Source organism: Acinonyx jubatus, chromosome D4 (assembly GCF_027475565.1).
Source record: "Acinonyx jubatus isolate Ajub_Pintada_27869175 chromosome D4, VMU_Ajub_asm_v1.0, whole genome shotgun sequence".
Classification (NCBI taxonomy): Eukaryota; Metazoa; Chordata; class Mammalia; order Carnivora; family Felidae; genus Acinonyx; species Acinonyx jubatus.
In genome coordinates, this window is record NC_069391.1 from 60,597,151 (window position 1) to 61,651,456 (window position 1,054,306).

Here is a 1,054,306-nt window from a genome sequence, read left to right on the forward strand (position 1 = left end):
GAGAACTCAGCCATCTCACATCTCTGAAGAAACTGGAGACTCTGCCAAATGATTTTTAAGTTATTAGCTTCTTTGTAAGAGAATAACTTGTAAAAAACAGTTCCTACAAATGAAGCATTTGCTCCTTTCAAGGAGAATCTTTCACTGAAGTGCTCTAAAAACACAGCCCTTCCTAACCCCACACCAAAACTTCAGTGCAAGTATAGGCTGGGTGCAGGTTTAGGCTAGGACTCAGTGGATATTTTAGTGACTTGCAGGAACTCTACGTAAGTGGCTAACCTTGCACTGGATGGCTGGATCCACTGCTTTATGGTGTCTGGTGGCCCCTAGTGGAAGCTCCAGTCTTCTTCCCACCCCACCCCCAGCTCACCTCCAAAAAGAACTAACAGTGGATCAGGTTTAAGGACATTGTATTAGCAGTTGTACTAACAGGCGGGGCACTTCACTGTGCAAATAAATGAGATACTCACAGCACTCCAAGATATGGTATCTCTTACCAGACTTTTATAGCACATAAGAATTTGGCCATGAACTGAGATGAGCAAATAAATGGACATTTATTTTTATGTTTCTATCTCCAACCCCCCTTCCTGTTGGTAACAGAAGCCTCATCTTAGACAGGGTAAACTCAGACAAACCAGTTTCTTTCCATCGCTTTGTCCAGAGAGCTATGTGTCCCACTGAGTCTGGTAAAGCTCCTTTGATAAGAAGGAGGTATCTCATTGTCAGTCACCATCACCTCTGCACCTCACATCCCCTGGGATGAATGTATGTGATCCCCAGTCCTGGCTGCCTGTGTCTATCTGCCCCTGCATTCCCAGAGATGTCACAGCTCCCTGTGTGGTCACCACATCTGAGTCCTCTTCTGGCCCACTGGTCCTCTCGCAGATAGGTGAGAAGCCTTCTCTACGGTAGCGTGGACGGAGGGGCTTTCAGATGCCACCTGGCAGCTGTGGGAGAGGCAGTGAGACATCTCGGGTTCTCCTTGCACAGAGACACACTATACACCAAGCCGGATGGTGCAAGAAAACTACGAGGCTTAACAGTTTCATGGACTCTCCTGAGAACCAGGACACAGATCCTCTCTGTCTTAAGACGCCCACTGAAGTGTAAGGCCTTAATCATTGCCCAAAACTCAACTACCCAGCTCCCTACCACTCTGTGCCTTGTGCCCAAGGCACTTCTTCAGTCTCAATGGGTGGATGAAGCTGGCCCATCTCACCAGGCCCTCATTTTGGGCATACACAAACTCTGAAACTTTCTCTCATCTCTACCTCTCATAGTTCTTATTTCTGTCAGGAGTTTTCAAAAAGCCAAGTAATGCTTCTCTGTTCTTTTTGAGGCTCTCATCTGCTGTAGTTCTAAAGCAAGGTTAATCACTGACTGAATGGGAGAGACCCAAAGGTCACAGGAGTTAACTGAATGAGAAACACAGCAGCTGATATATACAAATATTATGTTTTCTGGCCACATTTTTTGCTGTCACAGAAATGGAGAACTGGGATGGTTTGGGCCTTCTCCCTCCCAGGAGAGACCTCATCCCAGTCTCTCTCTCTCCAGGTATCTCTCTGTCTCTCCCCCCAGCTTTCCTGATGCTCATGACTTTTCAGAGAAGATGCATATCCACCACTTATACTTCCTATCAAACAGCTGATATTTAAATGTATTAAAAATGCCTCTTCTGGAAGGTCAACTGAATTGTCTTCAGCTCCAGATCTTACAGACGAAAATAAAAACCTTTCCAGCTTCTTTCTTCATCTAGGCCAGACAAAAGACAGCCTGCACGTGGTCCACCCTAGAGCACTAGAATTTTGCAAGTAGGTTTAGGCTCCAGAAGTTACTTTGCACTGAGGACATCAGTAAGTCTCCATGCTGAAGTTGACATTTGACCTTGGCCTTAAGGAGTGAGAAGGGCAGGACAAAGGGAGTTCCAGGGGAGAGAATCAATATGAAAAAAAGGTCAAGAATTGGGAACACAGGTGGAGGGGCAAGGGAAAGGAGGAAGTTGAAAATGACCTCCAGTTTCCATTCCAGGGTTATCAGGCAGATGGTGAACCACTGAACAGAACCTAAGCTTGTCATTTAGCATTTATCTTAGGCAGTCATGTGTTCTATTTTTTTATGTTTATTTATTTTTGAGAGAGACAGAGAGCATGTGTGAGTGGGGGAGGGACAGAGAGAGGGAGACAGATCTGCACTGGGCACTGGCAGCAGACAGCCAGATGAGGGGCTCAAACTCACAAACCATGAGATCATGACCTGAACCAAAGTCAGACGCTTAACCAACTGAGCCACCCAGGCATCCCTCTGTTTTTCTTTATATATCTTGCCTTCTTAAAAACAGAGATCATCTTTGATTCACTCATTTATTCATGCATCTTCCTTACAATCTTAAAGAAAATAACTTACACTGGAATACCTGAGAATGTGCCATGGAAGATATCCCTCAAACTACTCTCTGACTTTTCCTCATTAAAGAAAATGTTGCCAACATCATAGGTTGCTGTGTTCTTCTCAAACTCTATTTTAAGCTTTGCAGAAGAGGGGAAATCTATGTTATTGCTTCCCTAAATATTTTAAACTATAATTTAGGTGAAATTAGTGTATCTTAAATCATGAACATTTAATGATTTAACCTTCAGGATATTATTGCAAACCTTCAAAAAAAATTTTCAGGGTCCTTTTACTCATTTGCTATTTACTTTGTCAACAAGGGAGCTTCTCCTAACATGAAAAAAATGGGACTCTCCCTGTTGTAAATAGATTCTAATAAATTATTTGAATTCACCTGAATATATAGAAATGTCTCATTCCCAAGGTACATCCTGATTCTATTTTTTACACTCAAATGACATATAAGAGAAAAGCAAATAAAAATGTTCTTTCATTTTTTCTGAAACACAACACTACCCTCAGTTTTTCTCATCATACCAGAAAATTCCCTCTGGCCAAGCTGGCTGCAATTCAGCTCAGCAGGGTACATTGACCTGTGTTCCCTTCATAAGCCCTCTCTTCCCATCTTCCCCCCATTACCCAAGAGGCTGGACTTGTTTCTTGCAGGAAATACAGCCGTCAGTTTTATCTTCTTGCTCTTGCCTCTCTACTGCACAGGCCATCAATCAAATCAAATAAAGAGTACCAAGATTAGTGCATATTCCATGCAGAGTACTTACGAAGAATTTGGGTAAAGAACACAGTGATTTCTGGAGAGTTTTGAAATGCTAACTCATGGACAGCTGAAAAAAACTATCTGGAAGCATGTACTTGACCTCTGCCACTTGAGAGAATCTGAAAAATTCTTGGTATTCTCAGGAAGTATAAAAAATCATTTGTCTTTCCCAGCAAAGATATTTACCTGCATGAAAGTCTAAAATCCAATACTTAACTTTTTCTGCAAGGTTTCTATGCCTTTGCTCATTACCTCTCAGTCTTTCCTTTCTGAAACCCAGACAGAAACATCACAGAAGGCTCATGCTCCAGATGAGCACAGTTACTCTCAGAAAGTCCCCACAGCCTTTTGGTTGAACTAACTCATGTATCTCCACCTGACAGAGAACTTTTTTCTTTGAATATCTTGAAACTAGTATTGCTCATTCCTACTCCAGAGTCAGTGAAGTCTGTGGCCCAACCAAAGATCAGGCAGGACTAGACAGGTAGGAGGCAGCAGCTCCCAGACCAACTTCTGTTACCTCAGGATTTTTATCACCTCTTCATTCAACTTAGAATCCCAGGGTTTAAGAGATGTAAGAGACCTGAGCACCAGTTTGCCCTGTCCTGAGGGACTCCACCCCTTCAAGAACTTCTCCCAGACCCACAAAGTTCAGACAGAAGAGGGACGGGGCAAAGAGGCCAACTATATTGGCCTAGTTCATACACAGTCATTCAACCCTTGGGTACTTTGCTGGTTACCTCAATTCCAAATTTATTTCTCCCATTTTCTCTGAAGCCCATCATCTCCAGCCCCTCATGATAGTTGTCTTCCTTGTTGGCTCTCAGCTTCTCTGATCCATTTCCCAGGTTCCACCCAGCGTTTTCCTTCAGGACAATTCCTCTCAGTGGACTCTTAATCTGCTAGTTAGCCCATTTTTGTTCATCCTGAAATCTCCATATCCTTGATCCAAGGGAACCCAGCCTCATGACCTGGTTTCTAGGAAGTCAATCTCTTTTGTTGCATAAATGAGGAAACTGAGACCAAAGGTCACATTCATAACCAAGCAAGATATGAACCCTAGCTCCAAGTTGTGGGCTCATTCTTCCACACACATTTTAGAATAAATCAATAAAATTACCATTTCATTTTAGCTTGATCTCAGCTATGGGCCTTCACTGTCATCTCCCCAGAATTCAAATTCTGTGCTCTTTTTTTTTTTCTAACCTTTACAAGGTCAGAATGTACCCTACTTCCTTTCTGCATTGTGTTGCCTGGAACTCAAATCTGATGGCTGAGACAGCCAACCTAGAATCTGTGGATGAGGGTCCCACCCTGGAAACAGCAGAGTGATAATCTAGAAGGAACCTGGTCCCTGATGACACCAAGGAATTACCAAACTGGACTTCCTGGCCTCCAAACTTTGTTCATGTAAGAGAGAAATTTGAAGTACATATTTTCATTTTTTTACACTAAATGCAACAATGTAGCCCCAGGTAAAACACAGATCACATACTAAGAAACAGAAGAGCAGAAAGAACAAAGGGTACCTAGGTCTCTGATGCTAACATTAAGCTGCCATATACCTTTCCTGGTGTTACATTACTTGGAGAAAAACAAAACTTCTAAATCATTTAGGGCTTCATGGAGGAGGTGGGATTTGAGCTGGAGTTTCCATAGGAGGAAATGCTTCTCCACTTGAGCTGCTCCTTGAGCATCTGGGCACTCCCCTTTCTTTCTGTGGGGTTGGGGTTGCCATGGCCAAGCCTCTGTAATTCAGAGGCATTCCTGTTCCCACAGATGCCCAGATTGCTTGAGCTGTTTCCCAACACCAGCTTCCTAAAAGAACCTGTGAAAATGCTCACAACTCTCAAGTTCTAAGCCAGAGTTTGATGCAGTGCTTTCTCTAGGTCCCCTTTGTGAGAAATGACAGGGAAAGACCCAGGAGAAAAGCAGAAATCTCTGCATCTAATGCAGTGATTTACTATAACCAGCCTGGAATCGTTAAAGCAAAACACAAACACATTTTGGGGCTCCATTCATCCAGCTTCTCACCCAGCGCTGGACCTTTTCAATGTTTACTGCACAGCCATCTGTGAATATCTTTGTGAAACTAGTTAAAGCCTTTTATGAGACCCTAAACTTCTAGTTACACTAATTTCCCCCCCACATGAATTAGGACTTGAGTAAACAAAAGGCAGACTTGAGAACCGAGAGCAATTGTGTGGTGTTAAATGGTGCGTTTAACAGGGCCTGCCCACAGATTTTTCTGTTCCCATCCCTGGGCATGCAGGCAATTCTGAAGCCCGTATAATGGACTCTTTATGTGGTAGTTGGTTAGAAAAACGTATTGACAAAGAATCACAGACAAATCATGGCCCTGACCTTTAGTGCTCAAACAAGATTTTCCTTGGGAGTGATTTAATTGCCCATGCAGCTCTCTGGCTGCACACATGAGTGGCCTTTCTGCCTTTCCAAAGGCCATGGCTGGGCCAGTCTGGTTTGCCTTTCCTGTGAATGTTTGGCCAAATGCTGCTCCTATAACGAGCGTCTGTTGTGCCATATAAGGATAAACAGCGCATGGCATCCAGCTGGACTCGGTGAGCTCGAAAGATTGCTTCCCAAGCACCTGCTGCCCAAGTCGACCTTGGATCTGACAGTGCCCCTGGCCTCAGACTCATCATTCAGATGACTAGTGCAGATGCCTGTGCCAGGCCTGTGGCCCATAGCAACGTGGCGGGCCTCTGATTGCCAGGCGTCAGAGCAGGGCCTGGGGCTACAGGCTGAGGTAAAATGTGCTTCCCCTCACCTGAGCTCCCTTTAGCCTCCTCATTTCTCTGAGCTCCAGGAAAACAGAAACCAGACACAAAAGGCCAGCTATTGTGTGATTCCATATATATGGTATCCACAATAGGCAAAGCCACAGCAACAGAGAGCAGGTTACTGGTTCCCAGGACCTGGGGGAAAAGGAGAATGGGGGGACTGCTTAATGGGTGCAGGGTTTCCATTTGGATGAGAAAGTTCTGGAATTAGAGAGAAGTAATAACTACACATCATTGTTGAAGGTACTAAATGTCACTGAATTTTGCACTCTAAAATGTTTAAAATATAAATTATATGTTATGCATATTTTACTACATTTTTAAAAAATATGACTGAAGGATTGTACTGGAGGAAGAAATAAGATGGGATTTACTTAGTCCTGAGGCCCTAGAAGATAAAACTAAGGCCAATAGAGGGTTTCTTGGAGGCGGATTTCAGGTCAGAGTGTAAGTAGAGGGGGAAAGTACCACTGAGAACAGGCCCCTGTGAGCCAGGCACCCCTCAGACCTCATTTCCTTGAAGCCCACATCTCTGTGAGGGGAGTTACTGTCCTTATTCTATAGCTAAGGAAATATGGCTCCAGGAGCTATAACTATTTTCCCAAGGACACAGATCAAATAAGAGGTGGAAGTAAATTTTGAACCCAGATTTTACCACTCCACAATCCATGCCCTTTTTAATATATCAGTACCCTGCAACTTTTCTACCAAAGTACCCTTTATGTCCCTTAGGATGAGGGAATTCATGCATCATGGTGAATGGGCAGACCCCAAAGGAGCTTCTGAGTGTAAGTCTCATGTTTTAGCTTACAAATTCATGTAAAATTCACATGTTGACTATATTATTTTATGTGAGGTTTTTTCTTAAATGTTAAAATAAGTTTTTGTCCAAATTTCCTAGTGAGGAAAGTATCACTCTGGGAAGATGGTCTGTGTTTATCTTAGAGCCTCCCATCCCTCTTCACATACCTCAGGGGTCAGCTTATTCCAGTTTGAGAAGCTGGTATGAAACTGGCTGCTTCCCAAAAGGGAAAGGGAAATGAGACAAGAGAGGCAGGGAGGTGGAGAAGGAGAGTCCTTCCTCTCTCCTCTTGGATGACAGTGGGATTTTGCTTCCTTTAGGGATATTATAACGTCAGCTGCTTAGGAGTGATGGAAAGCAAGACGTCTTATTGTTTCTTCTCAAATCACTCCATTCGAGTAGCTACTTACCTGATTTGGACATAAAATCAGTGTCCAGCTAAAAGGCATTTCTTGTTGGAGACTCAATAAAACATGACACTAAGGTTGCAGGAGTTATGTACCAGAGGGGATTTTTGCCATTGCCTGCTTCTCTTGGGAGAGCTTGGTGACATTGACTTGAATGATTTTAAATAATGACTGAGGCTGGATAGGTAAAGAAATTTCACAGGCTTCAAGAAAGTGAAAAGAACACTAAACTGACAGCCAAGAAAATTCTACCCAGCACTGTCCCTGACTCAGCTGATTAAATAGGACAAGTCAGTCTTCCTTTTTAAGCCTTACTTATCTATACTTATCTTCCTCTTCCCATCTAAAATGCAATTTATATGAGGCAAGTATATTTAGTCAGGAACACTGGTAACAAATGACAGAAATCAAATGCAGACTAACTTCAGTAAGAAATGACTATATTGGCTGTGTTATGAGGACAATGAGATAACCCACAGGATAGAAGTAGCAATCTGGCATTGGAAGGGAATCTAGAGCTGCTGACTGGGAACTTCGGAAGAAATTTCCCCCTTCCAGCTAAGGGGAGTATCAACAGTGTAGTGCAGAAAGGTCAGCAGCAGCAATGTGGACAATTGGAGAAGCACGTGCTTCATGATGAAGTTGTAGAGCCATAACCTTGACCAAAGTAATACAGAGCAAGGGCCATCAGAAGAAAATTACACCAGCTGATTTCAGAAGAAAAGGAACTAGCAGGTCACCAGTATATAAAAGCAAAGATGGGCACATTGATGAGCAAGATGAAAATGACAAAGAGGATGAAGACATGGGCCAGGAGGGTGATGGTATGAATCAATCTCATAGCTGTCTCAGAAGGACCAAAATAGCAACAATGTCACCTGGACTTGCCAGTCACCATTACCCCATTAAATGCAAGAATACTAAAAGAGCTCATTAGTAAAAAAGAGCTGATAAATGACAAATTCAGGAAACCCTGTTATGAATTATAGTTCCTCATGATTTTCAAGGTTCAACCCAAACTGTGATGAAAATATTTAGAATAGCATCACTGCAAGAGGTCTCCTTGTCTATCAACAAATAGGGTAACATGGGCAACGACTGGTGTTGGGGGAGGGGGGTATTTTAAAGGTTTTTTTTTTAATTTACATGAATTATTCAGAGTAATGAAATAAATCATGGATGACAATGTAAGTTGCCTCCCTTTTTCCCGGTTGGTGAATCCAGATTGTGTTCAGACATTTACCCTTCCATGTGGCCATGGAAAGGAGTGAACCACAATGGGTTTAAAGGTTAAATACAATTATGGTAATTCTATTCTCCCTTGATATGTGATCTAATCCTCGTTTCTGAGGGGGGAAGGGGCTTTGGAAAGAGTTATCCCTGTGAATAAAAAGAATATCACCAGGGGACAGTCCCTTCATTGTCCAGACATTGTATAGCTACATGAGATGCCTGGAACTGAGGCAGTCATCTGGTAAACAAGAGAATAGAGGCCTAAAAACTAAGTATATATGCTAAACATAAAATGCTAAAATTCTGCCATTTAGAACCTGGATCCTGAATGATATATGTGAGGTGAAGAACCATCCTGGAACTGTTTCTGTTTTCATAATAGTAATAATGCAATCATATTCTTATTGGCTTTCTTATCATTACAGTCATCTCAATAAATATAAGAGGAAAAAACTGAACTGGCTTCCTGGCTTTTACTCTTTCCTCCCTATAATGATTCTCTGTATATTACCAAAACTAAAACTTTTTAAATTCAAATTTAATAATTCCATTCACATGCTTAAAACTCTCCAAAATCTTCCCTGTGCACCTAGAACAAAATCTCACCCCCAGGCCCATGACTGTAATCCTTACATGATCTCCAATCTCATCTAACCCACGTTTTCCTTCCTACTGCCCTTGTTTCTACCACCACTTGTATTTATGCTTTTAACACCCTAAGCTTTTTCTCATCAGGGGTTTTGTTCTGGCTGTTTCCTCTGCTGGGCTTCTTGCTCTCCAGATCTCTACATTGTTAGTTCTTTCTTGTCCTTCAGACAACAACTCAAGGACCCCTCAGTGAAGTTGTCCCTGAACACTCAGGCAAAATTAGCTCTCTCCCCTACCTTGAGTCAGGCTTTATCACGTCACCTTAGATGTTATTTCTTCATAGCACTTATATACTATTTGCAGTTGTTGCGATTATTTATTTGCTTGCTAATCCATTTTGTATTCCGTCTCCTTAGAAGGAAAACCAAAAGAACAAAAACTTTGTCTGTCTTACTCCCCATAATTTCCCCCACCCTTAAAAAAGTCTCTCTAACATTGTAAATTTTCAAAAGTAATTGTTGAATGAATGAAAGGAAGGAAGGGAAAAAGAAGGGAGGGAAGGAGCTAGAGAGAGAGGAAGGAAGGAAGGAAGGAAGGAAGGAAGGAAGGAAAGGAAAGGAAAGGAAAGGAAAGGAAAGGAAAGGAAAGGAGAAAAGAAAGAATGTTGATCCAGCCAGGCAGACTCTAAGTACCATAGCCTCAGAGGCTGAAACTAGGGGTTCAAAAGATTTCAAGATTTAAAGCACACTGACCTCTAACTTACTATATCAGGATGAGTCCTTGTCTATACAACCAGAGTAACAGAAAAGCAAATTGGAGTCCATATGTGCATATGTGGCTTCATGTTGGAAGAGGAGAAACAGTAGAATTTAACTATCCACTTTGCTTTGGAAGCTTCTCTGGGTAACTATTGGCCAATGTCTTTCCACCATTCCATAGTATGCTCTGCTGTCTATCAAACTCCTTTTCCCCTTAGCCATCAGGAAAAGATAGCCACTCCTGGCATAAAGGCAACCTCTATTTCCTTTATTCAGGCAATGATTCAACCACACGGAGCAGCCATTGTGATCACAACAACAATACACACAACAGATAAGCCAATGTCAGACTGGCAGTATAATGGTACAACAGAGGAAGACCTGCTTTGGTAAGGAGAACTCTGTCATCTTCCATATAAAAGAGACAGTAACTTGCAAGAAGAAAAACATGTTCTTGGCTCCAAGTACTCTTTGGTGGTACAGTTTTGAGGGATAATTATATTGGTGTGTTTCCTTTCCCCTAAGTTTGTTTATAAAAATATTGAGCATGCATCACACATCAACATAAATAACCCCCCCATATCTTTGTCCTCCAAATTTTTCAGTTAATTAAACTAATTTGTCTGTTTTTGTGAGTTGGAAACTCTTATTGTCATCCTTTCCAATCACTACTTATTTAAATTTCATCCTTGGCCAGTTTCATGATAATGTTTATCTGCTCCAGAGGATTTGAAATGAGAGTAACACATAGGAATCCCATTTAAATTCTTTCTTGAAGCTGAAAAAATCCAAGAATCAACTGGCCAGTTAGATAACACAATTTCCCTTGTAGGATATTTGCTTAAGATAGCTGGGAGCTAATTTAATTCCAGAGCTGCTTATTTACGGTTTTCTGTGAGGGATTCCCTGCAGTTAAGAGTGAACTGGGTAGAGACATTCTAAAGAAGCATTCTTTGAGACCACTCTCTAAAGCAGGTTAAGTACATTATTTCTAAAGAAAATAAAAAGCTGTACAATTTGCTGTTAACATTCCACTTCGGCCAGCTCCCAAGTAGAAAGACATCTCAAGACCACTTAGATTCATGTCTGGCATTTCATTAATCCACTTGGAAAAAAATGACTCCATGATCTGGATGCCTTTAAAGTGTTAGCTTCAAACCCTCAATCACCTCTGCCTTTGCCCTACAAGATCCCACATCTCTGGATTACCATGGAGAGCAGAAGAGAACCATGCAAAAGACATAAGGAAAGGAAGACTGATGTTTTACACTGTTTTGCTTTTGTGTTGTACTGTCAATTCCCTGGCCATGACTGCACAGCGTAATCTAGCTCCTACCTACCTCACCTTTTCAGCTTCTCTCGATAGTCCCCAACCACCCACTTTACCCAATTCTTTCAGCCCCTCCTCAGCCATCCCACACCTGCCCAGCTACATGGATGCCTTCCAGTTTCTTCACGGAGTTAATTCCAACTCATTCGCAGGTCTCAACCCAAAACCACTTCTCTGGGCTGCCTTCCCTGACACCCCCATCTACTTCAGTCCCCTGCTGTACTCCCCTTCAGAGCTCTCCCTTCATCTTGCCACTTGGCACAGTCCTGATTGATTAGTTATCTATGAAACATTTGCTTAAAGAAAGCCTTCTTCCCCTTCTAGGTTGTAAGTTCCACAAATGGCAAGGATTTTCTTCACTGCTGTATCCCAATTCTTACCACAATGACAGGCACATAGAAATACTTGTCAACTTAGTAACAAGTTGAAAGATGTTGGTTAATTCCCTTAAACTCTATGGTCCTTTCCATATCAAAGGTTATATGATTCTGTAATTCTGTGCAACATGGAAATGCAAGAACTGTAACAAGCCAATCAATACTTGAATTTGGGGTTAAAGAAATTGCCTGGCAAGGAGATAAAGGTGAGTGGGGAGCAATCAGCTCTAGCAGCTACTAGTGCCAGGCACTCTATCAGGTGCTTTGGGGTAGCTCATCTCAACCAATTATTACAGCAATCCTCCAGCTTTGCTTACCATTTTTTTCCATTGTGCAGATTAGAAAACTGAGGCCACATGGGGCACCTGTGTGGCTCAGTCGGTTAAGTGTCCAACTCCAGCTCAGGTCATGATCTCACAGTTTATGAGTTCAAGCCCCATGTCGGGCTCTATGCTGACAACTCAGAGCCTGGAGCTTGCTTCGGATTCTGTGTCTCCCTTGCTCTCTGCCCCTCTCCCCATAGCACTCTCATGCACGCACTCTCTCAAAAATAAATAAACGTTAAAAACTTTTTAGAAAACAGAAAACTGAGGCCACACAGATGGTAAGGGGAGAAGGTGCTTGAATCCAAAGCTTGATTACTCACAGTATACTGTAACTTATGTCTGTGCTTTTAGTTTAAGAGGAGGAGATGTGGTATAGAGACGGAAAAGAAAGTAACAGAGTGGGAAGATTTCCTGTTTTTTCCCAATCTCTAGACTGTGCCTATTCTCTCATATGACACAGCTCCACACCCACTCCTCCCCCAAGCGCACAGGCACGCACGCACACACACACACACAATTTAACACTGCAGCTCACCCTCTAAGAGGACCCTGAATTCTTGGTGCTCATTTCCAGAGTTGCTTCAGTGCGACTCTAATCAGAAAATTTTGTCCTCTACTTGCACCATTACCCCTTCTCCACTTTTATCTAGGGTCCCTTTTCAAGCTTTGCATGACTCAACACTCATTTGTGTGCCTGTTAACTCATTATCTCCATTTCATGTTCTGAACAGAATTGCACTTTTAATAAATTATAACAATCAGCTCCAATTGCATTTGAGGCTAGGCCTCACTTTTTGTTCCCCACAAAGCCATTTTTGTTCCCACCTCCCAGAAGAGAAATGGACACAGTGTTCTACCCTGGCCAAAAATAATTCAAGCAAAACAAGACATCACAGAAAAGCAGACAGCACTCAATGCTGCTGAAACCAGCCCAAGCAGCCCAGAGGGGGACAGGAACACAGATATTAAAGCCTTCCTGGTGTAGAAGCTGGGGCCAGATGCAAGGCCTTCCCTGACAGCTCCTAGCCACCACCCCCCCCCCCCCCCCCGCCACCCCCTGCCACCGCCAGCCTGTGGTTTTAAGGGTCTCTTGCTAGAGGCAAGTTTGTGATTTCCTTTTCCATTGATTCCTAGAAGTCTTCACTTTTTTCTTCTTTCTTTGTTTGTTGGGTTTGTTGAGCTGTATCTACCCTCCTAAAATTCTATTTACCCAGAGGGCAAGGTTTCTGGGCCATATCTAGGACAGGACACATGAACCTCCAACATGAATTCAGGAATGAGAACAGCTGAAGTTGAGGTCCAGTTCTCCTCTGGCTACTCTCTGGGAAAACTTCACCCTCTTGGCCCAAACCAGTCATTCGACAAAATGACCAACACAAAGGCTTCTTTTTAGAAAACAAAACATTGTTTCTTCCCCCACATACACAGGAATCTATAGGAAATTTGATACTGTTCACATCAAGAGAATGGGCTCTGTTCAAAAAGGAAGTTCCACAAATGTTACCTGGCAAAACTGGAAGAGTCTACAATGTTGCCTAGGACGCTACTGGCATTGTGGTAAACAAACAAGTTAGGGGCAAGATTCTTGCCAAGAGAATTAGTGAGTGTATTAAGCATAGTAAGCCCTCTAACAGTCCAGATAGCTTGCTGCAGTGTGTGAAGAAGAATAAGGAAGCCAAAGAGAAAGGTGCTTGGGTTCAACCAAAGCACAGGCCTGCGTACTTGGTGAGAACTGATGGAGCAAGGCTTGAGTTGCTGGATCCCCTTCCCATGAATTCATAATGGGCATAAAGGAATAAAAGATCTATGGACTGGTAAAAAAAAAAATTAATTCTTAAACAAGTTTACCAAAAATATGACAAATACTAAACATTTGTATTAAACAGATTAATTCTCTTTGAAGGTAGCAGATAATACTGTTTCAGAAGTTCAAAAGATACATGTTGAGTTTCCACTTCTGATAATGAATTCCTGAGGAACATCTCTCAGACCAACCACCCAAAAGCTTTAGAGTCACCAATTTCTGGCAGAAATTAGAGGGGTATTGACACTGGGAAGAATGAACTGGCCCTGGGTAAGTTTTGGGTTTTGTTTTTTTTTTATAGTCTTTGACTGGAAGGCAGTCCTCAGTATGCACCACTTGGGATGCTGAATTTGGGGCTACTACAGCATCTGAAAGTGAAGAGGAATCAAGTGGGAAAACATGAAGGCTAGGAAGGACTCAGTGGCTGGATCATCTTAATACTTTGTTCACTTACTGCTCTGGCTCTTGGTCTGGGAGCACTCAAAAGCTAGGATTGCTCACTGGAACACCTTCACATGACCTTTCTACATGGCCTGGCTTTCTCACAGTATGGAGGCCTCAGGGCTATTGTCCTTCTTGCATAAAAATTTGGATTCCAAGTATAAAAACTCATAGCTAACAAGGCATAAACTGCATTGCTTTTCATAACCTAACTCAAAAGTCACATAGCATTTTTTCTGTTGCATTATATTGGTTACAAGTGAATCACAAACTCTCAAAATTCAAGGGGAAGAAAATTTGACTTCATGCTTGATAGAGTGTGGTAAAGTTCTAGAAAAGCGGGTGGAATAAAAAATTTCATTATGACCATTTTGGGAAAATGTAATCTGTCACAAAAATCAATGACCCAAGATTACACCATAAGAAGTTGAAAAAGAAAAGCAAAATAAACCCAAAGTAAGTAGAAGGGAGAAAAAATAAGAGCAGTTTTAAATGAAATTAAAAAAGAAAAGAAAAATTTAAAAAGCCAAAACTTAATTGTTTGGAAAACAATAACAAAAATGATAAATCCCTAAGTTAATCAATTAAGAGAAAAGGAAAAAAAAACACAAATTACCAGTTTCAAGAATGAAGGAAATATCATTACTGGCCTTACAGACAATAAAAGGACAAGAAAAGGAACATTATGAACAATTTGAAGGAAATATTTTTTACAACTTAGTTGAAAGTACAAATTCTTTAAGAAATACAACTTACCAAAATGATGCAAAATAAAATAGGAAACATGAATAGTCCGCTATATATACATTAAAGAAATTGAATCTATTATCAAAAACTTTCCCACAAAGAAATCTTTAGGACAAACTGATCTTACTGGTGAGTTCTATCAAAGATTCATAGAAGAACTAATATAAACGTTAACACAATCTCTTTAAGAAAATAAAAAGTAATAGATTGCTTCCCATGTCATGTATGAGTTTTACATAACCTTGATATAAAGCTTGACAAAGAAATCACTAAAAACACTACAAAATGATATCTCATAGACATAGGCACAAAACCTACATGAAATATTAATAAATCCAATACAGCAATATTTAAAAATGGTAATATATCATGATTAACTGGAGTTTATTCCAGATATGTAAGATGGGTCTAACATTGGAAAATCAATTTAATTCATCATATTAACAGATTAAGGAAGAAAAACTCTTTGATCATTTCAACAGACACACACAAAAAATAGCATTTTACAAAAGTCAATGCCCATTATGCTAGAGTCTCTCAGCAAATTAGGAATAGAAAAGGATGTATCTCAATCTGATAAAGGGCATCTAAGAAAAAAAAACATCATTATCATTATACTCAATGATAAAGTATTGAATGATCTTTACCTATCAGGAAAAAGACATTTTTTTAAATGTTTATTTATTTATTTGACAGGGAGGACAGGAGGAGGAGAGGGGCAGAGAGAGAGGGAGAGAAAGAGAATCCCAAGCAGGCTCCATTCTGTCAGCACAGAGCCTGATGCAGGGTTTGATCTCACGAACTATGCGATCATGACCTGAGCTGAAATCAAAAAGTCAGTACTTAACCAACTGAGCCACCTAGGTGCCCAGGGAGTTGGGGGGGGGGGGGGAGGCATTTCTATTACTTCTTTCAAGTATTGTATTTGAGGTCCTAGCTAGTACAATAGGCAAGAAAACAGAAAGGCATAATGGTCAAAAAGTAGTAATTAATGAATAAATGAAGTAAAACTGTCTCTAATCACAGATGATATCATTCTACATTTAGAAAATCCTGAGGATTGTACAAATCAGTATTAGAACTATTAACAGAGGGGTGTCTGTGTGGCTCAGTTGGTTAAGCATCAGACTCTTGGTTTTGGTTCCAGTCATGATCTCATAGTTTTGTAAGTTTGAGCCCCACTTTGGGCTCTGTGCTGGAGCCTGCTTGGGATTCTCTCTTCTTCTCTCTCTGCCCCTCCCCCACTCATGCTATCTCTCAAAATAAATAAATAAAACTTAAAAAAAAAAAACTACTTGGGCACCTGGGTGGCTCAGTTGGTTAAGCATCAGACTTCAGCTCAGGTTATGATCTCATGGTTTGATTCTTGAGTTCAAGCCCCATGTTGGGCTCTGTGCTGACAGCTCAGAGCCTGGAGTCTGCTTCAGATTGTCTCCCTTTCTATGCCCCTCCCCCACTCATGCTGTCTCTCTCTCTCTCTCTCTCTCTCTCAAAAATAAACATTAAAAAAAATTTTAAAAACTACTAACAGAATTTCTCAAGATCAATGTACAAAAATAAATTGTATTTTTATATATTGGTAGCAAACAAATGGAAAATAAACTGTTTTAAAATTCTTCTTAAGTTACTTCAAAATCATAAAATACTGAGGGTCAAATGTATCAAACGATTTGCAAGACATAAAAACTACAAACTTGCTGAAAGAAACTAAGAAGAAAGACATTAATAATGTGGAAATTTTTATAATACTTAGAAAAACATGTTAAAAATGTATCATGTTCATGAACTGGAAGACAATATTTTTATGGTGATATCTCTTCCCAATTCCCAGTAAAAATTCCAGTCTTTTCTGTAGAAATTAACAAGCTGACTCTAAAATATATGCAAAGAATCTAGAATAGCCAAGAAAATCTTGAAAGGAGGAACAATTTTGAGTATTTACACTAACCAACCTCAAGATTTACTCCAAAGCTACAGTAATCAAGACAGCATAGTACCGGCATGTGAATAGAAAAATAGATCAGTGTCGGACACTTATAAAATCATTTGATTTTCAACCAAAGAACCAAACAATCAATGCAGAAAGAAAGTCTGTTTAACCAATGGCCCTGGAACAATTGGATATCCATTTTTTTTTTGGGGGGGGGGATATATAGTAGCCTCAACCCCTAGTGTACACCATCCATAAAAATTAATTTGAAATAGATGATAAATCTAAACACAGAAGCTAAAACTATAAATTTCTATAAGAAAACAGGAGAATATCTTCACAAATCAGGGCTAGGCAGAGATTTCTCAAACAGGACACAGCAATAACCATAAAGGGAAAAATTATGTTAGACTTCATCCAAATTATATATATGAAGTATATCTAGAACTTAATAATAAAAAGGCAAGCCAATTTTTCAAAGTGGAGCAGGCATGGGAAATAAAGATTAAATGTAGTGTGGGATCCTAGAAGAACCTGGAACAAAAAAGGGACAATAGTAGGGAAACTGGTATATTTGAATAAATTCAATAGTGTAGCTGACAGTATTGTGCCATTCATTTCCCAGCTGTGATAATTACACTATGATTTCATGTGGTGTTAACAGTAAAAGAAGCAGCTTTATGAAACATGTAGAGGAACTTGCAACTTTTCTGTAAGTCTAAAATTAGTTCGAAGTAATAAGATTTTTTAAATGGGTAAATGATTTAAACAGACACTTCCCAAAAGAAGACATATGAATGGCTACTAGTGTAGCAAGATTCTCACACAGAGAGTCGTGACACCTAGGCTTTTGTTTCCAGGAAGCAACTTTATTCATGCCAACACTGCTCAGTTGGGTTCACACCCAAAGAACTAAGCCCTGAATGCCACATGGCATAGTTTTTTGTATATTTTCTACTTGTCTCCCATATCTGGTAACACACACAAACACGCAGTCTGATTAAGTGTTACAAGGTCATGAGGGATGTTGTCATGTATGCCCATAGCCAGGTTACCTTGACGGTTTTTTTTTGTTTTGTTTTGTTTCTTTCCTTAGGGAGGAGACCCTACCACACTAGCACAAGAAAAAGTTCTCAGGTAATTACTAGTTTAGAGAAATGAAAATTGAAACCACAATTCCAGGGTCCCCTGGGTGGCTCAGTTGGTAAGTATCTGACTCTTGATCTCAGTTCAGGTCTTGGTCTCAGGGTCATGAGTTTAAGCTCCACACTGGTCTCCACACTAGGTGTGGAGCCTGCTTAAAACAAATAAACAAACAACAAACAAAAAATTCCAGTTCACAACCAATAGAATGACTAAAATGAAAAAGACTGATAACATTCAGTGGTGGCAAGGATGCAGGGCAGTTGCATAGACAACACTCATACATGTTGGTGGGAGCATAAAAGGATCTGACCAATTTGGGGAAAGGTCTGCAGTGTTTATAAAACAAAGTATACATCTATCCTGTTACCCAGTAATTTTACTCCTACATATTTATCCCCCAAATGAAAGCATGTGTCCACAAAAGACCTGCACTGGATTGTTCAGAGAAGTTTCGTTTGCAATAGCCCCAAACTGGACATATTTCAGGTGTCCATCAATAAGAGAATAGCTGAACACACTGTTTTATTCATATAATGTAATCCCACTCTTAAAGAAAAAGGAACAGACCTATGAATATGTTCAACAACATGGATGATTCTCAAAAACATTATGCTGAGTGAAATAAGTCTTACACAAGAGAATGAACGTTGCATCAATCCATTTATATTAAGTTTTAAAGCAGGAAAAACTTACCTATGGTAAAAACAAAATCAGAACAATGGTAGCCTCTGGAGGTTGTGGCAGCAGTCATCACTTCTTAATGGGGTTTGGGTTACAGAACCGTATGCATTTGTGTTGGCTCACAAACTGGCCCCTGTACAGGGAGGGCAGGGAGAGACCAAAGAAAGAAGCAGGTCACTCCAGATTTGTATGCGTAAGTAAGGAAACTTACTTACAAGGCTTGTCTTATGCCATCACAGGATGAATAGATCTCTGCACCCACTTGCTAGAATCTTAAAAGTTTATGTATAAGCCTTAACTAGGGTCAGTCATGTTCACTGTACAAGAGGCCTGAGCACCACCTTACTCTTTCATGGCTCCCACTGTGGAAACAGTGGGTGGAGCTTATATTCCAAAGACAAGGGGAGAGGGGAGGAGCCTGTAATTTCCCAGGTCCAGCTGGGAACCAGAGTTCAACCGGAGGTCCTGTTATCTCAAAGACCTACCTCCTCCAACAATTTGTCCAAACTTACCAAATGACACACTTAAGTTTTATATACTTCACTGCATATAAATTTCACCTAAAAAAAAAAAAAGAATCATAAACAAATGGTGAACTTTAGTTAATGATATACCTGCTAAAGTTTAAGAATGAAGTATATAGATTTAATCCATTTTGAAATGCATTTTGAATTCAATAGATAGATAGATAGATAGATAGAAGGATGGGTAAATAGACATGTGACAAAACAAATACAGCAAAATATTCATTTTTAAATCTAGACTGGAGAGGGAGTTAAGATGATGGAGAAGTAGGGGGACCAGGATTTCCCTCATCCCTCAAACACAGCTGTATTGAGGTCAGATCACTTTAACTCTAGATTGTGGGCATATGAATGTCCAATGTATAATTCTTTCAATTTTTCTGTTTGAAATTTTTCACTGTTGGAGAAAAAAAAGATAAAGGCAGATTTATTTTGTAACATGAAATTATTTTGCAGTTCAGATAGCATAACACAAGTTTGAAGTCAATGATAAATAACTATTTTTCTGCACATTGTGTGCCAGTATCACTTCATTTATAGACAGTAATAACTAACTTAAATTGAGGTTTCTGTACACATCTGCACTATTCTAAGCACGTGAAATGGGATACCTCTTTTAATCTTCACAGCAACCAGCCCCATCACTAACCTATATGGCAACATACTGAAAATTAGAAAACAGCATTCTTTCCTTAAGATACTTTACTGCGGTGGGCCAGAAAATTATCATTATAACTCCACACATCTACAATGGCTCCAAGGAGTATGATGCCTCTGGGGTGGAGCAATGCATGGCTTGCACAACAGTAACTGGTGGCCCTGACAAGAGCCCTGTGAAGTACAATGACTATCCTCAGGGTTAATATTTAGCCAATGCCACAAATATAGCAGTACTAGTTGCTTAAAATATTGAAATAGTTACTGGTGGGAAAAACTTAAAACTTGAGCCCATTAATGTGTCTGTGGCCACTCTAGTCATGTGGGCCAATTACTTAAGACCCTTTAGATTCTTCATATTCAGCAACTAAAGGATTGGTCCCAGATCCCAGCAGAGGGTCCCAGATCCTTGCTCCAGGGCTATGGCTGATGTCTACTGTGATTGGTCTAATTGTTCAGTGGCTGTGAAGATTATGACAGCTTTAACAGTATGCTCGATTATCCTCAGCTTACTTCTCGGGAAACTGGGACCCACAAAGATAAACAATGAAAGCTCTCAAAGCTAATAAGTTGTAGAGAAAAGACTTGAACAGTAGTCTGTTCTCAGACTTGGCCACCATACCTCATGGCCTCAATCACAAAACTCTCACTGAGAGGCTCATCTCAAATGGCCCTCCTTACCCACCTTGATCAGTTCTGGTGACCAGTTCCATGGATTGTCCTAAAGCAGATTGGCTTTTGGGTGACTCTAACTAGAAGAAAGGCCCATGAGAGGTGCTGAGTGAACAGTCACCCCTTAGGAGCCCTTTGGGCAGAAACACAGGAAAAAAAACAACTGTCATGAGTCTGGGTTCACCGAGGCCATGAGCACAGCTCAGGCTGTCTCTATGACCAAGGAGGACTAAAATTCATACTTGCTGATTCCAACTTAACCTGGAGTAGATCTGCAGCAACTTCCAGGTGCCTTGGGGACATGCTGCTGTTGACAGTGTTTGAAAACTCTGTGACTTGGAGGCCCAAGAGCTCTAGGATCCTCAACTAAAAATAAGACCCCAGTGGCCCTTTATGATCTGTGTCTTTCTGCGGAGTGGGTGGGTCTAATGAATCCTATCCTAGCTCTTCCTCACATTAATTAGAGCCAGATCTGACCTAACAGAATACAAGGTGTGATTTCCTCCCTCAGGAATTGTGCATTAAGCTGCAGGTGATAATTAACACAGAAGGAACAAGAATAACGAACACAAGAGTCTCTCTTTATCTTTTGCAAAACAAGACTAGGTCAATTTTTTTAAAATAATCTTTGTAGTGGCTACTACTTCTGTTAACCCACATACCATGCTCCTTTCTTAGAGTAACTGGCCACAGAGATGGCCGTGGGATCATCAGAATCAACCAACAAAATCTTTCCTTGGAATCTTTTCCTTCTCTGATTACAAAGCCATAGGGTATAAATCCAAAGCTTATATAGGTCATATTCCAACATTACCCAATGGCCCATTAGTGTGCTCTAGAAGTAAAGAGAAACAAGCTTGCTAGACAGAGGTAAGAAATAAAGGTAAGAAATAAAGAGAGGAAAACAAAGAGACCCCTGAGATCTTTCAACTTCCTTACTCCAAGTAACCCCAAGGGTCAACTCTTGCCTTTCCCACAATTTGGCTATGAGAGTTTATATAACCCCTTTTGGCTTAAGTAAATTGAGTTAGGTTACTGCCACTTACACTCAAAGAGCTGTGACTAATATATTTGCATCACACTCCTATGGACATTCAGAATCAATCTTTGAATGATGGAGGAGTGGAGGTGGGGGGTTAACTCCTGGTAGCATTTAAATTATAATTGGGCTTTGAAAGGTCATAGAATTTAGATAAGTAAATTGGGGCAAGAGCAATCTATATCAACTTGAGCAACGCCACTGCAACAGTAATACAGATAAAAATTCAGCAACTACCACAATGCCTGGTGAATTGAAAGCTGGGGTGGAGGGGAATCCTTGTTAGAGTAATAAGTGAATGAATGAAGAAATGAGTGTAGCAATGGGACAGGAGTACATTCCTACCCAACTGCCAAGAAGAAAGACATACACATACACACACACATCAGAAAAACTATACGGCTGTACAAAATATATGAAATAATCCACATAAAAGACAAAATAGGCCATTATTCTACTGGCGGCAGGGGGTAGAAATGTTAAAATTAACAATCTTTTTCAGCAACGTAAAAACATAAAGCCAAAGCTTGCCACCTTACAGAGAGATCTAACACTCCTATGTCTGAGTAACCATAACAAATGCCTATGAATAAATGGATAATTTCATGTAAAAAGAAGTAGTAGAAGGGTTCTGACCAGGTGGGGAACAGAAGAAAAAAATATATACATACAAGTATATATACTTGTATATATATATACAAGTGTATATACTTGTGTGTGTATATATATATATATATATTCTTATTTATTTTTGAGAGAGAGAACAAGCTGCAGAGGAACAGAGAGAGTGGGAGACAGAAGATCCAAAGAGGGCTTCGCATTGACAGCAGAGAGCCAGATGTGGGGTTCAAACTCACAAACCCGAGATCATGACCTGATCCAAAGTTGGATGCTCAACCCACTGAGTCACACAGGTGCCCCCAGAATGAAAAGTATATTTAATGAAGATCTTGCTCTACAGGGTGGGTAGGTTAGTTAAGGTGAGTGGATACATGTGGGGTTGTGAAAGGGAGTGGTCCAGACCCATTAGCAATGTGACCAGAGAGGAAAGGATGAAGGCAGAGAATATTTGAAAGAAAAAGAAAGAAAAAGAACAGCACCAATATTCTTGATTGTCTGAGTATGAAGGATAAAAGAGAAGGCAGTGGGAAACATCTTGAGCCTTATTGCTATTTCCCATCAGAACGTCAATATCTTCTCCCAGTTGCATTTTCCAAATAAGAGAAATGGCAAATAACATTCTATTCTGAAATTCTCCAGAAGTCAGCCACCCTGAACCTTGGTGCTAAAACAACTGTCATTGTGAAGGGCTTTGTGTGGCCTTGTGTTCATAAAAGAGGAGAAGAGATGAGAATTACTACTCAGAGCTCGTTTGCTGTTACCCACAGCCTGGCAGTAATTTATCATGTGCACCCAGCTGCCAGCTGCATTGTTTGTCTTCCATATAAACCTCCTATCTCCCACACTGGACCAAACAGATCCTCAAAAAAAAGTCCCTTATAAGGGGCAAAATATGTTTATGTCCACTAACTGGCAGAATAAAAAAACAAAATGCCAAGTCACTGTAGGAAAAATACATTTGCCTTGGACAACATCCCCCACCTCTGTCACATTGACCAGTATTCCCTACACCCAACCAAGTCCACCCAGTACCCATCTTCTCCCACCATGCTGCCCTTACTTAGTAACAGAATACCTATGGTCTAAGTGAAAGATTACATTTCTCAGCCTCGCTTGGAGCTGACTCCATTGGGGGTGGGGGTTGGGTATGACCTTTTTGCTCTTTCCCTTTGTCCTATCTCCTGAAAGTCAGAGAAGAGGACTGGATTTCCAGAAACTCTCTTAGACCATGAGATGACATTGGGAATGGCAACCACCTAGCAGGTAGACAGAAAGGTAAGGAGACTAAGTCCCTGAGAACAGTGACAACTTGGGGCTGCCTATCATTGGATGTCTATTATCATACATTTAAGCTAATTGCATATGTCCCTGTTGAGAGGTCCACTTCATAGAATTGGAAACTGAGCCTCAGAGAGGTTTAAGAGATTTGCCTATCCTATCAGTGACTTGAATCCAGTCCCTGACTGTTCAATACTTCTACATCAGAAGGACTTGACAGAAAAGTCCTAGAGGTATCCATCAGCAGCAGAACACCATGGATCAGCTTTGGTTTAGTTTTCATCTCTCACCATGATCCTGAGTTCCCTCTAGAGGAGTCTTACCACCATAGTCAGGTGCTTCCCAGAAAATATGAAATGTCTGTTCTACCCTGTGAGAAAGGAACCACCAAGAGGTGAGAAGTTGTGAACCAGTGTTATGGACATAAAGTTCTGTGGCTAAGCTTCTGAAACCAGGACAGACCTTCTCCATCCATGTCAGAAAAATGGGAAGGCTGAGCAGTCTCCTCAAAAGGAGAAAGAAGAGATGTCATCACTAGTGTATGTAACTGTCCCACTGACAGACCCTGAGGGACTTTCACTTGTTCTTAGAAAAAGCCACAGCAGCAACAAATTGAGTACCATACTCCCAATGATCCATCCAAAAACAAGGACTACAGCCTAAGGTCCAAACGCCAGACACTGAAATCTTCAGGTCTTGCTAAGGGAAGACCTCCATCTTCAAACCTTTATTATGTTGTTTTGTACAGGCATTCTCTCTACTTGTTTGTTATGATTATAAAACAATTATCAAAGCAACTTACATTTGTATTTTTTTCTATCCCATACTTCTCCCCTGATCCCATGTTTTCCTCTCCCCAAAATTCATTCCTTTCACACGCACACACACCAAAAATGTTGGACATGTATATGTTAAAAAGGAGGAGGGGAAGGATAAGAGGAAGGTAGAAGAAGTGAAAATAGGAGAGGGAAAAGAAGAGGAGGAGGAAGACAAAGGAAAAGTCCTACTCCCACTTGTGCCAAGAGTTGTAGAAGACCTGGGAATTGACCCTACTTGCACACTAACCAGTTAGGTTGCCACCATTTCATGGACACTGACAGAAGACACAAGATTCATAGATCAGAGACAAAGGACTTTATTACCAAATGCACAGCAAGCAGCATGAGCCCCATATTTGAATCAGCTCCCCTTAATCCCTAAACTACAGTCCCATGCAAGGGGATGCAGAGTAGCCCCAATGGATACTGTGCATGTGATGGGTTTGCATCACATGTAAGGAACCCCAATCTTAGGAATCCCCCAATCTTTTTATTAAATTTATTTTATTTTTTTATTATTTTTTTAATATGAACCTTATTGTCAAATTGGTTTCCATATAACACCCAGTGGTCATCCCAACAGGTGTCCTCCTCAGTGCCCATCACCCACTTTCCCCTCTCTCCCACCCCCCATCAACCCTCAATTTATGTGGATCCGGAGAAACTTAACACTAGACCATGGGGGAGGGGAAGGGGAAAAAAAAAGTTAGAGAGGGAGGGAGCCAAACCATAAGAGACTCTTTGTTAAATTTTTTAAATATTTATTTATTTTTGAGAAAGACAGACAGAGAGACAGAATGCGAGTGGGGGAGGGGCAGAGAGAGACGGAGACACAGAACTCCAAGCAGGCTCCCGGCTCCTGGCTCCGGGCTCAGAGCCCAACACGGTCCTTGAACTCACAAACCACGAGATCATGACCTGAGCCAAAGTCAGATGCTTAACTGCAGCCACCCAGGCACCACAGGAACCCCCCAAAAGACTGGGGGATTCTTATAAGAATAAGGGGGACTACTAGCACACCTGCCCAATCTTTGCCCAGAGGGAGACATTTTTCCTACACTGGTCAGGAAACAATGCTGCTCTCTGCTCCAGAGGAGGATGCTATCTCTACCTTCTCAGACTGCTATACAAATGTTCTTGGAGAGAAAGTCCAGAACAAAGGCTGTTGCAAGACATGCAGAAACATGAAGGAGCCGTTAAGAATGATCTCCCAATACTCTTTTGCACACTCTCTCATGAAACCATATTACTTTGCTTCCTTTGATGCTAATTTCAGTTTGAAACTCAAACTTTGATGAAATATCAAAGTTTGATATTTTGATGAATATCTGTCTCTCCACAAAACCACAAGCTCGCAAAAGTTGTTGACACTTGCTACTTTTGTTCCACAATGCTCCTAGTAACCGTCTGGCACACTGTAGGAACTCAACAAATCAATGAACAGCCTAGCTAGGGGCAACTGGCAAAATATAAACTGCCCAGTTTGATGTTTGCCTGTGACATAAAGCTAGAAGGTCTTAAAGCATGGATATGAAATTTGCATCATTATCTGGCAGTGTCTGCATAATCCTATCTTCCTCCCTTGCTTTTTGGTGTTCTTTCTATCGGTGCATCGAAGCACAAAACAATCTTTTTGAAAGGTTACATAGGAAACTTATTCATCTTTAATTTGAGCAAACCATCTAATTAAAAAATTTAGATTGAATATGCTAATGTAGAAGTATTTTTTTAAAAAGAATAATTACAAATGGACTTCAAGAGGATAATTACAAATGGGAAATGTTGAAACTGAATGAAATTTCTATTTTGTTTAATTACTGAAACCCCTTCTAAAAGATCCTGAGACCATCTATATTTAAGTATTATACACCGTAGGGGTCTCTCCAGGTATCAGGGAAAATATGATTAACTTAATGGTGAGGCATTGCCCCCACTCCTTGTCCAGGCATGGATATTTGCAGGTTCTTGGGCTTCAAAGTATAACTCAACCTATTCCATAAGACCTAGTCCTAAGTTAGGATCTAGGCTGGACCCACTGACCATTGCCGTTAGCAACACAATTGCTCTGCCTTTTTTCAATAAGCTGAGAAAATTCCCAGTCTTCTGGCTGGGAGTAAAATTTCTGGAGGATTGCTTCTACCCAGTCCCTAGGAATTTCCTCAGAAAGGGCACTAGGAAAATGGTCTTCCCAGAAATCCTGACTCAGTCTTATATATCAATGTTTCTCACTGTACAATCTGGGGCCCCTAGGACTTCCTTAATGGCTCCACACACATAAAAATACAAATCATTTGTTTAGATATCAGAATTCTGTTCAATTCAAGAAACTTCCAATATTTACCTACATCAAAAGGCTTCTTAACATAATCTACTGAGTGAGTGGAGTTTGGTATTCAAAATTTAAATTAGCAGTTCACTATAGTTTATAAAACACTCTAAGTCAGAATTCTGAGAAGCCTGACTGCCGTGCAACACTTGGAAAGGTCACAAAGCTTCTACTGCTCAATCAGTGATGAGGATACTCTCGTACTGTTACCAAGTGATCTAGGGAGACCCCAGGCCCTGAGGCCTCGACTCAGCTCCTCCCAAAGATGTTGCCAAAGATTCTTAAATCTCATCAGGATAAAGAATTCAAGGACAGTCACAACACACAGAGCTTACAAGCGCAACAAGCAGGAAAGATTACTGAAGCGAAAGTATGAAAGTACACCGTCTAGATGTGAGAGCAGGCGAGCTTGAGGGAGAGAGCATCATGCCCTGGGGTTTGGGTTTTCTATATTTTATTGACAGTTGTTAACTAGGGGGTAGTATATTCATCACTTGGAGCAGGGATTTCTTGGATGCAGGGTTTCATGCCTTTTCTTCTTTATTTGGTCAGGGTTTCCTGTCATGGCACCTGCCATCTTGGGCCTGTCAGGTTTAATCCAACTTCTTATAGAATGTGGCAGGACAGGCCTCTGACTTTCCAGATGGCTGGCCGTGACTTCCTCTTTGCTGGCCTCCAGCTATACTCTTTTAGAACCTAACTAACTGCTTTTAACAGTATCAGGCATCATCAATATTGTTTTTAGTTGTAGCAGAGTGTGATTAAGAGAAGGTTCTGGAGTCAGCTTACCTGGATTTGAAATCTGGGCTCTCCTGTACTGTGGGACCTTGAGAAGTGACTTAATTTCTCTCTGTATCTTCATTTCTTTCTGTTTAAAGTGTAAATAATAATAGTACCCACCTTGTGGGTTTCGGTGAACTAAAAGACATAACCCATGCAAAATGCTTAGCACAGTGAGTAGTGGTAACACTTGATAAATGAAATTGTAAATACATGACTTTTTCAGTTGCTGCTATTCTTATGCCAGTCATTATTTTAGTAATTTACTATTAGGGATGACTTTTTTCATGCTACTGTTGTGTAATCACTGCATTGTTGCCATTCTGTTTTTAAATACTCACTATGTTGTTACATCTTAGTCTTGCTCATTTGTTCTACCAAGTTCCCTCTCCACTAAGAAGAGAAAAGGTGAGGTAGAGGAGCTCTGAAGGCCACTGCTCCAAGGGAGCCACCCCTGTCCCATCTGCCCCCACACTGCTGAGAAGCATCTAGATACCTAATGGTCTCCGGCTTTGGGCCCCAGAGGCAAGCCCAGGAGAGGGAGCAGGGTGAGCACAGAGGTAACAGGCCAGCAGAGCATGTGCGCAGCACATCCCATACACTCTGTCCTTAGGACTTGGAACCAAGTGCCAGACAGATGTCAGCATGAAGGGGAACCAGAGAAAGGTCCTGATAAGGCCAGAGAAATCAGTATGACTTTGGCTTCAAAACGATTCTTTTTTATTTTTGTTCAGAAAGATTCCCTGACACAGCTTTTCTTCAATTCCACTGTCATTCAAATTACCAGCTTAAAACTTGGGTTCAGAAAGGAAAAAAAATCCTTAGGTTTCTTTCCTATCTTGCTTCCTCATGGAGATTGCACATGATGAGCTGGAAGCACCATAGCTTTAAGGCCAGAAAAACCTGGTTTCAATACTAACTATGCTACTCCCTCATTATGCAACCTAAGGTAAGTCACTTTACCTTACCAAGCCTCCATATCCTCATCTGTAAAATGGTAATGATAAGGCCTGAATCATGGGATTGTCATGAAAGTTCAATGGAATCATGCATGTGAAGGCACCTGGACAACACCTTGCTGGCCCAATGGAAATGTTGTTTTTATGCACACACAACATGAATGTATGCAACACTCATACTAAGTTCCTTCCATTTCACTTGATCATGTGACTCAAACAGGTCCATTCAGAGCTAATCATGCCCATCCTGGGATAGTGTCCCAGACTCCCAAGATGCTGAAAGACAGGTGAAAGTGTGGGTGGGATCCTCCAGCACCATATTCTTCCCTTTTACACAAAGCCATGCCAAGGTGATGAGACTAGCCATTCAGCCAGCACAGAGCTGACCTGGGCAAGGAGTGGCCATTCCCAAGAGTCCCTGGGAGGCTGCACATGGTCCTAGTCTTGTCACCCCTGCACCAGGCACTGCCACAACTCTTTTCAGAATTGCTTTTGTACCATTGAGCTCATCCTTTGAAATTCTCCTGGGGTGAAAAATCTTTATTCTTGCTGGGTGGGTAGAATCTTTAAAAGTTTTTATTGTGAGATAATTGTTGATTCACATACAGTTACAAGAAATGATGCAGAGATATTCTGTCTACACTTCACACAGTTTCCCCTCAACAGCAACATCTTACAAAATCACAGTACAATATCACACCCAGGGTATTGACTTTGATATGTTCAGGATAAAAAAACATTTCAATCAGCATAAGGATGCCTCATGGGGCCCTTTTATAGCCAAAACTACCTCCCTCCTGCACTCACACTCTCCTTAACCCCTGACAGCCACCAATTGGTTATCCATTTCTATAATTTTCTCATTTCAAGAATATTATATTTATGGAAGCAATAATACAGTATGTAACCTTTAAGAATGGCTTTTTTCATTGTAAAATTCCCTGGAAATTTATGCAAGTTGTTGCATGTATCAATAGTTCACTCTTTACCGCTGGGTAATATTCCATTGAAAAGTTATACCACCTTTTCTTTAACCATTCAGCTATTGAAGGACATCTGGGTAATTTCTAGTTATTGGCTATCATGAATAAAGCTACAGCTAACATTCATGTGCAGATTTTTGTGTGAACGTAAGTTATGATTTCTCTGGGTTCAATGCACAAGAGTACAAATGCTAGGTGGTATGGTAGTTATATGTTTAGTTGCATTAAAAACTTCCAAGCAGTTTTCCAGAATGACTATTGTTTTTTTACATTCCAGTTTCCACGCATCCCCACCAGTCACTACTTTTTATTTCAGCCATTATGATAGGCATATAGTGATATCTCACTGTGGTTTTAATTTGCATTTCCCTGATGGCTAATGATCTTGAGCATCTCTTCATATGCTTATTGCCATCTGTATATCTTCTTCAGTGAAATGTCTGTTCATGTCTTTTGCTCATTATCTAAATGGATTGTTTGGGGGTTTTATTGCATATAATTTTTTATTAAGTAATTTGAGCTAAGTGTTATGAATACCTTGAGTGGTATCTCTGGGTAGTATTTTTGTGCTGCACCAAACACACAAATATACATATACACATACAAACTCACACACACACAACTGAAAATGTATCTATAAATCAATAAGCCTCCTTTTCTTGTAAGGATCTCAAATGGGTTCAGAGCAGTTTGCCAAAACATAGTGCTGAGGTTCTCAAACTGTTCTAATCATGGATCTCTCTGAACCTGATCAATATAAAAGACCCTCTCTCCAGAAAAACATACATACAGAATTTTACCTCCAATTTTATGGGATTCCTGGGGCCATTGAAGCCAACAGTGCAATCCAGGTTAAGAAAACCTAATCTAGCACAATTCCTGATTGGCTGACTGAAAGTATCTCTGAAGAACTCCACCTTCACTTGGAAATTAGAGCTTTAGGGCAGGTTTAAAACTTCCACCACTGGACATCAGTCTCCTGTGAATCAAAATAATGCTGCTACTCATGACCTAGATACTTGGGCCCACCTCCACATCTGACTGACATGGAGCCCAGAAGTCTGTATTTCCTCCAGCTTGCAGGCTAGGGCTGGGAGGTTCAGTTGGATTTGGCAAACTTCAGTATTCACAATCCTTCCCTAATAGACATTTTCCTTTTACTTAAAGGACTCAGGGAAGGAGATTATACAACCTCCAGAGTGTAATTCCCTCTTCGGTGAAAAAGGAATTTTCCCTTTAGACTCTGACCTAAATACATTCAGGATGTCCCTCATCTCCTATTCTCAGGACAAACACATCTTTAAAGCGCCACCAAGGACACTTTCAAGTCCTTAAGACTGGTATGGAGGCAGCTCTCTAGGCTTCAGTCTCTGGAACCAAATCCCTGCAGGTGCTTCCAACTTTCCCCATAATGTTCACTTTGCAAAGTGAACATTGGTTTCTCTCGACTATATCCTATGCTATAAAACCCCACCCACCAGTTAGAAAAACATGTCAAATAACTCTCAGGTTACCTGAAAATATCATAGGAGTATGCTGGCTTATTCTGATAGATATCAATGAAGTATACTGGTTTACCTGCCCAGAGCAGGGGGTACACTGGTTTCCCTGCAGAGGTTAGTGGGGTGTACTGGTTTACCTGCACAGAGCTGTGGGGTGCAATGGCTCAGCATCCACAGTCAACTAGTGGGCTCGAAAGGTCAAATCCCAGCTTTGCCCTTAACTAGCTGGGCATCCTTGGGCTTATTTCTTAACCTCTCTGAGCACCAGTTTCCTTTTGTGTAAAATGAGAACAATATAATACCACCATCCTCACACAGAAAATTGAGAAGATTGGATGAGACAATACATGCACAGTTCCTGGCATAAATGAGACACTCAATAAGCATTAGCTCCGCTTAGTTTCTGTGCATATCGTTTTAATGGTGTCTTTCTACTTGAATAAGGTTGTTCTAAACTCCAGGTGGGTTAACCTTACCCTCTGCTTCTCTCCCCACAAGGAGAAACTTTGCTTCACATACTCCTTTTTACAGGTACACCACGGTCCTTGCAATACAACACTGGACCCTCTTCTCCCTTAACATTGCACTCCGTACCTCCCCTAGCACAGATCAAGAGGGACTTTTGGCAATTTGGCTTCTTGGACTTCTGCTAATAAATTCTTCAGCAGAACAGAGAAAAGAGGTTGTGGGCTCTGGGTCAGGTAGAAATTTGGTGTATTTACAACTTAATCATGCCATTCCTCCAAATATCTGCTGTCCCTTTGGCCCAAAGGGAGCTATTTCCTCTCACAGTGACCAAAGTAGAATCTTGAAGGAAAGGAAACAGACTGTTCCAGAAAGCAGAGATCACTCACACATGTGGACCCCCTGGCACCAAAGGAAGTTCTAGCCACAGCCCACATTCATGTGTCATTCCTTGCTCCAGCAAAATTATAGTCCTTGACTTAAATGCAGAATAAACATTTCCTCTCTTCTGCTCCTGTGGATAGCTCTTTCCTGGGTACAAGGACGTCACATTCAGCAGCAGCATCAACACCTCTCAAATGGCAAGCTCCTGAAGGTGGCTTAAAGCCTTGGACTCTGATGCTAGACTATCTGAATCACAATTCAGATGTGCCTGTCTCTAACTAGGTGACTGGGCAAATAGCTTAACCTCCCTGTGCCTCAGTCTCCTCATCTGTAAAGCAGAAATGAGGTCTACCTCATAAAGTTACTGTCAGGATTAAGTAGTTTAAAATGGCAAAGCACTTATAACAGTGCCCAGCATCTAATAAAATGCTATACACACAGTAGCTTTACTATTATTACAGTATTTATTACCAAGAATTTGGCACCCACAGGAAGGGCCATTGATGACAAGAACAGTAACTGGACCAGGCTCTCTGTGGCCCCAGCCACTACTTCCTGTGCTGCTGCAGCTGCTGTTCTGGTTCATCTTATTCCAGGCCAGCCATTCTGAAGACTCTAAGGAAATTATCTCCTTTCCCCACTTACCTGATGCAAGGAATCTAACTTCAGTAAGCAGAGAGTTTAGGGGTGGAATCATTTTTGCAGAATGTGGAATGATTCCAGCTAGCTCTTCTCCACTTCATGCTTCTGAGTCAAAAACCCAAAGGCAGTGACATTTTTCTTCACTCACTTCCACTGAAATGTCTAGGTCCTGTTTTGATGTTCTCCCAGGGACTTGGGCATGGTTTATCTCTGCCCACTTGCAGTTACCCACTAAGGCACTTCCCTATTTGCGGCTACCCCTTCTTCATTTGCTACCTGCTACCTCGCTCAGGAGCGAGATTGCTGAGGTTCAAACACTGTGTTGCCTTTTCTCTGTGCCTCAGTCTCTGCCTCTGAAAAATGCATATGTACACTATTACCCCCGTCATAGGGTTGTTAGAGAACTAAATGAAACATTCCATGTAAACATTGCAGGTAAATCTCAGTGCCAGGCACATAGGTGGATACTCAACAAATGTTGGCTCTTTCTATGATTGCCTTTCTCCCATCCTCACTCTGTCCCAGCCACATTCTTGTAACATGGGGGCTCCTTGATTCTGACACGAATATGAGGCAGGATCATCATTCCATACCCACTCCTCCAACACACATACACGCTGCCCAAGACAGCCTTTAGAAACTGGATGACTCCAAGCAGAGACAATGCTGAAGGAGGTGCTAAGGAAGCCCAGCACCCCCACTATTTTCTGCTTGTAAGTGGCTGTTTGTAGCTGGCATTTCTGGGGCTGTGGAGGGGGAGCTGGTCCCTTGCTGAATGGGCTCTCATGATAGGGTCTATATCTCACATCCCCCTCACAGAGGTCCACAGTGCACTGTCACTTAGATCAGCTGTTGTTTTCCAATTTCTTCAGTTGCCCACCTGCTGCCTAAGCTAATTTAATAGCCTCCATAGCACTGGGGAGCCGGATGTTCAGATGTTCACAGGAGTGGGGAGGATGCTCCGAGACAACCCAAGTGAGGAAAGTTAGCACTGATACAGCCATACATCCAGGCGTTAAATAAAATAAGCACATAGATTGCAAACCCTAGAGATTCTTCCGCTAACATCCGATTAGCAAACATGTCCCTGTAGGGAATTTCTGCTTCTCCATGCCTTCCTATGAAGTGATCCATAACATTAGTGAGAGAATTTAAGACGTTGCTCTCTGCCTGGGTGGCCAGAGCTCTGTGTTCCTGACTGGGATTTGGAGGGTGTGGGGATGAGTGTATGTGTGTGTTTGTGTGTACATTTGTGTGCACACACGCACGTGCACACACACATGATCCTGTTGGGGGGAGGATTAATGATGGGAAGTACTAATAAAAGTTGCATTAAAAATAGTAACTCTCCCTTCTAAACATCCCCAGCAGTACCCCTTTCAGCAGCCCAGGAAGATATTTATCACATGAATATCCAGGACCCTGTCTTTGGGGATATAGGACAGATGATGTACAGGAACTTTAAAGTGATTGCTCTGACTATGAAAAATCTGTCCTGCCAGTGATGTGGATTCATTTTTACTCCAATTGTCTGCACTGGGGCAAATATGGATCAGGCTTAGGCTCTCTTTTATATTTCTCTGTGACTTTTCTAGAGTCCTTTAGTCACACATATATTTGACTTGGAGTTCCTGTGGGGAATAATGTGTCCCTGTAGGTCCCTCCTCTTTGTTCTGACTAGAGAATCTTTAGACCTAGCTTTCTGCTCAGTTCTTTTCTCCTGAATGCTGTGGCCATGGCTGTTTCTCCCTCTTGTGGGGGGCCACTTCCTTGCCTTGCATATATAACTCTTTCTTCAGTACATGCCTCATCTCACCAGTCAGATTGAGTTCCCAGGAGGCAAAGGCTGTGTCCTCAGTCACTCGTTTCCCTTCCAACATGAGCCCAGAACAGGACACTGAGAAGGTACTCAGTGAATTCAGTGCAATGACCAGTTTCTTTTGCTCTTGTCTTGATGCTTTTATTTTTGGAAAAGTTACTGACAATTCTCTCCTTTAGGGACCTGAAAATGTTTCTCTCCTGTCTTGACACAGTACTCTTCAATTCCCATATACCTTTGTGACCCACCTGTCCACCCAGGCATCCCATTGAGAAACTAGGCATCACCCTTGAGGTCTCTTGATGACTCAGAATAGCCTAGGTTATGCCATGATGACAAACCAAAATGGCCTAACCAGAATATTTATTTTTCATTTATACTACATGTCCATCATGGATCATCAGAGGGTTGATATGTATTTCATATATCACTTCTACTTATAGCCTATGAGACAGTATCAGTCACAGGCCCCACCGAACTTCAAGGAGAATGGAGAATATAGAAACAAAATAGAATTTTGAGTAACCACCATTTGTTCAAAATGTCTGCCATATTTCCCTCTGCCCCCCAGGTCCCACCTCTGACCAGGCTGTCATCAATGCCTATTCACCCTACCTTCCCCATTTCTAGAAAATATGTTCATTCCTTCCCATCCCTAAAGATAACGCTTATTTCAATATATCATCATTGCCTTCAGTGTTGACCCCAATCCTAAGCACCTCTGCTCACAGCAGACATAAAATTATTTTATTTATAAATGCTTTTAATTTTTTTTTTTTTGAGAGAGACTGCAAGTGGAGGAGGGGCAGAGATAGGGGCAGAGAGAGGGGAACAGGGCTCCAGGCTCCTTGCTGACAGGCTGACAGCAGCGAGACCAATGCTGGGCTCGAACTCATGAACCATGAGATAATGACCTGAGCCGAAGTCAGACACTCAACCATCTGAACCACCCAGGCACCCCAGCAGACACAAGATTCTTAAAACACAAATCTAAAAAGAGACAAACGAAGAAACAGACTCTTAACTCTACAAAACAAACAGATGGTTACCAGAGGGGAGGTGGGTGGGGGATGGGTGAAATAGGTGAAAGGGATTAAGAGGACACTTATGATTTTTGTTTTTTTTGTTTTTAATCAGGCTCCACACCCAGCATGGAGACCAATGCAGGGCTTGAACCCTTGATCCTGAGATCAAGAAGGAAGACACTTATCTTGATGAGGACTGAATAATGTGTAGAATTAACTCACTATATTGTCCACCTGAAACTAATATAACACTGTATGTTAACTATACTGGAATTCAAATTAAAAACACACCCACACACAAATCTAATGATGGCAACCCTTCACTTAAAACATTTTAACATGCTCCTTTACTTACATGATACCTCAATTAGCACAACCCACATGCCCATCTCACAACTGCTCTGCCTACCTGTTCAGGCTCATTTCCTCACACCACTCAAGGTCAAGAGTGGGATGAAATCCAGCCCAACCTCAATCTCTGGTGATAGGCTGCATCTGCTTAGAGGAAAACGTATCCATTTCTCCCTGTGCACATTTTTCTAATTCAGACAAATGTACTATATGTTAACCAACTACATTTGCCCAGAGGAGCAAGTTGTTCTCTTCCACACAACGTATGTAGCATTGACACATACTACCATCTGCCAGCAATGCCCACCCCACCCCACCCATCCTGCTGGTCTGCTATATTCTTACTCCTTGACCACCCTTCTGATAGAACTTCAGATATTTGTCAGAGGTAATCATTTCCTCCTGGTCTTAATTTGGATTCCTCGAAAAGCAAGCCCTGAGACAAGGATTAGGTGCAGGTGGTTTATCTGGAGAATGATCACAGGAAGCATAAATAAATAATGGTGAGAGTGAGGAAAGTAAAAATAAGGAAAGATAGTAACATGGGTTAATAAGTTACTACAGTTGACAACTGTGGCTCATTCCCACTGGGGAATCTTGGAGGAGCCATGCTTAGCAAAGAACATGGAAGTAGGAGTCTTTGCCCACTGACCCCTGCTCCTTATTGCTTACAGTGTGTCTTTGAGTGCAGTAAGTCTCTGGCACGCCTTGGCTCTCCTAAATGAGCTGAGCAAGTTTCATGTTACTTGGAAAAAGTCATCAGGCAGAGATTGGGGCATCTGAGGTGGCTCTTGGCTGTGTCCTCAGGGCTCTCAGCCCCACGCTTTGAGGCATCCTGTTCCACCAGAAATGGCTTGAATTTCCAGCTGAGTAGCTTTCACAGCCTGCTTCTAGCCTACTTCCTTCCTGCTTCCAGTTTACAGAGGTGTCTTTTCATTTTGAATTATCTCTGTTCATTTCAAGTTAATACAATTCTTTTAAAAATATGTTATGCATCAAATTATATTCCACTCTGTTGGACAAATGCCACATCCAAATGTTTTTCCAGGGTAAATCTTTTCTACTTTGTGCCAGGCTGCTATGGGACAAAGTTTGTAAGAGTCTTAGAAGCTCTGTTGTCCAGCCAAGAACACTTAAGAGGCACACAGTTAACATCTACAAGACACACCCTTAAGTACTTCTAGGTTCTTAGCACCAGATTTTAGAGTCATACTCTTGACTCTATTGTTACCCTAAACAAATGTTTTACTGCCCTGAGTTTGTTCCCTTCCCTGAGACAGACCATTTCTTACTTTGAGGTCCTTCTGCAAGCTTTTGTTTGGGTCCTCTATATTTCTTCTAAATTCTGCTGAAAAACCTATTGGTTCCTTGTCTACCTTATTGTACACTGCTAAAAGAACCCAGTTGGCAAATTTAGTATCCTTCCTGGATCTCATTAACCAAATCCACTAGTTCATTGGGTATATTTTGTGTTTTCAAATTACTGCAGACAACAGTGTTGCCAAACTTTTCACCACTACATACTATGGGTTGCCTTTCCTCTATCCCCCAACATCAACTTCCAGACTGTCCTTCACACCTCCCCCTTGAGACCCTCCAAAGCCTCTGCCAGTCCCCAAATCAATGTCACACAAATGATGTGGAATAAAGGATCAACATTACAGATTAGACCTTATGCAACTGTGGGAGAAGCTAGTGAAGTACAAGTCCAGAAGGGGAGAGGTGGAGAATCAGAGAAAATCACTCACAGGGACTGCAAGAAGCTGGTGGAGAAGCCTGTGGAGGGTTGTGGACTCTATATTTAGGGGGCTAGATTTGCTATAGGTCAGCAGGGCCAGCAGCTGAATAGCTGGACTTGAAATGAGGAGAGAGGGGAAAAACTTGTAACCCATAAGGACAAACATGAACCCACAGGACAAACTAAACCCACATGTGTCTTTCATCACCTCTATGTCAAAGATATGGCTCCCTCACCACAAAGATGCATGAACATCTGGCTCAGGAGACTAAAAGACAAGATTCTTCAGGTGCCAGAAGATCTGCAGGCCAAGCTGCCGCCCGACGCCAGCAAAGTGAGCGGCAGATCATGGTGGCATGCGCGACCTCCAGAGCATACCTGCTGCTGTTCGGTTCTGCCTTCCAAACCTCATGCAAATTTCTCTTGTCCTCAGCCTTAACCCACAACCCACAAACTAGAACTGCACCAGGAAGGAAACCTGAGAACCACAGTTCCAGCTCAGCTAAGTCAACAAAGCATAAAAGCACCACAGAGGCTCTTAGCTCATGGGTCCCATCTCAAAGAAAGCACTTAATAAGTGTTAAATATTTATTCATATTCTTAACACCTAGCCCAAAACTCAACACATAGCAGGTGTTCCAATGATGTTTGTTCAACAGAAACTTGGTTTGAATGTCAAATTGATAGCTACTCCTCATTCTCTAAAATATTTCTCCAACAAAAATTATGTCTTTCTATTAATAAAGAGATAAAAATCTTCTGCACCAACATAATATTTGATTCACTTCCCTCTTCATGGGACAGTTTATTGCTTAGAACTGAAGCCATCTGCATGCTACTTACTCCAGAAAACAGCAACATTAAAATTCATTCAAACTTAGCAGTAAGAAGAAAGATGATCTCATGGTGTTACCATTTTCAATGGGGCCTGAATGAGAGGGCAGGGTCCATGTTTGAACACTTTCTCTTCATTAGCACTTCCATTCCTGCACTCAGCTTTGAGCCCCACCTCTCTGACCCTGCTCAGACAAGGGGAACTGAGTGGTGAGGTGATAATGAGGAGAAAATGTCCTACCCTGTTCTGGATCTGGCTAGTTCAAAGCAGGACCACAGGGATGAGACTGTACCTGGCTGTGTTAAGAGGTTTCATCATTTGGGAAGCAGTGTGATGAAATTCATCTTCACAATGAAGAAGAGGAGGCTGCAGCAGCAGTGAGCTTAGGTGTGCTGGCCTGGGCTCATGAGATAAACTCAAATTCTTGTTGTAATAGGTCCTTTAGAAAGTCCTAGCAATGTCTCTGCTGCTTGACAACACTGACTACATGACTGTATTAAAAAGGAAGAAAGGAAGGAAGGAAGGAAGGAAGGAAGGAAGGAAGGAAGGGAGGGAGGAAGGGAGGAAGGAAAGAAAATAGAAGGAAAAGCCTTTCCCCTAGGAGATAACAGGTGATAACAGGCCATAAAGATGCCCCAGTCTAATGTTATTTATTTAAACTCTGTTCTAAACTGTGATTTTTTATGAGAAAGCTCACAATTGCTCTTTGGACAGCACTAATTCTCCAAGGCATGCAGATTGTCTGAAATATGTAAGTGCTTCCCTAGCCTCTCAGACCTAGGCTTGAGAAAAAAGCAACACATGAAAAAAACACTTGCTCTTTCCAAGGTGCCTCCTCCTAATAACATAGGCAACGAAGAGGGGAGAATGAAAGTGTGGTAAGGAAATAGCAGTCTGCGATAGCCCTGAGAAACACTTTCAGAAAGACTCCCTCATGTCTTTTAGATAGAAGGGGGCATCCTCCACCTGTATTGCCTCTAGGCCAGTGCCTGGTTCCATTCTATATCCCCCCATATTTATTCCTCCTTGTTATTACTCTCTCTCTCTCTCTCTCTCTCTCTCTCTCTCTCTTACCACTGACCTCTATATCCATCTTCCCCTCTGCCTCCAAGGTGTTCATATTTTATTTGGCCTCTCAGCTATCAAATGAGGTAAAAACATTATCAGGGCCCAATTCTTAGACAAAGAAACTAAGTCCCAAAAAAGATAGATGACTTGCCCAAGGTCACGTCTCTAATTTGCATCAGAAACAAGACTAGAGAAACCAGGACACTGGACTCCTAAGACTTCTGTTCTTTCAACCCTCCTGAAAGGACACTACCTACTAATGAGTCTGTATGTGAGAGTATATGTTAAAGGAAGGACAAACCTTTTCTCTCACCCACAATTTAGCACTGAACATGGCTTGAGCATGTCTTGAACATGATATTCTTCCAACACTGTAAGTGCATGTGTATCTAGGTTATAAGTCACACTGCTGAAGAGTTGTGATTCCATGGATGGTCCACAAGGACACCCCAATCTTGAAGCTCTAGCAAAATTCCCACATATCTCTAAAATAAACTATACATTTTTTTCTGTTTTTACAGATAGTGTATCTATTGTGAGCATTTCACTAATTAATTTTTGCATAGACTATGTTGGCATCTACCACATCCAAGATTCAATGTCAGTGATACAAGAAGAAACAAAATAAATCACAAGACATGGTCTGCTCCTCAAGTCTACAATATAGTTGGGAAGATGTCTAAGTAGACAAACTAATTCTTAGACAAGTCAGGATAGAATAAATACTCTCAGTGCAGAGAAGATTTAGATGATGAGGCAGTATTTCTGCAGGGAATCATTAGTAAAGTCTTCATTTAAGAAATTAAATCTGAACAGAGTCCTGAATGATGGGTAAGATTCTGGTAGAGATGTAGGTCAGATCCCTGTAAGCAGAGAGAATAGTGTAATCAGTGGCCAGAGTTTTAAAAAAATTCAAAGGGAAAAACAAACATTGCAATTTGGTAGTGGTGTTAAGAGTATTGGGAACACAGTGGGAAAGTAGAACCAGAATGTGAAAAGCCTTCAATACCAGAGTCTGAGGTCTGGAATTTTTCCCATAGACAATGAGCCATCAAGGTTTCCTAAATAAGGTGATGGAGTATAAGAGCACTGTAAAAGCCACGGTCCAGGGTCCAGGGCATGACACTCTCTGCCTTGCACACTCAGAAACTTGGAACTCATCAGTGTATCAGACTGAGCTAGAATCAGGAAAATCAGAGTGCCATTTGTTAAAGCACAGTAAGAAACAGAAATGTCTACCCAAGTAGATCAGGATATTCAAGTGCAAACAACAGAACCAATTCTAACTAGTTGAAACAAAAAGGAAAATTGTTACAGCTACTGGGAAATTCATAGAGTTTCCAGAAACTCAGAGAGTGTATCAAGCTCAGAGACTGTAGAGCCAAGACAAGAACCCAAATGCTACTGCTGAGCTGCTCATAGGTAAGTCCCATTGGTGTTGTAGACAAAGCAGCACAGCTCACCCAGTAGACAGAGCAGGAGGCACTAAGTGTGGCGTGCTGACCACAGGATTTTACTGTTAGGAGCTTTGCTGCTGCTACTACTCCTGAAAAGATGGATCAGTTCCTGCCATTCTCTCTGTAAAAGTAGATTCTGAATATGACCTTCCTTTTATGTGGTCCATTGCTCTGGTGGAACCTGATTCAATGTGGTTTGGACTGTACATGTGGTTTGATATGCAACTTTTCTTGCCTCTACTGGAAAGTGAAAATCTACATGATAAAAATCATAAAAATATTAAAGGAGAGTCCAAAAGATGTAGAGTGGCTTGATTATGATGAATATCCACTGCATAGCATGCTCTGGAGATGGGCTTATCCTGTCGTACCATCCCAAAGTTCTTGTTTAACACAAAGTTAGAGAAAGAGAAGTTATATGTATGACTTGAATTTTTCCATAGCTCTTATTTTTAGTCTATAATAACCTGTTGAATTCAGTGCCACAATTCATTCATTTAATAAGGAACATTCACTGTTTTGGTTTGCCCTGTACCACCTGTGCTCCACAGAGCTGTAAGGAGGGACACTCCCCTCCCTTTGTCAGCCTTCTTTGGGTTCATTACCTTCTCTTCCTTTCTTCTTCCCTCCCAAGTCTGCCTCCCAGGCCATGTCTGTTCTTTCATTTTCTTTTTGCAATCCACAGAGCTAGTATAATCTTTCTGAACTTGGCTTGAAGAGAAGAAAGAGCATTTTTCTTATTAGCATATACATCTCCCGGGCAAAGAACTTGAAATCACCTTCTACATGCCAGAGTGAGTCCAACTTTGACAACTCCTCTCCTAAAGCACCAGTAATAACCCCAACTCCCTGCAAAAGCTATAACTTTAATAAAAAACAGGTCACACATCAGACACCAGTATTGCCAGAACATGCAAACACACACGTACACTCTGTCACTGAAAACTCATAAAAGAAAATGAAATTTCCAACAGTATCCCCCCCACCAGTTTCTCCAAGGAATTCCCTGGGGATAGGGAAAGGGATGTTTAAACACCCTCAACACTCTGGGTGCAATGTGCAATGTCATAGATATAACCCTGATCCCCAGAGAGTAACTGAGACACACAATCTTTGTCTCATCACTGAAATACAGTTGAAGGATAGGTGATGAGAGTGGTAGAAAAAGTACACATTTGAAGTCAGACCAACTTGAGTTCCCATCCTGTTTCTGTCTGCTGCTGGCTGTGACATTGGTCAGTCACCTCGACCAGCTCAGTCTCAGTTTCCTCCTCTGTGAAATGGGCACAGGATTCTTAGCTCACAGAGTTGTTGTGAAACTAAAGAAATGTATGCAGTGCCCCTCATGGAGTAGCAAGCAAATGGCCCCTAGTACTGTCCTTGCTATTGCTGGCATCTTTATCACCCTCATTGTTATTGCTGAACTAAAGGGGCCTATTAGCTCAGAGTTGAAAACAGAAAGAACCCCTCATGCCCATGTGGTGAAAGTTACTTCCTTGTCATTTGGGTAATGGAAGCATTCAAATTCTGTTGAGCATAATGACTAGCCTGTGCATGGACAGGTGACAGCTCACAAAGGGAAATGACAAGCGCTCTTAGGAGCCCTGTGTGCAAGCTTGACCCCTTCTCACCCCTTCTTAACCCTACTCATTGCCTTTCTCCTCCTCCTTACCCAGGGACTCGCTTTCTCATTACAAGCAGTCTGGTTGGAGGGGGGCTCTCCCTTGCTCCTTGCAGAAAACAGTACATTCCACTGTACTTATGTGTTGCCCCTGTAGAAAGTGAAACTGCATGGCTGGGAGCATCCCATCATCATTCCACCCCCTAATGAGAGAGATTGTTTGCAGGCAGATGAAATTAAATTGTAAGCTCTATTGACTTCAACAACAGGTGCCATTTGGGCAAACCCAAAGGGGGCCATTGAACTGTCAAAAAGATTTAACTCTTCCTGACACTGAAGCATTGGATTATAGCCTCTTACCAGTTCTGCTGCCAGAAACATCACCACTGGAGATCCATTCCACTGGGTTGTTGCCCTGAAATCCTTTTAAAAATGTTAATCCTCAGGGAGAGGAAACAGACAACTTAATCATGCTAAGGTGCCTGTGTAGAACCTGGGTCCCGATCCTGGCTAAATTCTTTGGCCAAGTTTCCTCATCCAGACAGCGGAGGGCTGCTGAGAATTATAGCTCTGTCCCAGGCTCTAGGAAAGATTGGATAAGAAGTTATAAGGAGGATACTCAGCACAGGACCTGGGACAATGTGAGTGTTGCACAAGTCATCCATCACGTGAAGAATTTATTGAGCCTCCTCTCTGGCAAACAGTCATGTGCTTGGGAAAATGCAGACCCATGAAACTCACCCCTGAAAATCCCTCATCAGTAGGTCTGGGCTGGGCCTGGAATGCACACCTTTAACAACCATCCCAGTTTTTTGTTGAGATGGGTCAGGCCACTCTCCTCAGAATGCACCCCCCCACCCACCACTGGGTCAATCCCAGGGTCTAACTGATAGGGGTCACGTTTTCCCAACAGGAAGGGGCCTGAGGTGGGGAAGATGCCTGAGTGGCTGAAGGGTGAATACTAGAGAAGGTGAGGGAAAGAAGGGACAAACCTCAGAGCCAAGCTGAGCAATTTGCAGTTTGCCTCCTCTAGCCCAATGCCTTCCTGAGGAGGAGAAGGGTGAGGAGAGACTGAGGGTTAACTTGGGTGAGGAACTGAGAGAACAAATAGCAGACTATACAGAAGAAAGGCTTTCAGAAAGCCATTGTGCAAATCCCAGACACCAGCCACAGGCACTGAAATTCCAGTTTAAAGCCATTCAGCTCCTGTTCCATTCAGCAGGCGATGAATTGCAGGCATTTGCACTTCTGTGGTACCTTTCAGGCCAGAGCTTCAAAGCCATTTTCAAACACAAATCTGTTCAGCCTCATAACCTGTCTGAGAGATTTGGCAAAGGGATAGAGGGGATCACTTCCCTCCCTACCTCAAGGGCAGCGTTTGGGGCAGTGGGAGACAGGAGGTAGGAGGCGGAGACAATTTAGCAGTCACTTAACCAGGTATTTTGACAGCTCACAGGAGAAGGAGCCACTTGCCATCAGACGTTTCTGGGACACTAAGTCTGAGGTGTGGAATTACAGAAATACCTGGATACCTACCTCTGCCTATTTGGCTTTCGTATCTTCTTTGTTTAGCCTGAACAGTGTCTGGTGATTTAGCAGACACCCAGAGTGTCCACCAAGTGTCAACTCACTTCCTCCTTGTAACTGAACCCCAAGTTTTCCTGGGGTGAAACAGCCACCAAGGGGCAGGCTGTGATTGATTTAAGCCAAATTAGCAATCCTCTTCCCACTTTCCCCAGTTTCCTTGCAGCTGTAAGTGACCATATGACTTAGGTTTGGCTAAGGAGATGGAAGGGGAAATCTGCTGGGGTTGTATTTGTCAGAATTTGCTATGTATGCTACAGTAACAAATAACCCCATCTCAGCAACTTAACACAACAAAAATTTATAATTGCAACACAGTCAGGGGGAACTGACATTCACAAAGAAGCCCAGGCTGAGGAAGTCTTCAGCACATTAGAATGAAATAATCTAAAACTGAGGTCTCTAAAGTTCCCATGAAAGAGACAGAAAAGGTTGGATTTGAGGATACTGGGTCTCAACTACCTATGCTGAGAAATGACACATGTCACTTTCTCTCACAACCCACTGGCCACACATAGTTATATCACAGTCATCTAATGGAGTCTTGAAAAGTGCTGGGTTACATGTAGAATGTTGAGTGACACTGTGCCACAGAGGTGACCTCATGACAAAGATGATCTCTCTTGCTACCTACAAGCCTGTATCCTTGTAGGAAGCCTAACTTACAGATGGTAATCTGGAACGTGTCTCATTTGAAGCTAAAGTGCTTAACTAGGCTAGCATTCATGTCAGCCCAGCACCTGTATGTGGACAGAGTACCTTACAACTGTGCAGCTAATACTGGGAATCATAACAAGAGTGGCACCATGGGAAATGGGGTAGTCATTTCTTTACTCAATAAGAAAGGAACATCATTTCATGCCTGGCTCTGTGCTAGGCTCTGGAGGCTCAGAGTACATAAAATGTACTCTTCCTTGAAAGTCTCATGGAATTATGAAGAAAGAAGGAAGGACTTTCAAAAATCAGCCTGATGATGTTACACATTCTAAGCAAACACTGAAAATTAATTCCATTCAAATCCCAACCTCAGACTAGAGACCTGTAAGAATTCAGGGGGATGGTAGTGGTGAGTGGGATTAATGGCAACTTTAGAGGCTATTTCAAGGAATTTAAGTCTTTGATGAAAAGGGACAAAGAGAAAAAAACACTGGCATTTTTGTCATCACTGAATACCCAGTTATTTGGAACATAAAACAAGGAGAAAACCTGCTTTAAATAAACTTGCCAAGTTCACCTCCCTCCTGGGAGCATTTTAAAAGGCCCCTCAGTGCCCCTGCCAGCCCCTTGCAAAAGCCTCTTTCTGGGCTCCCACCAATCATCTCAGTCACCAATGTGTCCTCCTTAATCTACGCTGTAACTTGATATGTCAGGAGTGTGAAGAACAATTAGCCACTTGAGTATTGCATAACTTCAAAAGTCTCTTGAGATGAAATGTATGCAAATGATAGTGTCTATTATTGGTCTGATAACCATTCTTTAATTCCAACTTAAAAGAGAAGAGATTTCCAGACATCATGATGCATTTGATCCAATGAAACATTCAAATAACTTTATATCACTTGAGTGGTAATTTATCTTCTCTGCCTGGAGCAGAAAGAGGTTTCAGTTCAGCAATAATGAATTTATGTCGTTTCTCCCAAGTTGGTTTCTTTCGATTGGAGCATAACCATTCAAAACTGTGCAGTCTTTTTAGCATGGAGTTGTTCTGGGCATGGAGCTGAACAGACCCCAAGCTGAAGGCTGCCACCTATCCCACTAACTTCTGTGTCCAGGTTAGAAGTCACAGTTCACAAGAATGGAAGCTGCTCCTTGATCAGTAATGTGCAGCAAGAGAGAAGAACAAGAGAGAGGAGAAAGGAAAGGGAAGCAAATGGGTAAGCTGATGGGGCAGATGATGAGGGAGCTAAAGAGAAAGAGCAGTCATTTGGCAGGCCCCATCGTGCTTTCAGAAGATGGAGTCCTCCCTGTTAAAGCCTCCATCTAGATGCTTTCCTTTCCTCATCACATTCCCCTGGATATCTCCGCTGTCCCCGGATATGCTCTCGACCACACTGCCTCCCAGAAACTGAGCCTTTGTTAAAGTCAGAGGAGAAAAGGCTGGAGTCACGTGGCATCTGGTGGGATAATGCCTGTTTTATGTGAATAAGGAGGAAACTGTGTTAATAAATGTCTGTAACGTTTAATGATGTGGCTTTCATTTTGAACACATCACTGCTCGATATTGAATCCATCCATTCTGATAATAAATACCAGGACCACGGAACTCTCGCTTTTCACCCGCAAATAAATAAATAATGGGGCCTTGCTCTGCGCCTGCCGGGAATGAGAAAGGATGGCGACTCCCCTGCATGCGTTTGCATCTTATGAACTCTATTCAGCCGCATGGCCTCCCGTTTGTCACTCTGGAAATCCAATTCCCTCTTGCAGGTTCATCTGCCAGTTTTCTAATTTTCACATCAAACTGCATATTACTCATTGTCAAGCTGGTTGTTCCGAAAGAATCGTTAAAGTCTTAAACCCTCTACCAGTATTTTCAGTCCTGCTGCAGACGGTTGCCAGGCATCATGGTTTCCAAAAGAGCGCTAACCACCCGCAAAAAGCTCAAAATTTCAAACCTGCATTCTCTTGGCCCAGGCCAGGGACAGTAAGAATAATACTTTATGAAAGATAAATACAAATTCTTTAATTCAGCAAAATTACCCCTCGCAGTGTACCAGGAACGTGTGATTCATTTCTCCACCCAGCACTTAGCACACAATAGACCCTTAATAAATCATTGATTTTAAAAAATGAATAAACAATTAAATGAATGGTACGTTTTATACACACACACACACACACACACACACACACACACTTCTGTGAGATTACATAGATACCAAATCAAACTTTATTGCATGTAGTACAAGTTAATTTTTATTTGATCCATTTATGCTAACAAAAGAATCTCTATTTTTTTTCAACGTTTTTTTTTAATTTTTTTTTTTTATTTTTGGGACAGAGAGAGACAGAGCATGAACGGGGGAGGGGCAGAGAGAGAGGGAGACACGGAATCGGAAACAGGCTCCAGGCTCCGACCATCAGCCCAGAGCCTGACGCGGGGCTCAAACTCACGGACCGCGAGATCTTGACCTGGCTGAAGTCAGACGCTTAACCGACTGCGCCACCCAGGCGCCCCAAGAATCTCTATTTTAAAAGAATCACTAATTATGCTTTAAATAGTAGCTTTAATTGATATAATTAATTTTAATTTGTCATGAACTGATCCTTAAGAGCTTACTAGGCTCAGTCCCTCCCCAGATCTGCAGCTTCCAAATCTGTGCATTTGGTTCTAGGGTCCTATTCATCCCAGTTGCAAATTTGCAAGCTGATGGAAGGGTTTAATGCATTTCCTCTTTAGGGCTGGGGTCCCCCACGAAAAGGGATATCTCAGGCTCATTGCAGCCAGAGAGTAGAGAGTGTTGGCTGGAAAACCATCTCCCTGGGGGTCCTTTGGACACTCTCATGGTTTCCAAATGTGTGACATTGCTGCCACATTCAGAGGATGGGCAGGTGTCTGTAGGAACATGCCTTTCTAGAAACCTTGTTCCATGGTCATTTCCCCTGTTTTTAGAAAATTTCCCCAGGCTGTTGTAGGTGGTCCCCAATATAAGCTCTAGAGGACCCAAGAAAATGTTGCCTTTTCCTTACAGTTTTCCAGGAGATGAACTATGAAAGAAATACTTTATTCCTTAACAGAATAAAACTTCAAAAGCCTGAGGTTCATAACAAGTAAATGCAATTCCTGACCCTGAATGCTATACTGGAGAGTAAAAAGAATGCTACAAAGGAAATCCACTGATGTTCTGATATGAACTAAAGTTGAAAATTGGTTATGAAGAGAAAATCCTAATTTCTTAGAAAGTCTGTACATGTATATGAACTATTCTAATGTACCTTATGTATACTACTCTAATGTACCTTTGATGTATATACCTTAGCCTGAGTTGGTTTAAAATATTATATATAATAAATGTGATGTATAAAATATAAATATATTGTATATAGAGATATTGAGTATAAATAATAAAACAAGTAGTGTAAAATGTCAACAAGAGGTGACTCTGGTAAAGGGTATATGATATTCTTTGTATTATTCTTATTCTTGAAACTTTTCTGTAGGTTTGAAATAATTTCTAAGTTTAAAGTTTAAAGTAAATATTATAAGCCCACTAGCATAGGTGAAATAAGGCTGGACCCTTTAAATATGGTCCAGGTTAGGGCCAGGGGCTGAGGATCATACAGGGGAAATAAACTTTCCACCAGAGCAGGGAACTGCAAACTTCAAAGGGGGCCAGATAATAAATATTTTAGCCTTTTTGGGCCCAAGAGAAGCCAAAAGAAGGTCTGTCACAGCTTCTTAACTCTGTCATTGTAGCGGTGAAGCATCCACAGACAATATGTAAGTGAATGCATATAACTGTGTTCTAATAAAACTTTACCTATAAAAACAGACAATGGGTTGGATTTGGTCCAAGGGCCAGAGTTTGCTTACCCCTGAACTAGATAATTGGGCATATGGGGATCTGGCTTTTTCTCATTCAGTTGGGGTCCCCTGGAGAGAAATGTTCCTGTCTAACTCCCTGTGACAGACTTCATCCTTAACCTCTGCCACTCTGAAGCACCTCACCACTGTCTGTTCACAGTGATTGACATCAGTAATCTCCACTTCCTTCAGAAGAAAACACAAAGGGAAGCCTTCTTCTCTGCAGGCTACCCAGGTCAGCCTAGAAAACACAAGTGATAATCTCTACATTCATGTGGGAGACAGAAAGGAATGTCATTACAGATGCCAGTGTGAAAATGAAGGGGGAAAAGTTGTGCCTCCATACACACACAAGGAGAAACCTGACCTCAGAAATCACAATCTAAAACTGTACAATGAATGTTTTGCTTTATTTAAAGAAAAAAATTAAGTTTCTACTCGGGTCCATTGTCCTATCTGGAAATGACCACATAAGATAGGTACCACATCAAGAAGAAATGGAGAGTAAGAGAAACTGTGGAGATGGGTAGAGATGGGAAGAAGGGAAAGAAGAATCCAAACTGAATACAATTAAAATTCCTTTGTGCTGCAAAGTGGTCACTGTGTTGTTACCCTCACATCCCCCTGCTGGTACCCTTGGTGTTCACAATCATCAGGCTTCTGTTCTGTCTCATTACACTTCCTATGCTGTGTTATGGGTTCCTATGGAGAAGACAATGCACCTGCCCAGCCACAGGATGTCAGAAGCCCCTAGAGACGGACACAGACTTGCTGGAGTTCAGCCAAATCCTGTGGTTAACACAGAGTCACCACCCGCCCCTAGTCCAGCTGTCTGTCTCAGAGTGCTTCATTTTTTTAATATAATTTATTGTCAAATTGGTTTCCATACAATGCCCAGTGCTCATCCAAACAAGTTCCCTCCTCAATGCCCATCACCCACTTTCCCCTCTCCCCCACCTCCTATCAACCCTCTGTTCTCAGTACTTAAGAGTCTCTTATGGTTTGCCTCCCTTCCTCTCTGTAACTTTTTTTTCCCTCCTTCCCCTCCCCCATGGTCTTCTGTTATGTTTCTCAAGATCCACCTAAAGCTCATGGTGCCAGGCCCTCTGGCTTCTTGAGAGGCATTTTTTTTTGTAAGGTAATGAATCCTCAGGCAATGCAAAGAAGCAAACAAAAAGTTGGGGCCCTAGTGGGGTTGACTTTAGAGGTGAGTGGGAGGTGAAAGCAGCAAGGTGGAGGTTAGACACTTGGTAGTTCTCTCTTATCACATTCTCTCACTCTCTCTTACCTTTGTCTCTCAGATTCTACCCAGTAGAATTGAAGGAAGACCTACTGTGGGCTTCCCAAACACAGAGGTGAATAGGAAATAGGGAAAGGTGCATCCCTGCCCAGTGGACTTTACCTCCAGTGTGGGATCTAAAGAGTAAACAGGCAGTGCATCAGAAAGAGCAGTGGTTCTCAAACTGAGTAAGCACCAGAATCATCTGGAGGGCTTGTTACAGCACAGATTTCCAGGCCCAACCTCAGAGTGATTCAGGAGGTGTGAGTGGGGCCTGAGAATCTTCATTTCTTTTTTTTTATTATTGTTTATTTATTTTTGAGAGAGCTAGAGAGACAGAGCATGAGTGGGGGAAGGGCAGAGAGAGAGGGAGACACAGAATCCAAAGCAGGCTCCAGGCTGTGAGCTGTCAGCACAGAGCTGATGTAGGGCTCGAACCGATGAACCATGAGATCATGACCCGAGCCTAAGTCAGACTCCTAACCAACTGAGCCACCCAGGCGCCCCAAGAATCTGTATTTCTAACAAACGCCCAGGTTGTGTTAATGTTATCCAAAGACTAGACTTTGAGAGGCATTGCATTTTAGTGTAATTAGTGTTATGCAGGTAAAAGTATAGGGTGTAATGGGCATGTATAAAGAAGGATCCTACTCAGGCTCTGTCAGGGAAAGCTTAAGTGAGCATAAGTTAGGTGAAATGTGTTCCATGCACAGAGAAAAACACATGCAAAGGAATAACAGCAAGACTGGAGCATCTATGGGTTTAATGTCAATTCAATGTGGCTATAATTCAGAGCCCATCAGGGGCAATGGTGAGAACAGTATCTTCTTCTAATAGGATTTACCCAAGTATCTCGCAGAAGCACATTGTAAGAGTAGGAAAAGCAAATGTCCTTTTTGTATAAGCACAGAGGTTTCTTTGCCAACAAACAAACAAACAACAAAAACAACAACAAAAAACAAACAAAAAGATTTCAGACTTCAGGGACTGTGCTTGTTTCCTTCCTGAGGTTCAAAATGTGACACCAAATTGCCCTCGCTCTTAAAATGGGTCAGACTAATGTCTTACTTCTAACAAATAGAAAGTAATGTTGTGTCATTTTTGAGGTTAGATCGTAAAGATCATAGCTTCTTCCTGGGTTTCTCTTTCTCTTGAATCAGTCTGATGGAAGCCAGCTGTCATGTTGTGAGGGTACCAAGCAGCCTGTAGGAAGACCCCATAGGGGAGAAACTGAGGCCCTCCCATCAACAACTATCTCCAACTTGCGAACCATGTGAGTGGCCACCTTGGAAGCGATCTTCTGGCTCCAGTCAAAGCTTCAGGTGACAGCAGCCCTTGCTGACAGCTTGACTGCAACCTCATGAGAGATCCAAGTTTGCAGTAAGATACCCCAAATTCCCGACCCATGCAACGGTGAGGATAACAAATGTTTATTGCAGTTTTAAGTCACTAAATTTTGGAGGAGCATGCAGAAATAGAGAACTAATAAAGATACATTTATATTCATATCAAAAACTATCAAGAATCTAGAAATAAATCTAACAAAACCAATCTAATAACTCTACAGGGAAAATTAGAAATCATTATTAAGAGATATTAAAGAAAATCTAAATGAATGGAGAGAACTATATCACATTCATAAATATGAAGACTTAATACTGTCAGGATGTTGAGTTTTTTCAAATTTGTCTATAGATTTAATACAGTTTCAGTTAAGTCCAGCAACTTTTATCATGGAGCTGGATAAGATGATTATAATGTTTATATGGAAGAATAAGGCTCAAGAGTAATCAGAAACTTTTTAAAGAAGAAAAGCAAAGAAAGAGCCTCATCCTAGCATTTATTGAGACTGAATAGGTAGCTGGCTTAAAGCCAGTATAATTTGAGTGCATCTAAGTCTTCTGCCAGGAATTCTATGCTCTGTCTACAGGATGTGAATCTAGAAGGACCTAGGCTTGGTGGCAGCCATTTTATAACTCTGGGAAGCTGATCAAGAATGCCCTCAACAGAGGAGAATGTGAGCCCCAAGATGAGAACATAGAAAAGTCATTTAGAACTGCTCCTAACAGTTCTATCTCTAGATTTTCATTATATAAATGAAAAATTCCTTTTGGCTAAAACAAGTTTGGATTTTCCAGCAGTTGCAACAGGTATCATTCTGACTGATATTCTCACCCACTTCTCTAATTATCATACAACCTGAAATTCCACCATTGAAGACTCATTCCTTAGCATTTCTACCTCTTCACAGTATCATCTAATGAAGGAACCAGCAAAGTACTGTCTATGGGCCAAATCTGGCCCATAGTCTATTTTTGTAAATAAAGTTGTATTGGAACACAGCCATGCTCACTCATTTACATACTGTCAACGCTGCTTTTGTGCTAAAATGGCAGAGTTGAGCAATTGCAACAGAGTTGATACAGCCCACAAAGTCCATAATCTTTACTATCTTGTCCTTCTTAAGTTCTGCTCGGTACAATATTTTAGAATCATCCACCTATTTAATTTTTTTATGTTTATTTTTTTTTTTAAAGAGAGAGAGAGAGAAAGAGGAGGGCAAGGGTAGAGAGGGAGGAAGGCAGAGCATCTGAAGCAGGCTCCGTGCTTTCAGTGCAAAGCCCAACATGGGACTCAAACCAATGATCCGTGAGATCATGACCTGAGCCGAAATCAAATGCTCAACTGACTGAACCACCCAGGCACCTCCATCCTGCCTATTTAATTTTGTCTTCCCAGTCCCACATGCTGAAGAGCTAGAGGGCTATAAATCATGGGGGGGAATGGTTCCTGCGGTTGATTGTGGTAACATCTCTTGTAATCTTTTCAAATGAGTGTCCATTAGTGTAGACTAATTCAACATTTGTCCTTCCTTTCAGGTTGGACTTCTTTAGACAAAAGTCTCTGAACCGTGTCTCTGGATCCTCACTTATCCTCTGCTGTGCTCACCCCCACCACACTATTCCTAATTAGCAGCTACTGCTCATCTCCCCAGAGTCTAATGACTGTGAGGCAGTGAAGGTCACTAACAGGATTGAGAAAGCAATTTGTCAGCCTTACTGTCTATCCCACTGCGAATTGCCCAGAGCTGTGGAGGAGGCTGCTTAGTCCATTGTGTGATTCAGGAATGACCAGACAGAGCTTCAAGATCAAATAGCCCATTCTGATCATCTGATGCAGAACTGATTGGAGGAAGCCAGCTTCCTGGGTAGTTGAGATACTGGGGTGCCTGCATTGGTCCATCTGCCCAGTGTCTAAATGGTGGGTGCTAAGGAAAAGCCCACAGTTGATGACTCCTTCCTTTTTCCAGAGCAGAGCCATCCATCTCTCCCTCTTTTACCATTCAGCACAGGCTTTTAAATCTGACAATACCAGGTAATTTCATGTTCTCAAGAAGGACTTTTATGCAGAGAAAAGGATATTCAGAAGTTACTTGAGCTTTTTCAAAATAATATTAAATTTAGCCAAGTTAATTGAACCTAATCTTTCCTTAGGCTTTTATGTTCAACTTACAAACTGTATTATTTTATATATAATTCCAGCAAATCTGACAATCACTTTTAGGGGTCCTTGGTTAAACCCGACCCCATTTACAAACTTAATTAAGCATCATGTTAAATATTTATAAATTTAATATACTCTATTTTATTTCATTAAATTATTCTTTATTTTTGTTAAAGTAACTTATGCATATAATTCACAGTGAAATAGTACAAAAAACCTTGTAACAACAACAAAATGGTTCCCTTGTCTCCCTACTCTCCTATCCCCCAGAGATCAGCTACTCTTGACCCCTTCAGCCATTTCTTTTAGTATACACCCTTCAACATATTTCTAAGTGATATGCATATAATGCTAATTTTGGGTAGCTCAATTTGACCCACTTCTCCTGACCTATAGTAACAGATGAGGATTTTACTTGCTCATGTCACCTACCCCTTTGCTTGTCTAGACCACTGTCTCATTTCAGTGATATCAAGATCTTTGGTTGAAGCAATTCTCTTACATTATTTGTCTATGTAAACATTATTCTAAGCTGAGCTTTGTAGGGCACTATGATTGTTTTATTTCTTATTTTTTGCTTTCCTGGGGTTAACAATTGCTTGCCTTTTAAAAAGTTGCTTTAGAGCACCTGGGTGGTTCAGTTGGTTAAGCGTCCTACTCTTGATATCAGCTCAGGTCATGACCTCGCAGTCATGAGATAGAGCCCCAAGTCAAGCTCCACACTAATCATGGAACCTGTTTGGGATTCTCTTTCTTCCTCTCCCTCTCTGCCCCTCCCCACCCCCAAATGAATAAATAAACTTTAAAAAAAAAATAAAATTTTCTTAGTTTTTGTTGCTAATTCATAATTTCCCCAAATATTTCAGTATAATATTTCATAAATTTTATCATGCCAGGATATAACACTGCCTTTTCCTCCTTGGGGGCCTCCCTCCCAGAGAATTTTGTTCTCCTTCAACCTGGGCTAGTCTAGGTCTGCCATATACTGTCACCCATGACTTCTCTTTACCATCATCCCAGGAATTCCCTTTGTCTTCTCATGAGTAAGGTCCATTTCCTGGATCTCAAGTCTTCTTCTTTCCTGGAAGAAACAGGATCTCATGTCTCCCTCCATCTCTATTTTGCTGAAGCACATCCTCCAGTAGCTTAGCTGATTAAGAAAGAGGGTATGCTGGCCAGTGAAGTGCTGGTGTCCAGTTGTTGACCTCTAGAGTCTCACTGCTTGGGTCTCAATGGTCGTCCTCCCTGCATGGGGTTCCCAGCATCTCCCTTCACTGCCATCCTGAAGGTTCCCTCCACTGTGTCCTATGATACACCCCAATTTTCTTATCCCTGTAGTTTGTATAATGGAGCACTTCAGAATTCTTTCTTCCTATTTAATTTTTTTTTGACATTTTTTTTTTTTTATTTTTGGGAGACAGAGTGAGACAGAGTGTGAGTGGGAGAGGGGCAGAGAATGAAACACAGAATCTGAAGCAGGCCTGAAGGCTCTGAGCAAGCTGTCAGCACAGAGCCCAACGCGGGCCTCGAACCCACCAATTGTGAGATCATGACCTGAGCTGAAGTCAGATGCTTAACCAACTGAAACACCCAGGTGCCGCTCTCTCTTCCTATTTAAATCCTGATCATTCTCAAATGTCCAACATTTTAACACAGAGCTGAGTGACCCACTTTCTCACCCTAAACAAGAATCAGATATGGGAACTCAACATTTCTACTTGTTTTCTGATAGGGTGAACTAATTCCCTTATTCTGATGATTGCTCACATACTCCTCTAGCTTCCTGAGAATGTGTGCTTGGGAGCTAAGTGTTTTGATATTTCTGTGTCTGAAAATATCTCCTTTATTCCTTCACATTTAATTTTGGCTAATCTAGTAGAAAAATCTAAGTTGGAAATTATTTTCCCTTCAAATTTTGAGTCATTGTTTAGTTGTCTTCTAGTTTCTACTATAGTTGTTGCAAAGCTTCATTCCATTTCAATTATTAATTTTTGGAATTTATTTATTTATTTCTAGCATCTATGAATCCCTACAATTCTGACAGTCTACAATACCATTACTCCATGCACATTATTTTCATTTATCATGCTGGGAACCTGATGAGCCCCTTTAATCCAGAAACTCCTATCCTACAGATCTGGGAAATTTTCCTAGTTATTTCTTTGATTATTAATTCAGCTATTTTTTCCCCTTTCTGTTTCTTTCTTTCTAGAACTTTTATTGTTTGGATGTTGGTTGTCCTAAATTGGTCACCTATTGATTTTCTTGTATCCTCTTTTTTTTCTATCTCCATTATTTTGCTTATATTCACCTTCATTTCCTAACCCTTTTAAATTCTTTCATAATTCCTATCATGTTTTTCATTTTCAAAAGCTCTTTTTTTATTCCCTGAATGTTCCTTTTATCTCACCTTGTTCTTTTTTCATGGATGCAATATCTGTGCTTATTTCTGATTATTGTAACAATGTTTTTGCAAGTTTTTTTTTTCTTTCTTTCTTTTTTTTTTTTTTTTATCCCTGTGTAGTCTCTGCTCCCTCCCACTTGCTGGCTTGTTTGTCTTGGTCTCTGTTTTTCATATTTGAGCCATTTCTCAGATGTTTGGCAAACCTTGTCTGTCTGCTCATGTCTAACAGTAAGTAAAGAGCAGATTGGAAATCCTGAGCATCTAGGTGGAGGCTTGTTGACTTTGGGCTTCACTTAGATGAATCTGGTTGGGGTCCTGATGAGTAATCCCTGATGCCACAATCCCTAGATCCTTCCTCTTTGGTCAGATTTCCCAGAGTTATACTCTTCCAATCTCCTGCCTTAGGGAGAGGCTTAGCTCACAATTGTTCTTGGAGCTGAATGAGAAAGGAAGACTAGAGTGGTGGTTGGGGGTAAGGGTTGATTTGGGGGTCTCAGCACTCATCACATCATATGCATATATTCATTTACTCTTTCTTCGGCACACACATGCTGTCACTTATGGCTTGTTCTCCATTGTGGAGCCCCTCCATTTGATTCTGCTCAGAGAAGAAACTCCATGTTCATTGTGCTAGGGAAGGGGAGAGGCAATCACCAACAGGCTTATGAATGGGGGATGTGCTAGGGCTCTGAGTACTTTCAACCAGTGCTTTTTTGACCACTCCCCCCACCTTCCTCCCTGGTTTCTGCTCTAACACTTTTGAGGGTTCTGTGGTTTAGATCAGGATATTCTTGGCTTTCTCCATTTCAGGTTCAAAATTCAGGTTTCTTGTTTCTGCTAAGTAAATTAACAGTTATCTGTCTGTTTTCAGCTTCCAAAATTTATTGCCATTGTTCCTTGCCTTTTCTCCCTATCCTTATGGGCTTCTGTTTAAAAAAAAATCCGTTTGCTATAGTTTTAGTAGGACTTCAGGAAAGAGGAAGTTATGTGGGTGTTAGATCCACCATCATTACTATCCTCTAGCCTTTTTAAGTACACCAATTGTCTAATTTAGCTTATAAAACTAAGTAATTAACCCCTGTAAAGCTATCAAATTAAATCTTAATTTTTAGATGTTCCAATACCATTTATAAAGTAACTTCAATTTAAAATCATAAACGAAAATAAATTAACTGAAGTATATGTATTAAATTAGAATTATCAGACATATTTTTATTCTAACAGGCTAAATTATCTTTAAGTTTTATATGATAAAATATTCACAGATCCCTTAATGCAAAAATATTAATAATGTATATTTAGTTTTCTTTAAAAATTCTACTCTTAATTATATATCTGAAGTTAAAAGATGCTCATTTTTAAAAATTTTCTTTTAATGTTTATTTATTTTTGAAGGAGAGAGAGAGACAGAGTGTGAGTGGTGGTGATGCAGAGAGAGAGGGAGACACAGAATCTGAAGCAGGCTCCAGGCTCCTAGCTTTCATCACAGAGCCTGGCACAGGGCTCAAACTCACAAGCTGTGAGATCATGACCTGAGCTGAAGTCAGATGCCCAACAGGCTGAGCCACCCAGGTGCCCCTAAAAGATGCTCATTTTATAATCCCAAACGATTTGGGGATTATCTTCCCAAGCACTTTTGGAGTTGCCATTCTTTTTTTGCTGTAATTTATTAACTACAAGAAGAGGTTCTTCATGGGATGATGACTGAATTTTTGCCATAACATTGATGAGATACACAGATTCCCATGTGTCTATGGCAGGGATCATTTCTTGATTCTTTCATCTCAGGCAAAATTTGCCATGTCTACCAAGCTGCAATATCTTTTTTTTAAATTTCACGTTTCTTTGGCCTTTAAAAGATTTAAATTGTTTTTGTGTGTATCCCCGAATACTTCTGTACTAGAAGGAATCCCATAATCTTTTAATTTTCTCCCAATTAGGGCTAAGACTCTTCTGGAAAGCAAAATGACCTCCAATGACCCTTTTGATCTCCACATGGTTGCGATTTCTGGGGTTATTCTGTGGATCTAATTAAAGGCAAAAACTAGAGGAGCTAAGGCAAAAACCAAGATTCAATATAAAACTGAGGATATGTGATCTCTATTGCATTCTTTCCCATGTAACCCCTGGGAGTTCTATTACCAAACGTAAAATATGCTTGATGGGATGTGAATCCACCAGGGCTTCCCCGTGGAGGACCATGGGAACACAGGAAGGGAGAAAAATGTGCCTCTCTAATTGTAAGGCTTTGACTCAGTGTAGACCAAATGCACTGCTAATGGAGCCAAAAGGAAAACAGGAACTACCCCTCTTGTCACCTTCATGTGAGCTTCACAGGAGCTCGATGGAACATAGCTTTATGAGTGGTCAGAGGTGATTGGAGAAGAGCAAGGCTGTCAAGATTGATTTTGAACACTAAGAAAGTGCTAGTTATGTTTGTTGGAAGATTGAGGCCCTGGCAGGACACTGACACCACCTTTCATATGTACTGCAGAAAAAAGAAAGATCTGGCAAAACTAGCTTTAGTCTCTCTACTACAAGACAATTTATGGAGTTGGTCAAAGTTATGACTGTAACTATCAAACCCACAAGCAATTCCACAGAGGGCAAGTAATTCTGAGTAACAGTGTTTGTATTTACTTATGTCCATTCCTCTTCTAATGACCCAGCAACTGCCTCAGCACCTTTAATATATATCTTCTCCATATTGCACTTTTTGCTTTCTCATAATTTTGGTTTATACCATTTTCAGCTGCTTAATGACCCCTTGTGTCTTGTAAGATGCATACTTTCAGCCTCAGATCTTCTCCATTTCAAATTCCAGAGGGCAAAAATCTCATTGCCCTTGCTTTTTCCCATCAGAGTCTCTAGTACTACACCAAGTCATGGGCCACTGGTTAGCCAAGGTTTTATCTGCCCTTGGGTCAGGCCCCCACTCCTGGTCCAATCAGATGTAGCTGACATGGAGCATTACTGCCAGGTTAAGGCATAGCGCCAAATAGGGCTGTTTCTTCCAGAAAAATGGAAGGATGTGATATGCACCATGATAGATATTTCTCTCAAACCTGACTTGGAGGCCTAGGAAGGAAAAAGTTTGCCCTGTCTCCTTTTCATCAAGAAAAGCATTCAGAAGCCTGCAAGACAGGATCCCTATGAGTGCCTCTAGTTAAACCAGAACCAAATCTGCTTTTACTTTTTATTTACACCTAGAGAGAGAGATTTTGGGCTCAAGGCTTGGAAAGAGATATCTTTTGGATTTTAAGGTAGCTTGGTTAGTTAGAGGTTTGGTCCAATGCCCTTTTTTGTCCTTCTTGTTTCTTCTCTCATGTTTAAGAGTTTGGAATATTTTCTAGTTAAAATGACTCTGGAAACCCTTCAGGAATGAGGATGGGCCAGAGCTCAGGGAGCAGGATATTCCTGCTTAAGGCTTGTTCCAACTTTTTTAAAGTTTATTTATTTTGAAAGAGAAAAAGAGAGTGTGCACATCAGTGGGTGAGGGGAAGAGAGAATGAGAGAATTCCAACGGGCTCCTCAATATCAGCACAGAGTCCAATAGGGGACTCAAACTCAATGAACTATGAGATCATGACTTGAGCCAAGAAGGAGAGTCAGACACTGAACCAACTGATCCACCCAGGCAGTTCCAATTTTAAAGGAGAAAAAAGGAGAATACCTCCAGGTTTCACTCTAAATTAATTTAACTGAGCTTTCCATGGTGGGATGTAGCAGGATTCAGGCCAGAAGAGTTGCCAGAGTTAACAACTTAACCACTGGCTCTTGGGTAGTCTTGGGTAGTCTCTCTGGAAAGCCAGCAGGTGAGCAATAAAGTACATCATTATGATGGACATGAACATGAGTTTTGACCAAGATAAATATCACCATAAATTTATGACTAACAAGTCATCTCCCCTGTTTGAGTTGAAAGATAGCATGATGAGATTGGAATTTGTGTCCCCTGCCCTCCACCCGCCCAAGGCTCTGGACCAAAGCCAAGGAGTTTTGCTGGTGCTGGCCCGTGTCCCAGGGTAGGCACACTAGTCTTCTTGCAAGCTCTCTGCAGCGTTTCTTCCCTCCAGGAGACCCTAGTGTTCCCATTGATTGCTCCCAGTGCATCATTGTTCTTTCACACAGATTTCCTCCATTCCCAAGCCAGTAAAGAATAAAGGAGAAGGTCCCTTCTGTCTCTTCCCTGCCCACTTGCCAGCCCATTTTCCCGCTATAATCCACAAGAAAACAGATAGGGGTATAGAAGCCTTAAAAAAGTTAAAACCCTATTAATGACGAGTCTTCACTGACATCTGAATGGCACTGACCTGGCTTCTCCTTTATTCACTCACCACTCTGCAAGGTCTTGGGTGTTGGTTCCGCCCACTGATTCCCTTTCACCCACCCACCATCAGGAAGAACAACTGCAGTTGAATGTAGACCACTTTGTTCCTCAAGGACTTAGAGACCTTTATGTACATCTCAATGATCTCCCCTCAAGAATAATAATAAAAACAAGAATAATTAACAGGAGAGAGAACACTACTTACTAAGACACTGCTGTGCCAAGCTTTGATGTACACATTTTATCTAATCCTCACAACAGCCCAATGAACTAGATAGTATCTCCATTTTAAAGAGACACAGAGATGGTAATAAGTTTGCCCAAGGTTACACAACAAGTAAAGAGTAGAGTTAGAATTAAACTTCAGGTTTATCTGACTCCAAAATATGTGCATCTTTGTAAAAATAATATATTCTTATTAAAATACATATGTCCCAAGGAAAGGATAAAGAAAACAGTGAAAAATCACATGTAGTTTCATTGGTCAGATATAATCACCATCAATATTTGGTATATTTCTTTATTTTTTCCCCCTTTGCATCCACATAGACAGATATTAGTTCATAAGTCAAATAATTTTTGAGCATCTACTATGTTGTGGGTCCTGTTCTACAGGCTAGGGTACTCCAAGTCCCAATTTTGGAGGAGCTTATATTCTAGAAGGGGAATCAGAAACTAAATAAATAGGGGGTCCTGGGTGGTTCAGTCAGTTAAGTGCCTGACTCTTGGTCTCAGCTCAGGTCATGATCTCACGGTCATGAGTCTGAGCCCCACATCAGGCTCTGAAATGATGGTGCAGAGCCTGCTTGGGATTCTGTCTCTCCTCTCTGCCCTTCACCTGCTTGTGCTCTCTCTCTCTCTCTCTCAAAATAAATAAATAATTTTTTTAAATAAATAAATAAATAAATTGATGCTATAATGTGTGCTAGATGTATGTCATATGCAACGGTGCAGGTTGTGCACTGCAGACGTTCAGGGGGAACTAATCACACTGCAGTTAATGTGAATGATCTTCAAAGAAGCTGGGCACAACTCCTATATCATACACAATGGATAATAACAGGAGACATAAAGCAACATAAAGGAGGAATATTATTTTATTGGATGAAAAGTCAGAAAATACTTCATTGATTAAGGAATATTTAAGAATTACAAAAAGATAGTGAGAGAACAAGCTTAGCAGGATCTGAGAGATCTCAGGAATCTGAGAGAAGAGGACTTCCCAGGCAGGGGAAATAGCAAATGCCAGAAACCTAAAGTAGGAATGTTCTGGGCATGATCAAGGAATAGGAAAGAGACTGTCACAGGTAGGTTGTAGTGATAAGGGGACAAGGATGGGAAAAGAGGTCAGAGAGGTGATGGCGGCCAGATCCCAGGGCATTGTGGACATTGTAAGGACTTTGGGTTTTATTCTGTACAGTGGAGGCTGTGGAGAGTTGTAAGCAGGGATGGATATCTTAAAAGAACAAGTCTGGCTGCTCTGTAGCAAAAACAGAGACAGCGAAACCAGGCTTAGAAAGGTTGGCTTAGAAAGACAGTGATATTGGTCACATAGGCTAGATGAGAGATGTGTACTGATGAGAAGGAGTCAGATTCAGGAAATGTTTTAAGGTGTTGCTGGCAGTTAGAGCAAATTCCAGATAGTACCATCAAGATTTGATGATGCATTGCTGTGGAATGTGAGGAGTCACGATGATCTGAATGGGAAGTGAGGGGCTTTAGGAGTTATTGGCACTAAGGAGCACATGATGTGGTGAAAGCCACAAGTTCCACTTGGGGAATTAAGTTTCAGATGCTTATTAAGCATGCAAGCAGAGATGTATTGAAACTGGAGATATTCTGAAATTTTCAGTGTATAGATGGTGTTTAAAATCATGCACCTGAATGAGATTCCCTACAGAGAGTACAGAAAAACAAAGAGAGCTGGGAACTTACATTAAGAAGTAAAGAAAGGTGTGCCTGGGTGGTTCAGTGTGTTGAGCATGGGACTCTTGATTTCGGTTCAGGTAATGATCTCACAGTTCCTGAGATTAAGCCCCAATTCAGACTCCATGCTGAACATGGAGCCTGCTTGGGATTCTCTCTCTCCCTCTCTGTTTGCCCCTCCCCAGCTCATGTTCTCTCTCAAAAGAAGTAAATCAACATTTTTAAAAAAAGGAGCATTAAGGGAATCAGCAAAAACATCTAAGAAAGAAAAGCCAGAGAACTAAGGGGAAACAAAGAGGATCTCACATCCCCAGAGGCAAATAAGAAAAGTAACAAAGGATGCTAAGAGGTTAAATAAGATGAGGAGAGGAAACTGACCATTTGATTGACAAAGTAGAACCAAATTTGGTATTGATGACATCACGAGAATAGTTTGGATGGAACAGTAGGAACAAAAACATGATCCAAGTAAATTTAAGAAAGAGTGGAGAGGAAGTAGAGGCAAATATAACTGTTTCAAAAAGTTTTGTGATGAAAGGAAGCAGAGAGATGACAAGGTAATGGGTAGGAGATGGGGAAGTCAAAAAAGGTTGCATATTTTATTTTAGATTTTGGATGAGTCATAGTATGGCACATTTTTGAGGTGATGGTTATAATCCAGAGGAGGGGAAGGAAGGATAATGACAGAAAGAGGATATAATGACTGCACCTATGCCCTAGAGGGGGAATGAACAGAATTTTGTGCACAAGTAGAGTGAGGGGTCTTTGCTAAGACACTGGACATTTACTAATTGTAATAGAGGAGGCGTTTAGAAATTTGTAATAGTCTCATACTATACATGCTATGTTAAAATCTATTGATGAATTGGCTATATTATAATGACATTACTTCATAAATAAACTTAGACCAATACCATGGACTCACTATATTTCAGAGCATGCCTCTTCCATAATTTATTTTATCAATCCCCTCTTTTTGGACATTAATTTCACTGTTAGAAATGATGACAAACCAGGCTTTTAACCCCGGTACCCTGACTGTAGGCTTATTACAGGTCATCCTGAGCCAGTTCTCAACACGCAGCTGCCCCTGCCCAAGTTCAGTCCCTCCTCTGGGACTGGGAATCTGCTCTATATTCAAGATGTAGCACATGGATAGCAAGAATCACTTGGTCTCCTGCTAATCTTGTCACTTCTACCACCCTCAGCCTCCACCAGCCGGTGGGATGTGCCCGTTATGTGCCAGGCAGGACACAGGAAACATGAAACAGACACTGCTTCTGTCCCTCTGGAACTCACAAGTGCTAAAAAAATTTTGCAAAGTGCCATGAAGGCCATAGCCTCTAGCCCGGGAAGTTTTGAAACTGTTTTTAGGCCTAGTTACGTTAAATATTTTCCCTTAAGAAACTGAGTTTTAGAGATGGAAAAAGTGAAGGCAGAGAAAACCAAATAGCTCTAAATTTTTCTAATTGCTCTAAATTTCTCAGCAAAGCAACAAGACAAGCTGTGAGTTCTTCTCAGGCCTGTCTGACTCTGTCTCTCCCTCCCTCCCCTCCCCCTCCCTTCCAGTCTCACTAACCCTTCCCAAGCATCCCCAGGCATAACAGCAAAGCAACCCCCTTCCTGGGAACCAAGTCCACTCTGAGTCAAAGCCTCAGGGCTCCTTTGAGTCAAGTCCAGGGCTCTTCCAGCTTTATCTCCAATCTTTCTTTCACAAGCTCTGTGAAGGTACAGAGGCTACTTCCTAGCCCCTCAATATACCCTGCAATTTTCTACCTCCTTTCCTTTCTTTATGTCATTCTTGGTTCCATGTGCTGGGATCCTATATACTGTTTAAGGCCTGACTCCTCCAGGAGTCCTCCTCCAGGAAGCTTTGCCCAGTGTCACTGGGCTTGCCCCACCTCAGAATTCCTGGAGCACTTGGAGGTTTTGCTGAGCCTTAACACTTACTATTTTGTTTGGAGGTCATTTCTACATATATCTTATCTCATCTCCCACCAGACTAGAAACTCCTAGAGGGAGGGTATTGTATGTAAATCACCTAAGTAACTCTTAGAACACCTGGCCCAATAATGGACACAAAGTAGGCCCTTGTTATAGGTTTTAAGGATAGACAAATGGATGAATGGGGGAATGGGTGGGTAAATGAATTCCCTATGTATTCCTGGCTTAACAATGTTTTTGATGAATGTATTTCGAACCTGCCCTTACTCTAGAACATGTTCTTACTGTCATAGTCATATAGAGCTACTCTTAAGTATCTTGACATCCTTCATCCAATGCCTGTCTTCCACTTTTGCTAGTAACCCACTTCCTCCAGCCCATCTCCATCCTATCCTCCTAAAGTTCTGACTCTAGGTTTCCCATAATTATCTCACTCAAACATTCCTAGCTGAGAAGTCAGGTAATAAGTACTTAAAATATAGTCTTTGCCAAGGGGATCTGAATTTTAATAGGACACTCCAAAGGCAGAAAGTATATAGGTTTCTGGTAATAAAATTTTAGACACAATGATGGAGGTGGGAAGAAAGCCTGTGTAATTGCCTGCTCTCTGGCTGACAAAGATGACCCTGTGGCCAGGCTCCATGTGAGGGAGTAGGAATTAGCATAAGGAGTCCACATCCCCCCCTCCTGACCACCCTGACCCATAAAATGAGAGCAGAACATCTCAGAGCTAATGTCTTTGCAGATAGACACCCTTGTCCATGCCAGAAACTTCAGCCAGCATCAACTTAGACTTGCAGAAGTCACAGCCTCCAAGAGCAGTCCCCTCAAAGTTAAAGAACACTAGTGTGGCCTAGCCCCTGTTCTAACTAGATACCTAGAAGCCAAGAGCAGAATGAGGGGCACTTCCCAGAGACTTAGCAGTGGCAGGCAGACCCCCATCTGCCCTTCTGGGCCCTGTCCCCAGAAGTAGGACTTCAGAGGATCCTGGTTGAGTCTCCTGAGCTTGGGAGAGGACAGGAAAAACAAGCTGGGAGACATGGGTTGCTGTTGCCCTTAGCAACTGAGCCCCACCTTGTCTCCAGGGAAGGAGTCCCTCTTGCCTGAGCCAGCCTGGTCTTCCTAGCATCTTACTCTGGCAGTCAGGGTCAAGAAGCATCTTCTGAGCACCTGCTCCTCCCTCATCTTGGGTTAAGTAAGACTATAAAAGAAGGGCTTCTTCACTTAAATAAAGGCATTAAGTGCTAAAGAACAAAACACATGGGGCTGGGTTCTGAACCCGGTTCCATCATTACTAGCTATGTGACTTTGAACAAAAGTGCCCGACTTTTAACAGCCTTCACTTGTTATAAAATTATACTAAAATATTACCTACTTCACTGACTGAAGATAAGAAATGTAAGGCACCCAGTATTTTGCCTGGATTCCTAGTATGAATTCAAGCAATGTTGGCAGTTGTTAAGGAGATTATAGTCAGCTGCCCTGGAAGTTAGGAATGGTATTTGGGCAATGGACACAGGAGAGAGAAGTAACATTCCTAACATTCATATACCACCACTACCACCCTGCTTTTGGATCTGTACCCCTACCGTAGTCTATGAGAGCTGATACCAGCCACTGATGCCTTCTGCTCTTCTGTCCTGGAATTCAAGACCGTCCAAGGCAAGTCCTTACCTTGCTTTCAATCTTCATCTCTCAACTTTCTTCAAACAACTAACACCCTGGCCAAGTCTGATCACTCCCCCACTGTTATCTATTCTGCCCCTGAGTCCTTGGCTGTCAATGTCATCACCAACGTCAACATCCTCCACATCATTCAAGCCCTAAATTCTAAAGCCACTTCCTCCAGGATGTCTCTCCAATCTAACTGGAACATAACTTGTCTTCCTCTTAGCTTCTACAGCACATGTAAGGTTAGTGAATCCAGAGGCATCCCTATTTTCTCAAGTCTGTTTTGAGAGTATAAGCACATCAAAGGTCTAACAAATTTTGTACCAAGTTTAGAATACTCTGAGTATAATACACTGAGGAGGGACACAGGACACAAGCCTCCCCTACTTAGTCATCAGACCCTGGGCCACGTGCTTTATTCCCAACAGCAGGCTAAAGCCTTCAGTGACTAGTTCCAAGGTACCTATGGATTTTGTTCTCCCATTTCAGCCCTTGGGGAAGTAGAGATATTTCTATCTGAACCTTTTATCAATTCCACTGCTGGAAGCCTTGATACATCTTGGCTATCCTCACACCCACAGGATGCTCCTTTCACTTTCCTGCTTTACTTTTCTGGCTTTAAAACTGCTCCCAATATCTTCTTCATTTGCTGTTCACACCAGTCTCCATGTTTCTCATATTTTTTTAAACGTATTCTTCTGTCTTTGATAGTCAACCCCAAAGCCAGACATCTTTGGGCACTTCTCTGATCAAGCCCCACATCCAGTCTACATTAACCCCTGCAAAGCTCTCTGCCTTGGGCATTTGTCAAAGGAGGCACAGGCAACTCATCCCTACAGTTCTGGTGTCAGCACTATTGAGGGCCTTGTCACCTACATCACTGAATGTCTCCTGTAAGAGCCCCACATAAGATACTTCTTTAGAATTTACTAAGAAAAGCTCTTCCGTCTTCCCTGAGGAACTTTCCATAATTCTCTCTGATCATAAAGATTATGTAACAGTTCATGCCCCAGTTCTGGTTTTTAGCTACCAAGAACTTGGCAGCAGATTTGAGACCCTGCTAAAGGAACTTGACTTTCTGTACAATTCCGGGTATCCTTCCTCTAGTGTTACCTCTTGATGTCTAGAATGGTTCAGCCTGTTCTGCTTGGGTTCTTTGATTATTTTAACTTTGAGCTTCCTTGGGTACAGGTCCATCTGTTCCCTCTCTCTGTCACTGGCAGATCATTAGCCATCCCAGTTAAATGGTATCCCACACAAAATGTTCCAATCTTCTCTACCTCCTTACTCCTTACTCTGGGACCTTTTTTGTCTTGAGTTCTGGAAGGCACCTTTGGAGTTTAGGGAGTTCTAGTATTTCAGGTGGAAATAAAAAGAGAGAATTGAAAACTTAGTTGCTTTTCCTTTTTAAAGAAAAATCAGTTTTATTTTTATCAAATATACACCTGGCCATAGTTTAGAGGCAATAAGTCTGAATGTCTTGTTTAAAAATAAAGAAATAAAAATAAAGCCAGCAATTCCCCACCTCACTATTCTCTTTCCCCAAAGGCAATTATTTTCACCTCTCTTAATAAATAGTTTAGGTATTTGTTTAGATAATCTGCTTAGAGATGATTTCTGCCATTTATATTATATTAGTTCTTTACTTTTTATTTCTAGGTGTTACTGACTTGCCACTGAGGAAGATGAGAATATAAATTTCATTGGCTGCCACCACTACCACCAGCTCTCAGCAACCAACATACCATTTCTTTCCCCCCTCTATTCCCTCTATTCTAAGTCCTATCATGATTTTAACTGTATAAATTTAATTTATGTTATTGCCTTTATAAATGTGTAGCTGAGCCACATAGTATACAATTACTTTTCCTTTCCAGCACAGCTTTCTGTCTTTCCTGAATTTAATATTTGTATAGTTTTACATTTGCTTCCTTTTTATGCTCTTGACACTAATTCAACCCAAATCTGACCTCCAGTTGTGTATCTCTCCCCTCAATACCTTCAAGCACATTAAAGAGTCTTTTCATGTTCATGAAACTTCTCCCAGAGCCTTTTGACCTGTTCAAATCTGGACTGGTTTATCTCAAGATCTCCTACACAAAAGCAGTAGAAATCCATAATAGCAAAGTGAATAAACTGTTATTTGAACCTGGGTAGAGCTGCAGCTGTGGTAGAGAGGTCATCCAATGGGGTTCGTGGTCTTAGGTAGAAGACAGCATCTGACCAACTTAAGACAAGCAGAGAGGAAGCATGAGGAATAAATATTACCACCTCAGTTTCTTCCTGCTGATCTGCCAGAATCTCTAGTGGTAAACCCACTTGAAAATAAGCTAGCAATGGAAGCCAAGTAATGTAGTACATAGAGATCAGTAACCTGGGCACTGAAAAGAATCAAGAATAGAACTGAAGAAGCAGGGGCGCCTGGGTGGCTTAGTCGGTTAAGCATCCAACTTCGGCTCAGGTCATGATCTCACGGTCTGTGAGTTCAAGCCCCGCATCAGGCTCTGTGCTGACAGCTCAGAGCCTGGAGCCTGCCTCAGATTCTGTGTCTCCCTCTCTCTCTGACCCTCCCCTGTCCATGCTCTGTCTCTCTCTGTCTCAAAAATAAACATTAAAAAAAATTTAAAAAAAAAGAACTGAAGAAGCAAACTAAGAATAACTAGCAAGCCATGTCTTTCTGTTTTTGTATACTCTGTTATTTTGGAAGACCCCATTCTCCAGTAACTTATGAGAAAGGGCACATGAGACATAGGTATTTGTAAATCTGGAAAATGTCTACTGTTTCAAGCTAAATTGGTAGTTTGGCTGGATAAAGAATTCAAGGTTGGAAATAATTTTGACTCTACTTTCTGGTCTTCTAGATTTCATTATTGCTGCTGAGAAGCTTCATGATATTCTAATAGTTGGTTTTCATATAAAATCTGGAAGCTTACATGAGCTCTTAGTTTTGTTTTGTTTTGTTTTGGGCTCTTAGTATGTTTTTATCTATAATTCTGAAATTCCAAAATGATGACTTTTGTATGGCTGTTTTTCATTATTGAATACTGAGCTCAATTGGTCTTTACCATTTAAAATTTGTCTCTATGATACTCTACATGGAAAACCCAATAGATTCCACCAAAAGTCTACTAGAACTCATATATGAGTTCAGCAAAATTGCAGGGTACAAAATCAATGTACACAAATCGGTTGCATTTTTGTACACCAATAATGAAGCAACAGAAAGAAAAATAAAGAAACTGATCCCATTTACAATTGCACCAAGAAGCAGAAAATACCTAGGAATAAATCTAATCAAAGATGTAAAAGATCTGTATGCTGAAAACTATAGAAAGCTTATAAAGGAAATTGAAGAAGATACAAAGAAATGGAAGAACATTCCATGCTCATGGATTAGAAGAATAAATAACATTAAAATGTCAATACCACCCAAAGCAATCTACACATTCAATGCAATCCTAATCAAAATTGCACCAGCATTCTTCTCAAACCTAGAACAAACAACCCTAAAATTTGTATGAAACCACAAAAGACCCTGAATAGCCAAAGTAATATTGAAGAAGAAAACCAAAGCGGGAGGCATCATAATCCCAGATGTTAGCCTCTACTACAAAGCTGTAATCATCAAGACAGTATGGTATTGGCACAAAAACAGACACATAGACCAATGGAATAGAATAGAGAACCCAGAATTGGACCCACAAATATATGGCCAACCAATCTTTGACAAAACAAGAAAGAGTATCCAATGGAAAAAAGACAGTCTCTTTAACAGATGGTGCTGGGAGAACTGAACAGCAACATGCAGAAGAATGAAACTAGATCATTTTCTTACACCCTACACAAAAAAAACCTCAAAATGTATGAAAGACCTGAATGGGAGATAGGAAACCATCAAAACCCTACATGAGAAAGCAGGTAACAACCTCTTTGACCTCAGCCACAGCAATTTCTTACTCGACACATCTCCAAGGGTAAGGGAATTACAAGCAAAAATGAACTATTGGGACCTCATCAAGATAAAAAAACAAACAAAAACTTATGCACTGCAAAGGAAACAATCAGCAAAACTAAAAGGCAACCAACAGAATGGGAAAAGATATTTGCAAATGGCATATCGGATAAAGGGCTAGTATCCAAAATCTATAAAGAACTCCAAACCTGAACACACCTCCACCTCCAAACTCCACACCTAAAAAACAATCCAGTAAAGAAATGGGCGGAAGACATGAATAGACACTTTTCCAAAGAAGACATCCAGATGGCCAACAGACACATGAAACAATGTTCAATGTCACTCATTACCTGGGAAATACAAATGAAAGCTACACTGAGATACCACTTCATGCTGGTCAGAGTGGCTAAAATGAACAAATCAAGAGACTACAGATGCTGGCAAGGATGTGGAGAGACAGGAACCCTCTTGTGTAAGGAATAAGCTTAGGAATCCCTCAGGCTTACACCGATGGGTTAACAAGGCATAAAGAAATACAAAGCCATAAAATGCTCACACCCGAGTTTGGGCAAACAAGACAAAGCAACCAAGAATAGGGAGGTGCAAAGGCACCCCAGAATAGAAAGGAGGTACAGAGCCCCCAGAATACAGAGGGAGGGACAAAGGTCCAAAAATAAGGGCATACAGATGCCCAATACATAGGTATATGAAATAAACAAGATTAAATATTCAGGGTGGAAGCACTCCCAATCTAGTACGCTGGCAGAAAGCTCCTTTCACAGGAAGAAAGGGCCAAATTAGGTAAACAGGTAAATTGGGCTAGAGACCGCTGCACTGCAGGTATAGCAGCCCAGAGTGAAGATGATTAACAAAAGGAAAGGTGCCTTGTTAACTCTGAGGTTATTTCCCCTGTCTTATCCCCTAGGCTAGCTAAAATAAACAGAAATGATACCTCATGTCTGCTGTAAACAACCTTCCTCCCAACTGCCCAGAACCCGGATTTTGTTTTGTATTAACCCAAACCCCTAACCCCGAATATCTTCAAGACCCCCTTTCCTTCACGTGCACAAATTAATGTTCACAGATTCATTGTCTCTATGTGCACGTCCACCGCCATGTTTGTAAGCCTTTTGATCCTAATAAAAACGGGGCAAGGGGGACCTTTATTCAGGGCTCTTTTTTCCTGGACATTAGCCATCTCTCGCTTTAATCCTGCATCCCACTCTTTGGCTGGCCAAAAGAGAACTTTAGATTTAGAGTCTACAACACTCTTGCACTATTGGTGGGAATGCAGACTGGTGCAGCTGCTCTGGAAAACAGTGTGGTGTAAAGATGCCTCAAAAAATTTAAAAAAGGACTACCCTATCCCCCAGCAATAGCACTGCTAGGAATTTACCCAAGAGATACAGGAATGCTGATACATAGGGGCACATGTACCCCGATGTTTATAGCAGCACTTTCTACAATAGCCAAATTATGGAAAGAGCCTAAATGTCCATCAACTGATGAATGGATAATGAAGATGTGGTTTATATATACAATGGGATACTACTTGGCAATGAGAAAGAATGAAATATGGCCATTTTGCAGCAACGTGGATGGAACTGGAGGGTATTATGCTATGTGAAATAAGTCAGTCAGAGACAGATACCATATGTTTTCACTCATATGTGGATCTTTTTTTTTTAAGTTTATTTATTTTTGAGACAGAGAGAGGCAGAGCATGAACGGGGGAGGGGCAGAGAGAGAGGGAGACACAGAATCGGAAGCAGGCTCCAGGCTCTGAGCCATCAGCCCAGAGCCCGATGCGGGGCTCGAACTCACAGACCGTGAGATCGTGACCTGAGCTGAAGTCGGACGCTTAACCGACTGAGCCACCCAGGCGTCCCTATGTGGATCTTAAGAAAATTAACAGAAGACAATGGGGGAGGGGAAGAGAAAAAAAAGTTACAGAGAGGGAGGGAGGCAAACCCTAAGAGACTTTTAAATATAGAGAACAAAATGAGGGCTGATGGGGGTGGAGGAGAGGGGAAAGTGGGTGATTGGCATTGAGGAGGGCACTTGGGATGAGCACTGGGTGTGGCATGTAAGCCAACTTGACAATAAATTATATTATAAAATAATAAAATAAAATAAAGTTTCTGTCTCTAAATTTTGGTAAATTTTCTTGAATTATTTCCCTAGTGATTTCTTCACCTGTTTTCTCTTTCTGGAAACCCAATTATTTGTATCTTTAAATTCCAGCACTAGTTATTTATCTTTTCATTTGTCTTTCCTTTTATCTTTTGTATTGCTTTTTTTAGAGATTTACTTAACTTCATACCAATTTTCAAGAACTTGTAGTTCTTTGTTCTTTTCTGTAGCATCTTTTGTTGTTTTTCTGAAGCTATTAACGGTAGGTGGGTTTAAAGTGTTTGTTTGTTTTTAAGTTTCTCTAAGTAGAGTCAATTTTCTCGAACTGAGTTTTCTTGTTTGTTTTGTTTTGTCTGTGACTTTCATATTAGATGCTTTAGTGATTGCTCACACACACACAAGTCAAATAGAAGCTCAGGGCACAAGGGAAGTGATTGGCACATCTGGGCTTTTCTGTTGGGTAAAATGTTTGGGACATTTTGTTGGGGAATTCTCTACTGTCAGAATCTTAAAATCTTTTCTCTTAGACTAGATTCCGCTCTCCTGTCTGTAGAATATAAGCTTAGTTGCCAGAACATTGAGAACTAAGTGAGGGAAGAAGGCAGAGTCCCAGTCTGTGATCTTTCATTTAATCTTGTTCCCAATGTGGTTTTACTCTCAGTTGTACCTGCTGTTCTCCAGCCCACAGTACTCTGTCTTATACTTTGCAGAAATCACACTTCAGCTTTCTCTTGGGACAGAAAAAGGCAGTCCTCCTGATGCAAGAGATTGGAAAGTGTTTCCTTAAATAATCTTTGAATATACTCTTATTTCCAGTTCTTTTTTCACCTCCATTTCCAGACAATAGGAAACACAAATTCCTGAGTCTTTGGGGTACTCACTGCATTGTTTTCTTTTTTTATTATTTTCATCTTTTTTAATGTTTATTCATTTTTGAGAGACAGAGAGAGAAGAACGTGAACAGGCAGAGGGAGTGAAAGGGAGATGCAGAATCTGAAGCAAGCTCCAGGCTTGAAGCTGTCAGCACAGAGCCCAACGCGGGGCTTTGAATTCATGAACTATGAGATCATGACCTTAGCCAAAGTCAGATGGTAAACCGACTGAGCCACCCAGGTGCCCCTTGTTCCTTAATTTGTACTTAATCTTTTCAACAATTTTTCTATTTTCAGCCCTATCATCGTGTCCACTTTTAGATGTATATGGAATCACTAATTCCTGAGCCTTGCAGGGACAGGAGGGTTCTATGTTTTTCAGTGGTTTACTCTGTGGCTTTCTGCCACTGCCAGCTTAGGAATCAACTTCCTTAAGTCTACCAAATCCTTTTCCATCCTTTGGTTTTCTAGCTTTCATTTTTTAAAATATTCTTTTCTCTCTCATTTCTATGTCTTTGTATTTTTATACTATTAAAAATCATTTTACTATGAGTTTACTGAGCTTAAGAATAAGGAAGAAAAAGATATTTAAGATGTCCATCATGGTGATTTGATATACATATATATTGTGAGTGGATTCTTACCATATTAATTAACACATCCATCACTTCATTTATTATTATTATTATTTTGGTGAGGACATTTAAGTTCTATTCTCTTAGCAAATTTCAATGACTTAACACATTATCAACTATGGTCATCCTGTTGTACATTAGAGCCACAAACCTTATTCATCTTATAGCTGAAAGTTTGTACCTTTTTACCAACCTCTCCTATTTCCCCCACCCACAAGCTACCACTTTCTAGTCTCTGTGAGTTTGACTCTTTTAAATTTATCACACGTATCCGTGATACCATGCAGTATTTGTCTTTGTTTGGTTTATTTCACTTACAGTAATGCCCTCCAGTTTCACCCGTGTTGTTGCAAATGACAGACTTTCCTTCCTTCTTTCTCACGGCTGAATAATATTCCATTGTAGGTTCATAGCACGTCTTTATCCATTCAACAATTGATGGAAAATTAGGTTGTTTCCATTTCTTGGCTAGTAATTGCTTCTTGTTGGTAGGTCAAATAATCAAAGTGTAAAGAGTTTAAATAAACTTTTCTTGCTGGTGCACTTTTTGTGCATGGGGCAGAATGGGAGGAGGCATTCACAAAGGGGTATTTGTTTCATAGGATTCATTACAAATTCATCATGAGAACACAAATAACACTACTCTATAGATTTTATATCATGTATTTATTGTTTTCTACTTATCAAAGCATTTTCATGTAATTATCCTCTTTGGTCCCTGAAACAACTCTAAGTGGACAAGGCAGATGTTACAATCCCTATTTTACAAATGAGGAATAACACAGAGACTGAATGACTTATTCAGAGTAGTCCAGCTTGTGGCAGAGAGACTCAAACCCAGGCCTTAAAATGCCAAAGCCAAATGTTTCTCCTTAAGTCTATGGATTCTCCAAGTGGTAATGTTGCTGCTTTTATAACTCACCAAGAATAGTGTATGACCCAATAGGATTGCATCCATTTTCCATATAGTGCCCAGAATGGCCCATAATGGTCCATGTTGGGACCATCTATAGAAGATTAAAGAACCATAAGATTTTTGGGCCCTTACTCCAAGAGATTATGATTTATAAAGTCTGGAGTGTGGCCTGAGAATCTGTATTTTTAAAATAGCTCCCTAGATGACACTGGCATGTAGCTTGATTGAAAACCACTTCCCTAAAGGTCCTGAAGGTGGTCTAGAGGAGTCCCCCAGGCTCAAGGTGGGGATAATCAAATGCCAGTTACTGGAATGTAACAATTCAGGTGTCTAGACAGCAGCCATCCTGGCCTGCCACAGTTTAAGCTAATAGTTTCTTCCCTTTCACTCCTCTCCATGGCCCTCAGCAGAGCTCACTTCTGCCCTCATTACTTGGGCTGTCCACTCACTTAATGGAGACTCCATTGCCAGCTCCCCGACTGCTCCATTTCAGCTTGTGGGACTTCAGGAACTCAACTTCCTGAAAAAATTAGATTGAAAAACATCCTGCCTGATAACTTAGGACCTCGTGTGGAACTCAGCTCTCTTAGGAGCCAGAGGAGAAGAATAATAAAAACTGTGTATTCATTATCTGGTTGGAGGCCCCAGAAATGTTATTCCTGGCTCTCAGGTGGCCTAGCCAGAAAATATAAAACACAAACCCCTTTAGGCCAATAAAGGAGCATCTTGGCATCATAATGCAGGTATGTGTGTGTGAAGGCACAGTTACTGTGCAGTGGAGGAGGCTTCTTTTCTAGAACCTGAAAGTCCCTGAGCTAAAGAAGTTCAAAGAATGGACAGGGAGAAAGAGAATATAGTGGTATAGCAAGACTCTGAGCATTTTGTTTACCACTGAGAATAAAAGAAGCCTGAGCCATTTGGCAGGCCAATGGGAAAGGCCAGCACACGCATTTTAGCATGAGAGACAAGAACTCTTCTGGGAAAGAATTGCCCAAAGGAAGGAGTTGGTACATGAATTTGTAAACAATAATTCAGCCAGTGAATGAGAGGGATTACTTTGAGTATGGTGTGAGGTCCTCACCAGATCAGACAAGCATGCCCCAGAGTACCTACAACTTCCAAAGCCGTCTTTTAAGGAGTTTCTTCTATATAAGTCATTTTGCTGGTAACACAAAACTTCAAACTCCCAGCCCAGCAAATGGCCTAGAGTGGAAACCTAACCCAAGAGTAGTCAATAGAGGTGAAGGCAGAATGTGAGGAAGCCTGTAACAAGAGTTCTCAAATAGGGAAGGGGCAATTAAGCCAATCTAATTCTTCAAGAAATTTATTTAATCAATTCAACAAATATTTATTTAGCACTAACTATGTGTAGACATTTTATTGTTTTTTAAAGATTTTTATTAAATTTTTCTAATATTTTATTTATTTTTGAGAGACAGAGAGACAGAGAATGAGTGGAGGGATGGGGCAGAGAGAAGGGAAGACAATCCAAATCAGGCTCCAGGCTCTGAGCTGTCAGCAGAGAGCCCGACGCGGAGCTCGAACTCATGAACTGCAAGATCATGACCTGAGCTGAAGTTGGACACTTAACTGACTGAGCCACCCAGGTGCCCCTAAAGATTTTTATTTTTAAGTAATCTCTACACCCAGTGTGGGTCTCGAATTCATAACCCCAAGATCAAGAGGGGTATGCTTCACCAACTGAGCCAGCCAGGAGCCCTGACGTTTTATTGTTTTTAAGGTTTTTTTTTTCTTTTAATGTTTATTTATTTGTTTTGGGAGAAAGAGAGCACAAGTGGGAAGGGGCAGATAGGGAGACAGAAGATCCAAGCATGCTCTGCACCATCAGCTTGGAGACCAATGTGGGGCTTGAACTCATGAACCATGAGATCATGACTTGAGCTGAAGTTGGATACTTAACTGACTGAGCCACCCAGGTGCCCCAACTGCTTTAAGTTTTATTTAACAAATGTTTCTATTGAATGTACTCTGTGCCAGACACTAATATTTTATAATATTAATTTCTTGTAACAGCCCTGTAAGTTAGCTGCTATTATCATCCCCATTTTGAAGGTTAAAAAAAAACCCAAGGTGCAGAGAGCCTAACTTGCCCCAAGCTACACATTTATTGTGGTAGAGCCAGTCTTTTAAGTTCTATGAATATATTAATAAACAAAAGAGACCAAAATTCATGTCCTCAGCAAACTTACTTCTACTGATGATTTGGGCCTGGACATTTGGAGAGTCAGTGGTTTGGGGAAAAGAAGCTTAAAAACATGAACCGGTGAAGGCCAGCAGCATAAGCCATGATAGAAAGAAATTAAAGATCAGTGATGAAAAATGCATCATCAGATGCAGATGATAGAAAAAATTAAAGAGCAGTGAACAGAGGGTGAGGGCTCAACAGAAGAAACAGGTCCCAAGAACATTCCTGATTCCAGCCATGTTCGTATCTATAAGGCCCGGATTCTCCCGAGAACCTTGTAGGGCCCAGCTCCACCGCTGCGTTTTGCATCCTCTTATTCCCACAATAAAACCACCCAAACTGAAGTAATCTTGGAGAAGTAAAGTACACCAAATACGGATGGCGGGGCTGAAACAGACTCTGGTCTCTAGCTTAGAGACCCCTCCTCCAGATTCTTCTTCCTTTGCTGTGTACGTGAAAACCCACAGATATGGAAGCTGATGACTATAAATTACCCTCCCCACTTGTATTCCGGGCTCAGACATTTGGAGAAACAGTCTCCTCTGAGCCCGCCAGTGTTAAATAAATCTCCAATCTACCAAGATCTCCGAGTGCCCCTTGGTTTTTCTGCCAGCGTTCCAGCCTGGTTCCGTAACATACTTGGTTCCCTAACCAGGAAACCCAACTGCACTGGCCCATTGTTGCCACCGGTTTGGGAGAACAACGAGGCAGTGACAGAGTGAGGGATAGCAAGGGAGAAGGCACGTCCTGCCTGAATTTCAGCAGTCTCCTTCTCGGTTGTCTCTGGCCATTGCTCCATTGCTCCCGCCGGACTCAAAGAGACATGATAGGTGAGGACCTGGACCAGACATCGGAACCGGTAAGGCCGGGGCCCCAAAGAAGTCAGGCACACCCAAAAGGGTGGAAGGGGGACCTGATCAATCCCCAGAGGTCTTAATAGGTCTCACAGGTAGAGAATTTTGTGGAAGAGAATGTAATAGACTCTGGTATGTGTGTGTGTGTGTGTGTGTGTGTGTGTGTGAGAATGTGTGGCTAGGCCAGGCTTGCCAGTCGAGTTCGAGTTTGTGCCTCCACGGACGGGCACCCTTAAGGTCCCCAAAAGTCTACGAAATCTGAATGGGCTCTCCTGTGTCATGGTAAGCATATAAAGCCTAGGGTGGTATCGGATCAGATTCTGATCACAAGTCACAAAGCTGAGTCCGCTACAGCCAAACCTCACCTAAAGTTTCTCCCTCAGGAATGAGACCAGAGGAGTATCTGATTGGTCCTCTCATATGAGAGGATATCCTCCCTTTGTCTGTCTTTGCCACACCAAACACAAGAAAGAAATTAATAATGGGATCAAAACAGAGTAAGCCTACGATTTTAGAGGTCATGCTCAAAAATTTTAAAAAGGGATTTTCAGACAATTACGGGGTGATATAGCATGAGGGTAGCTTCAGCAATATCAACAGGATATGGAAGAAAGGCCCTGTCCCTCAGCCTGGAGGGCGGTGACAGCTGAGGAAGCTGACATGCTCGAAGTTATATTGAAGGAAAATAGCAGTCACCATGTGGAAACCAGAAAGATTTATTTATGAGCACAAGATGCTCTTTGGGGATGCTCAGAAATAATTGGGGAGCATTTGATAGGAGACTGGAATATTGCAATAGCATCTTGTACTTAAAACAAAAGTAATACCGTTTTTTAAATTTTCACTGAGAACCCATTTAAACCTTCAGGTTGATGAGACCAAGGGGAACAGAGTAATTCTTTCCTTTGATTTTCTGTTGCTTCACCTCTGTCAATGCTGTGCTGCACAGGGAAGGTTATGTTTACTAAGGCTGTGCCAAATCTCCTTGGTCCTTTCTCACCTCTGCTGTGTCTCAGGAAGCCACATTCCAAAGCACTGAGTCAACTGAGGGACTGAGCACTGAGGGAACATTCAGCAGGAAGCTTCAGCAGTCCTAATGCAAGTCGGAAGAGTTTCTTGGCAAGGGCTGGCTCATTGGAATGTAGTCCATTAAGCAGGAAAGGGGATAGGAGTTGTAGAATCGTAAGCTCTTTAGAGCTTAAAAGGTCCATTGGGATGGCCTAATTCTCTCACATCACAGATTGGGGAGTTTGATAGCAGTTTTCTGTGACTCTCTGCAGGAATTTCATGTGACCATGCCCTTCCTCCATATCAAATCTTACCAGCTTCTGCTGCTCTCCCTTAGATAAGTGCCAATCCTTCCAGCCACCTAAGTAAATTGGCTTTCTCATCTCACGTCCTTCTTCCAGGTAAGATAATACTTGGGAAATCTTACTGTTGACCAGACACACTAACCTAAATTAGGTGGGTTGTATTGGCTTCAGCACATCAAGTAAAGTCCCGAGAGGTTGCAAGATTGAAGATAAAGATGAGGAGGATGGTGATGGTGATGATGATAAGGAATAGTAATATTAATAACAGCTGCTTCCTCTTTTGAAACTGGGCAATATGCCAAATACTTTATATACATTCTCTCACTGAATGCTTAACATACTGTGAGGAAATAGGTATTATAAATCCCATTGTACAGATGAAGAAACTGACGTTCAAGTGTCAAGAGACAACCACCGAGTCACAAAGTTATTAAGTGGTAGAGGGGAGCTGACTGTAAAGCCCATCCCTCCTTTTTTGTTAGATGTTCCCCAATATCCACTTTGTCATCTCAGAAGGGGAGCTCAGGTGAGTAAACAGTTGGGCCACACTGGGCTGGGAAAGTGTTTCTACCTTAGCTCTCTGTAACTGGTTCCCATTAGCCAATTCCCTCTGCCCCCCTCCCCCACCTCCTTGATGGTCCCAGGCATTTTGTTTTGCCTGAGGAAAAAACCTAGCAACTCAAAAGTCTTTTTAAATTACAAAAATATTAGTCTCTTATTCAGTGGAGGGAGAAAACCCAGAGGCAGAAAGAGGCCTAGAGAATCAGTCTTGAGGAAAATCAAGTCAACCACATTTCCCATCCTATTCATTTTCTAAACCATTTAAATGGGATTCTAATTGCATAAAACAACTAATTTTATTCATTAAGGTTCAATTAAATTAATCTGAAATTCAGGATAATGGCATTGTTGAACAGCCATATTAAAGATGAAACATAATCTCTCTTGACTCCATTTTCTTTGACACAATAAAGTTCAGCTACTAATGAGCTCGTGATACAAGGTCTCTTTTATAAATGTTAACAAAGGGAGCAAATTTGTGAACAGCAGTTTTTATTATCATCATCAACAACCATTTCCTTTGTTATCAAAATATGCAGAAATTATTGTGGGGCCTTTTTTTCTCATTATGGCTTTGATGGGAAGAGGCATGAAATAAATAGCTTCATAATTGTGTCAAATTGAAGTCACACAGTGAGAACCCACAGGGGATCAAGAGAGGGTTGGTCTCAAAGCCCTGATGCAGGGCATTCTGGGGACTAAGCAGACATTTCCATTTTTGGCCTTGCAGGCCTCAGACAATCCCTCCCATAGAGTCCAAATCTCTGTTTCAGGGCAAACAAGAAGTGTTTCTCCCTACCTAGGTAGACTATGTCCTGCCTTTTTGTGGTCTAGGGAAGAACCTGCTTTCTAGAGTTAGAGAAGCCATGGGCAGCCTGTCTAGGTAGCATGAGGCAGCCTCAGCAAATGAATCTTCCCATTCTCTGGTGATACTTGTCCCTTTCCAGAAGGGCACAGTGTTGCCATTTTCTATCTCAGCCTCCGGCTGTGTTCACAGTTAACCTCAGTCCGCAGAATAACTTCCCCTGGTCAGCAGGACTTCGACTCTCAAGCCTGGTAATGTTAATTTAGTATCCGAACCTAAAACAAACTGTCCCCAACCCCAGTGACAGCATAAGACTAAGTGGCATTCAACCAAGTGGCTGGTATTCAACCAAGCTTATTGAGGGTCTGTTGTGTGCAGGGGATCATAGGGAATATGGGGATGAAAAAGGCCCTATATAGCAGGGGGTAAGTAGCAGGTGTAAAATGAGAGGTCCACATCTTTATCTAAAATCCATATGGCTACATTTATTTTGTGTGAGTTCAGAGTTTTTAGTATTTGGAAAGGTAATTTCATATGTAATATCACGTATTATCTAATATCCAACATGATTATTCTATAATGCTATCTGAATATTCACATTAAATGACATAAAGAACATAAACAGCCTCTTATCAGTTCAGGTCAGGTCAAGTTTGCTACTTAATGATTTATGTGTTATTAAAAAAATCTTCTGGAAGCAAAAGAAGAGCCACCCAGTAAAGGACAGGGCCCTGGGAGGGAAAGGGATGACTGGTTCATCTATAATAATCCTGCAAGGGACTAAGTTGCAGTGAACTGAGAGAACTGACTTCTATGGGGGATCCAGGGGGCGACCGGTAGGGTGTGAGAGTCCCATGATTGAGTATGAGGTCAGACATTCATCTTTCTCCAAAGAGCTGCTGCAAAGGGGATGTGTCCCAGTGTTCCTGGTGGCTGTTGGAGCTGAGGGTCACACTCCCCCATAGTCTCCTGGGCCTGACCTTCAAGGGAAGCTCTGTGGCCAAGGTGTGCCTTCCCCCTTTGCAGTCTGCCTTCCATTAAGAAGACCCACCATTATCACCACCACACTCACACACCTGGCCAAATCAATAGTAGGTAAGTCTTCATTTGGCCAAGTGTATCATCTTCTCAAATGGGGAAATAACATGTTCAGAAGAACTCTTCATGCCCAAAAAATATACTCTCATGAAAATATTCTTCTTATGCCTCTCAGTTTCCTATGAAATATTCATTAAAATGCTGTAATACATGAAAACAGAATGAATACTGCTGAACCAAAACTAAGTATTTAATTCTGGAATTAGGTACTGGTGATGGCTGCACAACCTTGTGAATATACTGAAAACCGCTAGATTGTACATTTTAAAAGAGTGAATTTATGCTATATGCATTATCAATTTAAAAAAAACACTAAATAGTTAAAAGAAAAAGTTAATTCAGTGAAATGGCTTTCAGCCTCACTCTACTCCCATGACCAGACCCTGGACCTTACCAACACTCCACTGTAGAAATCATAAACTAATTCCTCTTCCTCTGCCCCCTGCTCCTGACCTTGAAAATCTTCTTTCACCCTCCACCCTAGCCCTGCCATTTAATTATCTTAGTTTCACGTTGATCCTACAACACATTACACAAATTTAGTGGCTTAGAGCAACACAGTGTATATATTTTTTAACTTTCTGAAGGCCAGAAGTCTGAAATCAGTCTCACTGGGCTAATATCAAGATGTTAGCAGGGCTGGTTCCTTACTGAGGCTTTTAGGAGGAATTCCCTTTTCCTCCTTCTAGAAGCCACCTGCATTCCTTGGCTTCTGGCTCCTGCCTTTGTCTTCAAAGCAGATCACTTCACCCACTGCTTCCTTCATCACGCATCTCATTTTCAGTCTCTCACCCTCTTGTGTCCCTCTTGTGCAGACCTTTCTAATTATATTGGGAACATTCAGATAATTCAGGATTATCTCCGCATCTCAAAATATTTAACAGCAACTATGAAGCCCCCTTTACCATGGAAGGTAACATATTCACAGGTTTTGGGAATTAGACTGTGGACATCTTTGTCAGGGGACATCCCTCTATTTTTTCCCATTCTGTCTTAACATCAACTACCTTCCTTTTTCAACCCAGACTAATGGGTAGGAAGAAACTATCTTTTAGCATCTTTAATTCTCTCACATCCTTTTCCATACACCAAACCCACTGGAAAAGCCCCTTCCTGAAACAATTCTGTAATCTTCCTTTTCTGCTTTTATAATAAAAAATTTGGTCTCCATGGATGAAATCTCCCTTTTTGTGTGTAAGGCCAATCATTCTGCCTCTGCTCTCAATCTCTTTTCCTTATTATCTTTTGATCTTCAATTTCTAGACCTTGTCATCAGCAATAAATTATTTTCTCCCATCTTTAAGAAAAAGTGAGGACTTTTCAGCCTGGATAAGGTGGAGAAGACTTAGTTCTCCCTGCTCCTCCTGGTTAAGTATAATTAAAAGTCATGGACATAATATAACAATCATAAGAGGACTATGACGTGTTGAGAGTGCTGAATCCTAAACACTAAGCTACCAGGAAGAGGACTATAAAATCTTGAAAGAGGCAAGAAGACTACCTAGCGACTTCAGAATTTCAGAACTACACAGGAATGTGTTTTCTAGGTTTTCTTTTTATCTCCCATATATTCTGGACTTGAAACTAGAGAAGTCTGCAAACTGGAACCACCAACAGGTACAGTGGGGGGTGGGGAGGGAGGAAATAAAGAAAAAAGAAACACACACAAAAAAATAACACTTAAAACCTGCTCCCTATAGTCAAAGGACCCAGTTAAGGAGCAGCAAAGCAGGACAAAATCCTTTTTGGCAATACTCTACCCCAATCAAACATAATGTATGGTCCCTGCTTGTATAATGTCAGTAGAGACCAAATGGGGAGTTTGGATTTCTGCCCCTCACATGGTGACAGCAACTGAGCCAGGGTGGTGCTCCGATTTCACCCTCAGTATTGCACTGGTGGAGTCCAAGTGGGGAGTCTGGACTTTCACCTCTGCCCCGTAATTACCATCTGCTGGAAGTCGTGGGTGGCATTTCCCTCCCTGCCAGCATGTATCAGTGGGGACTGAGTGGGATTTCCCAACAGCAGTGTCCCTCACTTTTTCAACTAGAGAATGGAGAGGTGATCTTAGACAGTAGGGAGCTAAAGAAAGGAATTCTTTAAATATGCACGAGAATTTGCTGACTGACTCACACATGAAACTGATGGACATTAACTCACCAAAAAGCTTGAGAATTGAACTGAAGTGTGGAATAGCATGCTGGTTGGCAGAGTGGCCTTTGGGTAGCACACATACAGAGTAGTTCAGGAGAGCTCAGAAAACTAAATTGTCACTGGAACCCCAGCCCACAAAAGTAGGCCAGGACCCAAGCACTAAACCCAAACAGGGTGACTGCCTGCATAAGAAAAAGATTTAAATGTAATCCAAAGTCTTCTAACACAATAGTCAAAATGTCCAGGTTACAACTGAATCATTTATTACAAGAAGCAGGAGAATCACTTGAATGAGAAAAAACAGCACATACTAATACCAAAATGAATTAGATATTGGAATTATCTGACACAGATTTAAATGGGAAGGAAAATGCTTCAACAAATAATTATGAACTCTCTTGAAACAAATGAAAAAAAATAGAAGACTTCAGCAAAGAAATAGAAGATATAAAAGAGAACCAAATGGGAATTATAGAGCTGAAAAATACAATAGCCAAAATAAAAAACTCATTCAGTGAGCTCAATGAGTTTGGAGATGACAAAGGATGGAACCAATAAGCTTGAGGGCAGATCAATAGAATTTATCCAATCTGAACAGAGAGAAAATAGACTTTAAAAAAATCATCAGGGACCTGTGTAACAACAACAAAAGACCCAACACTTCTATCATTGAAGCTTCAGATGGTGAGAAGAAAAGGGTATACAATTAAAAAAAAATATTCCAAGAAATGATGGCTAAAAATTTCCCAAATTTGGTGAAAGGCCAAGAAGTTAAACAACCCCCAAATGAAATAAACCCAAAGAAGTCAAAGCCAAGACACATTATTGTCAAACTTCTGAAAACTGAACACAAAGAATAAAATCTTGAAAGGAGAGAGAAAAGGAGGGGGAGAGGTGGTGGGAGGATAGGAAGGAGGAAGGGAAGGGGATGAGGAGGTGGTGCTGGTCCACAGGGAACACCAATTTTAACGTTAACAGATTTCTCATCTGAAATCACTTGAACTGCTCTCACCAAGGTCACTACTGGCCTCCTAATAAACAATTACATGATCTTACTTGGACTCTGCAGCATTTTCTCTCTGTTGATCACCACTCTTTTTTGAAACACTTTCTTCTCTTGATATCCTGGACATTAGAGCATCCTGGTTTTCCCTTTTAGTGCTCATTCACAGACTTCTCTTTTTCTCCCCATCTGTTCAGCTATCCCAGGGTTCTGATCTCGTCTCACTTCCTGTCCTCTACTCACAGGACATGCGGTCTAGGTGGCTTGCCCACTGTTTACCTAGATTTTATTTAAGACAGGTTTATTGAGGTGATATTTACATATAGTAAAATCAACCTATTTCAGTGTTCAATTCTATAAATTTTGACATATAGTCCTGTTACCACCACCACAACCAAGCAAAAGAATATTTCCACTACCCCCCAAAAAAGCTCCTTCATACTGCTTTGTTGTCAGTACTCTCCCCCACTTCCAGTCCTTGGCAAGCACTGATCTTTTTTCTGTCCTTACAGTTTTGTCTTTCCCACACGGTAAGGCTTCATGTATTTTTAAACATCTACCAATAAAAATGATGCCTTCCTCATTTACATCTCCAGTACTAACCTGTCTTGAGCTTCAGAGTTGTCTATCTAATGTCTTTTGTTTGGGTTAGGTTTAGAATCCTTTTTTTCTTCATGCATCACAAAAGTTGAGCGATTTAGAGGTTACTTAACCTAAGCCTTAGTTTTCTTCCATGAAAGCGAGGAATGATACTTTACTGATTTCTTGGGGAAGTTAAATAAGGTAAATAAATGCCACTAATGAGTCTACAAGGCTGGGAATTCAAAATAGATACTCAATACATCATTAATATCAGAATCTCTTCATAAAGTTCAATTTCTTCAAGAGGTCCTGCACCTTCTGAGGGTGGAGGACTCCACTTGCTGTAGAGTTCAGACCTCATCTGAGGCCGGGAGTCCTTCTCCCAACCAGTCAGTGGTTTATGTCTCTACAACATACTGGGCAAAAGACCACGTATCACTTTCAATGAGTGCACATCTGAATTCTCAGAAAGAGTCTGTAGTACAATTGAGTCTTGAAACCAATCAGTCATAATTACTTCATGCCTCTAGTAGCTTCACGTTTATGAGGCTGATTAATATCTGAAATAAAGATAGTTTCATTTCAGATTCCTTTTACTTAAAGGCAAAAATAAAGCACAATGTTATTTTGCAGCATAGACACTCCAATATGATTACTCATAAGACCTCCCAGTCATTTATGGTACCATATGCATGTCAGCCTTGTTTCACACTGGATGGGTTCAGGGAGAGAAGTGGCAGAACCATTCCTCCTAATTATTTTGTATTCTGAGTCTTCATGTTTCCATATACTATTAGCCAGTAGCAATTTATAATGTATTCCAAGAAGCCATGTTGTATTTTAATGGAGGCTTCTTCTCAATTTCTCTCTAGATGAACTAAACAAAAGCACCTTAATAAAAGTAAACTGACAAGAATCACATTGTTCTTATTTCAAACACAAATAAAGGAACTAAAATGTTGTGAAATATGCCAGGCAGTTTATATTAATCCTCTAACCTCCAGAGAAAGGGCTTGCAATTAGATTTACATTAGAATTGTCACAGCTAGCAATTTTTTTAATACCAGAAGCTAGCCTTCAACTGATTTCATGCTACACATACACACTAAAAATGCAGTTAGTGTAACACAAAGAAATTAAAATTACAATTGAAGTGTCATACAGTAAGTGAAAAAGCTTTAATGATCTGTCTGGTCATAGAGCTAATAATGGCTTTACGCAGAATGCCGTGAAACGTAGGTGTCTCTTTCAAGAGCCAGAGTGCATCTGTGGCCGGCATCATTTTGCTAAGGCCATATACAGCTGTACTTGGTTATAGGAACATTAGTTAAGCGAGCCTATAAAAAACAGCTGTATTTGAGATCACATAGAACTCTGCACATTTTCTCCCTGTGGCAGCCAATCAGAAATCTTGCTGACAGGCAAACTTGTACAGAACGAATGATCCTATTTAGATTAATTCCTTTTAATGCTTTACACAGGCCTACTTTCCTGGCATATTGTGGAGAAGGCAGGTCAGTTTCATTCAAAACCTGGAGACAGAAAACACAAGCTTGATTACCTGATAAAATATATGATGATACTGGTAGGGAATGTGGAGTGCTCAGTCCCTATAAAAGTAAGACTGGTGGTCTTTCCCTAGCTCAGAGTTCAGGCATGAAGCACTCTGGAAAATGAGCACTCAGCCAGCAGGCGGTCTGGAGAACTGAGATTTAACTGTGGTTCTGTTATTACTGTTTTACTTCTTTACTCTCTACCCAGTAACACAATATATCCACACTTTTTGCCATGAAACCTTGAAATGCCCTCCAATCCTTGGCTCTGGGTTTTGGCCCATAGTGTGTTAACCAGCACCACAGAGAGGACTGAAATATGCTTACTCAGCTGGGCTCACCTGCTCTCCAGGCTCTGCCATTGACATGAGAAGAACACACTTGAGCTAGTCCACTGGGTCCAGTGGGATGATGGGAGACATGTGGAGCAGACATGTGAGCTCACCCAAGCTGAGGTCAGCACAGCTGCCCAGCCAAACCCAGCTTAGACTGCAGGCCCATAAGAAAAACAAGCGCTTCCCACTGCAGGCCGCTGGGATGCTGCAGTTGTTTGTTAAGCAGCATGACTGCAGCCACAGTTAACTGAAGCAGTCACTAAGGACTGTGTGACCCTCGGCAATCCCTTCCCTGCCTGTCCTCTACAGCTCATCTGCGAAGAGAGGCAAGGGACTGGAGGGTCCACACAGCCTTTTCTAAAGGGAACTGGGGACCAAGAAACCTGGGATGAAAGGAACTCCAGATTCTAGGTGATCAGAGTTCTTCAAGGCCTAGAAGGAGCTGAGGGAAACACTTTAATGGGCACCATGGGCAGGCTGAAGAGCCTTTATGCCCAGTGACATTGCCTGAAACATCTGTGGCAACGTGTCCAGTTATGTAAAAAGTCTGTGATCAAAGAAGGGCCTGACAAATTTTGATATGTCTTCATAGCCAACTCCTAAGGAAAACCTGTTTTTCTGTTGATTTAAACCTAAACAGGGACACTTGGGTAGCTCAGTCAGCTAAGCATCCGACTTTGGCTCAGATCATGATCTCACAGCTCGTACATTAGAGCCCTGTGTCAGGCCCTGTGCTGAAAGCACAGAGCCTGGAGCCTGCTTCGGATTCTGTGTCTCCCTCTCTCCCTGCCCCTCCATAGCTTGTGTTCACATGTTCTTGCTCTCTCTCCTCTCTCTCTCTCTCAAAAATAAAAATATTAAAAAAAAATAAACCTAAACAAATAAGCAAGTCAGAAGACAGAATTGGAGAAAATGGAAATCTTTATTTTTAAACACTAGTACATTTTCAAGCTGTTTTAAAAAGGAAAAATCATATTAGTTGAAAACTATGCATCAAAGCATATTTATTTAAACTCTAATTTTACAAACACATAATGAAAGAAATATATTTTATAAATATCTACTCAGAATATTATGAAAAAAAAGTGTTTAAAAATAACCGCCCCAGATCTCCCTCTTTAAATATATAAAATTCCCATACAGTTCATAAGAATTCTTTCTCAAGAGCCAAAAATTTCACAAAGGCCAACAACTCAGTTCTCATCAGACACAATCAAAAGTAATAGGGATATAAAAAATTGTAAAAGTTCTGTACAAGGGAAATTACAGATAGCACACGGGTAAATCTCATTACCATACAGGCCATTTGTATTTTAAAAATGTTTTATAAAAACTGCCATTTAAATTAGTGAGAGTCCTTCCCTGACTGTGGAAAATATATAAATGATCACCCTCCTACCTGGGTATGGAGGCTCCCACCCGCTGGGCTTGTGGAGAAAAGTCTCCATGTGTTTCCTGACTAAAGGCCTAATTAGGTTGCATGTGGGACCCGCCTCCTCAGGCAGTGGCTTTTTTTGGTGGGTGATTCATTATTATTTCCTTTTACTTAGAAAAGTTCTTTGGGATCATCGAAGACAATTGCTCACAAGTGAAAGCAGGACTAGGGGATGACTTCAGATTGTTGTGTCCAATTAGTAACACTTGTACTCTGTGGTTTGGGTGACAAACTCTGGCAAGCTTAATTTTCCACTGTCAGAAACACCCCCGCCACCTACCCCAGTGAAACACATCGCTGGCCCCAAGGCTGTCCCTTCATCTTTCTTCTTCCGGCCCAACTTGCTTGGTTGCCTACAGCAGTATATGCAGATTACTGTCTCTTCTGACACTTCTTCTGGAAAGAGCTCTTCAAAAATGTGCGGTACACAGGGTCATCCACATATTCGTTCTTAAACCTGGAGCTCAGCACTCTCTGTCTTTTTTTCTCCCCTTGGATTATGTCTGCTCCGTAAAATGTGTCTTCAAATCGCATATCAGAAGCTGTGGACTAGAAAGAGCCAGCATCACAGTGCAGAAGGCACAGCATTTGACCATGACAAGAATGGACAAAGATCTGATCCAACCAACTCAGGATGGGGTGCAGAGGCCAGGCCACAGGCCCAGGATTTTGGAGCCTCCCCATCTGCTTCAGCCAGGCTCCTGACTCCATGTAGCCTCACCCCCAGGGACCTTGCCCCAGCAGAAGCAGCACTGAAGTCTTCTCATTTAAATCTCCCTCACTCTCCACCTCCCCTCTGGCTCATGCCCAACCAAGTTTTTGACAAATTTGTCAACAGTCATCTGTAATTCGCCCCAATTCTGATTTACCTCTGGGCCTCTGCCCGCACACCTTCCCTGAAACTGTCCTTGCTCCAGTCCACTTTCTATGACACTTTTCCATCCTAAATTTATTTGACTATTTCTGTTACTTAAGTATTGCTGGCAGCTCACTTATCTGACATTGATAAGGCCTTCCTCCTGCCTCTCTTCTTCCTCTGGCTCTGACTATTGATGTCTCAGGGGTTCTTCTTTCTTAACTATCTGTTCAACTCTGAGGCTCCTGGCATTTTGCACTTCTCCTCTCCACATATGCTTGCTGACCCCTCACACCCATACTCATGGCTTTAATTCCTGCTTCTTCTCCAAGGATGCTCACCCCTCTCACTCCAGTTCAGACTCCCTCCTGTGCACAGGCCTGCACGTCCAACTGCCCAGGAGGCGTCTCAGAGTGTTGACCCCAGAGGCACCTCACATCAAGCTGCCCTACATTGAACTCAGTCTTCCCTCCCCATTACTGTCCTTCCCATACTGCACACATGGCCTACCTATCCTATCCATCTAGCTGCACTGTAGTCATTGGTAATGTCCCCCGCCCCCACCAAGTCCAGGATCCCTTCTACATATTTCTTGTAGCCCTCCCTCCTTTCTTTATTCTGGCTGACTCCCTGGTGCAGGCCTTCACATTTCCTCTGCTAAACCACTGCAAATGCTGCACCCCCCGACTTTGTTCTATAGAACCACTGGAAGAAAGTGCTTTACAAACTGTCTGATCCCATGACATCCCTGCTTATCATCTTTCAACAGCCTTGCTGCCTTTAAGATGGCACCTGAGATCCCTAGGCTGGACCTACAAAACCTGGCATAATCCTATGCCACGTTCTGGTCAAATAGAATTATTTGCAGTTCCTGACCATGTCTCACTGGCTCATGCTTTTCTGTCATTAGACGTACTTTTTCCTTTGCATGGAAGCTTTCTATTTTCTCTGCCACAGGCAGACTCAAGGGCTCTTCTTCTGGTTCCAGTCAGACTTTACAAGTCAATGCCACAGAATGAGGTCAGTGGCAGAGATGAGGGGCAGGTAAGTTTCTCCCCACTGGGGATTCCTTGAACCCCTTGAGGGTGAGGATATTAGACACTGAGTTCAGAATTTTATGTGTTCTCCACACCAAGCAACATGCCCAGCACTCAGTCACTGCTTAATTGTTAGCTAGGTGAAGGAATGTGGGCTTTTTCTGTTATGCTCAGGTAAAGGCCACATTAGGAGACTATTTTTGCTTCCTAATTCCCTACTGCTTTGCCTTCTAAAATGCATTTCCAACTGGTTTTCACTGAGGTAGATCACTCCTGACAATACCAATGCACAGTGGATCTCACTATCACTGAGGCCACCTCCCCTGGTTGGTGACAGAGGCAGAGTCCAGCTTTGAGGGCTTGAAACACATGGTCAATCATGAAGAAGAGATAAACAATGGAACAGTTACAAAGAAGCTCGAAAACTAAAAAACAGAGCTACGTGCACAGCAGGCATGTTCCCTGACAGTTCATGAGATGGTTATTCAGGGTAACAGGCTACCTGCACGGGTCCCCCAGACACTCCCTTGTTTCACTTGGGAAGAAAATAACTAAAAGATTATGAGTTGGTTGGGCACCCTCTGCCATTAGGAGAAAACAGTTTTGTTTCATTCATTCTTGGCAAAGCACTTCCTCTGAGTAATCTTTCCCTTTTGTAAGTGCTAAAGTTATCAAAAGAGAAAATAAAACATCTATGAAAGTGTTGCCATTGTGCGAGAACAGCAAAAGTCAGCCTTTCAAATACAATAATAAAACCGATTTACCAGCAGCTCTACTTAATTATGCACTGTTGCCATGGTTATTCTGTGAGACAATAAAAGGTAATGGGGCCGTTTCTGAAGTTAGTGGGAAAGAACCCCCGCAAAATCACTGAGGTGGACTGCTGACTCTTTTGAAAAATTTCTTCCCAAGTCAGCGTGTGTCTGGGTGAGCAGAAGTCATTAAAATATGAAGCCTCCTGTTTAGCAGTGAGGCTGCTAGCCCACCCCCTCCTTTAGAAAAACAAAAGAGATTTCTCTAATCATAAAATATCTTCCATCAATGACTTTTCCAATTAGATTTGTTTCACCAACTGGAAAAAAAAAATAGCAGTCATAGACCAACCAAGGGCCTGAGGGTGATATACTAACCTGAAGGAAAAGCTGGTTTGCTATAACAGGAGCAGAGGAGTCTTTGATTCAATAAAAACAGAGGTAGCAAACTGGATTTAATGACTGTGAGCCTTTGCTCCTAAAGATATTTTCTACTAGGCTCAACTGTTTGATATAACAGTTTACATTCAGATAATATACATGATTTATATATTTTTCACTGACTTTTATTTTTAATTAAAAAATTCTCTGAGAATAAAAAAAAAGTTGGATGTTGGTATGACTGTTCAGAGAAATGGATCTTAGGAAATTCAGGAGCTGGGTTCGAATAAAGCTATGTAGGAAGGCAACCTGGTATTGGAGCCAAATCTATTATGGAACAAAGAGATTATGATCTGAACAAAAAGCAAAAAAAGCATTCTTTTAGTGTGATTAAGAAACAGTATTTTAAATCCACAAGACCTAGCTGGTGCTTAATCATACACACATTAGAAAACCAAAGACCTGAGTGACTTACAGAGGACTGCCTACTCCATTCCCCATCTTTTAATCTCTAGGTGAGTGAGTGAGTGAGTGAGTGAGTGAGTAAATAAATAAATGAATAAATAAAGGAGTGGGGGGCAAGGAAGGGCAGGGAGATGAGGGAGAATCGATGGAAGACAGGAGCACAACATGAAAGGTAGCCATCTTTAGCATCCTGAAGAGGAAAAGTTGTTCTTCAGAGATTTAAAGATGTAGGGCTGGACAAGCTATCCAGACTTTTTTAGATCTTTGTTAGGATTTAGCCAATGTCTTTACAACAGGAATATTTGATTTTCTCTTTCCCTGCAGTTTATCTGGCAGTTAATCTATTTTTAGGTGTTTGGGTCCCCTATATGCCACATTTCTCATTGGGCAGGTACCACTGCTGTACTGTCACTCTTCTCTTGACGATTTCACTGTGAAGGACCTTCCTCTCAAGGATGCAGCTCAGAAAGACAGTTGACACGTGGTGCAGTTACCCTGTTCCCAGAATCCCACCTGACAGGAAAAGGAACTAAATATACAACTGAAGACTTAAGGAATCCAAGGATTTTCCAGATTAAGGTAACTATCACTGCAGAAAAGTATATCATAAGCATGTGCTGAAAACTAAGGGTGTCATTTATTCTGGAAACAAAATTCATTTTAGTCAAAAAAATCCCATTCTTTCAAATTTCCCTGTTCAGGATTTATCATTTTTCAGATATAGTAGATGCAATTCTAAATGAGTAAAATTGACTTCATTTCAGGGTCCACTAAATATTTTATGATACAATAATGAAATCTAAGTTATTGTGAATTATATTTTTTAACAACTTCAGTTTTGATTATTTGTCCATGTTTATTTGTCTTTTAATGGAATGTGTAAAGCTTGAAACTAAAAACATTTTCTTTCTTTCTTTTTTTTTCTTTTTAGAAACTGCTTTAGTATTCCCACAACTACTTTTGGAGCTTTTTAAAATTCCTTTAGTTATAAAAGTGAGAGCTTGGTTTAATTATGAACTGACATATTAATGAGTTTTTGGAGAGAAGTTAATGTATATGATACGGCTATAGGAAACCAGATGCTCACTTATACTATGTCCCTTTTAAACAACTATTGAAAACTTCCTTTAATGTTGCTTCTGATGACATGATTATAAGTACATATTCAACAACTATTTTGGTATGCCAATAAATGTTAACATCATTTGACTTCATTAGAAAGAAAAACAAGAAACCTACACTGGTTTCCCATTTGGGGCCAAATTTTAGGCTTGCATAAGTAAGGGAAAAGTTGCATTGGCTTTCTGGAAATCAATCCAAATGCCTAAGTATGCTTCCTGCTGGGCTTGGGAAACAGAGGGAGAGGATGAGAGATTCACATGGTGGATCCCCAAGGGGTATTTGCCAGCACTTACGAAACGAGCTTTCACTCTCTTGGGTAACTCTTCGTCTAAAGTGTAGATGTCCTCTCTCTTCATTGCTATCTGGGATCCATCTTCAAATTCAACCTAATGAGAAATAAGATATCATGCATACAACAAAACATACACACAATATCACATATACACATACATACACAAAGAAGCATTCACCATTTTTTTCAAGGTTCTAAGTAACTAAAAAAAGGGAAAAAGGATCAAGCAGAACAAACAAGAGGACCAGCCAACAGCTAAAGAACAAAGAAAAGCTCTTTCCCTTTATTAAACTAACAACATATGCTTTCAAACAGGCCAAAATTCTTGAAAATGAGTGTCTTGGAATATGTGATATGAAAACTTTATCCCTTCCCCCTACCCCCAAAGCAAAAACAAAGAAACACAGCGGCTCCTCAATGATTTCTTCGAATATGAAATTATGGCCAATTTGGCATTAAGAGCTGGGCCTGTCAGTACCATTTGTTTCTTTAAGAGGCTCTGACACCCTAAGAGGGACAAATGATGATATATTTACTCTTGTATAATAATCCTCCAGGATAAATTAATTTCTCAAGTTATTAGAGAACGTTCAAAACTCACTTCTATAAAATTCAACCATTTGGCCAGAAAAATCCCAGGTTCTCAACCTCATAACATGTAAAACCACAATAATGGGTGAAAACTTTCATCTAAAATGAAATTTAAAACTTTTTATTCAAGTAAATCAAATGGCATCAAATAACTGCATAACCAGTATTTTCAACATTTTAGAAGATTTTGTCAGAGAAAAGTAAGTGACACTGGTTAAAAGAAACCAAGGGCATCTGGGGGAAATTCATCAAATTCCCTATTCAAAGTAATTGGTCTTGATTTAGTCTTAAACCACACATGAGCTCTATCAGGAGCAAACAACAAAAGGGATGCAATCAGAGCACAATATATATATTTTTTAAGTTTATTTATTTATTTTGAGAGAGTGAGCACAAGCAGGGTAGGTGCCGAGAGAGGAGAGAGAGAAGAGACAGAATTCCTGATGCAGGGCTTGAACTCAACAAGCCCCGAGATCATGACCTGAGCCAAGGCAGACACTTAACTGATTGAGCCACCCAGGCACCCTTCTTTTACTCCATTTCTCTCTCTCTCTCTCTTTTCTTTAATATTTATTTACTTTCAGAGAGCGCAAGTGGGGCAGGGGCAGAGACAGAAGGGGACAGAGGATCTGAAGCAGGCTCTGAGTGTTGACAGCAAAGAGCCCAATGCAGAGCTCGAACTCATGAATCGTGAGATCATGACCTGAGCCAAAGTCAGACACTTAACCGACGGAGCCACCCAGGTGCCCTCAGGGCACAATATCTAATATGTTCTAACCCTGAACCACTTATGACATTTTTGAAGTTCCTAAGTTGTCTGTCTGAATTCTTTAGGTGTAAGCAATAAAAATAGGCTTGTATTTCTGGTTAAAAGGTAAGTGAAACTTTGCAGCTGTACTAGGTTAATAATAAAAAAAAATCTGCTGGACTTCAAAAAATACTAAAATTAGGATAATATATATAATTTTCTTTTTATCCATGTACTACACACATTTGACTAAGCTGAAACAATCGGTTGGAATTAGGTCTCGGTCACAGGAGAGCTCTCCCTGTTACTTCCCAGAAGGCTGAGATGGGAAGGCTTTTCTTCCTGGCCTTATTTTAGCAGAGTGGTTTCTTTAATATTTAATTAGGCCAAGGTGTCATCTCATTTATACATTTTGATAGCACAGCTAGAAGTACTTGTGCCTACCTTTCTTCTGTTTTAGATCATTTGAAAATTCTGAAAAGCGAAAAAGGCAATTATAAAACTGAAAGGGAGTATGGTGTGATGACCAATCATCCCAGGACCCAGGGGTCTCCCGGGATGCACGACTTCTAGTGCTAAAATTAGGGACAGTCCCTCACAAGCTAGGATGGTTGTTCACCCTAGTTGGGACACAGCTTAGAGTAAACTCTGGTCCTTCCCTTTATCAGCTGTGTGATCTTCAACAAATTATTAAATTCATGTAACCTTTTTACCCTCATTTGTAAAATAGGAGTCAAAAACATTTATCTTGCAGGGCTACTGTGAGGGTCAAAAAAAGTGCACACACTTAGCATATTTAGCTCTGTGCAATAGGTATTTTAGTTGTATCTTTTTTGTGAACATCTTTGCTTATTCAATGATGAGGCTGAACAGTTAGACACAAAACACAAAATGATCTCAAAAGGGCACTTGGTTTAATGAGGAATTTTAAATTCCTTGTACTTGAGAGATAATTTTAATATTAGTCTTAACTTTTTCATGGAGTCTATAAATATGCTTATAGTTCTATGTTGATAGGCCATCATAAATTCCACTGAAGTTAACATACTGATTACTAATTAGCCTGAATTTCATCGGGTCCTCACTGTGATACTTTTCATGTAGCTAAGAGTTTTGCTACATGTAAGATGCTTCACTTTTACATTTATTGTTTAATTAAATGTCATTATTTTCTTTTGAATCATGTAGTAATGCTTCTTTTCTAGGGGTCTCCACTATTATCAGTCTGTCTTATGTTTTTTGCCTAATTCTGGATCTTCTGATGCAAAGAAACTCCAGCACCTACCCTATCATAAATGACCTGAATCTGCAACTTAACACTATGGACCAATACAAAGGGGAAAACAGCCTTGACACACACATGCACACACATGTGCACCAGTACACACACCTACAACATACACATAAATGTGCTCTCCTACCTGCTCACCTTGGGTTTTTCTAGGCCTTAAAAAAATGTTCGTTTCCTAAACTTCTTTGAACCCCTTTGATTACATTGTGCTCTAGTCCCTGATTCAGTGTCTTATAATGTACTCTGCCACTTAAACCCCGGCCCCTTATCAGTCTTTGAACAATTCTAAGCTGAAACTGGCAGTCTTATCATTCTCCAGCTGTTTTTAACTTAATAGGCCTGAACCTTCTTACTCTTTTCTTCTTTTAACTTCAATCTTCCTGTTTTTGCTCTACTGCTTAGCTTGAGAATGTTGATTTCTGCCATCATGTTACTGAAAGTACTACAATGTATGGATTCTAATAAATGCGTTCTTTTTAAAGTCTGAAGGAGAGCCACCTGGGTGGCTCAGTTAAGCATCTATGACTTTGGCTCAGGTCAAGATCTCACGGTTCGTGAGTTTGAGCCCAGCACTGGGCTCTCTGCTGTCAGTGCACAGCCTACTTTGGATCCTCTGCTTCCCTCTCTCTCTCTGCCCCTCCTGTGCTCATTCTCTCTCTCTTTGTCTCTCTCAAAATAAGTAAATAAACTTTAAAAAAAAGTCTGAAGGAATACAAACGCACATCTGCCATCCATGTTGTTTTGTTAGAGTTTAACTCATTCTCATTTCTGACAGAGATAAAATATTTTCAGTTTAATTGCATATGAACTCTTTAATAATATGCAGAGTTCCCTAGTTAACAGAATATCCAACCAATAGCTCTACTTTTCATTAAATAAGCACTCCATTAAGTTTAAGTGGACAAACGGCCACAACTGTGTCAACACACAGTTGATTTAGGTTTGCTGAGACACCCAATGGAGGTAAGTCTCTCAAGCAAAAGCCACCAACTCAGGGGCTGCTAGCTGATGAACAGCCATCACTGTCTTGGCATACAGTGAGATAAATCAGCCAATTAGTCTCTCCCCATATGATGTAAACACAAGAAAGCAGCCTACCATCCAGTCGTTTATCTTTGGGGCCTACCTATATTCTTTACAATTAAACCACTCATCAAATGCTAATAGAGTTTCCCAGTGTTGAATTTGGTAATAAAACTCCAATATCTGTGCCATCAGACATTGAACCTTTGCCTCCTTTAAAAAAGAAGAGGTGCTCCAAATTCATGTGGCCTATTCATCAGCAGCATACTGGATATACATGTGCCCTCCGGCTTCCTCTCAGTGAACATCTCACACAGGACAGCACTCACCTGGTACATGTGGGCAACATTTGATCCCAGATATTTTGCTCCATAGAGTTTGCCATCAGGCCACTTGACTTGGACAACTTCTCCCTCAGCAGGAGGGCCCAGTTTCACACAGTCTCGGCTCTGTGGAAGAAACACAGACAGGCTTTTCAAGGCAAGTGTCTAAGTGACTGCATTTAGAACTTAGCAAATGATGAACTCCTGGCAATTAAAAGGAGTTATTGCCTCTGTTTTATGGATTATGATCTTGCATGGGTGTTCAGGGGAAGAGATATGAGCCAAAGGAGTACTTAAAGATTCAGCCTACATCATAAAGTTGCAAAGGAGCCACCATAAGCCAAGCAGGAAAAAAACAGCAGCATTTACATTTGCTACTTGACAAAGAACTGTTCAGAGGGTAACTAAACTATGCATGGAAAGTCCTTTAGCTGAAGAATAGACCAGCTCATGATTTACACACCTGACATTTATATAGCATTTTTGCAGTCAACTAAATGCTCTAACACACAACTCATTCGATCCTCATAATCAGTCCACAAAGTAAGCAGAGATTATTAATTATCCCCATTTTACTGGCAAGGAAACTGAGCCTCCAAGGAGGCTCCTTTAGGTTATCAGCATCTCTGGAGGAGTGAAGCTTAATAGGAGGATAAGAAGTGGGATAGCTAGGTGAAAGTGGGGCCAGGGAGGAGCACAGTGAGGTCCGAGCTGTCAGGCTGGGACAAAGCAACAAGGGAAAGGAAAGCAAGAAGCATCTGCAGCATGGCAGGTGAAGCTGGGAGGGTTGTGTGCTGTTTAGCAGGCCTCTTCGGAAGACCATTGGACCTCCCCAGAAAGTCATGCTTCTATTGGCTGTCCATTAAGTGACCAGCCCTCTTCCTTCTACAGGCATCCATGGTGGCCATCCAAAATCCATCTTCTTCTCACTCATGTCTTGGACTCAACAGTGCTTCCTCCTAAGGCAGGGGTTCAGAGAAAAACCCAGTAGTCCACCCTGGAAGGTGCTTGCTTTCTGGCAGGGAAGGTAGGTAACAGGTCAAATAAAATGTTTTCACAAACATAGTTTGCAAACTCTTAAATTTGTATGTATTGGGTATGATAGAGTGAAATTTCAATACAAATGAATTAAATACTTGACCTCTTTGGTAAAGTTTTTGCACATTTAGCAATTCGTGTTTTGCTAATACCAGTATTTTACTGATGAGGCCAATATGACTGATTGAAATGCACACTTGATCAATCAAGCTATAAATGCAGATTGGGCATGGTTCTATGGTTTAAATGAGAGGCGCACACAGGAAATACTTAGTTGTTTAGGACTAGAAATCCACCCTCTATTCCTTTCCATTACTAATAGAAATTTTGCATTATAAACAAGTGGACATTTTATTGTTGGATTCAGAATACACATGAGAGGCTCAGCTGTTCATTTTCCTCACTGCAGATTCACTTCCATTTAAAGCTACAGGCAAAGAGAAACTTGTGTGCTCAGAAGCTCTATAGAATTGACAGTCTGCATCTAACTTAGTTAAACAAAGATAAGTTTCTCCTTGGCCTTCATAATATTTGGCCTTAGGGCATGCAGAATTGAAAGGGCAGGCTATAGAAATGTTTTCTAGCTATGTCCCTGGGATTATCCTCTTACTTTCCATTTCCCTTCCAAAGATGAACCTGGTACTAAGAACACTGGAAGGTGCAGCTTCTAAATAGACACTATCCAGTCTGCTAGCCTGGGAAGTGATATCAGCTCAGGGGTAACTGAGCTGAAACCTAGCAGAGTGGGGAATGGGGGAGGGGGCACAAGAGTATGTTTCTTCCCTCTCTTCAAGTTTTCTTCCATGTGGAGGAAGCTCCATTGGGGTAAATGTTCCTGGTTTCTTTTCCACTCTCTCATTCATCCAGTCTTCCAAGAGAATAAGCAGTGACTGAACTTTGTTGTTGAGTTCTCAAGGATATGACATTTTCCAAACTATGCACCATAGAGCCCTGGGGCACCACAGCAAACTCACAGGGGCTCTGTGGGATATTTTCAGGGGAAACCCAGTGACACTTGTCAGACACCCAGCTTACCACTACTACTCTTAAGTTGTTTAGACCTAACTCACTTAATACATGGAACTGTGGACACTGTAAAAAAAATTGTGCTGAAATACTACTTGGCAATGAGAAAGAATGAAATCTTGACATCTGCAACAGTGTGGATGGTATTGGGGGTATTATGCTAAGTGAAATAAGTCAGAAAAAAATATCATATGTTTTCACTCATATGTGGAACTTGAGAAACTTAACAGAAGACAATGGGGGAAGGGAAGGGAGGAAATAGTTTCAAACAGAGAGGGAGGCAAGTCATAAGAGACTCTTAAATACAAAGAATAAACTAAAGGTTGATGGGGGGAGCAGGGGAAGGGGAAATGGGTGATGGGCATTGAGGAGGGCTCTTGTTGGGATGAGCACTGTGTGTTGTATCTAAGCGATGAATCATGGGAATCTATCCCCAAAACCAAGAGTGCACACTGTATACACTGTATGTTGGCTAACCTGATAATAAATTATATATATATATATATATATATATATATATATAGAGAGAGAGAGAGAGAGAGAGAGAGAGAGAGAGTATATATATATATATATATATATATATATATATATATATATATAAAATTTGTGCTGAGATACCCAGGGGCTGTGAACCAGTAAAGCTTGGTAATTGTGGCTTTACCCCCTCATGTTCTCTTTCTCTTTGGAACCACCCTGTGGGCAGAGAACACAAGTCCTGCTCTGTTCCTTCCATAGAGAGGAGCTGGTGGTGTCCTGAAACCCTGTCACTAGGAGGCCTGTCTGATCCTCAGATGCAGTATTAGGAACTTTGTTTGCCCACAGATATAAAACCACACACTACAACATCTGCTTTATTAGTAATGAAAAAGATCTTTTCAGTCTCTAAATCCTGACTCCGTTGTCTCTTTTTGCTTTTCCTCAGGCAGGATAAATTCTATTTATTGGGCCCTTATTTAATCCAAATGGAGGGAATTCAAGGCCTTGTGGAATACAGAACATGCACTCCCCATTTACTCACCTACCAAAAACAACTGCCAAGCAGGAGACTTAGGTCCTTAGTTTTAGAGATCTGACCTTTGTCAGAGATTTTCTAACCTTTAAAATAAATCTTCACAACAAATCCTGACCTGAAATTTTAAGTACCATATCACTGAGGTATGGCAATGGCCACAGAAATGTGGTCTAAGCAAAACATGAAGATACTTGAGCAATTTATCATAAAAACATACCTTGATAAATTAAATGTATGCAACATTACCATGTGAGAAATAATTATTTTTTAAAAAGGTGTTTGAGAAAAAAATGTCTGAGATACAGTGTGTTATCTGTCTTACCTGTCCATCTGCCCTTTACTCACAAGTCCCAATTTGGTATTGCCAGTGCCTGACCTCAAAGAGCCAATGTACAGCTCAGCCTCCACTAAGTTTACTCTGTGTCAGCCCCCAAAACCATGACAGAATCTAGTAAAGACATTGCAGTTATCTTTCTCAATCTTCTTGCTTTCAGAACTCTTTTTTTCTTTATTCATAGGAGAAGAAGAAAGAAAAATAACCATCCAACTACAATATACAACATAAAATTGGGTGTGAACTCCTTCCCTCCTCCACCACCAGGAGGCGTGCTTCTCATCCTCTGCCAGGTCAGTTAGCTGGAAGTGGTGTTTATTTTGATTTGCATATAACTTCATTTAGTAAGTATTATTCACTGTTTACACCCCAGCTACTTTCCAAAAAGGATTTAAGGCAGCTCATAGTAAAACATAAAAAGGTTTATTTCCGTAACATCTAGTTTCCTCCATAGAGAAATGGTTTCAACTCACCAGCTGTCTCAAAATTTTGAGTTTGCTAGAAACCTTCTATGACTACATGGAGTACAAATCATCCAAACAGGAATGGAAGCAGAAGCACATAGGTTGATGAAAAGAAGCTGGAAGGTTTGACACTGAGGTTCCCCTGGTCTCTTCAAAGCAGGTGTCTCCAGAACTGTCAGAGTCACTAATCCAGTGTCTGTTTACTGACCATCCGTGTGAGACACTAGAGGAGCCACCAATGCCCAGGGACAGAGGGCCTCTTGACCACACCTGGAGGCCTGTCAGCTCTGGGGCATGAGCACCTCAGGGTCTCTGCAAGGGAAATCCATGATCACTTCAACCAGAAAAGAACTTCTATTCGATTCATAGATTGGGTTTCTGAATAGGATTTCAGGTTTAAAGAAAAAAAAAGGTTAAAAGGTTTCTGTCAAAAATCACAAGTCTGAAAAATAAAATCACCTGTCTAAAACTGAGGGGATTTAGTTTGTGGAGAGCCCCAGTGAATAGTCTGCCCCCTCTTTTAAAGGCCTTCAGCTAGCTCACACTTCCCTGTGCTGTGCACAGGGAGTATGGCTCCTTACAGTATGGTCCCAACCATCAAGGCACACATTAAAAATGAAGATTCCAGGGGTGCCTGGATGGATCAGTCAGTTGAGCATCTGATTTTGGTTCAGGTGATGATATTGTGGTCCATGGGTTCAAGCCCTGCGTTGGACTCTTGTGCTGACAGCTTGGAGCCTGGAGCCTGTTTCAGATTCAGTGTCTCCCTCTCTCTCTGCCCCTCCCCTGCTTATGCTCTCTTTCTCAAAAATAAATAAACATTAAAAAAAAATTAAGATTCCAGCCTCCCACCCCCATAGCTCTGTGTGACCTAGGGGATTTTGTTAAAGCGTTCTAGAATTTGAGATCTATTAAAGGATGTAAAGGATGTAAAATGCTAAAGAGGTCTTTTCCTAATGCAGTTCTTAGTGTGTTGCTGGAGCAAGTAAACACCTTTGCTGGGAAATTATATGCAGTAAAACTTTGACTAATGCATTTTCTTCAGTTGCTGTCTGGACCCTCAGAAGCAGTCTGGCTTCACCTGACATAAATAGCTGTTCACCATTTGCTGTACTGCCTCCAGGGACGTGTAAACCCCCCTAAAGCCTGCCAGGGCCCCGTCCACAGAGACACTGGTGTCTGGAGCTGCCAGTAAGCCTGTGGCTAGAACACTAAATGGATGATGTGAGAATTAAAGACAAAAATCATAATCACAGTCAAGAGCGGGCTTCTGGCTATGATTAAAGGGCTCTGATGAAAGAACTGGGATGGGTCACCAACCCAGGCAAGAGCATGGTGTCATATCACACTCCTGCCATAGTCGGGGCTGACTCCTGCGCTTGCTCCACCAACTACAGAGACGAGACGAGCCGCCAGTCTGATTACCTGAATTCTGAAATCACTGTGTTCTTGGAACTTTTACTGGGGCCTATGAAAGGGACCTCTGCAAGTGGCTGTCCTTGAATGATGCCTGTTTTGCCATCCTCCCCCCAGACCCAACCCCACCTCTGCTCCTAACACATAGAAACCACAGAGCAGGCAACCCGTCTATCAGTTCAGCTGTAGTACATGAAGACAGGGTACTTGAACTCCCAGTAGTTAATTGCCATATAGTCTGGAGCCTCTGGCAGTCCCCCTTGGGGACAACGCTTAAGTTACCAGGAGCAAACTGATACCCGCAGCTGCTGGCATTTTGAGGGATAATCACCTGCTCATTAATGGACTCTGGCAGGGATTAACAGACTGACTGATAGCCATGTACTAATTGTACTAGCTATCTATCATTTGGTTGGCTGCCCGGCATCTGAACCCCTATCTCCCTTGCAGGGTCTCAGTGGGAGAAAGAGCTAGCCTGCCATTATAGACACAGGAAAATGCCAGATACTCCCTTACCCAGCCTCCCTGGCAGCAGACATGGACAGGGGCCTGGCCAATTGGCTGCACCTGCTCAGGATGTAGAACCTGTGATCAGAGATGCAGGGAAGCAGCAGAGGGGAGAACAATCTCAGAAGGCAGCAGTGGCAGCCATACAGCAGCACCCACGCACCAAAGGCACAGCAGGGGGCCAGGCTGACCACACACGTGGGAGCGGCTGTGTCCAGGTCCATGGCCTGGTCCTGCCCATGCTCCAACTGAGCAGCCTCCCTTGTTTTCACCTATTCTCTGACCTTGTCCTTTTGCATTCCTGGAGATTCTGTGGGCTTCCTAATAACTTCCCACTATATTCGTTTATTGCTTAAATTAGTTACAATCACTTTTTGTTGCTTACAACTGACAACCCTGAATGGTAAGTAACTGCTGGTTTGGGTGATGGCAGATCCTTCCTCTCACAAACTAGAAAAGACACCTTTCATTTAATGGTGGAATATAAAACTGGGGAGCTTCCTAGACCACCCAATCCTCATTCAAATAATTTATGAGGAAAGCCATCTTTCAAAAAAGAAAGGAACATATTCACAGCATCACTTACCTAATCACAAGGCTTGGCCCTAGATCATTTGTGACTGTCCCCGGACTTTTCATAAACACCACAATCTGAAGAGGTACTCTCTTTAGGGATATCCACAAGAATGCAACCCAGGCCATAAAGGTAAGTCAAGTATCCTAATCAATGGTAGGCTCTCAGGTGGACTCTTTTGAAGAGTCCATCATATTTGGATGGATTAAATTCTGGACTATTTGTTAAATAGAAGTCATATTTCATATCACCCTTCATGTAGAGATAACAAATATAGAAAATACTTTAATACTATTTTTCTTAATAATTCTTTGTTCTGAGTATCTACTATAATTTCATTAGGGGAAATCACAGATTTTTTTTAAAAAAGATATAAAAAACAAAAACAACCCAGATTTCCATCACCCAGAAGTAAATGCTGTTACCATCTGTTAGGATGGCTAAAATCAAAAACACAAGAAACAAGTGTTGGCAAGGAAATGGAGAAAAAGGAATCTTCATGCACTGTGGTGGGAATGTAAACTAGTGCAACACTCTGGAAAACAGTATAGCGCTTCCTCAAAAAGTTAAAAATAGAACTACCATATGACCTAGTAATTGCACTACTGAGTATCTACCCAAAGAAAGTGTAAACATTAATTTGAAAGGGTTACATGCACCCTGATGTTTATAGCAGCATTATTTACAAAAGCCAAATTATGGACCCAGCCCAAGTGTCCATCAACTAATGAATGGATAAAGATATGGAATATACATACAATGGAATATTGTACAAAAGAACGAATACAAAAGAACGAATCTTGCCATTTGCGATGACTTGGATGGATCTAGAGAGTATAATGCTAAGCAAAATAAGCCAGAGAAAGACAAATACCATATGATTTCATTCATATGTGGAATTTAAGAAACAAAACAAATGAACAAAGGATAAAAAGACAAACCAGAAAATAGACTCCTAACTACAGAGAACAAACTGATGGGTTACCAGAGGGGAGGTGGGTGGGGAGTGGGTGAAATAAGGGGACTAAGAATACCCTTATCATGATGAAATGAAAAATGTATAGGATTTAATCTCTATATTGTATACTTGAAATGGATATAACTGTATGCTAACTATACTGGAATTAAGATTTAAAAAAAATTAAATGCTGTTACCATTTGGATTAATCTCTATGCTTCTCTGATTTTTACAAAGTAGGCCCTCCTATATATACATAATTATTTTTCATAACTACAAACTTTATTTTCTTTCACATGGAGCACAACTGAGCTCTCTAAAGAGGCAGACAAAGCCGCCTTTTGTGAAGAGCTCAGTGTTGCAGTCCATGCCATGTTTTTTCAATCATTCCACACCATTTGGAGGGAAGAGGTCTTTCTTTTTACTGTGGTAAAATAGACATAACATAAAATTACAATTTTAATCATTTTTAAGTACACATTTCAGTGGACTTAGGTACATTCACAGTGTAGTACAACCATCACCACCATCCTCTCCAGAAATGTTTCATCATCCCAAACTGAAACTCTACATCCACTAAACACTAACTCCCCACTCCCCTCTCCTCCCAGCCCCAGGTAACCTCCATTCTACTTTCTGTCTCTATGAACTTGATTATTTCTAAACACCTCATTATAGGGGAAATCATATAATATTTGTCCATTTGTGTACATATATAATTTTGTGCCTTGCTATTTATCCCCTATAACTACATTATAAGCATCTTCTTAGTTATGAATTATCCTTTAAAAACTCCATTTTACTGGCTGAATACATGCAACATTATGGCTATTCCTCAATTAATTTAACCACTTTCCCACTGTAATATTTCCTACTGTATATTTGTCTTCATGAATCTTTGTCCAAATTACTGACTATATTCTTAAAGTCTTGCAATAGGAATACGTTGGTAAAAAATAATATAAACTATTAATAAAGTTGCTTTCATTAAGCTTTGAAAAATTCAACATCAGACTCATTTCTCTTATTCAGTAAATCTTAACCACCACAGAAAATTCTGATTCAGTCAATCCAAGGTAGGGTCCAAGCTAAATGTTCTCCCAAACAATATGATGGTTGGTCAGATTGATAATCACTGCTCAAGATTATCTCCAGAATACACTTCTACGTATAAAGAAAAAACTAATTCCAAGCTGCTTCCTCTGAATGTAACTTTTCTACAGTGAGAGATGTCTAACATACTTGAAAGAAAACTTGGAATGTCCTCACACTGAGGAACTTATCTGTGCTCTGTCCTAGTTATGTAACACTGTCATTGCAGCCTGTAGGATAATGGTTTCAGGCCAACCTGCTTCCACACTGACACTCATTATTTAGGGAAAACTGCAAGTTTGATGTCCAGCTTTCCTTTTTAATAGTTTTTTTTTTCTTTTGTAAGGGAAACACACACACAAACACCCTTTCTCTACCCCCAAGATGTTCTGTTTGTCTCTGTTAAGCTGGGGCAATGCCTCGTTATTCCCTCAACCAGCTAGATTCTTTCCCAGCAGTCACACTTTGCCAATGCCCTGACACTTAACCACACCCGTCTTATAAAACATAGCATCTTCTCTGCAGGGAACACAACACTGACACTTATTTGCTGAATTCCTGAGGGCCAAGTTTAGCATACACTTTCCCTTTAGCTATAAGCCAAGAGTAGATACCATGCCTGGTAAAAATACTGATGTGACAGAGATGGAGGTTGTTTTATTTTTCTGAATGTTACCACAGCATTAAACCTCAGAAAATATTTTTCTTTTTTTTTAAATGTTTATTTTTGAAAGAAGGAGAGAGAGAGAGAGAGAGGAGAGACAGGAAGGCAGTGGGGGAGGGGAGGAGAGACTTGGGGACAGAGGATCCGAAGTGGGCTCTGCACTGACAGCAAAGAGACTGAGGCAGGGCTCAAACTCACAAACCATGAGATCATGACCTGAGCCAAGGTCGGATGCTTAACCAACTAATCCACCCAGGTACCCCCAGACAATATATTTCTAAAAGAAATCACATCTTTATGCTATTAGAAATAGGTGAGATTCTGGCAAGCAAAAGCTTTAAAAGGCACAGAAAATACAAAGTTGAGCAGTCTCTTCAGAAATTATCTTCCAGTTCTTTTAAGTGAAGACAGTATAAGAAAAGTCATTAACTAGAACCAGGGGTGACACTGGGGAGCTCACCTAATAGCAAGGGCATGTGAGAGAGGGATATGGAGACAGCTAAGGGAGGTGGCTATGAAGTGCCAACAACGGGTCCTCTGCATTCTTGGGACTGGAGAGGATTAATGGCACTGAAAGGCTCATTCACTCACCAGCTACACATCTTTGAGAGAGACCACCTGCCTTCCCAGCCTTTTCTCCCTCCCTCTAGCATATTATAAGCGTCTCCTCTGTGCCTAATCCTGAACTCAGCACTGGGAAAAGAGAGACAGAAAGAGTCCTTTTGAAGTCATTTCCCCAAGGAATTCAAGTCCAGTTGGGGACTTAAATGTTTAGATGAGTATCTGCAGTACAAGGTACCATATGTGATTGTAGTGAGTGGCAAGGAGGTGGGAACGCTGTGTCCATGACTCACCCTCCCATGACACCAACTGTGTCAAGGACTTTCAGCTAGAGATTAACCAAAATTCCTTCCTATCTTCCCCTCAGAGTTAAACCACCCTCCACATGAACTGACTTAATTAAAACCCCCATTCAGGACTCTCCTGCACTCACCTGGCTAGGTATATGTGAATGCTTTGAAAACTATGGTGAGAGCAGCAATGCAGTCCTTAAAGACAGATGTTAGAGGGAGAAGTGAGCTGGCAGCTCTAGCAGAGCTTTGTGGGGATCCACTGTTGGAGGCTCTGGCATTAGCAGTTTGATTTTATTGGGGCTCCTATAGTTGGCTAGGCTATCCCACTGACTATGTTGAGTGGTGTGGCCAAGTCAGGAGGACAAAGGTGTTGCCCTGACCCCTCTCTCTACTTCTCAAGAGTGTTCTAAAATGATGTCACCAATGATTGCAAGGCCAATGCCCCATAACACCAGGAACCCAAACAGAAAATCTTCTAAAAGCCCCAGAAATGCAAACCACTTGAAAAGGGAATTTGTATATTTAAAGCTCTCTGGTACTTCTTCTTAGATCTCCTTTTCAATAACCTCTCCTTTTATAAAGGTTTGGAGGATGTGTCATTTCCAAGTGTTACTGGGAATCTCATGCTTAGGGACCTCTGACCAATGAGCTGACTGAAAACAACTGGCTGCTACCACCAATAATAACCAGAAATAGTCACACTACTACTTGAGTGTTTATTATGTGCTGGGCACCACACTGACTGCTTTATATTATATTTCAATAATTCTAACAATAATCCTAGTATTTATTATTATCTCCATTTTAGGGTTAAGGTAACTGGTGTCAACTTCCTTGCCCAGGTTTGCATGGCTGTCTGCTACACATCAAGTTCCTCCCACCTCAGACAGACAGCCAACAGCATTTATAAGGACTGCCCCTGGACTGGCTGCATCTTCCTCCTGTTTTTCCTGCAGACACCAATGCATCAGCACCCCAGGACTGTAACTCCTCATACTCAAATAAGGAAAAAACATTGCCATCTATAGGACAGATCTTTCCCCCTTTATATAGTTCTTGGCAGAGGCTAAAATGCATGAGGGGAACAAATATTTTACTATGTCAATAAAAATGTATGTTGTAAAAGAGAGAAAGACAGCCTTGAGGTGAATTTCTCTATCATGATTTCTAAAAATAACTGTCAGTTCCAAAAGCTGGAAAAAGATGAGGAAAGGAAAGATAAGGGTAAGCATTATGAGAAGAGAAGGCTCTCCTGTGCTCATGCGCCACAACAGGAGCTCTGTGATCAGAAGAGTAGTGCCAGGCCCACGCCAGCCTCTGTGAATTCTCGATCTACTCCACAGTGTACATTCCACTTCCCAGAGCAGCTGCACTGAAGCAGCACAGGGTGCAGCTTCCAAGGTCTGGGGTCACACCGCCTGGGGTCAAAGAAGAGCTGTGACTGGACACAAGCTACTTTATCTCCTCACACACTGGTGTCCTCATCAGTCAAATGCATATAATAACACAACCTTAAAGGATTGGTGAGTGAATTGGGGCTAAAATATATTTAGAAGGAGAGGAGAAGAGAAAGAAAAGCACAGCACAGTGACTGGCAGCTGGTGAGTTTGAAGTGAACTGTGACTGGATTTAATTCATATCAACAGGGAACATCTGGAGGATGATAGTAAGGGGACAGAAAACCTTGGGAGCAGATGATCCTTGAGGTTTAAAACTGTGAAGATGCACTGAGAAGCCAAGAAGCTACTAAAAAGGTTATCAGACAAGGGTATCCTGGTTGAAATCCAAAACAACCCAGCAGGGTCGATAAGCAGGTGTCATCTCCTACCTAGGTAGAGAAGCACAATCATGTGCCCCAGTCACACGGCCAATAAGTGGATGAGTGGGGTAGTCATTCATTCAACACCCACATTTCAAGCATTTCTCGTGTTCTCAGAACACTGGGGTTACTAGTGAGAAAAACAGATGTGGCTTTCTACTTCATGCAACTCTTTAGTGGAAAACACAGACATTAAAATAAAGAATAAAAATTAAAATGTTAAGTGTAGGAACTCCTGCATCATAGAATTACAGTGCAAAGTATTTTACCAGAAAGATTATTAGCACACTATGTGGTTATTATATTCCAGAGAGCTTCAAGACGCCTCAAGAGATGGAAGAACTAAAATGAAATTTTGACCCAAGAATCTGAAAGAGTCCAGATAGAGAAAACCCAGAGAAAATAAATCATGAAATAAGGAGGTCTGTGAATGGTTCAGATTTAAAAAGAAAAAATAACTTTTTTATCATAAAAATAAAACATGCTCATATGGAAACTATAAGAAGGTGATAAAGTTGAAATCATAATCACCTATGATTACATTCTCTAGAGATAACATTTCAACGCATTTCCTTTGAGGATTTTCCCTTCACACATTTATATTTTTATATATGATTGGGATCATACTGTACATACTGATTTTTCCATTTATTAAACATCCTTTAAAATATTATTTTTAATAGCTACATAAATAATTCACTTAGTGTTCCTCCCAAGTGCACTGGTAAGTGTTCAATGCCTAGGTCTAAAGAACAAGGAGATGTCATGTTTACATGGTCAGACTGGGTTTAGGCACAGTGTTCTCACATCTGAGAGCAACATTCGGAGTGGGGTACTGTCCAAAAAATTTCATCCTGAGGGGAGTCCTGGAGCAAGAGCACTCTTAAAACCACTTTCTTATGAGATCATTCATTGCTCCCCACAACAAATATGTATTTTTTTAATTTTTTTTTATGTTTATTCATTTTTGAAAGACAGAGAGAGACAGAGCACAAGCAGGGGTAGGGTGGAGAGAGGGGGGACACAGAATCTGAAGCAGGCTCCAGGCTCTGAGCTGTCAGCACAGAGCTCGACGCGGAGCTCGAACTCACGAACGGTGAGATCATGACCTGAGCCGAAGCCGGACGCTCAACCAACTGAGCCACCCAGGGTCCCCCCAACAAATATGTATTAAGTGATGAGGCAGGAGGACTGTTTTGTTTGGATCTGAGAAGACTCGGGAGGAACCTGAGAGTCCTCCACAAACACATGAAGAGCTGTGAGTAAAGAGAGAATGGGCTTGTTCATTTTTGCCCCGGGAGTCAACTGAGACTGGCTCTTGGGGTGCTATTTAGGCTCCATGCAAAGAAGTCAGTGCTTTCTAAGTATTACAGCAACAAATTGGTAGTGAGCTCCCTGTCACTTGTAGTGTTCAACAATGGACCTGAGGTCACTCACCAGGGCTATGATACAGGAGACTTCCTGCAACGGGTGAGAGTTTGAGGGAGTCACAGAGGAGGGTCAGAGGAGGCTGTGAGTGGTTCAAAGGCTATGGTGGGAGGAGGCTGCACACTTACCCCTTAGCCTGTCTTATTTATGCAGTAGCCCTGAACTGTGCCAGTGGTTATCAGAGCTTTTAGACAAGAGACTCCCTGGCTAAGATTCTCTCATCGAGGGGCCTGGCCAAGCCTCACTGATGTTACAGTGGATTAGGACTATGGTTCCTAAATTTCTACACTCTTGTCAAGTGCTGTTCCTCTCTCACTGAAGTGTTGAGAATGGAATATGCAATGAATGGAAAGAAGAATCCAGCACAAATGGACAGTTATCTTCTCCCTTAATCTAATTTCAGTCACTCTGTGGTTATGCTCCTTCAGCTCTTTATAACATCAGCTTCCTCCATGGCCAAAGAAAGGGGTATCCTTCTGCATCAACACCCCAAGGAAACCTATTCCCTCAGCACAACCTCATTCTCTGGAGGGCACATAAAAAGGTCTGTTTTAACTTAACCAACTGGGTAACTCTCAAGTGGGTGAAGCAAAAATGTAGAAATGATGAAAGAGACAGCTGTGTGGCCTCAGCCTACTGCTGTGGAAAAGGCTTTTTTTACAAAGCTTTTGTGGTAACGTGAACAACTGCATAAAGACATCATGGTGTGTAAAAATATGCCAAGGATTAATTACTCCTGGGCTAAGACCTAAGAATAGCTTGGTCCTTCCTCCAGGCTCCAAATGATACTGCAGTATACAAATTGCCCATCATGGTGCAGTGTGTGCCGTGTGCCCAAATCAACAGTCACTTCCCAGCCCTCAGCCTGGCCCAAGCTGGCCCAGGATGTAGTCCTTCACACCTACAATACAGGTGGTCATCAAGGCCTGGAATCAGGAAAGGGAGATGTGTGTGCAGAAGAGTGGACAGCTAGGCCAGGGGAACATTCCAATGCTTATAATCAGAAATGATTAAGAATAACCCATTTGCTTTCTTTCAGAAGAGGCCTAAGAGATCCCGGTGGCCAATGTCCCCATTTTAAAGAGAAGGGAGAAGGATTGAACAGTGAAATGACTTGCATAGAGTCACAGATCACCAAGAGATGGCTATCATTTAATTTAATTTTGCATTTCACAGCCCAGCAGTGCAAGATTTGGAGTAAATGAGTAACATCTGGAGAGGATTCCACAGAGGGGTTTAAACAGGAAGGGGTGAAGACAAATGAAAGGATTTCTGAGAATATGATTTGTCAAAAAATGTCAGCCCGTATTATATTAAATTCAGAAGCAGACAAGTCCTGAAGCATATGTATGTACAAATGAAGTAATCCAGAATTTCCTCAAAGTTGCAAATGTGCCTGAGGATAGCAATAAAATGTGAGCAACCCCATTTTATAAATATTTCCTATGTAAGCCACTGCTTCTATCTGTTAATTCACATGTCCTTTTCAGATTTAATGCAAATGCATAAACTTAAACAATCATGTTCATAACAGACTGTCTTATGAAGAACAGGACGTGCATAATTACTACCAGCCTATCTCCACAGAGGCTAGTCTGTTCATAAATGGCAGACACATAAATAAGATAGTTGGGGAGAGGATAATGAACCAATCTATTTACTCAACACTATTACCCTTAAAGGGAAGTCAGAAATTTCAGAAACTCCCTAAACGATTTTTTGTGTTGTCAAAAGACTCAAATCAAAATAATCTTAATGTGAAATTAAGGAGAATTTTGCTGTTTTTATGTTCCCAGACAAGAATGAAACTGATATGTAGATAACACAGTATTGTCAGATTTCTCCAAACAAGAGCTTTTAATCCAAAGACTTAAAAATACATCAGCGAAAGGGCAGGGAATTTAGCTTTACTGATTACACTCAAGCCTAGAATGCCTGGTTCAGCATTACACTGGGGATTCTGTTGTGCCCTTTTTCTGATAGTTAACAAACCTTTGAAACAGGAACCTCTTTGTCATTTTCACACTGGTTATTAATCTTTATTTGAAGCCTGATTCTTGCTAACAACTGTCTTGCCTAAAGAACACTGAGTAGTCAGTCAATTAACATTTCTGTTATGATATGGTCTTTTTTTTACTCTCCTCCCTCAAAACACATGAAGTTTTGTTAGCATTCTCCTTACTCTCCTTGAAACATATACTCATAGTTTTGAATTGATGTAGATTTGCAAGTACTGGCAACTGTGAATCAAAATTATGCCACAGGGAGGGGGATTACAAGGTATGTGGGCATCTAAGAGAGAGGTCAGTGGATGTGATACAGGCACCAGAACAGCTGAGCCTGGGTTTTGTAGGTTAAACTAAGAGGGGGTGGGGTAGGTAAAATCCCAGAAATGATACTGTGGAAAAGCAAGTATGGAAGTAGAGGAAGAGAAAAGGAAACAGCTTTTCAGCAAATGGTTTTAACATCCATCACTAACAACCAATTAGCAATAATATTAATAGTAAACAGGATGCGATTTTGAGCTTTTAGCAAGTCAATATTCTGCCAAGTGCACTCAAACAAAAATCTGCATGCACATACACACCCATGAAGCTTGCATATGCATCTTAAAAATCTTGGGAAGATATACAAGCATCAAGTGGGGCAGTACTCAGATGTGGGGTGCTGCAGGGACTTGTACTTTTCTGTGTTTCTTGAACTTTTGCCAACCATGGGTATGTTATACAAAACACTGTGCATATGTGATTGTTAAATATTGGCTGCTAATTCTTATCACTGCGAATCAAACACATTTTGTCTACCAATGTAAATCACTGAATCTCTCCCTTAAAAGAAAGGTGCATCTTCCAAACAAGGGATGTTCAAGATTCTAGAAGGCCATGCAGTCCACCTCCTTCAGAAAATAAGAGCTCTTCCCAGGGCACACAGCAGATGCATCATCCTTACACTGGTTCATGGTGTGGCAGCGCTGGGGCGATGAGGCACAGCAACTAAAGGCAAAGGGAGGTAAAAGATCCAAAGGGGGGGAGCTCCCAGACAACATGTACAGAAGGCAGGTGAGTGCTCAAGAGAGCTATAGATCAAGGGAATGTAGGGTGAGCTGTACAGTGAGGCCAAAGTCTACATATGTGCAGTTTGGCTAAATTTAAATGTTTGTGTGTCAGGGGTGTCTGGATAGGTCAGTCTGTGAAGCGTCCAACGTTGGCTCAGCTCATGATCTCACAGTTCGTGGGACCGAGGCCTGCATTGGGCTCTGTACTGACAGCTCAGAGCCTGGAGCCTGCTTCAGATTCTGTGTCTCCCTTTCTCTCTGCCCCTCACCCACTCATGCTCTCTCTCTTTCAAAACTAAACATTTTTTTAAGTTAAAAAAATAAATAAGTAAAGTTAAAAAAAAAATAAATGTCTATGGGTCAAGATGGAAGCCCCAGAAAGGGTAAATATGAATCCATTTTGGTGGCTATATTGTCATGTTGAAGAATTACTGAGCAAGCATCCACTGTTCTATCAAATGGGTGAGAGAGAAGTTAATTGTGTGTATGTATGTGTGTGTGTTACAATATGTTCATTCAGAGATGAAAATGAAGTGCCTGATCATGCCATTTCTGAAATGTGTGATGTCTGTTCTCAGACTGTAGCATGGGGTCTTTTCACTCAACATCCCTTCAACACTGAGGCAAATAAAAACACAAAAACCCCAAAACCTATGATTTGTAGACCAGGGGTCTTGGGATGGCCCTAAAAACAGTAACTACTCTAGATGGGAAAAGCAAGCAAACAAGAAAGAAACTCCAATATAGCCAAGTCTGAACTCGTAATCTTGGCCCTAAAACCTGGGCTACTTCCAACATTCCCTCATTGACAGGTGTGACCTTCCATCTGGCTAAGCAAGCCAGAACCCTGGGGATCACCTTTGACTTCTTTTTATTCCTGAGCTCCAGTATCAGTTCACCACTGAGTCCTTTTCAGATTCTTCCACTGCTCCTTAGTCCCAGCTACATCGCCTCTCCCCTAATCTACTGAAATGCTCTCCTAACTGGTCTCCCAGCATCTACCATGGCCTACTCTCCAATCTGTCTTCTTCACTCTAGCCAAAGAAAATACTTCATAACAAATCTCTTCATGTTGAATTCTGCTTAAGACCATCAATGGCTTCTCCCTGTCTTAGAATAAAGACCCAACCCTATAACATACTCTTCCAAACCTAGCCTACTCTGGCCCTTTCCCCCTCTCTAGCCTCATCATTTACCTCTTTCAGCAACCTGAGCAGGCCATGCTCCTTCCTGCAACAGCTCTTGTGTGTGCTTTGTTTGGGATACTCTCCCTCTGTCCTTTGTCTAGCTAATATACTGATTACTCATCTATCTAAGGTATTTTTGGTTACATGCTCTTATAGGATTATATGCCTATCATCCCATGGCTCATCTCAGTTTTAAGTACATTTTTATTAGCATAACTGTTGTAGGTCACTCTTTCCCTCTAGATTGTAAATTAGATGAGAGCAAAAACCATTTCAATTTTATACATCATGTTTCACCCAGTACAATGTTCGTCATGTAATAGGTGCTCACTGTAAACAAATTTTTATGGTAAAGCTACCACTTACTTAAGAGTAAGATATCCCTTGACTAGGGAATCCATAAATCACCATATGCAGGTATCCAGATGCAGTTAATGAAAGTCCTGCCCCTGGGGGAGTTCCTTCTCTACAAGAGGAAGGGCCTCCTGGGGGAGCATCAGCCTTCCACATCCATATAAGCCCCTCATGCCTGGAGAAGAAAAAGGACTTGAGCACCAACACAACGGTTTCCCCATCCTCATTAGACTGCCCCTGGAGGAGACCCACTTGTAAATATATATCAGTTAGATATTTGTCCTTTCAACTTCATACAAAGCAAAATGTAACACAAAACAAAATTCTATAGAAACATAATAATGACATGGGGCAGAGTTCAGGATAAATAATATAAAAAAATGGTTTTACTAGTATTGAAATAAATTTTATAACTAAATAAGATATTAAATTTAATACACAGATCATTTAAAAATTCTTTGGCCAGGAAGGGAATAAAATACCTAGTAAGAAGTGGAAGCAAAGTTATAAAACCTACTAGTAGCATCCTGGAATAAGGCTTGTTGCATGATGAGATAATTTCCAAAAGATATGTCTTACCTCATTAGGGAATCTCACTTAATGTCAATGGTGCTCATGTTTATGTTCTCTTAATAGCTCTCTTACAGTTCCTATTTCAACAGGGCTTCAGATCCTGGCTGCTTAGGATGCAGCAGCTACAGCCTGACTTGTTTTGTCCTAGTCACTGCTTTTACGGTATAAATCAAGTAAACCACTTTAGAAGATTAAATTTTATCTTTTTCTCCCCACCAAAAAGAGGATAGCACATACAAAGGAATCATTAGGTCAGAATATTCTTAATTAAAGGCTAAAAAGGGTAAATATAAGGCATATTGTAAAAAAAGTAGCCTATAAATATATTGTTATAACTATACTACTGGAAATATGCATAGTTATAATCCTCCTCCTCTTTTATTGAGTTGTTAGCCATTAATCTGCAGAAGGCATCTTTTTCAGGCACTGATCACATCAGCATTAATTACTGTTGGAAAACCCTGCTTGGATCTGAAAAACCGGGTATAAAACATTATTTAACACATTGTACTATTATAAAGGAGCAAAACATTTTTTATGTTTAATGATACTAGATAAAACATCTAAACCATAGAAGACCTGGAAGCATAATATCCTCTATCTTATAGAAGCCAAGAAATCAGATGGTACAAGGCTGCTAATCTACAGAAACACGTACAACCAACAAATATTATAGCAGGTCACAGCTTTCAAGTTTTCTACTTACTTCTCAGCAGAGAACATTCTCTGAGGGAAAGATTGGAAACTGAAGGAAAAACACACTGTAGTCTCTCTTTACATCATTCCTCCTCTCCCTTTACTCACATACTCTAGCTTCAAAATAAAATTTGCTTAGTAAAACAGAAGGCAAGTTTTATTACTGGTTCTCTCTCACCCATGAAAATCAGCTAACCTCTTTCAAGTAAGGTATGAAAAGGAAATAATAAAATGAGTGCAGTGTCAGTTCATCAATAAATAGATAGCACTGACTTCTGGATATACTTATCAAACAATAATCTAAGTTCACTCTACTACCAAAATAATTTAAACCCCATGGTCAAATAGGAACCTAAACTCTGTTGATTTATGAGCTCAATATCTTCTGGGATATGTCACCAATTTATGTGCTATATCCCAGTGTGTTAGCACCTGGGGTTGGCTAGAGGTGAAAGATAATGTAAAAGGGCTTGTAAACAGGAATCTCCCTGTTGACTGTTTGCCTCAGGAAGCTCTCACTGTTAGCTATATATTTCAGAAATTGTATGCAGAACATCGTTCTTACAACTGTGCTACAGAAAGGGTCAGTTCCAGAAAATTTAAGGCATTTATAAAACATGCATGATCATATCACACTCACGGTCAGTATAAAGGTTTGACACCAAAATGAAGTTAGAGCAAGGAAAGATTTTAAAGTTTGAAACCTCACATCATAAACAGCTAGTGTGCCATTTTTATTTAAAGAGGAATAGAGGGTCAATAATGAATGGTGACATTCTGATACTGTGACGTGAAGCAACAGTGACAACTGGCCACATATTCATTAAAAGAAATGAAGAATTTTCATTATGTTTATATTTTCTATTAAACGGAAGTCGATTCAGCCCTCTAAGATTTAGAAACGATGTCACTGATACTCACAGTTTGGAGCTGAATATTCATGAGGAGCCTGTTAAGACCACTAGAGACATTTCCCAATAGTCCTTGCTCTCCAGTAGACACAGGTAACAGCAGCTGCATTGACACCATGGGTCTCTTAGCCCTCTTTTCACAGTACATGAAATTTACTTCATCTGAACTAGTGGTTTCAAATTTTTTCAGTGTTTGGGGCACCTGGGTGGCGTGTTGGTTAAGTGACCGATTCTTGGTTTTGGCTCAGGTCATGATCCCAGGGTTGTGGGATGGAACCCTGAGTTGGACTACGTGCTGAGAGCAAGAAGCCTGCTTAAGATTCTCTCCCTCTCTCCCTCTGCCCCTCTACTGCTTGCTCAAGCATGCATGCACACTCTCTCCCTCTCTCAAAATAAATATTTTTTTTTAATTCAAATTTTTTCAGGGCTAGAGGCTTGTTTCTTCAAATAAATCATATATGGAATCCCAAACACTGAAGGCTTGGGTCCTGCTCTAAGAACTAAATATTACCTGGAAATGGCATAAGAATTACAATATAAATGTTGACTCAAATTTAAAAACAATTCTTAACATTGACTATGAGTTTTAAGATAACATACTAATTGTCAAAAGTATTACTTAGAATAACAAATTTAATACTTGAATGTGTGAAAGGCTATTAATATTAAATTATTTAATATTTAATTCAATGAGTATTTATTATCTTACTATAATCCAGGCCATGTACTGAGAACAAAGTACATAATAGTAATTCAAACAGATGTGGTCCTTGTTTTTAAGCTCAAAGCCTCTTGGATGTCAAACATCAAACTTGGCTAAGTACTATGACAAACAAATTCACATTAAAATGGAAAATTTGGTTTCCTGTCTTACAATCAAGTCCTTTATCCATTTTGAGTTAATTTTTCTGAATAGTGTAAGAAAGTGGTCTAGTTTCATCCTTCTGCATGTTGCTGTCCATTTCTCCCAGCACCATTTGTTAAAGAGACTGTCTTTTTTCCATTGGATATTCTTTCCTGCTTTGTCAAAGATTAGTTGGCCATACTTTTGTGGGTCCAATTCTGGAGTCTCTTCTATTCCATTGGTCTATGTGTCTGTTTTTGTGCCAATACCATGCTGTCTTGATGATTACAGCTTTGTAGTAGAGGCTAAAGTCTGGGATTGTGATGCCTCCCGCTTTGGTCTTCTTCAAAATTACTTTGGCTATTCGGGATCTTTTGTGGTTCCATACAAATATTAGGATTGCTTGTTCTAGCTTCAAGAAGAATGCTGGTGCAATTTTGATTGGGACTGCATTGAATGTGTAGATAGCTTTGGGTAGTATTGACATTTTAACAATATTTATTCTTCCAATCCATGAGCACGGAATGTTTTTCCATTTCTTTATATCTTCTTCAATTTCCTTCATAAGCTTTCTATAGTTTTCAGCATACAGATCTTTTACATCTTTGGTTAGGTTTATTCCTAGGTATTTTATGCTTCTTGGTGCAATTGTGAATGGGATCAGTTTCTTTATTTGTCTTTCTGTTGCTTCATTATTAGTGTATAAGAATGCAACTGATTTCTGTACATTGATTTTGTACCCTGCGACTTTGCTGAATTCATGTATCAGTTCTAGCAGACTTTTGGTGGAGTCTATTGGGTTTTCCATGTAGAGGGTAGGGTAGGGTGGGTGATGGGTATTGAGGAGGGCACCTGTTGGAATGAGCACTAAATGTTGTATAGAAACCAATTTGACAATAAATTTCATATTTAAATAAATAAATATATATATATTTAATTGATAAAAAAAGATTAAAAAATGGAAAATTTTGGAGTTTAATTTCATCTTTAAGTAGGCACTCCTTCATTAATTTCCATTACATTGCTAACAAAAATTTCCCCCCTTCCCTTCCTTCTTTCTTTGTTTGGAAAAACAAAATATGCCCTTGCTTAAAACCCTAATCTAAATATATCAACTATTGCTCAGGTCTAAGTGCATTTAATCATACTTAAGATCTCATCACAGAAGGAACCACTGTTTTATCTGGTATTTTCTGCTCTTTTTCTTTAAAGATATAAAACTTAAGTTCAAATTAAATTTTTAGAGACCTATACAATACACATTCCCAAAATATTTCTGATATTAAGAAGATCTGCAAATGAGCTGTTCACACGGCTTTCTAGAAGTTCAGAATATTAAAAGAAACAACTAATATGGATTTTTTCCCTTCTGTAGTACAATTTTGAGAAAGTTAAGTCAAGGAGCTAAAAGGAACCACAGTTTTTGAGCACCTACTATGTGTGGGTGCTGCACCATAGTGATTATAGACTCTCTCACATTTAATCCTTATGGCAATTCAGTAAGTTAGGTTTCATGGTTTCCACTGTGCAGAACTTGAACTCTGACCTCACACCATGCACAAAAATGAACTCAAAATGGATCACAGTTCTAAATGTAAAACCTAAAACTAAAAAATTTCTAGAATAGACCCTGAGAGAAAATATTTGTGATCTTGAGTTAGACAAAAGATTTCTTAAGACATGACACCAAAACCATGATCCATAAAGAACAAATTGATGATTAATTGGGTTTTACCAAAATTTATAACTTTTTCTCTGCAGACACTATTAAGAATGTAAAGACAAAACACAAACTAGGAGAAAATATTTGTAAATCATATCTAACAAAATATTCACATACAGAATATTTTTTTAAAAATTTCTTACAATGCAATAAAAAAATAAGTGAAATATTTGAATAGGCCTTTCAAGAACAAAGATGATGTGTGAATGCCTAATAAGCACTTAAAAAGATGCTGAAAATCATTAGTCATCAAAGAAATAAAAGTTAAAATCACACGGAGAGGGCACCTTGGGTGGCTCAAGTCAGTTAAGCATCTGACTTCGGCTCAGGTCACGATCTCATGCTTTGTAAGTTTGAGCTCCGTGTCTGGTGAGTTTGAGTGCCCCTTCGGTGAGCATGAGCCCCACTTCTGGCGAGCTTGAGCCCTGCTTCGGGTGAACCCCGATTCTCTCTTTTTCTCTCTCTCTGCCGATTGTGGGTTCTCTCTCTCTCTCTCTGCCCTCGCTCTCAAAAAAGAAAAAAAAATCACACTGAGATACTGCTACATACCTTCTAGAATAGTTATTATCCAAAAGACTGACAACACCAGTGTTGCTGAGAATGTAGAGAAACTATAGCTTCATATATTGCTGGTGAGAATACAAAATGTACAGCCACTTTGGAAAACAGTTTGGCAGGTTCTTATAAAGGTAAACATACACTTACCATATAACTCAATAATCTTACTCCTAGATATTTATCCCAGAGAAATTAAAACACATGTCTACACAAAAACTTGAAAGCAAATGATCATAGCAGCATTATTCATAATAACTCCAAATTAGAAACAATCCAATGTCCATCAACCAGCAAATGGATAAACAAAATAAATCTTACTCACACATGAAATACTATTTAAACTAGGAGAAAAAAATGTAAAGTATCCAACAAAGGACTTGTGTCTAAAATACACAAAGAACTCTTACAAGTCAGTAACCCAGCTCATCTCTCTCTTTTCTGGTGCAACTTCCTTCAACACTCTGGCCCACTGTGATTGCTTCCATCTCTGAACTTACAATAACCTTCACAGGGTATTTTTCTTGTAAAATCTTTCAGATCAGCTCCTGGTTGGAGGTGAGGGGATGTAAGGGGCATCAGTGATGAAAATTAACACAAATGGGCTAGAATGGGATGGGGCATGAATTCCCAAAGATGAAGTGGCCTCTCAGATAAGAGATGTCTCGTCATCAACCTGGTCTCTGCCACTGTAATGTCTGTGTGGCCACCTGACTTGAAAATTGAGGAGCTTGCCAGAATCCCATAGCATGGAATGTTTCTGGGAACAACTGATTTTGACCCACTTGGGTATTTTATTTTGCCTCCAGAATACCCAGGATCACTCCTACACCTATGTTTATACACCTCTGAATCTCCCATGGTGCCTAGCACAGTGTTGAACAAGTACATCAAAAAGAATGAATGACATAATTGAATATTCCCAAACACAGGGTAGATGTGGTTCATGGTGCCCACCACTCTTGGGCTTAAGCTCTACACTGAGAAGAGATGGTGAAATACTGCAAATTAATAATATTGCTCTCAAGTTCAAGGTAGTTATTCTGATTCTGTTGGACTAAGCTCCCTTGGAAAAATGATGGGAAGCAAACACCAGCAACCTGTCTCCTGGGAATAAGTTCCCAGACCAATCACCTTGAGATAATTACTAAAAGGGAAATAAGAGAAACACTGTCAAGTGAGGGAAGTATATATTTGAAGAAAAATGTAGCTGACATTGTGCCTTCAGGGCAACTAGTTAATCTCCTACATGAGATATCAGGGTGATGACACACTTTTTTCTTCAGAGGATCACCGGTGCTAAATGGAAACTGTCAATATGATGGCTGCAGAATTGTAGTCAGTGAGATACATACAATTTATAAAAGAGAAAGGGAGTCCAATTCAAGCAAGGGCTTGAATCCCATTAGTATGCCCCAGGCTTTCATGCAAGAAGCCACACAAGAATTATACAAAAGTGAATAAAATCCCAGGGTTTGGTAAGTACCCACCCCCGCTAACTTGAGGCAGCTCATGAAACTTCCAAGACTAATTGGGGCCTCAGTGAAGAGCACAGTTTAGCGAGCTTATGAACAGGTGAAAGGAACTGTGGGTTTAGTCTTCATAGGTACGACCAGACTCTATTCCTCTAAATGGTCTTGAAATTCTTCATTTTTTCTAAATAAACTCCTAGCCAACAGAGTAATATTCCCCCTCAGTTGTAGATTCTATTTACTATATATTGATTAAACTGTGTTCTAACACAGTCTCTTCATTGTAAATTGTGTTTATAAAGGTGCAGTAGTGTATTTTGTAAATACTGAACTGCTTTATGTGTTGTTTTTTTGAAGATTTCTGAAGTAATTCGGAGAATGTGAACTACTAAACTAGTGCCTGATTTATACGTTATGGACAGTAGGGGCTTAGAAAAATTACAACATTTGTAAGAATAATATATATTAATAATATATATTTAATATATATTAAATATATATATAATTTAATAATATATATTAAATGTATCTACCATTACATTAAAGATGTCCAAGGAAATTTGGTTACTTAAATTTAAAATGGTTAGGATTTGATCTGTCAAATTTATGCATTATATAAGTGATGATCAAGGAACTAATGAGTTTGCACTTATTTTTCATGCAAAAATTATTAAATTTATAAATAAAATAAACTTTGTCAACTGAATTTGAATTTAAACTTTAAATCGAATGTTGATTAAAATCAAAGTAATAACAGATATTCTTTTATGAGTATAAAAAGCTTCCCAAGGGAATACAGGTTAATGGGAATTGGTCAAAGCTTTCACCTCATAGACTCTCAGCTCCACAGTCAAGAAAGAGAACCATGGGTACCACTACTGAGCAGTTAAATACCACTTGGGCCATACCTGAAGAATCCTAGACCAACAAAAGTCCCCAGAGCTTTCTCTGGCAAATGTCCATTGATTCTAGGAAAACCAAGACTGGCAAGGGAAGTGGGAGGTTAGGGGCATCGATCTAGAGCAAACATAACCTAGATGGTATGGGATGGGGTGAAGTCTCCACCCAACTTGAAAATCTAGAGAACCTCAAAATCTAGGAGTCAATAAGAATTTGAAGATGCTTTCCAGGATCCCATAGCATATAATGTTTCTGGCAACAACTAAGAAGTTTATCAACACCCCTCAAATATTTTCTTTTGCCTCTGGAACATTCAGAGTCACCCCTACACCCACACTTGCCAAGTGGGGCCCTAGGGGATGCTGAACAGCAGCTTCCACACCATATCCATCAAAGGAGGCACAAGGTCTTCTACCACAGCTATACTAAGTCACGGAGAGCAGACTTCCAAAAAGGTGCCCAAAATCATGGAGGCAATAAGCCCTAAAAGGTAGGGGCTGACCCACATCCTGGACCTGTGTCACCACCTAGCTCGGAATGCTGGGATAGAGCTTTTCAAAGCTTTTTTGTGACTTGGCAAGTATCACATCTGTGAAATGAACATGAACTTACTTTGGAACAGGGTTTGTTATGAAAAGCCACTGAAATAACACTTTAAAACCCAGAAAAATACAAGCGTAAGTGTAGAGAATTAGGTCCTTTATTATAAAGTCTGAAGATGCTAGGACTGCTTTATATGCAGCAGGGAGAAATGATAAACTGATTCAGTGAAATATCATATATACGGGTGCCCATTTAACTAACAAGTAGGACAGAATTCTGTTCCTCTAACATACTTTCTAGCCAAATTTCATCAAGACCAGAAAAGGGCAGCATAAATGAGATGGGGAGGAAAAAAGTTCCACAGACTGACATTAATATCATAAAATATTAGATTTTGTGCCAAATCTGTATCAGGCAATTAGCTCACTTAGTTCTTTCAGTAATCCTAGAAAAGTAGAAATTATTATTCCCTTCTTAGTGGGGAAAAAACTGAGGTGTGAAAGTTGAAGCAATTTGCCTAGTCCTGAGAAAAAAATTAGCCCTAAGAACTTCAGTCTGCATGACACCTCCCAGAAACACTGAAGGCCATGACAATCCATCCTTAGAATCCATGACGATCCGTCCCTAGAATCCTGAAGACTATAGTTCCTGTGCTTCTTTCACATTTCAACAGAGGCTGAAAAATCTAGCAAGTCCTCATGGAAATTTCAGTGATGGACTCTTGCTGTCAAATTTCTAAATGGTCCTGTTTCTGTTCTCACACCCAGTGGTGAATGTTAAGTGCACGTCCTAGAGCCATCCAGGCCCCACTGCACTGTCCTCCTCCCTGGAAATGAGCTCTAAGTTCAGAGGAAAGGAAGCAGCCATCACTCTGGTGTCAACACGGATATTCGAGAAGAGCCCAGGTTTCAGCAGCGCTAAAAGGAGGCCCTGGAATCACTGTGCTTGTTGCATTCTCTCAGGTGGGCAACTTTCATTCCCAACAAAATAGGAGGAGACAAAAAAATTCATCAGGAAGTGTGTTGCAATTTCACAGACTGACAGACGGAGGCATGTAGCAATACATCTTTTATTACTTTCCTTGACGGCTACAGATTGCATGCTGAGTTTAACTGGGCTGATACATTCTGCAGGTGTATTGTTGAGAGAAAAAATTTTGGACATTTTTCCAGCTATCATGGAAATAAAGTACCTAGGTATGGAAAAAAATTTCCTGGTAGTACAAAGAATATTTCTCCCTACTCCTCCAAATACCTTCTAGTTACATAATCCTAACATAGTCATTTTCATGCCTGGTAAGTTTATTTTTAAACATGGATAGACCAGACTGCATTAGAAGTTTCTCTTCTGTTGTGTTTATAAAATGATTCATAATCAATGATTCTACAACTAAGGAATGCAACTTTTGCTAAAGCCTTAGGCTGCAAAAGGGGTTGCATCTACTTTGTACATAAATAAACAGCTTAGAGTAATTAAATGTGATATTCTCATTTAAAAATTGGAATTGCGCTGTGCCCATTCTAGGTAGCAAGCACCCACAGCTCAGAGAAGCTACTTCTTCACTAGCCAGTGACACTGATGTCATATTGCACTTGATGAAAAGAGCCTTCCCAGAGGCACTCACCCCTGATAAGCACATTGTGTGGATTAGAGGTACAAAGAGAAGAAAAATCATTTTCCACCTCAGTGTCAGATGCCACAGGTATATCAGCTAATGAAAACAAAATTTCTCTAATTTCCACCAAATAATAGTTCTACCACCATCTATAAGACACGGAGACAGAAACACAGCTGACTCTCTTCTTCTTATCTCCTGATGAGACTTCCCGTTAGGGTGTCAGGCATCCTAGGACTATCCCAGAAGACACCTCTGGTGTAGGTGGAGATCATACGTGGTAGTGGGATAACTGCAGCTGCAGCAACTAATGGCCTAAAAAATGGTGATGTAAGCATATTTACACAGCATCACATACAGGAATAAATACAATTTATATGTGAATATATTTATAATATACTTAATTATGCACACACATTATGTCTTAAAACATAACATCAAGTTCCCCATCTCAAACTGGTCTAGTTGACATACTACATTACAAAGGCATTTAATCATGTAGCTTTCGTTAATTTTAGTGAGAAACTCAGACCCCAACCAATCCTTGATACTCCTTTAAATTTTAAAAATTTGCCTTACAAAATCCATGACTTGGCTTTTGGAAGCCTAGATGATGACCAGGACAAAGTATGTGGCTCCTGGAGTGGATCTATAGAGTGCTACAAACCACCCAAAACAATGTGGCTGCTTTATGGAAAAGAAAACTACACCTTGAGGTAGAATCAGAGCTTCTCATATGACAAGATGAAGAAAGAGTCTTCTGAAATGACACAGGACAATATAGGTTCTGGTTAATTTTATGTATCAACTTGACTGGGCCACCAGGTACCCGTGAGTTTGTGAAAGTGTTTTTGGATTGTTTTAATCTCTGAACTGATAGACTGAGTAAAGCAGACTACCCTCCCTAGTTCGGGTGGGCCTCATCCAATCAATTAAGGGCTGAACAGAAGAGGCTGACCCTCCCCCCAAATAAGGGGGAGTTCCTCTGCCTGAGTGGCTTGGAGCTGGAACTTGGCTTTTCCTGCCTTCACACTTGGAATGAAAATCAGCTCTTCTCAACCCTGCAAGTTTCCAAACTAAAACTACACCACCGTCTCTCCGGGTTCGTAGGCCTTTAGATTTGGACCTGGAATGAAACCATTGCCCCTCCTGGGTCTCCAGCATACCAACTGCAGATCTTGGGACCTCTCAGCCTCCATAATCATGGAAGCCCATTCTTTATAAAAATGTCACACAGGGGCACCTGGGTGGCTCAGTTGGTTAAGCGTCCGACTTCAGCTCAGGTCATGAACTTACAATTCATGGATTCAAGCCCTGCATAAGGCTCTCTACAGTCAGTGAGGGCCCTGCTTCGGATCCTTTGTCTCCCTCTCTCTCTGCCCCTCCCCCTTTCACACTCTTTCTCTTAAAATAAATAAATAAACATTAAAAAGTCATATATATATGACATATATATATATACATATATACACACATACACAATTTTAATATATATGCACTTGTAATATATATACACCTGTAAGATATATATATATATATATACATGTATACACTTTTAATATGTATATTACACACTTTTAATATATTTATTATATTAAATACAAACACAAAAACCCTACTGGTGCTGTTTCTCAGAAGAACTCTGACTAACACAGCATTACAATAGAAAAAAATTCTTCTGTACAGAGCCACCAAAAAAGTCAAGCTAGAATGTCTCTTCCTCACCAAGATAAATAGGTCGCAGCAGCCAACAAATGGTGATACTATTAGAAAGTATGTGATATTTGAAAATAAAACATGACTGAAGTATTCCTACTTATATAAGAAGTTTGGAACAAGTAATCAAAAATGTAAGAGATGGGATGGGGTGGGGTAGAGTATTGAGGGTGAAGGAGAGAAGACCAAGGTGGTCTTGAACAATCCTATGAATTTTTTTTACAAGGGCAATATACATTTTTTAAGTTTATTTTTGAGAGAGAGAGAGAGAGAGAGCACAGGAGGAGTAGAGAGAGAGAATTCCAAGTGGGCTCAGCACTGTCAACACAGAGCCTGATGCGGGACTTGAACCCAAAAACCATGAGATCATGACCTGAGCCAAAATCAGGAGTCAGGCGTTCAACCCACTGGGCCACCCAGGTGCCCCTATACTTTTTCACATCTTGTAAAAACTCAAAAGATTATATAATAGCAGATGATTATAACTGATTTCTTCCTGCAGAAAGTATCTTTTCACACCAACTGAGGCAGAGGCAGATGCTAGCCCCTCCCTCCAAGGCTATAGTTGTGATCTCACACACACACACACACACACACACACACACACACACACACTGCTGCTCAACCTCAATCCTTATCAAATATGCTAAGTGACAGCTAATCAAGCTGTAAAGAATGTTGTTTCTTCATTCTCATTGACTTAAATGCCAAGGTGGTCCTGAACAATCCTGTTCTTCTCACGGCACCCACATAACTTAAGATCATCTTTGTATGAGGTTCACAGACAGAGGAAAAAGAAGGTGTAAAAGGAGAGACTTTTAGAATTTCAAAAAACTTCCAGGATCACAGACATTTTACAAGCTAAAGACATTTTAGGAAAGCTTAGAACATGTTGGGTATATGGAGACTTTGGAAGTGAAAGGGAATTTAGAATTCATTAAACACTATCATGGATAAAGACCTAACTACTTGCTCAGGCTGGGGATTGGTACTCAGAAATCTTCCATCCCACCCTGCAAAGTCTCCTGGACTCTACCAGCTCAATGGTCACAGTCTGCACAAAAGAAAGCTAATTCTGAAGTGAGAATGTAACCTGGACAGGCCAAGGCCTCCATCTCCTGCATCTTCTGTGCCTTGCCCTTGCACATCCCTTCCTCTCCTTTCTTCTCAGGGGTTAGGAACAGAGGCTCTGGAGCCAGACTCTGGGATTGAATACCTTTTCTGGTATTATTAGCTATGTGTGACCTTATTATTAGCTATGTGTGACCATGGGGAAGTTATTTACCTCTTTGTGCCTCAGTTTCCTCAGCAGAAAAATGTAAACAATAGTACTGCCCAGTATGTAGAGTTGTGAGGATGAAATCAGTTCAAGCACAACACATTCTTAAAGTGGTCCTGGCCTGTGGTACATGTTGGTGTCAGCTCCTTACTAACCCTGTCAAGTCTCTTACTCATTCTTCCAGACTCAACAGGTAGTAATTTGCTTTTGGTTCATTTATTACATTTCTCACATGGTATAGAAAGCACCCATTTACTAGCCTGCCTTCCTCTAGACTGAGCAGGAATCACACATTCTCATTATCTTTCCCAGCACCCAGTGTTGGCACACAGCAGGCACTCAGTAACTGTGGATTGAGTGCTTCAAGACATAACTAATTCTAACAAGGAGAATGTGTTACCTAAGGGCTACTGGTTATGAATGGCAACAGCAATGCAGTAAAGTGAAGCTCTAGGTAGAATTCTGCAAAGAAACACAATTCACCCTTTTGGTGTATAATCAAGTCCTGGGATTTTTTTTGTCTAAATTCATTTGCTTTAAAATCTTTCAAATAAGGTCACTTTGTTTACATATTTGCCCCTCTTAATGGTACAGAGAAGTAAACACAACAAAGCTAATTGAATCAATGTTACTTTTGCCCCAGGAGACCAAGATTCTGAAAATATTAATGAGCAATCTCCTATGGTTACGTTCAATTATCAATTGCACATATAATGCATAATTATTAAAGAATCATTAAAAAAATGCCCTTCCAAGTACAAACAAGAGCAAAGCATCAAGCAGAAGTTACAACTACATTATTGAGGCCTGGCTCCCCCAAAATAACATTTCTCTTAAATATAGAAAGGATAACAAGATGACCACTGGACTAACCCTGGTCTCAAGTATGTGATTTTAGCTCAGTTTCAAAAAACCTTTTGTGGAAAGTATTCTTCTCATGAAACATGCTATTAAAAAGAAAGCCCATGAGACACATTCACGAGTTCCTCTAAATCCCGAGGTGTTTACTGAGGAGACAGAGGAAGGAGAAGACAGAGAGACACGCATATGCACACACCTACTCATCCTGTATCAGACCAGTTAAGAAGCTCAGTAAAATTCAGTCTTTTTTCTAAGTGACTTTTGTTATTCCAATATGAAACATCCACAGATGTTTCTGTTGGATCACAGATGTCACTGTCAGGTCAGATTAATAAAAGCCATATTTCCAGTTAAGCATAAAGAAAAAGAGGTAGTAAAGGAATTCAAATATGCTAATGCTCTGTAACAGAAAAGAATAGGTGAATTTGCATTTGATGTTTCCTAGCCACATACACTTCTCACTTACTTAAAGGAATTTGGGAAGATGAGTCAAAGTACACATGGCTACTATTTAGAATGAAAACACTAGGAACCTCCTGGAAAACAATTCTTGTCAGTGCCAAAAAGCACACCTGAGTTGAATATTAAGTGAAATGAGTTACTCCAAAAGCGGAAAGAAAGATTGCTAAAAGGTTCAGCTAGTTTAGTTATACAAAAAGTAAACTGGGGAGCAGATCCCCCAGGAATTTACTTACCACTATATCCTCAGGGAATGTGTCTCTGCTGAAGGAGCCATCATCAAACACAACCTCATAGAAGGTCTGCGATGTCACAGCGATCACTCTGCAGCTGTAATACCGGGTGTTCCGATGCTTCGTGATGACCGTCTGCCCCACAGAGATGCCCTTCTCGCCAGCCTTGGACTTCTAACAGAAGAGGTACACAAAGATGAGAGAAAAGAAACAGGAGAAAGGGAAAAGGTAGGAACAGAAAAGAAAAGATATTTATTTAGAAAAAAATAATTCACATGATTATGATATATATTTTTAATTTTTAAACTTTTTATTGGGGAATAATTTCAAACTTAAAAGTTACAAGCATATGAGTAGTACAAAAACACCCATATACTCTTGACCCTTTTACCCAGATTCACCTATTGTTACCAATTGATATTTTTAACATTTCACCATTTCTGTTTTTTGCATATTCTGACTCTATTTTATATATGTGTGTATTTACACACACAATGTTTACATATGTAATTCCTATGTTTAGAAAATACACAACTGACACACATATATATCTATACACACACACGCACACACACACACACACCATCACAGGCCTTTTACTCCTAAATATGTCAGTTGTGTATTTTTTAAGCATAGCGATTTGCCTTCACATAACCACAACAGAGTTAGTAACTTTAGTAAATGTAACATGGATGCAACTTATGTTCTAATTTTGTCAACTGAGCCAATAATGATCTTCAATCCCACCCCTACCCCCGCCCTGCCCCTGCTCTCCAGCACAGGGTCCTGGGGAGTCAGGTACTGCTGCTTCTCTTTAGCCTCTGTTAATCTGGAACATTTGACTGCTATGTTCTGCTATGTTAATCTGGAACATTTCTGCCTCTGTTAATCTGGAACATTTTCACAGCCATTCTTGGTCTTTTATGATCATGAGTCATACTTCTGAAGGACACAGTTCCCCTTCTCCCTTTTTTAATAGAGCATTTACCTGATATTTCCTCGTGATTGGATTCAAGTTATACATTCCTGGCCAGAACACCACACAGATAATGTTGTATTCTTCTCAAGATATCACATCTGGCAGAACATGATGCCTGTCTGCCTCTCAATGGTGATGTTAATTTTGATCCTAAACAAACTGTAGTCCAATTCCTCCATGTTACAATCACTATTTTTCCCTTGCAACTAATCAGCAATCTGTGGGAGAAACTTGAATGCCATACAAACATCCTGTTCCTGTACACATCCGCTCAGGTTTAGCACCACTGACGAGTTGTTCCTGATCCGATCTTTACTATGATGGTAGTGATATGCCGATTACCGCTGCTCTCACACTCCCTCCACACTTAATTGCTGGCACTTGGCACCTGTTAAGTAAGAGGCTCTCACTCTCCCCACATTCTGCTCTTGTGTGGCAGGGGAGGAGGGAAGGCAGAAGACTGCAGAAATGGCCAAGGGCTTAGGTCAGGGGCTATGAGGGGAAGAAGGAAGGAGGGAAGTTCCTTTGCCATCGTAAGAAGTCAGGACATTATCCTGTGGGCCTAAGGAAGCTACTGAGAGGTGGAATGAATAGAAGAGAAATGATCAGGTGTGTATGGCTATAGGTGGAGAAGGTGAGTGGGGAGCTTATCACAATGGGCCAGGTGGAAGATAAGCACCTGGAGTAAGGCACTGAGGACAAAGGTGCTCATGATTTGGATGGAGGGGTGACTCCCTCCCAACAAGTGTGTCCCTACAGCCTCCTACTTGTAGAGTGAGCTCTGCCATCTAGTTTCTCACATGCCTAACAAAATAAAAGGGTATTTTTCTCCTTGATACCATTCCCCAGTGACTGTTGGGTTGGTTGGGGAAATTTTCTTTGCCTTTTGATGTAGTTAGGTAGATGTGTAAACATCTTGACAAAGGACAACAGTAAGAAGGCTATAGTGATTTAAGTGCACTACGCTTGAAGCAGACATCATTAATAGCTAGGCCAAAGTATGTGACATACACCAAAATAATTACCTAGTTTCCTGTTTCATTCTCCACCCAACCCCTTTAAATATATCTAACTTCTCAAAGTAAGAAGAACGACTTAGATGTAGTTAGTAACGAACACGAGTGAAAGCAGTTTGCAGTTACATAACTCCAAAACTGGGCCCACAAATGCTCCTAAGGACTATATAGGCTTCAGCTAACTGTAGGGGGCGACATGACAGCCTGTGTGGCCATCCACAGTGGCCCTTAGTGACTTCATGCTGGCAACAATTTTTGTAGATGTTGTGATCTCTCTGTCAAACTGACTTAAAAACACTCATGGTCAGGATTGCAAGTACTATATTTTACTATGATATTAGTTCCTGTGTGCATATCTTATTAAAATTGGAATTAACCCTCTAAGGAAACAATGATTTGGATTTGAATTCTAAGCTCTGCTACTTACTAGCTGTGTGATCTTGGGATCTTGAACCTTTATCAGCCTCAGTTTGTTCATCTGTAGGAGGGATAATATTTACATTAAAGGTTTGCTACAAAAACAGGATAAAGTACATAAACTACCTAGATTCACAGGCAATTGGTTCTTAGCTACTGTTAACTGGTTTTATTTTTGTTAAGTGGAGAACATACATAAGACCCTAGCCCAGGTTAATCAGCCACTCTTCTCTGCTGTCCCTCAGTACTTGGCATGTATGACTGTGCAGCACCCTTATTTCACACGAGTGGCTGAATCCAGTCCCATCACTATTCTGCTCTTTACCTCATCCACTTCTGATTCTAACTCTTGTCAAACATGGGCACAAAGCTATGGTCCTTAGCAGGGAAGGTGTGTAAGGTGGCCTCCACCCCCCACTCCCAACTGTCTTCAAGTCCTGCCCAAATGACACCTTCTTGGACTATTCCTCCTACAGCAGGGCAAAATCCATGCATCAGTGCCAGGCCTATATGTCTTTTGTTCCACAGCACCCACCACAGTATGTACAACACTGTTACTGCTGGATGAATGATGAATGAATGAACAAGTGAATGAATGAGTTTTTAAAGACGACTGAATGAACTGTAAGGATGGTTACAGACACATTTTCATAATAGGAGTGGACTAATTCTAATCATTCATGGTCCAGAAAAGGGAAAAGAGAAACAAAGGGGAGTTTCAGGAAGATGTTCCTCTTTCTTGGAGTGCATAGGCATGTATATGAGTAGGGGGAGGGAATAAAGAAAGTTTATGGTGAAATTCACAGGGTCTGGAAAGTGGAAGTGGCCAGTCATGGGAAAATAAAAGTGATACAGACTTGATAGAGAAAAGGTTGACTCTACACGCAACCACCTTCTTCCTACTTAGGACCTGAAATTTATGCAAACTGGCTGGTTGGAAAGATGGCCAGCACACAAATTAAATACATAGCCTTCACCCAAGTAAAAATTTCCATGAGCTTCAAGCATGACCATTTTGTAGGGAGTAGTAAGGAAAACAGATTTTTTCCATAATGCTATTGTTATAGGATTTCTGATTTATTTTTGTAGAGAAAATTTATTGACAAGAATTCCCCATAACTGATTATACATTCTCAAAAATATTTCCTGTCAGAAAAGCCTAAGGATCTATTGATGTTAACAGGGAGGCTCTATCAGATTATAGAAATGGCTATCGTATTTTGAAGATTAGTACACAGGCTAAGGCTGAGAAAGTTAAATTTCCTTCAAAATGCACTAAGCAGAAATGAACAAACAGTTGTTTAAGGAAAAAAAAGCACAGTTTCTTTTAAAGAAAGCTAGAGCCAGGTTGAAATGCTGGGGATGTGAAAAAAATGTTAAGTAAGAAATGTTATAGACATTCCATGAAAGCATCAGAGAGTTCCTGGGACACAATTATATAGGTAGAGTTACCAATACATGTCCATATACCTTAATTAATTAAATTCTCCCAACAACTCTGTGAGGTAGCTGTTATTTTCATTAAATAGATGAAGTAAGTGAGGTACACAGTCAAGGGACTCTTCCAAGATCTCAGAGATGGTGAGAGGCTACAGTAGGGCTCAGAGGCAGGCGCTCTCCTATAGTGAGTGCCTTGGTATCATCAACCAGGAGAAGATACATAGACAGAAATCAGAGTATAAATAAAACCTACCATGGGTGGACCCAATGGAATTCAAACAGTTGCCTAAAGAAGTTACATTTTCTTTTGCTTTCTTTCCTGATTTATCGAGCACCTCCTCTATTCTACACACCCATTGAGATACTTCTCAGCTAAGAAACCATTTAACCACCCCAGTATATTCAGTATACTCCCCAGTATACACAGAGTTGAATCTGTAACTTGGATTTGAAGCCTATATGGAGATGAAAAATGTATAATGTATAATGACATGCTGTCCATTTTTCTCCATGTACACATGACACAGACACACTGTGGTAAGATGCAAAAATGTCCATACATCTTCATTCCTTCCTGTTTTCACATCCTTTGCAATGTGACCTTGCAGCTCTTCCTTTCAAGGACTGGACGTTATTTCCCCACCCTTCAAATCTGGGCTCACCTTGTGGCTTAGCCTGCCTCAGCCAAAAGAATACAGCTGAAGTAATGGAATGCCAATTTAAAGCCTTTGCTCAAAAAGCCTTGCACACTTCTGAGGTTTCTTTCTAGGGGCTCTAGACTGTCATGTGAACAAACTCAAGTTATCCTACTGGAAGATGAGAGATCACATGGACCAGAGCTCAGGTGCTAGACATGAACCCAGCTAGGAAAAGGCAGGCTGTTCTGTAGCTGACAGATGAATGAGGCAATCAGCCTGGAACAGAAGAGCCACCCCCCTGAGCTCAGCCAAAATTTGTGACCTACAGACTTTCCAGCTGAAGAACTATCATTGTTTTAAGTCACTACATTTTGTGATGGTTTGTCACACACACACAACTAAGAAAAAAGAACAGTAAGAAAAAATATACTAAACTGCTAGCAGATATAACTCTAGGTAGTGGGATTTTGTTTATTTGCCTCTTCATGTACTTCCCTGTACTTTCCATTACATATTTCTTTAATTATTGAAAACACTAAATGTAATAAAATATAAGAGTTTTTGTAAGTTTCTAAGTTCTTTGAATGACAGCCAATCCATAGTCAGGTCTACTTAACTGAGATGCTCAAAAAAAGCTGAAGCCAAATTATTTAGTAAGAAAAGACTACCCTCATCATTTATCTTTCAGTTAAATAAGATGAAAGAAGGGCCTCAGGAAATGATTTGTAAAGTAGAATGATACACAAATTTAGTTATAAAATTTCATCTGACTTTTTTATATCTCCCTATATTTATGCCAAATGTGATATAACAAAAAAGGCACCTTTATTTTGTTCTTATTAACCACTACTGATTCCTAAGACATGCTTACATGCTTCAGTAAAATGAATAGATTTTGTTCTCAGGTTTAGGGTTCTATTTAAAAAACAACAATAACAACAACAACAACAACAAACAACATCAAAACAAAAACAAAACCCCTCAACAAATCTTTTTCTACTTATTGCTATACCTGTCCTCTCCATCATACTAAGCCACCTCTAAGGGGCAGCACAAATAATAGGATGTTGAAGTGTTTTCTCCCCCTGATACTGTGTTGCCCTTAGGAGTGGGCTTAGAAAGGAAACAGGCCCTTATCACATAGTTCTCTAACTTTTCTGTGACTCTACTGATGTTTAAATAAATGGCCACACTTGAAAGAAAAGATGGCTAACTATCAATGACCACAACCCAAATAAGGAGAAAAAGGTGTTTCTAATGCCTGGCCTGGTTCATCAAAGGCATTCCAACATCAAATAGGCTAACTCAAAAAATTTAACGCTAGTGTTGATAAAACAGGATGAAAGAAATCATCACTGCCTACCTGATGAGTACACTATAGTAGTAAATCCTGAGCCAAAGAGTCAAGAACCAGCTGGGAAGCAATGCAAAGAGGAAAAGCAATGGAAGGATGGACATGGAGTAGAAAAAAAAAAGAAAGTGGCATTTAAATAAGCAGTTACTGAGTGCTTGTTATAAGTAAGGCACCTTGCTAGGTGCTAAAGATTAAAATACAAGAAAGAGAGAGTCCCTTCTCTCAAATAGCTCACAGGCTAGTAGGGAAGACAGACATAGCTCACCAAAATGCAAAGTATTGAGAATGCCCAGATGAGGGCAGGAAGGGACCTTCACAGGTTTCACTACAGGGAACATCTGAACCAAGTCCGAAGGAGCCAGGAGGCACTCTTGCACACATGCCAGGAAGGCTATTTGAGAATGGAATGTTTGGTGTCACAAACCTCTGGCCTTTACCACCTTGTCAGCCTGTGGGCACCTACTCAGAATAATGTTTTTAAATGTATAAAATAAAACAAGAAAAGATTACAAAAGAAACAAATTATACTGAAATAATATTGAGAAGTAAATTTGTGGTATAATATCTTTTCTTCTTTAATAATGTATTAAATACTATTATCTAGTGGCAGACCTAATAACTTGATATTCTAATTTCAAAGTTGTGATGAACATAAGCAATATTTTAAATCTCTGTTACAATGGTAATATGGTTTCTATTGTGGACAGAGTCACAGAAACTGTTAATGCCACCGTGGCCTCAGAACTGACGGGAATTGTTAAATTCTCACTAGAGTTAGTGGAAAACAGTGGTAAATCTTTCCTCATCCTTTAATAGACAAATTTTCCTTGATACTAAAGTATAAAAAAGAGTTTATCACCTGGAATATTTAAAGGCACAGCAGCCAACCTTCTAACAGCCTTATAAAAAAATCACAACAATATTACTTACATAATATTGTGCTTGTATATAGTGAGATAAAAGAACACAATAGCGAAATGAAAATCAATGAAGGCATTTCTGTGAAGGGTAAAGTTATGGAGACTAAAACGGGTGTGACCTAAACTGACACAGGAATCTAACTTAAGTACTGAGGCTGGAATGTACACTGCATTCTCAAATATATTTCTCCCCATTGGGTTTTTGACAGCAGAGAGCAGTTAGTTCACATAAGACCCCTAAAACAAGGACTCAGGGGGAAGGAGTCCTGTGTGGCAGAAGGAAGGAAGATTCCTATACTTTGGCAATATCTTCTCTGATCAGACCTGGCAAAGGCTTAGTTGTGTTTATGCCTTGAAGAAGGGTCACTCACCGTCTGACAAGGTGAGTCATGGGCAGAGATGTCATCTTGGGAAAATCCCTGACTGGGTTCTCCATCTATATAATGATGTTAATAAAGGGTATAAATCCAAATACAATAGTGTATATAGAGCCAGCAACATTGGAGAGTTGAAGAAATGAAGTAACTTATCCAGCAAACCGGCCAAAAAGCACATTTCATTTATCTCCGGTAACCTTCTCAACTTTATTATTTCTCCCTAATTTCTATGATTTAATAACCCATGAGATATTATTATTGTATTTTTTCAAGGTACCATTTTATAAAAATTCCTAGAGGGATCTGAGTAAATTAATACCCACTATTCTTCTTTTACCAAATTTCTGTAGTAGAAGTCACTCACATAAATTTGCCTTGTAATAATGAAAGCTTTCTTTGTAAAATTACAAGAGCTAGGTAAAAATCTTCTATCCGGAAAAACCCAAATCCCTGGGGCTTCATGAAGAAATAATTGCTCCAACAGGAGAAATGCACATGTGGACCCATAAAAATGTCACAAGTATTTAATTTTCTACACGTCTGTTTGTTCACGTGTACTTTCACTTCTTGTGCATTTTTAAGTACAAACATAATACAGTGGGAAATGGTGGTAAGCAGTTTCCCAGCAGATTTAAGGTCTTATTCATTTAAAATGCCTGTAGAAGTATAACTAACAGGCTGCAGAAGATACTGAGGAAAAACTAATTCTTTTCCATCTGAGTCATTAGCTCACCTCAGAGATCTTGTTTGGTAGGGAAGTGAAGAGGACTGAGACAGGAGAACCATCTTTAGATGCTCACTCTGTCCATGTAGGGAACTCTCAACAGGTAGGCACCACCTGCTTTCTATTCTGAATAATAACTTACTTCAAAAACAGCAGAGAGCAAAGTTCACATCCATTAGACTGGTGAGCTAGAGGGGTGTGGAAGCCTCCCACTGCTAAGATGGAACTTGACATGCACTCCTCCTAAGTCACATCCAAACTCATTAGTTGCTAGTGAACATGCAAGTCCCTGGATGCCTGCCCCCAGAAGCTCTGCCTTGGGCTTTTACATTTCAGGAGCTCTTCAGGCTTCAGGGTAAATCTGGAGAGAACTACAGGTTCAACAAAATCTCAATCATTCACAGCAGGCTCTGTGTGTGTGTGTGTGTGTGTGTGTGTGTGTGTGTGTGTGTAGAAATTAACAAGTTGATTCTAAAACTTATATGAAAATGCAAAGAAACTAAAATACTCAAAGTAATCTTGAAAGAAAAAACAATTTAAGAGGAACTATAACAGGGGAAAGGAGCAGGAAAATTACTGGCTCAATTATAAGGTAATAACAACTTTAAAAAATTACCTCAGATGGGACATTTTCAACAGAGAGAAGCAAGTATCACTATATGGCATTCTTGCCAATAAGGATTTTTGAATCTCAATTACAGCTGGTGTATGGGTTCAAAACAGCTAAAATAGATGCAAAAAAAAATGTTACCAGAAAATTCAAAGTAATAAATTATACTAATTAAATGGTTATACAGTTTTTCCATGCCACTAAGAAGGAAATCCAGGTAAATAATGACACTATGTAAGCTAACCTAAGCTATAGTCTCAAGTTGGAAAAGTGACTACCAAAACCGCACAGTCTAAATAAAATGTCACACATGCTGTGACTCTGATGACTTGAAAGCTCTATATCTTTTAATGATTTGTGAACTTCTCTGAAGTGCCACTTCATCATCTGTAAAATGTATACAATCATAATACCAGGGAGGTGGTGACTATAAGGACCAAATGAGATAAATAGTTATATATAAAAGTACACGGTAAACTATAAAAGTCACTATACAAATATTAGCTATTATTATATTACTTTTATTCACCTTAGTCTGCATTGACACACTGCTCCCAACAAAGGAAGGTAGTCCCCTTGAATAGAAGATAAAATTAGGGTGGCATAAGCAATTGTGGTTCTGTAAAAACACAGTAGTTATATGAGCATGAGTGAGAGATGGGGAGAGAAAGGAGGAGAGAGAAGAGAGAGAAGGAAGAGAGAGGGAGGGGAAGGAGGGAAGGGAAGAGAGAGACACACAGTGAGAGGATGCACTAGATCTCAAAAATGCAAACTTCTTAGGTTTCCTTTGAAATTTCAGGAGAAATAGCCATAGGAACAATGGAAGAAGAACCAGCCAACAGCTTTCTACCACCCCTCATGACAGCAGAAGCACAGAATTTGCCTGGCCATCGCACCAGTGTTAAAATCTTCCCATTGTTAATCAAGAAAATGAACATCCATCTATCAACCTATCTAGTTTTACTTAAGTGCATCTCTGTGCCAAGCACTGTGCTTGAAAAAGATATGTGGGGTTCCTGTGGAGGCGGAAGGGATGGGAAAAAACTGAGAGGTTCTGTAGCAGGAACGCTTTCTTTTCCCCCCATGTTCTCTCAAATATCACCTGAAGGTAATCTCTGTGGTCCCTATAGCCTTGGCAAAAATTACTTCTCAGTATCTAGTAAGGACACCAGTCTTTACTCCAAACACATGATAAAGATATATAATAACAGATTTGAAGGTACAATTAAAAGGTGTTGAATATAAGGGTTGGAAATTTTGTATTTTCTTCTTATTCCTGAAAAATATATGAGGAAACTTAACCAAAAGGCTTAACTAGTACTCCAGGGGGTCAAACAAAACCAAAAGTAAATGATTAAGGTATCTGAGGCCCACAGAAAAGAGCATTTCAATTCCAATTGCTTCCTGCCACAAGCAAAAGCTTCTGAGTGCCAAGTTATCTCAGTAATGGCTCAAAGAAAAATTAAAAGAATGCTTTATTTAAAAATGTAGAAACAGTAATTTCTTAAGTTTCTTCAGATACTACACTCTATAATTTCACTGACCTACTACACACAGTGTGGGATAAACAGAATGCATGGTATCTCACACACACACACACACACACACACACACACACACACACACACACAAAGCCAATTTCAGATAAAGAATGGAAAAAAAAAAAAGAAGAGCTGATTTGCAGGTGTGAGACTGTCAGACCCCAAGATGTCTACCAACAATTTATGGAAAGGAAGGGCACAGAAGTTGGGGTGTCCCCAGGCTGACTGGCTTCCTGCAAAGAGACCTCATAAGGGCTTTTTAGTTAATCTAGGGTTTTATACATCATGTTTGTTAAAAGTGGACAGATTATGTTGACCTAGAAAGTAACTTCTTAGATACAAATGTTGGAACTTATTTACTTGCCATTTCTATTGTTTGCAGTTAATAGTCTTAAAAAGCTACACTTTCATTGCATTTTGTTGGTATCTATGGATTGCATTATGACTATGGCATCTAATTACGGTACTCTACATGAAAGAATTGAGAAACCCTATCTCTTGTGCTTTACAAGATGTTGGAATGTCAAATACCCTTTTCTGTTGTCTGTCTGTTGACACACTCCATTTGTATTTCTCTACTGTATCCATAGTTCTTCATTCTAATACCAATGTTAAAATATGGGATTAGTGTCACTACCTAATTTTCTTCACAAGCTATCAGACAATAAAGCGTGCCTCAATTATTTTCTTTTTTAAAAAAGACTATAAATTGCTAAAGAGCTTAAAATTTTCTGGGTACTGAGATACATTAATTCTGTGGAAAAAGTGTGCAAGCATTTTACATGGAAACATACCTTACCTATGCTAAAAAGTGAAACCAGGTAAGTGGTCCTTGGAAAGGAAGACTTGATTTCCTCAGTATGTGTGGTCCTTGAAGTCGCCAAATTTCAACTGTGTCATGTAAATACTCCTTCCTGCAGTGCAAGCCTAGGTCTTGCTGACTGGCTCCCTGGTTCCATGCATGCTGTGTGATGGGGAAAACAGAGCCAAGGAGGAAACACGACACGGACAAGTTTCTCCTGGGGATTCTGAGGAGTCTGCTTTTGTGGTAAAAACCAAACACCTGCACCAAGATGCAGATCTTTCTTAATTTTTTTTTTAAATCAGGATTAATTTGCAGTTTTACAAGGCCAGAATAAAAAGTTCAGCAATATATTCTTTTCTGTGAAGCCACATATTACACATTTTGAGAGAGATAAAGATAACCGAGGCTGTCAGATAAGAGATCTAATAATCAAAGCTCTATAGAGGGTAACTATAAACACTCATGTTAAAAACACATGAGGCCTCAGTCCCACAGATGGCTTCCAAGTGATTTCAGGGGCTCTTTAGGCCCTCAGGAGTAAGTATTGCCTATTTGCAAAATAAATAAGGTGTCCCACACAATGTATGTCCTAACATTTTTCCAGTGCACTTGGTTGTTTCCAGGAAATACATCTGAGATAATGTTCTTTTACCCAACCAGATTAAAGGATCAGAAATAAAAGTCTGGAAGGGCACCTGGGTGGCTCAGTCAGTTAAGCACCCGACTTCGGCTCAGGTCATGATCTCACAGTTCATGGATTCGAGCCCCGCGTTGGGCTCTGTGAAGACAGCTCAGAGACTGGATCCTGCTTCAGCTTCTGTGTCTCCCTCTCTCTGTCCCTCCCACATTCACATTCTGTCTCTCTCTCTCAAAAAAAATAAACATTAAAAAAAAATTAAAAGAAATAAAAGTCTGGGGAAAGGCTATTCTAAGAGAAGAGATATTTTTCTGAACCACCTGGGACCTGACTCTGCTTTCTGCCCCCAGATGAGGATGTGGCCTTGCTGACCCTGCATCTGATTCAAGAGCCAACTCCTTGCAAGAATTTCCTTAAATGGAAAGGCCTCGCCTCTTAAAAGTAAATTCTTCCACAATGGAGATGTAAGCCCTTAATATAGAGCAACTGTATGGTCACAAAATATGACTTTTATTCAGTTCCAGCAGCAGCCAGCCCCATGCAGACACTGCCATAACTGGGGAGAGCCCCAACAGGGACCAATGTGTAGGAGAAGTGCCACCCCCAGGCATTCAACCTCTGCTCTGCCTGCATGGCCTCCACATTCTGATCACTTTCCATACCCTTGGCTGATTAAAACCAGAATCTGCAATGGAGGCATCTGTTCTCTGTTCCCACAAATCCAAAACCCCTTTAAACACTTCAATTAGCATCAGATGTGGGTTGAAGATTCCTGCAGCTGGTGCCTGAATCAGAACTGGTACAAAGACCCTTACCAAGTAGCCAGGCTTTGAGAAAGATCTGGAAAAGGGGGAAGGAAAAACAAATAAGCTAGAGATGGCTCAATTCAAGGCAAAAGAGCCTCAGGTCTGGGGTCTATAAGGTCACTGTAGGTTGCTTTCTAGGGAGCATATCAGTGGAAACCTCTCCCCACAGCCAGGTCCAGTGACTAAACAGCAGGCCCAGTAGAAGGCAGGATGGCCCACAGTGAGACTCCCTGGCTCTTGCTGCTTTCACTAAGAAGCCAAGAACAGTGAGATCCCCAAAGGGAATTAAGCCCAGGGCTCGGGGATGTGCTGCTCAAGCCCTTTTTATCCTGACCAAAAGCATGGGGGGAGAGAAGCTCTGTGCTCACTGATCCCACCCTTCCTATGGAAATGGCTATGGAAGTAGGAGGAGGAAGTTAAATGTGGGGTATTAAATAGAGAATAGAAAAATTTGAGGTAGGATACACTTCATTTTGTTTACAAAATTAAGAAAAAATGATGTCTTTACTGGTTTTACCTGATAAAGTGAGCAAGGGAAAGATTCATGCCAAATGTAACTATTCTAAAATGTCTGTGCTAAAGACCTCTCCTCAGAGGCTAATCTGATGTTAACTTTCTATCACCTGGGATATGTGGATTGAGATCTCAACAAAATACTTCTATTGATGAAAGGGTAAGGGATTCATTTTATTTACTGTATGTTTGAGTGAGGAAGATTGATCAGATTCAGGCCTGAATCACTGTAGTATTTTTTTTTAATCCTTATTGAGAATTTTTTTTTTATTCCAGACCTTTTCTTTGATTAGAATTCTGTTTTCATTATCAGTGCAAAGTCAGCAGGGCATTTGGAAAATAACTTATGTAGAATGTAAAATAAAAAAACATATATAAACCCAAGATGATTGTGAGCAAGTCTGAGAAGAATAAAGTTGGCCATAGCAAACATAACTGAACAGAATGGGAGCTGGCAATATGCAAAATGTTATGAAAAAAACAACATCCACCAAAACAATTCTACTACCTACAAAACACAAAGACACCCACCCAGGTCTGGGAAACAGGAAGAGATCATTCAGATCATTGTTAGATGAGTTTTGGCTAAATTCTGATTCCCTTTCTTTTCTTTTCTCTTCCCTTTTTTTTTTTTAATGTTTATTTTATTTTTGAGACAGAGAGAGGCAGAGCATGAGTGGGGGAGGGGCAGAGAAAGAGAGACACACACAGAATCCAAAGCAGGCTCCAGGCTCTGAGCTGTCAGCATACAGCCGGACCTGGAGCTTGAACTCATCAACCGCGAGATCATGACCTGAGCCAAAATCAGATGCTCGACCAAGTGAGCCACCCAGGCGTCCCTGGTTCCCTTTCTTAAAAGAATGGAAGAGAAACTAAAAATGGACGAGCTGAGCCATAGAACTGAGCTCCAGACTAAAGGAGGGAAAACGGAAAGGAAAAAGAAAAGGTGGATTCATTCCAATGCTGCATTTGATTGGTCAACCCTGTTGGTGCTGAGGCAAGTTCACTGGCATTAGAAGGCCACATTTAGAGTAGACAAAACTCTTAGTCATAACCTCCTCTGTGAATTCTACCTGACTGTCTTTGTAGAGTTACTGGCTTCCTTCTTTGGGCTCCCAGATAAACATTTTATCTTTACTTTTATTTAGCCTATCTTGTTACAGTAATAGAATATAGTAGTTAAGAGTCTGGGCACTGAGTCAGGTTGCCTGGTTTTGACTGTTCTTCCCCTTACTACCTATGTAAAAAATAGCAAATTACAGAAACCTAAGCATCTTTTGCGTCAGTTTACTCATCTGTAAAAAGGGATTAATAATAGTATCTACCACAAGTGGTGCTTTGAAGATTAATGAGATAATACCTGTAAAGCCTTTAGAACACAACTGATGTTATGTATTAAATAAATTTTGTCATCATTTTTTCATCTGCTTAAAACAGGTATGTGAATGGAGGCATGTCAGAAGGAATGTTTACTGTTGAGCTGAGAAGTTAAAAAAATATATATGTTTTTATTCCCAGGACACTCCATGGCCCCTAGTATATTGAACTGAACAGTTTGAGCAATCTAACTGAAGTTCTCTATAACTAACCTTTGTGCTGGATATATTTCTTAATGACCTGGTGCTGAGGACATAAATGGTGAGATAAAAAAGAGGAGGCAGACATTATGGCTGGCCAATTTGTTATCAAAGTTTCTCTCCAATACCGACAATCTTTAAAAAGTGGCTTTAGGGATCATCCAAGGAAGATGGCGGCGTAGGAGGACGCTGGGCTCACTGCGCGTCCTGCTGATCACTTAGATTCCACCTACACCTGCCTACATAACCCAGAAAACCGCCAGAGGATTAGCAGAACGGAGTCACCGGAGCCAAGCGCAGATGAGAGGCCCACAGAAGAGGGTAGGAAGGGCGGCGAGGCGGTGCGCGCTCCACGGACTGGCGGGAGGGAGCCGGGGCGGAGGGGCGGTTCGCCGGCCAAGCAGAACCCCCGAGTCTGGCTGGCAAAAGCGGAGGGGCCAGACGGACGGAGTGTGTTCCGACAGCAAGCGCGACTTAGCGTCTGGGAGGTCATAAGTTAACAGCTCTGCTCGGAAAGCGGGAAGGCTGGAGGACAAAGGGAGGGAGAGCTGCTGAGCCCCCGGAAGATAGAGCTCAGCTTGGTGGGGAACAAAGGCGCTCACCTGCGCCATCTCCCCCGCCCATCCCCGAGCCAAAATCCCAAAGGGAACCAGTTCCTCGAGGGAAATTGCTGGCTCTGCGCAAATACCCGGCTCTGTGCTTCTGCGGAGCCAAACCTCCGGCAGCGGATCTGACTCCCTCCAGCTGCCACAGGGCCCCTCCTGAAGTGGATCACCTAAGGAGAAGCGAGCTAAGCCTGCTCCTCCTGCCCCCATGCACCTTGCCTACCCACCCCAGCTAATATACCAGATCCCCAGCATCACAAGCCTGGCAGTGTGCAAGTAGCCCAGACAGGCCACGCCACCCCACAGTGAATCCCACTCCTAGGAGAGGGGAAGAGAAGGTACACACCAGTCTGACTGTGGCCCCAGCGGTGGGCTGGGGGCAGACATCAGGGCAGACCGCGGCCCCGCCCACCAACTCCAGTTATACACCACAGCACAGGGGAAGTGCCCTGCAGGTCCTCACCACGCCAGGGACTATCCAAAATGACCAAGCGGAAGAATTCCCCTCAGAAGAATTTCCAGGAAATAACAACAGCTAATGACCTGATCAAAAAGGATTTAAATAATATAACAGAAAGTGAATTTAGAATAATAGTCATAAAATTAATCGCTGGGCTTGAAAACAGTATAGACGACAGCAGAGAATCTCTTGCTACAGAGATCAAGGGACTAAGGAACAGTCACGAGGAGCTGAAAAACGCTTTAAATGAAATGCAAAACAAAATGGAAACCACCACGGCTTAGATTGAAGAGGCAGAGGAGAGAATAGGTGAACTAGAAGATAAAGTTATGGAAAAAGAGGAAGCTGAGAAAAAGATAAAAAAATCCAGGAGTATCAGGGGAAAATTAGAGAACTAAGTGATACACTAAAAAGAAATAATATACGCATAAGTGGTATCCCAGAGGAGGAAGAGAGAGGGAAAGGTGCTGAAGGGGTACTTGAAGAAATAATAGCTGAGAACTTCCCTGAACTGGGGAAGGAAAAAGGCATTGAAATCCAAGAGGCACAGAGAACTCCCTTCAGACGTAATTTGAATCGATCTTCTGCACAACATATCATAGTGAAACTGGCAAAATACAAGGATAAAGAGAAAATTCTGAAAGCAGCAAGGGGTAAACGTGCCCTCACATATAAAGGGAGACCTATAAGACTCGTGACTGATCTCTCTTTTGAAACTTGGCAGGCCAGAAAGAATTGGCACGAGATTTTCAGTGTGCTAGATAGAAAAAATATGCAGCCGAGAATCCTTTATCCAGCAAGTCTGTCATTTAGAATAGAAGGAGAGATAAAGGTCTTCCCAAAAAAAACAAAAACTGAAGGAATTTGTCACCACTAAACCAGCCCTACAAGAGATCCTAAGGGGGACCCTGTGAGACAAAGTACCAGAGACATCACTACAAGCATAAAACATACAGACATCACAATGACTCTAAACCCGTATCTTTCTATAATAACACTGAATGTAAATGGATTAAATGGGCCAACCAAAAGACATAGGGTATCAGAATGGATAAAAAAAACAAGACCCATCTATTTGCTGTCTACAAGAGACTCATTTTAGACCTGAGGACACCTTTAGATTGAGAGTGAGGGGATGGAGAACTATTTATCATGCTACTGGAAGCCAAAAGAAAGCTGGAGTAGCCATACTTATATCAGACAAACGAGACTTTAAATTAAAGGCTGTAACAAGAGATGAAAAAGGACATTATATAATAGTTACAGGGTCTATCCATCAGGAAGAGCTAACAATTATAAATATCTATGCACCGAATACAGGAGCCCCCAAATATATAAAACAATTACTCACAAACATAAGCAACCTTATTGATAAGAATGTGGTAATTGCAGGGGACTTTAACACCCCACTTACAGAAATGGATAGATCATCTAGACACACGGTCAATAAAGAAACAAGGGCCCTGAATGATACATTGGATCAGATGGACTTGACAGATATATTTAGAACTCTGCATCCCAAAGCAACAGAATATACTTTCTTCTCGAGCGCACATGGAACATTCTCCAAGGTAGATCATATACTGGGTCACAAAACAGCCCTTCATAAGTTTACAAGAATTGAAATTATACCATGCATAATTTCAGACCACAATGCTATGAAGCTTGAAATCAACCACAGGAAAAAGTCTGGAAAACCTCCAAAAGCATGGAGGTTAAAGAACACCCTACTAACGAATGAGTGGGTCAACCAGGCAATTAGAGAAGAAATTAAAAAATATATGGAAACAAACGAAAATGAAAATACAACAATCCAAACGCTTTGGGACGCAGCGAAGGCAGTCCTGAGAGGAAAATACATTGCAATCCAGGCCTATCTCAAGAAACAAGAAAAATCCCAAATACAAAATCTAACAGCACACCTAAAGGAAATAGAAGCAGAACAGCAAAGACAGCCTAAACCCAGCAGAAGAAGAGAAATAATAAAGATCAGAGTAGAAATAAACAATATAGAATCTAAAAAAACTGTAGAGCAGATCAACGAAACCAAGAGTTGGTTTTTGAAAAAATAAACAAAATTGACAAACCTCTAGCCAGGCTTCTCAAAAAGAAAAGGGAGATGACCCAAATAGATAAAATCGTGAATGAAAATGGAATTATTACAACCAATCCCTCAGAGATACAAACAATTATCAGGGAATACTATGAAAAATTATATGCCAACAAATTGGACAACCTAGAAGAAATGGAAAAATTCCTCAACACCCACACACTTCCAAAACTCAATCAGGAGGAAATAGAAAGCTTGAACAGACCCATAACCAGCGAAGAAATTGAATGGGTTATCAAAAATCTCCCAACAAATAAGAGTCCAGGACCAGATGGCTTCCCAGGGGAGTTCTACCAGACGTTTAGAGATAATACCTATCCTTCTCAAGCTATTCCAAGAAATAGAAAGGGAAGGAAAACTTCCAGACTCATTCTATGAAGCCAGTATTACTTTGATTCCTAAACCAGACAGAGACCCAGTAAAAAAAGAGAACTACCGGCCAATATCCCTGATGAATATGCATGCAAAAATTCTCAATAAGATACTAGCAAATCGAATTCAACGGCATATAAAAAGAATTATTCACCATGATCAAGTGGGATTCATTCCTGGGATGCAGGGCTGGTTCAACATTCGCAAATCAATCAATGTGATACATCACATTAACAAAAAAAAAAAAAAAAAGAAGAAGAACCATATGATCCTGTCAATCGATGCAGAAAAGGCCTTTGACAAAATTCAGCACCCTTTCTTAATAAAAACCCTTGAGAAAGTCGGGATAGAAGGAACATACTTAAAGATCATAAAAGCCATCTATGAAAAGCCCACAGCTAACATCATCCTCAACAGGGAAAAACTGAGAGCTTTTTCCCTGAGATCAGGAACACGACAGGGATGCCCACTCTCACCGCTGTTGTTTAACATAGTGCTGGAAGTTCTAGCATCAGCAATCAGACAACAAAAGGAAATCAAAGGCATCAAAATTGGCAAAGATGAAGTCAAGCTTTCGCTTTTTGCAGATGACATGATATTATACATGGAAAATCCGATAGACTCCACCAAAAGTCTGCTAGAATTGATACATGAATTCAGCAAAGTTGCAGGATACAAAATCAATGTACAGAAATCGGTTGCATTCTTATACACTAACAATGAAGCAACAGAAAGACAAATAAAGAAACTGATCCCATTCACAATTGCACCAAGAAGCATAAAATACCTAGGAATAAATCTAACCAAAGATGTAAAGGATCTGTATGCTGAAAACTATAGAAAGCTTATGAAGGTAATTGAAGAAGATTTAAAGAAATGGAAAGACATTCTCTGCTCATGGATTGGAAAAATAAATATTGTCAAAATGTCAATACTACCCAAAGCTATCTACACATTCAATGCAATCCCAATCAAAATTGCACCAGCATTCTTTCGAAACTAGAACAAGCAATCCTAAAATTCATATGGAACCACAAAAGGCCCCAAATAGCCAAAGGAATTTTGAAGAAGAAGACCAAAGCGGGAGGCATCACAATCCCAGACTTTAGCCTCTACTACAAAGCTGTCATCATCAAGACAGCATGGTATTGGCACAAAAAACAGACACATAGACCAATGGAATAGAATAGAAACCCCAGAACTAGACCCACAAACGTATGGCCAACTCATCTTTGACAAAGCAGGAAAGAACATCCAATGGAAAAAAGACAGCCTCTTTAACAAATGGTGCTGGGAGAACTGGACAGCAACATGCAGAAGGTTGAAACTAGACCACTTTCTCACACCATTCACAAAAATAAACTCAAAATGGATAAAGGACCTGAATGTGAGACAGGAAACCATCAAAACCTTAGAGGAGAAAGCAGGAAAAGACCTCTCTGACCTCAGCCGTAGCAATCTCTTACTCGACACATCCCCAAAGGCAAGGGAATTAAAAGCAAAAGTGAATTACTGGGATCTTATGAAGATAAAAAGCTTCTGCACAGCAAAGGAAACAACCAACAAAACTAAAAGGCAACCAACGGAATGGGAAAAGATATTTGCAAATGACATATCGGACAAAGGGCTAATATCCAAAATCTATAAAGAGCTCACCAAACTCCACACCCGAAAAACAAATAACCCAGTGAAGAAATGGGCAGAAAACATGAATAGACACTTCTCTAAAGAAGACATCCAGATGGCCAACAGGCACATGAAAAGATGTTCAGCGTCGCTCCTTATCAGGGAAATACAAATCAAAACCACAATCAGATATCACCTCACTCCAGTCAGAGTGGCCAAAATGAACAAATCAGGAGACTATAGATGCTGGAGAGGATGTGGAGAAACAGGAACCCTCTTGCACTGTTGGTGGGAATGCAAATTGGTGCAGCCACTCCGGAAAGCAGTGTGGAGGTTCCTCAGAAAATTAAAAATAGACCTACCCTATGACCCAGCAATAGCACTGCTAGGAATTTATCCAAGGGATACAGGAGTACTGATGCATAGGGGCACTTGTACCCCAATGTTCATAGCAGCACTCTCAACGATAGCCAAATTATGGAAAGAGCCTAAATGTCCATCAACTGATGAATGGATAAAGAAATTGTGGTTTATATACACAATGGAATACTACGTGGCAATGAGAAAGAATGAAATATGGCCTTTTGTAGCAACGTGGATGGAACTGGAGAGTGTGATGCTAAGTGAAATAAGCCATACAGAGAAAGACAGATACCATATCGTTTCACTCTTATGTGGATCATGAGAAACTTAACAGGAACCCATGGGGGAGGGGAAGGAAAAAAAAAAAAGAGGTTAGAGTGGGAGAGAGCCAAAGCACAAGAGACTGTTAAAAACTGAGAGCAAACTGAGGGTTGATGGGGGCTGGGAGGGAGTAGAGGGTGGGTGATGGGTATTGAGGAGGGCACCTTTTGGGATGAGCACTGGGTGTTGTACGGAAACCAATTTGACAATAAATTTCATATATTAAAAAAAAAAGAGAGAGAGAAAAAAACTTAATGAAATCACATGCTATGAAAAAAAAAGTGGCTTTATTTTCCTTGGTTTCAGTTCATTTAAAAATCTTGGAATGGGATCACAATTTATGAGGTTTCTACCTCATTCCCATCCTTTCTTCAAAAAGTTTAACATGTTTGCAAGTTTGGAGAACCATCCTGAAAGGATAATGAAAGGGAGCTGAAAACCAGAAGGCTGCCTTCTAGAGAGTAACCTGGATTGCAGTCTGGAGCTCTGGTGCTGGGTACGTGAGTGGTGACGAGATGGTGGGCCTACCCCCAAAACCATTCACAGCCCATGAGAAATTAAAAGAATTTTAGACAAAACATCAAAATCTTATATTTTTCTGAAAATCCTAAAAATGACAGTATCGATGGTGTTAGTATTTTCATTGCTTTAGTGTTTCTTAAAAGAAGATAAGGATTTTTTGTTTGTTTCTTTTTAGATAAGTGGTGCTTAGGTGATGCTTGAAGTTGGGATTTTCTACACCTAAAAAACACTGAGGCCAATTCCATGCCACTTGATCCAATGGTTCAAAGAAGAGAAAACCAAGACCCCTAAAATTTTTATCAGCAACATAATACAAACACATGTAGTGTGACAACATATGCTGTGACATATCAAAAGACCAGTTAATGGTAATAAGAAAAAATGTATTAATAAAGCCTTAAAATTAGAATATAAAAATAAATTTATTAAAGATAGGAAAATTGGACACATAAACATAAACATTTTTGATCATTTGAAAAATTTTTATTTTTCTGCTCTGTCACTAATGTGGCTCCATTGCCCAAGTAGCCAGTGCTCACATGAAACAAAAAACAAAAAACACCCTTCATTCCAAATGTGGTTGCTAATAGAGCACCTATAAAAAAGAAGCTGAGCCTGGGTGGCTCAGTTGGTTAAGCGTCTGACTTCAGCTCAGGACATGATCTCATGGTTCTTGAATTTGAGCCTTGTGTTGGTCTCTGTGCTGACAGCTCAGAGCCTGGAGCTTGCTTCAGATTCTGTGTCTCCCTCTTTCTCTGTCCCTCCTCCCCCCCTCAGAAATAAATATTAAAAAAAAAAACAGAATCTGGGCTCCTTGATGAGTTGCTGATTTCAAGTTTAGAACAATGAAAATCAAGATGATTTTGCCATTGCTTATTGAAATAAAGCAATGACAGTTTCAAACATACCTGGAAGTGGTTTTAAATAAGGAAAATAAAATCACCTTGAAGAGGCCCCAAATAGTCAAAGTGTGACAGAAGCATCAAGAAGAAAATTACAAGTCAATTGGTACTCGTTGAGTCTATAAAAGGCTATGAACCAAAATGATGTTCAAAGGGTCAAATAATATAAAGCACAGCCAAGCAAAGTACTTACTGATGTGAATTAAATAAATGCTGCCTGATTACAAAAACATAAGCCTATGACCACCCATCATGGGCCCAAGGGGCACCATATGTTAAAATGCAACATATGGTGAAATATAATTCTGGTCTTCATGTATATCGCATGTATATCAGAACTAACTGGACTAACAGTCATAAGCCAGAGTCAGGAGTAGACTCAGGGAAAATAGGTTTCTAGAACAGTAGAACACTGTGGGGAGATATCGCTTAGGTACCAATCTGGGAACTGAGGCTACCTTCTTCCTCTGGTAGAGTGTGTGGTCTTGTTGACCTTGATTCTGTGTAAGAACTAGGGTGTTTTCATGTTTATAAGCATTTTATTAAATGAAAGGCATGATAATTAGTTTTCTTGAATGAGTCCCAAATATAAACACCTGTGGTACAGCAATATATTGTTTGCTTCAGATCTGGCAGCACCTAATACACAGGCAACTGCATATGCTCATTAGGGAAATATGGCCAAGGGAAGTTTTGTTATGATAGGTTGCATTCACTTCCACCCTCTCTGGTCAAACCATTTCTGCTACATTTCTATATCCCTGGCTAATTAAGTGGAAATTTACAGTGGGAGTGTGTGTTGGGTCTTTATCAATCCATAATTAACATGAAACACTGAAGATTCATTGTAATTAATGAATTCATATAAAAGTGTGAACTGATTTCCCAAAGGTTTTTTTTTTTCTTTTTGCCATTACGTGTTTTCTCAATAACTGATACTGGAAGTAAAATATGCTATACAATATTCTCCTGTGATAAGAACTATTCTAGGGTGTAGAATTTAGGAGCTTTGATCATCCATTGTTCCACAAGTTGGTGAGGTAAGAGCTATTTTTGCATACCAAGACAAGACTTTATTAAGTTAGTTTTGACAGGTATCTCAACCCGACACCACCCAAAGGTTAGTGACATAAGCAGAGATTAACCAGAAGAGCCGTCTTGCCCTGAGCCCATCACCAGATCCCGTGCAATGTGGGTACTGTCCTGAGCCAAGCATAGTGATGGCAGGGAAGAGTTGTCCTGAAGGCTGCCTGAGGAGCTCGCCTGAAGACATGAAGCCTGGGAAAAATAAGTCAGTAAGTGCTGAGCAAGGTCTCAAGTTCTATTACAAAGATGAATGCCAGAATAGGACACGAAGGATGGGTAGAAGGGCAGAATAACAAAAGACAAGACAACTTCCCAGAGCGGGAAGTACCAATACAGAAGCCAACATAACCACTACTTTCCATTATCCACACCAATAACACAACCTGGAAATAAGATGCACATGCAAAATATCTAACACACCCTTGACATAAAGTTGCTCAATAAATACTAGTTCTCTTTCTTTCCTCTAATCCCAGTCATTAGCATTAGAGAATTATTTCAACAAATTTACATCAAGCAGCTTCCATGGATGGCCAAATGCTAGTTAAAGAGACAAAATATTAATTAAACCTAGTTAAATAATCTAGTTAAAAATAATTTAGTTAAAATAATATTGAATAAAATAATACACAAAATACTAGGGAAAAATTGACCACTAAGATGTTTTCTCTATAAAAGTTCTTCTTCTTTGGATAGGTATCTGTCTCCATGTTAATAGTTACAACTTAGAAAACTATGAAAGAAACAAATTACTCAAATGTCATGTTTTCCAAGAGGAGGAGAGGATATTGAGATAAGAATGGTGTACCTCATATAAGATACCTAAGGTACCTGGGTGGCTCAGTCGGTTAAGTGTCCGACTCTTGATTTTGACTCAGGTAATGATCTCATGGTTCCTGAGTTTGAGCCCCACACTGGACTCTGCACTGACAGTGCTGAGCCTAGTTGGGATTTTCTCTCTCCCTGTCTCTCTGCCCCACTCATGCACTCTCTCTATCTCTCTCTCTCTCTCTCTCAAAATAAATAAACTTGAAGAAAAATACCTTGTTTGACCCCTAGCTATATGGTCAACTAATCTTTGACAAGCAGGAAATAGCCAGTGGAAAAAAGACAATGTTGGGAAACACTGGATGGCAAAAAATGGTGCTGGGAAAACTGGACGGCAACATGCAAAAGAATGAAACTGGACCGCTTTCTTACACCAAACACAAAAATAAATTCAAAATGGATGTAATACCCAAATTTGAGACAGGAAAAGATCAAAATCCTACGGTAGAACACAGGCAGCAACCTCTTTGACCTTGCCCACAGGAACTTCTTACTAGAAATGTTGCCAGAGGCAAGGGAAACAAAAGCAAAAATGAACTATTGGGACTTCATCAAAATAAAAAGCTTCTGCACAGTGAAGGAAACAATCAACAAAACTAAAAGGCAGCCTATGGAATAAGAGAAGATATTTGCAAATGATATATCTGATAAAAGGTTAGTATCCAAAATCTATAAAGAACATAGCAAACTCAACACCCAAAAAACAAATAATCTAGTTAAGAAATGGGCAGAAGAATGAACAGACTTCTCCAAAGAAGACATACAGATGGCTAACAGACACAGGAAAGATGCTCAACATCAGTCATCATCAGGAAAATACAAATCAAAACCATGATGAGATACCACTTCACTCCTGCCAGAATAGCTAAAATTAACAATACAAGAAGCAACAGGTGTTGGCGAGGGCGTAGAGAAAGGGAAACCCTCTTGTATTGATGGTGGAAATACAAACTGGTGCAGCCACTCTTGAGAACAGTATGGAGATTCCTTAAAAAGTTAAAAATAAACTACCCTATCATCCAGCAATTGTACTACTAGGTATTTACCCAAAGGATATAAAAATACAGGTTTGAAGGAGTACATGCACCTGATGTTTATAGCATCTTTATCAACAATAGCAAAGCTATGGAGAGAGCCCAAATATTATCCATCAATTGATGAATGGATAAAGAAGATGTGTACACACACACACACACACACACACACACCATTGAATATTACTCAGACATCAAAAAGAATGAAATCTTGTCATTTGCAAGGATGTTGATGGAGCTAGAGTGTATTATGCTAAGCAAAAGATGTCAGAGAAAGACAAATACCATATGATTTCACTCATATGTTGAATTTAAGAAACAAATGGATGAATATATGGGAGGGATAAAAGAGAGAGGTAAACAAACCATGGAGGGAGGTGGGTGGGGGTTGGGTTAGATGAGTAATGGGTATTAAGGAGGGCACTTGTTACAAGAAACACTGGGTGTTGTATATAAGTGATGAATTGTTGAATTATACTCCTAAGTCCAATATTGCACTGTATGTTAATTAACTAGAATTGAAATACAAAATTGAAAAATAACAAAAAAAAAGGCCTTATTCACTGCCATGAACTAATATATAAAGTGCCAGTGATTTTAGTGTTTCTACACTGCATGTATGGAATATTCTAATCCAACATGAAGGTTTATTGAAATAAGTTGCCTCAAAAAAAAAGATCTGTGCATGCCATCTTTCTCACATCCATTACCCTCCATTACTCAGGTGTCTCTTCCATTGGACACCTGTCTAGTTTACTCAGGTGTAAGGAGACAGACCCTATGGTAGTTGTACTTTGCAGGAAGTATATAATTTATGAGTAGTTCATTGTTTGCTTTGGAGAAGGAATATGTTCAAGGATGCCAGTTTCAAAACCATTTTACTATTTATTGTGTTCTTTGGTTTTTCCTTTTCCTTATCAAACATTTGTGCAAGATCTACATAAGTAGGTTAGGAATACATCCAATGGAACCTTCTGAAATATAGCCAGAAAATAGGTCACACTAAATCATAGCAAAGGTGGGTGGTCAAGTACCACAACACTACAACAGAAACACATGTGCAGACACAGACACACACACACACACACACACACACACACACACACACACACACGAATGAAATCTTACATTTGAAAGACAGCAGGTGCCAGTCAAAAAGTATGCTCGACAAAAACACTGAAAAATATATACTAAACTTTAGATTAAAATAACTGGGATTAGCTGTGCACTTTATATAATGTATTCATAGCTTTAAGACTTTGTAAGCTGCCTATTTTTTCAAATACCACCTTTTCAATTAAAAGGGTGCTTACTTCTAATGGAAGAATTCATTACAATAAATCAGATGAGATTTTTGCACTCTTATCCAGGGTGATTTTATGCTCAAAAGCTCAATAACATTGAAAAAACTATTATATTTAAGACATTTTTGGCATTAAAGGAAGGGTAAAGTTGCCTTAAAACAGTCCTTTTTGGTTCAAAAAGCAAATAATTGGGAGAAAAAAATAAAGGAAACAAAAACCCTAAAATGAGTAAAAATGTAGACTCTATTGAAGGAACTGCAGCTTTATACTTCATTTCACTGAAACTAAATAGGCATCCTCTGTTCTGTAGAATGACTGGATTAGGCTGCCAAGTTAGCCTGAATTTTATTTACAGTTTTCACTGCTATGATTCAGCAATTGTCCATTACTCTCAAATAATCAAGGTATGGTGGAAAATATAGCCACATTATGGTACCAGCTCTTGAGAGCACAACCCCTGGCATATGCAATTTACACAAAGAGAAATACTGGAATGAATTTGAACTTTTGTATGCTTGAAAACTAAAGCATATTCAATGTAAACAGGGACAATTCACAATGCTCTGAACCAAATTACCAGATTCCATGAATTCCTTCTGGTTAGTTGTCAAACATTTTGGGGAAGAATCCATACTTGAAGTCCAAATGAAGAATAAGGGATAAGTAATAGCTACCAGAAATATATTTTGGAAATGTAGTATTCACAGTACTTCCTGCCAGAGAACTTCTCAAGGCAATTTAGAAATGCTAAAATGTTACCTTCATAAGGAAAAACTCATTTAATGTAAATTATATGATGTTTTCCTCACATTTGACAAAGTGTACCAAACTTAAAGTCAATCTATAGAGGAGAGTAGATGTTCTTTTTGGTCATCATTTATGAAACAAACAGTAATATAAACATGACTGAACCCCACATCACAGTTAAGAGGAATGAAGTCCTGATTAAACATCTGGATCTCTTTAATAGCAACTTCAATATAATCATCAGTAACCACAGAGCTTTGGAATATTAGAATAAGAATGTGTGATCCCAAGCAAAGCTTTAGATGAACACCTCTAGCTCCATTCAGGGTTTGGAGTTGGGAATTCAACAAATAATAGAGTATGAGCTGAAAAAGCACTGACATTCCAGCACCTGTTGCTCATTAACTGAATCCACTTGGACAAGGAATTATACCTTTTGGCACTTAGGTTGCTTATCCTTGAAGCAGGGATAATACTACTCATGTGGCCTCATTCACACAGAATTGTAGCACCAAAGCCAGCAGCAGGACAGCAGTAGTAAAAGAGAAAGTAATAATATGGCTTTCATTTTCTGAGTGTTTATTCTGTGCCATGGACTAAAAACATGGTGAGCATAGGCATGCCATCATTTCTAGACAAGGAAGCTGAGTCTTAGAGGGCAAAACTTGCACAAGGTTGCATATGTGCTGCTGGCAGAATCCAAGTGTGAACACAAACTACTCTGGAGGTCATGATCTGATTCACATCTCAAATGCATTCCCATGTGTCATCTAATGAGGTATTGATGGTACACTGTAAATGGCAAAGCACCACAGTAATGCAATGTGTTATTATTGCCATTTTTTAAAGTTTTTAAAATGTATTTTCTTCTGAATATGTAATACTATTCTTAGCAAGAGCCCATTAATTCAAGAAATTAAGGAAAAAGCATGAATGAATATGCAACTTGTCACCTAAAACATGGAAAATAAGTTTAAAATAGAGGTGACGGTGGTGTCATTTCGTACATTTGTACATTCACACACATCCGCACAAAGTCTCAACCCGCAAACATCAAGTATCTCTCAAAATGCCAATGGAAGTTGCTGGAATCATTAAAAATCCAGGAGATTTGTTGTGTATGGGTCATGACTCCCCAAGTCCATACTGACACCCTGGCAGTCTGCTCACTGAAGGTTATTAGAGATATAGGACAAGCATGTTAGGCTGCAAATAGTCAGTGGCCAAGCCTCCCAGGGATAACAAAGGGCAGCAAGTTAGCAAAGCTGAAGCTTTAGCCTCCTTGTTGGCAGCAAAAAACAATTACAGGGAACTGGAAAAGTAACAAAGGCATATCAACCATCTCCACACTGTCCTAGTTTTTCTAAGCACTTAAAACAGACAAAAGATTCCATTTACTAAGGACAGGTAAACTAATTTATAGTTAAATTCACACGCTATTTACTTGCAAACACTCTTTTCCCAGAAATAGGTTCAGTCCTGAGTGAAATAGAAAAAAACAGAAAAAAGTGACCTCTATACTTCCCTTCTACATTTCTCCTTTCTGAAATTGTCCTCATTCCTCCTAGGGCCTCCACATGCTATACCTAGCTGATCCCATCACAGACAACAAGGACCCAAATGTTTATGACCACCTCCATTCTCCCTTTATTGTGTTACTGCTCTTTGTTTCTTCCAGAAGAGATGAAATAAAACCCAAAGGCCAGAATGTACAGGTACATGGATTAAACACTGCATGTTTTCAGGTGGTACTTTCACATCATTCCCTTCTCAGAAGTGATCTCACCTTCATCCTGGATATGTGCGGTGCACAATCTATACAGCCATACTCAGTTAGACCTACATACAGATCCAAAATCAGAACAGGCATAAAGAATTTTATTCATTCATCTGTTCATTCACTTATTCAACTCAATAAATAATTATTGTATCTAGCATGTGCCAGACACTGATGGGTCCTGGGCAAATACAAGTAAATAATAATGTACAATCCCTGCCCTCAAGGAACTCACAGTCTACATGTCAACAATAAGTAACATTACAGAGTAGAGCATCCTAGCCATGGGACAGGAGGGAATTCTTATGCAGTCCTGGCATCAGGGAAGGAAAGGAGGGCCTTACCACATTTGGGTTGACCTTATGTCGAAAGCATGTGATGTTCACCACGTATGGCCAATCATCAGGCTCCATCAGCACCCCAGCAGCATGAGCACATGTGACATGGAAGGAGGCTGGGCAACGGCCATAGGAACACTGGATGCAGGCTCCAGAGACCTTCTTGACCCGGTGTCTGCAGAAGATGCATTTCTGTAGGGTGAAAATGAAGAATATCAATTCAAACTCTGTAACTCAGCTTATTTCCACACTTCAGAGAATAATAGCTATTAGAGATGCAGAAAACTGATTACATCAACAAGTTCTGGCCCTCCAGGGGCCCTAGTGGTGAGAGCAACTGTGAAAATATAAGTCATGTACTTCTAATGAAACGCACTGCTATGGTCACATACTACCAAACACATGTTGAAACATCTGTGGTTAAGAAAGCCAAAGCCTTTTGCATATGCTTCTCCAGTCACAGTGAGGAAAAGCCCCCAGGGTGCTCCTATAAATCACCCATGAATGCTTAAGTTACCTCCCTTTTACCTCCTGCATGGCAGGACTTTTGGTACATCAAGAGATAGAATATGGGTTTGGAATACAGGTACCTACTCTCCTAAGTTAGATGAAGTCTTCAGAAATATCCAAAATAGCATACAGATGGTCTAATTTTTCTATTTACAAGGAACTGTGTTAAATGGTCCAATGTGGAAAATAGGGGCTCAAGTGCTTAATAATACACATCTGAACCCTACATGACTGACACAAAAATATGCTTCCCAAAGTAAGAAAGTTGAAAATCACCCCAAAGGGCATGATTTTGTTGAGTATTCATAGCTGACTATGCCTGAAGAGAGAATGAAAATAAAAACAGCAATCTAAAAACTACCACAGTCTAAAAATTAAATCACATACAGTTGGCCCTAGACATTATTAGTATATTTGTTATGAAAGATGAGAAAAATCAAACAGCTTCACTATATGTACAATTAGTAAATACTTAAGGACTAGAAACAGTGGGTGTAGAATAAGGTTCAGAAAGCAGAAGAAACAGAATGATCTAAAAGCTTGACTTTTCATTCCTATGGATAAAAAGGGTCTGCAATCTGATCAAATGCTTGTGTGCTCTTTTATAGGAACATTTTCCTTCCTGGGACAGGAACGGTACTTAAACTCAATGTCTTTTGGGGATTGTAGTATTTTATCACAGACCTTAAGAATCAATGTGCACTTAACTTTTCACTCTTCTTTGCCTTCACATCCGATCAGCAACTTCAGTCTTACAGATTCTGTACCTTAATCTTGCTCTGATCTTTCCCTATCCATCTATATCAACTGCCACTGCCTCTGCTCATGGTACCCAGCATAGAAGTGTCCTCCTAACCAGTCTTTTATTTCATTCCACTTCAATCATCCTCCCCAGGAAAAGGCCAGTGATCTCCTTACAACATAAATCTAAGGTCAGCCCCCTGCTTAAATGTCCTTCAATGGCTTCTCCTTATCTCCAAAATATTCCAGAAAAAAAGGAACAGTATGAGATGGAAGAGGAAACCTTAGAAAAGGCCCTTATGGTCCATATGAGCAGTCTTATTTCTCACTAGTCCCCATAGGGGCTCTACACTTCAGGCATTTATCTGATCTCCCTATACATCTAGATTCAATATACAATGAAGCATTTTTAAAGTGGGGGTTAAGAATGTGGCTTAGCTGATTTAAAAACTACACACAAACACACAGAACTGAAACAAGATCCATTATAATCTGAATAAAAGCATTATTTAATATCTTGATGTCTTGGCAATTCTTGTTATCAGTTTCAATACATTCTTGGTAATTCTTGGTAGTATTTTTTTTAATACTTATTTTTGAGAGAGTAAGGGGGAGAGGGAGACAGAGAAAGAGTGTGTGTGTGTGTGTGAGAGAGAGAGAGAGAGAGAAGGGGAGCGGCAGAGAGATACAGGGAGACACAGGATCCGAAGCAGGCTCCAGGCTCTGAGCTGTCAGCACAGAGCCCAATGCAGGGCTCAAAATCACGAACTGTGAGATCATGACCTAAGCTGAAGTCGGACGCTTAACCAACTGAGTCACCCAGATGCCCTGTTATTTTGGAATCTTTTTGCCAATTCCAATCTTTTGAAATGTGATGGCAGATATAATAGCAAAAATTCATAACAGGAGCCCCAGGCATAATCAGTCTTTTAAGAGCCTAATCATACTACCTAGATGTCAGCGTTTGAGTAAGTTCAGATAATGACAGATATGAAAGGAGAAACTGTTTCTTATTTTCCTAATTAAATAGGATTTTTTAAGAGTAGGAAAGAGTATTGTGATTTAGCTAATTAATGAATTGGTAACTCCAGCCTCTTCCATCATTAGCTTCCTCATTAAACAGAGACCTTCCAGAAAAGGTGAAGGAGGAGTGCATGGGTGGCTCAGTCGAGCGTCTGACTCTCGATTTCAGTTCAGGTCATAATCCCAGGGTCATGGGACCAAGCCCCATGTCAGGCTCTGTACTGAATATGGAGCCTGCTTGGGACTCTCTCTCTCCCTCTGCTCCTCCCCCCACTTGCACACATGCACACACAATCTTTCTCTCTCTCTCAAAAAGTTTTTTAGGGGCACCTAAGTGGCTCAGTCAGGTGAGCATCAAACTTCACCTCAGATCATGATCTCACAGTTCATGAGTTTGAGCCTTCATTGGGCTCTCTGCTGTCAGCATGGAGCCTGCTTTGGATTCCACTTTGGATCCTCTGTCTCCCTCTCTTTCTGCCCCTCCCCTGCTCTCTATCTCTCTCTCTCTCAAAAAAAAAAAAAGAAAAAAGAAAAAAGAAAGAAATAAAAAGTTTTTTTAAAAAGGCAAAGGAAACAGAGATAATACACTTAATCCCAGTGAGGATTCAATCCTTGGAATCTAATAAGGGAAGGGCCCTCTTTTCCCCCAGAGGCAGTCATCTCTAAGGATACAACTTTATCCTTTGCAAAATCAATCTAACTTCAGACTAGTATAATTTGATGCTTTGGAAGATGTTTATTCATAGAGTTGGAAAGTTTGACTTAAACATCAAGCAGGTTCTTGAGGAGATAAATACATAAAACCAAGTAGGGGAGACATTCTGTATCTTATAGTATAGCCTATGTTACATTTCCAAACCCCATTTTCACTTGCTGACTACTAAACCAGTTATTCTGTACCCTGGATGAAATGTCTATGGCAATCTGACACCTACACAATGTCTTAGCTACAGAATTTAATTCAGCAGGGCAAAGACAAGGACAAATAGATACTTCTTAAGAAATGTTACAGTGGAATAAGCACTATGAAAGAAGTAGAGACAAAGTGCTATGTGGAACCAGAATGACTGTGCAATGAGTCATGCTTGGAGGCAAGACAGGGAAGAAGGCCTTCAGGAAACACATTGCTGATTGGATCAAGATGGTAGAGTCAGCCTGTGTTACAAACTTCCCAGCTTCAACCCCTAAGTAAAGATAAAGGAAAAAGAGTGAAACCCTAATAGTACTGACTATCAAGAAAAGGTGTAACTAACCCCAGGGAGCAAATCCCCAGAAAACAGTAGATATCTCTGAGGAGACAGTTCTGGTAAGGCCAGTGCCAAGAGTGGAAGCAAACACCTAAAAGACAAGCTACCCACTGTCAGACCAGCCCATGGCCCATCCTGCCCCAATTATCATCAGCAGGTGAGGTCATCCTATCTGATCTGAATCTGAGTCCTGTGATCTGACCCATCATTCACCAACAAGACAAGTAGATTTTCATTTGGGCTGAGAAAAGAAAAAGTACACCCACGATGTGCAACCAAAATACAATCAGACATTTTAAAAACCAGAAACATTTGAAGGAAAACAAAAATAAATGAGAGGTGCTATGATTATTACCAAATAGAAGAATATCTGACCTAAGGAGTCAGGTAAGTGAAAGCAGATGAGTTTAAAAGAGGTACAGTACAGATTATGATACAGATTCCAAAATATACCCCATCAATTAAAAAAAAAATGAACAACTACATAGCTCTAAGACATTCAAAATATCATTGTTAAAAAGAATCAAGATGGAGTGCCTGGGTGACGCAGTAGGTTAAGCGTCCAACTCTTGATTTCAGCTCAGGTCATGATCTCACGGTTTATGGTTCAAGCCCCACGTCAGGCTCCACACTGACAGCACAGAGCCTGCTTGGAATTCTCTCTCTCCCTCTGCCCCTCCCCTACTCATGCTCGCTCTCTCTCTCTCAAAATAAATAAACATTAAGAAAAAGAAGAATCAAGGCCCGCGGCAGAGGGTGGCGGCAGGCAGGCAGACAGGCAGGCAGGCTGGCAGGTGCATGGGTGAAGCACGGCACCCGCTGGGCTTGGGACGCGTGGAGCAGGCTCTTGAGGCTCCCAGCTGCAGCCACTGGCATCTACGGCCATACCACCCTGAACACGCCAGATCTCCTCTGATCTCGGAAGCTAAGCAGGGCCGGGCCTGGTTAGTACTTGGATGGGAGACCACCTGGGAATACCGGGGGCTGTAGGCTTTTGCCTTTGGCCTCCTTGACCTCTCCTTTGGGCCCCCACCCGCCCCCCCCCCCCCCCCCTGTCCTTCTCTCCCCAGGCAGCGGGGCTCCTGGGGCCAAACACACCCCAGCCACTGCTCCCTCAGCCCCTCCCGGGCCAGCAGAGCGGCCTGGCCAGGCCCCGCCCCACCCCGCCCTGCCCGCATGCCCCACCCCACTTCACAAGGGGCACGCTCCCAGCTCCGGCACCGGCCAAATCCCACTGCACCTGCTGGAAGCCACACCCAAGCTTTGCACCTTTCCTGACACACCACCCACACCCGCACCTGCACGGAGGGGGGGGTGTGGTGCGGGTGGGACCAGGGGTTGGCGCCTGGGGGCTGGAGGGTGGGGGCTGGGTGGGTGGATTAAAAAAAAAAAAGAAAAAAAAAAGAAAAAGAAGACTCAAGATGTATTGGATTACATCCCAAATTAGCAACTGGAAGAGGGAGCCTATAGAACAGAGAAGAAAATATCAAAATAAGTAAAATAGAACACAAATGCTAACCAGTTTGGTAAAATCCAGATATTCTATTATCTTTCCAAAAGGCATTTTAGAGGAATAAAAACAGACAAAATAACAGAAATTTTTTCCAGACCTGAAAAAAAAGCCCAACAGGTAGAATCAAGTAAAAAAAACAAAAACAAAACAAAAAAAAAAAACCAAAAAAAAGAAAAAAAAAAAAGAAAAAAGAATCACCTAAACACATCTTAGACTTCAAAATAAAAAGAGAAAATCCCAAAATCTTCCAGAAAAGAAAAGAGAAAAATAAGATTACCATCAGATCTCTAATTTGCAAAAGTGAATGTTAAAAGACAATGAAGCAATGTCTTTGATTTCTGGAAGAAAATTAAATTTGGTCTATAGTCAGCCTAGTTATCATTCAAATGTGAGGGCAAACATAGGAATTTTTCCTTCTTCTTTCATAAACAAGGATCAGAAGTAAGTGTGAAGTGAAGAACAACCAAAATGCTAAATATGTAGATAAGTCTAAATGAATATTGACTTTATGCACAATAATAGTAATGTCTTCTGGGTTTCAAATATAGAGAACATGAACAGATGACAACTAAAGCGTATAAGAAAGAAACAGTAAAAGTGACATTTAAAATGTCTAAGGTTCTTGAGTTGTTTGGGACAAGGGTGAAAGTACCAATTAACTTATAGTGTGAAAAACGAAACAGAATAAGGAAAAATAATAAATTCAAACAAAGGCATGAAAGGAAGGAAACAGAAGCAGCACAGACAGGAGTAAAGGGAAAGCATATTGTAATCTGGCAGAACTGAACTCAAATATGCCAGTATGTTATGTGTAAACAGACTAAACTTTATAGACCATGGGTAGCAAACTTTTTGTTACAGTGCCAGATAATAAATATTTTAGGCTTGTGTAGTATATAGTCCCAATTGCAACCACTCAATTCTGCCATTGTAGCACAAAAGCAGCCATGGATAATCTGCAAATGATGAGTGTCATTGTGTTCCAGTAAAACTTTATATACAACAATAAACACACACCTTAGTTTGCTGACCCCTGCTTTGGCCATAGACACATATTTGAAGATAGTAGGCTGAGAAATGATAGAGTTAGTATTTAAAAGTAGCCACTCTAGCAGCAAGAGGGATCAAGGTGGAAAAACTGTTAGGAAGCCACAGAAAAACTGAGGCACAGGATAATGAGGCCTTGGGTTCAGGAAACAGCTATTAGGAGAAAGGTAAACTTTGAGTTTTTTACTCTTGTTACCCTTTGTTGATAGAGGTTCTAGGTGTTCCTCTGAATAGAGCTCCGCACTTAAGATCAGAGTTGAACACACCAGCATTCTTCTCGAAGCTAGAACAAGCAATCCTAAAATTCACATGGAACCACAAAAGGCCCCGAATAGCCAAAGTAATTTTGAAGAAGACCAAAGCAGGAGGCATCACAATCCCAGACTTTAGCCTCTACTACAAAGCTGTCATCATCAAGACAGCATGGTATTGGCACAAAAACAGACACATAGACCAATGGAATAGAATAGAAACCCCAGAACTAGACCCACAAAAGTATGGCCAACTAATCTTTGACAAAGCAGGAAAGAATATCCAGTGGAAAAAAGACAGTCTCTTTAACAAATGGTGCTGGGAGAACTGGACAGCAACATGCAGAAGGTTGAAACTAGACCACTTTCTCACACCATTCACAAAAATAAACTCAAAATGGATAAAGGACCTGAATGTGAGACAGGAAACCATCAAAACCCTAGAGGAGAAAATAGGAAAAGACCTCTCTGACCTCAGCCGTAGCAATTTCTTACTTGACACATCCCCAAAGGCAAGGGAATTAAAAGCAAAAGTGAACTATTGGCACCTCATGAAGATAAAAAGCTTCTGCATAGCAAAGGAAACAACCAACAAAACTAAAAGGCAACCAACGGAATGGGAAAAGATATTTGCAAATGACATATCGGACAAAGGGCTAATATCCAAAATCTATAAAGAGCTCACCAAACTCCACACCCGAAAAACAAATAACCCAGTGAAGAAATGGGCAGAAAACATGAATAGACACTTCTCTAAAGAAGACATCCGGATGGCCAACAGGCACATGAAAAGATGCTCAACATCGCTCCTCATCAGGGAAATACAAGTCAAAACCACACTCAGATATAACCTCACGCCAGTCAGAGTGGCCAAAATGAACAAATCAGGAGACTATAGATGCTGGAGAGGATGTGGAGAAATGGGAACCCTCTTGCACTGTTGGTGGGAATGCAAATTGGTGCAGCCACTCTGGAAAACAGTGTGGGGGTTCCTCAAAAATTTAAAAATAGACCTACCCTATGACCCAGCAATAGCACTGCTAGAAATTTACCCAAGGGATACAGGAGTACTGATGCATAGGGGCACTTGTACCCCAATGTTTATAGCAGCACTCTCAACGATAGCCAAATTATGGAAAGAGCCTAAATGTCCGTCAACTGATGAACGGATAAAGAAATTGTGGTTTATATACACAATGGAGTACTATGTGGCAATGAGAAAGAATGAAATACGGCCCTTTGTAGCAACGTGGATGGAAGTGGAGAGTGTTATGCTAAGTGAAATAGGCCATACAGAGAAAGACAGATACCATATGTTTTCACTCTTAGGTGGATCCTGAGAAACTTAACAGGAACATATGGGGGAGGGGAAGGAAAAAAACAAAAGAGAGAGAGAGGTTAGAGTGGGAGAGAGCCAAAGCATAAGAGACTCTTAAAAAATGAGAACAAACTGAGGGCTGATGGGGGGTGTGAGGGAGAGGAGGGTGGGTGATGGGTATTTAAGAGGGCATCTTTGACAATAAATTTGACAATAATTTGACAATAAATTTGACAATAAATTCCATATATTTAAAAAAAAAAAAAAGATTAGGGTTGAACAGTCTGTCCCCTGGGGGAAAGAACCTCGCTAGCAGTGGATGGGGTAGAGGCAAAAGTAATTCTAGAGGGACAGGGATAGAAGGGAGCTTATGGATGGCAAGGCAAGATTATCAGGCATTTGAAAGCAGAAAAGATTCAGAAAGACAGGGCCATTCTTCCTGCAGGTCTCAGAGGTGTCAGTGTCCCTCTAGGAAAGGGATGAGGAACCAACTGGTGGATGACAATTAATGAAGGAGATTTGAGAAGTCAAATAAGGCAGCCCAGAGGATCATTGTTTTTGGTGCTTTAGAACAAAGTTGAGGAGGGGCTGCCCTCCAGGCAGGCCAACCACAGCAGGAAAATGCTAGCACAGATGACACTAGAGAGATTTTAAAGTGTCATTTTCCTTGAGAGGATGCTTGGGATGTAACAGATACTCAGTGAAGGTTTGCTCAATTAAACTGAATCCAAACAAGTAGATTAGGATGAAGCTATGGACCTGCTCACCTTTTTCCTTAACAGTCAAAAAAAAAAAAAAAAAAAAAAGTCCTTCATTATAGAAGTATGCCACAGGGACATTAGAGCAGGTCACAGGGAGACCTGCTTAACACAGATTGCTGGATCCACCCCTAGAGTTTCAGTGTGTCTGGCTAGGGCCACCAAATTTGCATTTCTAACAAGTTCCCAGTGGTGCTGATGTTGCTGATCCAGGGATCACACTTTGAGAACCATGGGTTGAGGGTTAAAGGGTTAAAGGATGTTGATTATTCTGAGCCTCTTAGGATAAGGCAATTCAGGAAGTACAATGATTTTTCATCTATTCTTCTGTGTCAAGGGCTTAGAGAATCCTCGAGCGAGTATGATTTATAGAGCACTGTACTTTCTTGGGGGACTGGATTTCCATACTTATTCCAATGGCATAGGCCATTAAGGCTCCTAATGGATTGAGGAATTAATGAAGTATCTGGCAATGAAGCTTTGTGTATCATTAGATTCCTTGAGCACAAAGGGCATCAAGAAATGATGAGCTGTGAAGGAGTTGGAAGTTCAAAGCACATCCATTGCCTTTTTTTCCCTTTTAATATGATTTGTAGTATGATTTTATTGTTGTTTTGCCAATTTAGTGATTGTTTTTCCTTCCTAATATAGGCAGGTAATTCCCAAACAGGCACAAATGCTTTTTAATTAGTGTTTCCCTATCAGACAACTAACAAGCTAATGATAATGATATAGTAGCTAATTCCCTTTTCCTTTTGCTCTCCAAAAATGCTTTTTCCAAGCACTACACAGACTCACACCACTCACACCACGCAGAAATGTCTGACCTCAGCCATCTAAGCATGTTACAAACAGAAGACACTATGAAATGGTACAGTAAAACTCAATTCTGAATACTCATGCATCAGCTCATAAGTCCTCTGTCTCCCCACCCTCCTCACGAAAAGTTATTTCTACACTTCAAGTTCAGAGCATTAAAATATATGGTTCATGATGTCAAGTGTGTTGCATTAAATCTTTATTTATGATATGTATCAGAAGCCATTTATCTCATTGCTTTTTGTTCAGTGAGATTCACCATGCAAAAAAATGAGAAGCTAAGAAAAAGTCAAGACGCAGGATAAAGAGGAAAGGGCAGAGGAATGAGCTCAGTCAGGCCAAGAGACACAGCTAGAAAAATGGGCAGAGGTGGTAGGGATCAGATCAAAGTCTGCACTTATTCAAAACAAGGCTAGAGAGTCATTGTTGACCCTGAGAAATTTAAAGAAGCACAAAAGAATTCTAGAACTGGAAAGGCCATAGTAGTTCATACATAAACTGACAAATTAACAAATGACTCTTGAAAAGTACTATGTCAACAGCCCAGTCACACTTTTTATTTTAGATCAGAAGATACACCACAGAGAAGCTCATCAAATAGGAATCTGTCTGGAAGCACCTTTTAACCCCAGCACCAGAACACTGACTGCACACAGCAGGTGTATAATACGCACTGATTAAATGAATTATTGTTTCCTTATTATAGATCATGTGTTAATCCATTCTTTTGGCCATTTCAATACTTATTAAATATCTTCCATATAAAAGGTACTTTGCTAAATGTGAAAGGAGATATAAAAGTGAAAAAGATATAATCTGTATATTCAAGGAGCTCAATCTGGCATACAAAAATAGCTGTAACAAAAGCTTTGCAGTGGTCATCACAATAAGCAAGATAAAGTGCTACTGGATTTGGAAGGAGAGAGGGCTGGAGAACCAAGGTGAGGCCAACATGTGGCCTCAATTGGTCACTTCCCCCACCCCCAGCACTTCCACCATCCTTCTCTCACTGAGGGGAAAGACAGGATGACCTTCATGACAGCCATTTGAGGGACACCACATACAGGACAAGACAGCAGGTATGATTCTGCTTGAATGGCTCAGGTCATGTGGCAGCAGAGCTCAGGCAAGTGACCTGTGCACCTCTCTGAACTGAGGGCACAAGTCACCAAGTCCAGGCACTGTCGGGTCAGTTCCATCAGTCTGGCTCTAGAGAACTTGTAATAAAGTAAAAATAGGATTTCTCCAAAGTCAGAAGTTTCCTATAACTAATTTCTTGGAGTTTAGAGACAACATGCAGTGCTTTCTTACCAGGTCAGACACTGTCTTGGAGAGTGTTGGGGACGTTCTGTACATCAACCGAGCCTGCAGCAGCAGGGATACAGGGTTTGCCACATGGTTCAGAGAAGCTGCCAGCAGGGTTTTAGAAAACTAGGGAGGCTAGCAAAAGCAGGTGGTGCTCGCCTTGGAATGACCAGCAGGTGTTAGCCAGTGCATGTGCAGTAGCATGGGAAAGAGGAAGGACATTCTAGATAGATGTAACAAAGCTCAGAGATGGAAAAACAGGCAAAACTAACTGAAGTGTGAGCAAAGCTAAGGGATGAAAGGCTGGAAAGGCAAGCTCTCAGAAGGTCTTAGACGGTACCTGACACAAACCTCACCTTCTCTTGCCAAGATGAGAGACTGGGGAAGGTTTAGTAGTGTTGGTTTATTTTAGATGGAAAACAGAACAGCTATTTTATTAGTTTTCTGAGTGACTTAGGTTTAAACCCAGGCAACCAAGCAATTCCCAAACCAGCCCATCCAGAAAATCAGAACAACCTTTGGCTAAGAATGCTTGTTGGTCAGGTATGTCTCTTTGCTTGTCCATCTTTTGCTTCTCAGGGGTTGGACAAATTCTACTCATCTTCTTACCAAAGGCACCTGGCACAGTTTACAAAGTATCTGGGAAGTATGCTGACCAAAGACCACACTTCTGCCTTCCCTACACAGACAGGATTTCATAGTATTTGGAAGCCCGGACTGGGAAGTCAGAGAGATGTGGTTTTGACTCTAGTTCTGCACAGGTACAACACAAGGGCAAGTCACAGGAGGGGTGGGGGAAAGGGGCCTGAATACACATAAGTGAAGAGACGGTCCTGGGGGAAACAGGCTAGCCTCTGAATGCTTCCTGGCCTTCTTTCCTATCCTCCCTAAACATAAAACAGCTTCCCCTCTGCACTTACTACCTGGGCTGCACAGAAAAACCCAGACATAAAAGCAGCATTTGCAAATAAATTAAAGGCAGCATCACAATCTCTTGTTGAAATAGGCACTTCACTGATAGTATATAGCAGCATTTGCTGAATCACAAAATAGGCAATGTTATCTATGTTGGGAAAAATCAATCACTTATCATTTCTACTTCTCTAACAGCCTGTTTGGATTCCACCCTTCATTTCAAGTTTATTTCAAATTTAAAGGGCAAAGGGGGCATACAATTACAGCATACAGAGAGCTTTAGAACAAATCTTATTCCGAGTACTTATTAAGTGTCACTAAACATCTTTCAGCCGATAGGAGGGAAAAGCAAGCCTCCTAAATCACAAAATAAACATTCTCTAAGTACTTTTGTATTTGCATTTTTATTTCTTTTTATGTTAATATTAAAGAGCACCTGTTTCCTACAGGAAATTTCATTATTTGAAATTATTGTTTACAAGAGATCAAACAGGAATTCTTACTCCCCTTGAATAAAGCATTTAATTGAACTCAAAATTACTGAATTATTTACTTAATTTTTTTTAAAACCCTCTGTTCTTTTTGGTACAAGTAAGCCCTGCTAAAGTTACTGAGGGTGCTCTCCACCCAATTAATAAAAAACAACCCAGATTTGTAAATTACTTGTAACTTAGGAGGATTTCTAAACTCATTTTCTTTAGATCTCTCTGAATTAAGGTTGGAAATGATAATATTTTAATCATTTAATTCTCAGTGTTAAATTTAAAAAGAAACAATTTTCCTGTTTCACACAACTTTGGAAGGCTGGCTTACAAAGCTTTCCACTGCTCCAAGGGCAGCCCCCACCCTCTGCCCCTGGCCAAAGAAACTTTATTTATTATGAATATCAGGTATGATTTGCTATTGGCATTATCAAATCAAGGACTATAAAACATTTTCTATTTATTTCTGGCCTTGAGCCTGACGTTCTAAAGATATATGACCAAAAAATAAATACATCAAAGACAGAGACCGTAGCAGTATTTGTTTTGAGACAGTGCAAACATCCAATCTCATGAAAGACTGCAGTATTGTTTTGTTCAATTTTTTTTTTTGAGAGGTGCGTATAGTTTCTTAAATCTCTGTTTTCTGTAGATTTATTGAAATTTCTTAAATCTCTGTTTTCTGTAAATTTGTTGCATTCATTGGTGAAATCTGGGTTGGAAGAGTAAAAACATTTCCCATTCGTCAGTCTGCAATGAGGGAACTAGGTTGTGTGAGTCAGGTTCTAAGCACCTCTCTCATATCCAACTTCCCACACGCGTTTTTTAGCAGTTTAAATAAACAATTATATGCACGCTTACTGCATATGTTTATCTCAGTGAATGGTACTTATTCAGGTGGTTGGGAAAAGGAAACATCCAGAAGCCTCATCAGTTTTTGTTGAAGGCTCTACAAGCTGCCGTCCTGGGACATGCCTCCTGCTTTGAGCACCAGAGCTGTCCCAAGACTCCTGCATACATCTGACCCTTATTAGAGACTGTCACTTATGAAGTACTTGGTCTGTGGCCTGCCCCAAACCCTTTGCCTCTTGTCCTTCGATTATGCCAGCCTTAGACCACATCGAGAAAATTTACGCTTACATTATAATGCCCTGGCAACGTATGCCCAAACAACCCTGAGGAAGCAGTGATGAAAAGCTATAAAGTTAATGCGGTGCAGATATGTCCCATGTGACTTTTCAGAGGAAGAACCTCTCCAGTAGAGATGACTGTGGTCCTGCAAAGAGCTGACTGAAGGTGTGAACAATCCAGAGCCTATCCTATCTTCTGCGGCCTCCATCCTACTGCCTTTCCTGTTCGGGTTTCTACAACAGTAGCTTTAGGAGAAAAATCACCCAACAGTGAGCTTCAGGATTTATCTTCTAGATAAGACAAATTATCTTTCTCAGTTTCAGAAGTGGACAAAAGGCAGTAAAACAGGCTCTCGTCAAAGGTTTAGAACTGAATCCTAATGCTGTCACCAATGAGGCCCTGAATTTGCATTACCAATCAGGGATATTACTTCTGGATTATTTAGGTAGACTTCCTTTGAAGAACAGTGAATGATCTATTCGTCGGTAATTTCTCCAAGCTTAGTTACCACATCGGTCAAGTAAAGATGACAGTAGCAACTATCCCTCATGAGAGTGTTCTCAGTGTTAAAAGAAATAACATACATAAAAAGTTTTGTACAGTACCTAAGACACAATAAGAACTAAGCAATGCTGCCCCATCTGTTCCAAAACTTTAACTCTTCAACACTAGCCCAACTCCTCACATTCTAGAAACGCTGAGCCTCTTCCTTCACCCAGGTAATAGAGATCACCAGGCATGAAATTCCCCACCTGTCCTGCCCTCCCCTCCACCTTCAGATCCACAATTTTAAAATATTTATGCTCACAATTACTCAGAAATTAGGTGACGATGGCTTTGTCACATCTTGTTATTTAATGCTTTGGTAGTAAAGCATGTGTTACCATATCACAAGCTAATTTTAAAACTATTTTAATAAGTGCATTTAAATATAATTGTCTCCTATGTAATCCTGTATATTTTATTTTAAAAACTTAAAAACATTTTTCTGAAAAGAGATCCATAGGCTTTACTAAAAATACTGCCAAAGGAGTCCATGGAACAGAAGAGTTAAGAACTCCTGACACAGAACTATTAAAAATGTCCACAGTCACTATGGACACTGTGATTACAACCATGCACACAAATGAACAGAGATTTCAATGAAGAACATCATGTTTAGGTCAGTGGAATTCTGGGTTTTCTTTTTCTCCTCTAAGGTTGTTGCTTTATTGTTTTTACAATAATATAAAAAAAAAGGATAGGGCATAAACCATGATATCTTTAGACCTATTTTTTCCTCTCCTATCATTTCAGGATCAGAAGTAGCCAACTTACTCCCACAGTGAACCAAAGGCACCATGTACTACCCTCTGTTTCCCTGTCTTTGCAACTAGCCATGAACAGGTCACAAAAAGGTGTACAGCTGCAACAGAGAAGTAAGTCAATTCCAAAATTGCAGATTTTCTTCATGAAAATGATAATGCCTTATCTACAATGTATACAACATTTTTCTTTCGTGAAAAATTGGCTGATCAACTTCAAACTGATGTTAGACCAACCCAGCAATGAACTCTTCAGCCAAAGGGTGGGAACATTAACTTCTTTTAAAAGTTCATTTCAATTAAAAGTAAATATTTTTTGGATGCTAGGCCACATCTTAATTATCCTTGGCATGGCTCTTATAATGAGCTTTTCATTCTCCCTCTATTTCTTAATGGATTTCTCAATATTTAAAAATTCCATTTCTGTGAGATCCTTCCAAACAGAACAGTGAATTACCCAAGCAGATGTGTGAAAGAACGTGTTCATACTTTAAGAGACATTTACTGCTTATACTATGGCTCGTTGGCAATCATAAAACTGAAGTGTGGTCTTCTATCATTCACATTACTTTTTTAAAAGATGAAGACAATCCAGTTTATCCTGGAATGCACACACTTCTATTTCTGTCATGTGTATGCTTGTGTAGAAAGAGAGTCCCTTTGCTCTCTCCATTCCACAAGAGTCCATCAAGCTTCAAGGTAGTAAAATATAAACGGCTTTGGTCTAAGTGTATGTACACATATGTTTTAGTCCTACAACTTCAAGGCCAAAGTAGTACTTTTAAATGGTAAATTAAAAAGAAAAAACCTTTTTCTTTGGAATCCTCTTCACTGGCCCTGGTAAGATTAATGCAACTGAGGGAATAAAAGAGATCAAGGCCTCGAGATTTTTTTTGTAATAAAGTAAGGGTTGGGGCTCATAATGCTTACTGGTATTTCAGCAATTTTCAGACTAATTCACACCACTTATCTCTACCTGCCAGACTAGAGGCACTGGTAGAGCCTAGAGTATGAGTTCCAGCTTTTCCACTAAGGAGGAGCACTCCTGGGCAAGCACCCCTGTGTCTGCGCCTCAGTTTCTCCAGCTATACTTGGCAGAATCACTGTAGGAATTAATGGGATAAGGGGTACAGAAGTGCCCTCTAAACATAAAAGGTTACAAACACGGCCATTGTTACTATTTTCTTTAAAAGATGAGGGGGGAAAAAGAAAGAGAATGTGATAATACGTCAGTTCTCTTCGGGGTGCCAAAGCAAAAGGCACCAGTGCTTGGGTATACAACACAAATGGGGCAGAAAATCAAGTTCCACTGTTTATCAGGGGAGTGTACCACCAAGGGACAAAAATGTGTGATTTTTAAACAAATCTTCACAAAGAGTGTAGCAGCATTTGCTGAACCTGTGCAGAGCCCAATGGTAAGACAAGCATCAACAACTCTTCTCAAACTAATCTGTAGCAAGTCTCCTTGATGGACCTGGCCTCACTCAATGTCATGTGATTTTTTCCTGCCAAAATCTTCCCAGCTGTGAGCCAGTATGTTCATTCTTCAATACTATCTTCCCATTTTGATGGCAAGTGTGATGACTACAGGTTAACTCTTTATCACCAGTGTACGTTTTTCAGATTTATTTTTATGAACCAGGAGGAGTGGGGAGAAATCTCCTTACCAGATTCAGGGTCTGCATCCAGAACACTGAAGTATTTACATTTTTTTCTGCTATAGCCACGTTTAGTAAACTAATTTTTAAAGCAGGGTCACTAAAAGCATGTATCTACCTACTTGCATCTATCACTCATCAAAATATAAGAAGCTAGATATTTGGGCTCACAGACTTGTGTTACAGTACAGACAGCATCTATTTCTACTTTCTTCTAGAAGGGAAAAACTCTACCAACGATTTCAAGTTTCTCAGTTACACAAAACAAAACAACATCTACATTATTAGGGTGGACAAAATATTCTATTCTACTACTAGACTTGTGTAAAGTTTGGCAAAATGTCACACAGTATTTTCCTATTTCTCTCAGGTGGATTCAGACCTCCACTCTGTATTAGGTTAAAGCCATTCCCATGAAAATGACAGACTGTAAGTTTCCACTGAAAACCATCTTCTTCCCAGGGAACAAAGAGTCACCTGTTCAGGTCCACTTGAAATATTCATGAACTCAGCAGAGAATCAGATTAAAAACAGAGCCCCCAAGCAGTGGAGGCTTTTGGTTTTTCCACCAAGTTTTAGGCTTTTCGATGGTCTTTTCACAACTTGGCTCACCTGTTCATACAATGGTTCTGTGCCCTACCGGGATTATATATTATCTTGCGAACTTTTACCTAATGAAGAAGAACAGGATATACAATTAATCCTTCCCCTTGCAGGTAAAGTTTAGCTATCAGTAGCCATACATGAGGAATCATGTCAGTGGGTTGCTATGCCTACTACCTCTAAATGACATTGGAGTTACATTAGATATATATCACAGGAAACAAATTCTTACATGAGTCAAATCTATCGATGGAAAGGGGATACACCACACACCCCAAAGTCATGTAAAAATGGTGCTGTTGTTTTGAATGGTCCACTATACTGCACCTTCTGTATAAACATTAAACAGCATCATAAAAAAAATCTAGTCCATTCCAAAGCCATCCCTTTATTTGATCACACCAGACACTAATGCAAAGGAAGCTTAACCCTTCTGAAAACATTTTAAGCCTGATCAAATTAAAAGCAGCACCAGAGGGATTATTATTTTATTTTTTTTTAGCAAGAACCCACAAGCAATTTACTTGACTACAGGAAAAAATGCAAAGAAATCCTTTATCACAAAATAGCTTCTTAACTCTTTCCACCAATAAACCTTCCATCCATCCAAGAATGCCTATCCTCCCTGCTGATAACAAGCTGTGGAGATAAATATTTTATTCTTTTTCTATAAAACCCCAAATGATGTTTTCAAATAAAATAAAAATAAAACTACCACATGCCACTGTCAGAAATGGTCCTAGAAGAGGTAAATGTCATTTTAAAGGCTGTGTGTTAAAATATTTAGGAGAAAGAATGTACTTGTCAAAGTTCCCACAGAAAGCTCCAAAGAGGTTATAAGTGCATTTATCAAATTTTCATCTACCTTAAAGCTGACCTACTGGGGAAACCACAGAAAGCCTGGCCTTCTGTTATGAGGGAGCTGGAGGTTTAGAGCTCTGGGCAGTAACAGGGTCACAGTCAAGTACAAGATGAGGCTTGAGACAGATTCTGCAACAACTCCCAGGGAAGGCACCATCACTCGGTGGCAGACTTCAGCATCCTGCTTTAAGCCACGGTTCAAACTAAGGAAGTGAACCCATCTGATGGACCATCAACCTTCCTGGGGAGAATTCTGACCTCTCAATCAAACCTAGCAAAGAAGTACCAACCAAATATTAGCAAAAGAAAGGCCAAGCCAGCAAAATACAGGAAGGATTTTTTTTTAAGTCTAATTTAAATAGCTTCCATACCCTACCCTTTGGGAATTATATTCAGTAACTTTTTTTTTAACAAGGAAAATTTGGTTTTAAGGAGCTTATGGGAACATTTAACTTAGACTGGAAAGGTTATCTGCTCAGTGTTAGGCTAAAAGCCAAAATCCACTTTTAGCCAGAGATGATTTTAATATTGTACCTCACAAGAGTATTGTCATGTGAGCAGCCGGTGTGATAAGCAGTGTAGTAAAGTTATGACTTCCCCCAAAGACCCATTAAAATGTATTATTAAGTAGAAAAAAAGTTCAGAAAATCCAAAAGGAATCCGTCTGTACTATCTCAGAAACAGTAAAAATGGTCTCCAACTTATCACTTCTTTGCTCTGCCTCCTCTACAAATACAAGTAAATACAGTGAAGAACTCAATGCTGATGCAAAAGAGGATGAGAATGCCTGACAGCTGTGTGCCACTGCAATGTTCTGAACATAATCTTTCCTTGAAATGTGCAATGAAGGAATCTATGGTGAATTCGAGTGACTGTAAAAAATAATATACATGTGGAAATTCCATGATATTTTTTAAATTACCCAACCTGTAATATATGTAAAATTAGAAACGTTATTTTGAAGACAAATAGTAACTTTTTCCAATTGTAATTTTTATAATTCTAGATTTTAATAACTCCAATATTTTTCTTCTTCCTTTCTGTTTTGGTTTTTAACTCATTCAACTTTTCCCCTTCATTGGTTCTTGAAAATTTTCTCCCACCTCTTCAATTAAAAACAAACAAAAAAAAAGAAATGTAATAACTTCATTTAAGTCAAGCAAACGTGCTTTAGAAAGCTCGACCAAATATCGACTTTCTCACCCAATCCTGCAAGAATGTGAAAGCACACTTGCAAAGGAGGTCCACTCTGCTATGGAACAACATTCTTTCTTCATAGTAACAATACTCCCGGCTGAGGGCGGCTGGCATGCAGGCACCCAATCCGAGCCCATCGACAGCTTGTAGAGTGGACAGATGAGGCGTGGAAAATATTTTAAATTAGTTCATTTATCTTGTCGAGACACAGGAAACGGCAACAAATTTCTCACATAAAAGAAAAAATAGAGAAAGACAATGCACCCATGGCAATGTGTAGCAAATTTAGTCCATTAAGTCAAACCCTTCAGACTATTTCATACTGCCTAATAATAGCCACATTTCATATCTTGAGGGAATTTTTTATGATCAAAAGATCTAGGAGGATGGCTAGGAATCACTGACTACTTTTCATTATTCGATGGACTCAGATTTTGAAACTCAAATAGTTTCTAAATCAATGGTTTTTGACTGATCCTGGGTAGATCTTGGGTCAATATTAATCCTAATAAGGCTAAGACATTGCAATAAGGAACTGAAAGTTCTCAAAGGTGAGCTCAAAAATGCCACTTAGGATGAGCTATGCAGCGATCATTTATGGATAGTGAACCTCCCCTAAAGTGAATGGACAAAATGGCCTTTGTTCCAGCTCCCCATTCCATGGTGGACACCCCAGGAACTTCTGGCTTCTTGGTTTCTTCCCACCTGAGTGTCTGGCACCGCACCACCTGTGCAGTGGTCTGTCACCTCCTGCTTCAGGAGTCCCTCCCAGGAGGAAAGCAAGCAAGTGTACACGAGGGAGCCAAACACTAGTACTGAGATCCACTGAGAATCAGGGACTTGTGTGAAACATAAGGTCCCACCCCAGCCCCCAATTAGAATTTCTGATTCATAGTCTGAACGGGGGCTCAGATATCTGCATTGTTCATACACTCCCAAGCCAGAGCTGGAAACCACTGTAGCATCCCAAACCAGCCTCCTTCACAAACCAAAAACAGATAGAATTTTGAAAATCTATATGCTCCTTTGCACAGTTTTAAGTAGACATATAAAATTTCTCATAACTTTAAGTAATTATAAAAGTTATAATTCTTCTGGGGCACCTGGGTGGCTCAGTCGGTTAAGCATCTGACTCTGGCTCAGGTAATGATCTCTCAGTTCGTGAGTTCAAGCCCCACGTCAGGCTCTGTGCTGGGATCTCAGAGCCTGGAGCCTGCTTCGGATTCTGTCTCCCTCTCTCTCTGCCCCTAACCCACTCGCACTCAGTCTCTGTCTCTCTCAAAAATAAATAAGCAGTGTGGGCACTTGGGTGGCTCAGTCAGTTAAGGGTCCGACTTCATCTCAGGTCATGATCTCATGTTTTGTGAGTTTGAGCCCCATGTCAGGCTCTGTGCTGACAGCTCGGAGCCTGGAGCCTGCTTCAGATTCTGTGTCTCCCACTCTCTCTACCCCTCCCCCATTCATGTTCTCTCTCTCTCATGCCTCTCAAAAATAAATAAAAGATTTAAAATTTTTTTTTAATAAATAAACATTAAATTTTTTTTAAAGTTATAATTCTTCTGTATTAAATAGTGATGTTTAGGAGAAAAAACACATCTCTACCCCTCCCATCCATTTAAAAATCATGAAAGAACAGGCGCTTCTTTCACAGATGTTATAGCATTCCTTCTTCTCTTTAAACTTATATTATCTATATTCTACTTCCTCCACAGAATTTTATCTGAAGATACTTTTATGCTCAAAGCCATTTTATTGACCACTATCATAATCCTCTGCATAACAAAAACATGCATATTAATTGAAGTTTCAGTTTTTAATTTTCCTATGACAAGGCTCTAAATTTTTTTTTAATTTTTTTAAACATTTATTTATTTTTGAGACAGAGAGAGACAGAGCGTGAACAGTAGAGGGGCAGAGAGGCAGGGAGACACAGAACTGGAAGCAGGCTGTCAGCACAGAGCCCGACGCAGGGCTTGAACTCACAAACTGTGAGATCACGACCTGAGCTAAAGTAGGATGCTTAAATGACTGAGTCACCCAGGAGCCCCGGGAGAAATGGATCTATTAACCAGATAAACAAATGAAGATTCTTTAAATTAGTTTATATAAATATGGGTTTATTTTGCACACTGATGGAGTGAGACAAGTTTCAAGTGTCACTTAAATTGTATTTTTCTTGGGGTGCCTGGGTGGTGCAGTCGGTTAAGCGTCCGACTTCAGCCAGGTCACGATCTCACGGTCCGTGAGTTCGAGCCCCGCGTCAGGCTCTGGGCTGATGGCTCAGAGCCGATTCTGTGTCTCCCTCTCTCTCTGCCCCTCCCCCGTTCATGCTCTGTCTTTCTCTGTCCCAAAAAATAAAATAAAAAACGTTGAAAAAAAATAAAAAAAAAATAAAATAAATTGTATTTTTCTTTTTTAAAAAAAGCACTCACATCAGTAAGTGGGTAGAAATATAAGAGTTCTGTTGCAGCAATATCCCTCAATTCTTTTGAACTCCTTCCAAGTCACATGCCCAAATGCATACCAGCCCCCATCCAGCACTATCTAGTGGCTGATATCCTTTGGGAGCTCCTTCAGTTTTGTCAAAAGTAAAGGAGCCATGTGAGTGGCAAATAAATACATGTTACCCTGTCATTACTTTCAGTTTGCAACTTTATTAAGACCAGTATTTTGCACCCTACCTCTGTTTAGCATGCCAGAGGTCTTTCAACTTGGGGCAGGAGCCGTGTCCCACCATAAGATTAGAAATGAGGGAGAATCAAGTGGGAGACTGACTGAAGGGCAGGAGGCCAGAAGACCCTATAGACTTCAGGCCTGCTCTCAGGCAGACAAACTTTAGGGAAAAGTATGAATTACCCATGGGCCTGTCCTTATGAGGGTACTCAGGGGGTGTATACCAGTTTGAAGGTTCTTGCAAGATGATCCTGCAGCCCATGATTGCAGGGGTCTTCTGGTGGCACCTACAGTTACCCAAGGCAGAGAGCACACTGATAGCAGCTCAGACAGAAGAAAGGACTGAACAGGGTGGTGTCCAGTACAGTGCTTACTTCCCAAGGACAGTGTGGCAGATGGGACGGGGGCACTAGAACTGAAGGAAGGGTGTGAGTATCCCTCTTAGAGCAGCCTATCCCAAAGTGGACTCTCCTGGTTCCACGATCTCCCCCAGCCTCACTCTTCTATAAAGAATCCATTGGGAAACACAGCACAAAATGTGGATAATTATTTCCCTCTGTGGCAGAAGGCATATTTACTCAGCAGAGTAATTCTGTTCTGATACTGCTGTTGCACAAATCACTGTACATAAGAGGACCCAAGACCAAAATCCTGTGTGGCCTAACTCTGAAATCCACAATTAGGGCTGGTGGAGTTTCAAAACATAGAAATATCTACCAATTTTTAAAACTTTCCTGCTTGATATGGTATTCAAATATACTAGAGATGAATATTTTTTAATGAAAAATAATAAAAGAAAGAAAAAGGAAAATACGAAGTTCTTCCGCTGCATGCTCCATTCACCTCAGGAGGGGTTAACGTAGGAACTCAGTGGGGAGCAACATTTTCTATAAATGCTAAAATTATCTCACCATACAGTCTGAGAAGAAAAACACAACAACAGGAAAAAAGTTTTTAAAAGTCCACACTCCTGTGAGCAGAGGAGGGGCGTGGGACCATCACCCTAACGCCTGCCTTTCTGCATCTAGCAGGAGCTTTCAACATGATGCCATCCTCAAGCAAGATTAAATGTCATCCAAGGACCCAGAGCTGCCCAAGGGTCAGCCACCATGACTCCATATGTTACAGTATAAAAGTCAGGTTAAGCATCAGACTAGAAAGAATCTATTTCTCCCTTCCTTTCATTTGTTCCTTAGTTCTCTCTAAACAATTAGAGTTTGTTAGAAACAACTCATTGGCTCTTTGAAACTAGGAAAGGAAAAGGGAAGACAGATCCTAGAATATTAATTTTGGAACTGAAAGGATAATTTACCCTAGAAGAAACTAAGGCCTGAAGAGGATGAGCATTTGCCCGTGGTCACACAACCATGGCCAGGATGCCCGTGTAGGCCATACTGCTCTCCTCTGCCACACTGCTCCAGGGCTCCTGCATCATTCTACTTGGCTCCCATCCCACTGGCTTCTTTCAGTTCCCTGATGTGCCTAGCTGCTACCCTCTTCAGGGTCCTTGAATGTACCACTCCCTTTACCTACATAACTCCCTCCCCTCTTCCCCTGCCATCACTACCTTCATCTTGGCTATACCTACCCATCTTTAAGCTCTGAAATGTCATTCCTTCAAGAGCATCCATTCTTCACCCCACAAATTAACTTAGTCTGCCTGATAGATATTCTTGCAGCACCACACCTCTTCATAATCATTTTTTAACATATCTCTCTACTTAGACCTATGAGCTCCAAGAACTTAAGAACATTGGAACTAATATGTCCTTGTTCATGTTTATAAGCCTTTATGTGTAACCCCTTATAAGTAACTTCTCAGGACCTGGAACATATTTACAGACAAATTTAATAAATATTTACTACATGTCAGACATTGCTTTGAGGATGTTATACAAACTATTCACTTAATCCTCTAAACTCCATGAAATAGGTAACACAAATATTTCCACTTTACAGAAGAAGAAACTGAGGCACAGAGCAGTTCAGAAACTTCACCAAGATCACACAGCTTGTAAGTGGAAGAGTTATTTAAAATACATACAGTGTGATACTCTACATGGAAAACCCAAAAGACTCTACCAAAAGACTGCTAGAACTGATACATGAATTCAGCAAAGTCACAGGGTACAAAATCAATGCACAGAAATTGGTTGCATTTTTATACACCAATAATGAAGCAACAGAAAGACAAATAAAGAAACTGATCCCATTCACAATTGCACCAAGAAGCATAAAATACCTAGGAATAAACTTAACCAAAGATGTAAAAGATCTGTATGCTGAAACTATAGAAAGCTTATGAAGGAAATTGAAGAAGATATAAAGAAATGGAAAAACTCTCCGTGCTCATGGATTGGAAGAATAAATATTGTCAAAATGTCAGTACTACCCAAAGCTATCTACACTTTCAATGCAATCCCAATCAAAATTGCACCAGCATTCTTCTCGAAGCTAGAACAAGCAATCCTAAAATTCACATGGAACCACAAAAGGCTCCAGATAACCAAAGTAATTTTGAAGAAGAAGACCAAAGCAGGAGGCATCACAATCCCAGACTTTAGCCTCTACTACAAAGCTGTAATCATCAAGACAGCATGGTATTGGCACAAAAACAGACACATAGACCAGTGGAATAGAGAACCCAGAATTGAACCCATAAATGTATGGCCAACTAATCTTTGACAAAGGAGGAAAGAGCATCCAATGGAAAAAAGACAAGTCTCTTTAGCAAATGGTGTCCAGGAGAACTGGACAGCAACATGCAGAAGAATGAAACTAGACCATTTTCTTACACTCTACACAAAAATAAACTCAAAATGTATGGAAGACCTGAATGGGAGACAGGAAACCATCAAAACCCTACATGAGAAAGCAGGTAGCAACCTCTTTGACTTCAGCCACAGCAATTTCTTACTCGACACATCTCCAAAGGCAAGGGAGTTACAAGGAAAAATAAACTATTGGGACCTCATCAAGATAAAAAAAAAAAAAAAAAGCAAAAAAAAACTTCTGCACTGCAAAGGAAACAATCAACAAAACTAAAAGGCAAGCAACGGAATGGGAAAAGATATTTGCAAATGACATATCGGATAAAGGGCTAGTATCCAAAATCTATAAAGAACTCCAAACCTGAACACACCTCCACCTCCAAACTCCACACCTGAAAAACAAATAATCCAGTAAAGAAATGGGCGGAAGACACGAATGGACACTTTTCCAAAGACGACATCCAGATGGCCAACAGACACATGAAACGACGCTCAATGTCACTCATCATCTGGGAAATACAAATCAAGGCCACACTGAGATACCACCTCATGTCAGTCAGAGTGGCTAAAATGAACAAATTAGGAGACTATAGATGCTGGTGAGGATGTGGAGAAACAGGAACCCTCTTGCACTGTTGGTGGGAATGCAAACTGGTGCGGCCACTTTGGAAAACAGTGTGGTGTGAATGTTCCTCAAAAAATTAAAAATAGAACTACCCTATGACCCAGCAATAGTACTACTAGGAATTTATCCAAAGGATACAGGAATGCTGATGCAAAACGGCATGTGTACCCCAATGTTTATAGCAGCACTTTCTACAATAGCCAAATTATGGAGAGAGCCTAAATGTCCATCAACTGATGAGTGGATAAAGAAGATGTGGTTTATATATACAATGGAATACTACTTAGCAATGAGAAAGAATGAAATCATGCCATTTGCAGCAACATGGATGGAACTATAAGGTATTATGCTGAGTGAAATAAGTCAGAGAAGGACAGATTATCATATGTTTTCACTGATATGTGGATCTTGAGAAACTTAACAGAATGCCATGAAGGAAAGGAATGGGGAAAAAAAATAGTTACAGAGAGGGAGGGGGGCAAACCACAAGAGACTCTTAAATACAGAGAACAAACTGAGGGTGGATGGCAGGGTGGGGGAGAGGGGAAAATGGGTGATGAGCATTAAGGAGGGCACTTGTTGGGATGAGCACTGGGTGTGGTATGTAAGCCAATTTGACAATAAATTATATTCATAAAAAAGAATAATTAGTTTGCAAAATAAACCTAGTCTTAAATAAATAAATAAATAAATAAATAAATAAATAAATAAATAATACATGCAATGTGCACTGGGTCTCATTTATGGTAGCAGCTTTATGAATGATCAAAGAGACCTGCATTAGGACATAATCAATGCTTGGAACAATTATTATCATTATTTAAGTTTATTTATTTATTTTGAAAGAGACAGAGACAGCACAAGTTGGGGAAAGGCAAAGAGAGAGGGAGACAGAAATCCCAAGCAGGCTCCATATGGCCAGCACAGAGCCTGATGTGGGGCTCGAACTCACAAACCATGAGATCATGACCTGAGTTGAAACCAAGAGTCAGACACTTAACCTACTGAGGCAACCAGGAGCCCCCAACACTTAGAACAATTACTATAGGACAAGCCCACTGGGCACTATGGCAGCATTTGCCAAAAGCATATGATGGAACAGACTTTATATTATCTTTCATGCTCTAGTAGAAACAATCTCTAAAACCTCAGTGGTTAACAACACAAAATGTTTATTTCTTGTTCATGTCAAATGCTGGCTATGACTCTGTCCTGGGCCTTCTTTAATCTGGGATCAAGGCTGAGGGCACATCCCCCATCAGAACCAAGCCATTCTCACAGATGGTGGCACCATGCAGGGGCACCTAAAGCTTCAGTTTAGTAGCACTCAGGTCATTACCACGGACATTAAATTAAGAGCTCCCATGCTCATTATTTTATTTCCTTAAGTTCCCCAGTGCATTAGAAGCAACCAACTAACTCCATTAAGATTATTTTCACTAAAATGCTCATGGTTACTTAGAGCCTGTCTTCTCTAGGCACTTGATTACAAGGACCTAAAGGCGATGATCTGAGTAACTCTTTGCCACAGCTATACCACAGACTACCAGTTGAATCCTTTCTATAAATCTCTAAGGCTTTTTAGTCCTGTCTCTACATAGTGCTTTTACTCATTCAACCTTATCCCAACCGAAAAACCCCTTAATGACCTGGACCAAAATTCTCATAGAGTTACAGTGGAGAGACCTCGCCTATCTTTCCTTTGAGAGAAGGGACGATAAAGAAGGAATATAATCTAACAATTTTACTGTTTAAATGATACCACTTTGTCTCATATGGAACTTAACTTCTATTTGCCCGGGGCTCTTTACACGTGATAATTCATGATTCGTTATGTCTTTGGATGTTAGATATGATTATCTCATTTTACAGGTAGCAAATAATATTAGATGCCTAGTGATTAAGTTCCTTGCATTAAGATTCATAGCCAGCAGCAGAACCAGGACAAGAAGACCCCTCCTGGTGTTCTACCCCTTGCACAGAAATGTTAACCTATAATTTCTAATGACTTCGAGCTAAAGTTAAGACATAGCTGGAGTAAACATCACCAATTCCTTTCCCCTGACATACACAAAGGCATCTATTCACACATACTAAATATATATATTTTTATATGCATGTGTGTGCTTTATATATATACACACATATGAACATATGCACAAAACACTGACTCAGAATGGCGGGGGGGGGGGGTAATGTTCTTGAACTGTTGAGTACTTGCACACTGGTGAACAGACAGAACTCTACTTATTTGATAAATAATTAAATACTGTGCTCACTTCTTCATGAAAATAGACAATAGGGAACTGCAGGTCTCATTTCTGCTTGAGACTGAACCCTAACAATGGCAAGGAACATAAATATTAAATAAGGAAAATGCCTGTAATGTTTGGTGCTATATTTTATCACTTCTCCTAAATCTGACAATTTCCTTTTATTGCATACAACTTGATCATTCATTCTGTTGAACAACAGACATAAGCCCCTATTGTCAGCTCTCTGTTTTGCTACTGCAAATGCTTGACAAAATTGCCCGTTTCATTTTTTATTCTCTATAGATTGTTCTGCCCTCAAGGAAGTGGCTCTGAAGCAGTGTGAGATCTGGAGTGGAGCATGACAACTCAGCAGTCTCAAGATGAAGTGTCAAGTCAGCAGACAAAGCTGGCTGCAAAAGCAAAGCAGACTCTCACAGGAAAAGGACTGCCTGCAGCCCTCTGGCAGCATGCTGGGACTCACAGGCAGGACACAATCAAAGCTCTGCTTCTGCAAATGGTTACATGTGAAGGACTATCCCTTTCACCGTCAACCTCAGAGAAGACCCAAACTACAAGGCTCTGGAAGATCCAATGAACGTTTGTGGAGTCACCTCTAAATGGGATGCCTTTGTCCCTCATGTCTTACCTTGATCACAATATAAGTGACAATGCCTGACTGGGTCTCCTAACTCCTCCTAAATCTCACCTGCTAGGAATCCTGATATGAAACATAGGTGGGCACACACTATTCCTAATGGAGTACTGGTTTGAGTCCCTCTGTGCCATTCTAGCAGCCAAGGTCGGAGGGAAATCTTGTAACTTGTCCACTCATTCATCATTTATTTTTTATTTATTTATTTATTTATTTATTTATTTATTTATTTATTTATTTATTTTATTTTATTTTATTTTTGAGAAAGAGAGAGAGACAGAGACAGAGACAGACTATCCGAAGCAGGCTCCAGGCTCCAAGTTGTCAGCACAGAGCCCGACGCAGGGCTCAAACCCATGAACTGTGAGATCATGACCTGAGCTGAAGACTGACACTTAACCAACTGAGCCACCCAGGCACCCCCACTCATTCATCATTTAAGCCTTTTCTGGGTATGGGCTCAGGCCCCACCTGCAGCTCTAGTGATGCAAAGACGAACGGATTACAGTCTCTGTCCTGCAGGAAGAACAGAATCCCCAGAGAAAGAAGTTTCTGGAATATTTCTTTGATGATTTCATTCTCAGAGCCACCATGATGCCATTCATAGGAAGACAGGCCAAGCCAAGAGAATGGCACTTCATGTCTAAATGTAATCTACCCAAATACCTTCCTAAAAAGTCCTTTGGCCAGTAATTAGCTCTTTAGTTCCTGCACCATCCAATCTCTAAAGGAGTGCAAGAAATTTAGAATATTCATCCTGTCCCTTGAGTTTGTGAAATAACACGTGCCATTGCTTATGAGCCCCTTGGTCTACCTTCTACTGACTGCCCCTCTGAACTCATCTCCAGAGCTTTAGACACTTATTTTTCAGACACCAGAAACCCAAAGGATTTCTTCCATCAACATGAAGAGGTCTGTCTTCATATTTCCTTATACAAAGCAGCTATTCTACTTCCCAGATTTACCCATTACTCCTCCAGGCTCTGGGCCCATGGGTGTGTTCAATGTTTTTCAACAGAAATGTCAGGTGTGATTCTGGCATTTATGGTTGCCAACATCTTCGAAGTGGATGAATGCCAGGGTTGTACTCCTGGAGGCACTGTCAGTTGCTGGGTTAGTAACACCTATGAAAGCGGATGATCTCCTCTGATCTTTTACGTATCTGCGTGCAGGACACATGCTCAGGTTTCCCTCTGTTGTTCCTTGCTTGCAGTGAATTTGGCGTATTGTGTGGGGCATGGGTAGGAATGTTTCCCTTCAGTTATTTAAAACCCTACGGGCGTCAGGCTTGCCAAACCATAAATTTAGGAAATTGCATTCTGTTAGACTAAGTCCTTCCCTTAGCACTTTAGTCACTGAGTTATTCTTCAATTTCTTCCCTACAAACATTTGGCCCAGATCCTGAGGTCCATCCCGTATCGATGTGTCTCTTCGGCACATAAAAGAGATTCAGGAAAGGAGAAGAACAATAAAAGTTCAGGTTTACTGGCAGCACTAAGTGAAGTAATCCCACTACGCATACACTTTTCTTACAGGAAGAAGTAAGAAGGTTCTTACTCAACCTTTTCATTCACCTGCCTGATGAGATCTACAAATATTTTAAGAGGGTAATTTGGAAGACTTACAGCAGCAGAAGTTGTTCAAGCTGTAGCATTAGTCTCCATCGTTTGCTTTAGGTTTGCCCTGGACATTTAACTCATTTACACAAGTGAAAAACTAACTGCCTATTTATTAATCAGGCCAACATAGACTCACTTAAACTATTTGCTAACAGTCCTCTTTATACAGTAGTCGTCTTCAAATGTTTTTTCTTACAATTCCCCAAAGACTTTTGGAAACTACATCTTTCCTTTCATATGTTAAAGTTAACCCTTACAATTTTTTTTATTTTAGGATTAAAAATATTAAAGGGTATTATTTTCTAGTATAGAATTCTAAGTTATAATCATATGTTTGCTTTCAATATATTTTTGTCAAACTTTTGAGACTACAGATTAAACCCAATTTATGTGAAGTATCTGATATACGTGTGTGTGTGTGTGTGTGTGTGTGTGTGTGTGTAACACAACAGACAAAGGCAATCCGCATTACCAAACCAATCTGCCAAAACTGATTTGGTTTCTATCAGAATAAGTCTGGATTCATTTTTAAAACAAAATACATATATTAATACATATTCCCTTATCAAGCATCTCATTTCTGAATTCTATTTCGAAGAGTTAATCAAAAGTGTATTAGGGTAAAATATAGGCCTCAAGTATATAATGGCTTACACATAATAGGAATTCATTTCTGGCTCATGTAACAGTACTGGACTGGAGCAGCACTCCTCCAGTCATTCAGGGACAAAAGTGCCGCCATCTCAACATTTGGGTTCTGGGGTGTCAATCTGGACAGTAAGGAGAGCAGCATGCGGGGAGATTTAGAAGCCAGACTTGGGAGTAGTACCCATCATTTCCACTCCCTTATCTCTGGCTGAGCTTCTAGCTGCAAGGAAGGCTGGATGACGTGGACCAGCTGTGGACCAAAGAAGAGAAGACTGTGGATATTAATGGGTAGCTAGTAGATAAGGTCACAGCTTTTGCAATAAACTTATGGCCTACATGAAACAATGTGCTATTCTCTTCAGTACTTATTACCTAATCTATCTTTGTTTTGCTGCCTTAAGACTTGCATTCAGGGGGCGCCTGGGTGGCTCAGTCGGTTAAGCGTCTGACTTTGGCTCAGGTCATGATCTCACAGTTCGTGGGTTCGAGCTCCGCATCAGGTTCTGTGCTGACAGCTCAGAGCCTGGAGCCTACTTTAGATTCTGTGTCTCCCTCTGTCTCTGCCCCTCCCCTGCTTGCATTCTGTCTCTCTGTCTCTCTCAAAAATAAATAAACATTAAAAAAAAATCACACACACACAAAAGACTTGCATTCAGGATCTCTTTGTTTACCTATCTGAGAGTAATGCAATTATTCTATAAAGCAAAATGGGTAGTGGGAAAAGAGAACCAGCAGCCCCTTCCAACATTCATTCTCAAACAGATCAATATGAGAAAAGAGTACATACAAAAGTTGAGGGTCTGGTAATTAATTCTCTCAGATCTATCACTGCATTGGATCTCTAAGACAGTCTTTGCATAACTCTATGCACCTGGACCGCAGTTTGAATCACTGACATACAAAGTATTAGAACACATTCAGGATCACAGAATTCTAAAGTGCAAAGTACCAGTGCATTTTACAGAGGTGGAAAATTAGCCAAAGAGATGTCCAAAGTCACTCTCACAGAGGTTAAGGCACATAGTAGGGCCATTCCTTACTTTAGCAAACTCATTTTTGCCTTTGGTGTGAATAGGTATTTTTAGCTTTTATTGCATGGTGTGTAGATAGGAGCTAACACAGCAGGCCTGGGATTGGTATTCACTGAAAATCCTGCTTACAAGGTTGGCCCCTGGCAGTTGTCTGGCAACCTCAATTTCAGGAGAGTTCTGCCAATTCCCTAGGAATGACTCACTGTGCCGAAACTATACAGTCCCAACAATATGGTGAGTGCTTGCTTCTCTTCCAGGAGTCTGGAATTTTGGTACATGCTAGGCAGAGGGTATCCAGTAAAAACTGTGGGCCCTGATTCTCTCACAAGGTTGTCTGGTTGGCAACATTTTGCACGTGTTGTCACAACTCATTCCAGGGGGAATCAAGGAGTGCTATGCGACTCAGCTGGGAGAGGACTCTGGAAGCTTGCCCCTGGTTTCCTCCAGCCTTTATCCCCAGTACCTTTTTGCTCGGCTAACTGTGCTCTCTGCCCCTGCACTGTAATCACAGCTGTGAGCACAGCTGTGTGCAGGGTCCTGTGAATCCTGCCAGTGAATCACTGAACTTGGGGGTGGTCTGGGGTCTCCTGACAAATAAGAACAGACTAATTTCAGGATATTTAAAACATAGTAAGTAAAGATAGATATTTCAGTACATTTTGAATTCAAGTTATTTGGGGGGATATGGGACCTCTAGAAAAGGCTCAAAGCAATTTATATTCAATTTAACTAAGCTGCATACTTTTTAAATGACAGACGATAATGAAAATCATTTAAAAATACTGATCTTGGTCTTAGCTAACAAGTAAAACAAGGATTCCCTGAAAATTACTACCAAAGATATCAGAAAGGAAACTTCTATGTTGAAAGGAACCATTAATAAGAAGATGAATATGGAATTGTGAACATTGTTAAGAAAAAAAAAATGTGTCCATAATTGAAAGGGGGGAAAAAAGATGACTCAGAGTCACGAACGAACTGATGTTTTGCTGAGGGGGGTGCAAAATGGGTGAAGGGGAGTGGGGGATATGGCTTCCAGTTATGGAATGATAAGTGATGAGATAAGAAGGAGGAAACCCATAGACACTCTCTCAACTGTAGTTTGTCACATACCCCTCCTATTGGGGTCATTAGACAATAAGTCATACAAAAGACCAAAGTGTTTAAATAACATTTTCTCCAATTTTATACGTTACTGTTTCCCTCTGATTTTACAAGCAGTACAAGGGTTCTTGTAGAAAAACTTCAAATTACACCAAAATATGTCTAAAATTAGTTTTTAATCACCCAATATACACTACCATCCAGAGGCAACCACAATACGGCATTTAGAATCTTTTCCCTGTTTGTTAAAAACAACAACAATTAGGAAAATGCTGCGCATATAATGTCTCTTAAACTCTTTTTTTCTCATCAAAATGTGGTTTACACACAAAAATAAACTCAAAATGGATGAAAGACTTAAATGTGAGACTTGAAACCATAAAAATCCTAGAAGACAACACAGGCAATAACCTCTTTTACACTGGCTGCAGCAACTTTTTTCCAGATATGTCTCCTCAGGCAAGGGAAACAAAAACAAACAAAAAAAAACTATTGGGACTATGTCAAAATAAAAACCTTTTGCACAGTGAAGAAAACCATCAATAAAAATAAAAGGCAAGCTATGGAATGGGAGAACATATCTGCAAATGATATATATGATAAGGGGTTAATAACCAAAGAACTGGAGTGGGCTATAGAAGACGGCGGCATAGGAGGACACTGGGCTCACCGCGTCCTGCTGATCACTTAGATTCCACCTACACCTGCCTAAATAACCCAGAAAACCGCCAGAAGACTAGCAGAATGGATTCTCTGGAGCCAAGCGCAGACGAGAGGCCCAAGGAAGAGGGTAGGAAGGGCGGAGAGGCGGTGCTGCGCTACATGGACTGGCGGGAGGGAGCCAGGGTGGAGGGGCAGCCTGCTGGCCAAGCAGAGACGCCCAGTCTGGCTGGCAAAGCGGAGGAAAAGGATAGAGTGTGTTCTGACAGCAAGCGGGACTTAATATCTGGAAGGTTATAAGTTAACAGCTCTGCTCAGAGAGCGGGAAGGCTGGAGGACAACTGGAGGGAGAGTTGTTAAGACCCAGACGACAGAGCTCAGCTTGGTGGGGAACAAAGGCGCTCACCGGCGCCATCTCCCTCGCCCATCCCCCAGCCAAAATCCCAAAGGGAACCAGTTCCTACCATGGAACTTGCTGGCACCCTGCAAACACCCAACATTGTGCTTCTGAGGATCCATCCCTCGGGCAGGTCTGACTCTCTCCAGGTGCTGCAGGGCCCCTCCCAAAGCGCATCACCAGAAGGATAAGCGAGCTGAGCCTGCTCCTCCCGCCCCTGTGCACCTTGCCGATCCACCCCAGCTAATACACCAGATCCCCAGCACCGCAAGCCTGGCAGTGTGCAAGTAGCCCAGATGGGCCAGGCCACCCCACAGTGAATCCCACCCCTAGGGGAGGGGAAGAGAAGGTACACACCAGGCTGACTGTGGCCCCAGCGGTGGGCTGAGGGCAGACATCAGGTATGACTGTGGCCCCGCCCACCAACGCAAGTTATTCAAGACAGCACAGGGGAAGTGCCCTGCAGTTCCGCACCACTCCAGGGACTCTCCAAAATGACAAAATGGAAGAATTCCCCTCAGAAAAATCTCCAGGAAATAACGACAGCTAATGAACTGATCAAAAACGATTTAAACAATATAACAGAAAGTGAATTTAGAATAATAGTCATAAAATTAATCACTGGGCTTGAAAAGGACAGCAGAGAATCTATTGCTACAGAGATCAAGGGACTAAGGAACAATCAGGAGGAGCTAAAAAAATGCTATAAATGAGCTGCAAAATAAAATGGAAATGACCACGGCTTGGATAGAAGAGGCAGAGGAGAGAATAGGTGAACTAGAAGATAAAATTATGGAAAAAGAGGAAGCTGAGAAAAAGAGAGATAAAAAAAATCCAGGAGTATGAGGGGAAAATTAGAGAACTAAGTGATACACTAAAAAGAAATAATCTACGCATAATTGGTATTCCAGAGGAGGAAGAGAGAGGGAAAGTTGCTGAAGGTGTACTTGAAGAAATCATAGCTGAGAACTTCCCTGATCTGGGGAAGGAAAAAGGCATAGAAATCCAAGAGGCACAGAGAACTCCCTTCAGAGAACTTGAATTGATCTTCTGCACAACATATCATAGTGAAACTGGCAAACTACAAGGATAAAGAGAAAATTCTGAAAGCAGCGAGGGATAAACGTGCTCTAACATATAAAGGGAGACCTTTAAGACTCGTGACCAATCTCTCTACTGAAACTTGGCAGGCCAGAAAGGAATGGCAGGAAATCTTCCATGTGATGAACAGAAAAAATATGCGGCCGAGAATCCTTTATCCAGCAAGTCTGTCATTTAGAATAGAAGGAGAGATAAAGGTCTTCCCAAAGAAACAAAAACTGAAGGAATTCGTCACCACTAAACCAGCCCTACAAGAGATCCTAAGGGGGATCCTGTGAGACAAAGTGCCAGAGACATCGCTACAAGCATGAAACCTACGGACATCACAATGACTCTAAACCCATATCTTTGTATAATAACACTGAATGTCAATGGACTAAATGCGCCAACCAAAAGACATAGGGTATCAGAATGGATAAAAAAACAAGACCCATCTATTTGCTGTCTACAAGAGACTTGGTTTAGACCTGAGAACACCTTCAGATTGAGACTGAGGGGATAGAGAACTATCTATCATGCTACTGGAAGTCAAAAGAAAGCTGGAGTAGCCATCCTTATATCAGACAAACTAGACTTTAACTTAAAGGCTGTAACAAGAGATGAAGAACGGCATTACATAATAATCACAGGGTCTATCCATCAGGAAGAGCTCACAATTATAAATGTCTATGCGCCGAATACAGGAGCCCCCAAATATATAAAACAATTACTCACAAACATAAGCAACCTTATTGATAAGAATGTGGTAATTGTAGGGGACTTTATCACCCCACTTACAGAAATGGATAGATCATCTAGACACACAGCCAATAAAGAAACAAGGGCCCTGAATGATACATTGGATCAGATGGACTTGACAGATATGTTTAGAACTCTGCATCCCAAAGCAACACAATATACTTTCTTCTCGAGTGCACATGGAACATTCTCCAAGATAGATCACATACTGGGTCACAAAACAGCCCTTCATAAGTTTACAAGAATTGAAATTATACCATGCATAATTTCAGACCACAATGCTATGAAGCTTGAAATCAACCACAGGAAAAAGTCTGGAAAACCTCCAAAAGCATGGAGGTTAAAGAACACCCTACTAAAGAATGAGTGGGTCAACCAGGCAATTAGAGAAGAAATTAAAAAATATATGGAAACAAATGAAAATGAAAATACAACAATCCAAATGCTTTGGGACGCAGCAAAGGCAGTCCTGAGAGGAAAATACATTGCAATCCAGGCCTATCTCAAGAAACAAGAAAAATCCCAAATACAAAATCTAACAGCACACCTAAAGGAAATAGAAGCAGAACAGCAAAGACAGCCTAAACCCAACAGAAGAAGAGAAATAATAAAGATCAGAGCAGAAATAAACAATATAGAATCTAAAAAAACTGTAGAGCAGATCAACGAAACCAAGAGTTGGTTTTTTGAAAAAAATAAACAAAATTGATAAACCTCTAGCCAGGCTTCTCAAAAAGAAAAGGGAGATGACCCAAATAGATAAAATCATGAATAAAAATGGAATTATTACAACCAATCCCTCAGAGATACAAGCAATTATCAGGGAATACTATGAAAAGTTATGTGCCAACAAACTGGACAACCTGGAAGAAATGGACAAATTCCTGAACACCCACACACTTCCAAAACTCAATCAGGAGGAAATAGAAAGCTTGAACAGACCCATAACCAGCGAAGAAATTGAATCAGTCATCAAAAATCTCCCAACAAATAAGAGTCCAGGACCAGAAGGCTTCCCAGGAGAGTTCTACCAGACGTTTAAAGCAGAGATAATACCTATCCTTCTCAAGCTATTCCAAGAAATAGAAAGGGAAGGAAAACTTCCAGACTCAATCTATGAAGCCAGTAATAGTTTGATTCCTAAACCAGACAGAGACCCAGTAAAAAAAAAAGAACTACAGGCCAATATCCCGGATGAATATGGATGCAAAAATTCTCAACAAGATACTAGCAAATCAAATTCAACAGCATATAAAAAGAATTAGTGGGATTCATTCCTGGGATGCAGGCCTGGTTCAACATTCGAAAATCAATCAACGTGATACATCACATTAATAAAGGAAAAGATAAGAACCATATGATCCTGTCAATCGATGCAGAAAAGGCATTTGACAAAATCCAGCACCCTTTCTTAATAAAAACCCTCGAGAAAGTCGGGATAGAAGGAACATACTTAAACATCATAAAAGCCATCTATGAAAAGCCCACAGCTAACATCATCCTCAATAGGGAAAAACTGACAGCTTTTTCCCTGAGATCAGGAACACAACAGGGATGTCCACTCTCACTGTTGTTGTTTAACGTAGTGTTGGAAGTTCTAGCATCAGCAATCAGACAACAAAAGGAAATCAAAGGCATCAAAATGGGCAAAAATGAAGTTAAGCTTTCACTTTTTGCAGATGACATGATATTATACATGGCAAATCCGATAGACTCCACCAAAAGTCTGCTAGAACTGATACATGAATTTAGCAAAGTTTCAGGATACAAAATCAATGTACAGAAATCAGTTACATTCTTATACACTAATAATGAAGCAACAGAAAGACAAATAAAGAAACTGATCCCATTCACAATTGCACCAAGAAGCATAAAATACCTAGGGATATATCTAACCAAAGATGTAAAAGATCTGTATGCTGAAACTATAGAAAGCTTATGAAGGAAACTGAAGAAGATATAAAGAAATGGAAAAACATTCCGTGCTCATGGATTGGAAGAATAAATATTGTCAAAATGTCAGTACTACCCAAAGCTATCTACACATTCAATGCAATCCCAATCAAAATTGCACCAGCATTCTTCTCGAAGCTAGAACAAGCAATCCTAAAATTCATATGGAACCACAAAAGGCTCCAAATAACCAAAGTAATTTTGAAGAAGAAGACCAAAGCAGGAGGCATCACAATCCCAGACTTTAGCCTCTACTACAAAGCTGTCATCATCAAGACAGCATGGTATGGGTACAAAAACAGACACATAGACCAATGGAATAGAATAGAAACCCCAGAACTAGACCCACAAATGTATGGCCAACTAATCTTTGACAAAGCAGGAAAGAATATCCAATGGAAAAAAGACAGTCTCTAATAAATGGTGCTGGGAGAACTGGACAGCAACATGCAGAAGATTGAAATTAGACCAGTTTCTCACACCATTCACAAAAATAAACTCAAAATGGATAAAGGACTGAATGTGAGACAGGAAACCATCAAAGCCCTAGAGGAGAAAGCAGGAAAAGACCTCTCTGACCTCAGCCGCAGCAATCTCTTACTTGACACATCCCCAAAGGCAAGGGAATTAAAAGCAAAAATGAACTACTGGCACCTCATGAAGATAAAAAGCTTCTGCACAGCAAAGGAAACAACCAACAAAACTAAAAGGCAACCAACGGAATGGGAAAAGATATTTGCAAATGACATATCGGACAAAGGACTAATATCCAAAATCTATAAAGAGCTCACCAAACTCCACACCCGAAAAACAAATAACCCAGTGAAGAAATGGGCAGAAAACATGAATAGACACTTCTCTAAAGAAGATATCTGGATGGCCTACAGGCACATGTAAAGATGCTCAACATCGCTCCTCATCAGGGAAACACAAATCAAAACCACACTCAGATATAACCTCACGCCAGTCAGAGTGGCCAAAATGAACAAATCAGGAGACTATAGATGCTGGAGAGGATGTGGAGAAACAGGAACTCTCTTGCACTGTTGGTGGGAATGCAAATTGGTGCAGCCACTCTGGAAAACAGTGTGGGGGTTCCTCAAAAATTTAAAAATAGACCTACCCTATGACCCAGCAATAGCACTGCTAGAAATTCACCAAGGGATATAGGAGTACTGATGCATAGGGGCACTTGTACCCCAATGTTTATAGCAGCACTCTCAACGATAGCCAAATTATGGAAAGAGCCTAAATGTCCATCAACTGATGAATGGATAAAGAAATTGTGGTTTATATACACAATGGAGTACTACGTGGCAATGAGAAAGAATGAAATATGGCCCTTTGTAGCAACATGGATGGAATTGGAGAGTGTTATGCTAAGTGAAATAAGCCATACAGAGAAAGACAGATACCATATGTGTTCACTCTTATGTGGATCCTGAGAAACTTAACAGAAACCCATGGGGGAGGAGAAGGGAAAAAAAGAAAGAGGTTAGAGTGGGAGAGAGCCAAAGCATAAGAGACTCTTAAAAACTGAGAACAAACTGAGGGTTGATGGGGGGTGGGAGTTGATGAGGGGAGGGTGGGTGATGGGTATTGAGGAGGGCACCTTTTGGGATGAGCACTGGGTGTTGTATGGAAACCAATTTGACAATAAACTCCATATATTGAAAAAAAATAAAATGCGAAGAAGTAGCTTGGCAGATAAAAAAAAATTAAAAAAATAATAAAATGGTTGAAAGGGAGTGGGAGATATGACTTCTAGTTATGGAATGAATTAGTGACAGGATAAAAGGTACAGCATAGAGAATATAGTCAATGATATTGTAATAGCACTGTATGGTTACAGATGGTAGCCGCACTTGTGGTAAGCATAGCAAAACATGTAGAGATGCTGACTCACTATATTGTATATACAAAATGAATGTAACATTGTGAGTCAATTATAATCAAATAAACAAAACAAAAACATATATTATCCAGAAAGAACTTTGATGAATGAGTGATAGTTTCCCCAAAACTCAAAGTATGTTCAGTTGCTTTGATGTGCTGCAGGAAAGCAGGATTCAGGCTGAGATACAAAGTGTATTCCCCAGGAAACAAGCCTCTGGGCACATGATGTGCTGCAAGATTAACAGCTCTACCTCTGAGACTCCTATTAAAATGCTTCCATGCCATGGGAAGTGACCCCAGGATGTACCAAAATCATTAACTTGATATACCTTGGAAAGATTTTGATTCTACTTATTATTTTTGAGGCTGTAATAGGATACAAAAGGAAAGAGAGATTCCAGGATAGGAGAAGTACACTAGTCAAAAGAAGTAGCTTATCCACATATTAGGTCAACAAACAAAACTTAAAATAACTGAGCACAAAATCCTAAGGTTTCAGGGGAGAATGACAGGTGACATATTATCTTGGGAAAAATCCATGGATGACTCAAGGAGCTCAGGCTGTTGTGTCCCCATTCTAGAGATTATGCTGGCTATTCCCATCTAGGATGAGAAATAGCATCTTAAATAAGATAGGGTAGGGGCAGGGGTGGTGTGCCAATGCAACCTTCTAGTTCCTACTTAAAACTGTCATTTTCATGGTAAGCCTTCATTATTATTGTTGTTGTTCAGTGTACAGATTCCTAATCTACCTTAAAAAATTCAATGTATCATAAGTTTCAAAAGCGCAATATGCTAGGCATTAATGAATAGTAGTGTACATAGCAAAGGCTTTAGCATTAATACAGATCAATTTAATCCCAGGTCAACCACTTCCCATATTGTATATCTTGACTGTATTTTCATATATATCAATTTCCTTAAAATTATCTCTTTCTAGTAAAAATGAGTTGGCAATAATGCCTACCATAAAACATCATGAAAGCAAGAACTCTGGGGGGATTTGCTGTTGTTTTTACTATTGTTTCATCACAGCAGCATGTCTACAACAGGGCCTGACAAAGGGGGAACAGAAAGAATGAGGATACAGAACTGTCAAGAACTACAAGGGTGATGCACATGGTAGGGCTGGGCAAAGCACTCACTGCAGGGCACACACGCGCTGTCAGTTCTTTCCCACAAGCTCTGCTACTCGTGTTCCTTTCCATGAGTGGGGACAAGCGAGGATTGACTCATTTTAAGAATACTAACAAGACAAATCATTGTGCCAACGATCTAATTTATCCTCCAAATAAAAATCTTTCAAAATAACTAAATAAAATGTCCAGGAGAAGGGGTCTCTCTTCTCTCCACCAGCTAGCTTGCCCTTTCTGATAAGTAAGATCAAATTGACTATATAGGCTTGTTAATTAAAAAAAAAAAAGCACGTAAAAACTCTGGCTAAACAGAAAGAATCACAACTAATTTACTACATGCAAAAAGATACTAAGTTCTGGGATCTGTTCTGGGGGGCACTGGCAAAATATCCGAATACAGAATTGTTTTGCTGACAGTCCACTCACTGCATACCATGTCACCATCACAGCTGAGGTATTTTCTACTGGGGTCCACTTGGGGAGGAAATTGTGTCATATCCCTTCTTTTGCTTGAGAAAGAGGGGATTCTGTTTATTGCCTCACAAGTACAAAGAAAGGAGACCTTCATTCTCAAGGATGGAAATCATCCACTCACTATATATGGTAGAAGATATTGTCAGAGGTCCAGAGACCTCTGTAAACCCCCAAATTCATGAAAACCTGTAGAATACATACCTTTCCATGTAAAACACACATTTTGATGTACAGAAGCAACAAGGTTATGCCTGCATGTCAAGGCTGAATGGTCAGCTAGGGTCACTGGCTAATACCTTTTACAGCAGCCACAAAAGACTCAGCAAAACTACTAAATACAAGGATCTATCTAGCCTTTTAGAGTTATTCACAAATAATAAACATTGCAAAGGGTAGACAGGTGAAATGTTTGTGTTGAATTTAATACAGTAACTGGAATGCTTCAAAACCATCTGCATTTTTTTTCAACATAAAGGAAATAATATGCCCTTCACAAGTGTAAAAACGAAGTGGTAAATTTTAATTGTACATAACTTTCTATAACCAAAGTTTTCATTCTGGTTAAGTTCTAAGAACAGCTTATATAAAAATTGCTTATATACTTAAAAGATTCAGACGTTAGGAAATCAAACCCAATGATGACATCCTTCTCTTCCCTATAAAGTGAACCCCAGTATAATATTTTCATTTGAGGGAAAGGTTAGTTTGCAGTTTTTCAGATAGCAAATCCCTATCTAGAACTGTCTTTTTAAAAGCTGTCAATGTTAAAATGCTGTTTCTGGTTAACAAAACCCATGTGCCCCCATCACTGTGAGTTAGAATTCAGAGACACCTGCCACTGGTAGAGTTTATTTAGATGATAGATTTACGTGTCTCTATGCGCCTCTCTGAGGCTTCTGTCTCTGACATACCAACTGTTTGTCAAAGCTTTCCAACAGATCTGACACCAGGCAAGAGCAAACTGGAGTTTGACGGGCCCTGCAAGGCTAATGGCACTATGTGAGAATATTTTGTAACTTAATTTAAGAATACTTCCCCAACTCTCTTGCAACCTATTTCTCCCAAGGACTTAAATAACATAGACATCTTTTTATAGTACTGGACACAGCTAATGTCCTCTGACATGGAGAACAAAACAAAATAAAACAAAAAGTTTGTATACCTGAACTGAGATGATCATTTTCATGGAAGATATTGGACACAATTAACTTCTGCATATCAGTGCTTGTTTTCAGCCTTTGAAAAGTTCAAGGAGCTACCTAACTCAATGATGAATATAGCCTAGTAGCATAGAGCATGGGATTTGGGTCAAGAGGCCAGGTTTAGCACAGCTCTTCAATTATTACCTATATAACCACATTAAACCTCTGATTTCTCATCTATTAAATAAGAGTCAACACCATCACTTCATGACGTTTAATTATTGAAACTTACTCAGTGCCAGTCAATGTGCCAACATAACAAATATTTCATTTACTCTTCAACGAGATAATGATTATGTTGATGAAGCAGTAGAAGCTAAGATTAACACCCTTCTTAGGAATCATTTTGGCAGTAGGATTTTAACTATGGCAATAACTACCTGAGATCAGAACTTTCTGAATGGAAGGAGATCTACATGAAAAGCCTTATGAGCAGAAGATTCCAGCCACAAAAGTCAAATGTTGTCAAGAAGGAAAGAAAACACTGAGTTTGGGGTGGGATGTGAGCAGTCATGGTCTTTATTGCCTCTTAAGTTTCCCAAAACCTTTCCTTTTCTGCTGTCATCTCCATTCTTTGATTTCCTCTATTTTTCTTTCCCTTCACATTTTCTTTCTCCTTATGCCACTGAGTTATCATTAGTTTTGTTAGTCATTTCCATAGTCAGTCTAATAATATTTTTTTTAAGATTTTGTTTTTTTAAGTAATCTCTACACCCAACATAAGGCTTGAGTTTACAATCCCAAAATCAAGAGCCACATGCTCTACCATCTGAGCCAGCCAGGTGCCCCTTCAATCTAGTAATATTAAAACTAAAGTTTTACACATAATTTTTATTCTTGGCTATAGCTTCTCTGGATAGTAGGTAGGGACAGCGGGTATCTCGTTCATCCATTCATGCATGACACTAATTAGATAACAAGGCATTTGGCTACCTTGAAAAAGTAATAGTTATTCCCACCATTTACTGCACCTCATTGAATTTCTTCACTTTGACATTCAGAACACTGGGCAAAAGTCACATTGTGTCAACACCCACCATAGGCCTTTGCAAAGTTTTACACATAATTTTAAAATTACAGTGTAATTAACTGTAGTAAAATTTACCCTTTCAGGTGTACACTTCTATAAATTTCAGTAAAACAATTCAGTCATGCAACGCCCACCACAATTAACATATACAGCAGTTCCACCAGCACAAAAAAATTCCCTTGGGTCCTTCTGTAGTCAACACTCCACCCCTGTGCAGTCTCTGTCCTTATAGTTTTGGGGAGGGGGGTTAGCTTTGTTTTGTTTTGTTTTGCCACAATGTAATAGAAATGGAATTATATAGTATGGAGCCTTTCAGTCAGGCTTCTTTCATCTAGCATGCTGCATTTAAGATTCATCTACATTGATGGTATCAGTTTTTTTCTTCTTAGTACTGAATGGTATTACACTGTATGGATACACCACGGTTTGTTAATTCATTAGCCAGTTGGAAACCATTAGGCTGTTTCCAGATTTTGGTGATGATGAATAAAGCCACAAAAAAATGTCACTTACAGGTTTTTGTGTGAACATAAAATTTCTTTTAGATAAATTCCTAGGAGTGAGATTGCTGGGCAACATGGTAAATTGCATGTTTAATTTAATATGCCAGACTGTTTCCCAGCATGGCTGTACCATTTTGCATTCCCATCAGAATATAAGAGAGTTCCAATGTAACAGAGTTCCATCACCAGTTGGTATTGTCAGTTATATTGATTTTAACTATTTCACAGATAGGTAGTGGCATCCCATTGTGGTTTTACTTGCTTTACCTAATGGATAAAGATATTAAGCAACTTGTCATGCACTTATGTGCTATCCATATTTGTCCTCTGGTGAAGTGTAAGTTCAAATTTTTGCACAATTTTACAGGGCTTTATGCCAAGTGTCAAGAGTTATTTTTACTTTTACATATGCTATAAGCCATAATACATTGCTACTATTTTTGTTTGACCTTCCTTTTAACCATTTCCAAGAAACTACATTTCCTTGTAATAAAATTATAGCAATAAACATGATAAAACTACATAGAACTCTACATACATATCAATTTCCTGGTTTTGATACTGTACTATATGTAGGTAAGAGGTAACCAGAGGAGGGCACTGGGAGAAGAGCACAGAAGAGCATACTAACTTCACAACTTCTTAGGAATCTGTAACCATTTACAAATCAAAAGTTTCTTTTAAAAAGTTAAACATTTGTGAACTGTACTGGTACTTAATCATTTTTGTTTTATGTATGAGAAAAATGTGTTCCAAGTCACACAAGAACCAGTCAGCACTACCTTTAGTGCAATTCAGATAATCGAATTCTATTTAAAAAAACAAAATTCAAACCTGCAGACTGAAAGATTTCAAAATGGGTGAGATAAGCAAAGGCATGTGAAATATTAGGAGTACTGCTGGGTTCAGACCAAAGGAACAACACAACTATCTTTAATATTGACATTTTTATAAAACAGGTTTACATACATGTGTTTGACTATCATATAGATAATAGGCTACTGACACATACTCAATTATAACACAAGATGGTAAAATGCTGTATCCTTCCAAGCTGTTTTTTCTATAGAAAGAAGCTAAGAATCAATATGAAACATGATCACTTCTGTGGAGTGCCATGGAGCTGGAGATTACTTTATTTGTGTATTTTATACACTTAGTTGGTTTTTTTAATCTTTGAAGAGAAACACACATTACTTTTATAACTAAACCAGTAAGTCTTTTAAACTAAAAGTTAAAGGACCAAGAGCTGTACATGATCTGTATATTAAAATTCTAACATTAAATAAACAGGTCAAAGTTCAATAGTACAGTTTAGCCTTATTGGCTATGGAGATACCCTGCACCTCGTGTGTCTCAGGCTGATAACCTGAACTCTGAGCGTGGCCTATCATTTTCTTGAAACGTCTCTGGGAGAAACAGAATGCGATTAAGGATGAACACATCACACTTGCTTGTTTGCTTTCCCCAGTGCAGGTGGGCTGTCCCCCTCTGCATGCACAGCAAGCTGAGGTTACAAGGCTGTCATGCCTTATCTATGCAGAATGTACATGGCAGTGTTGTTATATGCCATAGGTGTTGGGCAGGGATCCCCAAATCAGCATGTGGCAAAGAGCAGAGACACAGTAATGCTGTCACAGACAGGAAAAGAAGACTCAATAGTTCTAAGGCTATCACTAAGATTAATGGAATTTTGAAATTAAATGGTGATTGCCCCTGTCAAATTGAGAAGCCTGAAAATGCACATATATTAACTGCTGGGCCTGCCAGGAAAAGGAGTGATTCTCGTGTTGTTGACTTCTTTATTTTCACATTATGAAAAAGGATTTTTAGAGAAACAGGACTTAAGAATTAGAAGTATTTAAAAATTTTTTTTGTTGTTTCTAAAAACATTTGGGCTATTAATCTCTTTCTTAGTTCTAAGTGATCTGCCAACTAAAATTATTATTTGAAAAATATTTACAAATTGCTTTGAGAAACATAAGAAAGGGGTAATACCAAAGGATAGTTATCTCTGAATGGCCTCTTCCTAGAGAAATTTTAAAGCAAATTCCTACAGCAGTACTGAGTTTATGCCTTTTACTGTGCAGTATAAGTGAAGTAACGTAACTCTTCAATTCTTTATTTATTTTTTTTAAATATGAAATTTATTGTCAAATTGGTTTCCATACAACACCCAATGCTCTTCAATTGTTTAAACAACAACTCTGAGACACTGTGGTATTTGAAACAGTACATATTATAAATAACTTTTCATCATTATGAATGTTTTTATTCATATTTAATTTTGTTGTAAGCTATGACTAATTTAAAATTTTATGGTAATAGTATACCACTATTTTAAAATTATGGTTTTTTGGGGTGCCTGGGTGGTTCAGTCGGTTAAGCGTCCGACTTCAGCTCAGGTCATGATCTCGCCATCCGTGAATTCGCCCCGCATCAGGCTCTGTGCTGACAGCTCAGAACCTGGAGCCTGTTTCAGATTCTTTGTCTCCCTTCCTCTCTGCCCCTCCCCCACTCACGCTCCGTCTCTCTGTCTCTGAAAAATGAATAAACCTTAAAAAAAAATTATGGTTTTTTTAATTAAAAAGATTTTTTTTAATATTTATTTTTGAGAGAGAGAGAGAGCATGAGTGGTGAAGGGGAAGAGACAGAGGGGGAGACACAGAATCAGAAGCTGGCTCTAGGCTCCGAGCTTTCAGTACAGAGTCCGATGTGGGGCTTGAACTCACAAACTGTGAGATCATGACCTGACCTGAAGTCAGCCGCTTAACCGACTGAGCCACCCAGGTGCCCCAGGTTTTTTAAATTGTTTAAGAATGTTTATTTATTTATTTTGAGGACAGGGAGAGGGAGAGTGAGCACAGGTGAAGGGCAGAGAGAGAAGGAGTGACAGAGAATCCCAAGCAGGCTCCATGCTGTCAGTGCAGGGCTTGATCTCACCAACTGTGGAATCATGACCTGAGCCAAAATCAAAAGTCGGACACTTAACCGATTGAGCCACCCAGGTGCCCCTTAAAATCATGCCTTCAAAGATGTTTATTATTTCTAAAATGATCTCAAACTAATTTCATATCTGAAAGATGTACATTTTTAAAGTTTATTTATTTGAGAGACAGCATGAGCAAGGGAAGGGCAGAGAGAAAGGGAGAGAGAGGATCCCAAGCAAGTTCCACACTCAGTGTGGAGCCCAACACGGGGCTCAATCTCAAGATGGTGAGATCATGACCTGCGCCAATATTAAGAGTCAGACACTTCACCAGCTGAGCTCCCGAGGCTCCCCGGTACATTTTAAAAAACTTTATCTATTTGTAAGAAATTATCTACGTGAGAAAAATACCTGTTAGGAAACGTTAGGAAACAGATGTACATATTTCAATCTCTCTGTAAATAAATGCCTTAGATGAACATTCTACTCCAGCCCTTCCTTCTGCCTTCCAAAATGACCCAAAGAAGAAATCACATCCTTAGAAGTTCTACATCTAAATTTTTCCAGAATGGAAACCCAAAAAGAGGAGTGACCCTATCCATCTTGTGCACCTGGTCATCAAGCAACAAATGCTAAGATCAGCTCCATAAGTATTTACTGAATAAAAGATTGATAAATGAATGAAAGAAATGCTCTTTATTCCATAATTTTCCTCAAAACCTTGAAAATGACAAGCTGGAATTCCAAAATCATGTAATAAAAGATGATTTTATTACATTTTAAAGATATGCTTTGTAGTAGAAATTATTCTAAGCAAATTCCCACAATTGTAAAGAAATCTGTTAATCTTCCATTGTCCCCAAATCAACAGCTGTCAAATATAAAGCTGTGACATCATTAAAACTAAGAAAAGACAACTGAATAGATCTGTGGATCATGATTTGTTTTTTGTTTTGTTTTGTTTTTAACTACAGCAGCTGATTTATTACATTTCATACCACTTAGAGTTTTAGAATTAAATATAGGTCAACAATCACTAAACACATCAACAAGTGACACTCATTGAAATAAATCATACCAAATGGCCAGCATATTATCAGCTAGTATGACACTCCCCTGCTTTCATAAATAAAAAATGAGAATTAAACTTTCATAGTAAAATATTTCACCAGACTAGATTGCATATTTTGACATAGTCAATTTATCACTGTAAAAAAACACATGAAGCTCAGTTGGCTCTGGTCAGATAGCTCATTAGTCTATGAAAATTATACTTTTGCCAGAATCTCACAATTCTTTTTACTGAAAAATATCTGTTTAGTGAAAAGATTTTACCATATTTTTTTGCTTTGTCTATAGAGAATAAGTGTTTTAAAATCAATGAATTTTAAATCAATTAGGTGCAACAGATGACTCTAGGGGAAAAATGGTTAAGTGTTAATTAACCTTAAGAACTATTCCTGTAAAGAAAAGTGGTCAATTTATTTGACTATTTTTCCATTTAAAGTAAAATATTTTGTTACCAAAGAAAGATGGAATGTATTTTATATTCTGAATGGAAAAAATTCACGATTTAAAATTTTACCCTAAAGTCAGTTTTATCTCCAAAACTGTTAGTAAAAAGATGATTTTGAACTAAAATTAGGCTAAAATTACAACTAAAAACAATCCTGAAATGAATACCTTTTCATGGATTTGTGAATTCCGTGTGACTCTTACAACAAATCCTTTTTCATACTGTGGCCACCCATCTTGGCAACAACATACCAGAGTATACTGTGTTTTTATTGGTTGCAGGACACATTTATCTTTCAGGAGAACATGAGACATTCTTTCTTGCTTGTCTTCTTATGAACCAAACTATTTCACTTCCATAGATTTCGTTTTCATTTTCAACTTTGCTTTAAGAAAAACTTAAATGAAACTTACAGGGCTGACACTGTGGTTACTATTACACTTCAAATAAGAGTTTGGAATGGCAGATACACTACTATCATGAACCAAACGCACATCCAGAGAAAGCCCAGTTGTTCACCACCTCTGAATTACTGACCAGTAATAGTCATTGACCATCACATGCCTCTAGCCCTAACAATCTAGGAGCAAGCTGTTAAATAGCTACATACCCACAACAAGGAGGATTCTGGGACATCTCTCTCCTGAGCAACAGGAGATGAACTATAAGGACCTCAGATTAAGTATGTGCAAAATGTACTTCGCCCGAACCTTATGTTCCTTCCAGTGGTGGAGCCCTGTGCTCAGGGGCTCTTGGGTGGCTCAGTCAGTTAAGCGTCTGACTCTTGGTTTTGGCTCAGGTCATGATCTCACGGTTTGTGAGTCGGAGCCCCACATTGGTCTCTGCGCTGCCAGAACAGAGCCTGCTTGGGATTCTCTCTCTTTCTCTCTGCCCCTCCCACACTTGCACTGACTCTGTCTCTCTCAAAATAAATAAATAAACTTAAAAAAAATAGTTGAAATACAAACATGACCCTGCTACTCCACTTAACAGTAATTAAAGGTTCTCCAGTGTGTTTATAATAAAGTACAAAGTCTTCTAGAATAGCAATGTCCACAGAAATACAATAGAAGCCATACTACAATTTTTAATATTTCAGGAGCAACATTAAAAAATGGGTGAGGGTGGAGAGAATGGAGAATTATTTGTTCAATGAGTAAGCTTAATTTAGAAAGATGAAAAAGTTCTGAAGATACAGGGGCATGAGATGTAAATACATTTAATGCTACAGAAATATACACCTAAAAATGATTAAATTGAAAATTTTATGTTAAGTATATTTTACAATAAAAAATAAATCAGGTGAAATTAATTTTAATATATCTTATTTAAGTCAACAAATGTAAAATATTATCATTTTGACATGTAGCCAATATAAAAATTAATGAGACATTTCACATTCTTTTTTTTCATACTGTCTTTTAAATATGCTGTGTACGTATTTGCACTTACAGCACATCTCAACTATGATACTAAGTTTTCAAGGGTGTTTGAAATGTATACCTACCAAAACTACAATTGTCTTTCATGTGTTTATGCTGCATCGGTTTTTAAGTTTAGCTTATTTAAAATTAAATAAAATTTAAAATAAAAGGGGAGTGTGAAAATATAGTTCCTGCCAACATTATCCCACTGCCCACCTGCTTCAGGTTACATAGCAGGAGTGGAAATTAACTGTCTTAGGACGTGTCTTAGTCAGGGTTCATTTAGAGAGGCAGAACTGTTGTTGGGCACTGTACAACAGAGGCATATTTTAAGGCTAGACATTACCAGCCCCTGCATGCTGGTGCTCCATATCTGTGGTTGGGCCTAAACTTGTGGAGGGTCAGTGGAATGCAATGGGAGGTGTGTCCATGTGAATGAGAATAAATACAATTTTTTTTTAATTTTATTTGAGAGAGAGAGAAAGAGAGAAGGGCAGGAGGAGGGAAGGAGAGAGAGAATCCCAAGTAGGCTCCATACCAAGCACGGAGCCTGATGCGGAGCTCGATCCTATGATCCTGGGATCATGACCTGAACCAAAATCAAGAGTTGAATGCTCAACCTACTGAGCCACCCAGGTGCCCCCAAAAAACAAAAATTTTAAAGTTCAATTCTTTAGTAACACTAACCACATTCCAGGTGTTCAACAGCCATAAGTGGCTGGTGGCTATCATGTTGGACCTCACAGTTCCAGATCATCTGAGGCTTTTTCTCCTCAAGACTCCAATCTCCCTCTTTATACTCCATGCTCCAGCTCTACTGAAATTTCACTTCCTAGACCTTACAATTCCCCCCACTTCCAGGCTACTAAGCATACTGACCCCTCTTCCAGCTAGCTCTTCTCATCTTTCAGGTCTCAGATTAAGGCATTGCTTCTTCCAGGAAGCTTTTCTCCACCTCTGGATTGCCAACCCTGATACTCCAAATATAGTAGGGTCCTTCACTGCAGTCCAGATTTCTACTACAAAAGATCTTTTCATACTGCTTTGCTTGTCTAATGTTTGTCTAATGTTCAATTACTTCCATTATTCTGTAATATTTGTAGAAATGAAATAAAATCTATCACCTAACCACAAAGCAAGTCTTAAAGAAATAATTATTGAACAGATAAATAAACAAACATACAAAAGAGAGCCAGGAACCTACTCCCTCCTTAGAAACATTTATCCGCTCTGTTCCTGATTGGCCAAATGGCAGCTCACAGAGACTATATTCCAGGCCCTTCACTTTCTTACTTCATCCTCACAACCACCCCAGTTTACAGATGAGTTTAAGAGAGGTCAATCTGCATGGCAAGCTTGCTTAAGTGGAGGACACTGGATACAAACAGCCTAATCTCAATGTAACAGAGACGTACAATTACATGATCCAAACAGTAACAGATGAATGTAAAGGCCTTTTCATATTTCAATCAGGAAGTCCAAACTGTGGCTGGCTAAAACAGTGCTGGTACCTGTATTTATGAACTCATGTTAGAAAATGACATCACTAAATTATAGGGGCCTATAGGGGCACTTGTACCCCAATGTTTATAGCAGCACTCTCAACAATAGCCAAATTATGGAAAGAGCTTAAATGTCCATCAACTGATGAATGGATAAAGAAATTGTGGCTTATATACACAATGGAGTACTACGTGGCAATGAGAAAGAATGAAATATGGCCCTTTGTAGCAACATGGATGGAATTGGAGAGTGTGATGCTAAGTGAAATAAGCCATACAGAGAAAGACAGATACCATATGGTTTCACTCTTATATGGATCCTGAGAAACTTAACAGAAACCCATGGGGGAGGAGAAGGGAAAAAAAGAAAGAGGTTAGAGTGGGAGAGAGCCAAAGCATAAGAGACTCTTAAAAACTGAGAACAAACTGAGGGTTGATGGGGGGTGGGAGGAAGGGGAGGGTGGGTGATGGGCATTGAGGAGGGCACCTTTTGGGATGAGCACTGGGTGTTGTATGGAAACCAATTTGACAATAAACTTCATATATTGAAAAAATAAATAAATAAATATGTTCCATACAAAAAAAAAAAATAAAAGAACATGCCTAAAATATACCACAGTGATATGTTAAATTAATTACAAGTTATGGAAAAATTCACCCTCTATACAAAAACATCTCACAACCTATTTTTGTAGATTCTAAAAACACCCTTCTGAGAGAATAAACAACCTAATTTATGCTAAAATATTAGAAAAACAAATAATAATGAATCCACTGTTTCACAATAATGACTATACCTTTCCAAAACTATAACCTCTCTGCTGTCAATCACTGTTAGCCAAGGAAAACCCTATAGTTTAGAGCCATCTAGCAGCTGCCTTGGTTTGGCATGTGTTTGTTGGCATTGGCCCAGTCAATGCTGGAGTGAAGGGGGGGACCCCATCTCTGGAACCCCGACCCCAGCTCACTAACTCAATTAAAAGATCCATCAGTAATCACTATTGACACAGATAAGATCACAAAAAAATTGAACAATTCAGAAATGCAAGCTAAAAAATAAGATTACTCTCTTACAATATTTTTTAATCATGAATCATCTGAAGTTCTACTTATCTATCTAATAATGTTGCAAAAATTAGTCCCCAGGAAAAATGAGTTCAAAAGTAAAAATTTAAAGATTCCAATCAATTTCCTTTCCTCGGAGTTTTCTTTCAGCAGATAAAGAAAAATCCATAGTAACAAGATAACATTTCATGCATTTACACATCTTCTCCTATAGATGTCTACAGCCTTCAGAAAGTATATTAGTTGTAGTCATGCCTATCTGACATTTTCCATTTTACTCAAAAGATTTTATGGTTTGGTATTACAGCAATATACAAATTTGACAGCTTGCAATAGGATCTAGTCCCTGTAGCAAATCATTGTGACAGTTAAGTACTATACAGCTACTAATGTACCTTTTTTTACACTAAACTTATTTTAAAATCTTACAAAGTTGAGGATACAGTGTTTGTTGAAATCCTGAAGAATGGTCTTAATGATATTGTAAATTTCATACTGAATTTATTAAATCATAGGATCCTACACATCACACCACAATTATGTCATTAGTAGTATAACTTATTCTTCCTTCAGGAGTTCACTTTATTAAAAGCAAATTTTTCCTCAACTGCATTTAAACAATAAAGTCTCTGGTCATGGTCAATGTTTATTATTCGCTTAGAATTCCTCTTTGTCTTTGAAAACAACTGAATATGTGAATAAAACAGTACATAAGTTAATGTGGAACACAATGACACTTTTTGATTACCTTTATAATGCTGTTTTTTTCCTTCAAAGTGATGAAAAATAATCAATATGTCTTTACATTTTCCAAAATGCATTAACAGAGGCTCTGTCAAATACAACCGTGATTCCTCTAGAAAGGAAGCAAAGCTGATCTCTAACACTGCTGTAACATTAACTAAACAGGACTTAGGGTGATCTTCCAGCACATGAGGCAGACCTCAACTCTCTCAGTAATTCTATTTTTAGTATGCAATACATCTGATAACACAAGTCAGTTAGCAAGAGAACAAGTGCTTTATTCTAAGAAATAGGGAGCCTGGATGTATTTTTTTTTTCCCTTGATTCAACTCTTCAGATGGAACACCACAGTGAAACCACTCTATTTTCAGAATTGATGTACCTTTCAAAACTATAATCTCTGGCTTTCAAGTTCACTATTATTTGCCTTCAGGTACAAATTTTAAAGTGTATAGAGGCTTCTAAGCAGAATAGTTGGTCTCAGCCAAATACTGAAAGGCTTGTAGCTCAGTCATCATCGCAGTGTAAATTCCTTTTCAAAATAATGTTCTTCACTCAGAGAACACTTGTGCCTGTGCTCAGTTCACTTGTCAAATACACATCGGAGGTCACTGAAGGCCTGGGGGCAACTTTAGCTATTCCAAAATTCATTTCTCCCTCTATTTGGTTGCAAAAATAGTATTTCAAATGTAAAAACCTTAGGAATGTCCACACACACACACACACACACATACATGCACAGAAGCCAAAGGCCCTGTGCTATGCCGCTGTAAGAACAGATGTGTGGTAAAAGAACAGCGAAAGTTCTTATGCAATGATGGCAATCAACATAAACATCATTTGCTTTGATACATGCATTTAATATTAAAATTTTTTAATGTTTATTTATTGTTGAGAGAGACAGACAGAGCGTGAGCAGGGGAGGGGCAGAGAGAGAGGGAGACACGGAATTTGAAGTAGGCTCCAGGCTCTGAGCTGTCAGCACAGAGCCTGATGCGGGGGCTGGAACCCACAAACCATGAGATCATGACCCGAGCTGAAGTCAGACACTTAACTGACTGAGTCAACCCATGTGTCCCATAAATATTCTTACATTTCTATTTGAGAACTTTTCTCCCTATAGGAAAAAAAAAAAATTTAACTAATGGCTGCATTTAAGGTCTTCTGCAAATTTCCAAGATTTCTTAGAATCTACAAATCCTACTTGCTGTTTTATTTATACCAATTCCACAGATCTTTAATTCATTTAATCTTCAAGTGATCAATGTATGCAACAGACATTCATGGTAAGTATGTAACAAATACCAGAACTTCATGCTGTTTTACTCCTTTTGTTAGGTTCTTAAAATGTTCTTCCCTTAAATTTTATAATCAGATTTAAAGATTTTTTGGTGATCTGCTTCCAAAAGACAATAATGATACTGAAGATTATTTCAGCAGACAATACTGCTGTCTTCTGTGTGATTCCACTATATAAAGAATATATTGTTTTACCTCTCTAAATTTCTGTCCTTAATTCTTCTTCCTGATAATTTTTACCTATATATTTTTTTCGATTGTAAAAATTTAAAAAAAAAGGAATTCCAACTTCATATGTGTTTTATCTCTATTTCCTTTTCTTGTATTTCCATCTTTGCACAATTTTGTTCCTCTCTGAGAGATTCAATTATGACCATGGCCAAGCAATCATATTAATATATAAAACAAAGCTGAAGGAATTAAGAAAAGGAAATGATTAAGTAGATTCTGAGGTCAATTGTTTTCTTTTTGTCTTCAGGCATACCTGTCATCTGTGACTTCAAACAAACCCCTAGACTGGCTGTCCCTGAGCACGCCATTCAGGTAGGGAGTAGGAATGTACTCAGGATCTTCCTCATTATTTGTCCTACAAGGTGCCATGCTCTGATGTTCACTGGAGAGTGGAGAAGGTATTGGAAAACACAAGAAGGGGTTTGTGACAGGGCTTACCGAAAGAATAACTTTTCCCATGTTGAAAAGTCATGCAGAGGCAAAGGAAATCATTCAAAATGAGGTTAGAAAAATACGAAGTAATCTAGAATGTGCATTAATAATCAGAAGAGTGCTCAGGCTGACAGAGAATAAATGGTTCTCTCTTTGGACATAACTTTGCTATAGCCTATTTAGGTCACTTTCAGCCATTTCTTTCCTATTAAAGGATGGCTCTGCTTGATAACCTGGTGCTTTTAGAGAGCAACCTGTGGCATTTTTTTTAGATAAGGCAGCAATTACTTTCATAACCCTTGAGATAATTACTCTACACAAAAACTAAATGTTATTAAAGAAAGAAAGGAAAGAAAAAACTATCTAGATAAAGACCACTATATGCCAAACAAATTTTTGCACAAAAATCTTGTTTAGTTTAAAAAATACTTTTATTAAAGTATTTAAAATTATCAACCACATAAAATAAAATACATTGTCTTGAAAATAACTCTAGCATCATCATTATTGTCTATTTAATTATCTGATGAGCAGAGGCCACACCTGTGACATTACCAAACAAGGTGGCTGGATGAGATAAAGGTTCTTCGTATAAGCACACACCATTTTAGGATCAACATAATCCACTGATGAGCACTGGAAAAGTTGTTTTCCATTTGCTGTCTCTTTTATGAAAATGGTCATTGTAAATAAGAGGGAAAATCTGCTAAAGTAAACAAATCCTTTCTTATACCCTCTACGGGGGGTGGGAGGGGTACTTCCTATACAAAAAATTGTACAGAGAACTATTTCAAAAGCTGCAAGTTGAACCAATGAATAAATACAAGGCTAACAACAGTATTACCAAAACATTCAAATACCTCTGCAAAAATTCCACTATTCCATGTTCTAGAAAAACTAATAGTAATGATCATTTTTTAAATATACAGCTTTCATACTTCAGAAGACATTTTAAACTTTTGTTTGCCAGCAGCTGCTCCTTAAGCCTCTTGCAGTTACTAGCTGTTAATCGCATTGCTTATTACTTATACAGAAAAACACTAACTTGCCCCAAGGGAAAGCTGCTCTTTTCTTATGGCTAAATGAAAACTGAACTAAAACCCTGCCCTCTGGAATTCAGCATTTTGAATGCACAGCCAGTAAGCACTTTCGCTAACCTGCTGCCATCCCTCTCTCTGTGTCTTTCTCTGTCTCTCGCTCGCTCGCTCTCTCTCTCTCTCTCTCACACACACACACACACACACACACACACACACACCTCTACAAACGTGGGCAGGACTCCAATTAGGCACTTGCTAAGGGAGGTGATTTAAGGGCAATGTGATGAAAACCTTGTACAGCAGCACCACCTAGTGGGCACTGGGGAGAGGCTCAGAGCCCCCCCCCCCCCCCCCCCTTGCTGCAGCTGCTTCATGGATGAGCAATTTGTCCTTCCTACAATAGGTCACTTCAGTTTTCAATCCTCAACTGACCAGAAGTTCCATCATCAGAACTCTCAGACAACAGGGCAAGTGCCGAATGGATGTTCCAATTCCACAGGCTCTCCGAAGTACTCCTAGTTACTTGGACTTAATCATCTGTGTGTCTGTGATGTTAATCAGGAAATCAATGCTTGCTTTGGAGCAGCTTACACAAAGTTGTGCATAAATTTCCCACCACAACTTTTAAAGGAGAGGCCATAAAAAGGCAGAAGACGTTTGGTATTGTCTCCAGCCATGATAATTTTAAGCCAGAACCAGAAATAGTAACAATTTCCTGCCTTTCTTTATTCCGTAAATACTCAAAATTACTCTGTGTGTGTGTACATGCACACACACATACACATCACCTGATTAGTATTCAAGGGTGTTCAATTTTTATAAGAACAAGTAATGTTAAAACACTTAGATTATGTAATAATTATACAGTAGTAAACATACATATATATGCCAAATTTCATTATTGACAAATAAATTCAAACAATTTGCCAAAAAAAGTTCTCTAGAATTGTTTTAGAAAACAATTAAGAATTTCTATTCTCTCAGTCTCCAACTTCTTTCAACCAAGATATTCTCTGCCTGAAAATGACAAAAATTAAAATTTTATCTTTATGTGTATATCTTCCCTATAGACCAGTGGGTTGGTTCTCAATGGGAATGATACTGCCTCCCAGAATATATCTGGGAGGGTTTGGTCTGTTTGGTCAGGGTTGCTGCAATCCACGAAGCACATGACAGTCACCCAGAACAAAAAATTATCCTGTGTAAAACATCAACAGGGCCAAAGTTGAGAAAGCCCATCTGAACTGTAAGATGCCAAAATACAGGAACAATGCCTCATTTAAAAATATACACTAGGGGGGCGCCTGGGTGGCTCTGTCAGTTAAGCGGCCGACTTCGGCTCAGGTCATGATCTCGCGGTTCGTGAGTTCAAGCCCCGCGTCAGGCTCTGTGCTGATGGCTCAGAGCCTGGAGCCTGTTTCGGATTCTGTGTCTCCCTCTCTCTGACCCTCCCCATTCATGCTCTGTCTCTCTCTGTCTCAAAAATAAATAAACGTTAAAAAAAATTAAAAAAATATACACTAGGTATCTGGCAAGGTAAGGTAATAATTGTTTGGTGAAATAAATTAATACTGACATCTAATGTTGGCATGTACCAATAGATTACTTAACTTTAAAAGGATACTAATTAATATTGGGAAAGCATACCCTTGACTATACCTATAGGGCACAGCATTTCATTCCCTGGAAAGGTGCATCCCACACCACACACAGGTGATCATTTGTGAATTTTGCTTTTCAAGCCAGCCTAGCTGAGTCTGATCACCAAGTGAGAAAGACTAGTGCACAGACACTGTGATGGGAGATTCACCACAGTGATGCTGCTTTCTTGAGGATTCTTACAAAAAAGTCATCCAGACTTTTGGCTGTTGCCCACTTTCAAACTATAACTTCATTTTGAGTGATCTTTTCCCCAAAATGAAGTTCTTCCTTGTATTTCCCCACTTAACCACTGTGAGTACTTTTATAAATACCACTCCAAGAAACTCTCCATGCATATTGAAAATAGAAAAAAAAGCCTGCCATTTTTAGCCAAACATGTCAATAAACAGCTCTACCTTGACATCAGAAGTAGACTTTAGGTGATCTTAAATTCAGTCAAAACATACTCTTTTCAAGATACCAATTGTTTAAGGATGTAAAACATTCTATAAGGAATATGTGATATACACAATCAAGGTGAAGCATACCACTGAGAAGAAAACAGTAAGCTTTGCCATTTCAGATGTCAAATTTCTAAATATAACTTCCTGAATAGCACTGAAGTGATCCCATGTTGTCCTTTCCTGCTGTTCCCTTAAAACCCCTTTGGGACTGGCGTGAGGAACAATAAATCATTAAGGAAGCATTCATGGACTAGATTCGCCAGGATATAGTTCCTTAAAGGAACACATCAAGAGTAGTGACCACTCATTCTGAGGGTTAACAATGAGGGGTAACTGGTAAGAGAAGTCATCTTTCAGGATAGAGAACCAAAGATGATTGTTAAATGCCGTGTTGGAATTTTCGCAAATATGTAACACTTGTAAATTAGAAAAAATTTAAAATACAAGACTTTTGTTAATATTTGTCCTAATAAACATTGAATTCTTCAACATGTGATAAACTCAACATTATTTAAATATCCTGCCTCATAGTCCTAATTCCAGCAAACTGTTTCTCATTGGGGTGTGTGTGTGTGTGTGTGTGTGTGTGTGTCTGTGTGTGTGTGTTTCAACTGTTGACCAAGATATATGATTTCAAACTTTCCTATGGGAAGTCCATGAGCTGAAGAACTTTTTACTCTCTTCTTATATCACTGTGAGCTTTAAAGGGCCATTTAAATGACCCATTATTTCAATTTCATCCACAAAATTTCCATTACCACATCCTGAACATCCTGGTCCTACCACTTACACCTGCCAATGACAATCATCAGGTCACCACATATTTTCTAGTGATGCAAAATTCTTGATGCAGCTTCAATGGAACATAACAATATATACTTTCTCTTCTCTGAGAATGAAAAACTGTAGACTAAAATCAAAGTGCTCATGACAGAGGTCCAGAGACAATATGCCCAGCTCCCTGAAGGGCAAGAGACTTAGTAACAAGTTAATAGTTGGGTAAAAAGTTACAGCTACTGTACCCAAAATATTCTATAGTGGAAAGACCTCAAGTCAAAAATAACAAGTACTGAAGAAATTCTAGGGAATTAAATCCATGTGTAAAACACACTCCAGTATTTTCTAAATCATGCAATATAAAATAGAAAAAATCATCATTAAATATGAAATTTAAGGGCCTACACTAATGCTCTCTTGGCTCACACTTGAACAGAACTCCAACATTACTTCAATGTTGAGGAATTAAAGGCTAAATCTTTGCAATGAAAAACATTCTTAACAAAGAGAACCAGTAGGAAGATTTCTATGAATGTTCCTAAACCAGTCAGAAGATAATCAGCTAGAGAGTCTGGCAAATTAAATGACTTGTATCTATTCATAAGTGAAAAAAAAAATCCCTTAGTAATAAAAAAAACTTTTTCTATTTCTCTGCAAATCTCTTGGTGAAGAAATGATGAAATCAGGTTAGGTACATTTTGCTAAGTCAGGACCAACCAAAGACAGGCCAGAGAGGAAAACTAAACAATTGAAATAAAGATAGATATCTCAGGCATGTTACTAACAAACTTCACCAGACAGCCTATGGTTTGAAAATTCACACTAATCCAAAAAAAGTAGTATTCTTTTGCCTCATTTTAAACAGAATTGAGGAAGGTTATATGCACATTTATAATATAACATGGAAAGAACATATACAAATATGTAAATTTAGGAGAAAAGGGTAGAATATTAAATGAAACTAAAAAAAATTATCTTGAGAATGTATACATTAAAAGAAATATTCAGAAATTGAAATTAACACTAATTTATGAAGTTAAAAAGAAGCTTTGTCACTCACCAATTTTAACCTCTGTAAAGGTATTCTGCCTACATCTATCTGTGTCCTTTCTGGGACATTAGTGAATCGAACTTCTGGGACCGCGACGGCGCACATGACATGGGCCCACCTATGGGGAAGGAGACATGAAACATAAACAAAAGTTCTCTAAGCTTGCACACCACACACTTCAACTGGGCGGTGGCAATTCTCACAGAGAAGGAAAGTCAAAAGCCTAAACCAATCACAAACCAGACTCTGAATTTTAAACCTATCAGGTGATACCCGGATAGATTCAGTACCACACCTGCCCACAATTGCAACCTGTAGAGTGGGGTGAAGACTGAGACTTGATCCTATCAATATATGGTATTTTTCTACACTGGATCTGCAAAATACTGAAATGTAGGGCTGCTATTTCATTTAGTACTAAAATATAACAGGTGTTTAATATACTTAAGCAAATCAGTATGTGGCAAAGGATTAGTTCAATTAATAAAAGGTATGAATTGGATAGAGCATATAATCTTTTACATAATACAAGTGTCATGAAAATTAGAATAGTAAAGTTTTCTAAGAGAATTAGTACTAAGTCTTTAATTAAATTGTTTCTCATTTCAATCGAACTATAACCAAAGGAACCCAAGATAAGGAGGAATGAAATTAGCTGGTTCTCTCACTTCCTACTTAAATCCTAGTATCTCCTCTCAAATTCTGAATTACTCCAGAAAAATGTCCCCATTAACACTATTTAGTTTGTCATAAATGTTATGCCCCAAGTAAAAATAAAGACTCTTAAGGTTTAAAGACACCTTGAAGGAATTACCACATCCATCAGCCCATTTATAAGTCAAAGAGTAGTATGTCACTCAGACTCCATTCTGCCTTTAAAGACCAAGAGAGAAAGGACAAGTGTCCACCCCATCAGGGCATTCTTTCAAATCTAAATAAATATTATAATTCTATAGTACACATTATTCCCTTTTGTCCTGGCCCATGGGTAGGAAGAGAAGTTCTTATCACCTTTGTCTTTATAGGAACCACCTAAATCATCTAACAGTCTGCATGATTTGTTCAATACCCTAGACCTAGCAACACTTTTTAGTACCTTACCAATCACATTAACTAAGACTGTGAAAGAGGAAGATCTAAAATCAAGCAAATATTAAGTCTAATAGACTGAAATTTATCAACATAGGAATGATGAATGCCTTTACTCTTCCTTAGAAGCAATCAGAAACAAGTGCACATGCACATAGTTAATGCTAATTCAATCATTACATTACACCAGGGGTCTCAACTCTAGTGCCTACAGGGCCAGGCAGGAGGTGAGCAAATATACGTGTACTGGTAAATGATGGTAACCTGGGGAGCATCTGTCCTATTGAGGCCAGGTTCTCATCCCAACATGTTATTGCCATTTAGAGATGCACAATTATATTTCAAGTACAGATAAATATCTGGATTTTTATATAAAATCTATCAACTTCTAAAATTTAGATCAAATTTATAAAATTGTGTGTCAGTCAACTAAAACATACCTTGGGGTTGGATTTGACCCTTTAATGCCAGCTTACAACCTCTGCCTCTACTTTTTCGTTTTCTTTTTGTTTTTGTTTTTTTTTAACTATTTTAAATGTTTGTTTATTTTTGGGAGAGAGAGAGAGCCTGAGCAGGGGAGGGGCAGAGAGAGATATGGAGACACAGAATCCAAAGCAGGTTCCAGACTCTGAGCTGTCAGCCCAGAGCCCAACATGGGTCTCAAATTCACAAACTGTGAGATCATGACCTGAGCTGAAGTTGGACGCTTAACTGACTGAGCTACCCAGGTGCCCCTGCCTCTACCATTTCTACATATTCCTATTACCAAAGGAACCTTTAATATGCTTTGTCCCCACTTTCAATACTAAAATTGGGTCATGAAAATAATACTCATGCAAAAAATATGTTTCAATAACCACATTAAAAACCAGATTGCCTTTCTCTTATGTTCACTTATTACTCTTTCAAGATTCTCTTCATGTTCTCCAATCCTTTGTATCTTAAAATTAATGTTTTCTCCCTGTGTTTCTATTTTAGTATACACACTTTCTTGTTAATTTGGTTTTAAAAGCAAATAATTTTGTTTAAATGTTATGACTATGATTGATTTTATTTATCTGAAGGCAACAGATTTCACTGTTTTCAGGCACATTTGTTCTATTAGACTAATAGGATTTATCATATTAAACACTAGGATCCCAATGATACCTAGATGACATGGGCTGCCTTCATTTTAAAAACGCCATCAGTAAAAGAGGGGTTATCCTTCATCAGTGTCAGAGACATGGAGAGAAGCAAGACCACCTTTGTCCAGCAGAGGGGAATGTGCTGTGCTTTCAGTAATGAATGGTCTCCGAAGACATGCACAGAATCTCAACTTCAGATCTGGACAGCAAAAGTTCTGGAACAATGTGTCCAATAATGAGAGGTAAAGCAAACAGTCCACACTGAGGTTCAACATTCTAGACAGCAGAAGGAAACAATGAAATTGAACACAATTAACACATTACTCACTTATTGTTCTTCGTTTCCTTAAGAGCACCCCCTCTCAAATTGCAGAGACAGCACTCCTAGGACAAAAAAAACAAACAAACAAACAAAAAAAACACACAATTATCACACCCATTTAACAGACATCATTACTATATATGTAAATATTCCCATAAATTCCACCTTTTTATTTTGAAATTAAAGCCATCAGGAACTTCATAATGGCTATCTCTAAGCAGTTCAAGAAAGGAAGGGAAAAAGAGAGGGTAAAAAGTGAGGGTACACACAAAAATGTTCTCTCTCTCTAGAGATCAATAGACAGACAGGCAGACAGACAGACAGAAACAGATATATCCTAGAGGGAACCATTATTACCCTGGTATCATGTTCATTGCCATCCTTGGGGGAAAGCTGTGACACACAGCACTTGACAGACTAGACAGTATGTACTAGAATTATAGAACAGAGAATGTACATATGACTGAGTTCTCTTGTGCTCTGGGAATCCGTTCGTGTATACAGGATAGCTACAAAATAGAGTATTGGCAGGCTCCATTCGATATAAGGATTAGCAGAAAGCTCTTTTTAAAAGGTACTCTTTTCACAAAAATATCATTTGGGTCTTTCTGTGGGCAAACGGTATTGCAAAAATTGTACTGATAAACAGGCTATCCACCCCCTTCAGAAGAAAGTGCCATGAAATGTCTCCTCCCCACCTAAGTTTCTATTTTGGGCACTTTTGTATATCTTAGATTGGCATAGACTGTTTCACTTGAAGAGGACTCCCTTTACCACAAATACAAACTTTATCATTTCTCACTAAAACTCTGTGAAAAAGTCCATGAGAAAACAGGGCCAGGGTCAGCCTTTTGCTGACCTATAATTTTTAAATTAAATACCTAAGTAACTTTTAAAATTTTCAACCTCAGGCATTAATAGATGTCCTTTCAATTTACTGCATTAATAAGTTTTTAAAAATAACTATGGGTTATTTTGGGTTTTTCCCCTCTCCACACTATATATATAAAATCTCTTTATCTGTTCTCCAAGGTGATCTTCTTTAACTAATGTTGACAGCTTTGCCTAATTTACAGGAAATCCCTTTAACTCATCTACTATTAATACCGGGATGTCAAACTCCATAGCTTTAATTTTTCTGACTAGCGAAATACCAAAACAACTCAGGAGAATCAATATACCTGTATAACTCCTAACAGGCAGCAAAAAAGGCAAACAACCAGAAATGTTCAATGGGTTTGTGGGTCTGGAAAGCCTCTAAACATCTATTTGAAATTTCCTGGGTTATTATTAAAGGTTCAGAGCAGCAAAAGCTGCCATGTGTATATACATCTGAATCCAGTATAAACCCAGCTCAAGGAGATAACTTGATGGATTTTCTCCATAACAAAGCCAGATTCTAGAGGCCTTTGACATAATGGTTTTGATGAAACACACGTTAAAAGTAATAGTTCAGTCCGAATATTACTAGTTCAAATTATTCAATATCTAAAATATTCAAAAACAATTTCATAAAACATTACTGATTTTAACTATTTTTCCAGCATTTCAATACACTTTCTACAGAGAGAGAAAACGAAAATGAAAACAAAACATGAGGTAAAATATTTTCATTGAATATTAAAAAATGCCAGTATTGAAGTGGGAATGTGGCAAAAGAGGGCTGTGGAGGGTGCGGAGCTCAGACACTAAGAGCGTAAGAGTTCTGATGAATGAAACTAGTAGTGAGAAGAAGCCTAAAGGGACACATTAGCAGAGTTAAATACAGCAAAGCAGCATGGCAACTGCTTTAAAGCACCTGAAGAGGATCCCGGAAAGGGGCACGCACTGCAGCACACTACCACACTGGGAGGAAAGCGTCCTCTCAAACAAAACAGATAGACTCGATTTTAAGTGAAGCTGAGAAGGCTTCCACTCGCCACAATATAGAACTAGTTCTTTCTGGGGTTACCAGTGACCTCCGTGTCACAAAATCTAACGGATAATTCCAAGCCCCTGGTTCACCTGACCTCTAAGCGGCATTCAACACAGGTATGTGAAGCATACCTGACAATTTCTACCTGTGGTTTCTATGACCCTACACACCCCTCACTGTCCTTCTCCATCTCTAGCTGATCCTGTGCTTCCTTTAACAGCCATCTCTTCCACACTCCTTAAACACTGTAATTTTTGTAAGAGTTCCCATTTACTTCTTATCCACATCTACTTGCTGGGCATCTGATCCACTACCTTGACTCTCAAAAGGCTGGTGAGTGACTCAAACATTAATTTCCTGGAATGTCTGGCTAACACTCGACAGGCATCTCAAAGACACATGCAAAAATGAACTCACGTCTCCTCAACTCGCCACTGTTTCCCATCAGTGGCACCATGTACCTTTCTAGCTCATGCTGGAAGCCATAATTTTCCTCTCATCCTAGATCTAATCACTTGAGTTCTGTCGATCCCATGTCCAAACACATCCTCCTCTCTCCACCATCACTGCTGCCACATTAGTTGATACCCCCAGTGCCCTTCAAGCAGACCTACTTTACTGCAACAGCCACTCCAGGTCAGTGAAGAACTAACCAGAATGGGTTTGAATGCTTCTCAGGACTTAACATCATTCCAAAGGGCCAGGATCGTCAGGCCTAGACCTTGTCCACCCTTGCTCTGTACTATTCTATCTATGTCTTTATTAATTACACTGAACACATCCTTGATATCTCAACCTCAATGTTGATTCCTCAAAGAAGGCTCTCCTAGTTTCCTGGCCCAGTTACTTCTCACTCATTACTCTTTTTAATTATTTGTTGAATTCATTTTGCTCTCCTCACTAAACTGTAAGCTCAATGAGTGCTGTGGAAATATCTGTCAGGTTACTCTTTCTCTATTACAATGCCCAATAAAGAGTACATCTTCCAGATGAATTTGTTAAATAAATGAGAAAATGGCAAAATAGGGCAGAGTGAAAATCTTGAAAATTACCAAAGGTTTAAAAAACTGCAAAGATCATTTTCACATACTGGAGCACTAAGGAAAGGAAAGCTGCGGGCTTTGGTAACTTAACATGGACTTAAGAAACAATGATTTGACATGGAGTTCTTTTTGTCACAATTTACCTGAAAAATCATCTTTCTTAGTAAAAGAGAAAAATATTCCTAGCCAGTTAGTTATTTATATTATTTACATGATATATATGATATCATGGTTTCTATTTAATTCACTCAATTTTGAAAAAATAAGTAGGAAAAGAAAAAAGTCATATCCAGTTATGTCATTGTGAACCATCACTCACATGGTGCAAACTAGCTGATTTGTCACAGCACAAACATGTCAATTTGTCAATTCATTCATTCGTGAATGAACTTGCCCTAAATGCCTATGTTTATAACCCAATAAAGGGCAATATCAGAATGGACACTTTTTAACATTTCTTTCCTTTTCTAAATAGTACTTTATTGTCAGGAAACTAAATTGATAATTCTAAAATTTAATAGGGATTAATAAGGATTAACATCCTTAGCTAAAAAGTAGTGCAAGTTTTCTTAAGAATCCATACAATACCTGAGCTACATAAAAGGTTCACACCTACCAAATATACCAATTGTTCTAGTATCGCTCATCTTTTAATTCAGGAAAAGGATTGAATGAATGCAGAGTGATAGAGTCCTTCAGGACCCTGATTTATTAAACTGGTTATCAATAATAAGTATTTTCAATTAGAAGAATAAAGGCTAATTAAAGGCCTAATTCACTCCAGATATACCATGTCGGAAACATCATATACTTTACCTCCCTTCCTTAACATGAACTTATTAGGTAATTTATATCCCACTTCATTTATGAGGAAACTAAGATTCAAGAGATTAAGTAACTTGCCTAAAACCATCCAATCCAGGAGCCATCCAATATCTGTAAATGGCCAGATATTTACTAATTCAGGCTTTGCACAACTACAGAGTTGTAACTAAACTCTGACATTGGAGGGCAATATGTAAACAAATGGGTCTAGTTGTATTCCAATAACAGTGTTATTTACAAAACTTGGCAGTGAGCTGGATTTGGCCCAAGCTATAGTGTTCCAACCAGCAAAGGGAGTAACTGGGGTTCAAACTCAGGCCTTCCTGAGCACATGCCCATGACCTTTTTCTCCAGCATCCTCTGCCTGTAAGTACAAGGCAAGGCACGAGATTTCAAAGTAGAGTGCCCAAGTAAACAGGGAACTATGCCTGCCCTGGGAAACTCACAGTTTAGGAAGGGAGAAGACAGATGTGTACTTAACCATACTATGAAGAAGAAAATGATAAAGGGTATAATCAAGTCCCCATTTCCTCATTTCTACAAATGACTAAGAATTCATATTTTAACTAATACCCTCGAAAGAACACCTATCATAAAAAATTGAACTACAGTAGCATGTATCAAATAACAATTTGTATTCCCACTTGTTTCATTAATCTAGAAAATAAAGCTTCTCACTGGTATAAGATCATTAAATTTATCTCCACTCCTTCCTTTGAAAAATGATACCATTTTAGGAAAAAACAACATTTCAAGTAGTCTGGGCTACATGAATCCAACTTAACTGAGAGGAACAACAGTAACACTAGAGAGCCAGGCCATATCCTGAGGTTTAATAAGGTGCAGACAGTCAGGGTTCAAATCACAGTTCTGTCATTTACTAGTGGTATGACCTTGCCTCAGATATCTTATCTGTAAAAGGGTGGGAAAAATGCTACTTCCCTAAGTGAGTTAATAAATGTAAAGCATTCCACAAACACACAATAAAGACAAGAACAGTGGTTACATATGTGAAAAGTTAATTGTGCTTCTAGACAACTTATACATAACATTGCCAGTGAATTATCTGGGTACAGTGGTTTAGCAGGGAACAAAATATAGATCTGTCATTAATAATTCTCATGAGGTGCAAAATGCAAGAAGTAGAACTGGAGAGAAAAGAAAACTCTCCAGGAACCTCAAATCCAGGCAGCTAGGCTCTAAAGCAAGGAAAGATCTTCTATAGTTCTAAAAGCTGTCAACTCAGTTACGAAAAGCCAACAGAAGCTAGAGTTTCCACAGTGCTCAGAGAACAGACATGCTGAAGGGAAAATCCCAATCCTATCCTCAAAACATCTCAAAATAGAGTAGACTGAATCAAACTAAAGTTGAAACAAAGCTCAAACCCAGCTCAACCTACAAATCAGACTGACTTACTACTACTGTAGAAAACTGACAGACAAAAGGCCATGTCCTTTATGGAAATAATATTAATATCAGTTGCTACAGACAAAACATCCAGCACATAATCAAGAAAAGCACATGGTACACTAAAAAAACAAGAAGATGATTTACAATCAAGAAAGGAAAGAATCAATAAAATCAGACACAAAAAATGAACAAGATACTGGAATGATCAGATGGAGAGTTTCATACTGGTATGTTCAAAATGCTAAAGGAGCTAATGAAAAAGACAACATATGTGAAGAGAGAAATATTTTAGCAAAGTCATAGAAACTATTTTTAAAAGTGTAAATGGTAGAAATAAAAAAAATGACATCAATAATGTTGAATTCAATAGATTTCCAAACAGACTGGAATTGTGAGAGTAAAACTTAAATGGCTTTAAAGACTTGAATAGGAAATAGAAGGAATAATAACAGTTAGGAGGAGGAATAGAGATCTAAAGGAAAATAACCTGTTCCATTTCCGTATAAGTGGAGACTGAGAAGGAGAGGAAAGAGAGAGTAGATGACAAGAAATACTGGAAGAGAAGACGGTAGAAAACTTTCCAAAAGTGGTAAAAAAAAAAAAAAAAAAAAAAGGTGAACCCACAGATTCAAGATGCCCAGCAAATCCCAAGAGATAAATATAAAGAAAACACATCTAAATATACAGTAGTCAAAATTGTGATAACCAAATATAAAGAACATATTCTTAGAAGCACAAGAAAAAAGACATATTCAGTAAACTCTATGAATTACATTTGATATCTGACCAGAAAAGTGGCAATGGAACAATATCTATAAAATACTAAAAAAAAAAAAAAAAGCTGGCAATCTGGAATTCATTTCCAAGGAAATATTCTTTGAAAATAAAGAGAAAATAAAAAATAAAAAATAGAGACAAAAAATTTGAAAGAATGAAGGAAAATGACACCAGCCTGAACCACGGATTGGCACAAAAGAACGAAGAACACCAAAAAAGAATAAATATATGGGTAAATATAAAATAAATGTTTTGTATTTTCAAAACACAAAGATACAAAGAGAGAGAGACAGAGACTATAAGTTTCATAAGAAGACTTGACTGTTTCAAACAAAAATAACAATGTTGTAGACTTTAATGTATGTAATGGTAAATGTAAGATAAGATCATAAAGGGAAAGAAGTTTAATGAAATCACACTACTGTAAAGTTCTTACATTGCTCATAAAGTAGGGTGATATTACTGGAAGGTGGGTTGTGATAATTTTGAAGTGAAAATTATGATTTTCAGTCACCACCCATAACAAAGGTCACAAAAAATTCCCAGATATTAAATTCTAAGGGTTAATATGCTCACAATCAAAACTCAAAAGCCATGCAAGAAAACATGATTCCATGAGCAGAATAAATAAAATGTAGAATCAGATAGATAGATATATAATAATCATAGGCACAAGATATAAAATAAGTACTTTAGCATGTTTTAAATTTTAATGCGGGTATTAGAAATGTAAGTAAGAGACTATAAATAAATGACAAATTAGATTTTTAAAAACAATGTAAAAATTCTATAACCAAAAAATATTGTTAAAAAACTTGAAGAATGTTAAATAGATCACTCTTAGTAACAGAAAATTAGAAAAAACAAAGAGCTAAATAACCAAAAATCAATACCACAAACTATTCAACAATGTATTCAACTGAATACTGAAGTGTGTGTGTGTGTGTGTGTGTGTGTGTATGTGTGTGTGTGTGTGTGAGAGAGAGAGAGAGAAACAGAGCCAAAGAGAGAGTATCCATCTCTGAATCATAAAAATAAATTACAATTGATTTACTAATCTAAACTCAAAAACAAAACAGACATATAAAAGTATTAAAATGAATTGTAGGCAAATATATTGATGTATTTAGAATAAATATGACTCCTTAATATAACATTTAAAAGATAAAAGGCATATTGGAAAGATTAGTAAATTCTGACTATATCAACATTTTAACATTCTGAAGGATAAATAACATACTAATAAATAAATTAACCTAAGATGATAAGACAAAAAATATTTCCAATATAAAACAAAGACTGCTATCCAGAAAGTATTTTGTAAAAACCCACACTTTTGAAAAACAGACAAAAGATTCAAAGACTCTTCACTGACAATAAACACAGAAAGATACCCAACTTCAAGAATAAAGGGTGAAAAATGAAATAATGAGATATAACTTCAGATTTTTACATCAGAAAACATATGGGTTGGGGGGGTATATAAGATTTTATGGTGGATTTGGAGAGGAATTTGGCATTATCAATCAAAATTTTAAATGCACATGAAGTATGAATCAGCAATTCAACTTCTTAGAATCTATCTTAGATAAACATTTATATCTGTGCAGCAGGAAGAATGTACAATCATCTATTTCTGTTCATAACTGAGAAAACAATTACTTCTGGGAGGAACTGGCCTTGTCAATTGCTTACATTTTACTTGTAATGCTTAGATTTTTAAAATAAGAATAGAATCAAGATTGAAATTTAAAGTATCAATGAAAAAGGTCTGGTAAATCCATACATATTGAGTGACTAAGAATGACACAATGAAATGAAAACACGAAGGTACATTAAACTGATACCGTTTGGGTTCCCCAAGAGAAGTAAGCCATTACATTAATGTATGTATAGAAAAGATCTGAAAGCTCAACCGACAAAACAGTATGAGTAGTTTTGTTTAAAAAAGAGTTCAGAATTCGAGAGTATTGGGAATGGGAAACTTTCCTAACAATGTTTAGTACTCTCATACCAAAAAAAGAAAAGCCACCCAAATCAATCTATATACTCAATGCAATCCCCATCAAAATAACACCAGCATTCTTCACAAAGCTAGAACAAACAATCCTAAAATTTGTATGGAACCACAAAAGACCTTGAATAGCCAAAGCAATGTTGATAAAGAAAACCAAAGCTGGAGGCATCACAATTCTAGACTTCAAGCTGTATTACAAAGCTATAATCATCAAGATAGTATGGTACTGGCACAAGAACAGACACATAGATCAGTGGAACAGAACAGAGACCCCAGAAATGGACCCCCAAATATATGCCAAACTAATATCTGACAAAGCAGGAAAGAATATCCAATGGAAAAAGGACAGTATCTTCAGCAAATGATATTGGGAAAACTGGACAGCGACATGCAGAAGAATGAACCTGAACCACTTTCTACACCATACACAATACTAAACTCAAAATGGATGAAAGACCTTGAAACATAAGACAGGAACAAATCGAAATCCTAGAGGAGAAAACAGGAAACAACTTCTTTGATCTCAGCCATAGCTACTTCTTTCTACACGTGTTTCTGGAGGCAAGAGAAACAAAAGCAAACATGAACTATTGGAACCTCACCAAGATAAAAAGCTCCTGCACAGAGAAGGAAACAATCAGCAAAACTAAAAGACAACTAACAGAATGGGAGAAGATGTTTGCACATGACATCAGATAAAGGGTTAGAATCCAAAATCTATGAAGAATTTAGCCAACTCAACACCCAAAAAACAAATAATCCAGTGAGGAAATGGGCAAAAGACACAATGAGATACCAACTCACGCCTGTCAGAATGGCTAAAATTAACAACTCAGGAAACAACATATGTTGACAAGGATGAGGAGAAAGGGGAAGACTTCTGCACTGGTGCAAACTGGTACAGCCACTGTGGAAAACAGCAATGAGGTTCCTCAAAAAATGAAAAATTGAGCTACCCTATGACCCAAGGTACCCTATGACCCAGCAATTGTACTCCTATTTATATAAAGGATACAAAAATGCTAATTTGAAGGGGTACAATGTTTATAGCGTGACAAATCAACAACAGACAAATTATGGAAAGAGCACAAATGTCCATCGACTGATGAATGAATAAAGAAGATATGGTATAGGGGTGTCTGGGTGTCCAACTCTGGCTGACAGTGCAGAGCCTGCTTTGGGTTCTGTCTCCCTTTCTCTCTCTCTGCCTCCCCCCACCCCTCATGTGCTCTCTCCCTCTCTCTTGCTGTCTCTCTCTCTCTCAAAAATAAACATTTAAAAAAAAAGACGTGATATAGTATTATACAATGGAATATTACTCAGTGATCTAAAAGAATGAAATCTTGTCATTTGCAACAATGTGAATAGAACTGGAATGTATTATGCTAAGTAAAGTTAGTCAAAGAAAGACAAATACCATATGATTTCATTCATATGTGGAATTAAAGAAACAAAACAGATGAACACATGGGAAGGGAAGGAAAACTGAGATAAAAACAGAGAGGGAGGTAAACCATTAGAGACTCTTAAATACAGAGAACAAACTGAGGGTTGCTGGAGGGGATGTGGTTGGGGGGTTGGACTAGGTGGGTGATGGGCATTAAGGAGGGCATTTGTTGGGATGAGCACTGGGTGTTGAATGTAAGTGATGAATCACTAAATTCTACTCCTGAAACCATTACACTATATGTTAACTAACCTGGATTTAAATAAAATAAAAAAATAATCACAATAATTAAAAAAAGAGAAAACCCACAGACAAGGAAATTTAACCTCTTTCCTATTAAACATGTGCAATTTAAAATTAATGTAACTGTGGAGGTGTATCCTATTTTTTTTTTACTTAAATGAAAATTTTAACTGAACATTATGATTTCTTCTACAGTCTTTCAGTATATTGAAACTTCTTTCCAGTCTAACCTCTGGAAATACCCAGAGTACAAAATAAATAAATAAAATTCAGTATTCAGGGCTCATTGCCAGCCTTGTTTTATCTCATGTTTAATGAGCATGCCTTTTCCAGGAACAACAACACCCAATATAAAATGACTCACTATTATAAAGATTTAGATATATTGCTAGTGAACCAATGTCTCCTAAAACAAAACAAATACTAAAATGTCTGTCACAACATGGTTAATCTATAAGACAGCTCTAATTCCTGTCTCTCAAGTACAGCATCAAAAGAGCCATTCTGTTATACTTATCCCCCCACCCCAGGGCAGCTAAAAGCTGAATGAAAAAGTACAAATTCAGATCATATACTGAACATTGCACCTCTCTTGCTTGGATCCCTTTCCCTCACCTAACAGCATTCACAAAAATCCCCTTCTAGCATTACCAAGTATTTTTTAAATTTGGTTTTATAAAAAATCACCACTGCAATGAACAGCAAGTATACCCATTTACTACATGAAATGGTTTCTTAATAGCTCAGTTATTAAACTATGAAAAAGAGTGTTTATAATCAAAGTGCTGACACAACATTAACAATAATGGTGAGAAGGACATTGTTATAATACAGCTGTCACAGTTGTTCATTATTTGTGGTAGAGGGAAATCACGTTCCAATGGCTCTTCTATAAAACTTCAGTTAAAGAAATGCCAATACCAACATTCTCAAGCTGCCTCATAAGAAGCTCTCATTTTAGCTGACATATCTATAAGTGCCACTAAAGCCAATTTTCAATGCTATAGAAAAACTACAAAATTGAAGTACCTCCCTACACCCTTATTTATCTGACATGTTCATAACAGAAATGCAAAACCATAAAATAGGGTTGCCTGAGCTGGGAAAACAAAGAGTAATTAATCACATTAACGGAAAGCTAGTTTACAAAGTGCTGATCAACAAAACATGGAAGAACCATTTCTGGAGATGTGGCTCATTTATCAGAGCTGAGAAGAGGATGGGATCTCACAAAAGGACAGGATGGGCATGAATTCTAAGTGATTAAGGAAATTACATGACTGGTTTTCTGCTGGTATCTTCTGAATGGAAATTCCACAGGCTCGTGAATTTCACACTAGTAAGTGAATTCTCCAATTTAAATGCCCACATTGATTTTGTACCATAAGTGAAAACATATATTCATTCAACAAATATTGGTTAATTGTCATGTTCTAAGCACTGGGCAACAGCAGTGAATGATAAAGATCCCACCCTCAATGAACTTACCTTCTGCTGGGACAGCAGACAAGCTAAATCAGGACATTATTTAGATGGTAGAGGATGTTAAGTGCTATGAGAGCAGGCCATGGAATTATCAAAGGGAAGGTGATGCCAGAAAATTTTGGCCTTTTCTAATAGGAAAGGTGATCAGAAATTTAAAAGGGGGAATAACTGACAAGACTTCACAGGCCATGAAAAAAGGCAACAAATTTATTCTGAGATGGCAAGGCACTATAAGGTTTGAGTACAGCAAGGACATCATCTGAATTACATTTTAATTGGGTCATCCCAATAGCTGTGTTGACAGCAGACAATAAAGGTTCAAGAGCAGAAGTAAGAAATGTTAAGTGAAATAAGTCAGTTGGAGAAAGATAAATACCATATGATTTCACTCTATGTGGAATTTAAGAAATGAAACAAATTAACAAAGTGGGGGGAAAAAAAGGGACACAAACCAAGAAAAAGACTTTTAACTATAAAGAACAAATTGTTGGTTACCAGAGGGATGGGTGAAATAGGTTGTGGGTATTAAGGAGGGCACCTGTAGTGGTGAGCACTGGGTGTTGTATGGAAATGTTGAATCACTATATTGTACACCTGAAACTAATACTATACTGGATGTAAACCAACTGGAATTGAAATAAAAAACTTTTTTAAAAAAGGTTAGAAACAAAAAGAGAATTTAGTAGGTTACTGTCATAATCCAGGAAAGAGGTAATGAGTAGATCAGTCTGGGTAGTACGAGCAGAGGCAATTAAGAAGTGGTGAGAATTCCAGATTCATTTTAAAAGTAGCCAAGATAGGATTTACTGTTAGACAAATATGGGTATGAGAAGAAGAAAAGCACCACAACTTACCCTAGAGATTTTGGTTTCAGCAGCTGGAAAGCCTAGAAATAAGAAGCCTGTGGGAGAAGAAGATCTGGAATTCAGTGTGGGACATGGTGAACTTGAGCTATCTATCAGGCATGTGAGAGGAGACACTGGTCATGAAGTTGGCCATACAGCCCTGCACCTAGGGGAGAGGCTGAGTGGACACAGACATACATAGACCATCAATGACTAGCTGCTGTTTAAAACCATCAAAGCTATGACACGGATGAGATGACCAAATGGTCTGGTGGAGAGAAGAGGCCTGTGTTTTGAGTTCTGCGGAAGGAAAAGAAGTGACTGGTAAAGGAAGAAGAAAAGCAGGAGTATCCACTGTCCTGGGAGCCAAAGGAAAACAGTGCTTCAAACGGGAGGCAGGCCAACTGATAGCACTAAAAGACCCGAAGTTTCTACAAAAACGTGGGCAAAGCCTGTGACTGGAATAAGTTTAAGAGAGAAGTGGGGAAGAATGGGAGAGAGTGAATAAAAGACAAATCTTTTAAGGAGTGTTACTATACATAGAGACATGGAGAGAGAGGGTGGGAGCTGGTGGGGAAGAAGGATCAAGAGAAGGTTCTTGGTTTATTTGAAAATGGGAGAAATAACAGCTTGTTTGGGTGATAATGAGAATTACCTAGACAGGGAACCCTGCTGGTATGGGAAAGAAAGGGATGAATTATTGGAACTATGGTCGTGTGTATAAGAGAGCAAGTAGTGTAGGTAGGACCAGAGATACTGTAGATATGATGCAGGTGGAAACTTGGAGATCTCCACTGATGGCTTCTTGTTGCTCAGTAAAATATAAAGTGTGTTTGCAAGGTAAGAGTAAGGATGGGAGAGAAGATGGGAAGTTTCAGGTGACAGAGGTATGAAACAGTCAAGCCAGAGAGTGGTAGAGGGAATGTCTGATGGGACTGCAGCATGAATTACTGGCACCATGAGGACACATCAATAGTTACAAACTGAAAGCAAAAGCACTCTGTATGCTGGGTGTTTCTCCACAGCCATATTTAGCTGCAGGGGTGCAGGTGCAGAGCAGATAGATAACAGGTTTTACCAGGGTTGAGTTCTATCTTGGGAGAATAACAAAGTTAGCAAGCTGGAGAGCTGAAAGTGTGTGCAAGGACACACAGTAGAAAAAAAGATAAGTAAGGACAAGAGGGGAGGGAGAGACTGAAAAGCGGGGAGCATTACTAAATCCCATGTCACAGGGAGGTAAAGGATTGCTGGATTCCAGGCACTAGAGAGTGTGGGCTTGTAACACAGAAGAAGGCAGTCTGAGGAAGATGCCTCAGATTGGGAGAAGACACTGGAAACGGACATATCTTGTGGAATGCCAAATGGTGAAGAGTGAAAACAAATGAACGACTCTTTCTAAAGGCTGTCATTCTACTGAATGCTGTATTAGTTCTTTATTACTGCAATAACAAATTACCTCAAACTTAATGACTTCAAATAACACAAATTTATACAGTTCAGTAGGTCAGAAGTTCAAAATGGGTCTCACTGGGCTAGAATCAAGGTGTCCACAGGGTCATTCATATCTGGAGGCTCTCGGGTAGAAGGCATTTCTTTGCCGTGTCCAGCTTTTATGGGTGGACTGCATACCCTGGCTCATGGCCCTCCTCCATCTGCAAAGCACATCAAGTGCCTCTCATTTCACTTCACTCTGACCTCCTCTTCTGCCTCTTCCACAGTTAAGGACCCCTGTGACTCCACCAGGTGCACCCGGATACCATCAGGTCAGCTGATTAGCAACCTTAATTCTATCTGCTACCATAATTCCATTTTTTATGCAACATGACAAACACACCCATAGGTTCCAGGGATTTAGACAAGGAAACCTGGGAGTGGGAGTGCATTTACCACATTGTCTCATACAACCATGTGTATGAAGGGAATATAACAGAAGAAAAGAAAGTCATACATACTCTGTTTCAAATTCATTTCCCCCCCAGATTCATCTTTCTCATAGCATTGCTTATACCAAAATAAAAATTAATTTGAGATTGACAGAACACCTATCTGGTAGCAGGCCAGATACATGCTCAATGGCAACAAACACCTCTATAATTTAAAATTGGTCAGAAGTCATCTACATGAAACTTAATGCATTTACATAATCGTAGGAACCTGAGCAAAGTACTTCAAGCTGAACTTACTTTCTCCCCTCCACTCTTCCTAGGGATCCCCTTCCTCATTGCTAAGGAGATGTGCATTGTAGCCCAGTGACCTCTGGGCATGCACATCCTAGTATGTAGTACAGTATGCTATGCTCCCCATAATATCAGTCATTATTCTTCCTGACTTTACTTCTGCTCTCTGGTTGAAGCACTTAAGATTAATGAAGCATTTGTTCTCAATCAAGAAGCTATTTATGAATATAGTTCCACTTACAATAAGCTATGTAGACTTTCTTTCTCTCATTACCAAGTGGAGGGAGGGAGAAGAATGATGTTTATTGAAAGGAAGAAGAAAGTACAAAAAAAATGATTTTTGACTTTTTAGCCTGTAAGAAGGTCCCTAACAGGAAGGCCTCCACATCATAGTTATGCTGTCAGGATAACTGATATCCTCAAATGTGCTGTTCTGTTTGGTTAAAGTAACATAATAATTATCACCCTGGCCTTTGTGAGCCAAGGGTTAAGGCCGCAGCTGTTTAGAATAATCTGCCTCTTCAGGAGGCAAGAGGTCATTGTGAACCCGAATGTATTCCCTCAAATGGGAGCGTGTGGTTCTGCCTAGTGTCTTAAAGGGACACCTCAATGGAGAGGAGCAGTTACAGAAGCAACCACTTGTCTACAAATAGCCAGTGCTCACTTGTAAATGCCCTGCCTTTAACAAGAATGGAGCCTTTCTTTTTTCTTACCAGTTTTACTGTATATGAGGATCAAAGTCAGCCTTTTAGGCTGACAGCCTCCCATCACCTGGTCTTAACAGTGTCTCATGGAATAAAAAAATACAGCATAAAACACATCACAGAGAGCAGCAGCGCCACCATGACCTCTCAAGGCCATAAGCCAATCTGATCTAAAAATCAATGTCTCTGATCTACAAAGCCACTTCAGAGCTCTTCGTAAAAGAAAAATGTCAATGCTGTTGTCAGTTGGGAAATTGGATTCAGGAGATTATCCAGTTCTGGGGAAGGTCCTATGGGCAGAAACTAAAGTAAATATGAAAGAGTAAAGAAACTGCTCTAGTCAACCATCCAGTAATGCTAATTATCCTACATTAAGTAGATAACTAATTATAGTGTAATTACACTAGAAGTTAGTGCTGGATTATTTTTCAATGTAAACAAACAAAAATCATTCAAAAACATTATTCAAAAACTGGCCAATTGCTTAGTCTTCTTCTCACTCTAAAAACAAACAACTGAGAAGAAAAGAGTCTGGGCCTGGAAATCTGAAGACTTGAGTAGTCCCATGAATCCAGGCTCTCTTACCATATTGTGAGGCGATCCTGGGGGTAAAACACTTACTTTCTCAAACCCTGGTTCATTATCTGTAAAAGGAGATTTTTGAGACAGATGAAGAATTCTTTAGTCCTGCCAGTATTACATTTTATGGAAACTGTATGCTGCCTATATTAGTTTATATTTAAATCAAGAGTTTCCTGAATTTGTAGGTCAAAAGTTGAAAAATAAAACTTTTTGTAAAATGAAAGACTTCTAAGAGCATAATTATTAGTAATTTCTAACATCTATTATCAATACCATTATTTATATATCTGGGGAGCTAAACAGGGGAAATAAGGGTTGTGTTATGTGGTAAAGGTAACATAAACCTTATACACACAGATTTTCTTTACTAATATCCACCCAAAGAGAACTCCTACTTTAGAGAGAGGGCAAACACTACTTGAGATTCAACATAGCTAAATTAGGATTGTTTCATAATAGAGGCACCTCCATCTATAGGACCCAGTCTCAATGCAATGTAGGAACCAAAGACTACCTAATAAACCACCTTCCTCCACCCACCAATCATCAAGCAGAGTAAAGAGAAAGGTATACAGGTAGGCACTTCATCATTCCCAAAGGTGTGAAGAGCCACCACTTCTAAGAGGTAGATCATTTTTACCTGAGATCTAAGAGTTGGCAGACTAAGGTACACTCCAGAGATCAGGAGTTCAGACAAATGCATTTCAACAAATGACTTAGATTCTTCAGTCTACAAGTCCTAGTAACACCATGGGAGTGAATTTTGTAGATACCACTACCTTAGGAATTTCCATACTTTAACTTTGTGACTATGATTTATGCAGAAAAAAGACTTCATTTTCTTTCAGAAGTCAAATAAAATAGCTATGTTCAGAGGGCATGAATAGCAACCACTACCCATCTATTGATATCACTTACTTACAGTTAAGCAGTAAAATAATAAACACCAAAATGTTTATCTTTAATCATTGTAATTGCATATTCCATTCTTTACAAGGAAAGGAAATGCAAATTCCAAATAGTCATCAAGGTATAACTTGCTCATATCTATTTGTTACTCCATTTTTAAAAACAAGCAAATAAGAGAAATAAAGGGCACAGTGAATAAATGTGAAAACACATTTTCATGTTTGGGTTTTGATTTCCTGAAACCATTTTGGGGGGAAAAAACCCAGAATGTTATGTTACACATACACAACTTCTACAGAGTACAATAAATGCTTTTCAATAGATAATAAATGCATGCAATTACCAAGTTTGTGCATTTCATTAAACAGAATGAAAATTCCAACCTCTAAAGGGTTTTTTAAATTTTTCATTACAAAATCTGCTTTTTTGATAAAATGGCAATATTCACCCAAGAATATAATATACAGCTACTTTTTTTTATAATTTCAAATAAAAATATTGAAGCAAATTCTCCTAAATTAAATATAGTGAAATATACTAAAATTAAAAAAAAAAAAGAACTTAGAAGATAATGCAAACTGTCATGCATTCCAAACAGCAGGCAGATAAAGTTATATGAAGGCCTTGAAGCCACTGGTTTGTTAAAAATTTCCTTTAGCTCATAAAAACTATACTGATCCGGCCAATAATAACCCATTCCTATACTATTTCTGTTACTCAGCATCTCTAACTAGGTTAAGAAGTGCACAATAAATTTAGTATTCTTGAAGGTTCCCAATTCTAAAGGAAAGCTAATTAAAGCAAAATGGAAACACAAAGCAACACAATCAAGGGATTTTAGGGTCAGAAGAGACCTTTGACATAATCTCTAGTAGAAGCTTCTCATTACATTGTTTTAAAATCTTTCTTTAATTTAGGTTTTGTTTAGATTATAAGTATATGAGCTACTGAGTCAACCCTGCCCACCAAGAATTATATAAGATCATAAAAAAGCTCCCTAATAAGACACAGCATAAATGATATATACTTTATTTAAAATTTTTCACACTGAAGATGGAAAACTACAGTACAGGTATAATGCTGCCAAGCACAGAAGGCTGGCAACTCATGATCTGTCAGAGTCATAAATCTGAGTATGATGTGACTCTCCATGATAAGTTACCAATCTTCACATGCAGTTTTCACCATTTATGGCACTAAAACAAAACTTCATAGCCCCTGCCCCCGGAAAGGTCCCTGAAGAAATGCCTAAATTTCCCAGAAAGAAAGAACCACCAGACAGCTACATTATCCTTAAATTAAAAAAAAAGAAAATCTTATCCATACTCCTTTTTAACCTCTTTAACATGCTTATATTTATTTATCCTTTAAAATTCTATCTTATAAACTCTTCAAAATATAATATAGAACATCCTATTCTTACTCTATATAATATTAAGCACATGGGTTATTTTAGAATAATAGTAGTTAGGTTATTATTCCAGACAAATAACTAACATCTTTCTTCATAAATCAGAAGTGTAGCCCTAAAGGAATATTCAGGTATTTCACAGAAATACCCAGACTCAAAACATTTTTTTCAGTATAGGGATAAAAATAAAATGGTTGGGGAAAAACCTGAATGAAAACAATACAAATTCTGTATTTTTATAGTGAGAATACTAGCATTTTTAATTAGTAGTAACTTGTAGTCATTATTCAGTGGAAATCAATAAACAGATTGGAGACAAACTATAGCATTTTAAATCAAAAGTGATTAGATTCACATTAAGAATTCAAGTAATAAGAAATACATGATAGAATTGGAGTATTGACAGTCTACAGACCTTGATAATGTTCGGCATGTACACTCAAGTGATACTATAAAAGAGTAAAAATTGTTCCAAAATGAGTTATAAATAGTCACAAAAAGGCTGAAAACAGAACTGAAAATAAAATAATCCAATACAGTTGAGTTTTAAGCCATAAACTCAAAGGTAGCTTTCAGATAGTTGTATCTATTTACCTGAGCAGTACTGAAATAGAAAAATAGGTACAAAGCAATGTTATTTATTAGAACAATTGGACGTACAACCTGAATCTGAGGATAGACAGGTATTTGCGGGGCTGGGGTGGAGGGGTGGTTCTTTATCTAATTTCATTTCATTTGAATTTGGATATAGAGCCAGGATCCTAGAATCCAAGTTAGGGTGCAATCTAAAATTTGTAACTAATCTCTTCCACCAATACATTCAGTTGAAGCTGCAATACAGCTTCTTCTTTCTTGTTTTAATTGACATGAACGGATAAAGAAAAGGTAGCAAAATGAAACACAGAGAGTACTGAAGCAAAATTCTGGAAACAGTGAGAGCACTAAAGGCCACAAATAAATGTCTGGTCCCTATCGCTGCAATCACAACCTTCCTACTTTATGCTTCACCTGTTCAGAAATGATCCAACATTGCACCAGGTGTGAGGGGTGCTACAGAGGTAAATGAGACAAAGTTCTGGATTCTGGTTACTTAAAATCTAACAGAACAGATGGGGCCAGAGCAATGCTCCTCTTTAGAATTGGTAAATAAAAAGACGGCTGGTCTGTGAGCACTGATCCCAGCCTTGCATAAGTCCTCAGTTACCTCACCCAAGTGGACAGTGACAAAACCTTGTAATGCTAAGAGAATTTCCTCATGAATAAGTGAATTAATTCAGAACAGATGAAATAATCCCTACAATGCCTTTACTTCCAAAATTTAAATTACTAATGCTTAACTCTATGATACAGTTATGGTTATAGTCTCCTTTTCCACCTAGCTTTATTGAAATGTAATTGACATATAACATTGTAAGTTTAAAATGTATAACATGATGATTTATTTACATATTGAGAAATGATCACCAAAATAAGGTTTGGTAACACATCATCACCTCACATAGTTTGTTTGTTTGTTTTATTTATTTATTTATTTATTTATTTATTTATTTATTGTTTTGTGGCAAGAACTTTAAAGATCTTAGCAATATTCAAGTGTAGTACTATACATTACAGTATTTCTAACTATAAATACTATACTGTATATTATATTCCCAGAATAAACTGGAAGTCTGTTCCCTTTAACCACCTTTATCTATTGCCCCCAGTACCCCCCACCCTTGGCAATCACCAGTCTACTTTCTATTTCTATGAGTTCAGTGTGCTTTTTTAAGATTCAGCATATAAATGAGAGCATTTGTCTTTCTCTGACTTATTGCACTTAGCATAATGCTCTCAAGGTCCATTTATGTTGTTGCAAATGGCAGGATTTCCTTCTTTTATATGGCTGAATGTGAAATTTCAGTGTGTATCTATATATATACACCCCCCACATTTTCTTTATTCATTCATCCGTCATATGGGAACTCTTTAAAATGAATCTTTAAAAAACAGAACCACAGTCAACTTTCACATATACCTTATAAAGATAAATATAAGGTATTTCAGGCTACGTTCTTTCTAGCCTCCAGATGTGTAAAATACTCATCATAAAAGGGAACAGAATTAGCTGGAACAATCACACTTGTTGCATAAATATAAATCCCAAGCAAAATATGCTATTGAAATATTTTGTATCCATGATGAATAAGTCTTACATTCACAAAGTATATTTAAAAAGAAAATCCTACAAAATAGTTAGGAATGAGAGTTAGTGATGTACAAACCAGCAATGAAATATCATCTGACCCACCCCTGCACTGTTAGATCTCCATCAGCTCCTTTGGAGCCTCCATTAAAGGAGCTGTAAGTCTCCTCTGGAACCTAAAACTGACAATGTGAGATTGATTCCTGAAGAAGTCAGGTCTAAGGATACTTTTAAAATGCAATCATTCCAGGGGCACCTGGGTGGCTCACTCGGTTAAAGCTTAAAGCATCTGACTCTTGGTTTCAGCTCAGGTCATGATCTCACGGGTTCGTGAGTTCAAGCCCCACATCAGACTTTGTGCTGGCAGCACAGAGCCTGCTTAGGATTCTCTCTCTCTCTCCCTCTCTCTCTCCCTCTCTCCACTCCCTCCCCACTCATGCTGTCTTCATCCATCTCAAATACGTAAATAAACTAAATAAATAAAATGCAATCATTCCAGCCACAAAACCCAAAGAATCATACTTAACGTGTCTGCTAAAAATTAACTGTAACACAGCCATACTAAATAAGGGAGTTAAAGCCAAAATATTGATATTACCAGTTACTTCTCTGCAATGCTTAAACTTCAATTCACTGATTTCTAGGGAGAAAAAAGTAGGAATAGAGCTTCCTAGACAAAATTCACTCAAACAGGTAAGTTGAAAAAACAACTGGCTCACTGTGAATTTGGGTCATTTCCACTTAGAAATATTATGTGGGTCTAAAAATAACATTGTAAAATTGTATTCAAGAATTTCCATTTCTGGGCCACCGAGGTGACTCAGTCAAGAGTCTAACTCTTGATTTCAGCTCAGGTCCATGATCTTATGATTGTGAGACTGAGGCCCAAGTCAGGCTTCACACTGAACATGGAGCCTGGTCAAGATTCTCTCTCTCCCCCTCCCTCTGCCTCTCCCCTGTGCATGCTTGCAGGAGTGCTCTCTTGCGTGCACTCTCTCTCAAAAAAGAATGAAAACTAAACTTTGTTTAAAATAAGAAGTTTCAATTTCTATTGCAATTTGAAAGAGATTTACATGGTATCAAAATTAAAACACAAAAGACATATTTTCCAAGGTTGTGAGAGGTTAACATAAATAGAAGCTTTAAATCAGTTCTAAAGAGTTATTGATGTAGTATTTCCTTCTTAAGACATGCTAAAGGAAAACAGCACAAACTATCAGAAGCAGCCTTAAAATCAGGGTGGGTGGCTTAGGCCTGGCCCTGGCTCTGCCATGCAAAGACAATAGTACCTTGGGTAACAGAACTGCTCAGTGTGTAAGCCCAGGAGTCAAGCAGTAACTGTGGATGAAACAGAGAATTGTTCACACCTTGGTGAACTGGGTTAGAATATCTCTAATCTCTAAACCTATACTTCAGGGTAAATGAGAGGACATCACTGGCCAGACTGATGATACAAAGCTTTATGTTGGCTCATACAATAAACACAGCACATGCGTGGTAAACAAGAATTGAATACACTTATAACAGCAGGACTTTCTGGCCAATTTTAAGATACTCTACACTTACATAGTTTTTGTTAACATAATGATCGCATCAAAGGAAATATTAAAATGTTTTCTGGGCCCACTAATAAAAGACTTCTTAAATAGAAGATAGTACCTCTAACACCAAATAGATAAGATTATTTGGGCTATAAAGAATGTCCATACTTTCCCCCATTTTCCCCTCACTATCTAAAGTGAATGCCAGCAATAAAATCACTCAGAAAGACATTCTCAGACATGTTTAACTTATAGTCACCATATGTCTCTTTCAACCCTGAGAGCTAAACATACATATCATGACATAAATTTTCATCATGTAAGGCATTTTCCTTATATTGTCCATCAGGTTTTTAACTCTAGTTGCAAAGAAATGTAATTCATTGTCATTGGAGATCACTGAGAAACAAAGCAAATGCTACTATTGCAATTGAAATAATCTGCTCTGAGATCAAGAGTGAGGGTACAATGTTGAGATATAACAGGTCCTAACTTTCAAAAATGCCTGATAGTTCTTGAAAGAGATTTTTTAAGAAATATCAAGGTAGCACATAATTAAGTGAAAAAACAGGTGACAGGGTAGATTAAGTGAAAAAACAGGTGAGCAGAACTCAATGCTTGGATGTAAGCTAAAGTTTCAACAGGTTCATCAGGAAAAACAATTTAAAATGAGAAGGAATCTATGTCTCCCAAGTGGGGTATCTTATTTTTGAAAGATTCTGCCTCAAGTTCATGGTAATGCTTAGCACAGGACAGACTCCAAAATTTGTTGAAGTATGAATGCATGAATGAATAACGGGGGGAAAGACCTCATGTTAGTGGAAAAGTTACATATGAGCATGGTTTCATTAGGGGTCAGCAAGAATCCTCACCTTGACTGTTACTTAGAATACATTTTCAATAATTGCAAAATAGAGCTACGCCAGAAAATGAAGTAATATTTTAGACTTGCTCTGATGAACTGGCAACCTCTGTAGGCTCCTGAGTAGAGAAGTGACACCTAGAAATTTATTTAATATTTCAATGATGAACAGAGCCACCAGAAAGGATGATTTGAAAAGAAAAGACCGGAAAGATGGGTAAGTGTAGAAGTGCACACAAAAGCATGTACACAGCCTTACCTTATTGCTAGATTTAAACGTGTCCACAGTGGGCAGAGTGAGAAGAGGGGTTAGAATATATTAAAATAGGCCACTTACTGCTGTCCATGCATTTCTTTTGCACCGGGCACATAGCCATCCATCACAGATCTCGTGAGAAGGGACACCATAGCAACCTATAATATAATAGAATGGATCCATGAATTAGGTCTTTCATATTTTGGCAATATTATACATCTTAGCACTGAATACATAAAATCGGAATTACTTGCCATGATACCATTCTTGATTCTCACTGCTTAGAACAAAACATAAACCAGGCTGTCTCAAAGATACTTCTGGTTCTCATGCCTCATAACTAACAGGATCAGCACCAGGAAACATGAGAGTATGGGTCGTAATTATTACTAAATGCTCATAATAGTTATCAAAGGATACTGATGCAATAAGTAAATTTCTAAATTGTTGGGTCCAGTCCTTTACTCGTACAAAACATATTTCAAAATAAGCTGCAATTCATGAAGCAAAATCTGAAGAAGTTTTAAAATAACACAATAAATAAACTCTGACATATTTTGCAAATTAATGTAATTTAAAATTACATTTCAAAAATGTTTAATTAGTTTTAATTTCAGTGATAGGGACAGAGGATGCACAATTCACGGTTAGTGATGAAGGGGTATCTTCAATTCTACTTGTCTATTCAGTTACATGTCTGACTCAAAATAACTGTGTAAGGAGATAGCTGATGATGCAAATATAAGCAGCAATTATACAGTACCAACAAACATGTGTTATTCCGACTTTCTTTCAAAGGGTTTTAAAAGATTTAAAGAAGTAATTTTTAATATCAAATTTCCATAACATTTAAATAAAAGAGAAAATAACAGAAATGTGATTACCAAAGAAAAGCCTATCATAGTTAACCAAGGCTATAAAATGTTTAGTTCAGACACATGTTTATGAAATACTATGGCTAAATTCTATAACTAGTACATTTAGGAATAAAAACTAAATCCTAGTTTTTTGTGAAATGATGAATTGGCTGTTATATTCTATAATAATACAGGGTGAACGTGTGTGTATATATATATGGGTGTGTTACAAACTGACACAAGTACAAGAATTGCTATATTTTAAGTACATTATGTTCAAATCTCTTGGGGAAGCTGACAATATGCAATTAATCAATAAATGATAGGGAAACCATTTCAACTTAGTCAATGTAAGACTGGTGTTTCTCAGGGGTAAATACAGAAGGTATGCCTCCCTTGTCTGTGTGCTACACTGACAGAGATAAGCCCTACAAAAGTATATTAATATGACATATAATTTCATGAGATCTGGAATATTAAAATGCTTTAGATTTTAGATTTTAGATTTTAGATAGATTTAGAATATTTTCACATTTCAGAGGATTTACAAGGCAGGCTAATAATAAAAAAAAAAAATCTATCTGCCATTTATCCATGATGTGAAAATACCAAACTGAGACAGGTATGGAGCCCTACCATCTCAGTCCGGGGGGAAATAATTGTAATGACTGTTCTCCCCTGGAAGGCAAGAGAGATCTCTTACTCTTACAAAGAATAAAAATTAAGCTCTATGATTATTAAATTTAACAATAATTTCCCAAACCACCAAAGAAATATTGTTTTCTTTTTAAAAAGTTACAAAGAAAAATAATCATGAATCAACATGTGCGCTTAAAGTTTTTACAAACTATATCTTAAAATAAGTAAAATTAAAGTGTATGAAAGGAGCCCCACAATGACCCCATTATCTGGACAACAAACAAACAAAACTGCTCTTCACTGACACTGCACAAAACTGTAGAAAAAGGGATTATTATACTTACTCATACTTTCATCAGAAGCAATGTGAGAAAGAATGATCTAACCATTAAAAATGCCAAAGTTCAATGTAATACATTTGGCAGGGGACAAATGGGTAAGAAAAAAAGACTATGTGAAGCACTGAAAGCTAACAACTGATGCATGAGAGATTCATTTACTTGCATGAACCCGTACGCAGCACTTTGCACAGGAAATCAGAAGACTTGTTCCATCCTCTTCCAGAAAGGCATTAGGTGGAGAATATTCTATATTTTCTTCACTATAAATAAAACACATCTCTGGAATGAGGGGCTTAGTCTTTCCTCCCGGAGTAACAACTTCGTCTAATTTTGTCTCCCATCTAGAATCATTTTCTTCATTGCTGCTATCTGGCTGAAAAACATAATATTCTCACATGAGTGATTAACATGCAAAAAAGTTCATTATTTGTTCTGGTCACTCAAATCCACTAACAGGTTCCATGCACTAACTTCCAGCTTCTGTTCTTCCTGTTGCTTTCCTTGATATAACTATTAGCTTTTTATCAATGTTCCTCTTCAGGCTCCCATCCAGAAGCTAAAGCTGTAGAAACAGGAGGACATTCTGTACATCTGCTTGTACAAAAAGTGATAACCTGCTAAAACTATATTCTTACATAAGTAGTTCATGGAAAGCATCAATTTTTCTGATGAATTTTTATTCACTTCTTTATTTCCACTAGTTTAACAGACCTGGTTTAATTTACTGAAGAATTTTACCTGCTCACACTTGAAAGAGTGTATTCAAAGACCTCAGTTTTAATCTGTGCAACAGTTTTTAGAGAATTTTTGAAGGTTTTCACCTCACCACCAAGTTTTAAAACATCAAGACAGAAAGATCTGGCAAATGTCACTAAATAAGAAAATATGTGCAAAACAAAACTGTCATCTCTCAGCAAAATATATGAAAAGCATTTAATTCTTAATTGAAATTCTACTTAATGAACTATCCTTTAATCTCCAGAGTTCTTAAATTAATAAATTTCCCTATATCTTATAATTTGAGTGAGAATTTTTTTAATTATTGGGAAAATACACAGGCAGATTATGATATAGAAATCAGAGTCAATACAGTTAAGTTTTTCCAAGAAAACACAGACATTCAATGACTAAACAGAAAATAAAAACAATGTGTGTCACTCACAAGGGCCACATCAAAGATAAGTGAGAAAACTACTTCCTCCATTTACAAAGGTCTGAAAATGTGGTATATCACACATTTTCATGCCTTGAAATGGATGAACAGAAAGTATTTACATGGACTCTAAGAGAGATGCAATCTTAAACAAAATATTTCTGATTCAATTATTAAGAATATAACTCAGAACAGAATGCTCACGTCGATACACTTAATAGTATAGTATATCTTAAAATAGGTCAAGAAGTTCCACCCTTACTAGATTCCTAAAGATCACTTTGTCCAAGACAGTGTTAAAGAATGTGGCCCACAGCAAACTAAAATGCCATCAGTACTACATATGTGAAATAACATTGAAAACAGCACCATGCATAGCTGGCTGTGAGGGTGAACTGAACAATTCGGTTTGTATTGAGTCCTGCTGTATCATATGTGTGTTCCACAGGAGAAGAGAGACACTTCAAATGTGGGCCCAGAGGTGACATGTTATTGAGAATGATATATTCAAACACAAAACAGAAAGTAGGGCTAAGTTCTCTCTTTGCGATGCTTCTACTATGGTTACGCTTTAAGTTCTGTGTTTCTTGATGAAAAGGGTAGAAAGAAAGGTTGGAACTTCCCCTTGACTGAAATAAACCAAGACTGACAAATAAACCAATCATGTAATTAAAACAATAAAGCACTATCAGAAAAATGTCTTTCAAGTAGCACTCAGAAATTCTGTTTGCTATTCTGTAACGGCCATGTGGGTACATACATATCAATGCCTTCCTTTTCATGTGCATACTTACCTTACAATGATTCATCTGTGTTTTTATGGTCATACAGAAAGTGCAGCAGTGAAAGGACACCTTGACAGCGACCCCTCAACCCTTATTACCTTGTAGTATGGCATAAGAAGAGCACAGATGGCACAGTGTGGCTCCATTCTGGCCATAGCTGCGTTATACTCCTGTTCAGCCACAAAGTTTGGGGACTTCGTCTGCCAAAGGTGGACCAAAGGCTTCGCCCAAGACTCTGTTTCTTCCACTTCCTCCTCAATCGATGGAACCTCGGGCAATTCTTACAAATCAAGGCATGAAAACACTGTGAGCATGGGACCCAGGGAAAATTCACCCTGGTTATAAAAGAAGCAAACATTCCAAAGTACCTGTGATATTAATGTCAGACAGGAAACCTATTTTATCTTTCAAATACATACTGACAGAAGCAGAACAAAAGGAATGTTCTTTTCATCCTCCTCATCTTCAAGCGCTAGATCAGATCTAATGGCCAGACAATGAGTCTCCTTTTGACACCCTCCCCATTCCTGCCAGGAATGACTAAACTGTCCCCTCCTTCAATTTCACTTCTGTGTTTCCACTGCTACCATTAATAACTCACATGGTAAAGTAGCTTTTATCTGTGAGATTACCTTCCAACTAGCAGAGGAATTTGCTAGCCCAGTAACTGCCTTGCCAATATTTTTCATTTCTTCACCTAACATTGTATGTGGCTAAACAAAAAGTTATTAATTGAATGTCATTTAATTTTTGGGTTCAAGAATTCATAACAATACTTATAGAGCACCTATCAGATGCCAAGCAATACACTGCCATTACATGAATATGAAGGACAATTCCTTTTCAAATCTTATTTATTCAATATAATGCCCCCCGAGGGTTAAGTCTCTTAAGCACATATATCTGTTAATGTGAAAGAGGCAGAGATCTACTCCACAAAAATACCATTTTACCAAATTTTATAGAAGGCCAGAAAAATACAGAAAGACCTAACAGGTTAAGAGAAAAAAATTCCTCATGTCTATAGCAGGGGACAGTATACCAGGGCAGGTGGCAGCCATCACAGCACATCTAGTACTTAACATCTACAGCTGTGACACATTCTAAAACTCCTCACCAGTAGCTGTCACAGTCTTACAAATCAAAACTGTGGAGCACTGTCCTCAAGTCCCAAGCACAGGTGCTCCTGTGAATCAGTACACTCCAGCCCTTGCCTTGTTGACTTACCTGTTCTAAAAAAAAAAGTCAAAATAGATTTGCTGAGATGGAAAAATAAGATGGGCTAAATGAGGCTGAAAATAAAAGACATCAAATGCCAACTGAAGTGAAAGGGAATGTTCCTGCTTCCATGGTGGTAGTGGTATCATCATCATCATCTACAGAAAATGCTTAGTATTCAGCCAGGCAGTGTTTGAAAGCAAAACAAAAGGTAAGAATGTTTGCAGTGAAGTAATCTGATGCTAAACAGAAATCACTTCCACCTCAGTCTCCCTATAATACAGAATAGAAGACTTTCTGTGAACACTTAGATTTGACAAATGAAAGATGGGAGTGAAAAGTCAACCAAGAATTTGAAATGCCATTAGGTCCTTAACTTACAGGCTAATATCTCCCAAATACACACTAAAACTGGGATATAAACTAAAAGAAATCCTTTGGGTTTGAAGAGCTATTGCCTCTTCCTGACACACTATAAGTTTACCATATCACTTACTTTATTATAAAAGGTTGAAACATACAAGATAGATGATGCCCTTATCCCTTTGGTTGGTCATAAGTAAATGTGCAGAGTTCTCAAACTATCTTTAGGGATGGAGGAAATACTATTACCTCCTAAAAGCCTAACAGAGAAAGAAGTAGAGGAAAAGGACAATTCCTAACAATGGAGCCAGAGAGTGTGGGCAAGACCCAGAGCAAGACTTGACCTAGGACAGCCTGACTCAAATTGAACACTTCCCAAACTTTCTCAACAGTGACCTGGTAGAGAATCTTGCTCTACAGATGTCCTTCCCCAACGGACATCACAAAGGTGATGTTGTACTCTGGCCCAAAGAGTATGTATCTTCTGTTTGGATAATCTCCAGGCCAGAATACACAGTGAACATAACTATGTAATCCCATCACTTAAAAGTGGCAAGGCAGCAACACTGTGCAGCACCAAGTACAGGGAACTGTTACTCCAGAGACCTAGTTTTAAATTCAAGCCCTTTGGGGCTCAGTCAGTTAAGTGACCGACTTCAGCTCAGGTCATGATCTTACAGCTCGTGGGTTCAAGCCCTGTGTCTGGCCCTGTGCTGATAGCTCAGAACCTGAAGCCTGCTTCGGATTCTGTATCTCCCTCTCTCTCTGCTCCTTCCCCACTCGCGCTGTGTTTCTCTTTCAAAAATAATAAATAAAACATAAAAAAAATTTTTTTTTAATTCAAAGTCTTTGATCAAAAGGCTAACGGCTTTGGGTAAATAGATTCTCACATAGTGGGAATTCCTTTCTCACCTACTTAAGAGCTTTTTTTTTTCTTTTTAATTTTAAAGTGAAATAGTAAGTGTAAAACTTCTCTTTAAAATCTGAAGTGCTGGGGTGCTTGGGTGGCTCAGTTGGTTAAGCATCCAACTCTTGATTTTGGCTCAGGACATGACCCCAGGGTTCATGTTCATGGGATTGAGCTCCATGTTAGGCTTTGAGCTGACATTGCAGAACCTGCTTGGGATTCCCTCTCTCTCTCTGTCTCTCTGCCCCACCCCTGATTGAATGCACATGCATTCTCTGTCAAAGTAAATAAACATTTAAAAAAAATAAAAACTTAAGTGCTGGAGTTCTTTGTAAAGTCTAAAGTGACATACTTAATATATACATTATTATGTAAAATCCATCTAATCATTTTATTTTCATTTGATCTGTTTATCAATTAAATGCTACAATATTTTATGAGGGGGAAAAGATAGTGCATTTAATCAGATGATTATTCAGATTTTACTTTAGCTTTAAATGTCAAAATCACTGGCACATTTTTGAAGGTAAACATTCTGTCCTCCTGAAATTTCTTCATCCTCTCCTCCATCTCCCAAGAACTCTTGCTTACTCTTGACCCATGGCATTGGTCAACCACAGACTAACCTGGCTATTGCTTTTCATAGATTAATGACATTCATTTAAAGCAAATCTCAATCCCTTAGGGAACCAAGAAGGTTTTGGGTGTGGGGAATCCCTTTGGGATATCTAAAACTTTCATCACATTACTTCAAATGAAAACTCTCCCTTTTAGCCTCTACTCCTGTTCCTGGTTCCATTTTATTTTATTTTTTTTAAATATATGAAATTTATTGTCAAATTAGTTTCCATACAACACCCAGTGCTCATCCCAAAAGGTGCCCTCCTCAATACCCATCACCCACCCTCCCCTCCCTCCCACCCCCCATCAACCCTCAGTTTGTTCTCAGTTTTTAACAGTCTCTTATGCTTTGGCTCTCTCCCACTCTAACCTCTTTTTTTTTTCCTTCCCCTCCCCCATAGGTTCCTGTTAAGTTTCTCACATATGGTATCTGTCTTTCTCTGTATGGCTTATTTCACTTAGCATCACACTCTCCAGTTCCATCCATGTTGCTACAAAGGGCCATATTTCGTTCTTTCTCATTGCCATGTAGTACTCCATTGTGTATATAAACCACAATTTCTTTATCCATTCATCAGTTGATGCACATTTAGGCTCTTTCCATAATTTGGCTATTGTTGAGAGTGCTGCTATAAACATCGGGGTACAAGTGCCTCTATGCGTCAGTACTCCTGTATCCCTTGGGTAAATTCCTAGCAGTGCTATTGCTGGGTCATAGGGTAGGTCTATTTTTAATTTTTTGAGGAACCTCCACACTTCCTGGTTCCATTTTAGTACACCTTCATCTACTTACTTTTTTAAAAAAAATACTTCTACTTCCAATATACAGATGACGAAAAATGTTTTTTTTTTTTATTGCAGCTTTGAGACGTTTCGATCATTTGGCATCACTATGCCTAGGAATTTCCTCTCTTCCTCTCTTTCTTCAACTATAGTTGACTAATGAACCCCTAAATGAGTCACTGTCCTCATTAGTACATAATCACCTCACAACATGATGTATTTTATTTTTTTTTTAATTTTTTTTTAACGTTTATTTATTTTTTGGGGGACAGAGAGAGACAGAGCATGAACGGGGGAGGGGCAGAGAGAGAGGGAGACACAGAATCGGAAACAGGCTCCAGGCTCTGAGCCATCCGCCCAGAGCCTGACGCGGGGCTCGAACTCACGGACTGCGAGATTGTGACCTGGCTGAAGTCGGCCGCTTAACCGACTGCGCCACCCAGGCGCCCCATAACATGATGTATTTTAAAACATGTGATGTGATAAAAATAGATTCTTACAGTTGTTAAATATCAAATTAGTTCTCACAACATCCTTGTAAAATAAAAGGGCAAGGGTAGAAATTACCAAACATAAAAAGACATAGACACTGCAGGCATTTAATGAATTACCAATGTTTTTATTACTAAAATTATATCCTCTTTTTTGAAATTTTTTTGATGTTTTTATTTTTACTTTTGAGACAGAGAGAGACAGAGCATGAGCAGGGGAGGGGCAGAGAGAGAAGGAGACACAGAATCTGAAGCAGGCTCCAGGCTCCGAGCTGTCAGCACACAGCCTGACACGGGGCTCGAACTCACGAACCGCGAGATCATGACCTGAGCCGAAGTCGGACACTTAACCAACTGAGTCACCCAGGTGCCCCAAAAAATTATATCCTCTTTTATAACACCATACCAACAATCAGAAGATTGTACACAGATCTGAGTCTCATCCTGAATGCTACAATTTGCTGTAGATTCAGGAGCGAGTGAGGCAAATGAAAAATCCCTTGGCGTAAGTGCATCAAAGTTTGGTAAATTTGTGAAAACATTACCAGCAGTTACTGTATTCCCAACGAGAACAAAAGAAGAGCTAATAGTTTAACAGCAGTTCTCAAAGTAAGGTCTGTGGACTCCCAGAGACACAAAGGACAATTTCACAGGGTCTGGATGGTCAGAATTACTTTCATAATAACACAAAGACGTTATTTGTCTATCTCACCCTGGCATCGATTTTATTAAATTTGTGATAAACATGGGATATATTCATATAGTACTTCTGCTGCACAATGAAGTTCAATAGTTGTCTTGGGGAAAAGCACATATGCAATTAATTGAATTGCAAGATGGATAAGCTGTCTCTTTCATGGGACACCATTTTCACTTAAAAGAATGATTAACAGACAAACTATGGTTACTCAGACTTGGGTCTGGCAGGAATTTTCATGAAAGGGAACAAAAAGACTGTCATTTTAATAAAAAAAAAAACTATTCAGAGTATTTGTTGACAATGGTAAATTCAAGTTTATGAGTCAAAATTAGAATTCTGGAAAATGTGTATCCACTACTATAAGCTTGATAGCTTCCCAATACTTAAAGCTGTTTGTGATGAGATTGATGGAGATAATATCAAATGTAATTTTTAAATATTACATAAAGAGACCTATGTAACTGTTTACCAATGGATGCTGTTACAAAATGAAGCATGTGTAAAAGAATCACTCAAAGTGCAAGACACACCAATGAATCTGTAGCTTAACAGAGTACAAAGAGTTCATTGACATGATTTCAGATTCCACAATGCAACTAATCTTTAAAAAAACTAACATATGCCAAGCTTTGGTGTAGTGTCAAAGAAGAATATCCATAATTATCTGAAAAGGCTACTGAAATATGGTACCCCATCCAATCTCCTATCTGTGTGAAGCTGGACTTTCTTCACATACTTCAACCAGAACATAATGCAGCACACTGAATGCAGAAGCAGATATAAGAATCCAATTATTTCTATTAAATCTAATATTAAACACTTGTGCAAATAATGTGAAACAATACCATTCCCTTCTTTGTTTTTTATGATTTGGGGATATTGTTATTTTTTTATGAAAACAAATGTAACTATTTATGAATGTATTATTGCTACTTTCAAATGAATTAATACAGTTAAATACAGTTAAACACATTTAAAACTTTTCCTGTTTTAACTTCCAGCAAGTAAATATACATAGAATAAACCCATGGGAAGGAAAGGCAAAAAGGAAAGGACATGACAAGATGAAAGGAAACCTCTTTGGGATCCTCAAAAATTTAAGTGCATAAGGAGTCCTGAGAGCAAAAAGGTCAAGAAACACAAACATACACATGGATATATAGATATATATATATAGAGATATATATAGATATATATTCACTGAAAATATTAGTATCACAGAGTTACTGTTCAACAATACAGCCCAAACAAAACAGGTGTAGACTCTGTTCTGACAGCCAGCAAGAATTTTATAAATCACTTTCCCCAATCAATGTGTGATGCTTAAACAAAAAGAAAACAAGTCAATACTAGAAGAAGGCATCCTTTCCTCTCAGTTCCTTCATTAAGGTCTACAAGGTTTGTTAGCTATAGTAGAAAACAAATTCTATGCCAACAGCACTTTATAAAAATGTTCCCATAACTCTGTAGTGAGTGAAATACAGTTGAGAAAACCATGAGCCTAAATACATAGCAGTTCCTTAAATTTGTATAAGTGCTTATACAGAATTCATAGAAGCAAGTTGTAACACAGCTCAAGACACCATGTTCTCCGGAACTTTGTCCTGAGAAAGGAAATGTAAGCAATGGCTTAGGTGGCCTCCCATGAAGGATGGCCAGCTCCCTCACAACCACTACTATGATGGAAAAATGGGGAAAATACATACTATCTTGGATAAATATACTGAAGTAACCTGTTAAAAATGTTACTGCCATACCAGCAGCACCTTCAATAGCTGCCCTGAAATTTTTGATTGCCATGTCACTAAAAAAACAGTAAGTTGTGCAATAGTCAATGTATGGAAAGATATTTGCAAATGACATATCTGATAAAGGATTAGTATCCAAATATATAAAGAACTTATAAAACCCAACACCCAAAACATAAATAATCCAACCAAAAAAAAATTGGCAGAAGACATGAACAGACATTTCTCCAAAGATATCCAGGTGGCCAACAGACACATGAAAAAATGTTCATCATAACTTACCATCAAGGAAATGCAAATCAAAACTACAATGAGGTATCACCTCACACTTGTCAGAATGGCTAAAATCAAAAGCAGCATAAACATCGGGTGTTAGTGAAGATGTATAGAAAAAGGGACCCTCATGAACTGTTGGTGGGAATCCAAACTGGTGCAGCCACTCTGGAAAATGGTATGAGTGTTCCTCAAAAAGTTAAAAACAGAACTACCCTATGATCCAGGAATTGCACTACTAGGTATTTACTCAAAAGATACAAAAATAACTTATTTCAAAAGACACATGTACCCTGATGCTTATGGCAACATTATCAATGATAATGATTATATTTATACTTATATAAATACATATATTTATATAAATATATAAATATTTTATATTTTTAAATATTTTATATTTTGTTTTATTTTTATATTTTATATTTTTATTATTTTTGAATTATATTTTTCCAAAGAAGACATCTAGATGGCTAAAAGACACATGAAAAGATACTCAACATCACTCATCATTAGAGAAATACAAATCTAAACCACAATGAGATACCACCTCACACCTGTCACAATGGCTAAAATTAACAACTCAGGAAACAAAAGATGCTGGCAAGGATGAGGAGAAAGGGGAACATTTTTGCACTGTTAGTGGAAATGCAAACTGGTGCAGTTACTCTAGAAAACAATATGGAGATTCCTCAAAAAATTAAAAATACAGTTACCCTACGACCCAACAATTGCACTTCTAGGTATTTATCCAAAGGATACAAAAATGCTGATTCAAAGGGGGCACATGCATCCCAATGTTTGTAGCAGCACTCTAAATAATAGCCAAATTACGAAAAGACCCCAAATGTCCACTGACTGATGAATGGATAAAGAAGACGTAGTATATATGTGTCTATCTATCTATCTATCTATCTATCTATCTATCTATCTATCTGGATATACACAATGGAATATTACTTGGCAATCAAAAATAATGAAATCTTGCCATTTGCAACAACATGGATGGAATTTGAGTGTGTTATGCTAAGCAAAATAAGTCAGAGAAAGACAAATATATAATTGCACTCGTATGTGTAATTTAAGAAACAAAACAGTTGAACATAGGGGACAGGAAGGAAAAATAAGACAAAAACAGAGGGAGGCAAACTATAAGAGACTCTTAAATACAGAAAACAAACTGAGGGTTGCTGGAGGGGTGTTGGGTACGGGGATGGACTAAATGGGTGATGGGCATTAAGGAGGGCACTTGTTGGGATGAGCACTGGGTATTATATGTAAGTGATGAATCACTAAATTCTACTCTTGAAACCATTATTATGCTATATGTTGACTAACTTGGATTTAAAGAAATTTTTTAAAATTGTGAAAAGAACCCAAATGTCCATCGACTGATGAATGGGTAAAGAAGTTCATAAAATTTTGTGTATATAAAATTACAAAATTATATTTTGCATATAAAATATAAAGTATATATAAAATAAAATACTACTCAGCCATAAAAAAGAATGAAATCTTGCCATTTATAATGACAGGGATGGAGCTAGAATTTATGCTAAGTGAAATAAGTCAGAGAAAGACAAGTGCCATATGATTTTACTCATATGCAGAATTTAAGAAACAAAACAAAGGAGCAAAGGGGAAAAAAAGGGAGAGGCAAACCAAGAAACAGACTCTTAACTATACAGAAGAAACTGATGGTTCCCAGAAGGGATGGGTGAAATAGGTGACAGGGATTAAGGAGTGCAATTGTTGTGACAAGCACCCAGCAATGTACAGAAGTGTTGAATCACTATATTGTATATCTGAAACTAACATAACACTGTGTGTTAACTAACTGGAATTAAAATTAAAACTCTCAAAATTAAAAATTAGAGGCACCTGCCTGGCTCAGTGTAGCATATGATTCTTGATTTTAGGGTCGTGAGTTCAACCCTCATGTTGGATATAGAGATTACTTAAAAATAAAATCTTATAAAAATAAAAAACTAAAAAATTTAAAAAAATAATTTTTTTCTGATTTATACTTAAGAAACCAAACTTTGTCTCTGATTCTAAATATTTCTGGCAGAAATAAGAGCTCTTGGAGAGAGATAATGGGAATAGATATGCACAAAGTACCCATGAATAGTGCTCAAGTAGAATTAAGAGGTAAATTAACAGTATTTTATTTACATATATGATAGCTGAATACTAACAGGTAATCACACTTCTGCCTCTTACATAAAATCACACTAAGCAGCCCCTCATAGGCAGCCTGCTTACAACTCACCTCATGCTTCATCAGTGTGTCTTAAATGCATCTCCAAAATTATCCTCCCTGCTTGCTATTCAAATCATACTCACTGTGATACTGTGATACAAAATGACATATATTTGGTCTTTGATTCAGTTCCTGGCAGAGAGCTCCTAAAACTCTTGGAATTTCCTGAGAGGTATGGGTGAGAAGAGCACCATTGGGTGAAATATTTGGTCTTAGTCTCGTTCCTGACACAGAGCTTCTAAGACTCCTGGAATCTTAGAATAGATAAAAGCATCTTTTGTATGCTAATACGATGACTGACTGGTAGTTGGGGGCCCTGAAATAGCTTCAGGATTGAAGCAGGCCACCAGAAAGACCAAGGCATGATTAGAGGACTGGCACTTCAGCTGCACCTCTGACCTCAGTGGAGGGGACAGGGGCTGGTGATTAAGTTAAATTGCCAATAGACGATGGTTTATTCAATTGTGTGGACAAATGAGCCTCCATAAAAGCTCTAAAATGCAAAATGGACTAAGTTCCTAAATATGTGACCTTAAGCCATAAAAATCCTGGGAGAGAGCACAGGCAGTAATTTCTCTGACATTGCCATAGCATTTTTCTAGATAGGTCTCCCCAGGCAAGAGAAATAAAAGCAAAAATAAACTATTGGAACTACATCAAAATAAAAAGCTTCTGCACCGCAAAGGAAACAATCAACATGACTAAAAGACAACTTACTGAATGCAAGAAATATTTGCAAATGACACATCCAATAAAGGATTAGTATCTAAACTATATAAAGAATTTATAAAACTCAACACCCAAAACACAAATAATCTAACTAAAAAAAATGGACAGAAGACATGAATAGACATTTCTCCAAAGAAGACATCCAGATGACCAACAGACACATGAAAAGATGCTCAACATTACTCATTACCAGGAAAATGCAAATCAAATCTACACTTATTATCAGGAAAATGCAAATCAAAACTACAAAGAGATATCACCTCTCACTTGTCAGATAGGCTAAAATCAAAAACACAAGAAACATGTGTTAGTGAGGGTATGGAGAAAGGGGAACCCTCATGCACTGCTGGTGCAAACTAGTGTAGACAGTCTGAAAAACAGTGTAGAGATTTCTCAAAACATTAAAAATAGAATTACTACATGATTCAGTAATTCCACTACTTGGTATTTGCCCAAAGAATATGAAAACACCAATTCAAAAAGATATATGCACCCCTATGTTTATTGCAGCATTATTTACAATAGTCAAATTAGGGAAGGAGCCCAAAGGTCCATGGATAGACGAATGGATAAAGAAGTTGTGGTGTGTGTGTGTGTGTGTGTGTGCGCGCGCGCGTGTGTGTGTGTACATACAAAATAAGTCAATCAGAGAATGATAAATACATATGATTCCACTCTTACATGAAATTTAAGACAAAACAAAGAAAAATAAAGATAAACCAAGGAACAAACTCTTAACTATACAGGACAAACTATGGTTGCCAGAAGTGAGATGGGTGGCAGGATGGGTAACATAGGTGAAGGGGATTAAGAGTACACTTATCATGATGAGCCGTGAGTAAATGTACAGAATTACTTAATCACTATATTGTATCCCTGAAATGAAAATAACACTGTACATTAACTATGCTGGAACTTTAAAAACCAAACAAACCTTAAACAACAGGGTTCAGAAAGCTTCAGCATTAAACACATCAAGATACTGTGAGGGTGATGTACCTGGAGAGGGATGAAAGTTCTGTACATACTCTCCTCACCCCAACCCTGCCCTGTACATCCCTTCCTTTTGGCTGTCCCTGAATTGTAAACCAGTAAATATAACGTGCTTTCCTGAGTTCTGTGAACCATTCCAGCAGATGATCAAACCCGAGAAGGGAGCTGTAGGAAGCCCCAGCCTTTATAGTACATTGGTCACGAGTAACAACTTGCAATTGATATCTGAAGTAGGGGCATCTTGTGGCAATGACTCCTTAACCTGTGGGGGCTGCACTAACTCTATGCTGTTAGCATCAGAAACTAAATTGTAGGACACCCAGTTGTGTCTGGGGAGTGAAAGAAATGGTTGGATTGGGAAATATGACCCACACATTTGCTGTCAGAAGTATTCATACTTGTAGTACTGGCCCTTTCCTCGGGGCCATAAACAATGGTGTTTTTCAAAGATCGAATCCAGTCACAAAGGCATAGCTAGAAATGTGTCTTTTTAGTATGTAACTATAGAGTCTGAGGGCCAGTGGTGCATCTGATGTTGACCCAATGACTACACAGCAGTCAGAAAGGGATTGCATGCAAGAGACTCAATCCTAGCACATATTACAAAGTTGGGAGCCCAGGAAATCCTAAACACTTTCTGGTTCTGAAAAAATAGTTAGGCTTGCTGCAATTCACTTGAGAATCTTAAAATATTCACAGAATCTTTGTAACAGTTTTTATACTCACTTGGAGTTATGTTCCATTATTCAGAGAGCAACTTCTCTCTCAAATTAATAAAACTTTCCAAGGTGTAGCAGGGGACACTGAGAAGTGATCTTAGAGATTATTGTAGATACACACTTTTTTAAAATTTTTTTTAATGTTTATTTATTTTTGAGACAGAGAGAGACAGAGCATGAGCAGGGAAGGGGCAGAGAGAGAGGGAGACACAGAATGTGAAGCAGCCTCCAGGCTCTGAGCTGTCAGCACAGAGCCCGACACGGGGCTTGAACTCACAAACTGTGAGATCATGACCTGAGCCAAAGTCGGACGGTTAACCAACAGAGCCACCCAGGCACCCCTACATACACACTTTTAATTTTACTGATTAGGTATTTATTTTTGGTTACTTTCTATATAAAAGAATTTACATTGCTTTTCATACAAAAGTATATGTGACTAAAAACAAGTTTATATTAAGGAATGAAATTAAAATATAATATTTAAAAATATTAGCTCATGTGATCATAAAATTAAGTCTATGGCAAATTATCATATAGTTAAACATTATAATAAATTAGGTAAGAAATGTAACAAACCCCTGACTTTGTGGTCTAGAACCACAATTAGTTATGAACTAGTTATACAACTAATCAGAATTATATAATTAGAATTAGTCATGCAACTAATCTGAGGTAAACATGACTATAAGAGTGGAGCTTCAATACAACTCTATTAAAATAACTTAAAATGTTTCATTCATGAAATCCATGTGGTCTTAAAGTTTGGTTACAATTCTAAACCTGCTTCTTCATCTGCAAAATGAGCACAAGATTTTCTAAATTACAAGGTTATATGAGATACCAGTCATAAAGCTGCTAGCCATTAATATGTAAGGCCTGGGGCTTCAACAAATGATGGTTTTCCTTCCCTTTTAGGTCTCCAGCATTAACCTGTGGGATGTGCAGCATAATCTTTGCAAATATTATCCAGAAAATTTTCATCTAGAAAAGTACCTAAAATGTATGCCCTAAATACTAAACTCTTAACATGACATGACAGACTGAAACAGGAAAAGCTCATCTAGACAGGTACCCAATTCTCTCTTACTATATAAACATTTCTGGGGGGTCTGAGTGGCTCAGCTGGTTAAGCACCCAACTCTTGGTTTTGGCTCAGGTCATGATCTCATGGTTCATGGGTTTGAGCCCTGCATCGGGCTCCACGCTGACAGTGCAAAGCCTGCTTGGGATTCTCTCTCCCCCTCTCTCTCTACCCCTCCCTTGCTTGAGCTCTCTCAAAATAAATAAATAACTTTTAAAATATCTATATAAACATTTCTATCAAAATATTTATCCTTTGGGGGCACCTGGGTCGGTTAGACAGTACAGTGTCCAACTTCAGCTCAGATCACGATCTCATAGTGTGTGAGTTCGAGTCCCTCATCGGACTCACTGCTGTCAGTGCAGAATCCACTTTAGATCATCTCTCTCCCCCTCTCTCTATGCCCCTCCTCTCTCATCTCTCTCTCTCTCTCTCTGTCTCTCAAAAATGAATAAGCATTTATTTAAAAAAAAAAAGATTTATCCTTTCAGGGAAAAAAGCCTTTATTCTCCCAGTTAAAAACATCACTATTATTTATGATTAATAAAAAAGATTAATGTCCTTTACAAAAGTATCCCCCCAAAAGTGTTCATTTAAAAATATATAAATAAATTATGGAATGGCCATATTATGCCAGCATTATAAATGATGTTTTTAAAGAGCATTAATAGGGGCGCCTGGGTGGCTCAGTCAGTTGGGCGTCCGACTTCAGCTCAGGTCACGATCTCGCGGTCCGTGAGTTCGAGCCCCGGGTGGGGCTCTGGGCTGATGGCTCAGAGCCTGGAGCCTGCTTCCGACTCTGTGTCTCCCTCTCTCTCTGCCCCTCCCCGTTCATGCTCTGTCTCTCTCTGTCTCAAAAATAAATAAACGTTAAAAAAAATTTTTTTTAAATAAAATAAAAAATAAAGAGCATTAATAAAATATAATAAATATAAACACATACATAATATTAAGTGAATATAAATATTATATTAATAAACAAAATACTGATACAAAACTATATGGAGAGAATAATGTCAATTCTATAAAGATACATTTAAATATCTGGAATAAAAAAGGGAATTTGTAAGTTTTTGTAATTATAAAAATATGCAATCTTTAAAGTTAAAAAAAACCTGCAGTCAGAATAATATTAGGTAGCTCCTACGATCTGGGGAAAACAGTTTAAAAACAGATACATGTCAGATTCATTCACTCCTCAGTACAGTCTTTTTTAACAGATTTTGCTTCCTAGTGTAAGTGGATTTCTCAACAGAAGAACACTTGGGCCATTGTTGAAGGGGTGTTGCCAGGACTTTCTGATGGAATCCAGCAGATGGGGAAAGTCATCTACTCTACTATAGTACAATTTCCCTTTACCAATCACCACAACCACTTTGCTGCTGGGGTTATGTTCCAGTGACGTGTTTTGGCTGGTTTAGCACTATTCTGTGCTATGAGGAGCACAGCAGCATCTGTTATCTTTCAGGTACTTGAGCAAAATTTCAGTCCTGGGAGGCATTATATATGGTTTCAATGTCCTGGAAGAAAGTGCGGGAGAGGATGTTGAGGCCATAAGTGAACTACTCAAAAAAAAACAAAGAAATTCAAACTTGGGAACTTTATTGTTCCTACCCAAACTATTTAATAATCTGTATACAAACTGTATTTCAATGATCTTATAAATCACTGAATTTTGAAGGTTTGTAAAAGTGTGTTCAAAAGTAGAAAAGAGAAAAAAATTATAGGATTTTTAGGTGTGGCTTTCCTGGGAAGTACTGACATTAAGGAAAAATTAAATTATGTATTAAGAAAAAATGAAATCCCTTAAAATATGAACATAATAATGGGTAACAGAATTCTACTATTTCAGTTGCAAAGCACTTCTTAAACTAAATGCACAGACATAGTTTTATTCTTTATGCATAACAATACACTAATAGAGATCTCAAAAACATTTCAAAATGATGTTTTCCAACTCATTCAATGTACTGTTTTAAACAACAGAAACATTCCAAAGCATGGCCCTTCAAAATTTCTATTACACAAAAATACTCTGATACTTAATAGTGCTTCTGGGGAGGTAGGTTTCACGGAGAACTTTGGGATTACCGATGTTACTTAAACTTGTTTAAGAAAGTTAGCTTATATTTCACATATGTATATATTCTTACAATACACATGGACAACAAAAAGGGCTACTATGAATGGTCTACTCTGTCAACAGAGATGGTTGGTTCTTAGACATTTATATGTGCTCACTTCAGCTTCTCTTATCAGGACTGGGGCTGTTATCAGGAGTTGCAAATATGATAAAATAAAAAGTATAAACTTGGAAACTAGGTAGGATTTAAAGCCTGTCATCTACCAATTACCAGTGTGTGGTCCTGGACAAGTGAATCAAAGTCTCTGAGCTCAGTTTTCTCAACAGTAATAATGATGATAATACCATCTATCTTCAAGAATTATAAATAACAATTGCTAATAATGTGTTCAATAGGAAGAAAGTAGCAAAGTCAATTCTCACATTGTGGTAGGGAGGGGGAAAAGAAAACTCCTGAAAGAAAGCTGGCCTATCTTTGGAAAAACTAGCTGGCAACATGATACCAAAAGGAGCTTATTCCAAGCATCAAATCAAAGATAGTAAAAGAGTGAGCACATGAATCTCACTATGTGCTAGGCAATATGACAGATGCTGATAATTAGAAATAAAAACAAGTCTTTTGCCTTCAAACAGTTCAAAATTTCCCTTGGGAGAAATCTCCAGTTTCTTAAACCATTTCATTAATGGCATCTATAATACAAACTCAAAAACTGGTTAAATAAGGAAACCAATTTGACAATAAATTTCATATATTGAAAAAAAAACTGGTTAAATAAGATCTCTAAGCAAAGAACCACTAGCATGTTGCAATTTATCTGCCAAAAAAGTTCCCCTTAGCTAAAGGTCAGCCCTGGTCATCTGTGTTAAAGATTAGCAGAATCCTGAGACATTTTGACCCAAGCACCAACACGGGAATTGCACAGCAGATCAAACAGCTGCTAAGGAAACAGAAAGAACTTCATTCAGAGCTTCCAGCACACCAATTACTAGGAAAACAAGTGCACTGGCTACTTGAGAGAAGGCACAGAAGTAAGAAGAGGACAAGGCAGTAAATGTTCATTCTGCTGTCCTACATCCAAAGTCATCAGGTGGTCCTGCCAGCTATACTACTTGCTGTTCTTCAAACATGCCACACTAAGCCCCTCTTGAGGTTGTACTCAGTGTTCTCTCCCAAGAAGATTCTTACTCCGGATCCTTGGCTAACTTACTTACAAGCATTATAAAGATGTTTCCTCAAGAAAAGACATTAGCAACTATGGCAATATGTAATATTCAAACATGTTCACATATCATAGCAAACCTTTTTTCCTTAAGTTTCTACTCCTTTTTATTAGCACAGCAAAAAAAAAAAAAAAATCACTACATGGTTCAATCTTGAAAATGCTTCTCCAACAAAACATGAATAATAAAACAATGGAATATCAGCATAGACTTTAGAGATCCTTCTGATACATATTTTTTTTAAAAAAGTTACCTCATAATTTTTTTTTAAACTGGGAAACTAAGAACCAGAAAAAAGGAAAAAAACCCACAATAATATACAGAATTAAAATTATGATAAAGTGAGCCACTTCCTACTCACTCCCTAGGAGCCTTTGACATGTCACTTAACCAACCCCCACCCCGAGCCCCAGCAGTGAAAAGTCCCCTCTTAAAATCCAGGATGATGGTCCCCAAGTATCAGCCTGCACAACACTGCCAGCTCAGCACTAAGTTTTCAGTAGTCAGAGGCAAAACAAAGAAAATGAAGACAGTAAAGTAATGATAAAATCAAATTTTAAAATCTATGTAAATTTTGCAAACTTTTCATGGTTTTTCTTGATCTTCATAGTCAGTTTCACAACCAAAAGGTGGAAATAGAAATGCAGAATATATGGTATAGCATATGGGATAATTCAATGGTCTATCTTTGCCTCCAGGGAAAGTGGGTTGTGTACAAGCATAAGGAAATATAAAGCAATATATTAAGTTGTATAAAATTGCAGTTTCTGTAGATAAAAAAAATCAAATACAGTATTAGCAATTTCACACATTTCAACCCAATACAATAATTTATTTTTCTAAAGAATGGAATGAACCACACAATTGTAGTATCAAAAGCTGTCCCTCAGATGTTTCTACCAGACTTTAAGAATAACAAGGGGCGCCTGGGTGGCTCAGTCGGTTAAGCGTCCAACTTCGGCTCGGGTCACGATCTCGCGGTCCACGAGTTCGAGCCCCGCATTGGGCTCTGGGCTGATGGCTCAGAGCCTGGAGCCTGCTTCCGATTCTGTGTTTCCCTCTCTCTCTGCCCCTCCCCCATTCATGCTGTGTCTCTCTCTGTCTCAAAAATAAATAAACGTTAAAAAAAATTTTTTTAAATAAAAAAAAAAAGAATAACAATATCCACATGAATTCAAAAGAATCAAAGTCTTGACTATCATTTTACAATCCCAGCACTTTCAGCACAGACACCCAATCATAAGACTTGATGCCAATTGTCGCTTAGAAAAGTTCCAAGATTTTTCTAAAATATACAGAAAGCAACCATATAAGTTAAAAGCTAGGATTTTTCCCTCTAATTCAATCAAACCCTTATGAAGCCACTAGCATAACAAGAGAAAGGTGTTTTTGATTTTTATTCCCCATATTGTAGTAAAAAGTCAACGCCATTGGGGCTGCCAATGGAATTTACTGACAGTGAAATCAAGCTAAACAGAGAATGTCCGACTATTATTACACAGCCGAGTGCTAGATAAAATACCCATTAAATCTGAGTGCCAACAACATTTAATGTTTTATGTCCACATAATGCAGGAAAACATTGGCTGTGACCTATCAATACACATTCCAAGCCAATCTACCTAGTAATCTGCTGAAGTTGCTGTTTTATTGCTTAAACAGACAAAAATACAACCGTGCTTATTATGAAAGTGTCATATTACCTCAAGCTAATAAGAATTGATGGAACAAAAAGATCATTATGTAAAAATTAATAACATTTGGAGCATGACATGCAACAGTCATAAAACAGCATTTGTTTTTTAAAATGGGCAGAGAACTTTTTACAGAGGGGAAACACTGTGGATGAGGGATATTCTTATATTTCACCATTTTGCTTTTCGATGAAAGGCTAACATGGAGCAAGAGACTACAGAGGATACTCTCCTATTATATTTTCATAGAATTCAAGTTTGAATGAAACTTTAGAGTTTGACTAAAACTTTAGTACTACTAATCCAACCATTTCATCAAACAGATGAGGAAACATATGATGAACCTTAGACTTTTCTTTGTTCTCCAAGGCACATGGCTATTAACAGCCAAGGAGAGACCAGAACAGGGTTTCAGATTGTCCAACATAAACAGAGTCATGTACCCATTACCGCCTGGCAAAACAAAGAGACAAAAGGGTGCTTTCAATATTTAAAATAAAATTGTTATCTAACTTAATACTTAAATAATATTTGTAAAGTTTGAGTCAGTAAAAGACATCACTATTAAATTTGGTCAGGATATCCACTTAATCCTTGAAATAAATCAAATAAAATGAAGAGTGGCAAATCTATACCAATTCTGCTAGAAAGGAGGGAGTTGCAGCATGCCAGGGACTGGAGGGCATAATTCTCCCCCAAAACAACTACCTACCAAAGGTAAAGTGAAACAGCCCATTCTAAATAATATCCTTTTGTTTGAGGGACAATTGCAAAGTGCCCAAGAACCAGCTTATACCCTAGCAGTACTGACAATGACTAAAGGGCACTGGCTAAATTTCAGAAAATACCACAGAAAATATCAGGCAATCCCAAAAGGAAACAAAAATCACCAATAAAGTGAAATCAGTGGGTAGTTCTAGTTATGGGAAAATGTGCTTCAGACCGATTTAGCATGCAATTGCATCATAAACATGAGCACTTTAATAAAAGGAGTGTGAAACAGAGAAAACCATTTGGGAAAGAAATCAAATTTTGTCAGACTTGCGTTCCTGAGTACTTAAACGTATACATTTTATTCTTTAAAATAACTGAAAACCTAGGTTAAATGGGTTAACTAGTGGTCAAGCACCAAGAATAATCTATAATTAAAGCTGCAATTTCCATCTTTTCCATCTCTATATTTAAATATTTAATTCATTACTAAATGAATTATGATATTAATATAGACACACTGTCCAAAAAAATAAATTGCTGTAACATTGCCTGAAATACACTCCTAATCTAACCCTCAGGGCATGCAGACATTACAGAGATAGGGATCAGGGTCTAAGCTGTCATTAATTTCAAAGAGATGCACAGCAGCTCATTACCATACTCTGCTTGCTGAATTGCTGATTTATAAAGAGTTATACAGACAGTTCAGATTAGAGAAAATTAGAGCCATAGCAAGGCTTTAATCTGAATCTTGTCAATTTTCAAACTTGTAGGTGGGGTCACCTTTGCACTTGGGTAAACATGGTACTCTAGAAATTAAAAACTTATAGGTGAAGAGTTAGAAATAAAAATTTAGTCCACTGGGGATGAGTTTAACATATCACCACGTGTCATTTCAGGGTATCTGAAATGCCAAAAATCCATTCCTGAGCGTCTAAGTTAGAAATCCTGATCATCTGTGACCAATCCTCATGTTTCACCCAAGAAGAAACTGAGGCCAAGCTCAGTCAAAAAGCTGATAAGGGACAGTGAGGCCAGGAGATTAGTCAGACTATTTTTTGTCCAGTAGTAAACCAGATTCCACTTCAGAGTGGGTTCATAAGATTTTGCAATTGATTCTGCTCAATGCCCTGGAAACATGAAGAGCCAGAGCCTACTTTTACTTTAAATTTCTGACTTGGGATAAGAGGTATACATTTGATGGCAGTCCTATGGTTAAAAATTTGTAGGGTGACCTTCTCTTATTATGCTATCAACCTTTCCCCACTCAAGCCCAGACCCAGGTGGCAAGCCCTCTTGTCCTCTGCCTGTGCCTATGGTCAGTTCAGGTTGTTTTTCCCTAGTACACTCTTAATAAAGGGTACAGGATTTTGAGAGTCCATCTTTGTGTGTCTGAGGAATCCTATGAGGTCTTAACTCTGATTTCTAAGCTTCCACTCTTGTCCTGGCATATTTCCCCCAAATAGCCACAGTATTAGCTCTCTCCTACCAATCCACGTCATTATTCTCTGAATGCTCTCTAGATTTCTCTCATTTCTTGAAAGCTCAGCTATCACCTTCCACCTGCTCCTCATAACCATATCACAACAACAAACATTTGTTACGTGCCAAATACTATTCTGAGTGCTTTACAGTAGTCTTTTAACCCTCAAAACAACTCCATGTGGCAGATGCTGCTATGATCACTACTTTGTAAACACATCTGCCAAAGCATGGAGGATCTCACAGTTAACAGAGAACTGGAGCCAAGTGACCATGACTGTAGACATGGAGAAATACTTTCCATGATTTTGTCCCTGATATGTTATAAAGGTCATTGTTTTATTGTATCAATTATTTCTGGTTCTTTTGTAACTGTAAGATTATTTGGTAATCTAACCCATCACACCTTGACACTCTATGTCTCTTTAAAATAGTTTTTTGCCCAAATTACAAGAAATGTGTTTGAATATGCAAAATTAACCAACATAGAAAGCAAAATTAAAATCACCTGATAACAATCTTGTATATATTTTCTTTTATTTCATTTTAGAGACAGAGAGACTGAACGGGGGAGAGGCACAGAGGGAGAGAGAGGGGGAGAGAGGGGAAGAGAGGGGGAGAGAGGGGGAAAGAGAGAGAGAGAGAAGAGAGAGAGAGAGAGAGAGGGAGAATCTTAAGCACACTCCATGCTCAGCACAGAGCCTGATGTGGGGTTCGATCCCACGACCCAGGGATCATGACCCGAGCCGAAATCAAGAGTCAAATGCCCAAGTGACTGAGCCACCCAGGATCCCCAGGAATCTTTTATATTTTCTTATAAATTTTCAATTTTATTTTCACAGTCTCCAGGAAAACTCCACTGGCAGCATTAGTGCATCAACTCCAATACCCATCAACAATGGTGGACATCATTGTGTAAAGTAGTACTGCATTAGCCACTACCATGTTCATGACATCTCTTCTGTGTTTACAGGGATGCCCTTAGTTTGTACTTATTTTAAAAACATTAACCTTATCAATTCACCAAGGGACTTATGTGCATATTAGGTACAAAAGCAGTAAACATCTTGAAAGTCAACAGTAGGAGAAGCTGGAAAAGTTACATTGGAAACTAATGTAAATGTAAAAGAAATGCATACATACACATGTATGTATGCAGGATGAGAGCTTCAGAGAACAAACAATGAACCATGAGGGGTCAAGCAGGGGGGTTGACAAAATTCATGTTCAGAATATCAGCGTAGCAGAAGGTCTGGAGTCCAGGTCAGCACAGTTAAAGGTCTGCTGATGAAAACCCTAACAATAGGGGAAGGGAATAAAAAATAACCTAAAAACAGAGAGGAAGGCAAACCATAACAGACTCTTAAATACAGAGAACAAACTGAGGGTGGATGGGGGGAATAGGGGAGAGGGGAAAATGGGTGATGGGCATTGAGGAGGGCACTTGTTGGGATGAGCACTGAGTGTTGTATGTAAGTGATGATTCACAGGAATCTACTCCTGAAACCAAGAATACATTGTATGTTAGATAACTTGAGAATAAATAAAAAAATAGTAATAAAAAGAAAAGGAAAGTTCAGTACTTTCTCTGTTGCCATAAGTCACACATGCTGTAAAGGGGAACAATTAGAAAACAGAAAAAATAAAAACATGACACTAAGAAATAAACCCCATTTTAGTGTATCTCTTTCAAAATGCTTACATAACATAGTATATATAAATATATATATTTATATATGTACATATATACACATATAAAATGTCTTTTCCTCCAGATGGTATAGTTTTGCTTTCTACTAACAATAAAACATGAATATTTTACATGTCAAAAAAAAATCCTAATCAGCAAAAGCATGAGGAGTTAAAAATTTTTGCATCTGGAATGACTTCAAACTGGGAAGAAAGGCAACAAATACATATACAAACTGAGGTGCTAGGTAAGCAACTATCCCAATGGGAATATCATTACTCTGGGAGCCCTCAGGTCTCCAAAGCATTGGCCATGTCTACAATGTATCAGCTTCATTTTAACTTTGAGCACATCCTAGGATTTGGCACAGTGATAAAGAAAATTCTAATACAGTCAGAATACAAAATTGGGTTAGCTGACATATATATTTCTCCAGCTAATTAAAACTGCATGTTTTCACATACATATATACTTACAGAGAATATTTCCTGGATTGAAATTTACATTTTCCTTTAATATGACAGCGTATTAAATATTAAAGTATTTGACTAATGGCCGATTTCAAAGTTACTGATCACCAGGGCTTTCCTGCTCTTGTATCCAGAGGTGATTTAAGCCACAGTGATTAACTAACCTTGGACTAGGCAGGGGAGGCAAGATGAAAGGAATGAGAGCAGGGAGACAGACACACAGACAATGAAGCACAATATAAGGTGACAAGTGGCATTCTAAAGCCAAGTAAGTATAGATATAATAGGACAGCAGAGGTAGGAAAGGAGTAAGTGGTGAGCAGAGAATGATTCCAAGAAGGAAAAGGGTATCACAGGGAAAGCAATAGTTGGGGGAAGCATGTGGAAATAAAAAGCAGTAGATTATATTCAGGAGGAAAAAAAAAAAGTTGTCTAAATGGAAGAGAAGGAGGTTTCATGGAGGGTAGTTGAGAGAAACAAGGTTGGAGAGCAAAGCTAGTACTGGATCATGGTGGCCTTAAAGTCACTTATCCTATATCAAAGCTGGAATATTAAGGGAAATATGTGAGAGCCTTTGAGCATGCATCGTCACCAGTCAAGGAAAAAGAAATACTGTGGCAGATTTCTAAGCTTAACTATAGTGGGTCCATCCCCTCACTCTCAGTACTCCTGAGGTCAAGCAAGAGTATTCTTCTTAGAGCCTGCCTGGTTTACCCATGCTGCACACACACTCACCTTCCCTACAGGCACTCAGCCATAAAGTGCTGAAGTTGGAGAATAGGAATATGCCATTATATTGACAAATTACAAGAGGAGGAGAGGAACACATAAGAAATGCTTCAAAAAAAAAAAAAAAGAGACCCACCCAAGAGCTTTTCTTTCAAGTTTATATTTTAATTCAACATTTGTTTAATTACATTAATATACAGAAAAAAATATACAATATTAATCCATGTTTCAGGATCACTTTGTGCAGCTGCCTAACTTAAGGAAAAATGTAAATGGAACACATTTCAGCTGAAAGAAAATTACCTGGGTGGCTCAGTCAGTTAAGTGTTTGCCTCTTGATTTTAGCTCAGGTCATGATCTCATGGTTGTAAGATCAAGCCCCGCTAAGATTCTCTCTCTCCCTCTCCCACTCATGTGTGCATGTGCACACTCAATCTCTCTCTCAAAAAAAAAAAAAAAATATATATATATATAGAAAGAAAACCAGAGATTAGTAATTTCTTTTCAATTATAAATAATAAAATTCAGTATACACCTAAAATTTTTTTCCACTAGAAGAAGGAGGAGGAGGAGGACAAGGAGGAGGGGGAGAAGGAGAAAGAGGAGAAAAGGATGAATTTGATACTAGTTTTTCTGTAAAGATGCTATATTCTAAATGGCATTCTTTTCTTATGTATCACCTCTCTGCTCTACCACCAACAACCAGTGTTTTGCTGGTAAGCATGGAAAATCTTCCAGGAAAGAACAGGCTGAGAGTCAGGAAATCCTTGCTGATTCTATAATTATTGGATCTGACACTAACCAGAATGGTCTCTATAGTTTTAGGTCATTTGAATATCAAAGAGCTACTTCACTGTCTTTTGAGAAGAGCAAACTTAGAAATGACTCTTATCTCTTACCTGCACATAAACTCCCAGAGGTGCTGAATCAGTATTTTTCCCCTTTGCTGCTTTTCTATTAAGGAGTCAAATTCAAGCTTCAACTGAGAAATGCTCATTTACCAACAGAGGATACTGACTGCTGTTTAGAGACACAATTTCTCAGATGCTCTAACCTAGTTATACTCCTGACTCACATACACACTTACTTGTGTATGAGGAATGCAAAAGGAGCCCAGTAGTTAGGGTAGGAAATTCCTAAAAGAAGCTGGATTTGGAGTTGTGTGCTCCCAAAGAGCACTAATCCCACTGTTCATCATTTTCTAATGATGACGATGCTCATTCACTTCCAACAGTACCAGACACAGAGGCAAAAGGCAAAGATAACATTCAAGGGCCCCATGATATAAATATAGTTGACCCTCAAACAACTTAGGAGTTAGGGGGGTCAAACCCCCATGCAGTTGAAAATCCACATATAACTTTGGACTTCCCCAAAACTTAACTACTAATAGCTTACTGTTGACCAGAAGCCTCACAGATAAACAATCAACCATATTTTGTATGTTATATGTACTATACACTATATTCTTACAATAAAGTATGCTAAAGAAAAGAAAACTTTATTAAGAAAATCACAGGGAAGAGAAAACACATTTATGGTACTATATTTACTGAAAAAACTATATTACTATATTTACTACATTTATGGTACTGTATTTACTGAAAAAGTTCACTCATAGGTGGACCCATGCAACTCAAATGTGATGTTCAAGGGTCAAATATAATTTACTCCAGGACACAGAATATTCCCCCCATTGTTAGTTTGGAAGCTTGTAAAAGTATTTATTCATCACTAAAATTCTCCGATTTTTTTTCTTTTCAATTCTCAAAAATCCTCAGAGGATCCTTTTAATATGTCCTTAACGTATTCTCTCCTTAACAGAGTATGCTACTGCAAAAGCCACAATCACCAATGTTGCAGCAAGACATTTTAACCTTAAACCCTTTAGACAACTTTGTTAAACCAATTCGCTTATAAATTTTGTAAGCCATCCTGATTGAAATCAGAACTGCTCTCCATGTAGAAACTCTAAGCCAATTTAGATGGCCCACATCAAAATAAACGACCTGGGAAAATAAGGACATGGGAAAAAGCAGTTTTCCTTGTATGTTAATATAGTTGATTCCCTTCCAAAAAGCTGTATTAAACATAGGTGATGATGGGGAAGGATAATTAAAATTCACAAGTATTGTAAGTAACATAGTAATTACCTTATACAGAATTGTCCTTTATCTTGACACTAAGAGGAAAATGGATTGTGCTGGGTATGATAAAGTAGGAGAAGGAAGAAACGAACATGATGATATATGGAAATAAATACAACTATGTTTCATTACTTCTGTTACTAGAGACAGAATTTCACCTTCGACTGGTGTTATAGAAAATTCTACAATCATGATCTGATCCCTACACTGATCATCTTTTTTTCCTAACTAAATACGGGGTATAAAAGAAGATAGTAAGTAAAAATAAAAAAATAAATCTGCTACAGATGTCTATTCTAATGACTGTATTTAAACTAAACAAGAAGACTGACCCCAAGTTTCACATTACTATGTTGACAGCATCTTCACAGGCATATGACCTCAACAATTTGTTCCAGTAAAGACAATACCTTGAAGGCGGGCTTTTTATAGAAAACCTTTTTAAATTGATCTTTTTAAAGATGGAAAAAATAAGGTCCCCCCTGATGCTATGAAACACTTGCAAGTAAGAAATAGCTAGTCAGTGATCTGATATTTAACTGAAGACAACAAAAAGACATTTTTAGAAAAAGAGAGAAAGAGGTAAAAATGGTAACCAGGTAAAACAAACAAGTAAATATTACATCCAGGAATAGAAATTGGTTCACATCAAGTCATGTCAGGAAAATCTATTAAGGAGAAAAGATGTTTCACCACACACCAGGCATAACTGGATACACAGGTATTGCACATAGTTTCTTACTCAAGATGATATTAATAATTTTGGAAGATTCAAGTTAAAAATAAGGACAATGTAAAAAAAAAACAGCGTGGTGACTCCAAGATTTGACACTTTTAGGGAAATGATTCCCAACTTCCTCTAGAATGTCCTAAGGCAAATGTCAGAAAAGATTAATTTTATCCCATCATATAAAATGGGAAGACTTTGACTAGGAACATGGCTAGACTAGTGGAGCAAGTATTTACCCTTAAAATCCAAATTCCTTTTGTCTATAAACTATTTACTACTTATGATCTCTTTATGGTATGTATTTGCAACTTGGTCAAATTTTCTCTCTACCAAGCAATTTTTTTAGACCAGTTTCTTACAACAAACAGACAGAATGACTGCTGAATACCATACAGTATCCACAGAATAAACACTGAGAAATATCACACACTCACCTTCATCACTTGTTGCCTGCTGTTTCACCAGAGTCAATGGGGACCTTGCCGGAGGCTTACTAAGTGGATGGCGCCAACTTTTAGCAGTTTTGGTTTCTCCCTCTATTCTCTGGTCACAGAGCAAAAATAGAGGAGAAATACTCACAGTTAAAGACTTGTTTTAAATGGAAAACTATGGTTCACAACAATTTATGACCATTTAATTATAAAGAATTATTATACTTATTTACCTCCTGGAGAATTAGTCCTTTATTTTAAAAACCTTAAGCCTTTAAGTCAAAAGAAATAGGAATCCATTCTATTAGTTATTTTACCAAGAGATCAATGATCTATCCTTCCACCGCACATTAAAACACTATCTGTGGTATAGGGTAAGCTTATCAAGCTTGCAATTAACTCAGAACTCAGCAAGTTTTCAAAAGTTCTTTCAAACTAATCAAAATTTAGGATTACATATTTGTAACAATACAGAACCGTGGCATTTGGTTACCTCTACGCTAGCCACATGACTATTTGGCAGGTTATTTTGCTTTCTATCCTCACTCAGATAGCATTAATGCTACAGTGAGCCTGGATACTTCCTTCCATTCAGAAATAAATCACCACTTCTCTGAGGATCAAATAAGATTTTAAGGTTTCTTTTTTTTTTAATACAGCACATTACTGTCATCTTGAAACCACTTAAATTTTACGTAAAATTTTTCGTGTGGGTCTCTCTAAACTTTACTTTCCTCCCAAAGGTATGTGCAAAAGACATATGCATCCTGACATCTTCCAGATAGAACCTACTTACAAGCTTTCTTGCCCATGCAATCCAAAAGGAAAGAAGGACGGAAGGAAAATGGATGGATGGATGGATGGATGGATGGGATGGGAAGGAGGGAGGTGTTCAGAGAAAGACTTTGAAACTAAAGGGTTTGTATCAACAGTTGACTAGGAAAGAAATGAGTCTCAGAAATGTCCCTGTAAGCTGACGAAGCAGTGGCTGGAAGTAGAGAAACTACATTGATATCTGAAATCAAAATGGATGAAAAGAAAATGTGTGCAACATTCTAATCAAAGATGGAAGTAAAGAAAGGATGTCAAAGTAATATAGGATGAGATTTATCTGTGGTTATACCAGCTAAAAATTAATAAGAAATATTTATCAAGTCCTCACTATGTGTCACATTGTTCTAAGAGCTGAACTACAGCAGAAAAAATTACACCATGTCCCAGCTTTCAAGAAATGTGCATTATAGAGGAGAAAGGCACAGACAATAAAAAAGTAAAAAGTACATATTTATCTGGTACTATTAAGAAATATGCAGTAAAGGAAAAAAAAGGGCATGAAAAGAGATGGGAGGGAGTTATTTTTTTAGAAAGCCTTTCTGACAAGGAGACATCTGAGTAGAGTCTTGAGTGCACTGTGGGAGTTCTCTGGCCTCGGAGGAGTATTTGGGGCAGCAGGAACAGTATGCATATGGGGACATAGTCAGTGTATTCCAGGAAGAGCAGGAAGCCCAGTTATAGATGTACAGAGAGATGGACAGAGACATTGTTCAAAAAATAACTCAGTATTTCTTGGGAAGACTGACTAAAGATGACTGCTGCAAGCATGCACACAGCATTACACTTCATACTAAGAAACATCCGTAAAAACCATACAAGAACGAAAAGGGACCATATTGCTTAGAAGGTCTGCCTGACACCACGGTGTGAGAAAAGAACACGACACAGCTAATGCTGACAAGGGGCAAACCAAGTCACCCAGGCCTCAACAGCAGTGTTTGCTTTCCCATGCAAGCAGTCTTTGTTCAGTGAAATGATAAGGATGAAGGTTTAAGGCACCAAGGATAGAATTACCTCCACTGAAAACAAGGAAACAGAAAAGGTACTTTCAGTTCCATTCCAGCTTAAAGAATGTGAGTAAATGTAATTTAAACAGGCATTTGACTCATTCACCATTCCGCAAAGAATCCCAGTATCTGCTCAGCTGCACTTAATCCCCAAGTGATATTAAGTTGTAAATTTTGTTTATTATTATGTGAATACTATTTTCAAATTTCCCTTAGCAACTGTTTCAAATAAATTAGACCATATTTTCCTATTCCTCTTATGTTTTGGGTAAATATTTAATAGTTCAGTAGGATAACAACCATGCATAAAATGGTAAAAGTTATTGGGTCATATTAGCAAATTATCTATATTTTATTTGATATTCTAAAACTACTATGAACAGAGTATTCCAAACTGATTTCCTTATCTAAACTCCCTTGTTACTCAAAGATGTGAAAAGACCTGTGGTGATTTGAAATGAGCAAGAGCAATCAAGAAGTGAGTCTGTTCAGTGACCAGTTCAATTTGTCAGTCCCAACAATTGAGGCTTTTCTTACTTGTGTCCTTGAATTCCCTCATCAAGGTGTACAGGTCAAAATAGGGTAATGAATTCTGACAATAACTATACACAATCAGAACCTGCCTGGTCTACTCACAATCTCCTGGTTAAAGCAACAGTTTATACAAAAAGCATATAATACAAACACAAAAGAACATATGAAAAACAGGGAGGCCCTAGCAAAGAGTAGGATGGGGTGGCTTGTAATCAAGAGGGGTCTTGAATTTTCCATGAGGCAAAAGGCCTGTTTCTGGCAGTGGGTGGGACCAGAGAGGTCAGTCAGCTCCTAGAATTAGAGCCCAAGAGGAGTCAAGGGAAAGCACAACCAAGCGAGTTAAAAGAGGCTATGGGAAGCCTGGGACCCAGAGGTGGCAAGAGAAGGTCAGAGCCCTGCAGGTGAATCATCTCCAGTGTGGTTAATATTACAGGTAACGGAACCATTACCTGTCAGTATCACTGTGATGTCCTACTATAGTTTTCCAAGAAGGTACTCTTGGGGGAAAATGGGGACACAAGATCTTTCTGTATTATTTCTTATAATTGCATATGAATCTATCTCAAAAAAGTTCAATTTTAGAAAAAGTTAAAGAGAAAGAAAATTAAGCTACAGCATATAGCCAAAAGCTCCATGCTTCTAAATTATCACCATATGAACCAGAGCTCACAAAAGGCTTACCTTCCAGTCATTGAAGGAAATATGATTAAGACCTGTAAATGTGAAATGTTATTTCCACCCTAAAGCAAGATTTCAATGCACATCATGCTGCTTTCAGAAACTACTCCACTACACAATAAATATAGAAGAAAAAAAAAAAAAAGCAGAAGAAGACATTGCCACATACACCAAGGACAGTGAGGCCATTTCTCTCTCCCCTGAGGATCACTGGGATCTCCCCAGGTTCGAGGCCACTCCTGCGGGTCTCCACATCACTCTCATCTCCCTCTATCAACACACTGTTACTCTCTGCCACTGAGAAGCATGACTCAGGTAACTTTGGCCATGGAAGCTTGGGTGGGTCTGATTCCTTGGATGTCACATGGCCACCAGATATGGAATCATCAGCTTCACTGGGATTTGAAGGTAGAATTACACCATAGGCTTGGTCATCCTTAATTTGTACTTCTTCTGGTATAGATGTGCTTAAGCAACTATTTCCTGAGGAGTGAAACAAAAGACTATTAGTAAATTTTACATTGCATTATTACTATATAGTAATTCTCACCTAAATTTCTGTCTTTCAACTCCCCTCTAAAGTCTCACAGATATGAGTGGGAAATGTCACTAAAACACCATGGAGCCTTCATAGTTGTCAAGGTGAGATCTTGGAGTTTGGCAAAAAAATACACTTACAGACAAAATAAGAGATCAAAAAGGGGTTATGCTGCAGACCAATGTCAAAAGTAAGTGCAATAATGATACTTATCCAAGGCAATAGCAACTTGAAATCTTTCTAAAAATAGGAAATATGATGCTAAGAGCTGCTTGCTACTAATGAAACATTCCAGCTCAGAGGATGTATGGAAAGAATACATGCAAGGCTGTGCAGATCCAAATAAGAAGTATGTCCTACACTAGGTCCTGTATCACACACTGATGGCATGTAAAGGGGAAAGGACATTATGAGCAAGTCTCTTCCACTGCCATCTCTACTTACCCCTCTCTCTCCCTTATAAATATTCATAAGCATCATTTCACATATCACATACTAGCTTTGATGCTTAATCCAGCCACGTTTTGTACTTAAGTGTTCTGCCAGATCTCAAAACCTGGAGGTCAAAATACAAGGAACCATGTAGCAACAGAACTAATAAACCTGGGTGCCCTTGGCCTAAACCACCGAGGGACCCATCAAGTACTTAATTAAATCCAGTGTGATTAAAGACTATGGTAAGGGACTATAAAAAAAAAATCCATATGTATAGCATAACTGTGTTCTCTGCACTGCTTGCTATTCCTTTCCCCACCTTTTTCACCTTGCAATCTTCTATCCATTCATCACAAATTAATTCAGATATAACCTAGTCCAAGAAACCTTGCCAGGCCAGCCTCTAATCTGTTTGGAGTCTTTCCTTGGTATATCAGCAACACTCTAGGACTTCTTTCTTGTGGTGCTTACCACACTGGATTGTAATTATATGGTTGTCTACCTCTCCAATAAAGTATGAACTCACTACAAGAAAGTCTATGATTTAACCTGTTTAAATACATATATTAAAGGGCAAAGGTAATGAAAATGGAGAAGCAGAAGAGAATCAAATTTGGACGATGATAAGGACTTTTTCTTTTACTCTAAGTGGAATAAGAGTATGAAGAAAGAAGGGACAAGACCTCACCTACATTTTTTTAAAGGATCACTATGAGTGCCATATGGAGAGTAACTAGCATGGATAACTAGGAAGCAATTTCTGCAATGGTCCAGTTAAGAATAACAGTACCACAGGGTTCCTGGGCGTCTCAGTCAGTTGAGTGTCTGACTCTTGATTTCGGCTCAGGTCATGATCCCAGGGTCATGGGATTGAGCTATACATCAGGCTCTGCACTGACAGCACAGAGCCTGCTTAGGATTCTCTGTATCTCTTTCAAAAATAAAAATTTAAAAATTTAAAGAGATAATGGTACTTTGAACAAGGAGGAAGCAGGAGTGGGTAACCAGATTTGGGGCAGTCTCACAATTGAAAGACAGAATGGATGAGAAGTATGAGAAATTACCAATAAGCTCAATTAGTGGGGTGCCTAGGTGGCTCAGTCGGTTAAGTGTCTGACTTTGGCTCAGGTCATGATCTCACAGCTCATGAGTTCGAGCACTGTGTTGGGCTCTGTGCTGACAGCCTGCTTCAGATTCTGTGTCTCCCCCTCTCTCTGCCCCTCTCCTACTTGTGCTCTGTCTCTCTCCTTCTCCCTCTCTCTCTCTCAAAAATAAATAAACATTAAAAAATAATAATAGTAATAAAAAAATAAGCTCAATTAGTAAAAGGATAAAAACTCAAACAAATATCAAATAGATACAGCAATTTCAGAGAAATACACTATAAAGGGGAAAAAAGCAAAGCAGTTGAGAGGTATTGATGATAACTTTAGTACAGAGAAACAGCCAGGGGGCTTATACCTACTATTTCATGAAACTAAATGACTTTCGTTATTATTTTTTAAAAACTTATTCTTTATTTTCTTCTTAAAATTAAGTTGAAAGCTAAGAATCTGCAAAGAATTATCTATAATTGGTTTTTACCATTCCATGTGATTTAAGAGAAGCTTTCCAAAAATGTATTCTATATTGTAAACTGAGTTGCACCCCCACAAAAAATTTTCATTTTAGAATCTTTTTTTTATTACACCAAATGGGCACTCTGCCTCAGAACTCCATCACACATAGCAGTAATGTTCCTGACTTTTACAACATCATTTGGCCTCCTCATTATTACTCCATAGCTTTAGATGCTCTACCGGTTAAGCTATGTGGAAAAGTAAGATACCAATCCTAGAGCACAGATTTAAGGCACCAGATCAACCACCTCAACACTTACACATGAACATAATTAGCCAGTTTCTCACCTGAGAGTTTGACATTATCCGATGAATTCTGATCTGGCTGCTTCCTGCTAGCAGAAGCCTCTTCTTCTAAAGGAGATTCTGGGTTCCCCATCTTCACTGCTTCTTCTGATTTTTCACTGACCTTGAGGTCTTCTGGGTCTTGGTCAGGGGTGAGGCCCTCCACCCTATCGACTGCAGGTGACACTTCTTCATCCTCCTCATTCTTAAGCCTCTTAGAGTAAGAACCAGTGCACTGGAAACTATTAACAAGAGACACTGTGGTCAGAGCAGAATGTTTGCTGTGGACAGGATAAAACACATACCAATACAAACGTTATTATCACTTACTGAAAGAAGTGAAAAAACTAATAGCTTTTTCATCATTATGCAAAAATAATCTTCACAATTAGTAGATTAGATTTGAAATTGAAATCTTAGTGTTTTTTTTTTCAACTTTTTTTTTTGGGGGGGGGGACAGAGAGAGAAGAGCATGAACGGGGGAGGGGCAGAGAGAGAGGGAGACACAGAATCGGAAACGGGCTCCAGGCTCCGAGCCATCAGCCCAGAGCCTGACGCGGGGCTCGAACTCACAGACCGCGAGATCGTGACCTGGCTGAAGTCGGACGCTTAACCGACTGCGCCACCCAGGCGCCCCTGAAATCTTAGTTTTAATAACAATTTACTAAAAGTGAAAATTAAAACAATTGTAAATAATTGATTATTAAATATTATTGGGAAAATGTCATTGCTAACATTTTATAACAATACTAAAAGAAGTCTGAAAATAAAAATAAAGTGAAAAATGATGACATGGGGAAAATAAATCAATGAAGAAAGCAAAAGGAAAAGAGGCGATCTCTATAACCTGCTGTTAAAATCTGAATAGATTATTTACATTCTAAGGTGAACACATCCCTGATTTTTGCATAATTCTGAAGTATGCATGAAAATCATTAAAATTAAATGCCAAATCATCATTAGCTAAAGGAATTAAGACAGGAGACAGGCTAACTATATGTATTTAACATCTTACATCTAACTCTTGTTTTCAGAGCGGATGCCATTTTAATTGTCTTATTCTCAGTATTTTCCAGAAAGTCACTTGATGTCTTTGTTGTAGATACCTTTTGTATAAGACACATTTCTGAGGCACTTGAGTGGCTCAGTCAGTTAAGCATCTGACTCTTGATTTTGGCTCAGGTCATTCTCTCACAGTTCCAGGATATTAAGCCCCAAGTTGGACTCCATGCTGGGCACGGAGCCTGCTCAAGATTCTCTCTCTCTCCCTCTGCCCTTCCCCTGCTCACAAGGCATGCACACACGGGCTCTCTCTCATAAAAAAGACACATTTCCAACACTATCATTTAAGAATAATTACAACTAAAATCTAAGCAACATGTATTTCCATGTCCAAACACACACACACACACACACACACACACACACACACACACCCCACAACACTATGCACTATAGAAGTCAGAGTGGGCAAGGTTCTGAGATAGAGGGAGTAGCCAAGGATAACCAACATAAATTAGCTTTGACTTCTACTTCTAATGGTACTGGTATCATCATCATCACTATCATTTTTATTGAAAACCCATGCATAGGCAACGTGGGAAATTGTCACATCACGAATGGCATAGTACTTGTAAAATAACATGGTTGATCTCTCTTTGAGATTTCAATAAACCATTCCCTGTTTTAAATTTCCTGGAAAGCAGAAAAGTCTAGGATCAAGCCACAAGGCTGTGCATAATCAATGACCCCCTCTAAACATGAGGCTTTCTAACTGTGTGAGCAAAGTCCATTGATTATTTTAACCTACGAAAAGGCATTTCAAATATGTCCAATGTCATAGATCTATGTTCTCTGTCAACCCAAAAAGGCCACTATAGTTAGTCACTAGAAGACCAGATCATTCACCTAAAGTATTGTGTTTTCTGTTCATTAAAGAACAATTCTCAAGATGTTCTATTGGTGTTTTTTCTGAACCCAGATTGACTATTGCCTCCTCCCACAGGTAGGCTTTTTGGCAATGACTCTCTATATCAGTATTTCCCAAACATTTTTTAGTACAACCAGCCAATTATAAGTTATATACTTTAGATAGTGATACAACACACACGTACACACATGTTCACACATCATGAATTAATACTTACCCTTACTGCAGGGAAGGACTATGATACTTTTTATTCTACTTTACTTCCTAATTTAAAAATGTTGTTCCTAACCTACTAAATAAATTTGAAACCCAACAGTTTGAAAATCATTGCTGTAAACTGCAGGGTAAAATAAGAACACCTGAGTTTTACTTTTGCTACTAATTCTGCACCTCAGGTATATCTCTTATAAAATGCAGAAGTGTGACTCCACGTTCTTAAGTTTCTTCTACCCACTACAATTCTAAAATAGCAGAAAATAAATGTCAGAGTAATAAAATAAATACCAGAAGTGTGGTCAAAGATTTGAAATTACATTGTTATTTAGCTAATGGGGAAAAAAAAAGCTACAAATAAGCTACAGGTCCAAAAACAAGGGATTAAATACATGCAGGCATTAAATATTATGCTGAACCAAATCATTTAATTATATGAAAAAAAACACACAAAACTGGTAATCAAAGGGTTAACAGAGCATGGCCCCAATTTTGGAAAAGTATGTAATATTACATAATAAATACGTATGTAAAGGATATCTACCAAATGTTAAAACTTGTTATCTCTGGATTATGATGTTATGGGTGATTTGGGATTCCTTCACTATTCTTTTTCTTATTTTACAAATATTCCCCAATGCCCAAATATTACTTTTACAGTCTGAAAGAAAAACAATGAGTAATATTGGAGAACAAAAGTTTAACATAAACCAAGAAAATATAAGAGCCTGAAAATAAAAGTTGCCTGAGGACCTGAGCAACGTAACACACACCCTATTCAATGGATTTTAAAATAGCAAGATGCCCACCTAAAAGAAATGGCCCTGGCCATCCAGGACTGTTCTATATGCCATGTATAGCATGTCAGGAATATTCACAAACACATTATATCCCCCACTTCCTATATTCTACTTATTACACAGCTTACGAATTATACTTTCCCTCAAATTTTCAGTAAGATATTAAGTAAATTTATGATGAATAAACAGGAAAAAGCAAATACATAGTTTCTGAGAACATCACATTCAATGACCCATTTTTATTGAGTAGGTAGAAGTGGAATGGGGTGGGAAGAAATCATTACCTCCTGGATGCTTTTCTTACTTTCCTCCTCCTCTGCAGCCATGCTTTTACTTCAGGTGTGGATTCTGGAGTAGGCCTTGTATGGTCAATGGTGTATATATCCTTTCCTTGCTTCCAAAGCTGATATCTGTCTGGCTGAAATTTCCTCACAAAAATATCCATTGAAATTTTCACCATGTCTTTCCTGCAGGTGCACTGAAACACAACAGGGATCAAATGCTTTAAACATTTTACTGGCTACATAAAGTCACACCGAGTCATACTTTGTACCATACATGAATACTCACTACATACTTGAGGGTAATGTTTTACATTTTTTAACATTCAGTGAATGATAAATTCAATTTTTTCTGAATGGAGGTGACAACCTCTACATTCACATTTACAAATGAAAAAATAAGATGAGAGAATGCAGTACAGAGTTCATCAGGAACTGTGTATCAAGAACAACTGAAAGGAATGAGCACACTTTTGAAAGCATGCCTGCAACAGAACAATTACCCTCTCATCATAAGTATGTATCAATATACTGAATGCTGGAAGGTCTATAAAGTTGAAAACCTAGGTTCCAATGAATAAAAGTAGCCAATTAATGTTTGATTAGAAAAATTCAACCAATGAACTGAGATAAATTTTCTCTGATATATACTTTAATCACATTTATGCTTGTTAATAAATATACTCTCACAAATTAACCAATAATTAAAGCAAAAAAATGACTTCTCTTCTATGTCCTATCCATAAGACACTCATCACCATCTCTTTAAATATGTAACTAAGAAAACCGAATAGTGTTAAGGGCAGAAATTCAAAGAAAATATTATTTTAAATCTACCAGAACTTTGATTATTGTGAATACATAGTCAGAAGTTCTATCTTATAAAACAAGTTTCTTATAAAGACTTCAAAAGGTTAAACTGTGTCTAGGCCAAGATGCCATGTAACATGTCAGATATCATTCAAATGGTGGTACAGAAGTAGTCTCAAAGATGTAACTAACAGGCCCTGACAATCCCTGGCAAACATGGCAAGAGCCTGGTTGATTCAACAGCCTTGAAACAATAAGTCTCTCAATATTTTGGTGATAAAATCATCATCTCCATCCAAATTAACTTCAAAGCCTTAATTTTCCAGCCTGTACTAGCCACCCCTAGAGTCCAAATCTTGACAGATACAATGCTTTGAAAGTTCAGGAAACACCCTACAGTCAACCTGCCTAAAATAACTTCTTCAGCTGTAAACAAATATTCTGTAATCAATGATACCATGATTCTTCCATTCTCCTACCTTCACAGTCAGCATTTCCTAATCCCTCCCTTCTCCTCTACTGTCATCACCCTGTCATCATCTGCTATTAGACCTTCCTTTTAAATGTCTCCTGAGTAAAGTCCTTATCCAGACTCCTTCCATCTTTACTTGCAGACAATACACCCTAGCAAACAAAACTAATTCATTTCTCTGCCTGCAGTAGCTCCTAGCACCAATTCACTCTTACAGCTACCACTTTAATCCCCCTCACATATCTTGTAATCTTTCATTTCTGAGTTCAACGGTAATCTAACTTCCTCTACCGTTAGAATAAAGTCTAGACTCCTAAGTCTGGCATTCAAGGGATGCAAGATTTGACTCTGCCAGGGAGATTTCCAAGTTTCTCTCCCATTGCAAATCAACATAAATACTCCTCTTCAACGCAAGGAATTGAAGAGAGCCCAAATGCACCAGACGTTTCCTTCACTCAGTACCCCTGTTCCTACCACAATGCCTTCCTGCTCGCTGTTCTGCTATCTGAACTCCCCCCCCCACAAAAAAAAACTCATCCTAAACACTGTAAGTTGAACCAATTATTCCTCTGAATGCAGTAATGTTTAACTACAACTCTGTTTTATATTATTAGTTAGGAATAGAGAAAGTTCTACAACATTTTGCTATAATTATCTTGGGTTAGAAATATGGAAAATGGAAATCCTGAGAAATTTTAGGATATTTTGGTTTAAAATGCAATCTTTTCACTAAAGGTAGAAATAGAAGTTCAGATTCATCAGCAGAAACTTTCTTATTTTCTTCAAATGTTACTAATACTTACTTCATGAAGAAAAATAAGGGAGTAAACAATATAGACACTATTCAGTTACATTAGGAAAGGAGAATTCTGTTTAAATTCATTTTAATTTCCCCTACCCCTCTCCCAGAAGTCCTAGATTTTGCAAACATGCAACAAGATCTACCCCTCAGTTGATTGCTCAACTCACTCCAAAGACAACAGGTAAGTGTTATTTCCAAATTTAGAAATAAACAGGCAAAAAAATACCCAAAATTATGCAAGGAATAATGTCACAGTCAAAAATAGTAAAATTCAGCAGGACAGAGAAATCTATTCTTGTTACTAGTGACAAATAGTAACACTCATCTAAACCCCAATGAAAATTAAATGAGATCATTTAAGAGAACGTAACACATACCTTTATTAGTAGGAAAGAATAACATTAGCAGTCCCATTTAGAAATAAAGAAACTTGCACATTACATATTGGTACAAAGAGCAATAATCAGTAATAGATAATACTTTTCAAACAAACTATTTGTGATATCAAGTCAAAGTACTAATAAGAATAGCTATTCTTGTTGCTTCTTTTAAGAATATACACATATTGGGGCACCTGGATGGCTCAGTTAAGCATCTGACTCGGCTCAGGTCATGATCTCACAGTTTGTGAGTTCAAGCCCCGCATCGGGCTCTGTACTGACAGCTCGGAGCCTGGAGCCTGCTTTGGATTCTGTGTCTCCCTCTCTCTCTGCCCCTCCCCTGCTCATGATATGTCTCGCGCGCTCTCTCTCTCTTAAAAATAAATATTTAAATACATATGTTTAAATATACAAGCATAAATATATAAATATATAATATATTATATAAATATATATAATAAAATATATAATAAATTATATAAATATAAATACATACACACACACACACTGGTTAAAAATGCAGAGTCCAAATTTAGAGAGAATTGTCAGAAGCTTGTATGCATTGAATTCTTCCATATTTCAGTACCCTAAGACTTATTACAGAGTCATGACTATTTGTTCCTATCTCCCAAAAAGTCAAATTCATGTTAGCATTTATACTAAAAACAACAATCTAACTTAAAGATGAAAACACTTTAAAATTCAACAACTTTCTAAGACAGAAAATATTAATTTAGTTGTTTGAATCTTAGAATTGGAATTTTCACATAACCACAATAAATGATAAAATACTTAACACACCCAAACTGAGGTATTCCTTTAACATATTTTCTTCATGACACACAGGATGGCTAATTAATTATGAAAAAAATACTTCCATGTGCAAATGTCTGACAAGGAAGGCTTTGAAGGTAGGAAAAAATGTGTGAAATGATTCTGCTTTTCAGTCTATTTATAAAAATTAAATGCTAATTAGGAAGGAACTAAGGAAAGAATGCCTTAAAATAAGAAAAGCCTAATAGCAACTTGATATGGTTGTTATGATTATGAGGGTGTTAAAGGTTGAATTGTGACCCCCTCAAATAGTATGCTGAAGTGCTCACCCCAAGTATATCAGAATGTGATCCCATTTGGAAACAGGGTTATGGCAGAAGTAATGACTTAAGATCATACTGGAGTAGGATAGGCCTTTAATCCAATAGGACTGGTATCACTATGAGAAGAGACACAGCACACAGGCAAGAAGGCCATGTGAAGATGAAGGCACAGACTGGAGTAATATATCTACAAGGCAAAGACCACCAAGGATTAACTTCCACAACCAGGAAGAGGCAAGGAAGGATCTCAGGGGGAGGACAGACCTTCTGGCACCTTGATTTTGGACTTCCAACATCCATAACTGTAAGACAACACATTTTTGTTGTTTTAAGCCATCCAGTTTATGGTGCTTTGTTACAGCAGTCCTCAGAAACAATACAGCCTTAGAAAAGTAATAACAAAGTTTTGGTACTGGCAAGCATTACTGCTGAACAAATGCCTAAAAAGATGTGGAAGTGGCTTTGGAGAAGAAAAGGGTAAAGAAACTTTGTCAACATAAACAATACATATATAGTCATGAACAGAATGTTGCTAGACATATAAACTTTGTTAAAGTTGCTTTCAGCAAGGTATCAGATAGAAACGAAGAACACAGGGGCACCTGGGTGGCTCAGTCAGTTGAGCGTCCGACTTCGACTCAGGTCATGATCTCATGGTTTGTGGGTTCAAGCCCTGGGTCGGGCTCTGTGCTGACAGCTCAGAGCCTAGAGCCTGCTTCGGATTTGATGTCTCCTCTCTCTGCGCCTCCCCCACTTGTGCTCTGTATCTCAAAAATAAATAAATGTGAAAAAAAGAAAAGAAAAAGAAACGAGGAACACAGTATTGGACGCTGGAGGAAAGGCGATCTCTTGATCTCTGTTATGCAGTGGCAGAAATGTGTTCTTCTGTTGGGCGGCAGGTAAAGCTTGTAAGTGATGAGCTTGAATATGTAGCTGAGGATGTTTCCAAGGAAAGCATGAAAGGTGGATCTTGTTTTTTTGCTGTTTATTGTAAGATTGAAGAGGGAAGAAACAAAATGATGAAGGAACTGCTAAGCAAAAACAAACATGTCAGCCTATCCACCTAAGTGTGCTCTAGAGACCAGGCCAATGGTTTGTTAGGACAAACATCTGCTAAGGAGATTCAGCATGTGAATTACAGATCAACTCAACCATCTCAGAAGAAGCCTGGACTAGAGATAGAGATGTCGTTACCCTGGAAAGAAGTGTGGAGGACCTTTCTGTCTGATGGCTTGGGCAGCCATGAACTGCACAGAGAGCCAACACAGTTTTTGAGATTTTTATACCAGCAAAAATGTTGCTACCGTGGACTTAAAGGAACAGAGACAGAATGAAATGAAAGAAGAATCACTCCAAGGAAAAAGTCAGAGTAAAGAAGATTGAGCCAATAGGATCTGCTCAGGCTGTTATAGTAGCCTTAACAAACTAATATACTGGGGATTCAGAAAGATGCTGTCATGTTTTATGTAAGATACACTAATTGAGGGATTAAACCAACAAGAAAACACATGCATATTAAAGTTTTCTAAATAACAAAAATGCAACAAAAATTGCTATCTATTCAACAGTATAAAAAATAATATACAAATTATTCCTTTAAATATGTTAAATTATTCCTTTAAAATTCTATTTGGGTTTATAGTACCTTGGAAGATGAGAAAAAGAAGAAAATGGTATCAATTTGTTGAACTACAAGATCACACTATGATGCAGCATAGTATGGTACTTAAAAATCTGGATTCAAACCCCACCATCATTAGCTGTGTAACCTTAATCAACTTATTGAACCTCTCTGTGCCTCAGTTTTCTCATCTGAAAAACTGGCATAAAAATTTTCACTAACCCAAGGGGCTGATAAAAAGACTAAACTTTTCGTACTTGTAAGGGGTGCTTGATCGCGGGTCGGTGAGATCATGAAGTTCCCATGCCAGAAACTAGGGAGCTGCGTGAAGCCATTTCTACCTCTCCCACACACGTGCCTGTGCACCACAATGATCCACCCCAATAAGCTAAGCAGCGCTGCCTAGTGGAGGACAGAGCCGTTACACCAAACCCGTCCAACTGTGCCCTCTAAGCATATCCCCTAGAAAACCAGCACAGGTCACTCCACCTGCTTAAACTTTTCATACTTGTAAAACAGTTACTCAGACTGCAATAAATGTTCTATCAGTGCCTTTTTTTAAAAAAAAATAGGATGGGGCACCTGGATGGCTCAGTCGGTTAAGCATCCAACTTCAGCTCAGGTCATGATCTCGCAGTTCATGAGTTCAAATCCCACATCGGGCTCTCTGCTGACAGCTTGGAGCCTGGAGCCTGCTTTGGATTCTCTGTCTCCCTCTATCTCTGCCTTTACCCTGTCACACTCTCTTTCTTTCTCAAAAAAAATTTTTAATAGGATAAACCTTACAAAAATAGCCTACTACTGGTCTGACCACAAGAAAATAGGGGTTCGTAGTATTATTAAATCTGGCCTTACTGGGAAAGTTGAATCAATTGAGGAAGTAAGACTCAGGTTACCATGTCTAACAAATAGCCCTAGGAGTCAATAAGAACTGTGTAGTGGTTTTGAAGAATCAAGAGCAATCATGGACTTCTGGTTTACTGAGAGATACTATAAGAAAACTGAGTCCTTCTCATGGGTGGAACCAGTGCTGTGCACATCCAGCTCCTGGTTGGGACATATGTTGCAGTCATCTAAACTCCTTGCCTTCCATTTTCAAGTAATCACTAAAACTGAAGGCCCAGAAGTCCGGCATTTATGAGGGGAAATGCCATGACATAAACTTATCCTGCAAGATGCCAAAAGTAGGAAACTGTAAGGTGGGATTAGATGGGGGTGGGGGTTGAATTCATGTGACTTCTCCCCTATAACCAAAATGAAGGGGAGAGTTTCTTCTCAATATAAGATCTCAGCATTTGCAACTATATGAACAGAACTAGAGGGTATTATGCTAAACGAAATTAGTCAGAAAAAGACAAATATCATATGACTTCACTCATATAAGGAATTTAAGATTCAAAACAGATGAACATAACGGAAGGGAAGCAAAAATAATATAAAAACAGGGAGGAGGACAAAACTTGAGACTCTTAAAGATAGAAAACAAACAGAGGGTAGCTTGAGAGGTTGTGGTAGGGGGGATGGACTAAATGGGTAAGGGGCATTAAGGAATCTAATCCTGAAATCATTATTGCACTATATGCTAACTTGGATGTAAATTTAAAACCTAATTAATTAATTTTAAAAAAACAGCTCGCTATTAGCTGCCTCCATGTATGTAGTTTTGAGAGACATAAGATAATATCCACTTGAATCTCAGGATTATAAAGAGTAACTTCCAATAAAAAAAGGGAAATGTCCTCTTCTTTCTCACATACAATATTCCAATGAATGTTAACTACAGAACATACAGAACAGAAAGAATATACAGAACAGATAGAAAATTTTAAATTTAAAGAGAATTACTCTCTTTCCCAGAAATTATTAATTTTCCTTGGGCTGCCTCTGAGGCTCAGGCGGTTACACATCTGACTTTATTTCAGCTCAGGTCATGATCTCATGGTTCATGAGATCAAGTCCTGCATTGAGCTCTGTGCTAACAGTGAGGAGCCCAATTGGGATATATTCTCTGTCTCTCTCTCTCTCTCTCTCTCTCTCTCTCTCTCTCTCTCTCACTGCTCCTTCCTCACTTGTGTGTGGGAGCTCTCTCTCTCAAAATAACTAAATAAGCATAAAAAAGAAATTATTAATTTCCCAACAATTATGAAAAGGGCCCAATACATAGGATGAAACAGATTTACTGATTTAAGACAATCAAAGAGTGGGGAGGAGGCAATAATAGCAACTCTTGTCTCAAAGATTTAGAATTGTCAAAATAAAGCACATATTGTCATTTTCTGCTGACACCAGAGTTGTTAGTGTGTCTAAACCTAAGAACACTGTCCTTTGTAATAAGAATACTAACATGTGAGGGAGCTATTTCTGTGGAGAGAGGACTGAGAAAAGTAAAGGTAGAGAGTGTGGCACACCACAATCATGAAAGAAAAGCACTCCCCCCAAAAGTAGCTGGAGAGAAAGATAGAGAAAGAGTGAAAACACAGGGAATGAACAAGAAATCTGTTCCCCAAAACCACTGATGGGAAGAAAGAGAGGGTTTCAATATCACAAGTATGCTATAAACAGTGTAGCACAGAGTCTGAAGTTTTGGAGTTCAGTGCCTGGAGGTGCTCTGGTGAGGAAGAAGGGTGAATCCCCAGGACCAGGCAGTGGGGTCTGAGAGGTCCATGTGCCACATGGGGAGAAGTGGTTCCCCTGCTTGGAGTACATTTGGTAGAGGCCCTAAGGCCTCCCTACAGAAAAAGGTCCCAGGCGACCCTGGAGAGCAGCCATGTTTGCTGGTACTGGGACAAAGATAGCAGAGTGCAGTGAAGCCTGGCACTGTGTGTTGTGGTTTGCCATAATCTCTGAACCTCTTCTACTGCCCAATCCACGAATGTTTTCTGGAGTAAGCCAGCACCTGCCATTGCTCAGCAAGACCCGCTCCCAGAGAGTCGGTGTGGGTCCAAGCCACAGGGGTCTACAAGGCGAAGGGTTGTGAAACACAACCCCATTTGAGATAAAACTCTGGAGGGAGGAGCTGCCTTGCAGGTGGACAGCTTGAACATGGACAGGGTAGAGGGGGGAGTAGACAGAAGCCCAAGACAAAGGAGGGGTGCTTGATTGATAATCAGTGAGAGAGTCAAATTCCTGTGCCACAGACTAGGGACCTGGATGAAGCCATTTCCACCTCTCCCGTGCATGATCCAAGATAATAAGCAGAGCCACCTAGTGGAGAACAGAGCCATTACACCAAGCCCCACCCCAACTGCTCTCTCCAAGCACATCCCCTTTGAAGACCAGCACAAGTCACTCCACCTGCTTACTGTACAAGACTTTAGAGTGCCTCACAATTTCAGTTCTAGGAGAAACTGGATATAACTTTATTCGGGACTCATTCTGTTTGCTAATTTCTTTTCATTCCTTCTTTTGTGCTTAAATTGTTTTCTTTTCCTTTCTTCCTTTTCTTTCTCATTCTTGGATACAGAAAGAGAAAAATTTACTTTTACTTTTTACTTATTTTTTTATTTTTTAATTTTTTTATTCTATTTCATTTTCCTTATTTCATTTTATTCTATTTTATTACATAAAATTTTTTGAATTTTTAAAAAAAATTTTACCTTTTTTCTATTCTTTCCCTTTTTTCTCTAGTGTATCAAGCTTCTTTCAACAAACAGACCAAAACACACCTAGAACTTAGATTCCTTTATTTGCTTTTTTGTTTTGTTTTTAATTCTTATTTTTTACTTTATTATTTTTTTTCTTCCTCCAAAATGACAAAATGAAGGAATTCACCCCAAGAAACAACAGGAAAAATAACAGCCAGGGGATTAATCAATACAGATATAAGTACGATGTCTAAACTAGAAGTTAGAACCACAATAATAAGAATACTAGCTGAAAAGGAAAAGAGCATAGAATCCCTTTCTGTGGAGATAAAGAAATAAAATCTAGTCAGGATGAAGTTAAAAATGCTATAATCGAGATGCAATCTGAAATATATGCCACGACAGCCAGAAAGATGAAGCAGAACAGTAAATCAGCGATTTAAAGATAAAATTATGGAGAATAACGAGCAGGAAAAAAAGGGGAGGGGGGAACAAAGGCAAAAGATAACAATAGTTTTAGAGAACTCAGTGACTTATTCAAAAGGAATAACATCCAAATCATAAGAGATGAAGATGTAAAGGGGCAAAAGACTGATGTGAGCAAATTATACCAGAAAACTTTCCTAAACTGGGGAAGGACAGACATCAAAATTCATGGAGCACAGAGAACTCCCATTAGATTCAACAAAAACCAACCATCAGCAAGGCATATCATAGTCAAATTCACAAAATACACAGACAAGGAAAGAATTATGAAAGCAGCAAGGGAAAAAATGTCTTTAACCTATAAGGGAAAACGGATCAGGTTTGCAGCAGACCTATCCACAGAAACTTGGCAGGCCAGAAAAGAATGGCAGGATATATTCAACATGCTGAATCAGAAAAATATGAAGACAAGAATTCTTTATCCAACATGCCTGTCATTTAAAATAGAATAGATAATGAGTTTCCCAAATAAAAACTAATGGAGTTTGTGACCACTTAACCAGCCCTGCAAGGAATTTGAAGGGGAACGCTTTGAGTGGAGAAAAGACAAAACAAAACAAAAAACACCAGAAGCAACAATGAGTAGAAAGGACCAGAGAACATCAGAAACACCAATTCAACAGGCAACACAATGACATTAATTCATATCTTTCAGTACTCACGCTAAATGTCAACAGACAAAATGTTCCAATCAAAAGACACAGGGTATCAGAATATATAAAAATACAAAACAAATCTATATGTTGCTTACAAGACTCACTTTAGACCTAAAGACACATGCAGATTGAAAGTAAGGGGATAGAGGGGCACCTGGGTGGCTCAGTTGGTTAGCCATCTGACTTCAGCCCAGGTCATGATCTCACAACTGTGAGTTCAAGCCCCACATCAGGCTTTGAGCTGACAGCTCAGAGACTGGAGTCTGCTTTGAATTCTCTCTCTCTCTCTCTCTCTCTCTCTCTCTCTCTCTCTCTCTGCCCCTTCTGTGCTCATGCTCTGTCTCTCCCAAAAATAAACATTAAGAAAGGAAGAAAGGAAGAAAGGAAGAAAGGAAGAAAGGAAGAAAGAAAGAAAGAAAGAAAGAAAGAAAGAAGAAGAAAGGGAAGAGAGAACAAGTTATCATGTTAATGGTCGTCAAAAGAAAGCTGGTGTAGCCATACTTATACCAGACAATCTAGATTTTAAAATAAAGACTGTAACAAGACATGAAGAAGGGCATTATATCATAACTAAGGGGTCTTTCCACCAGGAAGATCAATAATTGCAAATATTTATGCCCCCAACATGAAGGCACCCAAATACATATATAGATTAATAACAAACATGAAGAAACTCATTGATAACAATACGATAATAGGAGGGGACTTCAACATCCACTAAAAGCAATGGACAGATTATCTAAGCAGAAAATCAATAAGAAAAAATTGGCTCCAAATGACACAGTGGACCAGATGGACTTAACAGATCTATTCAGAACATTTCATTGAAAAGCAGCAGAATACACATTCTTTTCAAGTATACATGGAACATTCTCCAGAACAGATCACATACTGGATCACAAATCAGCCCTCAACAAGAACAAAAAGATCGAGATCATACCTTGCATATTTTCAAACCACAACGCTATGAAACTCAAAATAAACCACATGAAAAAAATTGGAAAGACAATGAATACTTGGAGATTAAAGAACATCCTACTAAGGAATGAATGGGTTAAACAAGAAATTAAAGAAGAAATTAAAAAGTACATGGAAGCCAATGAAAATGAATATACGGCATCCCAAAAGCTCTGGGAGGCAGCAAAGGTGGTCATAAGAAGGAAGTATATAGCAATCCAGGCCTTCCTAAAGAAGGAAGAAAGGTCTCAAATATACAAACTAACCTTACACCTAAAAGAGCTAGAAAAAGAACAGCAAATAAAGCCAAAAATCAGCAGAAAAAGGGAATTGATAAAGACTAGAGCAAAAATCAATGGTATTGAAATAAAAAACAAAAACAAAAAACAAAAAAAATACACCGTATCAATGAAACCAGGAGCTGGTTCTTTGGAAGAATTAACAAAATTGATACACCCCCAGCCAGACTAATCCAAAAGTAAAAGGAAGGACACAAATAAATAAAATTATGAATGAAAGAGAAGACATCACAACCAACAACACAGAGATATAAACAATAATAAGAGAATATTATGAGCAATCATACACCAACAAATTGGGCAATCTGGAAGACATGGAAAAATTCCTGGAAACATATACACTACCAAAACTGAAACAGGAAGAAATAGAAAATTTGAACAGACCCATAACCAGTAAAGAAATTGAATCAGCAACGAAAAATCTTCCAACAAACAAGAGTCCAGGGCCAGATGATTTTCCAGGGGAATACTACAAAACATTTAAAGAAGAGCTAACAGCTATTCTTTTCAAGCTGTTTCAAAAAATAAAAATGGAAAGAAAACTTCCAAATTCATTCTACAAGGCCAGCATTACTTGATTCCAAAGCCAAACAAAGACCCCACTAAAAACGAGAACTACAGACCAACTTCCCTGATGAACATGGATGCAAAAATTCTCAACAAGATACTAGCCAACCAGATCCAACAATACATTAAAAGAATTATTCACAGGGGGAGGAGCCAAGATGGCAGAACAGCAAGGAAGTTTTTTTGTGTGTGTTTCACATCCATAAAATACAGCCAGATCAACACTAAACCATCCTGCACACCTAGAAAACTGGTTTCAGGATTAACACAACAATCTGCACAACCTGAACCACAGAACTCAGCAGGTACACTGCACAGAGAGGTGAACTGGGGGAGAGAGTTGTAGAGGACAGGGAACTGTTTTTGCTTGCAGAGAGAGGACAGAGATGGGGGGAGGGAGAATATGGGAAAAGCACCCCCCCAAAAAAAATGCTGGAGAGAAAGTGGAAAAGTGGAGACAGCTACAGGGACTGGACTAAAAAGGGAGAAGGAAGAAAGGAGAGGGTTTAAATTCCACTAAGACTCTATAAACAGAGGAGGCACAGAGTCTGAATCTCTGCAGCTCAATACATGACAGTGCTCTGGTGAGAAGAGTGAATCCACAAGAGCAGAGTGAAGTCCAGGGGTCTTCAGGCCACATGGGAAGAGGTGGTTCCCCTGTTGGGAGAACATCTGGCAGAGGTTGTGTGCCCCCCTCCCCAGACAAAGGCCCCCATGGACCTGAGAGAACAACCACATTCGCTGATGCCAAAACAAGATTGTTGGGGGGTGAAACCTGGAATCAGATGTGTATTGTGATTTTCCATAATTCCTGAAACACTGCTGCTACATGATTGCATGAACTTTTTCTGGGGTGAGTTGGCACCCAGCCGCAGTCTTTGGGCATCAGCAGTAGCACAGTCCCACAAATGTGCCAGCTGCACCCAACCATTGCTCAGTGAGACCCTCCCGAAGAGGGACATAATGGGTTAAACCCACAGTTCCTCAGAAATAAGGAGTCAGGAAAAACAGCTGCATCTGAGATAAAACTCAGGAAGGAGGTGCTGCCTGGGGCTTGGTCACGGGCAGTGTAACACCGGGGAGTGGATGGAAGCTGAAGACAAAGGATAGGTGCACAATTGCTGATCGGGGAGAAGAGAGTTCCGAAACTAGAGACTGGGTAGCTGGGTGACGCCATTTTCACCACTCTTGTGCATGTGCATACACACCTAAAGCACCACAACAATCCACCCCAAGTAAGGTAAACAGCACCATCTAGTGGAGAATGGAGCCATTACACTAAGCCCCACACAACTGGGCCTACCTTACTCTTCAGGAACACAAATCTCCTACCTGCTTAGTGGTTAGTGCTATAAATTACTTCATAGTTTGACTTCCAGGGGAAAATGAACTAATTTCAATCATATTTCAGTCCTTTCGCTGGTCCATCTATTCAATTTCTTTTTCTGTATTTTTTATTTCTTTTTTGTGTGTGAATATAGAAAGACAAAAAATTGATTTATATTTTCAATTTTTATTAAAAATATTTTTCTTTAATTTTTTCTACTACATTTTTTACTTTTGTGTAAATTTTTTCAAACTCTATTATTTACATCATTTCATTTAATTTCAGTGTATTCATTTTTTCAAATTTTCAAACAATTTCCTTTTTTTTCTTTCCCGTTTTTTCTCTAATATATCAAGCCCCTTTCAACACCCAGACCAAAACACAGCTAGGATCAAGCATCATTTATTTAATTTTTGTGTGTATCTGTGTTGTTTTTAATTTTTAATTTGTTTATTTTAACTATTTTAATTTTAATTTTTTTTACCTTGTTAATTCATTTTCTCCCTTCAAAATGACGAAATGAAGGAATTCACCTCAAAAGAAAGAGCAGGAAAAAATGACAGCCAGGGACATAACCAACACAGATACAAGCAAGCTGTCTGAACCAGAATTTAGAATCACGATAATAAGAATACTAACTGGAGTCAAAAATAGATTAGGATCCCTTTCTATGCAGATAAAAGAAATAAAAACTAGTCAGGATGAAGTAAAAAATGCTATAACTGAGCTTCAATCTCAAATGGATGACACAGCAGCAAGAATGGTGAGGCAGAGCAGAGAATCAGCGATATAGAGGACAAACTTATGGAGAATAATGAAGCAGAAAAAAAAAAGAGGGAGATTAAGGCAAAAGAAAGCGATTTAAGAATTAGAGAAATTGGTGACTCATTAAAAAGGAACAACATCAGAATCATAGGGGTCCCAGAAGATGAAGAGAGAGAAAAAGGGGTAGAAGGGTTATGTGAGCAAATCATAGCAGAAAACTTTCCTAACCTAGGGAAAGACACAAACATCAAAATCCAGGAAGCACAAAGGACTCCCATTAGATTCAACAAAAACCAACCATCAACAAGACATATCATGGTCAAATTCACAAAATATTCAGGCAAGGAAAGAATCATGAAACCAGCAAGGGAAAAAAGTCCTTAACTTACAAGGAAAGATCAGTTGCAGCAGACCTATCCACAGAAACTTGGCAGGCCAGAAAGGAGTGGCAGGATATAGTCAATGTGCTGAATCAGAAAAATATGAAGCCAAAAATTGTTTATCCAGCAAAGCTGTCATTCAAATAGAAAGAGAGATTAAAAGTTCCCCAGACAAACAAACATTAAAGGAGTTCATGACCACTAAACCATCCTGCAAGAAGCAACAAAGACTACAAAGGACCAGAGGACACCACCAGAAACTCCAACTCTACAAGCAATAAAATGGCAATAAATTAATATCTCTCAGTACTCACTCTAAATGTCAATGGACTAAATGCTCCAATCAAAAGACAAAGGGTAACATAATGGATAAGGAAACAAGATCCATCTATATGCTGTTTACAAGAGACCCACTTTAGACCTAAAAACAACTTCAGATTGAAAGTAAGGGAATGAAGAACCATCTATTATGCTAATTGTCTACAAAAGAAAACCTGAGTGTCCATACTTATATCAGACAATCTAGACTTTAAAATAAAGATTCTAACAAGAGATGAAGAAGGGCATTATATCACAATTAAGGGGTGAATCCACCAAGAAGACCTAACAATTGTAAACATTTATGTTCCAAATGTGATAGCACCAAAATATATACATCAGTTAACCAAAAACATAAAGAAACTCAAACTCATTGATAATAATACCGTACTAGTAGGGGACTTCAACACCCCACTTATAACAATGGACAGATCATCTAATCAGAAAATCAACTAAGAAACAATGGATTTGAATGACACACTGGACCAGATGGACTTAACAGATATATTCAGAACATTTCATCCTAAAGCAGTGGAATATACATTCTTCTCCAGTGCATATGGAACATTCTCCAGAACAGACCACATACTGGGACCCAAATCAGCCCTCAACAAGTACAAAATGATCGAGATCATACCATGCATATTTTCATAGCACAATGCTATGAAACTCAAAATCAACCACAAGAAAAAATTTGAAAAGGCAACAAATATTGGAGACTAAAGAAAGTCCTACTAAAAATGAATGTGCTAACCAAGAAGTTAAAGAGGAAATTAAAAAGTACATGGAAGCCAATGAAAATGATAACATCACAGCCAAAAACCTCTGGGATGCAGCAAAGGTAGTCATAAGAGGAAAGTATATAGCAATCTAGGTCTTCCTAAAGAGGGAAGAAAGATCTCAGATACACAACCTAAACTTGCACCTTAAAGAGCTGGAAAAAGAACAGCAAATAAAACCCCAAACCATCAGAAGACAAGAAATAATAAAGATCAGAGCAGAAATCAATGCAATCGAAACCAAAAAAACAGTAGAACAGATCAATGAAACCAGGAGCTGGTTCTTTGAAAGAATTAACAAAATTGATAAACCACTAGTCAGTTTTATATAAAAAAAAAATGGACCCAAATAAATAAAATCACAAATGAAAAAGGAGCGATCACAACACAACAGAAATAAAAACAAGAATAAGAGAATATTATGAGGAATTATAGGCCGATAAAGTGGGCAATCTGGAAGAAATGGACAACTTCCTAGAAACATGTACATTACCTAAACTGAAATAGGAAGAAATAGAAAATTTGAACGGACCCATAACCAGTAAAGAAATCGAATTAGTAATCTCCCAAAAACAAGAGTCCAGGGTCAGATGGCTTTCCAGGGGAATTCTATCAAACATTTAAGGAAGAGTTAATACCTATTCTCTTGAAGGTGTTCCACAAAAATTGAAATGGAAGGAAAACTTCCAAACTCTTTCTATGAAGCCAGCATTACCCTGATTCCAAAACCAGACAAAGACCCCACTAAAAAGGAGAATTATAGACCAATTTCCATGATGAACATGGATGCAAAAATCCTCAACATTTCCCAACCGGATCCAGCAATATATTTAAAAAATTATTCACCATGACTAAGTGGGATTTATACCTGGGATGCAGGGCAGGTTCAATATCCACAAAACAATCAATGTGATTCATCACATCAATAAAAAAAGGACAAGAACCATATGATCCTCTCAATAGATGCAGAGAAAGCATTTGACAAAATACAACATCGTTTGTTGATAAAAACCCTCAAGAAAATAGGGATAGAAGGAACTCACCTCAAGATCATAAAGGCCATATATGAAAGACCCACCACTAATACCATTCTCAATGGGGAAAAACTGAGAGATTTCCTCCTAAGGTCAGAAACACAACAAGGATGTCCACTCTCACCACTGCTATTCAACATACTGTTGGAAGTCCTAGCCTCAGCAATCAGACAAGAAAAAGAAATAAAAAGCATCCAAATTGGCAAGGAGTAAGTCAAACTTTCACTCTCCACAGACGACATGATACTCTGTGTGGAAAACCCAAAAGAACCCACCAAAAAACTGCTAGAACTAATACATAAATTCAGCAAAGTCACAGGATATAAAAGCAATGTACAGAAATCTGTTGCATTTCTGTACACCAATAAAGTAACAGCAGAAAGAGAAATCAAGGAATTAATCCCATTCACAGTTGTACAAAAAACCATAAAATATTTAGGAATAAGCCTAACCAAAGAGATGAAAAAGCTTTACAATGAAAACTACACAAAGTTTATGAAAGAAATTGAAGACACAAAAAGTGGAAAAACATTCCATACTCATGGATTAGAAGAACAAATATTCTTAAAATGTCGATACTACCCAAAGCAATCTACATATTCAATGCAATACCTATCAAAATAACACCAGCTTCTTCACAGAGCTAGAACAAACAATTCTAAAATTTGTATGGAACTGAAAAGACCCCAAATAGCCAAAGCAATTCTGAAAAGGAAAACCAAAGCTGGAGGCATCATAATTCCAGATTTCAAGCTGTATTACAAAGCTATAATCATCAACACAGTATGGTACTGGCACAAGAACAGACACATAGGTCAATGGAACAGAATAGATAACCTAGAAATCAACCCACAAACGTATGGCCAACTAATCTTTGACAAAGCAGGAAATAATATCCAATGGAAAAAGTCTCTTCAGAAAATAGTGTTGGGAAAACTGGACAGCGACATGCAGAAGAATGAACCTGGACCACTTTCTTAAACCATACACAATAAACTCAAAGTGGATGAAAGACATAAACATAAGACAGGAAACCATCAAAATCCTAGAGAAGAAAACAGGCAACAACCTCTTTGACCTCAGCCACAGAAACTTTTTACTTGACATGTCTCCAGAAGTAAAGGGAAAAAATGCAAAAATAAACTATTGGGACCTCATCAAGATAAAAAGCTTCTGTACAGCAAATGAAACAATCAGCAGAACTAAAAGGCAACTGACAGAATGAAAGAAGATATTTGCAAATGACATATCAGATAAAGGGTTAGTATCCAAAATCCATGAAGAACTTATCAAACTCAGCACCCAAAAAACAAATAATCCAATGAAGAAATGGGCAAAAGACATGAATAGACACTTCTCCAAAGAAGACATCCAGATGGCCAACTGACACATGAAAAAATGCTCAACATCACTCATCATCAGGGAAAAACAAATCAAAACCACAATGAGATACTACTCACACCTTCCAGAATGGCTACAATTAACAACTCAGGCAACAACAGATGTTGGCAAGGATGCAGAGTTAACAGGAACCCTTTTACACTGTTGGTGGGGATGCAAACTGGTGCAGCCACCCTGGAAAACAGTATGGAGGTTCCTCAAAAAATTAAAAATAGAACTACCCAGTGACCCAGTAACTGCACTAATAGGTATTTATCTAAAGGATTTAGGAGGGCTGATTCAAAAGGGCACATGCACCACAATGTCTATAGCAGCACTATCAACAATAGCCAAAGTATGGAAAGAGCCCAAATGTTCATTGACTGATAAATGGAAAAAGAAGATGTGGAGTACAATGGAATATTACTCAGCAATCAAAAAGAATGAAATCTTGGCCATCTGCCACATTGTGAATGGAACTAGAGTGTATTATGCTAAGCGAAGTAAGTCAGTCAGGGGAAGACATATATAATATGATCACTCATGTGGAATTTAAGATACAAAACGTGAACATAAAGGAAGGGAAGAAAAACTAAGATAAAAATGGAGAGGAAAACAAACCATAAATGACTTGTAAATACAGAGAACAAACTGAAGGTTGCTGGTAGGGTGTTGGGTGGGGGAAAGGGCTAAAGGGGTGAAGGGCATTAAGGAGGACACTTGTTGAGATGAGCACTGTGTGTTATAGTAAGTGATGAATCACTAAATTCTATTCCTGAAATTACTATTATACTATATGTTAACTAACTTGGATTTAAATTAAAAAAAAATAGTAAGAATATTACATAAACGTGATATGATGTCCTTTCTCAGATCCATTACAAATTCAAGTTAATAATAGGGGTGCCTGTGTGGTTCAGTTGGTTGAGTATCTGACTCTTGAACTTGGCTCAGGTCTTAACCTCAGGGTCGTTAGTTCAGGCCCTGCATTGGGCTTTGTACTTAGCATGGAGCCTACTTTAAAAAAACAAAACAAAACAAAACAAAACAAAACTGCACACAATAAAAATGACTCAGTCCTTTTTTCCTCTTCCAGGGATGGCATCTATAGGCATTCAAAATGATCCAGAATTTGACATACCATTGTAGGCTGTCCTACACTACAGCCCTAACAAAACTAGGCTGTGCCAAACCCCCTGGTAATAGAATCATTTACCTTTATACCAAGAAGGTTGCAAAAGTACCAAAATCCATATGTGGCGTGTACCCAGACTGACTTCGAGGAGTTCATGCTGTGAGACCTAAGTCTTACGAGGTTGTCTAAAACGAAAAAACACATCAGCAGGGCATATGGTGGTTCCATGTGTGCTAAGGTGTTCATGACAGGATCAAGCATGCTTTCCTTATTGATGAGCAGAAAATGGTTGTGAAAGTGTTGAAGGCACAAGCACAGAGTCAGAAAGCTAAATAAAAAAATGAAGCATTTTGGACTAAAAAAAATCAAAATAACAAAAATGATTCATTTTAAAAACACAAGCAAATATATTAATTTATATTTCCTTCAGAAATTCAAATCAGTAATTGGAAAAGCTAGTTTTTTTTTCAATATATGAAATTTATTGTCAAATTGGTTTCCATACAACACCCAGTGCTCATCCCAAAAGGTGCCCTCCTCAATACCCATCACCCACCCTCCCCTCCCTCCCACCCCCCATCAACCCTCAGTTTGTTCTCAGTTTTTTAGGAGTCTCTTATGCTTTGGCTCTCTCCCACTCTAACCTCTTTTTTTTCCCCCCCTTCCCCTCCCCCATGGGTTTCTGTTAAGTTTCTCAGGATCCACATAAGAGTGAAAACATATGGTATCTGTCTTTCTCTGTATGGCTTATTTCACTTAGCATCACACTCTCCAGTTCCATCCATGTTGCTACAAAGGGCCATATTTCGTTCTTTCTCATTGCCATGTAGTACTCCATTGTGTATATAAACCACAATTTCTTTATCCATTCATCAGTTGATGCACATTTAGGCTCTTTCCATAATTTGGCTATTGTTGAGAGTGCTGCTATAAACATCGGGGTACAAGTGCCTCTATGCGTCAGTACTCCTGTATCCCTTGGGTAAATTCCTAGCAGTGCTATTGCTGGGTCATAGGGTAGGTCTATTTTTAATTTTCTGAGGAACCTCCACACTGTTTTCCGGAGTGGCTGCACCAGTTTGCATTCCCACCAACAGTGCAAGACGGTTCCCGTTTCTCCACATCCTCTCCAGCATCTATAGTCTCCTGATTTGTTCATTTTGGCCACTCTGACTGGCGTGAGGTGATATCTGAGTGTGGTTTTGATTTGTATTTCCCTGATAAGGAGCGACGTTGAGCATCTTTTCATGTGCCTGTTGGCCATCCGGATGTCTTCTTTAGAGAAGTATCTATTCATGTTTTCTGCCCATTTCTTCACTGGGTTATTTGTTTTTCGGGTGTGGAGTTTGGTGAGCTCTTTATAGATTTTGGATACTAGCCCGAAAAGCTAGTTTTTAACACCTTATTTTTTATACCAAAATCTAGCCCTCCCCAAAATAAATTATTATTCTTGAAGGTTATCAGTTAATTATCTCCAAGGTACAACAAAATTTCCATTTCAGATCAGAAATTCAGTAACCTCCACTTCCTATCCAACAGACAGCAAAAATGTCTTACATCTCCAAGTATATAAGGTATGAAAATACGGGAGTGTACATAAAATGTAGAAATGCCACATGTTCAATGGAATCACTGTTATTCGCTTTGAGAGAGCCCAAAAGTTTGCATGTTACAAGCTATCCCTTGAAAGAGTATTTCATAAAGAACAAAGAGAACAGAGGTATTTTCCATTTCATTGTTTTCTAACAACCCATGTTTTTTAGCTATGACAGTAAGAATTAAGAAAAATGTATCATTAACATAATTAGGCAAAATTATTCTTTATTCCTACATTAAGCAACAAAGACATTGCTCAGCATTAAGCATAGCAACCTCTTATTTAACCAAAAATGTGACTGATAGTGATAAGTAATTAAGGCCCAAATCAATAACTAGACCTGAAATGTAATTTTATTCTAAATTATCAAACTACCTTTTATTGTAACAGATAATTTAATGCTCAGTAAATTCAGATACTTCATTGAAAAATATGTTTAGACAATTCCAGGGGTAGAGCACCAACAGAAATCTTAACTACAGAATGTGGGTATTAAATTGGCAAGGCTGTAATAAGTCCTTCTTTACCCTGTTTTTGACCAGCTGATCTACAATCTACCAGGTTTGCAACTCTTTCATCCCTTCCTATTCTTAAATCCTTTATCCATTTTTAACTCAGTTATAACCAAACCCTAAACACTCTTCTTTCTTTACACATGTAAATAATAACCTGCTGGAAAATTTGTTAGCATTAAAACAAGTTACGTTATTAGTAATCCACTAATACTCCTGAATCTCCATCTTTAGCTCACATCTACTTAAACATCCACCCACTCAATATAAATGGAATAACTTTCCTGCATCATCCCAAACTTACAGAAGAAAAAGGCCTAGCTCTTTGGGAAATTGCCACACAGTTAACTCATTAACTGTGTTATCAGTTAACTCATTAACTGTGTTACCAGTTAACTGTGTTAATATGATTCCCAATATGTTCTCTGCTACATTTACACCTAGTTATTGCTGACTATGAATGACGCATGATATTTTGCAAAATGAACTCAGATTTACAGGTTAAAATTTCTGATCAATTACTTCCAGCAATATATTCCAATGGAGAAGCTACACATTTTTATGAAATTTAATCATTTTAATGGAAATGTGCCCTCATCTAAAAAGTTGTTAAGAAACATTAAACAAACAAATGTTAAACAAAGACAATTTTAGGAAACAGATGCATTATGCAGTTAGTGAAGCCAGCATTTATTGAAAGGCTATTGTTCTATTTGTAGAAGTATAGAACCTATTAAGATTCTACAAAAATTGCTGAAGGAGCTTTTGCTCTTTACATGTTCACCAGATACAAACAATGCATGGAAGTATTTAATATGCTACCAACTTCAGGGTGCACACTTCCCTTTGAATTAGTATTTTTGTATTCTTTTGGTAAATACCAAGTACTGACATTGCTGGATTGAAGGGAAGTTGTATTTCTAACTTTTTGAGGAACCTCCATACTATTCCCATAGTGGCTGCACCCCAGTTTTCATTCCCACCAAGAATGCAAGAGGGTTCCCCCTTCTCCACATCCATGCCATCACCTGTTGTTTCTTGTATTGTTGATTTTAGTCATTCTGACAAGTGTGGGGTGATAGCTCATTGCAGTTTTTAATGTGCATTTCCCTGATGATCAGTGATGTTGAGCATCTTTTCATGTGTTTATTGGCCATGTATATGTCTTCTTTGGAAAAGTGTCTATTCATGTCTTCTGCCCATTTCTTAACTGGACTATTTGTTTTTTGGTTATTGAGTTTGAGCTCTTTATATATTTTTAATACTAACCCTTTATCAGATATGTCATTTGCAAATATCTTCTCCCATTCTGTATGTTTCCTTCTAGTATTGCTGATTGTTTCTTTTGCTGTACAGAAGTTTTTATCTTAATGAGGTCCCAATAGTTGATTTTTGCTTTTGTTTCCCTTGCCTTAGGAGACATATATAGAAAGATGTTACAGCTGATATCAGAGAAATCTCTACCTGTGCTCCCCTCTAGAATTTTTATGGTTTCAGGTCTCACATCTAGGTATTTAATCCATTTTGAGTTTATAGCAGAAGCATCTACAATAGCCAAATTATGGAAACAGCCCCAATAGTCCATGGATGAATGGATAAAGAACATGTAGTGTGTGTGTGTGTGTGTGTGTGTGTGTGTGTGTGTGTGTGTGATATATATCTAAAAGCCATCAAAAAGAACAAAATCATGCCATTTGCAAAGACATGGATGGAGCTAGAGAGTATTATGCTAAGTGAATAAGTCAGTCAGAGAAAGACAAATATCATATGATTTAATTCATATGTGGAATTTAAGAAAACAAATGAACAAAGTGGGGGGAGAAAGAAAAACCAAAAAAACACACACCCTTAACTATAAAGAAAAAACTGATGGTTAACAGGGGGGAGGTGAGTGAGGGGATGGGTGAAATCTGATTAAGGAGTGCATTTGTGATGAGCACCAGGTGTTTAATGGAAGTGTTGAATCACTATATTGTACACCTGAAACTAATATTACACTGCATGTTAACGAACTGGAATTTAAACCCTTTTTTTCTTCCTTTAAAGTTTATTACTTATTTTGAGAGAGAGTGCATGTGTGCATGTGTGTGTGTGTGTGTGTGTGTGTGTGTGTGTGTGTGTGTGTGCGCGCATGCATGCACATGCAAGCAAGAAAGGGAGAAAGAGAGAGGGAGAGAGAATCCCAAGCAGGCTTCACACTGTCAGCATGAAGCCTGACACGGGGCTCAATTCCACTAACCATGAAACGATGACCTGAGCCTAAATCAAGTCAGATGCTTAATGAACTGCACCACCCAGGTGTCCCTAAGAACTTTTTCTAAAAAAGTATTTAATACTGGGGTGCCTGGGTGACTCAGTCAGTTGAGTGTCGGACTCTGGCAGCATGGAGCCTGCTTGGGATTCTCTCTCTCTGACTCTCCCCTACTCATACTCTCTCTGGCTCTCAAAATATATAAATAAACATTTTTTAAAGTATCTAATGTGCTAATTAACTGTAAAAAATATAAAGAGATCTATTCATATTGAAACTCTTCACAATAAATTCCAAAAGATGAGTAGAATATTCTGCTTCTATAACACATTCATTCTCTTATAAAGTTTTCATTACCAGTCACAAATCTGAACCAAATTCCAGCCTCTTTGGCATACTCCAAACAGACCAGCATTTCTTTGTGGTCTCAAAAGAAAGTGTACATTAGAAAAAAGTAAAATTAGAATCAATGTAATGAATGTAAATGAATATAACATACATTATGCTAAGCTAAAGAAGTCAGACATTAAAAAGTCCATACTGGTTATTCTGGCAGAGCAATGAATATAATTATGTTGAATATGATTAGTAAGCAGTAGCCACACTGCTGTATATGCCTGCTGAAGCTTGACTGACTACAGTTCTGCTTATTAGCTGAGTAAAACCAAGTTGTCTTCTTCATATAAAAATGTTTTCCTAGCTCTCTCATAGGAGTTCAAAAATCAAAAAGTATTTAAATATACTTGATCAACTGAGCTCTTTAAATGTGACCATGATTGTGGTCTCCCTCTTTCCCCTGCAAAAAAAATAAATAAATAAAACAAAACAAAACAAAGTTGAAGTAAACTCAAAATGTTGTGATAAATCAAAGAAATTTTTTTACGTTTTAGTCTGTACTTAAATACTTGTATTTTACAGAATTGATTTTCCAAGATGGTAGAGCCATACGATTCTTCAAATAGCTTAAAAAAAGCTTAAAAATTTTGCAAGAAACTGATCTAATAGTAGAACAGAAAAATTCTCTGTTTCCTGCCACTTCATATATGGAATACACTATACACCCATCACTGTACACCCCAATGGACCCATTGTTTACATAATATCAATTATAATACTGATTTATTTCATCTGTATCCTTATTCAATCATTACTCATTTGTACATGTACTCTCTTATACAAGTAATTTGGGGAGAAAATTATTATAATTACCTGAACAATTTATAATAATTATTTTAATACAGGAAACAGAGTTTTAAAATATTTAGATCTAATTAAGGTAAAAAATAATATTTGAATATCACTTTGATTTCCTGGGTTGCATTTCATATAGTAATACCAGTCAAAGACAAATAACAGTCTTTCACCATAGTGTATGAAAAGTAAACAATATAATTACATTTACACTGACTGAGCAGGGGGGGAAGAAATATAATTTCTAAGATCAATATTAATCAAAGAAGTCAGTATACAAGAGTGCAAAGGCCCTTTCCTTTGTCCGTAAATCCATTAATGAAGGAAGGTCTGCAGGAAGCCTAACCATCCCTTGTTTTTCCCCCTCCCCCACCTACTCCCTTCCCCACCTCCACTCCCAATGACTATCTGCAGAACTCACAAAACCATGATTTTGTCAAGGTGCACAATATGCTTGAAAGCTCCAGGAGGTGGGGGAGGTCCCAGAATACCCCCCCAGAAAAAAATTTCTCCATGTTTTGTTCTCATAGATATATTTAAAAGTTCCCTTGGGGTGCCTGGGTGGCTCAGTGGGTTAAGCATCCAACTTTTGATGTCAGCTCAGGTCATGATCCCAGGATCATGATATGGAGCCTCAAGTCAGGCTCTGCTCTGAAGGTAGAGCCTGCTTAAGATTCTCTCTCTCTCTCTCTCTCTCTCTCTCTCTCTCTCTCTCTGCCCCCCTCCCACTCACACACTTATGATCTCTCTTTCAAATAAAAAAATAAAAATAAAAACCAAAAAGACCAAAAAGATATTTCACAGTCATAGTAAAAAAGTATGACACCAGAACCAAAATTCTTATTCTAATTTTAATGAATCATTATTGTGAATTGTTTCAGATACTTCTGCCTCCCTTCCATTCTATTCTACATATGAAAATATACGCTCTATTTATTGAGTTACCAAGAAATGCATTCTAGGTGCTCAGAGGATCAAATATATAAAATATTTAGAGATTGGGGTGCCTGGGTGGCTCAGTCAGTTAAGCCTCTGATTCTTGATTTTGGCTCAGGTCATGATCTCTCAGTTCGTGAGTTCAAGCCCAGCATCAGGCCCTTCGGACTGAGCCTGCTTAGAATTCTCTCTCTATCCCTCTCTCTCTATGCCCCTCCCCCACTCGCATGCATGCACTCTCTCTTTCTCTCTCTCTCTTTCTCTCTCTCTCTCTCTCTCTCAAAATAAACTTTTTTAAAAAATTAGATATTTTTTCAGTAAATAACCTGGTTTTTAACATATAAGGAAACAGAGGCTCAGAGAATTTAAATTAATTTGGCCAAAGTCACACAGCTAACAAGTTATACATCCTTTACCCGATTCAAACCTAAAACAATTTCCATACTCTTTACCCACTCTACTATGGAAATTCCAAAATCAAACCATTTTGAATTCATCTTAGTTTTTAATTTAAATGTAGGACATATTTTTCCATCTCAAAATTATTTTTCTATGTCACAAAACCAAACTGAAATTGTAGCTGAGAACAAATGTCTGGGTCTCATTATTTTTGCTTTTTATGCATGATATCATACTATGTTGACAGAGTTTATCCAGTCTAGCTAACAATTTTCCAAAGTACATTTCCTCCACTCCCTCTACTTCTAATAGGTTCAGATTAATTTCTTCTGAGTATTTTTAGGCTTCACCATGCCAAGATATGTCTCCCTTATAAAGTAAGGCAATTATAAAGCAATTTAAGGTATGGGACTAGAAACTTTATCTTTCTGACCCATGGGATTTCTGTTTAAACAGACAAAGAAAAACTATGCAAAAGAAGGGGAATGGATTCAAATAGCTTGCTCCAGGGGTCTCCAAAAGATTCTGTAGAAATTATTTTTAGAATTTCTGCTTCTCAACACTAACCTGAGGATCTGATAGAAAGGCTGTGGAAGTTCAGAGTTACAGATATTAAATAATCCACTCCTGCTGTGCCACGTAAAACACAGCATGAAATTGAACTCTTTAGCATTAAGGGACAGATGAAGTTATTTTGTTCTGAATTCATGCACTGCATTTCACATTTTTATGGATGATAAATTTGGGCGAGATCAGATTAAAAATAGGGCTCTATAGACTCTTAGGATCTAAGTGTTTTATGACTATAAATATTTGCTCATAAGAGTCTGTAAGACCATGTATCAGAGAAATGGCATGGAAGTATACAACATATAATCCTTCTCTATAATGCTTAGATATATTAACTTCCACTTTAGAGTCTATCAGATATTTCTTTCTACATGACTAAATGGACATAATTTGAAGTTAATCCTGCACCTGGAATGAACCCCAGAAAGTAAATCATCTCCTCCAATCACCACAATTCATGGATAAGAAACTAGGCCACAAAAATGCTAAGTGACTTACTGGATGTTGCAAGGATAGTGAATGAAAAAAAAGGTTCAACTGATGTGAGATTCATCCTACTTACCAGCCTCCCTCCCTGGGATTTTCAATTTCCCATTCACTGAGGAACCACAGAGTACATAGGAACTTGTTGAGTAATGCAAGGGGCTGGACAGAGAACCAGCCATTTTCCAGGGTTCACAAGAGAATGCTGGCCATGTTCAAAAACATCTCACTGATACGAAAGATGTTCACCTCTTCTCCACTTCTGGAGAAGAGAACTGGAGATTAAGGCAGCATCCCCTAACTTTCTTCCATCTTTTTTGCACAGTTCAAACACTAATATCAATGTAGGAAAATATTAATGAAGAAATATTGTTTTTCATAAAGAGGCAAAGGGAGGAGGAAATGAAAAAAATTAATAAAACAGCCGTGTATGCACAGTCCCCACAATAGAAGCTCTGAATAGTATATATTAAGGGTGCTCTTGCTTAGTAGAAACAAAAATAACCTGCTAACAGCTTTCAAATAAATTCTAGGTTACCATATTTTTAAATCCTATATGTCATACTGAATTTTGAATGTGAGTCTCAGGAAAAATAAAACCTTATTTATTTAACAGCCATGCCACAAACACTACCCACACTCAATGCACTCTGATCACATGTCTCTTGCCACCTAAAAAATTTCTGATACTACTTCTAAAATGGGAAACAACTTTATGAAAGCTAATTAGACAGAAAAATTAATGCCTTTGGAAGAAACACAATTTATTTCAGGCTTCCTAATGTGAACAATATGGTCAAAAATTTAACACTAAATATTAAAAGAAAAACAAATAATATTGTTGGAAATAAGATATTTTAAATTATAAAATTAACTGACAACACATATTTGTTTCTCAGTACTCTTCCTTAGAAAACCACATAGTAGCACTATAAGTAAATAATGCAGCTTTTCAGATTCATTTTATCTGGCAATTCCTGTATTTCCACTCAAGTGTGAGAAAGTGTCTGGCACTGCTGATATCTTTTCTCGTTATTAACTTGTGAAATTATTTAATGCAGAAAAAGGGTAAATATACTCAACATGAGCATGAAGAAAAACAAAGAGAGGACAGAAAAACACACATGGATTTTAAGTGTTTCTTTGATTTCTCCCTGGCCAAAATTACACCTTCAATAGGAAAATATATGCAGAACACATATAATTCTTATAAGAAGACATTTATTATTATTCTGTGGAATCGAGAAGGGAAAAACGGGATTTAAATCAGCTTATGGCCAACAAGGATCCAACACGCAGAACTAACCTCCACAACTCTTACTCTTAGCTGCTTGACTTCAGACTCACAAATAGAAAAATAAAGCTGCATTAATCCAATCCATGACATATTACAAATAAATCCTGCCAACAATCTGCTAACATATAACAAAACTTTGAAATAGGTAGTAATTTTTAAAATATGAATAATCTGTCACTAGTATCATAACAACTGGGAACTTACCATAACAAAATAATTATCAACTAATGTACCACTTATGTTTAAGACTGTTCACCTTAGCACTGTTTATCAAAAATCTAAAAAATGGAAGGAAAAAAACATTTTCTGAAAACAACAGAATATTCCTTTAAAAAGTCTTTGTATAACTTATGGGAAAATATTTAATGACATGGAAAAGCATTACCATTAGCTGGAGAAAACAGGTTTATATACATATAATCATATATGTAATATATATGTATGATTGCCTGTAATAAACATATGTATGTGAGAAACATATATTTCCTTACATCTGATTTAGGAGGAGCAATATGGAGACAGACGTAGGGGGTACAACTCGAAGTGGGCACAGCAGGAGGAGGCTGCCTGGACTAAAGCCCCACACGTGGAGTAGAAATATCCAGAAATAGAAGGATCCCTTTCTTGTTTTGTTGTTTTGTTGTGTTTTTCTTTTTAGATGGATCCCTTTCTTAAGTGACATAAAGTTTCTCCCTTACTCTTTATCTCTCTCAAACCAAAAGGGTTTCATTTCCTAGCACCTCGTTCTTCTTCTTCAGATCACTTAACAATTTGCCAACATGTGTTTATGTGTTTATTTAGTTAACATCTGTTTCCCACACTAGAACCTATGTTCTAGGAGGGATAGATTCAGGTCTGTTTTAGCACTGTATATCCATCACCAACACAGAGTATATGCTCCATTAAGCATTAGTTGAATGATTGCCAAAACACTACAGTATTGAGAGTAACATAAGAAAAAAGATAAAAGTAAAACTAAAATATAATGTTGACCTCACTATATTTGAATTATTTAATGATTTGCCACAGTTGTATTTAAAAATTTATTTAAAAATTGAATTACCGGATCAGTATGCAGAAGCTTTGATTAGAAGACCTCAAAGTATTTCATTAGTAAATATGGGGACTCTGCCTTAATTAATGAGAAACATGTCATAAATGTTAAAAAGCACATTTTTGGCCAGAAAATGACTTGTAGCTACAAACTACAAGTCAGATTTCCAACTCTATGTCCATTGTCTAAGAAATTGATTAATTCAAATAAAATGTAGAATTGTCATTGCTGTAATGAATCATTAACAAACTGGACATGAGAATTCTTTCACTACCCCAAGGGCAATGGGTCTACTGATAAAATCTAGAAAGTGGTTTGGTGGAATGTGCTCTATTTTTACTCCACAGAAACTCATTAATCAGTCCAAATGTAAAATCAGGCTCCATAAAAAATGCAGTTTTAATGATCTACATTTCCTCATAGTCACATGTACTCTTAATATATTTAAATCCAGATTGGACTGAGTCCAAAAAGTAATCATAAATACAGCCTATATCAGCTTCATGTTCTGCCAGGCCTTGAAAGTAAAGACCACTTTAAAACAATTCCATTCAACTGCATTTCTGATGCCAAAAAAAAAAAAAAAAAAAAAAAGACCCATATTTGCATAATTTATAAAATAATCAGAGTAAAGATTATTCACTTATATGTGTAATGAGAAATTCACTTATTTCCTCAGATGTGGCTGCCTATAACCATCCATCAACTGCCAACAAATAAAAAAAAAGGAAAGTTTTGTCTTTACTAGTGAATAAATACAAGCTGCAGCAGCTATCTATTAAATCAAAATGCAAAAACGTTTCTTCACAGGTTTAGAGTGATCCCATTAAAGGGGAGATGAAAGTACAATACCAGGAATGGCAGGGTTAGTGCAATAGTTCACCATTTTGATTTTGGCTCACTTTGTGTTGCAAGAGCTGTTGCTGAAGTATGCTGAGAGGGCCAGGTAGGGGTCAAGGAATTCTTTTTATAGCAATAAACAATTATCACACACCAAGTCTGCCCACCCATTGCTGGTTTGGTTTACTTTGTCCAAGAAAATAGGAAATAAGTTGAAAATGGCTTCCCACTACTCCAATTCTGTTTGGGAAATGAATTTTGCTGCAAAATGACCACACCTGATCTATATAATCCCTAGCCCAAGACTATAAATGGCAATCCTTCCTTTCACAGTAGAGGTAATCATAAAGCCTATCCCACCACAGGCTTTTATTTCTCCTCTCTGTGAAATGTATATTGAAAAGAAAACTGACAGAAGGCCCAGTTCTTTAATCAAATAGTAAATTACATCCATTTTCAATTCAAGTTAATACAGTGCTGCTGCAATTATATCCACAATAACAAGCTATGGCCAAATTCATTCCACAAACATTTTGAGCCTAATATAAGCAAAGAGGTATAACTTCATAAACAAGAAGCTACACTGAAAAAAGGCAAAGATCTGTGGGGAGAAAAAAGTTTTCAACTTTCACCATTGGTAGACTTTTACAGAACTTGACAGGTTTTTATTTTTTTACTTTTTTTTTTTCAAAAAATTTTACTGTAATTGGTATGGCAGAATTAAATCATTAAGTTTTATGGCGTTATTCATTCCTAAGACTTTCCTGCATTAGGATATTTTGACTAAAAAGAACACCTTGATTCTCGCCCAAGATTAGGCTATGTTTTTTTAGGTGATGCTAGACTGGCCAATTAAACATTCCACCCCAGTAGCAACAGTGATTGGTTTAGGGATGGGCACATGACCCAAACTAGGTGAATAGAATTGAATCTCAGGACTTGGTCCACTTTATTAACCTAGAAAAGCCAAAAGTCTTCTTTGCTACAAAATGGGTAACAACTGCCTAAGAAGGAAGCCAACTGTAATAGAAGAACCAGAAACAACAAAGTATGATTAAAGGGACTAATGTGTGTGTGTGTGTGTGTGTGTATATGTATATATATATATACATATATATATACATAGATATTAAATATCTAATAGATATAATCTATATCCAGGTTATATATATCAAGAAGGTAGCCCATTTTCTTTCTGCACCCATAAGAGTTGAAAGGACAAAACTTTTGAGAATGTTTACCCATTAAGATCTTCTTAGGACAGAATCTACATACTTAACTTACCAAAGAGGAAATGTTAAAAATCATCTATGAGCATAAAAAAGAGTTTTGAATTCAGTTCTCTGGTCTGTTATTGGAAATATATCTATACTTGAAACCAAAGCACAATCATTTGCATTTGACTCACAAAAAAAGGATTTCATAGTCAGAATGGGATGGTATGAGTTATCAGGTAAGACAGACATATCTGTGAACAAAACACAGATATAAAAGTTAAATTAACAAGACAATCAGTGACACAACATTACACATAAGAATTTGCCAAAACAGAAGACCATTTCAAATTTCCATTTTTATATATGTTCTAAACAACTGAGGTCAATGAACACGTGTAGAATATCAGACCTAAAGGAAAATAGATGTGTTAACTTCATGTTTTTAATCTGGAAAACTTGATTTTCATATGGCTGTTAAAACTACTTAAGATTTTAAATGCCAGTCACAAAACACAAAAAAGCTTTCAGTAAAAACAGTTTATAATTGTATACATTCACTTCAGTCTCTATATTATCAAGAAGGAAACATCAAAATTGCAATTAACTACTAAGCCAATAGAAGTTACATATTCCAAAAAAAAAAAAAAGAAAAAGAAAAAGAAAAAAAAAAAAGAAGTTGCATATTCCAATGTCCCAGAACCAATAAAAAATAGCATTACTTTACAGCCTAAGATATATCTGACTTCAGTATTCAGATATAATACTAATTTTTAAAAAATGTCAGAAATAATGCAACCTATAACCACAGACATAACATTACTAAATGCCTGAAAATGAATAACACGTATCTAAAGATAGTATTAAGTTACAGGCATTGTAATATCCCTATGTTACTAATATAGGAAACATGATCAATAATTTGCCAAAGATCATTATTTAAGCAAGTGGTTGAATAAAGACTAGAGCCTCTATCTTTTTGGCATCAATACTGGTACTCCTAAAATCTAACAAAATATTGACAGTATTGTCAACAAAAGTACTGACAGGATTTAGAGTACCAATAATCAGTATTATGCCAGTCCTACTGACTCTCCCCTGCATGAAGCTGTCCAGAGACAAAAAAAAAAGTTCTATTTCATGCTGATATTTATATTTCAGATATGCAAAAATAGAAGAAAGTCAAAAGAGATTTCAGCAGCAGGCTGGAGAAGAGACAGAAGCTGGCCAGGGGCTGACGAATGCAGGAGCAATAGATCTCCCTGGCATCCCTGATCTCTAGGTAACACTATCTTCCCTACAAACCCTTTTATTAGTCCTCTAGTCCTTCCAAAAATTTTGCAGCCTAGTTCCTATTATGAACACAACTACTAATAACAGTATGTCAATGTACAAGTCTTCATGTGAACATGTTTTAATTTTATATATCTTCTTTTGTGAAGATTCTTGTTAAATTTTTAGACTATTTTTTATTGAGATATTTTTGTAATTTTATTGTTGAGTTGAGTTGTTTATATATCCCAGATGCCAATCCTTTACCAGGTATATGTTTTGCAAATGTTTTCTCCTAATTCAGGACTTTCTAATATCTTTTAGTAAGCAGAAGTTTTTAACTTTAATAAAGTACAACTCATCAATTTTATCTTTTATGATTATTGCTTTCTACGACTTAAGAAACCTTTGTCTATCCCCAAGTTATAAAGATAATTTCCTATATTTTCTTCTAAAAGCTTTATATTTTAGTTTTCTCTTTCACATCTAGGATCCATCTTTAATTAGAAGTTCTGGGGGCACCTGGGTATCTCAGTTGATTGAGCATCTAACTTTGGCTCCGGTCATGATCTCACAGTTTGTGAGTTTGAGCCCCATGTCGGACTCTGTGCTGACAGCTTGGAGCCTGGAGCCTGCTTCGGATTCTGGGTCTCCCTCTCTCTGCGCCTCCCCTGCTCATGCTCTGTCTCTCTATCTCTCTCAAAAATGAATAAAGTAAAAAAATTTTTAACGTTTATTTATTTTTAACAGAGAGAGAAACAGAGCATGAGCAGGGGAGGGGCAGAGAGAAAGGGAGACACAGAATCAGAAGCAGGCTCCAGGCTCTGAGCTGTTAGCACAGATCCCAACACAGGGCTCGAACTCACAGACCACGAGATCATGACCTGAGCTGAATTTGGATGCTCAACCAACTAAGCCACCCAGGCGACCCTAAAGTAAAAAAAAAAAAAAAAAGTTTTTAAAGAAATTCTATATGGTGGGGTTCAAGTTTCATTTTTTCCCAAATACTGAAGACTCTTCTCCTCAGGGGATTGCTTTGATGCTACTGACAAAAATTAAATGCTATATAAGAGTGAGTCTATTTAGGGTTCTTCCTTCTCTTCTACTGAAGAAGATCCAGATCTACATTGAGCACAAAACCTACATGTAGATATATTCTTCATAAACAATCATATCATCTATAAGTAGGAAGAGTTTTCTTCTTTTTTAGGCCCATTATTTATTTTCTTGACTTATTGCAGAGGCTACAATCATCATAAAATCATGAGTAGAAATGATGAGAATGAAAATTATTGCTTTGATCTAAATCTTTGGAACTGTGTAATATTTTACCATTTTAGTTTCTTATGTTGTAGGTTTCTTATACTTGCATTATTGATAAAGTTCTCTCTGAGAGTTTTTATCTGAAATGGCTGTTGTTTCTTCTGCATTTATTAAAATGATCATATGGTTTTTATTTTTTATTCTGTTAATACAGTGAATTGAACTCATTTTCAAATGTGAATCCAAACTTATTGTGACAGTTAATTTTATGTGTCATCTGGACCATGGAGATATTTGGTCAACATTATTTTGGGTGTGCCTGTTGAGGATGTTTCTGGATAAGAATAACATTTGAATGAGTAGACTGAATAAAGCAGATTGCCATCTGTAAGGAAGGCAGGCCCTATCCAATCACAGCTGAAGGCCTGAATAGAACAAAAAGGATGACCCTTCTCAGGAGTAAGAAGGGATTCCTCCTGCCTAACTGCTGAAGTGGAACATCAGGTTTTTCCTAACTCTGGAGTAGTACTAAAACATCAGCTATTGTTGGGTCTCCAGCTTGTTGACTACAGGTCTTGGAACTTTTCAGCCTGTAATACTGATAAGCCAATTCCTTATAATAAATCTCTACGTATATACATCCTTTTGGCTCTAGAGGAACCTGAGTAGTACATTTGTGTTCTGGAGACAAATGCCACTTAGTCATCAATTATGCTCGCTTTACCGTAGTTCAGCTATAACACATAACTGGATTAAAGTACATGAAATGGATGTGTGATTTTAGGCATTTCCCTACAAGTTGCCTTAATTTAAGTTCACAGATTCCTATGCTTACACACCAAGAACAACTTTTCTATTTTATTTCCTACTAATTTATTATTCTCTCATTAAAATTATATAACTCCCAAAGTACAGTAAAGAAACCTCTTAGAAATTCCCATTTTTCTAACGTTTGGCATTAAGAAACAGAGATCAAAAGATAGAAAATGTGGATACATGTAAGAAGATTATTTTTTATGTTTATTTATTTATTTTGAGGAGAGAGAATCCCAAGCAGCCTCCATGCTGTCAGTGCAGAGCCCATGGGGCTCTATCTCACAAACCGTAAGATCATGACCTGAGCTGGAATCAAGAATAGGATGCTTAACCAACTAAGCCACCCAAGCACCCCTGTAAAAAGATTATTTAGGAAAATAATTCAGGCAGAAGTTAACTTAAATAAGCTAGTCTTCAATGACGTGAAGAAACTCTGAACTAGAACATTTCTTGAGTCATAAGCAAAAACTAAACAAGATTGCTTTAGTCAATAAAATATCAACAAAGGCATACTCCTAGTGTTCAAAAAACTCTAAATCTTAGTTCCGACAGTTTTTAATGATGCTTCTTTTTAATCATTTCCCAAACATTCAAATACTCCTCTGGACTGAGGAATGGCTGACCTAGGGATAGTTGAAAACTGATGGTGAGAAAAAGTAAGATTAAAAAAAGGAATAGAAATATCTCAGGGAAACATGAGGATGATGGAAACACCATCAACTAGAAGAATGTACAGACTGCTTCTTAGGGAGGCCAGGAATACTGAGAGGTGAAAAAAGGGATGCTGCCCTGGAAGAATGTGTGGGAGGACAGACAAGAAGGCACATTACAGGAAAAGAACAGATCTTACCAATTTAAAAGCAATGAAAACATCACTAACAACTTAGAAGCTGTTATTGCTCTCCACTGTTATTCCTATGTGACATCATGTATCTTCCTATGTACCGTTACCCCTCCTGGAAACATCTTCATGTTCTTACTATACCAAGCATCTTTATCCAGCTAACATCTTTCAGACTTCACTTTAAATGCATACAGACAAGCTTAGCTCCCCCTACTACAAGCAATCCAATTCCATGAATATGTGGCACAAATAACAGTTCCAATTAAGTACTTTGTTGTGTAGTTATTTTATAAATGTTAGTCTCTAAGCCTTATTTGTGAAAGGGCAAAGATTATGCTTATCATGCTCATCATTGCAACTCTCAAAGTGGTCAATAAATATTTTTGAATTAAAACTGGAATGACAAAAAAAATGCATCCTTCGATGTATTTCAACAATAAATTATTAACATTAAAGAAAGAATCTGTCTGGGGCACCTGGGTGGCTCAGTTGGTTGAGCGTCCCACTTCGGCTCAGGTCATGATCTCACAGTTCATGGGTTCAAGTCCCGCGTAGGGCTCTGTGCTGACAGCTCAGAGCCTGGAGCCTGCTTTGGATTCTGTTTCCTCTCTCTCTGCCCCTCCAACACTCACATTCTGTCTCTCAAAAATAAATAAATATTAAAAAAAAAAAAGCATATGTCTACACTTATTTACTTATTTCTCTGTCACTTGCATGGTGTACTTACTAAATGCTGGGCACTGTTCTAAGCACATTACATTTAAGAATTCAACTATAGATGGCTGGTATAATTATCAGTCTCACATAAAAACTGAGAAAACCAATGTATAGAAAGGTTAAGTAGCTTTGCCAAGGTCCCTGGTGGAGCCAAGATTCAAACCCAGGCAGCCTAGTTCTATAATTCATTACTAATTAATTATCAAAATGATGTTCAAAAAAAGCTACTGAGAGTATCCTATAAAATATTTAATGGTCTAGGATTTCACATTTTAGCTCTGGAATTCTCACATATGAATAGTGAATTAAGGAAAATCTCAATAACTGATTCTTGATGCTGAGCTCTTGTTTTTTCAGTAACTGAAATATTACATGAGATTTTAAGAAGAAATAAAGTTTTCATACTTATTGTTTTTTACATATTTATAATCCTGATGCCCAGAGGATTTGCTGAAGGAGAAACAAACAAGTCTATGTCAAGACCAAGGTAGCTGGGAAACCTGATTTTTTTTTTTTTTTTGCCTTAGTGGAACAAAGAAATCAGCATCTTATTTACTGAATCTATCATGTTGACAACAAAAGATTTACTACATAAAAACATAAATGCTAAAAATATTTATAGCACCTCTTTTTCCTTTAATAAAATCAAACTGATTAAAATGACCATTGTGCATACATTTTGTTTAAAAAAGAAATCATAAAGTGTTGCCTTCATATGGCCTGATTATGTGATTATCATATTAAGTTGAAAATCTCAGTTATCCTTAATTTATCTGAACATTAATGGATTCAGTGCCAAAGTTCAGTTTATTTCTGAATGCTAGAAAACTAGAAGAGCTACCTACATCTTGTCTTCAAATGCATTAGATATAACTTTTTCTTAAGCTACTGCTAACTACATAAAACACTGCTATAGGAAGGGACCTTGTGCTACAATGTAAAGATTTCTAATTCAGGATGTTGATTCAGGCTCAGTCAGGTGTTAACTGGGTAGTGGACATTTAGATATATGCCTAATCACCTTCAGTCCTTTTCTTGCTTTTTTTCCATCAATTTATTTCATTCTGTCCCATACCATACACATAGAGCCACCTATGCTTGTCCTGTGTGCCACCATGACTGCACATTTCCCCACCACTCTAACCTAAGTTCATAACAAAGTGAATGCTAGCAAACATAACCCAGCCAATAGCTGATTTCTAAATGAACCTGGGAGTGCCTGCAGTCATTTCATGGTCCTTGATTAATGCATACACTTGTCCAGGAGTGCACAGAAACTGCACTGACAACATCCTTCAAAAACCATGGACTAGTCTCCCAAGGGGGAAAGTTTAAAGTGATGGCAGTTTCTATCTACATAGGAGAAGCAATAACATCGAAAAATAACCATGACAATAAACAGATGACAGAAAAGAAACAATGTTAAATACCATTAAAAAGGTTAGCTGGCTTTTATTTTTGTTTTTCTTTGAGAGGGGCACAGACCTTTACTTTGCACATTACACCCACAAGTTTGAATTTTGATAACAAAGATTACTTCTATAAATAATTTTGAACTTAAGTCTCAGTTTAAGATGTAAGAAGAAAACACGGGGCCCATGGGTGGCTCAGTCGGGTGAACGTCCGACTTCGGCTCAAGTCATGATCTCACAGTTTGTGAGTTTGAGCCCTACATCGGGCTCTCTACTGACAGCTCAGAGCCTGGAGCCTGCTTCAGATTCTGTGTCTCCTCCTCTCTCTGCCCCTCCCCTGCTCACACTCTGTGTCTCTCTGTCTCTCAATAATAATTTTTTTTTAATTATAAAAGATATAAGAAGAAAACACAATTCATGAATTACCAATGCATTATGCTATGTTCTTTCTGCTGAGAAATTGTGAAAATGTGACCTTCTATACATACAGAGATTTTATAAACTTTTTTTGACAGTTTGTACAATCAATTCCATCTCTGATAGAAAGTAGATAGATTAGCTTCAGTAGCTGTTGTGCTAAACTTGTAAGCAAACCACCTGATTCTTCTCTGCTGGTTCAGAATGTTCAATTCATCAGCCCCTGTTCAGTGCTGCATATATGTGGCAGCATGATGGCAGGTCCGTACTATGTAGTTACCTCTAAGTAACTATAAAGCCATCCTTTGATATTTGCGGCTATTCAGCACTAGCAATATTTAACTTTAAAAAAAAGAATTTTACATACCGCCATTAGTAAACAAAAATGTTTCAAATGTTTGAAATGTCACAAACCTGATACAATATAAATAAACTCTCAGAGCTATGTAAGGGACACTGTAATGTGGTCCCGTGTCAGCCTAAGAGAAAGACAGTGAATTTGAGACTGCTCTGAAAACCACCTCTCCCCATTTTCTTTCACAGTGCTCCCTGTGGCTCATGCTTAGCTCGTCCTACAGGATGTATTTAGTACTTACTTCCCTGTGTGCTTGCCTGTGTCGCACACCAGTAGCACCCACAAGCACAGTGGTTCTCAGCTGTGGGCCATTTGCCCCCCAGGGGATACCTAAGAATGCCTGGAGACATTTCTGGCTGTCAACACTGGGAGCTGATACTAGCATCTAGTGGGTAGAGGCCAGGAAGATGCTACAAATAGTGCTGAAGTCAAGAAATCTTGCACTAGGCCAGGCTACTGCATCATGCAGGGACTGTCTACTGCTGGCAGGAACACTCTGCTCAACCCTACTGCCAGGCACGCAGTGGGCAAATATGCAACAGACAGTTGCATGTCTGCATGAAAATTCATGTCAGTGTGAATTTTTAAACCATTGTTCTCTATATGACACTCTTTAAAGAGCTTCCTTTTCTTCCTGCTACTGCCTCAGAGATGTTGTGGAAAGAAAGAGTGCACGTATCTGTGATTAATGTCAAAACTGTAGTTCTACCCTGAAGCAGAGAAAATGGCTGGGGGGGGGGGGAGGCACACTGGCCAAAATTTGAGTTCCACCATGTGACACAGGAAAGTTCTTAACCTGACAGGGACCATGGCAACTTGAACCAGATGACCTCTCAGACCTCCGATTGAAAGGATTACTTGAATCATTCTTACATCGAAGAACATTCACCTTATGTAACAACTTTCCATATGAGCCCCCCAGATTTTCTTATGGCAATCGAGGCCCTGAAGTATTTTACACCTTGGGCACAGCTGCTGTCAAGTCTGCAGCAGCCATAATCTTCAGGTCAGGCTTTTATTTCACTATAAAAGGCTTTCAATATGAACATGCCTGGTGATAAATTAGGTTGACGGGCATTTCCTTTTATTATGATTCAAAGGAAGACATATATTTCTATCATGTTGTTTGGTATAAACAACTTACAAGTGTAGTCATAATTCATATAGCCTAACCAGACTACAATTTCACAGAATTAACATACAGTGACTATAAATTACAAGTTACTTACACTTCTTAGAGTTGTCTTATGATCTCTAATAGGAACTCATAAATTGAAACAAATCTAGAGAATGACAGTAGCTGTGCACTTCTTCAGTAAATCTGACCAGTGTAAAAACCCATGAAATGGCTTTTCCAATTGTTCAGAGTAAATATGTGACTGTGCTATCAGGTGACGCTATGCTATAATAACTACAAACAAGACATAGTCAGAATGTTAAAACTCATTAGGCAGAGAAAAAATCAGAAATAATAATAGAGGGCATATTCTCTAAGAGCCCATGACAGACATCATCACCTAAAATTCAAAAGAAAATAACAAAGATGCAATGAAACAGGCCAACACTTTAAAGAGAGAAGGGGCAGCTGACACCCTCTCCTCTGTCTGTGGCCACATGAGGAAAAGCAGTCCGAGACTGGAGGGTGGGACTCTTCAGGTGTTTTTAAAAAACTGTAAAGTGAGGAAGAAAGCTTGGGAGCTTTCCAGCTCTTTTCTCCTGTTTCTGTTAGAGAAAGTATCTGGGGTAGAGCTATCTCAGACCAAGTCATTTGGTCGTTGCGGTTCTTGAATAGCTCTGAAAAGGGAAGAAAAAGTGTGGGAATAACTACAAATGATTTATTTCAGGTGTTATGCTTTGAAAGGGAGGCATAAGAAGGGTTTTATGACTTTCCTCTAGGACTTTACTATACCTTCTACAAGACCCTGGTTTTTCCTCTCTGATAATGGCAACATATGAAAGAAACCATAAACTTTACAACTGAACTATTTAAGAGAAGAAATGATACCTTACTCAGAGCTATGTTATTATTTGTCCTTAGCTACTGTCACAATAGTTAAGTGATTTCTACTGAAAACATTCTTTCAGTAGTCATTTGTAATTGTGTTATTGTTGTTAATCGTTTGGCAAAGTGTGGAGTTGACAGGGAAAGGCTAGAATTACGAATCAACTTTGGAAACAGTTGGAGAAAACTTTTCTTTGCCCTGCAATGAAAACAGAATCTACAAGCAATTTAAAAAGAAAAAGGTAACTTTGCTATAACAAATCCCCAGATGATGTTTACAAAATCAGGATTAGTTGAACACAACTAAAGCTTGCCTGTCCATAATTGTTCTTTCCATTCTTTTCCTTAGATGAGTAATATACTTGGAGGTCACAGCATCTTACCACCCAACACCTCTGTGGCCCTCAAACAAGGATTCTGTGGCTTTCTAGTGATAATGATTTTATTATTACAACCATAAACATATGTACTCCAACGGTGTGCATTTTACTGTAAACGAATGTGAAGTTCAGAAGGGATAAGTGGTTTATACAAGGTTGTCTAGTTAATACGGAACGGAGCCAGTTTATAAACCGAACTCTCTAAGTCTAAAACTGAACACATACCACCACGTCACCTGACACAACTCGGGTGAAACATGAACACCCTGGTTCCATTTCCCACAGAGCAAAACTGTGCCTCTATTAGCGAACATCTATCACACCACACATCAAGTTTGTGAGAATGAATACTCATTCACAGAGGCATGCAGGATAGAGATCATCTGCCATACAAGACACTTCTGGGAAGGAACCATGGTTCCATGTACAGATGAATGAAATGGTCTCCTGAGAAACAGGAGTCTCCGTGTTTCATCTCTTATGATGGTGATGGGATCATGATTCACAAATATTCTTTGATGACGTGGCTGCCACCGCTCTTGCTGGCATGATTGCAGAGAAAAAAAATTTTCCCTAATTTCATTATGGTTTTCACAACCTCTAAATTGGCCAAAATGTAGCTTTTTTTTTGCCTGGAAGGAACAAGGTCCCAAAAGAAAGGTTTCGATGAAGAATCGAGAGGCAAGTGCCAAAAATCTCCATGAAAATTAGGACACAGATTTCAGTCTTAAAACTACTCATTTTGTAAAGAAAATGAGTGATAGATTTAGTTTGTAATATTTATATAAAACATATTAAAGGATTTATGATAGAAATGAATATCAAAAGTGATGACTGATGACATTTCGCAGAGCATTATCTTTCTACGCAGCTGTGTGCCAGAGAAAATTTGCACATGCATTTGCAGGGCATTACAGATAAAAGAGCTTATATCAAAGTCATTCTTTGCTAACTCTAGATGCTGCAGCCTGAAAAAATATCACAAACAAGAGGTCATGCTTTATGATAATCAGCCCTTCTACAAAGGGTGTCAGGAAAGCTGGTAGGTCCCTTGTCCATATTAACCAAGTGTGAAAGTGCAACACAGGCTCACTGTGAGGAAGAGCACAACTCAGACCAGTCTATCCCTTATGATACCATCTCAAAACTACAGCCATGCCTGAAGATGCTGGAAAAGGCTGTGGTACTAGGACCACTGCCACAGAGCACTACAGAGCTCCCAATGAGGCCTTGGGCCAAAGGAAGGGACACAACTACACATGCTGTAGTGGCAGGAAGTAACATTTCTCTGCTACCAATAAGCACAAAGCAGGCCAGCAGGTTCTCTACCTAAACTGAGAACAAACTGAGGGTTGATGGAGGGTGGGAGGGAGGGGAGGGTGGGTGATGGGTATTGAGGAGGGCACCTTTTGGGATGAGCACTGGGTGTTGTATGGAAACCAATTTGACAATAAACTTCATATATTGAAAAATAAATAAATATAAATAAATAAATAAATAAATAAATAAATAAATAATAAATAAAGCTATGCAGATATCTGAAAATGCCAGGTCCCTGATCCTAGCCAGATCTCATAGACAGTAACAAGTAATCTTTTCCTGAAAAATTCCAGACGGTAAATATTCCAGGCTCTGTGAACCATATGATCTTTGTCACAACTACTTAAGTCTGCCATTGTAATATAAAGCAGCCACAGATAACACATAAATTAATACACATAGCTATATCCCAATACAACTTTATTTACAAAAATAGCAGGGACCATGGCTTGCCAAACCCTGAGTTAGAAAAAATGAAGTTTTAGAAAAACAGGTGAGATGGCATTTGACTCTTTGACTAGACAGCCAACACAAAATTAAAACACAGCAGTTATCAGCACCGACATCGCCATTTTTGAAAGAACTGGAGGAGGATCTGGAAATGAGGCACAGTCAGAGGTGGTGCAGCTCTGGTATATTTCCAACCCAAGCTTAAGGCAACTGGCTATAATGTGCTCTTTTTATTTTTTAATTTTTTTTAATGTTTATTTATTTTTGAGACAGAGACAGAGCACGAACAGGGGACGGGCAGAGAAAGGGAGACACAGAATCCGAAGCAGGCTCCAGTCTCCGAGCTGTCAGCACAGAGCCCGACGCGGGGCTTGAACTTACAGACTGTGAGATCATGACCTGAGCCTAGGTCGGATGCCCAACTGACTGAGCCACCCAGGCACCCCTGTAATGTGCTCTTTTATGCACATTATAAAGACTGAGAATAATTTTGTATTACACAAAGATGTCACTGTATCCCATCTGAGGTTAATGACTTGCCATGGAAATTAAAGTTAATACATCAAATTAGGAGACACTTTGATATAAAGGAAGTATTTTTCCCCACAACTGAGTTAATTGATTTGGTACTGCTGGTAAGGTAAATGTAGAAAGAAGCCAAAAGATTGTAACTATTTTACAAAACAAAAAAGAGGAAGCTGAAATGTTTTCAAGTAAATTTTAGAAACCATTGTGACATTAATTAGAAGCTCGTCACACTTTGTTTTCCAGGAGACATACTTGATAAGACTATAGCACAAATTCCATGCAAATCTTCCAGCAAAACAACAGGGGAGGTGAAATGAATAAGTGGATCCAGATCAAAGACATCCCTGCTCAGCTCTTGGAGAAGGAGCCTCTACACTCAAATCTGTGGAACCTGAGTCATGGTCCATTGCCCTCCATGAAAAAGAAAGGGCAAACCAAGGGCAAGGAACAAAATGGCAGACAGCTTTGCCTCCATTCAGAGATGAAAAATAAAAATGTTCTTATGTACACAGCTGTGCACTGAGCCTCTCATCTTTCTGGGCTTTATCCGACCTAAATAACTAAATGATTACTCTTGTCTCGTATCACTGACCAAAAAATTACCCTCTTAAAACTCTGTGTCCATTCCTCCCACCCCACAGATGAATTTCTGATAAAACATAGGGAGGCAACCAGACATAACCTCTATACTAGAAATCCAGACACTTCCACTATCTAGTTACCAGCACTGTGCCTTTTAAACCTGCGGGCACTCACCTGTTTCTGAATGTGACGCCCAATGATCTAGCACTCAATTTCTATAAGTATATGATTGTTCACACTAGCAAACTAAGATTTCCCACTCTTTGACAGAAATTCCCTAATGCCTCCTGAGTACTAGAGATGAAAGCAAAGTGGGAACCTGGGTGGCTCGGTCAGTTAAGCAGAGCGGATTTCAGTTCAGGTCACAATCTCATGGTTCATGGGTTGGAGTCCCACATGGGGAAGCTCGAGCCCCACTTCCAGTGAGCTGGAACCCTGCTTGGGGTGTACACGAGCCCTGCTTCCGGTGAGCCCTGCTTCTCTCTCTCTCTCTCTCTCTCTCTCTCTCTGCCCCTTGCTCACTTGCACCCTCTCTTTCTCAGAAAGAAAAAGAAGAGAAAAGAAGAAAAATAAAGTAATTAGGATCAGAAGCCAGCCTTCAATTCTCAAGTTGCCATATTCTGTCCCTGGTCAACTTAACCCAAAATTGAACTCAAGAAGAATTTTCTGATTTTTCCTAGGTCGTATGTTTTTATTTTTATTTATTTTTTGAGAGACAGAGAGAGAACACAAGTGGGGGAGGGACAGAGAGAGAGGTAAACACAGAATCCAAAACAGGCTCCAGGCTTCAAGCTGTCAGCACAGAGCCTGACATGGAGCTGGAACTCACAAACCCTGAGATCATGATCCGAGCTGAAGGCAGACGCTCACCCACTATGCCATCCAGGACCCCCTGATTTTTCCAGGTTCTAAAGCGTACATGAACCTTTTCCAGGTTCTAAAACCCTGACTTTTCCAGGTTCTAAAACATGAATTCTGACCACTTAAGAGATTCTTAATGAACTGACCATAGTTAGTGGCTTTGATTCTCCTTCTTTTGGGTTTAGGTACCCTTAAAAAATTACTTACGATGGTAAATCATTTAAAGTAGACATTCTTAACCTTGCAAAAATTGCTGTTTACAATCTCATAAAAAAACTATTGACCCAAACTCTGGAAAAGTGCACACATGTAAGACTTTTTCATACAATTTTATAGGGCTTACAGATCACTAAGGTCTCTCCTTGGACCCCAAATTAAGTACTCCTAAAAGGAAGGATAAAAAAAATCATGTATTGTGTGTTTTGTCTATCTTACTTGGCAAGCATAGCTACCAGAATAATTCATTATCACATAAAGTCTTTAATTATATTCAGTAGGTGTACAGGAATTCTGCAGAGTTCTAAGAAAGCACAGAAATAAATGAAAGCACAGCCCTACTCTTCTAGGAACATAAAAACAAATGTACTCCAAAGGTATTTACGTGACCAAGTACTAAAAAGAAATTGAAATGGAGTCTCAGAAAAAAAGCTATACTCCATGGGGAAGGGTGCTTCTGCTATTTAAAGGAGACATTGAAAAGATACATAGGATCATAACCAACAGAAAATAAAGGGATTGAAGGTCAGAAAAGAACAATTTCTTTAGAAGGGGTGCTGCCTGGTCAGTTCAACATAAATATAGAATGAAGTGTAGTGCTTGGGAAAGAAAAGAGCATGGCAGGCCTCTGTGAGAAATATGGTCTGCAGACTCCCAGTAACTACCCCTGATACGATACCCAGTTAAGAAAATTGGTAGAAGGAAGGTGAGATGGTGGTATATTAAGAAAATCAGTGTATTTACTTTCATCCAAAACTAATTCGATAATAGCACTTAAAAATTCTCTGTGCTCTCAAAGCTTATTAATCATATCTACTGATCAGCAAGTAAAGGTCAGCATGAATAGGAGAAATGTTTGTATAACATCGTGCGCTGAGACTTTTCTTAGAAACAAAATGTTGCTGTCTTAAATACATATTGTTTTCAAAATGAGCTATCAAAATCAATTTTATATTTTTTACTCTAATAAAAGAAAGCTTGATAGTCTAGGCAGCTTAGAGCTATCTCTAGAGCAATTTGAAAAACAAAGGGATTGATTAGATTATTACTCTGAAAGGATTGAGTGCTTCTCTTGAAAATGAATGCAAGCAGTGAAGTTAATTCAAACCAGAGGTCAAAGCAGAATGAATCATGTTTAAATCTCTCAATTTTATCTTTAGAAAGTAAAGGCAGAGAGAGTCTTTACACCACTGTGGTTCAAAATGGCTGAGTAAGCTAAAGTGATTAAATAAACAGACTATTATATGCCATCAGTTCAATCAAGTGAGAACACTCTGGCTGTCAACTCTTAGTGAAAGGAAGATGCTTGATACTTTTCATAATAAATATCCATTCATAAAATGTGCTGAAATGAACAAAAAAGATCTATTACCAATTCCAGCTATTTCACAGAGAAAAGCTGGCAAGAAATTTTCTAACATCTAAAATAGAAAAGTATCAATTAATCATGAAAATGGCTCAGATAATGTGTTACATGTTGTTACATATTATCATATACATCCTGATGCCTCAAACCATTTATGAAAAGACATCACATAAAAATGCAAGTACCAGTCATCTCAGGAAGCAAAATTTTTAAAAATAGTATTGGGTCCCCACCCCACCTGCAAAATTAGAACAGGCTCATTGGAGTAATGTTAAAAAGTAACAAAGGATACCACAAGGAAAATAATAACCACCTTGGAAGAACACTTAAGGTACTTTTCTTACACTCACCTGTCTAAGCGCACTTATGGGAATAGTACTTCACATGATGTCTGTCTTACAACACACTGAACAACATCCCATGGCAACACTAAGTATTTATCTAACAACACTGTTGAATGGTTCCACAGTATTCTTCTATGTAACTGCACCATGATTTATGTCACTGGTCCTCTATTGCTAGACACAGTGATGCTGTCAGATTGTTTTGTTGTCCTGTTTTAAATAATGCTATGTTGAACATCTTTACAAATGAAATCTTGTATGTATCTGTAACTATTTCCTCATATCTATATCTTTAGCTCAAATTCTTAAAGTAAAATGCCAAATCATAGAGTATGTACAGTTCCAAAGCTTTTCAGACATTTAATTTCCTTTCATAAATATTAGACCAATTTACACTTGTCATTTGCAATACATGTTTTAAGCCAATTGAAGTTCACTTTTATAAATAATAGTTATATATCTTTTTTCAACAATATTTATATTGCTTAAAATTTGAACTAAATAATAGCATAAAATCATATTACACTACTACTAATACTAAAAGGATAAAGAGGACAAAATATCTAAATATGTTTAAAATGACAAAATGTCAATTTTCATATTTGTATAACATAAAAATCATTTAAATAATATTGCTAGTTACTGTTTTATAACTTTATCCCCAGTTTACACACAAAGTACTAAATTTAAGTAAATCACACAAATGTTTTTCTTTCATTTGTAAATGAATTTGAATGTCTTTACACTGCATGTTTACTTTATTTTTATTTTTATTTTATTTTTTAGGACAATAAAAGTAACATTTTATTCTAACACACTAATTTTCTAAGGTATATCTCTCAGACATTGTTATTATAAAGATTTTAATTTCATACATTGACTATGTTCTTATAAAGTCACTGTATTCTTAAATTTCCATTTTAAATATTATAATACTAAATTTGTAATGATGATCTTTCATATTTGTAACCTCAAATATTTTTAAGAACTAAAATATGTTTTTCTTCTTTTTATTTTTTTAATTTTTTTAATTTACATCCAAATTAGTTAGCATATAGTGCAACAATGATTTCAGGAGTAGGTTCCTTAGTGCTCCTTACCCATTTAGCCCATCCCCCCCTCCCACAACCCCTCCAGTAACATTCAGTTTGTTCTCCATATTTATGAGGGGTTGTGGGAGCTCAGTTGGTTAAGCGTTTGGCTTCAGCTCAGGTCAGGATCTCATGGTACATGAGTTCAAGCCCCACATTAGGCTCTGTGCTGACAGACCACAGAGCCTGCTTTGGATTCTGTGCCTCCCTCTCTCTGCCCCTCCCCCACTTGTTCTCTCTCTCTCTCTCTCTCTCTGCGATAAACAAACATTAAAAAATAAAAAAAATAGGGATGCCTGGGTGGCTCAGTCGGTTAAGCATCTGACTTCAGCTCAGGTCATGATCTCACGATTCATGAGTTCAAGCCCACATCAGGCTCTGTGGTAACAGCTCAGAGCTTGGAGCCTGCTTTGGATTCTGTGTCTCCCTCTTTCTCTGTTCCTCCCCTGTTCGTGCTCTGTCATTTAGATTATTTATTTATTTATTATTTTTGATGTTTATTTATTTTTGAGAGAGAGAGACAGAAGGAGTTCAAGAAACAAACACTTAGGTAAATGAGTATCAACACAGAATATACCAATGCTACTTTTAGATTGTTTGTAATCCCAAATTCACTTTGAGTTTATGCTGCCCAAAATAATATTTATGGATATATTTTTCACAGCCAGAGTGGCAGGTAAAAAAGGTTTGTTTAATTATTTAAAAGGAAGGTTGTACTGATTCTAATAAAAGAAAAAAATATATTGATTTTTTATTATTCACCTAATGAGCTGACTAAAAAGAGAGCGTGTGTGTGTGTCTGTGTGTGTGTGTGTGTGTATACAGACAGAGAATGAGAGATCAGAAAAACCTACTTAGGGATCAAGATGGAGTAGGACAAAATGAAACATAATTGCACAACTGTTGTTTAAACACAGACAAATGAACACTATACAAACTATAACAATAACCATAATATACCCAGATCCAGCTAATATGAGTAACTCCTACTTCTTTACCAATTACAGCTTTAGCCTATTCTGTTCCCTCTTGCCTTATAGATAACTTATTAGGATAACAGATCATACAATTGCCCCCACTTTCTTCCAGCATCCAATCCAAACCAAAACTACTCTTCCATTGAACCCTCCCCCAAATCAACTAAACAAGCCCAGATCCAATAGTAAGCCTCTACTAAGCATACATGATTCCCTATGCTGTGCTGTTGCCTCTGTTACAAACAGGCAAAAGGGTCTACTTTATTTGACTAGAAGTGTGTTCCTGGTGGTTTGGTTTAGCGGGCACCTACAGGAAATATACTAAAGTTTAATCTTCTTATCCAAAAGTAACCCATAAAAATGAACAGAATTTTCACAATTACAATGAGTGCCAAAATGCTTTCATAACTTTCATACATTTTATTACACCCTAATTTAGGTGAAAAAAAGCAAAAAAGACATGAGCTAAACTCTAAAGAATCACCAAAAGACAAAGTCCATATCTATTAAGCCATGACTTCAAACAATTAAAAGATGCTGTCATTCCACCACTGATATGTATGACACCCTGCAAATGAAAATCAATTTGCAGAGGGAAGTTTAATACCCTCGCTTTTGGGCATTTAAAGGCTTTAACTATCACTGCAATATTAACTGCTTCTTAGGCCTTCTAAATCTGGCATAAATTCAAATGTAAAGATGCAAAATCAGAGTACAGAACCAATTCAACAGCACCCTCTGCTTGCAAGTAATTTAATTTCATTTTAAAGAATTTCTTAAACATCACCATTCAACAAAATTACTCTTTAAAACTTGTGCCATTTTATCTGATATGTATAAATTTATGCTAACCTGAAAGAATACATTATCACATTTTATACCTAGAGCAGGTATGACTGAAAAGTATCAAGAATCCAGGTAAACATCAAGTTTGGGCTTTAAAACTACTCTCCCTGCATCAAGCACAGGTAAGTGGATCTCAAACTTTTGCAAGTATGAGAAACATCTGGGAAATGTGTTAAAAAGCACAAATTTTTCTCAAGTATTCTCAAGATTCTGGTTGAGTGAGTCCTGAAATGAGGCCCAGAAATCTGCACTTTTAATAAGCATTTCAGTTGGTTCTAATACAGAATGTTGTACTTTCACACTATGCACTGAAAAATACCGTTTAGTAACAGACCAAAGTGTTTTTACCGGGGCAGGTAACTATTTGTGCACTTCTTTAATGGTGTCCTATTTGATTAAAAAAGGAACATAAAATTTAAAAATATTTTTTTTTCAAATAAGGATGACTTTAAAATGTTTACAAATTTCTAAAGAAAACTAATCTACTTCTCAATATTTATGCTCTAAAATGTCTATAACTTATTTTGAGAGAGAAAGAGAGTGCGTGTGTGAGCAGGGGAGGAGCAGAGAAATAAGGGGAGAGAGAATCTTAAGCAGGCCCCATGCCAGTGCAGAACTGATGTGGGGCTCCATCTCAAGACCATGAGATCATGACTTGAGCTGAAATCAAGAGCTGGATGCCCCACCAAGTGAGCCACCCAAACACCCCTATGACTTTTCTTCTGAATAAAGAAAATCATGTTCAATTGCTTCAAACCTGGATGATAGAAATAACCACAAAAGATTAAGAAATCCCAAAATTCTATCACAGAGGTAACCACTGCTTAGTATTTTAGAATTTTTTTTTCCTATGCTTCTATGTTCCTTACCTTGAACTTTTTATTTCACTATATAGAATATCAGGGTAAAACTGTCAAAAGAAAGGTAGACTGTCACTAGATGGAAGCCTTCATTTACAAAAGTATATAATTATATTAACAATAAAGTCCACTGACTTAAAACAAAGAAAAAAGTATCAGTTCACAAACCCTAAAGAAAGAAATATCATAATTGAGAGAAAGCACAGTTTATGCTAAGCCTATGCCTCCTTGGTACCAGAAGATTAATGGCACAGTGACATTCAATGAAGTTCAGGACACACAAAATGTAAATGGGTACTGTCTTATATAAAAGAAGTACCCATAAGATTCTGTACCTAACCACCTAGATTATAAAAGTTTTTGTGGCTACTAGCTTTAGGGGTAATTACAGGAGGAATGAAAAGATCTAAAGACTAAAAAGTGAGAAAAATAAATACAGCAAAGAGACATAATAAAAAAAAAGGGAAAGGAAACCAAATGTAGATATATTTTTGATAAATTGCAAGAAACCAGTTTCATCTTTAACAATTACTTTACTATTTCCCTGAAACTTTTAGGTAATTATATTTTCCCTCACACAATATGGTCAAACCTATCCTAAAGGAGATGAAACCATATAAATTTGAAATAACTATTCTGCCAATTAATATCCACAATCCCTTCAAAAAGGGCTCCTTGTCACCCAGACTCTGGGCTATAAAGGAAGTGGGGTCATGCAGGTTCAGAGCAGCATTGTGCCACATGGCCAAGCTCACTCCAACACAACCAAGGAGGGCTCAGGAAGGAGGTCAGTGTGCAAGTCAAGAAGGCAAATCCACCAGCAGCATCAAAGAAAGAGAGCAAGTTCTGATGTATACATGCTAATATTCATTCTAATGAGTTCTCCTTCCAGAAATTCTAAGGAAAAATAATGAGAATTGTCATCACTTATTAATTTCCTTGGAACTTGGTAATCTTTATTATGCACACAGGTGTTCAGTAGAGGCTTACTTGCTTATTTATTTGTCTGTTTATATTTTAATTCCAGTAGAATTAACATACAGTGTTATATTAGTTTTAGGTGTACAATACAGTGATTCAACAATTCTAAACGATACTCAGTTCTCACTGTGATAAGTATATTCTTAATCTCCTCACCCATGACCTCTCTGGTAACCATCAGTTTGTTCTCTATAGTTAAATCTGTTCCTGGTTTGTTTCTTTTTGATTTGTCCATTCATTTCTTAAATCCTACATGTGAATGACATCATATGCTGTCATTCTGACTGACTTATTTCAATTAGCGTTATGTTCTCTTGATCCATCCATGTTATCGCAAATGGCAAGATTTCATTCTTTTATGGCTGAGTAATATCCCATCGTGTGTGTGTGTGTGTGTGTGTGTGTGTGTGTGTGTGTGTGTGTGTATACACACACACATACCACCTCTTCATTATCCATTCATCTATCCGTGAACACTTGGGCTGTTTCCACAATGTGGCTTTTGTAAATAATGCTGCTATAAACATAGGTGTGCATATACCTTTTCAAATTAGCGTTTTCATAATCTTTGGGTAAATACCCAGCAGCAAAATTACTGGATCATATGGTAGTTCTATTTTTAATTTTTTGAGGTATCTCCATACTGTTTTCCACAGTGGCTGCACCAGTCTGAATTCCCACCAACAGTGCACAAGTGTTCCTTTTTCTCCATATCCTCACCAACAATTGTTGTTCAGGTTTTTTTAGTTTAGTCCTAAATGATTACTATCACATGCCCAAAACATAGAAAATCCATTTTCAAAGAATCAGATGACAATAACAGTCAAAAAAATATATTTAACTATATTTAACTATCTAGTTGATTGAAGGAGCACCAAAATTGGAAGGCAGCAAACTCAAATCGGCACAGAACTGGACAGGTAATAGGAATAAATGCACTGGGCCAGGGCATACAGAAAATAACTGGGCAGGCATAGGTGGCAGTAGTGCCCAAAGTACCTCTGTGTCTGACTAGAGAAGGGCAAGCTGAGAATTCGGGAACTGGAGAAAGCTAATTTGCATGGTCTGAAGGAGACAGCCTCTGCTTGGCTCCAGGCAAATGTTGCCTGGGGGGTGGCGGGGGGGTGGGATATCAGAGCAGTGTTTTCAGATCACCCCAGTGTTCCAGTGAACCTGTAATTCCAGAGTTTTATGTGAAACATCCTGATATTTAACATTGACAATTCACATAATTCAAATATTTCTAGAACACTGTGAACGTCTATCTGCATGTACATGCTTAGTCATGGCCTGCAGACTGTTAGGTACTGATTCCTGGGCTTCTGGATAATCTGCTGTGGTTTCAGGTTGAGAATGACCCTGGCAAGGAGTGGAGAGCCATCTCTGGCTCTGCTGCCAGAGGATAAATATGAGGGTAATACATCTGATAATAAAGCAAGTTTACTCCACTTCTCTCTTGCTTCTCTTATCTACAAGCATGTTCTGCTTTCCTGATAACACCCAAGGGACAAAATTAGATTATGGTCTCATGAAATATATGTAGTTTTTTCAAGTTTCTGTGTTCCACTGTTCCATGAATATGTTCCATTAATCCCATAATGAATTTGTTTTATATAATTTAGGCTATTGTACATTTGCTTCTAAAAATAAATGCTTTTGAAAATAATCCTTTAAATATAATATTAAGTCATAGGAAGCAGAGAAAACTATTCTGGAAGACAGTAGGAAAGACAATCTTACAGAAAGAAGCAGAGGCAAAATTAACTATGACAGAACATAACAAAAAATCAATTTCAAAAAGCAGAAATTGCAAATGGAATAAAGAAAATGTATCCAGTATCTTACACTGGATCCATGCTGCACCAAAACAGTAAAATTTTACACATCTTAATTTTGAAACAAAAAGATTAAGGAACCTTCCTTTAGGGATCTGTCCACAGAACAGGAAATTGTACCCAATTTCATACAGTAACTTCATTCTTCATCAGTCTCGTCTAAAATAGGAACACATTTTCTTAGCTGTCTTTAACACCATTCATCAGAGAAGGAAGAATAAAATCTATATTCACATCTTCACCAGATTAGTTCTTTTTATCAAGTCCTACATATTTCTGTCACTCTTCAATAGAAGGAAAAGCACTTTCATCCTCACTACATCAAAATAATTAATTATACTATAATCAAACTAACTCAACATAAAAAAAAACTTTTAATATGGTATTAAAATTTTCAATCATGGGGCACCTGGGTGGCTCAGTAGGTTGAGCCACTACCTCTTGGTTTTGGCTCAGGTCATGATCCCGGGGTTATGGGACTGAGCCGTTCAATGGGCTCCGTGCTGAGCGTGCAGCCTGCTTAAGATTCTCTCTCTTCCTCTGCCACTCTCCCCAGCTCATGCTCTCTCTCTCTGTCTTTCCAAAATAAAAAATAAAATACAAAAATTTAAATCGGATACTGAACAGCAAATATATACAAAGCAATAATCTAATTAAATAAGATGTGCCATCTGAAGAGAGAAACATACTGCTATGTACAGGAATGGTTTCAGAGCTGAAAGATCACTTGGAGACTGACCTGGATGTGCTTGTGGACAAAGAGTAAGACCCACAGGTGAGAAGCACCTCATTGTTTGATGGGTTAGGCATTCAACTTCAGCTCAAGTCATGATCTCACAGTTCATGAGTTCGAGCCCTGGGTCAGGCTCTCTACCTGCTTCAGATCCTCTGTCTCCCTTTCTATCTGCCCCTCTCCTGCTCACACTCTCTTTCTCTCTCTGAAAAAAAGCCCCACAGGTGAAGATCAAGGAAATGGGGTAGGGAAGGACAATGAGGATACATGACTCAGTTTGGAAAGGAATAGACATCTCCTCAGAGACATGAGGGAATCAGTCTGAAGAGGATAAATATTTTGAGGTTTCAAAATCAAGTAAGAGATCAAGCATTACATAAAGCTCATGCAATGAAGAGAGCCAAAGAGAAACAAAAATTACAATAAATAATTAATTTCTAGGGAAGAAAAGTGGCATAGTTCCACATTTAGTGATGTAAGAATATTTATGTGCCTAGAAAAAATGAGTATGAAAAAAACAAAAATCAAAAAAATCAAAAAAATCAAAAAACCAAAAATCAGCTGAGTTTTGGAAGACTGTTCTCATTTAAAGTATCTTCCAAAAACAGCTTTGTATGGTTGGTTTCAATTTTCCCTTTCTTTGATACCGTTAAGCTATCTTTTCAACAAGATGCTAGTTGAATATAATAGAAATGAAACCTTAAGTATTTAAATGTTGGCTATACTTTTTTCCCATTATTATTTCCCCATTTTAATTATAAAATCTTAAAGGTGAAATAACTTTATTTTTCTTAATGTTTATTTGAGAGAGAGAGACAGAGCATGAGCGGGAGAGGGGCAGAGAGAGAGTGAGACACAAACTCTGAAGCAGACTCCAGGCTCTGAGCTGTCAGCACAGAGCCCAGCATGGGGCTTGAATTCACAAAGAGAGAGATCATGATCTGAGCAAAAGTCAGACGCTTAACTGACTGAGTCACCCAGGTGCCCCAAAGGTGAAATGACTTTAAAGAATATTTCTGCTTTGTGGATGAGACTAAATCTTTCAAATTCAAGTATTTATTTGCATTAGTATTAATCCTCTAACATTCAGGTCCTATTTTTGTGGGGGAGGAACCGCAAACTCTCATGATTCCCACAATGACCTTTAAAAGTTATACTCATCTTGTTCTCCAGAGTAGTGACAATGATGGGTAGTTATTATTCACATTTTGAAGCTCACATGATACGCAGGTTGAACTGTTATTTCTAGGTTTAGAGCACATGTGACAGGAACAAGAAATGTGGTTTCTAACTACAGGATAAAACCTAAATCTCTTCCTCAGAGAGTGTATGTGTGTTTGTGCGTGAAAGAGAGAAACACCAGGAGATGATAAGAGTCACTTATTGACTGTCACATACTACTCAAATATACTCTTATAAATATGATTAGCTTTTAAAACATCAAGGAACACTCATTTATCAGAAACACATTGATGCCTATGCATCAACTTTAAAAATGTCTTTTCTATTTCTAGAAAGCTATACCCAATATAATGAGGTATAAATAAATTTAAGGAATGTTTATAATAAAACTGTATCATCACTAAATTTGACATAAGAATGAAAGAAACTAATGGCAGAACTGAAAAACAGAACACAATTTTACTTTGAGTAACAGGTTTATGTGTTCCCATTACATGAAACATGAGTAAATTAACTTGAATGAAATAGCTACCATTTTACTACTGGTATATCTGGAAAATAAAAGCTTGTGTAGGAAAAACAATTTTAACTATCTTTCCTCAGACCTCTTCCCAAAATTTATAAATGCACAAGTTTTGTAGAAGTAAAACCATTCCAAATTATATGACAGAAGACTGACAAACTTCTAAGTCACACACAGCTCTTCAAATGGCTCTGCAGTGCTGTGATGATTTGGAGGTTCCTGGTTTCCCAAGGGGAAGCTATAAAAATCAGGGAGACGGAAGACAGCACCAGCTGAAAAACCAAACAGATGGCTTAGCCAACTAAAAAATCAGCTGAGTTTTGGAAGACTGTTCTCATTTAAAATATCTTCCAAAAACAGCTTTGTATGGTTGGTTTCAATTTTCCCTTTCTTTGATACTGTTAAGCTATCTTTTCAATCTTTAGATAGAAGGAGCAAAGAAAATATTAACTTCCTTTACAAGAGAATCAAAAGACTTACGTTCCATTTTGTTCTCCTGAAGAAGTTTTAGACCTGAGTTTTACTCACTTAGAAAAATCACCTGTCTTTTCCAGTTGGAGTATTCTCTGGATGATCACAAGCAACTCTCTGAAAATGGGTGTTATGGCATGGAAGTAATGAAATAAAATAAATATATTTATTAAATATATATTATATATCAAATATATAAATATGATATATATTCAGTGTATGTGATATATCAGTATAAAGTTGACCCTTGAACAATGGGTTTGAACTGCACAGGTCCACATATATGTGCGTTTTTTTTCAATAAATACAATATAGAACCATACAATGTGGTATTTTCTCTTTCTTATGATTTTCTCCTTTTTTTCCTTATGATTTTCTTAACAACATTTTCTCTAGCTTAATTTATTTTAAGATTACAGTATGTATACATATAACATACAAAGTATGTGTTAATTGAGTTTGTATTATCAGTAATGCTTCAACATTAGGCTATTAGTAGTCAAGTTTTTGAGGAGTCAAAAGTTGTAGGTGGATTTTCAACTGCTCAGGGGATCAGCACCCCTAATCCCCATATTGGTCAAGGGCCAACTGTATATTAAATTATATATACATACACACATACATATCACTCAAGCAAACATGGAAACCTCTAGCTAGAGGTTTGGTGGAGAAGCTCCGGAGAATACCTTGTGTATGTAATTAGCGTAATTACGTTCTATTTTATGTAGATAAGTTATGTTAGCAATTTATAAAAATGTTGAAAGAATTGACTAAGATGATAAATTTAAAACATTTATTCTGCAGCAGAGAAGGAAAAAAAGGGAGGAGGGGCCATTCCCAGGACTCAGGAGACAATTTACTATTCTGTGGGGAAGAATCTCAGTGTGGGACAGCTATGTAGGCACAGTAGGTTAAGAACTGTTTGCTCTGCTACAAGAGAGAACAATATCCTATGATATACAGTATTACAGTGAAGATTGTTTTTTGTGACAAAAAATAAGCCAATCGTGTTACAAATAAGAAGACTAAGTATTTTGCATTATCCCCAAAGCAAAACCTGACTGCCCTAAGTAACCCGGCAAGGTAAATACCTTCCTCAGGGCTTCACTGCTATGTACAATATAGAGGAGAATTTCTCAGGCACCATTCCACTATTTACCTTCCCACCAACCAAGTGGACACCTATTTTTAAAAGCTGATTTGCATTTTTTGTTTTCAGAGATTCAAACTTTAACTCTGAAATTCAACTAAAAATAAAAAACACACAGTTAAACATGAAAAACTATGTACAGATTGCCAGTTCTAACTTCCTTAGAAAACTATACATCCTGATCCCATTCTTTCTGCTGCGTTTAGGGAGTCTTTCTTCCTCACCTCCCATAAAAATCTCAGGCTCTTGTACTCCTCCTTCATTACAGCATCTGAATTTGAACTCCCATGTTGAGATCCAAAACAAAAACAAACATATACAAACACCCACCCCCAAAAAAGCCAATATTCAGTTGCTGAAGTAGAATTTCTAAATCAAACAAATACATTTCAACATTTAATACATTTAGAAACACAAAACCAGGGTTACAGTCTTCCACTTAAATTTTACTTTTACTGATCAATGTTAAACCCTAAAAGCACATGAAGTTTACAGTGTGAGCTACAAAGATTATCTCCCTAAAAAGTACTTTGAACCAGGAGGTTTGCAAGAGCCTTTTGAAGAAATTACAGATTTTACTGCTTTTGCGGGAATAACTTTAATTGATGATTATGATGATAATGATGGTTCTTTTTTAAAACCTGGAATGCATCTTTTTTGAAACCTAGAAATCTATTTAGTTTCTTTTTTTAAACCCTGAAAGCTAGGTAGTTAAGACACCATTAAGTCTTGTAAATATAATGAACATCAATAAACTTTTCATTCGACTCTTTCCTATTGACTACAATAATAAATTATTCTGCTTTTTTTGTCTCTCCAATACAAACAGCTATGATCTCCATATAGTCTACATGGCAAAATGGCCAAATAATTTGAAGTTTGTTTGTTTATTTGTTTGTTTGTTTGTTTGTTTTGAGAGAGAGAGCACAAGCAGGGAAGAAGCACACAGAAAGGCAGAAAGAGAATCTTAAGCCATGTCCACTCCCAATGTGGGAGTCTCGATCCCACAACAGTGACGTCACAACCTGAGCCTAAATCAAGAGTTGGATGCCTAACTGACTGAGCCACCCAGACTCCTCAAATGGCCAAATAATTTTAAGTAACTGTAAGATCCGGGTCTAGAATCTGCACCTCAGATCAGGTCAATAGTAACAGGTATTTAATCAAAATTTCCTTATTCCTTTGTGCTGGACGCTGTATTAAAATCCTTACATAGGTACCTCCCACAATAACTCTGAAAAGGGTATTATTACCTCAGACAAGGAAACTAAAGCACAGAGCAGATAAGTGACTGATCAAAGGCACATAGTGATTAAGTGGCAGAAACGGGTGTTACTTCAAAGCCTTCACTCTAACCACTACACTCTGTATCTTCCAAACTATCGTTCCGCTATAGAGACTGTCTACAAACTGGCTCCCAAAGAATAGACCCTACCATTTTCTAAACATTCCAGATAAGGGACATTCTCATTCATCTGAAGGCTTGAGTGTTCAACCTAAACCAGCCAACTATAGCACCAAGAGCAAGGCAAGAACACGTCACAGAATAGGCTGAATAATTTCAGCCTGGAAAACCTCAGTTTATCTTTAGATGGTATTATCTGGACTATCACAAGAGATGATGACTTTATTGAAATAAAAAATGAAAATATTAAATATCCAAAGGCAATGTCTTTTTCTCAAGCCCTGTTATCTATGGATAAATGTATCTATGCACTGATTTGCTTAGCAAATCAAATTCATGTGAAGTATTATTGTTTATATATACACATGTATACACATACCCACAGATCTCCAATTTTTATAGCACATAAGTTTTAAAAATGGATACAAAGTTACATAATTTTGTGGGGGGAAAATCTTTCTAACTTAAGTAAAAACACCATTTTAGTGAGTGATGGAGTTTAAAAGGAAAACCCACAAACATATACCTGGATATCTTGAAATCACAAGATATCTTTTTCTTATGTTGCTGGTTATAGGTTTATTTCTTTTCTCTCAAGGATGTGAATAAACTCCATGTGTTGGAGCCACCTTCTAATTCTAAGTAATTCTAGTTTTCATTTCAAAGCCAAAATAAATAAAAATTTATTTTTAAACCCAAATAAAATATGTGAAATCTTTTTTTTTTAGAGACACACAGAGAGAGCAGGGGAGAGGAGCAGAGGGTGGGGAGAGAGAGAGAGAAAGAAAGTGAGACAGAGAGAGCGGAAGAGAAAGAGAGAGAGAGAGAGAGAGAGAGAGAAAGAGAGAGAATCCCAAGAAGGCTCCACATTCAGCATGGAGCCCAACACAGGGCTCGATCCCACAATCCTGGGATCATGACCTGAGCCAAAATCAAAGGTTGGATGCTCAACCAACTGGGCTACCTAGGTGTTACTAAAATATGTGAAATCTTAAACATAAGTATACTTGTCTGCTAGTGTAATTCAATAGGTTTTATTAAACAGGAAGCTGACATTTTTTAAACTATTATTTTTTCATCCACTTTCATAGTATCTTCAAAAAATTTAAGCATTATGTCTGGCATATACATTCCTTACTGGAAGGAATCAAGACTTTTTTTTCCTATCCAGCAAGTAATTACCTGCAAGAAGTTATGCTGTTCAGTGGCAAAAGTAATTACATAAACTACAAAGAGATTTATTAATATATAATATTTAAAGGCACTTTTATAATCTCTTTTGTTTTATACCATACTTTCTAATAAAGATTAAGTCCTAGATGATTTTCAGAATAAAAAATAGTGGCTATGGGGCGCCTGGGTGGCTCAGACGGTTGAGTGTCTGACTTCAGCTCAAGTCATGATCTCAGGTTCATGGGTTCGAGCCCCACGTCAGGCTCTGTGCTCACAGCTCAGAGCCTGAAGCCTGATTCAGATTCTGTCTCTCCCTCTCTCTCTCTCTGCCCTCCCCACTCATGCTGTGTCTCCCTATGTCTCTCAAAAAATAAATATTTAAAAAAAATTTTTAAATAGTGGTTATAAGAAATTGGACAAGTAGGAATACAGGCACACTTCAAATACTTAAAATATTATTTTTAAAAATCCTGAATATTAACAAGTAGCCTCAACTTGGTTATAAAATCTTAAATTTTAGAAAGTATCACATTATATTCAATTATAGTTCTCTTTAAAAATTAGAGGAGGATATATACCAGTATTGAAATTTCATTTTAGAAAAAATTATCCAAGTCTGGTTTTAACAATGAGCTTTACCATAGGGAAGAGCTGAAAAAATTATAATTCAAAGAACCATTCATTCTAAAAACACATGCCAAAATCCTTGCCATCACGTTCTGTCTTTATTTTACTGCCAAGCTTTTTGATGTTCTTGATGAAAATGTTTTTCTTGAGATTTATACACTGTCTTACATGTATAGTAAAACTATACCTAAGTAAATATTAAATTACCATCAGGTTCAACTATACTGGAAGGGGATGTATTTCCCCTTTTTAAAGTTTATTAACACATCATTCTTTTTAAAAATTGTGCATAAAACTTTAGTCTAAATGTTATTTACAGAACCAGGTTCCCAGAAGAACACTGTTCATCAGCATCACTTCTTTCCATGAGGAAAGTCAGCCCTGAACGTGGTCCACGCCATTCCTTTCCTAAATCTGTTTCATTCCAACCAGTGGTAGCTATGCTCCTCCCTAGCAGTGCATGCAGCAGATAACTAGGATCGGCTTCAAATAGGTAATGCTAGTATTTATCTTTCCCTTCGTCACCACCCACAGAATTAAAGAAACCAAGGGATTTAGAACATGTCCACGTAATTACCTGTCAGAATCTACTAAAGGCTTTCTAAAGTTAACATCCTAATGCCTACTGTTCCCACAGGAGAATTCTAGAATGTGCTTTAGAAAAGCTGATTCAATTTATGCTGATAGTCTATCTGAAGCTTTTTAAACACAGCATTAGTACATGAGATACACATTTCTTATGGAATTAAAATACTCTGATATTTTACTACTGAAGGTATATGTAAATGAACTCACTACACAGCCTGGACATTAAAAAAAATTAAGAATAAGATAAATTGTCTTTTACTTAAATTAGCTCTTCAGCTAAGAGGAAAACTTAATAGGATTCTGGTTAAGGGTGGTGACAAAGTGTGGTAGTACACTTAATACCATCACTGCACAATTCACATTCTGGGGCCAAATAATTCTTTGATGTAGAGCACTGTCCTGTGTATCATATGATGCTTAGCAGCAGCCATGGCCTCTTTTAACTAAATGCCAGTGGCATGTCCCATTCATGACATTCAAAAATGTCCCCAAACATTGTTAAATGTCTTCTAGAGATGAAAATCATTCTATGATTCAGATCTCATGAATTATGGAAATAGTCACAAACAGGTTACACTTTGGCTCTGTTCTTTTGGGTGTGCACCAACCAGGGGGAGACATTTCACCTCTTTGCTTCAATTTCCTCCTACCTCAAGTAAGTGGTATAAGGGTTAAATGAGAGGACTGAACAGTGCCCACTGCTACTGCTATGATTGTCTCCATTGTATACTTTGTAGCATCTCTCTCTCTAGACTCTCTATGCTACAAATGAATACTTTTTTTCTAAGTATTTATTATAATAATTTCAATTAGTTAATATACAGTTATATTAGTTTCAAGTGTACAATATACTGATCCAACAATTCCATACATCACCCAGTGCTCATCACAACAGGTGCACTCCTTAATCCCCATCACCTAGTTCACCCATTCCCACACCAACCTCCCCTCTGGTAACCATCAGTTTGTTCTCTAGAGTTAGGAGTTTGTTTCTTGGTTTGTCTCTCTTTCTTTCTCTTCACTTGTTTTGTTCTTAAATTCCACATATGAATGAGATCATATGGTATTTGTGTTTCTCTGGTTTATTTCACTGCACATAATACTCTCTAGCTCCATCCATGTCATTGAAAACGACAAGATTTCATTCTTTTTTATGGCTGAATAATATTGCTGTGTGTGTGTGTGTGTGTGTGTGTGTGTGTGTGTGTGTGTGTGTAGATCCCCTCTTCTTTATCCATTTATCAATCAACGGACACATGGGCTGCTTCGATAATATGGCTATTGTAAATAATCCTGCTATAAACATATGGGTGCATGTATCACTTTAAATTCATGTTTTTACGTTCTTTTGGTAAATACCAATTAGTGCAATTGCTGGATGGTAGTTCTATTTTTAACTTTTTGAGGAACCTCCATACTGTTTTCCACAATGACTACCAGTTTGCATTCCCACCAACAGTGCATGAGGGTTCCCGTTTCTCCACATCTTTCCCAACATGTGTTGTTTCTTATATAGTTGACTTCAGCCATTCTGACATTTGTGAGATGACATCCCATTGTAGTTTTGATCTGCATTTTCCTGATGGGAAATGATGACGAGCATCCTTCCATGTGTCTGTATATCTTCTTTGGAGAAATGTCTGTCCATGTCTTCTGCCCATTTTTTAACTTGATTCTTTAGTGGGTTTTGTCTGTTTATTTATTTGAGAGAGAGCATGCAAGTGCAAATGGGAGAAGGGCAGAGAGAAGGAGAGAGAGAATCCCAAGTGGGTTCCATGCTGACAGCTCGATCCCACAAACTATAAGATCATGACCTAAGCCGAAATCAACAGTTGGATGCTCAACTGACTGAGCCACTCAGACACGCCTAGATTCTTTAGTTTTTGAGTGCTGAGTTTTACAAGTACTTTATATATTTCGGATATTGACCCTTTGTCAGATATATCATTTGCAAATTTCTTCTCCCACTCTGTACATTGCCTTTTACTTTTGTTGATTGTCTCCTCACTGTGCAGAAACTTTTTATTTTGATGTAGTCTCAATAGTTTATTTTTGCTTTTGCTTCCCTTGCCTCAGGAGACATATCTAGAAAAAAGTTGCTACAGCTGATGTCAAAGTTACTGCTTGTGTTATCTGCTAGGATTTTAATGGATTCAATCATCACACGTAGGTCTTTAATCCATTTTGAATTTATTTTTGTGTATAATGTAAGAAAGTGGTTTGGTTTCACTCTTTTGCATGTTGCTGTCCAGTTTGCCCAACACCACTTGTTGAAGAGACTTGTCTTTTTCTCACTGGATATTCTTTCCTGCTTTGTTGAATATTAATTGACCAAATAATTGTGGGCTTATTTCTGGGTTCCATTGATCTCTGTGTCTATTTTTGTGTCAGTACCATATTGTTTTGATTACTACAGCTTTGTAATATAACTTGAGGTCGGAATCATGATGCCTCCAGCTTTGCTCTTCTTTTTCAAGGCTGCTTTGGCTATTCAGGGTCTTTCATAGTTCCCTACACATTTTAAGATTCTTTGTTCTAGTTCTGTTAAAAATGCTGTTGGTATTTTTATAGAGATTGTATTAAATGTGTAGATCGCTTTGGGTAGTATACATTTTAACAATATTTGCTCTTCCAATCCATGAGCATGAAATATCTTTCCATTTCTTTGTGTCCTTTTCAATTTCTTTCATCAATGTTTTATACTTTACAGGGTACAGGTCTTTCACATCTTTGGTTAGGTTTATTCCTATGTATCTTATTATTATTGGTGTAATTGTAAATGGGATTGTTTTCTTAATTTCTTTTTCTGCTGCTTCGTTATTGGTGTATGGATATGCAACAGATTTCTGTACATTGATTTGTATCCTCCAACTCTATAGAATTAATTTATCAGTTCTATGAGGTTTTTGGTAGAGTCTTTTAGGCTTTCCCTATATAGTATCACATCATCTACAAATAGTGAAAGTTTGACTTCTTCCTTGCTGGTTTGGATGCCTTTTATTTATTTTTCTTCTCTGACTGCTGTGGCTAGGACTTCCAATACTATGTTGAAAAAAAGTGGTGAGACTGGACATCCTTGTCTTGTTCCTGACATTAGAGAAAAGGCTCACAGTTTTTCCCCCATTAAGAACAAGAAGAATGAAAAGCTGTGGGTTTTTCATAAATGGCCTTTATTATGTTGAGGTATGTTTCCTCTAAACCTACTTTGTTGAGGGGTTTTATCATGAATGGACGTTGTGCTTTGCCAACTGCTTTTTCTGTGTCTACTGAAATGATCAAATGGTTTTTATCTTTTCTCTTATTTTCTTAAGTTTATTTATTTTGAGAGAGAGAGAGAACAAGTCAGTGTGAGAGTGGGGGAGGGGCAGAGAGAGAGAAGCGCAAGAAGGCTCCACACTGTCAGTGTAGAGCCTGATGCAAGGCTCGAACTCACAAACCATGAGATCATGACCTGAGCTGAAGTCAGATGGTCAACTGACTAAGGGCCCCCATCCTTTCTCTTATTGATGTGATGTATCATGTTGATTAATTTGTGAATACAGAGCAACCCTTAAAACCAAGGAATAAATCCCACTTGATGGTGGTGAATGATTTTTTTTTACATATTGTTAGATCCTGTTTGCTAGTGTTTTGTTGGAGATTTTATGTTCATCAGAGCTATTAGCCTGTACATCTCTTTTTTCATGGTGTCTTTATCTGGCTTGGGTATCAGGGTAATGCTGGCCTCATAGAAAGAATTTGAAAGTTTTCCTCCCTCTTCTATTTTTTGGAATAGTTTGAGTAGAATAGGTATTAACTCATCTTTAAATATTTGGTAAAATTCCCCTGTGAAGCCATCTGGTCCAGGACTTTTGTTTGTTGGGAGTTTTTTGATTACTCATTCCATTTCCTTGTTGGTTATGGATCTGTTCAAATTTTCTATTTCTTTCTGATTCAGTTTTGGTAGTTTATATGTTTCTAGGAATTTATCGATTGCTTCTAGGTTGCCAGATTTTTTGGCATACACTTTTTCATAATATTCTCTTATGATTGTTTGTATTTCTGAGGTGGTGGTTGTTATTTGTCTTCTCTAATCTGTGAATTTATTTGAGCCCTTTCTCTTTTTTTCTTGATAAGTCTGGCAAGAGGCTTATCGATTTTATTCATTTTTTTCAAAGAACCAGGTCCCGGTTTCATTGATCTGTTCTACTGTATTTTTAGTATCTACATCATTTATTTCTACTCTAATCTTTATTATTTCCTTCCTTCTGCAAGGTTTGGGTTTTGTTTGTTGTTCTTGTTCTAGGACCTTTAAGTGTAAGGTGAGCTTTGAGATTTTTCTTGCTTCTTGAGATAAGCCTGTATTGCTTTAAACTTCCCTCTTAAAACTGCTTTTGCTATATCCCTGAGGTTTTGGACTGTTATGTTTTCATTTTCTCCTGTTTCCATATACTTTCCAATTTCTTCTTCTCTTTTCTTGTTGACCCATTCACATTTAATAGCATGTTATTTAACCTCCATGTGTTTGTGGTCTTTCTGGCTTTTTTTTTTTTTTTTTTTTTTTTTTTTTGTGGCTGACTTCAAGTTTCATAGCATTGTGGGAAAAGAATGCATGGTACGACTTCAATCATTTTGAATTTTTGAGGCTTGTTTTGTGGCCTAATATGTGACCTACCCTGGAGAATGTTCCATGTGCACTTAAAAAGGATGTGTACTCTGTTGTTTTAGGATGGAATTTCAAAGCCATTGTTTTGAATGATACACAGGACCAGGTGGACTTAACAGATACATTCAGAAAAGCCACTGTTTCTTTGTTGACTTTCTGTTTAGATGATCTGTCCACTGATTCAAATCAGGTATTAAACTCCCCTAGTATTACTGTATTATTATCAATGAGTTTCTTTATGTTTATTATTAACTGCTTTATGTATTTGGCTATTTTCATGTTAGGTGCATAAATATTCACAATTATTTTATCTTCTTGTTGGATTGTCCCCTTTACTGTGATACAGTGTCCCTCTTTGTCTCTTGTTACAGTCTGTTTTAACATCTAGTTTGTATGATATTAATTATTGCTACGCCAGCTTTCTTGGATATCTATCTGTGTGATAGATGTTTCTCCATCCCCTCACTTTCAACTGGCAGGTGTCTTTAGATCTAAAATGAGTCTCATGCAGACAGCAGATAAATAGGTCTTGTCTTTTTATCCATTCTGTCACCCTATGTCTTTTGATTGAAGCATTAGTCCATTTACATTCAAAGTAATTATTGATAGCTATATATTTATTGTCATTTTATTATTTGTTTTCTGCTTATTTCTTAAGATATTCTGATCCTTTCTTGTCTTTCTTTCATGGTTTGCTGATTTTTTATTGATATATATGGATTTCTTTCTCTTTATTCTTTGCATATTAGTGGTTTGTGATATATGGTTAACATTAGGTTTGTATATAACCTCTTCTGCATATAGCAGTCTATATTAAGTTGATGGTTAAGTTTGATCCCATTCTTTTCTCTTCTCCTCCCCATGTTTTAGGCATTCATTGTTGTACTTTACATACTTTATTTTACATGTAAGTTCCTTGACTTATTTTTTCATAGAAATATTCATTTTTAGTGCTATTCTGTTTCCTACCTGCATATTGTCACTTTGGTCTCCCCTTTCTACTCAAAGAGTCCCCTTTAATATTTCTTGCAGGGCTGGTTTAGTGATCATGAACTCCTTTAGCTTTTGAGAAACTCTCTCTCTCTCCTTCTATTCTGAATGATAGCCTTGCTGGATAGAGTATTCTTGGCTGCTGATATTTCCCATTCAGCACTTTGAATATATCATGTCTCTCTATTTTGACTTGGAAAGTTTTTACTGGAAAATCCTCTGACAGCTTTATGGCATTTCCTTTGTATCTTACTGTCTTCTTTTGTCTTGCTGCTTTTAAAATATTTTCTTTACTGCTATATTGCGCATTTAGTTACAATATGTCTTAGTGTGGATCTGCTTTTGTTGATTTTGCTGTGGGTTTCCTGTGCCTCCTGGATCTGGATATCTGTTTCCTTCCCCAGGTAAGGAAAGTTCTCAGGTATTATTTCTTCAAATATATTTTCTGCCCCTTTTCTCTCTTTTTTTTTTTCTTCTGGGACTTCTATAATACAAATGTTATTACATTTGATGGAGTGACTGATTTCCCTAAGTCTAGTCTCATTGTGCAAAATTCTTTTTTCTCTCTTTAGTTCAGCTTGATTACTTTCCATCACTCTGTCTTTTGGGTGATTTGTTCCTCTGTTTCTTCCCGCCTGCTGTTCATTACACTAAGTGTGTTTCTAATCTCATTTTTTGCGCTATCTCTAATTGGTTCTTTTTTTAATCTCTGTATTAAGGGTCTCACTGATGTCTTCCACTCTTTTCTCAAGTCCAGTGTGTATCCTTACCATCATTACTTTAAATACGGGTGCCTGGGTGGCTCAGTCCATTGAGCATCTGACTTCGGCTCAGGTCATGATCTCATGGTTGGCAGGTTCGAGTCCCATGCTGGGTTCTGTGCTGACAGCTCAGAGCCTGCAGCCTGCTTCAGATTCTGTGTTTCCCTCTATCTCTGCCCCTCCCCTGCTCACACTCTGTCTCTCCCTCCCTCTCTGTCTCTTTGTCTCTCTCTCTCTCTCTCTCTCTCTCTCTCTCACACACACAAATAAACATTAAAAACTTTTTTAATTTACTTATTTTTTTTAATTTTTAATGTTTATTTTTGAGAAAGAGAGAGCACAAGCAGGGGAGGGGCAGAGAGAGGGTACAGAGGATCCAAAGTGGTCTTCTGTACTGACAGCAGCAAGTCCAATGTGGGGCTTGAACTCACAAACCAGGACATTATGACCTGAGCCAAAGTTGAATGCTCAACCGACTGAACCACCCAGGCAGCCCAATCAGGCCTATTACTTGTATCTTTCACTTAGATCTTTGGTTGTGGCCTTGTCCAGTTGAGACAAATTTCTCTGTCTTCTCATTTTGTCTAAGTCTCTGTGCCCATTTCTGTGTGTTAGGAAAGTCAGCTACATCTTTTGTTCTTGAGGGTAATGGCCTTTTGAAGATGTCTTGTAGTGCCATGCCATGTAATATCTTCTGTTCCCTAGGGCCTGGCACTTCCAGGAGTGTTTTTAATGTGTGCTGCATGTGCTCTGCAATTTTGTCCCTCAGGCCAGTCATCTGCAGAGTCTCTCTCTTTCTGCCTGTTGTGGACAGTGTTTGGTCCCTAATCTGAATGTGTCATATTTTAACTAAGTGTACTCTGGTCTGCCTGTGAAATGAGACCTATCACCACCACCACTGGAACTGAGGCTCCACAAACCTCCCAGTTTGCAAGACGAGGTTTTGATGGGGGTTTGGGCTGGACTTCTGGGGGAAGGGAACTGCAGTACTGGGACTGAGGCAAGCATGACTAGGAAGGGTCATTCCACCAAAGCAGGGGTTAGGTAGGCAGGGCTTGGTGTAAACAAGTTATTTAGCAAGTGTCAGAGCTAGGCTGATTCCTGTTAAGTAGTTCTGAGTTTATGCTGAGGGGTGGGGAAGGGAAATTGTACCTGCTTATTCCTTTGTTTCCAAAGGGGCCTCTGTGAATGCTGCCTCTCTGGGACACACTCCAAGAAGAGCAAATAACCTCCCCACGAAATGCCCCACACACTCTTGAGACTTCTGTTTCCATGTTGTATGTCCACAGGTTGTTTGCCTGCCTTCCTTCCAAAAGCAGTCCCAATGCTCTCCAGGTACTCCTTGAGCCAAGCCCACTAACCTTTAGAACTCCAGGATTTAAGCCCTGCTGGTTGCTAGAACTCACAAAATTCAGCTCCTCTTACTTTTCCAATCCAATTGCTATGGGGTTTCATTTTCCCCATGCACTCCCATCTCTCCCTCTTCTCTGCAATGATGGCTCCCTCCCTACCTTGGTGGGCACAATCCATTTCTCTCCTAAATTGCACCTACGTACTTCTTACCTTTTCGATGTGGCCTCTTCTCTCCCTGTAGTTGTGGAGTTTTTTTCTACCAGTCTTCAGGTCAATTTCTGGGGTATTTAGGATGAATTGATAGTAATCTAGTTGTATTCGTGAGATAAGGTGAGCCTAGGGTCCTCCTACTCCACTGCCATCTTCCCCTCCTCCCCCCAAACGTACACTTTTTCAACAAACTTCTTCCTGAGGGCCCCAAACTGAGGGATTAAAACGGGCCGGGGAGGGGGGGAGGGGGGGAGTTGGGTATTCCTAGGCTTATGGATTGCTTCAAAATTCCTCCTTAAAGCCCTGTATTGTAGGCCATAAGAATATGTTCCCAAAACTTATTTCCCAAAGTCTATGCACCAGAGAACCAGGATGGTCACAGGTCACATCATATACTTTCCCTTCTCTGTACTTTGCAGCTTTTTGTCTGATGGACATGACCCCACCAATTGTGTACCCACATATCTGTTAGAATCCAACATCTTTCATGAAGTATTTTCCTGATGGCATCCAACTCATCCCTGTTACTCAATCCCCAAACACTATGATGGAATCTCTCTCACAGTATTTGTACTCTTCAGGGCATGAGTGATTTAGTGATAGCTACACATATAGGAACTCATTTGCCTGCTAAACCTCAAGTACCTGTTCTGTTCTCAAGCAACTCTGTCTACCCTGAAGCGTCCAGCCAGGGCCCTGGCCACAATATTACTTAAGGTTTATTTGTAATTGGCAGTACCTTTAGAGAATTAATTGGTTATTTTCTTATAGGCTGATATAATTCTTATATTAGCTCTGCAGTAAACATTTTTCCCAGAAAAGAGTCCAATTAAGATATGATAGTGCTTACTGGCATCCACAGCCCCAAGAAACTATATTCAAGAATAATATTTACTAATATGGAGAAAATTATTATCAAGCATGAATGTTTAGTTGACGGTCATTTATTGAGTGCATAAAAGTATATTTATTAACTAATGAAAAGTATTTCTAAGTAAAACATTAATTACCATGACCATTTTTTAACTTTAAATCTCACAGCTCTATTTGTTATGTATCACTAAATGTTAACCACTATATTTCTCATGAAAATAATTTTGTTCAATATATACCACTTTGAGCAACTATAAACCTACTATAATGAGGTGATGTTAGTTTCACACTGCAGGTAGCAGGGAGGAGGGTAGGGGTGACCTAGATGGTAAAACAAGGTAAGTATCCAGCAATGTCTGCTGCACCCATTACAGGGGTTGGGGGGGGGGGGGGTGGGGAGCAGAAGGGATGACAAAGGAAGAGAAACAAAGTAATCCAAACACCTGCAGACCAAGATGTCAGGAAACTGTAATTGCCTGTGGTATCCTGAAGGATTCTAACAGAAGATGACAGTAGTCACAGGCAAAGGATAAGACTGCAGTAGTGTACATATCTCAATATATATTCAGAGGATTACAGGCATCAGAATACTCTAAGATGCTTGCCACAAAATGCATGTGCAGAGGAGTGGAAGCCAACTTCTACATTTTATACAGGTACTCCAAGTTTCGTATGCACACAAAAGTGAAAGTACTACTGGATATCATCTTTTTACAACAAAAGAATACTAATTGCTTGAGACATACAAAGGAATTGCACTGTAGAACCTTCAAGAAATGTTTTTAAGTAAATGCCACTAAATTGAACAGCTGCTTCACTTTCTAGGCACTCTCTGTATTAGGTGTGCAATTTAAAAACAAAAATGAAAGAAGGGGAACCTGGGTGGCTCAGTCGGTTAAGCATCCAACTTCAGCTCAAGTCATGATCTCACAGTCTGTGAGTTCAAGCCCCGCAATGGGCTCTGTGCTGACAGCTCAGAGCCTGAAGCCTGCTTCAGATTCTGTGTCTCCTTCTCTCTCTGCCCCTCCCCTGCTCATGTTCTGTCTCAAAAATAAATAAAAACATTTTAAAAAATGAAAGGATCTATATAAAAAGATTATAGAGAAATTTACAGAAACAACTCATGTAGACAATTCTGTAAATACTGACAGAATGGGGAAGAAGTTATTTTGAGGATGTGAAAATTCAACACACATATCCCAGATAACCTACCTCTGGCTGCCCTGGACAATTTCCCACCAGTGGCTGTATCTAACACCTCTAGGAGAGCTCAAGAATTGCTGACTCTGAAAAATTTTATTTCTGTGAGGAGTCTTGGGAGATAAAGACACAGCACAGCATCAAGGAAAATGTCTTTCTCCTCTGACAAACTGAAACCAATTAAGCCAAAAACATCACATTGATCCAATTATGCCAGGAAGAGTTAAAATGAGACTAATATCCCAAAGACCCTCAGGACTCATTAAGAGTGAGTAACATCCTTCAGGGGCCAGTAAAATTAATGACATTTCAGAAAAGAGACTCTTATGAGCCATAAAAGAAAGAAGTGACAGAGGGTTGTAGAAATCAAGTCTATTTTAATCCTTAAAAACTAAGGAAAACATTTAAAAGAAAACCTCTACAACATCTTCAAAATAGTAAAGATAAATTTCTTACATATTCTTTTTTGGCACCCACATGCTATTCTTCCTTCTTCCATACCTCAAATTCGGGTTGCAAATCTGACTGAGATACCATCTGGGTAACTTCAAACAGGTAACTCCATAAAATGGAGCTGCTAAGAAGAGTCAACTCAATAGAAGGGATAAGTTTCGGGACCAGTGACTGGGGCAGAATAGCCAAAGTAGCCACTTAACTAAAGGAACAGCCTCTGCACCTTGATTTCTATCCTATTCTGTAGCTTATATCTCCTTATTGAACTGCTGAGGGGATGTGAGGGGGAGTCAAACAGGATAACATGTACACTGCTTTGTGAAAAGTAAAGCATTACATTCAAATGTTAGCTATTATTAACTTGGAAATAGAAGAATAAACACAATTAAAAGAGATCTGACACCCAGGATAGGTAAGTAAATAGTAAAAGGGCATTTAGTTTCTTTAAATGAGTCCAAGTCTCTTTCATTCCTTCAATATTTATTGAACACAAGGCAAGGGCCAAGCATTTGTCTTCAATGACCTACAAGAGATATCAGACATAAGCAAACACAAGAAAGAAAAGTCTAAGCACTATAATTAAGGCAAAGATAACTAGGAATTTCAGAGTAGAGAGAGATTACTTCAAGTTTAAGGTGAGCAGATAAATCTTCACCAAACCGAGGCAGCTGAAAAGGCCTTGAAGTAAGTAGAGCTTGGACACAGAACATATTTCAAGTAACTGCACAAGGCAAAGCAGGGAGATGAAGAAGCACAGGTGTGGAGTACAAGGTAACTCATTTTTGCTAAAGCACAGGTTATAGGTAGTGCTGGGCCAAACAGCCTGGAAAAATGGACTACAGACAAACTAGAGAGGGCCCTGAATGTGTGTCGCAGGAAACAGTGACTTAAAGAATGCTGGTAGCTGGGATTCCTGGCTCAAAATCCTTTCATGAAGGAATTCAGATTATTCTCAGCATTCTCAGAGTAATCTGACAGATTTTAAGAGGGAGACTAGAGCCAAGGGAGACTACCCCCCAAGGTAGTTAAAAGGTGAATGTTTGAAAAGAAATGGGTAGGCAACACCACAACAAGCAAAGTGACTAATCACGGGGGATAATGATGGAGGCACCAACAACACAGCAAAAGACTCCAGTTTCTATTTGCTACAAAGAGGTAGTATCCTTAGTGGGAAACAGAACATGAGTGAGTGAGATATGAACAGTACTCCAGGATACTAAAGTAATGCTCAAAGTGATCACAGAACTACTGACTACAATCTTGGGAAAACTATAGGGAACTAGGACACTCAAATTCATATCATGTGAAGAGTGATGGAAAGTGTAGCCAATCAGCTAGCACCTACTATCTCAGCTTTTTCTGGGCACCGGAGATAAAAGTACAAACAAGACAGAAAACAGTGCCTGCTCACAAGAGGCTTACATTCTAGTATAGATAAGACAAATAGCTAAATCAATAAAGACCTTAAAGACCAAGAAGAGGGCCAAAGGCAGAGTTCTGTGACCTTCTAGTATTTGGAGGCCTGAGAAATAGCTAAAGAGTTGGAAGAAAACAGAGGTGAGTATGGTGTTATGAGGAGAAAAGAAGATCATGTTTCAAGGATGGAGAGGTTGAATAAAATGAGGATGGGGAACTGACTAATGGCTCTGGCCAGAGAAGACCTTGATAAAAGCTATTCTGAAAGTCCAGTGTAAGTGTGCTGAAGAAGTAATGTGAAGTGAGGAAATAGAGACAATAAGTATAGCAACTCCTTCCAAGAGTGTGAGGGTGTGGCAGCCAAGACAAGGTAGTTTTTCAAGATGGGAAGAGTGGTCACGTGCTATGGAAAAGTCAAATAAGATGAAAACAAAGGCTAAAATTGAGTTTGGGTAAAGTATAGGCCAATAACTCAACCAGTTTCAGTGGCGTAGTCAGACAAAATAACAGAATGCCTTGAGAGGGCCAGGAAGCCTCCACAGAGAGGATGGATGACCACCTCAAAGGGAAACTTCTTACTTTGGGAGGTAAGTCTGATACATCCCATATTCTAATTAATGTCATTTGTCATCAATTCCTCTATCACTATCACCTTACAGTCTAGATAAAAATGATCAGAGGTGGGGCGCCTGGGTGGCTCAGTCAGTTGAGCATCTAACTCTTGATTTTGGCTCGGGTCATGGTCCCAGGGTCATGGGATTGAGCCCTGCATCTGGCTCCATGCTAAGCATGAAGCCTGCTTAGAATTCTCATTCTCTCATTCTCTCTCTCTCTCTCTCTCTCTTTCTGTCCCTTTGTCCCTCTCCTTCGCTCATGCATGCTATCTTAAAAAACAAATAAGTAAAAATAAAAATAAATTTTAAAAAAATGTTCAGCAGTGTTATTAAGTATAAAAGTTTAAAGAGTTTAGACTCTTTAGTCTAATGGTGAAAATTCTGCATTAATTTTACCAAAAAACTATAGTCACCCAATATATTTTCCATCAATTATATAAATAACACTTAAGGAAAATGAACACGTATATACTTAATTACATGTAGCAATACTACTGGCATGTTTATGAAAACAAAATTGAGCAACAATTAAAGGCACCAATACAACTGAGAATGACCAGATCATCTGAAAAGGGTTTATAACGCTAAGCTACAAATTCTAAATCCCTATAATAAAGTCACAACATGTGACTTCTAATAATGTGTAAACTACTGAACATATTCCAACTATTTTAGAATTCTAAACATCCATTTCCCTAGTCTGTATCTGTGATAAATAATGTTTGAAGGCATTTGATTTGTTTTTCTCAGCATGTGTTCTTAGCACCAGGCCTTATTCACCCTAGAGTGCAGAATGAGACATAAAGGAGGGTTGGCGTTAATAGTGGAAAGATCCTGTGGCTTCTCATTGAGAGGTATATAATCAGTTTCATACTGTAACTGCTGCAATGAGCCACTCATGAAATAATTTTGATTATGCAAAAACTGGCTACAAAATCCTATAAAAGCCAAAAATGAAAGCAAACACTCAGAAAATAAGATTCCACCTTTCAACTAATATTTTCCTCTCTTCCATTTTTATTTTCATCTCTCTTTTGCTGATTTTCTCCCTACATCTCCTACTGTAATGCCATCTCATACTTGTTTATATTTATGAACCCCCTTATATTTGCTCATTTAATTTTAATACCAACACATTTTACAGACATTCTCATATAAACAATGAGAAGATTGAAGCTGAAAGACGTGAGTGGACCTATCAAATTCTGACAAGGCCAGTTTCATTTTGCCACTACCACCACAGATGCCTCTCCCAGATGAAGCCTACAGCTTGGGGAAATGTTTCCTTATAAGACCCAATGCCTAACACCCACTTGCCATCACACTGATTAGTTTGCTCACAAAGAGGAGAAACCTGGCTTATCAGCGAGCCACCATCAAAGAGAAGGACTTCATTTTTCTGTCACCAGCTGATCACAAGGTCATTTGTAAGAGCAAAATGAAGCCATGCTACCAATACAGTTGTCTCTAACCACAAGATCTGATCCTTCACAATGGCTGTGCTCTGAAACTGCACACTGCTAATCCAGAGAAGGGGAATTCAGGGTCCATTAAGGATCCATCTGCAAACTTCCACTTCAGAGACTGGTAATCCCAGTACCCAAGGCTGACTGCAACTCAACATTAAAACAGGGCCTTTCCAAACCCCAATGTTCTTTTATAAGATATAAACTTTAAATTTCTCAAGATGTGGTACTACATCATTTCAGCTACCACAAAATCAAAACTGAAGCCAAAACTTGAACTTGAACTTGAGCCTCAACTAGAGAAATCTTGCCTCTCAATTGAGATTTGAATTAGAATCTCACTAAAAAACTTAAATAATCTGCATGTTAATTGGGAGAAAAGAGAGAAAAAGTAAAAATTTCTTTAAAAACATGTTTTATAACAGCACTTTTCCAAAAACAGTAAAGGAGCCATGATAAACCATCATTCTACTATAGCAGGTAAGGAGAATTCTGGAATTGAGCTTATCCTGAACAAAAGAAAGCAAGGAAACCCAAATTATTAAAGTTTGTATTTCTTTTATTTGATCCACATATTTTTCTATGAATAGTCCTACAATACTGTTCATGTATCAATTATTCCATCAGAAGCTCTTTCACAGCTATCATGTGAGATGTGCCACCAACAGTAACAATCCTGGAATGTTTACATACGATCATAACAAGTCCCAGTGAAGCACAACTTGGGCATTAATGGAAGAGTTTAAAGAAGAAACAATGAATGCTCTGTGATCAATAACCCATACTTTGCAAGTTTCAAAATGAATGCTGAACCTTCAATAAAAGGTTTAGAAAGTTAAATAGTAAAAAGAATACAGGTTTCCTTGAATATTCATTGTCATATACCTGGTTCATTTCAGAACTTCAAAAGTAGGACACCTAAGACTCACTAAAACAAAACATCAACATTCCAGCTTTGGTACCAAAATATGTTTTTAAAGAGAAAGAACTAGCACCAGACACATTAGAGTGAGCTGAAGGCCTTACTCTCTGATCAACAAAATTCTCCACCACCTATAATTTTTAATTAAAAAAATAGATATAGTAGGCAATCTAGCTTGTATCCATATTAACAGCAAAGCAGAATCTAGAGACGCAAAAACAGAATAGTTTTTAGGAAAAATATTTTCAGTTTTTATGTTTAATACGAACCCCTCTGACAAATTCCTTAAGAGTTTCCTGGGTCAACATGGTATAAGTTGACCCCAGGAGAAAATAGGTGAAATAGTAAATACTAGAATCATTTGAGAAGGACTTAATTAAGGGATGGAACAGGTTTGCACAGGGCATGAAGAAACAGAAGAGACAGAGTGGTACCCTGGGCCAGAGAACAGTAGGGTTTTCAATGAAGCTAGATATGCAATACTTGAGAAGGTAATAACCAGAATCCAGAAGGAGACTACCTGGGAGGATGGCCTGAAGCAACTGCTGTGATTGGGCCCTCATTCTGCTCCCCTCCCCATCCCACTCTCAGCCCTACCCTCCTGCCTGCTCCCAATGCCTTCATCCAACTAGAAGCCAGAGGGCCACAGAGTCCATGGTGATTGTCACCAGCAATCCTGGGCAGAAAGCAGGGTGGAGACCTGTGCAAAACAGACCTGGAGGCACAAATACAAGCCATCCAACATCAACACTATGCAGTGTATCAAACTAGTTCCCACACTTGGTCAGGATGAATTAAAACAAACAAAAGCTCAAGCACCTATATGTTGTGATTTTGCATTTAAATATAAACCATAGCTTGATTTTTCCAAAAAGAAAAGGAGAAAGTCAGCAGCTATCTGAAAGAGGGTTCTAGATTACCAAATCTGAGACTGGTGAGAAGGAAACACGGTCTTTCCTAAGGCACCTGAGGGAGACATGCTGAGAAATGTTCCCCAAAATTCCCAAGAAATTTCCAAATATCAGAGGAAGGAAGAGTCGCATGACCCACCTGCAAGGATGGAGCAGGCACAAGCACCCCTTTCTTCTAGGACTCCTATTTTTCCTACAAATAGAATAAAAACTGACATGCCTGGGAAGACAAAGTGGTCCCCTTTTCATTACCTGCCCCTAACCAGACAATTGTGGATTCTGTGGTCATTGACACAGAAAGCATTTGAAAAAACCAACAACAAAGATAAAGAACCATTCAATATGATTATATAAACATCTTTTTCTTTGGTCATTAATTATAAGCAAGTGGGTGAGATACCAAAGTCCACAAGACTCAGAACTTGCCCACAATGTTTGGCTATTCTGACTATGCTCAGTCACCTGATGGCTCCCTAGCACATAAACTCAAGAAGACATTTCTTGGAATCCAATAGAAGGTTAAAATTTGCATCCTTCCTTCAGCCACTGTAATCACTCATTCACTCATTCACATAACCCAATAATACAATTCACTAACAATATACATCTGAACTCTAAACTCTAACCATAGAGATTAGTGTGAATGTATATGGGGACTATAGAGATTCCAACTGCCTTGGAAGATAACCAACCACTCAATAAAATATAAGATCAGTGTAAGTAATCCAACATCACAAAGGAAAAAACACTTCAATAAAACCACAGGTAGAACCACACTGCTAGCCTAACTCTTGGTCACATTCATCAGAAAGAAGAGTCAGATACAGCATCAGTGCAACACTTTTTGAAGAAGTTCTAAAAGATTTTAAGAATCTGATTCAAATGCTCTGTATATGGTAATGAAAGAGCTATTATGTAACTATAATCTTGGTCACCAGGTGGAAGGGGAGGGGACAACACTTTCCAAACCTAGTACAGAGTAAAAATATTAAATCACACAGGCTTTGCCAAATAAATACCCATAAAACAGACTGATTTGCAGAGAAGAAAAGTCATACCTGAGAATCTAAAGCATAAGATAAAACAAGAAATAAGAGGATTTATTGAGAAATCTTCCTATGACATCTTTTAAGTTAATATAGAAATATCACTTTGGAAATAAATCTAATATACTATCCATTTCTGTAGCTAGTACACGGTTCAAGTGGCTAGAACCTGGGAAGGAGAGCCAAGCATCCCATTTATTATTTCAGGCTGAAGTTCAATGATTGCTGCCAGTGAAAAGATCTGACCAAGATTTTTAAATTTCACTTCTGGAAATGTTGAAAGCTTATTGATTGAAGATGTTAGCTAACTATTTCCAGGAATTCTACCCCTTATTTTCATAGCAAGTGAGAGCTATACTTTGATAAATGTAATATAGAACTTATTGTAGGGAATAGTGCAAAATGGTCTTTTTCTTATGATCCTAACTATAATAGTTCTAACCACATGCCCTGGACATTGGTGAAGGGCACTCTTTGAAGGCAACAGAAATTAGAAATATTCAATGTTAGTTATAAAACAAAAAGTAAAAGTTGAGATTGGATGGACATTCACAAAAACTTACCAGCTTCAGCTAAGATTGGGCTAACTTGTGGTAGATTAAGATATTCACCATTTATTTTGTCACTGTAATCATTCATTCAGTAACTATTTACTAAGTACATACTATGTCCAAGTTATGGTGTTAGGTACTGAGGATATAGGTGTGAATAAGACAGATAAAAAATCCTGCTTCCATAGAGCTTATGTTCAAGTTGGGGAAGACACACAAAAAATAAATAAATGAGCAAAAGGGCATGTCAAATGATAAACTGCTAAGGAGAAAAATAACACTAGTAAGGGAGAAAAGGGATTGTGGAGAAGATTCCAATTTAAGTTTCAGTGAAAATGTGACATTTGAGTTAATACTTCAAGGAAGTGAAAGAACAAGCTATGTGGAATGGGGGCATTTCTAGCAAAGGAATCTTAGAATCCAGGGGCATCAGGGAAGAAGCATGGGGCTTAATGGTCAAGCAGCAGAGAGGTAGTAGAAGAGTCAGAAAGATAAGGAGTGTCTGTGTCTGGAGACAATGTATGCTGGCTGAAGAGTGATCATGTAGCATTTGTGTACCTGATATCTTTAAATATTAATATAAGCAAGATGGGAAGTCATTGAAAAGGGATTTTAAGCATAGAAGTGTGTAATATGAACAAAGATTTTAAAGGCATCCCTCTGGCCTCTAAATTAAGAATCGACAGGAGCAGAAGTGAAATTAGTCAGTCAGAAAAAGACAAAAATCATATGACTTCACTCATATGAGGACTTTAGGAGACAAAACAGAGGAACATAAGGGAAGGGAAACAAAAGTAATATAAAAACAGGGAGGGGGGACAAAACAGAAGAGACTCATAAATATGGAGAACAAACTGAGAGTTACTGGAGGGGTTGTAGGAGGGGGGATGGGCTAAATGGGTAAGAGGCACGAAGGAATCTACTCCTGAAATCATTGTTGCACTGTATGCTAACTAATTTGGATGTAAATTTTTTTAAAAAAATTAAATTAAATTTAAAAAAAAAAGAATCAACAGGAGCAGGGAGAGTTTGAGAGTTCCTGGGATAGTGCAGATTGGTGATGATAGTGGTTGGACCAGAGTAGTAGTGGTGAGAGTAGTGAGAAGTAGTCACTTTCAGATAGATTTAGAAGGTGGAGAATTGTGGAGATAATGGATGTGAAATTAAAGAGAAAGAGAGACATCAATAAAGACTCCAGAGTTTTGGGTCTGAGCAACTAGAGGAATAGAGTTGTGATTAAATGAGATGTAGAAACCCTGAAGAGCAGTTACTGGATTTATTTAATTCTGCAAAGCCTATTAGACATCTAAGTGCAGTAATCAGCTTGATTACTTGGCAGGAGTGTGTGGGTTCAGAGGGAAAGTCCAGGCTAGAGATATAAAATCAATAGTCAGCAATCATCAGCATAGGGATGATATTTAAAATTATAAGGCTTCTGCTTCCGATTCTGTGTCTCCCTCTCTCTCTGCCCCTCTCCCGTTCATGCTCTGTCTCTCTCTGTCTCAAAAATAAATAAACGTTAAAAAAATTTTTTTAATTATAAGGCTGAATTCAATCCTAAGGGAGCAAGTATAGACAAAAGAGAAAAACCTAAGTACTGAGCCCCAGAGTTCTCCAATGTTATGATGTTTCAGAGACAGAAGAAACCAACAAAAGAGACTGAGAAGAAAAAGCTGGATAACATGGAGGGAAATCAAAAATATGCAGTGTCCTCAGAAACCAAGGGAAGAAGATGCTTCAAGGGCTTTTGACAAAAACAGTTCTTAGAACATGGACAGGATTAAAGAGTGCAGTAGTTAAAGAGATAATGGGAAAAAATGAAATTGAAAGAGCAAATATATATAATTCCTTTAAAGAGACCTGTTGGGGTGCCTGGGTGGCTCAGTCAGTTGAGCGTCTGACTCTTGATTTCAGCTCAGGTCATGATCTCACAGTTGGTGGGATTCTCCCTCCCTCTCTCTCTGCCCATCCCCCTCTTGCTCTCTCACTCTTTCTCTCTCTTTGAACAAACTTTTAAAAAAAGAATACTGTTAAAAAGAGGAGCAAAGAAAAGGGGTTAAAATGTATGATGAGAAGAGGGATTAGGAGTCTTTCTGATAGAAGAGACAACAGCTTGTATGATGATGAGAATGATTCAGTGGTGAAGAGAAAACTGACAATTCAGGAACAAGAGTGAGGAACTGTTGAAGCAATGTTCTTGAAGGTGTAAGAGGGGCTGGGATCAAGTGCACAAGTGGCCTCAAAATAGAAGGATAAACAATTTATCCAGAGTAATACAGCAGGAGATCGAGGATATTGGCCCTAATGCTAGTGGGCAGGTAGGAGTGCTGGTGGAAATCTGTGGAAGTTCTCTACTTTTTCACTGAAATACGAAGCAAGACATTTAGCAGAAAATGAGGATGGAGACAAGAGGGGAACTAGGATATATGCCTGGACTGCCAGGCATTGTAAAATGTCAACCTGAGGTCTTGGATCTGGGAAGAGCAGTTGGGATGGCTGTGTGCTTGTCCGCAGTCACAGCTGACTGCATAGGGGACAAACATGGAGAGCAGGGAGATACATGAGCAGAACCAGAAGGGGATATGACAAAGTGAGAGAAGAGCTATGCCGTGTAACCAAGAGAAAGATGACAATGATAGGATATAACCTGCTGAGTAGGAAGTGAGAGCATGAAGAAGATGAACAACCATGAAAAGTAGGATCAATGGATTTCACTGCCTGCTGGGGTTCAAGGGTATGCTGGAGTTGGGGTAGTAGAAGGAATGAACTGAAGAGACAAGGGATGGATGTCACAGGATGAGATGCCTAAAGCTGGGAATAGGAAGACAGTGCAAATATTAAGACCACAAGAATGACTGAGGTCAGGGGGACAAGATCACTGGAAGAGAGGAAGTCAAGGCAGGAGCTGCACAACAATGATTTGTCCAGGCCTTTCTGAACATACTCATAGTCTTCCTCTGAACATTCATAATCCTTCACTTCATGCCTAGTCTCTGACATCTCCAAGTCACTGCAGCCAATGAAAATAGTTCATATTACAGTAAATGATTTAAACCTCTTGCACTAAACAAACAAAAAGCTTGATGATCTAACTAATCTCTAATGTGTGAAACATGAATATCCCATTTGTAATATATCCCAAAAATGAGAGAGAAAAATAAATGGAACTAGGATGTCTCCACTGTAATCTTCAATCATATGGCCATCCACCAAGTATAGGAAAACACACTGCTTTAAAGTTATTTGGCCAAAAAGGAAAATATTCAAAGATGATCAAAATTTCTTAAAAATACAGACTTATTTTGTTTATTTTTAGTTGAAGTGTAGTTGACAAATGCTATTACATTAGTTTCAGATATACAACATGGTGATTTGACAACTCTATATATTGCGCTATGGTAGCCACAAATGTAACGACTGTCCATCACCATACAAGCCATGATAATACCATTGACTATATTCCCTATGCTGTTCCTTTCATACCCATGACTTATGCATTCCATACCTGGAAGCCTGTGTCTCCCACTCCCCTTCACCCATTTTGCCCATCCTCCTACTGGTCCTCTCATCAGGCAACCACCAGTTTGTTCTCTGTATTTATGGGTCTGTTTCTAAAAGCACTCTTATTTTGGAAGACACAGTCTTCTTAATAAGTATGCAATATTCAATTCTTAAAATAGAAATAAAATGAAACATCCTGCTAAAGGCTCTTCACGGGCCAGACCTGGCTTTATTCATACTTTATTCCCATATATAAATTACCTTGCATGTAACTGGAACTTTCCTGACTAAATGTCAAAAACTTTATTTGGTCAAAAGAACTAGCCAAAAAATAGAAAAATACATTAAAATTGTAAACATACCTATTGTTGTATTTTCACCACTGTGTTTTATAAAGGGTTTATTGAACCTCTTCTCAAAAACAGTCAATGGTTCCACATTACAGAATTAAAAGGTCCCAATTTCTCTATATAGCATTCAAGTTATTTCATAGCCTAGCTATACCTACCATTATAAAAGTACTACATCTCAAACCACACAGAGACAGTTGTCAAAAACATCCTACCATGTTTTGCCTCCATGACTTTACTCAAGCTGCTGATTCCCTCTTTCAGACACCAAATTATGAACCAGTACTTGAAAAACCCCATCCAATCTCCACCAGTTCAAATATCAGCTCTTTCACAAAACATTTCAGATCCTTGCCATGTTGGAATTAAACTTTCCCCAGCTAGTACTCCCATATTACCTTGTACCTTTGTTACAGCATTAATCAGCGATAAACAACCCAGACTGTTGCATATTCAAATGCTAAAAAAGTATCTGTGAGCTTCTCACACCTAGCATAGGTCACTAACACAAGCTGATAACGTTAGCTCTATTAACCAACAGCTTACAATGGAAATTGGACATGTTTAACTGGCCCTTTCCTTCCTTTTTCTTCGAGAGCTATAACCTTTGATGCAATGTATACCTACTATGCTTAAAGCTACAATGAGGTCCAAGGAAGGTATATAAGTTGCTGCACCAGTCGAAGAAAGAAAAACAAAATCAAGAAGTCTCTTTATTGTTGAGAGAGACAAATGGCTTTTCCCCAAATACTGTTGTTTTCCTAAGAGTTAAAAACAATCAAATCTTGGCAATGAAACAGCATAAAAAAATGCCAAATACAATGAGGACAATCACTTCTTAATGACTAGACTATCACAATCATTTTCTATCTCTTTTGAATTGAAAGGGAATTTAACCCCCAACCTCAGAGTGACAAGCATCTCCAGTCCTTCATCATGCTGGTAGCTAAAAGAATACGCTAAACAGGATGGCTTCAGAGGAAGGTCACTTTCTTTTTTTTCCTATCCCTTTTACTATGCAATCCCCTAACCCCTCATGAAGATGTGAAGAACCTAATACATGCTCATAGAAGGATAAGAGAATACTTATTTTGCAAAATCTAAACAGCAGGAACAGATTATGTGCCTCTTGCATATTTGGGCCACAAGAAAAAATAAAAGATGATGCATTCTAGTAAATTAATAACACGATATATCCTAAAAGCAGTAAAAAAGCTTGTAACTTTCCTAAACTAAAAAGTACCTCATAATTCTACCATTCTAGGTACTTTCAGAATGTTAATTTTGAAAACAAAGTTAAATTAACTCCAAAATTTCATATCTGTGGCCCATTCTCATACGTAAAAATCCTTACAACATAGAAAAATATGTTAGCAAAATCAAAAACATACCCAAAGAAATCTGAATAATTCTTATGTTTTTTTAATGTCAAAAAGCAGCCATAAATTAGTCCAATACCTCTTCATTCCTCATTATAAACACTAATTTTACCAAAACTATATGGCACATCATAAGGGTATTATTACAAGGGACCAGGGAATAATATACTCTTTTCTCACTTTCTTAGACAAACCTACTTGGAATAGGAAAATTAGAAATGTTATAAACAAAGATAAGAACTGGGTTCTGAACTGCAAATAAAGACAATAGGATAAAATTCAAATAGAAAAGGAGAAAGTGTGGTTGCTCCTAAAAGAGTTCTTAGCATCCTGACCTTTAATTTATTACCTGTACACAACTATTATGCTATCTTTTTTTCCTACATTTAACAAGTAATATGTTAAATTGAATACTGCACAAACTGGACATCAGCTGGCCTCAGGGCATGTCAAATACAGTCATTTGTTTTTAGTAGTAACTATAAATTTTCATATGGGAATTTAACAATTCTGTTTATAAACATTATCATAATAAAGTAAAAGTTGCCCAATTTTCCCCAAGTGTTAGCTTCACTGATAAGAAGGAAGGAAAGGAAGAAAAGAAGACAGGAAGGAAGGCAGACAGGCAGACAGGCAGGTTGTCAGGGCACCTTCAGAAGTGAGACAGCTCTGCCCACCCACAAGGGAAGGTTACGTCCACTGACCCACACCTTCATGAGGAGGTGCCAAATAATTACCTGCCTCTCACCAATCCCACTGGAAAGCACTTTGAATATGACATGTATTCTTCCCCAGTTAGCACAAAGCATGGACTAAAAACGAATATGCTTCATAAAAATCCATTTTGCAAACTTGAGCCTAAGACAGTTCATTAGATTCCACAAATGTTGCATTACATTACAATAAATGTGTGTTTCACAATATGCTTTAAGAATACCTAAACAGTTGTGTGTGTGTGTTTTTAAAGTTTTAAACCAATTTGCTTGCATTTAAATTTTAATACTAGGGAAACATTTTCATGCCAGAATTTTTATTTTTCAATTCATATCCCTGGGCAGCTAATTTTAAAAGAATACAATCAAACTGTATTACCTACTAAGAAATCTGTACATTTATTTTTCCCAGTATGAGTGCTGATGTTTTGTTTATTTGAAAACAGAGAAGTTAAACTGTCAGTTACTGAACTAAAGTTGTATCTCAAGCATTTCAACCTTCACATTCCATTTCTTTTCAGAGTAAGGACTGAAATAGTGAGTATTTTGGTTTTTATTTTTGTTTTGTTAAATTTCTCAATATACTGAAAATATCCACTGGTTTGCAATAATATAGTAAGTTATCATATGAAAAAAGTCCAAAAACAGAATTCATAATTCTTGAAACATCAATAGTAGAAATGTTGGTGAGAACATGTATTCTTTCCTTCTTATTTCTATATCAAAATTAGTACAAAAAGAAAGGTAAGAATACCACTATAATTCACAGGGAATATACACATACACTTCTGAGGGCAACTACCAGTTTGGAAGGTACTACTACATGTTATCCTGGTTAGAATCAAATTAATGGGAAAGAAATACCTCCTCTCCTAAAGAGAAATCTCTTTGGACTACTGCAAAACAAAAATTAGTTATCACACAAAGCTGTACATATACACAATCTATCTCTCCTTACAGTCTACTGATAAGCTTATGCCCAAGCCTATTACCCTTCAGCTAGAAAAGGGGCCAATCTTGTACATGGGTTTTCTGTACCTTCAGCATACTCCATTCACATATATTAAAGTGGATTTCTGTTTTGATCTGCTGTGTTTGGCTATGGTATCTGTGTTCCTTCTACAGTGAATTCTAGGATGGCCAGGGCTCCTATAACTCTTCCTCAGAGAACAGTAGCTCACAGGGCAGTGCAAGGAGTGCAAGCACTAAATGTTCCCATGTACTCTGCAGAACAACCCCAGAAGACAGACAGGAGGCCTATTAACCTGCACGTGAGGGGTCAAGAATGCTGCCTGCCACAGCTGAGACTCACAGTACACAGTGTTCATCAAATGGGGAAGAAGTGGCACAATTCTTGGAAAATGGCTATAAAGAAGTGAGAGATGGCAAGAAAGGAAGAGTTGGAGTGAGTGGGGTTGGAGGAGGAATAAGGCTGACAGGTCACAGGAAAGCACTGTGCAGTCTCTTCCCCACGCTGCATGCACCTTGAGAAAACCTATTCTCAAAGGTCACCTTTCACCTGCCCATCCTGTCCCAATTTCCTGAGGAAAACCTGGAAAAAAGAAGGATCGGCTGACACGGAATTTCAGGACCAGGTTCCCACCTTACTCATTCACAGACTTTTACACTAGAAACCTAATCCAGAGCCCCAACAAAAGCTGGGGAGAGACACTGAAGAAGAGTCACAGCACCTAAAAGCTCAGAGCTGGAGAGAGGGGTTTGGGTTGGGTTGAGGTTTCCTCTCTCCAGGGACAGTGTCCAGCCCCTGCCACCTCCCTCCCTCAGCCGCTGTGAGCCTATGCATGACCAGAAGCAGCCAGCTAGGTCAAGCAGTTTCATATATTTATGAACATTTTTCAAATACCTCAAAAAAAAAAAAAAACCTCCACAACAACAACAATTTTTTTTTAATTAGGAACCCAAGATCTAATAAATTATTTTAGAGATCCAGGACATTTGTCAAATCCTTGCTTTTGCTTGAAGTATGAACATCTGTATACAACTACTAACATTACTAAACATGCCTGACTTACCTAGCACAGGTAGGGAGTAAAATGTACCATGAGAAGAATGGGCATGACTTTCAACTATTTGACACTATTAATTCTAACATTCCCTAATATACTTATTTACTTTCTTAATCAGGATATGCAATACATCAAAATCATTAACTTACCAGCTCACAGTCATCACTCCAGATATTATATACAGTTATATGCACTCAGGGATTATTGATATTTACACTCCTCTTTGAAGCTGAAAACAAGTAATTTACCCAAAGCCTCAAATCTAGTCAATTATGTATACCCTGATCTATCCTCATCTTGGATATTTTCTGAAGCTACTGCTCTTGCCTTTTTGCCTCCATTTTAAAAGCACTTCACCAATAGATGTACACTTAATTTTAAGTAAATTCAGTACTCTGAAATCCATAACTACATGCAAGATACAATAAGACAGTTCTTTTTAAAAACAAACATAATTTTTTAACTGTGCATGTAATAGTTGCTGGAGAAATAATAAAGAAAATTGCAATCCTGTCAAAGATGATGATGTTAAAATTTAATGAATACCTTTCTATAATTCAGAATACACGTGTACTTTCAAACATAAAAAGGAAAACATCCTATTTTGTAACAAGCTTTTAATCCTTGACAGTATATTATAAATGCCTGCCTATATTGATACTTAACACACTTGCGTCATTTTTCATGCTGATCAGCACATCATGGATGGATGTCCTATAATTTATTCAACCATCCCAGAGTGTTGGACATTTACTTACTACCAATTTTTCAAGTTTCATAATCAACACTGTAAGGACTATCCAAATAAATATGCAACTTTCTCATGTTTTCCACAGGACAAATTCCCAGATGTAGATTGCATGGTCACAGGACACATTTATTTCCAAGGATGATGGCGCGGGCATCCTGTAGATTGTATTAATTTGCATAGGCATTAACAACAGTGGATGTTTTCATTTGTCTCCTTAGCCAGTGAGAGGTTAGAAACAGCACTCACCTTTTTGCACTCCTATGACTAACAAGATTAGATTAAGGTTATGTGACCTTAATGTGATTATTATGTGATTATTAGCTTACTATATTTCTTCTTTGATGAATTGCCTTTTACCCAGTTTTTCTACTTTAAATGTGGACTGAATCTCAACTGCACCCATTTCTCCTTGTAAGATGGGGGTAGTAATACTACCTATCTTATACAACAGTTGTAAAAATTAGATGAATTAGCATAAGTGAAGTTTTATACCTGACACAAAATAAAGACTCATTGGATATTAGCCATTGTAATTACTAATGAATTAAGACTCAGCAGTTCTTTATATATTCAAGTGGCAATGCTTCTCAAACCTGACCACTAAAGTACACCTAACGGCAGAGAAACACTCATAGTCTCATGACATCGAAAAGTGCCAACCAGCATCTCAGAAGTACCAAATTTCCTTAAAATATCCAGCTTTATTTTAAATATTCTTGTAAATTTTACATTCTACCCTAAATTATATCAATATTTGACTAAATATGTTTTCAACTAATTTGCTATTAAGTAACATTTAGGAATTAATTACAACTACAGCCTAATAAGGATAGTAATCCACTGTTTTTTCATGTAACACAAGTGGTATGCAAGTGGTACTTGTTTATTTAGTTTGCAGTTTTTCCAAATGCAGTTCAAATCTCACAGTCTTTTCCTTCATGGTATCCACCAATGGTATCCCCCTTGGAAAAACCCTCCTCAACCCAAGGATCAAATAAATATTCTCTTACATTGTCTTTCATTATGTTTTACATGAATTATTTCTGCTATATAAAATTTTGTTTTGATGTGACAGAAATCTCAATTTATTTCCCCTTTCTTGCCATCCATCTTCACCCTCTTTGGCTCTGTCAAATGTACCCTAAACTACTGACGCTTTTAAAATGTGAGCACATTCTTAGCTACTCTTCACTAAATGACTTAGTGCTATATTAAAAATACAAATGAAAACATACTTTTGAGTTTTAAATTTTTTTAAGATCTTATTTTTAACTAGTCTCTACACCTAACATGGGGCTCAAACTTACAACCCCAAGATCAAAAGTCACATGTTCTACTGACTGAGCCAGCCAAGCACCCCTGTGTTTTAATTTATTATTTTCTGAAATAATTCAGAAAATAATTTATTTTATTCCAAAGGCTTTTTATTCTACTCTAATTTATATTGCTATTTCATCTTATATAATTTTCCCAAGGTGTTTCACCTCATTTTTATTTACGTTTATATTTTTACTTAAAATTATATATATTTAAGGTGTATTATTTTATTTTTATGCAAAAAAATTAAAGAGCATTCTATAATTTTGGACACAGCATTTAATAGAAGAAATCTTTGAAACATCTGACGGTGGCAAAGATCCATCTGGTTTTTCATGGCCACTACTGAATATCTTGAATTTGTAAAATAAAAATTCTATCCCTAATATACACCAATGCCAATCGGTGTGCTATGCTAGATCAGATAGTTATGACATGGCCAGATTAATGAGCTGCAGGAGTAAAGAAATGTGTTGATTGAACTCTCAAGCCTTTTTGATCCACAGTAGAGAGAGCAAGTGTTGATCTTTGCACCACGCCATCCTCTCTTCCCCACCTGTATATGTATATCTGCTCTTTAGCCATAGCCACAAAATCAAGGACATGCTTCCACAAATGCAAAGCTAGAGTTGGACCAAGAGCAAACTCTTTTCCTTTGCATGTACATATCCAGCAAATTAAATAATTACATTTTTTACTTACAAACACCTTCAAGTAGCTTTTTGCATTTTCAAAATGTTTCATGTTCTTGTTTTATTTTACAAAGGAGGTCAGTTAAAAAAAAAAAAAGAACAAAACAAGGGATATTTTAGAACAGCTGTCTCAGCATTTGAATTTTTCTCCCAGTAGTACAGTTTCTATCTCTCTTAAATGACTAACTCAATAAAAAATTTATTCCAATACTAGAATCCTTTAGTATGCTCTGGACTCAGCCCAAATGAAAACCAAAGAATAAATATTTTGACCTATTTAAAGTCCCTCAGAACCCAGATGATAAGAATGCATTCCCACATTGGGTACCTCCACAGTTTATTCTGAAGTAGTTGACAGCATGGCTGGTATGTGTTTCACTGGTACCTGTCCAATAATGATAGTATATCAGAACTGCACCCACCAAAAGTGTCATCACAAAACAAGGCATCTTGGCTTACAACTAGTTCCTGGGGCATGTCTGGGAAGCAAAATGCAGGAATGCACTGACATACTGCCACAGCACAATTTGTCATAATGGGGATCCCAAATTGCTTTTAAAATTTATAAATGTCAACACCTCATGAGAAAGAGAAGAAAAACTTATTGCATGCCGTATAGCAGTCATTAATCCAGTAACTTATAATAATTACCTCCTTCAGTCCTTACAACTAGCCTATAATGTAGTATTATTATACCAACTTATATATCTCTTGCCTAAAATGATACTACCTGTAAGTGGCCTACCAAGGTTTCAAATTCAGGCAATCTAAATTAAGTGTTTTTTCCTTCACAAGTAAATGCCACTTACTATCCCCAGTTAAGCTCCTTACCTTCACTTTCCAAAAAGCTTAGCAAAGAGCTAGTTCAGCAGGTCTGCACTCAGGAGAATACTCTCTCCCTAAATGTTTAGTAGAAGCTCCCATTTCTAAAAAGACTACCTCCTCACCCAGGAAGCTCATGGATATGTTCTGCCTCCATTTCCTTGTAAATAAGAGGATAATGACATGACAGGATCTAGGTTGGATCCTTCAATGGAAGCCCTTTCCCAGCTATACCCCATTCAAATCCACCTCACTGTGGAAGAATGAGACCTGGGAGATCTTGCACATACTGCTACTTATCAGCTCGTAAATTTCTGCCAATAAATTTCACTTTATTTTTGCACTATGTATGTATATGAGCACACATTGCTCCTTTGCCCAGCAACCACACTATATAACAACATACAGGGACCAAATCCATGAACAGCTTGCAATAGACTTAGGTACATTATACATTTATTTCACAAGGAAAAGCACTTCAATTTGATGATATTTTAGGCTAACTGCACACACTTCCTATACATAAAATGAACATTTCAAGAAACAACTAATCTAGGAGGAATATAAACAATATTACAAATATCACTCACTATCCTAAGTTACATTCATTTTTACCACCTTCTATTCCATATAAAACATATCAGTTACAAATTTATAATCAATGAATATCTTCAATGACTCCATTTGTCAAATTAGGTCAAATGCTATGAGGGCAACCCATTCCTGTCAAAAGACTTTGCATGAAAAGAATTTGTGCAGAGACACTGCCATCTGCTGGCTAATGATACACACTGTCCATGAATCTCAAATTTGAGAACAAAAGTAATGAAATACATTAATATTTAAGCACCACTGTCCATGATACAATTTACAGAGTCTAATAGTGTGTTTTGATTATACGGGAATGATAAACACACACACTGTACATGTTTTAGCAAAAGCCAATATGCAATTTCAGGCTCTTTTACTACAACAAATACAGAGCATTATATTCAATCTGCAAATAGTTTCAAAGCAAATTTCCACTTTAATTCTTGCAGCAATTTTTTGAACAATGTATGTCAATGCTGTTTATTTACATTTTAGATTCAATAAGGAATATTACCTCAATCAGAGATCAATTAGTAACCACAGGATAAACTTTTAAATGCTTTAAAAGTACTCTGAGCATGTATAGACACATATATTACTCTCCTCCCCTATAGTGAAATTTTGGTTACAAACTAAATATCTTAAAGAACATAAATTTCAGAACATCTCTATCCTGTGCCTATAAAACATACTTATACATTAGTTTAGACCTCTCTATATAAACACTCTTGAAAAACTATAAAAATAATTTTACTGGATTTTAAAAAGCACAGAGTAAGACATAAAAACAGCCTTGAAAAAAAATTCCACCAACACAGAAGTAGAGTGCATAAGAGGTGAGGGTCCCTGCATTATAAATCCCAAATTCATTCCACTGGCTATAGGCCATCATAATTAACCGTTTGTATCCTTCCATTTCTTTTTCTATTTACATATTCTTAGGATAGTTAAAAAAATGTTTTTTTTTAAAGATAGCTTCACACTATAGAATATACTTGTCACTTTGATTTTTACTTTATAATATATTGTGAAGATCTTTGTCACATCAGTACATATAGATTTACCCCACTGTTTTTAACAGCTATACAGTAGAGATGTTCTAAAAATCTAGTCACCCCTAGTAACAATATTTTCACACTAGTGTAATGAGAGGAGTACTATAAATATCCTTGTGGAACTGGCCACAAGAACGGTTTTAGAATCCTTGACCTAAGTCATAAATCCGATACTGTTTCCAGGAAATAAAATACACATCACACATAATAAACAAATACTCTGCAGCATACGCATAGTTTTTATTTCTGCAAACTAACATTTAGAAGCAACTTGATTTTAAAGCTCACATGAGTCTACAACTGTACACAATAACAATCCAAATTATGTAATGTATTTGTAAAAATATGTAATGCCAACACTTTTCAGTGACTCAAAGAGAAATCATTAAAAACCGAAAGCTAAACCTATACAGAGGGAAAAATGCACATTATATATTCGTGAAAAACACTGAGTATTCACGTTTTTAACTATTTAAAAATATTCACCCTCCATTAAAAAACCATCAAAAGCTCACAAAAATTGTGAGCATGTAACCCTAAGAATAACACACTTACAACCATACAGCATCCCAATGATCTTTCCTCTTTATACGACTCTTCCTTTATACCACTGAATCCCCAACTGAATATACAAATAACTCTATAAATAGCACATTTCCTTGAAGTTCAACCTTCCTCATTTGTGTTCAGTAATCCATACAACTCCAATGATTAGTTCTGCTTTGGGCTTAAGCCATAACATACAAATGGCATAAAATAGGCAAACTTTTTCCTCCTTTCACTTAGCTTTAAATTTATTCTGAATGTTTATTAATGAACAGCACAACCACAAACACCCTAGCTATCATCAGGTTCCTTCCTGTTAAATTTACTGAAGCACATACTCTACTGTCTGCACATCTCCACACACGTTTTGTAAAACCATAGATCTATGGACTGAAACTGATTTTTAATAAGCTTTTCCCCCTTGCAAACTGCTCAGTCCCAAAAGTCTATCACCCTCTGTTAAATGTGTAGCTTAGTGCATGAACGGATAATCTACAGTTGTGCTTTGACTTTCTGTTGAACACCCATTTCCCTCTGTGTCCAATTTCTATTTCCCCAATTTCTAGTTTCCTTACCCTTTGGTTTCCCAGCTTTTGACTCAAGTCAAGACCATTGTACTTGGCATGGGTTTGGTTTCATAGCTATTACATCTGGGAATGGCAGGCAGAGAAACATTTTCTCTGTCTTTGCTTCAGAGAAATCCACTGAAGCAGAAGGCCTAGAACTGCTAATTTACTCACTGAGGATCACTTTGTCCCTAGATTCTATTGAGTGACTGAGACAACAGGCAGCTGGGAGCTGGACTCATGACATCCACTGAAAAAAATTATTTCCATTGTTGTGCCTATTTGGCTTCTTCCTGTGGAGTTTCATAAATAAGAAACACCATTCATTTACTTCAAAGCTGAGTAATTAGAAAGTCTAAGAAAATACACTGGATTCAATCTGTTAGTATGTCAATAAGTTCCAGAAGGTAAATGGAGAAAATAAAGGAGGCGGGGGGACGGCTTGGAGGAGGAAAAAGCCCTCTTATAATGAAATCAACACAAACTACATTATTTAAGTCTAATAATAAAACTAAACTTTTCATGTGGCCATTGAAACTCTAAGTTTATAAACTTCCCAACCTCAAAATGTTTCTTTGAAAACACAGTGAATTGCACAGTCCAAATTTTCTTGATACGTAACCACATCAGTTATTTGGTAATTGAGTATGGACTTCAGTTTCTCCACTGCACAATTCAAAGAATGCATACTTTCAGTAATATAGATCTGAATTTCCAACTCCTTTTCTTCATTTTCACATATGCTGTCTGACTGGCAGAGTCTCCAGTACCAACAAAAGTAAAGTTTAACAGGAACTGAACAAGAATCTGTGCTCAGCACCAACATTTATCAATCCAGCACTGAGTGGCTGAATAAATCACAAACTGATTTAGCTTTGTCACACACACAGTTCACCTCAATAGCACCAGAAAACACATCTGTATAGTAATTGAGCAAAAACACACAATGAATTGATCATAAAGAGACTATACTACAGAAATACCTTCTAAGACGTACTCCATGGACATTTACTGTATAAAGCAAACGTATGCACAAATCTAAGAACAGTAATTTATCTAGTAAGATATCTTGGTCATACTTACTCAAACTAAACGTTTTAGGGCTCAGGATTCAGCATTAATTATGATGGTCAGGGGTGTAGGAAGCATCAAAACTCAGGAAAACCTCTCCAACATTCTTTCTAATCAAATGTGAAATACTTAAGCATGAAATACATTTTCTAAAAATTATGACCTTGTATCTAAATGGATGTCATTTTAGAGACATAATCTAGACATTTAAGAACTTTTAACATTCAACATCAAGTATCTTACCAGAGCCACTTAGGGGGAAAATACATAACAGAGAAGAGTTTCACACAGGAGCTAAGGAACGTTTGAATACTGCCTTCTTAGAAATTGCTTCCTTCACTGTCCCTTCAATCCCCTGCCAAGACAGCCTCCAATGTGTGTCGTTAGTGGTAAATTAATGTTTCACTTGTTCTTCAACTCAACTCTAGCAAACCCCCAAAATAGAAAAGTTTGCATTTGACTTTTTAAATATAGATGGTACATGCTCTTTGATTGTTTGATTTTTAGAATGATATAAAATTAAGGGGTATTTAAGCACCATCTGCTCTCTTGCAACTATGGGCAATAATTTCCTGATTGTCTTACTTCATGTGCGTGTTTTAAATCTAGAGTATCCTTTATGATTACTACAGTTGATATTTTCTTATTTTATGTAGCCTTTGTTGCCTATGTATTCTTGCCCATTTATATGTACAAACCAGGCTGGGTTTTATCCCCACTTTGTGCCATTCCTATTTCAAATATTTCATTATCACAGAATCGTTGACAAAAGTCATTTAGTTACTTTTTCCTGCCATGTATTCCAAATTCACTGGGATAATTCTTTATTAGGCCAAAGACTTGCAATTCTAAAGGAACTTCTTAAAATTTATATGACCGATCCAATCCTTCAAATATGAGAACACAGTTGCAAATGCTGTTATTTGAAAAAACAGAAACAATGATGGCATTAACTATCTTCCAATATGAACTGTGGTGAAATAAACTGAGATGGTGGGGCAGGCGGGGCCCGTCAACAAAGACAGGGCTAGAAACGTGAGAGTGCACCAGGTCCACCTTGCCATCTGCTCTGCATGGAGGGAATGGAAATAGAGCAGTGAACTAAGGCATTCATTTTCAAAGTCCTGATTTGTTAACAAGATCTGTGCAATGAACTTTCATGCACTGCTGTGGTTCTATGATGCCCCTCAGAAAAAAATCCACTGCAAACCACCTGTCATACTCTATTGGGACAAGCTAGAAGATATTTCTAATAAATGTCTACACTCTAAAAATGTTTTACTGGCATACATGAAAGATACATTAAAAGGAAAGACATTAAAAGGGAAGGCATTAGAAAACAATGTGCACAATATTAACCAAATGTGTTGTGGATTTTTAAAAAGATATAAACATATGCTGATATTTTTGAAGGGATATGCAAGTTATTCACAGGAAGGGATTAGAAGGGGTCATAAAATATTTTTCTGTACTCTAATTGTTTTTTTAATATATGCACATGTATTTTTTTATTTTTATACATTTTAACAAGGAGTATTTAAATAGTAATGTTAACAGCCATAGTGATTTCCTTTCAAATAATCTTCTGTAAAATTAAAAGGATTCTAGTACATGGACACACCATAATTTATTCAATGATTCCCATTTGTCATTAGACATTTTAGTTTTAATTTAATTTTTGCTAATAAAAATTGTACTATGACAATCATCTTCGTCAATGAACTTTTGCATACATTTCTGATTATTTCCTAGGAGTATAAGAATGGGTCAAGAGCATGGAGATGTCGATGGCTATTGATACATACTACCTACCTGCTTTTTGGGAATGCTTACACTGATGACACTACCACCTAACAGAAGTGCAGAGTGCCCACTCTAGCAGTGACATTCTCATGAGCAATGGGAATTTTCCTTTTCTCTTTAATAATATGATAAGAAAAAGAAATCCTTCACTATTACTTTGAATAATATAGAGGTTTGAGCAATTTTTCAATTTTATTTACCTGCAAAGAAACAGGTTTCATGCTATTTTAATAATCATCAGAACCGTCCAATTTTTTTAAAAATTAATACTTAAAGGATGACCCAGAATATACATTCCCAAGAACTAGAAATACTCGACCAAGAATCACTAGAATTATTATTAGGCCTTATAAAAATATCTGTTATGAAATTTAGAAAGTTGCTGGAAACTACCTATTTTTGTATCTTAACTCAAATAAAAACCTGGAGTATATGAAAGCCATGTGTGGACTACAGTCAAATTTAGCAGGAATCTCTAAAACCCATGATGGGTTTTATTTCCAGGGATTTACAACACATGGTTTTTCCAATTCCACACGGAGCCCAAGAGCTACAGTATGGTTTTGAAGACGTAAGCAACAGCCCCTCCAGAGACCACCCCCTCAGCAGTCTGGCCCACAGAACCCCAAGCACTACTGGGTGATGTCACTTCTTTTCATACTTCCCTCATGTTGGCAGACAGTGAAAGTGTGAGAAATCAGTAGAAGTATATAAAGCAATCCTTCTGTCCAGCCTGCTGCTAGCACTTATTCTGCAAATACTATCTCCACAGCCATGACTTCTCAACGCCTCAGGCCTAAACTCCACCAGCCTTCTCCAAATTAGTATCAGAGAGTTCCCAGACTTAGAAATGACCCATCATGGATTGCTTTTTTAAGATGTTTTCAGTGAAAAAGACACAGTGCTAGATGACTATCCCAGCTACACCGCCATCCTCATCACAGGGCTGATGAGGCCAGGGTCAAAGCCCTTCTGATGGGTAGGAAAAATGTGGTTCACAGAGGCAGGTTACACAGAACCAGATTTCTAACACAGGTCTGTGTGACTGGGTTGATTTTTGTTTACCCGCACTCAAATTAGCCATCAAAACTCTTATTAGGGATGGAAGTGCTACACAGATGGAGCAATGAACCCCTGCATCTCTGACAATGTTATGAAAAATGAAACACTGGATTGCTCTTTCTAGACTTTGATTTTCAACACAAGCATTTCAGCTCTCTCATCTGGTGTCCAAAGAACAGACTTTAGGTCTGGTCCCCTTATGACTACAGGCTGCAGGTGTCAGTGATTCCTTGTGCCCATCTGGAGAGACAAGCCTCCCAACACTCTCCGAGACAAGTTGGCATTTTCCTCTGTCTCCACCAACCCAATCTTCCTTTCTATTGGACCAGGAACTGGCCCACTGAACTGACTCATCATCACTGGACAAAGAAACAGATTTCCCTTAGATCAGTCAGGCCCACCACTGAGCCAAGGTCAATTCCCCAAACTGGAATGCTGTAAAAAAGATGCACACGTCTACCAGTTCTCATCACAACTCTTCAAGGCTCCTTACATATTTACTTGCATTTATTTCTCATAATAACTATAAAGAAGCTATAATGTCCATTACACATATGAGAAAAGGGAGATTTGGACAAGTTAGTTACGTACTGACTCCAATCACACAGCCAGTAAAAAGAAAAGTCAGAATTCTAATCAGTGCAACTAACCCCTGAACTTGTTGTATCCCTTCACCACTACATATCAATGCTTCCTTTCTACAGGAAGAAAATGAAGCTCAGCACAATTACACACACAGCCTGAGAGATTCAAGACAAACTGTATTACTCCCCAGAGGGTCTACCACCCCCACACCCTGTGTCACCTCCCTGGAGTGTGATTCAGACAGCGCAATCCTATGTGATCGCAGAACCTTAAGAACTGCTTCAGCTGTATTTCTAATTAAGTGTATTGAAAGGAGATGTAAGATATAATTAATTTTATAAAACTAACTTTGATATTATCACATGCTAAACTTAACACATGCTAAATTTTTCTTCCTTAAGATGTTCTAGACTTTCCTAAAGATTAAAATATAATAGCAATAATAGTGAAATATATGTATACATACTATGCAACCTTCATCCACTGTCCCCCAAACTACTGATATGTATGATTACAAGATAGACAATTCCCCAATATTAAGATTTCACGTCTTCATATTTTTAAATGACATTATAACTCTAAGTTGAAATTTCCCTTACTTAACCATTTACTCACTGCTCAACTCAAAAGTATAATAAAAATCAAAATATCAAATAATAAGAACACATAAAGCCATCATAAAAATTGCACTCAACAGCATAAGCAAGAAGACATACAACTATCGATACTGCCCTACTTAAATGCAGCACATGGAAAAATGCAAACTGATTACTATAAATAAAATACAAAAAATAATGCCTGGAAGAATTAACTATAAGCACTAAACTTTGTATATTGTGCCACAAAGAATTATTTAGTGCTCTAAACTAACATGTTGGAAATCATCCAGAAGACACTCTTGTTTTGTCTTACTTGTTTTAGAAAGAGGCAAAAACTATTACTGGCCATAGCTTGTAGGGGATAAAATTATAGTAAATTAAAAATAATAGGCATGGCTAACCAAGGGAGAAAATTAAGACTTGGCTTCTTTATAATATGAGACTTTTTCAGGGTCTGCCTAACTGGGGACACTTTTCCTCTTTGAATTGGTTAATACTCTGATTCGTCTAATTGCAAAGGTGTAGAACTATTAGAACAATAATAGGGAATAATCACAGGATTCATCACCCATTCTTTATTCCCTTTGATATTTATACCAATACTTATTCAGCTATATACTTTCATTACTTTCAGCTTTCTGCCTTAATATGGTCCCTGGTGCTGCCACACAGAGTGCTCCCAGGGGCTTGTGGGAAATTTCTACACTACAGTTATGACCAGCAGTTAGAAAGAAGTGTGTTCTATCACCTTGCTCAGAGCAGAGGGAGGATAGATTGTGGATCCACAGATTAAAGTCTAATTATACCCACTGACCTCAGTGATATCCCATTAAAACTTTCTTTTGATTCAAAGAGGTCACATCAAATGATCAAGTAAGCAATACTCCCATACCAAAGCTTCAAATTGGGCACCTGCACATACTGCTCTTGTTGCATCAGCAGAGAAGGGTATCTCAAAGGAAAGGGAACAATGACTTGGATTGGTATGCCTTATTTAAGAAGTCCCAATTCACACTTAGCTCTTCCACCAGGAAACAAACATCAGCTGGGCCAAGGGTTCAGATCCCACTTTTCCTAAGTACTCCTTTAACTAGCTTTTTCTTAAAATTACCACATTTTATCAAAAGACTTAAACTAAGGCCTGAAAAACAGATAATACAAGGGTGCCTGGGTGATTCAGTCAGTTAAGGCATCTGACTCTAACCATTTATTCATTGCTCATACTCAAGTATAATACAAATCAAAATATCAAATAATAATAATGAGACAAATAAAGCCATCGTAAAAATTGCACTCAACAGTGTAAACAAAAAGGCATACTATTCGGCTTAGGTAATGATCTGGTCATGAGATCCAGCCCCGCAAAGGGGTCCTTGCTATGCATGGAGCCTGCTTGGGATTCTCTCTCTCCCTCTTTCTCTGCCCATCCCCAGCTCGCACATGCGCTCTCTCCCTCTCAAAATAAACTAAAACTTAATAACAACAACAACAACAACCAAAAAAAAAAAACCAGATAATACCTTGATTTCAGTTTAGCAACTAAACATCAGTGTCATAAACCATATACCTCAACTCCCCAAATCCAGCAAATTTAAGTTAGTAATAAATCAAATTGGGCTCCCTAGTTCTGAGGACTCAAGTCCCAGATATCTCCCCTACAGACACAATATATACTAATCAACTGACTTTCTACTATACTACTTGAAGACTCAGATTTTCTGAATGTCACAATTCAATACTTTATCAGAATAAAATGAGGGATATAATATGAATATTTTCTTTCTTAATACTTATTCCAGATATATAAGTACTAATTCCCCAGTCAGAGTACAAGCTCCAAAGGACATGCCTTCATATGATTCTGTTTCTCTACATGGTATTTTGTACTCTATGTTGCACTACCAGGGCCCAGTAAATAGAAACAAAATAGAGGTAAAAAGGAAAAAAAAAATGGAGAAAATCTATGGGCTCACAAAGTTCATATTATATATGCCACATCAGATAGCCAAAATTAGAATGCAGGGACTGTGGGTCTACATTTTCCTTCTTTCACGTGTTCTAAGAATAGAGAAATCTCGTAATCTAAAGCATAATAAAATATAACATAGGGACTAACCATTAAAATGATTTCTGATTGTTTAAAAAAAGACTGCCCAAGATTAAAGATTTTTTGGAAGGATTCCACTTGATTTAAGAATAATGAAATCTAATTTTAGAAAAGGACTGAAATAGGGGTGCCTGGTGGCTTAGTCAGTTAAGCATCCGACTTCAGATCAGGTCATGATCTCACGGTTCATGGGTTCAAGCCCCACATGGGTCTTTATGCTGAAGGCTCAGAGCCTGGATCCTGCTTCAGATTCTGTGTTTCCCTCTCTCTCTGCCCCTCCCCAACTCATGCTCTGTCTCTCTGACTCTTGAAAATAAATAAACATTTAAAAAATCTTATTAAAAAAACCCTGAAATATGAAATGGAATGAAGCCATATCACAGCTCTTGTATGTAAGACAATAATCAAAATCCCTTCTAGATTAAAGGGAAATCGACTTCAAAATTCTATCTTTTTAAACTTGCTGAAACATTTGAGGATTCAAATGTCAAAATGTTTTAAAATTACATTGTGAAGTAATGTTCCTGAAGTTCATGAGAGAACATTCCCAGATCTGCAGTGCAATTTTTCAAATTTCTGGCATATCATGTTAGTAGATTATCACTTAAAATAAAATTGATTTAAAATAAGAAGTATCATTTTGAAGCCACCAACTATTACCTTTCCTCCCAAGAAGATAACATTATTTACCATGCCATAGATAAGTTTCTCACACTGCATACATGGTCATAAATACACTACTGATGGTGTAGGCCAGATATTACTGTCCCCAAGACAATGATTCTTTTTTACTCAAGAAAATCAGTACAGTAAATAACTTTTCTTCCCTTCAAGACAATCACAGTGCTTGAGGCTGCTGCGACACAAAAACAAAATATCTTCACAAATGTCTCCAAACAGTCAAGCTGAAAATCTAAGCCAAAGTTTCATTTAACAGCCTGTCAGTTTTTTGATATGAAGCTAATGAATGCAGTGGCAAACAAATCCATCAAACCTAACATCAAAACAACTGCACTTCATCCTACCAAATGGAAAAATGAAATACAACCTGCAGGCCAGCTCTTTGATCCAGCCTAGCCAGGAAGCAGACAAGTGCCACCACAGCTGCCACACAGAAGTAACCATGGACTCCATTTAACCACAGGAGAGAACGATCCAGAAATGGGAAACATTTATCTCAAATATGCACCAAAATTTCCTTTCAATTGCTAAAGCATTTCATAGTTTTAAATCTCTACCAGAAAAAAATGTAGCATTTTACACTAGATCACTCTGATGTTCAAACCAATAAAGATGCCTAAAATAACTCACGATGGTATGTTCCACTCATACTTCAGTTTTGAAAATGGAGGTTTATTAAAAGCCCTTCTGTTCTTTATGAAAGCTCCCTAAAGACAAAGAAAACATGCCCATCTTCTTTGTACAAACACGTAGCACAATCCTGTTGCAAAGGAGGAACTCACCAAGCACTCTCTGAAGCTGAACTCTGCCTAAGCCAGTAGGCAAATGGGCATGTAGCAACCTAGAACAATCCTCTCAATTCTTCTTCAGTGAAAACCTTACCTCTGAACAATGAAATGGGGGAAAATTACATAACCCTCTTCTTAGGTAGGTGAGTTCTCTTAAAGGCAAAGCCCTTCTGTTCTGGAGTATCATGCAGGATTTTTCTGAATAAAATCACCAATATCTCCAATATTATCAGCGAGCCTGGGGTTATCTTTTCAAAACCTAGTGTTTTGGTGTATTTTTCAATTAAATATAGGATTTTGTAAAGTTCTTTCCTAAGTTGTCAAAGTAGAAATATTGGTTTGTAATATGTAAAATATAACCAGTACAGACCCCACATTCTGCACCACATTAACTTCTGTCCCACAAAGGGACACTATTGGGAGTTTTTACATACCCATATAAACCCAATGTGACAGGTAAAGAAGACCTCACTGCACCTAGTGCTTCCACTAGGAAAAAGCATGCCATTATTTTTTTTAATTATCTGTCCCCCCCAAAAAGCATAACTCATCATCACTTGTGAATAACTATTTCTTAATAGCTATCATTTAGAATAAACTGGATATGGCAAAGAATTAAGGCAAAAATTTGTTAGTTTAAGAATTAATTTTGGGCACCCTCAAAGCCACAAGTCTTTTAAGTGCAGTTTATAATTAATCCATTATACATTTGTCCTTAAAAAAAAAAAAAACATAAAAACTAACTGCCTAATTCACAAATTTTCCCGAGACTAAAAGCTACACACACATGCATGGACAGCATGCACATACACATGATACAAGAGTGTGTAAAGAAACAGCCTTGGAGATCAATAAAAATGTGTCAGATAAATTATAAAGACACCAACATATGCACAAAAATGCCATCACAGCACCCTACAATATAAGATAACTTATTTTTCTGAGAATAGCCAAGATAAAAAATTGAGGGGTATAATTTAAGAAAGCATAAGTATGTTTTAGTGAAACATTCAAAACTGTATCCATTACAATTTAGCTTCCAGTTTTTTGTTGTTGTTTAAATAACCTTGTTTTTCACTTCATTTTATTTATTTTTTTAGTTTATTTTATTTATTTATTTTGAGAGAGGGAGAGGCAGAGAGAAATGGAGAGAGAGAATCCCAAGGAGGCTCCATGCTTGTTAGCACAGAGCCAGACCCGGGGCTCAATCTCATGAACCATGAGGTCATGACCTAAGCCAAAATCAAGGTCAGATACTCAACCGACTGAGCCACCCAAGGTGCCCCTAGTTTCCAGTTTTTATGCAGAATAACTAAATTAGTTACATCTACTCAAAGCAGATTCTTAATATATCACCATGTCAATTATTAATTGGAACTCCGTGGTAGACAGAATATTGCCCCCACCTTCGCACCCCTACCCCCAACAACAAAGACATCCATGTCCTATTCCCTATAATTTGTAGATATGTCATCTTATATGACAAAAGGGATTTTGTGGACTGCCTGCTCTGAAATGTAGAAGACCACCTGGAAGGACATGAGAGATATCTCTAGGAGCAAAGACCTGGCTGACAGGCAGCAAAAAAATGGGAATTCAGTCCTACAACTGTAAGGAACCAAATTCATCCAACAATCTGAGCAAGGGAATGGATTCTTCACTAGAATCCCAGTTAGAAATGTAGCCCTGCAAACACCCTGATTTTTGCTTAGTGAAACTAATATCAGACATACAACCTACAGGGATGGTAAGTGAGTATTGTTTTAAATCACTACTTTTATGGCAATTTGCTCTAGTAGCAATAGAAAACAAATACATTTCTCAGAGCAGCACCACCTCACCAAAATAAGGGAAGGGTGGAGACAACACCTAAAAACATCTCAAACACATGCAATCTAGTGCACTATTTACCCAAAACTGCAGTATAGCCATTGAACAATTTTGTACCTAGCAAAATTCCAGAACCAAGACAGTCATATTCCTTAACTAAATTGAGTGATACAAATCAGCGCAGCATGAATGGATATCCACATACCTAAGGTTTTCTCCCTCTCATAACAGATCTATGGGTGGAGAGGTATTTCTAATTTATATAGGAAGGAACAAACAAAATAAACAATTTTCCTAATGATATACGACTAGCCAGAAGAAAAGTTGGGCCTTAGATCCCTGCTTCCTCCACCACAGCGCACTACTTCTTACAGTCCCACAATCCTAGGCTCTGTCAGCTGGGATTTCAGAGGACCACTGCCCACCTCTCTTACTTGGTCACACCCCAGTCCCATTCTACATTAACAAAGAATGTGGAAACCCACCCAGGACATTTTAGCCTTGAGGAGAAACTAATCTGGCCAATACCCCGTGAACTAGATCTGAAACTCAGAGTAAACAAGCACCAGCTAATTTTCTGATAACTGAACAGCTGTGATAGCTGACTTACTCTGTCAATGATTAAAACTGCAAGCCACAGGGGCACCTGGGTGGCTGAGTTGGTTAAGCATCCGACTTCAGCTCAGGTCATGATCTCGCGGTTTGTGGATTTAAGCCCCACATTGGGCTCTGTGCTAACAGCTCGGAGCCTGAAGTCTGCTCCAGATTCTGTGTCTCCCTCTCTCTCTGCCCCTCCCCCACTCACGGCTCTGTCTCCCAAAAATGAATAAATGTTAAAAAAAAAATTGTTAATAAAAAAAATAATGCAAACCATAAAATACATACCTTGCTATTACTATGGGTGTATGGCTCTGTTTCAATGTAGATCCAAGCACTACCTCTCTGTGAAAACACTGCAGGTAGCTGGCCAAGGTACATACACTGAGTTTCCTATTTTTTTTTATTAGGTTTATGATAATATGAAGGATCCATAATGGGAAGAAGTAGTTCAGTTCTATTCCTTTCTAAATTACCCCTCATAAATAGAAATTACTCAGAACAGAAAAAGTCTTCTAATAGCAGGAGCTTTCCTTTTTTCATAAATCCATACAAATGGTTCCTAGGCTGCCAAAGGGCTCTACTTTTATTTTAATATATTATGTAATTTTCTAAATACACATGTAAATCAAACCTGGTGTTCTTTTCCCTGAATATATTTCTAAGTTCACAATGGTTCCACATACAAGCTTTATCAATGTGGAATGAAAAACACTCACTTATACCATGCAGTGGCCAAGATACAGCCACATAAGCTGTCATGTCATTTTCCACTAAATCTGTGTCAATTTTACACACTCCGTAAAATACACAGTTTCATTCATAGTTGCCCTCTGCCAGCCTATACCCTTGCCTTCAAAGCCATAGGAAAGAAAGCAACTTAATGTAAGCCACCATCTCTTTGAAGATGTCCTCTATTTAACACCACAGGGGGAAATTAATTAAATTTAATGGAAGTTGTTTCTTGTGAATGAAAATACACAGTATGTGAACTAAATTAAATATACTGAGCAGGAAATGCAAAATTTTGTACAAATGCAATATAAAGATACATTTCTTATTAAAGTATATTCTGCATTACTTTCAAGAAATTTATTTCTGCACTAAGGGAAGTTTTAATCATTTCTTCTTACCACCCTCCCTCAACCTCTTACTATAATTTTTACAGACATTTTCATCTATAAGTAGTTGTTTTCTAAGCCATGGAACTAAATTCCATATTTAGTCCATGTTAGGTAAAGAGCCAAGTCTTTACCTAACATGGAGCCACAGGGAGCCACTGGGAAATCTCACAAAAAAATAATTGGTGGCTTTAAGAAAGGAAGCAAACATCAGTTGCATAAAATTACCTCTCAAAGTAAACTTCTCCACAAAAATCTCAAAACAGAAAACTATAGCTATAAATGATAACACATGCTATGTAAAACAAATATATCTAGTCTGAAAATAAATTACCATGGTGCGAGGCACACAGTATTAATGAAGGGAAAAAAAGTGCTGCATATGATCTTAGATTTCCCACCACAATAACCAGAATACACATTTAATTTATGCCTTATTTTTGAGGCATAACTTACCAATTTAGCAACCTTCCCATAGTCAATCCATCTGACTGTAGCAAAATTTGTAGATTCTGCACAGTTGAAACCATGATTAAAACCAGCATGGTAGCCATATGGAAAAGTAATCATAAATTCTCCAGCCTCCTGAGTGACCTGCAGGGTACAAAACATATAATATTTTCAATTATCAGACTTTCCAAATTGCAAAGACAATTAAAATATATTTCCTATTAAAAAAAAAGAAAAAAATGCCATGATATCAGAGCTATCTAGTATAAAAGAAGTTCCCCCAGATCTTTATCCAATCCTTCAGTAGTTTTTCAGGAAACTTTAAAGACTTTTCTAAACAGGGTGTGACCTCTGGCAATGTAATTCCCTCATTCAATCCATAATCAAAGATATTTTATTTTATTTGAAGCTGTCTTTAAGTTATCCAAGTAAATTTGTTCATATTAGCAATCAATGTGCATATTTTTAATACTTTAAAAAATCATGTTACTGGAGTTATTTCACAGGACATATTTTGACTGATGTTTGTTAGAGCTAAAAAAAAAAACTTCAATAATGCATGCTCAACAGGCTTTACTATTAATTCTATTGCTAAAGAGTTGGTGATATTCACCAAATTATTCTTCCATAATATTCAGAAAACATTTAATTAACTGTGTTCCATTTAATAGTAAAATTTCTATCAAAGAATTATTCAAATATGTATGTGTAAGTGCATCTTCAAATATAATTAAAGTAACTTGAATAAACCAGTCAGAGATTAAAGACCAACATGAAAAATATACTTATTCCACTCCTATTTATTAGGCTAAAGACATGGCTTTCTATAATTACCAAAACACACAAAATACACCATGAGCTGTAGAAAAATAGTAAAACAAAATTTTTTGGTGTTTTTTTTTAATTTACCTATACTATTATGGACTATCAAATTTATTATCCATGGTTAATTTTCAGTCCTAAAATGTTGAGAAATATGTGGGTATGTACATGTATGTAAACATTCAGGAGGCATACTGTATAAATAAATAACAGTTGTACACAATGCAACTCGGTTGCCATTTTAGGGATGCTAAAATGTTGTAAAAGTATTTTCTTTCCCAACAATCCTGAAATTTATCTCATCATCTTCTCCCCCATGACAGCCCAGCAGGTGTTCTATCGCAATGAGCAGCAACTCAGTTGCCACCTGGCAGGCAGAGAATGGCTATCAGTGTTCAACATGGTTCCGGTTCCATCATGAGCCACATGAGAACACAGCCTGGTTCTCTCCTTTCCTGGTCTCACTGAATTTCATTAATTATAATTGTGCTTGGAAACTATGCTTTCCCTATACTTTGTGATAAAACAAAACTCACCCTGATCACCTGTTTATAACCCTACATAGATGGGGGAAGAGGGTGCAGCTGCTGCCTTTGGAATAAGGAGACTATCTTCACTGCTCCACTGAATGCCACCTACAATCTTTTTCTACTCTACCTAGAAAATCTTGCCATGTTGAAAAAGAGCACCTGTTCCTACTGAATGGGACTCTAAATTTTATGCTTCTGTATAATTTCTAGAAACAGGTCAGTCCCAGTTTACCAAAATGTAAGGCTAATTAACTGCCTTTGGTGTAATATACAGGTCAGAAAATAGCGTAACAGAAAAGAATAAGTCACTTTTATTATAAAACTAAACAATCACCACAATTCCATATAATGAAGGAAGTTGAAAAGTGCACATGATCTAAAAGCATACATTATGTTTATTAAGTACTTTTTCATATATATATATGTACATATATATATATGATTATGTGCAAATACATTGAAAGAAGGAGGAAAATAATGTTTCTCCAAATGTGAAAGAACTGCCTAAAAAGACGGTCGAAGTAAGGAGAAAGAATATGTTCTGTATAACATATATTATGCAAAGCCCTTCTTAGAGGTCATCTCTTTTCATCCTCATAACAGCCCTATTAAGTAGGTACTATTGTTATCATCATTTTCCAGCTAAAGAAACTGAGGCTTAGAAAAATTACATAATTTTCCCAGGTGACAGAATCAGGAATAAATTTGTGAAGTTTAATTTGGAAGTCTACACTACTCTGTCCCACGTTACATTACCATTATCAGAGAATATGTTTCTTGAGGAGCACAGAGTTATCACACATCCTTCATCAATGTAGAAAGGGAAGTGGCAGTATTTCATATGAAAAACTGCAATTGCCAATCAGATGATGAGGCATTGGTGTCTTCAGAAGCCACAAAATGTCCCACCCTCAAGAGAGCAGAGGAGAGCCATCTGGTGATTTACCAAGGAGTATTAAGAAGCCACAGCCCAGAAAGGGGTGGAGGGCACCTGCCTCCTTCTCCCCAAAGCTTAGAAAGGAGCTATGAGTTCCAAGGCCTCCATCCTGGGGAAATGAACCAATCCCACAATCCTACTACTTCACATAATCCCTTCTCCAAAGACCAGCTTGATCAATTATCTATCACCAGCCCTAAAATCATAAAAGATTTTCTATCCTTGGGAGACCCTAGTTCACTCATTCTCCTCTGTCTTCTAAAACTCCAACTTAAATAAAAGTATCTGATCAAGCTAATGCCAACCACCTAAAAGAAACACTCACTGATGATGTGTCTGAGACTAAAAAACCCAGTGCCCAGAGGTATCTGCAAGTGAGACAGAGCGCCACAGCAGCAGTGGCCCATCTCAGGGACACACCCCCCGCCCTCTGTAACAGTGGGCACTGTGACAGCGCTGCAGTTCAAGACCAGCCTCTCTCCACATCTGTGCACACCTGCCACAGTGCACATCTCAGAAGCATGCTTTTTGTCATGGGTAAGACTATGTGAGTAAAACAGTGGTGACAGCATCTCTGTGACACAAGACAGATATGTCTCATGCGTGAATATAGCTAGATGCTTTGTGCATGAGCATGGATTCCCCTCAAGCTGAAGAATGGTTCCTGGTCCTTGCAAAAATTCCACTTTGAACAAAGCTGGGGATTGGGGGGTGGAATGCACTTTAAGGGCCTGAGATTAATAAGAGGTAAAGATTTAGTCACAAGTGAAAAACTTCTGAGGTGAAAAACAGCAAAGATTATCGGAAGAAAAGTCAAATTAAAAATGAAGAAAAAAAGAAGATGAAGAGGGTATAGCTATTTATTAATGTTTCTATAAGGAGCTAATTACTAAATCCTCCTCTGAGAGGGAGCTTTTACTTATCTGGTCAAAAGTTTTTTGTTTTTGTTTTTTTTCTTCATTTTAGCTTCTTCACATAAAAGTTCTCATGCTCTGTAATAATTCTGACCCAATAACTACCCATGGACACAAAAATAGAAGAATCTAGCATGTACTGAGTCTTACAGAACTTAATCTTTAGAAATACTCCAAAGAAGCAATATCTGATTAAGTCATCAGGCAATTTTATCTATAATGAAATTTTCATTGTGCTATGTCTGAATGTGTTTAGAAGCAACATACTGGTGTCATAATCATTGACTCTAACCAAACTTCTAATAATAATTGTTTTTAAAAAATTGATCACATATATATAAATTGTTATTCATAATCACATATTGATCACATAAATATATAAATTATGTTATGTTTTATGTTATAAAAGACTTCAGTGTATAAGTGCTACATCTCATTTTGTTGAACGTTCTGCATTTTATTTTCAGTATTGTTATAAGTGAACTATAACCAGCATGAAATCTCTAGTAAATGTATCCTGAAATAAAAGTAACTTCAAATTAGTATTTAGACAAATAATTGCCAGGTTATAAAACATAAATCTGAATTTTCCTACCCACATCCTAAAATTCATATTTGAAGTCAAGCTTGTGTTACACTTGTCTTAAATATAAATACTACACACACGAAATGAAATGTTAAAGAGTAATACTAATATACCTTGTCAAAGGGAATACCATACTTCTTCAGTACTGAGGGAGATATCAGTGTCATCTTGTGGCGAAGAAATGCATCACACCCTTGAGAACTGCTTGGGAAAAAACCTAAATGGAAATAATAAATACAAGTAGTAACATGTCAATTATGATAAAATTTCGGACAGGTTTTGTAAACCTTACGTTCTAGTATTCTCACAGAATGACAGCTTTATGCAAATAGAGACTAACTCCACCATCAAAAAAAACCTCCGGTTCTAAAAATTAGAGTCAGAATTCTTAAAAACTAAGGAATACATATGTATATCACTAAAGGTAGACCTTCTTACAAAAAGAGCTCCCAAAATTATTTTCATAACATATAAGATTACTAAGCCTTACAAATTTATTTTTTTTATTTTTTTAATGTTTATTTATTTTTTGACAGAGAGACAGAGCATGAGCGGGGGAGGGGCAGAGAAAGAGAGGGAGACACAGAATCCGAAACCGGCTCCAAGCTCTGAGCTGTCAGCACAGAGCCCGACGCAGGGCTCGAACTCAGACTGGAAGATCACGACCTGAGCCGAAGTCCGATGCTAAACTGACTGAGCCACTCAGGTGCCCCAAGCCTTACAAATTTAAATGAACACATTTTAATTCAACCTGCCTTGTAACTGATGAATGTGCAAAGTAATAAAGTTGATTAGGAAGGTAAATACGCATTTTCATAAAGAAATCTCTCATTTTAAAAAGGCTCCTAGAAGTGATCATTCCAGATACACTTGTCCCAATGCCTGGCAAAGAACAGAAACACAGCAGTTTCCCACCTTTCTGTGTTTCTTTTTGATCAATTTAAAACAGTTAACTGCTAGTGTAGATAATGCTGCTATAAACACTGGGGTGCACGGATCCCTTTAAATTGGTATTTTTGTGTTCTTTGGGGAAATTTAACTCATATCTGGAATCTAAGAAAGAAAACAAAAAGCAAAGGGAAAAAAGAGAGAGAGAGAGGCAAACCAAGAAACAGACTTTTAACTATGGAGAACAAACTGATGGCTACCAGAGGGGAGGTGGGTGGGGACATGCATGAAATAGATGAGGGGGATTAAGGAGGGCGCTTGTTGTGAGGAGCACTGGGTGAAAGTGTTGTATCACAATACTGTACACGTGAAACTAATATTACACTGTACATTAACTAACTGGAATTTAAATTAAAACTAAAAAAAAAAAAAGGTTAGCTGCTATCAATTTCCTGAACCAACTTCCTGGCCAGCACCAGTCAAATGCTTGGACACCTGCTCCACCAGCCTGTGTGGGAGCAATGTTTTGAGGAGTCCCTTAAGTGAGGAAGCTTAACATGCAGCAACCCTTTCACTCAACAGTATATTACAGACCAAAACAGAGTCGTTTTTTTCTACCACTGACTCCATCCCTGCAGTGCTGAGGCAGACTCTCATGAATTCAGCTATGCTAAGCTAGAGGAAAATGAGCATGCATGACCCTGGCTCTTCACCTTCCTCAGTCATAGGGAAACACAACCATGGCAAAGAGAGTAGGAAAGCAAGAAGGGAAAGGCACACATGGAAAGACAGAGAAGAATCCGAGACAGAGAACCCAGACAGAAAACAGAACTCACCAGGAAAACAAGGGATGCACATGAGTAAAGCGGGAAGAAGCAAAGATGCTGTTTAACTCCTCCACTACCAAAATGAAGAGAAAGCCACTGGAAATGCCAGTTATCTAACTCTGTGCTTCAACACACAAATAGGTCAAGCATGTGACGAATCTGACAAAAGGATTACCAGTACTCATTAACTCCATGAACCATTTTAACCTCATGGAAGTATCTCACAAGAATATTTTTAAAGTAAATAAGACTTTATTGATGCTACCATGTAGTATGTGCTCATCAGAAGGAAATAAATCAGCCAGCCAAGAAATAGTCATTAGGTTATAAGGAACCATCTGCAAAAAGGCAGCATGTGCTGCTTAAACATCTGCACTTGAATTTTTTAAGTAGTTGGAAATATTAAAAAGTATATGCCAAAGGAAACAACAGAACTATTACTATTCCCTATAATACCAATGAGAATAAAAAGAATAATTTTGCCCTATATGGTCATTTGATGCAGCCCTTTGTTTATGGTTAATACTTATTATACGTAAGTAGAAAATAAAACTTTATACCAAATAAGCAACCCAATGAAAAAATGCAGACTTCAGAGAATGAAGAGAAAATACCACACTAGTGTAATGGCCATATCTACACAATATGAAGTCCTGAGTCTTACACCACCGACAGTAAAGCACAGCAAAGTCGTCCCCAAACGCACAACCCATGGAAACATTTTAATATTACAATTCAAGTGGATTTAGCAAACTTTTCGAATCTGTAACTTTGTGCATCCTAAATGAATTGAGTTTTAAATTAAAATCAATGAAGAAAGAGGAGTCTATTTAATTTTCTTTTGATATGGATTTATAATCAGGGCCTGAACAATGTGGTGACTGGTCATAAGTTAATTTAAATTGGAAAACCACGGGAGGAAGGTAATTTACAGTATATTAAAAAACTTGAATTGGTTTAGAATTTATATTTACAACAGGCTATCAAAATTATATTTTACATCACTGAAAAACACCTCGTAAACAGCACAATTTATGTTCAAAGCATGTAACTCAAAATGAATTTTACCTCAAAATATCTACAGCAGTACATAGCTTATTCCACAGTGTATGAAAAGTATGTTATGTAACATATAAGCAAGCCAATATAATCAGAATACTTATAGATACAAAATGGTATTTTTAAAAACTCAGAGCAATGCTGGCTGAAGAAATGCTACTATCTTTCATAATTAGTTTAAAAAATGCTTTGGAATCACCTACATAAAAAAAAACTCTCTGATATAAAAGATAACATTAGAGTAAAAAATTCAACTTAAGACAAGTTGAGTTTTTCAAGAGTCACAAAGAAAAGAAAAAAGTGTTAAAATTTTTGCAAATAAGTTCTTTAAAATATGCCTTTCAGAAGCATTTTTTTCTACTCTAGTATTTGCTTTCTTGATGTTAAAGTTCTGAATAATTTATTTGGAAGAAGTGGTCTGTAAAAGTTATATTTTAATGTCACTACTATAACATTCCATAAAATTTTCTAGTTTACCAGTCACACTCTTTTCATGATCTTGGAAATCAAGAAGTTCCAACAAGAAAAAACTTCTACACTGACCCTTCAATGATCTAAGAGTAGAAACAGCAGCTAGCATCCCACTGCCACGCCTCACACCCATCTTCACCAGCTAATATGCCAGGTGTAGAACACAAAGAATAAACCTGCCACATCTTTCTGCAGCAACTACTTTTGTCACATTAGGTCACCTGGCTTATTCTTACATAAAAATAAACATATTAGGTAGGGGAGCAAGACACAAAATCTGCATGAGTGTTGTGGGGTAGTGAGGTTTTACTCTTTTCTCCTACAGGGATATTTTGGTAAGAATATTTGAGAGGCAGACTACAAGACATGAACTATGCTATGGGATTTTTGTATAAACCTTATCCAATGCCCTCTACAGATGCTTGACACACAAGCTTACTTGAGCACCAACTTTCCTCTCTCCTTTACCACTCTGAATGAACACACACCTTTTCACTGGTATTAAATAGCAAAGCTAAGTTTTAGACCAAAGATCTAATTGTTTGAAATATTTAAAGCCACCCTCACCTTGTCCACATGGCCAGCAAAACAAGAGAGAATAGCAGTTGTTAAGAACTCGCTGAGTCTTACTGAGACATGGATTCTAAACACAACTTCAACACTCATGTAGCTTTGAACAGTCGTGTAATCTCTCAGCTCCTCAGTTTCCCTGTCTGTACAATTAGGATGCTATTATTATCTTCCTCACTGGATTCTTTTTTTCCAGCTTTATTGAGATATAACTGACATGTAACATTGTATAAGTTCAAGGTATCAGAGTAAGAATTTGATTCATGTATATACTGTGAAATGATTACCACAATAAGTTTAGTTAATATCCATCACTTCATACAGTTACAGTTTTTTGTAATGATAAATTATTTTAATGATACAGTTATAATGTCATAAATTTTATCATATCATAATCATAAATGATATATCATAAATGACAATGATACAGTTTTTGGATATGATAAAAACTTTTAAAATCTACTCTCTTAGCAACCTTCACATATACAATATTAACTATAGCCACCATACTGTACAGTACATCTCCAAAACTTATTCTTCTTAGAACTTTTAAGTTTGTACCTTTTGACCACCTTAACTCATTTTACTTACCCACCATGTCTGTGAACCACCACTAAAATCTGTTCTCAGTATCTGTATGTTCAGTTTTTTTAGATTCCACATGTGAGATCATCTAGTATTTGTCTTTCTCTGTCTGACTTATTTCACTTAGTGTAACAACTCAAGATTCATCTATGTTGTTACAAATGGTAGAATTTCCTTCTTATGGCTGAAATTCCATTGTCTTCACATGTAACACATTTGCTTTATCCATTCAAATGTCAATGGACACTTAGATTGTTTCTATATCTTGGCTACTGTGAATAATGCTTCAATGAACATGAGAGTAGAGAGATCTCTTCCAAACAATGATTCCTTTTCATATATATCCAAAAGAGGAATTGTTGGATCATACAGTAGTTATAAATTTAATTTTTTTAAGTTTGTTTATTTTATTTTGAGAGAGAGAGAGAGAGAGAAAGCAGGGGAGGAGCAAAGAGGAAGAAGGAGAGAGAAAATACCAAGCAGACTCTGGGTTGTCAGCACAGAGCCCAATGCAGGGCTCAAACTCGCAAAATGTGAGGTCATGATGTGAGCCGAAACCAAGAGTCAGATGCTTAACTGACTGAGCCACCCAGGCACCCCCTATCTTAAAATGTTTTGAAGAAACTCCATACTGTTTCCTACAATGGCTGTCCTCACTGGATCATTACGGGAAACCAAAAGGATAATGCACAAATAACTTAGCTATAGTCAAAAGGTAGAAGCAACCTATGTGTCTGTCCATCAACTGATAAATGGATGAACAAAAAGTGTTAATATTCACACAATGAAATATTACTCAGCCATAAAAAAGAATTAAATGCCCATACATACTATAAAATGGAAAATATGATAAGTGAAAGAAGCCAGACACAAAACGTCACATATTGTATCATTCCATGTATACTGAAATATTCTGAATATGTAAATTCCTAGAGAGAAAGCACATTAGTGGTTGTCAGGGGTGAGGGAGAAGTGGGAGGGAACAGAGAACGACTGATTAATAGATACAGGGTTTCCATTTTAGGGTGATGCAATTTTCTTGGAACTTGATAGAGATGATGATTACACAATAAGAATATACTAGGGGTGCCTGGGTGGCTCAGTCAGCAGAGCATCTGACTCTTGATCTCAGGGTTGTGAGCACAGGCCCCACATTGGGCATGGAGCCTACTTTAAAAAAAAAAAAAAAGAATATATTAAATGCCACTGAATTGTGCACTTCAAATTAATAGTTTGTTTTATGTTATGTGAATTTTACTTCAATTTAAAAAAAAAAAACTTGTTGGCACCAAAAACCATAAAATACCTAGGAATAAACCTAACCAAAGAGGTGAAAAATCTACACAATGAAAACTATGCAAAGCTTATGAAAGAACTTGAAGAACACACAAAAAAAGTAAAAATAGTCCATGCTCATGGATTGGAAGAACAAATATTGTTAAAATGTTGATACCACCCAAAGCAATCTACACAGTCAATGCAATCCCTATCAAAATAGCAGCAGCATTCTTCACAGAGCTAGAACAAACAATCCTAAAATTTGTGTGGAACCAGAAAAGATTCCGAACAGCCAAAGCAATCCTGAAAAAGAAAACCAAAGCTGGAGGCATCACAATCCCGGACTTCAAGATGTATTACAAAGCTGTAATCCTCAAGACAGTATGGTACTGGCACAAAAACACTCAGATCAATGGAACAGAACACAGAGCCCAGAAATGGACCCACAAACATATGGTCAACTAATCTTTGACAAAGCAGGAAAGAATATCCAATGGAATAAAGACAGTTTCTTCAGTTAATGGTGCTGGGGAAACTGGACAGTAACATGCAGAAAAATGAACCTGGACCACTTTCTTATGCTATACACAAAAATAAACTCAAAATGGATGAAAGACCTAAATGTAAGACAGGAAGCCATCAAAATCCTCGAGGAGAAAGTAGGCAAAAACCTCTTTGATCTTGGCCGCAGCAACTTCTTACTCAACACGTCCCTGGAGGCAAGGGAAACAAAAGCAAAAATGAACTACTAGGACCTCATCAAAATAAAAAGCTTCTGCACAGCGAAGGAAACAATAAGAAAAACTAAAAGGCAACTGACAGAATGGGAGAAGATATTTGCAAATGACATATAAGATAAAGGGTTAGTATCAAAAATCTATAAAGAACTTACCAAACTCAATACCTAAAAACAAATAATCCAGTGAAGAAATGGGCAAAAGACATGAATAGACACTTCTCCAAAGAAGACATCCAAATGGCTAAAAGACACATGAAAAAAATGTTCAACATCATTCATCATCAGGGAAATACAAATCAAAACCACAATGAAATACCACCTCACACCAGTCAGAATGGCTAAAATTAACAACTCAGGCAATAACAGATGTTGGCAAGGATTCAGAGAAAGAGAATCTTTTTTGCACTGCTGGTGGGAATGCAAACTGGTGCAGCCACTCTGGAAAACAGTATGGAGATTCCTCAAAAAACTAAAAATAGGACTAACCTACAACCCAGCAATTGCACTACTAGGTATTTATCCAAGGGATAGAGGTGTGCTGTTTCGAAGGGACACATGCACCCCAATGTTTATAGCATCACTATCAACAATAGCCCAAGTATGGAAAGAGCCCAAGTGTCCATAGACAGATGAATGGATAAAGAAGATGTGGTATATATACACAACGGAATATTACTCGGCAATCAGAAAGAATGAATCTTGCCATTTGCAACTACATGGATGGAACTGGAGGGTATTATATTAAGCAAAATTAGTCAGTCATACAAAGACAAATATGACTTCACTCGTATGAAGTCTTTAAGATACAAAACAGATGAACATAAGGGAAGGGAAGCAAGAAGAATATAAAAACAAGGAGGGGGACAAAACATAAGAGACTCTTAAATACAGAGGTCAAACTGAGGGTTGCTGCAGGGGTTGTGGGTGGGGGGATGGGCTAAATGGGTAAGGGACATTAAAGAAAACACTTGTTGGGTTGAGCACTGGATGTTATACATAGGGGATGCATCACTGGAATCCACTCCTGAAATCATTATTGCACTACATGCTAACTAACTTGGATGTAAATTTAAAAATAAAAATGAAGTATGTAGGACATACTCAGCAAACAGGAAAGAAAGAAAGAAAGAAAAAGAAAGAAAGAAAGAAAGAAAGAAAGAAAGAAAGAAAGAAAGAAAGAAAGAAAGAAAGAAAGAAAGAAGAAAGAAAGAAAGAAAGAAGAAAGAAAGGGAGAAAAGAAAAGAAAAGAAAAGAAAAGAAAAGAAAAGAAAAGAAAAGAAAAGAAAAGAAAAAAGAAAAGAAAAGAAAAGAAAAAAGAAAAGAAAAGAAAAGAAAAAAGGGAGAAAAAAACTTGTTAGTATACTTGACACAGTAAATTTCAGTAAATAGTAACCATTCTTTTTATCCCTATTACTCATTTAAACAATACTGACTCTAGTCACCATGTTAGTTCAACGAATCTTCCTTTTCCACTATCTCTGCAGCCTGCTAGCTGAGAAGGGGGAATCACAGTCCCAAGAGATCTAGAGAGCTGACTGGGGGTGTTTTCATGAAAAGTCAATGGTTACAAAGCTTTAAAAACTGTCTCATTTCCAGGGTACCTGGGTGGCTCAGTCAGTTGGGCATCTGACTCTTGATTTCGGCTCAGGTCATGATCTCACAGTTTGTGAATTTGAGTCCCGCATCAGGCTGTGCACTGACAATGTGGAGCTTGGATTCTCTATCTCCCCTTCTCTCTGCCCTCCCCCACTCATCCCCCCTCCCCCTGCCCCAAATAAGCAACCGTCAAAAAAAAAAGGTTAAAAAAAACTGTATCATTCTCTTGGGCCTTCTGAACTAAACCTAACAGTTCTAGTCACAAGTAACAAACTTCTTCCCCAAAAAGGAATTCTAACAGTCAAGCACAACCTGAGTTAAACCATATGGATTCAATTTTAACTTTGTATTCACCTGTAGATTCTTCCAATTGTTCTCTAACTCTATTGTTTTAAAATTAAACATCAACATTCAGCCTGGATTCCAAATTAACACTCACAGGTGAGCTCTAATGTAAAAACCCTATACAACTAGAAAGACCAGACTGAGAAGACAATCACTTATTTCACACTCCAAGCTATGGATATTGGTAAGGACAACCATTTTACAACTTATTTCCCCCATACCAACTCCTGTCCACAAGTAACACATTAGGGTTTCTGTGACAGGTAAATCAATGAACTCCCAATGAAATGGTATCTGATTTCGAGGTATAAAAAAAAAAAAAAAACTGGAAGAATAGTTTGGGAAAACAAACTAAGTTTCCAATGAGCAAAACAGTTTAAATATATATTTCAAGAAGAATCAACTCTTGTAGTTATAGCATCCAAGAGAAGGGAAGAGCAATAATACAAACTTATAATAGGCTGCTTAAACAACTTGATTTATATGATCTATACCTCATTTATACTATCTACAAAGATAGGACCCTACCAGTTGCCAACTCCTTAATAAAATAAAGACAATATTTTTGTTTGTTTTTTAAGATACTTTACAGTGGTAAGTAAGCAAGCAACGATGGTCTTTGGAACATTCTTTCAGCCCAAACATGTTAGAGGATAAAAATGTAGTATGATAAAAAGCATGTACTCCAGAGCTCCCAACAAAGCCCTAAAGCCCAAAAAGTATCCCATAATAACCTTTGCTAAGACTAATAAAGTACTGTGGGTGGCTCAGTCAGTAAAGCATCTGACTTCGGCTCAGGTAATGATCTCGCAGTTTGTGAGTTCGAGACCTGCATCGGGCTCTGTGCTGACAGCTCAGAGCCTGGAGCCTGCTTCAGATTCTGTGTCTTCCTCTCTCTCTGCCACTCCTCCACCTGTTCTCTGTCTCTCTCTCTCAAAAATAAATGAACATTAAAAAATTAAAAAAAAAAAGACTAACAAAATACTGCTAGGAGTTGTGCAGCATGGGTAGTGCAGAATCCTGTAAGTCCTCTCAAGGACCAGGTTGCATCCATTAAATACAATGTCCAGTATCCAATGGAAAAATGATCATATGTGAGAAGCATTATTCTAAGTGAAAGAAGACAAAGGAGTCTACATACTGTAAAATTCTATTTTTAGGGACAGAAATCAGATTAATGGTTGCCAATGGCTGTGGGGAGGGATTAACTGGGAAATGGCACAACAGAACCTTTTCAGGGAATTAGATATGATCTGTATCTTGATGATGGTGGTAATTACACCACTGTACATATTTGTCAAAACTCACTGAACTGTATATTTAAAGGGAGTCACTTTTGCTGTAAGCACATCATACCTCAATTAATCTGACCTCCCAAAATAATCATTAAATGTTTTTAAATTGTTTTAGAGATAGAGCAGATCTACTCTAAAAATGTATTCTTTCCTTCAGATAAAAATTTCTCCAAACTGTCCATTGGTTTATGTTTTCTAACACATTGGCTGTTACAAAGGAATTCCTTTTATTTTCTTTCTTAATTTTTTTAATGTTTATTTATTTTTGACAGAGAGAGAGAGACAGAGCATGAGCGGGGGAGGGGCAGAGAGAGGGAGACACAGAATCCGAAGCAGGCTCCAGGCTCTGAGCTGTCAGCACAGAGCCCGATGCAGGGCTTGAACCCACAGACTGCGAGACCATGACCTGAACCGAAGTCAGACGCTAAACCGACTGAGCCACCCAGGCGCCCCACAAAGAAATTCCTTCTAAATTCCAATCTCATATGACAAACTAAACCCATAATGTTGCTATTAAATCACCAAAGTTTGAGCCTTGGAAAAAGATTAAAAATCAAAGTTTAGTAACTATTACTATGGATTTGAGAACACTACTTTGGAGAAGTTTAAATTAGTTATTAGTCAGGAAGGAAAGGATGAAGGGAAGAAAGGAATGAGGAAAGATGAAGAAATCAGACATGCAGAATATATGCCCACATTAGCAACAGATTTTAAGATAATTTAATTTAAATATAATTGAAATTTACCCAAGTATGCTTTGATAGAGTTTTTATAATGGTTTTTGCAATATTCATATGACTAACAGGCTTGAAAATATATAGCAACCATACAAACAAATGGTAAGGAAAAGAATACAGAAAAAGGATATAGAAGGATTCAATTAATTTGACTTCTGTGAGAATTGCTTTTAGATAGATGTATTAAATTTACACATGAAATTTCTTAACAACTTTATTAATGAAAAGAACCAATGAGCTACAGTATGTGGGGAAAAACTTGGTACTTTTTACCCACATCCCTACCTAAAATATCAAGTTTAGAGGTTTAAGCTACAGTTGACCTCTCTGTGCTTGCTACCATTTAATTTGGATTAGGTAGAAAATTATCACACTGCAAGGTTCACCCACCTCTAAGCGTCTCATAATCTATCAAAACAGGCTTCACTCTGCTTTAAGTGTCCCATGACCCACCAACATCACTACTAGTAGAGACAGAACTCCATGGAGCACTCCAGAGGAGCACCAGGAGATATTCACACTGATCATGGTCTTGAGAAGGATGGTGAGTCTCCTAAACAATCACCTTATTTTATCTCCTGAACACAGTACACTATGTAATAGTCAAGTTTTTTCCAGTTCAAGCTGGCTGTCAGAACATTTAAGGTTCAAATTTCTACCCAACTTAACAAGTATATAGGTCATTACATATGGTTTCTTATTGCATTCCTAAGACCACATTGTTTCAGATCCCACTTCTGTCCCCTTGACATGACACATGGACCACACAGGCATCGATCAAGGACTCCCCAGGCCAAGTACATTGAGCTCAAACAGGTCATAGTCAAGCTAACCAGAATTTTCCTGGCTCAGCTTCCATCATGCAGAATCAAAGTACTCTTAATTTCCCTCCATAGTAACTCCTCCCTGACAGCTGACATTCCCTTCCCGAATTCTTCCTTCCCATTCTCTGCTGTCACTTTTTAGAAAATTGTCTTCCATCCTACATTCAAATTATGCTAGCTTGGTGTATGTTATGTATCATTTCCCAATGTCTAAAATCCTCCTAGGAACATAGCTGGGTATAAAATATTCAGATATATTAAACATGGACAGTGATATCTGACATCAAATTATGAGGAAATTAAGTTTAGAGCCTGTTGCACCATTCTTAATGTAACTCAGCTGATAGAAAGATGAAAATAACATACCCTGACATACCACACATTGATCTCCATGCCTAAGGCATGAGTTAGGCATGAAGGCAGAGAGTATATCACTGAACTTCATTTTTTATGGCTTAGGGGGTCCCTTAAAATTGACTATTTACACACAGGGGTGTTTTTATTTATTAGTCTTTCAAAACGAGGCATTTTAATGTGCTATTTTCAGATCATTAGCTAAATGAATGCTTAAGGGAATAATGTATTTATCATTTGGAGATCTGATAAAAGTATATTTTCCTAATTCCAAGACAGAGGCATGAGAACAGATCAATTTAGAATCTGTTCATAAAACTAACATGACTTGTTATTTATTGCTGCTCTTCTAGTCTCTTGACAGCAGGTTCACAATCTCTTCAGGCCAAACCCTCTGAAGGGATTTAAAGATGGCTTCCCAGAAATCCATATAAATGACCAATTTTGAGTATAATTTCAGAGTCCACAGACTGCCTGTATCCCACCCACAAGACCCTTCTGCAATCAGGCTAAGGCTCTCTGCTCCACAGGCTTAAATTTAAGGCTACTAGTCATTAAAACACACACAATCCCAAATTTTTAAAAACTAACTATTAAAAAAAGCAAATTAATCCTTCATAACAATGACTCTTCTGTTCTTTTTTGCTAAATGTTGTTTTAATAAGTCACAACTAAAATACTTGCTACAAGTAAGAATAAGAATCAATTTATTCACTTCTACCACACTGTCATCTGAAACAAGATTCCTGCTGATCATTCATACTTCCAAACTCAGATGCACAAAGCCCTAACTCACATATTCTTTTCCCAGTAACCAATATTTTGACCACAGTAAGTCATCTTCAATTTTTTTTAACGCTGGCATTTTATTCACAACAAAAAACTAATGGACTACAGTCCTTCACAAAAACTTTTAGTCATTCCCAATTTATTTTAATCCATATGTTGCTTAACTCAATAGAACAGCAAAGATATTGTCTTATTTCTAAAATAGATGAGATTTTGACGATCTAAAAAGTGAAAATGTTCAAAACTGTCATTCATGATTTAACATTATATCTCTATTCTCCTTTATATCTTTCATTCAGTTGTATCAAACCAAAAATTAGAAAGAATGTAATGGCATTACAGGCAAACATAACAAGTATAAGAATTGCAACAATTCACTTGAGTTTTTTTTTATTATACTTACATCTACATAATATTGGGGAAAAAACTATATAAACGAGAAAGCAGCTGAAGGGCAAAATCAAATCCTGGCTTTATTAGATGCAGGCTTAATGTCTTCCAGATAAAATATTTGTAGGTGCCACAGTCAATCAAGATTTCAATGGAAACCAAAGATGAAAGCATTCATGCATAAAAGGCAAGTGTGATAATTATGATGTGCAGACAAGATAATGGAAAATATCCCAGGCTGCTTTTCATTTTATGTATCAAGTGCTGCCTTGACCTAGACACCCTATAATGTTCCATCACATTTACTGCATTATTTTATCATTTTAATTATTTAGCAGAATTCAATTAATTTGGCTGGCATCTGGTCAGTGGATGGGATTCCTCTACTGTCTATTGGGTCTTTTCCCTGTGTCATTTCTCAAAATAATCCTGCAAAACAGTTCTGAACAAACATGCGATTGATTTAAAATTCTTGTTCATCCTTCAAGTTTATTAACCTCTTACTGATTAAACAAATGGCACCCACTTTCCTAGAATGTCATTTTCAAACAGTTTATGTCAAAGCATTCGCAATTTATAGCAGAAATTTTAGTGTGTGACTCTATACTGTAAAGTTTACATTGGCTCCATTTTAAAAGTTTTCTGGTGGTGAGGCAAACAGAAAATGGTGGAATAATTATTATAGAGAAGAGGATAGCTCAGCATACAGATTTAGCACAAAGTTCACTGCCTGTGTATTTAAGGATTATGATAATCATTTTCTCAGCTGTGTCTAATCTATTATCCAGAACCAGGACTCATCCACCTTAATATTCATGAAAATAGTCCCTAACAAAGTTCAAGATTTCAGTTACATTGCTATTATTACTACAATGTATTACATTATAAAAACACTAAGACTTTATAGTTATTAGCCTGCCAAAATTATAATGATGCTTCTGACAAATGTGATACTGTAACTGTTCCTTCTAATACTTTCCTATAATTTGGGGGGAAAGTAACTTTTAGATATCATTAACAAGTTCTGTTCAAAACTGTCAAGTCAATGAAAGGGATTTTTCAGTGTCCCCATTTCATTATCAAATGAAAACATACATAATGCAAGAACAAAAATCCTTTCCTACTAAAAGGCAAACCTAAAACAGCAATAAAACAGATCAGCACCTGACTAAAAGGACAACGGTCACTGAGGATTCGATCCTGGATAAAAGCAGAATGTCTTAGGCTAGTTGTCACTCAAATGGAACTCCACTTTCCCCTAGAAACAAGTCACTACCAGTCTACTTCTTCCTTGGTCAAGGAAAACAGATGAGGTTGGCAGTGGGTGAATATGATTCTCCTCCCTTGTATTAACAGATATGGCAAGTTTTTTTCTGTCCTAAACACAGAAAAGAAAAGAGGAAAGCACCTTCTGTGATACAAGTGGGTACACAATGAAACCATTAATAGAGTTCTTCATTCTGGCCCATATGAAGTTGGACAAAGCCACAAAAAATAAAAATTCAAGTTCCACTAAGGTATGTTTAAATTTGCCAGTCTAAGGGGTGACTGGGTGGCTTAGTTGGTTGAGTGTCCGACTTCAGCTCAATTCATGATGTCGCAGTTTGTGAGTTCAAGCCCCGCGTCAGGCTCTGTGATTGAAAGCTCAGAGCCTGGCGCCTGCTTCAGGTTCTGTGTGTGTGTCTCTCTCTCTCTACCCCTCCTCTGCTTACACTCTGTCTCTGTCTCTGTCTCTCTCTCAATAAATAAACATAAAAAAAAACTTGACAGTCTAAGAAGGCATATACCCTCATGCTTATCTGCTTATGTCATCTTCATACTTCCATAAGAGTAACCCCAAACCCAGGGTGCCAAATCAGGAGTCAGAAAGAGATTTAACACAACCCTTTGGTGAAATGATAGGACAACATGAAAAGTACTCATAAAATACCTGCACCCTGATATGCAGCATCAGTACTCTTTGGAATTCATCTCAAGAGTGTAACTTTAAAAAAGGAAAAACAGGGGTGTCTGGGTGGCTCAGTCAGTTGAGCATCCGACTTTTGCTCAGGTCATGATCTCACGGTTCATGAGTTCAAGCCCCACATTGGGTTCTGTGCTGACAGCTCAAAGCCTGGAGCCTGCTTCAGATTCTGTGTCTCCCTCTCTCTGTCTCTCTGCCCCTCCTTTGCTCGCACTTTGCACTCTATCTCTCTCTAACATAAACATTTTTTTAATTTTAATAATAAAAAAGGGAAAAATATTATTAGCACAATGTTAAATAAGTTATATATACGTATATATGTATTAAAAATTATATAAAAGAGAAAAAATTGGAAATAATCAAAATAGTTAAGTGCAATTACTTGATGAACTACTAAGCAGCCAACTAAAATAATCATAAAGACTATGCAACAGGAAAAAATATTCACACAGTAATGTGAAAAAAAATTTAATTGTTCTATTAGAAAAACACTCAAAACTTAAAAAGAGTAAAACTAACCAAGTTAGATTCCACACTGTAAAAATACCTCAAAAACAAATAATCTGTCTAGATGAGAAACATAGAAAGCAAGTTTACCTTGAGCTAGTCTTTCAAGTCGTTTTCCATGTTCCGGGGGTATTGCATACCTAAAATTTTAAACATAAATAAAAATTTTAGTTTTATAACTGTTCTTAGTATCCTAAGACAATGTCATGTAAAACAAAAACAAAAACAACAATGCCAAATTCCATTTAGACATACTGAAATTAGAAAACTAATCACAGAGTCATATCCCTTGAACACTAGACAGAAGAAAAATAAACTTAACCACCTATTTCAATACCCCAGCTCACCATCCCAACCACATTTTACAAATTAGGGAACAAAGGCCCAAGGCCAGTAAACTACTTGGAGAAGGGAGGCAGTTAGCCACAGCAGGAAGACTAGAACTTCTTTTCCAACACTCACAGCACCCCAGAAATCCAGGGCTATTTTTGGTTGTATGTTTTATGTTTTGTTGTTGGTTAGTTTGGCCTTTGTTTTTAAGAAGACCTAGGTTGCTGTGCTTTTTTTAACCTTTTAAAATGTTTTTATTGACAGCAAGATAAAACACAAAATTATTGTAGCAATATTCATATTTGCACCAAATATTTCTAAGAACATTATACCTTTCAAGTAGATTTTTTTTTAAGTTTATTTATTTTTGAAGGGCAGAGAGAGACAGGGGGACAGAGGATCTGAAGCAGGCTCTGAGCTGACAGCACAGAGTCTGATGCAGGGCTTGAAGTCACAAACTGTGAAATCATGACCTGAGCCGAAGTCGGATGCTTAACCAACTGAGCCACCCAGGTGCCCCTCAAAAAGACTTTAAATAAAAAATTACCAGTGATAAGAAAGAACTGTTTATTGATTTTGTGATTTTGTGACTTACAAAATCTTGATCATAGAAAAAAAATGTTCACCCTGCTATAAAAATACTCATTTCTAGTTCCTGGTGTTTTCAAAAGTGAAATACTTGAACTTATCTATGGTGAACTTACTAAACATTTTAAACAATCTCAAAATTTATTACATAAATAATCTTATAAACAGTTTAATGAGGAAATTTAAGGATATTAAAAATATAATTAAATGATTATTTCACGTTTTAAGTAAAAATGATGTTATCCTTAAGACCTACATATGCTATGTTTACTAGCTCAATATATATGATATATATGAAGTACAAGTTACTTTTTACTAAAATAATTTTTCTCATTTTACTTAACACACACTTGGTTGCATTTAATGCCACTGATAACATATGCAAAATTTAACTGGATCCAATGTAACTAGGCGATTCTCTGAAAGAAAATTCAACCATACATCCTGTTCCGTAAGGCGCTGTTAATGAAATTATTCCAACTGAATTGGGAGATAAAATTTTAGCAAACTAAATGCCAATCATCCAATTTATTTATAAACAGGCCACTTCTTAGCAGTTTTTAATCCCCAGTTTGTATCACCAAATATACCCAGAAAGGGGAAAAAACCCATCTACATACACCAGACAAGAGGGCCATGTCCCCCATAACAATCATACACACCCATGCATGTACAAACATATGCTTGCACACATGTAACAAGTATATGCTTGCCCGCAATGGCTAGACATGGATGGAGATATACATCCAGATTTCCTTTTCTGAAAAATTGGTATCGAAGTTAAAGCTCATTAATCTGAGGTTCAATCATCTATTCAAAGAAAACATATAAACATATATATATATAAAAATGTAATTATAAACATAAACATACATATAAGGAAAATGAATATCTCTGACATAGTCTTTCAGTTGGTCCACACAACCCTACGACAAAATCACATACCCAACACTTCTTCTAAAGTCATCTTCTAAAAGGATATTTATGAAACTTCTCTAGAAGCTGATCATCAAAAAGATTTTCTCCATATACTACACATGTAACAAAAATTCTTCAAATCGGACACATGACTGTAAGACACTAGGTGTGTCTCCTTGATGCAGCTTGCCCTTTGAGCCACTAAGATGTAACTGACCACTACAGGTGTGCTCCCCACATTCTTCCAAACTACGCTCCACAGTATACTAAAGTCATCTCTGCGAACTACAGCTGATGATGACAAAACCCTGAACCTTCAATGGCTGACTGTAACCTGAAGGACAGAAGCCAAACTCCTCTGAAAGGCACACAGGCCTGCTGCAATCTTGACAACTTTTCAGATGTCCCAGTCAAACCTGCTCTTTGGTTTTAATAAATCATTAGAAGCTCTTTCCAGTGTCCTTGCTATTTCACACCTCCACTATTTTCCATCCCCTCTTTCTTAGCTTAATAAGCCCTCAGTTTTGTCCAGTCAACAAAAACACTCCTTTCTCCAAGCTCACCCTGAGTCTCCCCAAGGGAGAGCCTCCCCTTCCCTCTTATGCTGTATCACCCACATGGAATACAGATCTCCACCATGGCACTCAAAGTTTAATTTTTTTTTCACCTTTGTGCCTCCTTGCTCTCCTCTCAAGCACCTTAGTGGCAAAGGCCAGTGTCTTTCTCCTAGAACAAAGCACCAGTTGAGCAGATGCTCAGTGTTTGCTGACTTCTGTCACTCTCAAATGATGAATGATATTCCTGCTCCTGCATGATAGAAGGCATGAAGGAGAGGAAGGATATGGGAAAAAGAAAAGTACTCCCACATTTTTCATTCCCATTAACCCTGGAATCCATTGCAACCTGAATCTTATTTTTATCATTCTTGATATAACTGCTTGGACAAAGAGTGATATATTTTTTAGTCCTTATCTACTTGGTCTTCTCTTGAATTTCTGACCAGATCCTTGAAACACTCACTTCCCTTGAGTTTCATGATCTAACTCATTTCCAATGATTTTCTTCCTTCTGCTCTTGCCAAACTTCACAGTGACATTCTCCAGGACTCCATGTTTTAGCGCTTCTACATTTTTCCCTGAGGGTACCACCTTCACTCAAGGCTTCACAACTTTCCTTGTGGTGTTGAACCACACATTTCCATTCCAAGCATCTCTTGGGCTCTGAACCTCTAAAACAAACCAGCTATTCAACAAATGCATTTGGCAGCCCTCAAACACAATTTGTCCAAAGTTTAATCCTCCAATATCTTCCTGACAGATCTGCTTCTCCTCCAGAGTTCCCCATCCATCCAACTTTCCAGAAATGTTGGAGTTGTCTATAGTTATGCTCCCCTTATTTAATCAATCCCCAAGTTGTATGTGTTCTACTTTGTACCTGTTCAAGAGAGGTCTCATGAATCTCATGCATTTATTTGTCTAGCCCCACTGCCACCATCTTGACCCAGGCCATCATTCTCCATCACACACAGTACTGCTTCATCTCTTAAATGGCTACCCTGCCTCTGGCCTTGCCCTCTGTAGTCCAGGTGGCCCAATCAGAGCATATCACTTTCCTTCCCTGTTTAAAATCTATGTAGCAAGAGGAACTTGTGACTAAACAGAGACAAGCTGGAGGGCCCATACGCAGAGGGACTTACCACAGACAATGAGTGACCTGGCTGAGAGGAGTTCTATGGCCTGGAAAAGTTCCTACGCTATCACTTCAGAAGTTTCAACACACATAAGATCAAATTCATGACTTCCTCCTCCTTTAAAATGATTCTCTCTCTAAGCATTCAACTCCATTTTCCCTTAGCCTTCCAACTAAGTCAATTCTTCCTGATTTTTCAATCTCTCTGCCCTCATTGCCAGTCACAAGTCCTATCCACTCTATACCCAAAACCTCATATCCATCTCCCTTAGCATCACATCAATTTCAAGTTTGATTTGCCCCCAACTAGACTACTATAATAATTAAACTCTCTGCCTGAATCTCCCTGGGCAGCTAGAGTTTTTGAAACACTATCATAAGACCCTTTATTCCTTACTGCCTGGCTTCCAAGGACCTCCCACACACACAGTTTAGCCCTAGCTTTAAACATCAACAGTCTGCTCTCAGTAGGCTAGACTATGAATTATTCTATCACTCACATGGGCTTTAACCTCACGCCTCACCTCAAATAGCCCCCTCCATTCCACTTCAAACCCCAGTCTTCCAAGCCCTGATTCCACCTCCTCCTTGAAGCTTTCACTGACCACTATAAATCTCAGCAATCTCACCCCTTTTCTTTCTTCCAGTGCCCTTCTATTTTTCATGTAGTATTTATCATCTACTACTTCCAGAGCTAGCTTCTGTTCAGTGTGCGTAAGTCACTTTTGACTGGATACCAATGAGTTCTATGAGGGACAGAATGACTACCACAACCTGGAAATTTTCACATGAATTATCCTTTTTAACATACCTTGTATAGTGAGTACCCAGTTCATAGCCAGGCACTCTACTATGTACTACACCACTAGCTGGTTATGCAGCTAATTCTTAATTCTTCAAGGATATGAATGTGTCTTGCCCTTCTCTGTATTCTTTGAAATCCACCAAATAAGATGCCTACCATTGTATACCCTCAAGTACATACTGGTTTGTTGAAATTATTAATTGCTCATTTAACCTTCAGGACAGTGTTTTTGTTTCAGATATAATAAATACTGCCAACAATTCTGCTAATATTAAGAAACTATGAATCACTAATGAACTATGAACACACTAATTAGATATTTACAGGGTGATGTTTTATTTAAAACCAGAGTCTTTTATGAATTTATTTAAAAATCTAATTTGAAGACCAAGGAAAACAGAATAATCCCTCTAAGCACATCTTTGGGTGGTTTACTCAAAGAAGAGACCTAAAGTAATGTTATCCTGATGGGTGTAATATAAACACGATCTTGAATGAATAATATCAGCCTGACAGTTCAAACTGTCAGTAGGCAAAGGTGTATTTTTCACAATGTAGTAGATCCATTCCTCTGATTCAGGTTTTCTCTACAAAGTGGCCTACTGTATTTCTTTTCAAGGTATGCTCAGTCCATCAGTCCATTAGAAGTGTTTATCAGCACTTCTCAAAGAGAAACTCCTACTTTTCAGATCACTCCCTGAAAGTCTCCCTAATTTGGGGTGGAACCCTGGGACTGTCACTAACATGCTTAGAAAGAAATGTTCTCAGCTACGCCCCCCACCCCGCCCATATCTCTGTCACTGTGTTGTCTGACATAGGTAGCTGTGTGAGTTCCTCTGCCAGTCTCACCAACAGATGCTTCTGGCACCTCCTTCTGGCCCAGCTTCAACCCACTCTGTAACATCTAGGGCAGTCTTACCAAGCCCAGAGCAGAGGGAGAACCCGTCTAGGTCCGTGTCATCTTCAAGCAGATCAGTCCTAAAACAGCACTATTCTTTACTCCCCACTCTTAACTGAGGCTACATGTGAAGTAGCCCTTTCCTTTTCTTGTGTTTCCTTTTCTTCTTGCAATTTCTCTTATAGTCATCTCCCAAAAAGAATAAAGCTCACATCCCCAAGGACAGTTTTCTGATAGACGAGTCTAAATTGACTCTCCCCGCTTTTACTGGCATAAGCTTCTGCACCTGGCTTGTTCTCTATAGTTATTAAGGGGTGGAAAGCTCAGTGAAAAGAATAACTGACCAATAAATACTATAACAGCTCATCACAGCTACTGTTTATTGAACATTTATACTATGCCAGACCTTGTGCAAATTCTACTACTACCACCTCCATTTTACTGATGAGGAAACCAAGGCTTAAAGGGATTTACTTGAGCAAGAAGGACAACAGAGCTGGCACCCAACTCCTGTATTGGGTTGGGTGATGGGATGCCAAAGCCCAAGATGTGCTTTCCAGCCCTGTATTTCATTCTGTTTCTTCACCAATCACCACAAAGATGCCAACTGGAAGGAAGTGAGAGGGGCTAATGAGCCCCTCCCTCCCCAAGCAAATACACAATGATCACTGTGATCACTAGACTGTGATCCAACTTTCGGAAGAAAAATTTTTCTGCCTGCAACTAACAGACCAAAGTTACAATACTCACACAGAATTTTTCTTCAGCTACCCTTCCTACCTTTATTACATTTTTTTCATATTATTTTATTTTATTTTTTTTCAATATATGAAATTTATTGTCAAATTGACTTCCATACAACACCCAGTGTTCATCCCAAAAGGTGCCCTCCTCAATAACCATCACCCACCCTCCCCTCCCTCCCACCTCCCATCAACCCTCAGTTTGTTCTAAGTTTTTAAGAGTCTCTTATGCTTTGGCTCTCTCCCACTCTAACCTCTTTTTTTTTCCTTCCCCTCCCCCATGGGTTTCTGTTAAGTTTCTCAGGATCCCCATAAGAGTGAAAACATACGGTATCTGTCTTTCTCTGTATGGCTTATTTCACTTAGCATCACACTCTCCAGTTTCATCCACGTTGCTACAAAAGGCCATATTTCATTATTTCTCATTGCCATGTAGTACTCCATTGTGTATATAAACCACAATTTCTTTACCCATTCATCAGTTGATGGACATTTAGGCTCTTTCCATAATTTGGCTATTGTTGAGAGTGCTGCTATGAACATTGGGGTACAAGTGCCCCTGTGCATCAGTACTCCTGTATCCCTTGGGTAAATTCCTAGCAGTGCTACTGCTGGGTCATTGGGTAGGTCTATTTTTAATTTTCTGAGGAACCTCCACACTGTTTTCCAGAGTGGCTGCACCAGTTTGCATTCCCACCAACAGTGCAAGAGGGTTCCTGTTTCTCCACATCCTCTCCAGCATCTATAGTCTCCTGATTTGTTCATTTTGGCAACTCTGACTGGTGTGAGATGATATCTAGTGTGGTTTTGATTTGTGTTTCCCTGATGAGGAGTGATGTTGAGCATCTTTTCATGTGCCTGTTGGCCATCCGGATGTCTTCTTTAGAGAAGTGTCTATTCATGTTTTCTGCCCATTTCTTCACTGGGTTATTTGTTTTTCGGGTGTGGAGTTTGGTGAGCTCTTTATAGATTTTGGATACTAGACCTTTGTCCGATATGTCATTTGCAAATATCTTTTCCCATTCTGTTGGTTGCCTTTAGTTTTGTTGGTTGTTTCCTTTGCTGTGCAGAAGCTTTTGATCTTCATAAGGTCCCGGTAGTTCATTTTTGCTTCTAATTCCCTTGCCTTTGGGGATGTGTCAAGTAAGGAATTGCTGCGGCTGAGGTCAGAGAGGTCTTTTCCTGCTTTCTCCTCTAGGGTTTTGATGGTTTCCTGCCTCACATTCAGGTCCTTTATCCATTTTGAGTTTATTTTTGTGAATGGTGTGAGAAAGTGGTCTAGTTTCAACCTTCTGCATGTTGCTGTTTAGTTCTCCCAGCACCATTTGTTAAAGAGACTGTCTTTTTTCCATTGGATGTTCTTTCCTGCTTTGTCAAAGATTAGTTGGCCATACGTTTGTGGGTCTAGTTCTGGGGTTTCTATTCTATTCCATTGGTCTATGTGTCTGTTTTTGTACCCATACCATGCTGTCTTGATGATGACAGCTTTGTAGTAGAAGCTAAAGTCTGGGATTGTGATGCCTCCTGCTTTGGTCTTCTTCTTCAAAATTACTTTGGCTATTCGGGGCCTTTTGTGGTTCCATATGGATTTTAGGATTGCTTGTTCTAGTTTCGAGAAGAATGCTGGTGCAATTTTGATTGGGATTGCATTGAATGTGTAGATAGCTTTGGGTAGTATTAACATTTTGACAATATTTATTCTTCCAATCCATGAGCAGGGAATGCCTTTCCATTTCTTTATATCTTCTTCAATTACCTTCATAAGCTTTCTATAGTTTTCAGCATACCGATCTTTTACATATTTGGGTAGATTTATTCCTAGGTATTTTATGCTTCTTGGTGCAATTGTGAATGGGATCAGTTTCCTTATTTGTCTTTCTGTTGCTTCATTGTTAGTGTATAAGAATGCAACTGATTTCTGTACATTGATTTTGTATCCTGCAATTTTGCTGAATTCATGTACCAGTTCTAGAAGACTTTTGGTGGAGTCTATCGGATTTTCCATGTATAGTATCATGTCATCTGCAAAAAGCGAAAGCTTGACTTCATCTTTGCCAATTTTGATGCCTTTGATTTCCTTGTGCTGTCTGATTGCTGATGCTACAACTTCCAACACTATGTTAAACAACAGCGGTGAGAGTGGGCATCTCTGTCGTGTTCCTGATCTCAGGGTAAAAGCTCTCAGTTTTTCCCCATTGAGGATGATGTTAGCTGTGGGCTTTTCATAAATGGCTTTTATGATGTTTAAGTATGTTCCTTCTATCCCAACTTTCTCAAGGGTTTTTATTAAGAAAGGGTGCTGAATTTTGTCAAAGGCCTTTTCTGCATCGATTGACAGGATCATATGGTTCTTATCTTTTCTTTTATTAATGTGATGTATCATGTTGATTGATTTGCGAATGTTGAACCAGCCCTGCATCCCAGGAATGAATCCCACTTGATCATGGTGAATAATTCTTTTTATATGCTGTTGAACTCAATTTGCTAGTATCTTATTGAGAATTTTTGCATCCATATTCATCAGGGATATTGGCCTGTAGTTCTCTTTTTTTACTGGGTCTCTGTCTGGTTTAGGAATCCAAGTAATACTGGCTTCATAGAATGAGGCTGGAAGTTTTCCTTCCCTTTCTATTTCTTGGAATAGCTTGAGAAGGATAGGTATTATCTCTGCTTTAAACGTCTGGTAGAACTCCCCTGGGAAGCCATCTGGTCCTGGACTCCTATTTGTTGGGAGATTTTTGATAACCGATTCAATTTCTTTGCTGGTTATGGATCTGTCCAAGCTTTCTATTTCCTCCTGATTGAGTTTTGGAAGCGTGTGGGTGTTTAGGAATTTGTCCATTTCTTCCAGGTTGTCCAATTTGTTGGCATATAATTTTTCATAGTATTCCCTGATAATTGCTTGTATCTCTGAGGGATTGGTTGTAATAATTCCATTTTCATTCATGATTTTATCTATTTGGGTCATCTCCCTTTTCTTTTTGAGAAGCCTGGCTAGAGGTTTGTCAATTTTGTTTATTTTTTCAAAAAACCAACTCTTGGTTTTGTTGATCTCCTCTACTGTTTTTTTTAGATTCTATATTGTTTATTTCTGTTCTGAATGTTATTAATTCTCTTCTTCTGCTGGGTTTAGGCTGCCTTTGCTGTTCTCCTTTTATTTCCTTTAGGTGTGCTGTTAGATTTTGTATTTGGGATTTTTCTTGTTTCTTGAGATAGGCCTGGATTGCAATGTATTTTCCTCTCAGGACTGCCTTCGCTGCGTCCCAAAGCGTTTGGATTGTTGTATTTTCATTTTCGTTTGTTTCCATATATTTTTTAATTTCTTCTCTAATTGCCTGGTTGACCCACTCATTCTTTAGTAGGGTGTTCTTTAACCTCCATGCTTTTGGAGGTTTTCCAGACTTTTTCCTGGGGTTGATTTCAAGCTTCATACCATTGTGGTCTGAAAGTATGCATGGTATAATTTCAATTCTTGTATACTTATGAAGGGCTGTTTTGTGACCCAGTATATGATCTATCTTGGAGAATGTTCCATGTGCACTCGAGAAGAAAGTATATTCTGTTGCTTTGGGATGCAGAGTTCTAAATGTATCTGTCAAGTGCATCTGATGCAATGTATCATTCAGAGCCCTTGTTTCTTTATTGATCCTGTGTCTAGATGATCTATCCATTTCTGTAAGTGGAGTGTTAAAGTCCCCTGCAATTACCACATTCTTATCAATAAGGTTGCTTATGTTTATGAGTAATTGTTTTATATATTTGGGGGCTCCGGTATTCGGTGCATAGACATTTATAATTGTTAGCTCTTCCTGATGGATAGACCCTGTAATTATTATATAATGCCCTTCATCTCTTGTTACAGCCTTTAATTTAAAGTCTAGTTCGTCTGATATAAGGATGGCTACTCCAGCTTTCTTTTGGCTTCCAGTAGCATGATAAATAGTTCTCCATCCCCTCGCTCTCAATCTAAAGGTGTCCTCAGGTCTAAAATGAGTCTCTTGTAGACAGCAAATAGATGGGTCTTGGTTTTTTATCCATTCTGATACCCTATGTCTTTTGGTTGGCGCATTTAATCCATTTACATTCAGTGTTATTATAGAAAGATACAGGTTTAGAGTCATTGTGATGTCTGTATTTTTTATGCTTGTAGCAATGTCTCTGGTACTTTGTCTCACAAGATCCCCCTTAGGATCTCTTGTAGGGCTGGTTTAGTGGTGACGAATTCCTTCAGTTTTTGTTTGTTTGGGAAGACCTTTATCTCTCCTTCTATTCTGAATGACAGACTTGCTGGATAAAGGATTCTTGGCTGCATATTTTTTTTCTGTTCAACACATTGAAGATCTCCTGCCAATCCTCTCTGGCCTGCCAAGTTTCAAAAGAGAGATCAGTCACGAGTCTTGTAAGTCTCCCTTTATATGTTAGGGCACGTTTATCCCTCGCTGCTTTCAGAATTTTCTCTTTATCCTTGCATTTTGCCAGTTTCACTATGATATGTCGTGCAGAACATCGATTCAAGTTATGTCTGAAGGGAGTTCTCTGTGCCTCTTGGATTTCAATGCCTTTTTCCTTCCCCAGTTCAGGGAAGTTCTCAGCTGTTATTTCTTCAAGTACACCTTCAACAACTTTCCCTCTCTCTTCCTCCTCTGGGATACCAATTATGCGTATATTATTTCTTTTTAGTGTATCACTTAGTTCTCTAATTTTCCCCTCATACTCCTGGATTTTTTTATCTCTCTTTTTCTCAGCTTCCTCCTTTCCCATAATTTTATCTTCTAGTTCACCTATTCTCTCCTCTGCCTCTTCAATCCGAGCCATGGTCATTTCCATTTTATTTTGCATCTCGTTTATAGCATTTTTCAGCTCCTCCTGACTGTTCCTTAGTCCCTTGATCTCTGTAGCAATAGATTCTCTGCTGTCCTCTATACTGTTTTCAAGCCCAGCAATTAATTTTATGACTATTATTCTAAATTCACTTTCTGCTATATTATTTAAATCCTTTTTGATCAGTTCATTAGCTGTTGTTATTTCCTGGAGATTCTTTTGAGGGGAATTCTTCCGTTTCGTCATTTCGGATAGTCCCTGGAGTAGTGCAGACCCGCAGGGCACTTCCCCTGTGCTGTGGTGTATAACTGGAGTTGGTGGGCAGAGTCGCAGTCAGACCTGATGTCTGCCCCCAGCCCACCACTGGGGTGCCTTCTCTTCCCCACTCCTAGGGGTGGGATTCACTATGGGGTGGTTTGGCCCATCTGGACTACTTGCACACTGCCAGGCTTGTGGTACTGGGGATCTGGCGTATTAGCTGGGGTGGGTAGGCAAGGTGCACAGGGGCAGGAGAGGCAGGCTTAGTTCGTTTCTCCTTAGGTGATCCACTTCAGGAGGGGCCCTGTGGCAGCGGTAGGGAGTCAGACCCGCTGCTGGAGGTTTGGCTCCACAGAAGCACAGAGTTGGGTGTTTGCGCAGAGGGAGCAAGTTCCCTGGCAGGAACTGGTTCCCTTTGGGATTTTGGCTGGGGGATGGGCGAGGGAGATGGCGCTGGCGAGCGCCTTTGTTCCCCCACCAAACTGAGCTCTGTCATCCCGGGGCTCAGCAACTCTCCCTCCCTTTGTCCTCCAGCCTTCCCGCTTTCTGAGCAGAGCTGTTAACTTATGACCTCCCAGATGCTAAGTCATGCTTGCTGTCGGAACACACTCCATCTGGCCCCTCTGTTTTTGCAAGCCAGACTCGGGGGCTCTGCTTGGCCAGCAGGCTGCCCCTCCGCCCCGGCTCCCTCCCGCCAGTCTGTGCAGCGCACACTGCCTCTCCGCCCTTCCTACCCTCTTCCGTGGGCCTCTCGTCTGCGCTTGGCTCCAGAGACTCCATTTTGCTAGTCTTCTGGTGGTTTTCTGGGTTATTTAGGCAGGTGTAGGTGGAATTTAAGTGATCATCAGGATGCACGGTGAGCCCAGCATCCTCCTACGCCGCCATCTTCTCTCCCTTTATTACATTTTTGCAAATATTCATTTATTTTGGGGAGAGCACAAGCAGAGGAGGGGCAGAGAGAGGGGGACAGAGGATACAAAGTGGGCTTTGCATTGACAGGCAGACAGCAGATGTGGGGCTCAAACTCACAAACCACAAGATCATGACCTGAGCTGAAGTAAGATGCTCAGTTGACTGAGCCACCCAGGTGCCCCATACCTTTATCTCTCTTAAAACTCCCAATTGAAACAAAAAAGTCACTAACCTCTCAAACTAAAATTACAGTATTCACCAAGCAAAAGACAACAGCACTTTAAATAAAATGCAGATATAAAGAACAAAACCATTAAACAAGTACAAAAGTTTTCCTTGGTTCTTGTTACACAAAACTTCATGAATCAAAAAGTAAAATACCTATTTATATTCCACAAAACTCAATCTTTCTTAAGTGGTTAATTTACACTATACTTTTTAATCAAGGCATACTCCTGTGTCAAAAAGAAGACTGAACAACTATGGATTTTATATGTGTGATTACATTTTCACATTACTGATGATGTTAACAAGTTTTAATATTTGTGCATTTATTAAACTTTAAGCATTCATATTTTAAATTATAAAGTCTCATTAGTTAACTGTGGAAAAGAGAGGATCACTTACTTCATGTTCAGTTCATAAAAACAGATGAATGTGAGAAACAGAACATAGGACTATAAGGGATGTTGTGGTAGGTACTCCCTTCCAGATGAGGCCTTCATTCCATTCTCTAAAGGAAGGCTCCACTTACACCCACTCAAAGTCATGTTCCCTCTCCCAACATCATGGCCTCTAGAACAGGAGGCAGTGGTAGCCGGAATCCAATGAGTGATCCATACAAGAATATAAAAGCCAGATCCTCTTGTTTCCGTTTGGGGTAATTCAGAAGGGACCTGACAGTTCCAGCTGCCTGTGGGATCTGCCATGGCTCTACTGCAGTTTCACTTCCCCTTCTGTGAGGTCCTGCCTTCCCTCCCCCTCACAGGTGTTATCACAGACACCTCTGGTACACAAATCTGAGTTTCAGAGTGGGCTCCCTGAGCAATCTGCGCTACAATTAAGGGGTTTGTAAGGAGGTGTCACTCAAAGTGAGGCATCTAAAAGCATGGCGTAGAGAATGGGGTATTTGAGCTGAGACCCTACAGAAAAAGAAGCCCCTGAGCAAAGGAACTGAGCCAGAGCTTAGGCCCACCCTTATGCTATCTTATGGCCCATTTCCTAACAGAACAATTAGATGAAAAAGAGAAACTCTACCAGCCACATCTGCAGATAGTCACAGATGAGGGAACTGCAGGAAAAAAAAAAAAAAAGGCCTAACAAGGAAATTTTAATGAATAACTGAACATTAAAAATATAAGCAGTTCTTTTTCATCTGGGATTCAAAATACAGTTCAGTATCCATATACATGTAAGTTAATATCCTGAGTAATCATAAAAATCAAGTTAATTTTTGTCTGAAATCCTTATAAAACTTAGTAAAAACAATAACTGCACAAAACTTGATTTTCAAGAAAGAATGTATTTCGTATTACTTAATCCACTGAATATTTTCTAAGTGTGTTCTACCCACTACTAACATTTTCTTTTCCCCAAGAGGTACTATTAATTGTTAGCTGCTATCAAATATAGGCCATTTATGTAGAAAGAAGTCTTTCCTCCTTAATACTCTCCAAAATACTGGGGCACCTGGGTGGCTCGGTTGGTTAAGCGCCCAACTGGCTCAGATCATATCTCACTGTTCATGAGTTTGAGCCCCACGTCAGGCTCCGTGCTGACAGCTTGGAGCCTGGAGCCTGCTTTGGATGCTGTGTCACCCTCTCTCTCTGCCCCTCCCTGCCCCCTCAAAAATAAATAAACATTTAAAAAAATTTTTTAAATACTCTCCAAAACACTCAACAGATAACACAATCAGCAATAATGTTTTCTATTACTAAAGGATCAAATGACTGATTTTCAAACTGTTTTCCATGCCCACCATCACCCCCCAATCCTGGGCCCAGAGTCTCCAGATGAAAGTGCTTCAAGGAAGGAGTTACTGAGGGAGAGTGTCCCACCAAATGTCCCACCTGACATTTCAGCCAAGTCAGCTCTTCTTTTATTTTCAGTTTTATATATTGACCTTCTAAATAAACTTCACTTACATAAGTCTGAAAACCTCTGTGCTTTTAAGTTTATTTTATTTTGAGAGAGAGAGTACATGTGCACATAAGTAGGGGAGGGGCAGAGAGAGAGGGGAAGGGAGAGGATCCCAAGTAGACTCCACACTGTCAGTGTAGAGCCCAGCATGAGGATCAATCCCACAAATCCATGAGATCATGACCTGAGCTGAAATCAAAAGCAGTACACTCACCCAACTGAGCCATCCAGGTGCCCCTGAAAAACTCTGTGCTTTCTTGAAGTGATTAGCATGGTTCTTGGCACACATAAAAGGACTTCACTAAATGGAATGGAGTCACCAAAAACAAAACATACTTCACCATCCTAGTCAAGCCCTACTCCTTGGTAAGTAAGCTTACAAAGAACAAATACATTTGAGATCATAGAAGTAAGACATAAATTTATTTGCAAGCCTCCCTGTAGATATGTAATCACACACACACACACACACACACACACACACACACACACACACAATTTTCCTATATGCTCAAGTCAAGGAATAACTTTTGCAAAACAAATATGAAGTAGTACGTATTTTCTACAAAGTACTATCTAAACAGTAAGATTAAAACCATCTGAAAAGGAGAGAAGAAATATGGGGGAAAAGATAAGCTAGGCAAAGTAACTGTTGAACTACAACATTTGCCATGGTAATGTGCAAAACTTACAGCACTAATGTTTGTTTTCCGTGAACTCCAAAGTAAATAAATTTGCATTAACAATCTTATTTTTCCCTAAGAGTTATGGATTTGATTCAGCAATTTCTTTTCATTTGAAGGGATTTTTCTGGCTCTTGTAGGTGACGATGATAACTTTAAGTGAAAGTACCAACAATAAGAGGCATCCTGGAGGAATTTACAAGCCCCTGCTCTGTCTTCCAGGGATACCAAGAGTACTTAATGTAAGTTCAGAGTTCCTGTATGAGAATGCACACTTACGGATCAGTTAGTAAAAAGGCATTACATCACATTACTTCAGTGAAAACAGTGAGATTTGCTCTGAAAATTGCAAACACTAGATCTCACAGATGCTTCTTTTAGGGAACTCTGCTGAGCAGGCGTCTACAAGACTCAATGTTTGGACCACAAGTATGTGTATGTGTGCCTGTACAATAGTGTTTATTTGGAAGTCAGGCTCAGGTTTAAGTAAACTATAATCCATTTGATCAAATAATTTTTTATACCATTTATCACTGTACCCTTTTCTTCCTAATAATATAATCAGTAGCTAAGTACAAAATAAACACCATACTTTTTAAGCAGATTTCCAATTTCTTACACCTTTTTTAATAATACCTTAAAAAAACTATGCATCCATATGCCTAAAAATAATGATAACTTATGCAGTTAATTTCATTAATACTAGATAAAGTATTTATGCAAGTCTATTTTTCCTATTTACAGGGCAATTTTCCCTAGGAATAGTAATTAAAACCAGAAACAAACTAATTCCAAGAGTATTTTTTTTATACAAACCATCAAAAAGGATACAGCTGTCACCATTATCCAATTAGTCTTAACATTTAAAAATAGAATATATTAATGAGTCTAAACTTACCAAGTGGATAAGTAGGAATTAATACCATGGGTTGCTAATTCAATGTATCATTGAATATTATCAGGCTATCCAATCCCTAAAGCAATGTTCTGCATTAGGTGTTTAAAGAAAAAAATCTCAGTAAGAAATTCATCCATAAAGCTGTTTATTTAACAAATATTGAGTACTGTGTGCCACAATCATGCCACAATCATGCCAGATACATGAGTACTGTGTGCCACAATCATGCCAGATATTGTGCCAGGCAAGGGATATGTGTTAGTGAACAAAACTAACAGGGTCCCCTTCTCTAGGAGCTCACATTTTGATGGAGAAGATATATATTAAACATGCATAGATCAATGTAACACCACCTTCTTTGTTCTTTTAAAAAAATACTTGAATAAATCTGAAAGTCTCATATTCACTGTTTGGACAGTCTCCGGAAGAAGGATTCAAGGTACCATCTAAATTCTATATCCTCCAGTAATTAACATTATCACACATAACACTTGAAAGGAAGAATTATATTGTATTTATCCTTGAAACCCCTACTGTATTATATATAGACACATCATGCCAAGTTATGGCTTTGAGTCATTACTATGACAAAAAAAAGATTTATTTTCATAATGTTATTAAAATAATAGTAAGTGAAAATATTTGTATGGTACTTTACAGTTTACAAAGCTCTTTTACAAAGTATATCCCTGAACTCTCCTAGCAACCCTATAGAGGCAGAGGATAAATCATGCCTCCGATCAGCAGTTAAGGAAACTCACGATTTGCCCTAACTTATTCAGCTGGTAAGTGACAGACTGAGATTTTAAAATAGGTCTTCTGGCTCCAAAGTCAATGTTCATTCCAAGAAAATAAATACTTTACCACTAACTGCTAAAACAGCTTTCTATCTGCTTATTTAAAACATTCTTTCTCCCTTAAACCTTTACACCAAAAATGTTTAAATAAATCATCACCTCCTCTAGTCTCTTCAGTATAGCTCCATGTTCATTCAGTGTCCAGCAAAGTATGTCTCAGGGCTTCCATCTGGAGCTGTGCATATCTGCAGCTACTCAGAAATCTCAGGAAACTGCGTATTCTTAACAGTTACATTTTAAACAAAAAAAAAAAATCTTTACAAAATGTTCTATATATTTCCTTGTCTGTCCCTAAACAGATTGTTCCAAAACAATTTAACACTCTCCTAATCCAAACAAGAATCACAGAGCCTCAGTCCTATAGCTAGACTCTTTGTTAAGTGCTGATGATTCAAAGGCAAATAGACACAGACCCCAACTTCAAGACAGACACAGGAAAGGGCAAGGAGATAGTCAGAAGCACATTAAACGTACAAAAACAGGTGTCTAAGGTAGGGGCAGCGCACAGTCCAGAAGGCCTTCAGGCAATAACTAAGGGATACACAGGCAGAAGACAGCAGAGACCATTGTAGACATGGAATTAAGGAGGGAATCTTAGGCAGTTTTACAATAATCATTTCCAAAACTTGATGCCTGCAGGTAGAAAGGAAGAAGGAAGAGGGGGGGAGGGGGAGAAGGGGGATGGGAAGAAGAGAAGTGGGAAGAAGAGCAGGGGAGGGGGGGTGGGTAGAAACAGGGAGGGGGAGAGGAGGAGGGGCGGAAGTAGGAGGGGGGAGGAGAAGCAGCAGTAGGAGGGGTAGGAGGAGAAGTAGTGAAAGTAGTTAGTAGTAGTAGAAGTTGAAGTTCAACAACAGCCTATAAGGCTAGAAAAAGGAAGACACATTGCTCAGGTCAGAGATGTCAAGCACAGGTGTGGGCATTCCCTGGAGAAAAGTAAAGGCAACCATCCCACATTCGACTCAACAAGGTGAAGACAGCTGAAGGGAACCAGCACATGTACACACATGCACATAGAGAACCTGATGTCACCTCCTCATCTTCTCATTTTATAGACAGAGTAAGTAGAAATATTCCCATGGTTCTGATCACAAATCACAGAATTAGAGCATCAGAGATTATCATGATTAACCTTGTCATTTTGTGGGTGAGTAAACTGAGCTCCAAAGAAGTACAGTTATTTGGCCGAAGCCACAAATGTTACCAGCAGAATAAGGACTAGAGCCCAGATTGCTGGTCCCTTGAGTCTAAGTTCTGCCAACAGACACTGTCCACCTCCCAATATTTACATGAATTTGTACTGTTTCTACCATCATTCAAAACTCATTTAACATGTATTATGATGAGTACTAAAATGAATTTTAATAATAGAATTTACCTCAAAATTATTTATGCTGAACTAATATAATCTTTCATAAATCTGTCGGGAAATAGCCTTAGAGTCATTTATATAATTCTTTTCCTACAGTAGTTATCTTAGAAAATGGAATGTAGATTAGCAGTCATAACTCACTGTTGTGTTTTATTATTTTATCATTATAAATAATAGTCAAGGTTAAAAATAATAGTGATATTATAAATCTACCATTAATGCATATAATGGAGTCTATAATAACTAATAGAGTAATTAACTACAGAAAATATAGATGCTGGCAGAAAGAAATTCTTTGAAAATGGGCATAATTATTATCACTCATGAACAGTGGTATTCTTTCACAAAGACCCAAGACTCTAGAATCAGTCTTCTCCCTGATCAGAATACTCTCCCCTAAATGATCTTTAGGAGATAATATAATCCTGTTCCCCAGACAGGGTGGGGAGATCATCTTTCTTGGTAAGAAAGCAGAGATATCATCTAAACTCCTCTAATAGGAAAATCTCAAATTATTGTTTCCAGGCATTCTCATTAACTGATTTCTAAAACACTTCCAGAAAAGTTTTGCTACTAGCTTTTCAGATTTTTAAGGAAAATATATAGTACATAGTTGCCTATACATTAGATTTTACCAACATGTTGAATTTATCCATTTCATTTAATTTGGTTCACACTAAAAGTGAATGTCACAAAGAGCACAGAGGTAACTATGCAGTTGAGAAACAGCCCAAATGCCTATGGATTCCTTAAAATATCTCTCCAAGTCTCTCAAAGCTAAGTCCCCAAAGAACTAAAGGATGACATTCCAAGAGACGTTACAGTGGTGTTGAATAAATATGACAGAAACCCCCAGGATCTAAAGCATGTGCTCAAAACCAGCCCTGAGGAAACACCTCTGTCATGAATAGTCCCATCATACCATTCTGTCACAAAAGCCTCTCTGGGTCCTAGACCACCTGCTAAAACTGTTTGATTTTGATTTATTCCATTAAGAGAGCAGAATGCTAAGACTTTATCAAATGAAATGTGCAAATAAAACACCTTTAAAATAAGTTAAATGAACCGGAGAAGTTGGTGGCGTAGAAGGATGCTGGGCTCACCTCATCCTGCTGATCGCTTAGATTCCACCCACATCTGCTTAACCCAGAAAACAGCCAGAAGACTAGCAGAACAGACTCTCCAGAGCCAAGTGTAGACAAAAGTCCCACGGAAGAGTGTAGGAAGGGCGGAGAGGTGGTGTGTGCTACACGGACTGGCAGGAGGGAGCCAGGGCAGTGGAGGAGCAGTCCGCAGGGCAAGGCAGAGCCCCTGAAGTCTGGTTTCCAAAAGCGGAGGAGCCAGATTCCATGAGTTCTGACAGCCAGTGGGACTTAACATCTAGAATGTTAAAAGTCAACAGCTCTGCTATCAGAGAGCAGAGAGGGTGAGACGACGCCGGGAGAGAGAGTTGTTGAGCCCCAGAAACACAGAGCTTGGTGGGGAAACAAAGGCTCTGGCAAGCACCATTTCCCTCTCCCATCCCCCAGCTGGAATTCCAAAGGGAACCAGTTCCTGTCATCCAACTGGCTTGCACTGCGCAAATGCCCAATGCTATACTTCTGTGGATCCATCCCTCCAAAGGGGCCTACCTCCCTCCCAGTGCTGCAGGGCCCCTCCCGCAGGGTACCACCCATGGTAAAGCTAGGTAAGCCACCCCCTCCTGGCCCTGTGCACCTTTCAGATCCACCCCATCTAAAACGCCCTTGGCCAGATCCTATTGAAGCAGCACCACAACCCTGGCAGTGTGCAAGCAGCCCAGACAGGGGGCACACCACTCCACAGTGAGTCCTGCCCCTGGGAGAGGAGAAGATAAGGTACACACCAGTCTGACTGTGGCCTCAGCCATGGATTGGGGTCTGACTGTGACCCTGCCCACCAACACAAGTTTCTCAGGACAGCACAGGGGAACTGCCCTGCAGTTTGGAGTTACTGCAGGGACTAACCAAAACGTCAAAATGGAAGAATTCTCCTCAAAAGAAACTCCAGGAAGTAGCAACAGCTAACGAATTCATCAAAACTGATTTAAGCAATATAACAGAACAAGAATTTAGAATAATGGTCATAAAATTAACTGCTGGGCTTGAAAAAAGCATAGAGAACAGCAGAGAATCTATTACTACAGAGATCAAGGGACTAAAAAATAGTCATGAGGCACTTAAAAATGCTATAAATGAGGAGCAAAATAAAATGGAGGTAGCCATAGCATGGACTGAAGAGGCAGAGGAGAGAATAGGTGAATTAGACGATAAAATTATGGAAAAAGAGGAAGCTGAGAAAAAGAGAGATAAAAAAAAAATCCGGGAGAATTAGAGAACTAAGTGATGCAATCAAACGGAACAATACCCGTATCATAGGAATTCCAGAAGAAGAAGAGAGAGAGAAAGGGGCTGAAGGTGTATTTGAACAAATCATAGCTTAGAACTTCCCTGATCTGGGGAAGGAAACAGGCATTGAAATCCAAGAGGCACAGAGAACTCCCTTGAGACGTAACTTGAATCGATCTTCTGCAAGACATATCATAGTGAAATTGGCAAAATACAAGGATGAAGAGAGAATCCTGAAAGCAGCTAGGGATAATCAGGACCTAACTTACAAAGGTAGACACAAAAGAGTAGTAGCAGACTTATCTACTGAAACTTGGCAGGCCAGAAAGGAATGGCAGCAAATCATCAATGTGAGGAACAGAAAAAATAAGCAGCCAAGAATCCTTCATCCAGCAAGTCCGTCATTCAGAATAGAAGGAGAGATAAAGGTTTTCCCAAACAAACAAAAACTGAAGGAATTCATCACCACTAAACCAGCCGTACAAGAGATCCTAAGGGGGACTCTGTGAGTGAAATGTTGCAAGGACCACAAAGTACCAGAGACACCACTACAAGCATGAAACCTACAGACATCTCAATGACTCTAAACCCATATCTTTCAATGATAACACTGCATTTAAATGGACTAAATGCTCCAACCAAAAGACATAGGGTATCAGAATGGATAAAAACAAGACCCATCTATTTGCTGTCTACAAGAGACTGATTTTAGATCTGAGGACACCTTCAGATTGAAAGTGAGGGCATGGAGAACTATCTATCATGCTACTGGAAGTCAAAAGAAAGCTGGAGTAGCCATACTCATATCAGACAAACTGACTTTAAATTAAAGGCTGTAACAAGAGATGAAGAATGGCATTATATATTACAGGATCTATCCATCAGGAAGAGCTAACAATTATAAATGTCTATGCGCTGAATACGGGAGCCCCCAAATATATAAAACAATCACAAACATAAGCAACCTTATTGATAAGAATGTGGTAATTGCAGGGGACTTTAATACCCCACTTACAACAATGGATAGATCATCTAGACACAGGATCAATAAAGAAATAAGGGCCCTGAATGATACATTGGATGAGATGGATGTGACAGATATATTTATAACTCTGCATCCTGAAATAACAGAATATACTTTCTTCTCGAGTGCACATGGAACATTCTCCAAGATATATCACACACTGGGTCACAAAACAGCCCTTCATAAGTATCATACCATGAACACTTTCAGATCACATGCCATGAAACTTGAAATCAACCACAGGACAAAGTCTGGAAAATCTCCAAAAGCATGGAGGTTAAAGAACATCCTACTAAAGAATAAATGGGTCAACCAGACAATTAGAGAAGAAATTTAAAAATATATGGAAACAAATGAAAATGAAAATACAACAATCCAAATGCTTTGGAATGCAGCAAAGGCAGTCTTGAGAGGAAAATACATTGCAGTCCAGGCCTATCTCAAGAAACAAGAAAAATCCCAAATACAAAATCTAACAGCACACCTAAAGGAAATAGAAGCAGAAGAGAAAAGACACCCCAAACCCAGCAGAAGAAGAGAATTAATAACATTCAGAGCAGAAATAAACAATATAGAATGTAAAAAACCAGTAGAGCAGATCAATGAAACCAAGAGTTGGTTTTTTGAAAAAATAAACAAAATTGATAAACCTCTAGCCAGGCTTGTCAAAAAGAAAAGGGAGAAGACCCAAATAGGTAAAATCATGAATGAAAATGGAATTATTACAACCAATCCCTCAGAAATACAAGCAATTATCAGGGAATGCTATGAAAAATTACATGCCAACAAACTGGACAACCTGGAAGAAATGGACAAATTCCTAAGCACCCACACACTTTCAAAACCCAAACAGGAAGAAATAGAAAATTTGAACAGATCCATAACCAACAAAGAAATTGAATCAGTTATCAAAAATCTCCCAACAAATAGGAGTCCAGGACCAGATGGCTTCCCTGGGGAATTCTACCAGACATTTAAAGCAGAGATAATACCTATCCTTCTCAAGCTGTTCCAAAAAATAGAAAGGGAAGGAAAACTTCCAGCCTCATTCTATGAAGCCAGCATTACTTTGATTCCCAAACCAGACAGAGACCCAGCAAAAAAAGAGAACTACAGGCCAATATCCCTGATGAATATGGATGCAAAAATTCTCAATAAGATACTAGCAAATTGAATTCAACAGCATATAAGAAGAATTATTCACCATGATCAAGTGGGATTCATTCCTGGGATGCAGGGCTGGTTCAATATTTGCAAATCAATCAATGTGATACATCACATTAATAAAAGAAAGATAAAAACCGTATGATCTTGTCAACTGATGCAGAAAGAGCATTTGACAAAATTCAGCATCCTTTCTTAATAAAAACCCTCGAGAAAATCGGGATAGAAGGAAGATATTTAAACATCATAAAAGCCATTTATGAAAAGCCCACAGCTAATATCATCCTCAATGGGGAAAAACTGAGAGCTTTCCCCCTGAGATCAGAAACAGGACAGGGATGTCCACTCACACCGCTGTTGTTTAACAGTGTTGGAAGGTCTAGCATCAGCAATCAGACAACAAAAGGAAAGCAAAGGCATCAGAATTGGCAAAGATGAGGTCAAGCTTTCACTTTTGCAGGTGACATGATATTATACTTGGAAACCCAATAGACTCCACCAAAAAGTCTGCTAGAACTTACACATGAATTCAGCAAAGTCACAGGATACAAAATCAATGTACAGAAATCAGTTGCATTCTTATACACTAATAATGAAGCAACAGAAAGACAAATAGAGAAACTGATCCCATTCACAATTGCACCAAGAAGCATAAAATGCCTAGGAATAAACCTAACCAAAGATGTAAAAGGTCTGTATGCTGAAAACTATAGAAAGTTTATGAAGGAAATTGAAGAAGATACAAAGAAATGGAAAAACATCCCGTGCTCATGGATTGGAATAAATATTGTTAAAATGTCAATACTACCCAAAGCAATCTACACATTCAATGCAATCCCAATCAAAATTGCACGAGCATTCTTCTCGCAACTAGAACAAGCAATCATAAAATCCATATGGAACCACAAAAGACCCTGAATAGCCAAAGTAATATTGAAGAAGAAAACCAAAGCAGGAGGCATCACAATCCCAGACTTTAGCCTTTACTACAAAGTTGTAATCATCAAGACAGCATGGTATTGGCACAAAAACAGACACATAGACCAATGGTATAGAATAGAGACTCCAGAATTGGACCCACAAAAGTATGGCCAAGTAATCTCTGACAAAGCAGGAAAGAATATCCAATGGAAAAAAGTCTCTTTAACAAATGGTACTGGGAGAACTGAACAGCAACATGCAGAAGGATGAAACTAGACCACTTTCTTACACCATTCACAGAAATAAACTCAAAATGGATAAAGGACCTGAATGTGAGGCAGGAAACCATCAAAACCCTAGAGGAGAAAGCAGGAGAAAACCTCTCTGGCCTCAGCCACAGCAATTTCTTACTTGACACATCTCCAAAGGCAAGGGGATTAAAAGCAAAAGCGAACTATTGGGAACTTATGAAGATAAAAAGCTTCTGCACTGCAAAGGAAACGATCAACAAAACTAAAAGGCAACCAACGGAATGGGAAAAGATATTTGCAAATGACATATCAGACAAAGGGCTAGTATCCAAAATCTATAAAGAACTCACCAAACTCCACACCCGAAAAACAAATAATCCAGTGAAGAAATGGGCAGAAAACATGAATAGACACTTCTCTAAAGAAGACATCCAGATGGCCAACAGGCACATGAAAAGATGCTCAACATCACTCCTCATCAGGGAAATACAAATCAAAACCACACTGAGATACCACCTCATGCCAGACAGAGTTGCCAAAATGAACAAATCAGGAGACTATAGATGCTGGAGAGGATGTGGAGAAACGGGAACCTTCTTGTACTGTTGCTGGGAATGCAAACCGGTGCAGCCGCTCTGGAAAACAGTGTGCAGGTTTCTCAAAAAATTAAAAATAGATCTACCCTATGACCCAGCAATAGCACTGCTAGGAATTTACCCAAGGGATACAGGAGTACTGATGCATAGGGGCACTTGTACCCCAATGTTTATAGCAGCACTTTCTACAATAGCCAAATTATGGAAAGAGCCTAAATGTCCATCAACTGATGAATGGATAAAGAAGTTCTGGTTTATGTATACAATGGAATACTACGTGGCCCTGAGAAAGAATGAAATATGGCCTTTTATAGCAATGTGGATGGAACTGGAGAGTGTTATGCTAAGTAAAGTAAGTCATACAGAGAAAGACAGATACCATATGGTTTCACTCTTATGTGGATCCTGAGAAACTTAACAGAAGACCATGGGGGAGGGGAAGGGGAAAAAAAAGTTAGAGAGGGAGGGAGCCAAACCATAAGAGACTCTTAAAACCTGAGAATAAACTGAGGGTTGATGGGGGGTGGGAGGAAACGGAAGGTGGATGATGGGCATTGAGGAGGGCAGCTGTTGGGATGAGCACTGGCTGTTGTATGGAAACCAATTTGATAATAAATTTCCTATTAAGAAAAAAAAAGTTAAACAGCCTTTCCCCTAACTTTTGTTGTGGAGTTAAGGGACTCCTTAACAACAAATCAGAACACAACAAATCAGAACTGTCTGAATTTTTCTTGTATGTCCTAAGAATTTTCCTCTTCCACCTAAAACTTGCCTTCCAATTAAATGCCATTTTTGATCATTAGCAATTTTTGCTATATTTGAGTTTTTTGGAGAAAGCTTACAACTTCACATCTCACCAAATGATAAAACCTCAAAGACAAGTAATAATGGCAAAATGGGTGTGGAGATTATCCCCAAATAACTGCATCTCAATACTTAATCAGCAGGAGAACTTGAAAACAGACCATTATCTTTAACTTGGAGGCAAGAAAGCTACTGGGCTGACACGAACACCTGAAGAGCATCCTATCATGTTCACATCCATCAGAAACATTATCTTCCCTGGGTTGGTCAAGGTGACGCTTTGTATGCTTCTGTGTTTTCCTGCATGTCCATGTATTACAGAAAATAGAATTGATGCTTAAACTCCCCTAAGACTAAAACCCACAAAAACAAGTTCAAAACATGAAATTAGCCAGGGTGACTGACAAACTAACGATTACATATGTGCGCACTACATGATGTATTTTACAAAGCAGTACATCTGTAAGTCGTTACTCAGAAATATGAGGAAAGAGGCTCACAAACACAGGAAACTGCTAGTTAAGAACACGTATTAACAATGGCATTCTTTTCCCCATGCCCATCACCCAAAGAGTGATGATAGGCTTCCTGAATTCATCCCTCCTCTCCTAAACTAGTCATTTATTTAGAAAAGGCTGGACCAGAAGATCATTAAGATTACCAGATACTCCACATCCATGAGGTCAACTTTCACTCTTAACTATTTCCTGCATACCTTCTAACAAATGCTCAAAAAAGTAACAATGCCTAACAAATTCTTCAAGACTACAGTATCTATCAACCCATGGCCCACAAAATGGTATGCAAGCCACTTTAGATACACAAGTCACCACTAGCTTTATGGTTTTGAGTAAAACCATGGGCAGAGTGGAAAATAATCAATTATTACACTCAAAAAATTTCACCTCATATAAATCTGAATTCACCAGATAAAACGAAAAAATCCTCTTCAGTAGGTTCATATTACCCAAATTTCAAAACTCCTAAGCAAATGAATATTAAACATGAAACTTGCCAAGACTTGGGCTCTCCAAAGTGGAGATAATTAATGCTGTAGAGGTCCATATCCTCGGTGTGCCACGCGAATGTGGTTTTCCACATGCCAAAATAGAGATAAGGGGTGTTTACACCCTCAATAGAAATACCGCACTCTTCCTCAACCACATCCAAGACCGTATTTAGGCGAGCTATGTTCCATTCATCCACACCCTGGAACCAGGAGAAAGAGGAAAAAAAATCAAATGTTAATAAACTAATAAAAATAGCATTTATTAATCAAACTGTCATGTGCCAAAATTATCATACTGTACACTTAAATTCACTGAGAAATGAAAAATAAAGCAATCATTATTCAGGTAATATATGTATGTATATATCAATTATTAAAGATCAAAGATTACTACTAGCATAATATGGTTCTATATGAACATTAGTATGAAAGTATACCAATAAAATTCCTGACTCCAAATGGAAGTATAAGTTAAGGCTCCACCCCTCAGTTGTTGTTAGCAAAAAATCATTGCTTCAAAGACTATGATCTGAAGTGTGCTTTCCATTTTTGGCACACCTTTTCTTTGAGGGTGGGGGTAGTTTTTTCTTTTTAAATTATTTATTTGTACATTAGCTTAGAAGTCATATTCAACATCAGACATCATCTCAAGATACTAATAGTAAAATATATCTTCTGCCTTCCCACTCTCATCCCTATGCATTTCAACTTTAGCATGTGATACATTATTTCCTAAAAATTCCACTATAATTATGGGAAAAATTCTTAGCACTTCTAAACCACAGATCATTGTGCTTTTACTGCTCCTCCAACTAAATATTATTCTTTCTATATAAAATTTATTGTCAAATTGGTTTCCATACGACACCCAGTGCTCATACCAACAGCTGCCCTCCTCAATGCCCATCACCCACCCTCCCTTCCCTCCTACCCCCCATCAACCCTCAGTTTATTCTCAGGTTTTAAGAGTCTCTTATGGTTTGGCTCCCTCCCTCTCTAACTTTTTTTTCCCCCTTCCCCTCCCCCATGGTCTTCTGTTAAGTTTCTCAGGATCCACATAAGAGTGAAAACATATGATATCTGTCTTTCTCTGTATGATTTATTTCGCTTAGCATCACACTCTCCAGTTCCATCCACGTTGTTACAAAAGGCCATATTTCATTCTTTCTCATGGCCAGGTAGTACTCCATTGTGTATATAAACCACAATTTCTTTATCCATTCATCAGTTGATGGACATTTAGGCTCTTTGCATAATTTGGCTACTGTTGACAGTGCTGCTATAAACCTTGGGGTACAAGTGCCCCTATGCATCAGTACTCCTGTATCCCTTGGGTAAATTCCTAGCAGTGCTATTGCTGGGTCATAGGGTAGATCTATTTTTAATTTTTTGAGAAACCTGCACACTGTTTTCCAGAGTGGCTGCATAAATATTAACTTCTTATGTCGATGGGAAATTTTAAATACAGAATAATAAAAAAAATCCTTATCCAGACTTTAGTAAAACTGCTGGAATAATATAGTTTTATAGCAATAATGGTGATGATACAGAGAAAAGGATAGAATCACTGATACCAGAGTTTTGGTGATAGGAAAAGATTCTAGTTTTCTTAGAACTTACCAATTATTCAATTATAACTCACAACTGCTTAAAATCTTTACAAACTATGTATTTTTACTATATGCCTTTCTCATAACCACACATAAACATCAGATATTGGGATCATTCCTATGAAATCATGAGGAAACTGCAATGCTTGTAAATCCATTTCAATCTCCTTATGATGCTATTAAAGAGGGGCATTAAATGCATTTCTGTATAACAGTAAGGCCTTCTCCAATAACGATGCCAATGACCACACAGATCTCCCTTATCCACTAAAAACTTTCAGGGTTGTTCTGTTTTAATATGGTCTCTAGATGATTCTCTAATCAGTGTACTAATCTTACTTCCTCAAGCTTTGGGTTAGCAAAATTATTGATGCAGCAGTTAATGAAGCTCTGCCTCAGGTAACATAATTAAAAGTCCCAAGGGAAATAATTTAATTCCCAAATTTCCCTAAGCAGCCACTCTATCTACAGCTTAAAACTCCACAGTGGGAAGTCTGCTATTTGGAAATTGGTCAAAACTAGTATCCTTTTAGAGAAAATCCTAGGTTCTAATTTATGAGACTTCATAAAAATTAAATCAAATTCTATAAAATGTTTTATCTCACTCTATTTATAGTGATGCAGCCTCTTAACTCTAGTCCAATCAGACCTCAGCCCAATCACTCTAATAATAGATTCCTATTTGAAAGTCATTACTGAGGCAATGAATCTGAAGTAATAAATGAGCAACATATTATAGAAATCATTTTAAACTGAATGAGCTTGCGAATTTACAAACAAACTATTTCTCTGAAATTCCTACATTTGGGGAATTCTTATCTTTATTTCTGACATTATCTTTCAGAAATAACTAAGGCTGAATCCCTTGACATCCCTCGACATGCAGGTCTGAGAGGAAAAAGGTAGAGAAAGCGTGCTGAGAGAAGACCCAGATTATGGCCCCAGCTCTGCCACTGACCAAGGTAAAAATCACTGAGATTTCCTGAATTTCCATCTGTCTTCGAGAAAACATGAGAGCTGCAGCACTTCCCAGAGTTACTCAGAGTACTGAATGGTCTAAAGGACACAAAGCCTTTGGGAATAACACTTATTATTTCTTAGAACCTACGAAATGAACACCTCCACTATTCTGTAGTATATCTTACTGGCAAGCCTCCAAAACAACAAGGAGATAAGTGATTAAGAAAAAAAAAAAGTTCTGTGAAATTCACTACTGGTTCTTTCCATTAGTGGGCAAATAACATGTTTGCAGCACTTTCTTCTAGGTAAGGCCAAGGTTACCACGATGCTGAAACCTAATTTATTTTGCTAAAATAAAAAGTCATATCATTTCAATTAAAGAGCGTATTAAAATATTAAGAGTAACTGGTATAATGGAGACTAAAAATAAATCTTACTGCTTCAAAATTCCTTCTCCAATTTGTGTTCTCTACTATTGACTGAACTAACCACCACCAAAGACAGGCTCTGCTGAAACACTTAAGAGTCCAGATTTAGACAAGGAGAACATCTAGTCTGTCATTTACATAAGTTGTTGTGCCATACTCTACCCCATTATACTGCACATACATACACACTATACCTATTCAAAACAATCCTGTAAAATAGGTAACATTATACCCAAATGAACAAATGGAAAAACTAATACTCCTAGCTAGTAGTAGGTGGCAAAGATAAACCTAAATCTGACTCCTGAGCCATCATTTCTAAACTCTATGCTTCCAGTTCTGATCATCTTAAAATACAATATATCATCCCCTTCTCTCAGCCTCCTCAACAAATATCCAAGGAGCTAAAATTCAGGACAGGCAAACATATAAAGCTCCCATTATTCCCACCCATGGGTACAGCCATCCGACACAAACACTAGTAAGGCTTAAAATGCAAGCCTGTTTTACTTGTGAGAGTGGTAACAGAACTCATTTACTATAAAAGCAGTCTTCAGAAAGACCCTAGATACAAACAATAACAGGTCAGAATTTGCCCAACTATTCAAAGCTTACAGCTAATGAGTCTTAGCAGAAAGTCTGAACACCAGCCCAAGTTCATAGACAAATGCCTCTTCTGAGATTCCATCCCCCTCAAAAAAAGCTCTCCACACAATGTTCTGCAGGTGCTTGAGCAATATTTGTCATTCACTTGACCTCCACTGGGGCAGACATTTCCTGTCAGATCCCCACTCCCTCCACTCCAATCACCCCATCCAGTCAGCTTCCTGGGCCCTCTCCTGCTCCGTTTGTCTTCTTACCCTGTGTCTGTCATGTTTTTTGAAATAATTCACCATAAAGCCCTTGTTCTCCAAAATTAGTCCTAAATCATTAACCTGGCACTCTCTCATTTAGGGCTTTCCACATCTTCATTGCCATCACTCTATATTCTGTCCTCAAAATTGTCAATATCCAACCACATGTTTCTCTCCCTACCCCCCATCTCCTGCCATTATCCTCAACACCTTCAATGTTATCCCAATGGGGCTACTTTCCAAACAATATTATGAGCCCCCAATCTTTCTCCTGAGTTTCAGTGGCATATGCCCCACTCTAAGCTGGATTCACAATGACCAACAAAAATTTCTGAAATGTAAGAATTATAAGGGGAAAATATCATTCTATTCAAAAACCCAACTATTAAAAAAATAAGAATCACCACCTAGAAGCTATAAGACTGAGAAAATACTGAAAGAATTATTAAAGATTCTAATGTTTTCAGGTCTGCCCCTGATTCAAATGAGGTTATTAAAAAAAAAATACAGCACCTGGGTGGCTCAGTTGGTTAAGCATCCAACTTCAGCTCAGGTCATGATCTCACAGTTCACGAGTTCAAGCCCCTCAACGGGCTCTGTGCTGACAGCTCAGAGCCTGAAGCCTGCTTCGGATTCTGTGTCTCCCTCTCTCTCTGCCCCTCCCCCACTCGTGCTCTGTTTCTCCCTCTCAAAAATAAATAAAAACATTAAAAAAATTTTTTAAATAAAAATACAGAGAAATCAAATTACGGTATTCTGACACAGAAACGTCATTGAGTTATAACTGGATGTTGTGCTCTTGGTCTTTGCAAGAGCTGACATAGCTAGCACCTATTTAAATCCCCTCTCTCAAAGTCTACCAACTGCAGAACTGAGGACATCTTTTACACCTAATAACATCCCTCATCAAATTATTAAGAACAAAGCAATGTATGCAAAATGTATTTTAAAAATTAGTAAACAAGTTTTGATAAAAGGAAAAATAACATTTTCTTTATATCTGACATCTACCAAAAAACTAGTACCAAGTTCTGACACTGTACAGGTACTTGGTAATTATTTTATTAATGCAGAGACCTAAAATGCACTGGGATAATCCCCATGCTAGCAAAACAGAGGCAAAACACCCTCATTTTACAGTTGGAAGCAAGATACTCAATAATTTAACAGGCCTCCTTGTTTGAAAATTAGTCCAGTCAGTCTCCTCAGTAGTAGATGTATTGTCTGTCTAGTGAATCATAATTCTTTGTAATCAATCCCTTGAGAAATAGCGGAGCTGGTCCCATTTTTATAACTCAGTATTATTACATACTGTTTCTCATAGGACATTACAGTGAGATATTTTTTTTTTTAGATATTTTTACTTAAACCAATTAAATAAAAATACTAAATTTTAAGCATTTTTTAAAAGAGTATGCTCTTCCTCATTAGGCTTTTACCATCCCTTTTAATGACCCTATCACAGTCCGGCCAACACCTAACAAAAGACCAGGCACCAATCTCCACTAATTCACCAGGAACTTAGAGATACGCTAATGTAAATTACTGCCACTAATTTATATGGCTTTAACAAGCCCTTGAAGTTTCAAAGGTAATGCACATGGGGAAAGAAAAATAAAACTTGGTTAGTGCTTTAAAGAATTCAAACTTCAATCCATTTTACACAGTAATGAGTGAAAACTGTACCTTTCCATAACTAAAATGAAAGCTCATGGTCCACATTTTAAAACAGACTGAGGATTTCCTTCAGATCTTTACACAATAAAAATAAATTACACCCAAATGAAATTCATTCTGCTTTAAAATTAATTACAGTGTGTGACACTATAGCTCTTTTTGTTTCTTCCTTTCCATAAAAACGTCTCACATCTCTAAACTTATTCGTTTTAATTTTTTTAAGTTTGAGAGAGAGTGGGGAAGGAGTAGAGAGAAGGAGAGAAAGAATCCCAAGCAGGCTCTGTGCTACCAGAGCAGAGCCCAATACAGGACTCAATCTCCTTACGAACCATGAGATCATGACCTGAGCCTAAATCAAGCGTTGGACACTTTACCAACTGAGCCACCCAGGTGCCCCTAAACTTATTAGTTTTAAAACAGACCCCCTTTCCTCAAAAAGTTAAAATAGAACTACCCTATGATCCAGCAATTACACTGCTAGGTATTTACCCAAAGAATACAAAAATACTAATTCAAAGGGATACATGCACCCCCATGTTTATAACAGCATTATCAATAATAGCTAAATTACGGAAACAGCCCAAGTGCCCATCGAATAATGAGTGTATAAAGAAGACATGATATATGGGGTGCCTGGGTGGCTCAGTCGGTTGAGTATCCAACTTTGACTCAGGTCATGATCTCACGGTTCGTGAGTCCAAGTCCCGTATCAGTCAGTGTAGAGCCTGCTTCGGACCCTCTGTCTCTCTCTCTGCCCTCCCCTGCTGGCTCTCTCTCTCTCTCTCAAAATAAATAAATAAAATTTTTTAAAAAGTTAAAAAAAGAAGACGTGGTATGTATATATGTATATATATATATAATATGTATGTGTGTGTGTGTGTGTATGTGTGTATATATATATATATATATATATATATATATATATACATATATATATATAATGGAATATTACCTGGCCATGAAAAAGAATGAAATCGTGCCATTTGCAAGGACATGGAAGAAGCTAGAAAGTATTATGCTAAGCAAAATAAGTCAGGCAGAGAAGACAAATACCATATGATTTCACTCATATATGGAATTTAAGAAATAAAACAAATGGGCGCCTGGGTGGCTCAGTCAGTTGAGCATCCAACTTTGGCTCAGGTCATGATCTCGCAGCTTGTGAGTTCAAGCCCCGCATCAGGCTCTGTGCTGACAGCTCAGAGCCTGGAATTTGCTTCAGATCCTGTGTCTCCCTCTCTCTGCCCCTTCCCAGCTCACAATCTGTCTGTCTGTCTGTCTCTCTCTCTCTCTCTCTCTCAAAACTAAATAAACATTAAAATTTTTTTTAAAAAGAAATAAACGAGGAAAGGGGAATAAAAGGAGAGAGAGAGGCAAACCAAGAAACCGACCCTTAATTATAGAGAACAAATTGACGGTTACCAGGGGGAAGACTGGTGGGGGATGAGCAAAATAGGTGATGGGGATTAAGGAGTGCACTTGCTGAGGTGAGCCCCACACTGGACTCTGTGCTGACCATTCAGAGCCTGAAGCCTGCTTCGGATTCTGTGTCACCCTCTCCCTCTGCCCCTCCGCTGCTCATGCTCTGTCTCTCTCTCTCTCAAAAATAAACATACATACATACATACATACATACATACATACATAAAAATAAAAGTCTAGACAATAACCAATGTAGAACAAGTTTCGAAACAAACTCAACAACTAAAACACAACCCATTGAAGAAATGGGCAGAAGATATGAACAGACACTTATCCAAAGAAGACATCCAGATGGCTAAAACACACAGGAAAAGATGCTCAACATGACTCCTCATCAAGGAAACACAAACCAAAACCACAATGATATACCACTTCACACCTGTCAGAATGGTTAGTATTAACAACAGGAAACAACAGATGTTGGTAAGGATGCAGAGTAAGGGGAACCCTTTGGCACTGTTGGTGGGAATGCAAACTGGTGCAGTCACTCTGGAAAACACTATGGAGGTTCCTCAAAAAATTAAAACTAGAACTACCCCATAACACAGCAATTGCACTACTTAGATGCTTATCCAAAGGACACAAAAATGCTGTTTCAAAGGGACACATGCACCCCAGTGTTTATAGCAACACTTTCAACAATAGCCAAAGTATGGAAAGAGCCCAAATGTCCATCGACTGATGAATAGCTAAAGAAGATGTGGTATATATACATATATATGCAATGGAATATTACTCAGTGACCCAAAAGAATTTCTGGTGCCATGTGCAACAACGTGGATGGAACTAGAGTGTATTATGCTAAGTGAAATAAGTCAGTCACAGAAAGACAAGTATCATATGATTTCACTCAGATATGGAAATTAAGAAACAGAATAGATGAACATAGAAGAAGGGAAGGAAAAATAAAATAAAAACAGAGAGGGAGGAAAACTATAAGAGACTCTTAAATACAGAAAACAAACTGAGGTTGCTGGAAGGGAAGTGTGTAGGTGGATAGGCTAAATGGGTGAAGGACATTAAGGAGGGTACTAGTTGGTACAGTGCTGGGCGTTATATATAAGTGATGAATCACTGGGATCTACTCCTGAAACCAATAGTACACTGTAGTTAACTTACTTGAATTTAAACAAATAAATTTTTTAAAAGATAAACAAATAAATTAAAATTCTGCAACAAAAGTACCATAAAAAAAAGGCAGGCTGTTCACCTTATAAAAAGGTAATTATGAATATGAGAAGGAGGGCAGAGAAAAAAAAGAGAGAAATGTCCAGTCAAATAAAAGATTGCAGAGAGCTTTGGACTCCTGAATTGAGTGTGGACCATTAAGGGTTTGAGGTTAATGTGTCTTTGGTTCCACACAGAAGCAACCCCAATCCTCTTGGGAGAAAAGCAATCTCCATTTAGATCTATAAATTTTTCACAAATTAAGATCAAGTCAAAGCATACAACCAAAGATCTCTATACACACAGGGAAGCAAGGCAACACTGGAAAAAGCTAGCAAAAACAACTGACAAAGCATTTAGAACCAGCCCCCACCAAAGGTAGTTGACATTAGAATTACCAGAGAGACACTAAAGAACATGAAATATTTAAAAAAATAAAATATGGAATCACAAAGATAAGCTCATAAAATAAACTATTTGGAATGGCGAGTCAGATCTGGGAGGAAGGGGTAGACTTCCAGAAATGAAATACGTCATTACTAAACTAAAAACTCAATGAAATGGTTAAACAAGAGAGGTAGTTAACCAGAAGATAAAATTTAAGACATTAAACACACGGTGCAGTACATGTAAATTGATGTAAAATCAATTACATTAAAATCTTTGTTCACTAAAAGACACTGTAAATAAACCTATCTCTAAAATTTTTGATATCAACTTCAATTAACTTTAAATACACTGAATTGAGGGGCACCTGGGTGGCTCAGTTGGTTAAGAGCCCAACTTCAGCTCAAGTCACGATCTTATGGTTGGTGAGTTCAAGCCCCACATCAGGCTCTGCGCTGACAGTGCAGAACGTGCTTGGGATTCTGTGTGTGTGTGTGTGTGTCTCTCTCTGCCCCTCCCCAACTTGCACACACATGCTCTCTAAATAAATAAACTTTTTAAAAAATAAATAAATACACTGAATTGAATCCACAAAACTGGGACATCTCAGACCTTTACTGATGCTGCAGCTTTTATTTTCCAAATGGCCAAAATACCAAAATGCCTACTGTATTTATGGATTGAAAACCACTTATAAAGCCTTCACTATTACACCTACTTTTGAAGATTATAATAGTCTATGTGGCCAAATATTTGAGGTTATTCTGGACTTATTTCAATGTTCTTCATTTTTAATTCTTCACAGCCATGTGAGAGTAAAGATAAATAATTTGTCTTCTTCCTTTTCAAGTGTTTCTGGATAAGGAATTCAAAAAAACTAAACACATTTTTTGGTGTAATATAAAATATTCATTATATTTTCTTATCAAAACAGTTACCAAGTATTTTTATGTTTGTAAACAAATATGTTTTCACAACATACCTTGTATATATGTAAAAAGAAGTATTTCACTCTTGCTTTTCATTCTCTGATGAAGAAAAAAATCAGTGAAAATTACAGAAACTGTGGTAGAACTTTATTTGCCCTCTGGTCCTGTACCTTTGGCTAGTCACATACCTACTCAAGAAACCTTCACCATGGGGTACAACAGGATGAAGATATGAACTTACTTTTAACATCCCTTACTAGACTGACTGCTATATCAAGTATTAAGTGCACAACACTTAAATGACAATTAGTGTAACTGAGTAGCTTCTAATTTTGTTTTTAATTCTTCAGCTTATGTGTAAACAATTCAAAAGTATGTTCCATACTAAGTGGTATTGTGCAACTTCACTTTTTTTAATAATAAATTGTTTTTAATTCATAAATTGCAAGACCTGTTTTAGTATTCTTTTAAATTTTTGTAACATTTATTTATTTTTGGGAGATAGAGCACAAGCAGGGGAGGGGCAGAGAAGAGAGGGAGACACAGAATCTGAAGCAGACTCCAGGCTCTGAGCTGTCAGCACAGGGCCTGATGTGGGGCTTAAACCCACAAACCATAAGATCATGACCTGAGCCAAAATCGGGCACCCAACAAACTGAGCCATTGAAGCACCCCTAACTTCACTTTATTTAATGTGTACAACAGTCCCATGAACTTGATAAAGTATAACCTTGGATAGCTTCAGGGGCTAGGATTTAAATTCATCATTATCACAAAAAAAAAAAAAAAGACACTGAAAACAAAAGAAACAAAAATATAAAGGAGTAAGTCACAAATGAAGCAAATAATTCAACAAATATAACTGGCATAATTTTGTTTTCCAGAATACATTAAAAAAAAAACTCAAATTATCAGAAAAAGTCAAACAGTCTAACAGAAAAATAGGCAGTGGATGTTTCACAATGGAGGAATCATAAATGCCAACAAAGACATGAAAAGCTATTGTATGTCACTTGTATTCAAAGAAATGCAAATTCCCATATGAGATATTTTATCGGAAAAAGATTGACAATAAGTAAGATGAACAAAATTAAATGTTGAAGAGAATTTATGTCAGCATGAGGATGCTTTTGGAGCCAACAGAAATGCTCTAAGACTGGACTCAAGGTGCTGGTTACACAAAAATCATTGAATTCTACACTTAAAATAGGCAAATTTTGTAATATACAAATTATACCTCAACGAAGCTTTCTTAAAAATGATGATACACTGCTGGAGGAATGTAAATTGGTACAAATTTCTTGAAAAACAAGTCAACAGTATGTGATAATGTTGAACACTCCACGAGCTAGCACTTCCATTCCAAGGTAACTGCTTTAGGGAAACTTTTATACATATGCACTAGGAACCATGCACAGAAATGTGCTCACAACAGCAATATTTATTTATATTTTTAAATTTTAATTCCAGTAGGGCTAACAGGCAGTATATTGGTTACAGGTATACAATATAGTGATTCAACAATTCCATGCATTACTCAGTGTTCATCATGTTAAGTGTACTCTAATGCCCTTCACCTGTATCACCCAGAAATATCTATTATTTTAAAAAGAAACAGAAAATTTCCCCTGGCAAAATAATAAAAAATCAAATATATATTCACCAAATAGAATATTATACAGCACCGAAAATTATTCACAAATAATACGAATAATCCTGGGAAGCCTATTGTTGGTTAAAAAAATGTCTCAAAGACTACATAAAGTGATACTATTTCTATTAAGGTCAAAATAAGCCAAATGAATATATTGCTTAAAACTATATGCATCTAAGCCAACAGGCACATGAAAAGATGCTCAACATCGCTCCTCATCAGGGAAATACAAATCAACACCACACTCAGATATCACCTCACTCCAGTCAGAATGGCCAAAATGAACAAATCAGGAGACTATAGATGCTGGAGAGGATGTGGAGAAACAGGAACCCTCTTGCACTGTTGGTGGGAATGCAAACTGGTGCAGCCACTCTGGAAAACAGTGTGGAGGTTCCTCAAAAAATTAAAAATAGATCTACGCTATGACCCAGCAGTAGCACTGCTAGGAATTTACCCCAGGGATACAGGAGTACTGACACATAGGGGCACTTGTACCCCAATGTTTATAGCAGCACTCTCAACAATAGCCAAATTGTGGAAAAAGCCTAAATGTCCATCAACTGATGAATGGGTAAAGAAATTGTGGTTTATACACACAATGGAGTACTACGTGGCAATGAGAAAGAATGAAATATGGCCCTTTGTAGCAACATGGATGGAACTGGAGAGTGTTATGCTAAGTGAAATAAGCCATACAGAGAAAGACATATACCATATGTGTTCACTCATATGTGGATCCTGAGAAACTTAACAGACACCCATGGGGGAGGGGAAGGAAAAAAAAGAAAAAAAAGAGGTTAGAGTGGGAGAGAGAGCCAAAGCATAAGAGACTCTTTAAAACTGAGAACAAACTGAGGGTTGATGGGGGGGTGGGAGGGAGGGGAGGGTAGGTGATGGGCATTGAAGAGGGCATCTTTTGGGATGAGCACTGGGTGTGGTATGGAAACTAATTTGACAATAAATTTCATATAATAAAATAAATAAAAAATGTGCTGATCTGAAAAAAAATATATATATATACATACATATATATATGTATGTATATATATATATATATGCGCATCTGTGGGGCACCTGTGCATCAGTTAAGCATCCAACTCTTCATGTCGGCTCAGATCATGATCTCTCAGTTTGGGAGATTGAGCCCCATGACAGGCTCTGCACTATTAGTGCAACTGCTTGGGATTTTCTCTCTCCCTTTCTCTCTGCCCCTCCTCTGCTTGTGCTCTTTCCCTCAAAATAAATAAATAAACATTACTATATTGTATATACATTGTAAATATATTGTATATACATATATAGTAATGTTTATTTTTTATACTACACACACACACACACACACACACACGCATCTGTGAGAAAATTATGTTTTTAAAAGGCAAAAAATCAAACACAAAATTAAGGCACCCCTGGGTGATAGGGTAGGGTAGCAAGGAAGGGCTGTAGAGAGTAATCCATCGCCAAGTACTGTTAACATTCTACTGTTGGACTGCATGGTACGTTTGAGGTATTCAATGTATCATGGTGCTTTAAAACTTAAATACACTGCACATAATCAGGTGTTACATTCCAAAAATACAATAAAGAAAAAATCACAATAAAGTAGATCTCTCCTGATACACACACCATGGCACCAAATTCTGTCTGGCCAGTGACAAGATGATGGTCTATATCTTAAAAAGAACGGGGGTATTTTTTAAAGCATTAATCCCTAAGCAAATATCCTTTATGGTTCTGACAGGCTTTGACAGATGATTAGAAAGTTTCAACTGCTGGCCTGGACTTACACATAAATGACTATTGCAGAACAGAATCTTCCCAGTCCTCCTGGAATCAGCTATTGGATATCTCATTACAGACTCAGGATTTTTGCCTTTCTTGCTTTAATAGTGCCACCACCAGCAGCTAACATTTACCCAACATATACTATGGAACAGGCCACAAGGTATTTCATTTGTAACATCTTTTATCCTGAGGCAGACACTAAAATCATCTATTATCAGTGCCATTTTATAGATGAGGAAACTGCAGCCAAGAGAAACTGGATAACTTGCCTAAGATCTCACAGCTCATAATCAAGGAGCTGCCATTCAAGAGTGAGAATGGAAAACTTTAACCAGTTCTGGCTCAACTACTCTGAAGCCAAGCAATGAGCCAGAAAATCAACTCTAAACCACCTAGTTTTATATAATCAAGGAGGTAAAAACTTCCTTCTATCCCTCAATAACTGGAAAGGAAAGTTAGTATGCTTTTTACTTTCTATTTTTTTAAAGGACTACTTGTCAAGAAGATGATTTGTAAATACTGGCTTAGGCTAAGAGCAGGACTAATAGATTTACTCAAAGATCTGCTGTCTATTAAAAAAAAATCACAGATGTAATAAACAGAATTGTCAAACTTATTTTACACATCGACACATGGCCCTTGAAGAGTATCCTAAAGGGGACCTGAACCATAATGAAGCCTTGTTCTCCTTTAAAGAGGATCAGTTGTCTCCATATTTAATAAAACAAGAAAATCCCATACTTACACCCTGGTAAGTTAGTTTTTTCATATGGGAAATTAAAAACACAACAATCTTTACTAATGTATTCATACTTTTCTAGATTAAGCAAGCCCTTGTTCATCCAACTGTTTTAAGTGTATTATACTATAGTGTAACACAGTATTTCAAAACATTTGTATAATACACTTTTATGACAGAGACTACCTAAGTACTTAGTATCTGTTTTCACCCTCTTTACTACTTGATACTTATTAATAATTCCAGGAAAATCCCAATTTAGAAAAGATTTTATCTGTCTCTCCAAATTCTTCTATAGACTTCCATCTACTTTTTCTTCTGTTTCTCCCAGTTGTTTTTTTCCACCTTGCTTCATTTTTCTCTCGGTGTAACTTCTCACTTAAAGCAATTTTAGATTTAACACACTCTCATAACACTTGGCATAGAGCTGCAACTATTGAGCTTCCCTTTCATTGTTCATAAATAAAAACAATCTAAGGCATGAACAATGATCTCATTTTCATTCTTCACAGTGTAAAATTCTGGATCATATACACAGGCTCAACATTATTCCTTCAGTGAAAATGGGGGAACTAACAATAATTTCCCTGAATGTTAAACTAGATTTTCTCATTGTAGAAAATTTGAAATATAAGTTTTTAAGAGATCAAACTTACTTATAAACCTGCAAACAAAAGAAAACCATTATATAATTTTAGTTATACCTTTCTCTAAAAAGAAATATTTTAAATTAAAACATAATTAGAATCAGACTTCTGGAATCTGTGGCTCTAATTATATTCCAGTGACCCCAAAAGCCCACTGACAGATGGTAACTCACTTTGAGGAATCCAGGCTAGGAAACTGGTGTGTGGGAGCAGTTCCACAACCTCTCCATTTCAGCCAGACCAGCCACTCTCTGCCCATGGTCAATTGGATGATTTATCATGGGAATTCTACACAATACTGGAAACCCAATGTGGGCATTTCAAGATCTTGGGGATATAGCTATACACAGTTACTTTGGTTTATTCACTCACCATTGAATTATGAACATTTTCTTAACATCTATTTTATTGTACATATTACTTCATGTCTATAAGAATTTGTATCATTATTTTCCTTTGTAACATACACAAAGTTTTACATTCTTTGCTCTAATTTTAAGAAACACTGGAAAATAATTTTGGTGCATAAATATTGACCCATATATCTGATCATTTCTAAAACAGATTCTAGAAGCAGAAGGTGTGGATCAATAGTTCCTTTTTTACAGCAGAGTTACATGAGTCTTTCTACTCTATAAAATCCCTTTAAAAAAAAATACCCACTTCCATGTCTTTAAAAGCCATAATAAAGATGAAATCTAGATTATCTTCATCTTCCTTTTTTTTTTTTTAATGGGGAAGAGTGGTGCCAAAGTAAGAATGGGGCTTCAAATGGACATGCCTTATCAGAGTACTTTTATAAGCCTGCAGACAAAGCCTGGGCTGCAATGGGAACAGAAGAAGTTTGCTTCTGAAGATACTAAACATCCAGTGAAGACCCTGGCAGATATTAACCCAAGACAGGAAGAGGTCCAGAGTACACAACACAGTTCAAAGTTCTAATTTTCCTTCCTGGTACCACTGTAGAGTAGTAGAAAGAGAATGGGAACGAGGGCCTCCCAAGCTCTGCCACTAAGTATGTGTCATCTTAGATGAATCCTCACATTTCAGTCTGAGGTTCTTCATCTATAAATGTGTTAACTACATCATATGATTTCCAACACTCCTTCCAGGTAAAATCAATGATTTTATGATCACCAGTCAAATTCAGTAATAAAATTCTGGTTCTTCACCTCTTGGCTTCATGTTCTTGCCCCTTCAGTAATTCCTACTGCTGCTTCCCTAATACTTTCCCACAGATATTTGCCCCTCTGGGCCTACTGATCATCTAGTACCCACACAACCCTTAGCATCCTTACCCCTCACCATGGCTCATATGTCTGAGGGCCTCTGTACCTTTAATCCTCACCATAATCTCAGGGATTACACCCCTCCTCAGGACCCAAAATCATTTCCAACATAAGATCAAACAGTTTTTCCCATAAACATGCTGAGGTCAACAGCTGCTTATCTCAAGTGGCAGCCCAATCTGTTCTGGGGCACAGATGTATTCTTCAGAAAGTTCTTCCAGAGACAAAATTGATGTTCCCTACAGTGATCTCACCTAACCTTCTCACATGCAACACACTTGAAGGCAGTGGTGATATACTCTGAGGTCACCCTGCATCCGGGCTTTAATTCTCTTCCATTGGCAGTTCCTATACAATTCCTGGTATGCTGCTCTGGCAATAGCCCTCTAAAAGCTTCCAGAACTGATGGAACATTCTAGATGCAATGTGACTAGTGAATTGGAAATACCATCACCTCCCCTGTCTGGATGGCATAATATGGGATCATGCAGGTTAAGACTTCATTCACTGAACATCAGCCATAATATGCCAGCAGATAATGAGTTTTGATTAACTAGAAGCCTTATTTCACAGAACTAAAATCTGAAAGAACCAATAGTTCTCTCTTTGCACCAAAACATGTCTGGAATAATGACATTTTACCTTGGATGTGAAAATTACACACACAGTGTTCTGGCTTTAAATTACTTCTTATTTCAAGATAAATGATATACTGACATGATAAAAATACAAAATGAAAAGGAACTCCATTCGTGACTCAGTTTAAACTGTTTAACTTCATTTGGAAATGCTCAGCCTTAGATAAATTTGTTGTCCAAGTGCACCATCTGGTGGATAAAGGTATTTAAGCTCCCCCATTATATATATAAATATATAATTTATGTAATTATACATATATATAATTATACAAATATATAATTATATATATATGTATATACACATATATACAAAATGTCATTGCAGCTAAAATCTTAGTGTAAAGATTCCCATGCTTTAGCCAAAAGATTTCTATAGAGGGGCTTTTGACAAGATTATAATATGAAAAAAATCTAGAGCTCATAAACTTCACTATCGAAGAATCCAGTTCACTTTCTTGAAGAAATGTTGCTCATATGAAGCAAACATTTTTAATCTGGGAGGAACTTCAGACAACAGTTTATTCAAATCCTTCCCTTTACAGATGAAGAATCTAAGGCAAAGACAGAGCTCTCCTGAAAGTCACGGCTAGGTATAGCAGGCATTGATTATATAAATAAATAGGTCAGATATTCTCAACTGTTTAATATGGCCTTCTATTTAAAGAGGTTGTGCAGGAAAGGCAGGAAATGAGGCAGCCAGAGTCTGTGGCAAAGTGCCACTCTCTTGGGTTGGCAATAATCTGCCCACCTCACTGTGGACTGTGGCCTACCCCTAAACTGACCTGCAACCAGGAGTTGTTATATCCTCCCTGCCTCCACAGCCTGTTTGCATCCCTCTTCACCTTAGATTTACGTTTTCCTCCACCCAAGAAAACCAACCTACCAATAAAAGTAAGACAGATAAAATAAATGTTAAATCACCCTTTTGAAGAGTATCTATCAACACAGGAAAGAGTTCATAATGTGTTAAAATGGGAGAGGAAAAGAAAGGACCAAATATGTTCACTATGATACCATATCTGTAAAAACAAAAACAAAAAAAAACCCAAAAAAATACAGTTCTAGAGCATTAAATAGAGAAAAAAACATTGGAAAGAAATACATTAAACATTTTTGACAGCTAGTCTCTCTGAATGCCAGGATTATGAGTGATTTCAAATTTTTTCTCTTACATAATGCTTTGCACATTTTTTATCCTTAACATTTATATGTTTTTTAAGTTTATTTTGAGACAGACAGAGGCAGCATGCGTGGGGGAGGGGCAGAGAGAGTGGGAGAGAGAGAAAATCCCAAGCAAACTCTGCACTGTCAGCACAGAGCCCGATGCAGGGCTCTAATTCAAGGAACTGTGAAATCATGACCTAAGCCAAAAACATGAGTCAGACACTTAACCAACAGAGCCACCCAGGCTAAGCTCCTCCTTAACATTTATATTAACAAAAAGAAATTTTTATGTTAAATATTTATATATTTATACTCATAGACCATCAGAAAATGAACAAAAGAAACTGGAAAGAGGACTCCAAACACATATCCATCCATCCAGTACATAAATAGCAGGGGAAAAAATTCTCCAGCTCTCAAGGAGAAATACACAGAATAAGACACTGCATTTTTGTCTTAAGGCTTACCATGGTATTTTTCAAAATATTTTTAATTTTCTATCAATTGTCTATTAATAAATACCTGGATGACTAGCAAATTAATACTTAAGGATAAAGTTAGAAATATAATTTCTTTAAAATATTTTCTATATTTTGAGACTTAAGGACTTGAGTTCACATCCTAAGTCCATTTTCTGCTTGTAAAATTTTGCCTGAGTCATATGACAGAATATATGGCATGGTATTCCCCAAAGAACTCCAGGTCTTCCAGTTTGAGAACCACTGTCTCTCAATGTAATTAGGGCTTTGAAATATATATCAGGAACACAGTTACTGGAAGGTCAGTATCAAGAATGGAACATTGTTCCCTTGCCTCAAGATCCCTGTATCATCTATGCAGAATGAGATCAGTGAAGGAATCTTTTGAAAAATATCTTACAGGAGCAGTTTTCAAGTGCTTTCTGGGGACCACTGGGAAATACCCAGGTCCCATTAGGGTCTGTGGCATCAAAACAGTCTTAATTATACCAAGACATTATGTGCCTTTACACTCTCATTCTCACATGAGGTCGAGTTTCTGCAGGCCACATGACATCACCACAGACTAAATGCAGAAGCAAGTATATAAATCCAGAGGTCTTCTATTAAGCTAGACATTAGAGATTTGAAAAAATGTAAAAAAATGCCACTCCTCTCACTAATTTTTTGCCTAGGAAGGTATAGTCATTTTTTAATAAAAATATGTATGTTATTATATAATGATTTTTAATGAATTAAGGAGCTTTTAAATATTCTCAGTTTTAATTTCTAATAAAATAAACAAGGATAGACATAGCCTACACAAGGAAAAGCTCTTAGAGGTCCACAATAAATTATTAGAAGCATAAAGGGGTCCTGAGACCAAAAAGTTTGAGAACCACTGCCTCACTGTTCAGAAAAACATGCACTAGGGAAGATCACTCTACCCTATTCCTCTTCCTGCTCTTCAAAGCACTTTCCAAGCTTCTGGCTGTGACTAGTCCATCTTACAGACCATTATCTGATCACATTTCCTAAAGCATGATTCTGATCCTATCATTTCCCCTACTAAAATAACCTCAAACAGTTCAAGCAATAACCAAAAACATTCAAGAAACTCCATGATTTGTCCTCAGATTATTTTTTAAATGTTATACACTCATCAATTCTACAATTATTTCAGTGCATTCTTTGCAGCAGACACTATGATGGGGGCTGGGGTTGAACAGTCTATGAGAAGTAACACCTGCCATCCCTGGACCCAGAGTCTACTGAGGAAGAAATATTCACATAAACATATGCATCCTTAATTTTCTATATTCATTTTCCAAATTTGCTAGAATTATAAATTTTTTTCACCCAAAATGCACTATCCACATCAAAAACTCTCTATAATGACTGTGAATGTCCACCAAAAGATTCATTTTGGTTGTATACAAATCCAGGTAAGGGAATGTATATAACAGTTAAGTTGTATCTCAACTGTTCTCCCAAAAGGAGAGGTAATCATGCCTTGTGCTCATATTAAATGTACTGAGCATCAATGCTATCATCATCCCATCTTATTAATAAAAATGTCTCTGAGAAAGTAAAAATTCCCAATGAAAAAGTGAGCATAAGAAACCTAGAAAAGCCCACACATCAGAAAGAGTTGGAAGTGATGGTGCATACAGAGGGAAGGAGAAACATAAGGCATAATCTTGACATGTCCCTATCTAGTAAATACAACAGTGCTAGAAAGCTTAACTGTGCTTAAGCCAACACAATATTTGAGAAACTAGAAAAACTCCTTGTACAGTGGACTGAGAGTCATTCTAAGTACCAGGCCACTGGGTACCGGGCTGGTACAGGGAAGGGTAGTGGATACCTTCAGAGATCTGGAAGCAGCTGCAGTGGGACAGAACATGATTTGGGGGTGGGGGGGGACTGAATTTCAAAGCAAGTCTGAGAGATTTATAAACAGTGATAGATGACACAAGCTGTAAGTCACGGGTGAAGCAGCTTCCCCTCACAGTGAGATGTGCTATCTTCCTCCAGTGAACTACAGAAAACTATCATCAAAGATGGTGACACACAAAGGAAACTATCAATCTTAATGCAATGCCATCTTATAGGTTGATTTCAGGACAAAGTACCTGGAAGCAAAGCATCCAAAGGCTAACTTGTTCTTAAGTGAGAACTGCGATGATGTGGATAAGCTAAGCTCCTTGCTGGTACAATACTCTGACAACATCGGTTCAAAGGGGTCATTGCAGACTGCACTACCTGTGATGATATGAGATATTCAAAGAAGAAAGCGTGGGCAGTGGAGGAGATGGATGAGCCTTAAAGGTAGAGCTATAAGTCACAATCAACAAAGGGAAATCTTGCAAAGAGGACTCTTTTGAAAACAGACAACACTCTTAGAGATCCTTCTAGTGTTACCAGTTATAAAGATAATAGCCAGCTTAAACAAAAAGCATATTGAATTTCATTTTAAACCTTGATTTAATGAACCATTACCATCATTAAGAGGATCACCATTATACTATATAAGTATTACTAGAAATGCCATCCTAAACAGCACAGAACACAAGTCTGAATGTTTCACTCTATCTGTCCTAGTATAAATAATGTTAACGCTTGTGCTTAGCTCTCACATACAGAACAAAGGGATGTACTCCATCTCCAAAGGTCTGTAGAAGTACACACAGCTACTGGCTACCTCAGAAATGTTCTAGTTTGTCTTTCCTACAGATACCTGTTTACTTCATGTCTCTTAGCTAAGCTGAATCATCCCCACATAGTTACAGGACTTTTTTCTCCCTGTTCCTCTTTTCTCTTTGTATTTCTTGTGTGTGTGTGTGTTTCCTAAAGAAACTCTCATGCTTCTTTTAACAGAAGGCTAACTTTTTAAATGTACAATTAGCAACTTCCTTTGCTTGGCACAAAACACACACTCAGATCAGTGGAACCGAACACAGAGCCCAGAAATGGACCCACAAACATATGGTCAACTAATCTTTGACAAAGCAGGAAAGAATATCCAATGGAATAAAGACAGTTTCTTCAGATAATGGTGCTGGAAAACTGGACAGTAACATGCAGAAAAATGAACCTGGACCACTTTCTTATGCTATACACAAAAAATGAACTCAAAATGGATAAAAGACCTAAATGTAAGACAGGAAGCCATCAAAATCCTTGAGGAGAAAGCAGGCAAAAACCACTTTGATCTTGGCTGCAGCAACTTCTTACTCAACACGTCTCTGGAGGCAAGGGAAACAAAAGCAAAAATGAACTACTAGGACCTCATCAAAATAAAAATCTTTTGCACAGCAAAGAAAACAATCAGCAAAACTAAAAGGCAACCGAAGGAATGGGAGAAGATATTCGCAAATGACATATCAGATAAAGGGTTAGTGTCCAAAATCTATAAAGAATTTATCAAACTCATATAACAAATAACAAATACCCAAAAACAAATAACCCAGTGAAGAAATGGGCAAAAGACATGAATAGACACTTTTCCAAAGAAGACATCCAGATGGCAAACAGACACATGAAAAAATGCTCAACATCCCTCATCATCAGGGAAATACAAATCAAAACCACAATGAGATACCACCTCACACCAGTCAGAATGGCTAACATTAACAACGCAGACAACAGATGTTGGTAAGAATGCGGAGAAAGAGGATCTCTTTTGCCCTGCTGCTGGGAATGCAAACTGGTGCAGCCACTCTGGAAAACAGTATGGAGGTTCCTCAAAAAAATTAAAAATAGAACTACCCTATGACCCAGCAATTGCCCTACTAATAAGTATTTATCAAAGGGACACAGGTGTGCTGTTTTTTACACATGCACCCCAACATTTATAGCAGCACTATTGACAATATCCAAAGTATGGAAAGAGCCTAAATGTCCATCGATGAATAAATAAAGAAAATGTGGTGTTTATATATATATAGTGGAGTATTACTCAGCAATCAAAAAGAATGAAATCTTGCCATTTGCAACTACATGGATAGAACTGGAGGGTATTATGCTAAGCGAAATTAGTCGGAGAAAGACAAATATCATATGACCTCACTCATATGAGGACTTTAAGATACAAAACAGATGAACATAAGGGAAGGGAAGCAAAAATAATATAAAAACACGGAGAGGAACAAAACATTAAAGACTCTTAAATATAGAGAACAAACTGAGGGTTGCTGGAGGGATTGTGGGAGAGGGGGTGGTCTAAATGGGTAAGGGGCATTAAGGAATCTACTCTGAAATCATTGTTGCACGTTATGCTAACTAACTTGGATACAAATTAAACAATAAATAAATTTTTAAAAAATAAGATAAAAATAAATAAAACTTACTTTTAAAGAAAGTAAGTCCTTAGTGAAGCATAATAACAACAAAAATTCACATCTTAGGACTCTTAAGCTTCTGTTACTGTTACCAAGGAGTCATCTAGGGCCACCCAAGAACACAGGTTGCTCTACCTCTAAGCTCAAAAACCTCTTTCATTACAGAAAATTCCTGACATAACCAAATATCTCAATTTAATTGTCTCAAGGTATCAGTGGAGTCAATGTAAATGAATCACATTCTCCTGAGAACATGTAGAATTATATCCCATCTATCTCAAAAAGGTTTTGAGCAAGAGTAAATAATTATGCCTCTGTATTAGGGGTTGCCAAATTTTTTATGCAAAGGGCCAAACAATAAACATTTTAGCTTTTGTGGGCCATACAATCTCTGTCACAACTACTTAACTCTGTCCTTATGGTGAAAAAAGCCATAATAAATAAATGAATGAATTAGGCTATGCTCCAGTAAAACTTTATTTATAAAGACAAGCCAAAGAGAGAATCTGACTGTCAAGCCATGCTCTGGACTGTGTCACCATATGCCTTTAACAGCCTTGGTATTTCTATTTAAAAAACAGTAACTTGTTTAAATCATGTGACTGTTACTATTGCCCTAGTCTACTGCCCATGGTACCAACTGAGATTCTTTAGTATCAAAGGAAATTAAGCTCTGAAAGAAGTGGCAGAATGAAAAAGGAACCAGAGCACCTGGGTGGCTCAGTCATTAAGCATCCGACTCTAGGTTTCAGCTCAGGACATGATGTCACGGTGTTTGGGATTGAGCCCCATGTCAGGCTACACACTGACAGCACAGAGCCTGCTTCAGATTCTCTCTCTCCTCTCTCTCTCCTCTCCTTCTCTCTCTCTCTCTCTGCCTCTCTCCAGCAGGCATGCACTCAAAATAAAATAAACTTTAAAAAAAAATTGAAAGAGGAACCAACACTCATACCCTGGGATCTCCAAGCCTTTCTCCCTTTACTATCAAGGCTGACTGTTCTCAACTAGAGCTTCATGAACACCCTCATCTCTAATTCCTGTGTTGTATTCAAGACTGATAATCACTAAAATGGCACCTCTTTGCCCGAAAGATTTGCCTTGTGCTGCAAGACAAACATTTGAGCAGGTGGGGTCACTATAGCACCACAGGTCGGGGACCATACCTACAGCCCTGTCTCCAGCCTAGAGCAGATCCCTTCCCCGCAGATCACACTATTCCAGATTGGCCTCACCCTCTTCTAGCTGAAGCTCATAGAAAAGCCTCCAAATTCAGTGTGGTCTTACCCACAAATTTGCCTAATTCCTGCCCCATCCTCCTTTCTGCTTCCTTTACCTGACTTGAACTTACTCATCTAGGCCAAGCTCAGATGTCCTCTCTGCTCTAGCAAGTGTTCCTTCAGTGCCAAGCTTGCTCTCAGTGTGTCTCCTCCTGGCTCCCTGGAGCCCTACACTTGCTTTTATGGCCAAGCTCATTATACTTTATTGCCCCTCTAAGCCTATGAATAATTACTTGAAAACAAGGCTCCTTATTCATCTCTGTACCCTACACAAACTGTTTCTCTCACCTCCCCACACCCTCTCCAAGAACTCCCAGACTCACCAAAAAAAAAGCAATGGTTTTTCAATCATTCTACTAAAATGGCCACAACTAGACATTAGGGGGAAAAGTGAACTACAATTTGATGACCATAATTCCTTCCAAAATAATGCCATGAACCATATCAAACCAGTTTTCAATATAATTTAAATATTGAGCCAAACAGTTAAACAATTCAAGGATACAATAGAAAAAAGCAAAACAATGCTTTTCCAATGCACATTCGTTGTGATGATTTCAAACACTGCTGACAGTTGTGGGTTATTGGTACACTCACTCTTTGTCACTCTCTTTAATGCACTCTTTCTCTTGTTACTCTCCATCTACCTCAAGGGGGCAAAAACAAGTTGTTTTTCATTTGTCTGAATTATGGTGTCATAAACATGATTGGTTTTGTTTACCAGTAGCAGTCTATAACATCTCTCTCATATTTCTGTATGCTCCAAAAGCTTTGAAAATATCAACTCAACTTTGGAGCTACTAAATGTTCCCTCAGAGCCTACACAAATTCCATAAAATACTATGCCTTGTAGGTCCTACCAAAATGACAGATTCCTGACTTCAGAACATGGAAATGATAAGGATGCTTTAAAATGTCATGTTTATAAACCAGTGGATTTTGTTCATTGGATTTTAATAACTAAAGTTACTCAAATCTGAAGTCTAAAGTCAATGTTCATTGAAGCAATGCCAATGTGTAACTGGTTTTCAAATACTAGCAGCACATTGCCAAGCACAGGAAACCAAAGTCCATCAGCCTCTTCTGAGCCATAAACAATTATGTTATTTCACTATCAAATATGGAAAGCTAATTCAGGGCATTTTTATGTTAATTGTTCTGAAAACTGCCCCAGATATACTGCTTCTAACTCTTAATTATATATGCAAAAAGGAACAAAGAGGCCAATGATCCCACAGGGTGGTTAGAAAAAAATAATTTACAGGGCACCTGGGTGGCTCAGTCGGTTGAGCATCTGACTTTGGCTCAGGTCATGATCTCTCAGTTGACAAGTGTGAGCCCCACATCGGGCTCTGTGCTGACAGCTCAGAGCCTGGAGCCTGCTTCAGATTCTGTGTCTCCCTCTCTCTCTGCCTCTCCCCTGCTCATGCTCTGTGTCTCTCTGTCTCAAAAATAAATAGACATTTTTTAAAATTTTTAATAATAATAATTTACACAAAATTTCATTTCATTTTAGGTCACTCAGACATGCAACCTCTCAGTCCAGAATCCAGATGATTCCTCAGCTCAATCTTCCTCTCGGAAGCCTGAAAACTTGCCATCATACCACATGGAAGAAACCAGAGAAGGCACAAAATAAACCATCAGCTCAGGGAATTTGTGGTTGACAACAACCTAGTTTTACACATTTCTACAACTAAGAGATTAACTCTACATAATTGTTTCCTTAAAACTGGTAGGAGAGGTAATAAGAGCACCTGGCAGCCCCTCTACTAGCCTAGGAACTTTGGAAATATCTCCCTAGGTCTCAAATATAAAATGTCAACAGTATTTACTCTGCCTTACTCATTCCAATGGAAATCCCACAGAAGCTACTTTCATAAGACAAGGTGCCATGGGGGCGCCTGGGTGACTCAGTCAGTTGAGCGTCTGACTTCGGCTCAGGTCATGATCTCACAGTTCGTGAGTTCAAGCCCCACATTGGGCTCTGTGCTGACAGCGTAGAGCCTGGAGCCTGCTTCAGATTCTACGTCTCCCTCTCTCTCTGCTTCTCCCCTGCCTATGCTGTGTCTCTCTCTCCTTCGAAAACAAATAAAAACATTAAAAAAATTTAAAAAACAAAAGACAAGGTGCCATGTTCTGTAAGGAAGCCTAACTGTTAATGGTGCTCATTTTCCCAGATATAAATAATCATAACATGGTAAGCTTAAAAATATATCTGTTATCACTGAAGAATAAATCATTAAGAATAAACTAGAAATGAAATAAAAAAATATATAGCAATAATCTAATACAAATTACAATGTGGCAATCTAAACATGGCAGGAACTAGAATTCACTGAATGATCTTCTAAAATGCAATATTAGAAAATGTTTCTAAAGTCAAAAACTGTTAAAACTTCCTTGGTGGTTTGGGGAAACGCACACTAAGGTGCAATCATGTGCATACATATATACGCACTCACATAAAATGAAAAGCCAAAGGAAATCATAAAGAGGTTGTTTCCATTTGGTAAGCTTATAGGTAATTTTTATTTTTGTCTTCATTATTTTCCTATATTTTTTCATTTTTCCACATAAGGATATGCTACCTTAATAAACAAATTCTCAACACAGAATTTACTTGTATTAATGAAAACCCAAAAGGGCAATGGGGGATGTTTTCTCTTTTTTTAACTTTATTTTAGTATTTCAAACATACACATATTTAAAATGCCATGTATTATCATCTAGTGCCATCAATTAACAATATTTTTTCAATCTTCTTTCAACTATATCCAAACCATTTTATTTTCTAAAGTATTTTAAAAACAAATCCCAGACCCCATGTCATTTAACCTGCATATGTTTAAATGTGTATCTTTAATTAATAAAAAAATATAGTCACTATGCCATCATTATATTTAATAGGACAACAATAATTCCACAGTATCATCTAATGTCTAGTCAATATTCGGAAATGAGAATGTTCCTTTCAATTTAGAGATCCATCTAGAAAATTTTAAATTGTGCCACTATTTCATATCTAGAATGTATAAAGAACTATAAAGCAGTAAGAAATGCATGACACAAAATAAAAATACTCAAGAGTCTTAAAAAGGTACCTCAATAAAAGGGAAAATCCAAACAGTCAATGAACATAAGGGGAAAAAATCACAATGCAACTTAAAACCACAACTACAACACACACCCAACAGAATGGCTAAATTTAAAAGACCAACAATACCTAATATTAGATAGGATGTGAACAATGGGGAATCTGAAAACACTGCTATAAGAAGGTGCAAACTGGAAAAGAGTTTTCTTCTGAAGCTAACTATGTATATACCCTATAACCACTACTAGGCATACACCCAATATAAACACACCATTCCATGCTCAGGGAAACATGTGCAGAACATCCATGAAAGTTTTGTTCATAAAAGCAAAAACTAAAACAACCAACATGACCCTTGGTGGCACAACAATAAATACACTGAGGCATATTCATACAATAGAATATTATAGAGCAAATAAAATTAATGTAGAAAAAATTTAGAAATGTTTATAAGGTATGAAAGGTATGAAAGAAGCCAGACAAAAAGAATATACACTGAATGATTCTGGTTATATAAAATTCAGAAACAGAATATAATGAACTATATTCTTAAAGAAAAGAAAGAAGTGACTGCCATAAAGTCAGAATAGTGATCATCTTTGGATAAAACATACGATGAGTGAAGGGGATGTGTAGGGGAACTCTAGTATGCTAGTAAATATATTCCTTGATGTCAGTGATGATACACAGATGTTCACCTTGCAATAATTTATGAAGCTTTAAGTTTCTGTTTTGTGCACTTTCTACCTTATTTTATGTTTCAAAATACAAAAAGTTTAAAAATATTATAGTAACTGATTCGGGCAAAGATTATCAATGGATGTAAATTCACTGGGTGAAAGGCTGCTGGGATACAGGACAGTTATCTAGCCTCTAAGTATCACTCTATAAATCACTGATTAATTATAAAGAGAAATTCTTTTCTGGATCATTTAGATTGGAGGAAACCCAGTTTACAAATATTATTGGCAAAATTAGGATCTCATGAATGTGATCTGTATATTAGATGATATTAAAACACATGCTGAAATAATTAAAATTGAACTATCAAAATGTCTGCAACTTACTTTCAAATGTTATAGCAGAGAGACAAAGAAAGAGACAAAGGGAGACAACGGCAGAGCAACAGAGAAACAAAGGAAATGAGGCAAATATTAACAACTGGTGAATCTAAATGAAGACTATCCAAGTGTTCATCGCACTACTCCAACCTTTCAGTAGTTAAGACATTTCTCAAAATAAAAAGAAAACAAAAAACAAAACAAAACAAAAAAACAGCATTTACATGTATTACCAGGAGGCAAAAAGGACTGGTTTATTTCAAGCATGTTATGGCCACATAAATAATACTGGAAAGACTATAATAATATGTACTTTTTAAAAAAGAGAAAAATTCTCACAATTTGTGGGGAAAAAAGGAGAATAAACCTATTCAGATATAACTTTTTTTTTCAATGTTTATTTTTTATTTTTGGGACAGAGAGAGACAGAGCATGAAGGGGGAGGGGCAGAGAGAGAGGGAGACACAGAACTGGAAGCAGGCTCCAGGCTCTGAGCCATCAGCCCAGAGCCTGATGCGGGGCTCGAACTCACGGACCGTGAGATCGTGACCTGGCTGAAGTCGGACGCTTAACCGACTGCGCCACCCAGGCGCCCCTCAAATATAACTTTTTTAAATGACTAGGGGAAAACTACTAGAAGAATACATATTAAAATACTGTTTTAGCCTTAAGGTGGTATTATAAATGGATTATATTTCCTGTTTTCCAAATATTTTTAAAAGGTGTTTTGCTTAAAAAAATTTTAGTGTAATTTAAAGATCAGCCAGATAACCACATAATATATTACTGTTGAACAATTTCAGATATTTGTACCAGTAGGTGGTTTCAATCTGACAAATACCAGCAGCAGAAATCCTGATGTGTCTTTATTTCTTCTTGTCCTATGAGGAATTATGGATCACACAAAGCATAACAAATGACTACTTCTCATGTATCTAAAATGGTAACAAAAATAGGAAATGTGTCCTTTACAAAATCCATTACACTATAAATATACCTCATCATATATGCTTCCATTAATGTCAGCGCCATAGATGGGTGCTACGAAAGTTAAGTTCTTCCAATACTTGCGCTCCAAATCTTCATAATCCAAGTATCTTGGAGTACAGTATCTGCAAAAGGTAAATTAAAAGAGCACAAACCATATGACAATTATAAGATTTTCTCCACCCATATGTCTCAAGTCATTTTATTTTTTAATTTTTTTTAATGTTTTATTTAAAGAGAGAACACGAGCAGTGGAGGGGAAGAGAGACAGGGAAACACAGAATCTGAAGCAGGCTCCAGGATCTGAGCTGTCAGCACAGAGCCCGATGCAGGGCTCAAACTCGTGAACCGCAAGATCATGACCTGCGCCGAAGTCGGACACTCAAGCCACCAGGCACCCCTTCTTAAATCACTTTCTAAACAAAATCTTATCAAAATGAAAACACTGCAACAACTCATGTTGTCAAATCTAGTGAGTAAATATACCAATGTATTTATCATAGATCTCTGAATACTCTTAAGATTCCTAAATAACTCTTTATAATATCTTTATATTTTTGACTAGTAAGGAAAATATTCTCATGAAAGTACCAAATATATAAGGAGAACAGTTAAAAACTCATTAATTTATCTTTCAAAATATTTTCTAAAATCTTTAACCAATTATACTATACTAAATTTTACAGGATTAGTTAAATAAAAGGGCTTAAATAAAATACAGAATACAAAATAAGGTAGATCTTCCTATGCATTGACATTAATATTTCTCCACAGTGAATTAATAAGCAGGTTACAGAATACTATGATAATATTTATGTAAAAAATATCTATAACTGTACTCAAATGGTCAAAAAGAAAATATATACCATATTATTAATATTAATGTTTATCTTTCACACTGGTATTACAGAAAGGCACTTGCTTCTCTGTCCTATTTGGATTGTGAACAAATAATCTTATATTAATATACACACACACAAACACACACACACACACAAAAAAAATACCATTATTTCTACATTTAAAAAAAGAAATCGAATGAAGAAGGTAATGAAACAGTTTGTTTAGCAGTAAAAAGAGTGTTTAGCAGCAGGAGCAATCCCAATAAAGCCTACTGAACATTTTAGAATGAATAACTGTAGAACAAGCAAAATCAATATACACTATACTGGGACCCCAAACTGGTTATCTAAGCAATAAGCAAGAATACCAAACAATTTAACAACTGTATTTGAAATACAGAATAATTTTCTGATTTACTCAAATCATTAGAATTTCAACAGGACAGCCAAAAATAAAAGGGATGGGCATGAAAGCATCATTAACTCCACTGTATTTCACCACTTCAGTTAGTAGGTTCCAGTAGTAACATGAATTCTAGGCACAAGCTAAGCAAGCTAACCAGAGTTCAGACTCAAGCGATAAAAAAGGTAAGAGATACTGTTTATTTCGATTTACAGAGAAATTTGTTGGACTTTGGATACAGAAGTCCTAAATTACCTTTCACCATAAGATGACCTAAAGAATCTATCACACTATTTACTATTCAATCATGATCAATTTTTAACAACCTATAACTTTAAAAAGGAAACATGTGGTTCAGTATTGGCTACTGAGGATGAATTCTAAGATCTATGAATATCTGAAACAAACAATGATTCTAAACTTGAAAAAAAGTGACCAGTTCACTCAGTTGGCTACAGATTTCATCCCTAATGGACTGTCAAACAATCACAGCTGTCCCACAAATCCAGTGTCAATTTGCTCAAAAGTAATCCAACCATTCCTTTTCTCCAGAACCTTTTATTCACTATATTACAATTGTTAAGAGATGGGTGTCCAGAACAAGCCTGCCTAGAGCTTTGAATCCAGGCTTTGCCATATATAAGCCATGTAACCCTGGGCAGAGGACTGAATTTCTCCAGACCTCAGTTATTCCTCTATAAAACAGGATAATATCAATTGAATTACTGTGAGCATGCTATCACATAATTATGTAAAGCACATAGCTCCACTCCTAGAAGAAAGTATAGATCAGTAATGTAAGTGATACAAGAGAGCATATTACTTACCTCCATAAAGTTTTATTATAGTAGTGCTATGTTGGAGGTTTCTAGATTTTCGTTGGATTAAGTTGTGTTGTCAACCAAATGAGCATGTTATCCTGTCTACTGTTTATACCAAGCACATTATACAAGGACATGTACTGAATGAAGGAAACCAGATGAACAGAAAAACCAGGAGGATGCCTCCTGCCTCCCATGAAAATTAACCCCACCTGAGGACCATCCTACAACCACAATGAACACCATTTGACACTAGTACAGCTGTAAGTGAACAAGCAAGAGCCTTGGATTGAGGCTAGAAACCCATTTCATTGCCATTTGAAATAAATTTCCACATGGAATTGGCAGATGAAATATAAAAAGAGAATTCTCAAAAGTATTTTAACATTGTAGCAATTATAACAAAATTAATCCAACTAAAAAATAAACTTTAACATGGAATAACCTTTCATGCAACTTATAATATATTTCACAACTAAAAAAAGAGCCAATTATTTTTAAAAATCATTTTTAAACTTCAGAAAGTCAAGAAATGTACATTCTGTCATTAAGAAAATCACAACAATCTGTCCAGTAATTGACACCACCTCAAGTATATTTTGGCTTTCATGGCACTAATCATTCAATCAACATATACTGAAATAGTACCTACTATATCCCAGATACTGTACCAGGTATTGAGTATATAAAGTGGTACACAAAACAAACAACGTCACCTGAATGGCTATCTTCAGGAACAATCTACAAACAAGCCATCTGTGCAAAAATTGAACAGATATATAAACAAAGTAAGTGCCCAGTAAATTAAATTCCCTCTAAATAGAAAACTAATACCATGCTCAGGTAATCACATGGGCTACAGATGATGATCAAAGTTTCTCTATGACAAGAACAAAAGGTCTTCCAGTCTCTTTTCTCATCAATATTTTGAATTACCATGTATTATTAACAATTATTGTCTCTGGGTGTTAAAATTCTGTGTTTCTAAAATGTTCGAATTTTCAAATAAGAATGTGTTACTTTTGTAACTGATGAAAACATTTCTGACCATCTTCAAAATCCATCTCAACAGCACTATAAAATGAAATCATTCCTATCCTGATTAACAACCACAGAAGTCTTATTTTCCTTTGAAACTCCATGGCACTTTGAGCTTTTCGTGTGGTGATTATAAATGATTACTAAAGGTATTAACAAACATTTCCTAGTAAGTATAGTCTGATTACTTTCAAGTACAAATTGTCTCCTGGGGTGCCTGGGTGGCTTAGTCGGCTGAGCGACCGACTTTGGCTCAGATCACAATCTCACAGTTCGTGGGTTCGAGCCCCGCATCAGGCTCTGTGCTGACCACTTGCTCAGAGCCTGGAGCCTGCTTCAGATTCTGTGTTTCCTTCTCCCTCTGCCCCTCCCTGCTCACGCTTTGTCTCACTCTGTTTCTCAAAAATAAATATATGTAAAAAAAAAAAAAATTGTCTCCTAAAATATCAAAGTAGCCAAGCAGATGTTCCACTAAATGAACCTATTTTATTAACACTTTAAAAATGACTCTGGAAATGGGTGCTAGAAGATAAATAACAGAACACAGTAAACCATTCATACTTATAAAAACTTGGGTAAATTTTCTTCCACAATCTTGTTTCAATAGCATTGCACTAGTAAGTTGTTAAAAGAGTTCTTAAAAGAGTTTGAATACAAACTAGTCCAGTTAGTGATAAAAGTTTCACATTCTCAATTAATGAGATCTGAAACAATGAGGCTTTACTAATGCTTATCAAAAATTTAAAAGAAGCAGGGCACCTGGGTGGTTCAGTCGGTTGAGCGTCCGACTTCGGCTCGGGTCATGATCTCATAGTTTTTCAGTTTGAGCCCTGTGTCAGGCTCTGTGCTGACAGCTTGGAGCTTGGAGCCTGCTTCGGATTCTGTGTCTCCTCCTCTCTCTGCCCCTCCCCTGCTCATGCTCTGTCTCTCTGTCTCTCGATAATAAATAGACGTTAATTTTTTTTTTTTAATTTTAAAGAAGGGACTCACATTAAATATAAAAATTTCAATTCCTTTGAAATAACTACAATGCTCCATAGAAACTTTATACACACAATTAAAGGGTGCCTGGGTGTCTCAGTCGGTTAAGCGTCTCACTTCGGCTCAGGTCATGATCTCAGGGTTCATGAGTTCGAGCCCCACATCGGGCTCTGTGCTGACAGCTCAGAGCCTGGAGCCTGCTTCAGATTTTGTGTCTCCCTCTCTCTCTGCCGCTCCCCCACTCACACTCTGTCTGTATCTCTCTCACAAATAAACATTTAAAAAAATTATACATAGAATTAAGATTCTTCAAGTACCATAAAGTGCTTACTATGTCAAATATAAATTTCTTTTAAAAAGATATAAACTAAATTCATCCAAAGAGCATAATTTCACACACACCTATCCAGAGAATTTAGACAATGTTTTTTGACTGGCTGATTAGTTGGTTGGTTTGGGGTTCTAATTCTTTTTTTCAAATTAATGTTTTGATCTAGGGTCTTAACTACCATATCAGAAACTTTTTTTAAAAAGTAATTTAGGGGCACCTGGGTGGCTCAGTCAGCTGAGCATCCAACTTCTGCAAGGTCATGATCTCACAGTTCGTGGGTTCAAGCCTTGCGTCACGCTCTGTGCTGACAGCTTGGAGCCTGGAGCCTGCTTCGGATTCTGTGTCTCCCTCTCTCTCTGCCCCACCCCACTCACGCTGTCTCTCTCTGTCTCTCAAAAATAAATAAACATTTTTTAAAATTTTTAAAAAGGTAACTTAATAACTGTAATGGTTTCTAAATATGTTCAAATTCTTTGATACTCCTCCTTTCAAGAAGTGGAGCTTAATTCTCCTCCCCTTAACTACTGGATTCACTTTGCAACTGGCTTGTAAGAAACAAAATAACACAGAAGGGATAGTCAAGAAACAGATCATGAAAAGATACTGTGGCTTCCATCTTGGTTACTCTCTTGGATCACCAGCTCTGGAAGAAGCCAGCTACCACAACATGAAGAGCAGTCCATGTGGCAAAGAACTCAGGACTCTAGCCAATAGCCATGTAAGTGGAGCAATCTTAAAATAGGATCTTTCAGTCATAGTCAATCTTTCAGATGATAACAGCCCCACCCTCCTAACATCTTGACTGTAACCTCACAAGAGGCCCACAGTCACTGGGCCCACTGGGCCACAGTCACCTAGCCACGCCACTCCCAGATTCCTAACCTTCATAACCTAAAATATTCCTAACCTTCCTAACCTAAAATATTAAATAAATGTTTATTGATTTAAGCTATAAGATTTGGGGTAATTTGCTACACAGCAATAGGTATAATTACAATAATGCTAATACAATAATGGTGGCCCTCTAAGTCATTCAAGGGTTTTCTTTTTAAATTACTCATCTTCCAAATATATAATTTATCATCTGAGACTTAAACACTGTCAGGGGTATGGCGTGGTGTATGGCACTGGATAGAAGGTACAACCAACAGTGCAGAGAGCAGAGAAAAATGCTCACCACCCTGATGGGTCCTTTCCCAAGCCCTAAGGGCAGCAGAGGACTTGGTGACCTACAAGCGACCACAAGGCACAAGAAGAGTCTCTGCTGCCTGCCCTGCCTCACCCTGCCTCACACCAGGCTCAGCCACCCTGTCCCCAGCTGAATCAAGTGGAGGAGGCCGAGTTAGAGGAGGGTGGCACCATGAGCCTGGGCCGTGTCCTTCATATCGGGGGGATGAAGACACTGCTGCCATGGACAACCCAACCCATGCCAGCCACAGTCCCTAAGTGAGGCTCTCCCAGGTTCTGTGTCTCAGCCCTTGGATCCTGGCTGGGCCAAGACTGGTGTGAAGAGTTACCTGCCCTGTCCCCCGCTACCCTCCCACCACCAATCAGGAGCATCTGATCAGGCCTTGGTGGGGAGTGGGACTCCCAGGGCCACAGCCACTTCCACCACAGTCAGCCCCCTGAGGGAGAGCTTCAGCAGGCAGGATGGTGGTGAGCTGCAGCCTCTGTAGAGTAAGGGCACTGCAGCACAGGTCACCAAGGAGTACTAGCAACTGGTGGCTCAGGGAGCCCTGCTTGAGGTCCCCAAAGGGAAATGGGCAGCAGCAAGTAGCCCTTGGGGTAGACAGGAGAACCAGGAAGCAGAGGCCAAAGGGAAGGGCAGCATGGGCTGCAGCAGTGGCAATGGGGAGAATAGGGTGGGGCTCACAGTGCAGGAGGAGGGACTACCCATCATGCCCAAGCACCTGGCCCCAGACTATACTGTATCCTGCAGCATCTGTATCAAGGAGAACTTCCTGGGGGCAGCACTGGATGGCCATGTGGTGGCTGAGGCAGAGGCCCTAAAGTAGAGTGGGCACTAGCATGATGAGCAGCTAGTGAGCCAATGGGCTATTTCACCATGCAGCTTCTGTAGGGACCAGACTGCCTGGATAGAAGGCCATGAGCCTAGCTGTCAAAGCACTGGGGTCCTCATGGCCCACATGGATGCTATAATCTGTCCCTATGTTGGGTGCTAGGTGGCTATGTCATCCACAGGCACAATCAAGGCCATGGTGGTATGTTATTCAGTCAATAGTCTGGGGAACATGAAGCATGCTGACAATCCACATGGCAGTGGGCACTGCATCACCTGTTATCTATTACCTGAATCAGAACTGGAACATAAAGTGCATGGCAGGCTACTGCAATTCTTCCCTGAGAGCTGGACTGTGGTAACCAATATCAGAAGGTCTGATCAGCGGAACCCCCATGAGGTGAAACCAGCCTATGATACCAGGTATGCCATCACTGGTATGCCATTGGCTAGCATCTGGGCAAAATTGTGTCCAAGTACCTGTGTCATAGCCAACTACACCCACATACTGGCCATTCTCAGAGCTGCATGAACAGACAGCTTGCCCTGACTTTGCGAAAGCCTTTGGCCCCATGCTGTTGGCCCAGAAACCCACCAATCTCAGTGCCTGCTCCTTTTCTGCCACTGCTGCTACTTCCAGCTTTGCCTCTGTCTTGCCTAGTGTGGAGGGCTCATCTGACACTGAAGCCAAAGGAGAAGACTTCTTCTGCCTGGTAATGGGGCTGGGATTGTGACCTGGGCAGGGGCCAGTGTTGGGAGCTACTGGAGCTGGGGGGCCTGTGGCTTACCCTCTGTGGTCCTGCTTCTCTAAGGTGTGAAGAGCTAAGGAGGCATTTCCACCTCCCACCAGGATACAGGTTTGGGAGCTGGGGATATCATGGCCTCTTGCTGGTAAAAATTTGTTGGGGGTGGACAGTATTCCCAAGCCCCCAACTCCAAAAGCCTAGAATGTGAAGTGACTCCCCAACCACATGGCTATGGTACCTTTTGGAATACGCTGCCACTGTGTGGACAGGAAAAAGGTGCTGGGAGGAGCATGGGTGTGAAAAGTCCTGTCAGCCAAGAAAGAAAGAAAAGTTTACCTCAGAGTTGCCAAAAAAAAGGAAAAAAAAAAAGATTTAAGCACTCTGACACAAAGAAGAAAATTTGCCTAACAAATATGAACAATGTGTAGAATCAAAATTTCAGGGCAACTAAAATATAGAAAAAACCATTTATAGATATTATGAATAAGATGATAAAACGAGAAACAACTTCCTCAGGAGTAAACTAAATGTAATCAGGCAACCACCTGAAGAAGAGAAAACAGGAACAGTTAAATGAAAACTGAAAGAAGATATGCAGAAAACCACTGCTTTTCATCACAAGCTCCTCTTTGGTTTCCTCCCATGTTCATGTATATCTTTGAAAAAAATAAAAATAGCAAACTGCATGCACTCACTTGCCACTGTTAGCCAGCTGCCTGAACTCTTTCACTGTCATGGCTTTTTTCTGGATGTTGTATTGAGTGAACAGTCCCGACTGCCCTGTGACCATCTGCTGAATCGGTGCTGGAATAAGCAAATTATCAATGTCATCATAGCACTGCCTTGGCTTCCATTCCCGAGGAGGAATCACCTAAAAATAAAATAATAAATAAAATATTATCTGGAAAATATTCCAACGGAATACAAACAAAGAATTTCTCAGCATTTCTATAACAAATGCATAAAAGAACAATGAGGATTCAGATGAAGGGAAATACTTTCATTCTCTTAAATATTCACCTTACTGATATGATTTTTTAGAAATAGCAAAATTTATTGTGCACTATACCAAATAGTACTTTTATATCAACTATACTTTTATCAACTTATTTTTTAGTTGATACTATTAACCTCTCAATTTTAAAGGTAAAATGAAGAGATACATAGAAGCAAAATAACTTGAAGTTCAAATAATGCCTATATTAATATGATAAAAAATAAGTAAACATTTGTTTAGTCAGTATTATTCTCTTTAAATACCTCTCACACGATACAGCAAACAGCATAGTGGTTGGTGTGTTAGTAAATGTTTAACAATCAGTTTCCAGGAAGGTAGAGAAAACCCTGGTTTGTAGCTCTTGCTTATTTCCATGATGTAATTACTCCCACCATGGCTAATTTGAGCTTACCTACATGACATAACTGAACACAAAGTTAGAAAGAGACGTGCATTATCAACTTTTATGTTCCTGTATGAGGTTGTTCAGCACACCACTCTTTTCCAACACTATTTAAACACTTGGTTATTAACAATGAAAAGATTAGGGGCACCTGGGTGGCTCAGTTGGTTGAGCGTCCATCTCTCGATTTCAGCTCAGGTCATCATTTCAGGGTTATGGGATTGAGCCCTGCATCAGGCTCCACGCTGAGCATGGAACCTGCTTAAGATTCTCCCTCTCTCTCCCTCTGCCCCTCTGCCTCACTCACACTCTCGCTTGCTCTCTCTCTAAAATAAATAAATAATTTTTTAAAAAGATTGTCTTTTAAAAAAATTTTTAAAAAAAACAATGAAAAGATCATTAACAATAAGACCAAAAACATATGTTCATGTGATTAAAATTAGAAGGGACAAAGTTATAAAGTCATGATTTATAGCTGGAATTTATTCACCTTTAGAAATTGTTTTAATTTTTAAGATAAACTTTAAAAAATTAATCACAAAACATAGCACACATTAATAAAATGCACAATCACAAAGATGTAACTGTGAATTATTATAAAGCAAACACCAGAGTACCTCCAACTGCCCATCAAACACATCCCTTTCTTGCCCAAAAGGTAACCACTCACATAGCATTTATGATATTCATTTCCTTGCTGGAGTGTATAGTTTTATGCCTGGGTATGCATCCCAGCACCGTTTTGTTTTTTTTTTTTTTTGGAATGTACAGAAATATAATCATCCATATATACATATCTTCTTTGAGGTTTATCTTTTCTATTTCACTCAATATTTTTGTTAGGGGTCAAATATGATGGCCTATGATTATGGTTCATGAGTTTGAGCCCCACATCTGCTTCTACACTGTCAGCATGGAGACTGCTTGGGATTCTCTTCTCCCTCTCTATCCTGTCTATCTGCCCCTCCCCTGCTCTTGTGCAAGCTCACTCACTGTCTCTAAAAATAAATAAATTAACTTTATTAAAAAAAAACACACCTATTATGACCTACATAGCTGAAGTTCATTGATTTTCATTCCTACTCAATATTCCTTCATACAAATATTTATCCATAAATGGATGACCATTTAGTGGTCACTTGTTTTTTTCTGTTTATTGACTTTTGCAAAGAATACAGCTATTAATAATATTGCATGCATCTTCTGCTGCATATGAGCACACAGTTCTCTAAAATAAACTCGTATACACAGACACTCCTAACAGTGAAATTATTGGGACATAGGATATGTATAGATCAAATTTAACAGTTATTACCAATAACTCCCACCAGCAGTGTATGGAGCATTCCTGTTGCTTCACATCTTCATCATCACTTTATATTGCCGATCATTTAAATTTTAGTCTTTCTCATAAGTTCTGTAATGGTAGTCAATTGTGGACCTTATTTGCATTTTCTTAATTATTAAAGAAATCTCTTTATATATTCCCTATGAATATCCCCTTTTATAAAGTGCTTACTCAACTCTTAACCATCTTACTACTGCACTGTTGGTCTTTTTCTTCTTAATGTATAGGAATTCTGTATATAGTCTGGTTATTCTTGGATCATGTATATACACATTTGTAAATATCTATATGTATATGTGTGTATATATCAAATATCTTCTCTTACTCTATAACTTGCCCTCCAACCTTAAGAGTATATTTTGATAAACATTAAGTTCTTAATCTTAACAAAATCCAATTTGTTCACTTTGCTGCTTTGACCTTTGGTTTAAAAAAAAAAAATTTCCTACTCTGGAGCATGAAGGCATTCTATGTTATACTATAAGTGTTTTAAGGTTTTGTCTTTCATATTCAGATCTACAGTGTTCCTGCAAGTAGCTTTTGTGAAAACTCTAGGTCAAGCTTCATGAAATGAGAAAAGGGGGACAGAAGAATGAGTGATTTGTCCAATGTTACACAGCTGATAAAAGACAGTATTTACTACCAAAAAAAAAAAAAAATCAACAGGGCACTGTCGAATCTAAAGTTAATTTAATTATATCAGCAATACAGAGATATTTCACATTTTATTGCATCCAAGGTATGTTAGTTTAAAGTGAGAATAGAGGGATGCCCAGGTGGCTCAGTGGGTTAACCATTTGACTCTGGTTTCAGCTCAGGTCACGATCTTACAGTTCATGAGTTCAAGTCCCATGTCAGGCTCAGCACTGACCGTGCGGAGCCTGCTTGGGATTCTCTGTCTCCCTCTCTCTGTGCCCCTTCCTTGCACACATGCATGTACATGCACTTTCTCTCTCAAAAATACATAAACATTGAAAAATAAAGTATTGGGTATGTGTTGTTGTGTTTAATGTTTATTTCTTTTTGAGAGATAGAGACAGAGTGGAGCAGGGGAGAGGCAGAGAAAGAGAGAGACACAGAATCTGAAGGAGGCTCCAGGCTCTGAATTGTTTACACAAGTTAGACGCTTAACCAACTGAGCCACCCAGGCACCCCTTGAGTATATGTTTTCAATAGCATATAATATGATTGTCTCTATTCTCACTTTTTTTTTTAAGTTTATTTCTTTTTGAGAGAGAGAGAGACAGCAGGGGAGGGGTAGAGAGAGAAGGAGAGAGAGAGAGAATCCCAAGCAGGAGCTACACTGTCAGCGCAGAACCCAATGTAGGGCTTGAACTCATGAATCGTGTGATCATGACCTGAGCCAAAATCAAGAGTCAGACACTTATTCGACTGAGTTACCCAGGTACCCCCATACTCAATACTTTAAAAGAATATGGATAATCGTACCAAATGGATATGGATAAATACATTAAATTGTCTTCATAATATACTGAAAGGGAAAAAGATTATAAATGCTAACTTCTTCAACAGAAATAAGTGCAAGTAATTCAAACAAATAAACATGGATTGATTCAGGCTCTTGTTTAGAAATAAATACATCTACAATCAAAATTAATATTATATTTAGAGTTTAGTATTTTCCTGTCTTGTGAAAAAAAGTTTTGTAGCAATTTTCTAAATTTAGAGAAATTTAATTTAGAACATTAAACATTATCTTTGTAAATATTTCATGTATGTGTTCACACTTACTTTTGATAAAAATGTTCAGACAGAACTTTAAAAATTTGTAAGTTCAGGTCTATAACAAAAATCTTACTTTTGGACTATAATTTTAAGTATCAACACATCAGATTCTCTTACACAGGAAATGGAAGCACAACATACTTAGGGTTTTAAAACATTCCAAAGTTAAACTTTTACATTCAATCAGTCTAACTGAAGGAAAAAACTATTCCTCCTAAAGTTTACCTTCTTGATTATTCTATCAAAACGAATACATACATGTTATTTTATTTCACCATTTCCCCAATCCCAGCCTGGACTGGATATCCAATAGTAATTTTCTAACTGAAATCTGTATTTGTACTACTTACATTGAAATAAATTGCTATTATCACCATTTACCTACTGAGGAAGAAGCAGGAAGGGGAAGAACAGTGCATCTTACAATCTTTCTTCACACTTTAAGGACACAAAATTATGTAATGTGCATAAGCTATACCCAGGGTAGTCTATGTCCAGATTACTGTTGTGGAATAATTTTATCCATTTCATATGTAATTAAAGGTTCATCATAATCGTTCTCCACAAAAACAATGTAAGTTTTACATTTAATTTAAAGAGACTGACATTCTTTACTTTCCCAACTTGACCACCACCTTTTACATAGAAGTCAGTGTGTCAAATCTCTCACTATGGAAATAAAAATTAAATCCAGAGTATAAATCTAAAAAATGTTGATTAAAGAAAAATCTAAGGCCAAAGTCACTACTATTGGAACTACTGAACCATTTTCTCCAAATCATATTTTAAGAGCAATTCATTAAATTGTGCATTAACAAAGAATCTCATAAGTGGTTCTGTCTCCAGGACTTGACCTCAAAGCAAACTAGCAGCATTAATATAGTTTTGATTTTTACAATTTGATTTGGTGAAGTTTTACACGTTTTCTATTGCTGCAACTTCCAGAAAAAAAAAAACAGGTAAGTAGGTGAAACTGACTTTATGTGACTTCATGTAAAAGATAACACAAATGGCCAAAAAATCCACAAAAAAAATCCAAAAAAAAAAAAAAACCAGTTCATTGTATTCCTAGTATAAGTAAAAGAAAATTATCACAAGATTGAATAAATGAATTTCTCCAACTTTGTCAATAAATCTCACTAAAAAAAAAAAGTGTCTAGGGGTGCCTGGATGCCTCAGTAGTTAAGCATCTGACTTCAGTTCAGGTCATGATGTCACAGTTCATGACTTCAAGTTCCACATTGGGTGAGCTCAAGCCCCCCTTTGGTGAGCACGAGCCTGGCTTCTGGTGAGCTCAAGCCCTGCTTTGGGTGAGCCGTGCTTCTCTCTCTCTCTCTCTGCCCCTTCTGGGATTCTCTCTCCCTCAAAAAAAAAAAAAAATGTCTAGATTCAGGTGTGTTTTGTTCAACATTCAGAAACTAATTGCCATTCAAATGCCATTCATAATGCATTCATAATGCAGCAGAAGTGTACCCTGTGAGCCTGCAACTCCCTTGTGAGGGTGTGTGTGTGCTACTTCCCCTCCTAATGTTACTAAATGTGCCACCCTACCACAGGACACTCACTAATCTCAGTGGAACACAGTAAGATCTATGTTTTCAAGAAACAAAAAGCAAGAAAAACAGGACAAAGGGCTGCATTCAAAGCCCAGAGAAGGGGACAACCTGTCACCCCCAATTTCCCTCCACCTAAATAAAGCCCAAATCCTTGCTAACCCACTACTAGTTTATGATCAAAATTATATGTGTCAAATGATTCTGAAATGACATTCTCTTCAACTCAAGAATTATTTTTCTCTTCAAAGATAATCCGGTGTTGAGGTTCCATAAAGGAGTTCTTTAAGAGCTAACTCAATAAATAGGTTAAAGTAAGGATTCCTCACCTGAGAAATTCATTATAAACCTCTTTACTTTTCTCTTTGTTTTATCTTTAGCTTCCTTTTCTATCTCTCACCCACCTCTAATAAACCTTCATTCTACTTCATATCACCAAATTTTAAACCTTTCAGGAGGGACTTGAACTATACATAACAAACTGACAGACCTCAGGGGATAGATGCCAGCACAAGCAGGAGCATCCAGATGCAGGAGGACTTGAACACCAACCCCTGCAGTTCTGGAAGTTCTCTCCTCTGATATCTGTTCTTAATGTTACTGGACCTCCCCTCAGAGATGGGGATTCCAAGGAGAACCCATAACCCAGATACAGTTGAGCAGGCTCTGACAGGGCTCAGGAACTTATGAGGTGATGCTGACAAATCTATAGAAACCCAGATTACAAGTTTAACATTTAGAATAATAAAATGAAGTAAGTGCAATAAAATATACTCTTCTGAGGTAAAAATTTTCCCTCCCTCACCCCCAGCCTCTTATGAGGGAAGCTTTCTGATTGAAATATATTTCTATTATAGAAAGGACAGAAAATCCATCTTAGGTTGAGATCAAAGGATGAATTATATAGACAATCTCTCTTACAAAATTGTAACTTTGGGGGGGGCACCTGGGTGGCTCAGTTGGTTGAGTGTCCGACTTCGGCTCAGGTCATGATCTCACAGCTTGTGAGTTCAAACCCCACATCAGGCTCTGTGCTGACAGCTCAGAGCCTGGAGCCTGCTTCAGATTCTGTGACTTCATCTCTCTCTCTGCCCCGACCATTCTCATGTTCTGTCTCCGTCTCTCTCAAAAATAAACATTAAGAAAAACAGAGTTCTAACTTTGGGTCTATGGGTACAAACCTGCAATGCATTCCTCAGTGCTTTCTGTGACCCTCAGTATATCACAACTACCCTTGGCAGGAGTCCCTGTATCCACTCTGTCTCCTCACATCCATTCTTCATGCAGGAGCCATTGTGACATTTTCAAAATAATGACACAAAAACAACAAACATACAAATAGCCACCATGTCCTCCACTCCTCTGCTTTAAGCCCACCAATATTTCCCATTGCACTGAGAATAAACCCCCAATCCTTACTAAGGCCAGGCAAACCCAGTATGATCTGGTCCCTTCAAGGGCCCTCACCTTACTTACCAACCTCTTCCCCTGCTCATTAAACCCCAATTCCACAAACCACCTTCCTCTCACACTTGAAGCTCAGGTCAGCCTCCAGGCCTCTGGACCTGCTATTCTTTGTGTCCCCCCATCTTGGTTTCTTTATATCTTTTGGGTCTCTGCTTAAATGTCCTTATTTCACCACCCAAAGAGGCTACCACTACAATATACGCTCAACGGGGGCAGAAACATGGTCTGTTCTATCCCATCATACCCCCCAGCACCTGGCATCAGGCCTGGTATGTAGCAAGCACTCTCCACACTTGCTAAGCAAGTAACTGAAAAGAAATGAAAACAGGCAAATCTACGGAGAAAGAAAGTAGATTAGTGGTCACCTAGGGTTGAAGGAATAGTTCTCACCCCTTTGGAGCCCCGTACATGGATATCTTTGGTTTCTAGGAGCCATTCTTGTTTTGTTTTGTTTAAATAAAAAAAAATTTTAAATTAAAATAAAAAAAATCCCTAGAACATAACCTAGCATAAATAGTTAACTGAAAAATAAGATAATTATTCTGTGAAGAAATCAAATGCCCTGCATGGTTAACAAGAAAAAAAATTGCAAATATCTTCCTTTGGAATAAACAATCTCCCATATCATGAAAACTAAGAGCATAAATGAAAGGCCAAGTGATTGTTTTTGGCTTAAAAGATCTGAGGATAATCACCTTTGCAAGACCCGCTCGATGGGCTCCTTTAGACTCCATGTACGCGAGGTATTTGTTGAACTCCCGGAACTCCTCCATGGAGGGTCTGAAGGTCATGATCTTACAGCTGGGGTTCAGAGGACTCTCTACCTCAGCCACCTCCATGATGGTTTAGGGCAGTCTCTGCAGAGGAGATGATGCAGTCATCAGCACTGAATTATTGTGTGCTTAAGGTTGACGGTCATTTCTCCCAAAAAGCATGTAAGCATTCCCAGGAGGAACTCTTCTCCTTTATTTACCATTCCCTCTACCACATCATTGAGGAGACTTCCTTATCTCTCCCTGGACTCTTGGGGGAAAAGCCAGCCTCTAATCTTCCTCCTCCCAACTTCCTCTTTCTGTGATTCAATCACTGACCTGATTGTATTACTTGCCTACTCAAAATCCTTCCTAGTAAGAACAAATTTTCTAACTTCACAAGTTTACAAAAGGTGTTGTTTCTATGTACCAGTTCTGAAACACTCGGTCATACATGCACCTGCATAAAGGCCTAGTCTAGGTTGAGTAGTGAATGGACAATGTTCAACATCCCCAGCACAGACTTGACTTTAGGTGTACTTCCACTTGTCATAATCTTTCCCAGAACAATTTACAAACTACCCATTCAGCAAAACTACCAAGCACCAGACTAAAGTACTGGAGACAGAGAAATGGATAAGGTTTGTCTTCACCATCCAAACTCACTGTCTAGAGGCAGAACAAACCTCAACACAAAACTGTATGCTGGCAGGAGTAACTAACTCCACCTAAATTACTCAGAAATGACTTCCCCAGAAAGGAACACAGTCAAGACTTATTAGAAGGTGTAAGGTTTGCCAGACAAGAGAAAGAGTATTCCAAGCAGTGAAAATACCCAGAAGTACTGTAAGGACAGAGAGAGGTTAGTTTGTCAGGAGCTTAGAAAAGATTATAGGACGGACTTCAAGCTGTATTACAAAGCTGTAATCCACAAGACAGTATGGTTCTGGCACAAAAACAGACACTCAGATCAACAGAACACAATAGAGAACCCAGAAATGGACCCACAAACGTATGGCCAAATAATCTTTGACAAAGCAGGAAAGAATATCCAATGGAATAAAGACAGTCTCTTCAGCAAGTGGTGCTGGGAAAACTGGACAGTGACATGCAGAAGAATGAACCTGGACCACTTTCTTACACCATACACAAAAATAAACTCTAAGTGGATGAAAGACCTCAATGTAAGACAGGAAGCCATCAAAATCATCAAGGAGAAAGCAGGCAAAAACCTCTTTGACCTTGGCCGCAGCAACTTCTTACTCAACACGTCTCCAGAAGCCAGGGAAATAAAAGCAAAAATGAACTATTGGGACCTCATCAGAATAAAAAGTTTCTGCACAGCAAAGGAAACAATCAGTAAAACTAAAAGGCAACTGATGGAATGGGAGAAGATATTCACAAATGGCATATCAGATAAAGGGTTAGTACTGAAAATCTATAAAGAACTTATCAGACTCAAAACCCAAAAAACAAATAACCCAGTGAAGAACTGGGCAAAAGACATGAATAGACACTTATCCAAAGAAGACACCCAGAGGGCAAACAGACACATGAAAAAATGCTCAACATCACTCATCATCAGGGAAATACAAATCAAAACCACAATGAGATACTACTCACACCTGTCAGAATGTTTAACATTAACAACTCAGGCAACAACAGATGTTGGCGAGGATGCAGAGAATCCTCTCTTTCGCAGTGCTGGTGGGAATTCAAACTGGTGCAGCCACTCCAGAAAACAGTATGGAGATTCCCCAAAAAACAAAAAATAGAACTACCCTACAACCCAGTATTTGCACTACTAGGTATTTATCCAAGGGACACAGGGTTGCTGTTTCAAAGGGACACATGCACCCCAATGTTTATAGCATCACTATCAACAATAGCCAATGTATGGAAAGAGCCTAAATGTCCATCCATGGATGAATGGATAAAGAAGATGCGGTATATATATGTGTATATATATACACACACAACGGAGTATTATTTGGCAATCAAAAAGAATGAAATCTTGCCATTTGCAACCACGTGGATGGAACTAGAGGGTATTATGCTAAGCGAAATTAGTCAGAGAAAGACAAATATCATATGACTTCACTCATATGAGGACTTTAAGAGACAAAACAGATGAACATAAGGGAAGGGAAGCAAAAATAATATAAAAACAGGGAAAGGGACAAAACATAAGAGACTCTTAAATATGGAGAACAAACAAAGGATTACTGGAGAGGTGGGGGGATGGACTAAATGGGTAAGGGGCATTAAGGAATCTACCCCTGAAATCATTGGCTAACTAACTTGGATGTAAATTAGAAAAGCAAAGTGGAAAGAAAAGAAAAGAAAAAAGAAAAGAGGAAAGTTTACAGGATGTCAAAGTAAAAAAGTAGGTAGCAGACTGTGCTATAAAAATATGAACTTAATTATGCTGACAATAGTCAGGATGATTCCCTCAACATTTACTAATCACCTAATACACATGGAGTGCAAAACTGAGTAAGAAGCACTGGCCTGCCTGCCCCAGAAAGGAGTCCTGCCCCATCCCACTTCCAGATGCAGTAACAGTGCCTGGCATCTGACAATCCAAACCACAAATACTCTCAGAACAAAGCTTTCCTTTTTTTTTTTTTTTTTTAATAATTTTAATTTGCCTGACAAAAAGAAAAACTGTGACAGGATGGAATAGATAAAGATGAAAATATGCTGGGGCGCTTGGGTGGCTCAGTCGGTTGAGTGTCCAACTTCGGCTCAGGTCATGATCTCACAGTCCGTGAGTTTGAGCCCAGTGTCGGGCTCTGTGCTGACAGCTCAGAGCCTGGAGCCTGCTTCGGAGTCTGTGTCTTTCCCTCTCTGTGTCCCTCCCCTGCTCACTCTCTGTCTCTCTATCAAAATAAATAAACATTAAAAAATTTAAAAAAAGTTAAAGATGAAAACATGCTATGGGATAATAAGAGGTTAAAACAGATCAAGGCTACAGATAAAGATGTGATCATCATTCAGTAAAGGTTTAAATAAGCATCTATCTCAAAAAGTACATGTGAGGAGAATCAAAATTAAACCCTGCCACCCACTATTAACTTAATATAAAGGAGAAAATAATCTGCATGGATATAGATATATTAATACATGACAGAAAATATTCTCCTTGCCTCAGGGACGAGGCATGGAAAAGAAAAAACCTTCCAGGCCACGTCCTCGCCTATCCCCCTTCATATGTGATACATATGCCCAAATCCATGGGTTGCAGGATGGAAGTCTAACCTCTATACAGGATACACATAATCCTTAAGAAGTGCCTAGATTAAGCCTTTACATAACTATCAGGGCCTTGTCCCTCACCACAGCCTGCATTATACTTTAAGCTCCAACAACTTGCACCGATTTGTGCTTCTCTCAACAAACCAGAACTCTCCATGCCTTTGCCCAAACCATTCCCTACCATCACAGTAGCCTTTAGCTACCTCCTTACCTGGCAAGATTCTCAACCCTTCTCAAGTAGGCCTAAGTGAACCATCCTGTTTGCTTTGACCTCCCTCTCTGCATTCCTTATAGCAGTTGCCTGTCCCAACAGTTGACACTTCTGACCATACGCTGAAACTCTAAACCCCTCAAAGGAAAATCAGACTCTCTGTCTCTTTAAGCCCTAACTTCCAGTCTGGGATCCAGCCTGGTTTGTAACATCTGCTAGAATAACTACATGCCAACCGAATGAAGAAATAAATGACAAAATGCTAAAGTATATACATAAAATGATACCAAATGCAGGAAAAAGGAAAGCATTGATCTCACACACAGGAAAGTTACTTAGAAAACAAACTCATTTGCTTGACTGGTAAAGAATAATAGAACACAAAAATCTGTGCAGTGAAAAGGGGGAAGAAGCTCCCAGATTACCTTTGTAGAAATATTTGGTACCTGGAAGAGAGCCTTACTTTTTCCCTCGCCAAAGAACAAGGGTGGCATGCACAGCTCTCCAGCAGAGGAAAAAGCCACTAGGGAAGAAATGAGAAATCTAGCCAGTCACTCAACAGTTACTGAAGGCCTAACTGCTGAGCGGGCATTCAGGAAGGATGAAGAGAAACCCTAACAAGGAGTGGAGTGAAATAGACAATAAATAAGTCATAAGCCCTCTGTAGAAGAAACCAGGGAGTAGCTATTTTATACAGGGTAGGTGAGGGAAGACATTTCAGGTGCCTGAGAGAGGGAATAAATCATGCAGATATCTGAAAGAAAAGCATTTTGAACTAAGTAAGAGCAAGGAGCCTCTTGGGCTCTTCAAGGAATAGCAAGGATGTGAGTGTGACTAGCACTCATAAGAAAAAGAGAATGGTGACAGGGAAGATGAGAAGAGAGAGTTTGGGGGAAATAATCTGGGGCTCTTCCCCTTCTTGTACATTCCCATTCTTGCTACTCTAACAGGTATTTCAAGGAGATGACACGGCTTTCTAAGGTAACTCCCCTGGAGGATTTTAAGCAGAGCAGTGAGCAGCATCATTCTGGCTGCTGTACCAAGCAAAGACAAGATTGGAAGCACAGAGGCAATATACACCAATCCAGGCAAAATAAAATGGTGACTTTGACCAGCAGCGAGAAGTGAGAAGTGATCAGATTGCAGATATATTCGGAACAGAATTTCCTGATAGAAGTGAGAGAAACAGACAAGTCAAGATTTTTGGCCTAAAATACAGAACAATGGTTCTGATAAGAAACTGAAGCCAGAGGTCTATTAATATATGCAGGGAATTAGTAGCAATCAGAGTTAAATCTCTACCCAGTTTGCTACCTGGCCTTTGAAACATACTTTGCCTCCTCCTGGTGTCACTATTCCTTGACTACACAAAACTAGTTATACCTACAAATCAGGTACATATACTAAAGACCTGGTTAGCTTATATTTCAGACCTTTTTCAATCTATAAAGTTAATATATGATCATCATAAAATTTGAAATATACTAAAGTATCTAAAAATTTAACGTTAATCCCACCACCCTAATCTTTGCCAAAATGAGAGGCAAAAAAGTCTATTGTTAAGCTTTTTTATTTTTAAGTTTCTTTATTTGGGGTGGGGGGAAGGCAAGAGAGCAGAGAAGGGGCAGAGAGAGAGAAAGAGAGAATCCCAAGCAGGCTTTACGCTATCAGCACAGAGCCCGATGTGGGGCTTGATCCCACAAACCATGAGATCGTGACCTGAGCAGAGATCAAGAGTCAGATCTTAACCAAATGAACATACAGGTGCCCCAAGTTTCCGGGTTTTTTTGTTTGTTTGTTTGTTTTTGTTTTGAATACTAGTGATACTGATCATTTTGGGGGCGTTAATAACCATTTTCATTTCATTTTTGGGTTGCTTCCTTACATTCTTTACCCTTAAAAGGTAACTTATAAGTTTTCTGTTCCTTGAGTTTTTCCTAATCCACATTTATCACTACCAAATTTAATCATGCTGCACAAATTCCCAGCCACCCTTCTTTCTCCTTTACTTTTACTTCTCTGAATCATGCAGAAAAGTAGGTTTAAAATGCTCTTGCAACAATGATTCTTAGAAAAAGACTGTTATATTTTGGGAAGAATATACCTATGATTTTCAGCTGAAGGTGATACAATGATCATTTTTTCAATGTTCCCCCTCTTTAGAGACTGAATCCCCAAAGTGAGTAACAGCAATACTGTGATGACAACTTTGTTGTTTTGCTTCTACAGAGCTAGCCTTCAATGTTTTTATAAACCACCAAAACCAAATAGTCATATTTCTGGTAAATACCCTAAGATTTTTTTCTTAATGAGCTAAAGATCTTTTTTATTAAGTGAAGAAAAGCCTAACACTAATTCATACTTCTGTAATTCTCCCAAGCTTCTTTTCTGAAAAAATTTACCTTATCATGAAGGACAAACATCTATTCTTATTTTAATCATGTATCTTTATTTGGCAATAAAAAAAGAAACTGGGGCTGATACTTTCCTGCTAAATGTAAATCTATATCCTATATTGCTTTCCTGTGTACACCTGTATTTCCAACTTCTGTTCTCTTATTTAAGCAACTTCTATGAAAAACATAAAAATGGATGGTTCTCATCTTAGGGGTATTATTTTCTTAGACAACGCCTTCCCACAGAACTGGTCTGCACTGCTAACTGCCTCGGAAGAGAACACTTAAGGATCTACTGCAATCCTAAGAGATAAAGCACTCACCATTTAAGCAGATAATTAAGCTAAAAAGAAAATGAACTAAGGCACAATTATCAGTCATGTGATATTAGAAGAGAACACTCCCCTATGCTTCCTCATGTGCACTCGCCCGAACACTGGAGGCATCCTTGCCAGCCCTCACTCCTCCCTCCCTACAGTGAGATTTTAAAAGAAACTGAGCAAAGTCCAGAAGGAACAGGTGTGACTACTCTACTCTACTTCAGTTCCCAAGTGCTAAGTCCACCAGAGGCAGCTGGAAATCTCGCATCTCTCTTTTTTTTTTTTTTTCAAAAAATGTTTATTTATTTATTTTGAGAGAGAAAGAGAGAGAGCGAGAGCCTGCGAGCATGCAAGCTGGGGAGGGGCAGAGAGAGAGAGAGGAAGAGAAAGAATCCCAAGCAGGCTCCACGCTGGGGCGTGGCCCCGACACAGGGCTCAATCTCATGACCCTGAGATCATGACCTGAGCCGAAATCAAGAGTGAGATGCTTAATCAATTGAACCACCCAGGCACCCTGGAAGTCTGGCATTTCTATTGCAACACTGAAGCTCACCCACTTTGGGCCTCACAGTGAGCCAAATAAGCTTCTACTTGCAGAGTGCCTCAGTCAGGCATTGTTATGAGTTGAATTATGTCCCCACAAAAGATGTGTTAAAACCTAACCCCTAATACATGTGAATGTGACTTTATTTGAAAACAGGGGTTTTGCAGATGTAATCAAGTTAAGATGAGGTCATGCTTCATGAGGGCGGACCCTAGTCCAGTATGACTGGTGTCTGTATAAGAGGAGAAGGGCTGAACAAAGAGGGAAGAATACCATGTGAAGAGGGAGGCAGCCTGGAGTCATGCAGCTACAAACCAAGAAATGCCAGCAAATATAAGATGCTAAGACAAAGGCACAGAACAGATTCTTCCCCAAATCCTTTACAGAAAGCATGGCCCTACTGACACTTTGATTTTGGCCTTCTAGCCTGCAGAACTGTGAGAGAATAAATTTCTCTTGTTTTAAGCCATCCAAGTCTGTGGTAATTTGTTATGGCAGCCCTAGCAAACTAACGCAGGCATCAGGGGTCATATTGATGGGAACATAGTAGCCTACCACATTCTCCAACCCAGTTTCACCAATAGTAAAGCCTATAATACTCTGACCTTCCATCTGACTCCTTCATCTTTCTCAGTTGGGTAGAAAACTGGCAGACCACCCTGAAAATGCCACATTAGCCACTAGCACTGCCTATCTAGGAACTGAAACACAACAGGGACATCGGGCTTTAAATTCTTCCCTTTTCTATCATCCCAGGACCTCACAGGCCTGGAGCCCTAAGTTAGAGAGCAAGACAGCAAAGAAAATCCTCAGTCTATTAATCATTTTTTGCCTAAGCCAGACCTCAATCCTCTCCCAGAGACCCAGGGGGCTCTTCTTTAGTCTTTTTGGTCCCATTCAAATCAGCAGTCCACCTTGCTCTACCAGCCTACAGAGATCAGAAGTAAGAATGGGAAGTTGGACTCAGGGAGACAGTTCTGGGAAAGAAGAGTCAAGGCAACAGATAAATCTGTGCAAAAGTTTCTTTTATTGCACAGAATCTAGGATGAGTCCCAGGAGAAGGTTCCTGAAGAGAAGTGATCCAAGTAAACATGTAGATTCTTTCCAACAGCCTATATTCTTTCCAACTCACAATCCTGACTGTACCACTCTTTATACTCTTGGTGGATGGAAACAGGCAGAAATCATCCTCCTGGGCGAACTGAGCAGTGCTTCTCCTTCTCCTGTTCACCAAAGATCTGGCAAGATTAACAGATACTGGAGCACCCAGGGTGTCATCTTCTCAGAATTAAGTATACAGAAGAGGTGTTGAAACCAGCAAAATTGCCAAATATTCACTCTTGGCTCCACCCCACATAACATTCCTTTCCTGGGTCAGACTACAACGAGGTCTAGACTTCAGTGAGTGGGTCAGGAGAAGCAATTTTCTTTCCATGAAATGCCCACAGTGTAATTGATTCTAGTTGCAAACCCCAAACTTCTTCCCAGCACTAAATCTTATAATATATAATATCTAATTTATGTGTCCACTTCAGTCTTGCATCAATTTTTCAAATGCACTGAGTCAGATATTAATGACACAAGTCATTTCTTGGTTTTCGTTCTTGTATCTCTTACACTTCCCTAAGTGTCCACCAATAGGTGTCTGGTTGGATCAGTGTGGTACTTCCAACAACAGAGTATAGGCAACATAAAAAGAATGAGAAGGATCTCTAAGTACAGATCTGGGGTGATTTCCAAATTACACTGTTAAATTAAAAAAGCAACGTGCAGAACAGAGTTTATAATATTCTACTTTTTGTATAGGAAGCAAGATCCAACCCACAAAAATGGTTACCTATAGTGAAAAGAAGAGACAGGTAAGGAAGCAAAACTTTTATGAGTATAGCCCTTTTTCTAGTTTTAACTCAGCAATCACATTAATGATATACAAAATTAAAAACAAAATTAAAAAGAAAAAAAAAGCCAGGCCTAACACCTGAAAAACAAATTAACTGTATAATAAGTCAGTGACATGAGCAAACAAGGAAAAGAATTGCTTAAGTAACTTCGAATCACAGTATTTAGGCTGTAGATTCTAACAGGATATATTTTAGGATATAGGATGATTTTTTAAATGTATATAAATTACATTTCTTTGTTAGATTTTTTAGTAGTAATATTAGTGTTAGGTCTTTTTTAACTATTACAAGTACACTATAAGATACAGCAAGTAAGCAATAATGCTAACGTCATTAGGAATCAAGATTTTCATTATAGGGTCCCTGGGTCACTCAGTGGTTAAGTGTCTGACTCTTGATCTCAGCTCAGGTTTTGATCTCAGGATCAAGAGATACCAATATAAAATCCTTTGATTACATAAAAAGTGAGTCTTTCATTAGAATTTGAAATAGCAATATGAACTCAAGATTTTTTTCTCTTAAAATGTTTATCTTCTAATACTGCCCACTGAAAAAGGCATAGAAACAATGACAAAACAGTAATAAAAATTACTGCACACAAATTATGGTCTCTAAATATTATATTTCAATAAAAAGAACCAGGGATATTTGAAGAAAAGGCTAGTTCCAGGTCTGGGACAAGAAATGTATAATATGTGACTAAAACATGTTGTTCCAGAAAGCAAGCAAGCTATCAAAGACTAATGAGAGTACATTATCACTTCAAAACTAAATCACTACTAAGAAAATTAGATATCATGTGCCTCCTGATAAGATACACTGAGAAGGATACACCATCACTTATATGGCTATTCCAATGAAAAGTAAGACTGTTAGAGAATAAAAAGAGCATTACATATTGGATAAAAACTATATGTATGCACCAACAACCAGCCACCAGATATTTGCACAGAAAAGCACAATAATGTAACAAGGGAGAAAAAAATTAGATTAAAAGAAAAATAACACAATGGATGCCTTGCTAGCTCAGTCAGTAGAGCATGCAACTCTTTATCTCACGTTCATGAGTTCAAGCCACATGCTGAGCATAGAGCTTACTCAAAAAAAAAAAAAAATAGTATTATAGGGGCGCCTGGGTGGCTCAGTCAGTTGAGCGTCCAGCTTTGGCTCAGGTCATGACCTCATGGTTTGTGAGTTCAAGCCCCGTGTCAGGCTCTGTGCTGACAACTCAGAGCCTGGAGCTTGTTTAGGATTCCCTCTCTCTCTGCTCCTCCCCTGCTCACATTCTGTCTCTCTCTCTCTCTCAAAAATAAATAAACATTAAAAAAATTTTTTTAATAATAATATTATAAAAGAGCAGTAACACAACTAGAATAAAGGGTCTTTAATATGTTTAATATGTATGCATATGCATATCTACATTCTTATAAACCTGAGAATATCCTCATTTAAAAGGCATAAATTAGAACATTGAACCTTTTAGATTCAATACTCAGACTTTTTCTAACTGCCTAACCTATTATTTTATACTTGTAAAGTTCAATAGCAGAATGTCAGAGTTCCTTTATCAACAGTCAGATTCTACTAAATAGGCAACTATTAGAAAATGGGAGATGAGGTTTGGGGAAAGATAGATTCTATTCAGTCACAGCTTGCACAACACAACAACCACCTAATTGTTAGAAATCCCATTATCTTTTTCCCTTGGGATAAAGTTTCCATTCATCTCTAACAGTACAATGGCCACAACCATGTTGATTAATTAGTCTGTGCCCAAATCCTTAGGTTGAAGCACTAGACTAAACAAAAGATTACTGTAGCCAGTGACAGTTACTCGGCTTTCCAGCACTTAAACTAAATTGACATCACACTGGTAATCTCAACCAAACAGAATGATATTTTTTTTTAATTACTATTACAATGGATGTTGAAGTAAATCACCTTGTATATTTCTTTCAAATTGTGACTATTTCACTTAAGAGGCAGCCAGGTGGAGGCAGACAGAGCCAGACAGAGCCAGACAGAACTGGATTCTTTTTTTTTTTTTTTTTTAAAGTAGGCATGATTCCCAATGTGGGGCTTGAACTCATTACCCTGAGATTGAGAGTTGCATGCTCTACAGACTGAGCCAATCAGGCAACCCCAGAACTGGATTCTTATCCCTCCTGTCTCCCCCACTTAATGACCACATGACCTCTGGAAAGTTTCTTAAGCTAGACCTCTATTTCCTCATTAATACCACTCCTCCCTACAGCATTGTAATGGGTACTCAGTTCGAAGTTAAATGTAAGAATCTAGCACATTGTCAGGCTACACAGTAATGACACAGATGTTGGCTTAAAAAAAAAATGGGGTGCCTGGGTGGCTCAGTCAGTTAAGCGTCCAACTTCAGCTCAGGTCATGATCTCACAGTTGGTGGGTTGAAGCCCCATGTCAGGCTCTGTGCTGATAGCTCAGAGCCTGGAGCCTGCTTCTGATTCTGTGTCTCCCTCTCTCTCTGCCCCCAGCCCCTCATGCTTTGTCTCTCTGTCTCTCAAAAATAAATAAAAATGTTAAAAAAAATTTACAAAAAAAAAAAAAAAACTTTTCAAATTAAATCCCTTCTATTACCTTCTTCCCCACTGCCTATACACATGCTCAAATCTCTCCCACATAATTTTTAAAGGTTCTCTGTACACCATCCCCCTCCCAGAAAGACCCCAGCTATAGCCTTTGCTCTACAACCCCTCACAGACAAAACCCAACAGAGAATAGCCTACATTCATGTTGTCCACTCCATCTATTCAATCATCAGTCCTGCTGCAATCTGACATCTCCATCCACAAGTGCATTGAAATCACTCTGGGTAAGGTTGCCAGTGACTTTCTTTTTTTTTATTTATAATTTTTTTAATGTTTTTATTTATTTTTGAGGCAGAGAGAGACAGAGCATGAGCAGGGGAGGGGCAGAGAGAGAGGGAGACACAGAATCAGAAGCAGGCTCCAGGCTCTGAGCTGCCAGCACAGAGCCCGACTCAGGGCTTGAACTCACGAACTGTGAGATCATGACCTGAGCCGAAGTCAGTCACTTAACCGACTGAGCCACCCAGGTGCCCCCATGACTTTCTAATTGCTATTGTCTACATGCTGTCTTTAGTCCTCTTCCCAGTCTCTTAGTAGCCTTTAAAACTGAATAAGTCCTCCCCTGGTACAGCTACTGCAGATGGGGAGGACATATACCATCCTCCATTCACTCTCTCATGGTTAACTCCACCCTCCACCCTGAACTCCTTTCTGCACTCCTCCAGAGCCAAATCTTTCACAACTGGTATACCACAAGGTTCTTTCTGTGGTTGTCTTCCCTTTCCATCAGTCACAGACAGACACTGTCATCCAACTGTCCTTACCAATGCCTCAGAAATATGCAACAAGGACCTCTCTCCCCTAAATCCAAGTCCAGCAAATCTAAATGCCTAGTAGGCAGAGCCATTTTTAGATGATTCTCAAACTCAACAGAGAGAAAACTTAATCCAAAAGTTACTAGGAAGAAAAAGGAATCCTTCCTCTAAAATCTGCTTCTCTACCCCACAGTCCCAATCCTAGTTCATTCAATCCATCCATGGTCCTGCTCTGCCTTTTTCAGCCAGCACTGACCAGCATAATCCTCAGAGCTTACAAGTGCATGAGGGAACATGCACACAAGTGGCTGTAATACTACAGGTCAGGGTTATCTCACACATAGACTCCATTATGAAGCCTTTCCTGGCAACACTCCCCACCAACTAATGGTCATTTTTAATGTTCTTCTCACCCTCACTCCATATATACACAGTCATCCCTCATTATTCCTGGTTTCAGCATTTGCAAATTCACCTACTTGCTAAAATTTATCTGTAACCCCCAAACCAATACTTGTGGCACCTGCATGGCCATTCATAAACATTCGCAGTATTGAAATATTTGAATCAGCCAATATCACATCCCTTCAGCAGAGGTCAAACAAGGACATGCTCCCTCTTGTTTCAGTCCTCAAACTGTAAACAAATATATTTTTGCACTCTCTTTAGTGCCAGTGGTATTTGCATTTTTTCTGTTTCTTATTGGTGATTTAGCTGCTTAAAACAGTCCCCAAGCATAAGTTCCTAAGTGCAAGAAAGCTATAATGTGCCCTATGACAAACGTACTAGGTTATGTAACTTCAGGCATAAGTTACAGTGCTGCTGGCATGGGTTCAATGTTAGTGAATCAACAATTATATATTAAATAAGGTGCCTTTAAAACAGAAATATACAGGGGTGCCTGGGTGGCTCAGGTGATTTCCCCTCAGGTCATGATCTCACAGTTGGTGGGTTTGAGCCCTGCGTCGGGCGCTATGCTGGCAGTGCGAAGCCTGCTTGGAATTCTCTCTCTCACTCTCTCTCTGCCCCTCCCCAGCTCATACTCTCCCTCCTCTCTCAAAAAAATAAACATTAAAAAAAAAAAACCCAGAAATACACATAAAACAAGGTGATTGACATACAGCTCAGTTGACAAAAATGTGTGATCAAAGCCTCACAGAAATCTAACCCTGTATTTCCCCTCAGTATTCAGTAATTCAGTATTCTCAGTGACTTTATGTAACATAACTACCAAAAATCATGAGAATCAATTATATCTTAGCCCTTTGAATGAGACCATTCAGAAAAAGCCTCCACCCCTCAGCCCTGGAAGCCATCTTCCCTCCTTCCCTCAAGAATTTCTCCCACTCATGGCAGTAAGCCCAGGCAGCCAAATACTGCATACTGCAATTGACCTGCACAAGCTCCATTACTGCCCTAGGAACTCAGAATTGGGGAAGAGAGGAAGCCATGAAGGGCTGGGACAGCCATTTTTCTTCCTTTTGCATAAACAGAGAATGACCAAAGGAAGGACATTAGCAGAAGGAAGTAGAATAGAGAGAATCCACATAGCCCCAGAGAGAGATTTGAGGGGGGAAAAAAGGAAGGAAAGAAACCAAGCCTCAGACATCGTAGGCATAATGGAAGTCATAGGGTAAACACTCAAAGAGTTTGCATCTGCAAGAGACTGAGTAGTCTGAAGAGCTGAAATCTACATTGCAAAAGGCATTCCAGATATGCTTTAAATTCTTCCAATATGAAGAGGCTTGAATTCAGAACTGGACAGAGTGTGGACCGAATTGGAGACCACAAGGTTTTCTTCTTACTGGAACAGAACTAGCACAGGTAATTTAGCTCTTAAGAACAGTCCTGGCACTATTACTGATCTCTGGATGACAACTAAGACAGCATGTTCATGGAACAAACAAATGCAGCAGCAACCTCCTGCACCCCAGATTTCAGCCATGGTGCTATGATCCCAGACCCTGATTCTTCAGCTTTCTATTTGTGGCAGAATGGCAGATCTGTTAGCAGCACCTCCAGCAGTAGTGTTCTGGGATACATCCAGTGCCTGCTCTCCAAACTTCAACAGCTCCAGTATCAAATCCATTTCTGCTTAAGTTACCCAGGGCAGTAGCCATAATCTGTCACTAAATCATGACTGATAAAATTATCAAATACAAGCTGATAACAATGATGAATGGAAAAGAAACCTGGTATAGAAATACCAGATGTACGGGCATCCAACTCTTGATCTCAGCTCAGGTCTTGATCTCAGGGTCATGCATTCAAGCCCCACATTGGGTTCCACGCTGGGCATAGAGCCTACTGAAGAAAGAGAGAAAGAAAGAAAAGAAACAAAAGGAAGAAAGAAAGAAAGAAAGAAAGAGAAAGAAAGAAAGAAAGAAAGAAAGAAAGAAAGAAAGAAAGAAAGAAGAAAGAAAGAGAAGGAAAGAAGGAAGGAAGGAAGGAAGGAAGGAAGGAAGGAAGGAAGGAAGGAAGGAAGGAAAGAAGGAAGGAAGAAAGAAAGAAGGAAGGAAGGAAGGAAGGAAGGAAGGAAGGAAGGAAGGAAGGAAAGAAAGAAAGAAAGAAAGAAAGAAAGAAAGAAAGAAAGAAAGAAAGAAAGAAAAAATACCAGATGTAAATCAAATGAATGTTTTCTTCATATCTGCTTGCCTTTTATTAGTAATCCTTTCTAACAATCAGTTCCTTGATATATCTTAATGAAATTAACTTGAAGGACTCAAAATTCATTCTATAATATTGAGTACAAATTATCAATTGAGCCACTAAACAAACTAACCAGCCACCTACAGCCACTTACTCTTAGTGGCCTACTATAGTAGAAGCTCTCAATAACCTTCTATTTAACAGATTTGCCAGATAAAGGATACACACTATATATTATCTCTGAAAAACACCACACAGTATACAAACTTGAGTATGTTTATTATGTCTAAGTACCAGTTGAATTGCATGCTTAGCAATCAAGTGTTTATTTCCAATCCAGTTTATGCTACTTGTGCTAATTATCTGACATAATTAAATATTATGTAAATAGATAAAGTGTGAATACAACAATGTTATGTTTCTATAAGATTTAAGTTGAATCTTTTGGAGTGGTCCAGTAAAGATGAGATGATTTTTTAAAAAGGGAAGGGGGATATCAAATGAAGTGTGGGAATTGTAACAGTAAAAGGTTAGGGGGTAAAAGGATTTGTAAAATCTACGATTCCAGCTCATATAACTTCAAATGTTTCACTCACTCTGCTTTGAAAAAATAGAAACTGAAAGCAGTAGATGCTGTATTGGGTGTGGTTTATGCAAAAGAGGAAATGCAGGACTTCAAACTTCTTTCAAAGAAATGGCTTTGCCTTATAACAAAAGATAGGCAAATTATTGTACAAGTTTTAAGTAGAAATAAAAATAATTGATGTATGTATCTTTTTTTATATAATAGGCATCTTTAACCAAAACAAAAACTACTCAATACTTTGGGAAAGAACCATTCTGTCTTATAATAATGAAAGGTCAATAATTGTCAAAAGTCTTTCCACATGGCTAAGGATAGCTATTTCCCTTATTTCTTCCACACTGCCAAGCCTCCATTCAAGCCTTAGAAGAAAGTTAAATCAATGAAGGCGTCTAATGTGAGTTAAAGAAAAACACAAAACTTTGTGGGTTTATTCTTATACTTACTGCTATTATTACTTTTTTTTTTTAACTTTTTCCTTAGAAGAACTTCAAACTTACAGAAAAATTGCTGGAATAGAATAAAAGAAAAAGCCTGCATATACTGCAGCCAGATGATCTGAAGCCAGATTCATCTAATAATATTTTACCCTATTTGCTGCTTTATCAATGTGTGTTCTCATCTCTCTTCTTCCATTAATATATCACCCACACACAATTTTTTTTTTTCTGAACCATTTAAGACTAAGTTGCATACATCATGGTCCTTTACCCCTAAAAACTTTAGAGTACATTTCCTAAGAATAGGGGTCTTACATACATAAAGTTTTCAACTCCAGTAAGTTTAACATAGATACAATACTTGTATCCAATTTCTGTGTTCCAATTTTGTCAAGTGACCAAATAAGATACTTGACACCTTTTTTTCCCTCTAGTAGGGAATTCCATCTAGGATTAGAAAATGCATGTAGCTGTCATGTCTCTTTAGTATTCTTTAATGTGGGATATTTCCAGAGCCTTTCTTTGTCTTTAATTTTTTAAGCATTCAGTCATTTTGTTTTAACATTTAAATAGAACGTGTATTTGTTTTAAATTGAACATTTTCTGGGTGGCCCAGTCAGTTAAGCATCCAACTTCAGCTCAGGTCATGATCTCACAGTTTGTAAGTTCGGGCCCCATGTCAGGTTCTGTGCTAACAGTTCAGAGCCTGGAGCCTGCTTCAGATTCTGTGTCTCCCTCTGTCTCTGCCCCTCCCCTGCTCACGTTCTGTCTCTCAAAAATGAATATATGTTAAATAAATAAATAAATAAATAAATAAATAAATAAATAAATAGAACATTTTTCATCTTGGTATATTTTTTAAGCTAAGAATTTTTCCTTTTGTTGCTGGCATATAATATGTCATTAATTTTTAAATTGATCTCATATCCAGCTACCCTAGTCATCTCATTTCCACTAATTTGTCTATCATGTGAAAATTATCTGAGAATAGTGCTTTTTTTGTTGTTTCCTTCATAAAACTTATTCTTTTTATGTCTCTTTCTCCTTTACTGACCTGTCTAGGACACCCTAGTGCTAAAGAGAAGTAATGACAGGGGAATGTCTTAATATACAGGGAATGCTTCTAGCCTCTGCAATCAGACAACACAAAGAAATAAAAGGCATCCAAATCAGCCAGGAGGATGTCAAACTTTCACTCTTCACAGATGACATGATATTCTATATGGAAAACCCAAAAGATTCCACCAAAAGACTTCTAGAATTGATTCATGAATTCAGCAAAGTTGCAGGATATAAAATCAATGCACAGAAATCAGTTGCATTCCTATACACCAACAATGAAGCAACAGAAAGAGAAATCAAGGAATCGATCCCATTTACGGTTGCACAAAAAACCATAAAATACTAGGAATAAATCTAACCAAAGAAGTGAGAAATCTATACACTGAAGACTATAGAAAGCTTATGAAAGACATTGAAGAAGACACAAGAAAATGGAAAAAGATCCCATGCTCCTGGATAGGAAGAAAAATATTGTTAAAATGTCAACACTACCCAAAGCAATCTACATAGTCAATGCAATCCCTATCAAAGTAATACCAGCATTCTTCACAGAGCTAGAACAAATAATCCTAAAATTTGCATGGAACCAGAAAAGACCCCGAACAGCCAAAGCGATCTTGAAAAAGAAAACCAAAGCAGGAGGCATCATAATCCCAGACTTCAAGCTATACTACAAAGCTATAATCATCAAGACAGTATGGTACTGGCACAAGAACAGACACTCAGATCAACGGAACACAATAGAGAACCCAGAAATGGACCAACAAATGTATGGCCAAATAATCTTTGACAAAGCAGGAAAGAATATCCAATGGAATAAAGATAGTCTTTTCAGCAAGTGGTGCTGGGAAAACTGGACAGCAACATGCAGAAAAATGAACCTGGACCACTTTGTTATGCCATACACAAAAATAAACTCAAAATGGATGAAAGACCTCAATGTAAGACAGGAAGCCATGAAAATCCTCGAGGAGAAAGTAGGCAAAAACCTCTTTGATCTGGGCCACAGCAACTTCTTACTCAACACATCTCTGGAGGCAAGGGAAATAAAAGCAAAAATGAACTACTGGGACCTCATCAAAATAAAAAGCTCCTGCACAGTGAAGGGAACAATCAGCAAAACTAAAAGGCAACCAAAGGAATGAGAGAAGATATTTGCAAATGACATATCAGATAAAGGGTTAGTATCCAAAATCTATAAAGAACTTATCAAACTCAACACCCAAAAACAAATAATCCAGTGAAGAAATGGGCAAAAGACATGAATAGACACTTTTCCAAGGAAGATATCCAGATGGCAAACAGACACATGAAAAAATGCTCAACATCACTCATCATCAGGGAAATACAAATCAAAACCACAATGAGATACCTTACACCTGTCAGAATGGCTAACATTAACAACTCAGGCAACAACAGATGTTGACAAGGATGTGGAGAAAGAGGATCTCTTTTGCACTGCTGGTGGGAATGCAAGCTGGTGCAGCCACTCTGGAAAACAGTATGGAGGTTCCTCAAAAATTAAAAATAGAACTACCCTACAACCCAGCAATTGCACTACTAGGCATTTATCCACGGGATACAGGTGTGCTGTTTCGAAGGGACACATGCACCCCAATGTTTACGGCAGCACTATCAACAATAGCCAAAGTATTCAAAGAGCCCAAATGTCCACCAATGGATGAATGGATAAGGAAAATGTGGTATATATATATACAATGGAGTATTACTCAGCAATCAAAAAGAATGAAATCTTGCCATTTGCAACTACATGGATGGAACTGAAGGGTATTATGCTAAATGAAATTAGTCAGAGAATGACAAAAATCATATGACTTCACTCATATGAGGACTTTAAGAGATAAAACAGATGAACATAAGGGAAGGAAAACAAAAGTAATATAAAAACAGGGAGGGGGACAAAACAGAAGAGACCCATAAATATGGAGAACAAACTGAGGGTTACTGGAGGGGTTGTGGGAGGGGGGATGGGCTAAATGGGTAAGGAGCACTAAGGAATCTACTCCTGAAATCATTGTTGCACTATAAGCTAACTAATTTGGATGTAAATTTTTAAAAATAAAAAATAAAGTTGTGTGTGTGTACATATATATGTATGTATATATATATATGTATGTATATATACAGGGAATGCTTCTAACCTTTAGTCTTCAAAATTCTTACTATGTATAAGTACCCTTTAACAGGTTAGAAAAGTTCTACTCTATTCCCTTCTCCAGGAGATTTTTTGTTGTTTTTGTTTTGCTTTCAAATCACAAATAGATGTTAAATTTCATCAAATGCTTTTTCTGTACCTGTTACAATGGATTTTCTTTTATCTATTATTGCAATTAAATATGATTCTAAAGTTGGGGCACCTGGGTGGCTCAATTGGCTAAGCGTCTGACTTCAGCTCAGGTCATGATCTTATGGTCAATGGTTTTGAGCTCCACACTGGGCTCAATTCTGACAGTGTAGAAACTGCTTGGGATTCTCTCTCTCTCCCCCCTCTCTCTCTGCCCCTCCCCCACTCATGCTTTCTCTCTCAAAATAAATAAACTTTAAAAAATATATATGATTCTAATGTTGAACTAACCTATATTACTAGAATACACCTGATGCCATATCACACTACAATTATCTGTACTAATATAATATTTAAGGTTTCATATTCTGTCTTCCTAAGTGAGGCTAGCTTATAATTTTCCTTATTCACACTATCCTTGTCTAATGCTGGCATTAGGATGTATCAGCCTGAAAAAATGAGGCAGGCAGTGTTCCTAAAAGAGACAAACTTTGACTTTGTTAGGGTTAGAATTAAGTATTATTTGAATACTTTGTAGAACTAGCCTGAAAAACCATCTGAACCTGGCATTTTCTTTGCAGTAAGACTTATAACTACAGAATCAATTCTCTTAAATGGTATGTTTCTACTGCTTCTTGTTTTGTGTGTGTTTTAATGTGTGTGTGTGTGTGTGTGTGTGTGTTTTATTGAAGTAGAGTTGATACCCAATATTAGATTCACTTCAGATGTACAAAATATTGATTCAACAATAATATATACATTATGAAATGTTTACCACAATAAGTGTAGCTACCATCTGCCATAATATTTCTACTCCTTCTTGAATCTGTTTCAGAATTTATACTTCTCTGGAAAACTGTCCATGCAAATGTATTTGCCTAAGTTTTTCATGGCCTCGTGTATAATAAAGTAGTCTTTCCGGTCCTCATGCTATTCCTATCCATTGTTTTTTATCCAAGGTAAGAATCCACAGCTCCTATCACTCTCAAAAATATATCACACATGAGCCCAAAAAATAAGAGTTACTGGATTTGATCACAGCCACAGAAGTGAGCTGAACTGTGCCTCCATCAATAGCACAGTGACCTCACCTAAGCACCTCATCTTTGTTAATGTTAAGTCTCAGTAACCCTTAAACTTGGGAAATTGAACAAATTCAATGTTCCTACAACTGGTGAACAGTGGTTCCACCAGTCCTCTGAAAAATAAGAATGAACTTTATTTTTCATAAAGTTCCAGTTTTATTCTCAAAGAATGCTTTCTACTTTGTTGATATTTTTTGGACAGTAGGAATAGATAGTAAGTTTTCTTTGATACTTTTTTTTTTTAGAAAAAGTTGACCCCAAAAAAAAAAAAAAAGGAAAGGAAATTAAAAGTTGGCAAGCCTATGTCAATCCAACTTATTTTTTCAAATCCAGAAATCTGGGAACCAATAAACTATATGATCTCTAACACCTTCATGGCCACAATGTTGTACGTAAGAGAGAGGAAGGGACAAAGGATAGAGGGATGGAAGGAACTAATTATTTACATTAACAAAGATCAAGTAACTTACTCAAGCTCAAGTTCTTATTTAACCAACACCTTCCTGATTTCCAAGCTTTTAACTCTACAATACCCCCATCCTCTATTTAAAGAGATAAATCTTCCAAATGTAACATTCTTAATGAATCTTTCTCTCAGTAAAAATGGCTTCCAATTGCAAATCACTCTAACTTCAAAGCATGACATGTAAGATAACTAGTCCCATCATTTTCCTCCAAAGCACATAGATTTTCAGATCTTACTGCCTATCCCTCCTAAATCATTCATTCCATCAAATGACAGCTCTGTTTCTACAGCTAAATACAAAGATTAATCAAAGAAGTTGCCTGATAAAACTATTTAACTTCAAGGACCTGGAGGCAATAAGAAGGAAGAAAAAAATAACTTTCTTAAGATAAGAGAGCCATCTCGAAAGTGCAAAACACAGGCATTGACTACTGAAAGAGCTACACTCACTACAGAAAAGATAACAGAAGAGACTACAAAGTCATTCTGAGACAATCCCAAAAGAGGTATGTCCAAGCCAAAGCAGAAGGAAGAATCTTTGTATCACGTAATGGCAGAGCAACAGTTTACAATTAATTATCAATCAAAAAGATAACAAACTTACTCAAGGTCACATAGCTTTGAAAAGATAATTATAGATATTGCTGAGATTTTGCTGTAGAGGATTAAATGGACAGGGAGGTAGAAAGGGAGTCTGGGGTGCTTAAAATATGCTTCCATCTAGCTCTGGGTACAGAATCCAAAAGTAAAAAGAATTCCTCCCAGGATAATCGACACCTAGCTTGACCAAACTCAGAAGGAAAACAACAATAGTAATAAAAGATTGGACAACTGACCAGCAATTCTTTCCCTTTGTCAGAAACTGAAAATCCAGAAGGCTAAGGAATCCTAGCAAAGTCGACAATACAAGACAGTATGTACTTCTGAGTCAAATTCAGGGTACAAACATAAATGCTATAAGAGTTCCTAGAGAAAAGAAAAGACCACAGATGGGCACTGTGGGAAAAGGCACAGTGAAGAGGTGGGTTTGAGATGGGCCTTTAAAATAAATAGCATCTGGGTCAAAAAAAGGTGAGCTGTCCTTCTACAGGAGATAGGGAGCACACAATAACACACTAACATAGAAAATAGTAACTCATTTAATCTTCCCAACAGCCCTAACAAGAGAAGTATTATTATTAACCCTATTCTGTAAGTGAGGAATTGGAAGCCTAGATCAACATTCTCAAACTTTTTAGTCTCAGGGCTCCCATATACTTCTAAAGTTTACTGAGGGACCCAATAGTAAGAGCTTTTATTTTTGTGGCACAAATATTTACCCAAACCGAGGAGTTTCTTAAATTATAAATTAAAAGATAAATTTTAAATCCCCATATGCGTGAAACTTTTAAGATAAGTTTAAATTGTTCATCAGTCAAAGGCAACAATGGTTCCCAACCAGGGGTGATTTTTGTCCCCTTGGGGAAACTAACAATGTCTGCGGTTATTTTTGTTTGTCACAACCGGAGGAGTGTTATTGGCGTCTAGTGGGCATAGGCATTTTATTTTAAAAAATAAAAATATTTTTTAATTGAAAAAAATTGATAAAGCAAGGGAATACTAAACACAAAAATCAGGACAAGGTTGCTGAAGGAAAAAAGATGGGATACAAGAGCATCACATAATATCTGGATACATTCATAGGACTGTCCCCTGTCTTTTGCATGCCTCATGCATTACAGAAAACCTTTTTTACATTTATGAAACAACAGAAATGATATACTTCTGAAAATACTTAGAAAATTGAAAAAGATACTTTAAATTAAACCAAAAAAATGTTTTTTAATAAACTTCTATGCTAAAATCATTATTTAATATAAACAATCTTTTTGTAATACCAAACAATCACTCCCAGCTTTTAATTTTGGCAATTCCATATTTGTGTACATTAAATGTATCAAAAGTAAGACAGACCTGCATGGCCAGTAAAGACCTCAACAGCTTTAAGCTGTTTTCTAACCGTATTTTGTGACATTATTTTAATTGAAAAGTCTGTAATTAGGCTCTGTGTTTGTATTCAAGCTCTTAAAGTGGCAATAAATTGCTTGGGTTTCCTTCTCTTAGTCTACTCTGCTATACAACCAACAACATAACTATAAATACCTTTAAATTTACAGATTAATAAAGTGTGGCTCTTTTGGTAAAATAACTTTTAAATAATCATCAACTACAACATCAACAATGATTTTAACACTAAAAGATCATTTGAGTAGGAGCACCTGGGTGGCACAGTCAGTTAAGCATCCAACTCTCAATCTTGGCTCAGGTCTCGATCTCACAGTTGGTGAGTTCAAGCCCCACATAAAGTTCGGCACTGATGGCATGGAGCCTGCTTGGGATACTGTCTCTCCTTCTCTCTGTACCCCTCCTGCTTGTGTGTGCGCTCTCTCGCTCTCTCTCTCTCCTCTCTCTCTCTCTCTGCAAATAAATAAATAAACTTAAAAAAAAGATAATTTGTGTAGAAAATCATTTGTACACTAGGATAAAAATCTTTCCTAGCTATATGAACTATGTATCCTACCAATACTTTTGATCTGAGAGGAAATTTTGACATAAATGAATCATTAATGGCAGAGGAAAAGAAAGTTTACAAATAGCAGTGATTCTAAATAATAAATCTGTTTATCTAGAAAGTAGCTTATTGTGTTTCATAAAAGCAATTTCTCATATTGCAATGCAGGAAAATGTCAGATCTTACAATTCAATGTGTCAAAGTACAGAGAATACGGTCAAAGAAAAGAAAAAAACTCAGTATAAATGCAGACACAATGCTAAATCCTTTTGAGGAAAGTAAAAGATATTCTAAAGTAATATGGATATTACATTTAACAGTAAATTACCTGACAGACAATGATCAAAAGGCAGAGAAAGCATCATCTTGGCATTAAGTTTTTTTTTTTTAAGAATAGAAAATACTAAGTAAAAATGACCAATATTTTCTTTACCACTGAACTCTCCTTCTAAACCTACTATTTTAAATTTAAAGCCAAACATAATCTTTAGCCTGTATATCAATAAAACATCTAAGCATGGAACAAAAAATGCTTTAAAAGTTATGAAGAAGGTAGAAATCATTTTTAAAACATTCAAATTTGTATCTGATTGAGATTCATGACCTTTACGAAAAGGGCTTAAAAAGAGAAATTCTAAAGTTTTCTAAAATTTGAGTTAAAAAAAAAAAACTCATTCTCTGTTAATTCCAAGTTTAGGAAAATCACACAATTATAGTAAAATATGGGTACAGACAGTACCAAAAAATTATGCAGTCAATGCTAACTACCATTTCTGCAAGAATAGCAAAAAAGGGCTGTTCCCCTATGAGTGTGAATTTAGAAATCTGATTGGCTTTCTAAATCCCTATTATTATGCAGAAGGATTGATAAGGACACACAAAACAGCTAAAGGAAAGAAAGCAATTTCAAGTTTGCATAACTTGCACTGCACATAATTGTGAGTTCTAAGAATCTTGCAGGGCTTGGAGGGCTTGGATTGTCTCCGTCCAAGACCTGCAAAGGAGGGAACACTTCCTGGCACAGACAAGACCTACCTGAGTCTCCCAGGTCCCAATGTCCAGACCCAAGACACCTGCAGCAGTACCTGGGCAACTACTGGCCTTGTGTTGCCCACTGCACAGCCCAGCACCCTGAGGCAAGCTTGCTGGCCAGCCCCTCAGCTGATTTCTGAACTGCACCAACTGTGCAATTCCTGGCCTGGCGCAGACCCAATCAATGTCTGGGGTAGAACCCATATCACTACCACCGGCTCTACAGTAAAGCCCATTTTGTATATACATCTGAGATTACCTAAACCATATAGGCCTATCAGAAGAACTCATGAGAGGCCAGGTAAATCACTCATTATTTGTTTCAAACATAAAACATCTAAATGCAATTTTATATGCAAACTCTGAAATTATTTCTAAAGATTCACAATCACACAAGCCATACATGGTATCAGCTATACTGAGCAGGGGAGCAAAAAGGATTGGAAAACATCAGACATAATAATCTGACACTTCTTACTTGTTTCATTATTAATGAATACAAAGAACACTATTTTAAAGAACCACAACAATTAGCACATTTTTCAGCAACTACCTCTCCAAAAAAACCAAGCTTACAGAAAAAGGGTTTACTATATTCTCATCCTGTATGCAATGCTATACCTCGCACAGGTATTTGTTAATCATATATTCTCTTAATCTTAATACCAATACAGGAATTCTTTTACATGCAAACACATCTAAACACATGAAAGTATTTTCAGTGTCTATTTAGATGAGTTTAACTTTCCTCAAAATCTCAAATATTTAACAAAAGTATAATAATCACAAATATAATCATAAAAGCATAAAGGAAAATCATAATCTGTTACCCAATGCTTCTCCTTGACTTATTCTTTTTGAATTTTTATTTTATTTTATTTTATTTTGAGAGAGAGAGAGTAAGCAGGGAAGGGGCAAAGGGAGAGAGAGAGAGAATCCCAAGCAGGCTCCAGGCTCAGCATGGAGCCTGAGGTGGGGCTCCATCCCACAACTCTGGGATTATGACCTGAGCCGAAACCAGGAGTTGGATGCTCTGCCAACCAAGTCACCCAGGACTATCTTCATTGACAACTCTTTGAATAGTGAAATCTTATTAAAATGAATCTTAAGAGAAGGAAGGAAAAATAAGATAAAAACAGAGAGGGAGGCAAACCATAAGAGACTCTTAAATACAGAGAAAAAACTGAGGGTTGCTGGAGGGGTGGTGGGTGGGAGATAGGCTACATGGCACTTGTTGGAATGAGCACCGGGCGTTACATGTAAGTGATGAATCACTGGGTTCTATACCTGTAAATAATACTATACTGTATGATAACTAATTTGAATTTAAATAAATTTTAAAAAATAAAATTAATCTAAAAACAAAAACAAAAACCTTGCATTTGCTTGGTTCTCTACTGTGCTATAACATACAGTACTTCATTTTCATCCTTAAAAGTGTTCTAGCCAGCTATGATTATTACATTTGAGAGATGATGAAACTAAGGCTCAGCAATGGAAATCACTCTCCTAAAGTCAGACAGCAAATACGTGCAATGAACTGACTACACGTTTAGTATTGCCAAGTATAACTGACCTCTTTGCTAGACTCCTCAGCTACCACAAAAAAATAAGCCAAAAGCCCACTAAATTAAGAATAAGCTTGCAGTGGGGCGACTGGCTGGCTAGTCAGTTAAGCCTCTGACTTCGGCTCAGGTCATGATCTCGTGGTTCGTAAATTCAAGCCCTGTGTCGGGCTCTGTGCTGACAGCCCACAGCCTGCTTCAGATCCTGTGTCTCCTTCTCTCTCTGTCCCTTCTCCACTCATGTTCTGTCTCTCTCTGTCTGTCAAAAACGAATGAACGTTTAAAGAAAATGTCTAAAAAGACTTTTTTTAATTTAAAAAAAGAATAAACTTGCACTACCAAGCCCAGACGTTTTCACAGAATTATGCTCAATTTTTAAGAAACGTAATCCAATGTTATTTAAGCTATTCCTGAGCCCAAGAAAGAAAAGAAAATGTTTTAAAATTCTTTAAGAAGCAAGCCTAAATGGGTAAAAAAATTTGACATACGGCCCAAAAAAATTGAGAACAATTCTATGTAAGAATCAATGAAAATTCTTTTAAAAACTGAGGAAGAAAAATCCAAGAGCACATTAAAATAATATATCATGACTAAAAAAATCATCCCAGAGTACAAGAATGCTTCAATATCAGTACATCTGTTATATAATTTTTGTGTGCATGTGTGTGTATGGATAAATACATATAAATGTATGTCTAAACAAACACATATTCTCTAGCTCTGTTCGCTGAAAGGGCACAGGAGCAACACCCAATATCAATAACCATCTAGATCTTTGCTTTTAAATATTTGGGGCAGGAAAAGTTCAAGATAAGCCTGCATATCTCACTGTGCCCAAAAGGGAGGGGATGCTCAAAGAATGATGGGACATGTCAAAAGGACACAGAATCTCACATAAAGGATTCCCATGGGCCAAACTTATGACAATGTAAGCAGCAATATAAATAACAATATTAACAGATTATAACTCATTGAATACCATAGGAAACCATAAATCCTAATAGATAAAAATAAATAAATTGAAAGCTTAATAAGGAGATAGATATTTATACAGTTTTTTAAAACAAAACAAAAAAACTTTAGCGAAACATAGAAGACTCTAGCATAGATCTTAAGCAATCAGAGTGAATACTACCAGTAACAGAACAAAATGAGATTGTATGCCACCTGATAAGATGTAATGAAAAGAATACAGTTCCACCTCTGTGACATTCCTGCCAAACATGCCTCAAGAATCTAATCACAAGGAAACATCAGAAAACAAAAATTAAAGGAGACTATAAAATAACTGGCCTGTAATCTTCAAAGGTGTCAATATTATGAAAATCAAGGAAAGACTAATGACTGCATTTGAGAGTGAAGGGATGTTTAAAGGACCTGAAAACAAGAAAATGCAATGCATCATTTTGGACTGGATACTTTCACTACAAAGAACATTACTATTACAAATGGTGATATATAAAGGACTAAAGATTCGTTGAAAGTAATATGTCAATGGTAGCTTTTTTATTTTGATGGAAATATTGTGTTTATGTGGATCTGCCTGTTTTAGGAAATATATACACTGAAGTACTGAGGAGCAATGGGACATGAGGCAAATTTTTCAAGGAAATAAAAGTTCTTTGTACAATAATTGCAACTTTTCTAAAAAAATTATTTTTAAAATAAAATAAAAGAGAACAAAATTTAAGAAAATATGCAAGATCTGTGTAAAGATTTTTTTTTTAATGTCCTTTCTAAGGACTTAAACACTTAAATGGAAAGGCATACCATATGCTGGGCAGGAAAAGTCAACATCTGAAAGATATTTCTCTGTTAGTCCATCTAAAGACATTCCCAATAAAACTATCAATAGGTTTTTGGAGTTTGACATATTAATTTTAAATTAAAAATAATGATGGAAAATAAATAAGAATAGCCTGAAAAGTTCTGGAAACATGTTATAAATCTACAACAATTAAAACATTGAAGTAATGATGATATATAAATAGATCGGTATACAGAAATAGAACCAACCTAAATCACTTTCAATATTGCCCTGGTTAAATAAAGTATGGTACATGCATACTAGGTAATACTCTGCAATCATTTTAAAAACAGGGATTTCTACATGTACTCATATTTTAAAAACCACATTCAAGTTATAGTGGTAAATGAAAAAATATTCAGAACAGCAAGTACAGATACTACGATACATAAATGTGTAAAAAAAAAATGTGTATATATACATATATATGCTTTACAAAGTATCTTATATAGGCTGTATGGAATATCTCTAGAAAGCCCTAAAAGAAATCCTTTAACCGTGGTTAACTGGGGCACCTGGGTGGCTCAGCCGGTTAAGTCTCTGACTTCAGCTCAGGTCATGATCTCATGGTTCCTGAGTTGCCCCCCTGCCCCAACATATCGGTGTGGAGCCTGCCAGGGAGTCTCACTCTCTCCTTTCTCTCTGCCTCTCTTCAACTCGCATTTTCTCTATCAAAATAAATAAATAAACTTTAAAAAAAATTTTTTTTTAAGTGTTTAACCAAAAAGAGGAAACTGGCTGTCTGATGGCAAAAGTGAGAGTATGTACTTTTTACCTATTTATATCTTCTGAATGTTACACCTTGTTGAATACTTTGCATTGTATATTTAAAATAATATGTATTTTATATATATACACATACATATACATACATATACATATATGTGTATATATGTGTGTATGTATATATACACATATATGTGTATGTATGTGTATATATACGTGTGTGTATATACACACATATATATACATACACATATATACGTGTATTATATATACATACACATATATATACACATATATGTATATATATGTATATATGTGTGTGTGTATATATACATATATAAAATATATTATAGTGATTTTTACTAAGTTAAATTATCAAAAAGGAATGAATTTCCCTATTGCGGGCCCAAATTCCACCTAATGAAAGCTGCCCTGAAAATTCAGAATTCTCAGTAAAGTGTCCAAATTTCAGGTGATAGTTCCTTTTGAGAGTTAAACACATAAAAACAAAATGGGTGAGATAAGCAGACTGCAAAACAAAACACCTGCACCTTCAGTTTTACCCACATAGGGACACCAGTGATCTTTCTAAGTATCTGATAGATTCTCAAAACAGAAAAGAAGGAACAAGCCTGATGTTGAATCAGAGAAAATATCCTTAGGACCAGAATTTCAACAAATGTCTGGTGAAAAACTAGTTAGAAGATGGAGATAAAGACAGAGCCAAAGTGAAGAATTTGACTTCTTCTTTAACCTCATTCAAAGGAGGAAATGTTACTGCATGAAGAATGCTCTGATGAGAAAGTTGAGTACTCTAGAGGGTCAGAGAAGCCCAGCAGTTAAAAAATATATATTGTTTAAACTACTCTTCAACACAACCCATGTCCATCTGCTGGGATCTGCCTGTCACCAAACGATGTGCTTTCCCAAAAAGCAAGACTTCCCAGAAAGAGCCATGAAGAGCAGACAATCATGTTTTGGATCCAGGTTATAGTTCTTCTTATGAGTCTGATCAGGAGGTGACACTGAGGACATTAGGCAACTAATGCCTGACATGCTCTAGATGAACTGGGAAAGTTCAGATTTCTGAACACGCCACACTAAAAATGAGAACAGAATTATGAAATCTCCTAAAAGTGCGCGCACACGCACACACACACACACACACACACACACACACACAAAAGGTACTATCTTTCTAGCCAACTGCTCTTACTTTGGTATTTCTCTCTAAATTCAAGTTTCCAATTCCTCTTCTAGAAAACAATAAATCAATAATATTTAGTATATCTATTTTGTATGGTTATCAAATATATTTTCAAATGGATAAACTACTAAGGCTTGAGTGCTAAAGAAGTAAACAATTTCAGACACAGGTTTGGAAAAATGTACTGATGTTTACTGATTACACAACTGAACTGTCACTGTATGTTTCCTTCAATTTTGTTTATTAATTCTCACTATAACTGGACAAATTTAACAGAAAAAAGATATAACCTGCATATACATAATTCATCCAAATCCTCCCCATCCCTTTAATTCATGCCACACAGCAGAATTTAATAAGGGATATTAGGACTTTCCATATTATCATGCTATGGGCAAACATCAGTGAAACATTCATTATCAACATGTATGAGTAGGACCGGAAGAGACAGAATCCTATTACAGCAAAAAAGATGAACAAGGTAAGCTTTAATAATGTAAGCAAGAAAGGAAAAAAAACACAGACTAGGAGAAGAAACACGGATTGCTGTGCAAGACTACATATCATGAAGGTAGAATGTACATCCCACTTGGACAAAGGTCCCCAAAACAAAGCCACTGGAAACCTGGGCTCTATCCACCATTTAATAAAGGTTTTATTTTTCTTGTTTGTAAATACCTAAATTCATGTTCAGGAAATTTGTTTCTCAACTGAGTCTTTCTGATTATAAATGCAACAATGTTCATTCTAAAAAAATTTTAGGAAGGAAAATCAAAATTACCAGTAATCTCACCACCAAATTAGCATTTCAGCATATTTTTTCTAACATATACACATTTATAAACACATTTAAACATAACTGGGCTCATGCAATGTATACAATTTTGAATAATGCCTTTTTTCATTAAACATAGGTTTGGGGGCACCCTAGTAGTTCAGTCAGTTGAGTGTCTGACTCTTGATTTCAGCTCAGGTCATGATCTCATGGTTTGTAAATTCGAGCCCCAAGTAAGGCTCTGCTCTAAAAAGGCAGAGCCTGCTTAGGATTCTCTCTCCCTCTCTCTCTCTCTCTCTCTCTCTCTCTTCCCTTCCCCCACTCATGCTGTAAGTCTCTCTCCCTCTCTCTCTCAAAATAAATTTTAAAAAAATTTTAATTAAAAATTAATAAACATAGGTTTGGAATAATTCTAACATCTTGAAATATTCATCCAAGTTACAAGCATCACATCACAGTGTGCAGTTAAAATAACCTTGGGATAAACACTTAGGTTATTTCTATTATTTGGTTAGCAAAATAGATGAGAGATCAATATTTCATTGATGGGGGCGATATAGCACCAAGCGTTCTTTGCAGAGGTCCTGGTAAAGTGAATAAATGAGAAACACAGCTCTAGTGATCAGCTCTAATGATCCACTGAACACGACATCCTTACTAAGCCAGCTCTTTAATTCATATTTTCACAAATACTTGTTTGCCTTGATTCCCTTGTTATCATTTTCAGAGTTTTGTTTAGTTTTTAACAAACTGAGAGAATGAAGTGACGAGCCTTAAAATTCAGCGACTTACCACACACCTGCAATGAGCTCAGCCAAGTAGAGAGAAGAGTACTGGCTATTTGTGGCCCAGAGAAACCTAGAGGATAAGGTAGAGTCAGATTTAGATTTTTCTCAACCTGGCTTTAAGCAACACTCCTTTGAGGTCTGGCCAGAACTTCTAAGTAGAACTAGCAATAGTGATTTCTTTTAATAGTAAGGATGGAGGATGGGACAACGGTATGTAAAGCTATATGCACCTGCACTTGCCATCAGACAAAAATTAGAAAATAGTAATTGTGTTTCAAAAAAGAGGGGAGGGGCTAATGTAAATGAGGCTCCTTGTAGAGCCTTAGAACTGTATTGTTCAGACAGCAGCCTGCAGTCCTACCCAATTGGAGGGCTATATCAATATTTTCAAAATATGTGATATAGAACAAAACAGAAAATATCAGAGGTGGCAAAGGTGGCAAAGTATTGTTTTGGGAAATTTTTGTTTCACTTTTGTGTGTGTGTGTGGTGTATGTGTGTTGGGTCAGGATGGGTAAAATTATTTCCTACTGTGTGCCCTAGTTTTAATTTCCTTAAATTTTTCATATATGCAGAAGTAATTAATTTGTACAACAAATGTTTGAGTAACTATATTATACAGTTGATGAGACAACGGTGTGCTGGTATGACACAAGTGATAAAAATATTTGGGTCCCTGCCCTTGCACAATTCTTACAGTTTAGAAACCATCAAATAACCACATAAATATAGAGCAACAGTGTAACTAAACATTCACACTCAAAATAATCCTCTTTCAGGAAATGTTAGGGAATCACTTATCTATTGTGTCCATTGCTGTATGCTTAAGTGTTATGGAAGGAAACATTTAGGGAATTAAGATAGATTATCATTAGGAAAGCTGATTCAGGTTGAGGAAGAGGTGGGGGAGCCAGGTCAGGATTCTCTGAGGAAGTACATTCAAGAAGAGACTGGAAAGATGTACCAAAAAGAAAGTAGGAAGAAAGTGTGGCAGAAATCAGCAGTTTGGCAAAGGCCTGCACAGTTTGTGAAAAAGAAAAGCCAAAGGGCAGATAGGAAAACGAAAAACATCTAGATAAGGTTTGGGGGTTGCTTAGGATAGGAGGAGACAATGCAGGAATTTTAAGTCTCCTGAGAACAATGAGAATGATTCAATTTGCATTTTAAAAGATCATTAGTGGTGCAGAAATAGGAGGGAGGCTAGAGTGGCTACTGAGATGCTGCCAAGTAGAGACTGGAAGACTGATCTAACCTATTTAGGAAGCAGAAGTGACAAGGTTTGGTGATGTGATGAGGGCTGAGAAACTATGAAATACCTGGTTAACTCGTAGGTTTCCTAAGTGAGCAGTGATAAGATGCATGAGAAACTCAGAGAGGGAGAGCTGAGAGGGAAGATCCTGGTTCAGTTGGTTACAGTTAACAAGTAGAGATGTCAAATTAAAAACTAGAACTGGGGGGTGCCTGGGGGGCTCAGTCGGTTTAGCATCCGACTTCAGCTCAGGTCATGATCTCACAGTCCGTGAGTGTGAGCCCTGTGTCGGGCTCTGTGCTGACAGCTCAGAGCCTGGAGCCATCTTCAGATTCTGTGTCTCCCTCTCTCTCTGCCCCTCCCTTGCTCATGCTCTGTCTCTCTCTGTCTCAAAACTAAATAAAAACATTTTTTAAAAAATTTAAAAACTAGAACTGAATGGAAATATTAAAAAAAAAGTCATCATCCAAAGGGTTTTTGATGATAATACCATTCTGCTCCTTAAATATTTACCCACAATAATGTGTAATACAAACCCTCCAAAAATCTAAAATAAATCTTAAAAGATTCTAAGGAGCAACAATTCATAAATACCACAGTAGCTGAACCCACTGTGTATCTACAAATATAGAGCAACAATGTAACTAAACATTCACACGCAAAATAATCCTCTTCCAGGAAATGGTAGGGAATCACTTGTCTATTATATTCACTTGTTGTATGCTCCACATCTAACATAGCAGCACGACACACACAGCAGGTGTTAAAATATCTAATGAAGAAATATACCCACTACTAGGCAGAATAAACTACCCAGCAAAAATACGACAAATAGCCCAAATAAGCAATTGTGCAAGGAAAAACTCTGTACTATGAAACACACAAATGTATAGCAAGGATATTTCTCGGGGAAAAAAGGGAAAGGAGTTATTTACTCTATCATACCCTAATAGTATCAGAACTAGATTCTGTTCCCTAAGAATCAGCTAAATTTCAATACCAGAAATTCTATCCCTAGACAACCAATGGTAAAATATGCTCACCATTCCCTATTACCCCTAGATATGAAAAAGAATCAAAATGTAATAAAAGTTTGATGTTTAAAGCTATAGTAAAATCTCATCTAGGTTATTAAAACAAACAAAAGTTAGAAGAAAATTTATGAAAATAAAAAGCAATTACTGATGATTTTTCCCCCTGTTAACAAAAGTTATACCGATACATGGGAGAAAATTCAGAAAATGCACACAGACACAAAAGAGAAAAATAACCCATAAGCCCATCACCCAGAAGTAACTAACCACTTTCAACATTTTGTACAGAACTTTTTCTGTGCATACATGGGGGTAGAGAGTAAACAGTGATCCACAACTAATGATATAATTGTTTAAGACTATGAAGGAGATTACAGAATGCTGCTATGGCTAGTGTACAGTATTGAGGGAAGACTAACTTGAAGAAGCAACAACTGAGCTGAGCTACCTGAAGGGTGAAATGGAATTAACCAGATAAAGATGCACAGGTCAGGGTAGCAGTCCAGGCAGAGGGAACAAGAATGTGAGCAGGAAGACGCCTGGGCGGCTCAGTCCGTTAAGCGTCTGACTTTGGCTCATGTCATGATCTCGTGGTTTGCGAGTTTGAGCCCCACATTGGCCTCTGTGCTGACAGCTCAGAGTCTGGAGCCTGCTTTGGATTCTGTGCCTCCCTCTCTCTGTCCCTCCCCTGCTCTCTCTATATATATCTCTCAATATGTAGAGAGATGTAGAGAGATATGTTAAATAAACATTAAAAATTAAAAAAAAAAAAAAAAGAATGTCAGCAGGGCATTGGGGAGAAAGTTGGGTGGAAGGAGGAGACTGGCTGGGCAGAGCCTTACTGAGAGAGCTGAGAGGACTTGATCCTTGGGGAAAGGAGGATTGGATTGTCGCAACTGCTTAGGTAGGGAAAGGGTTAGACCCTGCAAGTGCAGACTTCTGTGATCAGCATCTTCTCCCCCAAAGGGTATAGAGGGTCGAGAAACAGGAGAATCTTTGGGGGTGTGCAGGGAATAAAAAGACAGTGATCCAATATTTTAAATTTGTATTTTAGGTTCCACACAACCTTCTACACTGGTAGCAAATAAGGAAAAAAGTGACTTTAACTCTTGCACAACTACCAAGAAATTCATATTAGAAATGGAGGTGGGCAGAGGAGCATTAAATATTCATATTAACAAAAAAATATAAATCTTAAAAAACTGAAAGACCTGCATTAGCAATTGAGTGCAATGACAATATGGAATATACCTGTTTTATCACCATATCTCTAACAAGTATATAACAAATAAATTAGTATCAAGGGAATAATCATTAGCTGTATGAAGAAAAACCAGGCTAACATAAAGGGATGATCTTAAAAACATCCAGACAAGTAAAACACACCAGTATCCTCAGGACAAAGCCCCACACAAAGACTTCTGGCCTCTCTAGAAGTGGACTTGGTAGTGAAGTAGAGTATGCCCCTCAAAGGCCTGGAGAGAGTATCTCTCAACACTATCACTCCTTCATTCATCCATTCACTCAAGAGAAAATGTTGAACCCAGAAATTCCAGTACTAGGTCTATATCCAAGATTAAAGAAAACATACATCCATACTAAAACCAGTTCACGAATGTTCATAGCACACTGTTCATAATAGCCAAAAACTAGAAACAACCCATCAACTGATAAACAAAAAGTAATATATCATACAATGTAATATAAGTCAGCCATAAAAAGGAATAAAGTACTGGCAGATGCTACACGACAGATGAACCTTGAAAATGTTATGCTAAATCAAAGAATCCAGTCACAAAAACCCATATATTATATGATTATATTTATATGAAAGGTCCAGAATAGGCAAATCTATTGAGACAGAAAGCAGATTAGTCATTGCCTCAGGCTAGAGAGGATGGGAGCTGGAAAGAAAGGGACAACTGCTAATAGGAACAGGATTTCTTTCTGAGGTGATAAAAAATGCTCTCACATTGGTGCCCCTGGGTGGCTCAGTTGGTTGAGCCTCTGACTTGATTTCAACTCAGGTCATGATTCCAGGGTCGTGGGATTGAGCCCCACATCAGGCTCTGCACCGCCACTATGCATGGAGCTTGCTTAAGACTCTCTCTCCCCCCTCTCCTCTCCCCCCTCCATTTGCATTCTCTCTCTCTCTCTCTCTCTCTCTCACTCAGACAAACAAAAAATTTAAAAATGTTCTCACATTAATTGCGGTGATAGTAGTACCACTGGATTGTATACTTTAAATATGTGGATTCTATGGTATATGAATTACATCTTAATTATTTAAAAAGAGAGAGGATATTTTTAGCACCCCACATATCACGGTAAATTGCCAGAAATACAGCAAAGGGAAAAAAACATAGAACCTGTTCTCAAAGCCCTAACATTCTAACAGACAGGAAAAGCCAGTCAAGAGAGAATGACAAGATAATGAGAAAAAGAAAGAAAAGGAAGAATTCACAGACTACCCCAAGGTTAGTTATGCACCTAACCTACCTCTGGATGATTCAGAAGGTGTCAAGAAGAGAATTCAAAATACCAGATTTTTATTCTTAATTTGAAATTTACATCTAACTGACTTTTTAAAAATTATGTACCTGTTCAGCTTCTTAAAATCTTCATTCTTATAGAAAGGTTAAGCATTTTTAAAAGCATTTGTGCACCTACAAAAAGGTTTAAAACATATATTTTTAACTTTAGAAAAGCAACCGATTAAAATCTGCTAATTAAACGAAACAAGTCTCCAATTTAAATTGGATTTTACTACACGTTCGTGGAGTGTTGTAAAGATTATGTGTAAACTTTTCATAACGTCTTAAATTGGGAGAAAGAGGGGCCTAAAAAACCGGAACAGCCGTGTAATACATTCCAAAACAAAGCATGGGGGGTTGGGAGGAGACCAGCAAGGCAGAATTTGAGTAATGATCGTAAAGAAGAACCAAGTGCTTCAAAGCAAAAATGGACCTTCAAGAATTAAAGCCACTAATTTTCACCCACAACACTTCGAAATTATAGTATTAGTTACTGTTACCATAGAAACAGCGAAGCCGAATTTCCTAAAATTAAAAATGAAAATTACTGAAAAATCAAGTGGGTGTAATAGAGCAAAATTTGGTCCGAACTAGGTGGAACTGAGCCTAACAGAAACTTTCACCAAAATAAAAGTGAACCAACGCCAACTTCTAACCTACATTTCCGAAGCAGGGCTTGATAAATCACCTTGCGGTGTAATTTACCATGTGCTAAAAAAAAGTTTGCCCTCTCTTCTGCTGGAGCAGAAACCAAATAAAACCCTTCCTGGGCATCGCCCACCACCAAAGCCAGTCCGTGCAGACCTGCACGGTGCAGCTTAGGGGAAGACCCGGTCCGAGTTTACCCGGAAAGCATCTGAATTGAGCCCTGCAGGTTCCACTGGGTTAAGCCTGGAGGAAAAAGCGAAGCTCGAACCCGGAGCCACAGCTTGCCTGCCTCCCTCCTCCACATCCCCACCCTATTATGCCACGTCTTGCGTGCCTGGCATTCCACGCGAAGCGATCCAAATCATTTATTAAGCACCCACTGTCTACACCACATCGTGGCTTCAGGTACTGCGGGAAGAAATGGCCCCTTGCGGGAAAAACCAAAAGGACAGCACGGGGACTGAGGACGAACCCGGGAGAGAGGCTGCCTGCCTGCGGTGAGGTGTTCTGGAGAGGAGCCCCCGCCTTCACCCCCTGGGTCGTGACAGTCCCAGAGAAGAGATGGCACCGAGGGTGCAGCAGGCCGTGCCTCCCAGGAGTCCGCCGCAGACCAGGCTGGGAGGGGAATGGAAAGGAGTCGGCACCCCTGGACCACCCGCGCGCTCCTCTGCCCCAAGGAGCGCGACCTGCACTCCAGCCCCCAGGAGAACGGCGAGCGCGGGGACCGAACCCCCGAGAGGGCCGGAGCGGACTGTCACTGGCTCCCGCCTTCCTCCGCTGCGACCATGGCTGGCCACTCTCTCCCCGACATGACAGCCGCGGCGGCCGGGGACCGAGCGTCTGCTGACCGGCGTCTCCGCTGCCCCGGCCGCCGGCACCCCCAGCGGCCCGGCGCAGAGAGGGGCAGTGCCGAAAAGACAGCCCTGGCCCTTTCCCCCACCATCCCCATCGTCCGGACTCGGGAAAAGCGGTTACCTGGCGCGCGGGTGGGGACGGAGATACGACCCCAAGGAGGAAGATGAGGAGGAAGAAGGTGGCCTCCAGCCCAGGGAGATTTGGGAAATTTGGAAGACTTGTTCCGCACTGGGTGACAGCTGTTCGCTGCGCACGCGCACCGGCCCCAGTTGCCTGATCGCTCCGCAGCTCCTCACCCTCCCGTCGAGGAGAAGGGAGGCAGCGGCGAAGGCGCGCGCACGGCGCCTGCCTGCTCTCCCTGCGCGAGGGCGCGCGCGCTATCACGTGACCACTGGGGCCCGGCACTTATTGGGTCACGTGAACTTCCAAACAGTTTAAAGATACCCGGCGCTTTCTTGCTTTGGGATTAGGCCTCGAGCTGTTCTTAATCTAGGCTTGCTAGCTATCACACATCGTGTTCTCTCCGGAGGGGCATGTCCACTTTTTCCCTCAGAGGAACACACTTAACCAGAAGGAAGGAACAGGTGCACAGAACCTTGCCCGGAAGTGCCTACCGGGTTCCCTCAGGGCTGGAACTGATGGAGTCCACGCGCCACACGTCGTCCTGGGCCGCGACGCTGGCCTATAGCGGCCTCCGGCGCGCGGACGTCAGAGTGGCGTTGCCATGGGTGGGGCCTCAGAATGCCCCGCGGAGGCTGGCTAGGATGTCTGGGCTCGCGGCTGGGTGGCAATGACAGCGTCTTACGGACCCGGGCACCTGAGCCTCCAAAAAATAATGGGAGATCCCGAGTGGGCCAGGGGTCCACCTGCCAACCTTTTAACGAGTAACTCTCAGCAAGAGAGTGTGTTGTTTGCCTCGGAGAGCGAAACTGTCCCATATTCCAAGCACCTAGGTGGAGCACAGCCCGCCCCCGCCCAGGTGTGCGCTGGAGCTGAGGAGACTTGAGGGTGGCCACAGTAGGAATCCAGTCTGGGGGAATCTCTCAAACTAGGGGTTGACAGCAGTTTGGCCTGAACTGTAGTAACAGGAAGTGCAAGTGTCTCCGGACCCCTGAGAACCTACTTAAATTAGCTTGTTACTTCTGCGCTGTAACTCCGCCTTCCAAGGTGTCAGACGGAACCACACAGACCTTAAGTCTCTGTACTACCAAAGACAGATGGCTGACACCAGATGTTTTGCAAAACTCAACAATTTTTTTTAACTTCCTGCAGAGTACCCAGCTGGGTCCCTTGTAGCATTTCCCGTAACGTCCTCTCAGCTAAGAAAGATTGGGTGGATCTTTACACTACTGAGCACACTTGGGCTAATATACTGTTTCTATTACAATCTACTGATTTCTGCTTTTTAAAATAAAAAGTCACTACACCCTTGAAGTCTTTTCTCTCTGGGAAGAGCATATCGAGGTCAGATGAAATGTGGTTAAACAAGGCTAATGGGATTAATGGGCCACCACATTTCTTTAGTTATTAAATTAGAAACAAAGTTTATGCTCTATTACCCATATACACGTCTGAACCTGCCTAACATTATACACCTAACTGGAAATTTTCCAAATGTGTGTACTTTGAGGATACCAACTCTCCTTACAAGTCAGTTGGATATGCTGAAACAATAAATATATAATCCAACATTTATTTAGAGCTTACTGTGAACTTGACACTGCTTTTAAGTGCTTAACAAATATTTACTAAACGTTCCCTGATAATAATTCAATGACTAGGTACTATTATCTCCTTATTTTAGATATGAAAACCGAAGTATAGAGCTTAAGAAATTTGTCAAACAGCTACTAAAAACCAGAGTCCTTAGGAAAGTCCAGAAATCTGAATTCCAGTCCCTTTACAGTATGCAGGTGCATGATGTTACACAAATAACATTTGTGGAACACATTAAATCAAGTCTCAGAGCTTTTTTTAAACTGAAAAATTGGGGTGACATACCAGCCTTGTTGAATTTTCCAAGCATTTTTGAATATCAAGGAAGATAATGTAAAATGCCAAAACACTTCGAAAGCTGGAAAGTACTGTGAATCTATTAAGGACTTTACAGTTTGGGAAATTGAAGGAAAAATCAAATGGATTCATGGCAGTGTTGAGTCCCTAGTATATCAAATACCTGTATATTGTGAATTACAAGGATAGTTAACATTTTAGCCCTATAGTAGATTAATTTACTTAGGTCCAATTAAAACTTCCAACTGCAATAAGCTAGAATTCCACAATGGATACAAAGATTTCCCTTGAAGCTTGTATGTTATGTTTATAACTATAGATCATGTTATAGTTATGTTATAGTTATGTTTATAACTATAGATCACCTCACAGACAGCTGTTGTAAATTTCTTTAGGTATAAGGCAGCAAATTGAAACACAACTAAATAATAGCTAATTTTGAATATACTGAAGTCCATTACACTTTTGCAAATATAAGGAATTAAATAATAGCAGTGCTCATTAACATTTCTATTTATCCTATCAAATATGTATGTTATTTGTGCAGGCATAGTACAAACCCTAACCAATAATTAGACATTTAAATGATGTTTTAAAGGGTCATTGTGAATATAAAAGTGAATACCTAATAAAAGAAATCTTGGTACCTGTTCTTCTCTGTGTCAAGTGCTCTGAAGTTTAGGTCAACTTATCTCTTACCTGGATTATTATAATATAATGAATTATTATAATATAATGTGTTTCAATATTTTCCTAATGCTATCTCTTCCTCCAGTGCTTCTTCATCCCCCTTTCCCCTCCAACTCATCTTCTGTAGTGCAAGCCAAAATTATCCTAAAATAAAAATTGAATCATGATCCCATACAATTGAAACACATCATTAATTCCCCATCATATCAAAGCTTTTCAGTCTTTTCCACTAAAGGAGTCACAATGGCTAAGAAGAGTATGGTGGCTAAGGGTATACAGATAGACTTTGCGGTGATGCAGGCCTCCTATGTAAGTACAATATTCAATCAATTTGAATACCATTATATATGTGTTTGTTTCAATGTAAGAAAAATACTTAAAATTACTTAGCAGTTAAATTAGTTAACTTTCCTATCAAAATATTTGAATAAAATTAAAGGGGAGATATGCCATATTTTCCTTAGGGCTTCTACTTCTCACTGGGCCATTGCCTTAAATGTGCATGTATGTGTGTTTGGGAGGGCAGGGTGTCAAGGGAACAGTGAGGTAGTTTGTTTTTCACATTAAGGAAAACATTGGAAATGATTTATGACATCCAAATCATAACACAATGTAAAAACTATTCATTTTAACAAATAAAAATAAATAATAAGCTAACGTTGCAAGCTCTGAGTGTAATTGTTTCGATCAATCCTCATTTTTATTATTATTTATTATTACCACTTAGTATTTACTATGTTTTATAAACAATATTGGATAGTGACACCACTATGAACAGGACAGATGTGGCCTTGCTTTCATGGAGCGCACAGTCAAGCCACAATGAAATACCAATACACAACAAAAAAAAATGGCTAAAAAAAACAAGACAGCAACAAACATCAGTGATGATGTGGATAGACATACACACCAATAGAAATACAGATACATATAAACCAGAGACATGTAGGAGAAAATTTATACTTACGAAGTCCCAAATTGGAAACAATCCAAATAGACATCAATGGTAGAATGAAGATATAAATGCTTCTATATTTTTACAATGGAAAACTAAACAACAATGAAAAGAAATGAATTACCGCAATCTAAAGTAGAACGACTAAATCTAGGGACGCCTGGCTGGCTCAGTCGGTGGAGCATGTGACTTGATCTTGGGCTGTGAGTTCGAGCTTCATTTTGGGTGTAGAGATTACTTAAATAAATAAAATATTAATAATAAAAAAAAGAATGGCTAGGGGCTCCTGGGTGGCTCAGTCGGTTAAGCATCTGACTTTGGCTTAGGTCATGATCTCACAGTTCGTGGGTTCGAGCCCCGCATCGGGCTCTGTGCTGACGGCTCAGAGCCTGGAGCCTGATTCGGATTCTGTGTCTCCCTCTCCCTCTCTGCCCCTCACCTGCTCATGCTCTGTCTCTGTCTCCTTCAAAAATAAACATTAATTTTTTTTTTTTTTTAAAGAACGGCTAAGGGGCTCCTGGGTGGCTCAGTCAGTTGGGCATCAGACTTCAGCTCAGGTCATCATCTTGCAGTCTGTGAGTTCAAGCCCCATGTTGGGCTCTGTGCTGACAGCTCAGAGCCTGGATCTTGCTTCAGATTCTGTGTCTCCCTCTCTCTCTGTCCCTCCCTGCTCACACTCACTCTCTCTCTCTCTCTTTCAAAAATAAACGTAAATAAAAAATTTTTAAAAAGAATGACTAAATCTCACAAATATAGTGTTAAGTGAAAGAAGATAGACACAAAATCATATGTGCTGTATGATTTCATTTATGTAACATTTAAATATAGATAAAACTATTCTATGGTGTTAAAAGTCAAAATAATGGCTGCATTTGAGAAAGGGAAAGGGGGCAGAGCAACTGGGATCCTCTAGGATGCTGGTTATGCTCAATTTTTGACCCAGATGACAATAATTGTGGTAGTTCATCAAGCTATATACTTATGATGTGTGCACTTCTATATGTGTGCCATTTAAAAGACTTTTCAACATTCACTGTGTTAATTTTTGTTTATGTTTTATATCCCCTTTCTTACCTCTTGACAAATGGACCACCCAGGTTGTTTTAGCTTGATAAATTAAAAGGTAAAACTTCTCAACCTTCCCCTTCCTTTCCTGTAACAATTTTTGTTGTATTAGAAAAGAGGAAAACTTGAAGGCAAAAACAAGTAGATGGGGAACTGAGCTTCTTTTTCCTTTTAATCCTATCAACACTTATGATTTTAAGCAACTGGAAAAAAGAATTTCAGTAACTGAAAGACTTGTTTCCCTCTCTTTAACTCTCTGTTTCTTTTACATGGATATTTTCCTTTTTGTACTTATTTATTTTTAAGTTTATTTTGAGAGAGAAAGAATTCGAGCATGACTGGTGGAGGGGCAGAGAGAAGAAGAGAATCCCAAGCAGGCTCTGCCTCTTCACAGCACAGAGCCCTGAATGGGGCTCAGTCTCAGGAACTGAAAGATCATGACCTGAGCCACAACTAAGAGTCAGATGCTTAACTGACTGAGCTATTCAGGTGCCCCTTCCTTTTTTTTTTTTTTTTTTAATCAGGGTTGTCAATAACTCAGAATCCATTGTAATAATTTTATTAGCATAAGTTATTTTTTGGCCTTTCCAGCCATATTATAAACATACTAATATTTCTAACCCTTTTTAATTTCAGGCAAAGAATATATTAAAATTTTTAAAATATAAAGGGGATGATTTTGTAAATATTTTCTCACATCAGTTTGCTGAAATCATTTCAGATAGTAAAGAAGGCAGCAGGTCCATTTATGACAGCAGATGATAGTGCCAACTGTGTGTTAACTAACTGCGTTAGTCTGTAGACCAGAGAGTTTACTGGAGAGATATACTAAAGCCCCAGAACAAAATTATCTGGAGTAATAAGTGTATCTTATTACATATCTAACCATTAAACACCATATAATTTCCACTGTATTGAACAAATAGATTCCAGTGCACTAAACCAATCTGTAGAGAAGAACTATTAATTATGTCATTCAGCTATTATTGAAATATGCTAGGAAATAGTATTCTCATGTGAATTATAGAGAGGAAAGGGGTTTATTTGGTGGAAAAATTATTGTGACTTCATCCCAATCATAATCAAAAAAATTCTAATGGTTTTTTTGATGCATACATATACCTTGTTTCACTTTTTCAAAGTTTAATTCTTATTTCCCATAAAAAATCGCTTTGGGGTCTCCAAGTTAATCTTAAATGAAAGACAGGCCGCTTTTGTTTATATGGTCATATATCTTTTAAGTACTTAACACCACTTTGGAGAACTGGCATTACCTGCTAAAATTGAACATATACATACTCTGTGACCTAGTAATTTCTCTCCTTGGTATATACTCAACAGAACTACATGTATATATGCATCAAAATACATATTTAGAGCAGTATTCTTTGTAAGTATCAAAAGCATATTGCTAAAGATAAAAGGTGGAGATCAGTGTTTACAGATTTAATAACTATAGAACAAGGCCATTATTTCAGGTAGAGACCAAGTATGTTTTATCTTAGGCCTGCGGTGGCAGCCTTCCATGAATAGGGGCTAGAAGGAAAGTTTTAATGTTCCTGAAGTGGGAAAGGTGGTCCAACCTGACCAGGAGGAGGTAGAAGCCCAGCTGGTGGTTTGTGATGGGCATATCTGAGAAGGGTTGGAATTTGTACCAGAGTCAACTAAGCTATCCATTGTGGTGGATGGAGAGGAATTGTCTTGGCTACTGATTAATACTGCATCAGGGTTCCAGTCTAAGCACATCTCTTCCATTAATGGTCATAGAGCCCCTATAATTTCACAGGATATCCTTCATCATCAAGGGGCAATATACCCCTCTGCCCTTGGGCAATGAGCTTAAGAGATCCCTTCACTGAGGGAGACATGAGCTCTGGTATTGCTATTTTTGTAGTCTCTGATTACAATAGGAAACAAAGCACTTGACATTTTAGAAACGAAAATGGAAAGAGACCTCAAAATGTCTTCTTGAAGTTGCTTTAACAATCCTTGATTTTCAGAGTATTACCAACTTCTTTTCACTTGTTCCTTTATCAATTTCTGTATCAGAAAGGTGGCTTGCTTCATCTCTGCAGTAACAGCTCTTTGTATCACAAACAAGTATCCAATTAGCATGGGCATTCTTGTGCAGAATAAAATGTTGCTATGTATTTTCATATTCTACAGTTTATTTCTATTTCCCTTTCTCTGTACCTGACTACTCCTAATCTTTCTTTTCTGCTCACATTCTTCCAGTAACATATTCTGCCTGATTAATGAGTTCACTTCTCAGCTTTGTAATGCATTTTCTAGGGGTCTCGAAATGACTACAATGAACGAGTATCCTGTTCCACCTTCCTTACGTTTTCTTTCAATCATGAGTGATTGACATCGGTCAGCTAAAGTCATAAATGGTTTCTCTCCTTGAACTAATGCTGATGTAGCTTGGGCCTTTGTCATATCCATTCCATGTTGTGATGAAATACAAAATATGACCACAAATTCCTCCCATGTTCCTATACAATGTGACTTTACTCTTCCTCCCATCAAGAGGTTGTCTATTTCCCCAACCTTTGAAACTGGGCTGATCTTGTGACTTGCTTTAATCAACAGAATGTGCAGGAGTGATGTTATGTGACTTCCAAAGCTGGGTCTTAAAGGACACTGCAGCTTCTGTTTTCATCTTCTTATGATGCTACCCTGAGACCATCATATAAGGAAGCCAGCTTAGCTTACTAGAGAATAGGAGGTCACATGTAAAAGAACTAAGGTTCCCAATGGACAGCTAGCACCAAGTACCAAATGTGAGTGAGGCTACCTTGGTCTTTCAGCCCAGTCACCTTCTGGCTGAATGCAGGCAACACCAGCAGATAAACTATCAGCTAACCCAGAGAATCGTGAAAAAATAAATAAATAAATAAATCACCAATGCTTTAAACCACTAAGTTTTGGGGTTGTTATGCAGCAATAGATAACTGATATAACTGTCTTCTCTTTCACTTTCTCAACTTGGTGATTCCCCAACTCTCCATTGTCTAATTCAGAAAATACAATTTCATCCCTATTACTTTTTCCCTCAGTTTCAGAATCAAACTGCACAAGAAAATTATTGAAAACTCTAGCATCATAACTTTTATAATCAAGAGATTCTTTACTCTGATTGGAGACTTCTGATGTATTTTCAGTTTTTCCTGAGCTTTATGTTTTGCTCCATCCAACTTCCTCTTCCTGTAGCAAGACAGAGCCTGCATATAACTTTCTCTTCAATGGTTTATAGCTTCCTTAAGAGCTATCTTACCTTTAAGAGGTTTACTGAATTCTTACTCATTATTTTTCTATGAACTTAAAAAGCTTTTCTACAGATTTCTTTACATTTTCTTCTTAGTTTACACCCTAACAAGTGTTTTTTTCCACTGGCTTTAAATTACTTTTTTACTGTTTCTTGATTTTAGCCAGCACCTTCATCAGAGAGATGCATTCCTATTTTGTTGGCTGTTCTCTTTAAGTGAATTCTTTCTTAGTTTGTGAAGCCTTTGTTGATATTCTGACATCTTTTCAGGAATTTAGTTTTTTTCCTTTCAATTAAATGTGAACTAGATCCTGAGTTCTTCTACGTTTGGAAATAAGTTTTTCCAAAGACTGTCCCTATTGAGATTGCAGAAGCCTGCCTGCTTCCCCACTCCACCTCCTAGAGGTGATGAGGATTTTACATTAATGAATCTCTTAGCTACCAGGTCTACATCCACTTTGTCAAGTGAACAAAGATTAGCCACAGATTCCATATAGAATGCAGAAAATCTTGTATTTTTTCTTGTTCTAGCTTCCTGTGAAACGAGTACACAAACAACAAAATAAAATAACCGTAAGACTAAAGATGCCAGTTCTGGGTAATCCTCGTCATTCATTAACTCAGTAAATGGATATACATTGAATTGTCAAGATGCCCATGATAATTGTATATGCGGTAGATATAGCTTTGCCTACACAACGTGACACATTGAAAAGGCAGGAGCCCCCACCACTGACAAAACCGTTTCTGTCGACCTAATTTCATTAGCTATACTTAAAGGATTAATTACCTAGCAGCTGTGTTGTTTATTCCTCTTGATCCCTTGTTATTTTCATATTGGGTGATCCTTTGGTAGCACAATTTTTTTCTACAAGAATATCTTTTGATGAAAGCCATATTCGTGATTGATGCTATTTCAGCTTCATTTTTCTTGTTTAGATCTAGATGTAGCATCCTACTGAAGGATATCACACAAACTCAAACTGAAACACATTCTGTAAAACTACTAAGCTGTATGCTGCAAAAACGCTAATGTCATGAAAGACTAAGACTGTAAAAGTATTCCAAATCAAAGGAAGATTAAAAGAAATAATAACTAAATGCAATATGTAGTCCTGGACCAATAAATACAAAAAAAAATAATAAATGTCATAATGCAATTAGGACAATTAATTTGGGATATAGAGTGTAGAGCAGATACAACTATAGAGCACTGATAAAATGAAAGTATTTTATTAATGTTAAGTTTCCTAAGTTTGGTAACTGTACTGTAGTTGTGTCAGAAAAATATTCTTTTTCTTAGAAATACACTAAAGTTTTCAGGGGAAAGGAAATATGACTTACGCAACCTAGCCTCAAATGGTTGAAAAAACATAAATGTGTGTGTGTGTGTGTGTGTGTGTGTGTGTGTGTGTGTGTGAGTGAGTGTATGGAGAGAAAGAAAGGGAGAGAGACATAAGGCAAATATGGCACAATGTCAAAAATGATAAATCTGGGGCACCTCGCTGGCTCAATCAATAGAGCATCTGCTCTTGATCTCAGGGATATGAGTTCAAACCGTATGCTGGGCATGGAGCCTACTTAAAAAGGGGGGGGGGGGCGCTGGGTGGCTCAGTTGGTTGAGCGTCTGACTTCGGCTCAGGTCATGATCTCATGGTTTGTGGTTCAAGCCCCACGTCAGGCTCTGTGCTGACAGCTCGGAGCCTGGAGCCTGCTTCGGATTCTGTGTGTCCCTCTGTCTCTGCCCCTCCCTTGCTTGTGCTCAGTCTCTCTCTCTCTCTCTCTCTCTCTCTCTCTCTCTCTCTCTCTCTCTCAAAAATAAATAAAAACATTAAACATTAGTATTTATTGTCACAGAAAACACTGGTCAATATACAGTATTATTATGTTAAAGAAAAAGTAACAAAGCAATATGTTTCTACATTTGCTTAAAATCTGTACATATAAACAAAGAACAAAATCTTAGAAACTCTATAACCAAATTTTAGCAATGGTTCCTCTTACATATTGGCTATATTTTCAAAATCTCTGAACCCCACACATATTACATCAGTAATTAGAAAAAATTAAGTCCCCATGATACTCTATGATATGGGAGTTTCCATGGTGGCTTTATTTCACACAATTAATGATGTAGGATTGGGTTTAAGACAAAAAAATATTAACATTATTGGTCATTCCTTGTGGTAGTAGATGTTCAGCAAATTTGCATCAAGTTTATCTGTAAAAAAAAAAAAAAAAGACACAGTGAGTTCAGGTTCAGGGTAAAAAGTAGTAACTGCACTCTACTATTTCTCTTCCCCTGATCCAGCTAAAAAACCTAGATAGAATGTGTGGAATAGTCTGAAGACAATGAAAAGTAAATAATAGCTGGAATTGCAGAAGAACAGAAATCAGTACCAGAGAACTGAGTTGGGTTTATCATCCACCTGCCCCTCCCTGCCCCCACAATTATATTCCCCCCAGGCCTGCTAAAGCAAAAATATCAACATAGTCTATAAGATTCAAATAACGCACAGAGTCTCAATATTAATGTTCAAAATCTCTCAGATACAAAGTAAACTTACTTGACATAAGAAGAACCCTGAAAATCTTGGTTTTTACATGGGAAATGACAATGGATATATGCCAAAACTGAGACTGTATACATATTAGAATTACCTGACAATGACAGTAAAGCAGCTATTAAAAAGTTTGCCAAGAAGTAAGGGCAAACACTCTTGAAATGAATGGAAAGGTAGAAACTCTTAGCAAAGAAATAGAAAATATAAACAGACACAAAATAGAAATTTTCAGGGGGAGGATTTGGAAAGAGAGTGAGGGAATTGGGGAGATGTTAGTCCAAGAGAACAAGCTCAGCAATTAGAAGATGAGTAAGTTCTAACGATCTAATACACGGTATCATGACTATAGTTAACAATATTGTATTATAACTTGAAAGTTGCTAAGAAACTACCTCTTAAATGTTCTCACCACTATATATATATATATATATATATATATATATATATATACATATATATGTATGTATATATGTATATATATAATTATGTTGCATAACACATTGTACACCCTAAACTTATACAATGTTATATGCCACTTATATCTCCATTAAAAAAGTTAAAAAAAGATGAAGAGGATACTTTTAGCAGGTTATCTTGAGAAGCAGTCATTTCCCAGCCACCCTCTTAGCCAGAGGGCAACAGCCCAAACATTCAGATATAAAATAACTATAATTTATCAAAAGGATAAAAATTAAGGCTTCTGATAGTGTATAATGAACTTTGAAGTAAAACTAAAGCATCTTCCCCCCAAATTTAAACTGCCCTAATGAGATGTATATATTCAAACATCTCAGAACAGAGATTTAAACTTTCAGAAGAAACATCTGGACAGACATTGCAGAAGAGGCAAAAATTTACATAAAGTAGAGGAAACTTGTGGTAAATTCTTTACTGGATTTGATATCTCACTTGAGCACATAGTTTACCATAGCTAACACCAGCTGTGGCTGGCAGACAACTGTGCATCTACCCAGCTGGGGCAGTGAAAATGGGTCATGAGACATAGGGAAAAAGAGAAATTGGAAAACAAATATACTAGAAGATAGTACTATTCTTTTTTTTTTAATTTGTAATTTTTTTTTTTAATTTACATCCAAATTGGTTAGCATATCAACAATGATTTCAGGAGTAGATTCCTCAGTGCCCCTTACCCATTTAGCCCATCTTCCCTCCCGCAACCCCTCAGTTTGTTCTTCATATTTGTGAGTCTCTTCTGTTTTGTCCCCCTCCCTGTTTTTATGTTATTTTTGTTTCCTTCCCTTATGTTCATCTGTTTTGTCTCTTAAAGTCCTCATATGAGTGAAGTCATATGATTTTTGTCTTTCTCTGACTAATTTCACTTAGCATAATACCCTCCAGTTCCATCCACATAGTTGCAAATGGCATGATTTCATTCTTTTTGATTGCTGAGTAATACTCCATTGTGTGTATATATACCACATCTTCTTTATCCATACATCCATCAATGGACATTTGGGCTCTTTCCATACTTTGGCTATTGTTGATAGTGCTGCTACAAACATGGGGGTGCATGTGTCCCTTCGAAACAGCACACCTGTATCCTATGGATAAATGCCTAGTAGTGCAACTGCTGGGTCATAGGGTAGTTCTATTTTAGTTTTTTGAGGAATCTCCATACTGTTTTCCAGAGTGGGTTCACCAGCTTGCATTCCCAGATAGTACTATTCTTTAAACAAATTAGGTAAAACATTTAAAAATTTGAACTGAAAATACAAAAACTAAACAAGTAAACAAAAACACCTTACAGAAGCATGTCAGTGACAGAGGAAAGAGCCAATGAACTTGAGGACAGATCAATAGAAATTATCCTAATTGAACAACAGAGAAAAAAGAAATCCTTTCTCAGCCAAAAGTGAACAGAACCTCATGGGTCCACGAACAGTACAAAAAGGACTAACATTCACGTCATTGGAGTTTCAGAAAAAGAGGAGAAAAACTGTGTTACTATATATATTTTTTTTCTAAAAAATTACCAAATTTGGCAAAAGACGACAACTTACAGATTCAGTGTCAGCAAACCCTAAACAAAAAACACAAATGAGGGGCGCCTGGGTGGCTCAGTCAGTTAGGCGTCCAACTTCAGCTCAGGTCATGATCTGGCAGTCCATGAGTTCCAGCCCCGCGTCGGGCTCTGTGCTGACAGCTCAGAGCCTGGAGCCTGTGTCAGATTCTGTGTCTTCCTCTCTCTCTGACCCTCCCCCATTCATGCTCTGTCTCTCTCTGTCTCAAAAATAAATAAACGTTAAAAATTCTTTTTAAAAATACAAATGAACATGAATTAAATATGCTACAATCAAATTGCTGAAAACTAAAGACAATATTTTTTTAAGTTTATTTTTGAGAGAAAGACAGACAGACAGACAGAGCATAAGTGGGGGGGTGGGGGGAGGTGGGCAGAGAGAGAGGTAGACACAGAATCTGAAGCAGGCTCCAGGTTCTGAGCTGTCAGCATAGAGCCTGACGTGGGGCTTAAACTCACAGACTGTTGAAATCATGTCCTGAACCGAAATCGGACACTCAACTGACTGAGCCACCCAGGTGCCCCAACAATCTTGAAGATAGCCAGAGACTAACAATGTATTACTAATAAATATATAGACAAAGATTCAAATGACTGTGGAGGCAGAAGGAGTATAAGATTTTTTTTTAATTTAAATTCAAGTTAGTTAACACAGTATAGTCTTGGCTTCAGGAGTAAAACCCAGTGATTCATCTCCTAAATATGACACCCAAGACTAAAGTGCCAAAAAGAGGGGTGCCTGGGGGTTCAGTTGGTTAAGCATCTGACTTTGGCTCAGGTTACAATCTCATGGTTTTTGAGTTTGAGCCCAGCATTGGTCTCTGTGCTGACAGCACAGAGCCTGCTTGGGATCCTCTGTCTCCCTCTCTCTGTGCCCCCCCCCAGTTGCTCTCTCTCTCTCAAAAATAAATAAACATTAAAAAACTCATTTTAGAAGTTTAAAGTGCCAAAAAGAGAAAAAAACAGAAGAGATGATAACTCAGAATTCTGTATCAAGTGAAAACATCCTTCAGGAATGGAGATGAAATAAAGACATACTCAGATAAAAGGAAACTAAGAGAATTTGTTGAAAAAAACTGCTCTTAAAAATTTCTAAAGGAAGTTCAGATATTAGGAAACTAACGTCAGAGGGAAACTGGGAACATCAGAAAGGAAGGAAGAATAACATAAGTATAAATAGAATAGATTATTTTTTATTTGTTTAAAATATTTTTTATGGTTGAAAACAAAAATTAAAACATTGTTTTAATGAGTTTTCAATACACATAGATGTAATATATAAGATAACTATAACATAAAAGAAGAAAGGTAAAAGAACCTAAATGGTGGGTCCATTTGAATGATAAAATACTGATTCTAAGGAAACCGAAAAGTTAAGTATGTACATCAAAATCTCTGGAGCAACTTCTCCACAAAACTATACAAAAAGATACAGCTAAAATGCAATCAATAAATTAAAATGGAATACCAAAAACTGTTCTAATTTTCCAGATGATAGTAGGGAAGGGATAACCAAGGAATGAAAAACAGAGAAAATAGAGAACAAATAACAAAATGATGATAAGGAATTGAAATTTAAATATCAATAATCATACAACTCTAAATGCTCTATACACATCAATTAAAAGAGATTGTCAGAATAAATTAAAAAACATGACCCAGCTATATGCTGTCTACTAGAAAGTCACTTCAAATATAATGATATAGATATGTTAAAATTTAAAGGGTGGGGGGAAATGTAAACTCTAATAGAAAAGGAGGTTGGAACAGCTATATTAAAGGCAAAAGTAGACTTCAGAGCAAAGAAAATTACCAGGTAGGTATATTAGTTACTTCTTGCTATATAATGAAGTACCCCCAAATTTAGTGACCTAAAACAACACACTTTTATTTTATTTCTTTTTTTTTTTTAAAGAGAGAGCAAGTACAAGCAGGGGAGGGGCAGAGGGAGAGGGAGAAAACCTTAAACAGAATCCACGCTCAGCTCAGCGCCAGATGCAAGGCTTCATCTCACAACTGTGAGATCATGACCTGAGCCAAAATCAAGAGTCAGATGTTTAACCAACTGAGTCACCCAAGTGGTCCATAACACACATTTATTATCTTACAGTTACTGTTGGTCAGGAATCTCCTTATGGCTTAGCTAAATTTTGTGCTTCAGGGTCTCTAGCAAGGCTTCAATCAAAGGTCAGCTAGGGCTGTGGTCTCACCTGAAGCCTTAACCAAAGAAGGATCTGCTTCCAAACCCACTCATGATGTTGTTGGCAGGATTCAGTTGTTCCCAGGCTGTTAGAATGAGGGCCTCAGTTCCTCACTGGCTGTTTGCCAGAGGCCAGCCACACTCAGCTCCTTGCCATATGGGCCTTTCCATAAGGTTGCTCACGGTATGTCATCATCAGAGTAAGGGCACAAAACAAAAACAAACAAAACAAAACAAAACCCAGAGAGAAAGTGCAAGCAAAAAAAAAAAAAAGTCACAATAATTTATAAAACTAATCTTGGAAGAGATGGCTCATCATTTTTTTGCCATACTCTGTTCATTAAAAGTGAGTCACCAGGTCCAGCCTATATTCAAGAGGAGACGATCACATACAGGTGCAAGTAACAGGAGTTGGGAATCGTTAGGAGTCATTTCAGAAGCTAGGTACCACTAAGGAACATTACATAATGATAAAAGACTCAATTCATAAAGAAGACATAAAAATCCTAAATGTGGGTGCATCTAACAACAAAGCTTCAAAATATATGAAGTAAAAACTAAAAAAAGTGAAAGGTAAAATAGAAAAACACACAACTATAGATGGAAATGTCAACATTCCTATCTTGTTGATAGAACCAGTAGACAGATGTTCAGCAGGGACACTGAAGGACTGAACACCATTAACCTGGATTTAATTGACATTTACAGAATACTCTATCCAACAACAGCAGAGTACATTTTCTTTTCAAGTGTACATGAAACATCCATCAAAGATTTGTGATAAAACAAATATGTGTGTGTCTGTGTATGTGTGTGTGTATGTGTGTGTGTGTGTATGTGATAAAAACAAATCTTACGGGCGCCTAGGTGTCTCAGTGGGTTAAGACTTGAACTCTTGGGGTGCCTCGGTGGCTCAGTCGGTTGAGCGTCCGACTTCGGCTCAGGTCATGATCTCACCATCCGTGAGTTCGAGCCCCACATCAGGTTCTGTGCTGACAGCTCAGAGCCTGGAGTCTGCTTCAGATTCTGTGTCTCCCTCTATCTGCCCCTCCCCCACTCATGCTCTGTCTCTCTCTCTTCTGTCAAAAATAAATTAAAAAAAAAAAAGAGTTGAACTCTTGATCTCTGCTCAGGTCGTGATCTCATGGTTCAGGGGATTAAGCCCGCTGTTGGGCTCTACCCTGATAGCATGGAGCCTACTTGGGATTCTCCCTCTCCTCTCTCTGCCCCTCCCTCATGCTCTCTCTCTCTCTTGATAAATAAACATTAAAAAAATGTTAATAAATTTTCCCCCACAACTTCCTGCCCCCAAATCTTAATAAATGTAAAGGGATTAGGATCATTCAAACTGGAGTGCCTAGGTGGCTCAGTCAGTTAAGCATCTGACTCTTAATTTGCCTCAGGAAATGATCTCACGGTTTGTGATCACATGAGATCATGGTCATGATCTCACGGATTGAGCCCCGCATTGGGCTCTGTACTGACAGCATGGAGCCTTCTTGGGATTCTCTCTTTTCCTCTCTCGCCCCTCCCCAACTCGTGCACATGCTCTCTCTCTCACACAAAATAAATAAACAGACATTAAAAAAATAATCATTCAAACTATATTCTCTGATCATAATGGAATTAAAATAGAAATTGATAACAGAAAGATAACAGAAAAATCTCTAAACACCTGGACATTAAACAACATACTTCTAAATAGTTCATACATCAAGGAAATTTCAAATTAAAAAAGATTTTAATTTGGATGAAAATGAAATTTGAGTGAAACTGGAAAGTGTTTTAAACTAAAGGAAAATGAAAATATATGACAAAATTTGTAGAATGCACTTAAAGCAGTGTTTAGGGGAGATTTTATAGCATTAAATGCCTATATTAGAAAAAAAAAAGAAAGCCTTAATACTTAAGCCTTAAACCTTAAGACTTAAGAAACTTAAAAAAAGAAAAACAGAAAAAGGACAAAATAAACCCAAAGCAATCAGAAGAAAAGAAGGGACAAGAGCAGAAATAATATTGAAAACAGAAAATCAATATAACCAAAAGTAGTTCTTTGAAAAGATAAAAAAAAATTGATAAATTTATAGCAAGATTGAAAAAGAAAAAAGAGAGAACTCATGAATTACCAATATCAGAAATGAAAGAGGGGTTTACTGCTACATAGTGGAGGTTTGTACACTATTTTCAATATTTCAAAAACTGTAACAGGCATTATGGAGTAGATGAAAGAGCATGAGCATGAGTTAACAGCAGTGTGTACAAATCCTGCTTTTACTAACCAGCTGTGATATAAGACCAATTACTTCATCTTTTAGGTGTCAATTTTCTTATATGTAAAATGGGTATTGTAATATTTTAACTCAAAAAGCAAAAGATGAGGTTTAAATGAAATTAAAGTAGGTAGGTAAAGAGCCTAGAACAATAGAATGTACTCAACAAACTCACACTTTCCGATCAGGGATGACATTTACCAGTAATAAGGAAAACAAGGGGAATGTGTTTCCTTGTTTTTATTACCAGTTATAAAAATTCATTAGTAGGTAATTTTTATATTTAAAGGTTTCCTGTACCACATTACCATGCTGATCAAGAGCTCTGTTTGGCATATCAATATATCTATCTAGTATCTCTATCTCTGTCTCTATCTCTATATACAACTATAATTAAAACCAAATGGGAATCCAAATTTAATGCTATTTTTGATCATTTTGTTTGACAATTTAAAATTTCAAACTTCATATCCATAGGGAAGAAGAATTAACCATAGGATTAATGTGTCCAATAACACGTAATTCTGTAATGCCCACACTAGATGGCAGATTTTAGACAGGATTTTCTGGGTCACAAATTAATTAGGGTTTTTTTCTACAATCCTGCAGCCTACTCAGTTGACACAGAATCCCGATTTCCTCTTCGTAGGTGTGATTTGAGATATTTTGGTACTTGAGATATTTGGAAACCTCACTGCCAGGTAGCCAAATTAGAAGAGGCAAGTACTGGGGAGACTGGGTGGCTCAGTTCGTTAAGCATCTGACTTCAGCTCAGGTCACCATCTCATGGTTCATGGGTTTGAGCTCTGTGTTGACAGCTCAGAACCTGGAGCGTGCTTTGGATTCTGTGTCTTCCTCCCTCTCTGCCCCTCCTCCACTCATGCTCTGTCTCTCAAAAATAATAAATAAACATCAAAAAGGTGGGGGCAAGTACCTGGGAGGGTTTCAATGGGGGGAGAAAAGAAACAAATAAACACTAATCACTGAAACCCATACAGCCAGATCCATTTCTGCAGTAGTTTTTACTTTCTTAAAAAACCAGAAGGAGGGGGGCGCACCTGGGTGGCTCAGTCACTTAAAGCATCTGACTTCGCTCGGGTCATGATATCATCATCGTCATGATCTCATGGTTCACGAGTTTGAGTCCCACATCGGGCTCTCTGCTGAAGGTGCAAAGCCTGCTTGGGATTCTCTGCCTTATGTTAACCATGTTTTGAAGAAGTCTTTAACAAGAACATACTGTGTATAAAGAACTTTGTATAAATGCAGGATGAGGGAGGCAGAAGTAAGGGAGTGGGAAATGAGTCACACATTCTAAGCAATCCTCTCTCCTTAAGGATATTGTAGTCCTGAAGAGAAAATAAGACAACTACAGAAATACCACAGGGCAGGTAGAAAGTGAGACATGTGAGGTTTTATCAGATGTAAAAGAGAGGATTATCTCAATTTGGCTGAGTAGTAAAAAGGAAGAAAGTGAAATATATTAAGGAATGTATGTATATACATACACATATATATGTAAATATATGTGGATAAACATATATATATGGCAGTTATTGAGCTAGGTGGTTTACATACATGATTTAATTTCATATCATTTTTACTGTTTAGAACTTTCTTACTTACAATACCCATTTATCAGGAGTAGTAACTGAATCTATAAACTTGGCAAGTTTCCTGATAGGAAGCAGCAAAATCCAGGATTGAACCCAGGTCTGTATGCCTCTAAAGACTGTTCATGGGGGGAGGGGGTAGCATCAGCTACTGTTTTTATTTTTGAAAATGGCTTACTGTATTTTTCAGAAATAGAAACTTTATGTATAGTCATTGTAAGATAGAAGAATTGTAATACATTGGGAAGGCAGGAAACAGACATCCAGGCATAGCATGGACATAAAATGGAAGCAGAGGAGAGAAATGATGAGCATTCAGGCTGCCTGGAATGGGGCTACCTGTGATTGATCCTAAGTTCTTAGACCAATAAATGCTTTGAAAGAGAGGGGGAAAAAAAGACAGCATTCAAATCTACACAAGGACCAAATCTGTGTCAATACATCTGCAGATTATTTCTAGAATCTCTCCATTTGACCTTGGTGTCCTGCTTTTCCTGAGCCCCTATTCTGGCTTTCCCAATGGCCTTTGCATTATGATACATTCACCAAATTCACAGAGGTGAACATAGCAAGTCCTAAGAATGCTGGTACCAATGTGTACCATTTCTTCTCAACACAAAATGTTTGAGTTCCTACTGCAGGTGGGCCTGCCCCAAAGATGTACAAGCCAACATGAGTGAAATGGAGGCCAGGCCTCATAATTATATCTTACTTGGGCCTCTCTTAAATTTTCTGTCAAATTATGAGCTCCTTTGAAGTTCCTTTGTAATTTCTTGTAGTAAAGAAGACTGATTAAAATAATAGACCTGATGTCAGACATACCTGGGTTCATGTCCCAGTTCTACTCCTTGTGAATTGTGGAAACTTGATCATATAGACTTTCTGTGAACCTCAGTTTTCTTCTCTGTAGAATGGGGATAATAATAATAGCAGCTTATGATGACTTAATAAGGCAAGTTGAGTGCTTAGCATAATACCTGCCATCTATTAAGTGTTCAATAAATGGTTGCCAACAAATGAAGGATGATGAATGAGGGCCAGAAGGAAAAGTCACAACACAAGCCTTATCCTTGTATCTGAAAAATTGAGTTTTATAGATAAATAGCAATATTGGATTAATCACTGTCTCCATGAGCTTTTCGGTGGCTCATAACTATAATAACTATATGAGCCACAGCCTTAGGCTGCCTGCTCCTGAAAGCACCAGGATCATTCCTCACATGTCTGGGATGTGTTTAGTGCTCTCCTCAGTGTGACCTCTGACTAGTACCCAATCCCAAAGACCTTGAATTAATTTCTGCAACCCTCAAATGGTCTTCTTTCACATTGACTTGGTTGACATAGAAGAATGTTGGTGGTAGAAGGGGAGCTATGTGTCCTGAATGAGCAAGTAGTCATGAAGTAATTGGTGAGAAAACTCTTTCATTAGCTAGATTCTACAGGGAGCAAAATAAGTTAGGCCACACTAAAGTATATATCTTAATTTCAAATGGAAATTATAACCCACAGTGTGCAGCCTCTTACCCCTTGTTCTTGGGTAAGAGTCTAGTATCCACAGGGTTCAGGTAGAAGGAGTCTATAGCATGGAAGGACTTTGCAGTCTGAAGTTGGTGCTTCAAAGGAACTACTTCTATCACCATAGGCTATAGGCAAGGGACCATTCCATTGTCTCTCTGACCTTGTCACCTACCTTTCTTCCCTCTCTCACTCTGCCCTAGCCCTCATGACCAAGCTATTCTTGGGTCTGCAATTCAGGGCAATGCACTTCTTTCAAAATTTTATCTCTGGACTGGACCAAAGATCGAAGTACAGTAGAACCTTGGATTGAGAGCAACTTGTCTGTGAGTGTTCTGCAAGACACAAGGAAACGTTTCTAATAAATTTTAACTTGATAAATGAGCGATGTCTTGCAATACAGGTAGTACGTGATGCCAAATGTCACATGATCACAACTGAGCCAATGATTCTCTCTCTCTCTTTCTGCGGAATTGTGGGTTATCGTCTCCCATGCTCAGATGCTTGGTCTCAGGCCACGGTGTTTGGCAGAAATCAGTGATTTTTCAGAACATTGGAAGGTGCCTACAACTGGCACTAGAGTATTTTTTGTCACTTCAAAGCACCTATGGACAGTCCTTTGCTTTTCCATACAGGAGTAAGCTTAGGAATGTTTTTTTTCATTCTAGGCCAGGCTGCCTCCAGATACAGACCCTTTCCTCTGCTGCCTTATTGCCAGTTCCATTAAATGCAGTATATGACAAGAGTTTATTAATACTGTACTGTAGTCAACATCCATGTGAATGTATACAATGACCCCCATGTAGAAAAAGGTTGAAAAGGCAGTAAGAAGATGATTATGGTGGAAGTTAGTGAAATCATTGAGAAATATGAACAAGGTATGTGAGTGGCTGAAATTGCAAGATTTTATAAGTCTATATTGACCATTTGCACAGTATTGAAGAAGAAAGAAGAAATAAGGGGTCTAGATGCAGCAAAAGGAGTCATAAGAATATCAAAGCAATGGCCATATGTTCTGGAAGATATAGAAAAGTTGCTTCTGGTTTGGATAAACAAGAAGTAACTAGCAGGTGATACTGTGACCGAGAAATTTATCTGCAAGAAGGCAAAGGCCTGGTACAGCAACCTCATAAGTAAACTGCCACGTACAGCAACAGAAAATGAAGAAGTCTTCAAGGCAAACGGGATTGTTTGATAACTTTAAGAGGAGAAGTGGCATCCATAGTGTTGTGAGGCACAGAGAGGCTGCGAGTTCGGACACTAAGCAGCTGAGGCATTCACTCCTAAGTTCCAAAAGATCATGGTTTCTGAATGTTACCTGCCAGAGCAAGTTTTTAACTGTGATGAGGTGGGGCTTTTTGGGAAAAAGATACCAAAGAGGACCTACATTACAGAAGAAGAGAATGCAATGCTCGGTCACAAATCCATGAAAGACCATCTCACCCTCATGTGTTATGCTAATGCAAGTGGGGATTTCAAAGTCAAGCCTTTGCTTGTGTATCATTCCGGGAATCCATGAGCCTTCAAGAAATGCAAGGTGCAGAAGAGCCAGTTAAACATTATGTGGAGGTCCAACAGCAAAGCTTGGGTTACTCATATCTTGTTTGTTAAGTGGATCAATGAGGTCTTCGATCCTGCAGGGAAGAAATAGCTTTTAGAAAAGAGTCGGCCACTCAAAGCCTTGCTGGCTATGGATAATGCTCTTGCTCATCCTCCAGGCTTTGAGGCTGACTTATTGGAGGAATTCGAGCTCATTAAGCTCAAATTCCTTCCTCCCAACATCACTCCAATCCTCCAGCCCATGGATCAGCAGGTCATTTTGAATTTCAAAAAGCTTTAAAGCAAAGCACTATTTCAGCGATTCTTCGAGGTGACTGAAGGAAAAAAACCTTACCCTCCGAGGGTTTTGGAAAAATTATTTCCATATTAGAAACTGCCTCAAGTTCACTGATAAAACCTAGGATGGGGTCACCAAGAGAACCCTGAATTCTGCTTGGAGAAAACTGGCCTGATTGCGTTCTTGGACATAACTTAGAGGGGCTTGCTCATGAACAGGAGCTGCCAGTTGTCAATGAAATTGTGTCCTTGGGGAAGACCATGGGACTGGAGGTGAATGAGGACAACATTGAAAAGCTGGTGGAGGAACATGGCCAGGAGCTGACCACCAACAAACTGATGGATCTGCATTGTGAGCAACAGCAAGAGGTTACAGAGGAGATCTCATCTGCAGAGGAGGAGATAAAGGTGGAGGAATCCCTCACTTCAAATGAGATTAGGGAGATGTGTAAAATGTGGGAAACAGTGCAAAATTTTGTAGAAAAGCACTACCCAATAAGGCTGTAACAGTGCAAGTGATGAATCTGTTTAACGACAATGCAATGTCACATTTCTGCAAAATCCTCAAAAGGAGGCAAAGCAAGTGTTATTGGATAGGTTCCTTGTTAAAGTTGTACAAAAAGAAAAAGATCCATTGACCCAATAGATAGCAATGATTCCGTCAGCGATAGTGAAAGTTGTCCTACATAATTACCCTCCTCTCTCTAGTCTCTCTCACACCAGCCACAAAGGTTTTCAAACATAAGTGCAGATTAATTTGTTTATTTTTCTTTATATTTTGTATTTTCTTTATTATTTTATGTTATATGACAATATTATAATAATTTTATATGAATATTTTTGGGTTGTGAAACGAATCTGAGTTTTCATTATTTCTTATGGGGAAATTCACATTAATATACAAGTGCTTTGGATTATAAGACTGTTTCTGGAACAAATTATGCTCCCAAACCAAGTGAGCTGTATTTAGTTAAGGCCCATGTTCACATTACATTACTTGTACTTGTTATAAACTGGTGTAGGGATACCTGGGTGGCTCAGTTGGTTGAGTGTCCAATTCTAGATTTCAGCTCAGGTCATGATCCTAGAGTGGTGGGCTCCACGCTTAGTGTGCAGCCTGCTGAAGATTATCTCTCTCTCTCTCTCTTTCTCTTCTCTCTCTGTCTCTCTCTCTTTGGGCACCAGGACGTTCAGTCTGTTGAGCATCCGACATTGACATTGAACTTGCTGCTGCCAGAGCAGAGCCTGCTTTGGATCCTCTGTCCCCCTCTCTCTGCCCATTCCCCGCTAATGCGTGCATGCCCTCTCTCAAAAATAAATACTAAAAAAAAAAAAAAGTCTCTCTCTCTCTCTCTCTCCCCCTCTGCCTACTCTCTATCTCATCTAAAATCTCTATCTAAAAATGAAAAAAAGATGGGGCGCCTGGGTGGCGCAGTCGGTTAAGCGTCCGACTTCAGCCAGGTCACAATCTCGCAGTCCGTGAGTTCGAGCCCCGCGTCAGGCTCTGGGCTGATGGCTCAGGGCCTGGAGCCTGTTTCCGATTCTGTGTCTCCCTCTCTCTCTGCCCCTCCCCGTTCATGCTCTGTCTCTCTCTGTCCCAAAAAAAAAATAAATAAACGTTGAAAAAAAATTTTTTTTTAAATAAAATAAAAATAAATAAATAAAAATGAAAAAAAGAATTTTAAATAAAAATAAATAAATAAATTGGTCTGATGCCTTCTTAATTAACTTGAATGCTATCTTACAAACTTATTTAGATGAGCCATCATAAAGAAATTCTCAAAACTTTCTAAGGAAATAGATATTTATCAAATTATAAAAATAATATAATCTATTTTAATTTTAAATTAAGTATTCAACAGGTATTATCATGTTAAAAACTATAAAATGATATACATGGAGGGGCGCCTGGGTGGCTCAGTCGGTTAACCGTCCGACTTCGGCTCAGGTCATGATCTCGCGGTCCATGAGTTCCAGCCCCGCGTTGGGCTCTGTGCTGACTGCTCAGGGCCTGGAGCCTGTTTCAGATTCTGTGTCTCCCTCTCTCTCTCTGACCCTCCCCCGTTCATGCTCTGCCTCTCTCTGTCTCAAAAATAAATAAACGTTAAAAAATTTTGAAAAAATGATATACATGGGCAATATATAGTCTGGTTGTTTCCTCTGAACTCTACAGTCTTGCTATGTGTACCCAGTTCCCATTTCAACATCACCAATCAATTCCTTCACCTCTATTACTAGTTTCTTCTGTGTTCTCCCAGAATTCTAATATACATATATATGCATACACTTACATATTGGAACTATATAATGGTTGCTACACTTACTTTTTTTTGACAATGAAACTTTAAAAAATTTTTTTTAAGTTTTATGTATTTATTTTGAGAGAGACAAAGACATCATGAGTGAGAATGGGGCAGAGAGACAGAGGGAGAGAGAGAATCCCAATCAGGCTCTGTGCTGCCTGTGCAGGGCCCCGTGCAGGTCTTGAACTCACAAAACAAGATCAGGACCTTAGCCAAAATCAAGACTTGGACGCTTAACCGACTGAGCTACCCAGGTGCCACCAAACATTTTTTTTAATAGGATAAAATTCTTTATTTTTTTTTAAGTTTATTGATTTTTGAGAGAAAGTGAGTGGGGGAGGGGCAGGGAGCTGAGGAGAGAGAGAATCCCAAGCAGGCTCCATGCTGTCAGCGCAGAGCCCAACGCAGGGCTCAGTCTCACAAACATTAGATCACAACCTGAGCTGAAATCAAGAGTTGGGCTCACAACCCACTGAGCCACTCAAGGGCGCCAACAATGAAAATTGTTCAAATTACAAACTCAATTCCTTGAGTATATTTCAAAAGATGTAATATTTTTCTTCATTATAAATTTAAAAAGTTAGAAATTAACTTCAAATAAATAAGGAAATAGCAAATTACTTTAAAAGTCACAATCATATATACATTGTATCCTAGAAAAGAGGGACAAGTCAGGTTCCACTCACTTTCATGAGTTTCATCAAATACTGGACCTATTCAAGGGTGGAGAGAAAAGGCAAATTTCAAAAAGTAGAGTATGTTATTAAATGAGGCATTTGCAATATGCTTTCTTAAGAGCATCAGGTGAAGCCTATGTTTTCTAAACTAAATCTAGGAAGTAGAATCAATCTGTCCTCTAAGACTGCTCACTGGTTAATGAATGAAAAAACAAGATTTAAAAACAACAACAAGACACCGGACACACTGCCAAAAAAGAAAAGTTAAACACTAAGATGTCCCAGATTATTCTCCAGATACAAACCAGTGGGCAGTTTCAAAAACTGGAGCCAAGAATTAGTCTGTTAAAAAGTCATCATGAGCACACCTTACTTTTAAACATACAAATTTTTTGTAGTAATAAAAACCAAAACTAATTCTAATCACTTTTCTGACATTACTCAACTATAACTAGTCTTTAAACTGAATTGGGAGGAGGAAGCAGGCCACGCCTCTTGGGCCTTGGACCTTTTCTCTCACACAAGTGCATATGGGTGAGTCCAGAGCATTTGTCATGATTGCTGTCAAGCAAGGCTGAGAGATTCACCTGGTAAAGAAAAATGAGCCTGTTTAGATAAGGTAGTTTCTTACACAGACAACAATACAAAGATCAGCAAAGGTGCCAATTCACTGTGTCCCTTGCCCCATCGGATGCCAAAACAGAAGACGTCAGATAACAATGCAACATGGGCAATGGGGAGCTCTGTTTCTGATAAGCCAATGTCATACTCAGCAGTTTGGAGTATTATAGTATACATCTATACCCTATAGCATACATCTACCCTGAAGTAGGGGGAAGAGGGGAATTTCGAGGCAGAAACACTTATATCTCACTAGAACCTGGAAGGTAATGAGAAATTGTCTCATCACAGCCTCAAGGGAAGATAAAGAGGTGGGTAAGAAATGGCCATGTTCCTCACAAGCCTGCCATTCTCTCCTGTTATGGGGCACTCTACCAAAACTTAAATGAACTGAGCATAAGCCTTGTCTATGGTCTTGTCTGAATGAATACACAAAAGGACACTTGCACGGAGCAGTTACCATATAACTCTACCTCCTAACCTTTCACATCACCAACCAAGCTCTTTTTACAATATAGGCCACCCCACCAGATATCCTAATAGGCAATGGAGATTCAACAATCAGTTAAATTCAGAGCAGGTGCAATAGTATGTAAATAGAATGAGGTTAAAGGAAATCCAATCAATGTCCAGAAAGTTGATCTTATTCTGTTGTCTTGAGTGCAGACTGTTAACTCTTGGAGTCAGAAGCTACTGGGACATTTCTGAAAGTTCTTAGATTAATATTTCCCACTGGCCATCCATCACGTTGAGGCTGGTAGTGGCCATCTCCATTAAATTGGCCAGATATGGGGTGCCTGGGTGGCTTAGCCAGTTAAGCATCTGACTCTTGATTCCAGCTCAGGTCATGATCTCATAGTTCATGAGATAGAGCCCCTCCTGGGGCTCTGTGCTGACAGTGCAGAACCTTCTTGGGATTCCCTCTCTCTCTCTCTCTCTCTCTGCCCCTCCCCTGCTCATGTGCACACACGCAACATACTGTCTCAAAATAAATAAACATATTTTTAAAATAATAAAATAAATTGGCCAGCTGCTCTGTAGACAAGAACTGAGAGAGATTAATTATTCCTTGCTAACCCCAAGTCTCCCCAGCAGCCAAGATTGTTGTTGTGCTGCTATAGCCATATGCTCAGTATTAGTCCCCACAGCAATAATGTCACCCTTTTACCAGTGCTCCCATGTCTCACTCACACCATATGTCCAGAATCATTTCCAGGTGGCTCAGCAGTTTCTTTCTTGTCCAACATGTAACACCCTAGAACACCTCCCATCCTCTGGGCCAGACTAGGAGCACTTTAGAGTTGTCATTCCATATCCATGATCATTATCATCATCCATAACAGTCCAAATCCAGGAAACTTAGTTTGGGAGCAAAACAAAACACCAAGTTAGATTCTTCCACTCCCTGGCTCTTCTTTTATATTCACAAACCCCAGTACCCCAGTTTCCCAGGAAGTAGACATGGAAGCGGCGGGGGGTGGGGGGGGACAAAGAATAAGAAGATTAATTACATAGTCCATTTGCCAAGACCAGTGCCCCAGATTATGTGTCCTTGAGTTCCACTTGCTACTTAAGTGTGTAGTTAGCAGTTTGGGCATGTGTGCCAGGCTTCCTTGGTCTCAGGTGCTAAAATCACAACAGCTTATTTTCACGCCCAGTCTTGACTTGTAAATGGATTGCGATTCCCTCTGTGATAGTATATCCATGTGGCTACAGTCCTTACTTGGGAAGTTCAGGCCAAATCAGCTTGTTGATTGCATTTCTGTTTATCCTCCAACAGTCCTTTCCCATAGGCATCCACATGGGTTGTGAACAGAAGGCATGGGTCTTGTGCATTCTTCTGCCATAATGTTTGTCCCCACCAAGTCTGAGACTTGATCATCTAATTTTCCTACTGCCATGTCCCAGACTATACTGCAAGCCTACTGACTAATGTCATGAGTCAATGAAAACGTAACATTTGGGAGGTGTTTTTAGAGCAAGCACCACAACTCACATCTATACCCAATGAGCAGAGTTCCCTTTTCCATGCATAGTTTTCATTTTTTCTCATTTGTTTATTTATATTTGGAGAAAGGGACAGGCAACATGAACAGTGGAGGGACAGAGAAAGAGACAGAGAGAATCCCAAGTAAGATCCACACTGTCAGAGCATAGCCCAATGCGGGGCTTGAACTCACAAACCGCAAGATCATGACCTGAGTTGAAACCAAAAGTCATACACTTAACTGACTGAGCCACCCAGGCGCCCCTCATTAGTTTTCTTTAGAGCTGCACAACTACAATGTCATAGTACAATCCTGTTGGGGTGGGGGAGACCCAAACTACCCACCAGATTCAAATGACTCACCAGGAGAATGGAAAACACTCACCATGTAGTTAGTCATACTCACAGCTAAACTTGTATCTTTTTTTGAAAGGATACAAAAAAAAAGTCAGCAAATGGAAAAGGCACATGGGGCAAAGTCTGGAGGAAATCACGCATAAGCTTCCAAAAGTTCTCTCCCAGCACAGTCACACAGGACATGCTTATTTCCGCCATCAACAAGTTGTGACAACACATATGAAATGTTGTCTACGAGGGAAGCTCATTAGACACTCCATGCCCAAGGTTTTTATTGGGGGCTGGTCATGTAGGCACCCTGCCTAAAGATTCCCAGAAGGAAAGCAGGTATTCAGCATAAACCACATTGGTTGCACAGACATTTTAGGTACAGTAAGTCATTCTTATCAGCTCTGCAAATAATGGGAACCCTCCCAAATCACAATTCTCAGACAACTAGCCTAAGGCCAACCTTGTAAGCAGGACTTGCTAAGAATAAGCAGGCTTTGGCCCTTGGCCAAGGCATCTTTACAGCAAAAGTATCTCAAGTAGGACCTTGAGAGCAACCTGCAATATTGATCTCAATTATGCCCTAAATTTAGGGGTCCTTTAGTAAGTCAATTGAAATAAATAAACCATATATATATCTGAGAAAGCCAAATGGCTTCATCCTTGAGTTTCTGTTTTTAAAACTTTTTATTTTTTTTTTAACTTGGCCCAAGGCATCAATTCAGGCACAGCCAGTAAATTGAAGCTGACCTGAAAGTCTTCCAGGGCTGAGGCATTGCATGATAAGCAAGGGCAAACAGACAAGGAGTACAGTCTCAGAGGGTGCATGTGGTATGCATAGAAGCAAGAGGTTTTCCACTCCTGCGGCATGCCCAGCAGGACATACATCAGCCAGGCAATACAGGTTAACAGGGCACCCAGTGTGGCCTTCCACTATGGGGCCTCCCACCCTAGGTTCTTAGTCTAGTCCAAATTGTGCAGTTCAGTCTATGGTTTCAAGAGGGACTACTTGAGGCAGTCAGTTCCAAATAGTTTTATATGTCTATAATATCAGTTCAATCATGTGGACATCAGTAGGTATTTTGCAGGAAAGTGCTGGTATTGGGGTCACCCCCTGCCATCTCATGGTCAGTGCTAGTCAGGTTTGAGGCTAGGCTCAACAAGTGAGAATTCAAAGTGCTTACAGCTTGAAAAGGCACACAGTGAGTTTTCCTTTAGGAAGAGGGCAAAGCTTGCAGGAACACTTCTGAAAAGCAAAAATCATTAATGCCCTTCCCCCTCCCCACTCCCCAGATGCTGGAATTTTTTTTTTCTTCCTCATTACAAACTATGTTGTGTCCTTTTTAGCGATCATAACATTTTTTTAATCAACCCCTACTCTCATCTAGATCTTTCATCTGGAAGCGTTGTATGCAAGAAACACAAAAGTATTTTCACAAAATCATTTTTATATAATTTAACTAGAAAGAACCAGAAAGACATCATATTCAGAATTGTCTAGAATGAAATTTTGAATTAAAAACAATTTTTTTCATGAGTTTACATAACTTCCCATTCTTTTGTCCTGATTGTTTATCTAAGGAGCAACCTAGAAAAGATCACTCCCTTTGTCGGCTCAGGTCATGATCTCACGGCTTGTGAGTTCAAACACTGAGTTGAGCTCTGTGCTGACAGCTCCAGAGCCTGGAACCTGCTTCAGATTCTGTGTCTCCCTCTCTCTCTTCCTCTCCCCCACTCATGCTCTGTCTCTGTCTCTCTCTAAAACAAATAAGAAACATTAAAAAAATAAAAAATAATCAAACTGCCTTACCATGGTGTATGTACCTGGAGGAAGGTGAGGGAAGTCAGGCTATCAGATCACTGTTGCAAAATGCAACCAATCTGGAAAGCCAAAAACAACAAGTCAACAACAGTGAAACAGCCCTGAGATGGGGTCCAGGGTTTCATCTGTCAGTAATGGGTAGAGGGGTCACACTCACTATGATGTGCCCAGTTTGCAGCTTTTGTAGGAATCAGAAGTTAGGATCACAATCAGTCTCTGCAGCAGAGATACGGTGCGGATCAGTAGCTCAATTTCAGATGGTCCCATCAGAAATAAGCCATTTTTAGGTCATGATCTTGCAGTCTGTGAGTTTGAGCCATGCATCAGGCTCTGTGCTGACAGCTCAGAGCCTGGAACCTGTTTCGGTTTCTGTGTCTCCCTCTCTCTCTCTGCACCTCGCCCAATCATTCTCTTTCTCTCTCTCTCCCTCTCTCTCAAAAATAAACAAACATTAGAAATAAGCCATTTTCTTTGGGTGTTTGTGACCCAGATGGTATAGACAGCATCCAAGATGTTTCCACAATGTAGCCCACATCTGGGCTGTCCCATCTGCAACTGTCCCAGCATCTGGGTTTTGATTTTTGAACAGGGAAATTTTGTCAGATTTTACGTTGGCAAACCTAGGGGTGGGGTTGAAACAGCCCTATCAAAAGTATCAGGTTTCAGCTTAGAGTCAGGTCTAGGTGATTAGCATTAGGGTACCAAAAGAGCCAGTGGCTCTTCTTCAGCAGTAGCAAAGCTGGGATGCTGCAAGGCTAGACTACTATGTACCAGGTCCAACTGCCAAGCAAGGCTTTGTTACACCCTTTTTATCTTATCAGGCTTAGAGTCCAAATACACCCACTCAAAAATATGCACAACACTTTGGAAAATGATCAGCTTTTATGGGTCAGAACATCTGATTTGACAAAAGCTCATCGGCATCTAAAACTCTGGTTTGTAAACTTCGTAAGTGTATTTCACCTGAAGAGTACCTCTCTTTTCATGCTTTTGCCTTTTCTCCAGAGGTTCCAATAGGCAAAAAATATAGTAAATATCATCAGTTATGGAGATTTACTTGGGTTTTGATACTTAAAATTTTTTATTTCAACCCACCCACCAGTGGCAAAAAAGCAGGGTTTTTTGCAGGTTTCCTTGATTGGGATGATCCCTCTAGCACTTATGAAATTATAAGCATAACATTTTACATCAATTTTTATTCTATACTCAGATGCAATAGCCAGAAAACACAAATCTCCTTTTTTTAAAAAATATAACTTATTCTCAAGTTAGCTAACATACAGTGTATATACAGTGTGCTCTTGGCTTCAGGAGTAGATTCCCATGATTCATCATCTACATACAGCACCCAGTGCTCATCCCACCTCAATGCCCATCGCCCATTTCCCCTCTCCCCTGTTGCCCCATCAACCAGTTTTTTCTCTGTATTTAAGAGTCTCTTATGGTTTGCCTCCCTCTCTGTTTGACACTATTTTTTCCCCTTCCCTCCCCCATGGTGTTCTGCTAAGTTTCTCAAATTCCACATCTGAGTGAAAACATATGATATCTGTCTTTCTCTGACTTATCTCACTTAGCATAATACCCTCCAGTTCCATATCCATGTCGTTGTAAATGGCAAGATTTCATTCTCATTGCCAAGTAGTATTCCATTGTATATATAAACCACATCTTCTTCTTTATTGATTCATCGGTTGATGGACATTTGGGCTCTTTCCATAATTTGGCTATTATTGAAAGCACTGCTATAAACATAGTGGTACATGTGCCCCTATGAATCGGCACTCCTGTATCTTTTCGATAAATTCCTAGTAGTGCTATTGCTGGGTCATATGATAGCTCTATTTTTAATTTTATGAGGAACTTCCACAGTTTTCCAGAGAGGCTGCACCAGTTTGCATTCCCACCAACAGTGCAAGAAAGTTGCCATTTCTCCACATCCTCACCAACATCTGTTGTTTCCAGAGTTGTTAATTTTAGCCACTCTGATCGGTGTGAGGTGGTATCTCAATGTGGTTTTGATTTGTATTTCCCTGATGATGAGTGATGTTGAGCATCTTTTCATGTGTCTGTTGGCCATCTGGATGTCTTCTTTGGAAAAGCATCTATTTATGTCTTCTGCCCATTTCTTCAGGGGATTATTTGTTTTTCAGGTATTGGGTTTGGTAAGTTCTTTATAGATTTTGGATACTAACCCTTTATCTGGTATGTCATTTGAAAATATCTTCTCCCAATCCGTTGGTTGCCTTTTAGTTTTGTTGATTGTTTCTTTTGCAGTACAAAACCTTTTATCTTGATAAGGTCCCAATAGTTCATTTTTGCTTTTATTTCCCTTGGCTTTGGAGACATGTCAAGTAAGAAGTTGCTGTGGCTGAGGTCAAAGAGGTTGTTCTCTAGGGTTTTTATGGTTTCCTGTCTCACATATAGGTCTTCCATTCATTTTTAGTTTATTTTTGTGCATGGTGTAAGAAAGTGGTCTGGTTTCACTCTTCTGCATGTTGCTGAATGTTCTGCATGTTCTGCATGTTCTCCCAGCACCATTTGCTAAAGAGACTGTCCTTTTTCCATTGGATACTGTTTCCTGCTTTGTAAAAGATTAGTTGGCCATACATTTGTGGGTCCAATTCTGGGTTCTCTGTTCTATTCCCCTGTTCTATGTGTCTGTTTTTGTGCTGATACCATACTGTCTTGATGATTATAGTTTTGTAGTAGAGGCTGAAGTCCAGGATAACACAAAGCTTTTTTTTTTTTTTTTTTAAATATGCCCCCCACCCTTTTAAATGAAATTTTTTCCAACCCTCTACCAGTGAACTTAAAATTTAGGGTTAACATTACAGGTACCAAGGAAGAATCAGCTAGAATGGAGATGGAAGGTATGACTAATATAATAGTGATAGCAACTAAGCTGAAGAAACGGCTGAAGTGTTTTTTTTCCCTCCCCACTCCCCTCTGGTTTGCTTTACTCCAGCCCTAGGAATTGATCTAACATTTTTTCCTCCCACTTGGAGAAACACCAAACTTTTAATATTTTTGGCCTACCTAGGCTCACCTTTGGTAATTTTCCACTCCCACCTAGAGGAGAGAACAAAAAACAAAAAGGTGTCATCAAATTGCACCTTTTCCCCCCCTCGCTTTAGTTAGCACAGCAAAAAACACTCAGGAGACCCAGCTTGCTGGATCTAAGTGGGAGGATTATCCTGGATTATCCATGTTGGCCCTACATGTAATTACAAGTATCCTTAGAAAAAGAGAGGAGGGAGATTTGACTAGAAAAGGAAGTAGAAGATATGATGAAGGAAGCAAGAGGTTGGAATGATTGTGAGGAAGGGGTCATGAGCCCAAGAATGAGGAGACTCTGCAAAAACTGGAAAAGACAAGGAAACAGATACTCCCTTAGAGCCTCTGGAGGGTGTACGGCCCTTCCAACATCTTGATTTCAGCCTACTGAAATCCATTTTCAACTTATGGCTCTCAGAACTGTAAGGCAATAAATTTGGGTTATTTTAAGCCACAACTCAGTTTGGCTTAAACAAATTACTAAGTTTGTGGTAATTTCTTATAGCAACAACAGGAAACGAATACACTGAGTTTACTTCTTTCCCAGATATATCATTTCCATTTTATAATGCATGATTACTAGGCAATACTCATTTTGTTGGTGTTTTCATTTTTACTTCATTCCAGAATGGGCATGTCAGAATATAACAACACCTGTTATGGCTTAGTTAGCTTCTCAGTGTCCACCCACACTCAGTAACAAGCCAATAACTGCCCCTCAAATGGAGTATACCAGGCAGCAGTTTCAAGCAAATTCTGTGTCAAAAACCCAAGCGGACACTACTGCCTAGTGTCACAGGCTCCAGGCTACATAACTGTTAATCACTGACACATATAGCTCAAAAGGTTAGAACAAAGCAGTCCAAGCTGAAGGGCAGTCTGTACATTCTGCTGGGTAGTTTCACTACAGTGATCTCCTCATTCACTCTCTTCCCTTCACTCAGCATTCTGTACTGCTCTACTAGTGTCATATAACTAGGCTGAAAGATCCAGCATGCACCTACTTATATACTCGTCCCACGAGTGCTGTTTTATTTGTGGCATTTCCCCAATGGGAACATTCCTTACAATCGAGAGAAGTATTATACATACACACCTGTTCCCACAGTATATTCAGAGGTATCAGTTACAACTACTTGGGTGTGTGAATTGTTTTCTGAATAAAACCTAACATAGATAAGTTTCAATGGCCATAATGGTATGAACTCTTTCACCGCAGATAAGCAGGTCAACTCCTGGCAGGTCTTACAAGTCTGGCATGACATGGTAGCTTCATAAGAACCATACAGTCCTTTACTTTGTGAGAGGCATCATTTTTTCTTCGACTGCAAGAAGGCAGTGTGGAAAATTCACTCACACAGTCCCCAAACATTACTTGTTAAGAAGGCTTTGAGTTTTGTAAGGGTTTATTAGTCACATGTGTGGGCAAGCATCTGCCAATATCACAGAGACAAAACTTTTGATTTGTCAACAGGCATTATTTACACAGTGGAAACTTTGAATATCAGAAATTTTTTTCTCTAACACTTTATAAGCATTCATACTACAATAAAGTAGCATATCATTCAAATTATACATTTTCACAATGATACATTGAATTGGCTCAGAGCCCTCACTCGTGTCACTTAATCCAACACACAGTCTATTAACAGGTATGGCAGTGGGAGGAGGCTTTCCTCACTCTTGTCCACCACTTAGACAAAAGCATACACTACCAGATCGCAGGGAGTCTTATGATATGGCCCAAGAGGCTCTTTCTTCCAAAAAGACTTCCTAACCTTAGAAGCCCCAGGTTGGATGCCAAATGTGTCAAGTAAGGCTGACAGGATGTAAGGTCATTAGAGAACTAGCATAGAGTGGTTCCTCCTACAACTGCAAAAATATATTTTAATTTTTAATTTTATTTAAATGTTGCTTTTAGTCTAATGATAATGGTGCAGAAAGTGGTCTGGAGGTATGTTCAGACCAGTACTCACCTGCAGCTATTCTGTAGTTCTAGAGGCTCCAAGGCAGCTAACAGTGCTTTGTCAAACACATCCTTTAGGTTTTTCTGTGTGAATACAGAATACTCCACGTATTTCACGGCGTTCAGGTCACAGACCAACATTTCAGCAGTCTGTGTCATGAGAGGTGTCTATGTATCTTTGGCAAGCTTTTCAATAACCGAGAATCACATTTCTGAGATCAATTTTGGTTTCAACAAACTAGAAGTCTTCAGACAATGGAGAATTATCTTAGGTACCCACTTTTCTCTCATATTTTCAGACGAGGGTACTAACTAAAAAAGAAACTAGAAATATGTCTGTTTGTGAATAGCAGAGGGGTTATTCTGTCAAATTTTTCTTGCCTCTGCGATCAAAAAGTCCAAACATGTATGGCTCCCATCAATCACAACTGTGACTGCATAGTTGTCAAAAACCATTGAACATATTCAGACATTAAACTGTTGGATAGGATATCAAGACTTATCTTACCAATAGCACCATCCCTCACAACACAATTGTCTGCATTGCTGAAATATTTTTTAATCCACCTGAAATATTCCAAATTTAATTTTGAACTCAGATTCTCCACCAGACTTTAAGGACCTTGGTGTTTAATCATCCTAAAATTTGCCTAGTAGAAAAGGAGGTGGAAGAAGGGATTAGGCCCAGGAAGCTCTCATGCTTGTGGTGGTGCCAATGCCATGAGACCATGTGCCAATGCCAAAAAGCACTGCAAAAAAGTCTTCAATAGTAGAAGGGGTAATGGTCAGCCAGAGGCTCACTCCACCAGACAACAGGAATAGAGGACACGGTGGAAACTGCCCTATGGTCTCTGCCTTCCCTAGCTCTGACACTTCCAGAATCTGGTATTCAGAAACTGTTCTGAGGTCTTTTCTTACACCTCCATCCCACCCATCACAGCCGGACAGCAATTTTCTGGAAGGGCAGGTCAAGACTGTAGCTAAAAAGGCGAGTGGGCCTTTTTTAAAAATTATTTTAATGTTTATTTATTTTTGAGAGCGAGAGAGAGGGAGACAGACAGACTGTGAACAGGGGAAGGGCAGGGAGAGGGAGACAGAATCTGAAGCAGTCTCCAGGCTCTGAGCTGTCAGCACAGACCCCGATGCTGGACTCAAACCCACAAACTGCAAGATCATGACCTGAGCTGAAGTCGGATGCTTAACTGACTGAGCCACCCAGGTGCCCCTTGAAATGGAGCATTCAGCTGAGCCAACCTGTACTTCTGACCTACAGAACTAGGAGGTAGTAAATGTGTATTGTTTTAAAACAAATAAAAGTAAAAAGGCGAGTGAGTTACAGAGGCAGTAAAAAGGCTGTCAGTTACAGAGACATTCCCCAAGAAGCCAGTGTACTCGCAGGGCCAGTAAAGGTACCAAAGGATGTACTGCTGGACCGTCAACCGCAGCGGTGAGCACCAGCCCCACTTGGAGCCGCGTGAACCTCCATGGCCTAGAGGGTTCCTGTCACGTTCCTCCCTCCAACTCCAAGCTGCGCACTTCACTTGGGCAAGCGCCACCTTCTCGTAACTTCCGGCCCCCTGAGGCCTAGGAAGTCTTGGCTCTGGGAGGCTGAGGAGAGAGCGGAGAGGACAGGAACCGACGCGAAGGGGGCGGCCGGACGCAGCCCACCCCCCTGACTCCCCACTGTTGGGCACAACCAGACTAGAGTCCCTGCGTCTACCTGGCCTATCGGCCTATCGCAACCAGATGGGGAGAGTGGGGGCGCCAGAGGCTGCGACGTCAGAGCCGCCGTCGTGGGCGGAGCCGCGGCGACAGAGCCTGGAGCCCGGCGTCTCTTATGGCGTCGCCTTGTCGCCTTCCACTTACGGTCTTCTTGCCAGGGAAGACCTGGGTTCTGCCATCCCCTTACCCCCGACTTTGTAGCAAAGGCCTCCGTTCGCGAAATTGCTCTGAATTTGCGCCAGTAACGCGAGACCTCGGAGAACGTCCCGCCCCCACTGGTGGAGATTTTAGAGGGCGAGGCACGAATGGGAAATGGGGACTCCAGGTTTGGCAGGAGCACGGCGGCTGAACCAACTTCGGCCTGCATTGGCAGAACTAGAACTGTGGGGGCCTCCTGGTCACGGACGATTTACAGCCACCTGTTGTAGCTGAGCATTAAGCTCTGCCCAATCCAAGGTATCCAAAAGACCCGCGCAGACCTTTAGCGGACTGAAACACTTCTTTAAAGAATTTTCATTGTTGCAGCTGGGTCTCGCTGGGGCTTTGACCCAGCCATCTTTCATTAGGTCACTCCATGTACTTATCAGTGGGTTTGGGCTGAGACCAATTGCTTCGTTTTTATTGAAAATTATGTTACACGTTGACTGGCATGTCCTCTTGATGTCAGCTTCTTGAGTAATTAAGGGTCTTGGTGGTCTCAATCCTAGGCAAGTGCTCCTAACACAGGTTTGCCAGATTTACTTGGTTGTAAAGACATTGTGGAAATATAACTAAATCAAAAATAGTGGGAATATTAGAAGTAAAAAATATGGTTTGCTCTCTACTCTTCTCACACTTAGAAAATTTCTGAGATGTGCCCTCCTTCTGTGCTTAATTGGGTGTATTATTTAGTAAGGTGTAGAAGACCCCCATCTCATTAGGGGTTAAGGTGACATGGTAGAACTTATATAGGGCTTGTGATTTGCCAGATACTGTTCTAGGTGCTCTGCAGGTATTAGCACCTTTTATCTTCAGTGAAGTATTATCCAGTGAAGTACACGCTATTATTCCCAATTTACAGACAGATTGTTGCCTGGTGAGATTAATTTGCTCACAGTCACATGGAGCCAGCGTCTGCCCTTTTAAGTAGTATTCTTTACGCTTGGTGTAATGGGAAATGACTGGAAGTCTGGGGGCCTATTCCAGACCCATCCCCACTATTTACCAGTTGTGTAATGTTTATAAGTTACAACTGCTCAACTAAGTATAACTGAGTCTCAGTTTTTTCACCTTAAGACTGAAGGTGCTAAATCAGTTGTGTTGACCTCCCTGAGTTGTTATGCACTCCAAACACAACGTTTTTTTTAAAATGGGAGCATTTTTAAAGCTATAAAACGCTATATAAAATGTTACATTGTACTTGTTTCACAGTCTTGACTATTGAAGTAGGCCACTTAGGAATACTGACTAAATTATAATCCAAACAACTGCAATATATCCCTGAAGTAGAATTACCATTAAATTTGGATTGTAATTAATATTATTGTCAGAATAATTCATTTAGTTCTGATAATGAACTACAGTTGCAAGGTAGCTGTGATCCTTTTGAAACCTTTATGTGAATGAATTACCTTTGAAATTACCTCAGAGACACTACTTGTAAAAAATGAGTTTCTCAAAAAAAAAAAAAAACAAAACCAAAGCTTTTGGGGGCATCGCTGACATAGTTGATAGAACAGGTGACTCTTGATCTGGAGATTTTAAGTTCAAGCCCCACATTGGCCATTAAAAAAAAAAAGTTTTGAGGTGCCTGGGTGGTCAGTTAAGCATCCAACTTAGTCTCAGATCATGATCTCTCAGTTAGTGGGTTCAAGTCCCACATCGGACTATGTGCTGACATCTCAGAGCCTGGAGCCTGCTTTGGATTCTGTGTGTCTCTCTCTCCCCCTCCCCTTCTCACGCTCTATCTCCCTCTCAAAAATAAACATTAAATTTTATTTTAATTTTTTTAAATGAGTTTTTCAGCGTGCCTTGGGTGGCTTGGTCAGTTGCTGATTGAGTGATTTGTTTTTAATGTTTTGTGTGTGTGTGTGTGTGTGTGTGTGTGTGTGTGTGTGTGTGTTTGGTTTTTTTTTTTTAGAGAGCCTGAATGTGAGTGGGGGAGGGGCAGAACGAGAGGAAGACACAGATCCTGAAGCAGGCTCCAGGCTCTGAGCTGTCAGCATAAATAGCCCAACATGGGGCTTGGACCCACCATGAGGCCATGACTTGAGCCAAAGTCAAAGTCAAAGACGCTTAACCCACTGAGCCACCCCAGGGGGTCCCTAAGTGTCTGACTCTTGATCTCAGCTCAGGTAGTGATCTCATGGGCTCTGTGCTGATGGTGTGGAGCCTGCTTGGGATTCTGTCTCTCCTTCTCTTTGAACCTCCCCTGCCTGTGCTCTCATCCACTCTCTCTCAAAATAAATAAACTTTTAAAAAATGAGTTCTTCGGGACACCTGGGTGGCTCAGTCAGTTGGGCATCCGACTTCAGCTCAGGTCATGATCTCAGTGTTTGTGGGGTTGAGCCTGACGTCGGGCTCTGTGCTGACAGCTCAGAGCCTGGAGCCTCCTTTGGATTCTCTGTCTCCCTCTCTCTTTGCCCCTCCCCCACTCATGCGCACACACGCTTGCTCTCTCTCAAAAATAAACATTTAAAAATAAATAAGTAAATAAATGAACTTTTCAATTGCTCATAATACTAATAGCAAATTACATAATCAGTTTTTGATGTTCTGAAGTCCAGTGGACTCTAGAAAATATAGACATTGAAACAATAATAATAATTTATTTTCAAAAACTATTTTTGGGGCACCTGGGTGGTGCAATCAGTTAAGCATCTGGCTCTTGAGCTTAGCGCAGGTCATGATCTCCTAGTTCATTAGTTCGAGCTCCACATCGGGCTCTGCACTTATGGCACAGAGCCTGCTTGGGATTCTGTCTCTCCTCTCTGCCCCTTCCCCACTTGTGCAGGATTGTCTCTCCTTCTCTCTGCCCCTTTGCTCCTTGTGCACACTCTAAACAAATAAACAAACAAACATTAAGAAAAAAGGAAAAAAAATCAAAACTATTTTTTATTGAAAATAATTTTGCATTGTGTAACCCAAGAAATTCTTTTTCTGAAGCCAGTTTGCACTGGGTTTTGTATTATTTCCAAAGGAGTTGTTGTAACAGTTATGTTACATACATACAAGTATGCCTATGACCACAGTCCCTGCTACTCTGGCTTAGAACTGTGAATGGTAACCCCAACTGACATGTAAAAGTGCTCTGTATCTAGTAGGTGCTCAATAAATGACAGCTTGTTAATAAACTCTGATAGGTTTTAGCATGCAAATATTTTTGTAAATTTTACAGAAGAGTAATGAATTCTCATATTCTGCCATCAGTTGATATATTTTAGTCTTTTTATTCTCTGGAGAAGAAATGACCCCATACATTTTGTTTCCTTTCCTTTTTTTGTTTTTTTTGTTTTTTTTTTTTTTTTTTGCTTCTTTTTTAAAGGTTAGCTGCTGTTTTTGTGAGCATGTAGTTCTGTATTTCTTGTGGTCCCCTGATGAATTATGAGCAGGTATTACCATAATAGGTTACAGTGACTGAGCCACTCACTATGTGAGACTGCATGCTTCAGATTTTATTATTGTCAGCAAAAAATGAGGGCAAATGAAGAATGCTGGGATACAAATGTAAAACATCACTGTCTTCCTTTTGTATTAGTTTTTATTTTCCCTGTGTCTTCTCCTTGATTTTCTCCCTGCTCTTAATTGGGATGTCAAGGTAGTTAAGGAACTAAGATAGATTTGAGGAAAACATGCTTTTGATCTGAGAAGATTCTTTTCATTAAATCCACCATAATATACATACAACTAAAGAACCAGTGCATTTAATTTCTAAACATTTTCAAGAGTCACTATCAAAATTCAACACATCCTGATAGTTTTTGATGTTTCTAGAAAAATAGAACTTTGAGACTCTAATTGGTTTCGTAAAAATCTCCACCTATGAGGAACTTCCTTCCAGCCCTATTTACCATTAACTACCATATTCTTGGAATAGGATTCTTTGAGGTTAATATTAGAATACTTTCACTGTAGTTAAGCCAAGACAGACTAAATACTTAGCTAGTAAAATTACGTTCCAATTTTATTCCAAAGCCCTCATTCATTTTCCCCCAGTTTTACTGAGATATAATCAACATAGAACACTGTATTCCTTTAAGATGTACAACATAATGATTTGACATATGTATATACTGTGAAATGATTACCTCACTTTTTAAGTTTTTGTTTTTTTGTTTTTTTTGGGTTTTTTTTAAGAGAGAGGGAGAGAACAAGCAGGGAAGGGGTAGAGAGAAAGGGAGAGAGAGGATCCCAAGCAGGCTCCGGACTATCAGTGCAGAGCCTAACGTGGGGCTTGAACTCACAAACCATGAGAATATAACCTGAGCCAAAACCAAGAGTCCGATGCTTAACTGACTGAGCCACCCAGGTGCCCTACCTCACTTATTTTTATTTTATTTTTGCCAAGATGGTTTTCAGAAATCCTACGGCATGCAAACTTGTTCATCCTGTGAATTTCCAGGAGTAAATGTTCAGAAATAACTGCTACATTGTAGATATTCAGAAGAATGTTATATATAACCCAGGGGGTATTATTAGGTTAAGTGCTAAGAATAACAAATAAATGCATTTATTTGGGTGAGTGAAAGCTCTGTGAAGGTCCAGGTTTTAGGTTTGTTTCATGTTCGTGTAAACAGTTTCTCTCTCAAGTGAAGAAAAGTGCAATAAGAAATTTGCAGAGCTCTATTTGAGCATGATCCAAATTATCCTTTAAAAACTGCTGCTACTGAGGAGTACCTCAGTCAGTTAAGTGTCTGGCTTTTGATTTTGGTTCAGGTCATGATCTCGGTTTGTAAGTTTGAGCCCTGCATCAGGTTCTGCACTGACAGTGTGGAGCCTGCTTGGGATTCCCACTCTCCATCTCTCTCTGCCTCTCCCCTGCTCTCTCTCTCAAAATAAATAAATAAAATAAACTTTAATAAAAAAATAAAGACTGTTTGGTGGGCAATGTAAGCTTTTGAAATGGGTACTTTTAAGAATGAAAGAGGCTTTATTTTTAAATTCAAGTATAATTTAGTAATAGTGTTGCTAGGCATTCTTTTCTTTGCCCCCTGTATAATGGTTCTTCAAGTATCTGGATAAGGTAAAACCCTTTCTAAACCAATCACCTCTAACAAGTATTGGGTATTCATCTTTCTGCCACAAGAAATCTCTATTTAGTCTTCGGACCTAGCCACCTGTCCTTATTTATTTCCAGCTCAATACCTATGACTTCATCATAATAGGTGTCTTTTTTGCTCACCTCAAGCTTGCCCACTCTTGGAACATCCATCCCTCTTGCTGTCTGGAATGCCCACCTCACAGGGATCCTATTGGCATTCTTCTCTGCTAGATCTTATTTGCCATTCTTTTTCCATCACACTGCAATATTATCAACTAATATGTGTTTTTTTCCAAACCTCACACATGGAGTACATCTGGAAAAGGACTCCCATTCTGTGATGTGCAGAAGAAAGGTCCAAACGACCTCACTCCCAAAGCTGACAGCTGGTGGCAGATGCCAACTGGAAGTTCAGCTGGGGCTGTTGCCCAAAGGTTTCAGTTCTCCTCCATATGGCCTTATCTAAGCTTCCTTGCTGCAGCAGCTGAGACCCAACCAGGAGAGTTCAAAGAGGACAGGCTTTGAGGTGGTGTTCCATTGCAGCTAATGTCAAACGTATTTTTTTGATAGAACAATCAGATATGAGTTGTTTGGTTCAGAAATGCATAATACCAGGGCAGCTCCAAGAGAAAAATACTGTTTGATAAAACTGCTAAAACTAAACATCAAAGGAAAATGTATACCTTATTTTGAAATGCGCTTTAACAAAGTAGCCCGAGGAAAGAATGTAAAGAAACTTCTACCTTGAAAAGGGAAAGGTCGGTTAGTTACTCCAGTCCTATGATGGGTTGGTAATCAAGGACCTTGAGGAAAGGACAATCTGAGCTGAAGGGCTTAGGTCTAAAAACACAAATGGGGGTCAGTTTAATAGTCTTCAGGGACAAAGGGATGATCCATTTATACAGGAGGGAGACATGTACTGTCTTAAGACCAAGATAGCCTACCAGAAAGGTGAAGTGGAATAAGGCCCATGGATGTCCACAAATGAAGAAGGGTTCTAAATGACCAGTGAATGGTGAAAGTTCTCCTGGTGGGGAGATATTTTGGTTGTAGACACTGTAAAGTATTGACCCCAGAAGGGAAAGGTGGAAAAGCTGGCCAAAGGGTCTGGGGAATATCCCAGAAGAACTAACTCTCTGGGGATGGTGGTTTCAGAAAAAGAGGGGCCCATGGGGCGAAGGACAGGGCTGGGTCTGGCATCTAGTGACATCTGCATGCACAAATATTCAACTGGTCAGGACTACCAACTCTGGTCCTCCAGAGAGCTGCAAGCTGAGACAGCAAAAGTCCAACAGGGCTGGGTAAGATGTCAGTGTCTGCAGCTCACTCAAGGTGACAATGGGCATATCACAGCAAACCTAAGAGGAACTGTCTGTGTTCCAGTGGTCTCCATACCTCTTAGCTGCCTGGTTCCAGACCCTCCACCAACACTGTGTGCTGGGAAAGACAGTTACTCCTCCAGGACCTTGGAAGAGAAAGGAGCAGAAGAAAGGTGGCACAGTACAGTACTAAGGGTACCACTTGAGAAATTTTTCCACCAAGGTGGCAGTAGATTGCCTACATGTAGACAGAAAGACCTGGATGCCAATGGTCCTGCTTCTTAGGGCCTCATGTGACCTGCTAGGTTTGAGGTGCTTCACATGAGCTTGCATCTACTGGTGAAAGTGAGCACCATTAGGCCAGGCCCTACATCACTTTGGTCAACTGTTTGTCTGACCTAAGTTCTCTAGGCTTCTTCCACACAGCACCTGAACTAAAGCCACAGACACTGAAGCATCCTACTTCCTTGTTAGACTGACCGGTCATCACACAGCTGGAAAATACAAGTTGGAAATGACACCTAGTCCCCTGTGGGATTCCTGTAGGGTGGGAACCAGCTGGAGTCAATGCACCCCACTTAGTAATAAATTCCCACACCATAGCATAGGGCCTTCCAGAGCAGTGACCTTAGAGGTGTGAGTTCCCACCCACCAGCTGCAGGTCTCATCAGCCTTGGAGCTCTGGAATGCAGAGATCATGTCATGTGGTGAGTCTCCCTCAGGCCTGGGGTCTCTGCAGCCTCTGTGAAGTGGTAATGTCATAGATGGGCTTACATATCTTTCTTTGGACCTTTTTCAAGGGGGCACTTAAGCAATGGCTGTGCTGTAAGTTTAGGGGAGGGCAAGAGCCATCTGCTGGAAGCACCTGTATGGAGCATGTTCTATCCCCACAAATGGAGCCTTCAAAAAGGGAACCTGAACAGGAACATTATCAGGAATGTTTGGAGCCCACTGTGGGCTGAAATTGAAAGAATTTAAGTGCAGGTGCACTCTGGTTCCATTCACTGTATCAAAGTCAGGTTGTTGCAGCCTTTGGTTTTGCACTTCGACACCAGCCTTTCAAGGTGTCAAATTTAGAACTTTTGTGCTGTCAGAGGCAGCTGGCTCAACATCCAAATGTTCAGCAAAGGTAAAATGAATTTTCATAACTGCCTGACAGTGTCTCAACTGCCAGTCCCTGTGGGACTTTCTTCTGTAGTGTTCCCACCTAAGAAAGATTAGCCCAATCTTAATGCTAGTCAACAGATTTGGGCAGAGTCCAATTGCTGTTTCCTATTTCAAGTTATATTGTACTTTGGTGAAAAGACTCCATTTCAATGCTACAAAACTCTAATTTCAGCTTAGTTGAAAACTTATGTGGTCTCTACACCCATATGTTTTCTTGGTTTTGAAGGGAACAGTGAAGATAAAGGGAGCATGATACTCATGGTTACACACTCACAAAACTTTGAATTTTTCCTATACTAGCACATAATTGGGTATATTCCTAATAAGGAGCACATTACCAGGGTTCGTTCATTCTTTTTCTTTCTTTCATTTTATTTTTTTCAATATCAGACTTCTAACACTACTTAGGAGGTCGGGTGACATGAGTGATTGTAATAACAGCAATGAGTAATAAAATGTAATTAAATCTTAGTAAATATATACATATATATATATATATACACACACACATATATACATGTGTATATATATATACACACACACACATATACATATATATATGTGTATATATATATATATATATATATATATATATATATTTAAGGTTTTTAAGTAATCTCTATACCCAACATGAGGCTTCAACTCACAACCCCAAAATCAAGAGCTACACACTTTACTGACTGATCCAGCCAGGTACTCCCTTATTAAACACTGTTATGAAAATTTAAAAAGAAAGGATAGAAGGAAGGAAGTGAGGGAGGGAAGGAGGAAGGAAAGAAAACTAAGGGGCAACTGGGTGGTTCAATGGCTTAAGCTTCTGACTTCAGCTCAGGTCGTGCAGCGTTGGTGGTATAGTGGTGAGCATAGCTGCCTTCCAACTTCAGCTTAGGTCATGATCTTCTAGTTTGTGAGTCCAAGCCTGCATTGGGCTTGCTGCTGTCAGCATAGAGCCTGCTTCAGATCCTCTGTCCCCCACACCCTCCTTGCCCCTTCCCCACTCTCTCACTCTCTCTCTCTAAAATAAATAAACATTAAAAAAATTTTTTTTAATAAAACTAACATGATTTTAACATTCAATGTCCAGCTAGTTGCCAATTTTTTTCATCTAGTTGACAATGTTAACAGCATATTTCATGTATATCAGGTCTTGGCATACATGTAGAGGACTTTAAATACAATATAAATTAATATTCATAAATGTTTCCAAAGCTTTGCAAACACTGTGCTAAACTAATTCATGAGTGATTCTGGAACCACTCACTGAAATATGAAGAGAAGCAAGAAATGGATGCGCCACACTACTGGCAAATGGTCATTGTTACGTAAGAATCCCTTGCATTCATCTATCTGAAAGGATCTGGCAAAAAAATGTAATTTGCTATGATGTCCTACTTACATGCTTCTGCTTCTCAGAACCTCTCCACTCTACATCTCTGATGTTGGCACAATGTCACAATGCACAACTGGGGAGCCATCATAGCATTTGGATGCAGTCACATTTTCTTTTGAGGACATCAGAATATGTCCAAGATAAGAGATGTCTTGAAGTGTTAATCTCCCTGGGATCTGAAGGGTAGCAGAACACACCACTTCAAAACATATCATTTTGGCATCAGGATTATTTTGAGCTGAAGGCAACTGAGAAGAATCAAGTATAAAAAAAAGCTTTCTTTCCTCCCCCTATTTGCCTAAAAGCAAAACATAAACTCATAAAGGTATTCCCCATCTTCTCTCAACCAGAAAGAACAGAAGTTAATGACCAGAGACAATTCTATACCCTTACCAGCTCGGAGACTACACCAGTGGAATCTCCATGACAAATTTTACTAATTTTATGTTCTATTAGTTCCCCATATATTTGCCTTCCCACAATTTGCTGCCCTAGAAACTCAATTCCTTTGTTTTATCACTTCTCTAAACATTCATTGTTCTTTTGTTAAGATGCTATATAAGCCATGGAGCACCTGGCTGACTCGATGGTAAGAGTGTGTGACTCTTGATCTCAGGGTCATGAGTTTAAGCCCCAAGTTGGGTGTAGAGATTACTAAAAAAAACTTTTTTAATGCTAAATAAGCCCAAGTTCTAATCATCCCTTTGAGTTACTTATCTCTGAGTACTTCCACATATATACACGATTCGCATATTAACAAACTTGTTTTTCTCTTGTTAGTCTGTCTTTCATCAGTCTAATTTGCAGGGCCTCAGCCAGAGAACCTATGATGGTAGAAGGAAAAGAACTTTCACTATCAACAATATCCAAACTATAGAAAGAGCCCAAATGTCCATCGATGGATGAATGGATAAAAAAGATGTGGTATATATACACAATGGAGTATTACTCGGCAATCAAAAAGAATGAAATCTTACCATTTGCAACCACGTGGATGGAACTAGAGGGTATTATGCTAACTGAAATTAGTCAGTCAGAGAAAGGCGAATATCAGATGACTTCACTCATATGAGGACTTTAAGATACAAAACAGGTGAACATAAAGGAAGGGAAGCAAAAATAACACAAAAACAGTGATGGGGACAAAACATAAGAAACTCTTAAATATGGAGAACAAATAGAGGGTTGCTGGAGGGGTTGTGGGAGGGGGGATAGGCTAAATGGGTAAGGGGCATTAAGGAATCTACTCCTGAAATCATTGTTGCACTACACACTAACTTGGATATAAATTTAAAAAATAAATTAAATAAAAAATACAAAAAAAAAAAAAAAGAGGAAAACCATGAAAAGAAGGAGGAGGAGGAGGAGGAGGAGGAGGAGGAGGAGGAGGAGAAAGAGAAGGAAAAGAACTTTCTCCTGCCTCCTACAGGCCTTACAAGTTTAGTGTTTGTGGTATGTGTGGGCCACTAAGTACAGGGCCCTCTTGCTTAGGTCTAAAAGTAAATACTTCCTTATTGGGTTCCTATGATAAGCACCAAATACAGGCCATTTCCCCCCAATGGACTATGTAGTCCAAATGTAACCATGGTAAAAGTATGGCCATTGGAAAAATGAATGCCCCAATAAACCTCAGCAACTCCCTGATGTTGCTATTAACTTAAAAATCACCCTATACTAACTAAACCTTCCAGGTTTCCTTCTGGGATGCCCGGAACTAGTTGATGCAGGAATCTTCTACCAAACTGCCTCCATATAGGACTAATTGCCTGAATTATCACCAAAAGCCTATAGCCTATAGTCCTTAGGAAGTCATACCATAGAAAGGATGCATCCAGAGTACCCAGCTACTCCCTAAAAGATCTGTGCTCCAATGGAAGCCATCTCTTCATGTTAAATGGGCCCCCTAGATGTGTTTTGATGAATTTAACACCTTAATTGCCCCAAACCTAATTTTTCAGTAACTGGAAATATATAAAAACAAGGTAATTTCACACTATTCAAAGAAATTATTAAAGGCCAGGGAGTACAGAACTTGTCGGCTTTTTGGGGGAAAAAAAAGAATCTTAATGTTGCAGGAGTAAATATTAAAATCTAAATATGTGTAAGTGAAAGCTCCGTTTTAACATGTAATCTCTGTTTTGCAGATAAAATAATTTTACCCTCTAAAAACAGTTTATAATGCTACAAATGTGTTACAGTTTCTTAAGTTAAAAATAAATATATGTATGTGTGCATCTATATTTAAGGTCTGAAGAACAACTGCCCATTTGCCAGTCAATTAAAATACATATATACAAATAGGTCTATACATATATTTTCAAAAGTAACATCATGAAGTTTCAATTCATAAATATGTATGAAATGTGAAGAATTTGTTTCTGAATATTTTGCCTGAATGTATTTGTGGATTTATTTAGCCAAAAAGATAACTTACCAGTGTGAAGGACTGTGTCTGATGCTTAATATTCTATGAATTAAATTATTTTATAGTCAACTTTATAAAAGCACATCTTAGGGGTGGGTACCTGGGTGGCTCAGTTGGTTAAGTTACCGACTTCAGCCCAGTCACGATCTCGCCGTTTCCGAGTTCGAGCCCAGCATTGGGCTCGACAGGCTCTGCTGACAGCTCAGAGCCTGGAGCAGGTTTCAGATTCTGTGCCTCCCTCTCTCTCTGCCCCTTCCCCACTCATGCTCTGTCTTTCTCTCTCAAAAAAAAAAAAAAATTAAAAAAATTTATAAATAAATAAAAGCACATCTTAGGCTCAAAAAGAGAAATCTAACTCTGGGTTGGTAAGAACAAGCCATAGGGAAGGAATGGATAAAAAAGCATGGCCCTGAAGCCAGACTCCTAAAGGGGGAAAACTGGGATTTAGACAATCCTACCTGCCTTGAAGGTGGTAGAGTACTAGAGAGAAGGAGCCTAGTTCCTTAAATGAATGCATGGAGCAGAACCTCCACCAATCCATGTTAAGACTGTGATGTGAACAATAAAATTTTATTGTGTTGAGCACCCTAAAATGAGGGGTATTTGCAGTAGTTTGCCTAAAAATTCACACAATTATTACAAACCTAACAGAACTGTTGTCAGGATTGAAGGAAAATAATCTTGCCTAAGAAAAGCAGCTCAGGTTTTAGAAAGATGAATGTCAAATCAATTGCTAGAAGCCAAGCTATCCCAGCCTGAGTGGCAGGGCCTGGGCTGTGGACGGATTGGTGACTGCAGGGCGGCCCACAGACAGTGAAGCTTCTTGTACTCCCACTTTTAGGTAATTTGGCCTTAAAACTATCTGGGGTATTGTCTGTTGGGGAATTGCCCTCAGCAGGCCCCCTGGGAAAAGAACCATTAGGGAAGAAAAATAAGGTTCCGCAAGAAATTGTGCGGCCTTACATTTAGCCCTTGCCATCCCCCATGGAGACTCCTCTACTTACAGGAAGGATAGCCTCATACCTTTGCCAGCAAAGGCAGCCAACTAAGGAGAGACATATGGATTTGAAAGCCCCACTCCGGCAACTAAGGAGTGTATCTCTGGGCACAAGTGACTTCAACCCCTAGGCCCACCTGGCCCCCCGGAGGCATTCCAGATGATGACTGAACCTAGTCAGTTAAGGTATAAAATGGTTCACTGGTTCCTAGGTGCATTGTCTCTCTGAGAATGTATGGGGCATGGGTTTCTAAGGCTTTTTCAGCCCCTTTCTGGCACCTCGGACCGAGGCGAACACATTGTTCTTCTGGCCTCATGTGGTTAGGAGGTCATGTCCCTGTAACTGTTCCACTTGAGGTGTTGAGAAATGGAGGGCCTTTCACGAGAACAGCAAAGCGAATGCTTTGTAGATTATAGGTAAATGCAGATGCATAATGGAATAATGTAAGAAATTAATCTATAATCAAAGGGTATGCGGGAAAGTTAGGGGAAAATCACCATGTTATTTCTTAAAGGTTGTTTACACATAGGAACATTTTTTAAATTAGGTAATGTTAGAAAAACATAGATGACGTATGTTACAAGGAAATCACTAGCATATATAATGCATGTTTACTACAATAAATCGGCCAGTTCAACACACTGCTGTTGTCTGTGTCCATTTTTATTTTTTGTTTTTATTTTAGTTTTTTATTCTAGTTATTTATTTTTAGTTTTTTATTTTAGTTTTAGTTTTTTATTTTAGTATTTTATTTTCTAGTTTTTTATTTTAGTTTTGTTTTATTTTCACCGACGCCGTTCTTCCTTTGGGAACCCCTGGACCTGCTGGAGCTGGACTCTGGCAATCAATGAGTCCTCTTTTCTATGCTAAATGATTCATTAATAAATCATACTGGCTCCCTAAAATAATTGTTCCAAATTAGGGAATTTAGCGTTAAATACTCATCAAATTTCAAAAGGTGATCAAATACATTATAATGAATCTAGGAAATTTAATATTTTAATTTTTAAAAATTAACTGTGTGTTTGCTCTGTTGTGATTAGTACAGTCTGTACACAGTGAAAAATTGAAATTTGGGGGCATGGCACATTTGGTTGATCCATGCAAGAACTTGCATTCCTGAAGTAATACAGAATAGCTAAAGGTTTAAGTAAATATAATATAAAATATGGGATTTCAGTCAAATGTATTATAATTAATGTATATCTTTAAAAAAAACCATACATTTCATGAATTTGCTTTAGCAAAACTCAAGAATAAAACCACCCAAGTGTTTTTAACTTAGAATTTTGTAACTTTTCCGGGCTCCTGGGTGGTTTAGTCCAACTCTTGGTTTCGACTCAGGTTATGATTTCATGGTTCATGAGTTGAAGCCACACATCGGGCTCTGTGCTACCAATGCAGAGCCTGCTTGGGTTTCTCTCTCTCCCCATCTCTCTGCCTCTCCCTCATTCGCACTCTCTCTCTTAAAATAAATAAATAAATAAACTTTATTGGAAAAAAAAAAGAATTGTGTACATTTTGATTCAGGTCTCAAAACTACAATCTGTTTTAAGGAAATAATCCTACGGAGCAATGTGGGAGTTTAGAGGTTCCTTTTTATTTTTTTTTATTAAATTTTTTTAATGTTTATTTTGAGAGAGGGAGAGAGAGAGAAAGAGAGAAAGGGAGACAGAACATGAGCAGGGGAGGGGCAGAGAGAGAGAGAGACAGAATCGTAAGCAAGCTCCAGGCTCTGAGCTGTCAGCATAGAGCCTTACACGGGGCTGGAACTCATGAGCCATGATATCATGACCTGAACCGAAGTCAGACATTTAACCAACTGAGCAACCCAGGCGCCCCTTTAGAGGTTCCTTTTAATGCCATGATTTCTAGAGTTGTTTAGGCCTTTGAACAATTTATGAAAGCAGTAAAAGGGGTTTGTAAGACTTCCCCTGAATTTCAAAAAGTTTACTAGGTATTGTGGTATAAATGAACGCGCACTGACCGTGAGTATGACAGATGTGAGTTCTTTAGTCAACTTGCTCTTTGATAAAAAGTCAATAGGGGCACCTGGGTGGCTCAGCTGGTTAAGGGTCTTACTTCGGCTCTCATCATGATCTCAGTTTTTGAGTTCAAGCCCCATGTAGGGCTCTGTGCTGACCATTCAGAGCCCAGAGCCTGCTTCTGATTCTGTGTCTCCCTCTCTCTCTACCCCTCCCCCACTCGCACTCTGTCTCTAAAGTAAATAAACATTAAAAAAATTTTTTTTAAATCAATTATTTCACTACAATTTCTCATATGTAAAATAGTGTTAGGAATACTAACTCAAATTTCCTTTGTCAATTCCACTTCAGTAAAGATGAGGGGCAAAAAGTAAAGAATACTTAACTCAAGGGTGCTGGGTGGCTCAGGCCATTAAGCATCTGACTTATGCTCAGGTCATGATCTCATGGTTCATGAGTTCAAGCCCTGCATTGGGCTCTCTGATGTCAGCACAGAGCCTGCTTCAGATTCTCTGTCTCCCTTTCTCTTGGCCTCTCTCATGCTCTCTTCTCTCTCTCTCAAAAATAAATAAAAACATTTTTTAAAAGAAAAGAATGCTTAACTCAAAGGATTGTGGTAAGACTTATATAAGATAATGTTTTTAGAGTCTGGCATATTGAAAATATACAATAAATGGTTTTTCTCTCCCTCTCTCCAATAAAAACTATAGGCAACATTTACTAACTAGAAGGATGGATAAGATAACCTGAGTTACTTTTTTTAAATTGCTATTACAGCAGTTCAATATGAGATAATTTCCTTCAGAAATATTATTATACTGTTATTATTCTAAAGTCCTATTTTGGCAGTACTATATGTATATGATGAAAATATCTGAAAAACAATTTCTTTCTAACATTGTGTTCCTTTTGGTAACCAAATTGTCTTAGAATCTATGCATAACCATAAAAAACATCAATAAAAATGGTCCTTGGGATAGAGAACCACAGGATTAGTATGTCAGCATGTATTCTCAAAAATGAACACTAGATGGCAGCTTTTAGACAAGATCGTCTGGGTAAAATGACCCATTTTTCTCCACTCCTGACAAAACCTAAGCCAAGTCTTCTTTGAGCATAGAATCTTTCTTACCCAGGGGATCCTGCTTCCAGGGGCCTTCCCACTTGCCTCCATCAAGACAGCAGTTACTAACCTTAAAAATGAAACATCTGTAGAGGATTATGTAGAGAAAAGATTAAATAAACAATAACAAACTAACCTCTAAGCCTGTCCTTGTTTTATACTTTATAAAGTCCCTCCATTATACTTTACTTTCCTTTTTAAAGAATCAATACAAGGTGATTTCATCTCTGCGGTGATGAAGAGGGTAGAGCAGGGGGAGAAAGGAATCTTCCTCAATCAATTCTAAAGACCTCTGTTCATTATAACAGCAAGTTTTTCACCTTGTACTTGTTCTTTTTAAAAAATCTTTCTACTCTACTTTTCTTTCAACAAGTCAAGTGTTTACAGTGTAAGATTTGGTATATGTATCAGTCTGTCACTAAGGGTGGGAGATTAGAAAATATATTTGGTTAAGTTCACCACCACAGGCTCATGAGGGAAATAAGACAGCAGCATAAATTTCAGAGTAAGGCACCCTTTCTGGCATGTACATTTTATAAGCACAGCACCGAAGTCTTATTAAGTAGCATTTTATCATCTTATATTAGGGTAAGGAAAAAGGAAGTGCACTACTATGAGTCCCTACTACATAATGGGTGCTTTACAAAGCCTGCACCATATTAGGTAATTAATACCTTTTACTCATTTTTTGAGATGAGGAATGTTTTTTAGGAAGATTAACTAAAAGGCCCAAAGTAACACACAGGATGGTAACATCAGGAACTGATATTAAGTCTGCCTTTTTTTTTTTTATTATTATGTTTGTTTATTTTGAGAGAGAGACAGAGACAGAGTGCAAGTGAGGGAGGGGCAGAGAGAGAAGGAGACACAGAATCCGAAGCAGGTTCCAGGCTCCCAGCTATCAGCGCAGATCCCTATGCAGGGCTCCAACCAACAAGCCGTGAGATCATGACCTAAGCCTAAGTCAGTGGCTCAACCGACTGAGCCACCAGGTGCCCCAGACTGCTTCTTAAAGAAGGCACTGTGAGTGAGATGTTAATTCTGATAACTTGAATTCATTTCTGCCTTAGGAAGATTTTTTTTCTCCTTAGCAACAGTTCCTTCTGTATCCTAGACAAGGGTCAAATTACAGTGGAGCTGGCAGTAGAGGCAGCAGGGGTTGCGTGACCACCTGGGTTTTTGAGATGCCTGCTGATATTTCTGAATCTGGTAGGCATGATTGCAAAGGAGAGCTGGGCAAATACCAAGTTAGATGCAGACTACCCACTTTAAGTCCTCTACTGTGGAGTCTGTTCATTACCAACAGAGTACTGTGAATATATGCCTGATGTCGCTAAATGTGAACAGTGGTTAGAGAATTTTCCAAATGAGTTTGCAAAACTTAACTATAGAAAATTCACCCAAACAAGAGGCTGGAACTAGTGAGGGTCAAGGCACACCAGGGGAAGAAGAAGAGAAGAAAAAGCAGAAGACAGGTGGAAGGGGTCAAATAAAGCAAAAAAAGAAGAATGTACCACAAAAGGTTATGATAGCCAAAATTCCCAGAGCAAAGAAGAAATATGTAACGAGAGTATGTGGCCCTGCAACTTTTGAAATTGATCTAAAAGAAGTACAAAGATTTTTTGCTCAAAAATTCTCCTGTGGTATCTCAGTAACAGGAGAGGATGAAATCATCATTCAGGAAGACTTTACAGATGACATCATTGATGTCATTCAGGAAATATGGCCGGAGGTGGTGAATGATGGTAGTATCGAAAATCTTGGAGAAGTAAAGAAGTGATTTTGAAAATTTGTCCCTATTTAATGATTTGAACTGAGAGTAGATATGGCCAAAGGGAGAGAGGCCTTTTAAAAATATATATATTTATCCTACAGTAAAACTGTAGACTACTCTCACCCTTGGCATTTTCACTGTTCTGTATAAGGCTGCGTGTTCTTTTAATTGCCAAAGTCTAAAAAACAGGGGAGACTGTCATGCTTGCGCATGAAATAGAATTTAGTCAAATAAAAATTTTTGGTCATTTAGTACTGACTTTTTCTCTTTTTAACTTTTTATTTTTGGAAAAACAGTAGATTTTTTTGTGCAAAGCTTTTCTGTTTATTATCTTAAAATAATCATGATTTAATGAGTTAATTTTCTTAAAATAATCATGATTTAATTAAATCATGATTTGAAGCTGAGTAATGTTTTAAAGAATTTGAATTTTGGCTTAATCATCATTAATATTGTCTCCTTGCTTCTTTGGTGTGATAGTTTTGAGATGCTTGGGCATCTAATAGATTTGTGGTTGAATTTCCTTCACTGATACCAAGTTCACTTCGTGATCACAGTAAATTAATGTTGGTAGGAGTTGTTCACGTTCTGGAGATTATTTGGTAAAGTATACTAAAGCCTTAAAACCATCTGCAGTCTGACCCAGTAAGCTACTTAGTTGACATTATCCTAAAGATAGAATCATTCTTGCTTAAAACCGTGGGTGAGGATGTTCACCACAATGTTACTCATAAAAAAACTGCAACTGATGTAAATGAACAATTGAGAAATGGTTAGAGAATGATGGTGTACCATATGGTAGATTATTCATATATTTTTAAATATTTTCCAAGAATACTTTGGAAACATGTTTGGTAATGTTAAATAGGGGGGAAGACCCCAAATCCATTTTATACATTACTATCACCATTGTTTTGAGTGAAAGGCCATTCAGAGATGCTGTGAGTTCTTGTTCTAGCTATAAATTCTGAAAATAAAATTCTACCCAATTGGAAAGAATATACATCCATGCTCTCTCTCTCTATATATATATAGGTAGTCTGAGAAATAACAATTGAAATAAGTCTTTCTCACAAGAGAAACAGTGACAATGAATTTTAATGAATGCACTAAATGAACTTAAACTTTGCACTTAATAAAGGTCTCAAGTCAGGTGCTACAAATTGAAAAGAAGACTCCTGGTATTTTAAATTGCTATAGACACCTTTAACAAATTTAGAACCCATTGTTTATTGCCCTACAAATTACAACCTTGAATGAATAAGTGGTGTTTTTCTTAAATACTTAAAATCTTAGAAAAAATGTGTAATAAAGATAAATTAAGAAAATGAAATTCTGTATTAACTGTGAATTTTACTAAATATGAGTATCTAATGAAGCAAATTTATCCATCAAGACCATTTGATATGTATTGTGTATGTATTCTGTTGGTGCTAGAAGGTATCTATGTACCTGTATCAACCATGTGACTTCATATAAAGATTCTCAATGTTCACAGTTCTTGGCAAATGCAGTTTTAATACATATAAAGCCAGCAGTGGATGTTACTGCAGGATAATGGAGGATTAAAATTGTCCTTGTGTAAAAAAAAAAAAAAATTTTAGTGGACTTTGTTACAGAATGGCAATGTTATCTTCTTGTTTTGTATTAATTTTCCAGATATTGAATTCTCTGCTTTTACTGTTTTATTTCAACTAATTGTTCCTGACCTTTCTCATTCTGCCATCTGATCATAGGGTACGTTAGTTTCCTAGGGCTATATAGTAAATACTACAGACTGGGTGGCTTAAAACAACAGAAATTTATTCTCTCACAGTTCTGGAGGCCATAAGTCAAACATTGAGGCATCAGCAAGGTCACACCAACTCTAAAGTCTCTAGGGAAGAATCCTTCCTTGACTCTTCCAGCTTCTGGTGGTTGCTAGCAAATTTTGGCATTCTTGCCAGATGACAGCATCACTCCTATCTCTGTCCGTCTTCCCTCTGTGTATATCTGTGTCCAAATTCCCCTCTTAGGACACCAGTTGCTCTAATCCAGCATAATCTCATTTTAACTTGACTACATCTATAAAGACCCTATTTCCAAATAAAGTCACACTTACAAGTTCCAGGTGGACATGGATTTGAGAGATATACTATTCAACCTAGTACATAACATTTGTTTTTAGTTTCTTCATACTCTGCTTTAGGGTCTGTTTCTAGTTAAACCTGGAATAATCGCAATGAACAGGACTACTCTTTCAACTTCCTTCTGTGGTCTTCCAACTTCCATCTACAATCTATGATTTGTGAGTGGCTGGTATCACTATCTTGCCTAGTGAAGCATTTCTGTCTTCATGTTCTAATAGAGCTTGGGCCCTGATTCTCTATTGCTTATTTCAGTATATACATAAAGTTTTTTCATTACTTTTGTCCTCAGTTTCAGAATTCATCTCAAAATAACTGTTCCAATTCTCTTTGCAATTTTGTAATCAACAAATCTGTTCTTTCCTTTTGGAGACATCTTTTTTTTAATGTTTGTTTGCTTATTTATTTATTTTGAGAGAGAGAGACAGAGAGAGAAGGGGAGAGGCAAAGAGAGAGGGAGACAGAGAGTCCCAAGCAGGCTCTGTGCTGTCATCACAGAGCCCAACGTGGGGCTCAAACTCACCAACCATGAGATCATGACCTGAGTCAAAAATCAGGAGTTGGATGCTTAACCGACTGAGCCACCTAGGCGCCCCACATCTGGAGACCTCTTATGATCTTCAAGGTTTTACTCAGCTCAATGTGGCTGGTTCATCCCAATTCTCTACTTTCTGTGGCAACTGCTCTATTTTCCAAAACCTGAATTTCTTGCCCCCTACTTTTGAAATAGCTCACATTTGATGGTTTCTTTAACAACTTTTGCTTCATTGATGTTGTGGTCTTAACGTGTTTCCCCCAAAAGTTCTTTTTTTTTTTCAACGTTTATTTATTTTTGGGACAGAGAGAGACAGAGCATGAACGGGGGAGGGGCAGAGAGAGAGGGAGACACAGAATCGGAAACAGGCTCCAGGCTCTGAGCCATCAGCCCAGAGCCCGACGCGGGGCTCGAACTCACGGACCGCGAGATCGTGACCTGCTGGCCGAAGTCGGACGCTTAACCGACTGCGCCACCCAGGCGCCCCTCCCCCTAAAGTTCTTATGTTGAAATCCTAATGCCTGGTGTAGTGGTATTAGGAGGTAGGTCCTTTGGGAGGGGCTTATCCATGAGGTGGAGCCCTCATGAGTAGAACTAATGATCTTATAAGAGAGACCCCAGAGAGCTTGTTTGCCCCTTCCACTAAGAGAGGACACAGCACTAAAGCACAGTTGTAAACCAAGTGACCATATTGGCACCTTGATCTTGGACTTCCCAACTTCCAGAACTGTGAGAAATAAATTACTGTTGTTTATAAACTAGCCAGTCTGTGGTATTTTCTTATGGCATCCGGAATGGACTAAGACAATTAATGACCATTTTTATTTTTATAAATTTTAGTGATTTCTTATGTTTTATCTTTCCAGAAATTTGTAACATTTTTCAGATTTCTTTGCCACTTCTTTCTCAAAGTCCATCCTAAATTTATCTTCCTCTGTCTTATGCCTACTTTCTTAGAGTCCCGAGTACAATTTTAAGCCCAGCCTTCTTAATGAGTTGTAAAAAAAAAAAAAAAAAAAAAAGTGAGTTGTATTCTGAAGTATATTCTGAAGTGGTCATGAACCCAAGGATTTCTTTGTTCCTGTTATCATCTGTTAATGTTTGGACACATTCTTAGGAATTTCTGGGGTTTTTTGTTTTTTTTTTTCTTTCAAGTGAGGTTTATTTTCAACAATTTGAAGTTTAGTTATCTTACATAGTCTATTTTACACACAAAGGAACTTTCTCCAGATTAAAATAATATATTCACCAATCTCCATCAAGGCCATGATAATGAGAGGCTTCAAGGCCACTCCATGAACATCAGATCTAGGTATAAAAGCTACAGAAAGCATAGCCGAGGTTGATTGTTTTCTTTTTGGGCATTCTTCACCTTACCTAACTTCCTATTTAGGTGCCCTAGTGGCCAAATCTTCCTTAACTCAATTTTTGGGATGTTCCTCTGATAGTTCCAACATGGGACACCATTTCCCTCTATGTTTGACTCAGAAAAGGGTTCTTGAACTGCTACTCCTGTGAGGGTCTGTGGTCAAATGCAAACAGGTGGACAGGGGGCAGGACTAGGGGAAGGAGGAAAACATGTAAGTTGAGAGCTTGGGGTATGGCCTCCTCTTTGATCTCTAAGTGCTGTATCCTGTGTCCATCTACCACTACCACCCCTGCCACCCAACCCCAACCCCTCCCCACCCTCTGTCATCCCCATCTCCTCCTCCACCCTGGCATGGTCTGTAGCCTCCTCCCATTCTCCTGCTTCCTTCTACCCCTCCCCCTAGAACACATCCACTCTTTGAGTCTGTATGCCCAAACTTCCCTCATGGAAAATAAAGACTGCCTTACCCAGGAAAAAAAAAAAAAAAAGGCCTTATTTTCAATAGAACAAACACTGGGAGGCCTTGGTTTTTCTTTTTCTAGTCTATCCAGTGCCAATTTACTTTGCTGTTACTTCCTGTTTATTATTTTTCTCATTGTCAGCCATCCAGATATCGTTGGAAATAAGTCTATAGCATTTATTTATCTAATGTGAAATATAACACACATACTGAAAACTACACAGAACTTATATACCATTTAAATACTTATAAAATAGAAACACTTTAGACACTATCCAACACATACGCCTGTTGTGTAAGCACCCTACAACTGCCTCCCTCCCTCCAAGATCACAACTCACCCCTCTCCTCTGGAGAAATTCCACCCTGATTTCACCCTGAATCAATTTCTTGCTTTACTTTCTCCCCTTTTTAGTATCATTACCTTAATGTACCTTATCATACATAAACAGCACAGTTTGGTTGTAACTGTTACTGAAGATTACATATATGAATTATAGTCTATGTATTTTTTTGTCTTACTTATTTCTCTCAACATTGTGATACTTATCCATGTTGCATTTAACTGTAATTTGTTCCTTTTCATTAACATATAATTTTCATATATTTTATGAATATAGCATACTTTCTCCTGTTCATAGATAAAGGGATTATTTGTTTGTAGCTATCAAGAACATTCTTGTCCATGGATCCTGGGGCACAGGTGCTTATGTATCACTCAAGATCTTGTTAAGATGCAGAGTTTAATTCATATGATCTATAGTAAGGCCCAGAAATTTACATTTCTAACAAGTTGCTGGGAAATGCTGAGGTTTCTGGTGTATAGTCTGCAGTTGAGTAGCAAGGGTAAGCGTATAGCTGGGAGTGAAAGTGCTGGGTCCTAGAATATCTGTATATTCAATTTTTTAGAAAATGTCAAGCTGTTTGTAAAATTGTTGCGTCTATTTACACTCTGTCCAGCAGTGTTTGAGTGTTCCTGTTGTTCACCATTCTTGCCAAACACTGGGTACTGTCAGATTCTTAATATTTGTCAATCAGAAGGGTGATTTAAATTTGCCTTTTCTGGATATTTATGAAATTAAAAGGCTTTGTTTATGATCCATTTAGATTTCCTCTTTTTGGAAAATATTTGAAGTTCCCTGCACCACCACCCCATTTTCTTTTCCTCATTGAAAAAACTGCTGTCCCTTTGACCACTGTTAGAGAGGAAAAACTTCCTCCACCCTTTTAAGTTCAGCAACTGGGGATCTGATAATTAAGGTTTATTCATAGGCATATGGTGTTAATAAAGGAGGAATCTAGCTCATTGAACAGTTAGTCAGAGGCTAACCTAATTTAGTAGAGAAAAACAGACTTTGTGGGAAGAATAAAGAGATTTACTTAAGAAAAACAAATGGGTTTTTAAAAAACAATCTGGAAAGAACCTTTGTGATAGTTTGTTTATGCTGCTGTGAGTGGTTTTCCTTACTTTTCATGGCCATAAAACTCTTCTGGGAAAGGGATTTATAGTAGGTTTACTCTTGATTTCTCTCCTTGGGGTAGGCTGACCCTGACAGGGAAATTCTTGCAGCCTCACTTCCCAGAAGTTTCTGCTTTTAGTTAGATAAGGGAAGCTCTGAGAAGGCTTCTTTCTGCACATATTGATTCTCAAATGTCTTCAGCTTAAAATAATCTTCATACTGACCTTGGAGTTCCAAATGGTCCCTATACCATCTTGTAAGTTTCCAAGTATTTTGTTTTCTTCTGGACCTTTATTTTTTAGTATTACTTTTTATAGTATCAGTGCTTTCAAAAGTACTCAGTTTAAATTATTTTTATTTAATTTATTAAAAAGAAAGGGATTTTCTGGTGTCCATTTTCAGTTGAGTCAAATACTGGACACGTGGGGGCGCCTGGCTGGCTCAGTCAGAGGAGCATGCAACTCTCGATCTCAGAGTCATGAGTTCAAGCTCTACTTTGGCTGTAGAGATTACTTAAATACATAAATAAATAATTTAAATAAATAAATAAAAAATACTAGACAGGTAAGCATTCTTATTTTAGCTGAATTGTTAGAGATGCTTTTCAGCAATATAAGTGAGAATGAATCTTTCAAGCACAGCATATTTGTTAGTTTCTGAGATAAATTTCTTACCTTTCTAAAAAGAAAACACCTGGAGTTGGTGAAATCAAAAGCAAAACATCAGAACTTTTGCTTTTCCATTTTTCCTATGAATTTGTCTTGTTCTAGGGGGAAAAAACAAAACAGAGTCAGGGTAATGGATTCCTCTTATAGCTTTATAGTTCGTTTAGAATTTTTAGAACCCACTAAAGGTTTTCTATTTGTTTCCTTTTGCCAAATACCTTTCCCTTTTTGCCATAGCTGATAGAAGCTCAGACTGAAATATGCTCCATCACAGCAAATGAATTAAGCTTGGCAGAAAATTTTCCTTTCAATTTTCCCAATCATATTATCTCTGCTGCAGGTCCTTTTATTAAGAAGCAGCATGTATATTTGGGTACCTGACTCACTCAGTCATTTAAGCCTCTGACTTTGGTTCAGGTCATGATCTCCCAATTCATGAGTTCAGGCCCCATGAGTGCTGACAGCTCAGAATCTGTAGCCTGCTTCTGATTCTGTGTCTCCCTCTCTCTCTGCTCCTCCCATGCATGTGCTCTTTCTCTCAAAAATAAACATTAAAAATTAAAAAAAAAAAGAACTAAAAATACATTAAAAATTAATGAATAAAACAAATCAATAGAAAAATTGACAACGGTTTACACTGAGTTCCCAGAAAAGAAAAAATATACATGGCTCTTAAATATAAGATGCTCATTTCCCAAGAGAAATGAAAATTAAAAATATTATGTGATATCATGACAATCTATCAAGTCATCAAATGAAATAAGTATGCTAACATTTTGTTGATAAGACTATCGGAAAATATATACACATTGGTAGTGGAAATTCAATTAGTATGATGCTTACAGAAGGCAGTTGGCATTTATCTATCAAAATTTCAAATACATATAACTTTTAACACAGAAATGGTCTTTTAGGAATTTGTATCATCATAAATTTGCACAACAATTTTTTTCATTACAGCATTGTTCATAATAGACAATCCCAAATGGCTATCAATAGGGGACTGGTTATAAAAAATTAAAAAAAAAAAAACCACATAGTATAGCCATACCATGGAATCTGTACAGCTGTACAAAAAGTGATAACATTGTATATGCGTATGAATCTCAAAAATGTTTTTATTTTTTATTTATTTTTTTTAAATTTTTTTTAATGTTTATTTATTTCTGAGACAGAGAGAGACAGAGCATGAGTGGGGGAGGGGCAGAGAGAGAGGGGGACACAGAATCTGAAGCAGGCTCCGGGCTCTGGGCTGTCAGCACAGAGCCCGACACGGGGCTCGAAACTCAGACTGCGAGATCATGACCTGAGCCGAAACTGGACACTCAATTGACTGAACCACCCAGGCGCCCCTCAAAAATGTTTTTAAATGAAAAAAAAAGTAGGATGCAGAACATTATGTATATTAGGCTACTCTTTGTGTGTAAAAAAAAGAAAGTAGGAAAATAAGTGTATTTGTATTTCCTTGGCTCCCAACTAGTTGTCTAGCCAACTAGCATAAACTACCATAACCTCCCAACTAGTTGTCTTTGGGATGGGGTGCATTGGAAATTGAGCAAATAGGCTGTAAGGATGTGAAACAGATTTTTCACTATATACTTTTCTACATTTTAATTTTTTAATGATATGACTAAAAGACTTTTACCAAACTTATCTTAAAGATAGACTGGATTTTTAGGGGCACCTGGGTGACTCAGTCAGTTGAGCATCTGACTTCAGCTCAGGTCATGATCTCACGGTTTGTGGGTTCGAGCCCCATGTCAGGCTCTGTGCTGACAGCTCAGAGCCTGCTTCAGATTCTGTGTATTACCAGCATTACCTTGATCCCAAAACCAGACAAAGACCCCACTAAAAAGGAGAATTATGGACCATTTCCCTGATAAAGACAGATGCAAAAATTCTCAACATGGTACTAGCAAATCGAATCCAATAATACATTAAAATAATTATTCACCATGATCAAGTGGGGTTTATTCCTGGACTGCAGGAATGGTTCAATATCCACAAATCAATCAATGTGATAAATAACATTAATAAAAGGATAATAACCACATGATCCTCTCAATAGATGCAGAAAAAGCATTTGACAAAATACAGCATCCTTTCTGGATAAAAACCCTCAACAAAGTCAACAAAGTAGGGATAGAAGGAACAAACCTCAACATCATAAAGGCCATATACGAAAGACCCACAGCTAATATCATCCTCAAGGGGGAAAAACAGAGCTTTCCTCCTAAGGTCAGGAATACGACAGGAGGGTCACCTGGGTGGCTCAGTTGGTCAAGTGTCCAGCTTCGGCTCAGGTCATAATCTCATGGTTCATGAGTCTGAGCCCTGCATTGGGGCCTAGTGGGCCCAGCTCAGAGTCTGGAGCCCACTTTGGATTCTGTCTCCTTCTCTCTCTGCCCAGCCCCCATTTGCATTCTCCCTCCCTCCCTCCCTCCCTCCCTCCCTCCCTCTCTCTCTCTCTCTCTCTCTCTCTCTCTCTCTCTCTCAAAAATAAATAAACATTAAAAATATATATTTTTTTAAAAAAGGAATATGACAGATATGTCCACTCTCACCACTGTTGCTCAACATAGTACTGGAAGTCCTAGAGTCAGCAATCAGACAACAAAAAGAAATAAACAGCATCCAAATCAGTATGAAATAAGTCAAACTTTCACTCTCTACGTGGAAAACCTGAAAGACTCCACCAAAAGACTGCTAGAACTGATCCATGATTTTAGCAAAGTTGCAGGATATAAAATCAATGTACAGAAATCTGTGGCCATTTCTATACACCAATAATGAAGCAGCAGAAGGAGAAATCAAGGAATTAATCCCATTTACAACTGTACCAAGAACCATAAAATACCTAGGAATAAACTTAACCAAAGAGGTAAAATATCTGTATCTGGAAACTATAGAAAGTTTATGAAAGAAATTGAAGAAGACACAAATGGAAAAACATTCCATGCCTCTGGATTAGAAGAACAAATATTGTTAAAATGTCAATGCTATCCAAAGCAATCTACACATTCAGCTAATCCCTATCAAAATAACACCATCATTCTTTACAGAGCTAGAAAAAACAATTCTAAAACTTGAATGGAACCAGAAAAGACCCCGAAGAGCCAAAGTAATGTTGAAAAACAAAACCAAAACTGGAGGCATCACAATTCTGGACTTCAAGCTGTATTACAAAGCTGTAATCAAGACAGTATGGTACTGGCACAAAAACAGACATAGATCAATGGAACAAAATAGAGAATAGAGAACCCGGAAATGGATACAGAAATGTATGGCCAACTACTCTTCCAAAAAGCAGGAAAGAATAGCCAACGGATAAATGACATTCTCTTCAGCAAACAGTAATCTACAGAAGAAAGAACCTGGAACAATTTCTAACACCATACACAAAAATAAACTCAAAATGGATGAAAGACCTAAATGTAAGGAAACCACCAAAATCCTAGAGGAGAAAACAGGCAACAACCTCTCTGCCCTTGGCCACAGCAACTTCTTACTAGACGTGTCTCTGGAGGCAAAGGAAACAAAAGTAAAAATGAGCTATTGGGACCTCATCCAGATAAAAAGCTTTTGCACAGCAAAGGAAACAATAAAACTAAAAGGCAACCAACTGAATGGTAGAAGATATTTGCAAATGACAAAGGGTTAGTATCCAAAATCTGTAAAGAAATGTATCAAACTCAACACCCACAAAACAAATAATCCAGTGAAGAAATGGGTAGAAGATATGAACAGACACTTTTCCGAAGATTACATCTAGATGGCTAACAGATACATGAAGATGCTTAACATCACTCATCATCAGGTAATACAAACCAAAACCATGAGATATCATCTCACACCTGTGAGAATGGCTAAAATTAACAACTTAGGAAACAATCAAAGCTAGAGAGGAGGAAGAGAAAGGGGGACACTTCTGCACTGTTGGTGGGAATGCAAACTGGTGCAGCTGCTCTGGAAAATACTATGGAAATCCCTCAAATAATTAAAAATTAAGCTACCCTGCAACCCAGCAATCGTAATACTAGGTATTTATCCAAAGGATACAGGTATGCTGTTTCGGAGGGGCACATACATCCCAATGTTTATAGCAGCACTATCAACAATAGCCAAATTATGGAAAGAGCCCAAACATCCAACGACTGAATGAGTGCATGTAGAAAGTGTGGTGTGTGTACACAATGGAATATTACGATCAAAATGAATGAAATCTTGCCATTTGCTACAACCTGGTTGGAACTAGAACATACTATGCTAAGTGAAATAAGTTAAAGACAAATATATGATTTCACTCATATGGGAATTTAAGAAGCAAAACAGATGAACATACAGGCAAGAAAAATAAGATAAAAACAGAGAGGGAGGCAAAACATAAGACTCTTAAATACAAAATCTGAGGGTTGCTGGGAGGGGGGTGGGGGCATGATGGGCATTAAGGAGGGTATTGTTGAGATGAGCAGTAGGTGTTATGCGTAATGAATCACTAAATTCTACTCCTGAAACCATTATTACACTATTTTTTAACTAACTTGGAATTAAATAAAATTTTAAAAATGTTATCATGTCAAATCAAGTCAAATACCATGAAAAGATGGGGGATGCCAAATACAATGGTAAACACCTAAAGATGGCAACGGTGGATTAGTCCTAGCACCATGAGATTACGATGGAAATCACGGACAAGATAGAAGGTATTTCCTGAACTGGGTAGCTAAAAATCTAAAACAAACAAACAAACAAACAAAAACAGGCCAACTTAGATTTACATTAGTGGAAGAGAGGGTGGATTGTGGTTCTCCTGAGTGAGAGAATACATTCGTGTGGCGCAGGCTCACACCCAGGATAACCCAACGGAAAGGGAAGATGACAGCGACATAGCTGCATCACGGGTCACTAGCACGCGCGCTCCCCACTCGAGTTCTGGCTCTGAGAGAACACCCAACGCAGGACCGATTCCCCAGCTGCGCCGCCCTGCCCACTGCACCCTTACTTGAACCCTGGGGTGGGGGTGGGGGCGACCTCTATAGTCTCAGCAGATGAGGGTGAACAACTACCCTTGGTCGCCAGCTTCCGGACCACCTTCTCAAGAGCCCAAAGAAGCGCGCCTTTCCGACTCCGGAGGAAGAAATGGTGAACGAGGTGTTCAGGAGACAAAGCTGGCGGCAGTCGTATGCTGCGCATGCGCTACTAACGGGGAAACCAAAGTGGGAAAAGAAGCGGTAAAGACATTCGCCCCCTAGAGGCTAGTAGTCTCCAAAGTCGCAAGCGACGTGGCAGTCACGTGACAGCTGAGCCAGAAGTCTGTCATATGACACACACGCACACACACGCCTCAGTAAAGGGACCAGTGGGAGAGTAGCAGTGAGTCACGTGAGTCTCTGATAGGTTTCAGGCCCTGGGCCAGGTTCTGTTACCTTCAGCGTCACCGAAAACCGGCGCCATCCTCTAGCATTTTCTTGTTCCTCTAAGATGGGACGGCCCCCGTTCTTAATAGAGGGGAGAGATTTTGAGCAGGCGGAATGAACAGGTGCATACGTCACTGTGGAGAACCCCTTACTGACGCACTAAGCCCCCAGGGTATGGACAAGTGTCCCACAATGCAATACGGCTCGTTGCGGTCTTATGGGTATTCGGCTGCGTGGTGACGTCAGAACGCGGCTTCTGCAGAAGGGGTTTTGAGGCCCCGCTGCGCCCGACGTGGTTACACCGTCACTTCCTAGACGGAAGTGACTTGTTTTGTGCGCATTTTCCTGTGTTGTGGCTTCAGTTTTCTGCAGTTGGCTTACCGGAATTGAGAAGTCCTGGGCCGGTACTTCTTTGCTTGCGTACAGGGAAATAGAAAACCGAAATCGTTTAAAAACAAATTGAAAAAGTAGTGCAAAGGCTACCCACAAAGACGACTCCAGACTACCCTGATTTCCTTGGGAAGTTAAACCAAACATATTACCAGGATAACTTTTCTGTCTTAATGAGATATTTACAAACTGGGGAAAGGGAGACAGTCACAGGGAACACTTCAACTTTTTATGAGGCACAGAATAACCCTGATGGGGAAACCTGACAGGCACCAAGTTAAAGGAAAATTATATTCCAGTTTTGCTCATGAATGTAGATTCAAAAATCCTTAAAATATTAACTAAATCCAGGATTGTATAGAAAGAACAATACATTACAAGCAAGTTAGGTTGTTTTAACATCAAAATTCAAGGTACTAATGGTTAATGTGGAGAATGTCCTCTAAAAAAAATGTAGAAGAAATGAAACATTTATGAGAAATGTTCATGAAAAACCAGGAATAACGGGGAAATTAACATGATAATCTTCAAATTTTAAAGCTTTCTCTTCCTTACAATTTTGTGTTAACTAACCTGGGTTCTTTGACAATACAGAGTTTCCTCCAGTCTGGATTTTGCCAATTGCATGTATATGGAGCATTTCAACATGTTCCTCTCTCCTATTTCCTGCATTGGTAGTTGTGTTGTTTTATTTCTTTAAACATAGTAATCATAGTTCTTTTGTAATCTGTATCATAATTCTAATGTCTCAATTATTTTCTGGTTTATTTCTGCTGCCTGATATTTTTGCTGTGTGTTGTTTGTGGTGTCTAGTTTCCTTGTATGTTTACTTCTTATCCTTGAAAAACTATTTGTGAAGGAAAGTATTTGTGGCTTCTTGGGGGGGGGAAATGATTTTTGTTTGCTCCTGCTAAGTGCCTTGAGGCTTTCTTAACGTTTATTTTTGAGAGAGAGAGAGAGAGAGAGACAGAGTGTGAGTGGGGGAAAGGGCAGAGATAGACGGAGACACAGAATCTGAAGCAGGTTCCATGCTCTGAGCTGTCAGCACAGAGCCCCAAATGGGGCTCAAACTCACAAAACGTGAGATCATGACCTGAGTCAAAGTTGGATGCTTAACCAACTGAGCCACCCAGGTGCCCCAGGGCTTTCTCAGTAAGACCTGTTTTCATGGATTGAGGTTCCTTGAGTCATTGCTAACCCAGGCTACAAATCTAAGCAGGAGCTGTGTGGTGACCATATCTGCTCAAAAATGGGATAGGGAGAAATGCTTTTATTTTTTTTCTCCTATTATAGTCCATGTAAAAAACAACATTTTCTAAAGTTCTTGGGTACTGGTTCACCCTTATCCTTACGGTATAGCCTATGGAGTCCCAAACTAATATAGGAAGAGTCCACCTAAAGCATTTTCACCTTGGGTAGCCCTGGACCTTGTCTGCTCTTTCCATGCCCAGTGAACCTACTAAAAACAATGCTAGATGTCCCTGTCTAGAAAATGTCCTCAAGGCAAGAGTAGCTTTTGTGCTCTTGTACTCCACCTTTTCTGGGCTTCCACCTTTTCTTAGCTTTTGGCCTAATAGTTTTTACTATCTTGTCAGCAATTTTGTGCCTTGGAGGAATTTTTATATATGTATATAGTTCATTCAGCATCTTTATTCATTATCTATGGACATATTGGTCTGAATAACCTAGCCCATCATAAATGGAAATAGAAATTTAAGATTTAATTCATTTTCTTCATTCTCTTAACTTTTATGTCTCAAGACACCGTACTGAATGTTACAATCTTGCATCACACTTTTTTTCTTGCCCGTGTGCTTTATAGGCTATTGCATCATTTTCTTTTAACATTAAATTTTGATATGGAGATTGCTAACAGCCTGATTTACCCTATCCTTTATAGTTGACATGCTCTTTTTGTATGGATAAACCTTGAAAAAAAGTTTTTTTCAAGCCAAACTTGAAGAAAATTTATCATGGTGAGTCTCCCTCAGAAAATAAGGCAAAAAAAAAAAAAAACACAACAAAACAAAACGAAAAACAAAACAAAAAACCTCCAGCTACCAAAGAGAATGCAGTAAATCAGCTACATTTCTTTTGTTCTAGATATATATATATATATATATATATATATATATATAGCATTCATATGCACAGATCTATGACCAAAGATGCAAATATGGATAATTAATGGACATTCATTATTTACTGAGTGCCTGCTGTGTGCTTTTAACTGTACTATATAATTGATTTATAGCTTTGAACATAAGATATAAGTTCTTGATCTCATGGAGCTCACAACCCAAAGAGCTAGATATTCAATAACTAAACAACTATCATTTAATTAGGTTCGTGATAAGTACAACCATGACAAAGTACAGGGTATTATGAAAGTATAAAACAGAAAGACCTAACCTAGTTTGCAGTGTTTGGGTAGGTGTCAGTGAATAAGTCACAAATTAATTAGAGAGCTGAAGTATAAGGAGGAATTGGTCAGGTGGAAAGTTGTGGAGTGAGCCTTCTGGACAGAGGGAACATTATGTGCAAAGGTCCTGAGGCTGTACAAAGCTCAATGACTTCCATGAGCAAAAAAAGTCAGTGCTACTGCAGCATTATGAACAAAGAGTTGCCAAGATGAATCTGGAGAGAGAAATAAGGCCCAGGTTATACAGGCTTTGTGAGCAATATTAAAGAATTGTGACTTCTGGGAATGCAAGCTGGTGCAGCCACTCTGGAAAACAGTATGGAGGTTCCTCAAAAATTAAAAATAGAACTAACCTATGACTGAGCAATTGCACTACTAGGCATTTATCCATAGGATACAGGTGTGCTGTTTTGAAGGGACACATGCACCCCAATATTACAGCAGCACTATCAACAATAGCCAAAGTATGGAAAGAGCCCAAATGTCCATTGCTGGGTGAATGGATAAAGAAGATGTGGTATATATATACAATGGAGTATTACTCAGCAATCAAAAAGAATGAAATCTTGCCATTTGCATCTATGTGGATGGAACTGGAGGGTATTATGCTAAGTGAAATTAGTCAGAGAAAGACAAAAATCATATGACTTCACTCATATGAAGACTTTAAGAGACAAAACAAATGAACATAAGGGAAGGGAAACAAAAATAATATAAAAACAGGGAGGGGGACAAAACAGAAGAGACTCTTAAATATGGAGAACAAACTGAGGGTTACGGGAGGGGTTGTGAGAGGGGGGATGGGCTAAATGGGTAAGGGGCACTAAGGAATCTACTCCTGAAATCATTGTTGCACTATATGCTAACTAATTTGGATGTAAATTTAAAAAAAGAAAAGTAAAATTAAAAAAAATAATTGTGACTTCATCCTGGTAGTAGGGAACATTACTAGAAGTTTTTTAAGTTAGAGAGAGATTTGATCATACTTTTGTTTTTATAATACAATATCATTCTAGCTGCAAATGGAGGATTGGTATGGGCACAAGTAGAAATGAAGACTACAGTTAGGAGATAATTGTAGGTGTCTGACAAAACATGAAGTCATTTTAAACCATAGTGGTAATAGTAAAGATATAGGAAAGTGTATATATTCAGAAAACATTCAGAAAAGACCCTTGGGGTAATGAGACAGGTAAGATCTGATAAACTGATTGAGAGAGTTTCCAAGCTTTTCTGAAGAATTCAGAAATTCCTCTCACTTCCACCAAGAAAACAAGCTCTGTATGATCTTTCTGGAATAAGGCTGTACTCTTTAGAAAGTGGTAAATATTGAAAGTTTGGTCAGTATGAAACTTAACAGGGGCAAACAGAGAAAGAGGGAGGAGGGAAATCCCTGTAAAAGTAGCTAAAAAAAGCATACAGCTTTGGGGGCTCATAGGGAAATCAGAGAAGTTAAGAGAGTTCCAACTGGGGACATACTCTCTGGACTTAGCATGTGGCTGTTAACACATGCTTCCCTTCCCTTTCATGGATCCCAAGTGTCGTACTGATTTCTGGGATCTAGTATCACATGATCAGTCCCTCACCACTGTCACCATCATCCCTTCTGTGACCTAGACATTCTCCTCCCTTTTGATTGAGCTGTATCTAGTTCCAGCCTCTAATTCTAAAGCACCATACCTTCTACCCTAATCAGATAAGACTGTTTCCTGGTTAATACCTACTGGTTATTAAGCATGTACCCCATGCCATCCACTTTACTCTGCATGGAAGCTACATTATTTCATTTAAACTTAAAAACCTTTTTTTTAAGTTTATTTATTTATTCTGAGAGAGACAGAGAGAGAGAGAGAGGCGGACTAAGAGAGAGAGAGGGAGAGAGAATCCCAGGCAGGCTCCGCACTGATGGCGTGCAGTCTGATGCAGGCTCAAATTCACAAACCCGTGAGATCATGACCTGAGCCGAGATCAACAGTGACACTTAACCAACTGAGCCACCCAGACGCCCCACATTATTTCATTCAATCTTAACAACTTTGAGAGAGAAGTATTATTACTTTTTCCATTTTCAGGATGAGGAAAATGTGGAAACAGGGTCAAGGACCATAAGTACCTAGCCCAGGTGCACAATTCCAGTACTTAGCAGATCTGGGTTTCCAACCCTGGTCCACCACCCTCCAGAACCCTGACTTCACATGGTCTCTGGTTAATCTCTCCTTCATATTCTTAACCTCTGCCTGTGTTTGTGAGTCCAGTCTAAAAATATTACTTTATTTTCTAACACTTTCCTTTGTGTAAGCATTTAGTTTGTTATTCTTACATTTTTTTTTTTGAGAGAGAGAGAGAAAGAGAGAGAGAGAGAGAGAGAGACAGAGCACAAGTGGGGGAGGGGCAGAGAGAGAAGGAGACACAGAATCAAGCAGACTCCAGTCTCCGAGCTGGCATCACAGAGCCTGATGTGGTGCTCGAAGTCACAAGCTGTGAGATCATGACCTGAGCTGAAGTCAGATGCTTAACCAACTGAGCCACCCGGGCACCCCTAGTTTGTTATTCTTAACTGGAGACTGCACCCTGATTTCTTCTAATTTTGTCATAACGGCACACAGGAAAGGCCAGAGCCCTGCCTCTGAGAAGGCAGTTTGTATCAATTTAACTTCATTTGGAACAGTAAAGACAAGAGGGCTTTTCTTGGGCAACTTTGGTGCTTAGTCTAATTGATCATTTATTATTTTCCTATTAAATCTTTGTACCCTGTGCTTTTTTCGACTGTTGATTAAAGCTCCTTCATAAAAGACTCTTAAAAACTGAGAACAAACGGAGGGTTGATGGGGGGTGGGAGGGAGGGGAGGGTGGGTGATGGGTATTGAGGAGGGCGCCTTTTGGGATGAGCACTGGGTGTTGTATGGAAACCAATTTGACAATAAACTTCATATATTGAAAAAAATAAAAAAAAAGAAAGAAGAAAGGAAGGAAGGAAAGCAGGAAGGGAGAGAGAAAAGAAGGAAATAGATTTTTTTTTTTTACCTCATGTGATGATAATAAAACATTTAAAAAGCATGAAAAAAAAAAGCTCCTTTCTATTTTTACTGCTTATCTCTCTCTGAATGTTAACACAGTAACCTAACAATGTTAGGTTTAGGTATGTAGTTTTTTATCCCTGCATCATCTTGCAATAGTAAAAATCTGAACTAAACTAAATGTTCATATTGAGTCTGGTTAAATAAAATATTACCCATAAAATGGAACTCAATACAGGCACTAAAAACTTAAAGAATAATGTTTCTGTAATGGAAAATTGTTACCAATGTATCTCAGTTTAAAAAAATTAAAAAGACAGGGCACCTGGGTGGCTCAGTCATTTGAGCATTGGGCTCTTGATTTTGGCTCAGGTCATGATCTCACAGTTCATGAGTTGGAGCCCCGTGTTGGGCTCTGCAATGGCAGTGTGGAGCCTTCTTGTAATTCTCTCTCTCTCTCTCTCTCTCTCTCTCTCTCTCTCTCTCTCTCCCCCTCTCTCTCTGCCCTCCCTCTCCCCCACCCCCGCTCATTCTCTCTCTCTCTCTCTCTGTCTCTCTCTCTCTCAAAATAAATAAGTAAACTTAAAAAAAAAAAAAAACAAACAGGCAACCAGGATACCTGTCAGTCAGAAGAGCATGCGACTCTAGGTCTCAGGGTGTGGTTGGAGGCCCATGTTGGGTGTAGAGATTACTAAACATAAATAAACTTAAACATAAAAAGGCAACTGGGGTGCCTGGGTAGTTCAGTCAGTTGAGCGTCTGACTTCGGTTCAGGTCATGATCTCACGGTCCGTGGGTTCAAGCCCTGCATGAGGCTCTGTGCTAACAGCTCAGAGCCTGGAGCCTGCTTCGGATTCTGTGTCTCACTCTCTCTCTCTGTCCCTCCCCTGCTCGTGCTCTGTCTTTCTCTGTCTCTCAAAAATAAACATTTTAAAAACTTTAATTTTTTTTTAATTTTTAATTAAAAATAAAATAAAAATAAAAAGGCAACCAAACTGCATATTTAACATATTGTTACTTTAAAATTATACAGAGGTGCCTGGCTGGCTCAGTCAATAGAAAGTGTGACTCTTGATCCTCTAGGTTGTGAGTTCTAGCCCCCTGTTGAGTGTGGAAATTACTTTAAAAAAAAATCTTTAAATATAATACATATACACGCATACACACATATTCACATATAGATTTAAAACTTTATTAAGAGAGGTTAAGTGATACAATTCTAGAGATTAGTGTGTTTTTTTTGTTTTGTTTTGTTTTTTATTTTTTATTTTTTTTTTTTGAGAGAGAGCACATGAATGCTCAAGTGGAGGAGAGGCAGAGAGAGAGGGAGAATCCCAAGCAGGTTCTGCACTGAATGCACTTCTCATCTTGGGGCTGGAACTCACTAACCAACCTAACCTTATGACCTGAGCTGAAATTAAGAGTTGGACTCTTAACTGACTGAGCCAGCCTAGGCGCTCCTGATGTTGCTTTTTTTCTTTTTTTAAAAAATGTTTATAGGGACGCCTGGGTGGCGCAGTCGGTTAAGCGTCCGACTTCAGCCAGGTCACGATCTCGCGGTCCGTGAGTTCGAGCCCCGCGTCAGGCTCTGGGCTGATGGCTCGGAGCCTGGAGCCTGTTTCCGATTCTGTGTCTCCCTCTCTCTCTGCCCCTCCCCCGTTCATGCTCTGTCTCTCTCTGTCCCAAAAATAAATAAACGTTGAAAAAAAATGTTTATTTATTTTTGAGAGAGAGAGAGACAGAGCTCGAGAGGGGAGGGCCAGAGAGAGAGCGAGACACAGAATCTGAAGCAGGCTCCAGGCTCCAGGAGCCAAGCTGTCAACACAGAGTCCAATGTGGGGCTCGAACTCACGAACCATGAGATCATGACCTGAGCCGAAGTCGGACACTTAACCGATTGAGCCACCCAGGCGCCCCTCCTGGTGTTGCTTTTTAATTTTGTTTCCTCTTCTACTTAAAAAAAATTTTTTTTCAGCATTGAGCACAAGTTTATTTTTAATAAGAAGTAATTAAAAATGACATCTCCATGATTTCTTTAATTTTTTTAATGTCCATTTATTTATTTTAGGAGAGAAAGAGAGAGCAGGGGAGGGGCAGAGAGAGAGACAGAGAATCCCAAGTATGCTCCGCACCTTCAGTGTGGAGCCTGATGCCAGACTCAAACCCATGAACCGGAAGTTCATAACCTGAGCTAAAATTAGACGCTCAATCAACTGAGCCACCCAGGTGCCCCAACATCTCCATGATTTCTCCAGTTTAGTTTCAGTTCTCATAATGATAAGAATATAGAAGGGTACCTGGCTGGCTCACTTGGTACAGCATCTGATTCTTTTGTTGTTGTTGTTCTTTTTTTTTTTAATTTTTAATTTTCTTTTTCTTTTTTTAAATTTACATCCAAATTAGTTAGCATATAGTGCAACAATGATTTCAGGAATAGATTCCTTAGTGCCCCTTACCCATTTAGCCCATCCCCCCTCTACACCCCTTCCAGTAACCCTCTGTTTGTTCTCCATACTTAGGAGTCTCTTCTGTTTTGTCCCCCTCCCTGTTTTTATATTATTTTTGTTTCCCTTCCCTTATGTTCATCTGTTTTGTCTCTTAAAGTCCTCATATTAGTGAAGTCATATGATTTTTGTCTTTCTCCGACTAATTTCACTTAGCATAATACCCTCCAGTTCCATCCACGTAGTTGCAATGGCAAGATTTCATTCTTTTTGATTGCTGAGTAATACTCCATTGTGTGTATATATACCACATCTTCTTTATCCATTCATCCATTGATGGACATTTGGGCTCTTTGAATACTTTGGCTATTGTTGATAGTGCTGCTATAATATTGGGGTGCATGTGTCCCTTCAAAACAGCATACTTGCATCCCTTGGATAAATACCTAGTAGTGCAATTGCTGGGTCGTAAGGTAGTTCTATTTTTAGTTTTTTGAGGAACCTCCATACTGTTTTCCAGAATGGCTGCACCGGTTTGTATTCCCATGATTCTTTTTTTTAATGTTTTATTTTATATTTGAGAGAGAGAGAGAGAGAGAGAGAGCATGAGCAGGGGAGGGGCAGAGAGACAGAAACAGAATCTGAACCAGGCTCCAGGCTCTGAGCTGTCAGCACAGAGCTTGATGTGGGGCTTGAACTCAGGAGCAGTGAGATCATGACCTGAGCTGAAGTCAGACACTTAACCGACTGAGCCACCCAGGCGCCCCAAGCATCTGACTCTTGATCTCAGGGTCATGAGTTTGAGCCCTACGTTGGGTGTAGAGATTACTTAAAAAAAAAAAATTTTTTTAAGACAAAATATAGGATACTTTTGGTAAGGTTGCTATTTTACTATTTATTGATTATTTTCCCTTTAAATTACTATCATCTAGTTCAATTCTTACCAAATTGAATTAAGTCAGTTTGTACTTAGCATCAATTGTTTCTAACTTAGGTATTTGAAAGTGTTGGTTCAGATCTCAGTGGTACAGTTAATTTCAAGGACATTAATATGCTGAGGGTTTTGTGTTTCTTCAGTTGTTCTTAAAGAAGGTCATCACTAATGGAAAGATATAAGGATATTTAACCACAGTTTGTGGGCTGTTTTTGGGATTTCCAAATGTTTAACAAGCATTGAAATATAGATGAGAAAACATAGAGCTTGACATTGATAGACATGGGTACAAGTCCTAATTCTTTTCTCAGCCATGATTAAACAAAGCAGGCAAGTTAAACTGTCTAGGCCTCTATTTTCTTATCTTTAAAATGGGAAAACTGAAAACAATAAAATGGGTATAGTGATACTAACTCAGAGGGATCTGGGGAGATGTGAAATTAGAGTATGTGTGTATAAAGAAACTGTTACATGAAAGTGCTCAAATAAACAGCTGTGTTCTCACTCCCCTTCCCAACAGAAGCCACGTGTACCTGCAAGAAGCACCTGAGTGGCTCAGTCAGTTAAGCATCCAACTCTTGGTTTCATCTCAGGTCATGATTTCACAGTTCAGTGGGTTCAAGTCCTGCATTGGGCTCTGTGCTGATAGTGTAGAGCCTGCTTGGGATTCTCTCTCGTGCTCTCTTTCTGCCCCTCCCCTGCTCGTGGTCTCTCTTTTTCTCAAAATGAATAAATAAGCTTAAAAAAATTTTTTTAAAGAAGAAGTATTCACAGGATAATGCAAATTTCATTTCTTTGACTTTGGCTACAGTTATATTAGTACACTATGGGATCATTTATGTTAGGATTCTAGGAAATTTTCCGGTTTCTCAATTGCCACCTCATTGCTGTCAAAAGTTGTACTTTTGGTAATCAGAATTTCCCCAAATCTGAGATCCAATAACAAAACAGTATTAGGGTCTTTAGAGGAAGGAACAGGATTAGTCTGTTAAGACACTTCTAGCTTTTTCAAGTGAACACTAGATGGCAGCAGTTAGGCAGGGTTTCTGTATCAGACCAAGGGGCTTCTCTCCACCACACACACCCATACCTTCCAACCCCCAGACAAAACAAAAGCCCAGCCATCTTCCTGCTTAGCTTGAACAGTAACAGGGACAGTATTTGACAGTATTTGCCAGGAACTAAACTAAAAGAAGTACACTTGGGAGGAGAGGGGAATAATAATAAAAGTTTATATAGTATTTACTTGTGCCAGGCACTATTCTGATCACTTTTACATATGGTAAAACAAAGAGTGGGTAAACTTAGAAACAAAATCCTAGCCCACAAGCCCTCTCCTTCTATATATTAAGTTTCTTAGAAAAAATAGAGATGCCTGGCTGGCACAGTCGGTGAAGCATGTGAGTCTTGATCTTGGAGTCCTGAATTTGAGAGTTTGAGCCCCATGTTGGGGGTAGAGTTTACCTTAAAAAAATAATAATAAATTAAAAACACACACACACACAAAATGGGGTGCCTGCGTGGCTCACTCAATTGAGCATCTGACTTCTGCTCAGGTCGTGATCTCACTGGTTCATGAGTTCAAACCAGCATCAGGCTCACAGAGCCCTTTCAGATTCTCTGTCGCCCTCTCTCTGCCCCTCCCTCAGTCATGTTCTCTTTCACAAAAATAAATTAAAAAACCCACACACAAGGTAATTTCATTTTTATCCTGGTAGAGTTTTTTTTCAATTTTTTCCTTCATTACCTTCCTTTCCTCCTTTATTATTCATGCTTTCAACAAGTATTTTTAAAAGCATGTAGAGTGTTTGAAATACTAAGTGTGTTATTTTGGGCCCACGGATGGGAAGGTAAAATAAATCATATAAGGTTAAGTCTCTAACACTTCAAAGCATTGCAAACTGAAGAGAAAAGAGGACATGTAAGTTAATAATATAGGAAAAAGTGGAGTGTGCAATGTGTGGATTTTGTTCTCACAAAAGAAGTTTTATTGTGGCAAAGGAGGTATGAATTATTTTATAATGGTGTAAGCAGTAAGATAGAGAAAGGGAATTAATATGTATTGAGAGTTTACTATATGTCAGGACCCTGTTAGGCACTTTACATAGACCATTTCATATATTTTCATTTTTGAAAATTTATTTTCATTTTTTAAATTAACTAATTAATTTGCTTGTTTGTTTATTGTTTGAGAGAGAGTGCACGCAAGCAGGGGAGATGGGCAAAGGAGAGAGAGAGAGAGACAGAGAGAGAGAGAGAATCCCAAGCAGGCTCCATGCTCAGCGTAGAGCCCGACTCGGACTCCATCCCAGGACCCTGGGATCACAACCTGAGCTGAAATCAAGAATTGGACTGAGCCCCACCCAGGCACCACTTCATTTCTTTCTTTCTTTCTTTCTTTCTTTTTTTTTTAATTTTTTGTAATGTTTATTTATTTTTGAGAGAGATAGGGAGAGACAGAGTGTGAGCAGAGGAGATGCAGAGAGAGAGAGAGACGCAGAATCTGAAGCAGGCTCCAGGCTCTGAGCTGTCAGCACAGAGCTGACGTGGGATTGAGCCACCCAGGCGCCCCTCACTTTATGTATTTCTAATTCATGTTAAGTGGTTGTTAATATTCCCATTTTTAGGTGAGGAAATTGAGTCTTATGGAGGGTAAGTAATGCCCACAGGTACACAGATAAGAGGGGTAGAATAAGACATCATGTATGAGTGACAATTGCTGCTCTTTGGTTTGAGGTATGCGGGGGGTTTTTTGTTTGTTTTATTTTTTGTTTTGCTGTTCTTTGTTTCAACTTAAAAAGAGAATACAGATAGGGGCGCCTGGGTGGCTCAGTCGGTTGAGCGTCCGACTTTGGCTCAGGTCATGATCTCACAGTCTGTGAGTTCGAGCCCCGCATCAGGCTCTGTGCTAACAGGTCAGAGCCTGGAGCCTTCTTCAGATTCTGTATCTCCCTCCCTCTCTGCCCCTCCCCTGCTCATGCTCTGTCTCTCTCTCTGTCAAAAACTAAATAAACATTAAAAAATAATAAAAAAAAGAGAATACAGATATATTTTCAGGATATACAGTAATAGATGTGCATTACAGAATGGTAGAGTTTTGATAGGACAGGTGGAGGTGGAAGAGTGGTCTGGGCACCCCATAGACAGAGACACAGAGGCCAAAAGAATGTGTATAGTCTGATAGGAATGTGTGTAAAAGATGCCCTTTTTAAAGGGGAAAAGAAGAGAGCTTAAAAATCTGCTGAGAGGTATAAGGTACCAATGAAGTAGATCACTGGAGAGGGTTCTCCACCTTGACCCAGCACTACCCTGTGTAGTTCAGTTCCTGTTTGTTTTGTCTGTTGCCTTCCACATTCTGATCTTATCCACAGAATTCAGGCAGGTGAAGGACATCGAATTCTGATCTCCCACGTATGAATAGTTTTGGCTTTCACTTCAACACACACTTTTTGACTCCGAAGTCATTACATGCTAAGCCCTGGGCTGTAAAGTGAATGTACATATGCCAATAATATTACCTTCTGCCTTGGTCCTTCCCTTCAAGTCTCTGTTAAATTGGCCATTACTAGAGGATAGTAGGGGACACACGGGCCAGTCCTTTATGTTTTCTTGCACATACAGAGTGGTTAAAGCATAGACTTTAGAGTCAGGTCCACATTTGATGAAGTGGGGTAAGAGAAAAGTGAAAATCCCGGAAGTAGAGCCCAGCTTCTAAAGAAGCTAGTGCTCAGGTTGACAGCAACACTCTGCTGATGGCGTTCTCAGTCTCTGTATGCTTCTGCATGTGGTTCTGTAAATTGTGAGGCCAGCCTTTAGCTGCTGAAGCCCCTAAAAGCATATGGTCTCTACTCCTGTGTCTGAAATGTCTTCAGCCTATGACTGCTGCCTGACCCCTCCTAACCTTGAGTTTCTCTGACCCTCAGTCAGTTTCATACTGGGTTGATTAACCTAGAGGAGATCGAGAGGAGAGTTGATGGTTAAAAGGAAGACTGTATGCCTCAAATAAAGGAGTCATAAAGTAATTGGCAATGAAAATGTTACAGGAGCAGAACCCCACAGGGAGTGAATGAAATCAGGCTGCACTGAAGTGGAAATTTTAATTAAAAAGGGAAGATATGGTCTACAGTGTGCAGAGTGTGAAGACTTCTTAATTTTTTTTTTAACATTTATTTATTGTTGAGAGACAGAAAGAGACAGAGTGTGAGCAGGGAAGGAGCAGAGAGAGAGGGAGACACAGAATCTGAAGCAGGTTCCAGGCTCTGAGCTGTCAGCACAGAGCCTGATGTGGTGCTCGAACTCACCCTGAGCTTAACCGACTGACGCTTAACCGACTGAGCCACCCAGGAGCCTCTTTTAAAAAAACAAAACAAAACATTTTTAAGAGTGTGAAGGCTTCTGGTTGTCTTTGTCCTCAGGTCAGGGGCTAACATTCATATGCCATTTCTATAGAGAGAAGACTTAGGGGAGGAGAACTGCCTTTGGGGATCATGAGTGAATTTCTCCTTTTTTTTTTTCTTTTTTTAGTTTATGTATTTAAGTGATCTCTACACCCAACATGGGACTTGAACTCAAGACCCTGAGATCAAGAGTTGCATGCACTTCAGATTGAGCCAGCCAGGTGCCCCCATGAGTGAGTTCCTCTTAGGACCTGTTTGTTGTTCCTCAGAGCTGAGGAGGACAGAACCCAGGCCAGGCCCAGTACTCTTCCAACCCTGCATCTCCCTTTCTCACCCATTGCCTAGAACTGGAAGAGAATACTAACCCTGGCATAAGGTCAGAGTCAGAGATGATAGAGCCCCAAGGATTCCCAACTGGGTGCTAAGGAACTAGAATGCCACAGCGTCATGGATCATTCTAATTCCATGTGGGGATGTGTGGTTAATAAGAAATATATTTAGTCTTAGTCCCTCTCTGGTTATTGGCACAAAACTCCTAAAACCCTTGGAATTTCTTAAGTGAGAGTGGTTTTGTTGTTGTTTTCCTGAATGAGAGTAGTTTTTTAAAACTCTTTTGAAAGTTATTCATAAAAAAAAAAGTTATTCATAAAAAATCCCTTTTTAGCATACCTGAGTTTATGCTGATGGGGTAACTTAGGGTGGAGCCCCTGGATAGCCTCAGGATGGGGCTGGTCACCAGAGAGACCAAGCAATTAGAGGGTTGGAACTTTCAGCCCCACCTACTGACCTCCAGGGAGGGGAAGCTAGAGGGGATGTTACAGGTTAAACTCTTGAATGGCAAGATTTCATAAGCTTCTGGGTTGGTGAAGACATCCAAGTGCAGTGAGGCTGGCATACCTTAATTCCACAGGGACAGAAGCTCCAGTGTACCCTCTCATCTGGGTGTTCACCTGTATCTTTTATAATGTCCTTTATAATAAGGTGGTAAAGGTATGAAAATGTTTCTCTGAGGGGTACCTGGGTGGCCTGGTGAGTTTAGTGGCCGACTCTTGATTTCAGCAGGTCATAATCTCAGTTTGTAAATTTGAGCCCCAAGTCAGGCTCTGGGTGACAGGGCTCTGTGCTGACAGTGGGGAGCCTGCTTTGGATTCTCTCCCTCTCTCTCTACCCCTCCCCTGCCCATGCACTTCAGCACTCTCTCTGTCTCTTTCTCAAAATGAATAAGCCTCAAAAAAAAAAAAAAAAAAAAAGAATGTTTCTCTGAGTCCTGTGAGCTGCTCTAGCTAAGTAATCAAACCCAGGAGAGGGTTGTGGGAACCTCTAATGTATAGGTGGTCAGCCAGTACAGGTGACAATCTGGACTTGTAATTGGCATCTGAAATGGGGGCAGTCTTGTGGGACTGAGCTCTTAACCTGTGGGATCTGATGCTATCTCCAAGTAGATAATGTCAGAATTGTTAAATTTGTAGGACACCAAGTTGGTGTCCCCTGAGAACTGGGGAATTGTTTGGTGGTATGGAAAACAGTACAGGAGTTGATGCCTAATGCTGAGCTGGACACATAGCTTTGGCAATGACTGACCTCATTCTGGCTCCAAATCCCTCCCACATCATCCCCTGCTGCAGGCCTTCACCTACTCCAGACTCTAAGAGTAATCCATTAATCTGGTCTCTAAACAGGGAAATACTTAGGACATTAGTTTTCCTATTTAGCCTAGGGTGGGGGTGGGTGGTGATCTACTTGGACCTTATTCCCTGATTCCAATAACTGGGATTCTGCCTGGATTTTTAGTAATGGGCACTCTGCATGATTCATTGACCCTGCCACCAAAATTATCTTAAGTTCCAAGTGGATTTTCTATTACCCCAGTGTCTCTAGGATCTCATGGATTCCTTACTGTATTATTGGAGTATTTACCTCATGAACTTCAAGTGACCAGACCTTGCTTTGGAGTTACTGCTTGCTAGAACCTCTGCCTCCTACAGCTTTAAAAATAAACAACAAACAAACAAACAAAAAAACAGTTGCCTGAGGCCAAGCTCTGGCTGCTTGTCGTGAAAGATCCCCTCCCCACTCTACCACAGCAGTGGCTATTGCTAAAAGCTAACCCCTCCCCCCAGATTCCAAGCTCCGAAAATATGCCTACTCCCACTCTTATGCCACCCCCTGGACTATGCACTAGTCCTATGACCCTTCTTCTATCTTGCAGACTCTCCAAGTCCCTCCTAGAGAGGGCACCACCACCACCAGCAGCAGCAGCCAGTCTCAGCCTGACAAAGTTAGAGGTTTTTCATCTTGTTTGTTTTCATCTCCACCGTACTCAGCCTTCTTCATCCCCATTTTTTAATGAGAACTGTGTTTGGCTAGGCTCCAGCTTCTCCAAATATGTGAATGAGCTGTTCATCTTCTGATGCAGTGTCTATATATGATGGAACTCCTTTCCAAAATAGGTAGAGGTTCTATCTGCAATTCCAGAGGTCATTTTTGTATAGATTTGAAGAAAAACCACTCATGGTTTATTTGCTCTTTTCACAAGCTGGCCACTGAGTGAACTTTGGAATTTACTCTATGATACCTGTTGGTGTAAAACTCTGACCAGAGAGTGCTGGATTACACCGCCTTGGCCAGCACCAGCCAGGAAACCCCACGTGAATGTGTCATCCATTGCCACGAAGGTCAGGGTCTGCTGCTTTGAAAACTTGCTCTGTTGTTTTCCTTCAAACCACCATGGGATTTTCCTCCATTCTTTCATCACCAGACATCTGAAGACTGAAATCTGTTGCATCCCTTCCCTTGTCACTCTCTCAACTCAAGCCCTGCATGGACAGGCTCTGAACCTCGGACAGTTGCTCTCTCAGAGGCCAGAGGGGTCTCCTCTGTGTAAACTTCATTGACTCTTTTCCTGTTTCCCTTTCCCCTGACCTTTCTGAGGCATATGGACACAATGCCCCTACCCACCCAATCCTGACATTTCTCCTTTCTGGTCTCCAGGATTCTAAGCCATACTGTGTCTCCTCTTTGTTTCTCAAGACTTTTCCTTGCTTCCTTCAGGGGCTTTGCTCTCTATTCTTAAATATGGGTGATCCCTAAGTTTTGATCTGATCTGTTTGGTCACACCCCTTCCCAGAGACCTTGCTTGGATATGATATACTAACTTCCCACCTTTTCTTTACCCCATCCCCCCCTACATACTCCCCCCCCCCCCCCCACTGAAAGTAGATGGCTCTTAGGCCCAGATTCCTAGACTTGACCTCTGACTTTAACCCTACATTATCACTGGCATGTTCTCTGCCTTCCCTTGAGTAGCCTTCCTCCCTACCTCAAACTCATGGTTTGGGAAGCAAAGTCAACTTCCTGTACCCTAAACTCACTCTCCTCCTGGATAGACCTATTCTGTTATGTATGCTAATACTCTCCCATTTTCTAGACTCAGAATTTGGGAGCGACCTTTGATTATTCCTTTTCTCTTGTCTTTTACTTATATTACAGGAAGGGTGTTCATTATATCTTGTAATATCAAGTACTACTATTTTTTTAAATGTTTATTTATTTTGAGAGACAGTGAGTGAGCAGGGGAGGTGCAGAGAGAAGGAGAAAGAGAGAATCCCAAGCAGGCTCTGAACTTTTAGTGCTAAGCCTGTTGCGGGGATCAAACCCATGAATTGTATCATGACCTGAATTGAAACCAAGAGTCGGTCACTTAACCGACCGAGCCACCCAGGCTCCCAAAGTACTACTTTGTTTTTTAAAAAGTTTGGGGCGCCTGGGTGGCTCAGTCAGTTAAGCACCCGACTCTTGATTTTGGCTCACGTCATAATCCCAGGGTCATGGAATTGAGCCCTGCATCAGGTTTACAGCATAAAGCCTGCTTAAGATTCCCTCTCTCTCTCTCTCTCTTTCCCTCCTTCTGTGCCTTTCCCACTCTCTGTCTCTCAAATGAAAAAATGTATATATAATATATAATATTATTTATATATTTATAATATACATATATTATTTAAAAAGTTTAAAAATATTTTTAGGAGTGTATTTCCCCATCGTGATTACCCTTCACTAATATTGGGCTTAATTATATACATTTAATTTATTATTAGGCCAATGTCTCCTTTTCAAGTGATTGAATTATTGGCATTTAAATATATACATATATACTTCTTATTCTGACTGTAAAAGTGTCCCAACTCTCTTCTCCTTGGCTTGTCTATAAGTACAGAAGCTGTTTCCCAGCATGTAGTAGTGGCTATGAGACTAGATCTTATCAGTGAGTTATAAGAAGTCTATCAATTCATCTATTAGGGGATTTTGAATATATGATGACTTGATTTCTTAATCCCATTCCTATATATTCTTATTAAAGGAACAGAATAATTTCCCCCAGGGAAGTCCACAGTTTGACCACGTTCTCAGAGTGATCTACATTCTGGTCTCTCTGAGGTCACAGAGACATTACAGCCTGCATGTCTCCATGGATTTGTTAGGGAAGAAGTGACCAAGCATGGTCTCAGAAACACAGAAAGCAGATTAGGGGTTACTAAAGTGTAGGATTAAGAAGAAATACCTGCTTAATGGCTATGGATTTTCCTTTTGGAGTGATGAAAGGTTTTGAAACAGGATGGTGGTAAGGTTTGCACACATTGTGAATTTACTAAATGCCACTGAATTGTTCACTTTTAAATGGTTAATTTTATGTTATCTGAACATCACCTCAATTTGTTTATTTATTTATTTATTAATTTTTTTTAACATCACCTCAATTTAAAAAAAAGTGCCACCAGCAGAAACATCATACTGCCCTACTTGTTCTTTCCAGGAAGAAGAGGGATAGAGAATGGTATGGTAGCAAGGGCATGTATATGCAAGAATCACAAACTGATGAAGACCAAGAATTCTCCACCCTCTTTTCTTCTGCTCTCCCATGTTTTACATAGCAGTATTGATTGTGGAATGGACTGTCCTCATGTCAGACCCTAGAGAAAAGGAAAGAAATCTGTAGTAACTTAAGAAAAGTGTGTCAAAAAAATGTTTTTATTATTATGAAAGCAGACAAAATACATATGAATAGAGAGTTAGTAGGGCATCTGGGTGACTCTGTCAGTTAAGCATCTGACTCTAGATTTCTGCTCAGGTCATGATCTCAAGGTCTTGAAATCAAGCCCCACATAGGGCTTCATGCTGGGCATGGAGCCTGTGTAAGATTCTTTTTCTCTCCCTCTGCTGCTTATGTTCAATTGCTCTCTAAAATAAATAAATAAATAAATAAATAAATAAATAAATAAATAAATAAATAAAATAGTTATTAGATATAAACATAAAAATTCATTGGTATATAGGTTTTTTAAAAAAATTATTGAAGTATAGTTGACATACGATATTACATTAGTTTCAGGTGTACAACATAGTGATTCAGCAAGTGTATATATTCTGCTATGCTCACCACAAGCGTAGCCACCATCTGTCAGTATACAACACTATTACAACACGATTGACTATGTTTCCTATGCTGGACACTTATCCCTGTGACTTATTCTAGCTTTAAAATTATTATTAAAAATAAATTTCCCAACTAATGTTCTGGCTTGTATAATTCTGAGAAACAGGGATTCAGCGATTCACCCAGAAAAATCACCGCTGTGATTGCCTTCTTTGTATTCACACCATTGAGACCACTCTCTGAAGCCCTCACTTTGAATCACTGTAAAGACTCTCAACTGTTTCCCCAGCCCCCCAGATAATTTCCTTTAACCAAGAGACTGTAAAATGTCTCTCCATGCTTCAATAAAGTCCTGACTGACCTAAAACTTTTGGGCCTCTTCTCCCTACAGCCTGGATCAGCCACGCTATACCTGTAGGCTCAGCCTGGGTTATCAGGCTCTAGGACAATTTCAAACTTTGGGCAGGTGGCAGGGCTTGCCTGAGATGTGGTGACACCCCCCTTAAGCTAATAATTTGGAGTTCCTTTTGATATATTTTCAACATTTATTTCATGGGAGCTACACTGGTGCTTTTATGCCATGTTTGTTGTTCTTTTAATTTTCTGTCAAGGGGTTGGAATCACTGGGTTTGGGCAGGCATGTAATTGGCTTCTTATGGAAAGCTGTGTGAAAGGGTGCCCTGGTGCTGGCTCATTCCTGATAGTTTATTCCTCTAAGACTGGTGCTCAGGGTAGGGTTGGAGTGGATTGCCCTGATCTGGATCTTGCATAAGAAGTTTGGGAAGGCTTTACATCTTGTTCAGTGCTTAAGTGACGGGGCATCAGATTAGCTCTGAGGTTGCCTGTCTGTGATATTTAATAATGAATATATGCATTAGGGCTTGGAGTGGTGACTAAACTACCCAAATAATCCTACCAATGTCTCCCTGACATTTGTTATCCTGTACCTGACATTACTCTGAACTTCTCATATTCTCAGGTCTTTTGAACGATATGGCTTTTGCCAATTTGGATCCTGTAGGCATGTATGACAAGATTTCAGCCCAGTAAATGACTAAAAAGGTCTTGATCCTCTTGCATCATGTTGACTTACTGACGTTAGGAAACTGTAATGCAAGCAAATAAAAAATAGCAATCTCTATAAATATTTGGGGCTGTGAACATGAATACTTTGGAAGTATAAGAAAAGGAAAGGAAGGGAAAGGAACATTTCATTTATTTATAACCCACAATAACTGGATTTTACTAATGAAGAATAGTGGTGGAGCAAGGTTAAGATCTGCTAAAACACACACTTCAATAAGTGGCAGAGCCAGGACTTAGCTGCAATCCTTGCAGTCAGAGAGCTGAGTTTCTACTCCTCCTCTCACAGCAAATGCTCCTTTGCTTGAGGTAGCTCCCTTGCTTACCTAGAGCACTGTCTTCTGTGTGATATTTTTTCCATTACAAAACACATAGTATTTTTTTAAAAATAAGTTTTGTTTTTTTAAAATTAACTTGAGTGCCTGGGTGGCTCAGTTGGTTAAGTGTCGGACTCTTAGTTTCGGCTCAGGTCATGATCTCATGGTTTGTGGATTCAAGACCTGCTCAGGTCATGATCTCATGGTTTGTGGGTTCTAGCCCTGTGTATGTTGGGCTCTGCACTGACAGCCTGGAGCCTGCTTGGGACTCTCTCTCTTCCTCACTCTCTGTCTGTTCTCTCTGTCTCTCTCTCAAAAAAAAAAAAAATCACTTCAAAAAGAAGAGATAAAATAAAAATATGTCTATTTCTATTGGATCCTTAGAAAGAACAGTACTTATTATTTTTGCAATAAAATTTACAATCTGAGCAAGGCCGTCAGAGTTTAGCAGTTGTGTTGAGCCAGTGGCCAGTTTTGCATCAGAATCCTGTTTATGCATGTGGTAACAGCCCAGGTCTGGAAGCAAATTCCTCAGCACATTGCCTGCCCTTAACAGTGAATTAGTGGTCTTCTGGGCTTTGAATCAGGCTTTTGCTTTCTTGTCTTTCCACACTGCACATGCTGGTCAATGAAAGAAACATGATCCTCTTCCAGTACATTTTCTGTATCACCCATTGCCACAGTCATCTTTCTGAATCTGCTTCTCTCTCCTTTAATTTTAATAGAGAGATACATGTGTTTACTTCATAAATTTGCTGTTTGGTAAATCCAGGGACTCTAGCTGGACATTTACAAGGCCTCAGCTAAGAGCTGAGTGGATTGTCTGTTTAAAGGAATTCACAGAGTTGTTAGATGAGGAATTCACATGAGACTGGGCATGGCAGTAATTGCTTTTAAAGTACTGGGCACATAGTAGGCCCTCTATAAATGTTACTTTCTGACTTAATTGAGGTCTTCCAGGAAATGCATGCTCAATTCAGGGAAGGGAGATTTGATGAATCTTTCCCTGTTAAGTGTTCCATGTTCTACCATTCCCCTCACGCCCCTATCCCCATCTTTCCATTGTTGATGCAAATGTTTACTGGCCAGAATGTTTCTGTATGGGAGAGATCAATTTTAGTATCTATTACCTACCTCTCCATTTATAATGGAATGCTAATTTTTGCCTGAGCATATAGCTATCCCAATATCATTTACATTTTCTAGCTTTTGCCCCTTGCAACTGAGTATAGCCACATGACTTATTTCTGGCCATCAAGATGCAATGAAAGTTGTGTATACAACAACCCAGAAATGTCCCTAAATGAAGAGGCACGCCCTATTTCTCCCATCCCTACTTCCTGCTGGATTGAGTGTGGATGTGATAGCTGAAACTTGTATAGCTAGCTTGAACCATGAGGTGGAAGGCACGTAATGAGGATGGGAGAGAGAAAAACCTAGAAAATTGACTGTGGCCCCATCATACCACCCCTAGACTGTCAAATCTCTAGATCTCATTTAGATGAGAAGGAATAAGCCACTATTATTTCAGGTTTCTTTTCACTGGTGACCTAGCTAACCTAATCTAAATAATAAGGCCTGTATATTCCAAAGGGCAGGGATTTTGGGGTGGCAGTTCTTTAAAGTAATAAAACTAATCACTGCCAGTTTCCTTTGAAACAAGATATCAAATGCTAACTTGGGGTGTTATGTAGTTCTGGTTGCAGAACAAATACTCAACATGGATCCAAGCATATAATGTTTATAGGTCTAAGTATCTTTGGGACTTGAAGGATGTTTACTGAATATTGATTGCATGCCAGACTCTGTGCTGGGCATATCAAAGATACTATTTTGCATTTACTCTGCTTTGTGATTTCTGTGGCCTTGAGAGCAAAAGCATAATGCAGTGGAGGACAGGGACTCCGGTGGGGTAGAAATATGTCAAAACATTTTCCCAGGTGCTTCCCTCTAAGTCGCTCAAACCCAAGCAGTGTACTCCTTTTCTTTTTCTACACAGATGCTACCAGGTGACCATGATCTGGGCTCCTGCTCCTGCTTCTCCCTGCTCAGACTGACAAGGGCCTTTATTTTGTAGGGATCACACTTCTTTCAAGGTTTCTTCTCCCAATCACAAAGGGGCTGTGGGCACAGAAATGCTCAAAAGAGAAAAGTTGCTCTTTGCTCTTGGCTTTCTAGCCCTTCCTAGCTCAGTCATAGAAAGCACTGCTAAATAAAATCAGTTCTGCGTTTCTCAGAATGTCTCACTCATTAAAGAATTTATTTTCATCAGCTGTTCTACCTACAATATATCATTTACTTCTCACAGTAACTATATGAGCTAGGTATTATTTTCATTTCTGCTTTATAGTTAAAGAGTCTGGAATTTAAATTCATCTGAAGTCACCACGTTAATGAGTAGTGGAGGCAGGATTTGAATTCAGGCAACATGACTCCAAAGTTTGTGTGTTTGACTAAGCTATATTATCTTCCTAATGCTGAATTCCTGTTAATATACCCTCATGTCTAAGCATTACCATATAATTTAGTTTGGAAGATTCTAGACACTCATGAAATACATGAGATTTGGGGTACAAAACATTTTTGGTGAGAGATCAAGAAAGAAATTTTTAGCTCACAGTTTAAAGGTATCTTGCTTTTAAGGGGTGCTAGGTCCAGGTTCTCATCTAATGTCATAGGAATGGGATATTTCTTTGTCCATATTTCTCTCTGTCTCTCTCCTTTTTTTTTTTTTTTTTTTGAGAGAGAGAGAGAGAGAGCATGCACGAGCCCCTCTTTATCCATTTCTGTGTGATTAAGCCACTTGGGCGGGGGTTGTTATATGTATTGAATCTAATTCAATCTGATATGCAACCCCAACTCTCAGGACTTACAGTGAAAGTCTTGGGCAGGCCTGTGGCCTGGTGTGGCATCACCTCATTCAGATACATGGCCTGATAATGTGGGAGAGATGCTTTCCCAAAGGAAATGATTGTGCTCTTAAATTTTTTTTAATGTTTATTTTTTTTTGAAGGAGAGAGAGACACAGAGCATAAGCTGGGGAGGGGCAGAGAGAGAGGGAGACATCGAATCCAAAGCAGGCTCCAGGCTCTGAGCTGTCAGCCCAGAGCCTGATGTGGGGCTCTAACTCACAAACCACGAGATCATGACCTGAGCCAAAGTCAGATGCTTAACTGACTGAGCCACCCAGGTGCTCAGAAATGATTGTCCTCTTAACAGAAGCAGGGAGAATGCTTCAGAATAGGCAGGAACTTGAGATATTCACAGCAATAATTAAAGGATCATCCTTATTTATAGGACTTGAAATGCTAGTTTAATGATAAGTAACCTTTCCAATAGAGAGGATCTTGGAGTTAAGATCAGAAGGCCTGTGTTCTAACATTGCTTCTGACAATACAAATAAAACAGTCAACTCTTTGCCCTCAGTAACTCCTTCTATAAACCAAAGGACTTGATTGAATAAATCATTTCTAAGAGTCCCACTCAACTTTCAAAAAAAAATTTTTTTTAACATTTATTTATTGAGAGACAGAGAGTGAGCAGGTGAGGGGCAGAGAGGAGGGGGAGTCACAGATTCCAAAGCAGGCTTCAGGCTCTAAGCTGTCAGTACAGAGTCTGACACTGTACAGGGGCAGTACAGGGGCTTGAACTCACAAACTCTGAGATCATGACCTGAGCCAAAGTCAGGTGCTTAACCAACTGAGCCATCCAGGCACCCCAGTCTCACTCAACTTTTTAAGCTCCATACCATTTTAATTTTTTTTATGTTTATTTTTGAGAGAGACAGAGCATGAACAGTGGAGGGGCAAAGAGGGAAACACAGTATCTGAAGTAGGCTCCAGGCTCTGAGCTATCAGCACAAAGCCCAATGCAGGGCTTGAACCCATAAACTGTGAGATCATGACCTGAGCTGAAGTTGAATGCTTAACTGACTGAGTCACCCAGGTGCCCCTAAGTTCTATACCATTTTAAGCAACTCTCCCTACTCTTTCTCTCCCCTTCCTCCCTCACTATGCTCCAGGCATAGCAGTTTTACCTGCTCATATATGGCTGTTCTATTTTTTGAACCTTTGTCTACATTGTTCCCTTTACCTGGAAAATGCCTCTTTCCCTACTTGACATCTGATTTGACATTCAGATTTCAGCTTATATCACTTCCTCAGCAAAACCTTCCTTGCATTTTCCAAATTAGATTGACTTTGTTATTATCTCTCATAGCACCTGTTTCTTTTTAGATTCATTATCAAAATTTGTGTTGATTGATGTAATGTAATGCAACACAATGCAATTTGATGTATTATTTTGAGCACATACTAGGCACCAGGCAATGTTCTAGACTCTGGGATATAACAGTGAGAAGGCGGGGTTTTTGTTTGTTTGTTTACCTCATGGAGCTTACAATCTAGTAAGGGAGACAGTTGGAAAACAAACATAAGATCATGATAAATATGTAAGTGTTATGAACAATAAAGCAAAGAAGGGGATATAGTGTGACTTGCTTTAATATCATTTTACATGAGTGACAAGAACAGGTCTCTTCAGTGATGTGACATCTAAGCTGAATGAACTGAGGGAGCAAGCCACAGCAATATCAGGGGAAGAGCAATTCAGGCAGAGGGAACTGCATGTGCAAAACCAGAAAGCTGGAGGCAAAGGATCTGGGGTAGAGATGCATATCTACAGTTAGGGAAATGGCTACATTGATTATGTTATATGTTAAAAAATTATATATCCGTTATTAATATAACAACTATTTACTTTTGTTCATTATTTTAAAATATTCAGAACCTTTCCCCTACCAGAGATTAGGTATTCATCTCTGTATTCCTTTCATATGTGTAGCTATATTTTTATATTTATTTATCTGGAATTTGGGGTTTTTTTTTTGTTTTGTTTTAAGATTTTATTTGTAACTAATCTCTACACCCAACATGGACTTGAATTCACAACCCTGAGATCAAGAGTTGCATACTTTACTGAATGAGCTGGCCAGGTGCCCTGGAATTTAGTCTTATGTGAAACTACATTGAATGTTTTTACAAATTCTTTCTCTTTTTTTATATATTAAGTTTTTATGTGTACTAAGATATGCCTTGGGATCTTGGTTCTATTCACCTGACTGCTGTGTCTTAGGCCAATGTCCCACTGCTTTATTATTATTATTATTATAAGTTTCCAAACAAAGGAAAAATAAAAGAATAACATATATATCATGAACACCTCTACATTGCCTTGATTCAACAATTATATACCATTTGCCATATTTGCTTTAGATGGTGTAGGAATGCTGAAAACATTGACTCCATTTTTGACCCTCTGTCTTCTTCATGCCCGTACAATGACCTTCCTCAGGGCTACATGTTCAAGGCCCCATGGAAGTTAAAGTATGCCTTGATTAGAATATGGGAAGGCTTGTTCTGGTGCACAGAAGGCCACTTTAGATAACCACCATTTGACCTCATCACAATGCCCCTTGCTATATAAAGGCTGTGGATAAAGTCTGAACTGGGCAGAAAATAGCTGCCCAGCACCTGGACTGTTGCCTACCTGATCCCCCACATCAGCAAATTTTCTTGAATAAAACTCTGTATAAACAGTATGGAGTGGCTTCCTTCATTTTTCAGTCTCAAAGTGTTTTTTCAGTCCGGAGGATACTTTACTGCTCTTCTACCACCTTCTAACTATTGGCAAGCAAACCAGGATGCTAAAAATAAAACAACCATGGGTAATGGGGCCATGCCAAGAGAAAGCCTGTTGTCTGAGGGGGAAAACCCAGGTTGGCCAGCCATCTCCATCTGGGAATATTTGTCATGTTTTTGAGTATTTTGGACCGGTGCATGGGTACAGGGATGTCCCAAAATGCCCCAGGGATTGTTAGATATCTTATCTGAAATGGTGGGGAAAAGGAAATGGAGAAGCGAAAGTGAACAAGCTTTTGCAACAGTAGCTTGGCCATTGATCTGTTCATTAAGAGATGCTATCGAAAGGGAATTATAGGTAAGGAGAGTATTGGAATGGACTAGAGAAGTGTTGACTTTGGAAAAAGATGTACGAGGTGCATGTTTCTCTAATATGGACATTTTGTCCAAAAGAATCCAACAGCAGGAGGAATCCTTAGAAATTATGGCATGTGGGGTGCCTGGTTGGCTCAGTAGGAAGAACATACAACTCTTGAGCTCAGCATCATGAGTTTGAGCCCCAAATTGGGTACAGAGACTACTAAAAAAGTAAATAAACTTAAAAAAAAAAAGCATGTAAGATGACAAAGATGCATGCGTGCAGACTATAATGCCCTAAAAGGAGAATTATTATAACTCAAGAGAACTGGGACCCTTAAGCATGGGATCCCTGGGATAATGACTCTTCTGATGAGGAGGACATTATTATAGGGGACAAAAATGATTTATAGGCATGCTGTTTGATTCAAACAAAGACTCAGGCCAGTCATGAGTCAAAAATGGCCTCAGTCACTTACCCAACCTGCCTTGTGACAAAGATTATATGCCACAGACATTGGGTGAAAATTGCCATGACTAACTGGATAAATGCTGGCATTAAAATAGTCTGGCCTGGGGCGCCTGGGTGCCAAAGTCAGTTGAGCACCTAATTTTGGCTCAGATCATGCTCTCATAGTTCATGAGTTCGAGCCCTGCATCAGGCTTGCTGCTGTCAGCACAGAGCTTGCTTCGGATTCTCTGTCCCTTTCTCCCTAGGCCCCTCCCCTGCTCACTCTCTCTCTCTCAAAAAGAAGTAAACATTAAAAAACCAAAAACAAAAACAAAAAAACATAGCCTGGCCTAACAAAGTACACTGGACCTGCATTACACCGGACCTCTAATGAAGAACTACAGGAAATTATACAGGAACTGGCAATGAAACATGGCATTTACACCCAGCATTTTATTTTATTTTTTAATTAATTTATTTTTTTAGTTTATTTATTTTGAGGGAGAGAGCATAAGTGGGGGAAGGACAGAGAAGGAGAGAAAAGATCCCAAGCAGGCTCTGCACTATTAGCACAGAGCCCAATACAGGGCTCAAATTCACAAACTGTGAGATCATGACCTGAGTGGAGATGAAGAGTTAGATACTTGCTTAATCGACTGCACCACCTAGGCGCCCTGATGCTCAGCATTTTAGAGGCCCAGATAATGAATTATTTTCCTCTGGTATGAAAGGCTGTATCTTAGAGTCAGCCCCAGGGATATGTTACAAGACTTTAGCATCTGTCCTTGCCACTATGGTTAATCAGCCCCTTGCTACAGTAGCTGCTATGGTGGCTGACTTAAGTGAAAGTAAAAAAAAATCTGTTGGGATGTCTTGGCTGGCCCAGTCAGTGCAATGTGCAGCTCTTGATCTCAGAGTCATGAGTTCAATCCCCATGTTGGGCATGGAGCCTACTTAAAAAAAAAAAATCTGTCATAGGGAAATAGATGGGTTGAAAAATGGGGAAAAACAAGGAGATTCGGGAAGATGGTAGAAGAGGACCCTAAGCTCACCTCATTCCATGTTTACAACTAGATATCATTCATATCCAAGTAAATAAACTGGAGAGTGATCCAAAGACTGGCAGAACAAACTTCACAACTAAATGTAGAGAAAAAGCTGCATCCGAGAGGTTAGGAAGGTAAGAAACCACGGTCAGAGCTTACTGCAGGAAGAAGGGGCCGAGAGAGGAAAGCACCAGAGAGCCCACAGAGGGAAAATGAATTCCCATAGGGTCTGGCCTTGCAGACCTGAGGGGCTGAATTCCATGAATTTGTACAACCAGCAAGACTTGGAGCTTGGAGCTTTAAAGTCAGCTGACTCAGCACTGAGTGAGCCAGGAGGGCTGGTGATGGCTGGGACCCCGCCCTTAAAGAGACAACAGCCCCAGGAGAGGCAATGTAGAACTGACAGTTTGCGCAATAGAAGGGAGATATGTTTATACTGATTTTGGAGTGTGTTAGGGGACTTCTCTAAGAACAAAGGAGCTGGCACTCTCCATTTTTCTCCCCAGCCCCATAGCAGGAGGTAGCACTGCCTAACCTGTTAGCAGTTCTCCCTGGGGAACATGTTCTCCTGAGAATTTACCCACTCCAAGTCTGCTGGCTTCCACCCTGAGCTAAAGGCAAATTTTAAGCCACCACTGGACTTCAGGAGATCCAAGCTACAACTAGTAGTTCAGTGCAACTTTTGCTAACACCACGTGAGTACCCTGCCCAGCTACAGCTTGCACAGAAGCCATGAGACCCTGACCACTGCCATTCCTGTGAGCCATGCCCCAGCAGCCACCAGGCAAGTGTAGGAGCCATGCCCCAGCAGTCACCAGGCAAGTGTAGGAGTAGCAGCTCAGTGCAAATTTTGCTAACACTGCTGCCCTGTCCCCAAGCCCTTCTGTGTCATGTCCCCTCAAAGCTGGCCTGCCTGGGTCTCACTAACAATCACAGACAGTAAGCACAGCCAGTAAGCACAGTAAGGCAGTGCAGACATCTGGACTGAAAGAAAAAGCGACTCAGACACAATAGAGGATTCAAGCAACACACATAGGAGACTCCCCTGAAGCACCATGTTCTGGTGAACAGGGGACACAACACTGTATGGCACTACAGAACCTCTTAAAATTTTTAAAAAGATATTTATTTTTGAGGGGGGGAGGGGCAGAGAAAGAGGGAGACACAGAATCTGAAGCAGGCTCCAGATTCTGAGCTGTCAACACATAGCCCGATGTGGGGCTTGAACCCATGAACCGCGAGATCATGACCTGAGCTGAAGTCAGCTGCTTAAATGACCAAGCCACCCAGGCATCCCCAGAACCTCTTCTTCATAAAGCCACTCACTACTTTCAAAAGTAAAATATTAAAAAAAAAAAAAAAGTAAAAGATAAGGCTGACTTTCCTAACACACAGAAACAGACACAGAGATGTAGTCAAAATGAGGCAACAGAGAAATATGTCTCAAATGAAAGAAGAGGAGAAAATCACAGCAGAAGATCTAAGCAAAATAGAAATATGTAATATGCCTTATAGAGAATTTAAAGTAATGATCATATGGGACACCTGGGTGGCTCAGTCAGCTCCTCATGAACTCTCTTTCTTAAATACACAAAAACATTTAAAAAGCAATGATCATAAAAATACTCAATGGGCTTCATAAAGGGTGTAGGACATCAGTGAAACCCTTCATAAAAAGATAAAAAGTAACTCATCAGAGACAGAGAACTCAATAAGTGAAACAAAAAATACAATAAGTAGAATAAACAGAATAAACAGGAAGCAGAGGAACATATCAGTGACCTGGAGGATAGAGTAATAGAAAGCAATCAAGCTGAACAGGTGAGAGAAAAACAAATACCTGATAATGAGAATCTTACAGAACTCAGTGACACCATGAAGCATAATAACATTCACATTATATGGATTCCAGAAGGAGAAGAGAGAGAAAGGAGGGCAGAAAATGTATTTGAAGAAACAATAGCTGGAAACAGAAATCCAGATTCAGGAGGCACAGAGGTTTCTCAAAAAATTCAACTGAAGGAGGTCCACAGTGAGGCACATTGTAATTAAAATGGCACAAAATAGTGATAAATAATTTTAAAGATTGCAAGAGAAAAGTAGACAGGTACATACAGGAAACCCCATTAGGCTATCAGATGATTTTTCAGCCGAAACTTTATAGGACAGAAGGGAGTGGCAGATGTATTCAAAGTGCTGAAAGGGAAAAATCTGCAGCCAAGAATACTCTATCTGGCAAGCCTATCATTCAGACTAGAAGAAGAGATAAATAGTTACCCAGATCAGCAAAAGATAAAAGAAATTCATGGCCACAAAACCAGCCCTACAAGAAATATTAAGGAGGACTCTGTGAGTGGAAAACAAAAACCATAGGTAAATGTAAGAAAAATAGGAAGCACAAAAGCAAACAAAAATTAACTATATCTGTAAAAATCATTCAAGAGAAATACAAAATAAAAGAACACAAAATATGATACTAAATATCTAAAATGTGGAGTGGAGAGAAGTAAGAGTGAGTTCAAAATTCAGCAGCCATCAGCTTAATATACAATGCTATATGCAGAAGATGTTAATATATGAATTGAATGGTAATCACAAATCAAAAAACAGTAATATATATGCAAAAACTAAAGAGTAAGAAACCAAAGTATATTACTAAAGAAAACCAGTAAACCACAAAAGAGAGAAAGAGAATAAAGGATCAGAGGAAAACTACAAAAGCAACCACAAAACATGGCAATAAATGCATATAATAATTACTCTGAATGTAAATGGATTAAATGTTCCAATCAAAAGATGTAGGGTGACAAAGTATATAAAAAAAACAACACCCATCTATATGCTACCTACAAGAGACTCATTTCAAACATAAGGACACCTGCAGATTGAAAGTGAGGGGGTGAAGAAATATTTGTCATGCAAATGGATGTCAAAAGAAACCTCAAGTGGCAATACTTACATATAATACTTGTATGTGTGTGTATATATATATATATATACACACACATATATATATACTTGTATATATATACACACATATACTTATATATAATACTTATATATATATACATACACGTGTGTGTGTGTATATATATATATGTATATATATATACTTGTGTGTGTCTCTCGCTATATATATATATATACACACACACATATATAATACTCGTATATATCAACAAGAAGATGTAACAATTATAAATATTTATGCACCCAACATGGAAGTATCCAGATATATCAAACAATAAGAAACATAAAGGAACTAAGTGATACTAACACAATAATAGTAGGGGACTTTAACACCCCACTTACATTAATGGACAGATCACCAAAGCAGAAAATCAATAAGGAAACAGTAGCTATGAATGACACACTGGACCAAATGGATTTAACAATATATTCAGAACATTCCATGCCAGAGCAGCAGAATACACATTCTTTTCAAGTGCACACGGAACATTCTCCAGAATAGATCACATATTAGTCCACAGAACAGGCCTCAAAAACACAAAAAGAGTGAAATAATACCATGGATCTTTTCTGACCACAACACTATGAAACCAGAAATCAACCACAATAAAAATCTGGAAAGACCACAAATACATGGAGATTAAATAACGTGCTACTGGGGCTCCTGAGTAGTTCAGTTGGTTGAGCATCCGACATCGACTCAGGTCATGATCTCACAGTTCATGAGTTTGAGCCCTGTGTCAGGCTTGGTGCTGACAGTTTGGAGCCTGGAGCCTGCTTCAGATTCTGTGTCTTCCTCTCTCTCTGTCTCTCCCCCTCTCATGCTCTGTCTTTCTCTCTCTCTCTCAAAAATAAATAAACATTAAAAACATTTTTTAAACAAATAAATATTTAAAAAATTTTAAATAACATGCTACTAAACAGTGAGTGGGTCAACCAAGAAATCAAAGAAGAAACTGGAAAGTACATGGAAACAAATGAAAATGAAAACACAAAAGTCCAAAACCTCTGGGATGCAGCAAAAGGAGTTTTAGGAGAGATGTTTATAGCAATACAGGCCTACTCAAGAAGCAAGAAAAATCTCAAACAGGGGCACCTGGGTAGCTCAGTCATTTGGGTATCTGACTCTTGATTTCTGCTCAGGTCATGAACTCACCAGTTTCAGGCTCCTTGCACTGACAGTCCAGAACCTGCTTGGGATTCTCTCTCTCTCCCTCCCTGTCTGCCTCTCTCATCCAATCTCTGCCGTTCCTGTGCATACTCTCTCTCAATATAAATAAACTTAAAAAAATTATTAAAAAAATAAAAAAAAGAAAAATCTCAAACAGCCTAACCTTACATGTAAAGGACCTATAAAATAAAACACAAAACTAGCAGAAGGAAGGAAATAATAAAGATCAGAGCAGAAACAAGTGATATAGAAACTAAAACAAAACAAAACAAAACAATAGAACAGATGAACAAAAACATGGAGCTGACTCTGAAAAGATCAACAAAATTGACAAAGCTCTACCCAGACTCATCAAAAAAAGAAGAGAAAGACAAAAAAAAATAGAAGAGAAAGAACTCAAATAAATAAAATCACCAATGAAAGAAGAGAAATAACAACCAACACCACAGAAATACAAACAATCATAAGAGAATATTATGAAACACAATATGCCAACAAATTAGACAAACTAGAAGAAATGGGTAAATTCCTAGAAATATATAACCGACAAAAACTGAAGCAGGAAGAAATAGAAAATTTGAACAGACTGATTACCAGCAAGGAGACGGAATCAGAATAAAAAAAACTCCTAACAAACAAAAGTCCAGGACCAGATGGCTTCACAGGCAAATTCTACAAGCATACAAAGAAGAGTGAATAATTATTCTATTCAAACTATTCCAAAAAATAGAAGAAAAAGGAAAGCTTCCAAATTTATTTTATGAAGCCAGTATCACCCATAAAGACACCACAAATAAAGAGAACCACAGGCCAATATATCTGATGCAGATATAATCCTTAAGAAAATGATGCAAAAATCCTTAAGAAAATACTAAGTAAACAGAATCCAACAATAAGTTAAAAAATCATTCAGCACGATCAAGTGGGACTTATTCCTGAGATGCAAAGGTGGTTCAATGTTCATAAATCAATCAACATGATTCATCACAGCCATAAGAGAAAAGATAAAAACCATATGATCATTTCAGTAGATGCAGAAAAAGCATTTGACAAAGTACAAAATCCATTCATGATAAATGACCTAAAGATGGTAGGCTTAGAGGAAACATACCTCAACATAATAAAGGCCATGTATGAAAAACCCATAGTGAATATCAGAGTCAATAGGGCAAAACTGAGAGCTTTCCCCCTAAGGTCAGGAACAAGACAAGGATGTCCACTCTTACCACTTTTATTCAACATAGTACTAGAAGTCATAGCCACAGCAATTAGACAACAAGAATAAATAAAAGGTATCCAAATTGTTAAGAAAGAAGTAACACTTTCACTATTTGCAGATGACATGATAGTATATACAGAAAACCCTAAAGACTCCACCAAAAATCTAGTAGAACTGATAAATGAATTTAGTAAGGTCATAGGATAAAAAATCAATGTACAGAAATCTGTTGTATTTCTATATGCTAATAATGAAGTAGCAGAAAGAGAACTAAGAAAACAATCCTATTCATAATTGCACCAAAAATAATAAGATATCTAGGAATAAACCTAACCAAAGAAGTGAAAGACTTGTACTCTATAAACTATAAAACACCAATGAAAGAATGGAGTACCTGGGTGGCTCAGTTGGTTAAGCATCTGACTTTGGCTCAGGTCATGATCTCACAGTTCATGGGTTCAAGCCCCGCATCAGGTGCTGTTATGACAGCTCAGAGCCTGGATACTGCTTCTGGTCCTCTGTCCTTCTCCTTCTCTCTCTGTCCCTCCCACACTCACACTTTCTCTTTGTCTCTCTCTCTCTCAAAAATAATAAACACTAAAAAATATTTAATAAAACACTGAGGAAAGAAATTGAAGATGACACAAAGAAATGGAAAGACATTCCATGCTCATGGATTGCAAGAACAAATATTGTTAAAACGTCTGTATTATCCAAAGCAATCTACACATTTAATGCAATCCCTATCAAAATACCACCAGCATTTTTCATAGAAGTACAACAAAAAAATCCTAAAATTTATATGCAACCACAAAAGACCCCAAATAGCTTTTTCTTTAAAAAAGAAAAGAAAACTGCATGATCACAACTCTATACTTAGTTATATTACAAAGTTGTAGTAATCAAAACAATATGGTACTAGTACAAAAATAGACACATAGATCAATAGAATATAATAGAAAACTGAAAAATAAATCCACAATTATATGGTCAATTAATTTTTGACAAAGCAGGAAATATTCAATGCAGAGCCCCCTGGGTGGCTCAGTTGCTTAAGCATCTGACTCCTGATTTCAGCTCAGGTCATGATTTCACAGTATGTGAGTTTGATCCCTACATCGGGCTTGCTGCTGTCAGCACAGAGGCTGCTTTGGATAATCTGTCTCCCCCTCTCTCTTTGCCTCTCCCTCGCTCTGTCACTCTCAAAAATAAATAAATATATTTTTTAAAAAGAATATTTGGGTGCCTGGGTGGCTCCATTGGTTAAGCATCCAACTTCAGCTCGGGTCATGATCTCGCGGTTTGTGGGGTCGAGCCCCACTTCTGGCTCTATGTTGACAGCTCAGAGCCTGGAGCCTGCTTCGAATTCTGTGTCTCCCTCTCTCTCTCTCTCTGCCCCTCCCCTGCTCATACTCTGTCTCTCTCTGTCTCTCAAAAATGAATAAATGTAGGCACCTGGGTGGCTCGGTCGGTTAAGCGTCCTACTTCGGCTCAGGTCATGATCTCACGGTCCGTGAGTTCAAGCCCCGCGTTGGGCTATGTGCTGACAGCTCAGAGCCTGGAGCCTGTTTCAGATTCTGTGTCTCCCTCTCTCTCTGCCCCTCCCCTGTTCATGCTCTGTCTCTCTCTGTCTCAAAAATAAATAAATGTTAAAAAAAATTTTTTTTAAATAAAATAAATAAATAAATGTTAAAAAATTAAAAAAAAAAAGAATATTCAATGAGAAAAAGACAGTCTTCTCAACAAATGGTGTTGGGAAAACTGGAATGCAAAAGAATGAAACTGGACCATTTTCTTACACCATACACAAAAATAGGGTTATTATCCAAAGTCTATAAAAATAAGGTTATTCTCCAAACTCAACACCCCCTAAACAAATAATCCAGTGAAGAAATGGGTAGAAGACATGAATAGACACTTTTACAAAGAAGACATCCAGATAGCTAACAGACACAAGAAAAGATGCTCAACATAACTCCTAACCAGGGAAATACAAACCCAAACCACAATGAGATACCACCTCCCACCTGTCAGAAAGGCTAAAAGTAATAACTCAGGAAACAACAGATGTTGGCAAGGATGCAGAGAAAGGGGAACCCTTTTGCACTGCTGGCGGGAATGCAAATTGGTACAGCCACTCTGACTACCCTGCAACCCAGCAATTGCACTACTAGGTATTTATCCAAAAGATACAAAAATGCTGATTTGAAGGGGTACTTGCACCCCAATGTTTATAGCAGCATATTTGAGTAGTGAAACCCACAGTTATGGGTCAAGCAAAATGGGAATTTATCTATACAGCTACCATTCCCGCAGAGTAATAAACATTAAACACCGTAAGCCACTTAAGGGGGCACAGCAAGATTATGGCCACAATTAGAGAATTAGAAAAGGTGGGGATAATCAGGCCTGCTCAAAGCCCGTACAATAGTCCGGGTTGGCTTATAAAGAAATCTAATTGGGACCTGGGGAATGATGAGATTATATGGAACTTAATAAAATTACTCTGCCCATCCTAATACGGCCTATTGTTAGAAAAAAATTATGGCACACTTTAAGATATATCATTATGTACTGGATTTGTCTAATGCTTTTCTTAGCATTCCATTAGGACTTGAAACCCAAGACCAATACACCTTCACATGAAGGGGTGACAGTGGACCTTCCAGGCATTGCCCAAGAGTATCTCCATAGTCCCACAATTTGCCACAGGATGGTAGCCAGAGATTTGGAAATATGGATATTGCCAGAGGAGATGGTACCTTCTCATTACCTAGATGATGTTATGTTAATTTGTGGTGATTCAGCCTCCTTGTCTCAAGTAGGTTCATCATTAGAGGAGTACTCAAGTTCACTTTGAGGATAGGAGGTAAATACCAAGAAGATCCCAGGGCCAGATCAATCAGCATAGTCCTTGACCATAGTCATCTGGTTGGGTAAGACAAAAGTGATGCCATAGGCAGGCACTGATAAAATAGAAGCCTTCCTGATTCCTAAAACAGTAATGGGATTACAGGCTTTTGTTGGTTTATTGGTTTGCTGGAGACCTTTTATGCTCCATCTAGTACAGATACCTGGATTAAGAGGAGGAGCCAATGGGAAGGGGATGCTAACCAACAAGAGGCTTTCTTAAAGGCAAAAATGGTAGTAAAACAAGTACAGGCTCTGGAAGTATTAATGCCAGATATGAGTTGTGGATTAGCAGCAAATTCACATCCACAAGGGTTTGGCTGGGGCTGCGACAATGACAAAATGGGAGACACATTCTGGTCTCAATTATGGAAGACAGCAGGAACCAGGTATGTAGTCCCATTGAGAAATAACTATCAGCTGTATATCTCAACTGCAGCAGATGGGCCTGACTGCCAACCTTCCCATGTTGATACAAACTTCTCTGCCAGCAGGAGGATGGATTAAGGATATGTTAAACAAACCTAAGAGTGCTTGTGCCCAGGTAAGCACCTTACAGAAATGGCATGCTATCTCATGAACTACACTGGTTACTACTGCCAGTCACTCACATCCACCTGCCCAATTTCCAGAATTTGAGGACATTATGCCTCCCATTCCCCAAGTAAAGGAAAGGGTAGGCTTGCCTCCAGTGGACACATAGTACACTGGTGGCAGTTGCCAGAGAAACTAGCCTATTTGGCATTCCTCTGGCATTTGACTGCATTCTGATGTACTTTTGTTCAAAGAAGGAACTAAACAAAGTAGTGAGTGGGCAGAATTGAAAGCAGTATGGATTGTGTTGATGCATGAGCCCTTACCCATCCATTTGGCCACTGACAGCTAGGCAGTGTGGTAAGTATTAACAACATAGAAGTTGCAGTGGAAAAAGAAGGCTGGGATTTATCAAATACATCCCTGTGGGGAGCAGAACTAAGGAAAGTTATTTGTGAAATATGCACTAAGCCTGATGCACTCATCCAAGTATGGCTCATGTCTGCTCATTCCCCATCCAGGCAATCATGAGGCAGACACTCTAGCCTGGGCATGAGCCGTTCTGCCAGAAGAAATCTTGAATGGGTCAACTATAAGTCAGGACACTGAAGTTCCAAACTACTCAGGAAATAGTAAAAAGATTACATTTATCTTTAAAATATTCCAGTTGAGGAGTGCCTGGGTGGCTCTGTCAGTTAAGCACCCAACTCTTGATTCCAGTTCAGGTCATGATCGCAGGGTTCATAAGTTCAAGCCCTATGATGGGCTCTGTGCTGACAGTGCAGAGCCTGCCTGGGATTCTCTCTCTCCCTCTGTCTGCCCCTCCCCTGCTCATCCATTCTTGCCCACAAAATAAATAAATAAACATTTTAAAAAACATTCCAATTGACAAGCTGCTGACAAGGACTGCCCCCAGTGCAACCTCAGGTGACCACTGTTGTGCCACATCCTGGGACATATTGAGTGGACTGCTGCCCAGTTTCTCACTGGGACATAGACAATATAGGCCCTTTGCCAGTATCAGAAGAAAACATGCACTAACCTGTGTGGACACATATTCAGGACTTGTATGAGCTTTTGCCCATAAAAGAGCTAATCAAGCTGCAACTATAAAGGGATTAATAAAACTAGAGGGCATGTATGAGCTCTGACTCAGATAGGTAGTGATCAAGGGACATATTTTACCAGTCATGAGGTCCAAGAATGGGCAGAGGCCTAGGATATATTATGAACATTCCACCTGCCATGCACTGCTGTATGGCCTAATTGAAAGGGTGACTGGGCTAATAAAAAAATGCGCTAAAGAAGCTTCCTACAAAGGATAGTCTCTGATACTAATAGAGGCAATTCAACTCAATGCCAAGACTACAGCAGGATGGATATCAGCATATCAACGCCTAACCACAACTTTCTTGGACCTCTGGGTGCAGGTACTGTCAGGAGGTCTGAGGCCTATCTGGGAAGAGGGACTCATTTTGTGACTGCCACAAGACTTCCCACCTGGTAAGACTTTAGCTCATTGGGAATTGGCTTGGAGTGACCACAGATGGGCTTGGTGTGCCCATAGATGGCTTGGTGTCCTAATTTCTTGGGGCCAAAGGTTCACATCCAGTATTAGTCTTTTTTTTTTAATTTTTAATGTTTTATTTATTATTGAGAGAGAGAGAGAGAGAGAGAGCATGAGTGGGGAAGGGACAGAGATAGAGAGAGAGAGAGAGAGAGAGAGAGAGAGAGAGAGAGAGAGAAACAGAATCTGAAGCTGTCTCCAGGCTTCAAGCTGTCAGCAGAGAGCCCGGGATGGGGTTCGAACCCACAAACTGCAAGATCATGACCTGAGCTGAAGTCAGATGCTTAACCTACTGAGCCACCCAGGTGCCCCCAGTATTATTCTTAACCTCTGGTTCTACATTGGTCAAGGCCCGACACACATGCAAATAACTGCTTCTGAATCTCTGACGCTTGGTACTGAGGTAGAGTTGTTGGTATGGGGACCAACTGAGATGCCTATGCACAATATAGACACACCCTCTGATGATACTAAGGGACAAAATATACAGTATCATCCTCCAGGGAAAATACTGAAGCCAGAGTTAGTATTGACTCTTGGGGACCAAACAACTGTGTTGTTACTAAATGAAGATTTACCATATCCATTGCCTATAAAACATTTGTCTTCTTGCCCCTGGCCTCCTATTACTGATGTTTCTTTCTGTCACATCAGGAAACATCTTTCTGTCATGGGCCTCCACTTACACTGAAGTTCACGATCACTCCAACTGTTGAGTCTATGGAATGGGCTTCTTTACCCTCTGAGGAATCATAATTCTAAGTATTTTCTTTGGTGTGATAGGTATATTAATATTGCTGCTGTGGCATAGGGACATAAGTCATCTCCCGATATCTGGCTATAGGGTCATCATGGAAGAATGGCGTATAAAGATTGTACCAGCCATAGAGATGTTGAGGGTGAAGTCTAGGAGTGCTGACAACACTGACTCCATCTTTGGCCCTCCATGTTGTTCATGCCTGTGCAATGATCTGCCTCAGGGCTGTATGTTCCAGGCCCTATGGAGCTTAATGTATGCCCTGATCAGAATATAGGAAGGCTTGTTCTGATATTCCCTAAAGTGGCACACAGAAGGCTCCACTTTAGATAACTTGCAGGTGGGTGGTGTCCAGAAAGTATCCACTTTAGATAACTACCCTTTCACCCCACCACATGCCCCTTGCTCTATAAAAGCTGTAGGTTAAAGTCCAAACTGGGTGGAGAATAGCTTTTTAGTGCCTGGACCATTGCCTGCCAAATCTCCTCTTCTTTCCCACCTTCCTCCTCCCCCATCCTATCTGTAAGTTATTGTGAATAAACTCCATAAAATGGAGGATACTTCATTGTCCCTCCTCCATCTTCTAACAAAATGACTGTCTTTTAAATTTCTGTACCACTTCAAAATAAGACCCAGACATCATAACCCCCTCCCTGAATACTTTATATATATCTCCTAAGTATAAGAACATTGTCCTACATAATCATTATCATGTCTAAGATAGTTAACAAAAATTCCTTCATGCCATGTAATACTCAGTTTTATCTTGTATAGCTAGTGTTTTGAGCCAGAACTGAATCAGGATTCTTGTGTGTATCACATTGTTGTAATTTTTATTTCTTTATTTTTCAAGTAGGCCTTATGCCCAAGGTCTTGATCTCAAGACCCCAAGATTGAAAGCACATGATCTACTGACTGAGCCAGCCAGGTGCCTCACGTTGTTTTTTGTTTTTGTTTTTATTTTTGTTTTTGTTTTTGTTTTTGTTTTGAGAGAGAGAGAGAGAAAGTAAGTAAGGGAAAGGGGCAGAGGGAAAGATAGTATCTGAAGCAGGCTCCATATTCAGCACAGAGACTGATGCAGGGCACGATCCCATGATCTTGGAACAACACCTGACCAGAAATCAAAAGTTGGACACTCAAACAACTGAGCCACCCAGGCACCCCTTGCATTGTTGTAATATTTTATTAAAAAAATTTTTTTAAGGTTATTTATTTTGAAAGAGCAAGCAAGCGGAGTAGAGACAGAGAGAGAGAGAGACACGCGCGAGAGAATCCCAAGCAGGCTCCACAGTGCCAGCGCAGAGTATGATGTGGGGCTTGAATTCATGAACCATGAGATCATGACCTGAGCCAAATCGAGTGCTTAACTGACGGAGCCACTCAGGCTCCCCAGCATTGTAAGTTTTAAAGTTCTACTGTCATCACTCTTTATGTTTAAAACAGTCCTAACGATTCTTGTTTATTATTTCCAACTAAAACTTAGACATACTTTAACCTCGTGATCCCAGGGTCATGGGATAGAGCCCTGCATCAGGCTCCTGCTTAAGATTCTCTCTCCCTCTCTTTCAGCCCCTTTCTCTCGTTTGGGCTTGCTTTCTCAATAAATAAATAAGTAAATAAAACAGACATATTTTTTAAAGTTCTAATTACTTTTGGATTTTTATTAGACTTCAATTAAACCTATACATTATATTGTGCAGAAGTGATCATTTTTTACTATATTTAGGTTTTTTAATAAGCCTTGTTTTTTATACTATAAATTTTGAATATTTAGTGTTAATATTATTCTCAAGTGTTATGTTGCTATTATGAATAAAATTTTTCTCATTCTAAGTGATCATTGCTTATTGCAAAGGAATAAGCTATTGAAACTCTTATTAGTTCAAATTACTTTCATTTAATTCTTTGTGAGCAAAGATTCAGTAGATTCTTTGTGAAGAAGTCAAAGGAAGCTGCCACTGGCTGCCAGATTTGTGTTGTTGCTATGGTTCTGAAAAGAAGTAAGTTGTGATTATCACACAGGTCAGGAAATTACAGGAACTAGCTACCAATTGTCATTGCTGTTTTGTTGCATGGACGCGAGTGACTAACAGTGGAACACCTGTTGTTACAATGCTTCCCATCTGCCTCATCCCACACATCTGCCCACTGCTGTCAGGGGAAGAAAGAAATGGCTTTTGCCTCTCTTCTGCCTAACAAATATTGTATGAATGTATATGTGGCTGGCTGTAAATTGCATTCAGGTTCCTGGAGGAAATGGGGTCTGATAAATACAGTTCCAAGACTCGCCAGCATTTGTCATATAGAGAAGAGAAAGAAGGGGGTGGAAATGCATTTTCGATAAAGAAAAAAAAGCGGTCTATTTCTCTGGCTTCTCAGCAACCATATAGAGCATTCTATCTATATTCAAGTTTACAAATAACAGCAATAAAAATAGCCTGCTTACTTCTAATGTAATGTAAAAATTGCATATACAAAAGAAGCATAACCCACCGTTTCCCCTGGAATGGGACAATCAAATTCTCATCAATTCTTATATTTATGAATGACACTTCTAGTTCAGTTATAATCCCCCTTTGATATTCTGTACACAGTGCATTAATTTATAATGGTAACTATCCCCAACATACCTTAAAGTAATACAGAAAGGGGAAAGGCAAAATAGGTTGATAAAGTATACACACAACAAAACATGGAAAAGCATACATAGGAACCTCATGTATGTTTCTGCAACTCGTCATTGCCCTATAACTTGTATTTATAATCTCCCTAATCTACTACCTATATCTTGTTCTCTTTTTCCTCAGCCAGAACCTTAGCTGGTCATGATTCTCTACCAGTAGTGGGATGACCCAAACCTCCAGTTCTGGAGGGTCTGAGCTCTTACTGGCCCTGTCTGTATAGGATTACTATAGTTTTCCATTACATTTTAGCCACTAGACATGGAAGTAATGTGGACAATGTGAAGCTGTAAACCTATTTTCTGTTATAATTAGCATCAGTGGCCTCAGCTGGTAAAGTAACCCTCTTTTTTGCTTGTTGGTTTAATGGCATGAAGAGCCCCATATGTCCAGGTGACAGCCCTAGCTGGGATCATTTTATTTCCTGAAAGAAGCATTCCTTTCTTTGGAATTAAATTCTCTGAATCAACAGAGCCAAAAACTAGAATGAGGATAGTCTCACACTGTTAAGCCTGTATTTAACTCCTTGTCCATTTTAAACATGAGCTCACTGAGTAAGTACTGAGGTGTTTGGGGACTGATTCTGGTTGTAGTCTTGTCCACTTGATTATTGGGTCCCTCATCTGCAGTCGGTGCTCTTTGGCGAATGTTCACATGGAAAACTCATATTTTTTCATTTTGTGCCATTCTAAGAGGTCCAAGCAATCTCTCTCCTTATCACTGATCTTCCAGTCTTGTTTTGGAACAATGTGTTATCCACAAACCATTAACCACTATCACAGAGTCAGTGAGATTTATATCTCTGGACATCTGTCTTTGCAAATGAACTATTTCAAGTTCTGCCCATTTGGAGGATTTCTCTTTCCTGCTGTCCTTCAAGGCAATTCTGGAGTGGGCTATAGTTTTATAGTAGTTTCTTCTAGTTTTTGCCAAATATCATGAAGAACCAACTATACGTCAAGCCTAAATTCTTTCTTTCATGAGACCATACATGTGAGTTGAAGGGGAGGAGTCAATGCAGCACAAGTAAGCACCAAGGAGTCTGAGTACTTGTTCATGAAATTACTGGAACCTTCAGAAACTGCTTGAACCTGTCTTCCACTGGATGATGGAATGGATACCACTTCTACTTGACAGAATGCTACTGGGCATGCTCCCCTTTAAAGACTAGTAGGTTAGTTAACATCCAGTTCTTAATGGGCATTATAAATCACAAGATCTCTTAAGTAACTCATTGTAAGATGTTCAGTTTCATGACCCAATATCAGTCCAAAAGCTGTTTCTCAAAAAGATCATATCATTGCAGAAAAGGGCATGGCTTTGCTTTAAAGCCTATGTCTCAACTCTGTGATTCTCCCATTAGTGCTTACCAGAGGCTCCATATAGTATCCCTATGTGCCAAAGACAGACCAGTATTGGATTTACTAGGTTGTGAATCCCAAGGGTTGAAACCAGCTTGTATTTCCTCTTTCTTTGGCTCTACTGAAAACTGACAACTTTATAGGTAAATAAGTTGGAGTAGTATACGTAAATGGGACATATATAACCTCCAAAATAAAAATAGGACCACCAAACATTGTACATCTTTTTGAATGGTATGAAGTTTAAGGGGTACAAATTGTCTTTTACTTCAAAGTGTATAGCTCAACATGACTAAGACCACTAGAACATTAGGAACTTAACTGAGGTAGTGGATTCCTGAATCTTCGTGAGGTTTATCTCCCACTCTGATATGTGTCTTACCAAGCATCAAGCAAATTTGCTGCATTCAGTTCACCAGGTTCTTCAAGTGTCTTTTCCTATGGGAAGGCAAGACAGTCCAAGGTCCTGGCAGATTAGAGCATGGCAGAGAGTTGAAAAGCCGACACAGCCCTGTGGTAAGATAGGCAGGTGTACTGCTTCTGTTGACAGGTGAAATTAAGTCTTTCTGGTGGTCTGTACCAATTGTATAGAGGAAAAATACAGATTAACAGCCACATATCAGTTGCAAGGAGCTATGTTAATTTGTTCTAGTAATCAGTAGGAGCAGCTCCAATTGGAATTACTACCTGCATAAATTTTCATAATCCATTATCAATTTCTAAAATTATGTCTTCTGCACAGATTAAACAGGAAGGTTAAAAGAGATATGAACCAAACCTCTGCTTCTGGAGTAAATGTACTTTACCCTATTCCTCCCACTATTTAGAACTAAAATTCCTGGTTGAAATACGTAAGGCACCTATCAGAAGACTCTGAAAGGTGGAGAAAAGAAAGTGGCCTAGGCACTTTAGGACTGAAAAATGACCTAGCCGTGAGTTTCCTGAGGTCTTTGTGTTGGTTTGGGTTTTTTTTTTTTAATGTTTTTTTTTTTAATTGTTTTTATTTTAGAGACAAAGAGTACGGACATAGGGGAGAGGGGCAGAGGAAGAAAGAGACTGAGAATCCCAAGCAGGCTCCATACTCAGTGCAGAGCACAGGGCTCCATCCCACAACCCTGGGAGCCAAAATCAAGAGTCAGACTCTCACTGAGTGGACTGAGCCACCCAGGCACCCATTTCCTGAGGTTTTTATTGTGCCTCTTGTGTATCCAGGCTTCAGTGCAAGAGAAACCTGCTTTCAGTAGCCAAAGGAATGAGAAAAGGGAGACCCTGCAGGACAAAACCTGTCTGACTGTTCCTGTCCTACTCCAGTTAGACACCATGAAAAAAGCCACACCCATCCCCCCACAAGACTGTGGGACCAAGCCCTGTGGGTCATGCCTGCACCTGCAGTAACAGAGGCAGCACTCCTCTAACCAAGCGCTGCAGAAACTATGAGGTGGTACACTTTTGACCATCATTGCATTAAGAATGCCATTTTGACTGAGCCTGGGTGGCTCAGTCAGTTGAGCGTCCGGCTTTGGCTCAGATCATGATCTCCCGGTTCGTGAGTTCGAGCCCCAAATTGGGCTGGCTGCTGTCAGCACAGAGCCCGCTTGGGATCCTCTGTCCCCCTCTTTCTCTACCCGCCCCTCCACTCGTGCACACACTCTCTCTCCCTCTTTCTCTCTCAAAATAAATAAAAATAAAAGTTCAGAAAAACTAATAAATAAACATAAAAAAAATAATGCTTTAAAACCACAATGTGCTTTAAAACCACAACCTCACACCTGTCAGAATGGTTAACATTAACAATTCAGGTAACAACAGATGTTGATGAGGATGCAGATAAAGAGGCTCTCTTTTGCACGGCTGGTGGGAATGCAAACTGATGCAGCCACTCAGGAAAACAGTATGGAGGTTCCTCAGAAAAATTAAAAATAGAACTACCCTACAACCCAGCAATAGCACTGCTAGGTATTTATCCAAGGGATACAGGTGTGCTGTTTTAAAGGGGCACATGCACCTCTATGTTTATAGTAGCACTATCAACAATAGCCAAAGTATGGAAAGAGCCCAAATGTCCATCGATGGATAAATGGATAAAGAAGATGTGGTACATATATACAATGGAGTATTACTCAGCAATCAAAAAGAATGAAATCTTGCCATTTGCAACTACGTGGATGGAACTAGAGGGTACTATGCTAAGTGAAAGTAGTCAGTCAGAGAAAGACAAATATCATATGACTTCACTCATATGAGGACTTTAAGACGCAGAACAGATGAACACAAGGGAAGGGAAGCAAAAATAATACAAAAACAGGGAGGGGGACAAAACATAAGAGACTCTTAAAAATGGAGAATAAACAGAGGGTTACTGGAGAGGTTGTGGGAGGGGGGATGGGCTAAATAGGTAGGGGGCATTAAGGAATCTACTCCTGAAATCATTGTTTCACTATATGCTAACTAACTTGGATGTAAATTAAAAATATTAAATTAAATTAAAAAAAAAAACAAAACAGGGGCATCTGGGTGGCTCAGTGGGTTGAGCATCCTACTTCGGCTCAGGTCATGATCTCTCGGTCTGTGAGTTTGAGCCCCACGTCGGGCTCTGTGCTGACAGCTCAGAGCCTGGAGCCTGCTTCGGATTCTGTGTGTCTCTCTCTCTCTGCTTCTCCCCCACTCATGCTCTGTCTCTCTCTCCGTCAAAAATAAATAAAAACATTAAAAATTTAAAAACATCTTTCCAAAAAAATGTCATTTCATCTCAAGTAGAGAGTGAGTGAGATTTAGAAAAGGGAAGTAGAAAGTGAGATTCTTGGATGGAACTACAGGGTATTATGCTAAGCAAAATTAATCAGAGAAAGACAAATATCATAACTTCACTCATATGAGGACTTTAAGATACAAAACAGATGAACATAAGGGAAGGGAAGCAAAAATAATATAAAAACAGGGAGGGGGACAAAATATAAGAGACTCTTAAATATGGAGAACAAAAAGAGGGTTATTGGAGGGGTTGTGGGAGGGGCGATGGGCTAAATGGGTAAGGGGAATTAAAGAATCTACTCCTGAAATCATTGTTGCACTATATGCTAATTTGTTTTTTTGTTTTTTTCATTTTTTTGTTTATTTATTTTTGACAGAGAGAGAGAGACAGAGCATGAGTGGGGGAGGGGTTAGAGAGAGCGGGAGACACAGAATCTGAAACAGGGGTTAGAGAGAGCGGGAGCACGGAATCCAGGCTCTGAGCTGTCAGCACAGAGCCCAATGCGGGGCTTGAACTCACAGACCGCGAGATCATGACCTGAGCTGAAGTCAGACGCTCAACCGACTGAGCCACCCAGGCGCCCCAATATGCTAACTAATTTGGATGTAAATTAAAAAAATAAAATAACAATAAAATAAAATGAAATAAAATAAAATTCAAAAAAAAGAAAGTGGGATTCTTTAAATCTGTGTATGAAGTCCTGGACAGACCTTGGAGTGGACCATGCATGAAACTGATCGTAATCAACACAGCAAGCTGAACTATGTGTGGACTACTGCCCAGGTTTTAGATTGCTGTGGGAAGCACCCAAGTGGGGCAGACCAGAATAGCACAGCAAAGGCTTTGAAAACTAATTGACGTTTGAAATATGGCCCACAAACTGGGCCAGGACATGCATTCTAAACCTAAACAGTTTGACTGCCTTATAAAATGGAGGGTTTAAATAGGACCCATAGTCTCATAATATTTGAAATGTCCTGGATAAAATGCAAAATTACTCATCATATGAAGAATGAGGAAAGTCCTCAACTTGATGAGAGATACAAAAAGGAATTACATAGAAATTTTAGAGCTGAAAAATACAATGAGTAAATATTATTAAAGTTATATCAGTGTCTGGGCTTTACACAGGATGGAAAGGACAGAGGACAGAAGGTACAGCAGTAACAGTTCCCCAATCTGAACAACAGAGAGCAAATAGGAGGAAAAAAATGAACAGAGCTTCAGAAACATATGAATTTATGTATATATAAAATAAAAAAGATCTAACATTCATGTTATTGAAGTCCCAGTAGGAGAGGAGAAAAAGAGAGAAGAGCTCAAGAAAAAAATGTCTGAAAATTTCTCAAGTTTGGTAAAAAATACAAACCTACATTTTTATGAAGCTGAGTGCTGTGGACTGAATTGTACTCCTCACCCCAAATTCATGTATTGAATGTGATTGTATTTGGGGATAGGGCCTTTAGGAGGCAATTTAATTAATTAAATGAGGTTATAAGGGTGGAGGAACTAATCCAATAGGATTGGTGGCCTTATAGGAAGAGGAAGATTTCTTCCTTTCTACCCACCTCTCCCCTGCCCACCACCTCTCTTTTCTTGTGTGCACACCAAGGAAAGGTCATGTGAGGACCTAGCAGGAAGGCATCCATCTGCAAGGCAGGAAGAGTACTCACTAGGAACTGAATTGGCTGGCACCTTGATCTTGGACCTTCTAGCCTCCAGAACAGTGAGACATAAATTTCTGTTGTTTCTACCCACTCTGTGGTATTTCATTATGATAACACAAGTTGACTGAGACACTAAGAAAACCTCAAATAAGATACCTCCCCCCTCTCCACCCCCCCAAAAAAGATAAGCCCAAAGAAGTTCATGCCAAGACATATCATAGTCAGATTGCTAAATATTAAAGACAAAGATAAATACTGGAAAAACCAAAAGAGGAAGGACATCTAATATATAGGAAAAAAACTACTTGAATGATAATTTTCTTACAGAAACCATGGAAGACAGGGGTGCCGGGTGGCTCAGTCAGTTAAGCAACTGACTCTTGGTTTCTCCTCAGGTTATGATCTCACCATTCATGAGACTGAGCCCCACGTCTGGCTCTGTGGTGACAGCATGGAGCCAGCTTGGGATTCTTTCTTTCTCTCTCTCTCTCTCTCTCTCTCTCTTTCTGCCCCTTCCCCACTCAAGCTATCTCTGTCTCTCTCAAAATGAATAAATAGAGGTGAAAAAAAAAAAAAGGAAAAGAAAAACTTTAGAAACCATGGAGGACAGAAAGACATGGCACATGTTTTTCAAGTGTTGAAAGAAAGTAAGTGTTGACCCATAATCTTTTGTCTTATGAAAGATCTTTCATGAATGAAAGGGAAATCAAGTCATTACCAATAAAGCAAAACTAAGAATTAGAATTAAAAAATACCTGAAGAAAATTCTGTAAACAAAAGAAAATGATTAAAAAACAAACAAACAAAAACCACACATATTCTTGGAATGTCAAGAAAAAGAAGGAGCAAGGAAAGAGCAAAAATATAGGTAATGTCTGCTAGTTATGAATTCTATTAATTTTTGTCTGAGGAAGTTTTCATTTATTGTTCAGTTTTGTTGTTTTTTTTGTTTGTAGTTTCAAGTTTTTATTTAATTCCAGTTAGTTAACATATAGTGTAATATTGGTTTCAGGAGTAGAATTTAGTGATTCATCACTTATATATAACACCCAGTGCTCATCCCAACAAGCCCTTTTAATACCCATCACCTGTTTAGTCTGTCCCCTCTCCCATTTCCCCTCCAGCAACCTTCAGTTTATTCTCTATAGTTAAGAGCCTGTTTTATGGTTTGCCCCTCTCTTCCCCTTTCTTCCCGGCTATGTTCATTTATTGTTTCTTGAATTCCATGGATGAATGCAATCATATGGTATATTTTTCTCTGACTGACTTATTTTGCTTAGCATAATCCACTCTAGCTCTATCATGTTCACTTTTTTTTTTTAGTGTTTATTTATTCATTTTGAGAGAGGGAGAGAGAGCATGAAGTAGGGAAGGGGCGGGGGTAAGGGGGTGGTGGTGGTGGCGGGTGGTTGCAGAGAATCCCAGACAGGCTCTACACTGTCAACACAGAGTCTGACTCAGGGCTCAGTTTCACAAACTGTGAGATCATGAGCCAAAATCAAGAATCAGACACTTAACAGACTAAGCCACCCAGACACTCTGATCTTATTCACTTTTGAAGGATAATTTCACTGCATTGGATTTCAGGTGGTGGTTTCTTAATAGTTAAATATCTCACTCCGCTTCTTTTTTGCATATTTTTAAGAAATCTGCTATAGAAAGAAAGAAGAAAGAAAGAAAGGAAGGAAGGAAGGAAGGAAGGAAGGAAGAAATCTGCTGTAATTCTTATTCTTGTTCCTCTATGATAGGTAAGGTGTTTTTTCCTCTGGCTTTTAAAAATATTTTATCTTTTGGGGCATTCACTTTCGAATGTCCCCTCTCTGTAAAGAGAGCTTTTCTACTATTATTACTTTCTGATCTTCAACTCTAATACATTTTTGCCTGCTGCTCAAAAAAAAAAAAAAAGATTTTATATTTTGAGGCACCTGGCTGGTTCAGTCAGTGAAGCATGTGACTCTTAATTTCGGAGTTATAAGTTCGAGCCCCATGTTGGGTGTGAAGATTACTTAAAAATAAAATCTTTAAAAAAGAAAAATTTTATCTTTTCCTTGGTTTTCTGTAGTCTGAATATGATATGCCTAAGTGTTGCTGTATTTCTCTTGCTTAGTGTTCTCTGATCTTCCTGCATCTGTGGTTTGATGCTTATTTTAATTTTTGAAAGTTTTCAGTTACTATTACTTCAAAAGTTTCCTCTGCTTTCTCACTTTTTCCTTCTTCTGATATTCCAATTATGTACCTTTTGAAATTGTCCCACAGTTCTTGGATGTTCTGATCTGTTTTCTTTTTCATTCTATTTTCTTCTTTTGCATTTCAATTTGGGAAAGTTCTACTGACTTATGTTCAAAGTCACTAATTCTTTCCTCAGCTATGTCAAGTCTACTCATGATCACTCAGAAGGCATTCTTCATGTCTCTATAGGGTTTTGATTTCTATCATTTCCTTTTGATAATTTCTTAGAGTTTCCATCTCTCTGCTTACATTGGCCATCTATTCTTACAAATTGTCTGCTTTTTCTATTAGAGTTTTAACACTTTATTATTATTTTTTTAAATTTTCTAATGTTAATTCTTGACAGAGAGAAGAGAGAGCATGAGAAGAGGAGGGGCAGAGCAAGAGAGGGACATAGAATCTGAAGCAGGCTCCTCGCTCTGAGTTGTCAGCACAGAGCCTGATGTGGGGCTTGAACTCATGAGCCGTGAGATCATGACCCCAGCCCAAGTCAGATGCTCAACCGACAGAGCCACACGGGCACCCCTAGAGCTTTTAACATTTTAATCATAATTATTTTAAATTCCTTGTCTAATGATTCCAACGTCTGTATCATGTATGAATTTGGTTCTGATGATTTATTTGTCTCTTCAGACTGTTTGTCTTTCTTGACTTTTTGCATGCCTTGCATTTTTTTGTTGAAAGCTGAACATGATATGCTGGGTAATAGGAACTGAGGTAAATAGGGCTTTAGTGTGAGGATTTATGGTAATTTGACTAGGGTTGTATTGTGTTTAATGTTTGCTGTAGCTAAAAGTGCCAGAGACTTTAAATTCCTCTAGTGTCCTTGTTTTTCTTTCCCTTGTTGCTTGTAGGATTCCCTAGTACTCTTCCTTAGAGAAAACCTGTGTCGTACAGCAATTTTGGTTGTTTTTCTGGAGCCCTATTAATGTGGTGATGTGTTATGGAAGAGGAAAAGTGTTTTCTAATGTTCTAGTTAAGTATATTCTATGTCTCAGACTGTGAACTTCCAAATGTTTCTCCAGTGATATAACTGTTCACTCCCACCCCACCCCATACTCCTTTCCTTGGCTGCAGGATTCCCAATCTATTTCCTGGAAGCACTAAACCCTGTTGACCTTTTTCCACATTATATGAGACAAGAAGGCTGCAGAGGGCTTCAGTGGGAGAAATTCCCTTCCCTAGCTTGGATAAACTCTGAAAGTCCTTTTCTTTGGAGAGTAGGTCTTTGTTATGAAGAAGGCTCTGGGTATATTTCACAGTGATTACTCTTTTCCTTTTCCTACCAGTGCTGTGCAGGGACATTTCTTGGGTTTTCAGCCTAACTGTGGTGGGGCTTCTAGAGGTAAAGCCCATGAAATCATGCAAGTGTAGGAGCCATACTAAGACTGTAGTCCCCAGGAGCTTCTCCCTCTCAAGTTAGTCCACAGTCAGCATCCAACAATCCATCATAATTGCCATTACACGTTCCTACCAGTTTATAGCTCTAGCAGCTTCTGTTCCTGGCAAACAGATCTTGGCTGTGTCTCTTTGGATGAGTCTGTCTCATTAGATTTCAGAGTGGCATTTTGTCCTGCAATTTTACTTTTCAGATGTGTCCAAAGTTGATTTTTAGTTTATCCAGACTTTCCTTGTTCTAAGGACAGAAGTGATATAGACAGATAGATAGGTAGATATAGATATAGATATATATAGTGATATATATAGTGATATATATATGTATATATATATATATATATATATATATATGTAAAGAGAGAGAGACAGAGACAGAGACAGAGACAGACAGAGAGAGAGAGACAAAGAGAGAGATCACTTTTTCTCTGTTATACCAAGAAAGTTCTAGTATCTTAACCTAATTTAATGAAGGCCATTGTTGAGTCTGGTTTCGGTCAACCAGCTCAGCAAACTCTTAGAGCCACTGAATTTGGAATCTTTGGTGCTACTAGCATATCAATAATTTCAGTATTATTTTCCTTTTTCCTTGGTCTAGAACCCACTCCTACATAGAAGTCTTCCAGTACTGATATACATTAGCAATATCTTGTAATTTTTCCCCTGTGTAAGCTTCTCCTCTGGTGTCAGATGTCTTATTCATCTTCCCAGGGTATGCTGAGATCAGAGTCTTGTTGTGGATCTAGAGGTAAAGAATTATTGACATACCTTTGCAAGGTTAATGCTTTTGTGAAACCATTACAGAATGTTCAAGCAAGGGATGATCAGCATGTCAGGGTATGAGGAATAGCTTCAGCTGGCAGGGGGACTCAGTGAAAGTTGGGGGGTTCAAGATAGTCAAATTCAATCCAAACTACCAAAATCTCCCTGCTCAAAGTTAACACTTAATGTTTAATTAAACCAAAACTTTCACATGTGAGACCTAATAAGGTGTGAATTCAACTTGTATGATCATTGGGCAATTCACAGGATCAAACATTGGGTCTGATTTATAAATACCTTGCAGCTAAAGAAGTTAAGAGATTCTTTTAGAGTGGTGAAGCCCTCTAGTTCTCTGAACTGTCATTTTATCTCGTAAATTCTCTAGTGCATCCGGAAGCCACCAGCCTTCCCAATAGTCCTTGTAGGCATCATTCCCACCACAGCGGTCCAACCCAGCAACTAGTTGATCTTGCAAAGACTTGCCTTCAACAGGCACTTAATCCCCCATTGATAACTTAAGCAACTGTTTCTATTTCATGCCTAAGACTATAATGATCTCATTTTCCACTAGTAATAACGTCGAACTTCCACTAGTGTTTACTTCAAATAGAACCAGGTTGGATAGCTAATCCCAGATTCCTATTTTGGGGGGTCAGTTTCCTAAAGCTACTTTTGGCCTCAGTTACAGTCTGTTAAGGTTTATTTAGAAAACCTGGAATACTCAAGCAGAGGAGGATTAAAATGTCAGGAATAGGTGCATATAAAACCATTGGAAGGACTGGAAGAGCAAAAAATAGAGTAGACCATCCGTATCTTCAGGTAAACCACTGAAACTCTAGTCCAGGACAGTGAGAAATTCCTGCAGCCTCTGATGTTGGAAAACCAAAGGACATTTTTATAGAGGGACACAGCTGTGCTGTGGGTGGCTGGTAGGGAAGCACTTGTGTTTGCTGCCACTCATGCATTTTTCTGCTGCTGTCAGAGAAATAAGAAAATGGTGTCTTTTATTCTATTTTCCAATTCTCACACAAATGTATATTGTTGACAGAAGATTAATAACATCCAGAACCCTAGAGCTGAAGGAATCTGGGAGATACAGTTCTCTGGCTTCCAGTCCCTGTGATACAGAGTGCATAAACAGGAATAGGGATAAATGCCTCTCTGCCTCATCACATCTTACACTGAGGGTATCTCTCAACTTTTATGCAGGCTATAATTTCAATTCCAAATGGATGAAAGACTATTTAAAGACACTCAACCAGCCCTTCTAGCTCACTAGCTGCCTCTGCCTGCCATACACACACATTTTGCTTACTGTTTGCTTACTGTTTTTGTCTTATACTTTCCTGCCTCTCTGCCTAGTCTATGTGCCTATCAGCTACAGAAACCAGAATGGGCACGCATAGGATAGTTGAAGGAGGAAGTTAAGAGGAGGAAAAAAAAAAAAAAAAGGTTTTACTTACCTGTAGTCTAAGTAATGTTCTGATGGCATCTGTCCTCTCTTCCTCATATTAGGACAATAATAATTTTGAAAGTTAATTTTTTAAAAGATTTTATTTTTTAATTTTTTTAAAATTTATTATTTTTAGAGAGAGTGTGAGCAGGGGAGGGGAAGAGAGAGGGAGAGGGAGAATCCCAAGCAGGACCCATGCTGTCAGCACAAGTCAGTCTCACCAATGGCAAGATCATGACCTGAGCTGAAACCAAGTGTCAGATGCTCAACTGACTCAGCCACCCAGGCGCCCCAAAGGTTTTATTTTATTTTTTTTATTAGAAAAAAAATTTTTAATTATTTATTTTTGAGAGACAGAGAAAGCAGAGTGTGAACAGGGGCGGGAGGGGCAGAGAGAGGGAGACACAGAACTCCAAGCAGGCTCCAAGCTCTGAGCTGTCAGCACAGAGCCTGTCGCAGGGCTGAACTCACAAACCGTGAGATCATGACATGAGCCAAAGTCGGAGGCTCAACCAACTGAGCCACTCAGGTGCCCCAAAGGTTTTATTTTTAAGTCATCTTTTCACCCAATGTGGGGCTCGAACTCAGAACCCCGAGATCAAGCGTCACATGTTCTATCCAGCCAGGTGCCCCAAAAGTTTATTTTTGATAAAAATCTTAAGAGACAGCTGGAGAGCTTAGAGTTACAAAATTTTCCAAGTAAGATGATAGTGCATAATATATACCTCAATATCTTTTGTATGTACTCCCTCCCCACACACATATGGAGAAAAGGTGTGGGGGAGGGAGAGAGAAGTAGTTCAAGTCTACTATTAGGGCAATTCTTTCAACAGTATAATCTTTTTAAATCCCACCAAGCTATGTGAGATGAGGACACTGAATGAAGCTGAGAGGTTGTGTAATTTGCCCACAATACAACTATAAAAGACCACAACTATTTTTTTATTTAAAAAACTTTTTTTAATGTTTATTTACTTATTTTTCAGAGAGAGAGCGCACGCGAGCAGGGGAGGGACAGAGAGTGGGAGACAGAATCCCAAGCAGGTTCTGGCAGTCAGTACAGACGGAGCTGGAACCCACCAACCCTGAGATCATGACCTGAGCAAAAACCAAGCGTCGGATGCGTAACCGACTGAGCCACCCAGGCGCCCCCAAAGACGACAACTGCTAAAAAAAAAAAAAAAAAAAAAAAAAAAAAAAAAAAAAAAAGTTCATCTGTCCATAGTGGTTTCCATGAAATGTGAGCCTAAAATTAATGAATGAAGCCTAATTATTAGAGTCTGGCCTCCTTGTCAGAATCATCTGTCACCTCAGCTTAGTTCCCCAGGCACTTCGCCCGCCGTTGTGCAGCCGGATCCCGCGCCAGTGCGGTCCCAGACCTTGGCCCCGACCGCATGGAGCGCCCAGATCTCCCCATCAGCCAGAGATGGGGTACGAGTGACTGAGGACAGCACGTTCTGGGCCAGGCGCAGGACTCGGTTGAGGGCCGAGAAGAGAGTAGGGAGAGGGGGCGGGGCGGGAGACGCCCCGCCCCCGCCCCTCCATCTACTCCCATTGGCTGAGGGTTTCCAGGCCCCATCCCACCGCCCGCCCGCCGGGCGACACTTAAAGTGTGCAGAGCAGGTGCCTCGCGTGGAGCAACAACTTTGCGCGCGTGTTTAGGCTGAGCGCGGCGCCCATTCATTGCCCACGAGCACCCATCCGTCTGTCCTACCGGTCGTCCAGCGAGAAGAGGCTCCAGGCCGAAGGCAACCGCCACCTGGAGAACTGTGACCCAAAGGGGCCGAGAGTGCGGCTGACCCTCGTGGGCCAGGGCAGGGGACTGTGGTCGCGACCATGCAGACGTGCGCCAGGGCCTGGGGGCTGCGTCTGGGCTGCGGAATCGGGGGCAGCCGCCGCCTGGCTGGGGGCAAGGGACCGCTTTGGGTGCCGCGGGGCCGTGACAGCAGCAGCGGCGGGGACAGCAGCAGAGCTGGGGACTCGCGCCTCCTCGAGCGCCTCCTGCCCAGACACGACGACTTCGCTCGGAGGCACATCGGCCCGGGGGACAAAGACCAGAGGGAGATGCTACAGGCCCTGGGGCTAGCGGTAAGGACCCCACCCGGCCCTCCAGGGCCTCACCCTGCCTTACCCAGGTTCTGCCGGCTCGGCCTCCCGGCCCCCGCCTGAAGCTCTGCTTGGCTCCGCGTGGGACCCGCACCCCGGATCTTGGGCCCTGGCGTGGAAGCGAGCCCGCGAGTTCCGTTCCTGTGCCCCAGGCTTCTCTCACCCGTTTACTTTCTCCACCCGCTTTTCGCGCCTCAGAACCTTATGTTTTTCAACCCAACTCGCCCTCCTGATGAACCCTAACTTTGCAAAAGGAGGACCTCCTGGTTTATCCAATTATCTCTGGTTGCTGACTGAAATCCAGCCTAGAGTGGTAGAATCGCTACCCCAGTTCATTTGCTTTCCTCCAAGTGATTTCTGATTTGCTCAAAGTTGTTTTTTTTTTTTTAAAGAAACACTAATTAGGAGATTTAAATGAGGTTCCCACAAGCCTTTGTAGATGCAAAACAGAGGTGACTCCTTTAACTCAGAAGCACTTTCCTCTCCCTTTAGTGTTCACGGATTTATGTTTTTTCATTTTAGAGTATTGATGAACTGATTGAGAAGACGGTGCCTGCCAGCATCCGCTTGAAAAGACCCTTGAAAATGGAAGACCCTGTTTGTAAGTTGCCGGGAGAGCTCCCTTCGACTCTGCTTGCTTTGGCCTATTTGTCTTCTACAGTTTCTGAAAATCCAGCTCTGGGTTAGGATTGCCCAGGACTGGGAATATCTTTATTAAAACAAAACAGTGCGAGTACCTCAAAGGGCAGGAGAGGGTGGAATATTTAGTTCCTGGAGCAATCAGTTCTGTACCCTAGGTTGGAGTCCATGCCTCGCCTTTCTAGCTCTTTATCTAGGCGCCAGCAAACTGCCGGTGGAAGGAAGGCAGTGCACAAGGCTGTGGAAGACTCCCCATGTCCCAGGCTATGGTTCTCACATCCTTTGGGATGAGATGTCATCACCTCTGCAGGTCAGGATACTGAAAGGAGAAAGGACATGCTTATAATCATATACAACTAAGGAAGTGACAAAATGGGAGGAGATGCAGACATAAGGCCTCCTAGCCCAAGCTTCTTTATATCACAACAGCTTCAAATTGTTCTCTTATGTCCAATTTCATTTACTTATATCTACTGTAAGGCAGCAGTACTCTTCAAGTTCAAATAATTTTTATGAAGAAATGTGCAAAAAAGATTTGTGCCTGGTTTAAAAAGTTTAGTTTACTCATAGGATTACTTAGAATTTTGTTTCATACTTAAATATTTTTAATAGTCCTGAAGACTGACTTTCAGAGGTGAATTTTTTATGAGTACTTGACTTCATGGAGTGAGACAAGAATCCGCATGTCAAAGGGTCAGGCAGAGCTGAAGAGCTCTCGCTCTCTCTTTCTCTTTTAAAAAAAATTTTTTTTAATTTTAATGTTTATTTATTTTTGAGAGAGAGACAGAGCACCAGTGGGAGAGAGGCAGAGAGAGCAGGAGACACAGAATCCTAAGCAGGATCCAGGCTCTGAGCTGTCAGCACAGAGCGTGACATGGGGCTTGAACTCAAACCATGAGATCATTGACCTGAGCTGAAGTGGGATGCTTAACACTTAATTAATTGACTGAGCCACCCAGGCGCCCATCTCTTTCTCTTTTAAACAGGAAAGAATTTTCTTGGGTTATCTGGTTTTTGAATCACAGAGATGCTGTCTCTTAGACTTTTGGAGTCAGGTGAAGAAAAAGAACTTTGTTTTTTTTTTTTGTTTTTTTTTTTTTTTTAGGACACAAAAGATATGTGGATGGCAAACTTTATTTTGTTTTATACTTGATCTTAGCCAAAAGGCCAAGAAGTGATAAAATTTATTTTGTTTTAAAGTAGACAACTTGAAGTATGAAGCCAGTCCAGCTCCAGGTGGCTAATGTAACTCAGGTTATGATAAGAATTGCTCCCCTTGTTGGTTTCAGATCTGAACCATTTCTCCTGATGGCAAAGACCTTGCCCTTAGAAGAAAATCTGCACATTTTGTTCAATTGAACTGATTCAGTCCTGGGATAGTCTTATCTATTTCAGTTTTAGGAAACCAGAATCCTGATTTATTGGATGTTTAAAGAGTGAAGAGTTGTATATATATATATATATTTAAAATTTATTTATTCATTTTTGAGAAAGCGAGCAGGTGAGGGACAGAGAGAGAGAGGGAAACAGAATCCTAAGCAGACTTTGTGCAGTCAGTGCAGAGCTCCACATCAGGGTTCGAACTCACAAACTGTGAGATCATAACCAGAGCTGAAATCAAGAGTTGGATGCTTAACCAGTTGAGCCACCCAGGCACCCCAAGAGTTGTATATATTTTTAAGAGTTGTATATTTTTTTAAAAATTTAAAATCTTTACTTATTTTTGAGAGAGAGAGATAAAGCATGAGCAGGGGAGGGGCAGAGAGAGGGAGATAGAGAATCTAGAGCCTGAAACAGGCTCCAGGCTCTGAGCTGTCAGCACAGAGCCTGACATGGGGCTCGAACTCACAGGTAGTGAGATCATGACCTGAGCCGAAGTCAGAGGCTTAACTGACTAAGCCACCCAGGTGCCCCTAAGAGCTGTATATTTTTAAAGCAAGCCTTAGGTAATGCATTTCTGAGATTTTCAAAGTCAGAAAATGTTTGGGTCACCCATTCTTACAATATACTCTAAAACAAGATGTTCTTTAAGAGCATTAGAGCCTAGGGAACATGTCAAAGCCTCCTCTCTAAAAAAAGTTCAGCTGTTTCTTCCCAGCTGAATAATGTGAACATTGGGGGATTCCATTTCTCCTCTTTCATTGAAAGTGAACTCCTGATAAGTAATTTGCAACTTAACTGTAAACTTTAAACCCAGTGGCTTCTGTGAGATTTGGGGCTGGTTCCATCTGGTTATTCTGAGATGACTCAGAGAAAATATTGCACAGTCAGGATTCCACCCCCTTCTCCCTCGCCTTGAAGTGAATTGGCTTTCCAACAAAGCTTGCTTCTTGGAAGAATGAGCTCTGGTTGGGGCAGTCAGAGAATGTGTCAGAAAGGCATCAATGTTTTATTCTGAGGTGTGCACATGTCATGGTTAATGAATGTCCTTCACATGAGGAGAACAAACTGGTCCGGGTAACCTCCAGTAGTAGCATTTCCATTTAATAGTAGAGCAGCATTACCCAAACAGTTTCATGTTGAATGCTTGTTTTCTGTTGTATTCAGAGAGGAATTCTGGACCCAATATTTGTTCACTGTATACACAGGAAACTAACAAGAGCTAGTTGGTTACATGAGTCTTAAATGCCCTCATTGCTGAGTAAAAAGACAGAGCTGTAAGCACCATGGAGATCCTTGAGTTAGTTCTTACACATAATTTAATAATCTTGAACATTTGTTTAGTGCTTACCATATAGTAGGTACTTTTAAAAGTGCTTTTCATGTGTTAATTTAGTCCTTAGCACAATCCTATGAGGTAAGTACCAGTATCATCTGTTTTACAGGGGATATGTCGTAACTTACAGTGGAGGCAGAAGTTGACCCAGGCAGCCCAGATCCACTGTCCACCCTCCAAAGTCTACACCACTGTTTTCACTTGCCTTCTGCAAAGTAGAAAACTCCTGACTCTGAAGTATCCAGTTTATTGATATGCACAAATCCAATCATGCCAGAATCCCTCTGCCATTTGCCAACTGCTCTGGTGGAAATGCAGTGGCATACTGAGAGCACAGATGTGGAAACACTCAGCCCACTACCAGGGAGAGGGAAGGGGTGATGGGTGCAGCACTAGGGTTGAGTATTGAGGGATGAGTCGTGATGGCTTTGCTGGACAAGGCTGGGGGAGGCTGCCACAGAGGGACCATCATGTACTGGATAGAGTGGCCTGACAGAATCAGATGATTCATCTGTCCTGAGGGATGCTCCCCTCCCCTTGGACACTTAAGTGCTTTGAAAGAATACCTTGATTATCAGTTGAATTCTCAGTAAATCATGCTTCAAAGAAGCAAAGCTACTCAATTCAAAATCCTATTATCCTGTTCAAGTGAATCCACTCTCCCTCACCCACATACACATAAAGAGAAAAAAATAGGAAGGATATATATCAATGGCAGCATTCATTTCCCTGGATGGGCCATGAGGGATGATTTTAGCTTTCTTTTTATTACCTTGTTTTTTCTAGATTTTCTACAGTAACTATTTTATAATACCAAATTTCAAAGTACTTTGTGTATGAACCAACTAATCACTTTTAGCTATGGTATGCCTCTCTGTGTAGTATTCTTAGTAAAATAATCTCAAGCTAACCAGACTGAACTAGTCCAGAACTGCACAGAAGCTGCAGGGTTTAAAGTTTACACAAAATTGCACATTGCTTATTGTGAGCATGCTGAGGAAGAAAGACATTAACCCCTCTAATGTTCAAAGTGTTCAAGCAGAACTAAGCAGCTGAGCTGTCACAATGAGACTTTTGACAGACTTGTGGGAACTTAATGTACTAAGCCACATCTTTTAGAGTGTTATTTAATAAATGGTTAATGGAAGGAGTGTTGTGTAATGCAGCTGCAGGTGGTGACTATGTCACCCAAGTGGCGTTGGGCATTTTCCTGCACTGATCTCAAGGACACCTAAACAGGATAACACTTCCCCAGGTGATAGATGTCGGGTGTCTTTCAGCTGGATGATATCCATCATTGGGTTCTGTCTGTAGACTCCTCAGTTTGTGACAAGGCTCACCCTTGGCCTTTACCTGGCCAAGTTCCCAGTTTATATGAATTAATTTGTCTTTTTAATACTAGTGGACTTTTATTATGCAGCTGTGGAAATAAATGAAGACCAGTAAAATGAGAAAAGCAAAGACTATTTATTCTGTACTTGTTATAGGGGGAGTCAGCCTTTTGTTTTGGCAGAGGAATGGGAAAACCTTATAGTGAAATAAAGGAAAGGCTTCAGGTATGCCAGTGTTGGGGGCTATTGGCATGTGGAAGATGTAGGGGAGGCAAGTAGAAGCAGGGGATCCTGTGTGATTGGTTAAGGGTGTGTATTTGGCTTTTATGGTTGGTCCTACATCAGAAGCCAGCACTAAAATTAAGGTAGCTGTCAGTTATTAATCAAGTCCTGGCCAATAATTTTTGGTCAATTATTATGTAAGTTATTGTGCAGTTTGCTGCATAGTCACTGAAGATAACAAGTTGACTTTCTGCAAGTCTAACTTACAGCAGGCTGGCTTCTGGAGTTTGTTATAGAAAAGGTGTTGGTTTCTTGAGCAGGTTGCTGCAGGTTGTGGGTGAAAGTTCTGTGGTAATATATGGTCTGCCATTGTCTATTTGTGTATTCAGTCTCTTACAATAGAATCTATCTTGTCCTTTTATTTTTGTCATGAATTCTTATTAGGCAGATGGCTGCGGATCTGATACCTTGGAAAGTCAGTCTATTGCCTAAATTGCTAAATGTTCATCGGCCATCTAGTATGTGCAAAGCACTGTGAGGAAAAATATATGAGTAAACATAATCACTCTCCTCAAGCTTATATCTTACCTTCTTAATATAAATATGCCAGTTAAAAAGTTAAACACAGTTAAAAAGTCCCAGGTGCCCTGAGAAGTTTGGATAAAATGCTGCGAGTATTCAGCAGTTGGATGGAGAAACGGGATTTCTGGAACAACATAAAGAGTTGAAATATATCTTCTCCAGTTAGAAGCAAAGACAATACCTTTACATTGACTATGTTCTTTTGGTGTGTAAATATACTTCATATAAGAAGGGAAAAATGCAAAGGAATAAAGGCAGTATCTTCACTGAGAACAGAAAATGGCAAATGCAGCATGAAAAGCATAATTAGGGAAGTATTTTAATGTTGTTGTAGTTCTGTTCATGGAATCTTAATCAGAATAATTATGTTAATCACTCAGGGATTCTAGTGTATGTTCCAACATGACAAAAGCAATTCTTTAGGTGTTCTACAAATTTAACTCAATTCTGACACTATCCACCTGGAGGTAGCATAATATGCTACAGATTAAGGACTCAATAACAAAACTGCCTCTTCTTCAGATGCCAATCCCAAGTCCACCTGTGCTTCTGACCAACAAGCTATAAATTGAAGGTTCCCACAATCCCCTTCATGGGTTTGATTAATTTGCTAGAGCAGCTCACAGAACTCAGAAACATTTCATATGTTTACCGGTTTATTTTAAAGGATATTATAAAAGATACAGATGAGTCACCAGATGAAGAGGTACATAGGGTGAGGTCCATAAGGGTTTTGAGCACAGGAGCTTCTTCCCTTGTGGAACTTGGGGTTCACCACCCTCTCAGCATGTGGATGCATTAGCCATCCTAGAAGCTCATCAAATTTTGTCTGAGATTAATCTGTAGCCTCCCACCCCCACCCCTTCCTCTCCTCAGAGGTCTGTGGGTGAGGCCAAGAAAATTCCCACCCTCTTATCACTTGGTCTTTTTAGGTCTTTCTAACCAGCCCCATCCTGAGGCTTTTTAGGGACACCACCCTAAAACACTTCATTAGCATAAATGTGACTTTTTACAAGGGCTTCTTATGAATAACAAAGGAATCCCATTACTCAAGAAATTCCAAAGACAAAGACCATATATAGTTTTTATTATTACCACAGGGATATTTCAGTTAAATATGTGGAGGTGTATCCCAATAGAAGTTGAGAAATGAAAATATTTTAAAAGGGATGTGTCCTGAAATAAATTATAATCAGTTTTTTCACTTTTTATATTTATTTTTTAAAGTTTTTATTTATTTTGAGATAGAACCAGTGAGGAAGGGGCAGAGAGAAGGGGACAGAGGATCCGAAACTGGCTCTGTGCTGACAGCAGATAACCCAATGTGGGGTTCAAACTCAAGAACTGTGAGATCAGGAATTAAGGCTGAAGTCATACACTTACTTAACTGACTGAGCCACCCAGCCACCCCAGTTTTTTCTCTTTTTAAAATTAGAATACAAAGTTGAAATCTCAGTCTTTATAAATTGACCATTTTTAGCATTAAAATGTTTGGGGCTTATTTATTGACATATAAAGGATACAAACATGTAAACATGCTGATGAGAGCCCAAATAAAATAGGTCCTGTGACTGGGACAAAGAACATAACATATAAAAACAACTTTTCCTTTTCATCTTGCTAATGGATAATGGAATTCGTCCAGCATCATCAAACATTTTATATAAATGAAATTGCTTATTGGGGCGCCTGGTGGTTCAGTTGGTTGAGTGTCTCTTGATTTAGGCTCAGGTCATGGTTTGTGGGATCAAGCCCTGACTCCAACTCAGCACTGACAGTGAGGAGCCTGCTTGGCATTATCTCTCTCTCCCTTTCTGTCTCTCCCCTACTCTCTCTCTCTCAAAATAAATAATAAAAATAAAAACAGTAAAGTTTAAATGATATTGATGGCGTGTGAGGCAGGTTGAGGGCAAAATACAAGCTAGCACCCCTCCCCCCCCAAGTGGGATTATGGGTGATACTCCTCAGGCACTTTTGGCTGCCCAAGTGATAAAGTTTTGGGGTAATGGGTTCGTGAGCTCTGGAGCTGAAGACCAAGAAAGAATTCTTGAAGAGGAAGAGCTGCACTATAAGTGCGGGGGTGGAGGGTGACCATTTTATGGAGTCAGGGGCAGTTTCCGAAGAGACTTTAACATGCTAAAGACTTTCTGGAGGCCTAGCTTTGTCCGGCTAAGGTTGTTTTTCCCTCTAGCAAAGCATTAACATTAAGACAGTAGGGATTCCTGGACTTTAGGAAATGATGGGATTGCCTCTTTCTGGTAAACTGGTGGAGATTCTTATCAGTTTACCATTTGGGTTTTTTTGTCCTTTCCTGTTTTGGGAGCCTAGAGTGTCCAAGGATTATCATACACAACCCACCTGGGGTGGGGAGGGTGCTGTTAGCCTGCACTTTGCCCTCAGCTTGCCCCATCCTCCCTCATCACAAGGACAAAGGAAAGGACAAAACAAATGGTTAAACTGATACAGAGTACACCAGTTTACTAGAAAAAGGCAATCCCATCAATAGCCTAATCGCCAGTAACCTGTAGACTGAGTTTCCTGGAGCCCTGACATCACCCCTCCATCGTGATATGGGGAACAAAGGAGAAGGAAATGGCAGATAAAACTAAATTTCCTTATAACCTGCAGCCCATTGACAAATACTTGTGGCAAGTATAAGAGTATAACATTTCTCCAGGAACTCCCTACTGTGTTCACGTTAATGCTTTGCTAGGGGGAGAAACAAATTTAGCTTGACAATAGCTAGGCCTCCAGTAATCTGTGAGTCTTTAGCATGTGGAAGTCTCAGCGGAAACTTGCCTGTGGACTTTACCTTCCCCAAATCCATGGTTTGTAACCAGTTACACTCCACAACCCCAGTGCAGTTCTTCCTGCCCACGGGTCCTGTCCCTGTGCTTCAATAAAATCACTTTTTTGCACCAGATGTCTTCAAGAATTCTTGGCCTTCAGCTCCAAACCCCACGAACCCCACCATCACCCCAGAAGGGCAAAGGGAGGGAGAGAATCTTAAGGAGGCTCCATGCCCAGTGCAGAGCTGGCCTCGGGGCTCTATCTCAGGGACTTGATCTCACAACCGCTGCTGCATGGGATATTTAACTGACTGAGCCACCCAGGTGCCCCTGAAATTACTTCTTTAAAATATTTTAAAAACTGACTTTTTGGTGGTGGGGGCTGGGGGGGCGGGGGAGGAAGCTACTATATCCTTTATCTCTTGCTGTATAAGAAGTTACTGTAAAACTCCATGGCTTAAATATTTATTGGACATTTATTATCCTCACTGTTTCTGTGGGTCAAGAATCCAGGAGCAGCCAAGCTGGATGGTCCTGGCTCAGAGTCTTTTATGATATTGCTGCCACATATTGGTGGATGCTCATCTAGGCCTGGAGGAGCCACTTGCAAGGTGGCTCACTCACAACTGCTGGCAAGTTGGTGTTGTCTGTGTGGGAGATCTTAGTTCATCCCCACATGAGTCTCTCCCAAGGGCTGCTTAAGTGTCTTCACATGACAGGTGAATTCCCCCGGAGCCAGTGATTCAAGAGAGAAAGAAAGCCAGGCAGAAACTATCCTTTTGATGACATAATCTTGGAATTCCTATAGCATCACTTAACACCACTTTCTATTGATTAGAATGAGTTATTAGGTCTGGCCTGAATTCAAGGGAAGGGGAATTAATGTTCACTTAAAAACGTGTGCTTTTTTTTTTTTTAATTTGAATATAGTTGGCACATAATGTTACATTAGTTTCAGGTGTACATCATAGTGATTGGACAACTCTATACATTCTGCTGTGCTTGCCACAAGTGCAGTCACCATACAGTGCTATTCCTTATATCATTGACTATATTCTTTATGCTGTGACTTTTATTCTCATGCCATACTCGTTCCATAACTGAGAGCCTGTATCTTCTGCTCCCCTTCACCCATTTTGCCCACTCCCTTCCCCTCCATCCCCTCTGACAACCATCAGTCAAATTTGTTCTCTGTATTTATAGGTCTGATTCTATTTTTTGTTTACTCATTCGTTTTATTTTTTTAGATTCTGCTAAAGAGTGGAATCATATGGTATTTGTCTTTCTCAGTCTGATTTATTTTACTTAGCATAATATATCCAAAACATAAAGAAGTTATACAACTCAATACTAAAAAACAATCAGATTAAATTAATCTGGGGAAGAGGACCTGAGTAGACATTTTTCCAAAGAAGAAATACAAATATCCAACAGGCATATGAAAAGATGTTCAACATCACTAATAATCAGGGAACTGCAAATCAAAACCACAATGAGGTATCACCTTATACCTGTCAGAATGGCTAAAATAAAAAAGACAACAAATGACAAGTGTTGGCAAAGATGTGGATAAAGAAAAAGGAACACTTTTACACTGTTGGCGGGAATGTAAATTGGTGCAGCTACTCTGGAAAACAGTATGAACTTTGCAAAGAAACTTCAAAATAGAAATGTCATATGATTCAGTAATTCCACTAGTGGGTATTTACTCAAAGGAAATGAAAACACTAATTTGAAAAGACACGCACCCCTATGTTTAGCACAGCATTATTCACAATAGCTAAGATATGGAAGTAACCTGTGTCCACTGATAAAATGAATAGGGAAGATGTGGTATATATGTGTATACATACACATACACACAGTGGAATAAAAAAAATGAACAGGGAAGACATGGTATATATGTGTATATACACACACACAAAATGGATGGGATCGTGCCATTTACAACAATGGAGGACCTAAGGGATATGCTATGTCTCCACCCTTTGAAAACAGGACTTAAAAAGAATGTACAGATGTATTTTTTTACTAGACTTAATTATTTATCTTGAAAAAAAAATTTTTAATGTTATTTTTGAAAGAGAGAGACAGAGACAGAGACCAAGCAGGGAAGGGGCAGAGAGAGAGGGAGGCACAGAATAGGAAGCAGGTTCCAGGCTCTGAGCTGTCAGCACAGAGCCCGATGTGGGGCTTGAACTCACAGACCGCGAGATCATGACCTGAGCCGTACTTGGCTGCCCAACCAACTGAGCCACCCAGGCGCCCCTAGACTTAATTTTTAGATCACTTTTAGGTTCGGAGAAAAATTAAGTGTAAGGCACAGAGTTCCCACATACCTCCTGCCTCGAGATAGCCTCCCCCATTATCAATATACCCCGCCCCCCAAAGTGATACAGTTGTCACAACTGATGAACCTCCATTGACACATCAACACCCAAGGTTCATAGTTTACATTAAGGTTCACTCCTGGTGTTGTACATTCTATGGATTTGGAGAAATGTATAATGATGTGTCTACCTCTATAGTATCATACAGAATAGTTTCACTGCCCTAAAAATATCCTGAAGACATTTTATTCCCCTGCAGACATTGAAAAAAAATTTTTTTTTTAATGTTTATTCAATTTTGAGAGACAGAGAGACAGAATGCAAGCAGGGGTGGGGCAGAGAGAGAGGGAGACATAGAATCTGAAGCAGGCTCCAGGCTCTGAGCTGTCAGAGAACAGAGCCCGACATGGGGCTTGATGACTTGAGCCAAGGTCAGAAGCTTAACTGACTGAGACACCCAGGCGCCCCTCCCTGCAGACATTTTTAAACTACCACATTCATCCAAATTAGCACATATTTCTATCATAAATTATAAATAATTTTATCTGTTACAATTATTCAATGTTATTAAAATGAAATCAGTCATATTGTATCACTATATTGTAAATATAGTGTTACTCCTAAGAACTATTCATGGTACACAGGTCCATTTGCCCATACACTAAATGTCCCCATCTACTCACCTTTGTCACCAATGGGTTATAAGCTATCATCAAAGCTAATTTTACAGCTTCCTCCATCTGCTTCCCTTTCTCATTTATTGGGAAGCTTCTATTGAAGGTAAGTTACCGTTTTAGGCACTGAGGGTAAGAATCAAGGGGTAAAGGATGATAAAGATATGACCCTGACTATAGGTTATAAATAATAGGGAGATAGATATTGAGTAGCAGTGAGATCTGTAAATTAGGAAGAATGCTTTGGCTGAAGTTAAGACATAAGCAGAGACACGGAGGTATAGAGCTAACATGGTTATTTTGATATGGTGAATGACCATGTATGTAGAATATCAGGCTGCCAAAAGGCATAGAAAAGGTATGGGGGGGCTCAGAGCCATGATAAAGGATTTATTTTTTCTCTCTAATGAGAAGATAATAACAGTTATTACAGAGGGAAGTGACATGACTGTGTTTTGCAGAGTGCCTCTGATATCAGAGGCAAGGAGACCAGCTGGGAGATTGTTGGAAAGTTTAGAGGTGAGATTTTAAATGTCCACCAAGAAATACTCACCAGGACAATATTAGATATGCAAGAAATTTACTGGGAGTGGGAACAAGAGAAGGCAGGGGAACCTTTAGACTGTGATGCAGATCTGACCCTGGTGGAAAGGGAGAGGGATGGAAGGAGAAATGGCTAGGAAACTCTTAGACTGCATCACAGATCTAAGAAACTTTTGGTCAGTCCAAATGAGAGTCCTTGAGTCAAAGTTGCCCATGGGAGGGGGTCCCACAGCTTGCAAGAATGGGCCTGCATTAGTTCTCTTGCTGTTGTTAGTAATTGACTGGGAATAGCCTATGGGGATTATGGTTTCAGTATAAACATGGTGGTTGATCCAGAGACGCAGCAGGCGGACTGTCAGTCAATTTCTAGGCTGAATGTCTTGAGGTGATGTAATCTTATTAAGAGAAGGAACAGGAGAAGAAGAGCGTACTGGAGGAAGTAGAGATTATGCTCTTGTTTGAGCAGAATTGTGTTTGAGGTGTTCATGGAACATGCATTTGGAAATGTTGAAGCAATAGTCAGAAACATGAGTCGAGAGATGGAGTTCCAGATTTCGTGAGTCTTCTAAATGAATTCATGGGAGTGAGATTTCCTAGAGATGGAATATGGGAAGAAATGTGGAAGCCAGGATGTTGGGAAATAGAGCATGTAAAAGGGAGGCAGAACAGTCTGAGGAGAAATAATTCCAAAGGCTGGAGGTAGGGTGTTCTGTGCCCTATTGTCATATTCTGGACCTTTCTTAGGCATAAAAGGGAATAAAGTCCACCTGAGGGTGTAAGGACATTCTGAAGTAAGTGTTGAGAGGTTGCCTGTCTGATGATCTGAGTAAGAGACAGGAAGTGGGAGACTGAACATTAAAGAAAAGTGGGAAGGTCCAGAATAGCTATTGTGAACATCTGTGTAGGAAGAAACCTCATAATTTTACACACACATAAACAGTATTTTTACAAAAATGTAAACAATTTTAGTAAGGATGCTCAATATCTAGAGCATCAACATACTGATTAAGCAATGAAGAAATACAATTTCTGAGATTCTGAAATTATTGCATTAATGAGTTAATGTAGTGCATTATTTCACAGAACTTGCTTAATAGCTGAATTTCCATTTATAAACGTTTCTCTGAAGCCCAAACTTTTAAGGATGCAGTTGAACTAAATGTGAGAACAGTTTGTGCATTGATTTGTCATCATGGGATTCTGTGATGGGTGATTATTTATTGTGAATATTGAGCTACCTATATGTGGGAGTTTAGGTGAGTTTTCATTGCAACACCTTGATCCACCCATATTTTCTGAGCACTTACTATGTGCCTAGCAACCCGCTATGCCCCTGCTCATAAAGAGATTATAATTTAGTGGGTAAGGTTCTGGGTTGGACTATAAACTTCTCCCTATGCCTATTCCTTTGATCTATAAAAAATGATCTCTTTCCTGCAAGCATGTTAAATTGTTTGAATTGGACTCCTAGAACATATTCTTCCCTTGGTTTTGTTCTGCTGGCTATAACAATGTCCCCGCAAGGCAGCAATGAGGAAAAACAAATAATCCAGGACTTGCACTCTGATTCTGATTTCAAATTTACCATTTGGCCTGATTACATAGGTAAACTGGTATTCCAGATAAATATGAATTGTAATGTTTCTCTGTATATTTCTTTAAAAAATGTTCATATATTAAACGAAAAGATGTGGTGGAGGAGGCCTCTCACAGAAAGTAGTGTGACCCAAGACTGAGGAGAAAATAAGAGACATGGTGCCCCTTCTCTTCACCTCCCCACTGTGGGATGTTCTGGTTTTCTTACAGCTAGTAGTAAGATCTTGAGTCTTATATGTTTTGAGTGAATAAGAAGAGCTGTAGGGGAAGAGCTGTCTCCTGTGGAGACAAGGGACCAAGGAGCCATTGCAAACAAAGATTGAACTTGCCTCAGCTCCTTTTGACTTTGGAGGTACCTGCTGGATGGCTCTAACCCCTGAAGGTAATGAGGGTCTGGGTGTGATGGTGTGTTAATTAACTTAGAAAGAAGATGGGGAAGAACCTGGCAGGATTAGGGCCAAGTGGATCAGAGCCCCAAGTCAGGCCTGCATGGTGCTGTCCCAACCACATCTTGTCATGTAGGGTGGGTGTCCCTCTGCCAGTCTCAAAGAGTTTCCAATTCAAAGAGTTTCCATGCATTTTTCTACACTACACAGAGCTTATGAATTGGTTTACCTTCCTGGAATAAAGAGATTCTGTAATTCACAGACTTTGGTTGTGAAACTATCTTTCATTGGTGGGGAGGAAACTTGACAAGAGGGAGTAGGGTTTATGGGCTGGGTAAGTGGGTTGAAGCCAGGGTGTTATGGGGGAGGGAGAGGGGTGCTGCAAATGATTAGGTGATGCTACCGAAAGGCTACAGATTAGCATGGAATTTGTATACAAACTCCAGCTTCCATTCAGAAAATCCAAAAATGTCCTGACAAATGCTATCTGAATATTCATGGTCTGTTTATCTTGATTGAGACCTTCCACCCTACCCAATTGTTTTCTGAGCAGCTTTGAAGCCAAGGATCTGCAGGTTGGCAAGAAAAATATGCTAAGGCATTCTGTGTCTTAACATGCTGGCCCCAGCTTTCCCCTTCAGTCTCTGGCAGAAAAAGGTCTTTCTGGGCAAATTCAAATATGACTGTGTTGGTTTTCAGTCCTGATGATTTCCTTGGCGACCTTTCCTGAGTATCTTGCCAAGTACACGAAGGGCAGGGAGTGGGAGGGAGGCTCCGACACTGGTTGAGTGACTGTTCTGCGTTGGGTGCTGCTGAATTTCTCGGAAAATGCTCTGTGGACTTTTGGCCACTGTGGCAACTGATAGGTGTCTGCGTTCATAGATTTCACCAAGAAGGATTTTGTTCTGCACATAACATTTTAATTTAATTTTTAGTTTTTGAGTATTATAGAAATATTGTCCAAAATTTTAAAACAAAGATAAATAGGAAAAAGCAAGACCCCTTCAGTCTCCTCTTATTAGTTTCTTGAGAATCATGCAAGAGATATTGTTAATAGATTGCATATACATATGTATTCTCTTTTTAATATAAATGGCAGAATCATATATACTCTCAATGGAAACTTATGCCTAATATTTTTAGATTGTCAAAAACCAGAAGCAAAGCATGGATACATTTTTTTCATATAACTGACACAAAAAGTAATCATGGGATTATGTGTTAGGGGTGATAGGTTAAAGCATAAGAGGGAACTGTGTGTATGCATGTGTTTTGAAGCCACAAGAATATTAACCCATACAGCCTGCCTGTCTATTCTAATGATATTTTTCCAATTTTTGTCAAAATTCACACACATGAAAAATTATAATCTGGGCCTAGAGTGCACTGAGTATTTAATAGCTAAATTAGTTTATTCCTGTTAGAAAGTATTTATTTAGTGTAGTGGTTAGTACAAAGCCCTCCTTGATATTTTATGTGCTGGTGACAGAAGGGAGTCACTATTGGAAAGTCTCTTACGTGGAATTATGTAACAAGAAAGTGTTCATTCTGAATTTTGCAAAGAGGAACAGCAAGAGGAGCAGTGTGAAACCCACCTGTAGATTCTTAGGGACTCAGGGCTCAGGCCACTGAACTCTGTTCTTGGTACATTAGAACCAGGGCATTATGCAATGCTCAGAGGCAGACTAGTAAACAAGGTCAGAAGCAGGGTTTGTTCCATAAGAAAAGAATTTACTGCTTGAATTCCTGAAGGATTGCCTGGGGACTTTCATGGCTGGGGGTGGGGAGGGGCACAATAGTGAGACTAGCTGCTCCCCTGGGAGGCTATAGGCAAGCATTTGAAGAATGACACTTGTCTCCAAGTGTTTCTTAATGGATACTCCCTTTCTCTTTCTGTCTCATTTCCCCCCTAGTTTCACTGCCATTATCATTAAGGAAAACAGTTACTGGAATTGGGTCTGGTTACAGAAGGAAGCTGTTTTTGTCACATTGGAAGGAAGAGTGAGGAATGTGCACTGTTGTGGGGTTTGCTCTGGGGGAGATGGAATCTTTTACCTCTCTGTCTTGTCCACAGAGTTCTCCTTGGGCCATGCTGCCCAAGGTTTGGATGGCACAACTGCCTCTTTATAATGCTTCTCTTACTAGGTAGGGTGAAAAGACTGCCACTTTACAGTTATAGATCCTACACTATTTTCCCTAGAAAGGAATTCTGTTCCAAGAGAGAAAGGAATCTAAATCTAGTGTGAAGTGCAGTGGTAGATTTGCATGCTTAGGATTTTGGCTTTTATTTAGACCAATCATGCCCCAAAACTTGCCCTTAGAGACTGATTCTGCTAGGTTCCATTTGAGATAGGTTCAGTAGGTAGATCTCTAATTGTGGACCTTTCCTCTTTTCTCCTTTTCTCAATGTCCATTGGATCTTGGTTGGCATCATTTAACATAGTAATTCAAACTCTGGACTCCTAAATACATGGGGTTGGCTCTTTTGCTAATTGGGCCAAAGTGAGATTTCATTAGTGGGTATGAGAAATGGTGAGCAGTGAACAGACATTTGAAACAATTCAGGCACTTACCCACTAAGCTGTGTGTCTGGGAATGTTTTTTATGATATGTGACTGATGCAGCCTGAGGTCTTGATTTTATCACAATAAAGGAGCAGCTTTGTTCTTCAAGTCACAAACTGCCTTGGTCTCCAGGTGGGAAGTGTCTTCAGGATGAACAATGGATGAGAGAATGAGAAAGACTTCCACACCATTCTCACTTTGAAAAGTGTGGCCAAGTAACTACCCTACTCTTGATGTCTCAGCAGTGTCAATTAGCTTGGTGTACATTCTATTAACTCACTTTCTTCCCAAGAGAAGGTAAAATTGGTTGTAAAGACCAGCTATGATGAGAGCCAAATGGGGAACATTTGTGTTAGCCCCAAGCTGAATAGTGGTAGAGCACATGAGTGCTTTGGCAGTTTGGTCCAGTGAGGACTAGAATAAATCTGTTATAGGATTAGAAACTTCATTGTCTCAAGTTTGATCATTTTCATGCTCTGGGTATTGTGTGTGTGTGTGTGTGTGTGTGTGTGTGTGTGTGTCTAGTGTGTAAGAGAGAGTGGCAGTTATGAAGGATGCTGATAATGTATCTGGAGACCCCAAAATCTCAGCTAGAATGGTGGAGGGATCTGATTTTTCCTTCTGCAGGAAAACCCATTCTCTCATACCTCTTAGCAGAGCTGTCCAGGGTAGAGCCAGTGGGTGCCTCAACTAGAGCCCAGCTCCCCTCTTTCCAGCAGCCTCTGCCACTCAAGCCCTGGTCCTGTCCTGGCCATATGCCTTAAACAGTTAGGAAAAGAAGACATGAACCCAGACTAGCCAGGTACCCACTGGCACATTCCACATCAGTTCAAGGTCTTCAGATAGATATCTATATCCCTTATAGCTGCCATTATGCCTTACACACTTGAATGAAACACTTGAAGAAATTTAAAGGCCCACTGGCATAAGTGAAGAGCAAAATAATTAATTATAGAGAAGAGCCAGAAGCATAGAAGTTACTAGCCAAGAGAGCTCCAGATGAAAAATTACAGGAGCAGAGAGGGGTAGTACTCAGTTGACTGCAGCCATGTTATTATGTCTCTGGGGTTCCTCTTCCTGCAATTCCCATTAATTCACTTGATCCTCAGTCCAATTTTTTAAGGGGGGGAGAAACTTTAATCACTAAAATAAGAAAAAAAGTCAAGCTTGAGAAGCAAGGCTTGTTGATCCTATAGTGCTTCTGTCATTACATGGTGATGTGTTGCTCTATATCCACATTTCCCTTTTCTTACAAGGACACCAGTCATTGAATTAGGGCTGACCCTAATATAGCCTGAGTTCATCTTAACTTGATTACATTACTGAAACCCTATTTCCAAATGAGATCACATTTACAGGAATCGGGGGTTAGGACTTCAACATCTTAGGACACAGTTCACAGGACTTCTTTGCCCATCTCCCTCCTGGACTAATGTACTGGCTTCTTACCATACCTCCCTGTTTCCAGGGTCTCCTCTCTGACCTAGGCACAGTATCATTACAATTTTCTTTCTATAATGTAGAGAAGATCATATTATTTAGTACTCTGTTACTCCTAAACATTAAACTCTTGATTTGACAGATAAAGTCCTTCACAGACTGTTCTCATTTGGATGCTAGACATTTGTCCTCATGACATAATATGGAAAAGGGACCCGTCCCTCTTTTAAAGGATCTTAATTGAAGCTGGCCTTGCTGAATAGTGGGCCCGCCAGGCACTGCTAGTCTATCCCAGCTCCTAATGGACTTCTCAATCACTCTATCCTAAGACTTTGGTAAGTGATTGGATTTCTTGCATAATTGCTAAGGATGCTCTATCTCCTCAGATATTGGTTTATTGAACTTCACATATTCCTAGACTTTCAATGGAATAAGGCAAGGTTGTCTATCATAAGTCAGTTGAATGATATTTACTCATGTAACAAAACTGTCTTCTCTTGGTGCACCTGGGTGGCTCAGTTAGTTAAGCACCCGACTTCGGCTCAGGTCATGATCTCATGGTTTGTGGGTTCAAACCCCGCGTCAGACTCTGCTGACAGCTTGGAGCCTGTTTCAGATTTTGTGTCTTCCTTTTTCTCTGCCCCTCCCCTGCTCGTGCTCTGTCTCTCTCTCTCTCTCAAAAATAAACAAATTAAGAAAAAAACCCTGTCTTCTCTTTCTTTAACTTAGTCTGGCAAAATGATACATTTCTTGTAAATATATTTCTTGTGAAAGCATGTGGAGTGGGAAGGTAGATTGGAGGGTAAAAGTGCTTTCTTTGAGGATAAAGGAGTAATGAGAGTAATATTCACATAGAGTTCAGAAAGGTTAAAAGAAAGTGAAGCATCCTTCTAGCCAGTTGGCCATTTTAGAGATGGTTGTATATTTTTCTCTGATATAGTAACAATAAAATCAGATAATTCTAAGATGTAAGTGACTGAGTCCCTGAGAAGATCTTAAAAGAGCCAGACATTTGCCCAAGTAGTTAAATTTTTAGCAGCATGATGCATCTATATGCAGAAGGGCAGAGAAAGAACCATGTAAGGTCATTTGTATCTGGAAACTATTAGTATAAGTGCTGTACCTGTAGCAGGTCTGTACCTGGGCCAGTAGGGAAAGTGTAGAATCTGTAGTTAGATAAACTGGGTTGTAACCATTCAATTTAAAAGTCATGTAGCCTTGGGCCAGTGATCCTGTTCATGCCTTAGATTCCTTAGCTGCATGAAAAGCATTTGGTGCAATTCTTGGCAAAGAGTAATGCTCAAATGTCAGATGCGATTATTATTTTGCTATTATTATATGAATGACCCCAAATAGGGTCGCACCTGTACCAAACACTTTGTACTTCCTTTTCAATTATCTAAATGCTCTAATGGGAATTCTGGTTAAGACTGCATCTTTTATGGGGTGCCTGGGCAGCTCAGTTGGTTAAGCATTCTACTATCACTCAGTTCATGATCTCACATTTCCTGAGTTCAAGCCCCATATGGGGCTCTGTGCTGACAGCTGGGAGCCTGGGGCCTACTTCGGACTCGGTCTCTCTCTCTCTCTCTCTCTGTCCCTCCCCTGCTCGCACTCTGTCTCTCAAAAATGCATAAACACTAAAAACATTTTTTTTAACTACATCTTTTATGACAACTAATATTTTACACTGTTGGGTGAAGAGCTTTTTATAAGTAGCCCTTTCAAGGGTGCCTGGATGGCTCAGTCGGTTAAGTGTCTGACTCTTGGTTTTGGCTCAGGTCATGATCTCATGGTTCGTGAGTTCATGCCCCATGTCAGACTCTGCGCTGACAGCTCAGAGCCTGCTTGGGATTCTCCCTCCCCCCCACCCTCTGCCTCTACCCTGCTCGCACATGCTGTCTCTATCTCTCTCAAAATAAATAAATAACCTTAAAAAAATAAATAAGTAGCCCTGTCAGTGATACAAAGGGAAAAGCATCAGGGTTAGTAGGGGAGTTTTAGAGAAAAATATAGGTCATGTATTTTTAAGACTTATGCCAATATTGGTATAAGGCAATTTAAAAGGGAAAACAGTACTTTACTAAGAGAAAACTGAATTTTTATTTGGTGTAAATACCACAGAAATGTAAAGGAACCAGAGGAAAGTTGGAATGAGGCAAGTATTAAAATTGGGTAATTCTAACAAAGCCAAAAAAGGGGAGCCAAAAAAAAAATTGTGATGAACCAACTTTGAGGAGTAATTGAGTACTATTTTGTGGATTTTTGAGATTTCTACATTTAGTCCTTAGTGTTGTTAAGGGATTGATTCTTATATTTTCCAGATAGCTGTTTTCATATATAGGGTATATATATTCAAATGAAATAAAGGTCTTCAACTATAATTAAAGCTCTCTTTTGCGATATTTTTTGCCTATAATATTTCTCTCTTTCTTACAATCAGGTGAAAATGAAATCCTTACAACTCTGCATGCCATTTCCAGCAAAAACCAGATCTGGAGATCGTATATGGGCATGGGCTATTATAACTGCTCTGTGCCACAGACGATTTTGCGGAACTTACTGGAGAATGCAGGATGGTAATGTATTAGTTGATTGAATACAGGAGTACTGTGTTTTGATTTGCATTATTCCCCTCCATTTTCCCATGCCCTCCTCCCCCTTGGAGCATCAGAACTTATACACTAACACCTACACTCCTGTGTTGTCTCTAACCTCCAGGAACCTACCTGGCTTTCTCTGGTTCGGGAAATTTCCTTACTTAAATGTAAAGAAAATGTTGAGGTTCTTCCCACTTTTATTCCCTTAAAACATTCTAGAGCTCTAAAATGTCGATGGTGTTAATCTGTTCCAATATAATGTTCATTCTGTCTTTGTAAGCACATTGAGCAAGATATCAACTTGTAGGTGGACAGATTCAGGGCTTTATTCTTCGGAGACACTGGGATTTTAAGGTTATGTCTTTTTTTTTTTTTTTTTTTAAGCCTATGTCTGAGCTTACTCTGTGAGTCTGAATCTTAGTCCATTGCCTTCTCAGGATTTTAGGAGTGTCCTTTACCTCCTTCCCCAATATTCTGTGTTCATAATCAATGGCAAAAGCAGACATAGTATTAGGTAAATGGAGATTAAAATATCAGCTTCGTTATTTAACACTTTGTAGCGAAAGAAAACACATGTATTCTGTGAACAGGCTCTTCTAGAAACAGTAAAAGAAGGGATGGAGCTGCACATACTCAGTTGCTTGCTCTGTTCTTATCTCACCAATTAGGAAACTCATTCCTATTCTAGGGGTGTGCGTGCTAGTGTGTGTGTGTGTGTGTGTGTGTGTGTGTGTGTGTGTGTGTTCCCCTGTTCTGCCCACTCTTGCTGCTACTGTTTGCACAACTCTGAAAGTGTTTCCCCAACACTTAAGGAAAACACCCAAGTCCACATCCGTGCTATTTTGCTATTTTCCGTTGCAGTTGGCTGTATGATAGGAAGAACAAAACAGAGGTTCACATCTCAATACTAAATAAGAAAACACCTTGGATATTTCTTGATAGGCAGAGGTCATGGCTCCAGAGGAGCCTGAGAGCAGACCAGGCCATCTGCTGCTTCTGCCCAGTGGGAAATATTATCTGACTATAGAGGAGGAAAGATGGGGATGCCTGGGCCTTTCTTTCTCTTGGTTTTGGATCACTATCATCGCATACACTTTATTTGAAGTATGAATGTTTGAATATGAAATTGTATTTCAATTGATGTCTCAAAAGGCATGTATGCACTTTTTTCTGGTGTAGAAACAAGTGTGGAGGCAATGATAATTCCCAGATGACTTTTTTTTTGAGTTAGTTGCTGTAAGAAATAACTTTTTTTTTTTTTTTAATTATGTAGGCACGTATAACAAGTATGCCGATGCCATTTCTTTGGCCCATAAGTATAGCTGTACTTGAGTTTTATAAAACATCAAATATAAATAACCTGAAACTGTAATAATACACAATTGGCTTCTTACACAGACATACCAGGAAGTACAAGCTGAAAAATTGAGTAAATTAACATGGTTTTACATTAATATATATAGTGCCAGTTAATATTTAAAAATAAGTTTCAAGGGGCACCTGGGTGGCTCAGTTGGTTAAGGGTCGACTCTTGATTTCAGCTCAGTCACGATCTCAGGGTTGTGAGTTCAAGCTCTGTATTGGGCTTTGCACTCACAGCATGAAGACTGTTTTGGATCCTCTGTCTCCCTCTTTCTGCTACTACACTGCTCAATATCTTAGTAAATTATAAGAAAAAGGCAATCTTATCAAAGCCTAATCTCTAGAAACCTATTTACTCAGTTTCCTGAAGCCCCAATTTCACCCTCCCCTCCATAGTGATATGGAGAACAAAGAAAAGGAGGAAATGGCAGATAAAATTGAATTTCCTAGGGCGCCTAGGTGCCTCAGTCCTTTAAGCCTCTGACTTCAGCTCAGGTCATGATTTCACAGTTCTGAGTTCAAGTCCCATGTCAGGCTCTGTGCTGACAGCTCAGAGCCTGGAGCCTGCTTCAGATTCTGTGTCTCCCTCTCTCTCTGCCCCTCCCTAGCTCACACACACACACTCTCTCTCTCTCTCTCTCAAAAATAAAAAAAAAACAGTAAAAAAAATTTTAAAAACAAGTTTCAATGCTTGGCACTTGATGATATAAGAGGTAACTTTAATTTCTATTACTACCAATTATCATGTGAGGATAGAGCAAGCAATTGCCTCTACAATTCAAAGGTAATTATAGCAAGATGTAAAGATTGTCTTTTAGGTTAGCATATGTAAAAAAATCAACTTTAGTAAAGGGAAGGTAGGCTTCTCTATGGGAAATCATAAGTTGCCCCAACGTGAGCTTTTGAAATACCAAAGGACATGCTCCACAGCAATAAATTTTAAATTTAATTTGAATTCTCAGTGATCAGAATTCTCATTTCTATATAATGGCTTTATATAAGTGGCTCTTTACCCGCCACCCTAGGACAGACTATTGAGACATTGATTAATCCATTTTTTTTACCTTAAAAACAAATATGTAACCCTCATACCCCCCAAAAACTCAGGAGCTGCCAAAAAATGTACTGTTTTGTTGTAGTCAGCACATGAAGATAGGGCCCTCTGTGGGAGGGAAAGAGCTAACTTCTGAGCACCAGTTAGCAAAACCAGATGAGTTCACATTCCTTTCTGATTTTTGTAATTTTTCATTTCCCTGATTCCACTGAGATCCTGCTCACTCCCTCCCTACCCCCTCATTCTCTCCTTAAAACATCGAGCTACCTCTTGTACACATACCACACCACATACATGCACATATGCACACACACATACAAAGATGCAGACCCATCTAAGAATACAAATTTTTTGACAATTTTGGCATTTTGAAAATGTCCTACTTAAACTTTGCACAAAGTGTTCTTAGCACCAGGAATAAACCTGCTGTGGCTACTGTTTATGACATGGGAACTTATACTTGCCTGCATACCACCCACAAGCATAACTGGTTTCTGTGTGTTTGAGTCTGTGAGGGGCTGGAGGTGTGTTTCGCTATCAGTACAGATGACAGTTATCTGCTGCCTCAAGTCCAGACCTGTAGTTCTGAGGAAAAAGGCATTTGTGCGGGTCAGCACAGAAGTTATCCTGCATGTATGGGAGCACAGCACCTTTGCATCATTTTCTGCTTTTGCATGAATGCAAAGCAGACCTGGTTGCTCAGAGTGCTTTGTCCTAGATGCAGTTACTTGTGTCCCATCATTATAGGCGCCAGATCCCTGGCCACAGCTTTTAGTTTGAACATGCTCCATTCCTTCATTAGTAAGAGAACAGGAAAGAACTATCAAAGAGGTAGAGTTGTTTGTGTTTTGTTGTTGTTGCTTTGCTTTTGGTATGTGTGAGAGAATGTATTTGCATTGCTGAGGCATGTTTTCCACTATGGTTTTGATAAAAGTTTGAATGATAAACTCCAAATGCAAATGGTCTGTCTCTCTTTCCCCTTACAAAATAAGCCTCAAAAGTACATGAATGAGCTTCAGCATTTCTGAATAGTGGCCAGGGTCCTTCACTCTTGGTGGCCATAGAGAATATTCACCATATTGCTTCCTGGCTGTGAGTGGATGTGTTAATTTACTTTAGGAGCAGCCAGGATTTGTTTGTGCTTTTCAGTCCTGGTTTTTGGGCACATTTTACATATTATTCTTTTCCATTTACTGAAAGCGGATTTGAATCACAGGGTAATATTGTACCTCACCAGCACTGATAGAGAGGGCTGTGCACATGAGATTTCACATTATCATCCTTCTGAATGGTTTCCATAGAGACGGAGCCAACAAATTCCGGTAACGTGAGGTGAAAATAAATGGACAACATAGCTTCAAAAGAATACAAACATTGGGGCTCTTACAAGAAAATTTACATCAGGTCCAGAATTTTATTTTCTGGGGTCCACTGCTACAAATCTTTTACTGCTGATAACATCAGTAACTAATATAAAAAAAAACATATATTTTTTGTACCTATTTCTGTTTTGTGTAACTTTGGCACTGGGATTAAAATGATAGAATCTAATGAATGTTTGTCCTACCTCAAAACCCACCATCATCTTCTTTCTCAATTCTATGAGGAAGTCACAGCCCCAAATCATGAAAATACTGATTATTTTGAATAAATGTTAATGCCAAGTTGAATATATCAAACATCCTGTTTGAGCCAGACAAATGCCTTCTTGGATGTGCAGATACTTTAAAAAAAAAAAAAAATTAAAATACAACAAGAAACAGAAATGAATTCAGTTAAATAGTCAGTTGAAATATAGAAAATGTAGAAGCACCTGGTTGGCTCAGTTGGTGGAGCACACAACTCTTGATCTTGAAGTTGTGAGTTTGAGCCCCACATTGGGTGTAAAGATTACTTAAAAATAAAACCTTTAAAAAAGAAAAGAAATAAAGAAAAATGTAGATTACAGACACACTTTCTTAATCAGTGTATTTTGTCTAATTGAAGCATGTATTACAGCAGGCCCCGTGTTAACATTTTTCCCCTGAAATGAGGGTTTTCTAGTATCCTTGGGCCTCAGACTCACTGAACTGAATTTTTTAAATAGATGCTTGTTAAGACCTTTGATGCCAGTTATTTCAGTACTGTAGAAAATGTGTAGACTATAAAGGAAGTTCACAAGTAAAAGAAGTGGGATCATATGTTATTTTTTTGCAAGAAAAAATTATATCTCTCTACCTTTAGCAGTGCTAGTTAGCATCAGCCCAAGTTTGGGCTTATGAAGTGATGAGCACAGTGAGAAAAGATGAGCAAGGGAAGAGAATATTAAATCTCAAAGTCTCTTATGAAAGGAACAGCACAGTCTCTGGTATGAAGGACTGTGCTTGGGAGGTATGGGGTTTTTTCCTGCAGGTAATGGGGAGACATCCCCATTTAAGCAAGGAAGTCAAATACAGCACACATCTGCACCACAGATATTCAATAGTTTCCTGTTCTAAGGACAGCATCAGGGCAGTAAGGCGATAAAGAACAAGCGGTGGATATAAGGCATTGGAAGGAAGACTATGGGAATTAATCATTATTTGAGCTCAAAAAAACTGTATTTTCTACCTTGAGAATTGGCAGAGTACCTCTGAAGGAATAAGAATATTCCGGAAGAGAAACTAGTTTGTTTGGGGGATCTAGTTGGAGGAAGAATAGGCAATGTGAGGCTGACACAAGATGTGATAAATTTCCAGGGGGAGAAAAAAAAACTTTCCAAGTAGAAATATCTAATAATATCTGAGTAGAACTATATGTAAATCCTCTTAAAGATCAAAATAGGGGAAAAACACAACTTTTCAAAACAACTAACATTTAGGTAGGATTTTACCGTTTCCAAATACTTTATATATATTAATCTCCTTTGAGTGCAAAGAAAACATGATATAGGTGATGTTATCACCAAGAGAAATTGGCAGAGAGATTTAGTTACTTGTCCCAGTTCACAGGTAGTAAGTTAAAGAATTAAGGTTGAAACCCAGGGCATATTAATATTTAGTGTCATGATAATGCAGAGAAATCTGTGAATCATTATACTACTTAAGAGTACATACAGATATGTTCTTTCTGGAGAGGGACATGGCAATATATACTGAGAACCTTAAAACTAATTTTCATATACAATTCAAAATTCCACTTTTAAGAAATTATCCAAAGGAAATAAGACAAAGAGAAGGCTGTTCACTGTTATGCTATTTCTAATATTTAAAACACAAAGCAATATTTAATTTGAAGGGAATTTATGGTAAATAAAATGATTTAATACCACATAACAATTAAAATTATGTTGTAGAATAATGAAGTTATTAGAAATTGTCCATGGAATAATGTTAATGAAAATCAGTATAGAAAAAATCAGTATAGAAAATCAGTATTTTCTAAAATCAGTATAGAAAAATTTACAGGAGCCTACCGGGAAGGGTCCGAGATAGGGTCACCTTTAGGGGTCAGGAAGGAAGGGCTTGGTCCTGGCAGCCGCAGCACGAGGTGGTTCGAGATTCTGCCCGGGATCGGCATCATGGTAGTGTGCTTGGTCATCCCTGGCATGAGCCACTGCGTACATCCAAAGGTTCTGTAACGAGGGCAAGGAAAAAAGGGTTGCCTATTATCCGTATCAGTGGAGTCTGATGCAAAGAGATAGGCACATCTCTGGAGTTAATCGTTACTATGTGTCACAGTGTTTGGAGAATATTGATTGAAGAAGCCTTTTCCTGACTGATGAAGAATAATTCAGTTATGCTCATCTACCCTTTCTAGAAGGTTATGCAGTGTATCAATGTAGTACATAATAAAAACAAAAAAAGTAAAATTAAAAAAAGAAAAAGAAAAATGTACATAGGGCATAGTCTTACTTTAAATATAAATATGGGGGCACTTGGCATGGCTCAATAGGTTAAGCATCCAACTCTTTATTTTAGCTCAGGTCATGATCTCACGGTTTTGTGGGGTTGAGCCCCATGTCAGGCTCTGCCCTGACAGTGTAGAGTCTGCTTGGGACTCTGCCCCTCCCTGGTCGTTTGTACTCTCTCTCTTTGAAAATAAAAATTTGCTATTTTTTTAAATGTTTATTCATTTCTGAGGGAGAGAGAGAGAGAGAGAGAGGCAGCGTGAGTGGAGGAGCAGAGAGAGAGAGAGGGAGACACAGAGTCCAAGGCAGGCTCTAGGGTCTGGGCTGTCAGCACAGAGTGTGATGATGCGGGGCTCAAACTCACAAACTGTGAGATCATGACCTGAGCCAAAGTTGGTCATTGAACCAACTGAGCCACCCAGGTGCCCCTGAAAATAAACATATATATATATATATATATATATATATATATATATATATATTTATAATATATATCTCATATATGTATATATATGAGTTAATTTACTCTCTCATATATATGATGTAGAAAAGGGAGTAAATTAACCGACTGGTAATCTCACAATGTATACATATATATCAAATGATTACATTGCATACTTTAAATACATACAGCTTTGATTACCTCAATAAAGCTGGAGAAAAAAGAATTATAAAGAAAAGTCACAAATCAACAAGAGACAGACAACACAACAGAAAAATGGACAGCATAATAGTTGAGTGTGCCTGTCACAAAAGAGAAAAAGAAAAAACACAGAAAAGAAATGTATGTAAATGTTAACTATTATAACAATGGAGTTTTGGGATAATGAGTGATTTTATTTTTTTGACAGTTGACTGAGTTTTTCACTTTGTACAATGAAAAGGTGTAAGGTTGTAAATTCTTGATATATAAAGTGATTAATAAATGGTAGCAGAGGTCTTTAATATTCAGAATACAAAATAAAAAGGAAGTAAAAACCACCCAGAGAAAACTATAGTTTACACTTTGGTTTACTTGTTTTTATGAATTTATAAAAATGGGATCAAGGAATTTTACATTGTACTTTTAAAATTAATATATTGGGAACATCTCCATGTCAGGAAATATTCTTTTATCCATCATTTTTAGTAAATGCATAGTATTATGTGTGTATAGTGTCCAATCATTCTTTTTCGGTGGACACTTCATTTTGTTCCTCATTTTTCAACTTTCAGTGCTTTGGAGCATTGCTCTCTGTATTCCTATTGTATATTGTATGTCATTGGATATACTGGGTCTCTCCCATTCATTAGATGGACTAGCTAATCTGTGTGTACGCTCGTATGTGCATGTATGCAAGTTTGTGTGTCTGTCTATATGTAAAATAATGACTCTGAATAAAGTTTCATGTTAGCCAGGCATACTAAGCGTGTCTTTGTGGTGGCAGGCAATGCTGTGTGTGAAAGTCTTATCTGATGTGAGGTCACAATTGCTCCTTGTCTATGCCTTTTGTGTGACCCCATTTCTACTCAAATTCCTTTTCTACTTGTCTACATGTATTGTGTGCCTCATTCATTCCAGTTCACCACCCAGTTAGAATTTGGCAAACTGAGTTGCTAAGGCAGGCTGTTCAAGGAGTTAACTGAAACAAAAATGTACTCTGCTGTGCGCACACGCACGCACACATGTGCGTGTACACACACACACACACACACACACACACACACACACATACACAGCTATACCAATAAAAGTTTTGGGAAAATTATTTCAAAGTCTTGACATTGTACTGCTTGGTAAAGCAAGTTCCCCCACCCACTTCCGCTCAACACAAGAAGTATTGTTTTCAAAGCCTTCAAAAAAGAAAAAAGAAAAAGGATGGAAATATCCTGTACATGATTACCAGAGGAGGAGAGAAAGGCATAAGGCTTGAAAAAGTGAAAACAAAACAAAAAGCCTAAATTTTTTTCCTAATGCTTTCCTGGCTGGGAAGAACAAAAATAGAGTTATGGGCCCCAATCTATCCCACTTTGGTGGTTGTCAGAGTGAACAGATTCTTGGTGAAAAGATAGCTCTACCACACGTTCTCAGTTACCCTCTATCTTATCAGCTTATTTTAGTTTCTTTAAAATATTATCATGGTGAAATAATTTCATTTATTATCATTTTTTCCCCATTACAATATGTTCTCCTTGATATCAGGGATCTATTTGCTTATGATGTATCATTACCAGAACTTATTATATGGTTCTTGACACTTAGTAGGCATGTAATAACATGGATGAATGAGTGAATGAAGGAATGAAAAAAAAAAAAAAGGATGAAGGCACTAAGTGGGTTAACTCAAATACCTAATAAACCATTTTTGGCTAGTAACTGGAGGATATAAGGGTGGAACTCACATCTATGCTGCTTTCTAACCATTTATATCCTTGAATTTTTTTTTTTTTTTAGCATTTATTTTAGAAAGTCCATGCATGTGTGTGCATGTGCACTTAAGGTGGGGGGTAAAGGCAGACAGTGAGGAGAGAAAATCCCCATGAGAAGCCCGCCTGACACTGGGCTAAAACTCACAAACTGTGAGATCAAGAACTAAGCCAAAACCAAGAGCCAGGTGCTTAACCAACTGAGCCACGCAAGTGCCCCTAAACAATAAGTTTTGAGTATTAAATAGTAGATTCTTGGATGCTTTCCTATTGTGAACTGTGATTGAGGTAGTCTTTTAGCTAGAAGAAAGATAACAGGGAGTAAAACTTCTGTTTATGTTACTATAGGTAGCTTCAAGTGGATTTTAAGAGCCAGCTTACAATAAAATACAGTAAAACCTTGGTTCCAGAAACATGGTTGTAATCCAAAGCACTTGCAGATCAGTGAATTTCAAGAACCATTGTCTCAGTTGTGATCATGACATAGCTCATTTGTCAAGTTAAAATTTATTAGAAATGTTTGCTCAAGTTACTCTCAATTCAAGGTTTTACTGGACATAGATATGAAAAGGTTATTAAAATAGAAAGGTAAGATTAATAAAAAAAGAGATGTAAGATTAAAAAATAACTTAAAGAGATAGAAATGTAAATACTGAATGTACCCAAGCAAAAGATAATATTGTTAATATGACTTATCTCTGAGCTTCCTTACAAAGGTCAAAGGGAATGGGAATGAAAGCTGGTGCAGCCACTCTGGAAAACCGTAGGGAGGTTCCTCAAAAAACTAAAAATAGAACTACCCTACGACCCAGCACTTGCACTACTAGGCATTTATCCATGGGATACAAGTGTGCTGTTTCCAAGGGACACATGCACCCCCATGTTTATAGCAGCACTATCAACAATAGCCAAAGTATGGAAAGAGCCCAAATGTCCATCGATGGAAGAATGGATAAAGAAGATGTGGTATACATCTTGTGGTATACCATGGAGTATTACTCAGCAATCAAAAAGAATGAAGTCTTGTCATTTGCAAATACATGGATGGAACTGGAGGGTATTATGCTAAGTGAAATTAGTCAGAGAAAGACAAAAATCATGACTTCACTCATGACGACTTTAAGAGACAAAACAGAGGAACATAAGGGAAGGGAAACAAAAGTAATATAAAAACAGGGAGTGGGACAAAACAGAAGAGACTCATAAATATGGAGAGCAAACTGAAGGTGACTACAGGGGTTGTGGGAGGCGGGATGGGCTAAATGGGTAAGGGGCATTAAGGAATCTACTCCTGAAATCGTTTCACTATCTGCTAACTAATTTGGATGTAAATTTTAAAAAATAAAAAAAATTGAAAAAAGAAAAAGAAAAAAAAACCAACAAAGGTCAAAGGGAAGCTTACTGATACACAATTCTCAAGAGGGGCAAAATTAATTTTCAGTTGCTAAATTCCAAAATGAAGACATTCTGTGAGCTTTTCCCAATAGTGGAGTCAGAGTTTGGACATGGCCTCTTATGTCTCTCACAGGATCAGCCAATATACTCCATACCAGCCAGAGGTGTCTCAGGGGAGACTGGAGAGTTTACTAAACTACCAGACCATGGTGTGCGACATCACAGGCATGGACATGGCCAACGCATCCCTGCTGGATGAGGCTACAGCAGCTGCTGAGGCGATGCAGCTGTGCCACAGGTGAGAGGCCCACAGGGCAAGGGACATCCTCCAGTCTCACCTGCTGTGCTGGTGAAGCTGGCCCTGTCAGTGTCCAGTGACTCATCCCTCTCACACAGACATACATAGCATTATACTAGTCACCTGACATAACAAAATCTGAAATAAAACTGTGGCTTTTTAAAGCTTTTTAAGCCACTTGTTACCTTATTAAAGTTTGTATTTTGAGAAAGAGCATGAGCAGGAAAAGGGCAGAGAGTGGGAGAGAGAATCCCAAGAAGGCTCCGTGTTCTCAGTTCAGAGCCTAATGTGGGGCTCAAACTCATGACTTGTGCGATCATGACTTGAGCCGAAACCAAGAGTTGGATGCTTAACCAACTGAGCCACCCAGGTGTCCCTAAAAAAGCTACTTTTTAAAGCCACTATTGTTCAGTTTTACATTACAGAAGAAAAACATTTGTCCTCTTACATAGTGTTAAGTTCAGGGATGTTACAGCAATTCTGAGATAGTATCAAGCTCCTTGCTCTGTACCATCTTCAGCGTGAGGTCTTGGTCCTCATGGTCACAAAATGACTGCTGGGGCTTTCACCATGACCTCTGTACCCAGAAAGAAGAAAAGGGGCAGTGTAAAGGGTGCTGCTAGCTAAATAAGCCCTCTTTAAAGAGTCTTGGAAGGCAGCTCTGCTCACCACTATACCACCAACGCTGCACTTTAAAGAAGCCCCAACTTTTGGAAGCCCCAACTCAGCAACTTTACCCTTCATTGAGCACATCTATCTACAAGTGGCCTGGAGAAATGTGGTTTTCACTAGATGGGCACATTGCTGCCCCCTTACATATTGGGATTCTGTTACTATTATTGGTTCAGGAGAGAATGGATATTACAAAGGAACTGGCAGTCTGTATTATAATACATAAATATTACCTTCTTTCATGAAGCATATTGTTTTAGGTTGTATATAATTTTTATAGCCTGCTTTCTTTTTCTATTTAACAATATATGGTGAACGTTCCCCCCATTTCTTTAGTCAGCTTTTTAGGATATGGCTTTTATTGACTACATGATAGTACTCACTTGTATGGAAATACCATCATTTATGTAACCTCACCTCTATTGTTTCACACGTATTTTAATCCTATCTTTTACAGTTACTAATGTTCTTGTTATTTTTTACATCTTTAGAATCAATTTTGTCAAAGATTCCGATTATTTCCTGAGGACACATTTCTAGAAGTAGAATTGCCGGGTCATGGTATATACTTAACAATTGCTCTCCAGTTTCCACCTTCCTTTGCTTCTTGCCTTGTGAGTACATTTGAGCTTACCTTACTGGTAGAATTCTCATGTAGATGTCATCTGGTGGGGAAATCTGCCCACATTCACTGGTGTGTCTGTGAGGTTTTGTGCCTCTGGCCCTGAATGCTCATGTAAGTCTCTTTCTTGGCTTCCACAGACTTAAGGGATGGTTAAATTGGTTCTGTGTGCATGGAAGTTTCCCCCACACCAACAAACGATTCTTGGACAGAGGCAGGTGTCCAAGAATTCAACTCAATTCTGAATGACCAAATATGTATTTCTTATACATCATAACATTGCAGTAGTGAACTCCAAACTCGCTTACCAGGTATGGAAATGTCTAAATATCCTGCCGCAGGCTGTTCTGCTTCCCAAGCAGCCCTAGGGGTGGGCTCAGGCTCTTCCTCCTTACCCTGGGAGGACAGCCAAAAAGGAATACCTCTCTATTCTCAGCTTTTCATATTTTTGTCTTCCTCATCCACCTTTGTGCTGCCTTTTCATTTTCCTCCCTGACTCTCTTTCTAGGTAAGGGCTTCCATTTCACACTTGGAGAAGCTGAGGTCTTTCTGGTTGATGGTTCAGGGGTTCTGTCCTGAACTGATTTGAGTTAATGACCTACTACTCTGTAAATGCTTGATTTGCTTCCTCTCTCTTCAGTCTCATACCTTCGGGCCTGCGTTTAATTATACCCTTGAAAAGCAGCCTTGTGCTTTTTGTCTTCAGGAAAATGTTCTTTAAAATAGCAGTTTTTTTTGTTTCCATCTTAGGTCATTTAGGCTTAGATGGCTCTTCTCTCGATTTACTTAGATTCACACTGTGAAGAGCATTGTGCTTTGGGTAATTAATCACTTTTGTATTTCCCCAACTCTACTTATTCTTCTATTAACTTATGCTTATTATAAAAATACCTGTTAAGAGTGGAAATAATATGCAAACAGTAGAAAATATAATGAAGTGAAACCTGCTGTTTCGCAGTCCTGTTCCATTGAGAAAACTGTTGTTAACTGGTCATTGTGTACCTTTCTGGGAAATTAAATGAAAAGCACAATATATATGCGCTTCCCACCTTTTTCACCCAGATGTGCTCATGATACATGACCTGTTATGTATCCTGTTTTAAAAACCAAATTCAACTGGGCATATTTGAAGATCTAATTGCCTTTATTAAACAATTCATAAATGGGGCAATGTTCCATCTAAAGGGGAGAAAGGCTCCCTGAGGAGTTGTACAAGAAGGTTTTTGTTTTTTATGGAAAGCAGGGTAGGGCAAGAAAATGATAAGTAAAAGTAAAGAATCCAGGCAAGATCACCTTCCCTTTAGGGAGGAGGTAAGGGGGTCTTATTATTTGCAGATGACCTCATCTAGCCTCTGGTGGATGGAGAACACCCCTGTGACAGATCACCTTTGCACTTATCTGAAAATTCCTGATTCACAGGTTAAGACTAAATTTCTGGAGGAGGTTGAAACTGCAATTAGGTTAGTAATTAAGCCTTGGTTTGGTGACTGGGCTTGGCCCGAGAAATACCATTTTGGGCCTATGGTTTTCTTTTTAACAATCCCTATCAGTCTGATTTCCTGAAATCATGAATTGTTAGAAAACTCCCAGGATTTGGGTCCTTTAGGAGCTGTGTGGTGCTGTACATGTCACAACTTAACTCAGTCCTTTTCATCTCTGCTAAATGAGGACATTTGGTTTAGATAATCTCTAAATGCTTCTTTGGCAGTAAAATTCTCAGATGTTTTTATTTCAAGAGTTAGTTTTGGGGCACCCGGGGGGCTGAGTCGGTTAAGCGTCCCATCTTTGGCTCAGGTCATGATTTAATGCCTCATGGGTTCGAGCCCCATATCATAGAGCCTGGAGCTTGCTTCAGATTCTGTGTCTCCCTCTCTTTACTCCTCCCTTCTCATGCTTTGTGTGTGTCTCTCTCTCAAACATAAGTGAAAATTAAAAAAAAAATTTTAAGAAAAAAAGAAAAAAGAAAACAGTTTTTTATTTCAACTTGCACCCAGTTGCTACCCTGTTTTTATTTCTCTTAACTCCTAGCATATTTTTCAAAATTTAAACCAACTTAAGATTGATTTTGCTAAATGGATCAGATTGGTGTTAAAAAAAACCCAATTCAACTGAGTAAATTTAAAGATGTTTATTCAATAAAGATAAATAAAGTAGAATGGAGCACCAAAGGGCTACAGAAAGGGAAAGGTTTCTCCCCCACCCCCCACCTCAATGATTTAATTTTCTTTTTTCAGGTTTTTATTTAAATTCCAGTTAGTTTATGTACAGTGTAATATTTGTTTAAGGTGTAGGATTTAGTGATTCAACAGTTATACAACACCCAGGGCCCATCACAACAAGTGCCCTCCTAAGTATCAATCACCTATTTAACCCATCCCCCTGCCCACCTCCCTTCCAGCAGCCCTCAGTTTGTTTTCTATAGTTAGGAGTCTGTTTCCTGATTTTCCTCCTTTTCCCCCCTCTATGTTCATCTGTTTTGTTTCTTAAATTCCACATATGAGTAATATTATATGGTATTTATCTTTCTCCTAGTGACTTATTTCACTTAGCATAATACTCTCTAGCTCTATCCATGTTGTTGTAAATGACATTTCATTCTTTTTGATGGCCAAGTAATATTCCATTGTGCATGCTCGTGTGTGTATGTGTGTGTGTGTGTGTGTGTGCCTGTGCCTGCCCGTGTGTGCATGTGTGTATCACTATCCATTCATCAGTCAATGGACATTTGGTCTCTTCCACAATTTGGCTATTGTTGATAATGTTATAAACATTGGGGTGCATGTATCCTCTTGAATCTGTATTTTTGTATCCTTTGGGTAAATATCTAGTAGTGCAGTTGCTGGATCATAGGGTAGTTCTATTTTTAACATTTTGAGGAAACTCATACTGTTTTCCGGAGTGGCTGCATCAATTTGCATTCCCACCAATGGTGTAAGAGGGTCCCCCTTTCTCTGTGTCCACACCAACATCTGTTCTTTCCTGTGTTGTTAATTCTAGCCATTCTGCTAGGTGGGAGGTGGTATCTCATTGTGGTTTTATTTTGTATTTGTCTGACGATGAGTGATGTTGAGCATCTTTTCATGTGTCTGTTAGCCATCTGGATGTCTTCTTTCGAACAGTGTTTGTTCATGTCTTCTGCCCATTTCTTCACTGGATTATTTGTCTTGTGGGTTTTGAGTTTGGTAAGTTCTTTATAGATTTTGAATACTAACACTTTATCAGATATGTCATTTGCAAATATCTTCTCCCATTCCATCGGTTGCCTTTTAGTTTTGTTGATTTTGTCCTTTGCTGTGTAGAGCTTTCTATCTTGATGAGGTCCCAATAGTTCATTTTTGCTTTTGTTTTCCTTACCTCAGGAAATCCATCTAGTAAGAAGTTGCTATGGCTGATGTCAAAGAGGTTACTGCCCGTACTCTCGTCTAGGATTTTGATGGTTTCCTGTCTCACATTTAGGCCTTTCCTCCATTTCGAATAGATTTTTATGTATGGTATAAGAAAGTGGTCCAGTTTCATCCTTTTACATGTTTCTGTCCAGTTTGAAAGGGAAAGGTTTTTAAAGGTAGGTGAAGGAAGTCCTAAAGAAACAAAACAGGGATTATTTAGAGCAAGGTCACTTTCCTTTGGGAGACAAAAAGTGTTTTATGAGGTGAATTACCTCTTTGGTGCTTACCAGGAAATTCTAGACTGACTAGTTAAGATTATATTACTAGGGAAGGTTGTAATCAGGTATGTATTAAGCCTCAGTTTGGTGACATGGGCCTAGCACAAGTGACTCCCATTTGGTAACTGTTTTTTTTTTTTTTTTTTTAACCACACAAATTGGATTTCAGTAGAATTCTAACCACTGTAATTAATGCCTCATATTTTATACCATGCTCAGAGATTCCCTAAGTACCAACTTTGCTTTGCATTCTTAGAAGATACTTTGATTTCTTTAATGTGCATTTTTTAATGTGATTTTTCTTTCCAACAGACACAATAAGAGGAAGAAATTTTTGGTTGACCCCCGTTGCCACCCACAGACAATAGCTGTGGTCCAGACTCGAGCTAAGTAATTAATTTCACTCATTTTTTGAACTCAGGGATAGCATCATGCTCATCTCTGTTGTTTCTTTTCTTACTTCCAAACTGATTGGAAGTGAACCTGGTTTAAACTGCGGTTGTTGAATTTTACTTTCTTTCCCACTTTCTTCCTGAGATCTTGCTGGTAAGAAAAATGTATCAGAACTGAGAGAACACATGAGTGACTTTAGTTGGCTCTGCTTTATTTATTTATTTTTTAAAAATTTTAATGTTTTATTTATTTTTGAGAGAGAGACAGAGTACAAGTAAGGGAGGGGCAGAGAGACAGAGGGAGACACAGAATCCAAAGAAGGCTCCAGGCTCTGAGCTGTCAGCACAAAGCCTGAGAGGGGCTCGAACTCATGAACTGTGAGATCATGACCTGAGCTGAAGTTGGACGCTTACCAACTGAGCCACCCAGGTGCCCCACCTCTGCTCTATATTGAGTAACCATGCTATTTGTTTCCTTTTTGTAAAAATAAAATTAAAATATTAAAATAATTTCAGCAATGTTTCAGAGTTTGCAAAGCAGAGGGAGAAAATGGAACTCTCCCACAATTAGGGTTTTGTGTGTATTCTTGCAAACATAGTTTATACAGAATCCACTTAAACCTAGATGTGGTATGATATAGATTAAAGCAAGTGTACTGTATTTGTTTAGTGCTGCAATCAGATAAACAGCACAACTATCACTTGCCAGTGTGTTTATTTGCTTTCTTCTTGTTTTTTTGTGTCTAAAAAATTTTTTTTTAACATTTATTATTGAGAGAGAGAGACAGAGCATTAACATGGGAGGGGCAGAGAGAGAGGGAGACAGAATCTGAAGCAGGCTCCAGGCTCTGAGCTGTCAGCACAGACCCCAATGCGGGGCTCAAACTCATAAACCGTGAGGTCATGATCTGAGCCGAAGTCGGACGCTTAACCGACTGAGCCACCCAGGTGCCCCTTTTGTGTTTTTTAAATGCTTGTTTATTTTTGAGAGAGAGAGAGACAGTGTGAGTGGGGTGGGGCAGACAGAGGGAGACACAGAATCCAAAGCAGGCTTTAGAATCTGAGCTGTCAGCAAGAGCCTGATGTTGGGATTGAACTCACAAACTGTGAGATCATGACCTGAGCCGAAGCTGAACACTTAAACCAGAGCCGCCTGTTTTCTTCTTGTAAGAGCTGGGCAATCTCCCCCAACCCCATACCACCATCCCTTTAGAAGGTGTATTCTCACATATGATTGAAACTGGATGATTAAGGAAGGTCTTTCTCTTTGTTTAATTGATGGCTTTCCATTCATCTAAAGCTGATCCTGGGTGAAGGTGGTGACCTGGTGAGACAGCTCTGTAATTGCAGGAATTGATTCTTTAGTCCTAGGAAGCCATGTTCCTGATCCTATCAGAAGGTTCTGGCAGGAAAGGGGTAATGGGAATGGTAAGGGAAGGTACAAGAGAGAAACAGAAGTCAGACTGTTGGCAGCATGTGAGATGGTGTGAAGCATTGTTACCAGTCAGGTGTGAGATGGGGGTGTGTGTGTATTGGATGAAGTTGGGGGGGGGGGTGGTGGCAACGAGGAAGGACACAGAATATGAATTCTCTATCACTGAAAACAAATTTTACGGAGTTTCATTTCCTTTTGAAAACCAAAAGCATGATTGTTCTTTGTCTTCTGTCTTTCCAGATACAATGGAGTTCTCATTGAGCTGAAATTACCCCATGAAATGGACTTCAGTGGAAAAGATGTTAGTGGAGTGCTGTTCCAGTACCCAGACACTGAGGGGAAGGTGGAAGATTTCACAGAGCTCGTGGAGAGGGCCCATCAGACGGGGGTAGGCAGCTGTCTCCTTGCGGGGGTCCACGTAGGTCTGTCCCAACTTTGTATTATGATTTTTGGATGTGTCTTAATTTCCATATTTGTATCACCTGGAATGGTAAAACTGTCTCCTTCCTGCCTGCCTTCAAATTTGTTTTGTTCACCAACTAATTCCTGGTACATAGTAAAAACTCCGTAAATATTTTTTAGTGAATCATTGAGTAAATGGCATGAAACAACCCTCTGTCTGTCTGCTTATATTGGGGATAATTTGCTACTCTCCCATTTCTTTCAGGGGAAGGGAACAACCATGTCCATTTTCTCTTGTTTCCTCTTTAGAGCCTGGCCTGCTGTGCTACTGACCTTTTAGCTCTGTGTATCTTGAGGCCACCTGGAGAATTTGGTGTAGACATTGCCCTAGGTAGCTCACAGAGATTTGGAGTGCCACTGGGCTATGGCGGACCACATGCAGCCTTTTTCGCTGTCAGAGAAAGTTTGGTGAGGATGATGCCTGGGAGAATGGTGGGGGTAACAAGGTAAAGCAGCTCATGTTTCTACCCTTTTATTGTTACTATTAGTTTCTTTGTTCCTTCTTATCACAAAAGTTGTTGATTTCTCTCTAAATTTACCTGGGCCATGTATATAATAATTTATAACATATTTGTATTGAAGGCATATAAGTGAATTAAATTAGGTTGTTGAAAGCATTGAAAGACTTGATATTCTAGGTGTGTTTTTTATCTGACCAGTTTCATTCTCAAAAGCATTATCATGCTACACAGTTATGTAAAATACAAGTATAGTGAGAGATTATCATGAACATAATGTGATCCTAGAGGCCTGCCACTTGTTTATTCTAGGAATTTTTAAAAAATGTTTATTTGTTCATTTTTGAGAGAGAGAGAGAGAGCACCAGCAGGGGTGGGGTGGGGGGGACAGAGAGAGAGGGGGAGACACAGAATCCTGAAGCAGGCTTCAGGCTCCAAGCTGTCAGCACAGAGCCTGACTTGGGGGCTTGAACCCACAAACTGTGAGATCATGCATGACCTAAGCTGAAGTTGGACGCTCAACTGAGTAAGCCACCCAGGCACCCCGCTAGTAATTTCCAAATGTATCTTCCCAAGTGCTATTCATTGATAAAGCTCCTCAGATTAAGAATTTAGATGAATGACATGATCATTACTGGGGAAATTTAGCATGATCTTTTAGACTAGACCTTTCATAGAGGTTGGACTTACTAACCTAAGTGAATAGTCTATATTAGTGAATGATGTGAATTTTTGAAATACTCATGGATTATCACATAATAGCAAGAGGCACCTTGCTTTTCAGTGTAAAAATAAATGTCTTCAAATATTCTTACATTAGTTTCTTTCAATGATGTGTCTTGACCAGATGAGATGAGGTAGAGACTATTCTAATTAATAAAAGTTTAATATATTAATTATTGTCTGCTGATTTTTATATTGAACTTACCTTTCTGAAAAATGGACCCCAGAGCTTGATGAAATACAGGATAAGACTGCTGAATCTTTGTGTTTATCCAAATACTTTTCTTTTAATGTGTATTTATTTTGAGAGAGAGAGAGAGAGAGAGAGCGCGAGCGAGCAGGGGAGGGACAGACAATCCCAAGCAGACTCTTCAGTCAGCATGGAATCCTACTTGTGGGGCTTCATCTCCCGACTAAGAGGTCACAACCCAAGCCGAAATCATGAGTAGGTCCCTTAACTGACTAAGCCACCCAGGTGCTCCATGTTATCCAAATTATTAACTGTATTCAGAAAGAAGGAAAATTTTTCTTAGAGATAGGTGGTAAGATTATTAACATTCTTTTTTTTAAAGTTTTTATTTAAATTCCATTTAGTTAACATACAGTGTAATATTAATTTCAGGTGTACAATTTAGTGATTCAGCACATTCTTTTTCTTAATAGCTGTATAGTTACTTTAGATTTCCAGTGAAGAAATTAATTCCTTTGTGAGATATTTCCCCTTTTCCTGTGTGTGCCAAGAAGCTCATAGTCAACTTTAATTCTCATTAAATTTAATTTTTTTTCATTAAATTTAATTTTAAATTCAGTCCACATTCACCATCATTATATTAGCCTGGGTAATTCCTGGGAAGTTTCCATTCAAGGTTCCTAGCTTTATTGTGTATACCTTGGTCCCTCCCTCAAAGTACATACTAAAAATTAGTAGTCCTATTTAGAAGTGGATGGCTTGGTAATTATTTCCTTATGGCCTTGCAGCCGAATAAATTCGCTGGGTTCCCTTCAAGCTGGGAAGGAAAGAAGCAGGTCTATTTGTGACTACCCTTGGTGTAGTGATTATCTTTGCTAACTAGATGTTTTATTCTCTGCCCAGAGATGCCACTGGGAAAGAAGTGTATCGTCTTGCTCTTCAAACCAGGGAACAACACATCCGGAGAGACAAAGCTACTAGCAACATTTGTACAGCTCAGGTAGATCACATGACTGTCTTTCCCACTGAATGCCTTATAATCTGTAGACATGAGCTGCTCATTCATTCACTTAATTTTCCTTCACCACCTGCTGACCAGTGTGCACACCAGAAATGGAGAGATCTTATTGGTAGAGAAGCCTTGTGATCTTGTCAGAACCAAAATATGATGTATTTACCTAGAGCTCTGTCCATGTACATACTTTATACTTCAGTGTCTCTAGTAATCTTGGCCATAGGCAGGTCCATTATGGGTGGCTATTGGGCACCTTCTCTTAGGGCTAAAATGGAAGCCCTCCAGGAATGTGGTGAGGAAACAAAGTGAGAGTGTTTGAGGTGACTGCTTGAGGGGATGGTACAGACTGACCAGTTGGTGGTGGTCTTGGGGTATTCTTACTGTGGGCTCATGAAAATCATTCTTGAAATGGATGGAATAAAAGAGGAGGAGCTTCGCAAGTTCCTGATGAGCCTGGAAGTTGCCCAGGACTCAGGTCAGAGGGAGCAGTGTTTGAGACCCAGCCAATTTCTAGGCTTAGGTAGAAGATGGTTCCTGAGCATCCAATCCATTCTAGGTCCATCTTCTCCATTCAGGGTCAGAGAAAGAGATCTCACCCATATCTCATTGGGCAGTACAGTAGTTTTTTCTCTCAGGGCATTGGCTCAAAGCACCACCACCAGGTTTTAGAAACCCTTTCCAGGGTCAGTAGATGATAAGGTATTATTAAAGTTGGTTCTATAGCTATTGGTCTTTGGAATACTTTCCTCAGTAGGTTTTCCTGTATTTGTTGCCTCAAGAAGGTGGCTGCTTCAGGGCACCTGGGTGGTTCAGTTGGTTAAGCATCTGACTCTTGATTTCAACTTAGGTCATGATCTCACTGTTCATGAATTTGAGCTCTGCATCAGGCTCTGCATTGACAATATAGAGCCAGCTTAGGATTCTCCATGCACCTCCTTCCCCTCCCTTGCTTGCTCTCTGTCTCTTTCTCTGTCTCTCTAAATAAATACATTAAAAAAAAAAAGGTGGCTATTTCTTTTCAGGTAAGAGCTCTTCTATTATCGTAGGATGGAGCTAGCTGTCACAAACTTTTCCTCTGTTGATAGCAAGTTGAACTTTATATGATGCTGTTATTTTCTGTAGCTTACCCTTCATTTGTTGAATTATCTGCTTAAATATTTCTCTGTCCTCTGCAGCTGACTGCTCCTGTCTTGCCCTTTCTGCCCATGTTCTTCCAAAAAAATGCCGGTCTGATTATAAGTGAATTAAGGGGTTTTCTTTAGAAAAAAAAATTTTTTTTTACATTTATTTATTTTTGAGGGACAGAGAGAGACAGAGCATGAGCAGGGGAGGGGGAGACAGAGAGAAGGAGACACAGAGAGAAGGAGACACAGAATCTGAAGCAGGCTGTATGCTCTGAACAAGCTGTCATCACAGAGCCTTATGAGGGGCTCGAACCCACATACTGTGAGATCATGACCTGAGCCGAAGTCGGATACTCAACCGACTGAGCCACCCAGGCACCCCAAGGGGTTTTCTGCTTCAATGTTTGGAATTAATTTTACAGGTGAACTTGGGCTGAACAAAGGTCTCTATCTTTTTCAGCAATTATTAAAGTCATATTTGCCCTGGAGATAGCCCAACTCTGTCTTCTCTGATTTTAATTTTCTCATTCTGGAGAACTTCCAGCTATGCATTGTCTATTCCATTTCATGAGTTTCTTTTCATAATTGGTTGTATGAAGCAGTTGCCCATAACTCCAGTGTCATTCTCTATAAAGATGCAATTATTCTTTTTTGTTAGGAGATGATGTATCTTTGGAAATGCTCCTTGAGCTCTCTGTCTTCTGATTTTCTCCAACCTTCTGATTTTTTTTTAATGTTTACTTATTTATTTTGAGAGAGAGAGAGAGAGAGAGAGAGAGCAGGGGAGGGGCAGAGAAAAAGGGAGAGAGAGAATCCCAAGCAAGTTCCAAACTGACAGTATGGAACCCCATGAGGGACTTGATTCCACAAACCGTGAGATCATGTCATGACCTGAGCCGAAATCACGAGACAGACACTTAACTGACTGAGTCATCTAGGTGCCCAGCCTCTGCTTCTTAAAGCAACTGCATCGTGTTCTCAGGCTGCCCCTTTTCCTCTTGAGTATGACATGCTCCACACTGTACTTGTCCTTGCTTTGCAATGTTGGTGGTACAGAGATTTTTTTTTTCCTTTAATCTCTGAAAGTGTGTTACTAAATTATTTTTAAAAATTCTTCTGTATACTTGTGATATTTCACAGATCTCTGAATTTGCATCATGTTCTTTGTGTTTTCTTACATCTTTGGTTTTACCACCACAAGCCATTTTTTCATTAACTTTTATCTAAAGTCAGGTGTGTTCAGATATAATTTACATTTCATCAGCTCTTTCACTGAGGTATACCTTTCCATAAAATTTGCCCTTAAAAAAATTTTTTTTAATGTTTATTTATTTCTGAGAGAGAGACAGAGTGCAAGCGGGGAGGAACAGAGTGAAAGGGCTACATAGAATCAGAAGCAGGCTCCAGGCTCTGAGCTGCCAGTACAGACCGTGAGATCATGACCTGAGCTGAAGTCAGATACTCAATCGACTGAGCCACCCAGGTGCCCCAAAATTTGCTCTTTTAAAGTATACAGTTCTGGGGCACCTGGGTGACTCAATGGGTTAAGCGTCTGACTGCAGCTCGAGTCACAGTCACACAGTCCATGGGTTTGAGCCCCGTGTCAGGCTCTGGTCTGACAGCTCAGAGCCTGGAGCCTCCTTCAGATTCTGTGTCTCCCTTTCTCTCTGCCCCTCCTTTGCTCATGCTCTGTCTTTCTCTCTCTTGAAATAAACATTAAAATTTTATCAAAAAATAAAGTATACAGTTCAATGATTTTTAGTATTTTTATAAAGTTGTGCAACCATCACTGGCATTCATTTCTAAACATTTCATCATCCCAAAATGAAACATGTTCCCATGAAGTGATTGTTGTTCTCCATCCTTTTATCTTCCCTGCAGCCCTTGAGAACCACTAATCTACTTTCTGTCTTTGCATTCTGGACATTTCATATAAGTGGGATTATACAATAAGTTGCCATTTGTGCCTAGCTTCTTTCACTTAGCATAATGATTTCAAGTTTCATATATATTCTAGTGTGAATCAGTACTTCATTTTTTTATGGCTGAATACTTCACTGTATGGACATACCACATTTTGTTTATCCATTCATCAACTGATGGATATTTGGGTTGTTTTCACTTTATTCTATTTTGACTAAAGTGGTTATGCACATTGATGTACAAGATTTTGTGGGGTCATGTTTTCAGTTCTCTTAGGCACATACTGAGGAGTAGAATTACTGGTGACTTAGTGACTGTGACTTAGTGACTGTGAAGTGATATCTCATGTGGATTTCATATGAATTTCCCTTATAACTAATGATTTTGAGTATCTCTATTATTTATTTATTTATTTATTTATTTATTTATTAAATTTGCATCCAAGTAAGTTAACATATAGTGCAATAATGATTTCAGGAATAGTTTCCAGTGATTAATCCCCTATATATAATACCCAGTGCTCATCCCAATAAGTGTCATCTTTATGCCCCTTGCCCATTTAGCCAATTCCCCCACCTATAACCCCTCCAGCAACCCTCTGTTTTCTATATTTAAGAGTCTCTTACGTTTTGTCCCGCTGTTTATTTTACTAGTTTTGCTTCCCTTCTCTTATGTTCAACTGTTTTGTATCTTAAATTACACATATGAGTGAAAGCATATGATATTTGTCTTTCTCTGACCGACTAATTTCACTTAGCATAATACACTCTAGTTCCATCCATGTAGTTCCAAATGGCAAGATTTCATTCTTTCTGATTGCCAAGTAATAATACACACACACACACACACACACACACCACATCTTTGATGGACATTTGGGCTCTTTCCACACTTTGGCTTTTGTCGATAGTACTGTTATAAACATTGGTGTGCATGTGCCCCTTCATAACAGCACACCTGTATCCTTTGGATGAATACCTAGTAGTGTAATTTCTGGGTCATAGGGTATTCTATTTTTAATTTTTTGAGGAACCTCCATCTGTTTTCCAGAGTGGCTGCACCAGTTTACATTTCCATCAGCAGTGCAAAAGGGTTCTTCTTTCTCTGCACCCTCACCAACATCTGTTGTTGCCTGACTTGTTCATTTTAGCCACTCTGACTGGTAAAAGGTGGTATCTCACTGTGGTTTTGATTTGTATTTCCCTGATGCTGAGTGATATTGAATATTTTTTCATGTGTCTGTTTGCCATCTGGATGTCTTCTTTGGATAAGTGTCTATTCATGTCTTTTGCCCATTTCTTCACTGGGTTATTTGTTTTTTGGGTGTTGAGTTTGATAAGTTCTTTATGGATTTTGGATACTAACCCTTTATCTGATACGTCATTTGCAAATATATTCTTCCATTCTGTCATTCGCCTTTTAGTTTTGAGGATTGTTTCCTTCGCCTTGCAAAAGGTTTTTATCTTGATGATGTCTCAATGGTTCATTTTTGCTTTTATTTCCCTTGCCTCTGGAGACATATCAAGTAAGAAGTTGCTGCGGCCAAGGTCAAAGAGGTTTTGCCCGTTTTCTCCTCTAGGATTTTTATGGCTTCCTGTCTTACATTTAGGTCTTTCATCCATTTTGAGTTTATTTTATTTATTTATTTAACAAATTTTTTTTAATATTTATTTTCTTAGAGGGAGAGAGAGAGAGAGACAGTGAGAAAGAGACAGCTTGAGTGGGGGAGGGGCAGAGAGAGAGGGCAACACAGAATCTGAAGCAGGCTCCAGGCTCTTAGTTGTTAGCACAGAGCCCGATGCGGGGTTCCAACCTATGAATTGTGAGATAATGACCTGAAACCATGACAGATGTTTAAGTGACTGAGCCACTCAGGTGCCACATTTTGAGTTTATTTTTGTGTATGGTGTAAGATTGTGGTCCAGGTTCATTCTTCTGCATGTTGCTGTCAAGTTTTTCCCAAACCATTTGCTGAAGAGACTGTCATTATTCCATTGGATATTCTTTCCTGCTTTGTCAAAGATTAGGTGGCTATGCATGTGTGGGGCCATTTCTGAGTTCTCTATTCTGTTCCATTGATCTGTGTGTCTGTTCAAGTGCCAGTACCATATGGTCTTAATGATTACAGGTTTGTAATACATATTGATGTCCAAGCCATCAGCCTGCCAGGTGGCACCTCCCTCCCAAATTTTTTCTCAGCTGGGACTGTCTTTCTATACCCCTCATTTCTGAGGGCCCTGTGGCTTGAGCCCGCTCCAACCCTTTGGGGGAGGGTCTCAACAAGCAATGCCTGGGTGCCAGTTTGCTCCCGGGAATGTTTGTACAATTGCAGTATTGCAGAGGTTGAAAAATTCTGGCTGGGTGCTGTCTTGCCCCAGAAAAGTCCGTGCAATTTCATGGCAGTAAAGGTTCAAGGATTATGGTAAATCGGAACATCTAGCCAGCACCAGATTTCACCACCCCCTGGCATCTTTCCTCCAATGCCAGCAAACGTGACTATTCTTCGGGGTCTATTGGGATCTTTGCCTGTGGGGAGACCATAAGGCCTCTACCAAATGCTCTCCTAGCAGGGGAACCGCTTCTCCCTGTGTGGCCTTTTGTCTCTTTGGACCTCACTGCCTGCTCCTGGGGATTCGCCCCTCCTGCTGAGCACCACCAGGTATTGAGCTGAGGAATTTCCCAGTCTGCTCTCCTCTGTTTATAGAGTCCTTATGGTATCAACCCTGTCCTTTCTCCTCTTCTTGTTCAGTCACTTGAGGGTTCTTCCACTCTCTCTTTTCTCTCCAGTTACTTCTGGGGGGAGTGCTTTTCCTGTACTCTCCCCCCTTTGTCTCTTCTCTCTTCTCATAAACAGCTCCCTACCCTCCATGGCTTCTCTCTCCCCCAGTTCATCTCTCCCTGCCACTTATCTGTAGCTTAAGTTATGCAGATTGTTGTTTTATTCCTCAGATCAATTTTCTAGGTGTGCAAAAGGGTTAGCTGCATTTCAGAGATGAGAGAAGCCCGCTGCCCCGCCATCTTGGCCCCTCCCTCCCAAAGTCTTGAGCAAATTTTAATCGCGAGCTTTTTTTTTACTCCTTTTTTAAAAAATTACTTTCTTTAAGTATACTAATTAACTTTATCCAGATTATCCAGAAAATTCAAATTTTCTGGTTCTTTATTTGTCTGAACTTCCTTTGGCGTTCTAATGCCTTTCTAAGATTTCTAAAAATGATTTAAAAATTTTAAGTTTATTTTTAGAGAGACCACTAGAGTGCAAGTGGGGGAAGAGCAGAGAGAGAGGACGAATCTCAAGAAGGCTTTGTACTGTCAGTGCAGAGCCTGATGTGGGGCTCTAGCTCATAAAACATGAGACATGATCTGAGCTAAAATCAAGAGTCAGTGACCCAACTAGCTGAGCCAACCAGGAGCCCCTAAAAATGATTTTACTAGTCATCAATTTGTTGGCTACTCAAGAATCACCTCTGGATTAAAAAGGGACATGAACCACCATCTACAAAGCTGTTACAATGAGAGGCTTCCAGAGGATTTTGTGATTATGAGGCCTGAGTTTTAATTCTCCTGTAGTAGTCATAAGCATTTAGATACACAGTGTCATGGATTGTTTGACTTGCCCTCTTCATAGCTGGAATGTATTGTAGTGCTTCTGCATTTCTCTTTCTTTTTTTTATTTTAATTTTTTTTAATGTTTATTTTTGAGAGAGAGAGACAGAGACAGAGTGCAAGCAGAGGATGGACAGAAACAGGGAGACACAGAATCTGAAGCAGGCTCCAGGCTCTGAGTTGTCAGCACAGAGCCCAAAGTGGGGCTCGAACTCACTGTGAGATCATGAGATCATGACCTGAGCCAAAGTCGGACACTAAACTGACTGAGCTACCCTGGTGCCCCAACAACTAGTTGTTGTATAGAGTCCCACATGATAGTCTAAACTCTCTTGGGGAATTTTGGCCCAATGAAGTCAATTTCTCTGTTTTCAGATGTTTTCTTTTCCTTTCCATTTTCTTTATTGACTGTTGGTTTCAGTTTCTAGTATTTTTTGTGAACTGTTTCTTGTTTTCCAGTGGTCCCATGGATTCCTTCTAGTAGCCTAGCAAAGAAAATATGCACCTGACACTAGATATAATAATGAACATGTTCCAACTTTAAAGCACTGTGTTTTTCAGGTGTTCTTCCCACTCTAGGATGATTGACTGTGAAGTTGACCTTGAACTGCTAACCTTGTACATTAGTAGAAAAGTCACTAGTGGGACTGGAAATATCAGAGTCTAGGTGCTAGACCAGTAAAATAGGAGGGGCTGTGGGAGAATGGAGTGGACTGGGTAGGGAAGGAGTCTGAGACTTGGTTTTGGACCAATTACCTGGGGGGCAAGGATGATATTGCATGGTTAGAAGATTGCTTATTGGCAGGATCTAGGATGATAAAGCCAATAAAGATAAGAACAAGAGGAAGAGAAGCAGGAGGTGGGCCTCCATCATTTTCCCCCTCGTTGTCACTTATTTTGGTCTCTCATCCTAACCATTCTCTTTTTATCCTCCTTCCTGACCTACATGTCATCACAGTGGGGCCTTTCCTTGCTCCCCATGCAGGACTTCCTCACTGAAGCATCATTGGAGTTGTCTGTGTCCCTTATTTCTGGGAAGTTTCAATGCCATTCTTTTCTATTTTCTGTCACACAAAAACATATACTTCCCTGTAAATATTTTTGTGAAACTTCAGGCCAATGGTCAAGGGGAGATATCTTTACTTTAGAAAGTAACCTTGCTATGAGCAGAGAGGAAATAGCCAGTAGATTCTGATTTTCTCTTCCTAATACATGTCTTGCAAATTTATTTTGGTTTTATTCCACTGCATCCTTCATTTTCATATTTGGTAGAACCTTGCCACATAATCCTTATTCATCGCTTGGTTTGCTGAAATTCAGCGTCTAGTGCTTTAAGTTCTCAGAAGATATGTTCCCTGAGGTTTTTTTTTATTTAATATTTATTTATTTTGGGGACACAGGCAGAGTGCAAGCAGGAGAGAGGCAGAGAGAGAGGGAGACACAGAATCTGAAGCAGGCTCCAGGCTCCAAGCTGTCAGCACAGAGCCCAACATGGGGCTTGAACCCACAAAGCACGGGATCATGACCTGGGTTGAAGTCGGACACTCCCCAGGGCCCCCCCTGAGTTCTTATATATTTGAAAATTCCTTGTTGGTTTTATCCTTGAATAACTGATTGAGTATAAAATCCTTGGATATCACTTTTTTTCCCTGATGACTTTAACGCTCCACATCTTGCAACATTAAATATTGCCCCTCAATATTTAATGACAGCCTGATCTTCCCCTTATGAGTGACATGTTTATATTGCATCAATGAACCTTCTCCTTTATAGTCATCAAATTCGATCTGGCTATATTGGATGTTGTGTTTGCCCCTCAGATAGTCAGGTAGGTTGAGAATGGTCTCCCCCTCTCATAGTTAATGCAGATCATTTTGTTTTGTCCCTGTTTTTAATTTTGGCATTTCAAGTCAAGAGAATACTCCTTCCCACTAATTGTCTTCCATCATGTTATTGAACATGGTTCCTTAAATGCTGTTTGTTGTTTTAGGCTCTCTTGGCGAATATGGCTGCCATGTTTGCAATCTACCATGGTTCTCATGGGCTGAAGCATATTGCTAGGAGGGTACATAATGCCACTTTGATTCTGTCTGAAGGTGAGTCATTTATCTGTTTAAAAACTTTCGAACATAACAAGACTGATAAACCTGAGTAAGTAAAATAGAAAACTCACTGTATGTCCAATACTGTATTCAAAATTAAAAGTCAAATAAGAAATTACTTCAACATCTATGATATACTGAGTGTTAAAAATTTTAATATGGATTTTTCTTATCCCTCAACCCCATAAACGAGAGGGATGATCACTCAGAGAAAAATGACCAAAGATCATGAAGTATAAATTATTTTATTTATTTATTTATTTTAATATTTTTATTTTTTGAGAGAGAGATACACAGTGTGTGATCAGAGGAGGGGCAGAGAGAGAGAGAGGGAGACAAAGAGTCTGAAGCAGGCTCCAGGCTTCGAGCTGTCAGCACAGAGCCTGACACAGGGCTCGAATTTGTTAACTGTGAGATCATGACCTGAGCCATCTGAGCCACACAGATGCCCCAAATTTTAGAAGAAATACATGTACAAATCAATGGCCAATAAACATATGACATTTCAGCCTCACTATTAAGGAAATGTAAATTGAAACAATAGTGTTTCTCCCATTACTTTGGCAAAGATTAAGAAGAATGCTGATGTTGGTATAACTTTTATGAGGCCTTTTAAAATATGCCTACATTTGGGACCAAAAATTCTACTCTTAGAAATGTATCTAAAGGAAATAATCAGATGTCCATTGAAACATTATTTATAATACCACAATCTTGAAAACAGCCTAAATGTCCAAAAATAATTGATTAACTCTGGCACATGCATACATTTGAATATTACACTGCCATTAAAAATAATGATATAGTTATTGATCTGTAGAAAATAAAAATATTCATGATACATTAAATTTTTTTAAAGTGTAAAGAGATGTATGATATATCACACATGCACACATACACACATACATTACAGTTCTAGAGGAATACACACCAAAATGTAACCCACGGTTATTCCTAGATGGTGATTATGGTGATTTTTCTTTTTATATGTATTTATTTCATAATAGTCTCTACTATAGTAATAAGCATTTAATTTCTTTACAAAAAAAAAGCAGTTACCAAAACACTGGCTAAGACCAGAAATAGACAAAGGTTAGAATTTACCTCTTTATTTCTCTGTGGAATGCCAAGAGCAGAGGAGCAGATTTCTTTGTTGGGGACTGGTGGCTCTCCTATCTTATCTAGGTCTCAAGCGAGCTGGACATCAACTCCAGCATGAATTGTTCTTTGACACTTTGAAGATTCAGTGTGGCTGCTCAGTGAAGGAGGTTTTGGACAGGGCCACTCAGCGGCAAATCAATTTTCGGCTCTTTGAGGATGGCATGGTAAGTAAAACTTTTCCATTTCTTTATATATTCTCTAAGATTTCATAACTTTACTCACTAAAAATTTTCTTCTTTATTTAAAAACCCAATATTTAAATTTTAGGCACAATCTACGTCTTACAAACAATTTTGTTTTCCAACTTTGAACATTGTGACCTTCAAAGGATAATTCATTCTTAGCTTTCCTTAAGACTTTATGTTTTCATGTATGATACTCCTAGGCACATATTTTGCTCATAATACTCTTCCCAGGATGACTGTTGAAGTATAGTATCATACCCAGTATGGTGTGATAAGCACCATAATGAAGTAAGTTAAAGGAAGAAAAGGATAAGTCTATCTAGCATCAGTAAGGGTGACCTGCAGGCATGAGACTGCTGGGGTCCAGAAATGGTTCATAAAACCTAAACTAAACTAAACTAAACTCGTCTAGTCAACTTCACCTACGGGCCAACTTGGGTATAATGGCACCCTGATAGTTTGAAACAACTGAGAGTTTTATCTAGCACCTTCTTCCCTTTGACCTCTCTTGGGGTTTCTCCACTGGTCTTGGGGTTTAGGGCTGATGTTTTCCCTTTAATTTTCATTTCTGCAGCTTGGTATTTCTCTTGATGAAACAGTGAGTGAAAAAGATCTGGATGACTTATTGTGGATCTTTGGCTGTGAGTCATCTGCTGTAAGTAAAATAAGAAGATACATTTCTCTCAATGAGTATTTGAGGTGTTGTCCAAGATAGCTGTGCCTCTTGTGATTCCAAGTGTGAAACTGGGTGGACTGCTGTTAAAAATTATGCCACTGACCATCCCCTATAGCTAGTGGTCACTGCTGTGGGCCCTAGCTAGGAACTGGAAGTCAAGCTAATTTGAAGGATGGTTAATGGTGTTTAATTCAAACTGTCCCAAATGGGGAATCATGACATTGGTGTCCTGGTTATGTCAATTCTGGGAAAATACTCATTCATGTAACATATTTATTGAACACCTAATATATGGCAGGTAGTATGTTAGGATCTGAGGACTCTGTGAATCTAAGATGGCACAGTTAATGACCAGGAGGCTGGGGCTGGAGAGGTTCCAGACACTTGGAAAAGCAACTATAAAGGCTTAGAGGCCAAGGATTATATTGAGAACTAGACACAGTATAGTGTGACTGAGTTGATTTCTGAAACAATGAAATTGCAGGGCCATGTGAGGAGAAAGGTTACACTTGCACGGATGAAAAAGAAAGTGGTCAGTAGTAATAGGTTCTGTCCTGGTTGCCTATGCACTCTTTAACAAGGGACTTATCTAGAGTACTAGATAACAAATATAAATCATCAAAGAGATATCACACTGTTCTTTTTTAAGTCTTAAGTAATAAATAGGACTGAATAAGCCATATTCTGTCTAGAATTCTGCATTAAATTTAACCACAGGTATTTGTTCCATGCATTTAAGGAATATTTATGAAGTATCCACTGAGGGCTCTAGATGGCTATACTATCAGCCTGAGGCAGAATGAAGAACAAGACATGTATTTATATATTCTGGATATTAACCCTTATCAGATATGATATGGAAACATTTCCTCCCATTCTGTGAGTTCTTAACTCTCTTGATAGTGCCTTTGATATGCAGAAGTTTATTTTAATTAAAGTCCACTCTATTTTTTCTTTTGTTACTCAAAAGCATGTTACTCATGCTTTTGGTGTCGTATTTAAGAAACCAAAATCTAAATCCAAGGTAATGCAGATTTGTGCTTATGTTTTTCTCTTAAAGTTTTATAATTTTAGCTTTTAAATTTAGGTTCTTAGTTCAGTTTGAGTTTTCCTATATGTTGTAAGATAAGGATCCAACTTGATTCTTTTGCATGTGGTTACCAGTTTTCTCAGCCTCATTTGAGGAGATTGCCCTTTCGCCCATTTTAGTGCGTGTATTTTATTAAACTTGTTGTCAAAGACAAAAGCAGTGTCAAGTGAGAATCCTTACTTGAGTGGTATCATCATAACTTTTTTGGATAGCACTTTAAAATAACTTCCTGGAACTTGCTTCATTACTCAAGGAACATGCAGGAGAAGTTTTTTGGTGCAGTGGGGGGCATAAAAATTGTCATATTTCCTTTTTTATCTAAGGCAGAGGTCAACAGACTTTGAAAATAGTGCTCTGGACAATTGCCACAATTCATGACTCCTGATACCTTTTACCTAACCATGACAGATGCCAGGGAGGTGGGCAGTGGTAGTATATCTGCAGTGCTTTGTCAGAATGCATGCTGAGCAATTCAAGGCTTGCTTCCCTTCCATTACTCTGTGGTCTCTCCATGCAGGAGCTGGTTGCCGAAAGCATGGGTGAGGAGCGGAGAGGTATTCCAGGGACTGCCTTCAAGAGAACTAGCTCATTCCTCACACATCAAGTGTTTAACAGGTTTGCTTGGGTGTGAGACTTCTGCATTGTGTACTGTGGCTCAGGAGTACAATAGAGAGTGGCTTCTGAATCCACCTGTGAGATGGATCTGGTTTTTGTAGCTCAGCCATGGCTCACTAAGAAACCATTGCCATAAGGATTCCATTCCTGATTGTGGCAAAGCCACCTGTTGCTGGCTCTGCTCCATTGGAACTGTAACCCCTAACCCACTTGTCAGGAAGAGGGGAGTTTGGATGCATAGTTGCTAGGCTGATGTTCATACCCAGGAACTCAACATCCTCTTCTTCCTAACCTGACCACTGGAACCTTCTTGTCCTGGTGCATCCCTGAGGTTTGTAGGGGTTCTATGTCCTTGCTTCTGACACTTTGTTAGCATGTTGGCTATGGCTCAATTTGATCTGTAGTTTGAAGGTAGATCTCAGTGTGTCTTATCTTTCAGGAGGATGTGCATGGACTCTTAGCTCATTATAATGGCCCAAATCATGTGTTTTGTGTTCATAGCTATCACTCAGAAACAAACATTGTCCGATATATGAAGAAATTGGAAAACAAAGATATTTCCCTTGTTCACAGCATGATTCCACTGGTAATTGTTGCCTTTTATTCCTGCTTCTATCTCACGCCTGGTTCCACCTCTTTGGGTTGCAGCTGATATGCTGCAAGAGGAATGAAGGGGTGGCCATGTCGGGAGATCAGAGGGATAAGAGGAAATTATTAATGTGATACATTTTGGATATGCTTCTTAAAGGGGTCCTGCACCATGAAGCTCAACAGCTCATCTGAACTCGCAGTAAGTAGGAGGTTTTCTTAAAAACTTTTCTTAGGAAGGAATTTAATAGGAGAAGTGTTCTAGCTTGTACATAAGTGGATAACTAGAGAAAGCTACTGGGACTGTGATTTAGTAACTGTCTAAATAATTCTTTACCTGGTATTCAACAATCTGTGGACAAACCCTAGTTTTATTGCGACTTGGTCATTTAAATTTATGAGTAAAATTTTTTTTAATTAAAATAAACATTATTAATTAAATTAATATATGTAATTAATAATTAACTAATATTAAAGTATTTATGCTTTCCTACCCCCGTTATTTATTTATTTGTGTACTTTTTAAGATTTTATTTTAAGTTATCTCCCCATCCAATGTGGAGATCAAATCACAACTCCGAGACTAAGAGTCATATGTCTACAGAGTGAGCCAGCCAGGTGCCCCTCCTATTCCCCCCTTTAAATCTGCATTGTAAAAAGCTTTTATCAACTTGGAGTTTATTATGCTCAGTAGAATTCAGAACCTTAAGCCTTCTTTCTAGAAATACCAGAAGGGTATAGACTGGAGGTTTTCATTTATTTCTTATATCAACAGAAGATTTGTTGTAACCTGATCATGTAGTTGGTAAGTATCTCTACTAGGCTAGGATCCATTTTAGCAAAACTATCTTCCTTTTTTTCCATACAACAAATGACATCAGGCAAAGGAAATCATGTTATATTGTTATTAGAAAGGTTTTCCCCATTTACTTTGGTTTATGTCTTGTTCTGCTCAATGAAGACAGAATAATATAGGTGCTGTATAAGAGTTTGAGCAAACCTTACCTGCAACAACTCATTGGATTTCATGGATATAAATATATTTTGTTCCTGAAAAGATAGAAAAAGTTTATATTTTTGTGTAAGTTCCCTTTCTGGGCTTTTGTGACCCACTTGTAAAATGATGGCAGTAACAGTATTTATCTGTTAGATTGTGGTGAGGTTTAAATGAATATATTTAAAGTGCTTAAAACAGTGCCTGGCACATAGTAAGCACTCTTTGTGCTAGCTATTACTATACTCATCATCATCATTAAAGTTAGTATTGGTAATTACTATTACAATAGGTACATATGCATGTGTCTTCTCCCCCATTGCTCTTCAGCCTATTACATGGAAGGAGTTTGCAAATATCCACCCGTTTGTGCCTCTGGATCAAGCTCAAGGATATCAGCAACTTTTCCGAGAGCTTGAGAAGGACTTGTGTGAACTCACGGGCTATGACCGAATCTCTTTCCAGCCTAACAGGTAAGAGATTTCTTCTGTCATTTCATCTATCTCATGTGGTATAACACCCACTCCAAAACTTGGAGGCTTGAAAAAACAATTTATTATTTCTTACTGTGAGAGTTGAGTAGACAGTTGAAATCCACTGGGGCGGATGGCTAGAAGGTCCATTGTAGTCACATTCACATAGCCAGAAAATTAGTGATAGGCAGCTGGCTGGGAGCGCAGCTGAGTATGCTGACCTGGGTCTTGGTTCTTGCCCATGTAGACTTCTCCATGTGGTTGCTCGAGTGTCATTCCTCCTGGAATGTTGTCTGGGTTCAAAGTGGAGTGTTCCATAATGGAAGAATGTGGAAGCTGCAAACTCCTTAAGGCTTAGCATTTGAAGTTTCACAACGTCATTTCCAGATGCTGTGCTATTTATTCAGCAAGTGACAGAGTCAGCTCAGTTTGAATGCAAGAGTGGATGATACATGGGTGTGAATGTCCAGAATTGAGGTTCATTGTGGGCCGTCTTTGGAAACTAGTTACTACATCCATCAATGACATAGCATAATAATTAGAATCAAGTATACATTAACTCCTAACTGGAAGCCATGTCTCAATCCAGTAGGGTCAGGAGACCCTAGATCCTGGTTCCTTCTGTCACTAACTTTGAAAGTTCCCTGCCAGGGGCGCCTGGGTGGCTCAGTCGGTTGAGCGTCTGACTTCGGCTCAGGTCATGATCTTGTGGTCTGTGAATTCAAGCCCCGCATCAGGCTCTGTGCTGACAGCTCAGAGCCTGGAGCCTGTTTCGGATTCTGTGTCTCCCTCTCTTTCTCTGCCCCTCCGCTGTTCATGCTCTGTCTCTCTCTGTCTCAAAAATAAATAAAACATTAAAAAAAAAAAAAAAAAAAAGAAAGTTCCCTTCCCGCCTCTGGCCTCTGTCTCCTTATATGTAAAGGATATGTTTTTGAAGAGTGATATTTATTTATTTATTTATTTATTTATTTATTTTTAGCACTCTAATTTTATTTTTTATTATTTTTTTAAATTTACATCCAAACTAGTTAGCATATAGTGCAGCAATGATTTCAGGAGTAGATTCCTTAGTGCCCCTTACCCATTTAGCCCATCCCCCCTCTCACAACCCCTCCCGTAACCCTCAGTTTGTTCTCCATATTTATGAGTCTCTTCTGTTTTGTCCCCCTCCCTGTTTTTATATTATTTTTGTTTCCCTTCCCTTATGTTCATCTCTTTTGTCTCTTAAAGTCCTCATATGAGTGAAGTCATATGATTTTTGTCTTTCTCTAGTTTCACTTAGCTTAATACCCTCCAGTTCCATCTATGTAGTTGTAAATGGAAAGATTTTGTTCTTTTTTGATTGCCTAGTAATCCTCCATTGTGTGTGTATGTATATATACACCATATTTTCTTTATCCATTCATCCATCGATGGACATTGGGCTCTTTCCATACATTGGCTATTGTTGATAATGCTGCTATAAACATGGGGGTGCATGTGTCCCTTTGAAACAGCATACTTGTATCCCGTGGATAAAGAATAACAGTGATTTTTAAAAGCAGAGGGCTCTAGCAAAATCTTCTGGGTACTTGTTAAAGATACAAATGTCTGTGTCCCTCTCCACACCTACTAATCATAATCTCCAGCAGTTGGGACTAAGAATCTTTAGTTTTAAGAAGCAAACAAGTGATTCTGATCCCTCCTGATTTCCAATCTGGAATCCACTAGGTTTGTGAGCTGTCTTCATGGGAATAGATACATCATAGATGGATAGGCAGACAAACACTACCAGCAGGAGTCCACATTTTAAGTATCTTCAGAAGAATTGTGTTTCTGCCGCTGGCTTTTCCACCTTCCACTACTCAAGTGTTAATTTTCCACCAGCAGCCTCAACACTGGCAACACCTAGGAGCTTGTTAGAAATGCAGACTTTGTATTTCAAGATACAAAAATCAAATGATTTTAAAACTGAGACATTTATTTTCTGACTCTATGCAACAGAAAATAATCAGATCTTAGATACAGCCAAGCCCCACCTCCTGTTTGGTAAGATAGGGTATACAGCAAAGCCATGCACTCTGTGAAAACAGTACATCCTATAAAATACAAACCTTTTAGGAAGGGGGCATATGCAAATGAAAGGACACAGAGATCTTTTAATAATAGCCTCTGGAACCCTGATTTTATAAATAGGAAGGAATGATATTCATGAAAGTCAGGCTTCATGCCTTCTTTAAAACATCATCATCCGGCCCCTCTTCCTTTTCAAAGGAGGAAAGGAAACTGAATGATAAGCCTGAAGAAATAATACGTTAAATAAATATTGAAAGTGAAGAAATTTTGCCCTCTAGTGATGGAATATGATTACATCTTCTGTGGATTAGTAATTTTTCAGGATTATTTTAACTCTTAAATCATTAGCTTTTGCAGCTAATTGAGGGCCAAAACAGGATTCCCAGAAGTCCGACCTACAAATGAGGAAGTTTGCCTTCCCTTAATAGAATGGTTCCCAACCCTGCATAGAAATTACTCATGTGGTGCGTTTATAAAAAGATCCTGATGATCAGATCACAATCCCAAATTGAATCATAATCTTAATAGCAAAAGAGGGGTAAGGGAAGGGACACAAGCATGAGTAGTTTTTTTTTTTTTTAAGTTATTTATTTTGAGAAAGAGAGAAAGACAAGGCAAGGTTAAGAACTACTCTCTTAGAAGTTTCTCTGTCCTGCTCTCCTCATATGATTGGCAGTGAGTTTCATTACCCCATTTAAGTTGTGCAGAAAATAAAGAGATCATTATCAAGATGTCTTTCCTGTCAGTGATGCCTTCTTACACTACAGAGATTCCTAGGTGTAACACTTATTTCTAGGAGCTGATTTGAAAGTGACAGTAGCTGTACCCAAAGTTGAGGCTTAAGATGAGGGATATTTCTGGTTCTTAGCAGAGGCTGCTCTGACAGGTAAGGAAATGCCCTGCTCTTTTGTTGGCCCTTCTATCAAGGGCCATGCTTCCAGAGATGAAAGTGATTTGATGTCTTAATTTGAGGAAAAGAGGAAGGGATGCACCATATATTCTATATGCAAGAGATTTTATTTTTATCTTGCTGTGACACTATCTTGGTTTACTTGCGCTAAGCTTCTCTCCACAAGTGAATTATATTTTCAGGTCTTATAACCTATGTTTGAAGTATTATAATTAGTCTACCACAGGGTTAACTGTTATTTATCATGGTTTATTGCTGGCTAGTGACCAATCCAAGGTGCTGATGTAGGCTTCATATTTATTGTAAGAAGTTTTCTTGAGTATTCTGTACAGAGGAAGAATTTGATGTATCGTGTCAGCCACTAAAATTATGCTATAAAATAAAGGGTGCGGTAGCAATTGTCAAGAGACTGTTACAGCAACTCCTCGGTGCCTAGGAAGAGACAAGCCACATGCACTCAGGGAATCACAAAAAACTGTTTATTGCACACCAGTGCTGGCCTAGCAGAGTCACCTCCAAAGGCTGAGCCCCAACTTTGGCATCAGTCTCCTTTTATGGCTGGGGATGGTAGGGGGTTGAGAGACAAAAGAAAAAGGGGAGGGGTCCTTTATCAGTGGTGCTACACAGGTAGTTGGTGGAGGCAGGAGGCAAATAAGATTACAGAAGCCAAAAGTATGCAAGGGGAGTATCCAGCCTCATCTGGGGTTATCTGGCTGGCCCATTTTATCTTGTTTTTCTTCTCAAGACCATTTCTTGGTGTTTTCACTTATACCTAATTGGAGTTGGTCAGTATGTCTGTAGACTAGAGTCTGGTCACCAAAATATATCTAAATGTTTCCTTTCCCTGGCACCTGTGTGGTTCAGTCGGTCAAGGTTAAGCGTCTGGCTTCCACTCAGGTCATGATCTCACAGTTGGGAAGTTTGATTCCCCCATTGGGCTCTGTGCTGACAGCTCAGAGCCTGGAGCCTACTTTCTGTGTCTCCCCCTCTCTCTGCCCCTTCCCTGCTCACACTCTGTCTCTGTCTCTGTCAAAAATAAATAAAGACAAAAAATAAATAAATAAATAAAGAGTAAACGGTTCCTTTCCTTTTTTGTTACCGTATAATATTTATTTATTTATTTCAAGTTTATTTATTTTGTGAGAGCGCAAGCAGGGGAGGGGCAGAGAGAGAGGGGGCAGAGGATTCAAAGCAGGCTCTGTGCTGACAGCAGGGATCCTAATGCATGGCTTGAACTCACAAACCATGAGATTATGACCTGAGCCACATTTGGACACTTATCCAACTGAACCACCCAGGTGCCGCTATCGTATACTTAAAATTTAAATATGGCAAGAATTAGGAAGTAGCATTAGTAATGTTTTACAACTCTAAAAAAATTTTTTGTGGTAAAATAAACATACCATGAAAATTTACCAATTAAAAATTACATTTTTAAGAGTACAATTCAATGTCATGAAGTACATTTATATTGTTTTGCAACCATCAACACCATCCAACTCCAGGACTTTGTCTTCTTAAAGTTCTTTACCCATTAAACAACAACTCCCCATTTCTCTGTTACACCAGCCACTGGCTGGTGCTATTATTTTCTGCTGCTTTTAACTTTACTACTCTAAGTATGTCATGTAGGAGGAAACACATCATGTTTGTCCTTCTATATCTGGCTTATTTTACTTAGCATAATGTCTTTATATCCATGTCTTTATCTTGTAGCATGTGTCAACATATCCTTTTTTTTTAAATATTTTTAAATGTTTGTTTATTTTTGAGAGAGAGAGAGAGAGAGAGAGAGAGAGAGAGAGAGACAGAGTATGAATGGGTGAGGGGCAGAGAGAAAGGGAGACGCAGAATCTGAAGCAGGCTCCAGGCTCTGAGCTGTCAGCATAGAGCCCAACACGGGCCTTGACCTCACTAACTGCGAAATCTTTTTTTTTTTTTAATTTTTTTTTCAACGTTTTTTATTTTTTATTTTTGGGACAGAGAGAGACAGAACATGAACGGGGGAGGGGCAGAGAGAGAGGGAGACACAGAATCGGAAACAGGCTCCAGGCTCTGAGCCATCAGCCCAGAGCCTGACACGGGGCTCGAACTTACCGACCGCGAGATCGTGACGTGGCTGAAGTCGGACGTTTAACCGACTGCGCCACCCAGGCGCCCCTAGTTAGATGATTAATATCTTCCAGTGGACTGAACTTTGAAACTGCCCTTTGAAGACTAAGTCATGACCACCATGTGTGTATCAGGACAGTTTACAGTAAGGAGAATCAAAACACTTGATGGTTGTTACCTCCCACACCCCCATTCTTGAGCTCATAATTGATTAATTAGCTCTAACATGACTGATACCATTGATAATCTCTGATAATGCTTTTCTACTGAGCCTGGTGCAGCTTCAGAACCCTCCTATCAGAGAACTCCAGGAAGCCAGATATCAGAGACCTCTGGTCAGAGACTGATTTCCTAAAGAAGTACTCAGAACACCAGGAGGAAGAGAAAGAAGGGTGAAGGATGAAGAGAATCATCTTTGGGGACACAGAAAATAGTGAGGAGAAGGACCTCCCCTCCCCCAATTTCCTTAACTCTCAAAAGCATATTTTGATTTTTGCAGTTTGTAAGGCTTGGAGCAGTGGTTTTTGCACTTGGTCACACCCTCAGAATTTCTGACTCAGTACTTCAGAACTTGAATTTCTATCAAGTTCCCAGGTGATGCTGATGCTTTGGAGATTTAAGTTTGAGAACCATTGCTTTAACATACTCTTCGGATATCAGAATGGTTAGAACAGCTGGATCTATTCAGATGTTTCTTGACAGAATCTGAAGGTTAAGTATAGAATTCACCTTAAGTCAAATCAGATATAGACTGGGGTGCCTGGGTGGCTCAGTTGGTTAAGCGGCCGACTTCATCTCAGGTCATGATCTCATGGTCTGTGGGTTCAAGCCCCACGTAGGGCTCTTTGCTGGCAGTCCACAGCCTGAAGCCTGCTTCCGATTCTGCGTCTCCCTCTCTCTCTGCCCCTCCCCTGCTTACTCCCTGTCTCTCTCTCTCTCCCTCAAATAATAAACATTAAAAAATTTTTAAGTCAGATACAGATTGGTAAGAACATTCCAGAATGATACATTGAGATTTTTATTATAAGCTCATTGGAATGGAGATCCAGGCAGTGTTTGGGTACTTGAGGTAAGCAACAGAATTAGACTGATTAATATCCTAGTGCTTCCAAGGTATGTTTATTGGAAAAATTGTCAGTCACCCTATTTATTCCATTCATAAGATAGGAATCAGTGCCATTTTTTACTTTATTTTCTTGGAGGTGTCTTAGGATGTTGCCATGGGCTAAAGTGGGTCATTTTGAAGCAGTGGCTGTTTTGATCATCTTACTGGGATCAGTTTTACCATGTCAGTTTCTTTTTTTCTTCTCTTTTCTTTTCTTTTGAGATCGCAAGTGAGCAAGGGGACAGAGAGAGAGAGAGAGAGAGAGAGAGAAAGAAATTGAGCTAGCCCAAAGTGGGGCTCCAACCCATGAACCATGAGATCATGACCTGAGCCAAAGTCAGATTCTTCCCACCAGGCATCCCATCATGTCAGTTTCTTAGCTAATGTTTCACTTGGTCACTTCCCAAGCACTTGATGGTGGTATTATTAAAGTGTTTGGTTGAGGGGAGTTTGACATCAAAACATATATCACAGGGGCACCTGGATGACACAATTGTTTAAACATCTGACTCTTGATCTCATCTCAGTTCATGATCTCATGGTTCCTGGGGTCAAGCCCTGCATCGGGTTCTTGCACTGATGGTGTGGAGCCTGTTGGGATTCTGTCTCTCCTCTCTGACTCTACCCAGCTTGTGCTTTTCTCTCTCTCTCTGAAAACAAATAAACGTTAATTAAAAAAAAAAAAACATTATAAAATTAAAAAAAACCATATCATTAATAGTGTTTCCTTTTGGAGAACTAGATGGGGAAGAATGGGAGAAGGTTGCTTTTTTTTTATAGATGCAAATTTTTTAAACACATGAATGTTTTATTTTATAATAAAAAACTTTCAAATCCACCTATGAATTAGGTGACAATACCCAAGGGAGGCTTGCAGCAGAGAACAAATCAGGGTTACTCCAGGTGAAGGGTCACCACTATCACTGGAAAAATCTGTGACTGTCCCACTTCTTGGGTCATTTCCTCCAGATTATGAAGTCCCAGGCTGTGGGAGTTTCCTCTATGCTGTGATTGGGTCACATGTTCAATAACTTGTTAATGGACAGTGATTGGGAATGTTTGCTCCCTTCCTACTTCTTCTTCGTTTTTTTTTTTTTTAATTTATTTTTTGAGAGAGACAGCATGAACGGGGGAGGGGTTGGGAGAGGGGGAGACACAGAATCCGAAGCAGACTCCAGGCTCTGAGCTGTCAGCACAAAGCCTGACGTGAGGCCCGAACTCACAAATTGTGAGATCATGACCTGAACTGAAGTCAAACGCTTAACTGACTGAGCCACCCAGGCGCCCCTGCCCACCCCCCCAATTTTTAAGATAAAAACCTTCTTTAAAAAATTTTTTTTACATTTATTTTTGAGAGAGAGAGAACGTGAGCAGGGAAGGGTAGGAGAGAGTGGGAGATCCAGAATCCATAGCAGGCTCCAGGCTCAGTCAGAGTCTGATGCAGGGCTTGAACTCACAGTGAGATCATGACCTGAGCTGAAGTTGGACTAGTAACCAACTGAGCCCCCCAGGTGCCCCCAAAATTCATTCATTATCTTAACCCATCTTTAGTTTTATGCTTAAGGAGTGCTAAGCTTTCTACCTGTGACTACTCGCCGTGAATGTTCTCCACAATCATCTGTATGAGTAGGCCTTATTTATTCCTTCTTCATCATTGATTGTTAGATCATCTGCAGTCATATTTCTAACATCTAGCAGAAGTCTTTAAGTCTCCCTTGGGATTCATCTTGTGTGAAGGTCCAATAAAAATTTGTTCCACAGGTCTAAAAACTAAACCTTTCCAGGTAGAACTAAGTTGCAATATTTCTAAATCCCAGGGTTCTTAGCAAAGATGAAGGTAAAGTGATAAAAATCATTGACATTTGTGTCCTTGAATTCTAGTTCTAGTCTCTTTCTAGCAAAAGAGCTGTAGTGTCACCCTGTTTCTGTCATGCCATCTTCAAATTCTACCCTCTTCCTCTCCCCCCAAACCTTTTGCTAAGTTCACACTGACTAGGATTGCACTTAGAATTCTACACTGATACTAATAGTCTAGTTTAATCATTACAAAACTGTTGAATCCCATCAACTGCATTTTATTTTCACCTTGTGGGACACTGTACTTGTTCTAGCTTCTTATAGTCTATGACTTCTTAACAGATTTTTTGTGCAATGAGTCTGTGTTTTGGAGGATGTTGTCTGCTAGACTTTGCTCATTTTGTGTTTAGCAGTACAATATGTAGCAGTTCTTTCACCAGCCTGAATATATGCCATGACTGGAGGATGTTGTTTTTCTAAGACAATTTAAGCTTATGCTTACTTGACACTTTTGTGGGTCTGAGGCTCCCCACCCACTAGTGTCCTCCTTTCTGTGGCCAACTCTGCAGATCCAAGCCACCAACCACTTCAATTTAAATGGATGTCAGAAAACCACTGTTTTTGCTGTGTTTTTTCTCCACATGTAGTGGTTTTCTGATGGACTCTCAATCTGGGTTATGGAGATAAGCAGTTATTTTTCATAATACTTTTCCATCAACATGTGGCACTAATTCCTCTTATTTTAATAGAACCCCAATAATAAGCCTTTGTGGCATTTATTTATTTATTAAGGTTTTTTTAAAAAAAATTATTAATTTTGACAGAGAGCATAAGTGGGATAAGGGCAGAGAGACGGAGAAAGAATCCCAAGCAAGTTCCGTGCTGTCAATGCCAGCCCATCTAGGGGCTCTATCTCATGAACGGTGCGATCATGACCTGAGCCAAAATCAAGGGTCGACACTTAACCGAGTGAGCCACTCAGGCGCTCCTTATGTGGCATTTAGTTTTAAGTTGCCACATCTAGCATTTATGATCATCCGTAGGATAATGCCTCTCTCTTGGATTACTGGCTCACAGTTCCATTCTCTTTCATTCCTGTTCTGAATACCTTGATTGGTTTCCAACAAGATAAGATGAGTAGAAGTCATGAGAAAAAAATAGAGGTAAGTATAGAATCCATTTGTTGAGTCCCCTTTCCATGGAAGAAAGGATATCAATGTTGACTGCTTCGGCTGGAGATGGGAACTAAATTTTGGGGGTTTTTTTGTTTGTGTTTGTTTTGTTTTTTTCTACCAGCTTTTTTGGCTATTTTATTTTATTTTCTAATTTTTTTAATATGAAATTTATTGTCAAATTGGTTTCCATACAACACCCAGTGCTCATCACAACAGGTGCCCTTCTCAATGCCTATCACCCACTTTCCCCTCCCCCCTACCCCCACACCAACCCTCAGTTTGTTCTCAGTATTTAAGAGTCTCTTATGGTTTGCCTCCCTCCTTCTCCGTAACTTTTTTCCCCTCCTTCTCCTCCTCTGGTCTTCTGTTGAGTTTCTCAGGATCCACATATGAGGGAAAACATATGGTATCTGTCTTTCTCTGCCTGACTTATTTCACCTAGCATAACACTCTCCAGTTCCAACCATGTTGCTACAAATGGCCAGATTTCATTTTTTCTCATTGCCAAGTAGTATCCCATTGTATATTTAAACCACATCTTCTTAATCCATTTGTCAGTTGATGGACATTTAGGCTCTTTCCATGATTTGGCCATGGGAACTAAATTTTGAACAAAGTCCATGCAGAGTACTGTTCCATATATGCTGAGAACTATATCCTACCCTCAGGGCTTACACTCTAATTGAGATAAGACAGGCACACAAAGTACATTGGAGTTCTAAAATAATTTTCAATGTACAGTGCACTTATAGGATTGTGTTATAACAGTAACAAAATACTGAGTGCATATGGGTACAATTATTATCCCTATTTTAGAGATGAGGAAACAGAGGCTAGGTAACTTGGTATTGGTGGTTTGCTGAAGCATATTCATTTTTCTGTTTCCAAAATAAAAACAAGTGAGCAACAACTTGTTTTTCCAAAGACAGGAAAATGGAAGACTCATGTCTGCCTACCTCCCTGGAAGAGGGAAGAGGCAGACCTCACTCAGTGTAAGTGACAAGAAACTTATTATATGTGTTAGCCAACCCTCCCTAGTTCGACAAGGGTTATGTGAAAGAAAATCACAGCTCTGAATCCTTTGGGAAGCACAATGTGCTCGGAGAAACAGTACTGCTCTCAGGGGAAACATGAGGCTCCTTGAGAGGCCAACTTGTACTGAAGTCTAATTCTGTCACTGTTGGCCATGTGGGCATGTAACACTTTAACCTCAGTTTCTTCATGTACATAACGGGGGTGATGGACCTATCACATGGGGGTATTGGGAGGATTAAATAAGGACTAAATAAAATGATGTAAAATGCTTTAGTGGCAACCCCCACAACAAGGGCTACCATTTCTCTGTACTCTGTGCAGAGTGCCTGTTAAGTAGGAAGTGTTTAATTAATGGAGCAATTTATACTTATTACTATTACTTAGCTAATCTACCCTATCCTATTGCTTTGCAAGTCACCACTTTCTCTTTCTCCAGCCAGGCTATAAGCCCCAGATACTTCCCTGTTATCTCTCCTGACCTAAGTCCTCAATTCTGCTGTTTCCTAACACCAGACCATCAGTGTCCCCACAGTAGTTTGAAAACATTTCAAATCCAACTGGTTTTGTCCTGGTGTTCTCTCAAAATAAAACAAGGAAACAAAAAAACAAAACAAAACAAAAAAATAGTGCTCCAAATTTTATCTTTTGGTTTAAAAAATTTTTTTTTAATGTTCATTCATTTTTGAGAGACAGAGCATGAGTGGGGTAGTGGCAGAGAGAGAGGGAGATACAGAATATGAAGCAAGCTCCAGGCTCTGAGCTGTCAGCACAGAGCACATCGTGGGGCTCAAACTCACAAACTGCAAGATCATGACCTGAGTCAAAGTTGGACACTTAACCCAATGAGCCACCCATCACCCCTAGCTTTTAGAAGTTTTTTAAATTTAGAAATTTACCTTATTCTTACAACTTGTACTTGTAGAGTGTTATCTCAGTATTATGGGATGATTAGAATGGATGAACACCCAAACCACTGGGTCTTCTACAGGATTAAGGGATGGTGTAATTTTGCAAAATAGAGGAAATAACCACTTTGAATGAGATTTAAAAACCTATTACTCACTTCCCTTTCCTTCTGCAAAGACTACCTACTGAGAACATTAAGTAACAGTTTATGATTGACTCAGTATTGCTCACTGGACTGTTATTAAGTGTGCTCTTAAATTGTTGCCTTCAAGGACTGCCTAGTTGGGTATGGACAGCTTCTAGCTGCCACATGCATGGGGGCATGGCAAAGCTCACCTAAGAATAAAGGACTATTGCCACACTCAAAGGGCATAGTTCCTTTGGGGTAATATCATCACTGATTATATATGTGGTATGGACAAATTCTGGTTTTAGGTGTAATAATTGTAATTAATGTTATTAAAAATTGTTCTCCTTGGGGTGCCTGGGTGGCGCAGTCGGTTAAGCGTCCGACTTCAGCCACGTCACGATCTCGCGGTCCGTGAGTTCGAGCCCCGCGTCAGGCTCTGGGCTGATGGCTCAGAGCCTGGAGCCTGTTTCCGATTCTGTGTCTCCCTCTCTCTCTGCCCCTCCCCCATTTATGCTCTGTCTCTCTCTGTCCCAAAAATAAATAAACGTTGAAAAAAAAATAAAAAAAAAATTGTTCTCCTTGAAAGATACACACTGACATTTGAATTGATAAAATGATGTGATACTTGAGTTTCGCTTCAAAACAATCTAGTTCAGGAGGTGTCTAGTTGGCTCAGTAGGTAGAGCATGCAACTCTTGATCTCTGGGCTGTGAGTTCAAGCCCCCTGTTGGGTGTGGAGCCCACCTAATAAAAATAATCTAGTTCAGAGTGAGGGGGTTAGTGTGGGATATGGTTGGAAAAAGATTGACCATACCCAAGAATTGTTAAAGCTGGATAATACGTATATGGCAGCTCCTTATATTCTACTATTTTTGTGTGATTTTTGAAATTTTCTGTAATAGAATTCGTAGATACATGGTACTGAGCGAGGTTTGAAGGCCCATTTCTGAGTAGGAGTAGATGAGCTTTAGTACACGGACTGAGTGCCATTCTGTGGTCATTCAAGAGCTTTTAGGTTGTGCAGAGATCCTAGGTGAGCTTTCCATGGTGTCTGGTAGTGCCTTTTTGTCAAATGGAGAACATGCAGTCCCTGCCCAGTGAATAGTGAATGAGTCAATGAAAGCAAAGAGGCCCAAAGCCCTGACCCTTCTCTTCTTGTCTTTGCAGCGGAGCCCAGGGGGAATATGCTGGGTTGGCCACTATCCGAGCTTACCTCGAGGGGAAAGGAGAGGGACACAGGACAGTAAGTATGAGCATGAGCAGGTGGTGCTTGCCCACCATCAGGGGGCAGTGGGTCCAGCTCTCAGAGTCCCTTTTCTTTTGTGGTGCACTCCTTCTAAGCCTTATTGGAAGCAGCTAGGGAACATACAATCAAGAAACAGATTTCCCTGAACTGGCCATTACAATCCTTGCCCCGGAGACACTTCCATGGACCATTTTGAGGGAAAACATTTGAAAATAAAGGTTTTTGTTCAAGCCCAGTCTGTAAAAGTCAGCCAGTTGGCCATGGAACTGCTTTCCACAGGTTGCAAAGGATGGAAGGGGCAGGAATGTTACCCTTCCAGGTCTCTTCTCCCTTGTGTAGTCCTGGCCCTACACCTGGACAAAGGGTAGGGACTTGCCTTTAATTCTTCTGTAACCCCTACTGTGACTAGACACAGTTCTGATTATATGTATGCTCAAAAAATGTTTATTGAGGGGCACCTGGCTGGCTCAGTCAGTAGAGCACGCAACTCTTTATCTCAGGATCATGAGTTTGAGCCCCACGTTGGCTGTAGAGATTACTTAAAAAAAATTTTTTTTTATAAAATATTTATTGAATAAGTAAATTCCCTATTGAGGATTGTCATCTCTAAGCAGCAAAAGAAGATGGTGGAGCAGAGTTCATGGTTCTGCTTCAGTTTTTGCTTTCAGTATGGGAGTCTAGTCTCCAGGGTCCAAACTGCTTGTGGAGCCTGTTTAGGGACCCACAGGTGCTAATGGGCTTGACTGAACTCCACTAATCTCCAGGTAGCAGTGCCTCTAGCAGTTGATCTGACATAGGCTTCAGAGTGTGGCGAATGAGCCTATTTCTGAGGTCTTCATTTTGGTGTTGACCAACACTGAGCGAGAACTTCCACTGAGTTGTGGAGGTGGAGTTCTTAGAGGGAGCAGTGGGTAGGGGTCGGGAGCAGGATAAAAGTGAATGCCCATCCCAGGAGACTTAGAAAAGGGTGCCAGGCTAGTTCTGGTTGCCCAAGTTAGTGGGAGTGCAGAAGCTGGTGGCCCTATCTCAGTCCATTTCTGGGTATATTAAAACTAGAAGATTATTTGTGGCTAGTTGCCTGTATTTTGCAATGGAGAATCTGAAAGCTGTTATACTTCACTTTCAAAAATGGAGGGAAAAAAGAATTTTCTTTCTCCTCCTGTTTATCCATCCTGATTTCACAGGTATGTTTTTTCAAGCCTTTGTCCTAGTTGGGGAGTAGAACTAATTTTCAAAAATCTTTGAAAAAGAGGACATCATTAATTGAATAATTATTCAATCCTGGTTACATACAAGGCACGGTGTGTGCCAGTCCTGAGTTAGATTAAGTGATAAATCAGATAGACACAGTCCCTGACACTCCAAGTTGGGTTTCCTAGTGGTTTTGAATTCTTTAAGTTAGGGAGGAAATGTTAGTTTAGAACTAGAATCATTCTTTGGACCTCAGAGTCTCAGCACTGTCATAGCATCAGAAAGGAAACATTGAAGCTCATGTTATCCAGGGAAAGAATGGCAGGTGACTGACATTAAAAGTTCCCCCTTCTGTTCTTCCTCTGTGGCTTCCATGTATTAAGGTAGCCACTGGAACTCCTTGTTATACTTTCTAACCACTGGGTGTCTGGGGATCCTGGGAAGGGATCCATTCGTTCTGTGTGACCACCTCCATGTTGCCTCCTTTTCCTCATCCTCCTCCTGCCCCTGCTTTATAAAGAGATTTTTGAGATCTGCGTTGTAGTGGTCATGCTAAAATCCAGGTTCCATCAAATCTGTGATGCTCCCCACCCCTTATTGTTTCCAGGTCTCCACTCTGACATCAGGAAGTATCTGTGAATGTCCAGGAGTGGGGGACCAAACCAGAAAGGTCAAGCAGAAAGGATGAAAGAACTTTTGATTGGGCCTGGACAGAGTTCTTCTGTGACTGACAGATCCTTTATGGTTCCTTTTCATTCTCTTTGTGTTTTCCAGTCCTCTCTTCTCTGTCTGTCCCCCTGCATGTGATGTTTCTTGTCTGACCATTGTCCACACTGCTATAACCACAGTGTCATTTTTTCATTCTGAAGGACTGCAGGAAGCTAGCCACTGAAGCTGGGGAAGGGCCGAGGGTGGGAGAGACAGGGAAGGCCACCCAGTCCCTGAGCTTGTAGAAATACAGAACTCTTAAGTTTGGAAATGTTGGCATCCTTTCTAGATTAAAGATTTTAATTAAAGCTGACATTTTCAGTTAGAGAAGAAAATGATTTATTACTCAAATAATCAGGGAGGATTTTTCCATATCAGAAGAGTCTCAGACAGCTGTTCCTGCACAATAGACCCTAATGGAATCCAGTAAAATACATCCTTCTTTTTTGAAAAGGAGTGTGGGGAAATTGTATGCTACAGAACCACCCAAGTCCCTGATGGTTCTCTTATTTCAAGCTGTTTTTTGGCAATTATTTTTCACATTTGCTCTTGGGTTAAATTTCAGAGGTTCCTAAAATGCAACAACCAAGTTCTTGATTTACCAGTTTAATTTGGGGGACTATAAATTTGTTTAACAAACACCAGGGATTGTCTTAAACCCTTTGTAATTAACAACTCAATTTGTTAGTCCAATATTAACTTAGATTTGCTGAGCAGAGATGTGGTCTTTATACAACAGAAAACATTGACCCCACAGAAAATACCAAAAAACATCCCCCAAAATGTATATGGGAGTATTTTTCTCTTCCTAACTGCCTGAGACAAAGTAGTGGCATTTGGTTTTTAGATTTTCTTAGTGGTAAGAATTTGATTTTCCCTCACAAATGAGTACTCCTTCTTAATCCTTCACTCATTCAGCAAGTGTTGGAGAATGAGTTATGGGTTGGGTTTATACCAGGTACATTGGGGAGTTAGAAAAACAGCATCCATCTAAATGGGCATAAATGCTCCAAAGAGGATTTGTTTTATATAAACTAAAGCATCACATCCATTCCCTTGTGACCGCACAATTTTAAAGTGAGGCAAAACCAACATTAAATAAAATTACAGAAAGAAAATACTAAAGTTTCCTAATTTTACATAGAAAAACAGAACTGTATAATAGCAACATATAAATGAGTCACTGACAAAACCGCTGAGACTTTTTCTGCTGCTCCTTATATCAGGATATGTATTAGTTTTCTGTGGCTGCTGTAACAAATTCTTACAAACTTAATGGCTTGAAAAAACAAAAATTTATCTTCTCAGTTATGGAGTCCAGAAGTCTGAAATTGGTTTCCCTTGGCTAAAGTCAAGGTATTGGTAAGGCAGTCTCCTTTGGGAGGATCCATGAGAGAAAATGTTTCTTTGCCTCTCTGGATGCCTCCTGCATTCCTTAGCTTGGGGCCCCTTCTTGCCATCACTCCATCCTCTTGTTCACCCTTCAAATTTCCTGTCATTTTTAAAAGTATTTTTTAAATGTTTATTTTTGAGAGAGAGAGAGAGAGAAAGAGAGTGTGTGTGCACGTGCATGCAAGTTGGGAAGGGGCAGGCAGGGTGGAGACAGAGGATCCAGCAGAAAGCCTGATGTGGGGCTCGAATCCATGAACCACGAGATCATGACCTGAGCTAAAGTCTGATGCTTAACTGACTGGCCACCCAGGCGCCCCCATTCATCATATTTTCTACTTACTTTGTTGTCAAACCTCCACCTGCCTCCCTCTGCTGAGAGTACTGGGGAATGTGTTTAGGGTCCACTGATAATCCAGACAGATTTCAAAATCCTTAATTTCTCATCTCATGAGACTGAAGTTAATCGCATTTTCAAAGTCCCTTTTGCCATAAGGATACATCCATTGATTCTGAGAATTAGAACATGGGCATTTGAAGGGATACTCAGCGTACCATAGGATGGTTTGACATTTTTACCTTGAATATATTTATTTCAGCAGAACTTCCCTGGTATGAATTCTTAATTTAGGCCTTTAGCCAATGTTTTATATTCATTAATTTTTTTTTTTTTTTTTTTTTATTTGAGGGGTGCCTGGTGGCTCAGTCGGTTAAGCGTCCAACTTCAGCTCTGGTCATGATCTTGTGGTCTGTGGATTCAAGCCCCACATCGGGCTCTGTGCTGACAGCTAGCTCAGAGCCTGGAGCCTGTTTCAGGTTCTGTGTTTCCTTCTATTTCTGCTCTTCCCTGCTTGCACTTTGTCTCTCTCAAAAATAAATAAACATTTAAAAAATTTAAAACTTTCTTTTACGCTTAAGTATGGTTGACTGTATTCACTTTTAATGTTTGCCTTTTCCTTTGTGATCAATGTTCTGCCCAGAAGGGATCCTTTTATCCAAAGATCCTTTGGTAAAATAAAAATACCTTATGGGAAAGGACAAGTGTCTCCAGCTTTGGTTCTGAGAAATTAAACTCAATAAAATAGGGGAGCATTCAAACAAGAAAAAGGATTTGAATACAACACTGTATAACCAGCATGAGACAAATAACTGTTCAAAAGAGGCACAAACCTTCTGTCAACAGAAGAGTAACACTTTGCCTCTGGCAAACAGTTGTCTTTGTGTACTCCTGTGCTTTTCTGAAGTAGACACCTTTGCTGTTTTTGAGGAAATACCTGCAGAGCAAAGTTTTCTCTCCATAAGGCCATTTCTGTAATGCCCATCCATTTCTCTTCAAGGGGTTGCAATATTAGTTCTGGGACTTAAAAAAAAAAAAAAAGGAGGATTATTTTCAGGGTGATCATTGTTTCTCCTTATTGCTTTCTTTTGGTAAAACCTCTTGTGATGCCGTTTCCTGCAGTGCAGCATCATCAGATTTATCAGAGCACGTGTGTTCACTTGTGTTCACATGATTTGTAGGAGGAAATGAAAATGATTTAAATCTAGGAATTCTAAAATTGTACCCACCCTCCACCTTCTGTAAGAATTCAACTTATCTTTAAATGTTATCTTAGGCTCTAGCTCTTGAATCACCCTCCCTTGACCTCTTCCACTTGAAACAATACCCCCCTTATTCTGAGTTTCTATGGCACCTGTTTATACATTTACCAGCATTGTCAATGTGCCCAGGACAGGTATTGATTGGTTTTCATGCTTGCTGTATGATTCTCATGGCAATTCATTGCACAGAATAAGCATCCAGTAAATGGTGCCATAATTGGTGTGTCAGCACAGGAAGACCTTGGAATTATGTCTACTGTTATCATCTCTCCTGGATCTCAGCAAAGTGAAGCAGAGAACTGAAGCTGTGATGTGGGCAGTTGGGTCCTAGAGTTTAACTTCTAATCTCATGTTCTTATAAGATACTTTCTACATATAACTGAGACAAGGTCAGAATAAGCACTGACCTGTGTTTTGGTGTGCTGAGATAAGGGAGGACAATACTGATTAATATTATAGGAATCTTTAAAAATTGTTTATTCATCGTTTATTCATTTTTGAGAGACAGAGTGCAAATGGTGGAGAGGCAGAGAGAGAGGGGAACACAATCTGAAGTAGGCTTCAGGCTCTGAGCTCTCAGCACAGAGCCTGATGTGGGGCTTGAGCCTACAAACTGAGATCATGACCTGAGCTGAAGTAAGATGCTTAACTGACTCAGCCACCCAGGTGTCCCTACAGGAATATTTAAAGAGCGGTATTTGTGGATTCAAACAGAACCTGCCCTTTTGGACATTGTTTTACAATACAGTAATAATGAAATTATAGCAGATTTCAGATGTTATGGTCAGTTTATTTTTTTTTTTCAACGTTTATTTATTTTTGGGAGAGAGACAGAGCATGAACGGGGGAGGGGCAGAGAGAGGGAGACACAGAATCTGAAACAGGCTCCAGGCTCCGAGCCATCAGCCCAGAGCCTGACGCGGGGCTCGAACTCAGGGACCGCGAGATCGTGACCTGGCTGAAGTCAGACGCTTAACCGACTGCGCCACCCAGGCACCCCTGTTATGGTCAATTTAAATAAAGCATGTGGCACCTATTTAATCTGTGCTCCAAGCATGTTGTAGGACTTTTCTCTCATGAATAGCCTGGTGATGATTTTTTCTGCTTCCTTCCTTTCATTCCATTCCTAAGGTTTGCCTCATTCCAAAATCAGCACATGGGACCAATCCTGCAAGTGCCCACATGGCAGGCATGAAGATTCAGCCTGTGGAGGTGGATAAATATGGGAATATCGACACAGCTCACCTCAAGGCCATGGTACTAGTCTTCCGCTAAACAGATGGAAGAGGTCTGGGTTGAGAAGAGGTGGTGGGAAGAAGGGACTGGATAGTTTATAGCAACATTGTCTTTCTTTGCATTCTAATTAAAAGACTGCAGTTTCTCCTGAATGGGTCTGGGGAAAATGGCATAAAATCAGAAAACCTGTCTCTGTAAGAAAAATAAAAAGCAACAGTCACATTTTTGGTCCAGAATAAAACCGAACATAGTCTACTTTACCTCTTCCTTAACCAGTCAGGGACAAGGTCCTTTAAACTGAAATCCTATTCTCTTAATTCGTGCATATGTAAGAAACTGAATGAATTATTCATGGTCATAGTAAGGCTACTCCTTGTAGGGCCTGCCTGTCTCCTTCTGCCCACCTTCCCCCTTCTTCCCCTATTAATAACCAAACAGGCAGTCACAGTTGTTCTCAATCTTTGTGCTGGGAATTAAAACATACATGTAGATTTTATAAATGTGTGTGACTGTCCCAGCCATTACCTGCTGAATTTGGGGCGGCATTCCACTCCTTTCTGCAACACCAACCCCTCACTCCCAACCTCCCAACCTCCAGGAAGAGGTTGCCTAGCAACTGTATCTGCTTTCCACTGGTGGACTGGAGGCTGCATCTTAAGAGGGAAGGAAATCAGTTGGATAGCAATGTGATTTTGTCAAGGTTATTAGGCATGGAGACAGAAACTTCATGTAACTGCCTTCAAAGGAAGCTGAAAATAGCACTGTTAGTCTCTCCCAACCATCCCCACCTATTCAGCACCCCACAAAGTTTTTACCCACAGATATTCTGGGGCAGTGCTTGTAATTACTAAGTTTCCCCAATATAGGATATGACCTTTAATTTTTTTTTTTTTTTTTTTATTTCCATACGAGCTTGCTCTGAGTCACTGGCCAAAAAAAACCCCAGGAATATGCCTTTTATATGTTTGCTTTCTGTGAAAAGGAAACATGAGGGAGATTTTTTTTTTTTTTAAATCAGAGCAGAACACTTCTTGTGGGAATTCTAATTTCAACAGAATGAGAGGGAAAGGGAATAAGGGTGGATATGGCAAGATGAGCAGAGAGAGATTAACTGTGAGAATAGACATGTCCATAACGAAAAAGATCTGAAGTAATTATTGAGATGACTAAAACCAAAGGAAAACCTAGGAGAGTTGAGCCCAAAATACCCAACTTCCAAACAGTTTTTTGGTCTTGATCATGGAGACTTAGTTTGAAGGGATTTTGTTGTTTCTTTGGAATGACTTAGGAAAGGAGTAATGGATTTTATTGTCATCATAGTTTGAGACAATTCTAGAAATGAAAAGACCAAAAAAATTACCTTTCCTAATCCTGTAAGGTAAAAGCAATGGTTTGGGCAACAAATAAACAGTTCCTCTTCTGTCTCCCTCTGCCCTTTTCTATCCCATAGGTGGATAAACACAAGGAGAACCTGGCAGCAATCATGATTACATACCCATCCACCAATGGGGTGTTTGAAGAGAACATTGGTGATGTGTGTCACCTGATCCACCAACATGGAGGACAGGTCTATCTAGATGGGGCAAATATGAATGCACAGGTGAGCAACAGAAGAGGGACTCCCTGAGAAAGTGACAGAAAAATATTATTTTCCTCTGATTTCTTGACAATTGTCTTAAAACATGATACTGAATTCAGAAATGAGGTTGACTTTCTGTATTGCCAACTTCAAGGAAAGTACCACAATTTCACTGAGATCAGATTTGAAGGGGGCAATAGGGGAGGTTGGGGGAGATAAAAAGGTTGACAGGAAGCATGGAATAAACTGAATGTCAGAGTGTTTGATCTCTCTTGGGTGCTACAGCTATGAAGGTCTCCTGACTCCCTACGGAAATTCACACCCATGTTCTAGCCACTGGTGGATATTGATCTCCCATGGCAATGGACAAGTCCTTAATCTGGCTTCAATTTCATCAGTGTAAAATAGCTGAATGGTTCTGTCCCTGAAGGGCCAATCCTAACTGTGTTTGTTGGGGGTGGGGTGTAATGTGCACCTCTCTGCAAATGCTGTAGGGGTTCATTGGAGCAGAAGTTTCAGTTTCAGAGTTTTCTTAACTTCTTTGTCATTATTTTGTGATTGTGGGTTGTTTGTTGTTTGTTTGCTGTTTGTTTGTTTGTTGTTTTGTTTTGCTTTACCATTTCAAACTCTTTCTGCTTTTCTTTGCTTCTTTCTGATTCCCTTTGTAAGTATAGTTGACAGATTGTCTATTGCTAAGAGTTCAGGAATGCACTCTTTATGTTTGGCACTTAATTATGTTCAAAATTAGCCCTAATGCCTAAGTGGCAGGAAGGCCTGTTGTGACTGGTATTAGGGTGGTCTCAGGAAAACTTCCTTCCTTTCTTCGCCTTGGTTCAGCATCCTATCAGGTAGCCTTCCAGTCTCTTTCATTGGGGTACCCAAAATGCATGATGCTCAAAGCCAACCATGCAGGGGAAGTAGCATTGCTGGTCTGAATGTCATCTGTTTCTGCAGCAAGGAGGTACTTCCCTTTTGCTCATGGTGTTTCCTCTCCTCAAATCTGTATTTTGAAATCTAAATTAGGCTAAATGGTCAATTGCTGTTTCCACAGAAACCATAAGCCAGGCTGCTTATGGGATGTCAGATTTTGAATGTGGAACTCTTCCGGTATTAAGAACATTTCTGTGAACAGTGCTGCCTGCCTTTCCTCTGAGAGGAGAAACTGCAGCAAATAGCATGGCTGCCTTTCCAGAATATCCTTGCAAGCTCTTGACTTTTGCTTTTGGCTCTGTTCCCTTTGTGGTAGGTGGGAATCTGTCGTCCTGGAGATTTTGGGTCTGATGTCTCACACTTAAATCTTCACAAGACCTTCTGCATTCCCCACGGAGGAGGTGGCCCTGGCATGGGGCCCATTGGCGTGTGAGTTCCGGGCTGCTCATTTCAGGATGGTTTTGGAGACTGAGAATGAAAGAATGGCCCCAAGTTTGCTGTTCTTCTCATCGAGGTCTTCAAGTGTCATGGACACCGTCATATCTAGTCCTTCTTTAGGGGCTGGAGAGAAGCAGTGAGAGGGGTGATAACTTAGACTTCCAAGATGTTTTCTCTCTTTTTTTTTTTTTTTCTGTCTTTTAAAAAAAGAAATCAGCTGTTGGTTACATTGAAAGTGAATTATCAACAACCAAAGGAACTTATAGTAGAAAAGTGCTTGCCTGGGGCTGGGGAGCAGGGGATGGGTAGGGAGAGGTTGGTAAAGGGTACAAACTTTCAGCCGTAGATGTTTGACCTGGTGATTTAGTTGATAACACTATATTGTATAATTGAAATTTGTAAGAGAGTAGAACTTAAGTGTTCTCAGGAAAGAAAAAAAGAAAGAAAGAAAGAAAGAAAGAAAGAAAGAAAGAAAGAAAGAAAGAAAGAAAAGAGAGGGAAGGAGAGAGGGAAAAAGGAAGGGAAAGGAAGCAGTGAATTGGATATAAGGTGTTGAACCCTTTGCAGCCTGAACTCTGATTACATCTGAGATAAGCAGGAAACAAACCTTGTTACTGGAATAATTGGATGAGATCATAATAGCACTAAAGGAGTATCTTGCAGCTGTTGATAACTTTTTACACTGAAATTGAATCATCTTGTGAAGATGATGCTGATCAGCCATTTCCTGAGTTTCTTAAGTTTTCTAAACATGGACCAAAGGTCCCAGTCTTCAGATTGTTGGGAGTCTGGCCCTCTTGCTTTTTATTATTATTATTATTTATAGTAAGTGGGGGCACTTCAGTGCCTTAGATATGCAGGAGGCGGCTGAGTAGCATTCATAGGCTGGCCTCTGATGTGCAGGCCCTGTGGCTCCTCAGAAGCACCCTCTATCCCTTAGATGCCTTGGGAAAGAGTGTGGGGCAGGGAGGTCTCCACATCCTGGTGAGTCCATGAATCCACAAGCTATTTCATGGCTGCCTACATGAAATCTGCCAAATCCTCTGCCACAGTTCTCCGGTGAGCTGCTGGGACACTGATGGCTGGTGAGGAGGAAGAAGAATGGAACACTTCCTGAACATCTGTCTCTTAGCAGGCGTCAGATCCCTTCTGCTCTGAGTTTCTCTACTAGGAATAGAGCTTCTCAAGAGGGCCCAGCACTTACTTGTGTGTTTGGTTGGTCTGGATCTTTTTGATATCTTCTGAATTTGTGCTTGAAAAAATACAGGAAGAAGCATCTTGCTCCTTTTCTGCCCAATCATCCGATCATTTCAGTAAAGCCATGTGAGGATAACCGGCCTGTGGGTACTGTCAGCGCAGCCCCATGGGGCTCCAGTTCCATCCTGCCCATTTCATGGGCTTACATTAAGGTGAGGCCTGTGACTGTGTTAGGCCGGTGGGGGATGTGATATGTGGGTGGGAAACTAAGTCTATAGACTTTCTTCTTGACTTAAAAATGAAGTCCGTGATCTGAGATGGAGTTCAGTGAACATTGCTGACTTGGGTGGAAGAAACCTTCTTAAAAAGATCAGCTAAAATTTATTTCATCTCTTCATTATGCTTCCTTGGAGCTCTCATAGTGAGTTTACCATTAGAGAAACTGACATGCCAGATGTGTTTTCCAGACAAAGTTCCATGAGTCATATGGATATTCTGGTTGCATCATTTGATTTCCTGTAGGATTTGTATAGCCCCTTGCAAGTGAAAAACAGTGCACATACTAATTATTACAGAAGGTTGAAATCCTAGGATAAATTTTAGAAATCTCATTTTGGCTTAGATTTCTTATGAGCCTGGAGGGTAAGATGAAAAAGTAGCAGAAATTTGCTTATCTGGTGGTTTCCCTAAGCTCTTTGCTCTTTAGAGTCTGTGGAACTGTAATTCTCTGGGGTAATTAAACTTTGTTAGAGAACAGCTTTCCTTCCTTTGTGTTCTCCAAAAAAACACTAGGGCCATAGTTTATTTTATACAGCTCTTGTTCAAACTGGCCTGCCTACCTCCTGGGCTAAGACTGTACATTGGACAGGAACACTTGTTCAGTGGCTAATTAGAACAGCCTTCCCAAACTGTCTTCCCTCCTTAAAGGAGGGTGAAACAAGACTCTCAAACTCAGCTGTGCAAATCATGTTGGATGACTCTCTGGGGCTGGCTGTTACTCTTTAACAGTGTGGCATTTATGATTCTTAATGAAAACTTTCTGGGAAGCAGAAACAACAATTCTGTACCCCGGAGACTAAAACCTGCTTTTAAAAATGATACTTGAGTTATTTTACAGGCAGTAACAACAAAAACAATCATAGTAAAGGTCTGCTTCTTTGCAAACAGAATCTTATTCCCAGGTTCCTTTTGGTCCCTAGATCATGTAAACGTGGGTTATTATGGATGTGTTTGGGTTGGAGATGATTTCCCACATTTAAAAAGTAAATGCCCCCAGGCTGGTTTGGCCATATGCCAGGAGTACCAGACAGAACCTCAGATAACAATGAAGTAAAGTAAATTTAAAAATACCCCTCTGGGGGCGCCTGGGTGGCGGAGTCGGTTAAGCGTCCGACTTCAGCCAGGTCACGATCTCGCGGTCCGGGAGTTCGAGCCCCGCGTCAGGCTCTGGGCTGATGGCTCGGAGCCTGGAGCCTGTTTCCGATTCTGTGTCTCCCTCTCTCTCTGCCCCTCCCCCGTTCATGCTCTGTCTCTCTCTGTCCAAAAATAAATAAAAACGTGGAAAAAAAAATACCCCTCTGACTTTGACCCCTCTCTTTGTTTCATGCTGTTGTTACTTGCCACCTGGGCATTAGAACTACCTTCTTTTCCTACTGCAGCCCATTGTGGACACTCCCTATAGGACTGCAAGATTCTACAGAAGAGCCAGAATCATCTTATGGTTTCCTTTTGCCTCTACTTCTCAGTCTTACTAGCCTACACAGAATTCTTAGGGGATTTATCCCAAAACACACATTCTTAGGCCCAATCCCAGAGAAAATCAAATTCAGCATATGACTGCGTAGGGCTTTGACCATCAAGCTTCCAAGTGATTCTGGTGCATGAGTGGAGAGACATGGCTGGCTGAACCAAATCCAAGTTCTTTGTGGCAAAGGTTCCAGGCTTGCAAGAAGTTGTCACAACCCACCAACCTCTATAGTAACCTCCAGACTGCAACCATGTGCCTTTACCTCTACACCTTGGTTTTGGCCATTCTTCTCAGCTGGAGTGTCTTCCCCATTCTTTTGTTTCACCAAATTCTACCCATTTGTAGATTTCCACTCAAGTACTAACTCTTACTCTGGGAACCCTTCTTTTCCAGCCAGGCAAGATGTGTCCTTTCCTTCCTTTGGACTTTGGTGTCTCTATTTTTTATTTGATGCTTTCTCATTTGCTTTATATTAGTTATGTATTTAATACATATTAATCCCCATCATACATGAGGTATTCTGGGAAGAATGTAGGCAATAAAAATTGATGCAGTCTTGATTTTAAGCTCTTTGCTGGTGTTGATGTTCACCTGGTATAATCACAGGGACCTAGGAACCACCAGAACAGGGTAAGATCAAGCCTGGCCGTTGTTAAATGTATAAATAACTCTGACTATGGTCAATTGGAAGACAAACCATACCAAATTGATTCAGTGAGGATTTTGGTCAATATCCCATTAGACTCCTGGCAATTATCAAGATAATCTCAAATGCATAAACAAACAAAAACATTCCCAAATGAGTGTAGTCTAAGTTTCTTTTTCCTCTTTAGGTAACATAATAGTCAGCAATCAATTTTGCCTCTGTTACTTTGTTCCGTGTTGTTACTTTGTTATTACTTTGTTATTTTTATAAGAAATACAAAGTTATGTTCAAAGGAGAAAACCAAAAATCATTTCAGCATCAGAGAAGACTGGAAGACATCTTTGTTGGGATTGACACTGGGCTGACTCCCTTTGAGGGTGGGATTTACTTGGGTGTGTCTTTCATTAGTTAGTGCGCCTTGGGTTTAACCTGTTCCATGGCTGGTGACTCTTTCTCTCTGTTGCAGATGATGGGAGGCAAAGGCCTTAAACAGGCCACAGAAATTGCTATATTAAATGCCAACTACATGGCCAAGCGATTAGAAAAACACTATAGAGTCCTTTTCCGGGGTGCAAGAGGCAAGTATCAACCACAGTCTACTATCACCTTGGTTTTTTTCTTGACCAGGTTTGACCTAGTAAATGTTTTCTGTGGTGGGTAGGAAATTTTCGTTTCTTTGCATATATAAATCATAGTTATTGGAAATAACTTCAATTGAGTGAACAGGTTAGGAGTATCACTATTTGCAAGGCTGTGTGATGCAGTAGCCTACACAGCCCAGGTCAACAAGGAGCCCACAGCATGGGGAGATGTATATATAAATACCATGCACTCTTAACCTCACAAGTGCTATGGGAATGGCTCCAGAAGAGTGGAGTAATTCAGACTGGGCAGAGGAAGTGCAGAATAGTTGGGAGAGCCTTCTGGGAGGAGACACTTGAGATGAGCCTGGAAAGGAGAGTATCAGACCCCAGTAAACAGAAATACTGGAACAAGAAAGAATTGTGTAGGTGGTGAGAAGCTTGTTGGGGGGTTGTTGAATAGGAGGAAGGAGAGCAGATGAAGGTGAAGTTGGAGAGGCCAACTTGAAGTCTTGGAAGGCTCTTGACTTTACCCTTGATGACAGCCATGAAAGGTTTTTTGAGTAGCGGAGTGACAGGATTAAGAGAAGGTTAAACTCATTTCAAAAATGGCAAGGGAAGAAGATCCTATTAGAAGTAGGATCAATAGGGCTTAGTTACTGATTAATTAAATGTGAAGTGAAATTCTATGTAAGCCTTTTATGCTTATAATAGAGGAACAGCAGAGAGAATAATAGTAGGGGAACCAAGTCATCCTGGAAGTGATAGGAGAGGATGGAGCCAGATAGCTTTGCAGAAATTTGGCTTAGGCACAGAATCTAAGAGCAGACTCTTGGAAATGGTGAAACTCAAGGAAAGAGTGTTGAGAAACCATAGCAAAGCCCTGCAAGCAGATGGCTACCTTAAGAGGGATGTGGCACCTGGATGGCTCAATTGGTTAAGCGGCCAACTGTTGATGTCAGCTCATGTCATAATCTCACAGTTCATGAGTTTGAGCCCTGTGTCGGCTTCCATGCTGACAGTGTGGAGCTTGCTGGAGATTCTCTCTCTCCCTCTCTCTCTGCCCCTTCTGCAGTCTCTCTCTCTCTCTCTCTCTCTCTCTCAAAATAAATTAAAAAAAAAAAAAAGGCAGGATGAGCATAGGGGACTCCAGTGAGAGGACTCGACTCCCTGCTTGAGGCAGCTGTAGGACCCTGCAGCATTTGTCACAATGCCTCTCCCTAGAGAAGCCCCTGCTTGTCCTGCCTGCCTCTGTTCTGGCCTCACACCTCCTCCCTGAAGCCTCTTTTTCCTGGTGGAGAGAACTTCTCCCTCCTCTTGGCTCCCTCTGCTACTGAGGATTTCTCCCACTCAGTTTATTGTCTGGCTCTGTCCATCAGACTTGAACTCCTTCAGGGTAAAGACTGTGCCTGCTTCCATTCTCGAGCACCAATCCCTGGCATCATGCCTGCCCCAGTACAAATGTATTGCACAACAGGGAGAGACAGAATGATGTTCTGATAGGAGTCTTAAAAGAATATTTGCCTGTAACAATTAGCAATCCTTTGGTCACCTTTGAAAGAATTGGAACAAAAATGGTAAGGCAGATGCCAAACCGCAATGAGCTGAGAATGGATTGAGGGTGGGGAGGACAAAGGAGAAGCAGTCATGGTTTGGGGGAGTTTGGTGGTAAAGCAGGGGTACATGTGGAAGCTATTTCAGTAAGATGCAGTTTTGTTTTGAAATCAGTAGAGGATTTAAAACTGCCAGAGAAATGGCTTTGAAGAGGGAAGAGTGAAGCTACAATAGAGGAAATAGTAGATGGGGGAACAAAGTTATACTGGAGGTAATAGGAGGAGATGGCCCTAAGACACACAGCACATTGGCTGTGAGCACAGAATTGGAGATCAGGGACAGATGGGGACTTGGAGCTTGGAGCAGACAGACAGCAGCATGCCCAGACCTGGGCCACAGGATGAGACCTCACTTTGGCTCTTGATTTCTCCAGCTCAGGCAGAGTATACATCTGTCATCTTTAATTTAAAGGCTGGTCTTGCCTTAAAAATATGTATCCAAAGACGTGGTTCTATAGTTTGAAAACAGGAAAGAACTAAATAGCCAGAAGCTCTAAATAACCAGAATGCTCCCTAGAGATTAGGAAAAAAAAATTGTGGGCAATATGTCTCTAAGCAACACAACAAAATGCTTCTGAAGTGGGTATTAACCTACAAGAGCTACTAATTAATTCAAATATAGCTCCTGCTCTGTGAAATGCATCCTGTTATGTATTGGCCTTCAGGATAAGTTTAAGTATTTGTTTTGTCTGATTATATAAGTAATATGTATATGCTCAACATGGAAAATTTGGAAAATTAAAAATCTGAGGAAGAAAATGTAAATGATTCATGGTTTTGGTAAGCAGACATAACCACTATTAATATTTCACTGTATTCCTTCTCATCTTACTTTTAGACCATTGAGCCAGTATTACAGTTTGTGTCCTGTTTTTTAATTTTATCTTATATTGTGATCATTTCCCCATGTCGTTAAGTGTTCTTTGAAAGAGGCTACATTGATTCATTTGTTTGGATATACCAGGATTCCACGAATTCTGTCATGTTTTCCCCTTAGTCATTTGCATCTGTAACATGCTGCAATGGATATCTTTTACTTAGATTTTTAAAAAAACATCTCTGATTATTTCCTTAGAGCTGCAGAAGAGAAATTATCTCAGAGTGTGAATACATTTAAGCTCTTGGTACATGTGCCCTGGTTATCCCCATAGGTGCCAATTTATTTCACTCTCATAGCATATGAAGTGACCATCATGCTGGGGACCAGTGAACACCAAGTGCCAGGCTGGAAAAAAACCCACAAACCGAAACCAAAATATCTTTCCCAATCCGGTGGCTGGAAAACGGTATTTTTGTTTTAATTGACAAGGTTTATAGGTCCCCCCCCTTGTTTATTATTTTTTAAAGAAAAAATTTTTAATGTTTATTTTTGAGGGGGGGAGGAGGGACACACAGAGAGAGAGAGGGAGACACAGAATCTGAAGCAGCTCCAGGCTCTGAGCTGTCAGCACAGAGCCCAATGTGGGGCTTGGACTCATGAACTGTGAGATCATGACCTGAGCTGAAGTCAGACACTTAAATGACTGAGCCACCAGGGGCCCCATGTTTATTATTTTTTAAATGTAGTTGAAACTTCCTTGTGATTAGCTTAATTTGATAATTTCATTGAGACAATTCACATATCACACAAATCACCCACTTTAAATGTACAACTCACTGATTTTTAGTATGTTCACAGACTTGTGTAAATGCAAACTTTCATTTTTAAAGAGTCCATGTGATCTGGACTACATGGGGATTGGTGGCAATCCAGGAGAGAGGAAAGTGAACAAAGCAAGTGTTTCTCAGGTGCCTAACCACGTGCTTAGTGTTTGAGTGACTGCTTTAAAAACAGCAACTGTCTCAGTCCTAGGGGATTTGCAGCACAAAATGATAGATCCAGTTTCCGTTTGTTTTGACATTTTATCCCAGAATCAAATAATGAATTGTATTTCTCATCCCACACAGAGATGTATTGGTAATTACAGACCTTGTCACCTAATCCAAAAGTTCATGAAATCAAAAATTGTCTCATATTTGGTCTGGTAAACACATTTATTCTTGGACCTAAAGAAGAATTATCATTGTACCTCCTGAGGGCCCAAAATAGAAATGTTCTTAATAAGCACATTGTATTCCAAAATGTCTAATGGCAATATTAGAAGACTATTATTCATCTTAATCATATTTACTAGCTCTATATAAGACATTGTAATTACAGATGAATATGAGGCAATAATTTTAATGAACTCCAGTCTTCCCTTTATGAACCATTTTTTTGAGAGATTTGAAAACCCCAGCTGAACTGTTGAGGTTTAGGGTTTTGTGAAGCAAGGGAGTGACAGGCAAGAATTGGGAAGGGAAAAGCAGTAGTATTTAGGATGAGGAAGGAAAGGAATTACCTCAGGTAAGATAGTATATTTTTATTTATTTATTTTTTTATTTGTTTATTTTTAAAACATTTTTTAATGTTTATTTATTATTGAGAGACAAGAGCATGAGCATGGGAGGGACAGAGAGAGAGGAGGAGACACAAAACCCGAAGCAGCCTCCAGGCTCTGAGCTGTTAGCACAGAGCCTGACGTGGGGCTTGAACTCACAGACTGTGAGATCATGACCTGAGCCGAAGTCTGATGCTTAAACGACTGAGCCACCCAGGCGCCCCAAGATAGTACATTTTTAAAGGAGGAATTTAAAAAATTCACAGCTGTCTACTCATGTGGGAGGCTAAACTCACTGATGAAAATGGAGTTCCTTTTAGTGGAGGCGGCAACTTTGTTACTATCCCAATGTTTCATTTATGTTTTAATTTTTTCAGTGCCTATCCCCTATGGCCTCAGACAAACCTAATGCTGCCTGGAAATTTCTGTTATGAGTTGGTTTCCCAGTGGCCTTTACCGGCAGACATGGACTTCATGGAATGGTCTTTCATGTCCCAGGCAAGGAAGTGAGCCTCCTGAGGCCAGAGGCTCTGCCTAGCCGACCTCATTCCCATGGAAACATTCAGTTTTGATTCTATTAGTTATGGTCTCTGGATTGCAACTGAAAAGCTTGACTAAGCATTGATTGCTCACCTAAGCCTTAAAGAGTAATTAGCTAGTGAGTTCCACATATCTCTAGGTAGTCATTCTGAGGATAGGAGTTGGAGGAAAGGTGTTCCAAATTTAGAGCCACGCCACTTTTATTTTGTTTTTTTGTCACCCCCTCCCTCTTCTCCCTGTTCCTTTGACTTGGTATCTTTTCAGACTCTCAGCTATAGCCATGGTTAGGCCCAGGAGAAATACCTACTCAGTGAAAATTAAACCTTGTGCTGATCAGTGTATACAATTTCTACTTCAGATTGCCCTGATTTACCACATACCACAGAAGGTTTGTGTACCTCTTCTCCTTAAAAACTACAAACACAGATGAACATCTTGGGATTTAGCCTCCAACAGCCACCAAGTTTCAATTTCATCCCTTTCAGAGCTCAGAGAGATATGCTAAAATTCTACCGTTTCCATTTGAACACATTAGAATATGGATTTAGAAAATAACATCTGAACCTCATTTCAGAAATGGAGCTCTTCCCAAACCGCCTGGTTGTGGTGAGGACACTGCAGATGTAGTCTTTGTGTTAGTGCTAGGCTGGGCTCCGCGTGATGGGGCCTTTCAGCTGTTACTGAACTTCTTGGAAGACAGCCCTCTGCCTGCCAGCAACAGTGACTTTCCTTTTCCTCCATGATGTGTCCCTCCCCTCTTCATCTCCTGCCCACTGAGTGCCCTTTAGAGCAGTGAACTTCATTACCCTTCTTTCTTGTGTCACTGTCACAGCGCCGGGTGGCTGCCAGAGGCTCAGAGAAGAAAGGTCAAAGGTTGAGGCTGGGCTCCCAAAATGGGGTGGGGATAATGGGTATTTAGGATTCCTGCACTTAAATGATCTCCACCGCCTCCCCACCCCCACCCCACCCTCACCCCTGAACATTCCAACTGGGCATTCCTTTTAAGCACTTTTTGCCCCTGACTTTACCTAGCTATGAATATAACTTCCCACTTTTGAATCACACTCCTCACAAATTTAATTTCCATCATTGTTAGAATATTTTATAATATTCAGTGACAGTATATTTAAAGCTTGAGGCTCTCATACTTGATTTTCTCACAAAATCAGTCCTTTCTTATTTATTCATTACATAAGAAGCAGAGCAGTTATGGATGATTTCAGAAGCTGTTTAGTGACTGGAGCAACTCTTCTCAGGCTTGAGGAATTATCTGCCCCATGTATCTGTAAGTAGATTCCTTGTTTGCTGAAAGGAAAGTAGGTTAGGAAGTAATACATTATTGTCTCATCTACAGATACTTTCCTAGAAGGAAATTCATCAGATTTGGGGCCACAGAATTTGGGAAGCCCCCAGAACTGTTGTTCTATATTAATGAAAATGCTGACTTCATTGATGGTTTATTCCTGCTGATGGGTCAAACAGGTTGTGCTGGGGAGATTGTGACCTGGGCCTAGAGAGGAAACCAGCTTACAAACTAGAGCAAAGTGAACTGACTCCCACAGACTTTGGTTTCATCTTCTTGCCACCTGTGGTGTGCTGTTTGACAGCCCCGATTTCTAATAATCAGCCTGAAGCCTGAAACCAAACCCTCAAAAGCCCCTCTGAAGAATCTCATACAATTATGTATGTGACTTAGAGATACATGTTCTGTATATAATTACATTCACACAGATGAAACAGTTATTTGATGCTGGGGCAGAGTTATGGAGAATGGTATCAATGGACCTTTGGCTCTAGAGATATTTTGTATAAAAGGGTCAGGCCTGTGTGATGACATGTTTAACTATTGCAAATAGATTTTATATCATCAGAGTTGAAAGAATCTCATCCCCAGGAATCTCAGTCAAATGTTCCAGCAACGCACTGGCACCAAAGTTCCACCTCCCATCAGCCTCTTGCCTTGTGTGTGTTGTGCACTAAGGACTGAACACATTGGCTTGACATGTTAAAATTTTATTTTTATAATCACTTTTATATTTTATAATTATTTTTTACATAATTTTTTAAGTTTATTTATTTTGAGAGAGAGGTTGAGAGAGTGTGTGTGTGCAGGGGCGGGGCAGAGAAAGGGAGACAGAATCCCAAGTAGGCAGCACAGTGCCCAATGTGGGGCTCAAACTCACAAATGGTGAGATCATGACCTGAGCTGAAGTTGGACGCTGAACAGACTAAGCCACCCTGGTGCCCCTATAATTATAGTTATTAATAAAAGTAAATGAGGTCTTTGTTGCCACCTATAAACTTCCAAGTTACCATGGCATCTTGGGCCTTGTTGATATGCATTACAAAGCTGATTTGTACATTTGCTTGGGCAAAACAAGCTGATGGTAATCTTGAACTGAAACAATTTCCCACAGGTTATGTGGCTCATGAATTTATTTTGGACACAAGACCTTTCAAAAAGTCTGCAAATATTGAGGCTGTGGATGTGGCCAAGAGGCTTCAGGATTATGGTGAGTGATCCTCTGGGAAAAAACCCTCATAGGGCATCTAAGGTTTTTGACATTCATGCTAGCTATGGGCGACTTCCTCAAGGCACAAAACAAACATGCAGGCACCACAATAAACTGGTCCGTAGGATAAATGGTGAGCACAGGATTCTGGGTAAACTTCAAAGTGATAGAGAAAAACGTGCCCTATGACTGCATTGGTACTACCCTTCAAAAGATATTAAATCAGCATCTTGAATCCATTGGCATTCAAGAAAAGTCTTTATAGTTAAAAGAATTTAAAATCCCAAAGAAAATGGTTTTTGTTCCCTAGTTTCTTTCTTTTTTTTCATTTTAATTTTTAAATTTTAATTTATATTTGTTTCAGGTGTACAATATAGTGATTCAACACTTACATACATACTCAATGTCCATCATGATAAGTGTACTCTCTAATCCCCATGACCCATTTCACTCATCCCCCCCACCCATCTCCCTTCTGGTATCCATTACTTTGTTCTCTCTAGTTAAGAGTCTGTTTCTTTGCCTTTCTCTTTTTTTACCCCCTTTGTTCATTTGTGTTCATTTCTCAAGTTCCACATATGAGTGAAATCATATGGTATTTGTCTTTCTCTAATTTATTTTGCTTAGCATTATACTCTCTAGTTTCATCCATGTTATTGCAAATGGCAAGATTTCACTATTTTTATGGCTGATATTCCACTGTGCATGTATATGTGTATATAATATATATGCCATCTTCTTCATCCATTTATCAGTTGGTAGACCTTTGGCCTCTTGCCATAATTTGGCCATTGTTGATACTGCTGCTATAAACATCGGGGTGCATGTATCTCGTTGCATCAGTATTTTTGTATTCTTTGGGTAAATACTTAGTAGTGCAATTGCTGGATCATAGGGATAGAGTAGTTCTATTTTTAACTTTTTTTTTACATTTTTTTTAACGTTTACTTATTTTTGAGACAGAGAGAATGAATGGGGGAGGGTCAGAGAGAGAGGGAGACACAGAATCCGAAACAGGCTCCAGGCTCTGAGCTGTCAGCACAGAGCTCGACACAGGGCTCGAACTCACGGACCGTGAGATCATGACCTGAGCTGAAGTCGGACGCTTAACCAACTGAGCCACCCAGGCGCCCCTCTATTTTTAACTTTTTGAAGAACCTCCATACTGTTATCAGAGTGACTGCCCTATTTTGCATTACCACCATCAGCTACCATCAGTGCAAGAGGATTCCTTTTTATCCACATCCTCTCAAACACTTGTTTCTTGTGCCTTTGATTTATGTCATTCTGACAGGTGTTTGTTAATATTGTGCAGTTTTTTTTTTTAAGTATATCTATTTTGAGAGAGAGAGAGAGAGAGAGAGTGTGCATGAGCATTAGCTGGAGAGGGGCAGAGAGAGAGAGGGAGAGAATCTCAAGCAAGTTCTGTGCTGTCAGTGCAGAGCCTGAAGTGGGGATTGATTCCATGAACCTGTGGGATCATGACCTGAGCTGAAACCAAGAGTCTGGACACTTAAACAACTGAGCCACCCAGGCATCCCTCTTGTAGTTTTGATTTGCATTTCTCTGATGAGTTATGTTAAGCATCCTTTCATGTGTCTGTTGGCCATTTGCGTGTCTTCTTTGGAGAAATGTCTCTTCATGTCTTCGGCTCATTTTTAATTGGATTTGGGGATTTTTGGTGTTGAGTTGTATTGCCTATGTTTCTATTAAATTCTTATTCCTATCCCATTTCTGGTAAAGAAAGGAGTCCATGAAGAGGTGAGTTGGTGTAATGATGAAGGTTCAGGTAAACTGCTGAAGTGTTAGAGAGGAATGGCATTTGAGCTTTATAGCTGTTTCAGCTTCTACAGCTTCTATAGCTGCTTCCATAGATGAAGGAATAGGCACATGCTAGTTCCATAAAGACTGTATTTTCTTGGAAGACTTGAAAGACAGGCCTTTAATGAATTAGTGGATGTTCATTAAGCACAGACCTTATCGAAATACCTATTTTTAGTGACATTATTAATAATATCAACGACCCCTCAATTTTTAGAAAGGCAGAGATGGTGAGAAGTTTGCCTTTCAATGGATGTGGAGTCCTATCTGAATTTTAATAACTGGAATAACTTCTTTTAGTAAGGAAAGTGAAAGCTTCAGTAATTTAATAGTTTTACTACTGCATCATATTGGGAATCCCACATGTGTGATTCATTCCTCTCTTGAATGCATGATCTTATTATGTAGAGTTATACTGATTATAAATGGGAAAGCCAGAGAAAGTTTTCATTAATGAAATTAGCAATCACCTCTCCAAAATCTCTTGGTTGCTCCTGTAACCTGACTAGGCCTCCTGGCTGATGGCAGATTCAGGCAGGATATACCTTCACTTCTGGGATGTGTTGTCTGTATCACATATCTGACTGCAGTAGCAGCATTTGCAGGGAGGGAGAGCACTGGCTAGGAGGTTATTTTGATGTTTGATAGAGTGAATGCCACACTTGCCCTAAGCCTAGAATTGTACAGGTGGCTAGCACTTAGTACCTCAAAACATATGTGTCTAATAAGTGAGAGAATGAATGGATGAATGAATGAATGGCTAAGCAAAAAAAACAGCAATCGAGAATAACAGATTCTGGGTCTTAATCACATGTACTTAATTAAAATCTCCAGGGGAGGGGCCTAGTAATCAGTATCTTTAAACAGCCAAATGTGGGGCATAATGCCTTTGGGCAGAGGCATCCAGACTTAGCGAGTAATGAGTCACCTGGGGTTGTTTTAAGACTCATGTTTTTGAGACTTACCTTGGGCTTCCTGAATCAGGGTCAGGACCAAAGAATCTGTGTTCCCAAGATAACTCTGATGGTTCTGGTTATGGGAACCACTACAACAGTGTAGGTTGGGCTGAATTTGCTCACCCATGAAATTGAGGTTGGACTTCATAGGTAGAGATTAGCTTTTAAAATCCCTTTCTGATTTGAGTGACACTATTCTATGTATTTGTCAAAACTTAGTAAGTGATAAACTTAAGATTTGTGCATTTTACTGTATGTAAATTTTATCACAAATACACGTAAACAGATATTGAATTCTAGTTAATGATATGCATCCTGAAGTATTTAAGGGAGAAGTATACTGATGACTGAAGCATTCTTAGAATTGAATCAAAAATAAGATGGATGAATGAATGAACAGATGTGATTAAGCAAAGAGAGCATCATTGTTGAATGTAGGTGAAAGATAGGGGTGTTCACTTTACAGTCCTTTCAACTTACCATTTGAAAATGTTTGTAACATGTTGAGGAGATAATCCCTTAAAGCATGCAGGCATGACCCTAAAGCACTCCATGTAATTATGCAAATCAGAATTGGGGAACCATTTAAATGTCTTCATCTTTTACAGTTTCACAGAAAAAGAGCCAGAAATGGGAAAAGGTTTTTGGCTTTTGTCCAGAAAATCTCTCTTGAGTATGTCTTGGTGATTCATCTTACATATGAAAGCTTTTGTAAACAAAAACACCTTCAGCCTATGTTCTGAATAAAGGCAAAGGGTCTCCATGTACTGCCAAACCTCAGTTTCCTCATCTGTAAAATGGGGTTAGTAGGCTTCTTTATGGTTGCTATCATTTTATTTAACTTTTGATAGGCTATAATATTTTAATTTCTCTTATTGTAATAAATAAGCATTATAGTATGATTCTAATAAAAAATCAAAGAATCTCAGCTTCATATTAGCAATAGGCCCTGTTAATATTTTAGTACTTATTTTTCAAGGTGTCTTCCCTCAAAATATAAACACTTTCGGTGCCTGGGTGGCTGAGTTGGTTAAGTGTCTGACTTCAGCTCAGGTTATGATTTCATGGTTTGTGAGTTTGAGCCCCGAATCGAGCTCACTAGTGTCAGGAGTATCAGTGCGGAACCTGCTTTGGATCCTCTGTCCCCTCCCCCTACCCTGCTCATGCTTTATATCTCAAAAATAAACATTAAATAAAAAAGTAAAATATTAAAAAATATATAAACACTATCATTTTCATAAAAATGGGATGTCATTATGTAACTTGCCCTTTTATATTTTTTATTGCTTACCCAATTTAACAAATAAAAATTTACATACATTTGTATGGTTGCATATTTATTATGGATACTCTCTAAAACTTGCTTAACTGATTGTTTCTTCTTGGGTGTTAGTTTATTTCCTAAGTTCTTCTTGCTGAGATGAATATATATATGAAATTTCTTCCAAATCAGGGAGGTCAGGGGTGCCTGGGTTGCTCAGTTGGTTAAACGTCTGACTTTGGCTCAGGTCATGATCTCATGGTCTGTGAGTTCAAGCCCTGCATTGGGCTCTGTGCTGACAGCTTGGAGCCTCGAACCTGCTTCAGATTCTGTATCTCCCTCTTCTGCTGCCCCTTCCCCGCTCGCACCCTGTGTCTCTCTCTCAATAATAATAAATAGACATTCTAAAAAATTACAAATCAGGGAGGTCAAAGTTAGTGACACAAATTCCCCTATCTCCTTCGCAGGATTTCATGCCCCTACCATGTCCTGGCCGGTGGCAGGAACTCTCATGGTTGAGCCCACTGAGTCAGAAGACAAGAAAGAGCTGGATAGATTTTGTGATGCCATGATCAGCATTCGGCAGGAGATTGCTGACATTGAGGAGGGCCGCATTGACCCCAGGGTCAATCCACTGAAGGTGCGTAGGCATTGGTACTTGATCCAAAATGTTCCATAGAGTATAAAAGTGCGTATGTACAGTGTACCAGCAACCCCTGAACTCCCATCAGAAGATATTTATTCTTGCCTAGAATAAGACCGTTCTTCTGAAAGGATGATAAATTCATTACTTGCAGGTTTGAATCTTGAACAACACAGTAACAGTTAAGTATAATGTGGATGTTTTGAGATATGTTTTGTTTGTGTAATTGTTTTGTCACTGTGCGAGGTATACCTCCCACATGCATCCAACTGGTTACCAAGGGAGGGAGCAGGGGCTGAAGAGCTCTTATCTAGTTGGGGTAGTTTTATTCTTGTGTCTCTATTTAATGCACTCTAGTGAGATTATTTACCTCACAAACTCTGGATAAAGACAAGTTCTACTAGAGCAATTATTGCTTAGAACAACTGATTGGTACTTGGCCTGAATGTTTTTTAATGCTTATGGCCTATTTTGGAGAAAATCTGCAACATGTTTATTGTATATTTGCTTCTGAGCTGTAAGTCGTTTGTTAGCTCCAGACATTAATCTGGGTTGGGGGCCAGAGGGAGATCATGAATTGGGAATATTGTGAAGGCTGTGGCTGTGCTACTATGGCCTTGAGCCAGAGAACAAGTCTGAGATGCCTGGGGAAGCTCAGGCAAGTTCCAAAAGTGCGCACCTGAAGGTGCACCACAAGGGCCAATGACTGGCAGGAGAAGGCATCTTGCTCATTGTTATTTCTCTTTTCTGTGGATACTGAAAAGAGATTATAAGGATTTAGGCTAATTTTAAAAATGGCAATAGACATTTAAAGGACATAATACAGAGCTATAAAAGCAAGTGGAGAATAATACTCGTAAAATGATAAAAGATTTTAAAATGTGCCTGACTATGCTATATGCTGTTTATACATATATGCCGTAATAGTATAAAATCACAATGAGCATGGTGAATACAAAATTCAGGACAGTGGTTATCACTGGGAATAGGGTAAGAGATGAGCTGGAGGAGTTATAAAGGCAGTTTCAATTGTCTCTTCAATGTTTATTTATTTAAAAAAAAAATGTTTGAGAGGGCGTGCATACACATGCAAGTGGGGGAGAGGCAGAGAGAATTCCAAGCAGGTTCCGTGCCGTCAGCACAGAGCTCAATCTCATGAACTGTGAGATCTGAGCCGAAATCAAGAGTTGGACACTTTTGTGTCCCCTGTGTGAATGTGCCACACAGGTGCCCCCAATGTTTATTTTAAAGGGTTAAGCAAATATGATAAAATGTTGACTTATATTGGGTGGTAGATGTGCTTAATATATTACCATGACTTTCTGACATTTGAAATATTTCAGAATAAATTTCCCATCAATTTTTTCCCCCTCAAATTGAAATAAAACCAACCAGCAGCCCCATACCTGGGCTTCTGTCAGCTCACTGGTTGAAGCAAAGCACAGCAGAAGGCAGTGTTCTGCTCTGATCCCTTTCCCATCTGTGTGTCTCAGATGTCTCCACATTCCCTGACCTGCGTCACATCCTCCCACTGGGATCGGCCATATTCCAGAGAGGTGGCGGCATTCCCACTTGTAAGTTGTCTTCTGAAGCCGAGTGTGCCAGCTGGTATACCGTCCACGTGCGTATGAGGGGCCATCACCTATCTGATGGGACTCCTATCCTTGCAGTGTCATTACAGTTACCATATGTGGGACACTTTCTTAAATGGGTCATGACAAGTGATGCAGAGCACAGGAATTGGCTTTCGGAGCTCTGAGGTTAGTGTCAGCCACAGGCCTGAGGATCCACAGGGAATACAGTGGAGAGAAAGACCAAATAGGAGTCGCTGTCAAATGGGTTAAGGTATTTTCTACTATCATCCAAAGGGAGATATCCCCAAATGCAATTTTTCTTCCTTTCTGATTCTTACACGAAAAGGTGCTCTGCAGTCTCTCTGGCAGTGTGGGGACAAGGGTCAAAAGTTGGATTTGGGGGGACAGTAATGAAGGGGTGACTTAGCTTTTTTGTTGGACTGGTGTATAGTTGACACACAATATAGTATTAGTTTCAGGTGTACCACATAGTGATCTAAAAAGTCTATACATTATGCTATGCTCACCACAAGCATAGCCACCATCTGTCACTGGAAAAATGCTATTATGATAGTATTGACTATATTCCCTATGCTGTACCTTTTATACCCTTGAATTACTCATTCCATATCTGGAAGCCTGTTCCCCCCCACTCCTCTTCACCCATTTTGCCCATTCTGCCTGTCCCCCTCTGGCAACCATCGGTTTTCTGTATTTATGGGTCTGTTTCTGCTTTTGTTTTGTTTTCTGATACCACACGTAAGTGAAATCATATGGCATTTGTCTTCCTACTTAGCACAATACCCTCTAGGTCCATCTATGTTGTTGTAAATGGCAAGATCTCACTCTTTTTCATAGCTGGGCAATATTCCTATGTGAGTATCTATGTGCACACATGTGTATATACACACACACACGCACATACATACATATCTTCTTTCATCTACTGATGGACACTTGGATTGCTTCCATATTTTGGCTACTGTAACTAATGATGCAGTAAAAATAGGAGTGTGGGTTTTACCTTCTTATGCTTTTAAACATGTGTGGTTTAGTGGCATCTTAGCCTGTAGGGACATCATTGCAATCTCTTTCTGCAAGAGAAATGTTTCAGAATACCCAGGACATTTCCATCTTTTGTCCCTTGCAGCCCTTTGTGAAACCAGAGAGCAAGTTCTGGCCAACCATTGCCCGGATTGATGACATCTATGGAGATCAGCACTTGGTTTGTACCTGTCCACCCATGGAAGTTTATGAGTCCCCATTTTCTGAGGAGAAAAGGGCCTCTTCTTAGTCCTATTTCCCTAAGTTCATGTGACTGACTTGATGTCTTTCTCTGAAGCATTTGATGAACAAGAACTCTAGAATTTTCCACACTGGACTCACCATGGGGTTATACACTGTATATTTTTGTAATCTCTGTCAAGGTAAATGTAAATACAATTAGCATAGTAGTGTATGGAAGCTCAGTGTTGAAAGACTGGTTTGTTTCAGTGCCTGCTTTCACATGTAGCAGTTGATAGTTCAAGTTGCTTTGATTGGGAGCCATTTAGTTTTTTACATAGAAAATTTTGGGTGTGCTAGGAGCTTTAAGTTTAATGTTGGAAACATTGTAGAGGCTATACTGTAGACTACTTGATAGAATCTTGTTCCAAATAAGTCTCTGTGGACTGTGCCATCTGTGAGGAATCCCAGGGCAAATGTTTACATTTTGCATACACTGAGAAATTTTCTCTAATTTGCCTAATCTGTAATAGCATTTCTGAGTATTTTCCTTTTTCCATGTGTATGGTTTTCTTCTATCTTCCATTATTAGTATTCTAATAAAAGCATTTCAATTTGAAGAATGTCTTCTTGGTCCATTTTTCAATGTTATTCCCATTTATACTAAGTTCAGAGGGATTTGAATGGCAAGAAGATCCAACCCAATAGCCATTTTTTTTTTTACATTAGCAGTTTTGTCTAGCAACTTTTCTCATTTAACAATAAGTCCAGACAGAGTAAGTCCAGGTGTAGTGTCCCTTCAGTCTTTTGTTCAGCCTTCCTTTGTAGGTAGTCTTCATCCTCATGCTCTTAAGATGGCTGCTGCATATTGACATCACATACCCATTTTGATAGGAAAAGGGGAGAAAAACCAAAAACAAGAGGCAGATTTCACCCAGTAATTTTTGCTTGCTTTTAACTGGCCAGAAATGGTTCATATTGCTACTTCTACCTGCAAAGGAGTATGGGGAGGTCTTTTCCCTGGGTATGTTAGTGCCCCAAAGAAAATCAGTTTATTAGCTAAATAAAAGGGGGCAAGTGGGTTTCAGATAGGCAACTAGCATGCTTGGCACAAAATAACTTTTCCCTAGAAATAGCAAATGCTTCAGATGTTCTTCCCTATTAGTGAGCACTGTTCAATTCCTGACCACTTGGTTCTTTGCATGGCAGCTTGATCACACAACTATTATTCAAACTATTATGACAGTCATCTGTAGAAAGGTCTTAGTGCTCTTTTGAATGCTCTGTAGGTGGTCCACTTATTCTCACACTTAAAACGTTTATAGAACAATTTATTTTAGCCTAACTAAGCAATAGAGAAGTGATGGGATCCATTGTTTCTTTTTTACATTATAATTAAATGGTTAATACTGAGTTCTTCTCTGGAGTCAGGCACTATTCTAAGTCTTTAAGATGTATTATCTCATTGGAACCTCAAAACAGTCCGCTTTTACACACGGGGGTGGGGGGGGGTGGGGGGGGGGTGGGGGGGGTGAGTGGGTGGGTATGGAGAGATGCCCAAAGTCATATAGTTAATGAGAGGGATAAGCCAGAATTTGAACCCAGACTGCACAACTCCAGTGGCAGCTGGTCAAAACAGGCTACCACACCACCATGGTCACTTTATACCTGGAGATTTTGCCCTTCCTGAGTTGGAAACCAGGGTCTCAACACAGACTATCCATCAGGTTATGGAGTAGCCTCTTTGAAGAAAAGACAAGCACATAAAAACAAATCATACAGGTGAACAGCAGCTCTTCATCAGACTGTAAAGTATATCAGAAGCAAATACACGTGATTAAAAGTTGAAACTGCTCTGGGGTGCCTGGGTGGCTCAGTCGGCTAAACACCCAACCCGGGTCATGATCTCACTGCTCTGAGAGCCCTGCATCAGGCTCAGCATGAAGCCAGCTAGGGATCTTGGAGCCTGCTTAGGATTCTCTCCCTCTGGCTCTGCCCCTCCTCTGCCCGTGCTAAGGAAATAAATCAAACTAAAAAAAAAGTTGAAATTGTCCTTCACTATTAAGTCACTCATGTTTACCTGATGCTTATGCCCATCTTTCCCACCTCTGGGTCTTTGCCCAGGTGGTATCCACCTGGAGCACTCTTCCCTACTAACTTTGCTTTACTGGATTTTGTTTTAGCATCTCAAGAAGGTCTTCCACTCATGTCTGTGAAATGTGCTATTGGTATTTTTTCTGAAAAAAAAAATTTTTTTTTTTGAGGGAGGAAGAGAACGTGAGTGGTGGGTAGGGCAGAAAGAGAGAGGGAAAGAGAATCCCAAGCAGGCTCCATACTGAGCTGGACACAGGGCTCGAACTCATGAACCAGGAGATTAAGACCTGAGATGCAATCAAGTCTGTTGCTTAACCGACTGAGCCACTCAGGTGCCCCTGTGCTATTTTGTATCTGCACCTAGCTTGTCTTCCTTTAGCCTTAGCACAATTAGTAATTATTCTGTTTACTTGGTTTTCTTCTGCCTCACCAGACTAAGTTCCCTGAGAACAGGGATCATATCTCATTCATCATTGGATTTCCAGTGCTGACCCAGGGTCTTCCACATAGTAGATGTTCAACAGAAAGAAATATGAACTGATGAAAGGAATGATCCTTTATCTTAAAGAGAGACACTATCATGGAAACCAGTATTTTCAATGCCTGCTGTTAGGAGATGGTAAAGTACAAAATGCCAGGCCTTAAAGACAAGGCCTTTGGACAGGCTTTGTATATATAGGATGTCTGCCTCTTTTTTTCTACGGTATACATAAAATTTATTCAATTCAGTAGCATTAAGTACGTAGTAAATGTGCAAAATGTGCCTTTTGAGCAGTTTTGAAGACAGGATCTGAGGTAGACATGCACATACTTCATATAAATGGGGTACTCCCTCTGCCTTCTCCCAGCCCTTAGTCTGTGGCCTTGAAGCTGTGTATGATAAAGAGCAAGGGCCCTGGCCCAGTCTGGAAACCCTATGAAATCTTTAGATAAATACAGGGCCAAATTTTTCAATGACTAAACTGGTGCCTATCATCCAAATAAAGGACGTAGGCACCACTTTTGGGTGCAAGAAGCCATCTGAGACAAGTAGTTTGGAAGCTGAGATGTTAGTGCTTTTAGAGGTTTACAAGGCTATGGGACATAATGTTTTGGGTCCTTAATTGGCCAAGGTCAGGGATGTGTGCTAGGGCAGTGGTTTTCAAACTGTGTGTATAGATCACTAGGAGGGGTTGTTGGGCCCTGGCCTCAGAGTTTGATACAGGTGTTAGGCAGGGCCAGAGAATTTGCATTTCTTTAAAAAATTTTTTTTTTCTTAACGTTTATTTATTTTTGAGACAGAGACAGACAGAGCATGAACGGGGGAGGGTCAGAGAGAGAGAGGGAGACACAGAATCCGAAACAGGCTCCAGGCTCTGACCTGTCAGCACAGAGCCCGACGCGGGGCTCGAACTCACGGACTGCGAGATCATGACCTGAGCTGAAGTCGGCCACTTAACCCACTGAGCCACCCAGGCGCCCCGAGAATTGCATTTCTAATGAGTTTCAGGTATTACTTCTCAGCTTCCTTTGTTCACATTTCAGCCTTTAAAGGACGGGTTTTGGGAGGCTGAAGGTGGGTGAGAGGTTGGACTTAGCTTTGTATTTTTTATGCAAATCTTAGCATTTTGAAAAAAATCCCTCTTTGCTTTGCTTTCACTGAGAATCCTATGGCTGGAGAAGGCTGTCCAGGAGTGGAAGCAATCAGCACTTTGGCCATGCTTTCTGATCTGGTAGGCTTCCTCCTACCAGCAGTGCATGAAGGAAATTTTTTTTTAGATCAAAATGTCAGTTTTATTGCTAATAAAGCTGATTGGAAAAAATAGTGTTTTACTTGCGATTAGGAGGGCTTCCTCTCCATTTCTGCCCCTCTCATGCTTCACCAATCTAAGCCTGGGACATCCACTCAAGGAAGAAGTTTGAGTCTGTAGAGCAGATGCACCAGTGCAGAATTGCTGCCTCATGAGGATCACAGGGGAACAAAAGATAAAAAGGGTGGTTTCCCCAGTGGTAGTGCAGTGACATGGATGAATGAATGTCATCCATCACCTTCTCTATGGAGAGTAGTGAGGAGTAGGCCAGGAGGGAGAAGTGTAACATTACCTGAGGTCATTCCATGAAGAAAACAAAGTCCAGGAAGCAGGAGTTAGTGCCCAACACAGAGTACACTACTCTTGTAAATCTGATGAATTTCTTGCTGGCAATTAGAGTACTTGCTCTGGAGTCATATGGCCTGGAGTCATATCCCAGCTCTCCTGTATGACTGTATGACTCTGGAAAAGATAACTGGCATCTCTCAGCTCTAGTCTCCTTACGTAGAAAACATTATCTATCACTCTTGGGTGAGGTTTCAATGTATTGAAACATTGCCTGACACCAAGTAAGTACTTGTAAGTGTTAGCTCTTATTTTCAGAGCTTCACTTAGGGTCTTGTGTCCTGTACTGCACATCCCTGCACTCCCTGCTCTAGGAGTGGAGCCCCAACCCCAATTGGACCCACCTTGCATTCGGATCCATATCCTTTCCTTTTCTCTACATTCCTAAGTGCCCCTTTCCTATAAATGGCTCCCAGAGAATATACGAGGAACACGGGCTGTGACTTGATAAGATGTAGGTTAAATTCCTAGATATGCCAACTGTTTTGAGACATTAGGCAAATTCACTTACCCTTTCTGCACTTCAGTTAAGGTCAAATAGCAATAATAAAGTACTTACCTAAATCAGGCCTATTGTAAGGATTAAATGAAATAACACAAAGTGATCACTTAGCATAAGTCAATTTCTTAGCATAAGAAATCAGACTTATTCTGCAAATTTTGACTGAGCTCTTTTGTATTAGACACCATTCTAAATGACAACCTCTTTCATGCAGCACCAATGCTAGATGAACAGAAAACACATCAATCAAGACTTCAGTGTTAAATATTTAGAAAACAAAAATGGTAGGTTGCGGGGGGAGGGATTTGGGAAACTTTTACATTGGGTGGGCAGGGAGGTATTCTCTGAGGTGACGTTTAGCCTAAAATCTGAACAGAATGAAGCCAGGCATGACTAGATGTGGGGAAAGGGCAGGAGGAGTGTTCAGGAATAGAGAGAAGCATGCTTGAAGGCCTTAGGATCTCTATCGCAGCATTTGGTTATTTTCATATGTAAAGGGTTTTAAGAATCCCTAGGAAGGGGCCTGGGTGGCTCAGTTGGTTGAATGTCTGACTTTGGCTTAGGTCATGATCTTGTTTTCATGAGTTCGAGTCCCGTGTGGGGCTCTGTGCTACAGCATGGAGACCACTTTGGATCCTGCCCCCCACCCCCACCTCTTTAAAAACTGAATAAACATTAAAAAAAAAAAAAAAAAAAGAGTCCCTGGGAAATATGGATGGGAGAAAGAAGATGAGGAATGAAAGTCAGGGTTGGGAAGAGGTGTGGGACTCCTAAGAGTTAAGAATGGTGAGGAGGGGTTTTAGCCTAGAGTCAAGATCACAGAAAATGAAAATAGGGTACAGAGGAGAAGGGGACTCTGTCTCAGGTGAAGGGCTTTGAGAAAAAAGAAAAGGAATGGGGTGGGTGGAGGTCCTTGGGTCAGGAAGAGGGAAGGATCTGTAATGGGGACTGTGAAGCAGAGAGTAGGATTGAAAGTGGGAGAAAGATGCAGGTTACAGATAGGAAGGAAATGGGGGGAGGAGGTAGATAGAGGCTTCCAGTGGGGATGGGGAGAAGGAAAGGATTAAGAAGTGGAAGGAGAAAGAACATTATCAGCTCACTGACCAGACAGATGAAAGTCAGGAAATGGTGGGGTAGGAGACATGGGAGAAGGCTGTCCAGGGTGGGAAGAGAAGGGAGTCAAGAGTTATAAGTAATAAGGCACAGGGTCAGGAGGTGCAAGAAGACTCCCTCAAATTAGGAAGAGGACAAGGAGCAAGAAGAAAATGGAGAAGAGGCATGGTTAAAAAGTACACAGAGTGCAAAAGTCTGGGCAGGGTGTGGGCGAATTTTAGGGTGGCCTCTCAGTAAAGGGGTAGAGGGTTAGAGGGTCCATGGTTAGAAGGGAAAGGTGTGTGAGAAGGGAGGACCCTCAGAAGAGGAAGAACAAGGGAAGTTTTTTTGGAAACCAACTAGGCAGGAAGACTGTTGAGCTAATGGGACCATACAGGAACCTAAACCTGAGGCCTGAGGCAGGGAAGTGAATGCCCTGGTTAGAGTGTCTGCAAAGTTGAAAACAGCCCAGTGTGCAGCAAAACCCTGAGGATAGGACTGGTGGACACTTCCCAGAATCACTGCAGTAACCCAGATGCTGGAGGACCCACTTGTTGATTACCAACTATAACTATGTACACAGACAAGTCCCCTGATACGCAGGATTCATGTAATGTGTATGATGTTCTCGTACTGCTGCCCTTTTCTTCCTTCTCCTACTAGCAAGTCCTTCTCACTGCTTACTTCACTGAGTACTGGGTCCCACCCACTCCTCCCTTTTGATGCTGCCCATTCCTCCCAGTTTTGCATACATTGTTACTTTCATCTGCAGCTTTTCCCATGTCTCCCTGCTACCTTTCATACATGCAACTCACTAGGAATAGAGATGAGCCTTTGATATTAAAGAAGATAACAATCTGTACCCTCGGATCACCCACCCCAAAGTTGGGAAAAATGTAGTAAATTTGGAATAGTGCCTGTCTCTGCTGCCTGGAACTGGCAAGGGTTGTTGGATATCTTTTCCATAAAAGCAGTGTTACTAAATTATGGTTTAATAGTCTTTTGTATGCTCACCTGGGAACCTACACCTTTTCTCTGTATCACTGAAAATGTTTGTACAAATTCATACAAATGACATAATTGCATTTTCAACCTACATGAAGTCAGAAATCATTGTCATCATCTTAAAAATTAACTTCTAAAATTAAGTTAGATAAAATCTGTAATTTCTTCAAAAGTCAAAAAAATTGATGGGGGCTTGAAAAAATCAACTACAAACTATTTTTTAAATTAATCTGTATGATTCTCTGGGTATTTGGACCTCTTACAGAAGCCTAGGGTTTTCAGAACCAATGCAAGAGAAATTTGTGTGCTTTTGATCTGTTTGTTGCATTGTACTTTAACCTTACCAGTGTTTGTAGAGTTCAGGATGTGGCATTTTTGATTTTGTACAATAACAATTCTGAAGTTCATTTGAAAAAACAAAACACAAACCTTGGTGAGACTGTGAAGATTTAAGTGTTTTAAGTAACAAAGTCATAAATTTCCAGAAAACAGGGTGTCATCCAACAGCACCAGGAGTGATGTCAGTCATCCTAAAAATATGCAGACTTTCCAAACAGTGCTGTCACTGGGAATTTGATCTCAAACTGCTACTCACTGCAGTAGGAGCAGCCAAAGAAGAATTAGATGCTAACAGATCCTTTCTTTAAAGTCTAGCATAAAGAACAGAAAGAAAAAAATAACTTGTTTATGTTCAAGACATTCTATCCTACATGAACTACAGAGGAATATTAAAGTTCCCCAAAATAGAGCTAAATGTTTTTATTGGTTAAAAGAGGTTGCTTCAAATGCATTCCACAATACAATGAGGAAAATACTTTCCACAGAAGGCGACAGTTGGGTAGGCTGTTAAATAAACTTGCAAATAGCAAAGGAGTGAGTATAGTATGTGGTGCCAGCCATGTTGGGAGGGAGCGGATGGACTGTGGAGGATTAGCACTATTTCTGTATTTTGTCAAAAAGACAGCCTTTAGCCTGGAATGGTATCTGCCATTCAGAAAATTGTTAATTTGAAGTCTAATGCTCCTAAGCATAAGGAAGTTCTGGGAGGAGAGTCTGAAAGGTGCTACAGTTAAACAGGCTCAGTACATAATTCATTATTTCCCAGAAATTAGTTGCCTTTAATTTTTTTTTTTAAACCGTATTTATTTTGGAGAGACAGAAAGTATGAGCAGTGAGGGATAGAAAGAGGGAGAAAGAGAATCCCAAGCAGGCTCTACACCATCAGCATGGAGTCCTATGTGGGGCTTAACCCATGAATGATGAGATCAAAACCTGAGCCCAAGTCGGATGCTTCCAACTGAGCCGCCCAGGTGCTCCTAGTTGCCTTTAAGAATGAATTCCATGTTGGGGCACCTGGGTGGCTCAGTCTTTAAGTGTCTGACTTCAGCTCAGGTCATGATCTCACAGTCCGTGAGTTTGAACTCCTCGTCGGGCTCTGTGCTGACAGCTCAGAGCCTGGAGCCGGGTTAGGATTGTGCATCTCCCTCTCTCTCTGCCCCTCCCCTGCTCATCCTCTGTCTCAAAAGTAAATTAAAAAAAAAAAAAAATTAAAAGAAGAATGATATCCATGTTTTGAAAAAAAAAATTTTTTTTAATGTTTATTTTTGTGTATGAGAGAGAGACAGAGACAGACAGAGTGCAAGTGGGGTAGGGGCAGAGAGAGAAGGAAACACAAACTCAAAGCAGGCTGTTCCAGGCTCTGAGCTGTCAGCACAGAGCCCCACACAGGGCTGCAACCCACAAGTGGTGAGATCATGACCTGAGCCGAAGTCAGACACTTAACTGACTGAACCCCCATGGGGCCCCCATGTTTTATTTTGTTTAATTTAAATTTTAGTTAACATACAGTTCTTATGAAAATGAAAAGAAGCTCTAAAAGAAATATGCACCACGCAACAATAATCATTCAGAATTTTTAGATGAAATTCAGTTAGGTTGCACATTTGTTCTCTTTATAATAGTGTCCAAACTTGGTTTTCAAAGAGCAAAAGGATATAGTATAAATTCAAAGTAAATACTGCAGTAAATAAACAACATAGTGAAGCAGAAAAAGTAGTAGAAAGTAACACAGAGCCTTGAATTTAAGGCTGCTATCTAACTTACGGTAACTCTCTTGAAATCAGTAACTTATCTATAAAATGTAGATAATACCATTTACCTCACAAAGTGTGTATGAGAAGTGAAATAATAATGTATGAAAAATGCCAACAGCACTTTTCTTTTTGGACACAGACTCAAGAGATGTGGGAACTGTTGCCATCCCTGTTCCAAATGGAAAGGCTGGTAAAATGCTCTTTATCCTCCCCATTAAAAACAAACAGGAAAACAAAAACTGGTTATTAAGGAAGAAAAGGAGACCTCCAGATGGCAGAAATGAAAAGGGAACCCACAGGGCCTGAAACCATGTGGGCATGAAGGAGGCTGGACAAGATATTGTTTTATGATTGGGGCTTCCATGCCTCTACAGCAGACTTGTTATCAGAAGCCACAGAGGCCAGAACGAAGTGGCAAGATACTTTCAAGTGCTAGAAGAACTGCCAACCAGAATTCGATATCCTGTGAAAAGATCTCCCAGAGTAAAAGTGAAATAGACTTTCTTGGATGAAGGAAAACAAAGAGAAGTTGTCACCAGAAGATCTGATCTATAAGAATTCTTATAGTAAATTCTTCATACAGGAAGGAAATAACAGAGAGAAAAGCGGAAAATCAGGTTTGTAAAGAATAATGGAAAGTATCTGAGTAAAAGTAATAAATTATGTTCCTCTAGGGTTGTTTAACCCTAGAAACATGACCCATAAAATAAAAAACTGATAAATCAGATAGACTTCATCAAAATTAAAGCCTTTTTCTCCGAGAAACACTCTCTTAACGAAAATATGAGTCACAGACTGGGATAAAAATACTCTGAAATTCACATATCTGACAAAGGACTAGTGCTCATATTAAGAATTCTAGCGGTGCCTGGGTGGCTCAGTCGGTAAAGCATCCGACTTTGGCTCAGGTCATGATCTCACAGTTCGTAGGTTCAAGCCCTGCATCAGGCTCTGTGTTGACAGCTCGGAGCCTGGGGCCTGCTTTGGATTCTGTTTCCCTCTCTCTTTGCCCCTCCCCGCTCATGCTCGATCTTTTTCTCTCAAAAATAAACATTAAAAAAATAAAAATTCTAAACTCAACATTAGAAACAATCCAACTAGAAAACAGACAAAAAATTTAAACAGACACTTCATGAATATACCGGATGGTAAATAAGCACATGAAAGATTAAATCATCAGCTATTAGGGAAATGCAAAAGAAAGCCATGATGATACTCCTACACATCTATTAGAATTACTAAAAGAAAAAAATATTGACGATAACAAGTACTGGCAAGAACACTGAACAATTGGGTCTCTCAGGAATGCAAAATGGTACAGCCACTCTGGAAACCTGTGTAGCAGTTTCTTATAAAGTAAAACACACACACACAATATAACCCAGAATTGTGCTGTGTATGTATCCTAGAGCAATGAAGACTTGTGTTCACACAATAACCTATATGATTTTTTTTTTTTTTTTTTTTGCCTTATAGGCAAAAACTAGAGACAACCTCAAAGCCCACTGATGGGTTAATAGAAGATAAAACTGACTACTCCTCAGTAATAGAAAGAATGAAACTATCAATATATGCAATGACTTAGGTGGATCTCAAGGTTATCATGCTATGGGGAAAAAAACACATCAATCTCAAAAAGTTACATACTGTATGTTTCCACTGATATAACTTTCTTGAAATGACAAAATTATGGAGAACTTATTAGCGATTGTCAGGAGTTAGGGTTAGTGAAAGGGTGTGACTATGAAGTGGATAGCATGAAGCAATTTTTTTGTGACAGAACATTGAAATATCTTTTTTTAATGTTTATTTTTGAGAGAGAGAGAGAGACAGAGTGAGTGGGGGAGGGGCAGAGAGAGAGGGAGACACAGAATCTGAAGCAGGCTCTAGGCTCTGAGCTGTCAGCACCAAGCACGTTGTGGGGCTCAAACCCACCAACTGCAAGATCATGACCTAAGTGGAAGTTGGATGCTCAACCGAGCCACCCAGGTGTCCTGTGATGGAACCTTTAAATACAGTTACACCCATCTATACATGTATAAAATTTCAGAACTAGATTTGTCTAAAATGACTTCATGTAAAAACTGATGAGATCTGAGTAAGATCTATAAATTTATATTATTGCACCAGTATCAATTTCCTGGTTTTGATAACTTATTGTGGCTATAGAAGATGTATCTTTAAGGTAAAGGTAAGTGAAAAGTACACAAGGACTCTAGAACTTGTCAGCGTACAATAAATTTAAAATACAAAGTGAAAAAAAGTGAGTCGGGGGTATTCCCTATAAAACTGAAGTATTTTTATAAGTATTATATTTTATAAGTATTTTATAAGGACTTATAGATTTGTTAAGATATGTTTGTGTGAATTTTTGGTAAATAAATATCTGGGACCAAAATTAAAATGTGTAGTCTATATAGTTTAGTGGTGGTTGCAAACAAGCTCAAAAACTCATGCAACTTTTACTGTGATTTCTTAATAGATAACCAATCAGGCAAATTCTAACTAAAGCATTTGAGCAATATAGTTCACGATCTTCACACAAACAGAATGAAGAACAGATATATGTGAGAAGGGAAGGGCACCTCAAAAATTTTTCCAAGTGTCTAGTAGAGTTCTAGTTATTAGTTTTTTGGAGACCATTTCCAGGCAAAATGTTCATGGGAATGCTATGCTTTCTACCGGTATCGTTTCTCATCTATGGCAATTCACCAGAGATTTAAAAAACAAAACAGAACAAAACAAAAAAAACCCCTGTATTTTCTCAAGGAAAAAAAATGGTATTGAGTTAAATTCTTGGGTATGGTAGGGAAAGAATATTTTCAGAAACAAGTGTCAGGGTTAGGTCATTAGAGATCTTAATTGAGTCTATGAATAAGGTAATCTTTCCTAAACTTGACCACTTTAAAAGAGGAAAAGTGAATGGTATTCATAATCACTCTGGAACAAACAATAAAACTTGCTTTGTCCTGACAAACTGACACTTAGGGTTACCCTATCTGTATTAGTCATCTTTTGCTGCATAACAAATTACCCCAAAGTTTAGTAATTAAAACAACATTCCTTATCATAGTTTCTGTGGGTCTGGAATCCAGAAGTAGCTTAGCTGGCACCTCTGGCTTCTAACAGGTCATGTTGTCTTGGTCATATTGTGTTAACTCAAAAATCTTAGGGTCTGAAGATTTACTTTTCACTTACGGTTACATGTTCATCATGGCTTGGCTGGGGGTGGGGTGGGCCTCTGTATTATTCTCATTCTGGGACCCAGGTTATGAGAAAAGCTGTCTTGGTGCTACTGATCCCCATGAAAGGGCAAAGAAAACTCTGGAGGGCAATGAAATGCTCTGCCTAGAAGTGACACACAGCATTTGTTACAGTTCAATGATTAACTGGTCACATGACTATAGCCAGCCACAAGGAGGCTAAGATGTACAATCCTAACATGCCCTTGAGAGTCAGAAATACCAGGAGTACAGTACCAATGACTACCCTCATTCTCGTCAGTAAATATTCAACCCACTCTTGTGTCCTACAGAAATTACATGTCCCCTAGAATGATTATAATGAAAGGGCAAAAATGAAGTGTTAGTGAGAATGTGGGGCAACTAGATTCCCATACATGACTGGCAGGAATGTAAAATGGTATAAACCACTTTCGAATATCTCTTAATTTATCTTGAGTAAATATTAATGAAATTGGTGGGTTGCATAGGAAAAACATATTTAATTTATAGGAAACTTTCAACTATTTTCCAAATACTTACACATGAAGCAGCTTTATACAGCAATATCCTGGAAACTCAAATATCCATTAGCAGATGCATTAACAAATTTTGGAATATCCATATATAATGGAATACCCAGTAATATGTTCAGATTTTGTCTATTCTGTTTTGTCTATTTTGTCTTCATTTATTTACAAGAATTTTAATCTCAAACTACTCTTCACACAGCAGCTTGTTGTTATTCTATCAATGTAATGCAATTTTATACTTGAGAATATAGTGTGACATTCTTTCATTCATTCTTTCAATAGTAGTCATTTGGTCTGCCTGTCTGGTCCCTCTAGCTAGTTCTTGGTATCTTGTGTCTAGTGTTTGTTTTTTTTTGTGTGTGTGTGTAGCATCTGATTAATCCAGGTTACTAAATAATTAGTTCCTTCAGGGATTTAAAGGTCTGATATGGGGATCAGCCAGCATACAACAGTTAAGCACAAAACATTCTTCCCAGCGTAAGCTGGTGATGAGTAGACCATCAAGCTCAGTTCCCTCAAATCAGGTAGTCATGAGCTCTATCTTTTCAGGGTGCTCTGGAGAATAGGGAAAGGTTTGATCCCTAATAAGGAAATATAGAAATGCCACACAGTGGACAAGTCAGAACAGATCTCTATCCAATTTGTATGTAGACTCTACACTAAAATCCAAAGCTTTTAAGTTACAGGCAGGGCCCTTTTCTGTTAGCCAAACTGTCATAACAAGTTTGTGAGAGAGCTTACGGTGTTTTAGATTGCTACCTCCCCAAAGCTTACTTAATATTATTTTGTTTTTCAATGTTTATTTAATTTGAGAGAAAGAGAGCATGTGACTGGGGGAGGGACAGAAAGAATCCCAAGCAGGATCTGTGCTGTTGGCACAGAACCTGAAGTGGGGCTCCAACTTGCAAACCGAGATTGTGACCTGAGCCAAAGTCAAGAGTCGGATGCTTAACTGAGCCACCCAGGTGCCCTTTTTTTTTTTTTTTTTTTTTTAATGTTTGTTTATTTTGAGAGAGGGCTTGCGAAGGGGAAGGGCAGAGAAAGAGAGGGAGAGAGAGAGAGAGAGAATCCCATGATGGCTGAGTTGTCTGCATAGAGCCCAACATGGTGCTCAATCTCACAAACTGAGATCATGACCTGAGCTGCAATTAAGAGTCTGATCAGCACTTAACTAAGCCACCCAGATGCCCTTACCTAACATTCTTAAACATACCTGGATGCACATATTTGTTGAATGAGCCATATTATTTAGAAATGAGTCTATAACTAGAAGCCCTTCTTAATCTAAGAAAATTTAAGAAAAAAAACTACCCATATGAAAGTGGCTGAGTACTTAATAGTAATCACTGTAACCTACTACATGTACCAGAATCCAGTGAAAAGCTCCTCTTTCAAATTTAAGCCTGAGACAACCAGATACTATGTAGTATCTGAAGGGATAACCACATCACCTATGAAGAAATCTTGCCAAAAAAAAACCCTCACACCTAAATCTGGTCATGCTTGAATTCTAACTACCAATTTCCATAAAAGAGAAACAGGTTAAACCATACCACATGGTTATTGTCAGCAAAATCTTACTCTGTCAGACTCTAGAGTAATTTAAACATACAAATCACAAAAAGTAAAGGAAAATTGATAGAGGGGATATATACAGACTAAAAGATACTTAAGTGATAGCAATTAACAACAATGTAAGGTCCTCATTTGGATCCTGATGCAAACAAACTAACCTAAAATATCTATATATGACATTTGAGACCATGGAATTTTGAATATTTACTAGATATTTGATAATAACATTTTTTTTCTTTACATGTATGACAATGGTATTGTGGTTATTTCCTGTATCTTTTAGAGTAAACTGAAATATTTATGTAAAAACAAACGAAGTCTTTTAAAAAAGTTTAAAAGCAAAATAAAATTGCTTAGTTTGGGGCCGTCCTGGACTCCTGAACATGTTAAACTGGAATCAGCTTTCTTTCCTAGTCTATAATGTTATAGCAAAGTTAAGACAAAACATAGCGTAGGGGTGCCTGGGTGGCTCAGTCAGTTGAGTGTCTGACTTAGGCTCAGGTCATGATCTTGCAGTTCATGAGTTCAAGCCCCACGTCGGGCTCTGTGCTGACAGCTCAGAGCCTGGGGCCTGCTTCAGATTCTGTGTGTGTCTCTCTCTCTCTCTCTGCCCCTTCCCCACTCATGCTCTGTCTCTCAGAAGTGAATAAACGTTAAAAAAATAATAAAAATAAAAAAAAAGACAAAACATAGCCTAACTATGGAAATCACTTATTTTGCTAATAAAGGCAGAACAATCCAGTTCAAGTAGCTGAAACTGGGAGATGTTCCCCACCCTTCATGCAGAGAGATGGCCAATGCCAAAGGGAATACACTAGATGATGCAATTTAATGATTCATTTCAATCTAAAAAGGTTCTATTTAAATTAGATCCTTCAAAATAAAAATGATTCCAATGTCTGTTAAAAACAAGCCCAAAGTGACAACCATTCCAATCACTATGCTGTAAGTGTTCCCCAGAACTTGATTTTGATGTGAGATCCTTTATAGCCCAACAGTAAAGACTGCCAGCACCTGGGCTCACATTGCCTGCTTCTAGCACAGCTGTGCCACTTCTCTGAAGTATGAACTTTGGCAAGTTCCTTTTTTTTTTTTTAAATGTTTACTTATTTTTGAGAGAGAGAGAGAGAGAAAGAGAGAGAGAGAGACAGAGAGAGAGAGAGAGAGAGAGAGAGAGAGACAGAGAGTGAACAGGGGAATGGCAGATAGAAAGGGAGACACAGGATCAGAAGTAGGCTTTGGGCTCCGAGCTGTCAGCACAGAGCCCAACGGAGGGCTTGAACCCACCAACTGTGAGATCATGACCTGAGCTGAAGTCAGACGTTTAACTGACTGAGCCACCCAGAAGCCCCTGAACTTTGGCAAGTTTCTTAACCTTTCTGTACCTCTGAGGTTCATCCATAAGATGGGGATAACAGGACTGCCTCTAAGGGTTGTCAGAAGGATTAAATAAACACACATATACTCAATAAATATTGGCATTATATATGGCTCTGAATTCAGGAATAGAAAAACTGATTCAATCATATTAAAACTTTACTCTGATGAAAACAATATACTTTCGGAGACTAGAACAATGTTTTAGCATATTCTCATGTCTGTGAAATAAGAAGTAGCAATGATGCTAAAATTGAACGTAAGACAAGTTATTATAGAAAATTTTTCTAATTTAGTAAAATTAAAAAAGAAAAATCAAACATAAGGTGAAACCTGTCCTTAGTTCATACTAGTTCTTATTACCAAAAACCAAGAATAGGGAATTGTACAAAATGTCTATTTTAAAATGCACAATGAAATACTCTGGAAGTGATTACTTCTGGAAGTGATTACTTCTTAAAAATACATACTTACAAGCCAGACAAATGTAGAAAAGTGAAGTAAGATGAGCTATTTTTCTGGTCATAAAATATTTATTAATGTATACTTTAGGGAATATAGTGAATATAAAATTTAGGATCACAATATGAAGCAATTTCAGTCCTCTCAAAAGTCAAGCCCAGCCCTCAATGCTCTGCAGATGTAAAACCACTGGTGAGACTCACTAAAAGCAGTTTGACTAGTACAGAAGAGGCTTTTCATGAACATTTACAACTAGAGCATCTGAATACCTCTTTTAAGTGCAAAACCACACCACATTACACTAATGCAGCAACAATGCATTCATATTGTTCTCATTAGTCATTAGTAGTCAACTTGCATAAAACACCAGAAAAAAAGCACAATGGAGCTCACAAAATGGGCTAAAAAATGAACTTGTCCTTGCAAAACACATTGTAATGGAAGAAGACATTAAAAATGTATTATGCACAATACAGAAGCTGCGTTCCAAAGATCTCAAGTGTCATTTCCTTTTCTGTAAAATCAAATTACATGAACCAGGCACAACTAATATTTGGGAGGCAGTGCGTAGCTAAAACTTCATTTAACTAATTACTCAATGATTTAAAAAATCCCCATACGTCTTTTCTGTCCTGAGGTAGTTGCAAAATAAATCATAACTTGGATATCAACTAGAGCTGAGGCTTTGACTTTTTACTCATTTAAAACTAGTTGTTACTGACAGGAACTACCTTTTGATATTTAAAAGACAGTTGAGAAATGGGCCTCTCACTACACACACAAGATAATGGCTATGTAGGAAAGAGGATTAGCTGCTTCAGAACGTGAGAGATATGGTCCACCATAGCGCTTCCACCCTCCCCGCCCCCTCCCCCCCCAACCATTTTAGATTCTTTATTGTCCAAAAAGCCACCAAGAGCAACACAGTAGTAGACAAATCATCGTCCTTTGCTGTAGCCAGGGAAGAAAAGGTCAAGTAGAGTCTGCAGAATCTCATTGGGAATCATGAGATAATTCTGGCCAAGATCATGCCGGCAAGCAGGGCAGGAGAAAACTTGAGCCTTAAAGGAGCGCTGTAAGCAATCCTAAGGCAAAATCAAAACAGAAACAAAAACATACCCAATTTCATCAGAGTATAGCATGTAGAAAAGTCAATGGCTTATGCTTTTAAATAGGAACTAGAAACTTAAGATGTACTGTAAAGGCCTGAATCTGCACTCTGAAAACTAGTCTATAGACATGGCTTTAAGTTCCACTTCCAGCATATATTGTGAGACTTCAGGTAAATGACCTTAATTTTGAGTGCTTTAATTTCCTCATCCAATAAAATGAGAGTGTTAGAATTTATGTGTGATTTTCACTAGCCTCACCTACATTGGATTTTAATCCTGTTCTTTATAACAGAACACCTAAAAGAAATTTAGGATTTCCCTGCTTAGAACTAAGTTATATATCTTATCAAATCACTTAACATAGAATGTGTCTTCCAGAAATATATGGGTCAGGCACAAACACATATGTGGAAGATTTGTTTCCATGTTACGAAAGAAATTAAAATTCAGAAGCTAGGTCAGGACACACAACCACTGAGCAGTAGAGCAGGATTCCAACCTTGGTTTGACTAAAACTCAATCTTCCCCTTTACACCACACTCCTCTGGAAATGCTACCAGACAGAATCTGTTTTAGGTTTCATGAAGCGGATGGAATTATTTCAGTCCGCACTATAATATATAAAACATACATAAGCTATAACAAAAATAGCAATGACACCTTACTTTCTTCTCCATTTCAAATTCTCCTCAACAATTCCAAACATGATACAATACCTTTGACTACAGAATACATATTTGACTATTACTGTCTATAGTAATAAAATTAAAATAAATTAAAACATGCATTACTGCCAAAATGTAATGAAATGTTTCTTAACTGGCAAGGTTCCATAACTATTCTGCTGCATGGAAAAATGTTTCACGTGCTAAAACTATGTTTGGAGGTTAGTTGCCCTCTGTCCTAACAAGGGAAAATGAGAAAGAAACCTACTTACTTTACAGACATTATGGAGGCAATCTGTTGTCACAGGCTGGTAAACTAGCTCCTGGCAGCAGACACACATAAAAGATTGTTCCAATTTTTTCAGAAAATTCTAGAATGGCACCCAGGGGGAAGAAAAAAAAAAAAGGTTAGCTTTGTAAAAAATTAGTAAGATTATAAGTAACTAGGGAAAAAATGTCTTTGTCACATTTAAAACATTTTGTATTAAAAAAAAGTAACGGTAACCATAAGCAAATATGAAAATATAAAACCGAAGAAACTTCACTCCATAATATATACACATTAGTTTTAAATCTTATAATTGGTTTGGAAAAGCTGCAAAGTGAAAATATATGGCATTAAAAAGTGAATGTCTCCCCTTAAACCTCACATTCCAGAGATTACTATTTTTGCCTTTAACACAGTCATGGACATGTGTTAACAAACTAGAATTTAAATAAAAACTTAAAAGGGGGAAAAATATCAATCATGGATAGCTTGTCTCAAGGTCATTACATATAGATGTCTCTTTTCAAAAAAGCTGGGTGGGTGGTATTCCAGTAATATGAACACATTATTTATTTAATCTTTTGCTGTTAAGAAACTTCAATATTTATTTTTTAGCTAAATAAATAAGTAAATAAATAAATAATAGCACTAGGCAATAATACTCTGTAGTATCTAATACTCCAAAGAATCAACATATTTATTCTCCTAGGATTATCTTCTGTGATATTTTGCCTCAATCCAAAAATCCCGTATTTTCCTGATGCCAATGTTTACTCAAATTGGGACTAAATTATAAACGGTAGAGCCATCTAAAGCAAATATGATCAAATGGGTACTCTTATACTCATCAAAAGCGATTACTGGTTCCATTTTACCCAACTATTTCTTTTAAACTAGAAAGGTAAGTAGAGTTTTGAATAGTCACAAGGCTAATCTTCTGTTCAGTTATTTCTGGTAATATGGGAAAATATTTTATGTTTTTTTCTGTCAATAAAAAAGTAGAATTTACAAGAGTTTCAAGTTAAAATTAAACCAAAGATCCCATTTCAAAGTTATATCTTGAAACTAACTTATTTATGGACATTATAAAAGTCAAGTGAATTAGTAACAAAATATTATACAATATACTGGAAGAATAAAATGGGAGGAGATACGGAAAAAACTCAAACTTTAATACCAAGTACACCCCCCAACACACAACAAACTACTTTGTTAATGACTGCTAATTTCCCTGGCATCTCCATGATACTTGTAATATGTACTAAGATATTTCAAATTCCTACAATGGGCTAGGTACTCATCTGCATCGTGGTGACAAAAATGCAAAGTCTCTCCTTTCATGGAACTTTATAAAATCAATTTCAGATATTAATAACTGAGCAAACAAAGCAAACTAAAGCAACAGAGTAAAAGAGTGGCTGTTTTAGAAAGCGTAGCCAGGAAAGACCTTTGTGAAGACCTGTATTTTGCAGAGACTTACAGGAAAGAAGGAGTGAGCGACATGAAGGTGTAAAGAATTTTCTAGTCAGAGAGACAGTATGGGTCTAAGGGCCTAGGATAAGGAACAGGCTGAGCATGTTTAAATAGCACAGAGCGTGTTTAAATATGGCTGAAGCGTTTGGGCCTGAGAGGGCCCATGCCAGATCATGTAGGGCCTTGGGAAGGTATTGGGATAAAAATATACTCACATATACATAACATATGCACTTATTTTAAAGCCACCAATGGCCAACACTTGGTTTTTCTGGCTTAATAAATGTGTTCCTGGCTTATCTGAAGAGAATGGGCATAAAAGCTGTTCACAACAATAGTACATACACATCCAGAGTAATCAATAGCAGCAAGCTCATAATCATCTCACCCAGGCATGCAAGATCCTGCCAACAGAGGATAACCTACTGGATACAATTTTGTCTTTTTTTTTAAGTTTATTTATTTTGAGAGGGGGGGGGAGGGGCAGAGAGAGGAGACAGAATACCAAGCAGGCTCCATACTGTCAGTGTGAAGCCTTATGAGGGGCTGGAACCCACAAAAATGCAAGATCTTGACCTGAGTGAAACCAAGAGTCAGATGCTTAACCAACTGAGCCACCCAGGTGCTCCCACCTTTTTTAAAATTGTGGCTTGAGAACTGTCAATTATTGACTTTATTTCATATTAAAGTTACATTGAAAGAACTCACAAGTATACTTGGTTTGCATACAATTGCCAAGTCTCACAGGACTCAATCACTTCAATAATTTTTTTCAATTGATAAACAGTATACACATATTAGCACTCTTACACTGAAGCCCAATACACACATCCAAACCAGTCAATAGATGTGCAAGAGAACTTCCATGTACACTCAGGTAGCTTTTTCCTCCACCTGTATCTGCTACTTTGTTTCCTGCCCACCCACAGCTGGAACTCACCCACGTTATCCACCTAACCACCAGCTGTACCCCTCCAACTAGAGAATATTTAGACTATGATCAATAACTGTTTGCTGCACCTTACTTTCTCTAAGTGAAAATGACCTACCAGGGTCAGACTCTCACTATGTCTGGGTCTCTTGGCTAAAAAGCAAGTAACACTTCACACAGAGCTCAATCACTTTTCTTCTGTCCTCCAAAAACGTAAGCTTCATTTTACCAAGAATAACCCATTACCACATACATAAGCAAAGGAAATGATGACTCCTAAAGGGTATTTGATAAATTTCACCCATTTCTAAAACTTTAAAAATTAGGGGCATCTGGCTGCCTCAGTCTGTAGAGCAGGAGCATCTTGATCTTGGTGTCATGAGTTTGAGCCCCATTTTTGGGTGTTACTCAAAAATAAGTTAAAAAATAAGTAAGGCGTCTGGCTGGCTCAATCGGTAGAGCCAGGGTAGATCTCAGGGTTCTGAGTTCAATCCTCGTGCTGGGTACAGAGATTACTTAAAAATGAAATCTTAAAAAAAATATGTATATACACACACACACACACACACACACACACACACACACACACACACACAAATAGAAATAAATAAATAAATGTTTAAAAATTTTATCAGGGAACATTCTTCCTTAATATTGATGACTATTTCTCAAACAAAAAGCAACACAAAAATTCAGAGTTCTAAATTTAGATAGAAAGATAGATCTTAACTAACCCGATTTCAGACATATGAGAAATTCTGGCTAATACACTGACAGAAATAAAAGGAGCATTGGAAAGAAGAAAATTAGTAGAAGATGACAGGATAAAACTTCAAGAGAAGATACTAAGGTTCACTCACAATAGCTGCACAGAGGAAAAAATGCAGAGAAGTAATTATGTTACACCTGACAAGGGGTTAATATCTAATAAACAGAATATTCTAATTTTAAGCAAAATAAATTAAGACATAAATAAAAGCAAGTGAACAAAGAAGGAATAGCCAATTCACATTTGAAAACTCCAGCTTTTAGGATTTGATAAGGAAGCCTCATTTGCAAAACACAGCTTAACACAAAATCCACACACATCAGTTGTAATTTCTTTTCACTTTAAAATTTCATGATTACCAAAAATGGGAAAAAAAATCCAAAACATATAAAGTATTTAAATAAATCAATACTGGTTTATTTTACAAACAGGTTAAACATGTGCTGCATTGCTTAAGACTTATGCCATCATCAGATAACTTTGAACTATAGCAAAAAATTTCCTGATGAGTTTTAAATTAAGTGTGTTTACACAACTGAAAATTCTTCCCATGAATAGTGCCTTCAACATAAATGATTAAGTTCAGGCACAAAGAGGTTAAAACCAACAACTAAGAGGCCTAAAATCCACCTAAGAGCATTTAAGTATTACCTTAGATTATTTCTGAAAGTGACACTGGATGAGATGATTACATAAAAACGTCAAGTTTTGACTGACTTGCAAAGGAAAATTATTTTTCATCATGTCAATAATAAAACATTATTATTTAAAAAATCTTTACATACTGGACCTTCCACAAGAGATGCAAGCACTTCATCCCATAGCTTCTGGTTTTGGTGATCTTCTCTGATTAGATGTTGTTGTTGAGGGGTTAGTTGGAAAGCCTCAACTGCTTCTGCTGAATCTGATGTTTTTAACACTTTGGAGGCACTTGGACAATCATCTAGATTTATTTAAAAATACATAAGCAGGTTTACTAGTGGTTCTAAGCACAACTATGAGACCTAAGAGTTAACTGGTACCAGTTAATGTTTAGCATGAAGATAACCTACACACAGCAGCATCTAACTTCCGATGGAGTTTAGAATACTACGTTTGCTGCTATTTTGGCTCTGACACTATTAAAATACACAGAAAGCCCCCCACCACCCCTCCACCCCCCAAAAATCCTTCACTTTGCTTTTAATTTCTTATGAGTTTCTCAAATTTTTCTCTTAATATTTTTCTTTATTAGAAACTATGATTTTAGGACTTATGTTTGCAATCATTACCTACCATCTGTAGTTGGCCTTTTTGAGGCTCCACTAGCCTGCTTCTTTGACTGTCCTTTAGTCTTCTTCCCTTCCTTATCTGAAGGGTAACCTACTGGATACTGTTGGGGGAAAAAGTACAATATAGATTTAAGTTTCACAGAGAAAAGGGGTTCTAGATGCTGCTGAGAAATTAAAAAAGGGGAGGTGGGGTAAGAGTCTGTATTTTCCCTAAACTGAAAGACTTTATATAAAGGAAACAAACATTTAAAGGACAGAAGACTATTAAAATCCCCAATTCAGTGTAAAACCATGTAGTTTTGACTGTTAAACATTCCATTTTATAAAATAATAATCTTAGTTTCAGATCTAAAAGAGGAAAGACAAGTTTTCAGGAGGTTTGACTAGGTGGCTTGAAAAGTGTGAGGAAGAAATTAAAGAATCTAGATATGAAGGTAAGTGAGATCAACCACACAGCACAATATGGTACTCATAGAGATGGTAGTACACTCAATTGTGGAGCCAATCTTTAAAAAACAAAACAAAACAAACCCACCCACAACATTAAGGGTCAAATTTCTTATCTCCCCAAATAAGGTGGGGCACAGGGGCTTTTAGAGGACCTAAAGACACTAAATTACTGAATTCTTTATCAGCTAAAGGTTAGACTTTAAGGAATAAAATTCTACCTATTTGTGTTTTACTGGCTACCCTTATGGGGAGAACATGCTTTGTTGATAACACTGATATTTAAAGCTCAACATGTTTCAGGCCCCATCAATGATGTTTTTAACTTAATCATAGTAGATGAGCTTACATGCTTCTGCTTAGTTTCAAATCTAACCTATCTAGAGCATTGCTCTGCTGAACAATGAATCTGAAAAATTCTTTTGAAAATGGATTTAACAAGTTATTTTTTTATATTGTTATAAAAAGAATATTGGCAGTTATTTTATCAGCTGATGGGTCTCATTTAAACAATCAATTCTACAAGTTTAAAAAGAAAACAAAAACAGACACAGACTTGCACTAGAAAACACACACTCACCTGCCTGGGTGGTCAGACACTTGCCCATAGTTCAGCCCCTACACATGCAGTGTGGGCAGAGCCAGGGGAAATGAAAAGCTGGTAGTCTTTACAGGAAGCACAACAATGGGGAATGATGGAAGATGAACTCAAACCATGCTCTGAAGTCAGTGTCAGGGACAAAGTCTAGGGTGCATAGGCAGTGGACGGGGGAATGTAGCCATACCATCCATTATGCATACAAAACCAACAAAGTCTTATATGGGTTAACAGCTGAACATGGGCAAAGGGGAAAAAAAAGGCAAAGCACTAAAGGTGGTGACAGGACAGGGAAGCAGCTTTGAGGGGGAAGAGAAAAAAGGGGTGAGGAAAAGTGAGAAGGGTAGGAGAAGCAGACCACTCTTATAAGCCACCTCCCCCTTCCCCTACCAGAGACACACCCCCTGTGCCCTCTATGATAAACTTCCCTTCTTAAGGTCTTCTCTATATTAATTTTATGTATCCCTCTCCTTCATTGTTCAAGTCATTTCCAAATTGAATTACAACTATTTTACTTTTCATTGAAGGCTTGGTTTTTCCCAAGCACAATTCTTGGTCTTAGAGCAGTTTGACACCTAGAATGCTACTACCTTTTTGTTTTCCTTCTGTATACTTGAATGATTTCATTCCTCACCCCTTACAGTCCACTGATCAATTGCTGTGAGCTGTATCCAGTGTTAAGGCACAAAGATACTACAGAGGTGTGTGTTTTTATGAGCATACAGGTAGCCTAGACAAATGTAATCTAACCTGTAAACGTAGACATAGTCTCCTTGACCGTTCTATTCCTTCTGAGGTCCAAGGAGCAGGTTCAACATCATCTCTTCTTAAAAGGTAGCGCCAAACCAAGAATCCATGGCTTGATGAAATCTCTGGCCAGTATTTCACCACCTAAATCATAATTATTTCGGTACTAGTTTGAGATTTAATATTTAGACTTATTCATAATGCCACATTACTAGTTTAACTAAGTACACTTAACTAAATGCAACTTCAAAAGATACTTGCTTTAAGAATAGTAAATAAAAAATCACTAGAATACTGTTTTTACCTTGATTTTTAATTAAGGTAGTTCCCACATAAGTACCCATTGCTATAAGTTTGAAATATTAACAAGATTATGCTCAATAATAGAATCTCGCATAATAGGATATAAAAATGGTGGCAGTAAATGCCTCCATTTTTTAAAACAATACAACCTATCTGAACAATTATAATGTGCTTGGCTCTGAAAATCTATTATAATTAAAATAATTCTGAAAGATATAACAATCAGTATCTATGATGCCCATGTTATTTAAATAGTTTTATCACAGAGAATATATACTTATAAAAAACTTAACCTAAAACAGAACTCTGCCCTTATGGACTTCAAATAAGCATTAAGAGAAAAAATATCAAAGTTAGGAGCTCACTTTGTATATCTGTTACATTTCCAGAAAAAGTAGAGATACCAACTAAGGTGGTCTACTACTTCCTTTAGCCCACCCACTGTAGGGTAGTTCCCTGTGGCAACCCTGTCTTGAAAGCCCAGGAAAAATGACTAACAAGATGTCATGCCAGATAGAGCACCTTATAAATGCCATCATATCTGTTGCCTTCTTCAGGAGCATATTTGCTGATCTTCCTCCCTTTAAAACTGCGTATCACTCTGACTGGCTTACCAGCTCTCCAATTCCGAGACTCTGCTCCAATTTTATCATCCAATGGAGCATCACAGTTTAGGGCCAATGCCCTAAAAAATAAAACAAAGTCTTTATACCAAGTAATCTTTAAGTATATAATCGCATTATTAGCTCAATTAAAAGGTGAATTATGCCTTACCTGATAGTTAAGATTCTATGATTCTTTCCATATTATTCCAGATAATAGGATTATGCTTTCCCCCACCAGCAGAGAAGACAAATCAGTTTTCTGATGTCACCCCCAAGCCAGGGGATTGGTTCTCAGATAGCCTGTAGGGTTCTTCTGAAAGTAATAACATCTGTGCCACGTATAATAGAAAACAACTAGAAATACATGGAATTTTTTTTTAAATAACGAGGGAAGGGAGAAAGTTGGACACTAAAGCAAGTGATTGTTGTAGTAGTTATTTTTGATAAGGGAGGGAGTGAAGTATATTGCTGGAATAATGTAGAAAGAAATCCAGAAAAATAAATTTGTCAGCAAGGTACAAATGACCTTTCTAGGTCTACTTTCCACATTCCAGATGATAGAGATTCCTTACCGTTTAAAAGTTATTAAAGAACAATTTTAATATGAAATTATCGTTTAAAGATTTCTAGTAAAAAGGTAAGTTTAAATAAAACTGAAGCAATCAAATGCCTGCACTAAATCATGATAATAAAGATTTTTGGCTCCTCCAGATCACTATTTTTATGATGACACATGAACAAGGAGGAACAGTGAGTGAGAAGCAGCACCTGATTTACTTGAAGCTTCCTTAGTATGTGTACTCACTTAGTAGTAATTAATCAGTAAGGTTATGTTAGAAGACCTTTCTTGGGAGAACTTAGTCCTGCCAAAAAAACAAAAACAACAAAAAAAAACCAAACCAAACAAAAAAACCCCAAAGTTCCCACCAAATCAGAAACTATTTAAAATTAGTATTCTTCCTCTGAGATACCTACTTCCTAACTTAAGTGACAAGACACCACTGAGAACATGTAAGGTTAAAAACACACACACCCAATTTGGTAAATTCAGATACGATACAAAATACTTTTTCAGGGCATAATTCTTTTTATGCAGCTTCAAATGAAATTCACCGTAAGATGAAATGTCTAATCTACCCAAATCTCTTCATCACAGTTATATTGTTAAAGTAAATACAGTGTTTTGTTAAAAAAAAAAAACAAAACTTTCATAAATGTGGTCAAATAGTTGGAGTTTACCAAGTTAATTTTTTTTAATCTCAAAGGGAGATGCATTAAATCTCTGGGAGGTAGAAGAAAATGTATCCAATCTTCTAGTGTTAGTATTATATCTTATTTATGGAATACCTATTGAGATATACATACTTCATCTTCTTAAAGAGCAAGGAAAAGAATAAGTACTATTTTCACATTAATGAACAGAATGGTTTGGTACTTACAAGGACCTTTAGTCAGAACTGCCACCACTAACTGGCATTAATAACTCACTTCTATTTTCACATTAAGTATGTAGGTTGTTCAAGTATGTGAAGAGATTCCAAGAAGATCAAACTATGCAAAACAAGGCTTTACCATTAGTCTGCAGCTCAATTGGTTGTTTCTAACTGCCCTGATAAAGGAAGGCCAGGATACCTTGCTGCCCACTTCAGTTTCATAAAGTGAAAGAGCTGAGAAGAAATAGGAACAACCTTCTCAAAGCAAGAAGCAAGGGTCGAACTCCCTCTTAGTGGAGAAGGAAAAATAAACTGGACCATACACTAGTCAGGAAAAAGTGTAATATGGGTCAGAGCTAAGGGTCTTTGACCTTGGTTTTCATGTTTATGAAACATATATGTATCTTTGCTCAAGAGGTCTTTATAATCACAATGTGTACTCAAAACTTAATGTATAAATTAACTGAATGGATGTCAGAGTCCCTATGGTAAGTCAATCCTAAATTGTTTTCAGTCAGAATTTTATTTTCACTACCTTCTCTTAAATACAAACATTTTTACAACTTGTCAATTATTTTCTGAGATTGTAACATAATGGTAAACAGGGTTATACTTAGATTCTTTAAAAGCTTGAAAAATATTTACCATTTACATTACAAGTGCAGGTAGTTAGGAAACAAATCTCATTCAAGCAAAATAACTCATTATTATTAAAGGGTAAATATAATCTTCAGATGAGACAACTTAAAAAAGCACTTTTAAAAATTCAAGATATACTTTCACTGACAAAAACACATCAAAATATTTCTAACTCCTTTTAAGATCATTCCTTCTAAAGAGCTGCTTTCTCACTAGAAAAAGACTAACTAGGGACTGGACTCCTACTTCAGGAATGTTTTCACCAGCAAATCTGACCTGTCTCCTCTGCTGGTTCAGTTAAATAATCCTACTGTCAGAAATAATAGAGAAGGAAGACATAAAAACAGACTATGTAATTTGGTATGCAACAAATTCTTGAAATCATACTGGTATATTCTTTACTTCACACGGTAATCAGAAATTAAGGGCACACTACTTAAAACCGAGTGATTCAGATTCAAAGAAAAATACTCATTTTTACTCAATAATCCATAAAACACTCGTAACAATAGGATATAAAAATTTTGACTTTATGAAATTGATCTAAAATTATGACAAGTTATAATGTGGTTGTTGCTATCTGATGATCTGGGTCACTTTATTATTATTGCTATTAGCATGCATTTATGAACTAAAACATTTTGAAGTCGTCAAGTTTTCTGCTCCCATGGAAGCTGGCATATCATTAATACCTCTATAGAACAAAGGTCAGCACAAGGTGGCTCTCTTGTAATGCTTTATAAGCATTTAGTTAGAAAAGGTCACTTTTATAACTAAACATTCTAACACTTAAAAGACATTATAAATCCTAAAAGCACCTTGAGTATAGCTTTAAGTTTATCTGATATTTCACTTATGCCCACAAATGTGGGCTCCCAATCTTAAACCTCCTTCATATTGGTGAGTTTCCTCTAAAAAGAAGTTTGTTACTTTAAAAGACAAATCTGTGTTGGGTAAAACATAACTTTGATCCATGAGGTAGTAGATAAGCCACCTTGTTCTCAATATCACTTATATTAGATTCCCTTCCTTCAAAGGTTTCAACATGTTTTAAAATGTAAAGCACATGTATTAAGACTGGGAATTATGTTATTTACAAAATATAAAGAAATAAGTTACAATACTTATAAACAATTATATAATCAGATAATGGGATTTTAAATTTAGATTTTTAACTCTCAATTTAAGATTCTGCCCTACAGAATAACTTACAAATTATATTAATATAATCAAACTTTTATACAAAGCCCAAATAAATAGACTTTACAAACTCTAACAGTAAAGAATACCTGTTCATGTTTGTTAATGTTTGATCAGCTGATGGTGCACCAATTCTTTTATTACCAGCAAGATTTTTACCACCACTCCCAGTGTATGTGAATTCATCACCTCGGTCCTACAGGAGAAAAATTTCAACATTAAGATACCTAAGCCCAAATATAATTTCACTAATTCTTGTTTTACAGTCAGAGCACTTGGTTAGGATGTTATGAATTTACACGTTCTCTCAAGGTATATACCAAAATCAGACAAAATTTAAAAGTGGTGTACATAGTATACCTTCAAGTTATATCAAGTTATCGAGTTGATCATTTTAAAGTTATAGCTTCCAATACTTCTAAATGTGGCTATTCTCATGCTATACATATAAGCCAATAATCTACAGAATGTTAGAAAACAGGGGCTCCTGGGTGGCTCAGTCGGGTAAGCGGCCAGCTTTGGCTCAGGTTGTGATCCTGCGGTTCGTGAGTTTGAGCCCCAGGTCAGGCTCTGTGCTGACAATTCAGAGCCTGGAGCCTGCTTCGGATTCTGTGTCTCCCTCTCTCTCTGCCCCTTCCCTGCTTTTGTTCTGTCTGTCTGTCTCTCTCAAAAACAAATAAACATTATAAACAAACAAACATTTAAAAAAATTAAAAAAAAGAATGCTAGAAAATAAGGTCTTATGGACTGAGAATATTATTTAATTCAACGGTATTAAAATAAACATCAATATTAGCTTGTAGGTTTTTACAGAGTATCATTTCAGTAAATACTCTGTATCTGATTTCCCATCAGCAATCGATGTCATACCCAAGTTTGCTGTTAAATTTCAAAATTAAAATCCTTACAGAATACTAAGTTCCCCACATTTCACGCTGTACAGGTTCACTCAAATCACACTGAGATAAAAAAAATCACCTAGCATTAAAAAGAACATTGGAAAAGAATTTGAAAACTAAAATCTGTATAAAGTATCTAGTAAATGTGAAAAAAACATGCCAAAGGAAGTAGGTATTACATAAACTAGCTCCACAAATATCTCTGTAATAGCTATAAATTTATATTGATATTACTAAGTTTGTATCTGAATCAGTACTCAAAATCAATTGAGAAGAGTATCAGTATACAAATTAATTCTATTAGCACTATCAAAATAGTGGTTCTTTTTTTTTTTATTATTGTTATAGTTGACACACAATATAACATTAGTCTCAGGCATCCAACATAGTGATTCAACAAAATTACACATTACTCTATGCTAACCACAAGTGTAGCTACCATCTATCACCATACAATGCTAATATAACCATTGACTATATTATTTATGCTGTCGTTTATATTCCCATGACTTAGTAATTCCATAACTAGAAGACTCTATCTCTAACTCCTCTTCACTCATCTTGCCCATTCCCCCACCCATTAGTGTTACTTCTTTATTGCAAGATTTTAATTAGTTTAGACTGAACTCAAGATAATGAAGTGTTCTCTATTAAATCCTTGTCTGTAATAAAGGTCAATTATTTTGCATCTTGTTTTTCCTTTGGATAAAGTCAAAACTAAAATTTCATGTTTTAAAAAAAATTTTTTTAAATGTTTATTCACTTTTGAGAGATGGAGAGAGACAGAGTGTGAGCTGCGGAGGGGCAGAGAGAGAGGGAGACACAGAATTTGAAACAGGCTCTAACTCATGAACCGTGAGCTCATGACCTGAGCTAAAGTCGGATGCTTAACTGACTGAGCCACCCAGGTGCCCCCAAAATCTCATGGTCTAGTAAGTGTTCTTATCTGTCTAAAAACCTTGACTTCAGTTTTTGTTGATCCAATACTGAGGACTATATCTTAAAGACTAAGGCTCATGACCTGAACCAAAATCAGGAGTTGGACACTGAACTGACTGAGCCACCCAGGCACCCCAACTCTGTCAACTTTTGAAGTTAGAATTGTGGCAGTGCTATAAAGGAAAAGGGAGTGGGGACTAGGAGAGAATAATAGGGACAATCTAAGCTCAGTACTGTTTAAAACGAAAGAACAAAAACATTTCTGATTATTTTTCAAGCAGCAAATAAGTAAAAATAGTTATTCTACCTCATATTGTATTCTATGTCATTAACTCATCCTTACTTTAATCGTCACACCAATAGAAACTTTAATTGTCACTGGGGAAAAAAGAATTGTCAGACTGTCAGAGCTCAGTCGGTATTAGTTCAGACTAATTTTCCTAAGGAAAAATGATCAGCCCAAATTTATTACATCTTTAAGTCCATGTACCCCTGTGAGCCAGTAGCCTAAAGACTGCTGTCTGAGAACCCCTCACATAAGAAGTCATCATTTATAGAGGGGACATACCACTGCCCCACAGTGACTCAATTTCCCAGTCTCTACTCTTTTTTCAAGTTGTAAAGCAGCTGTCTAACACAATAAGCTGGATGTTCCCATTCCTGCCATCACCTTTATCAAGCAAAAGGAGTTCATCTCAAATCTTCTCAACACCCCCCGCCAAAGACTATCAGATAAATATCCTAAAGCATAGTTAACATCATTAAACTTTTCTCAGACACCTTTGATGATTCCTTAATTCAAGGCTATTTAGATAGAATACAGTTGCAATTTCTGTGAGTTTCTCTCTTCTAATACTCCTTACATGTTTGCAAAACTGGATACTACCACTACTGCTGGTAACACTTCCACTTACTGTGTGTGTGTGTGTGTGTGTGTGTGTGTGTGTGTGTGTGTGGTTAGGCTAAGATTTTACATGGATTCTTTTTACCCTCACATCAACCCTGTGATGTAAAGTATCATAAAGCCTTATTTTATAGATGAGGAAGTTCATTAACTTCCCTAAAGTCACTTAGCTAGTAAGAGATGGCACCAGGACACAAACCCTAACTGTTTAGTTCCAGAATCTGTTCCTATCACTAAGCAAACTACTTCTCAAGACAACTAAAAGGCAGACCAGCTTTGTGGATCCTCATTCCTTAAGTGAGGTCACAAAGGGCACTAAAACTAGCATTTGATTGTCAAATGACTGGACTAAAATATTAACCAGTTTATCAACAGGTATTCAGTAGTTTCATGTCCATTCATCTGGACAGAAGATCACTGGTTCCATGGATGTTATACTAAATTAAAGGTTTCAAAACAAATCATTTTCTAACCAAAAAAAAAAAAAAAAAAAAAAAAAGAGCTTATTCAGGTTTCCTCCACCTATTTCTGTACATATGATCTGCCTATGATAAAAGAGGAAAAGATTGAAAATGCTTATAAAATATATTAACATCTCCAGATACATCTTAGTTGGTGAACTAAGCCTATGTGTTTTAGCCTTAAAATATTCTTACATTATTTAACATTCTTTAACTGCTTAATACACATCATTGAGAGCTCATCAGTACTGCAAATGTTTAATGTTTGATTAGTAACTATATTCAAAAGATGGGAAAAAGGGAAGTAATAATACCCACCTAAATTCAATTAGCACTCATTTTCAACTTTACATGTTTATGTTTCATATATTTAAGATAATCTGCTACAGACAATACAATTATTTGAATTCTTGTTATGTTCCAAGATTACATAAATTACCTCATTTAACATCAATTATTTTGATATAAAATGGTGATACTATTTTCTCTATTTTACACATGGGGAAACTGAGGTTCACTGGGGTAAAATAATTAGGCAAGTCTCACACACAAATGTGAGACTCCAGATCAAACACAACTGGGTCGATGCTAAAAACATGTTAAAGAGTTTCTACTCTTGGCTTGTTTTCTTACAGAGCCTTAAAAAAAAAATAAGTGCCTACTGTAATAAACTATACAACACCCTTTGTATTTCTGAAAAATACAACTTCAAAATATACATGTTAAAGGAGTACTCAAAGACTTAACTCGAATATTTCCATTTTCAGTTTCCTTTGCCATGCTAATGCAAATGTACTGCCAAATCTGCCAGTCAGAAAAATGGCAAACTTTTCTACCTTTGTCTGAAAGCATACTACATCTTGGCTTCTCCATAGCTACTCTAATTCATCATTATAATATACCATGAAAACAAACCAATGAAACAGAATGGGAGAAAATACATGTAAAGTACACATTTAATGAACAGCAAACCAAATGTGACCCAATTAGAAAAATGGGCAAACGGCCTGAAGATATACCACCAAGGAGGCTATACACACAGCAAAAAAGCAAATAAATCATGCCTAACATCATCAGCCATTTGGGAACTGTCAACTAAAACCACAATGAGATCTCACTACATACGTATCAGAATGGCTAAAGTAAAATAAAGCAACAACACTGAATGCTGGTAAGAATGCAGAGAAACTGAATCACTTACACACTGATAATAGGAATGTAAAGTAGTATAATCCCTCTGGAAAACAATTTGGCAGCTTCCTAAAAAACTAAATGTTCAACTACCATATAACCCAACAGTACACTTCTGGGCATTCATCACAGAGAAATGAAGAGTTACGTTTATAAAAAACAAAAAACAACAAAAGCCTGTACTCAAACATTTATCACAGTCATCTGTAAAGTCAAAAACTATAACAACCTGAATGTTCTTCAATGAGTGAATGGTTAAACAAACTGTGTTATACCTATATCATGGAATACTACTCAGCAATAAAAAAGGAATAAAATATTAATACATGCCACAATTTGAGAATTATGCTGGGCAAAAAGTACCATTCCCAAAGGTCACATACTGTATGATTCCACTCATAAAAATTATTTATTTATTTATTTTTTTGAGAGAGAGAGAGAGAGAGTGAGAGTATGTAAATGGGGGAGGGGTAGAGGGAGAGTGAGAGAGAATCTTAAGCAGGCTCCATGATCAGTGTGGAGCCCAGCCTCACAACTGTGAGATCATAACCTGAGCCAAAATCAAGAGTCAAACACATAATGGACTGAGACGCCCAGATGACTCCAATTATAAAAATCTTTGAAGCAACAAAATTATAGGAATGGAGAACAGATTAGTGGTTGTCAGGGGTTAGGGATGGGTTGAGGCAGAGCAGATACAGTATGTGTGGTTATCAAAGGGCACAATGAGGGATACTTGTGGTTAAGGGAAATGTTCAGTGACCTAAATGTATCAATATGTCAATATCCTGGTTGTGATACTGTACTACAGTTTTGCAAGATGTTACCATTGGGAGGAAAATGCGTAAAGAGCACAGAGATCTCTGTAGTATTTCTAATGCTACATGTCAATCTGCAATATCCCAAAATAAAAAGTTTAATAAAAAAAATGAGTTCTGTAAAGTATGTTTTCATTGTAATAATCAGCAACCACATGTATACATAAATCAACACTTGTAAAGATTGAAGACTGTCAATTGACTTTTCTTATAACTTATATAGAAGTGACCACTTCAACATAAAAACTATGCTAAAAAAAGATGGGGTTTTATACACCCTACACAAAACTTCTGTATTTTACTGAATGATTAAGAATGGTTCTAAAGAACAAGGTTGTATTACGACTTACTACTTCATCCGCAAATCCACCAGCAAGGACAAGAGAATAAGCCCCATCATTACTTCGACCATGAATTCCACCAACATGGGGCCTATGGACACCTGCTTCGCTCACCTATGAAATAAAGAGAGTCTCAAAATACCTTTGAACAGTTATGTTTACAAAATGCTTTCGTATATATTATTGGATCCTAAAACCCTCCAACTAAGAACTGAATGTCACCCAGAGTTCTATCTTTCCTCCCCGACTTTACTTCTAACTACATATCCCTTAGGTACTAAGCTGATGACTCTTAAAACTGCTCAGATCTAGAATTCCAAGTTTCAAAATAATTATTAAATAATCATCATTTTATGTCTACCGGTTGTTCCAGCTCAACTTGGGTCAAACAGAATTTGCTATCAGTGGCCCAGATCCCTCCCCACCTTATTTCTTGTCTTTAATTATGGCACTGCTCCCTAGCCACATGAGAAAGGCAAGAGTCATTTTTGCATCATTCTTCTCTATTCTTAACACATTTGGTCACAAATACTGCTGATTTAATCTCCTAAATCTCTCAAGTCTTTACTTTTCTACTTCTGCTATAATCTTAGTTTGAGTCATGAATGTCATTAACCCCCCTTTTTCACTGCCTCCAGTTTTTTCCCTTCAAACCCCATTCTACCGATCACAAACAGAAAATACTTTTAAGAACAATTCTGCTTTTAATATTCAACTGCTTAAAATATATTAAATGGTCTTATTGTATACCAAGTCTAAATTAAGTATTACACATTACTCTCTCTCAATCTGGCTCCTATCTGCTTTCCCAGCCTTAACTTTTTTTTTTTTTTAAAGTAATTTATCGCAACGTTAGCTAACACTGTATACATGTAGTCTTGGCTTCAGGATTAGATTCCCGTGATTGATCACTTATATACAACACCCAGTGCTCATCCCAACAAGTGCCCTCCTCAATGCCCATCTCCCATTTTTCCTGCCCCCTCAACCCCCCACCCCATCAACCCTCAGTTTGTTCTCTGTATTGAAGAGTCTTTTATGGTTTGCCTCTATCTCTGTAACTTATTTTTCTTCCCTTCCTCTATGTTCTTCTGTTTCTCAAATTCCACATATGAGTGAAAATCATATGATATCTATTTCTGACTGACTTATTTCACTTAGCATAATACCCTCCAGTTCCATCCATATTGTTGCAAATGGCAAGATTTCATTCTTTTAAATTGCTGAGTAGTATTCTATTGTGTGTGTGTGTGTATATATATATATGTGTATGTGTGTGTGTGTGTTTGTGTGTGTATATATATATACACACACACACATACATACACCACATCTTCTTAGTCCATTCATCAATTGATTTGGGCTCTTTCCATAATTTGGCTATTGTTGATAGCACTGTTATAAACATTGGGGTACATGTGCCCTTATGAATCAGCACTCTTGTATCCTCAGGATAAATTGCTAGTAGAGCTACTGCTGAGTCGCAGGGTACTTCTATTTTTAATTTTTTGAGGAACCTCCACACTGTTTTCCAGAGTGACTGCACCAGTTTGCATTCCGACCAACAGAGCAAGAAAGTTCCCCTTTCTCTATATCCTTGCCAACATCTGTTGCTGTCTGAGTTGTTAAATTTAGCCACTCTAACTGGTATGAGGTGGTATCTCCATGTGGTTTTGGTTTGTATTTCCCTCATGATGAGTGATGTTGAGCATCTTTCATGTGTCTGTTGGCCACCTGGATGTCTTCTTTGGAAAAGGGTCTATTCATGTCTTCTGCCCATTTCTTCACTGGATTATTTCTTTTTTGGGTGCTGAGTTTGGTAAGTTCTTTATAGATTTTGGATACTAACCCTTTAACTGATGTGTCATTTAAAAATATCTTCTCCCATTCTGTTGCTTGCCTTTTACTTTTGTTGACTGTGTCCCTTGCTGTGTAGAAGCTTTTTATCTTGATGAGGTCTCAACAGTTCATTTTTTGCTTTTATTTCCATTGCCTCCGGAGACATGTCAAGTAAGAAGTTGCTGTGGCTGAGGTCAAAGAGGTTGCTGCCTGTTTTCTCTTCTAGGATTTTGATGGTTTCCTGTCTCACATTTAGATCTTTCATCCATTTTTAATTTATATTTGTGTGTGGTGTAAGAAAGTGGTCCAGTTTCATTCTTCTGCATGTTCCCAGCCTTAACTCTTATCTTCTCCAGCTTCTCCTTCATAGAGCAAATGTTTGAACCAAAACTACTCAATGTTACCCAAACATGCTACCCAATTCGTTAGTTTAATCATGCTATTCTACTACTTCAATGGCCTACTGCTTCTCCCCATAGATCTTCAATTTTGGCTCACTAAAACAGCGTTACTTTGTGTTCCTCAAATTCCCTGGACGGTGCACAGTGGGGCAGGGAAAGACACACATTAGAAGCCAGTGAGAAGCTAATAAAAGCCTCAGAACCTGAGTGTAAGCCTTGAAAACACCAGGTACTTCAGAAGATGGGACCACCTGATTCTCAACCTCATCAATCCTGATGACAATAAATCTCTTCTGATTCTTCCCCACTTCCTAAATGGCAAATCCATTCTTCTAACTGCTTAGGCTAACAACTGCAAACGCATCTGAGACAGTATTAATGGGGGCTTTTAAAGTTTGGGAATGAATTAGTGACAGGTATATAAAAAAAGAATGAAGCAAACAAAAACCCAAGGCAATTAAAAATATGCTAAGTGTACTTTTTATTGTATTTATATTATATTGTATTTATTTGTAGTATTTTTTACTGTATTTAAAGATTTGAGTCATACTATACAACATGCATATGTATTTAGCCAAAATTGTAATATAACCATTGCAAACATGGGAAGACACACAGTGTGTTAAACTTAATGCTCATCAACCATAGAAAGAAGTTAATAAAACTAAAATACAAAGACAAAAGCAGTATAAACATGCTACTTAGAAATAAGGAGGTAAATCTAGAAGAAACAGCTAAAACTTCAAAGTGGTGGTGCCTGAGAAACAGAAAATGAGGACAAAAAACTTTTAAAATCTCTATAATGATAAAATTACCTTTATAATAAAGAAATTAGAAATGAATACAACAGGAAAAGATGTGACAAGTGATTTTATCATTGGATCACCTGGCACATCCTTTGACCAACAACTTAACATTCATTCCGGAGGATAAGCTACAAACAAAACACCTGGAATGAGCTTTCTTGGACTTCAATAACATTAAATGAGAACTTACCACAAATTTTAAAGAAAGAAACCCCTAATATTTCAAATATTAAATTCTCAGCAAGAAAAATTCTCTAGAAAGTTTAATAATGTTAACTATCATATCTAGAAAACAGTAAAAATGATTTAAAAAAGCACAGCTGATGCCTAATTCCATGATGTATGGACCTGTTAAACTATGTGGAAGAGTCTACCCATCCTATAGAGAATCTTTCATTGTAACAACTGAATGCCATGCGATACAACCTAGATTAGCCCACTTATAATCAATAGATACTGACACTGCTACAATTTTTTACAACTTTACCCTTTCAACAAAGTCAATTTAAAACATACCTGAACTCTAAATCTCCATGTTGACCCAACAGGAATCCCAGGAATAGGTCCATAATGATTAGAAGGAACAATAGTACATTCTCTAGTGCGACCAACACAGGCCATCCCCTACAAGTTATAGAACAAGTTGTTTGACAAATTGGTTATGTCAACCCTTAAAGCCAAATCTTAAAGTCAAATAAAATGAGAACAAAACAGAAACCTAACTGCATAATTAATACATAATTTATATGATTTAATTAACACATAATTAAGTCATAGCAAATAAACAATAAAATTATTTAATATTTCTGATACGGCAAATGTAATTTATGTCACTACTACTGTTGGTATCAAACAGTTATAACTTGCATTACAGTTAAAACATTATAGCTAAGAAGGAAAGATGACTTTCTTCCTTACCCTGCCCCAGTCTCTCCGGCTTTCAGTACTAGCTGATGGCATCTTTGCTTTCTTTTTACTCATCTTGAGTCTTTCACCAGCCTTTACAACTTCACTGGAATCAGTTTTACAGGAAGGACAATACCTTTAAAAGAGAAAGGAATTTTAATATACCATATTAAAGCCAGTAACAGAATCGCCTTTCTAGGTCAGAAAATGTTTTAAGATGTAATACTTGGTGTATAATATAGATGTTCAGCTGGCATTTTAGTATTAAACTTTTCAAAATATTTATATGGTTAAGGTAGCAGAAAAAAAACCCTTATCATTCCTTTAAAGAATGTGAAAGATTATAATATCATAGAATCTCAAATTCAGTTCAAAAGCCAGAGCTGTCCAATTCAAATGGCAGCATGTGCTCTGATCTTATCACTAACCTGGAGAATGGAATTTACTCATTTGAAGTTCCTATTATTAAAACAAAAGTAGCAAGAATAGATGATCCTAGACTGTTCAACTATACAACTGATACATCTTCCCATCTAAATTAGTTATTAGAACTCTCCAAGTCAAAACGTATAGTCTATCACAGCAAATATAGAGGATTCAAGGATGCTTGTTTATGTTAATTAGCCTTATCCCTAGCTCTTTTTAATTCCCTATACTTGTTTTTTCTTTAGCCTATTTGTAGTTGGTTACCCTACTATAATTTATATATCATTATAAGCTACCTTAAATCATTTCTAAAGAGCAAAGTATAAATAAATATGTCTATAGAATCAGATGGGGCTATTCCTATGTCAGCAAGAAATGGAAACTTGAGGAATACCCTAACAAAGATCAACTGGCCTCTCCCTGCATTAATTAATCTTAAATGTGCCTATACTTTCCATTTCATAATTATCCATATGGTCTATAGGGAAAAAAAGACACCGATGCCCACCAGTTAATTCTAATTGCCTAATTATGAGATATCTTGTTTAGTACTACAGGAAAGAAAAATGTAAGTCAGTCACTGATTCTGAGAAAATCAGTTAAGTTGTGATATACAGATGCAAAATCAAGGCAAAAATTAAAATGTAGAAGTCAACAGATAATACCAAGTAGAATCCCTTCTAACTGAGAAATCAGGAGGTTTCCCAAAATTAATTTTACCTGATGTGCTAACTTTTAAAACTAATTTTATCAGAGATCTTAGGGGCAAAGCAGGTACTATTTCTGATGAGAAAATGAGTTCAGAGGTGAAATGATTTGGAGACATAGAAAAGATGGTCAAACCTTCATTCCTTCATCAGGTTTGCTCAGAACCTCCTATGTCAGGCACTATTTTGATACTGGGGATAAATGTGATCAAAATGTTTGTACAGAGTAGTTAAGGAAAACTAGTACGTATAATGAAACAATTTCAGGAAGTGACAAGTTCTATAAAGGAAATACATCAGGGTTATGTGGATGTTAAGACTGATTAAACATGGCACGTATCTTTAGATAGAGTAGTTTCTGAAGTGATATTCCAGCTGAGACCAAAGGAGTCAGTTGGTCTCCTTTGAGAAGAAGCCAGGGAAGGCATTCCGGGCAAAAAGACATTAAGTATAAAAGTCCCGAGGCATAAGAAGGAGTGGTATGCCTTGAAAAACATGAAGGTTGGGAAGCTGAAGTTTAGGTCAACTCTGAACTGCACAGAGATAAGCAATGAGGTTATAAAACAGGCAGGGGTCAGGTCATTGATGGCATGGGCTTAGTTTTATTCTAAGTGCAAAAGGAAGACACTAGGGGGCTTTGAACAGATTCAGACTTAGTAAGATCATTCTGCTGCTATGGGAGAAAGGACACCTGGTAAGCATTGTGAAAGCAAGGACACAAGTTGGGTGTTTATTATACAGTTCAGGGAAGAGATGCTGGTTTGGACTGAAGGGTGAGAGTGGAGAAAGATTATGCAGGACTGACAAGATCTGCTCATGTATAATTGGATGTGGACTATGTAAGGAGGGCAAAGAGAGAATCAAAGATGAAGTTTAGCTTTTAAGCCTGAGCAAGTAGACAGGATGACTGTAGTATTTACTGAGGACTGAGGGAGGAGGAAGGTTTTAGGGGGTATGTTTATGGAAATCAAGATCTCCAGCTGGACTACTTTTGTGATACTTGTCAAGTAAGCAATTGAATGAATACAGGAATACAGAGCCCAGGGAAGATTAGCTATGAAGATATCAAAAATTTAGAACCATTAGCTTCATATTTAAAGTCTCATGATAGGATGAGGTCATCTAGGGAGCAAGCATGAAGAACAAAAAGCAAGTGAATAGTGCTCTGGAAAACTCCAAAATCTGGTAGATATGAGAAAACCAACAAGAGATTAAGAAGGAAAGGCCAGTGGAGTAGGATGAAAATTAGGTCATATGGTATCAGAAAATCTATAAAGACAGAGAGCTGATAAGTATAAGTAAGAGAGGGCTTAGACAGGACCAATGGATTTGGCAACACGGAATGTGTCTGTGAGCCTAACTTAAACAAATATAGTGGAGTTGTGAGAAGGAAAGTCCAATTGGAGAGCTGAAGTATGAACAGGAGGAGAGGAAATGGAAATTACCAATGCAGACAGTTCTTGAGAAGCTTTGCCATAAAGGAAGCAAAGAAATGGGATCAAGGGAAGGGTGTGTGTGTGACTGAATAGATTATAGGATACTGAGAATAACCCAGCAATGGCAATCTGGGAGAGGAATTCACCATAGGAATGAAGTTCCTGAAAAGGCAAAGGGATACGGAACTGTGAGAGCAGACAGAAGGGTTCGCATTTTAGAGAAGCAGGAACATACTGTCCACAGAAACAAAAGGGAAGAAAAATATATGAGATTTTAGAGGAAATATGTTTACAGATGGTAAAATTCAGGCTGTGACCACGCAAGGCAGAGGAAGGGGGTGAAAGGAAGAAGTTACATCCCTTCCCTCCACCCACCCTTACAGCCTCTGTGGTAATACAGTAACAACCCTCCCAACAGATGGGGATAGGCCAAAGGGAAGAAAACAATCTATTCTTTACAGTAACACCAGCTACCCAATTGTAATGTTATTACAAGCACACTTCATTTTATTGCACTTTGCAGATACTGTGTGGTTTTTTGTTTATTTTTTACAAACTGAAGCTTTGTGGCAACACTGCATCAAGCAAGTCTATTGGTGTGATTTTTCCAATAGCATTTGCTCACTTTCTGTCTCTGTGTCACATTTGGGTAATTCTCACAATATTTCAAACTTTTTCAATATTATTATGTTGCCAGGGTGATCTGTGATCAGTGATTAAGACCTGCTGAAAACTCAGATGATGGCTAGCATTTTTAGCAATAAAGTATTTTGCACACTTAATAGGCTACAGCATCATGTGTAAACATAAATTTTATATGCACTGAGAAACAAAAAAGCTCATCTGACTTGCCTTATTGTGATATTTACTTTACCAGACTGTTTTGGAACCTGTACTATCTCTGAGGAATGCTCGTACTTCTGAGTATGTCATTCCTTAACTTAACCCTCCACGCCAGCAATAGTCCAAAGCTTAAGAAGAAAAAACTTATTATGACATGAAAAAGTTCATTATTACTTTGAGCATGTTCTTCCCAGTCTCTTTTCTAATGATTTTGTTTTGTAGCTAAGACTACTTAGCAGAGATTTTGGCTGGTATATTTAACCTTAGTGCCTGGTTCCACTTATTAACCTCATAGGATTAAATACAATAATCCATGTAAAACACTTTGTTAGCATCTAGCATATATTAAGCACTTAAATAACTATTAAGTACTATAACAGGCACATCTAAAATAGCTGAGGGATAGAGAGGCCACCCAAAAAGGCTTCCCAGATGGAATCACAGTTAAGTGAAAACCTGAAGGATAAATATCCTAAAGTTAAGCAAAGACGAATAGATTTCAAAGAGAAAATGTGTCAAGTATAAAAACCCAGAGGAGAGAAAGAACTGGACTTACTTAAGGAGCTGAAAGATATTTAATCTGGCTAGACTGTAGAGTATTTGGGAAAATGAAGAGGAAAATGGTAAGAAATGCACCTGGAGAAATCAACTAAAAAAATACTGTGCAAGGCCTTGCACGGCAACATAAAACCTGAGAAGCAAAGGAATTAACACAATCAGATTTGCATTTTTGAAAGAACACAGACTCCATATTAGAGGAAGGACTACAAGGATTAAAAACAGCTAGAGACTGGTTCACAAGCTGTGATAATAATCAAAGTTATCAATGCCAATAAACCACTGGCTATAAAATTTTAAGTGCTTTAATACACATTACATATCTTAAGAAATCTTTTTGTGGTTTAAATACATATTTCACATTCAGTTCTTAACACAGTAATAACAAAAAAACCCTGATAATCATACCAGTATTCCTCTTCAGGGACCTTATCCAAAGGTGGATTCAGGCAGTAAATATGATAGGCCATGTTACATTCATCACATAGAAGCTGCATGTTGGGTTCCTGTTTCCCACCACATATATGACAGGAGCAAGAACGGCACTTCTTACTTGGATCTCCACCACAAATATCACACTCAGGATCATTTTTCCCTAGTAAGAACAAAATTATAACAAGCTCAGTCTTAAAATAATTTTTATTATCTATGAATCTTATAAAGAAAAACGCATGAAAATAGATAGCATACAGCTTTTCTTAATGAACAGAAAAAAATCACAAAGAATAATCAAGTGTGGGACTTTAAGAATAAATGCCTGAGCTTCATTCTATACTTACCAAAATTACAGGGATAAAGCACAGGCACAGCGGGCACCACTACCTGCAACCATGGGGATAATGTATTCTTTTGCCTTAAAAATTTGTATTGGCTAGCTGGAAGTTCCCCAAATGTCCAGGGGCAATACAGTGAACTCACCAGGGCATCATAAGGTATCTTTAACTTTCAAGGAAAGACCATGAGGGAAGGGGAGGGGAAAAAATAGTTACAAACAGAGAGGGAGGGAGGCAAACCACAAGAGACTCTTAAATACAGAGAACAAACTGAGGGTGGATGGGGTGGGGGAGTAGGGGAGAGGGGAAAATGGGTGATGGGCATGGAGAAGGGCACTTTTTGGGATGTGCACTGGGTGTTGTATGTAAGCCAATTTGACAATGATATTCATAATAAAAAAAATAAATTTCAAGGGAATACTACATTCTGTTAAAGTCGTTTGGATCTAACTACTTAATAAGTGGAACTATTAAATACCATGTACTCTGCAGACCCAAACCTTTCCTTGAATATGCTAAAGTAGGAAGGGGAGGGCTGTTAAGAGTTAGCAAGCCCATTCTGGTTCTCATTCAAGTTATGCCCCCAACATACTTTTTAACATAATAGAAATAGCATTTCTTTATTTGTCTTTAAAATTTATTTGAGAAAGAGAGCACATGCACGCATGAGCCAGGGAAGGGCAGAGGGAGAGGGAGAGAATCCCAAGCAGGCTCCATAATCAGCGTAGAGCTGATGTTACAAATGTTGAGATCATAACCTGAGTCAAAATCAAGAGTTGGACGTTTAACCGACTAAAACACCCAGGAACCCCTAGAAATAGCATTTCTAACCCAGTTGATTTTTTATCTTGTCAATTGGTTCAGAACTCTGGCAACCTACTAAAATCCAAACACCTTCTACCCAACTGTTCCCTTGAAATTTTAAAATATACAGTATATATACTAAAAAATCTTTATGTTCACAATACCAAAAATTAAAATGTCAAGAGAAATGGTTGGGAAGATTTTATGAAAACTAAGGTAAATTTATATAAAATTCAAAGAGGACTACAGAATTTTTTTTTAATGTTTATTAATCTTTGAGAGAGAGAGAGAGAGAGAGAGAGAGAAAGAGAGAACACAAGTGAGGGCAGAAGAGAGAGGACAGAGAATCTGAAAGCAAGCTCCATGCTGAGAGCAGCCAGCTTGATGCAGGGCTTAAATTCACGAACCTGTGAGATCACGACCTGAGCCACCCGGGCACCCACTGCAGAATTTTGCAGATGAATTATGTAGATAGAGGAAGAGGTCTAGGATGATATACATAGTTTGACTGATTACTTCTTGGGAGTTCTATTTTTAAATTAATATTGTTTTATATTTTGAATTTCTGACAAATGTACACAACATACTTGTGAGGAAATTTACCATATCAGAACTGATCTAGCAATATAAGGGAATTGGGAAGCCATATCTGAAAAATAAGAGAGGGGGAAGAGAAAAGGCACTGATTTCAGCACCACCTTTCTAACTGGTGACTGCCTTATTTTATTTTATTTTATTTTATTTTATTTTATTTTATTTTTGAGAGAGAGAGAGAGTGCAAGTGAAGGAAGTGGAGGAAGGGAGGGAGGGAGGGGGAGAGATAGAGAGGGAAAGAGAAAGAGGGAGGGAGGGAGAGAGAATGAATCTTAAACAGGCTTCACAATATGGGGCTCAATCTCATGACCCTGAGAATCATGATCTGAGCTGAAATCAAGAGTCGATTTCGACTCTATTGTTGCTAATGAATGGCAGATTACAATTTTGTTTTACTTTCACTAAGGGAGCTATGACAACATACAAGTAATGGATGCATGACAGACCTAAAAACATGCCTTTGGCATGCTTAGATTTTTGGTATGAAGAGTGATATGATCAGTGGCAGTCTGGCTGTGGCTCTGAAATGATTTCTTCACATACAAGTTATAGCTATAATGTGAGTAGCATTAGGCAGAGAAGAGCTATATGGAGAATGAGAGGGAACAGAATACATGCAGAGGTACTGAGAACAGAAAGATGACAAAAACCTTATCTATCTTGGTTTTGCACTGTTTTACTGAGAATGACTAAGTTATATTAAAGAGGTTTACTCAAATTACTCAAGTTACCTGTAATCCTAGGATATAACCACACAAGTACCCCTACAGAGTACACCTAAAGGTTCTTTAAAAAAAAAAATTTTTTTATGTGTATTTATTTTTGAGAGACAGACAGACAGACAGACCATGAGCAAGGGAGGGGCCAGAGAGGGAGAGACAGAATCTGAAGCAGCTCCAGCTGTCAGCACAGAGCCTGACAGAGTACTCCTAAAGGTTCTTAATTCAAATCTAGATACATCAACATTGCAGTCTCAAAAAATGAGAATGGCTTAGACTGGTAACATGAAAGTCTATTTACTGATCTGTTAAAGGTCTTATCTTGCTGTAATCTTGCACAATTGTGGTAAGAAGAGGTTAGGCAGAACGTTTTAGTCTGCCTAAAAACTTTATTTTTCTAAAATATACTAGAAATTGGGGGCACCTGGCTCAGTAGATACAGCATTCAACTCTTGATCTCAGGGTTGTAAGTTTGAGCCCCACGTTAGGTGTAGAGATTACTTAAATCTTAAAAAACAAACAAAAAATATTAGACATTGACATGTGGCATAAAGCCAATAAATTGCTTCCCACAAAAAATTCAGAATTAAGAAAGTATGAAACAGTAATCTATTTGGAAAGATAGCAATTCAATCATGAATTAAAAGACCTAAAATCTTGCCCTACCTTTGTTACCAACCAGCTGTATGATATTAAGCAAATACAATATGCACAGTGAAAAGGTAGGGCTACGTCCTAATATTCTCATAATTATTTAAACCTCATTTATTAACTCCCAGAAATTCAAAGTTTAACCATCATTACTGTCAGGCTCTACTCATATGAAAATAAGTCTCATTATTAAAAATCAATCTAGGTAGCCACAAAATTACTGAAATGTTATTTGGACAGATTTATAATAAACGAAACAAGAAAATGGCAATAAAATGCCAAGGTGAGAAAAAAAATTTGCTTTTTTAAAAACAAATCTTATCATTTGAGAAAAATTCACTAAGCCAGAAAGGATCTTAGATCAAAACTATGGTCATGAAAATAAATTTGTATGATCTGCAGCAGCTTTATACTTTCTCGAAAGTTATTCCCTGGGTGGTTAAAATACCAATCAAGTACAATATATGTAATCTAAATCCATAAGAAAAATTCATACTTAAAAACTTTCCATCTGCCAGTGAGAGGGGATGTGCTCCAGGTTTCTCGATCTTAAAGATTTCATTTACGAATCTTATCTGGCAGTCATTTAATTTTCCTTCAGAACCCCTGTTTAAAAAAAGAAGAAAAGTTAACTTCTGCCAGCAAAATCTAAATCATATACAAATAATTAAGAGTCATTTAGGAAACCCACTTAACTTTGTCTATTTACAAATTGGGACTATAGCTATTCCAATCACTTTGAGCTTTCCAATGGCAGGAAAAGTCAAATAGTGACTAGTTACCATTCAAAATTAAGTGTAACTTTAGTGGAATATTAGGAAAAAAATAGACTTCACCTAGATTATCTAGGAACAAGACAGTTTTCTTATAAATTAAATACTAGATAAAATAATACTCTATCAATCAAAATAAAAGATTTAAATATATTTCCAGTAAATACAGTAAGTTTCTGGGTAAAAAGTTGACCTTTTATTAAAAAGAAAAGTCCTTCAGATACCAAGCCATACTCCTCATAGACACAGTTTATACCTGTTTGCATAAGCTTCTTCAAACTTTCTGGCTGTGACTATGGATTTATATGTGGATTTCTCCTTTTAACATGTCAACTTTGGTTTATATTTTTGAAGTTTTGTTATTGGGTACACAGAGATTTAGGATTCTTAAACTGTCATAAAATGGCTCTGTATCTCTGTAACGCATTCTATATCAAAAGTGTACTTTTTTTGGTTAGAATTTGCTTGGTAACTTTTTCTATTCTTTCACCTTTCAAAACTTTTAATGTCAAATATTCACAAATGCAGAAAACTGCATAGACAAATGTGTAGTATAGCCAATTATAAGGTATACATTCTTGCAGTCATCAATCATGACAGGAAATAGAACTGTTTACCTCAGAAGCACTTGACATGCTCCCTCCCAATCTCATTATTCCCTTTCAAGAGTTTTATTTACCTTAATTTTCTTAGTCTTATCACCTATCTGCCTAAGCATATGATATATATAGTTCTACCTGTGCTTTAAAGATTCTAACCTATCAATTTCCATGCAATCTTTCTCTTGCTTACAATTTGTTGAAGAACTGCTATCATTTGTCCTATAGAGTTTCCCCGCAGACTTGATTTTGACATGTGCATTCCCAAAGTGTAGTTTAAATAGGTTTTTTCCCCATCATTTGTATTTCTAGTAAGTTAATAGTTGGATCCAGAGTAGAGGTCAAAAAACCCTAGTCTGCTGCCTATTTTTATAAATAAAGTTCTACTGGAAAAACTCCTCATTTATGCATTCTCTATAGTTCATTTCGTATTATAGTGGCAGAATAGTTGTGATGGTGGAGACCACTTGGCCGCCAAAGGTTAAAGCTACCATCTGGCCCTTTGCACAAAACAATGGCCAACCCTTGCATTTAGAAATGCTTAATCAAATCCAGTTCATTTTTTGGTAAAACTGTTAACAGTTCTTGGAAGTGGTATACCAGGAAGCAGGAATCACTGCAGGTTATTTTGAAAGATGAACACCATAACTGTTATTCTCAAAACAGCTTGCTGAACTAGTTTTATTATTTCAGTGTGCTTGGGTTCATCACATATGCTATAGTTACCCTCTCCTACCTCTTGTACGGCTGATACCACACAGGTCTCATAGCTATCAGTTATTTATCCCACCAGCTATTTTGGTGTTTGTAAGGGATACCACAATTCCCTGAATGGTTATAAATGTTGCCCATGACTTTCGGGTTAGATATTTTAGTTGTTCTATGTTTGTATAAGAATATCTAGGGAGATTAAAAATCTATGCTGTTGTCATCTTTCTAGAATTTCATCTATCCTTGTAATTTCAACTTGTGTGACTTCATATTTAAGGAGTCTTTCTTATAAGCAGCATATGGGTTTTGTTTTTATCTCCTCTGTTGATCTTTAATATTTAGCTCACATATAGTTAATATAATGGCTGACATACCTGGGTTTGTTTCTACCATTTTACTATATGTTTTCTATTTTCTCTACCTTTTTGTTTCTTTTACTCTTCTTGATTGCTTTCTTTTGAATTATTCTAATAATTATTCCATTTTACCCTATTTGCTAATATTTTAATATTTAATTATGTATTAAAATATTTCTTTAATGTGGTGGCTCTTAGAGAATATACCAGGTAAAAATCAATCTACTTTTAAGTTCTCACTACTTCTCTGATCATATAAGAATTTCATAGCTTCATTTACCAACTTCCATCTTTTGTGGTTGTCATGCATTTTATTTTACACATATTTTAAACTTCACTATTATTGTGTGTTGTGAATAGTTTATTTGAACTTCCTCATACAGTTACCCTTCCTATGCTTTTTCTTTCCTGTATTTCATGTCTCTTTAGTATTTCTTTTAGTGTAGTATGTTGGTATTGGATTCTTAGGTTTTTGGTTTTTTTTTAAATTTTTTTTTTCAACGTTTTATTTTTTTTTGGGACAGAGAGAGACAGAGCATGAACGGGGGAGGGGCAGAGAGAGAGGGAGACACAGAATGGGAAACAGGCTCCAGGCTCTGAACCATCAGCCCAGAGCCTGACGCGGGGCTCGAACTCACCGACCTGGCTGAAGTCGGACGCTTAACCGACTGCGCCACCCAGGCGCCCCGGTTTTGTTTTTTTTTTAATGTCTTTTTTTTTTCCTAGGATTTTTTTTAAAATTTATTTTAAAATTTACATTCAAGTTAGTTAGCATATAGTGCAATAATGATTTCAGGAGTAGAATCCAGTGATTCATCCACTATATATAACACCCAGTGCTCATCCCAACAAGTGTCTCCTTAATGCCCCTTGTCATTTAGCCCATCCCCCCACCCACAACCCCTCCAGCAACCCTCAGTTTGTTCTCTGTATTTAAGAATCTTTTATGTTTTGTCCCCCTCCCTGTTTTTATATTATTTTTGCTTCCCTTCCCCTATGTTCATCTGTTTTGTATCTTGAAGTCCTCATATGCGTAAAGTCATATGATATTTGTCTTTCTCTGACTAATTTCACTTAGGATAATATACTCTAGTTCCATCCATGTTGTTGCAAATGGCAAGATTTCATTCTTTTTGATTGCTGAGTAATATGTACCACATCTTCTTTATCCATTCATCTGTCAATGGACATTTGTACTCTTTTCATATTTTGGCTATTGTCGACAGTGCTGCTATAAACCTTGGGGTGGCATGTGCTCCTCTGAAACAGCACACCTGTATCCTTTGGATAAATACATAGTAGTGCGATTGCTGGGTCGTAGAATAGTTCTATTTTTAATTTTTTGAGGAACCTCCATCTGTTTTCCAGAACAGCTGCACCATTTTGCATTCCCACTAGCAGTGCAAAAGAGTTTGATTCTTAGGTTTGGTTTGATAACATCTTTATCTTGCTTCATTTTTGTAATCTATTTTCATTAGAAATATATTTCTAACATTTTTTACAGTGTTCTCATATGTTGTTCCATTGTGTTCTAGCTTACATCGTTTCTGATGAAAACTCAGCTCATATTCGTTTTTATCTTTAGTTTTCAGCAGCATTATTGCAATATGCCACAGTGTGTTCTTTGTATTTATCCTGGTTAGGGTTCACAGGGCTTCAATTTGGACTATCTTCTCCCATTTCTGGAAATTCTAGTTATTAGTTTTTCAAATATTGTTTTCACCCTTCTCTTCTTTGGGAACAACAAATAGATGTAATGCATACCTTTTGCCAGGTCCCATGTGTCCGACAGTCTTTTCTGTGTTGTTTCTCATAATTTTTTTCCATGTTTCAGTTTTGATATTTTTCACTGACTTGCCTATCACTACTCCTATCTTCTGCTATTAAGCCAATCTAATGAAGTCTTAGTTTCAGATACTGTATTTTTCAGTTCTAGAGTAATTATCTTATAGATTCCCAGTGATTTTTTTATAGATTCCAATTCTCAGTTGAAATTCTCCATCTTCACTTATTTTCTTGAGCATATTAATCATAATTATTCTAAAATCCTGTTTGATAACCTGAATTATCAGTATCACCTATGGGTCCATTTTTATTATTGATTTTTCTTCTGGTTTTTGATTATGTGGCCCTATCTTTTGGTAGCCCTATACTTTTGGTTCCATGGCAAGATAAATATAAAGAAAATACAATCGCATATTGCAATAATGCTGCTGAAAACTAAAGATAAAAACAAAAGGAATATGAGCCAAGTTTAATCAGAAACAATGTAAGCTAGAACATAATGGAACAGCATCTGAAAACACGGACAAAAAATTTCTCAACTTAGAAATACAGTTCTAATGAAAACATATTATAAAAAATGAAGCCGAGATAAAGATGTTATCAAACCAAACAAAAATATTCAACAATATAAGTATAAAACATTAGAGGAGGCTTCAGACCAATCTTCCTCGTGCTGGGAAGATACTGTGGTGATTTAACATTTTATTCAGCAACTATGCTGAGGCAAGGCCTGTTTACAAAATGTAGTCTACATATTTGTCTTAGCCATCCAGTTTTCAACTAAGAGCCTTTTGTATACTCTGTGGGACCATTTCACCCAGTGATCACAAAATCTGTTTGCCTTCGAAGACTACTGAAAACTCCACTGTGCTTTTTACTTACATTTTTAGCCTCCTGCCCAGCAAAACCCCAGTATTTAGCAAAAGTCATGTGAGGAAAACAGGCCATATGCGTGAAACATCCCCAACATCTGCCAAAAGCTCAGTCTCCACCCTGCCCCCAGCTGCTTTCAACTAGATCTGCTCTACATCCATAATTATTAGCAAGGGTTCCCAGGGCAAAAAGCAACTACAAAAACCAACTGCTTTCTAAGGTTCTTCCCATTCCAGAGTCATAGGCTCTGGTAGTTCTCCTTACCTCTCTGCTGTCATTAACATAACAGATGATAATGTTATTTGAGCTGGCTCTTCTAGTTTTAGGTAAAAATGCTAATCTACTGCCAGCTATTCCATCCTACCTGGAAACAGAAACCTTCCATGTACTTCATTAGGTGGTACAATAAATATCACAAAAACAGATTCAAAACTAGAATCACCTTTTCATTTATCTATCATTTCAGTTGAAGGCTTACCATACCGATTTCCTCTGAACAAAACTGATGAAGCCAAAACTGAATCTAATAAACCACTAATTATAAAATACATTATTTTATGTACTACCAAAAAAGAACTGGCCTGCAATGGGGTAGTCTAAGAAGAACTCCCAGAGTTAGGACTCTAAATGGAAGACAACTATAAGGCACACTATTTTATGACATCATAAAAAAGAAAAAAATTTGAGATGAGACGTCTGAGAAACACCCTCAAATAAAGCTAGGACACCAAATGGCTCTTCTCACAGTTTAAGATAAATGGTAAATAAACCACCTAGCAGGTAGAGATAAAAAATAAACATGACTATTTCAATGTTATCAGTGGGTATAAGGAGAAAAAGTATCCCAGGAACTGAACCACAAGGTAGGATTCATGCAGGTTTGTAGATGCAAACTCAAACTCAATCTCTTAAAGAACCCAACTTTGGTCCAATAGCAAGATATTTTAATTTGAGATGGTAAAATAAAGAAAACCGTTAATCTCCAATTCTATGAAATACTCTATTTACTTAATATTCATTATAACTAATGCCTAGAACAGGGCCTGGCACACAGTAGCCAACAAAAGTCAAGGCACTAACATTTCAGTGGTATGACAGGCAGAATAATGGGTGCCAAAGATATCTATGCCCTAAGTACGGGAACATGTGAATATTATACTACATGGCAAAAGAGAATTTTGTAGACATGATTAAGTTAATTACCTTGAAATAGGATTAACCAGGTAGGCCCAAGGTAATTACAGGGGAACTTAAAAGTAGAAGAGGGAAGTGAGTCAGAGATATGCAACGTTAAAATGGGAGAAGTAGGCCATGGGCCAAGGCATTGGGAGGCCTGTAAAATCTGGAAAAGGCAAGGAAACAGATTCTCCCTTAGATTCTCCAAAAAGTGACACATCTCTGCTGACACTTTTAGTCCAGTGAAATCCATATAAGACTTCTGACTTACAGAACTATAAAATGGCAAGTTTTACTATTTAAGCCATCAAATTTATGAATTTGTTGCAGCAACAACAGGAAACTACTACAAGTAGGGCAAGAGAGAGAAATCTCAGGTGATAATCAATACCACAAAGAAAGCGTAAGGAAACAATGCCCTGAATGTACATATGTAATGTTATACAACATTACAGGCTTCTTTTGAAGTGATGTCTGAACAAACAACCAAGACAAGACACAGAGCAAGCCAAATAAGGATATGCGTGGAGCAGACCAGGCAGAGGAACAGCAAATGGCACGGGCTCTGAAGCAGGAGCATGTTTATATGATTAAGCACCACAAAGAGGCCAATATGGTTAAAATACAGTAAACTTTGATTTATAACTTGATATGGACACCAAAATTATAGTGTGTAAGAATGGTACAATAATAAGAATATCACTAAAGAGATGTGATGATAAACAAGTTGGATAAAATTTAGTAAGTAAAAAGCCCTAGAAAAAGGACACTGAAAATAAAGTACATCCATAGCTTACTTTAGCTTTAGATAAAGGATTTTCTTCCTATAGGATTCAAATTCTACTTTTTTGTCTTTAAAGGCTAAGTTTTTGTTAAAAAAATTTGAGAGAGAGCGCACATGCGCACATGAGTGGAGGAGGGGCAGGGGAGGGGTATAGGGGTAGGGAGAGAGAGAGAATCTCAAGCAGGCTCGGTGCTGTCAGGGCACAAGCCTATCTCTGGGCTCAATCTTACAAACTCTGAGATCAGGACCTGAGCCAAAACCAAGTGTTGGACACTTAACGGTCTGAGCCACCCAGGTGCCCTCAAATTCTACTTATAAATATCTAAACGAATATAACTTCATGTGGTATTAAATGAATATGCATCACAATAGAAACTGAACAAAGTATTTTGAAAAATGGACTTAAAACTCCTAAACTTTTGTTCTGAATTTTTTTCAAAGCTAAAATATAAACAGAAAATGATAAGCTAAAAATAGAATTTGATCGCTAGACAGTTTAAGCATATTCACTTTTTAGTAGTCACAGATTAAAAATAGAAACAAGCATGAACTTTAACTCCGAGTTCCCTTATCAAATATCCAAGGCAGATTAAAAATCATGTCCTATATTTACTACTTCCTTTGCACCTTCAATACAATAGAGTATCAAAGCTGAAGTTTAAATAAAATTTAGATAAAATCAAGTTCCTTAAAAAAAAAAAAAAATTCTATTTCAAGAAGTAGAAAATCTGGATTGCCCTATGATCATTATAGAAATTAACCAATTATAAAAATCCTTCCCACAAAGAAGGCTTTAGTGAGAAGTTATACCATTCAAGAAAAGGAAACAAAACTCCACCATAAGATAAAGAATATTCTCATTATTTTATAAAATCTGAATAATTTGTGAAGAACAGTTAAATAGGAAAACTAACATGCAAATTTTAGTCATTAACACAATGCAAAAATCCCACACAAAGTATCCACAAAATACTTATGTCAAACACTATAGATATTGGTGAGATTTTGAAAGTTTTTTTTATAGAGATAAAGGAGAAAAAAGATGCCTGCTATCATCACTTCCTTTCAACAACATACTAAATGCAGTTGGTGAATAAAAGAAATCAAAAGACAAAAATGTCATAATTCACACATGATGATTATAATAATAAAGATTCCCCAAAAAATCGACATGTAAATTAAAACTAATAAATCTAGTAAGGCTACTAGATCCAAGATCAAAGGTTACTTGTATACCACTAATAAAGGAAAATGAAATAAAAATACCATTTACAGGAATAACAAGTAGTACCTGAAGTTAAATAAGGATAACAGACACCCATATAAGATCAGATCTCTGGACGGCATTAAATCAGGATCTACCATATAATTGCCAACATTCAATTATTTTGAACCTACAAAGACATTTTATGTGGTTCAACCTAATAAAAACATGAGAAAAACACATTAAAGACCTAAATAAATGGAGAACAGGCACATTCATGGATTAGAGTCAACACAATATGTATTAAATTCCCAATGGTTTTTATGTTTAAATTACCAAGATGACTTGGAAAATTCAAATAAAAAAACACAGACCTAAGAAAATAGAGAACTACTGAAGAGCAAGGTAGGAAGCCCTGTTGTATCATATCATTAAAGTGTGGAACTGCTATCAGGACACACAACATAGACCCATGGTATAGAACAGACATCAGATGGATGCATCAAATATAGTCACTTGATATGAGGGGATACTGAAAATCAGTGAGGGAAAAGTGGGTTTTATTTTAGCCTCTCTCCCTCAAAAATGGGCTTTTTATTTTTTTTTAATTGTCAAAAAAAATTTTTTTTCATTACTGATAGAGAGAACAAGCAGAGGAGGGGCAGAGAGAGAGGGAGACACAGGATCTGAAGCAGGCTCTGAGCTGTCAGCAGAGCTCAAACTCACAAACGGTGAGATCATGACCTAAGCTGAAGTCAGATGCCCAACTGACTGAGCCACCCAGACACCCCTTCATTTTTTTTTTAATGTTTATTCATTTTTTGAGAGACAGAGACAGAATGCAAGTGGGGGAGGGGCAGAGAGAGGGAGACAGAATCTAAAGCAGGTTACAGGCTCTGAGCTGTCAGCACAGAACCCCATGCAGGGCTCGAACCCACAAACTGTAAGATCATGTCCTGAGCTGAAGTCAGACACCCAACCGAGTCGCCCAGGTGCCCCCCAAAATGGGCTTTTTAATAAATGATGCGAGGAAAAATGATTCTCCATATATATCAAGGTAAGTCAAACCCTCACACTGTACACAAAAACCTACTTCAAATGGATTAAAGGCCTACTAAAGAAAGATAAAACCACAAAGCTGCTTAAAATAATAATGCATTCTGGGCAGAAAAAGTTTTTCCCCTGCCAATGCCATGTTTTATTGAGATGTAATTGACATATACTGTGTAACTATACACCATAATGATTTGATAGATACATATACTGACAAATGATTACCACAAAAAGTTAACTTCCATCACCTCAGATAGTTTTAAGGTTAAGAATATTATTCATAACATGAAAAAAGCTATAAAAGATATTTTCTCTACACATAACTGAAATGGCCAAGCCCCCCAATTAGAACTCCTAAAAAATTAGTAATATAAAAAAATCAGTAATACAGACTACCTAATAACAGACTGCCTAGTAACAACAAAACATTTATGTTTGGAACAGAGTCCTCACAAAAGATATCTAAATTGACAATAAACATAAGGTTATCAATCTCCTTAGTAGTCAAGGAAATACAAATCAAAACCATAATGATATACTATTTTATTCTACACCCACCTGATTAGCAAAAATTCAAGTCTAACAAAATTAAGTGTGGATGAGAATGCAGAGCAATGAGACCTCTAATACTGCTGTAGAAGTGTAATGTGATACAGCCCCTTAAATATTTGGTCCTACCTATTAAAGATGTACAGGTTTTACAATCCAGCAATTCTACTTCTAGACAAGATGCGTCCCACAGAAATTAATGCACATAAGCACCAGAACACGGGGATAATGTCACAACAGCAAAGTTTGGAACAGCTCCAAACTATCAACGTCAGAATACATTTATACCTTCATTCTGATTTTTTATCCACTCTTTCTAGTAATGAGAAAAGACTTTTAAACATGGGGAAAAAAAAATTCTATCCACAAGCCACATACCACACTGGCTCCTTTTTGGCTCTCATGTTCCTAACACATCTAGTAAATACTTAAATGACAGGGGCGCTTGGGTGGCTCAGTCAGTTAAGTGTCTGACTTTGGCTCAGGTCATGATCTCATGGTTCGTGGGTTTGAGCCCTGCGTCGGATTCTGTGCTGAATGCTTCCTCAGAGCTTGGAGCCTGCTTCAGATTCTGTGTCTCCCACTCTCTCTGCCCCTCCCCTGCTCATGCTCTCACTGTCTCTCAAAAATAAGTAAATGTAATAAAATAAATTTTAAATAAAAATTTTTTTAAAAAAACCTTAAATGACAGAACATAACGTGTTACAGGACAACATGTTGCACTACTGGGAGAGGCATCACATAATTGTTCTAATTGTTTGCCTATCTATAATTTCCACTCAATTGTAGTTCTAGTCCCTAAAGCCAGGGTGCTCCACTCTAACTATACTTCAGAATCACTAAGGGAAAACTTTTTAAATAGTGAGCTGGTTTTTGTTTTTTTGTTTTTTTGTTTTTTTTACTCTATGAGTACTGTTACCTCTTCCTATTATGTATACATGCTGTTTTTGTACTTCCTGTACTCAAGTACATTATAAGGCTCCCTATATAACCAATTTATATAGATGCCTTTTCTTTTTCTTCATGATTTACATCCTTATCAGAATTTCAAGCTGCTTGGAAGTCTGTGAGTTACATCTTTACCTGGAAGTGTGATTCTGTTTGTAGAAAGTTCAGAAACCATTTTCTAAAGTGTAAGTTATTATCAGCACCTCACATTATTTTTCTTTATTGTAAGAGTCAGCAAACTTTTTCATCAAGAGTCAGAAAGTAAGTACTTTAGATTTTGCAAGCCAGGGAGTCTTATATTTTCAGTACACATTACTGTAATGGTATGCATTGCAATCATTGAACAATGTTTTTCAATACAAAAACAGCCATAGATCATGTGCAAATGGATAGGCATTCCAAGAACTATTTTCCTAAAATCAGGTAGCCAGTAGGCTATAGTTTATAGACTCCTACTTTGTGTTACTAATCATAAGCAGATGCTTGACCTCAGATTTGTTACAAGATAGAACACAGCCATTATATTTAACATATAAATTATTATCTATCCAATATATATTATATATAATAATTCTGTTAATCAGAATTTGACAAGCATTAGTGTGGCTGCTTCATATATAAATACATACATATTTATATACACACACACACACGCGCACAACTGCCAGGGTCATTCTAGAATCCCCACTGCTCAACAGAAATGTTCTTCTAAGAATTCATTCTACAAAAAAAGCAGAGCACAAAATACATAATCCAAGATTGTTTACTTAAACATTATAAGAACTAGAAACAGTTTAAGAGACTTTTCAAAAAGTAAATTAGTGAATTAATGATGGAAATAGCGGTTAAGTAATTTGGCATTTTGGGTGACGTTTTACATTTTGAATTCTCTTCATTAAGCTTGTTAAATTCTGTAAACTTAAGAAAATTACTATGAAGGAAAATTTCAGTTAGTCTTACAAGTACTGCAGATAGCTGATTAGGCTGATAGTCACTGCTACTACATCAACATACATCCTCTGTGAGGTAAGCAAGGATTTCTCTAATACTCAGTTATTTCCAAGATGCTTTCAAATAGTATCTCCAGTCTTAAAGCAGTGATAGACATTTAAGGGCCATTCTTATAAAAAAAAAAAAAAAAAAAAAAAAAGGAAAAAAAATCTCAAGAATTTGTATAAAATAGTTCTCTTTTAGTATGTAAATTTTTATCTTTCATAGATTACATCTTTTTTACTGAGGAACATGTGAGTAATACCTAAGAATTACATTCCTTGATTACTTTAGTAATTATAGGGTATCAGTGTAGAGCATCTTACCCTAAGATAATATTCACACGAAGTTCTTTTTTGGTTCTTGAGATGGTCTTCAGTGCAGTAATTTCTGCATCAAACCAAAATCCTCTGTTACTAGGATTTTCTACAGAGTAATTAACCATTACCACATCACCAATATTTAGTTCATTCCATTTCAAATTCGTTCTAGCTCGTGGTCGAAGATCCTTGACATTTATTTCTACAGTACCACTTTCTGGATATCTGAGGAGAGAAAAAGAGAAGAATCACATAAGAATGTTGCTTATGGGGGGGCCTGGATGGTTCGTCAGTTAAGCGTCAGACTTGGGATCAGGTCATGATCTCACAGTTCGTGGGTTCAAGCTCCACGTCAGGCTCTGTGCTGAGAGCTCAGAGCCTGGAGCCTGCTTCAGATTCTGTGTCTCCCTCTCTGCCCCTCCCCACTCACACTCTGTCTCTCCCTTGCTCTCAAAAATAAATAAAAAAACATTAAAAACATTAAACAAAAGAATGCTGCTTATGATTACTACCAAAGACGAAAACTATATGCAACATATAAAGAATCAAATCATTCTTAATTTAACTTAAATGACATCTTTTCATGATTTTAATTGCCAGAATAAAGTTCTTGCTAAAATTTTAGTAAGACATTCTTTGCTAGCTTGAGGGGTGCGGGTAGGGGTAGGTAAAAAACACAAGTTCTTCTTATTCCATTTTTTTAACCTAAACTTAAGAATTACTTTAACAGTGGGTGCCTGGGTGGCTCAGTCAGTTAAGTGTCTGACTTTGGCTCAGGTCATGATCTCACGGTTTGTGAGTTTGAGCCCTGCCTTAGGCTCTGTGCTGAGAACTCAGAGCCTGGAGCCTGTTTCAGATTCTGTCTCTGTCTCTCTCTCTCTGTCCCTCCTCCACTCATGCTCTGTGTGTCTCTCTCTCTCAAAAATAAATAAATGTTAAAAAAAAATTACTTTAATGGGACTAGATGTGGACCTCTTCCTGAACTTGAAATCAGTTTGAGATCTGCTGTTTGCTTTACACAACTTAGCACATTTCAATAGCCTCCATTTTTCCAGGAAGAGAGAGGTAAAATTCTAGTTCTTACATGTAGCCATGTGGTCTAGTAATGGGAATAAAAAAAAAAGAAAAAGAAACTTGTATATATCAGAGAGTGGAACTGTGCAAAATAATTCTAGCAGAATCTTGATTTTGTGCTTCTAATGGTAAGCTTAACATAAAAAACAAAACTGATCTGAAACTAAAGCTTTAGAAGTTTTCTAAATTTTCAGTCCTAACTTCTGGTATCAACAAGGCCAAAGACAGCAATGTAACAGTCTGTAGTGGTTTCTATAAAATTAAGACCGGTTGCCCCTATGTATTGCTGGGGAGTAGGGGGCAAAGAAATGAGTAATGTCTGGTTCCTACTCCTGTAAAGCTCAGTCTTTTGGGTAGGCCAAACTACTGTAATATAATGGTGTTTCTCAAAGTATGATCAACAGAAGCAACATCGTCTGGGAATATGCTACAAATGCAAATTCTTGGGCTCTACTTTGGATCTAATGTGTCAGATAATCTGGGAATAAGGCCTAGCAATTGATTTCACAAATCCTCTTAGTAACTGAAAAGCATGCTCGAGTCTGATAACCTAGTGTGCTCTAAGAATACAAGAATAAGTAGCATAGCCTACTGTGACAATATTAAGAAGGTAGAAACTAAGAGTAAAGGCCATTAACCCTTAACCAACTGAGTGGCCTGCTCAAAATGTAAGTGGGTCTGAAATTGGAAGCATCTCTAGCAGAAAGCCTTGGTTCTTCTGAAGAAACCAAGAACTATGAAAGGCTATGACTCTCAGTATATTTAACTCATTTAGAGTAAATGGGTATTAATTCTAGGTGGGATCTTTAGTTAATCATCCAAAAATCTCAGGATTAGCAAAGGGCCTCAAAGTGGATCTCGTCTATTTACCTTCTTATTGCCTTAATTCCCTTCTACCACAAGCCTTCCAAAAAATCATGTAACCTCTGCTTGGACTGTGATGAGAGGGCAGTTTTTTTTTGTTGTTGTTGTTTCAAATTTATTTGAGAGAGTGCAAGCAGGGGAGGCACAGAAAGAGAATCCCAAGCAGGCCCTGCACCTTCAGTGTGAAGCCTGATGCAGGGCTCTAACCTGTGAATAGTGAGGTCACGGCCTGAGCTGAAACCAAGAGACCACTGCTTCACTGACTACGCCACCCAGGTGCCCCAAGGGGGTAAATTTTAACCCTAAGAAAAGCCATTCTATCTTCACATAGCTCTGACATAAAAAGGAGAACATACTTGATACTGGATCAAACATAAGCTTTGGAACTCATTCTATGCCCAAATTCCATGAAGGAATCCATATACTCTATCCACAGAAGACTTAATATTTGATGGTCTCAATGTCCCCACCACCCTCAATCTTCTCTTTTAAGTAAAAATATCTTCAACTTACAGAAAAAGGTTTTGAGTCCTTTATTATCCCGGTGTCTTCACTGGCTGAGTTTAAATTCCCATTTTAGCTTCCTGCTATTGGGACTCCCTGGGAAAATTCTGTACCCTTACTAATACTCTGTCATGTGTAAAATGTAGCTTAATGATAACTAACTGTACGTCATGTGGTTGTTTTGAGAAAATGAGAAGACTTGTAAAGTGCTTAAAATAGTACATAATAGGCTAAGTAAATGTTAGTTAAGATATTGTTATTATCCCACAGAAATAATCATAAAGAAAGAAACTGACAATTACAACATCAGGTTTATGGTTCTGCTCTTCTATTTCAATCCCATTTTTTAATGGTCAAATCTTGGGGCATCTGAGTGGCTCAGTCAGTTAAGCGTCAGACTCTGGCTCAGGTCATGATCTCATGGTTCATGAGTTCAAGCCCCGTGTTGGGCTCCGTGCAAACAGCCCAGAGCCTGGAGCCTGCTTTGGATTCTGTGTGTCTCTCTCTCTGCCCTCCCCTGCTTGTGCTCTGTCTCTCTCTCTCAAAAATAAACAAACATTTAAAAAAATGTTAATGGTCAAATCTAAATTTAGAAGTCTTTAACACTTGGGGCTTATACACTCATGTTGTTTCACAATGGTTTGGTCACAAAAATAACCAACATTTCTCCTAACCTGTAAAATGAAGTTAAACTAGATTTTTTTAAGGACTTCTCTAATTTTGAAGTTTGTGAACTTGTTTCCTGCTTCAATATTCTTAAGACCATATAAGAATAGAAAACTATTCTTTTAGATGAGATTCCTTTTTCAGCTGTAATGTGAAAATTATACTTTGACATCATGACATTATCATGTATCTCTGTATGTTTAATACAGGAAGAAAGCATATTTCAATGGCAAAACAATTCTCCATTTGCCTAAGTTTGTCAAAAGTAGATACTAAGGAAATATTTTAAAGTAGAAAACTTGACCAAAGTTTCAAATTTGTATATAAAATCATGTTTATCAGAGACAAGGCAAAATAAATCATCCCATACACCACAGCAAGGGAATAGAAGCTATATTTGCCATGGAATAAATTTGTACAATTTCATAACAGAATTATACATACATATACTCTATATGTATATACTACTAGTCTATAGAAGGTAAGTCATGAAAATTAAGTATACTTCTTCTAATTCGGCCACAAAAAGATGCTAAGTCAATGCTGTGTATAAACACAAACATGGAAGGGGCACATAAAACTACCCTTACCAAAATCAAGAGCATGCCAAACACTCAAATATTATTACTATTTACCTGAGCATCTTCATCTACAGACATCTTAGCGTAAACAGAATGGGAACACATAAACTCTACTATAATCCCAATTTTCTTCAGACTCACATATCCAACTACATTTCTAACAGATATCTCAGAAGCACTTCAAATTCAAGGCAACCAAGATGGAATTTCCCATCCTATAATCTGATGTTTGGTATTCTCTGAGCAAACTATTCATATTCCCAGAAACTCAGGAATTACCCCTGATTCCTCTTATAATGCCTTCATCCAGTTAATAAGTCCTCCTTATGCTATACCTTTGACACTACTTTAATGTAATTGTACCTCCTTAGTGAAGACCTGCCTTTCTCTAAGACTATTGTCAAAGCCCAACATAGCTCCCTGTCTTTATGATCATACCTCAAAATATTTTGTGAAGTTTGATAATGGTCTGTTCACAGGTTGAGGGAAAACAAGTATTCTCAAACATTGCTGATGGGAATACAAAGTAGTAGTGTCCCCTTGTAAAGAGAAATTTAGCAATAACCAGCAAAATTGCCTATGTTTACCTTTTGATCCAGAATTCTACTTCTAGGAATCCATCCCAAACATAGATAACAAAAATCCTTGTGAAAGGACACATTGGTGGACGCCCTGGTGGCTCAGTCAGTTGAGCATCTGACTTTGGCTCAGGTCATGATCTCATGGTTTGTGAGTCTGAGCCCTACATCAGGCTCTCTGCAGTCAGTGCAGAGCCCGCTTTGGATCCTCTGTCCCCTCTATCTCTGCCCCTCCACCATTCCCACTCTTTCAGAAATAAACATTAAAAAGAAAAAAGGACACATACACAAGCCTATTTATATATGTACTATCTATAATAGCAAGACTAGAAACAATCAAATGTCCATAGTAGAAAACCACTTGAAATAACATGATACAATTACATAACGGAATATTATGTTCCTATAAAAAGGAACAGAATTGTCTACAGTGAAATAATATATATGGAGAGCTCTATAGTAACTTAAAAAAAAAAGCAAGATGCAAACAAGTTTATAGTGTGCTACTTTATACCTAATAAGTGTGTGGAAATACAAACATAAAAATACACTTGTATACATATAAAAATAGATGTGAGTGTATGTATGTGTATATATATGTATATATGTTTATTTTGAAACAGAAGGATAAACCAAAACTAATAAACATAGTTACTATAAAAAGAGGTAAGAAATAGAAGAAACTGGGATGGACACTTCTATTCATATATCTTGTTTTGGAGATTTACCTATAGATCATGTAATGTTTTATAAAAGCAAAATATAAAAAAAATGTAAGAAATTCCTTAAAATCAAAAGCATGGTGGCTTAAATACATAGACAGGAATCACTTTAAAAACACTAAATTAACAGTACACATCCCATACAGGGTTGTTTCCCAAGGACATAAAGTAAAAAACAAAAGCACCAACTTTCCAATAATCATATTGTTTGCAATATTACTACTGCCTATTCTGAAACTACAATGAATAGGATAAAGCAAATCAATGGTGTTACTAGGAAACATGCTTTTCAAGAGAAAAAATAATAAATGGAAGATTAAAGAGATTAAAGAGATTAAAGTATAACCCTTTAAATTTAACTAGAAATAATATCAATATAAAACTATGGTATATTTAGTATTTCCCAGCTGTGTCCAGTCAGAAAACCTAAAAATATGATTAAACAAGTATGGAGCAGCCCAGACTATGCACTCTAAATACCATCTCTAAAAAGAAATAGAACTCCACGAAGAAATGGCTGAATCCAGGCCTGTGAAGGAAATAGAAGAGATGGAGACTCCTGCTGTACCTATTTGCAAAAAGCCCTCAAGAACTGTTGTGTGAAAATCAACCCAAAGGAGCCTCCCCAGGCCAGAGAGGGGACAATTTGGGCACCAAGAGCTTTAAATCAGGTGTTAAAATCTATTCATAATGACACTTAAGATTTTTAATCTTGTTGACCAACCTTTGGAGGATGATAAAGAACTTACTCTTAACACTCAAAAAGTTCAGGGATCAATAGTTTATCCTTTTATATATGAACCAATTGCTTGTTAAAGTTCTTTATGAAAGAATTATAGCTAGTAAATGAGGGAAAGATAGAATGAGGTATCATCCTTTTTGCAAGACAACAAAATAGTGGATACAAGTAAAGATAAATAGCTGTAGAACCATTAAAAGCTAATAGTAGGGTGCCTGGGTGGCTCAGTCGGTTAAGCATCTGACTTCGGCTCAGGTCATGATCTCACAGTTTGTGAGTTCGAGCCCCACATGGGGCTCTGTGCTGACAGCTCAGAGCCTGGAGCCTGCTTCAAATTCTGCGTCTCCCTCTCTCTCTCCGCTTCCCCCGCTCATGCTGTCTCGCTCTCCTCCAAAAATAAATGAAAACATTTAAAAAATTAAAAAAAAAAGCTAATAGCAAATTTCACAATAAATGGATCAGGATGACAACACCAAAATCTTAAGATAAAAAAAGAGAAAGAAGCAGGTATTATGTGCCTCCCCGTATCTTACAAAAGGTAAGTAAACATCATCTCTCAACTAGTCTTATCAAATAAGGAATTTTAATAAGCTTTCAGGAAACTAACATTAACGGAAAAAAAAAGTTAAATACCACTACAGGGTTGTAATCAGGAAAGCCCAGACTTTGAAAACTGAATAAACTGTCACTTGCCTTGTGCAAATAAATTAGCAAGGGAGAAAAATGGGTGAAATCTGTAGGTTGAAACTTAACCTATCAATTAAATGCAATGGGTAGATTTATTTTGCTTTTGATCCCTATTTGGACAACCTACATATATTTTTTGAAAAGACCAGCCTTTTGACTGGTCATTTGATATTCATGAATCATTACAAATTTCATGTGGGATTTGTTGGCTTGCTAGGGTCCCCAAGATTCAGTGATTTACTACGGAAACTCACAGGACTCTTTTTCACAAGGTTGTTTCCATGGCTATGATTTACTGCAGTGAAAGTATACAAAGCAAAATCAGCAAAGGAAAAAAGGCACACGCGGTGAAATCAGAAGAAATCAGGTACAAGCTCAGAATCCTCTCCCAGTGGAATCACACAAAATATGCTTAATTCCTCCAGCAACAAATTATGACAACACGTGTGAAGTATTATGTACCAGGGATGTGTAGTAAAGAATACTCAAGATTTTTATTAGGGGCTGGTCACATAAGCACTCAATTCCTAGCACGTACCAAAATTCCAGACTCCCAGAAGCAGGTGTTCAGTATAAACCATACTGTCTGCAGTTTAGACACAGTGGGTTTGTTTTTTTAAGTCAGGGAATGGTAAGAATCCTCCTGAAAGTGAATTTCTCAAACACCAGCCAAAGGTCCACCGTACAAACAGACCTTTTAAAGAATATCAGCCTGAGATCTGATATGTTAGTTTCTTCTTTTATACACTTTAAAAAGAATCCTGTCAGCTATTTTGCCAGCTGAATGCCCCGAGATGTTAAGATGAAGGTGAACCTTTAAAAGCTATGGAGAAAGAGTTGGACTAGATAGCAAAAGCCCTTAGACCATGTTGATCCATCACTTTGAAAGAAGAAAGGAGAGTTGGGCAAGAAAAGCATCAGAATGTGGTACAACTCTGACAAAGCTGACTAGTCCAACAGTGAGCCCTGTACAGAAACTGACTACATGGTCCCATAGTGAGCAGAAACTGCCAGGTCACACACACTAACTCATTGGAGGATGCCTGGAGAGCGTGATCTTGGCTCAAACACTGCGGCAGCTATCTAAGTGCTGTTGCTAAAAGTTATCAGCTAACTGCATTCATTCCTTGCAGCTAGTGATTTTTTTGTTTTTGTTTTTTTTCTGAAGGGAGCAGTGCACCCACCATAGCTACTAAGGCCATCTATAAGACCATTTACTGGTTGAGATGAGGTAAGGTTTGAGACTTGCTTCAAAATAATCCAGTGGTGCCTGAGGATGCTGGTTTAGATTAAACAACACTGGCTAGGAGTTCATAATGGTTGAAGCTAGGGCATGGGTTTGTTATACTTTTCTCTCAATCTCTGAATAAATTTAAAGATTTCTATAATAAATAATACAATGCTTTGTGGTTCAGGTTAAAATCCAAACAAAAGGCTTATCCTGCTTTTTCAGTTTTCCCATATATGTACAAAATCCAAAAAGTTAACACTCATGGCTTACTGTGAGGATAAACAGCCTGCCCTAGCCCACCATATTCCTGGCTCATATTCCCCAGATGCAACCATTTTCAATTCTTAGCTATTTCTTTTATTTACATCTGTATTTTTTAATAACATGCTTGAACTTTGATTTTTTACTTTAAACTATTATTCTACCCAGTCCCCATGTATAGTTCATTTGTCTCCATTCTCTTCTTTATAACTGCTAACACATAGTGCTGCTTTAAGTGTGCACATATATTTACAATCCTTGGAACAGAGGTATGCTATTCTAAGCCCCATTTTACAGATGAGGCACAGAGGTTTTCTGGACAGGAGCAGGAAGCAGAGACATGATTCCAACTCTGATGATCTAAATCCCATTCTCCTTCAACAAACTTTTTCTTGTTTTTTGGTTTTTTTTTTTTAATGTTTGTTTGTTTTTGAGAGACAGAGAGAGAGAATGAGAGAGCAGGGGAGAGGCAGAGAGAAAGAAAGATGGGAGAATCCAAAGCAGGCTTGGAGCTCTAAGTGCAGAGCCTCACGTGGGGCTTGAACTTCCCAACTGTGAGATCATGACCTGAGCTGAAATCGAGTCAGATGCTTCACCAACTGAGCCACCCAGGCACCCCAAACTTTTTGTTGCTCTTAAGAACATTATACAAACTGTAAAACTATGTTTTTTATGATTTTTAAAACATGCTGATTAAATAGTAATCACAAGAAAATAAAGTATGCTTTAATACCTGTCCTTTCTTCCACAGCTTTGTTTTCTGTTGAATGCTTAACTGTTCTGTATTTATCATTACTTTACCTCCATTCTGTCCCTGTTGTTAAAACTCCTGTACATTCAGACATTTCAGGCACTCAACCAATCTTTCAGGCTTTAAAACATCTTTTTTAGAGACCTCACCCTAGTCTAACCTGGACTAGTGTGCTCTGTGCTCTGTAAGCCTATACCTGTTCCACAGCTTCATGCTGGGATCTCCTTTCATTACTTATTTTCCTAACACAGTCTCCCTCTTCCTTGGTTTAAACTCTGAGCAGGGTGGGAGTAGTTAAAATGCTCTTTCATATAAATTAACCAATCCTCTTGTTCTCAGTTTTGTTCCATATGCCTACCTCCAAAGTAGCTCGTAAATCCAAGGCCTGAGCCTTCCAAAGGTTCTTCAATGCCAATTTAGTTGCTTGTTGTTGGCTTCTCATCCTTTAGGTTCCAGTTTTCTCCAGCCTGCTAAGTTAGGTATCATTTACCTATTAGCTTCGTACCTTCCAAAAGTTAGCTGCTTCCTTTTCTGTGTACTTTATTCCTATTTCATTTGTTATCCTTGGGGTTTTTGCATCTATTCTTTTACTGTCTTCTAGGAGGGTTTAAGAAGTGGAGACAAACAGCCATCTTAATCTGCCATGTTTAAATGAAAAGTCTTTACTCACCTTTAGTTTTACTGCTTACTACTCACCATATACCTCCTACACTCCAGCTACAGTAATCTACCCTCAGGTAACCCTGTTATGTTTCCTACTTATCCTTGGTACCCTGCTATTCTCCTTCAGGAATACAAAAGTTATCTCCTCTACCTTGTACTCTTAAAGCCCTAGGTACTCTAAAAGCTAGGGGTGCATATTTCTATCACAGTACTTACGACTTTTCATTGAGGAGCAGGTACCATGTTCACACTTAAGTGTGTTTGGGATATACCAGGTCTACAAATGTTTGGAAAGATGTAACGCATTAAATAACAAAGTCTACTTTTATATAACTAAGGCTCTTAATCAACTGTAATAAACTATGACCATTATATTTCGAAAAGATCCTTCTGAGTCTCCTTCCTTGAGCTAGATAGTTAAGCAGGACCACGGAATTCTATGAAGAGCTAATACCGGCTTTTTAAAGACTGTTTTTGATGTTCTTAAAAACAAAAACCTGGGGCGCCTGGGTGGCTCAGTCGGTTAAGTGTCCGACTTGGGCTCAGGTCATGATCTCGTGGTTCACGAGTTCGAGCCCCGCGTCGGGCTCTGTGCTGACAGCTCAGAGCCTGGAGCCTCCTTCGGATTCTGTGTCTCCCTCTCTCTGACCCTCCCCCCATTCATGCTCTGTCTCTTTCTGTCTCAAAAATAAACAAACGTTAAAAAAAAAATAAAAACAAAAAACAAAAAACCTGTAGTCAGTTCAACTGTTAATTACGCCAGTACTCAAGACAGCTATAGGCAGTCCCCAAAACACCATTCTCCCCATCCCTTGAGGTCCAGTGTATGGTTGAAGACAACCTCTGCAAATTGGCCCACACTGCGGACTTTTTTCAGCATTTGCACAGGGAAAACTGTAGGCGACTGAAATATTTTACAAAATGTTGGATGCCTGAACAACTTCTAAAACAGGGCTCAAGACATCCTCAAAGACTGAAACACAGAGAGATAGGAATCTATCAAGGTCAACTTTACCTACATGGTGCTGAGGGCCAACTCTATAACGTACCAAAGTATGAAACTAGGGTCCTTCTTTCTCTTATATTACATGACTTCCTGTTCTCAGAACCTGAAGTCAAGGTTTTACTCTAATGTAAGATAAATCATTCTAGTTAGCTACTTGCATTCTTTAGAGTTTAGACTACTTAGATAAGCTTAAAAATCTGTAAGCTTAGGGGTGCCTGGGTGGCTCAGTTGGTTAAGCGTCCAACTTCAGCTCAGGTCAGGATCTCATGGTTTGTGAGTTCAAGCCCTTCATTAGGTTCTGGGTTGTCAGCACAGATCCTTCGGATCCTCAGTCTCCTTCTCTCTCTCTCTGCCCCACCCCCTTCTCTCTCAAAAATAAATATTGAGAAAAAAATTATAAAAAAAATCCGTTTATTGTTGAATCACTATGTTGTACACCTGAAACTAATACAACATTGTATATTAACTATACTTAAATTAAAATTTTTAAAAATCCCTAAGCTTAAGTTTCTTCAGTAACATTCGCACTGCTCCAAATATTTGGATATCTTTTAGAGCTATCCTTCAGAGTACATGCTTTTGATTATTCTAAACTCTGTTTAGCAAAGCCAAGTCTGTTTTCAACTCACAAAACAACCACTGAGTAAAGACAGGGGAGTTAAATTTAAGGGAAATTGAGTATTATTCTTCAAAAATAGGTTTATTACTACATTTCCTTATGTGGCTTGTAGGCTAATGCTAATTTTAGACTCAAACTGTATTAACAAAGTGGTATCACTGAAACTTTCCTTCAAAACGTGGCTTCCTGGAGACAGCGTGCTTAAATAAGAACATCATTCACCTGGAGGCATGTTCTAGTTTAGCACGTCTTTAATGTCATACCGCATGCAAAAAGCATTTCTTATTCTAATTGATAACATTACTAAAATGTTACACCTTAATGTAACAGCTTAATAAAATGTCACACCTTAAATGCAAAGCATACTCAGACAATTAAGAATAACTTATAATTGCTTATAGTAGGGCTTTACATATTACATGGTAATAATATCATTTGTATAAGACATTAACAATGGTAGATAACTACCGTTATATTTTAATAATATAAACAACATAATTATGTTAAATATCTATGTTAAAGATAAAACTCTATTATTTAAGAGTATCTACCAACCTGGCTTTAATAAATGAAATGTAGAAAGTTTGATTCTATTATTACTGGGTACTTTTCAACGTTATTAGGGAAAAAAGCATAGGTCAAGTAGATATTTACTTGAAGATAAAGAAATTAAAGCTGCAAGAGTTCAAACAAAACAAAAACTTACCAATAAACCAAAGACCTAGAATTCAAACCAAATTCTGATTCTAATGCCTGAACTATGAAAGAACTACCACTCTGAAAACTTAACAGGTCTCTGGGGTACCTATTTGAAAAGCAGATTCCTGGGTCCTACCCCAGGTCCACCCTATACAGGAGTGGGGGTGAATTTAGTGTCTCTCTGGAATCTACATTTTAAACAACTTTCCTCCATGAATCTGAAGTGCTGCTGACCAGCCTTTTGAGAAACACTAATGTAAAGGGACAATGTATAAACTTAAAAAGGTGAGGGTGCCTCGGTGGCTCAGTTGGTTGAGCCTCTTGATTTTGGCTCAGGTCATGATCCCAGGGTTGTGGGATCAAGCCCTGCATCGGGCTCTGTGCTGAGCACGGAGCCTGCTTGAGATTCTCTGTCTCCCTCTGCTCCTCCCGTTACCACACACACTCTAAAAAAAACAAAACAAAACAAAAACAAAAGGAAAAGGTGAAATCAATATGTAAAGTCATTCTTCTAAGCAGTAAGCAGAAGAGCAATGATAAAGTTACAGCCCTAACTTCTTCTGTCTCCTTCTGATTATAATCCATTCAGAAAATGGCATGTCAGAGAAAGTTGGAAGGAAATAGTCTAAGTCTTTGGTAAATACACATTACAATAGGACAGTTTGGACCTCTCATTGCTGCTCCCTATACTCAATACCAACAGGACACTGACTTGATTAAAAATCTCCTACTCTCTCTCATCAAAACCCAGAAACCATTACATCTTGAAACTGCTTAAAATATTTTTGGGACTCCTTCAGAAATAGATCACTATATCAATAAAGAAAATCAGTGCTGCTCCCTTATAGAAAAACTACTTTTATCTAAAATACCACTTGATTTTATTTAGAACTGGCTCAGTGATTCTGTGCAATAATGAAGGCTACGCAAAGGTACTCAAAGGCATGCACCACAGGGTAGGAATAGCTTGAAAAATCTTAAAGAATGCTGAAAGCAATGACATTATCCTAGGACACTTCCCAGATGAGCTTTTAATTACAGCCTAGCATAAGTTACCCTGCAAGTCCCAAGTGATGCTATGGAATTTCCATCTGATTTCAATCCCACGGTAGAGCCTTGACACTGTTAAAAGCAGTTTAACCTATTTAAATGTCGTGTAACACTAATGAGTTATGGATTATCCCCAGAGAAAAAGGGCACAAAGGCATTCATGGACAGGTAAAGAACTTTGGTTCAAGGTATCTGTTCTGCAAAAAGCAATCATAATTGGAGAGATTGACAGAAAACATTTTAATTATGTTAACAACCCTATATGCAATATATAGATATTTTATAAGAATGCTTCTCTCAAAATTACAGTATGGTAGAGTGGTTGCCAAGTATGTGCTTTCCTGAATTGGGATCTACCACTTACTAGCAGTCCAACATTAGGCAAGTTACTCTTAAATCTCAGTTATTTCCACTTAACACATAAAAAAGTATCTACATCAATGAGTTTTTATAAGGATTATATAAAACAATCCAGGTAGAGTACTTGTTAGAATAATACTGTGTCAGGCACTGTACAAGATAATTATGGGGCGCCTGGGTGGCTCAGTCGGTTAAGCGGCCAACTTCGGCTCAGGTCATGATCTCGCGGTCTGTGAGTTCAAACCCCGCGTTGGGCTCTGTGCTGACAGCTCAGAGCCTGGAGCCTGTTTCGGATTCTGTGTCTCCCTCTCTCTCACCCTCCCCTGTTCATGCTCTGTCTCTCCCTGTCTCAAAAATAAATAAAAGGTTAAAAAAAAATTAAAAAAAAAAAAAAAGATAATTATTAAATTAAGCTAGTATACTTTAAAAAGAATACTTCAAAATAATTTACTAAAAAATCAAAACAAAAAGAACCTTGGTTTCTGAGGTAAACTGACATTGCTATTTTAAGTGGGAGAGGAAGAGAAAGAGGGAGAGCGAGAGTGAGTGAGGGAACACTGTAAGAGCATGGAAGACCACACAGTTTTCATGTGATTATGAAAACTCTTAACAATGTTTAAGGATTTGAACTTTGCTGAATAATTACTATTTCTTAACATATGGTATAGAAGGGGCTCCTGGCTCGCTCAGTCAGTGGAGCATGCAACCCTTGATCTCGGGGTTGCGAGTTCGAGCCCCATATTGGGTGTAGAAATTACTTAAAAATAAAATCTTTAAAAAAATAACTTCCATAAACATTTTCCATGTTTACATATATACTTCCTTATTCAAACTACTAGGTGTTTTCTAGATTTCTCTTCATAGAAATCAGGTAAAATTTAGAAATCAAGATCTCTAAAAGGGGAACACTCTTGCACTATCGGTGGGAATGCAAACTGGAGCAGCCACTCTGGAAAAGAGTATGGAATTTCCTCAAAAAACTAAAAACAGAGCTACCCTACAACGCAGCAATTGCGCTATTAGGTATTTACCCAAAGGATACAAAATGCTGATTTGAAGGGGCACGTGCACCCAATGTTTATATCAGCACTACCAATAGCCAAATTATGGAAAGAGCCCAAATGTCTAAAAACTGACAATGGATAAAGATGTGGTGTGTATATACATACATATGTACACACACACACACACACACACACACACACACACACACACAAACGGAATATTACTTAGTGATCAAAAAGAATGAAATCTTGCTATTTGCAACAATGTGGATGGAACTAGAATGTATTATACGAAGCGAAATAAGTCAGTCAGAGAAAGACAAATACATATGATTCCACTCATGTGGAATTTAAGAAACAAAACAGATGAACATAGGGGAAGGGAAGGAAAAATAAGATAAAAACAGAGAAGCAAACCATAAGAGATTTTATGAGCTGTATGAATTCTTAAAAAAATTTTTTTAATGTTTATTTATTTTTAAGAGACAGAGTGTGAGTAGGGGAAGGGCAGAGAGAGAGAGAGAGAGAGAGAGAGAGAGAGAGAGAGAGAGAGGGAGGGAGGGAGGGAGGGAGGCACAGAACCTGAAGCAGGCTCCAGGCTCGGAGCTGTTAGCACAGAGCCAGACAGGGGGCTCCAACTCAGGGACTGCGAGATCATGTCCTGAGCCCAACTCGGACACTTAACTGACTGAGCCACCCTGGCGCCCTGGCCCTGTTGGTATTCTTAAAGCATGAGAGATGGAAAATAATATTCCAAGGAGGGAATAACCAGTCCAGCACAACAGTAACATTACTGGGCTTATTCTAGATATTTTCTAGGTATCTAAGGATGATAAAACATCCTTACAGTGCATTTTTAAATTAAGTTTATTTATTTTGAGAGAGACAGTGGGAGTGGGGGGAAGACAGGGAGAGAGAACCCCAAGCAGGCTCTGCACTGACAGCCGATACAGGGCTCGAACTCACGAAACTGTAAATCACAAACTGAGCAGAAACCAAGGGTTGAACGTTTAACTGACTGAGCCACCCAGGTGCCCCCAGTTTAAGTATCTAATAGCCATGTTCTACTGATTCACTTGGAACTTACTACTCAATAAAATTCTATTACTGCTGCTAAGCCATACACTCCAAAAGCACTACACAATGTATCCTCCATCCAAGGAATCAAGAACTTTTTTATTAGCTTAGTGAGATCATTATGTACTTTACTATAGTTTTTAACTTACTTTTCCAGTAACCATGGGAAACAAGACTTTAACAAGATTTGCTATCCATCTTTATTGGGTCATGTCTATACCAACCTTCTGTTATTTGAGATTCTTATCCAGAAGCTCATCTATTTTATACTTTGTTTTATATAGTCTTTTTCTCTTTTTAAAGATGTAAATGACATTTACCTACCACTAAGCTTCTGTCATCTTTTCTCTCTTAAAGATAGTTCAACTATTATATCTTTTAAGTTGCCAACAGTGACACATTTAATTATAACACATAAAAGTATTTAGGACAAATTAATTTTAGTAAAAGAGAGTCTAAACCCAATAAGCATGAGAAGACTAACATTTATTCTAATGAAGACAAATACCTCCTTCTTTAAAAAAACAAAAAACAAAACAAAACACAACAACAAAAAAACCCCAGCCAAATCAATGCTGAGGTACAGTGATTTGTGCCCTAATTACACCAAACTCAGGCCTATCCCTGGAAAAGTCCTACTCCAATAGCAAGAGCCCCTAAAACTGTTGAAAATTTAATAAGCCTTGGTTTGCTTAGTGTTTAAAGCTTAATACCCTATTTCTTTGCCATGCCATTCTGTACAATATATTTTGCCAATACTAGATGCTTTACTGGATTATTTCTTCTATTCTCTAAGAAATAAAACTCAAAGCAAATCAGGAACTCTAATTATTGATAGCAAATATACAGAGAGCTTAAGTTCCCTATACAGTATCTTGACTCTTTGCTACATCATTCATAAACTCATAAACTGATTACAACCAACACACCAACTCCAAACCCTTTCTATCTCAGCCTTGATTTACCAATAATGCCAGTTCTGGCCAATTCTAGATCTTAATATTCATTCTAGTTGTTGGTTATATGATGTCCTGTTTGTTGTAGAAGTCTCATTTGAAATAAGCAACGTTGGCAAGTTAGCCAAAACCATAAGAAATATCAGAAAAGTAGATTAAAGTGATCTACTTTTGACCCCTTTCCAGGTATCCTGGAACTCTGGGTTAACAGCAAAGTATTTTATACCATTTTATGGCAAGAAAAATCACAACTAGTTTTGGATATTGAACTCTTATACTAGATAAAGATTTGGCAGTCTAATATTTCCACACATTAAGGTTATCATGATGACTCACGTTCATTTAGTGTGTTGAATAAATACTAAATCTGCCCCAATGGTAACTTTTACAGGATTTTGAAAATAGGTAATTAAAAAAAAAAAAAATTCAGTTTTAGAATCTTGACCCTCAAGGCAAGTTCTTAACAGTTTTCAAATGAACATTTAAAAACATTTCATTGGGAGAGGGGGAGAAGGGAGTGATTGCTGGGTATGGGGGTTTTTGTGGGGAAGGAATAAAAATCTTCAAAAATTAGTCTGTGGTCATGAACAATCCTGTGAATACACTAAAAACACTGAACTGTACCCTTTAAATGGGTAAACTGTGTATGTGAATTTTCTCAGTAAGCTACTCAACATTCTTAACCTCATCCTAAAAGCTACTACTCTACATGTTATTACATGCTTTCTAAAACATTACTGAATACATATAAAAAAAAAAAAAAACACTAATATCACAGAGGAAGAGACAAAGAGAAACTATTACATGCTAAATTAAGCCAGGTATTAAGATACCAAAAACAACAAACCACTTAGGAGCCAGAGATGACTAAGCATTAAGAAGCCCTTATTACAACCATTAAACAAAGGATAACAGACTGAACATGACCCCTAAAAGATTTCTTCAGAGACTATTATTTGAAAACAATCTTGGATGGAAGGCTTTGCTTCTATAAACAAAAATATGAAGTCCTCAATAGCATGAGCACTTACTCATCATACTCGATATGATAAATAACGTCTTCATCAGCAGCAACAGAGTCTGAATTAGACGTAGAGGGTACACTGTCCAATTTATTTGTGTTCTCTTTGGAATTATGATTTACATTTCCATTAGTCCTTTTACAAGAACTGCCATTCTTCAGTGGAGTTTTGCCACGTGAATGTCCATCAGAAGCTCTAGTAACACTACGTATACGGGCTTCAAACCAAGCACCAAGGCCGACATCTCTGGCATCCACCAATTCATTTACCTAAAAAAAGTTTAAAATTAGTTAATGAAGCTTAATTTCATCTATTGCTTCAAAAACCATACTATAACTCAAGTTACTGTGAGAATTATCAAGGTTAATAACATTTGCAGCTATTCATGTTTAATTTCAAAGATTAGATCAGAACTATTCTTTTTGGACTATACTGTGAAATCTGTTATTTACTAATATGAAAATTAACTTTCCTTCCAATTTCGTTCAATGAAATAGATGTTTTATTTTACTCCTTGCCTGGGTCTACATTAGACTTTTAAAAATATCATTCTTGTGTTCCCAAGAGTTGTTCTAGCAAGTCATTGAATAAGTATGTCACTTAGTGAAAAGCAGGGACTTCATAGTATTGTGCCCGTTATTGATTTGCTCCATTAATTTCTTCAGAATCCTAGCGATAACTTATATAGTCAGTTCAACAGAAAACAGTTAAGTATTAAACAGAAGAAACTTGAAAATGGGGGAAATTATACACATGAATAAAGAGAAGAATCTAGTGAACCTATATATATAAAATGGGGTAAGTTCCACTACCTGTTAATAATTCACTAACAAATGCATTATTTAGTATTTCAAAGAACAAAGAAAATAAAAAAGAGAACAGATGTATAAGATGCAAAATAGATGTAATTCAAGTCTAGTGGATGATTCAGAACTAAACCATGCAATCTGACAAAAGGAAAACTGTACATTAGAAAATATGACTATCAGGGGCGCCTGGGTGGCTCAGTCAGTTAAGCGTCCGACTTTGGCTCAGGTCACAATCTCACGAGTCGTTGAGTTCCAGCCCGTATCAGGCTCCACGCTGACAGCATGAAGCCTACTGGGGATTCTCTCCCTCTCTCTCTGTACCTCCCTGGCTCATGGTCGCTCTCTCTCTCTCTCTCAAAATAAATAAGTAAATAATAAATAAATAAATAAATAAATAAATAAATAAATAAATAAAATATACATGTATATGTACATATAAATAAAATATATACGTATATATATAAAGGTTTTAAACTACCAAGCTAACATACAAGGTAGACTATAGACAAAACCAAAAAATATTAACAATCACTGCCATTAGAGGTATAATATCTGACCAAAAGTACTGTAAATAATGAATACAACAGCAAATGAAAAGTTTCAAAGACATAATAACATCTGACATAATATGAGAACAAAGAGTTTAGGAGGACAGAAAAAGATGTAAGGGTAAACCAGTCTAGACATAAGAAAGAATCAGAGCTGAAACACGATATACTTTACATAAATTAATTCATTTGGACACAAATGCTTTTCTTTCTCAATAGTCACTGACAAATTTAAAGACATTTACTTTCTTACAGGCAACATTAGGTAAAACAAAAACTAAAGTTAAGGTCTATCATACTTGGGAGAATAAACTGAGACTATTCTTTCACAGCAAATCAAAATATAAGATTGTATGTAGCACTACATAATTATAGAAGAAAATGTGGCATGCAATGGATACTGAAATAGTAACAGGAAACATAAGGAAATCTAAAAATACTCCCACTGCTTATACATCACACATAAGAGAACTTACTATCTCAAAGAGGTAGGACATCCTTTGAGTACAGCAACCTGAGACTTATAATTGTAAACAAGATCTACAAATTTTCATTAAGCATATGACAATGTATATAACCCGGGTGGGGAAAAAATGCCTTTTAATTAAAAAGTAAGGTTTTTGCACATTATGTGGACATACTAAACTAGGTCAAATTTGAACGTGTCAAAATGCATGCAAGAAGTTAAAGGTAAAGCCTAAGTTTTGAATATAGTATAGAAGATGGTACTTAATATGATTAACATGAAAATAGGATACTGCCATGGTAATTTCTTGGATTTCATGGTAATCCAGTTCAAATTCAGAACTGATTGATAAGAAGTTAGGATATGTTATGATAAAAAACCCTTTGTAAAGTAGGTCTAGATGAAACATATCTCAGTAATAATGGCCTTATGTGAAAAACCCACAGCTAACACACTCAATGGTGAAAAACAGAGTTGTTCCCGAGGTCAAGAACGAGACAAGGATGTTCACTCTCAACACTTTTATTCAAATTAGCACTGGAAGCCCTAGCTACAGCAATTAGACAAATAAATAAAAGGCATCCAAATGGGGGCGCCTGGGTGGCTCAGTCGGTTAAGCGGCCGACTTCGGCTCAGGTCATGATCTCACGGTCCGTGGGTTCGAGCCCCGCGTCGGGCTCTGTGCTGACAGCTCAGAGCCTGGAGCCTGTTTCCGATTCTGTGTCTCCCTCTCTCTGACCCTCCCCCGTTCATGCTCTGTCTCTCTCTGTCTCAAAAATAAATAAATGTTAAAAAAAAAAAAAAGGCATCCAAATGGCAAGGAAGAAGTCAAACTCTCATTATTTGCAGATGACATACTATACACAGAAAACTTGAAAGACTCCACCAAATAACTGTTAGTGATAAATGAATTCAGTAAAGTCATAGGATACAAAATCAATGTACAGAACTCTGTTGCATTTCTTTTTGTTGTTATTGCATTTCTATACACTAATAAGGAAATAGCAGAAAAGAAAATAATCTCATTTACAGTTGCACCAAAAACAATAAAATTATCCAGGAATAAACTTAACCAAAGAGGTGAAAGACCTGTACTCTGAAAACTATAAAACACTGATGAAAAAAATTCAAGACACAAAGACAGAAAGACATTCCATGCTCATGAATTAGAAGAACAAATACTGTTAAAACGTCTAGACTATCCAAAGCAATCTACAGATTCAACACAATCCCTATCAAAATACCAACAGCATTTTTCATAGAACTAGAAAAAAAAATCTTAAAATTTCTATGGAACCAAAAAAAGACCTCGAGTAGCCAAAGCAATGTTGAAAAAAGAAAAACAAAGCTGGAAGTATCACAATTCCAGATTTCAAGTTATACCACAAAAAGCGATAATAATTAAAGCAGTATGATACTGGGGCACCTGGGTGGCTCAGTGAGTTGCACGTTCAACTCTTAATTTCAGTTTAGGTCATTATCCCAGGGTCGTGGGATCAAGCCCTGCATCAGGCTCTGTGCTGAGCATGGAGCCTGCTTAAGATCTGCTGTCTCTCCCTCTACTCCTTTCTCCTGCTTGCACTCTCTCTCAAATCAAAAAATAAAAACAAAAAACCGAAAAACACCTAGTATGGTGCTGACACAAAAACAGACATATGGGTCAATGGAACAGAACAGAAAACCCAGAAATAAACCCATAATTATATGGTCATTTAATCGTTGACAAAGGAAGAATAAAGATCCAATGGGAAAAAGTCTCTTCAACAAATGGTGTTGGAAGAACTGGACAGCCACATACAAAAGAATGACACTGGACAACTTTCTTACACCAAACACAAAAATAAATTCTAATGTGAGACCTAAAATCATCAAAATCCTAGAAGGGAGCACAGGCAGTAATGTCTCCGACACTGGCCATAGTATCTCCTCAGTATGGCCATATGATTTGTCATAAATCACTATACTCAGGGAAGGGAAACAAAAGGAAAAATAAACAACTGCGACCACATTAAAATAAAAAAACTTCTGCATAGTGAAGGAAACAATCAACAAAACTCAAAGGCAACCTAATGAATGGGAAAAGATATTGGCAATTAAACATATCCAATAAAGGGTTAGTGTCCAAAATATATAAAGAACTGATAAAACTTAATACTCAAAAAACAAACAATCCAATTAAAAGATGGGCAGATGACATGAATAGACATGTCTCCAAAGAAGACATACAGATGGCCAACAGACATGTGAAAAGATGCTCAACATCACTCATCATCAGGGAAATGCAAATTAAAACTACAAGGAGATATTACCTTACACCTGTCAAAATGGCTAAAATCAAAAACACAAAAAGCACCCAATGTGGGTGAGGATGTGGAGAAAGGGGAACCCTCCTGCACTGTTGGTGGGAGTACAAACTGATGCAGCCATTGTAGATAACAGTATAGAGGTTCCTCAAAAAGTTAAAAATAAAACTACCTTATTATTCAGTAAAGCACACTACTGGGTGTTTATAAAGGATACAAAAACACTAATTTGAAAGGCTATATTCACCCATGTTCCACCATTATTTACAATAGTGAAATTATAGAAGTAGCCCAAGTATCCATAGATAAATGAATAAAGACATGGTGTGTACACACACAGACACAGACACACACATGTAGTATTATTCAGCCATTAAAAAGGAATGAAATCTTTGCATTCCTTTATTTATTATTACTTATTTGCAATAACATGGATGGAGCTAGAGAGTACAATGCTAAATGTCAGTCAGAGAAAGGCAAATTCCATGATTTCACTCATGTGGAATTTAAGAAAACAAATGAACAAAAGAATAAAAAAAAAGAGAGACAAACCATGAAACAGACTGAACTACAGAGAACAGCCTGGTGGTTATCAAACCGGAAGTGAGCGGGGGATGGATGAAATAGGTGATGGGCTGGGGTGCCTGGGTTAAGCATCAGACTCTTGATTTCAACTCAGGTCATGATCTCATTCGTGGGTTCATGAGATCAAGCATGGTGCCTTCTCTCATCCCACCCTCTGCACGCACTCTCAAAATAAATAAATAAACTTAAAAAAAAAAAAGGGAAACAGGTGATGGGGATTAAAGGGTACACTCATCATGATGAGCACTAATATACAGAATGTTGAATCACTATACTGCACATGTGAAGCTGATATAACTGTGTTAACTATACTGCAATAAAATAAAAAGAAATACAAAATCTAAACACCTCTACCCTGAATAAATAAACGGAATTCTTATATAAAAATCTTCCTATCACCATGGTGTGGGTGGGAGGGGAAGGTGGGCTCACTGACAAGTTGTTTATGGTCTACCTAGAAAGAGGTTATCTATCCTCAGCCAGCAAGTACCTCCCCCAAAGAGGTCAAAACATCAAAACATGTAAAGATACAGGAAAACAAATTAATGGGGGAGAGGTGTTTGAGCTAAAGTCATGAGATAAAGTTAAAAACAAAACAAACCCAATTATATAAATTATGTAAATATAAAAACCATAGCCACATTCAGAGAAGAATCTACCACATCCAAGTAGGTGATATAAAAAAAGAAAAAAGGAAGTATGGGAGGCAAGGAGAAATCATTAAAAAATGAAATATTAACAAATACTAGAAAATTTACTATATGCCAGGTGTACTCCTAAGCACTTTAGATGTTCTGTTTAAAACACACCAGCTCTGCAGATAAACCTAGGTTTAAGTTTGTCTCTAACATCTACTAGATATAACCTAGAACAAATTACTTAACCTCCCTCACTTCAGCATCTTTATATACTTTGCTGTGTATTAAGAGATTGGGTGACAAAATCCACACGATGTGCCAACCTAGCAAGCATAGACACAAATGAAACAACTTTGCCTCCTTCTGCTAAGTATCAGTATGTCCAATTATAAGACTCATTAAACCTCAGTATAGTCTTAATACCATAGTCTTCTTAGTAAAGATATTAGCAGTTTATAATTATGCTCATTAACTCCTTTAATAACTATAATACAAAGTCATTCTTATTTTCCAACGAGGTACAGAAGTAAATACACTAGTCCTCAGAAGATACACAGCTAGAAGTGGGAACTGTGATAAAGCTGATACAGGTTTCTCTGACTCTGGGACTCTCTCATTATATCATGTTGTTTTCTAAAATTTACAAATCAGAGTACAATGTGGTTCCATTTACATAGAGTTCAGAAAGAAAATAAGGGATGCAAATACAGGTTAAAGGTTATTAAGAGGTTATTAAAGGGTAACAATAGGATAAAGTTAATAAAAAGTGAAGAAATAATTACCATAGAAATTTGGGTTATTAGTGGGGCGCCTGGGTGGCTCAGTCAGTTAAGTGTCCAACTTCAGCTCAGGTCAGGATCTTGTGGTTTGTGAGTTCGACCCCCATGTCAGGCTCTGTGCTGACAGCTCAGAGCCTGGAGCCTGCTTCAGATTCTGTGTCTCCCCCTTTTCTCTGTCTCTCCCATGTTCATGCTCTGTCTCTCTCTGTCCCTCAATAATAAATAAACATTTAAAAAAATTTTTTTAGAAGTTTGGGTATTAGTTACAACTAGGGAGGAGGGAGTAAGAATCAAGAGGGGGCCCCTGGGAAGTTCCTGGGGGACTGCTTTATATTTCCTAATTTGGTGGTATTTACAGACATTGACTTCATAATATTTCACTAAGCTCTACTTTTTTGTATTGTCTATTACGCTTCATAATCAAAAAGGTTAAAAATCAAGAAGAGCTGCACTATATGTAAAAGAAAATACTAAAGTATCCAGGAATTTTACTAATTATTGTGAAGTTTCCTCTTTCTTTTATTTCCTATAATGAGCATTAGAATATATGTAAAATTTAACAGTGCCACACACTTAACTAAACTCTAAAGGGCTTATTATCATCATCATTCCAGAGTTATTTAGGCCAAGATGACAGTCATTTCAACAGTAGGATCTACTGTGAGTCATTCAAAGCTTCTGCATCCAAAAACCAGAATTAAACTCTATTTAGGTATCAAAAGTCCACTGTGTTTGAGAAAATCACCTCTCAGAAACAATGGGAACGGATGGACCCAGCCTCTGCACAATCTTCCACAGGCTGAGTGTGATAATGATATCTAGTTTCATTATGAAAAGATGTCTGAAACTGACCAAATGTTGCTCAGTTACCAAATAGGGCGAAACAAGAATGACGGTGGGTAAGAATTCCAGATTAAAATTCTATCTTCATGTATTAAGTTTAAATGTTTACCTATGCCACTTTTGAGATACTAACTTGAAAATGCATTTTTCTGTATCCACTTGAGGTCCAAAGAAAAGTTTAGGCAAAAAGGAAAGCCCCAAATCTGTTTGCTCATCCATAAAGCAATTTTAATTACAGACAGTCCTACGTCTATGAAAGGAAAATCTTTGCAAAGCAAAAGTGACATAAGCAGTAATTCAAGATAAAGGCAAAAAAACCCTCCCAATTTTACTGAGCTAGGAACAATTTAATTTTGATGAGACTTGCTTAAAGGAAAATATTCAAAACAAACCAATTTAAAGGTAGCAGCTTCTAAGAGTTTTCAGGTTAGCCAAAGATAAGTTTTAATAGCTAACAACATTCCATGAAAACAGGGGGCAATATCATTTGTTTATCCTTGCATCTCTAATATCTAGTACAAATATATACTAGATAACCATTTATTCGATGAATGAATTACCCAGAAATAAGCACTTCTACGTCAAAAAAAAAAAAAAAAAATCAGTGAAAATTTCAAATACCTATGACAATTACTAAGCTTAATGAAAAAAGCAAATAAATCTGTTACTCTCTTCAACTAGTAAGTTAAATGCAGCTTTGACTAAACATTACAAATAACAGCCTTTTGAGAGTTTAAGTTCCAGCTTGCATGTGTGTTTCATGTGTCTCCTAAATGAGGAAAGGGAGACCATGTAAAACTTGCCACATTTGTACCACTGGGAAGCAGCTGAACTGGAATTTGAAAGCAAGTCTGATGACAAAACTGAATACCTTAACCTCTACGCTATATATTAACATGAAATATAAGAGTTGTTTAAAAAGTTAGGTACATGAGGGGTGACTGACCAGCTCAAGTCAGTAAAGCATATGACTCTTGATCTCAGGGCCATTACTCAAGCCCCACACTGGATGTAAAGCTTTAAAAAAAAAACAACAACAAAAAAAACAGACAAAAAATACTCCTGTGTCCTATACATAAAATCCTCTTTAAAAAGAAAAAAAAAGAAGAAAAAGAAAAAAAAATGTATTAAAAAAAGTTAGGTGCTAGAAATAGTGGGCAAAGTAGTAATACTGAAAATGAAATGCATAGATCTGCTGAGAAAAGCAGTTTCTCATAATGGTCTTCTGAATTTGGTTGGAGACATGGAAGGGTACTGAGAAATATGCTAAACAGAAAGAATTTAAGTTGACTAGACAGCTTAACCTGGACAATACACAAGCTGGCCCTCCTATGAAAATAAATTCTATACCTTCACTGCCCAAAATCTATCAAGTCAAATGTAGCAGCTTCTCAACTGTTACCCTTAGCCAAAAAGTCAAAATGTAAACTTAACATAGATACAGATGGCTACATACATATTTATGGATATATGGATATACAGGAATTATACATACATACACAAACCTCCTTAGTCTGGCATCTAAGGGTAATAAGAGCAATGATACTCCAGTAGCAAGAAGCTTACCTAGTCCCCAGATCTTGGTTTCTAATACCATTCCCCAATTAAAGAATCAAGGCTCCTTAAGGAAATGGTTGATTCCAGGGCTGGGGCAGAAATAACTAAGATGCGCCTGGAACAACTTCTAGGGCCAGAAAGAAGGTGCTTTAACAAAAACAAAAAAACCCACAAAAATGGAGGTATACTGAAGGGATATGTGGAAAAAAATATCCCTACTGATGTGAATAAATGACTAACAAAAAATAAATGGGGGAAAAGAGATCAGTCTCTCATGTAGAATTCCCAATACATTTTGTAGGTAATCTACCCTTCATGAAGTAGAGTTCATAACTCCCTCCTTAAATTTGGGTTACAGGTAGGGACTTCATCTCAAAGACTACAGCATGGAAAAAGGGGTAGGGGAAGAATAACTTCACAGTGAAGAAACTTGACAAATGTTACCTCAGCCAGGTAATTAAGGTTCATAGCAACAGGGATAACTTAACTACTGATGTAAAAACCCAAGCTATAATTAGCAAATGGAATGCTGATAGCTTGTGCCCTACATAGGATGTGATGAAAATAGCACTATACTTCTGTGGTCTTCCTCCAAAAATATGTAAATCCAGTCTAATGATGAGGAAAACAAGATGAATACTAATAGAAGGGTATTTTACAAAGTATCTGACCAGTACTCCTCAAAACTGTCAAGGTCATCAAAAAGAAAAGTCTGAAAAACTGTCACAGCCAAGAGGAACCTAAGGAAATTCAACAACCATTTTCTATCGCACTAATGTAAATATGCTACCCTAGATGGGATTCTGGAATAGAAAAAGGACATTAGATAAAAGCTAAGGAGACAGGGTTCATTAATTATAACTAATGTACCAAAGTATCATTAATGTAAAATGCTAAAGTTAACAGGGCAAACCAGGTGTGTAATATATGGAAAATTCTAGTATCTTCCCAATTATGCTATAAATCTAAAATTGTCCTAAAATAACAAATTTATTTAGAAAAAAACATAGAAAATACTGGTTACTCAGAGGGATGAAATCTCCAAAAGGGGACTTTCAATATTAATAATTCTGTCTAAATTTTGAGTACTACATAAAACAGTTTTTTTTTAATTTATTTTAATGTTTTATTTATTTTTAGAAAGAGAGACCAGAGCATAAGCAGGTGAGGGGCTGAACGAGAGGGACACAGAATCCCAAGCAGGCTCCAGGCTCAGAGCTGTCAGCACAGAGCCTGACGCGGGGCTTGAACTCACAAGCTGTGAGATCATGACCTGAGCTGAAGTTGGATGCTTAACCGACTGAGCCACCCAGGCACCCCCATAAAAGTTTTAATTGATATGTCTTGCTCATATCATGTTAATATTCCCAGACTTTACATTTTCTTATTGTAAGTTTTTTTTCTTTTACTAAATGATGGTAACAAGGAAAGCTATTGGTATTTAAAGAGCCACCTTACTGACTGTTCACATCATTCTAATAGGTTTATCTTAGTCTTTCCATATATCCATAAATAACTTTGCCTTCTTCAATATTTACACTTTGTTGTTCTCCTGCCTATCTGCATCATCTAGAAAGATGTTAAGTAACAGCATTAACTGACTTCTGTGGCTCCTGTCTTTAATGGGAAGGCTTTTGGCCTTTCCCCACTATTATATGAAGTATGGTTTAAAATATTCATCCACTCCCCTTGTTTCACTTACCAAGGATTTTTTAAAATTTAGAAATGGACCCCCCCTTTTAAGATTAGATCACTTATTTATTAATATGATGAATTATATTACTATATTGCGGGTTGGGTGAAATGGGTGAAGGGAGTCAACTGTGTGGTAACAGAAGGTAACTAGACTCGTGGTGATCACCTTGTAGTGTTATCAAATTATAAAGCTGTACACCTGAATTTTAGGTGGCAAACTATAAAGCTATATACTTGAAACTTCTATTAAAAAAAAAATCCAAATAATGAACTATCCCACTTCTTGACAAACCATACTTGGTCAAGGTATTATGTTCTTTTAACATATAATCATAATTTTATTTGCCAAATATAACTTAGGTTTTACATCAATATGTAGTGATACTGGTGTCCTTTTTGTCATGTTTTAGCATCAGTATTATATTAAATTTAAAAAGCAACTGGAAGCTTTCTTTTATTTATTTATTTATTTATTTTTGGGACAGAGAGAGACAGAGCATGAACGGGGGAGGGGCAGAGAGAGAGGGAGACACAGAATCGGAAACAGGCTCCAGGCTCCGAGCCATCAGCCCAGAGCCTGACGCGGGGCTCGAACTCACGGACCGCGAGATCGTGACCTGGCTGAAGTCGGACGCTTAACCGACTGCGCCACCCAGGCGCCCCTCTTTCCTTTTTTTTTAAGATGTGGGTCAATTTAGATAATACAATAGAGGTTTAAGGTAATTTATCAGTGTAGCCATCTAGACCAGGTACTTTGGAGATATAGGTCTTGGTGGGTTTTCTTGATTCTATATACATATGGACTTTCTGCATTTCTCCTTAGATCAAAAATTATCTCTATTTGCATTTTCTTAAATAATTTATTTCAGCTACCAATTCTTTAAATTTTCGCTTTAAAAATGCTCTAAAAAATTGAGTCTAGGTCCCAATTTGTCCCAACCAGTATGAATGAAGAAAAATAGTTTTAAGGATAGAAAAGGATGAAGCAAAACTGTCAATTATTTCTACAAAATTTATTAGAATTTGAAAAAGTTGGTAGATACAAGGGTCAATAAATATTATCAATTGCACTTCCATATGTATGCAAACAAATCACAATTTTAAAAGATAACCATTTATAATAGCATTTAAAAATGCAGCTACTAGAATAAGATATATAGAGAAAACTGATAATGAGGTAAAGATCGAAGTTGATGGAGACATTATGTTCAAGAATGAAGGTCAATTCTCCAAGTTACTCTATAGATTCAGTTCCCATCAAAATCCCATATTATTTATCTGCAGAGTTTTGGCAAACTAATTTTAAAATTCTTACATGCAAGTGTTAAGCAAGACACCCTTGAATAGGAATAGATCTGGGAGATGGGGGGTAGGGAGGTAACAGTCTACTAGGCTACTAGTACTTAGAATAGTATAAGCACAGAAATACACAAGCAGACCAATGGAACACAGTAGACAGCAGTTATGCAGCATCCTGTGAGTGAATGAGCACTATTTCTAGACAAAAATTCCTAATGAAATTCTAGAACATGTGCACCTAGATACACAAAAGTTCAAAATAGCTGAAACTGGGAAAAGCCCAAATGTATCTATTAATCATGGATTAAATATACTGTAGCATGTTAATAGAATAATGTAATCATGAAAAGTAAAATACAACTATATGCATGAGAATCAAAGCTGTGAAAAAGTAGAATTCCATTAGACAGACTTCAAATATAGGCAAAGCAAATCATTTTTTTAGAGATAACATAAGTAGTAACACTAAAGAAAAACAAAACAAAATGATCATGATAGTTTACCTCTTCAGATAAGAGGGAGATATGTTCTGGGAGAGGCACACAGAAGGCTTTAAAAAGGAACTGGCATTATTCTACTTAACCTCACTGCAATTACACAGGTTTTTGTTTTATATTCTTTAAACTGTACTTATACATTTTATATACATTTATCTATATACTTCACAATTTTTAAAGACTACTTTTAAAAGTTAAAGTATCAACAGCTCAGTCTTTACTTGCAAATAAGTGAACACTGATTGCCATTTGAAACATTCTAAAGAGAACAGACATCTGTATTCTCACAACTATGAAGTCTAAAGAAGACAACATACCTTATATAGCCCAATGCCAGGATCAATAAGAAAATCACAAGTTGATGTAGACGGCTGACCAGAAAGTCCCACCCTTGGGGTTTTCTTTACTTTAGGTGGGCTATTAGAACAGGGCTTGGCCTGTACATCAGTCTGTTTAGATGTGCTAGGAAGATCAGAGTCTGGGCGAACTAGTAGCTGAATTATGTCATTCAGTCCAACATCATAGTCAAATAAAGTATATCCATTTTCCAACTAGAAAAAAAGAATAAAAAAGATTAAAATGCTTCTCTCAAAATTTGATCTTTCTACATCTTTAGTTACTCAAATGTCCTAGCCAAATTATTAAAACAAAATTCATAGCAATGCAATTTAGTGAACTTAAAACCATTCCTACTACTTTATGGCCTCTGATGTCAGCATCTTCTCAGGACCTCAATAAATTCTTAAGAATCATTCTGTATTACCTATCAGGGAGACGGATAGCCACTGAAACCAAGAATGTACCATTGCTTCTGTGACTTCAACACCCAGGCAGAAAAACTCTAGATTTCTCACCAGGTCTTATTTATTTTAATTAACAGTATCTGAATCCACTGTAAGAAAGGAAGGTGAATTTTGAAAGTAAGAGGTTTTATGATCTTGTGTTCATAAAGACATTAAGTTAAAAATTTTATGTTTCGGAAGCACTGTAATTTTTTTTTAATCAAAAAAAATTGAAGAATAATTACAATTATTGTTCATGGTATTCCACTTGCCTAAAGTTCTCTAATTCTATTTGTAAAGGTTGTCAAGTTGTATCATAAAAAGTCTTCCAGGATGAATAGTGAATACATTATCTTGCAACTTACCCATATTTTGGTAGAGACCTTGCCCACCTCCCCAATTTGCAGAAGTCCTAATCCCAAATATCTCAGTATGTGACTTTATTTGGAAACAGGATCTTTACAGAAGTAATCAATTAAAATTAGGTCATATGAGTGGGCCCTAAACCACTGTAATTGGTTTAATAAAAAGTTTAAATTTGGAACACAGAAACAAACACAGAAGGAAGATGTGGAGGCAGCCACCTGAATGGAGCAATGCACCTACAAGCCAAGGAACTTAACAATGGATTGCTGGCAAACACTAGAAGCTGAAGGAAACAAGGATTCTCTATTAGAACCAGGGAACATGACCCTGATGATATTTTGATTTCAGACTCATAGCCTCTGGAAATAGAAGACAATAAATTTCTACCGTTTTAAGCCACGTAAGTTTTAGTACTTTGTTACAGAAACCCTCGAAAACTAAAAGTCTCCACTTTGTTTCTTTATAAAATCAGTTGGCTATTTCACCATGATACAGTAATAAAACCAAACTCCATAAATACCAAAACTATCATTTCCCCAGAAACATTACTAATTTAATCACTATTCATTTCCCCCTCTTTGTATATCATTCCTGTCACCAATCCTCAACTCCCTAACACAATAAGGCCATATTTCCAAAATCCACCAAAGAAAGTTTGTCCATAAATATTGATAGACTTACTAAATGTACTAGATGAGTAATTTTAATTCAAGTGGTCCCAAAACACATCTAGCACAATCCTGCACATTACAGATGTTCACAGTTTTAACTACAATATGGGATCAAAAAATTCACAAATTTCCCAGGGGGGAATTAGACACCATCTCACAGGTTAGTTAACATGCTTATTCCAAATAAGTCTAAGGAGTCTCTCAGGTCAATAAGCAGATAAGTCCTTATAGGGATTAGAGATTGTTTTGTTTTTAAATAAGGTAAGCAAAGGAGTACTGATGCATAGGGGCACTTGTACCCCAATGTTTATAGCAGCACTCTCAACAATAGCCAAATATGGAAAGAGCCGAAATGTCCATCAACTGATGAATGGATAAAGAAATTGTGGTTTATATACACAATGGAGTACTATGTGGCAATGAGAAAGAATGAAATATGGCCCTTTGTAGCAACGTGGATGGAACTGGAGAGTGTGATGCTAAGTGAAATAAGCCATACAGAGAAAGACAGATACCATGTTTTCACTCTTATGTGGACCCTGAGAAACTTAACAGAAACCCATGGGGGAGGGGAAGGGAAAATAAAAAAAAAAGAGGTTAGAGTGGGAGAGAGCCAAAGCATAAGAGACTCTTAAAAACTGAGAACTGAGGGTTGATGGGGGTGGGAGGGAGGGGAGGGTGGGTGATGGGTATTGAGGAGGGCACCTTTTGGGATGAGCACTGGGTGTTGTATGGAAACCAATTTGACAATAATTTTCATATATTGAAAAAATAAAAAAATAAAAAATAAAAAAAAAATAAAAATAAATAAGCAATATTAGCAAACAACAACTTCCTCTAATCCTGAATTCCTGGAGAAAACAAACTCAAGGAGCAAAAGAACTATACATTCACACCTTCATTTGACATTCTCCAATACTCCTTTCCCCCAAAAAAGGTGAGAACATACTAGTTCTGGAATAGTTAAATAAGTACAATGTGATCAAACATACAACTATTGCACATTATGACAGTGCTCAAAGCAGAAAATAAAAACTCTGTTAACATTTATAGGGCATGCAAACCAAACCAAAACAGTACAGTACATGCAAATTAACTGGAAGGACATTTCCTAAAATGAAGAGAGCTGTGAAGGCAGTAAAATAACTGGAAATCCAAAGTGCTTCCATAAACATTTTTCCATTGAAATCTGAGGCACAAGAGTCAGAGCGATAGTGGGGACATTCTCATATTCAATACCTCTGACTAGTTTCTACCAAGTGATTGGTCCAAATAACATAAGCTGCTTCAAATGGGATTTCGTTTGAAAGGAAAAGCAATGTGTGTAGTAAAACACGAAGCATATCAAGGAATGAGGCCCTATAATAGAAGTTAGGTTTACATTAACATGTAACTTTTCCTTCAATTATTCATGCTTGCTAGGAGAGTCACTTTTACCCATATTATCTACGCCTTCCCTAATTCATAGGTATTCAGTTTTCAAAAAAAAGTGATTATCAGCCATTGCATAGTAACTTCCACACAGCTAGGCTATTGTGAATAATGTTGGAATGAATGTTACTTGAAAAGTAGTGAAGTGCCCCCAAATTATCACTGAAATGTTACTTGAAAAGTAGTGAAGTGCCCCCAAATTAATGAAAGTGCAGACTGGAATCACTGTCATTTATATTATACTGTAAGAAAGAGATTGAGTCACTTAGAAATTATAAACACCTATGCGTTTCAGGCATGTAACTATAGTCCATCAATGTCTCATAGCTGCAAATGTTTCCAACTGCCATCCTAGAAGACAGGGGCACAGTCTTAGAATACTAGAAAGGCAGGAATGGCCCTAGAATTTTTTTATTATTGTTTTTTGTTTTTTTTTGCCAGACTGCAGTCTTCAATTTGTATTGGGTTGAAGTCAGAAATTCCAGGTAACAGTAAGAACTAGAAAAGTGATGCAAGGGAAAACTAGGAAGCAAACACCAACTGACAATTGCTGAGAAGTCAAGGGAGGAGAATTCATTCCAAAGGGGTTACTGATAAAGAATGCAGGTAGAGGGCATGAGGTTGACAAATTTTATGTATCTTTCCCATCACATATATAATATAAATATGACATACACATTCTCTTTCCCCTTTAAATAGGCAAAAACTTTTACTTTGTAATCCATGTGAAAACAGAATCTAGGGGCAAAAGCAACTACTCCGTTTTTCTTCAGCTTTGGTTCATGTCCCATCTACAGTGATACAAATGAAAAAAAGAGGAGGGAACAAATTCCTTTAAAAGTAGGAAAGCTCCGGATTTTCAAAATATTTAGAGATCCATCAACCTAACTCTTCCCTAAAGACCCATTCCCCGGGATGCACACTCAAACTCCCAGAATAATGTCCAAGTGAGGTTACCCTACTCTAACCAGAACTCACAGCCCAGAATTGCTATTTTGACCCACAAAAGTGGAATCAATTACTCTGCTTCTCAAATTTAATTTGCATAGAGATCACCTGGGGACCTTATTAAAAATATGGATTCTACTTCGATAGGTGTAGCGTGAGGTTCCCAGGTGAAGCTAAGGCTGCAGGTCCTGCTGATTCAGGGACCATACTTTGAAGAGTAAGAAATTAGGAGACTGACTATTTTTCAACTCTGGTGGTCATGAGACTCTCCCATGCGGTCTTGTTATATTCAACCACTTGCAATTCTGGGGTGAGCTGAGCATCTATAATAAATATCCACAAGTGATATATACCAAAGACTATAAGTAACAGTCCTAACAAAAAGGGTGGGGAATAAGGGAGAAAGGGTACCACTTACATCACAGACACCATAAATTTATCTATGACTTTTTTTCTCACTATGTAGTAAGGGGTGCCTTTTTCTGATAAGCACAAAGGCAGTTTACAAGTGAGAGAAAGCCCGGTGATGCCAATCCAGTAGTTGTCTGCTATAGACATACTACTCTCTCCATGCACTGTGAACTCCAAAGAGATAATAATCACTGCCATGGCTACTTAGCTCACAGAGAAGTAAACAAAACAGAGCAGTGTCATCCTTCTGTCTTCAACTCAATGGGGCACCGAAGGTCCATTCCTCATCCCTACTGCTTTATCACTGAGCTGAAGAAATCAAAGTAGTGAGTTAAGAGTCCTGGGGGAAGAAGTACAAAAGGATAATTACCCTGAACAGTTTTTCCCTAAACCTGGAACTGACTTCCTGGTTTACTGGAAGTCTACTTTGTTGACCTAAATGTAACTCTATTTCTACTTTTTCCTCAAGGCAGCCATGTGCAGGTTCTCTTTTTGCATATTTGATAATTAGACTTTAGGTGTGTTGCCCAGGAATATACTCTCATGCTTCATTTCTCTATTGTGCTGAAGTCACCTAAGTATCCCAGAATTCATGTACTATTATCCCTACCTAGAAAATAAAACTCAGAAGACTTGATAACCTAATTTTCATCTTTGACCAAAAGATAAAAAAGGGATCACTGGAGGTACAGCAATATAAAGCTACGTGGGGTTTAACATACACGATTTCAAAAGCAAGATTTACAACTAAAAATTGAACATGTGTTTTACAAGTCAAACAGTAAATGATCGACGTAAAAGAGCTGCAAACACATATGAAAGATGCTACCACTTATTTGGAAACAAAATAGGGGCGCCTGGGTGGCACAAGTCACCATCTCGCGGTTTGTGAGTTCGAACCCTCATCCGGCTGTGTGCTGACAACTCAGGGCCTGGAGCCTGCTTCAGATTCTGTGCTTCCCCCTCTCTGCCCCTCCCCTGCTCATGCTCTTTCAATAATAAGTAGACATTAAAAAAAATTAAAATAAATTAAAAATAAAAACAAATTAAAATAACCTTGGCACTTTCTCTGAGCATAATCTTGTTACTCTGAAATTTCTGGGTAGTTTTTGAAGCTAAACCTATGAAGAGAAGAAAAATATTCCTTTCAAATCCTTTGTGGCTATAGGAAAACGTTGGGGTGCCTGGGTGGCTCAGTAGGTTGGGTGGCCGACTTCAGCTCAGGTCCCGATCTCACAGCTCCAGAGTTCGAGCCCCGTGTCAGGCTCTGCGCTGACAGCTCAGAATCTGGAGCCTGCTTCGGAGTCTGTGCCTCCCTCTCTCTCTGCCCCAACCCACTCTCATTCTGTCTCTGTCTCTCTCAAAAATAAAAAAAAATAAAATAAAAATAAAAAAAAAAAAAACGTTACTTGCACCAAATCAACAAGCTACATTTATTCCAAACCACAGAACTGGAGCCAAACTGTGGTCTACCCAAGTGGAGAATGCCACCTTTTTTAGTGAATTAAAAAATAATAATAAGGCAAAGACAAAATAGAGACCTGCCTCTAGGTATAGACCATGAGAGACTTCTGGTATAGGTAAAATATTCAATAGGTCAGGGCAGGGCCATACCATGCATGTAACTACTAGAGACACCCACAAACACCCTCACTCACTGCCAATACCACTTTCAGCCTTGTACGTACCGCTGGTTATGCTCCACTTGCAGTGTTAAAAGCTTGGGTGAGGGGGACATTAGAAGGTGAGAACAGGAAGAATAAAACAGCCTTTCGTACTCTTTTCCATTCTGAAAATAATCCCCCTTGCCTATACCTGGCAGCTTAAACCCGATTCCGAATTACATCAAGAGCTCGCTCCTTCAGCCCAAGTCTCCAATCTTCAAGACAGATTTCAATTTTAGAAGAGGTGAAGGAAGGGAGCCAGAAGTTTTGGAAAACCTTCGAATCTTCAGTGTGTTCAAAACCCTTCACAGCGAGGAGGCAGAACTAGGGATCTTGTGCCAAAGAGGAAGCGATTTTTAAGTTTCCCCTCTCCTATCTGCGAGCCGCGGAAGCACTGCGAGCCGTTAGCCGGGTCAGCCCTCCCCACCCGCACCGTGGCATGGCCGCCAGAGCCAGCTGCCCTCCCGCCTCCAGGGGCGCCGGACCCCACTGAGCGCGGGAAGCGAGGGAACCCAGACGCTCTAGCGGGCTCTGCTGCGAGCTGCTCTCGCCCAGCTGAGAAAGAGGGGTGAGGTCTCTGCGCTCTGGGCGTCCCCTCCTCTCACCCCTCCGGGCGCACTTCCACAACGAGCTGGTAGGGACCCGCTGCACCCCCTCGGCGGGCCCTGGGCATGCGCTATGAGCCTCGCGAGCTGCCCAACCCAGGAGGAGCCAGGTGCTCTCTACACACGCTGCGAACCAAGCCCTCCGGCCCGCCGAGCCCACGCGTTTTGGAGGCGCCCTGCAGCCCTCGCCCCGGGCTTCCCGAGAGGGTGCGGTGGGCACGCCTCACCTGCTTGCCCCGGTAGAACAGGCGCTGGCACTCGGGCCGCACGTCGAAGAGCGCCCACACCCGTTCGCGCAGCTCCTCAATTGTGGCTTTGCGAGACACGTCCTCAATGGTGCGCGTCTGGGAGCCGTCGATGGTGCGAACCTGGATCCACATCTTGGCTCCGGGAAAGGGGGCTGGCCCGGCTTTGTCTCCCCCTGCTCTTCCGACGCCGCGCCCCGCCCGGCCCGTGCGGCTTCCCCAGAGGCTCCGGCTCTCTGCGGGTGGCGGGCGAGCGCGCGCACAAACGAAGGAAACCGACCAGACGCTGGGCCCCACTGGCGGCGGTGACTGCCAGACCTCACGCCCGCCCAGCGGAGCCGAGAAGGAAAGGAAACCGGAACCAGTCGCAGGGTACGCCACTACCGCAACCGCCGCCTCACAAATAGGAAGAAGCCTTGTCTGCGCCGCGCGGAGTGTTTACTTATAGAGAGCTCTAGCTCCCACATGGAGGTCACGGCGCCAACCCGGATCTCGCGAGATCGACGCCCGGTTCCGCCTTAAAGAGGAAGCAGCGAGGGAAGAAGCTACAGACCAGAGAGAACTAAGATGGGCGGGTGCGGGGAGGGCGGGCTGAGGGGCGGGGCTGCCGAGAGCAGTTACTGGTCTCTAGGCCTGCACCTGGGCCCTGAACACGCCCTCTAGCCTTTGGGTTTCGGGCCGTTACAAAGCCTACCACAGGGGTTCCCGGCTTAGTACCGGTTTTGGGAGTGAGCAACTCCTCAGGTCTAGTGGATACGGCTTCTGTGATCTCAAAAACACGTCCAAAATAAACTCTGGCGTCCACTTGTATGATCATGAAAATGGGGGTGCGGGCGGGCACGGCCTAGATTTCTGAGAAAGCACACAAGGAAGTGAGCCTGTCCCACCGCGCTCGGCGGGACACTGCCCCCAATGGGGCCTGGCGGGGGCCCGCTGCCCAGGAAAGGACCCAGGATCCTGCTTCGCTAACTTCCCGCCGGGCCCGAATGCTGCCTTCACGTGGAAACCTGCTTCCTGCGGTTTTCCACAGCTGGGCAGAGGTGGCGGCTTCAGTTCCGCAGGCCGCTGGTCCAGCTGCTATCTCTCCGATCCAATGAGCTCACACCTGGACCTCTGGCCACAGACGTGTTGGTGTCGCCGCCCGGTGGGCCGCTCTCCAGGACGTTGTTTGTGAACCTTCCTTATTGGTGCGCTTTTGACCTAAGGGATGGAGGGGTCATGGAAAACACTTAACAAAGGATGCGGAACTACACCCCTCAGAGGAAAAAACTCCCAAGATCCTACCAGGAGTAAATTCTCAGGAATAGGCCTGTCGCAGCATTGCTTAACAGTGGGTTTATTTAAAACGAAAATGCTTTCATAAGAAGGAAAAGAGCATATGAAAGTAGAAATACTTTAGAGATATAGGTATAAAATTATATATATGTATATATATGTATATATATATGTATATATATATATACATATATATAAACAATATTTGGACTTTATATTTGCCAAAATCCGTAACTTGAATATTCAGTCTGATGCTAATTATTACCATAAAGGCAGAGCAGCATTTTTGTAATAACCAATTCAAATAATTACAAGTACAGAGAAGTCCAGAAGTAACATTAAAAAAGGATGACCCAACATGGAAGAGACACAAAAAATGGAATACATACACATATTTTGGGTGTCTGCTCTTGCTGAAAATTTTACATTCACTTATATCCTCTAAATATAATTCATCTTGTCTGCTCCTGATTTAAGTAAAGCAAATATTGAATATTCATTATATGTGTAAATGAGATGATGGAGATATGTAAAGGACACTTCTAACCTGCCTCAATAAGGGATAGCTATTTGCTATGAAAAGAATACGCTAGGGGCACCTGCATGGCTCAAGTCATGATCCCATGGTTTGTAGGATTTGGGCAGGTGTCAGGCTCTGTGCTGACAGCTTAGAGCCTGGAGCCTGCTTCAGATCCTGTGTCCCACTCCCTCTCTGCCCTTCCCCTGCTCACACTCTGACTCTCAAAAATAAACATTACGTTTTTTTTTTTTTTTTTAAATATGCTATACCCTTGTGGAGGCATGTTAAGAGTTTCTTTAATTGTGTACAGAGAATTTACAACCTAGTTTAGGTAAGATTTAGAAAAATGAAAATACTAAAGAATCACTTAGCATAAAATAGTTTGCTGTCAGTTTAAGCAGTAATTAGCAATGAGAGAAGGAGGACTACACTTACACTAGAGTGTAAGGATGGGGTACAGCTTGACCTGAGTTAGATGTTGTATTGTAATGGGGACAGAATTTAAATGTTCAACTCATGGGTTGAGATAGATCTGAATTATAATCTTAGTGTTGACATTTACTTCAAATGTGATCTTGGACAAATTATTTAATTTCCTCAGTGTAAAATAGTGCTTACAACATTTAATGAATATATAGTGTTTAACATAGTACCCATTCATTGGTAGTACACAATAAATTATTTTCATGCTATTATTATGGAGAAGATTTAGATAAGCAGAGAATGCCCAAAGAGGGGAGAGTGCATAAGCACAGACTGAGGGTATGAATTTTTACAGGTCAGAAGAGATCACATATCAGAGAAAGGTTGACTAAATAGAGAAGGGCAGAGTGTGAAGATTAGCATTCAAAGCAGTAGGTTTTGTGGGCCCCATGGAGAAACTAAAATTTTAGGGAGCCCACCAATGTGATTAAATATGCATCTGGAAAGACAGTAGAAGGTTTGTTGTAGGATGTCTTAGGGAAAAACTAAGGGACAGGGAAAGGAAAGGGAAATGAAGTCAGAAAGTTTAGTGAAGAAGCAATTGTGTCATTTTCAGTGAAATTTTGTGGCAGTGGCTAAGAGAAGAAAGGGTAGATTCCAGAATGTTCTAGAAAATGAACCCTTGTTCATTCACACTTGTAAAATGTGTGAATATGACGGTTGTGGAAATGTGAAATGCTGAGACTAATTCCCGAGTTTCTAGTTTAGGAGAAAAATGAGTTGGCCTGGGTAAATGGTGATGCTCTTAAACTGAACTAGATGGAGATATGTAACTGACCATTGGAAAAATAAGTCCAAAGTTTTTAAGGGAAGTAGAAAAGTTCTGACAGAGGAACTAGTCAAGACCTCTGTACTCACCCCCATGAGGGGATTTATCCTTGTTAATGTAGTGGAGAACTCCTGGGGGGAAAAGACAACTGTCAAGAGTGGTATCTACTTGGAATGTATGGGATTTATGTTAATTTAGTCAATATAGATCCTAAAGGATTGGTAGGACAGGACTTAGAGGTGTGAGACCCAGAAAAGATATATTTGTCATGTGGAGAACAAATTAATTACTTCTGGAAACATAAGCTTATGTGTGTAGTAAGTTACTTAGGATATAAATAAGTAATTGCAAATAGTGATTCTGTATGTAACAAAATACATTCTGTATGTAACAAAATACATTCTGTATGTAACAAAATGTGTTTCTGTATTTCATCGCACAGTACATATTGTAACTAAGGTTTTACCTCTTTCCCTACAGTGCTTTTTCCTGCTTAGGAAAATTCTTAAGTTGCAAAAGCAAGATAGAAGTTCTCTGGCAAAAAACAAAATATGAGACAGTTCTGACATAAACATACCTTATTATCACATGTATAGCTGACACAACTTGGATGTGAATAATCGAAGAGGAATTATTTTCACGGATAAAGAGTAAATACTAAAATTTATGCCATCAGTCATGACTCAATATTTCTGCAAGTCAAAACAGGCAAAACAGAAAAAGATTGGTTTTTGAACTAATTATTCTAGACTCCTCATACCACAGAATATCTCCAGTTTTCTCACCTACTGTTCAAACTCAAGAACTTTCATATACATTAAAAATGAATTTCAATTTCCTCTTTGAAGGTGGGATTATCATCTTTTCATCAGCATCTCTATGTTGGTGGTCTTCCTTTTGTTCCACCAGAGCTATCTGCTTGCTCTGAATCAGTGCTCTCAGGTTTCCAATTGAATCTAGCCAGTAGGGAGGAAGCACAGACAGTAAACTGCAAGAATAAGGTCAGCATATTTATTCTTCTGGCTTCCCCCTCTGAAAGTTCACCTCTAGCTGTCTGTTGCCTTCCTGGGAAGTCACTATTCCTCTCACAGTGGCCTACTCTACATGACTCACTTTTGCATGTTCTGATAATCTTTCCTTTCTCTTGTTGCTTTGGGTCTACAGATTGTAACAGCTCTACAGCCCTAGATTTATACCATGGCCCATCCATACCCTTTTAATTGAAGATTTTGTTATAATCTCTAGTGCTATTTCTAAAAGAACTACACGTTATGAGAAGTGAACTAGAATTTCCATTGACTAAAAAACACTTCATATTGTGGCTTATTACTTAAATTAGCTATATTTTAAAGGGTATGCTCTTTCTTTTTGATAGAATCACAGATTTTTACTGTGGACATCTGCTTTAGAGATCATTCCGGTCTACCTTGTCTTTAACAAATGAGAAAGTGATTTGGACATGGACATGTGACCCACTGTGTTCTTCCTCTTTTGCCAGAGTTCTTTACTCTTCAGCCATCCCTCTTTTGTTTCTGTCAAGGCTTCTCCATTCACTTTGTTCAGAGAATAATTCTTATCCTTCTTATAGTGTCTCTGGTTCTTTGATGGCTCACATAGAAGTGGGGACCTGGGATTCTCACTAAAGACTTAAAATTTATCCATGTTTTCAGTCACATGTTTTCTCTTGACTTCCAAAAAAATTTTTTCTTAAGATTTTTATTTTTAAGTAATCTCTACACTCAACGTGGGGCTCAAATTCACAACCTTGAGATCAAGAATAGCATGGGCTACAGACTGAGCCAGCCAGGCACCCTTCCTGCCCTATAAAATTGGTCCTCCTATTGCTGAACCTTTCTGATGGTCTTTGGATCAATTCAGCTGAGATTCCCCCACTGAAGGCAGTTAGGGCTCAACTTTCTGATTACGGGGTCAGTGCTAGTTACAACTTGCTCTGTGAAACAAATTTTAGAGGTTTAAAATAGCACTAGTGACTACACAGCTTCTGTGACATAGGAGTTCTGAATTGGCTCAGTTGGAGAGCCCGAGTTCTGGCTCAGAATTCATTAAGCTATTATAATCAGATGCAGCTCAAACTGGAAAAATGAGGACTAGAGCAGTTGGGGATTAGCTAGGCATCTCTCCCTAGGAGACTTTCCCTCAGACTTCTCCATGTGATCTCTCTCTTTGGGCTAGTTTGGGCTTTCTCACAGCATGGCTGCCTTGGAGTACTTAGGCTTCTTACATGGTAGTTGAAGACTTCAAGGGTGAGAATTGCACTCAGCAAAGTATAAGCTGTATCACTTTTTATGGCTTTGTTTGAAAGACATATAGCATCATTCTACCATACTCTTTTGACTGAAACATTCACAAAAGCCCATTCACTGTCAGGGGGCAGGATAGATACCCCACCTCTTGATGGGAGGGGTATCAAAATCATGTAAGAAGAACATATGGGATGGAAGATATTGTTGCAGCCATTTTGAGGAAATAGAACAGTAGCATAACTTCTCCATCTAATTTTTTGTATAACCAAAGAGTTTTTAAATTATGACATACATATGTCATAAATTATGACATCATACCTGGATGACTCAGTCAATTAAGCATCCGACTTAGGCTCACGTCATGATCTCACCGTTCGTGGGTTCGAGCTCCGTGTCGGGAGCTGTGCTGATGGCTCAGAGCCTGTGCTGATGGCTCAGAGCCCGGAGCCTGCTTCAGATTCTGTGTCACCTTTTCTCTGTGCCCCTCCCCTGCTCACACTGTCTGTCTGTCTGTCTCAAAAATTAAATAAACATTAGAAAAAAATTTTAACAAAAATAAATTATGAAATACATCAGTAATACAAAAAAGATACAGAGAATAATATAATAAACACTCTTGTATTCACCACCTTGCTTTGGAAATAAAATATTTCAAGTAGTTAAAACCCTCTCTGCTTACATTCTCTTCCTTTTTCAAACAGATAAACATTGTCTTGAATTGGACATTTATTATTATTAGGCCTGTCTTTATGCTTTTAATACATGTACATGACAGCTCAGACCCTGGGCCTGCTTCAGATTCTGTGTCTCTCTGCCCCTCCCCCATTTGTGCTCTGTCTCTATCAAAAATAAATAAGTGTAAAAAAAATACATGTATTTCTAAAAATAGCAAACAACTTTGATGTCTTTTTAAGGTTTATATAACATGATTCTCTATAATATTGAAATTTATGTTTTAACTCAATTTTTTTTCTGAGATTTATTTATGTTACTATATAACTCTAGTATAAACTCTCTTAAAGGTTCATATGGTAAATATGTTTTCTGGACAAGCGATATCTTGCAACTTTTCATTGTACAGTTGTAATACAAAAGCAGCTCTATTCAATATGTAAATGAATGATGTGACTGTGTTCTCTTTTTTTTTTTTTTTGAGAGAGAGAGAGAGTGCATGAGTTGGGGAGAGGGACAGAGTGGGGAGAGAGAGAATCTCAAGCAGTCTCCATGCCTAGCATGGAACCCAAAATGGGGCTCATTTCCACAAGCCTGGGATCATGACATGGGCCAAAATCAAGAGTTGGATGCTCAACAGACTGAGCCACCTAGACATGGCTCAGTGTGCCTATGTTCTGATTAAACTTTATTTTATAAAAATAAATTCAGAGTGCAGCATTGCTTACCTAAGCCCTAATATAACAATTATAACACTACAGATATCTCGTGTTCCCTAAAACTTACTCTAGGTTATAACCCATCTCCAACCCCATCCCTATCATACTCCTCTGCCTTAAGAAGTTTTGAGCAACACTGACTTAGGAATAAAATTGGCAGATTTGCTAAATTTTGATTTGTGGGAAGCCTCACTTGACTCTTGTTTTCATCTTTTATTCTTGAGGATAAAGGTCAGCAAATTCCTATCTTTAGACCCCTCTAGCCACCATCTTTTGAACTTGACCTGGCGCTTTCTTACCATGCCTTCTCTGCCTAGAACATTTATGTCAAGATTTCCCTCAAATGCCATTTCTTCCAGGCTGCCTTTCCTGATACTCCCCAGTTGAAGGAAATGCTTCTCCTGTATTCTCATACTTAGATCATGTCTCTACTCTTAACACTTAACTCAGAGCTGTAATTATTTGTTTGCATGACTGTCTTGCCCCATTAAATTTTTTATTCCCTAGAGGACAAGGAGTCAGTCTCATTATCTTTGTTTCCAACACAAAATTCAGTGCGTGGTACCTAGATATATTTAATAAGTGGTTGTTGAAGGATGGAAGGGAGGGAGGGAGGAATTAGAGTCTATTCAGGTATCTAATTGGAACAAAAAACAAATTTGTGTAATCTGTAGGCCTCTAAATATGGAGATTCCTCTTTCTTCATCATTCTATACCAATTTACCATAGAGCATTTCTTCATGCCCTCCTACCTCTTCTTTGCAGGGAGGCAGATAAATCATGTATTCTTTTATACAGATAAGTACAATTTTTACTAGAAAAAACTTTGCTGTACATTTTCTTATAATCTAAATTACCAGGTTTTAAGAGGTTAAACAGCTTTAAAACTATTGCTATTTATGACGGACAAGAAAATTGACATAATCAAAAAATAGATTTTTCTCTAGAATAGTACAGAGAGAGAAAATACAGTGTTTCAATCTCATTAATATAATGTTTAATTTGCTATTAGGATTTACTGCCTGTGAAGGGGAAAACTTATTAACATAAACACTTTCTACAGTAGGGTGTTTCCCCCCATTTTCCAGTTGAAAACACATGTTGATGCTATTTTGCTGATTTGCCTGAGCAAGAAACCCTTTGTAATTGATCCATATCCATTTAGTAATTAGTTTGTTTAATGTAGGTTTAATGAAATTGCATAGCATAGGGGCACTTGGGTGGCTCAGTTGGTTAAGCATCTGACTTCGGCTCCAGTCATGATCTCACAGTTCATGAGTTTGAGCCCCATGTCAGGCTCTGTGTTGACAGTTCAGAGCCTGGAGCCTGCTTCAGATTATGTGTCTCCTTCTCTCTCTGCCCCTCCCCCACATAACACTCTGTCTCTCAAAAATAAATAAGAACGTTAAAAAATTTTTTCTTAAAGTGTGTATTATAATGGAAAGATCATGGGCTCCAAAATCAGGGACACTTGAATTTGAACCTGCAATCTGCTAATTACCAGTGTCATAGCTTTGGGCAACTTAATTAATTTCTCCGAGCCTTGATTTCTGTATCCAAAATACAAAGCACCGCAAGAAACAAATGAGACAAAGTCTCATTGAGTAGGCACTTTGTTTTTGTCACAATACCTGAATGCATTCTGTCAATAGAATTTATGCTGGTTTTCAAATGATTCTGTTGGTGATTTGAGATAATAAAGAAATTGTAATGGGAAGCACTGTTGTCATTTTAAATCCATTTATGGATTTATGTTTATGAGCTTGAGGAAGCTCTTTCTGATAGGGTTCTCGTCAGCTCAAGATGGAGATGAATTATGAAGTGCTAACTTTGCTTGGCAAATTTACATATATCTAAATTATTATTGTGTTTCATTAGTTCAACAAATAAATCATAATACTTACAAGGCACTTTAAGGTTTCTAGCCTCTTGTGAAATCCCAGAGGATTTCCAAAACTCAGAAAGATCTACGGTTTGCTTTCTCTCTTCTCATTCCCAGAATCCAAATTTAAAATCTAAAACATAACTTTGCAAAGCCAAAAAAAAATCACAAAACAATTGCAAAAATATTTACAGTGATATAACATTCTCATTTTCTACCTGGTACCTAAAATGATGTTTAAAACATACAAATAAACCAAATATATCTAATGTACTCCCTACAAAACTATACTATTAAAATTGTATTTTATAAAGTTTCCATACAGTGAGGAATTTTGTTATTACCTTTAGGTTGTTGAAAGAGGTTTTTTTTGTTTTGTTTGTTTTTTAGAGAGAGAGAGAGAGGGTGCAAGTGAGCAAGGGGCAGAGAGAGAGAGAGAGAGAGAGAGAGAGAGAATCCCACAAGAGGCACAGAAAGAAAAAGAGACAGAGAGTGAGAGAGAGAAGTGGGGCTCACCTGAAGAGGGGCTTATGTTTTACTTGAAGAGGGACACAAGCTTACCTGATGTAGGGCTCATGCTCATTGGATGCAGGACTCGAACTCACAAACCATGAGATCATGACCTGAGCCGAAGTCAGACGCTGAATTGACTGAGCCACACAGGCATCCAAAAGAGAGGGTTTTTTAAAAAGGATATTTAACCCAAGCCATCATTACCTTGATTCCAAAACCAGATAGAGACCCCAATAAAAAGAACTGTAGATCAATTTCCCTGATGAACATGGATATAAAAATCCTCAACAAGATATTAGCCAACTGGATCCAACAATACATTTAAAATTATTCACCATGACCAAGTGGGATTTATACCTGGGATACAGGGCTGATTCAATATCCACGAAACAATCAGTGTGATTCATCACATCAATAGAAGAAAGGACAAGAACCATATGATCCTCTCAATAGATGCAGAGAAAGCATTTGACAAAATACAGCATCTTTTCTTGATAAAAACCCTCAAATTAGGGATACAAGCATCATACCTCAAGATCATAAAAGCCATATACAAAAGACCCAACTCTAATATCATCCTTAATGGGGAAAAACTGAGAGCTTTCCCCCTAAAGTCAGGAATAAGTCAGGGATGTCCACTCTCACCACTGCTACTCAACATAGTATTGGAAGTCTTAGCCTCTGCAATCAGACAACACAAAGAAATAAAAGGCATCCAAATTGGCCAGGAGAAGGTCAAACTTTCACTCTTCGCAGATGACATGATACTGTATATGGAAAACCCAAAATATTCCACCAAAAACCTGCTAGAACTGATTCATAAATTCAGTAAAGTTTCAGGATATAAAACCAATGCACAGAAATTGGTTGCATTCCTATACACCAACAGTGAAGCAACAGAAAGAGAAATCAAGGAATCGATCCCATTTACAATTGCACCAAAACCCATAAAATACCTAGGAATAAATCTAACCAAAGAGGTGAAAAATCTATACACTGAAAACTATAGAAAGCTTATGAAAGAAATTGAGGAAGATACAAAAAAAAAAATGGAAAAACATTCCTTGCACCTGGATAGGAAGAACAAATATTGTTAAAATGTCAGTACTACCCAAAGCAATCTACATATTCAATGCAATCCCTATCAAAATAACACCAGCATTCTTCACAGAGCTAGAACAAATAATCCTAAAATTTGTATGGAACCAGAAAAGACCCCAAATAGCCAAAGCAATCTTGAAAAAGAAAACCAAAGCAGGAGGCATCACAATCAGACTTCAAGCTGTACTACAAAGCTGCAATCATCAAGAAAGTATGGTATTGGCACAAAAACAGACACTCAGATCAATGGAACAGAATAGAGAACCCAGAAATGGACCCACAAACGTATGGCCAACTAATCTTTGACAAAGCAGGAAAGAATATCTAATGGAATAAAGACAGTCTCTTCAGCAAGTGGTGCTGGGAAAACTGGACAGCGACATGCAGAAGAATGAACCTGGACCACTTTCTTACACCATACACAAAAATAAACTCAAAATGGATGAAAGATCTCAATGTAAGACAGGAAGCCATCAAAATCCTGGAGGAGAAAGCAGGCAAAAACCTCTTTGATCTTGGCCACAGCAATTTCTTACTCAACATGTCTCCAGAGGCAAAGGAAACAAAAGCAAAAATGAACTATTGGGACCTCATCAAAATAAGAAGCTTCTGCACAGCAAAGAAAACAATCAGCAAAACTAAAAGGCAACCGACAAAATGGGAGAAGATATTTGCAAATGACATGTCAGATAAAGGGTTAGTATCCAAAATCTGTAAATAACTTAACAAACTCAACACCCAAAAAACAAACAATCCAGTGAAGAAATGGGCAAAAGACATGAACAGACACTTCACCGAAGAAGACATCCAGATGGCCAACTGACACATGAAAAAATGCTCAACATCACTCATCATCAGGGAAATACAAATCAAAACTACAATGAGATACCACCTCACACCTGTCAGAATGGCTAACATTAACAACTCAGGCAACAACCGATGTTGGTGAGGATGCGGAGAAAGAGTATCTCTTTTGCATTGCTGGTGGGAATGCAATCTGGTGCAGCCACTCTGGAAAACAGTATGGAGGTTCCTCAAAAAATTAAAAGTAGAACTACCCTACGACCCAGCAATTGTACTACTAGGTATTTATCCAAGGGATACAAGTATGCTGTGTCGAAGGGACACATGCACCCCAAAGTTTATAGCAGCACTATCAACAGTAGCCAAAGTGTGGAAAGTATCCAAATGTCCATCGATGGATGAATGGATAAAGAAGGTATGGTATATATATACAATGGAGTAATACTCAATGACCACAAAGAATGAAATCTTCCCATTTGCAACTATGTAGATGGAACTAGAGGGTATAATGCTAAGTGTAATTAGTCAGTCAGAGAAAGACAAGTGTCACATGAGGACTTAAAGACACAGAACAGGGGCACCTGGGTGGCTCAGTCGGTTCAGCGTCCGACTTCAACTCAGGTTATGATCTCACAGCTCGTGGGTTTGAGCCCCGCGTTGGGCTCTGTGCTGACAGCTCAGACCCTGGAGCCTGCTTTGGATTCTGTGTCTCCCTCTCTCTCTGTCCCTCCCCCGTTTGTGCTCTGTCTCTCTCTCTCTCAAAAATAAGTTAGCATTAAAAAAATTAAAAAAAAATAAGACACAGAACAGATGAATGTAAGGGAAGGGAAGCAAAAATAATATAAAAATAGGGAGGGGGACAAAACATAAGACTCTTAAATATGGGGAACAGACAGAGGGTTACTGGAGGGGCTTTGGGAGGAGGAATGGGCTAAATGGGTAAGGGGGATTAAGGAATCTACCCCTGAAATTATTGTTGCACTATATGCTAATTTGGATGTAAATTAAAAAACATTAATTTTAAAAATGCGACAAAAAAAGGATATTTAGCTCACATATTTTCTTTTACAAACTACCATGAAGATTTTTTATTATGAACATTAATATAATTTATAGACTACAAAGAATTTTAGTGAAAGACTAGAGTAAGAGATAGCAGAGAGAGCTTTGAGCAAATTATAGTTTTTCTTGGCTATCAATTTCCTATCTGTAAATTGTAATGAGCAATAAAAGTAGTATTGGGTTAGAGTAAACCAATAGTTCTTAGCTCGTGGTGCAGTGGCTCATAGCTTAAGCTTTGGAGACGGCTTTGGAGTCAACTCTGTGAGGCAAGCCTCAGTTTTCTCAACTGTAATCATTTAGGTACCTAATAGATTTATGGTAAGAATAAATGAGATATAATATGTAAGTACTTAACATGCTATTCAGTGAATATTGAGTATCATTAGCAGCAGCAACTATTGGCAGGACTCAGAAACAATTTATGTTTGAGTTTTTCATAATGATAATTAAGAATTTTTTCTTCATCAAGGACTCGTGATATACTTCCTATATTTGTTAGATTTTGTAGCACAACAAGCCACCCTAAAACTCACAGGCTTAAAAAAAACAGCCATTTATTTAACTCATAATTCTCAATGTTAACAATGTGGACTAGGCTCAGCTGAGCAGTTCTTCAGGTTTCAGATGATGGCTGGCTGATCTAGAATGGCCTGACTTGAAATGATCTGTCACTGCACCATTAGGGTCTAGCCTGGACTTGTTCACATAGTGAATGTGCAGGGTTCTGAGAAAGCCAGTGGAGCCCTGCAAGGCCTCTTGAGGCCTAGGCTTAGAATTGGCACAATGTCAATTCATCAGTATTGACCAAAGCAAGTCAAAAAGCCAGCCCAAATTCAAGGAGAGAAAAAATGGACTCTTCTTCTTGACAGGAGGAGCTGCAAAGACTCATAAAGGGGTAGGGAGGGAAATAATTATGGCCATTTTTGTAATTAATCTAAATCTAAATCTAATCACCATCTCCTACTAATCCTAGAAGTAATATTTATCCATTGGTATACTTTTCTAGCATTAGTAAGCTTATCAATCTATTTTTCATAATCCTCCAATCTCTCATTCTACCACAGATTGTGGTATTTGTTTTAAATTCATAGCAATAAAAAATGTTTTTAAAAACATCACAACAGGGGCACCTGGGCAGCTCAGTTGGCTAAGCATCCCATGTTGGCTCAGGTCATGATCTCGCGATTCGATTCGTGGGTTCGAGCACGGTGTCAGACTCTGTGCTGACAGCTCAGAGCCTGGAGCCTGCTTTGGATTCTGTGTCTCCCTCTCTCTATGCCCTTCCCCTTCTCACGCTATGTCTCTCTCACACAAATAAACAAACATTTAAAAACATTAAAAAGAATATCACAACAATGCTTAGTTTCTTAAAACTTACCACAAGTCCCAGGAGAATGAACTAAAAATAAAAAGACTGATAATGTTGAGTGTTAACAAGAGTAAAGAGCAACTGGGACTTTCATACCATGCAGGTGGGAATGCAAATTGATTCAACCAAATTTGAAACCTGGGCAGTTTCTACCTACCCACCCTAAGAGCAATTCCACTCATAGGTATATATGCAATAAAAATTAGTGCATATGTCCAATAAGAAATGTGCAAGAATGTTTGTAGTAGCCTTAGTTATAATAGCTCCAGGTTGGAAACCACCGAAATATCTATACATATGAGAATGAATGAACAAATTGTAATATATTTATACCATGGAATACTACAGAGCAATAAAAAAGAATGGACTATTAATATATGCCACACATGAATGAATCTCAAAAAAATTATGCTGAGTAAATGAAGGCAGGCACAAAAAGCATATGCTATATGTCTCCTTATATAAAACACAAGAAAATGCAAATTTAATTCATAGTGTTAGAAGTCAAAACTTTGGGGAGTGAAGGAATTGGCAATGTTGACTGAGAAAACGTCTGGGTAGGAGGAACTTCTCGGTGATAGTAATATTCTATATTGTGATCTGGGTAGTGGCCACAGGCGGGTTTATATATGGAAAAATTACTTCTGATGTGTTCATTTTATGTATATCAAATGTTTGTATTATACCTACACTCACATAGTTATATGGATATCCTTCTTTATTTTTATTTTTTTTAATGTTTATTTATTTTTTGAGACAGAGACAGAGCATGAGCAGGGGAGGGGCAGAGAGAGAGGGAGACACAGAATCTGAAACAGGCTCCAGGCTCCGAGTCGTCAGCACAGAGCCCGACGCGGGGCTCGAACTCACGAACTGTGAGATTATGACCTGAGTCTAAGTCGGGCGCTTAACCGACTGAGCCACGCAGGTGCCCCTGGATATCCTTCTTAGAAAAAGTGGACTTCTTATTTCTATGGGTAATACAAATGAAAATGTGAATTCTACCCCAGGCTTCAGAGTTGATCTGTAGAGAGAAATTAAAAAACCTTCTGCTTTTCTCTCTCCTTTTTCAGAGATTTATTAGGGAGAAATCCCAGTATAAGAGTTTGATCTGGTCAAAGGTAAAGAAAAGCAAAATTTAAAAGCTTCTGTAGGTTCTGCGATTAAGGATATTGATGAGAGGTTGGTTGTTCTGTATTTTGGGGAAGGTATGGTGGTGTGTGCACAAGCATATGTGTGTGAATGCGTGTGACCATGTGTGTGCACATGTTGTGTGCACACATGTGATGCATGTATGTGTGCCCACGAGTGTCTATGAGGGTGCATGTGTGTTTTCTACTAGATTCCCATAGGGGGAGCTAGGAGGCATAGCTTTCCTGTAAAATAGCAAAAGTGTATGCTCTAAGTTCCCAAATTCTGCTGAAGATCCTGAGTACTATTATTCTAGATATAACAATGCAATTTTGGGGAAATGTTTACCTTCAAGTGAATTGCTCTAGGTGGAAGTGGGGCACAAGGTACAGAGCCTAGGACCAGTACATCACTCTAAAGTAGGGTTAGAATCTCAGTGTGAAGGTAAATGGAGGGGATCTCTGAGGCAAAGTGACCTTTGAAGGAGGGTGATGGAAGGAAGTCTAGGAACTATGCTGCTCTGTCAAGGGGACACTTATTTCTATTTTTTGGACCATGTAGCGTCTGGTTCTATGTTTTTTCCTACATTTTGATTCATTCTAGCTTTCTCCGAATTCTTCAGAAAAACATAGTACCCATTCTGCAGCCTTATGTTAGGGGTGTTGTGGGGACAGTGGCAAGGGAATTAAGAGACAAGGCAGTAAACGGAAGAGCAGCCTTACCATCTCTGAGGTCAGTGTAACTGGAACCACAGGGTATAGAGAGGGAGGACAGTGATCCTAGAAATTATGAGGCCACCAGGAGTGAAGTGAATTGAACCCCACTATGTGACAACAGAGAAGCTGCTGCAACATAGACAAATGCAGGTGGGGGTGGGAGACAAACTCCCTGAGGTAAGGCAGGGCTGGGAAAGATGAGGGAGAATGAGCAGACACTTGGCTCACAGTGTGATTTTGGATCTTTGATAAAGAGACTAAATGACATGTGAATTAGTAGATCATAAAGAAAGCGACCTATTGGATTTTTTACCATATTTTGAAACATCCCATGCGTGTTTCAATTTTAAAATGCGTGACAATTTTAAAAAGTCGAAATAAAGAGCTAAAATGCATTTGCATTTAGCTTACTGTTATCATGAAAGTATGAGAACAAATTGAAACAAGGTACAAATTTTAAAGAGTGGGGTTATACTTAAAGTATATTCCTTGAGGATTTAAATTATTCCAAATTATTCATAGATCAGTGGGGGAAATCATGGATTATAAATAAATGTGGTTTAAATTGTGCATATCTTCACCAACATTATCCATAGTCAGCAAATAGGCTAAATACATTTTAATTGTCAAAAATGACAAAAGAAACTCAACAAGAGTAAATTTAATTGAGACAGGGGCTTGCCTTTGTCAGATTTTGTATTCAGTAATTTCAACAAAACAACCCTTAAAATATTACTGGAAGATTTTTATATGTCCCATAGTCTTGGAATGTTAGTAAAAATAGAATGTATTCTCCTGAATGTCTCCTTTGAAGCAGAAAGTCCAATCAGGCTAATACTAAATGTAGCATGATTTCCTTCTATCTTTTCTGGGCTCAGTCCTAATCCATATGTAGTGATAAAGATGGTAACTCTGAATGTGGCCCCATTTTGGAGCAGTCAATTCAACCATGGTCATTAAAGCATCCAGACCTATATGGTCATTGTATCTGCTACTGTGTATGGAACCAGTTTATTATTTTCTGTTAAATTATTTGCAGAATTCCTGAAGTTTTTTTTTTCCTATCCTCATTAGTAGGCATTTATTTGTGGCTCAAAAATACTTGAATGCTTCAGATATTGTATTAGTTTGCTAGGGTTGCCATAACAAAATACCACAAACTAGGTGGCTTAAACAACAGAAATTTATTTTCTCACAGTTTGTACGCTTGAAGTCCACGTTCAAGGTGCTCTTGAATCAACCAGGTTTGATTCTCCTGTGGCCATTCTTCGTGGCTTGCAGATGGCCACCTAGTGGCTTTGTCTTCACATGGTCTTTTCTCTGTACATGTGCATTCCTAATGCCTTTCCCTCTTATAAGGATATCATTCATATCAATTAGGGTCCTACCCATATGACCTGCTTGACCTTAGTTACTTCTTGAAAGGCTGTGTCTTCAAATACAGTCATATTGGGGGTTATGACTTCAACATGAATTTTGAGGAGAGAGGGACATAATTGAGTTCACAGGATATTGCCACACTCATGAACTTGATGTTTATCATTACCCACTTGCCTTTTAAGATTGCAACTTACTGCTAATTATAAACAACAAAATACCTTAAGTAAAGGATGAATTGCTATTGGAAAAAACCTTGGAACTAATTTAGGGATTTTAAAGTTTACTTCAGCCAGGTAGAACCTCAGATTGCTAAGAGCTGAAAGAATTATAACCAGATGTTGAATATTAATCTTAGAAAATTCAGTTATCTTAAATGTTAGTAAAACCATTGGCAAATAAATAACAAAAACAACTGTGAGAAAGAATGTAATGACCTGATCTTTTTTGCTTTGCAAATCTAAGAAAATCTAGATGAGATATTTTTCAGAACTTTTCCTTTTAATGAATCATGTTAAACCCTAAAATACCTAAAGAATTTTGCTTTCTAAAGCTAAATAGTTAAGATGTACTTTCCTTAAAAGAGCAAAGAACTCAAAAATGTAAATAAATAAGTTCTAAAAATATGTAATGAGAGAAGAAAGAACTTTGTATATATGACCTAAAGAGATAGAAATGATACGTATGTTTTAAGAATAGCTATTTTTTTAGAAAATGAGGAAAGAGTACTGAGATAAATCATGTTAAAAGATGATTGCTGCTCTGATTTGGCTTTCCTACTTTTGAAATAAACATGGCATGGATGCCAGAGAAGAAGCCTGTGGTTTTTCTGAAAATCTGGAGTGGCTCTTGTGTGCTGGCAAGTTTGGTGTGCTTGTTCTCAGAGAAATTCTTCCTATTTTGACAGTCCAAACCCTTAATTAGAGTTTAAAATATGATATTATAATCCCATAAAGCTATAGATATAAAAGACACTTTAAGTTTGCTTTTAAAATTAAAGGTAGACAAGAGTTGGTTTTTTGAAAAAATAAACAAAATTGACAAACCTCTAGCCAGGCTTCTCAAAAAGAAAAGGAAGATGACCCAAATAGATAAAATCACGAATGAAAATGGAATTATTACAACCAATCCCTCAGAGATACAAACAATTATCAGGGAATACTATGAAAAATTACATGCCAACAAATTGGACAACCTGGAAGAAATGGACAAATTCCTAAACATCCACACTCTTCCAAAACTCAATCAGGAGGAAATAGAAAGCTTGAACAGACCCATAACCAGCGAAGAAATTGAATCAGTTATCAAAAATCTCCCAACAAATAAGAGACCAGAACCAGATGGCTTCCCAGGGGAGTTCTACCAGACGTTTAAAGCAGAGATAATACCTATCCTTCTCAAGCTATTCCAAGAAATAGAAAGGGAAGGAAAACTTCCAGACTCATTCTATGAAGCCAGTATTACTTTGATTCCTAAACCAGACAGAGACCCAGTAAAAAAAGAGAACTACAGACCAATATCCCTGATGAATATGGATGCAAAAATTCTCAGTAAGATACTAGCAAATCGAATTCAACGGCATATAAAAAGAATTATTCACCATGGTCAAGTGGGATTCATTCCTGGGATGCAGGGCTGGTTCAACATTCGCAAATCAATCAACGTGATACATCACATTAACAAAAAAAAAAAAAAAAAAGAGAAGAACCATATGATCCTGTCAATCGATGCAGAAAAGGCCTTTGACAAAATCCAGCACCCTTTCTTAATAAAAACCCTTGAGAAAGTTGGGATAGAAGGAACATACTTAAAGATCATAAAAGCCATTTATGAAAAGCCCACAGCTAACATCATCCTCAATGGGGAAAAACTGACAGCTTTTTCCCTGAGATCAGGAACACGACAGGGATGCCCACTCTCACCACTGTTGTTTAACATAGTGTTGGAAGTTCTAGCATCAGCAATCAGACAACAAAAGGAATTCAAAGGCATCAAAATTGGCAAAGATGAAGTCAAGCTTTCACTTTTTGCAGATGACATGATATTATACATGGAAAATCCGATAGACTCCACCAAAAGTCTGCTAGAATTGATACATGAATTCAGCAAAGTCGCAGGATACAAAATCAATGTACAGAAATCAATTGCATTCTTATACACTAACAATGAAGCAACAGAAAGACAAATAAAGAAACTGATCCCATTCACAATTGCACCAAGAAGCATAAAATACCTAGGAATAAATCTAACCAAAGATGTAAAAGATCTGTATGCTGAAAACTATAGAAAGCTTATGAAGGTAATTGAAGAAGATATAAAGAAATGGAAAGACATTCCCTGCTCATGGATTGGAAGAATAAATATTGTCAAAATGTTAATACTACCCAAAGCTATCTACACATTCAATGCAATCCCAATCAAAATTGCACCAGCATTCTTCTCGAAACTAGAACAAGCAATCCTAAAATCCATATGGAACCACAAAAGGCTCTGAATAACCAAAGTAATTTTGAAGAAGAAGACCAAAGCAGGAGGCATCACAATCCAAGACTTTAGCCTCTACTACAAAGCTGTAATCATCAAGACAGCATGGTATTGGCACAAAAACAGACACATAGACCAATGGAATAGAATAGAAACCCCAGAACTAGACCCACAAACATATGGCCAACTCATCTTTGACAAAGCAGGAAAGAACATCCAATGGAAAAAAGACAGTCTCTTTAACAAATGGTGCTGGGAGAACTGGACAGCAACATGCAGAAGGTTGAAACTAGAACACTTTCTCACACCATTCACAAAAATAAACTCAAAATGGAAAAAGGACCTGAATGTGGGACAGGAAACCATCAAAACCCTAGAGGAGAAAGCAGGAAAAGACCTCTCTGATCTCAGTCGTAGCAATTTATTACTGACACATCCCCAAAGACAAGGGAATTAAAAGCAAAAATGAACTATTGGCACCTCATGAAGATAAAAAGCTTCTGCACAGCAAAGGAAACAACCAACAAAACTAAAATGCAACCAATGGAATGGGAAAAGATATTTGCAAATGACATATCGGACAAAGGGCTAGTATCCAAAATCTATAAAGAGCTCACCAAACTCCACACCCGAAAAACAAATAACCCAGTGAAGAAATGGGCAGAAAACATGAATAGACACTTCTCTAAAGAAGACATCCAGATGGCCAGCAGGCACATGAAAAGATGTTCAACGTCGCTCCTTATCAGGGAAATACAAATCAAAACCAGACTCAGATATCACCTCACGCCAGTCAGAGTGGCCAAAATGAACAAATCAGGAGACTATAGATGCTGGAGAGGATGTGGAGAAACGGGAACCTTCTTGTACTGTTGCTGGGAATGCAAATTGGTGCAGCCGCTCTGGAAAGTAGTGTGGAGGTTCCTCAGAAAATTAAAAATAGACCTACCCTATGAGCCAGCAATAGCACTGCTAGGAATTTACCCAAGGGATACAGGAGTACTGATGCATAGGGGCACTTGTACCCCAATGTTTATAGCAGCACTCTCAACAATAGTCAATTTATGGAAAGAGCCTAAATGCCCATCAACTGATGAATGGATAAAGAAATTGTGGTTTATATACACAATGGAGTACTACGTGGCAATGAGAAAAAATGAAATATGGCCTTTTGTAGCAACGTGGATGGAACTGGAGAGTGTGATGCTAAGTGAAATAAGCCATACAGAGAAAGACAGATACCATATGGTTTCACTCTTATGTGGATCCTGAGAAACTTAACAGAAACCCATGGGGGAGGGGAAGGAAAAAAAGAAAAGAGGTTAGAGTGGGAGATAGCCAAAGCATAAGAGACTGTTAAAAACTGAGAACAAACTGAGGGTTGATGGGGGTGGGAGGGAGGGGAGGGTGGGGGATGGGTATTGAGGAGGGCACCTTTTGGGATGAGCACTGGGTGTTGTATGGAAACCAATTTGACAATAAATTTCATATATTAAAAAAAAACAAAAAAAAATAAAATTAAAGGTAGAAAAATTTGCAATCTGTTCATTTTGCAAGCATGGATAACCACAGGTTTTATCCACTGTAAATATTTTAATTTTCCTGGAAAATTCATCTATTTTTGTTTTTGCTGTTTAATGATATTTTCTGAGAGAAAAAAAAAATGTTTATATACCAGTATGTCTAACTTTAATGGTTTCTAGAATGGCTTATAAAAAAAGAAAGAAAGAAAGAAAGTCTTTCCCCCACTCCCTCTTCTGACATTGGTAAATAAATGCCCTTCAATGATATAAAGCAGTGATAAAAATCTGTTGAAGTAACCACAGAACCCCCGTTATGATAAGTATGTTCTAAAGACAACTTTTTAGGAGAAAATTTAGAGAATATTGTTGTAATTTCTATTGAGGTCCAGAAAGATAAATATGATTTTAAATAGTCAAAGAATCAGAATTGGTCAGTTTTAAAACAGAAATTATTTTCTTTCTCATCCCCAAAGTTTTTCATTTGTCTTTTATTATCTTTAGTACCTAGGCAATACATATTCATTGTAGAAATTAGAGATAAACAGAATGGGGGAAAATCACTTGAATTTCTACCATCTCTTAGAAAAAAACACTGTGAATTTTTTTTTTTGAAAGAGAGAGAGAGAGAGAGAAAGGGCTCAAGTGAGCAAAGGGCAGAAGGAGAGAGAATCCCAAGGTGGGGGGAGAGAGAGGGAGAGAGAGAGAGAGAAGTGGGGCTCACCCAAAGTGGGGCTCATGTCCACCAGAAGCGGGGCTCAAGCTCACCTGATGCAGGACTCGAACTCACAAACCATGAGATCATGACCCGAGCTGAAGTCAGATGCTTAACTGATTAGCCACCCAGGTGCCCCACCACTGTGAATTTTTTAATATAAATACTCTAGTCATTTTTCTATGTGTATGTAATGTTTACTTAACACTTAACAGAATAACCTGAACAATGTTTGTTATTATATAGAGATCTATTTTGATGTTTTTGATGGTTTTCCATAATATCTATTGAATGGATAACATATTTAACAAACTCCCAATGGTGGATATTTGGGAAGCTTCTAAGTTTTGCTCGTATAAAAAATACCAACATGAACACACACATGCACACATACGCATATCTATAGCTATATCTGTATATTTACATATCTATCCCTGTCTATCCTTATAAGTGATAAATGATATTTGTTTAGAATAAGTTCCTAGATATATATTCACTGGATTAAAGAACATGCATATTTTGAAAGGTAGAAGCCCTCTTAATCAAAGAGATAAAAGCTGGTAAATGGCCTATTAATCAAAATAGGTGGTTAAAGAGGGAAGTCATAAAAATATTATGTATATTATTATATATATTTATACACACAGACAAGCATATATATGTATAAAATCTATACATATATCTTAAGTATTTTACTTAGAAAATATAAATTACAAATGTATTCATTCACCCATTTGAATGAAATTTTAAAATTTGTTTTTAGGTCAATGGAATTTATTGTTGTTGCTGTTGTTGACAATGGGACCCATGATTAAAGTTCCACATAATCTTTGTTGGATAAATGACATCTGCAATGAATTGTTTAGGGTTTTTAGTTTCCTTTTTTTTAAGGTGGGGCAAAAACTGAAAAAAATGTATATTCCTCCTCCTATATTTTGCTCCTAATTTCACATTTTTGTGTGTGTGGTATGTCTTTAGAATCTATCCAAAGCATTTCATTTAGTTTTCCCTGAAACATCTCTTTTTCTTTTCTTTTACATAATACGATTAAATAACATAATTGCAAAACAAGTACAATTGACATAAAAGTGTTAAAATAAAAAGCACTGACTCTTGATAAAAAGAAAATTCAAAATGTCAAGAGCATATCAAAGAGTAGCCTATAAAGCCTATAAAGTAGCTGGACTCAATGGGTCCAGGCCATCAGTGTGTTTTATAGAAAGAATACAGTGTCAGTTTATCTAATAATTTAGTTAATTCAGGATTGGTTGAGAGAGTTTCTACTAAACTGCTTTCCAATAAAGTACCATTGACTTGCCCTCTTATCAGCAGTATATGAGGGCCTGTCTCCTTCCATTCTCGTTCTCAAACTTCAGTGGATATAAGAATCACTTACACAGCTTGTCAAAAATGCAGATTCTTAACACACTATTTTAACATATTCTGATTTGGGACAAGTCCCAAGAATTTGCAAAATATCAACCAAAGTGATCAGATCAAAATATTTAACTCAAGGATGAGATTTTATGATTCTAATTAACCCACAGTCTTCTAAAAAAATTTGGTTAAGGTAACAAAATAACTCATCTAGGTCATTTCTCCTCCTTGATTAATCCCTCCTTGATTAACTCTGGAGAGATAACTTTTTGGAAAAGAATTCTCTTGGTCTAGCTTTTCTGTGATAGAGATTTTGGCAATCTAAATATTCAGATTTATTTTAAAAAATTGAAAACTAGATATTTGAAAAATTTAAATGCATCTTAGCAGTAAGGAGTAGATCCTCTAAAAGCACACCAGGTAGGGTTTTTCAGAGTTGGATTAGGATTCAGAGGTAACTCAGATTCTTTTTTTTTTTTAATTTTTAAATTTGAGTATATTTGACATACAATATTTTGTTAGTTTCAGGTGTAAAACCTAGTGATTCAAGTTTTCTATATGTTATGCTATGCTCACCACAAGTGTAGCTGTCACCATACAATGCTATTATGATATCATTGACTATATTCCTTATGCTGTGATTTGTTCATTCCATAACCAGAAACTTGCATCTCCCACCCCTTCACTCAATTTGCTCATCCTTCCCACCTGCCTTCTCTCTGACAACAATCAGTTTGTTCTCTGTATTTATATGTATGGTTGGGCTTTTTGTTTGTTTATTCATTTGTTTTGTTTTTTCATTCATATTCCACATATAAGTGAAATTATACGGTATTTATCTCTTATATATATGCTAAGCTTATTTCGCTTAGCATAATATCCTCTAGGTCCATCCGTATTGTCACAAATAGCACAATCTCATCCCTTTTCATGACTGTGTAATATTTTGTTATATATGTAATATATATGTCATGTAATATATATGTCATATATATATCACATGTTATTTATTCATCTATTGATGGACACTTAAGTTGCTTCCATATCTTATCTATTATAAGTAATGCTGCAATAAACATAGTGGTGCACATATCTTTTCAAATTACTCTTTTGTTTTCTTTGGGTAAATACCCAGTAGTGGAATTATTGGATTATATAGTATTTCTATTTTTAACTTTTTGAAAAACCTCCATTCTGCTTTTCACAGCAGCTGTACCAATTTACATTCCCACCAATAGTGTATTGTTATGCCCAGAATTCGTGATCCCCAAAGACCACTAGGGAGCGAGGCCGATGCAAAAGCAAAAGAGCCTTTATTCGAGCTAGCTCGAGCTCAATCCCCTACCTGCACCGAGGCAGCGGTGAGATACCGGGGAGAGAGAGCGAGTTTCAAAAGGACAAAGGTTTTATTGGGGCCTAGGAGCAGTTGGTGAGGTAATGGCTGTGGCCTCAGCCGATTGGCTGGGGAAGGGTCCGAGTCCTGTTAGGCAGGTGGGGGGGGGGGGAGTTGCTCAAGGGGAGGAGGTGTGGTCAAGGTGAAGGACACAGAACAAGATGGAGTCTGCTCGCATAGGCCCGCCTTTTCAGTATGAGGGTTCCTTTTTCTCCATATCCTCGCCAACACTTACTATTTCTTGTCTTTTTTATTTTAGGCATTCTGATATGGAGTACATTCTTTCTTATGTATTAAACAATTTCATAGGGGCAATCTCACTTTAGTTTTTATCCAAGTCACTTTGCTATTAAACAGAATTTAAATAAACCTACAGTAAGGTAAATGAAAGAATTTGTTCTCTAAAAACCATGTCTCTTATAAGCCAATGATACTAAAACCTGAATTTATAATAAGGAGGTAATGCTTATTATCTCCTAAAACAAGAACAACAAAATACTCATTTTTTTTTTTGATAGTAGAAAACCACAGTTAATTTACTAATACTTGTAGAGGTTTAGGGCCTTAATTAATCTTGACTAAATTGCAGTGTAGCTACCTAGTGGCTTGCAAAGAAGAATGGTGGGGAGCAAGGGGATTTTTATCAGGTTTTCTTGGTTTTTTTTTCGGGTTTGAGAGGTGGTAGTCAGCTGCAAAGGAAGATGATTTTTTCACTGGGATGAATGTTTCTGAAATTTTCTTGCCAACCTAGGGCCCTAGGACACTGAGTTAGCCTGGAAGCCAAGGCTGGCCTGATGGTGTTAATGGATGTTAGGAGGAGAGAATGCCCAGAGGTCAGGGAAGGGTTGAAAAGTAAAGAGACTTTCTGGCTCTAGGAGACTGAAGTAGGAGTCTTATTTTAAGGTGCCTGAGGCTTCCATCTGTGAGTCAGGCAGGAAGTGTTAAAGGCCTCAGCTTTCTCAGAGAAGTGTGGGAGTAAATATACATGAGCTTCAGGCTTAAAGTCCAGGGCTTCACTGAAGATGACATTTGGTGAGGGAATTACCCTTGGGAACAAAGATTTCGTATCAGAGGGTCTCTTAGTGAAGTTCAACATATAAAGGAACTAATATTTATTGAATGATTTATTATATACATCTTTTCATTTAAAATTGTTATCATCTCTCAAGAAGTTAAAAAAATGGTTGACATAAAAGATAAAGGGATTGCAGTAAAAGGTATCATCTTTATAAGGCTTGCTTTTGTATTCATAATTTGGGACTTAACGACTAGAGAATTGGCTGATGTCAGACAGTGCTGTGTATCAGACACCTTAGTCTGTAGTACATGATGTTCTGACAGAGATTCTTTCCTTGACCATATTCAGGGTCCCCTTAAGACCTCTTTTCCACCAGTCCTCAACCTTGGTTTATAAAGACTGCAGACTCTCAGCATAAACAATTTTATTCATTGTCTCCCAGCACCCCCAAGACTGGAACAAACTCTAGCAGGTTTCTACAAGCTCAAAGCCATATACCTGGGAAGTTCCTGTTTGGGAGAGCTCAAGTCTGCCAAAATAATTTACTGTTTATTTCAGTCAACACCTGACAATAGGGCCGCTGACTCCCAGTCTCTGTGAGAGGGTAGAAGCCTAACTTTGATAAGTATCAGTCAGCAAACTCAGATGGCCTATTCACATTGACCAACTTACCTACTGACTTTTTTGTAATCTACCATTTTCCAGACTGTCAAGCTCCTACTTATTCTTTTTCCTTACTCCCTCATTCTCCCTTTAAAATGCCTAGTCACTTCTACGTGAATCAAAGCTAAACTCAATTTATAGTGGATTCTTTTCCCAACTGCAGTAGTTATTGAGTAAATCTGTCTTTACTGCCTTTAACTAGAGTCTGGCTTTGTTTCTCTTTGGCAGTTTTCATAATAAGTTGGAATGGCTCTAGTTGTGAGATGATATTTCCCCCACATCCCCATTTGTGCTATGGCTGTACCAGACATAGCTTATGGATCTTCTCAGATTGATTCAACCCCACAGGTTCCATGGTTCTTGGTTGCTATCACAGTAACTCTAGGGTCTTGTCTAATCCATCTGGAACCAGTGGACATTCAGAAGGAATGTGGAAGTGCAGGGGCATTAATGCTGTGTGGGAAAACTTGAGTAAAGGAAAACAGGAAACAGGAAGGAATCAGCAGGTAAATTGCTTATCTTTCTTTCTAACAGAAGATTTCAAGACATGGTGGCTCCATATGGCTTCTTCTAGAGAGGTCCTGTGACACTGAGCAATCCATTGTGTGCTTTTTGAAGCTATGATCAGCTAAGTAATGTACTATTGTGTTTGCCTTCTCTCCTTACCTGATGGAATCCTCTTTTTCTTCATTCTTGCTTCCCTGAGATTGCACTCCCCAATAAAACATTAGCACAAAATTTTTGCCTCAGGCCCTGGGGTTTTTTTTGGAAATTGAGGCTAAGAAAATGGATTCCAGGATTAGCCCTAAAAAGAAAACCCTCAGGATGGAATTTTTGAGTTGGGTTACCTACTTAACTAAAGACAATAAAGATCCTATTTCTGGTGGTAAGTGGGGTATTAAATGATCCCTGGCAGTGAAATCACAATTAATGAAGTTTTGCCTGTGGTTAGTTGGGAGGAGATGCAAGGTGGAGGATGCACCGTATGTGACTAACCTTGTAGGTTAAGGATCGTTTGCCATTAGCTGCTTTCAGAATTCTCTATCTTTGTATTTTGCCAGTTTCACTATGATATGTCATGGTGTTAACCTGTTTTTTTTATTGTGAAGGGAATTCTCTGTGCCTCCTGGACTTGGTTGCTTGTTTCCTTCTCCAGATTAGGGTAGTTCTCCGCTATAATTTGTTCAAATAAACCTTCTGCCCCTTTCTCTTACTCTTCTTCTGGAACTTCTCTAATACAGATTTGTTTTGTTTTATGGAATCATTTAGCTCTCTAATTCTCCCCCTCATGATCTAGTAATTTCCTTTCCCTTTTTTTTTCAGCTTCATCATTTTCCATAATTTTATCTTCTGTTTCACCTATTATCTCCTCTGCTTCTTTCATCCTTGCTGTCACTGTACCTAGTTTATTTTGCATTTCATTTATAGCATTTCTTAATTCATTGTCACTATTTCTTAGGTCTTTTATCTCTGCAGCAATAGATTCTCTCCTGTCTTCTATGCTTTTTTCAAGCCCAGCTATTAGTCTTATGATTATTATTCTAAATTCTTATTCAGATATATTGTTTATATCTGTTTTGGACAATTCTCTGTCATTTTTTCCTGAATTTTCTTTTGAGGCAAATTCTTCCATTTCATCAGTTTGGCTAGGTTTCTGTCTTTTACATGTTTTATTTTTTTATTTATTTTTTAATTTTTTTTAATGTTTATTTATTTTTGAGATAGAGAGAGAGACAGAGCATGAACGGGGGAGGGTCAGAGAGAGAGGGAGACACAGAATCTGAAGCAGGCTCCAGGCTCCGAGCTGTCAGCACAGAACGCGGCATGGGGCTGGAACTCACGGACCGTGAGATCATGACCTGAGCCGAAGTCGGACACTCAACCGACTGAGCCACCCAGGCGCCCCTCTTTTACATGTTTTAATAACTTGTTATATGTCCTGCACCTGCAAGTACTACTATATTAAAAAGGGGTCACACACTGTCCAGAGCCTGGCACTTTAGGAAGTGTTTTTGAAGTGTGTTGCATGCACTCTGTTGTTGCGTATTTGGCTGCTCTGTCCCACTGGTCAGTCCTCTGCAAAGCTCTTCCTTGCTAGTAGTGGTGGAGTATTTGGACCTTCAACTAGGTGTGCTTCGATTTGTTCGTTGAGGTAACCCTGGAAAAACAGGAAAGGAGGGGGAAGCCTGATCCCATACAAAAGAAAAATGAAAGGGAAGAAAAGAAGACCAAGCAGAGAGTCAAGCAAACTATAATGCTTAATCCAGAGAGAGAAAGGAAAATAAAGAAGCAGAAGATATAGAAAAGGTGTAAAAAGAATAGAGTAAAAATGCCTGATTAAACAAACAAAATGGAAAAAAAATGTGTGTGTGTATATATATATATATACACACATATATGTACATATATGCATACATATGTATATACATATATGCATACATATGTATATACATATACATACACATACATACATATATACATACATATTATATATGTATGTATATATGTATGTGTATGTATATATGTAATATAATATGTATATATGTAATAATATATGTAATATAATATGTATGTATATATGTAACAAGAATTGACCAAAAACAAATCAGAAACTATGCACCTTATTCCAAAAGAGAAAAAGAAGAGGGTAGAAGGAAAAAGAGAAGAGAAGACCAAACAGACAAATTGACAGATGGACAAACAGATAGACAAAAACAAAAACAGTTGTCTTTTGGTGACTGGGACCAGTGGCTGTGCTGGTCTGCAGGAGAGGCCATCTGGTTGGCTCAGTGTCAGTCTTCCTCAAGTAAGCAGTTGCCATGCAAGGAGGGGTGGGGTTTGGTGTAAGAGGTCCCGCCTCCATTGGGGGCTGCCATGCTGCTCCCTTAAGTCCCATGTGTTGCTGTTGGGGAGAAAAATGGCAACACTCCAATCTCTCCTTCTGGGTGGACCGGGTGTCTCCAACCATGCTATTCAGGCAGCCCTCACAGAACTGGCGTGGGTGATCAGCTTGCCTGGTTCCACAGTTATCCTTCATCTTCTAGGTGCTTAGCTGGCATTCGAAACCTGATGCCTTAAAGGGCCCTGCACCACGCAAACCCTGTTCACGTGCTTTGGCTGGTGCCTGCAGGGCCTTTCGTCCTTGGCAATATACCCTCTTCCCACAGAACTCAAGGAAAGAGACTGTCCTCTCCCAGTGCTCCCCTGAGATTGCTATAGCACCCCAAGGCTGGCTCCTTCTCCATCAGGTGCATGCCTCTTCTGTAAACTGTGGCCTGAAGAAAGTCAGACTTTTGAAACCTCTGAAATTTCAGCTCCTAGGGCTGTTTGCAAAATAGAAACTGGCCTCTCCGTATTTCTCGTTCCCCAGTCCTTGGTCCGGGGAGGTTTTCCTTCATAATATTTCAATACTGTAATTTCACATCCCCTCTGTATTTCTCTTCCTTCTGTCTCTCCACAGAAGCAGTTCCCTCCCCTTCATGCCTAAGCTGTTTTATCTCCCCCAATGCACATACATGCACTTCGATCTCACCAAGCTTATTTCCCTCCACCTATAGAGATCCTTCTGCCACTCCACAGATTGAATTTCTGGGTGTTCCAAGTGGTCTAACTTGGATACAACTGTGTTGGAAGGATGAGGGGAAATCCCAACCCCCCTACTTTTCCACCATCTTTACTCCTCCCAGGGAAATCTGCATTGGGGTGTGGCCCAGCAGCGCCCACTCAGCAATCTCCCACACCATGGCCTCTGTCTAGGAGCTCGCCTGCATCTACTGGCCCTCATCCTGCATGATGATGAGGTGACAGTCTCGGAGGATAAGATCAATGCCCTTATTAAAGAAGCAGGTATAAATGTTGAACCTTTCTGGATGGGCTTGCTTGCAAAGGCCATGGCCAATGTCAATATTGGGAGCCTCATCTGCACTGTAGGGTTGATGGACCTGCCCCAGCAGCTGGCACTGCACTGCTCCTTCTACCATGGCTGCACCAGCTGAGAAGAAAGTGGAAACAAAGAAAGAAGAATCAGAGGAGTCTGATGATGACATAGGCTTTGGTCTTTTTGAATAAACCTCTTCTGTAAACTGTTCAATAAAAAACTGAATTCTTAAAGAAAAAAAATAAAATAAAATTATATACTCTGGGCAGCTAATGGCTAACTTAAGGGATCCTCTGAAAACCAGCAGGATCAATGGCAGTCTGGCCTCAGGGTAGAATGGGTTGAAAATCAGATCCAGATTCTAATTGTAAGCACAGTAAAGATATAAAGGAATTTAAATTTGTAGCTTAATATGTATATACTATATTAAAACCAGGAGCCAGGTAGGAAAGAGGACACAAAAAATCTGTTATGAGGATATTTAAATGGGTAAACCTAAGAACCCTCAACTAAAAATTTCCCTGAAATATTCCTGGGACAGTGGAATATACCTGTTTCCTTTGCTAAAGGAAAACACCCTCCCCTTTCCTAAATCTGTACAATGCCCTCACCTAAAGCAGGTGCCTAATAAGATGATACTTGTTCTCTTTAAAAGCTGCCTCTGCCACAACTCATCACATCCAGGCCAATAACCAGGGTCATAATTCAGCATAGCCTGAGAGAAAAGGTACAGTCCCTGCTTAGGGAAGAAACAGACTACCTATTAAATGACAGAATCTGGCCATTACATATATTATCAGAGAACAAGGGAATATGTATAGGAGTGAATTTTGAGAATAGATCAGGGGAATATAAGGCTGGACAGGAGAGAAGTCACAGGTATGGGGGTATCTTCCATGGCTCAGGATTCAATGTTCCAGGACCTAGAGTTGCTCTAAACAAACTGTCAGGTTGGCTTCTTTAAACTTGGTCATGACAATGGCCCAGGGTATGTGAGGTGAAGTTGCCAGTTGTATTGGCATTATATTGAGCAGTGAGGACATATGGATCAGGAAGGCAAGAATGTTAGAATGGATTTACTATGTACAACCTGAGAACCTGTTGCTGATTATGTTCCCTGAAAGACTCAGAGCTCACTCCTATCTCTAAGGCAATAGGAAATATACTAGTGCTGGGTATTCCAGTTTCTTTAGGAAGCTTAGTGGTGCCTGTTTTCTGCAAGTGATGCTTGTAGATGTGGAATGGAAATTAGCCTGCCTAATATTAATGAGGATAATGGGATTCCAGAATGACAGACACCTATGGCAGGACTTAATTCTCAGAGGCAAGATGTACATAATTAACACAATGGACATCAAAATCAGAATAGCAGTTAGAGTGTATTGGCCGCAATGTACCTATAGTGATTTTAGGGACAAGATACATGGAGAATTATCAGGCATTGCTTGATTTGGATAACAGAAAATTTGAGAGCTGGAAAACTGACATCAGTGCTACAATGAAAACTCACCCAGTTTCTAGAACTAAATAGACCCAGAGTCCATTGACTGAAGGGGAGACCAGTCAAGGTGTCTTGGGGGAAAGTTGAGCTCTGAGGTTCCCTGTCTTTCTGGTTTAACAGAGCCTTAATGAGTTGACCTTCAGGGCACAGTTGAAGACAGTGCTTTTAATTTAACCCTTTATTTCTGGACAGACCTAACCAAACATGTTATTTAATAATTATTTTTTATTTCATTATATTCCATGATATGCTTGTAACACAGACTCTACAGATGTACATACCAGTGGGAGTGGTTGCCTCAGGAGGGTAGACCTCAGAAGAGGTCCTTGCAGGCTCTAGGAGGAGGCTTGATGCTGTTTGGACAAAGCTTTCTGTGGTCCTAGCAATCTCATGTGTGATTTAGAAGAGTGAGAGATGCTGGGTTTTGATAGGCACATCCCTTGGCCTGTGGACCTCATTCTATAGGGAGTGGCATGGAGGAAGGAAAGCTATAAAATGCAGGATTTGGGGCAGGGTCTGGGTTTATGGGTGATGTGGGAAGTAGGGATGATTGAGGAACAAAAAGACTGGTGAAGCTGAAAGGAGGTAAACATGGGAGGCTTTGGTAATAGGATGAAACTGATGAGATAAGCCTTGAAGACAAGGAATTTAGATTTTTGTTTATTGGTATGGTTGTTTGCCAGTCAGACTGCATTTAGGTCTGCAGAGCCTTAAGTAAGAGCTGATTAGGACCTTGTCTGAGGCTTATCTGTGAAACTTTGGGACAGAAGACCTTCTGAAGGAAGGGGCTTAAGATTTCAGCAAGTTTGTGGTGAAGCAGAGGTCAAAGTAGACCAAAGTAGACCAAGATAATATCATAACTTGAGGAAGGAGCTTTTCCATAATATGATTCACCATGTATACCCCAGGCCTGAAACTAGAAACAAAGCCTATTTTAAATCACCTAAGAGCTGGGTAGGAGATAGAAGGCTACACTTTGCTATGAAGCTGACAAATGTTTATGTTTCTTTTTTTTTTTTACTTTTTTTAATGTTTATTTATTTTTGAGACAGAGAGAGACAGAGCATCAACGGGGCAGGGTCAGAGAGAGAGGGAGACACAGAATCTGAAGCAGGCTCCAGGCTCTGAGCTATCAGAACAGAGCCCGACACGGGGCTCGAACCCACTGACCGTGAGATCATGACCTGAGCCGAAGTCGGACGCTTAACCGACTGAGCCACCCAGGCGCCCCCAAATGTTTATGTTTCATACTGTCTTGGTTTCACTTACAAACACATTGAGGTTCTTTACAGCAGTGCCCTTGGATACCTTTCTTTGCATTCTACCTTCCCGTAAAATGAACTCCAGTTTACCTGAATCTCAAACCCTGGTTCTGCAATCTCAACCTCTGGATTTGGGTTAAGTATTAGTTCTTTGTCTTGCCAGCTTTCCAATGTAAGCTTTCCCTAATGGAGTCTGATTTAGCTGATGTGTCTGACCTCCTGGCAAACACTGTTCTAGTTCTGAGCACTTGCAATCTAACTTCTGCCCTAGCTAAAACAACCTCTGCCTCCCAGCAAGGAGAAATTGAGCATTTTGTTAAGAACCACCAGATTCAGAGCACCTGCTTGGTTGCCCTGGCAACAAGGCAATGGCTCTGTTTTCCTTTAGTTCCTGGGCTCGGAGAATATGACACTACAGAAGGAAAATTCAGAGCCCCACAGACAGTTTCCTGTTGTTGGGTCCACCCAGTCAGTGTAGGTTGGGATGCAGATACAGACCACGCTTTCATAGTTACTGGGGCTTGCAGCTGTTGTGGGCAGCTAGGCTCATCCCTATTTACCAATCCAGAGAAATGTAGAGGCAATTCAGCAGAATTCTCTGAAATTAAGCAGTCATAATGATTTGTGAATATCCAGAGCTTTGGTTGGGAACTGGAGAAGGAGGGAGGTGCTAGTGGGTGCAAACTGATTGCATTTCTAACATACTGCATTTTAAAAGATGTGGAGGGTGGTAGCTCTGCTCCTGAAGCCCAGAAGCCATTGCCAGAGGGGAAGCAATAAAGGTCTACCCACAAGAACTGATAGGTATTGCTTATCTGCTAGGAGGAAGAATTGACACCTCTAGAGCTTTATGGGCTATCATGTGGTGAAATGAGGCAGGAGTGGTCCAAAATTCTATCACAATTCAGCCACAGCCTCAAGAGAGGATTATGTAATAACCTAGCTCAGGTCACCAGGCTTGAGCCTTTCAATATTGACAAGTCGTTAGGGAAATAAGTAAGTCAGAGAAAGATATCATATGATTTCATTCATATGTGGAATTTGAGAAACTCAACAGATGAACATAGGGGAAGGCAAGGGAAAAATAAGATAAAAACTGAGAGGGAGGCAAACCATAAGAGACTCTTAAATACAGAGAACAAACTGAGGGTTGCTAGAAGGGAGGTCGATGGGGGGGATGGGTTAAATGGGTGATGGGCATTAAGGAGGGCACTTTTCTGGGATAAGCACTTGTTGTTATATGTAAGAGATGAATCACTGGGTTCTATTCCTGAAGTCAAGGTTACACTATATGTTAACTAATTTCAATTTAAATATAGATAGATAGGTAAATTAAATTAAATTAAATTAATACAGGTTAAAAATATATTAACAAGGCTTTGTACAAGGCTAGAAATGAAACTAGCACGTACTGTGCTTCCCTCTCTCTCTCGTGATAGCAGGGCTACTTTTCCAAGGCATGTGCATGTGTGTTTGCGTACATACCTGTTCCCCTCTGTCAGCTCCCCAAAGCAAGTCACCTATATCCTTATCACACATCGTGACTATTTTTATGCAGATTGCATTACTCATATTCTACTTATAAAAGATACTTGCTTAAAGATCATCTATTGCACAAAAATTATATATTAATTATAAAGATTTGTTGTTGGCAATTAATGTATAGGGATACTTCCTCTGGCAAGTGCCTTTTTTTGTACAGAGGAAACTTTTGGGAATGTTTTACACATGATGTTTGCACTATAAAGAAGTACCCAAACAATCTTTGGTAATAATGACTGATGCTTAGTAGTGGCAGCAGGACTTCTGCCATTTGGGAGACAGTAGATAGTTGAGAGCTTGGATCTGAGTCAGATGCACCTGGACTCAAATGTCCACTCTGCCATTTACAAGCTGCAGAGATTTGGGTAAGTTTCTTAATCTTCCTGCCTTAATTTTTACATTTGTGAAATTTCTTCCTTAAAGTGCTTTGGTGGGATTAAAGAAGATAATAGGTGTCTAGACCTTAGAACATAGCACTCAAATAAATGCATGACATGAAGGTTTATTGGACTTTATCACTGTGCTCCTGCTTATGAAGGCTCTTTAAATATTTGCAGAACATTTCCTTCTTTTTTCTTTTTTTTTAAAGATGTGCCAAGATTTTATTTCTTCAAAAAGAACAATAAACAAAATTCTATAATTCAAAATTATTATGTAGAATACCAAATGACTGCCACCAAAAAACCTAGAGCATTGCCCCTTCAAGAGGAGGAGGTACTTAAGCCTATTTATTACATTTCTAAATTATTTACAATTCCTTATCTCAACCATTCTATTTGCTCATTTGCAAGCTGGTTATTCATGTAGAGATTGGCCTCTCAATATTAAACAGCACCCTAAATTAGTTTTAAAAAGTCTCTGGATACTTTACTCACCCAACCTTCCCCCCCAAAAGTAACATATAACAATTATAAAATAACTGTTTGCCCGAATGAGTTTCTTCACTGAAGATTAAACGGATTGTTAATATTTTATCACAAAGCAAATAACCATTTTTCATTGTTATTGATTTTAATGTAAACAATGCTCTTAACATCTGTGCCTACAAACCATGAACTTTAAAAATCCATACTTTGCAAATGTTTTTTCTTTCCACGATATCACTTCAAAGCTGCTATAAAAATGTTATGAATAATTGTGATATTTATCAATTGAACTATATACAGTAAAACTAATCAGACTTTGCCTTCCAAAATTGTAAATGGACTTTGGTTCTTTTATGAAGCACTTTAACCGTAAGAAAGCATGGCTCAACTGGCCTTACTCATCACCACTGTTTCAGACATATGGTAACTTTTGAAAATATATAGATAGCTAGGTTTGATAGGCAGATTAGATAGGTCATAGATAAAAATATATAAATATATATGTATAAGGGTGATCTCTCAATATATACAGACATGCATTCTGCTGCAATGTTCATTTTTATATAAGGTAATAAAAAAACTAGGGGATATAAACCTTAAGTTTAAACCTTATGTTTATGTATGTAGGGAAGGGATGATTAAATCCAGCTCTCAGTCTTTGAAATACAAGATTGAGATGTTATGGCCACTAATAAAACCAATCAGTAATATTTGATTTGCATGCTGAAAATCCAGGACAAACACATTTAAACTTGCAGTTAAAGGAGGATCTCCCCAGATGGAAACTGACACTGTAAGGAATCTGCACTGAAATAAGAAAATAATTTAACAATTAATTTAACAATTATGAAAGGAATATGAGTGAGTTATAAATACCAACAAGCAAGATCCATTTGCATACATCTCCTCTTTGTAGAAGGTGGCTGTTATAAAACAAGAGAAAGGAATCAGTGGCTCAAAACCTGTAAATTGTGTTCCTCTTTCAAAACAATAAAATTTAATGCTAAAGCAGTTATAATCAAAAGTTGTACAGCATTTGTTAGAAAATATTTTTCCATTAATATTGTTCAGTTTCTGGCACTTGTATCAATAATTAAATTACAAATGATAACTATGACAACAATGGATATGTATTTACAAAAAAAACTTGTTACAAAAGGAAACTGTGTACTTAACGTTACAGTCTGTGGAGAGATAACATCACATCCTCAGCCTGAAAAAAATGCTGAACAGCTTTGACCCCATTAGACAAAAATACATTCAGAAGTGTAATGCTTTGAGGAGAAGTTCAAGACATAGCAGGACTTTAGCATGCTTTAAGACCTTGAGAGTTGAGGAATGCCTACCCAGGTGGCTCAGTTAGGCATCTGACTCTTGATTTTGGCTCAGGTCATGATCTCACAGTTAGTGAGATCGAAATCCGTGCTATCAGCAAAGAGCCTGCTTGGGATTCTCTCTCTCTGTCTCTCTCTCTCTCTCTCTCAGAATAAATAAATAAACTTTAAAAAAAAGACTGAGAATTTAAACAATCACCAGTAAGGTGAAGAATTTCCATCAGGCCTTCTGTAACTTCCTGTCAATAAACAAGACAGGCATTAAAATGAACTGAAGGAGTTTAGGAATGTGGTATGCAGAGAGCAAGAAAAAAGGGAGAAAAAGCAGTGAAAAGAAGTTTTAAAAAAATCCTTCTAATTCCAAAACATATTTTCTAATCCTGAGAAAAGGGCATGGCTACTTTGGGATCTTGCCCCCAAACCTTCCCAGACAAATGCAATTACCAAGATGTAATCCCACCTCTTGCCTTAAAACTCCATTTCCATCTGCTTGGTCTTAGTTTTCTCTTTAAAATCCATTTGGTCCATTCTATGGTTAAAAGGGTTTGTTTTTGTGTTTGTCCTCAGACATACCATTTGTTAAAATTGGGAGGAAGTCCAGAGTTGTGGCTGGTGCTAGTTTGAACTGCAGATGGGGTTTTAGTGGTATCTTTGCTGTTTGCAGAAGCTACAGTGGGTGGAGTAGAAGATTCATAGCCTGAACTGGCGGCAGAAGAGGAATCTGACCCTTGAGATTCATAAACCTTCATGCACTTGCGCAGGGAGCTTGCGTGCAGGACTTGTTGCACACTTTGCAGATGAAAGGCTTGTCCAAGGTGTGCACATGTGTGTGCTTCTTGTGGTCACTGCTGTTGGCAAAGTGTCTGTTATAGCCTTCAAATTCATATTTGAAAGGCTTCTACCCTGTATGGATCCTCTTGTGGACTTTGTGGTTTTTGGAGCAGGCAAAGATCTTCCCACAGCCCAGGAAGGGGTATGGAAAGGGCTTTCTGGCCCATGTGCACTTGAATGTGGTTGGCCAGTTTGTAGTTCACCTTGAAGGACTTGCCCTCACGAAGGCACTCTTCCCAGTAGCAGATGTAGTTGTTCTGCTCCAGGCTGTCTACATGCTCCATGGTGACACGTATCACCAGCTCGTGCATGATGCTGAAGGTCTGGTTACAGCTCTTGGGCTGGCTGAGCTGAGCCTCCTCGATCCACTTGCACAATGTAGGAATTTCTTATATGTAAAAATGTTAATTACCAAATCATAATATGAAAAAGCCTGTTTCATCTCTTGCTATTTTCAAATGATGTTTCTCCCCCCCCCCCCCCCCCCGTCCCACCGCCCGGGGGGTGGGGTGGGGAGGGGAACCTTGCAATGTAGGAATATTTCCATGTACTAGAAGTTGATTGCATTGTTTTGCCAAGGGACCCCCAAAAAGGATAAATATGATTTGGTGGCTAGCTTGCATATAAACAATGAGCTATAGCTCACATAGTATTGGCATCTTTTCAGAGTTAACTAAACTTTCAGTTTTACTAAGAAGACTGCATTTTCTTCCTGCCTTCCCTCCCTTACACACACACATATACACATGAACACACACCTACAATTATACTAAAGTTGCTACAATAAAATAAAGTTTAATAACTCAAATTTAGATAAAAATTCTCTAAGCTTCAGTAAGGAGGGTCACTTGAATCAGATATACTTTAGCAATTTTCATGATCAAAATGTCCAAAGAAGCTAAAATTAAATTTCTTTTCAATTTTTACTTGTTCTTTTATATTTCTAAGCGAGTGAGACACAACATCCTTGCTTTTGACTCTACAGGAATCAATGGATATGTTGGTCAGTGGCCTCAGAATCCTTCAAGACCTAGCCAGAAGGAAAGAAACATATTTCATTTTTTGAAACACATTTCTTTTTTTTTTTTGAAACACATTCCTTGACCTCTAGAATGATCAAAAGGCAATATAAGGAACCTTTCAAGCAAAAAGGACACATGATCTTTCCTTGTCCTATGAACCTAAAAGTCCTAGAAGACATCAATGTGCCTTCCTCCCTCATTTAAATGTTGCACAGGCAGTCTTCATGTAAGAATGGAAGAATTCCAATGGCCCATTTGAAGTAAGCTATATAGAATTCAGGATGTATTCTCCTTAGAAACCATATTAGGCATAGTGGTTAGCTATGTTTATTTTTTTTTTGAGAGAATATGCTGATTATTTTATTTTATTTTATTATTTTTTTATTATATGAAATTTATTGTCAGATTAGTTTCCATACAACACCCAGTGCTCATCTCAAAATATGCCCTCTTCAATGCCCATCACCTACCCTCCCCTCCCTCCCACCCATTAACCTTCAGTTTGTTCTCAGTTTTTAAGAGTCTCTTATGCTTTGACTCTCTCTCCCACTCTAACCTCTTTTTTTTTCTTTTTTTTCCTTCCCTCCCCCATGGGTTTCTGTTAAGTTTCTCAAGATCCACATAAGAGTGAAAACATATGGTATCTGTCTTTCTCTGTATGGTTTATTTCACTTAGCATAACACTCTTCAGTTCCATCCACGTTGCTACGAAGAGCCATATTTCATTCTTTCTCATTGCCACATAGTACTCCATTGTGTATATAAACCACAATTTCTTTATCCATTCATCAGTTGATGGACATTTAGGCTTTATCCACAATTTAGCTATTGTTGAGAGTGCTGATATAAACATTGGGGTACAAGTGCCCCTATGCATCAGTACTCCTGTATCCCTTGGGTAAATTCCTAGCAGTGCTAGTGCTGGCTCATAGGGTAGGTCTAATTTTAATTTTTTGAGGAACCTCCACACTGTTTTCCAGAGTGGCTGCACCAATTTGCATTCTCAGCAACAGTGCAAGAGATTCCCCGTTTCTCCACATCCTCTCCAGCATCTATAGTCTCCTGATTTGTTCATTTTGGCCACTCTGACTGGCGTGAGGTGATATCTAGTGTGGTTTTGATTTGTGTTTCCCTGATGAGGAGCGATGTTGAGCATCTTTTCATGTGCCTGTTGGCCATCCAGATGTCTTCTTTAGAGAAGTGTCTATTCATGTTTTCTGCCCATTTCTTCACTGGATTATTTGTTTTTCGGGTGTGGAGTTTGGTGAGCTCTTTACACATTTTGAATACTAGCCCTTTGTCCGATATGTCATTTGCAAATATCTTTTCCCATTCCGTTGGTTGCCTTTTAGTTTTGTTGATTGTTTCCTTTGCTGTGCAGAAGCTTTTTATCTTCATGAGGTGCCAATAGTTCATTTTTGCTTTTAATTCCCTTGCCTTTGGGGATGTGTCAAGTAAGAAATTGCTGCGGCTGAGGTCAGAGAGGTCTTTTCCTGCTTTCTCCTCTAGTGTTTTGATGGTTTTCTGTCTCACAATCAAGTCCTTTATCCATTTTGAGTTAATTTTTCTGAATAGTGTAAGAAAGTGGTCTAGTTTCAATCTTCTGCATGTTGCTGTCCAGTTCTCCCAGCACCATTTGTTAAAGAGACTGTCTTTTTTCCATTGGATGTTCTTTTCTGCTTTGTCAAAGATGAGTTGGCCATACATTTGTGGGTCTAGTTCTGGAGTTCCTATTCTATTCCATTGGTCTATGTGTCTGTTTTTGTACCAATACCATGCTGTCTTGATGATTACAGCATTGTAGTAGAGGCTAATGTCTGGGATTGTGATGCCTTCTGCTTTGGTCTTCTTCCAAATTTCTTTGGCTATTCGGGGCCTTTTGTGGTTCCATATGGATTTTAGGATTGCTTATTCTAGCTTCGAGAAGAATGCTGGTGCAATTTTGATTGGGATTGCATTGAATGTGTAGATAGCTTTGGGTAGTATTGACATTTTGACAATATTTATTCTTCCAACCCATGAGCATGGAATGTTTTTCCATTTCTTTGTATCTTCTTCAATTTCCTTCATAAGCTTTCTATAGTTTTCAGCATACCGATCTTTTACATCTTTGGTTAGATTTATTCCTAGGTATTTTATGCTTCTTGGTGCAATTGTGAATGGGATCAGTTTCTTTATTTGTCTTTCTGTTGCTTCATTATTAGTGTATAAGAATACAACTGATTTCTGTACATTGATTTTGTATCCTGCAACTTTGCTGAATTCATGTGCCAGTTCTAGAAGACTTTTGGTGGAGTCTATCGGATTTTCCACATATAATATCATGTCATCTGCAAAAAGTGAAAGCTTGACTTCATCTTTGCCAATTTTGATGCCTTTGGTTTCCTTTTGTTGTCTAATTGCTGATGCTAGCACTTCCAACACTCTGTTAAACAACAGCGGTGAGAGTGGACATCCCTGTCGTGTTCCTGATCTCAGGGGGAAAGCTCTCAGTTTTTCCCCATTGAGGATGATGTTAGCTGTGGGCTTTTCATAAATGGCTCTTATGCTGTTTAAGTATGTTCCTTCTATCCCGTTTCTCGAGGGTTTTTATTAACAAGGGGTGCTGAATTTTGTCAGATGCTTTTTCTGCATCGATTGACAGGATCATATGGTTCTTATCTTTTCTTTTATTAATGTGATGTATCACATTGATTGATTTGTGAATGTTGAACCAGCCCTGCATCCCAGGAATGAATCCCACTTGATCATGGTGAATAATTCTTTTTGTATGCTGTTGAATTTGATTTGCTAGTATCTTATTGAGAATTTTTGCATTTGGATGCAATATCCAATTATCCAATTGGATATTGGTCTGTAGTTCTCTTTTTTTACTGGGTCTCTGTCTGGTTTAGGAATCCAAGTAATACTGGCTTCATAGAATGAGTCTGGAAGTTTTCCTTCCCTTTCTATTTTTTGGAACAGCTTGAGAAGGATAGGTATTATCTTTGCTTTAAATGTCTGGTAGAATTCCCCAGGGAAGCCATCTGGTCCTGGACTCTTATTTGTTGGGAGATTTTTGATAACTGATTCAGTTTCTTCCCTGGTTATGGGTCTGTTCAAGCTTTCTATTTCCTCCTGATTGAGTTTTGGAAGTGTGTGGGTGTTTAGGAATTTGTCCATTTCTTCCAGGTTGTCCAGTTTGTTGGCATGTAATTTTTCATGGTATTCCCTGATAATTGCTTGTATTTCTGAGGGATTGGTTGTAATAATTCCATTCTCATTCATGATTTTATCTATTTGGGTCATCTCCCTTTTCTTTTTGAGAAGCATGAAGTTTATCAATTTTGTTTATTTTTTCAAAAAACCAACTCTTGGTTTCGTTGATCTGCTCTACAGTTTTTTTTAGATTCTATATGGTTTATTTCTGCTCTGATCTTTATTATTTCTCTTCTTCTGCTTGGTTTGGGGTGTCTTTGCTGTTCTGCTTCTATTTCCTTTAGGTGTGCTGTTAGATTTTGTATTTGGGATTTTTCTTGTTTCTTGAGATAGGCCTGGATTGCAATGTGTTTTCCTGTCAGGACTGCCTTCGCTGCATCCCAGTGTGTTTGGATTGTTGTATTTTCATTTTTGTTTGTGTCCATATATTTTTAAATTTCTTCTCTAATTGTCTGGTTGACCCATTCATTCTTTACTAAAGTGTTCTTTAACCTCCATGCTTTTGGAGGTTTTCCAGACTTCTTCCTGTGGTTGATTTCAAGCTCATAGCATTGTGGTCTGAAAGTATGCATGGTATAATTTCAATTCTTGTATATTTATGAAGGCCTGTTTTGTGACCCAGTATGTGATCTATCTTGGAGAATGTTCCATGTGCATGTGAGAAGAAAGTATATTCTGTTGTTTTGGAATACAGAGTTCTAAATATATCTGTCAAGTCCATCTAATCCAACGTATTATTCAGGGCCCTTGTTTCTTTATTGACCTTGTGTCTAGATGATCTATCCATTGCTGTGAGTGGGGTGTTAAAGTCCCCTGCAATTACCACATTCTTATCAATAAGGTTGCTTATGTTTGTGAGTAATTGTTTTTTATATTTGGAGGCTCCTGTATTTGGTGCATAGACATTTATAATTGTTAGCTCTCTGATGGAGAGTCCCTGTAATTATTATATAATGCCCTTCTTCATCTCTTGTTACAGCCTTTAATTTAAAGTCTAGTTTGTCTGATACAAGTATGGCTACTCCAGCTTTCTTTTGACTTCCAATAGCATGATAGATAGTTCTCCATCCCCTCACTTTCAATCTGAAGGTGTCCTCAGGTCTAAACTGGGTCTCTTGTAGACAGTAAATAGATGGGTCTTGTTTTTTTATCCATTCTGATACCCCATGTCTTTTGGTTGGCGCATTTAGTCCATTTACGTTCAGTGTTATTATAGAAAGATATGGGTTTAGAGTCGTTGTGATGTCTGTAGGTTTCATGCTTGTAGTCATGCATCTGGTACTTTGTGGTCCTTCCAACATTTCACTCACAGAATCCCCCTTAGGATCTCTTATAGGGATGGTTTAGTAGTGATGAATTCCTTTAGTTTTTGTTTGGAAAGACTTTTATCTCTCCTTCTATTCTGAATGACAGACTTCCTGGATAAAGAATTCTTGGCTGTATAATTTTTCTGTTCATCACATTGAAGATTTCCTGCCATTCCTTTCTAGCCTACCAAATTTCAGTAGATAGGTCTGCCACTAGTCTTATGGGTCTCCCTTTGTAGGTTAGAGCCTGTTTATCCCTAGCTGCCTTCAAAATTTTCTCTTTACCCATGTGTTTTGCCAGTTTCACTATGATATTTCATGCAGAAGATTGATTCAAGTTACATCTGAAGGGAGTTCTCTGTGCCTCTTGGATTTCAATCCCGTTTCCTTCCCCAGATCGGGGAAGTTCTCAGCTATGATTTGTTCAAATACACATTCACCCCTTTCTCTCTCTCTTTCTCTTATGGAATTCCTGTTATATGGATATTGTTCCATATGATTGCATCACTTAGTTCTCTAATTCTCCCCTCATACTCCTGGATTTTTTAATCTCTCTTTTTTCTCAGCTTCCTCTTTTTCCATAATTTTATCTTCTAATTCACCTATTCTCTCCTCTGCCTCTTCAATCCGTGCTGTGGTCACCTCCATTTTATTTTGCACCTCATTTATAGCATTTTTTTATGTCCTCATGACTGTTTCTCAGTCCCTTGATCTCTGTAGCAATAGATTCTCTGCTGTCCTCTATGCTTTTTTCAAGCCCAGCAATTAATTTTATGACTATTATTCTAAATTCTTGTTCTGTTATATTACTTAAATCATTTTTGATCAATTCGTTAGCTGTTGCTACTTCCTGGAGTTTCTTTTGAGGAGAATTCTTCCATTTCGTCATTTTGTATAGTCCCTGGGGTGGCTCCAAACTGCAGGGCACTTCCCCTCTACTGTCCAGAGTACCTTGTGTTGGTGGGTGGGGCCACAGTCACACCTGATGTCTGCCCCCAGCCCACCACTGGGGTCATGGTCAGACTGGTGTGTACCTTATCTTCCCTTCTCCCAGGGGCAGGACTCACTGTGGAGTGGTGTGGCCCCTGTCTGGGCTATTTGTACACTGCAAGGCTTGTAGTGCTGTTTTGATGGGATCTGGCATATTAGTTGGTGTGGATCTGAAAGGTGTACAGAGGCGGGAGGGGCAGGCTCAGCTCACTTTGCCATCAGTGGTCCCCTGCGGGAGGAGCCCTGTAGCACCGGGAGGGAGGCAGACCCTTCAGAGAGATGGATCCACAGAAGCACAGCGTTGGGTGTTTGCGCAGTGCAAGCAAGTTCAGTGACAGGGACTGGTTCCCTTTTGAATTTTGGCTGGGGGATGGGAGAAGGAGATGGTGCTTGCCAGTGCCTTTGTTTCCCTGCTGAGCTAAGCCCTGTCTCCCAAGGCACAACTCTTGTTCCCAGTGTCCTCTCACCCTCCCCACTCTTTGAAAGCAGAGCTGTTGACTTTTGACATTCCAGATGTTAAGTCCCACTGGTGGTCAGAACTCATGCAGTCCGGCCCCTCCACTTTTGCAAGCTAGACTTGGGGGCTTTGCCTTGCCAGGTGGGCCTCCCCTCCACCACCCCTCCCTCCCACCAGTCTGTATAGTGTGCACCACCTCTCTGCCCTTCCTACCCTCTTCCCTGGGCCTCTTGTCTATGCTTGGCTCCAAAGAGTCCATTCTGCTAGTCTTCTGGCAGTTTTCTGGGTTATTTAGGCAGATGTGGGTGGAATCTAAGTAATCAGCAGGATGCGGTGAGCCCAGCATCCTCCTACGCCACCATCTTCTTGGGGCCATATTGTAGGGCAACTTTCTATTGCCTGGTTTTGTTGTGTAATAAACAATTTGGCTCTCTTTGTTCCCGGCTCCTTGGAGGGTGCTTCTAAATCCTTGGAATTTCCTGAGTGATAGGAGTGTCTTTGTTATTTATGGTAGGTCCCTGGATAGTTTTAAGGTATGGGCTGGCCCTGCTGGAAAGACCCACCCATGTGATTAGAGGTTTGGGGATTTGGGCCACATGATATCAGCCTGAACCCTGAACCTTTGAAGATGGAAGCGGGGCTGGAGCTTGAATTCAATCATGTGGACAGTGATTCAATCAGTCATATCTATATAGTAGAACTTCAATAAAAACTCTGGATACCTGAATCTTAGGTGAACCTCCTAGGTAGGTAATCATACATCACTGTGGTGGGAAGGTGATGTGTTCTGAGTATATGGAAGTTTCATATTTCCTCCAGGATCTCATTCTATGTATATCTTCATTTGGCCAGTCCTAATTTGTATCCTTTATAATAAAACTGTAATTTTAAGTATGGTGCTTTCTTGAGTTCTGTGAGTGAAGACAGAAACTTCTACCTCAGGCAATATGACTGAAGGAATGAAAGTAGATGCCAGGTCCTGGCATTTTGAAAATGGAAAAAGAACAACACTTCCCCCTCCACCCCCAAATCCCCTGAGGACTCAGGTTCTGTTTTCTTTTCAGTTGGGGCTAGTTTTAAAAGAGGACAGACTTGGAGTCAAAGAGACCAGTGATGTATAAAATCAGTTAGTTAGGTCCCTTCGGAGGCATAAAGAAGGTCCAGCATTACAGGGGATGGGCATCATGTTTAAAATGTTGCAATGCTGCTTAACATAGGGGTTTATATTTCTTGACTTTGGCTATGTTTTCCCTCCAGCCCCTCAGATGCAGATGGCAACAAACTAGGAATTGCTGGAGAACAGAAAAGCAATTTTTTCCCTTTTAGGTGGCATGCTATTGTGGCAGGCACATGCTGTTATAAGGGATAAACTTTGATATACAAAAAGATTACAAACACAAGGCAAAGTCAAGTCACAATTTCATCTTGGATCCACAGTGGCAATCTCCTAAATTGAAGCTAGAGCTACTTTGTTTAATTAGGAGCTTCAAAAAAAAAATCAAGTTTAGTATTATGTTATAATTAGTCTAATAATACTTTCCCCTCCTTTCTGAGGGTCTTAGAGAGAAAGGAGTGTTCTTGATCATCTTTTTAAAATAAAAATTGTAGGCCAGGTAGAGCTTTCAAAGTTCCTTCTGAGATTTAGGGAAGGAAGGAAATGAGGAGGGGATAAAATTACAGATTATTTCATACATTTTCCCAGTTCTAAAAAGAAAGCTACTTTGCTACTTTGGCATTCTGATAAACTAGTTTTCCAAAAAAGATTTTGGGCTTTGGCCTAAGGTCCCTCTAAAGCCATTGTCCTGTCCATTTAAATGCAACTTCAGAAAGGCTAGTATAGTGATACATTTCATCTACCAACTTTAGTGTAAAATAACTGGGTACAAAATGTTGGGTTCTCCACCCCAACAGCAGCAAATACCTATGTACAAATGGGAACTCCTTTTCTTAAAACTGAACTCTGCCCATTTCTTGAATTAACTTTGCCACTGTGGTTTAATTGCTTATTTACCATAGGCAGAGTCACAACTGTGATGAGGAAAGGGAGTTCTTGCACTGGTTAGGTGGCCAGGCAAGATTACCAAGGGGTTCATACTGGCTCCAGAAAAGGAAGCAGGTCATGCCCACTGCTTGCAACCAGATCGTCTCCACTCCTTGGAACCAGAACAACTCCACTTCAGTAAACTGGATCACTCCCACTCTTGGAAAGTAGGAGCGGATCGTCTCTCCTCCCTGAAGCTGGGAATGGATCATCCCTATTACAGCTGAAGAAGGAAGGTAGACACTGCCAAGCTGTCTGCCACCTGCCACTCTAGACTTGATTGTCCCCATCAGACCTTCAAACGATCTGAATGTGGCTGACTTCTTCATGTCTCCAAGCTTCCTGCAGATGGCAGAGCCCATGGTGGACAGGGCAGCTGACATCTTTTGTTTCATGTCGACATTGGAGACTTGAACATCGTGCCAGCTTTTGGACAGATTCTGCCTCAGCCCCACCAAGGTTATGAGGCCCAGCTTTCTGTTGAGCTCCATACAATGTCTTTTTTTCACTTCCAGGGCATGGCGTAAGGTTACAATTTTCCCATCTAATTTAGTGAGCTCAGATTTGAGCTCCTTTCCTTCAGCCTCTGTGAGATCCTCTAGTTCAGCAGTTGGGTGGGATTCATGTGTGCTTGCCAAGGTCTCTGTTGTCATGGTTCCTGGCATGGACTGGAAATGAAGATCTTCATGAAGAGAGTCCAGGTCCAATTCTTGGTAGAGAGAGTCATACTTGTAGCCAGGGGAGAAATAATCTTGGCCAACAGAGTCGAAATCTAAACCTGCAGAGTCCGACCCTTGGCTTGCAGAGTGGGACTCTGGGAGCGATGCATCCATGTCTTATTAGGTGGACCAAACGCCTTGGCGGCTGGTTGGGTATTCAGACGTTATTCTGACATGCAGAATGGATGCCTCAGCCCGGAGGGTCCACTTCTGGATAGAGGGTAGGGAGTGGGCAGCGACAGGGACCTGCCTCTCTGGCTTCGGGGCACAGAGGCAACACTTACTGGCTGAAGGAACAAGTGGAAGGAACCTGGAGTCAGCTGCAAGGACTCTAACACTGTGGGTGGTGGTTCGACATCACAATGATCGTGTAAGGTGGGCAGTGGGCCCATTATTGTCAGAGAAGAGAGGTACTTTTATTTCTGCTATAGTGGGGGTAAGTCCTCACTTTCAAACAAAGTCTGACTTCCCTTACAGACACCAGATATTGTCAAACTCTTGAAAATCAGTTGAGCCCTGTGTACAAACAGAAAATTTCTGAAAAAGCTCAATACATAAAATAAATAAAAACCACCCCAAAGTGGGGCAGAGAGTCTAGAACTCTTGGCCTTGACCTGTCTCCATTTTCCCTTCCCAGGTTACCAAAGGGCCTCAAGAAACTCTTAGGACTACTCATAAAGTAGGTTTGGAGGCTCCTCATAACTCTTGAGTCTAGATGGTGACTAATGTATTCACATGGCATAAATTATCAACCATGTCAGAGGCTTGGGATGGTGAAACTCAGAAAGGGAATCTCTCCACTCAAAGCTGTCTGTTATTTTTGGGAGTAGAGAGAAGGAGAAAAGTAAATCTGTAATAGTTGCAGCAAATTTAAGCTTAACAAAAAATGAAGACTGTTGTATTGTGAGAATTCAGGAGAGAAGGAGTAAGCCATGGAAATGGGCATGGTTTTCAATATTGTAGTTCCATTTTTTCTCCAAGCAACCACTCACATTTCGGAAAGCATGTCTGTCTACATAGATGGTTATCAGTTGTAGGAGATGGTCTGCAAAGTAAAATGGTAGTTGGATAGGTTCTGTCAGGATGTAAAACCACCATATCCCTTATTTCTACTCAGAGGTTGTAATGTATGCAGTGGAAAAATCAGGACTTCAATCCAGTGAGGGCAGGTGGTCACATATTTCTTAGCCCATTGTCAGGCTACCATTCCCAGGGAATAGCCTTGAGGAAGTTTAAGCTTTTGTGATTTTGTTGGAGATTCTGGTAATTATTGCAAGCATGATCTTGTGGAACATGATGTGATCCCTGGAAAATTTCAGCAATTTGCCATATGCATGCCATAGGTAACTACATAGCATCTAGCTGGGCTGCAAACTAACATCAAACCTTCCTTTGGGTTTATATTATTAAATAACCCTTTCATATAACTCAGTAGTGTTTATTATTGTGTTACCCTGAAATGTGTGCCTTCTTAGGTTAAAAAATGAGGATTGTTCTTATTGGAAACATGAAAGCTGATGATGGTTTGGCCATGTGTATGAAGGCCTGAAAAGGGCATCAAGTACTGCTTAAAAACAGATTTGTTCCACAAGGTGGACTTTTCTTCCATTGCCTGCAGAAACACTACTCTTTTCAGGAATGCTCTGGTTCTGAACCAGAAATCTTTCAAAACTGAGGATGAAAGTTAAAAAACACCCTGAATTAAGCTAAGTAGCATGGAACACGCATCGTCCATTGAAAGTTGAGATTCCAAATGGCCATATTTGAATTTGTATTTGATTTATCCTTCTCTGAACACTATTGCCCACCAGCCTCACTACCTATTTTGTGTCTATCCTTACATGCCATTCAATTCAAGGAATGAAATTCTTTGTTAAATTTTGATTATTGTAAGTAGTGTAATGATTTCTCTCATAACAGAATTGACTCAATCTCTCTTAGCAACTTCATTTCCAGATCCCAAATAAAAACATGGCCTCTGGAAGGGGATCTCCTAACTAGCAGTGTTCTGACCTCCTGAGTAGACCTACCTGTACAAATAAGTTACACAATGGAACAATCTGTTTTATTAGGCTTATGCATAAGCACATATGAAACAACACATATTTTGAAAACACAGATCTAGCAAATGAAATTTCATTTAATTTATAGTGATTCTAACCAATTGTTTCAATAAACTATAGTGTTGTAAAATACCAAACTATTGACCCATGGTTTCAGGATCTTATCCCTAGATTAAACAATGTAATAATCTATATCACATAGAAAAGTTAACAAAGTTGTTAATCTGAAACTGAAAGCCTTTCAATGTTATTTATGCATTAAAAAGAGCCAAAATATTTGATTCAGTAACATATGAAGCAAGAGTTTGAGAACTATTTTTAATCCTAAATTTGCTATCTTTTGTTTCCAAGGAAAACATTATTGACCCATTTTTAGTAAAGAATGAGCATTGAATTATTTCTCTAGTAAGAGTGATGGATTTATACCAATCCTGTGTAAACACAAAGGTAAATGGTACGAGGAAAATGAAGTTTTTTTCCCTCCTAATGTTTAGAAGCTCGTATGTTATGTTTTATATACAAATTATTGGAACTTGAATGTAAAAGCAAAGCCATAACCTTCACCAGGTCTGGATTGCTTGGGATGGAAGAAGTAAGATTGTCATATTTGACACTTGAGTCTAGAAATGATTAGGGACTTGTACAAGTGCCAGCATGTTTAACCATTTGACTTCTTTGGTATAAAAGACCAATATAGAGCTTTCTGAGTTGTAAAATAATCCACATTGGTGGTTCAGATTGCTTCTAAAGAACTGATAATTCATTTTGTAGTCCAATCCATTGCCGTGCTAGATTTAACCATACTGAGTACTCTAAGGGTTTATTTCTAATATTACAGAGCTGCTATCATGAACATTTTGTTCATTTTAGCTGAATACCAGGAAAAATGCTTAAATATTTAATTGAGCCTGAAAATAAGGCATGTAGTTGAAACTCTAACCAGTGAGAATGTTTCAAGAATAGGAGGAAAAAATTGGTAGTTGGGCCTTTCTTGTGGAAAGGCAGAATATTAGGTTTGATTTCAGATTGCAAGTTATTTTCACTACTATCTCACATCACCACCCAGATCCATCAATAATATATACAGTGTGTCATCCTCCCCAGAGGTATTCTCCAGCATGAACTGGAATATTTGCTGCAGTTTACAGCTGCAAGTATTAATTGCTAGCAATACTCATATTTCAGTGGTTGAGTTGATCTTCATTTTAGATGACATTTCCTTTCAGCAGACTTCTACATGGACTAATTCATTTTAGAAATACTTAGCCATGGGACACCTGGATGGCTCAGTTGGTTAAGAGTCCAACTCTTGATTTTGGCTTAGGTCAGCTCCAGTCATGATCTCATGGTCATGAGATGGAACCCTATGTAAGCTCTGTGCTGACAGCACAGAGCCTGCTTGGGATTTTCTCTCTCTCCTTCTCTTTCTGCCCCTCCCCCCCTCAGTAAATAAATAAACTAATAAACTTAAAATAAATACTGAGCCATATTACAGAATATGATTTTCCTTTCTGAAGCCCAAGCATACTTTCAGGATGGTAAATTGGAGCCTATGACTGATACTCACTCTCTTCGGTGGTGTATGTAATTGTGGCAGGAGTCCCCAGAGGAATGAAACTAAAATTTAGAATCTGTTCTCCTTCCCACAAGTGTCCATCTGCATGAGTTGATATGTATTCAGTGAAGGGATTTGTCAGGAGGAATTTTTCCATACAGATCTTCAGAGTTAGAAGAAGAGAAATGACAGGGAGATGGACAGATGACGGCAAAGGAAAATTATCAAAAGATGTAGAAGCTCCACTAGATTAAAAACAAAGATTCTTCTTATTGGAGACATGAAGAGTGTGTATATAGGAAGGCCTACAAAATGTCACAAGTGCTTTTTAAACACTGTATTTAAAATTATAACAATTTTGTTCTAAAGAATAGACTTTCCTTTGATACTTGCAGAAATGTTAGTGGTTCCAGGAATTTTCCCAGACTCTGAACCAGAAACTGCTTTCTTGGCTAAGGATGAAGGGCAAAGAAGCCTATGAACTAAGCTAAATAAAAGGCAGTATGGGGAAACTTTAGAGGGAATTTCACAATGTAAGGTGTTCTCACTCTCTTCATTTGGATGAGGAAAGGGTGGTGGGGGGACAGATTCTCCCTTCTCAGAAGTTTGACTTTTGTTTTCTTTATACATGTTGAAGGGTAGCATGTTGGAAGGTGAGTAAGTCCTGGGGCAACAGTGGAGAATCATCCAGAAGAAAGTGGGCAAAGCCGATATGTGAACAAGAAAAGAGTTGGTCAGTTATGGGCTGGTAGATATAGGTTGTTTGTGTTCTGCCAAGGAACTGAAGTCTTGGCGTGCTTCTCTGGTTAGGATATAGAAGTTCAGAGGATGCCTTAAAGGGAGCAGGATATTGTAAAAAGACAAGATTGGGACTTGCTACTCACTGTCACACTCCTCTCCAACCAACACACTTCTTGAATTACATGCAGTTCCAACGTATGTACTGCTATAATGTCTGCAGGGGATCCAGATTACTTGACCCTTAACTAAGCAGGAAAATTTAGCAAGAAAATTTAGGTGGATGATGTTTAGATTTGGGGTACCAGGAGATACAGCTTGCCTCAAGTGAGTGGGCACAAAGTGGACATCTACAGAGAGGAGAGTAGAAGTGCATGCAAGGCCTAGCCCTGAGCATACAGGACTCCCAGAACTAACTGAGAAGACCTGTGGTGGGGGAGCTGAAGTCCTGAAGTTTGTCACTGTGGGGTTAGAACTGGAAAAAATGTGGGGAGTAAAGCAGTTTGACTGACATATCCACACACTGCAGAAGCCTGGGAACAATCAAGTTATTAGTAGAAAACTCACAATATTTTATTTTATTTTATTTTATTTTATTTTATTTTTTTAATGTTTATTTATTTTTGAGAGAGACACACACACAGAGTGTGAGGGGCGAGAAGCAGAGAGAGAGGGAGACACAGAATCTGAGGCAGGCTCCAGGCTCCAGGCTGTTAGTGTAGAGCCTGATGCAGGGCTTGAACTCATGAACCATGAGATCATGACCTGAGCCATAGTCAGACACTTAACCAACTGAGCCACCCAGATGCCCCAACTCATGATCTTTTAAAGATTATGAACATTGTGGTGGATTTGCTGTAACATGAAAAACCTAAAGCCTGGACTCTACACCCTGGTTGCTTAGCTCATCTTGTCTTAAAATTGTCATGCCTGCTATGGCAACAGCATAATTACTTTATTTCCTTGATTCTGAGATACAATCATTTGTAAGACACATCTTCATTTTAATGAGAGGTTTCTAAGAGGAAAAACCTACTATATTAAATCACACATTGATTTAAAGATGCAATTCCAATTTTAGAAATATTAAAATGCTACAAAATGTACATTTAGAATTAAAGGAATACAGTAGAAATGCAGCAAACAATAAACACTAATGGCTCTGCTTGATTCTTCAGCTGGAATTCAGAATGGACTTTCTCTTTTGAGGTGTGTCTTTCCTACCCAGATTAAAAAAAATTTTTTTTAATGTTTTACTTATTTTTGAGAGAGAGAGAGAGAGAGAGAACAAGCGGAGGAGGGACAGAGAGAGAGGGAGACACAGAATCCGAAGCAGGCTTCAGTCTCTGAGTTATCAACACAGAGCCTGACATGGGCCTCAAACTCACAGACCACGAGATCATGACCTGAGCTGAAGTTGGGCACTTAAGCAACTGAGCAACCCAGGTGCTCCTCTATCCAGAATTTTTAAAATTAAAATTAAAAAAAATTTCAATGGCATTTTCAATGTCAGTGTCACAGTGTTCTATTAGTTTCAGGTGTACAATATAGTGATTCAACACTTCCATACATTACTCAGTGCTTATCACAAGTGTGCTCCCTAATCCCCATCACCTATTTTACTCATCCCCTCCTCTTGCCTCTGGTAACCATCAGTTTGTTCTCCTAGTTAAGAGTCTATTTTTTGGTGTGTGTGTGTGTGTGTGTGTGTGTGTGTCTTTTTTTCCCCTTTGCTCATTTGTTTTATTTCTTAAATTGCACATACGAGTGAAATCATATGGTATTTGTGTTTCTCGGACTGGCTTATTTCGCTTAGCATTATACTCTGTAGCTCCATCCATGTTTTTGCAAATGGCAGGATTTCATTCTTTTTTAGTGGCTGAATCAGAATGGACTTTGATTTGCATTGGTTTCTCTGCCTTTTCTGAAAGAAAGGATAAAAGGGAAATAAACATTATTAAATATCTGCTATAATAATAAAAATAATGGAGACAGCCAATGTTTATAGACTATGGATTATGTGTCAGGAATTGTTCTAAATCCTTTCATGTATGTTATTTCATTTAATCCTCATAATGATCTTGGGAGATAGGAGCTAGTAATACTGTAAATCTCTGTGAGACTCGGTTTCCCCATTTTTGCATATTAGAAAACTGAGATCCACAAAGAATAATTTGTCTGAGGCCACATAATTATCAAATAGCAAACTAGGGTTGGGGCGCCTGGGTGGCTCAGTTGGTTAAGCTTCTGACTTCAGCTCAGGTCATGATCACCTCGTGGTTTGTGGGTCTGAGCCCTGCGTTGGGCTCTGTGCTGACAGCTCATAGCCTGTAGCTTGCTTTGGATTCTGTGTCTCCCTCTCTCTCTGCCCCTACCCCCCCCCCCCCCGCACTCTGCCTCTCTCTCTCTCTCAAAAATAAATAAACATTAAATAGCAAACTTGGAATATTAGTGTATAAACCTAATCTATAAGGTGGCTTAGGTTTCTTTTTTAAAACCTTTTTTAAACTTTTTCTTCTTTAAATTTCTGAAATATGCATACAAAAGTATATATATATATAATTTTTGTGTGTGTGTATCTTTCAAAAATTGTCTTCTTTCTTTTTTTCAAGTTTTTATGTCAATTCCAGCAGGTTAACATAGTGTAATATTAGTTTCAGGTGTAGAATTTAGTGATTCATCAATACCATACAACACCCAGTGCTCATCACTACTAGTGCCCACCTTAACCCATCACCCATTTAACCCATTCCCCTGCCTGCTTACCCTCCAGTAACTCTTAGCTTGATCTCTATAGTTAAGAGTATGTTTCCTGGTTTCTCTCTCCCGCTTTATATGTTCATGTTTTGTTTCTTAAATTCCACATGTGAATGAAATCCTATGGTATTTGTCTTTCTCTGACTGACTTATTTTGCTTAGCATAATACTTTCTAGCTCCATCTATGTCATTGCAAGTGGCAAGACTTCATTCTTTTTATGGCTGAGTAATATTTAATTGTATGTATATACTACTGCTTCTTTATCCATTCATCAGTTGATGGGCATTTGGGCTCTTTCCATGAGAGCTAAGTTTGATAATGCTACTATAAACATCAGGTGCACGTATTCCTTTGAATCAGTATTTTCTGTATTCTTTGGGTAAATACCTAGTAGTGCAATTGCTGGATCATGAGGTACTTATGTTTTTAACTTTTTGAGGAACCTCCATACTGTTTTCCAGAGTGGCTGCACCAGTTTGCATTCCCAGGGAGGGGTCCCCTTTCTCCACATTCTCACCAACACCTGTTATTTCCTGTGTTGTTAATTTTAGCCATTCTGACTGGTGTGAGGTGATATCTCATTGTAGTTTTGATTTGTATTTCCCTGATGATGAATGATGTTGAACACTTTTCATGTGTCTGTTGACCATCTGTAGATTTTCTTCAGAGACATGTCTACTTATGTCTTCTGCCCATTTTTTAACCGGATTATTTGTTTTTTGGGTGTTGAGTTTGCTAAGTTCTTTATAGATTTTTGGATCTGAAATCCAAAAAGTTCTTTATCAGATATGTTATTTGCAAGTATCTTCTCCCATTCCAAATGCTGCCTTTTGGTTTTGTTGAGTGCTTCCTTCACTGTGCAGCTTTTTATCTTGATTAAGTCCCAAGAATTTATTTTTGCTTTTGTTTCCCTTGCCTCAGGAGATGTATCTAGTAAGAAGTTGTTATCACCAATGTCAAAGAGGTTACTACCTGTGTTCTCCTGTAGGATTTTGATAGTTTCTTGTCTCACATTTAGGTGTTTCATACATTTTAAATTTATTTTTGTGTATGGTGTAAGAACGTAGTCCACTTTCATTCTTAAACATGATGCTGTCCTATTTTCCCAACATTTTTTGTTGAAGAGACTGCCTTTTTTTCCATTGGATGTTCTTTCCCACTTTGTTGAAGATCAATTGACCATATAGTTGTTGGTCCATTTGTGGGTGTTCTATTCTGTTCCATTGATCCATGTTTCTATTTTTTGTGCCAGTACCATACTGTCTTGATCACTACATATTTGTAATATAACTTGGAGTCTGGAATTGTGATGCTTCCCACTTTGCTTTCCTTTTTCAAAATTGCTTTGGCAATTTGGGGTCTTTTGTGATTTCATAAAAATTTTAGGATTGCTTGTTCTAGCTCTGTGAAAAATGCTGGTGGTATTTTGATAACGATTGCACTAAATGTGTAGATTGCTTTGAGTAGTATAGACATTTTAACAATATTTCTTCTTCCAATCCATGAGCATGGAAACTTTTTCCATTTCTTTATATCTCCTTCAATTCCTTTCATCAGCGTTCTATAGTTTTCAGAATACAGATCTTTTACCTCTTTGTTTGGTTAGATTTATTCTTAGGTATCTTGTGGGTTTTGTTGCAATTGTAAATGGGATTGATTTCTTCATTTCCATTTCTGCTACTTCATGATTCGTGTATAGAAATGCAACAGATTTCTGTACGTAGGTTTTGTATCCTGTGACTTTACTGAATTTGTGTATCAGTTCTAGCAAATTTTTGGTGGAGTCTTCTGGGTTTTTCTATATAAAGAATCATGTCATTCCCAAATAGTGAAAATTTGACTTCTTTCTTGCTGGTTTGAATGCCTTTTATTTCTTTTTGTTGTCTGACTGCTGAGGCTAGGACTTCCAGTACTATGGCCTTTATTATGTTGAGGTATGTTCTTTCTATCCCTACTTTGTTGAGGGTTTTTATTATGAAAGGATGCTGTATTTTGTCAGTGCTTTTTCTGCATTTATTGAAAGGATCAAAAGATTCTTATGTTTATCAATGTGGTATACCACTTTGATTGATTTGCAAATATTGAAACACCCCTGCAGCCCAGTAATAAATCCCACTTGATCATGGCGAATAATTCTTTTAATATACTGTTGAATTTGATTTGCTAGTAACTTGTTGAGAATTTTTGCATCCAGCTTCATCAGGGATATTGGTCTGTAGTTCTCTTTTTTTACTGGGTCTCTGTCTGGTTTAGGAATCCAAGTAATGCTGGCTTCATAGAATGAGTCTGGAAGTTTTCCTTCCCTTTCTATTTTTTGGAACAGCTTGAGAAGGATAGGTATTATCTTTGCTTTAAATGTCTGGTAGAATTCCCCAGGGAAGCCATCTGGTCCTGGACTCTTATTTGTTGGGAGATTTTTGATAACTGATTCAGTTTCTTCCCTGGTTATGGGTCTGTTCAAGCTTTCTATTTCCTCCTGATTGAGTTTTGGAAGTGTGTGGGTGTTTAGGAATTTGTCCATTTCTTCCAGGTTGTCCAGTTTGTTGGCATGTAATTTTTCATGGTATTCCCTGATAATTGCTTGTATTTCTGAGGGATTGGTTGTAATAATTCCATTCTCATTCATGATTTTATCTATTTGGGTCACCTCCCTTTTCTTTTTGAGAAGCATGAAGTTTATCAATTTTGTTTATTTTTTCAAAAAACCAACTCTTGGTTTCGTTGATCTGCTCTACTCTTTTTTTAGATTCTATATGGTTTATTTCTGCTCTGATCTTTATTATTTCTCTTCTTCTTCTTGGTTTGGGGTGTCTTTGCTGTTCTGTTTCTATTTCCTTTAGGTGTGCTATTAGATTTTGTATTTGGGATTTTTCTTGTTTCTTGAGATAGGCCTGGATTGCAATGTATTTTCCTGTCAGGACTGCCTTCGCTGCATCCCAAAGCGTTTGGATTGTTGTATTTTCATTTTTGTTTGTTTCCATATATTTTTTAGTTTCTTCTCTAATTGCCTGGTTGACCCACTCATTCTTTAGTAGGGTGTTCTTTAACCTGCATGCTTTTGGAGGTTTTCCAGAGTTTTTCCTGTGGTTGATTTCAAGCTTCATAGCATTGTGGTCTGAAAGTATGCATGGTATAATTTCAATTCTTGTATACTTATGAAGGGCTGTTTTGTGACCCAGTATATGATCTATCTTGGAGAATGTTCCATGTGCACTCGAGAAGAAAGTATATTCTGTTGCTTTGGGATGCAGAGTTCTAAATATATCTGTCAAGTCCATCTGATACAATGTGTCATTCAGGGCCCTTGTTTCTTTATTGACCGTGTGTCTCAATGATCTATCCATTTCTGTAAGTGGAGTGTAAAATCCCCTGCAATTACCACATTCTTATCAATAAGGTTGCTTATGTTTGTGAGTAATTGGTTTATATATTTGGGGGCTCTGGTATTCGGCGCATAGACATTTATAATTGTTAGCTCTTCCTGATGGATAGACCCTGTAATTATTATATAATGCCCTTCTTCATCTCTTGTTACAGCCTTTAATTTAAAGTCTGGTTTGTCTGATATAAGTATGGCTACTCCAGCTTTCTTTTGGCTTCCAATAGCATGGTAAATAGTTCTCCATCCCCTCACTCTCAATCTAAAGGTGTCCTCAGATCTAAAATGAGTCTCTTGTAGACAGCAAATAGATGGGTCATGTTTTTTTTATCCATTCTGATACCCTATGTCTTTTGGTTGGCGCATTTAATCTATTTACATTCAGTGTTATTATAGAAAGATACAGGTTTAGAGTCATTGTGATGTCTGTATGTTTTATGCTTGTAGCGATGTCTCTGGTTCTTTGTCTCATAGGATCCCCCTTAGGATCTCTTGTAGGGTTGGTTTAGTGGTGACAAATTCCTTCAGTTTTTGTTTGTTTGGGAAGACCTTTATCTCTCCTTCTATTCTAAATGACAGACTTGCTGGATAAAGGATTCTCGGCTGCATATTTTTTCTGTTCAATACATTGAAGATCTCGTGCCAATCCTTTCTGGCCTGCCAAGTTTCAAAAGAGAGATCAGTCATGGGTCTTATAGGTCTCCCTTTATAAGTTAGGGCACGTTTATCCTTTGCTGCTTTCAGAATTTTGTCTTTATCATTGTATTTTGCCAGTTTCACTATGATATGTCATGCAGAAGATCGGTTCAAGTTACGTCTGAAGGGAGTTCTCTGTGCCTCTTGGATTTCAATGCCTTTTTCCTTCCCCAGTTCAGGGAAGTTCTCAGCTATTATTTCTTCAAGTACACCTTCAGCACCTTTCCCTCTCTCTTCCTCCTCTGGGATACCAATTATGCATATATTATTTCTTTTTAGTGTATCACTTAGTTCTCTAATTTTCCCCTCATACTCCTGGATTTTTTTTTTACCTCTCTTTTTCTCAGCTTCCTCTTTTTCCATAACTTTATCTTCTAGTTCACCTATTCTCTCCTCTGCCTCTTCAATCTGAGCCGTCGTCGTTTCCATTTTATTTTGCATTTCGTTTAAAGCGTTTTTCAGCTCCTCCTGACTGTTCCGTAGTCCATTGATCTCTGTAGCAATAGATTCTCTGCTGTCCTCTATACTGTTTTCAAGCCCAGCGATTGATTTATGACTATTATTCTAAATTCACTTTCTGTTATATTATTTAAATCCTTTTTGATCAGTTCATTGGCTGTTGTTATTTCCTGGAGATTCTTTTGAGGGGAATTCTTCCATTTGGTCATTTTGGATAGTCCCTGGAGTGGTGAGGACCTGCAGGGCACTTCCCCTGTGCTGTGGTGTATAACTGGAGTTGGTGGGTGGAGTCGCAGTCAGACCTGACATCTGACCCCAGCCCACCAATGGGGCCACAGTCAGACTGGTGTGTGCCTTCTCTTCCCCTCTCCTAGGGGCGGGATTCACTGTGGGGTGGTGTGGCCCATCTGGGCTGCTTGCACACTGCCAGGCTTGTGGTGCTGGGGATCTGGCATATTAGCTGGGGTGGGTAGGCAAGCTGCATGGGGGCAGGAGGGGCAGGCTTAGCTCGTTTCTTCTTAGGTGATCCACTTCAGGAGGTGCCCTGTGGCAGCGGGAGGGAGTCAGACCCGCTGCCCGAGGGTTGGCTCCGCAGAAGCACAGCGTTGGGTGTTTGCGTGGAGCAAGCAAGTTCCCTGGCAGGAACTGGTTCCCTTTGGGATTTTGGCTGGGAGATGGGTGAGGGAGATGGCGCTGGTGAGCGCCTTTGTTCCCCGCCAAACTGAGCTCTGTCGTCCCGGGACTCAGCAACTCTCCCTCCCTTTGTCCTCCAGCCTTCCCGCTTTCTGAGCAGAGCTGTTAACTTATGACCTCCCAGATGCTAAGTCGCGCTTGCTGTCAGAACACATTCCATCCGGCCCCTCTGCTTTTGCAAACCAGACTCAGGGGCTCTGCTTGGCCAGCAGGCTGCCCCTCAGCCCCGGCTCCCTCCCGCCAGTCCGTGCAGCGTGCACCGCCTCTCCACCCTTCCTACCCTCTTCCGTGGGCCTCTCGTCTGGACTTGGCTCTGGAGACTCTGTTCTGCTAGTCTTCTGGTGGTTTTCTGGGTTAGTTAGGCAGGTGTAGGTGGAATCTAAGTGATCAGCAGGATGCGCGGTGAGCCCAGCGTCCTCCTAAGCTGCCATCTTCCCTACCTCCTCCCATAACACACCTTCTTTATCCATTCATCAGTTGATGTTCTCTCCATAGTTTGGCTATTGTTGATAATGCTGCTATAAGCATCAGGGTGCATGTACCCCTTCAAATCAGTATTTTTGTGTTCTTTGGCTAAGAACCTAGTAGTGAAATTCGTGAATAGGGTAGTTTTATTTTTAACTATTTTTAACTTTTTGAGGAACCTCCATACTGTTCTCCAGAGGGGCTGCACCAGTTTGCATTCTCACTAACAGTGCAAGAAGGTTCTCCTTTCTTTGCATCCATGCCAACACCTGTTGTCTCTTGTGTTGTTAATTTTAGCCGTTCTGACAGGTGAGAGGTGGTATCTCACCATGGTTTTGATTTGTATTTCCCTGATGATGAATGATGCTGAGCATCTTTTCATGTGTCTGTTAGCCATCTGGATGTCTTCTTTGGAGAAGTGTCTATTCATGTCTTCTGCCCATTTCTTAACTGGGTTGTTTGTTTTGTGGGTGTTGAGTTTGATAAGTTCTTCATAGATTTTGGATACTAACCCTTTATCCAACATGTCATTTTCAAGTATCATCTCCCATTCTGTAGGCTGCCTTTTAGTTTTGTTGAGTGTTTCCTTCACTGTGCAGAAGCTATTTTGATGAAGTCCCAATTGTTCATTTTTGCTATTTTTTCCCTTGCCTCTGGCGAAGACAGAGGTTGCTATGGCCAATGTCAAAGAGGTTGCTGCCTGTGTTCTTCTGTAGGATTTTGATGGTTTCCTGTCTCACATTTAGGTCTTTCATCCATTTTTTATTTATTTTTGTATATAGTGAAAGAGAGTAGTCCAGTTTCATCTTTTGTGTGTTGTCCATTTTCCCCTACACCATCTGTTGAGGAGACTGTCTTTTTCTGAGTGGATATCCTTTCCTGCTTGTCGAAGATTGGCCATATAGTTGTGGGTCCATTTCTGGGTTTTCTAGTCTTTTCCCTTGGTTTATGTGTCTGTTTTTGTGCCAGTACCATACTGTCTTGATGACTACAGACTTCTAATAGAGATTGAAAGCTGTAATCATGATGCCTCCAGTTTTGTTTTTCTTTTTCAGGATTGCTTTGGCTATTTGGGGTCTTTTGTGGTTTCATAAAAATTTTAAGATTGTTTGTTTTAGCTCTGCAAAAAAGATCTGGTGCTATTCTTATAGGGATTGCATTAAATGTGTAGATTGCTTTGGGTAGTATAGACATTTTAATAATGTTCTTTCAATCCATGAGCATGGAATGTTTTTCCATTTCTTTGTGTCCTCTCTAATTTCTTTCATAGGTGTATAGTTTACAGAGTACAGATCTTTTGATTCTTTGGTTAGGTTTATCCCTGGGTATCTAGTTGTTTTTGGTGTAACTGAAAATGAGATCAATTTTTAAATTTATTTTTATGCTGTGCTGTTATTGATGTACAGAAATGCAATGAATTTCTGTATATTTATTTTATATCCTACAACTTTGCTGAATTTGTTTATCAGTGCCAGCAATTTTTTGGTGGAGTCTTTTGGGTTCTCTACATAGAGTATTATGTCATCTCCAAATAGTGAAAGTTTGACTTATTCTTGACTTGGATGCCTTTTATTTCTTTTTGTTGTCTGATTATTGAGGCTCAGACTTCCAGTTTAAAATAGTAATGGTGAAAGTGGACATCCTTGTCTTGTTCCTGATCATAGGAGAAAGGCTCTCAGTTTTTCCCCATTGAAAATGGTATTATCTGTGGGACTTAGAATATGGCTTTTATGATGTTGATGCATGTTCCATCTATCCCTACTTTGTTGAGGATTTTTATCAAGAAAGGATGCTATGTTTTTTCAAATGCTTTTTCTGCATCTATTGAGAGGATAATGTGGTTCTTATCCTTTATCCTTCTTATCTATTAAAATTAAAATTAAAATTAATGTGGTATATCACATTGCTTGATTTATGATTATTGAACCAGCTCTGAAGCCCAGGAATAAACCCTAGTTGATCATGGTGAATAATTCTTTTAATGTACTTTGAATTCAATTTGTTAGTATCTTGTTGGGAATTTTTGCATCCAGTTTCATCAGGGATATTGGCCTGTCATTTCCCTTTTAGTGGGATCTTTGTCTGGTTTTGAAATCAACGTAATGTTGGTTTCATAGAATGAGTTTGAATGCTTTCCTCCATTTTTATTTTTTGAAACAGTTGAGAGAATAAGTATTAACTCTTCTTTAAATGTCTTTAGAATTCCCCTGGAAAGCCATCTGGTCCTGGACTTTTGTTTTTTGGGGAGAATTTTGATTTCTGAATCAATTTCATTTCTGGTAATCAGTTTGTTCAAAATTTTCTGTTTCTTTTTGTTTTAATTTTGGTAGTTTGTATGTTTCTAGGAGTTTATACATTTCTTCCAGGTTGTCCTGGTTTTGGGCATATAGTTTTTCATTATGTACTCTTTAAAAAAATTTTTTTAATGTGTATTTATTTTGGTGAGAGACAGAGACAGAGTGGGAGCAGGGGAGGAGCAGAGAGAGAGGGAGACACAGTATTGGAAGCAGGCTCCAGATTCTGAGCTGTCAGCACAGAGCCCAACGTGGGGCTTGAACTCACGAACCATGAGATCAGGACCTGAGCTGCAGTCAGACACTTAACCAACTGAGCCACCCAGGGGCCCCTTATTATGTACTCTTATAATTATTTGTATTTCTTGGTGTTGGTTGTGATCTGTCTCCTTTCATTCATGATTTTGTTTATTTTGTTCCTTTCTCTTGTCTTTTTGATAAGTCTATGTTTATCAATTTTATTAAGTCTTTTGAAGAGCCAGCTCTTATTTTTGTTGATCTGTTCTACTGTTGTTTGTTTCTATATGATTTATTTCTGTTCTAGTCTTTATTATTTCCCTTCTTTTGGCTATAGTTGCTATTCCTTTTCTAGCCCCTTTAGATGTAAATTTAGGTTTTGTATTTGAAATCTTTCTTGGTTCTTGAGGTAGACTTATATTATAATATATTTTCCTCTTAGGACTGCCTTTGTTGCTTTCCAAAGATTTTGGACTGTAGTGTTTTCATTTTCATTTGCTTCCATGTATTTTTTAATTCTTCTTTAATTTCCTGGTTAACCCATTCATTCTTTAATAAGATTTTCTTTAACCTCCAAGTATTTGTGGTCTTTCCAAATTTTTTCTTGTGGTTGATTTCAAGTTTCATAGTGTTGTGGTCTAAAAATATGCATGGTGTGATCTCCATCTTTTTTATATTTGTTGAGGGCTGATTTGTGACCCAGTATGTGATCTATTCCAGAGACTTTTCTGTGTGCACTCGAAAAGAATGTGTATTCTGCTCCTTTAGGATGGAATGTTCTGAATATATCTGTTAAATCCATCCAGTCCAGTGTATCATTCCTCGTTGATTTTCTGCTTAGATGATCTGTCTTTCCTGTAATTGGGATGTTAAAGTCCTTTACTATTATTGTATTATTGTCAATGAGTTTCTTCTTTATGTTTGTGATTAATTGATTAATATATTTGGATACTTCAAGTTGGGGGGCATAAATATTTACAATTGTTAGATCTTCTTGATGGATAGACCTCTTAATTATTATATAATGGCCTTCTTCATCTCTTGTTACAGTCTTTGGTTTAAAATCTAGTTCGTTTGATATGAGAATGGCTACTCTCACTTTCTTTTGTCATCCATTAGTATACATGTTTCTCCATCCTCTTACTTTCAATCTGTCAATGTCTTTAGGTCTAACATGAGTCTCCTGTAGTCAGAATATTGATGTATTTTGTTTTTTTTTTATCCATTCTCATACTCTGTGTCTTTTGATTGGAGCATTTAGTCCATTTACATAGGGTGATTATTGAAAGATATGAGTTTAATGCCATTGTGTTGTCTGTAAAGTTGGTGCTTCTGGTGGTGTTTTCTGTTCCATTCTAGTCTTTGTGGGGTTTTTTGGTAAATGTTTATTTGTTTGTTTTGAGAAAGAGTGAGCACAAGGGAGAAGAGGAAGAGTGAGAGGGAGAGAGAAAGAGAATCCCAAGCAGGCTCCACACTGTCAGTGCAGTCTCATTTGAGTTTTGATCTCATGAACCACGAGATCATGACATTAGCTGAAATCAAGGGTCAGATGCTTAACCAACTCAGCCACCAGGTCCCCTCTTGTCTTTGTTGCTTTTGGTCTTTTTGTTTTCCCCACTCAATATCAGAGTCCCCCTAAATATTTCTTGCAGGGATAGTTTTGTGGTCACAAACTCCTTTAGTTTTTGTTTGTCTGGGAAACTCTTTATCTCTCCTTGTAATCTGAATGTTAGCCTTGCTGGATAGAGTATTATTGACTGCATGTTTTTCCCATTCAGCACGTTGAATGTATCCTGCCACTCCTTTCTGGCCTGCCAAGTTTCTGTGGACAGATCTGCTATGAGCCTGATCTGTCTTCTCTTGTAGGTTAAGGACTCTTTTCCTCTTGCTGCTTTCAGGATTCTTTCCTTGACTGTGTATTTTGTGAATTTGGCTATGATATGTGTTGGTGATGGCCAGCTTTTGTGTTGAATTTAATGAGAGTTCTTTGTGTTTCTTGGATTTTGATTTCTGTGTCCTTCCCTAGACTAGGGAAGTTTGCAGATATAATTTGCTCAAATGAACATTCTGTCCTTTTTCTTTTTCTTCATCTTCTGAGACTTCTAATGATATGAATGTTATTCTGTTGTAATAAGTCTCTGAGTTCCCTAAGTCTACCTTCATGATCTATTACCTTTGTTTCCCTCCTTTTCATAATTATACCTCCTCTATCACCAAGTCCTTCCTCTGCTTCATCCATCCTCAGTCATGGCATTCATTTGGGTTTGCATCTCAGTTATAGCATTTTTAATTTTGGCCTCACTAGATTTTAGCTTTTTTATATCTGCAGTAGGGATTTTCTAGTGTCTTCTATGCTTTTTTCAAGCCTAGCTTGAAACCTTATAATTGTTTTAAATTCTAGTTCAGACATCTTACTTCTATCTGTATAGATTATATCCCTGGCCATAATTTCTTCCTATTCTTTTTGGGGTGAATTCCTTTGTCTTGTCATTTTGGACAAATAAAATAAAATAAAATAAACTTTAAAAATAAAAAAATCAAATAAAGGAAGCCGCATCCTATGTGTGTTTTGGTCTGCTTAAGAGTAGCTTCATAGAAAAAAAGAGAAAAGAAAAAAATTAAAAATTAATAAAATAAAATAAAAAATTTGCTCCTTCTATATAAAAAAAAAAACACGACAAAAACAAAAACAGAAGAAAAAAAAAAAAACCCAAACAAACAAATGAACAAACAAACCAAAACCCAAATGAAGCTAGATTCAGTTTCCCCTAGTTCTGAAAATTTGCAGCACTCTATGATCAGTAGACTAAGCATGTGGAAGGGATTTGTGCCAGTCTTCTGAGGGAGGGGCTTGCTGCTCTGATTAGTAGACCTTGCCCTAGTGAAGATGTGCCTGGAGGTTCCAGAGGGGGTGGGGCTTGGTGTAATAGCTCCGTTCTCCACTTGGTGGCACTGTTTATCTCACTGGGGTCCATCTTTGTTAGTGGGCAAATGGTGAAAATGGCTTCACCCCACTCTCTAGTCTCTGGAGTGGGAAGTTTGCAACCTCACAGTTTGGGGATTAATAACCCTTTATGTGTACCTAGCTTTGGTCAGATCCCCACCTTCCCCCTGTCTGTGTCTGAGCTGTCTGCCTGTCAGGTGGTACCTCCCTCCAGAGTTTTGTCTCAGGCACAGCTGTGTTTCAAAACCCCACACTTCAGAGCCCCCATGGCTCAGACTGGTGCTGATACTCTGAGGTAGGGTCTGGCTGCACTGTGGCCAGTACCATCTTGTTCCAAAAAAATGTTCATGTGACTACAGCAGCAGCAGCTCAGTATGTATGGTAAATTGCAACACACAGCCTGTGCCAGGGTTTGCTGCCCTCAGCTGGCCTCTTTGTTCCTATGCTGGTGGATGGAGCAGCTCTATAGTGCCCACTGGGTCTTTTGCCTGAGGAGAGACCCTATCACCTCTTCCAAATGCACTCCAAGCAAGAGGACTGCTTCTTCCTGTGTGATCAGGGGATCCTCAGACCCTTCTTTCTGCCTCTGGGGCTCCACCCTGTCTCCTTGCCAGAGAACCACCAGGTGCTGAGCATGGAAACTTCAGACTCTGTGCTCCACTGTTTATAAAAAACTGGTGGTTTTGAAACCCTTTCCTTCTTTTCTGTCAGTGGTTTTGTGGAAGTTTTCTTGTGCAGTCCCCTGTATGTGTTTTCACTCTTTCTTCTCTCTTTCCTTTCAAGGGGAGTGCTTTTCTTGCAAGAACCCAAGGCACTGCTCAATCTCCCCCTTTCTCCTTCTCCTCTCCTCAAAAGGGGATCCCTCCCCTCTGCAGCACTATGGCTCTTCTCTCCCCCAGTTCACTTTTCCACACCATGTACTTGTAACATTCTGTCTCTCAAATTATGCAGATTGTTCTGTTAATCCTCAGATCGATTTTCTAGGTGTTCAAAATGGTTTGATATTGATCTAGCTGTGTTTGAGGGAACAGATGAACCCAAGGTTCCCTTACTACTCTTCCATTTTCTAGACTTAATTGTTAAAATTGGGATATAGCACACATAAATTGACCATATCTTGAGTACATAACTCAAGGTACTTGTGTATATGTATACACCCATGTAACCATCCCCAGATGAAGTTATAGAATATTTCTAACACTCCAGAAGACTATCTCATGCCCCTTTCTAATCATAGCCATTTCCCTGCCACAGGTTGTAGCTAACCTGGCTTCTAATAACATAGGTTTTGCCTATTCTTGAATAGGCTATAACTGGAATCATATACATATATCATAGTATAAGCAAGAAGCTAACTGGAATCAATAAGCACATTTTTTTGTGTGTGTGGCTTCTTTTCTTTAAAATTATGTAGGAGATTTATTTATGTTGTTATATGTTTATTTTGTTACATATTTTGTCACTATGTATGTATGTCCTTTTAAAGCTAACATTTCCTCCTAGCTGCAAAAGTAATATATTTTCATAGCACAGAATTTGGAAAATAGGAAAAAGCATTGAAAAGAAAATAAAAATGGCTTGTAACTCCACTATCCAGAGATATTTATTGTTAAAGCTTTTGATTATACTCTTCCAGGCTTTTATTTTTCTTATCCATATATGATTACTAGATTTGGATTATGTATATATTCCTGTCTTATAACCTGTTATATTTCTCTTAACAATTTATCATGAACATTTTCCATGTTATTAAACATACATTATTTTCCAATACAATATTTTAAAGAGCGTTTTTATTAGATACTTTTTGTGTATGTGGTGATGGGAGAATATGTAAAGCATCCAGAAGACACAAAATTCAAAAGGTACAAATGGTATGCAATGAAAAGTCTTTCTTCTATCCTTATCCTAGTCTTCCTCCTACCCACCCTGCCCTAGGATCCAGTATTCTTCTGGGGCTATTCTGTGAACATATAAACAAATATATATTCTGTGCACATATAAACAAACATGTTATTTTTCCCCTTCATACATGTAAATGTTAGCATATTGCACTCTTTGCCCCTTTCTTTCTTTATTAATAAGGCTTTTTGAAGATTATTCCATGTCTTCCATATCAGTATTTCCACATCAGTACCAAGAGCTTTCTTGTTCTCTAACATATGATAAAATGCTTACTTTACTCATATTAAGTGAAACACAAATTACAGCCACACCAAGAGACCATTTTTCATCTTATTGTCAAAATAAAATGGCATTCTGTGTTGTCAGGGGCATATGGAAGTAATAACAATAATAATAGCCAAGCACTATTCTAAACAGTTAACTTGTAATAAGTCATTCAATTCTCACAACAACTCTATGAAGTAGGTTCTGTTTTTATGCTGATTTTACAGAGAAAGAGACTGATGCACTGCATTTATATAATTTACCCAGGGTTCTCTTTTACAATGTTGGGGGACAGTAAACTGATACAATCTCTATGAAGAGAAGTTAGGCAATAGCTATCAAAATTGTCCATTTACTCTTCAATCAGAATTACGCTTCTAGGAATTTATCATATATTCCAACATGTCAGAAATTATACATATATAATGTTATTTTTCATGATAGTATTTATAATAGGAAAATGTCAAGAGCTGAGCTGCCAAAATGAAAGTAACTGTTAAGCCTTTCATTACTTACTGCTGTAGTTAGTATAAGCAAGAGGCTAACCAAGAGAAAGTGTGGGTTTGTCCAGTGTCCCATTCTTCCCCATGGAACAGCACCCAGTGAGGGTCAGGTGGATTAGTACAGATGTGAGGATCTTCTCACTGCCAGGAGAGCCCTTAGCAAAAGGTTCCTGCTATCTTATGGACTCAGGGGCTGGGGGGAGGTAGAGGAGAAAGAGATAGGGAAAAATAATACTCCTTAAGTACTGAGTCAGAGTGAAGAAAAGTGTCTTCAAGGTTCCTCTCCCCATCCCCCATAAGGAGGTCTCAGCAGAAGTGTCTGGGAAAGCCCTGATAAAGAGGCCTCCAAATGGAGGTGCCTGGGCTAGGAATACAGACATGTGTAAGAACATGGTTGGCTGGAGGACCTGAGTCTTTGCAACTTCCTCCTGAGATTGCAGAGCACTGACTGTACATCAAATCTGCTATGGGAGGGCAGTTTTCCCAAGAGACTTGCCAGATAAAACCTTTGCAAGTGCCTGTGTTGGGGCCTGAGAAATAACACATAGGTTTTTGTCCAGGAGTCAGATTCATCACGAATATTAGCAACAATTTAAATGTTCCTCAGTGGAGTTGAACAAATTGTGAGACACCCATACAGTGTCTTTCAGTAAAGCAGCAAAACATGATTTTTAGTGTCAGCAGAGTTAGGATTGTAGCTGACCATAGATGATTTACTTAAATCATTGAAGAGAGTTTACAACGGATTGAGGGATAGTGCAGCAGCGAGGGCTAGAGATAGGGAAGCCATTACTATCCTTAGGCCTGAATGGGCACAGAAAGAAGAAATGGTTACAGAAACCCCCTTAAGAGCTCTGGCCTTTGGTAAAGGCACATAGCCACTGACAAACTATGGGCCATCAGGGAGGGGGCAGGAGGAATAAGTACCCTAACTTCTCCCCTTCCACCATTTGATCAGAACATCTGCCAAACCTAACCTGAAGACAGAGGATAAGGAAGCCTGTTCAATACAGTCTACAAAGATTAACCTTCCAGAGCACAGAGTAAGGAGGAAGAGAGTAGAGAAAGTGGAGAAGGATGGAGATTTAAGCTGCAGAAGCAAACAAAATATCTAGCTCAATGATACTTCATTGTATAAATATATAATTTTTAAATCGATCATCTGTTGTTGAGTAATTAGGTTGCTTCCAGATTTTCTTTTTGCTTGTTATAAACATTCTTTATTTAAATCTTTGCATGCCTATTTTTATTTTCATAAGATACATTCTTAGAACTAGAGTGGCTAGGCCCCACTTTTAAGATTTTTGACACATATAACCTTCAGAAAAAATTTTAAACTTTTAAAAATTGAAGTATAGTTGACACACATGTCATATTAGTTTTAAATATACAATATAGTGATTTGACAAGTTTATATATTATGCTATGCTCACCACAAATAGCTACCATCTGTCACCATACACTATTACAAAACCATTAACTGTATTCTCTATGCTGTACCTTTTATTCCTGTGACTTATTCATTCCTTAATTGGAAACCAATTCCCCTTCACCCATTGAAGGGTGTGCCTGCCCCCATCAGTTTGTTATCTGTATTTATGGATATCTTTCTGCTTATTTATTTATTTATTTATTTTGTTTTGTTTTGTTTTGCTTTTTTTTTGGTTTGCTCTGTTCCTTATCTTGTTACTCTCTTTCTTTGTGATTGACGATTTTCTACAGTGTTATGCTTGCCTTTCTTTCTCTTTATTTTTGTATATCTATTATAGGTTTTGATTTGTGATTACCATGAAGTTCATACATAACAGCCTAAGTATATAGCAGTCCATGTTAAATTTATGGTCATTTAAGTTTGAACACATTCTAAAAAAACTTTTTACTCTCCCTCCACATTTTATGTATATGTTGTCATATTTTACATCTTTTTGTCCATTATTTTCTTATGTTTAATTATGCCCCCCTTTTTCCACTTAAAGAAATTCTTTTAACATTTCTTGTAAGGCCAGTTTAGTGTGGTGATAAATTCCCTTAACTTTTGTTTTTCTAGGAAACTCTTCATCTCTCCTTCAATTCTGAATGATAATCTTGTTGAATACAATATTCTTGGTTGTAGCCCACCCCCCCCCCTGCTTTTTCCAGTCCTTTTAATGAGTCTCTGCTGAAAAATCAACTAATAACTTTATGGGGTTTACCTTGTACATAACTTTTTGCTTCTGTATTGCTACTTTTAAAATTCTTTCTTTATCTTTAAACTTTGACATTTTAAAAAATGTTTATTTTTATTTTTGAGAGACTGAGAGAGAGTGGGGGAGGGGCAGGGAGAGAAGGAGAGAGAGAGAGAATTCCAAGCAGGCTCCATGCTGTCAGTGCACAGCCCAATGCAGGGCTCAATCTCAAGTACCATGAGATCGGGGCACCTGGGTGGCTCAGTTGTTTAGGCATCTGACTTTGGCTCAGATCATAATCTCGTGGTTCATGAATTCAAGTTTCACATTGGGCTCTCTGCTGTCAGTGTGGATCCACTTCGGATCCTCTGTCTCCCTCTCTCTGCCCCTCCGCCACTCATGTGTACATGTGTGCTTTCTCTCTCTTTCAAAAATAAATAGTAAAAAAAAAAAAAAAAAAAAAAACCAAAACGGGGCACCTGGGTGGTTCAGTTGGTTAAGTGTCTGACTTCAGCTCAGGTCATAATCTCATGGTTTGTGGGTTTGAGCCCTGCACCAGACTCTGTGCTAACAGCTCGGAGCCCAGAGTCTGCTTCAGATTCTGTGTGTGTGTCTCTCTCTCTGCCCCTTCCCAACTCATGCTCTGTCTCAGATAATGAATAAACATTAAAAAGATTTAAAAAAAAGAAAAGAAAAGAACATTGAGATATGACCTGAGCAGAAATCAAGAGTTGGACACCTAACTGACTGAACCACCCAAATACCCCTAAACTTTGATATTTTAATTATTCTGTGTCATGATGTGGACCTCTTTAGGTTCATTTTGTTTGGAACTCTCTGTGCTTCCTGAACCTGGATGTCTGTTTCCTTCCCTAGGTTAGAGGTCTCTCTACTCTGGTGAGCATCTTTATGATCATTGTCTTAAACTCTTTATCAGACATATTGCTTATCTCTATTTAATTTAGTTCTTTTTCTGAGGTTTTATCTTGTTCTTTCATTTGAAGCATACTTCCTTTTCTCCCTATTTACCTTGCTTTTCTGTGTTGTTTCTATGAACTAGACAGAACATCTACTTCTAAACTTGAAAGAATGGTCATGTGTATGGGTACCCCCTGTATAGACTGTGTTTGCCTGGTGACTTTTATGGCCGGCTGGAGCTGTGGCTGGCACTGGATGGGTATTTGTGGGGCACTTTGTGCTGGGGCTGCCCTGGTGGGATGGCCAGAGTTGAAGTGGGTAAGGGCTGGGACAGTTCTGAGGCTCTCTATGCAGAGGGTGCCCTAGCAGGGCAGCTGAAGCTGAAGTGGGTGCAAGCTGGGAGATCCTATGGCTTTATGCACAGAGGGCATCTTGGCAAGATAGCTGCAGCTGAGGTGTGTTAGCTGGGGTGTTCTAGGACTCTGTGCACAGAGGGTGCCCTGGTGAAATAACTGGAGCTAAAGTGGGGCACAGGCCAGGGTTTCAAGGGCACTCTGCATAAGGAGTGCCTTGGCAGGACAGCTGAGCTCAAGTGTGTGTAGGCTGAGGTGGTCCTGGGGCTCTTTGTGTAGAGGGTGCCCTTGTAAGACAGTGGAAGCTGAAGTGGATACAAGCTGGAGTGTGCTGGTATGGGGCAGTTGGAACTGAAGCAGGTAGTGCCCTAGCAAGCTGTCTGAAGCTGGAGTGGGGCCTAGAGTTTTCAGGGTGCTTTGTGCTTGTTTCATCTCGAGGTGATGGCTGGAGATGTAGTGAGTGCTAATGAGGGGCGCTCTGGCGTGCACCACTCTGTGACTGCCTTAGTGGGATGGCTGGGGCTGGAGTGAGCTAGGGGCTCAGGGCTCACTGAAGCAATAGGTTGCTTAGGGTGCCCAGACCTTGCTCTCATTCACACTGTCAAGGTGGAAGAAGAGTATAAACCATGGCACTTGCCAGTCTCTCTGACCTGGAGAGAGTTTCAGTAGCTCCTTCACTGGCAGGGTTCTAGGGCTAGTTTCTTTATATTCTAGTTGCTCTTTTAAACTGAGGCTTTTTTTTTTCTGTGCCTCAGGGCATAGGAATCTGCTCCCCCCCCCCCCATCTCTTTATAGTGTACCTCCCCACCGCAATTTCCAGCTTCAGGGGTGAGGGTTCCCTTTGTTACGATGCCTCTTTCTTGCCATTCTATCTTTTGTTGTGCAGAAGCTGTTCAGATAGCCCACAGTTCTTCACCAGGAGGAATTGCTCTATAAATGGGTGTAGATTTGGTGTGTCCTTGAAAGACATGAGTTCAGGATCTTCCTACATTGCCATCTTGGACTGGAGCCCCTTCAGAAAACTTTTAACAATTTCTCCTCCACCAAGAGAATATGAGTTTGTTTCCCTGCATTCTCACTAACACAAGGTATTATCATTAGTCTTTGCAAATTTAATAGAAAAAATACATCTTGCTCTTTTAATTTATATTTCTTGATTACTAGTTAAACTTAAAAATAAAACAGGTCTTCATTGAATATCTGTAGCTGTGCTGTTTTATTTTGTTAAATTCTAAGCTCTCATTTGTACCTAGTGTCCTTCAGTTTCTATAGATCTCTATTTTACCCTTTCCAGAGAGTAAACCTTCAATATTTTGTGATAATTTTTGTCACAGTTGCTTGACTAGATTTGGGGGAGAGCTTTGGGGTGTCTAACTCCTTAACTGGATTTTTAACCAATCTTCTTGTTTTTAGTTCCATTTCACACCACCACCCTCCTCTTCCTACTTCCAGAAACACCTGGTGGTGCTTTTGGTGGTTATAGAATATAATTTGCTTTGATTCTTGACTTTCTCCACTGCCAGTTTAAGATGAAAATTTCTCAGGTCTTCCAAATAAGTTACTATTGTCCCCTGTGCTTACATCTTCCTCATTTCTGTGGTGTTTATCTCACATCCTGACCTTTTTGTCCTTATAAATTATGACTTAAAAGTATATAATTTACTTTACTGTTATTTTGGTGAGTTTATTTGAGACATGGAGTTTTAACAAGGAAGTCCTGAGTTGAATTTGTATCTTGAAGTTGAAAATGTTTTGCTTGGCTTTGTTAAGTTGACAATTATTTCAGGTATTTCAGATTCAGAAAGGATATAAAGCATAGTTGTTGTAGACCAGAGGATCTTGAAGTTGCCCCACATCAGTATAAGGAAGACTCTTCTGATGAAAATTCTATTCATGATCTCTTAGAATATCTCTGCACTCACATTTATAAAGGTATTAAAGCGCTGGGTCACTTATGCAAAAACATTTTTGAAGTTGTTTATTTACATGCAATATCATTAATCAAACAGGTACACATTTATTATATTCATAATTCAGGTTAAGCCTCTTAGGAACATAGCCAAATATTTAATAACTGATGATGCATGAGCATTGACAATCAGAATGGTCAGTGGATGGAATAGGGTCTAGGAGGCCTTCTGCTAGGCCATTAATATGCTGGATCATGAGGTGATCTGGGCCACTTGAGAGATCTAGGAAGGGGCAGAGTGAGGGGATGGGGACACTTTGAAGGCTGAGTGCAGCTGCTATTTTCCAGCTAGTGTGGAAATATTTTTATATTTTATGGTAGGTGTGGCCATAATGATATATATAATTAATTATCAGCTTTGAGTCTTTCCCTTTTCTTCCAACCATGGTGCCCTAACATGAATTATTTAGGATGCTGTAGATGTTACTTCAACTTATGTTTTACCTAAGTTGTCTGTCACTGCCTTATTTCCTCTACTCAATATCTTCCCCAGATTTCTACATATGATGGATCCCATCTATTAGACTCAGGCCCTCACCAGTTCTAAGTCAACTCTGAAGATGGTGGCAGTCTAATCAGTAACACCAGCAATCTAGTGCTTGCTTTCCAACAAGAGCCCTGGCTATCTATGTAATCCCTGAGGTGTAGCTTTCCCTTCAATCCCCCAATCTTGGTCTTATTAGTAGGGCAGACTTCTGCCTCAGTTTCCCTCCCCAGTATGCTTGGTATCTGATAACTTTTGGTATATCCTGCTTCCTTTGATTCCCCTCTCTCCAGTCACTGTCTGTACTCTTGTCGCAAATGGACAGATATAGCCTGTAATTATGATAGAACTCCTATGGAATTTTGACCACACCTGCCACCTCTGTGCTGTTCTTTGCTCCTGGATTATATTCCTTTAGTATTGATGCTTGTTCAACCCACAGCCAAGTATTTCTGTGCACTTTAGATACTATATTATAGGCTGTCCATCTGCTCTGCAGGAGTATGTTTTATACCTTGGATTGGGCAAATTTAGCACCCTAAAAAAATCAGTGTTCTGTTATCAAGGATGGAGGGAAGGATGGTTGACAGGTTAGCTATCAAATAGCTTTTGGCACATCATGCCACATACTGGAATTGGAGGTTTCCAACTCAACAGGCCCTCTAAAATATCTAATGAAGAAGCTTACAGTAGGCAAGTGCCACCCAGATACTCAACTTCCAATTGGCTTTTTAGTCCCCCTCTATTAAATATGAGAAAGCAACCAAAGATTATCATACATTTGAGGAAAACTGTACTCACAAAAGAAAGATACCAAAGTGTGAAAACATGAAAAATAACTTGGAGAAAACAGAGACAATGTAGGAAGAAGGGAAAATATTTAAGAATTATCAATATTCTAGGGGCGCCTGGGTGGCGCAGTCGGTTAAGCGTCCGACTTCAGCCAGGTCACGATCTTGCGGTCCGTGAGTTCGAGCCCCGGGTCATGCTCTGGGCTGATGGCTCAGAGCCTGGAGCCTGTTTCCGATTCTGTGTCTCGCTCTCTCTCTGCCCCTCCCCCGCTCATGCTCTGTCTCTCTCTGTCCCAAAAATAAAAATAAAACGTTGAAAAAAAATTAAAAAAAAAATTATCAATATTCTCAGAGAGATAACATAAGATGTTATAATTGTGAAAAAAAGAAGAGAACATGATAAAAGGAATATTTAAAGGATAAAAAATAACTCCTGGAAACTAAAAAGATGATCACAGAAATGATAAACTCAATAAGAGTTAGGCAATGAAATTGAAGACGTATTGAATATAGAACAGAAAGAAAGGAAATGGAAAATAAGAGCAAAAAAATAACATTAGAGTGTCATTGTAGCAGATTTAATAGCTGAATGTTAGAGATTTCAAAAGAGAAATAAGAAAGTGATGGGGATTGCACAAAAACAGACACTCAGATCAATGGAACAGAATACAGAACCCAGAAATGCACTCACAAACATATGGCTGACTAATCTTTCACAAAACAGGAAAGACTACCCAATGGAATAAAGACAGTCTCTCCAGCAAGTGGTGCTGGGAAAACTGGACAGCGACATGCAGAAAAATGGACGTGGACCACTTTCTTGCACCAAACACAAAAACAAACTCAAAATAGGTCAGAGAGACCTAAAGGTAAGACAGGAAGCTATAAAAATCCTGGAGGAGAAAGCAGGCAACAACCTCTTTGACCACAGCAACTTCTTACTCAACACGTCTCCGGAGGCAAGGGAAACAAAAGCAAAAATGAACTTTTGGGACCTGATCAAAATAAAAAGCTTCTGCACAGCAAAGGAAACAATCAGCAAAACTAAAAGACGGAATGGGAGAAGATATTTGCAAATGACATATCAGATAAAGGGTTAGTATCCAAAATTCGTAAATAACTTATCAAACTCAACATCCAAAAAATAAATAATCCAGTGAAGAAATGGACAAAAGACATGAATAGACACTTCTCCAAAGAAGACCATCTCCAGATGGTCAACCAACACATGAAAAAAGGCTCAACATCACTCATCATCAGGGAAATACAAATCAAAACCACAATGAGATACCACCTCATACCTGGCAGAATGGCTAAAATTAACAACTCAGGCAACACCAGACATTGGTGAGGATGTGGAGAAAGAGAATCCCTTTTGCACTTCTGGTGGGAATGCAGGCTGGTGCAGCCGCTCTGGAAAATAGTATGAAGGTTCCTCAAAAAATTAAAAATAGAACTACCTTATTTTTTGTCTACCATGCACCCTTTCCTGGAAATTACTGGAGGATATGCTCCACCAAAACAAGGAAGAAGAAGAAGACATAGGGCACATGAAACATATGATACACATGAGGTCAGGGGAATTCCTAAGATTGATGATAAAGGAATATCCCAGTATGAGAGTTATACACCAAGGCAATGAAGGCAACTAGTCCAGAATGGAGAATTTTAGAACTCTGGAAAAGGCTTCTTTAATAAGATGTAGCTGTTAGATTACCTCACACATATGAATGTTTCAAGTCCTGATTCACACTACCGCCAGAAGTTAGAGATTAATTCAAACTAGGGAAACAGAATCAAGCCAGAAAGAAAGCCAAAACTGGATTCAGACCTGGAAGATAGTTTCAGTGGGATAAGAGGGGCATTTGTTGATATTTGATTCCTATATAGCTCATTTCTACTTTCTTTTAAAAAAAATTATTTAAATGTCTATTTATTTTTGAGAGAGAGAGAGAGAGACAAAGTGCGAGTGGGGAAGAGGCAGAGAGAGAGAGGGAGACACAGAATCTGAAGCAGGCTCCAGGCTCTGAGCTGTCAGCACAGAGCCCGACATGGGGCTCGAACTCACGAACAGTGAGATCATGACCTGAGCCGAAGTCAGATGCTTAACCGGCTGAGCCACCCAGGCACCCCTCTACCTTACTTCTTAAGAATAAGTGGCCTTTGATGTCAAGGATATTATAGTTATGATTTATTATCACTTACCATTTGGACCAAAAACATCAAGCCCTTAAACCTTAAGTCTTAAAATTGTGTCAGTTATCTAGGTAGTTCCCTCAAACAGACTCAAATTCAGAAAATATTGTGGCAACAGCTATGGGGTTTATGTAACATGTGAACTTCCAAAGAGCAATAATATCTATTTTGGTGACTCTAAGTAATGGAATCTCTACTGCAATTGGAAATTAGAGGAATGCTACTGTAGTCTTGTTCTGGCATCTTACTGGTTTATGTTAGCCTTGATCTTTTTTCTGTGTCTCATTTTCCTGGAATTCATTTGCTCATTTACTTGTATCAGGGACTTCATATTTATATTAGCTATTTCTCTGTCTCTCCATCTGCAACCACTTCATTTAGTGCAGAACCATTAACAACTACATGGAAATTTGTGGTTTCCTCTAAAAATTTCTCTCAGTCTCAGTCTCTGTCAGTTCCTTTCTCCTGTATTACTCTGTGTATTTCCTACACAGGCAGGAGGGGTGTTAGAGTCCTCACTTTTTGAAAAAAAGAGTAAAAATCTCCAGGTTTAAAAAGATCGTTTAGTGCATTGTCTTAGCTCAAGCTGTTATAACAAAATGCCATTGAGTAAGTGGCTTAAACAGCCATAGTTCTGGAGACTGGGAAGTACAGATGAAGGTGCCAGAAGATTTGATTCTTGGTGAGCCCTCTCTTCCTGGCATGCAGATGGCTGCTTTCTCAGATAGAAAGCTGTAGTGTCTCTTCTTATAAAGATGCTAATCTTATAAGGAACCCACACTCATGGTGTTATTTAAACCTAATTACTTCCCAAAGACCTCACCTCCAAATACCATCACACTGGGGTTGGGAAGTCAGTATGTGAATTTGGAAGGGACACAAACATTTAGTCCATAACAATGAATATAAACCATTACTTTTTTTTTCCTTCCTATGAGCATCACCAAAAATTCTGGCTGCAGCCACTCATGCATGTACTGATTGTCTATTTCATGCCCACTATTTATAGAACAGTGCTTGTTAAACTGTAGAGTATATAAAGTTCACCTTGGGGAATTTTGTTAAAATACAGATGATTCAGATTCTGGGGTAGAGTTTGTCTATTTCTAACAATCTCCCAGGCAGTGCTGATGTTGCTGATATAGGGACAACACTTGAATAGGAAGGATATATGTAACCACACATACTCAGAATATTTATTTGGAAAATTGGAAAAGAAAGGATTTGAGCTTTGTTTAAAAATATTAAGCATGCAAAGAGATGGTGAGTGGGGGTCCCAGCTGGGCTCTATGCATTGGTACTGAGCCTGGAAAAAAAAAAAAGACCATGTTCTCATGGATTAGGTTTAACAGCTACATAAATATCAAATCATTTTGAACACCCAAGAAATTGATTGGAAGTCTTAGAGAACAAAGCTACGTGTCTACAAACCAGAAAAATGACCCATGGAAGGTAAGAACTGTGTAGAGTTCATGGGAGTAAAGAGCCATGGGAATCTCCAGGGAAGAAAGCCCTGACCTTGGTGGGAGTAGTGAGAGTGGAGGTGGAGGAGAGAGAAGAAAAAGCACAGGGTAAGAGAGAGCGAAAACATGTTCAGGGGAATGCACAAAAAAAACCCTACTCCCCATAACCTTTGATGGGGAAAAAGGAGGGGGATACAATAATGCCAGTTTTCTATGAACAGTGGAGCACAGTTTTCAGAGGTGTGAACATTACCAGGTTTGTGCCTGGCAAGCTTATTAAAGTACTCTGGTGGTAGAGGAGAGCTGAGCCCCAGCAGTGGGGAGGACCCCCCAGGGTTACCGGGGAGAAGTGGTTCCCCTGCTTGGAGTGCATTTGAGAGGTGATGCAGCCTCTCCATGGACAAAGGACTCTGTGGGCATCATCCAGCTGTCGACTCACAGTTACGGAGCAAAAATGCTGGCAGAGGTCTGCAATCCCTGGTGCTGGCTGTGTATTGAGATTTATCATAAACTCTGATCTACTGTGCAGTCATGTGGCTGTCTTCTGCAACACGCTGGCACTAGCCACAATGCAGGGAGACCCTACCCCAGTGGATCAGTGTGGGTCTATGCCCCAGTTGTGTCTGAAGTGTGGTGTTTTGAAACATGGCCACACCTGAGATAAAACACAGGAGTGTTGTGCTGTTTGGCAGACAGACAACTTGGACACAGAGAGGGTGAAGGTGGGGATCTGACAGAAACCAGGGACACAGGTGGGGTCACTGAGCATCTCTGAGGGCTTACTGAAGAGGGTTGCACACATTTCCTGCTCCTGAGATGAAAGAATGGGACAAAGCCATTTTCTCCCTGCACCCACCAGCTTGATTCACCACAGTGAGCTAAACAGCACCACCAAGTGGAGAATGGAGCCACCAAACCCCACACCCCTGAGTCCTACAGACACATCTCCACAGGGGTGATTGCATCTAAGAATCAGAGCAGCAGGCCCTTCCCTCAGAGGACCAGAAACCCTTCTCCCACACCAAGTCTATTGATTATAGAGTGCTACAAAGCTTCAGCTCTAGGGGGAAAAGGACCTAGCATCTTTTGGGGTTTGTTTATTTCTCTCTTTTTTTGTTTGTTTTTGTTTTTGTCTGCTTTTTTTTTTTTAATACAGACAGAGCAATTAAAAAATTTAAATTACATATATTTTGAATTATTTTCTTCTTCTCTTTTAATTTTATTTCACTTTACCTTTTTTGTATCATGCTTCTCATAACAAGCAGACCAAAACACACGTAGGGTCAAGATTTCTGTAGGTATATTATTGTTAAATTTTTTTCTTAAATTAAAAAAAAAATTATTTTGTTTTATTTTGCTTTTTCTTTCTTTCTATCCAAAATGACGAGAAGGAGGAATTTGCCTGAGAAGAAAGAACAGGAAGAAAAATGACACCCAGAGATTTCCTCAATGCAGATATAAGTAACTTGTCTGAACTAGAATTTAAAACGACAATTATAAGGATATTAGCTGAGCTTGAATAAAGCATAGAAGACACTAGAGAATCCCTTACTACAGAGATTAAAGAACTAATACCTAGTCAGGCCAAAATTAAAAAATGCTATAATTGAGATATAAACCCAAATAGAGGTCATAATAATGACGATGGATGAAGCAGAGGAAGGACTTAGTGATATAGAAAATATAATTATGGAAAATAATGAAGCTGAAAAGAAGAAGGAAAGAAAGGTCATGGAGCACAAAGGCAGACTGAGGGAATTTAATGACTCAGTAAAATGTAAAAACATTCATATCATAGGCATTCCAGAAGATGAAGAGAGAGTAATGGAGCAGAAGGTTTATTGTGAACATATTATAACAGTAAACTTCCCCAATCTGGGAAAGGACGAAGACATCAAAATCTAAGAAGAACAAAGAACTCCCACTAAAGTCAACAAAAGCTGGCAATCCTCAATACATATGATAGCCAAATTCACAAAATACACCATCAAGGAAAGAATCTTGAAAGCAGCAGGGGAAAAGAGTCCTTAACCTACAAGAGAAGACAAATAAGGTTCATAGCAGATCTGTCCACAGAAACTTGGCAAGCCAGAAAGGAGTGCCACAATATATTCAACGTGCTGAATGGGAAAAATATGCAGCCAATAATACTCTAGCAAGCAAAGCTATCATTCAAAATAAGAGAGATAAAGAGTTTCCCAGAAAAACAAAGAATAAAGGAGTCTGTGCTACACAACCAGCCCTGCAAGAAATTTTAAGGGGGACTCATTGAGTGGAGTTAAAAAAAAAAAAAAGACCAAAACAACAAAGACTAGAAAGAACCAGAGATCATTACCAGAAACACCTAGTCTACAGGTAACACAATGGTACTAAATTCATATCTTTCAAAAATCACTCTGAATATAAATGAAGTAAATGCTCCAATCAAAAGGCATAGGTTATCAGAATGGATAAAGCAAAACAAGATCCATCTATATGCTGCCTACAAGAGATTCATTTTATTTTATTTATTTTTTTAATGTTTATTTATTTTTGACAGAGGGAGAGAGAGAGAGAGAGCATGTGCAGGGGCGGGGCAGAAAGAGGGAGACACGGAATCTGAAGTAGGCTCCAGGCTCTGATCTGTCAGCACAGAGCCCGATGCGGGGGTCTAACTCACAGACCACAAGATCATGACCTGAGTCGAAGTCGGACGCTCAACTGACTGAGCCACCCAGGCACCCCACAAGAGATTCATTTTAGACTTACAGACACTTGCCGATTAGAAGTGAGGGAATGGAGAACAATCTATCATGCTAAATAAATCTCCAAAGAAAGCCAGAGTAGCCATACTTATATCAGACAAAATAAATTTTAAACCAAATACTGTAACAAGAGATGAAGAAAGCATTATATCTTAAGTAAGGGGTCTATCCATCAAGGAGATCTAGCAATTATAAATATACCCCTCATTTGAAAGCACTCAAATATATGAATCAATTAATAACATAAAAGAACTCATTGATAATAATACCATAGTAGTTGGAGACTTTAACATCTCACTTACAACAATGAACAGATTGTCTAAGCAGAAAATCAACAAGGGGACAGTGGTTTTGAATGACACACTGGACCAGATGGACTTAACAGAATATACAGAACATTTCATCCTTAGGCAGCAGAATACACATTCTTCTTGAGTGCACATGGAACATTCTCCAGAATAGATCACATACTGGGACACAAATCAGCCCTCAGCAAGTACAAAAAGATTGAGACCATGCCATGCACATTTTCAGATCACAATACTATGATTCTTGAAATCCACCACAGGAAAAAATTTGGAAATCCCTTAACTACATGGAGGTTAAAGAATGGGTTAATCAGGAAATTAAAGAAGAAATAAAACAATACATGGAAGCCAATGAAAATGAAAACACGACAGCCCAAAGCTTTTGGAATGCAGCAAAGGCAATCCTAAGAGAGAAGTATGTTGCAATGTAGACCTATCTCAAGAAGCAAGAAAGGTCCTAAACACACAACCTAACCTTACATGTAAAGGATCTAGAACAGAAACAGCAAATAAAGCCTAATGCCAGCATAAGGGAAATAATAAAGATTAGAGTTGAAACAAATGATATAGAAACAGACAAGCAAAAACCCCAGTATAATATATCAATAAAACAAAGAACTATTTCTTTGGAAGCATAAACAAAATTGGTAATCCCCTGCCAGACTTATAAAAAAGAAAAGAGAATGGACCTAAATAGATAAAATCCCAAATGAAAGAGGAGAGATCACAACCTACACCACAGAAACACAAACAATTATAAGAGAATACTGTGAAAAATTATATACCAACAAATTGGGCTACCTGGAAGAAATTGATAAATTCCTAGAAACATACACACTACTGAAACTGAGGGGTGCCTAAGTGGCTCAGTTGGTTAAATATCTGACTCTTGACTTTGGCTCAGGTCATGATCTCATGGTTGTGAAATCAAACTCTGTGTTGGACTTCATGCATACTGTGTGGAGCCTGTTTGGAATTCTCCTTGTCTTCTCTCTCTTCCCCTCCCTACTCTCTCTCTCTCTCTCTCTTTCTCTCTCTTTCTCAAAATAACTAAATAAACTTAAAAAAAACTACCAAAACGGAAACAGGAAGAAATAGAAAATTTGAACAGACCCATAAGCAGAAAAGAAATTGAAGCAGTAATAAAAAAAATCTCTCAACAAATAAGAGTTCTGGGCCTGATAGCTTCCCAGAGGAATTCCACCAGACATTTAAAGAAGAGTTAATACCTATTCTTATCAAACTTTTCCAAAAAAATAGAAATGGAAAGAAAACTTCCAAACTCATTCTATGAAGCCAGCATTACTTTGATTACAAACCAGACAAAGGCTCCACTAAAAGAGAGAATTATAGGCCAATATCCCTGGTGAAGCTGGATGCAAAAATCTCAATAAAATGCTAGCAAATCAAATTCAACATTACATTAAAAGAATTATTCACCACGCTCAAGTGCAATTTATTCCTGAGTTGCAGGAGTGGTTCAATATTCACTAATCAACCAATGTGATACACCGCTTTAATAAAAGAAAGGATAAGAACCACATTATCCTCTCAATAGATGCAGAAAAAGCATTTAACAAAATACAGTATCTTTTCTTGATAAAAATCCTCAACAAAGTAGGGATGAATAAAGCATACCTCAACATCATAAAGGCCATATATGAAAGACCCACAGCTAATATCATCCTCAATGGGGAAAAACTGAGGGCCTTTCCCCTACAGTCAGAAACAAGATAAGGATGTCCACTTTCACCGTTACTATTTAACATAGTACTGGAAATCTTACCCTCAGAAATCAGGCAACAAAAAGAAATCAAAGGCATATAAATCAGCAAGGAAGAAGTGAAACTTTCACTATTTGCAGACAATGTGCTATTCTATGTAGAAGACCCAAAAGATTCTACCAAAAATTGCTAGAACTAATACATGGATCAGCAAAACTACAGAACAGAAAATCAATGTGTAGAAATCTGTTGCATTTCTATACACCAATAATGAAGAAGCAGAAAAAGAATTCAAGGAATCAATCCCATTTGCAACTGCACCCAAACCCATAAGATATCTAGGGATAAACTTAACTAAAGAGGTAAAAGATCTGTACACTTAAAACTGTAGAACACTTATGAAAGAAATTGAAGAAGACATAAAAAAATGGAAAAGCATTCCATGCTCATGGATTAGAAGAACAAACATTGTTAGAATGTCTATACTACCTAAAACAATCTACACATTTAGCAATTCCTATCAAAATACCACCAGCATTTTTCACAGAGCTAGAACAAACAGTCCTAGAATTTGCATGGAACCACAAAAGATTCCGAATAGCCAAAGCAATTCTGAAAAAGAAAAACAAACCTGGAAGCATCAGTATTCTGGACTTCAAGCTATATTACAAAGCTGTAGTCATCAAGAAAGTATGGTACTGGTACAAAAAAAGGACACATAGATCAATGGAACAGAACAGAAAACCCAGAAATGGACCCACAACTACATGGTCAACCAATCTTTGACAAAGCAGGAAAGAATATCCAGTCAAAAAATGACAGTCTCTTCAATAGGTAGTGTTGGGAAAAATGGTTGGTGACATGCAGAAGAATGAAACAGGGTCACTCTCTTGCACCATATACAAAAATAAATTCAAAATAGATGAAAGACCTAAATGTGAGACAGAAAACCATCAAAATCCTAGAAGAGAACATAGGCAGCATTCTCTTTGACCTCGCCTGAAGCAACTTCTTACTAAGTACGTCCCCAAAGGTGAGGGAAACAAAAGAAAATATAAACTATTGGGACTTCATCAAGATAAAAAGCTTCTGCACGGCAAAGGAAAAAAAAATCAACAAATCTAAAAGGCAGCCTATGGAATGGGAGAAGATATTTGCAAACAACTTATCTGATAATGGGTTAGTATCCAAAACATATAAAGAGCTTATCAAACTCAACACCCAAAAAACAGCAACCCAGTTAAGAAATAGGCAGAATACATGGATAGACACTTTTCCAAAGAAGACATCCACATGGCTAACAGACACATGAAAAGATGCTCAACAACACTCATCAACAGGGAAATACAAATCAAACCACAATAAGATACCACTTCACACCTATCGGAAGGGCTAGAAGAAACAACACAAGAAACAACAGTTGTTGATGAGGATTTGGAGAAAAGGGATCCCTCTCGGGGGACCTGGGTGGTGCAGTTAGTTTAGCGTCCAATTCTTTTTTTATTATTATTTTTTTAATGTTTATTTATTTTTGACAGAGAGAGAGAGACAAAGTATGAGCGGGGGAGGGGCAGAGACAGAGGGAGACATAGAATCCAAAGCAGGCTCCAGGCTCTGAGCTGTCAGTACAGAGCCCGACGGGGGGCTCGAACTCACAGACAGCGAGATCATGACCTGAGCCAAAGTCAGACGCTCAACCGACTGAGGCACCCAGGTGCCCCATAGTGTCCAACTCTGGATTTGGGCTCTCATGTTTCATTGGATCAAGCCCCACATCAGGCTATGTGCTGATGGCATGGAGTCTACTTGGAATTCTCTCTCTTCATATCTCTCTGTTGCTCTCCTGCTTGTGCACACACATTTTCTCTCTGTCTCAGAAATAAATATATAAACCTCAAAAAAAGAGGGGGAACATTCTTGCATTGTTGGTGGGAACGCAAACTGGTGTAGCCACTCTGGAGAACAATATGAAGGTTCCTCAAAAAACTAAAAATAGAACTACCTTATGATCCAACAATTTCACTATTAAGTATTTACCCTAAGGATAGACAAATAGAGATTTGAAGGGACACATGTATCCCAATGTTTAGAGTAGTATTATCAATAATGGCCAAACTATGGAAAGAACCTAAACGTCCATAGACTAATGAATGGATAAAGAAGATGTGGTCTATCTATCTATCTATCTATCATCTATCTATCCATATCTACACACACACACACACACACACACACTGGAATATTACTCAGCCATCAAAAAATGAAATTATGCCATTTGCAACAACATGGATGGAGCTAGAATGTATTTTGCTAAGTGAAATAAGTCAATCAGAGAAAGACGAATACCATATGATTTCATTCATTTGTGGAATTTAAGAAACAAAACAAATTAACATATGGGAAGGAATGGGGAAAGAGAAGAAGGGGAACAAAATCATAAGAGAATCTTAAAGAGAGAAAACAAAAAGGGTTGATGGGTGGAGATGGGTTGGAAATAGGATAGATGGGTGATAGGTATTAATTAATGAGGGCATTTATTGTGATGAGCAGAGGGTGTTGTATATAAGTGATGAATCCCTGAATTTACTCCTGAAACCAACATTACACTGTTATCTTAACTAACTAAAGTTTAAATTAAAAAGTAAATGTCTTGTATAATTACCCTAAAAAAGTATCAAGCATGAATATGTGAAAACAAATATTCCTGTCTAATATGTTTTCAGTATAGTTTAATATATTAAAATCATATTTGGTCTCAGATAGTATGTTAGATGTTATAGATTTTATACCTGGAATTTACTGTTATAGATTTTATACCTGAAATTACTTCCATTGGCCTCATTCTCTGTAGATAGTAGAGATTTGTCCCCCTGGTATGGGGATGAGCAAGGATTGTCTCCTTTTGAGAGGGATAAATTGAAGAAAGGACAGAGAGAGCACAGAGGATGATTGGATGGACAAGTATCAAAAATTACTTGCTAAGAGCTCTCTCCTTGAAAATATCATTGATTATTAAGCTAATGTTAAGCTAATATTTTCAAACTTTATGGCACATAAGAAGCACCTAGGGTACTTGAAGACAGCGCATATTACTGAACTCTGTGCCTTGAGGTTCTGATGCAGTGGGTCTGGTGTAGGACAGGGGAGGCAAAAGTTAGTATTTTAAACAAGCATTTGAGATGAATCTAAGGCAGTTGGTCCCTGGACCATTATTTTGAGAAGCATTGTATTAGAAAGACTTGGTAGGAGTCTTTGGGGAAAGGAAATAAAACACATAAACAAAACCAAGAAAATATTTCTATTTTGGTTGAAGTCTTTTTGACTTACTGTAAGAGAGAAACAAAGACATCCAACTCATCAGCAGATGGGTCTATCAGACATCTAACTGTAAATTAAGCAGCTCAAACCCTGTATGAGTACCCTGATGCAAGACTCATGGCCACTATTTATAGGAATATGGAATTTAGAGCTGATAGGAATCTTAGAGACTTTTCATCTGTTTTTGTTGTGACTCATTTTAACAGATACATTTTATATTGTGTTCCAGGCAGTATACACATCCACAGACACATACAGCACATAATGTGTACATTTATTCACTTCATCAAACAACACTCTTACAACTTGTTATGTATTCTCATATTTTTTTGAGGGGGGAGGTCACATTTAAATTAAAAAAAATCCTGGTCATGACTCATTCAATTGATTGTATGACCACTTGCCATTTGAGAAACACCAATGTAGTGTAGTCATTTTATTTTACAAATGGGAAACAAGCTTTTACAGGTAAAACTTGTCCAAAATCACACAGGTGTGAATAGTAGAACTCAGAGCCAGAATTCAGATCTCGGGTTTTTAACCAAATGACCTGTCTGTTATGGCCTACTGTATATTTCAGTGTTCGTTTTATTCCTCTTAGCCTGTTTTCTTTTAGGAAAAAATAGTCCATTTATATCTATTAGATTGCCTTATCTAGTGGAAACATTTTGAAGGGTACAAATGTCTTTTCCCTAAAGGAACCACTGGATGGTAGTATAAACTTGTCTGATGGTAGACTATTCACCTGAACCAAGGTGAATTCAAATTTGTATATTTGCATCTTTATTTTATAATGCTTTATAGATCGGTATTCCTCCGGTGGATAAGCTGAGCTTTATGCCCATCCTGAAGAAACTGTTTTACATGATTGTACAAATTGGATTACATCTTGTTACTTCATATTTCTTTCTTTTTTTTTCATCTTGTGGAAGGGAGATTAAAAAAACAAACACGTAGGTGCTTCCAGTATCCCCAAAAGGGCCCTCATGTTTTGTATTTAATATATTTTTTCTTTCCATACTTTTATTTTATAGGACTTTAAATAATCATTTTCTGTTATTTCTGTTATTCCAGACTGAAACTTAATTTCTTTTAGTGTGTGAAATCTATTTGGGCCCGCTTGGGTTTTCCATACATAAATAAAAACTCCAAGTGATTTTGTATTTATTAGCTCTTAATAAAGAAAATTAATACTTAGCTTTATAAGATTTTTTTCCTTAGCTTCAGCAAGGTTGGCAGAGTGATCTATGCATGTACTAGGAACTTCTGAGGGAGGCAGTCATGAAGACATTTATTGTTTGTTGGGGTTTCAGGGATAAACAGGCTGCACAGTTGAACCCTGCTCAGTTGAGCTCTTCTTTAACTACACCTTCCTCACAGGTTAAAACTGGAAGGAAAAGGGAATCAGATGGCTATCCTTGACACTTATTCCTTTTATCCCTCTTTTCCTCCTCCTACTCAAGTTCTCCTTTAAAAAAAGAAGTTAAGGGTGTAGGCAAGAAAAGAAAGGGTAAGAAATGTGATGGTTAATTTAAATATTTTTTAGGTTTTTATGTATGTATGTATGTATGTATTTATTTAGAGAGCAAGCCATGGAGGGGCAGAGAGAGAGAGGGAGAGAGAATCCCAAGCTGGCTCTGTGCTGTCAGTGCAGAACCCAATGTTGGGCTCGAACTCCCAAACCATGAGATCATGACCTGAGCTGAAACCAAGTGTCAGACATTTAACTGACTGAGCCACCCTGGTGCCCCAGTGATGTTTAATTTTATATGTCAACTTGGCTGGGCCATGGTACATAGATATTTGGTCAAATCTTATTCTGGATGTTTTGTGAGGATATTTTTGAATGCAATTGACATTTATATTGGTAGGTTTTGAGTAAAGCAGATTGCCCTTCATAATAGGGGTGGGAAAGCCTTATATAATCAGTTGAAAACCTTAACAGAATAAAGCCTAACTCCTCTACCCAACTTCTCCCCAATTTAGAAGGAATTTTGCTAGTAGAGTGCCTTTAGACTCAAACTGCAACTCTTCCCTGAGTCTACAACTTGCTGGCCTACCCATCATATTTTGGACTTGCCAAGCCTCCACAATCATGTACAATTCCTTAAAATAAAATTTTCTCTTTCTCTTTCCCTCTAAATACATACATACCTATGTATATAGGCATTGTGTATGTGTATATGTATGTATGTACACATATGTTCATTCTTATTGTCATATATGTTTATGTATATACACACATATATAAACATACATCCATCCTTCAATTGGTCCTGTGTTTCTGGACAACTCTGACTAAAATAAGACGTGAAGGGGTGCCTGGGTGGCTCAATCAGTTGAGTGTCTGACTCTTGATTTTGGCTCAGGTGATGATCATGGTCATGGGATTGAGCCCTGCCTCTGGCTCTGTGCTGAGCATAGAGCCTGGTTGGGATTCTCTCTCTCTCACTCTTTCTCTGCCCCTTTCCCACTCATGCTGCCTCTCTCTCTCAAAATAAACAAATAAAATTTAAAAAAATAAAATGAGAAATGAAGGTAAGATGGGGGACTTCAGAATGGTTAAACCAGGTTTCAAATTAAAAACTCAATTAAAACAAATATAAAGACAATGAGAATAGTGCTATTCTTTCTCTTATTCCTCTGCCACAACAAGTTGTTCTCTGAAGCTTTGACAAATGCGTGGACTAATTCTGTTTTCTTTACCATTGTATCCTCAGTGGTTACTGTAATTTTTGCCACATTCTAGGCTCTTGGTATCTGTTGGTTGAATGAATGAATGAATGAATGGTAAGGATTCTTAATTGTACAACAGGGGGAAGGACTGAATGCTCAATGTCACAGGAGAATGAAAATATGTAACACAGTTGGGAATGGTGCAAGGTTGAAGGTATTTGAAGATAGGATGGCAAGAAATAAATCTGAAAAGGTAATGCTGAGGATTTGGGCTTTATCCTTGTGAGTAGCAGGGAGTCATCAAGCAAATTTAAGGAAAAATCATACTCATGTTTGCCCCTCAGAATGATTCCCAAGATTTTCTGAAGTTTTAGCAAAGCTCAAAGACTTTTATTTTTATTGTGATTTAGATTGTTTTAAATCCAAATGTACTTCTTTGCCTCTGCCTGTTTTCAGTCTCACTAGCTAACTTGTTTGTCCACCAACATAAATTGATAAAAAGACCATGGGTCTTAGATCTAGGTTGAATCCTGAGTTTAACACTTAGAGGACTTATGATCTTGAACAGCGGCTTTACTTTTCAGCAGCATGATTTCTTCAACTTTAAATGTTGGCATAACCCAGTGTTGAAAAGTCAAAAGCATTTCCTTTCAGATCAGGAACAAGAGGAGAGTCTATCATCTGCTTTCTTTCAGCATTGTAGTAAAGGTTCTAGCTAATGTGATATGGTAAGAAAAAGGAAAAAATAGGAAAAAAGTATAAAGATTGGAAAATTAGTCAATAGGTAAATTATTTGAATTAATATGAAAGTTTATCAGGCTTATTAGGCATAATGAAAATATGCTAAAATGTGATTACGTTGTTATGCAGAAGCAACAGAAGGTGTAATTCAATAAAGTTTACAATAGTGTTAAGAAATATTAAGTTCTTCGTAGAAACCTAACAAGAAGTATCTAAGTACTTTATGGCAGAAATTCCAAAACTTTATTGAAAGACATTAGAGAAAAACCCAAATAAAGAAATATGCCATGTTTATAGATTAGAAACCGTATTATTGTAAAGGTTTCACTTATCCCAAGTGATCTGTAGTTTCAGTGCAATTCTAATCAAAATCCCAATTGTGTATTTAAACCTGAAGAGTCAGTTCTAAAGTTTATGTGTAAATGCAAAGGATGAAGAATAAACAAGGTATTCCTGAGCAAGTATGACATTGGGGGATTTGCTCTACCAGGATATTAAATATTAACATTTATAAAGCTGTTCAAAGATAGACAAATAGATTATTGGAACAGAATTGAGATTTAAATATATCTATGTGTATATGAAAACTTAAAGCAAATCAGTGAGGGAAAGAATTAATATTTGAATAAATGATGCAGGGAGAATTGATTGTCTATGTGGTAAAAATAAATTCTAGATGCATTATGATTTAGAAACTAATGTAAATAACACTATGTGTCAACTATACTCAAATAAAAACTTTTTGAAAAGATTTAAATATGAAAAGCAAAATAATGAAATTGTTAGAAGCAATATAGAAAAATACCTTAATGACTTGGAGTAGAGAAGGATTTATTAAATAAGACAAAAGACATAAACCATAAATGAAAAGATTAATAAGTTTAGCCATATTAAAATTAAGAATTTCTGTTTAACAAAAGACAGCACAATGATTGAGTGAAAATACAAGGCACAAACTGGGGGAAGACATTTGCAACTGATTAAACTAATAACAGCTCAGTATCCAGGATATATACATATTACTTATACACATTAGTTAGAAAAAATCAATAGAAAAATGGGCAAAAACTTGAATATGCATTTTACAGGAAAAGAAAGCTAAATAGCCAGTTAACCTATTAAAAAATGTTCTACCTCATTAGTAGTTAAGGAAATGCACATTAAAACCATAATGTAATACTATATAATCTCACCCATGAAATTAGCAAACAAATAGTTTTAGTGAGATATGAAGCAAGAGGAACACATATATCGTGGATCACAATAATGTAAATTGGTATGACCACTTTGGAATAAAAAATAGTGATAAAAATACCCCATGATTCATCAGTCCCACTTCAAGAGAAATTCTTGCACATTTGCACCAAGGGACAGGTGAAGAAATTATAGGAATATTCATAGCAGTGCAGTTTGTAACAGCGAAAAAAACAAAAAAACAAAAACAAAAACACAACTCAATGTCCATTGACAAGTATAAGCTTCATTGTTCATGAACAGGTAAGAAGTATGGTATGACTATCCCAAATGTTATATATTTCATGAACACTGTCTGCCATACTATCTAACAGGAAGATTCAAAATAACTCAAATTATTTCTTACCCCCATGAAATGTTAACATGGCTCATTGTTCTTTCATTAGGGATAAAGAATATGGTGCCAACAATCAGCTATAAAAGAGGAATGATTTGTTGAATTGAACCTCTGCATTCTGTAAAGTCTGGAGTGGGTGTATAGAAAAAGAGACTTAAAAAACAATTCAAGACCAACTTTGGAATCAGTTTGTCAGTCTTTAACTTGCATACTCACTTTGTATTAATTTCAAAGCTGACTTACATCCTAATAAATTAAGACCACAAGGGTAATGCAGAGGGTGTGGTCAGTTTTTTTTTTTTTAATGGTAATAGGCTAAATGCCTGAGCAGAGTGCCTTTTCCTCATAGCTGAACCTACTTGAGTAATTAATGAATACAGCAGCTGCTGTAGGAGTTGTTCATTCCCCATCCATCAAATTATAATGGTTTTCTAGTGAAGGCAGAGCAAATGTTTTCTTTCTGTAGCTCAGTTATGAGCATATTTAACAGTGCCTTAAGAAAGCCTAATTTTACCCACATCATTGGAGTATTGAATCCTATCCATCTTTCCTTGTCCATTACTCAGGGAAGAACCACTTTTCCCTTCCTTCCTTTCTTTCTTTCTTTCTTTCTTTCTTTCTTTCTTCTTTCTTTCTTTCTTTCTTTCTTCTCCCTTTTATAAATGTGATTAGGTGCCTGGGGCTTTGAGACACATGATACCAGCATGACCTCCAGGAAGGGTAGTAAACTAAAGATTAAGTCCTGGCCAATGATTCAATCATGTCTATGTAATGAAACCCCAACAAATTTTGGACACCAAATTTCAGGTAAATTTCCCTGGTTAACAGTACTCAGTGCAGGGGCGCCTGGGTGCCTCAGTCAGTTAAGTGTCCAACCTCGTCTCAGGTCATGATCTCGTGGTCTGTAGATTTAAGCCCCATGTCAGGCTCTGTGCTGACAGCTCAGAGCCTGGAACCTGCTTCAGATTCTGCATCTCCTTCTCTCTCTGCCCTTCCCGACCCCCACTCGCACTCTGTCTCTCTCTCTCTCTCAAAAGTAAATAAACATTTAAAAAAATTTTAACAAAAGGTACTCAGTGCAAACCATTACACGTCAATGATTGTTTTTCTTTTTCAAAAAGAAAAAAAGAAAGAAAAAGGAAGAAAATGGGAAAAGGGAGACTTCAGGTGGGGGAGGGGAGTTGTATTTCATATTCTAGAGAAAAAATACTGCTGACATTTTAGTTTGTCATGTTATGCAAAACAATAACTTCAAGAAAACAATTGAAGATTGAAGGCATCAGATACACTTGGCTTCTAGTTCTGGCTCTGTCACTTACTAAATAAGCTGTGATGGTATTCAACTGCTTTCTCTTTCAAAGCCTTGGTTTCTTCATTTGTAAATGAAGCAAAGTAATAGAGGCACCTTGCAGGATTCTTATGTGAATATGATAGTGCATGTAAAGCATGTAGCCTAGCAGATGGTAGGTGCACAATAAACCTTAAGTTGGGAGAGCCTGGGTCCTGAGCTCAGTGATCCATTTTATTTTTCAAGGATTGCTCTAAAAATGATATTGTAACAGTCTTTAAAAAGAGTCTCCATACTGCCAAGTTTATGCTAGAATTTAAGCTGCAACTTCATGGTGAGTAGCTCTGGAAGACACAATGATGAAATTGGTTTCTCACTGAAAATGAAATTAGGTTACAGCAAGGCAATTATAGTGCAGATTTTATTCCTGAGAATAATGCCTCTGAGCTTCAGAGTTCTTCAGAGTTTGATACCTGCATGTGATATGCCAGGCATCTTAAATTCAACTTATCCAAAATAGAGCATTTGCTCTTCCATCCATGAATCTGTTCCTCTTTAGACTTCCCCATCTCACTTAACAGTGCTTCTGTGCATTCAGCTGCTCAACCCCAAAACCTGAGTCATTCCCAGATCTCTTGATCCCTCACTTCTTAATCCAGTTCATCTCCAAGTGTTATTTAAAGTTCCTCCAAATATATCTTCAGTCTGTCCACTCACCCCCATCCCTACTGCCATCACCCAAATCCAAATTGTTATTTGTTAAAATCCAGATTACTGCAATAGCTTTCCAACTAATCTCTTCACTTCTACTCTTATTCTCCCGCTAATTCATTAGATCTTGTCATCATCCTGCTCCAAAGCTTTGGTGGATTCCCTTTGCACATAAGACAAATCCAGAATCTTTAACATGACCTATTAAGCTTGAATGATATGTCCTATGCCTAGCTTTTCAGCTTTATCCATCACTATTTCCTCCCTTACTCACTACATTAAGTTAATGTGGGAACTCAATTTTCCCAGTATGAAAATTTAGCCATAAGTAATGTGGTACACTTGAAAAAACTTTATCAAGATCCCAACCACTAATAAAAGCCTTAATAGCTATTTGAGAGTAGAATGCCATAGGACCAAGAATTGGAGTTTGATATATTCTCTGAAAGATGTATTTTGACAAAATTTTGTCATAACCATGGAATGAAGCTACAAGTAAAATTGGAATAAAATTACCTTGTTCTGTTATAGATAACTGTATATCCCAGAAGAAAGAAAAAAACAAGTAGAATACATGTCCTCATGGTTTGTATACCCTGTATGGGAGATAAATCATGTATATATACAAAGTAGGCAGAATACAATCAACTTTGTAACCATAATTATCTAGAATCATCCATAAAGCCCTGAAAGGATAATGGAAATAGCTGAATTTTGAAGGAAGCACAAGAATGACATTGATGGAAAAGAAGCAAGAGGATATTTAAAGTATGTGAAAAAATTGGTAGTAATGAATGTTTCAGTTAGAGGAATAGTGAGGAAGTGAAGGTTCCTGGCATGTTCACACTTCTGACCAACTAACTTGCTGCAAATTTGGGGATTTCCACTAGCCCCTCAGTTTCAGTAATTTTCTGGAACAACTCACAAAATTCATGAAATGCTATATTTGTGATAACACTTTTCTTATAGCACAAAGCAAACAAACAAAAGATCCACGAAACACAAACCAGGAAACCCAAAAGAAGAAGCACATAGGGAGAAGTCTGGGAGGGTTTTAAATGAAAATCTTTCGTGTCCTTTCTCCTTGGAGTCAGGACATATCAGCCTCCCAGCTGCTAATCAAAGAAATTTACCTGAATTTTGGTGTTCAAAATTTATTGGTGTTTCATTGCATAGACACAATTGATTGAATCATTGGCCAGGAGGTTGAACTTAATCTTTAGTCTACTACCTTTCCTACAGGTCATGCTAGTATCATGTGGCTCAAAGCCCCAATCGTCTAATCACATGGTTGGTCTTTCTGGCGTGGCCAGCCCCCATCCTGAATCATCTCATTTTCATAAACTATCTAGCGACCCACCATGAGTTACCTTATCAGGATAAACTGTCAAGTTTGGTTTGAGGGACCTACTTTGAATAACAAAGACACTTATATCACTGAGGAAATTTCCAAGGATTTGGAGGGTACCTTTTAAGAACCAGAGACAAAGGTCAGCCAAATCTCCTGTTACTTGTTTATATACGTTTGTATTTACATGTAAATATTTATATAAATAAATATATAAAAATATGAATATTTTATATCTCCCATTAATATATTAAGCATTCTGAAATAAAATCGTGTTTACAAAATGTAATAACTTGGGGCGCCTGGGTAGCTCAGTCGGTTAAGCATCCGACTTCAGTTCAGGTCATGATCTCATTGCTCATGAGTTTGAACCCCACATCGGGCTCTGTGCTGACAGCTCAGAGACTGGAGCCTGCTTCCAATACTGTGTCTCCCTCTCTCTCTGCCCTTCTCCCACTCATGCTCTGTCTCTTTCAAAATGTTAAAATAAAAAAAAGTTTAAAAAATTTTAATAACATGAATCTGCTGCTTAGCATGTCAAAGCACTGTGGTTTTCAGAAAACATTTACAGCTAGGTAGAAATAGCTAGTGACTATTTTCAAAACTGACAGGAGATAAATTGGCTAAAGGTGCAATTTCAAAATGGCAGTATCAGAGTTGCATAAATAGCAGGAAATATAATAGAAGAGTTTCTTTCCAATGGGGTTAGTTGTTTGGTCAAATTGAACAATTTTTTGGAAACTAAATATGAAATCCTGTCCACTGTAAAATATTTTCATGAAACACTTTATATAGTTATCCCAGCACCTCCATATAGATTATCTGATTTGGGACATACAGAAAATGTGTAGTGTAAAATGTGTTATCTCGCATTTTACAAATCATGTAAGAAAAGCAAAGCTCAGGGTAATTAATAATTTGCTCCTGGGACTTAGTAGGTCCAGTAGTGAGCCCTGTTTTTCAGATCATAAGACTGCTTTTATACTGTTACAATACTTTTTTGTAAATAAAGATGCTGCTACTGACCTTTCAATAACATACCTATAGGTTTTCTTAAATTTTAATGATGAATTTCTAAAATTTAATCTACTCTATATTGATCAGTCCCTGAGGCCAAGAGTTTACATAGATGGCATGACTGAGGTAGGAATTAAGGTGCTGTCATATAATAAAAAATAAATATTTGGTCCTTATTCCCAGTTCCTGGTGTATAGCTCCTAAAACCCTTGGAATCTCTGGAACAGTAAGAGTGTCCTTTGCAAGCTAATGAGATGACTGGTGGCTAGGGGCCCCTAGATAGCTTCAGATAGCCAGAAACATTATGAAAGGCATTATTAGAGGGTTAGAACTTTCAGCCCCACTCCCCACCCCTGTGGAGAAGAGAGGGACTGGAGAGTGAGTCAATTACCAGTGGCCAATGATTTGCCAAATTATACCTATGTAGTGAAATTTCTGTAAAAACCACTATATGACAGGGTTTGGAGAGCTTCTGGGTTGGTGAATACATTGAGGTTTTGGGATGGTGGTGTGGTGAGAGACATGAAAGCTTTTTGACCCTTCTCCAATGCCTTGCCCTAAGCATCTCTCTATTTGTCTCTTACTGAGTGGTATCCTGAGTTCTGTGAGTTCTTCAGGTGAATTATTGAATCTGAGAAGGGGGTTGTGTGAACTTACAAATTTATAGCCAATCATTCAGAAGTACCAGTTATAACCTGGACTTGTGACTAACATCTGAAGTGGGGACAGACTTATAGGACTGAATCCTTACTGTGGAGTCTGAGACTAACTCTGGGTAGTGGGTGTCGGGAATGTTGGAGAATTGGTTAGTGTTCGAAAAAACCCACACATTTGGTGTCACAAGTGTTCATAAGCACAGTTCAGGTGCAGTTTGTGCCCATGAGGTAGAGAGAAGTTGTGTGGTGTACCTGGGCCTTGCATCTGGAATCTTGGCCTCATTAGTGCCCATAGACCTGTCTGACAGTATCCCTGCAAGGTAAGAGCCCTTCACAGTTATAAAAAAATCATGAAATGATTTAAATGATGTTAAAGTGTCACGTGCTGAAAAAAGAGAGTCCAAAAGATGAAGTAAGCATTTATCTTCTTTCAGTGGAATTTGTTATGGAGCACTGCTTTCTTTTAATGAAAATATTGAAAAATAGTTACATTTTTTTCTATCTGAATGGGAGGCTGCTTTGAAGATGTCCCAAATGGATTCCTCTCCAGGAAAGATACCTACTGAGACACTCAAAGGAATGTCTAGAATGCAACTAGAGCTTGAGTACAAAGGTCCCTGTTCAAGGTATGTAGGACTAAGAAACCCTAAGGTAAAGAAAATATCAGTAGTGATCTGGATCTGAATGCTAAACTAAGGCTCTGATATGCTTTATTGCTTGGACCAGAGCTGGACCATTCTCACAGATGAAACTCAACCAAATTGTTAATGTTTTACCAGTATGCTTTGCAAAGTAATAAAAGAGTAGTTTACCCCTAAGGCTACTAGAAAATTGGCTGTGTACTCTGGGGACAATCTAACCTTCAGGGGAACTTTTCTAATTGGAACTTGGCTGTGGTTTTTGAACACAGACTTAAATCTGATTCTTACAGAAAATAATGATTCTAGGAATTGTTGCTATATATAGTCACCAGTTATAGTGAGAATAGATATATTTTCTTCATATATTACTATACTCAGTCAACAAATGTCCTCCCCCTCCAGGTTATTGATATATAATTGACATATAATATGTAAGTTTAAGGTATACAATGGGATAATTTGATTTTGTGAAATAATTACCACAATAAGGTTAGTTAACACATCTTTCACCTCATGTAATTATAATTTGTTTCCTTTTTGTGCTAAGGACATCTCTAGCATCTCTCTAGTAGCTTTCAAGACATCTCTGCAGCAGCTTTCAAGGGTATATTAGAGTACTGTTAACAAATAATCATGATATGTATTAGATCCCCAGAACTTATTCATTTTACAAGTGGAAGTTTGTACCCTTTGACCAATATCCTTTTTATTCATCCATCTGTTAATGGACACTTAAACTGTATCCACATCTTGACTCTAATGAACTATGTTGCAGTGGATATGGGAGTGTAGATATCTTTTCAAGATAGTGATTGTGTTTCCTTAAAATATATATACCAAGAAATAGGATTGTTGAATCATACTGTAGCTCCATTTTTAATATTTTGAGGGACATCCATACTGTTTTCCATAGTGGCTGCACCAATTTATGTTACCACTAACAGTGCACAAGGGTACCCTTTTCCCACATCCTTGTAACATTTATCTCTTGTCTTTTCAAAGAGAGCGATTCTAACAAGTGTGAGATAATATCCCATTGTGGTTTTGATTTGCATTTCCCTGATAATTAGTGATAATGAACACCTTTTCATGTACCTGTGAGTTTTTTGTAAGTTTTCACGGGAAAAGTGTTTACTCAGTTCCTCTGCCCGTGTTTTAATTGGATTATGTGTTTGTATGCTATTGAGTTGTGGGTTCTCTATATATTTTGGATATTAATTACTAATATAATACATAGATTGCAAATATTTTCTCCCATTCCATAGGTTGTCTTTTCATTTGTTGATTGTTTCTTTTACTGTGCAGAAATTTCTTAGTTTGATATCGTCTTATTTGTTTACTTTTGCTTTTGTGGCTTATGCATTTGATGTCATATCCAAAATATTGTCAAGACCAATGTCAAGGAGCTTTTCCCATATGTTTTTTTTTTCTAGGAGTTGTATTGTTTCAGGTCTTACATTAAGTCCTTAATCCATTTAGAGTTAATTTTTGTGAATAGGGTAAGATGGGGTTCAAAGCCTAGCTTTGTCCTCAAGATTGCTTTTATTCCAACTCTTTTGTAGTTTAACAAAAATTTTAGCATTTCCTTTTTTATTTCTGTGAAAAATAACTAGTTTCAGCAGGTAAAGATATTTTCTTGTCAGTTCCCCAGGCTGATGGGATTACCTCTGGAATTAGAGTTGTGCTGAGTTGGAGCTGATGATGAGGCTGTTACTAGGTCTGCAGTGGTGACTGTGGTTGGTGGGCTTGTTACCAGGGACTTGGGGGTATCTTGTCTGGCATCTTGTCTGGTCCATGGTGTATGAGATAGCCTCTAGTGCCTTGTTCAGGAGGGTGGTGCTGGGATAAGGGTCTGCAGGGTCCACAGTTGGGTCCTCAGACAATGAGCCTATTACCAGGGATGTAGACAGGTGTTGTTTCCACTAGGTCCCTGAGAGGGTTGATGCCAGGTCATTAAATGGGTTCCTGGGTAGGTAAGACTTACCCTGGACTGTGGCTGAGAGGGCTGAAACTGAGCCCCACGGCTGTTTCAGGTTCCACAGCCAAGATTCTGTGGTCTGACTCTGCACAAGTGGGTGTGCAGGTTCTTCCAGGTATCTTTGGCCTACAGTACTGGTAGCAGAACCAAAGCCAAATGGTGCTGTAGATAGGTTCTCGTGGGTACAAAGCTGTTTCCATATCTGCAGCTAAGATAACACCTGGTGAGTTAGCTGCTTGGGTGTGGACCTGTTTTCTCAAAATGGCTGTTTTCAATCTGGACTGAATTGTAGATTCACAGTCTCCTACTTGGATCCCAAAGCTCTGACGAAGGCATTTTTGTTCATCAAAGAATGCCAAATTATTATTTTTAGGATGGGATATGAGTGAGGGATGTCTTTTTTTTTTTTGCCATCTTCATGAAGTCAATCTCCATGTCACGTTTGGGGTGCTTTCTGAGATCTTTTGGCAGTCACCTACCTGGACTTCTAGTTACACCTCTGCATCATCACATGCTGGAGTATGTCACTCATTTTTTTTTTCAGATAGTCATATTCCTCACATAATTATAGATGCTCAATTTACAGACTGGAATGGATGCCTTTCTGTCATTCACTTGTTGCTACCAGCAGCTTTCTGTGCCTCAGTTTCTTCACTTTGTTGTTGAGGCTTCCCTGAACCCCATGTGGCTGCCAACAAATACTTTCGAGTATATATTATATTCTTGCATTCTGCTGGGTACTTAGGGAAAAAGTGGCAAACAAGGTTGGCACTGTGCCTGCTCACACAGAGAAATAAACAGATAACTATAATAATACCATCTAATAAGAGTGAAGGAAGAATATTGTCATGGCAGCATGAGAGGAGGTAATTAAACTAGCCTAGAGAGTGGTGAAGGAGATCAGAATTCTTGGCCTTCTTTGGTAACTCTCCTTAAAGAAGAAATGGTACACACAGACACACACAGACACACACACAAACACACACACACTTGCTTCTTAAAGTTGGGTTTTGCTATCTGTGGTTTAAGATGCCTTGGCTATTTTCTCCAGAAGTAGAGGAAGATTTGAACAACAGATTGTAGATTCTGCAGAACCACAGGTAAGCTAATTAGAAAACCTTATCTTAAGGGCCAAGTCTATTATCCATTATTCCTTGGTGAAAACTGAAAGCTTCCTGAAGACCAAACTTCCTTCCCAGATTTGTACACCCACCACATAGGAAGTGGGAGGCCTTGATACAAGTCTTTATTAGGGATGGGGGCAAATTAAGGCTGGGTCTTATTCTTTCTTGGTCTGCACATTTATATATCAAACAATTGGAAAAACAGCTTAGTTTATAATAAGATTAAAACCAAGGGTAAGTTTTGCAGGGACTGCAATAACAATAGACACATATTTCTGTTAACACAGTTTCTTTTTTTAACTCTTTATTTTGAATACATTTTAGCCTCATATAAATGTTGCAAAGAGAGTGCAAGTATCCCTGTATATTTTTTATCCACGTTACTTTAATGTTAACGTCTTACATAACCAGGTAAATTATTGAAATAAAAACACTAACATTAATACAATACTATTAACTAATCTACAGACCTTACTGCAATTTCACCAACTTTCCCACTAATGTCCTTTTCCTGATTTAGTATCTAATCCAGTATTGCATTTAGTTACCATGTTTCTTTAGTCTCCAACGATCTGTGACAATTCCTAGGTCCTTCCTTATCTTTCCTGACCTTGACACTTCTGAATAGTAGTACTGGTTTATTTTGTATAATGTTCCTCAATTTGAGATTACTTGATGTATCCCCATAATTACATGAAAGTTTTGAGTTTTGGCAAGAATGTTATAGAAGTGCTTTTTTCCCCTTCTCATTACATAATAAAAGGGATGTTGACATGGCTATTTATTTATTTATTTAGAATTATTTTTTATTTATTTTAATTCCAGTGTAGTTAACATAAAGTTATATTAGTTTAAGGTGTAAAGCATAATGATTCAACAATTCCGTATATCATTCAAACTCATCAAGGTAAGTGTACTCTTAATTCCCATCATCTATTTCACACATACCCCCACTCACCTCCCCTCTGGTAACCATCTGTTTGTTCTCTGTAGTTAAAGGTCTGTTCTTTATTTTGTCTCTTTTTTCCCTTCCTTTGTTCACTGTTTTGTTTTTTAAAATACATATGAGTGAAATAATGTGATATTTGTCTTTCTCATACTGGTTTATCTTGCTTAGCATTGTACTCTGTAGCTCCATTCATGTTGTTGCAAATGGCAGGATTTCATTTCTTTCATAGCTGAATAATATCTATCTATCTATCTATCTATCTATCATCTATCTCACTTCTTTATTCATTCATCTGTCAATGGACACTTGGGCTTCTTCCATGGCTTAGGTATTGTAAATCGTGCTGTAATAAACATAGGGGTGTATATATCCCTTTATACTAGTACTTTTGTATTCTTTGGGTAAATACCCAGTAGTGTGATTACTGAAAAATAGGGTAGTACTATTTTTTTCTTGAGGAACCACCATACTGTGTTCCACAGTAGTTGCACCAGTTTTCATTTCCACCAACAGTGTAACACGATTCCTTTTTCTCCACATCCTTGCCAACACTTGTTTCTTGAGCTTTTGATTTTAGCAGTTCTGACAAATGTAAGGTGATATCTCATCATGGTTTTGATATGCATTTCCCTGATGATGAGTGGCATTGAACATCTTTTCATGTGTGTGTTGGCCATTTGGATGTTTTCTTTGGAGAAATGTCTGTGTATGTCATCTGCCTATTTTTAAATTAGATTATTCGTTTTGCATGTGTGTGTCTGTGTTAAGGTTTGTTTTTGTTTTGTTTATTTCAGAAGTAATTTAGTGTTTCATCACTTACATACAACACCAGTGCTCATCACAAGTGCCCTCCTTAATACCCATTACCAATCTATCCCATCTCCCACCCACCTCTATCCATCAACCCTTAGTTTGTTCTCTATCTTTAATGGTTTCTTGTGTTTTATTTCCCTGTCTTCTCTCCCCCCTACCTCCCATTTGTTCATCCGTTTTGTTTCTTAAATTCCACATATGAGTGAAATCATATGGTGTTTGTCTTTCTCTGATTGTCTGATTTTGCTTAGCATAATACTTTCTAGCTCCATTCACGTTGTTGCAAATGGCAACATTTCATTCTTTTTGATAGATGAGTAATATTCCATTGTGTATATATACCACATCTTCTTTATCATTAGCCGATGGATATTTTAGCTCTCTCCATAGTTTGGCTATTGTTGATAATGCTGCGATAAGCATCAGGGTGCAGGTACCCTTTTGAATCTGTATTTTTCTATCATTTGGGTAAATACCTAATAGTGCAATCGCTGAATCTTAGGGTAGTTCTATTTTTTTTCCCTAAAGGTAGTTCTATTTTTAACTTTCTAGGGACCTCCACACTGTTCTCCAGAGTGGCTGCTCTGGTTTGCATTTTCACCAACAGTGTAAGAGGGTTCACCTTTCTCCACATCCTCACCAAAACGTGTTTCTTGTGTTGTTAATTTTAGCCCTTCTGACAGGTGAGAGGTGGTATCTCATGGTGGTTTTGATGACGAGTGATGTTGAGCATCTTTTCATGTGTCTGTTAGCCATCTGGATGTCTTCTTTGGGAAAGTGTCTATTCATGTCTTCTGCCCATCTCTTAACTGGGTTGTTTGTTTTGTGGGTGTTGGGTTTGATAAGTTCTTTACAGATTTTGGATACTAACCCTTTATCCAATATGTCCTTTGCAAGTATCTTCTCCCATTCCATAGGCTGCCTTTTAGTTTCGTTGTTTCCTTTGCTATGCAGAAGATTTTTATCTTGATGAAGTCCCAGTAGTTTATGTTTTCTCTTGTTCCCTGGCCTTTGGTGATGTGTGTAGTAAGAAGTTGCTCTGGCCGAGGTCAAAGAGGTTGCTGCCTGTGTCATTCTTTAGGATTTTGATGGTTTCCTATCTCACATTTAGGTCTTTCCTCCATTTTGAATTTATTTTTGTGTGTAGTGTAAGAAAATGGCCAAGTTTCATTCATCTGCATGTCACAATCCAGATTTTCCAGCACCATCTGTTGAAGAGACTGTCTTTATTCCATTGGATATTTTTTCCTGCTTTGTTTAATATTGGTTGACCATATAGTTGTAGTTCTATTTCTGGGTTTTCTATTCTGTTCTGTTTACCTGTCTGTTTTTTACCAGTACCATATTGTCTTGATCACTACAGTTTGAAGTCCAAAATAATGATGCCTCCAGTTTTGTTTTTCTTTTTCAGGATTGCTTCGGCTATTCAGGGTCTCCTGTGGTTCCATACAAATTTAAGGATTGTTTGTTCTAGCTCTGTGAAGAATGCTGTTTGTATTTTTATAGGGATTGCATTAAATGTGTAGATTGCTTTAGGTAGTATAGACATTTTAAAGTATTTGTTCTTCCAATCCACAAGTATGGAATGTCTCTTCATTTCTTTGTGTCCTCTTCAATTTCTTTCATAAGCATTCTACCATTTTCAGTGTGCAGATCTTTTACCTCACTGGTTAGGTTTATTCCTAGGTATTTTATGAGTTATGGTGCATTTTTTTAAGTTTATTTAATTCCTTTGGGGGCGTGGGAGAGAGAAGGAAAGAGAGAGAGAAAATCACAAGCAGGCCCACACTGTCAGTGCAGAGCCTGATGAGGGGCTCGAATTCACGAACTGTGAAATCATGACCTGAGCTGAAATCTGGAGTTTGATGCTTAACCGATTGAGCAACCAGCACCCTGTGTTTTGGTGCAATTGCAAGTGGGATCGATTCCTTGAATTCTTTTTTCTGTTGCTTCATTATTGGTGTATAGAAATGCAACAGATTTCTGCACAATGATTTTATACACTGCGACTTTGCTGAATTTATGTATCTGTTCTAGCGATTTTTTGGTGGAGTCCTTTGGATTTTCCATGGAGAGTATCATGTCATCTTCAAATAGTGAAATTTTGAATTTCTTCCTGGATGACTTGTATGCCCTTTATTTCTTTTTGTTGTCTGATTCCTGAGGCTAAGACCCAGTACTATGTTAAATAGCAGTGGTGAGAGTGGACATCCTTGTTTTATTCCTGACTGTAGGGGAAAGGTTCTCATTTTTTCCCCATTAGGGATATTAGCTGTGGGTCTTTTGCATATGGCCTTTATGATTTTGGAGTAAGTTTTATCTATCCCTATTTTGTTGAGCGTTTTTATCAAGAAAGGAAGCTGTATTTTGTCAAATGCTTTTTCTGCATCTATTGAGAGGACTGTGGGGAATAAGCTTAGGAATCCCCAGGCTTACACCAATGGGTTAACAAGGCATAAAGAAATACAAAGCCATATGATGCTCACACCCGAGTTTGGGTAAACAAGATTAGCACCGCAAGAATAGGGAGGTGCAAGGGCACCAAAAATATCAGGGTTCAAAGGCACCCCAGAATAGAGACAGGGTGCAGAGAGGGGCAAAGGCACCCAATACAAAGGTATATGAGGTAAGCAAGATTAGGTGTTCAGGGCAGAAGCATCCCCCAATTTACTACTATAGCAAAAAGCTTATTTCACAGGTGGAAAGGACCAAGTTAGGTAAACAGGTAAATTAGACTATAGACCACTGTGCTGCAGGTGAAGCAGCCCAGAGTGGAAATGGTTAACAAAAGAAAAAGTGCCTTGTTAACCCTGAGGTTATTTCCCCTATCTGCCTTATCCCCTAGGCTAGCTAAGATAAACAGAGATGCTGTCTCATGTCTGCTATTAACAACCATCTACCCATCTGCCTGGCGCCAGGATTTTGTTTTATATTGACCCAAACCCCAAACACTGTATATCTTCAAACCCCCTTTTTCCTTCACGTCCCTAAGTTAATGTTCACAGATTGTCTCTTTGTACATGCCCATCACATTTGTAAGCCTTCTGATCTGAATAAATACAGGGCAAGGACCCTTATTCAGGGCTCTTGTCTTTCCCTGGACATTAGCCATCTCTCGCTTTTCATCCTGTGTCCTGCTCTTTTGCTGGCCAAAAGAGAACTTTAGACTTAGAGTCTAAGACAGAGGATCATGTGGTTTTTATCCTTTCTTTTATTAACGTGGTATATCTCAATTGATTTGCAAATATTAAACCAATCCTGCAGCCCAGGAATAAATCCCACATGATCATGGTGAATAATTCCTTTAATGTAATGTTGAATTATATTTGCTAGTATTTTGTTGAGAATTTTTGCATCCATGTTCATCAGGGATATTGGTCTGTAATTCTCCTTTATAGTGGGGTCTTTGTCTGGTTTTTGAATCAACGTAATGCTGGCTTCGTAGAATGATTTTGAAGCTTTCCTTCCATTTCTATTCTTTAGAACAGTTGAAAAGAATAGGTACTAATTCTTTTTTGAATGTCTGGTAGAATTTTCCTGGTAAGCTGTCTGGCCCTAGACTTTTGTTTGTTGGGAGATATTTGGTCACTGATTCAATTTCATTTCTGGTAATCAGTCTGTTCAAATTTTCTATTTCTTCCTGTTTGAGTTTTGGTAGCATGTGAGTGTCTAGGAATTTGTCTATTTCTTCCAGATTGTACAGTTTGTTGGCATATAATTTTTCATAGTATTCTCTTATATTTATTTCTATTTCTGTTGTGTTGGTTGTGATTTCTCCTCTTTCACTCATGATTTTATCTATTTGGGTCCTTTTCTTTTTGATAAATCTGGCTAGAGGTTTATCAATTTTGTTTATTCTTTCAAAGAACCAGCTCTTTGTTTTGTTGCTATGTTCTACTGTTTTTTGTTTGTTTGTTTCTATATCACTTATTTCAGCTCTAATCTTTATTATTTCCCTTCATCTGCCAGCTTTAGGCTTTATTTACTGTTCCTTCTCTAGATCCTTTAGGTGTAAGGTCAGGTTGTGTATTTAGGACTTTTCTTGCTTCTTGAGATAAGCCTACATTGAAATATACTTTCCCCTCAGGACTGTCTTTGAATCCCAAAGGGTTTCGGACTATAGGTTTTTCATTTTTATTGGCTTCCATGTATTTTTTAAATTTCCTCTTTAGTTTCCTGGCTAACTCATTCATTATTTAATAGGATGTTTGTTAACCTCTGTGTGTTTGAGAGCTTTCCAAATTTTTTCCTGTGGTGGATTTCAAGTTTCATAGTGTTGTGATCTGAAAATACATGGTATGATCTCAATCTTTTTGTACTTGTTGAGGGCTGATTTGTGACCCAGGATGTGATGTATTCTGGAAAATGTTCCATGTGCATTCAAGAAGAATGCGTATTCTGTTGCTTTAGGATGAAATGCTCTGAATATACCTGTTAAGTTCATCAGGTCCAGTGTGTCATTCAAAGCCATCGTTTCCTTGTTGATTTTCTGCTTAGATGCTTTGTTCATTGCAGTAAGTGGGGTGTTAAAGTCTCCTACAGTATTTGTTATCAGTGAGTTTCTTCATATTTGTGATTAATTGATTTATATATTTTGGGTGTTCCAAGTTGGGGCATAAATATTTATGATTGTTAGATCTTCTTGATGGTTAGACCACTTAATTATGATATAATGCCCTTCTTTATCTCTTGTCATAGGCTTTGTTTTAAAATTTAGTTTGTCTGATACAAGTAGAGCTATGCTGGCTCTCTTTTGATATCCATTAGCATGATAGACCATTCTCCATCCCCTCATTTTCAATCTCCAAGTGTTTTTAGGTCTAAAATTAGTCTCTTTTCACACCATATAGATAGCTCTTGTTTTTTTTAAAATATTTATTTATTTTTTTGAGAGAGCACAAGCAGGGGAGAGACAAAGAGAGGGGGACAGAGGGTCTGAAATGGGCTCTGTGCTGACAGGCTGTTGGCAGTAAGCCCAATATGGGTCTCAGACTTACAAACCACGAGATCATGACCTGAGCTGAAGTCTGACTGATCCACCCACATGTGCCTGGATCTTGTTTTTGTTTTTTTTTAAATCCATTCTGATACCCTATGTCTTTTGATTGGAGCATTTAGTCCATTTACATTCACAGTGATTATTGAAAGATATAAATTTAGTGCCATTGTGCTGCCTGTAGAGTTGGTGTTTCTGGTGATGATCTCTGGTCATTTCTTGTCTTTGTTGCTTCAGTATTTTTTTTTCTCTCCACTCAATGAGTCCCCTTTAATTTTTCTTGAAGGGCTGGTTTAGTGGTCATGAACTCCTTTAGTTTTTGTTTATCTGAGATACTCTATCTCTCCTTTATTCTGAATGGCAGCCTTGCCGGATAAAGAATTCTTGGTTGCATGTTTTTCCCATTCAGTATGTTGAATATATGCTGCCACTCCTTTCTGGCCTGCCAAGTTTCTGGGGATAGATCTGCTGTAAACCTGATCTGCCTTCCTTTGTAAGTTAATGTCTTTTTCCCCATTGCTGCTTTCTGGATTCCTTCCTCGTTTGTGTATTTTGGGAATTTGATTATGATATATTTTGGTGATGGTCAGCCTTTGTTGAATTTAATGAGATGTCTCTATGCTTCTTGGATTTTGACATTTGTGTCCTTCTCCAGATTAGGGAAGTTTCTAACTATAATTTGCTCACATAAACCTTATTCCCCCTTTTTTCTCTCTTCATCTTCTGGGACTCCTGTGATACAAATGTTATTCCCATTTAATAAGTCTCTGAGTTCTCTTAAGACTCGTATTATGATCTTTTGCCTTTTCTCTCTTCTTTTCAGCTTCATTATTTTCCATAATTTTATCTTCTATCTCACTGATTCGCTGCTCAGCTTCATCTATTCTCAATGTCATGGCACCCATATTAAACTGCATCTCACTTATAGCATTTTTAATTTCAGCCTGACTAGATTTTAGTTCTTTTATCTCTACAGAAAGGGATTCCCTAGTGTCTTCAATGCTTTTCCCAAGCCTAGCTAATATCCATATAATTATGGTTTTAAATCATAGTTCAGACATCTTACTTATATCTGTATTGATTAAATCCCAGGTCATGAGTTCTACTGCCTGTTTCTTTCTTTTGGGGTGAATTTCTCAGTATCACCATTTTGTCCAGAAAAGAAGAAAATAAAGAAAAACAAACAAGCAAAAAACAAAGAAAAAGAAAAACAAGCAACAACAACAACAACAAAGCCCACAAAAAACCCCTAGATCCTAAGTGTGTTTTAGTCTGCTTGTAGATGAATCCAGATACAAAAACAAATAAAATATAATGAAAATAAATAATAAAATAAAAATTAAAAAATTAAAAGAATATATATGAAAACAAAATATAATAATAATAAGTAAATAAAGGAATTAAAATATAAGAGAATAAATGATGAGGTAATAATAAGAAAAGAATAAAGAATAAAAGTAAAATGGAAGTTAGAACCTATTTCTCCTAGAGCTGAAGCTTTGCAGCACTATGATCTATAGACTTGGTGCAAGGGAGTTTTTTGTGCTGGTCTTCTGCAGGTCTTCTCCTGCTGTGCTTATTCTTAGGCTGACTTGTTTCAGTGGAAATGGGTCTCCAGGGTGCAGGGGGGCAGGGCCTGGTGTAAGTGACTCTGGCCTCCATTAGGTGGCTCAGTGTTTTTTTCTGAATTCTGAGTGTTCTGGTGGGTGGGGGTAGGTGGAATATAGTGTCATCTCGCCCTCTTGTCTCCTGGAAAGGCAACTTGTGGCTGTCTCTGTTAGGAGACCCTCACAAAAAAAGTGTCCCATGTTTAGTCAGAGTCTTTTCCTTAACCTGTCTTTGTCCTGATAATCGACATGCCCCAAACCACAGTTCTGTGTTTTATCTCTGGCTGCTGGCTGGGATTCAAAACTCCAAATTTTAAAGAGCCTGGCAAAACCCACTCCTCTCTTCCAGAGGAGAGACTCACTGCATGCCCTCTACCATTCTTCTCCAGAAAAGTAGTATCAGGGCAAGAGCACTGTGGCTGGGGTCTACTGTGGAGCACACTGAAAAGCTGTGACCAGGTTAACTGCAGTCTGTGCATGCCTCTTTCTCCTGCTCCCTTCTGTCCCAGAAAAACAGTCACACAAGTGTGGAGTCTATTGTACACAGCAAAAAGCTACCACAAAGGTATCTGCAATCTATGTGTGTCTCTATTTGCTGCTGTTGAATGACTTCTCAATAGATCCAGGCAAGAATTTTGTCCTTGAAGAGGCAAAAATACCCTCTTCTAAATGTACACCAGGAAGGGGAACGATCTCTCCCAGTGTGACCTATGGGATTCCCACACCATGGAGTCTTACATGAATCCTACATGTTGCTCCATCTACATGCTCCCCACCACTCTCCTTCTCTTCCTGACCTCTCTCTGTGAAAAGGGTTCTCTTCCCTCTGCAGAACCATGGCTTTCCTGTCCCTCAAAGCACAGCTCCAAACCTTTCATCTGCCATATTCTCTCCCTCCAAGTGCATATTGTTTTCTTTATCCTCAGATAGATTTCCTAGTTGTTCAAAATGATTTGATGTTGATCTAGCTGTATTCAAGGGATGAGGCAAGCTCAGGGTGCCCCTACTACTCTGCCATCTTATCTTCTCTCCCTTGGGTGTTGACTTTTATAAGTTCTTAACATATTTTGGATACTAACTCTTTTTCAGATATGTCATTTGCAAATATATTCTACAATTCAGTAGGCTGTCTTAGTTTGTTGGTTGTTTCCTTTGCTGTGAGGAAGTTTTTTATTTTTATGAAGTCCTGATAGTTTTTTGTTTGTTTGTTTCCCTTCCTTCTGGAGATATATCTAGAAAGAAGTTGCTGCATCTGATGTCAAAGAAGTTATTGCCTGTGCTTTCCTCTAGGATTTTTATGGTTTCAAGTCTCACATTTATTTATTTTTTAAATGATTAATTAATTTTTAATTAATTAATTTTTAAATTTACATTCAAGTTAGTTAGCATACACTTCAATAATGATTTCAGGAATAGATTCCTTAATGCCCCATACCCACTTATCCCATCCCCTCACCCACAACCCCTTCAGCAACCTTCAGTTTGTTCTCTGTATTTTAAGAGTCTCTTACGTTTTGTCCCCCTCCCTGTTTTTATATTATTTTTGCTTCCCTCCCCTTATGTTCATCTGTTTTGTATCTTAAATTCCATATATGAGTGAAGGCACATGATATTTACCTTTTTCTGACTGACTAATTTCGCTTAGCATAATATCCTCTAGTTCCATCCACATAGTTGCAAATGGCAAGATTTCATTCTTTTTGATTGCCGAGTAATAATCCATTGTATATATATACCACATTTTCTTTATCCATTCATCTGTTGATGGACATTTGGGCTCTTTCCATACTTTGGCTATTGTTGATAGCACTGCTATAAACATTGGGGTGCATGTGCCCCTTTGAAACAGGACACCTGTATCACTTGGAAAAATACCTAGTAGTGCAATTGCTGGGTCATAGGGTAGTTCTATTTTTAATTTTTTTAGGAACCTCCATACTGTTTTCCAGAGTGGCTGCACCAGTTTGAATTCCCACCAGCAGTGCAAAAGAGATCCTCTTTATCTGCATCCTCGCCAACATCTGTTGTTGCCTGAGTTGTTAATGTTAGCCATTCTGACAGGTGTGCAGTAGTATCTCATTGTGGTTTCAATTTTATTTCCCTGGTGATGAGTGATGTTGAGCATTTTTTCATGTGTCAGTTGACCATCTGGATGTCTTCTTTGTGTCTATACATGTCTTTTGCCCATTTCTTCACTGGATTATTTATTTTGGGGGTGTTGAGTTAGATTATTTATTTATAGATTTGGATACTAACCCTTTATCCGATATGTCATTTGCAAATATCTTCTCCCATTCCTCAGTTGCCTTTTAGTTTTGTTGATTGTTTCCTTCACTGTTCAGAGGTTTTTTATTTTGATGAGGTCCTAATAGTTCATTTTTGCTATTGTTTCCCTTGCCTCCAGAGATGTGTTGAGTAAGAAGTTGCTGAGGCCAAGGTCAAAGAGGCTTTTGCCTGCTTTCTCCTCTAGGATTTTTATGTCTTACTGTCTTACCTTTAGGTCTTTCATCCATTTTGAGTTTATTTTTGTGTATGGTGTAAGAAAGTGGTCCAGGTTCATTTTTCTGTATGTCCCTCTCCATTTTTCTCAGCACCATTTGCTGAAGAGACTCTCTTTACTCCACTGGATATTTTTTCCTGCTTTGTCAAAGATTAGTTGGCCATACGTTTGTGGGTCCATTTCTCGGTTCTCTATTCTGTCCCATTAATTTCAGTCTCTGTTTTTGTTTATATGTTTCTAGGAATTTGTCCATTTCTTCCAGATTACCCATTTTATTGGCATATAATTGCTCATAATATTCTCTTATTATTGTTTGTATTTCTGTAGTGTTGGTTGTGATCTCTCCTCTTTCATTTCTAATTTTATTTATTTGGGTCCTTTCCTTTGTCTTTTGGATCAATCTAGCTAGGCGTTTATCAATTTTGTTAATTATTTCATGAACCAGCTCCTGGTTTTATTGATCTATTCTATGGGTTTTGTTTTGTTTGTTTTGTTTGTTTGTTTGTTTGTTTTGGTTTTGATAGCATTGATTTCTGCTTTAATCCTTATTATTTCCTGTCTTCTGCTGTTTTGGGGTTTTATTTGCTGTTCTTTTCCAGCTCTTTAAGGTGTAAGGTTAGGTTGTGTATCTGAGACATTTCTTCCTTTTTTAAGAACGCCTGGATTGCTATATACTTCCCTCTTATGACTACCTTTGCTGCATCCCAGAGGTTTTGGGCTGTGGTGTTATCATTTTAATTGGCTTCCATGTACTTTTTAATTTTGTCTTTAACTTCTTGGTTAGCCCATTCATTCTTTAGTAGAATGTTCTTTAGTCTCCAAAGTATTTGTTATCTTTCCAAATTTTTTCTTGTGATTGATTTCAAGTTTCACAGGGCTGAGGTCTGATAAAATGCACGGTATGGTCTCAATCTTTTTGTACTTGTTGAGGGCTGATTTGTGTCCCAGTATGTGATCTATTCTGGAGAATGTTCCATGTGCACTCGAGAAGAATGTGTATTCTGCTGCTTTAGGATGAAATGTTCTGAATGTATCTGTTAAGTCCATCTGGTCCAGTGTGTCATTTAAAGCCATTGTTTCCTTGTTGATTTTATGATTAGATGATCTGTCCATTGTTGTAAGTGGGATGTTGAAGTCCCCTATGATTTTGGTATTATTATCAATGAGTTTCTTTATGTTTGTGATTAATTGATTTATATATTTGGTTTCTTTCATGTTTGGAGCATAAATGTTTACAATTGTTAGGTCTTCTTGGTGGATAGATCCTTTAATTATGATATAATGCCCTTCATCTTTTGTTACAGTCTATTTTAAAATCTAGCTTGTCTGATACAAGTATGGCTACTCCAGCTTTCTTTTGGTGACCATTAGCATGATAGATGGTTCTCCATCCCCTTATTTTCAATCTTAAGGGGTCTTTAGGACTAAAATGTGTCTCTTGTAAACAGCATATAGATGGATCTTGTTTTCTTATCCATTCTGTTACCCTATGTCTTTGACGTTTAGAATGAGTATTGAAAGATATGAATTTATTGCTATTATGTTGCCTGTAGAATCAGAGTTTCTGGTGGTATTCTCTGGTCCTTTTTAGTTTTTGTTGCTTTTGGAGGTTTTCTTTTTTGTTTGTTTGTTTGTTTGTTTTTTTTGTCTTTTCTCTCCTCAGAGAGTCCCTCTTAAAATTTCTTGCAGTGTTGGTTTAATGGTCATGAACTCCTATTTTTGTTTGTCTGGGAATCTTTTTATATACCCTTCTATATTGAAAGACAGCCTTGCTGGATAAAGAATTCTTGGCTTCATATCTTTCTGATTCAGCACATTGAATATATCTTGCCACTCCTTTCTGGCCTGCCACATTTCTGTGAATAGGTCTGCTGAGAATCTAATCTGTCTTCCCTTGTAGGTTAAGGACTTTTTTTCCCTTGCTGCTTTCAGGATTCTTTCCTTGCCTGAGTACTTTGTAAATATGATTATGATATGCCTTGTAGATAGTCAGTTTTTGTTGAATCTAGTGGGAATTCTCTGTACTTCCTGGATTTTGATGTCTGTGTCTTTCTCCAGGTTAGGAAAGTTTTCTGCTATGATTTGCTCACATAAATTTTCTACCCCTTTTTCTCTCTCTGTATCTTCTGGGACCCCTATAATTCTGATGTTGCTTTTTAATGAGTCACTGAGTTCTCTAATTCTTATATCATGCTCTTTTGCCTTGGTCTCCCTCTTTTTTTTCTGCTTTATTATTCTCCATAAGTTTTTATGTTTTTATCAGAGTTTTTATCTCTTTTATCACTGATTCGCTGCTCTGCTTCAACCATTTTTGCCACTGTGGCATTCATTTGAGATCACAGCTCAATTGTACCTTTTTCATTATCATCCTGACTGACTAGCTTTTACTTCTTTTATCTTCACAGAAAGAAATTCTAATCTATTTTCAACACCAGATAGTATTTTTATTATCATGATTCTAAATTCAAGTTCAGACATCTTGCTTGTATCTGCATTAAGTCCCTAGATGTCATTTCTTCCTGTTCTTTCTTTTGGGGTGAATTCCTTCGTTTCATCATTTTGAAAGAAGAAAAGGAATTAATAATGTAAAAAAGAAATAAAAATTAAAAATTAAAAACAACACAAAAAATCAAAGAAAGGATGCTAGATCCTAGATGTGTTTTGGTCTGGTTGTTGAAAGAAGTTTGATTAAAGAAAAAGGGGAAAGATAAGAAAAGGAGAAAAAATAGGGAAAAAAAGGAAAACATTTGAAAATCAGAAAAAATGAACACAATAAAATAGAATAAAATGAAATGATAAAAGTAAAATATAATTCAAAAAAATTACAAAAAAGTAAAAAATATAGTAGAAAAAAATTAAAATCTTTTTAATAAAAATGGAAAATAAAAAATTTTTCTCCCGAATTCAAGAATAAGAAAAGAAAAAGAAAAAAATTGAATAAATGGACCAGTAAACAAAATGAAATATGACTAAATTACAGTTGGTTTTCCATAGAAGTCAAACAGTGAAGCACTTTATAGTCCATAAACCAAGCAGATGGAGAAACTTGTGTTCATCAAGAGTGCAGTTGGCCCAGTTGGGTGGGGCTTGTTTTCCACTAGATGGCGCTGCTTAGCTTACTGGGGTGGATTGTTGTGGCACATGCAGGTGTTTATGTGCATGTGTTGGGGGATGAAAATGGCATCACCGGGCTACCCAGTCTCTAGTATTGGAACTCTGTGCTCTCCCTGACCAGCAATGAAGCACCCTTCCTTTGTCTCCAGCTTCCATCCACTCCCCGCTTCTACACTGTTGGTGACCAACCCATCAGGCTGCCAGGCAGCACCTCCCTCCTGAGTTTTATCTCAGATGGGGCTGTGTTTCCCAACCTCTCACTTCTTAGGGATGTGACTTTGACATGCTCAGATCCTCTGGAGGAGAGTCTTACTGAGCAATGGCCAGGTGCCAGCCCACGCTCAGGAGCATTCGCAAGACCACACTGTTGCCAATGACCAAAGACTGCTGCTGGGTGCCAGCATGCCCCAGAAAAACTTCACACGATCATGTACCAGTGGTGTTTCAGAGTTTATGGTAAATCACAACACACATCTGGCACCAGGCTTCACTCTTAACATCCTTGTTCCAATACCAGTGAATGTGGTTGTTCTCCAGGGTTCACTGGGACCTTTGCCTGTGGGGAGGTCACACAGCCTTTATCAAATGTCCTCCCCAAAAGGAAACTGCTACTCCCTGTGTGGCCCTGGGGACCCCTCAGAGCTCCTCTATGCACCTGGGGATTCACCCTTCCCACCAGAGGACCACCAGGTATTGAGCTACAGAGTTTCAGACTCTGTGCTTCCCCTGTTTATAGAGTCTTAAGGGAATTTAAACCCTCTCCTTTCTCCTTTCTCCCTTTTATGTTGAGACCCTTGGGGCTGTTTCCACTTTTCCTTTTTATCTCAAGCTGTTTTTGGGGTGGGGTGCTTTTCCCATACTCTCCCCCCATCCTCCCATCCTCTCTCCACAAGCAAAAACAGCTCTCTGCCCTCCTCGGCTTCTCTCTCCCCCAATTTACCTCTCCACGCTGAGTACCTGCTGAGTTCTGTTCAGGTTGTGAAGACTGCTGTGTTAATCCTCAAATCAGTTTTCTAGGTGTGCAAGATGGTTTAGCGTTTATCTGGCTGCATTTCAGGGATGAGAGATGCAAAAAAAAAAAAAAAAACTTCCATGCTGTTCCACCATCTTGGTCCATCATTAGGTCTCACATTTAGATATTTGATCTATTTAAAACTTATTTTTGTGTATGGTGTAAGGAAGTGCTCCAGTCTCATTCTCTTGCAGGTTGCTATCCACTTTTCCCAGTAGCATTTGTTGAAGAGACTGCCTTTTTCCCATTGGATGCATTGGATGTTCTTTCCTGATTTGTGGAAGATTAATTGACCATAGTTGTGGGTTCATTTCTAGGTTTTCTATTCTATTCTGTTAACCTATGTGTTTATTTTTGCAGTACCATACTCTTTTGATCACTATAGCTATGTAATGTAACTCTTAGCCTTCTTTTTACAAGGTTGCTTTGGCTATTCAGGGTATTTTGTGGTTCCTTACAAATGTTAGGGTTTGTAGTTCTGTGAAAAATGCTGTTGGTATTTTGATAGATTTGCATTAAATGTGTACATTGCTTTGGGGAATATAGACATTTAAACAATATTTCTTCTTCCAGTCCATGAGCATGGAGTATTTTTCCATTTCTTTGTGTTATCTTCAATTCCTTTCATCAGTGTTTTATAATTTTTAGAGTACACTTCTTTCACCTCTTTGATTAGATTTATTCCTACATATTTTATTGCTTATTGTGTAATTCTAAATGGGATTTATTCCTTAATTTCTTTTTCTGCTGCTTCATTATTTGTATATAGAAATGCAACAGATTTATGTACATCGATTTTGTGTCCTGTGAATTTAATTAATTCATGTATCAGTTCTAGCAATTTTTTTGGCAGAGTCAAGTTTTTTTTATATACAGTATCATGTCATCTGCAAATAGTGAATGTTTGACTTCTTCATTGCCAATTTGGTTGACTTTTATTTCTTTTTGTCATCTAATTGCTGTGGCTAAGACTTCCAGTACTATGTTAAATAACAGTGGTGAGTGTAGACATCTTTGTCTTGTTCTTGACCTTAGGGAGAAAGTTCTCAGTTTTTTCCCACTGAATGTGATGTTACCTATGGGTTTGAATGGATGTTGGACTATGTTGTCAAATGCTTCTTTATGTTCTGCTGAAATGATTATATGATTTTTATTGTCTTATTGGTGTGATGTATCACATTGGTTGATTTGTGAATATTGAATGATCCTTTCATTTCAGTGATAAATCCCATTTAATGATGGTGTACGTTATTTTTCTGAGGGTATTGTTGGATTCAGTTTGCTTGTATTTTGAGGAAGATTTTTGCATCTATGTTCATCAGAGTTACTGGCTTTAGTTCTCTTTATTTTTCTATTCTATTCTGTTTTTTAATTAAAATTTTTTTTTACTGTTTATTTTTGTGTGAGAGACAGAGAGAGAGACAGGGTGTGAGCAAGAGAAGGGCAGAAAGACAGGGAGACACAGAAGCTGAAGCAGGCTTTGGGCTCTGAGCTATCAGCACAGAGCCTGACACGGGGCTTGAACTCATGATGGTGAGATCATGATCTGCACTGAAGTCAGATGCTTAACCAACTGAGCCACACAGGCACCCCTGTGTTATTCTGGTTTTGATATCAGGATAATGGTAGACTCATAAAATGAATTTTGAAGTTTTCCTTTATTTTTTTTCTTTCTTTCTTTTTGGAATCATTTGAGAAACATAGGCATTATCTCTTCTTTAAATGTTTGATAGAATTCACCTATAAAACCATCTGGTCCTGGACTTTTGTTTATTGGGAATGTTTTGATTACTGATTCAATTTCATTGCTGGTAATTGATCTGTTCACATTTTCTATTTCTTCCTGCTTGAGTTTTGTTAGGTTATATGTTTCTAGGAATTTATCCACTGCTTCTAGATTGTCCAACTCTTGGCATATAATTTTTCATAATATTCTCTTAAGTGCAGTTTGTATTTCTGTGATGTCAGTTATTTCTTCTCTTTTATTTGTGGTTTTGTTTATTTGAGTCTTTTCTTTTTGTTTTTTGATGAATCTGACTATAGGTTTATGATTTTTGTTCATCTTTTCAAAGAATCAACTCCTGGTTTCTTTTCTCTGCTTTATTTTGTTGTTGTTATTTCTATATTGTTTATTTCTGGTCTAATATTTATGATTTCCTTCCTTCTGCTGGCTTTGGGTTTTGTTTGTTCTTCTTTTTCTAGCTTCTTTAGGTGTAAGGTTAGGTTGCTTATTTGAGATTTCTCTTGCTTCTTGAAGTAGACCTTATTGCTATAAACTTCACTTCTAGAACAATTCTGCTATATTCTGAAGGTTTGAATTGTAATGTTTTTATTTGCATTTGTTTTCATGTACTTTTTGATTTCTTCTTTGATTTCTTGGTTGAATCATTTATTGTTTAGTAATATGTTATTTAACCACTATGTATTTGTGTTCTTTCCAGATTTTCTTGTGGTTGATTTCTAGTTTCATAGAAAAGATGCATGATATGACCTTGATCTTTTTGAAATTTTTGAAGCTTGATTTGTGGCCTATTATTGTGATCTATTCTGGAGACTGTTCCATGTACACTTGAAAAGAATGTGTATTCTGCTATTTTAGTATGGAATGTTGTGAATATCCACTATGTCATTCAAAGTCACTGTTTCCTTGCTGATTTTCTATTTGGATGACCTGTTCATCAATATAAGTGTGTTATTAATGTCCCTTACTGTTTTTGTATTTCTATCAATTGGTTTCTTTATGTTTGTCTTGAACTGTTTTATGTATTTGTATGCTTTCATATTTGATGCATAAATATTACAATTATTGTACCTTTTTATTGGTTCCCCCCATTTATTATCATAGAGTGTCATTCTTTTTCTCTTGTTGCAGTCTTTGTTTCCAAAAAAATTTTTTAAGTTTATTTATTATTGAGAGAGAGAGACAGAGCATGAGAATGGGAGGGGCAAAGAGAGGAGGAAACGCGGAATCTGAAGCAGGCTCCAGGCTCTGAGCTGTCAGCACAGAACCTGACATGGGGCTCAAACTCGCAAACAGCGAGATAATGACCTGAGCCAAAGTCGGACGCTTAACTGACTGAGCCACCCAGGTGCCCCGCAGTCTTTGTTTTAAAGTTTATTTTTGTTTGTTTGTTTGTTTGTTTATTTAAGCATTGCTATCCTGGCTTTCTTTTGTCATCCATTTGCATAATAAATATTTCTCCATCCCCTCACTTTCGATCTGCAGGTGTCTTTAGGTCTCATATAAATCTCCTGTAGGCAACATATAGGTGAGTCTATGTTTTTACATGCAGTCTGTCTGTTTTTTGATTAGAGCTTTTAGTCCATTTCAAATTAATTATTGATAAATATATATTTATTGTCATTCTGATATTTGTTTTGTGGTTGTTTTTATAGTTTTCCTCTGGTCCTTTATTCTCTTTCATGTTTTATTGGTTTTCTTTAGTGATATACTTGGATTCTTTTCTCTTTATTCTTTGTGTATCTATTAGTGGTTTTTGATTTGTGGCTACCAGTTTGTGTATAACCTCTTCTGTTTAGCAGTCTATATAAATTTGATGGCTGCTTAAGTTTGAATCTTACATTTGAATCCCCCCCCCATGTTTTAGGTATATGGTGTTATATTTTATGTTCTTTTATTTTATGAATCCCTTGACTAATTTTTACAAAAACACGTATTTTTTTCTGCTTTTGTGTTTTTTTTTCTTTTCATACTCTCACTTACAGTCTTTTCTTTCCACTCAAAGGGTCTCCTTTGAGATTTCTTGTAGTGGTTATGAACTCTTTGGTTTTTGTTTGCCTGACAAACTCCATATTCTTCTAATCTCAATGATAGCCTTGTTTGATACTGTATTCTTGCCTGAAGATTTTCCCCTTTCAGCCCTTTGTGTATATCATGCCACTTCCTTCTAGCCTACAAAGTTTCTTCTGAAAAATCCACTGATAGCTTTATGGGAGTTCCCATATATGTAACTGTCTTCTTTGCTGCTTTAGTTTTTTTTTTTTTTTACTACTTTTTGCCATTTTAATTATTATTTGTTTTGTTGTGGACCTTCTTGGGTTGATTTTTGGGGGGCATCTCTGCCTTCTGGGTATCTGTTTCCTTCCCCAGATTAGAGAAGTTTTCAGCCATCTTCTCTTCAAATAAATTTTCTGCTCTTTTTTTCTCTGTCTTCTGCTGGGATCCCTATAATGTAAATGTTATTATGTTTGGTGCAGTCATGGGGTTTCCTAAGACTATTCTCAATTTGCACAATTTGTTTCTCCTCTCATCTTCTCAGCTTGGTTACTTTCAATTACCCTGTCTTCTGGTCATTAATTTGTTTCTCTGCTTCCTCTAGCCTGGTATTTTTTCATTCAAGTGTATTTTTAATTTTATTTATTATGTTTTTCATCTTTGATTGGTTCTTTTTCTTATCACTTTATTAAGGGCCTTATTAATGTCTTCCACTCTTTTCTCAAGTCCAGTGACTATGATCACTACTTTAAATTCTTTTTTTTTTTTTTTGGTTTTTTATTTATTATTTTTTTTTAATTTACATCCAAATTAGTTAGCATATAGTGCAACAATGATTTCAGGGGTAGATTCCTTAATGCCTCTTACCATTTAGACCATCCCCCCTCCCACAACCCCTCTAGTAACCCTCTGTTTGTTCTCCATATTTGAGTCTCATGTTTTGTCCCCCTCCCTGTTTTTATATTATTTTTTCCCTTCCCTTATGTTTATCTGTTTTGTATCTTAAAGTCCTCATATGAGTGAAGTTATATATTTGTCTTTCTCCGACTGACTAATTTCGCTTAGCATAATACCCTCTAGTTCCGTCCACATAGTTGCATAATTTAAATTGTTTATCAGACATATTACTTATATCCATTTCACTCAGGTCTCTTCCTAATACCTGGTTTGATCCTGTTCTTTCTTTGGGGACATATTTCTCTCTCTCTCATCATTTTGTCTAACTCTCTGTGTCTGTTTCTCTGTGTTGGGAAAGTCAGCTACATGTCTTGCTCTTGATGGTAATGGCATTATGAAGAAGAGGTCTTATTGTGCCATGCAGTGTAATGTCCCTGTTACCCAGGGCATGGTGCTTCAGGGAGTGTCTCTTATGTGTGTTGTGTGTGCTCTGCTATTGAGTCCTGGCCAATTTTTCCCTTAGTCCCATTGCTTGCAGAGGCTCTTTGCCTGATATGGGAAGTATTTGTTCTCCAGCAGACGTGCAGTCCATTTTAACAAAGTGTGCACTTGTTTGCTTGCTAAATGAGACCTACCACCACCACTGGAACTGACATCCTGTAAAATGCATGGGTCGGGAAACAAGGTGCTATTGGGATTTGTGCCATCCTTCAAGGAAGCACACCTGCAATTTGAAGACTGAGGCAAGGGTGACTGGAAAGGGCAGATCTGATGAAGTGTAGAGGGGTGGGACTTTGGGAAAACAAGTTAGTACTGACTATTGGTCCCTTGCTGGTTCCCAAGGTGGCTGTGTTTATGCTGGGGGATGGAGGGTGTGTGTGGTAATGTTATACACCTACTCCTTTGTTTCTAGAGAGGTCTTCCTGTGATCCTTGCCTCTCTGGGCTATACTCTGAGATGTGTAAATCACTCTCTTTCTGGTCTGCCCCTGACATTTTTCAAACTCATGGTTCTACGCTGTATCTGCTCAGGCTAGCTGTCCTACTGTCTCTTTAATGCTCTCTGGGCTCTTCTGGGGCCAAGCCTGATGATTTTTAAATTCTAGGTTTTAAGTCCCACTGGTTGTAAAAACTCATGAAATTTGGCACCTTTTGCTTTCAAATCCAAATGTTATGAGGATTTGTTTTCTCCGTGTGGGCTTCTGGGTGTGAAAATCTGTTTTTCACCTTCTCTGTGTCACTGGCTTCCTGCCCACTGAGGACTGCCATAGTCCATTTTACTCCCAAACCCTATCTGTGTACTTCCTACTTTCTTTGATGTGGCCTCTTCTCTACCTTTAGTTGTGTAATTTGTTCTCCAAGTCTTTAGATCATTTTCTGGGTTATTTACACTGATGTGAATGTTATCTAGTTGTATCAACTGGACAAGTGAGTAAGGTCCTCTTACTCTGCCATCTTCCCAGCCTCCTCCTAGAGGATCTTGTTTTGATGGTGAGGGCTGCTGAATGATCAGGGTGGTGGTTGCTAAAGATTGGGGTAGCTGTGACAATTTCTTTTTTTATTTTTATATTTATTTATTTATATTCAAATCCAAGTTAGTTAACGATAGTGTAATAATGATTTCAGAAATAGAATTTAATGATTCATCACTTACATACAATACCCAGTGCTCCTCCCATCAAGTGTCCTCTTTACTGTCCATTGCCCATATAATCCATCCCCCTATCCAACACCCCACCAGCAACCCTCAGTTTGTTTTCTGTATTTAAGAGTCTCTTATGGTTTGCCTCCCTCTCAGTTTTTATCTTATTTTTGCTTCCCTTTCCCTATGTTCATCCATTTGGTTTCTTAAATCCCGCATATGTGTGAAATCAAATGATACTTGTCTTTCTCTGACTGACTTATTTCACTTAGCATAATACCTTCTAGCTCCATCCATGCTGTTGCAAATGGCAAGATTAATTCTTTTTGATTGCAGAGTAATACTCCATTGTATACCACATCTTTATCCATTCATCTGTCAATGGATGTTTGGGCTCTTTCTATACTATGGCTATTGTCAATTGTGCTGCTTTGAACATTGGGGTGGATGTGCCCCTTTGAAACAGCACACCTGTATCCCTTGGATATATACCTAACAGTACAATTGCTCGGTCATAAGGTACTTCTATTTTTAACTTTTTGAGGAACCTTCATAATGTTTTCCAGAGTGGCTGAACTAGTTTGCATTCCCACCAACAGTGCAAAAGAGATCCTCTTCCCCACATCCTCGCCAACATCTGTTGTTGCCTCAGTTGTTAATTTTAGCCATTCTGATTGGTGTGAGGTGGTATCTCATTGTGGTTTTAATTTGTATTTCCCTGATGATGAGTGATGTTGAGCATTTTTTCATGTGTCTGTTAGACATCTGAATGTCTTTTTAGTCATCTTGATGTTTTCTTTGGAGAAGTGTTTATTCATGTCTTTTGCCCATTTCTTCACTGGATTATTTGTTTTTTGGGTGTTGAGTTTGATAAGTTCTTTATAGATTTTGGATACTAGCCATTTATCTGATATGTCATTTGCAAATATCTTCTCCCATTCTGTCAGTTGCCTTTTAGTTTTGCTTATTGTTTCCTTCACTGTGCAGAAGCTTTTTATCTTGATGAGGTCTTAATAGTTCATTTTTGCTTTTGTTTCCCTTGCCTCCAGAGACATATTGTGTAAGAAGTTGTTGAGGCTGAGGTCGAAGAGGTTGTTGCCTGCTTTCTCCTCTAGGATTTTTATGGCTTACTGTCTTATCTTTAGGTCTTTGATCCAGGTTGAGTTTATTTTTGTGTATGGTGTGAGACAGTGTCCCAGATTCATTTTTTCTGCATGTTGCTGTCCAGTTTTCTCAGCACCATTTACTGAAGAGACCGTCTTTACTCCACTGGATATTTTTTCCTGCTTTGTCAAAGATTAGTTGGCCATACGTTTGTGGGTCCATTTCTGGGTTCTCTATTCTGTTCCATTGATCTGAGTGTCTGTTTTTGTGCCAGTACCATACTGTCTTGATGATTACAGCTTTGTAATACAGCTTAAAGTCTGGAATTGTGATGCCTCCAGCTTTGTTTTCTTTTTCAACCTTACTTTGGCTATTCAGGGTCTTTTCTGATTCCATATAAATTTCAGAATAGTTGTTCTAGCTCTGTGAAGATTGCTGGTATTATTTTGATAGGGATTGCATTGAATACGTAGATTACTTTGGGTAGTAGCGACATTTTAACAATATTTGTTTTTCCAATCCATGAGTATGGGATGTTTTTCCATTTTTTTTGTGTGTGTTATTCATTTTCTTTCATAAGCTTTCTGTAGTTTTCAGTGATAGATTTTTCACCTCTTTGGTTGAGTTTATTCCTAGGTATTTTACAGTTTTTGATGCAATTGTAAATGGGATCGATTCTGTAATTTTTCTTTCTGCTGCTTCATTGTTGGTGTATAGAAATGCAGCTGATTTCTGTACATTGATCTTATATCCTGCAACTTTGCTGAATTCATGGATCAGTTCTAGCAGTTTTTTTGTGGAGTCGTTTGGATTTTCCAAATTGAGTATCATGTCATCTGCAAAGAGTGAAAGTTTGAATTCCTTCTTGCTGATTTGTATGCCTTTTATTTCTTTTTGTTGTCTGATTACTGAAGGTAGGATTTCCAACATTATGTTGAGTAACAGTTGTGAGAGTGGGCATCCCTGTCGTGTTCCTTATCTCAGGGGGAAAGCTCTCAGTTTTTCCCCATTGAGGATGTTATCAGCTGTGGGCTTTTCATAAATGGCTTTTATGATGTTTAAGTATGTTCCTTCTATCCCGACTTTCTTGAAGGTTTTAATCATGAAAAGATGCAGTATTTTGTCAAATGCTTTCTCTGCATCTATTGAGAAGATCATGTGGTCCTTATCCTTTCTTTTATTAATGTGATGTATCACATTGATTGATTTGTGGATATTTAACTAGCCTTGCATTTCAGGAATAAGTCCCAGTTGATTGTGGTGAATAGTTCTTTTAGCATATTGTTTGATCCTGTTTGCTAGTATCTTGTTGAGAATTTTTGCAACCATGTTCATCAAGGAAATTGGTCTGTAGTTCTCCTTTTTAGTGGGGTCTTTGTCTGGTTTTGGAATCAAGGTGCTGGCCACGTAGAATGAATTTGGACTTTTTCCTTCCATTTCTATTTTTTGGAACAGCTTCTAAAGAGTAGGTGTTAACTCTTCTTTAAATGTTTGGTAGATTTCCCCTGGAAAGCCATCTGGCCCTGGAGTCTTGTTTGTTGGAAGATTTTTGGTTACTGATTCAATTTCTTTACTGCTTATGGGTCTGTTCAAATTTTCCATTTCTTCATGTTTCAGTTTTGGTAGTTTATATGTTTCTAGAAATTTGTCCATTTCTTCCAGATTGCCCAATTTGTTGGCATATGATTGCTCATAATATTCTCTTATTTTTCTTTGTATCTCTGTGGTGTTGGTTGTGATCTCTCCTCTTTCATTTGTGGTTTTATTTATTTGAGTCCTTTCCTTTTTCTTTTGGATCAGTCTGGCTACTGGTTTATCAGCTTTGTTAATTCTTTCAAAGGACCAGCTCATGGTTTTATTGATCTGTTCTGTTGTTCTGATTTCAATATCATTGATTTCTGCTCTAATCTTTATTAATTCTCTTCTTCTACTGGTTTTGGGCTTTATTTGCTATTCTTTTTACAGCTCTTTAAGGTGTAAGGTTAGGTTGTATATTTGAGACCTTTCTTCCTTCTTTAGGAAGGCCTGGATTGCTATATACTTCCCTCTTGTGACTGCCATTGCTGCATCCCAGAGGTTTTGAACTGTCGTGTTTTCATTTTCACTGGCTTCCATGTACTTTTAAATTACCTCTTTAATTTCTTGGTTAAATTTCCTCTTTAATTTCATTCTTTAGTAGGATGTTCTTCAACCTCCAAGTAGTCACAGTCTTTCCAATTTTTTTGTGGTTGATTACAAGTTTCATAGTGTTGTGGTATGAAAAGATTTAGATCTTTTTGTACTTGTTGAGGGATGTTTGTGTTCCAGTATGTGATCTATTCTGGAGAATGTTCCATGTGCACTAGAGAAGAATGTGTATTCTGCTGCTTTAGGATGAAATGAGCTGTGGCAATTTCTTAGGGTAAGGCAATAGTGAATTTTGCCATATTGATTCCTTTCATGAACACTTTCTTTGCAGCATGCAGTGCTGTTCCACAGAATTTTACCACAGTAGAATTTCTTTTAAAATTATAATCAACCTTCTCAAACCTTGTTGCTACTTTATCAACTAAGTTTATGTAATATTCTAACTCCTTTGTTTGTCCTTTCAACAATCTTAACAGAATCTTCATCTGGTACAGATTCCATCTCAAGAAACTACTCTCTGCTCATTTTTAAGAAGCAACTCCTCATCTGTTAAAGTTTAGTCATGAGTTTGCAGCAATTCGGTCACATCATCATGCTCCACTTTTTTTTATTTATGTATGAAATTTATTGTCAAATTGGTTTCCATACAACACCCAGTGCTCATCCCAAAAGGTGCCCTCCTCAATACCCATCACCCACCCTCTCCTCCCTCACCCCCATCAACCCTCAGTTTGTTCTCAGTTCTCAACAGTCTCTTATGCTTTGGCTCTCTCCCACTCTAACCTCTTTTTTTTTTATTCCTTCCCCTCCCCCATGGGTTTCTGTTAAGTGTCTCAGGATCCACATAAGAGTGAAAACATATGGTATCTGTCTTTCTCTTTATGGCTTATTTCACTTAGCATCACACTCTCCAGTTCCATCCACGTTGCTACAAAGGGCCATATTTCATTCTTTCTCATTGCCATGTAGTACTCCATTGTGTATATAAACCACAATTTCTTTATCCATTCATCAGTTGATGGACATTTAGGCTCTTTCCATAATTTGGCTATTGTTGAGAGTGCTGCTATAAACATTGGGGTCCAAGTGCCCCTATGCATCAGTACTCCTGTATCCCTTGGGTAAATTCCTAGCAGTGCTATTGCTGGCTCATAGGGTAGGTCTAATTTTAATTTTTTGAGGAACCTCCATACTGTTTTCCAGAGTGGCTGCACCAATTTTCATTCCCACCAACAGTGCAAGAGGGTTCCCATTTCTCCACATCCTCTCCAGCATCTATAGTCTCCTGATTTGCTCATTTTGGCCACTCTGACTGGCGTGAGGTGATATCTGAGTGTGGTTTTGATTTGTATTTCCCTGATGAGGAGCGACGTTGAGCATCTTTTCGTGTGCCTGTTGGCCATCCAGATGTCTTCTTTAGAGAAGTGTCTATTCATGTTTTCTGCCCATTTCTTCACTGGGTTATTTGTTTTTCAGGTGTGCAGTTTGGTGAGCTCTTTATAGATTTTGGATACTAGCCCTTTGTCCGATATGTCATTTGCAAATATCTTTTCCCATTCCGTTGGTTGCCTTTTAGTTTTTTTGGATGTTTCCTTTGCTGTGCAGAAGCTTTTTATCTTCATGAGGTACCAATAGTTCATTTTTGCTTTTAATTCCCTTGTCTTTGGGGATGTGTCAGTAATAAATTGCTACGACTGAGATCAGAGAGGTCTTTTCCTGCTTTCTCCTCTAGGGTTTTGATGGTTTCCTGTCTCACATTCAGGTCCTTTTTCCATTTTGAGTTTATTTTTGTGAATGGTGTGAGAAAGTGTTCTAGTTTCATCCTTCTGCATGTAGCTGTCCAGTTCTCCCAGCACCATTTGTTAAAGAGACTGTCTTTTTTCCATTAGATATTCTTTCCTGCTTTGTCAAAGATGAGTTGGCCATACGTTTGTGGGTCTAATTCTGGGGTTTCTATTCTATTCCATTGGTCTGTGTGTCTGTTTTTGTGCCAATACCATGCTGTCTTGATGATTACAGCTTTGTAGTAGAGGCTAAAGTCTTGGATTGTGATGCCTCCTGCTTTGGTCTTCTTCAAAATCACTTTGGCTACTCGGGGCCTTTTGTGGTTCCATATGAATTTTAGGATTTCTTGTTCTAGCTTCGAGAAGAATGCTGGTGCAATTTTGATTGGGATTGCATTGAATGTGTAGATAGCTTTGGGTAGTATTGACATTTTGACAGTATTTATTCTTCCAACCCACGAGCACAGAATGTTTTTCCATTTCTTTATATCTTCTTCAAATTCCTTCATATGCTTTCTATAGTTTTCAGCATACAGATCTTGTACATCTTTGGTTAGATTTATCCCTAGGTATTTTATGCTTCTTGGTGCAATTGTGAATGGGATCAGTTTCTTTATTTGTTTTTCTGTTGCTTCATTATTAGTGTATAGGAATGCAACTGATTTCTGTACATTGATTTTGTATCCTGCAACTTTGCTAAATTCATGTATCAGTTCTAGCAGACTTTTTTGGAGTCTATCGGATTTTCCACATATAATATCATGTCATCTGCAAAAAGTGAAAGCTTGACTTCATCTTTGCCAATTTTGATGCCTTTGATTTCCTTTTGTTGTTTGCTGACGCTAGAACTTCCAACACTGCGTTAAGCAACAGTGGTGAGAGTGGACATCCCTGTCGTGTTCCTGATCTGAGGGAAAAAGCTCTCACTTTTTCCCCATTGAGGATGATGTTAACTGTGGGCTTTTCATAAATGGCTTTTATGATCTTTAAGTATGTTCCTTCTATCCCGACTTTCTCGAGGGTTTTTATTAAGAAACGTTGCTGAATTTTGTCAAAGGCCTTTTCTGCATCGATTGACAGGATCATATGGTTCTTCTCTTTTCTTTTATTAATGTGATGTATCATGTTGACTGATTTGCGAATGTTGAACCAGCCTTGCATCCCAGGAATGAATCCCACTTGATCATGGTGAATAATTCTTTTTATATGCTGTTGAATTAGATTTGCTAGTATCTTATTGAGAATTTTTGCATCCATATTCATCAGGGATATTGGTCTGTAGTTCTCTTTTTTACTGGGTCTCTGTCTGGTTTAGGAATCCAAGTAATACTGGCTTCATAGAATGAGTCTGGAAGTTTTCCTTCCCTTTCTATTTTTTGGAATAGCTTGAGAAGGATAGGTATTATCTCTGCTTTAAACGTCTGGTAGAACTCCCTTGGGAAGCCATCTGGTGCTGGACTGTTATTTGTTGGGAGATTTTAGATGACTGATTGAATTTCTTTGCCAGTTATGGGTCTGTTCAAGCTTTCTATTTCCTCCTGATTGAGTTTTGGAAGTGTGTGGGTGTTTAGGAATTTGTCCATTTCTTCCAGGTTGTCCAGTTTGTTGGCATATAAGTTTTCATAGTATTCCCTGATAATTGCTTGTATCTCTGAGGGATTGGTTGTAATAATTCCATTTTCATTCATGATTTTATCTGTTTGGGTCATCTCCCTTTTCTTTTTGAGAAGCATGAAGTTTATCAATTTTGTTTATTTTTTCAAAAAACCAACTCTTGGTTTCGTTGATCTGCTCTACTCTTTTTTTAGATTCTATATGGTTTATTTCTGCTCTGATCTTTATTATTTCTCTTCTTCTGCTTGGTTTGGGGTGTCTTTGCTGTTCTGTTTCTATTTCCTTTAGGTGTGCTGTTAGATTTTGTATTTGGGATTTTTCTTGTTTCTTGAGATAGGCCTGGATTGCAATGTATTTTCCTCTCAGGACTGCCTTCGCTGCATCCCAAAGCGTTGGATTGTTGTTTTTTCATTTTCATTTGTTTCCATATATTTTTTAATTTCTTCTCTAATTGCTTGGTTGACCCACTCATTGTTTAGTAGGGCGTTCTTTAATCTGCATGCTTTTGGAGGTTTTCCAGACTTTTTCCTGTGGTTGATTTCAAGTTTCATAGCATTGTGGTCTGAAAGTATGCATGGTATGATCTCCATTCTTGTATACTTATGAAGGGCTGTTTTGTGACCCAGTATGTGATCTATCTTGGAGAATGTTCCATGTGCACTCAAGAAGAAAGTATATTCTGTTGCTTTGGGATGCAGAGTTCTAAACATATCTGTCAAGTCCATCTGATCCAATGTATCATTCAGGGCCCTTGTTTCTTTATTGACCGTGTGTCTAGATGATCTATCCATTTCTGTAAGTGGAGTGTTAAATTCCCCTGCAATTGCCACATTTTTATCAATAAGGTTGCTTATGTTTGTGAGTAATTGTTTTATATATTTGGGGGCTCCCATATTTGGAGCATAGACATTTATAATAGTTAGTTCTTCCTGATGAACAGACCCTGTAATTATTATATAATGCCGTTCTTCATCTCTTGTTATGTCCTTTAATTTAAAGTCTAGTTTGAAAAAAATAAAAATAAAAAATAAAAAAATAAAGTCTAGTTTGTCTGATATAAGTATGGCTACTCCAGCTTTCTTTTGACTTCCAGTAGCATGATAAATAGTTCTCCATCCCCTCACTCTCAAGCTGAAGGTGTCCTCAGATCTAAAATGAGTCTCTTATAGACAGCAAATACATGGGTCTTGTTTTTTTATCCATTCTGATACCCTATGTCTTTTGGTTGGCGTATTTAGTCCATTTACGTTCAGTGTTATTATAGAAAGATATGGGTTTAGAGTCATTGTGATGTCTGTATGTTTTATGCTTGTAGTGATGTCTCTGGTACTTTGTCTCACAGGATCCCCCTTAGGATCTCTTGTAGGGCTGGTTCAGTGGTGATGAATTCCTTCAGTTTTTGTTTGTTTGGGAAACCTGTATCTCTCCTTCTATTCTAAATGACAGACTTGCTGGATAAAGGATTCTCGACTGCATATTTTTTCTGTTCATCACATTGAAGATCTCCTGCCATTCCTTTCTGGCCTGCCAAGTTTCAGAAGAGAGATCCGTCACGAGTCTTATAGGTCTCGCTTTATATGTTAGAGCACGTTTATCCCTCGCTGCTTTCAAATTTTTCTCTTTATCCTTGTAGTTTGCCAGTTTCACTATGATATGTTTTGCAGAAGATCAATTCAAGTTACATCTGAAGGGAGTTCTCTATGCCTCTTGGATTTCAATGCCTTTTTCCTTCCCCTGATCAGGAAAGTTCTCAGCTATGATTTCTTCAAGTACACCTTCAGCACCTTTCCCTCTCTCTTCCTCCTCTGGAATACCAATTATGCATAGATGTTTTCTATTTAGTGCATCACTTAGTTCTCTAATTTTCCCCTCATACTCCTGGATTTTTTATCTCTCTTTTTCTCAGCTTCCTCTTTTTCCATAATTTTATCTTCTAGTTCACCTATTCTCTCCTCTGCCTCTTTAATCCGAGACGAGGTTGTCTCCATTTTATTTTGCAGCTCGTTTATAGCATTTTTCAGCTCCTCCTGACTATTCCTTAGTCCCTTGATCTCTGTAGCAATAGATTCTCTGCTGTCCTCTATACTGTTTTCAAGCCCAGTGATTAATTTTATGACTATTATTCTAAAATCACTTTCTGTTATATTGTTTAAATCCTTTTTGATCAGTTCACTAGCTGTTGTTATTTCCTGGAGATTCTTTTGAGGGGAATTCTTCTGTTTGGTCATTTTGGATAGTCCCTGGTGGTGCAGAACGGCAGGGCACTTCCCCTGTGCTGTCTTGAATACCTTGCATTGGTGGGCGGGGCTGCAGTCAGACCTGATGTCTGCCCCCAGCCCGTCACTGGGGCCACTGTCAGACTGGTGTGTGCCTTCTCTTCCCCACTCCTAGGGGTGGGATTCACTGTGGGGTGGCGTGGCCCATCTGGGCTACTTGCACACTGCCAGGCTTGTGGTGCTGGGGCTCTCGCGTATTAGCTGGGGTGGATAGGCAAGGTGCACAGGGGCGGGAGATGCAGGCTCAGCTCACTTCTCCTCTGATGATCCACTTCGGGAGGGGCCCTGTGGCAGCAGGAGGAATCACACCCACCACCGGAGGGATGGATCCACAGAAGCACAGCGTTGGGTGTTTTGGGTGTTTGCCCAGTGCAAGCAAGTTCCCTGGCAGGGACTGGTTCCTTTTGGGATTTTGGCTGGGGGATGGGCGAGGGAGATGGCGCTGGCAAGCGCCTTTGTTCTCCGCCAAACTGAGCTCTGTTGTCCGGGGCTCAGCAACTCTCCCTCCCATTGTCCTCCAGCCTTCCTGCTCTCTGAGCAGAGTTGTTAACTTATAACCTTCCAGATGTTAAGTCCCGCTTGCTGTCTGAACTCACTCCGTCTGGCCCCTCAGCTTTTGCAAGCCAGACTGGGGGGGTCTCTGCTTGGCTGGCGGGATGCCCCTCTGCCCTGGCTCCCTCCCACCAGTCTGCGTTGCGCGCACCGCCTCTCCGCCCTTTCTACTCTCTTCCATGGGTCTCTCATCTGTGCTTGGCTCCGGAGAATCCATTCTGCTAGTCTTCTGGCATTTTTCTGGGTTATTTAGGCCGGTGTAGGTGGAATCTAAGTGATCAGCCAGACACGGTGAGCCCAGCATCCTCCTATGCCGCCATCTTCCTCCACTTTTTTAAAAAAAAAATATTTTTTAATGTTTATTTGTTTTTGAGAGAGACAGAGAGAGCAAGCACGAGTGGGGGAGGGGCTGAGAGAGAAGGAAACATAGAATCTGAAGCAAGCAAGCTCCAGGCTCTGCGATGTCAGCACAGAGCCTGACAAAGGGCTCGAACCCACGAACTGTGAGATCATGGCCTGAACCTACGTTGGACGCTTAACCAATTGAGCCACCCAGATGCCCTTTTAATGCTCCACTTTTAATTCTAGTTTTCTTCCTAGTTCCACTACATCTGAAGATATCTTCTCTCCTTAAGTCTTGAGGGTTGGAATCAACTTATTCCAAACTCCTCCTCCTGTTGATATTTTGACCTCTTCCCATAAATTACAAATGTTCTTCAAGACACCTAGGATGGTGAATCTTTTCCAGGAGGTTTTCAATTGACTGCCAGATGCATCAGAGGAATCACCTGTCTATGGCAGCACTAGCTTCATGAAATGTATTTATTACATAATAAGATTCGAAAGTCGAAATTACTCCTTAATCCATAGACTGCAGAATGGGTTTTGTGTCAGCAGGCATGAAAACAACATTACTCTTGTTGCCCATTTCCATCAGAGCTCTTGGGTAACCATGTGCATTGTCAATGAACAGAGGTATTTTGAATGATTTTTTTCTCTGAGAAGTGGGATTAAATATTCAGTAAATTATATCATAAGCAGATATTCTGTCATCCAGGTTTTGTTCTTCCATTTATTGAACACAGGCAGAGTAGATTTAGCATAACCTACTCTGTAAGAATTTTAGAATGGTAAATGAGCATTGGCTTCAACTTAAAGTCACTAGCTGCATTAGCTCCTAATAAGATAATCAAACTGTCCTTTGAAGCTTGACACTGACTTCTGTAGCTATGAAAGTCTTAGATGACATCTATTTCCAACATCAGAGTGTCTCATCTATATAGGAAAATCTGTTGTTTTAGAAATAACTTCTTTCCTTATACCTATGGATTAACCTCTGTTAGCTTCAAACTTATCTTCTGTAGCTTCCTCACTTCTCTCAGCCTTAATAAAATTAAAGAAAGTTAGGGTCTTGCTCTGGCTTTAGTTTAAGGTAATATCGTGGCTGGTTTTATCTATCAAGACCACGAAAACTTTCTCCATCTCAACAGCAAGGTTGTTCTGTTTTGTTTTGTTTTGTTTTAATTTTTAAAAAATCATTCATGTGTTCAGTGGTGTAGCACTTTTAATTTCCTTCAAGAAGTAGTCCTTTGCATTCATTACTTGGTTAACTATTACAGAGGCCTAGCTTTCAGTCTTTCTCAGTTTTTGACATATCTTGCTCACTAAGCTTAATCATTTCTAGCTTTTGATTTAAAGTGAGATGTGTGACTCTTTCACGTGAACATTTAGAGGCTTTTGTAGGGTTATTAACTGGTCTAATTTGAATATTGTGCCTTAGGGAATAGAGAAACCTGAAAAGAGGGAGAGAGATGAGGAAATGGCCAGTTGGTAGAGAGGTCAGAGCACACACATTTATCTATTAAGTTCATTATCTTATATAAGTGTGGTTTGTGGTGCCCCAAAACAATTACAATAACATCAAAGATCACTGATCACTATAAAAATATAATAATAAGGAAAAGTTTGAGATATTGTGAGAATTTCCAAAATGTGACACAGACACAAAATGATGACATACCTTTAGAAAAATGTTGTTGATGGGCCTGTTTGATGCAGGGTTGCTACATTTCAATTTGTGAAAAATAAAATATCTGGTAAGCACAATAAAACAAGATATGCCTGTATTGAAAATTATTATTAATTAAAATCCATAGTTGACATTAGAGCTTACTCTGTTGCACAGTACTATGGGGTTTTACAACTGCATAATGTCATGTATCAACAATTATAGTATCCTACAGAATAGATTCATTGCTCTAAAAGTCCCCTGTGTCTCATATCCCTTACTGTTCCATTTCCTTCCTGAGCCTCTGCTATCATTGATCTTTCCACTGTCTCCATAGTTTTGTCTTTTCCAGAATGTCATATAATTGGAATTTTACAATATGTAGCATTTTAGACTGGCTTCTTTCACTTAACAATATGTATTTAGAGTTTCTACATGCCCCATTGTGGCTTGATAGCTTGTTTTTTAAACTGCTGAATAATATTTCATTTTATGGATATACTATGCTTTTTTTTTATCCTTTCACCAGTTGAAGGACATATTTGTTGCTTCCTACTTTGGAGCAATTATGAGTGAAACTGCTATACCCATTCATATGCCAGTTTTTGTGTAGACTTAAGTTTTCCAACTCATTTGAGTAAATACCAAGGACCAAGATTGCTGGATCATATGGCAAGACTACATTTAGCTTCTTAAAAAGTGGCCAAACTGTCTTCCAAAGCTGCTATACCATTTTGTATTTCTACTAGCAATGAGTGAGAGATCCTGCTGCCTCACATTCTCATTAGCATTTGGTATTGTCAGTATTTTGGATTTTAGCCATTCTAGTAAGTATATAGTGATATCTCATTGTAATCATATCTTTCCTTTAGCCATTCTCTTCTACCACCTCTCACTGGAAACAGTTTATCCTCCTGTTATTCTAGGCAAGAACAAATTCCAATTTTACTGAGGAATTTAGCATTCTGACAAGTTTAAATCAGCTTTTAATGAAAACAACAAAATAAAACAACCAAAACACCATTGTATTTTCATCTCTAAAAAATGCTAAATGGTTTCACTTATAGGCTGGCAGACTGAGTTTACACTGCATGGTATCAGGCCAATTGCTGTTTGACTTTATTATTTTAGTCACATTTATCGAGGGATAATTTTCATACAGCAAAATTCACTTATTAATTGTACAGTTTGATGAGTTTTGATAAAGCATATAGATGTATAATCACCACCTCAGTCAAGATATGAACATTTTCATCACTGAAAGAAGTTCCCTTATTGCCTTTTGTAATCTATTCTCATCTTAGGCAACCACAAATCTAATTTCTGTCTATATAGTATTTGACTTTACAGAATGTCATATAACAAATATCATACACTATATGCCCTTTTATTGATGGCTTTTTTCACCTAACAAATGCTATCGAGATTCACCCATGTTGTTGCATGTGTTAGTAGTTTGTATTCTACTGAATGGATATATTACATTTTGTTTATCCATTCACCAATTGGTAGACTTTTTGGTTATTTCCAGTTTTTGGCTATTATGAATAAAGTTGCTATAAGCATTTACAAACTGCTCTTTATGTGGAAATATGTTTTCATTTCTCTTCGGTACTCAGGAGTGGAGTATTTGTAAGAAACTGACAAATTATTTTCCAAAATGGCTGAACAATTTTGCATTTCTTCTAGCCATGTGATAGAGTTCTAGTTACTCTTCATCCTTGACAGCACTTGATATTCTTAGTCTTTTAGATTTTATCTAATAGTTGCATAGTGTTATATAGTAGTAGTTGGTATGTCAGTGTGGTTTTAATTTGCATTTCCCTGATGACTAATGATATTGGGCATTTTTTTCATGTGCTTGTCATCCTTATATCTTCTTCAGTGTCTGTTCAAATCTTGTGTCCATTTTTATTTATTTATTTGTTTTTAATTTTAATTTTTTATTTTTTTAAATTTACATCCAAATTAGTTAACATATAGTGCAATGATTTCAGGAGTAGATTCCTTAGTGTCCCTTCACCATTTAGCCCATCTCCCTCCCACAACCCCTCTAGTAACCCTCAGTTTGTTCTCCATATTTATGAATCTCTTGTTTTGTCCCTCTCCCTGTTTTTATATTATCTGTTTCCCTTTCCTTACGTTCATCTGTTTTGTCTCTTAAAGTCCTCATATGAGTGTAGTCATATGATATTTGTCTTTCTCTGACTAATTTCACTCAGCATAATACCCTCCAGTTCCATCCACGTAGTTGCAAATGGCAAGATTTCATTCTTTTTGATTGCCGAGTAATGCTCCATTGTATAGATATACCACATCTTCTTTATCCATTCTTCCATCAATGGACATTTGGGCTCTTTCCTTGCTTTGGTTATTGTTGCTAGTGTTCCTATAAACATGAGGGTGCAAGTGTCCCTTTGAAACAACATACCTGTATCCCTTGGATAGTAGTGCAATTGCTGGGTTATAGGGTAGTTCTATTTTTAGTTTTTTGAGGAACCTGCATACTGTTTTCCAGAGTGGCTGCACCAGCTTGCATTCCATCTTTTGTCCATTTTCAATGGGTTATTTGTACTGTTGCTGTGTTGCAAGAATTCTTTATATTTAATTCTGAATATGAGTCTTTTATCAGATGAATGTTTTGTAAATATATTTTCCAGTCTGAAGCTTATCTTTTTATTTTCTTAATGTCTTTTGAGGAACAGAGGTTCTTAATATTTGTTACCTACAGTAACATTTTTTCTTTATGGTTTGTGCTTTTTGTGGGTTTTATCTAACCAATCTTTGATTGACTTATTGTCACATATTTTGTGTGTGTGTGTGTGTGTGTGTGTGATTTCTTAGAGTTTTGTATTTTTAGCTCTTATATTTAGGTCTATGATCTTTGCAAATTAATTTTTGTGTCTGGTGTGAAATAGAATCAGAATTTTATCCCCTCTTCCTTCCTTCCTTCAACATATGGATATTCAATTGTTCAAGCACTATTTATGGAAAAAAAACACCCTTTTTCTGCTGATTTAAATCTTTGTTGAAGGCAACTGATCTCGGTTATTATATATAGGTTACATATATGTTGATTAAAATCTCTACCACAATCATGGCAGAGTTTTGAGAAGCTGGTTCTAAAATTGACAAGATGCCTGGGTGCCTGGGTGGCTCAGCCAATTAAGCATCTGATTGATTTTGGCACAGGTTATGATCTCATGTTTGTAAGATCAAGCCCCGAGTTGGGCTCTGCACTGACAGAGCATGGGTTGCTTGGGATTCTCTCTATATATCCCTGTCTCACTTGCATGGATGCTGTCTCTCTCTCTCAAAATAAATAAACATTAAAAAAGATAAAAGGGAGAAATCGGTGAAAGAGAAAACAAAAAAAAAAAGGAAAAATCAAAGATGCTAAAAACTGGTTTTTTGAATAGCTCAGTAAAACTGATAAACATGTCACGAAACTAATAAAACAACAACAAAAAAACCCACATTATCAATATTGGAAATGAAAGAAGGACATCATTATAGATCTTAAAAGATAAGAGAATATTTTGAACATCTTATTGCTGATACATTTGATAAATAAAAGGAACACATTTCTTGAAATAAGTTAATTGCTAAAGATAACATGAATAACAGCATATCTATTAAAGAATTGAATTAATAGTCCAAAATGCTGCCACAAAACATCTCCAGGCCCAGATTGTGTCACTAGTGAATTCTACCATGGAATTAAGGAAAAAATAATAATAATTTATACAAAATCTTCCAGGAAATAAAAGAGGAGGTAACACTTAGCCACTCATTTAATGATGACAGCACTATTCCCAGTAGCAAAGTCAAATAAAGGTATAAAGAAAATATACTAACCAATATCCCTCCAAACCTAACTCAAAAAACTTAAAAAAAATTTTTTTAACGTTTTATTTATTTTTGAGAGACACAGAGAGACAGAGCCTGAGTAGGGGAGGGGCAGAGAGAGAGGGAGACACAATCTGAAGCAGGCCAGGTTCTGAGCTGTTGGCACATAGCCCAACATGGGGCTTGAACCCGTGAACCGTGAGATCATGACCTGAGCCAAAGTTGGACACTTAACCAACTGAGCCACCCAGGGCCCCCCTTTTTAAAATAAATTTTTTTTCAAAAATCTGAATAAAGTATTGGTAAATTAAAATGAGTAATAAAAACCTGAGAAACTCAACAGAAGACCAGGGGGGAGGGAAAGGGGGGAAAAGAAAGTTACAGAGAGGGAAGGAGGCAAACCATAAGAGATTCTTAAATATTGAGAACAAACTGAGGGTTGATGGGGGTGGGGGGAAGGGGAAAGTGAGTGATGGGCATTGAGGAGGGCACCTGTTGGGATGAGCACTGGGTGTTGCATGGAAACCAATTTGACAATAAATTTCATAAAAAAATACTTCAGCAAAAGGAAAAAACCCAGATTTAAAAAAACCAGTAATATACAAAAAGATCATACATCATAAAGTGGGACTTATCTCAGTTATACAATGTTGGTTCCACATTTTAAAATCAATTATTGTAAGTTACTATATGAACAGAATAAAAAAGAAAATTATATCATAATCTCAATATGTACAGAAAAGCATTAGCAAAATTCAATATTTATTCAAGATTTTAAAACTCTCAGCAAACTAGAAACAGAAGGAAACTTCCTCAACCTGATAAAAAAATATCTACACAAAACAGATTTAACTTTACTTTTAATCCTGAAAGGTTTAATGCATATTTTCAGACCACAACACTATAAAACTTGAAGTCAACCACAAGAAAAAAATTTGGAAAGACCACAAATACATGGAGGTTAAAGAACATCCTACTAAAGAATGAATGGGTCAGCCAAGACATTAAAGAAGAAATTTTTAAAAAGTACATGGATGCAAATGCAAATGAAAACAACAGTCCAAACACTTTGGGATATAACAAAGGCAGTTAAGAGGGAAGTATATTACAATACAGGTCTTAATCAAGAAGCAAGAAAAGTCTCAAATTCACAACCTAACTTTGCACCTAAAGGAGCTAGAAAAGGAACAGCAAATAAAGCTTAAAGCCAGCAGGTGATGGGAAATAGCAAAGATTAGAGCAAAAATAAATAATATAGAAACAAACAAACAAAAAACCCCAGCAGAATAGATCAACAAAATTAAGAGCTGGTTCTTTGAAAGAATTAATAAAATTGATAACCCCCTAACTAGACTTATTAAACAGAAAACAGAGGGGTGCCTGTGTGGCTCAATCAGTTGTGTCTGACTTTTGATTTGGGTTTGGGTCATGATCCCAGGGTCATGGGATCAAACCCCACATCAGGCTCCACTCGGCAAGAAGCCTATTTAGGATTCTCTCTCTTTCTCTGCCCCTCTTCCCTACTTGCATTTGCTCTCTCTCTATAACAAAACAAAACAACAAAACAAAACACCCAAATAAATTAGGCCAATTTAGTTGAAAGTGTTGCATATTTTCTATTTCCTTACTGTTTTATTTTTTTTCTTTTGGTCTGCTTGCTCTGTCGTATACTGAGAGAGAAGTCTTATGTTTTCAACTCTGTGATCATCCTACATTCTTTCCCAAGTGTGCCTTTTTTGGCTCAGCAGTACAAAGGCAGGGCCTGTAGTAGAGCAGGCATCAGCCAGGCAATTAAATGTCAGTCTCCTCTGGCAGGCTCCCAAAATTTATCAGCGATTTTATGGGAAATGTTTACTTTTGGTTTCTAAGAGATGAAGGGAAGGGATTGTTTTTCTTCACGAGTTTAGCATTCCTTGAACACTTGACTTTTCCATCCCTTATCAGTCCTCTTTTGCATTGAAATGGATGAAATGGTTTGTTCAAATAACTGAATTTCAAATATTGGGTAATTACTGGTTTTCTTTCCATCCATGGGGTCTTGATGACAATTCAAGGAAAAATAGGAAAAGTTCTGTTAAATAAGTTACACTTGCATGGAACGGAATACCAAATCAGTTCATACTGATTTGCTTAAAATCCTATATTGCAATTAATAAGACTTCTCAGGGCACCTGGGTGGCTCAGTTGGTTGAGCATCCAACTCTGGCTCAGGTCATGATCTCATGGTTCGTGAGTTTCGAGCCCCACGTCAGGCTCTATACAGACAGCTCAGAGCCTGGTGCCTACATAGGATTCTGTGTCTTCCTCTCTCTATGCCCTCCCCTGCTCGTGCTCTGTCTCTCTCTCTCTCAAAAATAAACATTTAAAAAAAAGACTTCTCACTGAGGAAGGACTGTTTATGTCAAAGAGGTGGTGTGTAAGCTGAAACTCATTCCAAAATTCCCAAGTGTTTACTTAGAGAATGTAGAGTAATCATTCTTTTAATAGAAGAAAAAGCCAGTATGGTGCAATGCAAAGCAAAAAGCAGAAATATATTTGTTTTTCTTCTTGTCTTTGTTTAATTTTACAAAATGCCTCTAATAATGAGGCAAACTAATAATGAGCATCCCATTCAACTGCAAAATTCTGACCTGATTTAACAAGTTTTGTTTGTTTTCTTTGAGTGTGGTTCTTTGAAAAGTATGCCTCCCTTGAGGAAAAAAAAAAAGTTTTATTGGATATTAAATTACAAATGTATGTCGAAAGGAGGAAATAGGATTAACTTTTGTTGATCCCAATATAGTCCAGACACTGTGCTAGGTGCTTACAACCATTTCCTTATTCCATCTTCTCAAGATCCCTATCTGGGAGATATATTAGCTCTATTTAACAGGCAATGACACTGAGATACAGAGCAGTGTGAGGTCACATAGATGGCAGAAATTAAGATTAGAACCAAGATCTCTCTAGTACCAAAATTCATACTCTTTGCTGTCCATCATGCTTTCATTAATATGGAGGCCTGACACAAAAGTAACCCATTGCTGTTTTTACTGATTAGTTCTGTGGTTTCTGAAATGGTTTTATCTAATTGTAGTTGGCATAGAATGAGATCTTTCTCTTTATATTCATTTATTAGGAAAGCTTTGATCATACCATGTAGTTTAAACAGAACTTGATATTTTGGTCTTTGATAAATTTGACATTATACAATATAGACATCTCTTTAGACTTCAGTCTTTGCAAATGTTAGGCTTAATGTGAGGACTGAGCAGAGGGCAGTTTAGGGCCTTTGGTCTAGGCAAGGAGGGACAACTAGGAAAATTCAAAGAGTGTAGCAAGATTGGTCAGTAGAAATGAGAAAACTGGCATGGAGGCAAGTACAGGTATCAGAATTCAAGGCAAAACAGATATCAGAGACCCAAAAGAACTTGTTACAAGAAAGAATAATCATGCAGAGAAATGATTCCAAGCATAGGTCATCAGTGATGTGGTTTGAAGTGTTGAAGTTTGGAGCCGATGGCTAAGAAAGAATTCTTAAGATGTTTTTGGTACAGAAAGGTGGTTTTATTAAAGCACAGGGACAGGACCTGTGGACAGAAAGAGCTGCACTGGGGTTGTGAGAGGTAACTGATTATACACCTGGGAGTGGGGGAAGATAAAGGCAAGGGGAAGTTTCCAAAAGGACTTTCCTATGTTAAATAAGACTCACAGGATCCTGGAGGCCTAGATATTGTCAAGCTAAAGTTATTTTTCCCTCTAGCAAAGCATTAACATTAAGACAGTTGGGAATTCCTGGAAGAATGTCATACTCTGCCTATCTCAAGTTATACACCAATGGGCTGTGGGTTATATGGAAATTTAATTTTATCTACAGTCCTTCTGCCTTTGTTTCCCCCATTAACCAGTGGCCATGCACTTGTATGAACTGGAACATTGATTTTCAGATATGATCCTCTGACCAGCAGTATTGCCATCACATATTAACTTCTCATAAATACAAATTCATGAGTTCCACTTTGATCTACTGAATCAGGATTTCCATGACTGGGACTCAGGAAACTGTGCTTTAACAAACTTTTCAGATTATCCTTATTCATGTTAATATTTAGGAACCTCTGAACTAGAGGTGCAGAGCATCAAGTAGCAAGAAGGAATAAACTAGTCATGGAGCCTTGACTCACTCCTTCATATACTTAATAAAAAAATTATTAAAAGTGCCAGGCACTGTGTTAGGTACTGGTTATACAGAGATGAAGGCATAAGAATGACTTTGTTGATGAGATAGAGGAAAAGAATGCATTTAGTCAGAGTTGTGTTAAGTTTGAACAATCTAAAGTACATCTAAATGGTAGTGTCCCATAGGCAATAGGAAGCACAGTTGGCCTTTAATCAGAAAAGATATCTTGTCTAAAAAGTTACCAGTCCTTAAAAGAAGAGCTAAACTTCTGGGAGCTAATGGCCTTGTGTGGGGTGGGGTCTAGTTGGGGGCTGGCAATGTGGAGTGAGGAATGAGAGGGTCAAATGTCTGAGATTCCTTGAGACCTTGTTAACCACTCCATTCCCAACCAGATTCCCTGCCAGATGTTCTACCTTCTATTTACTCTATTAGTGAAAGGGGGAGATTATTCCTTGCCCTAAGTAGTATGAGATGCCCAAACACGCAATGCCTGACATGATCAGATGAGATCAGCAATAGTTTATTAGTCACATATACTCACAGCCTGGGGACAGGAGGACACCATATGCCAGGGCCCACAGGGGTTTCTCTTGGGAGCAGAGTGAACAAGCAGGGGCTATGGGAGGCAAGATTTATAATGACAAGAGAGTGAGGTGACCCTTGATCCCTGTTGGAGGGTGTGGTTTATTTGAATAGTAACTTGGGCTGTCAAAGAGACGAAACCTGTTAGGTTGGAGAGCCCGGTAGTGTGTAGCTAGCTGGGCTGACAGGTGAGCTAGCTGGGAGGGGAGCAAGGGAACTCATGGTAGGCCTTTGGGATTCTGTGAGGCTTAAAGCTGTCAAGGCAGCACATGGAATTTCAGATTTTACAATTCACCAGCATACATGGGAAGTGCACTTCAACAACCGTCTTCTTTTAAGGGAGTTTATCTGGGCTAAAGCCTTCTTGTTCTCTTTTGGTTTTCATTCCACAGCCTGATATCTCTCTGCCACCTGTTAGAAATAAGCCCATCGACACAACCAAACAAGGGACACAGAGGGAGCACAGTGAAGGGAGGCTTTAATCAACGTTCTTGCAAGAGCAGATGTCTGATGAACAGGCACACTTAGGGCAGTTACAGCAGACAATTTATCTCCTAGCATGCAAGTCCCTCCCCTGGTTCCTCTTTGGCTGAGTACTACAGAGGTTACAGCCTTACCCATGATGAGGTTTTGGGGTGATGGTGGGGGGGTCCAGAGCCAATGACCAAGAAAAAATTCTTGAAGACGTCTTTGGTGCAAAAAGGTGATTTTATTAAAGCACAGGGACAGGACCCATGGGCAGAAAGAGTTGCGCTAAGGTTGTGAAGAATGGCTGGTTTTATACTATGGAGTTGGGGAGGTAAAGTCAAAAGGGAGGCTTCCAGAGGGACTTTGATATGCTAAAGAGGACTCTTAAGGTACCTGAGGCCTTGCTATTGTTAAGCTAAGGTTGTTTTCCTTCTGGTAAGGCATTAACATTAGGACGGTAGGGAGTTCCCGGAGAAATTTTATACTCTATTTGCCTCAAGTATTTGTCAATGGGCTGCAGGTCACCAGAAAATTTAATTTTACCTGCCATTTCCTTCTTGCCTTTGTTCTCCATATCACTATGGAGGGGTGATGTTGGGGCTCCAGGAAACTGAGTCCATAGGTTTCTGGAGATTAGGCTTTTTCTTGCCTAATAAGATTGCCTTTTTCTTGTAATTTATTAAGATAAAATCATGGAGACCAATGTCCTGTATGACTGTGATCTCTATCAGTTGGCCATTTGTTTTCTTTCCTTTCCTTTGTCCTGGGGCAGACAGGAGTGCCTGAAAAATATCACACATCCCACCTGGGGGGGGGGGGGTTGGGTGTGCTAGCTTGCACTTTGTCAGCCCGCCCCATGCTCCCTTATCACCTGGATGTCACCCATGCCCATGTAAGACAAAAAGTAGTCTGATTGGAACAAATGTACATTCACTAAGGTGACACAGAGATTTTCAGTCCTTCCTCCCTTTGTTCTTTGGTGCATGCTCGTTGTAAAGCCCATGAAAATAAATTCGGGAAAATAAGTCCACGAAACAGAGAGGGGAAGAAGAACCAGGAAGTGAAGAGTCTAAGGGTTTGGGACTCCACTGTGGTGGGGAGAAGTTGTACATATTTCCAATAGGTTGTAAACCTACTGTTAACTAGACAGCACAGCTTTTATTTGGTATTTCTGAAAATGAATCATCTCCCTTCTCACACTGTTATGGAATCAGGCTGGAACGCTGGCAGAAAAACCAAGCAGCACTTGGAGACCCTGGTGGATTGGAGATTTACTTAACAGCAGCGGGCTCAGAGGAGATCGTTTCTCCAAAGATCTGAGCCCTGAATGCGAATGGGAAGGGTAATTTATAATTATCAGCCTTCATATTTGTGTGTGTGTGGGGGGGTGGTTTTCGCATGGACAGCTAAGGAAGAAGAGCCCGGAGGAGGGGGTCTCTAAGCTAGAGACCAGAGTTTGTTTTAGTCCAATCAGCCATCTTTGGTGTACATTATCCACTTCTCCAAAATTCCCCCCTTTGATGCCTTTAAAAAAAAAAAACTTTTAATAGGCATCACCTTTCAGTTTTACAGGTTGGTACTCTCAGAAGGCTAAGATATGTGCAGTAGTTTGGCAAGCAACAGTGTTTTCAATAAAACATACCATGGCATTCAGTATACAGGGGCCGATGGATACAAGTAAAATTATGGAGAGGAGGGGCCCCGCCAGGGCAGGAAGCAGGATGCCCAATCTGTGAGATCCCATCCTTTCCATTGATTGATATTTTCCTATTGTTTATGTTGAATTCTTTCCTTGAATTTCTTAACCTTAGTTGTAACTATTCTTGACTGGTTTAGGAGATAGCAACATTCCTCCCCCAGAAAGATGCCAGTCCCTCCTTTTTCTGAAGTGAGGAGGTCGAGGGCTCACCTATTTTGGAGGGTCACTGCTGCCAGAGAGTTTATTTGGCTTTGTAAGGTTACCAGAGAATCTGCCACCTGTTCCATGTCTTCATTTAGCTCTTGAGATAGTCTATGGTATAGTCCCACGGATGAACCTATGCCCCCTATTCCAGTTCCTATTCCTGTCTCTATTTTTGCTCGTATCAGAACAGGTAGCAGGACTGCCTGTTTAGTCTGGGACTTGGGGCTAAAGGCTGTTAGGAGCTGATCTTCAGTGTATACGGATATCTCTGGGGTTAGGAAGATGGAATAACATACTGAGTCCAGTTGGCTTCTAAGCATCGGTAGGCTGAAGTAGAACATAGATAGAACACCCTAGGGGTTGAACATAGGGTTGTATTCCTCTTTAAGGTTATATTTCTTCGTTATAGAGAGGTACCATCCATACCCTCAGGGACTGTACAGATTAGATTGTTGGCATTTGTGAAACGGAGCCCAGTGGTCAGGGTCCAATTAAATGTTGGATTTGAGATTTTCTGGAGCTTCCCAGGTCAAAGGGATAGGAGTGGCTAAGTAAGCCCTCCAGCTGAGGGGCAAACACATCCAGCAGGTATGGGTGTGATCATCTATTTGATGGAGGACTTTAGAGTAGTGTTAGTCCAACGCTGGAGTGGGGAATTGGTAAGCATCTGACTGAGGGCTGAAAGCCTCAAACCCTGGTAGGCTGCTGGGGGAGTGGTCGCCTTTATGGCTTATATTACCCTATCCTGGGTATCTTTTATAAACTTTTGAAGGGCCCTGTCTTGCATTCCTCCCCTGTCTGAGATCCCCCATTGAGGAAGCTAAGTGTAGCAAGCTTCTCTCTCTGGAAGCCCTTGTTGTGACATGGGTTTCTGACATTTTGGGTTATCCCCATGGTCCAAACCTTAGTCCTTGGGGCCCTGGGGGGCCTGACAGAGAGTGGGTGTTTTTCCCTTGTAGCAATCTTTGTGGAGGGAGGTGAAAGTGCTGAACGACCTTGACCCCCTTATTGTCATATAACAATCCTGGGGGCAAAGTGGGTAAGTGGCAGTTGTGAAAGTGAGAGAGGTTATCATAATATACAGACAATACTTAATAATCCTCCCATCTAGAGGAGGTATGTGAGATCCAGCATACATCTTTTGTCCCATGTCCAGCTTGTTGGTGCAGTCTCTATCAGCCCAACAGTAAGAAGTAAGATCAGGGCTATGACACCAGTGAGAGGCAAGGGCTGGCAGAGTTGTATCCAAACCCCTGGGTTCGGTGCATATATTGATTCCTCAGGCTTCTGCCATGCACAGGCCAGCCAACTTCCGGGGTGTGGTTGGAGCAGGGCTGGAGATCTCAGGGGCCAGTGTCTTTTTGAGGGTCAGTTTAATCGGGTTGCCCGGATCTGGATCACTTCACCAGGTTGAAGGTTCCTTTGAGTTGGCCTTCTTAGCTCTGGAGTGATGGACCCATGGGGTGATACCTGAAACTGAATCCTCTATTTGGTTGTATGTCTGTAAAGTCCACCTCCAAGTCTTCCAAAGGGATAGGTTTCTGGTAACTGTCAGATCAGGTTTAGGGAAGATATGGTTTGCATATTTAGAGATCCATAGTGTTTTTCAGTTGTTTAAATAATCATATGCCCATGGGGTCTTATTATTATCCCCATAGTATAACAAGCACAGAAGATTGCCTATATATGAAATACTGTGACAATTTTCTGAAGTTTATCTCAAGTTGTCTAGTTTAGGCAAACAACAAACATTTAAAGGCAATCATAACTAGAATTTAACATCCATAATGGTGCATTGTTGAAACATAGTTGTTCTCTCTAAACACCCCCCCCCCTTTCCAGAGATAGCCAAATTGAGACCAATGCATTTGTAGAACAAATCCAGTCTTAACAAATCTGGCCTAATTATTTACATAAGCTCAGCAAGAATAGCGATTGATCATGAGGATCTTTTAAAGTTTGCTTTGTTGGAACCTTTTATAAGGAATCCTCAGGTTGAACTTTGAGTAGCCTCTCCAGGCCAGAAGTCAAGCCAAATACATGCCATCAGACAGGCCTGCAATACATGTAGAATTGGGCGAATTCCTCTTCATGAGGTCCCCAAGATATCCTGAGGTTCCTGCACCTGCCAGGAAGTGACCTTCTTTACTTACCTGGTGAGACTGCTGGGAACTCTGTAAGCAGGGACCAGGCCAACACTTCCAAGGGGCTTTATGGCTCCATGTTTTATAAAGCCAACCCTAATTCCTTAAAGCTGTCTGGTCATATGTGAGTCTATGAATGTCATCCTCAAATATGACATTCCAGTCAAAGCCTTGGTAAAATAACCAGTATTTCCAAATGGTGACCTGTTATAAGATGAACAGATTCTTATTGAAGTTTTGCAAACAATTGTAACTGCCATGAAAGAAAGAATACTCATTGAGAGTTTTGAATTTCAGGAGAATTATGTAGAGAGAAAAGATAAATGCTTCAGTTTACAAATGCATACTTTATGACATTTTTATATATCATAGTTATCTTAAGAGAAAGTTTCCTTAATCTGGAAGAGGAAACATTAGGGAACCAGCAATATTTTTAACAAGAATCACAAAACTATAATCTTCCTCAGTTCATTTAATCTCATGTTCCTAATTCTTATTCAATTTGAACGCAGCTTTTTAGTTCTGGAAATTTTTACCCATTTTAGTATTAATCTTAAGGATGTTGAATACCTGTATTTGTCCCCAAATTCCTTTTTATAAATCTCCTTGAAGAAGAGACATGTTTTGTGAGAGAATAAGAACAATTATAAATGGCAAAATCTCAGAAATAGACATCATTAAAGATCTGATGAGAGTTCATTATGATGCAATTGACAAAGAAATTTGGTTATTTCTGTGACACATAACACCTCAAGTAATCAGAAAATTAAGTGATAACCTTATATCAAAACATTAAAATTTTAGGAATTGCATATATTCAGGAAGTTACAGAATTTACCTGTGCACTACAATCTAAGGTTTATTATTGTATGACAGAGCTTTTCCAAGTAACTTAACATCCCAAATAAAAGAGCCTAATTGGTCAAGAAGACTTCATTTACCATTTAAATCTTGAGAAGTTTGTTAAAACCCCAAAAGTCATAAGTGCATCCTAAATAGGATTACAGATCATTACAAATCTTACAATTTTATATATTCAACCAAAGTGGCAATAAAAGATCCCAAAGGTGAATATATAGCATTATACAGTTGTTATCAAAACCTAGCTCCTTTAACATTCAGAAGTTTTAACTAAGTAATCAAAGACCTGATAGAGATGAGACCTAAAACTTTTATTTTCCTGGAGGATAAACCTTTGTTTGCATTGTCTTATCAAAAGCAGATCAACAGTTTAAGAAAACTTTGTCATTTGAGCAGAGAGAAAAGCAGGATTTCAACCTTGTACTAGTGTACTTTTAAAGTTCCATTCATCTCAACCTTCTATAACTTTCTTTTGCTTCTAAATTTTGTCCCAAAGCCATTTCTTTCCAAATAACCAGTTTCATTCAGGACAAAATTATTTTCTTCTACCCTCGACGAAACTGTATTTCCATTCCTTATATCTTTCTTATATACCTCCTATTTTCCTACATACAGAGTTGCTTTCTTTATTTTCATCAGTCTTAAGTATATTTAGCAAAATTTAAACTCTTAGGAAACTTTAGTCTCCAAATGAGAACTTGGTAACCAATTAAGAGGTGTTTAATCAGAATTTTTTTAGATGGTAAATTCATGAATCAATTAAGTACAAAGCATGCTTTCCAATAGGTCTGAATAGCCTTAATTTCTCAGCAATAAGAAGTTAAAAACACAAACCTATGTTCAATAATCAAAGCTTTAGCATTCCATACTATTTGGAAAGTTTCAGGTTGCCAAGGACCTTGAAAGTTATCTTAACAATTACCCATGAAAACTTTGAGACAAACAAAATTAACTATCATTAACAAACGGCAACAGAAATAACATGAGCTTATTTGACCTTTGCTGATAACTTTAAAGACAGGTCCAATAAACTTAAATTAGTTTAAACATCGAATATGTTTAACCTGCATCCACCTAAAAGTCAGTCAACTTTTCCCCATTGTCAATTTTCATTTGGGGCACCAGTGGAGATATCTGAAATGGGTGGTCCAAATAGGGTGCACTTTGCTCCTTGACTTGGAGGGTGGGAGGAGGAACCAATGGTGCCTGAGACACTGAGGATGGTATAGGACCACACCCAAGTTGGTGCAGAAACATGAGGGGAAGGGGAAGGCAGAAGCAGCAGCTGCTTGGGAATATTCCTTAAAGTCCCTGTCTTCAGGTAGACTAACCACAGTTGGCTCCAACTATAACTTTTAACCTGGGAAATGAGGGAGAATCCCTCACATCTATTAAGCAGAGGAACAGGGAGAGAGAGTCAGTGTCCCCTTTTAGTCTGGTTCTGTCTCAGCTAGACCAACAAGGTCCCCTTCTGGAGGTTCCTCCTGATTTCCACTGGGTGTTTGGGACTTTCCCTGGTTGGGACACTTATTATTCTTTTTAATGTCCTTTCCCCTTGCAGTACGTTCATTGACCCCTTGCTAAGGATGTTCTGGGCATCCCCCCTTGCTACTGGGCATATTTATGGCTTTGTCAGACCCCTGCTCTGATCTTCCTGAGAGCCTCTTGATATCAGTGGATGTGGACTGGCATCTGGAGAGCGCCTGCCCCTGATGGAGGGCGCCTGTGCCTGGCCTAGGATGCAATCTGGCCATGAGCCTTGTGGGGGAGGGTTCTCTGGCCTGGAAGGGGAGGAGAAATGCGTGGCTGCTGCAGCAGCAGCAGCGCTCTGGCTGGGGCAGCAGTGGCAGCAGTCCACCAGGGGAGGAATTTCAAGCTCAGGGGAGGGGGGAGGGAGCCTAAAGAGTCATGAAGAGGGTAACATTAGGGGAGCAGTGGGTCGCTCCTTTGGCTCCCTGGGTGAGTCTCCAGATAAAGCAGCTAAAACCTTTACCTAGCTCTCCTTGTTCTGTCCCAACCCCACAATGCTCCTGTGAGGCAGAGTCACAAAGACAGAGGGACAGGGGCATCCCCTCCAATGAGGAGACCAGCCAGATGCCCGCCTGGCTGTGTCTTGAAGGAACCCAGGTGACGCTCAGCCCACAGGTCCTAGCCCTGCCACCCACGATCAGAAACCATTCTGATATCGCCACACTGAGTGCCATCCATCATGGAATCACAGATGGGCCCACTCAGACTCCGTGGCCTCCTGGGGACCCCAAGGGCACCTGCCTGTGGAGCCACAGAATCTAACTCAGAAGGCAAGCTAGACTGAGTCACACATTCACATTCACATACACACCAGAGGTTATTATATTCCCTACCACAAAATCCCTACCTGTGAGACTTCTGAAGTCTCAGGGAGTGATCAGGTCCCCCTTCCACTCTTGCAAGTGGGCCTGACTAGATTGGGCCCCAGCCTTACGGTTCGATGTCGGGTCCAGGTCCTCACCTGCCAAGTATCCTCAAGTCTGGTGGGAACGGTGGAGCGGGCCGGCCTAAAGGGGACAGAGAAGGAGACTGCTGAAATTTAGGCAGGGTGCACACTCTCCCTTGTGATCCCTCATTCTGTAACTGCCTCACTCTTCTCCCAAACTGGTGGCAACAATGGGGCAGCGCGGTTGGGTTTCCCAGTCAGGGAACCAAATTTGTTATGGAATCAGGCTGAAACGCTGGCAGAAAAACCAAGTGGCCCTCAGAGACCTTGGTGGATTGGAGATTTATTTAACACCAGCGGGCTCAGAGGAGACCTTTTCTCCAAAGATCTGAGCTCCGAATGCGAGCGGGAAGGGTAATTTATAGTTATCAGCCTCCATATTTGTGTGTGTGTGTGGGGGGGGGGGGGATGGTTTTACCGCGCAAGCAGCAAAGGAAGAAGAGCCCAGAGGAGGGGTCTCTAAGCTAGAGACCAGAGTTTGTTTTAGTCCAATCAACCATCTTTAGTGTACTTTATCCACTTCTCCAACAACACCACCCGCCTTCTCTCTCAATCTCTCTCTCTCTCTCTCTCACACACACACACACACTTTTATATTGACAATAGGTTTGGATAGTCCTCCTTGATGTGGGAAACAAAGGCAAAAGGAACTGTAGATAAAATTAAATTTCCATTTAACCCACAGCCCATTGGCGTATAACTTGAGACAGGCAGAGTATGACATTCTTCCAGGAACTCCAGCTGTCTTAATGTTAATGCTTTGCTAGAGGGAAAAACAACCATAGCTTGACAATATCTAGGCCTTCAGGATCCTCTGAGTCTTATTTAACATATGAAAGTCCCTTTTGAAACTTCCCTTTGCCTTTACCTCCTCCAACTCCCAAAGGTATAATCAGTTACTCCTCACAACCTCATGCAGCTCTTTCTGTCCACAGATCCTGTCCCTGTGCTTTAATAAAATCACCTTTTTGCAGCAAAGACATCTCAAGAATTCTTTCTTGGTCACTGGGTCTGAACCCCAACACTTCAAACCACATCACTCCTGGCTGTAAATTCAGCTGGCAGGTTACCACCCCAGACTGTAGAAGAAAGTGCCTTGTGTTTCTTAAATAATCCATATACTCAGACGTGGTATTCCCAGCCTGGGTCTAGGATATAAGTAAGCTCTTGCTTATCTGAGAAAGTGGGTCTCATATTCTTATATAGAAACACAAATACTCAAGATGGCAGAGAGAAAAAGAGCATGTTTAGGAAGCCAAGAAGAGTGGTAAGAGAAGTTGGAAGAGAAGCTGGGGAGGTATATCAGAGAAATCAAACTAAAAGAGACTACCCAATAAGAATGGGGTGGTTGAGAAGAACACATGCTGCTGGGAGCAGTGGAAGAAATGGACTGAAAAGTGAATATTGGATTTTTCATTTCAGATGTATTCATGCTACCTTGTTAGAACAGTTTTGATAGAATATGTGTGTAAAGATATGTGTGGGGAAGAGTAAGGGGAGGGGTAGGAGAAAGAAAGATAAAACCATAGAACAGTGAATTCAGAGAGAATGGATACTAAGGTATTTATGGGAGAAATTACATCCTTCAAATACTCCAGCAACAACATCAAAAATTTAGTGGGATTGAAATGGGGAATTAACTAAATAAGAATGGAGGATTATTGATTATTCTCCATTAGAGCTATCTGATGGGTCCTCATTATTCTATTATGAAACTACTTTTTAAGCTTATGATGTGTTTGAAATGGTCAATAATAAATGTCTGAGTGTTTCTTGAGGACCAGAAGGGGCCATGCAGGAGAGAAAGCCATCAAGGGGACATTTGTGAGAGGGCAAGGAGACCCCAGTGGAAAAAAGATAAAGGTGTATCAGCTAATGACAAGGGGCTGAGGAAGAAACTGTAATATATTCCAACACTTCTAACCCTACAGCCTTTTTAGGAGAGCAGCAGTAGAGAGGAGCCCAGCAGGAGATCTTTAAAGGGCACTTTGAAAGAAAGTATCAACTTTAATCATCTGCCAGTCTGGTTCAGGGATATATCAGCTTTAATTGTCTACTAAGACTGGCAAACTTGAAGCCATACAAGTAATAAAGAACTGTTTTATCTCTTCACCTCTCCTCTCTTCTTCATTCTGTCTGTTCCCCACTCCCCACCCAACTTTAATCCCTAGGGAGAGCAAGTCTTCAGGTAGCAAGTGAAGGAGAATGTGACCAGAAGGCCAAGTCCCTTTCCTCACCCCAACTTGAAGCAGGATTTTGGGGTGGGTGGTAGGAAGGGTAGGGGTGGGGAAAAGATGTGATGCTAAATTAAGTTCAGAGATTTGAGTATTGAACTGAACTGGACATTCTAATTATTGTATTGAGACTGTTTGCAATGCAATATGACAATAGGACTGTCTATCAAGAATAAGTGGAAAAGTGTAAGAGGTAGGATTGAATTAAGGGATGGTGGAAGACAACTAATGTTTTGATCACCAATTATACTTAAGGTTGTGGACTACACCATTTTTATTTCTGGTTTTATTTCCTTATCATGATCATTTCAGCTCACACTCAAACTATTCCAACAAACCCATTCTCTTCCTTACCACTAATTCCTGTTTCCCACCTCCTCATTTCTGTTTCTGGCGACTTCATTTTTCCCAGTCTCTCAGGCTCAATATCTAGGAATTAATCTTGATTCTTCAGCCATCAGGTGTATTGATTTTTCTTTCTCATTAGGTTCTCTGACTCCACCACTCACTGACTGTGGGCGTGGCATAAACTAGGAGATGTGTTCTAGGATGCCTACAACTCAGCCATTTCAATTGGTAGTCCCTGATGAAGGTGTTCATATCTATATTATGAGAATGCGACCTCATGGCCATAGTGACTGGATGGACCAGCAATCAAGTACAGCTTGATAGGTAGATATATTGGGGCAATATGATTCTCTTTCAAGAATGTGAACCAATACCAGTTTTTGTTGTTGTTGTTGTTGTTGTTGAACAACTTTGAGAAAGTTTTTATTCCTAATGGCCAAACTAGGTCTGAAAGGAAGAGAGTCAACATTTAATCCCTCTGAGCCTTAATCTTCATATTTATAACATTTAATCCCTGCTCTATTATTTATACTAGTAGTGGCAAACTAAGTAGCTTACTACTTCTAAACAAGGTCATTTTAATTTAAAAAAATTTTAATGTTTTAATTTAAATTCCAGTTAGTTAACATACAGTAATACTAGTTTCAGGTGTACAATATAGTGATTCAACACTTCCATACAACACCCAGTGTGCATCACAAGTTCAGCAAAGGAAACAATCAGCAAAACTAAAAAGCAACCTATAGAATGGGAGAAGATATATGCAAATGACATATCTGATAAAGGGTTAGTAATCAAAATCTATAAAGAACTTAGCAAACTCAACACCTTGAAATTGAATAATCCAATTAAAAAATGAGCAGAAGACATTTTTCCAAAGAAGACATCCAGATGTCCAACACACACATGAAAAGACGCTCAACATCACTTATCATCAGGGAAATGCAAATCAAAAGTATAATGAGATACCATCTCACACCTGTTAGAATGGCTAAACTCAACAACACCAGAAAGAACAGGTATTGGTGAGGATGTGGGAATAGGGAACCCTCTTGTATTGTTGGTGGGAATGCAAATTGGTGCAGGTAGCCTGGAAAACAGTATAGAGGTTCCTCAAAAAAGTTTAAAAAATTGTTACAATCCAGCAATTGCACTACTAGGTATTTACCCAAAGAATACAAAAATAACTAATTCAAAGAGATACGTGCACCCTGATGTTTATAGCAGTGTTATCTACAATAGCCAAATTATGGAAACAGCCAAGTGTGTCCATTGAAGGATGACTGGATAAAGAAGATGTCACACACACACACACACACACACACAAGCACACAAACTGGAATATTACTTAGCTATAAAAAAGAATGAAATCTTGCCATTTGCAATGACATGGATGGAGCCAGAGAGTATTAAGCTAAGTGAAATAAGTCAAGCAGAGAAAGACAAATACTAAACAGGGTCATTTTTAGAAACTATGTGTAATTCACACTATAAAATTCACAATTTTAAGCTGTACATTTCAGATGTTTTTATTGTATTCACAATATTGTGGAGCCATCCCTGTCTCACTCCAGAACATTTTTATCATTCCAGAAAGAAATTTCATACCTGTTAGCAATCACTTCTCATTCTCTTCTCCACTGGCCTTGGCCCACACCCCCTTTCACTGCAAACCACTAATTTTCTGTCTCTGTGGATTTGACTATTCTGGGTATTTCATATAAATGAAACCACATACTATGTGGCCTTTTGTGTCTGGCTTCCTTCCCTTAGTTTATCTATGTTGTAGCATCTATTGGTACTTTATTCCTTTTTGAGGCTGAATAATATTCCATTGTATGGTTATTATCTGTTGATGGACATTTCTATTTTTGGGCTACTATAAACAGTGCTGTTATGAGCATTTGTGTACAAGTTTTTTGTGTGAATATGTTTCCATTTCTCTATGGTATACACCTAGGAGTAGAATTTGGGTCAAATAGTAACTATGTTTAACTTTTTGAGGAATCAACAAACTTTTCTATACTGGTTGTACCATTTCACTTCTTCACAAACATTGTATGAAGGTCTCAATTTTTCCATATTCTTGCCAACACTTGTTATTTTCCTTTTTTAACCACCCCCCCGCCTTGATAGGTATAAAGTGTTTTTTATTAATTTTTTCAATCAATTTCATTCAAAATGGAAAAAACTATTTTTCTCACTATCTTTGCTCATTGTAATGCATTCAGGTAATGCAGTTAGCTATTAAGATAAGCTAATATCAAGATAAAAATAAAAATTGTCCACAACTCCATCAATCCAATGATAGCAACTGTTAGCTTTTGGAGGAGGGCAATAGTTTGAAGTGCTATCTCATCTAGGTCTTGGAAATACCTACACTGTGGAATATATCTCTGTATGAACTGAAGTTCTTGTTTGCCAGAGTTCTAAATAAATACTACCCAATTTTTGGAAATTATCCATTTCCACCCCAACCTCCTGTTTACACAATCTTGAGATAATTGCTTAGAAACAGTTTTATTTAGTCAAATGCTTTGACAAATGTATTGAACTTTTGTGAGACAACAGGCATGGCATTAAGGCACCTTCATTGTATTACCTTATTTAATATTTAGAACAGCTTTGTGTGACAGATCTTATTGTCATTCCCCTTCACAAACTGAAACAGATGCTGAATGATGTTAAAAGTAACTTACTGATAAATCTAAGGCCATGATTTTCCAACCTGGATCTGAGAACCAAAAAACTATTTTTCGTGTTGTTCTGTTGTTCAATTCAACATGCAACATGATTTGGTGGGTTACTTCTTTATTCTATTGCAGTTTTTATTAATTCAGTTAATCACGTATTTTAAGCAGTTAGTGGTGAATAACTTTAAGGACAATGCAATAAGAAACTGAATAAGAGAAAATATGTCAAAAATACAGTTATTAATTATTGATAGTGTAGCCTATTAAATATCTTTAAGCATTCTGATAGTTTCATTGAAGCTTAATAGATAACCAATAAACATAATTTAAGATGGACAATTTGGTAAGTTTTGATATATGAATGCTCCTGAGACACCTTCACAGCACAGTCAAGTTAGTGAGCATATCAATCATGCCCAGATTTTCCTCTTGATCTACGGTAATTGCTCCTTTCTTCCCCACTCCTGTGCACTTCCATCCTCAACCAACCACTAATGTGCTTTCTGTTACTATAGTTTGCGTGTTCTAAAGTTTTTATAAATAGAATCATTTTGTATGTACTCTTTCTTTTTAATCCAGCTTTTTCACTCAGCTTAGTTATTTTGAGAATCATCCATGTTGTAGTGAATCTCAATAGTTTATTCCTTGTTGGTGGTGAGGAGTAATTTTATTGTACAGATACACTATAGTTTGTTTATCCATTCACCAGTGAATGGATATTTGGGTTCCAGTTTTTTACTATTGCAAACAATAGCATTCATGTTTTGTATAGAAATATGCTTTTATTGCTTTTGGGTAAATACCTAAGAGTGGAATGGCTAGATCATATGATAGATGTATGTTTACTTACTTTAAACATCTTTTTTTAAATTGATTTATTGAGGTATAAATTATGTACTTTAACATTCATTCATTATAAGTGTACAGTTCAATGAATTTTAATATTACAGAGTTGTATAATCACAATCCAACTTTTGGCAATTTCCATCACCTTAAAAAGACTGTTGGTCCATTAGCAGTCACTCTCTGCTTCTACCCTAAGCTCCAGGCAAACACTAATCTACTTTTCATTTCTATGGATTTTCTGTTTTAAGCTTGAGGGCTGGAGATGGAGTGGGCTGGCAAAGGTGTGTGTGTGTGGAAGGACTAGGGCATGCTGCAACAGAACTACCTTGGGGGGACAGCTGGATTTGGTATGGGCCAGGGCCCAGGGCAAGCTGGGGTGGCCCTACTAGTCCCTCTAGAGCTCCTAGATCATGCTATCATGCTCCATGATCCATGCTATCAAGGTGGAAATGGAATGTAAAAAATGGCAATTGCTAGCACCCCCAACCCAGGAGAGAGAGCTTTCCAGCAGTTCCTTGTTTTGCAGATGCTCTAGAGTTAGTAAATAGGTTTCTTTAACTTATAGTCTTGTTGTCCCTTTAAACTAGGTGCTCCTTGAAAGTTTTGCTGTGCCAAGATGGGGAAGCCTTATTGACTTGATGTCCCTACCTACTTCAGATTGCTGCCTGGTGGGTGGTGTTCCCATAATTATTGTGTCTTACCCTTCTCTCTGTGGTCCCTCTATCATTTGTTATACAGAAACTGTTCAATTAGCCCTCAGTTCTCTTAAGGAGAGATTGCTGTATATGTAGGCATTTAGATTTTGTGTTTCTGTGGGTGGAGAGGAGTTCAGGGTCTTCCTATGCTACCATCTTGGACCACTTCATTTTTTTTTTTTTTTGGCATATGGATATCCAATTGTATGAACACTATTTGTTGATAAGACTTCCTTTTTCCATTGAATTGTCTTTGCAGTTTTGTAAATAATCAGTTGTGTATATATGATTAAGTCTATTTCTGAACTGTCTATGCTCTATCTTTATGGACATACCACATTGTCCACATAAATGTAGCTTTATAGCAAGACTTGCAAGTAAGTAGTAGACAAAAAAATTTTTTTTCAAAATTGTTTTGGCAATTCTAGGCCTTCTGAATTTCCATATAAATTTAAAAATCAGCTTGGGGTTTTGATTGGGATTGCACTAAACCTATATACCAACTTGGGAAAAATGGACATCTTAACCATATTATGTCTTCTTTTTTTTAAGTTTACTATTTGTTTTGACAGAGAGAGAGAGAGAGTGAGCACATGAGTTGGGGAGTGGAAGAAGGACGGAGAGAGAGAATCCCAAGCAGGCTCTGCTGACAGCACAGAGCCCAATGTGGGGCTCAATCCCACAAACTGTGAGATCATGACCCTAGTCAAAATCAAAAGTCGGATGCTCAAAAGACTGAGCCACCCAGGCACCCCAACCATATTAGATCTTCTGACCCATAAACGAAGTATATCCCTCCACTTATTTAGGTCTTCCTTAATTTCTTTCAGTTGTGTTTGGTTGTTTTCAGTTTATAAGTCTTGCACATCTTTGTCATATTTCTCCCTAAGTATTTAAAAATTTTTAATTGTATTATAAATAGTATTTTAAAAATTTCAATTTCCAGTTTTCTTTTATTATACAGAAATACAGTTGATTTCTGTGTATGGATATTGTATCATTCTGCATCCTTGCTAAATTCATTAGTTCTATTAGCTTCTTGGTAGATTCCATTGGATTTTTTGCATGGATGATCATCTTATTTTTAAATAAAGGCAGTTTTACTTTTTCTTTTCCAATTTGGATTATTTATTTCTTTGTCTTGCCTTATTGCAATTACTAGAACCTCCAGAAAAATTCTGGACAGAAGTAGTGAGACTGACTTCCTTTTATTGTTCTTGATCTTAACCAGTCTTCTATTCAGTCTTAGACTATTATGATGCTAGCTGTAAGTTTGCTTTGGTCTATGCCCTTTATCAGGCTAAGGAAGTTCCCTTATAGACTGTTTTTATCAGGAATGGATGTTAGATTTTGTCAGCTGCTTTTCCTGCACCTAGTGAGATGATCATATGGTTTTTCTCTTATAGCTTATTAAAATAGTAAATTACATTAATTAATTTTTGAATATCAAACTAACATTGTATTCCTGGGATGAACCCTACTTGATCATTATATACCCTTATATCCCTTTAATACATATAATACATATCCTTATATATATTATATATCTACTTTTTATATTTATGGGTTGATTAACTAAAATTTTAGCATGTAAATTTTTGAATTTTTGTATCTATGTTCATGAAAATATTGATCTGTATTTTTCTTTTTTTGTAATATCTTTGGTTTTGATATCAGTGTAATGGTTGCCTCATAAAATAAGTTCAATAGAATTCTCTCCTTTTTAATTTTTTGACAGAGTTTGCTTAGAATTGATATTAGTTCTTCATTAAATGTTTGAAAGAATTTACCACTGAACTGAAGTTTTTTTGTTAAAACATTTTAAACTATAAATTCACTTTAAAAAATGAATATAGGGCTATTCATATTGTCTGTTTTTTCTTGAGCAAGTCTTAATATTTTGTGCCTTTCAAGGATTTTGTCTATTTTCACTGAAATTACCAAAATGTTGTCCATAGTATTCTCCTTTTCATCCTTTTAATATCTTTAGAGTCTATAGTAATGCCAATTCTCTTATTATTAATATTGGTAATTTGTATTATTTCTTTTTGTTTTTCTGATCAGTCTGGCTAGAGGCTTATCAATTTTATTAATTTTTCTCTAATATCTAGCGTTTGGTTTCATTGATTCCTCTATCATTTTTCCAATCTACTTAATAGATTACTACATAATTTTATAGTTATCTCTTTCCTATATCTTGAAACATCTGTACTTTATCTTAAAATACTTTTTAATGTTTATTTTTGAGAGAGAGAGAGAGAGCACAAGGGGGGAGGAGCAGAGAGAGACAGGGAGACACAGAATTCAAAGCAGGCTCCAGGCTCTGAGCTGTCAGCACAGAGCCTGATGCGGGGCTTGAACTCACAAGCTGTGAGATCATGACCTGAGCTGAAGTTGGGCACTTAACCGACTGAACCACCCAGGTGCCCCTATCAAATTATCTTTTGAAGAAATATGGGTCTTTTCATTTTTACTATTAAACTTTTTTACTTATAATGTAATATTTTATACTTATAAAATACTATATGTAACTTGTAGGTAAAGGAGTATAATAAAATAAACACCTATGAAGTTGGTGGATTACTTCTATACCTGTCAGATCTCTTTAATTCTGATTCCTATCCTCCCCCAAAACACACACTTTATCTCTTACAGGGTAACTTCTATTAAAGTTGTAGAGAAATTTGAGCATGTTTATCTATGTGCTAATTGTACCTAAGAAACATTGTTCTCAGTTAATATCAGTCAGGTTTTCCTGCCTTTTAAAGCTAACATTCACTGAGAGCTTGCAATGTGCAAGGCAATTCTTATCAGTGTTCTAAGAAGCAGGTGTTCCCATCATCTCCTAGTGGTTGAAGTTTGCTTGAAGCCACATTAAAAAGAAAACCGAACTCTAGCTTAAGCACACATGGATTTATTTTTCTCTCTCAATAATAAAGTTTGAGAGGGAGGGAGCCAAAACATAAGAGACTCTTAAAAACTGCGAACTGAGGGTTGATGGGGGGTGGGAGGGAGGATAAGGGTGAGTGATGACTATTGAGGAGGGCACCTGTTGGGATGAGCACTGGGTGTTGTATGGAAACCAATTTGACAATAAATTTCATATTAAAAAAATATATATATAAACAGAAAAAAAAGAAAGTTTGCAGTTAATACTACAAGACTAGCACAGCAGAAAACAATGGCACACATGTCCCGCTGTCTTACATTAGGCTCCCTCGATGTGGACCTGAGTTAGGGATTCATGAGCATGCAATTTACTAAGGAAATGTTCCCAAGAAAGATTGCTAAGGGAGTTGGGCAGAACAGTGATGAGCAGGAATCTAAGAATGTGGTCTCATGCTTATGTCCAGCAGAGGGTAGCTTCAGCATGAAGCCTCTTAGAGAATTTTTGAGTGAAATTTAAGATAGAGTTCTTTGACCCAAGCAAAAACTTCCAAAAGTCTCGTGAGGCTGATGGGAGGAATGCAAACTAGCAGAAATTTTCAACTCTCTGTGCAAGAGGGCAAAGCAACATCAGTACCATAAAAACAATTCTTGTAAGAAAAACTGTAAGTGATGGATATTGAAAGTGCACAGAAGATGGTGGTGGTGGTGGTGGTGGTGTTTATATGGGTGTATGGTACACACAGAAATGTAATAAAATAATTCAATATAAAGGGATCCAAGGGGATTTGGGTAGAACACCATTATTGTTAACAACACCAGAGTTTTTCCATATTTCCTTCCTACCATTTTTAATGTATTGAACTTTATCCCCATGTTCATTGCCCCATGGTCAGAAGTTGGCTGTTCTACATTCAGCCTCATATAGGTAAGAGGTCTAGGTCTAGGTCTAGGTAAGAGGAAGGCAGAGAGGGTGAAAGACAAAAAGTGCATTTTAGTTGAATATGTCCCTTTAAAAAAGTTTTTCTTGGGGCTCCAGGTGGCTCAGTCGGTTAAGTGTCTGACTTTATTTCTGGCTCAGGTCATGATCCCAAGGTTGTGAGATCGAGCCCCATGTCAAGTTCTGTGCTAAGCATGGAGTCTGCTTAAGATTCTCTCTCTCCCTCTGTCACTCTCCCCCACTCGAGCTGGCTCTCTCTCTCTAGAATAAATAAATAAATAAATAAACAAAAGTTTTTCTCAAACCTTTATCCTGCCTATATTTTATTGTTCAGAACAGTGTCAAGTGGTCAAGTGGTTACCATATCTACTACATGGGAGTCTGGGAAGGCGTAATCCTGTTAAGAAAGTGGGGATAGTGGTGTTGGATATTAGGTAAACAACTACAATATTTGGTACCTTCTTACCTTACAGAGAATAAACAGAGATTGAGAGAGTTCACATAATTTGCTGAAGTTGCACAGCCTGTAAGCAGTAAACCAAACCTATGTTCTTTTTTAAAAAAAATTGTTTTGTTTCCTTGTTTCTGTATGTATGTATGTAACGTCTACACCCAATGCGAGGATTGAACTCATGACGCTGAGATCAAGAGTTGCAGACTCTTCCAACTGAGCCAACCAAGTGCCCCCAAATCTATGTTCTTACTATGCTGGGTAGTGATTCATGCATTCTTTTTATGGGAATACCATATGGGCTAGGGACTATAATTGGACTTGGACAAGTGTTTCATCATCTTGGCACCTCAACAGGAAGTACCTCATTGATTCTATCTCTACCAATTTGGCTTTAACTTTTATCTCTTGCATCCATTTCTCAGAGTCCTAAGCCCCCTAATCCCAACCCTGACTGGAACCTGTAGAAGGAACCTATATAACATAACCTTGAGGATGGATACATGAACAGATCAGGGTGGGTAGTAGGGTAGAGAATTCACTCTTATTTCTCTAATGTGAAACTCACACTGATCTATCGTACCTTTGTGCAAATGTGTACTGCAGAGTTGGAGGTTAATACATAAATTGTACATGTTTTAAGCTCCATGTGTAAAAGGAGCATAGTTTAGTTTTTTTTGGGGGGGGGGAAGTGCTTTCACACTACCTAGCAAAGTCCAATATGCATGACATGTATTAAGGGAGCAACTGCTAGAGGACAAGACTTCTGGGTTGTATAGGTCATTGTATGATGGTGATGGGGGAAGAATTTTGAGTACCCTTGTTTAAGATTTTTCCATCCATCATGCAATTTCTCAGCATGAGGCATAAAGGTTGAAATTGTTTTTATTTTTTGGCTTTTTTTTTTGCAGATGTGGTGGTTATAATTCATTTTTTTAAGATTTTAATCAAGCTGTTGCATTCTTTTTTTAAAAAATGTTTATTCATTTTTGAAAGAAAGAGAGAGAGAGAGAAAGATGCCACAAGTGGTTAAGGGGCAGAGAGGGAGACACAGAATCTGAAGTAGGCTCCAGGCTCTGAGCTGTCAGCACATAGTCCAATATAGGACTTGAACCCATGAGAGCGAGATCATGACCTGAACTGAAGCTGGATGCTTAAATGACTGAGCCACCCAGGCACCCCGTCAAGCTGTTGCATTCTAATTAAGTTAGCAATTATTTTTTCAAATTCCCTGAATCTTAACTCTTACTTCATTTTTTTTCCAATTCTAAGTCATATTACTTATTCAAATAAAGTTTTCTTGACAGTATTTCAAGGTATCCAATAAATACATAAAAATCTAATGAATATAGATAAAATGAGGGAAAAGTAAGTTTTGGCATAATTGTTATTCTGATACAATGAAATGGAAAAATTCCTTCCAGTTATGTCTGTGTTATCGACCATCAAAACACATGAAAATAAGTGACAAAAGACCATCACACATTTAAATATTTTAAATAATACTCAGTATAGTGATGGTACAAAGTATTTTTTAGAAAAGGAGAATTGAACATGAAAAGTAAGATAACCAGGTTGAAAGATACCTAAATGATTAGAGGTCAGGTTAAATTTCCTTTGGCAGGGGTATGTTGGCTGTTTGATTTGGGGTAAAAGTCACCAAATAGCTCATCTGTGCTGGCCAGTATGATGGGCACTGGGAATATAAAGGTGTAAAAGACACAATCCCTTTTCTGGAATATCTTACTTAATTTTGAATGACCAAAAATATCAGACAAATGACCTACTTCATATACCAACATTGGTGGAGTAAAGTGTACTTACTTTCACTTAAAAACTTCAGAATATTGAGTCATTTTATGATAAAAACGTGGCCTCACAGACTTTTGAAAAATACAATTTATTCAAGAACTTAAACAATGTAATAGATATATCTGGTTAACTTAAAAACAATAATTTTAAGTATATCATAGAGATGCATATGATTAACATTTAGTGTTTTTCAGAGCGGATGATATAGATGCTGCGTTTATTTTTGTCTCCATAATAAAATTGGCAATGAAAGCATAAGAGACTCTTAAAAACTGAGAACAAACTGAGGGTTGATGGGGGGTGGGAGGGAGGGAGGGTGGGTGATGGGTATTGAGGAGGGCACCTTTTTGGATGAGCACTGGGTGTTGTATGGAAACCAATTTGACAATAAACTTCATACATTGAATAAAAAAGAAACTTGAAACAATATACAAAAAAAATAATAAAATTGGCAATGTAATGAAAGATTTATTATTGTTTATAATTGCTTACCCTCACACAGTAATTCTCAGCCTTTTTATTTTATTTTTTATTTTATTTTTTTTATTTTTATTTATTTATTTTTTCAACGTTTATTTATTTTTTTGGGACAGAGAGAGACAGAGCATGAACGGGGGAGGGGTAGAGAGAGAGGGAGACACAGAATCGGAAACAGGCTCCAGGCTCTGAGCCATCAGCCCAGAGCCTGACCTGGGCTGGAACTCACGGACCGCGAGATTGTGACCTGGCTGAAGTCGGACGCTTAACCGACTGCGCCACCCAGGCGCCCCTCAGCCTTTTTAATCTTATGTTCCACCAGCATTATAATCTAAAAGATCTCAACAATTAAAAATTAAAAAGCCTACACTTTCAGAAAAAGTTGCATTTTATAAGTATTGTCATTAGTTTTATCATTTATTGTCAGTGTTAAGCCTAGGAAAAATTATAGTAGAATTAAGGCCTTAAAATAAGCAAAACTATTCCTTTAGTAGTTGAAAAATCTTATTATATGGTTGAGTATGAATTTTATTACCTTAGTAATGTAAAATGCAAAGATGTTTAATAAAAAAATATTGCTCTTTAATAGGCTTATATGAAATTCTACAACATCAGATAGATGAAGTAAAATAAAGATGGCATCCAGATATCAGATGATTTGTAATGAAGCTCAGGAGTCACAAAAGGTATATCAAGAACACATTTGGTCAAAAGAATAAAGAAGTAATAAAATTCAAACAAATATGCCATAATAAGTAGGGTAATCGGAAAGCTGGACAAGAAAAACATTTGTATACATGGGAAGAAAGTATTAGAAGAAATTTTGTCCAGGGTGATATGTATATCAAAAGTCATAGATCCCTGGAGAATAGGGTCAGAAGGACATAGTATACTACAAACATCAGGAAGAGTCAGTTATTGAAATTGTGATGTTAATCCTGTGTCCTATCTAGGCTCTAGTAGATTAGAGGATTTCTGAATTCACTGTGGTACTTGGATCCCATGGTACTTGGATGTCCTAAAATAAGTTGTGTCTCAGTGCTTTTAAAAAAACGTTTTAATTTGTTGGATATTCCTAATGATTTCAATTATATGTCTGAACTAAAATTTATTTTATTTCCTAATAGAAGAATGTTTTGCTTAAACTTAACTAAGTCTATAAAAATCAGCAGTTTACAATTAGAGGTAAAATTATTTACTTTACAAATACTGGATTTATTTTTCTTAATGTTTTGACTGTCTTTGTAATTTCATATATTTATATTATCTGCCTACCTATGTAGGTAGGTATCTGAAGTTTTGGACATCTTCAAACAAATTTGGTGTTTTATTCCAGTTGTGAAATGGTCAGTCCAAATAGATTTGGTTGTCTTTTCACCAATAGCTTTAGTGTTTGAACTCATTGTTTGGAACCAGGGAAAATTATGTCTTTATGTAGCTCTTTAAAATGGATTCCTGTCTAAAATGAGACTTGGATTAAGGCCCTTGCTTCTCCTCAGAGGTCTCAGCTCTAAATATGAAGTTCTTTCTGTACTGAAAGTAGAAAAAATTAAAGTTCAGGTTGTACCTCTTCTGAGGTGCAATACCTTATTGAATATGTAATGATAGAGAAGGAAACAAAATGCAGAAATGAAAGACCATAAAAAAGCATTTACACATAATGAGAAAAACATTCCATAGCATACTAAGTACCCTCCATTTCCCTTGAATGTTACCTCTTTCTTTATTTCTCGATAATTTCTCCAGTGGTAGCTATTTGAGTTATCCAACACAAGATCCACAGCTTTCCACAACATTAAGTTTAAGAGAGTTTAAATATGATATTCTCTGTACTAAAATACTCAGTTTGATCCTCTACTTTAATTAGAGCAAGGTGGTTATCCTTTACTCCTATAAACACTCCAGGGTCATTCTTACATTCAAATGAAACACATTTGGAAGACTTCCTATGAAGGCGGAAGAAGGCCTGGTCTGGCAATGGTTTTTCACATTTTTGTAGCTGAGGAAACAAGAAAGAAAGCAATCAGTACGTGAGTGGGAAATCCATAGTCAACCTCACCTCCCTGTGTTAGAAACTAAAGAGAAATAATTATAACTTGGTATTTCTAGCAAGGCTACTTACTAAGTAGGGGATGGGAATGGGGTAGGAAGAAGCTAGTAGAGGGCTGGAGTGGGGCGAATTTAATTTAATTTACTGATGGTCTACATACTTTGAGATACTTTGTAGCTTAGAATGACTGGATTTGGATACAGCAGCTCAGGATTTGTGCCCCACTTTTGCCATGTACTATCTCTGAGTCCTGTGCACATTGCTTTACCTCTCAAGCCTCAATTTTTTAGCCTAATCTGTTTTCTACATGTGAGTGATATAAATGATTATTATTTCAGGCCAGTAAGTGTTGGGAATGGTTTGTTATACAGTAATATCTGACAAAAACAATAATTCCATCATAGAATTACTACAAGAATTAAAGGAGACTGCTTGTAAAACATTTAGCATGGTATTTGGCATATAATAGAGTTCTGTATGGGTTAGCTCTTACTACTGAGTAATTATATATGCCAAACACTGTTATATACATTGAGGAGCATTTGTTAAGGAAGATGTGGGGTACCATCCAGTGTTTATGTTAATACCTTACATGGCTGTATTAGTTAGATTTATAATTTTGTATTTATGTAATTTGTCATCTATATTATACTCTTATGTTTTCTTCCTGGTCTCTATCTTTGGCTTGTTTGTTCCTCAAAATGTTTATAACTCTTCATCATGACCAATATTATACTAACATTTACTAACTGAAAAAGACTGAGTAGTGAATCCTATGATTAGAATGTAGATTATTATTTATAATGATAATTGTAAATCTTGGCAGATGGAAATATTTATGACTTTCCCTTTAGCAGGCTTGGAGTGTAAAATTACTTTTGCATTTGCCTAAGAAAACTATTTTATTAAGAAATGCTTCCTGGAAAAACAAAGTAGTTCCTAAAGCTGAGTAGATAGAATTTCAGATCATTCTACATAGTAGCACTTTTCAAACTTTAATGCACATATGAGTCTCCTGGAGATTTGTTAAAACACTGATTCGCATTCAGTTCTGAGGAAGCCTGATATTCTGCATTTCTAACAAATTCGCAGCTGATTCTGCACTACTGGCAGAGCCCAGACTTTCAGTAGCAAGGCTATACATGCCATTTCCCTCCCTTCCTTATTCCAGAAGCAAGTTATTAGTAGTAACTGTGTTTTATGTACAATAGCAGAAACAAAACTTTTTCCTTGAACTGTGCCAAACACCCAAATCTGCACAAAGAGTGGAGTCAATTATGACAGTTAAGTGCATATTTCTATTACCTCCACAGAGTGTTCTTTGTTATTGGCATGCAGCAGGAAGTCTTTGTCTTTTGTAGGACTCAGATTTACCAATAACATATGGCCATCATCAGCATCACCTTGCAATTAAAAAATATGTAAATTAAAATAATAAATTAATTTAAAAATCTAAATTATAAAGCTAAGAATTGAACAAGTAAGTTCAATTTAATGAAATGAATTTAACACCTAGGAAAAGAATCCAAGATGTGATGTAAAATAATTGCTTCATTAACCAACATGTCTTATAGAAGTATTTGTACCCAAATGAAACTAAAAAGTCACCGGATAATTTGGGGGTAATGTTAAGCTCCTAAAGAGTCATTGGACAATTTGGGGGTATTTTTTAAGCTCCTTAGTTTTCTTATTTGGTTTCTAATTGTAGAATTATGACTCTATTGGTTATTTGTCTGGGTGTCAGCTTCCCTGTCTCCATGTAAAGCCACTGATAGTTTTCCTTCAATATCCCAACTACTCTCCTTGTGTAATAGAACATTTCCCAGTCTGTTTTCTTGTAACTAAGTGTAGCAATGTGACTAAGTTTTGACCAATGTGAGGTGAATGGAAGTGTCACGTGCAACTTCAAGGTTTTGTCCTTAAAGGGAAAGATAATTCATGCATCTGTCTTCCACTGTCCTGCTGATTGGGCATTGCTGAGGTAGCAAGTAATCTTGAACCATGTAGATGTTGGCAGAGTGACAAAGAGAGAAGGATCCTGGTCCCTGGACAACTTGTTGAGCAGCACTGCCATTCTCGTCCTGGCTAAGATAGAAATGAAGTTTTGTGTAGCTTAAACCACTATTATTCTGGATCTTTTTTAAATGTAAACCTTCATCCTAGTTATTAAACTGCAAATGGATGGGATGGAATAAATCCTCTAAGAATCTAAGAGATAACCATGAATGTGGGCTGGAGAGAATCTTCTGAGACTGCCTTCCTTTTTTATGGGGCCTTTTGGATGTGTCCTTGCCCCAAATTCAAGAATTCAAGTACTACAGCTACCTAGTCTTCCAAATTACCTGTTTCACATGAGGGTGGTTGGAAATCATAATAACGGAATAACACCTTATCTGAAAGAGAATGCATAAAATCCCTTCAGTGAGATACAATTTTATCAAAATGTTTCAGTTTTAACAAATACATAACGTCAGACAATATTCTCTTTTATTATACATCAATTAAAGAAATTTTGTGATTTTAAGGAAGGTCTCAAAAATGTATGAATATGCTCTGATGAATTCTCTAACACAGTTATTATTAAAATATTTAACAAATTGTCCATAACACTGGTATATTCTCTTATTTGAGATTGTACTTTGGTGATATTGATAGGACTGGAAAGATATAGCAGGTAATTAGCAGTAGCAAATATATGTGGTCTGTTCATCCATTTTTTTAAAGTTTATTTATTTTGAGAGAGAGAGAGCACAAGTTGGGGAGGGGCAGAAAGAGAGAGAGAGAGAGAAAGAGAGAGAATCCCAAGCTGACCTGTGCTGTCAGTGTAGAGCCTGACATGGGGCTCAATCCCATGAACGCTGAGATCATGACCTAAGCCAAAACCAAGAGTTGGATGCTTAACTGACTGAGCCACCCAGGAATCCCTCCTCCATCTTTCACAACAGATACCGCTTCTCAATATCAGCATCCTTTCCTATTAAATCCTCACTAAGCTTCTGAATTCTCTTCAACTTAGTGATATTTAGGCATGTCCGCCAATGTATTGGAGTTAGCACACAGTATGAAATCTATGTGTCATGTCTGAAGTAATACATTATTTATGGCTTGGTAAATTTATTTTTTACTTTACTAGTCATCATTATATCGTTATAGACAAAAGGAAATATTCTACCTTTCTCTTGGTCTTTTCCCAAGTCTTCTACATAGATCTCATAACTTCCATCCTCAAAAACGAAAGTAATAGATTGATCATTGTATGTGCTCAGGGAAGCAGAATATTCTGTAACAAGTGAAAAGCTTGCCATTAAAAATTCAAAATATCTTGTTCCCATGAACAATCCTCAGCAATTAAAAAAAACCACTTTGTTTAAGGTTTTTGTTTTTGTTTTTCCAATTTGAGCTGTACTTTGTCCACCATTGTTGGATAGATAAAAGCCTTTGGTGCAAGCTTAACATAGCTCAAAGGCAGAGGTATGTCGCTTGAATGGGATTAAAAATGCTGGTCTCCTTCATGAGGACTATAGGAGGTCATGTTAGTGTGCTTATGGGAGGATTTGATGGAGAGAAGTAAGCTGGAAAAGTGACAGACTTTGCCGGCTTCCTTGTTTCTTATGGTCAAGGGGACTGTGGACAAGAAGGGACTGTATTTTGAGAGACATGGTTAAATGAATACCCATCTGTAAGGTGTGGAGACCCATTCTGTCTTCTGGCTAAATAACAGAGACATTTACAGCAGCACTCTCAACTTTTAAAACAATGTCCCAGCACACATAGAAAATGATAGTATTTCTATGGCACGCTGGGGTAAACTGGTGTAGAATTAGGACCTATGTTGGTCCTTGAAGAAAAAAAATCATTACATTTTCTTTATATTATAGAATTGTGCTAAGAGAAATAATATACAAAATAGAAGAATGTTAAATATTGAATGTGTATATGAATTTCTGAAGTAAAATTATTTAAAAGTCTTTATTTAAATTTTAGTTAGTTAACATACAATGCAATATTGGGTTTAGGAGTAGAATTCAGTGATTCATCACTTACATACAATACCCAATGCTCTTCACAACAAGTGCCCTCCTTAGTACCCATCACTCATCTAGACCATTTCACACCCACCTCTCTCCATCAACCCAGTTTGTTGTCTATTATTAAGAGTTTCTTGTGGTTTGTTTCCCTTTCTTCTCTTACCCCCCATGTTCATCTGTTTTATTTCTTAAATTCCACATGAGTAAAGTCATATGGTTTTTGTCTTTCTTTTATTGACTTATTTTGCTTAGCATAAATTCTTAATGAGAAACTTCAGTATGTTTCTGGAAACTTAAGATATTTATATCAGGAGTTATGCTTGAAATGGCAATATGCCATTCCTGGTCAAGTTTTCTTAATGATCTCCTCATTTCTTGATAGTTACCATCAACTTGGGGTTTACTTGCACAAGTAGGTGATACAACCTAAAACCAATTTAACAACTATTTAAAATGTTTGTGAGCTGAAATTATATTTTAAAAATATAATAGTTCTTCATTTTCTTTCATTGTCAAAATGTTGAAATTTGGGGAGGAAATGTGTTTTTTTTTTCCCTGAAGGATTATGTATTTTCCCCAGGAATAATGTATATGGGATTCCAACCCATGACAAGCATTTCAAAATAATGATGGAGGGCTAACTACAGAATGCACATATATTGTTAGAGCAGCTACACTGTGACTAATTTGGATACCACTAAATGGGTACAATGACAGAAAATGGACAGAAGTTTCTGTTACACAAGTAGGCATGGACTTGAAGCTGTTTCCTGAAGTGCCACTTGCCATGGTCCTGTATGGTCCTCCCTCCTCACACCCACACCATGCCCATCACCAGGCATACCTTGGATACTTGGAACATCAGTTGTTCCAAAGCATTTCTGGACCATAGGCACACCAAAGGCTAAGCCCTCCACAGGCCGTTCCAGCTGCTGATGACGGGCAGTGAATACTAGATGTTCTTTATACTTTCCAGCTGTAGGATAAGGAGTGGATTGTCAGTACCCACTCTGCCCAAACCCCTTACCCTCACTTTGAGGATTCTGAGTCAAAGCTGCTTGCTGACAGTGATGACTGACCCCAGGGCTTTAGCCACCCCACAGTCTGAAGGGATCAATATTTCCTGGCACACTTATACCACAGTAGGGTACACTCATTGGAGTCCAGATGGGAGAAAACTAGTGACCCATGGTCTCAACACCCAAAAAAAAAACAACTGCTATTAACATTTTAGTTTAATACCTTTAAATGAAAAAACATGTAAAATACTGTAAATATATTTATAATTTAATATCCTCTGTTTTCACTTATTATGACATGACTATTTCTACCATGCTATAAAACTCTTTATATGTCCTTTTGAAAATGGCTAGAAAATAGTTCAGCATCCTTACTATTTTTCAGAAGGAAAATTTGGTCGAGGGAAAAAATTATATATCTAAGATGTGGTAAATGAAGGCTAATAGATGCTCATTACTATATTGAAAAATTACCAGGAAATGTAGTTTCCCCTTACCTCTTCTTGTTGAATGTCTTTTGGTGGTTTCTTTCTTAAAATAACAGGCTGTCTTTTTTATAAGGCCAGACCGTAGCTGCATAAAGTACATTTGGCAAACTTCTTCAGCCTTCTGCTGGGATTCTAAACAATTGAAAAATTTTGATACTGTTTCATTCCATCCATATTTATCTTTTTACAAACCCTGAGCATAGCAGTCCACGAAAGCAACTAAAGATCCACAGTATCTTATCAGAAAGCTTGGGGCCAATTGTGTTTCAAAATTCAGAGTTTTTTATTTAAAAAAAATTTTAATGTTTATTTTTGAAGGATAGAGAGGCAGAGCATGAGCAGGGGAAGAGCAGAGAGAAAAGGAGACACAGATTCTGAAGCAAGCTCCAGGCTCTGAGCTGTCAGCCCAAGACCTGACATGGGGCTCAAACTCACAAACCATGAGCTTATGACCTGAGCCGAAGTCAGACGCTTAACCAACTGAACCACCTAGGTGCCCCCAAATTCAGAGTTTTTTTTAGATTTTAGAGTTGTCAGGTAGACTATATGCTGTATATATGTAGTACTCCCAGCAGGGACTAGGGCAGCACTCATAACCAAATATTAATTCATGATTTAAAGTGAAATATAGGAAAATTCATATAAAGTGAAATAAATAAAGACTTCATGTTGGTTCAGGTCAGGATTTAATTGTCACATGAGTTCAGATTGTATTTTATTACCAAATGAGTTATGAAAAATTTTAGGTCCTTAGAAAAAAAATTTGGTTTTCAGAATTCCATATAAGGGAGTGTGGATCTACATCAAGCATATATCAATCTTTGCCTAACTTTTGTGATCACATGAAATCTATAATCTTTTTTTACTTATCTAGAATACACTTTTAATAATTTTAGAAGAATGGCTATAGTCTCTAGAGGTTATTGATATTAAAAATAAGTGACCCATGTCTTCAAGCTTTTTTCCTTTATTTTCTTCTAAGAGTTTCATGTCTATCATTTAAGTCTTTAATCCATTTCAGGTCAGTTTTTGTGAGTTCTTTTACATGCGGATACCCAGTTTTCCCAACACCATTTATTGAAGAGACCATCTTTTCTCCTTTGAGTATTTTTTTGCTCCCTTCTCAAATGTTAGCATGTCTACAGTGGGCCAAGCACTGTGCTAGTAATTTTACTTACCGTTTCATTTAATCCTTTACAATAATATTACAAGGAAGTTATTCTCCTCATTTTCCAAATGATGATCAGAGGCTCTGAAAACTCTTAAGAGGACTCTGATACTTATCAGAAGGAGGAATTAGTGAGTCATGAAAAAATATGAATGACAAATTTGGCTTTTGCTAGTTATTTTTTAAGCAGTAAAGGGAATCCCCCCACAACACACACACACACACACACACACACACACACACACACACAGCTCCAGGGCACAGCTCTTCACTTTCCTGGTATTTCTCTTTCTTTTATTTTATCTTAGAATTAGGGGCAGATTCTTGTCTGATTTGTTGCAATGAAAGAATAGCTATTGGTCTTCCCAGAGGCCAAACTGTGTTTCCAAGAGTGCATGTTGTGAACCTTTGGAAGGCATCAAGTTACCTTTATGAGGAGTCTGGGAAAGACAAGCTGGTGGACTCTGGGTCTCTCTAAGGAGATACTCTATTTGGATTAGAAGACAGTTGTTGGTTTCATTCACCCATTCCAAATGAAAACAAAACCAAAGAGCAACTCAGCTGCTATTTATATCCACATCTCAACACTAGATTAGTGTGATCTTGGCCAAGCATCTTAACCTCATTGGTCCTTGGGTCATGTGCCAAATCTGTCTCAGAAAATTGCTAAGAGGTTTAGGTGAAATGACTAAGTAAAGCCCAGTTCCTGGCCCATCATGGATTTTCAAACACACTTGCCCAAGGTTACAGATCTGGTGAGAAGTTGTAACTCAAGTATGTCTAGCATCAGAGCTACTCTTTCCATCCACTTCCATCTAAGAAAATGCTACACTACAATTTTAGGAACTAACATAATACAAATCCAAATTAAGTTAAAGTAAAAAATTTAATCACCTATTTAGTAATTCTTTCATTTAGTCAAAGAAAAAGTCTCAAATAAAAAATTAAATTTTCTACTTGCAAATTCATAAAAGGTTTTTCAGAGTCAAACGGAAAAGAAAGTTGTAACACTTGAGTCATGGCATCTCAACTTTTAGTGTTTTGGTAAATGAATTATCAAGCAATTTGTATCAATACAGCCAAATTTCAATTATTCAGTGATTCCGAAAATGAAAATTATGATTTTAGGATCCATTCTATGATATATATTTTTTAATGTTTGCTTATTTATTTTGAGAGAGAGAGAGAGTGAGTGGGAGAGGGGCAGAAAGAGAGAGGGAGAGGGAGAATCCCAAGTAGTCTCCATACTCAGCTTGGTGCCCAATGTGGGGCTTGATCTCATGAAACATGAGATCATTATTGAGCTAAAATCAAGAGTCAGACACAACAGACTGAGCCACCCAGGCACCCCTCCTCCTTTTAATTCTCTAGAAGATTTGTCTTCCTGATATACTTTTGAAAGTTAAGTAAACTTTTGTAACTTACTATTTTGAATTATCTATATCTTACCTCCAATTCAGATGGGCATCTGCCTTTAGGTATCTACAACACTCTGAATGGGGCAAGTCCACTTAATTATACTAACATCTACATTGGAACTCCCTAACATTGCATCAAATTTATAAATATCAACTGTAGTATCACATTTACATAATGCTTTTACAATTGCAAGGATAATTTATAAACCTATGCCAATGCCAGCATTGAACTTAGTTTCCTGACGACTAATTTAATAAAATACTTTATTAAATGTTTCACATTGTCTCTCCAGAACTAAAAGGCATAAGATGATACTGAAGGCATACTCATTCTTTACATGCTTATCTTTATGTTATATTCAGAATCCCATTGGACATAACTGACAGGCATGTCTAACATTGAGAGTGGACCCTGTAGGGAGCAGGATGTGGGTCTTGGGTAGTTAAAAGTAACAGTCATGATATTGAGGAAGTATTATGGGTGTAGAAGACAGGAGCTAAAGATATTGATGTAGAGGCTATCATCTAGTGGGACGAACACTAGTATAATTTATTGAGGGGTGACTACATTTGAAATATTGAAGACGGAGCACCTGGGTGGCTCAGTCTGTTAAGCATCTGACTTCAGCTCAGGTCGTGATCTCACCATTCGTGGGTTTGAGCCCCGCATCCGGCTCTGTGCTGAGAGCTCAGAGCCTGCTTCAAATTCTGTCTCCTTCTCTCTCTGCCCCTCCCCTGCTCATGCTGTCTCTGTCTCTCTCCCTCTCCTTCTCTCTCTCTCTCACAAAATAAATAAACTTAAAAAATTCTTTGAAGTATTGAAGGTAATTTACATTGGGAGAATTTGTAAGAAGGTATACTTTCGTGTTCAGGGCAGCTGAAAGTATGGTTGTGAGGGTTGTGTTCTCAGACGAGAAGCACAAAGCTGGCATGGCCTTGGGGACTCTGTGGGAGAGAGTTCTCTGCTGGGGTCAAAAGGCCAACTCAAGCTTATGTAAGGGCTGTTGCCACTTCCTATGTCTCTATCCTGCCTGATGTATGAGGGCAGTGTCTCAGATGGTTTTTAAAGAAATTCTCATAAGTAATTTCATCATAGCAACATGATGAAATCCTTCACGCACTTCTGGTGAGTAAATGGGAAGGGGCTTGGAAATCTTTCTGTACTTCTGTCACTAAGAGAGCCAGACTATGGCTGACAGGAACTACATAAGTGAATCACTCATCTTTCATTTCTTCCCGAAACACCTATTTCACCAAAGTCTCTCCTCACTGCTTACTACCCTTGATTTATCTGTGGCATTTGACTTTGGCAACCACATCCTTCTCTGAAACTCTTTCTTTTCTTATTCTTATGTCACCAGTCTTCTTATGTTCTCCTTTTTTCTCTCTGATCATCCATCTCTGCTTCTTTGTTGGTTTTCTCCTTGTCTGACTGCTTCTAAAATATTGGTGTTCCTCAAAATTTGTCCTTTGCCTTTCCTCTCACTCTAGACTTTCTTTCTGGGCAAACCTGCTCCAATGACCTCTTTTTATACACTGATGACTCCCCAAACTGTAACTGTCCCTTAGTTCTGTCTCCTGAGTTTCCTATCTGTTGCTCTTTCTTCTCAGGGTATTTTGACTTAAGTTATCCTACAGCATCTCTGTATCTATCTATGTAGAGCCACCAGAATTCTAGACATCTCTACCTGGATGGCCAACACCTACTCCAAATTCAAATATACTCATAAAAAAATCAACCCTTCGTTATCTTTTTCTACCCAAAATATATTCCTCCTGAAATCCTATCTTGAAAAACAGTACCACTTTCTACCATTGTCTGCTCATTCTTAAATCATCCTGAAAGCTGAGAATCATCTATTTTTCCATCTCTGTCCATGCCTCAATTTATGTGGTCTGTCATTAAATCTTATTGATTTCACTTTCTGAATGTATCTGAAATTTAGTTCTTCCTTCCTATTCTGTTGTTTTAGGTTAGGCCCTCATCATCAGTCCCGTAGATTAATGCAGTGGACTTCTAACCCATTTTTGTTTCCATTCTTGCCCCTTCACTCTATATGCCACCATCAATGTGATTGATCTCTCTAAAATAAAAATATCCAGTGCCTGGGTGGCTCAGTTGGTTGAGCATCTGACTCTTGATTTCAGCTCAGATTATGATCCCAGGTTTGTGGGAGCATCATGCTCCACATTGAGCATGGAGCCTGCTTGAGATTCTCTCTCTCTCTCTCTCTCTCTCTCTCTGTCTCCCTCCTCTGCTCATGCACCCTCCTTCTGCCTCCCTCCTCTGCTCATGCACTCTCTCTACCTTAAAAAAAAATCTTGCTATTCCCCAATTAAATGTTTTCAATGGTTTCTTACTGTCCATAGGATAAAGTTGAGCTCCATCACTGTAACAGAAGATATTCCATGGACATAACTCAAATTAAAGGGTGTTACCTCTACTCGCTTCTATTGCCAATTATTGCCATGTAGGGATATGGACCCAGTGTTGCTAGATTTTCAGATTTTTCAAGATATGGAGATTTTTATGCACAATCTTCTAATTTTTAAATGTTTCCTCAATTAAAAAACAACAATATACTGTTCAGGCCAGATAAAATACTTCTGCTGGATGGATCTGTCCCATGGCTCTCATACTGTGACTGGTGGCTAGATTCACTAGGAAGCTGGATTGTCAGGACAGAGAAAGTGTTGATGAATGTAGGGGAGAAGAAGTAGCAGAGGAAAATGGCCTGACTCTACAAGTAGTTTCCTTGAAACTAAGAAGGAAATGAGTTTGGGGAGGGGTTTTTCTCTAGCTCATTAAGTCCTGTAAATTGTTGGTACTAGGGATGAAATACTTTAGTGGTGACCAAACTCATATGGAACCTGATTGTATGTATACCTCTAGCCGATAGATATTGAGTTTTCTGGCTTTGTGATTGTATCAGATCCTGCTAGTCCAAAGGAGAAGGAACAAAAATGAGCTTTCTTGCTTTGTTGCTTGGAGGCTCAAAGCAGTTAATTTAGAAAAATAAGATACAATATTACTTGCACCTTGAGTTTTGAGAAGTGCACCTGCCACACACTTTATAGATATCTGTTGAAATTTTATCCAACAGTGTCTAAATAATGAAAATCTTAGTGTTAAACTGAGCAATATTATTGGAAAAGAAGATCTGTTAAGGGACAATAAGAATAATGTGCTGTATTCCAAAGCCATATACATGATTTGGGGATTATCTTTATCATGTTTTTCTAAATGGTATAAGTAAGCTGTTATGGCCACTGCACCCTTAAAGGAGAGGCTACATTTTAATTTTTGCATCAATGCCAGCAACTCTGGCATAAACTCCAGCCTGCTCCTCCACTCCAGTATCTATAAAGTGGCCACATCTCCTGGTGTACAAAGAAAACACATTCTTTATTAAGAGGACATAGAGTCAGTTCCACTGAGTCACTGTTTCTACACAGAGAGTTTTGATTCAGACACAAATAAAAGGATTAACTTAACTGCGATTTTCTGGCCATTCAGAAACTACATTTAAATTAATGTTTTCCTTGGTTACTAAAAACAGCATGGGTGGGCCACAGCTTTAGGGAAGACAGAAAACGATATTCTTTACCACTGCTCTCTTCTCGCCTTAACGATGTTCAAAGAGATGAAGAGAACAAAGAACAAAGATATGCCAGTCCCCACTATCATTCCTCATCCTCTATTTTCTCTCCAGTCTTGCCAGACTTCTATTAACTTTCTTTGGTGTTACCTCTTTTGTATGGAAAACATGAGTGTAAATTTGCATAATTCTTTCCTAGGAGGATTTTCAGGATCAAAGATATTAGCTCTTTCATCTTAAAACTATGGCTACTACCTGCCTTTATTTAACCTTCAATTTATGCCAATTCCTTTGAGTTTTCAATTGGATAGAGTTGAGCATCATTTGATCAACTCCGCTTTATTTGGGGCATGTATTATTCAAATATCTTCATTTATTATTCTCTCCCTTATCAGAAGTTGCAAGTCAAGACCACAGTACACCAAAGGTGTTTTATACATAATAAATGTTTGTTGAATGAAAGAAAATCAGTTTAAAATTTTATTGATCTGGGAAAAAGATTTTGGGTTAGGTAGAAAGAGGTGTGGGTAGAAAGAAGGGATTGATATTAAGGGTTATTCATGTTTATCACTATTAGCAGGTTTAAATTACCTAAACCATTCTTGTCCTGGTATGTATCAAATAAGCAAAAGTTGGCAATATATAGTTTGTCTACAACCAAAGACTGCTGTATTACAAACTTATGAGCCATCCTTCCTAACTTCAGCTCTTGTATTCTTAGTAGCTTTTGGCAAGATATCATGTATGAACATCAGAATCATAAAGATTTGATAACAGATGAATATAGTGTGTAAAACAATCAGAAATGCTTAAGTTCTTACTTCCCAACTTGGGAGATTTTACCAAAGCCTTGCCTGCTGAGCTGTTCATCTTTGCTGGGGAGATTTTGGTGGTTGAATACTCCATTTTAGTCTTCATTTTTCAGGCTTCTGTAGGTTAAAATGTAATATTAGTTCAATTGTCTCAACTTGAAAATAAACAGAAACAACTGTGGCAAACTCAATATTAATAACAGCCACATAAGGAAAGTAATTATTTCAATAATATTTGAACATAGTCTTCTGAAAATATATCTATATTGGAATATAGTCAGAGGACAAAAAGAACTGCAAAGAAGTCTTAAACTTTACTTACTGGGCTTTTTGTTGGTGGTATTACTGATTTTGGAATTCTGAAACAGTTTTTTCTATACTAGAGTATAGAACAAATAAGTAGATATGTTAATGTTACAGGATTTTTACCGCAGGGGAAAGGAGATACAAATATAAAATATAAGAAGCCAAAGGAAAATCTCTGTTGTGTTAAATCTGAATCAGCAGTATCAGTATGCCCATCTTAGTTTCTAAACAGTTTTTACACTAAAAGGAACCAGGACTCTAGATATGGGTTGGGAATGTAGAAGTGAATATGGAATATTCAGTAATGCTAAAAAGCCACGTGTCATTCAAAAATTTGTGAGGCTGTGTCAAAAGGACACAGGAGTCCCCTTAAAGGGTTTCCCACTGGCCAAATTTGGCATAATCTGAGCATCAAAAAGAAAAATGAGCAATTTACTATAAAGCATTTAATGCAAAAAGAAACCCACCAGTCTTGCATTTCTCAAGAATGAATGAATGAGGGATTTATTCATTATAGAAAGAATGGTAGAATTAGAAAATCAGTCTTGTAGCCCCCAATTCAATACTTGATTCAGGCAAGGATCATCAATGGTTGCTGCACCTTGACTATCAAACTGGGTGGCAATATCTTACTGAAAGAATATTGTGTTCTCTATTATAAATTGCAGAAAAACTCAAATTCTTTCAGTAAGGTACCACAGACTGGCTTCATTATCAAGGTAAGGCAGTGGTGCTGTGATTTGTGGAGAGAGCAGCATTTCTCCAGCTTTAAATTCTCCCTTATATTGCCTGAAACTCTGCTAATAGTTATTTCTACTTGTATTAAGCATTGCCCTCTTTTTCCTAGATTACAAAAAAAAAATCAGTTTATTCCAGGAGTGGTTATTATTTAAATCCCTTAGAAATTTTATATGAATCAGTTCTTCTAGCGGGGTAAGGAATGAGCATTGGGTTTCTGAATTAGAGGACTCCTTGGAAGATAAACTTCATACAACTTTGTTTTTGTCTCTGGACTTCACATAGGTTGAAATTCCATTGTTTTTGTTGTTGTTATTGTTTAGATGGATAACATTACATGCAACCATCTTATTTACACTGGGTTTCATGAGCAAAATTCTTCAATGGTAAGAACACTTAGAAGCAGAGAATCTTTGATATCATTTTCCTGAGCCCCTAAAACAATGGATGAGTAGGCTAAGACTGAAAGATTAAGTGGCTTGCCCAGGATCACAAAAGAAAAACTGGGACCAGAATCTAGTTTCCTGATTTCCTTCTTTATGCCAGAGTTTCCCATCCTATCTCCTCTCTTCCTCCTCCAAATGTAAGAAGAAAATAATCAAAACTGGGAATTTAGTTTCAAATGCTTGGCCAGTTGTCCAACTTCTTTGAAAATAATAAATTTCTAAATATGGTAGTTAATTTGTAATCATAACATGTGGAATAGTTTGGTAATATTGTAGTTAAATTTTAAATTTATAGAAAATAGTTCAAATAATACCTTGCACACAGTAGGTGTGCAGACAATACTGATAAAATGAAAATTATAACACTCGTTTTTAAGTTTGTTTCCTTTTTTATCCAAGCATCCTTACATTCCAGGAAAAAAAATTACTCCTGGATGGACATAAAAAAAATAAAACCCAAAACAAACTGTTTCAAATAAATGTAGGAAATGTCCCTATTTATATTCCACCTCTTGTGAAGTCAGAACCACATTACCAGAGTGAAGAGGTAAGCAGTCTTTCATTGAAGATTCATAGGTACTTTAGTTTAATTATTTTGGGTAATTATTTGATCTTGTAACTTCCCCCACCACCTCTATTAACAACCCTGTTAACATGGACTATCTATTAGCATGGGCTAATTTGAGATACATACTTGGAGGAACTCCGCTTTAAACCAAAATTAGCTTTCTGATTTAAGCAACATAGATAAGCAACTGAAATACCAATTTTACAATGCAGTCATTGACACAGAGAAAGTTAGCTGCTTTTTAAGAATCAAATGGTAAGTCAAAAGCATAGTCAGGAAATATTTTCAAATCCTATTCAAAAAGAAAAAAAGCATTTCTTTAAACAACCTACATATCTTTACTCTAAAAAATACAAGCATTCTTTTCACTTTTTCAGACTTAAAATTTACTCTCTATCTTCCTATTTTAAAATCAGAAATATTTCAGAAAATATAGCAATATAAACATCATTGGTTCTTTCATGCTGCCTTTCCCAAAAACATAGGCAAATATTCTTATACACCGGTTATGATAACTCACCTTAGTTATAAACATGAAGGGCTGCTCTCAAATGATGAAGTTTCTTGTCATCAACATTTGGTAGTAGTTGATGCAGTTATATTTCAACTCCACTTATATATACACACTTGGATTAAGCAACATTGGGTGACAGCTTTTGATGAATGAGGCAGTGTAAATAGTGCTAGCTGAATGGGTTAGAATGAGTGGGAGTATATTTTATTCCCACAGCCAAATCCTAAACAGAACTTTTAGATTATTTTAACTGCAGCAATTTCAATGAGTTATACTCAGTTAATCATTAATTTTTATGAAACCTCTATGACATGGACTCTAGGTACTGTTTATTGCTCAATATAGATCATACAAGGGCACAGATTGTTTCACTGCCTTTCTCTTTTCTTTTGGGAAGTTGAAAACTTTAGGTAATTTTTTTTCTGATTATAAAAATGATGTACATGCTCTCAGAAGATAGGTAAATGATAGGAAAGCATATATGTTGTATTTCTTGACATTCTTTTTCCAATGTAGAAATACTATGCATATCAATTTTTTCATAAATATAGAATCTTCCAAAAAAAATAGAATCTTCCACAAATTTTATTTTATAAGCTGCTTTTTTGATTTTTCAATAATACTACATCATGAATACGTGTCAGAAATATTCTTTTACAGGAAGCATTATAATTAGCATTCAATTATATAAATATCCCATAACCAATCTTTTATTAACACTTTGGTTGTTTCTATTTTTTCCCCTTTCTTTTCTTCTTTTCTAATATCACCAATGTTGCAGCTGACATCTGTGTGTGTGTGTTTGTGTGTGTGTGTGTTGTGATTCTTGGTAAACCTTTGTACGTTCATTGGTAGCACAAATTCCTCATACTGGGATTGCTGAATCAAAGGGTTCTTGCATCTTACATGTGGATAGATATTTTCCCATTGAATTCCAAATTTTTTCAACAATCCAAGTAAATGCCTTTTCATCATTGTCTTAGCAGCAATGGTGTCATCACCTGTAAGATATTTGCCTTTCTAGTGGAATTTAAGAAACAAACGAGCAAAGGGGGAAAAAAGAGAGAGAGGCAAACCAAGAAATAGACCCTTAACTATAGAAAACAAACCGATGGTTACCAGAGGGGAGGTGGGAGAGGGAATGGGTGAAATATGTGATAGGGATTAAGGAGTGCACGTGAGATCATTTCCAGTGCTATATGGAAGTGTTGAATCACTATATTGTACACCTGAAACTAATATTACACTGCATGTTAACTAACTGGACTTTAAATAAAAACTTAAAAAAATATTTGCTTGTCTAAAGAAAGGAAAATATTTCATGGTTTTGAATTTTATTTAGTGAAATTAAGCAACTTAACAAAATGTATTTGTTATTGGGGTGCCTGGGTGGCTCAGTCATTTAAACATAGACTTTAACTCAGGTCATGATCTCATGGTTAGTGAATTTGAACCCTGTGAGTCTGAGTCCGCTGTCAGCACAGAGCCCACTTTAGATCCTCTGTCTGCCTCTCACTCTGCTCCTCCCCCACTCACACCCATGTGTACTCTCTCTCTCTCTCTCTCTCAAAAATAAATATTTAAAAATCTATTTGTCCTCAATTTCTGTCAATTATTGATTTATATGAATCCTTTGTAAATTAAGAAATGAAAGCCTTATCTCTGTGTGAGTTGAAATTTTTTCCATTTTTTGCTGTACATAAATTTTCAAATCTTATGTGGTCAAATTTAATCACTGTTTTAGAATTCCTGGATTTTGCATCCTGCTTCAAAATACCTCCCGTCTTCTAAACTTATAAATAAATTTATTATACCATTTCCTAAAATTATATCGTTTACTACTTAACACCTAAATCTTTGATACACTATTACTTTTACTATGAAGAATAAGGTATTTTTTTTCCTACAGTGCTTATCTCCAACCTCACATGTAATCCAATTTAGACAAAGTGATGTTTCATGTGTTATGTTGGAACTAACATGCAAAAGGCTATGAATGCAGAAATAAGGAGTTTGAATTTTATCCCATAGCCAACAGGAATCTTCTAAAAGTTTTTTAAATAAGTGAGAAGTGTTATAAAAACTGTGTTTTATGATTATATTATAAGAACTATAATTTTATGGTTGTGTCTGGAGGAATGAAAGAAGAAAAGACAGGAAACAAGGTCAGTCAGGAGGCCAATTAAAATAGCCCAGGCAAAAAGCAGTGAGGGCAGGGTCAGGGCAATGTTAGTGAGGCCAGTAAGGAGGGGATGATCATAAGTCCTTAAATATTAGAGTGATAAAAGGCCCCAGAGATCCCTGTTCTAGCTCCACTAAGTCACTTAGCTTCTTAGTGACTGAGTCAGGATTAAAACCCAAGTTTCACTCTCAGTTCAGGGTTGTGTCCACTACAGAGCCTCCATAGCTCTTTTTGGATGTGTTTGTATCAGCTCTGGACTGGGGTAGCGGGGAGGCAAAGGGAATTAAAGGGGGTGCCCGTGGTTCATGGTAGGAAACTCAGGTGGGGAGTCCATTGTCAAGCACAGGTAATGAGTATAATGTGGGGCAGATGGAGTTTGAGATACTTGAGGTGCACTTACATGGAAATTTCAGCACTGAGCTGGAATTAGGTTGTGGGTGGGTAGGGGAGGCCAGAATTAGCTGTGTGGATTTGTTTTTCGTTACAGCATGAGAGTTGATGATGTAGGAGCAAATGAGAATGTCTCAGCTGAATGTGGAACAGGAAGCAGGCTATGTCTAGATGGAACTATAGGAAATCTTACATTTAAAGAGTAAGACAAGATAAGGAGTTAGAAAAGACTAGGAAGAAAACCAGAAAAAAAGAGGTCATATATTATGAAGACTAAGAGAGAAGACCATCTCAAAAAGCAACATTTGGTGATGAGCACTACAGTGACCCAGCTGGGGATTAGAGAACTTTTAGACCATTAAGTGTGGGACTCTCCAAGAAACTGCAGTGGATTGCATAGTGTAGAGGAGGAACTGAGACTTTTTCAAGAAATACAGTAATGAAAGGGAAACAAAGAGACAATGGAATCTTGCCAGAGTAGCATGGAGAAGGGAAAATACTAGTTAGACAATCTTGGGCAAGTTGCTCAATATTTCTAAACTCTCAATTTCTTCATCATAATAATTTTCTTCATAATAATTTGAACTCAGTGGGTCATTGTGAGAATTATATGAGAAGGTATATTTTAAGCAGTTGGGACAGTACCTGGCACATAGTGGGAACTTAATACTTATTATTATTATTGATGTTTTTTATTGGAATATGGGACTCTTGGGGATGTTACAATGCAAAGAGAAAATGAAAATGAAAGAGAGAAATGAAAAGGAGAAAACTGATATAATAAAGTCCCAGAAGAAACAGAGTGAAAGGAGAGAGCAGTAGTGGAGGGGTTGGCTTTGAAAAGGAGGAGGCATTCTTCTTTCAGTAGTAGAGGAGGAAAAGCAAAAGAATGGTAGAGATGTAAAGTTTTAAGGGACAAGAACTTGACAGTCTTGTAAAAATGGCTTGAATCTTCAGAAAGTAAGTTGTGAGGAGAGTTACAGAAATTAAGAGAAGTAAGCATGTGTTTTAATTTCTGAGGATGAGTAGGAAAAGTCTGAAACAGTTCCTTAGAGAATGTAAAAAAGAATTTACTAAGAAATGGGGAACCACTGTTCATGGATATCGAGTTTCAGTTTTAGAAGATGAAAAATGTTTTAGAGATGGATTGTGGTAGTGGTTACTCAGCAATATGAATGTACTTCATGCTATTGCACTGTATACATAGAATGGTTAAAATGGTAAAGTTTACCACAATTTAAAAAGTGATTTTACAAAGAATTTAAAAATTGGAGTGAGAGAAGTAGAAAGACTGGAGGTTGTTTGTAAACTGAGGAATTTGGGGGAATTCCGAGGAATGTTCTCTATCTTGGAGATTGCAAAGTTCTGATGATAATGGTAGTCAAGATTAGCTTTTGCAGGTGAACTGTAGAAGAATATTAAAGACTCATCAAAACAGGCACTGGAGTCACCAAAGGTGACCTCAATAGAGGCCCCATCAAACAGAAAAGGACGTTAGGGTCTCTATCAACCTGAATGGAAAGGAATTAACATAAGTAGTTAGGTAGTTGGACCCATGGTGAGGGTTAGCAAGAGCAGTAAAAAATAAGAAATGTGTCACTTCTCTATTGTCCCTGGGAGATGGGCACACAAAGAAAGGGTGTGGGTTTTGAGAATAGTGGTGTCACCAAGGGAAGCTGCATTTTAGTTAATAAAGGAAAATAGAAGGACTTTTTTAAGGAAAAAAAGGAGGGAGATGACATTCCAGAGGAAATGACACATATTTAAATTATGAAAGAAAAAAAAAACCCAAACAACCTGAAAGAAGATTTTAATCTATCAAGAAATAATATCTTGCATGGAAATTCATTAGCTGGTGATTCACATCTGAGCAACAACAACAAAAATGTATGAAGTGTAGTCATTTCTCAAACTGCAGTGTTATGTTTGTCTCTTTGCCTGGCAGTCTTCCAGAAACTTACACATTCAACAAATATCAAGTGCCCATTACTTGCCAAGGACTATGTATTCCAACCCCATTAACCCATGGGACACTGCATAAAAATTTTCATTTCACTGTGTCTTCTTATCTACATCTGATCAACTGGAAAATCATTTATTGAATTACCAACCACCTCTCATATGTCAGGCAATGCCCTTTGATAAGCAATTTCCTTTTTTTAAAATACCAATACCCTTTATAATGTTAAGTTGGCTGTTGGCTTTTCTTTCCTGATTGTGAATCTTACTTGTAAAATAAATTCATTTGATTAGATTGATTTCTTGTGAAGACGTTTGTCATTAATATGTAGAGTTTATAAGAAATTTTTATTAAAAATACATGCTAATCATGGAAATTTTGGAATACAAAATATAAAGTTCAATATTTGATGCCCCAGAAGGAGCTAAATGCTTTGGGGGAAAAAAAAGTCTTGGGACATCTGGGTGGCTCAGTGGGTTAAGTGTCCAACTTAGGCTCAGGTCATGATCTCTTGGTTCTTGAGTTTGAGCCCCACATCAGGCTCTGTGCTAACAGCTCAGAGCCTGGAGCCTGCTTTGGATTCTGTGTCTCCTATTCTCTCTGCCCCTCCCCTGCTCTCACTCTGTCTCTTTCTCTCAAAAATAAATATTAAATTTTTTTAAAGAAAGAAAGAAAAGAAACATGCCTAGTAATCATTGTAAAGAAATCCTGCCCTCCTAATATCCCAAGAAAAGTCCCAAATGATGTTGGATTTGTACATGTCTATACTATACCACAGAGTGCTGCCGAGTAATCATAACAACAGTAATAACTCGAACACTTGTCTAGTGCTGCGTTAGGTGCTGGGGTATAGCAGTGAACAAAACAAAGTTTTTCCTGCCTCCTGCAGCTCACTCTCTTTTGGAGAAATAGATGTTGAACAAATAATCATGCAAATAAATCATTTATTTTATTTTATTTTTTAAAGTTTATTTTTATTTTGAGAGACCGAGAGAGAGAGAAAGAGAGAGAAAAAGAGAGTGTGTGCACAAGCGGGGGAGGGGTAGATAGAAGGAGATATAGAATTCCAAGCAGGCTCTGTACTGTCAGTGGGGCTCGAACTCATGAATGGTGGTATCATGACCCCACAAATAAATCATTTATAAACAGTAATAAATAAATAAGAACTAGGCTGGTAAAGAAGATAAACAGTAGTATTAAAGTAGTGTGGTCACAGAAAGTGGCATTTATGTTGCACTCCAAGGGTGTGAAGAATATATGGAAGGGAGGGGACAGAGAGTGCTTTCTGGGCAGAGAAAACCCCAGGGTCAAAGGGTCTTACAGAATTTGTCATATTTGGAAATGAGAGGGCTAGTATGGTTGGAGCACAGTGGACAATGAGGAGAGTATAATGTAATGGTGTTGGCAGTAGAAGAGGACAGAAGCCAGGTAGGGCTGGGCCCTGGAGACCAGAAGGAGGAGCTTGGATTTTATTCAAAATTCAGTGGGAAGCCAATGAAGGGTTTTTAAGTAATATGGGATGTGACTTGGTTTTCATGTTTTAAAGACTGCTTTGGCTGTCATATAAGGAATAGATGGAGGGTAGGAAGAGGAAAGAAATGAAATCAGCAAGGAGTCTGCATTAGTTCAAGCTCTTAATAATGGTGGTGGTGATGATAATGGTGATGGCACTTACAGTGTCTTGGAAATCTGTGGGCCAGATGCTTTACATATGTTATCTCTAATTGTTACCATGACCCTGGTATTTGAGTGCCATTTTAAAATTTAGGAAATAGAGACTCAAAGAGATTAAGTGTGTTGCAAAAGACCACATGGCTAGTAAGTAGCAAAGCTAGGATCTGAACTTAAGTCCATCTGGTTCTTTCTCTTATTCCACGGGAACCGTTGGTAAAATGAGGTGAAATTAAATTTTGGGTTTTAAATTCCATTCACCACCTTGTAAAGCTTACATACTTTTGCATGAGCAGAAGATCTATGAAGGTATAGAGGGGTCATCAAAACTCTTGTTGGGTACTAGAAAATTACTGGAAGAAGACAGTGCCCCACAACTTGTCTTGGCTGGTAGGAGGGACAGGAAATGGGGAGAATGATTAAGTTTGACAATGCTATATGATTTCATTCTGGGAGATTTCACAGGGGAGCAGGAGGGAGAGGGTGAGATGGGAGGGTGATCACATTATCCTCTGTTCCCTTGGGTATAGTGGTTTCACTTCTTTCTTGGGGGAGGTCAGAAAAAGTGATGTCGCAGAAGGGGAGGTTGAAATTTGGGGAACAATGAGATAGCATTGTCCTTGTTCAAACTGAATCACTTCCTGTCCCTGACTCCCTGGCACTCTGAAAGTTTCTACACGCCTCTTACCTGGACCCAGGAGAGAACATTTCTCCCAAGGAGAGGAAACACTACAAAGAAATTTGGCAAATCAGTATATGATTCAAGCAGAACTCCTTGTGACAGGAGGGGAGGTATGTTGAGATTTTAGGAAAACTTTCTTTTGTTCTTTACTTAGCATTTGTAAAGCACTTCTATGCTTTCCCACAGTATTCCTGGATGCATTCTTACCCAGTCATTTTTATTCACTGACACTACCTACCCCTTCAACCTTTGTAGCCTCACACAACAGTAACCCCCCTACTCCCACACAGACACACTGTACATTTTATACCCATTGGACTGCTTACTATTCTTCAATTCACCACACACTTGTATACCTCCATGCCTTTGTACAAGCTGTTCCTCTTGCTAGAGATGCCTCTTCCTCTTTGCCTGGGAAGCTTCTATTTAACCCTTAGAGCCCAGTTCAAATGCCTTCATTTCCCTAAGCACCCACAATCAAACAGAATTTATTGCTTCCTTTTCTTACTTGCTTATCATATCCAACTAAATTAGTTTTCCTATATCTTCTGCTGGAATGCTAGCTCCTTAGAAATAAGGGTTGTACCTTAGTCATCTTTGTTTCCCAAGAAGTTATTGATAGCAGGCACTCAGTAAATGTTGTGTACTTTGGATCTGTCCTTGCAAAAACCCGAAAAAATAGGTAAGGCAGGTGTTACCCACTGAAGAAATGTGGAGATCTTGTCCAAATCCCAAACATCTACTGAGTGGTAGAGCTGGAACTGTGAGTTGAACAAGATAGAATTGGCACTACTACATTTTGACCTACAAAGATGACAGTTTTATATGACTCAGTCTAATGAAACCCAGGTCTTCTTGTTCTTGGGTCAATGCTCTTTCTAAAGCATTCAAAGAAGCTGACTTTCTGTTTGGTCTATGGCCCTGTGGTTTTAGTGTGGCCAAACATTTCAAATTGTTCATTTCAATGTATTGTTTTTATTCCCCTCCAGTGACCCTCCCCATGTCTCACATACTTTGGAGATCTAGCTACGTGTTGAACCAAATCTTTAACAATTTTTGAAGAAACAGAAGAAGAATGACCTCCATTCCTAAGCTTACATTCAAGATTTGCTCCCTCTCTGCAGGGCTCTTCAGCTCTCTCGGTCTTAGTTTCCTCTTCTCAAAAATGAAGAGGGTGCATGAAAGCCAGTGTCTTCCTATCCCTTTGACTCCTTCCTGTGCTCCTATACAGGATTCCACTTCAGCCTCTTCCTTCTCCTTTCCCTGGGCCTGCTTCTTCAATACCAGCAGCTGCACCAGCCCATTGCCCACCCAAAAGATGTCAGCCTCAGAAAACTGCACAAGTTCTGCTTCAGCCCTGTACCCTCTTCTCCTTCCACTACCTTACAGCAAATAGCATAATGGGGTTAGACAAGGGGGCAATTAACTAACCTGGGGTCATGTCCTGGCAAAGGCAGATCTGAAATCCAGTTAAGCCATTGATTTGGGTACATTGTGTCTTAGGGCAAAATTATAGGGAAAGAGGAAGTCTATAGAGTCTGTAGTATATATTTTCTTTTTTATGGATTCAGGAAGCTTTTAAGTGTAGAGGAAAGCGATGTATGGGAAAGAAACAACATGGAACAAATACGTCTTTGGCTTTAGTTAATTCTGAGGTTTAAAGTTGAGATCTTTTTTTGTTTACTTAAAAAAAATTTTAACTAAGCTGGACAAATAATATACAAATTATGAATTTTGTAAAAATTTAGTGGAGCATAAAAAATGCAATAGGAGTATGCAGAGTTAAACGTTCTGTGTTTTTAGAAATTTACCCTTGTATAGTGTTTACTATGTGCTAAGTATTGTACTACATGCTTTATATAGTTAACTAATTCAATTATCATAGCAATCTTGTCAAAAGTGTACTGTTATTTTCCCTATTTTACAGGTGATGAAACTGGGGCACAGAAGGGTCAAGTAAGTTGCCCAAGGTCCCTTGGCTAAAACCTGAAGCAAATGTTTTCAGAATTCATGAGGGGCTCTAAAAAGGCGTTTCTTTTGGATTTCACATCTTCCCCCCGATCCCTCACACCAGAGCAGAAACTCCTTACCCATAGTTGGTTTCTGCTTAAAGTATACTTGGTCAAGAATATTTTGCTACAAGAAAACAAATTAAGGGGGTGAGAATATGGCCTAAATCCATAACACCTGGATTATTTAACCCTGTAAAGGGAGAGTGAGACTAAAGTCCAATTCGTATACCATCATTGGTGGTCTTGTTGGTGAGGAGATTTAGCAACATCATAAGAAGAAACCATTATACTTTAAGGCTGGAAGAGGGAATTTTCAAAACTTTTTCATGAGTCTGAAAAAGAAATATTGCTTAGAAACCCCAAAAGGATTTGACAAATCAGTAATTTACTAATATAAATGTTGTTCATATGTTTAAATTTTTAATATTTGCTCATTATAATGTTAACTAACCAGAGACTTCTCTTTTCAGCATGATGGTGGATTAGTTATTATGACCAATCCTCCTTACTAAAACTACTAAAATGTTGAAAGAAATATTAAAAAAATCTTTCAAACTCATTTGTTGAACTGGAATGAAAGTAAAGAAAGTATAGTGTTCAAAATACTGGGAGACAAGAAACCTTGGCTTTCTCCTAAAGTCATCTACTATATTCTAGAGACAGGTTAGACAACTACATGAAGTTCAGGGCCCAGGAGATAAAGTCCAGGATATGCCTAAAATGGGGATCCTAGTAGGAAGCTGCATGGCCTAAATCTGAACACCAAAACGGCTACACTTGAAGTGTAAGGGTGGTTGAGATAAATAAACCTCACCTGCAGAAGGGGACTGCTAGGAAGCTCTGGCACTAGATGGAGGGAAAATCATTCTTCTGAGGATGATTCCTCACGACAAGTCAGCCCCCACACGGGTTTGTAGTTTGAAATCACACTACCTGTGTGTTTCCAAAAGCCTGAAATAGAGAATTAAATATCAAATGGTTTCAGGTTGGTAGTATCCCAAGACAAATGGGAAAGGCAAACACAAATCCTATCTTGATGAACTCAGCTGCAGCCCAAGCCATAAAGTATTCACCCACACAAAAATTTCCAGGGCAAATGAATAGTTTGCAGTCAAGATTTATAAAACAAATAAAAATACTTGGCAACATGATGAAAGCCACAGAAGGAACAGACAACAGAAGCCAACCTGAAAGTTGATTCATGTATTAGAACAATCAGAAATGACATATTGAACAACTGGTTTTAATATCTTTAGGTAGAGTTTTAAAAATATTGAAAAAATGAATAAGGAAAATTTAGAGTTGAAAAAGATCCAAATAGAATATCTAGAAATAAAAAATACAATGTTGAAATTAAAGCTTCATTAAATAGCAGATTAAATGGCAGATTACACATAGTGAATTAGATGAAGAATCATGAATTAGAAAATATATCTGAAAATATTCATTGGAAAACAATTTAAAGACGCATAGAGATGGAAAATATGAAAAAGAGGGTGAGAAACTTGAAGGACGGAATTGGACAGTCTAATGTGTATCTATTTGGAATTTTAGAAGAAGATGATAAAATAGGGAAGGGAAAATATTTGAAGGTAAATAAAGATTAAGAACTTTCCAGAATTATTGAAAGACTCCAATCCTCAGATCTAAGAATCCCAAGCAAGTTTAAAAAATTAAAGAAATCCATTAAATAATGAGGAAGGTTTTAGAAGATGTAATTAAAGCTGAGTCACAGAAAATAGTTCTGGCAGAGCATTCCGTATAAGGTGGCAGAAAAACAAGGTGGGAGCAGATAGATCTAAAATCTCAGCCTGGACAAATGCTTTTCAGAGTCATGCACATGGAAAAAGCAGATGCCAAGCCACAGAATGTGTATTGACTTGAGTCACTAAGTTGTGAATTAGTTCTCAAAACTGGAGATGAAATACAATCTGTCTTGCTTCAGTTCACTGCTTCAGACCTGGCTTGTTTTACTTTTTAAATTTTTATTTGTACCTAGATCCACAAAGGAAGACAACTTGCAAAGGTAGTGTCCCAAGACAAATGTGTATAACATTTGTATATATTTTAAAATATGTCATCTATGTTCATGAAAAGATAGTAATTGCATCTATGTATATGTATGTATGGGAGATTTATTTCTGAGTCTTGCCTAATTCTCTGCAAATGTGTACCAACAAGTGTTAAGAACATCTCTGAATTGGCAACAATATAAGCAAAACAGATTGCTTAACCAAGGATGAAAACTTGCCCATTAATATTAGCTTTGACTCTGGGGATAGTCCCCAGACTCCAAAGCCTAAAGTAATTTAATATTTTCAAAATTTGAAATCCTAACAAGGATACAAGTCTTTGGGAAGTATCCTAAATTCTATCAAGTGACTTACCATTTGTTATTCAAGAGAAACATACATGAGTTTTAGACAGGCAAAGATTTACATTTTGAAGCACATCTTCTGAGTAAAATGTAATGTATCTTTAACTTGGCTCTAAAGAGGTCGACTTGGCACATAAAACACATAAAACATTGATGAGGAGACATTTATTCCAGATACCACAGATATATATGCAAAGCCAATGAAATTACACTTAACTTCAATTTCCAGTGCACAGGGATGCCACTTATATACTTCTGGAATGGATTCTGGGAACTAATAGGCTTCATATGAAGGCAGCTTTGGAAAACTAAGGAATAACAAGAGGAATTTCTAAAAGGATGAGCCAGATATTTATGGAAATGTGGAAAGTGGAACTCAAGTCTCTAAAATTTAGAAGCAAGAGAAGGCAGCCTGAAGCAGCAGCTGAGATAACAAAACTTTGCATTGGTGGAAGATAAATGTAGCAGATCTCCTTTAAAAAAATAAGAAAAACATTTAAAAAAGTTTTCTCTTTAAGAATGGAAATCAACTACTTTTTAATCAAGTGCTTGCTAGCTACATTATGAAGACTAAAGATAAGTTTCAAAAATAGATATAAAAGATAAGTTGCAAAAGATAAGTTTCAGACTCCTGACACCCAACCAGAAGATAAGAATTGTCCTTGTGCTAAGAAACCAGTCAGCCAATGAGCCTTTACTATTTTGATGTCACATGTAGAATCTAAAGATGATCTGGTTTATCAAATGCTTGCGATAAATTACACAAAGCAGATACTTTGTTAAATTATACATTATTTGAACAATGTTTAAATCAAGAAAAATAATCAGGGTGGATTATTGTTAGCTCATAATGATTTAACAATACTTTAAACTTTCTTAAAGTATGTTGTGTTCAAAGTCTATAAAAAAACTACCTCTTTCTGCCATCTTGGAGCCTGAGGAGACCTGCTGGGAACAGTACTCCTAAAACGACAGAAGGCTGTAGTCCAAGGCCATTTTTGCTGGCTATCAGCAGGGTCTCTGGAACCAGAGGGAGCACACAGCTTTTCTTAAAATTGAAGGTGTTTATGCTCGAGATGGAAATGAATTCTACCAAGCAAGAGATGCATCTATGTGTACAAATCAAAGAACAACCCAGTGACTCCTGGTGACAAACTTAGTAATCTAAAAAATCCTAGTAATCTGGTAAAAATAACTCACGCTCATGGAAACAGTGGTACAGTCATGCCAAATTCCAAAGTCATCTTCCTGCTAAAGTCACAGAATCCCTGTGATGCTGTACTCCTTAAGGATTTAAATTTACTGAAAAGCAAATAAATAAAAGTGTAGGTTTGTTAAAAATAAAACAAAACAAAACAACCACACAGTCTATCGAAACTAAATTTGTGACCATGGGGTTAAGAGAATAATCCTTTTTTTTTTTTCCTACCAAGGTAGGACACTTAAAAAAAGTGGTTCCTGACTTTTTTTCCCCCCTGAATCCCAAATACAATATAATGGTTCTTCCTCCCCCCACCCATTAATGTTGCTTTGCAACTGGGACACAAAAAACTAATGCCTCAACCCCAAAATTACAATCTTAGGGAAGATATATATTTTTCTAAAGTGTGTCTGCTAGCTAACTCAAGTCTGGGGAAAAATTACTAGCTGCCCCAGACTGACATAATGCCCGCCTATCAAAATGGCTAAAATGAAGAAGATAGAAAATATCAAGTATTTGCAAGGATTTGGGACAAATGGAATTATACATGGCTTATTAGAGTATAAATTGCTACAACCACTTTGGGAAATAATTTGGTAGCATTCACTAAAGCTGAGCATGTGCATACTTTTGACCAAGCAATTCTACTTGAAGGTATATATGAAAGGCATAAAAATGCCAAAAGACATAGTAAGGGAATGTTCATAGCAGTCTTAGTTATATAACTCTAAACTGGAAACATGGAAAATGTTCATCTACATTATAACAGATAAATTGTAACACATTTATTTAGAGGAATTCTAACCAGTAATAAGAATAAACATATGTGCAACTACACAGAGGGATCTCACAAACATAATGTTGAGTGAAAAGCTAGACACAAAACATATACTGTATGAATTCATTTGTAAATAGTTCAAAAACCCCACAAATTGAATATGTGGTGTTTGATGTTAGAAAGTAAAATACTATTCTTGAGGTAGAGAGTAGTGACTAGAAGAGGGCATAAGGAGACTCTGAGTTCTATACTCCTATTTCTTTAAATAATTACTGAGGTTGGTTTACCTTGTAACAAACCATTAAGCTATACAGTCAGATTTGTGCAGTGTTTGTGTGTGTATGTTATATGTTAATGAATTTTTTTTAAGTTAAAGGAAAGAGAAGACTATCAGTGAATTCTAAAATGTACACATTCCATATTCTTAAATGTGGTGGTCAAAGACACACTGACAGAATTAAATAAGCCCTCTATATTGTGGTTAAAAAAGAATTAAAGCAGTGTCAGTGTCTGTGCTTAAGAATGCATTGAGCTGACTGGAAAATGGTCAGACAGGAAATGAACACATTCTCTTCTTCCCTTTGTACAAAATAAGTGGTTCTGATATGCCTGATTAAAGACTTAGTTTTCATACAGAGAAAGACCGATACCACATGTTTTCACTCTTAGGTGGATCCTGAGAAACTTAACAGAAACCCATGGGGGAGGGGAAGGAAAAAAAAAAAAAAAGGAGGTTAGAGTGGAAGAGAGCCAAAGCATAAGAGACACTTAAAAACTGAGAACAAACTGAGGGTTGATGGGGGGTGGGAGGGAGGGGAGGGTGGGTGATGGGTATTGGGGAGGGCACCTTTTGGGATGAGCACTGGGTGTTGTATGGAAACCAATTTGACAATAAACTTCATATATTGAAAAAAAAAGACTTAGTTTTCTGACCTGAAAACATTGAAAATTAATCAGATTAAAAGAGATTTTTCAGGTGTTTTTCGGAGTAAGGCAGAATCCTCAGGGTAACTTTGAAAAGAGTTTGACTGCCCTTTGCAGAAGTTCTTAAAAATGAAAAATGGTTTGAGTTCTGCAGAAATCAGAGGATGTCAACAACCTGGGAAGTTATTTGTTACCTAGGATGAATGTTGTTTCTTAGCTGACAAATCTCTTTTCTTTCACCAAAGACAAAATTTAGATATGCAGAAACATAAACCATTCATGGCAATCCTGTCTATCTGCCAACAGTGTCTAGGACTAGGCATGTAACCCAGATCTTGCCAATGAGACAAAGGGGTGGCGTATCTGGGACTTGTGGGACAATTTTTCTCCTTAGGAGTAAGAACTTTTTGACTTTTTGACTTTGCCTCTGTGAAGATGTAATTCTCAGAGCTGGGCCAACAATATCTCATAAAGGAAGAGACCATGGACAGTCTGAGGATGGCAGAGTAGAAGGATGAGAAGAGCCTGGGTCTTGGTGACGTCCTTGATTCTTTGCGCCAACTCTGGTATTGCCCACTTCAGAACTTCTTGTTAAGCACCAAGTGTCCTTATATTTTAAGCCATATCTAATTCATTATTATATTTTTGCAGCTAAAGCATATCAAGTGATACAAATTCTCTTTGGCTTTTTTTTTTTTTTTTTTTTTTTTGCCTAAATGTCATCTACATCAGCTTTTTCTAAATCCTAAAATGAAATGGCAAACAACTGATGTATTCTGGACATTGTCTTAATCATATCTTTAAATACAGCTGGATTATTTAAGCATTTCCCCTGCCCTCCCCCTGCCATGCTCAAAGTTCTTTTTTTCCTTTAGTTTTTAATGTAGTAAAAATATATATAACATAAAACTTATCATCTAACCATTTTTCAGTGTGCATTTCAGTAGCTTTACTAGGTCTGTTCTGCAGCAGGTATCTAGAAGTTTTTCATCTTGCAAAACTGAAACTATATTCATTGCACAATTCCCCATTTCCTTCTTCCCCAGGCCCCTGTCAAAACTGTCCTACTCTCTGTTTCTGTATGTTTGGCTACTGTAGATTCCTCACATAAGTGGACTGATATAGTATACAGTATTTGTGTCTGGCTTATTTCACTTAGAATGATGTCCTTAAGGTTCATCCATGTTGTAGCATCTGACAAGATTCTTTCTTTTAACATTGAATAATATTCTATTGTATGTATATACCACATTTTCTTTATCCATTTATTGGTGAATGGACATTTGGGTTGATTTTACCTGTTGGCTATTTTGAATAATATGGCATTGAACATGGGTGTACAAATATCTCTTCAAGATTTTGCTTTCAATTCTTTTGGATATATACGCAAAAGTGGGATTGCAAGATAATATAGTAGTTCTATTTTTAATTTTATGAGGAACCTTCATACTGTTTTCCATATCAGCTAAACAGTTTAATATTTAAATAATGTTATATTTAAAAAATTATGGCATAATAATATGGATATATAAATCGATATGTTATAAACAATAACATATTGTATATGAGAGAAAAAGCATGGTATGTCAGAAATAGAAAAGATAAACTGAAAATATTTTGTATCAGGACAAGATTTTGAAAACATATAAGTAACTGAGATGCTTTTTAAAAAATAAATTCAGGGGCGCCTGGGTGGCGCAGTTGGTCAAGCGTCCGACTTCAGCCAGGTCACGATCTCGCGGTCCGTGAGTTCGAGCCCCGCGTCAGGCTCTGGGCTGATGGCTTGGAGTCTGGAGCCTGTTTCCGATTCTGTGTCTCCCTCTCTCTCTGCCCCTCCCCCGTTCATGCTCTGTCTCTCTCTGTCCCAAAATTAAATAAAAAACGTTGAAAAAAAATTTTTTTAAAAAATAAATTCAGATGGCCAATAGCAGTACTGTTATTACTATTTTTACAATTAATTCTATAGATTGCCAATATACTATTATATTAGTATTTTTGCAAAACATCAATTGGATTTGTTTACCAAAAACTTTTACATGTATAAATTTGTCTAAATTTGTGTGTAAAATTGATTATGAAAATTACATATACATATACATATTGGTCATTGTGCTTGGACAAATAGTGACAAAATGAAATGACTTGTAAACACTTTGAACAAAGTTAACATTCTATTTATAAAGTGAACTTTTAAACAGGTTTTCATATCATCCAGTAACTAATGTAGCTAACAAAGGGGCAAAAACAACAACTGTCAATAAGGTATTAACATTTTCAAAGTTAAAAAAACTGAAACAATTGGGCCAAAGTATAAATAAAAAATATATTTTTAATTAAAATATTTGAATTTTATTATTTTTTTCAAGTGTAGAATTTCATGATTTATCCCTTATATTCAACATCCCATGCTCATCACATAGTAAAATAGGTAAAAACTCAAGTAGGTATATAATAAAGTGATGTTGGAACTCCATTGAAATTGCCAAAATGAACTCGTGATTTTATATATACAGATTTTCTCCCCATCTCTGTAACTGACCTAATTTAATGTCAGTAGTAAAATGAAATAATCTACTATATATCCCAGGGCCCATATTTTGTAATCTAATAATGTTCTCCACTAAAGAAATCAAAGTTCTTTGGAGAATAGCTGGTTTCTGTTACAGGTAGAAGACATGCAAGATGAGCCTGAATAAATTGTTGCCTGAAAGCAGTGATGCATTTTGTAGAGTTCTAAGGTGATTAATAAAAGAGCAAATGAACCAGCATAAAAAGGCTTCTATGTGCCAAATAGTGGCAATTTGAGTCAAAACAATAAAAAAATTATAGCTAATCAAAACAAGTTAAGTTTGAAAATTTACAACAATGTCAACAAAAATCATGAGTCCATAATGATGCTCAAAAGAGAAAAGCACTAAAAACTGTTTTCTGTTCAAATTATCATTTCAGAATACCTATATTCGTAAGTTAATTGTAAATATTTTCTCATAATATGTGAAAGTTTTTCCTTGTACAAAGACTGAAATTACTGCTTGCATAACTTTTATAGGAATTTTCTCCTATGTTTGGGATATGTCTATCAAATAGTTACAGAAATACTGGCCAAATTATTAATACTTATGTAAAACTTTAGATATTCCACACCACCCTCACTGACACATTATCTCAGATTAGCTGGTATAGTCCAAAATCAGAATGAGAGTCCCTTCTAATGCTGATATTCAGCGGGCATGCTGAATATGCTCCATGTGGCTGGTTCTTTTATTTATTTCTGCTTATGCCATACCAGAACATCAGAGCATGCATGAACATCATCACCCGTGGATAAACCAAGAGATATTTTTCACAACCAGCCACCTAGTAATAAACTGTATCATATATTAGATGATATTAAATTTGATTATTAAGACAAATTTAAAAATTAGTATGGTAGCTTTCTTTCCTTTCTTTCCCTTCTTTCCCTTCCTTCCTCCTTCCTTCCTTCCTGCCTTCCTGTCTTTCTTTCTTTCTTTCTTTCTTCTTTCTTTCTTTCAAATTACATTACATTTGAAACTTTTAAAAATCACTTACTCTCTTTAAGAAAAAAAATATATAAACTGCTTGATAGCATTTCTTACTGCCACTGATAGAGCAACAAGCTAAGAAGTTAGAGTGGTTGATATTGAACACAGCAGAGATGCAAAACAATGAACCTCTGTCAAACTCTTTAAGAAAGCATTGAATCTTTGCTAGGAAATTCAAGAGAAGTAATGAGCAAAACATGATTGCTAAATGTCTCAGATGCACTAGTATTGTGAGGGAAAATTGTGGCAATCATCTAATTTTTGAGGTGTTCAGAGTGAAGAGGAATTAGATGTAGACTGTTGTGCTAATTAAAAGTGAAAGCAATCAGCCAAGTTTGAGGGTTCTGGCAATACCAACGGGAATGGCAAAAGAAAGTTACATAAGAAAATGGTGGCTGGCAGGGAAACTTCTTCAGATGGCAATGAATGTAGACCTAAAAAAATAGGTGGAAAGTTTTAATGTCATCTCACTAATGTTTCTGTATTTGGAAATCATGGAAACTGAATTGAAAATCGCTTTACAAAAAGATTAAGGTCATACTAAATGAAGTTGTTTGGAATCCATCTTCCTTCTTGGTCCTTTTCCTTCATGGGACTTAACTCTGGATTTTAACCTCTGGTTTGAAATTTGCTGACTGTGTTATCTTGGGGTAGTACAATCTTTCCAAATCTTACTTGTTTAACTTTATAAATGGAGAATGTTATTATCTTACAGAAGTGCTGAGGATTAAATGGGATAATGGGGGGAAAATAACTCATTTAGTACATGTTCAGTGATTAATAAAGTTACCTTTAATGACTACTTCTGGCTTGCTTTATCTTTATAGGTATCAGAACACCTCTCTAAGGTAGGATTTTTTGTTATTATTATTATTGGTTTGTTTATTTTTATATCTTGCACCAGAGGAAAAAAATTCAGGGTCACGAAAGTTAAGATCCAAAATCACGCAGGTAGTCAATGATAGATGATGGATTTAAGGCCTGTCTGGCTCAAAAAATATGTGTATTTTTACTATTACGCTATATTGCACTCTTAAAGCAAACACAAAAACAAAAGTGTTCACAGATATAGCATGATCTACCAATAGTAACAAGGCTAGCATGCGAGTATCTGCCAGGAGTCTGTTACAGGGAGGAAGTGCTCCAAACTCCTTATTTGCCCATAACTATCCTACAGTAATGAACTTTGCCTGCCCTGTGAGGCTGTTTCCTCTTAAAGCTTTCTTTTGCATGCAGATGTCAACACCAGAGAACCCAGAGGGAAACTGAAAAAAAGATTAGAGGTTTTTACCATGATTTCCTGAAGTCCTTGAACCAAGCATCATTTTTTTTTTGAAGGAATTAAGATTTCTTTCTGCTCTTCAAGTATTATTTTTGGTCTTGTTTCTAAATGTCCCTGCTATAAGCTGTGATATAAATAAGAAAGATTCTGACAGACGCTCTTGATTCTTACCATGTCTGCCAAAATTTCAACTTGTTGAATGAAAGATACATAGATTTTGGCACAGTCACACTCACATCTCCAAAAATGACCTCATGCTATCAGATTTACTGGCATAAAAATTCCCTGAATTTTCTTCCTCCCAATGCTGTCCCTTCTGCAGTACTTCCCTGTAAAGATTTTTTTTTAATTTTTTTTAACGTTTATTTATTTTTGAGACAGAGAGAGACAGAGCATGAACGGGGGAGGGGCAGAGAGGGAGGGAGACACAGAATTGGAAGCAGGCTCCAGGCTCTGAGCCATCAGCCCAGAGTCCCACGCGGGGCTGGAACTCACTGACCACAAGATCGTGACCTGAGCTGAAGTCGGACACTTAACCAACTGAGCCACCCAGGCGCCCCTTCCCTGTAAAGATTTAATTCTGCATGAGTATCTCCAAAAAAGGCCTTGTTCTGTCAAATACTCACATAAATATTCCTTGGTGTTTTTCTCCCTTCTGTGCTTCACATACACACACCCAACAGTATTTGCTTGTAATGATTTAATTCCCCCATGAGTGAACCTTTTACAACTGAATCTCACACACATTCCCAGAAGTTAGTTGTAAGTTCTGTTTCTTTAACCCTCTGCAGACCCTAACCAGGAGTGGCAGTTTCCATTTCTCAGTCTCTTGCCTTACTTTTAGCCCTGTTTCAAACCCTAAGTAAAAATTCTCCTAAGAATTCTTCCCTCTCTATAAATGGGAAAAAGAAAGAGGTACATTCTGGTTGTATATATTGTAAGCTAAACAGTGATGGGAAATCGAAAAATATCTAGGTCATTGCTGAGAAAATGCTTTATGTAGCTACCAGCCAAGGTTTCATGGGAAATCTAGGATCCTTTCAGAGAAGAATGGAGAAAATGTGAAATTTGAGCTGCAGAGTTATGCTTGTTCAGAGAGTTAACTATTTAAGCATATTACTCAATTATGTGATTCTTCTCAAGCACCCTAAACTTTGGGAAATAGAGGACTCTGAAGTTTTCTGAACACAGAGCCATGCCCTTTTGGGGCAAAATTTAAAGAGGGGCATCAAGTATTCTAAAGACAAATGTGAGAAGCAATAGGTAGGGATATTGGGAACAGCATAGGACCACAGTATACAGGGATGATTCAAGCTGAAGAAGCACAGGGCTGAGGAGGGAGTGAGAGTCAGGAAGATCCAACCACACTTAGTCCTAAACTCTCAAATTTCCAAAGACCTTCTAGAATCAACTTTGTGAAGCAACAGTACTTTTGGATTTGTGCCATTTTCTTTATTAAAATAGTCTGGAGGTATGTATTCATGTGTGGAAAGATAAGGCAGAGAAAAGTGCAAGGAGAAAAAAATTGCCACAAGGCAGACAGTAACAAATAAAGAGAAAAAAAATCTTTAAATGAAATTGTCTAAATGAAGAATAGTAGCAAAACTAATAAGCTTTTGAATTTACCCATTTAGTCATTTAGGATGTAAATTACTTATTTTTTCAAAAAATTGTTTATTTTTGAGTAGATGATTTTGAAGGGATGACCCCTCTCGGTTGTTCTATTTGTCCTCCTTTTTTGAAACCACTGGTAAACAATTGGGAGTAGGTTTGTCTTGGAAGTACAGTTATCAACTTGTTTTATGAAGTTTTGTGGTAGGGGAGAAAAACTTACTATAAAGACTATTAATAACCAATTTTAGCAATTTATTAATGATTTTCCAAATCACCCAAAGGAAATCAAAGTGGAATTATAAGTTAGTAGCAACTATCATTATTATCAACTTTTACTAGTTTTGGCAATAAATAGCAACAATTCAGCCTAATCCTTTACTTTATAAAAATAAAAAATAGTTCTCCATGGTTCCCAAGATCTTATTTTGCCAAACCTGAGAAAAAAATCTACCAGAATGTTAGTCTTATTCTTACCGTGTAATCTTGTTTTGATTTCTCCTCTGAAAAGCAGCAGTTCTGTGTTCAGAGGGCTTGCAGATTCTATTTATTACTCAAAGTTTGGCAGAGAATCAAATCGCCAAAGGAGGGAGATCTGAGTGGGTGAGATTTTGGCAGGTTTTAATTGCATGTAAAGAGCCAATAGAATTACAATCCTGTCAACATTCAAGATTCCCTACTTTCTGCCTTCTCCTCATCTCCATCTTAAAATTTAATTAAACAATTATGGATTTTACGTTTTGTGGTTTTTTATTTCCAACTCACATCAGAATTATCTCACATGCAATCCCCACTCCCATCTGCAACTCACAATCCTCTGCCCCCACACATTACAACTTGGCTCTCTTCAAAGTTGAACTTCACCCCCAGCACTGTTCATACTGAAATTTTTGGAAGAAGTTTTAGGTGATGATAAGTTCCTGAACTTACCTTCTTCTTCCATGAACACACCAAATCTACAGCTATATATGGATCATTTTCTTCTGAAATAGATATGAAAAGTAGATGAACTGCTCTTCAAAACAAAGAATAGCAACAAAAGGATACAACAAAGATAAAAAGACCACATAAAGATGGGTAGGAGAGGCAAAGACACAGTCTCACAAAAACCCCATCCCCTGGCATGGCAACACAGAACAGGAAGGGATATCACCAGATTAATGTGGAGTTATCAGAAGAGTGAAGGGTTAGAATCCAATATTGGGTGCTCCAGCCTGTGGGATCTACATGGGAAATACAAGGCCCCAGGAAATCTACAAGTCCCAAAATGCAAAAAGAAACTGAGATTCTCTTCTTGGAGAACTCACATGTGGCCTTACTTGCCCCAAGACTCAGTAAAAAACAAAACAAAACAAAACAAAACAAAACAAAACACAGCAGTTTGAAAAGCACCTAGACTCTATGTGAGGACATCCATTTGCTGATCTGGAAGTATTGGCTGGAGGGATGGGATAATTGAGGTGCCTCCTGGAAATGGAGACGCTGGTGGATACAGTTGTTGCATTCTCCACATAGCCTGCAAGCACAGGCAGGTGAGCTCAGATACAGCACCCTCTCACCAACTTGTGTGGGAGGAAGGAGGAAAATGGTTATAGCACTTGCTTAGGCCAGAGAGCACAGGCAGTTGTAGTGATTCCCCACTTCCTGGCTGGAGTGAGCAAGAGCAAGTAGTTACCACATTCCACCTTTCAGCTTAAAGCTGGTGTGTGTGCACAGACAAGGCACTCTTGCACTACATTCCTAAAGTATGTAGGGGCATGCAGTGAAGACATTTGCCTGCTGCATTTCTGAAGCTGGTGAATGTGGCCTACCCCCTATACTCTCTAGCTGCCTTGCCCAAACCAATGGGCATGTGCAATCCACACAGGGGACACACTTTAATTGCCTGGCCCTGGTGGCCAAGACTGTAACAATTGGAAAGACAGTTCTTGGCAGGCCATTAGCCTTGGGCACTGCACAGACAGAAAAACCCCAATCTTCCTATGAAAAAGGCTGACTTAGCCTGGAGCTTCAGCCTGAGGGACAAGCTTTAGTATCCCACACATCTAGAGGGTAGGAGTGCTTTCAGGGAATATAAGCAGGGATACAAAACCCTTGCACACCCCCTTGGCCTTGCTAGAGGTTGGTGAGACTTCCCAGAAGCTAATACACTTTAAAAAAATATTTATTTATTTATTTATTTATTTATTTATTTATTTATGTATGTATGTATTTGTTTGTTTTTAATTTACATTCAAGTTAGCATACAGTGCAATAATGTTTTCAGGAGTAGATTCCAGTGATTCATTCCCTATTTATAATGCTCAGTGCTCATCCCAACAAGTGTCTTCCTTAATGCTCCTTACCCAATTTGCCCATCACCCCACCCACAGGCCCTCCAGGAACCCTCGGTTTGTTCTCTGCATTTAAGTCTCTTCTGTTTTGCCCCCCTTCTTGTTTTTATATTCTTTTTGTTTTCCTTCCCTTACATTCATCTGTTATCTATCTTAAATTCCTCATATGAGTGAAGTTACATGATATTTGTCTTTCTCTGACTGACCAATTTCGCTTAGCATAATACTCTTTAGTTCCATCCACATAGTTGCAAATGGCAAGATTTCATTCTTTTTGATTGTAATACTCCACATATATATTGTGTATATATACCACATCTTTATCCATTCATCTGTTGATGGGTATTTGGGCTGTTTCCATACTTTGGTATTCATAGCACTGCTAAAAACATTGGGGTGCATGTGCCCCTTTGAAACAGCACACTTGTATCACTTCTGTATATACCTAGTAGTGCAATTTCTGGGTCATAGGGTACTTCTATTTTTAACTTTTTGAGGAACCTCCATACTGTTTTCCAGAGTGGCTGTACCAGTTTGCATTCCCACCAACAGTGCAAAAGAGATACTCTTTTCCCACAACCTTGCCAACATCTGTTGTTGCCTGAGTTGTTAGTTTCAGCCATTGTGACTGGTGTGAGGGGGTATCTCATTGTGGTTTTAATTTGTATTTCCCTGATGATGAGTGATGTAGATCATTTTTTCATATGTCTGTTAGCCATCTGGATGTCTTCTTTGGAGAAGTGTCTATTCATGTCTTTTGCCCATTTCTTCACTGGATTATTTGTTTTTTGGGTGTTGAGTTTTATAAGTTCTTTATAGATTTGGATACTAATAATCCTTTATCTGATATGTCATTTGCAAATATCTTCTCTCATTCTATCAGTTGCTTTTAGGTTTGTTGATTGTTTCCTTCACTGCGCAGCTTCTTATCTTGATGAGATCCCAGTGGTTCATTTTTGCTTTTGTTTCCCTTGCCTCTGGAGACGTGTTGAGTAAGAAGTTGCTGCAGCGGAGGTCAAAGAGGTTTTGCCTGCTTTCTCCTCTAGAATTTTTATGGCTCCTGTCTTACGTTTAGTTCTTTCATCCATTTTGAGTTTATTTTTGTGTATGGTATAAGAAAGGTCATTTTCTGCATGTCTCTGTCCAGTTTTCCCTTAACCATTTGCTGAAGAGTCTTGTTTTTATTCCATTGGATATTCTTTCCTGCTTTGTCAAATATTAGATGGCCATAAATTTGTGGGTCCACTTCTGGGTTCTCTACTCTGTTTCATTGATCGAAGTGTCTGTTTTGGGGCCAGTACCATACAATCTTGTTTACAGCTTTGTAATACATCTTGAAGTCCAGCACTGTGATACCTCCAGCTTTGTCTTCTTTTTCAGGATTGCTTTGGCTATTGGGGTATTTTCAGTTTCCGTACAAATTTTATGATTGTTTTTTCTAGTTCGGTGAAGAATTCTGATGTTATTTTGATAGGGATTGCTTTGAATATGTAGATTGCTTTGGGTAGTATCAACATTTTAACAATTTTTGTTTTCCAATCCAGGAGCATGGAATGTTTTTCCATTTTTTTGTGTCCTCTTCAATTTCTTTCATAAGCTTTCTATAATTTTCAGTGTATAGATTTTTCACCTCTTTGGCTAGGTTTATTCCTAGGTATTTTATGGTTTTTGGTGCAATTGTAAATGGGATTGATTCCTTGATTTCTCTTTCTGTTGCTTCATTATTTGTGTATAGAATTGCAACCAATTTCTGTGTATTTATTTTATATCCTGTGACTTTACTGAATTCATGGATCATTTCTAGCAGTTCTTTGGTGGAATCTTTTAGGTTTTCCATATAGAATATCATGTCATCTGCAAAGAGTGAAAGTTTGACTTCCTCTTTGCCAATCTGGATGCTTTTATTCCTTTGTGTTGTCTGATTGCCGAGGCTAAGACTTCCAATACTGTGTTGAAAAACAGTGCTGAGAGTGAACATCCTGTCATGTTCCTGACCTTAGGGGGAAAGCTCTCAGTTTTCCCCATTTAGGATGTATATTAGCGATGGGTCTTTCATATACAGCCTTTATGATCTTGAGGTATGATCCTTCTATCCCTACTTTCTTCAGGGTTTTTATCAAGAAAGGTTGCTTGTCAAGCTATGTCATCAAATGCTTTCTCTGCATCTATTGAGAGGGTCATGTGGTTCTTGTCCTTTTTTTTTTATTATTGGTGTGATGTATCACATTGATTGTTTTGCAAGTATCAAGTCCTGTATCTTAGGTATAAATCTCATTTGATCATGGTGAATAATTCTTTTAATGTATTGTTGGATCCGGTTGGCTTCATGGAATCAGTTTGGAAATTTTCTTTCCATTTCTATTTTTTGGGACAGCTTCAAAAGAATAGGCATTAATTTTTCATTAAATGTTTCGTAGGATGCCCCTGGAAAGCCATCTGGCCCTGGACTCTTGTTTTTTGGGAGATTTTTAAACTACTAATTCTATTTCTTTATAGGTTTTGTGCCTGTTCAAATTTTCTGTTTCTTCTTATTTCAGTTTTCGTAGTTTTCTATGTTTCTAGGAATTTGTTCATATCTCCCAGATTGCCCAATTTATTGGCATATAATTGTTCATAATATTACCTTATACTGTTTGTATTTCTGCACTGTTGGTTGTGATCTCTCCTCTTTAATTCGTGATTTTATTTATTTGGGTCCTTTTTATTTTGTGCCTAACTGGCTAGAGGTTTATCAATTTTGTTAATTCTTTCGAAGAACCAGCTCCCGGTTTCATTAATCTGTTCTACTGTTTTTTGTTGTTGCTTTGTTTTTGTTTTCACTTTGATAGCATTGATTTCTACTCTAATCTCTATTATTTCCTGTCTTCTGCTGGTTTTGAGTTTTATTTACTGTACTTTTCCCAGCTCTTTAAGGTGTAAAGTAGGTTGTGTATCTGAGACCTTTCTTCCTTGTTTAGGAAGGCCAGGATTGCTATATACTTCCCTCTTATGACCACCTTTGCTGTTTCCCAGAGGTTTTGGGCTGTGCTGTTATTATTTACATTGGCTTCCATGTACTTTTAGTTTCCTTTTTAATTTCTTCTTTAGCCCATTCATTCTTTTTTTTATTTTAATATGAAATTTATTGTCAAATTGGTTTCCATATAACACCCAGTGCTTATTCCAACAGATGCCCTCCTCAATACCCATCACCCACCCTTCCCTCCCTCCCACACCCCCATCAACCCTCAGATTGTTCTCAGTTTTTTAAGAGTTTCTCATGGTTTGGCTCCCACCCTCTCTAACTTTTCTTTTCCCTTTCCCTCCCCCATGGAATCTTCTGTTATATTTCTCAAAATCCACTAAAGAGTGAAAACATATGGTATCTGTCTTTCTCTGTATGACTTATTTCACTTAACATAACACTCTCCAGTTCCATCCACATTGCTACAAAAGGCCATATTTCATTCTTTCTCACGGCCATGTACTACTCCATTGTGTATATAAACCACAATTTATTTATCCATTCATCAGTTGATGGACATTTAGGCTCTTTCCATAATTTGGCTATTGTTGAGAGTGCTGCTATAAACATTGAGGTACAAGTGCCCCTATGCATCAGCACTCCTATATCCCTTCGGTAAATTCCTAGCAGTGCTATTGCTGAATCATAGGATAGATCTATTTTTAATTTTTTGAGGAACCTCCACACTGTTTTCCAGAGCAGCTGCACCAGTTTACATTCCCACCAACAGTACAAGAGCGTTCCCGTTTCTCCACATCCTCTCCAGCATCTATAGTCTCCTGATTTGTTCATTTTTGTGACTCTCATTGGCGTGAGGTGGTATCTGAGTGTGGTGTTGATTTGTATTTCCCTGATGAGGAGTGACGTTGAGCATCTTTTTATATGCCTCTTGGCCACCTGGATGCTTCTTTAGAGAAGTGTCTATTCATGTCTTCTTCCCATTTCTTCACTGGATTATTTGTTTTTCAGGTGTGGAGTTTGGTGAGTTCTTTATAGATTTTGGATACTAGTCCTTTGTCCAATATGTCATTTGCAAATATCTTTTCCCATTCCATTGGTTGCCTTTTAGTTTTCTTGATTGTTTCCTTTGCAGTGCAGAAGCTTTTTATCTTCATGAGGTACCAATAGTTCATTTTTGCTTTTAATTCCTTTGCCTTTGGAGATGTGTCAAGTAAGAAATTGCTGCGGCTGAGGTCAGAGAAGTTTTTTTCTGCTTTCTCCTCTAGTGTTTTGATGGTTTCCTGTCTCACATTCAAGTCCTTTATCCATTTTGAATTAATTTTTGTGAATGGTGTAAGAAAGTGGTCTAGTTTCAATCTTCTGCATGTTGCTGTCCAGTTCTCCCAGCACCATTTGTTAAAGAGACTGTCTTTTTTTCATTGGATATTCTTTCCTGCTTTGTCAAAAATTAGTTGGCCATACTTTTGTGGGTCTAGTTCTGGGGTTTCTATTCTATTCCATTGGTCTATGTGTCTGTTTTTATGCCAATACCATGCTGTCTTGATGATTACAGCTTTGTAGTAGAGGCTAAAGTGTGGGTCTCTATCTGGTTTAGGAATCAAAGTAATACTGGCTTCATAGAATGAGTCTGGAAGTTTTCCTTCCCTTTCTATTTTTTGGAACAGCTTGAGAAAGATAGGTATTATCTCCGCTTTAAATGTCTGGTAGAATTCCCTGGGAAGCCATGTGGTCCTGGACTCTTATTTGTTGGGAGATTTTTGATAACTGATTTAATTTATTTGCTGGTTATGGGTCTGTGCAAGCTTTCTATTTCTTTCTGTTTGAGTTTTGGAAAGGTGTGGGTGCTTAGGAATTTGTCCATTTCTTCCAGGTTGTCCAGTTTGTTGGCCTATAAATTTTCATAGTATTCCCTGATAATTGCTTGTATTTCTGAGGGATTGGTTGTAATAATTCCATTCTCATTCGTGATTTTATCTATTTGGGTCCTCTCCCTTTTCTTTTTGAGAAGCCTGGCTAGGTGTCTATCAATTTTGTTCATTTTTTTAAAAAACCAACCCTTGGTTCCATTGATCTGCTGTACTGTTTTTTTAGATTCTATATTGTTTATTTCTGCCCTGATCTTTATTATTTATCTTTTTCTGCTGGGCTTGGAGAGTCTTTGCTGTCCTGCTTCTAGTTCTTTTAGGTGTGCTGTTAGATTTTGTATTTGGGATTTTTCTTGTTTCTTGAGATAGGCCTGGACTGCAATGTGTTTTCCTCTTAGGACTGCCTTCGCTACATCCCAAAGCATTGGGATTGTTGTCTTTTCATTTTCATTTGTTTCCATACATTTTTTAATTTCTTCTCTAATTGCCTGGTTGACCCACTCATTCTTTAGTAGGGTGTTATTTAACCTCCATGCTTTTGGAGATTTTCCAGACTTTTTCCTGTGGTTGATTTCAAGTTTCATAGCATTGTGATCTGAAAGTGTGCATGGTATTATCTCCATTCTTGTATACTTATAAAGGGCTGTTTTGTGACTCAGTATGTGATCTATCTTGGAGAATGTTCCATGTGCACTCGAGAAGAAAGTATATTCTGTTGTTTCAGGATGCAGAGTTATGGATATATCTGTCAAGTCCATCTGATCCAATGTATCATTCAGGGCCCTTGTTTCTTTATTGATCCTGTGTCTAGATGATCTATCCATTGCTGTAAGTGGAGTATTAAAGTCCCCTGGAATTACCACATTCTTATCAATAAGGTTGCTTATATCTGTGATTAATTGTTTTATATATTTGGGTGCTTCCAAATTAGGTGCATAGACATTTGTATTTGTTAGCTTTTCCTGATGGATAGACCCTGTAATTATTATATAATGCCCTTTTTCATCTCTGTTACAGCCTTTAATTTAAAGTCTCGTTTGTTTGATATAAGTATGGCTACTCCAGCTTTCTTTTGACTTCCAGTAGCATGATAGATAGTTCTCCATCCCCTCACTTTCAATGAAGGTGTGCTCAGATGAGTCAATAGATGAGTCTCTTGTAGTCAGCAAGTAGATGGGTCTTGTTTTTTATTCATGCTGATACCCTATGTATTTTGATTGGAGCATTTAGTCCATTTATATTCAGTGTTATTATTGAAAGATATGGGTTTAGAGTCATTGTGATGTCTGTAGGTTTCATGCTTGTAGTGGTGTCTCTGGTGCTTTGTGGTCCTTGCAACATTTCACTCACATAGTCCCCCTTAGGATCTCCTGTAGGGATGGTTTAGTGGTGATGAATTCCTGCAGTTTTTGTTTATTTGGGAAAACCTTCATCTCTCCTTCTATTCTGAATGACAGACTTGCTGGATAAAGGATTCTTGGCATATTTTTTCTGTTCATCACATTGACAATTTCCTTCCATTCCTTTCTGACCTGCCAAGTTTCAGTAGATAGGTCTGCCACTACCCTTATGTGTCTACCTTTGTATGTTAGGGCCCGTTTCTCCCCAGCTGCTTTCAGAATTCTCTCTTTATCCTTATATTTTGCCAGTTTCACTATGATATGTCATACAGAAGATAGATTCAAGTTACATCTGAAGGGAGTCTCTTCCAAGTGCCTCTTGGATTTCAATGCCTTTTTCCTTCCCCAGATCAGGGAAGTTCTCAGCTATGATTTGTTCAAGTACACCTTCAGCCTCTTTCTCTCTCTTCTTCTTCTGGAATTCCTATGATACAGATATTGTTCTATTTGATTGCATCACTTAGTTCTCTAATTCTCCCCTCCTACTCCTGGATTTTTTATCTCTCTTTTTCTCAGCTTCCTGTTTTTTCCACAATTTTATCTTTTAATTCACCTATTCTCCCCTCTGCCTCTTCAATCTGCGCTATGGCTGCCTCCATTTTATTATGCACCTCATTTATAGCATTTTAAATTCATCATGACTATTTTTTAGTCCCTTGATCTCTGTAGCAATAGATTCTCTGCCATCCTGTATGCTTTTTTCAAGCTCAGCAATTAATTTTATGACTATTATTCTAAATTCTTTTTCAGTTATATTGCTTAAATCAGTTTTGATCAATTCGTTAGCTGTCACTACTTACTGGAATTTCTTCTGAGGAGAATTCTTCCATTTCATCATTTTGGTTAGTTTTCTGTACCTTGTGTGTTTTAAAGCTTGCTGTGTGTTCTGCAAGCTTGTTGTGTGTTCTGCACCTGCGAGCACGGCTCTGCTAAAGGAGGGTCGTACACTGTCCAGGGCCTGGCCTTTCAGGAGGTGTTTTTTCAGAGATTGTTGCTTGCTCTCTGTTGTTGTGACTTTGGTTATTTTATTATCCTACTGGTAGTGACATTTTGGACCCTCCACCAGGTGTGTTTTGACTTGTTCCTTGGCATAGCCCTGGAAAGGAAAACAGACAAACAGGAGACAAAACACACAAACACTCAAATAACACAAACAAATAAACAAAAACAGAAAACTAAAGACTAAAAACAAAACACCCAAAGACACTGACTACAAGTAAAGAAGAGGGTGGAGGCGGTGCTGATGGAAGAGCACATACAAAGAAATGACAGGAGTGGAGGGCTGGGGGGTGGGAGGAAAAATAAACATTGGTTAGAGAGACTAAAAGGCTTAATCCAGAGAGAGAGAAAGGAAAATAAAGTAGGAGGTGGGGAAAATGAAACGAAGATAAAGTTACCCAGACAGAGAAACTATATGGCTTGATTATTCCAGAGAGAGAGAAAAGAATGTAAAGAAGGCGTGTAGAACATGTATCAAGACAATGGATTAAATATGTCTGTTTAGACAGACCAATAACCAGAGTAACCAGCCTAGGGCATGGAAGAGATAAGGAGGAGAAATGGTAGGGAGGGGGGGGGGGGCGGGGAGAATATATCTATATATCCAGAATTGACCTAGAGTTAATCCAGGCAATGCTGCATCACTTGTTGGGAGTAGCTGTCTGCAGGGTCTGTGCAGCTTAGGTGGATATGCAGTTACCCAGTGCAAAGGGGCATGGTTTGGTATAATCTGGACCCACCTCAACTCTGGGCCCCAGGAGTGATCCCTGAGGCCCCACCTTGGTGGTGGTGGTGTGTGTGTGTGGTGGCGGGGGGGGGGGGGATGGTGGTCCCCTAGTCTCCTCCACAGAGCGGAGCTGGACCGGTGGACTCCGTTTCAGTAGTCCTCACTGTGCTGCAGGCACAGAGGGTGCGGTCCTTCTCTCCCCGCCAACTCCCCTGACCCTGTGCTTGGCTAGGATTCAAAGTCCTACTCCGTGCGCTCTGACACTGGGGAAGCGCCTCTCAGTGTGGCCCGATATGTGGTCCTGGCTGGCTTTGTGCTGCCACACTTCAGGGAGGACAGCCTTCTACTGTGGACTGAGAGCAGCTGCCCTCGCCGCGAGCCCCACGGGTGGCAGACGCAGGCAGGCTTTGTCTTTTCCCACAGCACTCCAGGGAGACGGCCGCCTTTTCCTCCTGCAGACTGTGCCCTCAGCCCAGCCACTGAGCCTGGGGATGGTGGACGTAGGCAGGTTTGTACTCTCAGCCCTCCAGGGAAGGAACCGCTTTTTCCAACTGCAGGCAGCCCCTGACCTACCACCACACGCAGGCCCCTGGCTCCTCTCTTCCCCTGGTGCGCAAGGAAGCTGGCTCCAGTCTGAAGAAAGCCCTGCAGAGATTGGATCCCTCTCAGTGTCAGTCCGAGGTCTTCCTCATGTCCAGATGTGATCCTACACTTCCCTAGATACTCTTTCTCTTCACTTTGTCTCTCCATAGCAGGGTGTCCCTCCTCTCCATGCCCACGCAGCCTTTTTTTTTTTTTTATCTCCCCCAGTTCATAGTTACCCACCTATCTTTTTTCTAGCTTTCCCATTTTCTTCCTAGTAGATTCAGTCTCTTTTCCTCCCAGGCTCTGGTGTTCAAGGTCCTTTGTCTTTTACACTTCTTTGTTTGAGAGACACGGGAAGTATGGATCTCCCTATTCTCTGCCATGTTGGCCTCTCCCAGTATCAGATTTTTAGGGTTTCTGTCTCTTTATTAAACTTCTCATCTTGTTTGTGTATTTTTTTATTTCATTGTATTGTCTTTCTGTGTTTTCTCATAGCTCTTTGAATTTCCTTAAAATAGCTATTTTGAATTCTTTAAATTGTAGACCTTCATGTCTTTGGAAATGTCCCTGGAAAATTATTGTGATCCTTTGGTGACGTCATGTTTCTTTGATTTTTCATGTTACTTGAAGTGTTGCATTGTTGTCTTTGCATTTGAAGTAGCAGTCACCTTCTCCATCTTTACTAACTGCCTTGAAGTGAGAAATACATTCCTTTAACCCTGCTAGTGTTTCTGGAGCTTTCTTAAACCTTCTATAGATACACCTTCTCCATGCTTCTTGCTCTCTGGTGACAGAATTTTTGAGTTTATATGCCTTCTTTCCAGTAGGCTGAGTGTTAATAGCCACCCTTGTTTTCCCAAAGATGGAAGCTTTCCTAAAGCTTAAATTTATGGTCTCTGCCTGGCCCTCAGATTCAGGCCACCTCTCCCCACATGCTCACATGCTTCTGCCAAAGCTCACTCCCACCACTGCTATCAGGAGTGACCATGGGGTTCTAGTCATGGGCTGGAGTGGGCAAGACTCATGAAATGCTGAGGATGCCTCTGGGCCAGCTGGGGGCATCCACAGGTGTGGCATTCCCAGTGGTCCATAGTAGGCTTTTTGATGGGGTGAATGATGCAGTTAATAAGATCTGTGCCCCTTTACTGCACTCTTAGAGTCATATCTGCCTCTTCTGTGCCTAAGTTTTGTATCTCATGATTCAGTACTCTGGCTGGGCCAGAGAGAAATGAGTCCCTTTTTAAGTGTCCTGCACAGCTGGGGAAGCCAGTGCTCACTCACATGCTCTCTTTTCCCCCACAGGATAAATCAAAGGTTGAGGAAGATCTTTCCTGGCCCTTTACTGTGCTGCCTGGGGTGAAGTGATGTTGGTAAAGTCAAGCTGTTTCTCTTACCCATTTCAGTACGTCCAAATTCATTTTTTTTTTCTTCAGCAGTGTGCTGGAACTTCTCCCCTGGAAACCTGGACTTCCACAAAGTCTCTCTCATCTGTGGGTGATTGTCTAAGGCAATGTTTTTCACGGAGTCCCAGACTGTGGCCAAGAAGGACTGGACAGGTCCATGGGTCACTGCAGAGTCCACAGCCAGGATTTAAGTTTGTATACCTATTGCTCAATACACATGTGGGTGAGACTCCTCCTGGGTCTCTTGTTATATGGTGCTTGATCCCACAGTTTTAATAAAGGCACTTTTGTCTGTGGATAAATGCCAAAATTATTGTCATTGAGTGGGGGGACAAAAACAAGGGAAGTATTATTATTCTACCATAATGCTGATGTTACTCTCTCTCAGCCATCTTCTCATTTGGTCTTGTAACACTTCTACAGTGCAGCTTAACATACAAGGCTGCCCTCTGTAAGCATGACTCTATTAAGAAAAAAGAAGAAATATAGATTTGGATATAGATATTGATTAAAATAAACATTTCTCTGACCATTTTTGGAAAAAAAAGCTGGTGAAAATTGTCAATGCTAGAAACCTTGTAAATGAGAATGAAATGAGATGGAGATAACAGAGGCTAAGTGAATAAGTCTGCCAGTTGCCCACCACCACAGCTGCATAAGGAAAGCTGTTTTTGCCTGAGGGGATAAAATGGATTGTAGAAGAAATGCAATTTTTTGATCTGTTGTTTATTCTACCTCTTCAGTTTGCCTAGGTCAGTGATTCTTTGTAAGCTTGATTTTATGACTAATTTTACACTAATATAGATGGGATAGAATAGAGTAATACCATGATGCAATTAATAATTTATTACTTTTCCCATAAAAGATTATTTTATTGCCAATTTATTTTTTCTTAAGCACAATCTCTGCCTGAGGAATCTAGCACAAGACAAGATTTTTTTGAAATAAACAAGTTTATCCTCAACATTCATTCCTGCTATTTCTCTGCTTCTTCTTTTTCAGGCACCCATTGCTCTCAGGCTGCCTCCCTACTATGAGGTCACCACAATTAAACATTGCTTTCTGTCCCATACAAAGTCTTCCCCACCTCAATTTCTCCATGCATGTGACACATACTAATTGAGAGCATTGCCACCAAGAGGGTCCAGAGCATACAAGAGGACACAGAGGACAGGTCTCATAGGCCAGTGTTCCAATATGATCCATTAATATATGTTGTAATATAAATGACACCATACCCTATCCTTTAAGCAGTATATGCATTTTAAGAAGATCTCCAGAGATGAAAAACTCATCACTCACCAAAGGGATTATTCCCTGATGCTGGAAATTTTAGTAGGCAACAAGCTAACGAGGGAGATATGCTGGGGCCAGAAGATGTATTTCAAGCCACACCATGAAGAGAATTGTTTACTCCAAGTCAGACTGAGAAGTGGTCTCCACAAAACATGTGAAGTTCTTGATAAAAATGTATTGATGAGCTAAATAGAAAGATATTTAAATAAACAGAAATACAGATGGATAATAAGTGAACAGATCATATGGGAAGTTTACTGATGATGACTTACATGACATCTGGTCAGATAGTTAATATAAAGTATTAACAGGTATTGGAAAACTGAAAAGGCAAACAGGGAACAATGAAGCTATTGTGGAAATGGATATTGACATAAGCAGCTATTCTATTGCTAGGGCTATAGAAAAAAGAGAAGAGTTTTGTAAATTAAATCTAAGAAGCTTAAAGGAGATTTTTCAGGATAAGACTCAGACCTCTGAGTAGTGGCTGCTGCTCAGCAGTTAGTGGAGCTCTAGGTGTTTTGAGAAGGAACCAGATAGAAAGACAGACCTCTGAGGAAGGCACATGAGCTAGCTGGGGCTGATGTCCCTGGAAGGATGTAACAGAACTGGTTCAAGGAGTTTGGGGATAATTACAAACTAGAATCAACTGTGGCTCATGGAAGTTGCTACACTCAAAGTGAAGAGTCTTTGCTAGTGTGATGAGAGAGGAATGGGAATCAGACAAGAAGGAGCCAGGCTTTTCTGCTCCTCCAGCTCTCCAATCTCCCTCCAGCACTCGCTATTGACTGGGTTTAACAGGGGACAGGCTGGCAAAGGAGTAATGGGGTTTGTAGAATCCCAGCCCCAACATTATAAAGGTGAAAGAGAAGGATGGGTTTGATGCTAAGTGATATTAGCTTAATAATCCACACACACATTATCTTAAATGTTAGGGTTTTCCACTTCTGTTTTCCAGAAATACCTTTTTTTCTAAATAAATAATTTATAATTTTAAGTTATATTTTGTAATTATACTTTTTAAAAGTTACTTCTGACTGATATAAGAATTCAGTTTGTCAGTTATCATCTTTCCATGTGGAAATTAAACCTTCATTTATTGAGAAAATATATTCACTTATTAGGAAATGTTTCCTCAAGGAAAGTAAATATAATGTCTAAGGGGTTGTTCCTTCATCATAAGGTTTGGAAGAGATATTTTTTTCCCAGAGGGACGTGAGCAGGATTTGAATTGCATAATAAAAATATGGAGGTTTCTCAAACATAGACAAATCAAAGCACTCAGAACATATCAAAGTGAAGTTTCAAAAGGAAATGATTCTGCCAGAAAGTTTTGAGGACTTCAGTGTACATAGTCGGGTTTGGGGGAATAAATATATTTGTATTTATATATTGCAAAATATACCTTCAACAACATAACAACATCAATAAAAACTTACTGAGAGGTTACCATATGCTGGGGACTTTTCTAAGTACATAACACAACTTAACACATCTGATCCTCATGGTGACCCTAGAAAGCATCTCTATTGTATAGACTAATTAAGATGCCCAGGGTCACAGAGTTAGTGATATAGCCAGAATTTGAATTCTTAAGTCTAGTTCCAGGACCCATACATTTTATTTCTCAAAAGTGTGGTACTAAATCTAAAGTTATCAAATGTCTTTTCTTAAAGAAAGAGTTATAAGAATAAAGAAAACTTGCCAAGGAACAACACTGCCACAATTAACCATTTAGTGAAAAAAACATATTCAGCCCCTCTATCAGCAATACACCACCTAAGATGGTGAGATGTGAACTCAGAACTCTGAAGTGGGTTCTGTGCAGTGGGCTGGTGCCACCATCCAGTTCCTACAATAACACTACAGGAACATTGTGAACCAGAACACTGAGCATAGGAACACCCAATACAGGCCTAAAATGTGGGGAGAATACCCACAAGTCACACCATGACATAAAGACAAAAAAACTTACATAAAACAAGAAACTTACTATAAATCATTATCTCTAAAACATTAGCAGAGCAAAAACAAACAAAAAAAACTCAGACTCAAAATTAAGTACATATTGTATGATCTCACTTATATGAAACTTTAGAAAAGGCAAATCTAATCTATACTAATAGTACATTAGTGGTTTTCTGGGCCTGGGTTTGACTGAGAAAGAGTACAGGGAACCTTTTGAAGTGATGAAATTGTTCTATATTTTGGTTATAGTGGTAGTTACATGGGGATGTCAAAACTCATGGAACTGTACTTAGAATAGATACATTTCACTGTATGTAAAACACCTCAATAAAGTCGAGAAGAAAACATTACTGCATATTATTTCTAGAGAAAGGAGTTTATTCATTCAACAAATATTTATTGAGTGCCTCCTATGTCTGGTTCTTTTCTGTAAGTTTTATATCATCAGTGATTAAAACAGGTGAAGATCCCTGCCATCATGGATTTTACATTCTAGCAAGGGGAAAGAGAAAATAAACACAAATAAGAATAAAAGAAAGAAAATTATAAACCTGCATGATTCAAAACCAAGCATTTGGCAATACTAACCAAGCATTTGACAAAAAAATGTTGAGTTGTAACCTTGGGTAAAATACTTCTCATTCATTCAATAAATATTTAGTAAAAACCTATCATGTGTCAGACATTTCTAAGAGCAACCACAGTTACAAAAATTATAAGACAGAAATATATTCACTTTCTATCCTAGAGGTGTCAAGATTGTGGAGCAGCATGGAGCACCTGAGCTTGTCTCATCCCTGAAACACAGCTAGATCAGCACCAAACCATTTTGAACACCCAGGAAATTGATCTGAGAATTAACAAAACAATCTGCATAACTTGAGCCACAAACTGAGCACAGAATGGTGCATAAAGGTGAACTGGGGGAGAGAAAAACTTCAGAGGGTAGGGAGCCATCTTCACTGAGTGAGGACAGAGAGAGAAAGAGAAATGGGGAGAGTGCAGCACATGGGGATTGTGAAGGAAAAGCATTCCCCCAAAAAATATTTGGAGAGAAAGAGAGAAAATACTCATAGGGGACTTAACAAGAAATCTGTTCCCCAAAATCATTGATGATGAGAAAGGAAAGGGTTTCAATAACATAGAATAGGATTCTATAAAGAGTAGAGCACAGAATCTGAAGTTCTGGAGCTCAGTACCTGGCGGTGCTCTGGTGATGAAGTAGGTTAAATCCCCAGGAGCAGGCAGTGTGGTCTGAAGGGTTCGTGTACCACACGGAGAGAAGTGGATCTCCTGCTTGGAGTGAATTTGGTAGAGGTCATATGGCTTCCTCACAGGCAAAGGTCCCAGTGGACCTTGGAGAACAGCCATGTTTGATGGTATTGGAACAAAGATGCCAGAGTGCAGTGAAACCTGGTGCTGGCTGAGTGTTGTGATTTACCATAACCTCTGAGCCTCTGCCACTATGCAATAGCATGAATGTTTTCTGAGGCAAGCTGGCACCCAGCCATTGCTCAGTGAGACCCTCTCCCAGAGAGTCAGCACAGATCCAAGCCATGGGGCTTTCTGAAGTGTGGGGTTTTGAAACACAACCCCATTTAGATAAAACTCTGGGGGGAGTGTTGCTTGGTAGGCAGACAGCTTGGACACAGAGTAGAGATAGGGAATGGATGGAAGACCGAGACAAGGGAGGGGTGTTAGATCACAGGTCAGTGAGAGCCTGAAGTTCCTGTGCCAACACTAGGGAGCTGGGTGAAGTCATTTCCACCTCTCCTACACAATAGCATGTAGGCACAGGCAAGTGCACCTACTGATCCACCCCAGTGAGCTAAGCAGCACCACCTGATGGAGAACAAGTCATTATAATAAGCCCCACCCAACTGCGACCTCCAAGAACATACCCCAGAAGACCATCAAAAGTCACTCCACCTGCTTAGTGTACGGACTAAGTGCTTCATAGTTTGAGTTCTAGGGGAAACTGGATGTAACTTCATTTGTGTTTCATTCTTTTTACTGGTTCATTCATTTGTTAATTTTCTTACCTTCTGCTTTTGCTTAAATTGTTTTTGTTTTTCTTTCTTTTCTATTTCTTGGATAAAGAAAGAAGGAAATTAATTTTATTTTTTTTACTTTAGTTATATTTTTATTTTTATTCGATTTCATTTTCTTTATTCTATTCTATTTTATTATATAATTTTTTAATTTTTACATTTTTTACTTTTCCCCCTTTTTCTTCCTTTTTTTCCCTCTATTCTATCAAGCTTCTTTCAACAAAAAAATGGAAACACATCTTCCTTTATTTGATTTTTTGTTTTGTTTTTCAGTTTTTACTCTATTAATTTTTATCTTCCTCCAAAATGGCAAAATGAAGGAATTCATCCCAAAAGAAAAAATAGGAAGAAATAACAGCCAAGGACTTAACACAGAAATAAGTAAGATGTCTGACCTAAAATTTAAAATCATGATAATAAGAATACTAGTTGGGGTTGAAAAAAGCATAGAAGACACCAGAGAATCCTCTTTTTGCAGAGATAAAAGAAAATCTAGGCAGGCTGAAATTAAAAATGCTATAACTGAGTTGCAATTTCGAATGGATGCCATGACAGCAAGGATGGATGAAACAGAGGAGGGAATCAGTGATATAGAAGATAAAATTATGGAAAATAATGAAGCAGAAAAAAAGAGGGAAACAAAGGCAAAAGATCATGATACAAGATTTAGAGAACTCAATGACTTATTAAAAAGGAATAACATCTGAATCATGAGAGTCCTAGAAGATGAAGAGAGAGAAAAGGGGGCAGAAGGCTTATGTGAGCCTTTCCTGAACTGGGGAAGGAAATACACATCAATATCCAAGAAGCACAGAGACCTCCCATGAGATTAAAAAAACCCAACCATCACCAAGGCATATCATAGTCAAATTCAAAAAATACGCAGACAAGGAAAGAATTATGAAAGTCCTTAACCTATAAGGGAAGACATATCAGGTTCACAGTAGACCTAATCACAGAAACTTGGCAGGCCAGGAAGGAGTGGCAGGATATATTCAATATGCTAAATCAGAAAAATCTGTAGCCATGAATCCTTTATCCAGCAAAGCTGTCATTCAGGATAGAAGGAGAGATAAAGAGTTTCCCAGAAAAACAAAAACTAAAGGAGTTCATGACCACTAAACCATCTGGCAAGAAATTTTAAGGGAGACTCTTTGAGTAGAGGAAAGACAAAACCAAACAAAAAAGACCCAAATCAATAAAGACTAAAAAGGACCAGAGAACATCACCAGAAACACCAACTCTGCAGGCAACATAATTGCAATAAATTCATATCATTCAGTATTCACTCTAAATGTAAATGGTCTAAATGCTCCAGTCAAAAGACATAGGGTATCAGAATGGATACGAAAACACAACCAATCTATATGCTGTTTGGAAGAGATTCATTTTAGACCTAATGACACCAGCAGATTAAAAGTAAGGAGTTGGAGAACAATATATCATGTTAATGGTTGTCAAAAGAAAGCTGGTGCAGCCATTCTTATATCAGACAAACTAGATTTCAAAATAAAGACTATAAGAAGAGATGAAGAAGGACATTATATCATAATTCAGGGGTCTTTCCACCAAGAAGATCAAACAATTGTAAATATTTATGCCCCCAAAGTAGAACACCCAAATATATAAATCAATTAATCACAAACATAAAGAAAATCATTGACAAAAATACTGTAATAGTAGGGTACTTCAACACCCCACTTACAGCAATGTGATTGTGTAAGCAGAAAATCAACAAGGAAGCAATGGCTTTGAATGACACACTGGACTGGATAGACTTAACAGATGCATTCAGAACATTTCATCCTAAAGCAGCAGAATACACATTCTTCTCGAGTGCACATGGAACATTCTCTAGAATAGACCACATACTGGGACACAAAACATTCCTCAAGTGCAAAAAGATCAAGATCGTACCTTGCACGTTTCAGATCACAAGGCTATGAAATTCAAAATCAACCACAAAAAATTTTTTTCAAGAGACCATGAATACTTGAAGATTAAAAAACATCCTACTCAAGAATGAATGGGTTAATCAAAACATTAAAGAGGAAATTAAAAAGTACGTGGAAGCCAATGAAAATGAAACACGACAGTCCAAAACCTCTGAGATGCAGCAAAGGCGGTCATAAGAAGGAAGTAAATAGCAATCCTAAAGAAGGAAGAAAGGTCTCAAACACACAACCTAACCTAAAGCTAAAATAGCTGGGAAAAGAACAGCAAATAAAGCCCAGCACAAGCTGAAGAGCTATAATAAAGATAAGAGCAGAAATCAGTGATACAAAAAAACAGAAGAAACAAAACAAACAGTAGAACAGACCAATGAAACCCAAGAGTTGTTTCTTTCAAAGAATTAACAAAATTGATAAACCCTTAGCCAGATTGATTCAAGATTGATTCAAAAGAAAAAAGAATGGACCCAAATTAATAAAATTACAAATGAAAGGGAAGAGATCACAACCATCACTGCAGAAATATTATAAGAGACAATAATAAGAGAATACTATGAGCAACTATATGCCAATAAATTGGGCAATATGGAAGTAATTGACAAATTCTTAGAAACGTAAAAACTACCAAGACTAAAACAGGAAGAAATAGAAAATTTGAACAGACCCATAACGAGTAAAGAAACTGAATCATAAAAAAAACATCTCCCAACAAACAAGATTCCAGGGCTGGGTGGCTTTCCAGGGGAATTCTACCAAACATTTAAAGAAGAGTTAATGCCTATCCTTTTGAAATTGTTCCAAAAAATAGAAAGGGAAGGAAAACTTCCAAACTCACTCTATGAGGTCAGTATTACCTTGATTCCAAACCAAAAAAAAAAAGACCCCACTAAAAAGGAGAACCACAGACCAATTTTCCTGATGAACATAGATGCAAAAGTTCTCAATAAGATACTAGCCAACGAGGTCCAAAAATAGATTAAAAGTATTATTCATCACGATCACGTGGGATTTATTCCTTGGAAGCAGGGTTGGTTCAATATCTGCAAATCAATCAATGTGATATATCATATTAATAAAAGAAAGGATAAGAACCACGTGATCCTCTCAATAGATGCAGAGAAAGCATTTGACAAAATACAGCATTGTTTCTTGATAAAAAACCCTCAAGAAAGTAAGGATAGAAGGAACGTACCTCAAGATCATAAAGGTCATATACAAAAGACCCACAGCTAATATCATCCTCAATAGGGAAAAGCTGAGAGTTTTCCCCTTAAGTCCTATGTCCATTATTACCACTGTTACTCAACATAGTGTTGGAAGTCCTAGCCTCACCAATCAGATAACAAAAAGAAATAAAATGTTTCCAAATTGGTAAGGAGGAAGTCAAACTTTCACTCTTTACAGACATGATTCTCTATGTGGAAAACCCAAAAAACTCCACCAAAAAACTGTTAGAACTGATCCATTAATTCAGCAAAGTTGCAGGATATAAAATCAATGTACATAAATTGGTTGCATTTCTATACACCAATAATGAATCAGCAAAAAGAGAAATCAAGGAATCGATACCATTTATAATTGCACCAAAAACCATAAAATACCTAGGAAAAAACTAACTAAAGAGGTGAAAAATCTATCACTGAAAACTATAGAAATCTTATAAAAGAAACTGAAGAAGACACAAAGAAATGGAAAAACATTCCATGCTCATCAATTGGAAGAACAAATATTGTTAAAGTGTTGATACTACCCAAAGCAATCTATGTATTTAAAGCAATCCCTATCAAAACAGTACCAACATTCTTTACAGAGCTAGAACAAACAATTCTAAAATTTGTATGGAACTAGAAAAGACCCCCAAAACCCAAAGTAATATTGAAAAAGAAAACCAAAGCTGGAGGCATCACATTTCTGGATGTCAAGCTGTATGACAAAGCTGTAATCATCAAGACAGTATGGCACTGCCACAAAAACAGACACATAGATCTATGAAACAAAATAGAGGATCCAGAAATGGACCCACAAATGTATGGCCAACTAATCTTTGATAAAGCATGAAAGAATACCCAATGGAAAAAAATACATTCTCTTCAGCAAGTAGTGCTGGGAAAACTGGACAGCAACATGCAGGAGAAGGAACCTAGATCACTTTCTTACACATACACAAAAATAAAATCAAAGAGAAAGACCTAAACATAAGATGTGAAGCCATCAAAATCCTAGAGGAGAAAATGGGCAACAATCTTCAACCTCAGCCATAGAAACTTCTCACTTGACATGTCTCTGGAGGCAAGGGAAACAGAAACAAAAATAAAGTATTGGGACCTCATCAAGATAAAAAGCTTCTGCACAGCAAAGAAAACAATCAGCAAAACTAAAAGACAACCGATGGAATGGGAGAAGATATTTGCAAATGACTTATTGGATAAAAGGTTAGTATCCAAAATCTGCAAAGAACTTATCAAACCCCAAAAATAAATGATCCAGTGAAGAAATGGGCAAAAGACATGAATAGACACTTTTCCAAAGAAGACATCCAGATGGCTAACAGATACATGCAAAGATGCTCAACATCACTCATCATCAGGGAAATACAAATCAAAACCACATGAGATACCACCTCACACCTGTCAGAATGGCTAAAATTAACGACTCAAGCAACAACAGATGTTGGCAAGGATGCAGAGAAAGAGGAACCCTTCTGCACGACTGGTGGGAATGCAAACTGGTGCAGCCACTCTGGAAAAATCTATGGAGGTTCCTCAAAAAATTAAAAATAGAACTACCCTTCACCCAGCAATTGCACTGCTAGCTATTTATCCAAAGGATACAAAAATGCTGATTCGAAGGGGCACATGCACCCCAGTGTTTATAGTAGCACTATCTACAATAGGCAAAGTATGGAAAGAGCCCACATGTGCATCGATTGATGAATGGATATATATATCACTTCATACACACACACACACACACACACACACACACACACGTACACACAATGGAATATTACTCGGTGATCAAAAAGAATGAAATCTTACCATTTGCAACAACGTGGATAGAGCTAGAGTGTATTATGCTAAGTGAAATAAGTCAGTCAGAGAAAGATAAATATCATATTATTTCACTCACATGTGGAATTTAAGAAATCAAACAGATGAACATAGGGGAAGAGAAGTAAAAATAACATAAAAACAGACAGGGGGGCAAACCATAAAAGACTCAAATACAGAGAACAAAATGAGGGTTTATTTTACAAAATTAAAATTTTTTGCTCATCAAGAGATGCTGTTAAGAAAATGAAAAACAAACCATAAATTTGGAGAAAATATTTGCAATTCATATGTCTGAAAAAGGGTTTGTATCCTAAATTTATAAAGAACCCCTCATAAAATTTAACATGAAAAAGACAAAACAGTTTCATCGCTTAAGTTCATTTTAAATAGGTGGCCAGGTGGTTACAGGTAGCTCTTAGAAGAGAGCTGAATGGATTTGTTTGGTATGAAGCACAAACATTCTTTCCCTAGAAGATGTACAATCAAGGAAAGGATGGGGCTCCTGAGTGGCTCAGTTGGTTGAGCATCTGACTTCAACTCAGGTCATCATCTCACAGTTCATGAGTTCAAGCCCTGCATCAGGCTCTGTGCTGACAGCTCAGAACCTGGAGTCTGCTTCAGATTCTGTGTGTCCCTCTCTCTCTGCCCCTCCCCTGTTCACACTCTGTCTCTCTCTCTCCTAAAAATAAATAAACATTAAAAAAAAAAAAAGGAAAGGAAACAAGGAGTGAGGGATCATCTCAAGACATAGTAAGTAACTGGAAAATCCAGGTCATTATAACTGAGTTGGACACACTTTACTTCAGCTAACGAGTCTGTATCAGTCATCTTTTGCTGTTTGATAACCACAAAATCTCAGTGGCATATAATATGCATGGCATTTATTTCCCAAATAGCTGAAGCTGGATGAGTCTGTGGTAGATGGGGCATCTCTCATACTTCTTCAGATCAGCTGAGGTGGTTGTTCTTTGTGTGTCTCATTCTAGAGCCTAGGTTAGAGAGTGAGCAGTTAACCTGGAGACATTTTTCTTGTGGCAATGGAAAATGAACAAAAGATCAAACTTCCTATATAAGTATATTTCAATCTCCTCCTTAACCAAAGAAAATCACATTGACTCCCAAAGTCAGTGGGAGAGCTATTCACCTTTAGAGGGATGCCTCTCCACTGGGGCAATTTTGCCTCTAGGGGAGGATATTGACAGTGTCTGGAGGCATATTTGTTTTTCAGAATGGCAGGGAGTGGGAAGTGATACTGGCATCTTGTAGGTAGAGGCCAGGGATGCTGCTAAACATCTTTCAATGCACAAGATCACCCCACAGCAAAGAATTACTCATCCCAAAATATCAATAGTGTTTTAGTTGAGAAATCCTGTTTTAGAGGGAAGAATTGCAAAGTTAAGTGGCAAAGGCATGGATACAGAAAAAAATCAAGAATTTAAGTCACTAATTCAATCTACTAAAGATCATAAATGTGAATACCCTTATTAGAATTCTTCTTTGAAAATATTGTAATGAATTATCACCTAAAGATTAAGGAGATATGGAACTTTTTGCCCTAAATTTACAAAACATATATTAACCTGGGCTCCAAAATTTTGAGTAGTTATGTAATCACAGCAGCAAAAATATATGTCATTAGAGAATATTCACAATATCACTTCTAGAGAAGTTCTATCTAAAAATAAAAAAAAAAACTTTGGAAAATATTCTCAAAAGGCAAATCCTAACAACATTGCCCAATATCAAAACCAGTATCAATTAAATCATGGAAAGTTGGAGAGTGAGGTCCCCCTGAACACTGGGCAGTCAGGCTAGAAGTTGTTGTTGCTATTAAGGTTAAAAACATTTCAGGGAAAAACTCACCTAGGGTGATGGGTAGTCAAGTACTGAAATCTGGTTTTTATCATAAATGACGTTTCTATTGGTCAAATTTTAATATGGTATGACCATGGCTGAAGTTTTGACTTTGAAATATGCCTTTTCATAGTATTGTGAAGCTGAGGCATCACAGCTTCAGCTATCACATCTTGAGATATCATTTTCACTATGATGTAAGCCATTAAACAATGTCTATGGAAAATGGAAAGTGAATGTAAGACATGAGATGGAAATTTAAAGTAAAAGTCAGGATATTAACAAGTGAAAATTCCAGAGTATTATTAGTATCTGTAAGGTGATATGGGTTTTTGCTGACTACATTTGCCTTTCATGGGTATAGTGGTCTTAGCAATCAACAATGGAATTGTCTCTAGATAGTTTAAGGAAGAAAGAAAGAAAAGAAAAGACAGGAAGAAAGACCCAGAAAGAAGAAAGAAGGAAAGAAAAAGAAAGAAAGAAAGGGAAGAGAGAGAGGAGGGAAGGAAGGAAAGAAAAGAAGGAATTCATTATAGGATAATAGTTCACAGACTCACTTGGAGGATCCAAGGCCAGACTCTGAGGTCATGTAGTCAAATACAGTGTCCAGACACACATTGTGGGGGGAGACTTTTCTTAGTACATCACTACCTCTGCCATTTAGTACCTGTACTGCTCAGGAGAGAGTGCCAGAGTCCTGTTCCTACCAGAGCCTAACACTTCTGTTGCCACCTGTGCCAGGTCAGTCCTGGTATGTGCACTATTTCTTTACATTGCACTTGGAGACCTCTGACCCATGTGGACTTAAATGATTAATAGAAATTAGGTTACATGTTTGCAGCCTAACTTTAAGGGAATCTGACCATGAACATTTTCTGAGATGGTTGTACCCATAATGTGGAAATTACTAAAATAAAAGAGAATATTTGATATCGTTGTGTGGCCACTAATACAGAATATTCACTACAAGAAGAAAGAATATCAAGGAGAAGAAAAAATAACCAATGTTCCACATCAGGAATCAGCAGGTGAAGGTAAACCAATAACTTATCAGGTCTGCAACATAGGGTGCTAGAGGTCTGGAAGATGTGATGGTGAAGGATTCTAGTTGGTCTCAGTAAGTCTCCTGACTCTCTGTCTCCTTGTCAAAAGAGCTGACCACTCCTCAGGACTCACAGATGTTACAAGGGTCCACAGTTGCAGCCTGTCTTTGAGAAGGCATTAGTTTCTATGAAATTAATTCTTTTGTCTCTATAAAATTACTACTCCATAGATTGAGACTCATGTCTTTGGCTTAAGCTTTGGCCTCATGATAAAATAAAATTATTTCCAAAAAGGGTATTTTGTGGCTATTTGCCATTTACACCCAAATGTGGATGACTCAGATTCTTTCCTAGAAGCACACCCCTTTCCTTTAAGTTGGATATTCTGTTACTTACAACTGAAAGCATTAGAATTGATATAATTATTGATAATTCTCTCTATATATAATTGATATAATTATTGATAATTATTGATAGAGTTGATAGAGTAGCACTCTTAAACTATCAATAACTCAGTTAAAATTACATCATCTCAAAATAAAGAGTTGAGTGGTAAAATCAATGCTGAGCTATGCTCTCCAGATCCACTTTCAGGACTAGAGGATATAATCACCAATATGTTATAAGTGTTGGCTAACAGACCTCCTCTGTCATAACTGGGCAGCACCTTCACTATAGAGATCTGTCTGCCTCAATCAAGTTTGATCACTCCCTTCCCTGGGAGCAGCCCAGTATGGGCTGGCTCTACCAGTGCCTGGTCAACATGAAAACATAAGGGCTAGGCCACCTATCCCCAACAGAGGACAACTCTCAATGACTATCCTAGTGTCAGAGCTTTTCATGGGGTCAGCTGAAGCCTTTGCAGTAACTACATTACAGCTCATTTTCTCCCTCTGATGAAGGAGGGCGTCATCCAATTCACTACTATCCTGAATAGAAAAAAAAAGTAGAGGGAAGAACAGTAAATTTGCTGTCTTTGAGCCTGTGACATCCATCTTCTTCTGCCCTTTGACGTCAGAATGGGTGCTTCTAGTTCTTGGGGCTTTGGAATTGGACTGGAGCTTATATCATTGGCTTCTCTGGTTCTCAAGCTGGGAACTGAATTATACTACTGACTTTCCTGGCCTGTAATTTGCAGATGACAGATTATGGAACTTCTCAGCCTCTGTAACCATGTGAGCCACTTGTTATAATAAATCTTATGTATGTATGTGTGTATCTATCTATCTATCTATCTATCTATCATCTATCTACCTATCCATCTATCATCTATCTACCTACCTATCATATATCTATCCTGTTTGTTCTGTTTCTTTGGAGAACACTGACCAAAACAGGCCAAAAGGAACAACATTCGGACTTGACACTTCCTGTAAGTCAGATACTCCTTCCAGACTCCAAATTCATGGCTATGGTGGACAGGGTATGGGAGCAAAAAAATTAGTTTACCAATGAGATTACTTAAATTGGAAGTAATCCAAAATATTATCTCCCTCAACATTTGAACTGATTGCAGTTGTAATTGGATTATAAATTATTTTTGTTTTAAATAAAAACATAATACATTATTGCTAATAAATTGGTTCCGTTATTCAAGAGAATAAAGTACTACTCTTGTATTGACAGAAAGTAAGTTCTGACTCCTACTTCTCCTTATAAAACTAAGAATATAAATGGCTTCTTTATGTTATCCTGCAAAAAGCAAAAATTGAGGGGGTTTCTGACTGTTAAGAAAAATTACACTAAAGGCATTTTTTTCCTCTTGTGGTTAGATCAGAAATTGAGGTGTTCATGGATTAAAAAACATTTTCATTTAACTTTTCAAAAATATTAAATCCCATAGACATACATTTGTAACAACCTGGGAAGATCCCCTTTTGTCAGTGGAGATGAAATTGATTTCTTAAAACAAATATCTTCGAGTGGACCATAGATAATAAAAATAAACTAAGTATTCTCTTCTTAAAGCCATGAAGAATTTACAAAGCTAATTGGAGAAACCAACTTTCTTTCAGCCCCCTTTGCCTAAAAATGCTGAAAAGAGTCTTTTGTGTTTCCTAACAGTTCTTTGCTGACCCTCTCACCAATCCTCTTACCCCCAAACAAAAGGCCAGGAGAATTAAAGTCCCATAAAAATTGATTTTTAGATCTGATAGAAAAATGTTGTAAAATCTTTTTCTTGCCAAAAGAATTAAATGAGAATTGAGTAATAGAAACTCAGTAAAACATTTCCCTCCAGTTTATTCATTTCCCGTACCTCACAACATTTTTTACATCAGTATTCATCCTTCCTTCCCATTTATTCTGTGACTTGGTATGTATTTTCACATACCTAACTCTTATCACCAAAAATTCATGTATGCATCTTTTTAGCATTTTGTTATATGTATATTAATTTTTATGAAAAAATCAAACTATACAAAAATAAAGGTATTGTATAGGGACTCCCATTTACCTATCACCTTGTTTTAATAATTATCACATGGTCATCTTTTTCCATCTATACCACCAGCCACTTCCCACAAGCACCTTTTCCCTCAGATTCTTTTGAAGCAAATTGTTTCATTGTTTTTAAAGCAAATATTTCAAGTATATGTTGCTTTTGTCAGCATAACCATCTCAGTTTTATGTTTCTTCCTTTGGTTCTTCCTGCAGTTTCAATTATATAACTTTCTATTTTCACTTTCTATTCAGGAGTTGTATCTTCTACTTTGAACTTGCCATGTGCATCTAATAAATGGATTGAATCTAGCTGGAATTCATTGCATTTTAAGTATGATATCTACCTACAAAAACTTAGAATGGAGCCAGTGGGAGAAATAAAACCCAGACAACATTGGCAAGAAAAATAATACCACAATGAGCCATCTGTGTATTGGAGAAAATCTATATTGTGTAGGAGAAATCTTTAGGGTATAGGTTAACAGGTTCCTCAAACCTAGCATTTTTGTGTTTTATACTTCTTTAAAGTAGTAAAACCCATTACCAATCACATTTTATATACTAGAGCATAAAGTGTTAGTTAATGGGTTTGTGTTTTATCTGCTAAGGATTTGAAACTTCCTCTTAAGACTAAGACTACTATAACTGTGACCACATGACCCCCTTGTTCCTCTGAGGTAATCTGCATTACCTGCCAAGAGGTTGCCTTACTCTTCTTTACTTAAAGCAATAGCACCACCTAGTGGTAAGATTAAAATGTTTCCTCACACTAGTCCTAGAACTTTTTTAGAGCTGTTCTTAACAGGCCAAGTAAAGTAAGCAGTCTGGTGAAATTTTGAAGGCCTTCTCAGACTAACGTTTTTAAATGCATAAAACACAATACATAAAATTACAAAGAAAACTAATTACATGAAATGCTGTTGTAGCCAAGTATCCATAAACTTCTATTAAGAAGCCACAATAGGATATTAGGAACATGAAATTATAGTTCCCTCAGAAGCAGCTCCTATTATTTGTAATTAAGGATCATATTTTGCAGATAGGTCTTAAGGAATTATACAATGGTTTTGGTTTAATCTCTATGAATATTTAAATACAAATATTATAAGGGAGAGGGTACTGGAGCCAGAAGGGGAGTATCTATGTAATAAAAACAGTCTGAACAGTGAAAAAATGTTGGGTTTTGTATCCTGAATGCTTTTATTAGGCCTACAAATGGGGAGCAAGCTGGAAAATTAATGCTATTACCATTAATAGTATTATTAGCTCTGCTAGGTAAATTCCACTCTGGAAGGTGCAGAATTAAGTTCCCACCAAGGACTAATGAAGTAGCTTTAGATATCACTAGAAGTCACTGTGAGGATTCTGTTGTCACTGAAGTGAGGGGTGGTTATTGTACTGCATACCCCTGAAACGGAGGCTCAAGGAAGAGGCTAGGGGCACAGAAAGGAGGACTATTAACATCACGAATCTTAGGTTATAATAGCAATAATAAAGATTTACCAAATACTTCAGGCTCTCATATCTCCTGAGCACATGGGAGGATTGCACATTCTGGCCCCCCTTGTAAGTAGTAAGTGAGGCCATGTGATTGGCACCTGTCAATGAATTGTCTGCGAGAGTGACATGTATCTCTTCTGGGTCACGCATTTAATTGTCAGCAAGAGACCTTCCAGAATTCTCTTTCCCTTTGACACTGGGGAGGGAAGTTTTCCAGATGGTAGCTACTCTGCCTGGTTCCCTCCCTGAGTAACTATAATGGGACAAGTTCTCCTGCTGATTCACAATAGACATGTAGCATGATTGAGAAATTTTAAACCACAGATATTTGGGAATTATTTATTGCTGTAGCACAACATAATCTATCTCAACTATCACAGACAGATATTCAACTAAGTGCTTTAAGTATTTTCAATTGATTTACTCACTTTTCCTCATTCTTCAGATGAAGAAACTGAGCCTTAAAGCGTTTAAGGACTTGCCAATGTCATGAAGCAGGGTAAGTCCTTTGACTCTGTATTGTGTCTCTTTAATTACTATATTATCCTACCTCCAAAGACCTGTTAGAACCTGCATTGTGTGGTTTCAATAGAGAAAGAAGAAATGTATGGAACCAGGAAGCCAAGAGGAAGGAGTGCTGAAGCTACTTTCTAGAAGACAGATCCCAAGTCATCCTCAACATTTAGTAGATTAGAGTTCTACTAACCTCTCCTCACTGATTTGAACACGATTCCTCTTCTTTTTCCCATAAACCCTCCCCAGGTTTTGCAAGACTTCTACCTGGATTCCTGGCCTCAATTCTCTGACTCCTCCTAGTCATCTCACTTCTCATTCTGCCTCCCAAATCATCTTTCCAGTTAGTGGATTTTAGCTCTAGGCAGGCATCAAGAACACTGGTAGAGCCTTGCAAATACATATGCATAGGTCAGTAGGAGCGTGGTCAAGTGTATTTTTTGTATTTGGCTACAACTAAGGACCATTATGAAAAACCATGACGTCATGTTTCCATACTATCAGGTCCCGCTTAACCTTTTCTAACTTATTGCCCACATAACCCTCTCCCCATGTTTCAGTTGCAGTAGAGAAATTATTATTCCTTGAAAAAAAGCAACAAAGAATATTTTTCTGTCTCCAAACCTCTCCTTCACTTGTTCCC

General features: G+C 38.5%; 5 protein-coding genes, 4 long non-coding RNA genes, 1 other non-coding gene and 4 pseudogenes across 60 annotated transcripts; 8 read left to right on the top strand and 6 right to left on the bottom strand.

The window, feature by feature from the left end:
* Positions 1-87,149: 87,149 nt before the first annotated feature.
* KDM4C (lysine demethylase 4C) lies at positions 87,150-513,078 on the bottom strand. Of its 27 annotated transcripts, none has more exons than XM_053205108.1 (27): positions 512,939-513,078; positions 506,510-506,568; positions 489,665-489,761; positions 475,395-475,556; positions 467,881-468,056; positions 460,014-460,128; positions 431,374-431,567; positions 405,415-405,464; positions 390,221-390,324; positions 386,325-386,462; positions 281,127-281,320; positions 277,903-278,180; positions 275,192-275,505; positions 271,973-272,081; positions 245,785-245,966; positions 243,908-244,121; positions 241,993-242,069; positions 240,542-240,590; positions 234,751-234,809; positions 219,284-219,339; positions 216,749-216,857; positions 157,480-157,665; positions 131,147-131,197; positions 128,728-128,898; positions 96,569-96,688; positions 92,588-92,680; positions 87,150-88,230 (listed from the first exon to the last, which is right to left on the bottom strand). In XM_053205108.1, exons 4-27 carry the CDS (start codon positions 475,536-475,538, stop codon positions 88,054-88,056), a joined length of 3,360 nt encoding a protein of 1,119 aa, XP_053061083.1. In that variant the 5' UTR covers positions 475,539-475,556; positions 489,665-489,761; positions 506,510-506,568; positions 512,939-513,078; the 3' UTR covers positions 87,150-88,053. The 27 variants fall into 27 exon arrangements, 24 of the variants coding, with proteins under 24 accessions (XP_053061083.1, XP_053061086.1, XP_053061084.1 ...); XM_053205111.1 differs by having other exon boundaries at positions 489,650-489,761; XM_053205109.1 differs by having other exon boundaries at positions 489,665-489,764.
* On the top strand, positions 161,869-161,987 carry LOC113595894 (5S ribosomal RNA). The gene has a single exon (XR_003416554.2). It is a non-coding gene; the product is annotated as a 5S ribosomal RNA (ribosomal RNA).
* LOC113595867 (uncharacterized) lies at positions 171,801-185,156 on the top strand. Its single transcript, XR_003416496.2, has 2 exons — positions 171,801-171,951; positions 184,784-185,156. It is a non-coding gene; the product is annotated as an uncharacterized LOC113595867 (long non-coding RNA).
* LOC128312205 (60S ribosomal protein L34-like) lies at positions 299,762-301,771 on the top strand (annotated as a pseudogene).
* On the top strand, positions 388,999-456,694 carry LOC113595864 (uncharacterized). 2 transcript variants are annotated; one of them, XR_003416493.2, is made up of 5 exons: positions 388,999-389,144; positions 400,918-401,041; positions 420,249-420,350; positions 433,822-433,939; positions 456,375-456,694. It is a non-coding gene; the product is annotated as an uncharacterized LOC113595864 (long non-coding RNA). The 2 variants fall into 2 exon arrangements; XR_003416494.2 differs by having other exon boundaries at positions 389,036-389,154.
* On the top strand, positions 465,529-466,971 carry LOC113595872 (prolyl hydroxylase EGLN2-like; annotated as a pseudogene).
* Positions 513,079-521,303: 8,225 nt separating the features above from the next.
* On the bottom strand, positions 521,304-578,690 carry LOC106985311 (uncharacterized). Of its 11 annotated transcripts, XR_008291194.1 has the most exons (10): positions 578,447-578,690; positions 573,390-573,481; positions 559,223-559,284; positions 558,467-558,636; positions 545,650-545,672; positions 542,592-542,662; positions 539,641-540,856; positions 534,456-534,646; positions 532,320-532,401; positions 521,304-523,030 (listed from the first exon to the last, which is right to left on the bottom strand). It is a non-coding gene; the product is annotated as an uncharacterized LOC106985311 (long non-coding RNA). The 11 variants fall into 11 exon arrangements; XR_003416538.2 differs by lacking the exons at positions 539,641-540,856; positions 542,592-542,662; positions 545,650-545,672 and having other exon boundaries at positions 522,904-523,030; positions 578,447-578,641; XR_003416542.2 differs by lacking the exons at positions 532,320-532,401; positions 534,456-534,646; positions 539,641-540,856 and having other exon boundaries at positions 522,904-523,030; positions 578,447-578,625.
* LOC128312206 (uncharacterized) lies at positions 524,817-529,207 on the bottom strand. Its single transcript, XR_008291195.1, has 2 exons — positions 527,625-529,207; positions 524,817-527,445 (listed from the first exon to the last, which is right to left on the bottom strand). It is a non-coding gene; the product is annotated as an uncharacterized LOC128312206 (long non-coding RNA).
* Positions 566,041-567,055, top strand: LOC113595890 (density-regulated protein-like; annotated as a pseudogene).
* A 55,050-nt stretch (positions 578,691-633,740) lies between the features above and the next one.
* Positions 633,741-730,121, top strand: GLDC (glycine decarboxylase). 3 transcript variants are annotated; one of them, XM_027047043.2, is made up of 25 exons: positions 633,741-634,241; positions 634,782-634,860; positions 654,515-654,650; positions 664,890-665,054; positions 670,325-670,402; positions 672,080-672,227; positions 672,551-672,747; positions 674,576-674,672; positions 683,328-683,433; positions 684,625-684,764; positions 685,360-685,440; positions 687,069-687,166; positions 687,668-687,752; positions 687,915-687,956; positions 689,079-689,221; positions 701,614-701,689; positions 707,711-707,836; positions 709,266-709,415; positions 710,641-710,753; positions 712,030-712,171; positions 714,819-714,930; positions 721,924-722,019; positions 726,525-726,697; positions 728,194-728,274; positions 729,425-730,121. In XM_027047043.2, the coding sequence occupies exons 1-25, from the start codon at positions 633,990-633,992 to the stop codon at positions 729,566-729,568; spliced, it is 3,060 nt and encodes a 1,019-aa protein (XP_026902844.1). In that variant the 5' UTR covers positions 633,741-633,989; the 3' UTR covers positions 729,569-730,121. The 3 variants fall into 3 exon arrangements, with proteins under 3 accessions (XP_026902844.1, XP_026902846.1, XP_053061101.1); XM_027047045.2 differs by having other exon boundaries at positions 728,194-728,321; positions 729,425-729,553; XM_053205126.1 differs by lacking the exons at positions 710,641-710,753; positions 712,030-712,171.
* Positions 730,122-742,953: 12,832 nt separating this feature from the next.
* UHRF2 (ubiquitin like with PHD and ring finger domains 2) lies at positions 742,954-823,957 on the bottom strand. The gene is made up of 16 exons (XM_015083471.3): positions 823,424-823,957; positions 816,636-816,869; positions 804,309-804,568; positions 787,192-787,410; positions 775,561-775,670; positions 771,932-772,118; positions 767,566-767,689; positions 767,164-767,271; positions 763,611-763,715; positions 758,138-758,244; positions 754,694-754,856; positions 753,872-754,012; positions 752,081-752,177; positions 751,591-751,748; positions 747,637-747,735; positions 742,954-746,672 (listed from the first exon to the last, which is right to left on the bottom strand). Exons 1-16 carry the CDS (start codon positions 823,574-823,576, stop codon positions 746,526-746,528), a joined length of 2,412 nt encoding a protein of 803 aa, XP_014938957.1. The 5' UTR covers positions 823,577-823,957; the 3' UTR covers positions 742,954-746,525.
* Positions 823,958-853,009: 29,052 nt separating this feature from the next.
* Positions 853,010-853,336, top strand: LOC106985306 (60S acidic ribosomal protein P1-like; annotated as a pseudogene).
* A 16,095-nt stretch (positions 853,337-869,431) lies between these two features.
* On the bottom strand, positions 869,432-870,538 carry TPD52L3 (TPD52 like 3). The gene has a single exon (XM_015083467.3). The coding sequence runs from the start codon at positions 870,327-870,329 to the stop codon at positions 869,478-869,480; it is 852 nt and encodes a 283-aa protein (XP_014938953.2). The 5' UTR covers positions 870,330-870,538; the 3' UTR covers positions 869,432-869,477.
* A 115,949-nt stretch (positions 870,539-986,487) lies between these two features.
* IL33 (interleukin 33) lies at positions 986,488-1,024,262 on the bottom strand. 12 transcript variants are annotated; one of them, XM_053205136.1, is made up of 12 exons: positions 1,015,556-1,018,918; positions 1,014,573-1,015,464; positions 1,012,793-1,012,929; positions 1,000,832-1,000,888; positions 1,000,519-1,000,626; positions 993,522-993,644; positions 992,850-992,981; positions 991,150-991,257; positions 990,789-990,848; positions 990,320-990,370; positions 989,283-989,380; positions 986,488-987,926 (listed from the first exon to the last, which is right to left on the bottom strand). In XM_053205136.1, exons 5-12 carry the CDS (start codon positions 1,000,613-1,000,615, stop codon positions 987,729-987,731), a joined length of 867 nt encoding a protein of 288 aa, XP_053061111.1. In that variant the 5' UTR covers positions 1,000,616-1,000,626; positions 1,000,832-1,000,888; positions 1,012,793-1,012,929; positions 1,014,573-1,015,464; positions 1,015,556-1,018,918; the 3' UTR covers positions 986,488-987,728. The 12 variants fall into 12 exon arrangements, with proteins under 12 accessions (XP_053061111.1, XP_053061107.1, XP_053061115.1 ...); XM_053205132.1 differs by having other exon boundaries at positions 1,014,573-1,018,918; XM_053205140.1 differs by lacking the exons at positions 1,012,793-1,012,929; positions 1,014,573-1,015,464; positions 1,015,556-1,018,918 and adding an exon at positions 1,024,192-1,024,262 and having other exon boundaries at positions 1,000,552-1,000,626.
* Between the last annotated feature and the right edge of the window lie 30,044 nt (positions 1,024,263-1,054,306).

Bases quoted from the DNA above. Each gene is read 5' to 3' on its own strand.
- KDM4C (XM_027047047.2), bottom strand. From the start codon at position 475,538: ATGGAGGTGGCTGAGGTAGAGAGTCCTCTGAACCCCAGCTGTAAGATC. The intron at 278,181-281,126 runs GTAATGATTTCT...TCCTGTCCACAG, and splicing joins GTAAGAAAAGCATCCAGGAG to CAAACATTCTGCTCTGACCA. The intron at 157,666-216,748 runs GTGAGTGACAAA...TTCACCCTACAG, and splicing joins CTTTACAGAGGTTAAAATTG to AAATGCATCTTCTGCAGACA.
- GLDC (XM_027047043.2), top strand. From the start codon at position 633,990: ATGCAGACGTGCGCCAGGGCCTGGGGGCTGCGTCTGGGCTGCGGAATC. The intron at 665,055-670,324 runs GTGAGAGGCCCA...TCTTTCCAACAG, and splicing joins GCGATGCAGCTGTGCCACAG to ACACAATAAGAGGAAGAAAT. The intron at 687,167-687,667 runs GTTTGCTTGGGT...TTGTGTTCATAG, and splicing joins ACACATCAAGTGTTTAACAG to CTATCACTCAGAAACAAACA.
- UHRF2 (XM_015083471.3), bottom strand. From the start codon at position 823,576: ATGTGGATCCAGGTTCGCACCATCGACGGCTCCCAGACGCGCACCATT. The intron at 787,411-804,308 runs GTAAGTGCTCAT...TTCTCTCCTCAG, and splicing joins TATCATATCGAGTATGATGA to ATATCCAGAAAGTGGTACTG. The intron at 751,749-752,080 runs GTAGGTAATGAT...AAATAAATCTAG, and splicing joins AAAAAGGCCAACTACAGATG to ATGATTGTCCAAGTGCCTCC.
- TPD52L3 (XM_015083467.3), bottom strand. From the start codon at position 870,329: ATGGATGCATCGCTCCCAGAGTCCCACTCTGCAAGCCAAGGGTCGGAC.
- IL33 (XM_053205131.1), bottom strand. From the start codon at position 1,000,615: ATGAAGACTAAAATGGAGTATTCAACCACCAAAATCTCCCCAGCAAAG. The intron at 989,381-990,319 runs GTAATTTGGAAG...TTTAATTGCAAG, and splicing joins ACCACCCTCATGTGAAACAG to GTGATGCTGATGATGGCCAT. The intron at 987,927-989,282 runs GTAATAGAAATA...TTGTTTCCTCAG, and splicing joins ACAAAGAACACTCTGTGGAG to CTACAAAAATGTGAAAAACC.